The 1,052,706-nt window shown below is 45.7% G+C and overlaps 5 protein-coding genes, 1 long non-coding RNA gene and 1 other non-coding gene across 11 annotated transcripts; 4 read left to right on the plus strand and 3 right to left on the minus strand.

Annotated features, from left to right (window-relative positions):
- Positions 1 to 53,616: 53,616 nt before the first annotated feature.
- Positions 53,617 to 87,614, minus strand: LOC138796905 (uncharacterized). The gene is made up of 3 exons (XR_011363845.1): positions 87,568 to 87,614; positions 66,948 to 67,035; positions 53,617 to 54,269 (listed from the first exon to the last, which is right to left on the minus strand). It is a non-coding gene; the product is annotated as an uncharacterized lncRNA (long non-coding RNA).
- Positions 87,615 to 177,672: 90,058 nt separating this feature from the next.
- LOC138796579 (uncharacterized) lies at positions 177,673 to 180,301 on the plus strand. The gene is made up of 4 exons (XM_069976187.1): positions 177,673 to 177,693; positions 178,859 to 178,950; positions 179,051 to 179,197; positions 179,310 to 180,301. Exons 1-4 carry the CDS (start codon positions 177,673 to 177,675, stop codon positions 180,196 to 180,198), a joined length of 1,149 nt encoding a protein of 382 aa, XP_069832288.1. The 3' UTR covers positions 180,199 to 180,301.
- Positions 180,302 to 204,343: 24,042 nt separating this feature from the next.
- On the plus strand, positions 204,344 to 755,170 carry LOC138797578 (BTB/POZ domain-containing protein 2-like). 3 transcript variants are annotated; one of them, XM_069977917.1, is made up of 9 exons: positions 204,349 to 204,935; positions 309,553 to 309,672; positions 419,156 to 419,312; positions 426,094 to 426,199; positions 471,946 to 472,143; positions 474,310 to 474,502; positions 579,733 to 579,820; positions 724,437 to 724,583; positions 751,862 to 755,170. In XM_069977917.1, exons 1-9 carry the CDS (start codon positions 204,364 to 204,366, stop codon positions 752,021 to 752,023), a joined length of 1,743 nt encoding a protein of 580 aa, XP_069834018.1. In that variant the 5' UTR covers positions 204,349 to 204,363; the 3' UTR covers positions 752,024 to 755,170. The 3 variants fall into 3 exon arrangements, 2 of the variants coding, with proteins under 2 accessions (XP_069834019.1, XP_069834018.1); XR_011363952.1 differs by lacking the exon at positions 579,733 to 579,820 and having other exon boundaries at positions 204,344 to 204,935; positions 751,862 to 751,950; XM_069977918.1 differs by lacking the exon at positions 471,946 to 472,143 and having other exon boundaries at positions 204,348 to 204,935.
- A 7,902-nt stretch (positions 755,171 to 763,072) lies between these two features.
- Positions 763,073 to 770,317, plus strand: LOC138797579 (uncharacterized). The gene is made up of 2 exons (XM_069977919.1): positions 763,073 to 767,657; positions 768,551 to 770,317. The coding sequence occupies exon 1, from the start codon at positions 764,625 to 764,627 to the stop codon at positions 765,915 to 765,917; it is 1,293 nt and encodes a 430-aa protein (XP_069834020.1). The 5' UTR covers positions 763,073 to 764,624; the 3' UTR covers positions 765,918 to 767,657; positions 768,551 to 770,317.
- Positions 770,318 to 775,559: 5,242 nt separating this feature from the next.
- On the plus strand, positions 775,560 to 778,144 carry LOC138796580 (uncharacterized). Its single transcript, XM_069976188.1, has 2 exons — positions 775,560 to 775,844; positions 777,326 to 778,144. The coding sequence occupies exons 1-2, from the start codon at positions 775,599 to 775,601 to the stop codon at positions 778,142 to 778,144; spliced, it is 1,065 nt and encodes a 354-aa protein (XP_069832289.1). The 5' UTR covers positions 775,560 to 775,598.
- Positions 778,145 to 871,687: 93,543 nt separating this feature from the next.
- Positions 871,688 to 920,190, minus strand: LOC138796906 (uncharacterized). Of its 3 annotated transcripts, none has more exons than XR_011363846.1 (4): positions 920,121 to 920,190; positions 908,126 to 908,244; positions 872,053 to 872,171; positions 871,688 to 871,828 (listed from the first exon to the last, which is right to left on the minus strand). XR_011363846.1 is itself a non-coding variant. In XM_069976638.1 (4 exons), the coding sequence occupies exons 3-4, from the start codon at positions 901,198 to 901,200 to the stop codon at positions 900,194 to 900,196; spliced, it is 918 nt and encodes a 305-aa protein (XP_069832739.1). In that variant the 5' UTR covers positions 901,201 to 901,231; positions 908,126 to 908,244; positions 920,121 to 920,190; the 3' UTR covers positions 900,063 to 900,193. The 3 variants fall into 3 exon arrangements, 1 of the variants encoding a protein (XP_069832739.1); XM_069976638.1 differs by lacking the exons at positions 871,688 to 871,828; positions 872,053 to 872,171 and adding exons at positions 900,063 to 900,995; positions 901,085 to 901,231; XR_011363847.1 differs by lacking the exons at positions 871,688 to 871,828; positions 872,053 to 872,171 and adding an exon at positions 899,389 to 899,519.
- Positions 920,191 to 970,722: 50,532 nt separating this feature from the next.
- Positions 970,723 to 970,805, minus strand: TRNAL-UAA (transfer RNA leucine (anticodon UAA)). Its single transcript has one exon. It is a non-coding gene; the product is annotated as a tRNA-Leu (tRNA).
- Between the last annotated feature and the right edge of the window lie 81,901 nt (positions 970,806 to 1,052,706).

Genomic DNA, 1,052,706 nt, shown 5'->3' on the forward strand with positions numbered 1-1,052,706 from the left:
CAAGGATTTCTCGTTCGGACGTTAATCGTTAACTGCATTTCAACCAAACGATTATCGTTTAGATTCAAATGACTTAACGATAATCTGAACGATAATCGTCCGGTGGAATAGGGCCCTTAGTGACGGACACCCTTCAGGATTCTTCCTGAAGGGTGTCCGCTCCAGAAAATATGACCGGATTTTTTAGATCCTGACCTATTTTCGTCCAGAAAAGTCTATGGGAGCACTGGAATCACGGGCACTTTCCTGATGTACATCAGGCCGTGACTTCGGACCCCACCACTTCACTCTGCCCGCCGCCCGCTTGCATACCTACACAGACACCCCCCAACGTCACCCGCCGCCCCCTCGCAATCCCACCCCACTCCGGACCTCACCTGACTCGAGGGGACGCAGTGGCATGGTACACAAAGGGAGGCAGTGGCAGGGTACACGAGGGGGGCGCAGTGGCAGGGTACACGAGGGGGGCGCAGTGGCAGGGTACACGAGGGGGACGCAGTGGCAGGGTCCACGAGGGGGGCGCAGTGGCAGGGTACACGAGGGGGAAGCAGTGTCAGGGTACACGAGTTGGGACGCAGTGTCAGGGTACACGATGGGGGACGCAGTGGCAGGATGCACAAGTGGGGCGCAGTGGCAGGGTAAACAAGGGGCGATGTGGGTACTTGTGATGTATGTTGGCATACTAGACCATATTGAGAACACTTTTTTTTTTTCTCATCAGGAAATCTTGAAGGTTTTTCCTGATGGTTTCCTGAAGGTAAAAACGGGATACTGTCAGGAAATCCTGATAATTTCCTGATGCCATTTGAGGCCTCCTTCTCAGGATTTCCTGACAGTAAAAACTGACACTGATGTGTGAGGGGGGCCTTATAGTCCTTTTACACGGAGCGATAATTGGCCCAAACGATCATTTAACAATTTTGAAGTAACAATGTGTTTTTTATAACGATCAGCATTTAGACAGAACGATAGATTGTTTAAAAAAAATTGTCATTACGATCGTTTTAAGATCGCTTAAGCCCATCTCACACATAGGGTAAATCGTTGAAAGACTGTTTACGTGAAACGATCTGCGAATTTTTTGCGAACGACCAACGACGATTTGAGAACTTTGATCATTTGCTGTGTTTACACGAGCCGATTATCGCTCAAATGCGATCATTATCGCGAAAATTTGAACGATAATCGTTCCGTGTAAAAGCACCATTAGTGTTATGTTTCTGGACAGAAGCTGCAGACACGTGTATAATACAACTTTTCTTTTCTATCTTCTCTATGGCAGTTTCTAGGGAATTGCGGCAACAGGGCGAATCTTGATAACCACGTCACCACCACCACCTGGGGAAGAAAGGGGGGCTTTTATCAGGATTTGGTTTACTAGGAAGAAGCAGTGTGTGTATTACGGCATAGAGAGGTGTTGCACGCCTACCAAATAATGTTCTAATTAATACAAAAAACATCATTTAAGGACTCGCAGGTGACATCTTCTTTGATCTGGGGTGTCACTTTCCTTTTACTTTCCATCTGGCCTAGACCACCGTGATGATTTCTTGCAGCTACAATTCATATCTTGAGAACCTGTCAGACAAACATCTTAGGCTCTGTACTTTTCCAGCAACTTCCTTACCCTTTCCCACCCATAGGGTCCCAAGCTGTAGCAATTCTGCTGTTTGGTGCACTAAAGTCAGTAGGTATGTGGATTGCCCCCTATAAGCAGGGTACCCTGCTGTGCACCTATATAGTTATAATGTTTCCTATTGTGCCCCAATATAATAATAAATGTCTCCTGCTGTACCTCCTTATAGTAATAATGTCCCCCATATAGTAATAATGTCGCCCTGCATTTTCTCCCATATAGTAATAATGTCCCCTGTGCCCCCATATAGCTAAAATGTCCTATGCTGTACCCCCATATAGTAATAATGGCCCCTATATAGTTATAATGTTCCCCTGCAATGCCCCCCATATAGTTATAATTTCGCCCTGCATTGCTCCAAAAAAAAAAATTATGGTCACCTAATACTCTCTTCCTCTCTTCTGGTCCCTTCTCTTGTCTTCAGCCCCTCAGACCCTAATGGATCCCCCAGCAGGCGCATCAACGCAGAGCCGTTTTAATACATTGGTGGGCCCAGTGCACAGCCCTCAAGAGTGGGCCCCCCCCTTCCCTTTCGGCACATTGTATAATGTACTGAATTTGCCCCCACACTGTAGTAAGAACCCCAATACATAAAGTAGTTACCTTATAACACTCCTACCACCATACAGTGATTACATATTACATAAAAACTGCACTAAACAAAACAGAAAGATATCACCAATTATACCATTACATAATACCGCCACATCATGACCCCTAACACTACAACCCTATAACAGAGTGCAGTTACATCCAGTGACTCACCGGGGGCGTCTTCTCCGATCAGAGTCTGTCACCTTTTCTTTTTCTCTCCATCCAGCCTGGGCCACCTTGAAGTCTTCTCCTGGCTGTGAATCTTCTCTCCAGAATCTGCCAGACAAATATTTTAGGCTCCAACACATACAGTAGTTAGGTCCCTTGTACCCCTATACAGTAGTTACACCCCTCTGTACCCCTACATAGTTACACCCCTCTGTGCCTCCATAGTTTTAAGGTGTCCCTGTAGTATATAGCCCCTCATGTGCTCCTCCAGTTATATACAGCCCTCCTGTGCGCTCCCCCATTAGTATATAGCCCCCCTGTGCACTCTCCCCAGTAGTATATAGCCACCTGTGCTCTCCCACAATAGTATTTAGCCCCCCTGTGCTCTCCCACAATAGTATATAGCCCCCCTGTGCTCTCCCCCAATAGTATATAGCCCCCTGTGCTCTCCAACAGTATATAGACCCCTATGCTCTCCCACAACAGTATATAGCCCCCCTGTGCTCTCCCCCAATAGTATATAGCCCCCCTGTACTCCCCCCAATAGTATATAGCCCCCTGTGCTCTCCCCAATAGTATATAGCCCCCCCTGTGCTCTCCATAATATATAGCCCCCCTGTGCTCTCCCCCATAGTATATAGACCCCTGTGCTCTCCCACAATAGTATATAGCCCCCCTGTGCTCTCCCACAATAGTATATAGCCCCCCTGTGCTCTCCCCCAATAGTATATAGCCCCCCTGTGCTCTCCAATAGTATATAGACCCCTATGCTTTCCCACAATAGTATATAGCCCCCTGTGCTCTCCCCCAATAGTATATAGCCCCCCTGTGCTCCCCCCCAATAGTATATAGCCCCCTGTGCTCTCCCCAATAGTATATAGCCCCCCTGTGCTCTCCATAATATATAGCCCCCCTGTGCTCTCCCCCATAGTATATAGACCCCTGTGCTCCTCAATAGTATATAGCTCCCTGTGCTCCCCAATAGTATATAGCCCCCTGTGCTCCCCAATAGTATATAGCTCCCCAGTGCTCCCCCATAGTATATAGCCCCCTGTGCTCCCCCATAGTATATAGCCCCCTGTGCTCCCCAGTAGTATATAGCCCCCTGTGCTCCCCAGTAGTATATAGCTTCCCTGTGCTCCCCAGTAGTATATAGCTCCCCTGTGCTCCCCCATAGTATATAGCTCCCCTGTGCTCCCCATAGTATATAGACCCCTGTGCTCCCCATAGTATATAGACCCCTGTGCTCCCCAGTAGTATATAGTCCCCTGTGCTCCCCCATAGTATATAGCTCCCCTGTGCTCCCCAGTAGTATATAGCTCTCCTGTGCTCCCCCATAGTATATAGCTCCCCTGTGCTCCCCATAGTATATAGACCCCTGTGCTCCCCATAGTATATAGACCCCTGTGCTCCCCATAGTATATAGACCCCTGTGCTCCTCAGTAGTATATAGCTCCCCTTTGCTCCCCCATAGTATATAGCTCCCCTGTGCTCTCCCCCATAGTATATAGTCCCCTGTGCTCCCCCATAGTATATAGCTCCCCTGTGCTCCCCCATAGTATATAGCCCCCTGTGCTCCCCCATAGTATATAACTCCCCTGTGCTCCCCCATAGTATATAGCTCCTCTGTGCTCCCCCCATAGTATATAGCCCCCTGTGCTCCCCCATAGTATATAGCCCCCTGTGCTCCCCCATAGTATATAGCTCCCCTGTGCTCCCCCATAGTATATAGCTCCCCCATAGTATATAGCTCCCCTGTGCTCCCCCATAGTATATAGCTCCCCTGTGCTCCCCCATAGTATATAGCTCCCCTGTGCTCCCCCATAGTATATAGCTCCCCTGTGCTCCCCCATAGTATATAGCTCCCCTGTGCTCCCCCATAGTATATAGCTCCCCTGTGCTCCCCCATAGTATATAGCTCCCCTGTGCTCCCCATAGTATATAGCCCCCTGTGCTCCCCCATAGTATATAGCTTCCCTGCGCTCCCCCATAGTATATAGCCCCCTAAGCTCCCCCATTGTATATAGCCCCCTGTGCCCCCCCCATAGTATATAGCTCCCCTGTGCTCCCCCATAGTATATAGCCCCCTGTGCTCCCCCATTGTATATAGCCCCCTGTGCTCCCCCATAGTATATAGCTCCCCTGTGCTCCCCAGTAGTATATAGCCCCCTGTGCTCCCCAGTAGTATATAGCCCCCTGTGCTCCCCCATAGTATATAGCCCCTTGTGCTCCCCCATAGTATGTAGCTCCCCTGTGCTCCCCAGTAGTATATAGCCCCCTGTCCTCCCCTATAGTATATAGCCCCCTGTGCTCCCCCATAGTATATAGCTCCCCTGTCCTCCCCCATAGTATATAGCCCCCTGTGCCCCCCCCATAGTATATAGCCCCCTGTGCTCCCCCATAGTATATAGCTCCCCTGTCCTCCCCCATAGTTTATAGCCCCCTGTGCCCCCCCCCCATAGTATATAGCCCCCTGTGGCCCCCCCCCCATAGTATATAGCCCCCTGTGCCCTCCCCCATAGTATATAGCCCCCTGTGCTCCCCCATAGTATATGCGCTCCCCCTCCCATATAATATTGAAAAAACAAACACTTACTCACCTGGGTCCACGCGTTCCTCTTCTCTTCCCTCTTGTGGCCGCACTTCCTGCGGTCACAAGAGGCTGCACTCCCCTTACCCTCGCGACGACGCTCCAGTGACGTCGGGCGCTAGAGGGAGAGTGCGGCCTCTTGTGACCGCAGGAAGTGCGGCAACAAGAGTGACTGACAGGGAGGGAGCCAATGGCTCTCTCTCTGTCAGTGTCGCTGCTGCTGCAGCGCTGAAGCGCCGCAGCAGCAGCGGGCGGGGGCAGCGGCGAACGCCGGGGGGGGCCCTGCAGGGGGCGCCATGGAGGGGTAAGTAGATTACCCATCCATGGCGCTCCCCCCTGACAGGCTGGTGGCCGGAGCCCTGTGCGACCGCATTGGTCGCACATAGCAACGGCCGGCCTGCTCGGGGGGGCCCCTTTAACCAGTGGGCCCGGTGCACGTGCACCATGTGCCCTCTGGTTAAAGCGGCCCTGCATCAATGTCATCACTGCCCCTGCTGAAGGATCCCTCAGAGATCAGTTCCGGGTTACATGCGACGCCGAGAAGGCAGGGTGGCGGCGGTGGCGACATCTCACACTACTCCAGGGTGGGGGGTGCCAATGAGTGCGCGGGGGGCTGTCCTAGAAACGGCCCTGGTAGTACTTCAATATATTATAATTACCTTGCTTGTATAAGTAACCTTTCCTGATCCTCCATTCAGTGTGGGAATAGCAGACGCGTAGCCACCGTGTTGGCAGGGGTCGCCGCTCCAACCAGCCCGGCGTCAAGAGGGGCCCGCGCCCCAAAACCTATCACCTGCCACTGGCCTCCCTCCGCCACCGCGGGTTCCCGTCGCATTGATCGATCACTCTTGTGACCGCAAGCAGTGTTTTGCTTGTGGTCACAAGTGTCTGTGTTGGACGGGCCCCTGGTGATGCTCAGCTCCCTAGGGGTGGCCCCGGGATTCCCAGTGATAAGGCCAGCGATGTGATTTTACCTACCTGCACCGTACCTATATGACTACACATATATATAGGCCTCTTGCTCAGAAGCTCCAGTACATTAGAGAGTCCCTGATAGGGTTAACTTATAGTTGGACCATTTCTTACCTTGGAAAACTTCTGATATGACACTAGAAAGAATGTTTTGTCTCAAGAACTATTTCCCTCAGAGACATGTTTATCAGCGTTCAAGGCCATTCTCAGAGGAAAGTTGACTGTCTGTTACAGTGGGAATAATGTGAAAGTATCATTGCACAGAATGTATTGTTCTAACCTTTTTGAATAATAATAATGAATACTAATATAGATGTCATTGCGCATGACTGAATATCTAAATCACTAGCACCGCCTCATCTATGTCTTATTAGCATTTGTTACCACCCTATATTTTATCTGTCTATAAAATGTGATGACCATAATAAAACTTGGGCCATTTTCTCCAGGCTTATAATCATGATACATTGTCTTATCTGTGTCAGTGACTTATAAGTAACGAGTGGGAACACTGCAGGTTTCACCTCTAGATATAATTAAAAAACCATCCTTTACCTGGGTTTTTGGCTTCTCTCCATAGAGAGAGGTCAACATATAAATTTAACCTTAACACCAGGTAGAACACGCGCCTGGGAGCTGTGTGTGCCAAGACTGTTACTTCCAGGTCAGGGAGTGATCCCTGACCCGGAAGTAACATTCCCGGCACACACAGCTCTCTGGCGCGTGTTCTGCCCGGGAATCCCGGGGCCACCCCTAGGGAGCTGAGCATCACCGGGGGCCCGTCCAACACCACAGGAGAATAGATGAGAGGCAAGGTGTGACGGGGGGAGCGAGGTGTTAGTTTTTTTTTTTTTTAATCTTTGTTTTTATCTGCTCTGCGATTGGTTAAGGCCCCGTTCCCACTGAGCAAAGCTAGCGGAATTCCGCGACGGAATTGTCCGCCGCGGAATGCCGTTAGCCTCCCGCTCATAATGGGACTCTATGGGAGGCGCGCGCTGCTGCTCTGTACGCGCTGAAGAATGAACATGTTCATTCTTCAGCGCGGACAGGGCAGGAGCGCGCGCCTCCCATAGAATCCCATTATGAGCGGGAGGCTAACGGCATTCCGCGGCGGACAATTCCGTCGCGGAATTCCGCTAGCTTTGCTCAGTGGGAACGGGGCCAAATACTGTATAAGAGGACAACACGGGCAATGTATAGGGGACAACACAGTGGGGGCATCTACAAGGGGCGGATGTATAAGGGGGCATGTATAGGGGACAACACAGTGGGGGCATCTACAAGGGGGAGATGTATAGGGGACAACACAGTGGGGGCATCTACAAGGGGGGTGATGTGTAAAAGGACAACACGGGGGCATGTATAGGGGACAACACAGTGGGGGCATCTACAAGGGGGGATGTACAAGGGGGCATGTATAGGGGACAACACAGTGGGGGCATGTATAAGGGGGCATGTATAGGGGACAACAGTGGGGGCATCTACAAGGGGGGGGGAATGTATAAGAGGACAACACTGTCACGGCCGCGGCGGCGTCCCGTGTTCCGGGCCGCCGCCGCGACCTCCTCCTGCCCCATGCAGCCGCCGGGGTCCTTGTGCAGGGACCCGGCCCTGCTGCTAGTTTGGCCCCTGGGGGCGCCTCACCTCTCCTCCGCTCCTGTCTCCGTCTGTGCCGGCCGGCGCGCGCGTCCCCGCCTCCTAGGGCGCGTGTGCGCCGGCTGTCTCAGATTTAAAGGGCCAGTCCGCCCTTAATTGGTTAGTTGCACCAATCACTCCCTATAAATCCCAGCATGCCCTGTCCCTTGTGTTGGAGCCTCTACATGCTTCCCATAGCGTTTGGCCCAGCCCCCTGTTGTTCCTGTTTCCTATCCGCTACCTGGTCCCAAGTCCTTGTTCCTGATTCCTATCCGCTACCTGGTCCCTAGTCCTTGTTCCTGGTTCCTGCTCCCCTGTCACTTCATTGCTCCTGTGTTCAGCCTGTCACCTGCGGTTACGCCTACAGACCTCTGCCAGCACCATCTCCTGCCTACTGCTCCTGCCACGCCTCGCCTGCCGTCACTAGCAACCAAGCCAGGGGTAGCGACCTGGGGGTCGCCTGCCGCAGCAAGTCCATCCCGCCTTGCGGCGGGCTCTGGTGAAAACCAGCGGCCCCTTAGACTCCGCTCCCTGGTGAGGTTAGTGCCATCGCTGGTGACGGTCCAGTGGATCCACTACTCCAGGCGTTACAAACACAGGGGCAATGTATAAGGGGGCATGTATAGGGGGCATCTACAAAGGGGGGATGTATAAGAGGACAACACGGGGGCACGTATAAGGGGGCATTTACATGGGGGCAACATAATGGGGACAACACAAAGGGGCCATCTATAAGGGGGGGCATCAATATGGGGGGGCATGTATAAGGGGGCAACACAGAGGGGCCATCTATAAGGGGGGGCATATACAAGGGGGCAACACAGAGGGGCCATCTATAAGGCAACATAAGGGAGACAACACGGGGACAACATGGGGGGAGGGGCATCTATAAGGGTAAACGCAAGGGGGCCATCTATAAGGGAGGGAGAGCAACATAAGTGGGCCATCTACAGGGGGGGGGCAACATAAGGGGGGCATCACTAAGGGGGACAACACAGGGGGGCATCTATAAGGGATGAGCGCTCCCTGACCCGGAAGTAACATCCCCGGGGCACACAGCTCTCTGGCGCGTGTTCTGCCCAGGAATCCCGGGGACACCCCCAGGGAGCTGAGCATCATCGGGGGCCCGTCCAACACCACAGATGAATAGATGAGAGGCAAGGTGCGACGGGGGAGCGAGGTGTTAGGTGAGGTTTTTTTTTTTATCTTTGTTTTTATCTGCTCTGCGATTGGCAAATATAAGAGGACAACACAGGGGCAATGTATAAGGGGGGCGTGTATAGGGGACAACACAGTGGGGGCATCTACAAGGGGCGGATGTATAAGGGGGCATGTATAGTGTTGTGATCTAATATGTACTTGGAATCTCCTTTACCACTGCCAGGTAAAAATCCAGTCCAGCCTCGGTTCTTTTCCAGAGATGAAGCCTTTATTTAGATTCCGTCCCAGAGTGACGACAAGTAGGTATAGCTCTGATGTTATAGAGTTATGAATGAATGTACTACATATCCAGAAGCTTTACCTCCATTCATTCATCCCTCTCTATGTTCTTCTTATTCCTCCATCTTGTCTGTCAGTCCCTATCATTCATTCTTCCCCAGTCTATATACCATTTCTACCTCATTGGTTAACATTAAAGAACATTTGATTGGACGGGAGCAGGATAATCTGGTTTTCATAACTAAATATTCAATTTGATTGGTCCAAAGGCCTAACACTATTGTGTGTTGGTAACTGTAGATTTCCTTTGAATATTTTGGAGGGAAGGTTCCATGGTCGGCCTATTGTTTAGAGATGTGTTATGTAAACAATGAAACCTACCAAGGAAAACAAAAAGTGGTCTTTGAAGTTACCTTCACCAATTGTCCCACATCTCGCTTATCCCCCAGGAGTATGATACCTATAGACTCTACTCCTTATCCTGCTCCAATCTACACATCAAACAAAGTTTGGAAGGGACCATAAAATGCAAGACTGTTGCAGGCCCCATCCAGTCTGTGGAATATAATCAAATGCTAATCCAATGTCCTTCAATATTAAACCAATGTTCGATCCCAATATACACCTACACACACATACATATAAATATATATATATATATATATACATACACATACCTACATGCCTACATATAGTTGACAACACAGTGGGGGCATCTACAAGGGGCGGATGTATAAGGGGGCATGTATAGGGGACAACACAGTGGGGGCATCTACAAGGGGGAGATGTATAGGGGACAACACAGTGGGGGCATCTACAAGGGGGGTGATGTATAAGAGGACAACACGGGGGCAATGTATAAGGGGGCATGTATAGGGGGCATCTACAAGGGGGGCATGTATAAGGGGGCTTTACATGGGGGGGCAACATAATGGGGACAACACAGAGGGGCCATCTATAAGGGGGGCAACATAAGGGAGACAACAGGGGGGACAACATGGGGGGAGGGGCATCTATAAGGAAAACACAAGGGGGCCATCTATAAGGGAGGGAGAGCAACATAAGTGGGCCATCTACAAGGGGGGGCAACATAAGGGGGGCATCTCTAAGGGGGACAACACAGGGGGGGCATCTATAAGGGAGGAGTGCTCCCTGACCCGAAAGTAACATCCCCAGCGCACACAGCTCTCTGGCACGTGTTCTGCCCGGGAATCCCGGGGACACCCCCAGGAATCTGAGCATCACCGGGGGCCCGTCCAACACCACAGAAGAATAGATGAGAGGCAAGCTGCGACGGGGGAGCGAGGTGTTAGCTGAGTTTTTTTTTTTTCCTTGTTTTTATCTGCTCTGCGACTGGCAAATATAAGAGGACAACACAGGGGCAATGTATAAGGGGGCATGTATAGGGGACAACACAGTGGGGACAACACAGGGGCAATGTATAAGGGGGCATGTATAGGGGACAACACAGTGGGGGCATCTACAAGGGGGGATGTATAGGAGACAACACAGTGGGGGCATCTACAAGGGGGGATGTATAAGAGGACAACACGGGGGCACGTTTAGGGGACAACACAGTGGGGGCATCTACAAGGGGGGGATGTATAAGGGGGCATGTATAGGGGACAACACAGTGGGGGCATCTACAAGGGGGAGGAAGGGGGAGGACAACACAGGGGCAATGTATAAGGGGCATGTATAGGGGGCATCTACAAGGGGGGTTGTATAAGAGGAAAACACGGGGGCTTGTATAAGGGGGCATTTACATGGGGGCAACATAATGGGGACAACACAAAGGGGTCATCTATAAGTGGGGCATCAATATGGGGGGCATGTATAAGGGGGCAACACAGAGGGGCCATCTATAAGGGGGGGGCATATGCAAGGGGGCAACACAGAGGGGCCATCCATAAGGGGGGCAACATAAGGGAGACAACACGGGGGACAACATGGGGGGAGGGGCATCTATAAGGAAAACACAAGGGGGCCATCTATAAGGGAGGGAGAGCAACATAAGTGGGCCATCTACAAGGGGGGGAAACATAAAGGGGGCATCTCTAAGGGGGACAACACAGGGGGGCATCTATAAGGGAGGGGGGCATCTATAATGGGTAGCAACATAAGGGGGCCATCTAAAAGGGGGGCAGAGGAGGACAACACAGGGAGCATCTGTAAGGGGGACTACACAGGTGGGGGCCAACTATAAGAGGAAATACACAGAAATGGGCAATCTGTAAGGGACACTACACAGAGGGGGTATCTGTAAGGGGGCCATCTGAAAGGGACACTACACAGAGGGGGAGCGTATACTATAGGGGATACACAGAGGGGGACCATCTATAAGGGGGACATCAAAGGGGCAATCTATATACTATAAGGGGGATCACATAGAGTCAGGCTACCCACTAACTGAGGGTGTAAAGCGGCCATTACAGATGTGCAGTTTGTATAGAGATGAGGATGGTGCCAGAGTGAGGAGCCTAATATGTCTGTCTGGCAGATTCGTGGCTCAGAGAAGTTCTCATAACGGCCCAGGGCAGATGGAGAAGAAGATGAAAAGGAAACAATTCTGATCAGAGAAGACGTCCCCTATGAGTCATCTGATATAACTGCATTGTAATGTATATGGTGTATAGACCCTGTGTGGAGCTGGGGCTACCTCTATGTAACTGTATGAGGTGATAGTGATCTCTGTACAGTGGATTTTATTCATTAGCAGCGGTGGTGTTAGTCAGTATGTGGTGGTATAAGTCAGTATGTGGTGGTAATATTTGTTACTTGTTATTCGGTACTGTGTTTTATTGGTTTTAGAATACTGGATTTGGTCAGTAACAACATGGTGGTGAGGGTTATGGTGTGGTGGTAATATTTTCCCCTTGTATACTGGTATTATTGGCAATATTGGTCTCAGGATACAGGATTTGGTCACTAACAGTATGGCGGTAATATGTATGATGATAATATTTAATATATACTGGTATTATTGGTAATATCGGTATCTATCTATCTATCTATCTATCTATCTATCGCACCGCTTGGTCGAGGAAGGGGGGGCCAGAGTTGAACTCTTGCATCAGGGCCCAAGGGACATTAGCTACGCCCCTGCGCGTAGCCAGCCTATACACGGGGCAAACATTCAGTTTTGTTGTGACATTGCCCATTTTTAGCAACACAGCAATTTATAGTCACACATCTCCTATCATATCCAAAACCACTGAGTAACCCAAAGGTGTAGTAGTTTAGGGGGGATGACTGAAGACTTAGGGGAGAAGGTGGATGGACACACTGGAAATATGGGGCACAGGTGAGAAACATTTTCTGTATGTTCAGGGGAAAGAATTCTTCTCTGTGCCTCCCCTCAGTCTGCCCTCTACATTATAATATTCAGCAGCCAGATAGTAATCACTGTTACAACTGCTGCAGCTCCTCTTCAGTCCTATCCAGGCTTGCTTCTTAGGGTCCTATTCCACGGGCCGAGGAGGGCCCGATCAACGATATAAACGAGCGGCGATCTGCTAGATCGCTGCTCGTTTACTGGGCCTATTCCACGGCCCGATGATCGTTGAGCAAGGGTTGCAAGGACATCGTTATCGATGTCCTTGCAGCAGCAGTACTACATTACCTGCAGGTCTTCTCTGCGCTGTCTTCATCCCAGGGTCCCGTGCACTCTATCTTCTGAATGGCCGGTCAGCTGACATGCCACACTCAGCCAATCACAGGCCGCGGCGGTCCCGGCCTGTGATTGGCTGAGCACTCCGTCAGCTGACCGGCCATTCAGAAGATAGAGAGCGCGGGACCCTGGGATGAAGACAGCGCTGAGAAGACCTGCAGGTAATGTATGATGATGATGCTGCTGTCAAATCGTCGGTCGCTATTCAACCGTAGCGATGCGCGGTGGGGGAACGATGATTTTAGGTCTGGCCCTAAATGAACGATCAGCCGATGACATCGGCTGAACGTTCTCTCTATTTCACCGAACGATAATCGGCCGAATGGGGCCGATCCGGCCGATTATTGTTACTGTGGAATAGGGCCCTTAGGCTCCCGACACCCTGGTGCCCCGCTCAGCTATTCTGTGTGCTGTCCCACAGCCCCCACTGATTGGCTGAGCGAGATGCCAGGAAGCCTGAGAAGCAAGCAGGAGCGCAGGCAGGTAACATATTAGCCCAGCACCGCTGCAAGTATGTGCAGCCATAGAAAACGACAGAAGACAGTATCGCAGCGGATTTAGCTGCGGAACTCACAGAGTGAAATCCGCTGCGGATTCCTGGTACTGTCAGTTTGAATGGGTTTACATACTTGTAGCAGAATTTATATTCCACTGTGAGGCTAGGTTCAGACGCTGTATCTGTGCGGCTGTATTTTTTATGCGGCTGTAAATGTGCGGGTGAAACTGCGGCCGTGGGAAAAAATAGACATGCCGCTCAAAACATACGGTCATTTACTTGGAAATCTGGTTCAACTAAAAATAACAAATAAAATCTTAAGAAAGTGATGCAAACACCTCTGGATGCATCTGGGAAAGCAGGGAACACAGTTTACATGAATCGCTATTACCGGGGTTTGCGATCCTCTGCACTATAGCCGATGTCTCTCATGGTTAATATATTGAATTAATAAAACACATTTTCTTTGTAATAAAGTCCCTTTCATTGTTCAATAATTAAATGTAAACGATTCCATCATTTTGCAATTAAATATACTGTTAAAATAAATATATATATAAATAAATGTATATTTATATATATATTTATTTTTTGACAGTATATTTAATTGCACAATGATGGATTCGTTAGAATTAAATTATTGAACAAAGAAACTGTATTTATTTCAACGAAAATGTGTTTTATTAATTAAATATTAATAAGTACAGGAAGCTCCATAAGCCGTTAATTCACATTCCCGGCAATAGAGCATTCTGTACTAATCATCACTTAACTTTAATTAAAACATCAAATGTTTCTTCTAATTATGTTATGACAATAGCATTATTAGAAGAAACATTTAGAATTATATGTGCGCTCAGCTGATTGGCTGATCGGCTGAGCGCACATATAATGAGCCGGTCCGCAGCACAGTGACTTCATTGTGCTGCGGACCAGCGAAGAGGACACATCGGGGTGAGTATAGAGCTCTCCCCACCCCCTCCCCAGCACTGCACCCCTCCCAGCAAGGAAGGGGGATCACTTAACCCCTTCTTTGCTGGGATGGGTGCAGTCTGACATCAGTCTGGCCCCCAGGGGGTTAAGGGGGATGCAATACATCCTCCCTTAACCCCTTGGGGGTCAGACTGCAAGCAGCGATCTGTAAAGATGCTGCATACTGTAAGGAGCACAACACCGCTCACAATGATGGGTGTTGTGCTCCTGTTTGTGTTTTTTTTGTGTGTTTCTCCCTTTTTGTTTTTCAGATATCGGTATCCTGGGGATTACGTCGGATTCCATGGACTACGTCGATGACCAGCGGTTGTTGTTTTAATTTTTTTAATAAAATGGTCAATGAGGGGTGTGGGGGTGTTTTTATTTGAATAAAAAATTTTTTTCAACTTGTGTCTTGTCTTTATTTCTTTACTTTATAGACTTAGTAGTGGAAGCCGTCTAATAGACGGAATCCATTACTAAGTTGGGGCCTAGTGTTAGCCGGTATAAAATGGCTAACACTAACCCCCTATTATTACCCCAGTACCCAATGCCACCAGGGGTACTAAGAAGAGCCGGGTGCCAGTGGTCCCGGAGCGTCAAAATTGGCGCTCCTGGACCGGGCGGCAGCAGGCTGGTAAGATTTAGGCTGGGGAGGGCCTAAACCAATGGCTCTTCCCACCCTGGTGTTACCAGGCTGCTGTCGTTTGGTTTTTAACCCGGCTGGTTATAAAAATAGGGGGGACCCTATGCGTTTTTTTTTAAATTATTTATTTATTTAAAAAAAAAAAACGCATAGGGTCCCCCCTATTTTTATAACCAGCCGGGTTAAAAACCAAACGACAGCAGCCTGGTAACACCAGGGTGGGAAGAGCCATTGGTTTAGGCCCTCCCCAGCCTAAATCTTACCAGCCTGCTGCCGCCCGGTCCAGGAGCGCCAATTTTGACGCTTTGGGACCACTGGCACCCGGCTCTTCCCAGTACCCCTGGTGACATTGGGTACTGGGGTAATAATAGGGGGTTAGTGTTAGCCATTTTATACCGGCTAACACTAGGCCCCAACTTAGTAATGGATTCCGTCTATTAGACGGCTTCCACTACTAAGTCTATAAAGTAAAGAAATAAAGACAACACACAAGTTAAAAAAAATTTTTATTCAAATAAAAACACCCCCACACCCCTCATTGACCATTTTATTAAAAAAATTAAAACAACAACCGCTGGTCATCGACGTAGTCCATGGAATCCGACGTAATCCCAAGGATACCGATATCTGAAAAACATAAAGGGAGAAACACACAAAAAAAACACAAACAGGAGCACAACACCCATCATTGTGAGCGGTGTTGTGCTCCTTACAGTATTCAGCATCTTTACAGATCGCTGCTTACAGTCTGGCCCCCAAGGGGTTAAGGGAGGATGTATTGCATCCCCCTTAACCCCCTGGGGGCCAGACTGATGTCAGACTGCACCCATCCCAGCAAGGAAGGGGTTAAGTGACCCCCCTTCCTTGCTGGGAGGGGTGCAGTGCAGGGGAGGGGGTGGGGAGAGCTCTATACTCACCCCGATGTGTCCTCTTCGCTGGTCCGCAGCACAATGAAGTGACTGTACTGCGGACCGGCTCATTATATGTGCACTCAGCCGAACAGCCAATCAGCTGAGCGCACATATAATTCTAAATGTTTCTTCTAATAATGCTATTGTCATAACATAATTAGAAGAAACATTTGATGTTTTAATTAAAGTAAAGTGATGATTAGTACAGAATGCTCTATTGCCGGGAATATGAATTAACGGCTTATGGAGCTTCCTGTACTAATTAATATTTAATTAATAAAACACATTTTCGTGGAAATAAATTCAGTTTCGGTGTTCAATAATTTAATTCTAACGAATCCATCATTGTGCAATTAAATATACTGTCAAAAAATAAATATATAGATAAATATACATTTATTTATATATCTATTTATTTTAACAGTATATTTAATTGCAAAATGATGGATTCGTTAGAAATAAATTATTGAACAACGAAAGTGTCTTTATTACAAAGAAAATGTGTTTTAGTAATTTAATATATTAACTATTAGAGGCATCGGCATTCGGCATCATTGCCGGCTATTTTTGAAGTACTCCGTACGGACCGCGTGTCAATCCTCGGCCGCATGTCCAGCCGCAAACAATGGTCTTGTTCATTTTTTTACGGGTCCGTTTACGATAGGGCCGTAGATTCAGACATAGTGTGCACTGTGCAGCCGCATATCCTATACTTCCAAGCATACACACGAACCACCAAAAATACCGCCGCACAATTACAGCCGCAAATACAGCCGCACAGTTACAGCGTCTGAACCTAGCCCCCGTGTGTAAACTCAAGGAGCCGGGAGCCTGAGAAGCAAGCAGGAGTGCAGACAGGTAATGTATTAGCCCGGCTGCACTGGGTTAAGTGCCCTGTGATGTCACAACCCAAAACGTAGAACTGGCCCAAAGCAACATAGTACAATAAAGTTTCCTTTAGGCAGCTGGACACTGGTTATACACTTGTATATTCACACACAGATAAATGCACATTACATAGGTAAATATGCAGAAACACACATGGAAAATGAGTGCACATTGTATGTGTACCTATATATTACACACATACACACAATACATTGATATACAAAGATATAAATGCACACAAACGCGCATATATAGTGCACACAAATGGACAATACACAGATTCACATATATATATATATACATACTATACATAGTACACACGGACAATACATAGACTCACATACATATACAGTAGTACCTTGGTTTAAGAGTAACTTGGATTAAGAGTGTTTTGCAAGGAGAGCTCACAGTTTTTTAAAATTGTAACTTGGTTTAAGAGCATTGCTTTGGTTTAAGAGCTCCCTGTACTGGGTGGGAGGGGGAGGGGCATGGTTTGCATAGTTTGGTCTACAGCAGTGTTTCTCAACCTTTTCAAGCCAAGTACCCCCAAAGTGATGAGATGCTCCAGCCGAGTACCCCCAAGGATGCGATCGACTAAAAACGTTGCCTTAAATAGACTAAGATAAGGGTCCATTTGGTGCACGGCTTGACCTCTCATGTGAGCTGACGTGACGTGCGTTTGCTTGCGCTTTCACCATGTACCTGGTTAACTAGGAGCTGCCTACCATAAAAGAGACCTGCGGGATGCTGGAGTTTTTGGACAGTATGTGAAGCTGCTTTGCCGTCTCGCCGCGGTCGTTCGGGCTTCCTGGTCTGCGGCGCACAGAGCTATACGAGGGCCGCTGGTCGCTGTCGAACCATGTGGCAGACATCTTAGGAGGTTGAGAGTGAGAAAGGTGATGACTCGAGCCGCGGCTGACATCAATAGAGGAGTTGTGCGTTTGAGTGGGTGAGCCCAGACGATTGGAGAGGAGAGGCCGGTACGTGGCACTGTCGGCAGGGACAGAACTTATCGACTGCCGAACACACTAGAGGCTGGAGAGAACTTTATCTGGGTGAGATCTATCTGAACTTCTCCTCACTTTATTATACTCATTAGGACTTTGAGAGCGGCGCAATATTGGTGGAATCTATATATGAAATTTGCAGCAATCTATGAACTGTCTTTTTTTTCTTAAGGTGGACTATAAATACTATTTCAACCAGAGAACGCTGATCTTGCTGACTGGACTTTGGACAATCATGGGGTGTGATTATATTTATTTATTCCTGAGGCTTATTCCTCTAGCATTTTCCTTGAACTGATGCTGCTTTCAAACGGGGTACTAGGATTTCATGGTTGCATGTTTTTTTTTTCAAATATATGCTTATTAAATCTTTTATCAGTTTTTCGACAAAACAAGCCATCAGTACAAAGGCCCCAACATAGGACCAACGATAATAGGGTGTACACATTATTGACTGGAAAAAATGTACAAAAAAGGGGAAAACTGCTAGATATGAATACAAAAAGAAATACTAGTAGACATCCACCTCTGTCCTGGAAATCACATGGGCTGCCCCGCTGGTCCCTATAATCAGGCTATCTCCTCCCTTCCATCTGACACCCCCCCCCCCATCCCCATCCCCATCTCCACGACAGGGCCATCTGTAAGTGTGCCTCGTTAGGTGTTAATGGTGTCACCATGACCCGCAATGACCAGCGGAGAGACGTGGAGAGATCCTAATGTACCTGCCAGGTCGCTCCTACAATACCAGTCAATGCACCTGAATGGAAAGACTATATCTCTTAACTCATGCTGTTGAAAATGTGATTCCAAAAAGGATTTTCATCTTCTAAAGAACTTTTTTTGTGCCCTTTTTTTTATGCTGTTCTGCGTAAATTCTATCAACATTGAAGAGCAATTTTAATTGGGATACAATCATGGATATCTCCGGCACCCTCTCCGCCAGCCATTCATGTAACAGAGACTGGAGGGCAACATGCAGCACTATGTGAATCATTTCGGGGATTTTTGTTGCAAGGGGCTCATCCTCCTCGGGGGACGGTAGCTGGTGGAAGAGGAATGCTTGTGGCGTGTCTGGGAAGGTGATTCGCCAGTGAGTATTAATATAGGAAGCTCCAGAGCGCCAGTAGGTTTTAGTGTGTGAACACTCCCATACCCCATGCCATAAGTTGGTCAGGGGCTCCTTGCACTTTGGACACTCAGTTATCCGATCTGGGAAATTAGGGGAAGGTCGGATATTGAACACATAGAGAGCACAATGCGCTAGTTTGAAATATGTTTCTCTCCATTCTCTCTCATTTATGATACATGCACGCACTACTGTCCACCCCTTGAGGATGCATTCCTGGATTTGAGGGTCATTTGTCCATCGAGCCAAAGTAGGGAAAATAGATTTGGGGTCTATTTTCAGGAATGTATTCCTAAAGGCGTTATACAGTTCTGATATGGATACCTTGCGTGCAGCTTCCCCTATGATGCCATCTAATGTGTGGGGGGTTGCCTCAGCGCCCAAATTTCGCAAACTTGACGATCAGAAGGAGTGAACTTGCCGAACAAAGAGGAAATGTGAGGTAGGGAGAGAGAATCATCCCATGATGTCAATCGGGGTGAGCCATTTTTTAGTCTCCGTATTGATTAGGGACCCCACAGTGATTGCCCCCCTAGCGACCCAGAGCAGTTCCCAGGATGGGTGACCGCTCCATGGCGTGTCGGGGTTGCCGAACAGTGGCATGCGCTTAAATAATAGAAAGGGTAGGTGGGAAAGTTTGTGCACTTCCCTCCAGGCCATGATGGTGTCACGCATAGGGACAGAGCTTTTCATGAACGTTGGCAAGCGCGATAGGGAAGAGTGCAAGATAGCGGTGAGGTCCCATGGATGAGCAAAGGCCCTTTCTATAGAAACGTAAGAATGAAAAGGCGATCCGTGGATCCAGTCTATGACGTGTCTAAATAAGCACACCACATTATAGCCTCTAATGTTTGGGAAATTTAACCCTCCTTCTGGTTTGCATAGCGCCAATTTGGGGAAAGCAATCGTTGGGCGCTTACCCGCCCATATGAATTTAGAAAATGCTTGCCTTAGTTTAGTAACATCTGTGTGCTTCAATAGTAATGGTAACGTTTGGAGTGGGTAGAGCAACCTAGAAAAGCTCACCATTTTAATTAGGTGACATCTGCCCAGGAAGGCTAACGGTAGCTGCGCCCATCTTTTTAGTTTAATGAGTATTTTGTCTATAAGGGGTGGTTAGTTCAGGGAGTAAAGGGTGTCCATAGATCTCTGCCAAGAGGGGGATGCTTATCCTACCGGTATGATCTCACTCTTTCCAATGTTGATTTTATACCCCGTGAGTTTACTATAGTCTTCCAAAAAGGATAGGATCTTTGGAGCGCCAATGTGGGGTTTATTTATGAACAGTAACACATCATCGGCAAATAGTGTTTGGCGCACCTCCCGCCCTCCCACCCTAATGCCCTCATAAAGGTCTAAACTCCAAACCCACAGGCCGTAGCCCGGGGTAAAAAACCCCTTTAATTATTATCACCCCCCTAGTAAAAGTTAACTTTTTTTACGTATCTTTAAAATAAATATGTGAACTTCTTTAAAACCACAACACACCCAGTACTCCTATCACTAGCTAATACTAGATGATATATAGGGATATAACTATCCTCTCTAACTAACTATATCAATCACTATCACAGTCTGCAGTCCTGTATAGAAGGTAACTAGGAGATACTGGATGTCTGCTATTTAAAACCACAAATAGTGCCCCCTCTCTACATGTTTCTTTGCCACAGCAACGTCATCAGGAGAAAAATTAGGCAACACTTGCTGCTGGTACTGGCCGATATTTATATCCACATCCAATTAGCTAGTATCATAGTACCGCCCCAAACACTCACCATGGTACACCAATAAGATCTTATTTTATTATAAAGAGACTCGCCCCCTCTATCAGATTGGTGGGCTAAAATGGACACACATGCCCACCTACTCACCCTCCAATCATCTCCATAAGACACAACCCTGCATCATCTGAGTATCAGCGTCACGTGATCCATTGCGGTCACATGACTGCTACTATCGCGAAATCACTTCCGGGTTCCCAGTGTCATGTGATTACGCTGTGTCATCTGAGTCTCAGCGTCACATGATCTAATACACTCACATGACCGCTACTATCGCGGAATCACTTCCGGGTTCCCAGTGTCATGTGATTACGCTGTGTCATCGCGCATGTCACTGCACTTAGACTATATCCAATGCGCATGACACCTGACTTGGTGCTAAATTACACTCCATAGTCAGTGCGCATGACACAAACTCCATTGGCAACCCCGTTCTATGTATATAATAATGGTTATAAAGGGTGGATCAGCTAAATAAAATCAAAGATCCATAATGTTCACAGGGTTAGGAATTCATGCAATATTATAAATATATGCCAATGGAAAAATGGTACACAAAATTAATACATGACAAGTGTTGCCTAATTTTTCTCCTGATGACGTTGCTGTGGCAACGAAACATGTAGAGAGGGGGCACTATTTGTGGTTTTAAATAGCAGACATCCAGTATCTCCTAGTTACCTTCTATACAGGACTGCAGACTGTGATAGTGATTGATATAGTTAGTTAGAGAGGATAGTTATATCCCTATATATCATCTAGTATTAGCTAGTGATAGGAGTACTGGGTGTGTTGTGGTTTTAAAGAAGTTCACATATTTATTTTAAAGATACGTAATAAAAGTTAACTTTTACTAGGGGGGTGATAATAATTAAAGGGGTTTTTTACCCCGGGCTACGGCCTGTGGGTTTGGAGTTTATTCGTATTAAGGGACCCCTGACCCTCCAGAGAGGGCTTAAGTGTGTATAAAAAAAAAAAACTCATAAAGGTCTGACTCAGATAGGTGTATGGCAAGAAGTTCGATCGCGAGATCGAATAACAAGGAGGAAAGTGGGCACCCTTGTCGGGTGCCCCTAGCTAAGAGAATCGGGGCAGACAATATCCCTGGAGTGTGGACCCTAGCTATGGGATCTCTATATAGGCCCTTAAGAAAGATCTGCCATCTACCCAATATCCCAAATTTGTCTAACACTGCCCACAGCCAGTCCCATCTGACATTGTCAAAGGCCTTTTCGGCATCCAGAGTTAATAATGCTGGGGTTTCTTCTGGCTGAGGACGGTGTCGGACCCTATCTAAAACTGCCAACACTTTACAAATATTGATCACCGCTGCCCTATTCCGAATGAAGCCCACCTGGTTGTCTTTTCTTATGTCTGGCAAGTGTACCGCAAGCCTATCTGCCAGGATCTTTGTTAACATTTTAATGTCCTGATTGATCAGGGAAATGGGACGATAAGATCCCGGGTGTAGAGGATCCTTGCCCGGTTTGGGTAGGACTTTAATATATGCTAATTTTGCCCCAACCGGGATGTTCCCTGTTTCAAACATGGCATTAAAATGGCTGACTAGGGCTGAAGTAAATTGATCCACAAGGGATTTATAAAATTCCCCGCTGAAACCATCAGGTCCGGGAGCTTTGCCGTTGTGGGCGGACTAAATAACTGAACAAACCTCCGACTCCGTGATTTCCGCGTTTAGCATTTCTTGCTGTTCCTCTGACAACAAGGGTAGCTGAAGGTCACGCAAAAAAGTAGGCAAGGGTCCCGGGCTCAAGGGGGGAGGGGGGGAATATAAAGAACTGTAATAGTATCCTAATAATAGTATCCTTTATTGATTAAAACAGGATCAGTATGAGTGACACCCTGGTGATCCTTTTCAGCTAGGACATGTGACGGGGGATTTTGCCTCTCACCACTCTTGCCAGTAGCTTCCCAGCCTTGTCCCCAAAATGAAAGAAATCTGCATCTTGGTGGGAGCGATACAGTCTATCTCGTCTGTCTAACCAGAGCTCGATCTCTTCCTTAGCTTTCTGCCATTTTGCTTTAGAATCATCTGTAGGGGATTGTAAGAAATTTGTGTAAGCCAGTCTAAGGGCCCCACTGGAGGTCTTAGGCTGGGTTCACACTACGTATGTTTCAGTCAGTATTGTGGTCCTCATATTGCAACCAAAACCAGGAGTTGATTAAAAACACAGAAAGGATCTGTTCACACAATGTTGAAATTGAGTGGATGGCCGCCATATAACAGTAAATAACTGCCATTATTTCAATACAACAGCCGTTGTTACAAAATAACAGCCAATATTTGCCATTAAATGGTGGCCATCCACTCAAATTCAACATTGTGTGAACAGATCCTTTCTGTGTTTTTAATCCACTCCTGGTTTTAGTTGCAATATGAGGACCACAATACTGACTGAAATATACGTAGTGTGAACATAGCCTCAAAGTGTTGGGATGTACGCTTTTTCAACCCTGTTATGTGTGCTAATATTTTCCCCCTTTAACCCCTTAACGACATCGGGCGTATACTTACGCCCTGATGCCGGTAAGGACGTTTAGAGCGGGGCCGCGCGGCGACCCTGCTCTGAACCGCGGCGGTCCCGGGTGCCGCTTGTAGCCCGGGACCGTAGGTATTAGCGGGCACGGTCCGATCTCCGTGCCCGCTAATACAGTAATCAGATGCAGCTGTCAAACATGACAGCTGCATCCGATTACCGAATTCAGCTGTTCCCTGGTGTCTACTGGCGGAGATCGCTCCCCCGGGATGTTATCCCGGAGGAGCGATCTCCGTTTCTGAAGCCGGCCGGGGACCGCTCCAAGATGGCGCCGTCCCCGGCTCGGCACTCGTTTACTTCCGGCTGCAGCAGCCGGAAGTAAACGAGTGCCTATCTCATGGATCTCTGCAGCATAGATATGCTGCAGAGATCTCTATGAGAGATCAAAGCACTTATACTAGAAGTCCCCTAGGGGGGCTTCTAGTATAAGTGTAAAAGTTAAAAAAAAATATGTTGTTAACAGTAAAAAGCCCCCTCCCCTAATAAAAGTCTGAATCACCCCCCTTTTCCCAGGTTATAAATAAAAGTAAACAAATAAATAAATAAACAAACATGTTTACTATCGCCGCGTGCGTAATCGCCCGAACTATTAATTAATCACATTCCTGATCTCGCACGGTAAATGGCATCAGCGCAAAAAAATCCCAAAGTGCAAAATTGCGCATTTTTGGTCGCATCAAATCCAGAAAAATTTTAATAAAAAGCGATCAAAAAGTCATATATGCGCAATCAAGGTACCGATAGAAAGAACACATCATGGCGCAAAAAATGACACCTCACACAGCCCCATAGACCAAAGGATAAAAGCGCTATAAGCCTGGGAATGGAGCGATTTTAAGTGACGTATATTTGTGGACAATGGTTTAAATTTTTTACAGGCCATCAGATACAATCTAAGTTATACATGTTACATATCGTTTTAATCGTAACGACTTGAGGAACATATATAACAAGTCAGTTTTACCCCAGGGCGAATGGCGTAAAAACACGTTTCCCCCAAATAAACAAAATGCTTTTTTTTTTTCAATTTCACCACACTTTGAATTTTTTTCTGGTTTTGCAGTGTACTTTATGCAAAAATTCAGCCTGTCATTGCAAAGTACAATTAGTGACGCAAAAAATAAGGGCTCATGTGGGTCTCTAGGTGGAAAAATGCAAGTGCTATGGCCTTTTAAGCACAAGGAGGAAAAAACTAAAACGAAAAAATCAAAATTGGCTCTGTCCTTAAGGGGTTAAACTGACTTCCCCGCCTCCCAAAACAGTTGAGGGTCTGATTTGTGAGCACTATTGTAATAGTCATATTCCACCCACCAACCCTGTAAAAGTTCCCTAAAAGACTCGTCCTGTGTTAAGAAGGAGGGAAAGCGCCATATATAGTCAGTGCCCTGCGCTGTGGTGGGAAACAATCGCACTAGGACGGGGGCGTGATCAGATATGACCAGGTCTTTATGTTCTATCAACTGAACTCTCCTACTTACTGAGGGACTAGTGGTGATATAATCGAGCCTAGACCACGATTGGTGGGAGTGGGAAAAGTGGGTAAAATCCCGCTCTGCCGGGTGCGTTAGGCGCTACACATCCTCCAGCTCCACCTGTTCCAGAAAACCGGGCAAGATTTTGTCTCTGGCGCGGGTTGTTGGGAGGGTAGAGCCTGAGGTCTTTCTGTCTTCCAACGGGCAAGCTACAGTATTGAGGTCTCCCCCAACCAACCTCCACGTCGTCGGGTCACCCCTTAACCTAGTGGATACGTCTGAAAAAATGATTTGTTCTCCCCATTAGGGGCATATATATTGTAGATGCTATAGGTTTCTCCATGATGGTCCAGGAGAATGTGTGATAAGCGTCCCTCAGTGTCATGGTCATGGGCAATTAGAGAAAACTGGAAGGACTTATTAAACCGGGTGATCACGCTTGCTTTACCCCCCACTGCCGGCGATCCGAGCACCGTGCCCCAGGGCCGGGACAAAGGGTAGGCCAGGGTAGGCGATGGCCTAGGGCGCCATCTAGTGGTAAGTTACAGGGGCGCAATTTCAATTTCTTTAACCCCTTAAGGACCGGGCCTGAAATGGCCTTAAGGACCGGAGAAAATTTTATGAATTTGACCAGTGTCACTTTATTCATTAATAACTTCGGGATGCTTTTACCTATCCGGCTGATTCTGAGATTGTTTTCTCGTGACATATTGTACTTCACATTTCTTGTAAATTGGAGTCGATACTTATAACGAATCTTTATGAAAAAAACCAAAATAGCGTGAAAAATTGTGAAAAAATGCATTTTTCCAACTTTAAAACTTTTCTGCTTATACAGAAAATGGTTATACCACATAAATTATATATTAAATAGCATTAGCAACATGTCTACTTTATGTTGGCGGCATTTATTAAACTATATTTCATTTTTTTTAGACAATAGGAAGCTTAAAACATTAGCAGCAAATTTCCAAATTTTCAGTAAAATTTCAAAATCAGATATTTTTAGGGAACTGTTCAGGTTTAAAGTGTATTTGAGGGGACTGTGTGTTAGAAAGCCCCACGAAGCACCCCATTTCAGAAACTGCACCCCCTAAACTCTGCAAAAGCACATCCAGAAAGTTTTTTAACCCTTTAGGGGAGTCACAGAAATAAAAGCTAAGTGTGTAAGAAATTTGAAAATTTTAATTTTCTGTGCAGAGATTTTATTGTAATCCAATATTTTTCATAATTATAAACCTATTACCAGAGAAATGCACCCCAATATTGATTGCCCCGTTTCTGCAGTTTATAGAAATACCCCATATGTGGCCCTATTGCGCTATTTGACGCAACGACAAGCCTCAGATATAAGGGAGCGCCTAGTGAATTTTAATGGCTCCGTTATTTATGGTCATTTTTGACTGTACCACTTCAGGTTGGCAGAGGCTCTGGGGTGCCAAAACCTAAAAAACACCCCTAAAGGGACACCATTTAGAAAACTACACCCCTCGTGGAATGTAACAAGGGGTGCGGTGAGCATCTGGACCCCACAGGTGCTTCACAGATTTTCCAAACAATATGGCTTGAAAAAAGACTAAAGTATTTTTTACACTAAAATGTTGTTCTAGCCTTCAATTTTTCATTTTCACAAAGGGATAAAAGGAAAAAAGAAACACAAAACATGTAGCACAGTTTCTCCCGAGTACGGAAATACCCCACATGTGGACATAAAGTGCCAAGCGGGCGCAGGACGAGCCTCCAAAGGGAAGGAACGCCAATTGGCTTTTGGAAGCTGGATTTCACTGGAATGGATTTCAAGGGCCATGTCGCATTTACAGAGCCCTCGTGCTGCCAAGACACTGGAAACCCCCCACAAGTGACCCCATTCTGGAAACTACACCCCTCAAGGAATCTAACAAGGGGTGCAGTGAGCATATGGACCCCACTGGTGACGAGCACAAATGTGGAAAAATGTGACGTGAAAGTGAAAATTTTCATTTTTTCACTTTCATGGCACAAATGTGCCCGTCATCCAGGGGTCCATATCCTCACTGCACCCCTTGTTAGATTCCTTGAGGGGTGTAGTTTCCAGAATGGGGTCACTTGTGGGGGGTTTACAGTGTTTTGGCAGCACAAGGGCTCTGTAAATGCAACATGGCCTTCATCATCCATTCTAGCCAAATCCAACCTCTAAAATCCAAATGGCGCTCCTTCCCTTCAGAGGCTTGCCCTGCACCCACATGGCGCTTTATGTCCACATGTGGGGTATTAACAGACTCGGGGGGAAATTGCTCTACACATTTTGTGTTTTTTTTTTCTCTTTTAACCCCTTGTGAAAATGATAAATTCAAGGCTAGACCAACATTATAGTGTAAAAAATTTAATATTTCATTTTCACGCCACATTGTTCCACATTTGTGCCCGTCACCAGTGGGGTCCATATGCTGACTACACCCCTTGTTACATTCCTTGAGGGGTGTAGTTTCCATAATAGGGTCACTTGTGGGGGGTTTAACTGTCTTGGCAACACAGGGGCCTTTTGAATGCAACATGGCCCCTCGAAATCCATTCCATCCAAATCCAGCCTTCAAAAACCAAATGGCGCACCTTCCCTTTGGAGACTTACCCTGCACCCGCATGGCGCTTTATGTCCACATGTGGGGTATTTCCGTACTCAGGGGAAATTGCTCTACACATTGTGTTTTTTTTTATCTTTTAACCCCTTGTGAAAATGAAAAAATCAAGACAAGATCAATGATTTAGAGTAAAAATTAAAAAAAATTACACTAAATGTTGGTCTAGCCTTGATTTTTTTCCATTTCCACAAGGGGTTAAAAAAGAAAATGAACACAAAACGTGTAGGGTAGTTTCCCCTGAGTACGAAAATACCCCACATGTGGACATAATTTGCCATATGGGCACAGGGCAAGTCACCAAAAGGACAGAGCGCCATTTAGAGGCTGGAATGGGGGATGGAGGCCATGTCGCAAATACAAAGCTCCTGTGCTGCCAGAACAGTAGAAACCCCCCACAAGTGACCCAATTCTGGAAACTACACCCCATAAGGAATCTAACAAGGGGTGCAGTGAGCATATGGACCCCACTAGTGATGGGCACATGTGTAGAACATGTGCAGTGAAAATAAAAAATACAATTTTTTTCATTTTCACGTCCCAAATGTGGCCGTCACCAGGGGGCCATATACCCGCTGCCCCACTTGTTAGATTCCTTATGGGGTGTAGTTTCCAGAATGGGGTCACTTGTGGGGGGTTTCTACTGTCCTGGCCGCACAGAGGCTTTGTAATTGCATCATGGCATCCTCTAATGGGAATGGCGGCCATACCTATTTAGCTGGGGAAAAGGGACAATTCTAATTTATTTGGGGGTATTAGGCCAATTATTAGTTTATAAGGTTAAAAATGACAGGTGTCCATCAAATTCAACCTGTGTTGATCCAGAGGAAGGCAAAAACCCCTCATGAGGCAGACGACAGTAGCCTCATCACAGGGGAAAAATTCCTTCCCGACTCCATAATGGCGATCAGAATAATCCCCGGATCAACGTGACCCCTGAAATAGGAATAAGGGACAGAATTTAGATAATTTAGAACCCCAGTGACGTGTGGTACGCCTTGGAGCGATCCAGTATGCAGAGGCCGGGGTGATCAGGACAGGTGTCACACTGGAAAATGGCGTCCTTCCTGATCCCCCTGTTACGCCACACTCTGCACTTCTTCTGGGGTCTCCCTTTCTCCAGTGTGGGGGACGTCACCTGGAAAATGTTGTCCTGGTGCGATACGGGGTCCTTCATATCCAGAAGTGCTGGGTCCGCTCCATGGCTGCTAAATATTAGGGCTCTATTACTGCTTCTGATATGTTCGGATCGTGCCGCAAGCTACAGTAGCTCGGGCAGCGAGGGACCGGAAGAGGGGGGTGCTGGTATAAAAGTTATCCCCGTACAGGTAGTGACCTTTATCCAGCAGTGGGAAGATCAGTTCCCGGACGATGTCCCCACTAACTCCGAGGATGGGGGGGAGGGGGCATCTGGGGGCTGGATTCGGGTGTCCCTTCCTTCATACACTCTAAGGGTACGTGCACACTGCGGAATCGCGAAGGATAACCCTTTGTGCATTCCGCAGTTGGCACCCGCCGGCGGACTGATGCAGGCGCACGTCTCCGTCCGTGTCGTATACTCCATTCTATGCACGGGCGGATTCCGCTCTGCGTCCAACATGTTGATGGAATGACGGATGATGGAATCCGCCCATGCATAGGATAGAGTCTATGACACGGGCGGAGACGCGCCCCTGCATCAGTCCGCCGGCGGGTGCCAGCTGCGGAATGCACGAAGGGTTATCCTTCGCCATTCCGCAGTGTGCACGTACCCTAAATCTGTAAGTGTACCCTGAGGTACTCTCACAGAGTTTGTAGAATTTCACGCCATACCGTCATCTCTTATTGGGACGGTACTGGCAGAAAAGACGTGTCTGGGGGGCAGCGTACGCTACGCTACTCCCAGACACGTCACTGGATGATGAGGAGGATGAGGATGAATGGAGGAACAAAGGACCCCCCCATTCATCCTTACTGGCTGTTTCGGTGTCGGAGGCAATAATAACGTATGCGTCCGATACCGAAAACACCCTGGGGGCCATCTTTATATGGGGATTGGTATATGGGGTATGTAGTGGTGTAGTGTAAAACTTTATTCAATGTAGTGTGGTGTAATGTAGTGTTTTTTTACGTGTTTTTTACAGTAAGTATACAAAAAAAACCTACGCCAAAAATGGTGTTGCTGATAAATGCCGCACTTATGTTCTGCACTTATCAGCAGATCGTGGCAGTAGGATATAAAAAAAAAACCACCCTACGCCAAAAAGGAGGAGTTGCTGATTAGCAGCGCACTTTCGTGCGATGCTGATCAACACTCAGCGGTGATAGGGTGCGGAAAATAGAAAAAAAAAATTGGGAAAAAAAAATTTTTTTTTACTACATTCTCAACATCCCTGTAGTGGCTGATACGTGTATTACACTTATCAGCCGCTAGGGGGCAGCAGAGCGCAAGATCCGAAAATAGACGACGCTGGAGCCGGAAAAATACGAAAAAAGACGACGCTGGAGCCGGAAAAATCCGATCGGGACTCACGGAAGAAGCCAAAGCCGATCAGGACCCCGGGACAGGTGAGTAATGTACAAATACCTGCTCTGGACCCCTCAGCTACCTAGCTGAGGGGTCCGGAGCAGGTATTTATTACTTGTGGGGACTTTGATCGCCGTGAACGACCGGCCGGCTGGCCGGCCGTTCACGGCGATCGGGACGGTGGTACCCTGACCACCATTACTTTTTACAGCTTTTTACTTTTTCTTTTTCCTCGGACAGCACCGACCGCCATTTTTTTCCGGGTCATCGGGCCACCGATGGCCCGGAAAGGTTCCGATCGCCGCTATGGGCTTATCAGCCAATAGCGGCGATCGTCGGCATGGGGGGGGTTAACAACCCTCCATGCCGACGGGGAGAGATGGCCTGCTATGTATTATAGCAGGCTATCTCCCCCGATCGGGACCCGGCCGGCCGCGGCGCCCGTTTAAAGGGCCGACGTACCGGTACGTCATGGGTCCTTAAGTGACAGTGATCCATGACGTGCCGGTACGTCATGGGTCCTTAAGAGGTTAAAAAATAAAAATAAAAAATCATTGACCTGCCAGGACCTACAGAGGCTCCGCCCCCTCCTCACCGTGTGACCTCTTCTCTGTCTGACTGCTGGAGGCTGTACCGACTGCTGGGCTGCTGTCTGGTGAGTTCACTGACTGACTCTCATCATTCTTTAGGTGTAGGAAGGCTGGAAGTGCTGGGAGAGCTGGGAATGCTGGGAGAGGGAGGGCACCTAGGTCACAGGTCTGCCCCATATAACACTGCCCCATATCCCTGCACTGCTCCTCTATGCACTTCCCATATTGTTCCCCAACCTGTAGGTCACCAGCTGCTCCAAAACTACAACAGTCACAGCATGATAGGAGTTGTAGTCCTGCCATAGGTTGGTGAACACTTATATTCTGTTTATTGTGTACAGGCTAATCCCCCTGACACCAGTGATTTACAGTCAGGGGGTACAGTATACAGTCCTGTTACAGTCAGGGGGTACAGTATACACGGTCCTGTTACAGTCAGGGGGTACAGTATACACGGTCCTGTTACAGTCAGGGGGTACAATTTACATGGTCCTGTTACAGTCAGGGGGTACAGTATACATGGTCCTGTTACAGTCAGAGGGTACAGTATACATGGTCCTGTTACATTCAGGGGGTACAGTATACACGGTTCTGTTACAGTCAGGGGATACAGTATACATGTTCTTGTTACAGTCAGGGGGTGCAGTATACATGGTCCTGTTACCATCAGGGGATACAGTATTCATGGTCCTGTTACAGTCAGGGGGTACAGTATACATGGTTCTGTTACATTCCGGGGGTACAGTATACATGGTCCTGTTACAGTCAGGGGATACAGTATGCATGGTCCTGTTACAGTCAGGGGGTACAGTATACATGGTCCTGTTACAGTCAGGGGGTACAGCATACATGGTCCTATTACAGTCAGGGGGCACAGCATACATGGTCCTGTTACAGTCTGGGGGTACAGTATACTTGGTCCTGTTACAGTCAGGAGGTACAGTATACACGGTCCTGTTACATTCAGGGGGTACAGTATACATGGTCCTGTTACATTCAGGGGGTACAGCATACATGGTCCTGTTACAGTAAGGGGGTACAGTATACATGGTCCTGTTATATTTACATACCTCCCAACCGTCCCGGGTTTCGCGGGACAGTCCCGTTTTCGGGGTTCTGTCCCGCAGTCCTGGAACGGCCCCCTGTATCCCGCATTATATGTGGCCCCAGCGAAAAAAACAATAAACCAGTAACTCACCTGTCCGCCGGTCCCAGCAGCTCCTCTCCCGGCAGAGCGCGCACTCCCGTCATCCTCCGGGGCGGGCAGCGGGGTACAGAGACACTGACTGTACCGGAAGTGATTCATGATGGAGGCTGCAGGTCACTTCCGGTACAGTCAGTGTCTCTGTACCCCGCTGCCCGCCCCGGAGGATGACGGGAGTGCGCGCTCTGCCGGGAGAGGAGCTGCTGGGACCGGCGGACAGGTGAGTTACTGGTTTATTGTTTTTTTCCGCTGGGGCCACACAAATGGGGGGTATTGGCTACTCTGTGGGGCGCTATATGGGGGATTGGCTACTATGTGGGGCTCTATATGGGGGGATTGGCTACTATGTGGGGCATATAAGGGGGATTGGCTACAATGTGGGGCTCTATATGGGGGGATTGGCTACTATGTGGGGCATATAAGGGGGATTGGCTACTATGTGGGGCATATATGGGGGCATTGGCTACTATGTGGGCACTCTGTGGGGGTTTGGCTACTATGTGGGGCACTATATGGAGGGATTGGCTACTATGTGGGGCACTATATGGGGATTGGCTACTATGTGGGGCTCTATATGGGGAATGGCTACTATGTGGGGCTCTATATGGGGGCATTGGATACTATGTGGGACATATATGGGGGATTGGCTACTATGTGGGGCACTATATGGGGATTGGCTACTATGTGGGGCATATATGGGGGATTGGCTACTATGTGGGGCATATATGGGGGATTGGCTACTATGTGGGGCATATATGGGGGCATTGGCTACTATGTGGGCACTCTGTGGGGGTTTGGCTACTATGTGGGGCACTATATGGAGGGATTGGCTACTATGTGGGGCACTATATGGGGATTGGCTACTATGTGGGGCACTATATGGGGGATTGGCTACTATGTGGGGGACAATATGGGGGATTGGCTACTATGTGGGGCATATATGGGGGCATTGGCTACTATGTGGGCACTCTGTGGGGGTTTGGCTACTATGTGGGGCACTATATGGAGGGATTGGCTACTATGTGGGGCACTATATGGGGATTGGCTACTATGTGGGGCACTATATGGGGATTGGCTACTATGTGGGGCACCTCTCACTCCCGTCTCCAGGACTTCACCCGAGCTGCACCAGTTCTATTGAATGCACTACCCAAGACTGTCAGACTCACCACCAATACCCAAAGCTTCAAACGTGCCCTCAAAACACATCTGTTCAAACAGGCTTACCAGGTTCCCTAATTTTGACTCAACCCTCAACCCCCCCCCTCCACACACACACACACACACACACACACACATACATACACACACACAGACACATACATACATACACACACACACACACACATACACACACACATACATACACACACACACACACACAGACACATACATATACACACACACACACACACACACATACATACACACACACACACACACAGACACATACATACACGCACACACACACCAAGCATTTAAGCACTTAGACCTGTAGCAGGCAGGCATTGGCTGGTGACAGGTTCACCCACCCTTACCTGCACTGCCTTATTTATAAAGATAGCCGGACCATAAGAACAATGATGCACTTTGCCCCTCTGCCATTTTGTCTCGCACCCCCTCCTGATAGTGTGTAAGCTCATGCATGCGAGCAGGGACCTCACTCCTCATGTATGGATAATTGTATGTATATCTCTGTAATGTCTATTTTTTGTCTATGTATGTACCCCCAGAATTGTAAAGTGCTGCAGAATCTGTTGGCGCTATATAAATAAAAATTATTATTATTATTATTATTATTATTATTATTATTATTATTATTATATGGGGGATTGGCTACTATGTGGGACACTATATGAGGATTGGCTACTATGTGGGGCTCTATATGGGGGCATTGGCTACTATGTGGGGATTGGACACTATGTAGGGCACTATGTGGGGGATTGGGCACTATGTGGGGATTGGATACTATGTTGGTCACTATATGGGGGCATTGGATACTATGTGGGGCACTATAATGGGGGATTGGATACTATATAGGGCATTTTTGGCGGGATTGGATACTGTATAGGGCACTATTCAGTCAGCAGCATGTGGTGACTGTAGGGGAGTGGCTATGGAGGGTTACTATGGGGGCGTGGCTATTGGGACAGCGGCGCACATGTCCCTCTTTGCTCTTTGCAAAAGTTGGGAGGTATGTATTTAGAGGGTACAATATACATACTGGACTCTCCCATATAGTCTGCAGTGTGGTAATATTCTGCAAAGCCTGTGATGACCAAGTATCAGCCCCCACATACAGTATAGCCTCCTGGCTGTCCCCGCATAGTGTACAGTCTACATTGGGTGGGGGTGGGGGGGGCGCCATTTGCCTTCTCTGCCTAGGGCACCAAAACTCCTTGTCCTGGCCCTGCCGTGCCCACCCACATTCTTTGCATTCTAACTAGATCCTCAGCTGCCAGGTGAGACTCTTGTAGGAGAGCAATATCAGGATGGAACCGTTTCAAAAAACGTAGAACTTGGGATTTCAACTCCTTTACATTCCATATAATTATCGTTGCCATGGCGGTCAAACTAGGGGGCAATAGGCACCACCATAATGGCGGGCATATACCTGAGCAGTCAGTCGTGAATCAGATTTCTTGGCTAAACTAGGGTGGCAGGGCGCTCGGATCCCCTTCCCCAGGACCACAGAGGCGTATGACGTCCAGAGGCCGATGTCTTAAAGAAAATGGTAGGATACATGTAGAGATCAGCAGTATATCACCCAATACATAAAAACAAAAACATACCAAACAAACAAAAACAACAACAACAAGGCTCTCATTCTCCTTGAGGTCGGCAAGAACTATTATCCCAACCCCCATATCAGAGATAAGGACTTCCCTTTTTTCAGCCATATGGTGGGCTCCACGGGTGCACCTCTAACTAAAGCAGAACTGGCTGCAACTAAAGCGCCATCTAGTGGGAAAAAAAATTATAGCTCCCAATGGCGGAACCATAACATGTAAAGTAAAGAATAGTTAAAGGAATAGCATACTGTAGCCGTCCACAGTGATGTGTCCACAGGTGATGAAGAGGGAGCTCTTCCTCTCTCTCTCATGGGAGCGGCGACGTCTGCTGCATTGTGGTAGTGGCGATGGGATCCTGCGTTGTTGTGACGAGGGAAATTCCCTTCTTCCTGGCCGTGGGTAATCCTGTGATCTGGTCAGCGACGACCCCCGAGGGCGTCCGGTGTTAGGAGGCCCAGAGGGTGAGGATTCCCGGAGATTCTGTAAGGCGTCCTCCGCCTTGCGCGGAGAGGTGTACGATGACACAGAACCATCAGAGTGAAAGGCTGAGCAAACCGTGCTAAATGCCCTCCTCCGTTTTGTCACCTCCGCCGAGAAATCCTTGAATAATAGCAGTCTCATGCCTTTAACCTCCAAGGGTTGTGCTCTCTTCCTATATGCACGCAATATGGCAGTCTTATCATTAAAGTCGAGGAAGCGCAGAATCACTTGGCGGGGGCGAGGGCTAAGGCTATTTTGCAGCTCCCCACTTATTGCAGGATTGGGGCCCAAGTGGTGTACCCGTTCCACCTGACAGGCATATGGTAATCCCAGGGCCTTAGGGATGTCCCTCTCACAGAAAGCCTGCAACTCAGCTGGTAACACCGATTCTTTCACTCCTATAATGCGCAGGTTATTTCTTCTGGAACGGACTTCTAGATCGTCCAGTTTATCTGCAAAAAGGTCAAATTCTCCCGCCATTTGATGCATTTTGGAGCGCAAGAAATCGTTTTCATCTTCTAGTGTGGCTATCCTGTGCTCCACCTCAGTTAGCCTGGTAGAATGGTGTTAGGGCCACGACGGCGTCCCGTGCTCTGGACCACCGCCGCACCCTCTCTCCCGCATCTGCAGCAGCCGGTGTCCATAGGCAGGGACCCGGCGCTGCTGTTTCTTCGGCCCCGGGGGGCGCCTCACCTCACCGCGCTCCTGTCCGTCGCTGTGCCGGCCGGCGCGCGCGTCCCCGCCTCCTAGGGCGCGCGCGGGCCGGCTGTCTCAGATTTAAAGGGGCAGTGCGCTCCTAATTGGCCTGTATGTCAATCACTCCCCTATAAGTTCCAGCCCTGCCCCCTTCCAGGTTTTGGAGCCTCTACATGCTTCCCATAGCGTTTGGCCCAGCTCCCTGTTGTTCCTGATTCCTGTCCGCTACCTGGTCCCTAGTCCTTGTTCCTGATTCCTGTCCGCTACCTGGTCCCTAGTCCTTGTTCCTGATTCCTGTCCGCTACCTGGTCCCTAGTCCTCGTTCCTGGTTCCTGCTCCTCTGTTACACTATTGCTCCTGTGTTCAGCCTGTCACCTGCGGTTACGCCTACAGACCTCTGCCAGCACCATCTCCTGCCTACTGCTCCTGCCACGCCTCGCCTGCCGTCACTAGCAACCAAGCCAGGGGTAGCGACCTGGGGGTCGCCTGCCGCAGCAAGTCCATCCCGCCTTGCGGCGGGCTCTGGTGAAAACCAGCAGCCCCTTAGACTCCGCTCCCTGGTGAGGTTAGTGCCATCGCTAGTGACGGTCCAGTGGATCCACTACTCCAGGCGTTACAGTAGGCTCCAACCATGGATCCCGGCGAGGTGCCTGATATCCGTGAAGTAGCCCGAGTGGTCGCTCTACAGGCTCAACAGATCCAGCAACAGTCACAGCTGATCCAACAACTGACTGCAGCCGTATAGCAGCATACCACAGCTCAGCAGTCATCACCTCCTGCAGCCTCTTCAAAACTACGACTGGCTCTCCCAAGTAAATATGGAGGTGACCCCAAGTTGTGCAGAGGATTCCTGACCCAATGCACTATGCATATTGAACTTCTAAGCAGTCAGTTTGCCACCGAGCGCTCTAAAGTGGCTTTCATCATCAGCCTATTGGAAGGTAGAGCTCTGGCTTTGGCCACACCACGGTGGGACCGTGATGACCCTGTTGCCGCTAATCTCCGAATCTTCCTGGCTGAGTTCCGCTCTGTCTTTGAGGAACCTGCCCGTGCGTCTTCGGCTGAGACTGCTCTCCTCAATCTATCTCAAGGAACATCCTCCGTTGGTGATTACGCCATCCAGTTCCGCACCCTGGCCGCAGAACTAGACTGGAATGAGGCCGCCCTAATTGCCACCTTTAAAAAGGGTCTGTCCAGTCGAGTGAAAGATGTGCTCGCTGCCCGAGACCTTCCTACCTCCTTGAACGAATTCATTCTACTGACTACCAGAGTCTACACCAGGTTTTCCGAGAGAGAGGAGGAGGTCCGGCAAGAACGGCGCCTGAGTCTGCCCCGTCGCCATCCCCGTCTGGCACCGGTGTTCCAGAATCCCGTTGCTCCTATGCCCAGTCGTCTCCAGAAGTTCCTATGCAGGTGGAACGAGCTCGCCTGACGACTGATGAGAGGGCCCGTCGACTGGAGCTGAATCTCTGCCTCTATTGCGGTGGTGCTGATCACTATCGGCAGAGATGTCCCCAACGTCCTCAGCGTCCGGGAAACGCTCGCACCTAGGTCCGGTGGGAGAGGCCTCCCTAGGTGTGAATGCCACCTCTCCAAGATTGACTATGCCAGTCTCCATCCAGACACCCTCTGGGCAAGTTCTCCAGACTACTGTCCTCATCGTTTCTGGCGCTACTGGCAGTTTCATTTCTGCTTCATTGGTCCAAAGATGGCGGCTACCCGTGATCCAGCTAGCCCAACCCCGGTCTATCTCTTCGGTCACGGGCGAGATTCTTACCGAAGCTGTGCACTGCCAGACTGCACCCCTAGTCCTCCAGGTGGGCGCCTTACATCAGGAGAGGATCTCCTTCTACGTCTTGCGCCATTCCTCTTCCAACATCCTGCTGGGTCTTCCTTGGCTGCAATTACATACCCCTAAGTTGGACTGGAGAACTGGGGAGGTTCCCAGCTGGGGTCAGGACTGTCCAAAATCGGTGTCTGAGGTCTCCTCAACCCAAGTGCTCTACGAGGTCACCTGCTTACGCCAAGCCTCTATCCGGATTACCGGAGGAATACCAAGACTTCGTTGATGTCTTCTCGGCCAAGGAGGCGGACTCTCTACCACCTCATCGGCCCTATGATTGCCCTATAGACCTTCTTCCAGGAACTTCTCCTCCACGTGGTCGAGTATACCCTCTCTCTGTGCCCGAGACTGAAGCCATGTCCTCCTACATCCGGGAGAACTTACAGAAGGGCTTCATCCGTAAATCCACGTCTCCCGCTGGCGCTGGATTTTTCTTTGTGCAGAAGAAGGACGGTTCCCTCCGCCCATGCATAGACTACCGGGGCTTGAATAAGGTGACTGTTAAGAACCGCTATCCTCTTCTGCTAATCCCCGAACTATTCGACCGTCTCCGTGGAGCTAGGATCTTCTCTAAGCTGGATCTCAGGGGAGCGTATAGCTTGATCCGTATTCGTGAAGGAGACGAATGGAAGACAGCTTTCAACACCAGAGATGGGCACTACGAATATCTGGTCATGCCATTCGGCCTATGCAACGCCCCAGAGGTCTTCCAGGAATTCGTGAATGATATATTCCGCGATCTCCTCTATGTCTGCGTCATTGTCTATCTTGACGACATCCTGGTCTTCTCCCACGACCAGCAGACCCACGTGTCCCATGTACGGCAGGTTCTACGAAGACTACGGGCCAACCATTTGTATGCCAAGCTGGAGAAGTGCGTTTTCCATCAGCGCAGCCTGACGTTTCTTGGATACATTGTCTCCGACCAGGGCCTACAGATGGATCCAGCCAAGCTCTCAGCTGTTCTCCAGTGGCCACGTCCTGTGAGCTATCCAACCATTTCCTTGGATTTGCCAACTACTATCGGCAGTTCATCCCTCACTTCTCTACCCTGGTCGCACCCATAGTGGCTCTCACCAAGAAGAAGGCGGATCCCAGACGTTGGCCTCCAGAGGCCGAACAAGCCTTCAATAGCCTAAAGTCTGCCTTTGCCTCTGCTCCTGCTCTAGTCCATCCAGATGTCTCCAAGCCGTTTTCTCTTGAAGTTGATGCATCTCCTGTGGGCGCAGGAGCCATCCTCTCGCAAAGGGACACATCAGGCAAGACCAGAACCTGCGGGTTCTTTTCTAAGACTTTCTCCCCTGCCGAGAGGAACTATACGATTAGAGACCGTGAACTCCTGGCTATTAAGTTGGCACTTGAGAAGTGGCGTCATCTCCTAGAGGGGGCTAGACATCCCGTTAACATCTACACGGACCACAAGAACCTCCTCTACCTCCAAACGGCTCAACGCCTTAATCCCCGGGAGGCCAGGTGGTCCCTCTTCTTCTCTCGGTTCAACTTTAGCATTCATTTCCGTCCAGCCGAGAAGAATATAAAGGCCGATGCATTATCCCGAGCATCCGATGTCATGGGGCAAGAGGAATCCCCTCGTCACATAATACCTCCCGATCGCCTAGTACCAGTTGCCACTTCTACTCTGCAGAGACTGCCTCCCGGTAAGACTTATGTGCGCCCTGCACTTCGAAAACGCATCTTGAAGTGGGGTCATTCCTCTTTGGTGGCCGAGCATCCAGGAGCTCAAAAGACCGGGCTATTGATCACCCGTCACTACTGGTGGCCCAATCTCCTTCAAGATGTCAAGGACTTTGTGGCTTCCTGCGCAGTCTGTGCCAGGAATAAGTCACCCCGTCAAAGACCTGCCGGCCTACTTTTGCCCTTGCCAGTCCCGGACCGTCCCTGACACCACATAGTGATGGATTTCATCACGGACCTACCTCCATCCGCGGGCAATACAGTCATTTGGGTGGTGACTGACAGCTTCTCTAAAATGGCTCACTTCGTGGCCCTTCCTGGACTACCCTCTGCTCCTCGTCTGGCTCAGTTGTTCTTCCGACACATCTTCCGCCTGCATGGACTTCCTCTTCACATTGTGTCCGACCGAAGCTCTCAATTTGTCTCCAAGTTTTGGCGTGCCCTCTACTCGCAGCTCCAAGTGAAGCTGGACTTCTCATCTGCCTATCATCCCCAGACCAACGGGCAAGTGGAGAGAGTCAATCAGATCTTGGGTAACTACCTACGTCATTTTGTTTCCAGCCGCCAAGACAACTGGTCCGATCTACTTCCATGGGCAGAGTTTTCTTATAACCATAGTTCCACAGGCAAGTCTCCTTTCTATGTGGTCTACGGGCATCACCCTCGTCCTCCTCTGCCTCTCTCTCCATCATCTGTGGTTCCTGCCGTGGAGGAATTGATCTCTGACCTTCAGTCGATCTGGGAACAGACTCGACAGTCCTTACTCAAAGCCTCTGAACGCATGAAGAACCAGGCTGATAAGAAGAGGAGACCTGCCACAAATTTTCTCCCAGGTGACAAAGTCTGGCTCTCGGTCAAGTATGTCCGTCTCAAGATTCCCAGCTACAAGTTGGGTCCTCGATTTCTTGGCCCTTTCTCAGTGCTAAAACGCATTAACCCAGTCACCTACAAACTCTGTCTACCCCCTACTATGCAAATCCCGAACTCCTTCCATGTCTCCCTCTTGAAGCCAGTGGTCCTCAACCGATTCTCCAGTAAAGTTTCGTCCTCCACTCCACAAGCCGTCTCTGACGACGTATAGAAGACATCCTAGCGATGAAAACTGTCAGAGGAAGACATTTCTTCCTAGTGGACTGGAGAGGTTTTGGTCCTGAAGAGAGATCCTGGGAACCCGAATCTAATATCCTGGATCGGGATCTCATCAAGGAATTCTTGCTGACCAGAAAGAGGGGGAGGCCAAAGGGGGGGGGAGTACTGTTAGGGCCATGGCGGCGTCCCGTGCTCCGGACCGCCGCTGCACCCTCTCTCCCGCATCTGCAGCAGCCGGTGTCCGTAGGCAGGGACCCGGCGCTGCTGTTGCTTCGGCCCCGGGGGGCGCCTCACCTCACCGCGCTCCTGTCCATCGCTGTGCTGGCCGGCGCGCGCGTCCCCGCCTCCTAGGGCGCGCGCGCGCCAGCTGTCTCAGATTTAAAGGGGCAGTGCGCTCCTAATTGGCCTGTATGTCAATCACTCCCCTATAAGTTCCAGCCCTGCCCCCTTCCAGGTGTTGGAGCCTCTACATGCTTCCCATAGCGTTTGGCCCAGCTCCCTGTTGTTCCTGATTTCTGTCCGCTACCTGGTCCCTAGTCCTTGTTCCTGATTCCTGTCCGCTACCTGGTCCCTAGTCCTTGTTCCTGATTCCTGTCCGCTACCTGGTCCCTAGTCCTCGTTCCTGGTTCCTGCTCCTCTGTTACACTATTGCTCCTGTGTTCAGTCTGTCACCTGCGGTTACGCCTACAGACCTCTGCCAGCACCATCTCCTGCCTACTGCTCCTGCCACGCCTCGCCTGCCGTCACTAGCAACCAAGCCAGGGGTAGCGACCTGGGGGTCGCCTGCCGCAGCAAGTCCATCCCGCCTTGCGGCAGGCTCTGGTGAAGACCAGCGGCCCCTTAGACTCCGCTCCCTGGTGAGGTTAGTGCCATCGCTAGTGACGGTCCAGTGGATCCACTACTCCAGGCGTTACAAATGGTCAGCAATGTCCTTATGAATCCATGTCAGAGAATTCCTGAGGGCCTCTTCCAGGAGTCTCTAAAAATCAGGCACTATTAGCTTAGTGACCTCTGCAGCCATGTGCTTAACCCCTTAAGGACGGGGCCCATTTTCGTTTTTGCGTTTTCGTTTTTTCCTCCTTGTGTTTAAAAGGCCATATCACTTGCATTTTTCCACCTAGAAACCCACAGAGCCCTTATTTTTTGCGTCACTAATTGTACTTTGCAACTGCAGACTGAATTTTTGCATTAAGTATACTACGAAACCAGAAAAAAATTCAAAGTGTGGTGAAATTGAAAAAAAAAAACGCATTTCTTTTATTTGGGGGAACTGTGTTTTTACACCATTCGCCCTGGGGTAAAACTGACTTGTTATGCATGTTCCTCAAGTCGTTACGATTAAAACGATATATAACATGTATAACTTATATTGTATCTGATGGCCTATAAAAAATTCAAACTATTGTTAACAAATATACGTTCCTTAAAATCGCTCCATTCCCATGCTTATAACGCTTTTATCCTTTGGTCGGTAGTCATATGTCCTTAACCCCTTAACGACATCGGGCGTGCCTATACGCCCCCGCAGGGTGGGCTTTAACGCAAACGGGCGTATAGGTACGCCCGATGTTTCCCCGATCGCTGTGTGTTCACACACAGCGGTCGGGGAAGATGGCATGCTATAATGTATAGCAGGCCATCTCTGCTCGTCGGCACGGGGGGTGATTAACTCCTCCCGTGCCGACGATCGCTGCTATATGCTGATCAATACAGATCAGCATATAGCAGCTGAAAACAGCTTTCCGGGTCATCGGTGACCCGGTGGCCCGGAAAGCAATGGCGATTGGTGCTGTCCGAGATAGCACCAATCGCCATAAGTGTCCCCACCAAAGATGGCGCCGATGCCACCCCCACGATCGCCGTGATAGGCCGGCCAGTATCGGCCGGCCCATCACGGCGATCATACTGTAAAAAACAGTATTGCCGAGTTCTGCACCCCCCAGCTAGGTAGCTGAGAGGTGCAGAACAGGTGTGTGTGGTGCAGGTGTACCATACTCACCTGATCTGGCCGTCCGGAGCGAAGATCTGCGGTCCGCGCCATCCTCGCGTCTTCTTCGCGTCGCTTCCGGGTTCGTTCGTCCAGCGTCGGAAATCTTCGGAAACACTCGGGTCTTCGTTTTCGGCGGGCCTCGGTAATCTCCAGCAATCTTCTCTCTACTGCCCCTTAGCGGCTGATCAGTGAATATCATTCACTGATCAGTTGCTTTGGGTTAAAAAGATTTTTATTTTTTTTTTCCAATTTTTTTTTTTTTACTTTTTTTGTGCCCTAACGCCGCTGAGTACTGATCAGCATCGCACGTAAGTGCGCCACTGATCAGCAACTCCTCCTTTTTGGCGTAGGAGCGTTTTTTCCCCCCTATATCCTACCGCCACTGTCTGCTGATAAGTGCCGCACGTAAGTGCGGCATTTATCAGCAGCTCCTTTCTTGGCGTAGGGATATTATTTTCTTACTGTCAAAAAAACTTAAAAAACACTACATTACACTACACTACATGAAATAAAGTTTTACAATAAACATTTACATACCCCATATACTAGTCCCCGTATAAAGATGGCCCCCAGGGTGTTTTCGGCGTCGGACGTGTCTGGGGGTAGCGTAGCGTACGCTGCCCCCCAGACACGTCTTTTCCGCCAGTACCGTCCCAATAAGAGATCACGGTATGGTGTGAAATTCTACAAACTCTGTGAGTGTACCTCAGGGTACACTTACAGATTTAGAGTACGTGCACACTGCGGAATGGCGAAGGATAACCCTTTGTGCATTCCGCAGCTGGCACCCGCCGGCGGACTGATGCAGGCGCGCGTCTCCGCCCGTGTCATAGACTCTATTCTATGCACGGGCGGATTCCGTTGTCCGTCCAAAGAATGAACACGTTCATTCTTTGGACAGAGGGCGGAATCCGCCCGTGCATAGAATGGAGTGTGACACGAGCGGAGACGCACGCCTGCAATGGGACGTGAAAATGAAAAAAATGGTATTTTTTATTTTCTCGGCACATGTTCTACGTAAGTGCCCATCACCAGTGGGGTCCATATGCTCACTGCACCCCTTGTTGGATTCCTTATGGGGTGTAGTTTCCATAATGGGGTCACTTGTGGGGGGTTTCTACTGTTCTGGCAGCATAGGAGCTTTGTAAATGCGACATGGCCTCCATCCTCCATTCCAGCCTCTAAATGGCGCTCTGTCCCTTTGGTGGCTTGCCCTGTGCCAATATGGCACATTATGTCCACATGTGGGGTATTTTTGTACTCAGGGGAAACTACCCTACACGTTTTGGTTTCACTTTCTTTTTTAACCCCTTGTGGAAAAGGAAAAAAATCAAGGCTAGACCAACATTTAGTGTAAAAAATGTTTAATTTTTACACTAAATCTTTGATCTTGTCTTGATTTTTTCATTTTCACAAGGGGTTAAAAGATAAAAAAAAACACTAAATGTGTAGCGCAATTTCCCCTGAGTATGGAAATACCCGACATGTGGACATAAAACGCCATGTGGGTGCAGGGTAAGCCTCCAAAGGGAAGGAGCGCCATTTGGTTTTTGAAGGCTGGATTTGGCTGGAATGGATTCCAAGGGCCTTGTTGCATTTAAAAGGCCCCTGTGTTGCCAAGACAGTTGAACCCCCCCACAATTGACTCCATTATGGAAACTACACCCCTCAGGGAATGTAACAAGGGGTGTAGTGAGCATATGGACCCCACTGGTGACGGGCACAAATGTGGAACAATATGGCGTGAAAATTAAATATTACATTTTTTACACTATAATGTTGGTTTAGCCTTAAATTTTTCATTTTCACAAGGGGTTAATAGAGAAAAAAAACACACAAAATGTGTAGAGCAATTCCCCCTGAGTCCGTAAATACCCCACATGTGGACATAAAGCGCCGTTTGGGTGCAGGGCAAGCCTCTGAAGGGAAGGAGCGCCATTTGGATTTTGGAGGCTGGATTTGGCCAGAATGGATGATGAACGCCATGTCGCATTTACAGAGCCCTCGTGCTGCCAAAACACTGGAAACCCCCCACAAGTGACCCCATTCTGGAAACTACACCCCTCAAGGAATCTATCAAGGGGTGCAGTGAGGATATGGACCCCTTGATGACGGCCACATTTGTGCCGAGAAAGTGAAAAAATGAAAATTTTCCCTTTCACGTCACATTGTTCCACATTTGTTCCCGTCACCAGTGGGGTCCATATGCTCACTGCACCCCTTGTTAGATTCCTTGAGGGGTGTAGTTTCCAAAATGGGGTCACTTGTGGGGGGTTTCCAGTGTCTTGGCAGCACGAGGGGTCTGTAAATGCGACATGACCCTTGAAATCCATTCCAGTAAAATCCAGCTTGCAAAGGACAATTGGCGCTCCTTCCCTTTGGAGGCTCGTCCTGCGCCCGCTTGGCACTTTATGTCCACATGTGGGGTATTTCTGTACTCGAGAGAAACTGCGCTACACATTTGGTGTTTTTTTTTTCTTTTATCCCCTTGTAAAAATGAAAAATGAAGGCTAGAACAACATTTTAGTGTAAAAAATAGAATTTTTCCTTTTTTACACCACATTGTTCTGAAAATCTGTGAAGCCCCTTTGGGGTCCAAATGCTCACCGCACCCCTTGTTACATTCCTTGAGGGGTGTAGTTTTCTAAACGGTGTCCCTTTTAGGGGTGTTTTTAATGTTTTGGCACCCTAGAGCCTCTGCCAACCTGAAGTGGTACAGTCAAAAATAACCAAATATAACGGAGGCGTTGAAATTCACTGGGCGCTCCTTTATATCTGAGGCTTGTGGTTGCGTCAAATAGCGCAATACGGCCACATATGGGGTATTTCTATAAACTGCAGAAACGGGGCAATCAATATTGGGGTGCATTTCTCTGGTAATAGGTTTATCATTATGAAAGATATTGGATTACAATAAAATCTCTGCACAGAAAATAAAAATTTTCAAATTTCTTACACACTTGGCTTTTATTTCTGTGACTCCCCTGAAGGGTTAAAACACTTTCTGGATGTGCTTTTGCAGAGTTTGGGGGGTGCAGTTTCTGAAATGGGGTGCTTTGTGAGGCTTTGTAACATACAGGCCCCTCAAATAGACTTTCAACCTGAACAGGTCCCTGAAAATATCTGATTTTGAAATTTTACAGAAAATTTGGAAAATTGCTGCTAATGATTTAAGCTTTCTATTGTCTAAAAAAAATGAAATATAATTTAATAAATGCTGCCACCATAAAGTAGACATGTTGCTAATGCTATTTAATATATAATTTATGTGGCATAACCATTTTCTGTATAAGCAGGAAGGTTTCAAAGTTGGAAAAATGCATTTTTTCACAATTTTTCACGTTATTTTGGTGTTTTTCATAAAGATTCGTTATGAGTATCGACTCCATTTTACCAGAAATGTGAAGTACAATATGTCACAGAATATATCTCAGAATCAGCCGGATAGGTAAAAGCATCCCGAAGTTATTAATGACTAAAGTGACACAGGTCATATTCATAAAATTTGTCTCTGTCCTTAAGGCCATTTCAGGCTCTGTCCTTAAGGGGTTAACCTCTTAAGGACCCATGACGTACCGGCACGTCATGGATCACTGTCACTTAAGGACCCATGACGTGCCGGTACGTCATCCCTTTAAACGGGCGCCGCGGCCGGCCGGGTCCCGATCGGGGGAGATAGCCTGCTATAATACATAGCAGGCCATCTCTCCCTGTCGGCATGGAGGGTTGTTAACCCCCCCCATGCCGACGATCGCCGCTATTGGCTGATAAGCCCATAGCGGCGATCGGAACCTTTCCGGGCCATCGGTGGCCCGATGACCCGGAAAAAAATGGCGGTCGGTGCTGTCCGAGGACGGCACCGACCGCCATTACTGTAAAAAGTAATGGTGGTCACGGTACCACCGTCCCGATCGCCGTGAACGGCCGGCCAGCCGGCCGGCCGTTCACGGCGATCAAAGTCCCCACAAGTAATAAATACCTGCTCCGGACCCCTCAGCTAGGTAGCTGAGGGGTCCGGAGCAGGTATTTGTACATTACTCACCTGTCCCGGGGTCCTGATCGGCGTCTTCCGGGTTCCCGGCGTCCTCTTCATCTTCGGCTTCTTCCGTGAGTCCCGATCGTCTCTTTCCGGCTCCAGCGTCGTCTATTTTCGTATTTTTCCGGCTCCAGCGTCGTCTATTTTCGGATCTTGCGCTCTGCTGCCCCCTAGCGGCTGATAAGTGTAATACACGTATCAGCCACTACAGGGATGTTCAGAATGTAGTAAAAAAAAAAATTTTTTTCCCAATTTTTTTTTTTTCTATTTTCCGCACCCTATCGCCGCTGAGTGTTGATCAGCATCGCACGAAAGTGCGCTGCTAATCAGCAACTCCTCCTTTTTGGCGTAGGGTGTTTTTTTTTATATCCTACTGCCACGGTCTGCTTATAAGTGCCGAACATAAGTGCGGCATTCATCAGCAACACCATTTTTGGCGTAGGTTTTTTTTGTATACTTACTGTAAAAAACACGTAAAAAAACACTACATTACACCACACTACATTGAATAAAGTTTTACACTACACCACTACATACCCCATATACCAATCCCCATATAAAGATGGCCCCCAGGGTGTTTTCGGTGTCGGACGCATACATTATTATTGCCTCCGACACCGAAACAGACAGTGAGGATAAATTGGGGGGATCCTTCTTTCCTCCATTCATCCTCATCCTCCTCATCATCCAGTGACGTGTCTGGGAGTAGCGTAGCGTACGCTGCCCCCCAGACACGTCTTTTCCGCCAGTACCGTCCCAATAAGAGATGACGGTATGGCGTGAAATTCTACAAACTCTGTGAGAGTACCTCAGGGTACACTTACAGATTTAGGGTACGTGCACACTGCGGAATGGCGAAGGATAACCCTTCGTGCATTCCGCAGCTGGCACCCGCCGGCGGACTGATGCAAGGGCGCGTCTCCGCCTGTGTCATAGACTCTATCCTATGCATGGGCGGATTCCATTATCCGTCATTCCATCAACACGTTGGACGCAGAGCGGAATCCGCCCGTGCATAGAATGGAGTCTACGACACGGACGGAGACGTGCGCCTGCATCAGTCCGCCGGCGGGTGCCAACTGCGGAATGCACAAAGGGTTATCCTTCGCGATTCCGCAGTGTGCACGTACCCTTAGAGTGTATGAAGGAAGGGACACTCGAATGCAGCCCCCAGATGCCCCCTTCCCCCCCCCATCCTCGGAGTTAGTGGGGAGATCGTCCGGGAACTGATCTTCCCACTGCTGGATAAAGGTCACCACCACCCGTACGGGGATAACCTTTATACCAGCACCCCCTCTTCCGGTCCCTCGCTGCCCGAGTTACTGTAGCTTGCGGCACGATCCGAACATATCAGAAGTAGTAATAGCGCCCTAATATTTAGCAGCCATGGAGCGGACCCAGCGCTTCTGGATATGAAGGACCCCGTATCGCACCAGGACAACATTTTCCAGGTGACGTCCCCCACACTGGAGAACAGGAGACCCCAGAAGAAGTGCAGAGTGTGGGGTAACAGGGGGATCAGGAAGGACACCATTTTCCAGTGTGCCACCTGCCCTGATCACCCCGGCCTCTGTATACTGGATCGCTCCAAGGCGCACCACACGTCATTGGGGTTCTACATTATCTAAATTCTGTCCCTTATTCCTATTTCAGGGGTCACGTTGATCCAGGGATTATTCTGATCGCCATTATGGAGTCGGGAAGGAATTTTTCCCCTGTGATGAGGCTACTGTCGTCTGCCTCACGAGGGGTTTTTGCCTTCCTCTGGATCAACACAGGTTGAATATGATGGACACCTGTCATTTCCAACCTTATAAACTAATAATTGGCCTAATACCCCCAAATAAATTAGAATTGTCCCTTTTCCCCAGCTAAATAGGTATGGCTGCCATTCCCATTAGAGGAGGCCATGATGCAATTACAAAGCCTCTGTGCGGCCAGGACAGTAGAAACCCCCCACAAGTGACCCCATTCTGGAAACTACACCCCATAAGGAATCTAACAAGGGGGGCAGTGGGGATATGGCCTCCTGGTGACGGCCACATTTGGGACGTGAAAATGAAAAAAATGGTATTTTTTATTTTCACGGCACATGTCCTACACATGTGCCCATCACTAGTGGGGTCCATATGCTCACTGCACCCCTTGTTAGATTCCTTATGGGGTGTAGTTTCCAGAATGGGGTCACTTGTCGGGGGTTTCTACTGTTCTGGCAGCACAGGAGCTTTGTAATTGCGACATGGCCTCCATCCCCCATTCCAGCCTCTAAATGGCGCTCTGTCCCTTTGGTGACTTGCCCTGTGCCCATATGGCACATTATGTCCACATGTGGGGTATTTTCGTACTCAGGGGAAACTACCCTACACGTTTTGTGTTCATTTTCTTTTTTAACCCCTTGTGGAAATGGAAAAAAATCAAGGCTAGACCAACATTTAGTGTAATTTTTTTAAAATTTTTACTCTAAATCATTGATCTTGTCTTGATTTTTTCATTTTCACAAGGGGTTAAAAGATAAAAAAAAACACAATGTGTAGAGCAATTTCCCCTGAGTACGGAAATACCCCACATGTGGACATAAAGCGCCATGCGGGTGCAGGGTAAGCCTCCAAAGGGAAGGAGCGCCATTTGGTTTTTGAAGGCTGGATTTGGATGGAATGGATTTCGAGGGGCCATGTTGCATTCAAAAGGCCCCTGTGTTGCCAAGACAGTTAAACCCCCCACAAGTGACCCTATTATGGAAACTACACCCCTCAAGGAATGTAACAAGGGGTGTAGTCAGCATATGGACCCCACTGGTGACGGGCACAAATGTGGAACAATGTGGCGTGAAAATGAAATATTAAATTTTTTACACTATAATGTTGGTCTAGCCTTGAATTTATCATTTTCACAAGGGGTTAAAAGAGAAAAAAACACACAAAATGTGTAGAGCAATTTCCCCCGAGTCCGTAAATACCCCACATGTGGACATAAAGCGCCATGTGGGTGCAGGGCAAGCCTCCGAAGGGAAGGAGCGCCATTTGGATTTTAGAGGTTGGATTTGGCTAGAATGGATGATGAACGCCATGTCGCATTTACAGAGCCCTTGTGCTGCCAAAACACTGTAAACCCCCCACAAGTGACCCCATTCTGGAAACTACACCCCTCAAGGAATCTAACAAGGGGTGCAGTGAGGATATGGACCCCTGGATGACGGGCACATTTGTGCCATGAAAGTGAAAAAATGAAAATTTTCACTTTCACGTCACATTTTTCCACATTTGTGCCCGTCACCAGTGGGGTCCATATGCTCACTGCACCCCTTGTTAGATTCCTTGAGGGGTGTAGTTTCCAGAATGGGGTCACTTGTGGGGGGTTTCCAGTGTCTTGGCAGCACGAGGGCTCTGTAAATGCGACATGGCCCTTGAAATCCATTCCAGTGAAATCCAGCTTCCAAAAGCCAATTGGCGCTCCTTCCCTTTGGAGGCTCGTCCTGCGCCCGCTTGGCACTTTATGTCCACATGTGGGGTATTTCCGTACTCGGGAGAAACTGTGCTACATGTTTTGTGTTTTTTTTTTCCTTTTATCCCTTTGTGAAAATGAAAAATTGAAGGCTAGAACAACATTTTAGTGTAAAAAATACTTTAGTCTTTTTTCAAGCCATATTGTTTGGAAAATCTGTGAAGCACCTGTGGGGTCCAGATGCTCACCGCACCCCTTGTTACATTCCTTGAGGGGTGTAGTTTTCTAAATGGTGTCCCTTTAGGGGTGTTTTTTAGGTTTTGGCACCCCAGAGCCTCTGCCAACCTGAAGTGGTACAGTCAAAAATGACCAAAAATAACGGAGGCGTTGAAATTCACTAGGCGCTCCTTTATATCTGAGGCTTGTGGTTGCGTCAAATAGCGCAATAGGGCCACATATGGGGTATTTCTATAAACTGCAGAAATGGGGCAATCAATATTGGGGTGCATTTCTCTGGTAATAGGTTTATTATTATTAAAAATATTGGATTACAATAAAATCTCTGCACAGAAAATTAAAATTTTCAAATTTCTTACACACTTAGCTTTTATTTCTGTGACTCCCCTAAAGGGTTAAAAAACTTTCTGGATGTGCTTTTGCAGAGTTTAGGGGGTGCAGTTTCTGAAATGGGGTGCTTCGTGAGGCTTTCTAACACACAGTCCCCTCAAATACACTTTAAACCTGAACAGTTCCCTAAAAATATCTGATTTTGAAATTTTACTGAAAATTTGGAAATTTGCTGCTAATGTTTTAAGCTTCCTATTGTCTAAAAAAAATGAAATATAGTTTAATAAATGCCGCCAACATAAAGTAGACATGTTGCTAATGCTATTTAATATATAATTTATGTGGTATAACCATTTTCTGTATAAGCAGAAAAGTTTTAAAGTTGGAAAAATGCATTTTTTCACAATTTTTCACGCTATTTTGGGTTTTTTCATAAAGATTCGTTATAAGTATCGACTCCAATTTACAAGAAATGTGAAGTACAATATGTCACGAGAAAACAATCTCAGAATCAGCCGGATAGGTAAAAGCATCCCGAAGTTATTAATGAATAAAGTGACACTGGTCAAATTCATAAAATTTGCTCCGGTCCTTAAGGCCATTTCAGGCTCTGTCCTTAAGGGGTTAAGGACATGGCCCATTTTCGTTTTTACGTTTTCGGTTTTTCCTCCTTGTGCTTAAAAGGTCATAGCACTTGCATTTTTCCACCTAGCGACCCACATGAGCCCTTATTTTTTGCGTCACTAATTGTACTTTGCAATTACAGGCTGAATTTTTGCATAAAGTACACTGCGAAACCAGAAAAAAATTCGAAGTGTGGTGAAATTGAAAAAAAAAACGCATTTCTTTTATTTGGGGGAAATGTGTTTTTACGCCATTCACCCTGGGGTAAAACTGACTTGTTATGCATGTTCCTCAAGTCGTTACGATTAAAACGATATATAACATGTATAACTTATATTGTATCTGATGGCCTGTAAAAAATTCAAACCGTTGTTAACCAATATACGTTCCTTAAAATCACTCCATTCCCATGCTTATAACGCTTTTATCCTTTGGTCTATGGGGCTGTGCGAGGTGTCATTTTTTGCGCCATGATGTGATCTTTCTATCGGTACCTTGATTGCCCATATACGTCTTTTTGATCGCTTTTTATTACATTTTTTCTGGATTTGATGCGACCAAAAATGCGCAATTTTGCACTTTGGGATTTTTTGCGCTGACGCCGTTTACCGTACGAGATCAGGAATGTGATTAATTAATAGTTCGGGCGATTACGCACGCGGCGATAGCAAACATGTTTATTTATTTATTTATTTGTTTACTTTTATTTAAAACCTGGGAAAAGGGGGGTGATTCAGACTTTTATTAGGGGAGGGGGCTTTTTACTATTAACCCTTTCAGGACCAAGGCAAATTTTATGAATATGACCTGTGTCACTTTATTCATCAATAACTTGGGAATGCTTTTACCAATCCCTCTGATTCCAAGATTGTTTTTTTGTTACATATTCTACTTTATGTTAGTGGTAAATTTGAGTTGATGGCTTTAGAATTTTTTTGTGAATAACTCCAAAATGTTGTTAAAAATGTAAAAAAAGCGCATTCTCTACATTTGAAAGTCTCTGCCAATAAGGAAAATAGTAATACTACATTCATTATTTATTAATTCATATCTATAACATGTCTACTTTATTTTAAAAGCATTTGGTGAACATGCTTTTACTTATTTAGGATGTTAGAGGCCGTAAATGTATAGTAGCAATTTTCAAAATGTTCGTGAAAATTTCAAACTTAGAAATTCTTTAGGCACCAGTTCAGTTTTGGAGTATATTTTAGAGGCCTGTATACTAAAACCCCCCACAATTCAACCCATTTTGAAATCTTCACTCTTTCAAGTATTTAAATTTACATTCATTCAGTTATTTAACCCTTTCTGCATTTCACAGGAATAACTGCAAAGTAAGAGTGAAAAGTTAAAATTTGCATTTTCTTTCCAGAGATTCCAATGTAATCCTATGTGTTTTTTACAAAACCAATTACCGTTACTGATCCACCAAAGCCAGCAATTGCCGATGCTGGATCCCCTTTGGGGGTCCAGTGGCGGTTACACTAAACTGTCAGCTATCAGCTGAAAGTTTAGTTGCGGCTCCTGGTCACTGTTTTTCTAAACAGCGAGCATCTGAAGCAGGTCAGTAAATGTACTGACTTTTGCTTGAAAGGGTTAACAACACTTTTTTTTTTTTTTTACACATATACTAGAAGCCCCCCTGGGGGACTTCTAGTATATACACTTGGATCTCTCATTGAGATCTCTGCAGCATAGATATGCTGCAGAGATCCATGAGATCGGCACTCGTTTGCTTTCGGCTGCTGCAGCCGGAAGTAAACGAGTGCCGAGCCGAGGACGGCGCCATCTTGGACGCGTCCCCGGCCGGCATCAGTAACGGAGATCGCTCCTCCGGGACAAGGTCCCGGAGGAGCGATCTCCCCCACTAGACACCAGGGAAACGTTGCCTCCGGTAATCGGAGGCAGCTGTCAACTTTGACAGCTGCCTCCGATTAGCTAATTAGCGGGCACGGCGATCAGACCGTGCCCGCTAATAGCGGCGGTCCCGGGCTACACGCGGCACCCGGGATCGCGGCACTTCAAAGCGGGGCCGCCGCGCGGCCCCGCGTTGAAGTGCAAGTGAGGACATAGGACGTACCGGTACGTCCTATGTCCTTAAGAGGTTAAAGTCTATGGGGGAGACATGTTCTGCAGCTCTCACTGATGTTAGCTGCTCAGCCTGTCTATCTCCCGGTACCTCTGTGTCAGGGAGCTCCAGCTCCCTCTGCATGTCCTGGTGCTGCTGCTGCTGAGAGCCGTCGCCCTGCGCCATCTTAGATATGGCGGCAGGACCCTGATCTGCGGTGCCGTCTGAGGGAGGCTGTTTGACCGCGCTGCGTACGACGTATCGGTCCATGAGACGAATCCCTGGTGTCACCGTGAGTTGCTGGGTGTTCCCCTCGAGGTCGGTCGCCGGTCCGGCAGTTTTTGAGAGGTCAGGTGCGTCTCAGGTCCCGGGAGCTCTGCCACGAGGCGCCTCACATGGCCGCCCCAGAACCGAAAGTCCCATGGTTGCATGTTTGTCTCCTAGTACTGTGCTTAATAAGGTCTATATATATGAACTGTGACTACGAGATGTTTCTCTTTTCCCGTTGTTTGTTATCTCTGCAAGAAAATTTACTGTCTCTACATTGCAACTATATAAGGCGGGACGTATATATACATATATATATATATATATATATATATATATATATATATATATATATAGTGGAGGCGAGTGGCACTACAAGTTGCAACGATATAGGTGCCAGCTGGCTTGGTTCAGACCACGAACCTTAATCCAAATAGCAAGTGATGACCAGCGGCACACCAGTTACGTGGAATCAAACGTGAAGATTTATTGTGGATCAAAACATCTCAACAGGTGCAACACAGTCTAGCACGACGTTTCGCCGGGGATCCGCCATTTTCAAGTGCAAAGTAGTGAACTCAGTGCTCATTTAAATATACACACACATGATTATGAAAACACACGTGATTGGTGGACATGATCTGTCAATCTCCGTAAGGGACCAATTGGTCCAAAGTGATAGTTAATCATTTGAAAGTGCTTACAGCAATGGTGCGATTATTTGAGATACATAGTATATATATAACATACATAAAATCACTTGAAAAAAGTTAGCATGACATGTATTCACATGCACCACAACAGTGTAACATCTGCGGAAATTGTGAGAGAGAAGCCACATAGAGAATCCGCATAAAAATAGATAGTCTGATGGTCACGGTTGATCAAGCAAATACAGTACATATAGTGTCTGCGATCAAGTTCAAAGGTTATCTAAAGCAATGCTCAGTAAGACCGGACTACCCACTGGTCGGAGGCTCCGTTGATCCTCTTCCTGCAGGAGGATGAGTTGTCCGCGGGTAGGACACCGGTACTCAACAATCGCACGGGAACCGCGTGTCTAGTGGGAACCGATTCCAATCCTCTTCCCAACGTGTGGGTATTCGTCCAGTCGAGGGATTATTAAATATTAGTGAATGAATGGTGGCATGGAACTCTCTCTACCCCGGTATGTTCACTCTTTAAGTGAAAATAAGATCTGAAATAATAAAGATATCATGATTAGGCAATGTAAGTTAATCATATTTATAAAAAATAAACAACACGTAAGTTCACTACATACTTCCTATCCTCGGTATGACACAGAGCCGGAAGGATGACACAAGGAGTATACTCTATCTGAACATTGAAGTAGTTACTTTATATTCCACATTTAAACCTGCCGGTTGTAAGGTTCTTATTTCGTGTATCCAAAATAATTCCCTTTTCATTAGAATTGTTTGTCTGTTGCCCCCCCCCCCCAGTTTTAATGGCTCTATATGCTCCAGAATCATGAACCTTAAATCCTTTTCCGGGTGTTTTTCTTCAGAAAAATGTTTCAAAACTGGAAGATCAAGTTTCTGTTTCCTAATAGAGTACCTGTCAGTAACTTACCTGACCGCGCTCCAGCGTCGTCTGGCCCGGCTGGAGCGCAGCGCCGTCCTCCTCGACAGGGCCGGGTGACGTCACGGAGACCTGACGGCGTCCGTAGTAACCAGGGGAGCCGCGGGTCTCGCGTCAGTGAGCGTCGCCCGGCCGAGCAGCTGAGTGCTGTTGTACTCAGGCTGAGTGACGGATCTCTCTGCCACTCAGCCTGCAGTGCACCAGCTGCTATGTGTCTGGATTCAGGAGGCCGGACCAATCAGCCTTTGGTCCGGGCTCCTGATCCAGTATAAAGTGTTGTCAGTGCCAGCCTCAAGTCGCTGGCTATTAGTTATCCGATCCCAGCTCCCCCTTGTCCTTTTCCTGCATTTCCCGTCCTAACTCCTTCCGCCTGACTTATCGTGTTCTGACCTTCGCCTGACCTCCGACTTTCCCTTGTGTTGCTCGACTTTGTACTGCGTTGCCTGTGTGGTTTGACCCGGCTTGTTTCACTATTTTCTATTGTGTTTTGTATGTCCGTACTGTTCTGTGTTTCACTTACGTAGCGTAGGGAACGCCTTCGTGGTTGTCCGCGACCGTTTAGGGTCGACCGAGGCAATTAGGCAGGGTCAGTGGTGGGTTCAGATTCAGGGCCCACTGTCTCTGTCCTGTCTGTTCTTGCCGGTCCCTAACAGAATAGCCAGCCATTTAAAACAGGTTAGTTACGTGTGCCAATGATTGTTTATTATGGATCCTATGAAAGCATTAGTGGAACAAATGCAGAACCTGAACACCTTGGTACAGAGTCTCGCTGAACGGGTACAGGAGCAGGAGGCTGCTCCCCGACAAGTTACCATGACCACCCCTTCTCCCCCTGAACCTCTTGTACAACTTCCAGAAAAATTCAAGGGAGATAGAAAGAATTTTCGAACCTTCAGAGAGGGGTGTCGATTGTTCTTTCGACTACGTCCCCGCTCCTCAGGGGAAGAGTCTCAAAGAGTGGGGATTATCATGTCCCTGTTGCAGGGTCCACCACAGGAGTGGGCATTCTCTCTCCCTCCCAATGCCATAGAATTAACCTCAGTTGATTATTTCTTTTCGGCTTTGGGATTATTGTATGACGACCCTGACCGGACTGCTGTAGCCGAGCGACAACTGACGTCCTTAAAACAAGGAAAAAGGCCAGTTGAGGACTACTGCGCAGAGTTCCGCCAGTGGTGTATTCCATCCGGATGGAACGACTCTGCTCTGCGTTATCAGTTTCGGGTGGGCTTATCTGAGCAGCTAAAGGACTTGTTGGTAGCCTATTCTCCCCCTGAAACGTTAGAAGAGACCATGACGTTAGCCATCAGGGTGGATCGTCGAATGCGGGACAAACGTAGGGAGAAAGGAACCGCTGAACTCTGTAAAACCCCTACTTCTTTTCTGTCTCCTTCTAAACCTCCTCCTTCCCTGTTACCACCGCCGGAGGAACCCATGCAGATCGGTGCTACCAATGCGGGAACTAGACGAGCCCATCGTATGCAACATAACCTTTGTCTGTACTGTGGCAAAGCTGGACACCGTGTTCGGGAATGTACCTCCAGGCCTGGATCATCGCCGGAAAACTCCAGCGCCTGAGTGACTATCGAGGGGGTCACTCAGGCGCACAGGTACCACTCGATAAGAATAAGTTAATGGTCCCCATCTCACTATGTTTGGGTGAGAAATGTATTTCGGGGTTTGCCCATGTTGATTCAGGGGCATCAGCTAATTTTATTAATTCCGGGTTTTGGTCCAGTCTGGGGGTATGTCCGCTTCAGCTTAAATGCCCGCTGAGTATTACTGGGGCGGACTTTACCCCATTAGCTCAAGGTAGAGTAAAATATATCACTCCTCCTCTTGAAGTGAAAGTGGGGTCGATCCATTCGGAGTGTCTTGATTTTTTGGTTATTGACAATTTGTCTTCCAATGTTATTTTAGGTTTGCCCTGGTTAACCCAGCATAATCCGGTATTTGATTGGGCAAGCAGAGAACTCGTTCAATGGGGACCAGAGTGTGCTGCTCACTGTATTTCTTTAAATTTAACAGGATGTTCTTCGTTAGAAGGGGAGATCCCCGAGTTTTTATCTGATTTTCTTGATGTTTTTGATGAAAAATCGGTGGACAAGCTACCCCCTCATCGTCCATACGATTGTGCTATTGTTTTGGTTCCTGAATCTAAATACCCGAAAGGGCGAATCTTTAATTTGTCTAGACCAGAGAGGGAAGCTATGCGGGATTATGTTAAGGAAAGCTTACATAAGGGTCACATCCGTCCCTTCTGTTCTCCTCTTGGGGCGGGATTTTTCTTTGTAGGTAAAAAAGATGGTGGATTACGCCCCTGTATTGATTATTGGGAGCTAAATAAAATCACCATTAAAAATCAACACCCGCTCCCTTTGATTCCTGATTTGTTTGATCAGATTGTAGGGGCCCGGTGATTTTCTAAAATCGACCTCCGGGGGGCCTATAATTTGGTTCGAATAAAGGAGGGTGATGAGTGGAAAACTGCATTCAATACCCCCGAGGGACACTTTGAATACCTGGTCATGCCCTTCGGGTTGTGTAATGCGCCTGCAGTTTTCCAACGTTTTGTCAATGATGTGTTTCGTGAGTACCTGGGTCGTTTTGTAGTGGTGTACTTGGACGACATCTTGATTTTCTCTCCAGATTGGTCTTCACATGTCGATCATGTCTGCAGGGTTATGGAACTCCTAAGACAAAATCAGTTATTTGCCAAGCTGTCGAAGTGCCAGTTTGGTGTTCAGGAGGTCTCTTTTCTGGGATATAAGATCACCCCTAATTCTTTTGGTATGGATCCCCTTAAAGTGGCAGCCATAGAAAAGTGGGAGCACCCAAGGAATCTGAAAGCTCTTCAGAGATTTCTGGGATTCGCCAATTACTACAGAAAATTTATTAAGGGGTTTTCAGTGATTGCTAAACCCTTAACTGATCTTACCAGAAAGGGAGCTGATTTGGCTAACTGGACTCCTGAAGCCATTCTGGCCTTCGACAAACTCAAAACATGTTTTTCTGTAGCCCCGGTGTTAATGCAACCTGACTTTGAACAGCCTTTTATTGTCGAGGTAGATGCATCAGAGGTGGGAGTAGGGGCTGTCCTGTCACAAGGTCCAGAAACACTCACTAATCTGAGACCCATAGCCTACTTCTCTAGAAAATTCTCCAAAGCTGAATGCAACTACGATATAGGCAATAGAGAACTCCTTGCCATTAAGTGGGCGTTTGATGAATGGAGACATTTTTTAGAGGGGGCTAAACACAAAATTAAGGTTTTAACCGATCATAAAAACCTCGTTTATTTAGATAAAGCCAAGCGCCTTACTCCACGGCAAGCCAGATGGGCATTATTTTTTACACGGTTTAATTTTGAAATCACCTTCAGACCGGGTTCCAAAAATGTAAGGGCAGTTGCTTTGTCTCGTAGTTTTAATATTAACGAAGTCCCCGTAAAAGAATCCGAAACCATTTTATCTCCTGGGGTGGTGGTGGCTATACTGCAGCCCGATCTGGCTGCTCAGGTGGTTCAGTCTCAGTCTATGGCGCCTAGAAACACCCCAGAGAACAAGCTATTTGTTGCCCCAAATCTTCGGTTGAAAGTGTTGGAAGAAACACATTGTTCAGTACTGGCAGGTCATCCTGGTATTGCTGGTACCAAATATCTACTGTCTCGCCATTATTGGTGGCCATCCTGGGCTACAGATACTAAGCTGTTTGTAGAGGCTTGTGAGATTTGCGCCAGGTCCAAGGTTCCTCGCAGGTTACCGGAGGGACTTCTTCAACCCCTGCCTCTGCCTGCTAGACCTTGGACCCACATCTCCATGGATTTCATAACTGATTTACCACCCTCTAAGGGTAAAACGGTAATTTGGGTGGTTGTTGACAGATTCTCGAAGATGTGTCATTTAACTCCTCTCAGCAAGCTTCCTAATGCTCGTACCTTAGCCTCTCTGTTTATCAGTCATATCTTACGTTTGCATGGGGTACCAGAGAATATTGTTTCGGACAGGAGAGTACAGTTTATATCTAAATTCTGGAGAGAGTTTTGTGGTCGCTTAGGTATATCTTTGTCCTTTTCTTCAGCCTTTCATCCACAGTCCAATGGACAAACGGAGAGGGTAAATCAGTCACTGGAGCAATTCTTAAGATGTTTTGTTGCAGGTTCACAGGAGAAATGGAGAGAATACTTACCATTGGCTGAATTTTTTTTTTTTTTTTTTTTTAACTGTATTTTTATTGAGATTTTACATTTATGCACCAAAAGTAATACACAGAAACAAGAAGATGCCAGAAACAGAGTATCCCAGGATAACAGTGGTATCTAGTCATAAAATAACGTAATAACCATCGAATAACAATGTATAAGGTGAAGAGAAAAACTGGATCTCATCCCAACTGATTATTATGAGACACAGAACATGAAACAATGAACACAAGAACAGGGAGGGAAGACATCAGACACAACAGGAAAAACTAATGGGTGTGGAAGGGGGGGGATGGGGGGTAAGCCTAGGAGTACGTCAAGTAGGGTCTAGGCCACAGTAGGAGTCCCACGGAGCCCATATAGATTCAAATTTTGAGATGTTATTATTGAGCATTGCAGTCAGCTTCTCCAAGGATCTCAATTCCTTGATTTTAGATTGTAGGCAATCCATAGAGGGAGGGGAGGTGCGTTTCCAGTTCCTGGCAATCAGGGTTTTCGCGGCGGTGAGGATCGTCAATAACAATTTAGCAGATTTCTTACCCAGTCTCTTAGGGAAAAGATTGAGAAGACACACCGCAGGGTCTTTAGGTACTTCCACCTGCAGAACCGTAGTAGAGAGAGCACAAACCTCTCCCCAGAATCCCTGGATTAGGGGGCAGTCCCAAAAAATATGAAACTGAGTACCGACAGCTCCCAGGCATCTCCAACATTGTGGGGAGATACTACTGTGAATTTTATGGAGTAGCTCCGGTGTGTGGTACCAGAACATAAGTACTTTGTAATGCACTTCTTTATACGTTGTACATATAGATGAGGTTGCTGCCCTGCTCCAAACCACACTCCAGGCTTCCGGAGGTAATTGTCTCCTGAGGATATTTTCCCACCTATCCATATAAGTATGTCTAACCTGTTCATCTCCCACCGGGGACATTAGAATACGGTAGATATCAGATATCAAACCTTTGGTAGACGTGCCAGATCTAGCCAGTTGTTCAAAGGCTGTGGGTTTAGATACTGTAAGGGATCCTAGGTGGGAGTGCATAAAATGTCTCAGTTTAAGGTAGGTGAAATGTTCGGATGCCGGGAGATGGAACCTGTCCACTAGCTTTTCAAAGGGCAGTATGGTGCGAGTGAGAGGGTCAACAACGTCTGCAAACTGAAAAAGTCGTAAAGAACCCCAGGTTCGAACAGTTTGAGATTGTAAACCTGGAGAAAAGGCTGGAAATAGTAGGAAGGAGACAAGCGGGGAGGAGCGAGAGAAGAGGCCAAATTTAGCAGCACAGGTATTCCAAACGTGCATCGTGAATCTGATAGGACCAAGCAGGAGAAGGTGGGATGAGCTAGGGGGAGAGACGTGCCAAAGGAAGGAGTTTGGGTGGGACGGGGCCAACCAAATCTTCTCAATCTCAACCCACTTCCTAAATGCCAAATAGGAGGACCACGCCGGCACATGTCTCAGGTGGGACGCCCAGTAATACAGAACGAGATCCGGGACTCCAAGTCCCCCAAGCGATTTACTTCGCAACATTACAGACTTAGGTATGCGATGCCTCCTAGAGGCCCAAATAAATTTAAGCAAGTCCTTCTGTAATTTTCTGAGCTCCTGAAGCGGAACACGTACCGGCAAGGTCTCAAAATAGTAGAGAACCTTAGGAAGGATGGTCATTTTGACTGCCGAAATCCTCCCCAGAAGGGAGATGTAATGTGAGGACCATTTGGCAAGTAGGGATCTAATGTCCTTAAACAAACCGGGAAAATTAGCTGAGTATAGGGAGGAATATGTGGGTGTCAGGCGGATCCCGAGATATTTAATAGAGGAGCAGGTCCAGCGGAAGTGGAAAGTAGAGGACAGGAGAGAGACTATAGAGCTAGGTATGTTAAGTGGCATAGCCTCCGATTTAGAGGTATTCACCTTGTACCCTGATAATGTGCCATATTTATTCAGCAGAGCATGGAGGTTAGGCAGAGTAGTCAAAGGGTCAGACAGGGAGAGGAGGACATCATCAGCAAACAGCATGACTTTGAATTCTTTTCCCCTAATGGATGCTCCCCTAATGTCCGGGCAGTTCCGAATGGCAGCCGCCAGGGGCTCAATACAGAGAACAAAAAGTAGGGGTGATAAAGGACAGCCCTGCCGGGTGCCATTCGAAAGGGGGAAGGAGTTGGACACCATATGAGGAAATTTAAGGGCTGCAGTGGGGCGTGAATAGAGACCACGCACTGCCGTTAAAAAAGGTCCGGTGAAGCCAAAACAGCCAAGTGTCTCGAACAAAAAGGGCCAGCCCAGGCAATCAAACGCCTTTTCTGCATCCAGACTTAAAATAAGGGCCTCACTGGATTGCTGGTTCACAGCATCTATGATATCAATCGCACGCCTAGTGTTGTCCCCTCCCTGTCGACCAGGGACAAATCCCACCTGATCTGCATGTATTAGGGAAGGCAGCCAATTACCTAAACGGGTGGCCAACAGTTTGGTGAATAGCTTAAAGTCGGAGTTCAAGAGGGAGATGGGTCTATAGTTGGCACAATCTAGGGGATCCTTACCAGGTTTAGGGATAAGAGTAATATAGGAGTGGGACATAGAGGAGGGTATAGAGGCTCCTTGTAGGAAAGAGTTAAAGAGAGTAAGAAGGCGGGGGGTTAGTTCAGCGGGGAAAGTCTTATAGTAAAGATATGTGAAGCCATCAGGCCCCGGGGAGCGCCCCGACGGAAGGGATTTAAGAAGTTCCTCTGTCGTAACCGGAGCGTTCAGCTCCTCCAGAGCCTCACTCGAAAGAGAGGGTAAATTACAATCTGCAAGGAAAGCCTTGATGCGTTGGGAGCGCAAGCCCGGGTCTGAGGGTAGAGTGGAGGGCAAGGAATACAATTTAGAATAGAAGTCAGAGAAGATATTAGAAATTTCCTTTGGGTTATAAGTAAGATTACCTTGTCCGTTCCTGAGGACCTGCGGGGACTGAGCAGCAGAGCGATCATTGAGCATACGAGCAAGGAGGGTATGGGCCTTGTTGCCTTTCTCGTAAAATCTTTGTTTAGAGTAAAGGAGAAGCCTCTCAACCTTATGAAGGGAAAGGTCTTTCAATTTAGCTCGGGCTGCCCTCAACCGTCGCAGGACCCCAAGGGAGGGGCGTTGGTTAAGAAGGCGTTCCAAGGTCTGTATTTCCGCTTTAGTGGTGTCCATAAGTGCACGGGCGTCTTTTTTTTGGCGCGAGCTTAAGGCTATGCAGTGACCTCGAACCACAGCCTTATGGGCTTCCCAGAGGATGGCTTCCGAAGACACGGAGCCATCATTAGTGCGAAATAGTCAATAATGGCAGTCTTTATAGAGTCTCTGGTAATTTGGTTCTTTAGGAGGCTCTCATTTAGCCTCCAATGGCAGTGGCGAGTTGGGGCAAGAAAGGAGGCTAACTTAAGCATAACTGGGCCATGATCCGACCAAGAAATAGGCTCAATGTGGGCACCACGCAGTAGGCGGACCGTAGAGACGTTGCCAAAAAAGTAATCGATACGTGAGTGGGTGTTGTGAGGAGAGGAAAAGAATGTATAGGTTCGCTCCGTAGGGTGGTCTAGTCGCCAAAGGTCATAAAATTGGTGCCTACGAATCAGTTTGCGGAACTCCAAGGAGAGTTTGGCTTGTTCGATTGGCGTAGGCCGGCCGGAGACCGAATGTCTGTCCATGGTCTCGGAAAAGGAGAGGTTAAAGTCACCTCCCACGATTCTGGGACCCGGAGGATACTTGGAGAGGCGAGAGAGGACCCCACGGAGGAAGGGTATCTGAGATCTATTAGGGGCATAGATGTTACAGAAAAGGATACTTGTACCCTGCAGTATGCCCTCTACTATCACAAATCTCCCGCCAGGATCAGAGTAGGATGAAGAGATCTGAATGGGACAAGAGCGGGAGAACAGGACAGCAACCCCAGCAGTTTTGTTACCTTTAGAGGCCGAGACCACTGTTGGATAAGCGTGCCTGGCAAATCGAAAATTGGCTGTATTATCAAAGTGGGTCTCTTGCAAAAAAGCCACATCAGCCTGCAAATTACGTAGTTCCCTCAGAGCTAAGCGTCTCTTAGAGTTGGAATTGAGGCCCTTTACATTTAAAGATATACAATTAATCATTGGGACAGGGAGAGAGGGTGGACCCAAGTGTAATGAAACTCACCGCACCCCGATAGCCAGGCCAGGAACCCTTGAAGGAGGATCCAATTGAGTCCAGGATAAAGTCAGTACCCCGCGACCTAGGGAGAAAACACCAGGGAACACACAAAAGGGAGGACAGGGGAGAAGACAGATACAAGACGTACACAAAAGTAACACAAAACAGCATCCTAAGATTGGACAGGGCACACGGCCCAACATCCTGAGTACCAGTACTCGGATAGGAGCAAAAGCAACTATGGGAGGGATACTCCCCACTGAGGGAATGTAAACTTATAGGTGGGGTTGCATAAAGAAAGCTCCATGAGGGGGGAGAGAGACTCCTCCAGAGCATGACAGCAGGGAAACAGAACGAGTGCTACCCTATTCCCCACAGCTATGTGAATTAACTACATTAATAACTTGGAAGGCCCAGATAGCAAATCAAAAACCACCGAAAGGACATTAGAAACCAGGAAGGGGGGTCATCATAGGGACCCCATTTGCTGCAGAGCAGCATCTCAAGCAGGGCAACTACCCTCCACGTTGGGTAGCGGTGGAGATCTCTCAGAGCGTCTACGCCTCCTCTTCTGACGGACCGTTTGCCACACCGGTGGAGGTGGTGGAGGTGGGGGGGCAACAGTCCAGTCTGAAATCTGAGGAACCGAGATTCCTAGGGTGTCGCAGAAGCCAGGGAGGTCCGACAGATCACGTAGGACTGCAGAGCGTCCGTTCTTCCGAGCTGACAGGGCAAAGGGGAAATTCCAGCGATACAGTACATCATGATCCTTCAGGGCGGTTAGCAAGGGGCGCAGGAGGCGCCTTTTTTGTAGAGTGACCCAGGACAAATCCGGAAAAAGTTGAATGGGGGCCCCATCAAAATCAAAGTTGCGAAGCGTACGGGCTTTGGTCATGATGCGCTCCTTCACCGAGTAGTCGTGCAAGCAGCAAATGACATCTCTGGGGGGTCCTGAGGCGGGTTTTGGCCTAAGGGCCCGGTGAGCTCGGTCCAGCTTGATTTTATGGGACGGTGGTTCCCCCAGGATAGTATTAAATAAGCCCTCTAGTGTCGAAGCCAGATCATCGTCCTGTGTGGCCTCCGGTAAGCCCCTGACTCTTATGTTACACCTCCTGCCCCTGTTGTCCAAATCTTTCAGGTGCCTTTGCATATTGTCTAAGACGGTTGTCTGGGAGCAAATGGTAGATTGTAGATGGCAAATGTAGTCGCGGGTAGAATCATGCTCGTCTTCCAGGGACTCCACTCGTGTTGAAACATGGCGAATGTCTTTCCTGACCTCCAACAGCTCTTTTCGGAAGGCCTCTTTGACCTCCGATATCAAGGATTGGAAGTCTCGTTTAGTGGGAAGCTGAGAAATCAGGTCCCGGACATCATTTTGGGAGCGGAGGCCCGCACAAGAAGTATCAGAGTCTGAGTCAGCACGGTGCTGCAATGTTTTGTCTCTGTGAGGGGACTGTCGGGCCGAGGCAGGGACTGCCCTAGTACAATCTGGGTCCATGGCATGAGTAGCCATGAGGGCTTTATCAGCGCGGCGAGATTTTGTGGAGGACGCCATACTGTACGGACTCTGTCCCTTTAAGACACCCAACGAGATTGCAATATCTATCCCCACTGCAGAGGGTGCTTCTCCCAGGGGACAGCCGGTGATCAGGGTATGGTGAAGTGAGGATGGGGCAGGAGTAGCAGTGTAGGCCAGAGCCCGAGGGGTTAACAGTTCAGCTGCCGTTCTCTCTGCTAGGGGCTGTGCTGTGTCCGGGAGGCAAGATGGCACCTCGTCACGTGACGTCTGCGCAGGGGACTGCAGCTTACCTTGCCCGTCTGAAGGCACTGGAGAGAGGTGCTGGGAGGAAGACCAGGACTCGGGGTACAGCTGGGGTTGAAGAAGGTGCTCGTCCACCCCCGGTGCCGGACCGACCTCTGCTCCCGCCTGTGGCTGCTCCGTGTGAGGGAGGCAAGATGGCGCCTCGCCACGTGGCGTCCGGGCGGAAGGCCGCAGCTCACCCGATCCGCCGGGGAGCGCAGGCAGCAGGTGACGGGAGGAGGGCTGAGGCACAGAGCGCAGCGGAGTGTCCGGAAGGTCGCTCCCCACACCGATGGGTGGATCGGTTCCGGTCCCGGGTTGCCGGATGGAGGGACGTACCGTGGCGGGATCGCAGCTTCTTGTAAGGTACCGGAGGAGCGTCCGCGGACGGGTACCGGGTCCGGGGTGGTGAGGGGTAGATCGGGTTGGTCTCCTTGGCCGTATGCCCATCGGTGGGGTGTGCAAATGTAGCTGGGGCCGCTGATGTAGCTGCGAGGAGCGGGAGCTCAGTTAATGCACGTCTTCTCTCATGGACGGCTCGCCACGCCCTCTCCTGCATTGGCTGAATTTGCCCTAAACAATCGTGAAAGTCAGTCTCTCAAAATGTCGCCGTTCTTTTGTAATTTTGGGTTTAATCCTCGTTGTTCTTCTGTACATGCGTCCGAATCCATTAATCCATCCGCCGAAAGAATCTACAGAAAACTGTGCACAGTTTGGGCCCAGGCTCTGCAGAACCTGGTTAAAGCCCAAGAAAATTGTAAAAAACAATCTAATAAAAGACGCATATCTGGCCCTGAGTACAGGGTAGGTGACAAGGTATGGCTCTCTACTAGAAATTTGAAATTGAGGACACCATCTGGTAAACTGTCTCCTAAATACATTGGTCCTTATCCTATAGTAGAGATCATAAATCCAGTATCATTTAAATTGCTGTTGCCTAAGAGTCTAAGAATTCACGATGTTTTCCATAAATCTCTGGTGAAAAAATATGTTAATCCTGTGTTACCGTCTGCTCCTCCCCCTCCGTTGGTTATTCAGGGTGAACTAGAGTATGAGGTGGAAAGAATTCTGGATTCTCGTCGAGTTCAGAGTTCTTTGCAATATTTAGTTCATTGGAAAGGATTTGGGCCAGAGGAGCGCACTTGGGTAGCAAGTAGGGATATGCATGCGTCACGTCTAGTTAGACAATTTCATCTGCATAATCCATCTAAGCCTAGTCCCTTAGGTAGAGGTCCGGAGGCCCCTCCTGAAAGGGGGGGTAATGTCAGTAACTTACCTGACCGCGCTCCAGCGTCGTCTGGCCCGGCTGGAGCGCAGCGCCGTCCTCCTCGACAGGGCCGGGTGACGTCACGGAGACCCGATGGCGTCCCTAGTAACCAGGGGAGCCGCGGGTCTCGCGTCAGTGAGCGTCGCCCGGCCGAGCAGCTGAGTGCTGTTGTACTCAGGCTGAGTGACGGATCTCTCTGCCACTCAGCCTGCAGTGCACCAGCTGCTATGTGTTTGGATTCAGGAGGCCGGACCAATCAGCCTTTGGTCCGGGCTCCTGATCCAGTATAAAGTGTTGTCAGTGCCAGCCTCAAGTCGCTGGCTATTAGTTATCTGATCCCAGCTCCCCCTTGTCCTTTTCCTGCATTTCCCGTCCTAACTCCTTCCGCCTGACTTATCGTGTTCTGACCTTCGCCTGACCTCCGACTTTCCCTTGTGTTGCCCGACTTTGTACTGCGTTGCCTGTGTGGTTTGACCCGGCTTGTTTCACTATTCTCTATTGTGTTTTGTATGTCCGTGCTGTCCTGTGTTTCACTTACGTAGCATAGGGAACGCCTTCGTGGTTGTCCGCGACCGTTTAGGGTCGACCGAGGCAATTAGGCAGGGTCAGTGGTGGGTTCAGATTCAGAGCCCACTGTCTCTGTCCTGTCTGTTCTTGCCGGTCCCTAACAGTACCTGTGTTGAGCTAATCGCGTTTTTAAATCGTACGTAGTCTCCCCAACATATAGTTTATTACAGGGGCAAGTTAGCACATAGACAACCCAGTCCGATGTACAAGTCAGGATGTGTTTGATATGATATTCATTGTGAGTCGTGGGGTGCACAAACTTAGTACCTTTTATCATGTACTTACAGTTCACGCACCCAAGGCATGGGAACGACGGAATGTTGCTGTCATTACGTGAAATGATGTTCCAATGTTTTTGAATTATTCTGTTGATCTGTGAAGAAAAATCGGTATATGTGGTTACAAACGGAACACGTTCTACTGCTTGTTGTTTTCGTTTATTCACCAGTAAATCTCTACGTTCCATTCCCAAAACCCTTTGTTTACAGTCCTTAATTACCTAGAAGGGTATCCTCTCTCACAGAAGTTTCTACCCATATTATCCAAGGCAACAATAAGTTGTCAATGATGCGTTTAGCTCTTATCATTTGGCTATATGGTAGTGCGGTAAGTGCTCTTCTCGGGTGGCAACTGTCATGGTGAAGAATTGTGTTACAGTCAGTTTTTTTGACAAAAATGTCTGTATGTATTTCACCTTTGTCCTTTAGAATAGAGAAGAAATCAGGCGATACCTTTTGGAGGCTAACTGAGTATATTTGAGTGTAAGCTTTTGAGAGTCTAGCTCCCTTCGTCAGACAAGATGTTATACAGAACTGAAAAAAATCACAGACTTATATACACACTAAACAGAAATCATCAAAGGATTTTAGGAAACTTTGGAATTAACAAAATGTAATATATACACAGGGTCTGCTATTTACAACAGGTCCATAAACTATAGCTCATGAGGCGTGACAAGAGGATGGTGATCTCTTGTTGCTATCTGATTGTTGTCAGATTAATGGCCTAATAGTAATTAATGGTCTTTATAGCCAGAACAGGTCACACATAGGCCGACATGAAGCTGGCATGGATATTGAGACCATGTTGCAAAGTTTTAAATTTGAGCATTAGTTTATATTCCCATTCCCTTCTTTCTCTTTGTGTCTTAAAATGTCCCATTAAGACTGTAACCCGCAGGTCTTCTACTGTGTGTCCCTCTCCAGAGAAATGTGCAGCCACAGGGAGATCTGTCCGGCCGTTGTTAATAGTAAATCGGTGTGAGTTCATACGTTGACTCAGTCTCTGCCCTGTTTCCCCCACTTAGAGGCCTGTAGTGGGACATCGCACACACATGATCAGATACACCACATTGGAAGATCTGCACGAAAATGTTCCCTTGATTGTGTGTACCTCCTGTGACTGTGGGACTGGTACACTGTCAGAGCTATGGATATGTGTGCAGGTTTTGCACCGGTTTTGTAGGCAGGGTGAGGTGCCATTATCCGTTGGGGCCTTCAGAGCACTGCGGATAATGATTTGTCGCAGGTTTGGTGGTTGCCGAAATGAAAGCAGTGGGGGGACTGGGAATATTTCTTTTAGTCTGCTGTCCTTGTGTAGCACAGATTGGAGTTCCCTAGAAATCTTTCGTAGGATCTCCAGCTGTGGGTTGTAGGTGACAACTAGGGGCACTCAGGGTTCATCTTGGGCCTCCTTGTATGTGAGGAGAGTGTCCCTGTTGATGGCTGCTGCTTGGCTGATCTGTTTGTCCGTCATGTTTGGTTTGTAGCCCAATTGGAGGAATTCAGTCCTAAGATTAAGGAGGTGCTGGTCCAGGTCTGCTTTTTCTGAGCAGATACGGTTGTATCGAATAGCCTGGCTGTATATAATGGATTGTTTTTTATGTTTGGGATGGAAGCTGTCGCTTCTCAGGTAAGCAGTTCGGTCTGTCGGTTTGCGGTATATTGATGTTAGTATCCGGTGGTCTTTAATGCATATAGTTGTGTCCAAAAAATTGATTTCACTATGGGAATGGCTTAGTTTAAGGTTTATGGTGGGGTGAAAGTCGTTGAAGTCTTCATGAAATTTAAGCAGGGCCTCCTCACCTGCAGTCCAGATAATCAGGATATCGTCAATGTATCGAAGGTAAGTCATAGGTTTGATGATGCATGTGGATAGGTATGATCCTTCCAGTTCTGCCATAAAAAGATTTGCATACTGGGGTGCACATCTTGAGCCCATTGATGTCCCCATTTGCTGGAGGTATAGGTCATCTCCAAAGGCAAAATGGTTATGGGTTAGCAGAAATTGAATGAGTTGTGTGATTGGTTTTATTGGGAGGTCTTGTTTCTCCAGGTATTTTCGACATGCTGCAATTCCATCTTTGTGGGGGATGTTAGTGTACAAGGATTCTACATCCATGGTGGCCAATATGGTGTCGTCAGGTAGTGGGCCTAAGGCTTTTAGTTTGTTTAAGAGGTCAGTAGTGTCCTGGATGTAGCTGGAAGTGTCTCTGACCAGGGGTTTTAGGATATTTTCTATCCAACCAGAGATATTTTCTGTCAATGTCCCAATGCCTGAGATTATGGGTCTACCTGGGTTGCCTTCATTGTGGATCTTGGGGAGCATGTAGAAGCAGCCTGGTCTGGGATCTTCTGGAAGGAGCAGTTTAATTTGTTCCTGGATGTTATTAGGAAACTTCTTGATCATGTTCTTGAGTTGTTTTTTGTAGGCCTCTGTGGGATCACCTTCAAGTTTAGAGTAGTGGACGGGGTTGGATAGTTGTCGGTTTGCTTCCTGGATATAGTCACTGGTGTTCATGATGACTACTGCGCCCCCTTTATCAGCAGGTTTTATTTTTATGTCCTGATTCCCTTTAAGTGACTTAATAGCCTTTTGTTCTTGCAGAGTAAGGTTATGTACTTGTTTTTTTCTTTTCTCCAGGATTTCAGATTTTACTTTGTTTCTGAAGCAGTCAATGTATTTATCAAGTGTTGAATTGGTTCCAGGTCGTGGTGTCCAAGTAGAGTTCTTAGTGGGTTTCCTTATAAGCTTTTCAATACCAGGATCCATGTTGCAGGGGGGGTCTTTGTCATGGAAGTATTCCCTCAGTCTTATTTTTCTGAAGAACTCCTCCATGTCGTTGCAGAGTTTGATGCTGTCAATGTTTCTTGAGGGGCAAAAGGAAAGACCTCTGGAGAGAACTGACATTTCATGTTTGTTTGGCTTGTAGGAGAGGTTCACCACACAGTTCTGATGAGTCGGGCTAGGGGTTGTGGCCGTAGTAATGGGGCCTTTTTGTCTCAGTCTATGGAGTTTTTTCTTTTTGTTATGGATCAGCATGTCCTGAAGTTCTAAGTAGTATCTTTGAAGTTTGGCCTTCATCTCCTCTGTGTCATTCTCCAGTAATGCTTTTAGAGTTTGTATCTCCACCTCTGTTTTTCTCTTGTTGCTCCCTGATAGATTTTCTGGCGAAATGGAGAAATTTGAGTCCTTTAGGAGTTCCTGCATGTTGTTTTTTCGGATCAATCACTTCCCTTCTGAGCAGGAGAAGGTTGGTATTGTGGTCTCACTGCTTCAGGAAGATCTTAAGGCTTGGGCTCTCAAAATCCCTCCTGAGGCGGAGGAATGGAGTAGCTTGGAGAAATTCTTTTTGTCCCTGGGTACTATATATGCTCAACCGGATCACATGGCATTGGCAGAGAATAATCTACTCTCTCTGCGTCAGGGTAAGCGACCAGCAGAGGAATATTGTTCTGAATTTAGAAAATTTTGTGTGGTGACTACTTGGTGTGAACCGGCTTTAAAGGCTTTCTTTAAGCAAGGATTGGCAGAGGGCATTAAGGATGCCTGGGTAGGTCACCCAGATCCTCCAACCCTTAAAGAGACCATGGCCTTGGCCATTAGTATTGACCGCAGACTACGTGACAGAAAGAGGGCGAAAGCTAATTCTGACCTCTTCCAAACTTCCACTTCTCCTGTTCAAAAACCCTTCCTCCCCCCTGTTGTCTCAGAGGAGGAACCTATGCAGCTGTGAGTACTGAACGTCAGGACAAGACAAGAGTTTCGGAGACATAATGGCCTGTGCTTTTACTGCGGGAACAGTGGTCACTACATCAGCCATTGCCCCTTACGTCCCCGGCGATCAGAACATCATCATCAGCGTCCAGGTGACTCCCCGGAAGGTCATCTGGGCGCACAGGTAACCATTGGTGAAATGGGCATACCTTGTTCCTCTGATAAACCTGCCATACCTGTACCTGATGCTAATGTAAATTGTGGTGATGATAACTCGGTCTGTAACTCATCTGTCTGTAACCCCGAGTCCTCCGCTGACGAGTGGGAGACGGATAGCGACATTGATAGTGACATTCAAACCTGTGTGGTGAAAGGTCATTTTCCACCTACTCCTGATTTGAGTGAGGGTCCGGTGGCCCCTCATAAAAGGGGGGGGTACTGTCATGAATGTGCCTAGGATGAACTCCGTGCGCCCCTCAGCTCGTGCTGCGCGGCTGAGATGGCGCTGATATTCAGTGTTTTGTATGTCTTGTGCAGTAACCTGAACACTGGCCTATTTCTAGTATTGTGTTCAGCCCCACCCGTCTGCTTTGTGCTCTGGCTATTTAGGAGTTACACTGCTGCCAGTTCTGATCCGCAGGTGATTCTGTTTGGAACCAGGAGCCTTGTCCAATAGGGGGCTGGAACTGTCTCCTTGCTCCCTATAAGTGTTTGGCTGAGGCTCATTCTAGTGCCGGATATTGAGCTTGTCTCTGCCTGGTTCTGTTTCTCTTGCTCTGTTTATTCTGACTCTTTTGCTTTGTATTTCTGACCATCCCTGCTAGCTGCCTGCCCTGACCATATTGCCTGTTTATAGACCTTGCTTCTTGGATTGTGTTTTTGTACTGCGCTGCCCGATTGTTGTGACCCGGACTGTCGACTATTCTTTATTGTGTTTTGTCTGTCTGTCTTGCCTTTGTGTCCCACCAAGCCAGTACAGGGACCGCCGCCCAGTTGCTGCCCTAGGGTTTAGCCTAGGCGGGCAAGTAGGTAGAGTCAGTGGGCGGGGCTGAGCTTAGGACTCACTGTCTTGTCTTGTCCTGCTGTCCGGTTCCTGACACCATAAGGCTAGGTTCAGACGCTGTAACTGTGCGGCTGTATTTGCGGCTGTAATTGTGCGGCGGTATTTTTGGTGGTTCGTGTGTATGCTTGGAAGTATAGGATATGCGGCTGCACAGTGCACACTATGTCTGAATCTACGGCCCGATCGTAAACGGACCCGTAAAAAATTAACAAGACCATTGTTTGCGGCTGGACATGCGGCCGAGGATTGACAGGCGGTCCGTACGGAGTACTTCAAAAATAGCCGGCAATGATGCCGAATGCCGATGCCTCTAATAGTCAATATATTAAATTACTAAAACACATTTTCTTTGTAATAAAGACACTTTCGTTGTTCAATAATTTATTTCTAACGAAGCCATCATTTTGCAATTAAATATACTGTTAAAATAAATAGATATATAAATAAATGTATATTTATCTATATATTTATTTTTTGACAGTATATTTAATTGCACAATGATGGATTCGTTAGAATTAAATTATTGAACAAAGAAACTGTATTTATTTCAACGAAAATGTGTTTTATTAATTAAATATTAATTAGTACAGGAAGCTCCATAAGCCGTTAATTCATATTCCCGGCAATAGAGCATTCTGTACTAATCATCACTTAACTTTAATTAAAACATCAAATGTTTCTTCTAATTATGTTATGACAATAGCATTATTAGAAGAAACATTTAGAATTATATGTGCGCTCAGCTGATTGGCTGTTTGGCTGAGCGCACATATAATGAGCCGGTCCGCAGTACAGTGACTTCATTGTGCTGCGGACCAGCGAAGAGGACACATCGGGGTGAGTATAGAGCTCTCCCCACCCCCTCCCCTGCACTGCACCCCTCCCAGCAAGGAAGGGGGGTCACTTAACCCCTTCCTTGCTGGGATGGGTGCAGTCTGACATCAGTCTGGCCCCCAGGGGGTTAAGGGGGATGCAATACATCCTCCCTTAACCCCTTGGGGGTCAGACTGTAAGCAGCGATCTGTAAAGATGCTGCATACTGTAAGGAGCACAACACCGCTCACAATGATGGGTGTTGTGCTCCTGTTTGTGTGTTTTTTGTGTGTTTCTCCCTTTTTGTTTTTCAGATATCGGTATCCTGGGGATTACGTCGGATTCCATGGACTACGTCGATGACCAGCGGTTGTTGTTTTAATTTTTTTAATAAAATGGTCAATGAGGGGTGTGGGGGGGGTTTTATTTGAATAAAATTTTTTTTTAACTTGTGTCTTGTCTTTATTTCTTTACTTTATAGACTTAGTAGTGGAAGCCGTCTAATAGACGGAATCCATTACTAAGTCGGGGCCTAGTGTTAGCCGGTATAAAATGGCTAACAGTAACCCCCTATTATTACCCCAGTACCCAATGCCACCAGGGGTACTGGGAAGAGCCGGGTGCCAGTGGTCCCGGAGCGTCAAAATTGGCGCTCCTGGACCGGGCGGCAGCAGGCTGGTAAGATTTAGGCTGGGGAGGGCCTAAACCAATGGCTCTTCCCACCATGGTGTTACCAGGCTGCTGTCGTTTGGTTTTTAACCCGGCTGGTTATAAAAATAGGGGGGACCCTATGCGGTTTTTTAAAATTATTTATTTATTTTTTTTAAAAACCGCATAGGGTCCCCCCTATTTTTATAACCAGCCGGGTTAAAAACCAAACGACAGCAGGATGGTAACACCAGGGTGGGAAGAGCCATTGGTTTAGGCCCTCCCCAGCCTAAATCTTACCAGCCTGCTGCCGCCCGGTCCAGGAGCGCCAATTTTGACGCTCCAGGACCACTGGCACCCGGCTCTTCCCAGTACCCCTGGTGGCATTGGGTACTGGGGTAATAATAGGGGGTTACTGTTAGCCATTTTATACCGGCTAACACTAGGCCCCGACTTAGTAATGGATTCCGTCTATTAGACGGCTTCCACTACTAAGTCTATAAAGTAAAGAAATAAAGACAAGACACAAGTTTAAAAATTTTTTTATTCAAATAAAAACACCCCCACACCCCTCATTGACCATTTTATTAAAAAAATTAAAACAACAACCGCTGGTCATCGACGTAGTCCATGGAATCCGACGTAATCCCCAGGATACCGATATCTGAAAAACAAAAAGGGAGAAACACACAAAAAACACACAAACAGGAGCACAACACCCATCATTGTGAGCGGTGTTGTGCTCCTTACAGTATGCAGCATCTTTACAGATCGCTGCTTACAGTCTGACCCCCAAGGGGTTAAGGGAGGATGTATTGCATCCCCCTTAACCCCCTGGGGGCCAGACTGATGTCAGACTGCACCCATCCCAGCAAGGAAGGGGTTAAGTGACCCCCCTTCCTTGCTGGGAGGGGTGCAGTGCAGGGGAGGGGGTGGGGAGAGCTCTATACTCACCCCGATGTGTCCTCTTCGCTGGTCCGCAGCACAATGAAGTCACTGTACTGCGGACCGGCTCATTATATGTGCGCTCAGCCAAACAGCCAATCAGCTGAGCGCACATATAATTCTAAATGTTTCTTCTAATAATGCTATTGTCATAACATAATTAGAAGAAACATTTGATGTTTTAATTAAAGTTAAGTGATGATTAGTACAGAATGCTCTATTGCCGGGAATATGAATTAATGGCTTATGGAGCTTCCTGTACTAATTAATATTTAATTAATAAAACACATTTTCGTTGAAATAAATACAGTTTCTTTGTTCAATAATTTAATTCTAACGAATCCATCATTGTGCAATTAAATATACTGTCAAAAAATAAATATATAGATAAATATACATTTATTTATATATCTATTTATTTTAACAGTATATTTAATTGCAAAATGATGGAATCGTTTACATTAGATTATTGAACAATGAAAGGGACTTTATGACAAAGAAAATGTGTTTTATTAATTCAATATATTAACCATGAGAGACATTGGCTATAGTGCAGAGGATCGCAAACCCCGGTAATAGCCATTCATGTAAACTGTGTTCCCTGCTTTCCCAGATGCATCCAGAGGTGTTTGCATCACTTTCTTAAGATTTTATTTGTTATTTTTAGTTGAACCAGATTTCCAAGTAAATGACCGTATGTTTTGAGCCGCATGTCTATTTTTTCCCATGGCCGCAGTTTCACCCGCACATTTACAGCCGCATAAAAAATACAGCCGCACAGTTACAGCGTCTGAACCTAGCCTAAGAGTGTAACATCTGCGGGAATTGTGAGAGAGATGCCACATAGAGTATCCGCATAAAAATAGATAGTCTGATGGTCACGGTTGATCAAGCACATACAGTACATATAGGGGGACATTTATTAAGTCCGGCGTTTTTTACGTCGGACTTATAAATCTCCCCGCATCTCCGGGGCTACGGAGATTTATGTAGAGGCGGACTGCCTCTACATAAATCCCGTGCGCGTCGGTGTGCACAGCCGAAAACCTACGCCGCCTGAAAGGTGGAGTAGGTTTTCGCCGTATCTTTGTGCGGAAAAAATGATAAATCGCGCGGACTCTGAGTCCGCGCCCCCCCGTAACGCCCCCTCCACACCCCCTCCCCGCCCCCCGGCGTACTCGGCGGAAAGTGCCGATATGCGAATATTTTATTCGCAAATCGGCCATTTGCGAATAAAAAAAAATACGCAAATCGGCACTTTCCGCCGAAAATCATCCGTACGCCGGATGATACATGTCGCCCATAGTGTCTGCGATCAAGTTGAAAGGTTATCTAAAGCAATGCTCAGTAAGACCGGACTACCCACTGGTCGGAAGCTCTGTTGATCCTCTTCCTGCAGGAGGATGAGTGGTCCGCGGGTAGGACACCGGTACTCAACAATCGCACGGGAACCGCGCGTCTAGTGGGAACCGATTCCAATCCTCTTCCCAACGTGTGGGTATTCGTCCAGTCGAGTGATTATTAAATATTAGTGAATAAATGGTGGCGTCGAACTCTTTCTACCCCGGTATGTTCACTCTTTAAGTGAAAATAACATGTTCCTGCAGATGTTACACTCTTATGGTGCATGTGAATACATGTCATGCTAACTTTTTTCAAGTGATTTTATGTATGTTATATACATACTATGTATCTCAAATAATCGCACCATTGCTGTAAGCTCTTTCAAATGATTAACTGTCACTTTGGACCAATTGGTCCCTTATGGAGATTGACAGATCATGTCCACCAATCACGTGTGTTTTCATAATCATGTGTGTGTATATTTAAATGAGCACTGAGTTCACTACTTTGCACTTGAAAATGGCGGATCCCCGCCGAAACATCGTGCTAGACTGTGTTGCACCTGTTGAGATGTTTTGATCCACAATAAATCTTCACGTTTGATTCTACCTAACTGGTGTGCCGCTGGTCATCACTTGCGCTATATATATATATATATATATTATATATATACTTACCGGCCACTTTATTAGGTACACCTGTCCAACTGCACGTTACCATTTAATTTCTCATCAGCCAATCACATGGCGGCAACTCAGTGCATTTAGTCATGTAGACATGGTCAAGACAATCTCCTTCAGTTCAATCCGAGCATCAGTATGGGGAAGAAAGGTGATTTGAGTGCCTTTGAACGTGGCATGGTTGGTGCCAGAAGGGCTGGTCTGAGTATTTCAGAAACTGCTGATCTACTGGGATTTTCACACACAACCATCTCTAGGGTTTACAGAGAATGGTCCGAAAAAGAAAAAAACATCCAGTGAGCGGCAGTTCTGTGGGCGCAAATGCCTTGTTGATGCCAGAGGTCAGAGGAGAATGGGCAGACTGGTTCGAGCTGATAGAAAGGCAACAGTGACTCAAATAGCCAACCGTTACAACCAAGGTAGGCAGAAGAGCATCTCTGAACGCACAGTACCTCCAACTTTGAGGCAGATGGGCTACAGCAGCAGAAGACCACACCGGGTGCCACTCCTTTCAGCTAAGAACAGGAAACTGAGGCTACAATTTGCACAAGCTCATCGAAATTGGACAGTAGAAGATTGGAAAATCGTTGCCTGGTCTGATGAGTCTCGATTTCTGCTGCGACATTCGGATGGTAGGGTCAGAATTTGGCGTCAACAACATGAAAGCATGGATCCATCCTGCCTTGTATCAACGGTTCAGGCTGGTGGTGGTGGTGTCATGGTGTGGGGAATATTTTCTTGGCACTCTTTGGGCCCCTTGGTACCAATTGAGCATCGTTGCAACGCCACAGCCTACCTGAGTATTGTTGCTGACCATGTCCATCCCTTTATGACCACAATGTACCCAACATCTGATGGCTACTTTCAGCAGGATAATGCGCCATGTCATAAAGCTAGAATCATCTCAGACTGGTTTCTTGAACATGACAATGAGTTCACTGTACTCCAATGGCCTCCACAGTAACCTGATCTCAATCCAATAGAGCATCTTTGGGATGTGGTGGAACGGGAGATTCGCATCATGGATGTGCAGCCGACAAATCTGCGGCAACTGTGTGATGCCATCATGTCAATATGGATCAGAATCTCTGAGGAATGCTTCCAGCACCTTGTTGAATCTATGCCACGAAGAATTGAGGCAGTTTTGAAGGCAAAAGGGGGTCCAACCCGTTACTAGCATGGTATACCTAATAAAGTGGCCGGTGAGTGTATATGTATATATATATATATATATATATATAGAGAGAGAGAGAGAGAGAGAGAGAGAGAATCTACTAGTCTGTAACTTACAGAGTTGGTTAGTGACCTAAGATAAGCCTTATATTTTTCTGATTTTCCTTTGGGTGGAGGTTAATGCTGTGGTTTCTTTTTGTGAAGGAGGTAAGAGAGAAAAAGGAGGAAAGAGTTGTGGGAGGAGAGGGAAAGGAAAGGAAAGAGAGAGGTAAAAGAAGGTATATATTCGTGTGTATACATATTTATACACGTATACAAGTGCATATATTTCTTGCAGTGTGAATAGGGAGGAGGGGGGAAAGGGAGGGAAAAATGGGCGCTAAAAGGAGGGTTGAGGAACCTAATGGTGCGTTTACACAGACAGATTTATCTGACAGATCTTTGAAGCCAAAACAAGGAGCACACTATAAACAGGGATCAGGTCATAAAGGAAAGACTGGGATCTATCCCCTTTTTTAATCCATTCCTGGCTTTGGCTTCCAAAATCTGTCAGATAAATCTTTCTGTGTAAACGCACCCTTACCTAAGGAAATCAGGAGGTTTATCCCATCAAAGTGGGATAACTTTGCCCTCTCAGAGTAATAAAGGTGCTAATCAGAAGATTGCTAAGTTCCTCCAGACATTATTGAGTGAACAAGGAGATAAAGTAGATGCATCTATGTGTGAGGATAGTAGAATAGAAGGTAAAGAACAATAGCCTGGTACGATGGCAGGGAGTCGTGTTGATCGATCTAATGTACTAACTAAAATTCTTGATACAGTCCATAAATTGGATAATTCAGTTTCTGAAATACTATCACAGATGGGTAGCTTAACACCTTCTGGACCAGGCTAATTTTTGTTTTTGCGTTTTCGATTTTTCCTCTTACAGGGCCATAGCAGTTGCATTTTTACACCTACAGACCCACATGAGCCCTTAATTTCTGGGTCACTAGTTGTACTTTGCAATGACAGGCTGAATTTTTGCATAAAATATGCTGCAAAACTAGAAAAAAAATTGGAAAAAAAAAACGCAAGTATTTTTCTTTTGGTGGGCCTAATTTTTACGCCATGTGTCCTATGGAAAAACTGACATGTTATGTATTTTGGTCGGTACGAATAAAACGCTATGTAACTTTTATTTTATCTGATGGCCTGTAAAAAATTTAAACCATTTGTCAGAAGGAGACAAACACAATCAGACAGTGGGCCCTGATCTAAACCCACCCACTGTCCCTGCCTAATTGCCTCAGTCGGACAACCAAGAAAACGTTCCCTGCGCTAATTACGTGGAACACAAAACACTACAGACAGACAAACACAATAGAAAGTAGTGAACAAAGCCAGGTCAAACCACACGGGCAACGCAGTACAAAATCGGCACACAAAGAATAGTCAGAAGTCAGGTGGGAGGTCAGGAACACGAGTCAGCAGGCAGAAGGGAACTGGGACAGGGAACGCAGGAATAGACTGGGGAGAGCTGGGACCAGGGGTTAACCTAATAGCCAGCGATCAGAAATTGACCGCGGGCTCTTTAAATACAGGACCAGGAGCCCAGACCAGAGTGTGATTGGTCCAGACTCCTGAGTCCTGATTACACACTTGTGCAGGCTGCAAGCCAGGTGGCAGAGGCATCTACCACTCAGCTTGAGCCTGATACAACTCAGCTGAGCTTACTACGCTCAGCCGAGCTGCCGCACGTGACAAGAGCCTGCGGCGTCCCTGGTAACCAGGGACGCCGTCGGGTCTCCGTGACGTCACCCGGCCCTGGAGAGGAAGGCGCCGCTGGGCTCCAGCCGGGGCAGACGTCGCTGGAGCGCGGTCAGGTAAGTTCCTGACACCATTGTTAACAAATTTATGTTCCTTAAAATTGCTCCATTCCCAGTCTTATAGCACTTTTATCCTTTGGTCTATGGGGCTGTGTGAGGTGTCATTTTTTGCGCCATGATGTGTTCTTTCTATTGATACCTTGATTGCGCATATGCAACTTTTTGATCTCTTTTTATAACAATTTTTCTGGATTTGATGTGACCAAAAATGCACAATTTTGCACTTTGGGATTTTTTTGCGCTTACGCCATCGGGAATGTGATAAATTAATATTTTGGGCGATTACACATGCGGCGATACCAAACATGTTTGTTTATTTATTTTTTATTTATAACATGGGGAAAGGGGGGTGATTCAAACTTATTAATAACAACACTTTTCTTTTCTTTTTACACATATACTAGAAGCTCCCCTGGGGGACTTCTAGTATATGCACACTGATCTCTCATTGAGATCTATGCTGTATAGTAATACAGCATAGATCGGTGAGATCAGTGTTCCATTGCCTTTCGCTGCTGCAGCCAAAAGCAATAGAATGCCGAGCCGGGATCAGCACCATTAGAGCGCAGACCCCGGCCGGCACCAGACACTGAGATCGCTCCTCCGTGACACCGGGGGGGGGGGGGGGGGGTCGATCTCCCTACTAGACCACCTGGGAACAGCTGCAGTAAGTCTTCAGATACAACTGCATCTGAAGACTTAAATAGCGTGCACGGGGATCGGACCGTGGCACGCTAATAGCCCCGGCACCGGGCTACATGCCACACCTGGGACTGCGGCCCGCTCTGAACTCCCCCTCCTGACGTACAGTTACGCACTTGTGCGGGAACGGGTTAAAAGCAGAAGTGTCGTTTATTCGTACCAATTTGGGTAAGATGGGAGAGATAGAAGATACCCATGAGGAAATAGTTAAAGAGGTCAAAAAACTGAAGAAAGAATCTCATTCTAGTATCAGGAAAATCATTGAGTTAGAGGACAGAGCGCATAGATCCAACATTAAGCTGATAGGATTTCCGGAAGGGAGTGAAGGAAGAGATTGAGCCGAGTTCATATATGATTGGTTGATCTTGAATTTTGGGATTGAGGGGCTTTCCAAATTTTTGGGGATTGAACGGGCCCATAGAGTACCGGTTAGGCCTACCCCCCCTGGTGGAAAACCTAGACCCATCCTGGCAAAGTTGTTGTTTCATAGAGATAGAGACGTTATTTTGGAGTTTAACAGAGGAAAACGGGAGTTGTTTTACAATAACAATAAGATTGCCATATAACCTGACTATTTCAAATTCGAGTTTTATTAAGAATTTTTCAAATAAGAAAGACAAGTAGACAAAAAGAACAGATACAGGTAACAAACCAGTGTACAAATTCCGCAACTTTGACCCAAAGGGCCGTATCAAGGGAATGACAGTAATACAATAGCACCAACAGTAAAAATGGCAAATGTCAAGCAACTCACAATACAACACAATGTAGAAGTTTCACAAGCTAGGGTATATGAACAGTGGCAAAAATTCAAGGGCCTGATGACTAACATACAAAGACATATGAGCATGTCATACAAGTCAATAGCTAAAAGAGAAAAAAAAAAAAAAAGAAAAAAAAGGGGGGGGGGGCACTAACGAAGAGTAAGAGGGGGAGATATACAAGAAGGTAAGTAGCCAGAGCGAGGTGGGAGGGGAAAGGAAAAAAAGGGGGTATGTGATCCATCTCTGAGGAGCAAACAATGAGCGAGTCGCCGGTCTCCCGGATGCCCCACAGCATTAACACCAGCCACAGGATATGCCAAGTGGCCTACTAGCGGTTGAGCGACCCGCTCTAAGGTTGCCCCAGCGAGACTGAACCATATCTGGGGGAGGAAAGGAAATCCAACACACCACCCAAGTGGATGTATAGGCAGAGATTTCTTTCGGTGAGGTGGCAAGGAGGTCCTCCATGTGTTGGATGTGCGTGATCTCTTTGAACCATTCCTCCAGGGACGGGACATCCGGGGATCTCCAGTGCCTGGGGATCACGGTCTTGGCCGCCTGTAGTAGGTGTCGTGCAAGGGACTTTTTGTATTTCTGTTGGGCCATGGGAAACATGAATAAAAGCACGGATTCAGTGTTGGGAATGAGAACGCCAGTTATTTCAGAGATAATGTGCAATACCGTCTTCCAATAGGGCTGGAGACGGGCACACCCCCACCAGATATGAGACATGGTGCCCTGTGCGTTACTACACCTCCAGCACTCATCCAAAACCGAGGGAAACCATTTATGAAGGACCACAGGGACCCTGTACCATCTTGACGTAATTTTATAGCACGTTTCCTGTGCTTTCGTGGCGATAGTCGCCTTGTGGGTGAGAAAGAAACATCTGGCCCACTGCTCCTCAGTGAAGTGTTTTCCAAGTTTTCCCACTTAGCACAGAACGGGGGTGGGTCCCTGGATCTCTCAGATATCAGCTGCCCGTATATGGCCGAGATCGAGTGTGTTGGGGGGGAGGTGGACATGCATAACCGCTCAAATTCCGTGAGAGGGCGAGATAACTGTTTACCTCTCGACACTACAGAGTGGAAGTGTTTGAGTTGTAGATAGGCGAACGGAGCTCTCGCAACGGGTGTACCCTCGGTGAGGATCGAAGAGAGAGGTTTGAGGGAACCTTTATCCAGGACATGAGTGAAACGCAGGGGGGTAGACTTGGAGAATCCCAAGAAAGGGGAAGAGGAAGTCCCCGGGGGGAACTCAGGATGGTCGGTGATCGGCAGGAGAGGGCCTGATGGATCAATTAGGGAGGGATTCGGTTGCCCGGTATGAAGGCTAGTTAGGGTATGGCGAGTGGAGAAAGACATGACATGAGAATCTGAGAGGGAGGGGGACCATGTCCACGGGAGTGTTGCTAAGGACTTGGAGGAAAGCGACTGAGCCAGACGGACCCATAGCTTGGTTTTTTCCCTATGGATCATATCCAGGACTCTGGTATGTATACAGGCAAGGTAGTATAGGCGACAGTCCGGGAGTCCTGCGCCCCCCATGAGCTTGGGTCTGGTCAGAGTCAGTCTGCTAAGACGAGGGCTTCTAGAGGCCCAGACAAAGGACCCGAAACACCGTTGGAGCTGACTAAAGAATGAGGTAGAGATAGAAATCGGTATGGTTTGTAATAGGTATAAGAGTCGCGGAAGTAAGGTAATCTTAACAATACTGACCCTCCCAAACCAAGAAAATTCTGGATGATCCCATTGCTCCAAGTCCTTGCGAAATCGTGTGAGAAGGGGAGTGAAGTTTGCCGAAAACAATAGTGTGAGGTCGGGGGGAAGTTTTATACCTAAGTAGGTGATCCCAGCAGGGGGCCACACAAAGGGGAAGGAGGCTTGAAGGGTAGATACTAGATGGGCGGGTAGGGACACACCGAGGGCCTCTGATTTGGGCAAGTTAATTTTGAAATTTGACCACTCCCCAAATGCCGACCATCCTGCCATCAGGGAGGGAAGAGAGATCATTGGATCAGTGATATACACCAAGAGGTCGTCGGCGAAAGCCGAGCATTTATATTCCTTGCCCTCAACCGTGATGCCATGAATATTCGGGTCCGCCGTGATAGAGGCCATCAGGTGCTCCATTACCAGCACATATAAAAGCGGGGAGAGCGGGCAGCCTTGTCGGGTGCCGTTATGTATGGGGAAGGGGTCAGAAAGCATGCCGTTAATTTTTAACTGGGCTTTTGGAGTGCGATAGAGTGCCATGATTTTAGAGGTGAGGACAGGGCCTAGGCCTACATGGTGAAGGGTCTGTGCCAGGGAGGGCCAGGAGATCCGATCAAATGCCTTCTCGGCATCCAGTGATAAAATCATCAGCAGGATTTTCCGAGAGTGGGCAAGGTGTATGATGTCAATCGTCTTGATGGTATTGTCCCTGGCTTCTCTCCCCGGCACAAACCCCACCTGGTCCGGATGGATTTGAGCGGGCAGTAAGGTATTGAGGCGATTAGCTATCAGCTTGGAATAAATCTTTAGGTCAACATTCAGGAGGGAGATGGGGCGAGAACTGCTACAGAGTTGGGGGTCTTTCCCGGGCTTGGGGATAACTACAATATGGGCCAAGGTGGAATAGGTCGGAAAGGGGGATTTAGGGGAGATGGAATTAAATGCAGACAGTAGGAGAGGGGCTAGCTGTGTCTGAAGTTGTTTGTAAAATTTAGCGGTGTAGCCATCCGGACCGGGGCTTTTACCACCTGGCAGGTCGTCAATGACTGAGGCCAGCTCCAGGGAGGAGAAGGGTTCCTCCAGGGAGGCGAGGGTCTCACTTGAGAGGGGCGGGAAGGGGGAGGAAGGAGGGGCGGGGGAGGCCGGGGACGGTAGGTGATAAAGGTCCAAATAAAACAAGTGGAACTGCGAAATTATGTCTCGAGTTGTATGTACTGCTGGACCCGAGCGGGGTTTAAAGCTAGGTATATGTGACTAGGTTATACGAGCCCTCAGCGCCCGGTCCAGCATCCGCCCGCTCTTGTTTCCGTACTCATAGAAACGGCTCCTACAAACCTGGAGCGCACGACCCCAGTACACCTCCAGCAACCGTTTCACTTCGAGTCTGGCTGCCTGCAAGTCTCGGAGTACCGAGACAGAGAGGGCACGCTTGTGAGCCATTTCTAGCGTGGTAACCTTGTGAAGAGCTCGGGACAGGGTGAGTGCTTTGGCTTTTTTAAGCTGTGTTCCTTTCTGGATCAGTACGCCACGTAGGACGCACTTGAGTGCTTCCCACTTAACATATGGGGCTGTAGGGTCATCGGCATGGTCTTGGAGAAAGCCCGCAATCGTCCTCTTCAGATCAGAGAGACAGGCGACGTCGGTGAGCAGAGACTCGTTCAATCTCCAAGACCAGGCCGATCTGGTGAGGTTAGGCAGAAGTAAAGAGCAAAAGACCGGGGCGTGGTCCGACCAAAGGATATTCCCCACAGAGGAGGACGACAGCCAGGGCAGGGCGTTGTGCTGTACCATGATGTAGTCCAGGCGGCTGTAGGTGCCGTGCGGGGCAGAATAGAAACTATAGTCCCGGTCTGCGGGGTGGAGCAGTTGCCAAGCATCACTGAGCTGGAGCTGCAGGAATGCCCTCTTACCCCTTTGATAGAGGAGTAAGAGAGACCAGATCGGAGTTAGTTATCGGAGGAATTATCCATAGTTGGGTCTAGAGTCAGATTAAAGTCCCCGCACAGCAGCACAGTCCCCCGGATAAGGGGGAGCGCCAAATCAACCAGACCCACCAAAAAGTCAGTCTGACCTTGATTTGGAGCATACCCATTAATGACAGTAACGTCATGTCCTGCGATGGAGAGGGATAGGATTATGTACCCCAGGGTCCACAGTAGTGTGCAGTACAGAGCATGTGAGGGAGCGGTGAATAGCAATTGCTACCCCTTTGGACCGGGACTCGGGGTTGTTTGCATAAAACCATTGTGTATAATGTTTGTTCTTAATGTTGGGTACATGGCCGGATTTAAAATGAGTTTCCTGAAAACAGGCTATGTGAACGTTTTTATGGTGTAAATGATGCAAAATCTGAGCACGCTTCTCTGGGGTATTAAACCCCTTCACGTTGAAGGATGCAATATTGAATTCTGCCATTACTTACGAGCCAGCAGTGCGCTTCGGGGCAACCGGGAGAGGCCGGGAATAGATCCCAAGGATGCGGGTGTCAGTGTCAGGATCACCGGGGGAAAGAGAGAGGATTGAGGCAGGGAGGGTCTGTGAGCAAAGATAAGAGCAACAAAAGAAAAGGGGAAGGGAAGGAAAAGAAACAAAATTAGAACAGCCAATAAGCAGAGTAAAGCAACTGCTGCAGTGTCTAGAGAGAATCCTATAACGGAGACCACACGTCCGGGGGAAGCCCAGACCAGTCTCCCACCTACTGGGGGGAAAGAAGTAGCAAGGCAAGTGCGAAGTGAGACCCAGGCACCGGCATTATGAAAGAAAGCTAATAACACAGTGAACTACTAAAATTGGTATAACTATATGAAAAGTGCAGCGAACCTTTCTTGGGAGATCAGTGGGGAACCTTCGAGGGGACAAATGGCTTTAACTAATATAGAACATATGGAGTATGGGGAGCCTTAAATAACTATGCTAAACAATTCACAACTAAACTATGATATTAGAGCAGATGACATAGTAACAGTTCAGGTTAGGGAGGGGGAGGGGGGAGCTCTATCAACAGCGACTCGGGAAGCCCGCTCTGGCCATCTGAGTACCCGGCTTCTCGGGGGGAGGCCCTCAGGAGGATCTTTGCGTGGGCCCGCCATTTCACGGGGCGGAGGACGCTTTATGGGAGCCGAGGTAAGCGTCGGCCATTCCGGAAGGGTAACATTAGACAAGTCCAGATCTTGTAAGAAACCAGGTACGTCATCCGGCGAGCGTAGGGTGATGGTTCTGGTGCCTCTTCGTACCGAGAGGGCGAAGGGGAAGCCCCAACGATAAGGAATATTTCTGTCTTGTAATGCTGATAGGAGTGGTTTCAGCAGGGCCGCCATCAGGAATTTCGGGGCCCCATACAGCCAAATTGTCTGGGCCCCCCACTAACAAAAAATATGGAACGTATCTTTGACTCAGGGCCGGCCTTTGGGGGTGCGACCTGTGCGGTTGGGCGCATCACAGGGCGCATCACTCCCAGCTAGCTGGGGCGTAGGTGCTGCGGCAGACAAACAGCACACTTAACACACTTAAACTACTGTGCAACTACAACCCCTAGCATGCCTGGTCAGCCACTGCTGATATATATATATATAGTATACAGATACCATACAGCCCCTCATACACTGTAATAATCCCTCCTATGTCCTCATATACCATAACAGGCCCCTCATACACTGTAATAATCTTTCCTATGTCCTCATATACCATAGCAGAGCCCCCTCAGCCCCCCATACACTGTAATAATCCCTCCTATGTCCTCATATACCATAGCAGAGCCCCCTCAGCCCCTCATACACTGTAATAATCCCTCCTATATCCTCATATACTATAGCAGAGCCCCCTCAGCCCCTCATACACTGTAATAATCCCTACTGTATCCTCATATACCATAGCAGAGCCCCCTCATACACTGTAATAATCCCTCCTATGTCCTCATATACCATAGCAGAGCCCCCCCAGCCCCTCATACACTGTAATAATCCCTCCTATATCCTCATATACCATAGCAGAGCCCCCTCATACCCTGTAATAATCCCTACTATATCCTCATATACCATAGCAGAGCCCCCTCATACACTGTAATAATCCCTCCAATGTCCTCATATACCATAGCAGAGCCCCCTCATACACTGTAATAATCCCTCCTATATCCTCATATACCATAGCAGAGCCCCCTCAGCCCCTCATACACTGTAATAATCCCTCCTATGTCCTCATATACTATAGCAGAGCCCCCTCAGCCCCTCATACACTGTAATAATCCCTACTGTATCCTCATATACCATAGCAGAGTCCCCTCATACACTGTAATAATCCCTCCTATGTCCTCATATACCATAGCAGAGCCCCCCCAGCCCCTCATACACTGTAAGAATCCCTCCTATATCCTCATATACCATAGCAGAGCCCCCTCATACACTGTAATAATCCCTCCTATATCCTCATATACCATAGCAGAGCCCCCTCAGCCCCTCATACACTGTAATAATCCCTCCTATATCCTCACATACCATAGCAGAGCCCCCTCATACACTGTAATAATCCCTCCTATGTCCTCATATACCATAGCAGAGCCCCCTCATACACTGTAATAATCCCTCCTATATCCTCATATACCATAGCAGAGCCCCCTCAGCCCCTCATACACTGTAATAATCCCTCCTATATCCTCACATACCATAGCAGAGCCCCCTCAGCCCCTCATACACTGTAATAGTCCCTCCTATATCCTCATATACCATAGCAGAGCCCCCTCAGCCCCTCATACACTGTAATAATCCCTCCTATATACTCATATACCATAGCAGAGCCCCCTCAGCCCCTCATACACTGTAATAATCCCTCCTATATCCTCATATACCATAGCAGCCCCCCCTCATACACTGTAAAAATCCCTCCTATATCCTCATATACCATAAGCAGAGCCCCCTCATACACTGTAATAATCCCTCCTATATCCTCATATACCATAGCAGCCCCCCCCTCATACACTGTAATAATCCCTCATATGTCCTCATATACTATACTATATAGGTGACCTGGACAATGAGCTGTGTTACATTGGGCAGGGACTGGTTCAGCAGAAGAAGATTTATATACTAGTCCAGGATGGGCACACACACACATACACACACTCACACTCTCTCTCACACACGCACACTCTCTCTCTCTCACGCACGCACGCACGCACACACACTCACTCACACACACTTACTCTATACAGGGAAGCTCCAGGCCCGTCTTCTGCTCCTCACACAGCGGCTCCGGCTCCTCCCCCTTCCTCTCATGTCCCGACCTTGCAGCATGTGAGAGAGAGGGAGGGGGCCCTGTGTCTCTACCTCATCCTTCCTGTGCGGTACAGCTGTAAGGAGCCTGTATGATGGGAGGCTGGACGGCCTGGCCCCCCTGGATCCTAGTTTGGGGCCGGGCCCCTTACAGCTGTACCGCCAATACTGCCCTGATGGCGGCCCTGGGTTTCAGAGCCGCACGCTGAGCCAATGTATGGCGTGACAAATCTGAGAACAGGAAAATTTGGGTGTCCTTATAGAGCAGTTTGCGCCTCCGTCTGGCGCTCTGTAAGATATCCTCCTTGGTAGAATAAAAATGCACCCTGCAAATGACGTCCCATGGCCGTTGATCATCAGGGTTAAGAGGTCTCAGTACCCTATGAGCTCTGTCCAGCTCTATATAGTTATCAGGAGGGTGGTCGAGGAGATCGTTGAAAATGGAAGTCAACACCGCAAATAAATCTCCAGGGGGAATTGATTCTGGCAGTCCCCTGATGCGGAGGTTGTTCCTCCTGCTCCGATTTTCTATGTCATTAAGGTGCTGCTGCAGGGCAAAGAGCTGGTCAGAGTGGTGACGAACCTGAGATTGCAGGGCTTGGACTGTGGAGAAGGTGGAGTCCTGTGTAGTTTCAAGTGCGGTTACTTTGACTGACAGTGAGTACAGTTCTTTACGGAATTGAGCGAATTCGTGTTTGCACTCCTCCACTATCTGCTTAGTCAAGGTGGAGAAGTCCTCCTTCGTTGGTAGAGAGGAGACCAGAGAACGGAGGTCCGCCATAGAGACATAGTGGTTGTCGACGGCAACCTGCCGCGGTGTTTCCCTAGGTTGCTGCGACAATGTATACGTATAGGTATCTGACGTTGCTAAAGGCAAAGAACAGGCCCGGAGGATGGCAGGCGTGTGATCCAGGCTGTTGGGGATCTCAGCTTGCCGTATGGCCTGATCAGTGCCCCCCTTTACAATTTGCTGATGTGGGTGATAGGCTGGGGACACCCCTGTCCCTGCAGGTGGAGCGGCCATATGTTGGGGGGACGCACCCCACGAGGATCCAGTGGACCAGTGAGGTGAGGACCCCGTGCACCTCACAGATGGGATCTGGGCCAAGGAGTGGTGTGGATATACAGCCCAGTCTGTATAGGAGAGAGACTGCCCAGGACTGGAGAGAGTTGCTTGCTGAGTGGGATGTGAGGGGTTAACTTGCGTGAGAGGGTGCGGACAGTCCCCGGTGAGGAGATCCAGCAGAAGGGGGGCGGAATCAAGGGCTCCCTCGGCTGCTGCAGCGTCCAGGCGGGGTTGCAGTCCTGCGGTAGCGGCCGGGGCCAAGGACAAGATGGCGGCATCCTGCCCGGATGTGGAAGGAGGAGGAGACTCGGCCGGGCTCAAGCGGGGCAACCCTTGGGTACGTGCCGGGGCCGCCGTCTGGTTGGATAGCGGGTAAGGGTGCGCAACGGGGAGGCTGCTCTGAGGGGGCCGAGGAGGGGGAGTTCCCACCTGAGAGTCACTATGCCATGGTTCTCCGGCTAGGCTCCCGCTCCGACGGCCATCTTTTGGCACCATGCGGCTTCTCCACTGTCGCGGCGCTCGTCTGCCTGGAGGAGGTCTGAGATGGCAGAGCAGATGGTAGAAGGGGGCAAACCCCCGGTGCTCCGTCAGCGGGCAGCTCTGGGTGCAGGTCACTCACGGCAGCTTCCGCCGGCAGGGATGTCTGTGACATGTGGGGCTGAGCCATGAGGGGAGCCGCCACAGTCTCAGAGGCCTGAAGAATGGCACTGGAGGGGTAAGAGCTGGTGAAATACGCCTAAATAGCGGGCTGAGGAGATGGAGGACGGGTGAGCGGCTTCCCCTTTGTCCGTTTCGCCGTTTTCCCCATGGCAGGAGCTAGTTAGGAGCCGTGATAACGGGTGCTGGTCCGGAGCTCACAAAACATGCGGCCTAACACCACCATGGCTAGCCACGCCCCCAACCTGACTATTTCATATGACACAAACAAAAAAAGATCCAGTTTTATTGAAGTGAAAAAAAGGTTAAGGAAAGCAGGTATTCAGCATTCTCTTGTATACCCAGCGACATTTAGTGTAATCTATGAGGATAAGGGCCCTATTACACGGGACAAAAAATATATAGTTATATATAGTTCAAATTTAAACCATAATCGTTCTGTGTAATTGCAGGCAACGATCGAAAAATCGTTCGTATGCTGTTGATCGTTGCTTTAGATCTGAATCTAAAATTATCGTTACTTTTTCCTTATTCGTTCACTAATCGTTCGCTGTAATTCCACATTCGTTCACTCAAGTTCTGCATTTTTTCACTAATTGTTCAGTGTAATTGCACATTGTTCATTGTTTTGCTGGGATCAGAAGGAATAAACGATCATAGTAACGATCGCAATAAAGATCATAACTAATGACCATCGTTCTGTGTAATATGGTGAACCATTTCAGGTTAAGGATAAACAATCTCGTTTGCGATCGTTTATCGTTAGTTGTTGAATAAATTGCTCTGTGTAATAGGTTCCTTAGTCACAATTTTTTGATAATCCTGATGATTCCTGCCTGTGGGCAGACAGTAAAGGTCTATAATGGCCGGTAGGTATTGTTCTTTTCGAGGTTGGTGCATGGGGGATGGTGGGGGGGTGGGATGATAGGTAGAGTTAGGGCCCTATTCCACGGGATGATTATCGTTCAGATTATCGTTAAATCGTTCGAATCTAAACGATAATCGCTCGGTTGAATAGCAGTTAACGATTAACCACCGAACGAGAAATCGTTGATCGTTTAATAAGACCTGGACCTATTTTTATCGTTGCTCAATCGCATTCGCATTAAATAAGATGTCGTTTGGTCGTTCGCAGTAGTGACGAACGCAATAGTGACAACAAGACGACCACGAGAACGATCATAAGTAACGATTATAGTTCCATGTAAATGGGTGAACGATTTCAGGTCTTTTGCAATAGCGGTCGCTTGGATTGTTTATCAGTAACGATTATGCGAACAATAATCGTCCCGTGGAATAGGGCCCTTAGAGGTTTTGAGATGAGGGATTTGTACTGGAGTTGGCGGAGCAATGTAGGGGTTTTTTTTTTGTTCCTCTCTCTTCTTGCTGGTGTTTTTTTCCCCCCTCTTTTTTTTTTTCTTTTTCTCTCTATTTAATCCTCTTTTGTCTTTACTGTGTAGCTGTTTCCCCCTCAAGTGTTGGCTGGTTGGAATAGTGTTATCATGAGTAACTGGTATAAATACCTTGTGAGTATAGATCTTTGTGGTAGAGCAATAGGCATCGAGGGCCTATAGAGAATAAATTTGTTCTTTTGCACTACTTCTTTAGATGGTTATGCCCGAAAGAGTATATACTTCACCTTCCTAAGGGTATATAGACATGCTCTAGAGAGTTGGATAGAATTGAGAGATGGGTAAGATCAATATTGTATCTTGGAATATAAGGGGACTGGCAGACAGAAGAAAGCGAGTGGCTATATTTGATACTTTAAATAGATACTTGTCTGCCATAGTCTGTTTACAGGAAACTCATTTGACTAATGATACTGCTCATCTGCTCCAAAAGAGGTGGGCTCATGAAACGCATCACTCACTTTATTTGTCCTATTCTAGGGGCGTTTCTATACTTATCCACAAAGCCTTGTCGGTTAAAATATTAAATCGTAAGCTAGATATAAACGGTAGATATGTTATTCTTCATTTAGTGTGTGAAAAAGTTGAGATGGTTTTAGCTGCAGTCTATTTCCCTCCCCCTTTTTCCCAAAGTGTGTTCCTGGAAATTGATTGTATTGTGAATGCAATGGCTGATTGTCCTGTGATCTGGATTTGGGACTTTAATGCAGTTTTCGATGATACGAGGGATAGACTAAGGGTGGGTGGGTTAGATAGGATGAGTGAGTCCTCCCCTCTAAAAAGAACATCAAAAGAACTGGGTTGGTGGGATATATGAAGATCAATCGGGCTTTATAGCTTCTAGGGGGGTTTACTATAACATCCGGAGGGCATTTACAAATATACAAGAGAGTTGCAACTCTCCTAGCAGGAAGGCGATTATTGCATTGGATGCCACTAAGGCATTCGATCGAATAGAGTGGAAATTTCTGTGTATAGTGCTAGAATGGGGTTTGGTGATAGTCATCCGCTGGATACAGTTGTTGTATAACAAGCCTACTGCTAGGGTGTTGGTTAACTCTTGCTTGTCATCTCCATTTTTGTTAACCAGGGGTACCCTTCAAGGTTGCCCCTTATCGACCCTGCTGTTTGATATTGCCCTTGAGCCCCTTGCTATCAGTTTGAGAAATTATGCCAGTGTGGAAGGATTTAAATATGGTGATGAGGAAAAGACATCCATGTTTGCGGATGATATGTTGCTCTTTCTCTCCAACATCCAATTTTCTCTAGGTAAACTTATCGAGTACATTGACCACTTTGGTTTTTATTCAGGGTTTACAATTAATTGGCAAAAGTCCTCTATTTTGTTCCTTTCGGAGGGCGATAGAGCTGACTGCGGTCAACTGAGAGTTGTACCTCCTGGGGGGGTCTATTAAATATCTTGGTATTGAAATTTCGCCCGATTTAAATCTATATCTTGAAACTAATCTGTTACCTTTAGTTGATCATCTTTACAAGAAAATAAAGGTTTGGAATAAACTACCCTTGGGGATGGCAGCCAGGGTGGGAATAGTGAAGATGGTAATCTTGCCAAAAATTCTATATGTGTTATATAACTCCCCAGTGTTGATAAATAAGCGCTATTTTAAAATAATCATTAGAATGTGTAATGCCTTCATCTGGAAGAAAAAGAGGGTAAGAATAAAAGACGATACCCTTTCTCGTAGGAAAAAGGAAGGAGGATTGAGATTGCCCGATTTTGCGAGTTTATTTTTGGCAGCGCAAATGTCCTATATAATTGGTTGGAGGAATTTCAATTTCACTAATAAATGGGAGAATAGGATTGATTTCTTTTGGCCTGACCTTCCCTCTATCCTCGAGACTAGTGAGAGATTCTATAGACGGACGGAACCTATTTGGTTTGATAAGTCTAAATTTAGATGTTGACCTGACTCTATGGAGCCAGGTCCTCCCAGGATAAAGGATGGTTATCAATTGATAGCTAGAGCTGTAACCTGCAGTATTACCAACTCGTCACTTATAAATCACGGACACAGATAAGACATTGTATCATGATTATAAGCCTGGATAAATGGCCCCAGTTTTTTTTATGGTAATCACATTTTATAGACAAAATATGGGGAGGTACTACACATGCGTCGTGTACCATATGAAATGTTAACATTTAACCCTTAGACGACCCAGGGCGTATAGTTACGCCATGGAAGTCTGTCCCCAGACGACCTAGGGCGTAACTGTACGCCCTGGGTGTTTCTCCCGCTATGAAGCGTGCTCCGGAGCGGAGCGCGCTTCATAGCAGGTGGGGGCCGGCTGCAATCAGCAGCCTGGACCTCACTGGCAATGACACGCTGCAGCGATCGCGCTGCCGCGTGTCATTAACTCCTTAAACGCCGCGATCGCGGCGCGACCGCGGCGTTTAAGTGTGAGTGACAGGGGGAGTCCCCTGTCACTTACTGATCGGGACCCCCGCAGTGTGACTGCGGGGGTCCCGATCGGTAAAACGGACTGCCGGAGGTCTCTCACCTGCCTCCCTGTGGTCCGATCGGCGTTCTGCTGCACTGAGCCTGCACAGGCAGGCTCAATGAGCAGATCGCCGATAACACTGATCAATGCTATGCCTATGGCATAGCAATGATCAGTGTAAAAATCAAACTAATCTATGTACAAGTCCCCCAAAGGGACTTCAAATGTGTAAAAAAAAAAAGTTAAAAACACTATTACACTACCCCAAAACCCCTCCCCCAATAAAAGTTGAAATCACCCCCCTTTCCCATTATATAAATAAAACATATAAAAATAAATAAACAAATAAACATATAATATACCGTAGCGTGCGTAATTGTCCGATCTATTAAAATATAACAAGCGTCATTGCGAACGGTAAACGGCGTACGCGAAAAGAGGGGAAAAAGTGCGCGGATTACCGATTTTATGTTACATTATATATAAAAAAAAATTAATAAAAAGTGATCAAAACGTCCGATCTTCACACATATGGTATTAATAAAAACTAGAGATCATGGCGGAAAAAATGACACCCCATACAGCCCCGTAGGTGAAAAACTAAAACCGTTAGAAGTGTCACAATAGTCCCATTTAATTTATAATTAATTGCCAAAAAAAAGGATTTCATTTAAAAAAAATATATAACATTAGAGAATCTGTGTAACCTGCATATGGTTGTGTTCGGACTGACCTATAGAATAATAGTATCATGTAGCTGTTACCATATAGTGCATTACGTAGACACAGGAACCCCCCAAACGTTACCATATTGCATTCTTTTTTGCGATTTCACCAATTTATATCTTCATAAATAATATATTTGGAATTCCATCATACATGTTATGGTAAAATGAATGACGCCATTACAAAGTACAACTATTCCTGTAACAAATAAGCCCTTACATGGCTTGTAGATAAAAAACTGAAAGTGCTAGAGCTCTTAGAAGGGGAGGAGGGAAAAACGGAAACACTAAGATCAAAATTTGCGCGGTCCACTGGGTCATTTTGGGCCTGGTCCTCAAAGGGTTAATACAGGTGGGGTTCCAAGTCACAAAACACATACATGTCACACTCTGACAGGCCAGTCCATATATGGTAGCAGTAGCTTCCTGTACTGCGCAGTCAAGGTGGTATAACGTGTGAGAAGGTTAGAACAATACATTCTTTGCACTGATAATAAAGGATGATTCCCAGGGCCCAAATGTAACAAACAGTCCGGTTTGTTCAGACAATGTCCTTCAAAGCTTCATAAGATGTCTCTGAGTGAAATAGTTCATCATTAAAAAATTCCTTATTGTCGCCATGTAGCAGAAGTCTCAAGATAAAGGAATTTCCCAGACATTAGAATCATAAAATTAACCCTATCAGGAACTCTATACTTTTATGTGCTGATGCTTCTAATTCAAAGGCCTGTAAATATATATATATATATATATATATATATATATATATATTTATATGTAGTCATACAGGTACAGTATAAAAAGGTAAAATCACACCCCCTAGCCTTATCAGGTTTATGTTGGGACAAGTATTGCAGGTGGTTAAAAAAAAACTCAACATGCGTAATAGTAATGAATTTACCCCAGTATGGGTGAATCTCTCACTCACGCACTTTTATAAAATTTCTGACTATACTTTTTGGGGTAAATATGGGATCACTAAAATAAAAAATTTATGATTTTGGAACACTTAAGTCGTTGGCTAGCCTTGGCTATAGAAGTTGGTATTTAGGTATTGGCAAGTGGAACACGCAACTTAAAGTACAGATGACCACACTAAAGTTTTTTGTTACACTACACAAAATATTTGACGAGAGAGTCATTGGGTAAAGAAGGGACTTATAAGTAGAATATACAAAAAGTTAATGCAACACAATAAATTCATTATTGATACTACATTTAAGGATAAGTGGGAATCCGATATAGGGCTGGATTTGGTTGATTGGGATAATGTTTTTGATGCAGTTCACCATACCAGTTTGAGACTCAATCACCAGATATACCAATTATTTATTATTTATTGGGTACACTATACACCGGTGAAATTATTTAGAATGAAATTAAGTCAGTCGAATAAGGGTCCATTTACACAGAAAGATTATCTGACAGAATGGATTTGAAAAGAGGAGAAATCTCAGGCTTTCCTTTATGACCTGATCTCTGTTTATAGTCTGTTTCTGGCTTTAGGTTCAAATCTTTGGCAGATAATCTGTCAGATAATCTTCCTGTGTAAATGGACCTAAAGTGTAATAGATGTAGGAGTAAGGGGGGTGATTTAATCCATCTTCTATGGCGATTTCCTGAACTTCACCGATATTGGGGGGATATTACACAACATTTAAGTATGGTAACAGGAATTAATTTAAACGAGAATCCTAAACAATATCTACTGGGTGATGTATCTGACTTGGTTTGCCCGTCCGGGAAAAAAAGAGTTTTGCATAGGGGGTCTGTTTGCCGCTAGGATTTCTATATTAAACAATTGGATAACGCCCCCGGAGCCTACCATTAGTGACTGGAAAAGAGAAATGAATATAGTTATCATGATGGACCAGATTAAGGCAAATAAAAGAGGGAAAATTATGAAGTTTAACCCCTTGCCTCCGCAGCCTGTTTTGGCCTTAATTAGGGATGGTCCGAACCGAGTTCGGATCGGGTTCGTACGAACCCGAACCCTCGGTAATGATTCCCGCTGTCTGCCCGCTCCGTGCAGCGGGCGGATCCAGCGGGAGGACCGCCTGGAAAAATGGGATACAGCCATAGCCATAGGCTGTATCCCATTTTTCCAGGCGGTCTTCCCGCTGGATCCGCCCGCTGCATGGAGCGGGCAGACAGCAGGAATCCGATGCCGAGCAATCGGGTTCATCCAAGCCCGAACCTCGGCGGGTTCGGACCATCCCTAGCCTTAATGACCAGGGCCTATTTTTCAAATCTGACCTGTCTCTCTTTATGTAGTTATTAATCTGCTATGCTTTTAATAATCGCGGTTATTCTGAGATTGTTTTTTCGTGACATATTCCTCTTTATGTTTGTGGTACACTTTAGTTGATACACTCAGTAGTTTTTTGTAAACAACAAAACATTTGCACAAAAATTAGAAAAATTTACATTTTTTATATACAAAATTCTCTTCTAAGAAAAATAGTCATGCCACATAAACTAATTATTACTGCAACATCTACGACATGTCTCCTTTATGGTGACATCGTTTGGTGAACTTCTTTTTACTTGTTAGGATGTTAGAGGGCTTCGAAATTTTCCAGCGATTTTTCACATTTTCAGGAAAATTTCAAATTCTGATTTTTGTAGGCACCAGTTCAGTTCTGAAATGGATATGTGGGGCTTGTATGTTAGTTACCCCCATAAATCCCTCCATTGTAAAAACTGTACCCCTCAAAGTATTCAAAGTAACATTTCATAAGTTTATTAACCCTTTAGGTGTTTCATAGAAATTTAAGCAAGTTGGAGGGGAAATTTAACATTTTCATATTTTTGGCAGATATTCCATTTTAATAAATTTTTTCCTCTAACACAAAAAATACTAACTGAGAAATACAACTCACTATTTATTCCCCTTATTCCAATCTTTCTAGAAATCCCCTAAATGTGGCCTCAGTGCGTCACCTGACCCGCAGACATGACGGAGAGCTGGCGGATTTTGGGGCCTTTTTTTATTTCAGGTTTTTTATAACCATTATATCATGTCACATGTCGGCTTTGTGGTGCCAAAATATTTGTGTAAGACAAGTTGACGTTTCCATCGGTACCATTCGGGGGGACATGTGACACCCTGATCAATATTTAGTTAATTTTTTTATAAGGTGGTATGAATAAAAAACACAATTTAGCAGCTGTTTTTCACAATTTTTTTGTACTATATGTTACATATGACATGTTATTGTTATTCGACAGGGCGGTACGATTACAGTGATATCCATTTTATATAGCTTTTGTTATAGTTTATGGCATTTATACTATACAAACTGTTTGTGTCTTGCATATTGTAAGACCAGTAATATTTGTATTTTTTCGCCAATGGAGTTATTTGACAGATTTTTTTTTTGACGTTTTTATTGGTACACCTTTTGGGTACATGTGACGTTTGGATAGCTTATTATTTATATTTTTAGGGGGCGGGATTAACAAAAAAATGTCATTTTGGTTATTTTTTTTATTTTTTTTTAATGGCGTTCATCGGGTGGTATAATTAATGTAACAGGTTAAAAGACGGGGTCATTAAGGATGCGGCGATACCAAATATGTGTATCTTATTTATAGGGGGTCGTTTATAAAGGTAGGGTTGGTGAATGTGTATATTTATTTATTTATATTAACTATTTATGTATTTATTTATTTAATACATTTTAACATTTTTAAATTTTATTTGATTAATTAATGTATTTGTGTGTGTTTTCTTCTTCTTCTACTTTTGCATATATATATATATATATATATATATATCATGAATTACAGCACATGATGTGTGCTGTAATGCATGATATAGTGAATGAGCTGTCAGCTTTACAGCTCACAGCTCGTTCAAAGCTGAGTACCGGGAGGGAGCCAGAGCCGGATCCGGGCAGGGGTGAGCCAGGGGAGGGAGAGGGAGCTGGGGGGGACGGGGAACGGGGGAGCCGGAGCAGGAGCGAGGGGGGGGGGGAGCACATGGGAATGGGAAGCCGGATCGGGGGAGGTGGGGGCACAAGTGCACGGGGAGGGGGGGCCGGATCGCATGGGGAGGGTGGCCGGATCACATGGATGGGGAGGGGGGGAGGCGGATTGCATGGGGAGAGGGGGCCGGATCGCATGGGGGGGGCGGATCGCAAGGGGAGGGAGCAGGATTGAGGCGGGGGGAGCAGCAGCACGGAGAGGGAGCTGGAGAGGGAGCTGGACTGGGGCGGGGGGAGCAGCACGGGGTCAGAGAGGGAGGGATAGAGGCTGGGGGAGGACATCAGCAGAGGCAGCAGGAGGAGGCAATGTCCGTAGCCTCCTCCTGCCGCCCTGATCAGCCGGAGGCATCAGATCTTCCCATAGACGCAGCGGTCTCAACGACCGCGGCGTCTATGGGGTTAACTGCCCGGGGGAAGCAAGGCTCCTCTCCCGGCAGTGGCAGCGGGAGGAGACTGTGTTACAGAGCCTCCTCCCGCTGCCCGATCTCAGATAGGGAGAGCGGGGGGAGGCAGAAAAGGCATGACGTCCAGGGACGTCATGATGCGTTCTGCCACTGCTTTTCATGACGTCCCTGGACGTCATATTGGTTGAAGGTGTTAAAGGAGTAGTGTGGTGCTTCATAAACTAATACAAAACGCTTTCACAGCTGCTAATATTGCCTATGTACCATGTGCATCTGATGTGAATAGAATCCCTCTGTGTCTCCTCCTCCCCCGTCCTGCATGAGCCCTCAGCGATCTGGAGAGAAGGAGACATGGCGATTCTATACACATCAGATCGCTGAGAGCTCATGCAGGACGGGGAGGGGGAGACACAAGTACACATTCCAATGTAATATTTGGGGGAAGGGGGGAGGGTGTCATGGGAGGGACGGTACCTAGAGTTTCTAATAATACTATATAGTTGAGACTACCTACTCAAGCTTTTAGTTAGGTATGAGTTGGGGTGAGATTCCAATTTTGATATGAATTCTCTGTGATCTGTGGACTGCCCTGGGGGACCTCTATCTTTAGATCAGATAGATGAGGTGTTGGATAGAATCATAGATACACTAGACCTATTAGAGGGAGATGGGTTGTGGATGCAGTGAGGCAGTGCTACCAAGCCGGATTGATGTTGGTGGGCCCGGCTGAGGAATGGAGAGGGACCCCCCTTTATTTATTTATTTTTTTCTCAAAATTTTTTTTTTAATTATTTATTTAATATTTTTTCTTCTTTTTTTCTGTTATGTTGTGTTTATTTATCAGAATAAAGAGTTGAGGAGTTTTCCCAAGAGCTTGAAGTCTTATTCAAATGAGACTGAAGCTGGAGGAGAACTCTTAAGACATATTTATTTAACCCCTTAACGACCGTGGGCGTAAATGTACGCCCCCGAAGCCCGTGCAGATCAGCAACTCTGCAGATCAGCCACTGTCTGCTGATATAAGTGCGGCATTTATCAGCAACTCCTTTCTTGGCGTAGTTTTTTTTTCTTACTCTTAAAAAAAAAAAAAAAATTAAAAAACACTACATTACACCACACTACATGAAATAAAGTTTTACACTACTCTACATTACACATTGAGGCTGGGTTCACACTTCGTATATTTCAGTCAGTATATTTCAGTCAGTATATTTCAGTCAGAATTGCAACCAAAACCAGGAGTGGATTAAAAACACAGAAAGGATCTGTTCACACAATGTTGAAATTGAGTGGATGGCTGCCATATAACAGTAAATAACGGCCATTATTTCAATATAACAGCCGTTGTTTTAAAATAACAGCAAATATTTGGCATTAAATGGCGGCCATCACTCAATTTCAACATTGTGTGAACAGAGCCTTTCTGTGATTTTAATCCACTCCTGGTTTTGGTTGCAATACTGACTGAAATATACATATACTGACTGAAATATAAGTAGTGTGAACCCAGCCTTACATACCCCATATAACAATCCCGATATAAAAATGGCCCCCAGGGTGTTTTCGGCGGCACAGGCATATGCTATTATTGCCTCCAACACCGAAACAGCCAGTGTAAATACGACATGGCCTCCTTTTTTCCTCCATTCATCTTCATCCTCATCATCCAGTGATGTGTCTGGGGGTAGCGTAGCATATGGTGCCCCCCAGACACGTCTTTTCCGCCAGTACCTTCCCAATAAGAGATCACGGTATGGTGTGAAGTTCTACACACTCTGTGAGAGTACCTCAGGGTACACTTACAGATTGGGGCTCGGTTCACACGCTGTAACTGTGCGGCTGTATTTGTGGCTGTAATTGTGCGGCGGTATTTTTGGTGGTTCGTGTGTATGCTTGGAAGTATAGGATATGCGGCTGCACAGTGCACACTCCGTATGAGTTTTGGCGCCTGATTGTATCCGGGTCCGTAAAAAATGAGCAAGACCATTATTTCCGGCCCGAAAAGGTCCAACTCGGCCGTAGGAAGTAACATTTGTCCCAGACGGAACCTCTGATTACAGCCGGATAAATCCGGATTCTGATTTGAATAATTGATCAATGCGTAACGCCCCTTCAGTTTAAAAGGCCCAAGTGAATGGGCTTCAATAGGTGACCATCCTTTTAGGTGTCCCGATCTAGAGCCAAAGCACGACGAGTAGCGGAGCATGGTGGTGCTGGTCGTGGGCGACGTGGTTCCTGGCAGAGGGACATTGATGTTCCCCGCCTGATCGCAGAGGTAAATTTTCTCGAAGAATTAGACTAATATTTATCTAATGATTTTTCTCTGAAAATAGGATGTATACTCTCTCTCTCTCTGTGTTTCTCTGTATCTATTTATCTCTCTCTCTCTCTCTCTCTCTCTCTCTATATATATATATATATATATATATATATATATATATGTATAATATATAATATATGTTTAAAAAAAATAGATATATATGTTTATATATTTATCTGATGTTGGAAAAGTATATTTTATTACTTATCAATTCACACGGTCGTCTCGGCCAAGAAAGCCGCACCTAAGCCACATGTTAGACACATATGAATATAATGACTATTAGTCGTGTTTAATATTAGCGGTTTTGTTATGCGAGACGGGCGTGTGAATGTGGCCTTAAAAAAATAATAAAAAATCCTTTAACTATTCATTTGGCAAACAATCAGCATATTGTAGCGTGATGTGTTTCCTTATATGCTATAGTATTAATTTAGAGTGAAGTTAAAATATTAATTAACTACTGACATATGTCTAATTTGTGATCCGTTGTGACTGTACCGTTGGTTTAGTTCTTCGAGTGTATTTTTGTGTAACAGTTACATGGGTTAAATGTAATATTTATTTTTGGGTGGTCACAATTATGTAACTAGCGTTTTTGATGCGTTTTTTCTGGGATATTGTGAATGTCAATATTAATAAGCGTTCGCAATCTATTGTTTAGTAAAGAAATTTTTGGTTAATGGTTATGAAAGATTGTTTAGAAAGGTTGCGTTTTTGATGCGTTTTTTCTGGGATATTGTGAATGTCAATATTAATAAGCGTTCGCAATCTATTGTTTAGTAAAGAAATTTTTGGTTAATGGTTATGAAAGATTGTTTAGAAAGGTTGCGTTTTTGATGCGTTTTTTCTGAGATATTGTGAATGTCAATACTATTAGTCGTTATAAATGTAGTGTTTACTAAACCTCTGGTTTGGTAATGGCTTTTTTAATGGTGGATGATATGTAAGTGTAACTTTTTCCTGATCTTTCATGTAGTATCCTAAATGGATGCGTTTTGGATGCGTTTTTCATGTAGCTTTGTTTTCCACGTTGTGGAATGTTATTGTCTGTCCCTCATTGAATCTTCTACTTAATGCAATACCTAACCTTCGATGTATTTAATTTGCAATATATATTTTTTAAAATTTATCAACTACTGTTTTATAGATAAATGTTGACCATAGTTATGGCAAAATTTCGAGATCTATCACCATAGTCGTTGGGACATGTTTTCGCCACACACTACTGATAGCAAACACCACACACCCCAGAACAACCACCGCAGTAGTGAAATTGTTAGCTTCACTCGTTTGCACATGTGTTGATGTATTTTCGAACCAATGTTGATTTTCTTTATCATCAGGTGTGAATGCAAAGCTGTCATTGAGCTGGTCTTGTGGACTACTAATTAGTGCTAGTTAAGATACAAAGCCTTTCCTAAATTAAATAATTGCACACCAATCTTGGTATCTTTTCCTAAGTGTGTTCAAAGAGTTCTGGCATTCCTTTGTGTTGTGAGTCTTGGCTCAGTGGTTATTAGCAGGGCCGGCGTCAGCACCCGGCTAAGTAGGGCAAATGCCGGGGCCCACAGCTCCTCTAGGGGCCCACTCCCGTTTGTTACTACATTTTTTTTGTTAGTAAAAAAGAAAAAAAAGTGTAGTAACAAAGGGGACTGGGCCCCTAGAGGCCGCATGTGACAGTTAGGGGCCCGCCGATCCATACTGGGGCCCCCGAGCATCTGTCTTCCATCACAAATCTTCCCTACAGCCGAGTAGGAAAGAGGACCTTTGAGTCTGAAGGACCTTTGATGATGTCACGGGTCATGTGATCGGACACATGACCTGATAGAGGGCAGCACGGTAGGCTCTGCAAACTAAGTGTCCTGTATGTGCTGGTTCTTCTACTTGTTTTGTGTATAGAGGTCCTGCTGTAATATATATATATCTATTACAGCAGGATATATATATATATATATATATATATATATATATATATATATATATTACAGCAGGACCTCTATACACAAAACAACTAGATATCTGTATCTATCTATCTATCTATCTATCTATCTATCTATCTATCTATCTATTTCCCTATCTCCTATCTATCATATGAACATGGTGAGACCTCTAGTTCTCCTATATTCAGGCCCTGCAGTGGTATACAGTGTGTGTGTGTGTATATATATATACACACACACACACACAATGTATATCACTGCAGGGCCTGTATATAGGAGAACTAGAGGTCTCACCATGTTCATATTATAAATATATATATATATATATATATATATATATATATATATATATATATATATATATATATATTGTAGACATGTCACTGGAGAAGTATTTGAGGGGAGGTACATCTCACCCAGGCTAAGGCATATGGTGAGATGGTGAATCCAGGTGAGATCTGTCACTCAGCAGTGTTATGCTGCTGAGGGTTTTTTCCATGTTCCGGGCCTGGATTTACTGGAATGGTGGGTAGGTTGGTAGTGGGACCTGCCATTCCCCTCCCCCGGTCCAGTTCGGGTGTTGCAGGCAGGTGTGCCTTGTTAAGCCTGCAGCAGGGTAAAAGCTCCACAGAGCTAGAGGAGATTGCTCTCAGCCAGGGTGAACAGCCTGCATGCTGTGTTTCCTGGGAGCAAGGAGTTCTATCACTGCTGGGGCCTATTCACACTCCACGATACCGCCTATGGAAGTGACAGTTAGGTGACCTGTGTTAGTAAGTGCCCAGACGGGCAAGACCTTTTTGTTTTTGTTTTATTATCAATGCACGGTGTTGCTGTATTTATGTTGCTGGACCGTTTATGCTACAAATAAACACCAAAGCTGTTTTTAAGTCCAAGTTTGCTGCCTGAACTGTGTCCTAACACACCATCCCCCGGGAAGATCCCTACAATTGGTGCTGCGGAGCGGGCAAAACGGTTGCTAGGGGCAACGGTGTGCATCAACTTGGCTACAGCTGCTTATGTCCTGGGTGAAGGCTGCTGCTTCACTCCAAAAACAGCCAAGCAACATGGAGGAGATGATGAAGCAGTTAATGCAAGTGAGTTTGCAGCAACAACAGGCTCTGACAGACGCTAACCTGCGCCATGAGCAGGCTAATAGGCTGCAACAACAGGCTCTAACAGATGCTAACCTGCGCCATGAACAGACAATGGCTGCACAACAGAGACTTATTGAGCACCTGATAGCAAAGCAGGAGGCGTCTGCAGGTGCTAATCCCCAGCTGGTGGCCGCAGCCGCGCCAGAGACTTTGTCTGTGAAAAGAGCCGTGCAGCGTGTGCTGCAAAAGATGACTGCTGATGATGATATTGAGGCCTACTTAACTGTCTTTGAGCGGGTGGCTGAGCGAGAGAAGTTACCCTCCACTGAGTGGGCAGAAGTGATTGCGCCTTATTTAACAGGCGAACCTCAAAAGGCCTATTATGACCTCAGTGAGCAAGAGGTCAAAGACTATCCTCGGCTAAAAGCAGAGATACTCGCCCGACTAGGAGTTACTGCTGCTGTCCGTGCCCGGAGGGTCCGCAACTGGAGCTACAGTCTGGACAAGTCAGCGAGGTCCCAGATGTACGACCTGATCCATTTGGCAAGAAAGTGGTTGGAGCCAGACACCTCTACTCCTGCCCAGATCCTAGAGAGGGTCGTGATGGATCGCTACCTCCGTGCCCTTCCTGCTGATCTACAACGCTGGGTGGGACAAGGCGACCCTAGGAGTGCCAACGAACTCGTCAGCCTTGTGGAGAGGTTCCAGGCGACCGAGGACTACCTCCGTGATGTTCCTGCCGCACCGTCACCTCCCCGGAGTGCCAGATCTGTGCCATCATCTGGTAAGAGACTTCCATCTATTGGGGGAGTGTGGAGGGGTGCCGATAGAGGGAAGAGCGCTCAGGAGGTAACTCAGGGGCAAAAGACTGGTGATGGTCCCCGGTGGCTAAGTGGCCCTAAAAAGGACTCCCTGCCAAGGAGACCAGGCCCTATCCAGTGCTGGAGATGCCATGAGACGGGACATGTGTCTGCCCATTGCCCTCTTACCACTGAGCCCATGGAGTGTGACGCTAGCCGGCGTCAGTCGCTATTTGCGGAACCGTCTCTTGTTGCGGTCACTGGACTAGAGACTGAACCGCAAGTCTGCCACATTACTGTCAATAACTTCCCTGTTAAGGCGTTGCTGGACTCAGGAAGCCTTGTCACCTTGGTGCATGCCAGCCTGGTGACTGGGGACTTTGTGCCAAAAAGACATATGAGTGTGGTGTGCATACATGGCGATACAAAGGTTTACCCTATAGTACTGGCTAATGTCGGGACTGAACTAGGCGCTGTACAGTATGAAGTGGGTGTGGTTAAAAACCTTATGCATAATGTGATATTGGGGCGTGATTTTCCATTGTTCTGGGCTCTATGGGGAAAACAACAATCCCCTGAAAGGAGTGAGGATACCCCTAAGTCTATTGCATTACCCATGGTAAATGATAAAAATGTACAGGATGAAAATGCTTTTCCTTTGCAGGTCCTGGCTGGTGAGGAAGAGGCTCCTCCCACTGACCAGAATGTTCCCGACTTAGAGGTGTCTAGGGATAATTTTGGTACTGCACAATTACAGGACCCCACTCTCAAAAATGCGAGAGAGCAGGTCACTGTTATGAATTGGGTACCTCAGGAACCAGAAGCTGAGAAAAAGTTTCCACATTTTTCTGTGACTAATGATCTCTACTATAGAGTCACTAAGATTAATGATGAGGTTGTGGAACAGCTTCTGGTGCCTAAGTCGTACCGGCGTCAGGTACTCGACATGGCCCATAATCATGTCCTTGGGGGCCACTTGGGGACAGATAAAACACAGGAGAGAGTCCTCCAGAGGTTTTATTGGCCTGCGATTTATGCTGACATAAAAAAATACTGTGAGTCGTGCCCCACTTGTCAGCTTAGCGCCCCAGTGTCGCATTTCCGCAGCCCGTTGGTTTCGCTCCCCATCATAGAGGTACCTTTTGACCGCATTGCAATGGACTTGGTGGGTCCCATTGTAAAGTCGGCAAGGGGACACCAGTACATTTTGGTGGTCTTAGACTACGCAACCCGCTATCCTGAGGCTGTACCCCTAAGAAACACTGCGTCTAAAACAATTGCCCGTGAGTTGTTTTATATGTTTTCCAGAGTGGGGATCCCCAAAGAAATCTTGACCGACCAAGGTACTCCGTTTATGTCAAAGGTAATGAAGGACCTGTGCAAACTGTTTAAAATCTCACACCTTCGTACCTCTATATATCACCCACAGACGGACGGGTTAGTGGAGAGGTTTAATAAAACCCTGAAACATATGTTAAAGAAAGTAGTGGAAAACGATGGTCGGGATTGGGATCACTTACTACCTTACCTAATGTTTGCTATTAGGGAAGTGCCCCAATCATCCACAGGGTTCTCTCCCTTCGAATTAGTCTATGGTCGTCACCCTAGGGGTTTGTTGGATATAGCGAAAGAGACATGGGAAAGTGAGTCCACCCCATACAAGAGTGTTATAGAGCATGTAGCACAAATGCAGGACCGTATAGCCACTGTAATGCCCCTAGTAAGGGAACACCTCCAGAGGGCGCAAGAGGGCCAAAGTAGAATTTACAATCGTTCTGCGAGAATCAGGACATTTAGCCCTGGTGACCGGGTACTCATACTTGTTCCCACAGTAGAAAGCAAATTCTTAGCAAAGTGGCAGGGTCCCTATGAAATTGTAGAGAAGATCAGTGAGGTCAACTACAAGGTACACCAACCAGGTAGAAGGAAGCCTTTCCAAGTTTATCACATAAACTTGATCAAGCCCTGGAAAGACAGGGAATCCTTGGTGGCGACAAAGCCTGTTGGTCATCTGTCACCACCAATCCCTCCGGTCAGGATTGGTGACACCCTATCAGTGTCCCGGAAGCAGGAAGCTAAGGAGTTCCTGCAGAGAAATAAAGACAAGTTTTCTGACCTCCCAGGGCGTACGCATCTCATTAGTCATCATATTGAAACTGAGCCTAGAAGCAGAGTAAACCTTAAGCCCTATAGGATACCAGAAGCACGGAGGGAGGCGGTATCATCTGAGGTAAAACGTATGCTTGACCTAGGAGTCATTGAGGTGTCCCAGAGCGAGTGGTCCAGCCCGATTGTGTTAATCCCAAAGCCCAATGGAACTTGGAGGTTCTGTAATGATTTTAGAAAGTTAAATGAGATCTCCAAGTTCGATGCCTACCCCATGCCCAGGGTAGATGAGTTGATAGAAAGGATGGGTAATGCTAGGTACATAACTACCCTCGATCTCACTAAGGGCTACTGGCAGATCCCACTCACTCCTAAGGCTAGAGAGAAGACCGCATTCTCCACCCCTGATGGGCTCTTCCAATATGTAGTGATGCCATTCGGGTTACATGGAGCCCCTGCCACTTTTCAGAGGTTGATGGACTTGATCCTGCGACCACATCGGGACTACTCTGCTGCCTACCTCGATGATGTGGTCATTTTTAGCCCTGATTGGGAAAGTCACCTCTGTAAGGTCCAGGCGGTATTAGATGCCATAAGTGATGCGGGGTTAACCATCAATGCAGAGAAGTGTGCACTAGCCTTAGAGGAGGCCAAATACCTGGGATACATTATTGGGAGGGGGTTAGTGAAACCACAACTGAATAAAATTGAGGCAATACAGAATTGGCCCAAACCCCTCACAAAGAAACAGGTCAGAGCTTTCCTGGGTATTACGGGCTATTACCGTAGGTTTGTGCCAAACTTTGCCACAGTTGCAGCCCCGCTAACTGACCTGACAAAGGGTGCGAAGTCCGCAATGGTGACATGGACTCCAGAGGCCGAGAAGGCTTTTCAAAGCCTTAAATCTGCCTTGTGTCAACAACCTGTACTAGTTACCCCTGACTTTAGGCAAGAATTTCTGGTCCAGACAGATGCCTCCAACACAGGGTTAGGTGCCGTCCTCTCACAGGTCGTGAATGGCGAGGAGCAACCAGTGATGTACTTAAGCAGGAAGCTATCCCCGGCCGAGAAAAACTACGCCATTGTTGAGCGAGAGTGTCTGGCAGTGAAATGGGCCCTAGAGTCCCTGAGGTACTACCTGCTAGGCAGAAAATTTAAGCTAGTGACCGACCATGCCCCCCTAACATGGATGAAGGTTAACAAGGAGAAAAATGCGAGGGTAACTAGATGGTTTCTGTCCCGCCAAAACTTTAATTTCACGGTGGAACACAGGCCAGGAAAGTTACAGGCAAATGCTGATGCCCTATCAAGGGTACACTGTCTGTGGGGACAGAATGCTCAGCCCTCCGGTCTGAAAAAGAGGGGGGGGATATGTAGACATGTCACTGGAGAAGTATTTGAGGGGAGGTACATCTCACCCAGGCTAAGGCATATGGTGAGATGGTGAATCCAGGTGAGATCTGTCACTCAGCAGTGTTATGCTGCTGAGGGTTTTTTCCATGTTCCGGGCCTGGATTTACTGGAATGGTGGGTAGGTTGGTAGTGGGACCTGCCATTCCCCTCCCCCGGTCCAGTTCGGGTGTTGCAGGCAGGTGTGCCTTGTTAAGCCTGCAGCAGGGTAAAAGCTCCACAGAGCTAGAGGAGATTGCTCTCAGCCAGGGTGAACAGCCTGCATGCTGTGTTTCCTGGGAGCAAGGAGTTCTATCACTGCTGGGGCCTATTCACACTCCACGATACCGCCTATGGAAGTGACAGTTAGGTGACCTGTGTTAGTAAGTGCCCAGACGGGCAAGACCTTTTTGTTTTGTTTTATTATCAATGCACGGTGTTGCTGTATTTATGTTGCTGGACCGTTTATGCTACAAATAAACACCAAAGCTGTTTTTAAGTCCAAGTTTGCTGCCTGAACTGTGTCCTAACACACCATCCCCCGGGAAGATCCCTACAATATATATATATCATGCTGGTGCTGCTAGTTCTCTAGTATACAGCTCCTGCTCTGTGTGTGTGTATGTATATATACACACACACACACACACAGAAGGAGCTGTATACTAGAGAACTAGCAGCACCAGCATGATATATATATATATAATCCTGTGACCGGGTCTGACTCCTCCAGAGTCCTGACTACTGCAGAGATCAGGAGATACAGGAGGAGAAAGATATGCAGCAGCCGCATGTTTCTTCTGCTGCAAATCTTTCCTCGCCTGTCTCTCCATGATTTGCTCCTCAAAGGGGCCCGCCGAGGCTCTGTCGCCCCAGGGCCCACAAAAACCTGGAGCCGGCCCTGGTTATTAGGCTGTGTTCATTAGATTACACAGGTGGTCTGTTGGAATCCCAACACCACTCTATGTAATTTCATTATGGAAAACATGTTATTCTTCAAATCGATGTAGACACACAGAGAGGTGAAGTCAGATGTAGATGTCTATTGATTTCTGTGTTCATATATTATTTTTCAGGTGCGGTCCCGTCCACATTTGTGGGACTTGACTGTGCGTGGCTACCACGACCGCGTCCTGCGTCGCGAGACGTGGGAGAGTATAGTGGCTGTGGTAGTCCCACAGTGGGGCGATGTAACGGACTCTGAGCAGCTGCGGATGGGTATGTCGTGTTGTAAAATAATGTATGACATAAAATCTTTACAAGAATGGGCGATATTCATAATAAGCCATCGAAATAGAATCAAATAATTATTAGATATATTTTTCTTATCCTTTTTTTTCTTTTGTCAGTCCGAGCAGTGGAGACCCGCTGGTCAAGTGTGAGGGATCAGTACCAACGGGCGATACGCACGGAGGAGAGGGGTGGGGAGCCGACCTCCATGCGCTATGTGCCTCTGTTGGATTTTCTCCCGAGCCGGAGTCAACGGCTGTAAGGATATTTGGATTATTAGCTAATGTATATATAGTATCATAGTGTCCACTATCTAATACATGATATAAAATCTTATATGGGACGAATTTATAAAAAGTCTGCCTTTGGATATTCAGCTGAACCTGCTCGATACTCACTGGCAGATTATATAATCCAATTTCCACCACATTCTGCTTTATGTATAGATTTTATATGAATGCCAAGACAATTATCTGAAATGTATACATATAATTTCACAACATACACTATTGGCATTATTTATAAGGCCCTAGTTGTGTCATGTTTATTAGCCTTCATGATGGTGTATGTGACTGTCCAGAGAGGGTTAATGTATCCTGAGCAATCACAATAGTTCCCTTTGCTCACACTCAACCAAATGCTTACACACCACTCTGACTCATGCTTCAACATCCTGTAATTTTAGTCAAATATCTTACTTTCTGTCATGGCGCTAGACCAACATATGCAATGATAGTACATTTTGCAGATCACGGTCACTCCCTCAGTTGTTTAGCGTGTGCTGTAGGTGGCAGAGTCGGTAAGCATGGTGAATGAAATGGCCTTTTCCATGCAGCGGATAAGGTTGGATCTTTTGTGTCCTACTGTACAAAGCATTCAGAGAGCTGTTGGTCGCCCCACACTATTCACTTCCTGAATACTCAATGCTGCCCGGCCTGCTGCTCTGTCACTGTCAGTGTGGCCTGCGGGGATCAATGACAGGTACACAGCCCTGTTACTGGACGCTTGTGTCTCTGGTCACATGACTAACTCACGCCCCTCTCCATGATGTGCGACATGAAAAAACACTTGTTATTGTGTTGTCACCAGAATGCTTCCATGGCCACAACATGCCATGAAGATGAGAGCATTGTTGCCACAGTGACAAAGGGGCAAATATTGCAACAATATGCATTATTTTATTTTTTATTACACACTAATGTGAAGGAGTTTGAATAAATAGTTGGATGTCCTGACCTAGGATGCTGATAGTACTACATAATGTATTCCTGTTACCAAAGAACAAATGTCAACATACTGTATGTTATCAAAACAAAACAATTCTATATATTAAGTGACTTTATGAATGTGTCTAGATTATCTAACCTTTCTGTCTCTCCACAGAACCAGTGGCAATTTCTCTGAGCCACCTGGAGGAGAGGATGCTGATGGTGCTGACGTTGCAGCATCCCAGCAGGAGGGGGAGAGTGCCACGCCACCGCCATCACAGGAGCCTGGCAGTCCGACTCTTTCTGAGTGCACGGAGCAGATGCCAGGACCTTCTGGCTCTACTTCCATGCCCGAAGAGGAGGAGGCTGCAGCACCATCAACATCTGGTGCAGGTCCCAGTGGTGTGCCCCTGGCAGCTAGGCCAAGTCAGCCACTGACGAGGCCCACCACCACCACCAGGAGGCGCCGGGACCAAGAAGAACCTGAGTCAGCATTGACTGAGGTGGATCATTCTGTTATCGACTTTGTCAGGCGGTTTGATGGAGGAGATGACCAGAATGACTTCTTCTGCCACTATCTGGGAGCCCGTTTACGGAATCTCCCTAATAATGTGGCACGTAGTGCGAGGCTCGTAACTGACTTCGTGCTGTCGTGTCACGAGCAGATTGACCCGGAAACTCTCCCCGACCCTTCCTACGTGGGCTTCCTCCTACAGACGGTGTATGGGTTACACTTACGGAGGCCACGTATCCCGGCGGAGGTCAACCTTTTCCCCGAGACCACTGAGCCCCCACCTGTGCCCCCACCTCTGTCCCCCCTTGTCCCCCCAGCAGTTTCCCCAGAGCCACCTGGTGCCATGCCACCTCCATCTGAGGGTACTAGGGCCGTTCTTAGGCGCCAGCCACGGCGTGGACGGCGCTCTCGGGCTTCTCGTAACCCACCACGTTTATGATTTATAGTATGTGATGTATGAGGCAATACATCATATTTTTTATTTTATTATAATTTATCATTTTTTCTTTTTTTTTTATGTTTATGGCAAGTGGTCTGCTTCTTCTGGCCCAGAGAGGTCATTTTGTGTTAGGGTAGAGTAGGGTCCATGTCCCTGAGGACACCTTACCGTGGTGACATGGTACACTCTGTTTGAAAAAACAGTTTGCTAAGATCCTCATTTTTAAACAAACTTAGAAAGAAGTCCAATCATAACTCTTTCCTTTTCCGATCTCCAGGGCGCCTGTTTCTTGTGTGTAGGGGACCTTGGGACCAGAAACAATATGTATGAAAATTTGGACGACAAGGACAGAAATGGACTCTAATAAAAACAGAGATCAGGTCATAAATGAAAGTCTCAGATCTGTCCTCTTTTTCGATCGATTCCTGCCTTTTGATGTATATGTTTGAGTGATAATCTTGCACCTAATGTTTGTGTGTAAAATGGCCTATTTTATTTTATTCTTTCTAGACAATAATCCCTTGCATCTGATATTTGATAGAGAACATGAAGAATTTGTTCTATAATTATTCAAATCTAGATTATATTTTCAGGCACATGATAACTCGCTTCATGATCCAAAAGAAACTCGATCTTAGATTTGGACATGAAAAAACAACATTCCCCAATAGTCTCAGGCTTTTATAAGCAGCTTCTGTCACTACGCTAATCCGTGACTAACTCTTATTTCATGCTGTGTATTGGAGGAATATATGATAGTCTGCTCCTAGACTGGCCCACGAGATTGCCCTTTGTGAGACTGCAGCATAATGCAATGATCTGTATGCAGTAAGCTGGAGCTTCCTGCGCCCTTCCCCCTCTGTCCTAATCTAACTTTTACTTTACTGTTGTGACATCATATTGCTTGACAAGTCTGACAATGTTTTAGGAATACAATTCCTTGTGTATTTGTCTAATGTCTCAGTTTTTTACATCTCCTGGAAAAAGCTTAGCTGGTTGTGCACTTTGTTTAGCTTTATCATTTGCATTAATGCGACATCACTATTATCCATGTATCCAGATTACAACACTTTTTCTCTATGAATACAAAGCCTCTATTTCATATGCTAATCACAAATGTGTTAACCCTGTCAGTAACAAAGCTGAAAGCTAGCGTCCATTTAAAATCAACATTGGTCTTTGGCGCAAAGGCCTTGTTATTTGCATATGTAAATCATTGTGCTCGCTCACATATGGCCATAGTGGCTGGGCTGATCCACAGGTTCGGTAGCTTCAATATAGAAAGGATCCGTGAAATAGTGGGGCCTAAGCCGCAACCAGCTACGACATGGTGCAAACAAAAGGGTGTAAGGAATGAATCTAAGAATAACAAACCTGTTGTTCTGTGGTCATTTCATGGCTGCGCACCAGTTTTCTCCTTCTGGAGATTACACCTTTGTTTGCGATTAACTGACGACCAGTGAGTGCTTGGCCTGAGGGCTGGGTATGAGGTATCGTTGGTACAGGTGTGCTCTCGGCCTTGTCTGAGAGTGGACATGTGTCCTGGACCTTTGCTGGTGCCTTTTGGTCCGGAAGGGAAAGGAATGCTGTGTGTTTGTGGCCCATTTCTTGTCGAAGTGGCCTAATGTTATCTAGCATTGGTAGTGCACAAACAAGGCAAGAGGCGGCACTCCAATTTAAAGTGAACAAAAAGTGGTGTTTATTCACCCAGTATGCAACGTTTCAATCTACTCGTTGAGATCTTTGTCAAGCATCACAGTGGATCATAAGGGGCTGGTATATAACACACCATAAGACAGCCCACTAATCAAGTGACATCATCATAATTAATAATAAATACATATACATAAATACAAATCCGTGTAATACATAGTGATAAAAAGTGTCCCTGTGTAATGTGGACATAATCAAACATGTAGTGTAAACGTCCGATCGACATGTGAATGTCCTGATCTCTATAATATCCTCAAAAACAATAACTTCACTGTTAATGGAGGGGGCCGGACTCACCGCCATGTCTAACAAGCCGCTACTCCGTCACGCTGTCTTCCATTGATGTTGCCTTGTTTGTACACAAAGCAACTGCGCATGCGTGAGGAGCGCACCAATAGAGGGAAGTTTAGGAGTGTCATAGCGTCCGGCAGACCAATCAGAAGATAAATGGGTGGATCAGCATGACCAGTGGGCAGAGTTCCATTGTCACAGTGCAAGTAGCGCATGCGGACTAACGTCATGTCTCCCCCGCCGCCATCTTAGATGTTGGCGAAGTGTCTGGACAGCACGGGAATAGCCATCCCAAATAGGTGATATCCAGATTTTCAGCGCCTGCGCACCGTAGTGGATTTCTGTGCCATCTTTGTGTAGGGAAACCAAGCCCATATTCATATTGTAGCGGCATCATTCTGATATTACCCGGGTACCAAGGCTGCTCCATTCTCGGGGTCCTTCTTGGTCATCCCAGGCTGGTTGATCCTCTGGCACTTATTTCAGCCATATCTCGAGGTCTCCCAATAAGATTCAGGAGGTGAGCCGCATCTTAACAAAATCAAAAAATTATGATGATCCTCAAAATAGGTCTGAATCGGTCGTCACGGCACTCCATATCTCCCACATATAAATAATAAAAAGTAAAAACTATATATTGGTGAGTCATTGGCCCAGCTCCATCATCAGATCTAAAAAGAAACAAAGAAAAATATATGTTAAACATCCAATCATGCATGTCGATCGTATGTTGTGCAAGCAAACAGTTTTTAAATATTATTATATACATATATACACAATGTCAAATTCCTTTACCTAGTCAGAGGACAGAATACAAGGGTGAAATAGGGCAAGGTCTACATAAATGCCTTCAGTGAAAAGTCAATGTTCAGTCCAGTGGGTTGTAATGTATTCAACTTGGCTATCCAATATGCCTCCTTTTGTTTAAGTAATTTACGTCGATCACCACCCCGTCTAGGTGGGGAAATCCTGTCAATAACACAAAATTTCAATTGTTGAACTGTATGTCCACATTCCTTAAAGTGGCGTGGTACTGGTAGTTCAAATTTTCCCGTACGGATTGAAGATTTGTGATTATTTAGTCTGATTCTACACTCAGTTGTAGTTTCACCTACGTAGATCCGTGGGCAGGGGCACTGTAGTACGTAAACAACGTAGTCAGATTTGCAGGTCAAATGATGTTTAAGTTTGTACTGTCTCTGTGAGATCGGATCAGTAAATGTGTCACCCTTCAACATCAATGGACAATTCTCACATCCCAGGCAGGGAAAACTTCCAGGTTTTAATTCTGATGAGAGGTCTGTCTTCTCTCGGTAATTATCAGCGTGTACTAATTTATCACGTATACTTGGGGCTCGTCTATAGGAAAATAAAGGGGGAGATTTAAACAGTGTTACATTAGAATGGAATTTGGACACAATATCCCAATGCTTTTTAATGATACCAGAGATTTGGGGACTAAATGAATTGTACGTTGATATAAATGGTATCCTACCATGTGAGGTGGTCTTTTTGGTCTGCATAGTATCTGGGTCCAACTGTCTAGTCTGCATAATGCTCCTCTTGACTAATTTACCTGGGTATCCCCTGTCTTGGAATCTCTGACCCATCTCCTCCAATCTCCTCACTAGTGTACCAGGATCTTCAACAATCCGTTTGACACGGAGGAGTTGGCTACGTGGCAGGGATTCCACCATCCTTCTAGGATGTAAACTGTCGAACCTTAATAAGTTATTCTTATCTGTCGGTTTCAAAAAGATATCAGTGTGTAGCTTACCATTTCTCACGGATACCCAAGTGTCCAAAAACTGCACCCCCTCCCTGGAATGACTCATAGTAAATTTAATATCTGGATCAGTGTCATTAAGTGATCTAAAAAAATCATCCAATTCCATCTCTGACCCTTTCCATACAAGGAACACATCGTCTATGTATCTCCACCACCCCAGCACTTGGCTAAAGTGGGGAGACACATAGACAACGGTCTCCTCAAGTTCGGCCATTACTATGTTCGCATAAGTTGGGGCCATATTAGACCCCATGGCCGTGCCCCTCTGTTGAATGTAAAATTTTTCTTCAAACAAAAAATAGTTACAGGAGAGAATCAGTTCCAATAAACTCAATAGAAAATCCCTGCAGGGCATGGACCATGTAGATGTCGATAGGGCATTGTACACACTACGTAACCCTCGTTCATGACTAATGCAGGTATAGAGACTGGTAACATCAAACGACGCCAAAATGGCGTCCGCAGGTATATCCAAAGTTTTGATTTTGTTGATAAAATCTGAGGTGTCGCGGATATATGATTTAGCACCAACCGCGTACTGTCTCAAGACCTTATCAACCACAATGGCAGACGGACTGAACAGGGAATCAGTACCGGATACTATTGGTCGACCCGGGGGGTTACTGAGGGACTTGTGAATTTTTGGGAGGATGTACAGTACCGGAGTAATTGGGAATGTCGGGAGAAGGTAGTCATGCATGGCCACATCAACAATATCGGCAGCAAAAGCATCATCGACAAGTAATTTAAGTTTCTTCAAAAAAATAGGTTTAGGGTCAGACATAGACATTCTATAAACATCCTCATCAGCCAGCTGACGCAATATCTCCTGTCTGTACTGGGTCCTGTCCATAACGACGACCGCACCGCCCTTATCGGCCGGTTTAATCACGATCCCGTCGTTACGGGCAAGACCCTGCAAGGCAGCACATTCATCCCCACCAAGGTTATGCGGACCATCACCCCTCTTGTTAGATATATCCTCTCTAAGTGTGTCAAAGTCCCGCTGTACTAGGGTTGAAAAAACATCGATGGCATCCGACGAGACCGGGGGGATGAAGTCACTCTTGTTAGAGAGACCCCATTCCCCCAACCTCAACTCAGACCCATCCCGTGTAGCTGGTTTAGTTGGTTTATCAGCAAACCATACTTTAAGTTTAACACTGCGCAGAAACAACTGAAAATCTACATCCAAACGTAACCAGTCCACACCTATAGTGGGGCAAAATGAAAGTCCATGATTTAACACTTTTAGTTCAGTCTCAGTTAGAGTATAGGAAGAAATATTTACCACTAATGTAGGGTCATTAGAAGGAGAGTCCATGGTTGTCATTTGCCCCCTGTCTTCGTCGCTTTGCCGCTCCGTGTTGGTCTTACTTGATTTTCCTCGCCCACCCCTTCTGATGGGTCGCCTCCGCCTGCAACGTCCATCTTGTCCTGGTCCAAAAAAGACGGCTTCCTTTCTTTTCCTTTGTTTTTATTGGATTTTTTTGGAATTCCATGCTTATTTATAATTTTATCATCTTTTTTCACATCCTTTTGCCATTCATACACAAACCCAGATTTGTAGTCCTCACAGTCTCTGTGCCATTTGTGTCGCTTAATTTCCTCCTGCTCCGCTTGGAATTTAGCCATCACATCTTTTGTTTTCGCTTTGTACCGCCTGATTTCTTCCTCGTCCATCACGTTACTCAGTGCTCCTTCACTGAGTTCAAGTCTCTGTTGCACCTCCAGGATCTCCTGCTGCAGATACTTAATGTTCAGAAGGATTAGATCAAGGGCATATTTATTAGTCAGTCCTTCAAAACTATCACAAAACTCTTTGTTACGTGGAAATAGATTTGGCCTTAAATGTGGGCGAAGGCCCCTTGGGACCATTTTGGTTTGGTAGTAATTGCTTAACAGTGAAAGGTGTAAATTCAAGGTAATAAGTCTCTTTGCCCCACTATAGGTGTGGACTGGTTACGTTTGGATGTAGATTTTCAGTTGTTTCTGCACAGTGTTAAACTTAAAGTATGGTTTGCTGATAAACCAACTAAACCAGCTACACGGGATGGGTCTGAGTTGAGGTTGGGGGAATGGGGTCTCTCTAACAAGAGTGACTTCATCCCCCCGGTCTCGTCGGATGCCATCGATGTTTTTTCAACCCTAGTACAGCGGGACTTTGACACACTTAGAGAGGATATATCTAACAAGAGGGGTGATGGTCCGCATAACCTTGGTGGGGATGAATGTGCTGCCTTGCAGGGTCTTGCCCGTAACGACGGGATCGTGATTAAACCGGCCGATAAGGGCGGTGCGGTCGTCGTTATGGACAGGACCCAGTACAGACAGGAGATATTGCGTCAGCTGGCTGATGAGGATGTTTATAGAATGTCTATGTCTGACCCTAAACCTATTTTTTTGAAGAAACTTAAATTACTTGTCGATGATGCTTTTGCTGCCGATATTGTTGATGTGGCCATGCATGACTACCTTCTCCCGACATTCCCAATTACTCCGGTACTGTACATCCTCCCAAAAATTCACAAGTCCCTCAGTAACCCCCCGGGTCGACCAATAGTATCCGGTACTGATTCCCTGTTCAGTCCGTCTGCCATTGTGGTTGATAAGGTCTTGAGACAGTACGCGGTTGGTGCTAAATCATATATCCGCGACACCTCAGATTTTATCAACAAAATCAAAACTTTGGATATACCTGCGGACGCCATTTTGGCGTCGTTTGATGTTACCAGTCTCTATACCTGCATTAGTCATGAACGAGGGTTACGTAGTGTGTACAATGCCCTATCGACATCTACATGGTCCATGCCCTGCAGGGATTTTCTATTGAGTTTATTGGAACTGATTCTCTCCTGTAACTATTTTTTGTTTGAAGAAAAATTTTACATTCAACAGAGGGGCACGGCCATGGGGTCTAATATGGCCCCAACTTATGCGAACATAGTAATGGCCGAACTTGAGGAGACCGTTGTCTATGTGTCTCCCCACTTTAGCCAAGTGCTGGGGTGGTGGAGATACATAGACGATGTGTTCCTTGTATGGAAAGGGTCAGAGATGGAATTGGATGATTTTTTTAGATCACTTAATGACACTGATCCAGATATTAAATTTACTATGAGTCATTCCAGGGAGGGGGTGCAGTTTTTGGACACTTGGGTATCCGTGAGAAATGGTAAGCTACACACTGATATCTTTTTGAAACCGACAGATAAGAATAACTTATTAAGGTTCGACAGTTTACATCCTAGAAGGATGGTGGAATCCCTGCCACGTAGCCAACTCCTCCGTGTCAAACGGATTGTTGAAGATCCTGGTACACTAGTGAGGAGATTGGAGGAGATGGGTCAGAGATTCCAAGACAGGGGATACCCAGGTAAATTAGTCAAGAGGAGCATTATGCAGACTAGACAGTTGGACCCAGATACTATGCAGACCAAAAAGACCACCTCACATGGTAGGATACCATTTATATCAACGTACAATTCATTTAGTCCCCAAATCTCTGGTATCATTAAAAAGCATTGGGATATTGTGTCCAAATTCCATTCTAATGTAACACTGTTTAAATCTCCCCCTTTATTTTCCTATAGACGAGCCCCAAGTATACGTGATAAATTAGTACACGCTGATAATTACCGAGAGAAGACAGACCTCTCATCAGAATTAAAACCTGGAAGTTTTCCCTGCCTGGGATGTGAGAATTGTCCATTGATGTTGAAGGGTGACACATTTACTGATCCGATCTCACAGAGACAGTACAAACTTAAACATCATTTGACCTGCAAATCTGACTACGTTGTTTACGTACTACAGTGCCCCTGCCCACGGATCTACGTAGGTGAAACTACAACTGAGTGTAGAATCAGACTAAATAATCACAAATCTTCAATCCGTACGGGAAAATTTGAACTACCAGTACCACGCCACTTTAAGGAATGTGGACATACAGTTCAACAATTGAAATTTTGTGTTATTGACAGGATTTCCCCACCTAGACGGGGTGGTGATCGACGTAAATTACTTAAACAAAAGGAGGCATATTGGATAGCCAAGTTGAATACATTACAACCCACTGGACTGAACATTGACTTTTCACTGAAGGCATTTATGTAGACCTTGCCCTATTTCACCCTTGTATTCTGTCCTCTGACTAGGTAAAGGAATTTGACATTGTGTATATATGTATATAATAATATTTAAAAACTGTTTGCTTGCACAACATACGATCGACATGCATGATTGGATGTTTAACATATATTTTTCTTTGTTTCTTTTTAGATCTGATGATGGAGCTGGGCCAATGACTCACCAATATATAGTTTTTACTTTTTATTATTTATATGTGGGAGATATGGAGTGCCGTGACGACCGATTCAGACCTATTTTGAGGATCATCATAATTTTTTGATTTTGTTAAGATGCGGCTCACCTCCTGAATCTTATTGGGAGACCTCGAGATATGGCTGAAATAAGTGCCAGAGGATCAACCAGCCTGGGATGACCAAGAAGGACCCCGAGAATGGAGCAGCCTTGGTACCCGGGTAATATCAGAATGATGCCGCTACAATATGAATATGGGCTTGGTTTCCCTACACAAAGATGGCACAGAAATCCACTACGGTGCGCAGGCGCTGAAAATCTGGATATCACCTATTTGGGATGGCTATTCCCGTGCTGTCCAGACACTTCGCCAACATCTAAGATGGCGGCGGGGGAGACATGACGTTAGTCCGCATGCGCTACTTGCACTGTGACAATGGAACTCTGCCCACTGGTCATGCTGATCCACCCATTTATCTTCTGATTGGTCTGCCGGACGCTATGACACTCCTAAACTTCCCTCTATTGGTGCGCTCCTCACGCATGCGCAGTTGCTTTGTGTACAAACAAGGCAACATCAATGGAAGACAGCGTGACGGAAGTAGCGGCTTGTTAGACATGGCGGTGAGTCCGGCCCCCTCCATTAACAGTGAAGTTATTGTTTTTGAGGATATTATAGAGATCAGGACATTCACATGTCGATCGGACGTTTACACTACATGTTTGATTATGTCCACATTACACAGGGACACTTTTTATCACTATGTATTACACGGATTTGTATTTATGTATATGTATTTATTATTAATTATGATGATGTCACTTGATTAGTGGGCTGTCTTATGGTGTGTTCTATACCAGCCCCTTATGATCCACTGTGATGCTTGACAAAGATCTCAACGAGTAGATTGAAACGTTGCATACTGGGTGAATAAACACCACTTTTTGTTCACTTTAAATTGGAGTGCCGCCTCTTGCCTTGTTTGTGAATTACCTTGGAACCTGGGTCTGGAACCTTGGGGCAGAGCACCCGACTTGAGCCTTGAGCCACACAGTGCCGTTTAGCAACTTTACAGATTTCTAGCATTGGTAGTGCATGTTGCTGAGTGCCACCCTACACTCTCGATAGTTGCACCTATCTGATGAGAGCAGGATTGACACTTTGCATTGACATAGTATGATAGAAGAAAGTATTTACTTTTTCGAAGCTTACCCATGCTAGAAATGCTGTTTTGGAAAACTTCCTCACGGTGTTATGTATTTTGTTCTTTGTTTAGTTTGAAACTTGACATAAACTAAAGGGATGAATGTAACAAGTCTGTGTGGCCAGGCTTCACCTAGGCCGTGGCGTGAGTGGATGGAGATAAAAAATGTATCATTTTTAGTTCCTATGGGTAGAAGCCAAGGTTATTTCTCATGTGTCTGTATTTGAACATCTGCACATTGCAACACGACCTGGATGAATAAGTTTGTTTTACAGTAAAGGCTGATCCATGGACCCAGAGATGGTTATTGATCGCTCGATAATAGACGTCGTCAAGCTAATCAGTGAAGTAAGTTTTTTTCATGAGGTGTTGTGAGTCGGTTCTACATAGATAAGCTCGTCGATCGACACATATTTATATTCTCCTTTGGAGTGTGAGAAGCGAGTTGTGTGGCTGTGACTTCATGTATGATTTTCATTTGTTGTGTCACTCACATTTACATGCATGTTATTTCGAATTATTCTATTTTATGTAGCTTTATTTAATGTCCAAAAGTAAGATCTGTTATTCCAGCCTGTTTAAGGGAGAAATAATATAACAATTAAAAATAGATAATGTAATGACCACTATATGCTATATAATATTTATTTTATCTGGCCGATTGTCCATAGTGATTTAGTGGCACGATACATCGCTCATAGTAGTTAATGTAAGTACGATTGTGTGTAATTCCTATGTGTTTGCCATCAGGGGGCGCTTGAAATAGACCAACTACTGGATGTGTCTTTTCCTATGTATGTGTCTCCTCAAAATCTGTGAATGTGTTAGCTATTTTTGGCCATGTTACGCACATCATATTTTCGCCGAGATTTATAAGTAATGGCTAGTCGAGGATTTGTCCTTGTAATAGTACATGTTGCTGGGCAACCAGGGCGTGACTTATGTTTGGTGTTAGCGAGATGGCCGTGCACCTAACTCCCTCCCCCCTCCCTCCTCCCTCCATGATGGTTGTTGGCGGCACATACACAGGACAAATCCTGCCATAATGTGCTGAGAGTGTCATGATAAGGAGCTCGCTTTAATAGGACGCAAATCACGCACAAGATCCGGCGCAGGGTGATGGTATAGGCTAGCGACACAGCGTGGACACGCCTCCTCTCTGTAGTAAATGCACGTCATCAGTGTGCGTAGCGGGGGGGGGGGGTGGGGGTTTACCCGGAGTGTTTGGTGTGCTGTGCTAATAGTGTTCAGTGCTAGGCTAATGGCTACTTATGCTTTTCCCGCTGCTCTGCTTTCTACTTTGTCAGCCGTTGTAACGTTGGAAGCACACACAATACGCAGCAGCCACGTTCAGAGAGGCGTGGCCGCCCATTATGGCACTTGTAGTGCAGCTGCTTACGACGTTACAAGGGCGGAGAAATGGCTAATCTGAGCAGCGTTACATGGTCTCACATAGCAATTCGCCTAGCACAGGACACACAATTGTCAACCCCCCCCCCCCCGCTACGGCCAGTGCTGAGGTGCCGATACTACAGAGAGGAGGCGTGTCCCCCCGGGTCGCTATCCGATACCAGCCCCCCGCGCCGGATTGTGGGGTGCCATTCCCTAGTAGTAAGCCGAGCTATTTTTGCCTTATACTATGAGGACATGATGTGAGTAGTAGTGTACTGTGTATATGATATGTGCCGGCAGCAGACATCATGGAGGGAGGGAGTTAGCTGCAGGTGAAGCTGGAGAACCCACCCACATAAGTGACGTACTATTTAGAATTAAATATGGCGTGTAGCATGGAAAATTGGTGGACTAGCTATGACCTTAATCAATAATTGTTTCCAAGACCTTACTGTAATTGTTTCTTATTTTCAGGTCCATGCTCGGCCACTGCTATGGGACGGCCCTGCGCCTGGGTACAGAAGCCGGCTAAGGCGGAGTGCCGCATGGAGGGAGGTTTGCCGGATTGTATACCCAGATTGGGACAAGCATACTAGATTACAGAAATGGATAATTGGTAAGTTGTTTAGCCACTAGGGCAAACAAGAAAGTGTACTGTTATGGTCACCTGACGCTCATATATTACTAATGTGTGTACGCTTTTTGGTTTAGCAAAACATGTGGAGACCAGGTGGTCCAGTGTGAGGGACAGATTCATGAGGAAGCGACGGCAGCTGATGAGGCGTGGGGCCTCACAAGAAGAACTGGCCTCTTTGCGTTTTGCACCAATGCTGCGTTTCATTTTGAATTCCAGCAGACGCCGCAAGTAAGTGTGTGTGTTAATTGCATGTGTCCATGGTAGGATCAGATGATGACATAAGTAGGTCACTGTCTTATGTGTGCAGACATAGACATGTGTTATATTTATAGAGATTATATACATTGAGGGTCCGGCAGGGGGAGCACTATATTTAGGGAACAGTTTAGAGTAATATATACTTATGTCACATCATGCGCCCCCTGCTGGACACAAGATAATTACCAAATGCAGCGTGGCATAACCGCCTTTGGACCACCTTTTGATCACTCCAGGATATAATACATAACATGAAATTAAATTTATGCCAATAGCATGGACTGTAGTAATAATGTTTAAACAATGGACGTAATGTGTCCATAGGGCCGAACAATGTTCCACTCGGGTTGGTTTGTGAAGACCACCATTTTGGGGTACCAGTGTGTGAATATAGTGATAAAAGTTTAAGTGTGACACCTCGTACATATAGAAGAAAAGATTACTAAACCAGGGCGAGTAAAATACTGCATTGGATGCATATAGTTGATTTTGACTTACAACAATGTCCCAAAAACAATTTGGCATCTTAGATTGTGACCAGTGTTGTTTTCTCCTCAGAGCAGAACTAGTTCAGCAACCAGCAGAGGCCTCATCGGATGAAGAGAATGAAGAACCTCATCTGCCAGAGGGAGTGCCCATGACTCCACCACCAAGATGGCAAGAGGGCCCTGTGGAGCCTGGCGAGGGCGAGTCACATCTGGCTTGACCGTCCAACAACATTTGTGTGCGTTCCGGACTCCCTCTCCTCACCTCCACCAACACCACCCCTTGTCTGCTACACTGTAGGGCCCTTGTGCCAACCTCGGATTACTAGCATTCATATTTTCATAACATTTGTGCGCACCAGGACCACATCAACAACAGACTCTTTACAAGGTCTGCCATCACATTAGCTACGGATGACAGTAAGAGCTTGGTGGGATGGGGATGTCCCTTTTAGGTTTGTGTTGGCAGACTACAGTCAGGCTGGCTGTGGCCTTCACATAAAGGGCAGACGACTGCCTCTGCACACTATTCGAACTCGTGTCAACATGGTCAAAAGTAGTGGGCACACACCCTCTGCCACATCCACCCAGACACACTATCATGTGATCTGTGTTTTGTTTTTATATGTAATAAATCCATGTTGAGATATATTATTGTTGCCCTCATTTTTGTGTTTGAGTTGTTTATGTTTGAGTGTTTAAGGCTTAAAAACACATTAATAATTACTGACTGCCACTAAGGAACCACGAAATACGCACAAAAACAAAATTTAAACTTTGTTTGCATACGAAGATGTATTGAATGTTGCTATTCTGTGTTTGTAAATTTTGTAGTATGCTTCACGTTTGTAGGTAATTAACACATGCTGGATGTCCTTAAGGAGGATAGTTGGAATAAGATCTGACATATTGCTCTATGTCGAAATGAGTGTGTGATGATAATAAAGATTAATGTAGTAAACAATTTTATTGATCATCCCTACCCTCTCCTGCTCTGGCCACTTCCTGCCTTGCCCACAGATGTCAGCAGAGAGCAGTGTCAGACCTTAAACACACTGAATAGCAACATTCACTACATCTTCGTAGTGGGTTCACACTACGTGTATTTCAGTCAGTATATTTCTGTCAGTATTGCTAACAAAACCAGGAGTGGATTGAAAACACAGAAAGGCTCTGTTCACACAATGTAGAAATTGAGTGGATGGCCGCCATTTAATGTGAAAGATTTGCTGTTATTTTCAAACAACGGCTGGTATTTAGAAATAATGGCCGCTATTTAGTGTTATATAGCGCACATCCACTACATTTGAACATTGTGTGAACAGATCCTTTCTGTGTTTTGAATCCACTCCTGGTTTTGGTAGCAATACTGACAAAAATATACTGACTGAAATACACGTAGTGTGAACCCACTACGAAGATGTAGTGAATGTTGCTATTCAGTGTTTTTAAGGTCTGACACTGCTCTCTGCTGACATCTGTGGGCAAGGCAGGAAGTGGCCAGAGCAGGAGAGGGTTGGGATGATCAATAAAATAGTTTAGTACATTAATCTTTATTATCATCACACACTCATTTCGACATAGAGCAATCTGTCAGATATTAATCGAAATCTCCTCCTGCAGGACATCCAGCATGTGGTAATTAGCTACAAAGTGGAGGATATATAAACGTACACACAACAAACTACATAATGTAGCGTTTACACAGGCACATTTATGAGATCGATTTTGGCAAACAAATCCAGGAGCAGACTGGAGACAGGGAACAGGTGATAAAGTAAAGAGCGAGATTTCGCATCTTTTAAATTCCATTTCTGGCTTTGGCTTCAAAAATCTTAATGATAAATATGTGTCTGGAAACGCTACATAAGTAGACCACATCCACCTGCCGCACTTGGGTGATGTGTGGAGGGATATATGAGGTGTGTTAATGGTGATTGCTAATAAGTGAGATTGGCTGTGTCCCTAGAAACTCTCTGATCCTGTGACATATCCAGGGGCTGTCTGGCAAATTTTAGCCCGGGGGGCAAGCACACAGCACTGGCCCATAAGTAGCAGGCTGGCGGCCCATCCTTTAAGGACCACTCTGGCCCTTACCTATAACATCTTCGTCATTTGTGACCAAATATCCTACTGTGCCCTGTGAAGGGATCAGAAGTCACTTTCCTGTATAAGTCTATGGGGCGGCTCAGAGATGACACGGAACGTACCCATAGACAGATGCAAGGAATGCTGGGTGACCTCTATCGTACTGAGTATATGATGCTGGAAAGCTGGTTTACCTTCATCAAACTGAGTATAAGATGCTGTGAAAGCTGGGTGATCTCCATCATACTGAGTATAAGATGCTGGAAAGCTGGGTGACCTCCATCCTACTGACTATAAGATGCTGGGAAAGATGGGTGACCTCCATCATACTGAGTATAGGATGGTGAGAAAGCTGGGTGACCTCCATCCTACTGACTATAAGATGCTGGGAAAGCTGGGTGACCTCCATCATACTGAGTATAAGATGGTGGAAAAGCTGGGTGACCTCCATTATACTGACTACAAATACAAGTTGCTGGGAAAGCTGGGGTTTCTGTATTTTTTTTTACAATAGTTTATATCACTTCTGTGGTCCTGTGGGTATAGGCATTCCTCTTTTTAGAACACCCCCCTCGTGTGTGCACCCCCCATTAGTAAAAATAATAATAAACAAAACAACAAACACACATACTTATATGTATCCTCTATGTACTCCTGTATATATGTATCCTCTATGTACTCCTGGATATGTCTCCTCCTGTATATATGTCCCCTCTATGTACTGCTGTGTATGTCTACTCCTGTATATATGTATCCTCTATGTACTGCTGTGTATGTCTACTCCTGTATATATGTATCCTCTATGTACTGCTGTATATATGTATCCTCTATGTACTGTTGTGTAGGTCTCCTCCTGTGTGTGCGTGTATATATATATATATATATATTCACGAGGGAATATGCAATGCAGGAAAATTTGGATCAGTGTAAATAAATATATATATATATATATATATATATATATATATATATATATACACAGGAGGAGACCTACACAGCAGTACATAGAGGATGTATATATACAGGAGTACATAGAGGAGACATATATACAGCAGTACATAGAGGAGACATATATACAGCAGTACAGAGGAGACATATATACAGCAGTACATAGAGGATGCATATATACAGGAGTACATAGAGGATATATGATGTATCCTCTATGTACTCCTGTATATATGTATCATCTATATACTTCTGTATATATGTCTCCTCTATGTACTACTGTATATACTGTATGTATCATCTATATACTTCTGTATATATGTCTTCTCTACTCCTGTATATATGCATACCCCCCAACTTTTGCTGGGGGAAAGAGGGACATAGCCACGCCCATAACTGCGCTGTATGACCCCATAGCCACATCATCTATTACCATTATATAAGTAACAAATATTATCACCACTCCTTCACCACATAGTTACTTATACCACCATACCACTGGTGCCTCCATCTAGGTAGGGTGTAGTAGTGGAGGTATAGTGAATAAGGGGTGTAGTAGTACAGGTAAAGATGAGGGGTGAGGTAGTACAGGTATAGATATGGGGGGTATTAGTAATACAGATGAGGGGCATTAGTAGTAGTAGTACAGGTAAAGATGAGGGGTATGGTAGTACAGGTATAAATGAGGGGTGTATTAGTAGTACAGATGAGGGGGATTAGTAGTACAGGTACAGATGTGGGCTGTAGTAGTACAGGTAAAGATGAGGGGTGTAGTAGTAATACGGGTATAGCTGAGGGGTCACTGGGGGAAACTGGGGCAGCTGGGGGTGACTGGGAGAGCTGGGGGTGTACGGGGCAAACTGGGGGAGCTGGGGGTGTATGGGGCAAACTGGGGGAGCTGGGGGTGACTGGGAGAGCTGGGGGTGTATGGGGCAAACTGGGGGAGCTGAGGGTGACTGGGAGAGCTGGGGGTGTATGGGTCAAACTGGGGTTGACTGAAGGGGGACTGGGGACAGTTGGAGTTGACTGAAGGGGGACTGGAGCAGACTGGGGATGACGGAGGGGAAATGGGAAAGACTGGGGGTGACTGAGGGGGACTGGGGCAGACTGGGGGTGATTGAGGGGCACTGAGGCAGACTGGGGGTGACTCTAGGGGGACTGGGGCAGCTGGGGGTGATTGGGGCAGGAGTGCACATAGCCCTCCTCCTCTTCCTCTCACCCTGGCACACAAGTTCCCCTCCCGGCCACACATGCAGGTCCCCAGTCTTTGAAGGAGGCCGCAGGGACTGTAGTGGTGATATCAGGAGTGTGGCCAGGAGGGGAGCAGGACGTGATATTTATAGCTCAGGCAGGTCAGTCGCAGCTCTGTTAGGCGGACTGCCTGACCGCCCTGCACCTCACCTCCGGCCCAACACTCCACGCACCGCCATAAGCCCGCCATGCACCTCACCTCCACGCCGCCCGCTTGACCTGCACCTCTTGCCCGGCCGCCAACCCGACAATCCATGCTGCTCCGCCTGCAATGATTTTTTGTGAAAATTTAATTTAAGATTTTCACAAAAAATCTAATCGATTCTAACCTTCTGGGCGAATTAATTTGATTACTCACCCAGCCCTAATTCCTCTGTATGTCTCCTCTTGTATATATGTATCCTCCATGTACCCCTGTATATATGTCTCCTCCTGTATATATGTATCCTCTATATACTCCTCTGTATGTCTCCTCCTGTATATATGTATCCTCCTGTGTAGGTCTCCTGTATATATGTATCCTCCTGTGTAGGTCTCCTGTATATATGTATCCTCCTGTGTAGGTCTCCTGTATATATGTATCCCCTATGTCAGGGATAGGGAACCTTGGCTCTTCAGCTGTTGCAAAACTAAAACTCCCATCATGCATGGACAGCCTATGGCTACCCAGGTATGATGGGAGTAGTAGTTTTGCAACAGCTGGAGGGCCTTGGTTCCCTCCCCCTGCCCTATGTCTTGCTGTGTAGGTACCTAGCTTCCTGCAGACACCATCTTCTCTGTCTTCAGGCTCTTCTAGCCCAGACACAGGAGAACCAACTGGAAGGAGAGAGCGCACTCTGGTGGCCGGAGGAAGATACTGCGTACAGCAGTTTGCTTTTTACCATAAGCCTCATAGGCTTATAGAAAGCATAATGGCCATAAAGGGGGCGGGGCTTACCGTCATGGGGGCGGGGCTTTAGCGGCCGCTTCCAGCACAGACCGGATCCACAGCACAGCCACAGGTAAATATGACTGAAGAGGGTCCGGGCTGTAAGCAGGGGAGGCACTGAGGACTCCAGCCAGCTGTCAGCAGCCATGCGGCCCTGACAACTGGGGGAAGACCAGCCCGGGGGGCATGTGCCCCCCGGCCCAGCCCGCCCCTGGACATATCCCAGACTAGAAAGTTAGACATATAGTGCGCACCCTGCTGGTCACTCCATAGTAAATACACATACAGTGGTACCTCGGTTTTCGAACATAATTGGTTCTGGAAGGCTGTTCCATAACCGAGCAGTTCGAAAACCGAGCTATAAGTTCCCATTGGGAACAATGTAAATGTGATTAATTGGTTTTTACACTCCGTGGGTCAGGTGCAGAGTACCCGGCCCACAGAGTGCAAAAACACTCCACATCCCCCGCAACAGTGAGAGGCAGGAGCGGGCGGCTATTTAAACTTGCCGCCGTGCTCCTGCTCCAATCAGCTGCGGGGGACACCCTGTAAAGAAGTGGGGAATCCCATCATTGCAGACTCTCTCTTACCCTGCAGAGGTGGCGGGGAGCAGCGAGAGCAAGAAGCTGGTGAGCGGGGCTGCGGGCGCGCCGCAGTCTATAGGGGTGTACAGCGCTCCGGGCCGGCGGGGGGGGCGGAGGGGCTGGTGGGGAGAGACAGGAGGACAGCGCTGGGAGCCGGCTTCTTTACAGCCTGTCCCCGCAGTGAGAGGCAGGAGCGGGCGGCTATTTAAACTTGCCGCCGTGCTCCTGCTCCTCTCAGCTGCCGGGGACACCGTGTAAAGAAGTGGGGAATCCCATCATAATGATGGGATTCCCCACTTCTTTACAGGGTGTCCCCCGCAGCTGATTGGAGCAGGAGCACGGCGGCAAGTTTAAATAGCCGCCCGCTCCTGCCTCTCAGTGTTCCGAACACCTCTAACTGTCAGCTGAACATCAGTTCAGCTGACAGTTATCCCCCTGGTTTTGTTCGGATACCGAGCAATGTTCGGATACCGAGCAAAACTTCAGGGGGAAATTTAGTTCGAAAACCAAATTGTTCGAACTCGGAGGTGTTCGGAAACCGAGGTTTTACTGTATTTTGATCACATCAATGTTTTTGCACACTAGGTTGAAAGGACTATCCAATTATTAACATTAGCAGGATGTGACCATGCTCGCTAATTACTGCCCAGTAGTATATCTAGTGAGGTTATGTGTATTTTCGAACACTACAACTATGTGGGAACACACAACATGGTTGAGATACATTGAAAAGCCACACACATTGTTTAGGAGAAAATAAACATATATATTTTTTTGGGGAATAAATATAACGCAAATTAAATATAACCAAATACATATGGCTCCAAAAAAACAAAAAAAAAGCTGACACATCCCAGAGACAGGTGACATACATGCGGAAAAACATCAGTCCTGTGGCCGTGGCTCATAACGGAGGCTGTGAAAGGGGCACAGGAGTCATGAAGTAGTCAGCAAAGAGGTTCCTGACCACTATCCCGCGGTTGAGTTGTCTCCCTTGGCCATAGTTGAGAGGGGCACTAAAAGCTGGCAGTGTCTCCACGTCCACATCCGGGTGGGGGGCATAGTCCCGAAGGTAGTTGTGGAGAACACAGGCAGCTTTAATGACCATGTCAACTGTGCCCAAGTTCAACTGCAGGGCAGTGGTAAACACTCTCCACTGACTAGTCATGATTCCGAAGGCGCACTCCACGAAGTTACGTGCCCGGCTCAGCCTCCGGTTAAATACTCTCCCCCGTTCATCCAGCCCTCTCCGTGGGTAAGGGCGCAGCAGGTTGTTCAGTAAAGGGAAGGCTTGATCCCCTACCATGACGAATGGAGCGGGATGCGTGGTACCCGGAAGAGGAGTGGGAGGAGGTAGAGTCACGTGATCTAACAGTATGCACCTCCCAAACTCTGATCTCAGTAGCGCCCGGGAGTCCCCAGTACTGCCATAGGAGCCGACGTCGATGGCAAGGAAACGATACGTGGAATCAACAACCGCGATCAGGACCACAGAAAAAAAATTCTTATAATTGAAATACTGTGATCCTGATCGCGGTGGTTGCTTCACACGTATGTGCTTACCATTAACCGCCCCTATACAGTTGGGGAAATTGGCCACAGACTGAAAGCCTGCTGCTGACTGCAACCAAATCTCCCGGGTCGGACTGGGCATCACGATGGGCTGCAAATGCTCCCAGATCACGCCGCACGTGCACCTCACAATTCCTGAGATGGTGGACTTACCAACCCGGAATTGGAGGTGCAACGATGCATAACTCTCCCCTGTCGCCAAGAATCTGGGGAAAAAAAAAAAAAAAATGTTACATTCATAAAAAATGTCTATCATTACATCTTTTTATACAATATTACATTTACATTAAAATACATGAACAAATAGTCAAACATCCAAAAAAGCAGCTTCACCTTAACGTTATGAGCAGACGGGCCACAGGAGGGATGGATTTCCGCATGTAGGTGTCCTCTCTGGAGATGTGGGCTCAAAATAGAAAGTAAATTATCAAAGGCCTCCATAGGCAGGCGGACGAAGGCCTGGAATTTATCTGGATGACTGCAACAAATTAAGAAAAATATTGCTCAAAAATATTACACAGAAACACAGATCATAGGAAGATGTAATAGGGTTTACAAATGCTGAAATTGACCTCAAACGTTGTAAGGCCAAAAAAAATTTTTAATTACAGAATGCACATTATGGACTTTGTTCTCAAAATTCGGGTACAGTGAAGTTTACATTATGATATTATATTCAAATATTATACAGCATTTATAAATAAAATCAACATACCGGCGCAAATCATCATACAGGCAACCAATGTGGCCACGGGTCTCCCTCCGCAGGTTTATGGGGTGCACCCAATAGCGCCGTCCCACCTGCTGACGACGGCGACGCTCTTCGTTTTTTCGCCTCTGAGAAGAATAAAATAAAAAAATAAAAAATTTTTTTTTTTGACACACGTAACTTAGTCTGAAAGGTATTCAACTGTTGCATTTAAGGACCTTTTGTCAACAGTACTTAAGGGAGCTTGCAGAAACAATACATTAAAGAAATGTTTTAGGGATTATAATCCTAAACAGTTTGTAAGGCTATTTAGAAAAAAGTTCCATAAAGCTTTAAAAAAAAAAAAAAATGGGAATAAATAAATACTTACACACAACCGCAGGTAATAATGGCGAAGATTCCACAACACCCCAAGCACCAGGGGCTGGTGTTTTCTGAGAAGCCTCATTCGGCGTGCTGGCCCATATGGGACATTATTTTCTTCTGACATGGTGAACAATTTTTGGCTTGGGTCCAAACACAACAAGCATATGGGCGCACTTCGCGAGTGGGCGTAGATTTTATAGGGATGTGGGTGTGCTTATTTGGCCCGGGGGCAGATTCATGAATAAATTACATGCTTTCGCCCGGGTCGAAACAAGCCAGGAAGCCTCATAACACTACGGCCGGACTCTTACGATAAGACCGTAAGTGCTTTTCAAATACAGCCGCAAGACCACCCGGATATGTACGGACCAATCATTTTTACTGCCGCACAGTTATAGCGTGTGAACCCAGCCTCAGGGTACGTGCACACTGCGGAATGGCGAAGGATAACCCTTTGTGCATTCAGCTGGCACCCGCCGGCGGACTGATGGAGGCGCGTGTGTCCGCCCGTGTCATAGACTCCATTCTATGCATGGGACGATTCTGTCGTCCGTCCAAAGAATGAACACGTTCATTCTTTGGACAGAGGGCACGTACCCTTAGAGTGTATGAAGGAAGGGACACCCGAATACAGCCCCCAGAATGCCCCCCCCCCATTCTCGGAGTTAGTGGGAAGATCGTTTGGGAACTGATCTTCCGACTGCTGGATAAAGGTTACCACCTGTATGGGGATAACTTTTATACCATCACCCCCCTCTTCCGGTCCCTCCCAACTGTAGCTTGCGGCACAATCTGAAAATATCAGAAGCAGTAATGGAGCCCTAATATTTAGCAGCCATGGAGCGGACCCAGCACTTCTTGATATGAAGGATCCCGTATCGCACCAGGTCAACATTTTCCAGGTGACGTCCCGCACACTGGAAAAAAGGAGACCCCAGAAGTGCAGAGTGTGGCGTAATAGGGGGATCAGGAAGGATACCATTTTCCAGTGTGACACCTGTCCTGATCACCCTGGCCTCTGCATAGAGGATCGCTTCCAGGCGTACCACACGTCATTGGAGTTCTAAATTTTCTAAATTCTGCCCCTTATTCCTATTTCAGGGGTCACGTGGATTCAGGGATTATTCTGATTGTCATTTTGGATTCAGGAAGGAATTTTTTCCCAGTGATGAGGCTACTGTCGCCAGCCTCACGAGGGTTTTTTGCCTTCCTCTGGATCAACACAGGATGAATTTTATGGACTCCTGTCCTTTTCAACCTTATAAACTAATAATTGGCCTAATACCCCCAAATAAATAAAAAAAATTGCCTCTTTCCCCTAACTAAATAGGTATAGCCCCCATTCCCATTAGAGGCTTGCCATGATGCAATTACAAAGCCTCTGTGCTGCGAGGACAGTAGAAACCCCCATAAGTGACCCCATTCTGGAAACTACACCCCATAAGGAATCTAACAAGCGGGGCAGCGGGGATATGGCCCCCTGGTTACGGGCAAATTTTAGCCGTGAAAATAAAAAAAATTGTATTTTTTATTTTCACAGCACATGTTCTACATATGTGCCAGTCACCAGTGGGGTCCATATGCTCACTGCACCCCTTGCTAGATTCCTTGAGGGGTGTAGTTTACAGAATCGGGTTACTTTTTGGGGGTTTCTATTGTCCTGGCAGCACATGAGCTTTGTAAATACGACGTGGCCTCCATCCTCCATTCCAGCCTCTAAATTGTCTCTGTCCCTTTGGTGGCTTGCCCTGTGCCCATATGGCACATTATGTCCACATGTGGGGTATTTTTGTTCTCAGGGGAAATTACCCTACACGTTTTGTTTTCATTTTCTTTTTTAACCCCTTGTGGAAATAGAAAAAAAAATCAAGGCTAGACCAACATTTAGTGTACATTTTTTAAAATTTTTACATTAAATCATTGATCTTGTCTTGATTTTTTCATTTTCACAAGGGGTTAAAAGATTAAAAAAAAACAAAATGTGCAGAGCAATTTCCCCTCAGTACGAAAATACCCCACATGTGCACATAAAGCGCCATGCGTGTGCAGGGTAAGCCTCCAAAGGGAAGGAGCGCCATTTGGCTTTTGGAGGCTGGATTTGGCTGGAATGGATTTCGAGGGCTTTGTTGCATTTAAAAGGCCCCTGTGTTGCCAAGACAGTTCAAACTCCCCACAAGTAACCCCATTATGGAAACTACACCCCTCATGGAATGTAGCAATGGGTGTAGTGAGCATATGGACCCCACTGGTGACGGGCATAAATGTGGAACATTGTGGCATGAAAATTAAATATTACATTTTTTACACTATAATGTTGGTTTAGCCTTGAATTTTTAATTTTCACAAGGGGTTAAAAGAGAAAAAAAAAACACAAAATGTGTAGAGCAATTTCCCCTGAGTCCGTAAATAGCCCACAAGTGGACATAAAGCGCCATATGGGCCCTACCCTGCGTAAGCCTCCGAAGGGAAGAAGCGCAATTTGGATTTAAGAGGCTGGATTTGGCCAGAATGGATGATGAACGATGTCGCATTTACAGAGCCCTCGTGCTGCCAAGACAGTAGAAACCCCCCACAAGTGACCCCATTCTGGAAACTACACTCCTCAAGGAATCTAACAAAGGCTGCAGTGAGGATATGGACCCCTGGATAACAAGCACATTTGTGCCCTGAAAGTAAAAAAAAAAAAAATTTTCCCTTTCACGTCACATTGTTCCACATTTGTGCCCGTCACCAGTTGGGCTTTGCCTTTGCTCACTGCATCCCTTGTTAGATTCCTTCAGGGGTGTAGTTTCCAGAGTGGGGTCACTTGTTGGGGGTTTCAAGTGTTTTGGCAGCATGAGGGCTTTGTAAATGCGACATGATCCTTGAAATCCATTCCAGTGAAATTCAGCTTCAGGTCAATTGGCGCTCCTTCCCTTTGGAGGCTTGTCTTGTGCCCGCTTGGCACTTTATGTCCACATGTGGGGTATTTCCGTACTTGGTAGAAACTGCGCTACACGTTTGGTGTTTTTTTTTTTCTTTTATCCCCTTGTAAACGTTTTAGTGTAAAAAAATTAAATTTTTGCTTTTTCACGCCACATTGTTCTAAAAATCTGTGAAGCACCTGTGGGGTCCAAATGCTAACCGCACCCCTTGTTACATTCGTAGAGGGGTGTAGTTTTCTAAATGGTGTCCCTTTTAGGGGTGTTTTTTAGGTTTTGGGACCCCAGAGCCTCTGCCAACCTGAAGTGGTACAGTCAAAAATGACCAAATATAACGGAAGTGTTGAAATTCACTAGGCTCTCCTTTACATCTGAGGCTTGTGGTTGCGTCAAATAGCGCAATAGGGCCACATATGGGGTATTTCTATAAACTGCAGAAAAGGATCAATCAATATTGTGGTGCATTTCTCTGGTAATAGGTTTATAATTATGAAAAAAACTGGATTACAATAAAATCTCTGCACAAAAAACTTTCTGGATGTGCTTTTGCAGAGTTTGGGGGGTGCAGTTTCTGAAATGGGGTGCTTTGTATGGCTTTCTAACATAAATCATCGGCCGTATTTTTCTGGTTCATGCGTACGCTGGAAAGTATACGATATACGGCTGCACAGTGCACACTATGTATGAGCCTACGGCCCGATCGTAAACGGACCCGTAAAAAATGAACAAGACCATTGTTTTCGGCTGGAACTGTGCAAATTCACGGCCGTGGATTGACAAGCGGTCTGTACGGAGTACTTCAAAAATAGCCGGCAATGATGCCGAATGCCGATGCCTCTAATAGTTAATATATTAAATTAATAAAACACATTTTCTTTGTAATAAAGTCCCTTTCGTTGTTCAATAATTTAATTCTAACGAATCCATCATTGTGCAATTAAATATACTGTTAAAATAAATATATATATATATATATATATATATATATAAATAAATGTATATTTATATATATATTTATTTTTTGACAGTATATTTAATTGCACAATAATGGATTCGTTAGAATTAAATTATTGAACAACGAAACTGATTTTATTACAACAAAAATGTGTTTTATTAATTAAATATTAATTAGTACAGGAAGCTCCATTAAGCCGTTAATTCATATTCCCGGTAAATAGAGCAAACTGTACTAATCAACACTTAACTTTAATTAAAACATCAAATGTTTCTTCTAATTATGTTATCACAATAGCATTATTAGAAGAAACATTTTGAATTATATGTGCGCTCAGCTGATTGGCTGATCGGCTCAGCGCACATATAATTAGAGGGTCCGCAGCACAGTGACTTCATTGTGCTGCGGACCAGCGAAGAGGACACATCGGGGTGAGTATAAAGCTCTCCACACCCCCTCTTCAGCACTGCACCCATCCCAGTAAGGAAGGGGGGTCACTTAACCCCTTCCTTGCTGGGATGGGTGCAGTCTGACATCAGTCTGGCCCCCAAGGGGTTAAGGGGGATGCAATACATCCTCCCTTAACCCCTTGGGGGCCAGACTGTAAGCAGCGATCTGTAAAGATGCTGCATACTGTAAGGAGCACAACACCGCTCACAATGATGGGTGTTGTGCTCCTGTTTGTGTGTTTTTTGTGTGTTTCTCCCTTTTTGTTTTTCAGATATCGGTATCCTGTGGATTACGTCTGATTCGGTAGACTACGTCGATGACCAGCGGTTGTTGGTTGTTTTTTTTTAATAAAATGGTCAATGAGAGGTGTGGGGGTGTTTTTATTTGAGTAAAAAATTTTTTTCACTTGTGTGTTGTCTTTATTTCTTTACTTTATAGACTTAGTAGTGGAAGCCGTCTAATAGACGGAATCCATTACTAAGTCGGGGCCTAGTGTTAGCCGGTATAAAATGGCTAACACTAACCCCCCCATTATTACCCCAGTACCCAATGCCACCAGGGGTACTGGGCAGAGCCAGGTGCCAGTGGTCCCGGAGCATCAAAATTGGCGCTCCTGGACTGGGGCGGCAGCAGGATGGAAAGATTTAAGCTGGGGAGGGCCTAAACCAATGGCTCTTCCCACCCTGGTGTTACCAGGCTGCTGTCGCTTGGTTTTTAACCCGGCTGGTTATGAAAATAGGGGGGACCCTATGCGTTTTTTTTTAATTATTTATTTAAAAAAAAAAAAACGCATAGGGTCCCCCCTATTTTTATAACTAGCCTGGTAACACCAGGGTGGGAAGAGCCATTGGTTTAGGCCCTCCCCAGCCTAAATCTTACCAGCCTGCTGCTGCCCTAGTCCAGGAGCGCCAATTTTGACGCTCCGGGACCACTGGCACCCGGCTCTTCCCAGTACCCCTGGTGGCATTGGGTACTGGGGTAATAATGGGGGGTTAGTGTTAGCCATTTTATACCGGCTAACATTAGGCCCCGACTTAGTAATGGATTCCGTCTATTAGACGGCTTTCACTACTAAGTCTATAAAGTAAAGAAATAAAGACAAGACACAAGTGAAATTTTTTTTAAATTCAAATAAAAACACCTCCACACCCCTCATTGACCATTTTATTAAAAAAAACAACAACAAACAACCGCAGGTCATCGACGTAGTCCACCAAATCCAACGTAATCCCCAGGATACCGATATCTGAAAAATAAAAAGGGAGAAACACACAAAAAACACACAAACAGGAGCACAACACCCATCATTGTGAGCGGTGTTGTGCTCCTTACAGTATGCAGCATCTTTACAGATCGCTGCTTACAGTCTGGCCCCCAAGGGGTTAAGGGAGGATGTATTGCTTCCCCCTTAACCCCTTGGGGGCCAGACTGATGTCAGACTGCACCCATCCCAGCAATGAAGGGGTTAAGTGACCCCCCTTCCTTGCTGGGATGGGTGCAGTGCTGGGGAGGGGGTGGGAAGAGCTTTATACTCACCCCGATGTGTCCTCTTCGCTGGTCGCAGCACAATGAAGTCACTGTACTGCGGACCGGCTCTTTATATGTGCGCTCAGCCAATCAGCTGAGCGCACATATAATTCAAAATGTTTCTTCTAATAATGCTATTGTGATAACATAATTAGAAGAAACATTTGATGTTTTAATTAAAGTAAAGTGTTGATTAGTACAGAATGCTCTATTACCGGGAATATGAATTAACGGCTTTCCTGTACTAATTAATTTAATTAATTAAACACATTTTTGTTGTAATAAAATCAGTTTAATTGTTCAATAATTTAATTTAAATGAATCCATCATTGTGCAATTAAATATACTGTCAAAAAATAAATATATATATAAATATACATTTATTTATATATATATATATATATATATATATATATATATATATTTTAACAGTATATTTAATTGCAAAATGATGGATTCGTTTAAATTTAATTATTGAACAACGAAAGGGACTTTATTACAACGAAAATGTGTTTTATTAATTAAATATATTAACCATGAGAGGCATCGGCATTACTGCAGAGGATCGCAAACCCCGGTAATAGCGATTCCTGTAAACTGTTTCGCTGCTTTCCCAGATGCATTCCAGAGGTGTTTGCATCACTTTCTAAAGATTTTATTTGTTATTTTTAGTTGAACCAGATTTCCAAGTAAATGACCGTATGTTTTCAGCCGCATGTCTATTTTTTCCCACGGTCGTAGTTTCAGCCGCACATTTCCAGCCACATGAAAAATACAGCCGCACAGATACATAGTGTGAACATAGCCTAAGGCTGGGTTCACACTACGTATATTTCAGGCAGTATTTGAACCTCATGTCAGGTCCTCATAGCAACCCTCATCTCCCTGGTTGGGTCCCTCTATTCACTGACCAGCACCTTAGCAGATGGTATCACACATAGCAGGATTAGATACAGCCCCAGCATACAGTATCACAAAGTAAGATTAGATACAGAGCCCCAGCAGATGGTATCACCCACAGTGGGTTAGATACTGTCATCTGCTCTCATAACACTGTAGGATAATTTCAGCCATGGAGGTGGGGGCACCTGCTGCAGACATCTGATAGGGAATGTTATATGCACTATGGAAGGACTACAGCTGTGTTGTGCTGAGACTTGTAGTCCTTCCCTCAGTGACTCACCCACTCTCCCTCATGCAGTACATCGGAGTCATGGCTGGGATGTCCCCCCTGGGTGAAGCACTGGGTACTTGTCCCTCCATCCAGCTCCTCCCCTGCGCTGCTCCTCACACACAACACCCTCAGCTCTGCTAAGCCTCCTCTGTGAGGGGAGGGGGGAGAACGTGCTGCTAGGAGGTGTGGAGGAGGTTTTGTTTCTCTCTGTGTCAGGGCTGTTATCTGATGCTGCTCTCAGAGTTTGTACACTAGGTACAGATCTCCAGAGAGGCGCGTGTCCAGCAGGAATGCAGAAATAAGTCAGAGCCAGAGAGAGCTGTAAGGGGACAATCAGCCTTATGTATTAAAAAAACTGTTCATTTTAGGTTATTAATGTATATTGCAAAAATTGTAATCATGCCTTAAGCTAACTAAAACTGAAAGGCCAAAATATTTTATAGTTACGCTTTAAAGAAGAATTCCACCCACCCCCCAGAAAAATAAAAACTATTCACACATTGAGGAATCAGTAGTGGCTTCCTCTCTGTCCATTTTATGCCCAGTCTGGCTGCTGTCAGTGCCCTCCTGCACCCTGATATCTTACAGCTGATTCCTGCTTCTACATCCTGTTTGAATCTTTGTCAGTGCCTACAACTCCCAGCATGCCTCACTGCCCTCCCACCTCAGTCACCACCCAGTCTCCGATTTCTCTCCCTATTTGGGATTACTTGCCTGGATCTGTGGCCCTCCCCCATTTTGTGTAAAGCCTGCACTGTAATTGACCCTTTCCTTACTGTTTGCTGAGCTAAGCTGCTAAGATGGAAAGCCCCAACACAATTTACCATTGTAGAAACCCCTATGTTACTACCATAATGGATTATCAGCAGGGCATGACGGGTGTCGTAGTAATGCAAATTGGAGAGGCATTGCTTGTAGTTTTGCAAGCAGTGACTTTCCAATTTGCATACTTCAACCACCATCATATCCTGATTATAAGGCATGATAATGGTGGTAGTAGTAGGAGTTTTTCTTCAAGCTGGCATGCCAGAACTAGCAACACTACAACTCCAAGCATCTTAGTCTGCTTATAGTTTATGATGGGAGTAGTACTTTTGCAATTTTATATTCAGGAATGATGGGGGTTGTAGTTATGCAAATTGTACAATAACACGTTGATGGGTAAATCTGGATAAAAGACCCCCCCCCCCCCCACACACACACACACAGTATACAAGATGCTGGGAAAGCTGGGTGACCTCCATTATATCGACTACTATACATGATGCTAGGAAAGCTGGGTGACCACCATTATACTGCGTACTATACATGATGCTGGGAAAGCTGGGTGCCCTTCATTATATTGAATACTATACATGATGCTAGGAAAGCTGGGTGACCACTATTATACTAACTACTATACAAGATGCTGGGAAAGCTGGGTGACTGCCATTATACAAAATGCTGAGAAAGCTGAGTGACCGCCATTATACTTACTACTATACATGATGCTAGGAAAGCTGGGTGACCACCATTATACTGACTACTATACAAGATGCTAGGAAAGCTGGGTGACCTTCATTATACTGACTACTATACAAGATGCTAGGAAGGCTGGGTGACCTCCATTATACTGACTACTATACAAGATGCTGGGAAAGCTGGCTGACTGCTATTATACAAGATGCTGAGAAAGCTGAGTGACCGCCATTATACTGACTACTATAGAAGATGCTGGGAAAGCTGAGTGAACGCCATTATACTGACTACTATACAAGATGCTGAGAAAGCTCAGTGACTGCCATTATACTGACTACTATACAAGATGCTAGGAAAGCTGGGTGACCTCCATTATACTGACTACTATACAAGATGCTAGGAAAGCTGGGTGACCTCCATTATACTGACTACTATACAAGATGCTGGGAAAGCTGTCTGACCGCTATTATACAAGATGCTGAGAAAGCTCAGTGACCGCCATTATACTGACTACTATACAAGATGCTGGGAAAGCTGGGTGACCTCCTTTATACTGACTACTATACAAGATGCTGGGAAAGCTGGGTGACTGCCATTATACTGACTACTATACAGGATGCTAGGAAAGCTAGGTGACCTCCATTATACAAGATGCTGAGAAATTTGAGTGACCGCCATTATACTGACTATGGAAGATGCTGGGTGACCTCCATTATATTGACTATGGAAGATGCTGGGTGACCTCCATTATACTGACTATGGAAGATGCTGGGTGACCTCCATTATACTGACTATGGAAGATGCTGGGTGACCTCCATTATACTGACTATGGAAGATGCTGGGTGACCTCCATTATACTGACTATGGAAGATGCTGGGTGACCTCCATTATACTAACTATGGAAGATGCTGGGTTACCTCCATTGTATTTACTATGGAAGATGCTGGGTTATCTCCAGGCTCCAGCTGGCAGTGCCTTTTTGCTCTACAGCCCCCTCTATTATCCTCAGGCCCTGTGTGGCTAATCCTCCACCCGCGGTCCGTGACAGGGGGCGGAGCCTATTGGAATGGGTGCGGGGCTTATCGGGACATACCGATTTATTTGCAGATACAATAGAGGGGATGGGGGCAGGGCCGTCTTAACAGCATTATGGGCCCCAGGGCAGAGGTGCGAATTGGGCCCCCCCCAACCGCCGCCATCAAATCCCCCACATCTTTGCATATAGTGCCACACATAGTAGTCAATGCCCACATATAGTGCCCCCCATAGTAGCCAAATTACCCCATATAGTGCCCCCCATAGTAGCCAATCACCCCATATAGTGCCCCCCATAGTAACCAATCCCCCCATAGTAGCCAGTGCCCCCATAGTAGCCAGTGCCCCCCATAGTAGCCAGTGCCCCCCATAGAAGCCAGTGCCCCCCATAGTAGCCAGTGCCCCCCAAAACAACAAACCAGTTACTCACCTGTCCGGCGGCCCCAGCAGCTCCTCTCCCGTCAGCGCGCCACTCCCGACATCCTCCAGCACAGGCAGCGGGGTATAGAGAGACTGCCTGTGCCGGAAGTGTCCGGCTGCACGACACATCCAGGACACAGGCAGCATCTCTGTACCCCGCTGCCTGTGCAAAGAGGATGACGGGAGCGCACTGACAGGAGACATCAGCTGCTGGGGCCGGCAGACGGGTAAGTTCCTGGACCGCCCAGCTCGCCCCTTCTATCGCCGCTTAGCTGAGCCGATCAGAAGCCCAGGGAAGTGCAGCTCATTGCACTTTCCTGGGCTTCTGATCAGCTCAGCTGAGCGGCGATAGAAGGGGCGGGCTGGGCGGGCGGAGGGGGTCGCTCAGGGCCGCTCACTATACATATGCATAGTAAGGGGCAATAGAGGGTGCCGGCGGGACGGCTTCCTTGCGGTGCTCAGCACTGCTTGGGAGCCGTCTTCGCTTTATAGGACGCACTTAGTTTTATAAGTGCGTCTTATAAAGCAAAAAATACAGATATGTCACAGAGGGCAGGGGCCCCCTAAGACGCAAGGGCCCCCGGGCAGCCGCCTACCATGCCCAATGGGTAAGACGGCCCTGGATGGGGGGGCAGTGGTGATGCCCCTGACAACTTCCAGTCCCTCACATAGGACACAGCACATAGGAATACAGGGAGCAGTAGAGCAGCGGCAGTGTTTGAGCACAGCTGTATCTGGATACAAAAAGGCCCTCTGAACAGCCACTCTGCCACATGCATAATCTTAGTCATTGGGCAATCTAAGCATGCAAACAGGAGAAGCAAAGGGGTTACCGTGTTTCTGATGTTCCCCGACATGTACAGCCACTCTGGAGTTGCTTGATCTCTCCTGCTTAGTGGAGCAACTCCAGAGTGCCAGTACACGGTAACCTCTTTGCTTTGATTGAAAGTACAGCAGCCGCCACACAGCCTGCTCCTCTGGGACCTAGAGCTTGACAGGGCAGGAGGGAGAGCCTAACTCCCCTTGGTGGCATGGCTTTCCCTCCCGTCTCTCCCTCAGTCCGGCACCAGTCCGGGGTGCCATTTGTGCGGCAGCTGCTGTAATGTGTACAGTGCTGCAAAGATGACAGAGCTCCAGCATGAGCAGAGGGAGGAAGCGCCACAGGGATGATGTTACAGCACATGTGAAGCATTGCAGCGGTACAGGATGGAGGAGAGATCACAGACGCCCGCACCGCTGTGCTGCCAGCCCCGCACTTAGCCACGTCTCTACTGCTTCCTAATGTCACTGGCAGGGTGGGCGCTACCGGGGCTCTATCCACTCCATTCATCTCTACACACACATACACAGGGGATGGTAGCACAGCAGTGCCTGATCTCTCCTCTGTACTGTATTGCTTCACATGTGCATTACAGAACAGTGCTGTGATGTCATGGCCCCTTCCCCTGTCTCTGCACTGGAAGCAAGCATCGCATGACAGGGAAAGTGGCAGGGAAAATAGGATATGTCACGGCCCCAAGATAGCGCCCACATAGGCAGCGTGACGTGACAACAGAGCTTTAGGAAAGACTACAACACTTCTGGTGCCAGTAAGTGCAGGGAAAAAGCACTACAGGGGCAGAAGCCATAATTGGTGTCTATTAAGGATTTGTATAACTTTTGTGGGGCAATCTAATATTTTATGTATAATCAGTTTTTATTCGTTTTTGAAAAAGAGCAAGAAAACTTATAAAGAATATAGAAAGAGAGGTCCATCATAACAAACATACCAAAAGACTTATTGTCACGGCCGCGGCGGCGTCCCGTGCTCCGGGCCGCCGCCGCGACCTCCCTCCATCTCATGCAGCTGCCGGGGTCCCTGTGCAGGGACCCGGCGCTGCTACATGTTCGGCCCCGGGGGGCGCCTTACCTGGTCCCGCTCCTGCCTCCGTCTGTGCCGGCCGGCGCGCGCGTCCCCGCCTCCTAGGGCGCGCGCGCGCCGGCTGTCTCAGGTTTAAAGGGCCAGTCCGCCCCTAATTGGCCAGTTGCACCAATCACTCCCTATTTATTCCAGCCCTGCCCCACCACAGGTGTTGGAGCCTCTACATGCTTCCTTAGCGTTTGGCCCAGCTCCCTGTTGTTCCTGATTCCCGTCCGCTACCTGGTTCCTAGTCCCTGTTTCCTGATTCCTATCCGCCACCTGGTCCCTAGTCCTTATTCCTGGTCCCTGTCCCCCTGCGTCACCACTGTTCCGGTGTACAGTCTGTCGCCTGCGGTTACGTCCACTGACCTCTGCAGCACCATCTCCTGCCTACTGCTCCTGCCACGCCTCGCCTGCCGTCACCAGCAACCAAGCCAGGGGTAGCGACCTGGGGGTCGCCTGCCGCAGCAAGTCCATCCCGCCTTGCGGCGGGCTCTGGTGAAAACCAGCGGCCCCTTAGACTCCGCTCCCTGGGGAGGTTAGTGCCATCGCTGGTGACGGTCCAGTGGATCCACTACTCCAGGCGTTACAGTAGGCTCCAACCATGGATCCCGGCGAGGTGCCTGATATCCGCGAGGTAGCCCGAGTGGTCGCCCTACAGGCTCAACAGATCCAGCAACAGTCACAGCTGATCCAACAACTGACTGCAGCCGTACAGCAGCATACCACAGCTCAGCAGTCATCACCCCCGGCAACCTCTTCAAAACTACGACTGGCTCTCCCAAGTAAATATGGAGATGACCCCAAGTTGTGCAGAGGATTCCTGACCCAGTGCACTATGTATATCGAACTTTTAAGCAGTCAGTTTGCCACCGAGCGCTCTAAAGTGGCTTTCATTATCAGCCTATTGGAAGGTCGAGCTCTGGCCTGGGCCACACCACTATGGGACCGTAATGATCCGGTTGCTGCCAATTTCCGAATCTTCCTGGACGAGTTCCGCTCTGTCTTTGAGGAACCTGCCCGTGCGTCTTCGGCTGAGACTGCTCTTCTCAATCTATCCCAAGGTACTTCCTCCGTTGGTGATTACGTCATCCAGTTCCGCATCCTGGCTGCGGAACTAGACTGGAATGAGGCCGCTCTGATTGCCACCTTTAAAAAGGGCCTGTCCAGTCAAGTGAAGGATGTGCTCGCTGCCCGGGACCTGCCTACCTCCTTGAACGAACTTATCCTACTGGCTACCAGAGTCTACACCAGGTTCTCCGAGAGAGAGGAGGAGGTCCGGCAAGGACGGCGTCTGAGTCTGCCCCGTCGCCATCCTCGGCTGGCACCGGTGTTCCAGAATCCCGTGGCTCCTATGTCCCAGTCGCCTCCAGAGGTTCCTATGCAGGTGGAACGTGCTCGCCTGACGACTGATGAGAGGAACCGTCGACTGGACCAAAATCTCTGCCTCTATTGCGGTGGCGCGGATCACTATCGGCAGAGATGTCCCCAACGCCCTCAGCGTCCGGGAAACGCTCGCACCTAGGTCCGGTGGGAGAGGCCTCCCTAGGTGTGAATGCCACCTCTCCAAGGTTGACTATGCCCGTCTCCATCCAGACACCCTCAGGGCAAGTTTTCCAGACTACTGCCCTCATCGACTCTGGCTCTGCTGGCAGTTTCATCTCTGCTTCGTTGGTCCAAAGATGGCGGCTACCCGTTATCCAGCTAGCCCAACCCCGGTCTATCTCTTCGGTTACGGGGGAGATTCTTACCGAAGCTGTGTACAGCCAGACGGCACCCCTAGTCCTCCAGGTGGGCGCCTTACATCAGGAGAAGATCTCCTTCTATGTCTTGCGCCATTCCTCTTCCAACCTCCTGCTGGGCCTTCCTTGGCTGCAATTCCATACCCCTAAGCTGGACTGGAGAACTGGGGAGGTTCTCAGCTGGGGTCAGGACTGTCATAACCGGTGTCTGAGATCTCCTCAACCCAAGTGCTCTACAAGGTCACCTGCTTATGTCAAGCCTCTATCCGGGCTACCGGAGGACTACCAAGACTTTGTCGATGTTTTCTCGGCCAAGGAGGCGGACTCACTACCACCTCATCGAGCCTATGATTGCCCCATAGACCTTCTTCCAGGGGCTTCTCCTCCACGTGGTCGAGTATACCCTCTCTCTGTGCCCGAGACTGAAGCCATGTCCTCCTACATCCAGGAGAACTTACAAAAGGGCTTCATCCGTAAATCCACGTCTCCAGCTGGCGCCGGATTTTTCTTTGTTCAGAAGAAGGACGGTTCCCTCCGCCCATGCATAGACTATCGGGGCTTAAATAAGGTGACTGTTAAGAACCGCTATCCTCTTCCGCTTATTCCTGAACTATTCAACCGTCTTCGTGGAGCTAAGATCTTCTCCAAGCTGGATCTCAGGGGAGCGTATAACTTGGTCCGTATTCGTAAAGGAGACGAATGGAAGACCGCTTTCAACACCAGAGATGGGCACTACGAATATCTGGTCATGCCATTCGGCCTATGCAATGCCCCAGCGGTCTTCCAGGAATTCGTGAACGATATCTTTTGAGACCTCCTCTATGTCTGCGTCATTGTCTATTTGGACGACATTTTGGTCTTCTCCCCGGACCAGCAGACTCATGTGGCACAAGTGCGTCAGGTCCTACGAAGACTACGGGCCAATCATCTATACGCCAAGCTTGAGAAGTGTGTTTTCCATCAGCGCAGTCTTCCATTTCTTGGCTATATCGTCTCCGATCAGGGCCTACAAATGGATCCAGCCAAGCTCGCAGCTGTCCTTCAATGGCCACGCCCTGTGGGACTTAGAGCTATCCAACGTTTCCTGGGCTTCGCCAACTATTACCGGCAATTCATCCCTCACTTCTCTACCCTGGTCGCACCCATAGTGGCTCTCACTAAAAAGAAGGCGGACCCCAGACGTTGGCCTCCAGAGGCCGAACAAGCCTTCAATAGCCTCAAGTCTGCCTTTGCCTCTGCTCCTGCTCTAGTCCGCCCGGATGTCTCCAGGCCGTTTTCTCTCGAGGTCGATGCTTCTTCTGTGGGCGCAGGAGCCGTTCTCTCGCAAAGGGACACATCAGGCAAGACCAGAACCTGCGGGTTCTTTTCTAAGACTTTCTCCCCTGCCGAGAGGAACTATACCATTGGGGACCGTGAACTCCTGGCCATTAAGTTGGCACTGGAGGAGTGGCGTCATCTATTAGAGGGGGCTAAACACCCTGTTAACATCTACACGGACCACAAGAACCTCCTCTACCTCCAATCGGCTCAACGCCTCAATCCCAGGCAGGCTCGGTGGTCCCTCTTCTTCTCTCGGTTCAACTATACCATCCACTTCCGTCCAGCCGAGAGGAATCTAAAGGCCGATGCATTATCCCGAGCATCCGATGTCATGGGGCAAGAGGAATCTCCTCGTCACATAATACCTCCCGACCGCCTAGTACCAGTTGCCACTTCTGCTCTGCAGAGACTGCCTCCCGGGAAGACTTATGTGCGCCCCACACTCCGTAAACGCATCTTGAAGTGGGGGCATTCCTCCTTGGTAGCCGGTCATCCAGGAGCCCAAAAGACCGGGCAATTGATCTCCCGTCACTACTGGTGGCCCAATCTCCTCCAGGATGTCAAGGATTTTGTGGCTTCCTGTGCAGGTTGTGCCAGGAATAAGTCTCCCCGTCAAAGACCTGCCGGCCTACTATTGCCCTTGCCAGTCCCGGACCATCCCTGGCACCACATTGGGATGGATTTTATCACAGACCTACCTCCATCTGCGGGCAATACAGTCATTTGGGTGGTGACGGACCGCTTCTCCAAAATGGCTCACTTCGTGGCCCTTCCTGGTCTGCCCTCTGCTCCTCGTCTGGCTCAGTTGTTCTTCCGACACATCTTCCGCCTGCATGGACTTCCTCTTCACATTGTGTCCGACCGAGGCTCTCAATTTGTCTCTAAGTTTTGGCGTGCCCTCTGCTCGCAACTCCAAGTGAAGCTGGACTTCTCATCGGCCTATCATCCTCAGACTAACGGGCAAGTGGAGAGAGTCAATCAGATTCTGGGTAACTATCTACGCCATTTTGTTTCCAGCCGCCAAGACAACTGGTCCGATCTACTCCCATGGGCAGAATTCTCATATAACCATCTGGACTCGACTTCCACAGGCAAGTCCCCTTTCTATGTGGTCTACGGGCATCATCCTCGTCCTCCTCTGCCTCTCTCTCCATCCTCCGAAGTCCCAGCCGTGGAGGAGTTGTTATCTGACCTGCAATCGATCTGGGAACAAACTCGACAGTCATTACTCAAAGCCTCTGAACGCATGAAGGATCAGGCTGATAAGAGGAGGAGACCTGCCACAAATTTTCTCCCAGGTGACAAAGTCTGGCTCTCGGCCAAATATGTCCGACTCAAGATTCCCAGCTACAAGTTGGGCCCTCGATTCCTCGGTCCTTTCTCGGTGCTAAGACGCATCAACCCTGTCACCTACAAGCTCCGCCTACCCCCCACTATGCGGATTCCGAACTCCTTCCATGTTTCCCTCTTAAAACCAGTGGTCCTGAACCGGTTATCAGATAAGTCTTCGTTCTCTGCTCCTCAAGCCGTCTCTGACGACGTCTACGCTGTTAAAGACATTCTGGCCATGAAGACTGTCAGAGGGAGAAGGTTCTTCCTGGTGGACTGGAAAGGATTTGGTCCTGAGGAGAGGTCCTGGGAACCCGAGGCTAACATCCTGGACCAAGATCTCATCAAGAGGTTCCTGCAGGCTAGAAAGAGGGGGAGGCCAAAGGGGGGGGGTACTGTCACGGCCGCGGCGGCGTCCCGTGCTCCGGGCCGCCGCCGCGACCTCCCTCCATCTCATGCAGCTGCCGGGGTCCCTGTGCAGGGACCCGGCGCTGCTACATGTTTGGCCCCGGGGGGCGCCTTACCTGGTCCCGCTCCTGCCTCCGTCTGTGCCGGCCGGCGCGCGCGTCCCCGCCTCCTAGGGCGCGCGCGCGCCGGCTGTCTCAGGTTTAAAGGGCCAGTCCGCCCCTAATTGGCCAGTTGCACCAATCACTCCCTATTTATTCCAGCCCTGCCCCACCACAGGTGTTGGAGCCTCTACATGCTTCCTTAGCGTTTGGCCCAGCTCCCTGTTGTTCCTGATTCCCGTCCGCTACCTGGTTCCTAGTCCCTGTTTCCTGATTCCTATCCGCCACCTGGTCCCTAGTCCTTATTCCTGGTCCCTGTCCCCCTGCGTCACCACTGTTCCGGTGTACAGTCTGTCGCCTGCGGTTACGTCCACTGACCTCTGCAGCACCATCTCCTGCCTACTGCTCCTGCCACGCCTCGCCTGCCGTCACCAGCAACCAAGCCAGGGGTAGCGACCTGGGGGTCGCCTGCCGCAGCAAGTCCATCCCGCCTTGCGGCGGGCTCTGGTGAAAACCAGCGGCCCCTTAGACTCCGCTCCCTGGGGAGGTTAGTGCCATCGCTGGTGACGGTCCAGTGGATCCACTACTCCAGGCGTTACACTTATACAGCTACATCTGTAACACACAATAATCTAAAGTCTGCTGCAAGCGGGAGATGGCATGAAGGAAGCGCCAATGATGATACTTGGTGTCCGGGCAGGGCATTATACCTGGGGGTAGGTGCAACATTACAGACTTTACAGACAACCTATGGGCCAGGAACCCCTTTGTGTTTCCAGTAACTGTAACTACTAAAGTCTATGTAACCCCCCCCCAGGTCTGGGTAATCATGAGCTACACCGTGCCCAGTGGGCATCTGTAGTACCAAAAATTGCAGCAGAACAACCTAAGTCAAATCATTCTATAGATGAAAAACTTTGAAGTGGAGGTCAGAAGAGGTGAATAAGAAGAATAAGAAGTAAGTAAGGAAAACAGAAGAATAGACAAACTAGGGAAAGGGGCAAAAGGAGGGGAGGAGGAAGGGGGTACTTGCCATGACCAAGGGGACCAACCCCCTGCAAGGGAAAAAGGGGTAATTAGATAATTGAGTGACTCAGTAGGTTACCCCATCAAGCAAACAATGTCTGGAAGGCAGGAGTATCACGGAAGAGCAACCAAGGCATCCAAACCGTCTTGTATCGTTTATTGGACCCCGAAGCCTCAGCAGACAGCTCCTCCATGCGGTGAAGATGTGACATTTCGGCCTGCCACTCTGCCATGGTGGGGGTCTGCGTAGAGCGTAAGTAACGGGAAATGACTGTCCGAGCTGCAGACAGACAGAAACGCAAGATACTCTTTTTCTGTCGGCCTATAGCTCCGGGGAGTATAGAGAAGAGCGCCACCTGGGGGGTCTTGGGTGCCGTCTGCCCCGATATCGACCGGCATCAAAAACACCCAACCAGAACGGAGTCAGCTTGTCACCCCCCCACCATATGTGGAGCATGATGCCCCTTTCACCGTTGCACCACCAGCAGAGGTCAGACACTGACGGGAACATAGAGTGCACCTTTGTCGGGACCCGGTACCATCGGGATAGTATCTTATAGTTTCGTTCCTGCGCGGAGCAGGCAGTGGACAGCTTGTGCGTGAAAATGTGTTCTGTCTATCTTCAGGGGTGATTGTAGCTGCCAGGTCCCTCTCCCAAGCAGACCAGAACCCAGGGGGGTCGTCCGCCCCATCCTGTTGGAAAAGGCGATATATCACAGAGATAGAGTGCTCAGGGGGAGAGTCCAAGAGGAATAGGTACTACGGTACTACAAGGCCAGTGGAAGCGTGCAAACGCGAAACGATCGTAGCCTTAGTGGGACGCACAAAGCATGACTGCCTGTAACCTATTATGGTGATGAGACAATAAACCCAGCACTTGCATGGTAAGTGGCCGCCTTCTCGTTATTCTGTTTGTTTCCAAGAGGAATAGGGATTCAAAGGAAGTCGGGGTAGACAACAGGGAGCTGCGGCCCCCACGAGGGCTAAGGTAGGAGCTAAGCTGAGAGTATTCGAGCCAGGAGAGCTTGGTGGAGCCGGCGCGCATCTGCAGATCCTCAAGGGAGGGAAGAGGTTTGCCCTCAAGCACAGTCTGGAAGCAGAGATTATCCTGGGCCTTCCAAAGCAAAAACATGTATTTCCTGCACGCCGGGGGGAAATCAGGATTAAAGAGGACCTGTCACCCCCCGTGACAGGCTCCCGACCCCCCGCTGGAGCACCCTATACTCACCTGATCCCGCCGGGTCCCGTTTCTGAAGGTGGTCCTCAGATGAGTCCAACACTCATAGAGAGTGACGGAGCGTCGGACTCGCCTGTCATTCTCTATGAATGTTGGGCTCATCTGAGGAGCGCGCGCGCCGGGCTTTGGGGCGCTCATATCTCAGTCACCCGACCACCTCCAGAAGCGGGACCCGGCGGGATCAGGTGAGTATAGGGTGCTCCAGCGGGGGGGTCGGGAGCCTGTGCCCCGTGCCGGGGTGACAGGTTCCCTTTAAAGAAGAGTGGAGTGAGCGGGCTGAAGGGTCTGGAGAGTATGTTACAACGCACCAAACGGCGCCATAAGTTTAATGCCACTCTGGGCAAGAGGGAGTCTGCTGAAAAAGAAGAGGCGACTGTAAGGGGGAGCCATGGAGCATTAGATATAGGGTGCTGGATCTCCTTTTGTTCAAGTTTGACCCACTGTTTTGAGTCAGCACTGTACGGCCAGTCTAGCAGGCGCAGAAGAACTGAGGCCCGATGGTATAGACGAAGATCGGGTAAACCCTTACCCCCATCTGACTTGTGTTGGGATAGCGTGGATTATTTGATTCTCGGGCATGAACTATTCCATATTAACTTAAGAAATGCTGTACACAATCTGCGAAAGAAAATGGGAGGGGGCATGATGGGAGTAGTTTGAAAGATATACAGGACCCGGGGAGGATGTCCATTTTTATGACATTAATTTGGCCAAACCAGGAAAGGGGCTTCTTATTGTATGTCAGGAGATCCTTCATTGTGCGGTCTAGAAGGGGTTGGTAGTTAAGAGAGTACAGATGGGTAAGATCGGCAGAAACGTTCACTCCAAGATACGTGAGGTGGTCCCGTTGCCATCTGAAAGGGAAATTTTGGGCAATGGAGGAGGCAGTGTCGGTAGAGAGGGAAATGTTTAGCACTTCAGATTTTGTGTAATTTACCGTGAAGTAAGATCCCCGGCCGAACCGCTGAAACGCAGAGATAATAGACGGGAAAGAGATGTGGGGTTGGGTGACATACTGTATAGGAGGAGATCGTCCGCATATAGAGGGGCTTTATACTGGGTCTCCTGCAGTGAAAGTCCATGAATATTTGGATTGTCTCGCATGGCTTTTGCTAGGTGCTCCATTACAAGGACATACAGGAGGGGAGAAAGGGGGCACCCTCTTCTGCCGCACTGTCTCTGCATTAAATTTCCGAGTGTTTTCCATAGTGTGAACATACACTCATACGTATATATATTCGTGTTTACATTTTTTATACAGTGGATTCATTTTTTTAAATTTTTTTTACAGTACACTGCACTAATAATATAAGTAGTTTATACTAATTCTTATGGTATTATTAGAGTGTGTGGCTATAACTATGGCATCTAGGGATTTTCTATTGCTTCCCCAGGAAGGTGAATATGTGTACAGGCTGTGGGGGTGCTAATAACACAACAAAATGCCAGTCACTGGTGACAGATGGCAGCGGGCAATCCTGGGTTCAGCTACTAACATCACTCCATACTTATACTACTTATACAGGGCACATGTGCTGTACATACAGAGCAGATTAGATACACATACGCACATATATATACAGTACACACACACATATATATATTTATACACACACACTAACCTCCTGTCTGTCTCCTCTCTAGCAGATGTCACATCCCAGGCCAGCAGTGAAGGGGTGAGGAGATAAGGCTGTATGGGAGGGGACAGGGCACCCACAGCTTATAGTCATTCCTGCTGTGTCATCTCTGCTGTGGTGCTGGGCCTGCCTCCCCCTTCTCTGCTCCGACACAGACAGACAGCAGCTAGGAAACAGCCGCCCCCAGTGACAAGGCTGTCGATCATGAAGCTATGGAGAGGGGGCCTGAGGAGGCAGGGGTGCCTGGTGATGTGCCTGCAGTAAAAGTGAAAGTAAGGGATTGTGCTGCCCCCTAGTGGAGCAAAGAATCTGCCGCCTGAGGCAGAAAGCTCACTCTGCCTCATGGCAGAAACGGCCCTGCCTGTTTGTTTCTAACAATGCTGTTTATGGATGATATTCTGGTCTTTTCTACAGAAGGGAAGGTGTGCCAATTAACATTTTCAGTGCAGATTTTGCTGAAGAAGTTTCTGAGCGCCAGGTGCGTTTGCAGTGCCCCTGTAGTGTCAACAGAATAGAACCCCCCCAAAAGTAATCTCATTTTGGAAAGTACACCCCTCAAAGAATTCATCTTAGGATGTGGTGAGCATTTTGATCCCACAGGCATTAGAGGAAAGTATTCAAAATTAGACAGACAAGAATGAAAAATTTGAATTTTTCGAATAATATGTTTGTTTAGTTTAAAATTTCTCAATTTCACTAGGAACAGGGGACAAGATGCACCTAAAAATTTGTAACGCAGGTTCTCCTGAGTACAACGGTACCCCATATGTGGGCACAAACCACTTACTGGGCACACAGCAGGGCTCAGAAGGGAAGGAGTGTCATTATGTTGGAGCAAAACCACAGCTAGTATCGGTTATTAGAATAGCAAAACTGCTAAAAAAAAATTAAAAAAATTGAGATTATAGGTAATCTGGAGGTGTTTACTGGCAATCTGGGGTGGTTACAGGCAATCTGGGGGTGGTTACGGGCAATCTGGGCTGGTTACTGGCTATCTGGGGTAGTGACGGGCAGTCTGTGGCAATCTGGGGTGGTTATGGCCAGTCTGTGGCAATCTGGGGTGATTACAGGCAATCTGGGGGTGTTTACTGGCTATCTGGGGTGGTTACAGGCAATCTGGGGTGGTGATGGACAATCGATGGGGTTACGGGCAGTCTGTGGCAATCTGGGGTGGTTATGGGTAATCTGGGGTGGTTACAGGTAGCCGGGAGTGGTTACAGGTAATTCGGGGTGGTTACAGGTAATCTGAGATGGTTACAGGTAATCCCAGGTGGTTACAGGTAATGCCGGCAGGGTGGGGGGGATTGCAGGTAATCCTGGGCATCTGTCTTTTTATCCCGTTACCAACGATTTATGGATAAAGGCAAAAGGGAGGTCAGCTGACCTCCCTTTTGCCTTTATCTGTATACTTCGATTTTTGGTCGTGCACTGGCTGGGTGAGCTGAGTCTACTAATTACGTTGATTCTTTACCAACGATTTATGGTGACAGGGGATAAAAAGTGTCGGCAGCATTTGGAACAAGCGATCAGCCGTATATAGTATATACCGCTGACTGCTTGTACCAGGACCACATGGAGTGGTCCCTGATCATTGCCCCATGCTCTCTGCCACTTCTGGGACTTTGATCATGTTTAGGAATCCATCACTGTGAACAAAGTCTTTTCACAGTAAACCCCACCTAACAAAAACATTGCAAGATCCATAGCTTTCTTATCTTTTACGCGACAGAGCTGGTTTGGGGCAAATTTTTTGCGGGAAGATCTGTAGTTTCTATTGATACCAAGTTTTACATTTTATAAGACTTTTTGATCCCTTTTATGACGTATTTTCTAAAGTGGATTGATAAAATACAGCAATTCTGTTGTTTTTTTTTTTTTATAATTACAGCGTGTCATGCGATATATTTAATGATTTCGTTTTATAGATTGGGTCGCTCCGGACGTGGCGATACCAAACATGTATAGGTTTTGTGGTTTTGATCTGTTTTATTTAACAGTTTATTGTGAACAGGTAATGTAATGCATTTTTATTATTTGGGGGGGGGGGGCTGGAGGAGGATGTTTTGGTGCACTTTTATTTACTTTTACACTAGCGTTCATTACTGTACACTACTGTAATACTGTAAAGTGATCTGTGATCACTGATACAATACATTGTACTACTACTGTAGTGCAGTGTATTGTATTATGCATCATGCTGACATGCTGACACTCTGCATAGCCATGCCTGTCAGCCTGATAGCATATCCATGGTATTCATTAGGGATTACCATGGAGACCATCGATGGAACGGACATCGCCACAGCCACTGGAACCCATTACATGCCGCTCCGGGCAGTTTCAGGGGAAGATCGGCTGTCACACTAACAGCTAATCCCCAATACGTACGCTGTTAAAAGGCATATGTATCGGAATAAAGCCCATTAGTGACCGCCGTGAAAATACGTATTGGCGGTCACTAAGGGGTTCATGTAATGTCTGTATTGCCATCGTCATTACGCACGTGGCGATAATAAATATGTGTACTTTTTTTACATTTATTATTGTATTGGGGGCTATGGAGATTATATATAAATTTTATTATAAATATATTTTGTGTGTGTGTGTGTGTTTTTTTTTTTTTAACAATTGTAATTTTTATTGATTTTCCATAAAAGAAAGACATAAAACCATACAAACTGGGGAAGGTACATATGAAGGCAGCAGAACATTGTTGTAATGCATAATACAAATGGCAGAGATGTAACAGAACCCTTAAACAGGAGCAGACAGGAGGTCAAGAATAACAGGTCGCAAAGAAAACAGCTACCAGATCCCGGTCAGGGTTTGGAAAAACAATGTCTGTTTGGGTAGGGTCCATAGACCATACTGGACTAGTAACTGAACCACACAGAACAGGACACAGACTTAGGACGAGGAAGGGGCAGGAGATGTGGGGGGGGGGGGAAGGGAAAGGGGAAGACAAGGGCATGGAAAGACGTACACAAGAACAGACGACAAAGGATAGGAATCTAGGATGTACCGTAGGCGGGTGCCGACGGGGAGCAATACAGATCCCAAGGAGCCCAAATAGAGTCAAAGGCCTCCAGCCTGTTATTCAGGGATGCCGTAAGGCGCTCAAGAGAGCGTAACTCCCTGACTCTAGCTTTGAAATGCTGAATGGAAGGAGGGGCCGATTGCTTCCAGCATTTGGCAATTAGGGACTTAGCTGCAGTCAGGAGGACCAATAGCAATTTGGCTTGTTTTTTCCGGATAGTTTTAGGGAAAAGGTTGAGGAGACAAAGGCCTGGGTCCCTAGGGATTTTGACACTGAGGATAGCGGAGGATATCTCACATACCTCCCGCCAGAAGGGTCGGACAAGCTCGCATTCCCAGAAGATATGGAATTGGGAACCCAACACTCTAGCACATCTCCAGCATAATGGGGATACCGAGGCATTGAACTTATGGAGTACCTCCGGTGTGTGGTACCAGAACATCAGGACTTTGTAATGGGATTCTTTGTAGGTAGTACATATGGAGGAGGTGGCAGCTCTGTCCCATATAACAGTCCAGCATTCTGGAGGTAATGTCCTCCCCAACAGCATTTCCCATTTAGTCATATATGAGTGCTGTACCTGGGCTCCCTCAACTGGGGAACCAAGGATGCGGTAAATGTCAGAGATAAATGCCCGAGGTCGAAGTCCCCATTCTAACTAGTTGCTCAAAAGCCGAAGGTTTAGAAACTGTGAGGGCTCCCAGACGCGACACCATAAAGTGTCGGAGCTGGAGGTACATAAAGTGTTCTGAGGATGGGAGAGCATATTTATCAGCTAATTTATCATAAGGAAGGAGTGTACGAGCTAAGGGATCAACTATGTCGGCAAATTGGAAGAGTGTCTTAGATCCCCAGAGTTTGACAGTATGGGATTGGAGACCAGGAGGAAAATTCGGGAAAAGTAGGAAAGAGTTCAGGGGGGAGGCAGAGGAGGTGAGCCCAAACCTGGCAGAACATGAGGACCATATGTGGAGGGTAAAACGGATAGGTCCCAAGAGCGAGAGATGTGAGAAGCTAGGCGGTGAGGAGTGCCACAGGAAAGAGTTAAGATGGAAGGGAGCTAACCATATTTTTTCAATTTCAGCCCACTTCTTGTATGCCAGATATTTGGACCATGCCGTTATTTGGCGTAGGTGAGTCGCCCAGTAATAGTGAAGAAAGTTAGGGACCGCCAGCCCTCCTCGAGATTTGCTACTCATCATAACCGAGTTGGGGATGCGGTGCCCCTTGGACACCCAGATAAACTTGAAGACTGCGCTTTGGATACTACGCAGCTCTGAGAGGGGGATACGGACCGGGAGTGTCTCAAAGTAGTACAAAAGTTTAGGTAAAATGGTCATTTTTACCGCCGCCACTCGGCCTAGGAGCGAAATATAGTGGGGGGACCATTTGGCCAGAAGGTCCCGTATATCCCGGAAGAGGGCTGGGTAGTTAGCTGAGTATAGGGACGGGTAGGAGGGAGTAAGGCGGATACCTAAATATTTTATGGAGGTTGAGGTCCATTTAAATTTGAAGTTGGAACTAAGCTGGGCGATCAAGGGGTCAGGCATATTTAGGGGCATAGCTTTGGATTTAGAGGTATTGACTCTGTACCCAGACAGGCGACCATATGTACCAAGTAGGGAATGGAGGTTCGGGAGGGAAGTGAGCGGGTCTGACAGGGTAAGGAGGACATCGTCGGCAAATAGCATGATTTTAAACTCTTTGCCTCTGACCGAGACACCTCTGATGTCTGGACAATTTCGAATCGCCGCCGCCAGGGGTTCAATGCAGAGAACAAAAAGAAGGGGTGATAGGGGGCAACCCTGGCGAGTGCCATTCGAAAGAGAAAAGGTCTCAGACATCATATGGGGAAATTTGAGTGCCGCTGTGGGATTGGAGTATAAGGCCCTGACCGCCGTAAGGAAAGGCCCAGAGAAGCCAAAGTATTGCAATGCCTCAAACATGAAAGGCCATCCAAGGCGGTCAAAGGCCTTTTCAGCGTCTAGGCTCAACACAAGGGCACTCTCTTCTTGTTGATTAACTACATCAATGAGGTCAATAGCCCTCCTCGTGTTGTCCCCACCCTGTCTTCCCGGTACAAATCCCACCTGGTCCGCATTGACTAGGGAAGGAAGCCAATACCCCAACCGAGTAGCCAGCAATTTAGTAAATATCTTAAAGTCTGAGTTTAGGAGGGCAATTGGCCGGTAATTGGAACAATCCAGGGGGTCCTTGCCAGGTTTGGGTATAAGAGTGATGAAGGAGTGGGACATGGAGGGGGGGACAGGAGAACCCTGGAGAAAAGAGTTATAGAGAGAAAGTAGTTTAGGGGACAGTTCGGAGGAAAAGGTTTTGTAATAGAGGTAGGAAAATCCATCCGGCCCAGGCGCCCGCCCCGACGGAAGGGCTTTTATAACCTCCGCAAGTTCCTCCTCGGTAATCGGCGCATTCAATTCCTCGAGCGCACTAGCGGTCAGAGAAGGCAGATTACACTCGCTGAGGAAGTCAGAAAGGCATCGGGTACGGGCCTCCGGGTCCGATGGTAAAGTTGAGGGGAGGGAGTAAAGTTTAGAATAGTATTGGAGAAAAATAGAGGAGATGTCCTTAGGGTGATAGTGTAGAGTCCCTGCTGAATCTCTGAGAGCCTGCGGAGACTGTGCGGGAGCCCGGTCATTGAGCATCCTCGCCAGGAGGGTGTGGGCCTTGTTGCCCTTTTCATAGAAGCGTTGCTTGGAGTAGAGGAGAAGCTTCTCCACCTTTTGCAACGAAAGGTCTTTGAGTTTTTCGCGGGCCACCACAAGCCTCCGCAGGACACCCAGAGAGGGACGGCGGGCCAGACGTTGTTCCAGGGAAACTATGGCAGTTTTGGCATTCTGAGGAAAAGGGAGAAGGGGGAGGGGGGGAAACAAGAGGGGAAACACATAGAGACATAAAGACAACAAAAAACAGAAAAAAATTCCAATAGAAGGAAGGGCACATGGCCCAAAGTGCAAGCCTTGTCGGCCTGCTACGAGGCAAAAAATGTGCCAAAACAGCGCTATGGCTGTCAACTGGCGGCCCCACGGGGGAGGAGGGAGCCACCTAAGGGGAACAAAAAACATAGGAACACTCCGAAGAGGAGGGCCAAATAAAACCACACAGCTACATATAGCAAATAAGTAACAAAAAGAAGGGACCCAGAACATCAGCAACAATGTAAATCTCTACAATAGAACCTGGAAGGGGGGGGGGCCCTCCTTCAACCAGTAAGACCAGGGGGAGAGCGAGAACTCTCGGATCTGGGACGGCTTCTCTTCTGGCTAGCCGAGTGCCAGATGGATGGTGGGGGAGGAGGTGGGGGAGCCACCGTCCAGTCAGAGATTTTGGGGACTGGAAGGTCCAGGGTGTCACAAAATATAGGTAAATCAGCTAGACTTCGGAGAACAGCAGAGCGTCCATCCCGTCTTGCAGTAAGGCCAAACGGAAAGTTCCATCTGTAGGAAGCATCATGGTCCTTGAGGGTAGTCAGCAGAGGCCGCAGGAGCCGTCGCTTTTAGAGGGTAATCCAGGAGAGATCCGGGAAGAGCTGTATTTGGGCACCATAGAAATCCAGTTCTCTAAGGGAACGTGCTTTGGCCATGATGCTTTCTTTCAAGGTATAGTCATGCAAGCAGCAGATGACATCCCTAGGTGGGCCGGATGTAGTCTTGGGTCGTAGGGCCCGGTGAGCCCTATCAAATTTGATTTTGTGGGTAGATGGCTCACCTAGAAGCATATTGAAGAGGCCTTCTAGGGTGGATTCTAGATCATTGTCCTGTGTCGCCTCTGGAAGCCCCCTGACCCTGATGTTATTGCGCCTGCCTCTGTTGTCGAGATCCTCAATGTGGCGCTGCATGTCGTCCAAGGCAGAAGCTTGAGAGGAAACGGTGGATTGCAGGCTAGAAATGTATGTCCGAGTAGAGTCATGATCATCCTCTAAGGTTTCAACCCTTAGTGCAATATGTTGGATGTCCTTCCGGACCGGATTTCAACCCTGAACGCATCTTTTACTTCAGAGATAAGGGTTTGCAGGTCACTCTTTGTAGGCAATTTGCGAGAGCATATCCCGAACACCCTGGGGGGAGGAAGGCCCCAGTAGGGAAGCTTCAGAGTCCGAGTCAGAGTGCCTGCCCCCAGAGTTACATGGGACCCCAGATCGGGCAACAGATTGAGAGGTTCTGGACAGGGTGGCATCTTGGTTGCTACTGCCAGCCTTAGTTTTGTCCTTTTTAGGCGGTTTTGGGGTCGCCATCATGTATGTGGAAATGCGCTGCTGGCCCTTTAAGAGTCCGTGGGATTTGGCTGCAGGGTCACTGGAAGGGGAAGGGAGATGGTGGGGGTCTAGGGCACCAGGACGGAGAGTGCTGGAATTGGGGTGAGGCAAGGACAGTGTCTGGCTGCTGGCAGGTAGCAGGGAAGGGGTTAACTCACCCACGAGGCCGGAGGCGCGCTCCGGAAGGCAAGATGGCGCTGCAGCTCCCTCAGGTTGCACAGAGGAGTCGGCGGGAAGGCTCGGCTCCAGGGCCCGGGCGCACAAGACCCGCGGCAGCAGACCAGAGGGCAGGTCGGCAGGCGGAAGATGCGGGTCACCAGGTCTCCGGCACGCAGATGTCTCCTGGGCCTCCGGAGCGGCGGGAGAAGATGGCCGCGGCCGTAGCGTGCAGGCAGCAGCGCCCCGTGTAAGGTACGGGTACGCCGACGGAGCCCCGGAAACCGGACCCGCTGGAGGCGGCCGTTGTCTGGGGGTCCCCTTCTTACCCCTCCACATATGCTGGGGTGCAGGAGCAGGTAAGGCAGGTCTGGGTCCCTGCAAAGTAGCTGTGTGGCAGAGGAGCTCCCTCACACTGCGGCCATTCTCCTCAGCGGCTCGCCACGCCCCTGTGTGTGTGTTTTTTAACACTTTATGTTTTAGTCCCACCATGGGGACTTTACTGTAAAATTGCCTGATTACAGGCATATTGAATTGCAGTGCTCATCAGCTCTGTAAAAGGCAAAGCTGATCAGACTCAGCCTTAAGCTGAGCCTGACCAGCTTCCGTAAAGGTGCGTTTACACGTAACAATTATCGTGCGAATTTGCGCAATAACGATCGAATTCGAACGATAAATGGTACGTGTAAACGCAGCGAACAATGAAACGACGAACGAGAAATCGTTCATTTTAATCTTTCAACATTTTATCAAATCGTCGTTCGTTGTTCTCAAAAAATTCGCAGATCGTTCCGTGTGAACAGTCGTTCGCCAATTTAACCAATGTGTGACATAGGCTTAAGCGATCGCAAAACAAATTTTCCGTACGATGTATCGTACCGTATAAACGCTGATCGTTATGAAAAAAAAAATCGTTACTCCGACATCGTTAATCGTATGATCGGGCCAATTATCGTTTCGTGTAAACACACCATAACTGGGACATCAGCTTCATAGGGACTGTGCGATCTCAATGCACAGCCCCGATGGAGGAGGAAGGGAGGATTCTCCCTTCCTGTAGCAATGACAGCTGGGCCCCCCTGGGATGACACGGGCGCAGCTCCTGCGCCACTGTAATCCCTGGGACGTGGCGCATGTCCATCTGCCGCAACGGGCTGCAGATTTGGACGTGTCGGCATGTCATTATGCGGGAAGAGGTTAATGATAAGAAGTGTGGGGAGAAGGGATGGAGGGGTGTTGCAGTCCTATTGCACACACACTCTAGGCCAGTGCTTCTCAAACTTTTTCTACTGGAGCCTCACCCAACAGACCAAGGCAATGCCTGGGCCTCACTAGACTGGCCAAGAAGGTGCCTGGGCCTCACTATCTGTGGTGAAAGTCCATTTAAAAGCTGAAAATAATGCTAGGGCTCCTTTCACCAGTCTCCCAAGCTCTATATACCAATAAAGCAAGTACAAAATAAATTAATAATGTTGCTAATATGGAGATTTTTGCAAACAGTAAAGGGATTGTGCAGATCATAGTTACTTTGTGAAAACTGGTTCCTCAGCTGGGCCTCACCAACAACTAGGGGGCGCCTCACTGGTGAGGCCCGCCTCACACTTTGAGAAGCACTGCTCTAGGCCATGCCAATTTGACACAGGGCTGCAAAATTAAAAGTGTTTTTAGGACAATAACTGCATCACCTGCCGAACGGACCCCAGTGCAGATCTTGGATTAAAATCAGCTATCCGAAGGTACAAGCAGTTTCTGGGGATCAGATTGTGGGTACAGAGTCGCTTTAAGTCGTTAGAGGAACGTACAGCATGGGTAGAATCGTAGACAGAGATGAGGTAGGAGATATAGGGAGATGCAGCACTGTGGAAAGCTTTATGGGTGAGAAGGAGCAGTTTATATTGTATCCTGTGTTTAATAGGGAGCCAATGTAGTTGTCAAGTATGGGGTCAGGGGATGACCCTCATAAGAGAAACATTTAAATCTACAATGTATACTAACACGTGACTCTCATTACAATATATAATTCTTAACAAACTGCTTCAGACATATATATATATATACTAGTAGCTCGTAACTGCTTATGCAAGGCAAAGCCTTCACATGGAAGATTAATGGTTCCTGTCCTGGACAAAGAATGGTATGCTGGTGGTTTGCAGAGGAAGATAGAGGAAGTCACGTCCAGAAGATATGTGAAGATAGAAGACGTTACTACCACAAGAGTCTAAAGGCCTAAGCTACGCAGTAGAAAATGCATAAATTAATAGAGATTTGGTGTAATCCAATTAGATCAAAGAGGAATGTAATAATGTTATATTGTAACCACCCCTATATTCTACCCTATAAATGTATGGATCAAGGAAGTAATAAAGAGGAGTGTATATGGAACTTGGACCAAACTGGTTGTTGGTGTGATTTCCTTACGGCCGACACTTCCCTATTTTACAATTGAGACATAGACAGTCAGTTGAAGCGTGGCAGAATAAATTACCCTAATTACCCCATACCTCCCTGCCACGACATAGTGACTAGCACAGAGGGAAGGCATCAGTGTAGTAGCTGGACAGGGAGATCAGCCTGGCTGCTGCACTGAGAATGGACTGGAGAGGGGAGAGTAAGGAATTAGTAGAGAATTGCAGTAATCTAGACGGGAATGAATGAGAGCAGCAATGAGAGATTTAGCAGATTCGACAGTAAAGAAGGGACGGATTTTAGAAATGTTTTTTTAGGTGAAGGTGACAAGAATGTGAAAGATTGAATATGGGGAGTGAAGGACAGATCCGGGACTGTTCCGGTGCGGGTGAGTGGCGGGGAGACACCTCCAGTAGCCTCCCTTGCGGTGGAGACAGTCAGCAGCAGCACACTATCTGTGGAGGCGGTGCCATTTTCCCAAGAGCATATGGCATCCCCTTCCTTCTCTGCTCAGGGCAGCCTTGCAGCACCAAGGTCTACACCAGCCCACACTCAGTCTCCCTCTCAGGCATCCCCACCCTGGGACTGGCAGGAGCACATGAAATTACTGCCCACGAGGCAGGAGATGGAACATTTTGTGCAGCGTCTTGAAAACTCCTATAAACAAGAACTCACTTCCATTAGAGCAGCTATTCAAACAACAGATGCTAAGGTGGAGGAGTTAGCTGTAGACCATGCTGCTGTTTCAGTGCAACTAGAGGAAACTGTGACCCGTGTAGATGCGCATGATTATTACTAGGGCTGGGCGGTATACCGTGAAAATACTGATACCGTCCCTGGTATCTGCGGGTATTTTCACCCGCCCGCCCCAGGACACTGACAGGTTATACTCCCCTTCCGGCCGCTCTCACAGCATCTTCTATATACAGCATACAGTGCTGGGGGTCCCGGGCCGCGCTCCCTTGCCTTGAGACGTGATGCGGGGACCGGCGGTGAACCGAGCACTGACACCAACAGGTGCCGTGCTGAGGCTGGGGAGGGGGCTGCGCGCAGTTATAGGGAGAGGTCCCTGAGTGCCGCTGCGGGGGTGCCAGATGCTGGAGATAGAGGGGTGTGGAGTAGGGCTGAGCCGGCACTGACCTGCTCCTTGCTATAACGGAACAAGCTCTCCAGTCTCTGGAGGAGGAGGAGGGGGCCGCAGGGACAGCTGGGTTCCTGTGATTGGGGCAGTGGTGACAATGCAGAGAGCGGAGGAGGAGATGTGCCTGTGAGGATCAGCGCGGCTGTGAGGTGGGGGAGGCCGGGACTCAGGAGTCTGCCGCTGCGGAGATCAGTGATAATGCGGTGGGAATCAATTCATCACACTGACAGGGAAGCAGGGTGTGTGAGGAGGACGCTGCAGCCCCCGACATTGCAGCCTGCTGATCTGTGTGACGGACAGATCAGGACAGAAACCAGTGAGCTGCGGCGTTCTGTGTGGTGACCTGTGACCAGCTAGGTACACTTTACGGGACGTGTACATACAGATATACAGCTAGGTACACAATACAGGATGTGTATATACAGGTATGCTGTATATACAGGTATGGCTGTATACCTGGTTATACACGTCCAGGTCTCTTCTGAGACCCCCTAATAATGACAAATAATAATGACTATAGAGTAAATGGCCCAGCCTTGCGTTGCTGCTCAGTGAGTTCCTTTTTTAAAAAAAAAATATTGAAACAAAATTGTCAGTTTGACATGGCCAAATGGGCGTGGCTTGCAAAAGGAGTGTGGCTTGCAAACAGGGCGTGTCATAATTATCGTTCAATTATCATTACCGCGGCTACATCTACGATAAACCACCATATTAATTTAGGCCAATATCGCCCAGCCCTAATTATTACATTGCTCAGCTGTATCGCCTGCACGATGACAACGAAAACCGAAGCAGGCGCAACAATATTAGGATACGAGGCCTGCCAGAAGCAACTAAAACAGTGGACTTAATCCTTACCCTGCAAGGGGTGTTCAGCTCTATCCTGAAACGTCCTGTATCTAGGGAATTGGAAATCGACAGAGCCCATAGAGCTTTGGGTCCGGTCAGTTCTGACCCTAACAGACCGCGTGATGTCATATGCCGGCTCCATTATTATTCCATAAAAGAGGAGCTCATGCGGAAAGCTAGGGGGGGGAAGGATCCATTGACTTTGATGGCGCCTCTTAAACCTTGCTGCGTGACCGGGAGATTCCCTACATGTGGGGGTTCCCCTTCCAGTTGGTGGTCAGACACGGGGGCAGGCGCCACATACTCAAGGATCCTGCGGACGTGCCTCGTTTCCTCCAAGCCCTCGGACTACCTGAAGTGAACTTACCAGGGTGGTCATTAGTCCCGGTCATGCCCGAAGCAGGATATGCAAACCTGCCACCATCTGACAACATGGGGGCCGAAGGCTGAGGAGGACATGCCTCTAATACTTTTCCTCCCTGTCAAGTTATATGCTTACAGCCGTTGAGTTTATTGCACTCTTTTGTTCTGATTGCATCGCATATGTGATATCTATTTTCTCTCTTTTGTGCCCTCTGGCTGCAAGTTATTAGTACTGGGTGCTGGGCGAGTAGTCTTTCTATGACCCGTTTGTTCTGTTTTATGTGGTTATTATTTATACTCATTTTCTTTATCTCTGGTGGGATGGATATGGTATTCAGTTTACTCATCAATGTTTACCTCACGGCGGGAGCCGCTTCTGTCAGTGCTAGTCAGGTTCCATTTATAGGTTGGCGCGTTGTGCGCTGGTTGGAAATTATCTCTCTATTTCTGTAGAGTCTAGGTCTCTACAGTTACAGGGTCTCTTCTGTGAGCCCTTGTTTCTATGGTGTTTTGTTCACTTTTGTTTTTTGGTGTCTTTGTCTGTCTGTGTGTCCCCCTCCTTTCCCCTGTGTTCCTGTCTTCTTCCTTGGTTTGTGGATTCAACACTGGCATGGCTCCGGTGTCACTCAAGGTGGCCTCATTTAATGTACGCGGCTTCAATGAGCCTGAAAAACGGTCTCACATAACATATGCTATGCATAAACAACATGTTTAAATTCTCTTACTACAGGAGACTCACTTCCGTGCGGACAATGTACCTCGGCTGCAAAATCGGCACTTCACCTACTGGCTACACAGCACCAACCCTGAGGCGAAATCTAAGGGGGTATCTATAGCCATCCACAGATCACTTCCGCACGACCTTCTGGATACATTCGTGGACAAAAATGGTCGGTATGCATTTGCTAAAATACGCATAGCTTCTACCTTATACACGGTAGGCTCCATTTATCTCCCTAATGCGAACCAGGGCAGGGTTCTCAGTGATATTCTTTTAGAGGCTGACACATTTTTGGAGGGTACATTGATCCTGGGGGGGCGACTGTAACTTGACTCTAGACCCACTCTTAGATACTTTGGCGGGGAGGTCGGTCGTCCCTAAATCGGTTGCAACCTCAGTGAAAAACACCCTCGATACTTATAGATTAGTGGATGTGTGGAGGATTCTGCACCCGACGGACAGAGACTACTCATACTACTCCCCTGCCCATGATTCCTACAGTCGGATAGACATGCTGTTTCTCTCTCATAATGCACTGGTTCACTCTCCAAGCGCCTCTATAGGCACAGCATTTTGGTCGGATCACTGTCCTGTATTTCTTTCTGTTGCTATACCGGGCGGTGTTCCTACTGAGTGGACATTTCGGCTCAATGAATCGCTATTGAAGGATTTGGTTTGTAAGTCAGAGATAGAGAAAGCTATATCAGAATTTCTAAGTGTTCATGAGCATGACTCGACCCCCCTTCCTCTGCAGTGGGAGGCCCTAAAGTGTGTAGTGAGAGGAATTTGTATCCAGCAGGGCTCCAGGCTGAAAAAGGAGCGTGCAGCTAAAGTCAAGGCGCTGCTCTGCGACCTAGATAACTTGTCCAAACAACATAAACGAACGTCAGATCCACTGCTGTTGCCGAAGCTGGCGGACATTAGGATGCAACTTAAAGCTTGCATCACCACTATTGACAACACTCAGAAGAATAGATACAAAGGCTATCTTTATGCAAATGCTAACAAATGTGGTAGGGCCTTGGCCCAATACCTACACCCTCGTACCGCTCCGACGTATATATCCCTTTCCTTAGAGATTGGGTGGGGGCGCAAGTGTACGATCCCGGATGATTGCCGCTGAATTTAGAACCTACTACAGCTCCCTGTATGCCCTGGTTGGGCGCTACTCTGATCTCCCCGCCCACGCTCTGGAGGGGAAAATACGGGACTACGTCGAAGCCACGGCTTTGCCAGTAGTGGATCAAGAGGCTAAGGACGATTTAGATATGCCTTTTATTGTAGGGGAGTTAGGGGCAGCTATAACGGCATTGAAAAATGGGAAGAGCCCGGGCCCGGAAGGGTATACGGCAGTATTTTTTAAAATGTTTAAGGAGAGGTTACTCCCCTTTATGACTAAGGTATTTAATTCCATCTCGGCGACTAATGGGTTCCCAAAGCAAGCCCTGGAAGCTCATATTGTGGTCTTACCTAAGCCAGGGAAGGATCCATCTCAGTGTAGTAGCTACAGACCGATTTCGCTTATCAACTGTGACATAAAGTTATACTCAAAGGTCCTGGCTACTAGACTGAACATGATTATCCCCCAGGCCATAAATTACAATCAAGTCGGTTTTGTCCCGGGGAGGGAGGGTCGGGATAACACCCTGCGCACTATCACGCTGATAGCCCATGTAACCGCTACCTCCACCAGATCTTGTCTTTTATCTGTCGACGCAGAGAAGGCCTTCGACAGGGTCCGTTGGCAGTTCTTGGTCGCATCCCTGACCCAGCTCGGTCTCGGATCTGACTTCATCGCCAGAGTTATGGCCCTGTACTCTTCCCCTTCGGCCAGGGTCAGGACAAACGGATCCCTGTCGGAGGCATTGCCGATTAAAAATGGCACGAGGCAGGAGTGCCCCTTGTCGCCCTTGCTCTACATCATCACGATGGAACACCTTGCCGTTGCGCTACGCAATAATCCCGACGTGACAGGCATAGAAGTTAGGGGTGACCATCATAAACTGGCGCTCTACGCCGATGACTTGCTCCTATATGTTACACGCCCACACATAACTCTTCCGGCAGTCCTGAAGGAGTTTGAGCAATTTGGCGGACTCAGCAACTTTAAGGTGAACCTTGCCAAAACCGAGGGCCTTAATATCTCACTGACCCCTCATGATTTCTCTCTGCTGCAGCAGAATTTTTCTTTTAAGTGGCAAAAAGAGAGTATTACATATTTGGGAATTCAGATCCCTTCATGCTTGGAATTGCTGTTTCCGCTGAATTATGTCCCACTGCAGAGGGGGACACTGAGCATGCTCCAATCCTACCACCGCGCCTTCCTTTCTTGGTTTGGTCGGATGAACATCCTCAAAATGGATATGCTGCCGCGCTTTCTCTATGTCTTTCAGACAGTGCCGATCCATGTTCCGGCTACTTACTTTAAACAGCTTCAGCGTGCCTTTGTCAGATATGTCTGGGGCAATGCTAGAGCGATATTGAGCGTCAAACTTCTCACTAACAAGAGGAGCATGTGCGGCACGACGTAACGCCGCTGCGATCCTCCCTGCTGATGGGTGACACCCTCCGGACCCCCCCCCCCTTCCCTCCCTCCCTCGGCATGATCGCTCGGCATGATTGCTCTCCCGCCCGGTGGCCTGTGTACCTGTCTGGTGGAGCCGCGGTCCGCTGGGATTCCGGGGGGACGCGGCGGGCGGCGTGAGGAGGAGAAGGCTGTCTGGAGTGAGGATGGCGTGGGTCGTGGCTTCTCCGAGGATGCCGGCTTCCAGCAGGCCGCTGAAGGCGGAGGGAATGAGTCACGTGAGCCAGCTGGAGAAGGTGCACGGAAGCCGGGAATGCTGGGAAAGGCAGACCAAGCAAATGGAGCGTCGAGAAGACGGCCAAGGAGTTCCCTGGAGCATGGAGCAAGGTGGAGGGGTAGGAGGGGGAGAAACCCTGCGCGGACCATATTGGGGGTGCCCGGCTATAGACTGGGGCACTGGCTGTGGTTATACCTAGGTGCGGTACCCAGGGGCACTTGTTGATGCTCGGCACTCGGCACACCAGGTCTGAGCCTGATTGTATGAACCTGTATAAGAGCAGGCTGCCTGGGGATAATCACAAACACCAGCTCCCATTTGAAGTCTGCATACGGATGCATGGACCTTGAGAGGGTCTAAGGTACTGTGCTCAATCTCTCAGACTGTGTGATATTTAAAGGGGGAATTGCCACCACTAAGGTGGCATGACTTTGACATTGAATATTTTTGCTTTTACTCCCTGTTGGCATTACTATAAGCGAGGTGGATGCTCAGTATGAGAGGAGAAAGATAAAGGTAAAACTCGAGGTGGAATCTGTTTAACCTCTTATCATCTATATGGTTACATTCTCTAATAACCTGCAATCTTAATGTACTATCCTCTCTAGCTGAGGAGTATTGTGGAAACTGCATCTGAAGGCTGCAATCCAGGACATCCGGGCACAGAGTCTAAAACGGGAGACCACAATATGCTGGTTGGAAGGTACACATGACTGTATGGGGGCGCTCCTCCCATCTACCCCCCCCCCCCAAGATTTAAGATCATGAGAAATAGTGGCGGGTTTTCTTCTCTCCTCCTCTCCTTTTTATTGCCGCTATGTCGGATTTCGTGGACTTATGGCTCCATATGTACTCTCCCTTAGGTCTTGCGGTGGCTGGATCAAATTTCGCTGGTTTTAAAGTTGCACTAAAGGATACATGGTTGCCTCATTGGAATTTGCATACTTATTCTTCAAAGATACTGGACTGGCTCCTATTAAATGTGATGGGCGCTCTGTGTGACCGACCTCTGGTTTTCACCCTCTCACCCAAAATCAATAATTGTTATATTATGTGTGTAGCATAACTATTACAACCAAGGACATAGGACTGGCCTCTAACCAAAATTGATGGGTATATTATGTAACTGATTTCTGGTTCTCACCTTCATATACAGAAGTAACAACTGTCTTATTATATGTGCGTACTATAACCACTATAGCCAAGGATATCGGACTGGTTTCCTTCTGGCTTGATGAGCATATTAAGTAATTGATTTTCTGTGTTTTCCCCCTATACCCAGAATTGACAACTGTCTCATCTTATGTGTGGGGCATAACTATTAGTGGGGATATTGCAACTGGGTCTCCTCAACTATGCCACCGAAACCAGCTAATAAAGGGGTTCCTAAAGGTTCCCCCAAAGAGAAGGGGGAGGGCACCAGGTTGGATAAATATTTAAAGTCCCCTCTGGCAGGGAAAAGGTTTGGCACTAAAGATAGACTCTCCCTGGTTTCTAATCCGGGCACTCCCGGGTCCAGGTTCTGAGCACTGGCAGATATGGGTACTGAAGGGGAGGGAGAAGCTGCAGGAACGGCCCCCTAAACAGAACTAGGAGAGATACTGGCTGAAGTACAGAATTGTGTTAGGGCTATCTTCTCAATTATCCCAGGTCTCGTCGGACATTACACTAATTAAGGATGACCTGAATAAAGTAAAGGATAGGGTAATGGGAATAGAAAAAGAAATGCCCACTATTGATCAAGCCCTGAAACACTCACATAGGGAAGTAGAAGGTCTGAGGAAAGATAATCTAGAGATCAGGAACAAATTGCAAGAACTAGAGGATAGTTCACGAAGATGTAATCTCAGGATGGTGGGATTCCCGGAGGGGGCGAAGGGGAATAATGCCACAGAGTTTCTACAAAAATGAATAAAAGAAACGGTTGGGGAGGCTGAGTTGTCCCCGTTGTTTGGGATAGAACGAGCACACAGGGTCCCGGCAAGAGCCCCACCTCCTGGTGCCCTCCCACGTACATTAACCCCTTAAGGTCAAAGCCAATTTTCGATTTTGCGCTTTTGCTTTTTCCATTTTATGTTTAAAAGTCCATAGCGCTTGCATTTTTTCACCGACTTATATGAGCGCTTTTTTTTTGCGAAACCAATTATACTATGCAATGACCAGCATTATTTTTCCATAAAATATGCTGCGAAACCGGAAAAAAATAATTTGCGCTGTCAAATTGAAAACAAAAACGAATTTGTTTTGATTTCGGGGAGTTTTGCATTTACGCCGTTCGCCCTATGGTAAAACTGACTTGTTATGCATGTTCCTCAAGTCGTTACGATTACAACGATATATAACATGTATAACTTTTATTGTATCTGATGGCTTTTAAAAAAATCAAAACATTGTTAACAAATACACGTTCCTTAAAACCGCTCCATTCCCAGGCTTATAGCGCTTTTATCCTTTGGTCTATGGGGCTGTGTCAGGTGTCATTTTTTGCGCCATGATGTGTTCTTTCTATCGGTACCTTGATTGCGCATATAGGACTTTTTGATCACTTTTTATTACATTTTTTCTGGATTTGATGCGACCAAAAATGCGCAATTTTGCACTTTGGAATTTTTTTGCGCTGACGCCGTTTACCGTGCGAGATCAGGTATGTGATTAATTAATAGTTCGGGCGATTACGTGTGCGGCGATACTAAATATGTTTATTTATTTGTTTATTTATTAATTTATATTTATAAAATGGGAAAAGGGGGGTGATTTGGACTTTTATTAGGGGAGGGGATTTTTTATTAATAAAAACACTTTTTTACTTTTTTTTTTACATGGACTAGAAGCCCCCCTGGGGGGCTTGTATATACATAGCACTGATCTCTCATAGAGATCAATGCTGTGTATATACACAGCAAAGATCGATTAGATTGGTCATAGATTGCTATGACCTGCTGCAGGCCATAGCAATCTATTGCCGAGCCGGGATCAGCGTCATCCCGACGCTGAGGCCCGGCACAGGCAGAAGAACGGATCTCCCCCCCGCGATCGCATCGCACGGGGGAGATCCGACCTACTAGACACCAGGGATAGTGTGCATAAAGCACTTCAATGCAGCTGTCAGGTTTGACAGCTGCATTGAAGTGCTTAATTATCCGGCGCGGCAACGGGACCCGCGCCAGCTAACAGAGGCACTGCCCGGCTGCACATGTCAGCCGGAATCAGCGCTGTTCAGAGCGGGGTCCCGGCGGGACCCCGCTCTGAACACCCCCCGCGGCACCATGACGTATCAGATACGTCATGGGTCGCTAAGGGGTTAATAGCAAAAATTCTGTGCTCAGGGGATAGAGACAGGGCCGGCTCCAGCTTTTTGTGGGCCCTTGGGCGACAGAGCCTCGGCGGGGCCCTTTGAGGAGCAAATCATGGAGAGACAGGCGAGGAAAGATTTGCAGCAAAAGAAACATGCGGCTGCTGCATATCTTTCTCCTCCTGTATCTCCTGATCTCTGTGGTAGTCAGAACTCTGGAGGAGTCAGACCCAGTCACAGGATTTTTATATTATATATATATATATATATATATATATATATATATCATGCTGGTGCTGCTAGTTCTCCTGTATACAGCTCCTGCTGTGTGTGTGTGTGTGTGTGTGTGTGTGTATATATGCATACATACACACACACACACAGAGCAGGAGCTGTATACAGGAGAGCTAGCAGCACCAGCATGATATAGATATTGTGACAATCTGGGGGTTACTCACTGGCTGGGATCGCCATCTCCTGGGCCTGAGACGGTTGGCACATCACAAATTGCAGTCCAGTCAGTGCTGTATGCTTTATACGGACCTCAGTCAGCTTTATTTATCCGTTCAAAAAACACAAGACATAGGCAACACTGCCAATAAAATAAAACCTAGGCCGTCTAGCCACTGACTAACACCACAGCTTCCCTAGCTGTCACTTATGAGCCTAATGCTCAATATCACCAGCTCCACTGGTCTTACCCAGACTTCTTGTCTGCAGCTCCCACAGGCCTAGTGCTGCCTGTTCTCCCACACTGGGAGTCTTCACCTGGGAGCCTCTGGAGTCTCTAATAGAGCTCCACCAGGTGGTTTCAGAGCCTCATTAGCTCTTGGACTGGAGTGGAGTACCTGGACCAGGAGCTCCACCTGAACTCCAATTCCCACTCCAGAGGCATAGAACTGCCTCTTACAGCCCCACCATGCCACAATATATATATATATATATATATATATATATATATATATATATATATATATATATATATATATATATATATATATGTATTATATGAACATGGTGAGACCTCTATACACACACTGAATATCACTGCAGGACCTGTATATAGGAGAACTAGAGGTCTCACCATGTTCATGAGAGAGAGAGAGAGATACAGATATCTAGTTGTTTTGTGTATAGAGGTCCTGCTGTAACATATATATATCCTGCTGTAATAGATATATATGTTACAGCAGGACCTCTATACACAAAACAACTAGAAACCAGCACATACAGAACACTTAGTTTGCAGAGCCTACCGTGCTGCCCGCTATCAGGTCATGTGTCCGATCACATGACCCGTGACATCATCAAAGGTCCTTCACACTCAAAGGTCCTTTCCTACTCGGCTGTAGGGAAGATTTGTGAAGGAAGACAGGTGCCCGGGGGCCCCAGTTTGTATCGTTGGGCCCCTAACTGTCACATGCGGCCTCTAGGGGCCCAGTCCCCTTTGTTACTACACTTTTTTTTCTTTTTTTACTAACAAAAAAATGTAGTAACAAACGGGACTGGGCCCCTAGAGGAGCTGTGGGCCCCGGCATTTGCCCTAGTCAGCCGGGTGCTGACGCCGGCCCTGGATAGAGACTTGGTTTTCAAGAAAAAAACGGGGAATCTGGGAGATTTACAATACAATGGTAATAAGGTGGCGGTTTTCCCGGACTTCTCCAGAGCTACGCAAACTCAAAGAGCAAGCTTTGCAGGGGTTAAAAAACGGTTACATCTGGCGGAGATAAAGTTCTCCCTGCTGTTCCCGGCTAAGCTTAGAATCATGTATAATAATAGTGTTATGTTTTTCAGCGACTCACAAGCTGCTTCTGACTGGTTGGAACGGGAAGGTCTATGAGGGGAATCCGGCTCTTTGTTAATCTTTTTGGGTATATGATACAGGCCTGAAATGAATAGCCTTGAGTTGGGGGGGGGGGGGGAAGGAGGATGCAGTAGTAGGAATCCTTGGTATGTTGGCAAGGGTTAAAAGTGACGTGGGATCCAGGAGGGGATCAGCCGGGGGAGGTTAGGGAATTTTCCTTTTTTTTTTTTTTTTTTTTTTCTTTCTCTCTCCCTCCTACTTCTTCACCTCTTTGCTCTTATTATGCGTGAATGATTTCAAATGGTTAGGGTTATCACATGGAATATACGCGGACTAGGTGATCGCCTCAAAAGGTATGGTATATTCAATCGGATTAACAACTATCTACCAGTTATAGTATGCCTTCTTGAGACTCACCTTACCTGCGAATCTGTACAGAGTATTTCAAAGGGATGGACCTCAATGGTATTACACTCATTTGGCTCCTCATACTCTTCCGGGGTGACTGTTATGGTGCATAAGGAGGTTGATTTTGAAATCAAGGGGCATCGGTCTGATAGTAAAGGGAGATTCGTTTTCATCTGGGGGATTTTGGAAGGGATAAACACAATCTTAGCTTTTGTCTACCTCCCTCCCCCTTTCTCCGTGGACGTACTTTTGGAGTTAGGGAATTTTAGCAAGGATAAGGACTATATTAACTTGTTTATATCCGGGGACTTCAATTGTGTGATGGAGTCTAGGGACAGACGGTCCTCGAGTAGTAGGCAAGCGACTGTTGATTCTCCTTTGAAAAGGTTTGCGGAGGAAGGGGGATGGTATGATGCGTGGAGATTATTAAATCCATCGGTCGATATTTTCTCTTGTTTTAGAGCGTCTCACAAGGCTGCTTCGCGTATTGATCTTTTATTGTGTAATCAAGGTGGGTTAAGGGAGATTAGTCATATAAGTTTGCACCCAAATCCATATCAGATCATACATCTCTTTTTTTTTAATCAAAGTTATTTTTATTAAACATTTTCCAAATACAAGTTTTCTCCCAAAATAAACATAGTTCCCCAGGAGGGCATACCCTCCCCCCCCCCTTCCACCCTAACCCCCCCACCCCTCCCCAACACCCTCCCCCCCAATATTCCCCCAACTCCACAAACATAAAAATATATAACTATATAGAAGGTGCAAGAGTCCATAGTTCACAACAGTACTTTTACAGCATGAGTGTTCATGAGCAATCAACTAAGAATACAACAACAAAAAAAAAAAAAAAAGGGGAAAAAAGAAAGGATCTAGTAGACCAACAAGCCCACACGTGTCGCATGTCCACTGGCAGTAGATGAGAGTAGCACAAAAGTGAAAAGACAGAGCATTCTACGAACTTATGTGCATCTTAGCTCAACCTATGTGCGGGAACCCGGGGGGGGGGGCGAGCTCAGGAGCAGCCATCCACCTTCCCCACAACTTTTCAAATTTCTTAGTAGCTTTTCTCTTTTCGTGTGCATACCTTTCTGTACCGATTAACCAGTTTACCTTAGCCACAAACTCTGACACAGTAGGGGGGGCCTCGTCCAGCCAATGCTGTGCAATTAGTTTACGTGCCATAAACAAAATGCGCGCAACTGCAGTCTGCTCCACCACGTTTACTGCCAAGTCATCTACATACCCCAGTATATAGACCAGAGGAGATTGCTGCAGTTCCACCGCATAGGCTTTATGTATGGCCGACTTCACCCCCCCCCCCAGTAGCGGAACAGCTTGGGACAACGACAGAACATATGTAGGAGGTCTCCTTCATGAACGTGGCATCGAGGACACAAGAGTGTATCCCTGACATGGATAAGGAAAAGGAATTGTGGTGTGCGGTACACTCGGTGTAATAAGTATAAGTGCGAGAGACGGTGCTGCTCACCCAGGGATAGTTTGGGTGTCATCTCTAGTATCTCCTTCCATTGACCTTCCTCTATGGGACCAATATCTGCCTCCCATTTTTCCCTCAACATGAGTGGGAGCCTGTCTAAGTATTTAGAAACAATGTGTCTATAAAGACATGAAATAAGTCCCTTGGTAGATTCAGAGTCTCCCACAATATTCATGGGTGGCAGACATTGCACCCCCGACCCCAGCAACTCCCCCTCCGCTTCACATGCATGACACAATTGCAGGTACTGGTAAAATTGCGTATGAGAGAGAACATATTGACTCCGTAACTGATCAAAACTTTTCAATTGACTGCCGTCATATAACTGCATTACTTTCCGGAGTCCCGCGTCTCTCCAGGTGGAAAATCCCTCCAGGAAATAGAGATCCCCTAACCATGGGGTGTCCCAGATAGATGTGTAAGGTGTGTATCCCGTGATGCCATATAGGTCCCTAATTTTCCATCACACCTTATGAAGGAGTAGCAACGTCGGCACTTGTGGGGTGAGGATTACTACCCTTTTAGCCTCCAGAAATTCAAACAAATGGTCAGTCCGTAAATGATGTCCAATCAGAGTCTTGTTCTGGTCCCCACCATCATCTACATCCCACCGCTTTAGGTGTTGCAGCTGGGCTGCCAGGAAATACATGGCTGCATTGGGGACCGCCAGGCCTCCATCATCCTTAGGTCTCTGTAGCGTTTCTAATTTAATACGTGGATGCTGTGAGCCCCATATCAATGCACGGAAGAGAGCATGAATCTTATGGAAGATACGAGAAGGAAGCCACACAGGAGAGTTGTGCAGAATATATAATAATTGTGGCATCCAAATCATCTTCACCAGATTTGCCCTGCCCACCACTGACAAAGGTAATTTGCGCCAGACAGCTAGCTTCTGCTGAAATTTACAAATCAGGGGTGCCATATTCAACTGCTCATAAGCTCGAACATCTCTAGAGACAAAAACGCCTAGGTATTTGAAGGAGTTAACACTTTTCAGCGGAATGGTAGGGTCCAGCTGCAAACCACCCTCTGAGTCTATAGGCATAATAACTGATTTGTCCCAGTTTATAGTAAGACCCGAGTAGGTCCCAAACTCATTTATTATGGACATGGCCGTAGAAAGGGAGGAGGAGGAGTCACTGAGATAAAGTAATAAATTGTCGGCGTATAACGCCAGTTTATCCTCCCTCGACCCCCTCCTAAAGCCAGCCACTCCAGGGTGCGAGCGCAACAGGGACGCCAAGGGTTCTATCGCCAGCGCAAATAACAACGGAGAGATCGGACACCCCTGTCGCGTCCCCCGATGGAGCGGAAAGGAAAATGACAGTCCCCCGTTAATCCGCAGGCGCGCCACTGGGGCTGAATATAACAATTTTATAGATGACATAAACATCGGACCAAATCCCATCCTGTCGAGGACCGCCCACAAATATGGCCATTCGATGCTGTCAAACGCTTTGACAGCGTCCAATGAGCAAACTACCCTGGCCCCCGGATTATCCACCGGCAACTGCAAATTGAGATGTAGTCTACGAATGTTTAGGGCTGTTAATCTGGCAGGGATGAATCCAGTCTGATCGGGGTGTATCAAGGATGATATGATCCCAGAAAGATGGGTGGCCAGAGCTTTAGCTATGATCTTTACATCGACTGGAAGTAGAGAAATGGGCCTTAGGGTGCGTTCACACCTACCGCATCCGCAGCTTATTTTTCCGCGGAAATCCGCAGGTCTGGTAGTGCAGATTTCAACCTGTGAGAAATCCGCGTACGTGTGCGTTGTGCGGTTTTTCCACAGCAAGTTTATCGCAACTGAATTGTCCGTTTTGAATGATAGAATGTTGAATAAAGTTTCCTGGCATCTAATTGAAATTAAAAAAAAAATAACCTTATCAAATTAGCCTCACTAAATCCGTGACAGGAATCACTTCAGTGTTGTAAAATTTGGCCACTGTGGTGAATTTAGCCTAAAATCAAACACAAAATGCCAGGTTCACATGGCCGTCTTCGCCTTAGGCGACGTTATATTCCGCTACTCCTGCGACTAGCACTTACGCTGTGTCACCAAAAAATTCTGCACGAGGTAAAAAAAATTTTTTTTCCAATTGAACCGGTTATTTTCAATGGTGTTCACTGGTGTTTGGTTTTTCGGCGTCTTGGGTGGCATTTTTTTGGTCAATTACGTACATTCAAATGTAATTTATCTGTCTTTCTGTTTACCTCATCAAATGCAGTCATGGTTGTAAAAAGTTGTAATTTCAGATGTCAGTGATGCCCTCCTCACCAGGGTTTTTTTTTTTTTCCTTATAATATGTGACTTGCAACCATATCTGCTGTTGAGTGGAAAGATGGAAATGTTTATTACTAAGGTCCGAGAATATGTTTTTACACAGTAGTAAAAATTATTACACTGCTTGGCGGTGAGGAGTAGGAGGTTGCTCTAAGTTTGCTCTAAATATATGTGCCACGATGAGTCCATGCAGATGTGGGGACCGCTTTGAGGCGGAGGAGGGAGAGTGGGGTTTGACACTGCAGGCCGTTAACGATACCGACTACTAAACAAGTTTCTTACAAATGTGGATGTCCTCCATTATACTGACTATTAGAAAGGATGGTGTGAAAGCTGGGTGACCTCAATTAGACTCACTACTATACAAGATGCTGGGAAAGCTATGTGACCCCATCATACCAGATGCCAGGGCAGCAGAGTTACACCTTTATACCAGATGGCATGGTAGCTAAGTGAACCTATTTTACCTGATGCCAGGGAATTTCAGTGACCCCATTATACAGGATACCTGGGAAGAAGAGTGACCCCATTATACATGATGCTAGCCAAACTGAGTGACCACATGGCACAGGATGCTAGGGAACCTAAGTGTCCCCACTATAATTACCCTCCTTCCTGAGTTCCATTGATTCTGTCCTCTGGCCCACTGGGATTAGGTAGTATTCCATTTGTGGTGGGCATCAGGGGGCGGTGCTTCCCACACTGGGCCAGGATTTGCCAATATTGGGGCCAGGCCCTACCAGGAAACAAACGGGGCTGTTGTCAACTATGGTGAGGGATCATCTCTGCCAGTGGCTGTTGGACAATGTGCTTAGGGGAGGGCCAGGGCCTTGCTTTGAGATTGATGCCTCTCCCTTTAGGTAGTTGTCCAACTGTGTATGTGTGTTTTGGGGGGGGGGCTCTTTCACAGTACTGCCACTGCTGAAGCACCATTGAGACAGGCCACGTTTTTTGAGGGGGGCCGGCCACCTCTAGGGCCAGGGCTCCATAGCAAAAGCCTTATCCTTATTATTGGTAGCTATGCCACTTCTTGGGATCTGTGTTGAAATTCTTAATTTGTGGTATGGTGGAAGAAGCAGAAGTGATGACTTTTACCAAAGAGTAAACAGTAATGGGTATCTTTCGTCATTGCACTAGTTTTTAGCTTGAAAAGAATTATTAAATATACCTAATATAGATTTCAATGTGCTTGGGAGATGTGCCGTGCTGCTCCAAAATATTCCTTTGCCTTTTATTCTTTCTAGGAGTGTCGTTACAAGCGTCTGTGGGTGCATCCCTATCTTCGTGAGCATAACACCAAAGGCTTCTTCTACAATCTATATGGGGATTTGCGACGGTAAGCATGCAGTTGAAGCCTTGGTGAATTACAGACTATTGCAAAATTAGTTTGTGTGGTAGCACACTGTTCATCTCTTGTGTGGTCTTCTAATTTACAGCTATCCATGCAAGTTTACCAGCTTTTGCCGTGTGACCATTGAGCAGTTTGATGAATTAGTGCAGATTGTGAAACTGCCACTTACCTTTCAGAACACCAGGATGCGGAGGTCAATTTGCCCTGAGGAAAGACTACTCATCACCTTGCGGTAAATTTTTTTAACATTACATATGTACATTAAGCTTTTCATAATTTGGTTGATTTTAATGGTTTTATCTTCTTTGTCTTCCCCCCCCCTCTTCTCTTTTTTGCATATGTAGTTTTTTAGCCACAGGAGAAAGCTATGCATCCCTGCACCTTCTATTCCGGGTTGGTAAATCTACCATCTCTGGAATAGTTAGGTGTACATGCAGCGCAATCTGGCAGAAATTGCAGCCTAAGGTGATGCCGCGCCCATCCGAAGAACGTTGGCTCCAGGTTGCGGCAGCCTTTCAAACTGTAGCCAACTATCCGAACTGCTTAGGTGCGGTTGATGGCAAACATGTCAGGGTGAAGCAGCCACCGCACTCAGGATCCAGATTTTACAATTATAAAAAGTACTTTTCTGTGATTCTGATGGCTGTGGCTGATTCTAACTGCATGTTTGTAGCCATTGATGTTGGTGCCTATGGCAGTTCGGGTGATTCTCGGGTGCTGCAAGCATCTCAAATTGGACTGCAAGTTCTCCGAGAGGGCGTCACGCTTCCAGCCGCCCGACCTCTTCCCGGCTCCACAGAGCCAGTACCCTTCGTGATGGTATCGGATGAGGCTTTCCCAATAATGCCAAACCTGCTGCGCCCATACCCACGGAGAGAACTGGATCCCCGGAAGAGGATTTTTAATTTCCGGCTGTCTAGGGCACGTAGAGTTGTGGAGTGCATCTTCGGGATTATGTGTAGCCAGTGGCGGGTCTTGAACACTGTCATCCAATTGGATACCCCCACGGTTGATCTGGTTATCAAAGCTTGCTGTGTTCTCCACAACTACTGTCGATCTAACATCTCTGAGGTAGTTGTGGAGGCACAGCAAGCCCCAGTTGATGCAGGCATCAACTGGCGTGGGGGTTTCTCATCCAATCAGGGTGTGCAGGTTCGAGATCTGTTTGCTGACTATTTCATAACTCCTGAAGGTGCCGTGCCCTGGCAACACTCCTGTGTTGGTGATGAGTAGCCACCCAGGGCCTAGGGGGGAGTGGACATGGATGCACACAACATGTCTCAACAGTCTACGCTTGCAGCTTGAAGATTTGACCTCTACATTCAAGGACAACCTACTGGACACACTGCCAGCAGCCTACCAGGTTTTGATATTTGCAGTTGTTGTGGTAATTGGGAACCACACAGAATATTAGGACTTTATTTGATTTGTGTGTTATGTGTATATACTGTTTAATTATTAACCCCCCCCTAAAAAAAATAAAAAAAAAAATTATACTTACCATCTACATCCAAGTGTGGGTGTGTGTAGTGCCATTTGGCAAATATTGGTCTCAGCCCTCAAAAGGGTCATGATGTGTAATTAAAAAAAAAAAAAAGCCTAACATATTGTGTATTCCTTCTTTTGTGTCTGACTATGTTTTACCATTTGTTATGTAGCCATTGCCCACCACAAATTTTATGCAAATGGTGATGTAAATAACATACCTAGATTCGCACATTGATATAGGGCTATATCAAACAGCTTAGCCAAAAATGTCACATATCTAGTTATATTAATATCAATATTCATTTATATATATCTAAACATATATCTCTATATAGATACCAATATATAATCAATATGGTGAAATCTCTCTCTTTCTATTTCTGTCTATGTATATATATATATGGTTCCACACAGATATAGCTGCATCTATCTTCAGAGATATGCGTAGGTCTCACTATCTAGCAAGATATATCTATCTATCTATCTATCTGGAGAGATATATCTATCTAGATACAGATAACTAAAATTTTAACAAGTAACATACACATACTCATATGGTTATATATATACACATATTATGAAAGAGAGAGTGCAATACAGAGAGACTCAAACACATGTAGAGTACACATCCAAAAACTTAAATTTTTTCAAAAAATTGGATAGCCAAGTATGGTGGCGGCACTTTTATTGTTACAATAGGGCTGGGCGATATTGGCCTAAATCAATATCGCGGTTTATCGCACATGCAGCCGCGGTAACGATAAATTAAACAATAATTATGACACCCCCTTTTTAAAAGCCACACCCCTTTTGAAAACCCCATTTTCTGATGGTAATACAAGCGTGGATTTATTCCATATAACAATGTCCAGCAAACTTCACAAGTAATACACAATGTTTTGGTGTCTCCTACATCATTTTCAAGTGGTACTTAAAAATGGCATAGGAGATGCCGGAGCATCGTATATTAATTGTGAAGTTTGCTTCACATTGTTGTATAGAATAAATCCACGTTTGTATTACTATCAGAGTGCTGCAGAGTATTTTTTACTTGATACAAGGTCTGGGATATGTGTGCTGCATTTACTGTTTGCGATACATAGCTAGATAGATAGATAGATAGATAGATAGATAGATAGATAGGATATAGACGGACGAATGGATAGATAGATAGATAGACAGATAGATAGGAGATAGACAGGGAGATAGATAGGAGATAGATAGATAGGAGATAGATAGATAGGAGATAAATAGATAGATAGGAGGGAGATAGGAGATAGATAGATAGAGTACTATCTTTCTATCTCCTATCTCCTATCTATCTCTGTATCTCCTATCTAGTTACCTATATCTTTCTATCCAATATCTACCCCCGGTCACACTGTCACATGCTGCCCTGCCCCCCCTGTCCCACACATACAGTGTCTGCAGGGGTCAGGTATGGGGTCGGCACCTCCATGCTCCCCCGGGCAACCACCGCTCTCTCTCGCACAGGAATCCTGTAGCACATATATCTGCCGGCAGCGTCCCGGACTGAGTGTCACACATGGCTGCTTCCAGCACTGACGGATTCCTGTGCAGGAGAGAGAGCGGTGCCCCATGGAGCGAGGATGTGCAGACCTATACCCGACCGCCTGCAGCCACAGTATGTGCGGAGAAGGGGGGGGCAGGGAAACCGTGCAGCCCGGCAGTAGCAGCGCTGAGCACACACCAGAGAGAGAACTGCGGCCTGGATGCAGCCTGTCACATCTTCAGCCCCCGCAGCAGCATCTTTCATCCCTTGCCCGGCACCAGTAAATGTGCGACCTCGCTGGGATTGGGAGGTTAATCGGAGGATCAAGCTGTCCAGCCCCCACCTCTCCACCCGGCACCCCTCTCTCTCCCTGCACCAGAATGCTTGGCGCCCCACGTGCTTGTAACAGGTAGAAATGTGAGCGTCACACATGCCCCCCCTCCCCCAGACAGCAGAATAGTTGGCCGGGCAGCGTAGGAGCAGGGACGCGAGGGAGAGTAACATAGGGGAGAAGAGCATGCGGCCACCGGGTGAGGGGAGATAAATTACCGCAAATACCGTCCTGGCCGTGTTTAGGTCGTTTAACCAACGCCAGTGACGGTATCGGTATTTTTGCAGTATAACGCCCAGTCCTAAGTTACCATTTAATATTAATATCCAGTAGGACTTGAAGCGCAATTGACCCGATTCTAAATAAGTTTTCTGGGTAAATATTGCCGTTTTATTTTGCTTCACTGTAGGTAACGAAAGATATCAATTGGGAAACATCAAACATGGTAGTTGAATTAACCATTATTTTGTTACTACACATTTGAATAATCAAAATTGCAAGAGGTATTGCCTGTTAGGCCCTAGTAACCAGAAATATAAGTTATGGCACAAGCACACTGATGTATGCCTTGAGTGTGGTAATTAAAGAAGTGATCATCCAGGAGGTTAATCCAAAACATCCCTGTGGCCATACCCATAACTCAGGCCCTTGCTTCTGCTACATTTCAAAGCGGATGAAGATAGCCGTCAAAAAAACACAATAATGTGTTTTTACTACTATTGACATTCACATTGATGCCCTCTGGATTTAGATGTTGCCCTATGTACGTTGAAAAAACAGTGGACAACAGTTTAGAATTTGCAAAAACTTTTATTTAACACTTCGCAAACATAAACTGCAATGTTAGGTCAGAATTTTTTGCTCATGACAAACTTACAATAACAAAAAAATTATAGATCCATAAAGGGAACCAAATGTTCTAAAATTTAAAATATACAACATGTGGTCATTTTGGAATTATTAAAACTTGCACCCCAGTGTGATCAGAGATTATTTGCCGATATCTGTATGTGGAAACAGATGTTACTAATATGGGGCAAATAAAAAATAAAAAAAAGGTAAAACTTAAACATCAATTGTATACATCCGCCCAAATAGATAACATGCACCACATAAGCCATACTACACAAGTGGGTTGCGTAAATAACTGAGATTCGAAACTACAGAGACTGACACTGTAATGAACTTACAAAATATTAAACATTTATCAAAAACTAAACTTTTTTAAATGCTTTGGGGCACATGAAAAGGCTAATCCACATTACAGATGTGCATATTCCCGTAAGATTAACCAACACTATTTTACCAAAAAAGACCACTATTGACTGACAGAGTAACAATTAGATGTTATGGTAGGCAATTTGCTTATGGGCCCAATATGGTTCACACCCATAACGGGTAATGCGTCATTTACACATAATTTACTAACAAACACAAATTACAGTGATGCAAATAATTGTATGTTTTATTTGCAAGATTGACCCCCTTCAACGTGTGCTCCCCACCCGGCAAATGTGGTTTATTACTGATACTCAATTGTTGTTAAAGGAGACCTGTCATCCCCTGGTGCTGGGGTGATAGGCTCTCGACCCCCCCTGACACCACCCTATAATCACCGGATCCCACCTTGTCCCGCTTCCTGATTCGGCCGGGTCACAGAGTTTTCGTTGCCCAAAGCCCGGTGCGTGCGCTGACAGGAGAGTCCGACGCTCATAGAGAATGAATGGGGAGTCCAATGCTCCTTCATTTTCTATGAGCGTCGTACTCTCCTGTCAGCGCGCGCGACGGGCTTCGGCCGATGAAAACTCAGTGGCCCGGCCAAATTAGGAAGCGGGAGCCGGTGGGATCAGGTGAGTATAGGGTGCTGTAAGGGGGGGTTGGGAACCTGTCACCCCGGCAGTTGGGGTGACAGATCCTCTTTAACCAGCTCCGCCATCTAGGGTGTAAACCAACAGCCTCTGGAGGTAATACTGACCTGGATGGCTGTGACCCCTCTGCCACCTAATCTATTGCCCAAGGGTGATTACCTGAGCCAAACAAGGCACAGCCAACTACAACTGAACTGGTGATTATGTGGCACAGGGTGGCCAAGTTGATGGCCGGTTACAGCAGCCAGCCAGACCTCATCAACATTACTTCGCCTACCCAATAAGTCGTACGGGGTTAACAGCAATTCACTAAGTATGGTGCACCACACTTTCCTTGTGTATTGCACAAGGGAAAAGGTGGAAAGTCCTATAATTAAAATAAATTCCAAATTTTTTTATAAAATTAGCCTGTGTTTGAATTTGTAATTCTATGGTAAATGCTGCACTACAACGTTGGGCATAGTTGGTGATCAATCATTTAGCAAATGTCTAAAGTCGCATGTAAACGTGAACATTTGCTAGATGTGTTGATTCTTTATGTAACATCAACCTGCATACAGCCACTTGGCACACAGAAATCATTTTTTACATCAGACAGCATATTCTGGGTGCTCTTTCATGGGCCCCAATCTCCATATTGTGTGTTATAAGGTTCGCCATCATTACAGTTTGTAACTGCAAATAGTGTCTGGTGAATGTGGGGTGCAAAGCTCATATAACAGGTCTTGCTCAATACCAACATCTAAACACCCATAACTTACACCCAGTACAAGTAAAGGGTCGCATCTGTGGACTGTAAGCCTTAAAAAAAGGAGGCCACACAGACTCTACTGTGTTAATGCTGCTGCATATTGTTACAAAGAGGAGGGCACAAACTCGCCAACAGTTTTTTGCCTCCATTGTCTGGTAGAGAGGATGATACATGGTGGTGCACGTTGCTCATGATGGAAGTTGGCCATTGCACAAAATATCATCATCTTCAACAGACAGTGCTCACATTCTTTTTGAGGTTTGCTTTTGACTTCAGCACTAGAAATAGCAAGTTACATGCCAATGGGACAAGTGTTGGTATTCTGTGGAAAATGCGGATATGCCTGGGTAAAGAAAGTTTGATATGTGCAAATATAGAACTTTACCAAACACAGATTCTTCCACAGTCAGTTAAATTAGCTTACATGTGTTGCAGCCACACAAAGTAATCTAGCTAAAATTGTAAAAACAAAATAAGTTAACTTCTGAGGCTACACACCCAGAAAAAAGTGCAACATTGTAAACGTAAACAAAATGCTAACATAGCATATACAACTGTAAACGTGAACAACCTGAGTAGCAATGTGTAAACACACAAATACTTTTGGGCCCCATTCCACGGAACAATCTGGGCGCAAACAACAGTGTAAGGGCCCTATTCAGTAACACAGTAACAATAATGGCCTAAATTGTCCCCATTTGGACAATTATCGCTCAGTGGAATAGAGAGAACAATCATCGGCTGATCATTTATTTAGGGCCAGAACAAAAAGTATCATTCCCCCAATGCGCATCGCTAAGACTGAATAGCGGTGCTCAGTGGGCGATCGACGATTGGAGAAGCAGCAGCAATACATAGCCTGTCAGGTCTTCTTGTCCACTATGTCTTCGTTCCCAGCTCGTGCACCATCTAACTTCAGAATGGCCTATCAGCTGACTAAGCACTCAGTTATTCAAAGTCCAGGACCGCCACAGACTGTGATTGCCTGAGTGGCCTGTCAGCTGCCAGTCCATTGTAAAGCAAGAGCGCAGGGGACGCGGGGAGAAAGACTTAGGGTAGTAGAAGCCCCAACAGGTAATGAATACTGTTTCTCAAATAGTTGCTCTCCTGGCGTGAACCGCTATTACACTGTAACTATGCGCAGTGGGGGATAGATGATTTTCAGGCTGGCCGTAAATAAAGGCATGAAAAATCGGCGGATGAAACGATCATCAACTGCTAGTCCTCTCTATTCCACCAAGCGATAATCTGGAAGTGTGTGGCTGAATAGCGCAGATTTGACCAATTAAGGTTCCTGTGGAATAGGGCCCTTACTGTCTCATTTAGCGCAATGTGTTCAATACATTATGGGTGACTCATACGGCGGCACATGTGATGCCACTTTGCCAGCCTCTGTGAATGTGGGGTTTGGAGCATTATATTGCTGCTCCTGAGTGCCACTAGAAGGAATTTCCGAGCTGTTTAACATCTCCAGAAATGACCCCCTTGACTGAATTGTAGACCCTAATTGAGAACATTCTGCAACAGAGGGAGATCTGCCATGTCTAAGTGCTGAGGTCCCAGCTGATGTTTGTGAAGTTATTGCTGTAGAATATGTACTCATATGCTGATGAGAGCTTCTTTGATAATGTTCAGTTACTTGCTTAAGAGCAGCAAATAGTGATACATTATCAGGAATAGGCTTCGGATCAGCATACAAAGACATTACCTCAAACAAAGCTGAAACACACAGCCACTGTCTTGCCTCTGGTAGACGCCTAAGGCGTTCAGCTATGGAAGAGGACAACTGATCCCAGTGGTCCTCTTTGTCGACCCTTTGGATCATGCTTAAGGTCTCACGCTCCATAGCATGAGAGTGGATGCATCTAGCTGACATAGCAGAGGCAGAAGCGACATTTTGGTCACCAGAGGCTCTTGGGCGATTGCGAGGTGTTGCACTTGATCTTTGTGATGGTCCAGGGGCTGTATCCGGCGTTTCAAACATGTCACCAATAGATCCTGTGGATTGTGCTGGACTACTGGGATCCTCCTCATTTTCTGGAGCAGATATGTTGCCATCAGTGCTGCAATATGTGATAAGAAAAAGAAAAATATATATATAGTGCTGTCATGCTGATAATGGTCCTTCACTTTGTCAAAAAATAGTCATGCTGAAATGTGACATGGACATGGGGGGGCATTGCATTTAGATCGCCACGGCCCTTACATACATTATTGTCAGCAATATTATTGGCTAATGAATACTAACCTGCGCATCTCACGGCCGCTGTGTAGGAAGTGAAGTTGTTCATAATAAGCCATCCTGCGTTTTTTGGGTGAGGAGCCACTCTTTTCCTTCTCATTTTCAAACTTACGAAATTGATCACGTAAAGAGCGCCATCTGTTCTTCAAGTCAGTGTCTAGTATAAAACATATATAATCGAGTGTTCAAACTTAACCACAAACCTCTACAAAACAACATTACAACTGCATAAGATAAGGTTTAGCTTCATATATGTATAACAATGGAATTTTCCGTACTTATTTGCTTTTTCAAGGTTTTTGCATATTCTTCCCACTCTGGATATAATTCTTTGCATATCTTTAGCCAAATTTCTGCCTTTACATGCCGGTCACTATAACTTTCATGCGTTATGTCCCATAAACTTGTATGGGACTCCACCTAGAAGATATGACAAAAATACACTGTGAAAAATATGGAAATCTAAAACAATAATTAAAAACATTTAAAAAAGCTGCTACAAGGTACACAATGGCATTGTAAAGTACAAAATGCTTTCACTATTTAAGTAAAACTTAACAACCTGGTACACGGGTGGGGGTGGTGGGACACTGGGAAGGGGGCCATTCACAGACATAACATACATTACAAAGTTCTATAACTTTGTAATGTGTGTTATACTGTGAATAATTTTTTAGCGCCGGACAACCCCTTTAAAAATGTGGGGTGTAGTAGTACAGGTAAATATGACGGGGGAATAAGGACAGAAAGAGATGATGGGTGTAATAGTACAGATTAAGATGAATGTTTTATTTGAAGTTCAAGAAAAGATGTAGGTTGTTATAGTCTGGGTCCACATGAGGGTAAGGGACACAGCTAGGAGCCCCATGAGACCTTGGAGACTTGAAAGAGCATGGGTCAGACTGTGGGGAACATGGGGTACAATGGTGAGCATGTGCTAGACTGGGGGAGTAGCAAACATACTCAGTATACCCCTTATTCCCGGCCACACTCCTCCCGGACGCACATAACTCCAGCTCCTTGATCACCACTATAACAGGATGATTATCATCTCCTGTCCTCAAATTGAGGTCCCCAGAGGAGGCTGCAGGGACTGAAGGCTCGAGGTACATGCACACAACTACTTCAGTCAACATTTCTGCAAAGCCTACAGCTAGCAATGCAATCACCTCCAACATGCACACAATGTTGCAAGCTAAGAATACACACGTGCACACACTTTGTCCTGCAAAGCTTTCACACATGCAGACAACTTGCAAAGCAAACTCTTACCACAGGCACACAAGTTGAAAACCAATCACTATCCGAATGCATACAAGTTGCACACCAACAACACACTCTCACATGCACAGAAACCATTTCACACATGCACAAAACTTGCACAGCAAACATTGCACACATGCACAAAACTTGCACAGCAAACATTTCACACATGCACAAAACTTGCACAGCAAACATTTCACACATGCACAAAACTTGCACAGCAAACATTTCACTCATGCACAGAAAATTACAATGAAAAATTTTTAAAAAATGCACAAAAAGGAATGTGGCTCTCCAAGCATAACTATTGATTGGTGCATGACATTGCTGTTCTGTCATGGGGGATGAGCAGCAAGAGGAAATAAATGTCTAATTACTGTGCCACCACAGCCAAAAAAAACCCTCTGCCTCATCAATGGAAGCATATGACCAAAGCCTCCGCCACAAGCTGCCTTGGCTACATTTTCCCGCTAACTTCTCCTCCGCGGACTGGCGCCAGCCTCTCTGAAACTATGTCAGCCTATGGGAGACAGAGTTGCCTTCCCTGTCTGACAGACAGACTGGCGCCATTGCACAGCATAGGCTATTCTTGCTACAAATGCAATACAATTTTGCAGAATTTTAAAATTCAAACAGTCTTCACTACATACTAACATACTTGCCGTATAAGTGCTAACTGATCATGCTATTCGCGCCATGTCCACACCTAACATGCACATTGGAGGACTACAACCCGATATTAAAATATAATATACATCTGAACACATTATTAACAGACATACATACTCACCAATTCGATCAGACAACTCACGTTTATACTCATGCGGTGATACGGCGGCATCCCAGCAGAGGAACAGAAGATGAGACCCGCTACCTGTGGAGCACGACGCACGAATGGCCCTTGTCGACTCTTCCGCCTCTGCGATCCACTGGGGCGGAAGTGACATCATTAGCATCACGTGACTAAAATCCGCTGCCATATACGCATGATTACAAGCGTTTAACAAAAAACGCTGTGGATAGTTGCCGGAAATTCCATATAATACAATCCTATGAGACAAAAAACGCAGGGATTTGTATGCGACATATACGCAACGATAAATAAGCTGCGGATGCGGTAGGTGTGAACGCACCCTTAAGGAGTCAGGGGTCATGGGGTCCTTCCCAGGTTTGGGTATGACCACAATTATTGCCTCCTGCATGGATGACGGCAGAGCGCCCAACTCTAACGAGGCCTTCCATAATTCCAGCAGTTTAGGGAGCAGGGGTTTCCCTACCAATTTATATAATTCAGCCGGCAGCCCATCCGACCCAGGTGATCTGTAATTGTGCAAAGAAGCTGCTGCAGCTTCCAACTCTTCCAATGATAATGGGGTATCCAAAAAATCCTGCTGTTCTGATGTTAGAGTCGGTAGGGGTATGTCATTTAGAAACTGCACTAGTTGAGCTTGCGTCACCTCCACATGAGACGAATAAAGCGTCAGATAAAAGCTACGAAACACCTCTAATATGTCAGTCAGTTCTGTCACTACCTCCCCCTCCCGATTGTGGATACCCGTTATATAGGAGGGATCTCTTTGGGCATTGGCTACCACCGCTAGAATATGACCTGCCTTTTCCCCTTCCATAAAGAAGTTATGTTTGGCAAATGTGCGTTTCTGAGCTGCAGACTCCAAATCAAAAATGTGTATAGCCTTATGGGCAGCCTGAAGCCTCCGCGCGGTAGCCTCGGACGGCAGTAAGATGTGTTGCTCCTCCCTGTCCCTCAAACCTTTCAGCAGGTCCTGGCGTAACTGCCCCCTCCGTCTCTTTACCCCCGTAATTCGCTGAATGAAGTGACCACGGAGATACGCCTTCATGGCATCCCATTCCACCTGGAGTGACACAGACCCTCCATTCAAAGCAAAATACTCATCTATCACAGGCACCATTGTAGCCGGATCCAAGACGGTCAGCCAGTGCGGATTCAATCTCCATAGACTCCCCCCCGACCACCCCGGAGCCAGGATGCGTTAATTGAAGTTTCAAGGGTGAGTGATCCGAGAGAGTCCTAGGGAGATAATCCACATAGGTTATGAGGTTCAGCATATGGGGAGAACACAAGGCCAGATCTATACGGGACAGCGAATGATGTGTAGAGGAATAGCAGGAGTAGCATCACTCACCCGGATGTTTTAGCCGCCAGACATCTGATAAGGACAATTCCATGAGCATTTTCCCCAAAGATGTAATACAGGCAGCTGGATTCACAGAACCCATACTACGCTTATCTATGGAGGGGTCAATTACCATATTAAAATCCCCCATTATCAATAGAGGAACATCCGGGTGAGTAGCGCCAAACTCCATCACTCTGTTTAAAACAGTACAACTATACGGAGGTGGAACATATACCGTGCTAAGAATACACTTAAAACCATAGATAACACAGTATAAACAGATGTATCTACCATCCTGATCAATTTTACTGTCCATGCATGTGAAGGGAATATCTTTATGTACCAGGATGCTAACCCCTCTGGAGTATTGTGTATGCACAGAATGGTAGCTCCACCCCACCCACGCACGCCTGAGATATTTTGTAGTGTCAGCAGTCAAATGTGTTTCCTGTACACACAGTACCACAGGATGATACTGTTGCAGGGAATCAAATATCTCATATCTCTGATCCACATCCCCCAGGCCCCGCACATTCCAGGAGATCACCGTAAGTTTACTAGCCATAGTTACCCCTTAATTGATAATGACAGTGATAAAACTGCGCAGTGGACATACTATTGAACATTTTTAACACCATGGACCTTGCAACACCAAGAGCATCAGGCAAAAATAAAAGTAGCCACTGGGTGGCAGCAGAGCAAAGATCTCGGAACACTACATGCATATTGAAAATAATAAAGCTCCATATGAAACCTGAGAGAAGAAAAACGGGGGAAACCAAAAAATACCCCAAAGGAAAACAAAACCCCAACAGTCCCATCAGCAAAAAGGTCTGCGTCCAAAAAAAACCCCGCAGACTGGGGCACCAGTTCTCCATAACCATAGAGCAGTAAACGGTCAGTTAGTGAACTTCAGTGTCGCAACATAGAGCAGAGCAGGTCCCACTTAAAACAGGAGAAATGTGTTCCTGCGGGCCAGCAGGAGAGAGCAACAGGAAAACATAAAGTGGAACAGAGCAAACAAAAACAGTCAAAGGGCAAAAACATGTGCAAAAATATAGCACGGGCAACGTTGATACTTATCGAACACCCGGAAAGCCTCCGAGGGCACCAAATCTTATGTTAATACCGTCCATGTTAATTCTCAGGTAGGAGCATCTCGGTTGTGCGGACTGCGTCTTCCACGAAGATGCTGTTCCTCCTGATCCAGCCAGCGCGTTGCATCTCTCGGGGAGGTAAAAAAATGAGTATCCCCTGCAGCGACAACACGCAGCTTGGCGGGGTACAGCATGGCATATGGCACCTGTAAAACACGCAACCTCCTCTTCACTTCTTGGAATTGTGCACGCTGCTTCTGGACTTCTGCAGAATGATCGGGGAAAAAGGAGACCTTGCAGCCATTGATAGCAGCTTCCGGTAAGTTTCGCGCAGCTCTCAAGATGATGTCACGGTCACGATAATGAAGCAACTTCACTAGAACTGCTCGGGGTGGGGATCCGGGCGGTAAGGGCCGTGTGGGCACCCTGTGCGCCCTCTCTACCGCATACATCGGGGACAGCTTGTCCTTCCCAAATACCTCAGCCAGCCAGTTCTCAAAATATTCAGTGGGGTTTGCGCCCTCCGTTCTTTCCAGTACTCCCACCAGTCTCACATTGTTCCTTCTCAGACGGTTCTCCAGATCGTCTGTTTTCAACAGTAATTGGGAGAGCATCTGATCATGTTTGCGGGAAGTTGAGGCAATAGGCGCCACTTTATCCTCCAGATCTCCCACTCTGTGTTCCACTTCAGTGGTTCTGTCACTCACTTTACGTAAATCTTGGCGGAGGAACCCCACTTCTCCCTGCAGACTGCCCACTTGTTGTGTAAGAGAGGATATAGCAGCATTGCATTTAGTAATAGAGGAATTGCATTGTGCCACTGCATGTAGAATGTCTCTCAATGTGGGTTCCTGTTCACAGATCCTCCCTGCATGTGGCAATAGGACACTGTTTTGCAGCCTAGTTCCTGTCATGGAATCAGCACAGTCCTTCTCCCCCTCCTTACTGCTGTCACCCTCCTCAGTTATATCCACCCCGGATAATGCAATATCTATGGGGCTTTCCTCTATTCCCTCCTCCTCCTCAAAATCATGCTGAACACAGTTGTTACTCACCCGGGGAGTCGGTGGCTTCAGGAACTCAGCCAGCTTAGCAGCCGTCCCTGCAGTAAGCTGGTGTGTGGAGCGCGGCTTGTGCGGTGACTGACAGACGCCATCTTGGATTTCTCGGCCGCCCGCTCCCGCCATCATTTTTGTCTTTTTGGAGCCTCCTCCGACCATGGTCCCGGTACCGGATCGTACCCCGAGGGTCCGCACACCCTTAGGCGGACTGTTGCGGATTTTGGCGGCCCGCAGGAACATGCAACTGCCGATATCCCGTGAGACCTGCGGGAGCTCTCAGGACTTGCGTCCGCTCACATGTCCGGCCAGGCTCCGCCCCCCCCAGATCATACATCTCTGATTTGGGAGACACGAGGGGTGGGCCTGGTCCGGGCTTCTCCTCGTCAGTTTAGGCTGAACCCACATTGGCTTCACTTACTAGACAATGAAGAATTTATCATGAAAGAAATTGAGTAATTTTTGGAGCACAATGTGGGCACGGCTAAAATCCAAACAGTGTGGGACACACTGAAAGCATATTTGAGGGGGATATATGTTAAAGAAATATGTAAGAAAAAAAAAGTTATGTGGCTAAAGAAACGGCCCTTGTAGAGAATATTGGTAAAGCACGGGAGGAGTATTCTTCTAACTCGGGGGAGGAGTACTTAGACAACTTAAAAACAGCACAAGAAGAGTATGCTAATTTCATGACAGTAAAGTCTCATAATAAAATGCTATTCTCTGATAAGAAACGGCATAAGGAAGGCAAACTAGGGTATCAGAGGGAAAGATGTATTATTTGGAACAGCCCATTACTTTAACAGAATTAGAAGAGACCCTGGCATCAATTAAGGGGAACTCAGCGCCAGGTCCAGATGGTTTTCCATATGAATTTTATCGTCGATTCTCTAGGTTACTTTTACCATTTTTGTTGAGGGTTCTTAATGAATCCTGTGTACAGGGGGAGTTATCGGGCTTAATGGAGGAGGCGGTCATCACTCTTATTAAAAAGAAGGGGAAAGATGGAGTTGAGGTGGAGGCATATCGCCCCATCTCACTGCTTAATACAGACTATAAAATTTTCTCTAAATTAGTAACTAGAAGGTTAAATTCTGTCTTGGAGGATGTGATCTCAGATGACCAGAGTGGCTTTGGGCCAGGGCGCACGGTCTTCACCAACATCAAGAGAACCTTTCTTAATATGCAGATTGCGGAAGGAAGCGATAGAGCTTTGGTCGCACTTGATGCTACCAAGGCCTTCGATTGTGTTGAATGGTCGTATCTGTGGAAGGCTTTGGGGGCTTTTGGTGTTGGTGAGGGCTTGGTCCGCATGATACAATTAATGTATAAAAACCCGCAGGCAAAAGTCAGTGTTAATGGGATTTTGTCCCCCTCCTTCAAAATTAATAGAAGTACAAGACAAGGGCGCCCTCTCTCCCCTACTCTATTTTGCTTGTATATAGAGCCCCTGGAAGAATGGTTGCGTAAGTGTTGTAAATTTCAAGGCTTTGGGGTTAGAGGTAAAGATAAGAAAATACTTCTGTATGCTGATGACCTGCTTCTTTTTGTCTCCAACCCCAGGGAAAGTATACCAATAATTGTGGAGGGGTTTCGTAATATCGGTGGACCTATGGGTTTGGAGATAAATTGGACCAAATCAGTCCTCCCATTGGATGGGAAATTGAGCACATCCATAGAGGGTCTTAAAATTCTCAGGCCAGAACAGGAACTAGATTATTTAGGGATTGCTATTACAGTGGACCCCCATAGGTTTATAGAATGCAACTTGAAGAAGGCCTTAGATAAGATTAAAGGTAAAGCTAAAATATGGGGAAAATTACCCATCTCTATGTCGTCTAGAATTGCCTTAATAAAGATGGTGGTGCTCCCTCAGATTAACTTCTATTTGTCGGCTTCTCCGGTCTGGATTAAAGACAAATGGTTTTGAGGCTTGGAGGTCGTTCTTAATGCGTTAATCTGGGGGAGAAAGAGAGTCAGATTAAAATACTCCCATTTTTGTCCCACTATAAAGGAAGGTGGACTTCCGGATTTCAAATTAAACTACCTTAGTGCCCAATTAGCGTTTCTATTAGACAGTAAGATTCTCACCTTTTTTAGGGACCAAGGTTTGGTTAAGCAGGGCAAAGATATAATCACACAATGTGAGTCAGGGGGGATACAAGTTAAGAGTCAGGGGAAGGATTGGTTTGGGGATCACTTAGCTAAAATTTGGAAAGAGATAAAAAGAATTTGTAAAGTAAGGGGTAGTTTGGATTTCACGGAATTATGGGATAATAATGATTTTTAAGAGTTTGTTAAAATTCCCACACAAAACTTCTGGAAAAAAACACAAGTTTAAAGTAGTAGATTTTTTAAAGGGGGGGGGGGAGGTTCTTAAAGATGAAGGTGAGTTAGGTAATGGTGGGGATTGGGGGCACAGATTCAGATACCTCCAGCTAAAAAATGCTTTTCAGGGTAGGCTTTAGTGAGGGCATTGAACAGTTGAGGTGTATGGACATTACTAGGCACTATATTTCCAAAATATATAAGATTCTGGGGAAGCAAAAATATAGAAATGCACTGCGTGGGTTTAAGAGTCAATGGGAAAGGGAAATAGGGACACTGTCCGATGGGTCTTGGGAGAGCATTGTGGGCAGTATATCTAAAGTGTCATCTAATCCGGAGTTTCAATTAACGCAGTTTAAAATCTTACACCGGTCCTATTACACACCTGTACTAATGAAACGTATAGGACTTAGAGAAGACTCAGTCTGTACACGGTGTAATATGGAGGATGCCGACCTGAGACATATGTTCTGGTCTTGTCCGGTAAGCGGGAAGTTCTGGTTGGAGGTTATGGATGAACTTCAATGAAGGGGAGTGATATGTGAGCCCCTTAACTTCGAAAATGCTGTATTGGGAGAGAACAGTGTGATGGGGGAAGTATAATGCCCTTGTTAATGCTGTTCTTTTTCAAGCGAGATTAATAATTTTAAGGAACTGGATAAACCCTGCAGGGCCCACTAAACGGGAATGGATCAATCAGGTTAGTAAAATCAAGAGGCTGGAAGCTTCCGGAAGAGGGAAGGAGAGCTCGGGAGGTGGAAGGTTAACTAGGATTTGGAAAGATTGGGTCTGAAAGATGGATTGTAAGTATGTGTGCGGTCATACGATTTGGGTAAACTATAATTGCTACCCATATTATCCCCCCCCCTTTTTTTTTTTTTACTCTCCTTTCTTTCTTCTCTTTCCTTCCACGGCTGATCAGGGGTTGGGGTGGATGGGAGGGTGGGTGGTTATAGGGGGGGAGAAAAGCGGAAAAAAAGAGAATTGTTCATATTTTTGTATGATGTACGAAGATGGTATGGCAATTTTATCTCTGTCTACTTTTTAAATACTGTAAAAATTGCTGAACTGAAAAGAATAAAGAATTTAAAAAAAAAAAAGGAAAAAAAAAACTTCTCACTAAGCATAAATCACGGGGTGGGACGGGGCTCCTGGACCTCCGCCTGTATCATGCTGCGGCCGTCATGTCCAGAATAATAGACTGGTCCCATAACTCAACTACGAAACGATGGGTGACTCTCGAGGAGGCTATAGCGCCCCTGACTTTGGCCACTTCGCCCTGGCTCATAAAGACGGATCGGGACTCTGTTCAGGGTTGGCCATACCTGGCCAAGCATGCATTTTGTGTGTGGGACCTTTGGGTGACCAAGCATGTACTTTCCCATCGCCCGGGACTGATGACTCCCTTGTTTGCTAATCCGGCTTTTGGGCCGGGTATGGCAGGCGGGCAACTCCCCTAGGCTACACCATATCTTGATTTCCTCGAAGATTCCGACTTTGCCTGAATTGCAGGCGCAGTGTCCTGATAGAACGCTGTCCTGGTTTGCATACAATCGGCTCTGCTCCTTTCTCCAAGCCTCTTCAGTGGGTCTTCCTACGAGCCCGGAGCTTACGGAGCTGGATGACTGGATTCTGTCCTCGGGGGGTGAGTCGGGCACATTGTCCAGATTGTATGCTCTTCTTCTTTCCCTGAGCAATACTGACAAACCGCCCTTTTTCTCCGCCTGGGAGAGGGACCTCTGTGTCACCTTTACTCCGGAGGATGAATTGAAAATGTGTTCTTTTTCACATGGTCTGTCCCTTGACTCACACTCCAAGGAAAAGAATTACAAAATTCTATCTCGTTGGTATCGGTGCCCGACTTTGTTGCGTCGCATGTATCCAGAAGTGTCCGATAGATGCTGGAGATGTCAAACTGAGGAGGGTTCCCTCCTCCACATTTGGTGGGAGTGTCCCCTGCTTCAACGCTTTTGGGAAGGTGTCTTTATCATCTATGAGAAGTATGCGGGCAAAACGATCCCACGCGCCCGGCAGATTGCTCTCCTCTCCCTTTTACCTGGTACACTTGCCTCCCAAAAAAAGAGCATGCTACGACACATTCTAGCTGCAGCCAAGACTGTCATTCCACGCCACTGGAAGACTGTGGTGGTTCCTACACTGTCTGAGTGGCACAGAGAGCTACGAGCCATACAGAGGGCGGAGGAGTTGGCAGCCGAGGTGCAGGAACACGCGTCTAAGCTCTGGACCCCATGGATTCTTTTTGAGAGCTCACCTGATTTCCTCTCCCTTTTGTCATAGGGGCACTGTGGTTACATTCCATAGGTCTTGCGACAATATAGGCCTCTTATCTTTGCTGTGCTTTTCCTTCTATGTGAACATTGTTTGTCTATGTCTGTTCCCCCTTGTGCTATTCCCCGTGTCTTTTGTCTGTGTTAGTCTTGTTTTTACATGCTTGCTGTGTAATATTTTTTGGTTTTCTGCTGAACGTATGCGTATCTGTGTTTTTGTAGTAGCTCAAGAATTTCATTTGGGGCTGTTGAGTTATGCATACACAGTGGAAGGGCCTTATGGACGCTATCCAGCTATTGCCGTACAATGCTTTCCGTTGGACTTTTGGGCCCTTAATGTCATTGTACACTTTCAGCACTATGATAATGTTTCTGTTGAAATGTCTGTAACCCCTATTTCTGCAAAAAATCCTTAATAAAATAAGAGTTAAAATAATGTTAGAGACGGCAGACAGACAGTTACTGGTCCCTGATCCCTGAGGAACCCCAACTGTAAGGTGAAGAGAAGATGAGGTAGAACCAGCAAATGATATGCTAAAAGGAGCGGTCAGTGAGATAGGAGGAAAACCAGGAAAGAGCAGAGTCCTTGAGCAGGGCCGTTTTTAGGTAATTTAGACTAAGGCGAATCTTGATAAAAGTGAGGGGGAGTAGTTGCAAGGAAGAAGAAGGGTGAGTATAATGGCATGAAGCAGTGCTTCCCAACCTTTTTCAACTTGAGGCACTTGCAAGGTCACTTGCTAGGTGTTGTGTTGTGACACCACTTACGGTGGTGGATGGCCGAGATACAGACAAACCTTAATGGATTGCCATGTGGCGCCAGTGCCTGGTAGGCACACAGGTGTGATGGCACGCCTGCTTTTAGGTTGTAAGGCCGGTTGTAACCTTTCCCCCTGTGGTCAGTGCCCTGCCGGGTTACTACCGGGTCCCTTGGGATAGTGTCACAGATGATGTAGTCATGGAAGGCCAGAGCAGTGTAATGACCCTCCCGAATAGTAGGACCTGCCACCCACAAAAAGGGGAAGTCTCCCAAGGTTGCGGTGTGGATGCTGTGTAGGTGGTGATGAATGATCACAGACTCTTGAGATAACGTTGAGTTGGTTTACTACTTGTAAATGTGCAGCAGGTAATACAGAAGGTCTCTGATATACACTTGACAAAGTTCCAATAAAGACTTTAACAAAAGACAACTAGATCAGTAGGATAAGTGCAGTGTAGGAGATAGTTGTGTCGTTAGAGTTGTGCTGAGGTAGAGTAGCAGAGAGGAGGATGCCATGAGAGTCTCAACCCATGTAGTAATGTGCTCTGCCTAGCTCTGTGGCTCTATAGTGAATACTGTCCTGCACTGTAACTTCTCCTTGTTTACGGCGTGAGTTGAGGTTATCTTTTGGCTAGTCCTCTCCTGACATGTTTAACACTGCAGGCTTGGAGTGGGTACTTGTTAGAAGGTTGGCTAAGACTGACCCTTTGGGGATCTGGCAGAGGGCCAGGGTCCAGACAAGACCGCTGTGGAGAGCTATCTAACTTGCGTCCTTCATCCACACCGTCCCGAAATGAAGACTCTTGCTCCTCCCCCACCCATGAGACTAACTTCCTCTACAGCCTGTAGGGCGCAATGTGATTCGGTGAAAAGAGTGCAATAGAGAGATAGGATAGGTGATAGGGAAGAAGAAAGCAGAAATCCTACTGGACTACAGATTCTGGCAACACATAAACACAATAACCCTTTGCAATCTTTCAGCTGTGCAGCTTCCACTTGCTAATACATAATACAGCGACATCTAGTGGCTAACTCTTAATACTACTTCCACCATAATAAGAACACAAAAAGTACAGACTTTTGCGAAGGGTGTATGCAACAGTAACACCCCTATTGGGATACCACACACTCCTCCACTTGAGAAAAGCCGTACAAGCATAACACCTTGAGAAAAAGACTGGACGTTTGTTAAGGCACAGCATGGATTCTAAGAATACGTTATACTTTAGAAATACTTATAAAAGCATATACACATATAAAACTTTGTTTTATTGTTTGGGCAATACTAAAATCGTCCACCATAAAACTTTTGGGGTACTGATTGCATTTGTCCATATGCACCCTGAGTGGTGCTATGATGCGTCAGTTCCAGTAAAAATACCAACAGTGAGGTTCCTTTCTCACAAGAAAGGGGAATATGGGAAAGGTGAATCACAGCTAGGCCGGGTGCAGGATCTTGAACCAGGGCATTGCAACTGGCGAACACACAAACTGTAGGAGCCAACGTGGCTCAACAAAGCAGCTCAGCCGAACTGCCCAAAGGACAGCATAGAGTCCTTTTCAGCATCCTTTTGAGGGACACTCTTTAGAAGGTTTAAGAGCGTCGAGAATCTGCTGCCACCAGGTATTCTAGCTCTATTCTGCTGCCATCAGCACCGTGAACCCACAGTGAGAGGAGATGAAAACATGTCCCCTGTCCCCAGGATTAACCCTAGTGACCCGGTCACTGACCCTCCCCTCCCTGGGCAGTCATTTGATCCAAGATGGCCGCCGCAATCACTGTGAACAGACTCTGTTAACAGTGGTGGATTCCTAAAAATGATCAAAGCCCCATTCTCTCCAACACCAGAGGTGAAAAGAGGGGAAAAAGGCGCTTCCTAGTGCAATATCTGGGTTACTGGATAGCAAATGTGCACAAGAACGTAATTGTGCTCACCTTGGGGGGTTGTGCAATGGTAGGCACAACACTATGACAAAGCGTATTATCAATACCGCAGCTTAGCAGAGGATCATCTACACAGCGTGTAGAATCGATACACCAACAAGATTTTAGGTCCTTAGAGGACTATAGGGCCCACAAACGATCCTTCCAATAGCATAGCGCAGGTATTCCAGCTGGATGGTTAGTAAGCCATACGTAGTAGGCTCCCAATGGATGTAACTCACCAAGCCAAGTCCTTAGTAGAACAATTTATTTAAAACAAGCGACGCGTTGCTTGTTTTAAATAAATTGTTCTACTAAGGACTTGGCTTGGTGAGTTACATCCATTGGGAGCCTACTACGTATGGCTTACTAACCATCCAGCTGGAATACCTGCGCTATGCTATTGGAAGGATCGTTTGTGGGCCCTATAGTCAACACCAGAGGTGGCAGAGAGCATGGAGCAATAATCTGGGACCACCCAGTGTGGTCCCGATACAAGCGATCAGCTTGTTCCAAATGCTGCCGCCACTTTTTATCCCGTCACTAAAGTCAAGTGCCCCGGATTACCTGTAACCATCCCAGATTACTCATAACCATTAGTGTTGATCGAACTGTTCGATAAAAGTTAGGTTCGAGTCGAACATCTCGATTTTCTCTAACCGAACATTATACTGTTCGTTCGAGTTAGCGTTCGAGCGCCTTTTTGCCAGCCAATCAGTGAAGAGCACATAGAAGTGTCAGAAACGTCAGTGCTGAGGTGTAGGGGTCTCAACCTTGGGACACTTCCCCTTTCTGTGGGTGGTGGGTCCTACTATTCAAGAGGGTCATTACACTGCTCTGGCCATCCGTGACTACATCATCTGTGACACTATCCCAAGGGACCCGGTAGCAACCCGGCAGGACACTGACCACAGAGGGAAAGGGTACAACCGGCCTTACACCATTAAAGCAGGCGTGCCATCACACCTGTGTGTCTACCAGGCACTGGCGTCACGTGGCAATCCATTAAGGTTCGGCTGTATCTTGGCCATCCACCACTGAAGTGGTGTCACAATACAACACCTAGCAAGTGACCTTGCAAGTGCCTCAAGTTGAAAAAGGTTAGGAAGCACTGCTTTATGCCATTATACACACACTTCTTCCTTGCAACAACTCCCCCTCACTTTTATCAAGATTCACCTTGTAGTCAAAATTACCTAAAAATGGCCCTGCTCAAGGACTCTACTCTTTCCTGGTTTTCCTCCTATCTCTCTGACTGCTCCATGTCATTTGATGGTTCTACCTCATCTTCTCTTCACCCTACAGTTGGGGTTCCTCAGGGATCAATCCTGGGCCCTCTCCTTTTCTCACTTAAAGGGGTTATCCAGCACTACAAAAACATGGCCACTTTTCCCCCTACTGTTGTCTCCATTTTAGGTGTGTTTTGCAATTAAGCTCCATTTACTTCAATAGAACTGAGTGTCAAAACCCCACCCAAACTGGAGACAACAGTAGGGGGAAAGTGGGCATGTTTTTTGTAGCGCTGGATAACCCCTTTAACACTTTACCCATCAGACAAATCATCAGCAAGTTTGGTTTTCATTACCATCTCTATGCTGATGATACTCAGCTATATACCTCCTCTCGTGATATCACCCCCACACTTCTACAAAACACTAGTAACTGTCTGTCTGCTGTCTCTAACATTATGTCCTCTCTATTCCTAAAACTCAATCTTTCTAAAACTGAGCTGCTTGTATTGCTTCCCTCTGCTAACCACCCTCTACCTGACATCTCCATCTCTGTATGTGGTGCAACCATAACACCTACACAGCAAGACTGCTGCCTTGGGGTAATGTTTGACTGAGATCTGTCCTTCACTCCCCATATTCAATCTTTCACGCTCTTGTCAATTTCATATAATAAACATGATCTGTTTTAAGTAACTGTTTAGAGTGTATAGGGAATGTAATGCATTTTTATAATTATATAATTATAATTAATGACCGCCGTGAAAATACGTGTTGGCAGTCACTAAGTGGTTAAAAAAGAACACCCCCACACCCCTCATTGACCATTTAAATTAAAAGAAAACAATGCTGGCCATCAACATAGTCCACTAAATCTGACATAATCCACAGGATATCGATATCTAAAACACAAAAAGGGAAAAAAAAAAACACAAAAAAGGCCAGGAGCAGAACACCCATCATTATGACAGATGTTCTACACCTTACAGTTTCTTAGCAGATGCTGCTTACAGTCTGCCACACCTAAAGGAGTTATTCAGCGCTACAAAAACACGGCCACTTTCCCCCTAATGTTGTCTCCAGTTTTGGTGGGGTTTTGAAACTCAGTTCCATTGAAGTAAATGGAGCTTAATTGCAAACCGCAGCTGAACTAGAGACAACAGTAGGGAGAAAAGTGGCCATGTTTTTGGAGCGCTGTATAACCCCTTTAAACCTTTGCGTTCCAGACTGAACAATGTGGCCCCCAAGGGGTTACGTGAGGGGTAGGTGGATAGATACCTTGCTTTGGTGGTTTCCTTAAGGGTACAAACACACACGGCATATACGCTGCGTATTTACTGCTGCGATACGCAGCAGATTAGATCTAAATAACTGAACACAGCATCAAATCTGCACCACCAAATCTGCTGATCTGCTGCGTATACGGTGTGTGTGTTTGTACCCTAAAGGTGTTATCCAGTGCTACAAAAACATGGCCACTTTCTTTCAGAGACATCACGTCTCCAGGTCAGGTGCGGTTTGCAATTAAGCTGCATTCATTTTAATGGAACTGAGCAGCAAAACCCCGCCGAAGCTGGAGACAAGAGTGGGTCTGTCTCTGGAAGAAAGTGGCCATGTTTGTGTAGCACTGGATAACCCCTTTAATTGGAGACATTCCTTGGCTTAGTTTTGTTCCTTCCCGGAGGAAGGTCTGGCTAGTTAACTGACGTCAAGATATGTGATGGTGTCTCTGCAGTGTTCTTTTGCATATTTGATTTCCCAGGGGGCAATGTTCTAGAATACTCTGACGTTGAGACACGTGATGGTGTCTCTGCAGTGTTTTGGTTGATAAAAGTGTGCCAGGCTCTGCCTGCAGCAGCCACAGATTGGCTGAGCTGACGATGGTCCAGCTTCAGCTCTGCCAATCAGTGGCTGAAGCAGTCTCCCTGTTCAGCCGTTGTTCAGAAGAAGACTGGAGGGTAAGTTAACCCTCCCCTGAAACCCCCCCTTAGAACGGAGTACAGTCTGGTCCCCAGGAAGTTATTTACCGCCCTCTGGACCAGACTGTCAACCCCTTGCCCACAGGGGGTTAAGTTAACCCCCTGCAAACCAGACAGTGAAGACCCCCTGCAAACCAGACAGTGAAGTTTTTCTCCTTGAAAAGTGCTACAAAAAAGCGCCATATGAATAGGCTATGGCGTTTTTAGTGGAGCTGAAGACTTCCATTGAAGTCTATGGAAGAAAAACACCAGAGCTCGTCTATGGAAGAAAAACCCTCAGCCTGCTGCTTTTTGCAAAAACTGCCACAGAGCTGCAAAAATGCCAGAGAGAAGAGAAAAACGCCACAAAAAGAAAAACCCCATGTGTGCGAAGGAAATCATAAACTTCCATTGAGTCCCAGCCAACATGGGGCTGCAAGTATTAAGAGATGAGTGAATCTAAAGTAGTAACAAAACTTCGTTCCTATTTGCATTCGGTTCATCAGGCTGTGCGCTTTGAAGTCTGCTCCGATCTGTGCAGCTCCTTCCAGGGTGCTGGGAAAAGATGAATCTTCTCCCAGTTTTCCAGGACTGGATCCATCTTTTCCCAGCACCCTGGGAGGCGCTGCACAGAGCGGAGCAGACTTCAAAGCCCGCAGCCTGACGTGCTGAACAAAAATATTCGCTTTGTTCCTACTGTAGATCCAAGGCGTTTTTACTTAAAAAAGGGGTAGTGTTAAGGCAGCTTAAAGGGGTACTCCGGCACTGCAGTATAATTTGTGTATGGCCAGAGAGGGGGTTGAAATAGCTCCCAGATTGCGCCGCCCCGTGGCCGCTTTCTGGTCAGAGCTACGGCGACGTCTGCTGTAACGTCTCAAGGCAGCTCAGCCATTCAGCGGCCGAGGCGGGACCCCACTATGACCGCTGAATGGCAGAGCTGACTATAGTGTGGTAACATAGCCTAATTCTGGATTCTGTGTGAGGCAGCAGCTTTAGGCACCATGTTTCCTATCACAGGACTTTCCTGCTGCCCTGGTCACACGGCTAAAGGTAACGTGCGGCTATGAGATCACGTGACACTAATGTGAGGGAGGGCGCTGAGGGGAATTGGGCTATATTTTTCTGTCCAGGCCTCGTGACGTAAATGCTTTTGAGCAATGGGTGCTCCTGGCTGTGGCGCTGCAGCCGATGTGTAGCCAGATGTCTGGGCGTGTGGTCTGGTATCGGGTGCCGTTCATCTCCGTGGCCTCCCCTCCTCATGCGCACCTGCTGCCCCATACTGTTTGTAAACAAGTTTGGTAAACTACCATCCCAGTCTGTCTGCACCCGCCCACCGGAGCTTCCACCATCCAAGATGGCGGCAGGAGGGAGCGGTGGCCTGTCGTTCCCCGGGGTAGTGGGTAATAGCACCCCCAGCAACCGCGTTGGCTCCTCAGCATCATCCTACAACTATAGCGGTGGAGCCGCCGCCGCCACGGCCCCCGGTAACCAGGCAGCGTCTACAGTGTCCTCCAGCGGGGCCTCCCCCCCTGCGGCCCCGCCTCCGCCCCCTCCTGCGGCTGCCGGCCTACTGCACCGGGAGCCCGTCTACAACTGGCAGGCCACTAAGACCACGGTGCGGGAGCGATTCACCTTCCTATTCAACAACGAGGTGCTCAGCGACGTCCACTTCCTGGTCGGGAAGGGAGTGGGAAGCCAGCGGATCCCGGCACACAGGTACATGTGATGTCACACCCACTATAACCCCAACATGTGATTTGACACTCACTATATAACCCCAGCGCGTGACGTCACACCTGCTAATATAACCTCATCCACAACATGTCACAGCCACTACTATGTCACAGCCACTACTATAACATCAGCCAGCAGATCCGGCACACATGTATCAGTGCAGTATACATAACATAATGTCACAGCCACTGTTATACCATCAGCCCAACTTGTGATGCCACAGCCATTACCAGAACATCAGCAAACAGATCCCGGAACACAGATACTGGTGGTGTAATGATGTCACAAGACCAGAAGTTTGTTCCATACTAACTTTATTTGCATAAATGATGTCTGACGTGTTATCTATATTCTTCAGGCCCCCACTATACAGTAATAGTAATTTATGGACCTTTTGTTTCATTTTACTACTTTTAAAATAAAGTTTACTTTTTTAAAAAAATGTTTTAAAATTGCCCTAGTCTTATCATCTTTCGGCCGGTAGGGCGGTGGTGTGAGATATCATTTTTTGCACTTTAATCTGTAGTTTTATTTGGTACCCCGTTTGAATATATGTGACCTATTTGATGTTTGTGCTGTGCTGTGAGTCGGGGGTGGGTCGAGGAGGTTACAGATGCCAGATGTTTAGGTAGCTGCCCGCCATGTCCTCTGCAGAATGCTCTATGTTAAATGGAACCATATCAGCTCAATTGGGCTAATATGGTTCCCTGGAGCAATGTATAAAGCTCCTGCAGCAGCCGCGGCACGGGATGATTGACAGGCAGAGAGGCCAGTAACAGACCTCTCTGCCCGTCAATCATTGGCGCGCTGACAGGCAGAGTACAGTGACTAGACACAGGCGGGGAGCCGCCTAGATGACTACTTCCCCGCCTGTGTCTGTCAGGAGCCAGGGGAATAAGTCATTTTTCCCCGTTATAAAGCTCCTGCTGCAGCTGCGGCTGGTACGTGCCGCGGCTGCTGCAGAAGCTTTGTACATTGCTCCAGGGATCCATATCAGCCCTATTGGGCTGATTGGTTCTCTTTCAAGCCGCGCTGTGCAGCCTGACGGTAAAGTATCGACTACCAGGGAATCCTGGTACCGAACTAATATTTTCCCCCAGGAATCAATATTAGAATGGATTTTTCGGTGCATCGTGCGTCTCTACGGTGTTGTATACATAACATGTGAAACGCACTATAACCCCAACATGTGACTTCACACACACTAATATTACATCATCCACAACGTGTGATGTCACAGCCACTACTATAACATCAGCCTGTGGATCCTGGCACACAGGTGCATGTGATGTCACACCCTCCTGTATATCATCCTTAATATGTGACGACACACCCACTAATAAAACCATAACCCCAATGTGTGACATCACAGCCACTGCTACGGCTAGCGGATCCTTACATAACTTGATGTCACAGCCACTATAGCCCCAACATGTGACGTCACAGCCACTACTTTAACCCCTTAGGGACCAAGCCTATTTGGGCCTTAATGACCAGGCTCATTTTTCAAAATCTGACCAGATAAATTTATTTCACGTTCACTTGCTTTGCGTTAATTTTGTCCAAACACTGTGGGGTTAACATACTGACTCTACCCCTAGATGAATTCCTTATGGGGTCTAGTTTCCAGAATGGGGTTTGCTATTGTTACGAAACGTATGAGCCTCTGAAACGTGGCTTGGTGCAGGAAATAAAATGCAATTCAAAATTCAAAAAAACTTCAAAAAAAGTATGGTTAATTTTGTACGTTCTCAAATTTGAGTATTTCCCCCCCCCAAAAAAAACTAATGCCAAAACAAAGGAAACAGATGGAAATATATGTATGATAAAAAAAAATCTTCAGAAATTACATATGTACGTAGAATATTATAGTTAAAAGTTGAAAAAAAAGAAAAATTTTCTAAATTTCTCACATTTTTTGCTTTTTTAATCTATTTAAGAAAATTATATCAAAGTTTTTTACTGCTGGGATAAAGTACAAGATGTGACAAAAAAACAATCTTAAAACCGCTTTGATGTATGAAACAGTTATAGAGTTATAAGCCAATTCAGTGATCCATACCAGATTTCCAAAATTTGGTCTGGTCATTAAGGCCCAAATAGGCTTGGTCCCTAAGGGGTTAAAATTTGTTTTTTTTATGACAATAACTGCATCACCTGCCGAATAGACCACAGGACAGATCTTGGATTAAAAGCAGCTATCCGAAGGTACAAGTGGTTTGGGAGGGTCAGATTGTGGGTACAGAGTCGCTTTAACCCCTAGGCAACCTAGGAAGTACCTGTACCCCATGGGGGACTGTCCCCAGACAACCCTGGGTGTACCGGTATGTCCTGTGCTATGCAGCCGGGTCCTCACCTTAAATGACAGGCTGCAGAGTGTCATTAACCCCTTAAACGCCCGATCGCTGTATGGTACTGCCAGAGGTCTCTTACCTTCCTCCGTGCGGTCCGATCGGCTTTCTGCTCACCGAGTCTACCACAGGCAGGCTCAATGAGCAGAAAGCCTATACCACTGCGCAAACCCCCCGGGCCACCGCCGATCCTCCTAGAGGTCCCTCAGGACGTAAGTATAAAGTTTATCTTATACTTACGTCTTGAGGGATCTCCGGGAGGCTCGGCGGTGGCCCGGGGGGGGGGGGGGGGGGGGGTTGCGCATGAGCTGGAAGCAGCCTGTCTCCGGTGGGACTGCTTCCCTGTGCAGCGGCGGTGTATACAGCCCACTATGCATATATGAATATGCTTAGTGGGCTGGGCGGGGCGCGACGTTGCTCCCCCCCCATTGTAATTCAATATAATGCTCCCCAATTTTTCGACTGTTTAATATGTAATAAAGCTGACATGTTATCTATATTCTTCAGGTCCGTACTATTACAAAGGAACAATATATGTTCATTTTATTTATAACTTACACTTTACAAATTTAACAAAAATTATTTTTATTTTTTTTAAATACATATGTTTAAAATTGCTGTATTCTGATTCCCATAACTTTTTTTTTAAATTGTTTAGCCTGTATGGTTGTCTGAGAGTCATTTTTGTGTGCCATGATCTGCAGCTTTGATTGGTACCATGTTTGCATATATGACTTTTTTTTTTTTTTTGGTGCAAACACTGTATACCATGCGAGATCAGAAATATAATAATTTAAAGGGAACCTGTCACCCCCCGTGCCGGGGTGACAGGCTCCCAACCCCCCGCTACAGCCCCCTATACTCACCTGATCCCGCCGGGTCCCGCTTCTGGATCCGGTCGGGTCACGGAGATCTCAGCTGCTGCAGCCCGGCACGCGCGCTGAGAGATGAGTCCAACGCTCATAGAGAATGACGGAGCGCTGGACTCTCCTGTCATTCTCTATGAGCGTTGGACTCATCTCTCAGCGCGCGCCGGGCTGCGGCGGCTGAGATCTCAGTGACCCGACCGGATCCAGAAGCGGGACCCGGCAGGATCAGGTGAGTATAGGGGGCTGTAGCGGGGGTCGGGAGCCTGTCGCCCCGGCACGGGGGGTGACAGGTTCCCTTTAATAGTGCAATTACGCATGTGATAATGCCATTTCCCCCTCTTTTTGTTTTTATTATAGTAGTTGGAGTTAGTAGTAGTATGCCTGACACACAGTATAGTATGTTGGGGATAGTAGCAGTATGGCTGACAGACAATAAAGTATGTTGGGGGTAGTAGTTGTATGGTTGACACATAGGACAGATCCAGGGAGGCAGGGAAGTAATTCCAATTAGGGAAAGTGGGCGGTGACTGAAGTGGGTGGGAGACAGACAGTGCAGTGAGGCATGCTGGGAGTTGTAGGCACTGACAAAGATTCAAACAGGATGTCAAAGCAGGAAGCAGTTAAAAGATATCAGGGTGCAGGGGGCATTGACAGCAGCCAGACAAGGTATAAACTGGACAGAAAGGAAGCCACTACTAATGCCTCAATGTGTCAATAGGTTTTATTTTTCTGGGGGTGGGTGGAATTCTTCTTTAAGGACAGACAAATTTTATGAATATAACCTGTGTCACTTTATTCATTAATAACTTGGGAGTGCTTTTACCTATCCGGCTGTTTCTGAGATTGTTTTCTCTTGACATATTGTACTTTACATTTCTGGTAAATTGGAGTCGATACTTATAACGAATCATTATGAAAAAAAAAAATAAATAACGTGAAAAATTGTGAAAAAATGCATTTACTTTGAATTTTTTTGCTTATACAGAAAATGGTTATGCCACATAAATTATATATTAAATAGCATTAGCAATATGTCTACTTTATGTTGGCAGCATTTATTAAACTATCTTTCATTTTTTGCTTAAAGCTTAAAACAGCAGCAATTTTTCAAATTTTCAGTAAAATTTCTAAATTAGATATTTTTAGGGACCTGTTCAGGTTTAAAGTGTATTTGAGGGGACTGTATGTTAGAAAGTCCCACAAAGTACCACATTTCAGAAACTGCACCCCCCCAAACTCTGCAAAAGCACATCCAAAGCATTTTCTCCCGAGTACGGAAATACCCCACACGTGGACATAAAGTGCCAAGCGGGCGCAGGACGAGCCTCCGAAGGGAAGGAGTGCCAATTGGCTTTTGGAAGCTGAATTTCACTGGAATGGATTTTAACGGCCATGTCGCTTTTACAATTACATTCCAGCCAAATCCAGCCTCCAAAAACCAAATGGCGCTCCTTTCCTTTTGGAGGCTTACCCTTCATCCGCATAGCGCTTTATGCCCACATGAGAGGTATTTTCGTACTCAGGGGAAATAGCTCTACACATTTTTTTTTTTTTTTTTTTTTTTAACTTTTAACCCCTTTTGAAAATGAAAAAATCAAGACAAGATCAATGATTTTAGTGTAAAAAAATTTTTTACACTCAAATGTTGGTCTTGCCTTGATTTTCTATTTCCACAAAGGGTTAAAAAAGAAAATCAATGCAAAACGTGTAGGGTAATTTCCCCTGAGTACGAAAATACCCCATGTGTGGACGTAACGGGCACAGGGCAAGCCACCAAAGGGACAGAGCGTCATTTAGAGGCTGAAATGGAGGATGAAGGCCATGTCGCAATTACAAAGCTCCTGTGCTGCCAGGACAGTAGAGACCCCCACAAGTGACCCCATTCTGGAAACTACACCCCATAAGGAATCTAACAAGGGGAGCAGTGAGCATATGGACCCCACTGGTGATGGGCACATATGTAGAACATGTGCCGTGGAAAAAAACAAACACTTTTCATTTTCACGGCACAAATGTGCGCGTCACCAGGGGGCCATATCCCGGCTGCACCCCTTGTTAGATTCCTTATGGGGTGTAGTTTCCAGAATGGGGTCACTTGTGGGGGGTTTCTACTGTCCTGGCAGCACATAGGCTTTGTAATTGCATCATGGTAAGTCTCTAATGGGAATGGCGGACATACCTATTTAGCTGTGGAAAATGGGCAATTTTAATTTATTTGGGAGTATTAGGCCAATTATTAGTTAATAAGGTTGAAAATGGCAGGTGTCCATCAAATTCAACCTGTGTTGATCCAGAGGAAGGCAAAATACCCTCGTGAGGCAGACGACAATAGCCTCATCACGGGGAAAAATTCCTTCCCGACTCCAAAATCAGAATAATCTCTGGAAAAATGTAGAAAATGTAGAACTCCAATGACATGTGGTATGCCTTGAAGCGATCCTGTATGCAGAGGCTGGGGTGATCAGGACAGGAGTAACTCTGGAAAATGGTGTCCTTTCTGATCCCCCTGTTACGCCACACTCTGCACTTCTTCTGGGATCTCCCACTTTCCAGTGTGGGGGACGTCACCTGGAAAATGTTGCCCTGGTGCGATATTCGGTCCTTAATATCCAGAAGCGCTGGGTCCGCTCCATGGCTGCTAAATATTAGGCTCTATTACTGCTTCTGGTATTTTCGGATCAGCGAGGGACCGGAAGAGGGGGTGCTGGTACAAAAGTTATCCCCGTACAGGTGGTAACCTTTTTCCAGCAGTGGGAAGATCAGTTTCCAAACGATCTTCCCACTAACTTGGAGGATGGGGGGGCATCTGGGAGCTGGATTCGGCTGTCCCTTCCTTTATACACTTTAAGGGTACAAACCCACTTGACGTACCGTGATCTCTTATTGGGATACTGCTGACAGAAAAGACGTGCCTGGGGGTCAGCATACGCTACGCTGGATGATTAGGATGAATGGAGGAAAAATGTATCCCCCCCATTAATCCTCACTGGCTGTTTCCGTGTCTGAGGCAATAATAGCGTTGCCGAAAACACCCTGGGGCCAACTTTATACGGGGATTAGTCTATGGTGTACGTAAATGTGTAGTGTAGTGTAGTGTAAAACTTTTTCATGTAGTGTGGTGTAATGTAGTGTTTTTTGGGTTTTTTTTTTTGACAGTAAGAAAAAATATACCCATGCCAAGAAAGGAGTTGCTGATAAATCCCTCACTTTTGTGCGGTACTTATCAGCAGACAGTGGCAGTAGGATATAGGGGGGAAAGCCCCTACACCAGAAAGGAGTTGCTGATCAGCACTTAGCGACGTTAGGGCGCATAAAAAGAAGAAAAAAAATTGGAACTGGTCAGTGAATAATATACACTGATCAGCCGCTAGGGGGCGGTAGAGTGAAGCGGCCGAAGATATTCGACGGAAGAGCAAGAAGAGCTGAAGATTTTCAATGTTAGACGACACAAAGAGCCCGAAGACCCGACGGGAGCCGACGGAAGAAGAGGACGCCGCAGGACCGCCGATCTTCGCTCTGGACGCCGGGATCAGGTGAGTATAGTGCACCCAGTGGCGTAGCCACCGTGGTCGCGGGGGTCGCCGCCGCGACCAGGCCCGCCACAAGGGGGGCCCGCGGGGCCCCCCGATCAATCACTCTTGTGACCGCAAGCATTGTTTTGCTTGCGGTCACAAGAGTCTGGCTCCATCTTTCCCACGGCTGCTGCGCGGCTGCCGGGGGTGTCGCGTCTTACCCCCGGCAGCGCGCGCATCCCAGAACTCCCTGCGCGCCTTGGGCCCTGACTTCCGGTTTCCGGCGCGCAGGGAGTTCTGGGATGCGCGCGCTGCCGGGGATAGGACGCGACACCCCCGGCAGCCGCGCAGCAGCCGGGGACAGATCGAAGGAGTGAGGATCAACGTGGGAGCGCGATGTCAGGTGAGTTAAGTTTTGTTTTTTTTATCAGCCTGTACGGGTGGGGGGAAAGGAGGGGGGCATCTATGAGGGTGGGGGGAAGGAGGGGGCCATCTATGAGGGTGGGGGGAAGGAGGGGGCCATCTATGAGGGTGGGGGGAAAGAGGAGCCATCTATGAGGGTGGGGGGGGGGAAAGGGGACCATCTATAAGGGAGGGAGGAAGGGGACCATCTATAAGGGAGGGGGGGAAAGGGGACCATCTATAAGGGAGGGGGGGAAAGGGGACCATCTATAAGGGAGGGGGGGAAAGGGGACCATCTATAAGGGAGGGAGGAAGGGGACCATCTATAAAGGGGTGGAAAGGGGACCATCTATAAAGGGGGGGAAAGGGGACCATCTATAAGGGAGGGGGGGAAAGGGGACCATCTATAAGGGAGGGGGGGGAAAGGGGACCATCTATAAAGGGGTGGAAAGGGGACCATCTATAAGGGAGGGGGGAAAGGGGACCATCTATAAGGGAGGGGGGGGGGAAGGGGACCATCTATAAGGGAGGGGGGGGAGGGGACCATCTATAAGGGAGGGGGGGGGAAGGGGACCATCTATAAGGGAGGGGGGGGAAGGGGACCATCTATAAGGGAGGGGGGGGGGAGGGGACCATCTATAAGGGAGGGGGGGGGGGGGAGGGGGCCATCTATAAGGGAGGGTGGGGGGAGAGGGGGCCATCTATAAGGGAGCGTAAGGGGGTAGAGGGGGCCATCTATAAGGGAGGGGGTAGAGGGGGCCATCTATAAGGGAGGGGGTAGAGGGGGCCATCTATTTGGGGGGGGCAACATAGGGGGAGAGGGAATACACAGAGGGGGGCATATATTATTAGGAGGTCACATAGAGTCAGGGCTACCCACTAAATGAGGGTGTAAAGGGGACAGTACAGATGTGCAGTGTGTAGAGAGATGGAGATGGTGTCAGAGTGTGGAGCCTAATATGTCTGTCTGGCAGATTCTGTGGATTCGTGGCTCGGAGAAGTTCTCATAACGGCCTAGGACGGATGGAGAAGAAGATGAAAAGGAAAGAACTCCGATCAGAAAAGAAGTCTCCTGTGAGTCACCTGATATAACTGCACAGTAATGTATATGGTGTATAGAGCCTGTGTAGAGCTGGGGCCACCTCTATATGACTGGATGAGGTGATTTAGTATACTGGATTTGGTCAGTAACAATATGGTGGTGATGGTGGTGGTTGTGGTGTGGCGGTAATGTTTCCTCCCTATATACTGGTATTACTGGTAATATTGGTCTCAGTATACAGGATTTGGTCGGTAACAGTATGGCGGTAATAGGTAATATCTGTCTTGGTGTGTGTGTGTGTATATATATATATATATATATATATATATATATATATATATATATATATATATATATATATATATACAGTGGTACCTTGGTTTAAGAGTAACTTCGTTTAAGAGCGTTTTGGTTTAAGAGCTCACAGTTTTCAAAATTGTGACTTGGTTTAAGAGCATTGCTTTGGTTTAAGAACTTCCTGTATTGGGTGGGAGCGTGAGTGGAGAAGGGGCATGGCCTGCATAGCGGGGTCTACAGCACTGTACTCTAAACACCTTCCAAATCATAGCAGATCCCCTTCAGGCTGGGGCTTACATCAGGGGACAGGACTGTGGGGGGGGGGGTAATCTCTCCATAGCTGTAACCCCTCTCTCCCCGGACAGAGAGTGCTGCATGTATGTGCCCACATCTGCCCTGCTCATTCCTTCATGCTCCCTGCAGTCTCTGTCAGCCCTTGTGTTTCCCATCATCTCCATTACTGTACAGTACAGAATAATAAATATATTTGGGGTGTGGAACCAATTGTCTGCATTTACATGATTTCTTATAGGAAAATTTGCTTTGGTTTAAGAGTGGATTTGGATTACAAGCACGGTCCTGGAACGAATTATGCTCATAATCCAAGGCACCACTGTGTGTGTGTGTGTGTATATATATATATATATATATATATATATATATATATATATATATATATATATACATACACACACACACAACAGCATCACTTGGTCGTGAAAGGAGGGGGGGGGGGGCCCAAGTTGGCCTCTCGCACCAGGGCCCAGGAGACATTTGCTACGCCCCTGAGTGCACCTACACTATACACACCTGTTCTGCACCCCTCAGCTACCTAACTGAGGGGTGCAGAACACGGGGAAACTTTTTTTTAACTATTTGATCGGCCGGCCCATCATGTCGATCGTGGGGTTGGCACCGGCGCCATCTTTTGCTGGGTCACTAATGGCGATTGGTGCTGTCTCGGAAATCACCAATCGCCAAAGCTGTTTTCAGCTGCCTTCAGCTGATCTGAATTGATCAGCCTATAGCAGCGATCGCTGGCTCCCCGTGCCGACAAGCGGAGATGGCCTTCTATACATTATAGCAATCGGGGAAACCTCGGACGTAAGTGTATGCCCGTTTGCGTTAAAGCCCACCCTGTCGTTAAGGGGTTAATCTGACAATTAGCTTTTGTATTGCATTGCACATCATGTTTTAAATTTTAAGAATTAATAAGTCTTTCCTTGTAGTCTTATAGAACTTATTCTTCCGAAGGTAGAAAAAATTTTACCATTGTGTTATATGGAGATTAGTTGTACCATTGCGATATATTGGGATTAGTTTGGGTGCTGGGATATAGTGAGATATCCATAATTGGCCCCATATTGCTTGATAAGTATAGGTGTTGGCAGCGAATAGTTGTAAGAGATACATGAGAAGGGGGAAAGGTCCTCAAATTAGATATTTATTGTAGGTAAATAAAATAAGTAAAATTTATGTAGATTTTATTGAGCAACAATTTACACATGTAGAAATAGAGCAACTAATGACGACTTTCAGATATACGGAGTGGTACAATAAGGAAGCGTTAATGAACACACTGGGTAAACTGCAGCTACCACATAGGAGGCTGTCTTGATGGACACTTTCCGGGGACGAGAGGGGAAGGGAGGGGAGGGGGAGTTGGATGTTGGGGTAGAAAAATTAATAGTGGATTATTATCTAGTATTCAAATTATGCTGATTTTGGACCTTATTCAGGCAGAGATTAGAACCTGGATATTTGGCAATTTAAGCCATATCATGCTGCCATTTCCTCATATTGATTTTTATTTTTCATTATGGCCTTTTAAAAGGGCCCGAAGTGCAATGTGAATCCATTTGTATGTATTGGCATCTGTTCTGCTCTTTGACCAATAAAAAAAAAAAAAAAATGTAGATAAACACAAATTGCTTCTTAAAAAAACAAAAGGAAAAAAAAAACTAGAAAAAATAAAATAGAAATGAAAAAAATAAAAATGTCACAGGAGAAAAATAAAAATCGAAATATAAGTATAGGTAATACAATGTGAAGTTCCAATTGGGTCCGTATAAATAATAGAAAAGTGTGCAAACTTGGCAGTAAGAGATTAAAGGGGTAGTGCGGCGGTAAAGCATTATTGACAGAATAACACACATTACAGTCTGTGAATGGCCCCCTTCCCCGTGTCCCACCACCCCCACCCGTGTACCCGGAAGTGTGGTGCGCTATACATACCTGTCACGTGCCGACTCGTCTGCGATGTTGTCTTCGAATCCCTCCGAGCGTCCCGAGTGCCGGCCGCTCTCTTCAGCGTCATCGGCTGCTCAGCCGCGATTGGCTGAGCATAACTGTGCTCAGCCAATCGCGGCTGAGCAGCCGATGACGCGGCCGCGTCATCAGCTGCTCAGCCGCGATTGGCTGAGCCAAACTGTGCTCAGCCAATCGCGGCTGAGCATCTGATGACGCTGAAGAGGGCGGCCAGCACTCGGGACGCTCGGAGGGATTCGCCCCGGCCGTCCGAAGACGACATCGCAGACTGAAGATCGGAGATGAGTCGGCACGTGACAGGTATGTATAGCGCACCACACTTCCGGGTACACGGGTGGGGGGGGGTGGGACACGGGGAAGGGGGCCATTCACAGACATAACATACATTACAAAGTTGTATAACTTTGTAATGTGTGTTATTCTGTCAATAATTCTTTACCGCCGCACTACCCCTTTAAAGTCTATTTAGGCTAAGGCTGCGTTTACACAGGCAGATTTATCTGACAGATCTTTTAAGCCAAAGCCAGGAACAGATGATAAACAGGGAACAGGTCATAAAGGAAAGACTGAGATTTTGCCGCTTTTCAAATCCATTCCTAGCTTTGGCTTCCAAAATCTGTCAGATAAATCTGCCTGTGTAAACGCACCATTAGTTGCAATTGTTAAGACACATAGATAGATTTGTAAGACTTCCACAGTACTAGTAAATAAGACTAAGTATTATATATTGCTGTGGCAGAATGCCACTGCTCACCAGCTCCTGTTGTGAATGTACTCTCTCCTGCTCGGTATAAGAATGACAGGCGCTTCGGCATTGCACAGCAGCTCCTCATTGCAAATGTTCTTGTTAGAGTTCAGTCTGTGTGTGTGAATTCGGCTGGAAGAATCAGCCAACGCCCGATTTCTCTCTGACCTGTTCACACTACATGCTCTGCTGCCAGAGAGCAGACAACCGGTCTCATGTCTTCTCCTGATTCCTCACCAAAGGAAAAGAAAAAAAGCTGGACACTATATATTTAAGCGCACACCACTATATACATACAATACACAATATTTATTGGGACAAAATACAAGACATCACAACAAACAGCAGAATAAAGACAATTAAAAAACCACAAAGGTATATACAGAACAAAGTAGGGGAGCAAAATACTTCCCTACTAAACCAGGAAATCAAGAATGTTAATATTGCTCCACATGAAACAAGTATGTCAAATAAACAACAGATATGGCTCCAAAATGTGCAACCAACAAAAAAATATATATTCGATAGATACTAATAAATATAAACAAGCAAAGCGCTATATCGCAAATGTGCAATAGAAAATCATAGTATCATTGAAACATGAAATGAAAACCTAATACAAAAAAGAAGCCAAACCATGAGTAAAGCATAGGTACAACGTGAGCAGATGCCCTGGTGCAGACCCGATTATCATTACTGTGGAATGGGGCCCTTAGACTTTGCCTCTGCCTCATCCTTTTGTACTGCGATACCTCCTGTGCTCGACCTTGGACTGAACTCCCTAGTTCAGTCCGTATCCCTAGTTAGGCTAGGGACTGTCGCCCAGTTGCTGCCCTGGGGTTTAGCCTAGGGGGGCAAGTAGGTAGGGACAGGGGTTGCGGGTCTAGAGAAGGGACTGCTATCTTCCCGGACCCCAGGAGTCCCTGACAGTTCTCTCTTCTGCTTGATGTGAGAATGACAGGTGCTTTGGCACTGCACGCCACTCCATAATACGGGTGATGGATCTTGCTCGTGCGCAGAAGAGAATGTTGCACGCCGAACCACAAGGTCGCATGGCGCCAATTTTGAAGCGCTGTTTGTAGTCATGATTGTCCTGTAGGAGGCTTGCACGGTGGCTATGATGGTGCTATTTGTGGCATATAATCCAGCTGAATGCGTTTCGAAGCCTTCTTGGCCTTTTTCTCTTATTGCCCTATGACAGCACCCCTGGAGAGGACCACCTCCTACTCCCATTGGACAGGAAACAGGACCACTGGATCTTAAAAGAATCGCCTCCTCTCACCAACACCAGTTACTGTTACCTGTCCTGCGGGAGCAGGACGTGGAGGATTCTCTCCTCCAGGCTGAACCATCATAGGGACTGCGGATCACCGGCGTAGTTATCTGCTCACCGGCTCCCTGACGACCGCTGTCAAGCCTGGCTCCCGCTCCGGCACCTGCAGACGATGGGCAGGGACGCGGTGACGTTGCACGCAGTGACGTGGCGTGCGCAGCGTCCCTCGTGCGCCGTTTGCGCGTTACCGGAAGTGGGTACGCGCTGACGTCACGGGGGGGGGGGGGGGGGGGGGGAAGTCCTGAGGGCCTTGTTCTTCAGACTCCAGGCCAATAGCCTGTCGGGAGTCTGACTGTGGGAGTGTGTGCCGCACAGCACCGCGGCGGGGGGCGGAGCCAGCCAGACCCTAGGCGTGCAGGCGCCACAATTTAAACCGGCAGCATGGAGACTCTGAGTGCCTTGCACTCTTGCACTAGTTTGGCTGCTCGTGTATGCGGTTGATCTAATTTCTACCAGCTGGGAACCATTTACTACCTATCCTGGGTCAGATGGAGTCCCAAGGCGCTGACACTGCTCAATCTTCTGCGGCTCAGACATCTTCAGCAGAGATTCCAGCGGTATGGTGGGGTAAGAGGGGAGATCCCCATATTCATTTCATTTTTTCTTCTGATATCTTATTCCAGTTCATTATTTATTTCTAGGATGAAGCTGCTAGGAAAGAACTTTCTAAAAACAGAGATTGTCCTATATGCAAAAAGAGACTTAGTAGCTCATATACTAAAGCCCTTTGTGGAGGTTGTATGAACCGTGTATTGGAAGAACAGGGACCCTCTTTTATGAGGAATATGAGGGACATGGTTAGGCATGAAATCAGGGTATGTATTCATTATTTTCAGGGTTTCGCCTATTATTATATATGCTCCTGAATCCTAGTTCTTTTTATTATATTTTCTGCAGGCCTCACTCCCCTCTCGCCCTTCACCTTCGGATGCTACAACTGCTCCTGTGGTCATCCAGGTACCTCCGGCTGACTCACAGCCTACTGAGGTCGCAGGACCTAGCCAGATTGTGATTTCCCCTCCTTCTATTGAGGAGGATCAGGAACTGGTGTCTTTAGAGGATCTGAGTGAACCAGCATATGAAGTAGAGGAGACTGCTGGGGATGATTCCTCTACTCCAGTGGAGTATATTGACTCTTTGGTTAAAGCCGTTCGCTTAACTATGGAAATAGACGACACCCCAGAACCTAAAACCAAACAAGATATGATGTTTCAGGAACTGGCTCCAAAAAAGCGTCTTGTTTTCCCTATTCACCAGAGCATAAAGTCTCTCATTAGCCATGAGTGGGAAAATCCAGATAGGAAAATTTTCATCCCTCAGGCTGTAAGTAAAGTAATGGGTTTCTCGCTTGGATAATTTTTATATGAAATCCATACTTAATATTTATTTCCTTCTTTCTTCCTTATAGTATAAAAGGAAATATCCCTTCAGCCAGGAGGACTGCGAGACTTGGCAGGGAGCACCTAAGATCGACCCTCCAGTGGCAAAAATTACGAAAAGGAATGCACTACCTTTTGAGGACTCAGCGGTCATAAAGGACCCATTGGATAAGAGAGCAGAAGTATACCTGAGGAAAAATTGGGAGGCTACAACATCTGCTTTCCAACCCCTAATTGCGACTACTTCAGTAGCTAGATCCCTGAAGTATGGACGGCAGAGCTGAAGGACAAGGTCAGAGAAACTAACCCTAACCAGGATTTCACACAGGCCTTCTCTACGATGGATAATGCCATAGCCTTTATGGCTGAAGCAACTGCTGACGCTTTAAAACTGACTGCCTGGTCAGCCGCTCTCTCTAACTCAGCTAGACGCACTTTATGGCTGAAGTATTGGAAGGGCGATACGACATCTAAGGCTAAGTTATGTGGCATTCCCTGTGAAGGGAAGTTCCTTTTCGGGTCAGCACTTGACAACGTCCTGGAGAAAGCTTCCGATAGGAAGAAGGGGTTTCCTATTATCCCTCAACATCCCAGCAGACCAGCCAGGGGAAGAGGTAGGAAGCCAAGAGGTGGGGGGAATTCTTCCACTAGAAAGGATTGGAGGCCAGCTAAGAAAAGCAAGGGGTTTCTTTTTTCCCTCCTCTGATAGCAAGAAACCTGCACAATGACATGAGGTCCCTGTGGGAGGGCGGTTGTCAAATTATGTCTCAGAATGGTGTACCATCTCTGCCAGTTTATTTGTATTGGACATAGTAAAGTTTGGCCTAAAAATTTCTTTTGCGTCCTCCCCAGGGGAAAGGTTCGTGTGTACTGATTTATCCTCAGACCCACGCAAACACTCTGCTCTTGTAGCAAGAGCAAACTCCTTACTACAGAAGAAAGTTTTAATCCCAGTACCAAAAGCCCAAAGAAAGGTGGGATTCTATTCCACTTTATTTTTGGTCCAGAAACCCAATGGTTCATTCCGTACCATTATTAACCTCAAACCTCTGAATAGGGTCCTCACCTATGAGAGGTTCAGAATGGAATCCATCTCCTCTGCTATTCTGAACCTCTCAGAATTCTGTTTCATGGCCACTATTGATCTGAGAGACGCATACTATCATATCCCTATGCATCCAGATCATCAGAGATATCTGAGGGTAGCAGTTAACATGGGTGGGGAAATCAATCATTTCCAGTTCACAGCTATGCCCTTTGGAATTTCCCAGGCCCCGAGAGTATTTACTAAAGTAATGGCAGAAGTTATAGAACATCATAATCATTCCCTATTTAGATGATTTTCTGATTGTTAATAACTCTCAGTCTGCATTACTAATATATCAATAAGTGTGGTATGTAACACTAAGTACCATATGATGCCAAAATTCCTAGCACTACTTGATAAAACTCTTAAAGATAGGATATGCTTGAATGAGGAGTATTTATTGTGGTAACACCTTCACCAATATTTACAAATTATAAAGTAGCTTGTGACAATTTATGCACATAATCGTGCCAATATATCGAAGTTCATGCACACAGTTGTACTGTTCTTTCTCTGTGTCGTTATGATATAGTACAGTCCAGAACCTGTGTCGGTCTATTAGCTGTATTCCAAGATAACAAATAGTACCAATCAACCAAATCTACACCGTGATGGCTTCAACAACCAAACTACTCCGTCTCTGTTCAGGTTGTACGTATAGTAGTCAGTCAGACAAATCACGGTTTATGTAGCATAACGCCTCGCCCAACGCGTTTCAGTCACTAGTAGTCGTGACCTCATCAGGGGCGCTGAGGCTAATTGCGGAATGTGACAGTATGTATACAGTTAGATACAATACATGGTACACATAACATCAGAGGACTGTGCAATATATTTGCAAGGCACAGCAATATGGCTACTCACTATACCGATGTCAGGAGCAATAAGAGGGATGGTCCTAGGTAGCAGTGGCTACAGTCGACCCTGTAATAAGTAAATATGTGGCTATCAATACCGATCTACCGATACCACCCTAGGATGAGAATAAGTAAATATACTCACAATGTCCCCTCTCGTATACGTTTTTGTGTGAGTGCACAATGTTCCTGGGTATATCTGCCCAAAAGGAAAATATACAGAGGTAAGAATACTTGTAGTGTAAGCCTGGTGTGGGCTCTATATTGATAGTTGAACTTACATTGCTGTCCAATATGGAGCCCACACCAGGCTTACACTACAAGTATTCTTACCTCTGTATATTTTCCTTTTGGGCAGATATACCCAGGAACATTGTGCACTCACACAAAAACGTATACGAGAGGGGACATTGTGAGTATATTTACTTATTCTCATCCTAGGGTGGTATCGGTAGATCGGTATTGATAGCCACATATTTACTTATTACAGGGTCGACTGTAGCCACTGCTAACCTAGGACCATCCCTCTTATTGCTCCTGACATCGGTATAGTGAGTAGCCATATTGCTGTGCCTTGCAAATATATTGCACAGTCCTCTGATGTTATGTGTACCATGTATTGTATCTAACTGTATACATACTGTCACATTCCGCAATTAGCCTCAGCGCCCCTGATGAGGTCACGACTACTAGTGACTGAAACGCGTTGGGCGAGGCGTTATGCTACATAAACCGTGATTTGTCTGACTGACTACTATACGTACAACCTGAACAGAGACGGAGTAGTTTGGTTGTTGAAGCCATCACGGTGTAGATTTGGTTGATTGGTACTATTTGTTATCTTGGAATACAGCTAATAGACCGACACAGGTTCTGGACTGTACTATATCATAACGACACAGGGAAAGAACAGTACAACTGTGTGCATGAACTTCGATATATTGGCACGATTATGTGCATAAATTGTCAGAAGCTACTTTATAATTTGTAAATATTGGTGAAGGTGTTACCACAATAAATACTCCTCATTCAAGCATATCCTATCTTTATGAGTTTTATCAGTCTGCATTACTGTCAGATATTAATTTTGTTCAGTCAGTCTTCCTCTCACTAGGCTGGGAGGTGAATGAGGATAAATCAAATAAGATTCCATCTCAATATTGTAAATTCCTAGGGATCTGTTTAGACTCTCGTCTACAAAAGTCCTTCCTGCCAGATAACAAAATTTCATTAGTACAGACTAAAGTAAGGGAGATCAGGTCCCATCCCCTAGTATCTTTCAGATGAGCCATGTCTCTGCTGGGGTTATTAACATCCTGCATTCCAGCGGTCCCCTGGGCACAGTATCATACTAGAGTGCTTCAATCACAGATTTTAGCTGAATGGGATGGTTTGCTTGATTCCCTAGACTCCCCTTTCATTATATCTCCACAGACTGTAAGATCCCTGTTCTGGTGGGAACAACAAGAAAATCTGTGCAAAGGGCTCCCATGGAACATTCAGGGAGTGGTAACGATTTCAACAGACGCCAGCCCATCAGGTTGGGGGGCTCATTCGGAGTCCCTTCTCCTACAAGGAATTGCAGACTGTGGGGAACCCCGAAGATGGACTTACCATTCTAATTGCACCCTTCTGGCCCAGAAGGGTGTGGTTCAGTTGGTTGAGAAAAATGTCGATAGCCGACCCATGGGCCCATGGGTACTACCAGAGAGACGGGATCTCCTGTGCCAGGGCCCAGTCTACCACCCGACAGTACAGAATCTACATCTGACGGCCTGGCGTGTGAGAGGCAGCTCCTAATCGATAGAGGTCTGTCTCCCCAGGTGATTTCTACATTGCTAGCAAGTCGTAAGAGAGTAACATCTATGATTTACCTCAGAACCTGGAAATCCTTCTGTGCTTTTGTGAACCAGCCTATTAACGCTCTAGCCCCTCCTAATATTTCCCTAATTCTGGACTACCTACAGGAGGGCTTAAAAAAGAAATTAAGACCTAGCACCATTAAAGTCCAAGTGTCAGCACTGAGTGGGTTATTTGATTACAGACTGGCGGAGCATCCTTGGATTAATAGGTTCACTAAAGCCGCAGTTAGACTTAACCCTACCTCTAAGTCCAGACTACCACCATGGGACCTGATTTACCAATTAAGTTTCTATCCTGGAAACTAGCCTTTCTATTAGCCATCACACCAGCTAGAAGGGTTAGTGAAATTAGAGCCTTTTCTATTGTAGCTCCCTGCATGACCATCAGAGATGACAGGATTATTCTATCACCCGATCCTGCGTTTCTCCCTAAGGTTGTTTCCAATTTTCATAGAACCCAAGACGTAGTACTTCCCTCCTTTTGTGATAATCCAACTAATGAGAGAGAAGCAGCCTTCCACACTTTAGATGTGAGACGTATTATTTTACACTACCTTGATGTAACTAGAAGTTGGAGACATAGCAACAGTCTCGTCATTTCCTTTCAGGGAAAAAATAGGGGGAAAGCAGCTACATCACAGACAATCTCTAGATGGGTCAGACAGACTATTGGAGAATGCTATAAGCGTAGTGGGAAAGATGTTCCGGTGGGCTTTGGGGCACATTCGACTAGGGCAGTGGCCACTTCATGGGCAGAGAGGGCCTCTGTCCCCTTAGAACAGATTTGCAGAACAGCTACATGGAGCACCCCTCACACGTTCTTCAAACACTACAGACAACAACTATCCTCTACAGAAGAGCTTACATTTGGACGTAGGGTCCTTCAGGCAGTAGTCCCCCCCCCCCCCCCCCCCCTAGGCGGGGTAAAAAGATTCCTAGTCTACTCTCCAGGGGTGCCGTCATAGGGCGATAAGAGAAAACATAAATTACTAACCGGGTAATTTCTTTTCTTTGAGCCCATGACTGCACCCCGCCTAATACCCACCCTGTTAAGTACCATAAATTATTTAAAAAAAAAACAAAACATAATATTTATATATATATATATATATATATATTACACATACAGACACAATATTGTTCTATGCTGTATTTATTAACCTTCACTCCTAGGAACCTTGCTGAGAAACTGGTGTTGGTGAGAGGAGGCGATTCTTTTAAGGTCCAGTGGTCCTGTTTCCTGTCCAATGGGAGTAGGAGGTGGTCCTCTCCAGGGGTGCCGTCATGGGCTCAAAGAAAAAAAATTACCCGGTTAGTAATTTGTTTTTGTTTTTTTTGTTTGTTTTTTAACAGCAGTAATGGATAAGCATGACTAGGTATGTCTGTGGTATGTTTGATGGTATTTCCCTGATTGGTCCATTGTATTTAGTTCAAAGTTTGGTGGAAAACATGGACCCGGAGTATCCTTAAACAGGGATACACAAATAGAATTCTAGAATGAATTTATGCTGACATTAGGTAGAAAATAACAGTTAACATTGTATATATAAAGTATAAAAATATTGCCTGATTCAAAAGGCACAAAATAAGTTTATGTAAGCTGAAATAAGTTGTGTAGAGATAGGAATATAATTATAACATACATAAAGGAAGCCTTATTTATGACATAAAAAAAAAGGGGTGTCAGAAATAATGGTTATCTGTCTGTATAATAGTGACCTTGTGGTATATGAACTTCATAGATACTTGACAGGAGTAATTAGGGCTACATAATAAGGATAGATATTCTGCATTTGGGTAGAAAGAGACTTCTGGGGCTTGTAGCTTGCCCTCCCTGTGGCTTTAACCCGTACGTCATATGTCCTCAATAGCACTTCAAAGCGGGGCTTTGAAGCGCCGCGGCCCCAGGTGCCGCGTGTAGCCCGGGACCGCCGCTATTAGCGGGCACGGTCTGATGGCCGTGCCCGCTAATTAGCTAATCTGAGGCAGCTGTCAAAGTTGACAGCTGTCTCCGATTACCGGAGGCAACCGTTCCCTGGTGTCTAGTGGGTCCGTCTCGGAGGAGCGATCTCCCTGTCTGATGCCGGCCGGGGACTCGTCCAAGATGGCGCCGTCCCCAGCTCGGCACTCATTTGTTTACGGCTGCAGCAGCCAAAAGCAAACGAGTGCCGATCTAATTGATCTTTGCTGTATATCTATACAGCAAAGATCTCAATGAGGGATCAAAGTGTATATACTAGAAGTCCCCTAGGGGGACTTCTAGTATATGTGTAAAAAAAAAAATAAAAAAAAGTGTTGTTAATAGTAAAAAGCCCATTCCCCTAATAAAAGTTTGAATCACCCCCCTTTCCCAGGTTTTAAATAAAAGTAAATAAATAAACATGTTTGGTATCGCCGCGTGCGTAATCGCCCGAACTATTAATTAGTCACATTACTAATCTCGCACGGTAAACAGCGTCAGCGCAAAAAAATCCCAAAGTGCAAAATTGTGCATTTTTGGTCGCATCAAATCCAGAAAAAATTTAATAAAGCGATCAAAAAGTCGTAAATGCGCAATCATGGTACCAATAGAAAGTAAACATCATCGGGCAAAAAATGAGACCTGACACAGCCCCATAGACCAAAGGATAAAAGCGCTATAAGCCTGGGAATGGAGCGATATTAAGGAACGTATATTTGTTAACAATGGCTTGAATTTTTTACAGGCCATCACATACAATATAAGTTATACATGTTATACATCGTTTTAATCGTAACAACTTGAGGAACATGCACAACAAGTCAGTTTTACCCCAGGGCGAATGGCGTAAAAACAAAGTCCCCCCAAATAAAAGAGATGCGTTTTTTTTTTTTTAATTTCTCCACACTTTGGATTTTTTTCTGGTTTCGCAGTGTACTTAATGCAAAAGTTCAGCCTGTCATTGCAAAGTATAATTAGTGACGCAAAAAATAAGGGCTCATGTGGGTTTCTAGGTGGAAAAATGCAAGTGCTATGGCCTTTTAAACACAAGGAGGAAAAACCGAAAACGCAAAAACGAAAATGGGCCCCGTCCTTAAGGGGTGTAACTGTCATATTTTTTTTAAAATTTTTTTTTTTTTTATTGCCGAAATCAGTAGTCTAAGCGATTTTTAAGAAACTCTGTAATAGGTGTTATCAGCCACAAAAAGCCTCCTTCTGTACTCGAGGCAATTTCCCAGCCTCCCCCCCTGACTTATTATCTGTGCATTATCATGCAAACACGTCTTCATTACAGAGAAGCCAGTGAAGACGTGTTCTGCTCTCTCCATTCTATCCTTATGGAGGGGGAGGGACTGAGGGAGATGAGGGAGCAGGAAGAGGTGACATGAAGGTCAGCTGTTTGTAGACTCTATGGGCACCTAAAACGCTGGATTCAGGGGTCAGAAAGGTCAGTGCTTATCTCTGAACTTACTGAGAGAAGATTGCAGGGTGTTGTGCTTCGCAAGACTGCTCCGTGCTCAGTCACTCCTAACAGCCCCTCCACTCTCCATAGCCATTTTTTGTGTGATTGGTTCCCTTTAAAACATTTGCAGCAATTTTCCAAATTTTCAAAATCAGATATTTTTTAGGGACCTGTTCGGGTTTAAAGTGTATTTGAGGGGACTGTATGTTAGCCCCACAAAGCACCCCATTTCAGAAACTGCACCCCCCAATTTCTGCAAAAGCACATCCAGAAAGTTTTTTTAACCCTTTAGGTGAGTCACAGAAATAAAAGCTAAGTGTGTAAGAAATTTAAAATTTTCTGTGCAGAGATTTTATTGTAATCCAATATTTTTCATAATTATAAAACCATTACCAGAGAAATGCACCCCAATACTGATTGCCCTGTTGCTGCAGTTTATAGAAATACCCCATATGTGGCCCTATTGCATTGTTTGATGCAACCACAAGCCTCAGATACAAAGGAGTGCCTAGTGAATTTCAACGCCTCCGTTATATTTGGTCATTTTTGACTGTACCACTTCAGGTTGGCAGAGGCTCTGGGGTGGCAAAATACTGGAAACCCCCCACAAGTGACCCCATTCTGGAAACTACACCCCTCAAGGAATGTAACAAGGGGTGTGGTGAGCATCTGGACCCCACAGGTGTTTCACAGATTTTCAGAACAATGTGGCGTGGAAAAAAGAAAAGAATTTTTTTTACACAAACGTTATTCTAGCCTTCAATTTTTCATTTTCACAAAGGGATACAATAAAAAAACACAAAAAACGTGTAGCATGGTTTCTCCCGAGTACGGAAATACCCCACATGTGGACATAAATTGCTAAGCGGGCGCAGGACAAGCCTCCCAGGGGTAGGAGCGCCAATTGGCTTTTGGAAGCTGGATTTCACTGGAATGGATTTCAAGGGTCATGTCGCATTTACAGAGCCCTCGTGCTGCCAAAACACTGGAAACCTCCCACAAGGGACCCCATTCTGGAAACTACACCCCTCAAGGAATCTAACAAGGGGTGCAGTGAGCATATGGACCCCACTGGTGACTGGCACAAATGTGGAACAATGTGACGTGAAAGTAAAAAAAATTGATTTTTTTCACTTTCACGGCACAAGTGTGCCTGTTAGCAAGGGGTCCATATCCTCACTGCACCTCTTGTTAGGTTCCTTGTGGGGTGTAGTTTCCAGAATGGGGTCATTTGTGGGGAGGGGTTCCAGTGTTTTGACAGCACGAGGGCTCTGTAAATGCGACATGGCCCATGAAATTCATTCCAGTGAAATACAGCATCCAAAATCCAAATGGCGCTCCTTCCCTTCGGTTGCTTGCCCTGCACCCACATGGCGCTTTATGTCCACATGTGGGGTATTTCCGTACTCTGGTGAAATTTCTCTACATGTTTTGTTCTGTTTCTTCTCTTTTAACCGCTTGTGCAAATGAGAAATGTCAAGACTAGATCAATGATGTTGTGTAAAACTTAGTTTTTACACTTAAACATTGGCCTAGCCGTGAATTTTTCATTTTCACAAGGGTTTAAAAGAGAAAAAAAAAACGCTAAACGTGTAGAGCAGTTTGTCCCGAGTACGGAAATACCCCACATGTGGACATAATGCGTCGGGCAAGACGGCCCTCCAAAGGGAAGGAGCGCCATTTGGCTTTTGGATGCTGGATTTGGCTAAAATGGATTTCAAGGGCCATTTTGCATTTGCAGAGACCCTATGCAACCAGGACAGTGGTAAACCCCCACAAGTGACCCCATTCTGAAAACTACACCCCTCAAGGAATTTAACAAGGGGTGTAGTGAGCATATGGACCCCACTGGTGACGGGCACAAATAGGGAACAATGTGACGTGAAAGTGAAAAATTTCCTTTTTTCATTTTCACAGCACAAATGTGCCCGTCATCAAGCGGTCCATATCCTCACTGCACCCCTTGTTAGATTCCTTGAGGGGTACAGTTTCCAGAATGGGGTCACTTTTGGGGGGCCTCCACTGTCTTGGCAACACAGGGCCTTTGTAAATGCGACATGGCATTCACCATCCATTCTAGCCAAATGGCGCTTCCTCCCTGCGGAGGCTTACCCTGCACCCGCCTGGCGCTTTATGTCCACATGTGGGGTATTTTCATACTTGGGGGAAGTTACGCTACACATTTAGTATTTTTTCTTATCTTTTAACCCCTTGTGAAAAAGAAAAAATAAAGACTAGATCAATGATTTAGTGTAAAAAAAAATATTTTTTTACACTAAATGTTGGTCTAGCCTTAATTTTTTCCATTTCCACAAGGGGTTAAAGGAGAAAATAAATGCAACACGTGTAGGGTAATTTCCCCTGAGTACGAAAATACCCCACATGTGGGCATAATGTGCCATATGGACACAGGGCAAGCCACCAGAGGGACAGAGCGCCATTTAGAGGCTGGAATGGAGAATGGAGGCCATTTCACATTTACAAAGCTCCTGTGCTGCCAGGACAGTAGAAACCCCCCACAAGTGACCCCATTCTGGAAACTACATCCCATAAGGAATCTAACAAGGGGTGCAGTCAGCATATGGACCCCACTGGTGACGGGCACATATGTAGAACATGTGCTGTGAAGATGAAAAATACAATTTTTTTCATTTTCACGGCATAAATGTGTGAGTCACCAGGGGGCCATATCCCCGCTGCCCCCCTTGTTAGATTCCTTAAGGGGTGTAGTTTCCAGAATGGGGTCACTTGTGGGGGGTTTCTACTGTCCTGGCCACACAGAGGCTTTGTAATTGCATCATGGCAAGCCTCTAATGGGAATGGCGGCCATTCCTATGTAGCTGGGAAAAAGGGACAATTTTAATTTATTTGGGGGTATTAGGCCAATTATTAGTTTATAAGGTTGAAAATGACAGAAGTCCATCAAATTCAACCTGTGTTGATCCAGAGAAAGGCAAAAAACCCTCGTGAGGCAGACAACAGTAGCCTCATCACAGGGGAAAAATTCCTTCCCGACTCCATAATGGCAGAATAATCAGAATAATCCCTGGATCATCGTGACCCCTGAAATAGGAATAAGGGAAAGAATTTAGAAAATTTAGAACTCCAATGACGTGTGGTACGCCTAGAAGCAATCCTTTATGCAGAGGCTGGGGTGATAAGGACAGGTGTCACACTGGTAAATGGTGTCCTTCCTGATCCCCCTTTCGTGGCACACTCTGCACTTCTTTTGGGATCTCCCCTTTTTTCCAGTGTGGGGGACTTCACCTGGAAAATGTTGTCCCTGTACGATACTGGGTCCTTCATATCCAGAAGCGCTGGGGCCCGCTCCGTGGCTGCCGAATATCAGGGCTTTGATCACTGCTTCCTGGAATTCAAGGAATTTCCCCGGGTGGCCGGCATATCTGTACAGCACAAAAGCGTTGTACATCGCTGTCTGTACCAGATATACGGCCACCTTTTTATACCACCGTCTGTTTTTTCTCGTGGCGTTATATGGTTTCAGGACTTGATCTGAGAGATCAACTCCTCCCATATACTGATTGAACTCTAGAACACAATCAGGTTTGTTCACCACATACAGTGACAGGGGCGGTGCTATTCCTGTGAATTGTGGTCAAAATAAGGACATTGTGTTTGTCCTTATATTTGACCAACAACATATTTTTACAGGCATAGGCCTTGCTCTCCCCCCTTTGCATCAGTTGTCTAATTTTCCCATAAGAAATCACTGATATGCAGACAATTGGTTCCACACCCCAAAAATATATTTTTTTTTAATTCTGAATAACATGTAGAACAGATGAAACAAACCTTTAGGAACAGCTGAATCTCATATTATAAGTTAATGTACAGTATAGCTATCAGCATGTGGAGTATAATGTATAGTATGTCATAAAGAATGTAAAAACATCAGCAGTTTGTATATACAGGATGGAGATGCTGATCCCTGTAATACAGTAGTGTAGTACAACAGGCCAGAATAGAGAAGCAGGGCTGCTGTCAGAGGTCTGTGTGGTCACATAGCAGCAATGGGGAAGGGGTGTGTGTTAAGCATGGACCAATCAGGAAGTGGGAATCGTAGAGCTGTGCGGTAGGACAGTGACAGAAACTTTATTTACAGCAGTTTGAATGGCTAACTTTGAGTGCAGGCACGTTCTAGCAGGAATTGAGAGGATGGGAAACAAGGACTGACAGAGACTGCAGGGAGTATGAAGGAATGAGCAGGGCAGATGTGGGCACAGTATAGCAGCACTCTCTGGGGAGAAAGTGATTATAGCTATGAAGAGTCCTCTGATGCAAGCCCCAGCCTGAAGTGGATCTGCCATGATTTGGAAGGTAAGGGGGGACTTCCTGGGTCAGAGTACAGTGCTGTAGACCACCCTGTGCAGGTCTTGCTCCTTCCCTATTCCTGCTCCCACCCAGTATAGTGAGCTCCTAAACCAAAGCAATGCTTTTAACCCCTAGACGTTGCTGTACGTCCTGGCATCGCAAGGTGAGTTCAGAGGGGGGCCACGCAGCGACCCCGCTCTAAACTGCCGTGATCCTGGGTGCTATATGCAAAGTTGACAGCTTAATCTAAATGCTTGCTGTCCCCCATCAGTGGTGGTGTAGTGGGGGGGATTGCGGAGGAGCGATCCCCGCATCTGGTCCAGGCTGTGGTCTGTGCCGTAATGGCGCTGATCCCGACTCTGCATTCTATTGCTCTCGGCTGCAGCAGCCGAGAGCAATAGAACGCCTATCTCATTAATCGATGTAGTATATCTATACTGCATAGATCTCAATAGGAGAACAGAGCAGTGATACTAATGAAAGTTTGAATCACCCCCCTTTTTCCAACTTTATAAATATAAATAATGGTGATGAGCGAATAGTGAGATATTCGATATTCGTACGAATATCCCGCGAATATTTGATAGAATATTCGATCCCATTAAAGTCTATGGGAACAAGTATTCGATTAGTGAAAAACATCTACTCGACCATTTGGAGGGTAAAACCGGAAGCTGGGGGATTTGAACGATTATCAAAAATTTATTGAATATTCGCGGTATATCCTTACAAATATCGAATATTCGAATATCTCACTATTCGATCGAACAGTATTCGCTCATCACTAATAAATAAACATGTTTGGTATCGTTGCGTAGGTTATCACCTGTACTATTAAATGATCATATTCCTTATCTTGCATGGTAAACTGTGTAAGCGCAAAACATTTCCAAAGTGTAAAATTGCACTTTTTTTGTTTGCATCAAATTTAGAAAAATTCATGGCGCAAAAAATGACACCTCACACAGCCCCATAGACCAAAAGATAAAAGTGTTATAAGCATGGTAATAGAGCAATTTTAAAGCGACTCTGTACCCACAATCTGTCCCCCCCCCCCCCCCAAAACGCTTGTACATTCGCATAGTGGCTTTTAATCCATGATCTGCCCTGGGGTCCGTTCGGCAGGTGATGCAGTTATTGTCCTTAAAAACAACTTTTAAACTTTCAGCCCTGTGTCAAACTGGTGTGGCTTAGAGTTTCTATGCATTAGGCTGGCACAACCTCTCTGTCCCTCCTCCCCGCTCTCTTCATGATTAGGAATGCTCCAGCCAGGTATTTTCCTATTCCTCACTTGCCTGAACACTTGTCCAGCCCATTAACCGTGCTCACACAGGTGATGAATAGTAAAAAATCTGCCTGGAGCATTCCTAAAGATGAAGAGGGCTGGGAGGAGCGACAGAGAGGTTGTGCCAGCCTAATGCACAGACACTGTAGGCCACACCAGTTTGGTTTATAAGTTGTTTTTCAGAACAATAACTGCATCACCTGCCGAACGGACCCCAGAACAGATCTTGGATTAAAAGTAGCTATCCAAGGTACAAGCAGTAAGGGGTGGGCAGATTGTGGATACAGAATCACTTCAATGAACATACACATATATATATGTACAGTGGTACCTTGGTTTAAGAGTAACTTGGTTTAAGAGTGTTTTGGTTTAAGAGCTCACAGTTTTTTAAAATTATGACTTGGTTTAAGAGCATTGCTTTGGTTTAAGAGCTCCCTGTACTGGGTGGGAGCACGAGTGGAGGAGGGGCATGGCCTGCATAGTGAGGTCTACAGCACTGTACTCTGACCCAGGAAGTCTCCCTCACCTTCCCAATCATAGCAGATCCACTTCAGGCTGGGGCTTACATTAGGGCACAGGACTGTGGAGGTAATCTCTTCATAGCTGTAACCCCTCTCTCCCCAGACAGAGAGTGCTGCATGTATGTGCCCACATCTGCCCTGCTCATTCCTTCATGTTCCCTGCAGTCTCTGTCAGCCCTTGTGTTTCCCATCCTCTCAATTACTGTACAGTAACTTATAATATCACATATTCTGATGTTTCTGAATGTTTGTTTCATTAGTTTTACATGTTGTTCAGAATAATAAATCATTATTTTTGGGGTGTGGAACCAATTGTCTGCATTTCGATGATTTCTTATGGGAAAATTTGCTTTGGTTTAAGAGTGGATTTGGATTACAAGCACCATCCTGGAACGAATTATGCTCGTAATCCAAGGCACCACTGTATATATATCATTTTTATTTATTTTTTTTTTTTAAGGTTTTAATTGAAAGCCATCAAATAAAATAAAAGCTATGCAAGTTACATATTGTCGTAATCGTACTGACTTGAGGAACATACACTCACCGGCCACTTTAATAGGTACACCTGTCCAACTGCATGTTACCACTTAATTTCTAATCAGCCAATCACATGGCGGCAACTCAGTGCATTTAGGCATGTAGACATGGTCAAGACAATCTCCTGCAGTTTAAACCGAGCATCAGTATGGGGAAGAAAGGTGATTTGAGTGCCTTTGAACGTGGCATGGTTGGTGCCAGAAGGGCTGGTCTGAGTATTTCAGAAACTGCTGATCTACTGGGATTTTCACACACAACCATCTCTAGGGTTTACAGAGAATGGTCCGAAAAAGAAAAAAACATCCAGTGAGCGGCAGTTCTGTGGGCGCAAATGCCTTGTTGATGCCAGAGGTCAGAGGAGAATGGGCAGACTGGTTCGAGCTGATAGAAAGGCAACAGTGACTCAAATAGCCAACCGTTACAACCAAGGTAGGCAGAAGAGCATCTCTGAAGGCACAGTACGTCGAACTTTGAGGCAGATGGGCTACAGCAGCAGAAGACCACACCGGGTGCCACTCCTTTCAGCTAAGAACAGGAAACTGAGGCTACAATTTGCACAAGCTCATCGAAATTGGACAGTAGAAGATTGGAAAAACGTTGCCTGGTCTGATGAGTCTCGATTTCTGCTGCGACATTCGGATGGTAGGGTCAGAATTTGGCGTCAACAACATGAAAGCATGGATCCATCCTGCCATGTATCAACGGTTCAGGCTGGTGGTGGTGGTGTCATGGTGTGGGGAATATTTTCTTGGCACTCTTTGGGCCCCTTGGTACCAATTGTGCATCGTTGCAACGCCACAGCCTACCTGAGTATTGTTGCTGACCATGTCCATCCCTTTATGACCACAATGTACCCAACATCTGATGGCTACTTTCAGCAGGATAATGCGCCATGTCATAAAGCTAGAATCATCTCAGACTGGTTTCTTGAACATGACAATGAGTTCACTGTACTCAAATGGCCTCCAGATCTCAATCCAATAGAGCATCTTTGGGATGTGGTGGAACGGGAGATTCGCATCATGGATGTGCAGCCGACAAATCTGCGGCAACTGTGTGATGCCATCATGTCAATATGGCCCAAAATCTCTGAGGAATGCTTCCAGCACCTTGTTGAATCTATGCCACGAAGAATTGAGGCAGTTCTGAAGGCAAAAGGGGGTCCAACCTGTTACTAGCACGGTGTACCTAATAAAGTGGCCGGTGAGTGTATGTAAGAAGTCAGTTTTACCCTACGGCAAACAGCATGAAAACAAACAAACAAAAAAACTATTTTACCACACATAATTTTCTGGTTTCACGGCTCAAAAATTACATCTGCTGTTGCAAAGTACAATTAGTGTTGCAAAAAATCTCTAGGTGGAAAAATGCACGCACTATGGCCTTATATACACAAGAAGGAAAAAAGTAAAGCGCAAAAATTAAGACTGACTGTGTCCCCTAAGAGTTAAACCAAGTTACAATTTTGAAAAACTCTGAGCTCTTTTTGCAAAACACTCTTAATCCAAGTTATTCTCAAACCAAGATACCACTGTACTCTGTCACTGTATATTTTTATCCTGTGACATTTTTTTTTCCTTTTTTTTTTTTTCTTTTGTCTTTTAAGAAGCGCTTTGTGTTGGAATATGTATTAAGCTATATGCACTTAAACTCGCACTGAGATTGTATTTTATCTACATACAGTACTTTTACCTATTTTATTTACTTACAATAAATATCTAATTTGAGGACCTTTCCCCCTTCTCCTTTTTCATTTATCACTCATTTATCACTCCTTCCTATAAGGTATAGGACTCTTTAAGGTTAACCTCCTTAGGTTACAAACAGTAGATCTCACACCATCATTCTATTCCCCAGTTTTAAGATATTGGGGTGCGGTAGACCTATTTGAGTAAACTAGCATAATTCTATCATCCAGAGGGGATTGTATATGAATTTATTTGGTAGATTGATAGGCTGAGTAGTGTTAATCACCCCAGTGTCGTGACCTGAGAGTAGCGATCGTCACAGTGTCCAAATCAATTCAAAAGATGAAATGTTTGCAGGACTAGGTGCAAAGAGAAGGGTCTTCCTGGTCCATCTGGATAAAAATTTTTCCAGGAGAACTTTGAGATTTCCGTTTGAAGAAAACAAAGTCAAGCTCTCGGGAGAAATTACCAAGATCGTTGTACAGTACAAGTGGCAAGGATGGCCAAAAAGACAACGCTCCCATTCGAAAAATTTTCTCAATTAACCCTTTGAGGACCAGGCCCAAAATGACCCAGTGGACTGCGCAAATTTTGATCTTAGTGTTTTCGTTTTTCCCTCCTTCCCTTCTAAGAGCTCTAGCACTTTCAGTTTTCTATCTACAAGCCATGTAAGTGCTTGTTTTTTACAGGAATAGTTGTACTTTGTAATGGCGTCTTTCATTTTACCATAACATGTATGATGGAATTCCAAATATATTATTTAGGAAAATATAAATTGGTGAAATCGTAAAAAAGAATGCAATATGGTAACGTTTGGGGGGTTCCTGTGTCTACGTAATGCACTATATAGTAAAAGCGACATTATACAATTATTCTATAGGTCAGCCCGAACACAACTATATGCAGGTTTACGCAGATTCTCTAATGTTACATGTTTTTTTTTTAAATGAAATCCTTTTTTTGGCAATTAATTATAAATAAAATGGGCCTATTGTGACGCTTATAACGGTTTAATTTTTTCACCTACGGGGCTGTATGGGGTGTAATTTTTCCGCCATGATCTCTAGTTTTTATTAATACCATATTTGTGAAGATCGGACGTTTTGATCATTTTTTATAATTTTTTTTTATATATAATGTATCATAAAATCGGTAATCCGCGCACTTTTTTCCCTCTTTTCGTGTACGCCGTTTACCGTTCGCAATGACGCTTGTTATATTTTAATAGATTGGACAATTACGCGCGCTACGGTATATTATATGTTTATTTGTTTATTTATATTTATATGTTTTATTTATATAATGGGAAAGGGGGGTAATTTCAGCTTTTATTGGGGGAGGGGTTTTGGGGTAGTGTGTTAGTGTTTTTAACTTTCTTTTTTTTTACACATTTGAAGTCCCTTTGGGGGACTTTTACATCCAGTACTTTGATTTCTACACTGAACATTGCTATGTCATAGGCATAGCATTGATCAGTGTTATCGGCGATCTGCTTATTGAGCCTGCCTGTGCAGGCTTAGTGCAGCAGATCGCCGATCGGACTGCAGGGAGGCAGGTAAGAGACCTCCGGCAGTCCGTTTTACCGATCTGCGGGGGTCCCGATCAGTAAGTGACAGGGGACTCCCCCTGTCCCTCACACTTAAACGCCGCGGTCGCGGCGTTTAAGGAGTTAATGACACGCGGCAACGCAATCGCTGCAGCGTGTCATTACCGGTGTGGTCCAGGCTGCTGATTGCTGCCGGCCCCCACCTGCTATGAAGCGCGATCCGCTCCGGAGCACGCTTCATAGCCAGAGAAACACCCAGGGCGTACAGTTACGCCCTAGGTCGTCTGGGGACAGACTTCCATGGCGTAACTATACGCCCTGGATCGTCTAAGGGTTAAAGGATCTTATGGATTAGGAGGCAGAAAGTCTACTCTGTAAAACATGGGGAACTTCATCAGCTCTGCTAAAGATGAATGTTTCTTTAACTTGTGTGGCAAGATCCTCGTTCTTATTTCTCCTGAAGTTTTAAAGCCATGTAAGAGAAGGTACGAAGAAAGAAGATGTCCTTACCCCTCTTCCCACACTTGTTCAAGCTATAGGCTTCCTAGCTGATGCATCAGCAGAGTCTGTAAGATCAGCAGTACTATCCAATAGTGCTCGCAGGGCTCTATGGCTGAAGTTGTGGTCTGGAGATGCAACCTCTTTAGATAAAATTTTGTTCTATTCCCTTCCAATGGAAGTATGTATTTGGTCCGGCATTGGATTGGATGCTTAAGAAGACATTACCAGAACCAAAGATGCAGAAAAAGAACACTTTTTCTTCCTTTTGTCCCTTTCGAACCCAGATCCAAAATCAGGAGACTAGAGGGAAGAGGAAATTTGATCGAAGAAGCTATCTTAAAGGAAGAAAAGGCCGGTACCTCTTCCTTGGTTCCAGCAAACCCTCCTCCTCTGAATACAGGGACTATTGTGTGGGCGGCCGGATGTCTGTGTTTCACCAGGAATGGACCAGGATCTCCTCCACCGGCTGGATATTGTCATTAATTCGGCATGGGTTCAAAGTAGAGTTCAACTCCTCTCCCTCTCAGAAGTATGTTATCACAAAACTTCAGAGTTTGTTGCTTCAGAAGACGCTCTGGGAAAACATCTAGGTGTAATAGTTCCTTTGCCCATGAAGGATCATACAAGATGTCATTATTCCCACCTATTCCTGGTGAAGAAGCTGAACAGTTCTTACCAAACCGTAATCGACTTTGATAAGTTTGAAACCTATCATTGGTTCAAGATGGAGTCAGTCGAGTCCACAATTCCCTTGATAAGGTTGAATCACGTAATGGCGACAATCGACTTGCAGGATGCCTAATACCACATTCCAATTCATCCTGTATATCAGAAGTTTCTCCCCTTTGCAGCTTGGTTTAGCCGGTCCGTATACTACTTCCAGTTTGTCTAACTTTCGGGTTGGCATCAGCTTTGAGACTTCTCTCAAAACTGATGGCTGAAGTGGTAGCCCTCTTCTTGAGGGCAAAAGTTATAAATGTCATCTCTTATTTGGACAATTTTCTGCCAGGTATTCTGTTTCTGGACTTCTCCAGAAGCGGCTGGAACATCAACCTCCTGAAATCCGACCTCCTACTATTTTATCAAAAAATTTTTCTGGGGATACTTCTTGACTTGACTCAACATATCTTTTCTGCCGCAGGACAAGGTAAAAACCTTAACAGAGAAGATTTCCCGAGGAGGAAAAATAGTCTCAATAAGGACAGCCGTGTCAGTCTTTGGGTCCATGACAGCTTCTATTCTGGGGGTGGCTTGGGCTCAAGAACACACGAAGATCATACAACTGTATATCCTGTCTGTATGGGATCACAACCCTCTAACTCTGACATAACAATAACTTTTCCCTGTCTGGTATTCTCTGGCATCAGAATCCAGTTCCAGGAACAACGGAAGCGAGCAAGCGAGGCTGGGAAGTTTGCTTTCATCTGCACGTATTCCAGGGCAGATGGCCTTAAAGAATAAACCTTCATTCTTCAAATTACCAAAAACTCAGAGCCATGTGGGAGACGTTAAAAGCTGCTCATCACCTTTATACAGGCGTTGCATGTTCGGATGTACTCTGACAACATGACAACGTTAGCACTTATTCGGCAGCAGAGAGCCCTTGAACAACTGTCGGGAAAGATCTTCAGCTGGGCAGAAGAACACTTACTGTCACTGTCAGCAGTTCATCTTAAGGGGACCCTGAACACGCAGGCAGATTATCTCAGTTGGCAGGATCTGTCCCTGGAGGAGTGGTCCCTGAGTACAGAAGTTTTCCAGCACCTGGTGGACAAATTGGGATCTTCAGAAGTGAAAGGATCAAGCAGCATGGATAGACGCCCTGTCTCAGGATAGAAATTTCTGTCTAATGTATGCCTTCTCACCTATCCCTCTTCTTCCAAAGGTGCTTCAGAAGCTGCTGAAGGGGTTGTGTTCTATAATACTGGTGGCTCCACACTGGCTAAAGCGCAGTTGGTTTTTCCTGAACAACAAAGGTGGACGGGCCATTTCATCTTCCACTGATACAGGACTTCCTGCATCAGGGTAGTTTTTTCCATCTCTGGATCCACAGGATCTCTAGCTGGCAGGGTGGCTTCTAAAGAGTACAAGAGCAAAAGGACTGTCCTTTCCAGTCATTAGAACCCTTCGAAACCGTAGGAAGAAGGTCACTTATGCCCTCTATGTTAAATTCTGGGAGACATTCTTGTCCTGGTAGTCTCCCACAATGCCAGATCCATTCCATTTCGATATGGCCAAAATTCAGGATTTTCTTCAGGCCAGCTTGGAAAAAGGATTAAAGCCCAGCACCCTAAAGGTTCTAGTGTCAGCATTATCATCCTATTTTGACTGTGATCAAGCTAATCATAGATGGATTAAAAGATTTTTTTGTGGATATGTCTAGGTTATGTCCTAAAGTGACTTATCGAGACCCTCCTTGGGACTTGAATACAGTTTTATATGGTTTGATATTATCTCTATTTGAACCAATTGCCAACATAGATGTCAGAAGATAGTCGTGGAAGACAGCCTTCCTTATAGCCATCACTTCTACATAGCAAGTGAAGGAGATTCAAGTGTTTTCTATCAAAGAACCCTATCTTAACGTCTTGGAAGATAGTATTATTCTGAAATTGGAACTTAACTTTTTCCCTAAGGGTACGTGCACACTATGTAATCGTGACGGAAAACACGTTGCGTCCGTGCGCGTCTCCACCCGTGTCATAGACTCCATTCTATGCACGAGCGGATTCCACCATCCTTCCAAAGAATGAACCTGTTCATTCCGTCCGTCCATAGAATGGAGTCTGACACGGGCGGAGACGCACAGCCACCAGTGTGTGCAAGCTGCGGAAAATCCGTCGCGATTCCGTATTGTGCACGTACTCTAAAGTTGTGGCTACTTTTCATATGTCTGTCAATAAGACATTGTTTTACCATCCTTTTGCCAGAATCCTGCGAATCCCAGGGAAGAAGAATTTCACTCACTGGACGTCAGTAGATGGTTCCTTAAGTATCTGGAAGTTTCAGAACCGTGGAGGAACCTCCAGAACCTCTTCGTTCAATTCCAGGGAGCAAACAAAGGTAGAAAGATCTCTAAAAATACCCTAGCAAATTGGATTAGGAAGGCCATAGCGGAATCCTATTCCATACAAGGTCTTTCTCCTCCTTTTGAAGATTAAAGCTCACTCTTAAAGAGCCTTGTCTACTTTCTGGTCCGAAAGGGCTAACGCCACCATCAAGCAGATTTGGAGAGTTGCTAACTGGTCCTCAGTACATACTTTCACTAAGCACTATTGTTTGGATAATTTATCAATGAAGGATCTTGCCTTCAGAAGAAAAGTTCTCCAGGTACTGGTTCCGCCCTAAAGTGGTAATTTGGTACTTCTTCTGTGGTGCTGTCATAAAGGATGACTGGGGAAAATAGAATTAGTTCTTACAGGTAATTCGGTTTCTAGGAATCCTCCATGACAGCATAGATATGCCCTCCCCTGTTCTCTTTGTTATGTTAATCTATAATACACCACAGTATGGTATGCCGAGGGGCTTTTTAACCTCTCTGCTTCTGTTTCCTGTCCCTGTTGGGCATTGGGGTCAATTTCCTGTGGTGCTGTCATGGAGGATTCCTTGAAACCAAATTACTGGTAAGAACGAATTCTATTTTTTTTATAGACCTCATGTTGTGGGAGAGGGAGAGACTAGGGCAAGGTGAGCTAGCTTTGGTTAGGCAGAGCCTAGAGTAGGGGTTGAATAAGGTCCTTCCCAAGGATTAAGTGTCCTTTTGATTATCTTGAATTACAATGTACGAGAAAGGTTTCATAGACACAGAAGAAAACATATGACGACACGCTGTGAGTAAATTGTTCTTTTGATGACACTGAAAACCCTTCTTGGGACCGTCCTCTGAAGATTGATGTTTATATTGCTAAGGTTTCCAGAAAAGGTTCCTTACGCTTTGAGGACCTAGGTGCTTTGAATAACACCAAGGAAAAAAAGGCTAAAGAATTCTTGAAAAAGTCCTGGGAAACAGCCCCGGAATCTTTCACACAAAACATTGCCACTACTTTTTGTAGCTAGGTCTATGTTGGTCTGGTTGTCTCTTTTAGAGAAAGCATTAAAAGCTAATTAATCTAGAGATCTAGATGAATCTTTAACCCTCCTTACCACTTATAAAAAAAGATCTGCTTTCTTGGCTGACATATTGGTGGGTGCTGTGCTGTATGTTCAGAGTGGCATAAGTTTCGACCTTGTCTCCGTACCTCTCAATCATTTTCTGGTGACAAAAAGTCATATGAGGGAAAGTGGATAGAAGTCACTAGAAATAGATGTCCTTTCCCTGTTGAACAAGAATGTCCTTATACCTGTACCAGAATTATAGATAGGACAAGCATTGTATTAAAATCTTTTCTTAGTCCAGAATCCATATCTTTCTTATAAACCTAATTATAACCTAAAACATTAAACAATTTTCTAAAATATCAGATATTTAAGATGGATACCATGAAGTCATCAATAAATCTTGCTTCATGGCTTCCATAGACTTTACAAGATGCTTACATAGGGTCCATTTACACAGAAAGATTGTCTTAGAGATTATCTGCCAAAGATTTGAAGCCAAAGCTAGAAGCAGACTATAAACAGAGATCAGGTCATAAAGGAAAGCCTGAAATTTTTCCTCTTTTTAAATCCATTTCTGACTTTGGCTTTAAATCTTTGGCAGATAATCTGTCAGATAATCTTTTTGTGTGAATGGACACAGTATCAATTAACCCAGATTTTCAGGAATACCTAAGAATTGCCATATGGATAAACAACAAGCTGATGCATTAGCAGTTCCAGGCTTTTCCTTTCGGCATTGCTATTGCTCACATGGTATTTGGATGACTTTGGATGAGCTTTGTTTAGTTTAACAGTGTTACCCATTTTAAACCCTTCCCTCCCGAGCCATTTTTTGCACTTTAGTTTTGTCCTCGTCGTGTTTATAAGGCCATAGTACTTGCATTTTTTCACCCACAGACTGACGAGTGCTTTTTTTTGTGACACCAATTATACTTTGCAAGGACAGACTTTAATTTTTCCATAAAATATGCTCAGAAACTAGAAAATATTTGTGCTGTGAAATTGAAAAAAAAGTGCAATTCTTTTTATTTATTTTTTGTGTCAATGCTGTTTGTCCTATGGTAAAACTGACATGTTATCTATGTTCCTCTAGTCCAGTGTCTCTCAACCTGCGGTACGCGTACCCCTGGTTGATAAACTAGCAGTGCGGCCCTCGGCCTCTGCCCTGCTTCATCAACTGTGAAGAGACGCTCCCGGGACGTTTTCCTTCACAGCGTGGAGAGATTTTGGTCGTCAGCCACCTTCTTCCCCATCTTTGATTCGTTCTTCTCAGTCCCCTCTGTCATGTCCCGGCGCAGGCCGCTTGTTACAGATACACTGCCTGTGCCAGATGTGCCCCAGGGGTGTGTGAGTGATAGAGACTGTGGGGCACATCAGGGCCGGAACAAAACAGAGGGGACTGAGGAGAACGCATTCAGGATGGGGGTTCTGCTGCTCAGGGGCTTGGACGGTGGGTTGGAGAGGGTCCTTCAGAGCCTGTGGCTTCAAGTAAGAGGAAAGCACAGAGCAAAAGGAACTTCCTGACATTCCTGGCAGCTCTGATAATGATCTCCCACCCTGCAAACAGAGACATCAGCAGCAGCACCTGGTGACAGTATCTCCTCCCCTGACTTGGCCTGGACATGGAGGAAGAGAGAATGCATCATGTAAGGGTCCTATTCCACGGGCCGAGCAGGGCCTGATCAATGATGTAAACGAGCACCGATCTGCTAGATCGGCGCTAGTTTACTGGGCCTATTCCACGGCCCGACAGTCGTTAGCGAGGGCTGCAGGGACATTGTTACTGATGTCCTTGCAGCATACATTACCTCTAGCAGGGCTTCTCCTCCGCTCCGTCTTCCTCCCCTAGTCCCGCGGTGCAGCATCAACTCCGGAGCGGCCTGAATGAGCTGTCAGACCGCTCAGCCAATCACTGGCCGTGGCAGTCCCGGCCTGTGATTGGCTGAGCGGTCTTACAGTTCAGTCAGGCGGCACCGAAGCTGCTGCGCGTGGGACAGGGATGAAGACTGCCACGCACCGCTATTCTACGCAGCAATGCGCAGTGGGTGACCGATGATTTTTGGTTTGGGCCTAAATAAACGATCAGCCGATGACACGTTTTCTCTATTCCACGGAGTGTTAATAGTCAGAATCGGGCCGATTATCGCTCCGTTGAATAGGCCCCTAAGTCCTGCTCTCTTATCTAATTAGGGCTGAGCTGGGTTGGAGGGCTGAGCTGGGTTGGGGGCTCACGCAGTGTCAGGGCTGGGATATGTATGTGTGTGGGTGGGTGGGGGGTCGTGTCAGTATAATATTATGGCTAGGATGTGTGAGTGTAAGGGGGGGGGGGTTGTCATCTCCTTTCTCTGGATTCCTTAGTTTCTCCTTATCCGTAGCTTATTTATTGCTGACACTTTTTTTAAACTTTTTTTTTGAAGGATAAGGTACAGACACAAGCAATGTGACATATTATATACATCATATGTACCTGACAGCTCAGCAGAGCAGTTATAAATGCGCCTGTGTCAGAGTCCCAAAAGAAAGCATATAAGGGCAGTAAAAAACCATATCACATAGTAAGAGAAGATATCACACATACCATAAAATAGCACCATATCGGACATCTCTACACAAAGAGGTCATGAAATTACATTAATCATCACCGCTAGGTGATGGGATATTATGTTCGTCTATCCGTACAAACCTACTTCCCAGGACACCCTCTATGTTTGTATATAATAAATTCATAAGATAGTATGGAATTGACTAGCTTTTTCCATTTACTCACGGATGGGGGTCTGATATCCATCCACCTCATTGCTACTGTCTTTCGTGCCATAAACAGTGACACTTTCAAAAAAATTCTATAATAATGTGACCATTCCTCTTCATCTAATAAGCCCAATAGACATACCTTGGGCGTACAGGGTACTGTGATTCCTATAATCTGTGATAGCTGGGCCGACACTTCTGACCAGAATGCTCCAATATCTGGGCAAGCCCATATCATATGCCAAAAGTCTGATCTCTGGCAGTGACACCTGTGACACCTGTGACATTCCTCTGAAGGATAGCTGCCCATTCTACGCATTCGTACAGGTGTTAGATAAGTATAGTGCAGAAATCAGGCCTCCAGGGCCTTGAGACCTGAACACACCAATAAGGGGATAATCAGAGAAGGGTAAAGAAGGCCTTGGAAACTGAGCACGAAAAGCATGTCTAAGTTGTAAATATCTGTACATGGACCCCCTTGGTAAATCATGTTTGTCTTGCAATTGTGTGTAGAGATCAAACTTTTTGTTCTTTTCAACATCACCCACTTTACAGATGCCATATCGTATCCAGAAATGAGGCTCCAATTGCTCAGAAAAATGTGGTAGGTTAGGGTGATACCATAATGGAGTTTCCCTCATCACTCCCTGATAATTTCATAACTTTTTAACAGCACCCCAAACTTGCGTGGCCAGTTTATGCAGTGGTAGGAGCTTAGATGGGTTTAGGTACCCACCCTCTAAAATAGGCCATAAATGTCGGAGATCCAGAAAGTGAGCTAAATGGTGCTCTCTATTCGGTAAGATCTCTGCCTCCACCCTGTTGCCCAGCTGAGTGTTAGTAGACTTAATTTGGACCTGGAGGCACCCCAAACAAAGGAGGGAAAGAGGGAGTGGAGACTTTTAAAGAAAGACAGTGAAACTGGGGCAGAAGCGTGTTCCAACATGTACAGACATTTAGGCAAAATTACCATTTTTATGAGGTTCATACGCCCTGGCACAGCAAGAGGAAGAGTTGCCCAGATCTTAAACATGGCTTTTATATACTCTGAGAGGGTGAATATTCATTGAGGTGTCAAGGGAATATTCTCTACAGATCGTAATTCCCAAATATTTGAATTGGGACACAACAGGTAACCCATGGGCATTAGCAGCCCAACCCTCAGGACATAAAGGCATAAAAACAGATTTAGACCAGTTAATATATAAACCAGAGTATTTACCGAAGGAATTGAAAAGAGATATCGCTTGCGGGAGGGTAGTATGTGGGGAGGACATGAAAAGGATAGTGTCATCAGCATATAATCCTACCCTGTCTTCCCTGTCACTATTTATAATACCTTTGTATAACGGGTCCTTCCTTAACCTCAACGCCATAGGTTCGATAGCTAAAGCGAATAATAAGAGTGACAGTGGACACCCCTGTCGGGTGCCATGTGTCAGCGGGAAATATTGGGAGTATACACCGTTTACCATGATACGTGCTTTTGGAGATTGGTACAATAGTGACACCCACCTAAGGAAATTAGGGCCAAATCAAATGCCTTGGCCGCGTCTAACGAGGCCAAGGCCCAATCTTCACCCTTTGCACCCCCCACCTGAACAAGAGACTGAACCCTGCGGATATTATCCGAGGTGGAGCGGCCTGGAATGAATTCCGACTGATCACAGTGAATTATTTCAGTGATGTATTTATTAAGCCTGTTGGCCAACATTTTTGTGAGAATTTTATAATCTAGATTAGGTAAAGAAATGGGCCTGTACGAGCTACATTCCAAAGGGTCATTATCAGGCTTCAGTAACACAATAATAGTGGCCTCATTCATAGAATCTGGGAGCTTGTTCTCATCAAAAGCATATTGGTACATACCAAGCATAATAGAGGGGACCTAATCAATATAACGTTTAAAAACCTCAATTGGGTTTCCATCCGTGCCAGGAGCTTTACCCGCCTTAATATCTGATACAGCATCTAGAAGCTCCTCGGTGGTAAATGTGGCTTCCAAATCAAATCTGCTATCTGCCATTAAGGAGGGAAATACAAGATCATCAAGGTAACCATGCAATTCTGACTAAGTGTAGTCCACCCATGTTGTGTACAGATCCACATAGAAGTCTGTAAAACATGCAGCTATCCCATCATCCGAATTGTGAATCGCACCCTGGGAGTCTCTTATCTTAATTATAGCTGGAGAAGCTGAGTTTTGATGAATCAAGTGTGTGAGCATTTTACTGGATTGATTACCTAGTTCAAAATATGTTTGCTTAGTGAAAAATAACTTCCTGCTAGCCTTTTCCTTGATATGGAGCAAATATTGACGACCCGCCACTAACCAGGCTTGTTTATGCGCCTCAGTGGGGTCTTGTACAAATTGCGTTTCCATATGCATACACCGTGCAGCCAACTCCATCTCCACCCGGGTGGACTCACGCTTCAAATAGGAAATGGTGGACTGCACACAACCCCGTAGATATGCTTTGAATGTTTCCCACAAAATATTTTTATTCTCATGAGGGTTGTTAGCATGGAGGAACTGGGATATCTGGTCAGGGATTCTGTCATGAGAGCCTATCAGAGACAACCAAAAGGGATGTATCCTATGGTTCCTTGCCCTGGGCGTGCCTGTAGTGTTGACGTGTAACAGTAATGCAGAGTGATCTGAAATTCCCCTCTGAGAGTAGAACACCCTAGACACGGCAGAGGCCATAGACTGTGTGCCTATCGCATGATCTATTCTAGATCGGGAGTTTCTACCGGCGGCGTGACATGAATAATCCCTCCCATTGGGGTGGTGGTGTCGTCTGTATATATCTACCCACCCAAGTTCGTCCAATAGAGATCTTACAGGGGAAGTAGACTGAGGACTCAATGAGGGTTCCACACTATGTTTATCTATGAGAGGGTTAACCAACATATTAAGGTCTCCTATACAGAGCACTGTAGCTTGCAGGTATGTGGCTGCAAAAACCGCAGCATGATGTAACACTTGCAAGGAAGCGTGCGGGGATTATAGATGCCCAAAAGCACATAAGGTTTACTGTCGATATATGCAAAGACAAATATAAACCTCCCCTCTTTATCCCTTCAAACGGTAATGGAGTACAATTTCAAGGAATTGTTAATTAGTATTGACACCCCTCTAGAGTAAGAAGTATGACATGCATGTCATTAGGACCATTGCACCCAAGGTCTCCTCGATCTATTAGATGTGTCAGGTGTAAGATGTGTCTCCTGGAGGCATAAAATATGGGGGTTAAACCGTCTAACATGCGAGAAGACCATAACTAGTTTCCTTGGTGTATCCAAACCTCTGACATTCCATGACATCACCGTGATGGACGCCATATCTCAGCACAACATAAATAATAAACAGTAAGTGCCCCCCACGGTAAAAGATGTCCAATCTCGAAAGTTTCCTGAACCTTACTATGTGGTATGTGAAGATTAAATACAAAGGTATACTGCCCCGGTGCTTATCAACTAGATCACCAAACCGTGGTGATGAAACAAACTAAATTCCAACCAATAACAAAAAAAACAGAGATTGAAACATCTCCGTCGCACTGATATTCGTGAAAGATCACAATACGGGGGAAGAATCCCACTATACTATATGATGTATCTAGCAACACATTATAATAGAAAAATACGGAAGAGAAAGAAGATAGGAAAGACTAGAGCACCAAACATAGCATATTAACACCCCTGTTCCGAAACTGAAACACGGGTGCCACTACGACACAACTTATAACTTTGAGTTATTATGTTTAGCGCTAATATGCCGAGAGCCCAAAACAGAGTATTGACACAGGACACTACGGCTATAAGCAAAATATATTCTAAAACCCCTGCCCCTAGGGCAATGTCTCCCTCCAGTGGTAACCCACAGAGAATAGTAATACATATAGGAGACAGACAACCACAGTCAGGGGAGACAGACAGGGGGATATCTAACACAACAGACGGAAGGGGGTACAAACAGGACGACATCCGAAAAATAGGAGATTATGGCATCAAACATAAGCAGCTATAGCCACCGCCAGGGATGGCCAACCATGTCAGGTAACAATTTCCATGTCAGGAAGCACAGTGCCAAGAAAGTATATAACCGTAGCATCGGAAGCATAACAGTCATTTCACACAGGATACAAGACAGCAGTCATAACTTGCTCAAAACAGGTGGCGAACAGAAGGCCTCCAAAGTACAGGCACAAGTGAACATGTCCCAGAGTATAAACCACTACATCCAGGCACTTTATGTACTGAAGGACTGGTAAAGTATACCTCCATCTACGGACGGTTAGGAGAGCGTCCGTGCTGGCGATAGAGCCATTCCTCCTCCTCTTGTGGAGTCCCAAAAAATACCGCTCTATCGCCATCCACTACCCGTAAATGTGCAGGGTATGCTATAGAATAAGGAATATTTTTCTCTCGCAACTTGCGTTTCACCGCCGTGTATGTCGCACGTTTCTTCTGCAGCTCTGCCGAGAAGTCAGGGAAGATGGAGACAGGGGCACCATTATATGTGATCTACGGCAGACGCCTAGCATGGCGTAAAACCAAATCTCGGTCTGTGCTATTCAGAAGACGGGCCAAGAAAGGCCTAGTAGGACCTCCCGGTTGCGGAGGCCGAGCAGGGACTCTATGAGCATGTTCTATAGCAAATGCAGGGGAGAAAGTTACCTCCGGCAACAAGGAGGTCAGCCACTGAGTTGTAAGGGCAGTCGGATCCTGTCCTTCCGCCCTCTCCGGTAAGCCTAGTATCCGCAGGTTATTTCGCCGGAGGCCATTTTCCAGATCGTCTGCTTTCTGGCGCCATCCCTCTGCTTGGTGTTCTAAGGCAGCTACAGCTGCAGGGATCGGCTCCATCCTGTCTTCCAGACCGGATACCCGATCTTCCACATGGCGGACCCTCTCTCTAATCACCTGCATGTCCTGTCTCAGGAGCCCCACATCTATCTTCACTTCCTCAATTTTCCCAGTGAGGGAAGTAGTGCTAGCTGCAATGGCCTCTAGTACTGAGGCAAGCTGTGCCAATACCTCTTTCAGGGTGGGCTCCGGCTGCTCCTCACCATCAGAGGTGAAAGAATCCCCCTCACCGCGCGCCGAGCTCGGTGCCCATCTTGGGCCTTGTGTCGGGCGTACTCCGCCAGCCGTTCCGCCGCTGCCATCTGCGCTCTGGTGGGGCTCATCCTGCAGGTAACTGGTGCCGCTAGTCCTCCCCCTAAGATTCCGTCTACCAGTGTGCTAAGGATCAGTTCAGGATAATGTAAATAGCGGGGTTCTCAAGGAGCAGCTCTCACATGCGTCTGCTCTCCTCGCTGTCCAGGCCACGCCCCCCTTATTGCTGACACTTTAACTCTTACACTGCCTTCCTGTAGCTCATGGATCTCTTATTTGTGCAGGCAGTGTAAGGGTTAAACCTGTTTGTTTGCTGCAATAAGAAGTCTTTAGTAAGAAGAAACTAAATGAGCCAGACAAAGTGATAGCTATTCACACTATAGGCCCATACTACTATAGTAAGCACCTTATTACACTGAGCGATAATCTGCTGGTTATCAGGCCAATTCAGCAGATCATCACTCCGTGTAATAAAGACAATGATCATCAACTGATTGTTGTTTTTTAAAATTTTTCAAAAAATCTGCTACCAGGCGCCCATTGCTACATGTAATAGAGTTTTGTCTGGTCCCTGTAGTCTCCAGTGGAACTTCATAGCTGGTCTTTGAAGTGAAAGGCCGCTCAGCCAATCATTGGCTGAGATGGGACAGCCCCGTGAGCAGTGATTGGCTGAGCGGCCTGTCACTTCAAAGACCAGCTGTAGTCAGAAGAGCAGATATATATCTGACATGTCAAAAGTTTTTATCATGACAGTTTAAGCAGTAATGCGTTAAATCTAAATGCAGCCCTTTATTTGTATGGTGATATATGTGGTGGTATGGTAATAACATATTTTGGTTATATCCCCTGCGGTTTTGGGGTCACTTCAACACACTGAGCCATTACAGAACAATTGCAAAAATTTATCAAGACTAGCCATACCCAGACTAGTACCCATACACTGGTCCTAAATAAAGCCCAATCCATATGCATAACATTGGATTTAGTAAGAGGTGCATACCTCTTAGTAAATCTGGCATGACCTATAAATGATAAATACCCCCCCCCCATGTATACCAATCTTCTTCATTGCATTCAGTGTACAATGCACTTAGCACCCTCCAACTACAACAGCTGCAAACACTACAACTCTCAGCATTTACTGACAGTCTGCAGCCTTTAGGATATGCTGGGAGTTGCAGTATATATGAATGGACAGCTCAAAGGGTTGTCCCCTCAGAATCTACAATTCCTAGCATACCCTTAGAGCTCCGTAAGTGTCGGGCATTCTGAGAGTTGTACTTATTTTTACTCACAGGAGTTGTGGTCACAGATACAGATCAGTGTAGGATGGGACAGGGTCAGCTCGTCACTTCTCACTGATTGTTTGAGTGTCCCCAGCATCAGTTCCACACTGAGACCCACTCAGATTTCAGTACAGCACAGACACCAGGACCCACCAGAGCGCCCCTCCCCCCCCCCCCCGCCCCCCAGTTCCCCCTTGATGACTATGCTTTAGGGCCCTCCCAAGTATCCAGGACACATGTCCCAGATACCCAGGTAAATATATCATTCATCTGTGTTTGTGTGTGTGTGCCTTTAAAGCAGAAGGGTGGAAGTACAATTAGGTTATGGGGGGTTCCCAAGCACATTTTTTGCACAGGGGCCTTCTGATGTCTGTGTCTGCCACTGGAGGGATCATATAAAAACTATATAGGGTACATAGGGGGCATATAAACACCATATGGGGGCACAGCAGAGGCCTTTATAAAAATACATGTGGCACAGAGGGGGAATATGTATACTATATAGGACAACAGAGGGGGTATATATACTATGAGGTCTTAAAAGGGGCTATGTAAACCATATGGGGGCACAGAGTGGGCACTATCACTGTGTGGAGCAATACATAGGTACTTCGTGTAAAGGGGAGGATGGTGCTGAAGTGAGGAGCCTAAAATGTTTGTCTCACAGATTCTCTGCAGACGAGTTGTGGTCAGGAGACGTTTTCATAGACAGCGATCAGCTGATGAGCTTCTCCTTAGCTGATCGCTGTCTCTATTACGCAGGGCGATATCTGCCTATTCGGCAGAAAATCTCTCTATCTAATAAGGCCTTAACACCCGGTGATCAATGTGTTCCTAGGTTTCCAGGAGGGATAACAGGGGAACAGAACAATGACAGAAGAGATAACAGATCGGCTATAATGGTTCTGTATTCTGCGTCTGACCACTGCTGTATTCTCTTCTATGGTCTGTGGGGTATAATACTCTGCAACATCTGTGTACACCTGGTATCTGATGGCTATATGGTTAGTTTATGGCGGCATTATTGATTATATTGGTAGTGTACAATAATTTTTCTTTGGTGATAATTCTGGGCTCTATATATGTAAGAAAATGGTGAAAAAGTAGACCTAAAAATTATTCTCAACACAGTTAATGCAATCGGTGGATATGTATATGTGTGTGTGTGTGTGTGTGTGTGTGTGTGTGTGTGTGTGTGTGTGTGTATGTATATATATATAAATGTGTGTGGGGGGGCTGGTGGGGTTTGTGTGTCAGGGCTTATGTGGCTGCAGAAGGCATACTTGGCTAGTGGAATATCCATCTGCAGGGGACATAACTGGTATCAAGAAACATACTGTATCTGACTGCAGGGGACATACCTAGCAGAAAGGGGCATGTCTGGCTAGGTGAACATCTGGCTGCAGGGTAAATATCCTGCTGCAAGAGGCATACTTATCAGAAAAGGGCAAGTGGCTGCTGGGGGTATACCTGGCTAGGGACATAACCGGCTCCATGTAACAAATCTGGCAAGAGGCATGTGTGACTGTGGGGGCATACTTAGTCCAAAGGGGTATATCTGGCTGCAGTTGGCGTACTTGGTTGAATGTGTCATACTTGGCTGAAGGGGGCATAACTGGCTACAGAGCCTTTCTGTCTAAAGGGGGCATATCTAGCTACAGGGTGGTCATTACTGGCCACAGGGGCGGTTATTGTTGGGAAGGAGACATTAACCCCTTCAAGACCGAGCCTATTTGCACCTAAAAGACCAGGCTCATTTTTCAAAATCTGACCTGTCTCACTTTATGCGCTTATAGCTCAGTGATGCTTTAACGTATGCTAGCGATTCTGAGATTGTTTTTTCGTCACATATGGCACTTTATATTAGTGGCAAAATTTGGTCACTACTTTGTGTGTTTTTTGTGAAAAACATCAAAATATCATGAAAAATTGAAAAAATTAGCATTTTATGAACTTTGAAATTCTCTGCTTCTAAAAAAAGAAAGTTGTATTACATAAATTAGTTACTAAGTCACATTACCAATATGTCCTCTTTATTCTGGCTTCATTTCATAAACATATTTTAATTTTTTAGGGTGTTACGGGGGTTAGAAATGTATCAGCAAATTACCACATTTTCGTGAAAGTTTCCAAAACTGATTTTTTTAGGGACCAGTTCTTATTTTAAGTTGATTTAGGAGGTTTGTATACTGGACACCCCCATAAGTGACCCCATTTTGGAAACTAGACACCTTAAAGAATTAATCTAGGGGTATAATGAGCATTTTAACCCTACAGGGGCTGGAGGAAAGTATTCACCATTAGGCTGTAAAAAAATGAAAAATTAAAATTTTCCAATAATATATACATTTAGATTAAAGTTTCTCATTTTCAAAAGGAACATGAGAGAAAAAGCACCCCAAAATTTGTAACACATGTTCTCTTGAGTACTACGGTACACCATATGTGGGCGTAAACCACTGCATGGGCACACAGCGGGGCTCTGAAGGGAAGGAGCGCCAATTAGCTTTTCCATTGCAGATTTTGCTGAAGAAGTTTCCGAGCGCCAGGTGCATTTGCAGTGCCCCTGTAGTGTCAGCAGAGAGAAAAAACCCCATAAGTCACCCCATTTTGGAAAGTACACCCCTCAAAGAATTCATCTTGGGGTAGGATGAGCAATTTGACCCCACAGGTGTTAGAGGAAAGTATTCAAAATTAGACAGTAAAAATGAAAAACTCAATTTTTTTCTAATAATATGTTCCTTTAGTTTGAAATTTTTCAATTTCACGAGGAACAAGAGAAAAAAAGTACCCCAAAATTTGTAACGCAGGTTCTCATGAGTACAACGGTACCTCATATGTGGGCATAAACCACTGCATGGGCACACAGGAGGGCTCAGAAGGGAAGGAGCGCCAATTAGCTTTTTCAATGCAGATTTTGCTGAAGAAGTTTCTGAGCGCCAGGTGTGTTTGCAGAGCCCCTGTAGTGCCAGCGGAGTAAAATCTCGCCATAAGTCACCCCATTTTGGAAAGTGCACCCCTCAAAGAATTCATTTTGGGGTGTGGTGAGCATTTTGACCCCACAGGTATTAGAGGAAAGTATTCAAAAGTAGACAGTAAAATTGTAAAACTCAAATTTTCCCAATAATATGTTCGTTTAGTTTGAAATTTCTCAATTTCACGAGGAACAAGAGAAAAAAAGTACCCCAAAATTTGTAACGCAGGTTCTCCTGAGTAAAATGGTACCTCATATGTCGGTATAAACCACTGTATGGGCACACATCAGGTCTCAGAAGGGAAGGAGCGCCAATTAGCTTTTTCAATGCAGATTTTGCTGAAGAAGTTTCTGAGCACCAGGTGCATTTGCAGCGCCCCTGTAGTGTCTACAGAATCGAATCCCCCCAAAAGTCACCCCATTTCGGAAAGTACACCCCTCAAAGAATTCATATTGGGGTAGGATGAGCATTTTGGCCCCACAGGTATTAGAGGAAAGTATTCAAAATTGGCCAGTAAAAATGAAAAACTAGAATTTTTCCAATAATATGTTGGTTTAGTTTGAAATTTCTAAATTTCACAAGGAACAGGATAAAAAATGTACCCCAAAATCTGTAACGCAGGTTCTCCTGAGTACAACGGTACCCCATATGTAAGCATAAACCACTGTATGGGCACACAGCAGGGCTCAGAAGGGAAGGAGCGCCAATTTGCTGGAGCAAAACTGCAGCTAGTAACAGTTATTAGAATAGCGCAGTTACTAAAATACAATAAAAAAAATTAGATTACAGGTAATGTGGGGTGGTTACGGGTAATCTGGGGTGGTTCCGGGTAATCTAGAGGTGGTTTCGGGCAGTCTGAGGTGGTTACGGGCAGTCTGGGGTGGTTACGGGCAGTCTGGGGTGGTTACGGGCAGTCTGGGGTGGTTACGGATAATCTGGGGTGGATACGGTCAACATGGGGTGGTCACAGGCAACCTGGTGTGGTTAGAGGCAACCTGGTGTGGTTAGAGGCAACCTGGTGTGGTTAGAGGCAACCTGGGGTGGTTAGGGGCAACCTGGGGTGGTTATGGGCAACATGGGGTGAATACGGACAACCTGATGTGGTTACAGACAATCTGGTATGGTTACAGGCAACCTGCTGTGGTTGCGGACAATCTGGGGTGGTTACAGGCAACCTGCTGTGGTTACGGATAAACTGAAGTGCTAATAGGTAATCTGAGGTGGGTACCTGTAATCTGGCGTGGTTACGGGCAATCTGGAGGGGGTCACTTGCAATTTGGGGTGGTTAGAGGCAAGGTGCAGTGTTCAGAGGCAAGGTGCGGTGGTCAGATGCAAGGTGCGGTGGTCATAGGCGATGTGCGGTGGTCATAGGCGAGGTGCGGTGGTCATAGGCGACGTGCGGTGGTCATAGGCGATGTGCTGTGGTCATAGGCGACGTACGGTGGTCAGAGGCGACGTACGGTGGTCAGAGGCGACGTGCGGTGGTCAGAGGCAACCTGCGGTGGTTGCGTGCAATCTGGGGGGTTACATGTAATCTGGCATGATTACGGGCAATCTGGGGTGGTTATGCCCAACCTGCGGTGGTTAGGGGCAACCTGGAGGGGTTACAGACAATCTAGAATTGTTACGGATAGAGTGAAGTGCTTATAGCTAATCTGGGGTGGTTACATGTAATTTAGGGTGGTTACAGGCAATCTGGGGTGATTACGGACAATCTGGAGGGGGTCACTGGCAACGTGTGGTGGTTACGGGCAACGTGCGGTGGTTACGGGCAACATGCGGTGGTTATGGGCAACGTGCGGTGGTTACGGGTAATCTGGGGGGTTACGTGCAATCTGACGTGATTACGGACAACCTGGGGTGGTTACGGGCAACGTGCGGTGGTTACGGGCAACGTGCGGTGGTTACGGGTAATCTGGGGGGGGGGGGGGGTGTTAGGGGTAATTTGGGAGTAAACTGTAATTATTACTATAATAAAAAGTGTGTGTTTTATTTTTTTGTATGTTTGTCACTTTTTGTACTTTATACATTCATTTTCACTGTATTACTATGATTACTGTGATATTTTCTATCACAGTAATCATAGTTCAGTGACAGAGACCAAATTGGTCTCTGTCACTTTAAATTTTCAGAGCTTGGCTGGTTGTGAAGCGCATGCGCACTTCATAACCAGCCAGGACGTCGAGGAGGAAGGAGCTCCGTGGATCCGGTGAGTATATGGGGAAGGGGGGTGACTGGGGGACGGGGGTTTACAGGGGGGGTGGGGGGCGACTTGGGGGGTGGGGGGACATCACTTTTTATCCCCTGTCACCAATCATTCATGGTGACAGGGGATAAAAAGTGCCGGCGGCACATGGCACAGGCGATCAGCGGTATATAGTATATACCGCTGATCGCTTGTACCGGGACCCCACAGGGGGGGGTCCCGATGACTGCCCCATGCTCTCCGCTACCTCCGGTGGCGGAGAGCATGGGGCTTTCATTCATTTTTCTTGCTTGATCACTGTGAACAGACATTAGTCTGTTCACAGTGATCGCGGCGGCCATCTTGGATCCGATGGCCGCCGCGGGAGGGGGGGTTAGTGACTGGGGCACTAGGGGGCTGATCTGGGGTCTGATTTTTACTTATTTCATCTCCCCCCACCGTGGATTCACGGTGGGGGGAGATGAAATACAGCGGCGGCACTGGCCCATTAGTGACCGCCGTTTCGGCGGTCACTAAGGGGTTAATGGGGGTCAGCTGCGGGATCGCAGCTGATCCTCATTATCTCCGGTGCTGTACACAGATGAGAACGGGATCGCTGTCCCTGCAGCGATCCCGTTCTCATCACAAAGCCCCGTCAAAGTCGGAACGTATATGTACATTCCTACTGCACGGGGCATGTGCAATAGGAACGTATATATACAGATGGCTGACGTGAAGGGGTTAATTACAGATACAGGGGTATATATACTAGTGAAGGGGGATTTATTATTGGAAAAGGGGGCATTATTAATTTTAATTTTTTGGCCTATGTGGCTGTGGGAGGTGTAATTTTTTGCACCATGCGACTTTTTGATCACCTTTCATTAAAAAAACAAACAAAAAAAAAACAGCAATTTTGCCTTTTTTTTTTTTTTTTCTTTTTTCTTTACGCCATTTACCGTGGAATATCAGAAATGCGATAGTTTAATAGTTTGGCGATACTACATGCGGCAATACCAAATATTTATGTTTATTTATATTTATAAAATTGGAAAAGGAGGTGATTTTTGTTATGGCATGGGAATTTTAACATAGTTAATAAGGTTGAAAGAAGACAAGAGTCCATCAGGTTCAACCTAGGGAAACCCTACTGTGTTGATCCAGGGGAAGGCAAAAACCCCTAGAGTCACAGCGAGAAAATTCCTTCCCGACTCAATTGGCAATCAGAATAAATTCCTGGATCAACGTATCACCATAAATTAGGGCTGGGTGATTAATCAAATTAATTTGCCTAGATTTCGAGAATCGATTAAAATTTTTTTGAAAATCGTAAATTCGATTTTTAAAGAAAAAAAAAAAGCCTTCCGACTTGCAGGGGGAGCAGTGGCTCTCCGGGCAAGCTGCTCCTACTGCAGGTCAGAGCGGGACCGCACGCCAGCACCCAGAGGACCGACGCTGCCCACCTACACGATCACCCCCAGGATGCACCTGGAGGACCGCCCGTAGCGTAAGTGTGAACCGCCCCTGACCCCCTGGAGCGAAAGTGTGCCCCACAGCCTGCCCGGAGTGTCAATGACACCCCCCCCCCCCGTCACGGTTTGACAGAGCCCCCCCTCCCAGCTGCCCTGTGTGAGTGCGCACCTATACACCGGCTGGCACAGCGTCTTATTGCGTCCCCCTTCCGTTCCTGCCGGCATGGCTTCACAGTGCGCCGCCCTCCTGTTCTCGCCTGGACTGCCAGTGCAAGCCCCCGTGCCATTCCGCCCCCATACACCTCTTTCCACAGTCTGTGCCCACCCCTACTACTACCACCCCCAATCCTGCTCTACTACCCCCAATCCTGCTCCCACTACCATTGCTACTATTACCCCCACTCCTGATACTACTACACAATCTTCTGTTATTACACCCCTTATCCACTATGCCTCTACTACTACACCCATCATAATTAGCCAAAAAATTTAAATCGAGAATCGATAATAAAATCAAGATTTTATTTTTTTGCCCATATCGCCCAGCCCTACCAGAAATCTAATGCCCATAACCTTTTATATTATATTTTTAAGAAAAGCATCAATGCCTCCCTTGAACTTATTTAATGAATTAGCCATAACAACATCATAAGGCAGAGTGTTCCACAGTCTCACCGCTTGTACAGTAAAAAATCCTCCTTTTTGCTGATGGTGAAATCTTCTTTCCTCTAGACGTAGTGGATGCCCCCTTGTCATGGTTACAGACCTAGGAGTAAAAAGATCCCTACAAAGATCTCTGTACTGTCCATTCATATATTTGTACATTGAAACCCTGGGAACTGTAACCCACCCATTCCCATAATGACCTTTGTCATCCCTCCTCTGCACCCGCTTCAGTTCAGCTGTGTCCTTCTTTTATACCGGTGCCAAAAACTGTACACAGTGTTTGATATGTGGTCTGACCAGTGATTTATAAAGAGGCAAAACTATGTTCTCATTTTTAGCATCTATGCCTCTTTTGATGAATCCCATTATTTTATTAGTCTTGGCAGCAGCTGCCTGGCACTGATCACTAAAGTTGACAAAGGAGAAAATGAGAGGCACTCACTGTTTAAAATTAAAATTAAAATTCTTCTTTATTCAAATACTTATTTATGCACTATACAAGCATCTGTCAAGTTATATAACTTGTAGTAACGTTCTCTCACCTGTACCCTGAGAAGCTATTTAGGCTTGCAGGTGAGCGAGTGAAGCAGTGTCTGAGGAAGCATGCATGCGCGCGGGAAACGGCTGCTGCACACTCTGGAAGATGTTTTAGAGGTATTTGAATACAGAAGAATTTTAACCTCTTAAGGATGCATGACGTACCCGTACGTCATGCGCCCATAAGAGGTGTTCAGAGCGGGGCCGCGCGGTGACCCCGCTATGAACCGCGGCGGTCCCGGGTGTCCCGCTTGTAGCACGTATTGTAGCAGGTATTAGCGGGCACGGTCCGATCGCTGTGCCCGCTAATACAGTAATCAGATGCAGCTGTCAAACATGACAGCTGCATCCGATTACCGGACGCAGCCGTTCCCTGGTGTCTAGTGGGTGCTCCGCACCTGCCGCCGGCCGGGGACTGCTCCAAGATGGCGCTGCCCCTGGCTCGGCACTCGTTCGTTATCGGCTGCAGCAGTATTGTTGTCAATAAAAAGCCCCCTCCCCTAATAAAAGTCTGAATCACCCCCCATTTCCCATTTTAAATAAAAATAAATAAACATGTTTGCTATCGCCGCGTGTGTAATCGCCCGAACGATTAATTAATCACATTCCTGATCTCGCACAGTAAACGGCGTAAGCGCAAAAAAAGTGCTAATTTGCGCATTTTTCGTCGCATCAATTCCAGAAAAAAATGTAATAAAAAGCGATTAAAAAGTCGTATATGCGCAATCAAGGTACCGATGGAAAGAACACATCATGGCGCAAAAAATGACACCTCACACAGCCCCATAGACCAAAGTATAAAAGCGTTATAAGCCTGGGAATGGAGTGATTTTTAGGAAGGTATATTTGTTAACAATGGTTTGAATTTTTTACAGGCCATCAGATACAATATAAGTTATACATGTTATATATCGTTTTAATCATAACTACTTGAGGAACTTGCATAACAAGTCAGTTTTAACCCAGGGCAAATGGCATAAAAACAAATAGTCCCCAAATAAAAGAAATGCGGTTTTTTTTTTTTCAATTTCAGCACACTTTGAAATTTTTTCTGGTTTCGCAGTGTACTTTATGCAAAAATTCAGCCTGTCATTGCAAAGTACAATTAGTGATGCAAAAAATAAGGGCTCATGTGGGTTTCTAGGTGGAAAAATGCAAGTGCTATGGCCTTTTAAACACAAGGAGGAAAAACCGAAAACGCAAAAACGAAAATGGGCCCCGTCCTTAAAGAGTTAAACGGTGAATGCCTTTCCTTTTCTCATTTGCTGGAACTGTACAATATCGCTTTGATTGCATTTTCTTGAGAGAGAACCCTGTTATATAGGCTATCAGCTATATCTGCAGCCCACGATAATCTATGGTGATTTGGTTTAGTGTCGGTCCACTGTTTCTAATACACAGTGATCACTTAAGTTGAGTTTACTGTCCACCAATACCCCCAGGTCCTTTTCGGAAGTAGTTTTACCCAGTGTTCTATTATTTAGCACATAACTGTACATTTTATTTCTACGGCCCAAATGCAAAACTTCACATGCATCCACATTAAACTTCATTTGCACTTCATTTGCCATTTATCCGCCCAAGCCTCCAGCTTCTACAAATCCTTCTGTAATATCATATTATCCTCCTCTGAGCTGATTATTATACCCAGTTTAGTATAATCTTCAAAAATGGAGATTCTACTCTGTAGTCCCTCTACAAGGTCATTTATAAAAAAAATATTAAAAAGAAGTGGACCCAACAATGACCCCTTTCGTACCCCACTAGTAACTAAAACCCAATCTGAATATGTTCGTTCAATGATCACCCTCTATTTTCTATCACTCAACCAGTTACTTAGCCATTTGCATATGTTTTCCCCTAAGTTCCAGCATCCTCATTTTATAGACCAACCTTTCATGCGGCACAGAATCAAATGCCTTTGAAAAGTCCAGATACACAACATCCACAACCTCCCTTAGGTCCACTCTATAAGTGGCCTGCTCATAGGAGCCGATCAGATTAGTCTGACAGGACCGATCCCTCATAAATCCATGCTGGTGCTGCATTTTATTTTCATTAAGATACTCCATTATAGCATCTCTTACAAATCACTCAAATACTTTACCCACTATAGATGTTAGACTTACGGGCCTATAGTTTCCAGATCACTCTTTAACCCCTTTGTTGAATCTTGCTGCCACATTAGTTATGCACCAGCCTTCTGGAACAGTCCCTGTCATTATAGAATGACAGGCTCCCGACCCCCCGCTAGAGTGGCTCCGTGCCGCCTTCGAGATCCTCTCTCTGACTCGCCACTCCAGCCTTGTAGGGGAGCGTGCCCACAGCCTCTAGGACCCCTGCCGAATTGCCGCCCGCACTGTGGATCCCGGAGGAGACAAAGCATCCGGTCCGGGTGAGTGGCTGGGAGCTGTGCCACAGTCACATGGCCATCTGCCATCTTGCCCAGCTGAGGTGGCCGGCGCTGCAGAGGGACGCATAGTCTCCCCTCCCCTGGCGTCCCGGTCCCGTGGGGTCCCCTCCTCTCCCTCCTACTGCCTTAAAAATCACTCCTCCACCACTGCAGAGGGTACCTCGGGTCCACAGCCCTACTCCAAAGACTCCACTGTTAACCAGCACCAGCTCTTAAAGGGACAGCATCACATTTCCTCCTACCTCATGGCTGCATCCTCACAGCCTCAAAAGAAAAAGTCCCAGCTAGGGACATCTATGCCATCATCCTCTGCACTGCCCCCCTCTGCTAAATCCATCGGGATGCCCAATTTCTCTTGGTCAGACTCTGACACTGAAATATTGGGGGCCAGATTAGCGGTCTCCCATTAACATTCGTATGCGAGGTCTGCCCGAGGCGACCAGAGATGAAGACTTAAATGACACTTTGAAGGGTCTGTTTAATTCTGGGGGAGCCGTCTTCCCATAAGATCAAGTTCGACAGAGCCTACCGTGCTCTTAAACCAAGACCAACCTCAGGGCCACACAGAGATGTTATCTGTTGTCTCCATGATTATTCTCTGAAAGAAAGTATAATGGCCAAGGCTCACTCCTTAGAAGATTTGGACTTTGATGGTGCCTCCATTCAATTTCACCCCGATCTCTTGTGGATTACCCTTCAAAAATGGCACCTGCTACACCCTCTACTGACAACGCTGAGAGACTATCAAATCCCTTACCGGTGGAATTTCCTCTTCGCACTCACGGCTCGGAAGGATGGTCGTTCAGCGATCCTGTGCTCCCCGTCTGATCTCCCTAAGTTCCCCCTAAGTTGGAGGTTCCCTTCCCCAAGATATCAGACCGGACTGTGGCGCCCCCCACCCCCTGCTCTACCTCCTGTCTGGCAGTCAGCGCAACGTAAACAGTACAGACGCCCATCGGGTCCTCCCTCCTCTCCTGAGGACCAAGCTGTTTGAGGGACTTTAACGCTTACTAACAGTGTGTTCAGGGGTTCTCTTTGTTGTGCTATGCTACATAGGGTCAGGTTCAAGAATATACAGCTTTTTTCTGTTATGTTGCGTGGATAAGCTCGATGTGGAATGTTTTGTTTTCTACTTCTGCCTTGTTGGTTACTTTTAATTTTAATTGATGCCATGAACCAGCAGATAGACCGGGCCTTGATTCTTATCCTTGACGGCGAAAAGGCGTTTGATCGCCTAGGCTGGCCATTTATGTTTGAAACCTTATGGAGTTTCGGGCTCTCAGGCCCATTCCTATGTGCTGTTCAGGGTCTCTGCTCCCAGCCTACTGCGGCTATTAAATTTCTTCACATGATCTCCAGTACGTTTCCTCTTTCCAATGGCACTCGCCACGGCTGTCCCTTACATCCACTCCTGTTTGTCCTGTGTATAGAGCCTTTGGCGGCGGCCATCCGCAATTGCCTTGATATTAGAGGAGTGAATGTTAGGGGTAGGGAATTTAAAATAATGCTTTTTGCAGACTGTCTTGCTCACCCTTGCCGACCCGGTTACTACCCTACCTGTCCTTCTTAATCTCCTTTCCTGATATGGGGTTCTAATGGGCTACAAAGTGAACACCTCCAAATCCGAGACGATGCCTCTCAACTTCCCCAGCTCTGTTGTGGACCAGTTGTCTGCGACCTTTAAATTCCGATGGACCCCTTACTCCCTTTAATACCTAGGCACCTTTAATACCTTACTCATCTCTATATTCCGCTAATTACCCAGCTCTTTTTAAGGAACTTACAGCGCTACTTAATAAGGGGTCTTCCTACTATATCTCTCTGCTGGGCCGCGTTGCTTCGGTCAAGATGACCATTTTACCAAAACTGCTATACTACTGTGAGACCCTCCCGGTTAGGGTGCCTTCGCGTGATCTCAGGGCCTTGCAGAGAGATGTATTAAAATTTATATGGAACTCTAAAAGGCACCGTATTCATAAGTCTGTTATGATAAGTGGTAAATGTCATGGTGGGCTGACGGTACCGAATTTTACTTACTACTACTGGGTGACCCATTTGCGACAAATCCCGGCCTGGTCCACCTGTGCAGCATACAAGCAGTGGACCTGGATTGATAAATTATGGTTCGCGCCCTATCACCCTAACTCTTTCCTGTGGCATAGGTCTCCCCCGAGTACATCTAGCTTATCCCTTTTGAGCTCCATGCGATTCATGCTACACATCTGGACCTCCTGTGTGTCTAAATTTGGTCTGCACTCTCCTGTCTCCCTCCTTAATTCTTTTTTGCTACCACCCTCTTTTTGACCCCAGTCGTGAGTCCTCAATGTTTCGGACCTGGTCAGATAAATAGCTATTCCAATTTGCTGATGTGGTGGACCCGTTGACGCACACCTTGTTGCCTTTTGAGAGTTTGAAGGATAGGTGTGGCCTGCCTTCTACTGCACGTTTTAACTGAAGTTACAACATTTCATGCTCTCACACCTAGGCTCCCTCACGGTTTCCAAACCCACTGCCTTTGAACAACTAGTGAGGGGAGGGACATCTGCCCAAGGTTTAATATGTTCTTAACTCACCAATAGATGATACCCTTCTCAGACATACTTATATGGACAAATGGAAGAATATTTTGGGTCGCACATTTCACCTGGAATGTAGTGTGGGAAAGGGCCTCATCCTCCTCTATCTGTACTCTATACAAGGAAACACACTATAAAGTAATAATGATGTGGTACCACACGCCTGAACTCCTCCACAAGATGAACTGCAATGTGCCGTCCCTTTGTCTTTGAGGCGGTAGGCTCTCTTTATATTAAGTTCTGGGACTGTAGCCTGATCACGGGCTTTTGGCGTGAGGCTTACGGTCTGGCCTCCACTATTCTCCAGCAGAATATTTCACCCGAGCCAGCCCTTTGTTTTTTGGACCTTTTCCCTAAAACTGTTGGGAAAAAACCTGCGAAACTGCTCTTGATGCTCACTGCAGCTAAGTCCTTGATTGCTAGGAATTGGAAGCAGTCCACTCCCCTTCCCCACCCCCTAATCTAGAGATCACCTTCTAATTAGAATACGGGAATTGAGGACCCTGGAACGGCTGACTGCATCTTTGAATAATAAGCTGGGACTGTTTGAGTCTAGATGGTCTCCCTGGGACTCCCACTTTGGTCCACATGCTAATGGGATCTAGGATCCTAGGTCTCCTTCGCCAGTTTTCCTCTTCTCGTTCTCCCCCTAACCTCTTCCTTCCCTGCTCCCCCTCGTCGGGTCTGTGTCCCCCCTTGTCTTTTGTGATTCTTGTCTAGCGTTTTGTGTCTAGTCTTGATAAATACTACAAGCTCTTCTTATTATGTCTAGTCCGTAGTTTGGGTCCCTTATGGCCTGTTGCCTGGAGGCTTCTCACGATAATTTTATATAGCTTGGTTCTGTTTTACCTTCACTTCTGGAGGGGTATTGTCCTTTGATTGCAGTACAGATTGATATAACCACACTTTGATTGTATTTTCTATGGACAATTTTGTCATTGTTTTTGATAATACTATGTGTAAAACTTTAATAAATATTTACAATAAAAAAAAAAAAAAAAAAGCCATAGCACTTGCATTTATTCACCTAGAAACCCACATGATCCCTTATTTTTTCCGTCACTAATTGTACTTTGCAGTGGCACACTTAATTTTTGCATAAAATGCTGCAAAACCAGGAAAAAAATTATATGCACGGTGAAATTGAAATAAAACGCAAATCTTTTTCTTTGTTTTTTTTTTTTTTTTTTCATTTCTACGCCGTTTGTTCTATGGAAAAAATTGACGTGTTATATATGTTCCTCAAGTTGGTACGATTAAAACGATATGCAACTTTATTAACTTTTTTTATATTATTTGATGGCTTTTAAAAAAATAAAACCTTTTGCAGAAAAAAAATGTTCCTTAAAATTGCTCTATTACCATGCTTTTAACGCTTTTATCCTTTTGGTCTATGGGGCTGATTGAGGTGTCATTTTTTGCGCCATGATGTGTTCTTTCTATCGGTACCTTGATTGCATATTGTAGCAGTTTTGGGGGTGAGCTCAGGTAAAGAGACACTCTAAACGCAGGTTTCTTGTCACCCAGACGTGTCAGCAGCTTTATTTCCAAGCATAGCGACTCCAGAAACAAAATACAGCCTTCTTCAGCAGGAATAAGTCTTTCAAATGGCATAAATGAAAGTTCACAGAAATCATACAGTCCTGGTACAGTCTCCTAGAGCAGTGCTTCTCAAACAGTGAGGCGCCCCCAAGTTGTTGGTAAGGCCCAGCTGTGGAGCCAGTTTTCACAAAAGTAACTATGATCTGCACAGCCCTTTTGCTTTTAACAAAAATCTCCATTTTAGCAACATTATTAATTTATTTTGTACTTGCTTTATTAGTATATAGAGCTTGAGAGACGGGTGAAAGCCAGCCCTAGCATTATATTCAGCATTTAAATGGACTTTACCACGGATGGTGGTCTGTTTGGTGAGGCTCCAGTAGAAAAAGTTAGATAAGCACTGCCCTAGAACACAATCACAGCAGATACAGGGTTATCTCTCACCCCTCTGTAATTCAGCAGTTTCTCTTAAGGCCCTATTACACCAAAAGATGTCTGACAGATTATTTTACAGATTTTTTTTCAGCCAAAGCCAGGTACTGATTTGAAAAGAGGAGAAATTTCAGTCTTATCTTTATGACCTGGTCTCTGTTTATAGTCCTTTCCTCACTTTGGCTGAAAAAATCTGTCAGATAATCTGTCAAACATCTTTTGGTGTAATAGGGCCTTTAGGGTACTATTACAAGGAACGATAATCGGCCCGATTCGGCCGATTATCGTTCTGTGTAATAAAGAAAATGATCAGCTGATCAGTCGGCGCTCGTTTACTAGGTGTAGGCCCGATAATCGTTTGATAAGGGCTGCAGGGACATAGTTACCGATGTCCTTGTAGTCCTTATTTAAACGTTATACATTACCTGTCCAGGTTGGAGGGCTCCTCTTCCTCTGTACTTCTTCCCGGGCCCTGCGCTCCAGCTTCAGAGTGGCATATCAGCTGACAGGCCGCTCAGCCAATCATGCTGCCCTTGTTAACCCCTTAAGGACGGGGCCCATTTTCGGTTTTGCGTTTTCGGTTTTTCCTCCTTGTGTTTAAAAGGCCATAGCACTTGCATTTTTCCACCTAGAAACCCATATGAGCCCTTATTTTTTGTGTCACTAATTGTACTTTGCAATGACAGGCTGAATGTTTGCATTTGGTACACTACGAAACCAGAAAAAAATTCAAAGTGTGGTGAAATTGAAAAAAAAAAAACGCATTTCTTTTATTTGGGGACTATTTGTTTTTAGGCCATTCGCCCTGGGGTAAAACTGACTTGTTATGCAAGTTCCTCAAGTAGTTATGATTAAAACGATATATAACATGTATAACTTATTGTATCTGATGGCCTGTAAAAAATTCAAACTATTGTTAACAAATATACGTTCCTAAAAATTACTCCATTCCCAGGCTTATAACGCTTTTATACTTTGGTCTATGGGGCTGTGTGAGGTGTCATTTTTTGCGCCATGATGTGTTCTTTCTATCGGTACCTTGATTGCGCATATACGACTTTTTAATCGCTTTTTATTACATTTTTTTCTGGAATTGATGCGACCAAAAATGCGCAATTTAGCACTTTGGGATTTTTTTGCGCTTACGCCGTTTACTGTGCGAGATCAGGAATGTGATTAATTAACCTCTTAAGGACATATGACGTACCCCTACGTCATATGTCCTCACTTGCACTTCAAAGCGGGGCCGCGATCCCGGGTGCCTCGAGTAGCCCGGGACCGCTGCTATTAGCGGGCACGGTCTGATCGCCGTGCCCACTAATTAGCTAATCGGAGGCAGCTGTCAAAGTTGACAGCTGCCTCCGATTACCGGAGGCAACGTTTCCCTGGGGTCTAGTGGGGGAGATCGCTCCTCCGGGACCTTGTCCTGGAGGAGCGATCTCCGTTACTGATGCCGGCCGGGGACGCATCCAAGATGGCGCCGTCCTCGGCTCGGCACTCGTTCGTTTTCGGCTGCAGCAGCCGAAAGCAAACGAGTGCCGATCTCATGGATCTCTGCAGCATATCTATGCTGCAGAGATCTCAATGAGAGATCCAAGTGTATATACTAGAAGTCCCCCAGGGGGGCTTCTAGTATATGTGTAAAAAAAAAAAAAAAAAGTGTTGTTTATAGTAAAAAGCCCCCTCCCCTAATAAAAGTCTGAATCACCACCCTTTTCCCAGGTTTTAAATAAAAGTAAACAAATAAATAAATAAATAAACATGTTTGCTATCGCCGCGTGCGTAATCGCCCAAACTATTAATTAATCACATTCCTGATCTCGTACGGTAAACGGCGTCAGCGCAAAAAAATCCCAAAGTGCAAAATTGCGCATTTTTGGTCGCATCAAATCCAGAAAAAATTTAATAAAAAGCGATCAAAAAGACGTATATGGGCAATCAAGGTACCGATAGAAAGATCACATCATGGCGCAAAAAATGACACCTCGCACAGCCCCATAGACCAAAGGATAAAAGCGCTATAAGCCTGGGAATGGAGCGGTTTTAAGGAACGTATATTGGTTAACAACGGTTTGAATTTTTTACAGGCCATCAGATACAATATAAGTTATACATGTTATATATCGTTTTAATCGTAACAACTTGAGGAAGATGCATAACAAATCAGTTTTACCCCAGGGCGAATGGCGTAAAAACACATTTCCCCCAAATAAAAGAAATGCTTTTTGTTTTTCAATTTCACCACACTTTGAATTTTTTTCTGGTTTCGCAGTGTACTTTATGCAAAAATTCAGCCTGTAATTGCAAAGTACAATTAGTGACGCAAAAAATAAGGGGTCATGTGGGTTTCTAGGTGGAAAAATGCAAGTGCTATGACCTTTTAAACACAAGGAGGAAAAACCGAAAACTTAAAGGGAACCTGTCACCCCCCGTGCCGGGGTGACAGGCTCCCGACCCCCCGTTAGAGCCCCCTATACTCACCTAATCCCGCCGGGTCCCGCTTCTGGAGGTGGTCGGGTGATGAAGATCTCAGCCGCTGCAGCCCGGCGCGCGCGCTGAGAGATGAGTCCAACACCCATAGAGAATGACAGGAGAGTCCAGCGCTCCGTCATTCTCTATGAGTGTTGGACTCATCTCTCAGCGCGCGCGCCGGGCTGCAGCGGCTGCAGCAGGGCCCCGTCCTTAAAGGGTTAATCGTTTGGGCGATTACGCACGCGGCGATAGCAAACATGTTTATTTTTTTTTTTTATTTAAAATATGGGAAAAGGGGGGTGATTCAGACTTTTATTAGGGGAGGGGGCTTTTTACTATAAACAACACTTTTTTTTTTTTTTTTTTTTACACCTATACTAGAAGCCCCCCTAGGGGACTTCTAGTGTATATACTTTGATCTCTCATTGAGATCTTTGCTGTATAGATATACAGCAAAGTCAATGAGATAGGCACTCGTTTACTTCCGGCTGCTGCAGCCGGAAGTAAACGAGTGCCTTGCCGGGGACGGCGCAATCTTGGCCGGCCGGCATCAGACAGGGAGATCGCTCCTCTAGGACAACGTCCCGGAGGAGTGATCTCCCCCACTAGACCCCAGGGAAAGGTTGCCTCCGGTAATGGGAGGCAGCTGTCAACTTTGACAGCTGCCTCCGATTAGCTAATTAGCGGGCACGGCGATCAGACCGTGCCTGCTAATAGCGGCAGTCCCGGGCAACACGCGGCACCCGGGACCGCGGCGCTTCAAAGCAGGGTCGCCGCACGGGTACGTCATATGTCCTTAAGAGGTTAAACGATTATCAAGCTGTGTAATAGGCCCAGTAAACGAGTGCTGATCTAGCAGATCGGCGCTCGTTTACATTTATTATCGGGCCCCCATCGGCCCAACTAATAGTACCCTTAGGAACACAGCTCCAGGTTCAGCAGCAGAGCAGTATCCACACAACGCTGCTTTGAAGTCCAATTCCCATCATACTAGCTAGGGTTTTCATTCCCCTGCACCTGTGGGGAGATCAGCCTCTTAGTAGCCGGTGAGGAATATACCTGCCTTGCCAGATTAACCCATTAAACCTGCTACACATCCCTCCTCCAAGTTCCAGGCCGTAGGTCTGGACACTTCCTCCTAGCAGGCAATGAACCCTTAAGAGGGCATCCGCATTCTGAAGTTTTCTCCCAGATCTGTGCTCCACCTTAAATTTATATTCTTGCAGAGCTAAGAACCACCTGTTCACTCTAAGATTACGGTCCTTATTCTGAGCCATCCAAGTTAGGGGTGCATGGTCTGAAACCAACCTGAATGGTCTACCAACCCAATAGAACCTAAGGGCATCTAATGCCCATTTTATGGCAAGGCATTCCTTTTCCACAATGGAATAATTTTTCTCTGCTGATGACAGTTTTCTACTGAGGTACATTACAGGATGCCCTTCCCCATTTACCATCTGTGCCAACACTGCACCTAATCCTACCTCTGATGCATCGGTCTGTACAATAAACTCCTTCTTAAAGTCAGGAGCTATCAGTACCGGCTGTTCACACAACACTGACTTTAACCATTTGTTAAGTCAATAAGTGTTGCTGCAAGGGTGGCAAATTTGGCACAAACCTTCTATAGTATCCCACAATACCTAGGAATGTCCTGACTTGTTTTTTAGTAGTGGGACAGGGCCAATTTTGAATTGCCTCAATTTTATTTACTTGGGGCTTTATCAATCCTCTGCCAACAATCTAACCAAGATATTTAGCTTCCTCTAAGCCTATGGCACATTTTTCAGGATTGGCCGTGAATCCAGGCTTTGTGAGGGAACTAACCACATTCTGAACCTTGCCTAAGTGACTGTCCCAATCTGAACTGAAGACTACAATATTATCTAGATAGGCAGCAGTATATTTTTTACAAGGCCTCAAGACCTTGTTCATAGCCCATTGGAATGTGGCTGGGGCCCCCTGTAGCCCAAAAGGCATGGTAAGATATTGCAACAAACCCTTAAGGGTAGAGAAGGCCGTCTTCTCTTTGGATTCCTCAGACAGAGGAATTTGCCAGTAACCTTTAGTGAGGTTTAAAGTTGTAAAATACCTGGCTGGCCCAAGACCTTCTATTAGGGATGGTCCGAACCTGGTTCTGTTCGGGTTTGTACGAACCCGAACTCTCGGAAATGATTCCCGCTGTCTGCCTGTTCCGTGGAGAGGGTGGATACAGCGGGAGGACCACCTGGAAAACTAGGATACACCCATGGGCTGTATCCCAGTTTTCCAGGCGGTCCTTTCGCTGTATCCACCTGCTGCACGGAGCGGGAAGACAGCGGGAATCTGATGCCGAGCGTTCGGGTTAATACGAACCTGAACCTCGGCAAGTTCGGACCATACCTACTTTCTATCTTCATGATTATGGGGCTTGTCCCCGAAACGCATAGACGTGCTGTTTTTAACATGGTTGTTGTTTTTTAATATGCTTTGGAATAAAGATTTTTGGACATTTTAACTCCTTCACGATTTTTTTGGAGCTGTGATTTCCTTCTACTTTTATGGACTACTTTCAATTCGTCAGCCTCTGGCATAGGTTAGGCGTTAGGGCTGGGCGATATTGGCCTAAATTAATATCGCGGTTTATCGTAGATGTAGCCGCGGTAATGATAATTGAACGATAATTATGACACGCCCTGTTTGCAAGCCACACCCCTTTTGCAAGCCACGCCCATTTGGCCATGTCAAACTGACAATTTTGTTTCAATAATTTTTTTTTAAAAAAAGGAACTCACTGAGCAGCAACGCAAGGCAGGGCCATTTACTCTATAGTCATTATTATTTGTCATTATTAGGGGGTCTCAGAAGAGACCTAGACGTGTATAACCAGGTATACAGCCATACCTGTATATACAGCATACCTGTATATACACATCCCGTATTGTGTACCTAGCTGTATATCTGTATGTACACGTCCCGTAAAGTGTACCTAGCTGTATACCTGTATGTACACATTCCGTAGTATGTACATGGCTGTATACACACACGTCCTGCAGTGTGTACATAGTATGTACATACGACAGGATGTGTATTTACAGGTATACAGCCATGTACACACTACAGCTGTAGGAGCAGTGCAGACTAGGAAGGCAGGGTGAAAACCCCTGTAGGTGCAGTCCTCTGGATCTGACTGAGGAAAATATTCCCCCTCAGATGTGTCATCTGTTTTTATACCGGAAAGTCCGAGGTTGGTATATCCCACAAGCTGCGCCATATTGTAGCGTATGCACTGCATTAAAATCTATTATGATCAGGTACTGCTATAAGACAGTACTTCCTATATATATATATATATATATATATATATATATATATATATATATATATATTATATATACACACACACACACATACATACATACACACACACACACTGAGGCTTTGTTCACATTGATGTCACATTCCATTATCACTTACAGAAATAAAATATGGAACCCAACAGCCCCCCTGTCTGTTATTGGGGTTCACCAGGTGCAGGTCAAGTGTGGCTGGATCCTGCACTGTTCTCAACGAAAACTTGGACACAGGTGTGAAAAGAGCAATAAAGTGACAGTACAATAAAGTGACCAGATCACAAGGGGTCCAATCCCATGTAAAGAAAGCTCCAGCTCCTGCTAATTGTCAGCGCTATATAGCAAGTAGGCCATGTGATAGCTTCACACTAGGATAGATTCTCCATTTAAATCTCATTTTTTTCCCCTTTATGCTAAATAAACAGAACATTTGAGACAACAACTATATTGCTTCCCAGTGTATATAGTATCTCCTATAGTATAGGAGATCTTTGTGCTTCCATCTAGGTAGGGTATAGTAGTGGAGGTATAGTGAATAAGGGTTGTAGTAGTACAGCTATAGAGCAGGGGTGTAGTAGTACAGCTATAGAGGAGGGGTGTAGTAGTACAGGTATAGAGGAGGGGTGTAGTAGTAGTACAGCTATAGAGGAGGGGTGTAGTAGTAGTACAGCTATAGAGGAGGGGTGTAGTAGTAGTACAGCTATAGAGGAGGGGTGTAGTAGTAGTACAGCTATAGAGGAGGGGTGTAGTAGTAGTACAGCTATAGAGGAGGGGTGTAGTAGTAGTACAGCTATAGAGGAGGGGTGTAGTAGTACAGGTATAGATGAGAGGTGTAGTAGTAGTACAGCTATAGAGGAGGGGTGTAGTAGTACAGGTATAGAGGAGGGGTGTAGTAGTACAGGTATAGATGAGGGGTGTAGTAGTAGTACAGGTATAGATGAGGGGTGTAGTAGTAGTACAGCTATAGAGGAGGGGTGTAGTAGTAGTACAGCTATAGAGCAGGGGTGTAGTAGTAGTACAGGTATAGATGAGAGGTGTAGTAGTACAGGTATAGATGAGGGGTGTAGTAGTAGTACAGGTATAGATGAGGGGTGTAGTAGTAGTACAGCTATAGAGGAGGGGTGTAGTAGTAGTACAGCTATAGAGGAGGGGTGTAGTAGTAGTACAGCTATAGAGGAGGGGTGTAGTAGTAGTACAGCTATAGAGGAGGGGTGTAGTAGTAGTACAGCTATAGAGGAGGGGTGTAGTAGTAGTACAGCTATAGAGGAGGGGTGTATTAGTAGTACAGGTATAGATGAGGGGTGTAGTAGTACAGGTATAGAGGAGGGGTGTAGTAGTAGTACAGGTATAGAGGAGGGTTTAGTAGTAGTACAGGTATAGAGGAGGGGTGTAGTAGTAGTACAGGTATAGAGGAGGGTTTAGTAGTAGTACAGGTATAGAGGAGAGGTGTAGTAGTAGTACAGCTATAGAGGAGGGGTGTATTAGTAGTACAGGTATAGATGAGGGGTGTAGTAGTAGTACAGGTATAGAGGAGGGGTGTAGTAGTAGTACAGGTACAGATGAGGGGTGTAGTAGTAGTACAGGTATAGAGGAGGGGTGTAGTAGTAGTAGTACAGGTATAGATGAGGGGTGTAGTAGTAGTACAGGTATAGATGAGGGGTGTAGTAGTACAGGTATAGAGGAGGGGTGTAGTAGTAGTACAGCTATAGAGGAGGGGTGTATTAGTAGTACAGGTATAGATGAGGATTTAGTAGTAGTACAGGTATAGATGAGGGTTTAGTAGTAGTACAGGTATAGAGGAGGGGTGTAGTAGTAGTAGTACAGCTATAGAGGAGGGGTGTAGTAGTAGTACAGGTATAGATGAGGGTGTAGTAGTAGTAGTAGTACAGGTATAGAGGAGGGGTGTAGTAGTAGTACAGCTATAGAGGAGGGGTGTAGTAGTAGTACAGCTATAGAGGAGGGGTGTAGTAGTAGTACAGCTATAGAGGAGGGGTGTAGTAGTACAGCTATAGAGGAGGGGTGTAGTAGCAGTACAGGTATAGATGAGGGGTGCAGTAGTAGTACAGGTACAGATGAGGGGTGTAGTAGTAGTACAGGTATAGGATGAGGGGTGTAGTAGTAGTACAGGTATAGGATGAGGGGTGTGGTGGTAGTAGTACAGGTATAGATGAGGGGTGCAGTAGTAGTACAGGTATAGATGAGGGGTGCAGTAGTAGTACAGGTATAGATGAGGGGTGTAGTAGTACAGGTATAGATGAGGGGTGTAGTAGTAGTACAGGTATAGATGAGGGGTGTAGTAGTACAGGTATAGATGAGGGGTGTGGTGGTAGTAGTACAGGTATAGATGAGGGGTGTAGTGGTAGTACAGGTATAGATGAGGGGTGTAGTAGTACAGGTATAGATGAGGGGTGTAGTGGTAGTACAGGTATAGATGAGGGGTGTAGTAGTTCAGGTATAGATGAGGGGTGCAGTAGTAGTACAGGTATAGATGAGGGGTGTAGTAGTACAGGTATAGATGAGGGGTGTAGTAGTAGTACAGGTATAGATGAGGGGTGTAGTAGTTCAGGTATAGATGAGAGGTGTAGTAGTAGTAGTACAGGTATAGCTGAGGGGTGTAGTAGTAGTAGTACAGGTACAGATGAGGGGTGTAGTAGTACAGGTATAGATGAGGGGTGTAGTAGTACAGGTATAGAGGAGGGGTGTAGTAGTACAGGTATATAGGAGGGGTGTAGTAGTAGTACAGGTATAGCTGAGGGGTGTAGTAGTAGTACAGGTATAGATGAGGGGTGTGGTGGTAGTAGTACAGGTATAGAGGAGGGGTGTAGTAGTAGTACAGGTACAGAGGAGGGGTGTAGTAGTAGTACAGGTATAGAGGAGGGGTGTAGTAGTAGTAGTACAGGTATAGAGGAGGGGTGTAGTAGTAGTAGTACAGGTATAGATGAGGGGTGTAGTAGTAGTACAGGTATAGATGAGGGGTGTAGTAGTACAGGTATAGAGGAGGGGTGTAGTAGTAGTACAGGTATAGAGGAGGGGTGTAGTAGTAGTACAGGTATAGAGGAGGGGTGTAGTAGTAGTACAGGTACAGATGAGGGGTGTAGTAGTAGTAGTACAGCTATGGAGGGGTGTAGTAGTAGTACAGGTACAGAAGAGGGGTGTATTAGTACAGGTATAGTTGAGGGACAGACTGGCGGGCGATCACACTAATCAGCTGTTTGATGGATGCTGGGGGCAGTAGTTATGCACTGTATCAGCTGTTGGGCATGCTGAGGGCAGTAGTTACGCACCGTTTGAGCTATGATGGATGCTGGGGGCAGTAGTTATGCACCGTTTCAGCTATGATGGATGCTGGGGGCAGTAGTTATGCACTGTATCAGCTGTTGGGTATGCTGGGGGCAGTAGTTATGCACTGTATCAGCTGTTGGGGTATGATGGGGGCAGTAGTTATGCACTGTTTCAGCTGTTGGGGTATGATGGGGCAGTAGTTATGCACTGTATCAGCTGTTGGGTATGCTGGGGGCAGTAGTTATGCACTGTTTCAGCTGTTGGGTATGCTGGGGGCAGTAGTTATGCACTGTATCAGCTGTTGGGGTATGATGGGGCAGTAGTTATGCACTGTATCAGCTGTTGGGATATGCTGGGGGCAGTAGTTATGTACTGTTTCAGCTGTTGGGTATGCTGGGGGCAGTAGTTATGTACTGTATCAGCTGTTGGGTATGCTGGGAGCAGTAGTTATGCACTGTTTCAGCTGTTGGGTATGCTGGGGGCAGTAGTTATGCACTGTATCAGCTGTTGGGTATGCTGGGGGAAGTAGTTATGCACTGTTTAGCTGTTAGGGTATGCTGGGGGCAGTAGTTATGCACTGTTTAGCTGTTGGGTATGCTGGGGGCAGTAGTTATGTACTGTTTAGCTGTTGGGTATGCTGGGGGCAGTAGTTATGCACTGTTTAGCTGTTGGGTATGCTGGGGGCAGTAGTTATACACTGTTTAGCTATCAGGGTATGCTGGGGGTAGTAGTTATGCACTGTTTAGCTGTTGGGGTATGCTGGGGGTAGTAGTTATGCACTGTATCAGCTGTTGGGGTATGATGGGGGCAGTAGTTATGTACTGTTTCAGCTGTTGGGGTATGATGGGAGTAGTAGCTAGACAGAGGAGAGAGAAGACTTACAGCATGGGCAAAGGATACTGGACGCTGCAGGAATTGCTGAGGAGGGAGGAGGCACATGACCTGGCAGAGGTCACAGGTCACCACACAGAACGCCGCAGCTCACTGGTTTCTGTCCTGATCTGTCCGTCACACAGATCAGCAGGCTGCAATGTCGGGGGCTGCAGCGTCCTCCTCACACACCCTGCTTCCCTGTCAGTGTGATGAATTGATTCCCACCGCATTATCACTGATCTCCGCAGCGGCAGACTCCTGAGTCCCGGCCTCCCCCACCTCACAGCCGCGCTGATCCTCACAGGCACATCTCCTCCTCCGCTCTCTGCATTGCCACCACTGCCCCAATCACAGGAACTCAGCTGTCCCTGCGGCCCCCTCCTCCTCCTCCAGAGACCGGAGAGCTCGTTCCGTTATAGGAAGGAGCAGGTCAGTGCCGGCTCAGCCCTACTCCACACCCCTCTATCTCCAGCATCTGGCAGCCCCGCAGCGGCACTCAGGGACCTCTCCCTATAACTGCGCGCAGCCCCCTCCCCAGCCTCAGCACGGCACCTGTTGGTGTCAGTGCTCGGTTCACCGCCGGTCCCCGCATCACGTCTCAAGGCAAGGGAGCGCGGCCCGGGACCCCCAGCACTGTATGCTGTATATAGAAGATGCTGTGAGAGCGGCCGGAAGGGGAGTATAACCTGTCAGTGTCCTGGGGCGGGCGGGTGAAAATACCGCAGATACCGTCCTGGCGAACTTGAGGTCGGTTAACCGAGGCCAGGGACGGTATCGGTATTTTCACGGTATACCGCCCAGCCCTAATAGGCGTCAACTTCAGAGACTTCATTTAGCTTACTAAAGTCATGGCAGGATCTCCAAGTGCCATTATGTTTGGGTACTAGAACTATGGGACTGGACTACCAACTAGAGGATTGCTCAATGAACCCAAGCTCCAGCATTTTTCTTACTTCCCCTGTAACATCCTGTCGCTTGGCTTCCAGGATTCTATAAGGGCGTACATTAACTCTGACATGGGGATCTGTCTGAATCTCATGTTTAATCACATCTGTTCTTCCTGGTATTTCTGTAAAGAAATCCCTGTTTCTCTGGAGTAATTCTTTTACCTCTAGTTGTTGGGGTGGGGACAGAGTTTCAGACAACTTCACTTTATCTCACTATCACCTTCTTTTCTAGTGACTACCCCTGCAGACAATGACTCCCTCTCTTTCCAAGGCTTGATGAGATTTACATGGTAAATCTGGTATTGTTTTCTTTTACTTGGCTGAAACACTTTATAGTTTACTGGACCCACTTTCTCCACAACTTCAAAGGGTCCCTGCCATTTAGCCAAAAACTTGCTCTCTACTGTTGGTATGAACACCAGGACCCGATAATCAGGGTTGAACTCTCTGACCATGGCTGGTTGATCGTATACCCTACACTGGGCTTCTTGTGCCTGCAGCAGGTGTTTGACCACTGGTGTTACAGCCTGCATTCTTTCCTGCATCTGGCTTACATGCTCCACCACACTTTTGTAGGGACTAACCTCTTGTTCCCAAGCTTCCTTGACTATATCAAGCAGTCCATGGGGATGACTAGCATAAACCAATTCAAATGGTGAAAAGCCCGTGGAGGCTTGTGGGACTTCACGAATGGCAAAAAGTAAATACGGTAACAGCATATCCCAATCACGACCATCCTTACTCACAACCTTTTTCAGCATGTTTTTTAGGGTCTTGTTAAACCTTTCAACAAGGCCATCTGTTTAAGGATGGTAGACAGATGTATGCAAATGTTTAATGTGGAACATTTTGCACAATTCTTTCATTATTTTCGACATGAAGGGTGTACCCTTGTCCGTAAGGATCTCTTGTGGCAAACCCACTCTAGTGAACACCTGAAACAGTTCTCTGGCAATTAATTTAGAAGAGGTATTTCTCAAGGGTATAGCCTCAGGGTAACGGGTGGCATAGTCTAAAATGACCAGGATATATTGATAACCTCTGGCTGATTTGACTAGAGGGCCCACAATGTCCATCGCCATATGCTCGAAGGGGACCTCAATAATTGGAAGTGGAACTAAGGGGCTGCGGAAATGGGGCATTGGAGCATTTATCTGACATATAGGGCAGGAATTACAAAATTCTCTTACTTCATTATATACACCGGCCCAATAAAATCGCTGCAATATGCGCTCCAGTGTTTTTTCAACCCGTAAGTGACCTCCTAACACGTGTGTGAACCAGTTCAAGGACCTTGCACCTATACTGTTAAGGCACAACTAACTGCTCAATGACCTCATCATTTCACTTATTCACTCTATACAGTAGGTCATTGATCAGCACAAAATATGGGTAACCCAAATGTGCCTCAGGATCCTGGGGCACACCTTTCAAATACCTTTTTAAGGCTAGGGTCTCTCAACTGAGCTGTCGCCAAAATTGGTCCTTGGAATTCCCAAGTCATGTACATCCTGCTCAGAGAGAGAGAGTGAGTCTTCAGGCTTATCACCAGCTAAGACACAAAACGGCAAAGGAACAATTTTACCATTATCAGAATTATAATCATTACTGTGACCAGATAAATCTTCCTTATATGAAGCCTGGACTCTGTCTACAGACCTCAAAGTTTTTTCCCAGAGCTCCCAGAATAGGGGAAATTCACAGCCCAATCAGGTCATGTACAAGCGCAGAAACAACCCCCACTTGGCAGGTCACAGTTCCTATGGGTGTTTCCACTGTAACCTGAGCACAAGGGTATTCCTTGGTGTCCCCGTGCACACACTGCACAGACATTTTAGTCTCAGGGTGTACCAGTGTATACGGGAACTTGGCCTATAGTAGAGGGACCATGCTGCCTGTGTCCAAGAGGGCAAGTACTCACTGGCCACCGATCCAGACTTCACAACTGTGCCGAGAGTCTTTCATCATGGCACTGGCAGAGTTTACAGTGTGCACTAACATAGACTGGCGTGTGATGACATTGCTGTCCATGGGCTCCTTTGGGCTGTGTCCAATGTGACCAACCTCATGACATCTCTAGCAACGAAGCTCATGGGGTGGGTTAGGTAAAATGACCCTGGGCAGAAGGCCAACATTGGATGGATGAACCTGTGGAACAGTAAACCTTGGACTTCTGCGGCTTTCCACAGCATCTCTTGCTCCCCAGCGTATCCGGGTATTTCTCTGAGGTGGTGAACCCCAGAATTTTTTTATAGTACAGCTTTCTGTTACAGAAAGTCTTTCCAGAGCGCACATCATTTGCTCAGTATTCTGGGAATCCCTCTGCATTACCCTGTGTTGCAAGTCTCTCGGAAGGGCACAAAACAGGCGTTCTGTGACCACATAGTCAACCACATGCTGTGCAGAGAGTCTTTCTGGTTCAAGCCATTCATCAATCAGATTCATCAGGTCATGCACTTACAGTGACACTGTCACCTCCTTTTGTGCATTCTGACATCTCTAAAGGGTAAATTTTGCGGTTTTCATACCTTATTTTATATCATACGTCATGGTGCTTGTTCAAGTAAAAAGTCATCTTTTATCAACTGCAGATTGTGTTAAGTGGGCGGGGCCTTGTGGCATTAGCGCCACATAACCCCACCCACAATGCCACCGTTGGCCCCGCCCCCTCGACGGCCATTGGAACAGGCTGGCCGAAAGGTCTAGACCCCACCCCCTCTACGTCGGCCAACCAATGGGTGTCAAGGGGCGGAGCCAACTGTGCCATTGTGGGCGAGGCTAAGTGGCGCTATTGCCGCAAGGCCCGCTCACTTAATACAATCTGCAGTTTATAAAAAGACACACTTTTTATTTGAACAAGCACCATGACGTATGATCTGAAATAAGGTATGGAAAATGCTAAATTTACCCTTTACACCTGTGCAGAGATGTCAGAATGAGCAAAGGGGGTGACAGTGTCACTTTAAGACCTCGGGGGCTTTCTGGCATCATACTGCCACTGATGTACTCGCTGAGCACGGACAGCCAAGGTAACCCCCAGCCATGCAAGTATTTCCACTTTAAGCAGAGCATAACTTTTTGCAGATTCTTCTGACAAATCACAATAAGCTTTTAGTGGTCCACCTGTTAAGAAAAGAGCCAGCACCTCAGCCCATTGTAAATCAGGCAGACGTTACCTTTCTGCAGTTTGCTCAAACAAAGCCAGGTAAGCCTCAACATCCTCTCCTTCCACCATCCGTTGCATTGCTCTTTGAACCAACTTTTTGGTGTTGTCCTTGGCAACAGATGGATCAGAGGTCTGAGGGACAGGTCAAGTCACTTTTAATGCTGCCAGTTGTTTCATGAGCAGGTTTTTGGTTTGTTGCTGAGCCTGCATGGCCTCAGCATGAGCATGCTGTTGCTGTAGGTTAGCTTGCACAAGCTGCTGGACTAGCTGCTCCATGTTTGTGGATTGCTCTGACATCAGATTAACAGCTTTCACCCAGGACATACACTGCTCACTGGACAGACATTGCTTGCTTTCTTTTAAAGCTGTGGTTCCTCTTAAGGCCCTATTCCACGGAACGATTATTGTCCGTATTCGGCCGATATCGGCCGCTACGAATGATAATCGTCCCGTGGAATAGAGTGCAATGATCAGCCGACATCGTTTATGTTGGGTGATCGTTGCATTCGCTTGTTTTTCAACATTTTGAAAAACAAGCGACTGATATAGCAGCGATCTGCTGCCGTCTCTCCGTTGAATAGGAGCGTCGGCAGCAGACGCCGCTATATCCTATGGGCTGCCCGGGAAAAGGGGGGGTGATTCAAACATTTTTTTAGGGGAGGTTTTTTTTTTTTTTTTTTTATTAATGAAGACACTTTTTTTTTTTTCCTTTATACATCCTTATACATCACAGGGGGGATCCCGCCACTAGACACCAGAGATGGGCTGCAAATAAGACTGTTAGATGCAGCTGTCATGTTTGACAGCTGCATCCAACGTCTTAATTAGCTGGAGCGGTAATTGGCCCGCTCCCGCCAATAGCCATGGTCTCATGCTGCAGATAGCAGTCGTCCACCTCTCTTGTACTGAACCGTTTTCCGGAGCGGACAAAATCGTGCTCTGTGAAAAACACTGGACGTGTGAATGAGGCCTTACTATAGAGTAAAAACATTTCTCTATATTCTCAAAGCACAGACAGATATGAGTTATCTAACAGTGTCATCCCTTTGGAACGTGAACTATAGCTGACTTATTCCCTCTAAGCACATGTGGACGTAGCTTAAACAGAATTTGGGGAGCTGATAAGCTGTAGGTTTGGCTTCTGGCCTTCTCTTTAGCCATACAATTTCTTTGCTGATTCATGTCAAAGCTCGGTCACCAGGTTTATCTTATATAACCATTTTTAACCCCTTAAAGACCGGGCCTGAAATAGCCTTAAGGACCGAAGCAAATTTTATGAATATGACCTGTGTCACTTTATTCATTAATAGCTTGGGAATGCTTTTACCTATCCGGCTGATTCGGAGATTGTTTTCTCGTGACATATTGTACTTTACATTTCTGGTAAAATGGAGTCGATACTTATAACAAATCATTGTGAAAAATTTTGAAAAAATGCATTTTTCCAACTTTGAAACTTTTCTGCTTATACAGAAAATGGTTATGCCACATAAATTATATATTACATAGCATTAGCAACATGTCTACTTTATGTTGGCAGCATTTATTAAACTTTCTTTCATTTTTTTAGACAATAGAAAGCCTAAAACATTAGTAGCAAATTTTCAAATTTTCAGTAAAATTTCAAAATCAGTTTTTTTTTAGGGACCTGTTCAGGTTTAGGCTGTGTTCACACTACATATATTTCAGTCAGTATATGTATATTTCAGTCAGTATATTTCAGTCAGTATTGCAACCAAAACTAGGAGTGGATTAAAAACACAGGATCTGTTCACACAATGTTGAAATTGAGTGGATGGCTGCTATTTAATGGCAAATATTTGCTGTTATTTTAGAACAACGGCTGATATATTGAAATAATGGCAGTTATTTACTGTTATATGGCGGCCATCCACTCAATTTCAACATTGTGTGAACAGATCCTTTCTGTGTTTTTAATCCACTCCTGGTTTTGGTTGCAATACTGACTGAAATATACGTACTGTGAACCCAGCCTTAGGCTGGGTTCACACTATGTATATTTCAGGCTGTATTTGGTCCTCATGTCAGGTCCTCATAGCAACCAAAACCAGGAGTGGATTGAAAACCCAGAAAGGATCTGTTCACACAATGTTGAAATTGAGTGGATGGCCGCCATATAACGGTAAATAACTTCCATTATTTCAATATAACAGCCGTTGTTTTAAAATAACAGCAAATATTTGCCATTAAATGACGGCCATCCACTCAATTACAACATTATGTGAACAGAGCCTTTCTGTGTTTTCAATCCACTCCTGGTTTTGGTTGCTATACAGCCTCAAATATACATAGTGTGAACCCAGCCTAAAGTGTATTTAATGGGACTGTATGTCAGAAAGCACCCCATTTCAGAAACTGCACCCCACAAACGCTGCAAATCCAGAAATCCAGAAAGTTTTTTAAAGGGGTTGTCCGGCGAAAAAAATTATTCACAGAATAACACACATTAAAAAGTTATACAACTTTGTAATGTATGTTATGTCTGTGAATGGCCCCCTTCCCCGTGTTTCCCCCACCCACGCTAGACCCGGAAGTGTGGTGCATTATACTCACCGCATGTCGTGTCGTCCACGGTCTCCGATCGTCAGCAGTGACGTCTTCTTCGTAAGTTCGGCGGATCTTCCCGAGTGCCGGCCGCCCTCTGCAGCGTCATCCGAAGCTCAGCCGCGATTGGCTGAGCATAACTGTGCTCAGCCAATCGCGGCTGAGCAGCTGATGACGTGGCCGCGTCATCAGCCGCTCAGCCGCGATTGGCTGAGCACAGTTATGCTCAGCCAATCGCGGCTGAGCGGCTGATGACGCGGCCACGTCATCAGCTGCTCAGCCGCGATTGGCTGAGCACAGTTATGCTCAGCCAATCGCGGCTGAGCTTCGGATGACGCTGCAGAGGGCGGCCAGCACTCGGGAAGATCCGCTGGCCTCCCGAAGAAGACGTCACTGCTGAGGATCGGAGACCGTGGTCGGCACGTGACAGGTAATGTATAGCGCACCACACTTCCGGGTACACGGGTGGGGGTGGTGGGACACGGGGAAGGGGGCCATTCACAGACATAACATACATTACAAAGTTGTATAACTTTGTAATGTGTGTTATTCTGTGAATAATTTTTTTCGCCGGACAACCCCTTTAACCCTTTAGGGGAGTCACAGAAATAAAAGCTAAGTGTGTAAGAAATGTTAAAATTTTGATTTTCTGTGCAGAGATTTTCTTGCAATCCAATATCTTTCATAATTGTAAACCTGTTACCAAAGAAATGCACCTCAATATTTATTGCCCCGTTTCTGAAGTTTATAGAAATACCCCATATGTGGCCGTATTGCGCTATTTGACGCAACCACAAGCCTCAGATGTAAAGGAGCGCCTAGTGAATTTCACCGCCTCCGTTATATTTGGTCATTTTTGACTGTACCACTTCAGGTTGGCAGAGGCTCTGGTGTGCCAAAACCTAAAAAACACCCCTAAAGGGACACCATTTAGAAAACTACACCCCTCGTGGAATGTATCAAGGGGTGCGGTGAGCATCTGGACCCCACAGGTGCTTCACAGATTTTCAGAACAATGTGGCATGAAAAAAGAAAGAAATATTTTTTACACTGAAACGTTGTTTTAACCTTTAATTTTTCATTTTAACAAAGGGAAAAATTGAAAAAGGGGTATTTACAGACTCAGGGAAAATTGCTGTACATATTTTGTGTGTTTTTTTTTCTCTTTTAACCCCTTGTGAAAATAAAAATTCAAGGCTAAACCAACATTATAGCGTAAAAAATGTAATATTTCATTTTTACGCCACATTGTTCCACATTTGTGCCTGTCACTAGTGGGGTCCATATGCTCACTACACCCCTTGTTACATTCCCTGAGGGGTCTAGTTTCCATAATGTGGTCACTTGTGGGTTTTTTTTACTGCCTTGTCAGCACAGGGAGTTTTTAAATGCACCATGGCCCTCGAAATCCAGCCCCAAAAAGCTAAATGGCACTCCTTCCCATTGGAGGCTCGTCTTCCGGCCGCATAGCACCTTAAGTCAACATGTGGGGTATTTCCATACTCGGGGGAAATTTCTTTACATGTTTTGTTTCTTCTCTTTTAACCCCTTGTGCAAATGCGAAATGTCAAGACTAGGTCAATGATGTTGTGGCCTAGCCGTGAATTTTTCATTTTCACAAGGGTTTAAAAGAGAAAAAAACCACAAAACGTGTAGAGCAGTTTGTCCCAAGTACGGAAATACCCCACATGTCGACATAAAGCGCCATGCGGCCGCAAGACGGGCCTCCGAAGGGAAGGAACGCCATTTGGCTTTTGGAGGCTGGATTTGGCTGGAATGGATTTCAAGGGCCATGTTGCATTTATAAAGACCCTATGCTGCCAGGACAGTGGTAAACCCCCACAAGTGACCCCATTCTGGAAACTACAATCCTCAAGGAATCTAACAAGGGGTGCAGTGAGGATATGGACCCCACTGGTGATGGGCACAAATGTGGAACAATGTGACGTGAAAGTGAAAAATTTAGTTTTTTCATTTTCACAGCACAAATGTGCCCATCATCAAGGGGTCCATATCCTCACTGCACCCCTTATTAGATTCCTTGAGAGGTGCAGTTTCCAGAATGGGGTCACTTGTGGGGGGTTTCCAATGTCTTGGCAACAAAGGGCCTTTGTAAATGCAACATGGCATTCACCATCCATTCTAGCCAAATGGCGCTCCCTCCCTGCGGAGGCTTACCCTGCACCCGCATGGCGCTTTATGTCCACATGTGGGGTATTTCCGTACTTGGGGGAAATTGCGCTACACATTTCGTGTTTTTTTTTATCTTTTAACCCCTTGTGAAAATGGAAAAATAAAGACTAGATAAACGATTTAGTGTAAAAAAATTAAATTTTTTTACACTAAATGTGGGTCTAGCCTTGATTTTTTTCATTTTTACAAGGGGTTAAAAGAAAAAATAAACACAAAACGTGTGGGGTAATTTCCCCTGAGTACGAAAATACCCCACATGTGGACATAATGTGCCAAATGGGCACAGGGCAAGCCACCAAAGGGACATAGCGCGATTTAGAGGCTGGAATGGAGGATTGAGGCCATGTCACATTCTGGAAACTACACCCCATAAGGAATCAAACAAGGGGTGCAGTGAACATATGGACCCCACTGGTGACGGGCACATATGTAGAACATGTGCTGTGAAGATTAAAAATACAATTTTTTTCACTTTCACAGCACTAATGTGCCTGTCACCTGGGGGCCACATCCCCACTGCCCCCCTTGTTAGATTCCTTAAAGGGGTAGTGCGGCGGTAAAAAATTATTCACAGGCTAACACACATTACAAAGTTATACAACTTTGTAATGTATGTTATGTCTGTGAATGGGCCCCCTTCCCCGTGTCCCACCACCCCCACCCGTGTACCCAGAAGTGTGGTGCGCTATACTCACCTGTCATGTGCCGACACCTGTCTCTGATCTTCAGCGAGTGACGTCTTCATCGGGCGGACTGCGAACAGCTCCGACTGTCCCAAATGCCGGCCGCCCTCTGCAGCGCCATCCGATGCTCAGCCACGATTGGCTGAGCATAACTGGCTGAGCTGAGCACAGTTGTGACGCGGCGGAGGGGGGATGGGCGGCAGCGACTCGTCCGTCCGTCTGAAGATGACGTTTGGCACAAGATGGCGGACGGCCCTCGACACGGATCAGGTAATGTATAATGCACCACACTTCCGGGTACACGGGTGGGGGTGGTGGGACACGGGGAACGGGGCAATTCACAGACATAACATACATTACAAAGTACCCCTTTAAGGGGTGTAGTGTCCGGAATGGGGTCACTTGTGGGGGGTTTCTACTGTCCTGGCCACACAGAGGCTATGTAAATGCAACATGGCAAGCCTCTAATGGGAATGGCGGCCATATCTATTTAGTTGGGAAAAAAGGGACAATTTTAATTTATTTGGGGTTATTAGGCCAATTATTAGTTTATAAGGTTGAAAAGGACAGTCCATCAAATTCAACCTGTGTTGATCCAGAGGAAGGCAAAAACCCTCGTGAGGCAGACGACAGTAGCCTCATCACAGGGAAAAAATTCCTTCCCGACTCCATAATGGCAATCAGAATAATCCCTGGATCAACGTGACCCCTGAAGTAGGAATAAGGGGAAGAATTTAGATAATTTAGAAAACTCCAATGATGTGTGGTACGCCTTGATGCAATCCTTTATGCAGAGGCCGGGGTGATCAGGACAGGTGTCACACTGGTAAATGGTGTCCTTCCTGATCCCCCTTTTGTGGCACACTCTGCACTTCTTTTGGGATCTCCCCTTTTTTCCAGTGTGCGGGACTTCACCTGGAAAATGTTGTCCCTGTACGATACGGGGTCCTTCATATCCAGAAGCGCTGGGGCCCTCTCTGTGGCTGCCGAATATCAGGGCTTTGATCACTGCTTCCTGGAATTCAAGGAATTTCCCTGGGTGGCCGGCACATCTGTACAGCACAAAAGCGTTGTACATCGCTGTCTGTACCAGATATACGGCCACCTTTTTATACCACGTTCTGGTTTTTCTCGTGGCGTTATATGGTTTGAGTACTTGATCTGAGAGATCGACTCCTCCCATATACTGATTGTACTCTAGAACACAATCAAGTTTGTTCACCACGTTTGTGGTACCACGTACAGGGACTGGGGTGGTGATATTTCTGTGAATTGTGGTCAAAATAAGGACATCGTGTTTGTCCTTATATTTGACCAACAACATATTTTCACAGGCATAGGCCTTGCTCTCACCCCTTCGCATCAGTTGTCTAACCGGATGACTTGGGAGGCCTCTTTGATTTTTTCGGACTGTGCCGCAAGCTACAGTAGCTCGGGCAGCGAGGGACCGAAACAGGGGGATGCTGGTATAAAAGTTATCAACGTACAGGTGATAACCTTTATCCAGCAGTGGGAAGATCAGTTCCCAAACGATCTTCCCACTAACTCCGAGGATGGGGGGGCATTTTGGGGGTTGGATTCGAGTGTCCCTACCCTCATATACTCTAAATCTGTAAGTGTTCTTTTATTGGGAAGGTACTGGCAGAAAAGAAGCCTCCCTTTGAAGCTCAGGAGGGACTCATTTACTGAGATGTATTTCTCTGGGATATACATCTCAGTAAATTTGGCTGAGAAATGCTCTATGACCGGCCGTACTTTGTATAGGCGGTCATATGAGGGATCATCTCGCGGGGGGCAACTTGCATTGTCATTATAATTTTCGGATGGCTTTGAATCGAAACCGCGCCATGGCCATTCTGTAAAGTGGGGTATTATATATATCATCCCCACTCCAGTATTGCCGAATTATGTTGTTTTTTTTTACAAGGCCCATGTGCAGCAGGAGCCCCCAAAATGTTGTCATTTCGGCTGCATCAACAGGGGTTCAAGCCATGGGCCTAGCAAAAGAAGAGGATGGGTTCTGGGCTAGAAATTGGTGCGTGTACAGGTTTGTTTTCGCCACCATCAAATTTACAAGGTCATCAGAGAAATAGAGCTTGAAAAAGTCTATTTCTTTGAGATCTTTGGGATTAATTTGGATTCCCGCCATTGCCATAAAGCCAGGAATCTGGGGCTGATAATTTTGGGGGTCTGGGATCCAGATGGGGTCACCTGTCTGGGGGGCAGGATTGGGTCACCTGTCTGGGGGGCAGGGGGAAGGATGGGGTTACCTGTCTGGGGAGCAGGGGGCGGAATGGGATGACGTGTCTGGCGTGCAGCCCGAGGCGTTCTCCTGGGACGCCTAGGTAGATATTTATCATCACTGGATGATGATGATGATGCTGCTGATGAAGATGAATGGAGGAAAGAAGGATCCCCCCATTCATCCTCACTGGCTGTTTCGGTGTCTGAGGCAACTAAAGCATATGCCTCTTCCACCGAAAACACTCTCTGGGACATTTTTATATGGGGGTTAGTATGTAGGGCTATGTAGATGTAATGTAGGAAACTTTATTTTGAATTGTGTAGTGTAGTGTTTTTTTTACGTTGTGTGTGATTTAACTGTAAGGGGGGGGAAACCTACGCCAAAAAATGAGTTGCTGTTCAGTGGCGAAGTGTCGCTGCTGATCAGCACTCGGCGGCGGTAGGAAGTAAAAAAAAAAAAGGAAGAGGAGTTAAAAAAAATAAAAACCCTGCCTGAGCACCCCAAAGCTGCTGATCAGTGTCAATTTACTGATCAGCAGCTAGGGGGCAGTTAGCCTCCAACCAACCTCAGCTGCTGCGGCAGCAGCAGCAGCAGAAGAAGCAGTCGAGGAGGACAGAAGATGATGGCGCTCCTCTCCTGGACGGATCCTGGCCCTGGACAACTCAGATCAGGTGAGTATGCAGCAGCTGCGGCACACACACCTGTTCTGCACACCTCGTCTTCCTGACTGAGGTGTGCAGGGACAGGATCCGTTATTACATACTGCCCCTTTTCACTGTTATTGGTCACTTAGTACTAACTAACGTTATAGCAGCTATCTCTACCTGATCGCTGTGTGAGTTCACACAGCGGTCGGGTAAACCCCGGGCGTACATTTACGCCCTGTTGCCTTAAAGCCCAGGCAGCAGGGGCGTAAATGTACGCCTGTGGTCATTAAGGGGTTAAGGGAAGCATAAGTTTGGTGACAGGGGCCCTGATTGAGACTTTTATTAATTTTCTTTTTAAGGGCTGTAACTTTTGTTAAAAATCTCATTGCCTGTTACTGTAAATTACAGAGTGCATGTATAGTCGGCAGTATGGGAAATTCATGAGACTTCCTCCACATTGCCCAGCCTTTGGTTAACGGGCTAATTTACCAAAACTTTTTTTCTTTCAAATCAACTGTTGCTAGAGATTTGTAATTTACTTCTATTACAAACTTTTGAGTCTCCCAGTACTTATCAGCTGCTGTATGTCCTGCAGGAAGTGGTGTATTCTTTCCATTCTGAGGGTATGTGCACACGGAGCAATTCTTGAGTAATTAAAGCAGAAAGTTTTCAGGCAGAATTCAAGCAGAGTTTAAGCCCCCCATTGACTTCTATAGGATTCCTCTAGCAGATCTACAGCAGAAAATTCTGCTCGGAAATTCTGCAGTGTGAACAACAGAGCAGAAAACTCATTGAACACAATGGGACTTTGCTCTGTACATATTTTACGGGAGGAATTTCAAGCTGAAATTCCTCTTCAATTCCTCACCTAATTCCTCGCCTTTTCCTCAGTGTGGACATACCCTGACACAGTCCTCTACGGCTCTAGACAGTCCCTAACTTGGACAGAGGTAGCAGCAGAAAGCAGTGTGTCGTACTGGAAAGAGAATACCACTTCCTGCTGGACTTAGGGCAGATGTTAAGTACTGGGAGACTTGAAATTTTGTCATGGAAATAACTTACAAATCTGTGGGACTTTCTGGCACCAGTTAATTTAAAGCGTAACTGTCATGTTTTTTTTATTGCAGAAATCAGTAGTATAAACGATTTTAAGAAACTCTGTAATAGGTTTCATCAGCCAAAAAAGCCGCCTCCTGTACTCAAGATGCAATCTCCCAGCCTCCCCCCCCCCTGACTTCTTATCTGTGCATTATCAGGCAAACACGTCTTCATTACAGAGAAGCCAGTGAAGACGGGTTCTGCTCTCTCCATTGTAAGCCTATGAAGGGGGAGGGGCTGAGGGAGATGAGGGAGCAGGAAGAGGTGACATGAAGGTCACTTGTTTGTAGACTCTCTGGGCACCTAAAATGCTAAATTCTGGTGTCAGAAGGGTCAGTACTTATCTATGAACTTAATGAGAGAAGATTGCAGGGTGTTGTGCTTTGCAGAAATCCTCCGTGCTCAGTCACTCCTAACAGCCCCTCCCCTCTCCATAGACACATAATGGAGACAGAAATCCTGCTTCATTTGATGTGAGGGGGGAGGCTGGGAGATTGCTTTTTCAGTACAGAAGGAAACTCTTTTAGTACATAAAACCTATTACAGAGTTTCTTAAAATCGCTTGTACTGTTGATATTTAATGTTTTCAGAAAAATGGCCCTGAAATGACAGTTACGCTTTAAACATTTTTTTTGTTGTTGTTGTGTGAACTACCCCTTTAACCCCTTAGTGACCGCCATGTTGCCTCACAGCGGTCACTAATGGGCCTTATTCTGATACATACGCCTTTTAATGGGGGATGCATCGGAATAAACTGCCGCCCCCCCTGCGGCTGCAGAGCGGAAGATCCGAAACAGTAACAGAATAGCTGGTCAATTTTGAAAAAAGTTATTTTACCAAAAGCATGGCACCTGAAAGAGAAACTAAATGCAAGGTTTGGGTCAGGATCCTTGCCTCTAGATTTATTCTTCCCTCAGGCTGGCAAAAATCTGGTCTCTTCAAGGGTTTATCCCACCAAAAATATTGTGTATATTTCAGTAGTATGTATGATAATAAATATTTTATTCAGTTTCTGTTGTAAGATATCTTACATGACTTGTGTATATGTAATCTTATTTTTCTTCTTCTTTATATAAACAGGTTTAGGCTATGTTCACACTACGTTAAAAAACACAGCCATATTTGTGCAAACAACTGTCGTTAGTTCACAAATAACGGCTGTTGTTTGCACGATTACAGACGTTGTTATGAAATAGGGCTGTGTTATTTACGTAGTGTGAACCCGGCCTTAGGCTGTATTTTGGCGGTATTTTGGAACCAAAACTAGGAGTGAATTGAAAACACAGAAAGGCTTTGTTCACACACTGTTGAAATTAAGTGGATGGCCATCATTTTAACGGCAAAAAGGTCTATTAGTTCAAAATAATGGGCGTTGTTTTAAAATAATGGTGATTATTTGTCATTGAAGGGAATCTGTCAGCTCCCGGGCCCTACCTAAGGTGCTGAGTGTGCGTTAGTTGGCAGTCCCCTTGTGAGCATGGTACCTTTTCGTAATTTGTCCATTCAGTGGATTATGCACAATCTCAGGTCTCCTTCTGTAATGAAGAGTCAGACAGGCACTCTTGGTTAGCAAATAAACATGGTATGCTTACCCTGGTGCCCCCCCCCCCTCTCATTTTTTTTCTAAGGGCTTAATGGGTTGGCCTGAGGGGCGTCACCTGAAATCTCTGACTCACCCCCTCTTGGCAGAGTTTCAGCCACCCCCCTCAGCCCTCAAGGGAACACACCTGGGAATATCAAAAAGATACTTTTCCAGGTGCCATATCGACGGTACAGGCCCCAGCTGTTATTCATAATTAATATCTCACCGTTCTGATTTCTGGCATACCCAACATTATATGCACTAGACACTCAGAAGGTGAGATACTCCTTATGTAATGATGAGGACAGGTAGACAGGCCATGTTTGGACTCCCTGCGATGTCCTCATCATAACTGACGCTAGGAAATTGGTTCTGTGGCTCTATGTTTTATTTGTACAAAGTTATGGAAGATTTCATATTCATTTTCTTTAAGAGCATCCACCCCCTGCTGGTATGGAGTCAGTGAGCCTGCCTCAAAGGTGGGAACTCAACACACTAGCCATAATCTACTTCACCATCTCCTTTACAGCTTCATGCTTATTGCCCCTTGTAGAGAGCCTTTTGGTCTTTTACAAAGGGTAAACAGATGGCTTGACTCCCAAGTTAATCAGTAAGTCCATATGATTAACTTGGATCAGCTATGGTCCTGCTCAATCTATAAAATATCAATTACGAACTATAAAATATCTACTACACGAAAACCTGTAAAACACACCACACATAATGCCACTTTGTATGTTCATGAATAGGGACAGGGTCATCCATATATCCGTATATCGGAGGAGCCTGGGACGGTTGTGAGTAGGGTGTATACCCATTATTTTCATTTATGTGGACTTTGCTTAGGGGTAACTGGTCTCCTCCTCTGATCTTGTTTTAGGGAGAGGAGACCCCAAGGAAAGAAAAGGATCCTAAAAGGGATAAAAAAATGCATCATGAGCATTTATTTAGAGGCATCATACAACAAACAACTGTGCTCTGCCTGCATTAACAATGTATTAAGAGAAGAAAAACAGTCTCTTATCGTCAATATTAGATGTATTGTAAAATAAGAGGTCACTATAGTTAAAACTTCTGCTTCTACTACTGTCTCTTCTCCTAGCAAAACCTAGCCGATAATGCATCTGTTCATGCAACCTCTGATTTAGAGCTAAAAGGAGAGAGACCTGAGGGTGATAGCAGGGAAGAGGCGTATAATGTATCGTGTACCCCTGTTTTAGCTAGGAAATTTTTTTTTTGATTCCTTAGACATAGGTACCTTAATCAAAACGATTAGAGAAACCATGACTCTGGAAGAGACTACAGAGGAGAAATCTGTGATTGATGAAATGTTTGGAGGCCTTAGAGCAAAAAATTTATAAAAAAAAACCAGCATTTTCCCCATTAATACTAACTTAAAGGAATAAGTGCTGGAAGAATGGGAGCAGACTGAAAAAAGGTTTTCTATGTCTAGAGAGATTATTTGCTACTGCTGACACAAATATATGGGATGAGACCCCTAAGATAGATGTTTAAGTGGCTAATCGGACCTCAATTTCATTTTGAGGACTCTAGCCAGCTTAGGCATCCTATGGTTAGAAAGGCTAATGCCTTGCTTAAAGGCGAACTCCAGAGAAGGAAAACTTGTAGGAAAGAAAACCTTAGGAGACAAATATTCCATGCCTCTGTCTCACATTGTGTGTGTTTGCTAGACACAGGCTGATGATGCAGACAGAGGGCAGGGTGTGATTCACCTGGCCATAAGCAGGTGTTTCAACTTCGCTGATTGTGCAAAAGTCTACAGTGAAATTAGGGCTGTGTTCACACATGTTGGAGTTTCATTGCAGTACTGCAGTATCTGCACAAAAATGATGCAGTAACACAAATAGATAATGCTAAACAGCAAAGAGGATAAGAGCCGGCACTGCCAATCCCACCTGCACAAAAAACAAGGCATAAACAGTATATCCCATGTAAGATGGTATCGAATAAACACCTTATTGTGGGAATCAACTTCAAAGATAAAAGATGCTTGAACATATTATGTGTGTGGAAAGGAAAAGAAAAAAAATATTTAATTTAAAAAGTTCTTTGCTTTATTCCAATATCAGCATTACAGGTAGAGAATACAGTGTGCTGTGTGGGTAGGACCACAATGAAATGATAAAGTACTGCCAAGGTAACACAATGAAACTGCAATGTGTGAACACAGCCTAGATGTTCTGCAACAGATTTGGGCGGGGAATAGGCAGGGTGGAGGACTGTGATGGAACAATTGACGGAAAGCATTGCATTCTGGAACCTGTAGTACTAAGTACATCTGCTCAACCAGGAAATACAGAAACACAAAACAGAACAAAACCCCCCAAAACAAATGGATTTTTGGTAGTTTCAAAACTGGGATAGATACCGTATTTTTCGGACTATAAGGCGCACCAGGTTATAAGGCGCATTACCAAAGATCGCCTGCTAAAATGTATAGGTTCATATATAAGGCGCACCCGGTTATAAGGCGCACTGGATTGTAAGGCGCAGCGCAGCATTGACAGGCTATGGCCCACTGAGGCAGGCGGGATTCTGTGGTGGAGAGTTCCGCCTGATTTACTCAGTTTGACCCTAACTCAAGTGAAGAATGAATTCACATATAAGGCGCACTTTCGATTTCTGAGAAAATTATAGGATTTTATGTGCACCTTTATATTCTGAAAAATACGATAGGTAAGTAATGCTATATGCATCTGCAGAAGTTTTTATTTTATTTTTTTTCCCCTCTACCCCAGGTTCCCCTTTAAAAAAATATGAAAATCTTGAAATCTTACTTTCCAGAAAAACCACTAGAGAAGACATTTTAGCCACTTTACCTCTTCTAAAGCTGGCTACTGGTTTTCTTGCTAATGCCCCGGCTGAGTCGATCAGGTTCAGTGCTAAATCAGCAACTTTGTCCAACTCTGGTTAACGTCTTGGTGTGGCAAAACCATATCTAAAAATAAATTGTGTTCTATTCCCTTTAGAGGTTAATATGTGTTCAGGGCGGACTTAGACAAGATTCTGGAAAAGGCGACTGACAAAAAGAAAGGCCTACCTGATGAACCAAAAGCCAAAAAACAACAGCCCTTTTGAAAGACCCGGTTTACCGCGCCCTAAACATTGGGATAGAACACCGTCATTAGAATCCCCTGTAGCAAAAATCACCAAAAAGAATACAATACCATTTGATGACTTGGGGCACTTCCAGATCCGATGGATCGGAAACCAGACTATTTCAACCGTAAAACCTGGGAAGCTAGCACAGCAGCTCTAAGAACAAACGTAGCTTCCACGTGTGTGGCACATTCCCTAAGGGTTTGGTTGGGAGATCTTTTTAGATCAGTTATCTAAAGATGGTGCAAATGCAAAAATTCTAGAAAACTTTCCAATTATCACTAAAGCTGCAGATTATCTTGCAGATGCGTCTGTAGACTCCCTTAAAGTCCCTATTCCACGAAACGATTATCGTCCGTATTCGGCCGATATCTGCCAATACAGACGATAATCGTCCCGTGGAATAGAGTGCAACAATCAGCCGACATTGTTCATGTCGGCTGATCGTTGCAGTCGCTTGTTTTTCAACATGTTTAAAAACAAGCGACTGATACAGCAACGATCTGCTGCTGTCACTCCGTTGACGCCGGCAGACGCTGCTGTATCCTATGGGCTGCCTGGACGATCAGCGATCACCCGGGCAGCCCCCCCGCAGCTCCCTGCCGCCCCTCCTGCAGCGAGTGGAGAACGAGGAGCAAACGAGCGCTGAGAGCGCTCGTTTGCTCCTCTAAACGATTCGTGAAATAGGGCCATTAGGATGACTGAAAGATCTGCGGCATTATTAAACTCCGCTCGAAGAGTGGTTTGGCTAAAATCATGAAAGGGGTATGCAGCATGCAAGGAAAAATTATGTGCCTTACCTTGTGATGGGGAATTCCTCTTTGGGCCAGTTCTAGACACTCTGCTTGAGAAGGCCTCTGATAATTAGAAAGACTTCCCTGCTATGTCAAAACCTCAGGACTCTTCCCAAGGCAAAAGGCAGTTTAAGAGATCATTCAGACCTCGCCAAGATACAAATAAAAAGTTTGAAGTATCTACTAAAGGAAAAGGGTTTCTTTTTTCCAGAAAGGACAAACCCAAAGACGCTCAACAATGATGGTTGCCAGGTGCGGGTGGGGGGGCGTCTGTCCCTTTTTGCCCAAGCCTGGAGGGAAATTTCCTTCCAGGGGGACAGATATCTTCCCACCAGGCGGATATCAGACAAAAAGTAGTAGTTGGCACTGGAGTTGGAAGTGCTAACGCTGCTAAACAAAAATGTACTAATACCAGTTTCACCTCCAGAACAAGGGAAGGGATTTTATTCCCCCCTATTCTTGGTTACGAAACTAAACTGTTCCTTTCGAGTGATTATCAACCTGAAAGGACAGAACCTCTACCTGAAATACAAGAAGTTCAGAATGGAGTCCCTAAAATCTGCCATACATCTTCTGTTCCCAAACTGTCTCATGGCCTCAATAGAGACTTAGAGGATGCATATTACCATATACCCATTCATCCCTCACACCAGAAATTTCTAAGGGTAGTGGTCTTCCTCAAAGGAACATGGGCTCATTTTCAGTACAGGGAAATGCCCTTCGGGGTCTCTCAAGCCCCAAGAGTATTTACCAAAGTGGTAGCAGACATGGCAGCATTCATAAGGACAAAGAACATAGTACTAGTCCCATACCTGGACGATTTCCTACTTATAGCAGGCTCGGTCCAAACTCTTCATCTACATCTAGAACAAACATCTCATATAATAAGATCCTTGGGCTGGAACATAAATATCAAGAAATCCAATCTCATTCCATCCCCTCAGTGTGTCTTTCTAGGTGTACTCCTGGACTCAACAGTACAGGTGAGTTTTCTTCCAGAGGTAAAACAACAAGTAGTAAAACAGAGTTCAAACACTGTTTTTTTACCTACAGGCCATCCTTCAGAGAGGCTTTGTCAGTATTAGGACTATTAACCTCCTGCATACCAGCAGTAAGGTGGGCACAGGTCAAGAGAACTCCAAAACAACATCCTGACTACTTGGAACGGGACTCAGGAGACTTTAGATCTTCCGTTTGCCCTCTCTTCAAAAGCAAGACTGTCTCTCCAATGGTGGTCAGTCCCAGAAAACCTTTCCACGGGGATTCACTGGTATCCTCAGCCAATATTAAGGATAACCACGGACGCCAGTCCTTGGGGTTGGTGAGCTCATGTGGACAGTCATTTATCCCAGGGTTGTTGGACACCCCAGCTTCGAAATCAGTCATCAAATTTCAAGGAATTACTGGCAATTCTAAATTCACTAAACTGTTTCAAACAGCAAATAAAAAACCACCATGTGTTAGTGTATTCAGACAATACAACCGCTGTGTCATACATCAACAAACAGGGCGGAACCAGATCTCACCCTCTCTTGAATCTGTCCTTTCAGATTTTTTCATTTGCAGAGGAGAATCTAGAATCTCTGTCGGCAGTCCACCTGAAGGGAAAGGAGAATCGTGGAATCGGGAAGAGAGTCGTGTTCACCTACATCAAGCAGAGTGGTCCCTGAACAACCAGATATTTCATCAAATAATAAAAAGGTACAGTTCTCCAACAATAGATCTCTTCGCCACAAAAGAAAACAGGAAGACCCAAAGGTTGTGCTCCCTGAATCCACAAGACTCCCCAACAGCAGTGGATGCCTTCTCCCTTCATTGGGTGAAGGAAAGAGGCTACGCCTTTCCTCCCTACCGTCTCATTCCTCGTGTCATCAGAATTGTAAGAGAAGACAAGGCAACAATCCTACTGATAGCTCCCTTCTGGCCAAGAACACCATGGTTCTCACACCTAAGGATGTTGTCAGTAGCTCAACTCTGGATTCTACCAGAAATCAGAGATCTCCTATCACAGGGCCCAGTACATCATCCGGGGGACCCTCATCTACCCGCAGCAGGAAGGACACTATGTCAAATATCTACTTCAGAGTGTGGCAAGCATACATCAAATTTTCTCAGGGTAAGCAAGTAACCCTTTAGATAAACCAAATATTCCATTTAATTCTAGAATTTTTGCAAGAGGGTTTGGACATGGAGTTAAACGTTCAGGTGTCTGCCCTCAGCTCCTTCCTAAACTATAAACTAGCAGACAATACTCTTGTAAAAAGGTTTATTTCAGCAGCCTCGCAGTTAAATCCTCCAAAGAGAGTAACAGTACCACCCTGGGAATTAAACCTAGTATTAGAGCATTAACTTTTGCCCCCTTTGAACCATTGGAAGATCTGCCGATCAAAATCCTTAAGATAAAAATGACCTTTCTTCTAGCAATCGCTAGCATACTCCAGTCAGGGGAAAGTATCCCTTTCCGTCTTTACAGCTCATTCCACTAGGTCTGTGGCAACAACCTGGGCTGAGCGAGCAGACGCCTCCTTGGACCAGATATGTAAGGCAGCTACTTGGAGCTCATGTCATACCTTTCTAAGACACTATAGATTACAGTTAAGGCCACTGTCTCATTTATCATTTGGCCAAAAAGTTTTGTCGGAAGTAGTCCCTCCTTAAACTAGTTATATACTATTCTAGTCCTCCAGGGGTGCTGTCATAGGGCGTTAGGGCAAAAGCAGGATTACTTACGGGTAATCTTGTTTTTGGTAGCCCATGACAGCACCCCTCCTAAATACCCTACCCTATTTATAGCCGGATGTTGCTTTAAATTTATTTTGAGTTAAAGGACAACTCCCGTGCTAAGAAAAAAAACAAAAAAAAAACAATCAGAAACAAAGTTTATATACTTATCATCCCTCCTGAGCTGTTACTGTTTGAATTTCCCACCGTCTGCATACAGCCTGAGCTTCATTCTCAGTCTTCATTTCTCCCTTACTTCTTGCTTTCAGCTTCCCATGATGCACTTTGGCTGCTGTGACGTTGCAAGTGCCTGCCCCTCATTTCACTTCAACTCCCATCATACACTAAACATGACCCCCCCCCCCCTCTCTCTCTTCAGTCAGGATGCTGTATAATCACACAGGTTGTCAGCCCCTGCACTGAAGCTGCGCACACTTGCTTTCACTTTGCAATGTAGTGTACATTGCAAAGTGACATCTGCACAATGGCAGTCCCTAATTAGAGATTAAGTAGAGATGAGCAAACCGGGTTCGGGTTCGAGTCCATCCAAACCCGAACGATCGGCATTTGATTAGCGGGAGCTGCAGAACTTGGATAAAGCTCTAATGTTGTCTGGAAAACATGGATACAGCCAATGACTATATCCATGTTTTCCACATAGCCTTAGTGCTTTATCCAACTTCAGGAGTCACTGCTATTCAAATGCCGAACCTTCGGGTTCGGATGGACTCGAGCATGCTCGAGGTTCGCTCATCTCTACTAATTAGGTCAGGGCAGCAGGAGGGTCTGTCAAGGAGGGAAGATAAACAAGTGACAGGACTCCTTCACTCACCGAGTCCACTCGGCAGCAGGAGAGAGTATGAGGGGAGGGGGGCTGCCTATCTGCTGGGAGTCAGTTATATTCTACGAGCCCAAGTGGCTTAAAGGTGAGTGCAATACCTTCTTCCTACATATCTACCTCTTCCCTTTGGTATCACACAAGGCGCCGGTGCCCAGTTTTTTTTCCTTTCTTTCCTCTAGCTCTATTAAAGCAGCTTTCTTAGTAGCAACAGCTAGGAGGATAAGAGAGATTCAGGCCCTCTCCTGTAGAGAACCTTTTTTGAAAATATTAGATAAGAGTATTCTAAGACATGACTACTTGTTCACCACTAAAGTAAACACTGATTTTCATAGAAACCAAGACCTAATTCTTCCTTTTTGTAATTCACCATCAGATGACAATTGTCAATTGACAATGACAATTCCATTGCTTAGATGTCAGGAGAATCATCCATTATCTTGCTGTCACCAAAGATTGGATAGTTGATCATAATCTGTTTATACAGTACCAGGGTAAAAACAAGGGGAGAAAGGTACCTAAGGATACAATAGCTAGGTGGATAAAACTGGCTATAGCAGAGGGCTAAGCTGCACAAAAACAAACAATTCCATCTAGCACCAAAGCCCACTCTACTCGCAGGGTCTCCTCTTCCTAGGCAGAGAAAGCGGACGCATCACCTGACCAGATATGTAAAGCCACTACGTGGTCAAGCATAAATACCTTAATAAGGCATTATCGTTGGATGTTTCAGCAAATCAAGACTGTTCATTTGGCAGAAAGGTCCTGCAAGCAGTCATCCCTCCCTGAGACTGCTAATTTGGTAGGTCTCCATTCATGGTGCTGTCATGAAGGAGCATGCTGTGGAAATAAAAAAATTACTCTTACTGGTAATTCACTTTCCATGATTCCTTCATGACAGCACCACCTTAATTCCCCCCATATATAAGGATTAAAGGAAATTTAGTGCACCTTTTTATCATTTAGAATCACTGAGGGGTGGGACTGAGAGGGGCCTTTTAAACTTTTCTGTGTTCCTGTCCCTAGAGAGACGACCGGAGCTTTGTCCATTCATGGTGCTGTCATGAAGGATTTGTGGAAAGTGAATTCCAAGTAAGAGTAATTTTGTATTTTAAGGCTATATTCCCACTACAGGATCACTACGACGGCCGCTACTAATCATGATCATTATTAGCATTGTGAGATTGCTGCCTTTATGAAAATATGAAAAACTATGTAAACATGAGTTACTTATTAATCAGACCGACCTACAGTCTGGTTTCCTATAAAGTGAACTCTGCTAAATCAAACCCCCCAAATATTGCGTTATTAATAGGGATGAGCGAAGCCAGATTCGCAGCAAATCCGGGGATAAATTTGCTTCGCATTGCGAAACGAATTTCACCTGATTAGCTTAAAAAAATCACCAAACATGACGGCGGCGATTGCAGCTGTCTGTGTTGGCATACAGTTATTTGGTTACTCTATGGGAGAAAGGGATTATTAATAGTCCCTTTCTCCCATAGAATAGGGTAAAAATTGCTATTCAGCAGCTCTGTATAGTCCCTGCCTCTCCCCCTCTACACAGTTCCCGCCTGTTGAAGCAGACGGCACTCTGGCTGTAGATAGCGAGGAGAGAGAGGAGCAGGGGAAAGTGAGCTTAGAGAAGAGATAGGGAAAGGATAGGAAACGGCAGTTTAGAAAGTTGAGTTGGGGATAGTACATGTCTGTGGGTGTTTTTTTGAAGCTACTATTCACTGTGTATCTCAGAAAAAAAGTGTTTAAAGTGAATCCAGTGTGTGGCTATAAAAATTTTTTTCTACTGTTGAAGTCATTGAGTGAAGCCAACTCATTGGCGTAACAGTGTTTGGGTGCTGAAAAAGCCATTGCACATAGAATCCAGTGTTGGCTATATCTAACGAAAAGGTGTACTGTGAAAGAGTCTATGCAACACCACCCCACAGCCTGGAAGAACCGGGACCAGCAATCCTCATCTTGCCGGGAACAGCAAATGGCTGCGGTTACCACCTCACAGCCAGTATCAGAAAGCTAGGATTCTGCAGCCTCGCTTGCGAGTAGTAGGTCCCTCACATCGACCTCCTGCCTCCTCCGTCAGCCATAGTAGGCAAACACCGCCACTGATGAGACAGCAGTCACTGTCGTTAGCGATGACCAGGAGACACCAATACTCAACCACCCGATCGCACAGATGCTAAACGCCCACCTGGTGAAGCTCATCGCCCTGCGATCCCTCCCATCCCAACTTTTGGAGTCAAAACCATTTAGAGACCTGATGGCTTCTGCACATCCTAAATGGAGAGTGCCCATTCGCCACTTTTTTTTCAAACAAAGCAATTTCATCAATGCACCTATATGTGTAAAGAAAAATTGGCGACTCTTTGGACCTCTCTGTGTCTAATCGGGTGCACCTAAGCGCGGACATGTGGAGTTCGAGTTATGGCCTGGGGCAGTACATGTCAGTGACTGCCCACTGGATTAATGTAGTCCCTGGAGAGCTGCAGCGGCAAAAGGGAGAAAAGGAGGTGACACCTCTGTCTCCTTCAAGAATTGAGCGAGGACATCATCCTGAAAGCTCAACATCTGCCTCCACCACCTCGTCCAGTCATCACGCCACTGCACACCCAGTCAGAGTGGCGTACCAACTCTGCCGAGCCCAGCGCTTTCAGGCTGTCATTCACCTGCTCAGCTTGGGTGAAAGAAGCCACACTGGGAACGAACTCCTGCGGGCAATTGAGGATAACATCACAAAGTGGCTGACCCCTCAGCATTTGCAGGTGGGCAACATAGTGGCCGACAGTGGGCGTAACATCGTGTCTGCACTGCAGTGGGGTGATCTAACGCACATTCCTTGCATGGCCCACATGCTGACCCTCATTGTGCATAGGTTCCTTCCCTCCTTCCCAGGACTGAAAGATCTCCTGAAGATGGCAAGGAAACTGTGCACACACTTCAGCCACTCCTAAAATTCCAAGCTAAGTCCTACTTGGAATCCCCATGAATATCTCAGACCCGTTGCAGTTCTGGGTTGAAAAGCTGGACATCTGGCCACAGCTGTAAAAGTTTGTGCTTACCCTTTTATCATGCCCAGCCAGCAGCGTTGCATCGGAGAGGGTGTTCAGTGCGGCTGGGGCCATTGTAACCCCAAGGAGCACCAGGCTGTCTTTCCTCAGTGTAGAGAGGCTAACTTCTTTAAAAATGAATCAAGCCTGGATAGGAGCGGATTTCAGTTACTGATAACGTAATTGTTGTGTAACGTTTTAATGACTCTTGTGGTTCTTAATGGGGTATATATCACAGAGGCTAATGTCCTCTAAATGCGATATAAGAAACCTCAATAGCTACTACCAGCAGCTATCTGTTGCTGAAAAGCAAGTTCCTTTGCCTTGTTTAGAGTGCAGTTATCTATGAATAGTTGCTTATCAGTTTCTGCTGCCTAAAACCAGTAGCAGATGGGCTGCCGTTTTACAGCCACCGTCAGTACTATGGGGCGGTCGGATGAATCAAAGTTCAGTGCGGAACTACCTAGTTCAACTCTGGCACTATGTATTTCCCAAAGTCTACATAATACTGACAGGTCTAACAATCCGCTGCTTGTTTTAAACAGCAGCCCTGGAGCAACATGTAAATGCACAATTAGGGTGAGGTTTTTTTGGGAGTGACCAAAACGAGGGTGAGACGGTCACTCCTGTACCCCTTCAGGGGTTTCCCTGTTTTTTTAAGCTGGAGAGGGTTTACAACACGAGATATGTGCTTTGTTAAAGCATTAACCTGGTTCAATTAATTATGCAGGTCTTGGAAAAAGCCAGAAGCCCAGATTCATAAAGGTTTTGGAAGACATAATTTCTGCCATATTTTTTTTTAAAGGACATTAAGTGGGACATTAAGTGGGACAATCTTCTCCAACTTAAGGTTTTCTGAAAAAAAAAAAAGGTGTCTGTTCTAGAGCCCTTGTCACGAAAGCGCCGGACCGAGGTAGGGAACAGGACAAGACAGTGAGCCCTAGCCACTAGAACCCACCTCATGTCCCTACAGCTGTGGACAACCACGACGGCAGTCCCTACACTGATAAAGTGTAACTTAGAACAGGACAAAACAAACTAAATAAGCCAGAGTAGACAATCCGGGTCAGCAACGTCGGGCTGCAAAAGTACAAAATCAAGATCCAAAAGAGTAGTCAAAGTCAGGTGGTAATGTCAGGACAGGCGGAAAAACAGGAAAGTCAAGAAACAAAGCCAAATGTCAGAAATACACAGACAATAGCAGAGGTAAAAGCTGTAGCAGAGTATAACTCAATAGCCAGCAGGGAAATGAGGAGCTAGCTGATATTTATCTAGGATCAGGGACTGGGTCCGGCAGCTGATTGCATCAGCCCTGATCTTAGCAACCCAGCTCAGCTGGACAGGCCCAGAGTATAACAGGCAATGCGGGTGTGGCTGGGAAGCTAAGACAGCATTCAGACAGATATCGCAATTAAAAAAAACAACCATAGGCTCAGCGCTTCCTCTGTCGCCCAGCATGGACCGAGGAGCGCAAAGTCACATTCCTGACACCTCTTGGGCTAAGACATTGCCCCTGATGGGGCTTCTGCTTCACAGTGTCTAATGCTGTCCTGTGAGAGACTCATTTTATGCCAGTGAACCACTGGTGTCCAATGGTGCCCATGAAGACCATTTAATTTGATGCCCCTGATCAACCAATGTTCTTCAGACGTAATTTAAAGCCGCTAATTTAGCAATGTCCACTGCTGTCTTGGGACAAAAATGAGTTTACGCCGCTGATCAACTGATGTCCACTGCTGTCCATGGCGGAAATTGAGTGATTGACAGGCTGATTGACATTTTTAAATAATCAACATTTTTTAACTTTTGACACCGTCACAGCAACATGGGGTGAAAAATTTGCCCTTCTTTAATAGTCCCACTATTGTAGCTACTATAGTTTAACTGTTTTAATTGAAATTTGGTTATATGTAATTCGCGAATATTCGCAAATTCGTACGAATATTCGCAAACTTCCCGAAATGAATTTCTGAGTTCGCTCATCTCTAGTTAAAGTTTCATTTTTCAATTTTTTACACACAATTTTTTTTTTTTTTTGTTTTGCATTATATTTGTATAGTGAAATAAAGGTGTCATTACAAAGTACAATTGATTCTTCAACAAATTATCCTCCATACATTTCTGTACATGGAGAAGTAAAAGCGCTACGGCTCTTAGATAGGCAGGGAGAAACAAAAATGCACAAATGAAAAATGGCTGCATCCACAAGGCCAAAAGTCTGTGTCATGAAGAAGTTAACCTGATGAAGAGGAGGGTGGCCTCCTTGAAAGGTTGTTAAGCCAATAAAACAACATCCTTGATCCATATTACGAATCTATGTCAAATCCTGTGGAGAACTACAGGGCCCGAAATCCGCTGCGGTACAATGTATTGTCATTCCCTATTGCTCTACATTCTTGTAGCGGATTTTCATTCTACTGCGAGAATGTAGCCCCTGACTACTTAACCCACGTCTGCCAGGCTAATACATTTCCATCCCGCACTCCTGCCTGTCTCTTTGACTCCTGGCTTCCTGACGTCCCGCACCTTAGGGGTTGTGCATACGTGACAGTGTCCCCCTAAAGTAGTCCAGCAAAATCTGCATGTCAAAAGTTATTGATCCGGCTAGGTTTTACTACTGGGATCGGAGATATAGCCAGGAAGAGGATGCAGCAACAGCTTAATCCACTCCCCTGGCTGGCTGCTCTGAATGTCTAGGTTATGCGTCTCAAATTGTGACCCTCCAGCTGTTGCTAAACTACAATTCCCATCATGCCTGGACAGCTAAAGCTTTGGATTTGGCTGTCTGGGCATGATGGGAAATGTAGTATAGCAACAGCTGGAGGGCCGCAGTTTGGAGACCCATGGTCTAGGTCAGTGCTTCTCAAACTTTTTCTACTGGAGCCTCACCCAACAGACCAAGGCAATGCCTTGGCCTCACCAGATTGAGCAAGAGGGTGCCTGGGCCTCACCATCTGGTGAAAGTCCATTTAAAAGCTAAAAATAATGCTAGGGCTAGCTTACATCCATCTCCCAAGCTCTATATACTAAAAAAGCAAGTACAAAATATGCTAATGTTTCTAAAATGGAGATTTTTGCAAACAGCAAAAGGACTGTGCAGATCATAGTTGCTTTTGTGAAAACTGGCTTCCCAGCTGGGCCTCACCAACAACTAGGGGGCGCCTCACTGGTGAGAAGTACTGGTCTAGGTAGTCTCATAAACTACCACAGAGTCAGCTGTAACTGAGATACAGCCAGGAGTAAGTACACGTAGCATGGCTTCTGTGGTCTCTCCCCCAGCTTTATCTCTTCATCTCAGCCGGTCTCAGCAACTTTTGACCAGGGCTGTGGAGTCTGAGCTAGTTTTTGCTAGAAAAAAAATTCAGACTCCAGCTTAAAAAAAAAAATAAAATAAAAAAATTAATAATTGACTTTTTATATGGATTTTATAAATGTTCCTCATTAATATAGTTTATGTTCTTTCATTCTAAGCCTTTAGAACCTTTCTCATATTCATTTAGGTTCCTCCATATATCAGTAATCTGGTCTCTATTTGGCAGCTTGTTTCTGAGCTGGAAGAATCCGTTGTGTGGGTGGAGATCTGTGCTGTTCTTATCCTGGATGCTGGATGATTATATATGAGCAGTAGCAGAATATGAAGATATCCTGTGTAATGTAGAGAAGGAGGTGGAGGTAGATGAGAACCCAAAAGTAGTGTAGTAGTAGCGTCTGTCCTCAGTGTGGTGTTTTCTGTGTGTGCACGCTATGGCTGCAGCAAGCTGTGTGTGCGCTATGGATACAGCAGGCTCTGTGTGTGTTAGAGCGAGAGGCAGAAATTAAAGGAGTAGTCTAGGCATCAAGGAAAAATCCAGAGGGGACAACATGCTCCCAGTCATGTGATGTCATGCAATCAATCAGAAATGCCTGCTCAGCCAATCAGTGAGTGAGGTGGGACACAGCTGCAGTTACTGACTGGGTGGTAACTGAGTGGGTAGTTCCTAAGGGGCAGCGACGATTCTGGAGTGTGGATGCTGATAGAGAGCTGATGTGGGCCTATGTCTTACCCCTATATCACAATAGCTTACCTGTATATCATTATGGCTGACCCACTTAAAGTGTCACTGTCGTGAACTTTTTTTTTTTTTGCAGAAATCAATAGTACAGGCGATTTTAAGAAACTTTGAAATTAGGTTTATTAGCCGAAAAATGCATTTTTTTCATGAAAAAGCCATTTGAAGCTCTCCCCCCCCCATGTCTTCATTGTTCTCCTATGGAGAGAGCTAAATACAAGACCAAAACAGGACAACAAAGTGTTAATCTACAAATACATCGCCCTTTATCTCCTCTGACAGTCACCACTGACCTCTCTGAGCTCTGATTACAGCTGTCACCCAGCTCCATGCCTGTAATCCTCTGTTATCTGCTTTCTGCTGTCGGCTAACTCCCTCCACCCCCCTCCCCTCTCTATAGACCAGACTGGGTACGTCTGATGCAACAAGTCACAATTTCCTGATTTTTTTGCAGTGGATGGAAAAGAGGAGGGAGGAGGGGACCTGGGAAAATCTTTTTAAATGCAGATAATGGCATATTTGGCTAATAAACCCAATTACAAAGTTTCTTAAAATCGCCTGGACTATTGATTTCTGGGGAAAAAAAATAATAATAATAATTATATGACAGCGACTCTTTAAATCACTATAGCTGACTTGTATATCACTATGGACCCCACTATTTCACTTTGGCTGACCCCACTATATCACACCCCACTATATCACTATGTATATCACAGGTATCTGGCATTGTTGGTTTTTGTATATGGTGAATAGTTAGAAACATAAAAGATTGTCAGCAGGTGTCAGCAGGAAAAGACCACCTGCTCCATCTAGTCTAGTTCTGAGTCGTTCAGGACATGATGGCTGGAAAATAGCTGCATCCACTGCACACACACAGGATGATTTGCTTTGTATCTTTCCATATTACCTCAGAATTGGCCCCAGGATCTTGTAGGACATTACACAGAAGCTTCTGAGCCAGATCTACTTTACACTAGTTGGACAAATAAGTCCCCCAGTGTCTGACTGGATATTTATTAAGGAGATGGAGTCAGTCTGTAAAATTCAGGAGTCGGAGCTGCGGCTTAGCAACTCCACAGCCCTGCTTTTGACACAACTGACGTGTCAAAACCAGCAGCTCTATTCATAAGAGAGCTGGCTAGGCCTGATACGGAGAACGGTAGGGAGTACAGAGGTCAGACCCCTGCTATCTCCTCCTTTTTCCCTATCATGTTGATAGAGAAAACCTATATTTTCCTGGAAATCCCCTTTCCCCTTTCTGTGTGCTTCACAGATCAGTGCATACAACACACGGAAATGACAGAAATAACCTGCACCCTAAAAAAAAATAAAAAATAAACTGGTCACTTATAACTCACTGAATAGCAGTCAGCATAAAATAGCATAAAATATTTTTATGAATAACAGCTCAGGAGGCAGTGTCATGAAATTTTTTTTTTTTTTTTTTTTTTTTTTTTAAATATACATGCTTATACATATACATGCTTCATTTTATTTTTTAAGTTTCCTATGTTTAAATCAATCTTAAACATTCGGAAACTAGGTGACTCCCTTTTTCTCAAACTGTAGTCCATGCTTTCTATGGCCGATACCTCTGATCTTTTACAAAAAAAAAAAAAAAAAAGAACAAAAAAGACATAATGCAAGAAGTAAACTTGTTCCAGTACTTTGCATTGATATGGTATTAGTGTGTGTGTGTGTAGCATTTGTGTTACTAGCAGCAGCACGGTGGCTCACTGGTTAGCACTGTATGTAGCAGCATGGTGGCTAAGTGGTTAGCACTCTATCCTTGTAGCTTTAAGGTCCTGGGTTCATATCACAGGTTCTCTAGTTTCGACAGAAAAGTTGTCATATTTCTATGATAACGTAACAACTGTAGTGTAGTAGATAGAAAACAAGAAAAAAAAAATCTGTAAATTAGTGTATCACAGGCTGGGGCTGCTGAACAACTACAGCTTCTATCATGCCCTGATATTTGTCATGATGGGAATTGTAGTTTTGCTAAGCTTTACATCAGTGGTCATGGTACATTCCTGGAGATATGGCTGCTTTTTTTTTTTTCTTTCTTTTTTTTTTTTTTGAGGGTGCCTTCACATGTAGCGAGTCTGCAGCTGATTTCACACTGTCAGTTTCACAGGGAAATATGCTCCTATACTTGGTAACTTTACAGTCTATGGCCCTGCGTCCTTGCAGCTGATTTTCATTCCACTGCAAGAATGTAGCACCCAAACTCAGGAGAGGTGCTGCTTCTTGAAGAAAGTAGCCCCGGACAACTCCTTTCTTTTCACACATTTTTTTATGCAGTTTTTCAAGTTACACAGTTAATAGGGTTGAAGGAAATAGAAGAGGTCATCAACTTCAACCTATAAACCTGTGTTGATCCAGAGGGAGGCAGAAACGCCCATGAGGGCGATGCCAATTGTCCCATTACAGGGAGAAAAATTACTTTTCGACTTCAATATGAAATGTGAAATCTAGTGTCCATAACTTGTAAAATATTTATAGAGAAAAGGATTCAGGCTTCCCCTGTACTTATATAATGACTTGGCCATGACAACATTGTGTGACAGAGTTCTATAGTCTCACTGCTCTTACAGTAAAGAATTCACGTCTTTGCTGATGGTGAAACCTTCTTTCCTCTAGACTAGTGATGGGCGACCTTTTTTAAGCTCTGTGTGTTAAACTTCAGCAAAAAACAGCATTACTCGGGTGGTGTATCACTTCGACAACAAAACAACAACAACAACATAATTTAACAATGTTGATAGTTTAAATAACACAAATATATACCCCAGTCCCCATCCCTTCACCACCATACACCCCTAGTCCCCCTGCACCCTCATTCCTTCACTGGAATGCTCATACTCATACTCAGCAACTTGCTAAACGGTCAGGTGCGCAGGCAGGAGCATGGCGCCTTTGAGACTTGATAATTAGCTTGGGGGAGTGTGGCGCATTTGAGACCAAGACTGTGCTGCGCAGGAGTGTGGGGCCACAGCTTGCGTAGACAGCACAGGAGCATAGCGCCGCTGCACATCTAATTAAGAGTGTCGGTTAACATGGAGCATGCAAAGTCTTGGCGGTACCTGTGGAGGATACATTGGGCAGGGCAGGCCTGAGAGCACTGCCAGAGGATAAATACTGTAATTGTGTTGCCACAGGGGCATGCCGGCGCCCTTCTCGGCAAGCAGCCACGTACATGTATACGGTCGTGTGTCAGCAAAAATGGCTATGTGTCATAGGTTTGTCATCACGCTCTAGACATGTCCTCTTGTCATGATTACAGGCTTAGGTGTAAGGAGATCACTAGAAAAATTTCTGTACTGCCCATTCATATATTTAAACATTGTGATCAGATCGCCTTTTTTTTTTTTTTTTTTTTTTTTTTTTTTATAAAGTAGTTGTAGGATGTGCATCTTTTGGTAGAAATCATTTCATTTGTTGTGTTTTTCCTGCTTAGTAATATTATAGTTTGACCCCGTGATTGATGCATTGATCTCACAAAGGCAGGGATAGAAAGCCGTGGAGTTCTATGGGAGAACTCCCAATATACCCCAAGTGAGATGCAGCATAAAAAATATATTTTTATGGCAATTTATATATTTTTTTTTTATACCGGCTAACATCTGGCCACAACACTTTTTTTTTTTTTTTTAATTTTACCCAGAAAACACAATGGGCGACATGTATCCACCCCTAAAAGGCCTACTTTCTTAAAGAAAGGGGCTATTTGTGAATATTTTATTCGCAAAACGGCCATCTGCGAATAAAATATTCCCAAATCGCCCCTTTACGCCGGGTGCGCCGAGGGGGCGGAACGGGGGGCGCGGACTCAGAGTCCGCGCGATTTATCAGTTTTTAAACTAAATGATACGACGAAAACCTACTCCACCTTTCAGTCCGCCTCTACATAAATCTCCGTAGCGCCGGAGATGCGGGAACATTTATAAGTCCGGCGTTAAAAACGTTGGACTTAATAAATGTCCCCCAGTGCGTTTACAGTGGTATGTGAACGTTTTTGCCACCTTTTGGTCAAAATTACTGCTTTTGTGAACAGTTAAAGGGTTGTCCAGCATTGGTAAACTTTTCATATATAGCTATGGTCACATAGAAAATATACAATAGCCTATGCTTACCTCTCTGCTCCCCCAGTGGTCTGTCGGCGATGTCTCCGGTGTCCCTAACTGCAGCCACCGTCACTTCCAAGGCGAACTCCTCCCGGGAGTGACAGCCAATCACAGGCCATGGCACCAATCACAGTCAATAGGGGACACCAGCGACACCACAACAAGACAGTGGGTGAGCGTGAAGAGGTAAACATAGGCGAAAATGAAAAAGTGGCGTAGGAGAGAAGGGGTTAAAACGTTACTGTCATTTTTCAGGAATTTTTAAATATCAGTAGTTTAAGTGATTTTAAGAGACCCTTTAATAGGTTGTATTAAGCAAAAGATTTTCCTTCTGTACACAAAAAGCTGTTTTCCAACTTCCCCCTCACGTCATAAGAAGCAGGATTTCTGAGTCAATTGTGCCCTATGGATAGGAGAGGAGTCGAGGGGGATAACGGAGTACGGAGAGGAGAAAAGTCAGAACTGCAAAACACTACATTCTGCAATCTTCCAAGTTCCCAGATAAGCATTGACCTTTCTGACCTCTGAATCCCGCATTTTATCTGCCCAGTCTCCAAACTGTACAGCTGCTTGTCTGCTCTCCCTGCTTGTTCACCCCCCTCCATAGGTTAAAATTGGGCTCAGCAAACCCATATTCACTTTGCTTTTCTGTAATGTAGACCACTTTGCCTGATAACGAGCAAATAAGAAATGAGGGTGATAGGCTGGAAAATAGCTTTTCGAATACAAAAAGAGGCTTTTTGCCTATTACAGAGTTTCTTAAAATCGCTTGTACTATTGACTTCTGCTAAAAAATTTAAATGACTGTTAAACTTAAATAACTAAAATACAGGTACAATTTTTGTAGGATGCCTTTGTGTATTTGTGCTGTGCACAGGTTCATATGTTTTGTATGTTTTATTTTTCTTAGGTTTGTTTTGGCAGTTGGAAGTGCGGTCTTTGATGCCATGTTTAATGGAGGCATGGCTACAACCTCAACAGAAATTGAATTGCCAGATGTTGAACCTGCTGCTTTTCTTGCTTTGTTAAAGTAAGTGTTTCTTGGACAGCTATGTACTTTATATAAAAGCTTTCAAATTATTATCACTATTGCTTATTTTCTTTGAGACCAATCACTTCTTCTCGATCCATATATTTGTATAAATGCAAAAGATAATAGCAGCAACCCACATCTCCCACAAATGTCTGAACTGAAACATTGGTTATTTTGAGTTTGGAGGGGTTTGAGAAAATAGATTAGAAACAGAGATGAGCGAACGTGCTCGTCTGAGCTTGGTACTCAATCGAGTATTAGGGTACTTGATGGTACTCGTTACTCGGACGAGCATCTCGCGATACTCGAGGAAATCTCATCATCCATTTCCTGTAAGTTTGCGCGCTTTTTTGCAGCTAATAAACATGCAGGAGACTCTTTGGTACATCCCGCGATGACGTGGGACCCATACATGTCGATAGCAGCGATTGGTTGGCCAGATGAGATGACCCTGCCATATAAAACTCGGCGCCGGCAGTGCTCGCTTCAGACGCATGCTGTGAGAGATCAGGGACAGAGCTGCTGCTGGTCAGGGAGAGTGTCAGTGTAGGATTTAGCGTTCCAGTAGGCAGGGAATACTAGCAATATAAACAAACATACCTTTTCAGGGCTTAAAAGCTTTTATTAATACTATTACTACAGACTGCTGGCTGGGAGTTGCAGTGCTGCTACCGCGATTTAACCACCACACTGTGGTGACCGGCTGCTAGCAGAAAGGGGGCATTAGGTGTTGCATACACACCCCTAAGAAGTGCTCAGTGTACTCCTTTTTGATTTTGGGGCTGGTGGTCCTGGTGTACTGCACTGTATAGCTGGGAGTTGTAGTGCATCTCGCATAGAACTTACTTCACTGCTCATATTGTATTGGGGTGACAAAGCGTGTGTACAGTTGTTGCCCATACCAGATAGCACCACCTAAACTAGTGTGTACTGCACTGTATAGCTGGGAGTTGTAATGCATAGGACTTACTTAACTGCTCATTGTATTGGGGTGACAGAAAGTGTGTACAGTTGTTGCCCATACCAGATAGCACCATCAAGCCCCCCCCCTAAACTAGTGTGTACTGCACTGTATAGCTGGGAGTTGTAGTGCATCTTGCATAGAACTTCAGTGCTCATTGTATTGGGGTGACAGAAAGTGTGTACAGTTGTTGCCCATACCAGATAGCACCATAAAGCCCCCCTAAACTAGTGTGTACTGCACTGTATAGCTGGGAGTTGTAGTGCATCCTGCATAGAACTTACTTTACTGCTCATTGTATTGGGGTGACAAAGTGTGTACAGTTGTTGCCCATACCAGATAGCACTGTAGAGCCCCACCAAACCATTGGTTACTAAAACTATTTTTCAAGATATCTGTATTTCATACGCAAGGCCTATCTCCGTTCCTATCTCAGTTATCTGCAGTGTCCAAAAAATGGTGAACCCCATGGGTCAGGGTCGAGGGCGTGGGCATGGGGTTCCAAGTGATGTGGTTGCTGGAGGCCGTGTTTCAGGGCAGGGTGAAACAGCAGCACCTGGTGTGGAGGTAGCAGTGGCACACAGCAGACGTCCACTCCCTAGCTTCTTTGACCAACTTACGGAGTCTCAAGGTAGACCGTTATTGAAACCGCAGCAGTGTGAACAGGTGATAACGTGCATAGCGTATAATGTGTCAAGTAACTTATCCACCACCCAGTCTTTAACGCAGTCCGCCCACGCTACCTAAGGGAGTGGAACCCTTGCTCCATTAGCTCAGCCTCCTTCCCCACAGCCTGGCCCCTCCAGGAAAAGAAGGGATTCAGATCCACCACCATGCTCCCAGGAACTGTTTTCTGGACTCTTCCCTGAGTCAGAGCAACCGGAGCAGTCGATCTGTCCTGATGCCCAAACTATGCAGCTCACGCAGTCAGTGGGTGATGAGAGTGGGGACTTACAAGCGGGGTTGGAAGAGGTGTCTGATGATGACGATGAGACCCGGTTGTCAGACAGTGAGGTTGTTGTCATGAATGTAACTCTAAGTGAGGAGCTGGTGGATGAGGACGAGGTGACTGACCCGAGCTGGGTGGATAAGTCCAGTGAAGACCGTGCTTCTGAGGAGGAGGCAAGTTCACCCGCAGGACCAGTTGGAAGAGGAAGAGGGGTGGGCAGAGGGAGAGGCAGGGGCAGAGCGAGTAGATCAGCAACTGTTTCACGAAGTCAAACTCCCGTGGCCAGGGCTAGATGTTCCGAAGTCCGGAGGTTTTTTAAAGAAACTGCGGATGACCGACGGACTGTAGTGCGCAACGTGTGCCACGCCAGGATCAGCAGGGGAGCCACCACTACCAGCCTAACCACTACCAGCATGCGCAGGCATATGAGTGCTAAACATTTCACTCAGTGGAACCAAGGCCGTTCAGTGACTGCAAGTCGCACCCCTGCTCCTTCCCCTGTGTCAGGTGCTGGCTCTGTCAGTCCCCCCGCCCAGGCCCCAGGCACGAGTACCTCACACCCGACACACACTCCTTCACCTCCACTATGCTCCACACCCTCCAGCAAGGTGTCAAAGCGCAGCGTTCAACTGTCCCTGCAACAGACCTTTGCACGGAAGCGCAAGTACACTGCCACTCACCCGCATGCACAAGCCCTAAATGTGCACATAGGCAAACTGCTGAGCTTGGAGATGCTGCCCTATTGGCTGGTAGAGACAGAGGCTTTTAGGAACCTCATGGTGGTGGCTGTCCCTCGGTACTCTGTCCCCAGCCGCCACTACTTTTCACAGTGTGCCGTCCCAGCCCTACACCAGCACGTGTCGGATAACATCATCCGTGTCCTGACCAACGCGGTCAGCGACAAGGTCCACCTATCCACGGACACATAGACAAGTGCTGGCGGCAGGGACACTATATCTCCTTGACGGCACATTGGGTCATCTTGGTGGAGGCTGGGACAGAGTCTGACCCTGGTTCCGCTCATGTGCTGCCCACCCCGAGGATTGCGGGGCCTACCTCGATTGCGGTCTCTCATGAGTTGTACACCTCTTTATTCTCCGCTTCTTCCTCCTCCTCTCTATTACCCTCCACGAGCACTTCGCCTCCATCTTGTAGCATCAGCAGTGCGGTGGGTAAGCGCCAACAGGCGGTGTTGAAACTGCTGAGTTTAGGCGACAAGAGGCACACGGCCCAGGAGCTGTTGCAGGGCATTATGGCACAGTCAGATTTTTGGCTGGCTCCACGGAGCCTCAGACCAGGCATGGTTGTGTATGACAACGGGCGAAACCTGGTGGCAGCTCTGCAACTCGGCAGCCTCACACATGTACCATGCCTGGCCCACGTGTTCAACCTAGTAGTGCAGCGGTTTCTTAAGACTTACCCCAATTTGGCTGACTTGCTCATCTGTGTGCATTTCCGCAAGTCAACCACGGATGCTGCCACCCTTAGGGCAGTGCAAAGGCGCTTGCAACTGCCGGCTCACAGACTGCTTTGCCACGTACCCACGAGGTGGAATTTCACCTTCCAGATGGTAGCCAGGGTTTACCAGCAACGCAGAGCTATTGTGGAATGCCAGATGTCAACCCTTGTACGAAGCGGTAGTCAGGTCAGTCAGCTACCTCAAATCTACAATGAGGAGTGGACACGGATGTCTATCTGTCAGGTACTGGGCCCCTTTGAGGAGTCAACACAGATGGTCAGCGGAGATGATGCCATCATCAGCCTCACCATGCCGCTGCTCTGTCTGCTTCAAACCTCCCTGCTCAGCCTGAAGTCTGACACTTTGCCTTCGTCTCAGGAGACGGGTGAAGAACAGCCGCCGCTAGATAGCCAGACCGCCCTGACATCAGTTTCTCAACACCGAGTAGAGGATGAAGAAGAGGAGCAGACTGGTGCCGCCACTGGAGAGGGTACCCATGCTCGAGGAAATTGAGGCTAGTCAGGAGAGGGAGTTCTTTCGTGTTGAGACCCTGGCACACATGGCTGACTTTGTTAGTCTGTCTTTCCCGTGATCCTTGGGTTAAAAAATTTTTTGAGAACACAGATTACTGGGTGTTCACCCTCCTGGACCCTCGGTACAAACAGAACTTTCCCACTTTCATTCCTGCCGAGGAACGCAGTATGAGAGTGAATCAATATCAACAGGCCCTGGTGCAGAAGCTGAAAATGTACTTCCAATCTGACACCACTAGCGCCAGAGGACGTAGTTCTGTGGGCCAAAGAGCGGGGGAGAGGAGCGGTGGAGCAGGCAGCTTGTCAAGGGGCAGGGGACCACTCTCCAAGGCCTTTGACAGTTTCATGGCACCCCAGCAGGACTATGTCAACCGTCCCCAGTCTACACAGAGTAGGGGGTAAGCCTTTAGGAAGATGGTGAGGGAGTACCTTGCTGACCATACCACCGTCCTTCACGATCACTCTGCTTCCTACAACTACTGGGTTTCAAAGCTGGATACGTGGCCCCAACTGCCGCTTTACGCCTTGAAGGTGCTGGCCTGCCCTGCCGCTAGCGTATTGTCAGAGCGGATCTTTAGTTCAGCTGGTGCCATCATCACTGATAAGCGCACCCGCCTGTGCACTGACAGGCTGACGTTTATAAAAATGAACAAAGCCTGCATTTCACCTGAATTCAACTGTCTACCCGGGGAAAGCAGCTGAACATGAAGATTCTTGGTATCTCCTCTCCTCCTCCTCTTCCTACAATTCTCAGCCAACTGCCAAGTCTTCTTCTGCCATGCAGGGTCTGGCCTAATTATTGGGAGGCTCAATTGCTTCCTCACTCCTAATGGTTCTCTGTGTCCTCACTGCCATGCTCTGACATCACACTACATCTGCAGAGGAGCAGGACTGGTTGCCGGGGGCCCGCCGATCGCACCCCCGCCAACTAGCCTGCTGTGTTATTTTATTTTTTTTGTTTAGCCGTGACCGGGGCCTCACCACCCTCGGTCGAGAGGCATCAAGTGTACTCTTGATGGTGAGTGCTGACTGACAACTGGCCTAGCCAGTCAGCTGTCAGCACCCGGGTTCATGTCCACTACATATCCCAGCCCCTGGCGTCACTACAATTTTTGGGAGGCTCACTTGCTACCTCACTGACTTGTAATGGTTATCTGTGCATTCAAGGCCCTGCTGTGTCTGGCCTAATTTTTGGGAGGCTCACTTGCTGCCTCACTTACTTGTAATGGTTCTCTGGGTGCTCAATGCCATGCTGCTTCTGGCCTTATTTTTGGGAGGCTCACTTGCTGCCTCACTTACTTGTAATGGTTCTCTGGGTGCTTAATGCCATGCTGCTTCTGGCCTAATTTTTGGAAGGCTCACTTGCTTCCTCACTGACTTGTAATTGTTATCTGTGTGTTCAAGGCCCTGCTGTGTCTAGCCTAATTTTTGGGAGACTCACTTGCTTCCTCACTGACTTGTAATGGTCATCTGTGTGCTCAATGCCATGCTAGGTCTGGTATAATTTTTGGAAGGCTTACTGGCTACAGCTTCTACCTTGTTCGCTCTGTTCTCACCACCATGTTGTGTCAGGCTGAATTTTTAGGTGGTTCATGATATGCTACCTCTGTTTTAATGGTTTCCCGTGTTTTCAAATTCCAGGGCCTCTAAAGAAGACTGTATTGTTCTATGCGTCCTCACTGCCTGACGTCACACTACGTTTGCAGAGGAGCGGGACTGGTTGCCGGGGGCCCGCCGATCGCGCCCCCACCAACCAGCCAGCTGTTTTATTTATTTTTGTCTAGCCGTGGCCGGGGCCTCACCACCCCCGGTCGAGAGGCATCGAGTGTACCCTTGATGGTGAGTGCTGACTGACAACTGGCCTAGCCAGTTAGCTGTCAGCACCTGGGTTCATGTCCACTATATATCCCAGCCCCTGGGCTCACTCCAATTTTTGGATGGACTCACTTGTAATGGCTCTCTTTGTCTGGCCTAATTTTTTGGAGGCTCACTAGCTTCCTCACTCACTTGTATTGGTTCTCTGTGTGTTCAAGGCCCTGCACTGTCTGGCCTAGTTTTGGGGAGCCTCACTAGCTTCCTCACTCACTTGAAATGGCTCTCTATGTGTTCAAGGCTCTGCAGTGTCTTGCCTAGTTTTAGGGAGCCTCACTAGGTGTGCCTGCCCTTGCCTCCTCTTTGCTGGACCTTAACTGGCATCCATGTTGACTATTGCTGGGCCTTAACTGGCATCAATGTTGACTATTGCTGGGCCTTAACTGGCATCCATGTTGACTACTGCTCTGCCTGCCCTTGTTTTTTTAAATTTTTATTATTTGTATAGCGCACACAGATTCCGCAGCGCTTCACCTATCTGTATATGTTTGGGTGTGGGAGGAAATCGGAGTACCCGGAGGAAACCCACGCAAACACAGAAAGAACATACAAACTTTTTGCAGATGTTGTCCTTGGTCGTCTTTGAACCCAGGACTCCAGTGCTGCAAGGCTACAGTGCTAACTACTGAGCCACTGTGCTGCCCTTGCCTCCAATCTTAGAACAATTTAGAATTGAGTTTTGATATATTTTTTATAAGTTTTGTTCATCAATATCTATTATGGGCAACATTCTAATAGGACACTGGCCCTATTAGATAAGGGTGGTTGGGGAAAAGTTGTCAGTCACTATTTGGCAGTTTGTTTCTGAGCTGAAAGAGTCTATTGTATGGGGGGAGATCTGTACTGTTCTCTTCCTAGATGCTGGATGACTGTATATGAGCAGCAGTGTAATATGGAGATATCCTGTGTAATATAGAGGAGAAGAAGGAGAAGACATAAGTAGTGTAGCAGTAACCTCTGTCCTCAATGTGTTGTTTCTCTTCAGTGTTCTATGGCTGCAGCAGGCTGTGTGTATGTGTGTTTGCTATGGCTTTAGCAGGCTGTGTGTGTGTATGCTATAGCTGCAGCAGGCTGTGTATGTGTGTGTATGTACCATGGCTGCAGCAGGTTGTATGTGTACATACTATTGCTGCAGCAGGCTGTGTATGTGTGTGTATGTACTCTGGCTACATGTGTGTGTATGCTATGGCTGCAACAGGCTGTGTGTGTGTGTGTACTATGGCTGCAGCAGGCTGTGTGTGTATGCTATGACTGCAGCAGGTTGTGTGTGTATGCTATGGTTACAGCAGGTTGTGTGTGTGTGTGTGTGCTATGGTGTGCCCCCACACCCACAGTGACCCCTCTATATCACTATGTGTGACCCCTCTATATCACTATGTGTGACCCCTCTATATCACTATGGCTGACCTCTATATTACAGGTATCTGGCATTGTTAGCAGTGTTTCTGTGTGTATGGGGAATATTTAGTTAGAAACTAAAAGACCACCTGCTCCTTCTAGTCTAGTTGTGAGTTGTTCAGGATATGGAGGTAGAGACTGACTGCATCCACTGCACACACAGGAGAAGCTGATTTATATCTTTCCTTATTCCCTCAGAAATTGCCCCAGGATCATGTAGGACATTAGGGAGAAGCTGCTGAGCCAGTGTCATAAATAACTCCCCTGGTATATGACTGGCCATTTATGAAGGAGCAGGAGTCGGAGTCAGCTTACCGACTCCACAGCCCTGGTTGGCACTCACTTAAGGGTTAAAAGGCGTATGTATCGGAATAAAGCCCATTAGTGACCTTCATAAGTATTGGCGGTCACTCATTGGTTAAGAGTGGCTTTGGTACTGTCCCTTTAAGAACAACTTTAGTACAGTCCCTTAAGGAGCAACTTTGGTGCGTGCCAACCCTTTAAGATCAACCTATGTACTTTCCCTTTTAAAAGCGACTTAGGTACCACCCTTTGAAGAACAACTTTAGTGCTGTCCCTTTAAGAGCGGATTTGGCCCTGGCCCTTTAAGAAAAGCATGTTGATATGGGTCGGCTCGGTTAAGCACAAGTTTAGGGTGTCTGAGCGGGCTTGCTTAGAGACAAGTGGGGTGGGGGGGCTGGTGTTGGGTGGGGTTTCTAGCTGGTACGTAATGTGGGGGGGGGTTCCCCCCTCCTTTTTTTTCTTCTCTATTTTCTTTCCTTTTCCTCTTCTTCATTTCTCTTCTCTTTGACCAGTAATCATGGTGAAGATTGTGTTTTGGAATGCTAGAGGGACTAATGACAAATTGAAAAGATATGCTGTTATGAGAGAGCTGCTGAGACACCTACTGGCTATTGTTTGTATATTAGAGATTGACAGGATTCAGCTACTGGATCCCCGGTGGGTGTCTCAGCAGTATCATGCGGTATATTCAGCATAATCTACGGGGGTAAGTGTTCCTATACACTAGGCTATTGATTGGAGCCCTATACAGGTAGAAATTGACAAAAACGGGAGATATGTGTTTGTGGTTGGCAATCTTAAAGGAGTTAAGAGTGTTATAGCTTTTGTTTATATACACCCGCCATTTGCAATGGATGTTTGTCTTAAAGCGACACTATACTCACTATCTGACCCCCCCAGACCGCTTATACCTTCGGATAGCTGCTTTTAATCCAGATCTGTCCTGGGGTCCGTTCGGCAGGTGATGGTTATTTTCCTAAAAAAACTACTTTTAAACTTGTTTCAGTGGCATTCCTAATGATGACAAGGGTGGGGAGGAGTGACAGAGAGGGGGTGCCAGTCTAATGCATACACAATCTAAGCCCCGCCAGTTGGGCACGGGGCTGCAAATTTAAAAGTTGTTTTTTAAGACAATAACTGCATCACCTGCCGAACGGACCCCAGGACAGATATTTGATTTGAAGCAGCTATCCGAAGGTACAAGTGGTTTGGGAGGGTCAGATTGTGGGTACAGAGTCGTTTTAAGTTCTATAGTTTCTCACCAAGGACTGTCCGACATTATATAATGGGGGACTTTAATTGTGTCCCTGATGAAATATTGGACAGGAAGAGGGAGTAAGGATTTGGGGTGTATCAGGTCTCCAGTGGCGAAAATTATTGAGGAATTTAATTGGCAGGACGTTTGGCGGCATCTGCATCCTGGCGAGCTGGCGTACACTTGCTACAATGCCTCACATTGTGTGTTTTCTAGACTGGACTTGGTTCTGGTGAACGGCATCGCTATGGCTAAAATGAAAAGCATTACCCATCAGCCTTATAGCCTCTCTGATCACGTGTCGGTTTGTGTGGATATTGAGATGGGTGGTAAAAGGGGTAACCCAGTGATAAAATTTTGGTGTAATCCGCACAGGCGTAACTTGATTGAGGTACATATATAGCGACTTACAACTTTGAGACAAACTGAGAGACATAACTGAACCAGAGTGACTGCTGAACTTAGAGTTTTTACAAGAGAAGGCTCTAAATCAGGAGAGGTTTAGGTGGGCTTATCAGTATTCACAGGGTGGGAAACCTGGTAAAAAGTAAGGAATCTAAACATGTTACAGAAATTAGGTGGGAGGATGGAGTACTGGTCAGAGATGGAGAAGAGATAGCCGGTGTCTTTCATAGGTGTTATCAAGAGCTATATAGTACTAGATGGTAAGGGGAGGAAGGATTAGACAAATATTTTTCTGACCTTGAGATGCCCAAACTTTTAGATAATCAGAGACAGTGGTTAGATGGGATTATGGTGCACAAAGATATTAGAGCATATGAGAAGCTTAACCTTGCCCCTATTCTCTCTAAATTGCTATCTAAATTGGGTGTATGGCGGAAGCTGCCGCTGTCGGTGGTGGGACGTGCAAATTTACTCAAAATGATATGGATGCCTCAGCTTTTATATGTGCTCCACAACTCCCCCCTATGGGTTACCCTGCGATTTTTTTATAAGGCACATAGTTTGTTTCGGGATCTGATATGGGGCTCCCAGCACCCCCGTATTAAACTGGAGACTCTACAGAAGGCAAAAAAGTGGGAGGCTTAGCGGTACCCAACGCTATGATATATTTCTTGGCCTCTCAGCTTTAACATCTTCGAGGATGGGAAACTGATACCATTTCAGACCCTACGGCAATATTACTACAACTACACTTTAGATCCCCACGGCTATTTGAGGTCTATTAGAGGCAAAGAAATTTTCTAACGCCGCGGCGGGCCACCCCACTCTGCAACTATATCACAGGGTTTGGTGGAAGATCTGGGATATGTATGGGCTGACTGGTTGCTCGCCTTATACATCTATTTGGGATACACCTTGGTTGGGGGAACTTTTCTTCCTGGAAGGTTTCTCCCAATGGAAATCTTGGGGCCTCCGGAGAGTGGGACAGCTGTATAAAAACAGGCAGTTTTCATACAGTTTTCAGCAATTACGAGAGGAATACCCTATACCAAGAACCCAGTTTTACAAATACTTACAGTTGCGCCACGCTTGTGAGGGGGAGGTGGAAGTTCTTACACGGGAACGGGTTCATGTTCCACCCATACATATTGTTGGCACCTCTACATCAGCTTAAGGTCTCGTATCTATTCTATACCTTTATATCCATGAAAAATTCTTAGAACAACATCCTCTAACTATAAAAGAAAAATGGGAGGCTAATTTGGGCCCGTTAGAGGATGATCTCTGGAAGGAGGTTTCGAGTATAACCCCCCAGTTGTCTGTGGGTGAACAGCATCGTTTATCGCAGTTATATTTATTGCACCGTGTGTATAGGACCCCTGCCTTCCTGTTTTAAGGTGGGGATCCGACCGGATGCGCTGTGTCCTAGATGTCGGAGGGATGAGGTGGGGCTCCTGCATATGTTTTGGCGATGTCCTAAATTGACTAGATACTGGCGAGAGGTCGCCTCTACCATTCAGAAGGTTTTCACTATTCAGATAGAGTAATCCCCCCTGGTTTGTATCTTGGGCTATGTCGAAGACATTGTCCTTACAGCTCCTGAGAAACTAGCCGTGGCCCGTATACTCTCTATGGCCAGGAAGTTAATAGCCCAGTCCTGGCTAGACCAGACTCCCCCCAACTCTATCCTCATTTATAGCTAAAGTAAATTGGCTTATAGCCAATGAGAAATATGCTTATGAAAAAGGGGAAGCTCTGAAGAAATTTGAAAAGATCTGGACACGGTGGCTTGACACGCCAGGACTAGCGCCCGCATTGCTTACTAGGGGCAGGACCACCCCCTCGCCCCCGCCTCCGGATGGAGTAACATTGGGCAGGTGAACTATCTCTGTTAATTGTTAGATGGCTGAGCATTAGTCTAATCTGCATCCACAGGTATGGAGGCCAATTATGACCACTTTCTTTCATCATGATGCTCCCATTTTTTTTTTACATTCCTCAGGATGGACTTTATGATGCACTGTATGGGACATTGCCAAACAGTTCTTTGTTCTTGTTTTATTTGTGTATGTTGTCTCTTCCGGGGGTGGACTCTGTGTCTGTTTTCCACCCCTGCTGTTGTTGTCTGACTAAAACTGAAAAAAGCTTAATCAAGTGGTGAAATTTTGCAACCAATAGGTTTTGTAGACTGTCTGGAATAAGGACCAATTGGGGAAAGTCAGTGTTATTACTTTTGGACCCTAAGATCAAGCCGAAAGCGCAAGCAGAACTTAGTCACAGTCGTGAATTTTTTTTGCAGACATCAATAGTCCAGGTGATTTTAAGAAACTTTGTAATTGGGTTTATTAGCCAAATATGCCATTATCTGCATTTAAAAAGCCTTTTCCCAGGTCCCCCCCTCCTCTCCTTTCTGTCATCCACTGCTCAGAATCAGGAAATCTCAATCAGACGCATCCTGTCTGTTCTATGGAGAGGGGAGGGGGGAGGAGAGACTGAGGAGAAATGTGGGCAGCAGAGAGCAGAGAACAAAGGATTACACCCCAGGGGGAGCTATTTAGAGTGCTATTCAGAGGTCAGAGAGGTCAGTGGTGAGAGCTGAGTGAGAGAGCTGTTTTAATTAATTCTTTGCTGTCCTGTTTTGGTGTCTCATTTCCCTCTCTCCATAGGAGAACAATAAAGACAGGAGGAAATCTTCAAACTGCTTTTCCATGAAAAAAAATCATTTATTTTGGCTAATAAACCCAATTAGAAAGTTTCCTAACATTGCCTGGCTTAATGATTTCTGCAAAAAAATTTTTTGACAGTGACTCTTTAACCCCTTAACGACATAGGGCGTATATTTACGCCCTGATGATGTTAGGGACGTTCAGAGCGGGGCCGCGCTCTGAACCGCGGCGGTCCCGGGTGCCGCTTGTAGCCCGGGACCGCAGGTATTAGCGGGCACGGTCCGATCGCCGTGCCCGCTAATACAGTAATCAGATGCAGCTGTCAAAGTTGACAGCTGCATCCGATTACCGGACGCAGCGTCATCCCTGGTGCCTAGTGGGGAGATCGCTCCTCCGGGATGTTATCCCGGAGGAGCGATCTCCGTTTCTGAAGCCGGCCGGGGACCGCTCCAAGATCGCGCCGTCCCCGACTCGGCACTCGTTTACTTCCGGGTGCAGCAGCCGGAAGTAAACGAGTGCCTATCTCATGGATCTTGCAGCATATCTATGCTGCAGAGATCTCTATGAGAGATCAAAGCACTTATACTAGAAGTCCCCCAGGGGGGCTTCTAGTATAAGTGTAAAAGTAAAAAAAAAAGTGTTAATAGTAAAAAGCCCCCTCCCCTAATAAAAGTCTGAATCACCCCCCCTTTTCCCAGGTTATTAATAAAAATAAACAAATAAATAAATAAATAAACATGTTTGCTATCGCCGCGTGCGTAATCGCCTAAACTATTTATTAATCACATTCCGGATGTCGCACGGTAAACGGCGTCAGCGCAAAAAAATCCCAAAGTGCAAAATTGCGCATTTTTGGTTGCATCAAATCCAGAAAAATTGTAATAAAAAGCGATCAAAAAGTCGTATATGCGCAATCAAGGTACCGATAGAAAGAACATATCATGGCGCAAAAAGACACCTCACACAGCCCCATAGACCAAAGGATAAAAGCACTATAAGCATGGAAATGGAGCAATTTTAAGTGACTTATATTTGTTGACAATGGTTTGAATGTTTTACAGGCCATCAGATACAATATAAGTTATATATATGTTACATCGTTACATCGTTTTAATCGTAACGACTTAAGGAACATGCATAACAAGTCAGTTTTACCCCAGGGCGAACGGCGTAAAAACACATTTCCCCCAAATAAACAAAATGCGTTTTTTTTTTTTTTTAATTCCATTACACTTTGAATTTTTTTCTGGTTTCGCAGTATACTTTATGCAAAAATTCAGCCTGTCATTGCAAAGTACAATTAGTGACGCAAAAAATAAGGGCTCATGCGGGTTTCTAGGTGGAAAAATGCAACTGCTATGGCCTTTTAAGCACAAGGAGGAAGAAACGAAAACGCAAAAATCGAAATTGGCTCTGTCCTTAACCCCTTAGTGACCGCCGATACGGCTTTTTATGGCGGTTACTAATGGGCCTTATTCTGCTGCCATCAGCTTTTTACGGCGATGGCAGAGAATAAGGCTGCGGGGCCGGGACGGCCCCCACCCCATCCCCCCAGCTGCCGCCTTTCATCTCCCACCGCCGTGGATGAAATAAGTGTATATCAGACCCCAGATAAGACCCCCCTAGTGCCCCGATATCTAACCCCCCTCCCCGGGCGGCCATCATTTCCAAGATGGCCGCCGCCTTCCCTGCGAACAAACGATGTTTGTTCGCAGGGATGGAAAAGTTTAAATGAATGAAAGCCCCATGCTCTCCGCCACCGGAGGTATCGGAGAGCATGGGGCAGTCATCAGGGACCCCCCTGTGGGGTCCCGGTACAAGCGATCAGCGGTATATACTATATACCGCTGATCGCTTGTACCATGTGCCGCCGTCACTTTTTATCCCCTGTCACCATAAATGATTGGTGACAGGGGATAAAAAGTGATGTCCCCCCACCCCCCCGTCACCCCCGTCCCCCAGTCACCCCCCCCTTCCCCATATACTCACCTGATCCTGGAGCTCCGTCCTCCTCGACGTCCTGGCTGGTTATGAAGTGCGCATGCGCTTCACAACCAGCCAACTCTGGAAAATTTAAAGTGACAGAGACCAATTTGGTCTCTGTCACTGAACTATGATTACTGTGATACAAAATATCACAGTAATCATAGTAATACAGTGAAAATGAATGTGTAAAGTACAAAAAGTGACAAATATACAAAAAAATAAAACACACACTTTTTATTATAGTAATAATTGCAGTTTACTCCCAAATTACCCCTAACCCTACCCCAGATTACCCGTAACCACCGCACGTTGCCCATAACCACCGCACGTTGCCCGTAACCACCGCACGATGCCCGTAACCACCGCACGTTGCCCGTAACCACCGCACGATGCCCGTAACCACCGCACGTTGCCCGTAACCACCGCACGTTGCCCGTAACCACCGCACGTTGCCCGTAACCACCGCACGTTGCCCGTAACCACCGCACGTTGCCCGTAACCACCGCACGTTGCCCGTAACCACTCCAAATTGCCAGTGACCCCCTCCAGATTGCCCGTAACCACCCCAAATTACATGTATCCACCCCAGATTACCTATAAGCACTTCAGTTTAGCAGTAACAATCCCAGATTGTCTGTAACCCTTCCAGGTTGCACATAACCCCCCCAAGTTTCCCGTAATCACGCCAGATTACATGTAACCCCCCAGATTGCACGTAACCACCGCACGTTGCCTCTGACCACCGCACGTTGCCTCTGACCACCCCAAATTGCCAATGACCCCCTCCAGATTGCGGTGCCCATGCCAGATTACAGGTATCCACCCCAGATTGCCTATAAGAACTTCAGTTTATCCGTAACCACCCCACGTTGCCCGTATCCACCCCAGATTTTCTGTAAACACTGCAGGTTGCCCGTAACCACCCCACGTTGCCCGTAGCCATACCAGATTGTCTGTAAGCACAGCAGGTTGCCCGTAACCAGCCCACGTTGCCTGTAACCACCCCACGTCGCCTCTGACCACCTCACGTCGCCTCTGACCACGCCACGTCGCCTCTGACCACCGCAGGTTGCCTCCGACCATCGCAGTTTTCCTCCGACCACCGCAGGTTGCCTCTGACCACTGCATGATGCCTCTGACCACCCCAAATTGCCAATGACCCTCTCCAGATTGCGGTAACCATGCCAGATTACAGGTACCCACCCAAGATTACCTATAAGCACTTCAGTTTATCCGTAACCACCCCACATTGCCCGTAACCACCCCACATTGCCCGTAACCACCCCACATTGCCCGTAACCACCCCACATTGCCCGTAACCACCCCACATTACCCGTTACCACCCCACGTTGCCCGTAACCACCCCAGATTGTCTGTAAGCACCCCAGGTTGTCGTAACCACAGCAGGTTGCCTGTGACCACCCCATGTTGTCCGTAACCACCCCAGATTACCTGTAACTACCTCAGGTTGCCCATAACCACCCCTGGTTGCCCGTAACCACCCCACATTACCTGTAATCTAATTTTTTTTATTGTATTTTATTAACTGCGCTATTCTAATAACCATTTCTAGCTGCGTTTTTTCTCCAGCAAATTGGCGCTCCTTCCCTTCTGAGCCCTGCTGTGTGCCCATACTGTGGTTTATGCCCACATATGGGGTACCGTTTTACTCAGGAGAACCTGTGTTACAGATTTTGGGGTACGTTTTCTCTCCTGTTCCTCGTCAAATTGAGAAATTTCAAACTAAACCAACATATTATTGGAAAAATTTGAGTTTTTCATTTTTACTGTCTACTTTTGAATACTTTCCTCTAATACCTGTGGGGTTAAAATGCTCACCACACCCCAAAATGAATTCTCTGAGGGGTGTACTTTCCAAAATGGAGTGACTTATTGGGAGATTTTACTCTGCTGGCACTACAGGGGCGCTGCAAACGGACCTGGCGCTCAGAAACTTCTTCAGCAAAATCTGCATTGAAAAAGCTAATTGGCGCTCCTTCCCTTCTGAGCCCTCCTGTGTGCCCATGCAGTGGTTTATGCCCACATATGGGGTACCATTGTACTCAGGAGAACCTGCGTTACAAATTTTGGGGTACTTTTTTTTCTCTTGTTCCTCGTGAAATTGAGAAATTTCAAGCTAAACAAACATATTATTGGAAGAATTCGAGTTTTTCATTTTTACTGTCTTCTTTTAAATACTTTCCTGTAATACCTGTGGGGTCAAAATGGTCACCTCACACCAAGATGAATTCTTTGAGGGGTGCACTTTCCAAAATGGGGTGACTTTATGGGGGTTTTTCTCTCTGCTGACACTACAGGGGCACTGCAAACGCACCTGGCGCTCAGAAACTTCTTCAGCAAAATCTGCATTGGAAAAGCTAATTGGTGCTCCCTTCCTTCTGAGCCCCGCTGTGTGCCCATACAGTGGTTTACACCCACATATAGGGTACCGTTGTACTCAAGAGAACCTGCGTTAGAAATTTTGGGGTACTTTTTTTCTCTTGTTCCTCGTGAAATTGAGAAATTTCAAACTAAACGAACATATTATTGGAAGAATTCGAGTTTTTCATTTTTACTGTCTTCTTTTGAATACTTTCCTGTAATACCTGTGGGGTCAAAATGCTCACCTCACACCAAGATGAATTCTTTGAGGGGTGCACTTTCCAAAATGGGTGCAAAATCTGCATTGGAAAAGCTAATTGGCGCTCCCTTCCTTCTGAGCCCTGCTGTGTGCCCATACAGTGGTTTACGCCCACATATGGGGTACCTTTGTACTCAAAAGAACCTGCGTTACAAATTTTGGGGTGCTTTTTCTCTCATTTTCCTTTTGAAAATGAGAAACTTTAATCTAAACGTATATATTATTGGAAAATTTTAATTTTCCATTTTTTTACTGCCTAATTGTGAATACTTTCCTCCAGCCCCTGTAGGGTTAAAATGCTCATTATACCCCTAGATTAATTCTTTAAGGTGTGTAGTTTCCAAAATGGGGTCACTTATCGGGATTTTCAGGATACCAGACTTCTAAATCCATTTAAAAAAGAACTGGTCCCTAAAAAAATCAGTTTTGGAAACTTTCACGAAAATGTGATAATTTGCTGATGAATTTCTAAGCCCCGTAACACCCTAAAAAAGTAAAATATGTTTACCAAATTATGCCAGAATAAAGAAGACATATTGGTAATGTGACTTAGTAACTAATTTATGTGCTACGACTTTCTTTTTTTAGAAGCAGAGAATTTCAAAGTTCATAAAATGCAAATTTTTTTAATTTTTCATGATATTTTGATGTTTTTCACAAAAAACACACAAAGTAGTGACCAAATTTTGCCACTAACAAAGTGCCATATGTGACGAAAAAACAATCTCAGAATCGCTAGCATACGTTAAAGCATCACTGAGCTATAAGAGCATAAAGTGAGACAGGTCAGATTTTGAAAAATTAGCCTGGTCATTAAGGCCCAAACTAGCTGCAGCATGAAGTGGTTAAGGGGTTAAAGTGTCGCTGTTGTTAATTTTTTTTTTTTTTTTATTGCAGAAATCAATAGTCCAGGCGATTTTAAGAAACTTTGTAATTGGGTTCATTAGCCAAATATGCCATTATCTGCATGTAAAACGACTTTTCCCAGGTTCCCCCCTCCTCTCCTTTCTGCTGTCCACTCCTCAGAATCAGGAAATCTCGACTGTTTTTTCATCTCTTTCATCAGTCGGATCCTGTCTGGTCTATGAAGAGGGGAGGGGGAAGGAGTGAGATTAGTGGGCAGCAGAGAGCCTGGAACAAAGGATTGCTCAGTGGGGGAGCTATTCAGAGCCCTAATTAGTGGTCAGATAGCTCCATGGTCAGAAGAGAGCCCTGATGTGAATGTAAATTAACTCTTTGTTGTCCTGTTTTTGCTGCCTTTACTTTTTCTCTCCATAGGAAAACCATGAAGACAGGGGGGGGAGCTTTTTCATGATAAAAATGCATTTTTAGGCTAATAAACCCAACTACAAAGTTTCTTAAAACTGCCTGGACTATTGATTTCTGCAATAAAAATGTTAACAATAGTGACAATTTAAGATATTAGGCCCAGAAGGATCTTTTTAAATATTTGGGAACATGGATATCGGCACATCTAGATAGCTATGAAGAACTGAATATTGCTCCTAGGCTTAATAGGATGAAGCAACAAGTATTGGTGTGGAATAGATTGCCTCTCTCGAGGGCCAAGAAGGCCAGTTTAGTAAAAATTATTTGGTTATCCCAGTTAAATTATGTTTTGGAACTTTCCCCAATATGGATAAGTAGAAAATGGTTCAGGAGGATAGAGGGACTATTTAATGAGTTGTTTTGGAACAGAAAGAAGGTACGTTTGAAGTTGAGGATGCTGACACTTCCAAAAGATAGAGGGGGGGGTTGGTGAAGCCTATCTTTTTAAGTACTACCTGGCTGGTACCCTCGCCTGGCTGCTGAAATGGAAGGAAGATGACTTTCTGGCTGGATAGGTTAAGGACCAGAAGGGGTTAGCGAGTAACATCTTTGAGGTATTGGAGGCAAATTTGGCGGTTAAATATCCCAAGAATACAATCTATAGGATGATGATTAAAGTCTGGGCCGCTGTGAGGAAGGGTGAAGGCTTAGAGGGACCCCTGAGGTTTAACAGCCAGTAATGGGGAACTTAAATCTTGTGGGGATCTTGGTAGTGCCATAGACTTACCTATATGTCATCTGAGATACCTCCAGCTAAGGAGTGCAATTAAAGCAACTAAAGTGACAGAGGGGTGGATGATTATGAGATCTGAATCTGTGGAAAGAATAGTTGGTATGGATAATAATACAACTGGGAAGATGGCTAAATTCTATAAAATATTGGGAAATACACTAGCGAATAGGTTTAGCATTCACTCACAGAAGAAATGGGGAAAAAGTAATTGGTGTGAAAGACTGGGAATTTTAGAAGAGTATATCGGAACACAAGTAAATATAACAGGGATAAGTATACAATAACACAAGTTTTTTGTAATCCTCGCCTCTATTATGTGGCTGATGACATTAGAAAATGGCATAAGGAGCCTCTATTGGGGTGTAAGGTGTGGATTAGAGGGAACAGTTTTAGACCATCACTGGTGGTTATGTACTCTAATTAGTGGTTTTTCAAAGGAAGTGTTTAGGGTTATGATAAACATATTCGAAGTAACGTTTGATGATGAATACGAATGTGCTCTGTTGGGTGTGTTTAATAATCATCATCTGTCCAGAGACAGGAGGGCAGTGGTTTATAAGCAGGGCTGTGGAGTCGGTAAGCCGCAGCTCCGACTCCAACTCCTGAATTTTATCGGGACCGACTCCCAACTCACGACTCAGACTCCTGCTCCTTCATAAATGGCCAGTCATATACCAGGGGAGTTATTTATCACACTGGCTCAGCAGCTTCTCCCTAATGTCCTACATGATCCTAGTGCAACTTTTGAGGGAATAAGGAAACATATAAAGAACCTTCTCTTGTGTGTGCAGTGGATGCAGCCAGTCTCCAGTCTCCATGTCCTGAACAACTCAGAACTAGACTAGATGGAGCAGGTGATCTATTCACCATACTTAAAGAAACACTGCTAAAAATGCCAGATCCCTGTGATATAGAGTACAGCCATAGTGATATACAGGGGGTCACACATAGTGATATAGAAGGTCACTGTGGGGGCACGCAATAGCACGCACGCACGCACACACACACACCGCCTTCTGCAGCCATAGCATACACACACACCCACCCACACAGCCTGGTGCAGCTATAGTACACACACAGCCTGCTGCAGCCATAGCACACGCACACACACACACACACAGCCTGCTGCAGCCATAGCACATACACACACACACACACACACACACAGCCTGCTGCAGCCATAGCACACATGCACACAGCCTGCTGCAGCCATAGTGTGCACACCAGGGCTGTGGAGTCGGAATCGGAGCTAGCTTTGGCTGGAGTTGGAGTCGGAAAAAAATGTTCCGACTCCAGCTTTAAAAAATCTTTAAAAAATGTACAATTGAATTTTGATATGAATTTTACAAGTTTTGCTCATGAATATATATTATGAGCAACATTCTAATAGAACACTGGCCCTATTACATAAGGGTGGTCGGGGAATATATCAGTAATTCAGTAAATCAGTAATAGTATATCAGTTGTTTGTCCTGAATCTGACGAATGGGCGCCATAGCCCTGAAACGCGTTATTGTTGGACTGAATAAATCGTGTTTTATGTGAACATCGGTTTCTACTACGTTGTTTGGTGGTGAGCGCAATCTCCAGGTCATTTTTTGTCATTTTTGGCACCATTTGGTTTTACCTGACTCCACGGGTCCTTGCATAAGGAGCCCGGTTTAGACCTGTTGTGAAGACTGCTGCTACCGCTATCCCTGGGAGGTGTGTTGGACACCATTACATGTGCTGCTGGGTGTTGTGGCTCTGTTTCCACAACCCCAAAAGGTGAGCAATGATTTTTTACATGTGTTAGATCATTATTTCTATCCTGAGGTACTACTCTATGAGGCGCTCTGCCTTTTTTTTTTTTTTTTTTTGTTCTTTGTTTCTACTTATATCAGTAATAGGACACTGGCCCTATTAGATAAGGGTGGTCAGGGAATATATCAGTAATGGAACACTGGCCCTATTACATAAGGGTGGTCATGGAAAAGTTGTCGGTCACTATTTGGCAGTTTGTTTCTGAGCTGGAAGAGTCAATTGTGTGGGGGGAGATCTGTGCTGTTCTCTTCCTGATTGCCTGATGACTGTATATTAGCAGCAGTGTAATATAGAGGAGGAGGAGAAGACATAAGTAGTGTAGCAGTAACCTCTGTCCTCAGTGTGGTGTTTTCTCTCTGTGAGAAGATTTGTGTGATTTTCTTCAGTGTTCTATGGCTGCAGCTGTATGTGTGTGTGCACGCGCTATGGCTGCAGTAGGCTGTGTGTGTATGCTATGGCTGCAGCAGGCTGTGTGCGCTATGGCTGCAGTAGGATGTGTGTATGTGTGCTATGACAACAGCAGGCTATGTGTGTGTGCTATGGCTGCAGCAGGCTGTGTGTATGTGTGCTATGGCTGCAGCAAGCTGCGTGTGTGTGTGTGTTTGTGTGTGTGTTCACACTATGGCTGCAGCAGGCTTTGTGTATTTGTGCTATTGACGCAGCAGGCTGTGTGTGTGTGGTGTGCGCTATGGCTGCCGCAAGCTGTGTGTGTGCGCGCTATGCCTGCAGCAGGCTGTGTGTGTGTGTGCTGTGGCTGAAGCAGGCTGTGTGTGTGTATGCTATTTCTGCAGCAGGCTTTGTGTGCTATGGCTGCAGTAGGATGTGTGTATGTGTGCTATGACTACAGCAGGCTATGTGTGTGTGCGCTATGGCTGCAGCAGGCTGTGTGTATGTGTTCTATGGCTGCAGCAAGCTGGGTGTGTGTTCATACTATGGCTGCAGCAGGCTTTGTGTATGTGTGCTATGGACGGAGCAGGCTGTGTGTGTGTGTGTGTGGTGTGCGCTATGGCTGCTGCAAGCTGTGTGTGTGCTATGCCTGCAGCAGGCTGTGCGTGTGTGTGTGTGCTATGGCTGCAGCAGGCTGTGTGTGTGCGCTATGGCTGAAGCAGGCTGTGTGTGTGTATGCTATGGCTGCAGCAGGCTGTGTGTGTGTGTGTGCGCGTGCTATTGCTTGCGTGCCCTTACAGTGACCTTCTATATTATCATGTGCAGGGCCGGCCTTAGGGTAAATGGCGCCCTGTGCGAACCTTTTTTTCGGCGCCCCCCCCCCCAAACACACACACCTTTAAAGGGAATGTACCATCAGGCCTGGGCTGAAGCACTGCAGGCGAGCTGACCCGCCCACAGTGGGAGGAAACCTCCTCCCCTCTATGATATGGCTCCATTAGAATCAATAGAGCCATATCATAGAGGGGCAGGGGTTTCCCTCCACTTCAGGTGGGTCAGCCCGCCTCCAGTGTCTCAGCCCAGGCCTGATGGTACAGTCCCTTTAAGGTAACATAAAGCTCCTTCAGCCTCCAAGCCCTCCAGACAACACCCATGACCCGACCATACACACAACTACCCCCAGTCATTCACATAACTACCCCTGCCAAACACACAACTACCTTACCCCTCAGTCATACACACAACTACCCTACCCCCCTGGCCATACATGCAACTACCCCTCCACCATTCACACATCTACCCCACCAGCCATATACACAACAACCAACCCTTCTGGCCATACACAAAACTACCCCCCCAATCCATTCACCAAACTACCCCCCAGCCATACACACAACTACCACCCCCAGCCCTCCACACAACTACCACACCCAGCTCCCCAAACTCAGACACACACACGACAGAGCTATGTACACACACACAGACACATGACAGAGCTATGTACACACACACACACACACACACAGACACATGACAGAGCTATGTACACACACACACACACACACACACACACACACACATGACAGAGCTATGTACACACACACACACACACATGACAGAGCTATGTACACACACACACAGACACATGACAGAGCTATGTACACACACACACAGACACATGACAGAGCTATGTACACACACACACAGACACATGACAGAGCTATGTACACACACACACACACACATGACAGAGCTATGTACACACACACACAGACACATGACAGAGCTATGTACACACACACACACACAGACACATGACAGAGCTATGTACACACACACACAGACACATGACAGAGATATGTACACACACAGACACATGACAGAGCTATGTACACACACAGACACACACATGACAGCTATGTATACACAGACAGACACATGACAGAGCTATGTACACACACACACACACACGACAGAGCTATGTATACACACACACACACGACAGAGCTATGTACACACTAGGGCAGCCTCCTCAGTGTATACAGGGCTCCTCATCACACACTATGGCAGCCTCCAATGTATACAGGGCTCCTCATCACACACTATGGCAGCCTCCAGTGTATATAGGGCTCCTCATCACACACTATGGCAGCCTCCAGTGTATACAGGGCTCCTCATCACACACTATGGCAGCCTCCTCAGTGTATACAGGGCTCCTCATCACACACTATGGCAGCCCCCTCAGTGTATACAGGGCTCCTCATCACACACTATGGCAGCCTCGAGTGTATACAGGGCTCCTTATCACACACTATGGCAGCCTCCTCAGTGTATACAGGGCTCCTCATCACACACTATGGCAGCCTCCAGTGTATACAGGGCTCCTCATCACACACTATGGCAGCCTCCAGTCTATACAGGGCTCCTCATCACACACTATGGCAGCCTCCAGTGTATACAGGGCTCCTCATCACACACTATGGCAGCCTCCAGTGTATACAGGGCTCCTCATCACACACTATGGCAGCCCCCTCAGTGTATACAGGGCTCCTCATCACACACTATGGCAGCGTCCAGTGTATACAGGGCTCCTCATCACACACTATGGCAGCCTCCAGTGTATACAGGGCTCCTCATCACACACTATGGCAGCCTCCTCAGTGTATACAGGGCTTCTCATCACACACTATGGCAGCCTCCAGTGTATATAGGGCTCCTCATCACACACTATGGCAGCCTCCAGTGTATACAGGGCTCCTCATCACACACTATGGCAGCCTCCTCAGTGTATACAGGGCTCCTCATCACACACTATGGCAGCCCCCTCAGTGTATACAGGGCTCCTCATCACACACTATGGCAGCCTCGAGTGTATACAGGGCTCCTTATCACACACTATGGCAGCCTCCAGTGTATACAGGGCTCCTCATCACACACTATGGCAGCCTCCAGTGTATACAGGGCTCCTCATCACACACTATGGCAGCCTCCAGTGTATACAGGGCTCCTCATCACACACTATGGCAGCCTCCAGTGTATACAGGGCTCCTCATCACACACTATGGCAGCCCCCTCAGTGTATACAGGGCTCCTCATCACACACTATGGCAGCGTCCAGTGTATACAGGGCTCCACATCACACACTATGGCAGCCTCCTCAGTGTATACAGGGCTCCTCATCACACACTATGGCAGCCTCCTCAGTGTATACAGGGCTTCTCATCACACACTATGGCAGCCTCCTCAGTGTATATAGGGCTCCTCATCACACACTATGGCAGTCTCCTCAGTGTATACAGGGCCCCTCATCACACACTATGGCAGCCTCCTCAGTGTATACAGGGCTCCTCATCACACACTATGGCAGCCTCCAGTGTATAGTGCATGTCACTGTTATGATGCTGCCCTGCAGCAGACAGATGGGAGGGAGCTATGAGGAGAGTGTATGCCCGCCATGGGGTTATCAGTCTGTTAATAACACAGAGGGCAGGTCATTCCAGGCCATCCCCTGCCATTCTTTATGTACAGGAAGCACAACATTCACCTTTCTCCCCAGATAAGACCAGCATTCCCAGGTGACAGCCCTTCTCCTCTCCTCAGTACTGGTGATTGTGTTCTGTACAAGCGGCACCACAGCTCTCACCTGCCGTTGTTCCTGGGAGGGCCGTATCTCCTGCAGCACTTCCTGTGTGTCTGCCCTCCCACGTGCAGCTGCTGTCTCTCCCACCTTCTGTCTGTGCCTCCTCCTCGGTCCCAGTTGTCCCTCTCTGCGTGTTTCTCTCTCAGCGTTCTTCACCCCTGCTGCATGGAAGAGGCAGGTGGCCAGCTGGGGGGGCGCCCCAGCAGACAGGCAGCACATCTAACTTCCATTTCTAAGTTAGATGTGCAGTGCAGCGCTCTGTCTGCCAGAGCGCCCCCTAGCTGGCCGGGAGTGAGGCGCCCTGTGCAAGCGCACAGGTCGCACACCCCGAAGGCCGGCCCTGACTATGTGTGACATCTATATCACTATGTGTGACCCCTCTCTATATCACTATGTATGACCCCCTGTATATCACTATGGCTGACCTCTATTTTACAGGTATCTGGCATTGTTAACAGTGTTTCTTTAAGTCTGGTGAATATTTAGTTAGAAACATAGAAGACTGTCAGCAGGAAAAGACCACCTGCTCCATCTAGTCTAGTTCTGAGTTGTTCAGGACATGGAGGCTGGAGACTGGCTGCATCCACTGCACACACAGGAGAAGCTTCCTTTGTATGTTTCAGAAGTCGCCCCAGGATCATGTAATACATTAGGGAGAAGCTGTTGAGCCAGTGTGATAAATAACTCCCCTGGTATATGACTGGCCATTTATAAAGGAGCAGGAGTCTGAGTTGGGAGTCTAAGTCGGTCCTGATAAAATTCAGGAGTCTGAGTTGGAGTCGGAGCTGCAGCTTACCGACTCCACAGCCCTGGTGCGCACACACACACACACAACTTGCTGCAGCCATAGCACACACAGCCTGCTGTAGTCATAGCATGCACACACATACACACAGCTGCAGCCATTGAACACTGAAGAAAAACACACAATCTTCTCCCAGAGAGAAAATACCACACTGAGGACAGAGGTTACTGCTACACTACGTATGTCTTCTCCTCCTCTATATTACACAGCATATCTTCATATTACACTGCTGCTCATTTACAGTCATCCATCATGCAGGAAGAGAACAGCACAGATCCCCCCCCCCCCCCAGACGATAGACTCTTCCAGCTCAGAAACAAGCTGCCAAATAGTGACCGACAACTTTTCCATGACCACCCATATGTAGTAGGGCCAGTGTCCTATTAGAATGTTGTTCATAATGTATAATCATGAGCAAAACTTTCAAAATTCATATCAAAATTCAATTCTACATTTCTTAAAGATTTTTGTAAAGCTGGTGTCGGAGTCGGTACATTTTTTTCCGACTCTGACTCCAGCCAAAGATAGCTCCAACTCCGACTCCACAGCCCTGTTTATAAGTTATTTCTTGCTGCCCGTCTGATTATTGGGTCTCAATAATACCCTCCTAATGTGAACGAATGGAGGGAAGTTAGCTTGAAGATACTGAGGAATGAGTTATGGCACACCAAATATATAAGGAAAACTGGTGAAGTAAAATTGAAATAGATTGTGACTAAATGGGAGGAGTACTGGAAGTAGAAAATAAATATATATATATAATATTGTAGGGATCTTCCCGGGGATGGTGTGTTTGGACACAGTTCAGCAGCAGACTTGAACTTATAAAAACAGCTTGTCGTTTATTTGCAGTATAAACAGTCCATCACAACAGAAATATAACACCATGCTTTTAAGAACAAAACAAAACAAAAGGTCCTGCCCGTCTGGGCACTTACTAACATACAGGTCACCTATCTGACACTTCGATAAGCGGTTTCGCAGGGTGTGAATAAGCCCCAGCAGCGGCTGTATTCCCAGCTCCCAGCAAACACAGCACCCAGGCTGATCACTCCTGGCTGAGAGCTAACACTCTGCACACTGAGAGCTTTTACCCTCGTGTAGGCTCATCAGGGCACACCTGGCCGCAACACCCGAACTGGATCGGGGGGGAAGGGAATGGCAGGTCCCACTACCAACCTACCCGCCATTCCAGTAAATCCAGGCCCGAAAAAATGGAAACAACAACTCAGCAGCATAATACTGCTGAGTGGCAGATCTCTCCTGGATTTACCATCTCACCATATGCAGTAGCCTGGGTGAGATGTACCTCCCCTCGAACACTTTTCCAGTGACATGTCTACATATCCCCCCCCCCCCTCTTTTTCAGACCGGAGGGCTGAGCGTTTTGTCCCCACAGACAGTGCACCCTTGATAGGGCGTCAGCATTTGCCAGTAACTTTCCTGGCCTGTGTTCCACCGTAAAATTTAAGTTTTGCATCGACAGAAACCATCTAGTCACCCTTGCGTTTTTTTCCTTGTTTAATTTCATCCATGTTAGGGGGGCATGGTCTGTCACTAACTTGAATTTTCTACCTAGCAAGTAATACCTCAGGGACTCTAGGGCCCACTTCACTGCCAGACATTCTCGCTCAACAATGGCGTAGTTTTTCTCGTCCGGGGATAGCTTTATGCTCAAGTACATCACCGGGTGCTCCTCGCCATTCATGACCTGTGAGAGGACGGCACCTAATCCTGTGTTAGAGGCATCTGTCTGTACTAGAAACTCTCGCCTAAAGTCAGGGGTAACTAGCACCGGTTGTTGGCACAAGGCAGACTTAAGGCTTTGAAAAGCCTTCTCAGCCTCTGGAGTCCATGTCACCATTGCGGACTTTGCACCCTTTGTCAGGTCAGTTAGTGGAGCTGCAACTGAGGCGAAATTCGGCACAAACCTTCGGTAATAGCCCGTAATACCCAGGAAAGCTCTGACCTGTTTCTTTGTGAGGGGTTTAGGCCAATTCTTTATTGCCTCAATTTTATTTAGTTGTGGTTTCACTAACCCCCTCCCAATAATGTAGCCCAGGTATTTGGCCTCCTCTAAGGCTAGTGCATTGATGGTTAACCCTGCATCACTTATGGCATCTAACACAGCCTGTACTTGACCACATCATCGAGGTAGGCAGCAGAGTAATCACGATGTGGTCGCAGAATCAAGTCCATCAACCTCTGAAAAGTGGCAGGGGCTCCATGTAACCCGAACGGCATTACTACATACTGGAAGAGTCCATCAGGGGTGGAGAATGCAGTCTTCTCTTTAGCCTCAGGAGTGAGGGGGATCTGCCAGTAGCCCTTAGTGAGATCGAGGGTGGTTATGTACCTGGCATTACCCATCCTTTCTATTAACTCATCTACCCTGGGCATGGGGTAAGCATCGAACTTGGAGATCTCATTTAACTTTCTGAAATCATTACAGAACCTCCAAGTTCCATTGGGCTTTGGGATTAGCACAATCGGGCTGGACCACTCGCTCTGGGACACCTCAATGACTCCTAGGTCAAGCATACATTTTACCTCGGATGATACCTCCTCTCTCTGCGCTTCTGGTATCCTATAGGGCTTAAGGTTTACTCTGCTTCTAGGCTCAGTTTCAATATGATGACAAATGAGATGCGTACGCCCTGGGAGGTCAGAAAACTTGTCCCTTTTTTTCTGCAAGAATTCCTTAGCTTCCTGCTTCTGTGGCACTGATAGGGTGTCACCAGTCTTGACCGGAGGGATTGGTTGTGACAAATGATTAACAGGGTTTGTCGCTACCAAGGATTCCCTGTCTTTCCAGGGCTTGATCAAGTTTATGTGATAAACTTGGAAAGGCTTCCTTCTACCGGGTTGGTGTACCTTGTAGTTGACCTCACTGATCTTCTTTACAATTTCATAGGGACCTTGCCACTTTGCTAAGAATTTACTTTCTACCGTGGGAACAAGTATGAGTACCCGGTCACCTGGACTGAATGTCCTGATTCTTGCAGAACGATTGTAAATTCTGCTTTGGCCCTCTTGCGCCCTCTGGAGGTGTTCCCTTACTAGGGGCATTACAGTGGCTATACGGTACTGCATCTGTGCTACATGTTCTATAACACTCTTGTATGGGGTGGACTCGCTTTCCCATGTCTCTTTCGCTATATCCAGCAAACCCCTCGGGTGATGACCATAGACCAACTCGAAGGGAGAGAACCCTGTGGAAGCTTGGGGCACTTCCCTAACAGCAAACATCAGGTAAGGTAGCAAGTGATCCCAATCCCGACCATCTTTTTCCACCACTTTCTTCAACATATGTTTCAGTGTTTTGTTAAACCTCTCCACTAACCCATCTGTATGTGAATGATATACAGAGGTGCGTAGGTGTGAAATTTTAAACAGTTTGCACAGGTCCTTCATTACCTTGGACATAAATGGTGTACCTTGGTCCGTCAAGATTTCTTTGGGGATCCCCACCCTGGAAAACACATAAAACAATTCACGCGCAATTGTTTTAGACACAGTGTTTCTTAGGGGTACAGCCTAAGGATAGTGGGTCGCGTAATCTAAGACAACTAAAATATACTGGTGACCTAGCTGACTTCACAATGGGACCCACCAAGTCCATTGCGATCCGGTTAAAAGGTACCTCTATGATGGGGAGCGAGACCAAAGGACTGCGAAAATGCGATACTGGAGCGCTAAGCTGACATGTGGGGCACGATTCACAGTATGTTTTTATGTCATTGTAAATCGCAGGCCATTAAAACCTCTGGAGGACTCTCTCCTGTGTTTTATCCGTCCCCAAGTGGCCCCCAAGGACATGATTATGGGCCATGTCGAGTACCTAACGCCAGTACGACTTAGGCACCAGAAGCTGTTCCACCACCTCATCATTAATCTTCGTGACTCTATAGAAGAGATCGTTAGTCACAGAAAAATGGGGAAATCTTTTTTCAGCATCTGGTTCCTGAGGTACCCCATTCATAACCGCAACCTGCTCTCTCGCATTTTTTAAAATGTGGGGTCCTGCAACTGTGCAGTACCAAAATTATGCCTAGACACCTCTAAGTCTGGAACATTCTGCTCAGTGGGAGGAGCTTCTTCCTCACCAGCCAGGACCTGCAAAGGAAAAGCATCATTTGCATCCTGTACAGTGTTATCATTTACAGTGGGTAATGCATTAGACTTAGGGGTATCCTCACTCCTTACAGGGGATTTTCTTTTTCCCCCATAGAGCCCAGAACAATGGAAAATCACGCCCCAATATCACATTATGCATGAGGTTTTTAACCACACCCACTTCATATTGTACAGCACCTAGTTCAGTCCCGACATTGGCCAGTACTATAGGGTAAACCTTGGTATCACCATGTATGCACACCACACTCATATGTCTTTCTGGCACAAAGTCCCCAGTCACCAGACTGGCATGCACCAAGGTGACAAGACTTCCTGAGTCCAGCAACGCCTTAACAGGGAAGTCATTGACAGTAATGTTGCAGACTTGCAGTTCAGTCTCTAGTCCAGTGACTGCAACAAAAGACTGTTCCGCATATAGCGACTGACGACGGCTAGCGTCAACACTCCATGGGCTCACTGGTAAGGGGGCAATGGGCAGACACATGTCCGATCTCATGGCATCTCCAGCACTGGATAGGGCCTGTTCTCTTTGGGAGGGGGTGCATTTTAGGGCCACTTAGCCACCTGGGACCATCACCAGTCTTTTGCCCTTAAGACACCTCCTGAGCGCTCTTCCCCCTATCAGCACCCCTCCACACTCCCCCAATAGATGGAAGTCTCTTACCAGCTGATGGCACAGATCTGGCACTCCGGGGAGGTGAAGGTGCTGCAGGAACATCACCGAGGTAGTCCTCAGTCGCCTGGAACCTCTCCACAAGGTTGACAAGTTTCTTCGGCACTCCTAGGGTCGCCTTGTCGCACCCAGCGTTGTAGATCAGCAGGAAGTGCTCGGAGGTAGCGATTGATCACAACCCTCTCTAGGATTCGGGCAGGAGTAGAGGTGTCCGGCTCCAACCACTTTCTTGCCAAATGGATCAGGTCATACATCTGGGACCTCGCTGATTTGTCCAAACTATAGCTCCAGTTGCGGACTCTCCGGGCACGTACAGCAGCAGTAACTCCTAGTCGGGCGAGTATCTCTGCTCTTAGCCGAGGATAGTCCTTGACCTCTTGCTCACTGAGGTCATAATAGGCCTTTTGAGGTTTGCCTGTTAAATAGGGCGCAATGACCTCTGGAGGGTAACTTTTCTCGCTTAGCCACACGCTCAAAGACAGTTAAGTAGGCCTTAATATTATCATCAGCAGTCATCTTTTGCAGCGCTCGCTGCACAGTTCTTCTCACAGACAAAGTCTCTGGAGCGGCTGCTGCCACTGGCTGGAGATTAGCACCTGCAGGCGCCTCTTGCTTTGCTATCAGGTGCTCAATGAGTTTCTGTTGTTGAGCCATTGCTTGCTCATGGCGCAGGTTAGCGGCTATCTGAGCTTGCATGAACTGCTTCATCATCTCCTCCATGTTGCTTCACTGTTTTTGGAGTGAAGCAGCAGCCTTCACCCAGGACATAAGCAGCTCTAGCCAAGTTGATGCACACCGTTGCCCCTAGCAACTGTTTTGCCCGCTCTGCAGCACCAATTGTAGGAATCTTCCCGGGGGATGGTGTGTTTGGACACAGATAAAAAACAAAACTCTAATTCCGTTCAATTCGTCATATACTGTAAACTGTTCTACTAAAATTAAACATCCTTATGTTTGCTAAGAAAAAAACAAAAAACAAAAAAAAAAACATGAATTTAGTACTGTCCCTTTTAAAGTGACACTGTCACCTCCTTTTTGCATTCTGACATTCTGACAGGTGTAAAGGGTAAATTCAGCGGTTTTCATACCTTATTTTATATCATACGTCATGGTGCTTGTTCATGTAAAATGTCATGTTTTATCAACTGCAGATTGTGTTAAGTGGGCGGGGCCTCGTGGCATTGCACCACTTAGCCCTGCCCACAACACCACAGTTGTCCCGCCCCTCGCCGGCCATTGGAACAGGCTGGCCGAAAGGTCTATATCCCACCCCCTTTACGTCGGCCAACCAATGGGCGTCAAGGGGGCGAGGCCGACTGTGATGTTGTGGGCGTTGCTAAGTGGCGCTAATGCCATGAGGCCACGCCCACTTAATACAATCTGCAGTTGATAAAAGGACACTTTTTACTTGAACAAGCACCATGACGTTTGATATGAAGTAAGGTATGAAAAGTGCTAAATTTACCCTTTACACCTGTGTAGAGATGTCAGAATGCAAAAAGGAGGTGACAGTGTCGCTTTAAGTCCACCAACATACCCAGAGAGCTCACGTATAATAATTCCTTCACATTGGGAGGTTACCTTTGTTTTAGTTGCTACTACAATAGTACTCCAAGTAAACAGAAGAAAACGCTAAATAGCCTCCCTGTTCCTCACTATTTAGAAGTGCATGTGCCAAAAGACAATACACAAAAATTAATAAATATGCATACCGTATTTTCCGGCGTATAAGACGACCCCTGACTTTTAATTAGATTGTTAGGAGTTCGCCTTATACGCCGGAAAATTTTAACCCCTGCCTGACCGCAGCCCTGCTGCGCTCAGGCAGGGGTTGACTGCAGCTAAATAAAAAAACACCCATTTATCTCACCTGGGGCCCGTTCCCGGCATCGACGCGCCTCCCGGACAGTTCCCGGCTCATTTCAATTTTCTGTGCACAAATTATATTGTACTACAATTTCTCTCATAATAGAAAACCCTTTTACCAGAGAAATGCACCACAATATTTGTTGCCCTGCTTCTGCAGTTTATAGAAATACCCCACATATGAACATAAAGTTCCAAGGAAAGGGCGCAAGGAAAGCCTCCAAAGGGAAGGAGCTCCATTTGGATTTTGGAAGCTGGATTTGGCCAGATTGGAGGACGGAGGCCATGTTAAGTTTACAAAGCCCCTGTGCTGCCAAAACAGTAGAACCCTCCACAAGTGACCCAATTATGGAAACTACACCCCTTAAGGAATGTAACAAGGGGTGTAGTGAGCATATGGACCCCACTGGTGGAAGGCAGGTAGGTGGAACAATGTGCTGTGAAAATGAAAATGTTCCCTTTTTTAGACTAAAAGGTTGGTCTAGCCTGGAATCTTTCATTTTCACAATGGATTAAAAGCGGGGTGGTTGGAGGGACATGAATCACACCCTTCAAAGAATGTAACACTGGGTGTAGTGAGCATATGGACCCCACATGTGGGGGGTATCCACTTTGCATGTAGGTGTGAAATAAAAAATAAATTGCTATGTTAGCGCAGGACAAGCCTCCAAAAGGAATGCCCTTTTAAGGCCGGAATGCCCTTTTGAGCCCTCATGCTGTCAGGACCTCACTGGTGACAGGCACATAGGTAGGGATAAAAAGGAAAAAATAAATTAGACATGCACAGTTGCACACATTCTTGGCTGACAGTTGCACACATTCTTAGGAAAATAAATAAAAAGAAATGCCCCAAAAAAGAACACCATTACAGAAACTACACCACCCAAGAAATGTATTTAGGAGGTGTAGGGTGCATGAGCATTTCAAAAATTTATTTCTTGGATTGAATGTGCTGCAGTGGGTAAAAAGTAGAAATGCCAATTTTCACACTGCTCAACTGTTAGGCCAGTATGACACTCCAAGTTGGTATTAGGTGCCGTCATGGAAAGTCTGCCCTCCACTAAGGATGTGTTCACACTGAACAAAATCACCTCCGTTCAAAGAATTGAAATGTCAATTCTTTGATCTGAGAGCCGCGGTGCGCAAGCCCTCCTATAGACACACTGTTTAAAACTGGGGCAGGCGGGGCTCCGCCACGGAATTCTGCCAATTTAGCTCAGTGTGACCATATCCTATTTATGCCGTGCCGTATTCTAGGAAAAAGAAAAAAAATCTAAATATGCCTGTAATTGTAAGCCATCAAATATAATAGGGCTCGGGAGCCAGAGTGCAATGTGTATTTAAAGTGACTGTACCACCAGGCCCAGGCTGAAGCACTGGAGGCAGGCCGACCCACCCTTAGTGGGAGGAAACTCCAGCCCCTCCATGACGTGACTTAACAGAATCAATGGAACCCTATCATAGAGGGGTGGGGGTTTCCTCCCACTTAGGGTGGGTCGGCCCGCCTCCAGTGCTTCAGCCTGGGCCTGGTGGTACAGTCACTTTAAGGTCTAAATTAGGAGATAGGCACAGCATTGGCTGACAGTTGAAAAGTAGAAGCTCAACTGTCAGGCCAGTATGACTTTCCACATCGGCATGTGATGCCGACATGGAAGGTCTGCCCTTCACTAATTATGCCGTGTATGTTCTCTATATAAAAAAAAAAAAAAAGGAAAACAAAACAAAATAAACTCTTCTTGTGGCCAGTGACCTGAATTGGAAAAGACAAATTTGGAAATTTGGAAGATTGGGAAATTTGTAAATTAATACTCCATTGACGTATGGTACGTCTTGAAGCAATCTTGATGCAGAGGCCTGGTTTATCAGGACATGTATTACACTGATAACACGTGTCTTTTATAAACCCCCTTTTGTAGCACACACAACACTTTTTCTGGGTTGTGCCACCAGTGTGAGGGACTTCACCAGGAAATTGCTGCCCTGGCACTATACGGAGACCTCCAGTTGCAGAAGTACTTGGACTTGCTCCTTCTCCACCACCAAAAATCAGGTGGTGATTGACGACTGCCTCCTGAAACTGGAGGTATTTCCCAGCGTGGCCAGCACAACTGTAAAGTACAAAAGTACCATATGCACGACCAGCTTCTTGTACCAAACGTTGGTCTTTCGCAGAGCATTGTATGGCTTGAGGACATGAACCGACAGATGAACTCCTTCCATATACCAATTGTAGTCCAAAATACAATTGGGTTTCAGTGCAACTGCGGTGGATGAGGGTGGTGTAAGCACCATGAATAATAATCAAAATAAGGACATTGCGTTTGTCCCTATATTTGACTAATAACAGGTTGCCGCTACAAAGGGCCCTGCTGTCACCCTGTGGCAGTGGTTGTGCCACAGGTAACTCGGGAGGCCTCTCTGTTTTTTTCTCACAGTGCCGCAAGCTACAGTAGCTCGGGCTCTGAGGGATTGGAAAAGCGGGAGACTGGTATAAAAATAATCCACGTAGAGGTGGTAACCTTTATCCAGTAGTAGGAACATCAGTTCCCACATGAGCTTACCACTAATTCCCAGTGTGGGGTGCATTCTGGGGGTTGAATGTGGGTGTCCCTTCCTTCATAAACTCTAAACCTGTGAGTGTACACTGAGTTACTCTCACAGAGTTTGTAGAGTCTGATGCCAAACTTTGCCCTCTTACTCGGCAGGTGTTGGCGAAATTGGACTCTCCCCTTGAAGCAGACATATATATGGGATATATACCTCAGAAAATTTGGACGCTAGATGATCAATGATCGGCCTACTTTTGTATAGGTGGCCGTAAGATGGATCGTTATCGTTGTAATACAAGAATTTGAGGATGGCCTCAAAGCGATGCGTTGTCATGGCCATCCGGGAGATTGGAGTGTTGTATAAGACATCAACACTCCAATACTGCCTAATTCGGGGTTTTTTAACTAACCCCATGTGCAGCAGAAGGCCCTAAAACGTGGTCATTTCTGTTGAATCAGCTGGGGTCCAGCTGTGGGATCCCGAAAAAAAGAGAAGATGGGGTTGTGAGCCAGAGTGTTCCGGGCGTATAAATTAGTTTCACGACCATCAGATTTATCAGTTCTTCACTAAAAGAGCTTAAAAAAGTCTATTTCAGTGAAGCCTGTGGGGTCAAATTGGATTCCCGATTGATCCACAAAATCGGGAATCTGTGGCTCAAAATGGGGGGGGGGGGCTGAAGTCCAGATGGGCTCACTTGTATGGAGGGGCTGGGGTAGAGATGGAGTCGCTTGAGGGGGAGGCTGCCTTCAGCGCCTTGGGGTCTTATAATCGCTGGATGATGAAAAGGAGGAGGAGGAGGTCAAAACGAGCAAAGAAGGATCTTCTTCTACCTCACTGGCTGTTTCGGTGTCAAAGGTAATAAGAGCATATGCTTCAGCCGAAAAAAAACGATGGGCAAAGAGAGTCAGGGGGAAAGGCTGGCACAACAGGGGTGGGCAGGTTAGGTCTGAGGGGGCAAAGAGAGGCAGAGGGACTGCGAACAGCACACAGGATCTCCCTACACACCCTATGCCACCAACGACGGAGGTAGCAGCATGGACACAAAAAAAAAATGCCACAGGGGTGGGCAAGTAAGGTGAGGTGGGGGGGGCAAAGGAACGGTCTGAGGGGGCAAAGAGAGGCAGGGACACCGCTAGCAGCACAGAGGATGCTGCTAGCAGGATCTCCCTGCACACACTATGCCACCGACAGACGCGATGACATGGAGTGGCGAGGGGGTTCACACAAAAAAAAGTAGCAAAAAAACTATTTTTATTTTTTAAAAAAACCTGTGCCCACTTTAGTCGCTGATCAGAACAAGAGAGACAGGAGCAGCAGCTGATAACACCCTTTATAAGAGCGGCTTTGGTACCATTCCTTTAAGAGCTTATTTTGCTACGACCCTTAAAGAGCTAATTTGGCCAATGCCATTTAAAAGCTACTTTGGTGCTGTGCTTTTAAAAGCGACTTACTGTATGTACTGTCCTTTTAAGAGCGAATTAGAATTTTTTTTTTTTCAATTTTGAACTATAATCCAAAAATATTCTGTAGAATTTTTTTTTATCATACATTTATTTCCATTTGTTTCCTTTATTTTGGCATTAGTTTTGGAACATAAAAATTTACTCAAATTTAAATACGTATAAAATTAACCATACTCTTAAAATTGTGAATCACATTTTATTTCTTGCATCACGACAAGTTTCAGAGGCTCATACATGTCAGAACAATAGAAACCCCCCACAAATTACCCCATTTTGGAAATTAGACCCCATAAGGAATTTATATAGGGGTAAAGTAAGTATTTTAACTCCACAGTGTTTGGACAACATTAACGCAAAACAGGTGAACGTGACAGAATTTTCTTTTTTTTTCCTATGTGTTTTATTTTAAAGACATATTATCCCTTCTCAACGCATGATAAGGAGAAAAGGCACCCACTAATTTATCGCCCTATTTCTTATGAGTTCAGAAATATGACTATTGTGGACCTAACTCAATGTCTAGGCACATGGCAGGACTCCCAATGGAGGGAGCACCCAGTGTTTAGAGCACTAATTCTGTTTGAAAAAGTATTAAGCCCCTTTTTGAATATTGAGAGGTATTGAGCTGCTAGACCAATAGAAAACCCCCACAAATGACCCCATTTTGGCAACTAGACCCCATAAGGAATTCATCTAGGGGTGTAGTGAGTATTTTAACCCTACAGTGTTTGAACAAAATTAAAACACAGCAGGTGAAAAATTTCATTTCTTTTTTCTAAGTGTCATTTTAACCCCTTGCCGCAAAATGACGTTTGGGGAACATCATGTAAAACAAGTAGTTCCCGCAACATGACGTTCCCCAAACGTCATGCTTTCCCTGCCTCCCCCCCCGCTGTCCCTGACGGTGATCGGGCAGCGGGAGGAGGCTATGTCACACAGCATCCTCCCGCAGCCTCTGCCCGGAGGGGAGCCGCGCTCCCCGCGGGCAGTTAACCCCATAAACGCCACGGTCAATGCGACTGCAGCGTCTATGGGAGAGATTTGTGTTCTCCCACCGATCGGGCGGCGGGAGGAGGCTGCAGAACGTTGCCTCCTCCCGCCGCCACTTCTAATGTGTCCCCCGGCCCCCCCTCGTCCCCCGATACCGGCGGATCGCCGCTATTACCGTTATAGCGGCGATCCGCCGGTAACGGGTATTACCGGTGCCGCCGACAGCTTTCATCTCCCCCCACCGTGAATCCACGGTGGGGGGAGATGAAAATGTATCCCCCAGACCCCAGATCAGCCCCCCTAGTGGCCGATCACTAACCTTCTCCCCTCCCCGGATGGCCATCACATCCAAGATGGCCGCCCCCATCCCTGCGAACAAACGATGTTTGTTCGCAGGGATGGAAATGAATAAATGATCGGGGACCACCCCGTGTGGTCCTGGAGCAGGCGATCGGCGGTATATAGTATATACCGCTGATCAGGGCCGTCTTAACAGTATAATGGGCCTCTGGGCAGAGGTGCGAATTGCCCCCCCCCAACCGCCACCATCAAATCCCCCACATCTTTGCATATAGTGCCCCCCATAGTAGCCAATCCCCCCATAGTAGCCAATCCCCCCATATAGTGCCCCCCATAGTAGCCAATCCCCCCATATAGTGCCCCCATAGTAGCCAGTGCCCACATAGTAGCCAGTGCCCCCCATAGTAGCCAGTGCCCCCCATAGTAGCCAGTGCCCCCCATCGTAGTCAGTGCCCCTCATAGTAGCCAGTGCCCCCCATAGTAGCCAGTGCCCCCCATAGTAGCCAGTGCCCCCCATAGTAGCCAGTGCCCCCATAGTAGCCAGTGCCCCCCCCAAACAACAAACCAGTTACTCACCCGTCCGGCGGCCCCAGCAGCTGATGTCTCCCGTCAGCGCGCACTCCCGTCATCCTCCAGGCACAGGCAGCTGGGTACAGACAGACTGCCTGTGCCGGAAGTGTCCGGCTGCACGACACATCCAGGACACAGGCAGCGTCTCTGTACCCCGCTGCCAGTGCTGGAGGATGTCGGGAGTGCGCGCTGACGGGAGAGGAGCTGCTGGGGCCGCCGGACGGGTGAGTTCCTGGACCGCCCGCCCCTTCTATCGCCGCTTAGCTGAGTCGATCAGAAGCCCAGGAAAGTGCTGCTCATTGCACTTTCCTGGGATTCTGATCGGCTGTCAGCTGAGAAGCGATAGAAGGGGTGGGCGGGCGGAGGGGGTGGCTCAGGGCCGCTCACTATGCATATGCATAGTGAGCGGCAATAGAGGGGGCGGGCGGGACGGCTTCCTTGCGGTGCTCAGCACTGCTTGGGAGCCGTCCTCGCTTTATAGGACGCACTTAGTTTTATAAGTGCGTCTTATAAAGCTAAAAATACAGGTCACAGAGGGCAGGGGCCCCCTAGGATGCAAGGGCCCCCGGGCAGCCGCCTACCCTGCCCAATGGATAAGACGGCCCTGCCGCTAATCGCCTGTTCCCAATGCAAAGATGCACTTTTTATCCCCTGTCACCATAAATCATTGGTGACAGGGGATAAAAAGTGATGCAGTGTCGCCCCCCCCCCCCCCTGTCACCCCCCCCCCCCCCTTCCCTATATACGTTACCTGATCCTGGAGCTCCTTCCTCCTCGACGTCCTGGATGGTTATGAGGTGCGCATGCGCTTCACAACTAGCCAGCTCTGAAAATTTTAAGTGACAGAGACCAATTTGGTCTCTGCCATTGAACTATGATTACTGTGATAGAAAATATCACAGTAATCATAGTAATATAGTGAAAATGAATGTGTAAAAGTAAAATAAAAAATAAAACACACACTTTTTATTATAGTAATAATTGCAGTTTACTCCCTAACCACCGCACGTTGCCCCTAACCACCGCACGTTGCCCCTAACCACCACGAATTGCCAGTGACCCCCTCCAGATGGTGCGTAATCAGCCCCGATTGCCCGTAACCCCCCAGATTGCACGTAACCACCGCACGTTGCCCGTAACCACCGCACGTTGACCGTAACCACCACATGTGGACCGTAACCACCCCGAATTGCCAGTGACCCCCTCCAGATGGTGCGTAATCAGCCCCGATTGCCCGTAGCCACCCAGAATGCACGTAACCACCGCACGTTGCCTCTGACCACCGCACGTTGCCTCTGACCACCGCACGTTGCCTCTGACCACCGCATGTTGCCTATAACCACCCCAAATTGCCAGTGACCCACTCCAGATTGCCCGTAACCACGCCAGATTGCCTGTAACAACCCAAATTACAGGAACCCATCCCAGATTACCTATAAGCACTTCAGTTTATCCGTAACCACCCCAGGTTGCCCGTTACCACCCCAGGTTGCCCGTAACCACCCCAGGTTGCCCATAACCACCCCAGGTTGCCCATAACCACACCAGGTTGCCCGTGACCACCCCACATTACCTGTAATCTCATTTTTTATTGTATTGTAATAACTGCGCTATTCTAATAACTATTGCTAGCTGCGGTTTTGCTCCAGCAAATTGGCGCTCCCTTCCTTCTGAGCCCGGCTGGGTGCCCATACAGTGGTTTATGCCCACATATGGGGTACCGTTCTACTCAGGAGAACCTGCGTTACAGATTTGGGCATGCAGCTTCTCCCCTGTTCCTAGTGAAATTTAGAAATTTCAAACTAAACGAACATATTATTGGAAAAATTCTAGTTTTTCAATTTTACTGTCTTATTTTGAATACTTTCCTCTAATACCTGTGGGGTCAAAATGGTCACCACACCCCAAGATGAATTCTTTGTGGGGTGTACTTTCCAAAATGGGGTGACTTTTGGGGGGGTTCTCTTCTGCGGACACTACAGGGGCACTACAAACGCACCTGGCGCTCAGAAACATCTTCAGCAAAATCTGCATTGAAAAAGCTAATTAGCGCTCCTTTTCTTCTGAGCCCGGCTTTGTGCCCATACAGTGGTTTATGCCCACATATGGGGTACCGTTGTATTCAGGAGAACCTGCGTTACAAATTTTGGGTTACTTTTTTTCTCTTGTTCCTCGTGAAATTGAGAAATTTCAAACTAAACAAACATATTATTGGAAAAATTCGTGTTTTTCATTTTTACTGTCTAATTTTGAATACTTTCCTCTAATGCATGTGGGGTCAAAATGCTCATCCTACCCAAAGATGAATTCTTTGAGGGGTGTACTTTCGAAAATGGGGTGACTTTTGGGGGGATTCTATTCTGCGGACACTACAGGGGCTCTGCAAAAGCACCTGGCGCTCAGAAACTTCTTCAGCAAAATCTGCATTAAAAAAGCTAATTGGCGCTCCTTCCCTTCTGAGCCCGGCTGTGTGCCCATACAGTGGTTTACGCCCACATATGTGGTACCGTTGTATTCAGGAGAACCATTCAGGATGACCATTAGTATACAGACCCGTTTGGAACACCAGATACTTACCTCAGTTGGGTGCGTGTACCGTAGTACCCATTTTTATGTTTTTTGTCTTGTTGGATCTATTTATAGCACGATCCCCCAAGTCGCCCCCCACTCCCCCTTTCACCCCCCGTCCCAAAGTCACCCTCCCCTTCCCATATACTTACCGGATCCTGGAGCTCCTTCCTCCTCGACGTCCAGGCTGGTTCTGATGTGCGCATGCGCGCCAGAACCAGCCAACTCTGAAAATGTAAAGTGACAGAGACCAGTTTGGTGTCTGTCACTAAACTATGATTACTGTGATAGAAAATATCACAGTAATCATAGTAATATAGTGAAAAAAATGTTTAAACGTACAAAAAGTGAAAAACACACAAAAAATAAAACACACACTTTTTATTATAGTAATGATTACAGTTTACTCCCAAATCACCCGTAACCACCGCACGTTGCTAGTAACCACCGCACGTTGCCCGTAACAACCGCACTTTGCCCGTAACCACCCCAAATTGCCAGTGACCCCCTCCAGATTGTCCGTAATCTCCCCAGATTGCCCGTAACCACCCCAAATTACATGCACCCACCCCATATTACCTATAAGCACTTCACTTTATCCGTAACAATCCCAGATTGTCTGTATGACACTACAGGGGCTCTGCAAACGCACCTGGCGCTCAGAAACTTCTTCAGCAAAATCTGCTCTGAAAATGCTTATTGGCGCTCCTTCCCTTCTGAGCCCGGCTGTGTGCCCATACAGTGGTTTTATGCCCACATATGGAATACCGTTCTACTCAGAAGAACCTGCGTTACAGATTTTGTGGTGAACTTTCTCTCCTGTTCCTTGTGAAATTAAAAAATTTCAAACTAAAGGAACATATTATTGGAAAAATTCGAGTTTTTTATTTTTACTGTCTACTTTTGAATACTTTCCTCTAATACCTGTGGGGTCAAAATGCTCACCACACCCCGAGGTGAATTCTCTGAGGGGCGCACTTTACAAAATGGGGTGACTTATGGCAAGATTTTACTCTGATGGCACTACAGGGGCACTGCAAACGCACCTGGCGCTCAGAAACTTCTACAGCAAAATCTGCATTGAGAATGCTAATTGGCGCTCCTTCCCTTCTGAGCCCAGCTGTGTGCCCATACAGTGGTTTATGCCCACATATGGGGTACCGTTGTATTCAGGAGAACCTGCGTTACAAATTTTAGGGTACTTTTTTTCTCTTGTTCCTATTTAAATTGAGAAATTTCAAACTAAACAAACATATTATTGGAAGAATTTGAGTTTTTCTTTTTTACTGTCTAATTTTGAATACTTTCCTCTAACACCTGTGGGGTCAAAATGGTCACCACACACCAAGATGAATTCTTTGAGGGGTGTACTTTTCAAAATGGGGTGACTTATGGGGGGTTTTCTCTCTGCTGGTCAGATTTTGAAAAATTAGCCTGGTCATTAAGGTCCAAACTAGCTGCAGCACGAAGGGGTTAAAGTGACACTGTCACCCCCTTTGTGCATTCTGACATCTCTACACAGGTGTAAAGGGTAAATTTAGAGTTTTTCTTTCCTTATTTCATATCATACGTCATGGTGTTTGTTCAAGTAAAAAGTGTCCTCTTATCAACTGCAGATTGTATTAAGTGGGCATGACCTTGCGGCATTAGCGCCACTTAGCCCCACCCACAACAGCATTGTTGGCCCCGCCCCCTTGACAACCATTGGTTGGCCGACATAAAGGGGTGGGGTCTAGACCTTTAGGCCAGCCTGCGCCAATGGCCGGCGAGGGGGCGGTGCCAACGGTGCCGTTGTGGGCGGAGCTAAGTGGTGCTAGCGTTGTTAGGCCACGCCCACTTAATACAATCTGCAGTTGATAAAAGGACGCTTTTTACTTGAACAAACACCATGACGTATGATATGAAAGAAGGTATCAAAAACGCAAAATTTACCCTTTACACCTGTGTAGAGATGTCAGATTGCAAAAAAGAGGTGACAGTGTCACTTTAATTTATGGAGGCGGTCATAATCAGGTTTATTTCTTGGGGGGGGGGGGGAGGTGGCCTTGTGCATTGTCATTAAAATGCATGAAACACATTTAAGTGTTACTGTTGCTCACATTTTTTTACAGAAATCAATAGTTCAGGCGATTTTTAGAAACTTTGTAATTAGGTTTATTAGCCAAAAAATGCATTTTTATCATAAAAAAAGCAGTCTTCATGGTTCTTTTATGGAGAGGGGAGAGGTTGAGGGAGAAAAAGGCACCAAAACAGGACAACAAAGAGTTAAAGCGTAACTGTCATTTCAGGGCCATTTGTTTGAAAACATTAAATATCAATAGTACAAGCGATTTTAAGAAACTCTGTAATAGGTTTTATAAACCAAAAGAGTTTCCTTCTGTACTGAAAAAGCAATCTCCCAGCCTCCCCCCTCACATCAAATGAAGCAGGATTTCTGTCTCCATTATGTGGCTATGGAGAGGGGAGGGGCTGTTAGGAGTGACTGAGCACGGAGCAGTCTTGCAAAGCACAACACCCTGCAATCTTCTCTCAGTAAGTTCATAGATAAGCACTGACTTTTCTGACCCCTGAATCCTGTGTTTTAGGTGCCCAGGGAGTCCAGAAACAGCTGACCTTCATGTCACCTCTTCCTGCTCCCTCATCTCCCTCGGCCCCTCCCCCCTTCATAGGCTTACAATAGAGAGAGCAGAACCCGTCTTCACTGGCTTCTCTGTAATGAAGACGTGTTTGCCTGATAATGCACAGATAAGAAGTCAGGGGGGGAGGCTGGGAGATTGCTTTTTGAGTACAGAAGGAGGCTTTTTTGGCTGATGAAACCTATTACAGAGTTTCTTAAAATCGCTTATACTACTGATTTCTGCAATAAAAAAAAATAAATGACAGTTAGGCTTTAACCTCTTAACCCCTTAAGGACCGGGCCTGAAATGGCCTTAAAGGGGTTGTCCAGCGAAAAAATGTTTTCTTTCAAATCAGCTGGTATCAGAAAGTTAAATAGATTTGTAATTTACTTCTATTTAAAAATCTCAAGTCTTCCCATACTTATAAGCTACTATATATCCTGCAGGAAGTGTTGTTTGTTTACATTCAGAAACAGTGCTCTCTACTGACATCTCTGGCGGAGTCAGGAACTGTCCTGAGCAGGAGAGGTTTTCTATGGGGACTTGCTGCTGCGCTGCACAGTTCCTGACTCCGCCAGAGATGTCAGTAGAGAGCACTGTTTCTGAATGTAAACAAACAACACTTCCTGCAGGATATATAGTAGCTTATAAGTATGGAAAGACTTGAGATTTTTAAATAGAAGTAAATTACAAATCTATTTAACTTTCTGAAACCAGTTGATTTGAAAGAAAAAAAAATTTCACTGGACAACCCCTTTAAGGACCGGAGTAAATTTTATGAATATGACCAGTGTCACTTTATTCATTAATAACTTCGGGATGCTTTTACCTATCCGGCTGATTCTGAGATTGTTTTCTCGTGACATATTGTACTTCACATTTCTAGTAAATTGGAGTCGATACTTATAACAAATCTTTATGAAAAAAACCAAAATAGCGTGAAAAATTGTGAAAAAATGCATTTTTCCAACTTTAAAACTTTTCTGCTTATACCGAAAATGGTTATATCACATAAATTATATATTAAATAGCATTAGCAACATGTCTAATTTATGTTGGCGGCATTTATTAAACTATCTTTCATTTTTTTAAAACAATAGAAAGCGTAAAACATTAGCAGCAAATTTCCAAATTTTCGGTAAAATTTCAAAATCAGATATTTTTAGGGACCTGTTCAGGTTTAAAGTGTATTTGAGGGGACTGTGTGTTAGAAAGCCCCACGAAGCACCCCATTTCAGAAACTGCACCCCCCAAACTCTGCAAAAGCACATCCAGAAAGTTTTTTAACCCTTTAGGGGAGTCACAGAAATAAAAGCTAAGTGTGTAAGAAATTTGAAAATTTTTATTTTCTGTGCAGAGATTTTATTGTAATCCAATATTTTTCATAATTATGACCCTATTACCAGAGAAATGCACCCCAATAATTATTGCCCCGTTTCTGCAGTTTATAGAAATACCCCATATGTGGCCCTATTGCGCTATTTGACGCAACCACAAGCCTCAGATACAAAGGAGCGCCTAGTGAATTTCAATGGCTCCATTATATTTGGTCATTTCTGACTGTACCACTTCAGGTTGGCAGAGGCTCTGGGGTGCCAAAACCTAAAAAACACCCCTAAAGGGACACCATTTAGAAAACTAAACCCCTCAAGGAATGTAACAAGGGGTGCGGTGAGCATTTGGACCCCACAGGTGCTTCACAGATTTTCCGAACAATGTGGCGTGAAAAAAGACGAAAGTATTTTTTACACTAAAACGTTGTTCTAGCCTTCAATTTTTCATTTTCACAAAGGGATAAAAGGAAAAAAAAGACACAAAAAGTGTAGCGCAGTTTCTCCCGAGTACAGAAATACCCCACATGTGGACATAAAGTGCCAAGCGGGCGCAGGACGAGCCTCCAAAGGGAAGGAGCGTTTGGAAGCTGGATTTCACTGGAATGGATTTCAAGGGCCACATCGCATTTACAGAGCCCTCGTGCTGCCAAAACACTGGAAACCCCCCACAAGTGACCCCATTCTGGAAACTCCACCCCTCAAGGAATCTAACAAGGGGGGCAGTGAGCATATGGAACCCACTGGTGACGGGCACAAATGTGGAACAATGTGACGTGAAAGTGAAAAATTTCATTTTTTCACTTTCACGGCACAAATGTGCCCGTCATCAAGGGGTCCATTTGCTCACTACACCCCTTGTTAGATTCCTTGAGGGGTGTAATTTCCAGAATGGGGTCACTTGTGGGGGGTTTTCACTGTCTTGGCAGCACAAGGGCTCTGTAAATGCGACATGGCGTTCATAATCCATTCTAGCCAAATCCAACCTCCAAAATCCAAATGGCGCTCCTTCCCTTCGGAGGCTTGCCCTGCACCCACATGGCGCTTTATGTCCACATGTGGGGTATTTACGGACTCGGGGGAAATTGCTCTACACATTTTGTTTTTTTTTTTCTCTTTTAACCCCTTGTGAAAATGATAAATTCAAGGCTAGACCAACATTATAGTGTAAAAAATGTAATATTTCATTTTCGCGCCACATTGTTCCACATTTGTGCCCGTCACCAGTGGGGTCCATATGCTCACTACACCCCTTGTTACATTCCTTGAGGGGTGTAGTTTCCATAATGGGGTCACTTGTGGGGGGTTTCAACTGTCTTGGCAACACAATGGCCTTTTAAATGCAACATGGTCCCTCGAAATCCAATCCAGCCAAATCCAGCCTCAAAAAACCAAATGGCGCTCCTTCCCTTTGGAGGCTTACCCTGCACCCGCATGGCGCTTTATGTCCACATGTGGGGTATTTCCGTACTCAGGAGAAATTGCGCTACACATTTAGTGTTTTTTTTTTACCTTTTAGCCCCTTGTGAAAATGAAAAAATCATGACAAGATTAATGATTTAGAGTAAAAATTTTTAAAAAATTACACTAAATGTTGGTCTAGCCTTGATTTTTTTCCATTTCCACAAGGGGTTAAAAAAGAAAATGAACACAAAACGTGTAGGGTAATTTCCCCTGAGTACGAAAATACCCCACATGTGGGCATAATGTGCCATATGGGCACAGGGCAAGCCACCAAAGGGACAGAGCGCCATTTAGAGGCTTGAATGGAGGATGGAGGCCACGTCGCAATTACAAAGCTCCTGTGCTGCCAGGACAGTAGAAACCCCCGACAAGTGACCCCATTCTGGAAATTACACCCCATAAGGAATCTAAAGAGGGGTGCAGTGAGCATATGGACCCCACTGGTGACGGGCACATGTGTAGAACATGTGCCGTGAAAATAAAAAATACCATTTTTTTCATTTTCACGTCCCAAATGTGGCCGTCACCAGGGGGCGATATACCCGCTGCCCCCCTTGTTAGATTCCTTATGGGGTGTAGTTTCCAGAATGGGGTCACTTGTGGGGGGTTTCTACTGTCCTGGCCGCACAGAGGCTTTGTAATTGCATCATGGCCTCCTCTAATGGGAATGGCGGCCATACCTACTTAGCTGGGGAAAAGGGACAATTCTAATTTATTTGGGGGTATTAGGCCAATTATTAGTTTATAACGTTGGAAATGACAGGTGTCCATCAAACTCAATCTGTGTTGATCCAGAGGAAGGCAAAAACCCCTCGTGAGGCAGACGACAGTAGCCTCATCACTGGGAAAAAATTCCTTCCTGACTCCATAATGGCGATCAGAATAATCCCTGGATCAACGTGACCCCTGAAATAGGAATAAGGGACGGAATTTAGATAATGTAGAACCCCAGTGACGTGTGGTACGCCTTGAAGCGATCCTGTATGCAGAGGCCGGGGTGATCAGGACAGGTGTCACACTGGAAAATGGTGTCCTTCCTGATCCCCCTGTTACGCCACACTCTGCACTTCTTCTGGGGTCTCCTGTTCTCCAGTGTGGGGGACGTCACCTGGAAAATGTTGTCCTGGTGCGATACGGGGTCCTTCATATCCAGAAGCGCTGGGTCCGCTCGATGGCTGCTAAATATTAGGGCCCTATTACTACTTCTGATATGTTCGGATCGTGCTGCAAGCTACAGTAGCTCGGGCAGCGAGGGACCGGAAGAGGGGGTGCTGGTATAAAAGTTATCCCCGTACAGGTGGTAACCTTTATCTAGCAGTGGGAAGATCAGTTCCCGGACGGGGGGGAGGGGGCATCTGGGGGCTGCATTCGGGTGTCCCTTCCTTCATACACCCTAAGGGTACGTGCACACTGCGGAATGGCGAAGGATAACCCTTCGTGCATTCCGCAGTTGGCACCCGCCGGCTGACTGATGCGGGCGCGCGTCTCCGTCCGTGTCATAGACTCCATTCTATGCACGGGCGGATTCCGCTCTCTGTCCAACGTGTTCATTCTTTGGACGGACGATGGAATCCGCCTGTGCATAACATGGAGTCTATGACACGGGTAGAGACATGCGCCCGCATTAGTCCGCCGGTGGGTGCCAGCTGCGGAATGCACAAAGGTTTATCTTCGCCATTGCGCAGTGTGAGGTACTGAGGTACTCTCACAGAGTTTGTAGAATTTCACGCCATACCGTGATCTCTTATTGGGACGGTACTGGCGGAAAAGACGTGTCTGGGAGGCAGCATACACTACGCTATCCCCCAGACACGTCACTGGAGGATGAGGATGAATGGAGGAACGAAGGATCCCCCCATTTATCCTCACTGGCTGTTTCGGTGTTGGAGGCAATAATAACGTATCCCTCTGACGCCGAAAAACACCCTGGGGGTCATCTTTATACGGGGACTAGTATATGGGGTATGTAGTGGTGTAGTGTCAAACTTTATTCAATGTAGTGTGGTGTAATGTAGTGTTTTTTACGTGTTTTTTTTACAGTAAGTATATAAAAAAAAAAACTACGCCAAAAATGGTGTTGCTGATAAATGCCGCACTTATCAGCAGACCGTGGCAGTAGGATAGAGAAAAAAAACACCCTACGCCAAAAAGGAGGAGTTGGTGATTAGCAGCGCACTTTCGTGCGATGCTGATCAACACTCAGCGGCGATAGGGTGCGGAAAATAGAAAAAAAAAAATTGAAAAAAAACAAAAAAAAACTTTATTACATACTGAACATCCCTGTAGCTGCTGATAAGTGTATTACACATATCAGCCGCTAGAGGGCAGCAGAGCGGAAAATCCCGAAAACCCGACGCTGGAGCCGAAAATAGCCGAACGTGACGTCACGGAAGAAGCCGAAGACCCGAACGAGACCACGAGGACGCCGCGAACCCGCAAGACGCCGATCAGGACCCCGGGACAGGTGAGTAATGTACGAATACCTGCTCTGGACCCCTCTGGACCTACCTAGCTGAGGGGTCCGGAGCAGGTATTTATAACTTTTGGGGACTTTGATCGCCGTGAATGGCCGGCCGCTACAGTAATGGCGGTCGGTGCCGTCCTCGGACAGCACCGACCGCCATTTTTTCCGGGTCATCGGGTCACCGATGACCCGGAAAGGTTCCGATCGCCGCTATTGGCTGATCTGAACTGATAAGCTAAAAGCGGCAATCGTCGGCATGGGGGGGCTTAACAACCCCCCATGCCGACAGGGAGAGATGGCCTGCAGTGTATTTCTGCAGGCCATCTCTCCCGATCGCATGCGGCCGGTCCGCGGCGCCCTCTTAAAGGACCCGCGTACCGGTACGTCATGGGTCCTTAAGTGACAGTGATCCATGACGTGCCGGTACGTCATGGGTCCTTAAGAGGTTAAGGACCCATGACGTACCGGTACGTCATGGATCACTGTCACTTAAGGGGTCCTTTAAGAGGGCGCCGTGGCCGGCCGGGTCCCAAACGGGGGAGATAGCCTGCTATCTCCCTGTCGGCATGGAGGGTTGTTAACCCCCCCCCCCCCCATGCCGACGATCGCCGCTATTGGCTGATCAGCCCATAGCGGCGATCGGAACCTTTCCGGGCCATCGGTGGCCCGATGACCCGGAAAAAAATGGCGGTCGGTGCTGTACTGTAAAAAGTAATGGTGGTCACGGTACCACCGTCCCGATCGCCGTGAACGGTCGGCCGGTACCGGACGGCCGTTCACGGCGATTACAGTCCCCGCAAGTAATAAATACCTGCTCTGGACCCCTCAGCTAGGTAACTGAGGGGTCCAGAGCAGGTATTTGTACATTACTCACCTGTAACAGGGTCATGATCGGCGTCTTCCGGGTTCCTGGCGTCCTCTTCTTCTTGTCGGGTCTTCGGCTTCTTCCGTGACGTCCCGATCAGCTTTTTTCGGCTCCAGCGTCGTCTTTTTTCGTATTTTTCCGGCTCCAGCGTCGTCTTTTTTCGGATCTTGCGCTCTGCTGCCCCCTAGCGGCTGATAAGTGTAATACACGTATCAGCCACTATAGGGATGTTCAGAATGTAGTAAAAGTTTTGGGTTTTTTTTCCAATTTTTTTTTTCTTATTTCCGCACCCTATCGCCGCTGAGTGTTGATCAGCATCGTACGAAAGTGCGCTGCTAATCAGCAACTCCTCCTTTTTGGCGTGGGGTGGTTTTTTTCTATATCCTACTGCCATGGTCTGCTGATAAGTGCTGCACATAAGTGCGGCATTTATCAGCAACACCATTTTTGGCGTAGGTTTTTATACTTACTGTAAAAAAACACGTAAAAAAACACTACATTACACCACACTACATTGAATAAAGTTTTACACTACACCACTACATACCCCATATACCAATCCCCGTATAAAAATGGCCCCCAGGGTGTTTTTGGCATCAGAGGGATACGTTATTATTGCCTCCGACACCGAAACAGCCAGTGAGGATAAATGGGGGGATCCTTCGTTCCTCCATTCATCCTCATCATCCAATGACTTATCTGGGGGTAGCGTAGCGTACGCTGCCCCCCAGACACGTCTTTTCCGCCAGTACCGTCCCAATAAGAGATCACGGTATGGCGTGAAATTCTACAAACTCTGTGAGAGTACCTCAGGGTACACTTACAGATTTAGGGTATGTGCACACTGTGGAATGGCGAAGGATAACCCTTTGTGCATTCCGCAGCTGGCACCCACTAGCGGACTGATGAAGGCGTGCGTCTCCACCCGTGTCATAGACTCCATGTTATGCACAGGCGGATTCCATCGTCCGTCCAAAGAATGAACACGTTGGACAGAGAGCAGAATCGGCCCGTGCATAGAATGGAGTCTATGACACGGATGGAGACGCGCGCCCTCATCAGTCCGCCGGTGGGTGCCAGCTGCGGAATGCACAAAGGGTTATCCTTCGCCATTCCGCAGTGTGCACGTAACCTTAGAGTTTATGAAAGAAGGGACAGCCGAATCCAGCCCCCAGATGCCTCCCCCCCCCCCCCCCCCCCCCCCCCCCCCCTCATCCTCGGAGTTAGTGGGGAGATCGTTTGGGACCTGATCTTCCCACTGATGGATAAAGGTCACCACCTGTACGGGGATAACTTTTATACCAGCACCCCCTCTTCCGGTCCCTCGCTGCCCGAGCTACTGTAGCTTGCGGCACGATCCGAAAATATCAGAAGCCGTATTAAAGCCCTAATATTTAGCAGCCATGGAGCGGACCAGGTGCTTCTGGATATCGCACCAGGACAACATTTTCCAGGTGACGTCCCCCACACTGGAGAACAGGAGACCCGAAAAGAAGGTGCAGAGTGTGGCGTAACAGGGGGATCAGGAAGGACGCCATTTTCCAGTGGGACACCTGTCCTGATCCCCCCGTCCTCTGCATACTGGATCGCTTCAAGGCGTACCACACGTCATTGGGGTTCTACATTATCTAAATTCTTTCCCTTATTCCTATTTCAGGGGTCACGTTGATCTGGGAATTATTCTGATTGCCAATATGGAGTCGGGAACGAATTTTTTCCCTGTGATGAGGCTACTGTCGTCTGCCTTACAAGGTTTTTTTTTTGCCTTTCTCTGGATCAACACAGGTTGAATTTGATGGACACCTGTCATTTTCAACCTTATAAACTAATAATTGGCCTAATACCCCCAAATAAATTAGAATTGTCCCTTTTCCCCAGCTAAATAGGCATGGCCGCCATTCCAATTAGAGGATACCATGATGCAATTACAAAGCCTCTGTGCGGCCAGGACAGTAGAAGCCCCCCACAAGTGACCCCATTCTGGAAACTACACCCCATAAGGAATCTAACAAGGGGGGCAGCGGGTATATGGCCCCCTAGTGACGGCCACATTTGGTATTGGTATTTTTGGTATTTTTGGTATAAAATGGTATTTTTTATTTTGGTATTTTTGGTATTTTTGGTATAAAATGGTATTTTTTATTTTTTCACGGCACATGTTCTACACATGTGCCCATCACCAGTGGGGTCCATATGCTCACTGCACCACTTGTTAGATTCCTTATGGGGTGTAGTTTCTAGAATGGGGTCACTTGTGGGGGTTTTCTACTGTCCTGGTAGCACAGGAGCTTTGTAATTGCGACATGGCCTCCATCCTCCATTCAAGCCTCTAAATGGCGCTCTGTCCCTTTGGTGGCTTGCCCTGTGCCCATATGGCACATTATGTCCACATGTGGGGTATTTTCGTGTAGGGTTATTTACCCTACACGTTTTGCTTTTATTTTCTTTTTTAACCCCTTGTGGAAATGGAAAAAAATCAAGGCTAGTGTAATTTTTAGTGTAATTTTTTTTTAATTTTTACTCTAAATCATTGATCTTGTCTTGATTTTTTCATTTTCACAAGGGGCTAAAAGATAAAAAAAAAAAACACAAAGTGTAGAGCAATTTCCCCTGAGTACGGAAATACCCCACATGTGGACATAAAGCGCCATGCGGGTGCAGGGTAAGCCTCGAAAGGGAAGGTGCGCCATTTGTTTTTTTGAGGCTGGATTTGGCTGGAATGGATTTTGAGGGGCCATGTTGCATTTAAAAGGCCCATGTGTTGCCAAGACAGTTGAAACCCCCCACAAGTGACCCCATTATGGAAACTACACCCCTCAAGGAATGTAACAAGGGGTGTAGTGAGCATATGGACCCCACTGGTGACGGGCACAAATGTGGAGCAATGTGGCGTGAAAATGAAATATTACATTTTTTACACTCTAATGTTGGTCTAGCCTTGAATTTATCATTTTCACAAGGGGTTAAAAGAGAAAAAAAAACATAAAATGTGTAGAGCAATTTCCCCCGAGTCCGTAAATACCCCACATGTTGACATAAAGCGACATGTGGGTGCAGGGTAAGTCTCCGAAGGGAAGGAGCGCCATTTGGATTTTAGAGGTTGGATTTGGCTAGAATGGATGATGAACGCCATGTCGCATTTACAGAGCCCTCGTGCTGCCAAAACACTGGAAACACCCCACAAGTGACCCCATTCTGGAAACTACACCCCTAAAAGAATCTAACAAGGGGTGCAGTGAGGATATGGACCCCTTGATGACGGGCACATTTGTGTCGTGAAAGTGAAAAAATGAAAATTTTCACTTTCACGTCACATTTTTCCACATTTGTGCCCATCACCAGTGGGGTCCATATGTTCACTGCACCCCTTGTTAGAGTCCTTGAGGGGTGTAGTTTCCAGAATGGGGTCATTTGTGGGGGGTTTCCTGTGTCTTGGCAGCACGAGGGCTCTGTAAATGCGACATGGCCCTTGAAATCCATTCCAGTGAAATCCAGCTTCCAAAAGCCAATTGACGCTCCTTCCCTTTGGAGGCTCGTCCTGCGCCCGTTTGGCACTTTATGTCCACATGTGGGGTATTTCTGTACTCTGGAGAAACTGTGATACATGTTTCGTGGGTTTTATTTCCTTTTATCCCTTTGTGAAATTAAAAATTGAAGGCTAGAACAACGTTTTAGTGTAAAAAATACTTTAGTCTTTTTTCACGCCATATTGTTCGGAAAATCTGTGAAGCACCTGTGGGGTCCAAATGCTCACCGCACCCCTTGTTACATTCCTTGAGGGGTGTAGTTTTCTAAATGGTGTCCCTTTAGGGGTGTTTTTTAGGTTTTGGCACCCCAGAGCCTCTGCCAACCTGAAGTGGTACAGTCAGAAATGACCAAATATAACGGAGCCATTGAAATGCACTAGGCGCTCCTTTATATCTGAGGCTTGTGGTTGCGTCAAATAGCGCAATAGGGCCACATATGGGGTATTTCTATAAACTGCAGAAACAGGGCAATCAATATTGGGGTGCATTTCTCTGGTAATAAGTTTATAATTATGAAAAATATTGGATTACAATAAAATCTCTGCACAGAAAATTAAAATTTTCAAATTTCTTACACAATTAGCTTTTATTTCTGTGACTCCCCTAAAGGGTTAAAAAACTTTCTGGATGTGCTTTTGCAGAGTTTAGGGGGTGCAGTTTCTGAAATGGGGTGCTTCGTGGGGTTTTCTAACATACAGTCCTCTCAAATACACTTAAAACCTGAACAGGTCCCTAAAAATATCTGATTTTGAAATTTTACTGAAAATTTGGAAATTTGCTGCTAATGTTTTAAGCTTTCTATTGTCTAAGAAAAATGAAATATAGTTTAATAAATGCCGCCAACATAAAGTAGACATGTTTCTAATGCTATTTAATATATAATTTATGTGGTATAACCATTTTCTGTATAAGCAGAAAAGTTTTAAAGTTGGAAAAATGCATTTTTTCACTATTTTTCACGCTATTTTGGGTTTTTTCATAAAGATTTGTTATAAGTATCGACTCCAATTTACAGGAAATGTGAAGTACAATATGTCACGAGAAAACAATCTCAGAATCAGCCGGATAGGTAAAAGCATCCCGAAGTGACACTGGTCAAATTCATAAAATTTGCTCCGATCCTTAAGGCCATTTAAGACCCGGTCCTTAAGGGGTTAAGGACCCATGATGTACCGGTACGTCATGGATCACTGTCACTTAAGGACCCATGACGTACTGGTACGTCATGGATCACTGTCACTTAAGGGGGCAGTTTCCCTTCCCCCCGTGACGACGATTGCTGTAATTGGCCGATGACTTCTCATCGGCCAATCACAGCAATTTACCTGGTTTCCGGGACCAGACCCCGGCACTAAGCTGTAATTGGTGCTGTCCGAGACAGCACCAATCACAGCAGTGCCCGGGCATCACCTGCCCGTGGATCCGGCCCCCAGATCGCCCGTGATTGGCCGGTAACCACTAGCCGGCCAATCACAGGCTATCTTTACTACTACTCCCGTCATCTCCTTCTCTGCTTGCTGGAATCGGCGAGCTGAGAAGGAGATGATGGGAGCAGCGTGCAGTGAGCCCGGTGCCTCCTCCCCCGTGCTGCTTTCTCCTCCGCCGCCGCCGATCATCTCCGTCTGCAATGCAGGGAGATCAGCTAGCAGTTCCCTGCTGTTACCTGATCTCCCTGTGTTGTGTCTCCTCCCTCAGGCCCCCCTTTGCCAACCTGCCACCCACCCTGCTGACAACCTCCCTCCCTCCCACCCTGCTGACAACCTTTCTCCCTCCCACCCTGCTGACAACCTCCCTCCCTCCCACCCTGCTGACAACCTACCTCCCTCCCACCCTGCTGACAACTTCCCTCTTTCCCACCCTGCTTACAACCTCCCTCCTACCCTGCTGACAACCTCCCTCCCACCCTGCTGACAACCTCCCTTCCTCCCACTCTGCTGACAACCTCCCTCCCTCTCTTCCCTGTTGACAACCTCCCACCCTCCGTCCGTGCTGACAACCTCCCACCCTCCGTCCGTGCTGACAACCTCCCACCCTCCCTCCCTGCTGACAACCTCCCACCCTCCCTGCTGACAACCTCCCACCCTCCCTCCCTGCTGACAACCTCCCACCCTCCCTCCCTGCTGACAACCTCCCTCCCTGCTGACAACCTCCCTCCCTGCTGACAACCTACCTCCCTCCCTCCCTGCTGACAATCTCCCACCCTGCTGACACCCTCCCTCCCTGCTGACCACCTCCCACCCTGCTGACACCCTCCCTCCCTGCTGACAACCTCCCACCCTCCTTCCCTGCTGACTACCTCCCACCTTCCCTCCCTGCTGACACCCTCCCTCCCTGCTGCTGGCACCCTCCCGCTGCCACCAACCCTCTCCTTGCTGCCACCCACCCTCTCCCAACTGCCACCCACTGTCCCTGCTGCCACCCACCGTCTCCTGATTGCCACCCACCGTCCCTGCTGCCACCCACCCTCTCCTGACTGACACCCACCCTCCCTGCTGCCACCGCCTGTCCTGCCACCCTCTCCACTGCCACCCTCTCTTCTCTTACCCTCTCCCCTCCATCCTGCCGCCACTCTCCTACTACCCAACCGCTCTGCTGTCAGCCACCCTCTCCCCTCTCCGCTGCCACCCTCTCTTCTCTTACCCTCTCCCCTCCATCCTGCCGCCACTCTCCTACTACCCAACTGCTCTGCTGTCAGCCACCCTCTCCGCTGCCACCCTCTCTTCTCTTACCCTGTCTCCTCCGTCCTGCCACCCTCTCCTCTTACCCTCTCTCGTCTCCTCTTACCCTCTCCTGCCACCCTTTCATTTTTCCTGCCACCCGCACCCCTGGATCGGTGGTGAATAGTGTCCCCTGCCTCTGCCCTCTTCTGTTTCTTTTTTTTTTTTTTTTCCCTTTTCCCTCGGTTTACCCCAAATGGAAAAAAATTTTTTATAACTCACAAATAAAATGTAAAAACAGTACATAAAACACGCACACTAACACTTTCACGTGTAAAAGCATAACACTTACACACCCCTCTAAGGGTGCCTTCACACACACACGATCCGCGTGTGCAGAGTGCATCCCTTTGAGAATACATACACGCAGCGGGTTTGACATCCCGCTGCGTGTATGTAAGTTAAAGGGAACCTGTCACCCCCCGTACCGGGGTGACAGGTTCCCGACCCCCCGTTAGAGACCCCTATACTTACCTCATCCCGCCGGGTCCCGCTTCTGGATTCGGTCGGGTCCCGGAGATCTCAGCCGCTGCAGCCCGGCGCGCGCGCTGAGAGATGAGTCCAACACCCATAGAGAATGACAGGAGAGTCCAGCGCTCCGTCATTCTCTATGGGTGTTGGACTCATCTGTCAGCGCGCGCGCCGGGCTGCAGCGGCTGAGATCTCCGGGACCCGACCGAATCCAGAAGCGGGACCCGGCGGGATGAGGTAAGTATAGGGGGCTCTAACGGGGGGTCGGGAGCCTGTCACCCCGGCACGGGGGGTGACAGGTTCCCTTTAACCCCCCGGCGGCCAAAGCATACATCACCTCCTCCTCCTCGGCAGGACTTCTGGCTCAGCCAATCAGTGGCAGACACCGGGATCCCCGAAGCAAGCCGGAGCGGGGAGGAGGTGATGTATGCTCTGGCTGCCGGGGGGGGGGAGGGTGTTAACTTACATACACGCAGCGGGATGTCAATCCCGCTGCATGTATGTATTCTCATAGGGATGCACTGACACTGGATCCCAGCTTCCAAAATCCAAATTGCGCTCCTTCCCTTTGAAGGCTTTCCGTGCGCCAGCTTTGCACTTTGTGTCCACATGTGGGGTATTCCTATAATTGGGGGAAATTGCTCTACATTATTAGTTGTTTATTTTTTCTTTTAACCCCTTGTAAACATGGAAAAATTCAAAGTTCCGCCAACGTTTTAGTGTAAAAAATTTAATTTTTCATTTTCACGGCACATTTTTCCACATTTGTGTCTGTCACCAGTGGGGTCCATTTGCCCAATATACTTCTTGTTACATTCTTTGTGGGGGGTTTCCAATGTTTTGGCAGCACGAGGGCTCTGCAAACCCGACATGGCCTCCGTCCATCTTTCTGGCCAAATCCAGCTCCCAAAATACAAACTGCGCTCCTTCCCTTTGGAGGCGCCGGCTTTGCACTTTGTGTCCCCATGTGGGGTAATTTGTACTCGGGGGAAATTTTTCTTCAACTTATATGAGTTTTTTTTTTCCTTTTAACCCCTTGTCAACCTGAAATATTTAAGGCTAGACCAAGATTTAGTGTAAAAAAAATAAAATTTTTCAATTTCACGGCACATTGTGCCTGTCACCAGTGGGGTCCATATGCCCACTATACCCCTTGTTACATTCCTTGAGGGGTGTAGTTTCCATAATGGGGTTACTTGTGGGGTGTTTCTACTGTTATGACAGCACTGGGGCTCTGTATACCCGACATGGCCTCCGTCCTCCATTCTGGCCAAATTCAGCTTCCAAAAGCCAAATGGTGCTCCTTCCTTTTGGAGGCCTGTCCTGCGCCCGCATGATACATTATGTCCCCATGTAGGGTATTTTTGTACTCGGGGGAAATTTCTCTTCAAGTTGTATGGTTTTTTTTTTCCTTTTAATCCCTTGTTAACCTGAAAAATTTAAGGCTAGACCAAGTTTTAGTGTAAAAAAAAATTTTTTTTTTTCAATTTCACGGCACATTGTGTCTGTCACCAGTGGGGTCCATGTGCTCACTATACCCCTTGTTACATTCCATAAGGGGTGTATTTTCCTAAATGGTATCCCTTTAGGGGTGTTTGTTAGGTTTTGGCACCCCAGAGTCTCTGCCAACCAGAAGTGGTACTTTGAAAATTGGCCAAATGTGAGTAGGCTTCAAAATTCACTGGGCGCTCCCTTATATCTGAGGCTTGTGGTTGCGTCAAATAGCGCATTAGGGACACATATCGTATATTTCTATAAACTGCAGAAACGGGGCAATAAAAATTGAGGTGCTTTTCTCTGGAAATAGGTTTTCTGTTATGAGACATATTGGATCACAATATAATTTCTACAAAGAAAATTGAAATTTTCAATTTTCTCACACTCTTAGCTTTTATTTCTGTGACTCACCTAAAGGGTTAAAAAACTTTCTAGAATTGATTTTGAACAGTTTGGGGGAAGCAGTTTATGAAATGGGGTGCTTTGTGGGGCTTCATAATATACAGCCCCCTCAAATACACTTCAAACATGAACTGGTCCCTTGAAAAATCAGATTTTGAAATTCTTATGAAAATTTGAAAAAATGCTGCTAAACTTTGAAGCTTTCTATTGTCTTAAACAATTGAAGGCAAGTTTAATAAATGCCGCCAACATAAAGTACACATATTGCTAATGCTATTTAATATCTAATATATGTGGCATAACCATTTTCTGTATAAGCACAACATTTCAATGCAATTTTTCTCAATTTTTCACGTTATTTTGGGGTTTTTCATAAAGACAGGCTGTAAGTATCGACTCAATTTTTCCAGAAATATAAAGTATAACATGTCACGAAAAAACAATCTCAGAATCAGCCGGATAGGTAAAAACATCCCGAAGTTATTAATGGATAAAGTGACACAGGTCATATTCCTGAAATTTGCTCCGGTCCTTAAGGCCATTTTGGGCTCCGTCCTTAAGGGGTTAAAGGAGAAGTTCGGGCAAAAGCATTTTTAATATGTTATTAGTTAGGGAAAGTTAGACAAATTCCTAATATACATTTATGGGAAATGCACATTTACTGCTATTTCCCTTAATTTAGTAGATCACAGAGACTTTAAAATCTCAGAAATACCGTGACTTCACGAACCTGGGTGTAATTCCAATGGAGTGTCCAGCAGGGGGCGCACTATATATAGAAGTCAGTGAGTACCATTGAATTCTATATATAGTGCGCCCCTGCTGGACACTCCATTGGAATTACACCCTGATTTTCTATGCAACAGGTGAGTCTGCACACTGTACTACTCCCCCATCATCTATCTGCTGATAGTATGAGCAGATAGATGATGGGGAAGTAGTACCAGGGCCATCCCCAATATGCCCCCCCCCGCTACTGCCAGATATGCCCTGGTACTACTTCAGCACATAATGGGGAAGTAGTACCAGGCCTCAATTACATCAGCGGACCCGCCAGACGAGCAGGGGCAGCGGTGATGGGGATAGCCCATGGGGAAGTAGTACCAGGGCATATTTGTCGGGGGGGGGGGGGGGGGGCGGGGCGGATTGGGGATGGCCCTGGTACTACTCCCCTATCATCTCACCTATTCAACAAAAGAATCAGGGTGTAATTCCAATGGAGTGTCCAGCAGGGGTACTCATCACCGGACTATCTCCTCTAAAGTCAGCACTGACCTCTCTGACCTCTGAATACCTGCTTTCATACAGCTCCAGCTGTGTAATCCCTTGTTCTCTGCTGGCGACTAATCTCCCCTCTCCATAAAATACACAGAGCTGGACTGATGTAAAAGAGTCGAGATTTCTTGATAATGAGCAGTGAATGAGAGAGAGAGAAGGGAGGGGGGGACTTGGGGAAAGTCTTTTTGAATGCAGATAACAGCATATTTGCCTAATAAATCCAATTACAAAGTATCTTAAAATCGCCTGTACTATTGATTTCTGCAAAGAAAAAAAAAAAAAAAAAAAAGACAGTGACACTTTAACCCCTTAGTGACCGCCATGCTGCCTTTTCACGGCGGCCACTAATGGGCTTTATTCCGATGCGTACGCCTTTTAACGGCGGGCGCATCGGAATAAATTACCGCCCGGCGGCGGCTGCAGGACGGGTGATCAGCGGTCAGTGTGACCGCTGACACCCTCCTGTAACTGCCCGTTAAATGCCGCTGTCAAACCATGACAGCGGCATCTAACGGGTCCCGGTGGATCCCGGACGGCGCCGTGGTTCACTTACATGATCGCGATGTCCCGCGGCGCCGTCCGGGGTCCCGATGTCTCCATGGTGATTCCGGGGTCCTAATGAAGGTCCCCGGGGTCACCATGGAGATGCCTGATGCTGACAGGGGTGGCCGCGGCTATTGCCTGTCAGCATTAGGCATGATACAATACATTGCAGTACATCAGGTACTGCAATGTATTGTATCAGTGATCAAAGTATTTTACACTAGTGTACAGTAATGTACACTAGTGTAAAAGTAAAAAAAAGTAAAAAAAAGTGTGCACCAAACACAACACAGCCCCCCCCCAGCCCCCCCAATAATAAAGATGCATTACATTCCCCATACACTATAAAACATTACATAAAAGTGATCAAAAACACAAATCCTATACATATTTGGTATCGTTACGTCCGTAACAACCCAATCTATAAAACTATATCAATAATTATATTGCACGACACACGCTGTAAAAAAAAAATAAAAAAAACAGTACTAGAATAGCTGTATTTTATCAATCCAGTTTAGAAAATACGTCATAAAAGAGATCAAAAAGTGATATACATATAAAACTTGGTATCAATAGAAACTACAGATCTTCCCGCAAAAAATAAGCCCAAAACCAGCTCTGTCGCGCAAAAGATGAGAACGCTATGGATCTTGCAATGCAGGGACAGTTTTTGTGGGTTTTGGCTAGGAAGATAGTTTCTATTGCGCCAAAGCGGTAATAGTTAAAAAAAACTATACAAATGTGGTATCGCTGTAACCGTAGCGACCCAGAGAATACATGTGTTATGTTATTAGTGACCGCCGATACGGATTTTTACGGCGATCACCAATGGGCTCTATCCTTCTGCCATCAGCTCTTTATGGCGATGGTGCAGAATAGTGCAGCGGCGCCGGTAATGCCCGCAGCCTCCTCCTCTCAGCTATCGGAGGTAGCTGAGGGGTTGGGGGAGAGTGTGGGGTCAGTCCCGGCCAGTACCCTCACCGGTGATCGCCGTTATTATCAGTATAAAGGCGGCTACCGGTAACGGGCATTGCCAGCGCAGCTGAACGCTTTCATCTCTTCTCACCGTGAATCCACAGTGAGAGGAGATGAAAACATGTCCCCCCCCCCCCATCCCCAGAATTAACCCTAGTGACCTGGCCACTGACCCTCCCCTCCCTGGGCGGCCATCTGATCCAAGATGGCCGCCGTCATCACTGTGAACAGACTCTGTTCACAGTGATGGATTCCTAAAAATGATCCAAGCTTCATTCTTTCCACCACAGGAGGTGGCGGAGAGCATGGGGCAATGATCGGTGACCACCCGGTGTGGTCCTAGTACAAGTGATCAGCGGTATATACTATATACCACTGATCGCTTGTTCCAAATGGTGCCGACACTTTTTTACGCCTGTCACCAAAGTCAAGTGCCCTGGATTACCCGTAACCACCCTGGATTACTTGTAACCACCCCAGATTACCTGTAACCACCCCAGATTACCCATCACCACCCCAGATTACCCGTAACCACCCCAGATTGCCCGTAACCACCCCAGATTGCCTGTAACCACCCTAGATTGCCTGTAACCTCCCCAGATTGTCTGTAACCTCCCCAGATTGTCCGTATCCACCCCAGATTGCCCGTATCCACCCCAGACAGCCCATAACCATCCCAGACAGCCCATAACCATCCCAGACAGCCCATAACCATCCCAGACAGCCCATAACCATCCCAGACAGCCCATAACCACCCCAGATTGCCTGTCACCACCCCAGAATGCCCGTAATCTCCACAGATTGCCCGTAATCTCCCCAGATTGCCCGTATCCCCCCCCCATAGCCCATAACCATTCCAGACAGCCCGTAACCACCCCAGATTGCCACAGACTGCCTGTAACTACCCCAAATTGCCTGTAACCACCACAGATTGCTCGCAACCACCCCAGATTTCCCGTCACCACCCCAGATTTTCCGTCACCACCCCAGATTGCCAGTTGCATCCCCAGATAGTCAGTGAACACCACCAGATTGCCAGTCACCTCCCCAGATAGCCAGTAACCACCCCTAGATAGCCAGTAAACACCCCAAGATTGCCCATAACCACCCCATACAGCCAGTAACCACCCCAGATTGCCCGTAACCACCCCAGATTGCCTGTGACCACCCCAGATTGCCTGTGACCACCCCAGATTGACCGTAACCACCCCAGATTGACAGTAACCACCCCAGATTGACCGTAACCACCCCAGATTGGCACAGACTGCTCGTAACCACCCCAGATTGCCCATAACCCCACCAGATTGCCTGCTGCCACCTCAGATAGCCAGTAAACACCCTGAGATTGTCTATTACCACCCCAGATAACCAGTAAACACCCACATATTGCCTGTAACTAAAATGACACTCCTTCTCTTCTGAGCCCTGCTGTGTGCCCATACAGTGGTTTATGCCCACATATAGGGTACCATTGTACTCAGGAGAACCTCCGTTACAAGTTTTGGGGTGCTTTTTCTCCCTTGTTCCTAGTGAAATTGAGAAATTTCAAACTAAACAAACATGTTATTGAAAAAATTCAATTTTTTTGATTTTTACGGTCTAGTTTTGAATACTTTCCTCCAATACCTGTGGGGTCAAAATGGTCACCACACCCCAAGATAAATTCCTTGAGGGGTGTACTTTCCAAAATGGGGTGATTTTGGGGGGGAGGGTTCTATTCTGTAGACATTACAGGGGCACTGCAAACGCACCTGGCGCTCAGAAACTTCTTCAGGAAAATCATGCACTGAAAATGCTTGGCGCTCCCTCCCTACTGAACCCTGCTGTGTGCCCACACAGTGGTTTATGCCCACATATGGGGTATCGTTCTACTCAGGAGTACCTGCCTTACATATATTGGGGTGAGTTTTCTCCCCTGTTCCTCGTTAAATTGAGAAATTTCAAACTTAACAAACATATTATTGGAAAAATTCTATTTTTTCATTTTTACTGTCTTCTTTTGAATACTTTCCTCTAATACCTGTGGGGTCAAAATGGTCACCACACCCCAAGATGTATTCTTTGATGGGTGTACTTTCCAAAATGGGGTGACTTTTGGGGGGGTTCTATTCTGCTGACACTACAGGGGCTCTGCAAACGCACCTGGCGCTCAGAAATTTCTTCAGCAAAATCTGAACTGGAAATGCTAATTGGCGCTCCTTCCCTTCTGAGCCCCGCTGTGTGCCCACACAGTGGTTTATGCCCACATATGGGGTATCGTTCTACTCAGGAGTACCTGCCTTACATATATTGGGGTGAGATTTCTCCCCTGTTCCTCGTTAAATTGAGAAATTTCAAACTAAACAAACATATTATTGGAAAAATTCTATTTTTTCATTTTTACTGTCTTCTTTTGAATACTTTCCTCTAATACCTGTGGGGTCAAAATGGTCACCACACCCCAAGATGTATTCTTTGATGGGTGTACTTTCCAAAATGGGGTGACTTTTGGGGGGGTTCTATTCTGCTGACACTACAGGGGCTCTGCAAACGCACCTGGCGCTCAGAAATTTCTTCAGCAAAATCTGAACTGGAAATGCTAATTGGCGCTCCTTCCCTTCTGAGCCCCGCTGTGTGCCCACACAGTGGTTTATGCCCACATATGGGGTATCGTTCTACTCAGGAGTACCTGCCTTACATATATTGGGGTGAGTTTTCTCCCCTGTTCCTCGTGAAATTGAGAAATTTCAAACTAAACAAACATATTATTGGAAAAATTCTATTTTTTCATTTTTACTGTCTTCTTTTGAATACTTTCCTCTAATACCTGTGGGGTCAAAATGGTCACTACACCCCAAGATGTATTCTTTGATGGGTGTACTTTCCAAAATGGGGTGACTTTTGGGGGGGTTCTATTCTGCTGACACTACAGGGGCTCTGCAAACGCACCTGGCGCTCAGAAATTTCTTCAGCAAAATCTGAACTGGAAATGCTAATAGGTGCTCCCTTCCTTCTGAGGCCTGCTGTGTGCCCATACAGTGGTTTACGCCCACATATGGGGTACCGTTCTACTCAGGAGAACCTGCATTACATAATTTGGGGTGCATTTTCTCTCATGTTTATTATGAAAATGAGATACTTTAATCTTAACAAATATATTATTGGAAAATTTCTATTTTCCATTTTTTTCCGGCCTGATTGTGAATACTTTCCTCCAGCCCCTGTAGGGTTAAAATGCTCATTATACCCCTAGATTAATTCTTTAAGGTGTCTAGTTTCCAAAATGGGGTCACTTATGGGGGTTTCCAGTATACAAGCCTCCTAAATCAACTTAAAAAAAGAACTGGTCCCTAAAAAAATCAGTTTTGGAAATTTCATGAAAATTTGATAATTTGCTGATACATTTCTAAGCCATGTAACACCCTAAAAAAGTGAAATATGTTTACGAAATGAAGCCAGAATAAAGAGGACATATTGATAATGTGACTTACTAACTAATTTTTGTCATGTGCCTTTTTTTTTTTAGAAGCAAAGAATTTCAAAGTTCGTAAAGTGCAAAATTTTCAAATTTTTCATTATATTTTGATGTTTTTCACAAAAAACACACCAGACAGTGACCAAATTTTGCCACTAACATAAAGTACCATATGTTACGAAAAAACAATCTCAGAATCTCTAGCATACGTTAAAGCATCACTGAGCTATAAGCGCATAAAGTGAGACAGGTCAGATTTTGAAAAATGAGCCTGGTCATTAAGGCCCAAACAGGCTTGGTCCCTAAGGGGTTAAGGATGGGGCCAATTTTCGTTTTTGCGTTTTCGTTTTTTCCTCCTTGTGTTTAAAAGGCCATAGCACCTGCATTTTTCCACCTAGAAACCCACATGAGCCCTTTTTTTTTTGCGTCATTAATTGTACTTTGCAATGACAGGCTTAATTTTTGCATAAAGTACACTGCGAAACCAGGAAAAAATTCAAAGTGTGGTGAAATAAAAAAAAAAAGCATTTATTTTATTTGGGGGCTATTTGTTTTTACGCCATTTGCCCTGGGGTAAAACTGACTTGTTGTGCATGTTCCTCAAGTCTTTACGATTAAAACGATATATGAAATGTATAACTTTTCTTTTTTTCTGATGGCCTGTAAAAAATTAAAACCATTGTTAACAAATATACTTTCCTTAAAATCGCTCCATTCCCACACTTATAATGCTTTTATCCTTTGGTCTATGGGGCTGTGTCAGGTGTCATTTTTTGCGCCATGATGTTTACTTTCTATCGGTACCTTGATTGCGCATATATGACTTTTTGATCACTTTTTATTACATTTTTTCTGAATTTGATGCAACCAAAAATGCGCAATTTTGCACTTTGGGATTTTTTTTGCGCTGACACAGTTTACCGTGAGAGATCAGTTTTTATTTAAAACATGGGAAAAGGGGGGGTGATTCAAACTTTTATTAGGGGAGGGGGCTTTTTACTAATAATACTTTTGATCTCTTATTGAGATCTTTGCTGTATACTTATACAGCAAAGATCAATGAGATCGGCACTCGTTTGCTTTCGGCTGCTGCAGCCGAAAACAAACAAGTGCCGAGCTGGGGTCGGCGCCATCTTGGAGCGGAACCCAGTCGACACCACACACGGAGATCGCTCCTCCGGGACAACGTCCCGGAGGAGCGATCTCCCCCACTAGACACCAGGGAACGGCTGAATCCGGTAATCGGAGGCAGCTGTCAACTTTGCTGCAATGACCATGACCATGATTAAGCGCAGTAGCGTAAAACGCGTAGGTCCTGCTATGCACACCATCAGTTTTTAATATGCACGAATAAAAGTTAAATTTTAATAGTTCACGTCCTGGAGTGCCGACTTCATACACCTTCCTCTTCTGCTACAGTCTTGTATAAGGCGCATGACCAACGCCCTGAAGTTCGAGCACCCTTCTTATGCCATTTGTTTTGCTGCAGAGAGACAACTACTGGTGAGCTGTATCTTTCTTCTTTTTTTCTCTTATATATCACAGTTATCATTAGGTGAGGGACCAATCAGATTGGTCCCTCCCCTGTTGCTATGTGACAGCAGCTGACAGGCAGCTCTGTCACATAGCTATCGACGCATGCTTGCGCAATTTTATTTTTCTGTCCGGGGTCTTGCCCGGTTTGGGCAGGGCTACAATAATAGCAGCTTGGTTTTCAGCAGGTAGGGTTCCGGTGTCTTAGGGTACTATTACACGGAACGATAATCGGCCGAATCGGGCCGATTATCGTTCCATGTAATAAATACAACAATCAGCCGATGACTGATCATCGGCTGATCGTTGATATAGGTTCTGACCTATTTTTGTCGGGCGCCGACCGCGCACCGCTACGTGTAATAGCGGTGCGCGGGCAGTGACTAACGATATACATTACCCATCCACGTTCCAGGGCTGCTGCTGCGGTCTTCTTCTCCCCGGGTCCCGCGCGCTGTAACGTCAGAGTGGCCTGACAGCTGACTGGCCGCCCGGCCAATCACAGGCTGACAGGCCATTCGGACGTAAGAGCGCATGGGACCCGGGGAGAAGAAGCCCGCAGCAGCAGCCCTGGAACGTGGATGGGTAATGTATATAGTTATGCATGGGCTGCAAGGACATCGGCAACAATGTCCTTGCAGCCCTTGTTTAACGATTATCGGGCCGTGTAATAGGCCCAGTAAACGAGCGGCGATGTAGCAGATCGCTGCTCGTTTACAGGTATTATCGGGCCCTGCTCGGCCCGTGTAATACCTCCCTTAGGCAGTTCTAAAGAATCTAGTCATGAATGGAGTTAGGGTGTCAGAAAAATTCTTGTAATAGTGGTTAGTAAGCCCATCAGGGCCGGAAGTTTTACCCAACGGGGAAGTTTTTATAGCTTGAGTAACCTCAATGGGTGTAATTGGGGCATTTAATGCTTGCTGTTGGTCGCTAGACAGGGAAGGAAGATTGATCTTTCTGAGGAAGGCGTCAATGTCTGGTTGAGTCGGTTGGGGCGTAAGGAGATCGTCCTGGGGGCTATGTTCACACTGCGTATGTTTCTGTCCGTAGTGCGAACCGCGAATATACGCACGTAGTTTTGAGGTTGATGCGTTCGCTGGGAAGTATACGATATAAGCCTGCACAATGCACACTACATGAGCTTATGGCCGGATCGTATACGGCGCCGTGAAAAATGAACAAGACCATTGAGGACGGAAATGTTGAAACTCAAGGCCGTTGATTTCAGTGCGGTCCCGTACAGAGTACTTTTTTCAGTCAAATTGAACTTGATTTTTCGATCCAAAAGGTTCTGTGAGTTTTATTGGGCTGGGCGAAGATTTCTAAGTAAATGACCTGTTTCAGAAAAGCTAGGGAAGCAGAACTGTACTACGGGCGTATGTTTGCGGTTCGTACACATCCGGCCGCATGTCGATTTTTTTTTTTCCACGCCCGTAGTTTCAGCCGCACATGTACGGCGGCGTACGAACTGCGGACGGAATCATACGCAGTGTGAACATAGCCTAAGGTTGTAAAGTTGCATATAGTAGTTCTTAAAGCTCGAGGCGATGTCCCGAGGGTCGATCAGTTTACCTCCAGTGGAGGTGTCTGTAAGAAATGGAATGCGTGCTTTAGTATGTTGGGCAGTGAGTTTTCTAGCTAGGGTTTTCTCGCTTTGTTCCCTTCAGAGTAGTAAATGGATTTCCTCTTTCTAAGGGACTTCTCATAGTCTGCTAACAGTAATATTCGGAGGCTGTTGCGTGCGGACTTTAGGTCTGTCAGAAGTTGAGGTGTTGGGGATGTTTTATGGAGGGCTTCTAATCTTTTAATGTCCGCAAGGAGTTTATCCATGTTTTTAAGGCATTCCTTTTTGACCCAAGAACCTAGCTGAGTAAGCTTGCCCCGTATGACGACCTTATGGGAGTTCCACAATGTGGTGTCGGAGACTTCTCCATTGTCATTCTCTTTGAAATAAAGAATCAAAGAGTCCAGAATAGCGGACCAGTGTTTCGGGTGGGAGATCAGGAAGGAGTTACACCTCCAGAGGTATGTAGGTGGGGTGTCCGCTTCCTCCTTCAAAGAGAAACTTAGCAGGCTATGGTCCGACCAAGTTCTGGTCTCTATGGAGGAGGAGTGGAGATGAAGAAGAGAATCTCTATCTAGCAAGGCCAGATCTATCCTGGAGTATGAGTTTGCAGAGTGAGAGTAGTGGATGTAGTCATACTCATTCCCATGTTGGGCCCTCCAGGCATCATCCAATTCTGAGTGACAAAGAGTGCGTTCTCTTCTATAGGTAGAGTCTCCCAACGAGTCTGGGACCGCGTTGAAGTCTCCGTATATGACCAAATGCCTATTCCTGTGTTCTTTAGCTAGTCGGTGGACCTTATGGGCGAAGTTAACTTGTCCTACATTAGGGGCATAGACTGATAAGATAGTGTAATCCTGATTATTAATCGTACAAACCAGGAGTAAAATCTCCCTTCAGTGTCAGATATCTCTGTGTATTTGAACGGCAACTGTATTTTTAAAGGCTATAAATATGCCTAGTCTTTTGGTCTTAAATGTGGAGTGACGTATAGTGGGGAACAGGGGGTGTTTTTATCCTGTGTATGTCCTCAGAGATAAGGTGGGTCTCTTCTGTGCAGACAATGTCGCCTTGGAGTGATTTACCTCTTTCCAGAAGTGAGAGAGTCTCTGTGGCGAATTAAGGCCACATACGTTATAGGATATAAACCGTATAACCATGGCAACCGTGAAAAATAAGCTTATGTGTGAGAAGTCACCAGCAATGGAGGAGATGCAGAGAAGATTAAAGAGCCTCCTATGTGACCTGGGGTAGAAAGATAGAGCAGTAATGGGTTCGCTGCCTGGAAAAACAAAAGAACAAGAGAAACAACATTAGAACAACAACAAGAGAAAAAGAGGTGTCCTAGAGGGACACTGTATCCACACACAAACATTGTGTTAACCACTGTTAACAAGAGATGGGTAAGGCACGACAGTTCGGCTCTCAGCCTCAGGAACAGAAAGCACCAGTGCAACTCGTGCGGGATCTAAAGGTGTCCTGCTTATGGTGATTCAGCGACGTCCTCTCTTGATGTATCTAGCCTGTAGCCAGTCGTGTAGTAGACGGGAATGCCCAGCAGAGGGTGTAGGGGCTGTCGGTGCAGGATTCAGATTCCATGATCGTAGCAGGGTAATTCCTTCTTCAATTTTGATGATCGCTTGTGTTCTGCCGCCTTTCGTCACCAGCAGCTTGGCGGGGTATCCCCATTTGTACAAGATGTACAAGATGGCAGATTGTAGCGTGGTGGCGATCGGAGCCAAAGAGCGGCGCCACTACAGGGTTGTGGCTGACAGATCGTTGTATACTGAGATGGATGCGTATTTATCAGGAATATCTGTCTTATTCCGTGTAGCCTGCATGAATGCCTCTTTTATGTGAAAATAGTGTACCCTCGCCAGGGTGTCTCTTGGGGTGTCATCAGGAAGGTGTCTGGGTCTAGGGACATAATGGGCATTATCCACTATCAGTCTCTGTGCGTGCTAACATATCTTTGATAAACTTTTGCAAGAATTGGAGAAGTTCTGATGGAGGGACGGACTCTGGTATGCCTCTCAGTTTAACGTTGTTCCGCCGAGTGCGGTCCTCCAGGTCATTGATTTTATTTTTGAGTCTCTGTACCTCCTCAGAGAGCTCTTGATGCCCATCAAACAGCTCATTGTACGATGATACGAGCTCCCCCATTTTGTTCTCAATATGATCTCTGCGTTGTCCAATTTGAGAAACCTTATCTCGCAGTGGACGCATGGCTTTGTCTATTCTGGCATCCAAACATTCCCTGAATGCAGCCAGCATGTGCTTCATTACAGAGTCAGTCATGGGGATATTGCTTGTGGGCAGTTGTCAAAACAATCATATAGGGGAGAAGCAGCAGTGTCCTTTACGGTGTCGGAAGCCGCATCCATCCCTTCCCTCCTCAAATGCTGGGGCTGCCTCCTATGAGAGAAGCAAAGGAGGGGGAGAGGGGAGTGTTGCCACCATCTTGAATGGGCTGTGCGGCATTAAATAGTTCAATGTTGTCGACAATAAAGTCATTATTTTGTCCCCCTTCTGTCTGACCTGTTAGCGGGGTGTATCTGGAGCTGGTGCGGGCATCCTTACTCTCGGTGTCGACTGTTACAAGCGGGTTGCCGTGTCCGTCTCCTCCTTCATAAGAGCGGGGCTCAGCGCCATCTTGGGACCCGGGAAGAATGCTGTCAATTTCCCAGTGTTGCAGTGGGGTTTGTTCTGTTCTCCGTCTTCTCCTTCATGAGAGCGGGTCTCAGCTCCATCTTGGGACCCGGGAAGAATGCTGTCAATTTCCCAGTGTTTCAGCGGGGTTTGTTCTGTTTAGAAGAGCCCGACATGGTCCCGGAGTGTTCATACACCGGGGTGTTTTAATCAGCGGTGTGAGGAGTCTAGTTGCGATAGTGAGTCGCTAAAGGCAGGAGCTGCAGCCCGGCACGTCTACTCAATGAGGCAGCTAGCCATGCCCCCCCACCTTGATTTTTTTTTTCTTGGTGCCGAGAGGGGAGGGGGACCTCCCTCCTGAGAATTGACGGTGCTCATAACAGGAGGACAGGTGAGGGGACCTGGCCACAGGATTTTTTATCACCATTGACTGAGAATGAACGTCCAGTGGCGATAAAAATGCTTTCTGCCACAGCCACCATTGATTCTAATGCGTTCACAGTTATTCCGTTAAGCCTCCTGAAAGCAGGAAGATTTAAACCCTTGCGGCGCCGCAACTTTATTTTGATGCGCCGCCGTTAAAAGGCGTACGCACCAGAATAAAGCCCATTAGTGACAGCCGTGAAAATACGTGTGGGCGGTCACTAAGGGGTTAAGAGTGACTTATTGTTTGCCCCTTAAAAAGCGACTTATATTACATCCCTTCAAAGGATTAAAAAAATCAATCACTGAATAAGCTGGGGATTTTAAATACATTTTAAAATAGGAAAGGTTTGAGTTCAGAATTGCCACTTTCTGACCCCCACATCTCCCATTGTCATCATCAGGTTTACTTCCCTCACTTCCTGTCTGAGCTGCAGCTCAGTTACTGCATCTCCCAGCATCCCTCTGCCTTGTCTCAGGGGCTGGGAGTGCTGGCAGCTATGTGTTAGAGCTTCCAGGAGCCTTGCTGTAAGGATGCCGGGTGGGTGCTGGGAATAGTGTGATCAGAACTGCTGGAAGCCTTGCTGTGAAGTTGTCGGGCGGGGAAGAGGTAGTTCTGGGAGCTGAGTGTTGGGGACTGCCGGGAGCCTTGCTGTGAGGCTGCTGGGGGAGAAATGATTTGTGCTGGTAGCCATGCAGTCGGGCATACCAGGAGTCGTGTTTTGAGGCTGCATGGGGCGCGTGCCAGGAGCTGTGCTGGGAGTGCTTACAGGCGTTCCTAGAAGAAAGGAGGAGTGGCCCTGGATCATGACATCACGACCCATGATTGCACCTGGGGATCACAGTGGGTCTTGAGGTCACCATAAAAACCTGAGCTATAGCACTTCCAGTGGTGAGAGTGGCACAGAAAAGTGGTGTAGAAAAGTGGTGTAAGGCTGTAGAATCAGTAATTAGTTTATATTTAAATGTTATATGAGTTTACATGTGGAGAAGAACTGTGTAAAAAAAAAAAATTTCACCAGACTTATCATTTAAGAGCAACTTTGGTACCATCCCTTTAAGTGCTAATTTGGCCCTGACCCTTTAAGAGCTAGTTTGGCCCCTGCCCTTTAAGACCGATTTTGGTACTAGCCCTTTAAGAGTGATTTTAGTATGGTCACTTTAAGAGCGACTTTGGTGCCGGCCCTTTAATAGAGACTTTGGTGTTGTCCCTTTAGAAGCGACATTAGTGCTTTCTCTTTAAGAACGACCTTGGTGCCTTCCCTTTAAGAGGTAATTTGGTACTGGTCTTTTAAGATACTTTGATACTGACTTCTAAACAGTGATATCCACAGCAGTCTTATAATGGTAAATAACATTGCTCGGTTACCATGACAATCTTACTTATGTCAGTGAGACAAAATCTTTAAAGATCTTTGATCTTCTACATCAATCACGTCAAACTCTGTGCAACCGATTTTGGCCCGCCAGGCAATTCAAAATTTCAATTACATCTTGCCTGCCGACATCGCATTACATTATAATATGGGTGGTCCGGACAGCCACTTGGACTGCCCATATTATAATCTTGTTAGCCACTGGCAGTTTTGTGGTATCCCGATGCTGGCAATGCAGCATCCTGTGCTGGGCATCTCTGGCAGCATTTGGGGCCTCAGAAAATGGTGAGTCCAAGCTAATGGGACAACCTGTCACCCCTGGACAGCCCACTGAACCCACCCTACCCCTGGATACGGCCCCCCCTATCTCCGCGGCAGGACCGGCATGAGGAGTCCCGCTCCTGATGCCAGCGGCAGGGTGGGGTAAGTATGGGGGCTGTATTCAGGGGTATGGTGGGTTCGGGGGGGCTGTACACAGGTGGCAGGCTCTCTTTAGCAACTGTTCTAGGGGCTGGCTACTATGTAAGAGTCTTTTGGGGAGGTCTGGCTACTTTATAAGAGACTATGGGGGAGGGCTGACTAATATATGAGAGTATTGGGGAGGGCCAGCTACTATATGAAACTACAGTTCCAGGACCGTTGCATGCTCTCTTTAATAAATATCAAGGTTGGCCCGCGACTTTGCCCAATTTTTGAATTTTTTGTCCACTGTGTATTTTAATTTGACACCACTTTTCTACATCTTTTATTGGCCACTAGTGGACATGTGACACTGTGGATGTTATCAGGCATTGATTGACAAGATCTGAGAGTTTCTATTGGCTGCTACATTTCAGTTATTTGCATATGTGTTGTGATTGGCTGTTAGTGCTGTACAGTGTGACCATTATTTCCTATGGGATATTATGGGTCTTTAAGCTTAAATCCGATCTAAGGGTATAAACCCACACACCGTATAAGCAGAGTATTTACTGCTGCGATACCCAGCAAATTTGCAGCAAACACGCAGCAAATACGCAGCAAAAACGCAGCAGATTATATCTAAATAACTGAACACAGCATCAAATCTGTACCAACAAATCTGCTGCGTATTTGTTGCGTATCTGCTGTGTATCTGCTGTGTATACGTTGTGTGGGTTTGTACCCTAAATGAAAAATACTTACTTTTTAGTAAAATAGGTCAGTACAAAGTATTAGTAAGTGTACTCACTGTATATACTGACAGCAGCTCCTTGTTTACCTCAAAGAGCTGAAATCAGACTCCCCTTCACCAGGCTGTGGTGCCATGCTCTGTTTTGTTTCAGTCCACAAAACGGTTGACATGGAGGAGCATGTGACCATGCCCTGTCCCCTGTGTCCTCCATAGACATATACAGGCTCAGTGGTGGACACTGGGGGCGGGGCCCGGTCACATGCTCCTCCATGTAAGCAATCTTATGGACCAAAACACCACGGAGCAGGGCCGCACAGCCTGGAGGAGGGGAGTCTGATATTAGCTCTATGAGGTACACAGGGAGTTGCTGTGAGTATATACAGTGAGTACACTTACTAATACTGTACACTGAGCAATTTTACTATAAAGTGGCCAACCCCTTCAACACACCTCTCACTGCTGAGGGCTCCAAAATGCAGTTTGAACAGAGTTTGTGCACATAGCGGTACACAGAATATTAGCTGGAAGAAGAAAAATACAGTTATAATATAATGCTTTTTCAAGCACTATAACTAACTTGTAAGAGATCGCAAAGGGTCCTACCTTCGTAACACCATGGCGATCTCCAGATCGCCCCCCAACTTCTTTGTTAGGATAAAGGACAATATCGTTTTAAATTGGAATACTTCCGTGTGCAGTATTAGTAAATGTACTCTCAGCACTTACTGACAGCAGTCTCTGACATGTCAAAAGTTTTTTTTTTTTTTTTAAATGACAGTGACACTTTAATCCAGAACAATTGCAGTTAACCCCTTAGTGACCGCCATGCTGCCTTTTCACGGCGGCCACTAATGGGCTTTATTCCGATGCGTACGCCTTTTAACGGTGGGCGCATCGGAATAAATTGCCGCCTGCAGGACGGGGGATCAGCGGTCAGTGTGACAGCTGACCCCCTCCCGTAACTACCCGGAGCGGAGGATTCTCCGATCCGGGCAGTTTAACCCGTTAAATGCCGCTGTCAAAGCATGACAGCGGCATCTAACGGGTTCTGGTGTGTTTCGGACGGCGCCGCAGGTCCACTTACATGATCGGAGGTCCCACGGCACCGTCCGGTCCCCCCGATGTCTCCATGGTAACTCCGGGGGCCTAATAAAGGCCCCCGGGCTTACCATGGATAAGCCATCCTGCTGACAGGGGTGGCTGTGCTACTGCCTGTCAGCAGGATATTCACATGATACAATACACTGTACTGCAGAAGCAGTACAGTGTGTTGTATACTGTGATCTAAGTGTTACACTAGTGTACAGTAATGTACACTAGTGTAAAAAAGTTAAAAAAAGTGCACCAAACACAATCCCCCCAGCCCCCCCTCCCCCATAATAAAAATGCATTACATTCCCCATACACTATAAAACATTACATAAAAGTGATCAAAAACACAAATCCTATACATATTTGGTATCGCTACGTCCGTAACGACCCAATCCATAAAACGATATCAATAATTATATCGCATGACACGCTGTAAAAAAATAAATAAAAAAACATTACCAGAATAGCTGTATTTTATCAATCTGCTTTAGAAAATACATCATAAAAGAGATCAAAAAGTCATATACATATAAAACTTGGTATCAATAGAAACTACAGATCTTCCCGCATAAAATAAGCCCAAAACCAGCTCTGTCGCGCAAAAGATAAGATCGCTATGGATCTTGCAATGTGGCAACAGTTTTTGTGGGTTTTTGTTAGGAAGATAGTTTCTATTGCGCCAAAGTGGTAATAGTTAAAAAAAACCTACGCAAATGTGGTATCGCCGTAACCATAGTGACCCAGAGAATACATGTATTATGTTATTAGTTACCGCCGATATGAATTTTTACGGCGATCACTAATGGACTCTATTCTGCTGCCATCAGCTCTTTATGGCGATGGCGCAGAATAGTGCAGCAGCGCCGGTAATGCCCGCAGCCCCCACCTCTTAGCTACCAGAGGTCGCTGAGAAGTTGGCGCAGAGTGTGGGCTCAGTCCAGGCCAGTCCCTGCACCGACGATCGCCGTTATTACCAGTATAACGATGGCCACCGGTAACGGGCACTGCATGCTTTCATCTCCTCTCACCGTTAATCCACAGTGAGAGGAGATGAATGCCCCCCCCGTCCCCCCTGGAATAACCTTAGTGTTCACAGTGATTAATTCCTTAGGGTACAAACACACTTGCCGTATCGGCAGCGAGTTTCTCGCTGCGTATTTGCAGCGAGACTCGCTGAGGATCCCGGCCCTGTGTACTCAATGGCAGACAAACTCGCAGCAGGGATGTACATCCCTGCTGCGAGTTTGTCCAAGGGCCGACCCGTTAACCCCCGGCCGCCAGAGACTATACATCACCTGGTCCCGACTATACATCACCTAGTCCTTTGCTGATTCCAGGCACGTCCCGCTCAGCCAATCAGTGCGCTGCCCCACCGCAGCACTGATTGGCTGAACGGGCAGTGATAACGTCGGGAGCCCCGTAGCCGGGATCAGGTGACTTATAGTCTCCGGCCGCCGGGGAATTAACGGGGCGAGCTGCGGACAAACTCGCAGCAGGGATGTACATCCCTGCTGTGACTTTGTCTGCCATTGAGTACACAGGGCCGGGATCCTCAGCGAGTCTCGATGCGAATATGCAGCCAGAAACTCACTGCGGATACAGCAAGTGTGTTTGTACCCTTAAAAAAAGATCAAACTCTCATTCTCTCCACCACCATTGGTGACGGGATAAAAAGTCAAGTGCCCCGGATTACCTGTAACCACCTCGCATTACCTGTAACCACCTCGCATTACCTGTAACCACTCCGCATTACCTGTAACCACTCCGCATTACCTGTAACCCCCCCCCCCCCCCCCCCCCGATTATCTGTAACTACCCCAGATTATTCAGAACCACTCCAGTTTACCTCTAACTGCTCAGATTACCCGTAAACACCCCCAGATTGCCTGTAACCACCCCAGATTGCCACAAGCTACCCATAACCACTACAGATTGCCACAGATTGCCCGTAACCACCCCAGATTGCCCGTCACTACCCCATATAGTTAGTAAACACCCCTAGATTGTCCGTTACCATCCCATATAGCCAGTGAACACCCCTAGATAGTCGATAAACACCCCCAGATTGTCCGTTACCACCCCAGATAGCCAGTAAACACCCCCAGATAGCCGGTAAACACCCCCAGATAGCCGGTAAATACCCCCAGATAGCCAGTAAACACCCCTAGATAGCCAGTAAACACCCCCAGATTGCCAGTAAACACCCCCAGATTGCCCGTAACCACCCCAGATTGCCCGTAACCACCCCAGATTGCCCGTAACCACCCCAGATTGCCCGTAACCACCCCAGATTGCCCGTAACCACCCCAGATTGCCCGTAACCACCACAGATAGCCAGTAAACACCCCCAGATTGCCCATAAACACCCCAGATTGCCACAGACTGCTCGTACCACCCCAGGTTGCCCATAAACGCCCCAGATAGCAAGTAAACACTCCCAGGTTGCCCGTCACTACCCCAGATTACCTGTAATCTCATTTAAAAATTTTTTTTTTTTAGCACCTGCGCTATTCTAATAACCGATACTAGCTGCGGTTTTGCACCAGCAAAATGATGCTCTTTCCTTCTGAGCCCTGCTGTGTGCCCATACAGTGGTTTATGCCCACATATGAGGTACCGTTGTACTCAGGAGAACCTGCTTTACAAATTTTGCAGTGCGTTTTCTCTCCTGTTTCTCGTGAAATTGAGAAATTTTAAACTAAACATATTATTGAAAAAATTTCATTTTTTTCATTTTTACTTTCTAATACCTGTGGGGTCAAAATGCTCACTGCACCCAAGATGACTTCTTTGAGGGGTGCACTTTCCAAAATGGGGTGACTTTTGGGGGGTTTCTCTTCTGCGGACACTACAGGGGCTCTGCAAACGCACCCGGTGTTCGGAAACTTCTTCAGAAAAATCTGCACTGCAAATGCTAATTGGCGCTCCTTCCCTTCTGAGCCCCGCTGTGTGCCCATACAGTGGTTTATGCTCACATATGGGGTACCGTTGTACTCAGGAGAACCCGCGTTACAGATTTTGGGGTGCACTTTCTCTCCATTTCCTTGTGAAGTTGAGAAATTTCAAACTAAACAAACATATTATTGGAAAAATTCTAGTTTTTCATTTTTATTGTCTAATTTTGAATACTTTCCTCTAATACCTGTGGGGTCAAAATGCTCACCGCACACCAAGATGTATTTTTGAGGGGTGCACTTTCCAAAATGGGGTGACTTATGGGGGGTTTCACTCTGCTGACACTACAGGGGCTCTGCAACCGCACCTGGCGCTCAGAAACTTCTACAGCAAAATCTGCACTGAAAATGCTAATTGGCGCTCCCTTCCTTCTGAGCCCTGTTGTGTGCCCATACAGTGGTTTATGCCCACATATGGGGTACCTTTCTACTCGGAAGAACCTGCGTTACAGATTTTGGGGTGCCTTTTCTCTCCTGTTCCTTGTGAAATTGAGAAATTTCAAACTAAACATACATATTATTGGAAAAATTCAAGTTTTTCATTTTTACTGTCTAATTTTAAATACTTTCCTCTAATACCTGTGGGGTCAAAATGCTCACCACACCCCAAGATGTATTCTTTGAGGGGTTATCTTTCCAAAATGGGCTTTTGGGGGGGTTTCACTTCCCTGGCACTACAGGGGCACTGCAAACGCACCTGCCGCCTGAAAACTTGTACAGCAAAATCTGCACTGAAAATGCTAATTGGCGCTCCTTCCCTTCTGAGCCCGGCTGTGTGCCCATACAGTGGTTTACGTCCCCAAATGGGGTACCATTGTACTCAGGAGAACCTGCGTTACAAATTTTGGGGTGCTTTTTCTCTCCTGTTGCTTGTGAAAATGAGATACTTTAATCTGAATGAACATATTATTTGAAAATTTCTATTTTCCATTTTTTTCTGGCCTAATTGTGAATACTTTCCTCCAGCCCCTGTAGGGTTAAAATGCTCATTATACCCCTAGATTAATTCTTTAAGGTGTCTAGTTTCCAAAATGGGGTCATTTATGGGGGTTTCAAGTATACAAGCCTCCTAAACACACTTAAAAAAAGAACGGGTCCCTAAAAAAATTAGTTTAGGAAATTTCATGAAAAATGAGTAATTTGCTGATACATTTCTAAGCCGCGTAACACCCAAGAAAAGTAAAATATGTTTACGAAATTATGCCAGAATAAAGAGGACATATTGGTAATGTGACCTAATAACTAATTTATGTGATACAACTTTCTTTTCTTAGAAGCAGAGAATTTCAAAGTTTGTAAAGTGCAAATTTTTCATGATATTTTTATGTTTTTCACAAAAAACGCAAAAGATAGTGACCAAATTTTACCACTAATATAAAGTACCATATGTTACATAAAAACTATCTTAGAATCGCTAGCATATGTTTAAGCATCACTGAGCTATAAGCGCATAAAGTGAGACAGGTCAGATTTTGAAAAATGAGCCTGGTCATTAAAGGGGTTGTCCGGCGATAAAAAATTATTCACAGAGTAACACACATTACAAAGTTATACAACTTTGTAATGTATGTTATGTCTGTGAATGGCCCCCTTCCCCGTGTCCCACCACCCCCCACCCGTGTACCCGGAAGTGTGGTGCGCTATACATACCTGTCACGTGCCGACCACGGTCTCCGATCCTCAGCAGTGACGTCTTCTTCGGGCGGCCAGCGGATCTTCCCGAGTGCTGGCCGCCCTCTGCAGCGTCATCCGAAGCTCAGTCGCGATTGGCTGAGCATAACTGTGTTCAGCCAATCGCAGCTGAGCAGCTGATGACGTGGCCGATGACGTGGCCGCGAAAAAAAAGCTACTGTAATATGGCAACACAAAGTATTTTTTCCTTAGTCATCCCATATGTATTTGACATATCAAATACAATTTGACGTATCTATAGGAAAGATAAGTGATTGGTGGGATTCTGACTAATCACAAAATTTTGTTTGAGATGTGAGCTACTATATCCTTACTTTATTCCTATGCTATAGGACTTGCACAATGTGAGCCTCTTACTAAGATGGTCAGTTTTTCATCAATCCTACACATCAATCTTTTAGTTTGTCAAACTGGCAGGTTTGTTAAAGTGTCTGGTTGCCCTTAGTAAATTTGTCTCTTTTTTACATGCATACTTTTAAATGATATGTTCGCCCAGGTATCCGGGACAAGTGTCCTGGATTCTCGGGAGGGCCTTACAGCAAATACATCGAGGCCCACTGGAATATTCTCTGATGGGCCCTGATGTCTGTGCTGCAGTCTGACTGGGCCCCCATGTTGGACTGAGGTACATAGGGCTCACCAATGGATTGAATCCTGGGGGCCACCAACAAAGAACTGATGAAAAGTGACATGCCGACCCAGTCCCATTGTGGACTGATCTGTAGCTTTGATCACAACTCCCTAAATAAGAACAACTTTAATTTTCAGAATGTCCTACACTTATGAAACGTTCAGGGTATGCTGGGAGTTGTAGTTTCTGAGAGGACAACTCCTTGAGTTCTCTGTTCATTTGTACTGCAAATGCCAGCATATCATGAGGGCTGCAGACAGTAAAACATTATTTGAGACCACTTTTCAGAGACCACAGTGCTTATCTAGGTTATTATGATTTATTTTTAAAGCACCCAGAGTGCTATACAAGTGATAGGGGTTAACAAACCGGAACATTACAAGATCAAAACACATAACATGAATAAGATAAATGGCAGACTGGCACATGAGGAGAGGAGAGGAGAGGCTTACAAGCTATAAGAGGTTACAGTATGTAAGAATTTTACATGTCTTACAACACTGCATACCTAAAAAGGAGGTCCCACCATTGTAAAAAAAAAAAAAAAAAAGCAGGGGGGGAGGTGGGGAAACAAACAAGTGTTCTTGCTCATCCCTGTACCTCCATTTTACTGCTCTGGGGTCCTGCTCATCACCGCCAGCTGTCATCTTGTACAGGAAACCGGGTATGTCACATACTCAGTCACTGAGTGCCTGGGCGGGCAATCACTCAGCCAGGGTTGTGATGTTGCAGCTAGCAGAGCTGCAGGACCTCTGCTAATGTGAATGGGACCCAGGAGCGGCGTTGCAAAGGCACGGGGATGGGTGAGTTTTTTTTTTTTTAATTTGAAAGTTTTATTTTATTTTAATAAAACAGATACAAACAAAAAAGGAAACAACTAGGACTTTAGGTCCCAAAGGCAATGTTGTGCAAAGATAAAGAAAGGTAATAAAGAAATAATTATATTCTAACATGTTAGCTGTCACACCAAAGTAGATACAATCAAACTGGTCAATCACATAACAACAACAACAACCAACTGAGCAATGGGTACTATAAGCATATTCAGTAGCTGTAGGAACATAATTCAAAAAGGTAATGAGCAAAGGGCTCCTAATGTCATTATGTAGAAGCATCCGGCAGTGACAGGTGGATGCAGCGTTTGTAAAACAAGAAAGAACATATAAAAAGAACAACATGAAAAAAAGCATAATAGGCATAGAAAAGAAAAGAGTAAGCAAAGTTCCATTCAATCTGGTGAAATCCAGTTTGTGCTCCTGAGAGAAGAAGGGGGAGGTAACAAGATGGCGATGTCCATGACCTATTTAGAGAAGAACAGATAACATAAGGGGTGAGCACAACCGAGAGATCCATACAATCACTATGTGGTTGAAGTTCTGTAAGAGTCAGAAGCTAGGAAATGTAATCAATGACTCCAAGTGTTGGTGTACTTTTTTACCGCATCAGGAGTGACGGCAATCATATTTTCTATACGGTGAATTTGGTTGAACTCCGCATTGCATTTGTGGGGGGTTCAGGGGATTTTCAACTTCTAGGCACAACCGTCTTCGCGGCTTTAAGTAGATAGCGTGCTAGGGACTTTTTAAAACGGGACTGGGCTGTGGGGAATATGAATTGAAGCATTGCCTTTGGGGTGTTGGGAATAGAGATGCCTGTGATTTTGCGATTGAGCCATAGCACAGCCTTCCAGAAGTCCTGCAATCTTGGGCATCCCCACCAAATGTGTCATAGTGCTACCTGCTCCTCGCAACGCCAGTATTCATCCAGGACCATCAGATACCATCTATGGAGGGCAACAGTAACCTGATACCAAGAAGAAATAATCTTGTAACTGGTGTACAGGCCATTGCTGTTTTGTGGAAAAAAAAAAGTCTTTCAGTTACTGTTGTGAGGAGAATTCTTTCCCCAATTCCCCTCCCATGCAGAGAAAAAGGATGGCAGTTGCTGGGATCTACGAGACAGGAGCATGTCATAGATGAGAGAGATGAAGTGCGGGGGCAGGAGGAGGCTACGCACAATTTTTCAAAATCCATCAGGCTGCTATGTAGGTTATAAGATCACACTGAGGTGGAGTAAAAGTGCTGTAGTTGTGTCTGATGGTACAGGAGGTTGTATCTAGGATAGCAGAAAGCAGCAACAAAGCACCTTGTTTAGTCACCTGGCAAAAGCAAAGGAGGGGGACCTCTTGAGGTACCAAGGAAATTTGGAGATAGCCCTGGTGAAAAGGATGGGTCTGGAGTCCCATTCTGTCAGAGGGCAAGTGGAGTCTCAGCCATGGGTAGGGACTAGTGATGAGCGAGCATGCTTGTCTGAGCTTTGTACTCGTTAGAGTATTAGGGTACTTGATGGTACTCGTTACTAAGACGAGCATCTCGCTATACTCGAGAAAATGGCATCATCCGCTTCCTGCGATCACGTGGGACCCATACATGTCGATAGCAGCGATTAGTTGGCCAGATCAGTTGACCCTGGTATATAAAAAGTGTCGGCAGCGCTCAGCTCACATGCATGCTGGAAGAGGATAGGGACAGAGCTGCTGCTTGTCAGGGAGAGTGTTAGGGAGGGAATTAGCGTTCCAGTAGGCAGGGATACTATATACAGAACCCAACAGCCCTTTTATTTTTTAATTTTTTTTTATTATCAAAAATGTATTTATTTCCAAACAGAACAAACCAAATACATACAAACAAATCACAAATACCTCTTCTCCTCCTCCCCCTATACAAAACACACAAAGAAAAAACAATACAGAATGGTCCTGCGTAATTATACTAGTTCACGTTAACCCATAAATCTCCTCCAAGGTTCCCATATTTTATTATATGACTCATACTTGTCGTCTCTTACAGCCACCAATTCTCCTATCCATCCGATGTTATTAACCTCATGCACCCATTCTAATAATGTAGGGGGACTTTGCCTTTTCCATTTTCTAGGAACCACTGCCCTAGCAGCTATAAACAATTGTCTAATAAGATTCTTAGATCTCATCCCACTAGGAAACATGGACAGCAGAGCTATTTTAGATGAAAAAGGAAGTTCACCCCCTAAAATAAATGGAGGTAGTGGGCGCCCCCCTAGTATATGATAGAATCTAACATAGTCTTCTATAGCCAAACCCATAAACCTATTCGAATCACATTCAGGAGGGAATGCTAAGTTACCAAAAAGAGGTGTAAGTGGGCCACTTTTCTTAAATACCGACCCTGCTTCCACTAATCTATCCCATAATCTATCTGAGGAAAAATGAGAATGGTTCATATCCGTAGGTCTATCTAAGGGCGCCAACCAAGGCATAGCATGGAGTCTCTGATGTACCTGATTAACCTCCAAAGATGCACATTGTTATGTTTCCCTATGAAAATGCCAATCTACCAACCTCAGTAAAACCGAAGTCATATGGTAAATCTTCGGATCCGGAAGCCCTGCCCCACCTCGTTCCTTACTTCTAGATAAGGTCTGAAAACTAATAACACAACCTTTATTTCCCCATATAAATTCTGAAAACAATTTCCTAAGCCTCCTGAAGAAGACGGCGGGGGGACTAATCGGCAGGGCGACTAATCGGCAGGGCCTGGAAAATGTATAGGAAGCTCAGCATCATGTCCATCTTAAGGACATTAATCCTCCCAAACCTTTTAACCCTTTAAGGACGGGGCCCATTTTCGTTTTTACGTTTTCGGTTTTTCCTCCTTGTGTTTAAAAGGTCATAGCACTTGCATTTTTCCACCTAGAAACCCACATGACCCCTTATTTTTTGCGTCACTAATTGTACTTTGCAATGACAGGCTGAATTTTTGCATAAAGTACACTGCGAAACCAGAAAAAAATTCAAAGTGTGGTGAAATTGAAAAATAAAAAGCATTTCTTTTATTTGGGGGAAATGTGTTTTTACGCCATTCGCCCTGGGGTAAAACTGACTTGTTATGCATGTTCCTCAAGTTGTTACGATTAAAACGATATATAACATGTATAACTTATATTGTATCTGATGGCCTGTAAAAAATTCAAACCATTGTTAACCAATATACGTTCCTTAAAATCGCTCCATTCCCAGGCTTATAGCGCTTTTATCCTTTGGTCTATGGGGCTGTGCGAGGTGTCATTTTTGGCGCCATGATGTGATCTTTCTATCGGTACCTTGATTGCCCATATACGTCTTTTTGATCGCTTTTTATTAAATTTTTTCTGGATTTGATGCGACCAAAAATGCGCAATTTTGCACTTTGGAATTTTTTTGCGCTGACGCCGTTTACCGTACGAGATCAGGAATGTGATTAATTAATAGTTTGGGCGATTACGCACGCGGCGATAGCAAACATGTTTATTTATTTATTTGTTTACTTTTATTTAAAACCTGGGAAAAGGGGGGTGATTCAGACTTTTATTAGGGGAGGGGGCTTTTTACTATAAACAACACTTTTTTTTTTTTTTTTTTTTACACATATACTAGAAGCCCCCCTGGGGGACTTCTAGTATATACACTTGGATCTCTCATTGAGATCTCTGCAGCATAGATATGCTGCAGAGATCCATGAGATCGGCACTCGTTTGCTTTCGGCTGCTGCAGCCGAAAACGAACGAGTGCCGAGCCGGGGACGGCGCCATCGTGGACGCGTCCCCGGCCGGCATCAGTAACGGAGATCGCTCCTCCGGGACAAGGTCCCGGAGGAGCGATCTCCCCCACTAGACCCCAGGGAAACGTTGCCTCCGGTAATCGGAGGCAGCTGTCAACTTTGACAGCTGCCTCCGATTAGCTAATTAGCGGGCATGGCGATCAGACCGTGCCCGCTAATAGCAGCGGTCCCGGGCTACTCGCGGCACCCGGGATCGCGGCACTTCAAAGCGGGGCCGGAAGTGCAAGTGAGGACATATGACGTAGGGGTACGTCATATGTCCTTAAGAGGTTAAGCTTTGCTTTTGCATATCTGCTCAAGTCACCCAACAAACACTGAACTCAGGGTGAACAGCGAAAAAATCCAGTGGAGTACTCATTTATGAGTCTCCACTGATTGTCCCCTACAAATCTGAATATGCAAAGAAGGGGTCTGTGGAGCCTCAGTTGCGAGTCTCAAAACACAGGAATAGCCAGATATACCTCTCTCCAGAGAAAGAAGCTCGTTGCCAAGGGGTGCCTCATAGTTGGGAGAGCACCAAACCACCCTGATACGTAGTCCCTCAGGTCCTCACTCTGTTGCGAGCTTTGGGACCTAGATAGGGAAACCCCAGGTCTCTTGTTCTATATCATTATACTCGCTACAGAGTTAGGCAGAGTTAGTCTAGCCTTTTTAAGCCTTATGTCGTTATACTCGCCACAGAGTTAGACTTTGACTTACAGGGGCCACCCTGGTGTTTCCCTATTTAGGTCCCAAAGCTCGCAACAGAGTGAGGACCTGAGGGACTATGTATCAGGGTGGTTTGGTGCTCTCCCCACTAGGAGGGACCCCTTGGCAACGGGCTTCCTTCTCTGGAGAGAGGGATGTCTGGCTATTCCCGTGTTTTGAGACTCGCAACTGAGGCTCCACGGACCCCTTCTTTGCATATTCAGATTTGTAGGGCACAATCAGTGGATACTCGTAAATGAGTACTACATTGGATTTTTTCGCTGTTCTCCCTGAGTTCAGTGATTTGTTGTTTTTTGTTGGTCTATTTTTCATTGCCCTCGGTAGCCAGAATCCTACTCCACACTGATGAGGGGCAAATCCCCCGAAACTGCAGTCTGTGGATGGATGCCTAGCTTTGGTAACCCTTGCCTTATGTCGTTATACTTGCCACAGAGTTAGACTTTGACTCACAGGGGCCACCCTGGTGTTTCCCTATTTAGGTCCCAAAGCTCGCAACAGAGTGAGGACCTGAGGGACCACGTATCAGGGTGTTTTGGTGCTCTCCACACTAGGAGGCACCCCTTGGCAACTGCTTCCTTTTATGGAGAGGGGGATATCTGGCTATTCCTGTGTTTTGAGACTCGCAACTGAGGGTCCACGGACCCCTTCTTTGCATATTCTCATTATATAACTGTGAAAGATTCTTATTAATATGGATCCCTAGATACTTAATCGACTATCCCCTCCATCTAAATGGGAATACCTGGGCCAAATGTTGAGTTTCGTTCGAGGAAGTGAAACATCCAATACCTCAGTTTTACTCAAATTCACTTTAAAATTAGATAAATTACCAATCCGTGAGAATTCATGCAATATTGAGGGAAACAATATCCGGGGTTGGGAAACATACAACAAGTAATCAGCATATAATGCTGTTTTAACATGTGCCGACCCACACTATAGACCATGCACATTGGGGTTCTTCCTCAGCGCCACAGCCAGATGCTCCATAACTATGGCATACAAAAGAGGGGACAAAGGGCACCCCTGCTGCGTCCCATTCCTGATAATAAATGGATCAGAAAGGGTGCCATTCGTCTGGACCTGCACTGTAGGTTCTGTGTATAATGACATAATTTTCCCTTTTAATTTTATGTCCCAAACCTATCTGGTCTAACGAGGCGCTGACGAAGCTCCAATGCACACGGTCAAATGCCTTCTCAGCGTCAACCGATAAACACAACGGGACCCCTTGTTCCTTGGCAGCCGACATCATCAAGATTGTTTTATTGATGTTGTCCCTAGCCTCCCTTCCCCGGATAAAGCCAACCCCAGTTTATCAGTGAAGGTAACAGGGGGCTTAATCTATTAGCTAAGATCTTAGCAAAAACCTTGATATCAATGTTAATTAATGATATTGGCCGATAGTTCATACATAATGATATATCCTTCCCTTGTTAGGGAATTACAGGGATATTCGCACTCAGTGATTGTCGTGAAAACAGTGTAGTAAAAGCAACAGAGTTAAATACTTTAGTGAGAAAAGTAGATGTCAGTTCCCTGAACATCTTATAAAATCTAGGGGAAAAGCCATCAGGCCCAGGGGCCTTACCAGGAGCAGTTAATTAATGCTGCCCTAACCTCTTCCTCTGAGATGTCTTGGTCTAATAGAGATCTTCCTCCGTAATGCCTCTGGCTGCATATCCCTGAAGTGTCCATGAATATTATATAACTCTTGATAATATAAACGGAACACTTCTCAGATCTTCCTAGGATCGTGTTCGTCAACCCCTTGTGCATTCTTTATGTGAGAAATATATGAACGTGCTACCCGTTGATGAAGCAACCTCGCCAGTGGTCATCCACACTTATTTGAGTACTCATGAAGGAACCTCTTATATTGATCCCTTAAATATAAATACTTCTTATCTAAAAGTGCCCGTAGCTCCTCCCTTGTGGTCAAAAGTTCATGCAGTGTAGCCTGACTAAGCGTCTGTTTATGTGACCGTTCAAGTGAATGTATTTTATCCAATAGTGAAGACATTTTAAAAAATTCTCTATTTTAATTCTTGCCCCGTGCTTTATGAAAACCCCCCTTAATAAACATTTCAGTGCCTCCCACTGAGTTGGTAAAGAAGTATTGTCATGTGAGTGAATAGAAAAAAAATCTAATACCGTAGTGCAAATTTCCGCCGCACATACCGAATCCTTAAGCAGATTATCATTTAACCGCCACATCCACCGTTTCTCATGCAAACCTTGCACCTCCACCGCAAGATATACCGGAAAGTGTTCGGACCACATAGACGACCTAATTGAGGCTTGTACCTGCCAAGAGAGCATATGATGACTAATTTTAAAAAAATCAATACGACTGTAGGACTGATGCATGGCAGAATAACAAGTATAATCTTTAGCTCTAGGATTTAAAATACGCCATACATCGGTCAATTGCATCCTATGTAACACTTGTTTTAATTGAGTTAGTCGAGCCGCTGGGGTACGGCAGCTACCAGTTGGCGTATCCATCATTGGATCAAGCACTAAATTAAAGTCCCCTCCTGTTATAATAACCGCCTCAGCGAACTCCTCCAAAAACCTCAGGTATTTTTTACAAGCTTGCACTTATCGTTGATTAGGGATATACATATTGGCCACAGTTATCATTTTCTCATGTATCTTTAAAGTGACTCTGTACCCACAATCTGCTTTTACCTTCAGATAGCTGATTTTAATCCAAGATCTGTCCTGCGGTCCGTTTGGCAGGTGATGCAGTTGTTTTAAAAAACAACTTTTGAACTGTCAACCCGTGCCCTACGAGAGTGGCCTAGATTGCGTATGCATTAGGTTGCCACAACCTCTCTGTCCATCCTCCGCACCCTCCTCATCATTAGGAATGCTCCAGGCAGATTGCCTCCTATTCGCCACCTGTTTCAGCCCGGCACATGGGGTGGATCGTTAGGACACCTTTGCAAATGTTCAGCATGAAGAATATGTTCCAGTGGCATTCCTAATGATGAAGAGGATGGGAAGGAGGGACGGAGGGGTGGTGCAAATTTAGGGCACAGATATTCCAAGCCAGGCCCGTAGGGCACGGAGCTGTAGATTTAAAGGTTGTTTTTTAAGACAATAACTGCATCACCTGCCAAACGGACCGCAGGACAGATCTTGGATTAAAAGCAGCTATCTGAAGGTACAAGTGGTTTGGGGGGGGGGGGGGGGGGGGGGGGTCAGATTGTGGGTACAGAGTCGCTTTAATTTTACAAAAAGGTATCTCCCCTCCAAGTCGACTTTTGTATCCACCAGTACATATCTAAAGGGTTTATGAATACCTATAGACACTCCTTTAGTTTTTGATTCAGTGTTGGCAAAATGGAACCAATTTAAGATAAGATAAGATGATCCTTTAATAGTTCCACCATGGTGAAATTCAGTGTGTTAAAGCAGCATAGGTATTACACATACAAAAAGCTAAAAGGTAAAGTAAAGGCATTACGATTAAGGTAGACAAAGAGGAAAAGGTAAAAAAGATACAATAAAAAACAGACTATTTTAGTTCTTTTTATGGAGTGATCTCTGCATGGGTTGGTGCTGGTTGTACAGCCTAACCGCTACAGGAAGGAAGGACTTCCCATATCGCTCCTTCTCGCACTTTGGGTAAATTAAACGGTCACTGATATTACTGCCTAGTGCTATCACGGTCTGGTGCATAGGATGGGAGTCATTCTCCAGTATGGAGCTGACCACTGACAAGGTCCTTCGCTCCCCCACCACCTGCACCGGTTCCAGGGGGCTTCCAAGGACAGAGCTGGCCCTTCTGATCTGCTTGTCCAGTTTATTCCTATCTCTGGTTGATATGCTGCTCCTCCAGCAGGCCACTCTGAAGAAGATATCTATCTAGAAAATTGGGTACACAATCTTTCCTAAAGTGGGTCTCCTGTAGGAGTAAAATATGAGCTATATGTATCAAATTTGATACAACACATGATTGATTATGTTTCTGAGGAGAGTTTAACCCTCTTGCATTCAATGAACCAAGTTTAATTAGGACCATAGAACCAGCAAAAAAAAAAAAAAAAAAATATATATAATAAATAAATACAATTACACAAAAGAAACTAATAAAATACTAAGAATCCACCCCTACTCTGTAAAACAAAACCCTGGGAGCAAAATAAATAAATAAAAATTATACACCCTGTATTACAGGGTGCCTGTGCCGTACGGGGGTCGGCTTTCTATGGGGATACGAAGACCCTTTTCACCCTCTCCAACTCCATCAGGGACCCATCTTATCCCTTAGGACATCTTCTCACTTTAACTCATGGTGGCCCAAAAAAAAAAAAGAAAAATAGATATCATAAAGCTTCTTTGCCCCAGAGGCGATAAGGTGAAAAAAAAAAGACAATAAAAAAGAGAAAAAAAAAAAAATACTAGATAAAATACTTCCCAGAGAGAGAGAGAGAGAGAGAGAGAGAGAGAAAAATCCATAAAGACAAAAATAATGAACTAAGGAGATGTAGAGAAAGGATTAAATTTAAATAACAAGACAAAAGTCAGCAAGTCGCTCAAATTTGTCCACTTTTAAACTCTAAGACAAACATCCTCTTTTTCTATACTGAAGGGGGACTAATAATCCTCTGATTTGAGCGAGATCTCCTGCTATGTTCTCTCCTCGGTCGTGGTGGTTGTAGTGTATGGGCACTCGTAGGAAGCACTGGCCAGTCTGTAGTAGAGACACTGGGTAAACCCAGCACCTTTGAAAACTTTTTCAAGTCCTGAGGAGATCTTAGTACCACTATACTTCATAGCGGACCTGCAAGCGGAACGGGAACCCCTATGAATATGATCTGTGTTCTGTGATCGTAATTCATCCAGCAAAGGCTTTAATGCCCTCCTTTTTTGTAGGGCAAGTCTTGACAAGTCTGGAAGAATTTATATAGTCCTCCCTTGGTAGTCTGCCCTTGATCCTTCCCTTATCCATTGCAAAATTGCTTTCTTTTGTAAATATCTGTGAACCCTACATACCACATCACGCGACCTTAAAGCGTCCTGGTGCCCGCTGGGCCCTATCCAGCTCAAGCTGGGTTTCTGCAGGGGCACCTAAGATATTGTTAGGGTACAAACCAACTTGCCGGATCTGCAGCGAGTCCCCTTGCTGTGTATTTGCAGCGAGACTCGCTGCAGATCCGGCCTCTATTCTTTCAATGGAAGACAAAATCGCAGCAGTGATGTACATCCCTGCTGCGATTTTGTCTGCAGCCCGTCCCATTAACCCCCCGGCCGCCAGACATTATACATTACCGGGTCCCCGTTCCTGCTTGCTTCGGGTTCCCGGTGTCTTCACGGCCCGCCCGGCCAATCAGTGCGCTGCGGCGGGGCAGCGCACTGATTCGCCGGGCGGAACGTGCCAGGAGCCTCCGAAGCAAGCTGGAGCCTGGATCAGGTAATATCCTGCCCGCCCCCCTGCAGCCCCGATCGCCCCCGGCCGCACCATTGCCCCCGGCCGCACCATTGCGGGGGCAATCGTGCGGCCAGTGGCTGCGGGCTAGGGGCGATCGTGCGGCCGGGGGCGATCGTGCGATTGGGGCTGCAGGGGGGCGGGCAGGATACAGTATACATTACCTGATCCTGGCTCCTGCTTGCTTCGGCGGCCCCCAACACGTCCCGCCCGGCCAATCAGTGCCAATACCAGTGTATATATAGGACAAATAATACTGCCACACCATGAGCAATACCATCACCATACACTGACTGGATCATACCTCTATACTGTCACTGTATAATATCCACTATATAAAGACCAATACTCTCTCTAAGCAGTGACCTATAGACGTAGATCCTGCAGACTTATAACTAACTATAGCTCAGTGACTCACAGGAGGCGGCTTCTCTGTAAGAACTGCAAGTGACGTTTTTCACTGACAAAGTTGTTCGCTCTTTCTTTTCTTCTCCATCTGGCTCCAACCATCATGAAGACGTCTCCAGTTGTGATTCGTATCCACAGGATCTGCCAGACAGACATTTTAGGCTCCTTGCTCCACAATCATCAATCATCTCTATACAAAGTCCCCATGTATTGCCCCATACAGTAACCGTGCTCCCTCTGTGCCCCCATATAAGCAGCTATGCCCAGTATGTGCCTGCAAATAGTAGTCAGGCCGCTCTGTGTCCCCATATGGCAAACAAGCCTTCTCTGTGCCCCCATGCAGTCCCACTTTAGTAACCCCCTCCCTATATGCAGTCCCACTATAGTAATCCCTGCCATCAGGACTTTTGGGGCCCCATACAGCTGGAGTGTCTGGGCCCCCACCTATCTTGCACTGTATCACATATCTGAAGGCTACTAATGACAGGTAGGCTCTTTTGGCAGGGCCCAAATCTAAGCTGATTTTTATATTTCACTTTACACATATTTAACTTTAGAAAAAAATGCGGTTTGGTCCGCAGACTGACTGTATACCAAGGACTGCATTCTTAACCCCGTATAGAACTCTCAGCATCATGATTTTCTTATGAAGATGAAACATCTCAAAATGTGGATTTCCTTTTTGTGTTGTAGTCTTTCTTTTATCAAACTTTTTCATTATTACCACAAACCCTTCACATACAGTGCTAGCAGAACCACTAACCAGGTGAAAATGTATGCAAATATCCTCTCACGTATACATGATGTATACACTCACCGGCCACTTTATTAGCTACACCTGTCCAACTGCACGTTACCACTTAATTTCTAATCAGCCAATCACATGGCGGCAACTCAGTGCATTTAGGCATGTAGACATGGTCAAGACAATCTCCTGCAGTTCAAACCGAGCATCAGTATGGGGAAGAAAGGTGATTTGAGTGCCTTTGAACGTGGCATGGTTGTTGGTGCCAGAAGGGCTGGTCTGAGTATTTCAGAAACTGCTGATCTACTGGGATTTTCACGCACAACCATCTTTAGGGTTTACAGAGAATGGTCCGAAAAAGAAAAAACATCCAGTGAGCGGCAGTTCTGTGGGCGCAAATGCCTTGTTGATGCCAGAGGTCAGAGGAGAATGGGCAGACTGGTTCGAGCTGATAGAAAGGCAACAGTGACTCGAATAGCCAAGCGTTACAACCAAGGTAGGCAGAAGAGCATCTCTGAACGCACAGTACGTCAAACTTTGAGGCAGATGGGCTACAGCAGCAGAAGACCACACCGGATGCCACTCCTTTCAGCTAAGAACAGGAAACAGAGGCTACAATTTGCACAAGCTCATCGAAATTGGACAGTAGAAGATTGGAAAAACGTTGCCTGGTCTGATGAGTCTCGATTTCTGCTGCGACATTCGGATGGTAGGGTCAGAATTTGTGGTCAACAACATGAAAGCATGGATCCATCCTGCCTTGTATCAACGGTTCAGGCTGGTGGTGGTGGTGTCATGGTGTGGGGAATATTTTCTTGGCACTCTTTGGGCCCCTTGGTACCAATTGAGCATCGTTGCAACGCCACAGCCTACCTGAGTATTGTTGCTGACCATGTCCATCCCTTTATGACCACAATGTACCCAAAATCTGATGGCTACTTTCAGCAGGATAATGCGCCATGTCATACAGCTAGAATCATCTCAGACTGGTTTCTTGAACATGACAATGAGTTCACTGTACTCAAATGGCCTCCACAGTAACCTTATCTCAATCCAATAGAGCATCTTTGGGATGTGGTGGAACGGGAGATTCGCATCATGGATGTGCAGCCGACAAATCTGCGGCAACTGTGTGATGCCATCATGTCAATATGGACCAAAATCTCTAAAGAATGCTTCCAGCACCTTGTTAAATCTATGCCACGAAGAATTGAGGCAGTTCTGAAGGCAAAAGGGGGTCCAACCCGTTACTAGCATGGTGTACCTAATAAAGTGGCCGGTGAGTGTATATATACACAGTATACACATTTGCATGCATACTACACACACATAGAGGAGATTAGCTCCCTGCACACTGCCCCTCTCCCTCCAGCTGACACACAGACAGTCTGGCCTCTACAGTATATGGCAGAACGCTGTGCAGAGCAATCTGCCATTAGCCCTAATGCAGTGAATATACCCTGGCTGCACAGTGCAGAGTAGCAGCAGATAACTTTCCAGTCGCAGCATACTTACCTTGTTCTATTGCATTACATCCCCCTACTCCTCCTGATCGTCCAGCCGACATCACTGTTTGTGGGCTGCAGCTGGATTGGTCGCTTATGCACTGAGGAGCCAGCACGGGAGAGAGCAGCCTCTAGTGGCCGGAGGTATAATTGCTACCTCCCGTCACAAGAGTGACTGACAGGGCCGGGAGCCAATGGCTGGCTCCCTGGCTCTGTCAGTGAGAAAGCAGGAGGATTTGCGGTGCCAGGCACCGACCCAAGTTAATAGCCGGACTGCCGGCCCACAGACCAGATTACCAATCCGGTCGTGCAGGGGCCCCCTAGGACGCAAGGGCCCCCGGGCAGCCGCCTACCATGCCCAATGGGTAAGACGGCCCTGCATACAGTATCACAATGTAAGATTAGATACAGAGCCCCGGCAGATGGTATCACACACAGTGGGATTAGATACTGTCATCTGCTCTCATAACGCTGTAGGATAATATCAGCCATGGAGGTGGGGGCACATGCTGCAGACATCTGATAGTGAATGTTATATGTACTATGGAAGGACTACAGCTGTGCTGTTCTGGGACTTGTAGTCCTTCCCTCAGTGACTCACCCACTCTCCCTAATGCAGTACATTGGAGTCATGGCTGGCATGTCCCCCTTGGGTAAAGCAGTGGATACCCTTGTGCCTCCATCCAGCTCTTTCCCTGTGCTGCTCCTCACACACAACACCCTCAGCTCTGCTTAGTCACCTCTGTGAGGGGAGGGGGGAGAATGTGCTGCTAGGAGAGGGGGGAGGAGGTTTTGTTTGTTTCTCTCAGTGTCAGGGCTGTTATCTGATCCTCCTGTCAGAGGGATCTCCAGGGAGGGGCGTGTCCAGCAGGAATGCAGAAATCACTCAAGAGGCAAAGAGAGCTTTGAGGGGACAATTAGCCTTATGTATTTGAAAAACATTTTAGGTTATTAATGTATATTTCAAAAATTCTTATAATGACCTAAGCTAACTAAAACTGAATGGTCAAAATATTTTATAGTTACGCTTTAAGCTGAAATGTGTGAAAATCCAGCTGCACCTGCTGGGCCTCCATCTGTGACGACAGTGTTTGCACAGCGCCTCTATCGGCCTCCACCCTCTCATCCATATTGTGCAATTCTGACCGCACGGAGTCTATTTCTGCTTTGTATACCATTTCAAGACGTTTAACATAATTCTCCATATCGTCTCTAGTCTGTATGGCCCTAATGTGCGCTCTCAAATCTGCCAACACATCTACTGATTCAGAGTTATTTATACGTATTGTCTCTCCAACTTGGTGCTCAGTGTTGTTTAGGGGAGTGGGGTTGCTTATCCTTCCAGGGGTCATAGCTGAGGATATATACTCCACATTTACTGGGGCCACCAGTATATCTGACCGCTGGCAGTTCAGGCCTGGGTGCTTCCTTGTATTTTTATAGGACACACCCCCCTCTTGTCCAAGCCCTCACTGGGCCTTCTTACCTCTCCCCAGCCTCCCGTAGCTCCTTCACGTACCTCAGTCTGCTCAGGCCCCTCGGCTCCCAGCGTCTGCATTTGTGATACACTTCTGGGCCCCTTCATAGCAACATCGCAGAATTCCTCAACCGCCTCACACCAGACCTCCTGTGAGGAGTATGTCTCCATAACCGCATCTCCACAATGAAGTCCTCCCTGGCCTCCACCACTGCCACACTCCACCAGCCCCGCGCCCCCCTCAGCTCTCCAACCAGTTCCCGTTACCTTGGCTATACCTTGTGGTTTTTGCTGGTCGGTATTAGCTACCTTATTCATGCCGTCCGCACTCTCCGGGAGCTCACTGAATGGGTCCGCTCTCTCCTGGTCCACCTTCCCCTTGGAGAACTCATCTGTCTGGGCTCCGGTGGCTTCTGGTGTCCTTGCTGTTACCACAGGGGCAGCAGGTCTGTTCGTCGCGCACCTCCTCATATGCTCAGGAGATCCATGAAAAGTCGCCTCAGGTCCCAAAGACGGACGCAGCTGTCCCAGAGAACGCGTCTGCAAAACATTTCCTGCAAGCGGCAGCGAGCTCCTCCGAGCTTGCACAGTCAACATCCTGGCTATAGATCGAGTTGAAGTAATAGCGGGCGGCACTGCAGTGGCAACCGTTTTTCCTCCTTTCGGGCATCACAAATTTCTCTCCGAAGGAAAACATACGGTGAATTAGGGTCTACTGCGGGAGCTCACGCTTCACCTTCCGCACGCCACCATTGCCAGGCCACACCCCAACAACCCTTTTAAGGGCTTAAAATCTTTATTTTATTTTTATTACTCCAGACTGCTGTCTGGGACTTGCAGTGCAGCTAAAACGATTTTAGCAGCACACTGTGGTGATCGGCTGCTTGCAGTCCTCAGTACTATTATATTTTTTTGTGGCTGGTACTGCTGCTGTTGTATATTGTATTGCTGTGATTTGTAGTACAGCTGCATAGAACCTCACTGTTCATTGTCCTGTATAACAGGTGGCATACACCATATACCACCACTTACACACAGACTATACGACAACTTCCAAAAAGTAGTCTGACCAGTATATTTTCTTATTTTTTCATTTCTTCGTGCAGTCATATCCAAGCTCACTGCTAATTGCCCTGTGTAATGGTGCGTTTACACAGACAGATTTATCTGACATTATCTTCTTTTTAAATCCATTCCTGGCTTTGGCTTCCAAAATCTGTCAGATAAATCTCTCTGTGTAAACGCACCATTAGAGGGTGGCATGGCATACAGTATATAGCAACAGTTACCCACAGATTGTATGTATTTGACAACCTCCAAAAATTAGTGTGACCAGTATATTTTCTTATTTCTTCATTTCTCAGTGCAGCCATATCCAAGCTCACTGCTAATTACCCTGTGTAAGAGGGTGGCATACACTATATGGCAGCACTTCCACTTAGCTTCTAAGGGGGAAGCAAGGTCAGTCACAGGACCGGTTGGAAGAGGAAGAGGGGTGGGCAGAGGGAGAAGCAGGGCCAAAGCAAGTAGATCAGCAACTGTTTCACGGAGTCAAACTCCCGTGGCCAGGCCTAAATGTTTGCTAGTCTGGAGGTTCTTTAAGTGTAGATGACCAACGGACTGTAGTGTGCAACCTGTGCCATGCCAGGTTTAGCAGGGGAGCCACCACTACCAGCCTAACCACTACCAGCATGCGCAGGCATATGAGTGCTAAACACCCTGCTCAGTGGAACCAAGGCCGTTCAGTTACTGCAAGTCACACCCTGCTGCCGTGGCTGAAGAGGGTACCCATGCTCAATCCTTAGCTCTTGAGTGTTTATGGCCTGAAGAGGAGGAATTGGTGGAGGAGGAGGAGGAAATTGAGAGTCAGCCTATTGAGAAGAGAGAATTCTTGCATGTTGGGACCCTGGCGCACATGGCTGACTTTGTTAGGCTGTCTTTCCTGTGAACCTCGGGTTAAAATTTTTTTTGACAACACCGATTACTGGGTGTTCACCCTCCTTGACCCTTGGACTTTTCCACTCTCATTCCCGCCAAGGTACGCAGTATGAGAGTGAATCAATATCAACAGGCCCTAGTGCAGAAGCTGAAAATTTACTTTTCATCTGACACCACTAATTCCAGAGGACGTAGTTCTGTGGGCCAAAAGCGGGGGAGAGGAGGGGTGGAGCAGGCAACTTGTCAAGGGGCAGGGGAACACTCTCCAAGGCCTTTGACAGTTTCATGGCACCCGAGCAAGACTATGTCACCCGTCCCGAGTCTTGACAGAGTAGGGGGTGAGGCAGTACCTTGCTGACCATACCAACGTCCTTCCCGATCACTCTGCAACATATAACTACTGGGTTGCAAAGCTGGATACGTGGCCCTTACTTGCGTTTTACGCCTTTGAGGTGCTGGGCTGCCCTACTGCTAGTGTGTTGTCAGAGCGGGTCTTCAGTGCAGCTGGTAGCTTCCTTATTGATAAGCCCACCCGCCTGTCAGCTGACAGGCTGACGTTTTATAAGAATGAACAAAGCCTGCATTTCACCTCAATTCAACCGTCCACCCAGAGAAAGCAGCTCAACTTGAGGATTCTTTGTATATCCTCTACTCCTCCTCATTCAATTCTCAGCCAACAGCCAATTCTTCTACCGCCATGCTGTGTCTGGCATAATTTTTTGAGAGGCTCACCTGCTACTGCTTCTACCTGGGTCATCACCGCCATGCTGTGTCTGGCATAGTTTTTTTAGAGGCCTAACTGCTACCGCTTCTACCGGGGTCACTCTTTCATCACTGCCATACTGTGTCTGGCATAATTTTTGGGAGGCTCACCTGCTACCACTTCTACCTGGGTCACTCTGTCCTCACTGCCATGCTGTGTGTGGCATAATTTTTGGCAGGCTCACCTGCTACCGCTTCTACCTCGGTCACTCTGTCATCACCGCCTTGCTGTGTCTGGCATAATTTTTGGGAGGCTCACTTGCTACCTCACTTTTAATGGTTCTCTGTGTCCTCACTGCCGTGCTGTGTCAGGCTAAGTTTTTGGGTGGTTCAAATGCTACCTCTGTTTGAATCCTTCACTGTGTGATCACTGCCATACTGTTGCCCATAATTTGGCATAATGGTGCGATTAGGCAGCCTCAGAGGCATCCATGCATGCTGCCCCTGCTGCTTCCTGTCCATTTCCGTGGTGTTTCCATCATTTTTTGAGGTTGACAGGTTTTCACACAACCTTCCCTGTGCCGAGCTTGGGTCCCCTGCAAAAATGCTCCAGCTTCCCATTGACTTCAATGGGGTTCGTTACTCGAATTGAGCACCCGAGTATCGGGAAATATTCGTCTCTCGTAAAGAGCATCTGAGCATTTTAGTACTCGCACATTACTAGTAGGGACGCTAGCGTGTGACTAGTGGTATAGGACAAGGGGGGTATGGTCATGCAGGGAAGGAGACCACGTCCAGGGAAGAGTGGATAGAAGTCTTGGGCATTGGGCTTGTGCCAACCACCCCCAGAGTTTCGAAGTAGTCCAGTGCAACAAGTCCAGAACCAGAGTATGGACACAGGCTAGATATTACAGGCGGCAGGAGGGTAAACCAACCCCGCTCACATCATTAGAACGTGAGAGAGTCTCCTGTCTGATCCTCTGGTAACTGGGCCATAAGGGAAGGGAGGAAAATATGCGGATGTGTAATATAGACCAAAAGATCATCCACAAAAGCAGAGCGCTTAAACTTGCAGTTCCCAATACAAATTACCGTATGTCGGGAAAGGAGCAGATGACTGTCATTAAATTTTCCATTATCAAAACATATAAGAGGGAGGATAAGGGATAGCCCTGCCTTGTCCCATTAAATATAGAGAAAGGGGCATATCAAGTACCATTGATGATTAACTGGGCTGAAGGGTTCTGATATAGGGCAAGGATTCTAGACAGGAAGGAAGGGGCTATGCCTATCCGCTGTAGGGTTTGTGCCAGGGAGTTCCAATAGTTTCTATCAAAAGCCTTCTCTGCGTCCAAGGAGAGTATCATCAGAGGCTCTTTATGAGACTGCGCATAATGAAATATGTCTAGGGTCTTGAGAATGTTTTTCGCAGGCTTCCGATAACTACCACATTGCTGGGGATCCTTGCTGGGTTTTGTTTTTTTGGACGATAACTCCCACATTGTTGGGGATCCCTGCCTTGCTGGGCTCTTTTGGCGTGTTGCAGAAAAGGAGAAGGGAGTTACGTCAGAGATGGAATTAAAAGCTATGAGCATTAGAAGGGCTAAGGATTCTTGAAAGGATTTATAGAACTGAGTGGTCAGGCCATCCGGACCTGGACTCTTTCCCCTTGAGAGCTGTGAAATTGCATACACAAGTTCATGTGCCACAAAGGGTTCCTTTCGATTCACTATGGCTTCACTCGACAGTCTCATTGCAATAGGTGGGTGGGAAGGGGGGGGGGGGTTCAGGTGTTGAGGCCGCAGTATAAGGTAAATTATATAGGTTAGTGTAGTAGAAATGAAATGCAGATGCAACTTGTGATGTAACATGCATGGTTTCGTTAGCAGAGTTCCTAATACATCTCCTTGTCCAGCCTTCCTCTTTGTCCCACCTATTCTCTGAATGTTACCTTCCCCTTGTGTCACAGTCTGCATACTGGAGTGCAGTGTAAACTACATGTACAGTTTTGTCTTTGATTATGAGCATAGTGCGTTCCGGTACTATACTTGTAATCCAAATCCACTGTTAAAGAGGATGTACATCCTCATCAGGTACATCCTCTTTAATCTGACGGAGGGACAGATCGGCGCCGTCACGGGGAAGCCGGTGCCACGGTTCTTTTTTTGAAGCACAGGAGGCTGGCCACCCCGCTCCGCCCCCAATGGGAGGGAATTTTCTCCCCTCTATGACGCGGCTTCATAAGAATCAATAGAGCCGCGTCATACAGGGGCGGGGGCTTTAGCTCCGGCCCGGGACCCGTGCATAGAACAGCGCCGTACACGGAAACCGGGTTGCGGTTCAAAAAGCAGTCCGCGGCATCGGCTTCCCCAGGACTGCGCCGATCTGTCACTCCGTCGGGTTAAAGAGGATGAAACTGATGGGCAGACAATTGGTTCCACACACCCAAAATTATTTTTTTATTCTGAATAACATGTGGAACAGGTGAAACAAACAATGAGGGGGGACGTGACCGGATGTTGGAGTGAGCAGCCGCATACCTCAGAGCTCCGCTGGGGGAGCGCCGTAATCCAGGCTCTCCCTCTTCATCCCCAGCGCACTCTCACAACAGTCGGGACTCTCGCAGGTCAGATGGGCAGAATAGGGTGCATCGGGAGGACCCCGGGCAGGCCCCTCTCTCCTATGCCACACTGGTTTTTGCAGGACCCAGGAGATGGCCCACATAATATGCCTACCAAAGACGATTTTAAGTCTCTTATCCAAGAAATGCGTGCATGCAGGTCTGAGATAACAGCGGACCACAAGGACTTACAACATATTGCACAGAAAGTTGACAGCATTGAAGAAGAGCATAATGCTACTCGGGCCTATGTAGCTGACTTGCATACTACTTTTGTGGCTCAGCATGAAGCCTTATGCGATTACCAGCCACCTAGAAGATCTGGATAACCGGGGGCGCAGACATTCGAGTGCGGGGTGTGCCTGAGGCAGAGGGTGAGGAGGATGTGCAGGCTACCTTTACGACTATCTTTAATGACATCCTTGCGACCCCTGCAGACCATGTGATAAAGATGGACCGCGCCCATAGAGCTTTGAGACCTAAGGATAGATCATCACAACCGCGAGATATTATCTGCTGCATTACCGATTATGCCCTGAAGGAGGCCATAATGGCGAAAGCGAGAGGACTGGATCGTATTGAGTATGCGGATGCAGTGGTACAATTGATGCCTGACCTGTCGTGGGTCACTTTACAGAAGAGACGATTGTTACGGCCACTCCTACAGTTGCTCAGAGACTCTAATATCCCCTATCGTTGGGGATTCCCATCTAGTCTCATAGCTTGTAAAAATTGTCGCTCTGTCACTCTCCGATACGCCGCTGACCTTCAGAGTTCCTGTGAAACCCTGGAGCTGGCAGTTCCTGATTTACCCCACTGGGAAATGGTTCCTTTCCCTCCTCCACCGCCTCCAGTCTGGTCTCAAGTTCGACCTCGACGCAAGAGGACCCAACCAACAGGACTTTCGGTGTCCCGGTGTACCGGGCCTAGTTGGAAACGGCTTTATGTAGTGTTTCCTATTGGGACACAATTCAATGTTTTTCTTCCTATTTACGGTTCACTAATGAGTGTTTGCATATTGCTTTTCACTGTCTTCCCCAGTTATAACCTCCAGTTTATTATGCTTTTTTCTGGGCGTTCCCCTGGCGCCACTGTTTTTGATGGTTAATTTGATGTTACTGCTAACGCTGACCCGACTTTCCCCCCTACTGCTAGGGACTGTTATGTCTCTTCGATGTATGCCTGCAGGCCTCGGGGAGGATTGTTATATTCTACCTCTGCCTCCCTTTTCTAGCCTCTTTCTGAGCAGTGGAATCTATATTTGTTCTCTCCTCTCTTTTTTTTTCTTGCTCTGGTTCTTCTTGTCCTTTCTTTTTTTCTTCATTTGGTCTATAATCTGCTCTCGTGTTATACTTTCCCTAGCGGGAGCTGTGGGTGGAGTATTGATGGATGCACTTATCCATCCCTACAGCTATATAGATGGATTCTTTGTGGTCATTGTTTCATGTTGGTCTTTGTTGTCTTCGTGTGTTAGGGCCCTATTCCACCGGAAGATTATCATTCAGATTATCGTTAAATCGTTTGAATCTAAATGATATTTCGGTTGAAATGAAGTTAACGATTAACGACCGAACGAGAAATCGTTGATCGCTTTAAAAGGGCCCTATTCCACCGGACGATTATCGTTCAGATTATCGTTAAATCGTTCGAATCTAAACGATAATCGTTCGGTTGAAATGCAGTTAACAATTAACGACCGAACGAGAAATCGTTGATCGCTTTATAAGACCTGGACCTATTTTTATCGTTGCCCGTTTGCAAATCGTTCGCATTGAATAAGACATTGTTCGGTCGTTCGCAATAGATACGAACGCAATAGCGAATAAATAGCGAAGAAAAACTATCGCAATTACGATCATAAGTAATGATTATCGTTCCATGGAAATGAGTGGACGTTTTCAGGTCTTTCGCAATAGCGGTTGTTTGAGATCGTTAATCGTTATCGATTATGCAAACGATAATCGTCCGGTGGAATAGGGCCCTTACCCTAATGTGTCCTCCTAATTGTCTCTCCCTCACCTGCTGCGGGTTTTTTTTCAGCCTTGACCAGGGGTATCGTAGCGCTCTAGGGCAAGTCTTCCTATGGGTACACTCACCTCGAGAAGGTCTTGAGACGTTAAGGTTTGAGTTTGCGCCTTTCCCCTTTAACCTACAGTATCACGCTGGTATCCTTTACCCTAATGAACGGTCATGGTGCGTTTCCTAACAATCAATGTTAAGGGTTTGAATTCAAACCGTAAGCGTCGACTTTTGCTGAAAGAGTTAAAGGCGTCCCAAGCGGATATTGTGTATGTTCAGGAGACGCACTATGACGGCTCAGGTTCTTTTAATTTTATTAAACATCTATTTCCTACAACTTATTCGGCCTTTAGAGAGGATAAAAAAGGAGGGGTTGCTATCCTAATAGCTAAAGACTGTCCACTCACTGTTTCTAGTGAAAAATCCAGCTCACTTAGATTCCCTAAAACAGTGTATCCATAATTATTTCACGGAAAATGAGGGGAGTGTCTCGTCCCTTTCAGTTCTCTGGGAAGCCCACAAATCGGTTATTAGGGGGCATTGCATATCTCTATCCTCTAAATTGAAGAAGGATGCCCGTGGAGTTGTTGGCCCGGATGCGGGAGTTGGAGTGTACTCTGGCATCCTCACCCTCTGTTTCTGTGTTGCGAAAGTTAGTGGACGTGCGTTCCCAGTTAAAGGATATGATGGTACTTCATGTGGACAAATTGCTAGTATTATACCAGACATAAATATTATGAAAAAGCTAAGCCCACACCTTACTTGATTCACAATTACGAGATGCTAAAATTCAAGCGTCTCCCCAGGCGGTGAAAGATCAAACTGGATGTTTGCATTATGCCCCCGATCATATAGCGACTCTATTTGCTGACTATTACACTAGTTTATATTCCCTTCCCTCTGAATTACCATCAAATCCTTAAACCATACAGTAATGTCTTGCTCAGTTCTTGCAGTCCTATCAGCGGCCAACACTCACAGAACTTAATTCTCCTATCTCCCTTGAGGAGCTTTCGGAAGTGCTGAAGGAGTTGCCGAATGGTAAGGCCCCTGGACCTGGCGGGTTGCCGTACACTTAATATAAGACGCTGGTGACTGAGCTGTCCCCCCATCTGTTACCCTTATACAATTCCTTTTTGTTTGGTTCTCCTATACCCCGCACAATGTTGGAATCTTTTCTAACGGTAGTGCCCAAACCTGGGAAGGACCCAGCAGAGTGTGGTAGCTATAGGCCTATCTCACTGCTTAATGCTGACCTAAAGATTTTTACTAAATTGTTAGCAAATAGGTTGGGGGTCCTCCTGCCGACCCTAATTCATAAGGACCAAGTAGGTTTTGTGTCCTCAAGGCAAGCGGGAGATAATACCAGACGCACCATCGATATCATAGAGGTCCTTCATAAGACTAGATCATCGGGCCTCCTTTTGGGACTCGATGCAGAGAAGGCCTTCGATAGGCTGAGTTGGCCTTTTCTACAAGCTACTTTGACAGCCTTTGGTATTTTGGGGCCTTTTTTAACGGCCATTAATGCACTATATTCTAATCGTGAGACGATGGTGCGTCTCCCACACGCGGTCTCTACTAGATTGGCCATCAGAAATGGGACTCGGCAGGGGTGCCCCCTTTCCCCCCTTCTTTTTGACTTATGCATAGAGCCGTTAGTGGCTCAGATTAGGTTATGTGCGGATATTCAGGGGATCTTAGTACGTGACCGGGAATTTAAGTTATTCCTGTTCGCTGACTATATACTTTTGACCCTGCGTAACCCCCACGTCTCCCTCCCTAACCTCTATAAGATTCTTGATCGATATGGGAAACTGTCGGGCTATAAGGTTAACCAGACAAAAACAGAAGCCCTCCCAATTGACCTACCTGCAGCGGTTGTAGAGAACCTTAAACAAACATACACTATTCACTTGGCGGGATAAATCGATTAGATATTTAGGGACAAACATCACAGCTTACTTTGTTACTATTCACTTGGCGGGATAAATCGATTAGATATTTAGGGACAAACATCACAGCTTACTTTGTTACTTTATAAAAGACTAACTTTCTTCCTCTTTTTAAGGAAGTTGCGGGCCTTGTTACTTAATGGGCATCCTTACCTCTCTCTTTACTTGGTAGGATTACGGCGGTGAAAATGTCCATATTACCTAAGATACTGTATCACATGGAGACCCTTACGATTCTTGTTGCTAGATCTGCCCTTAAGAGTGTTCAGTCTACCCTGTTCCGGTTTATATGGAATAAAGGCCGCCATAGGATCCCTAACTCTGTCATGCTCTCTAAGACCTCTAGGGGGGGGGGGGGTTTGGGGGTTCCTGATTCATACCGTTACTATTTAGCTACTCATTTGCGTAGAATCCCCTTCTGGACGACCCTTGAGGCCTTCTCAAGGTGGTTTGAGATAGAAAAACTGTGGCTAGCACCAATCCACCCATGTTTTGCTATGGTCTTCAATAACAGGCTGTCCCGGACCTCCTCTTTTGGGTCCTATGAAGCTCACCAGAGATGTGTGGGTTAAGGCTGGGCGGCTGTTCCCATTGCGATCCTCCAGGACCCCATTGTTCCTATCCTATATAATCCTGATATTCCTGACAGTATGCAGGGTGACATGATTAGGCCCTGGCAAGCAGCTAAACTCATTTACCTAGCGGATGTTGTCGATATATTTCCGAGGAGATTGGTCGCCTTTTGACAAGTTATGCGATGGATACTCTCTCCCTCCTCAGGCACACCCTTACTATGTCGTAATGGCTCGTTGGTTGGAGGATCTCCATGGGACAGAGCCTGTTTCCAAGCCTATTCCTTTTGAGTGGTTATGTAAATGTGCGAGGTCTACTAGGGGTTTGATTTCTGATATATACAATCTCCTAGCGCCCTCTGTGGAAGCCCTTTCATCTAAACATAAATATATGACCATGTGGGGATCCTATCTGGGACGGGAGTTGCCCTCTGAGATCTGGAGTATTATCTGGTCTAGAGCAGCTAAATCATACTCGTGTGTCCTATAAAGAAAATCAGTTAAAAATTTTAATGTACTGGTATCATACCCGCGACTTATTACATCGCATTTTTCCTCAGGTTCCTATACTGTGCTTGCATTTCTCTTGGGGCTTGTCTTGTTTGGTTCGTCTGTTGTAGGTCTGTACTGCTCTGAGTGAGTTTATGGACTCGGGTTGAGAGTTTTTGTTCTTATGGTTTCTGATGTTCGTACTGTGAATCGGTTGCAGATGAGTAGCCTGCTGAAGTTTTTCTTTTCTAAAGAGATTGTTTTATGTAGAATTTTCTGATGTTTTCTCTATATGGCTCATGTATGCGCTGGATTTTATGTGGCTACTATGTGGCTTTAAGTTGTTTGGTTGTAAAAAGGAAAATTTTTAAAAATAAACAGTTTAAAAACAAACAAACAATGAGATACAGCTGATTGGTGATATTATATATTATAGCAGATCCCCATAGTGCAGTAGTACAAGTACAAGAGGCTAGAATAGAGAAGCAGGGCTGCTGTCAGAGGACTGTGTGGACAGCATGACAGGGGTTCATCATGGACCAATCAGGAAGGGATGATCACAGAGCTGTGCAGGAGGACAGTGACAGAAACTTTTCTATACAGCAGTTTGAATGGCTGAGTGTAAGTGCAGACACATAACAGCAGTGTGTATAGCTGAGTGTAAGTTCAGGCACATAGCAGTTATGGAGAAGATGGGAAACACAATGGCTGACAGAAACTGTAGGCAGCATAAAGTAGGAAGGAAATGGATCTGCCATGATTTGGAAGGTGAGGGAGACTTCCTGGGTCAGGGTACAGAGCTGTAGACCACCTATGCAGACCATGCCTCTCCCCCTCTCCCCCTCCCACACAGTACAGGGAGCTCTTAAACCAAAGCAATGCTCTTTAAAGTTACTCTTAAACCAAGGTACCACTGTATATATGTGTATACAAAAGTGTGTATAGACATATACAGTGGTGCCTTGGATTTTACTCATAATTTGTTCTGAGACTTGAAATCTAAATCACTCTTAAACCAAAACAAATTTTCCCTTAAGAAATGCAGACAATTCGTTCCTCACCCTAAAAATAATTTTTTAAAAAAAATTCTGAGCAAGTAAACTAAATGAAACAAGCATTTAGAAACAGCTGAATATGTCATATTATAAGTTACTGTACAGTATAGTAATGAGCATGTGGAGTATAATGTATAGTAAGTGCATAAACCTGAAAAACAGCAGCAGTTTGTAGATACAGAATGGAACGACAGATCCCCATAATGAAGTAGCGTAGTACATCAGGCTTTAATAGAGAAGCAGGGCTGCTGTTAGAGGACTGTGTGGTCACATGACAGCAATGAGGAAGGGGTGTGTGTTCAGTATGGACCAATCAGGAAGTAAGAATCACAGAGCTGTGCAGGATGACAGTGACAGAAGCATTTTATTCAGCAGTGTGAATGGCTGAGTGTGAGTGCAGGCACATTATAGCAGCAGTGTGTATAGCTGAGTGTAAGTGCAGGCAGATTATAGCAGGAATGGAGAGGATGGGAAACAAAAGGGCTGACAGAGACTGCAGGGAGCATAAAGGCAGGAGCGGGGCAGATGTGGGCACATAAATGCAGCACTCTATGTTCGGGGAGAGAGGGGTTGCAGCTATGAAGAGATTACCTCCACAGTCTGGTACCCTGATGCAAGCCCCAACCTGAAGTGTATCTGCTATGATTTGGAAGGTGAGGGAGACTTCCTGGGTCAGAGTACAGTACTGCAGACCCCGCTATTGCAGACCATGCCGCTCCCCAACACCCCCTCCCACCCAGAACAGGGAGCTATTAAACTAAAGCAATGCTCTAAAACCAAGTTGAAAACTGTGAGCTCTTCTTGCAAAGTGCTCTTAATCCAAGTTACTCTTAAATCGAGGTACCACTATACAGTGATGCCTTGGATTACGAGCATAATTTGTTCCGGGACTGTGCTTGTAATCCAAATCCACTCTTAAACTAAAGCAAATTTTCCCATAAGAAATCATAGAAATAATGATTTATTATTCTGAATAACATGTAAAACAGATGAAACAAACATTCAGAAACAGCAGAATATGTGATATTATAAGTTACTGTACAGTAATGGAGAGGATGGGAAACACAAGGGCTGACAGAGCCTGCAGGGAGCAGGAAGGAATGAGCAGGACATATGTGGGCACTGTATAGTAGCACTCTGTCTGAGGAGAGAGGGGTTACAGCTATGAAGAGATTACCTCCTCAGTCCTGTCCCCTGATGCAAGCTCCAGCCTGAAGTGGATCTGCTATGATTTGGAAGGTTCTTCCTGTGTCACAGTACAGTGCTGTAGACTACGCTATGCAGACCATGCCCCTCCTCCATGCTCGCTCCCACCCAGTACAGGGAGCTCTTAAACCAAAGCAATGCTCTTAAACCAAGTCACAATTTTGAAAAACTGTGAGCTCTTAAACCAAAACGCTCTTAAACCAAGTTACTCTTAAACCAAGGTACCACTGTATAGATAGAGAGAAATCTATGTATGTACATGTATTGCTCAATTTATATATGTTAGTATATAACTGTTTCTTTGTGTGTGTATATATTTATATATATATATATATATATATATATATATATATGTAAATATAAATTTATAGAGTTATAGTGTGCAATATATATGATACATCCATATTACTTCCGTGTCAGTGTAATAGTATTGAACAGAACACCTACAACAGTTTACACTGAAACCAATACTGCAGCTCTTATACATCCATACTGCTTGTGTCAGTGTAAACTGCTGTAGGAGTTCTATGCACTATATATATGGTTGGAGTTTACACTGACACGAATACTGCAGCTTTGACGCATTCATACTACTTCAGTGTCAGTGTAAACTGCTGTAGGTGTTCTATTCAAAACTACTTCAGTATCAGTGTAATGGTATTGAATAGAACACCTACAGCAGTTTACACTGACACTGAAGTTGTATGGATACATCAGAGCAGCAGTATTGGCGTCAGTGTAAACTGCTGTAGGTGTTCTATGCACTATATATATATATATATATATATATATATATATATATATATGGGTGTCAGTGTAAACTGCTGTAGGTTTTCTATTCAATACTGTTAAACTGACACTGAAGTAGCATGCCTCATCAGAGCTGCAGTGATTTTACAGGGATGCTGTCATAGATGTCTTTAGTGTGCCCTGTATGGGGTTGAGATATGGGAGGGGGAGTGCTGGGAGCTTTGTGTTCAGAGGGGGAGGGGCCGAAAGAAAATATAATTTCTCATGGTCAGAGACTGAATAAGAATTCTAAGATCAGCTAAAGATGCAGGTCTTCTTTCATCCATTGCTGAGGAGTAGGTGGAAAACAGCCGGAGCGTCAGCCCTTGCGCCATGATGAGGGCTGATTGTGAGTGTTTCTTAGTAGAGTAGAATCCAATGAAGGAGGAATGTCTGCCTGGACCAAGGGGGCCATCTTGAGTCCTTTGGGTGGCAGGGCAGTAGATAAGAGTGTGGATGAGAGCCAGGGTCTGGCCCACTGCGGCTTTGGCACGCGGAGGGAGGCTTCTCCATGAAGAGCCTGAGGACTAGGCGGGGGATGAGGCTCCCAGCAGGCCCACTTCTGCTGGAGGCAAGAGAGAGTCCCCTTGTGAAGGTGGTGGCGACACTGGGTGCGCGAACCATGGCAGATCAGAGGGCCCTTATCCCCATGCAGCTGCCTGCAGGCCTCCTGCGTATGTAAAGGGCCTATCTGTGAGTGCTGGAGTGGTGGTGGCATAGAAGAAGGCGCAGTGCTAGGGGTCTGATCAGGGGGGCAGAAGTACCTGACCAACCTTGGTGCCCATAGACCCAATCGTGCGTTGCTGTACAGATAGATCCGGACTGGCGCTCCCAGCCCCTCTGCATGCTCCAAGTCAAGATGGCTGCCGGAGCACATGGAGAGGCGTTCCCCAGAGTTCCGGACTGCGGCTGGTGCTGGTGAGTAGGGTGCCTGCTGTTTTTACAATTGGTGGGACTGACTGGCTGCCTGCCCTTTTTACAATTGGTGGGACTTTTTTTTAAATACAATAGTCTTGCAGTAAATAACATCAGTATATAAAGAGAAAATTTTGTCATCTTGTATATTACCACCATAGTATTACTGACCAAATCCAGTAAACCAAGACCAATAGTACCAGCATACAAGGGGCAAATAGTACCACCACACCATCACCACTTCTATTACTAGCGTACTGTTAATGGGCAAATCCAGCATACTAAGACTAATAATGCCAACAGTACCAGATTACAAGGAACAAATAATACCACCACATACAGACTAATGCCTCTGATCCAGGTTGTAACAGTATTAGAAGCTAAAGGAGTCTGGCTGTGGTCCGTGAGCGGTAAGTTGTGCTGCAGGGGCACGGGGATCAGTAAGTATAACTTTTTTATGTGAATTCTCTTATGTTAACTACGTGTCCTCTTCAATGCAGGGTGCTAAGAGCTAACACATATTTGTAGAATGACATTCTATATCTGGACCTTGTTAAAGCGGTGCTCTGGCGTATATCCTTTTCTTTCAGATCAACTGGTTTCAGAAAGCTATATAGATTTGTAATTTACTTCTATTTAAATATCTAAAGTATTCCCATACTTATCAGCTGCTATATGTCCTGCAGGAAATGGTGTTTTCTTTTCAGTCTGACACAGTGCCCTCTGCTGACATCTCTGTTGGAGACAGGAACTGTCCAGAGCAGGAGAGATTTTTCTATGGGGATTTGCTGCTGCTCTGGACAGTTCCTGTCTTAGGGTACAAACACACACAGCGTATACGCAGCAGATACGCAGCAGATTTGATACTGTGTTCAGTTATTTAGATCTAATCTGCTGCGTATCTGCTGCGTATCACAGCAGTAAATACGCAGTGTATATGCCGTAGGGTACAAACACACACACCATATACGCAGCAGATACGCAGCAAATACGCAGCAGATTTGATGGTGCAGATTTGATGCTGTGTTCAGTTATTTAGATCTAATCTGCTGCGTATTTGCTGCGTATCGCAGCAGTAAATACGCTGTGCGTATACGGTGTGTGGATTTGTACCTTAGACAGAGATGTTAGCAGAGAGCACTTTGTCAGACTGAAAAGAAAACCCCACTCCCTGCAGGACATACAGCAGCTGATAAGTACTGGAAGACTGTAGATTTTTTGTTAGAAGTAAATTACAAATATTTATAACTTTCTGAAACCAGTTGATTTGAAAGAAAATAGATTTCTGCCTGAGTACCCCTTTTACTTAAATCCAAGAATTGTTGCTTGTCCTTTATTTTTATTTCTGCAATAAAACTAATTTGAAGAAATGTTGTTTTAAGGTTCCTGTACTCTGATGAAGTTCAGATTGGACCAGAGACTGTCATGACTACTTTGTACACAGCTAAGAAATATGCTGTGCCAGCTCTAGAGGCACACTGCGTAGAATTTCTGAAGAAGAACCTTCGTGCGGACAATGCTTTCATGTTACTTACTCAGGTATGTGCAAAAATGTATATTTAACAACCAGTGGTTAAGTCTGTATGTAATTAGAAGATCACTTCTGTCTGTGTAAGGCTTGGTTCAATGCAGTAAAGGGGTATCAGGGAAATGGATTAAAATAAAACACAACGTAACTACAAAACAGAACTAAGAGAGACATAATGATAACACATGACTCCAACAACATATTTGCAATGTATTAGTAATATAAGCTCAAACAGAGTAAATGCACACCCATGCACCCATGCAATTGTTGCAAAAACTCAGTTGTCAACAAGAATGGACATGGAGACTTGGGAGGATGTTGAACACATTAATTGGAGATGGCACACCTGTTGACACACCCAGGTGGATAAAATGGGAAACCAGCACAATGGACATTTAGAGCAGAGCATAAAAGGAGGACACTGGTCATTTGAAAGCTTCCCTGACAAAGGCAATAGTGATTACAGAAACGTGTAAGATCAGCTTTCTGACCTACACCAACCTCTGTAGCCCAATTTAGTGAAGTCACTAACTGTTCACAACGGAAGAAGCTAGCCAGTGGCCAGGTTGTATAACACACTTTATACAACAGAGTGGGGCACTTAATGCAATATTAAAGGGGTTATCCAGCGCTACAAAAACATGGCCACTTTTCCCCCTACTGTTGTCTCCAGTTCAGGTGCAGTTTGCAATTAAGCTCCATTTACTTCAATAGAACTGAGTTTCAAAACCCCACCCAAACTGGAGACAACAGTAGGGGGAAAGTAGCCATGTTTTTGTACCGCTTGATAACCCCTTTAAATACAGTATATCTGTATTTCCCTTTTACTGCCAGCACGCAGTAGTGGATTATAATAGGGGCGTTTCGGGCGGCAGCCCGGGGCCCTGAGCTCCTGGGGGGCCCATGACCACCCAAAAACACCTATACTTTCAGTGGTGTATTGTCTCCTGGCTACAGTTCTGCCATGATTTGCAAAAAATCACTGTTTTTTTATTGACAATTTTGCACAAATCAGGACATCATGACATTATCTATCCTGTTCTATGAACGCCAGGCTAGTGCTGCCATAGTTACAGTGGGGTGGGGGGGCCCAGGCTTGGTGAACAGCCTGGGGCCTATGGTAAAATTAATCCGCCCCTGCCAGCACGGGACTGGAAAACTGCATTTAGCAGTGTACACGTACTGCAAGCAGAGCGCCTAGGTGAAGAGTTTATCTTTGCGTTCCCTTAAAATAAAACATTCCAAGACATAACTTTCTAATATAATGTTATCATAGTACTGGCATCAGCTTGCATTGCTTGCTTCACCCCTGACTCATCCAAGCTCCTCATGCATCATCCTCTGAAGTCACAGAAGGCCTGGCTGGATCTGGTCTTTCAGCTCTTGTCCTGGCCCTTGAATAATGTTACCATCTCTGGCAAGCCCTTTCTGCTTTTATCACAATCACCCTGTCATGTACACAGATACATATGTATCCACCTTGTTTAACCTCTTAAAGAGCAAACATGTCTAGACAGCTTTTCTACAGAAACCCCACTTTACAGCTGAATCTCCCTCTAGACCAGGGCTGTGGAGTCAGTAAGCCGCAGCTCCGACTCCAACTCCGACTCCTGAATTTTATCAGGACCGACTCCCGACTCGGACTCGGACTCCTGCTCCTTCATAAATGGCCCGTCATATACCAGGGGAGTTATTTATCACACTGGCTCAGCAGCTTCTCCCTAATGTCCTACATGATCCTGGGGCGACTTCTGAGGGAATAAGGAAACATATAAAGCAGCTTCTCCTGTGCGTGCAGTGTCTCCAGCCTCCATGTCCTGAACAACTCAGAACTAGACTAGATGGAGCAGGTGGTCTTTACCTGCTGACAATCTTCTATGTTTCTAACTAAATATTCACCATACACACAGAAATACTGCTAACCATGCCAGATACCTGCAATATAGAGGTCAGACATAGTGATATAGAGAGGGGTCAAACATACTTATATAGAGGTCACACAGTGATATAGAGGTCACACAGTGATATAGACGGTCACTGTGGGGGCACGCAATTGCATGCACGCACACACACACACACACACACACACACACACACACAGCCTGCTGCAGCTATAGCACACACAAACACAGCCTGCTGCAGCCATAGCACACATACACACAGGCTGCTGCAGCCATAGCACACACACATACACACAGCCTGCTGCAGCCATAGCACACGTACACACAGCTTGCTGCAGCCATAGCACACACACACAGCCTACTGCAGCCATAGCACACATACACAGCCTGCTGTAGTCATAGCACACACACAGAGCCTGCTGCAGCCATAGCGCGCGCGCGCGCACACACACACACACACACACACACACACACACACACACACACACACACACACACACACACACACACAGCCTGCTGTAGTCATAGCACACACACAGCCTACTGCAGCCATAGCACACACAGCTGCAGCCATTGAACACTGAAGAAAAACACACATTCTTCTCCCAGAGAGAAAACACCACACTGAGGACAGAGGTTACAGCTACACTACTTATGTCTTCTCCTCCTCCTCTATATTACACAGGATATCTCCATAATACACTGCTGCTCATATACAGTCATCCAGCATCCAGGAAGAGAACAGCACAGATCTCCCCCCACACAATGGACTCTTCCAGCTCAGAAACAAACTGCCAAATAGTGACCAACAACTGATATATTCCCCGACCACCCTTACGTAATAGGGCCAGTGTCCTATTAGAATTTTGCACATAATACTGTATATATTCAAGAGCAAAACTTGTAAAATTCATATCAAAATTCAATTGTACATTTTTTAAAGATTTTTTGAAAGCTGGAGTCGGTACATTTTTTTCCGACTCCAGCCAAAACTAGCTCCGACTCCACAGCCCTGCGCTAGACTGTCTAATAGATGGTTCCTGCATACTTAGCATAGCTGTCCCACAGACTCTAAAGCCAGAGGGGTGAGCTTTCTCATCTCACAATCCCTCCCGTGGAAATTAGTTTGCATCTGCAGTGATGGAGGCGGGAGACTCAGAATTGTTAAGGAAAGATCTCCTCTGTGTTGTATACATTGGGGGCCCTGGACCTACCTAACTCTGAGCAAGACAAATCCTCGAACCGCTTTCTAGAACAGGTGGAAGACTTTGCTGAAGGCACCCTCATAGTAGGGGGCGATTTTAACTTGGCGGTTGACACCATATTAGATACTTCACATTTATTGGCTTTGACACTGAGACGCTTCGGGCAGCCCTGAGGGAACAGAAGTTGATGGATGTTTGGAGAGTGCTCAATCCAGGAGAACGAGACTTCTCTTTCTACTTCCCGGCTCGGGACATGTACTCACACCTAGATTATTTCTTTCTTAAGCACCGAGACTTGCACCATGCCTAAGCAGCCCATATTGACACTATCCCCTTTTCCGATCATGCCCTGGTTACTGTAAAGATGTCCCTCATAAACCCCTAACCCACTCAATGGCAGTGGAAACTCAATGCAACCCTGCTGAAAGATAAGGCAGTGCAAAATGACGGGAGGTTCACCCTGTCTAAATTCTTTACGAATAAGGGTATGTGCACACTGAGGAAAACACGCGTATTGTGGCGTATTACACTGCTTGTCCCCACGTGCTCCTGCTTCACTCTCCGCCTGTGTCATAAACTCCATTCTATGGTCAGGCAGATATCGCCTTCTGTCCGAAGGATGAACGGATTTGGCCTAATATATTATAATATATATATTATAAGATGTTCCTAAGCCTGTTGTCACCACACTTTCTGAGGGTACTTAATCATCTTGTGGAGGGGCAGCTCTGCAGAGCAAGCCAATAAAGGCACAAATATTCGTTATTCTGAAACTGGAACATTTTTGTGCCAATTTCAGACCAATTTCACTCCTCAATGTTGATCTGAAGTTGTTTAAAAAAAAACTAGCCTTGCTAGTCTTGCTCCTTCTGTCATTCACTTGGCCAAGCAGGTTTTATGCCTGGTCGTGAAGCATGAGATGATACCCTGAGGGCAGTTAACCTGGTCCATATGGCAACTTTGGCTGGCCATTTTTTGACGCGGAGAAAGCCTTTGACTGGGTTAACTGGACCTTCATGGAGAAAACTCTCCGGTTTCTGGGTCTGGGGCCCCACTTTCTCAAATGGATCCTCTTCCTCTATTCCTCACCTTCTGCCAAGGTCCGGGTGAACGGTCTTCTATTGACTGACTTTTCTCTCACAAACGGAACACGGCAGGGCTGTCCCCTATCTCCCTTATTTTCATACTGACACTGAAGCCCTTCCTATGTCGGGTATGGGCCAATCAGGACGTGTCAGAATTGCAGGTGAATAGAACCTATGCGATCTTCTACTAACCTCTAAATCTCCCTTCCCAACCTGATGAGAGTTTACGGATTATGGTAGTCTCTCCAACTTCAAAATTGATTTCATGAAGTCCAAGGCATTGAATATCTCCCTCTTAGAGTTGGTAGTAGCAGGCCTCCAAACTGCTTTTAGCTTTAAGTGGACGTCTAGTTCCCTCAAATACTTAACTTTTTCCTCTGTCTCCCAATACGTCTACCCAGCAGCTTTCCTCAAATCTCTCGTTTCTGCTCAAACTAAATTTATTTGGGGGAGAAAACCAGCAAGAGTCCATAGGGAGTTCTTATTTAGGCCAAAGGAAATATCATTTAGGCCAAATGACCTTCGGAAATTTAGCTACCCAGCTCTCTCACATGTTAGACTGGTGCCCTAACCACTCCAGGAAACAATGGATCGCAATAGAGCAATCATTGACAGACATTCCTCTGCGGGGCTTAACCAGGCTTCACAGTCCCTCCCTCACTACCCTGAAGGCACACCTCACCATTAAGCCCTGTGATCGGGGTGTTTTCGGGGAAGCGATCAGGCACTTCAGAAACCTCCTCCCTTTAACTTCTGCGATGGTGCTGATACTGGGACATCCTGAATTTACTCCAAGCTTGGTAGACTTGTGTTTTGGAAATTGATTCAAAGACATGCTCCGAGCTAGGGACTTCCTCCAAAACAAAGTGTGGCCTCCAACTGCCACCCTCTCTGCGTTTACTGACCCACACCCATTGGGTCCCTGGAGGGTAGCACGGTTGCGCCACTTCGTAGTGTCTATGCCGAGCACCTCTTAATTTTCCGATTCTTTGACGCTATTTGAATCCTTATCTATTATTAAGGAACCCTTGAGGCATGAAAATCTCGAGTGTACAGGACAACCCATCTCGCGTTTCCCGCACTTGGTTGGCCTGGATGCAATTCCAAGAATCTAACAACTATAAAGAGCTCTTGAGGTCCCCTCCTACTCTTGCAGGTACTTTGCCGTCCGCATGAAGGATTCTCATGCACAACCTTGAGTTGCAACTCACCCTTAGGACACCCCTGCATCCCTTCCTCCCCTTCTGATTCCTCTTTGACTCACCAGCCGGTAATGTTTCTTTTCTAGTTCTCCTTTTTTCGTTCTCTTTGTTTTCTTTCTAGCTCTCTACTGTCTGACTTGTCCATCGCCATAAAATTTATAAAATGAGTTCAGCGGAGTTGTGTGGTGCTAGATCTTTGAATATGTCACTTGTTTATTAGTGTGATGTTCCATTTCTGTTGGTGACTTCACTATCTACATTTGTATCAGATGTTTGTAAGTCATTTGGATTTTGTGATTTGAGCTGCATCTCATGTACTGTGTTCGCTTTTCTCATAAAGAAAGAAAGAAAAAGAAAAAGATTTTTATTGGAACATGTGCGGAGGTTGAGGGGTGTGTACGCCATGCTGCTTTGTGCTCAGTGAGGCAGCAGATGCTGCAACCTCACTGCAATAGTCTGCTGTGAAAAGAGATGTTATGCAACAGCTTTGTGTGGGGAATTACCTGGAGTGCTTTGAGAAGCGAGTAGGCATTGTGGGGATGACTGTGATAAAAAGCTGAGGACAAGCAATGCATTCTTTCAATTGTAGTACTAAGCAATGCATTCTGCTCCTTCAGCATTTTCAAGCAGGGCCTATTTAATGTAAGTGCTGGGTAAGGCGCATGAGGTAAACTTATCTATTGACCCCATTTACTTGAGCTATTGTGGCCTCCGTTCGGGACCTGTTCTTTTCAGCCTGATCCTATAATGAAACATATACCTTGCAGTATATGTTTTGTTTAAAGCAAATGTACCATCAAGTAAATTGGCTCTTTTTTATTACCTTAATCGATCGATGTCGGTGGATAGGATGCTGGTGGCTCAGTCCTTTTTTGAAATTTCTGCCTGGTTCCCGTGCTTGCTGCCGGTCTTTTCCTGAGCACCAGACCGCCCGGGAGCACTACCGGACCTCTGTGTGACAAAAAACCCTCCCCTCTGCATCTCCATTAGACTCCATGGAGCTGCTTCACAGAAGGTAGGGGATATTGCCACACTTGGCAGCTGGCGGACCGGTCTCCAGTGCACCGGCGCAGAGCGTGGGAACCAGGCAGCGATTTAAAAAAAGGACTGTGCTACAGGCATCCCTGCTCCAATGCTGATCGATTTAAGGTTAAAAAAATTAAAATAAATCAAAACCAGCAATGTAGCTGATGGTACATTTGCTTTAAACGTGGGACCCTGTGGATGATGGTCATTTATCATTGGTATACACCAGGGACTACCAGAAAACATATATGTCTGATTTAATCCTGCATAATACAGTGTGAATTTAGCCTTGAATCTTACTCTGACGTGTTTTTTGTTTTGTGTTTTTGTTTCTTTTTTTTCTGACCTATTGTGCCCTATATTTTTTTCCCAGGCTCGTTTATTTGATGAACCTCAGCTAGCAAGCCTCTGCTTGGAAAACATAGATAAAAATACTTCAGATGCCCTGAATGCAGAAGGTTTCACAGATATTGATTTAGGTATTGTGTTCATTAATCATAATATTGTGATCAATTACGATTGCGGTCTGATGTCCTGAGAAGATAGCTTAATGGTTACCTCTAACCATTGGCAGATTTGGGCAACTATCACCGAAATGTTGCGGATTTTTAAGATTGTCTTTACCCTTTGTAATTTATGAACTGAAATCAGCAACAAAAATTGTGTGTCACATTGGTTGGACAATTTATCTGTTAGGTCTGGACTGGTTTTGGATATAAGGCGTCCCAGAGGTGACTGACAGACATTTATGCACTTTCCACCATGACATGTCCATGCAGCTTTGTTTTTTAGGTTATGCTCCCTAAGGCTATGCTCACACAATGTATATTTTCTATTAATCACGGCCGTTGTTGCACATTGCACATTTTTGAACTTGGCGCAAGTATTGGTTTCTGAGCAAGTCTATACTACTGGGTCTTGTGCTGGAGACAATAGCTATGGAGACTTAAGGCTGTATTCCACGAAACGTCATGGAGGAGCAAACAAGCGCTCTCAGCGCTCGTTTGCTCCTTGTTACCCGGGGGGCTGCGCGGGTGATTGCTAGATCGTCCAGGCAGCCCATAGGATACAGCAGCGTCTGCTGTTGACGCTCCTATTCAACGGAGCGACGGCAGGAGATCGCTGCTATATCAGTCGCTTGTTTTTCAACATGCTGAAAAACAAGCGACTGCAACGATCAGCCGACATGAACGATGTCGGCTGATCGCTGCACTCTATTCCACGGAACGATTATCCTCCGTAGTGGCCGATATTCGTTCCGTGGAATAGGGCCGTTAGCAGGAAGTTCCTATTCCGGCATCAGATTTAAAATTTGATATATATTAGACAAATGACTATCGTGCACAGTGCTAAATATTTAGGAGGAAAAACAGGAACAGCACGCACAGCAAAGAGTTCTAAGATAAGTTTTTAGAATTGGTATTTCATAGACAATACAAATAATTATATAGCAGAAATTTTGTAGTAGCTACTTTCTGATGGCTTGCTTAATAGGGTTTTCTGGATAAGGAGATATTTTTATCTAATGCCTTTCATTGCAGTAAAATCAAAAGAACTATACTTGCATGCCCTGGTCCACTGTGGCTGCCCGGTCATCACTGCCGTCCTCTTCCCAGTTATTGTAACATTTTGCTTGGCTGAGCAGGGACTTTAGGCGCAATCACTGGGCTAAGCGAGCCTTTCTTGCCTGGTGATTGGCAGAGCAGGAACTTCCTGCACAAATTAAATGTCACAGACAGAAGGGACCAGCTGGCATCCAGAGATCGGCGAGTGGGTATAGCTACTTTATATATTCTGACTGCACTGGAAGGCTGCTATCGCACACAGCAGTTTTTTTTTTTTTTTTTTTAAACTGCTTTTGCAGTTTTTGAGCCATTTCCAGAAGTGGATCCAGTAGAAAGCAGAATTATAATTCCTCCTTTTATATTTCTCATTCCTTTTGAATAGCAGTTAAAAAAAAAATTAATTAAAAACTAGTGAGGGCCCTTTTCCATTGAGCAATAATTTGCTTTGTGTAATATAGACAACATCATTGGCTGATTGTTTCTTTAGGTCCAGACCTAAAATCAACGGGCTGGTGACTATGTAAAAAATTAAATAAAGTCCTACATACCTCTCCATGCCTTGACGTCCTCTAAACTTCGACCCGCTCCTGGCACTGTCTTAACTGTGGAACTGTCCCGGTGAGTTTTTTCTTTTTTACAAGATCTGCACAGACATCGCAAACGATCATCTGGCAGTGTATGGGCTCAGTAAGAGAGTGCCGATCTAGAAGTTCGGTGCTCACCTACAGAAGGTCATCGGGCCGTGTAATATAGCCCTGACAGCAGCCTAAACTAGGAATTCATGTACTTTGTTTTCCTACAACAAAAATGCTTTTAAAACATTTTCAGCTTGTTGAAAGCAGCAGGTGGTGCTTACATATGAGGAAAGACTTAAAAGTTGTTTCTATGCATTGATTTGTTGACTGCTGACATATAGCATCATTTGTGCTGGAGTTGGAATCCTAAAAAACAGCAAGTCTGATGCATATTGGTGGCTTTACATGTGTTTTTCGCATGTACCATAAATTAATTACAGTACAGAAAATACAGCAGCATTTACCAGCCATAAAGACCAGGAAATAGTGGCCTGTCCTCCCAAGCACAGTTTCTGTATGTGCTATAGTAAATAAAAGCATGTCTTATGGATGTTGAGTGCAGCTGTTTTCTCTACTGATACTGAAAGGGTTCCCTGAACAAAAGCAAAATTTGCCACTGTGCTGGGGGTTGTATAAAAACAATAAACATACTATATTCCTTTCCTCTCCTCTGGGCTACCGCAGCGGACACTCTGTTTTTGGCTACTCAGGGCCACCATTGGCGGTACAGCTGACAGGGGCCCCGAACCCTAACTAAAATTCATGGGGCCCCCTAATGCTGGAGACAGCTGTACTGCACACACTGCTCTTTCCCAGCTGACAGGCAGGGTCCCAGATAAAGACAAAAGCAGGGCCCACTCCTCACTCCCAATGGGGCCCTCTCCAGCTACCTTATTACCTTCTCTGGGTGCTTTTTCCCATGTTGGGGCAGAAGGGTAGAATGAGAGGGAGGGGTCTAGGTCCGGGCTGTGTGCAGAAGACTCAAAGATAAGGTAAAGATAACCAGACTCAATGATGTGTGGTCCTTTTATGAAGTAAGACGCCTATGAGGTTCTGCAGCAGCTAAGGTGTATTATGTTCTGCAGCAGTTGAGGTGTAATAAGATGTTCTGCAGCAACTGAGGTGTATTATGAGGTTCTGCAGGAGCTGACGTGTGTGATCTGCAGCTGAGGTGTAGTATGAGGTTCTGCAGTAGCTGAGTTGTATTTTGAGGTTCTGCAGCAACTAAGGTGTATTATGAGGTTCTCTGAAGCAACCAAGGTATGAATGATGAGGTTCTGAAGCAGATGAGGTGTAGTGTGAGGTTTTGCAGCAGCTAAGGTATATTCTAGTAATGGTGCAGTATGATTTTATTTAGTAGCTGGGGTTGATTATGATGATCTGCAGCACCTGACATGTAGTATGAGGTTCTGCAGCATTTGAGGTGTGTGATGAGGTTCTGCAGCAGTTGACGTGTATTATGTTGATCTGCAGCAGCTGAGGTATATTATGTTTATCTGCAGCAGTTGAGGTGTATCATCATGATCTGCAGCAGTTGAGGTGTATCATCATGATCTGCAGCAGCTGAGGTGTATGATGAGGTTCTATAATGCTACATTTAAGGTGCGTTTACACGAAACGAAAATTGGCCCGATTGTACGATTAACTGTGTCGGAGTAATGATTTTTTTTCATAACGATCAGCGATTATAATGTTTGTGTAGCGCTGCCTACCTTTAATAAGCGACAGCCTCCTTCAACAATTACAGCTAAAAGATTATGTCTGGTTCTTTATAAAGTAAGTTCCAGCATATAGCGCAGCTGTTGCAGAACATCATAATACACATCAGCTGCTGCCAAACCTCATAATATATAATGACAAAATAATAAGGCTGGGTTCACACTGCGTTTAGACGGTCCGATATATCGTACGGAAAATTCGCTTTGCGATCGTTTAAGCCTATCTCACACATTGGTTAAATCGGCGAACGTCTGTTTACACGGAACGATCTGTGAATTTTTTGTGAACGACGAACTGCGATTTGAGAACATGTTGAAAGATCAAAATGAACGATTTCTCCGGCACCTCACCTTTAATGACACGCTGCAGCATGACATTAACTCCTTAAACGCCGTGATCGCGGCGCGGCCGCAGCGTTTAAGTGTAAGTGACGGGGAGTCTCCAGTCACTTACCGATCGGGTCCCGAATGTTAAAACGGACCGCCGGAGGTCTCTGAAAGTAATCAATGTACAAGTCCCCCAAAGGGACTTAAAATGTATAAAAAAAAAAAAGTTAAAATCAGTAACACACTACCCCCAAACCCCTCCCCCAATAAAAGTTTAAATCACCCCTCTTTCCCATTATATAAATAAAACGTATAAAAATAAATGAATAAAAATATAATATACTGTAGCGTGCGTAATTGTCCAATCTATTAACCTCTTAAGGACATATGACGTACCGGTACGTCATATGTCCGCACTAGCACTTCAAAGCGGGGCCGCGCGGCGGCCCCGCTTTGAAGTGCCGCGATCCCGGGTGCCGCGAGTAGCCCGGGACCGCTGCTATTAGCGGGCACGGTCTGATCGCCGTGCCCGCTAATTAGCTAATCGGAGGCAGCTGTCAAAGTTGACAGCTGCCTCCGATTACCGGAGGCAACGTTTCCCTGGTGTCTAGTGGGGGAGATCGCTCCTCCGGGACCTTGTCCCGGAGGAGCGATCTCCGTTACTGATGCCGGCCGGGGACGCGTCCAAGATGGCGCCGTCCTCGGCTCGGCACTCGTTCGTTTTCGGCTGCAGCAGCCGAAAGCAAACGAGTGCCGATCTCATGGATCTCTGCAGCATATCTATGCTGCAGAGATCTCTATGAGAGATCCAAGTGTATATACTAGAAGTCCCCCAGGGGGGCTTCTAGTATATGTGTAAAAAAAAAAAAAAAAAGTGTTGTTAATAGTAAAAATCCCCCTCCCCTAATAAAAGTCTGAATCACCCCCCTTTTCCCAGGTTTTAAATAAAAGTAAACAAATAAATAAATAAACATGTTTGCTATCGCCGCGTGCGTAATCGCCCGAACTATTAATTAATCACATTCCTGATCTCGTACGGTAAACGGCGTCAGCGCAAAAAAAATCCCAAAGTGCAAAATTGCGTATTTTTGGTCGCATCAAATCCAGAAAAAATTTAATAAAAAGCGATCAAAAAGACGTATATGGGCAATCAAGGTACCGATAGAAAGATCACATCATGGCGCAAAAAATGACACCTCGCACAGCCCCATAGACCAAAGGATAAAAGCGCTATAAGCCTGGGAATGGAGCGATTTTAAGGAACGTATATTGGTTAACAACGGTTTGAATTTTTTACAGGCCATCAGATACAATATAAGTTATACATGTTATATATCGTTTTAATCGTAACAACTTGAGGAACATGCATAACAAGTCAGTTTTACCCCAGGGCGAATGGCGTAAAAACACATTTCCCCCAAATAAAAGAAATGCGTTTTTTTTTTCAATTTCACCACACTTTGAATTTTTTTCTGGTTTCGCAGTGTACTTTATGCAAAAATTCAGCCTGTAATTGCAAAGTACAATTAGTGACGCAAAAAATAAGGGGTCATGTGGGTTTCTAGGTGGAAAAATGCAAGTGCTATGACCTTTTAAACACAAGGAGGAAAAACCGAAAACGTAAAAACGAAAATGGGCCATGTCCTTAAAGGGTTAAAATATAACAAGCGTCATTGCGAACTGCAGACGGTGTAGACGAAAAGGGGGAAAAAGTTACATTACATATAAAAATTTTTTTAGAAAAAGTGATCAAAACGTCCGATCTTCACAAATATGGTATTAATAAAAACTTGAGATCATGGTGGAAAAAATGACACCCCATACAGCCCCGTAGGTGAAAAAATAAAACTCTTATAAGCGTCACAATAGGCCTATTTTATTAATAATTGCCAAAAAAAAAGGATTTCATAAAAAAAAAATATATATAACATTAGAGAATCTGTGTAAACCTACATATGGTTGTGTTCGGACTGACCTATAGAGTAATAGTGTCATGTCACTTTTACCATATAGTGCATTACGTAGACACATGCATCCATCATACATGGTAAAATGAAAGACGCCATTATAAAGTACAAGGCAGACGGACAACATATATGGACAAAGAGGGGCGCTAATATAGTGTAGCATAAACAATAACAGTGGGAAAATTACTAGTAAGATGACCAAACTAACCTGGTGGTGTTGTGCAAATCATAGGCACAACACTAGTAGGTGTTTTTGTTGGGTTAGTCCGCTGCCTGGCCTCTGGTTCTCTGCTCCTGGCACCCGTCCTGATGCCAAAGCACGAAAATGCAGTTTGGAATAGACCATTGGACTATACATACAGCCACGGCGCAGGACTTCCTCCTAGGAGCAAGCCTTGGTGTTTAGCAGTGAGGAGGAGCTTGATAAAGGTGTCAGTCCGACACCGAAACGCGTCGCTCATTTATAAGCCTAGTGTGAATAAACGCCCAAGATGGACACCTGTGAGGTCCTTGCAGTTATTTTGTGAGTCCTGCGCCGTGGCTGTATGTATGGTCCAATGGTCTATTTCAAACTGCATTATAAAGTACAACTATTCCTGTAACAAACAAGCCATTACATGGCCTTGTAGATAGAAAACTGATAGTGTTAGAGCTCTTAGAGGGGGGGGGGGGGAACGAAAGCGCAAAGATCAAAATTTGCGCGGTCCACTGGGTCATTTTGGGCCTGGTCTTCAAAGGGTTAAAGTGGCAATATAGGTCCTCTAGCTAGATGCGAAGTATAGTTCAGTGCCAGTTTAGCTAAAGAAGAATATAAATAATCAGATTGCAAACGCTGAAATTATTAATGGAAAATAAGAATATAGATATAACCATAATTCATATATTCATAGATATAAGGTTTTTGGCAGGGGTCCTCAACTGGTGGACCGCGGTCCATGAAGGCCAGCTGTCTAGACCCCTGCTGCAGCTCAGTAATCATATCATTCTGACAATAGTAGAGCGGCCTCTTGTGAAGGATTAGATAAGGATGGCCGGGGGGAAAGTTGTCAGTCACTATTTGGCAGTTTGTTTCTGAGCTGGAAGATTCCATTGTGTTGGGAGAGAGCTGTGCCGTTTTCCTCCTGGATGCTGGATGATTGTATATGAGCAGCTGTGTAATATGAAGATATCCTGTGTAATATAGAGGAGGAGAAGCCATAAGTAGTGTAGCAGTAACTAGGGCTGGGCGATATGGCCAAAAAATAAAATCTCAATGATTTTTTTTTAATTTGGACAACTCTCGATTCAATTATTTTTATTTTTTGCTAAATAAACAGAAGTAGTAGTTATACACATACAGGCTGGGGGTAGTAGTAATACCCATACAGGCTGTCAGGACATGCTGGGGGTAGTAGTTATACACATACAGGCTGTCAGGACATGCTTGGGGGTAGTAATTACACACATACAGGCTGGGGGTAGTAGTTATACACATACAGGCTGTCAGGGCATGCTGGAAGTAGCAGTTATACACAGGCTGTCAGGGCATGCTGGGAGTAGCGGTTATACACAGGCTGTCAGGGCATGATGGGAGCTGTAGTTCAGCAGCAGCTGACCAGTCACTTGAAGGCTGGTGTGGTGACACTTCCCCAGCACTTCTCGCAGCCATTCTCCTCAGAGCAGGAAGAGATGAGTAATCCCGTCCCCGCTAATAAAAGCTTGGGAGGTCAGTTGCGTGCGGGGACAGAGGGGTTTTGGGTGGCAGAGGGGGCCCTGCTATCAGTCTCGCTCCTCTCTGGATCTCCTGACCTCATCCACCTGCCCAGCTGCAGCTGTGTGTGTGTGTGTGTTTGCTATGGCTGATGCAGGCTGTGTTTGTGCTACGGCTGCTGCAGGCTGTGTATTTGTGCTATGGCTGCAGCAGGCTACGTGTGTGTGTGTGTTTGTGTGTATGAGAGAGAGAGAGGCAGAAATTAAAGGGGTATTCTAGGCAACAGTGAAAAATCCAGGGGGGACAGGGGGTGGTTGGGTCATATTAAATAAGTCCTCTTTACCTGTCCCTGTGCCCCCACAGTGCAATGTGCAATGTGCTCCTAATCCTGTGATGTCATGGCACCACTCAGAAATGCCCACTAAGCCAACCAGTGAGTGAGGTGGAACACAGCTATAGTCACTGACTGGCTGAGCAGGTAGTTTCTGTGGGTTGTGATGATATTAATGAGCACAGAAAATGACAGAGAGCTGATAAATCTGTGCCGCTCTCCCCTTATCAGAATGATAAAGCATGAAAAATACACTATTATGGTGCGTTCACACCTACCGGATCCACTGCGGATCCAGTCCCATTCATTCTTATAGAGCACATATGCTCTATATGTATGTGCTTTAACCCTCTGCCGTCCGCAGTCCGCCGGCACGCAGCCTGCCGCCAAGAGCATACATTATCTGCTCTGGCGACGCGGCTGCATGTCAGGCTCCCGGCTCCCGTCCCGCTCCGCCAATCATCACACGGCAGCACTGATTGGCTGAGCGGGATTGGAGCCGGGAGTCTCATATGCAGCCGTGGCGCCGAGTAGGTAATTTATGCTCTCAACGGCGGGCTGCGGGCGGCAGGGGGTTAAAGCACATACTCACAGCGGGATGTCAATCGCGCTGCGAGTATGTGCTCTATAGGAATGAATAGGACTGGATCCGCAGCATGAAATCCGCTGTGGATCCGGTATGTGTGAACGTACCCTTATATAGTATTGAATAGCACCTGCCAGGCTGCTTATCAGCATGGTGACAGACTCTGGGACTGATCCCTAGGGGCAGAATACCTATAAACACTTCTAGTAATGTCAGTAATTTTTTCCAAAAAGAACATCGCTGTCATGTTTGCAGCTTAAAGGGAATCTGTCAGCACCGTGCAGCGGATTATGTACAATCTTATGTCTCCTACTGTACTAAAGAGTCACAGAGCAGTTGTTCGTTCCACACTCTGGCATGCATCCTCCTCCCTCTTCATGAATAATCATGGCTGCCCATCCTCCTACTCGATTAGATTGCAGATCAGTCCTCTGTAGGCAATTGATAGGAAATCTCTTCTCCCTTATGTGTTGGAGCTGTGGTCTAGGGGTAACTCACCTGTCTAGATACCTGCCTGCAGTTCATTCTCTGGTTTGAATCCCCTGATGGAAATTAAATAAATGACTTTTTTTCTTCTCATTATTTCTCAGTATCATTTGTACTTTGCAATGACAGTTTGAATTTTTTCATAAAGTACACTGCAAAACCAGAAAAAAATTCAATGTGTGGTGAAATTGAAAAAAAAAACCAAAAAACCCATTTCTTTTATTTGGAATGTTTTTTGTTTTTACGCTGCTTGCCCTGCGGTAAAACTGACTTGTAATATATATATTACTCAAGTCGTTACGATTACAACGATGTGTAACATGTATAACTTTTATATTATGTGATGGCTTGTAAAAAATTCAAACCATTGTTAACAAATATATGTTCCCTAAAATCGCTCTATTCCCAGGCTTATAACGCTTTTATTCTTTGGTTTATGGGGCTGTGTGAGGTGTCATTTTTTGCGGCATGATCTTTACTTGCTATCGGTACCTTGATTGCGCATATGCGACTTTTTGATCGTTTTTTATTACAATTTTGGATTTTTTTTACGCTTAAGCCATTTACCGTGCAAAACCAGGAATATGATAAATTAATAGTTCAAGCGATTACGCACTCGGCGATAACAAACTTGTCTGTTTATTTTTTTATTTATATATTTTTATTTATAACATGGGGAAAGGGGGGTGATTCAAACTTTTATTAGGGGAGGTTTTTTTTAAATTAATAATAAAACTTTTTTTTTTAACTTTTGGCCCAGGACGTACAGGTACGCCCAGGGTCGCTTAGGGGTTAAAGGGTACCTGTCTCAAAGTTGATGTCTCTGGAGTGGTGTTCAGACTCAGATGCTTCTCGGGGATTGGTTTACTGTGTTTTTGTTTTAACCTTGCTGTGTGACCATGAAAAAAATGACTGCTTTGGTACCATGGGATTTTTATGACTCCAGGCTCTAAATCATATTTCATTAAAATGAACATGCTGGCTGATCAGAATAATCAAGTTTTTTCTGTCATCATTTTAGAAAACCGTTATAAAATCAAACGTTACTTTGGGGTACGTTCACACTTACAGGATCCGCAGCGGATCCTGTAGGTGTGAACGCACCCTTGAAGTGATTTATGAAGTAAGATTTATACGAAAATTCTTTACTAATATCTAAAAGTATTCAAAGAAAAAATAAATGAATACATATTTCAGTTGAGTTAACACTGGGGTCTATATGACCCCATAGTTCCACAGAAGAGTTAAATAGGACTCGTTCATGGAAGTAGTTGGGCGTGGGACACTTTGGGATACCCAAAGCAACCCTCCACAGGCAACTGTGTCTGAACGCAGCACCACAGACATCAGTCAGATATGTACCGGATTTTTTTTTTTATTAATGGGGGGCGCCCGCACACTTTGGGTGTATGGGGCCCCAAATTTCCTGATGGCGGCCCTGATGGTGCGTTTACACGAAACGATAATTGGCCCGATCGTACGATTAACGATGTCGGAGTAACGATTTTTTTTCATAACGATCAGCGTTTAGACAGTACGATACATGGTACGGAAGATCGTTTTGTGCCCGCAGCCCGGCTCCCCCGCCTGCCCCCCGCGCTCATCCACAGCCCCCTGCTCCGGCTCGGTCGCCGGACAATCTCGGGGTGTTTACTGGCTATCTTAGGTTGCGGCAGGCAATCTGGTGTGGTTATGGGCAATCTGGGGTGGATACGGGCACTCTGGGGTGGTTACGGGCAATCTGAGGTGGTTATGGGCAATCTGGGGTGGTTACGGGCAATCTGGGGTGTTTACTGGCTATATAGGGGTGTTTACTGGCTATATGGGGTGGTTATGGGCAATCTGGGGGTGTTTACTGGCTATATGGGGGTGTTTACTGGCTATATGGGGTGGTGACGGGCAATCTGGTGGTGTTCTTTGGCTACCTGGGGTGGCGACGGCAATCTGGGGTGGCGACGGGCAATCTGGGGAGGTGACAGGCAATCTGGGGTGGTGACAGGTAATTTGGGGTAGCTATGGGCAGTCTGTGGCAATCTGTGGTGGTTACGGGCTGTCTGGGATGGTTACGGGCTGTCTGGGATGGTTACGGGCTGTCTGGGATGGTTACAAACAATCTGTGGGGGTTAGGGGCAATCTGGGGTAGTGATGGGCAATCTGGGGTGGTTACAGGTAATCCGGGGCACTAGACTTTGGTGACAGGAGTAAAAAAGTGCCGGCACCACTTGGCACAAGCGATCAGCGGTATATAGTATATACCGCTGATCGCTTATACTGGGACCACACCGGGTGGTCCCCGATCATTGCCCCATGCTCTCCGCCACCTCTGGTGGTGCAGAGAATGGGGTTTTGATCATTTTTAGGAATCCATCACTGTGAACGGAGTCTTTTTAAAGTGATGGCGGCGGCCATCTTGGATCAGATGGCCGCTCAGGGAGGGGAGGGTCAGTGACCAGCTCACTAGGGTTAATTCTGGGAACAGGGGGGTGACATGTTTTCATCTCCTCTCACTGTGGATTCACGGTGAGAAGAGATGAAAGCGTTCAGCTGCGCTGGCAATGCTCGTTACCGGTGTCCGCCGTTATACTGGTAATAACGGCGATCGCTGGTGAGGGGACTGGCCGGGACTGGGCCCACACTCTGCCTCAACCCCTTGGCTACCACCGATCGCTGCACTATTCTGCACCATCGCCATAAAGAGCTGATGGCAGCAGAATAGTGCCCATTATTGACCAACGTAAAAATCCGTATCGGTGGTCACTAATAACATAATACATGTATTCTCTGGGTCACTACGGTTATAGCAATACCACATTTGTGTAGTTTTTTTTTTTTTAACTATTACCACTTTGGCACAATAGAAACTATCTTCCTAGCAAAAACCCACAAAAACTGTTGCCGCATTGCAAGATCCATAGCGTTCTTATCTTTTGAGCTACAGAGCTGGTTTTGTGCTTATTTTTTGTGGGAAGATCTGTAGTTTCTATTGATACAGTTTTACATTGATAAGTTGTACATAAAGTGGATTAATAAAATACAGCTATTCTGTTTTTTTATTATTTTTTTTTACAGTGGGTGTTGTGCGGTATAAATATTGATATATTTTTATAGATTGGGTCGTTACGGACGTAACAATACCAAATATGTATAGGATTTGTGTTTTTGGTCACTTTTATGTCACATTTTATTGGGTATAGGGAATGTAATGCATTTTTATTATTGGGGAGGGGGGGCTGGGGGGCTGTGTTGTGTTTGGTGCACATTTTTTTCACTTTTTTTCACTTTTACACTAGTGTAAAATACTTTGATCACTGATACAATACACTGCAGTACCTAATGTACTGCAGTGTATTGTATCATGCCTCATGCTGACAGGCAATAGCCACGGCCTTCATTAGGAACCCGGGATCACCATGGAGACATCGGGACACCGGACGGTGCCGCGGGACATCGTGATCACGTAAGTGACCCATGGCGCCGTCCGGGACTCACCGGGACCCGTTAGATGCCTCTGTTATGGTTTGACAGCGGCATTTAACGGGTCAAACTGCCTGCAGTGGAGAATCCTCTGCTCCGGGTAGTTTCAGGGGGGGTCAACTGTCACACTGACTGCTGATCCCCCGCTCTGCTGCCGCCGCCGGGCGTCAATTCATTCTGATGCGTCCGCCGTTAAAAGGCGTATGCATCGGAATAAAGCCCATTAGTGGCCGCCGTGAGAAGGCAGCACGGCGGTCACTAAGGGGTTAAGTGGGACCTAACTTACCACCCCCCACCTAATTCCCTCAGAATCTCAAAGAACTCACCACACTGACAATACCCCACACTGCCATACCATAAGAGTGGCATGTGAGTAAATAGATACTGTATATTGATAGATACAGTATTTTGTTTACAGTTTAAAATAGAAGCAGATTGAGCCAGCGATGGGCACATACCACAAGATGAGGCAGATACTTGGCTGTTGGCTCTGAGGTGTAATGCATGCCGGTAAATTTAGATATAGACTGGCTTTTAGAAAAACTCGCTCAGGAACTGCGGCAGCTAGAAAGAGGTGATATGGCTCAGGGAGGACTTGGTTAGTAAGACCAGTTAGGGTTAGGAGAATTTCATTCTTTAGCTCTTTAAGAGGGTAGCAATACAGAGAAGAACATAGCTGTCAGGAATCTGCAGTAGCCTGTGTGAACTGGACCTGGTGTTTTGCCTTTGTGTGCCACACCCGATTGCTTCTCAGCTTCTGGCTATGCAGAGAAGCTCCTGGTCTTGATTTTACACCTGTGTTGTTGCTGTGATTGACAGGTTTCTCTGCCTGTCTGTACCTGGAAGATCAGAGCGCCGGTCCAATAAGGATCCAGACCGGACTCTTGGTCAGCATAAAAGCTAAGCACAGACTGAGTCCCAGCGCTGGCTAATTAGGTGTATTCCTGGTCCCAGCTCTCCCTTGTATATTCCTGCGCTCCCCGTCCTATCCCTCCTACTGCTCGACTCGTTTTTCTGACCTCCTGCCTGACTTGTGACTACTCTTTTGGATTACTGATTTTGTACTACGTTGCCCGTGTGGTTTGACCCGGCCTGGTTTACTATTCCTTATTGTGTTCGTCTGTCCGTATTGTTTTGTGTATCACGTATATAGCGCAGGGAACGTCTCCGTGGTTGTCCGCGACCGCCTAGGGTCGGCTGAGGCAATTAGGCAGGGACAGTGGGTGGTTCAGATAGGGCCCACTGTCTGGTTGTGTCTGTGTTAGTCTGACATATTAGCCAGCCCTATATACTGCCATTGCCCCATGGACAATAGGACCGCCATGTCGAACATCGTGGACCAAATGCAGCGGCTCAACACCATGGTGCAGGAGCTTGCTGTAAGGGTTCAGGATCAGGAGACGACACCCCGACAAATCACGGTGACCCCTCCACCACCTCCTGAGCCACCTGTTCAGCTCCCGGATAAGTTCTCGGGGGACAGGAGGAGGTTCCGTGTGTTCAAGGAGGGGTGCAAGCTGTTCTTTAGATTACGCCCCCGCTCATCGGGAGACGAGTCTCAGAGAGTCGGCATTATCATATCCCTTCTCCAAGGGGCACCTCAAGAGTGGGCATTTTCCTTACCACCTGCTTCACCAGAATTACTCTCAGTTGACCAGTTTTTTGGGGCTTTGGGTTTACTATATGATGACCCTGACAGTGCCGCCAATGCTGAGCGTCAGCTAACAGGGTTTAAAGCAAGGCAGGCGACCCGTAGAAGAATATTGTTCTGAGTTCAGACAGTGGAGCGTCCTCTCCACTTGGAATGACTCAGATTCTGGGATTGAAACTGCATAACCCTGTTTTTGATTGGTCTAGTAGAGAACTTACTCGGTGGGGTCCTGAATGTAGTTCCCATTGTATCCCGGTGTCGCTGGCAGAATGTTCCCCTGGGGAGGGAGAGATTCCAGAATTCCTGTTTGACTACGCGGATGTGTTCGATGAAAAGGCAGTATAAGTATTGCCTCCTCATAGACCGTATGATTGTCCTATCGATTTAATTCCTGGTGTAAAATATCCTAGAGGTCGTATTTTTAATTTATCATGTCCTGAGAGGGAGGCCATGCGAGAGTACATAAGGGATAGTTTACGTAAAGGCCATATTCGTCCTTCCTCCTCTCCTTTGGGGGTGGGCTTCTTTTTTGTCGGCAAAAAAGACGGTGGGCTTCGGCCTTGCATTGACTACCAGGAGTTGAACAAAATTACGGTTAAAAATCAACACCCCTTACCCCTCATTCCGGATTTGTTTATCCAAATTGTTGGTGCCAAATGGTTTTCTAAGGTGGATCTACGTGGAGCTTATAATCTTATAAGGATCCGGGAGGGGGATGAGTGGAAGACCGCCTTTAATACCCCAGAGGGCCATTTCGAGTATCTTGTTATGCCCTTTGGGTTATGTAATGCTCCGGCGGTCTTCCAACACTTTGTGAACGATGTATTTCGTGAACATTTGGGACGATTCCTTGTTGTCTATTTGGATGATATTCTGATTTTTTCACCTGATTGGGCTTCTCACATATTACATGTACGTACAGTAATGGAGCTTCTGAGACAGAATAATCTGTATGCCAAGTTATCGAAATGACAGTTTGGTATCCAGGAAGTCTCGTTTCTTGGTTACTACATTACCCCTAATTCGTTTGGTATGGACCCCCTTAAAGTTACTGCCATTGAAAACTGGGAGCGACCCAATAACCTGAAGGCCCTGCAAAGGTTCTTGGGATTTGCAAATTACTATCGAAAATTTATTAAAAACTTCTCACTGGTAGCCAAACCCCTTACGGATTTGACTAGGAAGGGGGCGGACTTAGTTAACTGGTCCCCAGAAGCAATCATGGCATTCGATAAACTTCGGCGATGTTTTACAGAAGCTCCAGTGCTGGCTCAGCCTGATTTTGAGCGCCCCTTCATAGTGGAGGTGGACGCATCTGAGGTGGGTGTGGGAGCAGTGTTATCCCAGGGATCTAGCACTTTTACCAACCTTCGTCCTGTTGCCTACTTCTCCAGGAAGTTCTTCCAGGCCGAATGTAATTATGATATTGGCAATAGAGAATTATTGGCTATCAAGTTGGCGTTTGATGAGTGGAGACACTTCCTGGAGGGTGCCAAAAATAAGGTGGTCGTGCTTACTGACCATAAGAACTTGATGTACTTAGACAGTGCTAAACGTCTCACCCCACGTCAAGCCAGGTGGGCCCTGTTTTTCTCAAGGTTTAACTTTGAGATCACGTACCGGCCTGGTTCCAAAAATGTCAAGGCTGACGCCCTGTCTCGTAGTTTTGACATAGAAAATTCTCCCATGAACCAGCCCGATACGATTTTAAAACCCGGTGTGGTGGTGTCTGTCCTACAACAGGACCTGGTGACCCGGATCGCTGAGTCTCAGTCCTTGGCACCCCGAAATACTCCGGACTCCTGCTTGTTTGTACCTCCGGATCTTCGTCTCCGGGTCTTGGAGGAGATTCATAGCTCTGTGTTGGCTGGACACCCAGGGGTGGCAGGAACCAGGTTCTTGCTCTCGCTCCACTACTGGTGGCCTTCCTGGGCCCGAGATGTGAAAGCTTTTGTTGAGGCATGTGAGACTTGTGCTAGGTCCAAGGTCCCTCGAAGGCCACCTGAAGGATTATTACATCCGCTACCGGTGCCTACGAGACCATGGACACATATATCGATGGATTTCATTACTGACCTGCCCCTGTCCAGGGGAAAGACTGTCATTTGGGTAGTTGTGGATAGATTTTCCAAGATGTGGCATCTTATTCCTCTGTCTAAGCTACCAAATGCTCGTACTTTAGTTACGCTATTTATTAATCATATTCTACGTTTGCATGGCATCCCTGAGAATGTTGTTTCCGATAGGGGTGTTAAGTTTGTGGCAAAGTTTTGGAGAGAATTCTGTGAAAAGTTGGGTATCTCGTTATCTTTCTCGTCTGCCTTCTATCCGCAGACGAATGGTCAGACCGAGAGAATTAACCAGTCCCTAGAGCAATTTCTGAGGTGTTTCGTGACTGATGCCCAGGACAAATGGAGAGACTTTATATCTCTAGCTGAATTTGCCTTAAATAATCATGAACAGCGCTCACTTGGTATGTCGCCATTCTTTTGTAATTTTGGTTTTAAAGGGAACCTGTCACCCCCCGTGCCGGGGTGACAGGTTCCCGACCCCCCGTTAGAGACCCCTATACTTACCTCATCCCGCCGGGTCCCGCTTCTGAAGATGGTCGGGTCCCGGAGATCTCAGCCGCTGCAGCCCGGCGCGCGCGCTGAGAGATGAGTCCAACACCCATAGAGAATGACAGGAGAGTCCAGCGCTCCGTCATTCTCTATGAGCGTTGGACTCATCTGTCAGCGCGCGCGCCGGGCTGCAGCGGCTGAGATCTCCGGGACCCGACCGAATCCAGAAGCGGGACCCGGCGGGATAAGGTAAGTATAGGGGTCTCTAACGGGGGGTCGGGAGCCTGTCACCCCGGCACGGGGGGTGACAGGTTCCCTTTAATCCTAGGTATTCCTCTACTCATGCTGCTGAATCAGTTAACCCTTCCGCTGAAGCCATATTCTCTAAACTGTGCACAGTTTGGGCCCAAGCTCATCAGAGCTTGGTTAAAGCCCAAGAGCAATACAAAAAACATGCTAATAAAAGACGCATACCTGGCCATCAATACATAGTAGGGGAAAAGGTCTGGTTGTCTACAAGAAATCTGAGGTTAAAGGTACAATCCGGTAAACTGGCACCTAAATATGTTGGACCATACACTATTGTGGAAGTGATTAACCCTGTTACCTTTAGATTAAAACTGCCTGCATCATTTCACATACATAATGTGTTCCATAAAGCACTTCTGAAAAAGTATGTTCCTCCGGTTGCGCCGTCTTCTCCTCCTGCTCCCCTGGTCATCCAGGGGGAGTTGGAGTATGAGGTAGAAAAAATTCTAAATTCTCGCTGGGTACAAGGGTCTTTGCAGTACTTGGTCCACTGGAAGGGTTTTGGCCCAGAAGAACGGACGTGGGTTTCTGGGAAAGACATGCATGCCCCACGTCTGGTTCGACAATTTCATGCACGTAATCCGTCTAAGCCAGGTCCGTTCAATAAGGGTCCTGAGGCCCCTCATAAGAGGAGGGGTACTGTCAGGAATCTGCAGTAGCCTGTGTGAACTGGACCTGGTGTTTTGCCTTTGTGTGCCACACCCGATTGCTTCTCAGCTTCTGGCTATGCAGAGAAGCTCCTGGTCTTGATTTTACACCTGTGTTGCTGCTGTGATTGACAGGTTTCTCTGCCTGTCTGTACCTGGAAGATCAGAGCGCCGGTCCAATAAGGATCCAGACCGGGCTCTTGGTCAGCATAAAAGCTAAGCACAGACTGAGTCCCAGCGCTGGCTAATTAGGTGTATTCCTGGTCCCAGCTCTCCCTTGTATATTCCTGCGCTCCCCGTCCTATCCCTCCTACTGCTCGACTCGTTTTTCTTACCTCCTGCCTGACTTGTGACTACTCTTTTGGATTACTGATTTTGTACTACGTTGCCCGTGTGGTTTGACCCGGCCTGGTTTACTATTCCTTATTGTGTTCGTCTGTCCGTATTGTTTTGTGTATCACGTATATAGCGCAGGGAACGTCTCCGTGGTTGTCCGCGACCACCTAGGGTCGGCTGAGGCAATTAGGCAGGGACAGTGGGTGGTTCAGATAGGGCCCACTGTCTGGTTGTGTCTGTGTTAGTCTGACAATAGCATAGCAAAATGCAGAAGCATTCATCTGTTGCTGAGTTAAACGTTTTAGAAACTATAACAGCCTCTCTGACTGAGACAGACAGATGAAAAGAAAAACAAAAGTGGGTAAATAGTGATGTCATGACAAAATAACTAAATAAACAGTGCATTGGTAAAGGAGACGTAATGGACGTCAGGCTGCTGATTTTGACATCTGTGCCACTCCTCCCCGGCTGACCATATCTTTCCTGTCCTCATGCACAGGAACGTTCAGCCCAGCTGAGCATTCTTGTGTTTCTATAGGGAGAAGAGGGGTAAGCTGTAGCCAGGCTTCTCTGGCGATGGCTTATGTATGAAAACCAATTGGTTGGGCAGTGATTTCCCATCATGCCCAACCCCTATCACCACCTTCATCATCTGTCGGTGGAAAGCCCCATACACTTTATACTAATAGCTGAATTTGCTACGAGTGGCAGCAAAGTGTTTTGGAGACATTAAGTAGAAAGTGTATGGAGACCTTAGAGGAAGGAGAACGGGTGAAAGCCTCACAGAAAATACTTCTATGACTCAAGCTAAATATTTTTATATATATTTTATTATATTTCACTATGAATATTGAACAAACCAAATCCACGCAGTATGAATTTTTCAAAATATCCCTTTATCAGACAAGTTTACAAATTAATGTCTTCAAGACGATAATTTGCAAACTTGTCTGATCTTTTGAATCCCGAAAGTTCACAATTATAATGGTTTTTTTTTTGGCCAATAAAAGTATCACTCCTAAAATATTTTTATCAAAAGTATTTACCACTACATGAGTAACTATTAAAATCATTAAGACAAACATAGCAGCCACTTTCTAGATCTTTATTCAAGCAGCTTCACCGCGTAGAGGACCACTTGTGGAAAGATTCCTCTAGGGAGAAGATACTGGAAACTTTTCAATTACTTTAACTTTCAGCTAATAAATTCCCCAGAAAAATTAAAGCAAAGAGATGTCCCTTCAAGTCAAGGCTCACTCAATCTAGGAGTCTTAGAACTTTGACTGGGGATTTTATGCCAAGCCAAACAATCTCTCCAAATGGAAAGATTTCCCATCTGCAGACAGCTGTTTCGGGGTTGTTGCTCCTCTTCAGTGCAGAGCAGGGTGTTGGCTGGCTAGTGAGAGGTGTATTGATGTTGGTCAAAGGGGTACTAACTCTCATTTAGGAGAGTAAAATCCCCAGTCTATGTTCTAAGACTCCTAGATGAAGACTTGACTTTAAGAGACATCTCTTTGCTCAAGAGGTATGAGAGCTATTTTGCATATTCTTTTCTCCCAGAATTCTCAATGGAGCAGCAATGTTCTGTAAGTCTCCATATGTCTTTGTGACGAACTCTCCTTAGTTCCCCTTTAGTAGAGTTAGTGCCCCTTTGACCCATGTAAATTGGTTTGTAAAAGTTCAGTAGTCACCCTCTTGACTAAGAAAAAAAAGTCTGCAAGAATACTATTTAGGTGCTAGCTTGAAATCAATCACACATCGTCCTCTTTAGTGAATGTCCTCTTGGAACAAGTCTCAGGACCCCCCAGACAGTGATTATTTCCCCAGAGGTAAAAAAAAATCTCCCTCTTGATGTAATCTCTCAAAGGCCTAGATTGGATCAAGTTTCCAGTTCTTCCTGTAAGGACAGATGCTAGTCTAGAAGATTAGGGAGCTCTTATTCCAAACAAAACAGTTGAAGGAATATGGCTTTTTAAGATTCATCAAAAGTCCTCTTACCTCAGGGTGCATGTATGTGTGTATGTATGAGTGAGTGAGGGTGCATGTATATATGTATGTGTGAGTGAGTGAGTATGTATGTGTGAGTAAGGGTGCATGTATATATGTATGTATGTATGTATGTATATGTGAGTGCAGGGCCGGCCTTAGGGAAGATGGCGCCCCGTGCGAAACTTTCTTTTGGCGCCCCCCCGCCCCTGTTGATACCCCCTTATGGTGACATACACTAAATCTTACAGCCTCCCACCCCTCCAGACAACCCCCACAATAAAACCACAAACATGACGGGAGGCTGTAGTATTTAGATACGATATACTAAATCCTACTGCAACGAGTGCCACCCCTAAACCCCAGCCCCCCAAACCCCGATAGTAGTACGATCTATGATTTATCAAACATGGTGTAAAGTGAAACTGGCTCAGTTGTCCCTAGCAACCAATCAGATTCCACCTTTTATTTTCCAAGAGTCTGTGAGGAATGAGAGGTGGAATCTGATTGGTTGCTAGGGGCGACTGAGCCAGGTTCACTTTACACCATGTTTGATAAATCTCCCCCTATCTATCTATTATCTATCATCTACCCCCCCAACTGTTATATATGTGACCTTTTCATCACTTTTTGAAATTTTCTCTGAGATGTGACTTCACTAAAAAACAGCAAATTTGGACTTGGCCTGTTGGGATATGCTGGGTGCAGTAGTTATGCACTGTTTAGCTGTTGGGGTATGCTGGGGGCAGTAGTTGTGCACTGTTTAGCTGTTGGGGTATGCTGGGGGCAGTAGTTGTGCACTGTTTAGCTGTTGGGGTATGCTGGGGGCAGTAGTTATGCACTGTTTAGCTGTTGGGATATGCTGGGGGCAGTAGTTATGCACTGTTTAGCTGTTGGGGTATGATGGGGGCAGTAGTTATGCACTGTTTAGCTGTTGGGATATGCTGGGGGCAGTAGTTATGCACTGTTTAGCTGTTGGGGTATGCTGGGGACAGTAGTTATGCACTGTTTAGCAGTTGGGATATGCTAGGGGCAGTAGTTATGCACTGTTTAGCTGTTGGGGTATGCTGGGGGCAGTAGTTATGCACTGTTTAGCTGTTGGGATATGCTGGGGGCAGTAGTTATGCACTGTTTCAGCTGATAGGATATAGATAGGGAAATAGATAGATAGGAGGGAGATAGATAGATGGATGGATAGATGGATAGGAGATAGGTAGATAGATAGATAGGAGGTATGCACTGTTTAGCTGTTGGGGTATGCTGGGGGCAGTAGTTATGCACTGTTTAGCTGTTGGGGTATGCTGGGGGCAGTAGTTATGCACTGTTTAGCTGTTGGGGTATGCTGGGGGCAGTAGTTATGCACTGTTTAGCTGTTGGGGTATGCTGGGGGCAGTAGTTATGCACTGTTTAGCTGTTGGGGTATGCTGGGGGCAGTAGTTATGCACTGTTTAGCTGTTGGGATATGCTAGGGGCAGTAGTTATGCACTGTTTCAGCTGATAGAATATAGATAGGGAGATAGAGAGAGAGAGAGAGAGAGATAGGAGATAGATAGATAGATAGATATATAGGAGATAGATAGATAGATAGATAGATAGAGAGAGAGATAGGAGATAGATAGATAGATAGATATATAGGAGATAGATAGATAGATAGATAGATAGATAGATAGATAGATAGGAGGGAAAGAGGTAGATGGGAAGGAGGATAAAGAGGTAGATTGGAGGGAGAAGAATCACCAGACTTACAGCAGGGGGGCAGGATCCTGGAGGCTGCACAAATTGCTGAGGAGGCGGCACATGGCTGGGCAGAGGTCACAGGCCACCACACTGATGGGATCTTGGCACACAGAAGGCTGTATTGGGGCAAGTAAAGAGTCATCATCCCGCGGTGGGCGCCGGGGGCGGGGCTTGTCGACAGGGGGCGGAGCTTATCGGGACCTACCCTGAAGATTAATTTGCCAGGTCCCTAGCCCGTCTATCTTCTGGAGCGCCCCAAACCAACCCCTATGCAAGGAGGGTAGGCGGCCAGCTAGGGGGGCGCTCTGGCAGATAGTTAGGTGTGCAGCTGACTGTCTGCCAGAGCGCCCCCTAGCTGGCCAGGAGTGATGCGCCCGGTGCAACCGCACAGCTCGCACACCCCAAAGGCCGGCCCTGTGTGAGTGAGGGTGTATGTATGTGTGAGTATGTATGTGTGAGTAAGGGTGCATGTATATATGTATGTGTGAGTGAGGGTGTATGTATATAGGTGTGAGTGACAGTGCATGTATGAGTGAGAGAGGGTGTATGTATGTGTGTGAGTGAGGGTGTATGTGTGTGTGTGTGTGTGAGTGAGGGTGCATGTATGAGTGAGTTAGAGTGCATGTATGTATGTAATATATATATATATATATATATATATATATATATATATATATATATATATAAAATTTTATTTTATTTATTTTTTTTGGGAGGGGGTGATTTTCCATCTTTGCGTAAGGCACCAGAACTCCTTTTCTTAGCCCTGCTTCCATCTACATAGCTAGATTAAAAAGAGATGAAACAACAGGGTTTTCTTTTTACCTATACTACTCAAGAAATGCTGTTTCCCTGCCCTTGGCTATGTGTGATATCAGTGGTGGGCAGGGTTACAGATAAGGTGTTACAGTTTATCTGGCAACAGAAGAGAGAGAGATCATGTTACCTGTGTCCCAGAAGGGAGGGGGAGGACAGAGGATTGGAGACAGTGTTGAACAGGCAGTGAGAATGAGACACCAAAACAGGACAACAAAGAGTTAATTTACAGCTACATCACCGGGCTATCTCCTCTGAAGTCAGCACTGACCTCTCTGTCCTCTGAATACCAGCTTTCACTCAGCTACCACTGTGTAATCCTTTGTTTTCTGCTGGTAACTTATCTCCCTTCTCCCTCCTCCTCCCTCCCCTCTCCATAGATAAAACTGACTGGGCTGACTGATGTAAGTTCCTGATAATGATCAATGGAGGAGGGGGGGGGGACCTGGGAAAAGTCTTTTTGAATGCAGATAATGGCATATTTGCCTAATAAACCCATTTACAAAGTTTCTTAAAATCTCCTGTTCTTTTGAATTCTTGGGAAAAAACACACAAAAAAAAACCTGACAGTAGGTTAACCCTTAGCGGACCAGGCCAATTACAATTTTTGGGTTTTCGTTTTTTCCTCCTTGTGCTTAACCCCTTAAAGACTGGACCAATTCAGATTTTTGCACTTCCTTTTTTTTTCCTCCTTGTGCTTAAAAGGCCATAGCAGTTGCATTTTTTCACCTAGAAACCCACATGACCACTTTTTTGCACCACTAATTGTACTTTGCAATGACAGGCTGAATTTTTTCATAAAGTACACTACAAAACCAGAAAAAAAATAAATGTGTGGTGAAATTGAAAAAAACAAAACAAAATGCATTCTGTTTATTTGGGGGGTATTTGTTTTTACACCGTTCGCCCTGGGGTTAAACTGACTTGTTACATATATTACTCAAGTCATTAGAATTACAACGATATATAACATGTATAACTTTCTATATATATATATATATATATATATATATATATATATATGTTTCTTAAATTCTTTGGGATTTTTTTACGCTTACGCCGTTAACTGTGTGAGATCATAAATATGATAAATTTATAATTCGGGCGATTACGCACGTGGCGATACCAATCATTTATTTATTTATACGAGCAGCACCCGGGACCGAGGCCGTTTAGAGCGGGGCTCTTACTTACATTGTTCTGTGCAGCTAATACAGAGAGATCCTCCTGAATAATGAGCACCACACACTAGTCCTCTACTTATGTGTGTGTGCTCAGTATTTATGAGCACAATGTTGTAATATTAATTGCACATCATGAAACAATTGTTTTGCTTCTTTCTTATTTTCTTTTAATTATTCCAATATGTATACACAAAAATTGGCTCCGCAGTTAAGCCCATGCATTCTCATATAACAATTCATCCATAGAACATATACCATAACGGACGTTTCGGTCTGATACGACCTTTTTCAACTGGTATCTGCAGGGTAAATATACATTACAATGAGTATATCTTATATTGAAAAGGTTGTACAATCATCATATTATTCTTATTACATCATAAATCAATTATAGCACAGAGACAATTTCACAAGTACAATAAATGTATAGATGGTTAGAGTGGCATTATCAAATATCCCATATTAAATCATATTCATATTAATCATTGTAAATGGGGATTATGTAATTACTCTGTGATAGTTTTGTTTGTCAATGATTATGATCATATATCTTTACATCCAAATTGTATAATCCATAAGGTGGCTAGTGGAGTTAGTTTAATATGGGATATTTGATAATGCCACTCTAACCATCTATACATTTATTGTACTTGTGAAATTGTCTCTGTGCCATAATTGATTTATGATGTAATAAGAATATTATGATGATTGTACAACCTTTTCAATATAAAATGTACGAAAAGTACGAATACTGACTAATAGAGGGGATCACGGGGGGTACAGGGGGATGTTTAGGAAGCGTGCTGGCTGATGTACCAGCACGTTTCCTTAGCTTTATGGACGTTTTTTTTGTGATTGGTTCCCTTTAAAGGGACCCAGGTAACTCTTAAAGGGACCCAAGTCCCTCTTAAAGGGACGGGAACTATGTCGCTCTTAAAGGGATCCATGTCGCTCTTAAAGGGACCCAAGTCGCTCCAAAAGGTACAGGACCCATGTCGCTCTTAAAGGGACCCATGTCGCTCTTAAATGGACAGGACCCAAGTTGCTCTTAAGGGGAGCCAAGTCCCTCTTAAAGGGACGGGACCCAAGTGGCTCTTATATAAACCCACATGAGCCCTTATTTTTTGCGTCACTAATTGTACTTTGCAATGACAGACTGAATTTTTGCATAAAGTACACTGCAAAACCAGGAAAAAATTCAATGTGTGGTGAAATTGAACAAAAAAACGCATTTCTTTTATTTGGGGGGCGTTTATACGCCATTCGCCCTGGGGTAAAACTGACTTGTTATGCATATTCCTCAAGTCGTTACGATTACAATAATATATGACTTTTCTTTTATCTGATGGCTTGTAAAAAAATTCAAACCATTGTTAACAAATATATGTTACTTAAAATCGCTCCATTCCCATACTTATAACACTTTTATCCTTTGGTCTATGGGGCTGTGTGAGGTGTCATTTTTTGCTCCATGATGTTTACCGCATATACGACTTTTTGACCACTTTTTATTACATTTTTTCTGGATTTGATGCGACCAAAAATGCGCAATTTGGCACTTTGGGATTTTTTTGCGCTTACGCGGTTTACCGTGCGAGATCAAGAATGTGATTAGTTATTAGTTTGGGCGATTACGCACGCGACGATACCAAACATGTTTATTTATTTACTTTTATTAAAAACATGGGAAAAGGGGGGTGATTCTGACTTTTATTAGGGGAGGGGGCTTTTTACTAATAGCACTTTTTTTTTTTTTACACTTATACTAGAAGCCCCCCTGGGGGACTTCTAGTATATACTCACTGATCTCTCATTGAGATCTTTGCTGTATACTTATACAGCAAAGATCAACGAGATCAGCACTCGTTTGTTTTCGGCTGCTGCAGCAGAAAACAAATGAGTGGCGAGCCGGGATCAGCGCCATCTTGGCGGAGACCCCGGCCGGCACCAGACACGGAGATCGCTCCTCCGGGACAACGTCCCGGGGGGGGGGGGGGGGGGGGGGGCCGCGATCTCCGCCTCTAGACACCAGGGAAGTGCTGCAGAAGGTAATCTGATGCAGCTGTCAACTTTGACAGCTGCATCTGATTAGCGGGCATGGCTAAGAGTCCCTTTAAGAGCGACCTGGGTCCCTTTAAGAGCGACCTGGGTCCCTTTAACAGCGACTTGGGTCCCTTTAAGAGCGTTTAACAGCTAAAGGGACCCAGATCGCTGTTAAAGGGACCCATGTCGCTCTTAAAGGAACGGGACCCATGTCGCTCTTAAAGGGACGAGACCCAAGTCACTCTTAAAAGGACGGGACCCAAGTCGCTCTTAAAGGGACCCATGTTGCTCTTAAAGAGATGCGACCCAAGTTGCACTTAAAGGGACGGGACCCAAGTTGCTTTTAAAGGGACCCATATTGCTCTTAATGGGACGCGATCCCAGTTGCTCTTAAAGGGATGGGACCCAGGGTTAAAGTTTCTCTTAAAGGGAAGTCACTGGTAAAGGGGCGCTCTTTTCAAGCACTAGGTATTTCCCTGGAATTGCAAATATAGTTATAGTGCCTTAAAAAGCACTATATTGTAATCCATATTCTTCTTACGTTTCTTCAGTTTCAGCCCAAACCGCTTTGCGCACAGACTCCGTTCAAACTGCGTTTCGAAGCTCTCGGCGGTGTGAGGTGTGCTACCTATTTTTCGTTTTGATCAGATTTAAAGTTTTTAAGAAATTTACTTCTAACACCTTAGTGACCGCCGTGCTGCTCTTTCACGGCGGCCACTAATGGCCTTTTAACGGCGTACGCATCGGAACGAACTGCCGCCCGGCGGCGGCAGCAATGCGGGGGATCAGCGGTCAGTGTGACCGCTGACCCCCTCCTGTAACTGTCCGTAGCTGAGGATTCTCCACTCCGGACAGTTTTTTTTTTATATAACTGTATTTTTATTGAATAAAATTTTTGCAAATTTTTAGAAGAGACATAACAAAGGAATACAAAACATATATGGAATAATATACAAAACAATAGGACAATGGGGTATCAGTAGTAAAAAACATATCAGGCACGGGTACAAGGTAACAGTGGTAACAATTAGCTCTAACATGATCATAATGGCACCACGTATTGCTACAGAGAAAGGTAGCATATAAGAGCAATGCAACAGCTGTCAGCAGAAGAAAAATTACTGTTACTCACGGCTCAGGTAGGGGGTTGTATCCTTACTGTAGCCCAATAAAGAAACCCTTTGACACACATACAACACAGAGAGACTGACACAAGACTCAATACAAAGGAGGTGGGGAAAGGGAAGGGAGGTGGGGAAAGGGAAGGGAGGGGGGGTGGGGGAGACGGAGAAGCTAGGGTCTGCTGTCAGAAGAGGAGGTCATGTCAAAGGCATCCCACGGAGACCATGTGGATTCAAATTTATCAATGGCATTATTAAGGGAAGCAGTAAGCTTTTCTAGGGAGCGCAACTCCCGAATTCTGGTAAGCAAACATGGTCGGGAAGGAGGGGACGTCTGTTTCCATGCACGAGCAATCAAGGACTTGGCCGCCGTTAGGACAGTGAGTAATAACTTTGCCTGCCGTTTCCGGATGGTCTTCGGGAACAAATTCAACAGACAAAGTCCTGGGTCCCTATCAATGGTGGTGCCCAAGACTGTCGAGGCCACCCCACAAACCTCCACCCAAAATGGACGTATAAGGGGGCAGTCCCAAAATATATGGAGGAGCGACCCCACACCACCTGAACACCTCCAACAGAGTGGAGGGATGGTATTATTTAGCTTATGGAGGAGTTCCGGTGTATGGTACCATAGCATTAACAGCTTATAGTGGGATTCCTTATATGTAGTGCAGATAGAGGGTTTTGCCGCCCTCTCCCATATCACAGCCCAACATTCTGGCGGGAGCTGTCTGCCCAATGCTGCTTCCCACTTATCCATGTAGCGATGTCTAGCCTGGGAGCCATCAGAGGGTGAATTAAGAATTCGATAAATATCTGATATCAAACCAGACGTAGAAGTGCCTCCTCTCACTAATTGTTCGAAAGCAGATGGTTTCGAGACTATGAGGGATCCCAGGCGAGACAGCATAAAATGGCGGATCTGCAAATAGGTATAGTGCTCTGAGGACGGCAGTTCAAATCTGTCCGCAATCCTAGGAAAGGGGAGAAGGGTGCGTGTAAGCGGGTCTACAATGTCAGCGAACTGGAACAGCTTTTTTGAACCCCATAGCCTGACTGTGTGGGACTGTAAACCAGGCTGGAAATCGGGATAAAGAAGGAAAGAATTTAGGGGGGACGTCTTGGAGTAGAGTTTGAATCTAGAGGAACAGGTGGACCAAATGTGCAAAGTGAAGTTAATGGGGCCAAGTAGGTTTAAATGAGAAGAGGGGGGCGGAGAGGGGTGCCAAAGAAAGGAGTTAGGATGAAAGGGCGCTAGCCATATTTTTTCAATCTCGGCCCACTTCTTATAGGCCAGGTACTTAGACCATGCAGTAATTTGTCGTAAGTGAGTAGCATAATAGTAATGCAGGACATTTGGAACCGCAAGACCTCCTTGAGTTTTACTACTCATCATAACCGAAGCTGGGATACGATGTCGCTTTGTCGCCCAAATGAATTTAAAAATGTCCCGTTGTAATGCTTTTATCTCGGAGAGGGGTATGCGAACTGGAAGGGTTTCAAAGAAGTAAAGCAACTTCGGGAGAATCGTCATCTTGACCGAGGCTACTCTACCCATGAGGGAGATGAAATGAGAGTTCCATTTGGACAAAAGGGCCCTGAGTTCTTTAAAAAGAGTAGGGTAGTTGGCTGTGTATAGAGAAGAGTACGTAGGTGTAAGATGAATTCCTAGATATTTAATAGAGGACTCAGACCATTTAAACCGGAAAACCGATCGAAGATGTGTTATTGTGGATTTGGGGAGGTTAAGTGGCATGATTTCGGACTTAGAGGTATTTACTTTATAACCAGAGAGTACCCCAAACCGGGAGAGTAAGGCTCTAAGGGTCGTATGTGGGGACGACAGGGTGAGAAGGACATCATCCGCGAAGAGCATGATTTTGGACTCTCTGCCTCGGACCGATACACCACGGATGTCTGGGCAATTCCGGATGGCCGCCGCCAGGGGTTCGATACAAAGGACGAACAAAAGAGGGGAGAGCGGGCAACCCTGGCGGGTGCCATTCCGAATTGGAAAGGTCCCAGACATCATATGTGGGAATTTGATGGCAGCCGTAGGTCGTGTATACAAGGCCTCAATCGCAGCCAGAAAGGGTCCCCGAAAACCACAGCAACGGAGGGTCTCGAACATGAATGGCCACCCTAGGCGGTCAAATGCTTTCTCAGCATCTAAACTAAGTATCAGGGCTCTCTCTGACTGCTGATTGACTGCATCAATGATGTCAATGGCACGTCGGGTGTTGTCCCCCCCCTGCCGTCCAGGCACAAAACCTACCTGGTCAGCATTGATAAGCGAGGGTAGCCAATAACCTAGGCGGGTGGCAAGTAATTTGGTAAAGATTTTAAAATCCGAATTCAAAAGGGAAATAGGCCTGTAGTTGGCACATTCTAAAGGGTCCTTTCCAGGCTTGGGGATAAGTGTAATGTACGAGTGGGACAGTGTTGTGGGAATAGCAGAACCTTGCATAAAGGAGTTAAAGAGTGAGAGAAGCCGGGGGGATAGCTCAGAGGAAAAGGTTTTGTAGTAAAGGTAAGTAAATCCGTCTGGCCCAGGTGCTCGCCCCGACGGAAGAGATTTCAGTATTTCCGAGAGCTCCTCTTCTGTAATAGGTGCATTTAAAGTCTCCAAGGCATCTGCAGATAAGGTCGGCAGGTTGCAGTCAGACAGGAACTCTACGATGCGCTGAGATCGAGCAACTGGGTCAGAGGGTAGGGTAGAGGGTAAAGAATAAAGATCAGTGTAGTATTGTAGAAAGAGAGAGGAAATATCAGCAGGGTTATAGTGGAGTCGCCCACCGGAATCCCTAAGGACCTGAGGAGACTGAGCTAACGCCCTATCATTTAGCATTTTCGCCAGTAGCGTGTGGGCTTTATTGCCCTTCTCATAGAATCGCTGTTTAGAATAAACAAGTAGCTTTTCAACTTTGGAGAGTGACAGTTCCTTCAGGCGGGCTCTCGCCGCTACAAGTTTCCTCAGTGTCCGAAGGGAGGGGGACTGGGCAAGGGAGCGTTCTAGGGTCTGAATGTCACATTTAGCATTGCACATTGCCAACTGGGAGTCTTTCTTCTGTCGTGAACTAAGGGCTATGCAATGTCCCCTAATGACAGCCTTATGGGCTTCCCATAGAGTCGATTCAGAGGTGACTGTTCCACTATTTTCTAGAAAATATGTGGCAAGGCATGACTTGATCGAATCACGGGAAAGCGGATATTTTAGCAAGCTCTCATTCAAGCGCCAATGACACTGGCGGGTGGGAGATTTCAAACTTTTAAGGCATATCAACACCGGACCGTGATCCGACCAAGAAATCGGGTCGATAGAAGCACTTTCGAGGAGGCGCACAGTAGGGACATTGCCAAAGAAGTAGTCAATTCTAGAGTGTACGCGGTGGGGGTGTGAATAAAACGTGTACTCCCTCTCCGTAGGGTGGTCAATACGCCAGAGATCAAATAGATGGTGTCTGCGGATAAGCTTACGGAATTCAGCTGACAGTCTTGCCTGATCAGCAGGTACTGGACGACTCAAAATTGAATGTCTATCTAACTTCTCAGAAAAGGACAAGTTGAAATCGCCTCCCAGCACTCTGGGGGCTGGCGGGTATCTTGCGAGTTTATTGAGCACCCTACGGAGGAAGGGGATTTGGTATTTATTGGGGGCGTAAACATTACAAAATATAAGGGGTTTCCCATGCAATTGACCTTCCACTATAACAAAGCGACCTCCCGGGTCTGAGAAGGAGGAGGAGATTTGGATGGGAAATGAGCGGGAGAAGAGAATCGCTACACCTGCTCGCTTAGAGCCACTAGTTGCAGCTATGACTGTGGGGAAGGTATGCTTAGCAAAAGCAAATGTAGCATCCCTATCAAAGTGGGTTTCCTGGAGGAACGCTACGTCAGCCTTTGCTTGTTGTATTTCCCTCAGAGCTAATCTACGCTTTATGTTAGAGTTAAGGCCTTTCACATTCAGTGTCACACACTTAGCCATAGGGGTAGTATGCTGTCACGGCCAAGCAAATGTGGTAGCTTACCCATCCAGAGGGTGTCCTACGGCTAGCAAGTCCTGTCTGTGTCATGACCTGTAGTGCAATTTCTTCGGCAGGAACCCTAGAGAGGGAGGGAAGGAGACAAAAGGGGGGGGGAGGGTCGACAAGGACAACATAAACACAAGACAAACAAAACATGAACCCCATAGGGTTCAAAGCACTCGGCTCAGGCCCTGGGTATATGGCGCCAGGAAGTGGGGAAGAACAGAAAAGGTAGCGGAAACTCAGTGTAGAACATAAGATAAAACACAACCAATAGGTTGAGCAACAGGATCCCCTTAAGGGGGGGGAAGGAATCACCAACAAAAGATACGTGGTGATAAACAACATCAGGTATGGAACTCAGGCCATCCAGCTATGGAGGGACTCTATAACTCCAAAATAAGCCAGGTGAAAGTAACAAAGCTTCTCGGCAACAGTGTGACAGGACCAGCAGGGGACCACAGATAGCACGCCAGGTCCTTGCAGGGGACTCAGGGAGCATTAGACAATTCTGCCCCTGGGTCAGGGCCAGAATTTCCAGAGCGGGGACGTCTCCTCTTCTGACGTGTAGACTGCCATACTGGTGGAGGAGGTGGGGGTGGAGGTGCAACAGTCCAGTCCGAGATCTTAGGAACCGGAATGTCAAGTAGATCACAAAACTTCTGGAGGTCTGCTAGGTTACGCAGGACAGCGGATCTGCCATCCCTACGAGCAGATAGGGCAAAGGGAAAGTTCCACCGGTATGAAGCGTCATAATCCCGTAGGGTGGTCAGGAGAGGCGGAGAAGGCGGCGCTTCTGCAAGGTTATCCATGACAGATCGGGGTAAAGTTGTAGTGACGCACCATCAAAGTCTAATTCGCGGAAAGAACGTGCCTTCGCCATAATTGCATCTTTGATGGTATAGTCGTGTAGGCAACAGATGACATCTCTCGGTGACCCATTGGTAGGCTTAGGCCGAAGAGCCCTGTGAGCCCTATCAAATTTAATTTTGTGACTGGGTGGTTCACCTAATATGGTGTTGAATAGGCCTTCCAAAGTGTCCATCAGGTCTGTATCCTGAGTCGCCTCAGGGAGACCCCGTATGCGGATGTTGTTGCGCCTGCCCCTATTATCCAGATCCTTAATATGGCGCTGCATATCATCAAGAGCAAGAGCCTGGGTGGAAACAGTGGAGCATAGGGCACCGATGTAGTCCCTGGTGGAGTCATGGTCATTTTCAAGAGTATCCACTCTCAGGGATATATGCTGTAAATCTTTCCGGACCTCTGCAATTTCCACTCTACAGGCCTCCTTCACCTCAGAAATCAGGGACTGAAAGTCCTGTTTAGTAGGTAGCTGAGAAAGGATAGCACGCATCTCTCCTTGGGACCTGGATCCCACCCCAGAAGTCTCGGAGTCAGAGTCAGTGTGAGGCCAGTCAGCTTCTCTTTGTGAGGCAGAGCGAGTATTAAGCTCAGATGACTTAGATGCCAATGTCTGTCCTCCCCTCTTCCCCTTGTCCCCTTTCTGAGATTTAGTGGTGGCAGCCATCATGTACTGTGATATACGCCGCTGGCCCTTTAAAACGGAAGGATCTCTAGGCAGTGACCCAGGTATGGTGGGGGGATGGAGGGGTATATGAGGGCTGAGGGCCTTATAGATCTCCAATGTGCCGGAGTGAGTACCTGCGGTAGTAGGGGGAGACCCCGTGAATCCACGGTGGGGGGAGATGAAAAATGTCCCCTCAGACCCCAGATCAGCCCCCCGATCACCCTACCCGGGCGGCCATCAGATCCAAGATGGCCGCCCCCATCCCTGTGAACAAACGGTGTTTGTTCGCAGGGATGGAAATTAATTAGTGATCAAAGCCCCATGCTCTCCGCCACCGGAGGTAGCGGAGAGCATGGGGCAGTGATCGGGGACCCCCCCGTGTGGTCCCGGAGCAGGCGATCGGCGGTATATACTATTCTGTTCCCAGTGCTGATCAGCACTTTTTATCCCCTGTCACCATAAATCATTGGTGACAGGGGATAAAAAGTGTCACCGTGACCCCCACCCCAAGTCGCCCCCCCACCCCCCCAGTCACCCCCGTCCCCCAGTCACCCCCCCTTTCCCACATACGTTACCTGATCCACGGAGCTCCGTCCTCCTCGACGTCCAGGCTGATTCTGAAGTGCGCATGCGCTCCAGAATTAGTTATCTCAGAAAATTTGGTCTCTGTCACTGAACTACGATTACTGTGATAGAAAATATCAGCCAATCGCGGCTGAGCTTCGGATGACGCTGCAGAGGGCGGCCGGCACTCGGGAAGATCCGCTGGCCTCCCGAAGAAGACGTCACTGCTGAGGATCGGAGACCGTGGTCGGCACGTGACAGGTAATGTATAGCGCACCACACTTCCGGGTACACGGGTGGGGGTGGTGGGACACGGGGAAGGGGGCCATTCACAGACATAACATACATTACAAAGTTGTATAACTTTGTAATGTGTGTTATTCTGTGAATAATTTTTTTCGCCGGACAACCCCTTTAATGTATAAAGTACAAGAAGTGAAAAACATACAAAAAAATAAAACACACACTTTTTATTATAGTAATAATTACCCCTAGCCCCCCCAAATTATCCGTAACCACCGCAGGTTGCCCATATCCGCCCCAGATTGCCCGTATCCGCCCCAGATTGCACGTAATCACAGCACATTGCCCATAACCACCGCATGTTGCCACTAACCACCGCACGTTGCCACTAACCACCACACGTTGCCCATAACCACCGCACGCTGCCCATAACCACCGCACGTTGCCACTAACCACCGCACGTTGCCACTAACCACCGCACGTTGCCCATAACCACCGCACGCTGCCCATAACCACCGCACGTTGCCACTAACCACCGCACGCTGCCCATAACACCGCACGTTGCCACTAACCACCGCACGTTGCCACTAACCACCGCACATTGCCCATAACCACCGCACGTTGCCCATAACCACCGCACATTGCCTATAACCACCGCACGTTGCCCATAACCACCGCACATTGCCTGTAACCACCCCAAATTGCCAGTGAGCCCCTCCAGATGGTCCGTAATCAGCCCCGATTGCCCGTAACCCCCCCATATTGCACGTAACCACTGCACGTTGCCTCTAACTCACACACGTTGCCAGTGACCCCCTCCAGATTGCCCGTAACCACACCAGATTGCCGTAACCACCCAAAATTACATGTACCCACCCCTGATTACCTATAAGCACTTCAGTTTATCCGTAACCACCCCAGATTGTCTGTAACCACCCCATGTTGCCCGTAACCACCGCAGATTGTCTGTAACCACCCCATGTTGCCCATAACCACCGCAGATTGTCTGTAACCACCCCATGTTGCCCGTAACCACCCCAAATTGTCTGTAACCACCCCATGTTGCCCATAACCACCGCAGATTGTCTGTAACCCCCCCAGGTTGCCCCTAATAACATGTAATTCCCACCATATTGCCTCTGACCACCGCACGTTGCCTCTAACCACTGCACGTTGCCTCTAACTCACACACGTTGCCAGTGACCCCCTCCAGATTGCCGTAACCACCCAAAATTACATGTACCCACCCCTGATTACCTATAAGCACTTCCGTTTATTCGTAACCACCCCAGATTGTCTGTAACCACCCCATGTTGCCCGTAACCACCGTAGATTGTCTGTAACCACCCCATGTTGCCCATAACCACCGCAGATTGTCTGTAACCCCCCCAGGTTGCCCCTAATCACATGTAATTCCCCCCAGATTGCCTCTAACCACCGCACGTTGCCCCCGACCACCGCACGTTGCCCCCGACCACCGCACGTTGCCCCCGACCACCGCACGTTGCCCCCGACCACCGCACGTTGCCCCCGACCACCGCACGTTGCCCCCGACCACCGCACGTTGCCCCCGACCACCGCACGTTGCCCCCGACCACCGCACGTTGCCCCCGACCACCGCACGTTGCCCCCGACCACCGCACGTTACAGGTTCCCATCCCAGATTACCTATAAGCACCAGTTTATCCGTAACCACCCCACGTTGCCCGTTACCACCCCACGTTGCCCGTTACCACCCCACGTTGCCCGTAACCACCGCAGGTTGCCCATAACCACCCCAGGTTGCCCGTGACCACCCCACATTACCTGTAATCTCATTTTTTTATTGTATTTTAGTAACTGCGCTATTCTAATAACCATTACTAGCTGCGGTTTTGCTCCAGCAAATTGGCGCTCCCTTCCTTCTGAGCCCTGCTGTGTGCCCATACAGGGGTTCATGCCCACATATGGGGTACCATTGTACTCAGGAGAACCTGCGTTACAGATTTTGGGGTACATTTTTTCTCCCATTCCTCGTGAAATTGAGAAATTTTAAACTAAACGAACATATATTGGAAAAATTCGAGTTTTTCATTTTTACTGTCTTATTTTGAATACTTTCCTCTAATACCTGTGGGGTCAAACCGCTCACTGCACCCCAAGATGAATTCTTTGAACGGTGTACTTTCCTAAATGGGGTGACTTTTGGGGGTTTCTCTTCTGCTGACACTACAGGGGCACTGCAAACGCACCTGGCGCTCAGAAACTTCTTCGGAAAAATCTGCACTGAAAATGCTAATTGGCGCTCCTTCCCTTCTGAGCCCGGCTGGGTGCCCATACAGTGGTTTATGCCCACACATGGGGTACCGTTCTACTCAGGGGAACCTGCGTTACAGATTTGGGCATGCAGCTTCTCTCCTGTTCCTCGTGAAATTGAGAAATTTCAAACTAAACAAACATATTATTGGAAAAATTCAAGTTTTTCAATTTTACTGTCTTATGTTGAATACTTTCCTCTAATACCTGTGGGGTCAAAATGGTCACCACACCCCAAGATGAATTCTTTGAGGGGTGCACTTTCCAAAATGGGGTGACTTTTAGGGGGGTTCTCTTCTGCGGACACTACAGGGGCTCTGCAAACGCACCTGGCGCTCAGAAACTTCTTCAGCAAAATCTGAACTGAAAATGCTAATTGGCGCTCCTTCCCTTCTGAGCCCCGCTGTGTGCCCATACAGTGGTTTATGCCCCCATATGGGGTACCGTTGTACTCAGGAGAACCTGCTTTACAAATTTTGGGGTGCGGATTCTCTCATGTTCCTTGTGAAATTGAGAAATTTTAAACTAAACAAACATATTATTGGAAAAATTCGAGTTTTTCATTTTTACTGTCTAATTTTAAATACTTTGCTCTAATACCTGTGGGGTCAAAATGGTCACCACACCCCAAGATGAATTCTTTGAGGGGTGTACTTTCCAAAATGGGGTGACTTATGGGGGGGTTCTTTTCTACGGACACTACAGGGGCGCTGCAAACGCACCTGGCGCTCAGCATTTTCAGTGCAGATTTTGCTGAAGAAGTTTCTGAGCGCCAGGTGCGTTTGCAGCGCCCCTGTACACAGCGGGGCTCAGAAGGGAAGGAGCGCCAATTAGCATTTTCAGTGCAGATTTTGCTGAAGAAGTTTCTAATTGGCGCTCCTTCCCTTCTGAGCCCCGCTGTGTGCCCATACAGTGGTTTATGCCCACATATGGGGTACCGTTGTATTCAGGAGAACCTGTGTTACAATTTTTGGGGTACTTTTTTTCTCTTTTTCCTTGTGAAATTGAGAAATTTCAAACTAAACGAACATATTATTGGAAAAATTCGTGTTTTTCATTTTTACTGTCTAATTTTGAATACTTTCCTCTAATGCATGTGGGGTCAAAATGCTCATCCTACCCCAAGATGAATTCTTTGAGGGGTGTACTTTCGAAAATGGAGTGACTTTTGGGGGGATTCTATTCTGCTGACACTACAGGGGCACTGCAAACGCACCTGGAGCTCAAACTTTTTCAGAAAAATCTGCATTAAAAAAGCTAATTGGCGCTCCTTCCCTTCTGAACCCGGCTGTGTGCCCATACAGTGGTTTACGCCCACATATGGGGTACCGTTGTACTCAAGAGAACCTGTGTTACAGATTTTGGGGTGCAGATTCTCTCATGTTCCTTTTGGAAAGGAGAAACTTTAATCTAAACATATATATTATTGGAACATTAAAATTTTCGATTTTTTTAAGGCCTAATTGTGAATACTTTCCTCCAGCCCCTGTAGGGTTAAAATGCTCATTATACCCCTAGATTAATTCTTTAAGGTGTCTAGTTTCCAAAATGGGGTCACTTATGGGGGTTTCCAGTATACAAGCCTCCTAAATCAACTTAAAAAAAGAACTGGTCCCTAAAAAAAATCAGTTTTGGAAACTTTCACAAAATGTGATAATTTGCTAATAAATTTCTAAGCCCCATAACAGCCTAAAAAAGTAAAATATGTTTCCCAAATTATGCCAAAATAAAGAGGACATATTGGTAATGTGATTTAGTAACTAATGTATGTGCTATGACTTCCTTTTTTAGAAGCAGAGAATTTCATAAGTTCATAAAATGCTAAATTTTTTAATTTTTCATGATATTTTGATGTTTTTCACAAAAAACACACAAAGTAATGACCAAATTTTGCCACTAATATAAAGTGCCATATGTGACGAAAAAACAATCTCAGAATCGCTAGCATACGTTAAAGCATCACTGAGCTATAAGCGCATAAAGTGAGACAGGTCAGATTTTGAAAAATGAGCCTGGTCATTAAGGCCAAAACATGCTGCGGAGGCAAGGGGTTAATCCACTTCTGGTTTTGGTTGCAATATGAGGACCACAATACTGACTGAAATATACACAGTGTGAACATAGCCTAAAAGAGGTCAAAAAGTCATATACATATAAAACTTGGTATCAATAGAAACTACAGATCTTCCCGCATAAAATAAGCCCAAAACCAGCTCTGTCGCGCAAAAGATAAGAACGCTATGGATCTTGCAATGTGGCAACAGTTTTTGTGGGTTTTGGCTAGGAAGATAGTTTCTATTGCGCCAAAGTGGTAATAGTTAAAAAAAAAACTATACAAATGTTGTATCGCCGTAACAGTAGTCACCCACAGAATGCATGTATTATGTTATTAGTGACCGCCGATATGAATTTTTACGGCGATCACTGATGGGCTCTATTCTTTTGCCATCAGCCCTTTATGGCGATGGCGCAGAATAGTGCAGCAGCCCCGGTAATGCCCGCAGCCCCCTTCTCTCAGCTACTGGAGGTCGCTGAGAAGTTGGGGCAGAATGTGGGCTTAGTCCCGGCCAGTCCCCGCACCGACGATCGCCGTTATTACTAGTAAAGCGGCGGCCACCGGTAACAGGCATGCTTTCATGTCCTCTCACCGTTAATCCACAGTAAGAGGAGATGAATACATGTCCCCCCCTGTCCCCCCCGGAATAACCTTAGTGTTCACAGTGATTAATTCCTTAGGGTACAAACACACTTGCCGCATTGGCAGTGAGTTTCTCGCTGCGTATTCGCAGCAAGACTCGCTGAGGATCCCGGCCCTGTGTACTGGCAGACAAACATCCCTGCTGCGAGTTTGTCCAAAGGCCGACCCGTTAACCCCACGCCAGAGACTATACATCACCTGGTCCCGACTATACATCATCTGGTCCTTCGCTGATTCCCGGCACGTCCCGCTCAGCCAATCACTGAGCTGGCCCACCGCAGCACTGATTGGCTGAACGGGCCATGAAGATGTCGGGAGCCCCGTAGCCGGGATTAGCTGGTGTATAGTCTCCCGCGGCCGGCGAGTTAACGGGGCGAGCTGCGGACAAACTCGGAGCAGGGATGTACATCCCTGCTGCGAGTTTGTCTGCCATTGAGCACACATGGCTGGGATCCTCAGCGAGTCTCGCTGCGAATACGCAGCCAGAAACTCGCTGCAGATACAGCAAGTGTGTTTGTACCCTTAAAAAAAGATCAAACTCTCATTCTCTCCACTACCAGAGGTGGCGGAGAGCATGGGGCAATGATCAGGGACTAGCCGATGTGGTCCTAATACAACTGATCAGCGTTATATACTATATACCACTGATCGCTTGTTCCAAATGCTGCCGGCACTTTTTGTCCCCTGTCACCAAAAATTATTGGTAACCACCTCGCATTACCTGTAACCACTCCGCATTACCTGTAACCACCCCAGATTGCCATTAAACACCCCCAGATAGCCAGTAAACACCCCCAGATTGCCTGTAACCACCCCAGATTGCCACAGGCTACCCATAACCACTACAGATTGCCCGTAAGCACCCCAGATTGGCCATACCCACCCCAGATTGCCTGTGACACCCCCCCCCAGATTGCCCGTCACCAACTCAGATAGCCAGTAAACACCCCCAGATTGTCTGTTACCACCCCATATAGATAGTAAACACCCCCAGATTGTCCGTTACCACCCCAGATAGCCAGTAAACACCCCCAGATAGCCAGTAAACACCCCTAGATAGCTAGTAAACACCCCTAGATAGCCAGTAAACACCCCCAGATTGCCTGTAACCACCCCAGATTGCCTGTAACCACCCCAGATTGCCCGTAACCAACCCAGATAGCCAGTAAACACCCCCAGATTGCCCATAAACACCCCAGATTCCCACAGACTGCTCGTACCACCCCAAATTGCCCGTCACCACCCCAGATAGCAAGTAAACACTCCCAGGTTGCCCGTCACCACCCCAGATTATCTGTAATCTCATTTAAAAAATTTTTTTTTAGCAACTGCACTTTTCTAATGACTGATACTAGCTGCGGTTTTGCTCCAGCAAAATGATGCTCCTTCCCTTCTGAGCCCTGCTGCGTGCCCATACAGTGGTTTATGCCCACATATGAGGTATCGTTGTACTCAGGAGAACCTGCTTTACAAATTTTGCAGTGCATTTTCTCTCCTGTTTCTCGTTAAAATTGAGAAATTTCAAACTAAACAAACATATTATTGAAAAAATTCATTTTTTTTTCATTTTTACTTTCTAATTTTGAATCCTTTCCTCTAATACCTGTGGGGTCAAAATGCTCACTGCACCCCAAGATGACTTCTTTGAGGGGTACCCTTTCCAAAATGGGGTGACTTTTGGGGGGTTTCTCTTCTGCGGACACTACAGGGGCTCTGCAAACGCACCCTGCTCTCAGAAACTTCTTCAGAACAATCTGTACTGCAAATGCTAATTGGCACTCCTTCTGTTCTGAGCCCGGCTGTGTGCCCATACAGTGGTTTATGCCCACATATGGGGTATCGTTGTACTCAGGAGAACCTGCGTTACAGATTTTGGGGTGCGCTTTCTCTCCCTTTCCTTGTGAAGTTGAGAAATTTCAAACTAAACAAACATATTATTGGAAAAATTCTAGTTTTTCATTTTTACTGTCTAATTTTGAATACTTTCCTCTAATACCTGTGGGGTCAAAATGCTCACTGCACCCCAAGACGTATTCTTTGAGGGGTTATCGTTCCAAAATGGGCTGACTTATGGGGGTGTTTCACTCTGCTGGCACTACAGGGGCACTGCAAACGCACCTGGCGCCTGAAAACTTGTACAGCAAAATCTGCACTGAAAATGCTAGTTGGCGCTCCTTCCCTTCTGAGCCCCGCTGTGTGCCCATACAGTGGTTTACGCCCCCATATGGGGTACCATTGTACTCAGGGGGACCTGCGTTACAAATTTTGGGGTGCTTTTTTTTCTCCTGTTGCTTGTGAAAATGAGATACTTTAATCTGAACGAACATATTATTTGAAAATTTCTATTTTCCATTTTTTTCCGGCCTAATTGTGAATACTTTCCTTCAGCCCCTGTAGGGTTAAAATGCTCATTATAACCCTAGATTAATTCCTTAGGGTGTGTAGTTTCCAAAATGTGGTCATTTATGGGGGTTTTAAGTATACAAGCCTCCTAAACACACTTAAAAAAAGACATGGTCCCTAAAAAAATTAGTTTTAGAAATTTCATGAAAAATTGATAATTTGCTGATACATTTCTAAGCCCCGTAACACCCAAGAAAAGTAAAATATGTTTACGAATTTATGCCAGAATAAAGAGGACATATTGGTAATGTGACCTAATTTATGTGATACGACTTTCTTTTTTTTTAGAAGCAGAGAATTTCAAAGTTTGTAAAAGTGCTAATTTTTCAAATTTTTCATGATATTTTTATATTTTTCACAAAAAACACAAAAGATCCAAATTTTGCCACTAATATAAAGTACCATATGTTACAAAAAAAACATTCTCAGAATCGCTAGCATATGTTAAAGCATCACTGAGCTATAAGCGCATAAAGTGAGACAGGTCACATTTTGAAAAATGAGCCTGGTCATTAAGGCTCAAATAGGCTTGGTCCCTAAGGTGTTTAAGACCCATAATTTCACATAGAAAATAATGGCCCATTAGAAATAATGGCCACACTCTAAACGCTAACAGCCAATCTCAGCACATATGCAAATAGCTGAAATATAGCAGCCAATAGAAATTCTAAGGTCTTTTCAGGCAATGTATTACAACATTCACACAGTCACATGTCCACTATTGGCCATTAGAAGATGTAGAAGATGGAAGGTCCTAAACATTTTTGTCTCACTGACATGAGTAAGATTGTCATGGTAACCGAGCAATGATCTTTACCATTATATGTACCCAAGTCGCTCTTAAAGGGACCCATGTCACTCCTAAAGGGACCCATGTCACTCCTAAAGGGACCCAAGTCGCTCTTAAAGGGACCCAAGTCGCTCCAAAAGGTATATGGTACCCATGTCGCTCTTAAAGGGACTGGACCCAAGTCGCTCTTAAAGGGACCCAAGTCGCTCTTGAAGGAACCCAGGTCACTCTTGAAGGGACCCAGGTCACTCTTGAAGGGACCCAGGTCACTCTTAAAGGGACATGATCCATGTCGCTCTTAAAGTGACGGGCCTCAAGTCGCTCTTAAAGTGACCCAAGTTGCTCTTAAAGTGAAGCAAGTCACTCTTAAGAGCGACCTGGGTCCCTTTAAGAGCGACCTCGCCGTGATCGCCCAAACGATTAATTAATCACATTTCTGACCTCGCACAGTAAATGGCGTAAGCACAAAAAAATCCCAAAGTGCAAAATTGGGCATTTTTGGTCGCATCAAATCCAGAAAAATTGTAATAAAAAGCAATCAAAAAGTCGCATATGCGCAATCAAGGTACCGATAGAAAGAACACTTCATGGCGCAAAAAAATGACACCTGACACAGCCCCATAGACCAAAGGATAAAAGCGTTATAAGCCTGGGAATGGAACGATTTTTAGGAACATATATTTGTTAAGAATGGTTTGACTTTTTTACAGGCCATCAGATACAATGAAAGTTATACATGTTACATATCGTTGTAATCGTAACGCCTTGAGGAACATATATAACAAGTCATTTGTACCCCAGGGCGAACGGCGTAAAAACGAAACCCCCCCCCCCCCCCAAAATAAAAGACATGCTGGGGTTTTTTTCAATTTCACCACACTTTGAATATTTTTATGGTTTCGCAGTGTACTTTATGAAAAAAATTCAGCTTGTCATTGCAAAGAACAATTAGTGGTGCAAAAAATAAGGGCTCATATGGGTTTCTAGATGAAAAAATGCAATTGCCATAAACGCAAAAATTTAAATTGGCCGGGTCCTCTAAGGGTTAAGAGCGACCTGGGTCCCTTTACCAGCGACCTGGGTCCCTTTTAAGAGCGTTTAACACCTAAAGGGACCCAGGTCGCTCTTAAAGGGACCCAGGTTGCTCTTAAAGGGACAGGACCCAGGTTGCTTTTAACAGGAATATAACCTGTATAAGAACAACACCAATTTACCAAATCAAATTAAATAAGAGGTTACCTTATGACGTATATAACCTAAAAAAAACCTCATCAAGATCAAAACCAACCACAAATTGTTTGAAAAATTCATAATCTTTATTACAATTAATTCCCCATAAAAAAACATTTACACACATTACACACTACATAGAACAAATTAAAAACTCAATGAGGGCCGGACATTATCATGGACTGTGTTCACACCTGCACAGTATGTAACTACAGAACAGTGGTTAATAAGTCTTTTTTTTTATATATTGCACCAATGCCCACTGATGTGGTCAATCTATCAGTACTATGCCGTGTTATGAGATAATTGCACTACACCCTAATGCCCACAAGATGTCATTACACCCATAAAAATAAGAATTCATAAAAAAAAAAATTGTTATAAATAGCAGCAATATACTGTATGTTCGCATAGTAATCCTTAGTGCTAGCAGCAATAACATTATTAACAACATATAAATTAATCTCCTAACATCAATCCGCTAACATGTGCAGTGATCCATCTCAGCCTAATAGCAGCACATAAATCATTCAATAGCAGCACAATAAATCATTGCACCTCCTCTCCACACCCAAACACGTTTTGCTGCTTGCTTGTTCCCGGAGCACTGAGCACTGAGTAAACACGCCGCGGAATCCTGCCGCGCTCAGTGTGCTGCTTTAAGTGAAAGAGAGGGCGCGTGTTTGTCCGCTGCTGCCGCTCTCTGCTCAAGGAACTAACATGTTAGTTCTTTAAGCGGAGAGGAGAGGAAGCGGACGAGCGCGTGTTCTCCCTTTACGCCGTGTTTACTCAGTGTGAACTGGGCCATAAGTAGCAGAGTTCAGTCAGTAAAGTAGCAGAGCTGAGGGGACAGTACCCAAGTCGCTCTTAAAGGGACAGTACCCAAGTCGCTCTTAAAGGGACGATACCCAAGTCGCTCTTAAAGGGACGGTACCCAAGCCGCTCTTAAAGGGACGGTACCCAAGCTGCTCTTAAAGGGACAGTACCCAAGCCGCTCTTAAAGGGACGATACCCAAGCCGCTCTTAAAAGGACGGTACCCAAGCCGCTCTTAAAGGGACGGTACCCAAGCCGCTCTTAAAGGGATGTTACCCAAGTAGCTCGTAAAGGGTCAGTACTTAATCTGGTTTTCAAAGGATGGTACCTAAGTTTTTTTTAAAGGGACAATACTTAAGCTGATCTGAAAGGTACAGTATATAGGTCACTCGATGCGTTAGCACCAAAGTCGCTCGTTAACCCCTTCCCTCGCGATCTGCTCTGAACCGTCGCGATCCCGTCTGCTTACTACAGCACGGGACAGTGGCTTTTAGCGGGTGCCGCCGATCGGCTGCGACCGCTAATTCGGCCACTTAGATGCAATCTTAACAGTCCTGCGTGCCCCTTTCCTTGGTGTCTAGTGGCTGGATCTCCCCCCCCCCCCCCCCCCCGCGAGACCTGCTGTACTGAGCCGGCCGGGGCTCAGCGACCCATTTTATAAATAAAAATAAATTAATAAATAAACATATTTGGCATTGCCGCGTGCGTAATCGCCCGAAATATTAAATTATCACATACCTGATCTCGCATGGTAAGCAGTGTAAGCGCAAAAAAATCCCAAAGTGCTAAATTGTGCATTTTTGGTCGCAATAAATTAAAAAAAATTGTAATAAATAGAGATCAAAAAGTCGCATATCAAGGAACCAATAGGAAGAACACCACATGGCACAAAAAAATGAAACCTCAACCAGCCCCATATACCAAAGGATAAAAGCGTTATAAGCCTGGGAATGGAGCGATTTTAAAGAACATTTAGTTTAGATTTTTTTATAAGCCATCAAATAATATAAAAGTTATACATGTTACATATCGTAATTGTAACAACTTGAGGAACATTCATAACAAGTCAGTTTTACCATATGGGGCATGGCGTAAACACAAAACCACCCCAAATTAAAAATATTGTGTTTTATTTTCAATTTCACTGTGCATATAATTTTTTTTTGGTTTCGCAATATATTTTATGCAAAAATTAAGTCTGCTATTGTAAAGTACAATTAGTTGCACAACAAATAAGGGCTCATGTGGGTCTGTAGGTGAAAAAATGCTATGCCCTTTTAAACCCTAGGAGGAAAAAACGAAAATGCAAAAACGAAAATATGATCAGGAGGAAAGGGGTTAAGGGACTGTACCAAAGTCGCTCTTAAAGGGAGGGTATCAAGGGTTAAAGTTTCTCTTAAAGGGAAGTCACTGTTAAAGGGGCGCTTTTTTCAAGCACTATGTATTTCCCTAGAAAGTCAAATCTAGTTTAAAGGTGTTATCCAACATTAGAGTTATGTTGTCTCTGGAAGAAAGTAGGCATGTGTTTTTAAAGCTGTATAATCACCTTAAGTCAGTATAAACCTACTGATTAATTCCCTTGAAGAAGCCTTATTCAAAGCCAAGTTGCAACATGACAAGAATCTCCATAAAGGTCCCAAAATACTTTATTATTATGTTAGCCAAAGCCACCAAGTATAAGGTATATAGGGGTCTCACAATGATGTCGGTGGAGATAGGGGTCAGGCTTGGTGAAAAATCATTGCCCACCCTCTTTTTTTAGAGGAATAAGCAACCATCAGAGCTGGCTGGTGGCATCTTACCCCTCCCTTGCCCCTTTCTATAGAGAACACATATACGTTTGGCTGTGCCAAAGGTACAGGTGTATGGGAAGGAGGGGAGAGATAACTTAACAGGCAGTTGTTGTAGATGTACGGCCACATTTACTTCAGTGAGCTTGCTTTACAACATTTGCTTACAACAGATAATATCGAAGCAGAGGAGGGTCGGGCGTGTTATATACTCACTGACTGACCCTATTGTTCTGACAGGGATATGCTGGCTCCAGAGCTGTCTGGCTGTGACTTACCCCTCTCCTTACTTTAGAGAACACATGGTTGTTCAGCACTACTGAATATTCATGTGTATGGAGATGTTGGGAGAAAACTGTTGGCCGAGTGAGTTCACAAAATATTTAAAAACTGTGGGCGCCTTCTTTTTTTTTTTTATATATAACTTTTCCTGCTAAAGTAGTATGGTCTGCAGGCTCAAAGTCTGTTCTCTACGTGCTTCTAAAACCCAAGCTATCATGAGAACAAAAGAAGAAAAAATAACCAAAGACAAAGGGTACTTTTGCCCCTTGTACCAGCAAATGGTGGTGTGTTGGCTCATGACGTGACTGACTTTACAGAAACTGTGACATTCTGTATTTTAAAAGGTGACTACATTCTCACTACAGAGTAATAAAAAACTGTTGTGTCTCTGGGGTGGACAACACAAAAAGGTTACTTGTATTTACACTGCATATTTTTGCTTTTGTCCAGATACCCTTGTTGCAGTCTTAGAACGGGATACATTAGGGATTCGTGAGATCAGACTCTTTAATGCAGTTGTACGCTGGTCTGAGTCAGAATGCCAGAGGCAGCAGCAACCGATAACCTCAGAAAACAAACGGAAAGCACTCAGCAAAGCGTTATCACTTATCCGTTTCCCACTTATGACCATTGAAGAATTTGCAGCAGGTATACTTAAACATCTTCTCATTGCAGTATATTTATACAAATGGTGGTGTATTGCCTTATTTTATATTCAACTTTTTTCATTTTTTTTTCAGTTTTACAGTTCTTTTAGCACTTGATAGGTAAATGATGGTGAGAAGGGGCAAAATGATTTCCTTGTGTTAAATTTACACACTTAAAGAAGCAGTTTAGTTTTTTTTTTTTCGCCCCCCCGGGTAGCCGCTGTCATGTATACTTACAGAAGATGATCGGTGTCCCGTTCCCGTCGGTCAGTTCCCGTCCCGCGGTGCTGTTCAAATCGGGCGCGCTCACTTCCGCCGGCTGCCGCAAGTCCTCTTCTCTGAACAGTAATTATACGCCGGAAGTCACTCACTTCCATGCATTCGCTATGGAAGCGCGTGACTTCCGGCATTCTAATTACAAGGCAGAGAAGAGGAGTCACAGCATCGGCGGAAGTGAGCGCGCCCGATTCGAAAGGCACCACGGGAAGGGAACTGACCGACGGGAACGGGACACCGATCATCTTCTGTAAGTATACATGACAGCGGCTACCCGGGGGGCCGAAAAACAAACAAACTGAACTGCTTCTTTAAAGCAACTCTATACCAACAATCTGACCCCCCCCCCAAAAAAAAAAAAAATTCAGATAGCTGCTTTTAATCCAAGATCTGTCCTGGGGGCCGTTCGGTAGGTGATGCAGTTTTTGTCCAAAAAAAAAACAACTTTTAAACTGGCAGCCCTGTGTCAAACTGGTGTGGCTTAGAGTTTCTATGCATTAGGCTGGCACAACCCCTCCGTCCCTCCTCCCGCCCTCCTCATCATTAGGAATGCTCCAGGGAGATTTTCTACTATTCATCACCTGTGTCAGCACGGAACATGGGCTGTTTTTTAGGACGATAACTGAATCACCTGACGAACGGACCCCAGGACAGATCTTGGATTAAAAGCAGCTATCTGAAGGTACAAGTTGTTTGGAGGGCGTCAGATTGTGGGTACAGAGTAACTTTAAAGCAGACCTTTCGGCAGCTAAACAGCAGGGATAATTAGCCCATGCCTACATTGGGCTTCTCAACAGGATTCTAGGCCCAGGGGGCATTTCGCAGCACGGGAAGAGCCCAGGGTTAGCCTGTCATTTTTGCACACGCCTTGATTGACAGCAGCCAGGCTTCTAAAAAGGGCCACAAACTTAGCAAGAACATAGCCTAAGATGCTTTTACCTGCAATTACAGCAGCACAAGCTTACTGACAGGTACTCTTTTCAAATCTCCATCTCTACATCTTTTCAATCTCCAATATTATGTGCTGAGTGACTTCTTATTTATTATAGCAGTCAAAGCTCCTTTACAAGGCTCAATCAATCATGTGGCCAGAGTGCATGAACATGGTAGGTGAGCGCATATTCCTGTCTACACGGGAAGATGTGCGGGTGAATACTAATGATTTCAATGCCCACACAAATGATGTGATCATCCGAAGAACAGGAGATTTTATGTTCATTGGCTGATCACTGGCTGATTATTAGCAATGAGGGTTCCTGCCTGCCAATATTCATCCTGGGTAAAAGAGCCCTAATACTAGAGATAATTTGTAATCATCCTATCTACTGTTAAACAGTGAATAACGCAGCATGCAAGTAAGCTTTTAAGCGTTCTCTAGAAGTACCTGCAGGTAAATCTGTAAGCAGGAGATTTGGATCAGAAAACATTAGTTCTGACTACTATAAATATATTGCATTAAATTTACTTGCATAAAATTTTAGGCTTGTTCAAGAGTGGACATTTGCTTTTTTAAAGAGTTTCTCCGGAGAGTCAAGTTTTGGGGTTGGGGGTTTGACCCTGCCTTTCATCAGTAGCAGGCAACTTTCAGTTTCTGACACCACATGTTGTTGGCCATATACATATATATGTGTATGTGTGTATATATATATATATATATATATATATATATATATATGTGTCTACTTTCATTTTAATAATGTTATATTACCAAGTATTACAACTTTATTAAATCAGCGTATTAACAGCAACATAAAAATTAAACAGATTTGAGTGTCTGCAGTACCCCATTAAGTTTAATCTTGTAATATGTTAAAGCGCATTAAAATACTTTTATTTTTTTTGTTGTCTTAAATGCATCAATAACGTTTCCCTTTCTTCATTTTTTTTCTAGGCCCAGCTCAGTCTGGCATACTCACTGACCGGGAGGTGGTCAGTCTTTTCCTGCACTTTACAGTAAACCCCAAACCTCGAGTAGAGTTCATAGACAGGCCACGGTGTTGTCTGCGTGGAAAAGAGTGTAATATTAACCGCTTCCAACAGGTAGAAAGTCGATGGGGTTACAGTGGCACCAGTGATCGAATAAGGTACTGTTACATATTTTCATAAGCATGTTCTTTATTTTTGTATTATTTTACAACTCAACTATTGCTACAAAAATAAAAAACACTGTTGGGAATGTTACTAATGTGCATTTGTGCTCTCTTGACCAATCAGCGGCCTTTCCTTAACTCCTTAGTGACCGCCAATACGGCTTTTTACGGCGGTCACTAAGGGGCCTTATTCTGCTGCCATCAGCTTTTTACGGTGATATCAGAGAATAAGGCTGCGGCGCCGGTAAGGCCCCCACCCCGTCGCCCCAGCTACCAAAGGTAGCTGAGGGGTCGGGGCAGAGTGTGGGGTCCTTCTTGGCTGGTCCCCGCACTGGCGATCGCCAGTATTATCGTTATAGCGGCGGCCGCTGGTAACGGGCATTACCAGCGCCGCTGCTGACTTTCATCTCCCCTCACTGTGCCCCCCCTCCCATGTCGTCCCCCACCCCCCAGTCACCCCCCTTCCCCCTATACTCACCTTATCCAGGGAGGTCCTTCCTGTTCGGCGTCCAGACTGCTTCTGAAGTGCGCAAGTGTACAAAAAGTGAAAAACATGCAAATAAAATAAAACACACACTTTTTATTATAGTAATAATTGCGGTTTACTCCCAGATTACCCGTACCCCCCCACCCCCAGATTACCCGTAACCACCGCAGGTTGCACATAACTGCCCCAGGTTGCCGTAATCACGCCAGATTGCACGTAACTACTACACGTTGTCTGTAACTACCGCACGTTGCCTGTAACTTATGCACATTGACCGCAACCCCCCCACGTTGCCCATAATCACCCCAAATTGCCAGTGACCCCCTCCAGATTGCCCGTAACCACACCAGATTGCCGTAACCACCCCAAATTACATTTACTCACCCCAGCTTACCTATAAGCACTTCCGTTTATCCGTAACCACCCCAGATTACCTGTAACCACCCCAGATTGTCTGTAACCACTGCAGGTTGCTCGTAACCACCGCAGGTTGCCCGTAACCACCGCTGGTTGTCTGTTACCAGCTCCAGATTACCTGCAATCAAATTTTTTCAGTGCGCTATTATAATAACTGTTACTTGCTGAAGTTGTGCTCAAGCAAATTGACGCTCCTTCCCTTCTGAGCCCCGCTGTGTGTCCATACAGTGGTATATGCCCACATATGGGACACCGTTCTACTCAAAAGAACCTGCGTTAAAGATTTTTGGGTGAATTTTCTCTCCTGTTCCTTAGCAAATTGAGAAATTTCGAATTTAAAGAACATATTATTGGAAAAATGCAAGTTTTTTTTATTTTTATTGGCCAATTTTGAATACTTTCCTCTAATACCTGTGGACTCAAAATGATCACCATACCGCAAGATAAATTCTTTGAGGGGTTTACTTTCCAAAATGAAGTGACTTATGGGGAGATTTTTCTCCACTGGCACTACAGTACCTGTCACTCAGAAACTTCTTCAGAAAAATCTGCACTGAAAATGCTAAATGGCGCACCTTCCCTTCTGAGCCCTGATGTGTGCCCATATATGTGGTTGTGGTGTGGTTTATGCCCACATATGGGGTACCGTTTTACTCAGGAGAACCTGAGTTACAAATTTTGGTGTACATTTTTTCTCCTGTTCCTCGTATAATTGAGAAATTTTAAACTGAACAAACATATATTGTTGGAAAAATTTGTGTTTTTCATTTTTACTGTCTAATTTTGAATACTTTACGCTAATACCTGTGGGGTCAAAATGCTCACCACATCCCAAGATGAATTCTTTGAGGGGTTTACTTTCCAAAATGGGGTGACTTATGGGGTGATTTTACTCCGCTGGCACTACAGGGACCCTGCAAACCCATCTGGCGCTCTTCAGCAAAATCTGCATTGAAAAAGCTAATAGGCGCTCCTTCCCTTTTAAGCCCTGCTGTGTGCCCATAGTGTTTTATGCCCACATATGGGGTACTGTTGTATTCATAATAACCTGCGTTACAGACTTTGCTGGATATTCTCTCTCCTGTTCCTCCTGAAATTGGGAAATTTCTAATTAATTCAACACATTATTGGAAAAATTTGAGTTTTTCATTTTTACTGTCTAATTTTGAATACTTTCCTCTAATATCTGTGGGGTCAAAATGCTCACTATACCCCTAGATTAATTCTTTAAAGGACAACTCCGGCGGGACCCCCCCAAAAAAAACAAAACACAGACACACACAGACACCATACTCACCATCCCTCCGATCGCCACTCCATTCGTCCGCCTCACCGCCGTCCGCCGTCCAGCGATGTCTCTGACTTCCGGGTCCTGGGGATGGAAAAGGCTGCCAGTGCGCTTGCGCACCGGCAGCCTTTTCATTGGCTGGAGCGCATCACATGGCTTCCAGCAACCTCAGCCAATCAGGGCTGAGCAAGCTGGAAGCCATGTGATGCGCTCCAGCCAATGAAAAGGCTGCTGGTCCGCATGTGCACCAGCAGCCTTTTCCGTCCCATTCACTCTCTATGAAGACGCAGAGGAGGAAGAAGACCCGGACCGCCCCCCGGCTCTGACGTCGCCGTCACCAGATGCTGCCCGGGAGAGGAGGACCGTGACGATCGTAATAGGTAATGTATACATTCTTTAACTTCTGGGCGGGGGGGTCGGGGGTCCGAAAGTGGGGGAAGGGGGCCAGACCGGGTATTTAACCACATTACAAAGTTATATAACTTTGTAATGTGTGTTAAATAAGCTAAAAAAAAAATTCGGCGGAGTTGTCCTTTAAGGTGTGTAGTTTCCAAAATGGGGTCACTTATGGGGGTTTCTAGGATACAAGCCTCCTAAATGCATTTAAAAAAAGAACTGGTCCCTAAAAAAAAAATCAGTTTTGGAAACTTTCACAAAAATATGATAATTTGCTGATAAATTTCTAACCCCTGTTACACCCTAAAAAGTAAAATATGTTTACCAAATTATGCCAGAATAAAGAAGACATATTGGTTATGTGACTAATTTATGTGCTATGACCTCCTTTTTTTAGAAGCAGAGAATTTTAAAGTTCATAAAATGCAAATTTCTCAAATTTTTCAGGTTATTTTGATGTTTTTCACAAAAAACACACAAAATAGTGACCAAATTTTGCCACTAACATAAAGTACCATATGTGACGAAAAAAAACAATCTCAGAATCGCTAGCATACACTAAAGCATCACTGAGCTAGAAGCACATAAAATGAGACAGGTCAGATTTTGAAAAAATGAGCCTGGTCATTAACCTCTTAAGGACCGAGCCAATTTTCGTTTTGGCGGTTTCGTTTTTTCCTCCTTGTGTTTAAAAGGCCATAGCACTTGCATTTTTCCACCTAGAAACCCACATGAGCCCTTATTTTGTGCGTCACTAATTGTACTTTGCAATGACAGGCTGAATTTTTGCATAAAGTACACTGTGAAACCAGAAAAAAATTCTGGTAAAACTGAAAAAAAAAAAAAAAAAACGCTTTTTTTTTATTTGGCTGTATTTGTTTTTATGCCATTCGCCCTGGGGTAAAACTGACTTGTTATGCATGTTCCTCAAGACGTTACGATTACAACAATATCGAAAATGTATAACTTTTCTTTTATGCGATGGCTTGTAAAAAATTCAAACCATTGTTAACAAATATATGTTCCTTAAAATAGCTCCATTCCCATGCTTATAGCGCTTTTAACCTTTGGTCTATGGGGCTGTGTAAGGTGTCCTTTTTTGCGCCATGATGTTTACTTTCTATTGGTACCTTGATTGCGCATATACAACTTTTTGATTGCTTTTTATTTCATTTTTTCTGGATTTAATGCGACCAAAAATGCGCAATTTTGCACTTTGGGATTTTTTGGCGCTTACGCAGTTTACCACGCGAGATCAGGAATGTGATAAATTAATACTTCAGGCGATTACACACACTTCGATACCAAACATTATTTATTTTTATTTAAAACATGGGAAAAGGGGGGTGATTCAGACTTTTATTAGGGGAGGGGGCTTTTTACTAATAACAACACTTTTTTTTTTACACTTATACTAGAAGCCCCCCTAGACACCAGGGAACGGCTGCATACAGTAATCAGATGCAGCTGTCAACTTTGATCGGCAATGATCGGAGACTAGCTGATGTGGTCCTGGTACAAGTGATCAGTGGTATATACTATATACCACTGATCACTTGTTCCAAATGCTGCCGGCAATTTTTATCCCTGTCACCATAAATCATTGGTGACAGGATAAAAAGTCAAGTGCCACCACCCCGCATTACCTGTAACCACCCTAGATTACCTGTAACCACCTCAGATTACCTGTAACTACCCCAGATTATTCATAACCAATCCAGTTTACCTTTAACTGCTCAGATTACCCGTAATTACCCCAGATTGCCACAGGCTGCCCATAACCACTACAGATTGCCCCAGGGTGCCCGTAACCACCCCAGGTTGCCCGTCACTCCTCCTCCAGATTGCCCATTACACAGGTCAACAGCATTTTTGGGGCCAAAGATATTTCAACGAATTTAGGGTAACTTTGGGGTGCTGATTCTGAATATGTCATCAGTTTTGCCAGATTGGCTCAAGTTTTTGAGATTTTTTGTGAAATGTGTAAAAAAAACAGACGTAATTTGCTACACGCGCATTAACTTTATTGATATTGTCATGAATACAATAAATTTAACAAAGTAAATGTTGATTTTAGTTTATTTTAACTAGTTTTAGAAACTAATCTTCAAAAATGAACAAGACATGAAAGATAGGAGACATTTAATCGCTGGAAAAGCGCTTTTTATATGATTTTCTTCTATGTGAGCTATTCGGGCAGTCACACTGTAGATTCCAGCAGTAATCAGCCATCATATGTCTGTCCCATCTGCCTTGGTACCTTTCCTCCATCACCATAATATCCTGATGAAATCTCTCCCCTTGTTCTTCGCTAAAATCTCCAAGGTTTTCTGGAAATCTGTCCAAGTGACTGTGAAGATAATGAAAATTAATGCTCATGTGTACACCCAGATTTCTAAATCTCAATAGCATGTTTTGTACCAGTTCTTCATAATTGTCTGCCTTTTTATTTCCCAAGAAGTTCTTCACTACCAACACAAAACTACACCATGCAGCAGTTTCAATGTCATTCATTTCCTTAGGAAAATTTGAATCTTTAAGGAGTTTCCGAATTTGAGGACCATCAAAGATTCCTGCCTTTAGTTTTTCGCTACTAAGACCAGGGAAAGATCTGCAGATGTACATGAAGCAATTACCATCTTTGTCTAATGCCTTTACGAACTGCTTCATTAATCCTAACTTTATGTGAAGTGGTGGTAGAATGATTTTTTCCCTGTCCACCAAAGGTTCGTTCACTATGTTTGATGCTCCTACTGTCAAGGTGTCCCTTGGAGGCCAATTCAGTTTCTCCCAGTGCTGATGTTTTGCTCTACTATCCCACATGCAGATGAAGCAAGGATACTTTGTGTATCCACTTTGCTGTCCAAGTAAAAAGTTGACCATTTTTAAATCAACACATATCAGCCACGAATGTTCATGGTAGCACAGTTTCTCCAAGACCATTTTGACATTTTTGTATTGTTCTGCAAGTTTAGTTGAGTGAGCTACTGGAAGAGATGCACACTGATTGCCATTGTTCAACAAAACACATTTCAAACTCCTTTTAGAACTATCTATGAAAAGCCTCCAGTCTTTAGGACGATATACTTGTAAACCCATTTGCAGCATCAGGCCAGGAATATCCTTACAATATACAAGTAGGTCATCTTCACAGAAAAATTGAAGAAGTGCTTCTTCTCTGGTCCTGTAAGATGTAATTTTAGTTCCAGGCGTCAGACAATTTTTTTCACTTATCCTTGAAGCTAAAAGTTTGGATGCACTTTTTGAGAGGTTGAGGTCTCTTATTAGATCGTTGAGCTCTCCTTGGGTAAATTGCGTAGGTGTTCTGAAATTTCCTTCATATTCTGGTTCACTTCCAGAACTAATGCTTAGCTCCATACCCTGCATTTCATCATCATCAGGTGGGGGAAGGTCAGGTAACATGGTAAACACAGGTACAGGCACATCTTCACAATGAGGGACAGGCCTTCTTGCAGATTCCATGTTAGGATACTCCCATTTTCGTTTCTTATGCTTATTGAATCCTTGCACTTGCACTGCACAGAAATAACAGTCATCATGATGATTTTTTTGCTCTCTCCACACCATTGGAACACCAAATTTGAAGCTTTTTCTTTGTCCTTTGCTCCATTTTCGTAATAATTCGATACATGCTTTGCACACTATGTGTGGTGCCCAAGCATAACCCCAAAATAGGCCAAATACACTTTTTTATGAAGTCTGTTATGTTTCTTCTATGTTTTTGCAGTGTATATTCACCACAGATGTAACAGAATGAGTCTGGATTGTTAAGACAACTTCTTCTTGATGAGTTCATGCTTTTCACTGGAAAACAGACAACAACATAAAGTTAGTGCAAAAATCAAGCTATGAACAAACTTTTAGAACACTAATTAACAAAAAACTATATTGAGAACTGCTCAGTTCAAGTACTAATCCAAAGAAATTAATGAGATGATGCGTCGCATTTACCAACAAGTGCTATAAATAAGATACCAAAAATCTCAAAAACTTGAGCCAATCTGGCAAAACTGATAGCATATTCAGAATCAGCACCCCCAAAATACCCCAAATTCATTAAAATATTTTGGACACCAGTAATTTTTTTTTTTTGTTGACCTGTGTTATCACCCCAGTTTGCCTGTGACCCCCCCCCAGATTGCCCGTCACCACCCCAGATAGCCAGTAAACACCCCCAGATTGTCCGTTACCACCCCAGACAGCCAGTAAACACCCCCAGATAGCCAGTATACACCCCTAGATAGCCAGTAACCACCCCCAGATTGTCCATTACCACCCCAGATAGCCAGTAAACACCCCCAGATAGCCATTAAATACCCCATAGATAGCCAGTACACACCCCCAGATTGCCTGTAACCACCCCAGATAGTCAGTAAAAAAACCCAGATTGGCCATAAACACCCCAGATTGCCATAGACTGCCCGTACCACCCCAGATTGCCTGTCACCACCCCAGATTGCCCATAAACACCCCAGATAGCAAGTAAACACTCCCAGGTTGCCCGTCACCACCCCTGATTACCTGTAATGTCATTTAAAAATTTTTTTTTTATCAACTGCGATATTCTAATAACCAATACCAGCTGTGGTTTTGCTCCAGCAAAATGACGCTCCTTTCCTTCTGCTGTGTGCCTTACAGTGGTTTATGCCCACATATGGTGTACCGTTGTACTCAGGAGAACCTGCGTTACAGATTTTGGGGTGCGTTTTCTCTCCCTTTCCTTGTGAAGTTGAGAAATTTCAAACTAAACAAACATATAATTGGAAAAATTCTAGTTTTTCTATTTTACTGTCAAATTTTGAATACTTTCCTCGAATACCTGTGGGGCCAAAATGCTCACTGCACCCCAAGATGACTTCTTTGAGGGGTGCACTTTCCATAGTGGGGTGACTTATGGGGGAGTTTCTCTTCTGCGGACACTACAGGGGTTCTGCAAACACACCTGGCGCTCAGCATTTGCAGTGCAGATTTTGCTGTAGAAGTTTCTAATTGGCGCTTCTTCCCTTCTGAGCCCCGCTGTGTGCCTATACAGTGGTTTATACCCACATATGGGGTACCATTGTACTCAGGAGAACCTGAGTTACAGATTTTGGGGTGCCTTTTCTCTCCTGTTCCTTGTGAAATTGAGAAATTTCAAACTAAACATACATATTATTGGAAAAATTCTAGTTTTTCATTTTTACTGTCTTATTTTGAATACTTTCCTCTAATACCTGTGGGGTCAAAATGCTCACCGCACACCAAGATGTATTCTTTGAGGGGTGTACTTTCCAAAATGGGGTGACTTTTTTGGGGGGGGGTTCACTTCGCTGGGACAACAGGAACACTGCAAACGCACCTGGCGCACAGAAACTTCTACAGCAAAATCTGCACTGAAAACGCTAATTGGCGCTCCTACAGTTCTGAGCCCTGCTGTGTGCCCATACAGTGGTTTATGCCCACATATGTGGTACCTTTCTACTCGGGAGAACCTGCGTTACAGATTTTGGGGTGCTTTTTCTCTCCTGTTGCTTGTGAAAATGAGATACTTTAATCTGAACAAACATATTATTTGAAAATTTCTATTTTCCATTTTTCCCCTGCCTAATTGTGAATACTTTCCTCCATCCTCTGTAGGGTTAAAATGCTCATTATACCCCTAAATTAATTCTTTAAGGTGTCAAGTTTCCAAAATGGGGTCACTTATGGGGGTTTTCAGTATACAAGCCTCCTAAATCTACTTCAAAAAAGAACTGGTCTCTAAAAAAATCAGTTTTGGAAATTTTATGAAAACGTGATAATTTGCTGATACATTTCTAAGCCCCGTAACACCCAAGAAAAGTTAAATATGCTTACGAAATGAAGCCAGAATAAAGAGGACATATTGGTAATGTGACCTAGTAACTAATTTATGTCATACGACTTTCGTTTTTTAGAAGCAGACAATTTAAAAGTTTGTAAAGTGCACATTTTTCAAATTTTTCTTGAAATTTTTATGTTTTTCACAAAAAAACACAAGATAGTGACCAAATTTTGCCACTTTCACAAAGTGCCATATGTGACGAAAAAAAACAATCTCAGAATCGCTAGCATACGTTAAAGCATCACTAAGCTATAAGCGCATAAAGTGAGACAGGTCAGATTTTGAAAAATGAGCCTGGTTGCCTGTCCTATTGATTTCTGCAAAAAAAAATTTAAACGACAGTGATACTTTAACCTCTACGCGTACGTCATGCGCCCGTAAGAGGTGTTCAGAGCCGCGCGGCGACCCCACTCTGAACCGCCGCGGTCCCAATCGCCGTGCCCGCTTATACAGTAATCAGATGCAGCTGTCAAACATGACAGCTGCATCCGATTACCGGATGCAGCACTTCCCTGGTGTCTAGTGGAGGAGATCTCCGTTACTGCTGCCGGCCGGGGACCGCTCCAAGATGGAGCCGAAAAGCAGCAGCCGAAAGCAAACGAATGCCGATCTCATTGATCTTTGCTGTATAAGTATACAGCACAAATCTCAATGAGAGATCAAAGTGTATATACTAGAAGTCCCCTAGGGGGGCTTCTAGTATGTGTAAAAAAAAAAAAAAAAAAAAAGTGTTGTTATTAGTAAAAAGCCCTCTCCCCTAATAAAAGTTTGAATCACCCCCCTTTTCCCAGGTTTTAAATAATAAAATAATAATTTAAATAAATAAATAAACATGTTTGCTATCGCCGCGTGCGTTATCGCCCGAACTATTAATTAATCACATTTCTGATTTCGAACGGTAAACGGCGTCAGCGCAAAAAAATCCCAAAGTGCAAAATTGTGCATTTTAGGTTGCATCAAATCCAGAAAAAATGTAATAAAAAGCGATCAAAAAGTCGTATATGCGCAATCAAGGTACCGATAGAAAGTAAACATCATGGCGCAAAAAATTACACCTTATACAGCCCCATAGACCAAAGGATAAAAGCGCTATAAGCATGGGAATAGATCGATTTTAAGGAACGTATATTTGTTAACAATGGTTTGAATTTAAGATACAAGAAAAGTTATACATGTTATATATCGTTTTAATCGTAACGACTTGAGGAATATGCATAACAAGTCAGTTTTACCCCCGGGGCGAATGGCATAAAAACACATTCCACCCAAATAAAAGAAATGCGTTTTTTTTTTTTCAATTTCACCACACTTTGAATTTTTTTCTGGTTTCACAGTATACTTTATGCAACAATTCAGCCTGTCATTGCAAAGTACAATTAGTGACGCAAACAATAAGGGCTCAAAGGGTTAAAGGGGTTTTCCAGGGAAAAATGATTTTTTGTATTAGGAAAGGGTTAACCAAGGTGTTAACCCTTCTCTAATATACTTACCTGTCATTAGATGTCTGCTCTGGGAGATCGCTGGGCCGGTCACGTGACTTGCTTGCTTCGGATCTTCTGTCTTCCTGTCATTCTCCGGACCGGAAGCTTCTCCTGTCTCTGCTTCTGGTTCGGTGACATCAGCTGCACTGAGCTCTTCTGCGCCTGTGCCAGCCTCTCCCTCTTCTTATTGGCTGCAGAGTACTTGAGCCTGATTGGCCACACAGTAGCCTGTGCAGATCAAGCGTGAGGGGGACTTGTGAAGACGGAGGGGCTTGATGTCTGTCAGGCAGGCCCCAGCAGTGTCACACTCTCAGCAGCAGCACAGGCAGTGTCTCTCCGTCCCCAGAGTGAGTCTGAGTCATCCTGAGAGGGGAGAATGCTGTCTGTGCTGCTGCAGTTCTGATCGCTTCAACACTTCGTTCTGTGACAACACTGTTCCCTGACACATAAATCATCTCCTCTGCCGTCCTACCCTCCCCCTCCCCCTCCCCCCTCCCCCTCCCCCTCCCCCTCCCCCCCTCCCCCCCTCCCCCTCCCCCCTCCCCCCTCCCCCCTCCCCCTCCCCCCTCCCCACACACAGAGAAGCCGTCAGGTCAGGGTAAACCTTCATATACATAGAGCTGAAGCAGCTGGGGGGAGGGGAGGAGGTCAGGACAGGGGAGATGATTTCTGTGTGACACAACACTGTTCAGTGTGAAAGAAGAGGTGAGGGGCACCAGCTATATCATCAGGAACACTCAGCAACACCACAGAGGCACTCAGCGTTTCCCCTCCAGTAATGAATATCAATGCTGACAGGTGCAGTTATTCATTATGGAGAGTGAGGGGCACTGTGGCTGTATGTGGGGAAGCTGTGGCTGGCATGAGTCCTGTGGGGGTGGGGGCACAGAACAATCAGAAAGAAGAGGTTCACAAGCTATGAGAATGGGAGCACTCTTGGCAGCAGCAGAAACAGCCACAGATGGCTTCTGTACCTCTTATTTCTGTGTTTTTTCTTTCAAATAGAAATCATCACCACCTGGCTCCCCATCCCTTTTTTATTTATTTATTCAGAATTAGATCTATTTTATAGACTATTTCCCTCTTGCTTCAACAGCCTCCTATTATGGTGCAGTGGTAAGTGACAGGTTTACCATGCAAACTGACCAGGGTTCACATCCCGTCAGAGTACTTTTTTTTTTTTTTTTCCCCAATTATGACTTGTGCTAGATATTATGGTGATTGTAGTTCCTCTGCAAACAAGAAACACTGAGGGTAATATACAAACAAGATGAATTTTCTAAGAAAATAATGCTCTAATGACTATCTGACTCTATTGCTCCATGTATAATTGTATGCATGTATCACCTAATCAGAATAAAATCATATCATATCTTTTGTCCACAATATAATAAATTATATTTTATTCCATTGTGGCAAATAGATATGATTTTATTTTGATTAGGTGATACATGCATACAATTATACATAGAGCAATAGAGTCATTAGAGCATTATTTTCTTAGAAAATTCATCTTGTTTGTATATTACCCTCAGTGTTTCTTGTTTGCAGAGGAACTACAATCACCATAATATCTAGCACAAGTCATAATTGGGGAAAAAAAAAAAGTACTCTGGTAAGAGTACTCTCGGCGGCGGGGGGGGGGGGGGGGTTATAGTGGTGTGTGGGGGGAGAGCTGGGGGTGATAGTGGTGCGTGGGGGAGGGCTGGGTATCATAGTTCTGTGTGTGTGGGGGGGGGGGGGGCTGGGGGTGATAGTTCTCTGTGGGGGGGAGGGCTGGGAGTGATAGTTCTGTGTATGGAGGAGGGCAGTTCTGTGGGGGGGGGGCTGGGATTGATAGTTCTGTGTGGGGGGGGGGAGGGCTAGGGGTTTTAACAGATGAAAAAATAAAAACATTTGATGACATTGGAATGTTTTTGTAAGAGCTTTTCTTGTGGAAAACCTGATGCGGCCCAGCCTCACCCAGACTCTACCTCCAGCGGCCCCCAGGTAAATTGAGTTTGAGACCCATGGTGTAAAGTGAAACTGGCTCAGTTGCCCTTAGCAACCAATCAGATTCCACCTTTCATCCCTCACAGACTGATTGGTTGCTAGGGGCAACTGAGCTAGTTTCACTTTACACCATGTTTGATAAATCTCCCCCCTAGTGTGTGAGTACTAACAAGCAGTGTTACAGTACAAATGCTTTGCTTCTCATAGCAAGCACTGCTTTCATTTTTGCAAGGCTAATTACTATTGAAAGCTAAGCTGCAATCAGTTGCTATAGGCAACAAAGGAAAGTACTACTGTAAGACTGCACCACTTCCACCTGTATGTATGGAGAGGGAGGGGGAGGAGTAAAGAGATGTTGAAAGAGAGTGTGACCATCACATACAGAGTAAAACAAACAGTAGCGCGTAGACACACTTACAATATAAAATTCAGCTTACTAGTGAATGGTACATAAACAGAATGATGGAGCAAAAAAGGTTGTGCTAAATATACATAAAGTTTACTTCAGACAAAATTACATCCATAGATAAAGTACAGTAAAGCAGAGTGGGATAGGCAATGAACAGTATAACAAAGGTATTAGGAACAATCAGTACATAAAAATAAAACATTACCATGCTGTGGAAGTGTGGTATTTTATCATGCACAGCTGCAGTGTCAGCAACTGTATATGTGATAACCAGTGGCTTGTGGTGGGAGGAGCCTGAGGCTGCAGTTCATGAGGTATTTGATTAGCTTGTTATACACTGCAATTCCAACTCTGGCCACTGGGTGTGCTGTGTATGTAAACAAACTGAGCAGCTTGTAAACAAACAATACAAGATATAAAAAGAGCTTTTTCATCTCATGAGAAGCTGATAGAGAAGAAAAATGTATATGGGGAGGTTTGTCTTGACTTAGGCAATCATGCTGGATGATTTTTGAAAAAACATAAAAATCCTGGAAAACCCCTTTAAGCAGACTTGCACACAGGTTGTGAAATAAAGACTGAAACCTAATTCTTTTTCCTGTCTTGCATATACTGCTTTACTCTAAAGGCCGACTGGCTATCGTGTGCGGGGGGGGGGGGGGGGGTTTGGTCGGCGGGGGGGGCCGCGGCCGGCTATTATGTGTGCGGGGGGGGGGGGGAGGGGTTTATGGGTTTATGTGCCGCGGGCTGCCGGCTATCATGTGTGTGGGGAGGGAGGGGGGGGAGGGATTCCGCGGGCGGCCGGCTAGCATGTGTGCTGGGCGGGGGTGCCTCCGGCTATCGTGTGCTGGGGGGGGAGGGGTGCTGCGGGCGTCTGCCACCGGGTTAGATGTGTGTGTGTGGGGGGGGGGGGGGCCCGCAGCGGCCGGCTGGCTGAATATCGGTTGAGATGCGGCCGCACGGCTATCAGTCAGGTAAGATGGGGGGTGGGGGGTGGAGTGTGGGTGGCTGACTATCGGGTGAGATGCGGTGGGGGGGCGGGGTTGGAATGCTTTCAGAGAGGGAGACAGTGATCAGCAGCAGCGGCTGTCAGTGTCCTCCTTCACTTCAGTGGACTGGGTTACAAGCGCTAACCCAGCCCATTGAAGAGACTGAGACACGTGATGCCGTCTCGGAGGGTGAGGGCCAGGAGCAGGGAGCGTGTCGGGTTGGACAGAGAGATGATGATTCTATGCATTCGGTGGGGGTGAATGCATCTAGATATAAAAACACATTCCACCCAAATAAAAGAAATGCGTTTTTTTTATTTTTTCAATTTCACCACACTTTGAATTTTTTTCTGGTTTCACAGTATACTTTATGCAACAATTCAGCCTGTTATTGCAAAGTACAATTAGTGACGCAAACAATAAGGGCTCATGGGGGTTTCTAGGTGGAAAAATGCAAGTGCTATGGCCTTTAAACACGAAGAAAAACCGAAAACGCAAAAACGAAAATTGGGTCCGTCCTCAAAGGGTTAAGCAGACTTGCACACAGGTTGTGAAATAAAGACTGAAACCTAATTCTTTTTCCTGTCTTGCATATACTGCTTTACTCTAAAGGCCGACTGGCTATCGTGTGCGCGCGGGGGGGGGGATTGTTCGGCGCGGGATGCCCAGACAGCCGGCTATCCTGTGTGCTGGGGGGGGAGGGAGATGTGCCGCGGCCGGCTATTATGTGTGCTGGGGGGGAGGAAAGATGTGCCGCGGGCTGCCGGCTATCATGTGTGTGTGGGGGGGGGGAGGGATTCCGCGAGCGGCCGGCTAGCATGTGTGCTGGGCGGGGGTGCCTCCGGGCGGCCGTCTGGCTATCGTGTGCTGGGGGGGGAGGGGTGCTGCGGGCGTCTGCCACCGGGTTAGATGTGGGGGGGGGGGGGGGCCCGCAGCGGCCGGCTGGCTGAATATCGGTTGAGATGCGGCCGCACGGCTATCAGTCAGGTAAGATGGGGGGTGGAGTGCGGGTGGCTGACTATCGGGTGAGATGCGGTGGGGGGGGCGGGGGTGGAATGCTTTCAGAGAGGGAGACAGTGATCAGCAGCAGCGGCTGTCAGTGTCCTCCTTCACTTCAGTGGACTGGGTTACAAGCGCTAACCCAGCCCATTGAAGAGACTGAGACATGTGATGCCGTCTCGGAGGGTGAGGGCCAGGAGCAGGGAGCGTGTCGGGTTGGACAGAGAGCTGATGATTCTATGCATTCGGTGGGGGTGAATGCATCTAGATAACAGCAAAACTGTGCAGAATCCATAATAACGTTACAATAGAAAGATGGAAAGCTAGGGGTGGGCAACGTATTAATGCAAAAATTTATTTGGGGGGGAATACCCTTTTAAGGCCAGTCATAGGCACAGTAAACTATATATCCTTCAATATAGGCATCCACCCCCCAATTTTTTTTTTCTTTAAACCAAAAAGTAATAAACAATAATTCCTTTATTCAGATAGATTTTTTTAAGACATACAGTATTAAAAGTTAAATAGAGATGCAGAAAATGGCACAGGTAAACCACAGATCACACCTGGACAGAATATAAATAGGAAGCATATAGGCAGGCAGTAACACTGGATAAAATATAAGCAAAGTGCATGTGCAAAATAATGTGCTGCAGTGACTGACATGTGCTGGATGGAATCTCTGGAGGTATCACTATTAGTATGTAAACATATGAAATGCCCAATTTCAAAAGGTGCAATTAGTCAAAGTGCACTGTTGGCTTACTGGGCCTGCTGGCAATATCTATTAACCTGTTGAGAACATTACTTTTGGTCCTAGCATGAAATCTATGCCAAGTACGAAAAGTAAAGTTTATCGCATGAGCACATTCCTGAAGTAGATGTAGCAGAGGAGAGTAGTATAGACATGGATTTTAACCCCTTCCCGCATTAGGACGTACCGGCACGTCCAAATCTGCAGCCCGTTCCCGCAGATGGACGTGCCGGCACGTCCTCTGAATGACAGGGGCGCAGGAGCTGCGCTCCTGTCATTCCCGGCGGGGCCCGGCTGTCAGTGATAGCCGGGCACCCGCCGCAACTGCCGAGATCCGGGCCGAGCCCGGATCTCGGCAGTTAACCCTATAGGTGCTGCGATCTGTGCGATCGCAGTACCTGTAGTGCTACAGGAAGGGAGAATCCTCCCTTCCTCCTCCATCGGGGCTGTGCGGTGAGATCGCACAGTCCCGATGGAGCTGTGACGTCAGGAGGCTTCCCCGAAGCCTCCTGGTGTCACAGCTACGGAAGCTGGTCAGGCTCAGCCTAAGGCTGAGGCTGATCAGCTTTGCCTTTTACAGGCATAGTGCATTGCAGTGCTGATGAGCTCTGCAATGCACTGTGCCTGTAATCAGGCAATTTTACAGTAAAGTCCCCATGGTGGGACTAAAAACAGTGTTAAAAAAAACACACACACACAAAATACATTTATAGTAAAATAAAATTTACACATAATCCCCATAGCCCCCAATACAATAATAAATGTAAAAAAAAAAAAGTACACATATTTTGTATCACCGTGTGCGTAATGACGCAGGCAATACAAATATTACATGAACCCCTTAGTGACCGCCAATACGTATTTTTACGGCGGTCACTATATTCCGATACGTACGCCTTTTAGTGGCGGACGTATCGGAATGCTCTGCCGTCCCCTTGCGGCGGCAGAGCGGGGGATTAGCTGTCAGTGTGACACCTGATCTCCCCCTGACACTACCCCGAGCGGAAGTTCCTCCGCTCCAGGTAGTTTAACCCATTGAATGCCGCTGTCGGCACCCCGGAATACCTGTAACCACCCCGCATTACCTGTAACCACCCCAGATTACCTGTAACCACCCCAGATTACCTGTAACCACCCCGCATTACCTGTAACCACCCCGCATTACCTGTAACCACCCCACATTACCTGTAACCACCCCGCATTAACTGTAACCACCCCAGATTACCTGTAACCACCCCGGATTACCTGTAACCACCCCGGATTACCTGTAACCACCCCGGATTACCTGTAACCACCCCGCATTACCTGTAACCACCCCAGATTACCTGTAACCACCCCACATTACCTGTAACCACCCCGCATTAACTGTAACCACCCCAGATTACCTGTAACCACCCCAGATTACCCGTAACCACTCCAGATTACCTGTAACCACTCCAGATTACCCGTAACCACCCCAGATTGCCACACCCTCTCGATTGTCGATCACCACCCCAGATAGCCAGTAAACACCCCCTGATTGCCCATAACTACCCCCAGATAGCCAGTAAACACCCCCAGATTGCCCATAACTACCCCCAGATAGCCAGTAAACACCCCCAGATTGCCTGTAATCACCCCAGATTGCCACAGACTGCCCGTCACCACCCCAGATTGCCCATCACTACCCCAGATAGCCAGTAACCAACCCAGATAGCCAGTAACCACCCCAGATTGCCCATAACCACCCCAGATTGCCCGTAACCACCCCAGATGGGCAGTAAACACTCCCTGGCTGCCCGTAAACACCTCGAGATTACCTGTAATCTCAATTTTTTTTTTTTTTTTAGCAACTTTGCTATTCTAATAACCGATACTAGCTGCGGTTTTGCTCCAGCAAAATGACACTCCTTCCCTTCTGAGCCCCGCTGTGTGCCCATACAGTGGTTTATGTCCACATATGGGGTACCGTTGTACTCAGGAGAACCTGCTTTACAAATTTTGGGGTGCATCTTCTCCCCTGTTCCTAGTGAAATTGAGAAATTTTAAACTAAACAAACAAATTGTTGGAAAAATTCATTTTTTTCATTCTTACTGTCTAATTCTGAATACTTTCCTCTAATACCTGTGGGGTCAAAATGCTTACCAGACCCCAATCTGAATTCTTTGAGGGGTGCACTTTCCAAAATGGGATGACATTTGGGGGGGTTCTATTCTGCTGACACTACAGGGGCTCTGCAAACGCACCTGGCGCTCAGAAACTTCTTCAGAAAAATCTGCACTGCAAATGCTAATTGGCGCTCCTTCCCTTCTGAGCCCAGCTGTGTGCCCATACAGTGGTTTATACCCACGTATGGGGTACCGTTGTACTCAGGAGAACCTGCGTTACAAATTTTGGGGTGCATCTTCTCCTCTGTTCCTAGTGAAATTGAGAAATTTCAAACTAAACAAACATATTATTGAAAAAATTCAATTGTTTCATTCTTACTGTCTAATTTTGAATACTTTCCTCTAATACTTGTGGGGTCAAAATGGTCACCACACCCCAAGATGAATTCTTTGAGGGGTGTACTTTGCAAAATGCGGTGACTTTTGGGGGGTTTCTATTCTGCTGACACTACAGGGGCACTGCAAACGCACCTGGTGCTCAGAAACTTCTTCAGAAAAATCTGCACTGAAAAAGCTAATTGGCGCTCCTTCCCTTCTGAGCTTCGCTGTGTGCCCAAACAGTGGTTTACGCCCACATATGGGGCACCGTTCTACTCAGGAGAACCTGCGTTACAGATTTTGGGGTGCATCTTCTCCTCTGTTCCTAGTGAAATTGAGAAATTTTAAACTAAACAAACATAATATTGGAAAAAGTCTATTTTTTCATTTTTACTGAATTCTTTTGAATACTTTCCTCCAATACCTGTGGGGTCAAAATGCTCATCACACCTTAAGATGAATTCTTTGAGGGGTGTACTTTCCAAAATGGGATGACTTTTGGGGGGTTCTATTCTGCTGACACTACAGGGGCGCTGCAAACGCACATGGCGCTCAGAAACGTCTTCAGTAAAATCTGAACTGGAAATGCTAATTGGCGCTCCCTTCCTTCTGAGCCCCGCTGTGTGCCCATAGAGTGGTGTATGCCCACATATGGTGTACCGTTCTACTCAGGAGAACCTGCGTTACAGATATTGGGGGGCGTTTTCTCTCATGTTGCTTGTGAAAATGAGATAATTTAATGTAAACAAATATATTATTGGAAAATTTCTATTTTCCATTTTTTACAGCCTAATTGTGAATACTTTCCTCCAGCCCCTGTAGGGTTAAAATACTTATGATACCCCTAGATTAATTCTTTAGGGTGTGTAGTTTCTAAAATGGGGTCACTTATGGGGGTTTCCAGTATACAAGCCTTTTAAATCCACTTAAAAAAAGAACTGGTCCCTAAATAAATCAGTTTTGGAAATTTCAAGAAAATTTGATAATTTGCTGATACATTTCTAACCCCGTAACACCCTAAAAAAGTGAAATATGTTTATGAAATGAAGTCAGAATAAAGAAGACATATTGAAAATGTGACTTAGTAATTAATTTATGTCATGTGACTTTCTGTTTTTAGAAGCAAAGAATTTCAAAGTTTGTAAAGTGCAAATTTTTCAAATTTTTCATGAGATTTTGATGTTTTTCACAAAAAAACACAAGACAGTGACCAAATTTTGCCACTAATATAAAGTACAATATGTTACAAAAAAACAGTCTCAGAATCGCTAGCATACGTTAAAGCATCACTGAGCTATAAGCGCATAAAGTAAGACAGGTTAGATTTAGAAAAATGAGCCTGGTCATTAAGGCCCAAATAGGCTTAGTCTTGAAGGGGTTAAGGGTGCCTTCACACGTACCGTATCGCTGCGTATTTATCGCTGCAAGTTTCTCGCACATAAATCCACAGTGAAACTGATTGCTATAAAGTCGATGTATCTGTATTCTCGCTGCGTGTTTGGTGCGGTTTTTACAAGCAAGTTTTGATTTTCACAGGAGAGTTTAACACCACAAAAAAACACAGCTACTTTTGTGCGAGTTTCATGCGAGTTTCGTGCGATAAATACACAGCGATACGGTATGTGTGAAGGCACCCTTAGGCTGAATTTTCAGCCTCTTTATTTTCTGCATGGACAACAATGTTTTTTGGATGAGGTGGTAGAAATTTAAAAGGGAACTCCAGGTAGAGGTTAAAAAAATGAAACTTCTGCAGAAGCATAATGCATTACTTACCTGTCTATCTCAGTTTTGAAACTACGAAAAATCCATTTGTTTGGGGGGTTTTTGCTCTGTTTTGTGTTTCTGTTCTTCCTGGTTTGGCATTTCCCAGAATGCAATGCTTTCTCTCATGTGATCATCACAGCCCCACCCATTACAATCAGTAAAATTAGCAGCTGCTTCTGGCCGGTTAGAGATGGTGAATCAGTCAGGGGATCGGGTTATCCAGCCAAGCCTCCTGGGACATCATGCCCTGCCCCCTGTATGCATCATCAGCAAACACACACAATGTGAGACAAATGTAAGATTTGTCTCCTAGGGGGGGATAGCAGCAGGAGCAGGAGACAATGTGAATTAGCACAAGGGCCTTTTTTTTTTTCACTTCCTGGATTTCTATTAGCTACCAGTGTGGCAGAACTGTACAGATACAGTAATACATTGTATAGACACATCTATATAACTTTTAATGTACTTTTAATAGAAAACAAATTTTTCTTATCCTCAGTTCCCCTTTAAGCCCTGTTCACATATTTTCTAAACCACATATAGTACTTTTGCTGGGAGCAAATGCTGAACTTTATCATATGTACAGGTCTCTGAAATAAAGGGTTCTTTAAAAGTAAATGATAGGAATCTTACAGGGCGTGACGGATGTTGTAGTGACGGTCACACACATTTTGAGATCTGCTGGGGGAACGGCTGTTGATGGGGGATTACTTGCCTCTAAGCACTCCTATGTGCTCCAGAGATGTCCCGAAAGGGGACATGGAAGTCCCGGACCCGTTCCAGTTTCGTGGGTTCGTTTAACTCCGGTCCCCTGGACGCCTTTCTTGCAGAAGATGGAGCGAGCAGAAAAACCAAGATGGTGCCGGCAGTGTGGCACGCACCAGCACAGCGGGACGGCTCTCCCTCTTCATCTCCAGTGCATTCAGGCAGCATTCAGGACTCTTAACAGGCCAGATGGGCAGGGGGAATTACTGCCTCCTGAATCCTCGGCCCCATCCTCATTACCCCCAGTGCGGCCATCCTACTCTGAGGCTGTCCAGTCCAACATGGAGACAGACATACTGTCTGCCTCTCCAGTTATTACAGGGGCTGCCTGAAAAAGCTAAAGGATCCCTGTGGTCCATCCTGCCAGGCCTCTTTCACCATTCCCAGACTGGTTCCTACAAGATACAGGGGATGGTCCTCATATGTCTAAGCATGCCAAATTTTTCTGGGGCTCTGACTGATTCATGGCGGTCTAATAGATCTTCAGCCTCAGATCCAGAGAACTCTGCTCTATCTAATTCAGCTGCAGATATGGGTTGGTGCCAATGTCTCCAAAATATGCCTACTAAAGAAGATTTTAAGTCCCTTATAGATGAGGTTCGTGAAGCATGTAGATCTGAGATAACTGCAGTCAGAAAGGACTTACATCATATTGCGCAGTGAGTGGATAATATTGATGAAGAGCACGACTCTACCCAGGCTAGGGCTGGGCGATTAATCAAATTCATTCACTGATCCCGCTGTACAGCTCCAGTAACCACAGCGACACTACCACCTCATCCTTTAGTCCCTGCAGCCTCCTCCGAGGAACTTCATGTGCGGCTGGGAGGTGAAATTCATCCCTCTATGGGGGCGGGTCAGCAGCGGGGAGTATGCACCTCCATGCACGGGCGGGAGGAGAGCGCAAGTGCCGGAGGTGTGCGCCTGGGCAGGGGGGTACACTGGGTATGTTCCCTCCTGCCCCAGTCTGTCTTGTGCTCTCTCCGATCTGCCCCATGCTCCCCCAGGTCTGCCCCATGCCCCCCTCCTTGCGCCCCCTCCCCCCCCCTGTGTGCCATGCTCTCCCACCCCCAGTGTGCACCATGCTCTCCCCCCCCCCAGTGGGCCCCATGCTCTCCCGCCAGTGTGCTCCATGCTTCTCCCCCCCCAGTGTGCTCCATGCTTCTCCCCCCCAGTGTGCCCCATGCTTTCCCCCAGTGTGCCCCATGCTTCCCCCCGTGTGCCCCATGCTTCCCCCCGTGTGCCCCATGCTCTCCCCCCAGTGTGCCCCATGCTCTCCCTTCCCAGTGTGCCCCATGCTCCCCCTCCCAGTGTGCCCCATGCTCCCCATGCCTCCCCCTCCCAGTGTGCCCCATGCTCCCCCCATCCATAATCTATTCTTGTATTACTACACACCCCTCATCTGTTCCCATACAACTACACTCCTCATCTGTTCCTGTATTACTACAACACCTTTCATCTTTACCTGTATTACTAATCCCCTCATCTGTATTGCTACTAATACACCCTTTATCTATACCTGTACTACTACACCCCTTATCCACTATGCCTCCACTACTACTCCCTACCTAGATGGAGGCACAAAGAACTTCTCCTATACTATATGGGGCACAGAGCACATAGGGCACATATTTCAGAAAACTACTTATATGGGGCACCCAATGGGCTTGTCTACTACAGGGGGAGCACTGTTACAGCGGGAAGCAATATAGTTGTTGTCTCAAACGTCATTAAAATAGTATCTGCTGCTGCAGGGAGAAAAATGTTCTGTTTATTTAGCAAAAAAAAATTGAGATTTAAATTGAGAATCGTCCAAAAAATTAAAAAAAATCGAGATTTAAATTTTTGGCCATATCGCCCAGCCCTAATCCAGGCATATATTGCAGACCTGCAGACTACTGTGGAGACTCAGCATGGAACCCTCTGCGACTACCAACGCCATCTTGAAAATCTTGATAACTGAGGACACAGACACAATATACGTATACAGGGGGTCCCTGAGACTATCATGACTAAAGTGAGAGGTCTCGAACAAATTGAGTTTGCTGATGTTCAAGTACAGCTGATGCAGGATCTATCCTGGGTCACTTTACAGAAGAGACGTTTACTGTGGCCCCTCCTTCAACTCTACTATCCCATACCGTGGGGGTTTCCCGTTAAGCCTAAGGGCCCGAAAATATGGATCACCCTATGTATGGCTGCAGACCTCCCAGAATTTTTGTCACTCGCTAGACCTACCTCTGCCTATTCTACCTCATTTGGAGATGGTCCCTCTTCCTCCTCTACTGCCGGCAGTGTGGTCGCAGACAAGGCCTAGAAGAAAGAGAAAACCGCCTAAGGAAGTTTATCAGTCGGAGCTTTGACCTTTGAGGAACCAAAGACCTTGAGCCAGTTTGACCATCTGGTGGAGATGTAGTGGCAAGACATGTTGAAACGGGACTTTGTACATTGTTCCTATACACTTGAGTGCTTATTACTGGTTACTACTCTGTCATTTCTCCCCCCCCCCCATGCTCTCTGTTATGCTAATTATGTAAAGGCATTCCCACGGCACCGCTGTTAAAGGTTATTTTTATTGGTTACTGCTGATACTGACTCGACTCTCCCCCCTACTGCTAGGGATACTCATATCTCTTCGGTGTTCTATCAGACACCTCGAAGAGTATTTTGATTATTTTGATCTTTCCCTTAAGTTCTCTGAGAAGAAAGAGATTTGGATCTTTTTCTCTCATAGCTGTTCTTTCTCTTCTTCTTTTCTTGTCTTTTTCTCTGCTCAATTTTCCCTGGCAGGGTCTGTGTTTTGAGATTTTTGTTTTACAGCTGTGTGGATGTGATTATTGTTGTCTTCATCTTTATGTTGTTTGTGGAGTCCTCCTCTACCCCTTCCCCCGTCCCTTGGTTTTTGTACCCCTTAACTGCTTTTCGGGCTACAAGCAGTGCAGAGCTTGCTCAGGAATGACAATAGGCAGGTATGAGTGCATCTGCACGCACTGTGAGGCGGAGACTCTTTGAGCAAGGCCTGGTCTTAAGGAGGGCAGCAAAGAAGCCACTTCTCTCCAGAAAAAACATCAGGGACAGACTGATATTCTGCAAAAGGTACAGGGAGTTGACTGCTGAGGACTGGGGTAATTTTCTCTGATGAATCCCCTTTCCGATTGCTTTGGACATCAGGAAAACAGCTTATTCGGAGAAGACGAGGTGAGCCCTACCACCAGTCTTGTCTCATGCCAACTTGTCTCATGCCAACTGAAACCATTCATGTGTGGGGTTGCTTCTCAGCCAATGGAATCTGCTCTCTCACAGTCTTGCCTTAAAACACAGCCATGAATAAAGAATGGTACAAGAATGTCCTCCAAGAGCAACTTCTCCCAATTGTCCAAGAGCAGTTTGGCGATCAACAATGCCTTTTCCAGCATGATGGAGCACCTTGCTATAAAGCACAGGTGATAACTAAATGGCTTAGGGAACAAAACATAGAGATTTTGGGTCCATGGCGTGGAAACTTCCCAGATCTTAATCCCATTGAGAACTAGTGGTCAATAATCAAGAGACAGGTGGACAGACAAAAACAAACAAATTCTGACAAAATGCAATCATTGATTGTGCAAGAATCAGTCAGGATTTGGTCCAGAAGTTGATTGAGAGCATGCCAGGGAGAATTGCAGAGGTCCTGAAGAAGAAGGGTCAACACTGCAAATATTGACTTGCTGCATTAACTCATTTTAACTGTCAATATAAGCTTTTGTTACTCATAATATGATTGCAATTAGATTTCTGTATGTGATAAAAACATCTGACAAACACACATAAAAACCAGAGGGCAGCAGATCATGTGAAAATATAATAGATGTGTCATTCTCAAAACTTTTGGCCATGACTGTAGACACAAGTACTATGATAAAGCTAACAAGGCCTATACCTTGCTTGCTTCTCAATTGAGGGATGCTGAGATACAAGCTTTCACACAGGCGATGAAGGATCCTGCCAGGTGTTTGCACTATGCCCCCGAATGCATAGCCGCTCTGTTTGCAGATTATTATGCCCACTTTTATTCTCTCCCATCCTAAGTACCGCACTATCCGGAAGCTCGAACAGTGTGATTAGAGCAATTTTTTCAGTCTTGTAAGTTGCTGACCCTCTCAGAGAGTGACAGAGAGGGGCTTAATTCTTCCATTTCCCTTGAGGAACTGGAGATGCAGAAAGAGTTGCCAAATGGCAGGGCTCCTGGCCCAGATGGGCTGATGTACACCTATTACAAGACACTCATAGATGACTTATCTCCTCACCTTTTACCTCTCTACAATTCCTTTTTGTCTGGTTCTCCTGTGCCCCACACTGTTGGAATCATTCAATACTGTAGTGCCTAAACCAGGTAAGGATCTGGCAGGGTGTGGTAGCTACAGACCTACTTGGCTTTTAAATGCGGATCTAAAAATTTTTACCAAATTGTTAGCAAATAGGTGGAGAGCTCTCCTGCTGAACCTCATCCATAAAGACCAAGGAGGCTTTGTTTCATCAAGACAAGCTGGCAATAATACTAGGCGCACCATTGATCTTTGGCCTCCATCTGGGGTTGGCTGCAGAAAAAACCTTTGATAGGCTCAGTTGACCATTCCTACAGGCCACACTGAAAGCCTTGGGCATCTCTGGGTCATTTTTGACAGCAATTACTGTACTGTATTCTAACCCCAGAGCCATGGCCTGCCTCCCACATGTGGTCCTCCTAGATTGACCATTAGAAATGGAATTCAGCAAGGGTGCCCCCTATCACCCCGCCTCTTTGACCTTTGTAAGAGCCGCTGGCGGCTCAGATCAAATTATGCCCAGATATCCAGGGAATATTGGTGCGGGATAGGGAGTTTAAATTATCCCTATTCTCAGACGATATTCTGTTGACACCGAGGAACCCAAACACCTCTCTACCTAACCTCTATAAAATCTTGGAGTAATATGGTAACTTTTTTTGGCTACAGAATCAACCAGACAAAAACAAAAGCCCTTTCTATTAATCTACCCACAGCAGTGGTGGATACCTTAAAGTAGAGCTGGGCGATATGGCCAAAAAATTAAATCTCGATTTTTTTAAAATTTTGGACGATTCTCGATTTAAATCTCGATTTTTTTTTCCTTTTTGCTAAATAAACAGAATAGTTTTGTCCTTGCAGCATCAGATACTATTTTAATGACATTTGAGACAACTGTATTGCTTCTCACTGTAACAGTGCTCCCCTGTAGTAGACAAGCCCCCTGTGTGCCATTCTGGGCCCCCATATAGTATAGGAGATCTTCTTTGTGTGTTTAGTAGTGGAGGTATAGTGGATAAGGGGTGTAGTAGTAGTAGTACAGGTAAAGATGAGGGGTGTAGTAGTACAGGTACAGATGAGGGGTGTAGTAGTACAGGTAAAGATGAGGGGTGTAGTAGTAGTACAGGTATAGATGAGGGGTGTAGTAGTAGTACAGGTATAGATGAGGGGTGTAGTAGTTGTACAGGTATAGATGAGGGGTGTAGTAGTTGTACAGGTATAGATGAGGGGTGTAGTAGTTGTACAGGTATAGATGAGGGGTGTAGTAGTAGTACAGGTATAGATGAGGGGTGTAGTAGTAGTACAGGTATAGATGAGGGGTGTAGTAGTAGTACAGGTATAGATGAGGGGTGTAGTAGTAGTACAGGTATAGATGAGGGGTGTAGTAGTAGTACAGGTATAGATGAGGGGTGTAGTAGTAGTACAGGTATAGATGAGGGGTGTAGTAGTAGTACAGGTATAGATGAGGGGTGTAGTAGTAGTACAGGTATAGATGAGGGGTGTAGTAGTAGTACAGGTATAGATGAGGGGTGTAGTAGTAGTACAGGTATAGATGAGGGGTGTGGTAGTACAGGTATAGATGAGGGGTGTGGTAGTACAGGTACAGATGAGGGCTGTAGTAGTACAGGTATAGATAGGCAGCTAGGGGGGGATGGAGGGCGACTGGGGGTGACGGAGGGCGACTGGGGGTGACGGAGGGCGACTGAAGGAGTAGTGGGGGTGATGGAGGGCGACTGGGGGTGACTGAAGGAGTAGTGGGGGTGATGGAGGGCGACTGGGGGTGAAGGAGGAGTGGGGGTGATGGAGGGCGACTGAAGGAGGAGTGGGGGTGATGGAGGGCGACTGGGGGTGACTGAAAGGGGAATGGGGGTGATGCAGGGCGACTGGGGGTGATGGAGGGGGACTGGGGGTGACTGAAGGGGGACTGGGGGTGATGGAGGGCGACTGGGGGTGATGGAGGGCGACTGGGGGTGACTGAAGGGGGACTGGGGGTGATGGAGGGCGACTGGGGGTGATGGAGGGGGACTGGGGGTGATGGAGGGCGACTGGGGGTGATGGAGGGCGACTGGGGGTGATGGAGGGGGACTGGGGGTGATGGAGGGCGACTGGGGGTGATGGAGGGGGACTGGGGGTGACTGAAGGGGGACTGGGGGTGATGGAGGGCGACTGGGGGTGATGGAGGGCGACTGGGGGTGACTGAAGGGGGACTGGGGGTGATGTAGGGGGACTGGGGGTGACTGAAGGGGGACTGGGGGTGATGGAGGGCGACTGGGGGAGATGGAGGGGGGCTGGGGCAGCTGGGAATGATTGGAAAAAGGAGTACACATAGCCCTCCTCCCCTCACCCCGGCCACACATGCAGGTCCCGGTCTCTGCAGGAGGCTGCAGGGACTGTAGTGGTGATAGCGTCGCTGCCATTACTGGAGCTGTACAGCGGGATCGGGGGTGAAGATCCCGCTGTACAGCTCCAGTAATGGCAGCGACGCTATCACCACTACAGTCCCTGCAGCCTCCTGCAGAGACCGGGACCTGCATGTGTGGCCGGTAGGGGAACGGAACGCTATGTGTACAGCTGGGGAAGGTCGGTCGCGGCTCTGGGGGACTGCCGACCAACCTGCACCTCGCCGCACTTCCCGCCCGCCCGGCACCTCCACGCAGCGCCGCCCCCTCACTTCCCGCCGGCCGTAACCTGCACCTCATGCCCGGCCGGCACCTCCACGCAGTGCTGCCCGCCCTCCATCTCCCGCCCGGCACCTGCACCTCCCGTCCGCCCGCCCGACTGACTCTCCGCGCTTCTCTGCCCTTCTCTGCCCGCAATGATTTTTTGTGAAAATCGAATTTACGATTTTCACAAAAAATCAAATCGATTCTAACCTTCTGGGCGAATTAATCGAATTAATTCGATTAATCGCCCAGCCCTACCTTAAAGAGATCCTATCCTTTTGCTTGGCGAGACAAGTCACTTAGATATTTAGGGACAAACATAACTGCTTCTTTTGCAGCCCTCTACAATTCCAATTTTGTCCCTTTAAGGAAATAACTGCTCTGGTCCCTAAGCTTCCCCTATCCCTAATTAGGAGGATAACAGCGGTGAAAATGTCAGTTTTGCCCAAATTCCTCCCAGTACCCATACCTCGGCCTGCTCTGAAAAATCCCCAGTCCACATTGTTTCGGTTTATATGGAATAAGGGCCCTCATAGGATCCCTAACTGGGTTATGTTGTCTAAAACCACTAGGGGAGGTTAAGGGGTCCCAACATATTCCACTACTATATGGCGGTGCATTTGCGCAGAATGCCCTCCTGGACGACTCTTCGAGCCTTCTCCAGGTGGTTTGAAATTTAAAAGGTATGGATAGCACCCGTCCAACCGAGTGTATTAATTTGGTCGCCGCCTTTTGACCAGTCAAGGCCCTCACTTTTAGGCCCTATGAAACTCACCAGAGAAATATGGGTGACAGCTAATGGGATGAAATCTTTTCGTACCCCTCTGGCCCCTATTCTCTATAATCCCTCCATCCCAGAAAGTATGATGATTCGGCCCTGGCAAGCTGCAAAACTTTTCCATCTGGCAGATTTGATTGATGTCTTCCAGAGGAAAATGTTACCTTTGGATAAGTTATGCGAGAGGTAATCCCACCCACCTCAAGCCTGACCCTACTATGAAATTATGGCTCGCTGGATGGAGGACGTTTATGAAACAGAGCCGGTATCCACCAGAGGTTTGATATCTTATTATATATGATCTCTTGGCGCCTTCTATGGACGATCCCTCCTCCAGACACATGTATCGTATAAGGAAATCCAATATAAGACACTGTTATTTTGGTACCATACTCCTGACCCGCTACACCGTGTCTTTCCCCAGGTTTATATGTTGTGTTGGCGGTGTTCCTGGGACCATGGGACCTTGCCCCATATATTATGGAACTGTTCCTTGTTGAAGGGATATTGACAGTTGGTATGGTTTGTCCTCTACGCTTGATGCTAGCAACTACATACTCAAAATCCCTCCCGAAACCCTGGGTAAGTAAGCAGCTAAATTTCTCCTCCATATTCAGGCCAGGTGCCTGATAGCGAGTCTAAGGAAATCCGTGGTCCCCCTAGGAGCAACTACTTAGTAAAATCTCAGATATAAGGCGTATGGAATATTTGTCTGCCCTTAATGGGTCTCTGGTGGAGAAATTTAGGAAGATATGGGACCCCTGGCATGCTGCTTTCCCGCCACCTACATAGCATTGAAGGGTTAAACCCCCCCCCCTTCCCTCCCGTATGTGTCTCCCCTGTTAAGTCCTGTCTGCAAGTCTTTTGTCTTTTATGTCGGTATGAACTTGTTTAGTACGTTCTCTGGTCCCAGGTTGGGTGCCAATATTTAGTTTTTACTAGTTTGGGACTTTTGAGATAGTTGTTTTTGTTTCTGGGTATGCTAGTGGTTCTGAGGGCCCAAATGTGGAACTATAGGTGTGGAGATTTCTAATGTTCTGAACTATTTTTTTTTTGTGTGTACAACGGTCATGGGGCCTCCAGAATTTTCTACTTGGCCCAAATTTGCTGATGCCTTGCTGTTATACATCTATTTAAACTGGTTAGCATATTTACTAATGATGATTGCACCTGATATTTGATTTTATACCCAGATGCTGTTTGTGTAGTCTGTTGTTCTGTTGTAAAATGAAAAAAATTGGACCCCTCTCTGAACACCCCCCACGGCACCATGACGTATCAGATACGTCATGGGTCGCTAAGGGGTTAATGGCCCATTCTAGTTTAGTAGTGGGAGCTTCAAGGAAGGATATCGCATTTGAGGAAGGCATGGAGAGCTAGGGTTTCAGATGGGAGGAGGAATAGATTATACAGAGAAGCCTAGTAAGCAGGGCTGTGGAGTCGGAGCTAGTTTTGGCTGGAGTCTGAAAATGTACCGACTCCAGGTCTGAAAAAAATCTCTCAATTTTATAATGAGTATAATTTAGTTTTCATATGAATTTGAAAAAAATTAAATCATGAATCAGAAAAATAACACTGGCCCTTTTAGATGGGGATAGTCGGGAAAAAGTTGGTGGTCGCTATTTGGCAGTTCTGTGCTGGATGGTGGATGATTGCATATAAGCAGCAGTTGTAGTATAAAGATGTTCTGTGTAACATAAAAATGGAGGAAAAGCCTTAACCCCTTAAGGACGGGGCCCATTTTCGTTTTTGCGTTTTCGGTTTTTCCTCCTTGTGTTTAAAAGGCCATAGCACTTGCATTTTTCCACCTAGAAACCCATATGAGCCCTTATTTTTTGCGTCACTAATTGTACTTTGCAACTGCAGACTGAATTTTTGCATTAAGTATACTACGAAACCAGAAAAAAATTCAAAGTGTGGTGAAATTGAAAAAAAAAAAACGCATTTCTTTTATTTGGGGGAACTGTGTTTTTACGCCATTCGCCCTGGGGTAAAACTGACTTGTTATGCATGTTCCTCAAGTCGTTACGATTAAAACGATATATAACAGGTATAACTTATATTGTATCTGATGGCCTATAAAAAATTCAAACCATTGTTAACAAATATATGTTCCTTAAAATCGCTCCATTCCCATGTTTATAACGCTTTTATCCTTTGGTCTATGGGGCTGTGTCAGGTGTCATTTTTTGCGCCATGATGTGTTCTTTCTATCGGTACCTTGATTGCGCATATACGACTTTTTGATCGCTTTTTATTACATTTTTTCTGGATTTGATGCGACCAAAAATGCACAATTTTGCACTTTGGGATTTTTTTGCGCTGACGCCGTTTACCGTGCGAGATCAGGAATGTGATAGTTCGGGCGATTACGCATGCGGCGATACCAAACATGTTTATTTATTTATTTATTTGTTTACTTTTATTTAAAACCTGGGAAAAGGGGGGTGATTCAGACTTTTATTGGGGGAGGGGGCTTTTTACTATAAACAACACTTTTTTTTTTTTTTTTTTTTAACACATATACTAGAAGCCCCCCTGGGGGACTTCTAGTATATACACTTTGATCTCTCATTGAGATCTCTGCAGCCGGAAGTAAACGAGTGCCGAGTCGGGGACGGCGCCATCTTGGGCGAGTCCCCGGCCGGCATCAGTAACGGAGATCGCTCCTCCGGGACAACGTCCCGGAGGAGCGATCTCCCCCACTAGACACCAGGGAAAGGTTGCCTCCGGTAATCGGAGGCAGCTGTCAACTTTGACAGCTGCCTCCGATTAGCTAATAAGCGGGCACGGCGGTCAGACCGTGCCCGCTAATAGCGGCGGTCCCGGGCTGCACGCGGCACCCGCTTTGAAGTGCTAATGAGGACATATGACGTACCGGTAAAGAGTCACTGTCGTAAAAATTTTTTTTGCAGAAATCAATAGTCCAGGCGTTTTCAATAAACTTTGTAATTGGGTTTATAAGGCAAATATGCCATTATCTGCATTTAAAAAAAAAAAAAATTTTCCCAGGTCCCCCCCTCCTCTCCTTTCTGTCATCCACTGCTCAGAATCAGGAAATCTCAACTGTTTTACATCAGTCGATCCTGTCTGTGCTATGGAGAAAGGAGGTGGAGGAGGAAGGAGGGAGATTAGTCAGCAGCAGAGAACAAAGGATTACACAACAGGAAGCCCCTGAAAGCCCCTATTCAGAGGTCAGAGAGGTCAGTGCTGATGTCAGAGGAGATAGCCCGGTGATGTAGCTGTAAATTAACTCTTTGTTGTCCTGTTTTGGTGCCTCATCTCCCTCCACCCCTCCCCTCTTCATAGGGAACAATGAAGACGGGGGTAGAGCTTCAAACTATTTTTTCATGATAAAAATGCATTTTTCGGATAATAAACCCAATTACAAAGTTTCTTAAAACCACCTGTACTATTTATTTCTGCCAATTTTTTTTTTAATGACAGTGACACCATAACCCCTTAGTGAGCGCTGATACGGCTTTTTACAGCGGTCACTAATGGGCCTTATTCTGCTGCCATCAGCTTTTTACGGCGATGGCAGAGAATAAGATTGCGGCGCCGGTAAGGCCCCCACCCCGTCCCCCCAGCTACCGGAGGTAGCTGAGGGGTTGAGACAGTGTGTGGGGTCGGTTTCGTCCGGCCCCCGTTCTGGCAATCGCCGCTATTAATGTTATATCGGCAGCCACCAGTACTGAGCATTGCCGGCGCTGCCGCTGCCTTTCATCTCCCCCCACTGTGAATCCACGGTGGGGGGAGATGAAATAAGTGTCCCTCAGACCCCAGATCAGCCCCCCTAGTGCCTCGGTCACTAAACCTTCCCTCCCCTGGCGGCCATCAGATCCAAGATGGCCGCTGCCATCACTGTGAACAGTAGCGGGACCCCCCTGCAGGGTCCCAGTACAAGCGATTAGCGGTATATACTATATACCGCTGATCGCTTGTGCCATGTGCTGCCCGACACTTTTTATCCCGTCACCATAAATGATTGGTGACAGGGGATAAAAAGTGATACTGTGCCCCCCCCCCCATTTTTGGGTTTGCACAGTATACATTGATGTTGCTGAGATGAGTGCAGTAGTAAGAAAGAAACTAAGAATAGGTCAGAATAAGAAATAGTAGGTGATAAGTGGAGGCAATGGGTGTATTGCATACCCCTAATGGAGTATCATAGTTCCCTTTAATTTTTTTTTAATTTTTTTTTTATTAATTTATCTTTTATTACAATTTTCCATTTATACAACATAATCAATAAAAAAAATTTGTTATCAACAATATTCACAAATTCATAAATTTAAATCCCCCCCCCCCCCCCCCTGAGGATATAAAAAAAAAAACAGAACACACGACTCTTATGCAGCTATAGTAAAGCATCTAACACCCATCTAAAATCCCAATCCCATATGGATACTTAGTCTATCATTTCTCATTCCACTTACTCCACATCTTGTTATACCTCGTTCGCCCTGCTAGACTATTTGCCATTCCTATTTGTTCATACTTACTAATTTTTTTCACCAAGTTTTCCCATATATCTATATTACTACTTTGGCCGCCATAATCAATTTCAACGTAATCTTGATGAAATTGTCCACCCCTGTGGTTATTCCCAAGATCACCATTTTGGGTTCCCTCTTCATGCCAAGATTCTTGTACTTGGGGGCAGGTCCACAGCAAATGTAGACTAGTGGCATTTTCCTCGTAACATTTGGGGCATTTTGAATGATCGCTGTATCCCATCCTCTGCAGCCGCTTTGGTGAATAATACACATGATGTAGGATTTTATAGTTTCCTAATTAATTAATTAATTAATTAATTAATAGGGCACGAGTGTGACACGACCAGTCTTGAGGGCACGGCCAATCTTGAGGTTCCCTAATACACCTTTAAGATCTGCTTAACAGTACCAAGTTGTTGGTTTAAAGTGTTGCATCAATGACACCTTTTCGTATCTGACTCCCAAGATTGTTTATAGTTTTTCTATTAAATGAAGAAATTTTTGGCTAGCTGTTCTTTAGTCCTTAGTGTGATAGTTAACTTGTGCTGTAGAATAGAATCCATATAGATCACAGTTTGTACATGTATGACGGGTACTCAACCCGGGAAATAGAGATTACACACATTTATCTTCAGCACATCTGTCTTATAGCCGAATTGTTTTTTTTTTTTTTTTTTGGTCAGTCACTATACTCACTTGGCACCCAAAAGATTCTATTGAATCATCTTTTTGTTTGGATGATTCCCCAGTATGCTTCTAAGTGGAGGTGCCAGGTTTTAGTAGGCAACAGTGGACAATCTTTGGTCAGTTGAGGCATGTACTGAAGAAATGCGGAAAACGATGCAGGAATTTTTTGTTAACCCCTTAACGACATCGGGCGTAAACTTACGCCCTCGCGCCCTGGTACTTGGCGCATCAGGTCGTAAAGTTACGCCCGATGTTTCCCCAATCGCTGCGTGTTCGCACACAGCGATCGGGGAAGATGGCCTGCTATAAATCATAGCAGGCCATCTTGGCTTCTCGGCACGGGGGGTGGTTAACACCCCCCGTGCTTACGATCGCCGCTATAGGCTGATCAATTCAGATCAGCCAATAGCGGCGATCGGAATCTTTCTGGGTCATCGGTGACCCGATGACCCGGAAAAAAATGGCGGTCGGTGCTGTCCGAGGACGGCACCGACCGCCATTACCGACCGTTCACGGCGATCGGGCCGGTGGCACGGCGATCAGAGTCCCACAAAATAATAAATACCTGCCCTGGACCCCTCAGCTAGGTAGCCGAGGGGTCCAGAGCAGGTATTTGTACATTACTCACCTGTCCCGGGGTCCTGATCGGCGTCTTCCGGGTTCGCGGCGTCCTCCATCTTTCCGGCGCGTCTTCGGATCTTTCCGGCGGTCCCCGTCGTCTTCTTTCGGCTATTTTCGGCTCCAGCCTCGTCATTTTCCGGATTTTGCGCTCTGCTGCCCTCTAGCGGCTGATATGTGTAATACACGTATCAGCCACTATAGGGAGGTTCAGAATGTAGAAAAAGTTTTTTTTTTTTTTCCAAATTTTTTTTTCTTCTATTTTCCGCACCCTATCGCCGCTGAGTGTTGATCAGCATCGCACGAAAGTGCGCTGCTAATCAGCAACTCCTCCTTTTTGGCGTAGGGTGTTTTTTTTCTATATTCTACTGCCACGGTCTGCTGATAAGTGCCGCGCATAAGTGCGGCATTTATCAGAAACTCCTTTGTTGGCGTAGGTTTTTTTTTTATACTTACTGTAAAAAAAAACACGTAAAAAACACTACACTACACCACACTACATTGAATAAAGTTTGACACTACACCACTACATACCCCATATACCAATCCCCGTATAAAGATGGCCCCCAGGGTGTTTTCGGCGTCAGACGCATACGTTATTATTGCTTCCGACACCGAAACAGCCAGTGAGGATGAATGGGGGGATCCTTTTTTCCTCCATTCATCCTCATCCTCCTCATCATCCAGTGACGTGTCTGGGGGGTAGCGTAGCATACGCTGCCCCCCAGACACGTCTTTTCCGCCAGTACCGTCCCAATAAGAGATCACGGTATGGCGTGAAATTCTCCAAACTCTGTGAGCGTACCTCAGGGTACTCTTACAGATTTAGGGTACGTGCACACTGCGGAATGGCGAAGGATAACCCTTCGTGCATTCCGCAGCTGGCACCCGCCGGCGGACTGATGCGGGCGCATGTCTCTACCCGTGTCATAGACTCCATTCTATGCACAGGCGGATTCCGTCGTCCATCCAAAGAATGAATACGTTGGACGGAGAGCGGAATTAGCATAGAATGGAGTCTATGACACGTGTGGAGACGTGTGCCTGCATCACTCCGCCGGCGGGTGCCAACTGCGGAATGCACGAAGGGTTATCTGTCGCGATTCCGCAGTGTGCACGTACCCTTAGAGTGTATGTAGAAAGGGACACCCGAATCCAGCCCCCAGATGCCCCCTCCCCCCCATCCTCGGAACAAGTGGGAAGATCGTCCGGGAACTGATCTTCCCACTGCTGGATAAAGGTTACCACCTGTACGGGGTTAACTTTTATTCCAGCGCCCCCTCTTCTGGTCCCTCGCTGCCCGAGCTACTGTAGCTTGCGGCACGATCCGAACATATCAGAAGTAGTAATAGCGCCCTAATATTTAGCAGCCATGGAGCGGACCCAGCGCTTCTGGATATGAAGGACCCCGTATCGCACCAGGACAACATTTTCCAGGTGACGTCCCCCACACTGGAGAACGGGAGACCCCAGAAGAAGTGCAGAGTGTGGCGTAACAGGGGGTTCAGGAAGGACAACATTTACCAGTGTGACACCTGTCCTGATCACCCCGGCCTCTGCATACTGGATCGCTTCAAGGCGTACCACACGTCATTGGGGTTCTACATTATCTAAATTCTGTCCCTTATTCCTATTTCAGGGGTCACGTTGATCCGGGGATTATTCTGATCGCCATTATGGAGTCGGGAAGGAATTTTTCCCCTGTGATGAGGCTACTGTCGTCTGCCTCACGAGGGTTTTTTGCTTTCCTCTGGATCAACACAGGTTGAGTTTGATGGACACCTGTCATTTCCAACCTTATAAACTAATAATTGGCCTAATACCCCCAAATAAATTAGAATTGTCCCTTTTCCCCAGCTAAGTAGGTATGGCTGCCATTCCCATTAGAGGATGCCATGATGCAATTACAAAGCCTCTGTGCGGCCAGGACAGTAGAAACGCCCCACAAGTGACCCCATTCTGGAAACTACACCCCATAAGGAATCTAACAAGGGGGGCAGCGGGGATATGGCCCCCTGGTGACGGCCACATTTGGAACGTGAAAATGAAAAAAATGGTATTTTTTATTTTCTCGGCATATGTTCTACGTAAGTGACTGTCACCAGTGGGGTCCATATCCTCACCCCTTGTTAGATTCCTTATGGGGTGTAGTTTCCAGAATGGGGTCACTTGTCAGGGCGTTTCTACTGATCCTGGCAGCACAGGAGCTTTGTAATTGCGACATGGCCTCCATCCTCCATTCCAGCCTCTAAATGGCGCTCTGTCCCTTTGGTGGCTTGCCCTGTGCCCATATGGCACATTATGCCCACATATGGGGTATTTTCGTACTCAGGGGAAACTACCCTACACGTTTTTGTGTCCATTTTCTTTTTTAACCCTTTGTGGAAATGGAAAAAATCAAGGCTAGACCAACATTTAGTGTAATTTTTGTAAAGTTTTTACTCTAAATCATTAATCTTGTCATGATTTTTTCATTTTCACAAGGGGCTAAAAGATAAAAAAAACACTAAATGTGTAGAGCAATTTCCCCTGAGTACGGAAATACCCCACATGTGGACATAAAGCGCCATGCGGGTGCAGGGTAAGCCTCCGAAGGGAAGGAGCGCCATTTCATTTTTGAAGGCTGGATTTGAATGGAATGGATTTCGAGGGGCCATGTTGCATTTAAAAGGCCTCTGTGTTGCCAAGACAGTTGAAACCCCCCACAAGTGACCCCATTATGGAAACTACACCCCTCAAGGAATGTAACAAGGGGTGTAGTGAGCATATGGACCCCACTGGTGACTGGCACAAATGTGGAACAATGTGGCGTGAAAATGAAATATTACATTTTTTACACTATAATGTTGGTTTAGCCTTGAATTTATCATTTTCACAAGGGGTTAAAAGAGAAAAAAACACACAATATGTGTAGAGCAATTTCCCCCGAGTCCGTAAATACCCCACATGTGGACATAAAGCGCCATGTGGGCGCAGGGCAAGCCTCCGAAGGGAAGGAGCGCCATTTGGATTTTGGAGGTTGGATTTGGCTAGAATGGATGATGAACGCGATGTCGCATTTACAGAGCCCTCGTGCTGCCAAAACACTGGAAACCCCCCACAAGTGACCCCATTCTGGAAACTGCACCCCTCAAGGAATCTAACAAGGGGTGCAGTGAGGATATGGACCCCTTGATGACGGGCACATTTGTGCCATGAAAGTGAAAAAATTAAATTTTTTACTTTTACGTCACATTGTTCCACATTTGTGCCCGTCACCAGTGGGGTCCATATGCTCACTGTGCCCCTTGTTAGATTCCTTGAGGGGTGTAGTTTCCAGAATGGGGTCACTTGTGGGGGGTTTCCAGTGTCTTGGCAGCACGAGGGCTCTGTAAATGCGACATGGCCCTTGAAATCCTTTCCAGTGAAATTCAGCTTCCAAAAGCCAATTGGCGCTCCTTCCCTTTGGAGGCTCGTCCTGCGCCCGCTTGGCACTTTATCGCCACATGTGGGGTATTTCCGTACTCGGGAGAAACTGTGCTACACATTGTGTCTTTTTTTTCCTCTTATCCCTTTAAGAAAATGAAAAATTGAAGGCTAGAACAACATTTTAGTGTAAAAAATAAATTTTTCTTTTTTCACGCCATATTGTTCGGAAAATCTGTGAAGCACCTGTGGGGTCCAAATGCTCACTGCACCCCTTGTTACATTCCTTGAGGGGTGTAGTTTTCTAAATGGTGTCCCTTTAGGGGTGTTTTTTAGGTTTTGGCACCCCAGAGCCTCTGCCAAGCTGAAGTGGTACAGTCAGAAATGACCAAATATAACGGAGGCGTTGAAATTTACTAGGCGCTCCTTTGTATCTGAGGCTTGTGGTTGCGTCAAATAGCGCAATAGGGCCACATATGGGGTATTTCTATAAACTGCAGAAACGGGGCAATAATTATTGGGGTGCATTTCTCTGGTAATAGGTTTATAATTATGAAAAATATTGGATTACAATAAAATCTCTGCACAGAAAATTTAAATTTTCAAATTTCTTACACACTTAGCTTTTATTTCTGTGACTCACCTAAAGGGTTAAAACACTTTCTGGATATGCTTTTGCAGAGTGTGGGGGGTGCAGTTTCTGAAATGGGGTGCTTTGTGGGGCTTTCTAACATACAGGCCCCTCAAATACACTTTAAACCTGAACAGGTCCCTAAAAATATCTGATTTTGAAATTTTACTGAAAATTTGGAAATTTGCTGCTAATGTTTTAAGCTTCCTATCGTCTAAAAAAAATGAAAGATTGTTTAATAAATGCCGCCAACATAAAGTAGACATGTTGCTAATGCTATTTAATATATAATTTATGTGGTATAGCCAATTTCTGTATACGCAAAAAAGTTTCAAAGTTGGAAAAATGCAGTTTTTCACATTTTTTCACATTATTTGGTTTTTTTTCATAAAGATTCGTTATGAGTATCGACTCCAATTTACCAGAAATGTAAAGTACAATATGTCACGAGAAAACAATCTCAGAATCAGCCGGATAGGTAAAAGCATCCCGAAGTTATTAATGAATAAAGTGACACTGGTCATATTCATAAAATTTGTCTCTGTCATTAAGGCCATTTCAAGCTCTGTCCTTAAAGGGAACCAATCACCCCAAAAATCCATCTTAAGATAAGGAAACGTGCTGGCACATCACCCAGCACGTTTCCTAAACATCCCCCTGTAACCTCCGTGCCCCCCTCCATCAGTCAGTAATCTTACTTTGAAGAAGTCCCGCGCTGTATGTAAATTTCTGGCAAGTAGTCACGGTGGGCGGAATCAGTCACAGGTCCTGGGCGTCTGTAATGGCTGTAATCACACCCAGAGGGGCGTGCTTGAGGTCTGCCTTCCATCCACGTGACCCGGCGGCTTGCGTTTCACGCCGGCGGCGCGCTGACATCATCCGCACGCAGCGCAGACGTCTTCTGTAGTCCGCGCATGCGCAGTACGGCGGGAGACGACGCCGACATACTGCGCATGCGCGGACTCCGGAAGACGAAGGCGCTGCATGCGGATGACGTCAGCGCGCCGCCGACGTGAAACGCAAGCCGCCGGGTCACGTGGATGGAAGGCAGACTTCAAGCACGCCCCTCTGGGTGTGATTACAGCCATTACAGACGCCCAGGACCTGTGACTGATTCCGCCCACCGTGACTACTTGCCAGAAATGTACATACAGCGCGGGACTTCTTCAAAGTAAGATTACTGACTGATGGAGGGGAGCACGGAGGTTACAGGGGGATGTTTAGGAAACGTGCTGGGTGATGTGCCAGCACGTTTCCTTATCTTAAGATGGATTTTCGGCGTGATTGGTTCCCTTTAAGGGGTTAATCATTCGACTGAAAGCACTACATTGCCCACACAATGGGAAGCACTTAAATGCATTCTACGAAGTGTGTTTATCAAGCCTGGTACACAAAAGAAAAAGGAAAACATGTGGGGTTATTAAATAGAATACATGATTTGGAACAGCATCACAAACTATCTTTAACACAGACGATCTTTAGGAATTTGCTGGTCCAGAAATATTTATACTTTAGAGATCAGAGTAGGCGTTTTTTTCATGAACATTCAAATAAGCTCATTAGCTAGGTTAATTCACATACGATCGGTTCAGTCATATATCCCATGCATAAATGACTGGAATGGTACTAACAGGATCCTAGCAAAATAAATTAGGTGTTTCGAGAGTATTATTGAAGTCTTTATAACATACAGGGTCATTTTGATAGTATGAATGTGGATAGGTTACAAGAGAAAATAATGGGATATATGTGGGAGACCTCGCTTGCTGAGATAGCTTATGTTAATAGATTGAAGCTTGAGGATGATTTTTCAGAGGAAGAGATGGATTCATTGTTGAAATCTACCCCTGTAGGTAAGGCACCGGGACCTGATGGGTTCACCCCACAGTTTTTTAAAATGTTTAGGAGAATATTGACTTCAGTTCTTACTAAAGTTTTTATTCAGACATCTGTAGTATCTTCCTTTATGCAACAATCCTTAAAGTGACACTGTGCCCCCCTTTTTGCATTGGCTAAATATAGCAGTTATCATACCTTATATTACTTAATACGTCATCGTGCTTGTTCAAGTAAAAAGTGATCTTTTATCAATGGTAGATTGTGCTAAGTGGGCAGGGCTTCATGGCAACAGCGCCAATTAGCCCTGCCCATAGCACCACCATAGGGTGCCATAGGGTCCCTCCATGACGTCATCTGCACATTGGCCACGCCTTCTCGACGCTCATTAGTATGTGCTGACTTAGAGGATGTGGGGCCGAGACCTTTAGGCCAGCCTGTTCCAATGGTCTGTGAGGGGGTGGGGTTTATGTGCCTATGATGTCATGGAGGGGCGGGACAACTGTGGCACTGTGGGCAGGGCTAATTGACGCTGTTGCCGTGAAACCCCGCCCACTAAACACAATCTGCAGTTGATAAAAGATCACTGTTTACTTGAACAAGCATCATGACGTTTGATGTAAAATAAGGTATGAAAACTGTTTAATTTACCTTTTACACCTGTGCAGAGAAGTCAGAATGCAAAAGGGGTTGACATTGTGCAATTATTTGGTAAAGCCAGAGTAGGATCTCAGTGTATGTGCAAACTATGGCCTAATTTCTCTTGTACATCAGGTACATTGCTTTAAGATTTTTATATGAATGGACCGGCGCCGGCATGGAGATGCTGGTACTGAGGTCCTTTTTCTTTAACTGCTGCCCCGTTCCCACGTAAGGCGCCGAAGGCGCCGATGTATTGCAGGGTATCGGCCCAGCTGCCCTGCGCACCCCAGCTGCCCTTTGCTAAACATGGGGGCCACACGTTAGCTTACATTACTGTCACTGGGCAGGAGAAAGGGATTAACAATGGTATGAATTTTTTACAAGCCATCTCATACAAGAAAAGTTATACATGTTACATATCGTTGTAATCGTAATGACTTGAGGAACATATTTAACAAGTCAGTTTTTTCATAGGACACACGGTGTAAAAATGAAGCCCCCCCCCCCAAAAAAAAAAAATAAAATAAAAATTATTTATTATTTTTCAATTTCACCGCGCATATAATTTGTTTCTGGTTTCGCAGCATATTGTATGCAAAAATTCAGCATGTCATTGCAAAGTACAATTAGTGATGCAAAAAATAAGGGCTCATGTGGGTTTGTTGGTGTAATGCAACTGCTATGGCCTTTTAGGCACAAGGAGGAAAAAACGAAAATGCAAAAACGAAAATTAACCTGGTCCTGAAGGGGTTAAAGAGAGCCTGTCACACCTGGTCAGCCCCCGATTCCACCCTACCCCTGAATACGTTCCCTCATACTTATCCTATCCTTCTGGTCCTGTTCCCGATGCCAGTCCTGCCGTGGAGAAATCTCCGCCTGCTCATCTGCACACTCAGTATGCAATTGAGCTGAGCTAAGTCCAACATCCATAGGAAATCACTGCTCCAGTGATTTCCTATGAATGACAGACTCCTCTCCGCTCATTTGCATATTGAGCACGCAGATCAGCAGGCGGCCGTAGCTCTGAGATGGGAATAGCATCAGGAGCAGGACCAGCAGGAATGGGGTATGTATGTGGGGCTGTATCCAGGAGTAGAGTGGGTTTGGGGGGCTGTCCTGGGGTGACAGGTTCGCTTGAAACCATCTCCTGAGAGGGAAGGAGACTCTGTTCAGACACCACAAGTTGACGCGACCCAGAGCAGTCAGGAGAGCCAGGCAGGGGCAGTTTCTAACCAAAATACTATATCAAATGGAAATCCCGGCACTCACCATATTCATCTCATAATTTTATTTGGTTTAAAAACCGTAACAGTGTGAAACAGCAGAACGCGTTTCGGCTATATGCCTTTGTCAACTGCCAGTTGAGGCAGTTGACAAAGGCATATAGCCGAAACGCGTTCTGCTGTTTCACACTGTTACGGTTTTTGAACCAAATAAAATTATGAGATGAATATGGTGAGTGCCGGGATTTCCATTTGATATACTACTTTGGGACTACACTCCTTTCCTCGTGCACCACCAGCTTGCATGGAGTGCCGCTCTGATCCTTCTCCTTCTTCTAACCAATATACGGGATCACACTTTATGGTTATCGACAAATCAAACATAGGAGAGTACAAAAAAAAGAAAACAGCGCTCCATAGCACAGGTCAGACAATACTGTAAGAGCAAAGACTGAAAGGCTCTAACCTTATTGTGTTGTGCAAAAGGAGGCACAACACTCAATCGCTTATAGCAGGACCGCAGCCTCTCCCCGGGTAAATCCTTACAGGATCATTCACAATACAAAAAAGCACCTCCTCTCCGCCTAGGGATGTTTAACCCCTAGACGACCCAGGACGTAGAGTTACGTCATGAAAGTCTGTCCCCAGACGACCCTGGACGTAACTCTACATCCTGGGTGTTTCTCCCGCTCCGGAGCGCGCTTCATAGGAGGTGGGGGCCAGCTGCAGTGAGCTGCCGGGACCTCACCAGTAATGACACGCTGTAGCGATCGCGCTGCCACGTGTCATTAACCCCTTAAACGTCGCGATCGCTCACCTGCCTCTGTGCGGTCCGATCGGCGATCTGCTACACTGAGATTGCACAGGCAGGCTCAATGAGCAGATCGCCGATAACACTGATCAATGCTATGCCTATGGCATAGCAATCATCAGTGTAGAAATCAAACTTGTGTATGTAAAAGTCCCCCAAAGGGACTTCAAATGTGTAAAAAAAAAAGTTCAAAACACTATTACACTACCCCAAAACCCCTCCCCCAATAAAAGTTGAAATAACCCCCCCTATCCTATTATATAAATAAAACATATAAAAATAAATAAATAGATAAACATATAATATACTGTAGCGTGCGTAATTGTCCGATCTATTAAAATATAACAAGCGTCATTGTGATCGGTGAACGGCGTACACGAAAAGAGGGAAAAAAGTGCGCGGATTACCGATTTTATGTTACATTATATATAAAAAAAAATCAATAAAAAGTGATCAAAACGTCCGATCTTCACAAATATGGTATTAATAAAAACTAGAGCTCATGGCGGAAAAATGACACCCCATACAGCCCCGTAGGTGAAAAAAAAAAAACTGTTATAAGTGTCACAATAGGCCCATTTTATTAATATTTAATTGCCAAAAAAAGGATTTAATAAAAAAAATATATATAACATTAGAGAATCTGTGTAACCTGCATATGGTTGTGTTCCGACTGACCTATAGAATAATAGTATCATGTCGCTGTTACCATATAGTGCATTACGTAGACACAGGAACCCCCCAAACCTTACCATATTGCATTCTTTTTTACGATTTCACCTATTTATATCTTCATAAATAATATATTTGGAATTCCATCATACATGTTATGGTAAAATGAATGACGCCATTACACAGTACAACTATTCCTGTAAAAAACAAGCACTTACATGGCCTGTAGATAGAAAACTGAGAGTGCTGGAGCTCTTAGAAGGGGGGGAGGGAAAAACGAAAACACTAAGATCAAAATTTGCGCGGCCCACTGGGTCATTTTGGGCCTGTTCCTTAAAGGGTTAAGGGCACAGGTCCAATGGAGGCGCAATGGTGAATAAAAGTTAAAATATTTATTTAAAATAAACAATTAAAAAGCGACATAACTCGTTACTAAACCGATCCGGTTTCTTTCTCAAGTGTCATTTGCGTATCAGGGAAAAAAACCAACATATATTCACACCCATATTGATGACATCATATAAGGGTCATAGGTATAAAAATATGGCTCTTCGGTAGGGCTGGGTGGTATACCGTGAAAATACCGATATCGTCCCTGGCGTCGGTTAACCGACCTCAACTTCGCCAGGACGGTATCTGCGGTATTTTCACCCGCCCGCCCCAGGATACTGACAGGTCATACTCCTCTTCCGGCTGCTCTTACACTGAGCTTCCCGGTCTCAAATCTTCTTCTATATACAGCATGCAGTGCCTTGGGTCCCGGGCCGCGCTCCCTTGCATTGAGGCGTGATGCGGGGATCGGCGGTGAACCGAGCACTGACACCAACAGGTGCCGTGCTGATGCTGGGGAAGGGGGCTGAGCGCAGTTATAGGGAGAGGTCCCTGAGTGCCGCTGTGGGGGTGCCAGAGGCTGGAGATAGAGGGGTGTGAAGTATGGCTGGGCGATTAATCGAAGCTGCTCTAGCTGCTGAAGCCGGCACTGACCTGCTCCTTCCTATAGCGGAACGAGCTCTCCGGTCTCTGGAGGAGGCCGCAGGGACAGCTGAGTTCCTGTGATTGGGGCAGTGGTGACAATGCAGAGAGAGGAGGAGGAGATGTGCCCGTGAGGATCATCGCGGCTGTGAGGTGGGGGAAGCCGGGACTCAGGAGTCTGCCATTTCGGAGATCAGTGATAATGCGGTGGGAATCAATTCATCACAATGACCGGGAATCAGGGTGTGTGAGGAGGACGCTGCAGCCCCCGACATTGCAGCCTGCTGATCTGTGTAACAGACAGGTCATCAGGACAGAAATCAGTCGGCTGCGGCGTTCTGTGTGGTGACCTGTTACCTGTGACCTCTGCCAGGTCAGGTGCCTCCTCCCTCCTCCTCAGCAATTCCTGCAGCGTCCAGTATCCTTTGCCCCTGCTGTAACTCTTTTCTCTCCACTGTCTAGCTACTACTCCCATCATACTTAACAGCTGAAACAGTGCATAACTACTGCCCCCAGCATACCCAACAGCTGAAACAGTGCATAACTAATTCCCCCAGCATACCCAACAGCTGAAACAGTGCATAACTTCTGCCCCCAGCATACCCAACAGCTGAAACTGTGCACAAATACTACTCCCAGCATCCATCATAGCTGAAACGGTGCATAACTACTGCCCCCAGCATACCCAACAGCTGAAACGGTGCATAACTGTGCCTGTTTTCTGGATGCATTGCACAGATGTGGAGAGCCAGAGGAAAGCCTTCTAGCTGGCCGCTATAATGAGGGAGTTTTATTATACAGCACAGAGGCAGTAAATCCAATATTTTTAACAATGCTATTTTATTTAAGAACAGCTATAAGATAGCCAACCCCTTTTAAGGCCACATTCCCACATGCATGCAAACACGTGCTTGAAACCTAGCCAGTGGCATTCTCCAGCAGTTGCACAATGTTTTTGGGATTAGGATGCATTTGCATGCATGTGAGATTGTGGCCTAAAGTGGTTATCCAATCTTTAAAAAATAATAATATATCCTCATGATAGGCCACAAGTATCGGTATGGTGGGGGTCAGCATGTCAGCTCACTTGCTGATCAGCTGTTTGAAAAGGCTGCAGGCCCTTCAAACAGCTGATCAGTGTGAGCGCCCGCCTGTCTGCCCCTCAACTATACCTGTACTACTACACCCCTCATCTGTACCTGTACTACTACTACACCCCTCATTTGTACCTGTACTACTACTACACCCCTCATCTATACCTGTACTACCACTACACCCCTCATCTATACCTGTACTACCACTACACCCCTCATCTATACCTGTATACCTGTACTATTACAACCCTTATCCACTATACCTCCACTACTACACCCTACCTAGATGGAGGCACAATGATCTATACTATATGGGGGCACAGAGTGGCACATATTTGGCAAACCTACTTATGAAGGAGGCACAAAGGAGGCTTGTCTACTACATCGGGGCACAGGGGGAGCACTGGTACACTGGCAAGCAATACAGTTGTCTCAAATGTCATCTGACGCTGCAGGGAGAAAAATGTTCTGTTTATTTAGCAAAAAGGAAAAAAAAAATCGAGATTTAAATGGAGAATCGTCCAAAATAAAAGATATCGCCCAGCCCTAGTGTGAAGCTATCACATGGCCTACTGGCTATATAGCAGTGGCAATTAGCAGGAGCTGGAGCTTTGTTTACATGGGATTGGACCCCTTGTGATCTGGTCACTTTATTGCTCTGTTCATACCTGTGTCCAAGTTTTCCTTGAGAACAGTGCAGGATCCAGCCACACATGACCACCACCTGCACCTGGTGAACCCCAATGACAGACAGGGGGGCTGTTGGGTTCCATATTTTATTTCTGTAAGTGATAATGGAATGTGACATCAATGTGAACATAGCCTCAGTGTGTGTGTATATATGGGGAGGTCTGTCTTATAGCAGTACCTGGTCATAATAGATTTTAATGCAGTGCATACGCTACAATATGGCGCAGCTTGTGGGATATACCAACTTGGTATAAAAACAGATGACACATTTGAGGGGGAATATTTTCCTCAGTCAGATCCAGAGGACTGCACCTACAGAGGTTGTCACCCAGCTTTCCTAGTCTGCACTGCTCCTACAGCTGTAGTGTGTACATGGCTGTATACCTGTAAATACACATCCTGTCGTATGTACATACTATGTACACACTACAGGACTTGTATCTGTGGTCTAGGGGTAACTAACCTGTTTAGAGACCTGGCAGCAGTTCATTCTCTGGTTTGAATTCCCTGATGGTAATTAAATAGAGGGTCTTTTTTTCCTCATTATTGTATAATTTTTAAGGCTATGTTCACACACAGTATTTTGCTCAGTATTTTGCAACCAAAACCAGAAGTGGATTGAGAACACAGATATGCTATGTTCTCAAACTGTTGAAATTGAGCAAATTGCCGTCATTTAATGGCAAATATCAGACGTTGTTTTAAAATAACAGTATTTATACGCCAGTGTGAACAATCTGAACAGTGTGTGAACATTGCCTTTCTGTGTTTTCAATCCACTTCTGGTTTGGTTGCAAAATATTGAGCAAAAATACTGTGTGTGAACATAGCCTTAAAAATGATACACTAATGAGGAAAACATAAATAAATAAAGATCTATATTTCATTTCCATCAGGGGATTTGAACTAAAGAATGAACTGCTGGCAGGTCTCTAAACAGCAGTTCGGCCGATTATCGCTCGGTGGAATAGAGAGAACGATCAGCCGATGATCGTGTCATCGGCTGATCGTTCATTTAGGTTCAAACCTAAAATCGTCATTCGCCACCCGCGCATCGCTGCGGTGGAATAGCGGTGCACGGCGGTGACCGACAATCCAAGCAGCATACATTACCTAGCAGGGCTTCTCCTGCGCTCCGTATTCCTCCCCCGGTCCCGCGCGCAGCATCAACTCCGGAGCGGCCTGACTGAGCTGGCAGATCGCTCAGCCAATCACAGGCCGAGACCGCCGTGGCCAGTGATTGGCTGAGCGGTCTGACAGCTAAGTCAGGCCGCACCAAAGCTGATGCTACGTCGCGGGACCCCGGGGAGGAAGACGGAGCGCAGGAGAAGCCCTGCTAGGTAATGTATGCTGCAAGGACATCGGTAACAATGTCCCTGCAGCCCTCGCTAAACGATCATTAGGGCTGTGGAATAGGCCCAGTAATTGAGCACCGATTTAGCAGATCGGCACTCGTTTACATCGTTGCTCGGCCTGTGGAATAGGGCCCTTACCCCTAGAACCCTAGTATTTCTTTCAGACATAAACTGCCTACAGAGTACTCCTCTGCAATCAGAGACCCTGGCTGACAGCTGAGCAAGCAGGGGACCGGACAGCATTGATTATTTATGAAGAGGAGGGAGGAGTGGAGAGGTGTGGCACAAACAAATCCTCTTTGCTCCTTCAGTACACTAGGAGACATGAAATTGTGCATAATCCACTGCATGGAAAATTACCAAAAAGCACCATGCTCATTAGGGGACTGGCAACTACAGCACACTGTCAGCACCTTAAAGGGGTAGAAATTAGAAATTAGAAATAAGAAATTATTCACAGAATAACACACATTACAAAGTTATACAACTTTATAATGTATGTTATGTCTGTGAATCGCCCCCTTCCCATGTCCCACCACCCCCGCACGTGTACCCGGAAGTGTTGGTGCATTATACATTACCTGATCCGTGTCGCGCATGTCCACCATCTTGTGCCAAACGTCATCTTCGGACGGACGGCTGAACAGCTCCGATTGTCCCTAGTGCCAGCCGCCTTCTGCAGCGTCATCAGATGCTCAGCCGCGATTGGCTGAGCATAACTGTGCTCAGCCAATCGCGACTGAGCACAGTTATGATGCGGCAGAGGGGGGCTGGCATCAGGGACTGCGGCAGCGATTTGGCCGACCTGCCGAAGATGACGTTTGGCACAAGATGGTGGACATGTGCGACACGGATAAGGTAATGTATAATGCACCAACACTTCCGGGTACATGTACGGGGGTGGTGGGACACGGGAAGGGGGCGATTCACAGACATAACATACATTACAAAGTTTTATAACTTTAATGTGTGTTATTCTGTGAATAATTTCTTAGCACCGCACTACCCCTTTAAATAGGGCCCGGGAGCTGACAGATTGCCTTTAAAGCCATAGGAAGGGTTTTTGATGGGGTATATATTACAGAGGATGTCCTCTAAGGCCGCATTCACATGTTCCGTGTTCTGCACAGAACACAGATGTGGAATACCTGTAATGGACTCCCCATAAAGATCCACTGATGGTTTTATGCAGCAGCCCTGGAGTGACATGTGAATGCACCATTAGGGTGAGGTTTTTTTTTCGGAGTGACTAAAGCAAGGGTGGGAGGATTATTCCCATACCCCATCAGGGGTATCTCCCTGCCATGTTCTTTTAAGCTGGAGACAACACCCCAAGAGATGCACGCATGGAATGCGTCTTGCCCCGGTGACCCGGTGTTGATATGTATGCATGTCTTGGGAAAAGCTAAAGGCCCAGATTCAGCAAGGTTTTTGAACACATTATTTCCTATATATATACAGTGGTGTGAAAAAGTGTTTGCCCGCCTTCCTCATTTCCTGTTTTTTTTTTTTTTTTTTTTTTTGCATGTTTGTCACACTTTTGTGTTTCGGAACATCAAACCAATTTAAACAATAGTCAAGGACAACACAAGTAAACACAAAATGCAATTTGTAACTGAAGGTGTTTATTAAAGGAGAAAAAAAATCCAAACCATCATGGCCCTGTGTGAAAAAATGATTGCCCCCTAAACCTAATAACTGGTTGGGCCACCCTTAGTAGCAACAACTGCAACCAAGCGTTTGCGATAACTTGCAATGAGTCTTTTACAGCGTTCTGGAGGAATTTTGGCCCACTCATCTTCGCAGAATTGTTCTAATTCAGATACTTTAGAGGGTTTTCGAGCATGAATGGCCTTTCTAAGGTTATACCACAACATCTCAATAGGATTCAGGTCAGGACTTTGGCTAGGCCACTCCAAAGTCTTCATTTTGTTTTTCTTCAGCCATTCAGTGGTGGACTTGCTGGTGTGTTTAGGATCATTGTCTTGCTGCAGAATCCAAGTTCGTTTCAACTTGAGTTCACGAACAGATGATCATACATTCTCCTGCAGGTTCTTTTGGTAGACAGCAGAATTCATAGTTCCATTTATCACAGCAAGTCTTCCAGGTCCTGACTCAGCAAAACAGCCATAGACCATCACACTACCACCACCATATTTTACTCTTGGTATAATGTTCTTTTTCTGAAATGCAGTGTTCCTTTTACGCCAGATGTAATGTGACACACACCTTCCAGAGAGTTCCACTTTTGTCTCATCGGTCCACAGAATGTTTTCCCAAAAGTGTTGGGGATCATCAAGGTGTGTTTTGGAAAAATTGAGACGAGCTTGAATGTTCTTTTTGCTCAGCAGTGGTTTTCTTTTTGGAACTCTGCCATGCAGGCCATTTTTGCCCAGTCTTTTTTTGATGGTGGATGCATGAACTCTGACCTTAACTGAGGCAAGTGAGGCCTGCAGTTCTTTGGACATTGTTGTGGGGTCTTTTGTGACCTCTTGGATGAGTCGTTGCTGCGCTCTTGGGGTAATTTTGGGCAGCCGGCCACTCCTGGGAAGGTTCACCACAGTCTTCGCCATTTGTGGATAATGGCTCTCACTGTGGTTCGCTGGATTCCCAAAGCTTTAGAAATGGCTTTATAACCCTTTCCAGACTGATAGATCTCAATTACTTTCTTTCTCAATTGTTCCTGAATTTCTTTGGATCTCGGCACGGCATGATGTGTAGCTTTTAAGGATCTTTTGGTGGACTTTACTGTTTCAGGCAGCTCCTATTTAAAGGGGTATTCCCCCCAAGAGCTAAAATATGACATGCCCCCAAACCTAGATGATCTTACTCACCATGTCCCCCTGAGTATTTTGAGATGTCTTCCGCATTTTTAGCTGCTGCTGTTCCTGAGAAGAAGTTTTTCTAAAAGCCGATCTATAACAAAGATAGGAAACTACATTTCCCATCATGCATTGCTTCTCTCTGATAGGTCCGTGATGAAGCAGAGCTGATGTTGATGATGTAGTTCTCTAACCGAAATCCCTGATCTAAAGACCTGCAGCAGAGGTGTGGATCATGCTCTCTGTAGTACATGAACACTATACTGGGAGTTGTAGTTCCTCACCAGCTATCAGTAATATAAAGCTCTCTCTGCATCATATTACCGATAGCTGATGAGCAACTACAACTCCCAGCATAGTGCTCAGCAGCCAGCCAACAACTTATGATCTATCGAAGTAGGCTCCAGTATGAAAGCCATACTGATGCCCCTGTATTCCCTGCTGATTGCACCCCTGGACCCCTCCCCACACACACACACACACACACACTGTATGTTGCTCTCCCTGCTGATCGGACCCCCCCCCCCACCCACTTATCAAGCCAGGTCCCACCCGGTATGCCCCCCCTCCTCCCCCCCAAACACACACTTATTAAGCCAGGTCCTTCCCTCCTGTTTCTCATCTGGCATGCCCCACCTCCTCCCCCCCAAACACACACTTATTAAGCCAGGTCCGTCCCTGCTGTTTCTCACCCGGCATGCCCCCCCTCCTCCCCCCCCAAACGCACACTTACCAAGCCAGGTCTGTTCCTGCTGCTTCTGCCTTTATAATGAATGGCTTGTCGACTCTGCTTCATCACGTGCAGCAGGGAAGGAGCGGGGCTGTTATCTCTGAGTGATATACGCTCGAAGATAACAGCCCGGCTCTGTCACTGCTGCGATCTGCTCTGCTACAAGTGATGAAGCAGAGCCGACAAGCCATTCATTGTATTCAATTCAATTTTGTTAATTTGACCTGTCTCACTTTATCCATTAATAACGTGTAGATACTTTTACATATCCTAATGATTCTGAGATTGTTTTCTCGTGACATATTCTTCTTTATATTACTGGTAAATTTGAGTGGATATTTATAGCGAATACTTATGAAAAATCACAAAATAATGTGAAAAATGGTGAAAATTTTAATTTTTCTAACTTTGAAATATTCTGCCTGTAAGGAAAAAAGTTATACCATATAAATTAGACACTAAATAACATTAGAAATATGTCTACTTTATGTTGGCAGCATTTTTTAAACTTGCTTTCAATTTTTTAAAACATTACTTACTTTTAAAACAAACTTAAAAGTTTAGCAACAATTTTCCAAATTTCAAAATCAGATTCTGTTAGGGACTAGTTGAGGTTTGAAGTGAATTTGAGGGGATTGTATGTAATAACAACCCCACAAATCACCACATTTCAGAAACTGCACCCCCTAAACTGTTCAAAATCACTCCCAAAAAGTTTTTTAACTCTTAAGTTGAGTCACAGAAATAAAAGCTAAATGTGTAAGAAAATTAAAAAATTCTATTTTCTGTGCACAAATTATATTGTAATCAAATTTCTCTCATAATAGAAAACCTATTACCAGAGAAATGCACCACAAAATTTATTGCCCTGTTTCTGCAGTTTAGAGAAATACCCCACATGTGGGCATAAATTTCCAAGCGGGCGCTAGGAGAGGCTCCAAAGGCAAGGAGCGCCGTTTGGATTTTGGAAGCTGGATTTGGCCAGATTGGAGGACGGAGGCCATGTTGCCTTTACAAAGGCCCTGTGCTGCCAAAACAGTAGAAACTCCCTTTTTTTCTTCTAACCCCTTGTGAAAATGAAAGATTCTAGGCTAGACCAACATTTTAGTCTAAAAAATTAATTTTTTTTAGACTAAAAGGTTGGTCTAGCCTGGAATCTTTCATTTTCTCAAGGGGTTAAAAGTGGGTTGGAGGGGGAATGAGCAGAGCAATTTCCGCCAAAGGGGGAAATACCCCACAAGTGGACATACATTACTACGTGGACACAGGAAAAGCCTCCAAAAAGACAGAGTGCCCTCTTAAGGCCGGAAAGGATGATTGAAGCCATGTTAAATTAACAAAGCCCCCAGGTTACCAGAACAGTAGATATGCCCGACAAGTGACCACATTATGGAAACTACACCCCTCAAGGAATTTAACAAGGGGTGTAGTGAGCATATGGTGCCCACTTGTGGGGGGTATCCACTTTGCATATAGGTGTGGAAATGAATTGCTATGTGGGCACATGACTTTTGAGGCTGGAATGCCCTTTTGAGCCCTCATGCTACACGGACCTCACTGGTGACAGGAACATAGGTAGGGTTAAAAGAGAAAAAAAATTAGACATGCACGGAGTTGGCTGACAGTTTCAGATAGGGATGAGCGAACCGAACCGTTACGAACCAGATTTGTTACGAACTTTCAAAAAGTTTGTTACAAAGTTCTTTAAAATCGCAACGGTGTCGCAAAACTGTATTGTTTTCACAGAATGGAAAAGGATACAAGGAATTATTACTCCTATAATCCCTTTTATCCTGTTTTTATGTGAATATCAAGGTGTGTGACGTCACTCCAGGAACAGGAAGTGCCTGAGCGTCCCTGCTCTTTCTCATTGTGTGTCTAGACATCAGAGAGAGAGAGGAACTCTGTGCTAGTTAGGGAGGGAAAGCACATAGATAGATAGGCAAACAAGTAGATAGCTACAGGGAGGTAAAGAGAGGGAGAGATAGGCAGAGATAGGAATTAAAAAACTTGTGATATCTAGGGAGATAAAAAAAAAAAAAGACAGAGAAAAGTGAGTAGAGTCAGAACCAGCTACCGTTCTGTGACTGAGAGGAGACGCTAGTTGTTGCTGCTGTGGTGGGTGCCGTCAACCCCGTATAGCTGCAACCCAAAAAGTTGTTAAAAAAAAAAACTAAATTTTTTTTATTTTTTTTTAAAAGGTTGTTTGTTCGTTTGTGATAACCTGTACATTGCTGCTTTGCTCGGTGCTGTCAACCCCGTATAGCTGCAACCCAAAAAGTTGTTAAAAAAAAACCTAAAAAAGTTAAAAAAAAAGGTTGTTTGTTTGTTCGTTTGTGATAACCTGTACATTGCTGCTTTGCTGGGTGCTGTCAACCCCGTATAGCTGCCTGCAACCACAAAAGTTCTTAAAAAAGTTCATAAAATTTTTTAAATTTTTTTTTTAAAAGTTTAAAGTACAAAAAAGTAAAAATAAAAAGTTTTTTGTGATTACCTGTACTTTGCTGGGTGTCGCCAACCCACAAGATTGTCACTTAAAGTTTGTGCCTTGCGGCCAGTAGCTTCTTTCATTTCCCCCCAACAAAAGACCATGTCCAAGCATCCTACATCCAGCACTTCACAGGCAAGGACTGCAACAGGTAGTGCGGCTAGGAGAAGTGGCAGCACCAGGCCCGGTGGCAGCCAGGGCAACAGGCGTTGCAGCAGGGTGCAGCTACCCCAGACACCCAGTGGTTCTGTAAGAACCACACAGCCAGCGGTTCTAGATTGGCTTACCCAATCCTCCACTTCCACCGCCCAAACTAGGTCGGCTGGATCATCCGACACCACCCTTACATGGGACGGTCAGCGAGAGTCCTTTGCCCCGTCCCCTGTTATTACTATGCCACTCACCTTTGGGGCACCTTCTGCCAGGGAAATGTTGGCAAATCTTGATCTGCCTTTGGATTCTCTACCACTTTTTACTGATGAGGAGCAGGAGGAGGTAGTAGTAGTCCCCCAAAGTCAGCAGGCGGAACGTGGTGAGACTGCAGAGGAGGTGTTGGCTGTAAGCCAGGGAGGGGCATCCAGTGCCACACCTGAGATCCTGTCCCAGCCACTGGAGGACAGTAGCAGTGGTGGTGAACATGATGTCGCTGATCGGACGTGGCGTCCCCAAGCACCATTATCCTCAGCGTCATCAGGGGAGGAAATTGAGGTGCTACCGAGACAGTAACATCCCACTGGTGCAAGGAAGCGAGGCACAAGAGGGAGGGGTAGAAGACAACCTACCAGGCAGAGTCCATTACCTCCAAGCCTTGGTCCTGAGAGGGCACCCTCAGGCAGCATTGGCAGTGAACAACCAGCAAGACCCCCCCGTGGCTGGCAGCAAACCACGGTCCTCTGTCGTCTGGCAGTTCTTTCGCCTGGGGACAGATAAGCACATCGCTCTGGGCCTGCTGTGCAATGAGAGGGTCAGTCATGGTAAGGGTGATAATCTTGGGACAACATCTATGAGGAAGCACATGGAAAGGCAACACCAACAGGCCTGGAAAAACCGTGACCCCAATTCCACCTCCTGTCTGGATGCACCATACACTGCAGATCCCATCATGCAGCATCCTCTCACTGGAACTCAGGGCTCGTCAGCCTCAGTTGCCAGCAGCAGCACAGTATCACTGCCATCTACACCCCTAATGAGGCAGCAATCCCTGACCGAGTCCATAACCAAACGTCAGGTGTACTCCAGCAGCCATCCCATTGCACAGAAACTGACCGGACACCTGGTTAAGCTGATGGTGCTTCAGTCCCTGCCTTTTAATGTTGTGGACTCCCAGCCTTTCAGGGATTTTTTGGCGTATGCGCACCCCAGATGGCGAGTCCCCAGCCGCCACTACTTCTCTGGCAAAGCTGTCCCATCACTGCACAGTTATGTGAAGAAAAAGGTTGGCACACAACTCAAGAGATATAGTGCCTTTCCAAAACGGAGTACCCGGCTGTTCCACAATTGGTTCTAAAAACACAAAGGGCCAAGAGCCCAACTAAGCCGGGATAACCCCGAAAAACTAATAAAACGTAACTTAGTTGGGCTCTTGGCCCTTTGTGTTTGTAGAAAAAGGTTGGCGACTCATTGGGACTCTCAGTGTCCAAGACAGTGCACCTGAGTGCTGATGTCTGGTCCTCTAATTATGGGCAAGGGCAGTATATGTCAGTTACTGCCTATTGGGTCAACATCCTCCCAGGAGACCATCAGGAAGTCGGCCCATTCTTGCCACTGTCGCCTCCACGGTGCTTTAGGGGGCCAGCAGCGGGTAGCACAAGTTCTGCCTCCACCACCACTGCAGTCCAACCCGCGTAACAGACTACCTCATGGGGCAATCAGGCAGCTTCACGTCACACTGCGACTTCCAAGTAACACACTGGCAGTTAATGCGGGAAGTCTGCCAATTGTTGATCCCTTTTGAGGATGTGACTCTCTTTGTGAGCAGGCAGGACTATGGGATCAACAACATCATCCCACTCCTACATGTTCTGGAAAGTGTGCTGACCAACATCATCAGCGAGGATTCCCAGGTCACAACTCCAAGGCTGAACATTGCCTTGAGCCCAGACCTGGATAAAGTGCAGATGGAGGTTGAGGAGGAGGAAGATGTCTATGCCCAGCCATTCCACACACCGCCACCTGGCTTCTCTGCCTCTCCATCACCGGAGGAGATGGAGGATGAGGTGGTAGAGGAAGAGGAGGAAGACCCCAGCAGACCCTGGAACTATACCGAGGACAGTGGAGAGGAGAGGCGCTTATTGTTATTGGTGCAGATGGCAAGGTGTCTGCGGAATGATAGCCGGATTGTGCACATCCGCCAGAGGGACCAATACTGGCTGGCCACCCTGTTGGACCCTCGCTTCCGCCGCAAAGTGGCAGAATTCTTCCCGCCATTAAAGAGGAAGGCTAAACTGGTGTACTACAGGGACATGCTCACCAGTCAGTTGATCTCAACTTACCTGCGAGACCAGCCAGGTTCCCAGACAACATCCTCTGGGGGGGAACTAGCGCGCTCCACTCCCACCACCACTAGTGGAGGCATCAGAAGTCGCTACAGCCTGCAAGCCCTCATGAGCGATTTCATGCAGCCAGCTGGTAAAGAAAGGACACAGCACCGGACTCATGGCATGGACCAGCATGAGCTCAGCCACCAGGTGACTGCCTACCTTGATTCTATCCTGCCCCAAAGTGTCACCGACCCCGTGCAGTACTGGGCCAAAAAACTGGAGATTTGGCCTCAACTGGCAGAGTTTGCCTTGGCTCTGCTGTCCTGCCCAGCCAGTAGTGTAATAGTAGAGGACAAAGAAAACAGGCAAGAGGCGGCGCCTCGTGTCATACCGTACAGTAAGGGAGAGGGAAGGTGAGGTAAGTAGGAGGCTCACCTTGTTGCCACTTGGGCTTAATGCATATCACACCTGTAATGGGGTACCGATGTAGAGTCCGAATGGTCCTGGTGCTGGAGACTGCAACCTAGTATGGAGTAGCACGCCCGGATGCTCCCTAAGTGGGGGCCCTTGGACACACCAGCGCTGTCTTCACAAAGTCATGGGATCAAAGTTTTTAGGTAAAAGCAATAAGAAACGTTTATTTCAGATAGCACCAATATCATTTTATTTATATTGGTGCTACCTAAAATAAACGCTTCTTATTGCTTTTACCTAAAAACTTTGGTCCCATGACTTTGTGAAGACAGAGCTGGTATTTTCAAGGAGTTTGTCAATTTTTCCTTTTTTGTTTTCCTGCAGCCAGTAGTGTGGCGTCAGAGAGGGTATTTAGTGCGGCGGGTAACATTGTAACACCGCAAAGAACGAGGCTCTCTTGCCACAGTGTGGAGACGCTCACTTTTGTAAAGATGAATCGTGCCTGGATTACATCGGATTATACCACCCCCCTGCATGATGTGAATGACTAAGTCATCAGTCACCCGTCTTGCATGGCAATCCGTGTGTCCAAGAAATTGACCTTAATATCCTAAATATGTGCCTAACGTAAAAATCCGTAATTTAACTTATTAAGTAATGTTCCCCCCTTAGACCCCAATTTTTTTAAAAAAAAATCACTTTAAGAATTCCCTACTTAATTTGGATACATTTGAAAAAACAGATACCCATTTCCAAATTTGATGCCCATGGTGTGTTGGTCATTTAACATCTCCACACCAGATTAATGCCTCACACCAATGCACCGTCCAACTCATATCCCAAGAACAGTAGCAACCCTAAAATAATCCCCACGACTATGCTTCAAAAAGTGTGGATTTCACCTTTTGTGAACTATAGCCGTGGGGTTTTATCCCTGGCACATGTGCCAAGGAACACTACTCACCGTTTTGTGAGCGGATACGAACTGTTCTTGAGGTAGTTTGTGGATATCATGAGAGTAGTGAAATCTTGCATCGCAAATCCCGATGGGGTTCTTCTGTGTAAAAATTATCTTACGCCTCTCATGCAGTCACACGTGAAATAAGGCTGTCTATGGGGTATATATCACGGAGGCTGCTGTCCTTCAACTGTGATATAAAAAAACACCACAGTTAGTTACAGCAACAAACAGTTGCTGAAAGGCAGCTTAACTTGCCTAATTTACGGGTGCCTTTACAATGGGTGGCTTTTTTGTGGTTCCCTGCTGGCTAAAATCCACAGCGCATCGTTGGCTGATTTTATGCCACCTTTAGTACTATGGGGCTGGGCGCAAATACCCAGTTCAGCGCAGAACTGCGTATGTCCGGCCGGCACCCTAGTACTGAATGCCATTTGGTGAACGGTATAAAAATGCCCTGTGGATTTTACTCAGCAGACCCGCAGCCACATGTGAAGGTACCCATAGGGTGAGGTTTTTTGGGAGTGACAAAATCGAGGGTGGGAGGCCACTCCCATACCCCATCAGGGGTTTTTCCCCTACCCACTTTAAAAGATAAGTCCAGGCAATCAATAACTTTCTGTACCCTTACTTGACCCAGAAACTTATAAATTGACCGGACTTATCCTTTAAGCCAGCTGGTTACAGCACTTAAAAAACACAAAAGCATACATTCATTGGATTGGACGCTACACTCGGTTAGGACATCAAACTGGTGTTAAGAAAAAAAAAAAAAAAAAATAATATATATATATATATATATATATATATATATATATATATGTATATCTATATCATAAAAATCAAAGTCTGTCTGTCTGTCCTTCTGTCTGTCTGTCCTCTATAGACTTCCAAACGCCTGAACCGTTTGACCCCAAATTTGGCACACAGATACATTGGGTACCTGGGAAGGTTATTGCGAAGGTCCCGTCCCTCCAGATGTACAGGAGGGGAGGGGGAGGGGAAAGAGAGGCGCCCCATAGGGATGAATGGGAAAATCTCCTCACTGCAAACACAGGTGATATAATTAGCTGCAGCAGACACAGCAGTTGGAGCCTTAGCAACCAATAGGATTACTGCTTTCATTTTCACAGGGAGCAATGGGAAGGGAAGCTGCCTCACAACATCCAAAGTAATAACTGGTAGACCCCCTACTCCATCTATAAGGTACATGTATACAGGACCCCCTACTCCATCTATACAGTACATGTATATACAGGGCCCCCTACTCCATCTATACAGTACATGTATATACAGGGCCCCCTACTCCATCTATACAGTACAGGTATATACAGGGCCCCCTACTCCATCTATACAGTACATGTATATACAGGACCCCCTACTCCATCTATACAGTATATATATATATATACAGGACCCCCTACTCCATCTATACAGTACATGTATATACATGACCCCCTACTCCATCTATACAGTACAGGTATATACAGGGCCCCCTACTCCATCTATACAGTACATGTATATACAGGACCCCCTACTCCATCTATACAGTACATGTATATACAGGGCCCCCTACTCCATCTATACAGTACATGTATATACAGGGCCCCCTACTCCATCTATACAGTACAGGTATATACAGGGCCCCCTACTCCATCTATACAGTACATGTATATACAGGACCCCCTACTCCATCTATACAGTATATATATATATATATATATGTATATATTTATATATATATATACAGGACCCCCTACTCCATCTATACAGTACATGTATATACAGGACCCCCTACTCCATCTATACAGTACATGTATATACAGGGCCCCCTACTCCATCTATACAGTACATGTATATACAGGGCCCCCTACTCCATCTATACAGTACATGTATATACAGGGCCCCCTACTCCATCTATACAGTACATGTATATACAGGACCCCCTACTCCATCTATACAGTACATGTATACAGGACCCCCTACTCCAACTATACAGTACATGTATATACAGGAGCCCCTACTCCATCCATACAGTACATGTATATACAGGTCACAACAGGTATACCAAACTGTGACTGGGTAACACTACTACACCAGACCTGACCAATACCGCCATACTGTGACTGGATAACACTGCCACACCAGACCTGACCAATACCGCCACACTGTGACTGGATAACACTGCCACACCAGACCTGACCAATACTGCCATACTGTGACTGGATAACACTGTCATACCAGACCTGACCAATACCGCCATACTGTGACTGGATAACACTGTCATATAAGACCTGACCAATACCGCCATACTGTGAATGGATAACACTGCCACACCAGACCTGACCAATACCGCTATACTGTGCTGGATAACACTGTCATACCAGACCTGACCAATACCGCCATACTGTGACTGGATAACACTGCCATACCAGACCTGACCAATACCGGCAAACTGTGACTGGGTAACACCGCCACACCCTTCCTGACCAATACCACCATACTGTGACTGGATAACACCATCATATCAGACCTGACCAATACTGCCATACTGTGACTGGATAACACCGCTATACCAGACCTGACCAATACCACCATACCGTGACTGGATAACACTGCCACACCAGACCTGACCAATACCGCCATACTGTGACTGGATAACACCCCCATACCAGACATGACCAATACCAACACACTGTGACTGAATAACACTGCCATACGGGTAAATACAACCCTGCAGGTATACAGGACACTACAGGTATACAGGACCCCAAAACTATACACTACAAGTGCACGGGACCTCCACAAAACTATATACCACAGGTATACAGGACCCCAAACTTTACACTACAGGTATACAGGACCCCAAAACTATATACTACAGGTATACAGGACCTCCAACTATATACCAGGACCTCCAACTATATACCACCAACTATATACTTCAGGTATACAGGACCTCCACCAACTATATACTACAGATATACAGGACCCCAAACTATACACTACAGGTATACAGGAACTCCACCAACTATATACTACAGGTATATAGGACCCCAAACTATACACTACAGGTATACATGACCTCAAAACCATACACTACAGGTATACAGGACCTACACCAACTCTATAATACAGGTATACAGCACCTTTACCCACTCTATACTACAAGTATACAGGACCCCAAATATACTACAGGTATACAGGAACTCCACCAGCTATATACTACAGTTATATAGGACCCCAAACTATACACTACAGGTATACAGGACCTCCACCAACTCTATACTATAGTTATATAGGACCCTCAAACTATTTACTACAGGTATACAGGACCCCCGAACTATATACTACAGGTATACAAGACCTCCACCAATTATACACTACAGGTATCCAGGACCCTTAAACTATAAACTACAGGTATACAAGACCTCCACCAACTATACATTACAGGTATACAGCACCAACTATATACTACAGGTATACAGGACCCCCAAACTATACAGTACAGGTATACAGGACCTTCAACAACTATACACTGCAGGTATACAGGACCTCCCTCAACTATACACTATAGGTATACAGCCCCCCCAACTATGCACTACAGATATGCGAGACCCCTGTAAACTATACATTGTGGGTATGCAGAACCCCTCCAACTATGCACTACAGGTATACACTAATTCCACTGATTAACTCAGATGAAACAATGCCTTTAGCTTGGCCTCCTGGGCACCTTAGAACAAATCTAATTAACACACTGACACTTTATACCCGGGCAGCGCGGGGTACATTTTCTAGTATATACATATATATATATATATATATATATATATATATATATATATATATATATATGTGTGTGTATCGCCAACAGCCATAGGCCCAGATTCAACAGGTTTGACACCAGAGTAGTTGCCTCAATTTGTAAAGCAAGTGCCAGTGAGGTGTCAATTTCATGAATATTGGACACATATTTTTGGATAATGGAACTGGGGTAAAGCCTTCTTGAATCTGTGCCTTTTTAAATGTCCTTTCTTCACCTCATGGATTCTGTGGGTGAGGTTCTCTGTCTATTTTACCGTATCCTGCTAGACTAGGTGTAATGTTAGAGGGTTTTTTTTTCAACGTTGACTGTCCTGTGCTGAACTCTACATCAACATGTTGTCATGTTTAAAGAATGATTTTTACAAACGTGCATATCTTTAGCTTCAAACTTCAGTTGTCTGTACTAGGTCCTTCTGGGTCAAAAAGAATACTACTCCTACTAAGGCCCCCACCGTCAATTGTCTATTTTGAAACATACTGGGTGGAATCAAGAGCTACGGAAGCTGCCTTCTCAACTTGTCTGTTTTTAACAATACTGGCCTGAGAGCCATCAACTGCTGCCTTCTCCTGCTCCTCAACTGGTCTGTTTTTAATAATACTGACATGGAATCAATCAATTGCTGCCTTCTCCTTCTCCTCAAGTAGCCTCTCCTCAATAATACTGGCCTGAAATCGATCAACTGCTGCCTCCTCCTCAAGTAGCCTCTCCTCGATAATACTGGCCTGGAATCTATCAACTGCTGCCTCCTCCTCCTCAAGTAGCCTCTCCTCAATAATACTGGCCTTGAATCGATCAACTGCTGCCTCCTCCTCAAGTAGTCTGTTTTTAATTATACTGACCTGGAATCGATCAACTGCTGCCTCCTCCTGCTCCTCAAGTAGTCTGTTTTTTTTTTCATATTCAACGGTTTTTATTGAGAAAAGAAAAGTTTACACAAGTGGAAATCCAGATTTAAGACATAATGCAATGACAAGCAGGTAAGTGCAACCGAGGCCTGAACGTTAATGTACATCAGTCGGAGCCAGCTATCAGTTATCCGAACATATTGACTAAATTACTCAGACAAAATAATCCAACAATAAGGTCCCAGAAGAGGCAGTGCGAACAAATGCCGCCATACTGGACCTGCTAAGTGGTGTATTAGCACAGCTGTGTAAACTTAAGTAACAAGAAGATCCAAAGTAGAAGCTCAAGTACAGCAAGATAAGAAAACTAAAGAATCAGAAAAGTGAAAGTAGTAGATTGCCAATGTGGTCCGTCCAAGCCCCATAGAGAACCCAAAGCTCCCAAGAAACTCAAGTCAAGGACGAGATGAGCCACCGTATCTACAGTAATCAGGGGACTCTACAAAGGTAGACCACGGCATCCACAGAACTGTGGTATTCCAAGAACTGGCGAGTAACTCTGCTCTCAGTTCCTCCATCCGATGGATTACCATCACCTCAGTCAACCATTCCAGCACCGTGGGTACCGCAGTGTCCTTCCAGTGCCTTGGGATGACTGCGTGGGCAGTTGTCAAAAGAAACCTAACCAGTGGTTTCTTTTGAGCCTTTATGGTCCCTGGTAGCCTCAGTAAAAGTAAGACAAAGGGATCAGAAGGCAAATGGGTAGAGGTGATCACCTTTATCAAGTCAATCACCTGTGACCAGAATGGTTGGAGGCGGGCACACGCCCACCAGATATGAAGCATAGACCGTTGCGCTGATTCGCATCTCCAGCATACATCAGGAACAGTAGGGTATAACGTGTGCAAAAGCGTTGGCACTCTATACCACCTGGACAATATTTTATAATTATTTTCCTGATATCTGACGGAGACCGATGACTTGTGGCAGAAGTGGTAGACTTTCCCCCAGTCAGATGGGCCAATTACACAAGCAAGTTCCCGCTCCCAGCCCCCCTGGAATTCCGGAGGCGAAGGACTTGAAGAGGAGAGTAAAATGGCGTAAACTAACGACACTGTGTGTCCGGGGAAGGCACCTGCTATGCATAGATATTCAAAAAGAGACAGAGGCCTGTGAAACTTCAAAAGGGTCTTATTAGTGGTATAATAATGTGACAGCTGATTATATTGTAGTAACATCACATTAGATCTAAATCACATTAGATCTATGACCCTCAGAGACTATATCCTCATAACTATTAAGAGACGATGCCGTCAGGAAGTGTCTAATGCGGAGAGGCCCCACTGAGCTAGAACCCAAAAAGTTAGAGGAAGGCAGGAAGTCCGGGTTATGTGTGAGTGGGGTTAACGGACCCCCGGCCGTAAATAATGGGGCCTTTCGAAACTGTGTGTGGAAGGCTGATATCGTGGTGGAGGAAACAAAGGGCACTGAAGCCACCCATGTGCGCGGCCACCTGGAAGGATAGATACACAGAATGGACGAAAGCGGTGTGTCCGCCACCTCCGACTCTACCGCCACCCACAGCTTCAAAGAACCATTATGAAACCAATCCAAAACTCTAGTTGCCACTGCGGCCAGATAATATAAGAAAGGGTCTGGTAGAGCCAGCCCACCTGCAGATTTGGGCCTAGTCAGGGTGGATCTAGCAATCAGAGGTCGTGCGCGTTTCCAGACAAATGTAGAGAAGGTCTTAGTGATGTCAGCAAAGAATCTCATAGGGACAGGAGCAGGGATTGTCTGGAACAAGTAAAGCAAACGGGGAAGCAAGTTCATTTTAAGTATATTTATCCGCCCTATCCATGAGAATTCTTTCCTGTCCCACTTTGAGGTCGCCCTTGAAACGCAGGTATGTGTACTCCCAGGTACTTAAATGCCTTATCCTTCCAAGAAAAGGGGAAGGAGGCCTGCAAAATATTTAGGTTGTTTCTATTTATATTCAGATTGAGGGCAACACTTTTAGTCAGATTGATCTTATAGTTACTGAGGTCACTGAAATGCTGCAAAGTGGACATCAGAGCGGGAATAGAGGAAGACGGTTCCGTGAGATACAGGAGCAAGTCGTCGGCAAAATCCGAGCATTTAAGGTGGTGGGAGCCAATGCGAACCCCTTTCATATTACCATTAGCCCTTATAGCTTGCATGAGATGCTCCATAACTAAAACGTATATTAACGGGGACAAAGGGCATCCCTGGCGGGTGCCATTATTAATACGGAAAGGGTCAGAGAGAGAGCCATTGATCCTAATCTGTGCCCTAGGACAAGCATACAAGGCCATTATACGCGAGAGCATAGAAGGGCCAAGACCAACACCGGTCAGGACCCCACGTAAGAAGCCCCAGTCCACTCGATCAAAAGTCTTTTCGGCATCTAAGGATAGCAAAACAGTCGGGATATTATGGGTCTGAACATGATGTATAATCGTGAATGTCTAATGGGTATTATCCCTGGCCTCTCGCGAGGGGACAAACCCAACCTGATCGAGATGGACCAGGGCTCCCAGGTGCGGCGCTAACCTCAGCGCTATCAATTTCGCAAATAACTTGGCATCCGTGTTGAGCAAAGAGATCGGACGGTAACTAGGGCACAGATTAGGATCCTTTACTTCCTTGGGAATCACAGTAATATATGCCAATTGGAACGTGGAAGGAAGGGGAGAATCTACCGAAATAGCATTAAAGACCTCAAGAAGTCTGGGGGATAATTCGGTCTGAAGGGTTTTATAATCTTTGCCGTATACCCATCAGGGCCCGGACTCTTCCCGGTCGGAAGACCACTGATTGCAGCACTCAGCTCCTCCAATGTGAAAGGGCGTTCCAAGTCCTCTAAGACCTCAGAAGGCAGTCTCGGGAGCGCATTCTGCCCAAAAAATGTAGCAACAGAGTCTGCTGTGGAGTTAGGAGACTTCGGGAGAGAATATAAACCCATATAATATTCCCTAAATGCGGCCAGGATATCAGACGTTAAGTGTGTTATCTCCCCATTAGAGCGTTTCACAGATGCAGTATGCATAGCCACCCTCTTGTCACGCAAAGCTCTAGCCAGCATCCGTCCTGACTTATTGCCCCACTTGTAGAACATACTAGAGCAAACCTGGCGAAATCTATTCTGCTTGCGATCTACCAAAGTTCGTATATCTTGTCTCGTCTTCACAAGAGCCCTAAGTGTGTCCTCATCCAGGGAAACTTTATGCTTAAGCTCCAAATCAAGTAGCTCAGTGAGTAGCTTCTTCAGCTTAGATGCAGCATCCCTTTTCAGCCGTGCCCCATGCTTAATTAGAACTCCCCTTAGCACACACTTCAATGCCTCCCACTGTGTTTGAGGGGAACAAGTGTCAGCCGCCGTGGTCAGCATTATAGTGATGTACAGAGGATTTGAGGTCAGCCAGACATGCGACATCATGTAGTAATGACTCATTAAGCCGCCAGGTAAAGGCTCGGGGAGCATCAGCTGAAAAAGCCAGGACACAGTGAACTGGAGCATGATCAGAATACACTATATTTCCAATAGACGTGAACACAACACGTGGGAGAATGTGATGACTCGTAAAGATATAATCTAAGCGACTATATACTTTATGTACATGTGAATAAAATGAATAATCACGATCCCCCGCATGCAGGAGTCGCCAAGCGTCAGACAACTGCATAGAATGAAGGGTCCTACGAATTTTATTTAATTTATTATAGGACAGTGATGAGTGCCCCGAGGAGGTATCCAGCAGAGGATTTAATGCGACATTAAAGTCGCCACAGAGAATGACATGACCTTGGGCGAAGACCGTAAGTTCATCAATGATTTTCGCTATACAAGTGTGTTGACTCTGATTAGGAAGGTATATCGTGGCCACTGTAAACAGGTGGCCCATGATAGTGCAACAAACAAACAGATACAGAGCCTCAGCATCCACACGAGTGTCTAACACCTCACATGCAAGGGACTTGTGAAAAAAGATTGCAACACCTTTTGTTTTCGCTAAGGTATTACTGCTATGGTACCAGGTGGGATAGTACCTGTTACGAAAATTAGGGATTTTAGAATGCAAAAAAAAATTTTCTTGTAGACACAGTATCTGCATCCTCAGCTTATGCATGGCATACAAAATTTGGGATCTTTTTTCGGGCTTATTAAATCCCCGAACATTAAGGGATGATACTTTAAGTGACGCCATCACGGTATCCCATGCACAAGAGAAGGGCGTCCGAAATTACAGGAAAGACCACATTGGCAGGAAGAGTGAGAAGAAGAAAGGGAAAAAAAGGGAAAGAAAGAGAAACAGAAACAGCATCGCCAAGATAGAGGCGGCAGCCAAACTATTAATGCAATCCATGATTGCAAGAAACCAATGGTAAACAAACAACGATTACCTATTGAGGGGTAAGGAAACATACTAACAGTAAAAGAACCAACAGTAGGGGGATCCGCTAATCGGACCTTTTATCTTAGCAATTTTCTAACACGAAATATGGAGGAGAAAACTAGGAAACATCATGTAAATGCAAATATATATGGGGTATAGTAATGAACACATATTATGCAGCTAGAAATAGGAGCTAGGAGACCAGGCCGATCGCCTGGAAAACATATCACCCATCCCTTCAGGTGACAGCTCAGAGTTCGGAGTCAGATCTGGAGTCATGGCTGGGACGTCGTCGGGATCGTTGCGGTCTTGGAGACATACGGGACCGGATTCCCGAGGGACCACCAGCAGCAGTAGTCGCCCCAGGAATTGCATAGGGGTCGCACAAGATGGCCTCCCATTTTGACAGTTCAATCTCGGGTAAATCCAGTGCTCGCAGGAAATTGGGCAGTTCAGAAGCGTGCCGGAGAATCACAGTCTTACCCGCCTGGGTAACAATGAGGGCAAAAGGGAAACCCCAGCGGTAGGGGATGTTTCTAGATTGCAGCATTCCCAGTAACTGCTTCAAAGAGGCACGGAGCCGCAGGGTCCGCCTGGACAGATCCGGGAACAGTTTCAATCTTGCGCCATCGAAGTCAATTTCTGGCACGGATCTGGCCTTTAGCATGATGCTTTCCTTGATAGCATAATAATGCACCCTGCATATCACATCTCTTGGTTTAGCAGAATCAGGACTTTGCGGGCGCAAAGCCCGATTGGCTCGATCTATTTCAATATGGGATTGTGGCAGCCTCCCTAGTAGAGAGTTGAAGATATCCATCAGAGTAGGTATGAGGCCAGGGGTGCGTGTGGCCTCTGGTAGCCCCCGGATTCTTATATTGTTCCTGTTTTTTAAATCATCCAGGTGAGATGACAAGTTCTGCTGCTGCAGTGTTTGGGAGGAAAGAGTGTCTTGCACATACGACATAGTCTGTTGCATAGAAGTTTTAAATGCCTCTAACTCCTGCACCTTTGATTGTAAGGAAGCAATATCAGTTTGCACCACACCCAAATCCTGCCTCCATGCTGCTTTGAGATCACAGGACAACAGTTCCAAATCTGCTTTAGTGGGGAGAAAGGTGAGAAGAGCCTGCAGCTCCGGGTTACCCTGCAGGATTGTAGCAGCAGCAGCTTGTGGCAGGGGCCCCCCAGGTTTAGGAGCGGCAGAGGATGATGCGGCATGCGCCATAGTTGGGACACAGTCAGCCTGTGAGTAAAGCAGGGGGAATAGAGCAGGAGAAGAAGTCAGGGAGGGGATATCAGGCCGCGTGGCCATAGATGGTGATGAGGAGGGTGGCAATGTCCTCACTGCAGGCATCTGTGGAGATGGCAGGGAGCAGGAGCCTGAGTTTCCCACAGAGAAAGCAGCTGTGGGCACTCTCTTATCCCCCAGTTCCAGGCGTTGAGGACTCCCGGGAGTAGGCTCAGGGTCACAGCACAGTCCCAGTATAGTGATCTGTGGTGCAGCGGCAGTCACTGCACACGTGGCCAAGATGGCGCCTCCCGCGGGCTCCCCTCTGCTCTCCTTACCGCCGCACAGCGTTCCTTGACTCGGGCGGTTCCCACAACTGCTGGGGGAAGGGGGCGCCGGATCTTCGGGTCCGTCCCGCACCTCAGCTCCGACACCCGAGGCCTCCCGAGGATAGGCTCCGGACACCGGGCGGCACTCCTCCCCTACTTCGCCACCTGTCTCCTCAGCTCCGCCCGACTGCGGCGTCCAGCAGCTGCGCCGGCGTCAGGCAGCAGCTCCAGCAGCTGCGCCGGCGTCAGGCAGGTCCGCCTCGTCACACGCTGAGGTAGTGGGAGGGAAGATGGCGCTGCCTCAACTGCTGCCTCCTCCTGCTCATCAAGTAGCCTCTCCTCAATAATACTGGCCTGGAATCGATCAACTGCTGCCTCCTCCTCCTCAAGTAGCCTCTCCTCGATAATACTGGCCTGGAATTAATCAACTGCTGCCTCATCCTGCTCATCAAGTAGCCTCTTCTCAATAATACTGGCCTGGAATCGATCAACTGCTGCCCCCTCCTGCTCCTCAAGTAGTCTGATTCCAGGCCAGTATAATTAAAAACATACTACTTGAGGAGCAGGAGGAGGCAGCAGTTGATCGATTCCAGGCCAGTATTATTGAGGAGAGGCTACTTGATGAGCAGGAGGAGGCAGCAGTTGATTGATTCCAGGCCAGTATTATCGAGGAGAGGCTACTTGAGGAGGAGGCAGCAGTTGATTGATTCCAGGCCAGTATGATTAAAAACAATCAACTGCTGCCTCCTCCTCCTCCTCAAGTAGAATCTCCTCAATAATACTGGCCTGGAATCGATCAACTGCTGCTGCCTCCTCCTGCTCCTTAAGTAGTCTGTTTTTAATAATACTGGCCTAGAATCAACTGCTCTGCTGGCAGAGAAACTGGAGATTTGGCCTCAACTGGCAGAGTTTTCCTTGGCTCTGCTGTCCTGCCCAGCTAGTAGTGCGGCGTCAGAGAGGGTAATCAGTGCGGCGGGTAACACCGCAAAGAACGAGGCTCTCTTGCCACAGTGTTGAGATGCTGACTTTTGTGAAGATGAATCGTGCCTGAATTAATAATACTGGCCTGGAATCAATCAACTGCTGCCTCCTACCCTCAAGTAGCCTCTCCTCAATAATACTGGCCTGGAATCGATCAACTGCTGCTGCCTCCTCCTGCTGCTCAAGTAGTCTGTTTTTAATTATACTGGCCTGGAATCAATCATCTGCTGCCTCCTCCTGCTGCTCAAGTAGTCTGTTTTTAATTATACTGGCCTGGAATCAATCAACTGCTGCCTCCTCCTCCTCCTCAAGTAGCCTATCCTCAATAATACTGGCCTGGAATCGATCAACTGCTGCCTCCTCCTTTTCCTCAAGTAGCCTCTCCTCAATAATACTGGCCTGGAATCGATCAACTGCTGCCCCCTCCTCCTCAAGTAGCCTCTGCTCGATAATACTGGCCTGGAATCTATCAACTCCTGCCTCCTCCTTCTCTTCAAGTAGTCTGTTTTTAATTATACTGGCCTGGAATCAATCAACTGCTGCCTCCTCCTGCTGCTCAAGTAGTCTGTTTTTAATTATACGATAGCAAAATGAGTCCAGCTTCCAGCAACGTGGTTGCAAGTAAGTTTATTCTAAGTATCCGTCACCGTACACACAATGCGGCATGCCCCCAACAAAGCCTACGCATTTCAGCTGCTAGCTGCAGCCTTAATCATGGCTATACTTCATATGGCAAAGTCGCACTAAATTGCTAACAGGTAGCAGTGCACGTCATCAGGACCTCCCACCAACTTCCGTGATGATGAAAGCACCGATCACCTGCAGACTAATAGATGGAATCCACCCCTGAAGTCAGAAGACTGTGCAATTAATAACATAAACCTATGTAAAAACAACACATTAGTGCACCTGCATAACTAAGACAAGAATATACAATGCTGTTGGATATCACCATGGGCTTAAACAACAATATCTCAAGCTTGACAATACATGCATTAAAGACAGTTCACACACAGAGGGCTAGAGGAAAATGCCAACAAGTGTGTTTGTATGTCACAATTCCTGTTGCTGCGGGATCGCTTATTTCATTAGTAATATATTAATAATTCCTTTCGTAAGTTCATTCCATATGGATGGCAAGTGTTTAAGCAAAACATCCAAAAGGCTTCCTTGTCTTTGAGCAATTTTTGAATGTCCCCTCCTCTAACCGGAGTCTGTAACTTTTCTATAGCAAAAATTTGAAAGAACTTGGTAGACCCTTGGTGTTGGTCGACAAAATGTCTTGATGCGCCCGACAGAGTTCTGTTCCCTGGATTTTCAATATCATGTATTTGTTCACACGCGCGCGTCTTCAGTTTGCGTGTGGTACATCCTACATAAAGTTTGTTACAGCTGGTACATTTGATAATATATACCACATTATAGCTGTTACAGTTGAGAAACGACTTGATTTTGAATTTATGGCTTCCCGAACTATCTGCAAACTCCTTACATGTAATTGTGTAAGAGCATGTTTTACATGGGTGATGACCACATTTGTGGAACCCGGTAGTCGACAACCAGGTAGTATTTTCTTTTTGTGCATACTTTCTATTTGATCCCGGCATTGATGGAGAAAGTATATCACCTATGGTTTTAGCTCTTCTGGATACCACATTAATTGCTTCTGAAAGTATAGTGTTCATTGTGGGGTCCCCTTTGAGAATGGGTAAATATGCATTAACAATCTTCTTTATCTGAGGAAATTGTGGGCTATATCTAGTGACCAATGTTGGTTTTGTTTTTGATGTATGCCTTGTTTGTTTTTGTATGTTAATAGCTCACTTCTGTTCCTATGTTTCACTTTTCCTATTGCTCTGTCTACCATCCACTTTTTGTATCCTCGTTCTAGTAATCGTTGCGTGCAGATTTCTTTCTCTTTCTCATATGACTGTTCAGTGCTACAATTTCTCTTCATGCGCAATAGCTCCCCCACTGGTATACTTTTTATGGTATGTGGGGGGTGGCTACTCTTAGCATGTAAAGTGGTGTTCCCTGAGTCTGCTTTTCTGTGATTTGTGGTCTGTACAGGTTGTCCAGATATGCCTTCTAGTGTAAGATCTAAAAAAAACTATGGTCATGTTGTGAATGTTAGCTGTAAATTGCAAATTCCATGTATTGGAGTTTACATACTCCAGAAACAGATCCAAATCAGACGTCTCTTCGCTCCATACGATGGTATGGAAGGTATATTGACGACCTCCTCATCGTATGGAGCGGAGAAAGGGATTGGAGACTGTGTAAATGTATGTGTCTTCCCAGAAGGACATGGTAAGATTGGCCAGCGAGGGGGAGTATTTAGCCCCCATCGATACTCCGCTGATCTGTAGAAAAAAATTTCCTGTACAGAAAAAAAAGTTGTGTCATCAAGAACCAGGTAACCATTTTAATGAAAGAGATTAAATCTGGATCATAATTACTATGGGTTTTCAAATGAAAATCTAGAGCTTGCATGGCAATTGTATGGGGGATGGCTGTGTACAATGAAATGACATCTAAACCTACCCATGTAGAATCTGGTTCCCAGAGGAAATTCTGAAAGGATCGCAACACGTCTGTGGTATCCTTCAGATAACCTGGAACCCTTTGGACTAGGGGCTGTAACAACCCATTAAGCCATGCGCAAAGTCTCTCGCATAGGGACCCTCGTCCCGAGACAATGGGCCGCATGGGTGGTGGGAATACCCCCTTATGCGTTTTTGGCAGACCGTAGAGGATTGGGATGACAGGATTATTTGGACATTAATATTCTGCTTCTCTCTCTGTGATTACATGTAATGCCTTCCCCTTTGATAGCAATTGTTGTAACTCTGTGGTATACATGTTGGTGGGATTGCCTGATAGTTTGTAATATTTTTTTTTGTCTGATACTAACTCTGATATTTGTGCGTCATACATTTCCTTGTCCATTATTACGATTACCCCCCCTTTATCCGAATTCTTGATAACAATGTTATCCATGTTGGTCAGATCTACACATGCTCTCTTTTGGTTCCGGGTGAGATTGGATTTGACCCGCATATGGATGTCTTGTTCAGACAGTTTTTTCAGATCGCTGAAAACGCACTGTTGGAATTGTTCCATGTGATCCGTTCGTGATTGTATAGGATAGTAGTTGAGTTTGGGCATTTTGAGTTTTGGGATATGCTGTGTTTGTGATTCCGATTGGTCATTAGATGTCTGTAATTCTCCTAGGCATTTTAGGGCTAGTTGTTCATTGAACTGCAATTCTCTGTAGATATTGGACGGTACAAGTTCTGGTAATTGTTCTGTTGTGTCATCTTCCTGAAAAAAATGCTTCCTCAGTGTAAGATCACGGACAAATTTGTTTATATCTTTTATGGTGGAGAACAGGTCGAAACTTTGCATGGGCGCAAAATTCAGACCTAGTGATAGAACCTCCACTTGTATGTCCATGAGTGTCTGCGAGGACAGATTGATTACACTTAGCTCTGGTTTTTCAGTTTTTTCCGGGTGTCCTGACTCGGACTTCCCTCTTGATTTATTATGTTTTCTGCCTCCCCTCTTCCGTGTGCGTTTTTTGGAGGATTCTTGGTCTTAAGTTTTTTATAATATGTGGCACCTGTTGTGGCTGCAGTGGAACTGGAGTCCGAACCTGAAGGGTCATCAGTGGTGTCAGCGTCTGTGGAGCTGAAGGTAACCCGACTCTTTCTGTTTTTTCTTCCGCCTTTTTTATTTTTCAAGATGGATCTGGGAGTGGAAAAAACTTTTTCCCACCACCCCAATTCATAGACTTGCCTTTGCCTATAGTCAAACAGATCTCGCTGAAATTTTGTTTTCTTTCATTTGGCAATACTGTCCTCCAAGGCTTTAATGCGTTTGTTGGTTTCTACTAATTAAGCATCATATTCGGTGAGTTCACGAAAAACTTTTATAGATTTTTTTATTTGTTCTACTTTTTCTTTCTCATATTTTACAATGAGACTCATGAGATCTAGTGAACATTTTGTCAGTAATTCATTCCATTCCTCAATGAATTTGTCTGAGAAAACCACTGTTGGGATTTATTTCAATCTTAGCCCTCTTGGTATCATGGAAACATAAGTCTGCAGTGTGGTATAATCCCACCAGACACGGGTTTCATTTGCCAACATTTTTTTTAACTTCTTTAGGGCAGCTTTAAAGTTCAACATTTGTGACTCAGAACCTTCCTCTGCAGTGAACACGTCTGCGATTTTTTTCTCCTCTGGTTTTAGGAGTCTCCATGGTTGTAGAAGATTCCATGGTATCAAGCAGGTGCACTTCTAGGCTGCGTTTACACTACGTATATTTCAGTCAGTATTGCAACCAAAACCAGGAATGGATTAAAAACACAGAAAGGATCTATTCACACAATGTTGAAATTGAGTGGATGGCTGCCATTTAATGGCAAATATTTGCTGTTATTTTAGAACAACGGCTGTTATATTGAAATAATGACAGTTATTTACTGTTATATGGCAGCCATCCACTCAATTTCAACATTGTGTGAACAGTTCCTTTCTGTGGTTTTAATCCACTCCTGGTTTTGGTTGCAATACTGACTGAAATATACTGACTGAAATACACGTAGTGTGAACGCAGTCCTAGTGAACAAATTGAGGGCTGCTGCCTATGTGTACGTTTAACAATAGCTGACGGTGTTTGTTATAAGTCTGATGAGCAGGGTATAGCACGGCAAACATTGGATACTGGATTCGGTATAGATAAAAAAAGCCAGCTTACCCTTTCCACTGCACTTCACAGCCCGGGCTCTCACCCCAACAGGTGCCACTTGTACAACACGATAGCAAAATGAGTCCAGCTTCCAGCGATGTGGTTGCAAGTAAGTTTATTCTAAGTATCCGTCACCGTACACACAATGTGGCATGCCCCCAACAAAGCCTACGCGTTTCAGCTGCTAGCTGCAGCTGTTTTTAATTATACTGGCCTGGAATCAATCAAATGCTGCCTCCTCCTCCTCTTCCTCAAGTATCCTCTCCTCAATAATACTGGCCTGGAATCGATCAACTGCTGCCTCCTCCTCCTCAAGTAGCCTCTCCTCAATAATACTGGCTTGAAATCGATCAACTGCTGCTTCCTCCTGCTCTTCAAGTAGTCTGTTTTTAATTATACTGGCCTGGAATCAATCAACTGCTGCCTCCTCCTGCTGCTCAAGTAGTCTGTTTTTAATTATACTGGCCTGGAATCAATCAACTGCTGCCTCCTCCTCCTCCTCAAGTAGCCTCTCCTCGATTATACTGGCCTGGAATCAATCAGCTGCTGCCTCCTCCTCAAGTAGCCTCTCTTCAATAATACTGGACTGGAATCAATCAACTGCTGCCTCCTCCTGCTGCTCAACTTGTCTCTTCTCAACAATACTGGCCTGAGGGGCGAGCAATCTACTGCTGCCTCCTTCTGTTCCTCAACTTGTCTCTTCTCAACAATACTGGCCTGAGAGGCGAGCAATCTACTGCTGCCTCCTCCTGTTCCTCGACTTGTCTCTTCTCAACAATACTGGCCTGAGAGGAGAGCAATAACTGCTGCCTCCTCCTGCTGCTCCACTTGTCTCTTCTCAACAATACTGGCCTGAGAGGCGAGCAATCTACTGCTGCCTTCTCCTGTTTATCGACTGGTCTCTTCTCAACAATACTGGCCTGAGAGGCGAGCAATCAACTGCTGCCTCCTCCTGCTGCTCAACTTGTCTCTTCTCAATAATACTGGCCTAAGAGGCGAGCAATCAACTGCTGCCTCCTCCTGCTGCTCAACTTGTCTCTTCTCAACAATCAAGTGCTGCCGCATCCTCCTTGTAAACTTTTTTTTTCAATATTTTTTGTCATTATTATGGCACTTTTATTCACTATATTTTATTATTATTCCTATTATTATTTTTTTTTATTTTTTTTCTCATTATTTTTGCATTCCCCCCCCCCCACTTTTTTTATTGTAATATCAACTGCAACTAAACGAAACTATACCCTATCACACTCCCACTATTGTAGCTGCAATTATTCAGCTGTTAGAGCAAGGTTCGTTTTCGAATCCGAACTTCACTAAAGTCCGCCGGATTGAACCGAACCGAACTTTTTAAAAGTTCGCTCATCCCTAGTTGCAGACATTCTCAGGAAAATAAATAGAAAAATGCCCAAGCAAAAGGATGCCATTACAGAAATTACACCACCCAATAAATGTATTTAGGAGGTGTAGGGTGCATGAGCATTTCAAAAATGTATTTTCCTCGACTGAATGTGCTGCAGTGGTTGAAAATTAGAAATGCCAATTTTCACACAGCTCAGCTGTAAGGCCAGTATGACTCTCCACGTCGGTATTTGATGCTGTCATGGAAAGTCTGCCCTCCACTAAAGGGCCAGTTCACACGGCGTTATTCCGTGGTGGACCTCTCCGCCGTGCTCAATGTGCTGCTGTAAGTGAATGAGAGGGCGCGCGCTGGTCTGCTTCCTGTCCGCTCAAAAAAGTAACATGTTATTTCTCCGAGCGGAGAGCGGCGGCAGCGGACTAGCGCGCACCCTCTCATTCACTTACAGCAGCACACTGAGCACTGTGGGATTTACGCCGTGTTTACTCATTGTGAACTGGAAAGGTGCGTTCACACCGAGGTCTCCACCATGGAATTCCACCTGCCCCAGTGTAAACCAGTATGTCTGTTTCCAAAGCTGGAAACAGACTATAAACAGAGATCAGATCATAAAGGAAAGCCTGAGATTCCTCCTCTTTCAAATCCATTCCTGGCTTTGGCTTCAAATCTTTGGCAGATAATCTTTCCGTGTAAATGGACCCTATGTCCCCTATATGGCCAGTAGAGATGAGCGAACTGTGCAGAGTTTTGGTCCGATGGCATCCGATGGCATCGACGGCAATGTACGCTTTTGTACTTTACCGTTGTGCCCGCCACACTGGGAAATACCTCCAGTTTCAGGAGGCAGTTGTCAAGGCCCTGATTTTTTTGTGGAGAAGGAGGAGGGACTAGTACTTCTGCAGCTGCAACTGGAGTTTCCCGTATCGTGCCAGGTCAGCACTTTCTTGGCGAAGTCCCTCACACTGGCAAGAAGGGCAAAAGCCAGAAAAAATATCGTGTGTGCTACAAAAGGGGGTTTAGAAAGGACATGTGTTATCAGTGTGATACCTGTCCTGATAAACCAGGCCTCTGCATAAAAGAATGCTTCAAGACATACCATATGTCTATGGAGTATTAATTTCCAATCTTCAAAATTCCCAAATTTGTCCTTTCCAATTCGGGTCACTGGCCACTAGAGATGAGCGGACCGCCGGACCAGAATATCCTGGCCCGGGAATATGCGGCCAGGATATTCCAGGGAATCCATGTTGAATTCGAGTGCAACTATGCACCTGGGATCACAGGCATGACAAGAGAGCGACCAAAAGTCCGACGGTCCGCTCATCTCTAGTGGCCAGTGACCCGAATTGGAAAGGACAAATTTGGGAATTTTGAAGATTGGGAATTAATACTCCATAGACAAAAGGTATGTCTTGAAGCATTCTTTCATGCAGAGGCCTGGTTTATCAGGACAGGTATCACACTGATAACACATATCCTTTCTAAACCCCCTTTTGTAGCACACACGATACTTTCTGGCTTTTGCACTTCTTGCCAGTGTGAGGGACTTCGCCAGGAAAGTGCTGCCCTGGCACGATACGGGAAACTCCAGTTGCAGCTGCAGAAGTACTAGTCCCTCCTCCTTCTCCTCCACAAAAAAATCAGGGCCTTTACAACTGCCTCCTGAAACTGGAGGTATTTCCCAGGGCGGCGGGCACAACGGTAAAGTACAAAAGCGTTGTACATTGCCGTTTGAACCATGTGCACAGCTAACTTCTTGTAGCAGATGTTTGTTTTTCGCAGAGCACGATATGGCTTGAGGACTTGATCTGAAAGATCAACTCCTCCCATATACTGATTGTAGTCCAAAATACAATCAGGTTTCAGTGCTACTGCGGTGGTACCGCGGACAGGGACAGGGGTCGTGCCAGGACCATGGATAGTAGTCAAAATAAGGATATTGCGTTTGTCCTTATATTTGACTAATAACATGTTGCTACAATGGGCCTTGAAGACACCCTGTCGCAGTACTTCTGCCACAGGTTGACTCGGGAGACCTCTCTGATTTTTCCTCACAGTGCCGCAAGCTACAGTAGCTCGGGCTCTGAGGGATTTGAAAAGAGGGAGACTGGTATAAAAGTTATCCACGTAGAAGTGGTAACCTTTATCCAGTAGTGGGAACATAAGTTCCCACACAAGCTTCCCACTAATTCCCAGAGTGGGGTGACATTCTGGAGGTTGGATGTGGGTATCCCTCCCTTCATAAACTCTAAATCTGGCAGTGTACCCTGAGGTACTCTCACAGAGTTTGTAGAGTTTGATGCCGTACCTTGCCCTCTTACTTGGCAGGTACTGGCGAAATTGGACTCTCCTCTTAAAGCTGACAAGGGATTCGTCAATGGAGATATATTTTCCTGGGATATATACCTCCGAAAATTTGTCCGCGAGATGATCAATGACCGGCCTAATTTTATATAGGCGGTCGTAAGAGGGATCATCCCGGGGGGGAAGGGGGCACCTTGCATTATCGTTGTAATGCAGGAATTTGAGGATGGCCTCAAAGCGATGCCTTGTCATGGCTATCCGGTTGATTGGAGTGTTATATAAAATATCCGCACTCCAATACTGCCTAATTCTGGGTTTTTTAACTAACCCCATGTGCAGCAGAATACCCCAAAACTTGGATTTTTCTGCTGCATCAACTGGCGTCCAGCTGTGGGATCCTGAAAAGAAAGAGGAAACGGGGTTCTGAGCCAGAAACTGCTGGGCGTACAAATTAGTTTGCACGACCATCAGACTTCTTAGTTCTTCACTGAAAAAGAGTTTAAAAAAGTATTTCAGTGAAGCCTGGGTCAAATTGTCCCGATTGTCCCACAAAATCGGGAATCTATGGCTCAAAATTGGGGTGGGGGGGGCTTGGGTCCAGTGGGCTCACTTGTATGGGGGGCTGGGGTCACTGGGGTGAAGACCGGGGGAGGCTGCCCGAGGCGTTCGCCTTGGACGCCTTCGGTGCCTTGGGGATCTTCCTCTTCTCCCTCACTGGCTGTATCGGTGTCAGAGGCAATAAGAGCATATGCCTCTTCAGCCGAAAAAAAAAAAAAGACGATGGGCCATTTTTTATAAGATTTAGATATGCGGGATTATGTAAATCAGTAAACTTTATTTATGTATAGTGTGTGTTTTTTACACTTTTAACTTTTTAGATGGAAAAAACTGTTCCCACTTGTTGCTGATCAGTGTCACTGATCAGAACAAGAGAGACAGGGGGGGTGGCAGAGGGGTGGGCAGGTGAAGGGGTGGGTGGCGGAGGAACTGTCTTAGTGGGCAGAGAGTCAAGAGGAGAAGCTGGCACAGGGGTGGGCAGGTGAGGGGGAGGGTGGCAGAGGAACGGTCTGAGTGGGCAAAGACGCAGGGCTGCTGGCGCAGGGGTGGGAAAGTGAGGTGGGCAGGTGTGGGGGCGGCGCGGAGGAACGGTCTGATGGGGACAAAGAGAGACAGGAGGACCGCTAGCAGCACAGAGGATGCTGCTAGCAGGATCTCCTTGCACACACTATGCCACCAACAGACGCAACAACACGGGCGGCACGAAGTGGCGCAGGGGGAATCACAAAAAAGGGAATTTTTATTTATTTTATTTACAAAAAAAAGAAAACTGTGCCCACTTGTTGCTGATCAGTGATGAGTCACTGATCAGAACAAGAGAGACAGGAGCAGCAGTAGCAGTAGAACTACTGTTGCTGCTGCACAGTCAGAAATTTCAGGGGATCATCCAGGCAGCACACAGAGGGCACTGCTGGCTGATTATTCTGCACTATGCCACCAACGAGGCTGGCACAGATGAGGGGGGCACAAAAACAGTGGGAGGGCACAGGGATGAAGAGGAGGATGACAGGGGGAAGAAGAGGAGGATGACGGGGGGGGGAGAGGAGGATGACAGGGGGGGGAGGCTGATGGAGGATGAAGGGGGAGGATGGCACAGGGGTAGATGGCACAAAGGTGGGGCCAGATGGCACAAGGGAGGAGGTGGGGGCGGATGGCACAAGGGAGATGGGGTGGATGGCACAAGGGAGGAGGTGGGGGTGGATGGCACAAGGAAGGGGGTGGGGGCGGATGGCACAAGAGAGGAGGCGGGGGCGGATGGCACAAGGGAGGAGGCTGGGGCGGATGGCACAAGGGAGGGGGCGGATGGCACAAGGGAGGAGGTGGGGGCGGATGGCACAAGAGAGGGGGAGGGGACGGATCAAAAGCAGGGGGAGTGGTAGCAGCACAGAGTGTGCTGCTAACACGATCTCCCTGCTGAGGGCAGCGGGCAGCAACGGGGCACAAGGGACTCATGTACACCCTCTCTGCTCGCCGATCCTGACGAAAAGGAGGGCGAGCAGGGAGGGATCAATATTTTAGATTGCCCGCCTCGCCCGTGATTGGCCGGTTACTGGCAAACGGCCAATCCGGGCGATCGGGGGGTTTTGAACAGCACCAATCACTGTTTATTAATGTCATACCGGCCCACAATGCACCGGTATCGCTGTGATTGGCTGCCCTTAATTGGCCAGCCAATCACAGCGATCCACGGCTGCAGGTGAGCAAAAAGATAGCTGCTGAAATAATCAGCAGCCATCTGTACTTTATATGGTCGCAATAACCCCTGCAGCTGCGGAATGCCCTGGGTGTACAGTTACGCCCTAGGTCGTCTGGGGACAGACTTCCATGGCGTAACTATACGCCCAAGGTCATCTAAGGGTTAAAGTGCCACTGTCGTGAATTTTTTTTTTTTTTTGCAGAAATCAGTAGTCCAGGCGATTTTAAGAAACTTTGTAATTGGGTTTATTAGCCGAAAAATGCATTTTTATCATGAAAAAGCAATTTGAAGCTCTCCCCTTTGTCTTCATTGTTCTCCTATGGAGAGAGCTAAATAAGACACCAAAACAGGACAACAAAGAGTTAATCTACAAATACCTCACCCTTTATCTCCTCTGACAGTCACCACTGACCTCTCTGAGTTCTGATTACAGCGTTCACTCAGCTCCTTGCCTGTAATCCTCTGTTATCTGCTTTCTGCTGTCGGCTAACTCCCTCCTCCCCCCTCCCCTCTCTATAGACCAGACTGGGTACCTCTGATGCAACAAGTCACAATTTCCAGATTTTTTGCAGTGGATGGAAAAGAGGAGGGAGGGGCACCTGGGGTAAGGCTTTTTATATGCAGATAATAGCATATTTGTCTAATAAACCCAATTACAAAGTTTCTTAAAATCGCCTGGACTATTGATTTTTGAAAAAAAAAAAAAAAAAATGACAGTGACTCTTTAACCGCGGGGCCCATTTTCGTTTTTGCGTTTTCAGTTTTTCCTCCTCGTGTTTAAAAGGCCATAGCACTTGCATTTTTCCACCTAGAAACCCTTATTTTTTGCGTCACTAATTGTACTTTGCAATGACAGGCTGAATTTTTGCATTAAGTACACTGCAAAACCAGAAAAAAATTCAAAGTGTGGTGAAATTGAAAAAAAAAAAACACATTTCTTTTATTTGGGGGGACTGTGTTTTTACGCCATTCGCCGTGGGGTAAAACTGACTTGTTATGCATGTTCCTCGAGTCGTTACGATTAAAACGATATATAACATGTATAACTTATATTGTATCTGATGGCCTGTAAAATTGTTAACAAATATACGTTCCTTAAAATCGCTCCATTCCCAGGCTTATAACACTTTTATTCTTGGGTCTATGGGGCTGTGGTGTCAGGTGTCATTTTTTGCGCCATGATGTTTACTTTCTATCGGTACCTTGATTGCGCATATACGACTTTTTGATCGCTTTTTATTACATTTTTTCTGGATTTGATGCGACCAAAAATGCGCAATTTTGCACTTTGGGATTTTTTTGCGCTGACGGCGTTTACCGTGCGAGATCAGTAATGTGATTAATTAATAGTTCGGGCGATTACACACGCGCGCGATACCAAACATGTTTATTTATTTGTTTACTTTTATTTAAAACCTGGGAAAAGGGGGGTGATTCAAACTTTTATTAGGGGAGGGAGCTTTTTACTATTTTAACAACACTTTTTTTTTTTTTTTTTTTTTTACACATATACTAGAAGCCCCCCTAGGGGACTTCTAGTATATATACTTTGATCTCTCATTGAGATCTTTGCTGTATAGATATACAGCAAAGATCAATGAGATCGGCACTCGTTTGCTTTCAGCTGCTGCAACCGAATACAAACGAGTGCCGAGGCGGGGATGGCGCCATCTTGGACGAGTCCCCGGCCGGCATCAGACAGGGAGATCGCCCACTAGACACCAGTGAACGGTTGCCTCCGGTAATCGGAGGCAGCTGTCAATTTTGACAGCTGGCTCAGATTAGCTAATTAGTGGGCACGGCGATCAGTCCGTGCCCGCTAATAGCGGAGGTCCCGGGCTACACGTGGCACCCGGGACTGTGGCGCTTCAAAGCGGGGTCGCCGCGCGGCCCCGCTTTGAAGTGCTATTGAGGACATATATGACGTACGGGTACGTCATATGTCCTTAAGAGGTTAATAATAAACACCTTCAGTGTTACAAATTGCATTTTGTGTTTACTTGTGTTGTCCAATTCATTGCTTTCATAGCCCAGTTAGATAGTATTATACTACGAGGTAGTCAGTAGTCTGCAGCTACTATGACTATACAGATATAGGTTGATTCACTGTAGAAGGTTATGGAAGCTCTGTGATTTTAATGAGCACAACTTTATACTTATTATTTCTATTTGAAAGTTATTAAAAGTTACGTCTTACTTAGTGGTAGGTTTACTGGATGTGATCTGGGCTTTTGGCCCTTATAAATTTGTTTTGGTACTTGTGTTGTCCTTGACTATTGTTTAAATTGGTTTGATGTTCCGAAACACTTAAGTGTGACAAACATGCAAAAAAACAGGAAATGGGGAAGGGGGCAAACACTTTTTCACACCACTATATATATATATATATATATATATATATATATATATATATATATATATATATATATATATATATATATATATTGATAAAGATGGACAGCCCTGTCTCTATTGTGTGTACAGTTAAATTATAGGTGGTTATGAAAGTATTTTACTTACAGTATTTAAAGAGAACCAATCACCTAAATATAACTGTCCCTATTATGACAGTACATCTCTCCCTAAGTCTATTCATGAAGATACAGACTGCCTTTGCAGTCTGTATCTTTATACTTTACCTGATCCTCTGTTCCCTGGCTGTTCCGGTGAGCGCCGCCATCTTGATGACGTCACTTGCGTTCCAGCTGTGCGTTCCAGCGTCACGTCATCAAGATGGCGGCGCCGCCGGAACAGCCAGGGAACAGAGGATCTGGTAAAGTATAAAGCTACAGACTGCAAATGCAGTCTGTATCCTCATGAAGTCTATTTATGAAGATACAGACTGCCTTTGCAGTCTGTATCTTTATACTTTACCAGATCCTCTGTTCCCTGGCTGTTCCGGCGGCGCCGCCATCTTGATGACGTGACGCTGGAATGCACAGCTGGAACGCAAGTGACGTCATCAAGATGGCGGCGCCGCCGGAACAGCCAGGGAACAGAGGATCTGGTAAAGTATAAAGATACAGACTGCAAAGGCAGTCTGTATCTTCATAGATAGACTTCATGAGGATACAGACTGCATTTGCAGTCTGTAGCTTTATACTTTACCTATCCTCTGCTTCAGTGCCGCAAGGCCGGGCACCGCCATCTTGATTACGGGCCTTGCGTTCCACCGCTGGAACGCAAGTGACGTAATCAAGATGGCGCCGCCGGCCTTGCTGCACCGAAGAAGAGGATTAGGTAAAGTATAAAGATACAGACTGCAGAGGCAGTCTGTATCTTCATAAATAGATTAGAGAAGACACTACAGACTGTTATGTGTATTCCACTCACTATACTTTAGCTTGTCTAAACATCATAAACTCTTGTTTAGGATCTCTGGTCAGGAAACACTAGGCCTGGTTTATTGAGAGTCTCAGGAAACCTAGAGTTCTTAACTACTTCAAAGAGTGGATAGAGCCACTCAGGCACCCCCCAACCATAGGACAATGGTTCAATTAAAGGACATCTGCAATGAGGTGTCCCTGGTCCTTCCCCTTTATCACCTAATCAGCCAATTAGGGACAACTCATTATCCTAATCACCTGATGGGCGGCTCGGAAATCTGAGCTGAGTTTTGACTGTATAAAATATGTTGGCGACAGAAAAAACAGGTGGCAGTGTAGGGGGTCAGTCTGACTGAGCTGCGATCCATGATTTCTCCCACCCCCTGGGAAGGCAACAACTATTTTAAGTCTTAGATAGTTTCTGCTTATTTCTCCCTTTTTTATTGTTATTGAATGTATGTATATCATCTTATTTTACCTTTATTTTTGTAAGCACTGGACCTTTTGTCTAGCTTAAAACTTTAATAAGCTTAAAACTTTAATAAGTTTGGTCCATGTATGCTCTAAGAATCCATAGCCTTTGGATGCAGTGTTTTTTAACCCTGTGAGTGCCAGTGAGTGGTGTTGTGTGTTGACAGTGTCCTTTCACACTTAATTTGAAAGGTGGTGGCAGTGTGTGTGTTGAGGTGCTGGGACTGTGTTGGGGTGTGATTTATGCTCAGTTTGCCACCTGATGGGTAGGTGAGTGCAAGATTGAGTGGAAATAGATTGACCCCTTGCAGTGGCACCCTTGTCACGTGTTAGTAAGTGGGTACGTGACATATTTATAAATAAATATATATATATATATATATATATATACACACACACACACACATTTATTTATTTTTTATACAGTATAGTGGGAAAATCTTCTTAAGGTTTTTGTAAAATTTGCCACTCTTATTTTACACAATCACTGTAAAGCAGGGGTGGGGAACCTTTTCCATGTCGAGGGCTGGTCGGGCATTAATAAAATCATTCGAGGGCCGCACTCAATGTTATACCATGCGTGGCAGTTAGTAGCGTGGGTTTGCAGCACCCGGGGCAAGGCAAAGTATTGTTCCCCTAGTGCCCCTGCTATTGTAGTTAACCCTCTGTGATGCCCCTTGTACCTGATGTGAATTTTTTTTTTTTGTTTGTTTCTCAAAGCTTTTATTGATGAGCGGTATCATAACAGGGTACAGGAAAGAAAAAAATGAGGGTGGGGAATAGTTCAAACTTCATGGTATACTTCAATACACAAGAGATCAAACCTATAAGGCACATAACAAAACTTTGCGTTTGCAGACATAAAGTATATACGTGTTTGAAGTCATTCTACTCATGACAAAAACTACAAAAGAAGTAGGGGATAACTAGGAAAAAGACGATGGATGGAGGTAACAAGAAAGGAACAACGAAGGAAAAAGAGAGAAACGTCAGCACGGCTCCCAAAGAAAAAAGGTAAGTATTGTATATAGGTCCAAACAACAACTACGCTTCCGACTACGTGGGGATCTTAGATGTCTGAGGGACAGCCATGGATTTATGAGTGTCTAGGAATACAGCCCAGGGGAACCACAAGCGTGCTACAGGAACGGTCCTATTATGCAAGTCAGCCCTCAATTCCTCCATTCTCTGTAAGTATAGGATCTCCGCAAACCAGTCCGTCACAGTCGGGGGTCCTCTGATCTCCACCTCCGAGGGATCACAGTTTTAGTGGCTAATAATAAGAACTTCAGGAGGGATTTCTTCAGTTTAGGGCCTGGGCCTGGAATCATGAACAGTAAGAGCGTAGAGGGATCATTCGCTAGGAGAGTCCCTGTTATGGTCTGGATTATTGCAATCACTGCTGTCCAGAAGCTCTGTAGGCGATTACATCCCCACCAGATATGGGACATAGATCCCCTAGCCAGCCTGCATCTCCAGCACGTATCAGGGACCATGGGATAGATCCTGTGCAGTAGAGTAGGCACCCTATACCACCTGGACAAAACTTTATAATTGGTCTCCTGGGCCCTGCTGGAGATAGAGGCTTTGTAACACAAAAGAAAGGCCTTCTCCCAATCTTCCGGCGTAAATGTACGATTTAGCTCTGTCTCCCAACCCAATTGAAAGGTAGTCTTAAATGAGTCTGGTGGTGTGTTTAATAGAGAATATAATAGGGATATTGTATGGGTGGGAGCGGTAGACTGTATGCAGAGGCTTTCAAACTGAGTCAGCTGTCTGTGCAATTGGAGGGACTGAGTGATTGTGCGGTAAAAGTGTTGCAACTGGAGGTATTGCCATCGCGTCCTGGGGGTTCTGTCTGGTGCTGGGACCAGAGTGTCATATGAAGTTAAAGCGGACGCCTCCGTAATGTGCTTAAAGAGTAAATCTGTACCTTTGGGCGTGAGTAGAAAAAGAGTCTCTGAGTGTCCTGCCGGAAAATCTGGGTTTCGTGACACCGGGGTAAGCGGGCTGTTCGCCTCATACAGGGGTAGCGTAGTCCGTAAGTACCTGAAGGTCAAAAGGACAGTCCTGGAGATCAGTGGGAGGGATGTTAACTGTAACCCTGACCAGGAGGCAGGTCTAATCCATAGTAGGGAGGGCAGGGAAAAAGGAAAGAGATGTTTCTCAAACTTCACCCATAATTTGGTGGGAGCATGGTGAAACCCATCCAACACCCTGGTGGCCACCGCTGCCAAGTAGTACTTGTGAGGGTCCGGAAGGGCCAGGCCTCCATCCGACTTTGTCAATGTCAGGGTGGATCTCGCCAAGCGGGGACGCGTCCTTCCCTAGACAAACCGAGAAAAGAGACGGTTCAGACTGGTAAAGAATGAACGGGGGAGTAGTATTGGGACCGTTTGAAACAGGTACAGGAGTCGGGGCAGAAGGTTCATTTTAACAATGTTGATTAAAAAAGAGAAATCGGTGCGGTCCCACTTGGCAACATCCACTCCAAACACCGACAATAGGGGGTTAAAATTCAGTGCCATAGTATCTGAGAATTTAACAGGGATATGGACCCCCAGGTACTTAAAAGGAGGTTGACCGCCATATGAAGGAAAAGCGTTGTTTCAGCGTTAGAACAGTAGACTGGGGCAGGTTTATATTAAGTGCGACACTTTTATGGTTCAAAATATTTTTATTCACAAAAATTTTTCCATACAAGAAACATACAGTCATATTGGCAATGAACAAAGGATGGAGCCATACAGCGATGTGTGCACATCATCAAGTGCAGTAAGAACGCGATCCATAGTGTTAAACAGTATTACCAATGAGAGCGCGATGAAAACAGAATGCGCAACACTCTAATGTAGGCCATACCCAGTGCACTCCCCCCAATCTGAGAAGTCCATCACACCTTAAAGATAGAATTAAAGGAGAAAGCAAGAAAAATGGGAGGCCGCGTTTATATTCTGCAACACATAGTGCCTAAATGTTATGAATAATAATACCTTTGCCCTAACCATAAGGCAAGAGAAATAGTAAAAACCAATAACTCAAAAAAAAAGAAAGGGAGGGGAAAACCCCAACCAACCACATATAACAAGACAAACATATATACAAGGGGGAAGGGGGAGAGGGAAACACAAAGGGGATAAGAAAGTGAAGGAAAGGAGGGGTGAGGGAAATGCTCTCACCGTACCCGGTCAATCAGGTCCCAGGCATCCATAGGAAGTCACAGCCTACCCCCTCAGAGCATAGACCCCGCCAGCCATGTGGCGAGCTCTGGAGAGGCTTTAAAGAGAATCCATGATCTCCATTTACTATTAAATTTGGCCCCTGTATTGTGTTCATCTGATCGCAATTCCTCCATACGCATGATCAGGTTAAAGGCCTCCACCCAGTTGCTTCGGGAGGGGGGAGCCTGTGACTTCCACAATCTCGGTATAATCTGCCTGGTCACCACCAAGAAATACCCCAGAAGGTCCCTCTTGATTTTGGAGAGAGGGCCAGGCAGCACCGAGAGAAGAGCCATTTCTGGAGTAAAGGTTATGGATGCCCCTGTGACCTTGTTGTATAGGTCCTGAACCCCTTTCCACAATGAGGCTACCGGTGCGCAGGACCACCATATATGCTTCATGGAACCCACCGCCGAGGCACATCTCCAGCACTGGTTGGATACTGAGGGATACATTTTATGTAATTTTTCTGGTGTCCTATACCGTTGGGTCAGAATTTTATAGTTAAGTTCCTGAAGTCTACTGGACACTGATAATTTATGTGTCAAGATAAAAGATTTTGACCATTCTTCTTCGGAAAGCTCTTTACCAAGTTCTCCGTGCCAGGCGGTCTGGAACCCCAAGGGCAGGTCCCCTGTCCCTTCAGAAATAAGAATGCCATTTATCAATGAAATGGTGTGCGTAGGGGCCTCAGTGGCCACACAGAGATGTTCGAATGATGTCAAGGAAGCCGTCAACACCGCCAAGGGAGCCAAGGACCTAGTTTTCCCCTTCAGCTGGAGATAATGGAGCCACATGCCCCCCCCGCATGGGTCCGTCGCCCCTGATATCATTCAAGGGTCGAACCCCCGTCTGACACATTACATCTCGCATCCTCGGCGTGACAGAGTCCCCTCCGTGGAATAGGGGAGAGCCACTTAAAAACTGAGGGAAGTGTGGGTTCCCTAGCAGTGGGGTGAGTGGGCCAGGGATGGTGGCAAAGCCATTTTTAACTGCAAAGCGTCTCCAGGCCCCAAGAAGGGTGGACAGCATAGGCGACAGCCCCAAGTCCCCCACCGCCACCGCACCAGGGATCCAAAAAACTCCCCTAGCTTTATGTGCATTAAGCGAGTGTTCAATCTCCACCCATAGTTTAGAATGACCATGATGTTGGAGATCCAATACACAAGTGGCTATAGCCGCTCTATGATAGAGAATGAAATCCGGTATGGCAGCTCCACCCCCAAGCTTTGTTCTAACCAGTAGGGCATGGCCAAGTCTAGCCCTGGAGTTCCCCCATATAAATTTAGAAGCGAGTCGTCGGAGCCTCCTCAGGAAGGATCCTGGGACACTCAGAGGAACCGTCTGGAAGACATATAAAAACTTAGGTAGCGAGTCCATTTTCAGCACACTCATTTTACCAAACCATGATAATGGGAGGGAGCCCCAGTTGTGAAGATCCTTCTCCATTTGGGCTAATGAAGGTTTGAAATTTAGTTCAAAGAGAAGGTTCGGATCGGCCGGTATTGTCACCCCCAAGTATTTTATATGATCAGACTTCCACCTGAATGGGAAGCTATCCCGCAAGGACTCAACCTCCTCGGCTGGGACTGTGATGTTTAGGATATCCAACTTCTGCAGATTTACTCTAAAATTACTTAGCACCCCGAAAGTCTCAAACTCCTTCAATACACTAGGGAGACTGAGTCGCGGCGAGGACAGGTAGAGCAGTAAGTCATCAGCGAACAGGGAAAGGTTATGCTCCCGCTGCCCCACCTGCATTCCCCGCACCGAGCCATTCCCCCTGAGTGCATTGGCCAATGATTCCATTACCAGTATGTATAAGGAGGGAGACAAAGGACATCCCTGTCTGGTGCCATTCGAAACCCCAAATGGATCGGACAGGGAGCCGTTAACTCTGACCTGTGCAGAGGGACCCTTGTATAAGGCCATGGTACGTTCAATGAATTTAGGGCCCAACCCTATAGCTCGCAATGGCGCTTCCAGGAAGCCCCAGTGGACTCTATCAAATGCCTTCTCGGCGTCAATGGACAAGAGGCACAAGGGGCTTCCTGAAGGGCGAGCTCTGGAGATCAGGGAGATTGTTTTGATGGTATTATCTCTTGCCTCCCGGCAAGTAAATCTTCAGATCGATATTGATCAAGGATATGGGTCGGAAGTTCCCACATATCATGAGATCCTTGCCAGGTTTTGGCAGCACTGTTATGTGTGCTCTAAGGGCCTGAGCAGGGAAAGGACAGTCCCCCGAAATAGCGTTGAAGGCAGAACTCCCCAAGAACTTTATAAAATCTAGGAGAAAGCCCGTCAGGGCCCGGGCTCTTGCCCGCCTTCAACGCCTTCAGAACAACCGCCATCTCCTCTGCTGTGAAGTCCCCCTCCAAAGTGGAGGCCTCAGGTGCAGCAATCTGTACTGGCGCGTGTTCCGCTAAGTAAGCATCTCTGTCCGCAATCATGTCTGGAGACTCGCAACTCCCTGTCTGCAGGTTATATAGGGAAGAATAATACTTCCGGAATTCCTCCAAGATATCAGAGGTGGAGTGCACTAAACCCTTAGAGGGGGAGTTAACAGAGAACAGGTATGATTGGGATGCTCTGGGATGTAATGTTCGTGCTAGAAGCCTGCCACTCTTGTCCCCATATTCGAAGTAATTGCATCTCATTTTATCTCGAAAGCATAGGGATCTCTTATCTAAGATGGATAAAATGGCTTGTCTAAGAGAAAGGATCTCTGCAATTAGTGCAGGTGTAGGTGCAGACTTATTTGACATCTCTCTGTGGTCCAGATCCGCCAGCAGTTTCTTCAGCCTGGCGGCATTCTCCCTCTTGAGACGTGCGCCATGGGAGATAAATATGCCCCGGAGGACACATTTAAGTGCTTCCCATTTGATGGGCAGACTAGTAGGATCCTCTGCATGAACTCTCTCAAATTCGGCTATGGCCTTTTTGAGGTCAGAGAGGCACAGAATGTCATTTAGGAGATTATCATTAAGGCGCCAATTATAACCTCTCGAGCGGCGGCATGCCTGTCCAAAAGATCCCAGAACTGGGGCGTGATCAGACCACAGAAAGATGTCAATGGAGGCCTTAGGACCATAATCCAGAAGGGCATGGGAGATAAAAAGGTGATCCAGCCTACAGTAGCTGTTATTGGCCTGGGAATGATGACTAAAGTCCTTGACTCCCGGGTGCAACAACCTCCAAAGGTCAACCAGGTGCATGCGGGACAGCTCCTTTTTAAGTCTATGAATGGCATTCTTAGGGACAGAGGACCTACCTGTCGAGGAATCCAGGGACGGGTCAAAACAGAGGTTGAAGTCCCCACCTAGGGCAATGTTGGAACCGTCCGCAAAGTTTGCCAGCTCCTGCAACACCTTGAGGCCAAAGGCCACTTGTCCCTGGTTTGGGAAATAAACATTGGCAAGTGTCAACACAGTAGAAGATAACTTAATTTTAGCAAATAAAAACCTGCCCTCATCATCCCGTTTCGTATCTATGATCTCGTGCTGCAACGCCTTGTGCAAGGCGATGGAGACACCACAGACCTTCCTGTCAGGGTGAGTCCCATGAAGCCAAGTGGTGTAGTATTTAGAGGACCACTTTGGGGTACCTTGGGCTGTAAAATGTGTCTCCTGAAACATGGCCACCATTACCCTTTTCTTGTGCATGCGGTATAAGACTTGTCCTCGTTTGGAGGGATTGTTGAGGCCCCTGACATTATATGTACAAATCGTCACATTAGCCATAAGGATGAGCTAAGGAGCAACATAGCATGAGACCTCCTCTGATACGGCAATAAGGGGAAAGGAAAAAAGGAATGGAAGGAGTGGAGGGAGAAAGAGGAGGGGGAGGGGGGGACGTGGAGACGAACCACACATAGACAGACCGACACAAGACAGACATAACAAACACACGAACATTACAATACACCGAATACGAATGAACAAACAAGCAAAGTTGAGACTGAGACGTCTCTAAGGCGCACTAGTAGACTAATGTCTCCGACAACCTACGCAACGTATCCCCCTCCACCAAAATATAGTAACATAACATAAACCATAAATTCAGCAGAATATAAACTCAGGACTAATTTCGCAACACCCTGTAACATAGGTATGGAGATGCAAACAAATACACAGCAGAAAATGCTCATGGCGTCTTCTCCCTTTGGCGGCGCGCCTTCCTCTGGGATCTGGATTCCACCCGTTACCAACTCTCTCCTGGTGGTGGAATTGGCAAACTGCAGACCGATGGCCAATCAGGGAGTGACACCATAGGGATTTCAAACGTTCCTAGAAAGTGAGGAAGGTCCCCCAGGGACCGGAACACAGCCGATTTTCCATCCTTCTTAGCATGCAATTGGAACGGGTAACCCCATCTATAAGAGATATCTTTCTCGCGGAGGGCCATCAGGATAGGCCGCACTGCCTTGCGCAATAACAGAGTACGTCTCGCCAAATCCGGTAGCAGAATCACCGGACAACCCTTAAAAGTCAGATCCTTGATCTCTCGCGCCCTGTTAAGGATAGCTTCCTTTTCTTTATAGAAGTGGATCCTGCATATTATATCACGTGGACGCTGTGGATCCGTAGGTTTAGGGCCCAGGGTGCGGTGTATGCGGTCAATCTCTATCTTGTGTTCTGGGGGGCTGCGCAACAGATCAGAGAAGAACTCCATAGCCCATTCCTCTAGTTGAGCTGCGCCTATCTCCTCAGTCAGGCCTCTTATGCGCAGATTGTTGCGACGGTGGCGATTCTCCAAATCATCAAGATGGAGCTGTATCTCAGCTATCTGAGTGGCATTATGGAGAATCGCTTGTCTGTGCTGGTCGAGAACAGTATATGTCTGTTCCTGGGTCTCTTCGGCCTCGACAAGCCTGTGCCCCAATGAATGCAAATCTTTATGAATGGCGGCCAAGTCCTGTTTATGGGAAGCTTCCAAATTGGCAAAAAGAGAGTTCATCTCAGATCTGGTGGGCATAGCCTTAAGATGCGCCTTCCAGTCCCAGGCGTCATCCTCTATCTCTCCCCTCTGCCTTCCCGGACTGACCTGTGCTGGAGTAGTCTCCTGTGAGGCCGCAACATGTGTCCAAGATGGCGCCCGTGGCGCAGCTGAATATGGCGGGCCGTGTGGTGAGACGGCCGTGTCTGAGGGTCCAGCCGCTGGCGGAGAGCGGGCCCCCTCCGCTCCCCCAGAGTGGTCGTCTGCCAGGCTGGATACGTCTGTCCCCGCCGGGGACGATGCTGAGCAGGAAGGAGAAGATGCCGCCCTCACCGCCCGCGGGCCCGCCATCTCGTCCGGTTCAGGGTTCGTGCGGGTGCTGCGGAGATAACGCTCCATAGAGCCCAAACTGTCAGCTGGATTGAGGCTGCGGGTGTTCCTACGCCTTCTCCGTTGCATTCGGGTGTTGCTGTGGGAGATAAGTATTGCTGAAAGCAGGTATTGTAGTGGAGAGGGACCGGAGCTCAAGCTCTGTGCTGCCTACTCCGCCATGTCCAAGCCACGCCCCTCAAGTGCGACACTTTTAGATAAGTTTATCTTGTAGTTGCTCACTACGCTGAAGGCGAATAAAGTATGCATTAGTGCGGGCTAGGACGTCTCCGGACTCGTGAGGTACAGAAGGAGGTCATCTGCAAATGCAGAGGCTTTTAACTGTAGGGGCCCCACTGTAATCCCAGCTATTTCAGTTTGTTGCCTAATGTCCCTCATAAGGTGCGTCATAACTAAGACATACAGGATCGGGGAGAGGGGGCAGCCTTGTCTGGTGCCATTGTGTATGCGAAACAGTGAGGAGAGTGACCCATTTATTCTAAGGTATGCTTGGGGAGAATTGTATAACGCCATAATTCGATCTAACATCACCCGACCCAGTCCCACCCCCCTGAGTACCCCCTCTAGAATGCCCCAGTTCACCCGATCAAATGCCTTCTCTGCGTCCAGAGACAGCATACAGGGAGTTTTAGAGACGTGAGCATGGTGTATCACCTCTGATTCTAATATCGTTCCACCTATTGCGGTTCTCCAGATCATCCAGGTGCGCAAAGAGGGTCTGTTGCTGCTTGGACTGAGCCGCCAATTGGGTTTGCATTTCATCCACAGTATGTTGGATAGCGGAATGAGAAGTCTCTAGATCGTGGACTTGAGTTTGTAGGGAAGCAATATCGGCCTTAACCACTCCCAAGTCCTGTTTCCATGCCGTTTTCAAGTCTTGGGCAATGGAATCCATATCGGTCTTTGATGGCAGAAAAGCCAATAAGGCTTGCAATTCAGGGTGTGCACTTAAGATAGTGGCAGCTTCTCCTCTGAGGATGGCAGGAGACACTTGACCCTGTTGGGAGTCTTGCTGAGAAGGGAGGGAGGGCCATTCTGCAGTCGTAGAACCCCTAGTGGTTGTGTCCCACAAGTAGGCACGTTTTCGGGCAAAGCAGTACGAGGGGATATGGGTGTTGGGGTCACTGACTGTCAGCAGGGTTGATGCGGCCCGCGGGCTGGAGGTTCCCCACCCCTGCTGTAAAGCCTTTTTTAATCCTGCCTTTTCTGTATTCCATTCTCCTTCACATGGTCAGTGCTGTTGTGGGTGGGGTTTTCCAGTCTATTTATGTGTATCCCAATTGACTAGGTTTTTATTTCTATTTTTAGCAGTTGGATGGCCCGTTCAACCGTTAGATAAGAGCAATTTTCCTCGACATAAAATATATATATAATATTATTATATGTGTATATATAATAATATATATGGCTCCACTGAGGAGCGGAAACGTTATATGTGAATTTGGCATTTATGGAATAAAAACACATTTGTTTTCACCTTATCTGGGAGTGCTGCAAGAGTTCCTGATACACATATATATATATATATATATATATATATATATATATATATATATATAGAATAAGCAAAGTCCTGCAGCACTCCTCAAATGAAAGACAGGTTGATGCCTGGCGGTATGCACAAGGGACCAGTCGTGCAGGATGTATAAAAAAATAGAAAACCGCAGCACTCCAAATAAACTCAAAAAACTGTGTTATTTATTTTCACCCAAAAACTTGCGACGTTTCGCTCTCACTGAGAGCTTTATCAAGCAGTGTGCAACATGTGCTCAAGGCATAGTATAAATGTGTTCTCATACAAATAAGATGATTGAAAAGCAATCAATAAATCAAAATACATATAAAATTCATACAATATACAGTGGCAGTGAATCACAAAATAGGACATATTGAAATAAGTCGCCATGTGCATAAGTGCTGGAAAGAAAAAGGGGGAATACAGCGCACGGCACACATAGTGTGATTCTGCAGGGTAGGTTAATGTATGAGTAAGTAATAGGATGTTGCTCACCTTTGCGGGTCGTGCTACGAGCCCGACACCGCCAGATGCTTTGAACGCCCGCTGCCCACCAGGGATCCGACAGAGTCGGTAGGAGAAATCGGTGTACGAGATCACTTATCCAGGCAGGATACGTGGTGTCCTCTGGTGTCCGGCGCTGAGCGGGTCTTCCAATAATTTCCAAAAGATGATTGAAGTCGTAGTGCTAAAACCTTAAACTACTTTATTGCATGACGTAAAAACACTATAAATACGTTTCGAGGATCATGCCTCTTCATCAGATAATTAAAAACATACAAACAAGCTCTCTATTTATGATGGACCGACGCAGGAGATTCTGAATTCGAATTTCCCGGGGTGAATTGTCATTGGTTGTGCTATCGTCTTCAGTTTATTACTATTCTTTGTTCAAAACTTCCAATGCAATGTCCTTGGAAGATTCATACTTGTGCTTGATCATAAATAAATATATAAAAGTGCATAAAAATACATACAGACATTTTTTATATATATATATATATATATATATATAGGCTAACACCAGTTTGCTTTTAATATGTATGAGGGATGCCTAGTTCTAGCTCCAAATCTCTATCCTAGAATGGACCTGCTGGGTGGTGTGCTGACAAATGTCCCGACCCCAGCAGCCGGCATCCTATGTTCAAATCCTTGTTAGACAGATCTCCGCGGGACAGTTATTTTTTGTTCTTCATAAAGAATGGTGATTCATAGTAAGTTTGTCATCAATGTGATAGTTACTTTTGTTATAGATATCTTTATTGTGGGGAACGGAAGCTCATAAGGGGATTGCCGTTGTTATTGGAATATAATGATGACATGGAAGGGTATCTGGGATATCTGACTCGGGGTTTCGCGGATGTTGCTCCTTATTTGTTGCACATAATCTTTTCCGTCCCACACCTACCAGCACCGGTGGTGCAGAGGAAGATGGACCTATTCGCGACCGTGATACCGGGTGTTCGGGTCAACCCAGAGGGGAAGTCAGAGGGTCAGCCCGCTATACCTGGTCTTTTATTTCGGCAAGATTAATGATTAAGCCTACAGCGTACCATCTGATCCCGGAGGACAGCGCCATCTCGAGTGACCTCCCAAGATGTCGCTATTCCAAACGGAACAGACGGAGCAGCCTTTTCTTGATGGTATTAGCTCCTTCGGAGCTTAGAATGTTCTCCGCAAAAAATAATACTAAAAAATAGATAAATACTCAAAAGTAGGGCATGATGTTCATAAACAGAGGTAAGTGTTAAACTGTGTAGGCAGAAAATTTCCCATTCTCTGAACATATTGTTACGGAGTTAGTTACTCAATCATTTCTGTGATCTCGTTTAATCCTCTGGGTTGAAGTGTATTCAAGCGATATATATACAATACATCTCTTTTCTAATTAGATTACCGAGTCTATTATTCACATGCGCAGGTATGTGGTCAATAGGATAGATTATCAATTTCCTGAAATCGCAGTTGTGTTTTTCGGAGAAGTGCCTGGACAGTCCGTGTTTTTGGAAGCCTCTTTTGATATTAAGTCTGTGACCGTTTAATCTCAGGTGTAATGGCTGAGTCGTACGCCCGACATATTGATATGAACATGGGCATTCTATCACGTATACAACATAACTGGAGGCGCATGTAAGAAAAAATTTGATAGGGAATTTTTTACCCTCTCTACTGCTAAAGTCTGTTATTCCGGTTTTTAAGGAGAGGCAGCATAAACATCTGGACTTCCCGCATTTGTGGATTCCTTTGGATGAGTTGATGGTTTTTCTCAATCCTTTTGTGTGTTTACGCAGTCTACTAGGGGCTATCAGACTTTAAGTTGGGTGCCCTACGGTAAATGATTCTTGGTTTGTCAGGTATGACATCTTTTATGAATGGATCCAGTTTTAAAATGTGCCAGTGTTTTTTTAGTATCTGCCTTAGTTTATTGTGATCCGTGGTATAAGTGGTGATGAAGTTTGAGGATTGAGTTTGTTCTTTTTCTTCTAATTTTTCTTTTTCTTCCAAGCAAACGTCCTGTGTAAGGGCTCCTGCCCTTATTTTTGCTTCTCTAATTAGTTCCTCCGGGAAACCTTTTGATTTAAATCTCTTATGGATGATGGACGCCTGTTCTTTGTATTTGCTTTCTAATGTACAGTTCTTCCTCACTCTTCTGAATTGTCCGAAGGGAATGTTCACTTTCCATTGTTTGGAGTGGCTGCTATCAAAGGGAAGATAGCTGTTAGAGTCGACGGGTTTGAAGTAAGTGGCTGTGAGAAATTTATGTTGATCATGATATATTGGTAGATCTAAAAATTCTATCTGTATTTTAGAGTGATGCGGTACAAGGGTTATTCCCCAATTATTCTGGTTGATGTCACTTACAAACTTGTCGATTTTCTCCACTCTCCCCCTCCCATAAGAGGAACAGATCGTCTATATAGCGCTTATATAATTTTACATTCTTACGATATAAGGCGTGTGTTTTAATGAATTTTTCTTCAAACCTGCCCATAAACAGGTTTGCGTAAGCCGGTGCCACTCTTGTCCCCATGGCTGTCCCGCATATTTGATGGTAAATTACGCCATTATATTCGAAGAAGTTGTTCTCCAATATATATTTTAAACATTTTATTAGGAAATTTCTTTGGTCTTCTGGTATTTTTGTGTCTTGTAGTAGGAAGCTGTGAATACATTCTAGTCCTATGTTGTGCTTGATGTTTGTATAAAGTGCAGAAACGTCCATCGTTAGCATAATGGTCTCATTAGACCATGTTTCATTTTTTAAAAGGCTTATCAATGAATCCGAATTTTTTAGATAGGAATCCAAATTTAGCACATATTCCTGTAGTAATAGATCAAGGTATTGGGATATATTGCATAGTGAGCTATTTATGCCCTAAATAATAGGTCTTCCTGGTGGGTTGGTTTCAGATTTATGGACCTTAGGAAGATGATAATTAAACGGTCTGGTGGGATTCCGGATTAGCAGGAATTTCTTTTCCTCCTTGGTAATGATTTCCCTAGCAAAGGCATCTTCAATTAGTCTGGTTACTTGTTGTTGCAATTCAGGGAAAGGATCTATTTCCATGACCTTATAATATTTTAGATCTTGGAGATTCCTTAGTGCTTCTGTATGGTAATCATGGTAGTCCTGTATCACGATCCCCCCTCCCTTATCTGCCGATCTGATTACGAGTTCATTGTTGGATCTAAATGTTTTGAGGGCCTGGTGTTCTCCCTTACTTAGTCTTTCTTCTTTCTTTGTGCATATTTTTGTTGGTATTAGGCAGTTTATATCTTCTGAGACTGCATCTAAAAACGTTTTAATGGAGGGTCCCTGGCTCTCCACCGGGTAAAATTTGGATTTAATCTGCAGTTTAGGGTGTTTGCCTTTAACTGGATTGGCAGAAACTTCGTCTTTGGACGAAATTCTGCTCTGATTAGACGGAAGAGAAAAATGTCTTTGTAACGTCAATTTCCTAATGAATTTGTGTAGATCTAAATACACATCAAAGTTCTTTGTTTGGTTTTGTGGACAGAATGACAGTCCCTTCTGCAGTAGAGATAATTCGTTCGTGTTCAAAATATGTGTTGATAAATTGAAAATTTTTATATTTTGGTTATTTTGGTTATTGCTCTCGTTGGTGGTTGTTTTCAATACTGTTGTTTCCTTTCTTTTTTGTTGTTGTGCATACCTTCTTCTAATTCTTCTTTTCTCGAGTCCACCTCTTCTTCCTCGTCTCGATTTTTTCTTTTGTGCTTCTGTGGTGTCCTCAGGGGGAAGAAACTGGTGATGAGATGTTTTTCTTTTTCTTTGGTCTTTGGATTTGGGCTTGGTTCCAAAAAAGGCATTTCTGATGTTATTTCTTTAATATAATTCCCTGTGGCGGTATTTCTAAAGGTTCCAGGCTGCAAAAAGGGTACAGTGGCCTTATTGTTGTAAGCTGTGTTATCAATTATGATATTGTTTGTTCCGATAACTGTATTGCCTTCTCGTTCTGGCAAGACTGGTGAATTGATCGGACTGAAGTGTACTGTAAAAAAGGATTCACCAGATTCTTTTTGTGGTGTATTCTCATAAACGTTAATCGATGGGCCATTTCCCTTCTGGCCAATGTTATTTGACTGGGGTGAGTTTTGGAGGATGTTCGATTCTCGGTACTTCGCTTTTATTCTATCTATGTTTTTTCTGATTTCTTTTAGGTCGTTGAGGGATTGCTTAGGAGTTCTCGTTGGCGTGCTGTTTCCTAGGGATGTAATGGGCAAATTATTGCTGCATTGAATGGAGGGCATAGCGGGAGGATCGGTACTCCTCTCCTTCTTGCGGTTGGTTATATTGTGGGCAGGTGGTGAGTTTCTGAGTCCGGAATACGGTCCTCTTTTGGAGCTGTTGGTATATGTTTTAGTGTATGTTTTGGGCTTTGAGGAATTATCCTTATCCCCATTATAGGTCCCTTTCTTTATGAAATGGTTTGTGGTATATGTTGTTCTATTGTAAGACCTGTAGGGTTTTTTTTGTGCATGTTTGTTGGGGGAACCTTGTGTTTTGAAATCTTCTAGCGTTTGTGCTTCAGTGGTTAGTTCATCTGTTTTTTTATTCCACAGAGCATCCTCTGACTTCCTGTTCTTTTTGTTCCAAGTTCTATATATTTCACGTCGTTTGTCTTCTCTGTCCCGGTGTAATTTATTGGCTTTCTTGTATATAGTATCCTTCTGCAGCTGCATAATTCTATTGTTGATGTCCTGGTTCTGTAGTAGGAATTCTTTGGTAGAGATGAATGGTTTTAGTTCTGTAAGTTTTTTATTTATGTCTGCTATTACATTATCTCTCAGCGTTTTTCTCTTCAGTAATACCTGCTCCATCAACTTGAAGGAGAAATCATCTAGTAGGGTGTTCCAGATCTTTAAAAATTCTGGGTCATTTTTGAATGTGGGATCTGTAGTGATTCTGAATCCTCTTGGTGCCAGGTTCTCTTTCATGTAGATTTTGAGGAAATCCATGTCTATCCCATGTCTTAGTTCATCCTGTAGTTGATGTTCTAATTCCTGTAGTAATTGTTGTATATTTTCATTATCCAGGTTGTCAGATGGGGGCACTATGTGGGACGGATTATTTTGCGAAAAAGAGTCTGAGGACGTGAGTTCTAAAATAAGAGCTTCCCTGTTTTTGTTCCTAGTGTTAAAATATTCCATATTGTCTAGCAAGCTAAATGTATAGATGATGATATAGGTATATGCCGTCAGTTACAATTAAACACTGGGACTATTTGTACGTGGAATGCGGAGTTGGTATATTTAAACACGTGGACTTGGGAAGGGGAATGAACATATACAGTGGTAGAGCTTATGACACATGTATTCAATGATCATATAATAAAAGACATCTTTTTATGAATTTACACCAATTAAAATTAAAATTGTATCATAGAGTGGAAAGAAAATTGTATAATGATAAAAAAAAAAAAAAAATTATATAGTTAAAACCATAATGTGATTTAGCAACGGCGCATAAGTAAATGTCAAGTAGTGCTTGATTACTTCTTGGTACTGCGTATTCAGCGTTTCAATAGTTCGTTGTATCCCCTTACTTTTTCATGCATTTAAAGTAAAGGGTCTTTGTTTTATAACGATGTTTTATGTGCAAGACTCACAATTATTGTAAGACTTGTAGGTGCAAAAAACTTCTCCGTAGCCGTCACAATCACTGCAGGTGCTGCCGCGTCGGTCCATCATAAATAGAGAGCTTGTTTGTATGTTTTTAATTATCTAATGAAGAGGCATGATCCTCGAAACGTATTTATAGTGTTTTTACGTCATGCAATAAAGTAGTTTAAGGTTTTAGCACTACGACTTCAATCATCTTTTGGAAATTATTGGAAGACCCGTTCAGCGCCGGACACCAGAGGACACCACGTATCCTGCCTGGATAAGTGATCTCGTACACCATGTGCATAAGTAACAATAGTGCAAAACAACTCTAATAGAAAATAATCACGTGCTTTACAGATAAATATTCATGATACATCAATTGGGTACACAGCGGGGGGTCACTCACCAAGGAGACGTTAACAGGTGTGGCAATATCACAAATACACGAGACGTTAGAATAGAAATCATGGCGATTGCATCGGTGCTCACGGCGTCTCTGCAGCACCACTGCGCATGTCCATGTGGCTAACCAATCCGGTGCCCTGTATACGTCACTGGGCAACCCGACAGATTCATTGGTGGAGCCAGCATGTTTTGTAAACATAACTATACGAGTTGCTGTGAAAACTGTAGCTCAATAAACAAATAATAAATGCATATATGGGCATATACTCGGTAATAGACACACTCACACCTCCGCAGCCCAGCGCTCCGATTATCATGGGAAACAGGTCCAGCCCGCCGGCACATACCCAACTATCGGTCAGCCACCCGCCGGCAAGGCTAAACGAGAGAACGTATTAGTGAAAACCGCAGGAGCACCGGCACCGGAACCCCGTGCGATCCACTTAACATTCACCCCATGGGGGCCAAAGCTTAGGAGAAAACAAACACACCACCGAGTGGGGAGTGTAACGAATAAATAAACAATGATGTGAAAAAAACGCAACAGTGTGCACAGCAACATAGTCCATATAGTGAAGATGTTAAATATAATGCCACCATCATCCTGGATCTTGTTAACCCCATGTGTCCCACAAGTAAATTGCTTGATCCTTCACATCTAGATAGAAAGAAAGAATAATTAATTATACAAATATATACATATATAGGCTGGGTTCACACTACGTATATTTCAGGCAGTATTTGGTCCTCAAGTCAGGTCCTCATAGCAACCAAAACCAGGAGTGGATTGAAAACACAGAAAGGCTCTGTTCACACAATGTTGAAATTGAGTGGATGGCCGTCATATAACGGTAAATAACTGCCATTATTTTAATATAACAGCCGTTGTTTTAAAATAACAGCAAAAATTCGCCATTAAATGACGGCCATCCACTCAATTACAACATTATGTGAACAGATCCTTTCTGTGTTTTCAATCCACTCCTGGTTTTGGTTGCTATACAGCCTCACAAATACAGCCTCAAATATACATAGTGTGAACCCAGCCATACAGAGCAACATGTTGTTACAATAGTCCAGTCAACCCGAGGACATGCAATAACAGAAAACAACAAAAGAAGAGGCAGAGCGACTATCTGAGATATCTAGGCAATATTTTAAAATTGACATTGAGACCCTTGGGTTTAAGGGAGTCAAGTTTGTGGATCCACCATAGTTCTTTCCTCTTGAGTATGGCTAGCCTATCCCCCCCTCTGGTAGGCACAGGAATATGATCAATAATCATCGCTCTGAGATCACTCTCATGGTGATGATTTTCAGTAAAGTGCTTCGGCACAGGAAGATCCATCCGTTGTGTACGGATGGTATACCTGTGTTGGTTAAGCCGAGTCTTAGCATCATAAGTAGTCTCACTAATATAAAGAAGGGAACATGGGCACCAAAGAGCGTAGATGATCCATGAAGAATTACAAGTTAAATTCCCCTTAATTCTGTACATTTTGCCTGTGTTGGGATGGGTGAACGTATCTCCCTTTACAACGTACTTACAATTGACACACCTCCTGCACGGAAAGCAGCCATCTCTAAGTGGACCAAGCAATAATTGGGTTGGAGGTCTGTTATTATGGGTACTAGCTTTGACTAGTCTATCTCGCAGACTAGGTGGTCTTTTATAGGACAATAGAGGTTTGTTTTGGAATTCAACAATGTTAGGAAAGCTCCTAGTAAGGATAGGCCAATGTATGTGTAAAATCTGTGCTATCTGGCCGCTGATACCACTAAACTCCGAAACAAACGGAATCCATTGGCCTATCCTTACTAGGAGCTTTCCTAACATTGTTGAATTCCAAAACAAACCTCTATTGTCCTATAAAAGACCACCTAGTCTGCAAGATAGACTAGTCAAAGCTAGTACCCATAATGACAGACCTCCAACCCAATTATTGCTTGGTCCACTTAGAGATGGCTGCTTTCCGTGCAGGAGGTGTGTCAATTGTAAGTACGTTGTAAAGGGAGATACTTAACCAACACAGGCTTAACCAACACAGGTATACCATCCGTACACAACGGATGGATCTTCCTGTGCCGAAGCACTTTACTGAAAATCATCACCATGAGAGTGATCTCAGAGCGATGATTATTGATCATATTCCTGTGCCTACCAGAGGGGGGGGATAGGCTAGCCATACTCAAGAGGAAAGAACTATGGTGGATCCACGAACTTGACTCCCTTAAACCCAAGGGTCTCAATGTCGATTTTAAAATATTGCCTAGATATCTCAGATAGTCGCTCTGCCTCTTCTTTTGTTGTTTTCTGTTATTGCATGTCCTAGGGTTGACTGGACTATTGTAACAACATGTTGCTCTGTATATATGTATATATTTGTATAATTAATTATTCTTTCTTTCTTTCTTTCTTTCTTTCTTTCTTTCTATCTAGATGTGAAGGATCAAGCAATTTACTTGTGGGACACATGGGGTTAACAAGATCCAGGATGACGGTGGCATTATATTTAACATCTTGACTATATGGACTATGTTGCTGTGCACACTGTTGCGTTTTTTTCACATCATTGTTTATTTATTCGTTACACTCCCCACTCGGTGGTGTGTTTGTTTTATCCTAAGCCTTGGCCCCCATGGGGTGAATGTTAAGTGAATCGCACGGGGTTCCGGTGCCGGTGCTCCTGCGGTTTTCACTAATACGTTCTCTCGTTTAGCCTTGCCGGCGGGTGGCTGACCGATGGTTGGGTATGTGCCGGCGGGCTGGACCTGTTTCCCATGATAATCGGAGCGCTGGGCTGCGGAGGTGTGAGTGTGTCTATTACCGAGTATATGCCCATATATGCATTTATTAATTGTTTATTGAGCTACAGTTTTCACAGCAACTCCTATAGTTATGTTTACAAAAGATGCTGACTCCACCAATGAATCTGTCGGGTTGCCCAGTGACGTATACAGGGCACCGGATTGGCTAGCCACATGGACATGCGCAGTGGTGCTGCAGAGACGCCGTGAGCACCGGTGCAATCGCCATGATTTCTATTCTAACGTCTCGTGTATTTGTGATATTGCCACACCTGTTAACGTCTCCTTGGTGAGTGACCCCCCGCTGTGTACCCAATTGATGTATCATGAATATTTATCTGTAAAGCACGTGATTATTTTCTATTAGAGTTGTTTTGCACTTTTGTCACTTATGCACATGGTGACTTATTTCAATATGTCCTATTTTGTGATTCACTGCCACTGTATATTGTATGAATTTTATATGTATTTCACTTGATTTATTTATTGCTTTTCAATCATCTTATTTGTATGAGAACACATTTATACTATGTCTTGAGCACATGTTGCACACTGCTTGATAAAGCTGTCAGTGAGAGCGAAACGTCGCAAGTTTTTGGGTGAAAATAAATACCACAGTTTTTTTAGTTTATTTGGAGTGCTGCGGTTTTCTATTTTTTTATACATCCTGCACGACTGGTCCCTTGTGCATACTGCCAGGCATCAACCTGTCTTTCATTTGAGGAGTGCTGCAGGACTTTGCTTATTCTATATATATATATATATATATATATATATATATATATATATATATATATATGTGTATCAGGAACTCTTGCAGCACTCCCAGATAAGGTGAAAACAAATGTGTTTTTATTCCATAAATGCCAAATTTACATGTAACGTTTCCGCTCCTCAGTGGAGCCATATATATTATTATATATACACATATGTGTATATATATATATGTGTGTGTATATATATATATATATATATATATATATATATATATATATATATATATATATATAGTTTCTGTGTGTGTCTATTCATTGGGGGCTTTCTTTCATTTATCCAATATTAAAAAAAAAAAAGTCCCACTACAGTTACCAACCTCAACTGTCTATGCTAGGCCCCCCAGGATAGAAGACAGCCCGAGTGCTTCTGCTTCCACATCCAAAAAGAGAGTCAAAGTGCTTCCCGTGCCCCTTCCTAGTTTCTGTCCTAGGCACCCTGGGGGTCGAAGAGAGTCAGAGTGCAGGTGTCTGTTCTAGAGCCTTCTAGGACTAAGACATTGCCCCTAATGGGGCTGCCATTTTACAATGTCTTATGCTGTCTTGGGATAAAGTTTCAATTAACGCTGTTGACCCATCGGCATCCAATGATGTTCATGGAAAAAAGGTGATTATACACTACCAATAAACCAACATCCTTTGTGATCGACCAATGTCCACTGCTGTCCTGGGAGAAAGTGTCATTTTACGCCACTTATTTAACAATTAATTACGCCACTTATTTAACAAAATTACGTCACTGATCCACTGAGGTCCGCTGCTGTCCATGGCAGAAATTTAATTAATGATTTAAGTGTCATTTTCCAATTTTTGACACTTTTAAAGGAACATGTGTTATAAAATTTGTAACTCTGTTATAGTCCCACTATTCTAGCTACTATAGTTTGGCTGTTTAATTAAAATTAGATTGCATTTGATTTGTAAATCTAAACAATTTTGAACCTTAATTCACAAACCCCGCAAAATGGAATATCAGCTGCTTTGCTCATCCTTGGTCACCATTATGAAGGGATAAACCTCTCAGTAATGTTTTTGAGGAGTGAGGTCAAACAGGGTGTGCTCTGATAATAGTCGATAGGATTCAAGGGAAACCACAGATAAGAAAAGGGCTACAATTGAGGGTTTATATGTCAGCGATGTCCCTGCTGTGTTTTTATTTTCCCAGATCGACAAATTAGGTAGCCATATCAGCGGAGATCAGAAGCTGCAGCTGGGGGCCTGACTTAGGGCCCTATAACACGGAGCGATATTCAGCCGAATCGGGCCTGAATCAGTCCGATTTTGCTGGTTATCGCTCTGTGTAATAGAGACAACAATCAGCTGATGACAATGATTATTGGCTGATCGTTGGTTTGGATTGGACCTAAAATCGCCGGGCCCCAACTGCACATTGCTATGTGTCGTTGCGATGTGCAGCTGACTGCTAACGATTTCCCAAACACGTGACCCCTTACGTCACCCTGCTCCTGGTCTTCTCTCCTGTGCTCTGGCAGCCTGGGCAAACACGGCTACTGCCAGGACCGGGAAGCGGTGAAGTACAGGAGAGAAGACCAGGAGTGGAGAGAGGTCTTCTCACCAGGATAGATATGTCAGGTGTTTGGGCAAGGGCTGCATGGACATCACTATGTCCATGCAGCCCTTACTGCCCGATTATCAGGCCATGTAATAGGTCCATTAAACGAGGGCCGATCTAGCAGATCGGCGCTGGTTTACGAAAATGATCGGGCCGGGCCCATTGGTGTGCCTTTACACAGAGAGATTTATCTGTCAGATTTTTTAAGCCAAAGCCAGGAACAGACTATAAACAGTGAACAGGTCATAAAGGAAATAGTGAGATTTCTCCTGTTTTAAAATACATTCCTGGCTTTGGCTTCACAAATCTGTCAGATAAATCTCTCTGTGTAAAGGCACCCTTAGGTCAGGGAAGGCTGGTGGAGGAGGGCTTTGACATTATTTTTTTGTTTTGCGTTAGTAGAAAGTGTTATCTGCACTACTACTTCAAACAGATGGCTATGGTAAAATAAAATGGTATACAATGTTTTAAACGTTTTTGTAACAATATCTCTGATTGCTAATTTCATATTTTATAAATGTTTCAGGTTTTCAGTTAATCGAAGAATATTTGTTGTTGGCTTTGCACTTTATGGTTCAATACATGGTCCAACAGACTATCAAGTTAATATTCAGGTATGAATATTGTGTTTTTGTAAGTGTGTGTTTGTCAGACTATAAGCTCTTGTATAATTATTTAAATTGATAACTAGGGAATGTTACATGGTTAATGAAAACTATATACATTATTATTATTTTTATGATGATGATGATGATAATGATGATGATGATGTATTAAAACCAGCCTCAAAAATCAGTGTGGTTTTAAAAGTACACGTTTGTGGATGGATTTCAATATGAGCTTCCAAGCAGAACTGCTGTGAGTAAGGCTGGAGCTACATGGAGATTGAGGCCACTACAGATCAAGGTGGGTTGTACCCAATGCCACTAAATGAGGTTGCACCGTGCCCCCAAAGTGGCACCAACCCAGCCTTAAGACAGATTTTCTTGCCGATGTTGGGTTGCTGTCACTGCCATCTTGGGATCTCAAAGTGACACTGTGTACTTTCATTAGGTGCAATGCACTGAGATTTACAGGGTGCCACAAGGTGATGTCGCTTGCATCACCCCTGTCGTAGTCAGAATCTTGATTTAGTCTCAGGCTTATTTTATAGTAGTACAAGTTAAAACATACCCTTTTATTATATTCAGGTAAAGATCCAAAACAAGCCGTAAATAATGGTAATCTAAACCACCAGTCACTAGGAATCTGATATTAATATCTCTATAGGGGAAGTGGCAGTAATCAGACAGGGGCCTATTCTAATCCCTGTCATGCCCTAGCTTAACACCTAAGCCCCTAGTGCACCCTACTTATAGGGTGAGCTCTACCTTCCAAAGGTCCATTAGGACCTCCCCTTTCTACCTAAACCACTTACCCTTCTTACCAGATTCCAAGAAAATCTTAATATACACCCTTAGGCTTGGTTCACACACAGTATATTTCAGGCAGTATTGTGGTCCTCATATTGCAACCAAGACCAGGAGTGGATTAAAAACACAAAAAGGCTCTGTTCACACAATGGTGAAATTGAGTGGATGGCCGCCATTTAATGGCAAATATTTACTGTTATCTTAAAACAACGTCTGTTATATTGAAATGATGGCCGTTATTTACTGTTATATGGCGGCCATCCACTCAATTTCATCAGTGTGTGGACAGAGACTTTCTGTGTTTTTAATCCACTCCTGGTTTTGGTTGCTATGAGGACCTGACATGAAGACCAAATACTGCCTGAAATATACGTAGTGTGAACCCAGCCTAAGGCTGGGTTCACACGACGTGTATTTCAGTCAGTATTGTGGTCCTCATATTGCAACCAAAACCAGGAGTGGATTGAAAACACAAAAAGGCTCTGTTCACACAATGTTGAAATTGAGTGGATGGCTGCCATATAATGGCAAATGTTTGGTGTTATTTTAAAACAACGGCTGTTGTATTGAAATAATGGCAGTTATTTACTGTTATATGGCGGCCATCCACTCAATTTCAACATTGTGTGAACAGATCCTTTCTGTGTTTTTAATCCACTCCTGGTTTTGGTTGCAATATGAGGACCACAATACTGACTGAAATATATACGTAGTGTGAACCCAGCCTGCACATACAAAACACAAAAAACCTCAACAAAAACAAAAGAGAGGTAGCATGGCACGTCCAGGACATCAGCTGGTGATCTAGATTCCTCTCCATCTGTGGCTACCGGATAACAATACACCTATCCATATGGCTGTGTGTTTTGAACAATATACTGCATTGATATATGCTGTTCAGGGAATAAATATACTTGGCACCTTATTACTATATTATACTAGTCACGTTATGTTTTTGCTATTTACCAATCTGTTGCCATTTGTCTATCCGCTGTCTATTAGTAAATTGTTCTGTATATCTGTTTATTGTATCATTTAGCACCAAGCACTTTAGGAGGAGTATTTTTTTCCCCAATGTATAGATGCTATATAGAAATGCCTTCTATAAGCTGACATAAGGGATATGGTGTGCATTATTTAAACATGTGAAATTGTAAAATTTAAACATATTGTTAATAACCTTGTACTACCAGGACTGAGCCTAAATAGCATACTGTAAGCCTCCTGATAAACCCTGCGACAACTGGCAGGGGGAAACGGGTTGAGGCAAGTGTTTACATATCACCTGAGGGGACGATTCAGGTCCATGGGTGTTAGTGCATATTGTATATTTTGTTTTTGGTGAGGTTTTTTGTGTTTTGGATGTTTTTGGGTGTATATTGGGGTTTTCTTGGAATCTGGTAAGAAGGGTGAATGGTTTAGGTAGAAAGGGGAGGTCCTAGTCGATCTTTGGAAGGTAGTGCTCACCCTATAAGTAGGGTGCACTAGGGTCCATCAGGTTTAGGTTTCCTGAGTGGGACCACCCCGCCTAGGCCGAGGGTTTAAGCTAGGGTGTGACTAGGCCCCTCTCTTATTACTGGTGGTGGTTTATATTTCTATTATTTACGGATTTTTTTTCTATTATTTAAGGATTGTTTTGGATTTTTAACTGAATATAGTAAAAGGTATGTTTTAATAATTTATGTATTGACAAGTTTTGGTTTCATAACCATCTACTGTGACCCCCCCAAGTCCCAGGCTTAGTGTGTATTGCTATAATGTCTGATTTCTGTCTGAACATTTACCACCAGAATTATGAAGTGCTGTGGAGTATCTTGGCAATACAGCAAGAAATTTCAGGCTTGAAGGGGTATTCTCATTACAATAACTATGTCTTAAGCAGAAGGTAAATTAAATTTAAGAAACTTTGTGGTATGACTGGTGCTCAGTCCTGCCCACTGTCACTGCCTACTTGCCATGACCTGCCCTAAACGGCAACAAGCAACTGGGCAACAATCCCTATACTGGGCAAGTGTAACACAAAATGCATAAAGATAAACAACACAATAAGGGAGAATGAACAGTCCGGGTCGGCAACAGTCGGGCAGCACAGTACAAAACAAGGTCCAGATAAGGAACTCAACTAGATTTGCATTTCCAGGAAAATACATAGTGCTTGAAAAGAGAGAAACTTTACCAGTGACTTCCCTTTAAGAGAAACTTTAACCCTAGGTCCCGTCCCTTTAAGAGCAACTTGGGTTGCGGCCCTTTAAGAGCAACATGGGTCCCTTTAAGAGCAACTTGGGTCCCGTCCCTTTAAGAGCAGCTTGGGTCCCGTCCCTTTAAGAGCAACTTGGGTCCCGTCCCTTTAAGAACAACTTGGGTCCCTTTAGGAGCGACTTGGGTCCGATCCCTTTAAGAGTGAATTGGGTCCTGTCCCTTTAAGAGCGACTTGGATCCTGTTCCTTTAAGAGCAACATGAGTCCCTTTAAAAGCGACATGGGTCCCTTTAAGAGCGACTTAGGCCCCTTTAAGAGCGATTTAGGCCCCTTTAAGAGCGACTTGGGTCCCTTTAGGTGTTAAACGCTCTTAAAGGCACCCAAGTCGCTCTTGAAGGGACCCAGGCCGCTCTTGAAGGGACCCAGGCCGCTCTTAAGAGTGACTTGGGTCACTTAAAGAGCGACATGGGTCCCATCCCTTGAAGAGTGACCTGGGACCCTTTAAACTCTTAAGGACGGAGCCAATTTCCGTTTTTGCGTTTTCGTTTTTTCCTCCTTGTGTTTAAAAGTCCATAGCACTTGCATTTTTCCACCTAGAGACCCACATGAGCCCTTATTTTTTGCGTCACTAATTGTACTTAGAATTTTTGCATAAAGTACACTGCGAAACCAGCAAAAAAATTCAATGTGTAGTGAAATTGAACAATAAAACACATATTTTTCTTTGGGGGGTATTTCTTTTTACGCCATTAGCCCTGAGGTAAAACTGACCTGTTATGCATATTCCTCAAGTCGTTACGATTACAACGATATATAACATGTAAAACTTTTCTTTTATCTGATGGCCTGTAAAAAATTCAAACCATTGTTAACAAATATATGTTTCTTAAAATCGCTCCATTCCCATACTTATAGCGCTTTTATCCTTTGGTCTATAGGGCTGTGTGAGGTGTCATTTTTTGCGCCATAATGTTTACTTTCTATTGGTACCTTGATTGCGCATATACGACTTTTTGATCGCTTTTTATTACACTTTTTCTGGATTTGATGCGACCAAAAATGCGCAATTTTGCACTTTGGGATTTTTTGGCGCTTACGCCGTTTACCGTGGGAGATCAGGAATGTGATTAATATGCGCCATACCAACATGTTTGTTTATTTATTTATTTACTTTTATTTAAAACATGGGAAAAGGGGGGTGATTCAGACTTTTATTAGGGGAGGGGGCTTTTTACTAATAACAACACTTCTTTTTTTTTTTTTTACACTTATACTAGAAGTCCCCCTGGGGGACTTCTAGTATAAGTGCACTGATCTCTCATTGAGATCTTTGCTGTATACTTATACAGCAAAGATCAATGAGATCGGCACTCGTTTGCTTTCAGCTGCTGCAGCCAAAAGCATCCGAGAGCCGAGCCCGAATCAGCGCCATCTTTGACAGCTACATCCGATTACTAAATTAGCGGGCACGGTGCGATCGCCATGCCCACTAATTCAGTAATCGGATGCAGCTGTCATGCTACACGCGGCACCCGGGACCACTGCGACTACGTCATGCGTCCTTAGGAGGTTAAGAGCGACTTGGGTCCCTTTAAGAGTGGCTTGGGTTCCTTTAAGAGCGACTTGGGTCCATTTAAAAGCGATTCGGGCCCAGTCCCTTTAGGAGCGACATGGGTCCCTTTAAGAGCGACTTGGGTCCCTTTAAGAGCAACTCCGGTCCCACCTCTTTAAGAGCGGCATGGGTCGCTTTAAGAGCGGCATGGGTCCCTTTAAGAGCGACCTTGGTCCCTTAAAGAGCGACCTGGGTCCCTTTAAGAGCGACTTGGGTCCCATCCCTTTAAGAGTGACATGGGTCCCTTTAAGAGCGACTTGGGTCCCATCCCTTTAAGAGTGACATGGGTCCCTTTAATAGCATCTTGGGTACCGTCCCTTTAAGAGCGGCTTGGGTACCATCCCTTTTAGAGCGGCTTGGGTACCGTCCCTGCTACATGGCTGCCTTAGCGCTGCTATTTTACTGACTTAACTCTGCTATAATGGTAAAGATCATTGCTCGGTTACCATGACAATCTTACTCATGTCAGGGAGACTAAATTGTTTAGGACCTTCCATCTTCTACATGTTCTATTGGCCAATAGTGGACATGTGACTGTGTGAATGTTGTGATACATTGCCTGACAAGACCTTAGAATTCCTATTGGCTAATAGATTTCAGCTATTTGCATATGTGCTGTGATATGTGGGCTGTTAGCGCTTAGAGTGTGGCCATTATTTCCAATGGGTGATTATTTTCTATGGGAAATTAGGGGTCTTTAAACGTAAATTTCTTAAAAACTTCAAATCCAATCGAAACAAAAAATAGATAGCACACCTCACACCGCCGAGGGCTTCGAAACGCAGTTTCAACGGAGTCTGTGCGCAAAGCGGTTTGGGCTGTATTACGCGCAGAAGAATAGCTGGAAGAAGAAGAAAAAACAGAAGAAGAAGAATACGGATTACAATATAGTGCTTTTTCAAGCACTATAATAAACAGGCAAAGAAGTCAGGGCTGGCAGCAAATAAGGAAGGTCAGAGAACAAGGCATAAGTCAGGAGGATAAATGATTGCAATGTAAACAGCAGGGCATGACCTGGAAGCCAGACTGTATGGACATGTAGCTCCAGAGCTCCTGCAGTAGCAGTGGCCCAAAAAAATGCATTAAATTCTATTTTTCTGCGGACCCAGCCTCCTGCCAAGATGGTGCCGGAAGGGACCCACAGACAGAGTTCCTAGAGTACCACACATTATAGACGCTTTACAGCTCTTACATGTGAGCGTTCTGATGGGATTCCTCTGCTCCTCCAGACCCTGCTCCAGATGCTGATTTACTGTCTATGCCAGTCTATAATAAGGCTGTAACTGGGTCCACTATGAGGTACATGTTATTGATGCTGTGTAGATCCTTCCAAGCGGATGTTATCAACCTGAATAACCCAATCCGTTCTACAGTGGATGATTTAGGCACCAGGGTTAACTATATTGACCTCTAAATTTGCTGATTTCACATCTTCACTCAATGAACTGATTGATACCCATTATAGCCTTGTGGGGGATGTGCAAGCCAGGCAAAAGCACTTGGATGGCTTTGTTCCTAGTGACATTTTAGCGAGGAAATTACTGGACCTTTGCAAGAAGGAATGAGGGTCTTCCAGGACCCTACCATCAGGTCTCCATCTATGCAGATCTCTCTGCCACCACTTTACAGCTATGACTCTGGTTACCTTGGCCCTGAAAAACAGAAATTCTACTTTTTATTATGTGTGCTGCTCCATATGTGCCTACAGTAAGGTTTTCAGATTGGACTTATTGCTCCCTGTTAGGTCTATATGGCTTCTCAGAAAGACCTAATCTTGTGGTTACATGTTGCTATTCAAACTCTCCATCTCATGTTTTTTCTCAAGTTCTTTTGGGGTATACCTCTTGTTACACTGTCCCTTTTCCTTAGATGTTAGCGTTCTGGCTAGAAAACGCTTGACATCTCTATTACTGTACACATTTGTTTTCTAAACCACTGTCCTGGGACATGACAAGATGGTTTTAAAAATAGTTAGCTTAATGTTAGTAGATTTCCTGTTATAACTTTCAAAAGCTAAATCAGCAGTATATGTGAAATAAAGCAAGTTTGCAGTATACATTCATTTTTTTTTCTAGTTATGAAAAACACAGCACTTCCTCTGTTGTGACTTTTTTTTTTAAAGAACCTAAACAAGGGAAGTCCCATGTTTCCCCGGTCATCTGCGCACTCAGAGAGTGCGCGCGCAGAGAGAAGGCAGTCATTTGATTTATGGACACATTGAGCAATGTCACTTTGTACTGGCCAGACTTCATGTGTTTAGTCTCTTTTTTTCCAACCAGTACAAGACTAAAAAGCTGCCTTCAGGAGACTGGGCCTAGATTTCTGGTATGTATAGCTTTGTTTTACAGGATGATAAAAAAAATAAATAAAAATGAATATACATGGTGGGCCATAAGTATGGATACAGCATAATAAAAAGGAAGTGGTTGCTGATATCACCTTTCCGTTTGTGGCATATAAGAACATGGTAGGGGGAAAACTTTTTAAGCTGGGTCATCTGCAAAGCCGCCATTTTGGATTCAACTTTACTTTTTACAATGGGAATGGGGGCCATGTGACACATCAAACATACACACACACACATACACACACACACAAAATTGCGCAAGAAAAACAATGGTGTGCTCATTTTTAACTTAGCTTTATTCATTATTGAGTTATTGACATGTTTCTTGTTACAACTATTGACATGTCGCAGAGGTTAACCAAGGAGGAGCAGACAGACATTGTGTTGATGTCTGGTAAATGCACTACCTGGTTAATTCCAGCAGACTTTAAAGCGACTCTGTACCCACAATCTGACCCCCCCAAACCAATCGGTCTTCCTTTCTCTAAGCTTTCCCCTCTCCAGTCTATCCTAAATGCAGCAGCCAGACTCATCTTCCTCTCCAGCCGTTATACTCATGTCTCCCCCCTGTGCCAGTCACTGCACTGGTTACCTATTAGATATAGAACACAGTTCAAACTCCTCACCCTCACCCATAAAGCTATCCACAACTCTGCCCCTCCATACATCTCCTCCCTCATCTCCACCTACCATCCTTTCCGTGCTCTGCGTTCTGCTAATGACCTTACACTAACCTCTTCTATAATCAGAACCTCTCACTCCCGCCTCCAAGACTTCTCTCGTGCTGCACCAGTCCTCTGGAACTCCCTACCCAAAGACCTCAGATTCCTTGAGGGGTGTAGTTTCCAGAATGGGGTCACTTGTGGGGTGTTTGTAAATGCGACATCATGTGTTCATCATTGATATTGCTCTACACCTATTGTGGGGTATTTCTGTACTCGGGGAAAGTTACTCTACACATTTTGTGTTTTTTTTAAATCTTTAAACCCCTTGTGAAAATAAAAAAAATCAAGACTAGATCAATGATAAATGTTGGTCTAGCCTTGATTTTTTTTCGTTTCCACAAGTGGTTAAAAGAGAATATAAATGCAAAACTTGTATGGTAATTACACCTGAGTACGAAAATAACCCATATGTTTGCATAATGTGCAATATGGGCACAGGGCAAGGATGAAGGCCATGTTGCATTTACAAAGCCCCTGTGCTGCCAGGACAGTGGAAACCCACCACAAGTGACCCCATTCTGGAAATTACACCCCTCAAGGAATTTAACAAGGGGTACATTGAGCATATGGACCCCACTGGTGACGGACACATATGTAGAACATGTGCTGTGAAAATGAAAAATACAATTTTTTTTTCATTTTCACAAAACAAATGTGCCCGTCACCAAGGGGTCCATATCCCCGCTGCACCCCTTGTTATATTCCTGATGGGGTGCAGTTTCCAGAATGGGGTCACTTGTGGGGGGTTTCCACTGTCCTGGCAGCACAGGGGCTTTGTAAATGCAGCATGGCAAGTCTCTAATGGGAATGGGAATCATCTTCAATGTTGGCACTCCGCCACGTGGTGCACGTGGACAATCTCATGATGCATACACAGGAACTCCCGGCACTCACAGCGATTACTTGCAATGTGAATTTATTTGACAAGACGAGGTGCACACAATACAGTCGGGCAGAACGCGTTTCGCCACAATAGCCTTTATCAACAGGCAGTTGATAAAGGCTATTGTGCCAAAACGCGTTCTGTATTGTGTGCACCTCGTCTTGTCAAATAAATGCACATTGCAAGTAATCGATGTGAGTCTAGGGAGTTCCTTTGTATGCATTTAATGGGAATGGGGGCCGTGCCTATTTAGGTGGGGAAAAGGGACAATTTTATTTATTTGTGGGTATTATGCAAATTATTAGTTTATAAGGTTGATGTGTTGATCCAGGGGAAGGCAAAAAAAACCCTCATGAGGCAGACGACAATAGCCTCATCACAGGGAAAAATTTCCTACCCGATTCCAAAATGGCAATCAGAATAATCCGTGAATCAACGTGACCCCTGAAATAGGAATAAGGGAAGGAATGTAGAAAATTTAGAATCTATGTGGTACGCCTTTAAGCGATCCTGTATGCAGGGGCTGAGGTGATCAGGACAGGTGTCACACTGGAAAATGATGTCCTTCCTGATCCCCCTTTTACGGCACACTCTGCACTTCTTCAGGGATCTCCCCTGTTTTCCAATGTGCGGGACGTCACCTGGAAAATGTTGTCCTGGTACCATACGGGGTTCTTCATATCAAAAATCGCTGGGTCCGCTCCATGGCTGCTAAATATTAGGGCTCTAATTACTGCTTCTGATTTTTTCGGATCATTCCACAAGCTCCAATAGCTCGGGCAGCGAGGGACCGGAAGAGGGGGTGCTGGTATAAAAGTTATCCCCTTACAGGTAGTAACCTTTGTCCAGCAGTGGGAAGATCAGTTCCCAAACGATCTTCCCACTAACTCCTAGGATGGGTGGGGCATTCTGCTGGCTGGATTCGGGTGACCCTTCCTTCATTCACTCTAATTGTAAGTTCACACTGCGGAATGGCGATGGATAACCCGTTGCGCATTCTGCAGCTTGCACCCGCCGACGGACTGATGCAGGCGTGCGCCTCTCCGCACTCCGTCCAAAGAATGAACAAGTTCACATACCCCTCTCACAGAGTTTGTAGAATTTCACGCCATACCGTGATCTCTTATTGGGATGATGTGTCTGGGAGGCAGCCTTAGGCGTCCTCTTTGGACGTCAAGGTGGAAATTCATCATCACTGGATGATGGTGATGAGGATGAAAGGAGGAAAAAAGGATCCCCCCATTCATAGTCACTGGCTGTTTCGGTGTCGGAGGCAATAAGAGCGTATGCCTCTTCCGCCGAAAAAACCCTGTGGGCCATTTTTATACGGGGATTAGTATATGGGGTATGTAAATGTGTAATGTAGTGTAGTGTAAAACTTTATTTGATGTAGTGTAATGTAATGTAGTGTTTTTTACATTTTTTTTTTTTGACAGTAAGAAAAGAAAAAAACCTACACCAAAAAAGTAGTTGCTAATAAATGTCGCACTCAGCAGACATATAGGTTGGATATAGGGGGATGCTGATCCGCACTCAGCGGCGGTAGGGTGCGTAAAAAAAAAAATGGGGAAAAAAACACTATAAAAACTATAGCTACTGATAGGTGCATTAAATACACTTATCAGCCGCTAAGGGGCAGTAGACAGCAAAAAGCCGAAGATAGGCAACGGGGAAGAAGAGGACGCCGTGGGACCCGGAAGACATCGCTCCAGACGCCTGGATCAGGTGAGTATGGGCAAATACCTGCTCTGAACAGCTCAGCTAACTAGCTGAGGTGTTCAGATGCAGGTATTAGACTTTTTTTTACACTTATATTGCAATTATCGGCTGGCCGGGCCCGGTCGGCCGACCATGGTGATCGGCACCATGGCACCGTGGCCATCATTTCTTGTAACAGTAATGACGATTGGTGCTGTCTCGGCACGGGGGGTGTAAACCACCCCCCCATGCCGACAGGGAGAGATGGCCTGCTATGTATTATAGCAGGCCATCTTCCCCAATCGTCACCCTGCTGCAGCGCCCCGTTAAGGGGCCCACGTACCGGCACGGCATGGGTCCTTAACCTCTTAAAGGACAACTCTGGCGGAACCCCCCCCCCCAAAAAAAAAACACAGACACACACAGACACCATACTCACCATCCCTCTGGTGACGATCGCCCCTCCATTCGCCCGCCGTCCGCCCCGCCATCCGCCGTCCAGCGATGTCTCTGACTTCCGGGTCCTGGGGGGTCCTGGTCATTGGCTGGAGCGCATCACATGGCTTCCAGCAACCTCAGCCAATCAGGGCTGAGCAAGCTGAAAGCCATGTGATGCGCTCCAGCCAATGAAAAGGCTGCTGGTGCGCATGTGCACTAGCAGCCTTTTCCGTCCCATTCACTCTCTAAGAAGACGCCGAGGAGGAAGAAGACCCGAACCGCCCCCCGACTCTGACGTCGTCGTCACCAGATGCCGCCCGGGAGAAGAGGACCGTGACGATCGTAATAGGTGGGGGGGTCGGAAAGTGGGAGAAGGGGGCCAGACCGGGTATTTAACCACATTACAAAGTTATATAACTTTGTAATGTGTGTTAAATAAGCTAAAAAATTTTTTTGTCGGAGTTGTCCTTTAAGGACGGAGCCAATTTTCGTTTTTGCGTTTTAGTGTTTAAAAGGCCATAGCACTTGCATTTTTCCACCTAGAGACCCACATGAGCCCTTATTTTTTGCGTCACTAATTGTACTTTGTAATGACAGGCTGAATTTTTGCATAAAGTACACTGCAAAACCAGAAAAAAATTCAATGTGTGGTGAAATTAAACAAAAAAGCTTTTTTTTTTTATTTAGGGTTTTTTTTGTTTTTACGCCATTCGCCCTGGGATAAAACTGACTTGTTATGCATGTTCCTCAAGTCGTTTACAACGATATGTAACATGTATAACTTTTATATTATCTGATGACTTGTAAAAAATTCAAACCATTGTAAACAAATACCGTATTTTTCGGACTATAAGGCGCACTTAAAATACTATGATTTTCTAAAAAATTGTAAGTGCGCCTTATAGTCCGGTGCGCCTTATATGTGGAGCGGGACAGCTCCAGCCTCCATGGCACAGATAGACACAGCACAGCGCAGCGCTCCCTCACCTGGACTCCTGTCCTGTCCCGCTCTCTCCAGACGGGGCTGAGCGCTGCTGTGCTGAGGTGTCTGCATTCCGAAGGGGAGGGGGAGCCCGAGTGGAGGCAGAGGGAAACTAAAGCCCGTATTCCACGGGTCGTTGGAGGAGCAAACGAGCGCTGTCAGCGCTCGTTTGCTCCTCGTTCGCCGCTCGCTGCCGCCGCTATTCAACGCGGCTGCAGCGAGCGGGTGAGTGCGGGAGGGGGCGGCGGGGAGCTGCGGGGGGGCTGCCCGGGGGATCGCTAGATCGTCCGGGCAGCCCATAGGATATAGCAGCATCTGCTGCCGATGCTCCTATTCAACGGAGCGACGGCAGCAGATCGCTGCTATATCAGTCGCTTGTTTTTCAACATGTTGAAAAACACGCGACTGCAACGATCAGCCGACATGAACGATTTCGGCTGATCGTTGCACTCTATTCCACGGAACGATTATCGTCCGTAGCGGTCGATATCGTCCGAAAACAAACGATAATCGTTCCGTGGAATAGGGCCATAAGGCCCCGTTCTCACTGAGGAAAGGTAGCGGAATTCCGCGGCGGACAATTCCGTCGCGGAATTCCGCTACCTTTCCTCAGTGGGAACGGGGCCTAATGCTGCGGCTCTGCGGTAAGCTCGGCAAGGGTCCGGGGGAGACGGTATTTGCAGGCAGGCTGTTCTGTCAGGCACTCTGTTACCTGTCAGATGAGGGAAGAGTACGGGCTGCCATGGGCTCCCTGCGTGTCCCCGCTGTTGCTGTGTGTGACGGAGCAGTCTGCCACACCGCTCCGCCGCCGGCATATGAGCAGGAGGGAGAGGGAGCCGCAGGGACTCCGGCGCCATGTTGCTTTGACCGGGCAGAGGGGAGAGAGGCTTCCAGCTTCCTCTGTGCAGCTTCCTCCGCCGCTCGCCTGGATCAATGAAGGGTTTAGAGTAAAATAAAGCCTTGCTGTGCAGTACAGCCGCCGTTCGAAGCGGGAGCTCGGCCAGGACACAGCCGCTCTCCTCAGTGGCTAAACCACGCCCCCTCTCTCCCGCTGTCCCGCTCTCCCTGCTCTGAGGCTCCTAACTATGGTGGCCACAATGCTCCATGCAGAATTCTGACAACGGGATTCGCTGGCAGAATTCTGCCTATCCTGCATGGTGCATTAGGGCCACCATAGTTAGGTTCCTCAGTACTGTGACATAAGGAGCTTCAGTAAGTACTGTGACAGGTGACAGGTGACTTACAGCAGACCCCAAAAATGCCTCCTGTTAAAAGACATGCTTATAATGCTGATTTTAAGCTGAAAGCAATAAGCTATGCAGCAGAGCATGGAAATAGAGCAGCTGCAAGGGAATTTAACATTAATGAATCTATGGTGCGTAACTGGAGGAAACAAAAAGATGCCCTACGCCAGGTAAAGAAGAGCACACTGAGTTTCAGAGGACACAAAGCAAGATGGCCACATTTGGAGGATAAAGTAGAACAGTGGGTTATCGAACAGAGAACTGCAGGGAGAAGTGTCTCCACTGTCTCTATCCGACTCAAAGCCACAGCGTTAGCACGCGTGGAGATCAAGGACTTTCAAGGAGGTCCTTCATGGTGCTTTCGTTTTATGAAAAGGCGTAATCTCTCCATCCGCGCCAGAACAACTGTCTGCCAGCAACTGCCAAAGGATTATGAAGAGAAGCTGGCCATGTTCCGCACCTACTGCAAAACCAAAATAAATGAAAAGAATATTAAACCAGAACACATCACTAACATGGATGAGGTACCCCTCACTTTTGACATCCCTGTACAACGTACTGTTGAGAGAACAGGGACCAGTACAGTATCTATACGTACCACAGGACACGAGAAGTCTTCTTTCACTGTAGTCCTCGCCTGTCAGGCTAATGGCCAGAAGTTACCACCCATGGTCATTTTCAAGAGGAAGACTTTGCCAAAAGAAAAGCTTCCTGCTGGTGTCATCGTCAAGGCTAACCCAAAGGGCTGGATGGACGAGGAGAAGATGAGTGAGTGGCTAAAGGAGGTCTACGTCAAGAGACCGGATGGCTTTTTTCACAAATCCCCATCCCTATTGGTCTGTGACTCCATGCGCGCCCATGTGACCGATGTTGTCAAAGCCCAAGTGAAGAAAACTAACTCGGAGCTTGCCGTCATTCCAGGTGGATTAACCAAAGAGCTCCAGCCGCTAGATATCGGCATTAATAGGTCATTTAAAGTTAAATTGCGGGCTGCATGGGAGCATTGGATGACAGAAGGTGACCACACATTCACCAACACAGGGAGGCAACGCCGGGCAAGTTATGCTACTATGTGCAAATGGATCGTCGATGCCTGGGAGAAGGTATCAGTCTCCAGTGTCACCCGAGCTTTCAGGAAGGCTAGAATCATCACTGAAGAGCTAAGCAGCAACGAGACCGACTCAGATGATGATGATGATGATGATGATGATGAGGGGGACCAGAGAATGCTTGATGCCGAAATCGCCCAACTGTTAAACTCCGACACTGAAGATGAAGAATTTGATGGATTTGTAGTGGAGGAATGAATTGAGAATATACCGCAAGTGTACTGATTTACAGTTACAACTAAACAAGTTGTCAGTTAGTGTTAAAAAGTTAAATAAAGTACTATGATTTACGGTCTGAGTTTTGTTTCATTTAAAGAGAATCAGCATCAGATGCACATTATTGCCATAATTTTTTTTTTGTTCGTATGATCGTTTTTCGTTTGTTCAAACTAGATGCGGTGCGCCTTATAGTCCGGTGCGCCTTATATATGAACCTAGATGGCTTAGCAGGCTAAAATTGAAGGTGCGCCTTATAGTCCGGTGCGCCTTATAGTCCGAAAAATACGGTATATGTTCCTTAAAATAGCTCTATTCCCATGCTTTTATCCTTTGGTCTATGGGGCTATGTGAGGTGTCATTTTTTGTGCCATGATGTTTACTTTCTATTGGTACCTTGGTTTGCGCATATACAACTTTTTGATCGCTTTTTATTAAATTTTTTCTGGATTTGATGCGACCAAAAATGCGCAATTTTGCACTTTGGGATTTTTTCGCGCTTACGCCGTTTACCTTGCGAGATCAGGAATGTTATTAATTAATAGTTCGGGCGATTACGCACACAGCGATAGCAAACATGTTCATTTATTTATTTACTTTTACTTAAAAGGGGGGGGGGAAAGGGGGGGGTGATTCAGACTTTTATTAAGGGAGGGGGCTATTTACTAATAACACTTTTTTTTTTTTTTTTTACACTTATACTAGAAGCCCCCCTGGGGGACTTCTAGTATAAGTATACCGATCTCTCATTGAGATCTTTTCTGTATAGTTATACAGCAAAGATCAATGAGATCGGCACTCTGATGCTTTCGGCTGCTGCAGCTGAAAGCATCCGAGTGCCCAGCTGGGATTAGCGCCATTTTGGCGGAGACCCCATTCGGCACCAGTCACGGAGATCGCTCCTCCGGGACAACATCCGGAGGAGCGATCTCCGCCACTAGACACCAGGGAAGTGCTGCATTCGGTAATCGGATGCAGCTGTCATCTTTGACATCGCCTCATCTTATTTAATTTCTTAGGTGTATAATACAACCCATAAACCAACTTTAACTGAGTTAATCTATGGTTCGCATTTACCGAGATTTTTGTAATATTTCTAAGAATGGATCCCCACATTTCTTCTGAGATTACCCCCAGTTTTTCTTCCCAATACTTTTTATTTTTAGGTCTAGTTTTTTCTGCTGTTATCGTCATCAAACCCTTATACAAATACGCCAGTGTTCTTTGACTGCCCCCATCTGTACCGATTACATAGTCCATCAAGCGATGTGTTTGATACATATAGATCTCTTTATCTTGTGTTTTAATCCATGCATCATACATTTGCAAATAAAAAAAATCTATATGTCTCTGGTGCTCCAAATTCTATTTTTAGTGTATCAAATGATTTCAACACCCCATCTACAAAAATATGTGAAATAGTGTTAACTCCTATTTTTTGCTGTACCTTATAATTATGTATCTTTACAAACTCTTTTAAATTCCAGTTTCCCCATAACGGTGTGTTACTAAGTGAACTAGACAGCCCAAGTGTCTTCTTAAATACTTTCCAGCTCTTCTGGAATGCAACAAAAGTGTTATTACCTAACTTATCATTATATTTTTTCTCCAAACATTAAAGCAAATTGTAATTATCTTTTTCCCAGTGTGAACTAAACCTATTCCCTCTATCAGTGTTAATCAAGCTCTTAAGCCTTGTTAATTGTGCTGCTAAATAATATAATCTGAAATTAGGTAGTGATTAACCTCCTTTATCGCTAGGAAAACATAAATAATGTTGTTTAATCCGGACGCGTTTTCTTCCCCAGATCAGGGGATTCATAATGACTTCTATCCTTTTAAAGTATTTGTCCTTAATACCAATGGGGGCAGCGCGAAGTAAGTATAAAATCTGGGGGAGGACCACACTTTTGGCCAACATGATCTTATCTGCCATCGTTAAAGTGAATTTATCCTATACCAACACCTTTTGCTCCAATTTATGGAGCAATGGTTTAATATTTAATCTTACGAAATCATGTACATTCCCTGATACCTTCACTCCCAAGTATTCAATATAGTCCTCCTTCTCCACTATCTTTAAATCACCTCCCAAGTGTATGGGGCCATTGTCCAGCTTCAAAAGGGAGGACTTCCGCCAGTTTATACTCAATCCGGCGAGGTTACCATACTGTTCGACTATATCTATGACCTTTGGGACAGCATTTTGCGGGTTCTTTAAAAAGAAAAAAAGATCATCTGCATAAAGTAATATACGATCCATACTACCCCCCAATCCAAACCCCTCAAATTCCCCACTTCCCTTAATTTTCCAAACCAGTGGCTCCATTACTAGGGCAAAGAGCAGCGGGGACAGCGGGCAACCCTGCCTCGTCCCCCTGCTCAGCGCCACTGTCCCGGAAGTCCCGTTTACAAGTACTCTCGCAGTCGGACTCCAATTACATGTACGAATCCAACTAACAAAATAATCACCCAAATTAAATAACTCCAGTGATCTAAACAAGAACTGCCAAAGGCTTTAGTGGCGTCTAAGCTAAGCACAGCTCTAGGTTGTTCCCCCGTTGTTACCTGCATGTTTAATAACATTTGTTCCAGGTTATTAAATGTTGAACGCCCTGGAACAAAGCCATTTTTGCGAGAATTTTAAAGTCCGCATTCAAGAGCGAAATTGGTCTATACGCATCCGGATCCAGATGGTCCTTACCCTTTTTTGGGATAACTATTATCAATGCTTCCTTCATAGATTGAGGCAATTCTCCCATTTCCCATGCGTTGTTAAGTACCAAAAGGAGAAATGGGAGTAAGGCCTTACCATATTTCTTATAGATCTCATAGGGGAGACCATCTGATCCGGGTGCTGAATCGTTTCTGACTGCCCCCAATGCCTTCTCTAATTCATTTAAAATTAAGGGTGAACTCAGTTTACTTTTTTGTTCCACAGACAATTTTGGGAACGGGATCCCTTTCAGATACTCCTCTATTTCTTCCCTATCTACCATGTGGTCCACCTCATAGATATTTATGTGGTCCACCTCATAGAATAAAATTCCCTAAAAACCTCCATAATTGCCCCCTATCTGCTACAATTTTCCCTCTCTTGTTCTTTATTTGTGTTATCTCCTTCCTTTTCTGGAGCTGTGCATTAAGCAAATCTAGGACAAATTTCCTTGGTCTACCTTCTTCTACGAATGCTTTCTGTCCCCCCAAAAAACAAACCATGTTGTGCTTTTTCCCATACTAAGTTCTTTAGTGCATCCTGAGCCTGATTGAACTTAACTAAGTTTTCCTGTGAACCCTCCTGGGCATAAATATGTGATTTTACCTCTATTTCCTCAGTGCACTCCTTCTCTCTTCTCCTCGCGTCCTTACGAAAAAAGGAAATCTCACTACACAGCAATCCCCTAATGAAAGCCTTCAATCATTCACAATCCCTAGTGAAAAAGAAAAGGAGAGAAAAGAAGGAAAAAAACAAAAAAAAAACAAAAACAAAACCCATCTCGGAACCATACCCTCCCAGTCCCCCCGCCCCCAAACCCACATAATGTCGGCGCACTTAACCATAAGACACTAACTCTTCGCAATGCAGATTACTCCACTCCCCAAGTCACCCCCAAAGCGAGAGGACTCCAGTATTATTAGTCATATCTTTTCTCTGTCCATCCTATTAACGGACTCTGCAGGGCTGGCAAAAAACAACGTCTTTTCTTGATAAACTATGCGTAGCCTTGCTGGATACAGTAGTGAAAATTTGATATTAGCAGTGTGCAGCCTCTTTTTAACCTCACAATAGGATTGCCTCTCAATCTGGGTCTGTCTAGAGAAATCCGGATAAATGGACAGTTTGCTTCCATTATGGGTTAAATCAGATTTCTCTCTTGCCAGTCTAAGAATTCTATCTCTGTCCTGAAAGTTTAACAGTTTAATTAAGATTGTTCTTTGGGTCTTCCTGTTCCGGCGCAGGCATGTAAAGACAGAGGTGCTGGAGCTCCCGCTAGACCCTGCAGCTAACCAGCAAATAACCGCCCGTACGGGCAACTGACCGACTCCTGAGACATCCCCTCCTCCTCCTTAATTGCGGCCACGGTTGGGGTGACAAGCTCCGGTGCCGGGCGCCTGCTCCGAATCCTGCTTAAAACAGCTGCCGGCATCGGGTGAGGAGAGTGACAGGAATCAGCCAGCCGCCACCACTGAGAGAGAGCCGGGGTAAAGATAGGCGGCTCAGTATGTGCTATACGCCGTGGTACCGGCACTGAGGCACAGAGGGATCACATTGTACAGCCCCACAGCTCGGGACACTGACATCCGGGGGAGTGACCTTTTCCCCTGCACGGCTGCACCGCAGTAAGGGTACATAGCCGCCTCCCCCTCTCAGTATACTTGACCACTCGAGCCCTCCCTGCACGTCTTTATCTCATGTAAAGGGATCCTGCTCCTCTCCCTCTATGCAGCAAGCTACATGTGACTGTGCATAACGGCCCTCCACAAGGCACTGCTTGGTTGCTAAGGAGACCATATGGGAGCAGTGACGAATCCTCATAAGCCACCAGGCACATAGCTATACTGCAAAGTACCTAGAATACCTTATACACCACACCAACCTTCAGGGCCGCCATCAGGAATTTCGGGGCCCCATACAACCAAAGTGTCTGGGCCCCCCACATTAATAAAAAAAAAATTGTGTGTTAGACCCACGCCTTGCTGGGAGGTATAATTTGGTTCCGATCAATTCTAGAGAACTGGCTCATATACCCCATTTTCCACAGTGGTTTAAAATGTAACCTCTGTTATACAGTTATAAAATTGTAGAAACTAAATGTGAACAAGGTGCAATTCAAATAGACACTTACTTGTATAGCTGTCTCTTGTGCTCTGTATGCAGTGTGTTATACTTACCCTTGCAACGTACAATTTATAGCGCGTCTACAAGCCCAGCGAGGTTCATTATGATGGAGACTAAAACTTATACAAGAGTGGGGTAGGGGTTCCCCTGTATTCAGAATGCTGTTGAGTACTAGGCAATGCCCCGTTTGGGGTTATTGAATTTCGAGGGTCTGGGGGGCTGTTTGATTTGTATATGTTCACCAATATCCCCCCCCCCGGTATGCTCACTAACATAGAATATGTTGATAAGGCTAATATAATGAGGCTGTTCTATGTTAGTGAGCACCCCCCCCCCCAGGCAGACTAGTTTAGCTCACCCAAGCCAGTGATAGTGAATACATGGCGGTGAGAACGATTTCTAGGAGATCCTGTTTGTGCAGCAGAGGTGTCTTTATCCTGCTCTGCATAGACCCTCGAAATTCAATAATCCTAGACGGGGCATTGCCTAGCACTCAACAGCATTCTGAATACAGGGGAACCCCTACCCCACTCTTGTATAAGTTTTAGTCTCCATCATAATAAGCCCCGCTGGGCTTGTAGACACGCCATAAATTGTACGTTGCAAGGGTGAATATAATGCACTGCATACAGAGCACAAGAGACAGCTATACAAGTAAGTGTCTATTTGAATTGCACCTTGTTCACATTTAGGTTCTACATTTTTATAACTGTATAACAGAGGTTACATTTTAAGCCACTGGGGAAAATGGGATATATGAGCCAGTTCTCTAGAATTGATCTCACACACAGACACCATCACACATGTATACAGACACCAGCACACATGTGTACACACATACAGACACCAGCACACATGTATACAGACACCAGCACACATGTATACAGACATACAGACACCAGCACACATGTATACAGACATACAGACACCAGCACACCAGGGCACGATGAAGTTTGAACTTCTGCAACCTGGAGAAATCACCTGATATCACCTGCAGTCCTATGTAACACCACATAACACAGTGGTATCTCTGAGTACAGATAATGTAGTAGATTTCACCTGCAGTCCTATGTAACAGCACAGATAACACAGTGATATCTCTGAGTATAGATCATGTAGTAGATGTCACCTGCAGTCCTATGTAACACCACAGATAACACAGTGATATCTCTGAGTACAGAAAATGTAGTAGCTGTCACCTGCAGTCCTATGTAACACCACAGATAACACAGTGATATCTCGGAGTACAGATAATGTAGTAGTCACCTGCAGTCCTATGTAACACAACAGATAATACAGTGCTATCTCTGAGTACAGATAATGTAGTAGCTGTCACCTCGGGACACCCCTACTAAATGATGTTCTACAAAATAAGAAAAGTGTCATACAGGGACTCACAGGTGACGTCTTCTTTGATCTGAGGCGTCACTTTCCCTTTTCCTCTCCATCCGGCCCAGACCTCAATGATTCCTTCCAGATACGTTTCATCCCCTTAGAACCTGCGAGACAAACAATTTAGGCTCCGCACATTTCTAGCAACTTCCTTTCCTTTCTCCCCCTTGTAGACTCCCATAGTAACTGCGCTGTGCGGGATGCCCCCTGTATGTAGGATCCCCTGCTGTGCCCCCTGTATGTAGGATTCCCTGCTGTGCCCCTCTGAGATAATAATGCCCCTAGAGGTGGCCCCCATGAACTAATAATGCCCCCAGAGGTACCCCCATGCACTAATAATGCCCCCAGAGATGCCCCCATGAGTTAATAATGCCCCCAGAGGTGCCCCCATGAACTAATAATGCCCCCAGAGGTGCCCCCATATACTAATAATGCCCCCAGAGGTGCCCCCATGAGCTAATAATGCCCCCAGAGGTGCCCCCATATACTAATAATGCCCCCAGAGGTGCCCCCATGAGCTAATAATGCCCCCAGAGGTGCCCCCATATACTAATAATGTCCCCAGAGTTGCCCCCATAAGCTAATAATTCCCCCAGAGGTGCCCCCATATACTAATAATGCCCCCAGAGGTGCCCCCATATACTAATAATGCCCCCAGAGGTGCCCCCATATACTAATAATGCCCCCAGAGGTGCCCCCATGAACTAATAATGCCCCCAGAGGTGCCCCCATATACTAATAATGCCCCCGGAGGTGCCCCCGTGAACTAATAATGCCCCAGAGGTGCCCCCATGAGCTAATAATGCCCCCAGAGGTGCCCCCATATACTAATAATGCCCCCAGAGGTGCCCCCATACACTGATAATGCCCCCAGAGGTGCCCCCATGAGCTAATAATGCCCCCAGAGGTGCCCCCATATACTAATAATGCCCCCAGAGGTGCCTCCATATACTAATTATGCCCCCAGAGGTGCCCCCATACACTAATAATGCCCCCAGAGGTGCCCCCATATACTAATAATGCCCCCAGAGGTGCCCCCATATACTAATAATGCCCCCAGAGGTGCCCCCATATACTAATAATGCCCCCAGAGGTGCCCCCATGAGCTAATAATGCCCCCAGAGGTGCCCCATGAGCTAATAATGCCCCCAGAGGTGCCCCCATATACTAATGCCCCCAGAGGTGCCCCATACACTAATAATGCCCCCAGAGGTGCCCCCATGAGCTAATAATGCCCCCAGAGGTGCCCCCATATACTAATAATGCCCCCAGAGGTGCCCCCATACACTAATAATGCCCCCAGAGGTGCCCCCATACACTAATAATGCCCCCAGAGGTGCCCCCATACACTAATAATGCCCCCAGAGGTGCCCCCATACACTAATAATGCCCCCAGAGGTGCCCCCATACACTAATAATGCCCCCAGAGGTGCCCCCATACACTAATAATGCCCCCAGAGGTGCCCCCATATACTAATGCCCCCAGAGGTGCCCCATACACTAATAATGCCCCCAGCGGTGCCCCCATGAGCTAATAATGCCCCCAGAGGTGCCCCCATGAGCTAATAATGCCCCCAGAGGTGCCCCCATATACTAATAATGCCCCCAGAGGTGCCCCCATACACTAATAATGCCCCCAGAGGTGCCCCCATACACTAATAATGCCCCCAGAGGTGCCCCCATACACTAATAATGCCCCCAGAGGTGCCCCTATACACTAATAATGCCCCCAGAGGTGCCCCCATACACTAATAATGCCCCCAGAGGTGCCCCCATATACTAATAATGCCCCCAGAGGTGCCCCCATATACTAATAATGCCCCCAGAGGTGCCCCCCATGAGCTAATAATGCCCCCAGAGGTGCCCCCCATATACTAATGCCCCCAGAGGTGCCCCCATACACTAATAATGCCCCCAGAGGTGCCCCTAAAAAAACAAACATCCTACCTAATCCGTGCTGTGCAGGCAGCAGCTCTTCCTCCTCCTCTTCGGGCTCCATCTTGCGAGCCGCAGGGACTGGACTTCCGGCAGACGTGATGACGTCACATCATCACGCCTGCCGGGGAAGTCACGGCCCGGCCTCCCATAGGCTGCTGGTAGGAAGTGCCGGCAGCCTATGGGAGAGAATACAGGAGGAGGACGCTGACAGGTCCTGCTCCTGTATTCTGATCGCTTTAATGTTCCCACCCGCTAAATGTGCGGGCGGAACATCAAAGTGATCAGTGCATCCCGAGAAGCATCTCGGGATGCTCAAAAACAGGTGGCAAGGTGGGCCGTGCGGACCCCCCTAGCGTATCGGTCGGGGGGCGGCGGCCGGCGGGCCCCCCCCCCCCATGTCTCTTAGGGTCCGGGCCCCATACGGCAGTACCACTTGTACTGCCCTATCGGCGGCCCTGCCAACCTTTACTGCAGCCTCTGACTGGCTTCTTCTGTGTAACGATCACAAGTATACTGTCTCACTGGAGCTCCTCCGGATCATATTACTGAACTCCGTCTCCTATTAGCATCTTTCGCATTGCACCAGCGCCACCTAGTGGACACTCCCTGAACTGCTCTCTGCTTATCTATACTTCATTTCAGGATATCTCCTTATAGTGTCCTCTGGCGCCATCTACTGACTGTTTCTTTTATCACTGGATAAGTGGATGTAAACTCCTCTATCTGCCATATAGCTGCTGTTGTATATCTGTAAAGCTGAGTGTTTCACCATAAGTAACCTAAACAGCCACATCTACATATTGGGCTCCTGCTCCAAGGTCATTACTTTTCTCACTGCTCCTTTGCTCTGCCACGTGCACTTCCATACGGTTCCGCACACTACTTGAACGTTCATACAGCTATGGATCGTTTCGTACAGAGGAGCAACAATAAGCAGGCAAATATGCACCCAGAAGACCCATCCCAGCCCTCTGATCTGGATGTGAATTCTAGTCAGACGGAACTGATATCTGCTTCTCCAGGGGACACAGTCCTCATTCCACCGCAAAGTAACCTGCCACTGGACACTGACATTACTCTTGTCTCAACGGGAATAAACCATATGCAACTAGCGACGGATGTAGCCAAATTACTCGCTCCAGAAATACAAAAGACTGTTGAAGAAGCTATTCGCTCAACACTGCATCACCTGAAAGCTGAAGTGACTGCCCACTCGACTCGCATTGACAAGTTAGAGCAGAGAGTTACATAACTAGAAGAAGAAAATGAGGATTTATATACAAAAATTTGTAAGACAGAGGAACTCAATATGAAAATGGCTGACAAACTGGAGGATCTAGAAAATCGCTCACGAAGGAATAATCTCCGTATAGTGGGAGTGAGCGAATCCATACAGCCTGCAGACCTTCGTCGTTTCTGCGAGCATGATCTGCCTAAAGCTCTAGGCCTCCAGCATGCCTGCAGGGTGGAAAGGGCTCATCGTATGGGACCTCCCCCTCAGTCTCAGCTGCAGGACAAAAACTCTGACAATAGACGGCCAAGACAGGTTATTTTCAAATGGTAAATGGTAATGATAAAATGGAGATGCTCTGGGCGTTTCACAAACGCACCAAGCCATTAGAGCTTCATCGGGTGAAGCTTTTATTGTTCGAAGACTTCTCGGCGGAAGTAGCCAAAGAGAGGAGAGCTTTCAGCTAAATATGTTCCAGTCTCTATAAAGTGAATCGCAGGTTCCAACTGCAATACCCAGTCACCCTGAGAGTTTATAAATCTGATGGCTCGTCGCGCACTTTTAAATCAGTTGCTGAAGCGGAAGAAGCACTGGCGGACATTCTCAAGTCTCCTCAGGAACGTCGTGGATCCAGCAAACATCGATCGCCATCTCCAATGGAAGCAAGACCTTCTAGGTCATCGGGCACACAACGTGATGGCTCAGGATCCCAGGCTGAACGTAAACGTCGACGCAGATATTCGGGGCGGCGTACAGATGGTGATAGATCCCCATCGCCTGACTGAGATTACTTGCTGCTGCTACTCTCATCCTTTTCCGTGTGCTGTTTATTCATTATCGGTGACTCAGGTATACATGTTCTTAGGTTTCTGTGAGCCCACAGTATGTTGTCGGATGCACGTTTCTTTCTTTTTCATTGACTGGATTTTGAACTGTTGTTTTTCATTGACTGGATTTTGAACTGTTTCACATCCTCCTTGTTAATCTCACTGTGGCCACAGTATACGTATTGATCTGGAATGTCGAATTTTAGGATACTGCATGATTCTAATTCACACTTTTCCTTTAAGTCACCTGTTGTTTTTCCTATAGGATTAACCATTATGTGTCAGGATGTCCCTTTTTTCAGATATACCACAGGGTACGGGAGCCCCCACCAGGCATGCCTGAAAAAAGGAAGTCCACCACCACCATAGGAGAAAATGATGGGACCTACTATTCTCCCTCAGGTTGCATTTATAGTTTTCCAGTTTTCTTTTCTTTTTTATAGAGTTTACAGGTTCAAGCATACTGCTGTTACTTATACAGGGATTACATGTTTTATGCACAGTTTATTTCCTATCTATTCAGGGCACGTTCTGTTTACATCAACTTCATCCTCACAGATTTATTACAGATATTCCTCACGGCCAACTGCTCCTCTGACTGTGCTGGGTCATGGCTGAAACTATCACCTTCCTTACATGGAATGTCAAGGGCCTGAAATCCCCCCACAAACGCATGAAATTATTGCGACACCTAAAACGTTATCATCCTGACGTAGTGCTTCTCCAAGAGACGCATTTGGCCACTGAGGATTTTGAGAGGATGAAGAAGTTGTGGGTAGGACAGGTGTTTGGATCTGCAGCGGTTGATGGGAAGGCGGGTGTACTGACTCTCATTCATAAAAATTTCCCGTTCCACCTTATTTCTCATGACCATGATAATGATGGCCGCTTTTCACATATAGTTGTGGAACACAGGGGACAATCTCTGAGTATATACAATCTCTATGGGCCAAATGGTGACAATAAACAGTTCTTTGACACTTTGACCTCTAATTTACAACAAGATAGTGAACCATGGCGATTAATGGGGGGTGATCTAAACTCTGTGGCAGACGTTGCTCTAGACAGGAAAGGTTTGCCAAGAAGAGACATACAAGTTAGGTCTGCTGACAAAATCATCCCACTTTTTCTCACCGCTACTGGCATGTCCGACATTTGGCGCCAACAAAATCCTGACACTTGCGACTATACCCATTTCTCTCACGCTCACCAATCCTGGTCGCGCATAGACTATTTCTTGACCAGCCCAATGGTGTCGTCCAGGCTAGTTGCGGTGAATATTAGAGACATGGTCATTTCCGACCACTCCCCAATAACGTTGGAAGTGCAAACGATTTGCCCTAAATCTACGGACTATATCTGGAGATTCCCGTCATATCTAGCGAAGGATGAAACTTTCCACGAACTTCTAAAGGGGTGGTGGTTAGAGTTTGAATCCGATAATGCGAGCCACAAACATAATGACACTTTATTCTGGGAGACGGCCAAAGTAGTGATACGGGGCAAGATAATGACTTATCACAATACCATGAAAAGGAAAACACAAGCACAATATCATAAAGCGAGTGACGCATTACGACTGGCATACTCCCAATTTTTACTTTCCCCATGCGAACAAACAAAGAGTGAGTGGCAGGATACTAGAGCGGCCTATGAATTGTGGTTAGATAGGAGGGAGCGCATCTATAGATCCAACTTAGAAACAGATTTATTCAGACAGGGTAACAAAGCGGGACGACTATTGGCCAGATTGGCGAAGGGTAAACATTCCCAGTCTCACATACTAGCTCTTAAGGATGAGGCCGGTAATGTTAGTAACGCCACCAACCCGTGAAACTAGCTATGTTTGCCGATGATGTACTCATATTTATGAACAACCCGGTTTCTGACCTGCCCCGTTTATTTACCTTCCTGACATGGTATGGCACCTTTACTGGGTACAAAATAAATATAACAAAATGTGAAATACTACCCTTGGGAACGTCTACCCGACAGTTGCAGTTGGTGGTGGGTTCTCTGGGCTTGGTTGTAGCCTCCTCCTTCCTAACCTACTTAGGAATTAAAATAGGAAGGTCGACCAATTTATTATACTCTCTTAACTATACACCAATCATTCGGAAGATAATCACTGACTTGCACTCCTGGAGGACTCTCCCACTATCATTGATGGGGAGGTGTCACCTCATAAAAATGATAAGCTTTGCCCGTCTACTATACCCCCTACAAACCCTGCCAGTTCTGATAAAGCATACGGACATTACGGCGGTACAGTCGGCTTTCTCTAAATTTATCTGGAATGGCAAGCGCCCCAGAATATCGTTAACTAAATTAATGCTCTGCAAAGCGGAGGGGGGAGTGAATTTCCTTAACCTGCGGGGATACAATTTGGTGAGCATCTTTCGCCACATTATGGATTGGCTACATAATTCTTCCAATTTCTCCAGCTTACTTTTGGAACGAGCTTTAGCTTACCCATGGGATCCCAAATGCCTTTTACACACAAACTATTCCAAACTACCGGAAGACATAAAGCAATCCTGTCTCCTGCGTGGCACCATAGTCTCTTGGAAAATAATTTGTAAGATGTTAGGGCTTCCCTTCTTGATATCTAAGCACATGCCACTGGATCGGCATCCGGAGTTTTTAAATGGCCACAATAGGGAATGGTTAAAATTGTGGGTGGAAAATGGATTTAGACGGGTGGGGGACTTAATGGATTCCAGTTCACGCCGCTGGCTCACACCCTCTGAAATACAACAAAAATTTCACCTGCCGCAATCTCACAACATTTACATTAATCAGGTGCATGCTTTTTGTACCTCTCGGCTCAAAGATGTTAAGAAAGAGTCTCAGCACCACACACTCGATGGCATAATTGGAGATGATAATAATAGAGCATCCATTTCCATCTTATACAGTGCCTTACGCAATGATATCCTTAAAATAGACCCCAAGAAACTCTTCCATAGATGGGCAGCTTTGACGGGGGACGACGACATCACAGAAGTGATACTATCGGGGTGGGCGACAGTCAGAAAATGTGTCATCAATGAGAGGTGGAGGGAGACATACTTTAAACTCTCACACTTTGCACTGTATGGATTTAACATTCTTCCTTCTCTGGCCTTCCCAGATAGGATTACAGCATGCCCCAAGTGTCAGACCCCCCTTACTAACTTATGGCATGGGATTTGGACTTGTCTAGCTATGGTTTCCTATTGGAATATGATCATATCTTATATCCATTCCCGATACAAACTTAAACTAACACTGGCTCCAAAGGTGATCTTATTCCACCAGTTGCGGCCCCCTGAATTGGTGGATGAGGTTAGATCCATACCCCAGTTGGTACACATCACCTTATTAGTAGCTTTACGGTGCCTATTTACTAACTGGTTGTTACCAGATGTGCCAGATATTGACATGGTAATAGCGCAGTTAAAAATTTTTCTTGGAGTAGATAGATTGGATACAGAGAGACACAAGGACACGGGAACAAAGAGGTTCTTTAAGAAATGGCGACCTTTTATTCTGACACATTATGATGCGGCGGCAATACATGACATTGTCCGACCATTTCAATTAACCAAGTGGTATTGTGTTTAATCTTCGAAAGGCACGTTGGGTGCCTTACAGTTACCTCAATAGTCGTCTCATTACAGGACTTCTTTATCCCCTGATGCTCTCTGAAAGTACCTTTTTCTTGTTACTATGTTTGTCTTAGTCTTTGGAAGCTGTGCGCGTACTCCCTGTATGATGGAGGTGTCTCTTGTCATATCTCCCCTGTATATCCTTTGTATTGTTGCTATTTACTATTGTGTCTTTTTTGACATTGTATTGTTAATTTTTCTTTTGTGAAAATCGAATAAAAATATTGGTTAAAAAAAAAAAGATTGTTCTTGGAGGGCTCCCTGGTGGTGGCTTCTTACTAGGAACTCTATGTCCTCTTTCAACCACAAAGGGCTCGTTCCCACTGAGCAAAAGCAGCTGAATTTCTGCGCTGAATCAGCGCTGAAATTTCAGCCGTTAAAATAGGTGCAGAGCTAATTTCCATTGTGTTGAATGGAAATTCTGCTCTGCAGTTCACACAGTGGAATTTCCGCACTGAACTAATCCGCTTTCCGCCAGAAGAATGAACATGTTCATTCTTCCGCTAGCGGAAGCCTATACAAATCAATGGGGCTCTGATTTTCTGTTTCAGCGCGGAATACGCGCGTATTCAGCGCGGAATACAAGCGGAATACAAGCGGAAATTACTCGCTGAATCAGCGCGTAAATGGGGAAAAGGGGGGGGAGGAGGATTCTAGTATATGTTCTGGTATAGTCTAGTTTACTCACCAAATACTCGCTGAATTTCAGCGCTGAATGCATGCGGATTCAGCGCGGATTCCTCGAGTATTCCGCGCTGAATTTGTCATGAGCTGATTATGAGCTGAACACTTTCCTAGCAGAATACGCAGGGATTCCGCTTACATTCTGCTTATATTCTGCTCGGAATTCAGCGTCAGTTGATTTCAGGCGGAAATATTTCCTTGCGTAATCCGCTCCTTTTGCTCTGTGTGAACGTAGCCAAAGACCTCCGAGAGTATTTTTTCCGTGAACAGTTCTTTTAACCATTTCTGCAAAAAGATTACAGTGTCACTTCCCTCAGTGCCCTCTGGTAGGCCTATCAGCCTCAAATTTGACCGGCGTGATCTGTCCTCAAGGTCCTCTAACTTCTTCTTCATCTGATCCCAACTCTGTTGGAGCTCAAAGATCTGTCTTTGCGTTTTACTATCATTCTCCTCCAAATACCGGGACCCTGCCCTCCAGAACCCCAACCCTCTCTTTTATTTTGTTAAGATCATCCCGTATCAACATTACGTCAGTCCTTAAAGTGTCTACAGTCGTAGTAAGATCGGCCAAAGCTTTATTGGATTTTTGCACTTCTTTTAGAATTTCTTCCAGCATAGCCGGATTTTTGTCTGTTCCCTCCAACACCTCAGATGGGTCAGGAGCCTCAGCCTCCAGCCCCATACCCCCCACTCAATCTAAATTTGTAGAATTATTCAAGCTCCCCTTCGTTTTGCTTATATTGGAAACTGATGGAGCCGCATTCTTTAGATATTTCTCTATTTTAGGGTCTATCTGTTTATCTCCAGAAGAGATTGATTTTTTTACTTGTTTTGGGGGCATCTTAGCAACCCGGCTTATGACTTTCTCCCTCCTCTCCCCTCTCGTTTTTACTCACAGAACCTCAACGGTTGTCAGTGGCGGGATGCTTAGGGAGTCTCTTATTTTGCCAGCACCTGATTAACCAGACCGAGTCACTGATGATTCTTCACTGATGTTCCTTCACAGTGCACCTTTTGAGAGTTAGAGTGGAGTAGCAGGGTCCCGGACCGACCACCAGACCACAGGGAAAAGAAAAAAAAAAAAAAGAGAATCTAATAGGACATAAAAAAAGAGAGAGAGAGAAAAAAAATAAAAAACCTTGTCAGAGGCAAAAAATTACAGTTCATTGTAGAGATGGGCAAACAAAATCCTTCTAGCCCGAATAAGATTATTTGCAGGAGGAGGGGAGGGAAACCAGGACCAAGCACCCCACAGCACCCGTGGCCACCCCCCCCCCATCCGCAGGCTCCAGGCAGCCACAGCCATGTCTGCACTGAGCCACAGCCTCCCCCCCAAGGGCAGAGTCAGAGGCAACCCCCCCCCCCCCGGGGCTACCAGGGTCCCACGGGCTCCCGCCCCACATGCTGGGAAAAGAGGGGGCGCCCCCCCGTCCCCAACCCCCCTGGGACCAGGACCAACAACCATTGGCCCCCAGCCCCAGAGAGGGAAAGAGCCCGGGCGGTCACCCCCCCCCAGTCCCAACACACAGCATGCACCCATAGTCCCCCACCCCCTGAGGGTGAGAAACGGCCCCCCCTCCCTGCTGGAGGATCGCCAGCAGGGAGGCCCCCGGGACTCTCACTCCCGAGCAGTGCCCCAGTACATCCACTCCGTGTATCTCCCGGGCCGCGTCAGAGGACGCTCCCGTGTACTGCCAGCGCCCGATGCCCGGCTCTCACTCACCCCCCCCACCCAGTCAATCTCCGAGGCGGCCTCAATCCGCCGCTTTCATGCATGGCGGGCCACGAACTTCCAGTGGTCTTACCCGCAGGTTAATTCAATGAAAAGCGTCCAAGGAGGTTTCCGCTGGCGGTCAGGAGTATCACTCCCAATCTTACCATGCCGCTGGACGCCGGTTACCAGCTCTCAAATTGAGAAGGAGGCCGTAGAGGGGAGGGAGGGGGCGGACCCACAGAGCGTGCGGCCTTATGTCATGCCGCTCTGCCTCTCCCACTTGCAAAGTAGTTTATCGGACCACTCGCCACTTTTAGTAGAAATTTTCACTGATAATGAACCACTGTCACATACAATAAAAAGAAATCCACATTGGCTCGAGTTAATTAAGGATAAGGGGATAATTAACAGGGAGGTTACAGTAGCGTGGGAAGTTAACATGGGATCTTCATCTGTTCAGGTGGTTTGGGACACGCTTAAGGCGTAACTATAAAATATTTTGACCTTTCAGTTTAAGTTAGCTTAGGTCATGATAAGAATTTTTGCAATATACATTAAGAACCTAAAATGAACAGGTTTTTTTAAATACATAAGGCTGATTATCCCCTTATAGCTCTCTCTGGCTCTGACTTATTTCTGCATTCCTGCTCGACACGCTCCCTCCCTGGAGATCCGTCCTGAGTGTATGGACTGTGACAGGAGGATCAGATAACAGCCCTGACACAGACATAAACAAAAACCCCTCCCCCCCTCCTAGCAGCACGTTCTCCCCCATCCCCTCACAGAGGTCAATAAGCAGAGCTGAGGGTGTTGTGTGTGTGGAGCAGCACAGGGGAAGAGCTGGATGGAGGCACAAGTGTATCCAGTGCCACCATCACTCCAATGTACTGCATGAGGGAGAGTGGGAGTCACTGAGGGGAGGACTACAAGTCCCAGCACAACACAACTGTTGTCCTTCCATAGTACTTCATATCATACTTCATAGATTCACTCATCAGATCAGATGAATGAACACGTTCGTTCTTTGGACAGAGGGCGTAATCCGCTTGTGCATAGGATGGAGTCTATGAATCGAGCGGAGACGCGCGCCCGCATCAGTCCGCCAGCGGGTGCCAGCTGCGGAATGCGGTTATCCTTTGCCATTTCGCAGTGTGCATGTACCCTTAGAGAGTATAAAGGAAGGGACACCCGAATCCAGCCCCCAGATGCACCCCATCCTCGGAGTCGGTGGGAAGATCGTTCGGAACTGATCTTCCCACTGCTGGATAAAGGTTACCACCTGTACGGGGATAACTTTTATACCAACACCACCTCTTTCGGTCCCTCGCTGCCCGAGCTTCTGTAGCTTGCGGCACAATCCGAAAATATCAGAAGCAGTAATAAAGCCCTAATATTTAGCAGCCATGAAGCGGACCCAGATATGAAGGACCCCGTATCTCACCAGGGCAACATTTTCCAGGTGATGTCCCCAACACTGGAAATTGGAGACCCCAGAAGAAGTGCAGAGTGCGGTGTAACTGGGGGATCAGGAAGGACACCATTTTCCAGTGTGACACCTGTCCTGATCACCCCGGCCGCTGTATACAGGATCGCTTCAAGGCGTACCACACGTCATTGGAGTTCTACATTTTCTAAATTCCTTCCCTTATTCCTATTTCAGGGGTCACCTTGATCCGGGGATTATTCTGATTGCAATTATGGAGTCGGGAAGGAATTTTTGCCCTGTGATGAGGCTACTGTCGTCTGCCTTATGAGGGTTTTTTGCCTTCCTCTGGATCAACACAGGTTGAATTTTATGGACACCTGTCATTTTTAACCTTATAAACTAATAATTGGCCTAATACCCCCAAATAAATAAAAAATTGTCCCTTTTCCCCAGCTAAATTGGTATGGCCATTCCCATTAGAGACTTGCCATGATGCCAATCCCAAAGCCTCTTTTCTGCCAGGACAGTAGAAACCCCCCACAAGTGACCCCATTCTGGAAACTACACCCCATAAGGAATCTAACAAGGGGGGCAGCGGGGATATGGCCCCCTGGTGACGGACACATTTGTGCCGTGAAAATGGAAAAAATGGCATGGGTTAAAAGATTTAAAAAAAAACACACAAAATGTGTAGAGCAATTTCCCCTGAGTACGAAAATACCCCACATGTGGACATAAAGAACCATGCGGGTGCAGGGTAAGCCTCCAAAGGGAAGGAGTGCCATTTGGCTTTTGAAGGCTGGATTTGGCTGGAATGGATTTCGAGGGCCTTGTTGCATTTGAAAGGCCTCTGTGTTGCCAAGACAGTTTAAACCCCCCACAAGTGACCCCATTATGGAAACTACACCCCTTAGGGAATGTAAAAAGGGGTGTAGTGAGCCTATAGACTCACTGGTGACGGGCACAAATGTGGAACAATGTGGTGTGAAAATGAAATATTACATTTTTTACACTATAATGTTGATTTAGCCTTAAATTTTTCATTTTCACAAGGGGTTAAAAGAGAAAAAAAACACACAAAATGTGTAGAGCAATTTCCCCTGAGTCCGTAAATACCCCACATGTGGACATAAAGCGCCATGTGGGCGCAGGGCAAGCCTCCGAAGGGAAGGAGCGCCATTTGGACTTTGGAGGCTGGATTTGGCCAGAATTGATAATGAACGCCATGTCGCATTTACAGAGCCGTCGTGCTGCCAAGACAGTGAAAACCCCCCATTCTGGAAACTACACCCCTCAGGGGAACCTAACTAAGGGTGCAGTGCGGATATGGACCCCTTGATGATGGGCACATTTGTTCTGTGAAAGTGAAAAAGTTTACTTCACATTGTTCCACACTTGTGCCTGTTACCAGTGGGGTCCATTTGCTCATTGCACCACTTGTTAGATTCCTTGAGGGGTGTAGTTTCCAGAATGGGGTCACTTGTGGGGAGTTTCCACTGTCTTGGCAATATGGAGGCTTTGTAAATGCGACATGGCCCTTGAAATCCATTCCAGTGAAATTCAGCTTCCAAATGTCAATTGGCGCTCCTTCCCTTTGGAGGCTCGTCCTGCGCCCCCTTGGCACTATATTTCCACATGTGGGGTATTTCCGTACTCGGGAGAAAGTGCGCTACACGTTTGGTGTTTTATTTTCTTTTATCCCCTTGTAAAAATAAAAAATTAAGGCTAGAACAACGTTTTAGTGTAAAAAATTGAATTTTTCCTTTTTTATGCCACGTTGTTCTGAAAATCTGTAAAGCACCTGTGGGGTCCAAATGCTCACCGCACCCCTTGTTACATTCCTTGAAGGGTGTAGTTTTCTAAATGGTGTTCCTTTAGGGGTGTTTTTTAGGTTTTGGCACCCCAGAGCCTCATAGTACAGTCAAAAATGACCAAATATAATGGAGGTATTGAAATTCACTTGGCGCTCCTTTACATCTGAGGCTTGTGGTTGCGTCAAATAGCGCAATAGGGCCACATATGGGGTATTTCTTTAAACTGCAGAAACGGGGCAATCAATATTGGGGTGCATTTCTCTGGTAATAGGTTTATAATTATAAAAATATTGGATTACAGTAAAATCTCTGCACAAAAAATAGAAATTTTCTAATTTCTTACACACTTAGCTTTTATTTCTGTGACTCCCCTAAAGGGTTAAAAAAACTTTCTGGTTGTGCTTCGGCAGAGTTTGAGGGGTGCAGTTTCTTAAATGGGGTTCTTAGTGGGGTATTCTAGCATACAGTCCCCTCAAATACACTTTGGGGCTGCGTTCACACTACGTATATTTCAGTCAGTATATTTCAGTCAGTATTGCAACCAAAACCAGGAGTGGATTAAAAACACAGAAAGGATCTGTTCACACAATGTTGAAATTGAGTGGATGGCCGCCATATAACAGTAAATAACTGCCATTATTTCAATATAACAGCCGTTGTTCTAAAATAACAGCAAATATTTGCCATTAAATGGCAGCCATCCACTCAATTTCAACATTGTGTGAACAGATCCGTTCTGTGTTTTTAATCCACTCCACTGGTTTTGGTTGCAATACTGACTGAAATATACTGACTGAAATATACGTATACTGACTGAAATATACGTAGTGTGAACATAGCCTACGGCTGCGTTCACACTACGTATATTTCAGTCAGTATATTTCAGTCAGTATTGGAACCAAAACCAGGAGTGGATTACAAGCACAGAAAGGCTCTGTTCACACAATGTTGAAATTGAGTGGATGGCTGCCATTTAATGGCAAATATTTGCTGTTATTTTAGAACAACGGCTGTTATATTGAAATAATGGCCGTTATTTACTGTTATATGGCGGCCATCCACTCAATTTCAACATTGTGTGAACAGATCCTTTCTGTGTTTTTAATCCACTCCTGGTTTTGGTTGCAATACTGACTGAAATATACTGACTGAAATATACGGAGTGTGAACGCAGCCTATACCAGAACAGGTCCCTAAAAATATCGGATTTAGAAATTTTACAGAAAATTTGGAAAATTGCTGCTAATGTTTTAAGCTTTCTATTGTTTAAGAAAACGAAAGATAGTTTAATAAATGCTGCCAACATAAAGTAGACATGTTGCTAATGCTATTTAAGATATAATTTATGTGGCATAACCATTTTCTGTATAAGCAGAAAAGTTTCAAAGTTGGAAAAATGCATTTTTTCAAAATTTTTCATGTTATTTTTTTTTTTTTTCCATAAAGATTCGTTATAAGTATCGACTCCAATTTACCAGAATTGTAAAGTACCATATGTCACGAGAAAGCTTTCTCAGAATCAGCTGGATAGGTAAAATCATCCCGAAGTTATTAATGAATAAAGTGACACAGGTCATATTCATAAAATTTGTCTCTGTCCTTAAAGGAGACCTGTCACCCCCCGTGCCGGGGTGACAGGCTCCCGACCCCCAGCTAGATCCCATTATACTGACCTCATCCCACTCCAGGAGCTGGTCCCGGGACGGAGATATCCTGGTCAGAAGCCGGCGCGCTCGCTGTGGAGATAGGTCCGGCGTCCATAGAGAATGAATGGAGCTGTGCGCGAGCTGCAGAGATGAGTCAGGCTCCATTCATTCTCTGTGGACGCCAGACCTCTGTGGACGCCGGCTTCTGACCAGGATATCTCCGTCCCGGGAACGGCTCTGGGAGCAGGACTCGGCGGTTGAGGTCAGTATAAGGGGATCTAGCTGGTGGTCAGGAGCCTGTAACCCCAGCACGGGGAGTGACAGGTCCTCTATAAAGCCATTTTAGGCTCTGTCCCTAAGGGGTTAGTTAGATTTCTTGACAGTATTTCTTTTCCCGAGTATCAGTGTGGCACAGAGGGAAATGCTGGATGGTCCTATTATGTTGGAGGAACTGGGAAAGGCCCTGGACAGCTCACATGGGGAATCTGCCCCGGGGAGGGATGGGCTGCCCTGTGGTATTTTTAGGGAACATAGAGAAATACTATTACCAGCACTGTTACAGGTCTTAAACCACTCCATCGATACAGGAAGCCTTCCAGCTTCAATGACAGAGGCGGTGATTATCCTTATTCCTAAAGCAGATAAGGATAGGCTTGAGATTGGGGCGTATAGGCCAATTTCTCTTTTAAATTCCGACATCAAGCTCTTTGCAAAGGTCTTAGCAAACAGATTATGCAGAGTGATAGGGGAGATTGTACATCAGGACCAATGTGGGTTTGTGCCAGATCATATGGCCAAGCACAATATGAGACGCGTATGGGAAAATATGGAGACTGTTGAGGTACCCACTCCATCCTGTCTTTAGACGCGTTTGACAGAGTGGAGTGCAACTATTTATGGGAGGTCATGGGTCGTTTTGGAATTGGACATAAATTTATTGAAATGGTTAAATTGATGTATAATGGAGCCAGTGCATGTCTGAATAAAAAATGGTAATTGTTCGGAGTCTTTTTTTTGTCTAGGGGACGTGTCAGGGGTGCCCCCTCTCCCCCTTACTCTTCGCCCTGAGCATGCAACCCTTAGCGATCAAGTTGAGAGCAGATCCGTTGGTGGTTGGATTTGGGGCAGGGGGCGAGGGGGACAGGGTGTCACTCTACGCCGATGATCTTTTGTTGTTTTTGAGAGACCCCAAGATAGCAGTCCCTAGAATGATGGACATTATTTGTGAGATGGGGAAGTTCTTGGGACTTGATATAAATTGGTCCAAGTCAATTCTGATTCCGCTCAACCCGCATACATTATTTAATTTTTATCCATTGAAGCAGTTGGAAAGGGAGGCCAGTTTTAGGTATTTGGGGGTTGTGGTTTCTAGAAGATTGAGGGATTTTGATCAGTTGAACACATGCTGCATGATTGAAGACCTGGGAAGGAAAATTGAGGTTTGGCGGAGAATACCTATTACTAGGGCGGATAGAATTGTATTGCTTAAAACCATCTGTCTTCCAAAATTGCTTTTTTTATTTGGTGTCTCTCCTATTTTTATTGAGGATAAATACTTCAGAAAGATTAAAACCTTGCTTAATTCTCTGATTTGGGGGCGAAGTAGAGTCAGAATGAAACTGGAGTCAATGTGTACTACTAAGGATCAGGGTGGTATGGGGATTCCAGATGTGAAATTGTATCACCTAGCCTTGCACTGTTATTGGTTTGCTAATGGGCAGAGGGCTTTTTTTAAGTTAATAGGGCAAGGATATGTGTGTCTGGCCCCCTAGATATCTTTCAGAAACTGGAAGCCGGGGTGTTAGAAGTAGGGGAATGGAAAAGGAAGTTACTAACTAGGGGTCTAGTGAAAACATGGAAAGAACTAAAAAAGATTTGGGGGGTATCACAATTCTTTGATTTTGTGCCAATCTGGGGAAATTATAAATTGCCTTCAGTAGAGAGATTGGAAGACTTAAGTATTTGCAAGAGGCAGGGATTAGCTATATGGGGAGAAGGCACCATAAAGAGTTGGGAAGACCTGAGGTTGGAATTTGGGGTGTCGGTCTTGGGTTAGTTGGAGTATGCTAGAATTAGGGCCCTATTCCACAGTAACAATAATCGGCCAAATCGGCCCTATTCGGCCGATTATCGTTCTGTGAAATAGAGAGAACGATCAGCCAATGATAGTGTCATCGGCTGATCGTTTATTTAGGGCCAGACCTAAAATCATTGTTCCCCCACCGCGCATCGCTACGGTTGAATAGCGGTGCACGGCGGGCGACCGACGATTCGAGAAGCAGCAGCAGCATTATACATTACCTGTCAGGTCTTCTGCTCTGCTCTGTCTTCCTCCCCGGGTACCGCACGCTTTGGCTTCAGAATGGCCTGTCAGCTGACGGAGCGCTCAGCCAATTCCAGGCCAGGACCCCCGCGGCCTGTGATTGGCTGAGTGGCCCGGGGAGGAAGACGGAGCGGAGCAGAAGACCTGACAGGTAATGTATGCTGCAAGGGCTGCAAGGACATCGGTAATGATGTCCCTGCAGCCCTCGCTCAACGATCATCGGGCCGTGGAATAGGCCCAGTAAAAAAGTGGCGATCTAGCCAATCGGCACTCGTTTACATCGTTGATCGGGCCCTCCTCAGCCCGTGAAATAGTACCCTTAGACATGCGCTGGACCATTTGGTTAGGTCAGGGAAAATTGGAATGGCTGGTACAATCCCATTGTTAGTGAAATTTAGAGGTCAACAGATTAGGAAAAAATGTACTATCTATGTGTATAGATCTCTATTACTCCAACGGAAGCTAAAATTATTATGTTAATTTGTTTTCCCTGAGACCCCTTGGCATCACAACATATGGGGTAAATTCGCCCCTGCGAGCCCCTGGGACGAAGAAATATTTATTGAAAAAAAAACTATTAAATTTTAATCCCCTCCTCCATGAGGTATAAATAGGCTCCACCTCCCCCTAGACCTCAGTCTAATTATAAAGAAACATAAAACACAGGGAGGGAGTCTTGTGATGCCAATGGGTCTCAGGGAAAACAAATTAACATAATAATTTTAGCTTCCCTTATGTCCCATTGGCATCACAACATATGGGGAAGTAGCAAGCATTATCCCCAATGGGCGGGTTATTTATTACATCCGCATTAAGAACAGATCTTGCAAAGGTTGTTCTTGACAAGAAAGAAGTATCTAGCCTGAAATATCTCACAAAGGTAGTCAAAGAAGACCAGGTAGCTGCCTGGCATATGTCCTCAAGTGGCACAGCGGCACGCTCTGCCCAAGTGGAGGTCACAGCTCTAGTAGAGTGAGTCCTGGTAAATTCTTGTGGATCCAGATCTGCAGAGGAGTAACATAAGGCAATGGAGTCACAGATCCATCTGGATATTGAAGGTTTTGAAGCCTTCCTCCTCTTATTCTTTCCTGCGAAAGGGATAAAGAAATTCTCATCTTTACGAAAATCACCTACTCTATGTAGATAGATCTTGATAGCTCTGGATACGTCCAATAAAGAAAGATCCAAGTCTTCTTCAGATAATCCAGTAGGAGAAAATACAGGCAATACTATAGGCTGGTTGATGTTGGCAAATCAAGCCACCTTAGGCAGGAATCCTGGAAGGAGCCTAAGGATAACCTTGTCTTGGGAAAAAAAATCACGTATAAAGGTGCGGAGCCAAGGGCTCAAAGTTCTCCAACTCTCTTAGCAGAGGTAATGGCTAGTAAAAAGAGAAACTTTGAATGTTAACTTGAAGTCTACTTCCTCCCACGGCTCAAAGGGAGGAAGACACAGACGTCTCAACACAAAGGATAAGTTCCATGGGTCTACCTGCTTTACCAGGTTAGGCCTAGTCTAGCCTTAACAAAATTCTTTACCTCCAAGATCTGAAAAAAGCGTGAGTTTAGGTGTGCAGAGAGGGCTGCTATCTGCACCTTGATGAAACAAGGTTTTAATCCTTTATAGAAGCCTTTCTGTAAAAACTCCAATGACTGTGGAGTAGAAGGTTTAAGTCCATCAATACTCCTGCTCGCACACCAATCTTATAATCTTCCAAATACGTGCAAAAGATTTATTTGTAGTGCTACTACGAGCGTGAAAAAGGGTATATTATACCTTCTCAGAAAAAGTAGAGTCTAATACGGTCCTCCCAGTCTCCAAGCTGTCAAGCTGAGGCTGGAAAGATTCCTGCACAGATGTTGACCCTGGGATATTAGATCCGGATGCAGAGGTAACCTCCAAAATTCCCCTCTGCTCATATTCATGGGCAGGGTGAACCATGACCTCTTCGGCCAGAAGGGAGTTATTATTACGGATGACACTTTGCTCGCCTTTCTCTTATCACTGTGGGGAATGGACAGGGGTAAGTTTATCATATACCTGGTAAACATCTGCCATCTTCATTTATGTTATTTGATAGTCTTATAAGTATTATGGCTTTTGTTTGTTTTGTCCAGATAGTCCCCCCCTATATTTTGGGTGACGACCTCTTAATTCATGAAGTCGTCTCGGGACCACCTGACAGAGGTATGCAATTTAGAGAAACATTCCTTTTATTCTGAATTGTTATTCAAGTCCATAGCTACATAAGGTTTCCTTTATACATACATCAGGTTCCCTAATGGGGGTCTTTTATTCCAACCAGTGCATTTGGGCAGTTCTTATATACATGTTTGCAGGTGTATGTAAGGGACCCCGACAGATTTAACACAATCAGTCAGTTTATCATTTCTATATAGAGGGGATCGGATAGGCATGCCCTGGACACATCACATGCCCTTTTCTTTCCTCTTTCTTTCTTTTTGTGCTTCCCCCCCCCCCCCCCCCCTCTTTTTTTTTTTTTTTTCTTCTCATCTAGTACCTTTTTCTATTCATATGTGACATTGCATGTTTTAACATCACTAATTTTTATGTATTTGCTTTTGTGCATGTCATTTACACTTTCATATGTATGTATGTATATATGTGGGTTTTTTCTTATCTATTTTGTCACTTACATGGTTGTATATGTAGATATGTATGTTCTAACACACTGTATTTCATGTTGTTTAGAGCCATGAATAAGGGCAAGAGAGCCCGAAACGCGTCGGCCTTTTAAACATTATACAAATAAAGGTTCAAAAGAATAAATAAATTTTAAAGCGAGCTGGAGAGTATTCTTATGCTTATACCTAGTTGGATGCCCTTGGGTCCGGGGGTCTTTCTCGCGTGCTCGTGGAGAGGCATACAGCCCAAATAAGAACACCACATTTCAACCGGAGGGACTTTGTGTTTTGAGTGCTGACCACCCTTTGTCTTCCGTATAGGCCTAGTCTAGCCTTAACAAAATTCTTTACCTCCAAGATCTGAAAAAAGCGTGAGTTTAGGTGTGCAGAGAGGGCTGCTATCTGCACCTTGATGAAACAAGGTTTTAATCCTTTATAGAAGCCTTTCTGTAAAAACTCCAATGACTGTGGAGTAGAAGGTTTAAGTCCATCAATACTCCTGCTCGCACACCAATCTTATAATCTTCCAAATACGTGCAAAAGATTTATTTGTAGTGCTACTACGAGCGTGAAAAAGGGTATATTATACCTTCTCAGAAAAAGTAGAGTCTAATACGGTCCTCCCAGTCTCCAAGCTGTCAAGCTGAGGCTGGAAAGATTCCTGCACAGATGTTGACCCTGGGATATTAGATCCGGATGCAGAGGTAACCTCCAAAATTCCCCTCTGCTCATATTCATGGGCAGGGTGAACCATGACCTCTTCGGCCAGAAGGGAGTTATTATTATTACGGATGACTGATTTAGACTGATCTTAGTCAAACTCTGGGAATCATGGCTATGAGAGGATAGATATACACCAGCTGGTATGTCCATGGTATTGTCATTGAGTCCACTACCATGGGATTGTCTGCCCTGTAAAGGGAACAGAAATTCCTCAGTTTGGCATTGCTTGCTGATGCCATGAGGTCTCTCTGAGGAAGCCCCCACCTCTGGGTTAACTGAATGAACACTCTCCTTGAGAGAGATCATTCCCCCGAGAATGTCAGGCCTCGACTCAGTCGATCCGCCAATGTATTGTCGACACCCCTGATATGAATCGCACAGAGTCTGGTTATTCTGGTTTCTGCCCAACAGAAAATCTTCTCTACTTCCCTGAGGAGAAAAGGGGATCTGGTACCTCCCTGTTTAGGTATGCCACGCAGGCCATGTCGTTCATCCGGATTCTGACTGCTCTCTGTAAAATAAGAGGAGAAAAAAATGAAGAAGAGCTCGGTAAATCGCTCTGAGCTCCCTCACGTTGGAGGGCAGAGCGGATTCCTGTTGACTCCAAGATCCTGCAGTCGTGATGACTGTCAGATGAGCTCCCCAACCTGTTCCTGAAGCATCTGTCGTGATGGTTACTCAGTGTGGTTCTGAAATTAAAACTCCATGTTTGACTTGTCTCCACCACATTAGAGAATGTCTTGTTTGAGTCGATAGAACATGCATCGCATCCAAGTCCTTCAGTCCTCGGTTCCATACTGTTAGTGCTTCTCTCTGAAGAAATCTCATGTGCCATAACGCCCATGGCACCGCATCCGCAGCTGAGGCAAGGAGCCCTAGAAAGCGCAATAATGTTCTTATGGATACCTGACGAGGAGGAATTAAGTCTGATTTCTCTATGTTGATGAGCCAACCTAAATGTTGAAGTATGTCCTGGACATAGTTCAACTGAACTCTCAGAAGATCCTGAGTCTGAGACATAATCAACCAATCATCCAGGTAAGGGATAATCTTTATCCCCTGTAAACAGAAGCGAACCATCATGGTGACACTACCTTTGTGAAAACAAAGGGTGCGGAGGTATTCCGAATGGAAGGACTTTGAATTGTAAGTGTCTTACCTTCCCCTGGATTTGTATGGCGATCCTTAAAAATCTCCTGTGAGCCTTCAGAATCGGTACATGAAGATATGCATCCTGTAGATCTATGGTGACCATAAAATCTCCCTCCTGGAGGATAGATTAACCAATCTTATGTTCTCCATGTGGAACGTCTTCTTTACGGTGCACCTGTTGAGATATCACAAATCTATAATAAGCCTCCACTTTCCTGATGGCTTTGGCACTAGAAACACTGGGGAGTAAACTCCCTGACCGATCTCGGATAGACATCCTCTAGAGCCTCAATGGAAAGGAGGTGAAGAATTTCTGTCTCTAGGACTAAGCCAGGCAGGGAGAAACAAACTCAGACGTCCCCCCACTGGACTGCTTCTGGCATCAGAAGTCTGGTTTCTTGTTGGTGCCCTTATTCCGCTGCTTACCGGAACCTCTTCTGGAATAGTTTCTTCCTCGACCTCTGTACTGGTATCTCCCTTTGCCTCGGTGAGGAGATTTTGCTCTGCGAAAGGAATCACGGCTTTTGTAGGACAATGGTAGTGACTTCCACTCCTTGTCAGACAATTCCTCCATTAATTTATCCAGCTCAGAGCCAAACAGCCTACCTGGCTGGAACTCCATATTACAGAGCTGAATTTTGGAGTTAGCATCTCCAACCTAGGGTTTTAACCATAGCGCCCTTCGGCAGCTATGACACTAACCTGGTTCCCTGAGATGCAGCATCGCAGAGGAAGACAATGGCCATAATGACCTTTTTAAGGAGAAAAGGACCTTGTCCCTGCTCGCTCCACCTTCCAAATTTCCCTGGACCTTGGCCAGCCATCTTCTTAGGCTTCTAGAAACCTCAAAAGAAGATATGGAGACTGCCCCTTGGGCTGCCGTATATGATCTTTTGAGGGTTACCTCCACCCTTCTATCCATCAGATCCTTCAGATTGGATCCGTCCTCCTCAGCAGCACAGTACGTTTCGACAGTTTGGTTATGGCCGGGTCCACCTGTAGAGGCTCAATCCAGTCCTTACATTGTTCTTCCTTGAGAACATATAAGGTCTTAAACCTCTTGCTCAAACCCGGAGCCTTTTCCGGTTCCTTCCATTCTGCCTGTAACATAGACAATGAAGTCTTTCCCACAGAAAAAGCCCTAGGCTTTTTTGAGGAGGACGAACCCTTATCCTCTTTTATTTCCACAGGGTGTATTTCAGCTTGCACAGCTTTGCAGAGCTTGTAAATTCTATCAGCTGTGAAATACCCCTTGAAAAATTCTTTCTCATCTTCAGAAGTAGAAGAGGTTTCAGAGGAAGAGGATGACTTAACTTCATCAATCACAGTACTGAAAATGACCATAATCCTACAGCCATAAAGTAATATACTCAAAGGCTGGGAGTAGAGGGAGAAATACTGTTTGGTCTTTATCTTAGGACACGGGCGGCGATTCTCATTAGCCGCTAAAGTCTTTTGCACATAGTCCTTGACCCATACAACTACATCCTGAACATCAGGCTCCTCATAGGTTTAGGTCTGCATGAAGGACAGCGTACTGAAACACATAGGCATTCATAAATATTTTTATGAAAGAAAGGATGAATCTTATCTGGGAAAAATGATCTTCCTACGGTATCCATAGCCGTCAGGTAGAGGAGTCTCACACTCGGCACATGAAGTGCTTCCTTAGAAGGTCTTTTGCCAGCAACAGGACTGGTCTCCATTTCAGATATCTGCAAATAATCAATGGATTACAATACATATAAAGCACTAGCCTGGCTAGAGTGATACCGGAAAGAGACACTAGGTGGCAGCAACACTTACTTTTAAGTATATAGAAGAGAGATCACAGCACTTTGCACTCAGATGATTTCTATTAGATCCGGATGAGCCACAGAAAATCCTTCCAGAGGAAGACAGCCAGACCTAGAGGTAGCAACAGCTTACCTTCTGCCTTGAACACACAGCTAATCCAGCGTGCAGAGAGCGCGCGCTGCTGCAAGCCCCCGGAAGTGACATCATGCCGACGCTGCAGTGCTGCGATGCATTCCACAGTCGAACGCGACCGGAAGAAACGCCAGTGGCTTGGGTGACACGCAGAGTGCGTTCCAAGACGCACTAGGTACGAAAAAACTTAAAAGCTAAGACCTGCAGTAGCAAATATCAGGATACTACCTGGACACCGGCTCCAGCGGCATCCCAGCAATCATTACCTGGAGAGAAAACCTGAATGCAACAGGTAAACAAAGGATAAAAACGGAGGAGGGACAAAGTCCCCTAGGGCTAACAGCAACGAAGTAAAAAAAGACTGAGGTCTAGGGGGAGGTGGAGCCTATTTATACCTCATTGAGGAGGGGATTAAAATTTAATTGTTATTTTTATACTGCTTGAAAAGCACTATATTGTAATCCGTATTCTTCTTCTTCTTCTTGCAGCCATTTTTCTGCGCGTAATACAGCCCGAACCGCTTTGTGCACACACTCCGTTCAAATTGCGTTTCAAAGCCCTCGGCGGTGTGTGGTGTGCTATCTATTTTTCGTTTCGATCGGATTTGTCGTTTTTAAGAAATTTACGTTAAACGACCCCAAATTTCCCATAGAAAATAATGGCCCATTGCAAATAATGGCCACACTCTAACCGCTGACAGCCAATCACAGCACATATGCAAATAGCTGAAATATAGCAGCCAATAGGAACTCTAAGGTCTCGTCATGCAATGTATCACACCATCCACAGTCACATGTCCACTATTGGCCAATAGAAGATGTAATATATGGAAGGTCCTTAACGATTTTGTCTCCCCGACATGAGTAAGATTGTCATGGTGACCGAGCAATGATCTTTACCATTATAAGTACTCAGATCGCTCTTAAAGGGACCCAGGTCACCCTTAAAGGAACGCAAGTCGCTCTTAAAGGGACCCAAGTCTCTCTTAAAGGGACGGGAGCCATGTCGCTCTTAAAGGGACCCAAGTTGCTCTTAAAGGGACGGGAGCCATGTCGCTCTTAAAGGGACCCAAGTCGTTCTTAAAGGTACCCAAGTCGCTCTTAAAGTGGCGGGACCCAAGTCGCTCTTAAAGGGACGGGACCCAAGTCGCTGTTAAAGGGTCCCATGTAGCTCTTAAAGGGATCCAAGTCGCTCTTAAAGGGACGGGACCCAAGTTGCTCTTAAATGGACGGGACACTCCAAAAGGTAAGGGACCCATGTCGCTCTTAAAGAGACCCATGTCGCTAGAGCGACCTGGGTCCCTTTAAGAGCGGCCCGGGTCCTTTTAAGAGCGAAATATGTCCCTTCAAGAGCGACCTGGGTCCCTTTAAGAGCGAAATATGTCCCTTTAAGAGCGAAATATGTCCCTTTAAGAGCGACCTGGGTCCCTTTAAGAGCGAAATATGTCGCTTTAAGAGCAAAATGGGTCCCTTTAAGAGCGACCTGGGTCCCTTTAAGAGCGACCTGGGTCCCTTTAACCCCTTAAGGACAGAGCCTGAAATGACCTTAATGACAGAGACAAATTTTATGAATATGACCAGTGTCACGTTATTCATTAATAACTTCGGGATGCTTTTACCTATCCGGCTGATTACGAGATTTTCTCGTAACATATTGTACTTTACATTTCTGGTAAATTGGAGTCGATACTCATAACGAATCTTTATGAAAAAACCCCAAATAATGTGAAAAAATGCATTTTTCCAACTTTGAAACTTTTTTGCGTATACAGAAAGTGGTTATACCACATAAATTATATATTAAATAGCATTAGCAACATGTCTACTTTATGTTGGCGGCATTTATTAAACGATCTTTCATTTTTTTAGACAATAGGAAGCTTAAAACATTAGCAGCAAATTTCCAAATTTTCAGTAAAATTTCAAAATCAGATATTTTTAGGGACCTGTTCAGGTTTAAAGTGTATTTGAGGGGCCTGTATGTTAGAAAGCCCCACAAAGCACCCCATTTCAGAAACTGCACCCCCACACTCTGCAAAAGCATATCCAGAAAGTGTTTTAACCCTTTAGGGGAGTCACAGAAATAAAAGCTAAGTGTGTAAGAAATTTGAAAATTTTAATTTTCTGTGCAGAGATTTTATTGTAATCCAATATTTTTCATAATTATAAACCTATTACCAGAGAAATGCACCCAAATAATTATTGCCGCGTTTCTGCAGTTTATAGAAATACCCCATATGTGGCCGTATTGCGCTATTTGACGCAACCACAAGCCTCAGATACAAAGGAGCGCCTAGTGAATTTCAACACCTCCGTTATATTTGGTCATTTCTGACTGTACCACTTCAGCTTGGCAGAGGCTCTGGGGTGCCAAAACCTAAAAAACACCCCTAAAGGGACATCATTTAGAAAACTACACCCCTCAAGGAATGTAACAAGGGGTGCGGTGAGCATTTGGACCCCACAGGTGCTTCACAGATTTTCCGAACAATATGGCGTGAAAAAAGAAAAATTTATTTTTTACACTAAAACGTTGTTCTAGCCTTCAATTTTTCATTTTCTTAAAGGGATAAGAGGAAAAAAAAGACACAAAATGTGTAGCACAGTTTCTCCCGAGTACGGAAATACCCCACATGTGGCGATAAAGTGCCAAGGGGTCGCAGGACGAGCCTCCAAAGGGAAGGAGCGCCAATTGGCTTTTGGAAGCTGAATTTCACTGGAAAGGATTTCAAGGGCCATGTCGCATTTACAGAGCCCTCGTGCTGCCAAGACACTGGAAACCCCCCACAAGTGACCCCATTCTGGAAACTACACCCCTCAAGGAATCTAACAAGGGGCACAGTGAGCATATGGACCCCACTGGTGACGGGCACAAATGTGGAACAATGTGACGTAAAAGTAAAAAATTTCATTTTTTCACTTTCATGGCACAAATGTGCCCGTCATCAAGGGGTCCATATCCTCACTGCACCCCTTGTTAGATTCCTTGAGGGGTGCAGTTTCCAGAATGGGGTCACTTGTGGGGGGTTTCCAGTGTTTTGGCAGCACGAGGGCTCTGTAAATGCGACATGGCGTTCATCATCCATTCTAGCCAAATCCAACCTCCAAAATCCAAATGGCGCTCCTTCCCTTTGGAGGCTTGCCCTGCGCCCACATGGACCTTTATGTCCACATGTGGGGTATTTACGGACTCGGGGGAAATTGCTCTACATATTGTGTGTTTTTTTCTCTTTTAACCCCTTGTGAAAATGATAAATTCAAGGCTAAACCAACATTATAGTGTAAAAAATTTAATATTTCATTTTCACGCCACATTGTTCCACATTTGTGCCCGTCACCAGTGGGGTCCATATGCTCACTACACCCCTTGTTACATTCCTTGAGGGGTGTAGTTTCCATAATGGGGTCACTTGTGGGGGGTTTCAACTGTCTTGGCAACACAGAGGCCTTTTGAATGCAACATGGCCCCTCGAAATCCATTCCATCCAAATCCAGCCTTCAAAAACGAAATGGCGCTTCTTCCCTTCGGAGGCTTACCCTGCACCCGCATGGCGCTTTATGTCCACATGTGGGGTATTTCCGTACTCAGGGGAAATTGCTCTACACATTTATTGTTTTTTTTATCTTTTAGCCCCTTGTGAAAATGAAAAAATCATGACAAGATTAATGATTTAGAGTAAAAATTTTACAAAAATTACACTAAATGTTGGTCTAGCCTTGATTTTTTCCATTTCCACAAGGGGTTAAAAAAGAAAATGAACACAAAACGTGTAGGGTAGTTTCCCCTGAGTACGAAAATACCCCACATGTGGACATAATGTGCCATATGGGCACAGGGCAAGCCACCAAAGGGACAGAGCGCCATTTAGAGGCTGGAATGGAGGATGGAGGCCATGTCGCAATTACAAAGCTCCTGTGCTGCCAGGTCAGTAGAAACCCCCGACAAGTGACCCCATTCTGGAAACTACACCCCATAAGGAATCTAACAAGGGGTGCAGTGAGCATATGGACCCCACTGGTGACAGTCACTTACGTAGAACATGTGCCGAGAAAATAAAAAATACCATTTTTTTCATTTTCACGTCCCAAATGTGGCCGTCACCAGGGGGCCATTTCCCCGCTGCCCCCCTTGTTAGATTCCTTATGGGGTGTAGTTTCCAGAATGGGGTCACTTGTGGGGGGTTTCTACTGTCCTGGCCGCACAGAGGCTTTGTAATTGCATCATGGCATCCTCTAATGGGAATGGCGGCCATACCTACTTAGCTGGGGAAAAGGGACAATTCTAATTTATTTGGGGGTATTAGGCCAATTATTGGTTTATAAGGTTGAAAATGACAGGTGTCTATCAAACTCAATCTGTGTTGATCCAGAGGAAGGCAAAAAACCCTCATAAGGCAGACGACAGTAGCCTCATCACAGGGGAAAAATTCCTTCCCGACTCCATAATGGCGATCAGAATAATCCCCGGATCAACGTGACCCCTGAAATAGGAATAAGGGACAGAATTTAGATAATGTAGAACCCCAGTGACGTGTGGTGCTCCTTGGAGCGATCCAGTATGCAGAGGCCGGGGTGATCAGGACAGGTGTCACACTGGAAAATGGTGTCCTTCCTGATCCCCCTGTTACACCACACTCTGCACTTCTTCTTCTGGGGTCTCCTGTTTTCCAGTGTGGGGGACGTCACCTGGAAAATGTTTTCCTGGTGCCATACTGGGTCCTTCATATCCAGAAGCACTGGGTCTGCTCCATGGCTGCTAAATATTAGGGCTCTGTTACTGCTTCTGATATTTTCGTATCGTGCCGCAAGCTACAGTAGCTCGGGCAGTGACGGACCGGAAGAGGGGGTGCTGGTATAAAAGTTATCCCCGTACAGGTGGTGACCTTTATCCAGCAGTGGGAAGATCAGTTCCCGGACGATCTTTCCACTTGTTCCGAGGATGGGGGGGGGGAGGGGGCATCTGGGGCTGGATTCGGGTGTCCCTTCCTACATACACTCTAAGGGTACGTGCACACTGCGGAATCGCGACAGATAACCCTTCGTGCATTCCACAGCTGGCACCCACCAGCGGACTGATGCAGGCGCACGTCTCCATCCGTGTCATAGACTCAATTCTATGCACGGGCGGATTCCGCTCTCCGTCCAACGTATTCATTCTTTGGATGGACGACGGAGTCCGCCTGTGCATAGAATGGAGTCTATGACACGGGTAGAGACATGCGCCTGCATCAGTCCGCCGGCGGGTGCCAGCTGCGGAATGCACAAAGGGTTATCCTTCACCACTCCGCAGTGTGCATGTACCCTAAATCTGTAAGAGTACCCAGAGGTACGCTCACAGAGTTTGTAGAATTTCACACCATACCGTCATCTCTTATTGGGACGGTACTGGCGGAAAAGACGTGTCTGGGGGGCAGCGTACGCTACGCTACCCCCAGACACGTCACTGGATGATGAGGATGATGAGGATGAATGGAGGAAAGAAGGATCCCCCCCATTCATCCTCACTGGCTGTTTCGGTGTCGGAGGCAATAATAACGTATCCCTCTGACGCCGAAAACACCCTGGGGGCCATCCTTATATGGGGATTGGTATATGGGGTATGTAGTGGTGTAGTCTCAAACTTTATTCAATGTAGTGTGGTGTAATGTAGTGTTTTTTACGTGTTTTTTTTACAGTAAGTATAAAAAAAAAACCTACGCCAACAAAGGAGTTGCTGATAAATGCCGCACTTATGTGCGGCACTTATCAGCAGACCATGGCAGTAGGATATAGAAAAAAAACACCCTACGCCAAAAAGGAGTTGCTGATTAGCAGCGCACTTTCGTGCGATGCTGATCAACACTCAGCGGCGATAGGGTGCGGAAAATAGAAAAAAAAAAAATTGGAAAAAAAAAAAAAACTTTTTCTACATTCTGAACATCCCTGTAGCTGCTGATAAGTGTATTACACATATCAGCCGCTAGAGGGCAGCAGAGCGCAAAATCCGGAAAATGACGAGGCTGGAGCCGAAAATAGCCGAGAGAAGTCGACGGGGACCGCCGGAAAGACCCGAAGACCGAACGGAATGACGGTGTTAACCAACCCCCGTGCCGAGAAGCTATGATGGCCTGCTATGATTTATAGCAGGCCATCTTCCCTGATCGCTGTGTGCGAACACGCAGCGATCGGGGAAACATCGGGCGTAAATTTACGCCCTGATGCGCCAAGTACCAGGGCGCGAGGGCGTAAGTTTACGCCCGATGTCGTTAAGGGGTTAAGAGCGAAATATGTCCCTTTTAGAGCGAAATATGTCCCTTTAAGAGCAAAATGGGTCCTTTTAAGAGCTAACTGGGTCCCTTTAAGAGTGAAATGGGTCCCTTTAAGCGTGAAATTGGTCCCTTCAAGAGCGATCTGGGTCCCTTTAAGAGCAAAATGGGTCCCTTTAAGAGCGAAATGGGTCCCTTTAAGAGCGACCTGGTTCCTATTAAGAGCAATCTGGGTCCCTTTAAGAGCAATCTGGGTCCCTTTAAGAGCGATCTGGGTCCCTTTAAGAGCGAAATGGGTCCCTTTAAGAGCAAAATGGGTCCCTTTAAGAGCGACCTGGGTCCCTTTAAGAGCAAAATATGTCCCTTTAAGAGCGAAATATGTCCCTTTAAGAGCAAAATATGTCCCTTTAAGAGCAAAATGGGTCCCTTTAAGAGCGACCTGGGTCCCTTTAAGAGCGAAATATGTAACTTTAAGAGCAAAATGGGTCCTTTTAAGAGCGACCTGGGTCCCTTTAAGAGCGACCTGGGTCCCTTTAAGAGCGAAATATGTCCCTTTAAGAGCAAAATGGGTCCTTTTAAGAGCGAACTGGTTCCCTTTAAGAGTGAAATGGGTCCCTTTAAGCGTGAAATTGGTCCCTTTAAGAGCGATCTGGGTCCCTTTAAGAGCGAAATGGGTCCCTTTAAGAGCGAAATGGGTCCCTTTAAAAGCGACCTGGGTCCCTTTAAAAGCCATTTGGGTCCCTTTAAGTGCAACGGGGGCCCTTTAAGAGCGACCTGGGGCCCTTTTAGAGTGAAATTGGTCCCTTTAAGAGTGATCTGGGTCCCTTTAAGAGCGAAATGGGTTCCATTAAGAGAGACCTGGGTCCCTTTAAGAGCGACCTTGGTACCTTTAAGAGCGACCTGGGTTCCGTTAAGAGTGACCTGGGTCCCTTCAAGAGCGAAGGGACCCACGTCGCTCTTAAAGTGACCCAGGTCGCTCCTAAAGGGACCCATGTCGCTCTTAAAGGGACGGGAGCCAAGTTGCTCTTAAAGGGATGGGACCCAAGTCGCTCTTTAAGGGACGGCACCCAGGATTAAAGTTAAATGGAAGTCACTGGTAAAGGGGCGCTCTTTTCAAGCACTATGTATTTCCCTGGAAATGCAAATCTAGTATTATATTGTAATCTGTATTCTTCTTCTTTCAGACATTCTTGTGCGATTAATACAGCCCGAACCGCTTTGCACACAGACTCCGTTCAAACTGTGTTTCGAAGCCCTCGGCGGTGTGAGGTGTGCTATCTATTTTTGATTCCCATCGGATTTGTCGTTTTTAAGAAATTTAGGTTTAAAGACCCCTAATTTCCCATAGAAAATAATGGCCCATTGGAAATAATGGCCACATCTAACCGCTGACAGCCAATCACAGCACATATGCAAATAGCTGAAATATAGCAGCCAATAGGAACTCTAAGGTCCTGTCAGTCAATGTATCACAACATCCACACAGTCATATGTCCACTATTGGCCAATAGATGATGTAATATTTGGAAGGTCCTTAATGATTTTGTCTCCCTGACATGAGTAAGATTGTCATGGTAACCGAGCAATGATCTTTACCATTATAAGTAGCAGAGGTCAGTCAGTAAAATAGCAGAGCTGAGGCAGCCATGTAGCAGGGACGGTACCCAAGCCGCTTTTAAAGGGACTGTACCAAAGACGCTCTTAAAGGGAGGGTATCAAGGGTTAAAGTTTCTCTTAAAGGGAAGTCACTGGTAAAGGGGCGCTCTTTTCAAGCACTATGTATTTCCCTGGAAATGCAAATCTAGTTTCATTAAATATTCCTTCGTCCCAGGGGCTCGCAGGGGCGAATTTACCCCATATGTTGTGATGCCAATGGGACGTAAGGGAAGCCAGGGTTCACAAGTCAGCAGAAATGGCAAGTAGATTTAGATGGGGACCCCTCAGTGTATTGGCCAGTTGGGTATAAAACATTAGAAGAGTATCAAAAGTGGGATACCACCAAATGGTTCAATTCAATATTGGGCACCAACTTTATTACACGTTAAAGTTTCTATTTAAGATTAAAAGATGGTCTCATGACAAATGCCCGGGGTGTGGAATGGAGGGTGCGGGGTTTGTACATTTGTTATAGAATTGTAGCATGATATCGGAATTATGGGCACAGGTTTTCGGTAAGATTAAGGATATAGTGGGAAGTAAGATACCTCAAACCCCGCAACTGGCCTTGTTGGGGGATACAACACTGGCTGATGTACCGAAGGGGAAATTAAAAATTGTTTTGAGGTTGCTTTTCTATGTAAGGTTAATCCTGGTCAGAAATTGGATATTCCCGGTGGCGCCTGGATTGGGATATTGGGAAAGATGTTTGAGGCTGCGTTCACACTACGTATATTTCAGTCAGTATTGTGGTCCTCATATTGCAACCAAAACCAGGAGTGGATTAAAAACACAGAAAGGATCTGTTCACACAATGTTGAAATTGAGTGGATGGCCGCCATATAACAGTAAATAACGGCCATTATTTCTATACAACAGCCGTTGTTTTAAAATAACAGCAAATATTTGCCATTATATGGCGGCCATCCACTCAATTTCAACATTGTGTGAACAGATCCTTTCTGTGTTTTTAATCCACTCCTGGTTTTGGTTGCAATATGAGGATCACAATACTGACTGAAATATATGTAGTGTGAACCCAGCCATAGTATTACTGTATGAGAAATTTTACATTTGATGTACAGTGGTGAAGGGGTTTAATGTTTATATGTTTTTTTTTTTTTTTTTTTCCCTATTCTGGCAAGGGGGCGGGGGTGAGTGTGGGGTTTTAGTATTATATGGTATCTTGTATATGATTGGGCTTGTTGATTTATTGTATTGTGGAATTGTATAGACTTTTGTATTAGTTGTTTGGGTAAAGAAAACATAAATGTGAAAATAAAGATAAAAAAAAAATGATAATGCTCATAAAGTGGATAAATTGATAGTTTGTGGGCATCTCAGTGCAGTATGTGATTGCACTATAGCTACTTCTTTCCCATCCCTCACACGCTCCCTGAAGTATTATGAAAAACTGATTTGTATAATATCTTGTGTATTCTCCATGTCAAGGAAAAAGATTTTACTTCTCAGATGTACACAACTTCTATTCTAGAATCAACATCTTTCTGATAGATATGACTCTCTTTCCGTTAGCCCAATCCTCTACAATAGACTTAATAAAATGATTGGATGATTCCGCTACGAGGGGCTGCTAAGTCTTTGGCTTTACCCAGAAAGAAACAAAATAGTAATATGAAACTATGTATTTATACCACATACTCTCCACTGATGTAAACTGTAAAAAGTACTTTAAGCCTTGCAAAAAATAAGGATTTCAATTGTGCCCCAAAGCAGTCATCCGTAGCAGCCATGGCATCAGAAATGGTGTGAAATTTGGTACCCTTGAGGTTTGGTGTTAAATTTGGTACCCTTGAGGTTTGGAAACAGATGATAGTCGGAGGAAGCTAGATCTCTTCAATAAGTTGGGTTGTTAACCAGCTGTAGGCCTAGCTCTACCAGTTTTGCCATGGTTGCTTGTGCAGTTTGAGCGGAGGTGTTGTCTTGTAGGAAAAAGATACCTTTGGACAGTTTGCTGTGTCTTTTGGCTTTCAGAGCTTCCTTTAATTGGTACAAAAGTTCGATGTAATACCTTGCATTGATAGTGGAACCATTTTGAGGGTAGTCCACTAGTCCGCCTTATCCCAAAACACAGACGCTATCACCTTTGTGGCTGATTTTTGCACCCTGAACTTCTTTAGACCAGGAGAACCATCGTGCTTCCACTCTTTAGACTGCTTCTTGGTTTCAGTGTCATACAGAAAAATCCAGGTCTCATCCATAGTGACCAGTCGCTCCAGGAAGTTCTTATCAGTCCAGAAACGCTGACAAATGGACCATGAAGTTTTAACTCACATTATTTTCTGATCTGTTGTCAAACATTTGGTAACCCAATTTTCAGGTAGCTTCTTCATGTTCAAATGTTCATGGATAATGACACAAACACGTCCACGAGAAATCCCCATCTTGTCTGCTTATTCCTTTAGCTTGAATTTGCTGATTCTCCAATATGAGTTTGTGCACAGCGTTGATGATCTGGGTAACAACAACCACTCTCGGTCGTCCAGGACGTTCCTGATCGTTGCTGCTGAAGCGGTCCGTTTTATATTTGGCAACCCAGCTCTAAAATGTAGAATGTGAAGGGGATTGATCGCCCATAGTCTGCGACAAATCACCATCAATATCCTTCACAGACTTTCCTTGCAGAATCAAGAGTTTTATCACTACTCTACTCTCATTTGCTATCAATATCCCCTTAGACTCTGCCATTTTGTTTCCTTGTGTGGCCTAGATCACAGTTGCCATAAGCTACATACACAGAATTTTGAAAACATATAAAGGACATATAAGGCTTTTATGCCATATAACATTCGTTATCATCAACCCCTCATATACATAAACTTACATTGATGTGACATTTTGGAATAGAAAAAAGGAAAGGGAATACTATCCAGGGGTCTGTTAGCCCAACTAGTGCAGATGACTTCATCCATGTAGATGTGAAACCTTCCTCCAACTTCTATCCACACCTCCACAAAGGGAGTTACCTACAAACATTCTATCGCTCAGTACAGGCAGATTTAGAACAAATGGCCAAAAATAGATTATTGAAAATAATATGAGCAAAGATGAAATCATAGCTATGAAAAGTCTGAAGAGAAAACCAAAGTGGTGATCAGGATCGCGGACAAGGGTGGTGGTGTAGCCCTGCAAAACAGAGAAGATAACCATCAGGAATCTCTCCGTATTCTCTCAGACACAGAGTACTATGAAGTACTGACTTTTGACCCTTCAGAGGCTTATTTTACTAGCTATAATTTGCTTATTGATTCTTTGGGTTCTTTGACTAGTCAATTGTCTCATTACATGGATTTGCACTTGCAAGATTTAGTAATCTAATTTCCTTCATACCTCAATGACCCCACATGATTAATAAGGGATCTACAGCAGATGGAATGGAGACCAGGAGACAACTTTATTACATTGGATGTGACGTCCTAATATTCAAACATCTTGCATCATTTGGGCATACAAACAGTAGCATTATTTTTGCGGAAGGAGGGTACTTATGGAGATTACATGTTCTTCTTGACATGTAGAGTTCATATTAACCCATAACATATTCTCATATGAAGGGACATTGTATCATCAGATATGTGGGACCGTGCCCAGTTATGCAAATCTCTTTATTAGCGAGTTAGAGTCCCAATACATTGAGCGTTCCCTGTATTTTGAACCACATATCCTATATTACAAAAGATGATCTATTCATAATTTGGAGAGGAGATGTAAAATTAGCAAGAGCATTCACTAGCAGTCTCAATAACAACTGGGGATTCACCCCACACATTGATGGGGAAACATGATATTCTTAGATCTAGAAGTTACAATACAGGAGGGTGGTATTGTCAGTAAGACCCATTTTAAGAATGTTGGCACCAACCGTTTTCTCAATTACAAAAGTGCATATTACAGTAAATATGTTAAGAATTACCTTACAGTCAGATGCAAAAATTGTACATTAACACAGGATTACAAAAACAAATCCAAGGTCCTTGATAGCAGGTTCCGACAAAAAGGATACCCAGCAAAGCTATTAAAAGATGCATCCTGCCAAAACCTTATTGTTGGTTCCAAAAAAACAAAATTGAACCCAATAAGAAGAGTGAGGATAAATTTAAATCCAATTTTATCACTGAATATAATAGTCAAATCAGCACCATTTGGAAAAACATTGGCAAACTCTGATGCTAGACCCTGTACTAAAAAATATCATTCCTCAGAGACCACAAAGCACTTTTAGAAGGGCTAAAACCCTTAAAAATATTTTAGCTCCCAGTCATGTCAGAAAACATAAGGAAGGAGAACCCTCAGGTTTGGATGTCTTTGCTGCTTGAATATATCCAACAATGCATCCTCTTTTAAATGTAATGTAACAGGCGAGACCTTCCTGATCCGTTCTAAATTGGATTGTGGGTCCCGTTATGTTGTCTACGTATTGGAGTGCCATTGTGGTCTCCAATACGTGGGAAGGACATCACAAACACAACACTTAGAAAAAGAATGACGGGTCACTGATTTAACGTGAATAGTGGATTTATTAAACACAGTCTGTCCACTGGATGGATAAATCAAACCCCACAGTTTGTAGATTAGCATGTGGGTCTATAATTTATCAATTTTAATGATGATTTTTATATATATTTTACACATAATTTAAAGTTTAGATATATAGGATATACAATGGTGTCTATGGAGCCGGTAGAAAAGTGCACGGCCATGAGTGGGTACTAGTGACGTAATCCGCCGGAATTTATCCTCGCGGATTCCGTAGTGTGAACCCACCCTTATAATTAAACAAACTCTCTCAGATGGCATAGTAATCCAGGAGTAAAGTTGGGTGTGCCCCTGAAGCAATAAAGTGAGCAGATACAATTACGGCCGATAAAGTTCTGGTGTAATAAACGGCAGTGATCATCCGACGTGAACGATGTGGAATAGGAGCGTCTCTATCCTCTATGGGCTGCACGGACACAACTCTCTGCAGCCCCCCTGTACTTACCCGCTCGCAGGAGACTAGCGGAATAGCTGCAGCATCAGCAAGCGGGGAACGAGGAGCAAACGAGTGCTGACAGTGCTTACTTGCTCCTTAACATCGCCCCGTGTAATAGGGGCTTAACACAAAACACAGAACAAGCTCAAAATAAAACCAAAAGCTCAATCACAGTCATGCTCTGCTACCGAAGGACCATGCAGAGGACCAAACAGGTACAGTCCTTACGCTTACTTTATTAGCTGTGGTTCCTTGCTAGGCCCCCTGAGGTGTCTTTCATGTTTACAGCTGTTGTCTAGGTTTCCCACCACCTCTCTGTGTTATCAATGGTGGCTGGGCTGATTCTTCCTTCCCTCACTCCTCGGCTCCCCTGCCCTGACATCTTATCTAGAATAATCCACCTTCACGTTGACATCTCCCAGCCAGTGGAGCTGTCAGGAGAGGAGCTGGCATAGTAGAGTTGAACAGAATAGCAGAGTGCAAAGCAAAGGAGCAACGCACTGCTGGCCTTAACAGCCAATGACCTGGCAGCCGTTATTATAAAATGTGTTGGGACCCTTACCGTGATCTCCCACTGTACAACCTTCCAGTATTTGCGGGTACTTTGAACTTTTGTTTGTGTTTGACACATCCTAACCATTTAGAGGGTTTATCTGTTTTCTGTCACGTGTAGATTTGTTTATCTTCTAAAAATTCAAAAAGCTGAACAGTTGCTTCTCTAAGGGCCATAAATTACTAACTCTTTACAAAACGTGAAATTGCAGAAAAGGAGATAACAGCTGCAGGAACATATCAATACATATCAATACTAATCATATCTGTCATAAAACTTCAGCTGGGGAGAGGCTACCAGCGATCTGACCTCCAGAGACCAAGTCCTGGACCTACACTATGGAAGGTCCTGGTCCAAACCTCTCTACCAGATGGCTGCAACTCTCAGGTTTTATACACAGTTAAAAACAATAACTTAATACAACATGGTGTTAAACTAAGTTTAGAATACACCGATCTTGTTGAAATTGTTTGGATTACCTCATGTTAAAGCATAGAATGGCCCTTAAGAGGGCAATACTCTAACAACGGGACAATGCACAGATTAATGCTAAAGTAATGATATAATGTTTTCTTGTTTAGATGATACTATGCCCTATACTATATTTGGTTGAATCAGAAAGAGCTGTTTAAACATTCTGTTAGCTCTGCAGACTATCTCCATTGAATCAGTGAAAGCATTCTTTACACTTTTGTGTCATCTGGGTCATCCACCAGTGAAGGACTTTTAAAGATATAAAATACAGACTATCCTATAATCCTACTCACAAAATGGCAGCCAAAATACTTCAAATAGCCACAATTTAGTCCTAGCATTACAACAGTTAATGCCGCCAGCTCTGTCGCAATCTGCCTGCCCTTCCCTGTCTCCCCTACTGGTGTCAAAAACTCTCCTGAGCAGGCAGCATATTTGACTTCCATACTGTAATGACATAACCTGGTTCTGTCATTTCAATAGAAGCATCATATGCCCCAATGTGCGTTACCTGGTTGCTGCCAATGGGGTTGATTCGATTGCAGGCTTTGATGACTTAAGGCCCTATTCCACCAACAGATCTGACGACAGATTATCTGCCAAAGATTTGAAGCCACACCCAGTGGATTTGAAAAGAGGAGAAATCCAGTCTTTCCTTAATGACCTGTTCTCTGTTTATAGTCTGTTCCTGGGTTTGGCTTCAAATCTTTGGCAGATAATCTGTCGTCAGATCTGTTGGTGGAATAAGGCCTTAAGGAGCTGGTTTCTCCATCCATTCTTATGGGGAAAAGTTGCCCCTACTCGGCACTCTGTATTCTCTACCTGTAACACCACCCAGAACACTGTGTTCTCTACCTGTAACCCACACAGCACACTGTATTCTCTACCTGTAACACCACACAGCACGCTGTGTTCTCTACCTGTAACACCACACAGCACACTGTGTTCTCCACCTGTGACACCACACAGCACGCTGTTCCTACCTGTAAAGCTGATATTGGAATAAAGTAACAAACTTTTAGAATTTTTTTTTTTCATTTCCATGCACATATTATGATCTATATAGCATCTATATAGCATCTTTTATCTTTGAGGTTGAGCCCCACAATAAGAATTTATCCAATACTATCTTACATGGAATATACTGTTTATGCCTTGTTTTTTTGTCCAGGTTGGATTGGCAGCGCCGGCTCTGATCCTCTGTGCTGTTTAGCATCATTTACTTGTGTTACTGTATAATTTTTGTGAATGCGCTGCAGTACTGCAATAAAACTCCAACATGTGTGAACACAGCCCTAATTTCACTGCAGACTTCTGCTTAATCAGTGAAATCAATGCAGCAGCTGCTTTTGGCCGGTCAGAGATGGTGATTGGGGGATCTAGCCAAGCCTCCTGAGGCATCAAACCCTGCTCCCTGTCTGCATCATCAGCCTGTGCCTAGAAAACACACACAATGTGAGACAGAGACATGGAATCCTTGTCTCCTATAGTGGGAGAGAAGAGGGAACAGGAGACAATGTGAATTGGCACAGAGGCCAGTTTTCTTCACTTCCTGGATTTCTATCAGCTACCAATGTGGCAGAACCATACAGATATGGTAATAAATTATATAGACACATCTATATAACTTTTAATGTACTTTTAATAGAAAACTATTTTTCCTTATGTGGAGTTTCCCTTTAACACAACAAACATGGTCATCCTGGTGCTGTCAGCATTATATATAGCGGGACTAGGACGCTGGCCACTTTGTACATGGCTAATAGCCGGCAATTTAACCATCATCAATCTCCTGCCAACAGGGAGTCTTACCGATTTTAAGCTACCTTGAAAAGGTGGTGTGAGATTTTCCAGTACATAAATGTAAGTTGTTTCCACGCCTTTTTATGACTAAAGAAGAAACGTAACCCTTTCCCTCCTTAGCCACTTTTCATTTTTGCATTTTTGTTTTGCCCTTTTTCTCCCACAGGCCCAAATGAGCCCTTATTTTTTTGCGACACAAATTGTACTTAGCAATGACAAAAATTATTTGCGCAGTAAAATTACAAAAAATGCAATTTTTTTCTTTTCTGGGAGTTTCTTGTTTACGCCCTTTACCTTGTAATAAAACCGACATGTTATTTTATTTTTTGGCCTGTGGGGCTATTTGAGGTGTCATTTCTTGCACCATGAACTGTACTTTCTGTCTGTATCTCGCTTCTGTATATGTGACTTTTTGTTCACTATTTATTACAATTTTTCTGGATTCGATGTGACAAAAAAATCTGCAATTTTGAACTTTGGTGGGATTTTGTGCTTTCGCCGTTAACCGTGTGAGATCTGGGATCTGATAATTTAATAGTTCAAACAATTATGGACGTGGCGATAGAAAATATTTTTTTACACATCATCCACATGAGAGCACCACATGGAGGATGTCGCCCTTGACTGAACAGGAAATAGAGTGTATTACAGGAGTTGTGCCCACATATACTATATACCTTTACCAGGTATATAGTATATACACACAGAAAAATGCAACAGCTCACCATAATGGCAAGATACAGACCCACTACAGACAAAAAAATTGTCCCAGAGAGAGCATAGGAGTATTACATGCCATGGAGAGGCCATAGTACAGTGTAGGGTCTGCCCCAAGCATGAGGCCACCTTATAGTGGTGGGGTGGTTTACAATGTTTGCAAATGGTAACCAAGAGCCTCATTTAGGGATGGTCCGAACCGTCCGAGGTTCGGGTTCGTATGAACCCGAACTCTCGGCAATGATTCATTGCCGAGAGTTCGGGTTCATACGAACCCGAACCTCGGCAGGTTCGGACCATCCTTAGCCTCATTATTTTTGTGAGACTTTTTTTTTTTGAGCTGTTGCATTTTTCTGTGGTTTTGTGTGTTTGCAATTTCAGCCATAGCAACGTGCTCCTGCCTAGTGTGAATGATGTTTTAGGAGAGCTGCCTCTACTTGGTCGTGCACTTCACTCATCCAACCCAGGTGGTGTAATTACTTTTGCTGGTATAAGATTGATCTTGCATGTGCAGAGCATAGGCGTATTACATGCCATAGAGAGTCCATAGTACAGTCATGGGCAAAAGTTTTGAAAATGTCACAAATTTTTGTGTGTGTTTGTCAGATGTTTTTATCACATACAGAAATATAATTGCAATCATATTATAAGTTACAAAAGCTTATATTGACAGTTAGAATGAGTTAATGCAGCAAGTCAATATTTGCAGTGTTTGCAATATTTGCATGCTCTCAATAAACTTCTGGACCAAATGGACCTAACTGATAGCAGTCCATTCTTGCACAATCAATGCTTGCATTTTGTCAGAATTTGTTGATTTTTGTTTGTCCACCTGTCTCTTGATGATTGACCACAAGTTCTCAATGGGATTAAGATCTGGGGAGTTTCCAGGCCATGGACCTAAAATCTTTGTTTTGTTACCTGAGCCATTTAGTTATCATCTTTGCTTTTTGGCAAGGTGTTCCATCATGTTCCATCATGCTGGAAAAATCATTGTTGATCACCAAACTGCTCTTGGACGGTTGGGAGAAGTTGCTCTTGGAGGACATTATGGTACCATTCTTTATTCATGGCTGTGTTTTTAGGAAATACTGTGAGAGAGCTGATTCCCCTTGGCTGAGAAGCAACCCCACTTATGAATGGTTTCAGGATGCTTTACAGTTGGCTAAGACAAGACTGGTGGTAGCAATCACCTCGTCTTCTCCGAATAAGCTGTTTTCCAGATGTCCCAAGCAATCAGAAAGGGGATTCATCAGAGAAAATGACTTTACCCCAGTCCTCAGCAGTCCACTCCCTGTACTTTTTGCAGAATATCAGTCTGTCCCTGATGTTTTTTCTGGAGAGAAGTGGCTTCTTTGCTGCCCTCCTTGAGACCAGGCCTTGCTCCAAGAGTCTCCGCCTCACAGTGTGTGCAGTTGCACTAGCACCTGCCTGCTGCCATTCCTGAGCAAGCTCTGCTTTGCTGGTAGCCCGATCCCGCAGCTAAAAAAACTTTTAAAAGACGGTCCTGGCGCTTGCTGGTCTTTCTTGGGCGCCCTGGAGCCTTTTTGGCAACAATGGAACCTTTCTCCTTGAAGTTCTTGATGATGTGATAGATTGTTGACTGAGGTGAAATCTTTCTAGCTGTCATACTATTCCCTCTTAGGCCATTTTTGTGCAGTGCAATGATGACTGCACGTGTTTCTTTAGAGATAACCATGGATATCAGAAGAGAAACAATGATGCCAAGCACCAGCCTTCTTTTAAAATGTCCAGTGGTGTCATTCTTACTTATGGTGCGTTTACACAGAGAGATTTATCTGACAGATTTTGGAAGCCAAAGCCAGGAATGGATTTGAAAAGAGCGAAATATCAGTATTTCTATCATGACCTGTTGCTTAAAAAAATCTGTCAGATAAATCTGTCTGTGTAAACGCACCACTAATCATGACAGATTGATCTCCAGCCCTGTCCCCATCAACACCCACATCTGTGTTAATGGAGCAATCACTGAAACAATGTTAGCTGGTCCTTTTAAGGCAGGGCTGCAATGATGTTGAAATGTATTTTGGGGGATAAAGTTCATTTTCCAGGCAAATATTGACTTTGCAAGTAATTGCTGTTAAGCTGATAACTCTTTATAACATTCTGGAGTATATGCAAATTGCCATTTTAAAAACTGAAGCAGTAGACTTTGTAAAAATTAATATTTGTATCATTCTCAAAACTTTTGGCCATTACTGTACAGTGTAGGGTCTGCCCCGAGCATGAGGCCACCTTATCGTGGTGGGGTGGTTTACACTGTTTTCAAATAGTAACCAAGAGCCTTGTTATTTTAAGGGCTGTGGAGTCTGTAAGCCGCAGCTCCAACTCCATCTCCGACTCCTGCTCCTTCATAAATGGCCGATCATATACCAGGGGAGTTATTTATCACACTGGCTCAGCAGCTTCTCCCTAATGTCCTACATGATCCTGGGGCGACTTCTGAGTGAATAAATGAATACTGTATATAAAGGAGATTCTCCTGTGTGTGCAGTGGATGCAGCCAGTCTCCAGCCTCCATGTCCTGAACTACTCACAACTAGACTAGATGGAGCAGGTGGTCTTTTCCTGCTGACAGTCTTCTATATTTCTAAGTAAATATTCACCATACACACAGAAACACTGCTAACAATGCTAGATACCTGTAATATAGAGGTCAGCCATAGTGATATACAGGGGGTCACACATAGTGATATAAAGGTCACACAGTGATATAGAAGATCACTGTGGGGGCACATAATAGCACGCGCACACACACACAGCCTGCTGCAGCCATAGCATACACACACACACCCACACAGCCTGCTGCAGCCATAGCGCACACACACAGCTTGCTGCAGCCATTGCGCACACCACACGCACACACCATACGCACACACACACACTCGGCTTGCCGCAGCCATAGCACACATACACACAGCCTGCTGCAGCCATAGCGCACACACACACACACAGCCTGCTGCAGCCATAGCATACACACACAGCCTGCTGCAGCCATAGCATACACACAGCCTGCTTCAGCCGTAGCACGCGCACACAAACACAGCTGCAGCCATAGAACACTGAAGAAAAACACACAATCTTCTCCCAGAGAGAAAATACCACACTGAGGACAGAGGTTACTGCTACACTACTTATGTCTTCTCCTCCTCCTTCTCTATATTACACAGGATATCTTCATATTACCCTGCTGCTCATATACAGTCATCCAGCATCCAGGAAGAGAACAGCACAGATCTCCCCCCACACAATGGACTCTTCAAGTTTAGAAACAAACTGCCAAATAGTGACCGACAACTTTGTAATAGGGCCAGTGTCCTATTAGAATGTTGCTCATAATATATATTCATGAGCAAAACTTGTAAAATTCATATCAAAATTCAGTTCTACATTTTTTAAAGTTTTTTTTGAAGCTGGGTACATTTTTTTCCAACTCTAGCCAAAACTAGCTCTGACTCCGACTCTAGCCAAAACTAGCTCTGACTCCGACTCCACGACTCTGACTCCAACTCCCCAGCCCTGGTTATTTTTGTGGGAATTTTTTTTTTTTTTAGCAGTTGGGAGGCTGCTTTTAACTATTTTCATGACTGTAGTAGGTCTGTATCTTGCCATTGTGGTGAGCTGTTGCATTTTTTTGTGTGTTTGCAATTTCAGCCATATCAACTTGCTCCTGCCTAGTGTGAATGGTGTTCTAGGAGAACTGACCAAATTTGTCTTTTTTTTCTATATAGTATATACTGATATCAGGCATTCACTAAGCTCTCACTGTGGGCAGAGACCATTTGGACATTAGCATTTCAGAAGACAGGAAGAGTCCAATTTAACCAGTTGGTCAACATTCTCCATTCCACCACTGTAAAGTATATGAGGGGTCCACCAGTCCATAAAATGGGTTGGAACAAATCCTAGAGGATATAAACTAGTAATACTCTGGGTCTCTCTTTCTCTCTTTCCTGTGGCCCTGGACGAACAAGCACTTAGTAACAGATATACTATATGTGGGCCTTTCTGTGAGTGTATATAGCAATACCTATATACTAATAGTATAATACTATCACAGTAAACTGTATATGTGTACATATAGATATTCTAGGTATAAGTGTGTGATGGTATAGATATATATTCTGTTTATTCATGAGTTTCTATATATACATGTTTTAGTGGTTGGCTGTATAGATCCAGGATACGATAAAGGACCTAGATATATGTTATACTGTATATACATACACATTATTGGTCACATGGTGCTTGGGCACATCTGCAAAGAGTTTGTATGTTCTCTCCGTGTTTGTGTGGGTTTCCTCCGGGTACTCCGGTTTCCTCCCACACCCAAAAACATACAGATAGGTTGTCATGTATTTACCTGGTCGCTCTGCAGCACTGCAGAGGCAGGCTGACATTCCCATACACGCCCAGCCGACTGATGCTGCAGATAAGCAGCCTATCAGCAGTAGGGGGCTGGAGCGAAGCTGTGCAGGAGCACAGAGCCAATCGCGAGCTGCCAGGCGCTTCATGCAAATCATGGGCGGTGGATTTAAACGAGCAGCTGAGGCTACATAGCTGCCAGTGATAGTTTTGCCTTGCTTTACTTCACCAGCATTACACTGTGTTCTGACTCCCTGTGTTCCTGACCTCTGCATTTGTTTCCTGACTTGTTATCTGATTTTGTACCTCGCTCCTGACCGTGTTTCTGACCTTGGCTTGTTTAAGAAGTATTCCTTTTGTATTGTGATTTTGTACTGTTTTGCGATCTTGGATTTGACCTCTGGCTTGTTTTCTGACTGTGATTTTGGTTCTAATTTGTGGTTTATACGTACCTGGTTGGTTTGACTTGGACTGCTGACTTGTCTCCTTGTCTGGCCCTGTACTTAGCAGCGTAGGGACTGCCGTCCAGTTGGGGTCTGTCACCTAGGGCAGTACGTCCAAGTAGGTAGGGACAGTGGGCCGGGTTCAGTTAGGGCTCACTGTTCCCCTACGAACGTGACATAGGTAAATTTAGATTGTGAGCCCTATTGGGGACAGGGAGCAATAATTGGTAAAAAAAACTATGCGAAGTGCTGTGGAATCTGTGTGCGCTATACAAATAAAAGCATTATTATTCTAGTGCTTGAAAAGCACTATATTGTAATACGTATTCTTTTTCTTCCGTTTCTTCTTCTTCTTCCAACCATTTTTCTGCGCGTAATACGGCCCGAACCGCTTTCCGCACACACTCCGTTCAAACTGCGTTTCGAAGCCCTCGGTGGTGTGAGGTGTGCTATCTATTTTTTGTTTCGATCGGATTTGTCCTTTTTAAGAAATTTACGTGTAAATTTACCTAATTTCCCATAGAAAATAATGGCCCATTGCAAATAATGGCCACACTCTAACCGCTAACAGCCAATCACAGCACATATGCAAATAGCTGAAATATAGCAGCCAATAGGAACTCTAAGGTCTCGTCAGGTAATGTATCCCACAATCCACAGTCACATGTCCACTATTGGCCAATAGAAGATGTAATATATGGAAGGTCCTTAACGATTTTGTCTCACTGACATGAGTAAGATTGTCATGGTAACCGAGCAATGATCTTTACCATTATAAGTATCTAAGTCGCTCTTAAAGGAACCCAGGTCACCCTTAAAGGAACGCAAGTTGCTCTTAAAGGGACCCAAGTCGCTCTTAAAGGGACGGGAGCCATGTCGCTCTTAAAGGGACCAAAGTCGTTCTTAAAGGGACCCAAGTCGCTCTTAAAGGGACGGGACCCAAGTCGCTCTTAAAGGGTCCCATGTAGCTCTTAAAGGGATCCAAGTCACTCTTAAAGGGATGGGACCCAAGTTGCTCTTAAACGGACGGGACGCATGTTGCTCTTAAAGGAACCCAAGTCGCTCTTAAAGGGACGGGACCCAAGTCGCTCTTAAAGGGTCCCATGTAGCTCTTAAAGGGATCCAAGTCACTCTTGAAGGGATGGGACCCAAGTTGCTTTTAAACGGACGGGACGCATGTTGCTCTTAAAGGAACCCAAGTCGCTCTTAAAGGGACCCAAGTCGTTCTTAAAGGGACCCAAGTCGCTCTTAAAGGGACGGGACCCAAGTCGCTCTTAAAGGGATGGGACCCAAGTCGCTCTTAAAGGGACGGGACCCAAGTCGCTCTTAAAGGGTCCCATGTAGCTCTTAAAGGGACCCAAGTTGCTCTTAAACAGAAGGGACGAATGTTGCTCTTAAAGGGACCCAAGTCACTCCAAAAGGTATGGGACCCATGTCGCTAGAGCGACCTGGGTCTCTTTAAAAGCGACCCGGGTCCCTTTAAGAGCAACCTGGGTCCTTTTAAGAACGAAATATGTCCCTTCAAGAGCGAAATATGTCCCTTTAAGAGCGACCTGGGTCCCTTTAAGAGCGAAATGGGTCCCTTTAAGAGCGACCTGGGTCCCTTTAAGAGCGAAATGGGTCCCTTTAACCCCTTTAGGACGGGGCCCATTTTCGTTTTTACGTTTTCGGTTTTTCCTCCTTGTGTTTAAAGGGTCATAGCACTTGCATTTTTCCACCTAGAAACCCACATGACCCCTTATTTTTTGCGTCACTAATTGTACTTTGCAATTACAGGCTGAATTTTTGCATAAAGTACACTGCGAAACCAGAAAAAAATTCAAAGTGTGGTGAAATTGAAAAAAAAAAAAGCATTTCTTTTATTTGGGGGAAATGTGTTTTTACGCCATTCGCCCTGGGGTAAAACTGACTTGTTATGCATGTTCCTCAAGTTGTTACGATTAAAACGATATATAACATGTATAACTTATATTGTATCCGATGGCCTGTAAAAAATTCAAACCGTTGTTAACCAATATACGTTCCTTAAAATCGCTCCATTCCCAGGCTTATAGCGCTTTTATCCTTTGGTCTATGGGGCTGTGCGAGGTGTCATTTTTTGCGCCATGATGTGATCTTTCTATCGGTACCTTGATTGCCCATATACGTCTTTTTGATCGCTTTTTATTAAATTTTTTCTGGATTTGATGCGACCAAAAATGCGCAATTTTGCACTTTGGGATTTTTTGGCGCTGACGCCGTTTACCGTACGAGATCAGGAATGTGATTAATTAATAGTTTGGGCGATTACGCACACGGCGATAGCAAACATGTTTATTTATTTATTTATTTGTTTACTTTTATTTAAAACCTGGGAAAAGGGGGGTGATTCAGACTTTTATTAGGGGAGGGGGCTTTTTACTATAAACAACACTTTTTTTTTTTTTTTTTTTTTACACATATACTAGAAGCCCCCCGGGGGGACTTCTAGTATATACACTTGGATCTCTCATTGAGATCTCTGCAGCATAGATATGCTGCAGAGATCCATGAGATCGGCACTCGTTTGCTTTCGGCTGCTGCAGCCGAAAACGAACGAGTACCGAGCAGAGGACGGCGCCATCTTGGACGCATCCCCGGCCGGCATCAGTAACGGAGATCGCTCCTCCGGGACAAGGTCCCGGAGGAGCGATCTCCCCCACTAGACCCCAGGGAAACGTTGCCTCTGGTAATCGGAGGCAGCTGTCAACTTTGACAGCTGCCTCCGATTAGCTAATTAGCGGGCACGGCGATCAGACCGTGCCCGCTAATAGCAGCGGTCCCGGGCTACTCGCGGCACTTCAAAGCGGGGCCGCCGCGCGGCCCTGCTTTGAAGTGCAAGTGAGGACATATGACGTAGGGGTACGTCATATGTCCTTAAGAGGTTAAGAGCAAAATGGGTCCTTTTAAGAGCGACCTGGGTCCCTTTAAGAGCGACCTGGGTCCCTTTAAGAGCGACCTGGGTCCCTTTAAGAGTGAAATTGGTCCCTTTAAGAGTGAAATTGGTCCCTTAAAGAGCGACCTGGCTTCCATTAAGAGCGACCTGGGTCCCTTCAAGAGCTATCTGGGTCCCTTTAAGAGTGAAATGGGTCCCTTTAAGAGCGACATGGGTCCCTTTAAGAGCGAAATGGGTCCCTTTAAGAGCGAAATTGGTCCCTTTAAGAGCGACCTGGGTCCCTTTAAGAGCGACCTGGGTCCCTTTAAGAGCGACCTGGGTCCCTTTAAGAGCGACCTGGGTCCCTTTAAGAGTAAAATGGGTCCCTTTAAGAGCTACCTGGGTCCCTTTAAGAGCAACCTGGGTCCCTTAAAGAGTGAAATGGGTCCCTTTAAGAGCGACCTGGGTCCCTTTTAAGAGCTACCTGGATCCCTTTACGCGTGAAATGGGTCCCTTTAAGAGTGAAATTGGTTCCTTTAAGAGCGACCTGGGTCCCTTTAAGCGTGAAATGGGTCCCTTTAAGAGTGAAATTTGTCCTTTTAAGAGCGACCTAGGTCCCTTTAAGAGCAACCTGGGTCCTTTTAAGAGCAAAATGGGTCCCTTTAAGCGTGAAATTGGTCCCTTTAAGAGCGACATGGGTCCCTTTAAGAGCGAAATGGGTCCCTTTAAGAGCGAAATGGGTCCCTTTAAGAGCGAAATGGGTCCCTTTAAGAGCAAAATGGGTCCCTCTAAGAGCGACCTGGGTCCCTTTAAGAGCGATCTGGGTCCCTTTAAGAGCGACCTGGGTCCCTTTAAGAGCGAAATATGTCCCTTTAAGAGCAAAAGGGGTCCTTTTAAGAGCGACCTTGGTCCCTTTAAGAGCGAAATATGTCCCTTTAAGAGCGAAATGGGTCCCTTTAAGCGTGAAATTGGTCCCTTTAAGAGTGAAATTGGTCCCTTTAAGAGCGACCTGAGTGCCTTTAAGAGCGAAATATGTCCCTTTAAGAGCAAAATGGGTCCCTTTAAGAGCGATCTGGGTCCCTTTAAGAGCAAAATGGGTCCCTTTAAGAGCGACCTGGGTCCCTTTAAGAGCGAAATATGTCCCTTTAAGAGCAAAATGGGTCCTTTTAAGAGTTACCTGGGTCCCTTTAAGAGTGAAATGGGTCACTTTAAAAGTGAAATTGGTCCCTTTAAGAGTGAAATTGGTCCCTTTAAGAGCGACCTGGGTCCCTTTAAGAGCGAAATGGGTCCCTTTAAGCGTGAAATTGGTCCCTTTAAGAGCGACCTTGGTCCCTTTAATAGCGACCTGGTTCCTTTGAAGAGTGAAATGGGTCCCTTTAAGAGCGACCTTGGTCCCTTTAAGAGCGACCTGTGTCCCTTTAATAGCGACCTGGGTCCTTTGAAGAGCGACCTGGGTCCCTTGAAGAGCGACCTGGGTCCCCTTAAAAGCGACGTGGGTCCTTTTAAGAGCGAAATGGGACCCTTTAAGAGTGAAATTGGACCCTTTAAGAGTGAAATTGGTCCCTTTAAGAGTGATATTGGTCCCTTTAAGAGCGACCTGGGTGCCTTTAAGAGCAAAATATGTCCCTTTAAGAGCAAAATGGGTCCCTTTAAGAGCGATCTGGGTCCCTATAAGAGCGAAATGGGTCCCTTTAAGAGCGACCTGGGTCCCTTTAAAAGCAAATTGGGCCCCTTTAAGCGTGAAATTGGTCCCTTTAAGAGCGACCTGGGTCCCTTTAAGAGCGAAATGGGTCCCTTTACGAGCGACCTGGGTCCCTTTTAAGAGCGAAATATGTCCCTTTAAGAGCAAAATATGTCCCTTTAAAGGGAATTTGTCACCCCCCGTGCCGGGGTGACAGGTTCCCGACCCCCCGTTAGAGACCCCTATACTTACCTCATCGCGCCGGGTCCCGCTTCTGAAGATGGTCGGGTCCCGGAGATCTCAGCCGCCGCAGCCCGGCGCGCGCGCTGAGAGATGAGTCCAACGCTCATAGAGAATGACGGAGCGCTGGACTCTCCTGTCATTCTCTATGAGCGTTGGACTCATCTCTCAGCGCGCGCACCGGGATGCGGCGGCTGAGATCTCCGGGACTCGACCATCTTCAGAAGCGGGACCCGGCGCGATGAGGTAAGTATAGGGGTCTCTAACGTGGGGTCGGGAGCCTGTCACCCCGGCACGGGGGGTGACAGGTTCCCTTTAAGAGCAAAATGGTCCTTTTAAGAGCGACCTGGGTCCCTTTAAGAGTGAAATTGGTCCCTTTAAGAGCGAAATGGGTCCCTTTTTTTTTTTTTTTTGCAAACATATTTTTATTAAAAGTTTTTACAATACAAATATGATTAGCAAATCTTGAAAGCCAAGAATAACATCTCAAGGGAGAGAAAAACCCTCCACAGATATATATACATAATCTGCTGGAACAGATAAGCTAATCACATAAACAAACAAAAAACAACCCCCCCCCTCCCCTGATATATATACAGGGGCTGCCGAAATAGGTAAACTAATCACACAAAACAGAAACAACTCCCACCCACCCCCATCTTGCAGGAATGAGGTCCCAACTCCTCCTCAAGGACAAGGAGCATTGCCAAGGAGAAAAGATCAGTCAGGTAGCCTTAAGGCACCCAGGGTACCAGCAATATCCGCACGCAAATACCAGGCTTTATTTCGGAAAGGTCCAACAACCCTCTGAATATCATGGGAGTCTAGGAAGGTAAGTATGAAACATTTCCACTTCTTAAAAAATGCCTTCGCCCTCATTTCACGTGCTGGTATGGCCTCCAGTTGATCTAGCCACATGTATCGCGTCACTTGCTGTAGAACATGCGTAGTAGTTGGCATCTCAGCTGTCAACCATCTAGCTAATAAACACCGCTTAGCGACTAAGATGAAAATATGAAGTAAAAGAGTAACAGGCTCATCAGCAGGGGAGAAGTGCAAGAAGATCAAGTGAGGATCCAAAGAAAAGGAAGACCTAAGGTAATTGTACCTTGGAGCAAGAGTATAAACCGTGCTCCAGATCCGTACCCCCCTCCCCACAATTAGGACATGCTATGATTCTATCAGGATGGGACGGGGTCCGAGGGAAGGAAAAGCTATAAGTGGCATGGTGCATAATACGGTATTGTGTCTCTCTCCATTGTTCAGAGACCACCGCCTGTTGCACCGTGTTCCATCCCTTCAGAATCAGGGCATTAAGATCAGGCAAGGGCCATTTATCCTCCCAATATTTAAACAGAGACAGAGCTAGACCCCTGGTATCAGCATCCCTCAGAAAAAAGGGTCCCTTTAAGAGTGACCTGGGTCCCTTTAAGAGCGACCTGGGTCCCTTTAAGAACGACCTGGGTCCCTTTAAGAACAAAATATGTCCCTTTAAGAGCAAAATGGGTCCCTTTAACCCCTTAACAACATGGGGCGTACATTTACGCCCCCGTTGCCTGGGCTTTAACGCAACAGGGCGTAAATGTACGCCCGCGGTTTCCCCGATCGATGTGTGTTCATACACAGCGATCGGGGAAGACGGCCTGCTATAAATCATAGCAGACTATCTTAGCTTCTCGGGACTGGGGGTGGTTAACACCCCCCGTGCTGATGATCGCTGCTATTGGCTGATCAATTCAGATGACCCGGAAAAAATGGCGGTCTGTGCTGTCCGAGGCGATCGGACCGTTCACGGTCATCAGGCCGGTGGCACGGCGATCAAAGTCCCCAAATGTAATAAATACCTGCTCTGGACCCCTCAGCTAGGTAGCTGAGGGGTCCAGAGCAGGTATTTGTACATTACTCACCTGTCCCGGGGTCCCGATCGGTATCTTCCGTGTTCGCGGCGTCCTCGTCTTCTCGTCGAGTCTTCGGCTTCTTCCGTGGGGTCCCGTTCGGCTTTTTTAGGCTCCAGCGTTGTCTTTTTCCGGATTTTGCGCTCTGCTGCCTTCTAGCGGCTGATAAGTGTAATACACTTATCAGCAGCTATAGGGATGTTCAGAATGTAAAAGTTTTTTGTTGTTTTTTTCAAATTTTTTTTTTTCTATTTTCCGCACCCTATCGTCGCTGAGTGTTGATCAGCATTGCACGAAAGTGCGCTGCCAATCAGCAACTCCTCCTTTTTGGCGTAGGGTGTTTTTTTTCTATATCCTACTGCCACGGTCTGCTGATAAGTGCGGCACATAAGTGCGGCATTTATCGGAAACACCATTTTTGGCGTAGGTTTTATTTTATACTTACTGTAAAAAAACGTAAAAAACACTACATTACACCACACTACACTACATTGAATAAAGTTTGACACTACACCACTACATACCCCATATACCAATCTCCATATAAAAGTGGCCCCCTGGCGTGTTTTCGGTATCAGACGCATACGCTATTATTGCCTCCGACACCGAAACAGCCAGTGAGGATGAATGGGGGGGGAGTCTGTGACACGTGTGGAGACACGCGCCCGCATCAGTCTGCCGGTGGGTGCCAGCTGCGGAATGCGTGAAGGGTTATCTGTTGCGATTCCACAGTGTGCACGTACCCTTAGAGTGTATGTAGGAAAGGACACCCGAATCGCGCCCCCAGATGCCCCCTCCCCCCAATCCTCGGAGTTAGTGGGAAGATCGTTTGGGAACTGATCTTCCCACTGCTGGATAAAGGTTACTACCTGTACGGGGATAACTTTTATACCAGCACCCCCTCTTCTGGTCCGTCGCTGCCCGAGCTACTGTAGGATATGAAGGACCCAGTATCGCACCAGGAAAACATTTTCCAGGTGACGTCCCCCACACTGGAAAACAGGAGACCCCAGAAGAAGTGCAGAGTGGGGCGTAACGGGGATCAGGAAGGACACCATTTTCCAGTGTGACGCCTGTCCTGATCACCCCGGCCTCTGCATACTGGATCGCTTCAAGACGTACCACACATCATCGGAGTTCTACATTGTCTAAATTCTGTCCCTTATTCCTATTTCAGGGGTCACGTTGATCCAGGGATTATTCTGATCGCCAATATGGAGTCGGGAAGGAATTTTTCCTCTGTGATGAGGCTACTGTCGTCTGCCTCACAAGGGGTTTTTTTTGCCTTCCTCTGGATCAACACAGGTTGAATTTGATGGACTTCTGTCATTTTCAACCTTATAAACCAATAATTGGCCTAATACCACCAAATAAATTAGAATGGTCCCTTTTTCCCAGCTAAATAGATATGGCCGCCATTCCCATTAGAGGATACCATGATGCAATTACAAAGCCTCTGTGCGGCCAGGAAAGTAGAAACCCCCCACAAGTGACCCCATTCTAGAAACTACACCCCTTAAGGAATCTAACGAGAGGGGCAGCGGGGATATGGCACATTTGTGGCGTGAAAATGAAAAAATTGTATTTTTTATTTTCACGGCACATGTTCCACATATGTGCCCGTCACTAGTGGGCTCCATATGCTCACTGTACCCCTTGTTGGATTCCTTATGGGGTATAGTTTCCAGAATGGGGTCACTTGTGGGGGGTTTCTACTGTCCTGGCCACACAGAGGCTTTGTAATTGCATCATGGCATCCTCTAATGGGAATGGCGGCCATACCTACTTAGCTGGGGAAAAGGGACCATTCTAATTTATTTGGGGGTATTAGGCCAATTATTAGTTTATAAGGTTGAAAATGACAGGTGTCCATCAAACTCAACCTGTGTTGATCCAGAGGAAGGCAAAAAACCCTCGTGAGGCAGACGACAGTAGCCTCATCACAGGGAAAAATTCCTTCCCGACTCCATAATGGCGATCAGAATAACCCTGGATCAACGTGACCCCTGAAATAGGAATAAGGGACAGAATTTAGATAATGTAGAACCCCAATGACGTGTGGTGCGCCTTGGAGCGATCCAGTATGCAGAGGCCGGGGGGATCAGGACAGGTGTCACACTGGAAAATGTTGTCCTTCCTGATCCCCCTGTTTCCCCACACTCTGCACTTCTTCTGGGGTCTCCCTTTCTCCAGTGTGGGGGACGTCACCTGGAAAATGTTTCCCTGGTGCGATACGGGGTCCTTCATATCCAGAAGCGCTGGGTCCGCTCCATGGCTGCTAAATATTAGGGCGCTATTACTACTTCTGATATTTTCGTATCGTGCCGCAAGCTACAGTAGCTCGGGCAGCGAGGGAGCGGAAGAGAGGGTGCTGGTATAAGAGTTATCCCTGTACAGGTGGTGACCTTTATCCAGCAGTGGGAAGATCAGTTCCCGGACGATCTTCCCACTTGTTCCGAGGATGGGGGGGCATCTGGGGCTGGATTCGGGTGTCCCTTCCTACATACACTCTAAGGGTACGTGCACACTGCAGAATCGCGACAGATAACCCTTCGTGCATTCCGCAGTTGGCACCCACCGGCGGACTGATGCGGGCGCACGTCTCCATCCGTGTCATAGACTCCATTCTATGCACGGGCGGATTCCGCTCTCCATCCAACGTATTCATTCTTTGGACGGACGATGGAATCCGCCCGTGCATAACATGGAGTCTATGACACGGGTGGAGACATGCGCCCGCATCAGTCCGCCGGCGGGTGCCAGCTGCGGAATGCACAAAGGGTTATCCTTTGCCATTCCGCAGTGTGCACGTACCCTAAATCTGTAAGTGTACCCTGAGGTACTCTCACACAGTTTGTAGAATTTCACACCATACCGTCATCTCTTATTGGGACGGTACTGGCAGAAAAATCGTGTCTGGGGGGCAGCGTACGCTACGCTACCCCCAGACACGTCACTGGATGATGAGGATGATGAGGATGAATGGAGGAAAGAAGGATCCCCCCATTCATCCTCACTGGCTGTTTCGGTGTCGGAGGCAATAATATTGTATCCCTCTGACGCCGAAAACACCCTGGGGGCCATCTTTATATGGGGACTAGTATATGGGGTATGTAGTGGTGTAGTGTCAAACTTTATTCAATGTAGTGTGGTGTAATGTAGTGTTTTTTACGTGTTTTTTTACAGTAAGTATAAAAAAAAAAACTACGCCAACAAAGGAGTTGCTGATAAATGCCGCACTTATGTGCGGCTCTTATCAGCAGACCGTGGCAGTAGAATATAGAAAAAAAACACCCTACGCCAAAAAGGAGGAGTTGCTGATTAGCAGCGCACTTTCGTGCAATGCTGATCAACACTCAGCGGCGATAGGGTGAGGAAAATAGAAAAAAAAAAATTGAAAAAAAAAAATAAAAATTCTACATTCTGAACATCCCTGTAGCTGCTGATAAGTGTATTACACATATCAGCCGCTAGAGGGCAGCAGAGCGCAAAATACGGAAAAAGCCGACGCTGGAGCCGAAAATAGCCGAGAGAAGCCGAACGTGACGTCACGGAGGAAGCCGAAGACCCGAACGAAGACGAGGACGCCGCGAACCCGGAAGACGCCGATCAGGAGCCCGGGACAGGTGAGTAATGTACAAATACCTGCTTTGGACCTCAGCTACCTAGCTGAGGGGTCCAGGGCAGGTATTTACTATTTTGTGGGACTCTGATCGCCGTGCCACCGGCCCGATCGCCGTGAACGGCCGGGCGGCCGTTCACGGCGATCGGGCCGGTGGCACGGCGATCACCATTACTTTTTACAGTAATGGCGGTCGGTGCCGTCCTCGGTCGCCGATGACCCAGAAAGCTTCCGATCGCCGCGATCGGCTGATCTGAATTGATCAGCCTATAGCGGCGATCGTAAGCACGGGGGGTGTTAACCACCCCCCGTGCCGTGAAGCTAAGATGGCCTGCTATGATTTATAGCAGGCCATCTTCCCCGATCGCTGTGTGCGAACACGCAGCGATCGGGGAAACATCGGGCGTAAATTTACGCCCTGATGCGCCAAGTACCAGGGCGCGAGGGCGTAAGTTTACGCCCGATGTTGTTAAGGGGTTAATAGCGAAATGAGTCCCTTTAAAAGCGACCTGGGTCCCTTTAAGAGGAAAATGGGTCCCTTTAAGTGTGAAATTGGTCCCTTTAAGACCAACCTGGGTCCCTTTAAGAGCAAAATATGTCCCTTTAAGAGCGACTTGGGTCCCTTTAAGAGCGACCTGGGTCCCTTTAAGAGCTAAATATGTCCTTTTAAGAGCAAAATGGGTTCTTTTAAGGGCGACCTGGGTCCCTTTAAGAGCGAAATGGGTCCCTTTAAGCGTGAAATTGGTCCCTTTAAGAGTGAAATTGGCCCCTTTAAGAGCGACCTGGGTTCATTTAAGAGCGACCTGGGTCTCTTTAAGTACGATCTGGGTCCCTTTAAGAGCGAAATGGGTCCCTTTAAGAGCAACCTGGGTCCCTTTAAGAGCGACCTGGGTCCCTTTAAGAGCGACCTGGGTCCCTTTAAGAGCAAAATGGGTCCCTTTAAGAGCGACTTGGGTCCCTTTAAGAGCGAAATGGGTCCCTTTAAGAGCGACCTGGGTCCCTTTAAGAGCGAAATGAGTCCCTTTAAGAGCGACCTGGGTCCCTTTAAGAGCGAAATGGGTCCCTTTAAGAGCGAAATGGGTCCCTTTAAGAGCGACCTGGGTCCCTTTAAGGGCGAAGGGACCCACGTCGCTCTTAAAGGGACAGGAGCCAAGTTGCTCTTAAAGGGATGGGACCCAAGTCACTCCAAAAGGTATGGGACCCATGTCGCTCTTAAAGAGATCCATGTCCCTAGAGCGACCTGGATCCCTTTAAGAGCGACTCGGGTCCCTCAAAGAGGGACCTGGGTCCCTTTAAGAGCGACCTGGGTCTCTTTTAAGAGCGAAATGTTCTTTTTTAAGAGCAAAATTGATACTTTTAAGAGCGACCTGGTCCCTTTAAGAGCTATCTGGATCCCTTTAAGAGCGAACTGGGTCCCTTTAAGAGCGACCTGGGTCCCTTTAAGATCGACCTGGGTCCCTTTAACAGCGCCCTGGGTCCCTTTAAGAGCGCCCTCGGTCCTTTTAAGAGCAACCTGGGTCCTTTTTAAGAGCAAAATATGTCCCTTAAAGAGCGAAATATGTCCCTTTAAGAGCCAAATGGGTCCCTTTAAGAGCGAAATGGGTCCCTTTAAGAGTGACCTGGGTCTCTTTAAGAGTGACCTGGGTCTCTTTAAGAGCGACCTGGGTCCCTTTAAGAGCGAAATGGGTCCCTTTAAGAGTGACCTGGGTCCCTTTAAGAGTGACCTGGGTCCCTTTAAGGGCGACCTGGGTCCCTTTAAGAGCGACCTGGGTCCTTTTAAGAGCGACCTGGGTCCCTTTAAGAGTGAAATGGGTCCCTTCAAGAGTGATATTGGTCCCTTTACGAGCGACCTGGGTCCCTTTAAGAGCGACCTGGGTCCCATTAAGAGCGACCTGGGTCCTTTTAAGAGCGACCTGGGTCCTTTCAAGATTGAAATGGGTTCCTTTAAGAGTGATATTGGTCCCTTTAAGAGCGACCTGGGTCCCTTTAAGAGCGAACTGGGTTCATTTAGGAGCGAAATGGGTCCCTTTAAGAGCGACCTGGGTCCCTTCAAGAGCTACCTGGGTCCCCTTAAAAGCGACCTGGGTCCCTTTAAGAGCGACTTGGGTCCCTTTAAGAGCGAAATATGTCCCTTTAATAGCGAAATGAGTCCCTTTAAAGCGACCTGGGTCCCTTTAAGAGCAAAATGGGTCCCTTTAAGTGTGAAATTGGTCCCTTTAAGAGCAACCTGGGTCCCTTTAAGAGCGAAATGGGTCCCTTTAAGAGCGACTTGGGTCCCTTTAAGAGCGACCTGGGTCCCTTTAAGAGCGAAATATGTCCTTTTAAGAGCAAAATGGGTCCCTTTAAGCGTGAAATTGGTCCCTTTAAGAGTGAAATTGGCCCCTTTAAGAGCGAACTGGGTCCCTTTAAGAGCGAATTGGGTCCATTTAAGAGCGAACTGGGTCCCTTTAAGTACGAACTGGGTCCCTTTAAGAGCGAAATGGGTCCCTTTAAGAGCAACCTGGGTCCATTTAAGAACGACCTGGGTCCCTTTAAGAGCAAAATATGTCCCTTTAAGAGCAAAATGGGTCCCTTCAAGAGCGACCTGGGTCCCTTTAAGAGCGACCTGGGTCCCTTTAAGAGCGACCTGGGTCCCTTTAAGAGCGACCTGGGTCCCTTTAAGAGCGACTTGGGTCCCTTTAAGAGCGACCTGGGTCCCTTTAAGAGCGACCTGGGTCCCTTTAAGAGCGATCTGGGCCCCTTTAAGATCAACCTGGGTCCCTTTAAGAGCGAAATGAGTCCCTTTAAAAGCAACCTGGCGCCCTTTAAGAGCGACCTGGGTCCCTTTAAGAGCGACCTGGGTCCGTTTAAGAGCGACCTGGGTCCCTTTAAGAGCGAAATGGGTCCCTTTAAGGGCGACCTGGGTCCCTTTAAGGGCGACGGGACCCACGTCGCTCTTAAAGGGACCCATGTCACTCTTAAAGGGACAGGAGCCAAGTTGCTCTTAAAGGGATGGGACCCAAGTCACTCCAAAAGGTATGGGACCCATGTCGCTCTTAAAGAGATCCATGTCGCTAGAGCGACCTGGATCCCTTTAAGAGCGACTCGGGTCCCTTAAAGAGCGTCCTGGGTCCCATTATGAGCGACCTGGGTCCCTTTAAGAGCGACCTGGGTCTCTTTTAAGAGCGAAATGTTCTTTTTTAAGAGCAAAATGGATACTTTTAAGAGCTATCTGGGTCCCTTTAAGAGCGAACTGGGTCCTTTTAATAGCGAAATATGTCCCTTCAAGAGTGAAATATGTCCCTTTAAGAGCGACCTGGGTCTCTTTTAAGAGCGAAATGTTCTTTTTTAAGAGCAAAATGGGTACTTTTAAGAGCAACCTGGTCCCTTTAAGAGCTATCTGGGTCCCTTTAAGAGCGAAATGGGACCTGGGTCCCATTATGAGCGACCTGGGTCCCTTTAAGAGCGACCTGGGTCCTTTTAAGAGCGAAATATGTCCCTTCAAGAGTGAAATATGTCCCTTTACGAAATGTTCTTTTTTAAGAGCAACCTGGTCCCTTTAAGAGCTATCTGGGTCCCTTTAAGAGCGAAATGGGACCTGGGTCCCATTATGAGCGACCTGGGTCCCTTTAAGAGCGACCTGGGTCCTTTTAAGAGCGAAATATGTCCCTTCAAGAGTCAAATATGTCCCTTTAAAAGCGAACTGGGTCTCTTTTAAGAGCGAAATGTTCTTTTTTAAGAGCAAAATGGGTACTTTTAAGAGCGACCTGGTCCCTTTAAGAGCGAACTGGGTCCCTTTAAGATCGACCTGGGTCCCTTTAAGATCGACCTGGGTCCCTTTAAGATCGACCTGGGTCCCTTTAAGATCGACCTGGGTCCCTTTAAGATCGACCTGGGTCCCTTTAAGATCGACCTGGGTCCCTTTAAGAGCGCCCTGAGTCCCTTTTCAGAGCGCCCTGGGTCCTTTTAAGAGCACCCTGGGTCCTTTTAAGAGCGACCTGGGTCCTTTTAAGAGCAAAATATGTCCCTTAAAGAGCGAAATATGTCCCTTTAAGAGCAAAATGGGTCCCTTTAAGAGCGACCTGGGTCCCTTTAAGAGCGAAATGGGTCCCTTTAAGAGCGACCTGGGTCCCTTTAAGAGCGAAATGGGTCCCTTTAAGAGTGACCTGGGTCCCTTTAAGAGTGACCTGGGTCCCTTTAAGAGCGACCTGGGTCCTTTTAAGAGCGAAATATGTCCCTTCAAGAGTGAAATATGTCCCTTTAAGAGCGACCTGGGTCTCTTTTAAGAGCGAAATGTTCTTTTTTAAGAGCAAAATGGGTACTTTTAAGAGCGAGCTGGTCCCTTTAAGAGCGAACTGGGTCCCTTTAAGAGCAAAATGGGGCCTTTTAAGAGCGACCTGGGTCCCTTTAAGAGCAAAATGGGTCCCTTTAATCGTGAAATTGGTCCCTTTAAGAGTGAAATGGGTCCCTTTAAGAGCAAAATGGGTCCCTTTAAGCGTGAAATTGGTCCCTTTAAGAGTGAAATGGGTCCCTTTAAGAGCAAAATGGGTCCCTATAAGAGCGACCTGGGTCCCTTTAAGAGCGAAATATGTCCCTTTAAGAGCAAAATGGGTCCTTTTAAGAGCGACCTGGGTCCCTTTTAGAGCGACCTGGGTCCCTTTAAGAGCGACCTGGGTCCCTTTAAGAGCAACCTTGGTCCCTTTAAGAGCTCTTAAAGTGACCCAGGTCGCACCTAAAGAGACCCATGTCGCTCTTAAATGGCAGGAGCCAAGTTGCTCTTAAAGGAATGCGACCCAAGTCGGCACCCAGGATTAAAGTTTCTCTTAAAAGTAAGTCACTGGTAAAGGGGTGCTCTGGAAGTCACTGGTAAAGGGGCGCTCTTTTCAAGCACTATGTATTTCCCTGGAAACGCAAATCTAGTATTATATTGTAATCCGAATTCTTCTTCTTCCAGCCATTTTTCTGCGATTAATACAGCCCAAACCGCTTTGTGCACAGACTCCTTTCAAACTGCGTTTCGAAGCCCTCGGCGGTGACAGGTGTGCTATCTATTTTCGGTTTCGATCTGATTTGTTGTTTTTAAGAAATTTACGTTTAAGACCCCTAATTTCCCATAGAAAATAATGGCCCATTGGAAATAATGGCCACACTCTAACCGCTAACAGCCAATCACACCCCATATGCAAATAGCTGAAATATAGCTGCCAATAGGAACTCTAAGGTCTTGTCAGGCAATATATCACAACATTCACACAGTCTCATGTCAACTATTGGCCAATAGAAGATGGAAGGTCCTTAACAATTTTGTCTCACTGACATGAGTAAGGTTGTCATGGTAACCGAGCACTGATCTTTACCATTTATAAGTAGCAGAGTTCAGTCAGTAAAGTATCAGAGCTGAGGCAGCCATGTAGCACGGACAGTACCCAAGTTGCTCTTAAAGAGACAGTACACAAGTTGCTCTTAAATGGACTGTACCCAAGCCGCTCTTAAAGGGTCTTCAAAGGGTGGTACCTAAGTCACTTTTAAAGGGAGAGTACTTAAGCTGGTCTTAAAGGGACAGTATATAGGTCACTTAAAGCGTTGTCACCAGAGTCCCTCCTTAAGGGGCTGAACCAAAGTTGCTCTTAAAGGGACTGTACCAAAGTTGCTCTTAAAGGGACTCTACCAAAGTTACTCTTAAAGTGACTGTACCAAAGTTGCTCTTAAAAGGACTGTACCAAAGTCATTCTTTAAGGGAGGGTATCAAGTGTTAAAGTTTCTGTTAAAGGGAAGTCACTGGTAAAGGGGCGCTCTTTTCAAGCACTATGTATTTCCCTGGAAATGCAAATCTCGTTATTATTGGTATCCAGGGGTGTAGGAAAGGAGGCAGCTGTGTGTGGTTGTCATCTCTAGGTAATGTATTGTATTTGTATATAATTTATAGTGTCATCTTTATGTTATTATTAACCCCTTGCCTCTTCAGCCTGTTTTGGCCTTAATGCCCAGGGCCTATTTTTCTAATCTGACCTGTCTCTATTTAGTGATAACTCTGCGATGCTTTTAACCCCGTAAGGACAGAGCCAATTTGCATTTTTGCATTTTAGTGTTTTTCCCTCCTTGTGCTTAAAAGGCCTTAGCACTTGCATGTTTTCACCTAGAAACCCACATGAGCTCTTATTTTTTGCGCTACTATGCAATGCGCCTGTCTTTGCAATGACAGGCTGTATTTTTTCATAAAGTACACTGCAAAACCAAAAAGTGTGGTGAAATTGTAAAAAAAAAAAAAGCATTTCTTTTATTTGGGGGGTATTTGTTTTTACACTGTTCGCTCTGGGGTAAAACTGACTTTTTATACATGTTGCTCAAGTCATTACAATTGTAACATGTATAACTTTAATTTTATCTGATGGGTTGTTAAAAATTCAAACCATTGATAACAAATATGTTCTTTAAAATCGCTTAGGCTTATAGCGCTTTTATCCTTTGGTCTATGGGGCTTTTTATTACAATTTTTCTGGATTTTATTCGACCAAAAATGCGCAATTTGGCACTTTGGGATTTTTTTGAGCTTACGCCGTTTACCGTGCAAGATCAGGGATGTGATAAAATAATAGTTCGGGCAAGTACGCACGGGGCGATACCAAACATGTTTGTTTGTTTGTTTATTTATTTTTATTTATAACATGGGAAAAGGGGGGTGATTCAAACTTTTATTAGGGGAGGGGGCCCTTTATTAATAACTTTTTTTTTAACACATAAAAAAGGGGGTAGTTCTAGTATATGCACACTGAACTCTCATTGTGATCTATGCTGTATAGTTATACAGCATAGATCAGTGCTTCTCAAACTTTTTCTATTGGAGCCTCACATAATAGACTAAATGATGCTTGGGCCTCACCAGACTGACCAAGAAGATGCTGGGCCTCACCATTTGTGATGGAAGTCCATGCAAAGATAAAAACTATTGCTCAGTCTACCCTTTATTTGTCTCCTAACCTCTGTATAACATTAAATAAGCAGAAAATGAGTCAATAATGTTCCTTGATGGTGCGTTCACACCTACAGGATCTGCAGCTGATTTTCTGCAGCAGATTTCATTTAAATAACTGAACACAGCATCAAATCTGCTGCAGATCTGCTACAGATCCTGTAGGTGTGAACGCACCCTAACCAAAGAGTTTTGCATTTAGGGAAAGAACTGTGCAGCTTATAGTCACTTTTGTTAAAACTGACTCCTCAGCTGCGCCTCACCAACAACTAGTGAGTGCCTCACAGATTGAGAGACACTGGCATAGATCTACGAGATAGGCACTCGATTGCTTTCGTCTGCTGCAGCCAGAATCAATCGAGTGCTGATCCGGGAACAGCGCCATTATGTCGCAGACCCCCGGAGGTAACAGATGTGTGGATTGCTCCTCCGCGATAACGTCCTGGGGGGGGGGGAATCCATCCCACTAGACACCAGGGACATGGATAGCCCGCATTTTAAATGCAGCTGTCAGAAGTTGACAATTTAAAATGCTGATTAGCGGGCACGGCGATCGGACCGTGCCTGCTAATAGCCGCGGTCCCGGGTCACACACGGTTATTCTGAGACTGTTTTTTCGTGACATATTCCTCTTTATATTTGTGGTATATTTTGGTTGATACACTCAGTATTTTTTTGTAAAAAAAAAAACACATTTGCGCTAAAATTTGAAAAATTTACATTTCTTTATATTCAGAACTTTCTTTTCCTAAGAAAGATAGTCATGCCACATGAACTAATTATTACTGAAACATCTACAACATGTCTGCTTTATGGTGACGTTATTTGGTGAACGTCCTTTTACTTGTTAGGATGTTAGAGGGCTTCGAAATTTTGCAGTGATTTTTCTAATTTTCATGACCAGTTCAGTTCTGAAGTGAATTTGTGGGGCCTGTATGTTACCCCCATAAATCTCTCTACTGTAAAAACTGCACCCCTCAAAGTATTCAAAGTAACATTTCATAAGTTTATTAACCCTTTAGGGGTTTCACAGAAATTTAAGCAAGTTGGAGGGGAAATTTTCATTATTTTTCAAGTTATTCTATATTAATTAATTTTTTCCTCTTACACAGCAAACACTAACTGAGAAATACCTCTCACAATTTATTTCCCTTATTCCAATGTTTTTAGAAATCCCCCATATGTGGCCCCAGTGCGTCACCTGACTCAACCACAGGCCGCAGACATGACAGAGACCTGGTGAATTTTGGGGCCTTATACCATGTCACAGAGGCCTTGCAGTGCCAAAATATTTGTGTAAGACGAGTTGCCGTCCATCGGTACCATTCGAGGGGACATGTGACACCCTAATCATTTTTTATTAAATTTTTTTATGAGGTGATATTAATAAAAACACAATTTAGCAGCTGTTTTTCACCATTTTTTTTGTACGCCGTATACTATACGTCACATATGATATGTTATCGTTATTCTTCAGGTCGGTATGATTACAGTGATATCCATTTTATATAGCTTTTGTATAGTTTACGGCATTTTGCTGTAAAAACTGTCTTGCATATTGTAAGAGCAGTAATATTTAATTTTTTTTTGCCAATGGGCTTTTTTTTTTTTTTACTGGATCATTTATAAAGGGGGATGGGGAATGTTTATATTTATATTTATTTTCTTTATGTATTTATTTGTGTATATATATATTTATTTATTTGTGTGTGCTTTTACTTTTACAGGTGCCTCTATATTACATTACAGCACATGATCAGTGCTGTAATGTATTATAGAATGAATGAGCTGTCAGGTTCTGACAGCTCATTCATATGATCAATTCCCTGCCTCAGTGCAGTGTCTGGGTTGCTATGGTAAAACCCCCCGAGCTGAGCAAACGCTCGAGCGGCTCCGGGGGAGTGAAGGGGCGGGGGGGGTTGTAGGGATCGGGCAGGTGCAGCAGGAGGGGGCTGTGTGACACAGCTTCCTCCCGCTGCCCGATCGTCGTTAGGGACAGAGGGGGGAGGCAGAGAGAGAGTAATGTCATTTTGCAGGATCTACCTGCTTTACATGACGTTCCCGGAACGTCATTTTGCGGCAAGGGGTTAAAGTAGTTTAATATATCTGTGAGGATTGTATGTTACTCCTGTGGTGTGTGAAGGATCAGAGGGCCATACCATATATATAACGCAGAGTAAGCGGCCTATACAGGAAACAAAGGTACTAAAGGGACTAAATATACACAGACCAGAATCCCTTTATCACAGAGAAAGGTTAAAAGAGCACTTCCCCACTCCCACCCCAGTGTTTTCCTGTTATTGTTAGGATCAAGTGGAATAGAGCCATTATCTGTGATCCTCCACGGTCACAGGTCAGGACATCAGCCTAGGAACGGCTCTGGGTCCCTCCTGCTCTCTGGCTCTGTGTCGTGTCCCTGTTGGATGCCATGTGGTCCTGGCTCCCCAGCAGTGCTCGAGTGGAGTTAATACAGGAGAGCATCCATGCTGCCCGCAGATGCTCTGATGCCCCTGGATTGTAAGTTTAGGGATTGAGCATATTGTTTTGGCACCAGATTTAAAATTCAAACTTGCCAGCAAGCCTTCATAAATGGGTAAAGCCTCTTTGCCACCATAATTTTTTTTTTTTTTTTTTTTTACGGTGGACTTTTGGAAGTCCGTCTCTCTTTGTGATTTTCCTCCTAATGTGGGTTTGGCTTTCTCCTCTCTCTTAGGGAGATAGAGAGACGCCAAGGAAAAGCAATAGCAAAAGATGTGTGGGCATCGGATGATTGTTCTAAAGAATTGTGTAAAGTATGCTTGGCAAAATTGAATCCTCCTTCCCTTGTCTCCATCTCAGATTTCTGATTCTGAATCTGAGGATTACGAAGTAGCCTCTGAAGATTGTGAGGCTTCATCTGATTTTAACTCTAAATAGTCTGGGAAGTTTTATTCATCCGCTGAGGATTCAGATGTATTAAAGTCACTGTCAGTATAACTTTCAAAATCTTAATCAACAGTAGATGTAAAATAAAGCAAGTTTGCAATATACATTCACTATTTTATTTTCAAAATCATCAAGTCTCATTTATTTTTATTCTGCATACAAAGCTAAGGCCATGCTAGCAGACCACGAGGATGCCAACCACCTCACCGAACAGTGTGACAGCTGTTTCGTAGGTAATCGCATACTTCTACAGACACGCTATAAAACAAAGCAGGAACTTAGCAGAAATCCAGGTCCAGTCTCCTGAAGGCAGCTTTTTAGTCTTGTGCTGTTTGAAAAGAACAGACTTAACGCATTTTGGAAACTACACACCTTAAAGAATTAATCTAGGGGTATAATGAGCATTTTAACTTTACAGGGGCTGGAGGAAATTATTCACCATTAGGCTGGGTTCACACTATGTATATTTGAGGCTGTATTTGTGAGGCTGTATAGCAACCAAAACCAGGAGTGGATTGAAAACACAGAAAGGCTCTGTTCACATAATGTTGTAATTGAGTGGATGGCCATCATTTAATGGCAAATATTTGCTGTTATTTTAAAACAACGGCTGTGGTATTGAAATAATGGCCGTTATTTACTGTTATATGGCGGCCATCCACTCAATTTCAACATTGTGTGAACAGATCCTTTCTGTGTTTTCAATCCACTCCTGGTTTTGGTTGCTATGAGGACCTGACATGAGGACCAAATACTGCCTGAAATATACATAGTGTGAACCCAGCCCCCGGCCGTAAAAAAATGAAAAATTAAAATTTTCCAATAATATATACGTTTAGATTAAAGTTTCTCATTTTCAAAAGGAACATGAGAGAAAAAGCACCCCAAAATCTGTAACGCAGGTTCTCTTGAGTACTACGGTACCCCATATGTGGGCGTAAACCACTGTATGGGCACACAGCGGGGCTCAGAAGGAAGGGAGCGCCAATTAGCTTTTCCATTGCAGAAGTTTCCGAGCGCCAGGTGCATTTGCAGAGCCCCTGTAGTGTCAGCAGAGGGGAAAAATCCCCATTTTGGAAAGTACACCCCTAAAAGAATTCATCTTGGGGTAGGATGAGCATTTTGACCCCACGGGTGTTAGAGGAAAGTATTCAAAATTAGACAGTAAAAATGAAAAACTCAAATTTTTCCAATAATATTTGTTTGTTTAGTTTGAAATTTCTCAATTTCATGAGGAACAAGAGAAAAAAAGTACCCCACAATTTGTAACGCAGGTTCTCCTGAGTAAAAAGGTACCTCGTATGTGGGCATAAACCACTGCATGGGCACACAGCAGGGCTCAGAAGGAAAGGAGCGCCAATTAGCTTTTTCAATGCAGAGTTTGCTGAAGAAGTTTCTGAGTGCCAGGTGTGTTTGCAGTGCCCCTGTAGTGCCAGCGGAGTAAAATCTCGCCATACGTCACCCCATTTTGGAAAGTGCACACCTCACAGCATTCATTTTGGGGTGTAGTGAGCATTTTGACCCCACAGATATTAGAGGAAAGTATTCAAAAGTAGACAGTAAAAATGAAAAACTAGAATTTTTCTAATAATATGTTGGTTTAGTTTAAAATTTCTAAATTTCACAGGGAACAGGAGAAAAATGTACCCCAAAATCTGTAACGCAGGTTCTCCTGAGTACATCGGTACCCCATATGTGGGCATAAACCACTGTATGGGCACAGAGCAGGGCTCAGAAGGAAAGGAGCGCCAATTAGCATTTTCCGTGCAGATTTTTCTGAAGAAGTTTCTGTGCACCAGGTGCGTTTGAAGAGCCCCTGTAATGTCTACAGAATAGAACCCCCCCCCCCCCCCCAAAAGTCACCCCATTTCAGAAAGTACACCCCTCAAAGAATTCATCTTGGGGTAGGATGAGCATTTTGGCCCCACAGGTATTCGAGGAAAGTATTCAAAATTGGCCAGTAAAAATGAAAAACTAGAATTTTTCTAATAATATGTTGGTTTAGTTTGAAATTTCTAAATTTCACAAGGAACAGGAGAAAAATGTACCAAAAAATCTGTAACGCAGGTTCTCCTGAGTACAACGGTACCCCATATGTGGGCATAAACCACTGTATGGGCACACAGCAGGGCTCAGAAGGGAAAGAGCGCCAATTTGCTGGAACAAAACCACAGCTAGGAATAGTTATTAGAATAGCGCAGTTACTAAAATAAAATAAAAAATTAGATTACAGGTAATCTGGAGGTGGTTACAGACAGTCTGAGGTGGTTACGGGTAATCTGGGGTGGTTACGGGTAATCTGGGGTGGTTACGGGTATTCTGGGGTGGTTACGGGTAATCTAGGGTGGATACGGTCAACATGGGGTGGTTAAAGGCAACCTGCTTTGGTTAGATGCAACGTGGGGTGGTTACAGACAATCTGGGGTGGTTACGGACAATCTGGGGTGGTTACAGACAATCTGTGCTGGTTACAGACAATCTGGGGGGGGGTTACAGGCAACCTGCTGTGGTTACGGCAACCTGGGGTGGTTACAGGCAATCTGGGGTGGTTAGAGGCAACCTGGGGTGGTTACAGGCAATCTGGGGTGGTTACGGGCAACGTGGGGTGAATACGGACAACCTGCTGTGGTTAAAGACAATCTAGGGTGGCTACAGGCAACCTGCTGTGGTTACGGGCAACGTGGGGTGGTTACAGACAATCTGGGGTGGTTACAGACAATCTGGGGTGGTTACAGACAACCTGCTGTGGTTAAACTGAAGTACTAATAGGTAATCTGAGGTGGGTACCTGTAATCTGGCGTGTTTACGGGTAATCTAGAGGGGGTCACTGGCAATTTGGGGTGGTCAGAGGCAAGGTGCGGTGGTCAGAGGCAAGGTGAGGTGGTGGGGTGGGGACACATCACTTTTTATCCCCTGTCACCAATCATTCATGGTGACAGGGGATAAAAAGTGCTGGGGAGCACATGGCACAAGCGATCAGCGGTATATAGTATATACCGCTGATCGCTTGTACCAGGACCCCACAGGGGGGTCCCTGATCACTGCCCCATGCTCTCCGCTACCTTCAGTGGCGGAGAGCATGGGGCTTTCATTCATTTTTACTTTAAATCACAGTGAACAGACATTAGTCTGTTCACAGTGATGGCGGCGGCCATCTTGGATCTGATGGCCGCCGCGGGGAGGGGGAGTTAGGCACTAGGGGGGCTGATCTGGGGTCTGATTTTACTTATTTCATCTCCCCCCACCGTGGATTCACGGTGGGGGGAGATGAAATATAGCAGTGGCACTGGCTCATTAGTGACCGCCGTTTCAGCGGTCACTAAGGGGTTAATGGGGGTCAGCTGCGGATCGCAGCTGATTCTCATAAACTCCGGTGCTGTACTCAGATGAGAGCAGGATCGCTATCCCTGCAGCGATCCCGTTCTCATCACAAAGCCGCTGTCAGTCAGGAACGTATATATACATTCCTACTGCACGGGGCATGTGCAATAGGAACGTATATATACAGATTGCTGACGTGAAGGGGTTAAAGAATGGGGTGTTCCTCTATTTCATCCATTTTGTAGTAAATGTTTCATGTTCTACTTTTACTTTAGCTAAAACACTTTCATAAGCATAAGTTTGATTAATTTCTCAGCAGTTGCCAGGGCTTTGTCTTCTTTCCAGTGTCTGGTTATTACTATTTTCATGATTGCAAAAATTATACATATGAGGTGTCTGTCTTTATAGGGTAAGTGATTTACTCCAATTAACAGCAGCACGAGTTGGGGAGACCATTCCTCGTGTAAAGGGAATAGAGTTTTGTAGATATGTTGGCAGGTTATCCAATAGAGGCGGATAACAGGACAATTCCATAGAATATGGAGGATGTCTCCTCTATTTTTGCAATTCCTCCAGCATCTATCTGATGCGGAGGGGTATGGATGCTAATCTATCGGGGGTGTAATACAACCGTAAAACTGTCTTTAGTGCAGTTTCTACATGGGAACTACAACATAGATTGGAATGTATAACTTTAAAAGCCGCTATCCAATCTTCCGCTGAAAAACAAATGTTTGTCTTTCTCCCATAATAGCAACTGTGGAGGTTTTTCAAAACTGTTTAGTGCCCTATACGTTAGGTAAGCAGGTTTTAAACCCTTGGATTTATTAGACATATATAAAAATATTAACTTATTTGCTTGTACTGTAGGCCTGAGGGTATCAGGAGTGAAAGTAAATGACATATTTCTAAATATAAATGGAAATCAGATCTAGGGAGTTATATTTAGTTTGTAGCACATTAAATTGTTGTAAGACTCCATTATCTATTAAATCGCTAACATTTTTTATCCCTTGTTGCACCCAGGATTGTAAAGATATGTCTGAAGTAAGCTGTTCTAAGAATAGGAGTGGAAGGGATTCTATACTTGGTGGGGAGCTATCGGTACTGTTTTTTTGTAGGTTTGTCCAAATCTTATAAGAATTTTTGGGGACTATTTAGACCCTTTACATTAATACTCATAAATTTTATAACCATACAGAATACACAACCTTTGTTGCCAATGGTTACGCAAGTTTATGTCCACATCGTGGTTTTTTTTGTCTCCCAGCAAAACAACACCACTAATGTAATATATCAAGCAACAGTGGGAAGTCTGAGTAGTACACGTACTACAGTACACGTGTCGGATGTCTCGGTGGAGACTCGGGCTGCCTGGAGCAGTGGCGGGTCGCGCCGCAGCCATCTTGGATAAGTGGGGCGTCTCTGGTAAAGAAGAATTTTATCGGTTTATCTGATCTTGTCTGTCTCCTCCTGCGTGTCTGCATATTGTCGGGTGTTTGAGGTCTGGTCTTGTCCGGTAACTGCTAGGTATAGCCGCTAGAGTCAGCGCTTGGAGTGGGCACAGGAACTACATGTTCATCCGCCTCAGCAGCCAAGCCACGCCCCCAATTTGCTTTATTTCACATATACTGTTGATTTAGATTTTGAAAGTTAAAACCACAGGGATACTTTAAATAAAGCTATTAGAGGTGTTATGGAGATTGACAATACTGAGCAGTCTCTTTCTGTTCAAGATGTTATGTTTAGGAGTTTAACCCCTAGACTACCTAGGACATACCGCTACGCCCTGGAAGTCTGTCCCCAGACGACCCTGGGCGTACTTCATAGCAGGTGGGGGCCCGCTGCAGCCAGCACCTCACCGTTAATGACAGGCTGCAGCGTGTCATTAACCCCTTAAACGCCACAGCATTTAAGTGTAAGTGCAAGGGGGGTCCCCTGTCACTTACCGATCGGGACCTCCGCAGTCACAGGTCCTGATCGTTGTAACGGACCGCCGGAGGTCTCTCTTGCCTCTGTGCGGTCCGATCGGCGATCTGCTCACTAAGTCTGCCACAGACAGGCTCAATGAGCAGAAGGCCTATCACACTGATCAATGCTATACCTATGGCATAGCAATGATCAGTGTGTATAATGTAATAAGTGTATGTAAAAGTCCCCCAAAGAGACTTAAAATGTGTAAAAAAAAAAAAAAAAAAAAAAAGGGAAAATGTCTTTACAAACACCCCAAAGCCACTCCCCCAATAAAAGTTTACATTTCTCCCTTTCCCATTATATAAATAAAATATATAAAAAATAAATAAACATATAATATACTGTAGCGTGCATAATTGTTTGATCTATTAAAATATAAAAAGCGTCATGGCGAACGGTGTACACGAAAAGATGAAAAAAAGTGCCAGGATCACTGATTTTTTTTTTTTTTTGTTACATTATATATTTAAATAACATTAATAAAAAGTGATCAAAACATTTGATCTTTACAAATATGGTATTAATAAAAACTAGAGATTATGTCTGAAAAAATTACACCCCATGCAGCCCCGTAGGTGAAAAAGTAAAACCGTTATAAGCGTCACAATAGGACTATTTTACTATTAATTGCAAAAAAAAGGATTTCATTAAAAAAAAATATATAACATTAGAAGATATGTGTAAATCTGCATGTGGTTGTGTTCGGACTGACCTATAGAATCATGGTATCATGTCGCTTTTACCTTATAGTGCATTACATAGACACAGGAACCCCCCAAAAGTTACCATATTGCATTCTTTTTTTAGGATTACACCAATTTATATTTTCATAAATAATATTTTTGGGGTTCTGTCATACATTTTTTTTTATCTTCTAAATATCTTTATTTCCACGTAACACAATTCAACAGACCATATAGTAAAAAAAAAATCCGCTTCTCATATTCAATCATGACACATAATACTTTAAATTACATTTCAAATCCCTTTTTCCTTTATTTCCCTTTCCCATCACACCCGACCACCCTTCCACCCCCAGCGGCGTCGGCAGAGAGACAAGGAAAAAAAAAAAAAAAGAGAAAAGGACTATTTTGCATTAATTCCTTTCATATTTACTGTATTCTACTAATTTTTCCCATTTAACTACATGAGGTGGTGAAGGAGAGATCCAATCTGGCCACAAACATTTTTTTTTATTAACCCCTTTCTATTTTTCTTATGTAGTCCTATAACCTTTTTAGCATCCCCCAGAATAGCTAACAAAAGGTTTTCCTTTATACCCAACCCATATTTCTCTCTAAGCTCTCTAAAAATGCCTTCTCAATACTCTCGTAGTGCCGAACAGGCCCAAAAGACGTGCGTCCAATTCGTTACCTCCTCTCCACATCTAACACACTCCACTGAAGTTCTCTTACCTATTTTTTTTTCAAAAAGTTTGGGGTGTAGTACAACCTATGCAGGATGTGGAACTGTTTTTATCTGGTGGTTATGGTTTTACCAGACCTCCTTGGTATTCTGCAAAATCCTATCCCATTGTGCAGTAGAGATGACCCCCAGTTCTTTCTCCTATTTTCCTTACTTCTTAACATGATATCCGGTTCGTCTCTATCTATTAATCTCTTATAAATTACTGACATTCCTCTCTTCAACTCCAAACCCCTCTCTATTTGGCATACTATGATTAGGGTAGGGTTAATAAAGAAGAGGCTCTTATCCTCTGAGTAGTTAAAGGCATGACTCAATTGCCTATACTCCAACCACTCACTCCCATCCAAATTATACAAATGCTTTAGCTGCTGCTACCTCTTCAGATTACCACCCTCAAAAGCGTTGCCCACTCTCCTTATACCTGCCTCTACTAATTTCCTCGGTATACCAATCTTATCTACTTCTACCAGTCTCCTATTACACCATAAGAGGGAATATTCTATGGAAGCTTTCAAACTGAGGAGTTTTTTACATTCCTTCCATACTCTCCTAAGCATACACACCGAGGGATAACCCATTCATCCTCTAAACATCCAGATTCTAAAACTTCCATCATACTAACATATTTACCTCTAAACTCTCTCATCATGAACTCGTACAATCCTACCTTTTTCCTATTCCATACATAGTTTAATTGGGCCGCCAGAAAATATAGTCTAAGGGTCCTATTCCACGGGCCGAGGAGGGCCTGATCAACGATGTAAACGAGCGGCGATCTGCTAGATCGCCGCTCGTTTACTGGGCCTATTCCACGGCCCGATGATTGTTGAGTGAGGGCTGCAAGGACATCATTACCGATGTCCTTGCAGCATCATACATTACCTGTCCAGGCTTCTTCTCCGCGCTGTCTTCATCCCCGGGTCCCGCGCGCTCTATCTTCAGAATGGCCGGTCAGCTGACAGGCCACATTCAGCCAATCACAGGCTGCGGCGGTCCCGGCCTGTGATTGGCTGAGCGCTCCGTCAGCTGACAGTCCATTCTGAAGCTAGAGCGCGCAGGACCCGGGGATGAAGACAGAGCGGAGAAGAAGCCTGGACAGGTAATGTATGATGCTGCTGCTTGTCAAATCGTCGGTCGCCCGTCGCGCACCGCTATTCAACTGTAGCGATGCGCGGTGGGGGAATGATGATTTTAGGTCTGGCCCTAAATGAACGATCAGCCAATGACTTGATGATCGGCTGATTATTCTTTCTGTTTCACCGAACGATAATCGGCCGAATCAGGCCAAATGGGGCCGATCCGGCCGATTTTCGTTACTGTGGAATAGGGCCCTAACATCCGGAACTGCCAATCCTCCCCTCTGCTTAGGCCAACACAGGTACTGCAGCCCTATTCTGACCCTTTTTCTCCCCCAAATCAATCCATTCAGAGTAGCTTCAATTTTCCTGAATAGACTCCAAATGGGCGTAGCAGCAGTTTTGGCAATATTACTGATCTAACCAACATGATTCTCTCTGCTTTCAAGTATACCAGGTTAATCCATATATCTATCTTACTGTTGAGGTTTTTTTTAAACTACCAGTGTGTTGTTTTCATGGAAATCCTAAACTCTACTTGTAACCTCTACTCCCAGATATTTAAAACTTTCCCCCCCTCTGGAGTATCTTCATCTTGCCCCGTTCTATTTTATCTAGATCTTTTGGGTCTTCCGAGAGAGGCAAAAGGGTTGAGTTATGGATTGAGTTCCGAATAAATCCCATATTCTTCCACTACCTGCACAATATAGTCTACCGTTTTCCCAGGATCACTTACAAACATCAACATGTCGTCAGCAAATAGGCTAACTTTGTCCTCATGCCCTCTTACTCCAAAGCCCCTAATCCTGTCATCCCCTCTCAACAAAATTGCTAAGGGCTCCAAAGCCAAGATGAACATCATCGGAGAAAGAGGACACCTTTGACGGGTGCCTCTTTCTAGCCTAAATGCCTCGAAGTGACTGCCGTTAATCATTACATATGCACTAGGGTCATTGTACAACAACTTAACTTTCTCTATAAAGCCCTCTCCCAACCCAAAACTATCTAACACCTTTCAGAGGAATTCCCACTCCACCCTGTCAAAAGCCTTCTCAGCGTCCAGTGACTGAATGGAGTGGGACCCCTCGCCCGATATCATCTGTATGTTATGGAAGACCCTATTAACATTTTGCATAATTGTACGTCCTGGGACAAATCCCCCCTGGTCACTATGGATTAAATCAGGTAATACTATGCTCAGGCGATTTGCTAACAACCTTGCAAACAGTTTAATATCCGTATTCAATATGGATATAGGTCTATAAGCGCCAACTTCGCTCAGGTCTTTCCATTCCTTCGTAATAAAGGTGATACCCACTTCCCTCATTGATTCTGGTAAACTACCCACTTCCAAGGCTCTTTACACAAGGCTGGTAGGAGGACCTCTTTGTATCTCCTATACACTTCGAAAGGGAGTCCGTCACCCCTAGGAGCAGTGTTTCCCCTATTCCTTTTAAGGCATTTTTTTAAACTCCTCCACAGACAACGGAGCACCCAGCACCGCTCTTTGATCATCCACTATCTTAGGGAACCGAACATGCCCCAAAAATTCTACCATCTCTTTTTCACCTTTTGTCCCTTCTGATTTATATAGCCCTGAAAAATAATTCACAAAAACATCTGAAATCCCCTTTTGAGAGTAGAACAATTCCCCATTTTTGCTCTTTATCCCTGATATTCCTGTCCTTATTTCCTGGCTCTGTATTATTGCCATTATACGTCTATTGGGACGACCCCTACATAGATATTTCTCTTTACCCATGAAGTGGATTTTATTCCTTGCCTTATCCTCTAATATCCCATTATACTCTTCCTGTGCTTGTTCCCATTCTGATTTGTTGTCTTCGCTGGGGTTCCTGTTATAATTTTCCTTCGTACTTATCACCTTGTCCTCTGCTCTCCTTTCTTCCCTTCTAAACTCACCTCTCTTCCTACTGATGTTTTTCATTAAAACCCCCCTCAGGAATGCTTTCATTGTATCTCATACGATTGCATCAGAGGTAGATCCCCAATTACGGCACAACATCTCTTCTGACTAATTTTTTATTTCTGCATCCTTATTGTTAGGTAATAATTTGAACCAATAAGCGTTCACATTCCAACTTCTCCTAATCCTGTCCTAACCGTTCCGTATATCCACACATAGCGGAGCATGGTCCGATACGGCTCTCGCCTTATAGGATATCCCTTGAACGTGTTGAGTAAAAAGGTCATTTGTTAATGTGAGATCTATCCTAGAGTTAGTATGACATGTATTGTTAAATCATTAATAAGCAGATACCCCGGGATTCTGTTCCCTCCAAATATCCCTCAAACCCAATTCTTCACACACCTTTCTTAGTGGAGTAACCTTGGGGATTTTCTTCACTTCCTTTGTTCTCAACCTATCTCTCTCTTCATCCATAACACAGTTCATGTCTCCCAAAATCATAACAGGGACCTCCCCCCAATTAGATATGAGGTCATATACACTCACCGGCCACTTTATTAAGTACACCATGCTAGTAACGGGTTGGACCCCCTTTTGCCTTCAGAACTGCCTCAATTCTTCGTGGCATAGATTCAACAAGGTGCTGGAAGCATTCCTCAGAGATTTTGTTCCATATTGACATGATGGCATCACACAGTTGCCGCAGATTTGTCGGCTGCACATCCATGATGCGAATCTCCCGTTCCACCACATCCCAAAGATGCTCTGTTGGATTGAGATCTGGTGACTGTGGAGGCCATTTGAGTACAGTGAACTCATTGTCATGTTCAAGAAACCAGTCTGAGATGATTCTAGCTTTATGACATGGCGCATTATCCTGCTGAAAGTAGCCATCAGATGTTGGGTACATTGTGGTCATAAAGGGATGGACATGGTCAGCAACAATACTCAACGATGCTCAATTGGTACCAAGGGGCCCAAAGAGTGGCAAGAAAATATTCCCCACACCATAACACCACCACCACCAGCCTGAACCGTTGATACAAGGCAGGATGGATCCATGCTTTCATGTTGTTGACGCCAAATTCTGACCCTACCATCCGAATGTCGCAGCAGAAATATAGACTCATCAGACCAGGCAACGTTTTTCCAATCTTCTACTGTCCAATTTCGATGAGCTTGTGCAAATTGTAGCCTCAGTTTCCTGTTCTTAGCTGAAAGGTGTGGTCTTCTGCTGCTGTAGCCCATCTGCCTCAAAGTTCGATGTACTGTGCGTTCAGAGATGCTCTTCTGCCTACCTTGGTTGTAACGGTTGGCTATTTGAGTCACTGTTGCCTTTCTATCAGCTCGAACCAGTCTGCCCATTCTCCTCTGACCTCTGGCATCAACAAGGCATTTCCGCCCACAGAACTGCCGCTCACTGGATGTTTTTTTCTTTTTCGGACCATTCTCTGTAAACCCTAGAGATGGTTGTGCGTGAAAATCCCAGTAGATTAGCAGTTTCTGAAATACTCAGACCAGCCCTTCTGGCACCAACAACCATGCCACGTTCAAAGGCACTCAAATCACCTTTCTTCCCCATACTGATGCTCGGTTTGAACTGCAGGAGATTGTCTTGACCATGTCTACATGCCTAAATGCACTGAGTTGCCGCCATGTGATTGGCTGATTAGAAATTAAGTGGTAACGTGCAGTTGGACAGGTGTACCTAATAAAGTGGCCGGTTAGTGTACTTTATATAGTACAGTGGATGAGTACAGGGGTGGCACATACAAAAATACCAGCACACATTTTAACAAACCTAATCTACAATATAATACAATGTACCTCCCCTTTTTATAAATTTTTTCTTCCAATTATTCCCACTGAATTCCTTTGTGCACCAACACAGACAACCCCCTTGAATATACTTAAAAACCGAGTGGTATTGATATGACCGCCAGCTCCTATTTAAGCAGCAGGTGGTAGCTTTAGTGAAATGTGTTTCAATCAAACAAATTATACCAGGTAAATAATTTTTCATAACACTAAATACTGTGTGACGTTTACTTCTATCCTCTAAACCCCTAATATTCCAAACCAAGACCCTAGTATTTATCCACTATCCAACCACAAGCAATGGCCCATACGGAACAAGAAGAGAAAAAAGAGAAAAAAAAACCCTTCCCTCTATCTCCGCTGCCTGAGGCACCCACAAACTCTGTTGGTTTCTTGTTTTCCTCTCTCAGGGATGCCAAGTATTTTTTAAGTTGTTTTTCCTAGATCTATTTTCTAAATCTATAACTTTCATTTTCAGCTCCCTGTTGCTGCTCTCCAGCTCCAACATACCATTTTTAATCTTATGCATTTCGTCTTCCACTGAGCTGATTCTATTTTCAGCCCTATTACATGTTTCTTTTATTTTACCCATATCACCCCAAATCAGTGATATCTCTGACTGAATACTACCCACTTGCACTGTCCGAGTGTCCAACGATGAGTTACATTTGTTTACCGCCTCCAATATCTTCCCCAGGGAGACACTCCCCCTCTGAGTTTTCCTGTCTGGCTTGTACAACTGCTGGAGGAACAAGTTCCTCCACTATGGACTCATTGTTTACCCTGAAACCTCGATTTTCCCCCTTGCTGGGAGGGGGGCAAGAATTTCTCCTTCTTATCAGCTTGCTTTGCATCTTTACTGGGGCTTCCCTGATTTTTCTTGGTTCTATTCATCTTGGTTCCGCCAACAATTTTGTGCTAAACTTTAACCGTAGACTTTAAACGTAAACACAAAAGTGACACCATATTAAATATTAAGAAGTGACCAATATCAAAATCACGGAGTCCAGTATCCCAACAGATTACTCAGTTCGCTAAGGGAATGGTTCAATTATTGGCAACCTGCCACTCCCAGTCTCATGGGCCACAAAAGGGTAGGGCCAGTCCTCCTAAGGACAGCACCTCCAAAAGGTGAACTCTGTCCCCATCACTCAGTTCACAATCCTCCCATGGTCATTCCCCTATGTGGGGCAAAGCTAACTCTGTAAGGAAACAAACTGGGTAGATCTCACCAAGCTCTAGTCCGTACTTGCACCGGATCACCAGTCTCGCTTCCTGAGCCTTCGCCTAAGATCAGCATTCAACCATATCCGCAGTGTCCTGTCGCTCCGACAGCAGCCCTTCCGTGCCTCTCTCACCGGAACTCCAGACACCGCTCTCCTATGCTTGTCCCGTGCTCGCTATGCCTCTCCAGCATACACCAGCTCCGGCTTTCTCATACCAGACCGTGCCACATCCGATGCCTCGCCTCTCACACGAGGTTTTCCGATGCGGCCACAGCTCCAATCGAGACTCCATGACTCTCACCCGAGGACCTCCGAGTCGAAGCGCAGACCAGTCGCCGTATTATCAGCTGGCAGGGGTGAGACACATCAGCGATTGGGCTTGTAGTTCACCTGCATCCCTCTCAGGCACTTTCGCAGACACGGCTCCAGGGTAGGGTAAACGCTTTCAGCCTCATGTAACTTAGTGTGGTCGGCGGGCAGGAGAGCTCACCTTAGCTGCTCCTCTTCCTCCTCATCCTCCCCCCTTTTGTCATGCATTTTATGGTAGAATGAAAGACACCATTACAAAGTACAACTACTCCTGAAAAAAACAAGCCCTTACATGGCCCTGTAGATAGAAAAATGAAAGTGCTAGAGCTCTTAGAAGGGGAGGAGGAAAAAGGGGAGGAGGTCATTTTGGGCCTGGTCCTCAAGGGGTTAAAGTGTCACTGTTGTTTCTTTCTTTATTTATTTATTTTCAGAAATCAATAGTACAGGTGATTTTAACCCCTTCACGTCAGCCATCTGTATATATACGTTCCTATTGCACATGCCCCGTGCAGTAGGAATGTACATATACGTTCCTGACTGACAGGGGCTTTGTGATGAGAACGGGATCGCTGCAGGGACAGCGATCCCGCTCTCATCTGTGTACAGCACCGGAGATAATGAGGATCAGCGGCGATTCCGCAGCTGACCCCCATTAACCCCTTAGTGACCGCCGAAACGGCGGTCACTAATGGGCCGGTGCCGCCGCTGTATTTCATCTCCCCCCACCGTGAATCCACGGTGGGGGGAGATGAAATAAGTAAAAATCAGACCCCAGATCAGCCCCCTAGTGCCCCAGTCACTAACCCCCCCCTCCCGCGGCGGCCATCGGATCCAAGATGGCCGCCGCGATCACTGTGAACAGACTAATGTCTGTTCACAGTGATCAAAAAAGAAAAATGAATGAAAGCCCCATGCTCTCCGCCACCGGAGGTAGCGGAGAGCATGGGGCAGTCATCGGGACCCCCCCTGTGGGGTCCCGGTACAAGCGATCAGCGGTATATACTATATACCGCTGATCGCTTGTACCATGTGCTCCAGGCACTTTTTATCCCCTGTCACCATGAATGATTGGTGACAGGGGATAAAAAGTGATGTCCCCCCACCCCCCAAGTCGCCCCCCACCCCCCCTGTCACCCCCGTCCCCCAGTCACCCTCCCTTCCCCATATACTCACCGGATCCACGGAGCTCCTTCCTCTTCGGTGTCCTGGCTGGTTATGAAGTGCGCATGCGCTCCACAACCAGCCAAGCTCTGAAAATTTAAAGTGACAGAGACCAATTTGGTCTCTGTCACTGAACTATGATTACTGTGATAGAAAATATCACAGTAATCATAGTAATACAGTGAAAATGAATGTATAAAGTACAAAAAGTGACAAACATACAAAAAAATAAAACACACACTTTTTATTATAGTAATAATTACAGTTTACTCCCAAATTACCCCTAACCCCCAGCCAGATTACCCGTAACCACCGCAGGTTGCCCGTAACCACCGCACGTTGCCCGTAACCACCCCAGGTTCTCCGTAATCACGACAGATTGCTCGTAACCCCCCAGATTACCCGTAACCACCGCACGTTGCCCATAACCACCGCATGTTGCCCGTAACCACCGCACGTTGCCCGTAACCACCACACATTGCCAGTGACCCCCTCCAGATTGTCCGTAATCACCCCAGATTGCCTGTAACCACCCCAAATTACATGTAACCACCCCAGATTAGCTATAAGCACTTCACTCTATCCGTAACAATTCTAGATTGTCTGTAACCCCTCCAGGTTGCCCCTAACCACCGCAGGTTGCCCGTAATCATGCCAGATTACATGTAACCCCCCAGATTGCACGCAACCACCGCAGGTTGCCTCTGACCACCGCACGTCGCCTCTGACCACCGCACGTCGCCTCTGACCACCGCACGTCGCCTCTGACCACCGCACGTCGCCTCTGACCACCGCACGTCGCCTCTGACTACCGCACGTCGCCTATGACCACCGCACCTTGCCTCTGACCACCGCACGTCGCCTATGACCACCGCACATCGCTTATGACCACCGCACCTTGCCTCTGACCACCGCACGTCGCCTATGACCACCGCACGTCGCCTATGACCACCGCACCTTGCATCTGACCACCGCACCTTGCCTCTGAACACTGCACCTTGCCTCTAACCACCCCAAATTGCCAGTGACCCCCTCCAGATTGCCCGTAACCACGCCAGATTACAGGTACCCACCTCAGATTACCTATTAGCACTTCAGTTTATCCGTAACCACAGCAGGTTGCCTGTAACCACCCCAGATTGTCCGCAACCACCCCAGATTGTCCGTAACCACAGCAGGTTGCCTGTAACCATACCAGATTGTCTGTAACCACAGCAGGTTGTCCGTATTCACCCCACGTTGCCCATAACCACCCCAGGTTGCCTCTAACCACCCCAGGTTGCCTCTAACCACCCCAGGTTGCCTCTAACCACACCAGGTTGCCTCTAACCACAGCAGGTTGCCTGTGACCACCCCATGTTGACCGTATCCACCCCAGATTACCCGTAACCACCCCAGATTACCCGAAACCACCCCAGACTGCCCGTAACCACCCCAGACTGCCCGTAACCACCCCAGACTGCCCGTAACCACCCCAGACTGCCCGTAACCACCCCAGACTGCCCGTAACCACCTCACACTGCCCGTAACCACCTCTAGATTACCCGGAACCACCCCAGACTGCCCGTAACCACCCCACATTAGCTGTAATCTAATTTTTTTTATTGTATTTTAGTAACTGCGCTATTCTAATAACTGTTACTAGCTGCGGTTTTGCTCCAGCAAATTGGCGCTCCTTCCCTTCTGAGCCCTGCTGTGTGCCCATACAGTGGTTTATGCCCACATATGGGGTACCGTTGTACTCAGGAGAACCTGAGTTACAGATTTTGGGGTACATTTTTTATCCTGTTCCTTGTGAAATTTAGAAATTTCAAACTAAACCAACATATTTTTGGAAAAATTCTAGTTTTTCATTTTTACTGGCCAATTTTGAATACTTTCCTCTAATACCTGTGGGGCCTAAATGCTCATCCTACCCCAAGATGAATTCTTTGAGGGGTGTACTTTCCGAAATGGGGTGACTTTTGGGGGGATTCTATTCTGTAGACACTACAGGGGCACTACAAATGCACCTGGTGCTCAGAAACTTCTTCAGAAAAATCTGCAGAGAAATGCTAATTGGCGCTCCTTCCCTTCTGAGCCCGGCTGTGTGCCACATACAGTGGTTTATGCCCAAACAGCTCCCTGTTGTTCCTGATTCCTAGTCCTTGTTCCTGATTCCTAGTCCTTGTTCCTGATTCCTAGTCCTTGTTCCTGATTCCTGTCCGATACCTGGCCCCCAGTCCCAGTTCCTGGTCCTGCTCTCCTGTGTTCAGCCAGTTGCCTGCGGTTACGCATATTAACCTCTGCCAGCACCATCTTACGTCTGCTGCTCTGCTACACCTCGTCTGCCGTCACTAGCAACCAAGCCAGGGGTAGCGACCTGGGGGTCGTCTGCCGCAGCAAGTCCATCCCGCCTTGCGGCGGGCTCTGGTGAAAACCAGCGGCCCCTTAGACTCCGCTCCCTGGTGAGGTTAGTGCCATCGCTGGTGACGGTCCAGTGGATCCACTACTCCAGGTGTTACAGTAGGCTCCAACCATGGATCCCGGCGAGGTGCCTGATATCCGCGAAGTGGCCCGAGTGGTCGCCCTACAGGCTCAACAGATCCAGCAACAGTCACAGCTGATCCAACAACTGACTGCAGCCGTACAGCAGCATACCACAGCTCAGCAGTCATCACCTCCTGCAGCCTCTGCTAAACTACGTCTGGCTCTCCCAAGCAAATATGGAGGTGACCCCAAGTTGTGCAGAGGATTCCTGACCCAATGCACTATGCATATCGAACTTCTAAGCAGTCAGTTTGCCACCGAGCGCTCTAAAGTGGCTTTCATTATCAGCCTATTGGAAGGTAGAGCTCTGGCCTGGGCCACACCACTGTGGGACCGTGATGATCCTGTTGCTGCCAATCTCCGTATCTTCCTGGCCGAGTTCCGCTCTGTCTTTGAGGAACCTGCCCGTGCGTCTTCGGCTGAGACTGCTCTCCTCAATCTCTCCCAGGGGACGTCCTCCGTTGGTGATTACGCCATCCAGTTCCGCACCCTGGCTGCAGAACTAGACTGGAATGAGGCCGCTCTAATTGCCAACCTTTAAAAAGGGCTTGTCCAGTCAGGTGAAGGATGTGCTCGCTGCCCGAGATTTGCCTACCTCCTTGAATGAACTCATTCTACTGGCTACCAGAGTCTACACCAGGTTTTCCGAGAGAGAGGAGGAGGTCCGGCAAGAACGGCGTTTGAGTCTGCCCCGTCGCCATCCCCGGCTGGCTCCGGTGTTCCAGAATCCCGTTGCTCCTATGCCCCAGTCGTCTCCCGAAGTTCCTATGCAGGTGGAACGAGCCCGCCTGACGTCTGCTGAAAGGGCCCGTCGACTGGAGCTGAATCTCTGCCTCTATTGCGGTGGCACTGATCACTACCGGCAGAGATGTCCCCAACGTCCTCAGCGTCCGGGAAAACGCTCGCACCTAGGTCCGGTGGGAGAGGCCTCCCTAGGTGTGAATGCCACCTCTCCAAGGTTGTTAATGCCAGTCTCCATCCAGACACCCTCAGGGCAAGTTCTCCAGACCACTGCCCTCATCGACTCTGGCGCTGCTGGCAGTTTCATTTCTGCTTCGTTGGTCCAAAGATGGCGGCTACCCGTGATCCAACTAGCCCAACCCCGGTCAATCTCTTCGGTCACGGGCGAGATTCTTAACGAAGCTGTGCACTGCCAGACTGCACCCTAGTCCTCCAGGTAGGCGCCTTACATCAGGAGAGGAATCTCCTTCTACGTCTTGCGCCATTCCTCTTCCAACATCCTACTGGGCCTTCCTTGGCTGCAATTACATACCCCTAAGCTGGACTGGAGAACTGGGAGGTTCTCAGCTGGGGCCAGGACTGTACCTAATAGGTGTCTGAGGTCCCCTCAACCCAAGTGCTCTACGAGGTCACCTGCTTCCGCCAAGCCTCTGTCTGGATTACCGGAGGATTATCAAGACTTCGTTGATGTCTTCTCGGCTAAGGAGGCGGACTCTCTACCACCATCATCGGCCCTATGATTGCCCTATAGACCTTCTTCCAGGAACTTCTCCTCCCCGTGGTCGAGTATACCCTCTCTCTGTGCCGAGACTGAAGCCATGTCCTCCTACATCCGGGAGAACTTACAGAAGGGCTTCATCCGTAAATCCACGTCTCCTGCTGGCGCTGGATTTTTCTTTGTACAAAAGAAGGACGGTTCCCTCCGCCCATGCATAGACTACCGGGGCTTAAATAAGGTGACTGTCAAGAACCGCTATCCTCTTCCGCTAATCCCCGAGCTATTCGACCGTCTTCGTGGAGCTAGAGTTTTCTCCAAGCTGGATCTCAGGGGAGCGTATAACTTGATCCGTATTCGTGAAGGAGACGAATGGAAGACCCGCTTTCAACACCAGAGATGGGCACTACGAATATCTGGTCATGCCATTCGGCCTATGCAATGCCCCAGCGGTCTTCCAGGAATTCGTGAACGATATCTTCCGAGATCTCCTCTATGTCTGCGTCATTGTCTATCTTGACGACATCCTGGTCTTCTCCCACGACCAGCAGACCCACGTGTCCATGTACGGCAGGTTCTACGAAGACTACGGGCCAACCGTTTGTATGCAAACTGGAGAAGTGCGTTTTCCATCAGCGCAGCCTGCCGTTTCTTGGATACATTGTCTCCGACCAGGGCCTACAGATGGATCCTGCCAAGCTCTCAGCTGTTCTCCAGTGGCCTCGTCCTGAGGGACTTAGAGCTATCCAACGATTCCTTGGATTTGCCAACTACTATCGGCAATTCATCCCTCACTTCTCTACCCTGGTTGCACCCATGGTGGCTCTCACAAAGAAGAAGGCGGATCCCAGACGCTGGCCTCCAGAGGCCGAACTAGCCTTCAATAGCCTAAAGTCTGCCTTTGCCTCCGCTCCTGCTCTAGTTCGCCCGGATATCTCCAAGCCGTTTCTCTTGAAGTTGATGCTTCTTCTGTGGGCGCAGGAGCCGTCCTCTCGCAAAGGGACACATCAGGCAAGACCAGAACCTGCGGGTTCTTTTCCAAGACCTTTTCCCCTGCCGAGAGGAACTATACTATAGGAGATCGTGAACTCCTGGCTATTAAGTTGGCACTGGAGGAGTGGCGTCATCTCCTAGAGGGGGCTAAACATCCCGTTAACATCTACACGGATCACAAGAACCTCCTCTATCTCCAATCGGCTCAACGCCTCAATCCCCGGCAGGCCAGGTGGTCCCTCTTCTTCTCTCGGTTCAACTTCACCATTAATTTCCGTCCAGCCGAGAAGAATATCAAGGCCGATGCGTTATCCCGGGCATCCGATGTCATGGGGCAAGAGGAATCTCCTCGTCACATAATACCTCCTGATCGCCTAGTACCAGTTTGCCACTTCTACTCTGCAGAGGTTACCTCCCGGTAAGACGTATGTGCGCCCCGCACTCCGTAAACGCATCCTGAAATGGGGTCACTCCTCTATGGTGGCCGGGCATCCGGGAGTTCTAAAGACCGGGCAACTTATCTCCCGCCACTACTGGTGGCCTAGCCTACTCCAAGATGTCAAGGACTTTGTGGCGTCCTGTACCGTCTGTGCCAGAAACAAATCCTCCCATCAAAGACCGGCCCGGCCTACTTCAGCCCTTGCCAGTTCCAGACCGCCCCTGGTGCCATATAGGCATGGACTTTGTCACAGACTTACCTCCATCTGCGGGTAAACACGGTCATCTGGGTTGTTACTGACCGTTTCTCCAAGATGTCCCACTTCGTGGCTCTTCCTGGATTACCATCAGCTCCTCGCCTGGCTCAGCTGTTCTTTCAGCACATCTTCCGCCTCCACGGCCTTCCTCTTCATATAGTGTCTGACAGAGGCTCACAATTTGTCTCCAGATTCTGGCGTGCTCTCTGCTCTCAACTCCAAGTGAAGCTGGACTTCTCATCGGCCTACCATCCCCAGACCAATGGGCAAGTGGAGAGGGTCAATCAGGTTCTTGGCAGTTATCTTCGACATTTCGTCTCCGCTCGCCAGGACAACTGGTCCAGTCTGCTTCCATGGGCAGAATTCTCCTACAACCATCTGGACTCGAGTTCTACAGGCAAGTCACCCTTCTTGTGGTCTATGGACGTCACCCTCGTCCTCCTCTGCCTCTCTCTCCATCTTCTGAGGTCCCAGCCGTGGAGGAGTTGTTATCTGACCTGCAGTCAATCTGGGAACAGGCTCGACAATCTCTACGCAAGGCATCTGACCGCATGAAGGATCAGGCGGATAAGAGAAGAAGACCCGCCACAAATTTTCTCCCAGGTGACAAAGTCTGGCTCTCGGCCAAATATGTCCGACTCAAGATTCCCAGCTACAAGTTGGGTCCTCGATTCCTCGGTCCTTTCTCGGTGCTAAAGCGCCTCAACCCTGTCACCTACAAACTCCGCCTACCCCCCACGATGCGGATTCCGAATGCCTTCCACGTCTCCCTCTTAAAGCCAGTGGTCCTCAACCGGTTCTCCGATAAGTCTTCCTTCTCTGCCCCACAAGCCGTCTCTGACGACGTCTACATTGTCAAAGACATTCTGGCCATGAAAACTGTCAGAGGGAGACGGTTCTTCCTGGTGGACTGGAAGGGATTTGGTCCTGAGGAGAGGTCCTGGGAACCCGAGGCTAACATCCTGGACCAAGATCTCATCAAAAGGTTCCTACAGGCTAGAAAGAGGGGGAGGCCAAAGGGGGGGGGTACTGTCACGGCCGCGGCGGCGTCCCGTGCTCCGGGCCGCCGCCGCGACCTCCCTCTGAGCCATGCAGCAGCCGGTGTCCATAGGCAGGGACCCGGCGCTGCTGCTTCTTCAGCCCCGGCGGGCGCCTCACCTCTCCACGCTCCCGTCCGTCGCTGTGCCGGCCGGCGCGCGCGTCCCCGCCTCCTAGGGCGCGCGCGCGCCGGCTGTCCCAGGTTTAAAGGGGCAGTGCGCTCCTAATTGGTCCATGCACACAATCACTCCCTATAAGTTCCAGCCCTGCCCCACTACAGGTGTTGGAGCCTCTACATGCTTCCCATAGCGTTTGGCCCAGCTCCCTGTTGTTCCTGATTCCTAGTCCTTGTTCCTGATTCCTAGTCCTTGTTCCTGATTCCTAGTCCTTGTTCCTGATTCCTGTCCGATACCTGGCCCCCAGTCCCAGTTCCTGGTCCCTGCTCTCCTGTGTTCAGCCAGTTGCCTGCGGTTACGCATATTAACCTCTGCCAGCACCATCTTACGTCTGCTGCTCCTGCTACACCTCGTCTGCCGTCACTAGCAACCAAGCCAGGGGTAGCGACCTGGGGGTCGTCTGCCGCAGCAAGTCCATCCCGCCTTGCGGCGGGCTCTGGTGAAAACCAGCGGCCCCTTAGACTCCGCTCCCTGGTGAGGTTAGTGCCATCGCTGGTGACGGTCCAGTGGATCCACTACTCCAGGTGTTACACATATGGGGTACCGTTCTACTCAGGAGACCCTGCGTTACAGATTTTGGGGTGAATTTTCTCTCCTGTTCCTCGTGAAATTGAGAAATTTCCAACTAAAGGAACATATTATTGGAAAAATTCGAGTTTTTCATTTTTACTGTCTACTTTTGAATACTTTCCTCTAATACCTGTGGGGTCAAAATGCTCACCACACACCAAGATGAATTCTTTGAGGGGTGCACTTTCCAAAATGGGGTGACTTATGGCGAGATTTTACTCTGCTGACACTACAAGGGCTCTGCAAACCCACCTGGCGCTCAGAAACTTCTTCAGCAAAATCTGCATTGAAAAAGCTAATTGGCGCTTCTTCCCTTCTGAGCCCTGATGTGTGCCCATACAGTGGTTTATACCGACAAATGAGGTACCTTTTTACTCAGGAGAACCTGCGTTACAAATTTTGGGGTACTTTTTTTCTCTTGTTCCTCGGGAAATTGAGAAATTTTAAACTAAACGAACATATTATTGGGAAAATTAGAGTTTTTCATTTTTACTGTCTACTTTTGAATACTTTCCTCTAATACCTGTGGGGTCAAAATGCTCACCACACCCCAAAATGAATTCTTTGAGGGGTGCACTTTCCAAAATGGGGTGACTTATGGCGAGATTTTACTCCGCTGGCACTACAGGGGCACTGCAAACACACCTGGCGCTCAGAAACTTCTTCAGCAAAATCTGCATTGAAAAAGCTAATTGGCGCTCCTTTCCTTCTGAGCCCCGCTGTGTGCCCATGCAGTGGTTTATGCTCACATATGAGGTACCGTTGTACTCATGAGAACCTGCGTTACAAATTTTGGGGTACTTTTTTTCTCTTTTTCCTCGTGAAATTGAAAAATTTCAAACTAAAGGAACATATTATTGGAAAAAATTTGAGTTTTTCATTTTTACTGTCTAATTTTGAATACTTTCCTCTAACACCTGTGGGGTCAAATTGCTCATCCTACCCCAAGATGAATTCTTTGAGGGGTGTACTTTCCAAAATGGGGTGACTTATGGTTTTTTTTTCTCTCTGCTGACACTACAGGGGCACTGCAAATGCACCTGGCGCTCGGAAACTTCTTCAGCAAAATCTGCAATGGAAAAGCTAATTGGCGCTCCTTCCCTTCTGAGCCCTGCTGTGTGCCCATGCGTGGTTACGCCCACATATGGGGTACCGTAGTACTCAAGAGAACATGTGTTACAAATTTTGGGGTGCTTTTTCTCTCATGTTCCTTTTGAAAATGAGAAACTTTAATCTAAACGTATATATTATTGGAAAATTTAAATTTTTCATTTTTTTACAGCCTAATGGTGAATACTTTCCTCCAGCCCCTGTAGGGTTAAAATGCTCATTATACCCCTAGATTAATTCTTTAAGGTGTCTAGTTTCCAAAATGGGGTCACTTATGGGGGTTTACAGTATACAAACCTCCTAAATCAACTTAAAATAAGAACTGGTCCCTAAAAAAATCAGTTTTGGAAACTTTCACGAAAATGTGGTAATTTGCTGATACATTTCTAACCCCCGTAACACCCTAAAAAAGTAAAATATGTTTATGAAATGAAGCCAGAATAAAGAGGACATATCGGTAATGTGACTTAGTAACTAATTTATGTAATACAACTTTCTTTTTTTAGAAGCAGAGAATTTCAAAGTTCATAAAATGCTAATTTTTTCAATTTTTCATGATATTTTGATGTTTTTCACAAAAAACACACAAAGTAGTGACCAAATTTTGCCACTAATATAAAGTGCCATATGTGACGAAAAAACAATCTCAGAATCGCTAGCATACGTTAAAGCATCACTGAGCTATAAGCGCATAAAGTGAGACAGGTCAGATTTTGAAAAATGAGCCTGGTCTTTTAGGTGCAAATAGGCTTGGTCTTGAAGGGGTTAAGAAACTTTGTAATTGGGTTAGCTGAAAAATGCATTTTTATCATGAAAAAGCAGTTTGAATCTCTCCCCCCTGTCTTCATAGTTGTCTATGAAGAGAGAAAGGCTGTAGGGAGATGAGGCACCACAACAGGACAACAAAGAGTTAATTTACAGCTACATCACCGAGTATCTCCTCTCAAGTCAGCAATGACCTCTCTGACCTCTGAATACCGGATTTCTTGCAGCTCCCCACTGTGTAATCCTTTGTACTCTGCTCTCTGCTGCCGAATAATCTCCCTACTTCCTCCTCCCCCCTTCCCTCCTAATAGAACAGACAGGGGTATGTCTGATGCAACAAAACACAATTTCCTGATAATTTGCAGTGAATGGAAAAGAGGAGGGAGCGGGTGACCTGGGAAAAGTCTTTTTGAATGCAAATAATGCCATATTTACCTAATAAAGCCAATTACAAAGTTTCTTAAAATCACCTGTACTATTGATTTCTGCAAAAAAAAATTAAAAATACGACAGTGACTCTTTACGCCCAAGAAAAAGAAAGTGTTACATGAAAATATTAAAGTGTTACTGTTATAACTTTCAAAATGTAAATCAACAGTACATGTAACATAGTTGCTAAGGTTGAAAGAAGACAAGAGTCCATCAGGTTCCACCTAGTGAAACCCTAATGTGTTGATCAATGGGAAGGCAAAAACCCCTATGAGGCAGATCACACAGAAAAAAAAAATCCTTTCCAACTCCATGGAAATCAGAATAATTCCCTTGATAAACTTATCACCAGAGATCTAATCCCCATAACTTTTAATATTAAGTTTTTCAAGAAAAGCATTCTGGCCTGCCTTATTTAATGAATTAGTCATAACAACATCATGTGGCAGAGAGTTACATAGTCTCACTGCTCTTACAGTAAAGATTCCATGTTTGTGCTGATGGATAAAGCTTCTTTCCTCAAGACATAGAGGAAGCCCCCTTGTCATGGTTACAGACCTATGAGTAAAAAGAATCTGTACTGATCTCTGTACTGTCCATTCATATATTTTTACATTGTGATCAAATAACCCCTAAAATGTCTTTTTTTCTAGACTAAATAACCCCAAGCTTAATAATCTGTCTTGGTACTGTAACCCACCCTTTCCCTTAATGACCTTTGTCACCCTCTTCTGCACCCGCTCCAGTTCAGCTGTATCCTTCTTATATACCGGTGCCCAAAACTACACAGTGTTCCATGTGTGGTCTTACCAGTGATTTATAAAGAGGCAAAACTATGTTCTCATCTATGCCTCTTTTGATGCATCCTGTTATTGTATTATTCTTGGCAGCTGCTGCCTGGCACTGATCACTTAAGTTGAGTTTACTGTCCACCAATACCCCCAGGTCCTTTTCAGAAGCAGTTATACCCAGTGTTTTATTATTTAGCACATAACTGTACTTATTTCTATGGCCCAAATGCATTACTTTACATGTATCCACATTAAACTTCATATGCCATTTATCTGGCCAAGCTTCCAGCTTCTTCAAATCCCTCTGTAATATAATATTATCCTCCTCTGTGGTAATTACCCAGTTTAGTATCACCTGCAAAAATGGAGTTTCTTCTCTGTAACCCCTCTACAAGGTCATTAATAGAAATATTAAAAAGAAGTGGACCCAACACTGACCCCTGTGGTACCCCACTAGTAACTAAAACCCAATCTGAATATGTTCTGTTTTTTTTTTTTTTATCACGCAACCAGTTACTTAACAATTTGCATATGTTTTCCCCTAGTCCCAGCATCCTAATTTTATAGACCAACCTTTCATGGGGCACAGTATCAAATGCCTTTTGAAGAGTCCAGATACACAATAACCACAGCCTCCCCCAGTTCCAGTCTATAACTAACCTTGTCATAGAAGCTGATCAGATTAGTCTGACAGAACAGATTCCTCATAAACCCATGCTGATGCTGCGTTTAGACTCAAAATGATGGATGTAATTTTAAATGGAGCTTAAAAAACGTTGTGTGAACATAGCCTTTAGTAGATTGGCCTTTTCCTCACCCCCCTCCACCACTACATCCAGGTTATTTTTGAGGGGACCAACATTTTCAGTTTTACGTCCCTTATTATTTAAATACATGAAGAACATTTTGGGATTTCTACTTTACTTTTGGGATTTTTACTTTCTGTGGCAATTCTTCCTTCTGTAGCAATTTTTTCTTTTTGTATTTGTTTTTTACACAGTCTATTTTTCTGCCTATAGTTGCTCGATGCTATTGGTTTTCTCCTATTTCTACTATGTTTATTCCCACATGGTATATGTCGTTCACAATATCCAACCCGGATTCTCTTAAATATGCCCCATTTCTCTTGTGTACTTTTATTTCCTAGGGCACTGTCCCAGTCTGTGCCACCAAGGTCCTCTCGTAGTCTTTGGAAATTAGCCTTCCTGAAATTTAATGTTTTTGTAGCCGGCCTACTAAGCATTTTGTAGAAGGATAAATGAAAACTGTGTTGTAGTCACTATTACCTACAGTATGTGACCCCCCCCCACCTCTATTTTTAAAATTCTGTCTGGCCTATAGGTTAAAAGCAGGTCCAGCAGTGCCCCTCTCTTGTTGGTTCCTGTACTAGTTGGGAAAGGTAATTATCTTTTACTATTTCCAAAAACCCACTTCCTTTGCTGCTTTCCATTTTATATTTGGATAGTTAAAGTCCCCCATAATGATGACTTTACTCTGCTTCACTGCCTTATCTATTTGTCTTATAAAGAGATTTTCTGCTTCTTTCCCTATACTTGGAGATTTATAACTCACTCCTTTAAGAATTTTATTATTTTTCATCCCTCCTCTTATTTCCACCCAAAAAGACTCAACATTATCATCACATATCTTTCAAGTAAGGATTTTCTTTTTATCCGCCTTTTTCCCCAAATGACTATCCCTGTCCAAATGAAGTAAGCTGAGCGCTGGCAAAGAGGACATGACACCAGGCAAAAATACGGTATAACCTTCTCTTAGCTGAGTTAGGAGTACACACTCCCGCTTTATTTGGTTTCACATGAAATAAATAAGCTTTCATTACAGGTGGGGTTTCAAGTCACACCAGATTAAGATGGGTTTCCCCTTGTGGGTAACCCCACTTTGAAGCCATTAACAAAAGCAGGTCACCTTTATTGCTAGGTTAAAAGGCTAACAATCTGTTCCACTTTGTGTGTGTGTGTGTGTGTGTGTGTGTGTGTGTGTGTGTGTGTGTGTGTGTGTGTGTGTGTGTGTGTGTGGACAGCCCATCTCTAGCATATAGGCTACATCTTAAGGGGCTTATACAAATGAAAGTCCAATTCTAAAATGTCTAATATGGAAGGTATGGGGGTGGCCGCACATCTTCTTTGTTCATTGGCTTCTTTGGAATCATCTGAGACTGGAAAATTGGCATACATAGTTGGAGTTCCCTCTTCAACATCTGGATGTTCCTCAAAGACGCATTGTTCTTTCTTCTGGAAAAATATCTTTAAGCATGAAGTTAGTTTCAACCCCTGATTTACCACCAGCCTTATGATAAAGCGTTGATAGAGAAGTTAGTGAGATTTGGGCTTATTATCTGGTTAGTTTTATTGGTTGGCTCATGGATATATATCAGAGGGTTGTTGTGCCTGGAAATGTCTGTAACATGGAGAATGATTTAGCTTTACTAGATAAGTGTCCAAAAGTAAAGTGTCTGAAAAGTAAAGGATTTGGGGGTAGTGATCTCTGACAGCCTTAGAATGGGTCATTGTTGTAACCAGGTGGTAGAAAAAGCTAATCTTTTGTATAACCAGTAGAAAGAGGGCACAACAGATAAATGCAATAAAATCTCTACAATGTAACCAATCAGTGAAGATTCATAATCTTTACTACGTGATTCTCAGAATTTTCACTTCTTTTTAATATTTTTCCTTTATTTTGTACCTAGAAAATATCTTTATGATCAGATCACACAGGTCTAATCACTGGTCACATCTCTTACTTTAAATATTCATATACCATATTACGCTTACTCATAACAGAAATTAACAGTTCAATTAATACTGATATGTTTGGCATCTTACTGAATTGTCTCTTGTTTCACTGAGATCCTCACATATTATACATAAAAAAACCAACATAGAAATAAATTTAAAGTATAAACTATACATCATATATCAAGTGATCCTTTTTTTCACGGTTAGTAGCATTGGTATGGATCAGATTTCTAAACCTGTCTTTTGCCTGATAAAGCCGCTCAGACTCCTGGCCACAGTTATTCTTCTTTTAAGGCCACTAGTATCACCTCAGACATTTGTTCTCTCCCATAGCTTTGGCTAATCTGTAAAGAAGACATCAATACAGACACATAATTCTTTTTTGTAATGGTTAGTAACATTGGTTTGGATCAGTAAACCTTAACCCTTTCCCGCATATGGACGTACCGGCACGTCCAAATCTGCATACAGTTCCTGCAGATGGACGTGCCGGAACGTCCACGGGATGACAGGGGCGCAGGAGCTGCACTCCTGTCATCCTCCGCGGGGCCCGGCTGTCAGTGATAGCCGGGCACCCGCCGCAACTGCTGAGATCCGTGCCGTGCCCGGATCCTGGCAGTTAACCCCTTAGTGGCCGCCGATACGGCGGTCACTAACGGGCCGGCGCTGTACTACATTTCATCTCCCCCCACCGTGAATCCACGGCGGGGGGAGATGAAATAAGTCAATCAGACCCCAGATCAGCCCCCCTAGTGGGCTGGTCACTAACCCTCTCCCTCCCCGCGGCGGCCATCAGATCCAAGATGGCCGCCGCAATCACTGTGAACAGACTAATGTCTGTTCACAGTGATCAGAAAATAAAAATGAATGAAAGCCCCATGCTCTCCGCCACCGGAGGTAGCGGAGAGCATGGGGCAGTCATCGGGACCCCCCCTGTGGGGTCCCGGTACAAGCGATCAGCGGTATATACTATATACCGCTGATCGCTTGTGCCATGTGGAACCCGGCACTTTTTATCCCCTGTCACCATCAATGATTGGTGACAGTGGATAAAAAGTGTCACCGTGCCCCCCCCCAAGTCGCCCCCCACCCCCCCTGTCACCCTCGTCCCCCAGTCACCCCCCCCCTTCCCCATATACTCACCTGCTCCTGGAGCTCCTTCCTCCTCGACGTCCAGGCTGGTTATGAAGTGCGCATGCGCTCCACAACCAGCCAACTCTGAAAATTTAAAGTGACAGAGACCAATTTGGTCTCTGTCACTGAACTATGATTACTGTGATAGAAAATATCACAGTAATCATAGTAATACAGTGAAAATGAATGTATAAAATACAAAAAGTGACAAACATACAAAAAAATAAAACACACACTTTTTATTATAGTAATAATTGCAGTTTACTCCCAAATTACCCTTAACCCCCCCCCCCCAGATTACCCGTAACCGCCCCAGGTTGTCCGTAATCACGCCAGATTGCATGTAACCCCCCAGATTACACGTAACCACCGCATGTTGCCCGTAACCACCGCACGTTGCCCGTAACTACCGCACGTTGCCAGTGACCCCCTCCAGATTGTCCATAATCACCCCAAATTACATGTACCCACCCCAGATTACCTATAAACACTTCAGTTTATCCATAACAATGCCAGATTGTCTGTAACCCCCCCCCCCCCAGGTTTCCCGTGACCACCCCAGGTTGCCGTAATCATGCCAGATTACATGTAACCCCCCCAGATTGCACGCAACCACAGCAGGTTGCCTCTGAACACCGCAGGATGCCTCTGACCACCGCACGTTGCCACTGACCACCGCACGTTGCCACTGACCACTTCACCTTGCCTCTAACCACCCCAAATTGCCAATGACCGCCTCCAGATTGCCCGTAACCACGCCAGAGTACAGGTACCCACCTCAGATTACCTATGAGCACTTCAGTTTATCCGTTGCCTGTAACCACCCCAGGTTGCCTGTAACCACCCCAGGTTGCCTGTCACCACCCCAGGTTGCCTGTAACCACAGCAGGTTGTCCGTATCCATGTCACGTTGCCCGTAACCACCCCAGGTTGCCCGTAACAACCCCAGGTTGCCTGTAACCACCCCAGGTTGCCGCGACCACCCCATGTTGACCGTATCCACCTCATGTTGACCGTATCCACCCCAGATTGCCCGTTACCACCCCAGGTTGTTTGTAACCACAGCAGGTTGTCCGTATCCACCCCACATTGCCTGTAACCACCCCAGGTTGCCCGTGACCACCCCATGTTGACCGTATCCACCCCAGATTACCCATAACCACCCCAGGTTGTCTGTAACCACAGCAGGTTGTCCGTATCCACCCCACGTTGCCTGTAACCACCCCAGGTTGCCTGTGACCACCGCATGTTCACCGTATCCACCCCAGATTACCCGTAACCACCCCAGGTTGCTTGTAACCACCCCAGGTTGCCTGTGACCACCCCATGTTCACCGTATCCACCCCAGACTACCAGTAACCACCCCAGGTTGTCCGTATCCACCCCAGATTACCCATAAGCACCCCAGGTTGCCCGTAACCACCCCCAGATTACCTGGAACCACCCCAGACTGTCCGTAACCACCCCACGTTACCTGTAATCTCATTTTTTTTATTGTATTTTAGTAACTGCACTATTCTAATAACTGTTACTAGCTGCGGTTTTGCTCCAGCAAATTGGCGCTCCTTCCCTTCTGAGCCCTGCTGTGTGCCCATACAGTGGTTTACGCCCACATATGGGGTATCGTTGTACTCAGGAGAACCTGCTTTACAGATTTTGTGGTATGTTTTTTCTCCTGTTTCTTGTGAAATTTCGAAATTTTAAACTAAATGAACATATTATTGGAAAAATTCGAGTTTTTCATTTTTACTAGCCAATTTTGAATACTTTCCTCCAATACCTGTTGGGTCAAAATTCTCACCACACACCAAGATAAATTCTTTAAGGGGTGCACTTTCCAAAATGGGGTGACTTATGGGGTGGGTTCACTCCACTGGCACTACAGGGGCTCTGCAAACGCACTTGGTGCTCAGAAACTTCTTCAGAAAAATCTGCACTGAAAATGCTAATTGGCGCTCCTTCCGTTCTGAGCCCTGCTGTGTGCCCATACAGTGGTTTATGCCCACATATGGGGTACCGTTCTACTCAGGAGAACCTGCGTTACAGATTTTGCGGTGAACTTTCTCTCCTGTTCCTCAAGAAATTTAGAAATTTCAAACTAAAGGAACACATTATTGGAAAAATTCGCGTTTTTCATTTTTACTGTCTACTTTTGAATACTTTCCTCTAATACCTGTGGGGTCAAAATGGTCACCACACCCCAAGATGAATTCTCTAAGGGGTGCACTTTCTAAAATGGGGTGACTTATGGGGAGATTTTACTTCGCTGGCACTACAGGGGAACTGCAAATGCACCTGGCGCTCAGAAACTTCTTCAGCAAAATCTGCATTGAAAATGCTAATTGGCGCTCCCTTTCTTCTGAGCCCCGCTGTGTGCCCATACAGTGGTTTACGCCCACATATGGGGTACCGTTGTACTCAAGAGAATCTGCCTTTTAAATTTTGGGGTAATTTTTTTCTCTTGTTCCTCGTGAAATTGAGAAATTTCAAACTAAACGAACATATTATTGGAAAAATTTGAGTTTTTCATTTTTACGGTCTAATTTTGAATACTTTCCTCTAATACCTGTGGGGTCAAAATGCTCACCACACACCAAGATGAATTCTCTGAGGGGTGCACTTTCCAAAATGGGGTGACTTATGGCGGGATTTTACTCCGCTGGCACTACAGGGGCACTGCAAACGCACCTGGCGCTCAGAAACTTCTTCAGCAAAATCTGCATTGGAAAAGCTAATTGGCGCTCCCTTCCTTCTGAGCCCCGCTGTGTGCCCATACAGTGGTTTACGCCCACATATGGGGTACCGTTGTACTCATGAGAACCTGTGTTACAAATTTTGGGGTGCTTTTTCTCTCATGTTCCTTTTGAAAATTAGAAACTTTACTCTAAACGTATATATTATTGGAAAATTTTAATTTTCCATTTTTTTACGGCCTAATAGTGAATACTTTGCTCCAGCCCCTGTAGGGTTAAAATGCTCATTATACCCCTAGATTAATTCTTTAAGGTGTGAAGTTTCCAAAATGGGGTCACTTATTGGGGTTTCCAGTATACAAGCCTCCTAAATCAACTTAAGAAAAGAACTGGTCCCTAAAAAAAATCAGTTTTGGAAACTTTCACGAAAATGTGGTAATTTGCTGATAAATTTCTAAGCCCCGTAACACCCTAAAAAATTAAAATATGTTTATGAAATGAAGCCAGAATAAAGAGGACATATCGGTAATGTGACTTAGTAACTAATTTATGTGCTACGACTTTCTTTTTTTAGAAGCAGAGAATTTCAAAGTTCATAAAATGCAAATTTTTTAAATTTTTCATGATATTTTGATGTTTTTCACAAAAAACACACAAAGTAGTGACCAAATTTTGCCACTAATATAAAGTGCCATATGTGACAAAAAAATAATCTCAGAATCGCTCGCATATGTTAAAGCATCACTGAGCTATGAGCGCATAAAGTGAGACAGGTCAGATTTTGAAAAATGAGCCTGGTCATTAAGGCCCAAATAGGCTTAGTCTTGAAGGGGTTAAACCTATCTTTTGACTGACAGGCCTCTTTACAGACGCTTGGACTCTTGGCCTTATATATATCTTCTTTTAACGCCTCTAGTATGACCTCAGACATTGGCTTTGTTCTCTCACATAGCTTTGGCTGACCTGTAAAGAAGACATCAATACAGACAAGGACATACCTATATAGACCACCTGTGGCAGGTGGATGAAGTCCACTTACATTCCCTGAAACAGGAAAGATGATCAAAGACTATGCAGACAGGCACTTTACTTTTGTTACTTACAGTAGGTTATGACAGGTTTAGATAGTACAATTCTACCCGATCCTTCTTTGCTATATTTCTTGACCCCTGGGCCGCCCAATGTGAAGCTACTACACCACTTTACACATGGCTTCCTTTGGCGGGTTTTGTCCGATAACTCACTGTGAGATACAAGGCAGCTGGCACACCCTGTACCTCTTCTCCATCCGCTGGTCTCTCAGCTTGTCACTGCTTGTCTCTGGAAAAGACTTAAAAACAAACAGATCCACATCTCCCCATCCACCTGTACACTATGTATGGTTACCTCATTAAGAGTCCCCATTCCCTTGTACACTTTGAACGGTTACCTTGGGAAGAGATCGGAAACTGCAGCAATAGCAGCTTCATCCACCATCCGTCTCTGAAGTTGACTGTGTAAACCTGAATGTTGTGTCAGCCACCCTCTATGGCAGCTCTTCTTTGAACAGTTTTTACTCATTGGTTTGCCCAAGGACCCAACAAAATCTCTAATTTGCAAATCAACCCATAATGGTGGGATTTATATAGACCTCTGCACAGTTACCTTCAACCATCTTACATGTCTCAGTGATTGTCTTCACACCTCAGACAGGGTGGTTGCTTTTAGTCACCATATATCCTTGTGTCTTGTGTCATCCATCTTTGTAAGATCTGGGATTATGTACAATGAAAACTTTTAAACTTTCATTAATATTTAGCCTTTCAAGTACATTTTCATCTTTCACAATAAAGTAACAAAAACACAATAAACATCACAATTAACATATTTAGTCAACAATAAAGTCTGTGCAGTGTTTCAAACTCATTAATTACCTTCTCTTCCCCCTTTTTAAGCTTGGCCTATAGGTATACAATAACATAGCCAAGTATAAAATTATACACCTCTAGTAACACCATTGGAAAACCGTTATAAATTCACTTCATGATATGAAGGTGTTTTAGGTAGTCAGTCATCTTTCCCCAGTGCAGTATCCTTGAAGTTACAGAAGATACCAGTGCTGCCCTCTTATCACACACCAGACTGTAAACTGTGCAGCATGAATGCCCCCTCTCTCTCCCTAACAACTCACAAAAATAAGAGTGAAGGCTTCATAGAAGACCTTGTGTAATTCAAATACCAAACACTGGGACTCATACATAAAGAGAATTTGCTTACGATATATTGGGATATATATCTAAAAAGACTTTACACAGAAGTGTGTAAGTTACAGTAATAAGTTACTCAGGACACAAAGTGCACAAAATTCTGCGTTCAATCTTTACCCATTATCACTTTTCTCTTGACATTCATAGTAAAACTTGCTATTTCTCTCTGACTCCTCCTAACACTTCCGTGTGACACTCTTAATCACGGTCCTGCCTTGTCTTTTTTTTATTTTTTTTTTTTATACTTCAAATACAAAACATTTATATGTCCATTTCCAATTAACATAAAAGTATCCGACTAAATTTACTCATAGAAAATCTAGAAGAAACAATTCCAATACCCGTATAATCATTTTCAGATAAAGTTACAGGCAGAAAAAGCCCATATTCATAACCTGGAGGGCTGTCGGCCTAGTTAATCGGCAGAAAGCAGACATATTCATATTACCAACATACTCTTTCACCCATAACCAGCACCCCGACAACCCCCCTAATACAGCTGTCACTGGAGAATGTGAAATAATCTCAAGAACGTAAAATTTTGTCTAAAAAAAATGGTAAATACACTCCAAATGCCTACTTAGAACACAGCAACCCCCAAACATATGACCTAAATCCGCGTATTCCCCATTATATCTTGGGCAAGAAGAGTAATTACTTCCTCCCATATGGAAAAGCAGCAATGGGGAATAGTAGGATCTGTAAATTATTTTAAACTGAACCAACCTATGCCCCTCCTTCTGCACATTGCTCATCATATTACACCAGACGTCCTTACTCAGTGGACCTACCTCCTTCTCCCATCTGGATCGACAGGCAGACCTGTGCCCGTGCTCTACCTTTAAAGTTATATACCTATAAGATAAGCTTTTCTTTTTTGTGGATCCCATACCTTGCAACATTACTAATATCTCACTCTTGGTGGGCCTAAAAAATTCTTTATTAAACGTACAACTAACCGCATGGGCAAGCTGTAGATAGAAAAACATGTGTTTCCCATTAAGTGCAAAATCACTACTGAGATCTTCAAAGTGCCTGGTTTCCCCGTTATAAAATAGCTGAGACAGATACAAAAGCCTTCTATTAATCCAGAATAGCTTATTGTGAATTTTCCCAAATTCTGGGAGGTTTACATTCCCCCAGATTGGGGTGCAACTCAAATACCCCTTATCTGATCCTAATTTTCTTACCTCTTTCCATACCCTATATACTAAGTGACATAGTGTAAAGTCAGTTCGCACTGATCTAATATTACCTGACTCCAATAATCCAAACAAATCTTCAAATTTAAAGTGTCGAACCCAGTGATGAAAGAAGGGGTCATCTCCACCCTGTGTAATACTTGCTAGCTGACATGCTAAAAAGTACCTCCTAATATCGGGTAAAGAATATCCTCCCACCTCTTTGTGGGCACTAAATACTGAATATTTCAACTGGACCCGTTTCCTTCCCCAAATAAGGCAACCAAGCATAATTTCTATTTTTTTAATCCACCTATCACCTATCCAGATAGGAGAAGAGCAAAAGTTAAAATAAAAGCTGAGGGAGGACCACCATTCTAATTATAGCAATCCGATCGGCCATGGTAATTGGGAGTCTTCTCCAAATGACTATACGTCTATTCAGTCTGTGCATAAGGGGGTTTAGCGGCCATATAAAAACTTCCTTTGGCGGTAACCTTGATTCCCAAATAATCAAGAGAATCAGACTTCTTCAAGATACATAGTCCTCCAATAGGGCTACTAATGTCCTCATCAATAGGAAGAAGACATGATTTACCTCAATTCACCTCAAAACCCAAAAAGGCTTAGAACCTTTCCAATGAAGTAATTATACCAGGGATAGTATTAACAGGATCTACCGCAAATAATAGCAAATCGTCTGTGTATAGTAAAATTTTACATTCGGATCCCTCCAGCCCAAAACCTCTGAAATCTTAATGCTGCTAAACCCATGCAACCAGAGGTTCAATGTAAATTGCAAATAATAAGGGAGAGAGGGGGCACCCTTGACGGGTTCCTCTACCCAAAGGAAAAGGTGCAGACACGGACCAGTTAATAGACAATCTTGCCAGGGAGGAATCATATAACGTAGTAATCCAACCCACAAGCCGCTGACCTTGTCCCATCCTATCTAAGGTAGCTCAAAGGAATTCCCACTCCACCCTGTTGAACGCTTTGGTGGCGTCCAAAGACAGGAAGGAGCGGGAATCCGGGACCCCATGTTGGATATTAGTAAACACTCTCAAAACATTGTCACGTACAGTGCAGCCCGGGATGAAACCCCCTTGCTCAGGACCAATTAGGGTCCGAATGACTCTGGACAATTTTATAGCAATGATTCTAGCAAATAACTTAGCATCCATGTTCAGTAATGAAATGGGGCAGAAGATTCTTTATCTTATGGGCTAATAAAGATTATCTGTGCTTCCTCCTGAAGAGAGAGCTATTGATTTAACAGAATTTAAAAATTCATCAATCTCATTCTCCCCAGCCGAACTTCCGGAACTACACAGTAAAGTAAAATAATTCAAAACCTTTTCTATTTCTCCTCTACCTGTCACATCCCTCTTAATTACTGGTTATTTTTTGCCTATTTCTCTGGTCCTTAAGAATATTAGCCAGTAGTTTATTTGGTTCCTCCTTCGTCATACCTCCTTCTACATACTTCTTCTGGCCCTGAAATTTTTTTTATGTTGCACCTTTTCCTCCATGAATCGCGAATAATTCTCCTGGGCAGACAGCTACCCCAGCCTGCTGTTGGGCTTAATTATTATTTTTTTTAAAGATTTTATTTAAACTTTTGCATTGAGAATATACACACATACAAAAAACAAACAAAAAAACATAATCGGGCACAGTCCGCCCTATATATACTTTGGAGGTGTACACCATCAGGGAACAACATAACATGAGGATGGTCATAATACTGGATAACCCAACACAGAGGGCAACAGCAGGTATGTATCACCCGAGGATTACCCACCGCACGAACGCGCGGCTATTTAGCTGGAAGCGGACAGAACATGTAGACCACACATACATTCACAAACACTCACACATAAACACAGCGCCCCCCCCTCCATGGACCACGAATAAGCTCAATCGTCCACCATCACATCAAGCATGAGCCAGTGTATCCAGATTTTCTTGAATTTCCTAGGGCATTTACGGTGCTCATAGAGGGCCTCATACAGTGGGACGTATTTGTTAACCAGCTGTTTCCAGCAGGACAGGGAAGGAATGTTGGTGCACTTCCACTCCATCGCTATAACTTTCTTAGCACAAAAGAGAAGGAAACGTATGAACACCCTGTAATATTTGTTTTGCGTAATCTCATTAATAATACCAAGCAGACAGACCGTAGGAGTGCAAACAAATGGAAAAACAAAGTGGTCGGACAGGAATTGCAGAACCGAGCGCCAAAAGGCCTGTATTTTAGGACATGACCATACTGCATGCAGAAAGGTACCAACATCTGCCTGGCATTTAAAACAAGTATCCAAGGCAGATACCCCCATCCTCCTGAGCCTCACCTGGGTATAATATGTTCTCATCAGGAAGCAAAATTTAATCAATCGGTCCCGAGTGCTGACTACCGTAGGATAATAAGTGTTCACCACTTCTTTCCACTGCCGATCACTCAGGGAAGGAACATCCACCGCCCATCTCTCATATGCCTTCTGGAATGGAGAAGTGTCTTCCCGACACAACAGTAAGTAACTGTGCGTTAGAGGTTTGTCAAGATCTGTTGAACGCAGCAGCTCCTCGGCCGGTGTGAACTCCAGGGGGACCGTGAGGCTGCCAAACTGAGTCCGGACAGCGTGCCGTAGTTGTAGGTAATGAAAAAAAGGTGAACGAGGCACCCCATACAGCTCACACACAGCAGAGAAGGAGTGGAATACGTTTTCCGAAGAAAAAAGATGGGACAGGTAACGGACCCCGTGTTTACCCCACAGGGAAGCTCCTGGAAGGCCAATGAGCTCTGGCAGATGAGGATTCAGCCACAGGGGGGTTCGGGGAGAAAAGGAGGTTGGGGACACTTGTTTTTGTACCAACGACCACACCTTCTGCACCGTGGCCAGAGGAGGATGCCAGGACTCAGAGGGGGTATACCTATACAGGGTATTAGTTAAACCTTCATAGGATCCAACCAGCGCCCCAGCCAGTGCCACCGCCGCGTTTCTGAGATCCAGATCCAACCACCAGTTTGCATAGACCAACTGGGAGGCCAAAAAATATTGATACATATTAGGAGCTGCCAAACCCCCCTGATGCTTGGGCGCTAGGAGGTGTGCATAACCAATTCTAGGAGACCTGCCCTGCCAGTAAAAGAATCTCAGAATCCTGTCCAGATCCGCAAAGAACTTTTTAGGGGGGAGAACAGGGGAGGCATGAAACAGTTAAAGGAATTTAGGTAAAAAGATCATTTTAAAGATGTTGATTCTACCCAATAATGACAATGGAAGTGATCCCCATTTTTGCAAGCGGAGGTCGGTTGCTGACAGGAGAGGCGTCAAGTTTAGGGGCATATAGCTGTCTAACGAAGCCGTAACCTCCACACCCAGATAACGGAACTGTCCGGGAGGCTAGCAGGCAGGGGGAGGGAGAGTGCCAGGGGCATCATCACTGATTTAGACCAGTTCACAACTAGACCGGATATACGACCAAAGTCTTGTATGCACGACATCAGGGCTATGAGGGAGGGGCCCACATCCGCCAGGTACACCAGGGTATCATCCGCATATAGCGACACTTTTTCAACGATCGATCCCCTCTGGAGGCCGTGGATGGAGGACGAGGCACGGATGGCCGCCGCCAACGGCTCGATGGCAATGGCAAAGAGCAGGGGCGATAGCGGGCATCCCCGCCGCGTCCCCCGCCCCAGGGAGAAAGAGGCGGAGATGTCCATGTTGGTGCGGATCCTAGCCGTGGGTTCCGCATACAACAAACGGACCCAAGCCAGGAACCTCGGACCAAACCGCATTCTGCCAAGAAGAGACCACAAATACGGCCACTCGACAGAGTCGAATGCCTTGTGTATGTCCAGGCTAAGGACATACCCTGGAGCTACATCTGATGCACTAGCAGCTATATTCATAAATAAGTGGGAGATGTTAACATCAGTGGCTCTTCCCGGCATGAACCCGGTCTGGTCAGGATGGATCACTGAGTGAGCAACTGCATTCACCTGCGTCGCCAGCACCTTAGCCAAGATTTTGACATCTATTGTAAGAAGCGAGATAGGCCTGTATGAGGATGAGGATAGTGGGTCTTTGTCCGGTTTCAAGAGCAGAATGATTAGGGCCTCCCTAAGGGAGCTCGGAAGGCGGCCCACCTCCAAAGAGTCGTTATACATATTAAGGAGATGTGGGCCCACAGCCCCAGCGTTATTTTTGTACCAGTCTATGACTATACCGTCCGTACCAGGTGTTTTCCCCAAGGGCATGGACTTAATTGCCTCTATTATCTCCTCAACCTTAAGGTGGGCATCAAGAGTGTCCGTCTGCGAGGAAGTCAGACATGCTAAGGGAACTTGATCTAAGAAGGCCGCCCTGGCTAAGGAGTCGTCCGGACAATGGGGAGAGTATAGGTCACAATAAAAGGTCCTAAAAACCGAGTTAATCAGAGTGGGGTCGGTCACCATATCCCTGCGGTCGTTAAGAACACCGTGAATGGAAGCCTCCGGGCGCTCTGTTCTCGCCAGGTAGGCCAGCAGCCTACCATTTTTGTCTCCAAACTCAAATATAGCTGCCTCCGTAGCAAAGAGTTTTTTCCTGGTGCGTTCTTTTTGCAGGAACAAAAGATCCCTCTGGGCCCTAGCCCACTCCCTCCTTTTATCCTCCGCCCCAGTGTCAGCCACCACCGGTTCCAGGGATGCTATAAGAGAGGTTAGAGAAGCTTCCCCAGCTCGGAATATAGATTTTTGGGTGGTCACCCCAGTGATGTATGCCCCTCTGATGGTTGCCTTATAGGCATCCCATTTAAGCAGCGGGTCCGGGAAGTCGGAATTATGCTCCCAATAAGTGGAATGAGCGCCCGACATAGCCTCCTGAACCGCCTCCGAAGTCAACCACCCGGGTTGCATACGCCACAGTCTAGAGGTGGAAGGGGCAGAAATATTAAGAGAGACTAATAAGGCTGAGTGATCTGAGATTCCCCTACTAGTATAGGACACCTCCCCTATGCGGGGCATTAGATCAGGCGAGGCAAAGGCAAGGTCAATCCTAGAAAAGGTGCCGTGTACCTGCAAGAAGTACGAGTACTTCACCGTCTGAGGGAACCTCCAACGCCAAACATCTTTTAAATGGAGGGCAGCACTCCAGGCATTGAGGTGAGCAGAGGCCGGATCCATACCACTCGTCCGGTCCAAGTGGGGGTCAGGGACAGCATTGAAGTCTCCGACAACCATGACAGGATCTGCAGGGAAAGAGGTCAGGTGAGCAGAGATATCATCCAGGAGTAGCTCAGAGAAGGTTGGGGGGACATACAGTGCCACGAGAGTAAATGACAGGGACAGACATGTACAGTGGAGAATCACAAACCGACCAAACTGATCACAGACCACCTGGGAAACAGACAGGGGAAGGGCCTTAGAAACTAGCACCGAGACACCCCTAGAGGAGGTATTGTACGTGGCGTGGTACCCTTTGGCAATCCAGGCTCTCTTTAAGGCTAACGTTTTCTGTCCGACCACGTGAGTCTCCTGCAAATAAATGATATAGGGGGAGTGCTGTTTTACAAAATTTAGTACAAGGGCTCTTTTAAACTTAGAATTGAGGCCCCGCATGTTCCAGCTAAGAATTTTAAGGGACGCCATCATACTGGCCAAGATAGGTTAGCGCCAACCTAGGGGGGAGACAGTGCCACCACTCACACCACCGGACATTCCACGCACCCAACTGGATAGACAAAGGACAAACACAAGACAAAAAAACAGGCAAAAAAAAAAAACATCCTAGTCAACCTGACTGGGAACCCAACTCCCTGTCTAACACTATAAAACTAAAAGTGCAGACCTTAGACCCTAACTAAAACTAAGCGCGGGACCGGTTACAGCCGAACTGTCTTGCTAACACCCACAACTAGCCCCCCTCCCCCCATCCCCCCTGACCGAACTACCTACCCCCCCCCCCCCCAAGGAGACATGTAAAACAGTAACTGTTAACTAGAGACCCAAAATTTATGCAGCTTGTAAGAACAATCCCCAATGAACAGGGTACGGAACCGGCCAGCACAGTTTTATCCTGCTCCCTCAGCCTTGAGGGAGAACACGCGGAGCAGCCTCCACCCACTCCAGAGCCACGGACGGAGACGTGAAGAACTTTGTGGTATTGCCGTCCACCACTCTAAGGCGAGCAGGGTACATCATAGAATACTTGTAGCCTTTATCTCGAAGTTTGGTGCGAACCTCTGTGAACTGCGTGCGTTGTTTCCGTATTTCGACAGAGAAATCCGGATAGAAGGATACTCTACTGTTATCCACCAGGACGTCACCCTTGATCCGGACTGCTCGCAGGATTGCATCTCGATCACGAAAGTGTAGAAGTTTAATCAGGAAAGGCCTGGGAGGGGCTCCCGGTTGCAGGGGCCTGGCAGGGACACGGTGGGCGCGCTCAATCGTGAAAAATTCAGAGAAGGTCTCGGCAGGTAGAGTTTTGGGCAGCCACTGTTCAGTGAATGCCACAAGATCCGCACCCTCAGCTTTCTCAGGAAGCCCCACAATGCACACGTTATTCCTACGCAGTCTGTTCTCAAAGTCATCAGCGCGGGCCATGACAGCTTTCACCTGCCTTTGCAGCTCCACAATTTGTTCCGGAATAGGGCGGATGGTATCTTCGGCCTCCGAGACCCTTCTCTCCATCTCGAAGGTTCTCTCTCTGATTTTTTGAGTTTCATGCCGGAGGATAATAAAATCTTGGCGAAGCTCATCCACCTTGGAGACTAACATTGATTGGCAAGTGTTTATCGCAGCCAGGATTTCTGAGAATTTCCCATCAATCGCCGTGACCGAGTATTGGGATCTTTCTGGGGAGTGTAATGTGGGTGGGCTGGGGGAGCCCTCAAAACAGGACACACGGCTTTCAGGAGAAGCATCCCTGCGGCGATCCACAGACCTGGAGAAGCGTTCAAGGTGTTTGGCTGCCTGGGTTTGCACCTGAGCAGCGAGCGGGCTGTGTGACCCTGAGGCCCCATCCATCTCCTCAGACCCAGACTCCACATCTGAAGGAGGATGGGAGGGAATCGCTTGGGACGCCTTCCCTTTTTTGTTTTTATTGGAGTTATTGCCCCCCTTGGAGACTCCCATGTTGCACAGGGGATGAACAAGGCTGGCACGCACAGCAATGGCAACTGACAGCGTAGATGTATATTTGGCACAGTCACTTGTCTAGGGGCATGCAGGGACGTGTAGCTCCAGGATGCGCACCCCACTGTACCGCAACTAGGGACTCTCTCCTTTAGATGTATAAGGGACACAGACACTTGGTATGAGGCAGGCAGTAAGGTGTAGCTCAGGCCCCAGTACGTGCACCCCACAGATCCACAGCCGCGGTAAAAGGGACAACACAGTCACTTGATGAGAGGCAGACAGGGATGTAGCTCAGACCTTACGATATGCACCCCACAGTTCAGCAGCTAAGGACTCCACCCTTTAGATGTACATGGGACACAGTCACTTGATGAGAGGCAGACAGGGATGTGCAGCTTAGGCCCCAGAACATGCACCCCACCATGCAGCAGCTGAGGGCTCACCCCTTTATGTATAGGGGACACAGTCACTGGACGAGAGGCAGGCAGGGATGTGCAGCAAAGGCGCCCCCCAAAAAATGCACCCCCCATTAGATGTATAAGGGGGCACAGTCACTTATGGAGAGGCAGGCAGGGAAGTGCAGCTCAGGCCCCAGTATACACACCCCACACTATAGCAACTGGATGCTTGCTTCTGAGTAATGCAGTCACAGGCTGTGCAACCAGTGCAGGCAGACAGAGGTTTAAGTCACACACCTGAGGAGACAGGGAGAGGGCTGCAGCCCTAACTGGTTCGGCAGCTTCAGAGTACCTAGATGGAGGCTGCCTCTTGTCCAAGACTGCGCCCGCAACGGACAGAAGATGGCGGGAAGAAGAGGAGTCAGCCCTGCCACGCGTCCGCGGCGCCCCCGACTCTCAATCCGGGCCCAAGAGGGGGCGCAGGAGACGACCACCAGTGGCCTCCGGACTCCACCAGACATCACGCGGCGCGCAGCGCACAGGTGGGGGGAGGGGGGCAGAGTCACTCTCACCCCTGCGGCTGCCACCAACGTCCAACGGGTACACCGGAGCCCGCACCGCTCCCGGGAGGCACCAGGGGAGGCCGGGAGGATGAGCTGCTGCTGCCGTCTGCGATGGTGGGTCTGATCAGCGCGTGCACACGCCACTCCAGGGCTCCGGGATCCAACTCAGGCCGCAGGCACCGGGGGGGGGGCGGAGCAGGGTGCAGTCGCTGTCCAGGGCCTCCAAAAGTATCTCGGGGGTCTCCTGGCACCCTGGGGGGCCGACGGGGTCGGGAGGGAAGCTTCTTTAGGATGATTGAGCAGGATGGAGAGCCAGGGGATGCAGGAGCTCCTGTGAGGCAAGTCTACCTCAGCCGGCCATCAAACCACGCCCATTGGGCTTAATTATATCTTTAAACAGCCTTCTGAACCCCACGGAGAAGTGTCTTTTTTGGGGGGGGAGAAGGATTTCTTATCACAACATATTTGCTTGAATAGAACCCCCCTCAGAAAAGCTTTTAGGGAGTCCCATACAACCAAAAGATCAGCAGATTTTCTGTTAATCTTCCAAAAGACCTCAAGCTCGTTTTTAATAGATTTGTCACAATTAATTACAGTCAACCAGTAAGGATTAACTCTAAATGAAAGAGGACCAACTTTCCCCATTCCATTACTAATTTCCACCAGTATAGGGGTATGGTTAGAATTGTTCTTATTATTATTCGCATTATTAGGCTATGTTCACATGATGTGAACACCCGTCCGGGTCACGGAACAGCCGGTTTTAGCCCGGATCATCCCGGCCAGTACTTAAGTACTGGCCGGGTGATCTTTCCGGCCGCGGAGCTCTGATGCGGGCGCATCAGCGTGCGCCCGCATCAGAGCTTCCCATAGCCCACAGTGAAGCAAGCGGCCGGAGCCGCTTGCTTCACTGTGTGAACTGACGTGTCAGTTTTATCCGGCGCCGCATGGGATCCCGGCCGGAGCGTATACGATGTGGGTACGCTCCTGCTGGGATCCCATTGAACATAAGGCTATGTTACACACCGCAAAACTACGGCCGTAGTTCTGCGGCGAGAACTACGGCCGTAGTTGTACGTAGTGTGAACATAGCCTTACAAAGAACCAAATCAATTCTTGAAGAGGTGCTATAACAAGTAAATACAGTTTTCTCTGGATAAAGGCAGCGCCACTCATCAAACCAACCCATCTCAGAACACAACCTTTGAAGGGGGGAGCTACCTGTGCGCTGTCCTGATCCAGAGCACTTCCTGACCATCACATTATTCATTAAACAGTTAAAGTCTCTCAGAATAAACAAAGCATCATAGGAGATATGCTTCAAGAACTGGACCAGTATCAGAAGCACTTCATTTCTAAAGGGGGGAGAAATATAAATACATGCCAAATCAATATTATTCCCATCCCATTTACCATGGAGAAATATATACTGTCCCTTATCATCAACCTTACTATGCATTAGCGTAAAGTTAATCTTATTATGGATGGATACCGAAATGCCAGAGGAGTAGGAGAAGCCAAACGAATTAAACTCTAGCTTCGCCCATTTCCTTTTAATAGAGCCAACAGTTTCCTTCGTTGCCTGGGTTTCTAGAAGTATAACTATAGCAGGAAGATGTTTATTTATGATTTCCGTAACTACCCCTCTTTTACTCTGTCTGAGATTCCTCGGATGTTTAAGCTCAACAGCCTAATGTGCTCTGCCATTTAATTTGAGAGAGAAAAGGGAAGAAAAAAAATTTACCCTCTCTCCACTCCCCCGCCCACCCCGGGGACAGCCACACCTCACACCCAACCACCCCATCCCTTCCCAACCTACCCAACCTCCCCCCCACTGTTGTGAGAATAAAAACCCTCACCTAAGCCACGCCTCCTGGCCTCTCTCACCCGATCCCGCCTAAAGATACATAAAGCCTAGGCATAATTATGGTTGGCTTAAATTACTCTAACACTTCCCCATCTAGCCAAGTCATAACCTCTTTCGAATTTTCAAAAAAATGCAAGATTTTTATAAACAACACGAAGCTTAGCAGGAAAAAGAAGAGAGAAAGAGATACCATGGTTCTTCAGTAGTTTCTTGACTTCTCTAAAGGATCCCAGTCGAAGCTGGGTCACTCTCGAGAAGTCAGGAAACAAGGCAATTCTAGCATCATTAAATCTGATGTCCCCCAAATCCCGCAAACGTTTTAGAATAGCATCCCGGTCATTTACATAAAGAATCCCGCAAGCGATGTCTGCTGGTTCTCGGTCTTCGGGACCGGAGGAGGAGTTGTTTAGTGACAACTCTATGGGGGTGGAATGGTTGGAGGGGCAGTCTAGTGGATGGGAGGTTATTCTGGCTGAAAATTGTTTTTTTATTTTTCTGTATCTGATTTGACTACTCAGCTAGGTTCAATGTCTTTTGATATAACTCTTATGAGACAGGACTTTGGAGACATTAGAGAACGAATACTATCTCTGGAGAAACATGTACCAGACTTTGAGACGAGAACAGGGCAGCTGGAAATGGAAGTTAAGGATTTGAAGAAGGATAATCATGACATCTGAGCTAAAGTAGCTGATATTGAGGATAGGGCACGCCGTTGTAATTTACATATAATTGGCTTCAAGGAGGGCATAGAGAGAGAACCCAGTTAAATTTTGTCAAGAGTGGTTATAGCGCTGCAGAATCTGTTGGCGCTATACAAATAAATATTATTATTATTATTACAAACTATGCCCCCGCTCTTTGGTTTAGAACGTGCACACCGAGTGCCTAGTAAGAAGCCTCCTCCAGGTAGTTCCCCTCAGTCCCCTCTAACTTGCAACAAAATGTTTTTTTCTTCTCTCCAGGCTACAATCTCGACTGGGCTTTCATGCCCTTTCAGGCAAACTTTTGGCTTGAACAAGGACCGTAGGCTTTTCATCACACTACGGGTTTCTGCTTCTCCTCTGGGGCGAATGTGACTGCTTTCCCTATCTGCTGTTCAAGGTGTCAGGCCTCTCCTACATGATTCAACCAGAGCTAATCCTGGGGTTGTCTCACTAGGCAAATTCTGGCTTATCTCGTGCACCCGACACCCAGAAAAATACAGCAAATAAAAATCACAACCTTATTAACAATGTTTATAATCCGGTCACAATCGTCCCATCAGAGTTTGGAATACAGTTAACTCCCCCCCCCCCCCTCCTCAGAAGCTGAGCGACTGATAAAAAGAACCCAAGTTCCACGTCTCACAACTAGACGCCCAGTTGTCCCTGTGTCAGTCTTTTCCTCATGACAGGACCATGGCTAATCTAGCGATCTCACCCAGGAGGTGTCTACCTGTGGTGTCCGATCAGCGAACTCTCCACAGTGATAAGCACTTAAAGTGGCTCCGAACACAGCAAAAAAAAAAAAACTGTGAAAATACAGGAAATATCAACTCAACACACAAAAACAAAACAAAAAGCAAGCAGTCGCACAGCTCCAGAGGGAGAAAACTGCAAGCAGCTCAGGAGATAGTCAGTTGGTTACGGCTATATACATATATACTAAAGTTTCTTGGGACAGTACAGCGGAGACACCTACTGGCCGTTCAGTGACCTCCAGAGGTCGACAAATCCACCCTCAGCTTCAATCAAAACAGTCTGACATACAGATAAGCCACAGATTCACAGAATCGGTAGACTTACCGTCTTTCAGTGGTGGTGATAAGTCTCCTATGTCAGCCAGTCCTGTTTCGTCTGGTGGATGGCCGGCGGTTGGTCCTCAGAGTTCAGTGTCCCTTCGAGTACTGTCCCTGTACCGGCCACCAACTGTCAAGTGCGGATTTTCTTATTATCCGCCTTGTTCCCCAAGTGACTATCCCTGTACAAATTAAGTAAGCTGAGCGCTAGCGACGAGGACATGACACCAGGCAAAAAGACAGCATAACCTCCTCTCTCAGCTGAGTTAGGAGTGCGCACTCACGCTTTATTTGGCTTCACATGAAATATATAAACTTTCATTACAGGTGGGGTTTCAAGTCACAAGACACATACATATCACACTCTGATAGGTCAATCTATAGATGGACAGCAGTTTCCTGTCCTGCGCAGTCAGGCTGGTACAACGTGTTGTTTACCATATATTGTTTATATAACAATGTCTCCTTCTTGCGTCTGTATTGTGGCTGCAATGTAAGTTCAAGGTGCTCATAGGCCTGCTGCCAGCATTCCTCTTCTTTTTCCAGAAGCAGATACAAGGCTGAAGCCATTTTAAGAATTACAATGTTTTTATTTAAAGTAACATCCGCTTTATTTCTCTTCCACCATTGTCAATTCTAATTCCTCAGCTTTATTAGTGAGGCCTCTAGCATTTGTTTACATACATTTAATATGTTTGTCCATGTTTCCTTTTCTCTTATCATTAGTGACTGTTCTATCCCCTCCCGCCGCTCCTTCCCCAGCTCCATAATCTAGCCCCAGCTCTCCATCTACTCTGCCTCCCCCCTGTCCCTTGTTTTAACAGTCCTCCAACCTCTTAGTCATTTTCTCCCCCAACACAACTGCACCCTCCCCATTGAGATGTGAAATAAAGTAAGTTTCCAAATTACATTCATTAATTTTTTTATCATGCTATAAAACAAAGATGAACTTCAGTCTCCTGAATGCAGATTTTCAGACTTGTTCTCATTGGAAAAATAAAAAACTAAACACAGGAAGTCTGACTGGTACAGAGTGTCACGGCTCAATGTGTCTGTCAATCAAATTACGGCGTTCTCTGTGAGTGCTCAGATGACCTGGGAAACATGGGACGTACAATACCCAGGTGTTCTTAGTATGAGATTGTGTACACTTTTGCATAGATATGAATACAAAGATTAAAGTGTCACTGTGGTTATAACCTTTAAAATCTAAATTAACAGTAGATGTGAACAAAAAGTTTGTAATATACATTTATTGGTCGGGGGAGTCATGGGAGCCGAAGCATGAGACTTGAGCGCTCGTATTCCCGCCCCTCCACCACCACAAGGCTGCAGTTGCTAACAGCCAAATGTCCGCCATTGGGAACTAGTCTTTAGGGAGCTGCCTATCTTGCATCAGGACGAGGCATGAGACAGCGGGCGCAGCAAACTGGAGATCAGGGGAGATGAGAGTGCGCAGGTGGCACAGCACGAGGGACACGAGCTGAGGAAAGAGTCGCCACACTGGAGGTCGAAGCGTGAGTCAGAAAGCTAAGAAAGAGAATGCTCCATTCCGGCAACGTGCTAAGGGCTTGAGAAGGTGGTAGCGAGACCAGTAACATGGTGTGAAAGGAGCTAGCATATGGAGCGAGGCCAGCTGATGGGGACTAAAACCGCATGAGGACAGGTGAGAGCGTTCCCTACTGATAAGTCAAATTTGTTTAATATATACTCATTTGTGATTTATGTGGACGGTGACCGAAGGAGAAGATCCATTCTCTGTGAGTGACCGGGTTTTGATGTACTGAGGAAAATTTATACTTTCTTGCTGAGACTGAATGACTAGCTCTACTTTAACCTGACTGCTCTGCCATATATTAATCGCCGCTGGCTTGCTTGGTATCTAAACCTGCAATTTTTACCGGCATCCTAAAACTCTCACCACTGCTTTTTCTTGCTTGCTTGATTACTAACTTATACCGGCTATTCAGAGAGGAGTATATTCTCTCAAATCCTGCATGAACTACAGTATATGAACTGTATGAACTATTAGAGTTATGAATTTCCAGTTTTGTACCTGCTCACCAGTAGAGTAAATCTTTTCTCAGTGGGTTTGGGCCCCATGCAATACGGACATTCATTGGAGTGGAATTAACCTAATGCGAAAAGCATAAAACACCACCTAGACTTGCTTTAACTGTTCTAATTTTGCAAATAGCGTTTTCCTTTTTCTGACCTATAAACTAACCAAACTCAAGTGCAAATTTATATAAAAGCACTGTATGTTTGATTTGATAAAATGCCACCAAAAAAGAGACCAGAGGAGATACAATCCAGGAAGTCTGGGGGTCCCTCTAGTTGTAATTTGGTAGGTCTTAAGGGGGTAGGCCAAAAAATCGATACATATCTGCAATCATCCCCTGGTAATGAGAGAGGGAGTCCCCTGTCTGCTGAGCCTTCTGACCCTCCCGTATTAGAAGAACTGAGGCATGGGACAGATGGGGATGACATAACTACCAATCCCCCAATATCTAAAGTGCAAGATCCAGAGCTATTGTGGAAGATGTTCAACATGATACAAAAGTTAGATAATTCACTCTCTGAGGTATTGGTCCAAATGGGATCAATAAATTCGAGGTGTCCTTTGTTCGGAATGATCTGGGGAAAATTACTGAAAAATTAAATGAAATAGAGAACAGGGTACTGGTTGTAGAGAGGGCCCATGACGCTTGCTCAGAAGAGGTTACAGTGGAGTGGAGCAAAACAAAAAAAAAATGATAAAGATGGAGGCTAGAGATAGAAACTCCAATTTGAAATTGGTTGGTTTCCCTGAAGGGAGCGAAGGGAAAGATTCTACACAGTTCATATATGAATAGTTGGTTGGGACATTTGATACGGTGGAATTGTCCAAATATTTTGGAATTGAGTGGGCCCACAAAGTACCAACTAGAAGGGGGCATCTAGAGATCCTCCCTGACCTATCTTAGTAAAGTTTTTTTTTTTTATAAAGATAGAGATACTCTTCTGAGTTTAAATAGGAAAGATTGTGAAATAATGTACCAGGGCTGTGGAGTCAGAGTCGTGGAGTCAGAGCTAGTTTTGGCTGGAGTCTGAGTCGGAGTTGGAGTCGGAAAAAAATGTACAGACTCAGACTCCAGCTTTAAAAAAAATATTTAAAAAAATGTAGAATTGAATTTTGATATGAATTTTACAAGTTTTGCTCATGAATATATATTATGAGCAACATTCTAATAGGACACTGGCCCTATTAGATAAGGGTGGTCGAGGAAAAGTTGTCAGTCCCTATTTGGCAGTTTGTTTCTGAGCTGGAAGAGTCCATTGTGTGGGGGGAGATCTGTGCTGTTCTATTCCTAGATGCTGGATGACTGTATATGAGCAGCAGTGTAATATAAAAATATCCTGTGTAATATATAGGAGGAGGAGAAGACATAAGTAGTGTAGCAGTAACCTCTGTCCTGAGTGTGGTGTTTCCTCTCTGGGAGAAGATTGTGTGTTTTTCTTCAGTGTTCTATGGCTGCAGCTGTGTGTGTATGTGTGCTATGGCCGCAGCAAGTCATATGTGTGTGTGTGTGTGGTGTGCACTATGGCTGCAACAGGCTTTGAGTGTGTGCTATAACTGCAGCTGGCTGTGTATGTGCGTGTATGCTATGGCTGCAGCAGGCTTTGTGTTTGTGTGTGTGTGTGTGTGTGTGTGTGTGTGTGCGTGCATGCTATTGCGTGCCCCCACAGTGACCTTCTATATCACTGGGTGACCCCTCTCTATATCACTATGTGTGACCCCCTGTAAATCACTATGGCTGACCTCTATATTACAGGTATCTGGCATTGTTAGCAGTGTTTCTTTAAGTATGGTTAATATTTAGTTCGAAACATAGAAGACTGTCAGCAGGAAAAGACTACCTGCTCCATCTAGTCTAGTTGTGAGTAGTTCAGGACATGGAGGCTGGAGACTGGCTGCATCCACTGCACACACAGAGCAGAATCTGCTTTATATACAGTATTCCTTTATTCACTCAGATGTTGCCCCAGGATCATGTAGGACATTAGGGAGAAGCTGCTAATCCAGTGATAAATAACTCCCCTGGTATATGATTGGCCATTTATGAAGGAGCAGGAGTCTGAGTCGGTCCTGATAAAATTCAGGAGTCGGAGTCGGAGCTGCGGCTTACCGACTCCACAGCCCTTTAATTTACAATAATAGCAAAATAAGCATATACCCTGACTTCTCCTACGACACAAGTAGAAAGAGGACAAGCTTTATGGTTGTAAAAAAAGATTGTTGTCTGCAGGGGTCAAATATGCGCTACTATTTCCCACACGACTCAGAGTGATGTACTCAGATTCTACATTTTTCTTTGATGATGTAAATGAGGCTTCCCGGTGGCTAGATGCGAAAGGGATATGAACAAAAACTGGCCCGGCAGGATGTAACTGTCTGTAAATCACTACGCTGTTGATATAGTGGTGGAGGGGAGAGGGGAATGGCTAGGTTAGGGACAGACTGCGTAAATGGTATGCAGTCAGTCATATGAAGGGGGGGGGGGGTCTCCCCCCCTTTCTTTTCCATTTATGTCTTTTTATTGTCTCTCCTTCCCCTCAAACAGTGCCCATGTTGGGCATTCCTCCTCTTGCTATATGAAGCTCTTTCTATAAATGGGTATGGATAGCTTAAGAATTGTTTCCTGGAATATACATGATGTATCAGATAAAGTAAAGAGAATGACAGTGTTTAAAGCTATTAGTTATTATTTACTAGCAATTATTATACTCCAGGAAACACATCTGGTGCTGGATGCATTAGTAAGGCTAAAAAAGGGTTGGATAAGGGAGAGCTATCATTCAACCTTTTCGTCTTACACAAGAGGAGCCAGTATTTTGATCCATAGAGCTCTGAGGACAGAAGTGTTTAACTCATATATCAACAAGATGGTAAGACTTTGATCCTTCATTTGAGATGTGAAAATATAGAAATGGTACTTGCGGCTGTTTATTTTCCTCTCCCCTTTTCTGCTAAGATGTTGACTGAGATAGATGTTGCTATGCAAAAAATGTCCGATAGGCCTAAATTCGTCATAGGGGACTTTAATGAGATCTTTGTGGACTCTGTTTGTGGACTCTGGGGTGGAGAGATATTTGGAGAATTACTAATGGGGAACGCCAAGAGTATTCCTGCATCAATAAATCCCATAGAGTGATGTCTTGTATAGATCATATGCTGGGGATGATGGGAGTGTGCCATATGTGAAGAAGATACAATTCGGTATGAGAGGGCTCTCAGACCATGCCCCCCTAGTTCTGGACCTCCACAAAAATGAAAGACCTACGAAAGTTACCGCTTTCTGGTTTAACCTTATTCAGATAGATCTGGAGAGTGAGATAAGGGGATTAATTGAAATAAATAAAGGAATTGCAAATATTAGAAATATGTGGGATGCCTTTAAGGCTTATTGCATTATAGAATCGCTTTGTGTAAAAAAGATGCAAAAAAAGGGAGGAGGACTTAAATGAGAGGGTAAATGATTATGAAAAAGGATATAGTGATATGCCCACAGAGAGTGATTGGAACCCATGGATGCAGGAAAGGGAAAAGTTAGATGAAAGGTTGACACTAAAAGTAGAGATTAGAGAACAATTTTTGAGAGCAAGAGGGGGACTAGAGGGGGAGGGCCCAGGGAGATACTTATCCAGGATAATTAGCCATCAACAGAGCAAAAATGGTATAGTGGCTATTAAGAATGGATATAAGATAGTTACCTCAACAGAGGGAATATTGGCAGCTTTCCAAGATTACTGTAGGGGGTTCTATACGTCAGAATTAACCTATGGGCAGGATGATATAGGCGAGTTTCTTCTAAACGTCTGTTTTCCTACACTTACAGACGCCCAAAATGGGGGACCCCTTTTATGTTGAGTTTCTGGAATTAATAAATTCTTCTCATTTAGAGGAAATCTTGCTGGACTCCATGAGCGAGGCGGTGATAGTTGTTGTACTGAAGGAGGGGAAGGACCCTTTAAGACCCAATTCCTACAGGCCTATATCTCTAATAAGTTGAGACAATAAGATCTTTTCTTCTATCCTTGCAGGGAGATTGGGAGCTGTTATGGAATCATTGGTGCATAGGGATCAGGCTGGTTTCGTACAGGGTAGAGGAGTATACACGAATGTAAGAAGAGTATATACAAATATACAGGAAATCAGAGGTGATGCTAGTGGCAGGGCATTGGATTCGCTTGCGTGGTCAAGGCTTTTGACCACGTCGAGTGGAGCTACAGTATTCATGGGTGGTGATGGAAAGGATGGGCTTTGGACCTCATTTTAGGCGATGGCTACGGATCCTGTACTCTGCCCCAAAGGCCCGCATATTAGTTAACTCTACTATGTCTGAGGCTTTTCCCCTGTCAAGATCTACGAGGCAGGGCTGCCCCCTGTCTCCCCTCTTATTTAATGTAGCAATAGAGCCTTTAGCATGTATGATTCGAGGAGATAGCAATATTAGGGGCTTTGTCTATGCTGACAGGGTTGAGAAAAAAATCACTCTTTGCCGATGACCTCTTGTTGTTTCTCTCCGATATAAGAACATAGTAGCATAAATTGATGCAGCTTATAGATTATTATTTGGCAAATACTCAAGGTTCGATTTTAATTGGACTGTCATCTCTTTTGTTGTTCCATGAGCGGGATCAATGTGACTTTGGCCAAATGAGAGTATGCAGCCGTGGAGAAAATATAAGATACCTGGGGATAGCGTTATCTGTTAAGATAGAATACTATGTAGCTCTCAATCTATTAACGCTTCTTTCTAAAATCAAAAAAAGAATTCAAATATGGAATAGGCTCCCAATTGGAATTGCTGCTCGTATGAGTATTATTAAAATGGTCATATTTCTCCAAGTCCTCTATATTTTTGCCAATAGCCCTGTATGGATTACAAAGAAGATATATCATAATTCATAACTATATGCAATAAGCTTATTTGGAAGAACAAGAGTGTCAGAGTTAACTATTGCACATTAACTCAAGATAAGAATAAAGGGGGATATAACCTTCCAGGTTATGAGATATATTATCTGGCTGCCCAGATGACCTATATAACTTAATTTGACGTCTGACTTAATAATTTGACGTCACAGGAAAATTGGAAAACTGTTGTAGTCAATACCATCTGGATATACCGTCAATGTTAGAGGCTGATATTTTAGGCAATAAAAATAACCCCATAGAATTTATGATAAAAAGAGTATGGAATAAGGAAAAAAAATACTACATATGGAGGGATCAAACCAATTTACACCACTTTGGGAAAATTCACTTATTACGGAGCTGTATAAAATAGATGATCCAAGATTTTGGGTACTCAAAGGAATACACAACGTTGAACACTTAGTAGACGAGGGGGAGAATATTTAAACTTTTGATTTGTTATGTCAGGAGTATGGTTTAAGTAGTAGGGAACACTTTAGGTACATGCAAATTAGACACGGGTTTAGGGGGACACAGAATAAAGAAAATTTTAAGGTACAGGAACACATAGGGGAAGATTTATCAAACATGGAGTAAAGTGAAACTGGCTCAGTTGCCCCTAGCAACCAATCAGATTCCACTTTTTATTCCTCACAGACTCCTCACTGATTGGTTACTAGGGGCAACTGAGCTAGTTTCACTTTACACCATGTTTGATAAATCTCCCCCATAGTTTTCCAATCACAAATAATTATGCCAAAAAAGGTCTTATAGGGAAAATATATAAATTATTATCACAGAAAATAAACGTACAGAAAGAGTTTATTATAAAAAAAAGAATGGGAAGAGGATTTGGGGTGTAATAATATAGACTGGTCTAAAGTTTTTGAGGCGGTTAATAACTGTAGCTCTCGCCCTAACCATAATGTGTCTCAATTATTTATAATAAATAGAGTACATTATACTCCCTCTAAATTAGCAAAGAAGAAAAGGGGCAGATCAGATTTGTGTACGTGGTGCCAGGGGGCGGAAGGAGATCTAATACATATGCTGTGGAGATGCCCAAAATTGACATAATTGATGTGCTAGAACAAAAGACAAAAATTAAGATACACTTGGATCTGACAATCTGTATACTTGGTACTCTCACAGATCTTAGCTGTTCATCATATATAAAAACAATGCTTGCTAGAATGCTGTTTGTCGCCCGGAATTGTATTTTAATGTTCCGGATTAAACCAATGTCCCCAGTAATTAATATATGGAAGAAAGCCATAAATCATGTAGGCGGGGGGGGGAGAGTGTAGATGAAGAGGGAGAAATGGGAAGAAACACATAATATATTATTATAGTTAGTTTTTGTTTGTTTTCTTCCTCTCGCTTTTGATTGCTTTTTTTTTTCTTTGTAGTTTGGTTTTGTTTGATGGGGGAGGGGGGGTTAGTGAAATAAATGAAGAGCATGGATAGATAATAAAGGGGTCCTGAATCTGAGAAGGGGGTCCTGAATCTGAGAAGGGGGCTCAATAAATGTTAGTGGAGAAGTGTCACACTAAAGGATATGACATTTGTTTTGTTGTGACCTTATCTCTGTGAGCACTTAGATGGCCTGGGATACACAGGCCATCTGACTGTTCCCTGTTTTTTGAGAAAAAGACTCAGAAAAAGTGTTTTCCATGATAACTAAAAAAAAAAAAAAGTAAATTGCAAACATGCTTTATCACATGGCCTGTTTATTTAGATTTTAAAATTGATACCAACAGTGTTGCTTTAAAGATCTTTTGATGGCTGAATGGAAGAAACCAGAGGTTGTTCATCCCTAAAGAGATTAAAAATAGAATGCTTTTTGATGAGAAGGACACTGAACCTTTGTCTGATATCCCCAAAGTGGATGTCCAAGTTACTAAAGTTGTAAGAAAAACCTCCCTGCCCTTTGAAGATGCTTCTCAATTGAAAGACTCAATGGACAGGAAGATGGAGGAGCTCTTAAGGAAATCTTGGGAGGCTTCTGTATGTATCTTTAATCCCAACTAATGCGTCTAGGGCCCCATTTGTTTGGTTGGAGCCACTGGAAGCCCATATTGGAGGGTCAAGTTCTAGAGGGGATATTTTATCATCTATTCCTATTATAAATGAGCGAACCGGGTTCGGGTTCGAGTCGATCCGAACGATCGGCATTTGATTAGATGGGGCTGCTGAACTTGGATAAAGCTCTAAGTTTGTCTGGAAAACATGGATGCAGCCAATGACTATATCCATGTTATATGTTATATCTACCAATAAACTATGTAAAATTCCTTTTCAAGGTAACCTGCTCTTTGGACCCGTCCTGGAAGAGACCTTAGAGAAGGTGGCTGAAAAGACGGGCTTTTCGGAACCCAAAAAACAGAAGGGTAAGAAGCCTTTTCGTTCATTTACCAAAAAGAAGGAAGAATACAAAGGAAAGGGTAAAGGAGGTAGATGGTCCTATCCCAAAGGATGTCGTGGGAGAGGGTTTTTACTCAATCTCTCCTCCAATGGGAAAGGCAGTTGACAGCCTCAGAGTGAGGCGAAGGCTTTCACTATTTCACAGCCAGTGAGAGAAGATCACAGACAATGAGTTCATCCTCAACATCTTGAACAGTGGGTACTTGACTTCTTCTCCCCTCCCCCCCTTAAAATTTTGCATTACCCACTTCACTTCAAAAACTCTGATGAATTTTGTGAAGAAAAGAGGACAGTATCCTCTCACTGTGTATGCCATCGTTCCTGTACCTCAACAGGAAGTCGGTCAGGGTCACTACTCTACCCTCTTCCTTGTTTCCAAGCCCCACGGAACTTTCAGAACGATTATTAACTTCAAGTTCCCAAATCGGTTTATCTGATACAAAAATTTTTTAATTGAGACCATAAAAACTACCATCCCACTAATTCAGCAGGGAGTCTCATCAATATTCATCAATCCAGCTCACCAGGTTTCCCATAGAAACCCTCTCCTGCTCTGGACAGTTCCTGTCTCGGCCAGAGATGTCAGTAGAGAGCACTGTGTCAAACTGAAAATAAAACAACATTTCCTGCATGAAATACAGCAGCTAATAAGTATGGGAAGACGTGAGTTTTTTTTATAGAAGTAAATTAAACATCTATATAATTTTATGACACCAGTTGATTTGAAAGACAAAGATTTTCGCTGGACAAAACCTTTAAAGCTTATTCCACCAGAGCCACTGCAGTCTCTAGGCAGCCAAATCAGCAGCCTCTCTTGAATAGATCTGCGAGGCAGCCACCTGGTCCTCACCACACAACACCTTCAGTTATTATCGGCTGGACATTGGCACTTCTCAGGACATGGCTTTTGGGAGAAAGGTGCTGCAAGCTGTGGTCCCACCCTGGATATCTAAGTTGGTATGGCTCCATGTGGTGCTGTCATGTGGATGATGTGTGAAGCTAGAATTATGAGTTACCGATAATTCACTTTTCATGAATCCATTATGACAGCACCTCCATCCCTTTTTACGGTGTTTGATCCTTTGTGGTTTTATTATAACAACACTTAGGTGGTGGGGGGAAATGCCCTTTTAACCTTTCTCTGTATCTCCTGTTACTTTTATGTCAAGGATGACATCCTCCATGTGGTGCTGTCATGATGGACTCATGAAAAGTGAATTATCGGTAAGTCATATTTCTAGCTATTTATTTCTAATTTATAAAGTGGGGAAAGGGGGGTGGGATTTAAACTTTTGATATGGGATGGGATTTTTTATTTATTAAAAAAACTTTTTTTTTCTTCTACAGTAATATGTAGTCCCCCTAGGGGTCTTCTAAGAACAATGCACTGATTGCTCATAAAGATCACAGCAGTACATACATATTGCATTGATCTCTGCAATCAGTAATCCATTACTTAGGCAAGCTGGAGCCCATAGTAAAGGATTGCCCAGCAGAGATCAGTGTCATTACATCGCTGGCCGGAACTCATGGATTGCATGAATTGCACCCCCATCTCATGAAGGGGGGGGGGGGGGCAATCCAAACACTAGTCCACCAATGATGTGCTTTTAACAGCATTTTAATGCTGCTGTCAGTTTTGACAGCGACATTTAAACGGTTAATTAGCCGGACACTCTCTGTACATCCCTTAACCTATGATGACATCCCTGGATGTCAAAATGGGTTAAGGGGCTATCCATAGAGCAGAAAAGGTTCTATCTGTTCTGCTGTCTAGTGCTCCCCTTACTCTCTCTGGCCACCTCAGAAGTATAGCCTCAGAAACAAGTTGGCGTAGGTTAATCTTGTAAGCATTGCATGAGGGTGTAACCATACCTGTACATGATGTTCAACAATTGCCCGATGTTACCAATGCCACAGCGTCATCAGGAAGCTAGTGGACATGCAATGCTCTCCACATGCACCCACCACCCTTCTATCTTAGAAGCTATACTGCCAAGATGGGCAGAGAGAGGAAGTGGAGCAGAACAGGTAGGACTGTTGGCCTACTTTGTGTAGGACCAGGTTTTTGAGGACCTCTTAATGTGGGGACATGGTACACTCTGTTTGATCAAATAGTTTGCTAAGATCCTCATTTTTTTTATATCTACAGAGCAGGTTTTTATCGTGTGTACACCGGGGGGGGGGGGGGGGGGGGAGTATATAAGTAAGCGCTTGCACCTGTAGGTTGCTGTTGCACTTTTGTTTGGTTTTTTTGGATGTTGTAGAGACTTGTCAAAGGTTTTGATCGGTCTGGGTTTCAGACCCTTACCGATTTGGAGACCTTTGCAGCACAGTCCACTCTCCGCTCTGTGTTCCAAAAAAAAGAGGGTCATAATGTAAGTCTGAGGAGCCGGACTCAATGGCTGTTGTTGCAGGTACCGGCCCGGTTGAACTTCACAGACAGTGGCCGTTCTGTGACACGGGCATATTGCAGTATGGCCGCTGTCATGCATTGTGTGAACGTGGCCTAAATACAATTTATTCAAACAATTTGCTAAATTAATCCATCCTTTCCAAGGTTCTGCATAGTAGCAAAGTATATGGACATTTTAATCCATCTTTTTCAGGATTTTGCCTGGTAGTAACAGTAATGGACATTGTGTATCTTGGATGTTGTATGCTGCATGCTGCTTGTTTTTGGCTTTTAATTTTAGGCTATATTGGTTATATGGTATATATTAAATGTGCATCATTCGGGCTATGATACATAGTGTACAATTGATTGTATAATAATTGATCTACACTCTTTTAGTCCAGTTCAGAAGCAGCAAGCCTTGAGACCTGTCATTTGAATCTTCTTATTTGCTGTATTTTCTGGTGTATTTGTCTTTTTTAGTCTATTTTAGTCCATCTTACACTTTTATTTCTAGATTAGCAAAAAGCTATGAAAGAGGAACACAAGGCAATATGGTTTCTCATTCTTATTGTGCTTTTATTTTCAAAGATGTTCCATAAGTAATAGTTTTCCATCTTTGCTTTTTTCTTCTAGATTATTCACACAGATAGCAACACAGTGCTTGGACAGAATGACACCGGATTCAGCTGTGATGGTTCCTCAAGCACATTCAGGGTGATGTTTAAAGAACCAGTGGAAATCCTACCCAATGTTAACTACACTGCATGTGCCACACTAAAGGTAAAGCATAACCCAAATGTCATAATTCTGCTGTTCCTTGCTTTGAAAATGGCATGCAATGTTATATCTGTAGATACTGGGAAATCTATTGCCAGGTTCATGCTGTCTTTAAAGGACAGCAAAACTAGTGATCCTGCCTCCATGGATGTATTACTTAAAGGGGTACTCCAACATGAGATAGAAAAATAAACATGCTGCATGCCCCCCCCCCCTACACCTCCTCTGGAGCAGGTGCAGGTCCCACTGAATTTACTAAAGCTGGGTTTACGCTCCATTTTTGCACTTGTGTGCATTTATTTTGATTCGTTTTTCCACTGACTTCCATTATTTTAAAAAATGCATCTGCTTTTTTAATGTACACAAAAATGTGGTAGACTGAATTTTTGTGTACGTTAAAAAATGATGCGTTCTGAGCAGTGGCGGTCTTTGGCACCAAGCAACCCAAGCGATCGCTTGGGGCCCCCAACGTCCAGGGGGCCCCCACGCCCCGCTCTTATGCTCAAGACCGCTGGACAGGGCCGCTGCCCCGCTCGCTGCTGCCATCTCAACTGTAACCATGAGCACTCGTAATGAGCGCTCATAGTTACATGCAGCAGCACTGACAGGGCGGGAGACATTGGCTCCCTTCCTGTCAGTCATTCTTGTGGCCGCAGGAAGGGTTTTCCCTGCGGTCACAAGTGGCCGCTCTGTCCTTGTGGTGTCGGTGCTCCAGTGACATCACTGGAGCATTGGCGCCAGGACAAGGGGAGCGCGGCCTCTTGTGATCGCAGGGAAAACCCTTCCTGCGGCCACAAGAGTGAAGAGAAGAGGAGACGCCCGGACCCAGGTGAGTATAAGTGTTTGTTTTATTGTGTTATATACAATATGGGAGGGGGAGCACACAAGGGTCTGTTTAACTGGGGGAGCGCACATCGGGGGTCTATATAAATGGGGGGAGCGCACATCGGGGGTCTATATAAATGGGGGCAGCACACAGGGGGGCTATATAATAGGGGGAGCACACAGGGGGGCTATAGACTACTGGGGCTTCACAGAGGGGTCTATATACTACTGGGGGCAGCACACAGGGGGTCTATATACTACTTGGGGCAGCAGAATGGGGTCTATATACAACTTGGAGAGCACACAGGAGGTCTATATCCAAGTGGGAGAGCACACAGGGGGGCTATATACTACTGGGGGAGCACACAGGGGTCTATATACTACTGGTGGGGCACACAGGGGGTCTATATACTACTGGGAGAACATACAGGGGGTCTATATACTACCTATGAGGCACACAGGTGGTCTATATATAACTGGGGGAGCACACAGGGGTCTGTATACAAATGGGGCAGCACACAAGGGGTCTATATAATACTGGTAGGGCACAAAGGGGGTCTATATACTACTGGGGGAACCACACGGGGTTTATATACTACTGGAGGAACACACAGGGGTCTATATCCAAGTGGGGGAGCACACAGGAGGTCTATATCCAAGTGGGGGAGCACACAGGGGGGCTAAATACCCCTGAGGGAGCACACAGGGGGCCTATATATTAGTGGGGGAGCACACAGGGGGTATATACAACTGGGGGCAGCACACAGGGGGTCTATATACAACTGGGGGAGCACAAGGAAGGCTATATATAACTGGGGGAACACACAGGGGTCTATATACTACTGGGGGAAGCAAACAAGGGGTATATACTACTGGGGGCAGCACACAAGGAGTATATATTACTGGCGGTAGTGCACAAGGGGTATATACTACTGGGGGCAACACACAGCGGTCTATTGTTTTGGAACGAGTGTCGAGGGGGGGGGGGGGCCCCAGATATAACTTTGCTTGGGGCCCCAGAAATGCCAAGACCGCCCCTGGTTCTGAGATGATTGACAGGAAAAGAGGCTTCTAAGTGATCTCTTTTCCTGTCAGTCATCCTGCAGAGCTCCCTGACAGGCAGAGAGTAGTGACTAGTCACAGCCCGGATGACTAGTCACAGCCCGGATGACTAGTCACAGCCCGGATGACTAGTCACAGCCCAGATGACTAGTTCCCGACTCTTTGCTTGTTTCATGCGCCAAAATAATAGACTTCATTTCAGCAGCTAAATGTTCTACAGAAGACAGAGAACACATGGTAAGGAAGCGTTCTGGCATCTTCCAGGCACCGCTAGTAGCGTTACCGGGACTAAGTGATTGGTTTGCTTTATCTTTTACAAGTCTATGGCACTATACATTCTTCCAGCAGAATCCTCGTAGTATGATTTTCAATGGGGTTACATATCCGCAGCAGAATTTACATCCTGCTGCAAGTATGTAACCCGGCTCCTTTAACCCACCCACCCCCACCACCCAGCATATATTACCTGCTCAGTGCCACTGCTGCATGTGAGGCTCCCATCAGTCCTGCTCAGCCAATCAGTGACTGCAGCGCGGCCGTGCAGTGATTGGCTGAGTGGGACCGACCAAAGTAATGTATGCTGCGGGCAGTAGGGGTTGAGTTACATATTTGCAGTGGAATGTAAATTCTGCTGTGGATTTGTAACCCTATTAAAAATCACACTACCAAACTCAGTTCTCTCAGCTCTAGTATATATACAGACAGATCAATAGATATGTACTTACATACATTTATACATATATATATATATTGTGGACATGTCACTGGTAAAGTGCTCGAGGGGATGTACATCTCACCCAGGTTAATACGTAGCGTGAGATGGTGAGTCCAGGAGGCATCTGTGCTCAGCAGTGTTATGCTGCTGAGCTATTATTTATTATTGCCGGGCCTGGACTTACATGGAATGGCAGGTAGGTTTTGGTAGTGGTACTTGCCATTCCCTTCCCCCCGATCCAGGTCAGGTTTTGGGGTCAGGTGTTTCTGACCCTAATCAGCCTGAGAAGGTAAAAGCCCTGCAGAGGATCCAGTGTTTGCTCTCAGCCAGGAGTGATCAGCCTGGGTGTCTGTTTGGGAGCAACCTGGGAATAAAGCCTCTGCTGGAGCTTGTGTATACCCTGCGGTATCCAGGTGAAAGACGCACTGTGATAAGTGTTAGATAGGTGAGCTAACCTGTTAGTAAGCGCCCAGACGGGCAAGACCTTTTTGTTTGTTTTAGTCTTAAAGCACGGTGTTGCTATATTTCTGTTATGGACTGTTTATGCTGCAAATAAACGCCAAGCTGTTATTTTATAAGTCCAAGTCTGCTGTGAACCGTGTCCAAACACACCATTCCCCGGGAAGATCCCTACAATTGGTGCTGCGGAGCGGGCAAAACGGTTGCTAGGGGCAACGGTGTGCATCAACTTGGCTACAGCTGCTTATGTCCTCGGTGAAGGCTGCTGCTTCACTCCAAAAACAGTCAAGCAACATGGAGGAGATGATGAAGCAGTTCATGCAAGCTCAGACAGACGCTAATCTGCGCCATGAACAGGCTAATAGGCTGCAACAACAGGCTCTAACAGACGCTAACCTGCGCCATGAGCAAGCGATGGCTCAACAACAGAGACTTATTGAGCACCTGATAGCAAAGCAAGAGGCGTCTGCAGGTGCTAATCCACAGCTGGTGGCAGCAGCCGCGCCAGAGACTTTGTGAGAAGAGCTGTGCAGCGTGCGCTGCAAAAGATGACTGCTGATGACGATATTGAGGCCTACTTAACTGTCTTTGAGCGTGTGGCTGAGCGAGAAAAGTTACCCTCCACTGAGTGGGCAGAGGTCATTGCTCCCTATTTAACAGGCGAACCTCAAAAGGCCTACTATGACCTCAGTGAGCAAGAGGTCAAGGACTATCCTCGGCTAAGAGCAGAGATACTCGCCCGACTAGGAGTTACTGCTGCTGTCCGTGCCCGGAGGGTCCGCAACTGGAGCTACAGTCTGGACAAATCAGCGAGGTCCCAGATGTACGACCTGATTCATTTGGCAAGAAAATGGTTGGAGCCAGACACTTCTACTCCTGCACAGATCCTAGAGAGGGTCGTGATGGACCGCTACCTCCGCGCACTCCCTGCCGATCTGCAACGCTTGGTGGGACAAGGCGACCCTAAGAGTGCCGACGAACTTGTCAACCTTGTGGAGAGGTTCCAGGCGACTGAGGACTACCTCCGTGATGTTCCTGCAGCACCTTCACCTCCCCGGAGTGCCAGACCTGTGCCGTCAGCTGGTAAGAGACTTCCATCTATTGGGGGAGTGTGGAGGGGTGCTGATAGAGGGAAGAGCGCTCAGGAGGCGTCTCAAGGGCAAAAGACTGGTGGTGGTCCCCGGTGGCTAAGTGGCCCTAAAAAGGACTCCCTGCCAAGGAGACCAGGCCTTATCCAGTGCTGGAGATGCCATGAGACGGGACATATGTCTGCCCATTGCCCTCTTACCACTGAGCCCATGGAGTGTGACGCTAGCCGGCGTCAGTCGCTATTTGCGGAACCGTCTTTTGTTGCGGTCACTGGACTAGAGACTGAACCGCAAGTCTGCCACATTACTGTCAATAACTTCCCTGTTAAGGCGTTGCTGGACTCAGGAAGCCTTGGCACCTTGGTGCATGCCAGTCTGGTGGCTGGGGACTTTGTGCCAAAAAGACATATGAGCGTCATGTGCATACATGGTGATACAAAGGTTTACCCTATAGTACTGGCTAATGTCGGGACTGAACTAGGTACTGTACAATATGAAGTGGGTGTGGTTAAAAACCTTATGCATAATGTGATATTGGGGCGTGATTTTCCATTGTTCTGGGCTCTATGGGGAAAACAACAATCCCCTGAAAGGAGTGAGGAGACCCCTAAGTCTATTGCATTACCCACGGTAAATGATAAAAATGTACAGGATGAAAATGATGCTTTTCCTTTGCAGGTCCTGGCTGGTGAGGAAGAGGCTCCTCCTACTGAGCAGAATGTTCCAGACTTAGAGGTGTCTAGGGATAATTTTGGTACTGCACAATTACAGGACCCCACTCTCAAAAATGCGAGAGAGCAGGTCACTGTTCTGAATGGGGTACCTCAGGAACCAGAAGCTGAGAAAAAGTTTCCACATTTTTCTATGACTAATGATCTCTTCTATAGAGTCACTAAGATTAATGATGAGGTTGTGGAACAGCTTCTGGTGCCTAAGTCGTACCGGTGTCAGGTACTCGACATGGCCCATAATCATGTCCTTGGGGGCCACTTGGGGACAGATAAAACGCAGGAGAGAGTCCTCCAGAGGTTTTATTGGCCTGCGATTTATGCTGACATAAAAACATACTGTGAGTCGTGCCCCACATGTGAGCTTAGCGCTCCAGTGTCACATTTTCGCAGTCCTTTGGTCCCACTCCCCATTATAGAGGTACCTTTTGACCGGATCGGAATGGACTTGGTGGGTCCCATTGTAAAGTCGGCTAGGGGACACCAGTACATTCTAGTTGTGTTAGACTACGCGACCCGCTATCCTGAGGCTGTACCCCTAAGAAACACTGCCTCTAAAACAATTGCACGAGAATTGTTTTATATGTTTTCCAGGGTGGGGATCCCCAAGGAAATCTTGACTGACCAAGGTACCCCATTTGTGTCAAAGGTGATGAAAGAGCTATGCAAACTGTTTAAAATCTCACACCTACGTACCTCTGTATATCATCCACAGACAGACGGGTTAGTGGAGAGGTTTAATAAAACCCTGAAACATATGTTAAAGAAAGTGGTGGAAAAAGATGGTCGGGATTGGGATCACTTACTACCTTACCTGATGTTTTCTATTAGGGAAGTACCCCAAGCGTCCACAGGGTTCTCTCCCTTCGAATTAGTCTATGGTCGTCACCCTAGGGGTTTGTTGGATATAGCGAAAGAGACATGGGAAAGTGAGTCCACCCCATACAAGAGTGTTATAGAGCATGTAGCACAAATGCAGGACCGTATAGCCACTGTAATGCCCCTAGTAAAGGAACACCTCCAGAGGGCGCAAGAGGGCCAAAGCAGAATTTACAATCGTTCTGCAAGAATCAGGACATTTAGCCCAGGTGACCGGGTACTCATACTTGTTCCCACGGTAGAAAGCAAATTCTTAGCAAAGTGGCAGGGTCCCTATGAAATTGTAGAGAAGATCAGTGAGGTCAACTACAAGGTGCACCAACCAGGTAGAAGGAAGCCTTTCCAAGTTTATCACATAAACTTGATCAAGCCCTGGAAAGACAGGGAATCCTTGGTGGCGACAAAGCCTGTTGGGCATCTGTCACCACCAATCCCTCCGGTCAGGATTGGTGACACCCTATCAGTGTCCCAGAAGCAGGAAGCTAAGGAGTTCCTGCAGAGAAATAAAGACAAGTTTTCTGACCTACCAGGGCGTACGCATCTCATTAGTCATCATATTGAAACTGAGCCTAGAAGCAGAGTAAACCTTAAGCCCTATAGGATACCAGAAGCACGGAGGGAGGCGGTATCATCCGAGGTAAAACGTATGCTTGACCTAGTCATTGAGGTGTCCCAGAGCGAGTGGTCCAGCCCGATTGTGTTAATCCCAAAGCCCAATGGAACTTGGAGGTTCTGTAATGATTTTAGAAAGTTAAATGAGATCTCCAAGTTCGATGCCTACCCCATGCCCAGGGTAGATGAGTTGATAGAAAGGATGGGTAATGCCAGGTACATAACTACCCTCGATCTCACTAAGGGCTACTGGCAGATCCCACTCACTCCTAAGGCTAGAGAGAAGACTGCATTCTCCACCCCTGATGGGCTCTTCCAATACATAGTGATGCCATTCGGGTTACATGGAGCCCCTGCCACTTTTCAGAGGTTGATGGACCTGATTCTGCGACCACATCGTGATTACTCCGCTGCCTACCTCGATGATGTGGTCATTTTTAGCCCGGATTAGGAAAGTCACCTCTGTAAGGTCCAGGCGGTGTTAGATGCCATAAGTGATGCGGGGTTAACCATCAATGCAGAGAAGTGTGCACTAGCCTTAGAGGAGGCCAAATACTTGGGCTACATTATTGGAAGGGGGTTAGTGAAACCACAACTAAATAAAATTGAGGCAATACAGAATTGGCCTCAACCCCTCACAAAGAAACAGGTCAGAGCTTTCCTGGGTATTACGGGCTATTACCGAAGGTTTGTGCCAAATTTTGCTTCAGTTGCAGCCCCACAAACTGACCTGACAAAGGGTGCAAAGTCCGCAATGGTGACATGGACTCCAGAGGCTGAGAAGGCTTTTCAAAGCCTTAAGTCTGCCCTGTGCCAACAACCTGTGCTAGTTACCCCTGACTTTAGGCGAGAGTTTCTAGTACAGACAGACGCCTCTAATACAGGGTTAGGTGCCATCCTCTCACAGGTCGTGAATGGCGAGGAGCACCCGGTGATGTACTTGAGTAGGAAGCTATCCCCGGCCGAGAAAAACTACGCCATTGTGGAGCGAGAATGTCTGGCAGTGAAATGGGCCCTAGAATCCCTGAGATACTACATATTAGGCAGGAGATTCAAGTTAGTGACAGACCATGCCCCCCTAACATGGATGAAATTAGACAAGGAGAAAAATGCGAGGGTGACTAGGTGGTTTCTGTCCCTCCAAAACTTTAATTTCATGGTGGAACACAGGCCAGGGAAATTACAGGCGAATGCTGACGCCCTATCAAGGGTACACTGCCTGTGGGGACGAAACGCTCAGTCCTCTGGTCTGAAGAAGAGGGGGGGGATATGTGGACATGTCACTGGTAAAGTGCTCGAGGGGATGTACATCTCACCCAGGTTAATACGTAGCGTGAGATGGTGAGTCCAGGAGGCATCTGTGCTCAGCAGTGTTATGCTGCTGAGCTATTATTTATTATTGCCGGGCCTGGACTTACATGGAATGGCAGGTAGGTTTTGGTAGTGGGACTTGCCATTCCCTTCCCCCCGATCCAGGTCAGGTTTTGGGGTCAGGTGTTTCTGACCCTAATCAGCCTGAGAAGGTAAAAGCCCTGCAGAGGATCCAGTGTTTGCTCTCAGCCAGGAGTGATCAGCCTGGGTGTCTGTTTGGGAGCAACCTGGGAATAAAGCCTCTGCTGGAGCTTGTGTATACCCTGCGGTATCCAGGTGAAAGACGCACTGTGATAAGTGTTAGATAGGTGAGCTAACCTGTTAGTAAGCGCCCAGACGGGCAAGACCTTTTTGTTTGTTTTAGTCTTAAAGCACGGTGTTGCTATATTTCTGTTATGGACTGTTTATGCTGCAAATAAACGCCAAGCTGTTATTTTATAAGTCCAAGTCTGCTGTGAACTGTGTCCAAACACACCATCCCCCGGGAAGATCCCTACAATATATATATATATATATACACACACACACACACACACACACACACACACACACACACACACACACACACACACACTAGTATACTACACAGTATGGACATCACACATACATAGAATATTAGCATCACACTATACATACTATAGGACATCACACATACATAGAATATTAGCATCACACTATACATACTATAGGACATCACACATACATAGAATATTAGCATCACACTATACATATTATAGGACATCACACATACATAGCATATCAGCATCACACTATACGTACCATAGGACATCACACATAGCATATCAGCATCACACTATACGTACCATAGGACATCACACTATACGTACCATAGGACATCACACATAGCATATCAGCATCATACTATACGTACCATAGGACATCACACTATACGTACCATAGGACATCACACATAGCATATCAGCATCACACTATACGTACCATAGGACATCACACTATACGTACCATAGGACATCACACATAGCATATCAGCATCACACTATACGTACCATAGGACATCACACTATACATACCATAGGACATCACACTATACGTACCATAGGACATCACACATAGCATATCAGCATCACACTATACGTACTATAGGACATCACACTATACGTACCATAGGACATCACACATAGCATATCAGCATCACACTATACGTACCATAGGACATCACACATGCCTTTCACATTGAACTCTTAACTTTTTGTAGCTGGGTGCAGTCTAGGAAGGGTTAAATCATCAGGCTGAGGTCCTATGCCACTAACCCTCCCCCACCCCACCCCCCTGGCTGAAGCTGCAGACGCTCCTGAGCTGAGGTGGAAAGGATGAGGAAGATAAGAAAGTATAGACTGTGGGGTATAAAGCTGCCCATCACCCCCACCCCACAATTACATACACCCCAACACTGCTGATCCCCCTCAGTGACCCCCCCCTCTCCCCCTCCAGACAGCAGCAGCACTTACAGGGCGGCTCTCCTCAGCTGTGTGCAGGCCGGGTCGGGGGAGGAGACGCCTCACATAGGAGCTGCTGCCTGTGCTGGATGCTCTGCAGAGCCGCAGGGGGAACGTGGGGAAGGCCTGCTGCTGCCTCCTCTATCCTCTTCCCTGTACACAGGCCACAAAGGAGCCCCCAGGAGCCCGGTACTGTGTGTGGGGGCGCTCTGAAGTCCGAGCCTGCTGCCTGTGTGCAGAATGTCACTGCTGCTGAGTGAGGTAGGGAGGGCGCCCCCTAGCTGTCAGCGCCCCGTGCAGTGGCCCGGCCTGCACGGTGCTAGAAACGGCCCTGGCATGTAGCATTGTTACATATCTATGTTCTGTGTATCTGAACCTGCCAAAAACACATACACAGCCTGCTGCAGCCATAGCACATGAATATGCATATCGGGCCGCTCGGAGCAACACCATCCCGTGCTGCCTAGCCTGCCCCCTTCCATGCCGCTCACTATGTGGGACGGGGGTAATCTGGACGGGCCTAGTTGCTGCTTCGGGCTTACGGTGACACCCCAAATGCTCCTAAGCCCCTCATTAGCATAGGGAAAATTAGGGGCTATCTACAGACTGCGGGGATGAAGAGAGGATTCATTACCAGATGTTATTGCATCAGGTAATGATCTTCTGCGGCTTATCAGCAGGTTCATTGGGCCGCTTTAAGACGTCTTTTCCGCCTTCTGTATATTACACAGGATGTCTTTATATTACATTGCTGCTGATATACAATCATCCAGCTTCCAGGAAGAGAACACCACTCATAACCCCCCACCCAATGGACTCTTCCAACTCAGAAACAAGCATCCGAATAGTGACCACCAACTTTTCCCTAACTTCCCTTATCTAATAGGGCCAGTGCTTTATTACTGATATATGGAGGAAAGTAAATATATATGAGAAAGTGTTTTTTTGGTTTTATTAAGATCCTTAGATTGGTAGAACATATTATGAAAACTCGGTTATTAAATTTTGAAAGACTTCTTTAAAGCTGGAGTCAGTATATTTTTCCAACTTGAACTCCGACTCCAACCAAAACCAGCTCTGACTCTGACTTGCAGTTTTGCCCGTTTTTCTGCTATTTTGCCACAAATTATGCGAAAAAATAAAACTAAAACATTTTGCCACATTTTTTACAGACTGTACAATTTGTGGGAATTAACAGGAAAATAATCCCCCCCCCCCAAAAAAGTAAAAAAATTGAACAAACGCAATTACTGAACACAGCCTTAAGGCTATGTTCTCACAACGTATATTTTCATAAAATCACGGCCGTTGTACAACGGCCGTGATTATTACGAAAATATACGTTACCTTGATGTCTAAGGGATCCCATAGCGGCGCCACAAACAACTGACATGTCAGTTTTCTGCAGCCGCACACTCCATAGTTTGCTGTGGGGAGTTCTGATGCGGACGTGCATCAGAACCCTGCGGCCCTAAAGATCATCCGGCCGGTACTGCAGTACCGACCAGGATGATCTTTTCAGAGAGCGGCCGTTCCCTTGACCCGGAAGGGTCACGAAACGGCCGGTCTCTTACAATGCGTGCACATAGCCTAAGGGTAGAAACACTGCGAAATATGCTGTGGATCCCTTGCTGGTCATTTTCAATGAGAATATATACTTGCAGTGGGATTGACATCCCGCTACGAGTATGCAAGGTACAGCCCCCTTACCTCTCCGCCGGCTGGTACATACATTACCTGCTCCACACTCCGGCTTGCTTCGGGGGCTCCCGTCGTCTGGACGTCCCGCTCAGCCAATCAGTTGTAAAAGAAAGTCAGGAATAGATTTGAAAACAGACGAAATCTCAATCTTTCCTTTATGACTTGTCCAATATTTTTAATTGCAATTTGTGTGAACAAACCCTTAATGTCCTGCAAGAGATGTATATGTATCTGTGTATAAGATGGAGGATTGTGATGTAGGCTGGCACGACTAGTCAGAGACGGTTACATCACTCAAGGGGTGGGGTAGAGTTCAAGACAAGATCCAGCCATGCTTCCTGTGACATAAGAGGATGATGAGTTGTCTGTGAAGCTCTGGGAGCTGTAGACAATACAATTTTTTTTAGTCCTTCTATTTCCTGTCAGGGGTGAAGCATGCAAAAGCACGCCGACTATTAGGGATAACATTACACTAGAAAGTTAGATCTCTTGGGGTAATAGTTTTATTTAAATATGATTTTCTTATCCTGGAGTACCCCTTTAAGTTGTTTAATGCAGTTGATACATATCAAAGACTGTAAAATTGACACTGGTGTAAACTGCCCATAGCAACCAGTCACTGCTCAGCTTTCATTTTACTAGAGCTAAAAACTTTGAACCGCTCTATAGTACAAACGAAAATAAGAAACTGTGTAATATATCTTATCAGACAAAAGAGACACCTCTGTAAATAAGACCTTAGTTACAATTTAGACTATTCACTACAGCTTTGTCTTGGCTTCTTTGCTTCTGCTGATTTTTAGGCTGTACACAGAAACAGTGCAAAATCTCTGGGTATGTGTCTTTGTATCTGTGCAAGTTTGGGTCTATTATAAAGTAAGAAACCAGACATTTTCTAGAGCAACAAGTTTATTAAACGTCAAATACGACAGTGTAACCGGAACAGCAATATACCTCCTATTCCAGAGACTTGCTCTCACTGGCATGTGAGAGACCCACAAGTGCAAGTTGTTGAGGGTTATTTACTTCTAGTGGTATGCTCAGCTTTAGAACTTTTCAAGGGTCCATGAAAACGTAAAGCGTAACTGTCATTTCAGAGTTATTTTTCAGAAAACAATAAATATTAATAGTACAAGCGATTTATTTAACAAAAGAGTTTCCTTTTGTACTCAAAAAGCTGTGTTTTTTTTACTTCAGAAGATGCAGGATTTCTCTGTCCATTATGCTCTATGGAGAGGGGAGGGGCTGAGAGGAGTGAGTGAGCACGGAGCAGTCTTGCACAACACCCTGCAATCTTCTCTCAGCAAGTTCCTAGATAAGCACTGACCTTTCTAACCCCTGAATCGAGCGTTTTAGGTGCCCAGACCTTCATGTCTCTTCTTCCTGCTCAATCATCTCCCTCTGCCCCTCCCCCTTCCATAGATATAATGGACAAAGCAGAACCCGTCTTCACTTGCTTCCCTGTAATGAAGATTGCCTGATAATGCACATATAAGAAGTGAGGGGGGAAGGTTGGAAACTGCTTTTTGAGTACAGAAACAGGCTTTTTTGCCTAATAAAACCTATTACAGAGTTTATTAAAATCTCTTGTACTAGTGCAAAAAAAAAAAAAAAAAGTCAGTCACACTTTTAAAACGTAAGAAGTAACTTGCGGCACTCACCACTGTTGTATGAAAAATAGTGCTTTTATTCATCCATGTATTCATGTCAATACAGTGATGGAACTGCAGGGATAGACACCAGGATCACAGCAGACAAACAGGTTACAGATAGACACCAGAATCACAGCAGACAAACAAGTTACAGCTGTTTCATCCTTACCGGGCTTCTTTTAGACCTTTCTGTTCACGTCACCATGGATATACCTACTAACCACTCCCACACCAGGGGACGTAAGAAGCAAGGCTTATCCAAGTAACAACATGGATAAAAGCACTATTTCCCCATCAACATGACAGCACCACCAGAGAGAGGGACTCCGCTCCCTCAGTGGTTTCCTGTCCCTGCGGGGAGCCTGGAGACGAAGCATGCTGGAGCTCCCTCTATTCCCTGGTGCCGCTGTCGGCCGAGGGGGAAACTCAAACGGGCCCTGGTTGGGTCCAGAAGACCGCACTCACCCCTTCAGAAGGCCGCAAAATGGGGCTTGCTGGACGCCAGTCGCCGGAGGGATTCCCGGAAGTGACGCGCCGCGGGATCCTCGGAGCACTTGCGCGGCGGAAGTGACATCAGACGCTGGGCGCTCGGCAGTGCAGGTCGGCCCGGCAAATTCAAAAAGCGCAATTGTGCAGGGGTGAGGTGGTGGCCAGCATTCAGCATTTCTGGAGCCAGCCAACATGAGCAGCGAGAGGAAGAAGGATGCTCCTGGCCCAGCAGAAAAACCAAGGGTAACAAGCCGATGTTGCAGGAGGGTGAGCTGTATCTTTCTAAAGTGTATTGCTTATACTTTTGGATCATATTGTTTTGGTAGGAGGAGGAAGCTAGAAAATCCGAGTCTGCAAGGAAAAATTGTAGGATTTACAGAGGGAGGCTGCCTGCTTATTGTTAACGACCAACATGTGAATCCTAAGGGTACAAACCCACTTGACGTATTTGCTGCGTGAATCAGTCTTAAAAATAAGCAGGCAAAACGCAGGTTGGCTTTATACGTTTGATCTGCGTTAAAATACGCAATTGCGTATTTTTAAAGCGTGAAGCTTGTTGTTAGCAAAGCATCAGTTGTTAACAACCTGTGCGAAAAACGCATGTAGCTTCACGCTTCAAAAATACGCAATTTTAAAGCAGAAACACCAAATATGTCTTCCTTTTTGTCATCTATGAAGTGAGACAGCTTTTTTTTTTTTTTTACTATATATTATATATGTGTGTGTGTGTATATATATATATATATATATATATATATATAGATAGATAGATAGATAGATATATGGCGATATGCAGGCTCGGACTGGGCCACCGGGGAGCCGGGGGATTCCCCGGTGGGCCCCGCCCCCTCCTCCCTCTTGCTGGGCCCTGCCCCTGAGCCGGAGAGGGGCCTCCTGTTTAGATCCCGTTTAGTATGGGGAGCTCAAGGGGGCCCCCTGCTGGCTCCCACACTGCTGTGGGGAGTAAAGATCGGCATCAGCACCACCCGGTGAGCTAATCATGGGCCCTCCCCTCCCCCTGCACTCAGTCAGTGTGGCCCAGCTCCCGGCACTGCTCTCTTCCTGCTTGTTATCAGGAAGATGCAGAGAGAAGGAGCAGCTGCAGGGCCCCTCCATCCCCCTCCCCTCTGCAGTGACATCTCTTCTCTTCTGCCACTGTGTGTGCTGTCGGTGCAGAAGAGAAGGGGGAGGGGCTACAGGCTGCCGGGTCTGGCTGGGAGAAGAGGAAGTGAAGATGGAGACCAGAGGACTCCATGGAGCTTCCTGCCCTGCTTAACATGTGAGTTTTGTTTACTGTATATTTGTCTGTCTTTGTCATCTGTGTGTGTTTGTACATCTGTGTCATGTGTTTATGCATGTGAGTGTTATATCTATGTAATGTGCCTGTGTGTGTGTGTGTGTGCATCTACCATGTTTATAGTGTATATTATGTAATGTAGTTCTATAGATATTATATTGTATATATGTAATCTGCATGCTTTTGTATCTGTCTGTCCTGTGTCTGTGTGTGTTAGTATGATTAGATGTATGTATATATGTAAGGTGTGTTGTGTCTGCATGTTTGTGTATCTCTGCAGTATGTCATTTTGTGTGTATGTATGTGTATGTGATGAGAAGACGTTCGCCTTTTGGAGGTCCCAGTTGTGCAGGAGATCTGTGAGGCTTAGGCGCCGATCAGCTGATTGAGGATTCTCACATCAAAGATGATAGGAGTTGTAGTAGACGTAACAGTAAGACTTTAATCAATGGATAATGTGTTTTGTAGAAAACCCTCAATAGATCTGACGAAGAAGGTTCCCCTCAAAACATCCATTGATTAAAGTCTTACTGTTACGTCTACTACAACTCCTATCATCTTTGATGTGAGAATCCTCAATCAGCTGATCGGCGCCTAAGCCTCACAGATCTCCTGCACAACTGGGACCTCCAGAAGGCGAACGTCTTCTCAATTATTGTACCGACTCAAAAAATAAATATATAAGCAGCATCAGCTGCCGCAGTAGACGCAGGTAGGATAATGCACTCCATCTGAACAGAGTTTTAAAAAAGCAGCAGAGACAGCACCGAAGTAGTAAAAAAATTTTGTGACTTTATTCAAACCCTCTAGTGTGATGTTTTAATTTTAGTCGCACAAGAGGGAGTGAATAAAGTCACTTTGGTGCTGTCTCTCCTGCGGAATGATTGTACCGAGTCTCCTGGTTGTGTTGAAAGGGCTGCAGATGGCGTCAAGGTGTATAAACCACCACTAAAGTGACTGGCAGTGTTGGGCTTGTAGCCCCCATGGCGAGCAGCAAGTTTAGCTACTGGCACAAATCCGTTCTGCAGTAATACGCCATGTGCGCCTTATGGTGTTCTCTGCCATTTCCTTGTACATGTATACAATGGCAGATCACACCTTGATAAGGCTAGATTCACACTATGTAAAAGTACTGCCGTTGTTGCCATTTGCAACAACGGCTGTACTCTGTACGGTGTAGGACACTGCCTTTACTGCTATGGGATCCCGGCCGGAGAGTACACACATGGTATAGGCTTCGGCCGGGATCCCATACTGCGCCGCAAAGAACATGTCAGTTTTCGCCCGCCGCAATTCAGTGAATTGGGGCCGAATCCTTTGGTGCACTCCCATCTGCTTCTTCCGGTCCTAACTAAAAATCTCCAGTCTTCCAGTACTTATCAGCAGCTGTATGTCCTGCAGGAAGTGGTGTATTCTCTCTAGTCTGACACAGTGCTCTCTGCTGCCACCTCTGTCCATGTCAGGAACGGTCCAGAGCAGGAGAGGTTTTCTATGGGGATTTGCTGCTGTTCTGAGACAGTTCTGGACAGTCTCACTGTGTCAGACTGGAGAGAATACACCAAGTAAAGCAATTTACTGATCTGTAACTTCTGACATCAGAGTTGAAAATTGTTTTTTCTTTACCGGATAACCCCTTTAACGCTTTAATGACCACTGATATGCCATTCATAAAGGTCCTTAAAAGTCTTATTCTAGCCCAACAGCTTGTGGTGAGGCTAGAATGAACCGTTATGGGTCTCCTCTGCAGGAAATTGTAATAGAAGAGAAGACTAGATGGTCATTTTCTCCTTCATCTTCTGAGGCTGTGTTCACACATGACATTTTTCATATGTTTTTGCAGCAATATTCTTGAAATTTCATTTAGGTTTCTACATAAATAATCCTGTTTTACCGTAACTGCATAAACCAGTAATAACTGTACAAGTGACTGGCAGTGCACTAGCATTGCTGCTCACATACACAGCTCAATGCAAAGTCACTGTAGTAACGTGAAAGGTTTGCCGCTGATTATGGCTATGTTCACACTACGTAAATCTACGGCCGTAGTTCTCGCCGCAGAACTACAGCCGTAGATGTGCGGCGTGGAACATAGCATTGTTTGCTATGGGACCGCAGAAGGACCTGGCAGTTCACACAGTGAAGCGAGCGGCTCCGGCCGCTTGCTTCACTATGTGCTATGGGAAGCTCTGATGCGGGCGCGCGCTGATGCGCCCGCATCAGAGCTCCACGGAGGAAAGATCATCCGGCCGGTACTTAAGTACCGGATGTGATGATCTGGGCTGAGACCGGCCGTTCCGTGACCCGGCCGGAGTCACGGAACAGCCGGTCTCCTCCATAGTGTGAACATTGCCTTTGTCTGTGTATGTCGGGTGGGCCCCAATAATCAATTTCCCTGGTGGGCCAAGGTACCCCAGTCCGACACTGGCGATATGTAATGGTCTGATAGTTGAACAGCACTTTTAGGGAATATTTTTCTGTTTTCCTGTTTTAAAAAAATCCAATAAGCATGGGCCCCCTGTGGCTACACCTCCCCCCAGCTCCTATCCCCACTGCTCCGTGTACCTCTCAGGAAGCAGTAGTCATTCCAGAAAATTATTCAGGAGGGGCTATTAATGAAACAGAGGCTGAAAATTCAGACGATGAAGCTACTGGAAAACCTTTGTTTGCAGTGGAGAATGTGGACACTTTAGTTAAAGAAGTGCGCTCCACTATGGAGATTGAGGATCAGAAAGAAGCTAAATCCTTACAGGATAGTATGTTCAGTGGCCTAGAGTGCAAGAAAAGGAGAGAGTTTCCTGTTCACAAAACTGTGTCAGCACTAATTAATAGAGAATGGGCCAAACCAGATCGGAAAGGCTTTATTCCACGGGCAGTAAAACTGAAATATCCGTTTGACGAAGTGGAAAATTCATCCTGGGATTATCCTCCTACAATAGACGCAACTATTGCGAAAGTGTCTAAAAAGTCTCAATTGCCCTTTGAGGATTTGGGGACACTTAAAGATCCCATGGACAAAAAAGCGGACGGTTATCTGAAAAAGTCCTGGGAAGCGTCTACGGCTACGTTTAAGCCAAACATAGCCAGTACTTGTGTTGCTGTAACGCCTGGAGTAGTGGATCCACTGGACCGTCACCAGCGATGGCACTAACCTCACCAGGGAGCGGAGTCTAAGGGGCCGCTGGTTTTCACCAGAGCCCGCCGCAAGGCGGGATGGACTTGCTGCGGCAGGCGACCCCCAGGTCGCTACCCCTAGATCGCTACCCCTGGCTTGGTTGCTGGTGACGGCAGGCGAGGCGTGGCAGGAGCAGTAGGCAGGAGATCGTGCAGGCAGAGGACAGAAGGCGTGCTCGCAGGTGGCGGACAGGACTCAGGAACAATGGGAAAGCAGCGGGCAAGGATAGGGACAAGGACTAAGGACAGGAACCAGGGACAAGGACTAAGGTCAGGAACAACAGGGAGCTGGGCCAAACGCTATGGGAAGCATGTAGAGGCTCCAACATGAGGGACAGGGCATGCTGGGATTTATAGGGAGTGATTGGGTGCAACTACCAATTAGGGACGGACTGGCCCTTTAAACCTGAGACAGCCGGCGCGCGCGCGCCCAGCACAGACGGAGAGCGGAGCGGGACGAGGCGAGGCGCCCCCTGGGGCCGAACAGACCGCAGCGCCGGGTCCCTGCACCGGGACCCCGGCAGCCGCGTCAGACAGAGGGCGGTCGCGGCGGCGGCCTGAAGCACGGGACACCGCCGCGGCCATGACAGTACCCCCCCCCCTTTGGCCTCCCCCTCTTTCTTGCCTGCAGGAACCCCTTGATGAGATCTTTATCCAGGATGCTAGCCTCGGGTTCCCAGGACCTCTCCTCAGGACCAAATCCTCTCCAGTCCACCAGGAAGAATCGTCTCCCTCTGACAGTTTTCATGGCCAGAATATCTTTAACAACGTAGACGTCGTCAGAGACGGCTTGTGGAACAGAGTACGGAGACTGATCGGAGAACCGGTTGAGGACCACTGGCTTCAAGAGGGAGACATGGAAGGCGTTCGGAATCCGCATAGTAGGGGCAGGCGGAGTTTGTAGGTGACAGGGTTGATGCGTTTTAGCACCGAGAAAGGACCAAGGAATCGAGGACCCAACTTGTAGCTGGGAATCTTGAGTCGAACATATTTGGCCGAGAGCCAGACTTTGTCACCTGGAAGAAAATTTATGGCAGGTCTCCTCTTCTTATCAGCCTGGTCCTTCATGCGTTCAGAGGCTTTGAGTAAGGACTGTCAAGTTTGTTCCCAGATCGACTGCAGGTCAGATAACAACTCCTCCACGGCTGGGACCCCAGAGGATGGAGAGAGAGGCAGAGGAGGACGAGGATGATGCCCGTAGACCACATAGAAAGGAGACTTGCCTGTGGAACTCGAGTCCAGATGGTTATAGGAGAATTCCGCCCATGGAAGGAGATCGGACCAGTTGTCTTGGCGGCTGGACACAAAATGACGTAGGTAGTTACCCAGGATCTGATTGACTCTCTCCACTTGCCCGTTGGTCTGGGGATGGTAGGCCGATGAGAAGTCCAGCTTCACTTGGATTTGCGAGCAGAGGGCACGCCAAAACTTAGAGACAAATTGAGAGCCTCGGTCGGACACAATGTGATGAGGAAGTCCATGCAGGCGGAAGATGTGTCGGAAGAACAACTGAGCCAGACGAGGAGCAGAGGGTAGGCCAGGAAGAGCCACGAAGTGAGCCATTTTAGAGAAGCGGTCCGTCACCACCCAAATAACTGTATTGCCCGCGGATGGAGGTAGGTCTGTGATGAAATCCATCCCAATGTGGTGCCAGGGATGGTCCGGGACTGGCAAGGGCAAAAGTAGGCCGGCAGGTCTTTGACGGGGAGACTTATTCCTGGCACAGACTGCACAGGAGGCCACAAAATCCTTGACATCCTGGAGGAGATTGGGCCACCAGTAGTGACGGGAGATCAATTGCCCAGTCTTTTGAGCTCCTGGATGCCCGGCCACCAAAGAGGAATGCCCCCACTTCAAGATGCGTTTACGGAGTGCGGGGCGCACATAAGTCTTCCCGGGGGGCAGTCTCTGCAGAGCAGAAGTGGCAACTGGTACTAGGCGGTCAGGAGGTATTATGTGACGAGGAGATTCCTCTTGCCCCATGACATCGGATGCTCGGGATAATGCATCGGCCTTTAAATTCTTCTCGGCTGGACGGAAATGGATGGTAAAGTTGAACCGGGAGAAGAAGAGGGACCACCTGGCCTGCTGGGGATTGAGGCGTTGAGCCGATTGAAGGTAGAGGAGGTTCTTGTGGTCCGTGTAGATGTTAACGGGGTGTTTAGCCCCCTCTAGTAGATGACGCCACTCCTCCAGTGCCAACTTAATGGCCAGGAGTTCACGGTCCCCAATAGTATAGTTCCTCTCGGCAGGGGAGAAAGTCTTAGAAAAGAACCCGCAGGTTCTGGTCTTGCCAGATGTGTCCCTTTGCGAGAGAACGGCTCCTGCGCCCACAGAAGAAGCATCGACCTCGAGAGAAAACGGCCTGGAGACATCCGGGCGGACTAGAGCAGGAGCAGAGGCAAAGGCAGACTTAAGGCTATTGAAGGCTTGTTCGGCCTCTGGAGGCCAATGTCTGGGGTCCGCCCTCTTCTTAGTGAGGGCCACGATGGGTGCGACCAGGGTAGAGAAGTGAGGGATGAATTGCCGATAATAGTTGGCGAATCCAAGGAAACGTTGAATAGCTCTAAGTCCCACAGGGCATGGCCATTGGAGGACAGCTGAGAGCTTGGCCGGATCCATTTGTAGACCCTGGTCGGAGACGATATAGCCAAGAAATGGAAGACTGCGCTGATGGAAAACGCACTTCTCAAGCTTGGCATATAGATGATTGGCCCGTAGTCTTCGTAGGACCTGACGCACTTGTGCCACATGAGTCTGCTGGTCCGGGGAGAAGACCAAAATGTCGTCCAAATAGACAATGACGCAGACATAGAGGAGGTCTCGGAAGATATCGTTCACGAATTCCTGGAAGACCGCTGCGGCATTGCATAGGCCAAATGGCATGACCAGATATTCGTAGTGCCCATCTCTGGTGTTGAAAGCGGTCTTCCATTCGTCTCCTTTACGAATACGGATCAAGTTATACGCTCCCCTGAGATCCAGCTTGGAGAAGATCCTAGCTCCACGAAGACGGTCGAATAGTTCAGGAATAAGCGGAAGAGGATAGCGGTTCTTAACAGTCACCTTATTCAAGCCCCGGTAGTCTATGCATGGGCGGAGGGAACCGTCCTTCTTCTGAACAAAGAAAAATCCAGCGCCAGCGGGAGACGTGGATTTACGGATGAAGCCCTTCTGTAAGTTCTCCCGGATGTAGGAGGACATGGCTTCAGTCTCGGGCACAGAGAGAGGATATACTCGACCACGTGGAGGGGATGCCCCTGGAAGAAGGTCTATAGGGCAATCATAGGCCCGATGTGGTGGTAGAGAGTCCGCCTCCTTGGCCGAGAAAACATCAGCAAAGTCTTGGTAGTCCTCCGGTAGTCCGGATAGAGGCTTGACATAAGCAGGTGACCTCGTAGAGCACTTGGGTTGAGGAGATCTCAGACACAGGTTATGACAGTCCTGGCCCCAGCTGAGAACCTCCCCCGTTCTCCAGTCCAGCTTAGGGGTATGTAATTGCAGCCAAGGAAGACCCAGCAGGATGTTAGAAGAGGAATGGCGCAAGACATAGAAAGAGATCTTCTCCTGATGTAGGGCGCCCACCTGGAGGACTAGGGGTGCCGTCTGGCAGTGCACAGCTTCGGTAAGAATCTCCCCCGTAACCGAAGAGATAGACCGGGGTTGGGCTAGCTGGATCACGGGTAGCCGCCATCTTTGGACCAACGAAGCAGAAATGAAACTGCCAGCAGCGCCGGAGTCGATGAGGGCAGTAGTCTGGAAAACTTGCCCAGAGGGTGTCTGGATGGAGACTGGCATAATCAACCTTGGAGAGGTGGCATTCACACCTAGGGAGGCCTCTCCCACCGGACCTAGGTGCGAGCGTTTCCCGGACGCTGAGGACGTTGGGGACATCTCTGCCGGTAGTGACCAGCGCCACCGCAATAGAGACAGAGATTCAGCTCCACGCGGCGGGCTCTCTCATCAGTCGTAAGGCGAGCTCGTTCCACCTGCATAGGGACTTCCGGAGACGACTGGGGCATAGGAGCAACGGGACTCTGGAAAACCGGTGCCAAGCAAGGATGGCGACGGGGCAGGCTCAGTCGTCGTTCCTGCCGGACCTCCTCCTCTCTCTCGGAAAATCGGTTGTCGACTCTGGTAGCCAGTAGGATAAGATCGTTCAGAGATGTAGGGAGGTCACGGGCGGAGAGCACGTCTTTCACTCGACTGGATAGGCCCTTCTTGAAGGTGGCTAATAGGGCGGCCTCGTTCCAGTCCAATTCAGCTGCCAGGGTGCGGAACTGGATGGCGTAGTCACCGACAGAGGAGCTCCCTTGAGAGAGGTTGAGGAGAGCAGTCTCAGCTGAAGTAGCACGGGCAGGTTCCTCGAAGACGGAGCGAGACTCGGCCAGGAAGGCCCGGAGATTGGCAGCAACAGGATCATCACGGTCCCACAGTGGCGTGGCCCAGGACAGAGCTCTACCCTCCAATAGGCTGATGATGAAAGCCACTTTAGAGCGCTCGGTGGGAAACTGACTACTTAGCAGTTCATTATGCATTGTGCATTGAGTCAGGAATCCCCTGCACAACTTGGGATCGCCTCCATATTTACTCGGGAGGGCCAATCGAAGTCTCGAGGTGGCTGCAGGTGGTGGTGGGCGCTGAGCCGTAGTATGCTGCTGTAGGGCGGCAGTCAATTGCTGGATTTGCTGCGACTGTTGCTGGATCTGTTGAGCCTGTTGAGCGACCACTCTGGCGACGTCACGGAGATCAGGCACCTCGCCGGGATCCATGGTTGGAGCCTACTGTAACGCCTGGAGTAGTGGATCCACTGGACTGTCACCAGCGATGGCACTAACCTCACCAGGGAGCGGAGTCTAAGGGGCCGCTGGTTTTCACCAGAGCCCGCCGCAAGGCGGGATGGACTTGCTCCGGCAGGCGACCCCCAGATCGCTACCCCTGGCTTGGTTGCTGGTGACGGCAGGCGAGGCGTGGCAGGAGCAGTAGGCAGGAGATCGTGCAGGCAGAGGACAGAAGGCGTGCTCGCAGGTGGCGGACAGGACTCAGGAACAATGGGAAGGCAGCGGGCAAGGATAGGGACAAGGACTAAGGACAGGAAACAGGGACAAGGACTAAGGTCAGGAACAACAGGGAGCTGGGCCAAACGCTATGGGAAGCATGTAGAGGCTCCAACACGAGGGACAGGGCATGCTGGGATTTATAGGGAGTGATTGGGTGCAACTACCAATTAGGGATGGACTGGCCCTTTAAATCTGAGACAGCCGGCGCGCGCGCGCCCGAGGGGGCGGGGACGCGCGCGCCGGCCGGCACAGACGGAGAGCGGAGCGGGACGAGGCGAGGCGCCCCCCGGGGCCGAACAGACCGCAGCGCCGGGTCCCTGCACCGGGACCCCGGCAGCCGCGTCAGACAGAGGGCGGTCGCGGCGGCGGCCCGGAGCACGGGACGCCGCCGCGGCCATGACATGTGCCCGCTCCATGCGAGTCTGGATAGCTCAGTTGGAGGATGCTATTAAAGCCAAGGAGTCGGAAGAGAATATTCTATCTTCCCTGTCTCAACTGAAAAAATCTACCTCTATTTTGGCAGACGCTTCGGCAGATGCACTCAGGTTCTCAGCCAGATCAGCAACATCATCAAACTCGACCAGGAGAGCGATTTGGCTTAAGAACTGGTCTGGCGATGTGGCCTCAAAAGCTAAAATATGCAGCTTTCCATGCGAGGGAGAATTTCTGTTCAGATCAGCACTGGACAAATTACTAGAGAAGGCAGGAGATAAGAAGAAGGAATTTTCCTCCTCCTTTCAGCCCAGCCATTATAGAACCTTTCGTCCCCAAAGCAGAGGGGGATTCAACAGAAGAGGATCGGACAGAGGAGGAAGAGGTAGAGGATCTGGTAAATCAAGAGGCTACCTCTTCCGCCAAAAGTCTGATTCCTACAAAACAATCTTCTGCCCAGTAATTCTGGGATTAATGTGGAGGGTAGAGTAAAATTTTTTGCCCAGGAGTGGAAGAAAACTTGTGGCAGCTTCTCGGTCCTGAGATATATTCAGGAAGGTGTGGACTTTGACTTTATCTCCCGACCCCCCACACGATATGTAGTGACAAATGGGAGATGTTGGGGAAAGGACTCTGGAGAAAGAAGTGATTTCTCTTATAGGCAAAAACGTTTTTATCCCCGTACCACAGAGTGAGATTGAACAGGGGTTTTACTCTACACCTTTTTTTAGTTCAGAAACCCGATTTATCCTTTAGGGTCATTATTAATTTAAAACCCCTTAATAAATTTTTGAAATATCAGAGGTTTAAGATGGAAACCATTAAGTCCACAATAAACTTGTTGCAACAAAATTGTTTTATGGCTTTTATTGATTTAAAGGACGCATAACTTCATGTACCTATCCATAAAGATTATCAAAAATATCTGAGAATTGCTATAAGGATAAATAACAACCTGTGTCACCTTCAATTCCAGACTCTCCCTCTTGGAATTGCGATAGCCCCAAGAATGTTCACCAAAATTGTGGCAGAGATGGCAGCACACATTCGGGAAGGTCCAGGTTTGTTCATTCCAACCTGGATGATTTTTTACTCGTAGCTGGGTCAGAGCAAGAACTTAATGCACAAATAACAAGAACTTTAAGTATACTAGATAAGCTAGGATGGATTGTAAATAACGAAAAATCTTTTTTTATCCCCAGCTCAGGAAAAAAGGTTCCTAGGAATAGACTTAAACTCATCTTTTCGAAAGTTCTATCTGCCAGAAGGAAAAATCCTCAAACTAAAGGAGACAGTAACCTCAGTGTTAAGAAACCCCAGAATTACCATCAGAAAGGGTATTTCTCTGTTAGGCTTATTCACTGCAGCCATCCCAGCGGTACCCTGGGCCCAAATCCATAGTAGACCCTTACAGATTCACCTCCTTGGAGTATAGGACGGGTCTCCAAAGGGATTGGATAGGAAAACAGTCATCCCCCAGGAAGTTCTAAATAGCCTGTCGTGGTGGTTGGTAAGGGAACATCTCACTGTAGGTCTAAGTTGGAGTGTCCTTTCCCCAATTATAGTCACTACTGATGCTAGCCCTAGGTTGGGGGCCCCATTTAGGGGAATTAGACTTTCAGGGTACATGGGATAGATCCTTTAGAGATAAATCCTCAAATTACGGAGAGTTGGCAGCAGTATTGGAAGCCGCCCTCAGATCTTCTAAGGACTATGTGCAGAATTCTAATGTTAGAATTTTATCTGACAACTCTACTACGGTGGCGCTTATAAATAGACAGGGAACCACCAAGGGTACTGCATAAAGGACGATCACAGGCCTGTGGGGTCAACCAGAGGGGGACTTATTCGCCACACAATCCAACTGGCAGGTGAGACAGTTCTGCTCTCTGTCCCCCAGGGATCGACCTCTAGCGATAGATGCACTGACACAGACTTGGAGGTGGAATCTAATGTACGCTTTCCTGCCATTGCCTCTTCTTCCTAGAGTCTTGAGGAAGATAAGACAAGACAGGGCCAAAGTGATTGTAGTAGCCCCCTTTTGGCCAAGGAGGGCTTGGTTTTCTTGCTTGACCCAAATGTCCATGTCAGACCCCTGGGTTCTCCCGGACCGTCTGGTACTTCTCCTACAAGGACCAGTTTAACATCCGCAAGTAGCCAAGCTCCACTTGATGGCCTGGCTCTTGAGAGGTTAATCTTAAAAGGTAAAGGTCTGGACTGGCCGGGATTCTGGACTTCCTACAAAGAGGACTAGAAAAAGGACTAAAACCAGCTACTTTGAAGGTACAGGTCTCTGCTCTAGGAGCATTATACGGTCATCCTCTAGCGAAACATCCATGGATTATTAAATTTTTTAAGGCCATCGCTAAACTGTGTCCTAGAGTTCCTAACAAAGTAGCCCCTTGGGACCTTAATACAGTCCTCTCCGCCTTAATTAAAGCCCCCTTTGAGCCTTTAGCAGAGGCATCGCTAAAGGTAGTAACGCTCAAAACAGCCCTGTTGGTAGCAATTACATCAGCCAGGAGGGTGAGTGAGATGATACATTTCTCATCCTCGATTCCACAGATCCCAGGAAGTGTTGCTGCCCTCTTTTTGTGATAGCCCCAAAAATGAAAAAGAGAGAGAGTACAATTGTTTAGATGTCAGGAGAGCGGTCCTTCCTTACTTGGAAGTTACAAAACCTTTCAGGAAGTCTAAGAGCCTATTTGTACAGGTTTCTGGTCCAAATAAAGGAAACAAAATATCTACATGTACTCTAGCTAGGTGGATCAGACAGGCTATTAGTCTTTGCTATACTTCCTCGGGTCTCTCTCCTCCTCTCTCTCTTAAAGCTCACTCCACACAAGCGGTGTCAGCATCTTGGGCAGAGAAAGGGGATGCCTCCATAGAGCAGATCTGTAAGACTGCCATCTGGTCTTCTCCTCACACTTTCTTCCGGCACTACCGTTTGGATCTTTCCTCTACTTCTGATGTCTCCTTTGGAAGGAAGGTCTTACAAGCTGTAGTCACACCCTGAATTCCTCTCTGGTATTCTCTCTGGTGGTGCTGTCATTTCGATGGGGAAAACCGTAGTTACTCACCGGTAATTTAGTTTCCCTGAGTACATGACAGCACCATTACATTCCCACCCTTTAATATTCTATTTCTCACTGGGTGATCACTTAGGGGTGTTTCTAGTAGATAATTTTATATATAGGGAGTAGAACTCTGATTAGTGAATAATATGTATGATTAGTCGATTATGGTTTCATGTTTATGGTTTTGTATGCTGTACATATGCGTGATTACATTTTTAAGGCTCTCTTCAGTCTCGGATATTCACTGAGGGAGGAGAGGTGGGCCGTTCTTTTTATTCTCCAGGTTTCCTGTCCCTGGGGGGCGGAGTCCCTCTCTCTGGTGGTGTTGTCATGTACTCGGGGAAACTACATTACCTGTGAGTAACTATGTTTTTTTCATACAACAGCGCTGAGTGCCGCAACTGACATCATTTTCATAGACAGTTTGTTAATGCAAATCTAATTCCTAGGTCAAAAATAGGAACATGTAAGGGGAAAAGAGGGACAGGGGGACGTGGGTAAAACGTAGGGACTGTCCCTCCAGAAGAGGGACACTTGGGAGGTATGATTCTGTATGACCTGTCTCATCCTGCTTTATACAACCTATTGGGTGTAATGGTTTCCCCTATACTGATATTGCAGGTAAATTAAACACACATTCCCACATCTGCATTTACAGACAAATTTTATCCTGTTGATTTCTATGTGCCTTTTTACACATCCACAAATTTTGACCTAGTGCAGACCATAATTGCGGCACGGACACACCAAAAGAACTCTATAGGATCCATATTTTTTTGCAGACGTTGCAGACATTACCTCTGTAACGTCCGCAGCAAATACAGATCCGCAGTTCTAGCTGGTGTCATCATTTTGACTATTCCTCTGCTTTTACAATCTATCCACTTTTTACATACTATCCACTTTTAGAGAGCCACCAGATATATGGACCATACAGATGCACTATGGATGGTTTCTTTGCAGGGTAGAAAGCAAATTATTTATTAGTTCTTAAAAAAAAACTATGGGGATTTATTAGGTTTTTGTCAGCCTTCATTTCACCAGAGCATTGGTAAGAAATGAAAGTTGAGCTCTGATTGCTTTGGGATCTTACTATAGGACAACTTGATCAATGTCCCCAATGTATTTTCCATTCCTTTACAAAGTTAAAATAATTAAAAATTATATTATCATTTTTTATTTTAGGGTCCGGACTCGCACTATGGTACAAAAGGACTACGCAAAGTTATACATGAATCTCCGACTACCGGTGCAAAGACATGCTTTACATTTTGTTATGCAGCTGGTAATAACAATGGGACTTCAGTCGAGGATGGACAAATCCCTGAAATTATATTCTACACATAAAATGCTCCTACTCAGATGATCTAGGATTGTGGTTGCGTCACATTTTACATCCAACGGAGCAGTTACAGAAAACTTGATTGTGTGCCTAGCATAGAACAACGTTTTCAGTTGGGAAAGTGTGGACTGCATTCTGTGACCTTTACTGACTAGACCTACTGCCGCCTTTCCCACATTTAGCAAGTCTTCAGCACTTGGCATGACTAGTAAACATCATTAACCCTTACCTCATCTCAGTCAGAGACATTTTAAATGCCAAAAACTACCTTCTTCCTGTGCCACTTAAATAAATGATGGTCTTTGTAAGTAGTAATACTACAGCTTTTGTGTGGATGGTATATTTTAGGTTTGAAATACTGTGAGGTAGGGCTGGGCAATTATGGCCTAAAATTTATATATACAGTGGTGCCTTGGATTACGAGCATAATTCGTTCCGGGACCGTGCTTGTAATCCAAATCTGCTCTTAAACCAAAGCAAATTTTCCCATAAGAAATCATAGAAGTGCAGACAATTGGTTCCACACCCCAAAAATAATGATTTATTTTTCTGAATTACATGTAAAACAGATGAAACAAAGATTAAGAAACAGCAGAATATGTGATATCATAACCTACTGTACAGTAATGGAGAGGATGGGAAACACAAGAGCTGAGAGAGACTGCAGGGAGCATGAAGGAATGAGCAGGGCAGATGTGGGCACATACATGCAGCGCTCTCTGTCCGGGGAGAGAGGGGTTATAGCTATGGAGAGATTACCCCCACAGTCCTGTCCCATGATGTAAGCCCCAGCCTGAAATGGATCTGCTATGATTTGGAAGGTGAGGGAGACTTACTGGGTCAGAGTACAGTGCTGTAGACCACGCTATGCAGACCATGCCCCTCCTCCACTCGCGCTCCCACCCAGAACATGGGGCTCTTAAACCAGAGCAATGCTCTTAAACCAAGTCACAATTTTGAAAAACTGTGAGCTCTTAAACCAAAACGCTCTTAAACCAAGTTACTCTTAAACCAAGGTACCACTGTGTATGTATATATATATATATATATATATATATATATATATATATATATATATATAAATATACACACACACACACACACCATTTTTTCCGGCGTGTAAGACGACTAGGCGTATATGACGACCCCCAACTTTTCCAGTTAAAATAGAGAGTTTGGCATATACTCGCCGTATAAGAGTACCCCTTCTCCAACACACACCAAATTAATAAAAAATATCAGACAGCAGTGAGATCTGGGAGGCATCTGGGAGGCAGAGAGGGAGGTACAGTAATACCAGTAGGATACAAGGACAGGCCAGACATGTAAAAGAGTGTGTTTTTCTGGGCACAGCGCCATTCTGCCGTATCTTTTTTTCCATATCCCGGACGTCTACAGCTTGCTCTGCCCTTCATACGGTCGCAGCGTACGGCGGGGATGAGGCCGTTTTCCAGCTCCTCCCACGTATGCGGGGACCATAGTCTCCAGTCCAGTTCCAAAGTTTTTCAGCACCCACTCTATAAAACGACACCCAGCGTATAAGACTACCCCTTACTTTTGAGAAGATTTTCCTGGGTTAAAAAGTAGTCTTATACGCAGGAAAATACTAAATATATATGTAATATATAATATATATATATATATATATATATATATAATATATATATATGTAATATATATATTTTTTTTTTTTAACAAAACACATTTTTTTATACATTGGAAGCATAGCCTTTTATTAAAGGGGTTGTCCAGTGATTTTTGTTCTTTCAAATCAACTGGTGTAAGAAAAGTATATAGATTTGTAATTTACTACCTTTAAAAAATCTCAAGTCTTCCAGTACTTCATGTATATCATGCAGGAAATGTTGTTTTATTTTCAGTCTGACACAGTACTCTCTGCTGACATCTGTGGCTGGGACAGGAACTGTCCAGAGCAGGAGAGGTTTTCAATGGTGATTCATAGAAAACCGAGACAGAATTCCTGTCTCGGCCAGAAATGTCAACAGAGAGCACTGTGTCAGACTGAAAATAAAACATTTCCTGCATGACATATAGTAGCTAATAACTATGGGAAGACTTGAGATTTTTTAATAGAAGTAAATTACAAATTTATATAACTTTCTGATATCAGTTTATTTGAAAGAAAAAGATTTTCGCTGTACAACCCCTTTAACAACCTCCCGCCGCTCCACTGTTAATTAACATCGCTGCGACCTATGCCCAAAGCTGCAGCGATGTTAATTAACGATCCAGGATGATACAGACGCAGGAGCTGCACCTGTGTCATCTGTGTCGGGTCCCGGCTATCAGTGATAGCCAGGGACCCGACGCAACTCTCAGCACGACCGCAGCAACTATAGGGCTCCAGACAGAGAATTCTCCCTTTACAGAGGGAGATATCTCTGTCCGGTGTCCATTGGGGCTCTGCGAAGATTGTAACAGCGGCTGGGGACAGAGGAGAGGGGGCAGACACAGGGACATCAGCTTATGGGATCATTATGATCCCATAAGCTGATGTCCTAAAACGAACTGGGCATTGAGGCATCAATGACCCCAGGTCATGAAAGGGTTAATATATCTGGCCGATCATCAGAATTATGAGGGACAATTTACATAATTATTATATTATGTATATTAAAAGGGTAGTGCCGCAAGCAACATTTATCACCTCCACAGGATAGGTTCCACTGGTTCCACCACTAATCTTAGAACTAGTCGTGTTCCCTTGTTTTAAGAAAAGTGGCGCTCATGAGTGCACACTGCTGCTCTAGTCATTCCTATGGGATTCAAAGTCATAATCGAGTACTGCACCAATGACCATCACTCACATTAAGCTGGGGCAGGACCCTCTTGTCAGAATTGTTGTGGTACCAGTGGTGATCAGACCCCCTTTAATGAAAAAAAAAAAATAGTTTTATTTTATTTATTTCTTTTGGGGGGTGAGATGGGAGGGATTTTTTCTTCTTCTTATAAATTGAACTTTTGGGCCCTATTACACAAAAAGATTATCATGCAAAAAATAAGTTTTGTTCGAATTTAGCTGATAATCTTTCCGATGCAGGTAATGATCAAATGACTAACAAAAATTTGTTGATGTTTTGTTGATTGCATCTTTTGAGCTGACTATAAAATCACCATTAACCATTAGCAAATCTTTTGGTGTATGTACACATCATTCGTCCGTTATTATTTTAGTTCGTATACGAACTATTGTAATTGCGATCGTAACTAACAACAATCGTTTGATGTATTATGGTGAATGAGTTCAGGTCATTCGCAGTAGTGCTCGTTTGTGATTGTTAATCTGAGAAAATAAAAATTCTGTTTGCCTAATAGGACCCCTAAAGGGGTTATCCAGCGCTGCAAAAACATGGCCAATTTCTTCCAGAGACAGCCCCACTCTTGTCTCCAGCTTGGGCGGGGTTTTGCTGCCTAGTTCCATTGAAGTGAATGGAGTTTAATTGCAAACCGCACCTGAACTGGAAACAAGAGTCGTGTTGTCTCTGTAAGAAAGTGGCCATGTTTTTGTAGCAGTGGATAACCCCTTTAAAGTTTACCTGTCAGGGAAACTTAACAAGAAAATGCGTCTGTCTCCTCACGCGTCAGGAGAGAATGGGCTATGCGGTCTTCTCCCATTTGTTTTTCCTGATCGATCGTGGTCTAAACTCTTTTTCACATGTCACTTTTGCATATTTAGGCTGGGTTCACACTACGTATATTTCAGTCAGTATTGTGGTCCTCATATTGCAACCAAAACCAGGACTGGATTAAAAACACAGAAAGGATCTGTTCACACAATGTTGAAATTGAGTGGATGGCCGCCATTTAATGGCAAATATTTGCTGTTATTTTGAAACAACGGCTGTTATATTGAAATAATGGCAGTTATTTACTGTTATATGGCGGCCATCCACTCAATTTCAACATTGTGTGAACAGATCCTTTCTGTGTTTTTAATCCACTCCTGGTTTTGGTTGCAATATGAGGATCACAATACTGACTGAAATATACGTAGTGTGAACCCAGCCTAAAAGTTTCTTTTCCTGAGTTTCCTGATTTGGAATACATTGGAATACAAGTAAAGGATTACTACTTAGCCTAATGAGCAGAAATGTCTGGTAGACATTGAGACCTTTGCCAGGCCACCATCTGCCGTGACAGAGTGCTGATGGCGAACTGGGGAAGCCACCGCCCCAGCTCTTGAACACTGTCAATGTCAATTTTACATTTGGAAACATTAAACTCCAATTTTCATTAACTTGTCTGTCAACTCTTTATTTGAAACTGTATCACAGGCTTTGCTGTAGTCCAGTTGGGGGGCAGTTCAACAATCTCAGATTGGAGTTCTTTAACCCCTTAAGGACAGAGCCAATTTGCATTTTTGCACTTTCGTGTTTTCCCTCCTTGTGCTTCAAAGGCCACAGCACTTGCATTTTTTCAACTAGAAACCCACATTAGCCCTTATTTTTTGCGCCACTAATTGTTCTTTGCAATGATAGGCTGTATTTTTTCATAAAGTACACTGCAAAACCCCCCAAAAATTCAAAGTGTGGTGAAATTGTAAAAAACCCAAACACATTTCTTTTATTTGAGTGGTATTTGTTTTCAAGCCATTGATAACAAATATATGTCCCTTAAAATTGCTCTATTCCCAGGCTTATAGCGCTTTTATCCTTTGGTTTATGGGGCTGTCTGATGTATCATTTTTTGTGCCATGATGTGTTCTTTCTATTAACCCTTTAACCCCTTAAGGACAGAGCCTGAAATGGCCTTAATGACAGAGACAAATTTTATGAATATGACCAGTGTCACTTTATTCATTAATAACTTCGGGATGCTTTAACCTATCCGGCTGATTCTGAGATTGTTTTCTCGTGACATATTGTACTTTACATTTCTGGTAAATTGGAGTCGATACTCATAACAAATCTTTATGAAAAAAAAACAAAAAATGTGAAAAAATGCATTTTTCCAACTTTGAAACTTTTTTGCGTATACAGAAAGTGGTTATATCACATAAATTATATATTAAATAGCATTAGCAACATGTCTACTTTATGTTGGCGGCATTTATTAAACTATCTTTAATTTTTTTTAGACGATAGGAAGCTTAAAACATTAGCAGCAAATTTCCAAATTTTCAGTAAAATTTCAAAATCTGATATTTTTAGGGACCTGTTCAGGTTTAAAGTGTATTTGAGGGGCCTGTATGTTAGAAAGCCCCACAAAGCACCCCATTTCAGAAACTGCACCCCCCAAACTCTGCAAAAGCATATCCAGAAAGTGTTTTAACCCTTTAGGGGAGTCACAGAAATAAAAGCTAAGTGTGTAAGGAATTTGAAAATTTTTATTTTCTGTGCAGAGATTTTATTGTAATCCAATATTTTTCATAATTATAAACCTATTACCAGAGAAATGCACCCCAATAATTATTGTCCCGTTTCTGCAGTTTATAGAAATACCCCATATGTGACCCTATTGCGCTATTTGACGCAACCACAAGCCTCAGATATAAAGGAGCGCCTAGTGAATTTCAACGCCTCCGTTATATTTGGTCATTTTTGACTGTACCACTTCAGGTTGGCAGAGGCTCTGGGGTGCCAAAACCTAAAAAACACCCCTAAAGGGACACCATTTAGAAAACTACACCCCTCAAGGAATGTAACAAGGGGTGCGGTGAGCATCTGGACCCCACAGGTGCTTCACAGATTTTCCGAACAATATGGCGTGAAAAAAGAAAAAAAAATTTTTTACACTAAAACGTTGTTCTAGCCTTCAACTTTTCATTTTCTTAAAGGGATAAGAGGCAAAAAAAGACACAAAATGTGTAGCGCAGTTTCTCCCGAGTACGGAAATACCCCACATGTGGCGATAAAGTGCCAAGGGGGCGCAGGACGAGCCTCCAAAGGGAAGGAGCGCCAATTGGCTTTTGGAAGCTGAATTTCACTGAAAAGGATTTCAAGGGCCATGTCGCATTTACAGAGCCCTCGTGCTGCCAAGACACTGGAAACCCCCCACTAGTGACCCTATTCTGGAAACTACACCCCTCAAGGAATCTAACAAGGGGTTCAGTGAGCATATGGACCCCACTGGTGACGGGCACAAATGTGGAACAATGTGACGTGAAAGGGAAAAATTTCATTTTTTCACTTTCATGGCACAAATGTGCCCGTCATCAAGGGGTCCATATCCTCACTGCACCCCTTGTTAGATTCCCTGAGGGGTGCAGTTTCCAAAATGGGGTCACTTGTGGGGGGTTTCCAGTGTTTTGGCAGCACGAGGGCTCTGTAAATGCGACATGGCGTTCATCATCCATTCTAGCCAAATCCAACCTCCAAAATCCAAATGGCGCTCCTTCCCTTCGGAGGCTTGCCCTGCGCCCACATGGCGCTTTATGTCCACATGTGGGGTATTTACGGACTCGGGGGAAATTGCTCTACACATTTTGTTTTTTTTTCCTCTTTTAACCCCTTGTGAAAATGATAAATTCAAGGCTAAACCAACATTATAGTGTAAAAAATGTAATATTTTATTTTCACGCCACATTGTTCCACATTTGTGCCCGTCACCAGTGGGGTCCATATGCTCACTACACCCCTTGTTACATTCCTTGAGGGGTGCAGTTTCCATAATGGGGTCACTTGTGGGGGGTTTCAACTGTCTTGGCAACACAGGGGCCTTTTGAATGCAACATGGCCCCTCGAAATCCATTCCATCCAAATCCAGCCTTCAAAAACCAAATGGCGCTCCGTCCCTTCAGAGGCTTACCCTGCACCCGCATGGCGCTTTATGTACACATATGGGGTATTTCCGTACTCAGGGGAAATTGCGCTACACATTAAATGTTTTTTTTTATCTTTTAACCCCTTGTGAAAATGAAAAAATCATGACAAGATTAATGATTTAGAGTAAAAATTTTACAAAAATTACACTAAATGTTGGTCTAGCCTTGATTTTTTTCCATTTCCACAAGGGGTTAAAAAAGAAAATGAACACAAAACGTGTAGGGTAGTTTCCCCTGAGTACGAAAATACCCCACATGTGGGCATAATGTGCCATATGGGCACAGGGCAAGTCACCAAAGGGACAGAGCGCCATTCAGAGGCTGGAATGGAGGATGGAGGCCATGTCGCAATTACAAAGCTCCTGTGCTGCCAGGACAGTAGAAACCCCCCACAAGTGACCCCATTCTGGAAACTACACCCCATAAGGAATCTAACAAGGGGTGCAGTGAGCATAAGGACCCCACTGGTGACGGGCCCTTACGTAGAACATGTGCCAAGAAAATAAAAAATAAATTTTTTTTCATTTTCACGTCCCAAATGTGGCCGTCACCAGGGGGCCATATCCCCACTGCCCCCCTTGTTAGATTCCTTATCGGGTGTAGTTTCCAGAATGGGGTCACTTGTGGGGGGTTTCTACTGTCCTGGCAGCACAGAGGCTTTTGTAATTGCATCATGGCCTCCTCTAATGGGAATGGCGGCCATACCTACTTAGCTGGGGAAAAGGGACAATTCTAATTTATTTGGGGGTATTAGGCCAATTATTAGTTTATAAGGTTGAAAATGACAGGTGTCCATCAAACTCAACCTGTGTTGATCCAGAGGAAGGCAAAAACCCCTCGTGAGGCAGACGACAGTAGCCTCATCACTGGGAAAAATTTCTTCCCGACTCCATATTGGCAATCAGAATAATCCCCGGATCAACGTGACCCCTGAAATAGGAATAAGGGACAGAATTTAGATAATGTAGGACCCCAATGACGTGTGGTACACCTTGGAGCGATCCAGTATGCTGAGGCCGGGGCGATCAGGACAGGCATCACACTGGAAAATGGTGTCCTTCCTGATCCCCCTGTTACACCACACTCTGCACTTCTTCTGGGGTCTCCCGTTCTCCTGTGTGCGGGACATCACCTGGAAAATGTTGTCCTGGTGCGATACGGGGTCCCTCACATCCAGAAGCGCTGGGTCCGCTCCATGGCTGCTAAATATTAGGGCTCTATTACTGCTTCTGATATGTTCGGATCGTGCCGCAATCTACAGTAGCTCGGGCAGCGAGGGACCGGAAGAGGGGGTGCTGGTATAAAAGTTATCCCCGTACAGGTGGCAACCTTTATCCAGCAGATCTTCCCACTTGTTCCGAGGATGGGGGGGGGGGGCATCTGGGGGCTGCATTCAGGTGTCCCTTCCTACATACACTCTAAGGGTACGTGCACACTGCAGAATCGCGACAGATAACCCTTCGTGCATTCCGCAGTTGGCACCCACCGGCGGAGTGATGCAGGCGCACGTCTCCACACGTGTCATAGACTCCATTCTATGCACGGGCAGATTCCGCTCTCCGTCCAACGTGTTCATTCTTTGGATGGACGACGGATTCCGCCCGTGCATAGAATGGAGTCTATGACACGGGTAGAGACATGCGCCTGCATCAGTCCGCCGGCGGGTGCCAGCTGTGGAATGCACGAAGGGTTATCCTTCGCCATTCCGCAGTGTGCACGTACCCTAAATCTGTAAGAGTACCCTGAGGTACGCTCACACAGTTTGTAGAATTTCACGCCATACCGTGATCTCTTATTGGGATGGTACTGGCGGAAAAGACGTGTCTGGGGGGCAGCGTACGCTACGCTACCCCCAGACACGTCACAGGATGATGAGGATGATGAGGATGAATGGAGGAAAGAAGGATCCCCCCATTCATCCTCACTGGCTGTTTCGGTGTCGGAGGCAATAATAACGTATCCCTCTGACGCCGAAAACACCCTGGGGGCCATCTTTATACGGGGATTGGTATATGGGGTATGTAGTGGTGTAGTGTCAAACTTTATTCAATGTAGTGTGGTGTAATGTAGTGTTTTTTACATGTTTTTTTACAGTAAGTATAAAAAAAAAACCTACGCCAACAAATGGGTTGCTGATAAATGCCGCACTTATGTGCGGCACTTATAAGCAGACCGTGGCAGTAGAATATAGAAAAAAAACACCCTACGCCAAAAAGGAGGAGTTGCTGATTAGCAGCGCACTTTCGTGCGATGCTGATCAACACTCAGCGGCGATAGGGTGCGGAGAATAGAAAAAAAAATTTGAAAAAAAAACAAACATTTTTTTCCACATTCTGAACATCCCTGTAGCTGCTGATAAGTGTATTACACATATCAGCCGCTAGAGGGCAGCAGAGCGCAAAATATGGAAAAAGCCGACGCTGGAGCCGAAAATAGCCGAGAGAAGCCGAACGTGACGTCACGGAGGAAGCCGAAGACCCGAACGAACACGAGGACGGCGAACCCGGAAGACGCCGATCAGGAGCCCGGGACAGGTGAGTAATGTACAAATACCTGCTCTGGACCCCTCCGCTACCTAGCCGAGGGGTCCAGGGCAGGTATTTACTATTTTGTGGGACTCTGATCGCCGTGCCACCGGCCCGATCGCCGTGAACGGCCGGCCGGTACCGGCGATCGGGCCGGTGGCACGGTGACCACCATTACTTTTTACAGTAATGGCGGTCGGTGCCGTCCTCGGACAGCACCGACCGCCATTTTTTTCCGGGTCACCGATGACCCGGAAAGGTTCCGATCGCCGCTATTGGCTGATCTGAATTGATCAGCCTATAGCGGCGATCGTAAGCACGGGGGGTGTTAACCACCCCCCGTGCCATGAAGCTAAGATGGCCTGCTATGATTTATAGCAGGCCATCTTCCCCGATCGCTGTGTGCGAACACGCAGCGATCGGGGAAACATCGGGCATAAATTTACGCCCTGATGCGCCAAGTACCAGGGCGCGAGAGCGTAAGTTTACGCCCGATGTCGTTAAGGGGTCAAGGACCGTTCTAACTTTTGTTTTTGCGTTTTCGTTTTTTCCTCCATGTGCTTAAAAGGCTATAGCACTTGCATTTTACACCTACAGACCCTACAGACCCTTACACCTACAGACCCTACAGGCCCCGGTCTGAACGTCCTTAACGGCATCAGGGCGTAAATATACGCCCTATGTCGTTAAGGGGTTGATACCTTGATTGTGCATATGCAACTTTTTGATCGCTTTTTATTAAACTTTTTCTGAATTTGAATGCGCAATTTGGCACTTTGGGATTTTTTGGCGCTTACGCCGTTTACCGTGCGAGATCAGGAATGGGATAAATTAATAGTTCGAGCGTTTGCGCACGTGGCGATACCAAACATGTTTGTTTGTTTATTTATTTATTTATTTTTATTTATAACATGGGAAAAGGGGGGTGATTCAAACTTTTAATATGGGAGGGGGCTTTTTATTAATAATACCACTTTTATTTTTTATTTTTTTTAAAGACATATACTAGAAGCCCCCCTGGGGGACTTCTAGTATATGCATACTGATCTCTCATTGAGTTCTATACTGTATAGTTATACATCATAGATCAATGATATAGGCATTGGATTGCTTTCGGCTGCCGAGCCAGGATCAGTGCCATTACGGCGCAGACCCCCGGAGGTAGCGGATGTGTGGATCGCTTCTCCGGGACAACGTCCCGAGGGAGCCATCCACCCCACTAGACACCAGGGACGTGGACAGCCCGCATTTTAAATGCTATGGTTAACCATACTGTGATTGTGAAAGCCTCCCACTTATAACACTGAGCAGAAGTAGCTATTCACATGGTCAGCAGCAGCAGTCTTATCTTCATCAATAAATGTATTGTCCATATTACTTGTATCTAATGCTGCTGTTATTTTTCTTCCTGTCACTAATATATCTGAAGAAGGTTTTATTCCCCTCAGTAACAGATTTTGCCATTTCTTCCTCTTTTGAGTCTTTTTCTCCTTTGTCAGGGCCGGCCTTAGGGGAGATGGCGCCCTGTGCATTCTTTTGGCTCCCCCCCCCCGGCTGATTGTAGCCCATCCCAAGCCTATCTCTTGGAGACACACACTGTATATACTGCTTACACAGACAGATACAGTCACATATACACATACAGACACACGGGGGAGGTTCATCAAACATGGTGTAAAGTGAAACTGGCTCAGTTGCCCCTAGCAACCAATCAGATTCCACCTTTCATTCTTCACAGACTCTTTGGTTGCTAGGGGCAACTGAGCCGGTTTCACTTTACACCATGTTTGATGAATCTCTCCCACAGTGTATATACTGCTTACACAGACACACAGTATATATATCCTGCAAACACAGACACAAATACAGTCACATATACAGATACACACTACACATACCCACCACTGGGAGTTGTTGTTGTCCTACCACACAGAGCCACACAGGAGCATGCTGGGAGTTGTTGTCCTACCACATAGAGCCACACAGGAGCATGCTGGGAGTTGTCCTACCACACAGAGCCACACAGGAGCATGCTGGGAGTTGTTGTCCTACCACACAGGGGCATGCTGGGAGATGTCCTACCACTCAGAACCACACAGGAGTATGCTGGGAGTTGTTGTCCCACCACACAGAGCCACATAGGAGTATGCTGGGAGTTATTGTCCTACCACACAGAGCCACACAGGAGTATGCTGGGAGTTGTTGTCCTACCACACAGAGCCACATAGGAGTATGCTGGGAGTTGTTGTCCTACCACACAGAGCCACACAGGAGTATGCTGGGAGTTGTTGTCCTACCACACAGAGCCACATAGGAGTATGCTGGGAGTTGTTGTCCTACCACACAGAGCCACTGTTAAATACGATGTGTTTTACAATGAACAATATCTTGGTATAATATAATGTAAGTCATATATATACTACTGATCTCATCATAATAGCACAACATTATTCACTGTATAAGTAATTGTAATACTGACATAATATCATATTCTATACTAAGTAAACGTGTATAAGTTGGAAATAGATTCCTAAGTGTACACATCACTATTTATGATTCCATGACGTATGTAGGGTGGTAATGTCAGTACACAGCACGATAACTATACATCCATAAGTGGAAGCAGGTTATGCTGATGCATAGAGAAAGAGTTCTATATTTGTTATGGTCATATATGTGCAGACAAACACACTCAATTATAATAAACACACCCACACATGACATTGACAGTGAGTCATGAACCCTATATAAGATGGTAGTCACCAAGATGGAGGGTGGGTTGGATCAGGGCTGTACAGAAGGTATGAGCCCTATGTCACAAGAAGGATCCAGAGCCTTCAAGGAGAAGGTTGTGATGTAAGCGTAAAGGAAGGAATGTCCCCAGGATGCTTGAGTGAAGCAACAGCTGCCTGAAGCTCGTGACGATTTGTGAGACAAACCCTTCACTTCAAAGAACTCTTATATGAACTATGGACACTAGACACTAAGGGCTGTAAGACATTTCTCTGATATTCATTTCTATACAATTCTGTAACTTTCACTACTTTTAAAGAAGAAGCAATAAATCTCCATTTTATAAAGAAACCTCTCTGATGTTATCCTACTGCGGCGAGCCATAAACTACAGGTGCCAACGCCATTTTCTACAGTTTGGCGAGTGCCAGCCATACTAAGCTCCTTCAGCTTGAACAGGGGGGAGGAGTCGAAACCCCAGAGACATACGTTTCAAGTTTTTAGAACACGGAGAACCTAAGGACAGTAGGAAGGACAACGGGAATCCAGACACGTGACTGTGCTGATGATCAGGAACAAGGTTGTAAGTATGGAGACTTTATCTTCTATTACTGAGAAAAGTGCTGTAGAATGTACAGTAAAGTCTAGTGATCAGCCAGATTTAAGTATAGCATGGATGCATTTGTATTCACAATGTAGTGCTATGAATAGAAACTTAGATGAAGATTTAAAATTAATTAACATTGCACATTTGGTGAAGGTTTATCATTCTTTTGTTGAACAATGTATGGATCCTAGTGTAACGACTGTAACTGCTCCAACAATAGACACAGCTACGCAGTGTAGTATTTCTGAAGAGAATGTGTCAATGGGCCATGCTGAAGACAGTTCTTTTCAGAAGAAACTTTTAAATATAAAGGAAACCAGCTTAAAACTGAAGGTGGGACAATACTTATTTAATCTAAGTAAGGAATTTCCTGCATATGATGAAAAACTGCATGTATGCAGGAATTCTGAGATTTTTGAGAGTTTTGCTGAGAAATTTGATCTATCAAATGAACAAAAGAACAGATTGTTCAAAATATGGCTACCAGTAAACTTAAGTAGATGCCTAGAAGTAAAAAAGTGTTTTGACAATGATGAATGGTTACATTCTGATGACGTAGGACGGTTACAGTTACTCTGCAATGCTACAGAGGGAGTTCCTACATTGGACATTTTGAATAAATTAAGAATTGGCTGGAATGAATGTACTTTTACATTCATGTCCATGTACAAAAGAGCATATAAAGCAATTTGTTCAAACATGTTCAATGTAAAAAGTAACTTTATACAGAAGTTCAAATTCTTAGATCCTGTAACCAGAGTATTGGCATCTGACAAGGAATCTATTTTGGAAGCTGCCAAGGTAATCGATATCGCCAGACGGCAGGAGTCCCACAGAGAAATCCCACAAAATAGTCAAAAAGAGATTAAAATATCAAAACAGCCATATACCTCTAAAACATATTTCAATGATGAGATATATTTAGAGAGACGTAAAAAGATTCATGTAAAACCCAAATCTTACTTTGAGACAATGTCAAAAGTAAATGATTCGGGAGTGAGTGTGACAGCTGTTCAGACACCTAAAAGTAGGGAGAGACCAAGGATACGTGATCCTCGGCCTGTCACGGAGCTGTCAAGCCAAGACAGATTGGTACCAAATGGTTCCAAAGCTGACGTTCTTACACTCATAAATAACAAGATCAGGAAAATGCATAAATTAGGAGAACCTCAATATTTGAGAAATGCATTTCATATAGTCAATGATTTTCTAAATCATGAAGTGTTCAGACCTGGAATAGGGATTGGCTAGATGTTTCATATAATATGTGAAAGATATTAATTACTGGTAACGGACCCGGCTTTGTACTAAGGACTTGAGTTATTTAATTACGGAATAAAAAGTAGTTATTATGTATTATTAGTAATATATGAGATATTATTAATATGTATAATGCAATGCAAATTAATACATAATAATAAGGATAATAATAAAAATAATATTTTTTTATTTTTATTGCGCCAGCAGATTCCGTAGCACTTATAATCATAGTTTAGATCCTGAGAACATAGAAAGGGAATTAATGACAGTTTTAAAAGTGTAACTGATATAGATATATACAGTGTATATGGTTTAAGCTAATAACCTTTCTCCCCCTAGAAATTCTTTTTAAATGTCAAAGGCTATAAATAAGTGTATGGGTTACTCCTCAGAAGTCAGGAAAGATATGTATGTACAGGGATTCTGTATTGTATCTATTACTTTTCCATTTGTTATTAACTTTAGTAGTTAATTTCAGGAATCACTCCCAATGGCTAAATTCTTAAATGTATGATATGTGATTCTAATGATATTTTCTCTCATTATAGAGTCTTCACAAAAAAGAATATGAGCATTTTTGTGGTTAATGGTTGAATGTAAAGTAATAGTTTTTTTGTGTTAGCTTGCAATGCTTTTTAATGATGTAACTAATTTGTCATAACAAAATCTGTCACTAATATAAGAGGAATTGCATTTGCTGAGATTAAACAATGTATTGTACTGTTGCATGTTATTCTCATTCAGTGCAAGTATTAAGGCATGTGTTTGGATAAGTGATTGATGGGAACAGGAGGGCCTGGAATGTATATATGTTTCCTCTCTCTCCCTCTCTCACCCTCTCGTGTTTCATGTCTATATGTTTTTGTCTGTGAAAAGACCATTTTAAAGAAAGGCCTATATTTTTTTTCAACATGGAAGAATCGGTATATTGAGGTACAACCAATACACCAAGACTTGTTGGATCCATTAAACATCTATTTTTTAGAAGTATCCTAGGAAAATACTTAAGGTTTTTATGCGCATTATTTTTTAAGAAGAGACTAAATGTGAAAATCCTCTGAGATGAATGAATGTACACATGTCAGGAATAAGTGACGTGTAAGAGGTTATAGCAGCTGCTCAGTAAGAGAATGTATGTCTATGGTACCGTGTGTGCGTGATGTATCGTATTACTAAGGACAGGTGTCTTGGTTGTTAAAAGGGTTAAACATGAGGTAATATAGGAGGGAATATTAAGTGCACAATATTTTATCCTGAGTATCATCATAAGAACACTGATATATATTTGATGTTTATCCAAATATACAAAGACACATTTTCAGAGATACATAATGGTTTAGGGGTTATATTTAATCATGTCATTATAAATATGTCATTATCAGAAGTTTAAGTTCATTCTTTAACAAATGTTGTTTCAGTTTCTTACAGGACTATTTGATGGTGTCATTTCAGTTCTTTCAGTTGAGAAGTCCAATACACAAATACAAATGTGTGAACACACAGTGTGTGCATATATCTACGAGCATATGTGTTTGATAACAGTATGAATATATACACACACATATATACACAACTATATGTTTCATTTGGGTATATTTGTTTATTTTTAATGTGTTTTCATTAGAACTACGATACTATTGATGTCTGCCTCAGAAGACTGTCTGCCAAGAATAGCAAGACATATCACATAAAATATTTCATTCACTCATACAAATATGGTGGTTATAGAAGGTGAATAATATTATATTGCGGGATTATTAATAAATATAGCAAATACGTGTGGTGATAGTGTTCCAGTGAATAAAGGAAGTAGTATATAATATAATAACATGTGAAAGCACACTGACTTTTAACAAAAACAAGGTCTATAACAATAATATTGTTTCATTGATTAGGAATGGTGTTTTTTAAAGGTAAAAACATTCAAACTATATTTTTTGGTAAATTGTGGTAATGCTTCTTCACTGAATATGGTTACAATAGTCTGGACTTTTGATAGTATTATCTTGGTGACATATTCATTGAATGAAACATTCTGTTATTTATTCTATCCGAATAATGTTGAAAACATCTTTAGGTATAAGGACAACAAGTCATTTCATGCTTAAAGATAATTTAAAGTGATCTAACTATTGCAAGACCATATTCTAATCTTACTGAATACATAAATGAACATTCTAGTAAATGAGGTTTTTGAGTAAAATAGATATGGGAATATTTAAGGTAAAATAAAGTAATATGCTATGGTACACTGTGATTATCATAGGATAGTAATAATCACCAAGTTTTTGGTGTAGGATAGGGAAGAAAAAGTAGATCTTCAATCAAGACATCAAAGCCTAGAATTTTTGTATAGATTTTTGATTTTTTCCAGCATTGATGACCAGTAGCCAGAGAAAGAGACTGATATGTAATTCTTATCCAAGTAAAGCACTTGAAGGGAACAGATAAATCATGGACTGTTTTACTATTCTTTTCTTTGATCAACTGGCATGCTGAGACTTCTAGTACCACAAGCTTCTAGATGGCTATTGAACTTTCTTCAGGTGATCTATCCTGGGACTATGCTAAAGTATCTTCATGATTGACATTCTTTTGTTTGTTATATTTTTAACTATGTCAAGCCAACTACAGATGCCATGACCGGAAGTCGAGTGGGCAGAGTGTGAGGAAAGATGAAAGTTTGCACAATCCTCTACTGCTAACAGCAAGTCTACAAGTGAGTTTTAAAAGACTTTGTTCATTTCATTAAATCTCCTCCAGTGGTCATGATGGCAAAGGACAAAAATGGCATATTTAAGTGATGGTTGCTGGACTATGCTTTTATCAAGTGTAAGTTATATAAGATTCTATCCACCTCAGAGAGTTGTTGGAAAAGATTGCTCCTAAAGTCTGAATACAATGGACTTTGTGCTATAAGCTAAATCTTTGTCTCCACAATCTGGATGAGAAATGACTATGTTATGTTACAAGATGTCTGCTCCAGGTACTGATGACCCTTGTAAAGATTACAGAAGTCACAGATGAAATGTGAAAGTCGTTTGCACAAACAAGGGGGGTCAAGAAGTGTTAACTCTTTGTTGTGTTTTTTCAGTAGCCTGGCAGGTGTCACCTGACAGTTTCAATTCCAGAGAGACAAAGACTCAAGGACTGTTAACCATGCAAAGGAAAAGAGATGGATTATTGCTTGAGGCATAATATCAAGACATTGATTTTGTTGTTTACTTTTTCAGCGAAGGAATTATTTTTCAAAAGACTTTGCCAATCATATTTTGATTAATTAACAACAAAGGGATCTATAACCTAAAGACTTAAAGTCATCTGAACCATTCCAAGTTTACCATGGATCCAGATGAAGACAAGAAGATACATTTTTTAGACTAGGCCTAGCTAGAATTCTATCTTTTTATAAAATCAAATCACAGTTTCTCATAACATAATAATAATTTAAATGCTACAAATCTATTATGGGTAAAGTGATAATTTTCATAGACTTGTTATTAAAGTGATAGACGTTGTCCTGTGTGTTTATAAGAAGAATGAAGAAAGAAGATTCAGTGATCTCTAATGTATAAAAGGTATTGTTCATTGGAAAGTCTTGATACATTGAGGAGTCAATACAATGTATTTCATCCTCAAGAGGGGGAAATGTTAAATACGATGTGTTTTACAATGAACAATATCTTGGTATAATATAATGTAAGTCATATATATACTACTGATCTCATCATAATAGCACAACATTATTCACTGTATAAAGTAATTGTAATACTGACATGATATCATATTCTATACTAAGTAAACGTGTATAAGTTGGAAATAGATTCATAAGTGTACACATCACTATTTATGATTCCATGACGTATGTAGGGTGGTAATGCCAGTACACAGCACGATAACTATACATCCATAACTGGAAACAGGTTATGCTGATGCATAGAGAAAGAGTTCTATATTTGTTATGGTCATATATGTGCAGACAAACACACTCAATTATAATAAACACACCCACACATGACATTGACAGTGAGTCATGAACCCTATATAAGATGGTAGTCACCAAGATGGAGGGTGGGTTGGATCAGGGCTGTACAGAAGGTATGAGCCCTATGTCACAAGAAGGATCCAGAGCCTTCAAGGAGAAGGTTGTGATGTAAGCGTAAAGGAAGGAATGTCCCCAGGATGCTTGAGTGAAGCAACAGCTGCCTGAAGCTCGTGACGATTTGTGAGACAAACCCTTCACTTCAAAGAACTCTTATATGAACTATGGACACTAGACACTAAGGGCTGTAAGACATTTCTCTGATATTCATTTCTATACAATTCTGTAACTTTCACTACTTTTAAAGAAGAAGCAATAAATCTCCATTTTATAAAGAAACCTCTCTGATGTTATCCTACTGCGGCGAGCCATAAACTACAGGTACCAATGCCATTTTCTACAGCCACATAGTAGTATGCTGGGAGTTGTTGTCCTACCACACAGGGGCATGCTGGGAGATGTTGTCCTACCACACAGACAACAACACACACAGAGCACACACAAACTCCACTAACACACACAGACAGAGATAGATATACTCACAGTCACACTGCAGTAGTGAAGGATGTCTCTGCCCATGAGGAGAAGCAGGTAGAGCGGAGGATCACACTGCTGTTGTCTCCGTCGGGGGAGGGGACGGGGTTATGGGCCTCTGTGAGCTGGGAGACGCTGTGGGGGGGGGGCGGGGGATGGGGGCCAGGCTGCAGTCACATGTCCGGGGAGAAGAGCTTCCTCGGCTGCTGTGCTAAGGCAGGGGACGGATATATGGCCTCAGGGGGATGCAGGTGGCTTCCTGCCGGGAGTGCACAGCGCCCTGTGCGGCCGCACTGCTCGCACACCCCTAAGGCCGGCCCTGTCCTTTGTCATCTTCTGTATATGTTATCCTCCTCTCATATATCTTCCTCTGTCAGCTACACCTCCAGTCTCTTTATACCACCTATAGGATGATATGTCTCCTTCTGAATAATGTTATATATCCTCCTCTCTGTCAGCTGCACCTCCAGTCTCTTTATACCTCCTATGGGCTAGGTTCACAAAACTTTAAAATTTTTTAAAAGGCGGACGATTTTCATTTAAAAAGAAAACGTCAGTTTTTGCCGCAATTTAACTGACTACAATGGCAATGCATCGAAGTCAATGGGAAGATGGACGTCCAATGTACACAGTGTATTGAATAACGGACGTTTTTGTTGCAGACGTCAAAATAATGAACAGGATCATTATTTTTGGATGTCTTTTACAAACAGCGGACGTTATTTATTAGTAGTTCACACACAGTTTTCCTTTTGTCACCGTTCTTTCTCTGTCTTTACTATTAAATTTAATGGACTTTTCAATTAAGACACATCCAAAGTCCAATTAGTAACCAAACTAGTATAATGTGCTAACAGCTGTCATTGCACTAAGGGGAGGCCAGACAGCTAAATAACGTCCGTTATTTTAGGCTCAAAATAACGGACGTCATTTTAAACTGAGCTAAAAAAAAACGTAGCCATAGGATCACTGTGTCTCCTTCTGTGTATTGTTATATATCCTCTGTCAGCTACACCTTCAGCCTCCATACCTCCTATAAGATGATATATCTCCTTCTGTATAGTGTTATATTTCTTTCTTTCAGCGTCACCTCCAGTCTGGGCATGGCTACAGTTGGATCTTTTAAAAACAACTAAAGGTCTGCGTAAAGCAACACCCTGTTCCCCTCGGCCCAAAGCCTAACAAAAAAGAATCTGTTATTGCCAAGAATCTTAATTGCCATGGGTTCAATGCTTAGCACTAAGAGCAAGGGGGAGAGGGGACAACTCTGCCATGTGCCTCTACTTAAAACAAATGCAACCAAAGACCTTTCTTCTATTGGCACGCAGTCCCCAGCATAGAGCAACTTAACCATCTGAATAAAACGTGAACCATACCAGATTGCCGCAGGTACTCCCACTGCACCCTGTCAAACACCTAAACTGCGTCCAATGACAGTATAGAGTGCAACACCAGATTCCTTATCAGTTGCAGATTTTCATGTAGTCGTCTAATATTGTGTTTCACCATGCGACCTGCCATGAACCCACACTGTTCCTGGTGCACAATTCCTCGTATTACCTTGCCAAGCCTCCCCCATTTACTTCGGAAGCTGCCCATCCTTAATTGAGTGATGGCGAGTCTCCATAAAAGCGGGAAGCAGCAGATCTCTATATTCCTTATAAATACCGAACGGCAACCCATCCTTTCCTGGAGCAGAGTTATCCCCTGATGAATCCAGCACCCAAGACAACTCTACCAAAGAAATGGGTCTATCCAGGTCCTATATAGGGGCCTGACTGATTTTTGGGATCTCTATACCACTAAAAAAAGTCCTCCAACCCCCCACCTGTTTGCCCCGCTTCAGATGTATGTAGACATACATAGAATTTTCTGAACTTTTCCAGGATCTGCTTCTCCTGATTTTTAACATTGCCTTCCTGAGTGCTTATAATATCAATCCCCCTTCTACTCTCTTGATTTTTAATTAGTGACAGTGGCCCTTTATTTAGTGTACCTGAACCTTCTACCCTAAGAACGCAACCTGGTGTTTAGCTTTTTTCCAATAAGTACCCTTCTAATTCATCTCGGATTCTGCATGTGAACCTCGTGAAAGTGTCCTAATTCTGTTCCTGTCCTGTTCTCCCTCTCACTTCTCTACCAAATCTGTCAATTCCTTTTCTCTAGCTCTAAACTTCTTTTTTGTGTTACATATTGCCCCAAAATAATAACTCTTAAGCTTGTTTTTAAACCTTTGAGGACCAGGCCCAAAATGACCCAGTGGACCGCGCAAATTTTGATCTTTGCGCTTTTGTTTTTCCCTCCTCCCCTTCTAAGTGCTCTAGCACTTTCAGTTTTCTATCTACAAGGCCATGTAATGGCTTATTTGTTACAGGAATAGTTGTACTTTGTAATGGGGTCTTTAATTTTACCATAACATGTATGACGGAATCCCAAATATATTATTTATGAAGATAAAAATAGGTGAAATCGTAAAAAAGAATGCAATATGGTAACGTCTGGGGGGTTCCTGTGTCTACGTAATGCAATATATGGTAAAAGCGACATTATACTATTATTCTATAGGTCAGTCCGAACACAACCATATGCAGGATTACACAGATTCTCTAATGTTATATATTTTTTTTAAATTAAATCCTTTTTTTTTTTGGCAATTAAATATTAATAAAATGGGCCTATTGTAACGCTTATAACAGTTTTATTTTTTCACCTACGAGGCTGTATGGGGTGTAATTTTTTCCGCCATGATCTCTAGTTTTTATTAATACCATATTTGTGAAAATCGTACGTTTTGATCACTTTTTATTAATTTTTTTAATGTATAATGTAACATAAAATCGGTAATCCACGCACTTTTTTCCCTCTTTTCGTGTACGCCATTCACCGTTCGCAATGACAATTGTTATATTTTAATAGATTGGACAATTACGCACGCTATGGTATATTATATGTTATATATATTTATATGTTTTATTTATATAATGGGAAATTCGGGTGATTTAGACTTTTATTGGGGGAGGTGTTTTGGGGTAGTGTGTTGGTGTTTTTAACTTTTTTTTTTTATACATTTTAAGTCCCTTTGGGGGACTTGTACATTGATTACTTTTATTTTACACACTGATCACAGCTATGCCATAGGCATAGCATTGATCAGTGCTATCGGCGCTCTGCTCATTGAGCCTGCCTGTGCAGGCTCAGTGACCAGAGCGCCGATCGGACCGCACGGAGGCAGGTGAGAGACCTCCGGCGGTCCGTTTTAACGATCGGGACCCCCGGGGTCCCAATCGGTAAGTGACAGGGGCGTTTAAGGAGTTAATGTCACGCTGCAGTGCGATCGCTGCAGCGTGTCATTAACGGTGAGGTGCCGGCTGCTGATTGTCGTCTGGGGACAGACTTCCAGGATGTACCGGTATGTCCTGGGTCGTCTAGGGGTTAAAGTAACCCACACCCACTGTGAAGCTGTGCCCCTATTTTTCTGCTCTACTATTTTAATTTCTCTCCCAATCCTGTATTTAATTTCCATCAACAAGGCTGCATTCCCACGTTCCGTGATCCTAACGGATCACGGACGTGGAATGCATGTACTGGAGTCCCCCCGCTCCCGGACAGCATCTGTAATTAGATGCTGGGAGCGGGGGAGACTGTATTCAGAAGCGCCGCGCTGTAGTAACAGCACCGCGCGGCTGATTCATTACAGCGCAGCGCTTATGAATACAGTCTCCCCGCTCCCAGCAACTAATTACAGATGCTGTCCGGGCGCGGGGGGACTCCGGTACATGCATTTCACGTCCGTGATCCGTCAGGATCACGGAACGTGGGAATGCAGCCTAAAGGGGAATGGTCAGAGAGGCAACATTTCAAATATCGAATATGTTTTCCTTTTTGTACCATCTGGGAGTTTACTAATGCCAGATCTATCCTTGACATGGTCATACTGGTTCTGTTTCAGCAGGAAAATTCCTTCCTACCAGGGTTGAACTCCCTCCAATAGTCCCTCAAACCCATCTCCTTCAACGCAGAAGACAAAAGGAGAATTGCTAGGATACCCAGGACCGTTTCTAGCACCGTACGGGAGGGGCAACCGCACGGGGCGGTGACAGCTAAGAGGCGCCCTCTCCCACCTCACTCAGCAGTAGTGGCAGACATATTGTGTGTACCAGAGCAGCAGGCTCAGTCTCCAGTGCGCCCCCACATGCAGCACCCAGATCCTGAGAGGATCCTTTTGTGTCCTGGGAGCTGCATTATCCTGTGAAGAGGAGAGTGGAGCAGAGCAAGGATGTTTCCTGGTGCCTCTGCACATGACCCTGCACACAGCCAACAGTCCGTGGGTGAGAGCGTCTCCTCCCCCGACCTGGCCACAGCATGAGAGCTCCTGTGTTATGGTGCGTTTACACAGACAGATTTATCTGACAGATCTTTGAAGCCAAAACCGGGAGCAGACTATAAACAGGGATCAGGTCATAAAGGAAACACTGAGATCTATCCTCTTTTTAAATCCATTCCTGGCTTTGGCTTCCAAAATCTGTCAGATAAATCTTTATGTGTAAACGCACTGTTATGCTGGGTTTACACGAGGCGATAATTCGCCCAATCGATCGTTGAGCGGTCGTGAGTGAGCGATGTCCAGGTGAAGAACAATCAGCGTCTACATGAAGCGATCTGTCGTGCAAAACCAGTGGTTCCGTAGTCGTTAAACGATCGGTGTTGCGTTCAGACAGAAGAAATATACTAGAAGTCCAGGACGATGTATGTAAATTTTACCTGAAGTGTAGGGTCTGATTTGCTCTTTAAAAAACCCGGGGGGCGTAGCTGTCATGGATAGAAACACCTCCTTGTAATTCTATACCAGCTGAGTAGATTTTAGTCACAACTTACTAGTTTGCAGTGAGAATACAAGCATGACATTGATGCAAAGGAGGTGTGTAGGCTGGCTACTGCTTAATCATGCGTTCGAAATGGATGAGCAGTTGGAGGAACCCCATAGAAAGCGCGTTTGGGTTAAGTCTTGGCTTGAACAAAGGGAGTCCTTGTCGCACATCAGACTCATAGAGGAGTTACGGTTAAATCATGCAGACAACTACAGAAATTACCTCCGAATGTCAGAGACATCGTTTGTGAAGTTGCTGGCGATGGTGGGGCCTCTCATTACCAAGCAGGATACAGCAATGAGGCGTGCCATAACAGCGGAACAGCGTTTAACAGCTACTCTCCGTTTTCTTGCAACTGGCAGAGCCCTCCAAGATTTGAAGTATTCTGCTGGAATTTCTGCAGCTTCACTGTGTGGAATAATTCCAGAGACCTGTGAGGCTATTGTGGCAGCATTGTCTGAAGAATATATTAAGGTTGGTGTTGTTATTATATGTTATTTAACACACTATGTTGAGCAGTTAAATATAGATATTTAAAGAAAGGGAGGGGAAAAAGGGGTGTGTGATAGTGTAATTTGAGACCTAATGGATGGGTAGTGGACTGTACATATATTTCCACATTGCACTAATAGTAAGTGAATTATTAACGTATGGCAAGCGCAATTCTGGGGGTGGTTCTTTTTCTTAACATGACTGTACCATTACATCTGCCCTGAACCACTGGAGGCATGTTGCCCCACAGCCAGATTGAATATAGGCCAATATATATATGTCACAGCTCCATTAGAAACATTGGAGCCCTGTGATAGAGGGGTGTGGGTTGCCTTCCTATGTGGGATGGTTAGGCTGCCTTCAGAGCTTCAGCCCAGCACTGATGGTGTTGGTCAAGTAACAAATAAAGTGCTTCCTAGGATTTATAGCATAATTATTTCTGCCGCTCTGCTTGTAATCCTAGTAGTGGATTATAATAGGGCCGTTTAGGGCAGCAGCTTGGGGCCCTGAGCTCCTGGGGGGCCCATGGCCACCCAACAAGACTTAAACTTTCAGTGGTGTATTGTCTATTGGCTACACTTCCGCCATGATGTGCAAAAAATTACTGTTTTATTTATGGCAATTTCGCACAAAACACGATATCATGACATTATCTGTCCTGTACTATGAACACCAAGTCTGGTGCTGCTATAGTTACAGTGTGGTGGGGGGCCCAGGCTTGGTGAACAGCCCGGGGCCTATGGTAAACGTAATCCGCCCCTATGTAGTCCAGATCCACTCTAAATCCAAAGTAAATTTTGCAACAAGAAATCATCGAAATGCAGACAATTGGTTTCACATATAAAAATTACTTAATTATTATTAAGAATGACATGTAAAACAGATGAAACAAACATTCAGCAACAGCAGAATAAGTGATATTATAAGTTAATGTACTGTTATGGAGAGGCTGGGAAACAAAAGGGCAGACATTGAATGCAGGGATCATGACTAAATGCGCAAGGCAAATGTGGTCATATCTATACAGTGCTCTCTGTCCGGGGAGAGAGGACTAACAGTTATGCAGAGATTACCTCCACAGTCCTGTCCCCTGATGTGAGCCCCAGCATTAAGTGTAGCTGGTATGATTTTGAAGGTGAGGTACACTTCATGAGTCAGAGTAGCAGGCTATAGACCACCCTATTTAGTTGTATCCCTCCTACACTCTCACTCCCACCCAGTACAGGGAGGTCGTTAACCAAAGCAATGTTATGTAAGCAAGTTACAATTATGAAATAGTGTGAGCTATGTAACAAAAACGCTCGTAATCCAAGTTTATGTTAAACCAAGGTAGCACTGTATTGGTTTTTAATATTAATATATCTGTAGTGCTGCACACAAAATGAAAACAAGTGGTGTAATGGCTTGCAATTGTGAGTTGTGTATGGAATTGATTTTTTTTTTCTGTCCACTTTTATGTACAGTGTCCACAGACTCCTGAACAGTGGCTGGAAATTGCTGAAGAGTTTGGAAGGTTATGGAATTTTCCCAACTGTGGGGGCGCAATGGATGGGAAACACGTGAGAATTGTCCAGCCAGCTGCAAGCGGCTCTTTTTTTTACAACTACGAAAACTTCTTTAGTATCATTTTTTTGGCGCTGGTCAACGCGAACTATGAGTTTGTGTTTGTGGGTGTGGGTCGGAATGGAAGGGTTTCTGATGGCGGTGTCTTTGCTAATTCACAATTTGCACATATGCTGCGTAGCAATTCTTTATCACTGCCAAATAATGATGTTACCCATGCTAACTTAAATTTTGTATTTGTGGCTGACGAAGCATTCCCATTAACTTCGCATATTCTGAAACCATACCCACAGCGCCTGTTAAATCGGGAACGACAAATCTTTAACTACCGCCTAGCAAGGGCAAGAAGAGTTGTGGAAAATGCCTTTGGAATTATGGCAAATCGGTTCCGTGTTCTTCATACCCCCATAAATTTAATGCCACATAAAGTGGACAAGGTAGTGCTGGCTTGCTGTGTGCTGCATAATTTCCTCAGGATGAATGACAGCAATTCCTACAGTCCCCCCGCCATGTTGGACACAGAGAACCTAGAGTCTTTTGAGGTGATTCCTGGGGAGTGGCATGCTAGTGGAGTGGCCATGACGTCATTGCAACGTCAACAACATGTAGGTCGGCCTAGCGCTGATGCTGTCCTTTGTAGACAGCAGTATTGCCATTTCTTTAATGGACCGGGAGCAGTGGAGTTGCAGAATGCAATTGTGCATGAGCAGGCTTCATAAATAGTCAAATTTTTTTATGTTACTTTTCAATTTTCTGTAACCGTGTGTCTAAATTTTGATGTATAATATATTCCTTAGGAGATGTGCATTTTATATAATAAGTATTGTTTAGGGCCCAATTTTCAAGGGCACCTGTCACCCCCCCAGGTGCCGGGGTGCCAGGCTCCTGACCACCCATTTCATCCCCCTATACTCACATGATCCAGCGGGGTCCCGCTTCCTCAGGCTGTTGGGTCACGGAGATATCAACGCCTGAAGTCGGCGCACACGCGCTCACAGCACAGTCAAATGCCCATAGAGAATGAATGCGGAGTCCCATGCTCCGTCATTCTCTATGGGCATTGGACTCATCTCTCAGCGCGGATGTCGGGCTTCGGACGCTGAAATCTCCATGACCCGACCGGCTCAGGAATTGGGACCCGGCTGGATCATGTGAGTATAGGGGGATGTAACGGGTGGTCAGGAGCCTGCAACCCCAGCACATTGTTGGTTGACAGGTTCTCTTTAAATTTTACAAAAAGGGCATCACTTGTCAACAACTCAACATTTCTTTATGTGTATGTAAGTATGCATTTGACTTCAAAGTTTTTACTAAAGACTGGTTACACGTATGAGGTTTTTGCTATTACGAAATCTGAGCATATATAAATAGTTTGGGTGTATAAAATATATATAGGTTTTATGTACTACATCAAAGTGTAAATGTGTACTTAGAGTAAGAACTTTATATGACTGCTTAGATATTCACTCCACAGGATTATTATGATTTACAAATTGGGCTGACAAATGTAGTTCCATGGCATAATGGATGAGCTAAGATTTGTGTTAAAATATTATTTATGGTAAGATGTGTCATATTAATTGGCATCTTCACATACAATATTGTTCCTTTAACATGGTCACAAAGTGCCTAAGCTCCGACTACATGGGGCTATGTAAGATTAAATACTTATTACGTTAAAAGTGTACTTGGATAGAATATCAAATTACACAACATGTTTGCCCTTAGAAGTGTGTGATCATTTCAGAGACACTGGGCCTTGTGCTTTCATTAAAAAACGGTTGTAATACTGGCTTCTCCATACAGTAAGTCAACATATTGTACTTAGCAAAATAAGGGTGTGTGGTCAGGGCTGCAGCGGCGTCCCGCGCTCCGGACCGCCGCCGCACCCCCTCACCCTGTCCTGCAGCTGCCGGTGTCCACGTGCAGGGACCCGGCGCTGCTGCCACTTCGGCCCCTGGGGGCGCCTCACCTCGCCCCGCTCCTGTCCGTCACTGTGCCGGCCGGCGCGCGTGTCCCCGCCTCCTAGGGCGCGCGCGCGCCGGCTGTCTCGGAGTTAAAGGGGCAATCCGCCCCTAATTGGTCACAGCCCACACACTCTCCTATAAATTCCAGCCCTGCCCCACCTCAGGTGTTGGAGCCTCTACATGCTTCCCATAGCGTTTGGCTCAGCTCCCTGTTGTTCCTGACCTCAGTCCTTGTTCCCAGTTCCTGTCCACTGTCCCGGTCCCTAGCTCCTGCCCGCTGCTTAACCCGTTGTTTTCCTGAGTACTGTCTGCCACCTGCGGTTACGCCTACAGACCTCTGCCTACACTATCTTCTGCCTACTGCTCCTGCCACGCCTCGCCTGTTGTCACTAGCAACCGAGCCAGGGGTAGCGACCTGGGGTTCGCCTGCCGCGGCAAGTCCATCCCGCCTTGCGGCGGGCTCTGGTGAAAACCAGCGGCCCCTTAGACTCCGCTCCCTGGTGAGGTTAGTGCCATCGCTAGTGACTGTTCAGTGGATCCACAACTCCAGGCGTTACACCTGTCAATCGCTTGAGACACTACTGACATACACAAACACACACACATATACACCAGTGCTACAGATATTGCTGACATACACACATATAGCCACAGATACATATATACACTCACTGACATATACATATACCCACAGATACATATATACACTCACTGACACACATACACAGCACTTACAGCTCCCAGGCTTCCCCCTCCTCCTCCTGTAGTCTGGGCTATGTCTGGGTAATGTGACCCAAAGGTCCTTCATCCCTCTCCTGTGCCGTCTGGCAGGTCCTGCTCCTCTTTTCAGCCCGCTCACCCGGCACTACAGTGAGGGGGCTGAACAGTGCAGTGGGGGTCCCTCTTCCTCTCTGGACCCCTGGGTACCTACCATGAAGGCAGGGCAGGTTTCCTCAGGCCCCCTTCCTGCAGGGGCCCCATAGCAGTCGCCTTCCCTGCCTTCATTGTAGCTACGCCACTGGTCTCAGCACATTGAGTCACTTTTGAACAAACCGGGACAGTAATGATTACGAGGCTGGCAACAGTTCTCAATCCTATCATGGTAGGCCTGCCTATGATAAACTAAGAAAATACTAGCATGTCACCATTTCACTCATTCTATGTCTAACATCTAAGGTGTAATGTGCTTGGTTGCAAGGTGGAAGTGGGCAATTGACGCTTGTAAACTGCCTTTACAATTCAACACGTGTATGTCTCTGTTACCACTCCATGCATCTTGTGTGACTGTGTACGCTGTGTGTTTACTACATAATTAGAGGGGTTATTCATATCTACAAAAACATGGCCACTTTCCCCCTACTGTTGACTCCAGTTTGGGTGGGGTTTTGAACCGCAATTCAATTAAAGTAAATGGAGCTTAATTGCAAGCCACACCTGAACTGGAGACAACAGTAGGGGGAAAAGTGGCCATGTTTTTGTACCGCTGGATACACCATTTAAAAGGCTAGGCCACTTTATATAATAATTGCTCAGTGTACAGTTTTATTAACTGAACTGACTGCATATACTGACAGCAGCTTTCTCTCTACCTCATAGAGGTAATATTACACTCCACTCCTCTAGCTTGTGCTGCCCAGCTCTGTTGTGTTTGGGTCCACTAGAATAATGAAATTGAGGACCATGTGACCAGTCCCCGCCCACCATTGTCCACCACTGAGCCTAAATATGTCTATGGGGACACAGTGGACAGGGCTTGGTCACATGCTCCTCCATGTGATATAGTACAAGAGAAAAGCATCAGTATGTCATTTATGGTGGCAAGCCAATTACTTGGTGGCTAAATTGTCACTATGGCCAAAGGTGAATAACAGGAGGACCAATGTAGTGCTTGGCTATATTTCAAAAGTTGGTTAAAATTTGTGGTTTTCCACACTGTTAATAATGCATGTCTAATTGCATTCCATACAATCCAGATACTTTGAATTTAAATATATACCCAGCATTCGCTGGGTATGTAATAGTGTGTATAGTGCATGAGCAATCATTAAATTCAAAAACAATAAATTGCATCTGCTTCCATAGGCCCTAACCTTACATATAATTTAAGATTGTAATGATGTGGATGAGATGATGTGTTTTACACAGCTTACCACGTGGCTCTACAAGTTCTTTAACATCTTCTTGTACCAAAACCCTGTTATGGCGTGCATGTAATCTGAAACTTTTCTACAGGGCAGTTTTAGTTCGTGTTGCTTGTTGCAAATTTTAAAAGAGGAGGCTCAAGAGCTCAGATACTGTACAGCAGCATATTATTTGGAAACTAAATTAGCTGTTCGGGCTGGAACTTTACAAGGATTTTACTGTCAGGATTACATGCCCCCCCCCCCCCCCCTACAATCTTTCAATGCAGTAATACCACAATTAAGCTTTATGCTTAGTTCACGTGGAGTAAAGGTGGTGGAATCTGGTTAAACTCCTTGTTATACTTCTAGTTGATTGGACGCCTTGCTTGCCTCCTCTCTCTGTGTGGAAGACGTGCCATGTTAATGGTTCAGAGGGGAGATGCAATGAGAGAGGAGGCACGCGAAACTCCCAGAGACAAACAGTATTCCAACGAGGCTAACAGGATTCCTTGGCGTATAATTTTGTCAGTTTCACTCAGTGCAACCTGTTCTCTAAGGGGGTTAACTTGTTATTCTGCAAAATACTTCACTGCTGATGGGGCTCCTGGGGACACAACAGTGCAGTAGACTGAACAGTACAGTCTTACCACAGCTGCAGATTCCTGGACTGACACAGTTAGCTAAACTAACTATACACAATACTGTCTATGCTCAGCTGTCATAATTATTACAGTGTTAGAAAGAAAGCAAGGGTCTAGCAACCTGCAGCTGCTGGTCAGGTAAGTATACTGCACTGTTGTGTCAACCACAGTCGTACCAGCAGCATAGTTTGCTGTGCTACACACACAGCAGGTAATATTATGCCAGTATATGGCCACACATCTGATGATATTATGGCAGTATGCAGGCACACGTCAGGTGATATGAGGTCACTATGCAGCCACACATTAGGTGATACTATGACTGAATGGAGTATATGGACTCACATCGGGTTACAGTATCACAGTATCCAGTTTCGGGGCACACAGCAAATGACATTATGTCAATAGACAATGTGAAGACAGTATAGGAATTTTACATCAAGATGCAGGCCACATAACATTTCATATGATGCCAGTATACAGGACACATATCGAGTAAAATAATGACGGAATACTGAACACATTGCAGGTCATCTGATGGCAGTTTACAGGGCACATACTAGGTCATATGATGGCAGTGCACTGGTACTTGGCAAATTATCTTAATACATGGCAATATCCAGGTAAAGTTCAGGTGGCATTATGACAATGATGAAAATATCAACTACTACATGCTGACAGATCTACTCATACAACACACCTCTGTATAACTTACATTGCACCCAATGGACAAATACACAGATCACATATGCACAATATTCACATGAGACACACATAGACACATTCTGCATATTTACACTTGCCTTTCATGCAGAGCTGGGTTCAGATATCAGTTATATAGTTGTGGGAGATGACTTGTATATTAAGGGAAGTACTGTGGATCTGCAGACAATTTTCCTCTATGGATCTGCAGTGGGAGCGTAGATGTCACAATCTCGGCGTGGTTGCGTACGTCATTACGCACGTACTTAATAAAACAACCCGCCCGAGCGTTACCGCCATATTTTCACCATGACATCTGATGCAGGAAGACACGCCTCGCCGCTGGGCCATCTTGAAACAGAGCTTCTTGTGAGGCTCATGGACGAGCGGGATTATGATCTCAAGAAAAGTGAGTATAGGCGGCCAAACGCACGAAAGAATAAGATCCTCCACCAAGTCATACGATCGCTTCACCGCAAGTTTGGTATACTCAGGACCAAAGAGCAACTTCAGAAGAAGTGGTCGGACCTTAAAATTAAGGAGCCTGAGAAACTGGCCAAGATCCGCAGAAGAATTCGGAGATTGAATCGCAGTAAGTCTATTTTTTTATTCACAGTAGCTAAATAAATATATTTTGTCATGTAACTTTAAAATGAGCTTTAGCTTAAGGGCAATGTGTGTTGAAAAACAAATATGCTTATGTTGCTTTGATCAGTCTGCTTGCATGTGGAGGGTGACATGAGGGTGACATGGCGCATAGCACAATGGGGTAGTATGTTTTTATTTGCTTTAATTTACGTACAAAGGGGTTAATGGTGGAACATAGGGATAATATATGTTGCAACGGCTGTCTGATTGGGGTGGGGGAGGATATATATGGGTTTGCCTACTGGCCTTCTCAGTTACAAAGAGGATTACAATTTGAGAATGGCAGCTACATTGCGGGTGGGCTATCAGTGGAATTATCAACAGGTTTTCAATAAACGGGACAATACAGTGTGGGGGACCTTCAGTGAAGAATTTCAAATGAATGCATGGGTGGGGGGGGGGGGGTGGCAGAACTATTACATGGATGTACACAAGGGCATGAGGACTTTATGGGGCCATATAAGATTCACAATATGTTACTGGATCACAGAGGGCCCTGACTATAGACATAGACAGAGGAGTGGCAAACTACTATATGGATGCTCAAAAGGGCACCTAACTTATATTTTCACAGAGCAAAGTTATGTAACCACTATTTGAGGGCACTGAAAGATACCTGAGTACTATATGAATACACAAAGGGGCCTTTATATTTTATGGGCACAGAGGACAAATAGAATGTGTGAGTGAGAATTCTAAAATGTATGTATGGCAATTACATGAAGGTCAAGTTGTGACCAGGAATAGTCTTTACTGTCCCAATGAAAACAACTGGCTGCAGATTGAGAAGACGGAAACAGGACTGGAAACAGTCATCAGGATAGAACAGTAACCCCCACCATGCAGGATTAACAGTGAATGAAGGGAGCTGTTTCTATGATCACAAAGTACCACACACATAGCCTGGGCCTGTATGCTAGTAACCAAGGAAGCCATGTTTTGCCGATATGGTGTACATTATGTGACATTGTCTAAATTGCATTGGTGTGAAGATCCCCTGCAGATTAGTTGAAGTATGAGGAGTGTAGATGAAAGAGGAAGGGGAACTATACCTTTAAGCAGTTGTCAAGGAATGGAGTGAAAAGGTCATGTATTTTTGGAGGTATTTATACTTAATTTTTCCTATGTGTTTAAAAGGGGTTGTACCAGTGTTGATGCTATGGGAGTCAAAGTTGCAGTCCTCCCTAACGCTGTGCTTAAGTAATAATCAGCTTTAGCTTTAGAGTGGAGAAAGTTATGGGAAGGTTGAGAGAGTGGTAATTACGATAGTGATATTGTGAAGGCATGGGCTCGGGGACCCATAGTAAATTTAGCTACACAAAGTATGAAAATGAAAACATGAACCAAGGGATTTTTTATTTATCACGCAATATGGTGCTGTAGGCCATATTTTACAAAAAAACACATACAATGGATTTGAGGGATGTGCGGTAATGAGTATGTTAAAAGCCAAAATCGTATTGTTAACACTACATATGACAAAATATCTTTATCACATCAAGATTTGTTTCATTGTTAGTAACCACGCTATACTTCCTGAATAAACATATGAATGTGGTACAGCAAGCATTCAATTTTTAAACATGTATGTATCAGTGTTATGGGTCATAGATAGTAAAACCTAAGGGAAAAGTAGAATGTATACATGTTGTGATAACATCCAGTATGTTGTTGTGTATTTTTATATAGTATTTTAAAAATATATTTCATTAAGAGAACTGCATAACGTTAGCACTATAATAAGCTCAACTCTATACGTACGCTTTTAGCTTTATGCATAAAAAGTGCAGCATGTGGATTGCCTTAACATTATGTTGTGAGAGGTGTTAGGTAGCCTACAATTAGACTTGTTGCTAGTATGGTAATTTTCTGGTTATGAAAGTAATGTGTGTGAAAAATGTATGTTTTAGAGAAACACAACCGCGCAGCAGCTGCGTCCGAAACCAATCTGCACATGAGAGGACATCACCCACCGGCTACACAATCTGTCAACCCAGATGGTAATGTTATCTACATATTTCACATTCAAGTACATTCTTTTCTATATCCTACCTGAAACAGAGATGTTTGAAATAGTGTAAACTAATTTTTCCTGCCAGCCCCTCTATTACCCTTCATTAAGTATAAATGTAGCCTTGTCAATGAGGGGCATTACAATAATTAACACTGGGTCTAAGTAACACCAGCTTTAATGCTCCTTGAGGGTGCGTTCACACCTACAGGATCTGCAGCAGATTTGATGCTGTGTTCAGTTACTTAAATGAAATCTGCTGCAGAAAATCAGCTGCAGATCCTGTAGGTGTGAACACACCATAATGGTGCGTTCACACCTACAGGATCTGCAGCTGATTTTCTGCAGCAGATTTCATTTAAATAACTGAACACAGCATCAAATCTGCTGCAGATCCTGTAAGGTGTGAACGCACCCTTAATAATATTTATTCAAAATGTATTATTTCCCAAAAATGTAATGCAGCGAGCCGGGGTAATAAAAAGAGATTGAGGGGAATGAGGAGAGGATTAAGGTTGATAGTAGTCTCTCCTGAGTGTGACGCTGAGCTCCTCTGTGAGGGGATGCACTGAGGCCTGCAGAGGGAGAGTGTGCTATACCTGCAGGATGGCTGGAACTTGATACGGTCACAGGTGGGCACGAGGGCTTCTGCAGGTACAGGGGGACTCTCTGGCGCTTCCCTGGGTTCTCTCTCTTCTGTGGGCTACTGCAGGGATTCCTGAACGGGGCTGCACTTGTGTGTAAGGTGGTCAATGGTGCGGACCTGTAGTTCCCCCGGGGCCAACCACAAATACTGCTGTCCGGTACAATGACCCTTGATGGTGGTGTGGTGCAGATAACCAGGACAACAGGGAGACAAGGAGGGAGGCAGTGTAACAACAACTCCTTTACTGGTAGACGTGCAGATGGTATACAGTCCTTTGGTATACAGCAGTTAATACTGGCGGCTTTGACTGAGTTACTGCACTTGTGAGAGTCTGGTTGTGTGTGGAGGGTCTGGTGGCTTGGGGAGAGACTATCTGCGTCAGATCCTTGTCTGTCAGTACGTGTGGGACGCTGGTGGCCAATGTGATCCTGTGGACCTCTTTCCTAATAGCGCTTGAGTCTGTTATCCCTCCCTGTCTGCTAGGGAGCTTCCTGCTTAGGTTACTGGGCCGGGCCTTAGGCCACAACTTTCGGGTCCCAGTGGTATCCAGGGGTCCTAGTGAAGTTTCCCCCCCCGATTTTCGGAAAGATGGGTGCCGAGGCCTAAGTTAACTCGGCTCCCTTTTACAGCCAAGTCCACTTAGGGTGTCGGTCTTTAGGATTCCCACTGACTGTATATGTGCTGGCCCTTTCCTGAGGGGGCACCTGACAAGCTGTCTCTCAAAGTCTCTCTTTCTCTCTCACCTCCAGCAGTTTGTTCTCTTGCTGCTCTGTTTAAGATCTTTCTCCTTGTTCCCCTCAGCAGCTTTTCTCTCTGTGGTGATCTCCTGAGGTGATGTTGTTCTCTCTACAGCTAGTCACTTGTCTCTTGTCTCCTGTCTCACCTATTCTCTGAAACAGCCACCCTTATATAGGGGACTATCTACATAACCCCTCCCCCTTCTTGCAACTTCCTAAGCTTACCACACCACCTACAGCAGTTCCCACTACGGTCAGTAGATGTCGCTGTAGTGTGTTGTGTGTAGTGAAAAGCATGTAACCCATCTCTGCCTACCAGTTACAAGTTACAGAGAAATACACATAACAGTTTAGACAATAAAACACTTGTTGACAGGTGCCATCCTTAGCCCAGCCACAGGAACCATGCTCTGGTATACTACACTAAGATTATTGGAGAGATTTATCAAGCTTGGTGTAAAGTGAAGCTGGCGCAGTTTCCCCTACCAACCAATTCGATTCCAACAATCAGGCCTCACATACTCCGTGACAAAGGAAAAGTGGAATCTGGTTACTAGGGGCAACCAAATCATTTTCACTTTACCCAATTTTTAATAAGTCTCCCCTTATGTGTATAAATTGATTTTTATCCATAACATTATGACCATGGTCATTGCTGATCACTCTAAGTGCTGATCAGTCAAAGTGTCTAGATGAATTAAACCAGAAAGAATTAATTAATTAATTATGAAATATCACCATCTCCTGACCTGATCTTCTTCTTCCATTCACAGGTATGAATTGGCTCTAACTATCTACTCCTACCCCCATTATCCATTGCATTGTTTAAATTTCATGGTATGAATTGGCTTCAACTATCTACTCCTACCCCCATTATCCATTGCATTGTTTAAATTTCATGGTATGAATTGGCTTCAACTATCTACTCCTACCCCCATTATCCATTGCATTGTTTAAATTTCATGGTATGAATTGGCTTCAACTATCTACTCCTACCCCCATTATCCATTGCTTTGTTTAAATTTCATGGTATGAATTGGCTTCAATTATCTACTCCTACCCCCATTATCCATTGCATTGTTTAAATTTCATGGTATGAATTGGCTTCAACTATCTACTCCTACCCCCATTATCCATTGCATTGTTTAAATTTCATGGTATGAATTGGCTTCAACTATCTACTCCTACCCCCATTATCCATTGCATTGTTTAAATTTCATGGTATGAATTGGCTTCAACTATCTACTCCTACCCCCATTATCCATTGCATTGTTTAAATTTCATGGTATGAATTGGCTTCAACTATCTACTCCTACCCCCATTATCCATTGCATTGTTTAAATTTCATGGTATGATATCTGGCTCTACTCTTCTCAGCATTGACTTTTATTGCCCTCTTCCATCTCTTCCCCACCCCATGTTTCACACCTGGTAGTACTTCTCAGCTAGCTATCTAACTATATAGTGAACTGCTCTGGTCATTCCTGACCATGGTCATTGCTGATCACTCTAAGTGCTGATCAGTCAAAGTGTCTAGATGAATTAAACCAGAAAGAATTAATTAATTAATTATGGAATATCACCATCTCCTGACCTTATCTTCTTCTTCCATTCACAGGTATGAATTGGCTTCAACTATCTACTCCTACCCCCATTATCCATTGCATTGTTTAAATTTCATGGTATGATATCTGGCTCTACTCTTCTCAGCATTGACTTTTATTGCCCTCTTCCATCTCTTCCCCACCCCATGTTTCACACCTGGTAGTACTTCTCAGCTAGCTATTTAACTATATAGTGAACTGCTCTGGTCATTCCTGACCATGGTCATTGCTGATCACTCTTAAGTGCTGATCAGTCAAAGTGTCTAGATGAATTAAACCAGAAAGAATTAATTAATTAATTATGGAATATCACCATCTCCTGACCTGATCTTCTTCTTCCATTCACAGGTATGAATTGGCTTCAACTATCTACTCCTACCCCCATTATCCATTGCATTGTTTACATTTCATGGTATGAATTGGCTTCAACTATCTACTCCTACCCCCATTATCCATTGCATTGTTTAAATTTCATGGTATGATATCTGGCTCTACTCTTCTCAGCATTGACTTTTATTGCCCTCTTCCATCTCTTCCCCACCCCATGTTTCACACCTGGTAGTACTTCTCAGCTAGCTATCTAACTATATAGTGAACTGCTCTGGTCATTCCTGACCATGGTCATTGCTGATCACTCTAAGTGCTGATCAGTCAAAGTGTCTAGATGAATGAAACCAGAAAGAATTAATTAATTAATTATGGAATATCATCATCTCCTGACCTGATCTTCTTCTTCCATTCACAGGTATGAATTGGCTTCAACTATCTACTCCTACCCCCATTATCCATTGCATTGTTTAAATTTCATGGTATGATATCTGGCTCTACTCTTCTCAGCATTGACTTTTATTGCCCTCTTCCATCTCTTCCCCACCCCATGTTTCACACCTGGTAGTACTTCTCAGCTAGCTATCTAACTATATAGTGAACTGCTCTGGTCATTCCTGACCATGGTCATTGCTGATCACTCTAAGTGCTGATCAGTCAAAGTGTCTAGATGAATTAAACCAGAAAGAATTAATTAATTAATTATGGAATATCACCATCTCCTGACCTGATCTTCTTCTTCCATTCACAGGTATGAATTGGCTTCAACTATCTACTCCTACCCCCATTATCCATTGCATTGTTTAAATTTCATGGTATGATATCTGGCTCTACTCTTCTCAGCATTGACTTTTATTGCCCTCTTCCATCTCTTCCCCACCCCATGTTTCACACCTGGTAGTACTTCTCAGCTAGCTATCTAACTATATAGTGAACTGCTCTGGTCATTCCTGACCATGGTCATTGCTGATCACTCTAAGTGCTGATCAGTCAAAGTGTCTAGATGAATTAAACCAGAAAGAATTAATTAATTAATTATGGAATATCACCATCTCCTGACCTGATCTTCTTCTTCCATTCACAGGTATGAATTGGCTTCAACTATCTACTCCTACCCCCATTATCCATTGCATTGTTTAAATTTCATGGTATGATATCTGGCTCTACTCTTCTCAGCATTGACTTTTATTGCCCTCTTCCATCTCTTCCCCACCCCATGTTTCACACCTGGTAGTACTTCTCAGCTAGCTATCTAACTATATAGTGAACTGCTCTGGTCATTCCTGACCATGGTCATTGCTGATCACTCTAAGTGCTGATCAGTCAAAGTGTCTAGATGAATTAAACCAGAAAGAATTAATTAATTAATTATGGAATATCACCATCTCCTGACCTGATCTTCTTCCATTCACAGGTATGAATTGGCTTCAACTATCTACTCCTACCCCCATTATCCATTGCATTGTTTAAATTTCATGGTATGATATCTGGCTCTACTCTTCTCAGCATTGACTTTTATTGCCCTCTTCCATCTCTTCCCCACCCCATGTTTCACACCTGGTAGTACTTCTCAGCTAGCTATCTAACTATATAGTGAACTGCTCTGGTCATTCCTGACCATGGTCATTGCTGATCACTCTAAGTGCTGATCAGTCAAAGTGTCTAGATGAATTAAACCAGAAAGAATTAATTAATTAATTATGGAATATCACCATCTCCTGACCTGATCTTCTTCTTCCATTCACAGGTATGAATTGGCTTCAACTATCTACTCCTACCCCCATTATCCATTGCATTGTTTAAATTTCATGGTATGATATCTGGCTCTACTCTTCTCAGCATTGACTTTTATTGCCCTCTTCCATCTCTTCCCCACCCCATGTTTCACACCTGGTAGTACTTCTCAGCTAGCTATCTAACTATATAGTGAACTGCTCTGGTCATTCCTGACCATGGTCATTGCTGATCACTCTAAGTGCTGATCAGTCAAAGTGTCTAGATGAATTAAACCAGAAAGAATTAATTAATTAATTATGGAATATCACCATCTCCTGACCTGATCTTCTTCCATTCACAGGTATGAATTGGCTTCAACTATCTACTCCTACCCCCATTATCCATTGCATTGTTTAAATTTCATGGTATGATATCTGGCTCTACTCTTCTCAGCATTGACTTTTATTGCCCTCTTCCATCTCTTCCCCACCCCATGTTTCACACCTGGTAGTACTTCTCAGCTAGCTATCTAACTATATAGTGAACTGCTCTGGTCATTCCTGACCATGGTCATTGCTGATCACTCTAAGTGCTGATCAGTCAAAGTGTCTAGATGAATTAAACCAGAAAGAATTAATTAATTAATTATGGAATATCACCATCTCCTGACCTGATCTTCTTCTTCCATTCACAGGTATGAATTGGCTTCAACTATCTACTCCTACCCCCATTATCCATTGCATTGTTTAAATTTCATGGTATGATATCTGGCTCTACTCTTCTCAGCATTGACTTTTATTGCCCTCTTCCATCTCTTCCCCACCCCATGTTTCACACCTGGTAGTACTTCTCAGCTAGCTATCTAACTATATAGTGAACTGCTCTGGTCATTCCTGACCATGGTCATTGCTGATCACTCTAAGTGCTGATCAGTCAAAGTGTCTAGATGAATTAAACCAGAAAGAATTAATTAATTAATTATGGAATATCACCATCTCCTGACCTGATCTTCTTCTTCCATTCACAGGTATGAATTGGCTTCAACTATCTACTCCTACCCCCATTATCCATTGCATTGTTTAAATTTCATGGTATGATATCTGGCTCTACTCTTCTCAGCATTGACTTTTATTGCCCTCTTCCATCTCTTCCCCACCCCATGTTTCACACCTGGTAGTACTTCTCAGCTAGCTATCTAACTATATAGTGAACTGCTCTGGTCATTCCTGACCATGGTCATTGCTGATCACTCTAAGTGCTGATCAGTCAAAGTGTCTAGATGAATTAAACCAGAAAGAATTAATTAATTAATTATGGAATATCACCATCTCCTGACCTGATCTTCTTCTTCCATTCACAGGTATGAATTGGCTTCAACTATCTACTCCTACCCCCATTATCCATTGCATTGTTTAAATTTCATGGTATGATATCTGGCTCTACTCTTCTCAGCATTGACTTTTATTGCCCTCTTCCATCTCTTCCCCACCCCATGTTTCACACCTGGTAGTACTTCTCAGCTAGCTATCTAACTATATAGTGAACTGCTCTGGTCATTCCTGACCATGGTCATTGCTGATCACTCTAAGTGCTGATCAGTCAAAGTGTCTAGATGAATTAAACCAGAAAGAATTAATTAATTAATTATGGAATATCACCATCTCCTGACCTGATCTTCTTCTTCCATTCACAGGTATGAATTGGCTTCAACTATCTACTCCTACCCCCATTATCCATTGCATTGTTTAAATTTCATGGTATGATATCTGGCTCTACTCTTCTCAGCATTGACTTTTATTGCCCTCTTCCATCTCTTCCCCACCCCATGTTTCACACCTGGTAGTACTTCTCAGCTAGCTATCTAACTATATAGTGAACTGCTCTGGTCATTCCTGACCATGGTCATTGCTGATCACTCTAAGTGCTGATCAGTCAAAGTGTCTAGATGAATTAAACCAGAAAGAATTAATTAATTAATTATGGAATATCACCATCTCCTGACCTGATCTTCTTCTTCCATTCACAGGTATGAATTGGCTTCAACTATCTACTCCTACCCCCATTATCCATTGCATTGTTTAAATTTCATGGTATGATATCTGGCTCTACTCTTCTCAGCATTGACTTTTATTGCCCTCTTCCATCTCTTCCCCACCCCATGTTTCACACCTGGTAGTACTTCTCAGCTAGCTATCTAACTATATAGTGAACTGCTCTGGTCATTCCTGACCATGGTCATTGCTGATCACTCTAAGTGCTGATCAGTCAAAGTGTCTAGATGAATTAAACCAGAAAGAATTAATTAATTAATTATGGAATATCACCATCTCCTGACCTGATCTTCTTCTTCCATTCACAGGTATGAATTGGCTTCAACTATCTACTCCTACCCCCATTATCCATTGCATTGTTTAAATTTCATGGTATGATATCTGGCTCTACTCTTCTCAGCATTGACTTTTATTGCCCTCTTCCATCTCTTCCCCACCCCATGTTTCACACCTGGTAGTACTTCTCAGCTAGCTATCTAACTATATAGTGAACTGCTCTGGTCATTCCTGACCATGGTCATTGCTGATCACTCTAAGTGCTGATCAGTCAAAGTGTCTAGATGAATTAAACCAGAAAGAATTAATTAATTAATTATGGAATATCACCATCTCCTGACCTGATCTTCTTCTTCCATTCACAGGTATGAATTGGCTTCAACTATCTACTCCTACCCCCATTATCCATTGCATTGTTTAAATTTCATGGTATGATATCTGGCTCTACTCTTCTCAGCATTGACTTTTATTGCCCTCTTCCATCTCTTCCCCACCCCATGTTTCACACCTGGTAGTACTTCTCAGCTAGCTATCTAACTATATAGTGAACTGCTCTGGTCATTCCTGACCATGGTCATTGCTGATCACTCTAAGTGCTGATCAGTCAAAGTGTCTAGATGAATTAAACCAGAAAGAATTAATTAATTAATTATGGAATATCACCATCTCCTGACCTGATCTTCTTCTTCCATTCACAGGTATGAATTGGCTTCAACTATCTACTCCTACCCCCATTATCCATTGCATTGTTTAAATTTCATGGTATGATATCTGGCTCTACTCTTCTCAGCATTGACTTTTATTGCCCTCTTCCATCTCTTCCCCACCCCATGTTTCACACCTGGTAGTACTTCTCAGCTAGCTATCTAACTATATAGTGAACTGCTCTGGTCATTCCTGACCATGGTCATTGCTGATCACTCTAAGTGCTGATCAGTCAAAGTGTCTAGATGAATTAAACCAGAAAGAATTAATTAATTAATTATGGAATATCACCATCTCCTGACCTGATCTTCTTCTTCCATTCACAGGTATGAATTGGCTTCAACTATCTACTCCTACCCCCATTATCCATTGCATTGTTTAAATTTCATGGTATGATATCTGGCTCTACTCTTCTCAGCATTGACTTTTATTGCCCTCTTCCATCTCTTCCCCACCCCATGTTTCACACCTGGTAGTACTTCTCAGCTAGCTATCTAACTATATAGTGAACTGCTCTGGTCATTCCTGACCATGGTCATTGCTGATCACTCTAAGTGCTGATCAGTCAAAGTGTCTAGATGAATTAAACCAGAAAGAATTAATTAATTAATTATGGAATATCACCATCTCCTGACCTGATCTTCTTCTTCCATTCACAGGTATGAATTGGCTTCAACTATCTACTCCTACCCCCATTATCCATTGCATTGTTTAAATTTCATGGTATGATATCTGGCTCTACTCTTCTCAGCATTGACTTTTATTGCCCTCTTCCATCTCTTCCCCACCCCATGTTTCACACCTGGTAGTACTTCTCAGCTAGCTATCTAACTATATAGTGAACTGCTCTGGTCATTCCTGACCATGGTCATTGCTGATCACTCTAAGTGCTGATCAGTCAAAGTGTCTAGATGAATTAAACCAGAAAGAATTAATTAATTAATTATGGAATATCACCATCTCCTGACCTGATCTTCTTCTTCCATTCACAGGTATGAATTGGCTTCAACTATCTACTCCTACCCCCATTATCCATTGCATTGTTTAAATTTCATGGTATGATATCTGGCTCTACTCTTCTCAGCATTGACTTTTATTGCCCTCTTCCATCTCTTCCCCACCCCATGTTTCACACCTGGTAGTACTTCTCAGCTAGCTATCTAACTATATAGTGAACTGCTCTGGTCATTCCTGACCATGGTCATTGCTGATCACTCTAAGTGCTGATCAGTCAAAGTGTCTAGATGAATTAAACCAGAAAGAATTAATTAATTAATTATGGAATATCACCATCTCCTGACCTGATCTTCTTCCATTCACAGGTATGAATTGGCTTCAACTATCTACTCCTACCCCCATTATCCATTGCATTGTTTAAATTTCATGGTATGATATCTGGCTCTACTCTTCTCAGCATTGACTTTTATTGCCCTCTTCCATCTCTTCCCCACCCCATGTTTCACACCTGGTAGTACTTCTCAGCTAGCTATCTAACTATATAGTGAACTGCTCTGGTCATTCCTGACCATGGTCATTGCTGATCACTCTAAGTGCTGATCAGTCAAAGTGTCTAGATTAATTAAACCAGAAAGAATTAATTAATTAATTATGGAATATCACCATCTCCTGACCTGATCTTCTTCTTCCATTCACAGGTATGAATTGGCTTCAACTATCTACTCCTACCCCCATTATCCATTGCATTGTTTAAATTTCATGGTATGATATCTGGCTCTACTCTTCTCAGCATTGACTTTTATTGCCCTTCTCCATCTCTTCCCCACCCCATGTTTCACACCTGGTAGTACATCTCAGCTAGCTATCTAACTATATAGTGAACTTCTCTGGTCATTCCTGACCATGGTCATTGCTGATCACTCTAAGTGCTGATCAGTCAAAGTGTCTAGATGAATTAAACCAGAAAGAATTAATTAATTAATTATGGAATATCACCATCTCCTGACCTGATCTTCTTCTTCCATTCACAGGTATGAATTGGCTTCAACTATCTACTCCTACCCCCATTATCCATTGCATTGTTTAAATTTCATGGTATGATATCTGGCTCTACTCTTCTCAGCATTGACTTTTATTGCCCTCTTCCATCTCTTCCCCACCCCATGTTTCACACCTGGTAGTACTTCTCAGCTAGCTATCTAACTATATAGTGAACTGCTCTGGTCATTCCTGACCATGGTCATTGCTGATCACTCTAAGTGCTGATCAGTCAAAGTGTCTAGATGAATTAAACCAGAAAGAATTAATTAATTAATTATGGAATATCACCATCTCCTGACCTGATCTTCTTCTTCCATTCACAGGTATGAATTGGCTTCAACTATCTACTCCTACCCCCATTATCCATTGCATTGTTTAAATTTCATGGTATGATATCTGGCTCTACTCTTCTCAGCATTGACTTTTATTGCCCTCTTCCATCTCTTCCCCACCCCATGTTTCACACCTGGTAGTACTTCTCAGCTAGCTATTTAACTATATAGTGAACTGCTCTGGTCATTCCTGACCATGGTCATTGCTGATCACTCTAAGTGCTGATCAGTCAAAGTGTCTAGATGAATTAAACCAGAAAGAATTAATTAATTAATTATGGAATATCACCATCTCCTGACCTGATCTTCTTCCATTCACAGGTATGAATTGGCTTCAACTATCTACTCCTACCCCCATTATCCATTGCATTGTTTAAATTTCATGGTATGATATCTGGCTCTACTCTTCTCAGCATTGACTTTTATTGCCCTCTTCCATCTCTTCCCCACCCCATGTTTCACACCTGGTAGTACTTCTCAGCTAGCTATTTAACTATATAGTGAACTGCTCTGGTCATTCCTGACCATGGTCATTGCTGATCACTCTAAGTGCTGATCAGTCAAAGTGTCTAGATGAATTAAACCAGAAAGAATTAATTAATTAATTATGGAATATCACCATCTCCTGACCTGATCTTCTTCCATTCACAGGTATGAATTGGCTTCAACTATCTACTCCTACCCCCATTATCCATTGCATTGTTTAAATTTCATGGTATGATATCTGGCTCTACTCTTCTCAGCATTGACTTTTATTGCCCTCTTCCATCTCTTCCCCACCCCATGTTTCACACCTGGTAGTACTTCTCAGCTAGCTATTTAACTATATAGTGAACTGCTCTGGTCATTCCTGACCATGGTCATTGCTGATCACTCTAAGTGCTGATCAGTCAAAGTGTCTAGATGAATTAAACCAGAAAGAATTAATTAATTAATTATGGAATATCACCATCTCCTGACCTGATCTTCTTCTTCCATTCACAGGTATGAATTGGCTTCAACTATCTACTCCTACCCCCATTATCCATTGCATTGTTTAAATTTCATGGTATGATATCTGGCTCTACTCTTCTCAGCATTGACTTTTATTGCCCTCTTCCATCTCTTCCCCACCCCATGTTTCATACCTGGTAGTACTTCTCAGCTAGCTATCTAACTATATAGTGAACTGCTCTGGTCATTCCTGACCATGGTCATTGCTGATCACTCTAAGTGCTGATCAGTCAAAGTGTCTAGATGAATTAAACCAGAAAGAATTAATTAATTAATTATGGAATATCACCATCTCCTGACCTGATCTTCTTCCATTCACAGGTATGAATTGGCTTCAACTATCTACTCCTACCCCCATTATCCATTGCATTGTTTAAATTTCATGGTATGATATCTGGCTCTACTCTTCTCAGCATTGACTTTTATTGCCCTCTTCCATCTCTTCCCCACCCCATGTTTCACACCTGGTAGTACTTCTCAGCTAGCTATCTAACTATATAGTGAACTGCTCTGGTCATTCCTGACCATGGTCATTGCTGATCACTCTAAGTGCTGATCAGTCAAAGTGTCTAGATTAATTAAACCAGAAAGAATTAATTAATTAATTATGGAATATCACCATCTCCTGACCTGATCTTCTTCTTCCATTCACAGGTATGAATTGGCTTCAACTATCTACTCCTACCCCCATTATCCATTGCATTGTTTAAATTTCATGGTATGATATCTGGCTCTACTCTTCTCAGCATTGACTTTTATTGCCCTCTTCCATCTCTTCCCCACCCCATGTTTCACACCTGGTAGTACTTCTCAGCTAGCTATTTAACTATATAGTGAACTGCTCTGGTCATTCCTGACCATGGTCATTGCTGATCACTCTAAGTGCTGATCAGTCAAAGTGTCTAGATGAATTAAACCAGAATTGAACCAGAAGGGAACTGAAGGGAACTGCATTCCATATACTCCTCTGCTCTCCAAAAATGTTCACCTTTGCTATCACTTTTGCTTCCCTAATACTCAAACTCTGCTCCAAACCCCCAACTCCTATATCAAGCAATAGTATATTTATCTCTCCTTCCCTTCTACCTGCTGATCTAACCCCCCCTGCTGTCTTTTTCCCATACAATAAACCATTTCTTCCCATTCCCTCCAAACATCCTCCCTCCCTCTCTTACTCACACCTGCTATCTCTATCTCTGCTCCTGCTTACTGCTGGAGACATCTCTCCTAACCCTGGTCCTCCAACCTTTACTAACAGCTTCTCTTCATCGGCCACCTACAGAAACCCTTTTAACCTGATTAAGATTCCCTGCATGCCAGACCCCATCTCCATTAACTGTGCTCTATGGAATTCTAGATCTTTCTGCAACAAACTCACTGAAACCCACGACTTATTCCTCAATAAATCGCTCAACCTGCTGGCTCTCACAGAAACATGGCTACAAGAGTCAGACACAGCCTCACCTGCTGCTCTGACCCATGGAGGTCTTCAATTTTCCCATACTGCTAGACCTGATAACAGACATGGTGGAGGAGTGGGTGTACTTCTCTCTCAGGACTACACTTACCAGGTCATTCACCCTGAGCCCTCCCTCTCATTCTCCTCTTTTGAGGTGCACACCATTAGACTCTTCCGGCTCTTTTCCCTGAGAGTCGCAGTCATATATCGCCCCCCTGGTTCACAACGACGCTTTCTTGACCACTTTTCTACCTGGCTTCCTTACTTTCTATCTTCTGACATTCCCGCCCTCATCATGGGCGATTTTAATATCCCTATTGACAAACCACTTTCCCCATCGGCCTCTCAGTTTCTTTCCCTAACCTGCTTCCTTGGCCTCTCCCAGCATTCTGACTCTCCAACCCATAAGGGTGGGAATACCCTGGACCTTGTCTTCTCCAGACTTTGCCCAGTTTCTCGCCTTAACATTCCTACCGGGCTTTCATACCACAATCTTCTCTCCTTTTCAATCACTAATACTCATTCTCCTCCTGACACCCCAACCTTTGTCATGTACAGAAACTTACGTGCCATCAACACCCAACAACTTATAGACTCTGTACAGTCATCACTGCCTACTATCTCTTCACTCTCCTGTCCCAATCTGGCTGCCAAATGCTATCACGACACCCTCAAAACAACCCTTGACAAAATGGCACCCCTCACACCTCAATCAGCAAAACGCAGACGACCACTACCCTGGCACACACCTTCAACTCGTTTTCTTAGACGGTGTTCTAGGTGTTCTGAACGTTCGTGGAGGAAGTCTAAAACTGATGCAAACCTCCTACATTACAAATTTGTGCTTAGAAGCTACTACTCCGCTCTTCATTCTGCTAAACAATCTTACTTTACCTCTCTCATCTCTTCTCTATCCTATAACCCAAAACGTCTCTTTGATACCCTCAACTCCATCCTCAAACCCAAAGTTCAGACACCCGTAACTAACCTCTGTGCTGAAGACCTAGCATCTTACTTCAAGGAAAAGATAGATACCATCCGTCAGGAGATCACCTCCCTGTCCCAAAGAAGTGTTGATCCCATTCCCTCTTGTATTTCCTCCTCTTCCCTCTCAGTATTTGAACCTGTAACAGAGGAGGAAGTCTCCAGACTCCTCTCCTCCTCTCGTCCCACCACCTGCCCTAGTGACCCTATTCCCTCACACCTTGTCCAGTCTCTCTCTCCTGTTGTCACTACTTACCTTACTAAAATCTTCAACCTCTCCCTCTCCTCTGGCATCTTCCCCTCAGCTTTCAAACACTCCATTATCACTCCATTACTGAAAAAAGCCTCTCTAGACCCCTCCTGTGCTGCCAACTATCGACCTGTCTCTAATCTTCCTTTTATCTCCAAACTGTTGGAACGTATGGTCTATTCCCGCCTAACCCGCTACCTCTCTGACAACTCTCTCCTTGACCCCCTTCTTTCCGGTTTCCGTCCTCACCACTCTACAGAAACTGCCCTTACTAAAGTCTCTAACGATCTCCTCTCCGCCAAATCTAAAGGTGACCATTCACTTCTCATCCTCCTGGACCTATCTGCAGCTTTTGACACTGTAGACCACCAGCTCCTCCTCTCCACGCTCCGCTCTATCGGCCTCAAGGACTCTGCTCTTTCCTGGTTCTCCTCCTATCTCTCCGACCGCTCCTTTAGTGTATCACTTTCTGGCTCAACGTCATCTTCTCTCCCCCTTGCAGTTGGGGTTCCTCAGGGATCAGTCCTGGGCCCTCTCCTTTTCTCACTTTACACTTTACCCATCGGACAAATCATCAGCAAATTTGGTTTTCAGTACCATCTCTATGCTGATGATACCCAGCTATATACCTCCTCCCGTGATATCACCCCTGCTCTTCTACAGAACACCAGTAACTGTCTGTCTGCCGTCTCTAACGCTATGTCCTCCCTATTCCTAAAACTAAACCTTTCTAAGACTGAGCTTCTTGTCTTCTCTCCCTCTGCTAAACACCCTCTACCTGACATCTCCATCTCTGTCTGTGGTGCGACCATAGCCCCCACACAGCAAGCCCGCTGCCTTGGGGTTATGTTTGACTCAGATCTGTCCTTCACTCCTCACATTAAATCTCTTTCACGTTCCTGTAATCTGCATCTAAAAAACATCTCTAAAATCCGTCCCTTCCTTCCTGTCGAATCTGCTAAAACTCTCATTGTCGCTCTGATTCATTCCCGTCTTGACTACTGCAATTCCTTACTAATCGGCCTTCCTTCCTCTAAACTCTCCTCTCTCCAGTCCATTCTCAATACAGCGGCCAGGCTCATCCCCATGTCCAGCCACTATACTGATGCTTCCCCCCTGTGCCAGTCACTACACTGGCTCCCTGTTAAACACAGGATACAATATAAAGTCCTCCTGCTCACCCACAAGGCTCTCCACAGTGCTGCACCTCGATACATCTCCTCCCTCATCTCTGTCTACCGTCCTACCCGTGCCCTACACTCTTCTAATGACTAACGATTAACATCCACCTTGATCCGCACCTCTCACTCCCGTCTCCAGGACTTCACCCGAGCTGCACCAGTTCTATGGAATGCATTACCCAAGACTGTCAGACTCACCACCAATACACAAAGCTTCAAACGTGCCCTCAAAACACATCTGTTCAAACAGGCTTACCAGGTTCCCTAATTTTGACTCAACCCTCAACCCCCCCCTCCACACACACACACACACACACACCTCCACCACGCACACACACACAGACACATACATACACGCGCACACACACACCAAGCATTTAAGCACTTAGACCTGTGCATGCAGGCATTGGCTGGTGACAGGTTCACCCCCCCTTACCCACACTGCCTTATTCATAAAGATGGCCGGACCATAGTAACAATGATGCACTTTGCCCCTCTGCCATTTTGTCTCGCACCCTCTCCTGATAGTGTGTAAGCTCATGCATGCGAGCAGGGACCTCACTCCTCATGTATGGATAATTATATGTATCTCTGTAATGTCGATTTTATGTCTATGTATGTACCCCCAGAATTGTAAAGTGCTGCGGAATCTGTTGGCGCTATATAAATAAAAATTATTATTATTATTATTATTAACATTATGAGCACAGTATTGTTACTTTTCCCTCTGTACTGGCTGTAGTAATGACCCTTCATATTTTATATATGTATTTTAGAATATTTAAGGAATGTCAGATACACATCCCAGTCTGTTTTAATAATCCAGGTTCAGATTTACAGACATACACCGCAGTCCTTTGTCTGCCAGGCCATACCCTATTTCCAAAAACTTTACAATACTTTATGAAAAGGCACAAGTTTTTTAAGTCACTAAATAAATATATAATTTTTATTTTTTTAATGTTCTAGAACTAATGGAAACACCGTCTGAACAACATCCACGACATCCGGAGTCCATATTATCTTGTGTATTAGAAAATACAGACACATGTAAGTATTTTTAACAATAATATGTTTACTAAATATGAATTATTCATGTTGTTCATAAGGTCATGTATTAAAATAGAATTTTATACTTACCGGTACATAATAAAATATGTTTAAAATTTTGGTTTAAAAAAAATAAAGTCAAATACAGAATATACACTCACCTGCCACTTTATTAGGTACACCTGTCCAATTGCACGTTACCACTTAATTTCTAATCAGCCAATCACATGGCGGCAACTCAGTGCATTTAGGCATGTAGACATGGTCAAGACAATCTCCCGCAGTTCAAACCGAGCATCAGTATGGGGAAGAAAGGTGATTTGAGTGCCTTTGAACGTGGCATGGTTGTTGGTGCCAGAAGGGCTGGTCTGAGTATTTCAGAAACTGCTGATCTACTGGGATTTTCACGCACAACCATCTCTAGGGTTTACAGAGAATGGTCCGAAAAAGAAAAAACATCCAGTGAGCGGCAGTTCTGTGGGCGGAAATGCCTTGTTGATGCCAGAGGTCAAAGGAGAATGGGCAGACTGGTTCGAGCTGATAGAAAGGCAACAGTGACTCAAATAGCCAACCGTTACAACCAAGGTAGGCAGAAGAGCATCTCTGAACGCACGTCGAACTTGGAGGCAGATGGGCTACAGAAGCAGAAGACCACACCGGGTGCGACCCCTTTCAGCTAAGAACAGGAAACTGAGGCTACAATTTGCACAAGCTCATCGAAATTGGACAGTAGAAGATTGGAAAAACGTTGCCTGGTCTGATGAGTCTCGATTTCTGCTGTGACATTCGGATGATAGGGTCAGAATTTGGCGTCAACAACATGAAAGCATGGATCCATCCTGCCTTGTATCAACGGTTCAGGCTGGTGGTGGTGGTGTCATGGTGTGGGGAATATTTTCTTGGCACTCTTGGTACCAATTGAGCATCGTTGCAACGCCACAGCCTACCTGAGTATTGTTGCTGACCATGTCCATCCCTTTATGACCACAATGTACCCAACATCTGATGGCTACTTTCAGCCGGATAATGCACCATGTCATAAAGCTAGAATCATCTCAGACTGGTTTCTTGAACATGACAATGAGTTCACTGTACTCAAATGGCCTCCACAGTCACCAGATCTCAATCCAATAGAGCATCTTTGGGATGTGGTGGAACGGGAGATTCGCATCATGGATGTGCAGCCGACAAATCTGCGGCAACTGTGTGATGCCATCATGTCAATATGGACCAAAATCTCTGAGGAATGCTTCCAGCACCTTGTTAAGTCTATGCCACGAAGAATTGAGGCAGTTCTGAAGGCAAAAGGGGGTCCAACCCGTTACTAGCATGGTGTACCTAATAAAGTGGCCAGTGAGTGTATATATTATATTTTATATATATTTATATATATATATATATATATATATATATATATATATATATATATAATTATTAGTCAGCAAAATTACCGCAGCACTCCGTAGATAATTTTCAAACCGTGAAGATTATTGCTTCCACAAGTGCATTTAGCAACGTTTCAGCTCAATCGGTATGAGCCTTTCTCAAGCTGTGAAACATACATGTGTATCAACAGGCTTTAAATAGTTACAAAGTGATTACAAAGCACATCATGTGACCAATCAGTAAAAAAAGTGAATAGTGGCAGAATCGCATCTCAAAATGATATACATGACAATCATAATAAATGTGAGAAGAGACAGCATTAGCTGTCATAAATATAATGTGAAATAAAGTGTCCATAAATCTCGAAAATTATCTTTGAAAATATACAATTGGAGACAGGTGGGATGATCGCTCACCGGATGACGTCAGTCGGCCACAGGACAAGTGTAAACAAATGCACGAGGCGTATGGAGGTCTCTCAGCCTTGGCTTGTGATGAAGAAAGTAGCGCATGCGCCAATTAAGACCGACCGGATGGAAACACGTAACAGGATCGGATAGGCACAAGTGTATCATGTGCTGTGTGACGTAACCCTCTACGTGATTCAGCAGGGTGGCTTCGCGGATCTCCATGGAAACCAGACGCTCAAGCCGGACTGTGTGGGGGATTAACCCCTTGTAAGTAGACGGCATTTTCACAATCACACTGTTGGAATCATGATGGCCAAGGAACATAGTCCAAATGAGGGCGAATTCCTGCATAGGGCTGCGCCCTCGGACCTATGTCACCCCCGGGCAGTCCAGGGATGTCCAGATTCCCATCGAGGCCTCATCCCAGGGATTGCAGTATAGCCGAAAAACTTATACCGGCACGTCAAGTTCATGAACCAGGAAACCGCATCATTGCCAACGTCACAAACGCACCGTGTGATTGAGCATGTAAACATGGTAAGTCCGAAAAACAGTAAATATAGGCCAAGACGTCAACCAGGTAAGTGTCCCACTCTGTTCCACCAAAAAGCAGCTTGTTACTATGAAGAGAAAACGAATATTAGAAAATGTAGAACATTATTTTTGATATCAGTTGATTTTAAACATAATACACATGTATGGAACAATCCAGTGATAACGGATTTGGAAAGGAAACCAGGGCCTAGATCACAAAGTACCCTAGAGTGCAAATCTATAATCATGATCATCTACAATAGCTAGGTAGAATTTTAAAGTCTACATTGAGACCATTCGGTCTCAATGTATTCAGAGTATCAATCCAAAATAGTTCCCTTCTTTTTAATGATACATGTCTATTGCCACCACGAGGTGGTAATGGTATATGTTCAAACACGATGGCCTTAAGATCATTCTCGCTATGTCCCTTCTCCAAAAAATGTTTTGAAACAGGCAGGTCAGTTCTCTGTTTTCGGATACTATAGCGATGTTGGACAAGTCGAGTTTTGAAGTCAAGTGTAGTTTCCCCTATATATAGTAATTTACAGGGGCATGTCAAAATATAGACCACCCATTCACTTTCACAAGTTAAGTGATCTTTAATGTGAAAGACCTGTCCTGTTGCCGGATGTGTGAACTTGTCACACTTAACAATGTGCTTACAGTTCACACATCTGCGGCAGGGGTAACATCCATTTTTTAAGGGGCCCAAGAGTAACTGAGAGGGGCGCTTCTCACAATGAGTAGCTGCCCTTACAAAAGAATCTTTGATATTCCTTGGTCTCTTATATGACATAAGTGGACGATTCCTGAATTCAGGGATGTCTGGAAAACTATCCCCCAGAATCCTCCAATACTTACAGAGAATTCTTTCTATGTGTTCGCTCATGCCACTATATTGGCTTACAAAGGGTATGCGTGTTGGTCTCACTTTGCTATCTTTTTTTCTCAGGAGTTCTTCTCTATCCATCTCTAAAGTCTCCCTTTTGTACCTGGAGGTCATCTATGGTATTCTCCAATAGTGTTTGATCCCCAACAATACGTTTTACACGCAAAAACTGACTTTTGGGGAGAGATCTAATAGCACTCTTCGGGTGATTAGATTTGTAATGCAGCAAAGTATTTTTGTCTGTGTCTTTTTTATATAGTCGTGTACTGAAGTGTGTCCCGTCTCTATACACCATTGTGTCCAAGAATTGTACTTGTGTAGTTGAGTGATTTAATGTTAGTTTAATGTCTGGATCCATTGAATTTAGGAACTGGAAGAAGTCAAGAAGCTCCTCCTCCGTACCACCCCATGCCAAGAAGATATCTCCAATGTATCTCCACCATCCCACAATAAACGTATTGTTGGGGATCAGACACTATTGGAGAATACCATAGATGAGTATGCAGAAGACTTTCATCATAGAGGTTATCCACGTACACTTACCTCCAGGTACAAAAGGGAGACTTTAGAGATGGATAGAGAAGAACTCCTGAGAAAAAAAGATAGCAAAGTGAGACCAACACGCATACCCTTTGTAAGCCAATATAGTGGCATGAGCGAACACATAGAAAGAATTCTCTGTAAGCATTGGAGGATTCTGGGGGATAGTTTTCCAGACATCCCTGAATTCAGGAATTGTCCACTTATGTCATATAAGAGACCAAGGAATATCAAAGATTCTCTTGTAAGGGCAGCTACTCATTGTGAGAAGCGCCCCTCTCAGTTACTCTTGGGCCCCTTAAAAAATGGATGTTACCCCTGCCGCAGATGTGTGAACTGTAAGCACATTGTTAAGTGTGACAAGTTCACACATCCGGCAACAGGACAGGTCTTTCACATTAAAGATCACTTAACTTGTGAAAGTGAATGGGTGGTCTATATTTTGACATACCCCTGTAAATTACTATATATAGGGGAAACTACACTTGACTTCAAAACTCGACTTGTCCAACATCGCTATAGTATCCGAAAACAGAGAACTGACCTGCCTGTTTCAAAACATTTTTTGGAGAAGGGACATAGCGAGAATGATCTTAAGGCCATCGTGTTTGAACATATACCATTACCACCTCGTGTTGGCAATAGACATGTATCATTAAAAAGAAGGGAACTATTTTGGATTGATACTCTGAATACATTGAGACCGAATGGTCTCAATGTAGACTTTAAAATTCTACCTAGCTATTGTAGATGATCATGATTATAGATTTGCACTCTAGGGTACTTTGTGATCTAGGCCCTGGTTTCCTTTCCAAATCCGTTATCACTGGATTGTTCCATACATGTGTATTATGTTTAAAATCAACTGATATCAAAAATAATGTTCTACATTTTCTTATATTCGTTTTCTCTTCATAGTAACAAGCTGCTTTTTGGTGGAACAGAGTGGGACACTTACCTGGTTGACGTCTTGGCCTATATTTACTGTTTTTCGGACTTACCATGTTTACATGCTCAATCACACGGTGCGTTTGTGACGTTGGCAATGATGCGGTTTCCTGGTTCATGAACTTGACGTGCCGGTATAAGTTTTTCGGCTATACTGCAATCCCTGGGATGAGGCCTCGATGGGAATCTGGACATCCCTGGACTGCCCGGGGGTGACATAGGTCCGAGGGCGCAGCCCTATGCAGGAATTCGCCCTCATTTGGACTATGTTCCTTGGCCATCATGATTCCAACAGTGTGATTGTGAAAATGCCGTCTAATTACAAGGGGTTAATCCCCCACACAGTCCGGCTTGAGCGTCTGGTTTCCATGGAGATCCGCGAAGCCACCCTGCTGAATCACGTAGAGGGTTACGTCACACAGCACATGATACACTTGTGCCTATCCGATCCTGTTACGTTTTTCCATCCGGTCGGTCTTAATTGGCGCATGCGCTACTTTCTTCATCACAAGCCAAGGCTGAGAGACCTCCATACGCCTCGTGCATTTGTTTACACTTGTCCTGTGGCCGACTGACGTCATCCGGTGAGCGATCATCCCACCTGTCTCCAATTGTATATTTTCAAAGATAATTTTCGAGATTTATGGACACTTTATTTCACATTATATTTATGACAGCTAATGCTGTCTCTTCTCACATTTATTATGATTGTCATGTATATCATTTTGAGATGCGATTCTGCCACTATTCACTTTTTTTACTGATTGGTCACATGATGTGCTTTGTAATCACTTTGTAACTATTTAAAGCCTGTTGATACACATGTATGTTGCACAGCTTGAGAAAGGCTCATACCGATTGAGCTGAAACGTTGCTAAATGCACTTGTGGAAGCAATAAACTTCACGGTTTGAAAATTATCTACGGAGTGCTGCGGTAATTTTGCTGACTTGTATACTCTCATACCCTCGGTCCGCAAGGGTATTTACTGCAGGCACCAACCACACAAAGATTTCTGGAGTGCTGCGTCCACCTTATGCTATTTATATATATTATTATATATATATATATATTTATATTTATTTTAATATTTATATTATATGCATCATTCCAATAGGCCATGTTTGATAGGCTGATGGTGGATAGAGATGTTGGCCAAAATAGGATCCCTTCAAATGGCGCTCATATAAGTTGTTATAATGTTCTCTACATAGAGGTTGCTACCCATAGGGTGTATAGAAACAGGCATTTGTCTGTCTGATGTTGTCCTAAAAAATAGTAAAAGGTTATAATATGTTTTCAATTTGTAATGGCAGTGTAAAATTGGCATTTATGTATGTATTATCTGTTTAAACTTAAAATAAAAATATTTAATTCTATGTATTAACTGACCACTTGAACTTACTCAACCTATCTGAACCTCAACAATCCCTTATGGGTGGCTATTTGTTCTTATGTATCTACTGCACACGAGACAATGTTAGAGCCCCACAAAACTTTAATCTGTAATCTATATGATGAGACCCATGTAATAAAATTTTTGAGCCACCCAGTGGCCATTACATTACTCAGTTTAGTTACACAATGATTACTCCTTGGTGTATGATAAGAGATTAACTTAATATTTTTTTTTGTTTGTTTGTTTAATTTTAAACCAATATAAAATACTAAACCTCATCCATTTTGATGTCTACATTTGCATGAAAGTTTTATTTTTTAATTTAATTTCCCAGTAACAACAGTGAGTCCACATAGCTACATCATGGATACTGTTGTAGAAGGTATTGTGGTGCCTTCTGAAAGTGTTCACGGTCAACTTTCTGGTAAGTACAGTATGGTGTGTCACTATGTAATATTTTAGCTTTTAAAAAAATAATTAATTTGCATAGGATAGCAAGCACTGTCTAATTATATATTATACTGTGGATTAATTGCATGTAGACTAAAAGTTAAAATCTAGTGATATAGTCGCAAATGTAAATTTGTATTTTAAATTTTGATTTAAATATTTTGTATCTATTAACAAGTGTGCTCTAACCAGATTCCTTAAGCCATTATGTCACTCGATGTTATATGTGTTGGTCACAAAGCCAAAAGCAACTTTAGTTTAGTTAGTGGTTTTCAATTTCCTTTATCTTTATTGACACTATGTCCATAACTACTCCTTACAGGCTTTGTGTTACTAGTAGTAGATTTGATTACACTACATAACATTTTTGATTATTCTAGGTGCAATCGATTTAAAAATTATCCTCTCTTATACGCTGTTCTACATTGATTTTAAAATTATTGCCACTTGGCATTTAACTAGGCAAAATATAATGTAAGTTGCTACGACAAGTATTGTACACTCTGACCTTTTGCTATTTTAAATGTAACCAGCTAACCTATACTAACATTATAGACCTGTCATACCTGTGTAGTGTTAATAGTCCCTAAATCATGGGCACAATACACCAGTAAGACACCATATTCTTAATATCAATAGTGTACTAGTCCATTTATATGGTTGATTTAGACTAAGCCATTTTTTTTTAAATACTTCACATGACACAATTGCAGTTATTGTGTGACCATGTACATCCTTTTTCAACAGACCCCAGTATTTGCAATGTCCAATTACAGAGAAGCTTGTGATTAACATAATCAATACTACCATGGTTATGTTCCCATGTGTAGTGGCATGCTACAGTACCCTCAAATTTTTACGGATTGGTGGTTGAGTGGACTGGCCACACTGTTATTTGTATATATATGTATATATAGAAATGTATATGTGTTTGTGTGTGTGTATATATATATATATATATATATATATATATATATATATATATATTTATATTTTTCCCTATCATACAAGCCACTATGCATTTTAATGGGGCCTGCACATTTGGTGGAATAGCATTACATGGCAATGTGGACAGGCCACCCCGGTTCCTTTACAATAGCAATGGCTAAGCGGAGAAATCTGTATAGGGTTACAGGAATGCTTCTAGTAACAGGGTCCGTGCTTCATTCTTACCCATATCCTCCTCATTTTATCCATGTGGTGAGGGTACAAAGGACTTAACATATGCACTTTACAATTTTTTAAAACTGAAATACAAAATCAAACATTTAGTTATTAGAAGATATCAGTAATATATAAATAAATCCAATATGAAATTGTAGTTTGTTAGTTTTTACTGTTTTCTGCATAATAGTTGTCAATGCTTTTATAAATGTACATGAGTATGTGATATTAACAGTGGCAACACTAAGCAGAGGTCAATATGGTGGGAGCAGTATATTGAATTTAGAATTTAATTATTTTTCTACTCCTCAAAACAGATGCTGCTTGTGGCAATCCTCCAATCCAATTCACAAACATTAAGGCGGAAGAGATTGATTTTACATCTGGTAAGTGTTAGTGGTAAAGCTGATGCACTTGGGATATGTGAGGTTTGTGTTTCATGTTGCATGGAATTAAATGTTAGAGTTATTGAAATTTTTCTGCAACATGTTGAGTATATTTTCAGTAATTTTTGGAGCAAAACTTTTATAATCAATGATGTTTAAATATTTGTCATTTTTGTAGATGCTCCCACGAGTCAAAGAAACAAGTTGCAAGTTGCAGTTGATGAGGGGCAGAATGAAAATATAGGTATTAATAAACATTTTACCTATATGTGAATTGTTAAAAGTTAAATAAAAATTTCCCAATTGTTCAACATGCTTTTATTAATTGTACCAATTATTTTTGTCCACTGAAGGTCACCTGTGGAAGCTATTCCAACCCCACCCCCTAATTGTAATGTAGTAATGTTGACATGACAAAAAGCATCCATAATATTACAATGGAGCTGTGACAACCGTACGAGAGAATTTTAGTGTAAATACAGATGAGTTTATACAGATTTGGCCAATCAGTATACTCTATCATGTACACAAAGCTAATGCATTATAAACCATATCTGAATTGAATTATGTAATGTGGTGGTGTTTGTATGAGTGGAGTTTAAGTCAACATAAAGTATTGGGATAGTAAATGAAGTTATTATAGTCGTACAGTTTGATTTTTGGTAACCATTAGAAAATTAAAGCTATTCAATGATCATATTATTTTTTAAATAGTTATGTATACAGGTATGGTCCTACTTTCCATATTGTGTTCATGTTTAATTATTTCATATTATAAATCCCCTTTTTTTAATTTTAATAACTATCCTTTAATATAGTGAGCTGCACAGTACGTGCTGCTTTATGTTTTTTCTTGGACTACTAACATCTTACAGCTGTAGTAAATTAAAACATTGTTTTTTGAATGGTATACTTTCTGACCTTTTCAGACAAATAACTAGACCATGATCATCTCTTAAAAGGGTTACAAATGTACCTTCTCCAGTAAGGATTCTATTTATTGCTAAAGTAGTTAAATGTTTATTTGGAGATTCTTTGTTATAAGTACACAAATTATTTTTCACCTTATATTTGCTTTAGGCTGTGAAGCATATAATTGTAGTGTAAGTCTTCACATTTGTAATGCAAATGTCTATATTCCCTCACATTATCAGAAAATTATTGGTAATGGAGAAATAATAATGTGTATTATGAAAAATCAGTATTAAATGGTCCCCACTGTAGTAAAGGTATAACTATGAAGAGAGAAACTGCAAGCATCAATACAGTACGACACAGTTATTTTACATTAACATTATGAATTATCATTTTTTACTATCATTTTTTACTTTCACTGATGAGCCATGTGACCTTTACTAAGGCCTCAGAAGCCCCAATGGCCTCAGAAGAGTTCCCCCAATGGGCTATTCTTATTTCGTTAATAGCTGTGGTCCACTAATTTTGCTCCTTTCCACTTTCACCTCCCCTCTTCACACAGCAGACAGGATCCGACTTAATAGAGTAGAAAAAACTTTAGGGGATTACTGATTTGGAGGAGTGCACAGTAGAAAGGTGGTGAAGGGTAGGGACCTGCCAAAACTTTTTTTTTACTTCACACAATGCCATTTTTTGCAAACAAAACCAAACTACCTTATTATTATTTTAATCAGGAGGAATATTGAATTCTGCAATCACATTTTAATTACAGTGACACTTTAAGTTGCATCTGCTACAAGAGTGTTGCCAGTACTTGAAATCTTGTATATGTGGAAAGATGTTTTATCTTACAACTGCATATTGTTAGATGAGCTACTTAGTGTTTGTAAACTTATCACCATACAGTAAAACAAAATGTTTACCAAAAGTGTAAGTTATGTTTAATTTGGTGATGGGTTTAATTACATTTTACATGGCCATTTAAGCATGATGTAGTGTATAAACGTATAATCCATATAGTTCAAATTTTTCCCTGTCTAATGTGTTTGCATTATATTATACAGCTATCATTATTAGTGACTCATCTGTTGAGGATGTGGTAGAAACACCCAGTGTACATGAGACAATTACTGGTGAGTTGAGCATATTTAATAAAAGCAATTTGCATGTCTAATTTTAGCATTTTTGGTTATAAAGGTATATTTACATGTTTACTCTATGATCATAATAGGTAAATAGTTTTCACATATTTGCTGTGGATTGTAATTGGGAGACCCTTTTAATAATTACTGCAGGGTTGGCATTGCAGTGAAGTACATGCTATAGGTTTTGGGGTTAAGAGACATTATGATAATGTTGCCGTAAATTTTTATTTTATGCACACTGTTCCATGAACATTCTTGAGAAAATACAGATGTTTACTGCATTAAATGTGCTGGGCTGCTGCACATTTCATCGTGGTTACTGTTTTATACAATATCAGGCATAGGATGTTGCGATTTCACTTCTTAAATGAAAGAGGGTGCTGACAGCAGGTGAGACATAGGTATCTACAGCAGGAATAACCTTATTTCTGTGTATCACTTGCCTGGTAAACTAATTATGTTGATATGCAAGTGTTAATTAGGACAGTAGTGTGAGCATACCTATCCATATGTAAGTAAGGTAAGTAATAGGCCAATTAAAATATTGTAGATAATTATTCTCCTGAAAATGTATTACACACTACCACTCTCCTTCTCTAAGAATGTTATAAACAGTATTGATGTTGAGATTGGTCTGTGAGCATTTGTACATAAGTAATAATTTTTTTTATACATGAAATAATTTTGTCAATTTGATGTTTTATTATACAAAGTGGTATTTTATTTTTCCCACTTGGAAGGTTAAACAGTTTAATGTTCATGTATATCCTTTCACAATGTGCACATGATTGAAAGAGTAAATATAAACAATGTGTAAACTAGCCATGGCCAGTGTTGGAAAGCAAAACCACTTTGAAGTTTGAACAAGTATATATTTTCCTTTATGGCTAATTTTCATTGATTATTTAAACAGTATGAAATATATTATGACAATTTTTACTTTTTTATTATAGAAAATGTTGATACTGATTTCCACAATTTTACTGCCACAGTTGGGAAAATAATGAAAAATGCATCTATGGAGCTGCTGGCTGCACAAAGAAAATTAAGAAATGTACAACAGATGTTTTTGGAAATAAATGAAATACTTGCAGACATACACTCTTGACTCACTTTGGAGTGAAATGGCAACTAAAGATCATATGATAATGGCATGTGTGCATATCTGTAAATTTTCATTTAACTACTTATATGGTGTACAGTGGTTATAGATCAGCACAGGTGTGCAAAGATTCTGCTAAATTTAATAATAATAATAATAATAATAATAATAATAATATTTATTTTTATAGCGCCAACAGATTCCACAGCGCTTATTTAAATATATATAAATACATTACAGGTTATATATTAAATTATACAATGAATAAATTACAACAACAAATTAGAGACCTGCTCTCAAGAGCTTACAGGCTAGGATGACTGGGAGTAACACGAGAGGCAACAAGTGCTTTATTTGTCAATGTTCCAGTCATTGTACATGGAATCTCTAAGTGCCTATAGGCGGCTGGGCAAGCCAGTCACAAGCCATTTTCTAAGCTCAGATGACAAGGACAGTGTAACTAGCACCGAAGAAGTTATAGAGAGGATGGAGAAGGGATAGCAAAGAGAGACTAGATTACGAAATGTTATAAGCACGCCTGAAGAGATGGGTCTTTAGGGCACGCTTAAAACTGGGGATGTTGGAAATAAGTCTGAGGTCTTTGGGTAAAGAGTTCCAGAGAACTGGTGCAGCACGAGAGAAGTCTTGGAGGCGGGAATGAGAAGTTCTGATTAAAGAAAAGGTTAGTGTGAGGTCATTTGCAGAGCGCAGAGCACGGGAAGGATGGTAGGTGGAGATGAGGGAGGAGATGTATGGAGGGGCAGAGTTGTGGAGAGCTTTATGGGTGAGGGTGAGGAGTTTGAACTGTGTTCTATATTTAATGGGTAACCAGTGCAGTGACTGGCACAGAAAGGAGATGTCGGTATAACGGCTGGAGAGGAAGATGAGCCTGGCTGCTGCGTTCAGGATAGACTGGAGAGGAGAAAGCTTAGAGAAAGGAAGACCGATTAGTAGGGAGTTACAGTAGTCAAGACGGCAATGGATCAGGGCGACAGTCAGAGTCTGAGCAGTGTCAGTGGTGAGAAATGGACGGATTCTGGAGATGTTTTTGAGATGTAGATGACAGGAGCGTTTAAGAGCTTGGATATAGGGAGTAAAGGATAGATCAGAGTCTAGCATGACCCCCAGACATCGAGCCTGATGCACAGGAGTTATGCTAGTACCACAGACTGAGAGGGAAATGTCGGGTTTAGGTTTGTTAGAGGGAGGAAATACAAGAAGTTCAGTTTTAGAGAGATTAAGTTTGAGGAACAGAGAGGTCATAGTGTTAGAGAGAGCAGATAGGCAGTCACTTGTTTTTTGCAGGAAGGCAGGGGAGATGTCGTGGGAAGAGGTATATAACTGGGTGTCATCAGCATAGAGATGGTATTGCAGGCCAAACCTGCTGATTGTCTGTCCGATGGGGGCTGTATAGAGGGAGAAGAGGAGGGGACCCAGGACTGATCCCTGGGGAACCCCAACAGAGAGAGGTAAGGGAGAAGAAGTAGAGCCCGAGAAGGATACACTGAAGGAGCGGTCAGAGAGGTAGGAAGAGAACCAAGAGAGAACAGAGTCCTTAAGACCAAGAGAGCTGAGCATGGAGAGGAGAAGCTGGTGGCCCACAGTGTCAAATGCTGCTGAGAGATCCAAGAGAATCAGCAAGGAGTAGTTTCCTTGTGACTTGGCCTTCAGCAGATCGTTTGACACCTTGGTGAGAGCAGTTTCGGTGGAGTGAAGGGGTCGGAAGCCGGACTGTAGAGGGTCAAGAAGAGAGTTATCAAAGAGATAGCGAGTAAGGCGAGAGTAGACAAGACGTTCCAGGAGCTTAGAGATGAAGGGGAGATTGGAGACAGGTCGATAGTTGGCTGCACAGGATGGATCTAAAGAAGGTTTTTTTCAGTAGCGGGGTGATTACAGAGTGCTTGAGTGAGGAGGGAAAGATACCAGAGGAGAGGGAGAGGTTGAATATTTTGGTGAGGTGAGTAGTGACAGCAGGAGAGAGGGACTGGAGGAGGTGGGAGGGAATAGGGTCACTAGGGCAGGTAGTAGGAGGAGAGGAGCTTGGAGACTTCTTCCTCTGTCACTGGATCAAAAGCAGAGAGTGAAGAGAAGGTGGGAGAGGGGATGGGATCTATAGGGCTTTGGGGCTGGGAGGTGATGTCAGAACGGATGTTGTCGATTTTGGTTTTGAAGAAGGAGGCCAGGTCTTCAGCACAGAGGTCAGTGATAGGTGACTGAGCTTTGGGCTTGAGAAGAGAATTAAAGGTGTCGAAAAGGCGTTTTGGGTTTTTTGACAGTGAAGAGATGAGGGAGGTGAAATAATATTGTTTGGCGAGGTGAAGGGCAGAGTAATAAGATTTGAGGGTGAATTTGTAATGAATGAAATCTGCAGAGGTTCTCGATTTCCTCCACAGACGTTCAGCAGTCCTAGAGCACCGCCGAAGAAAGCGAGTTTCCGGGGTGTGCCAGGGCTGCCGGCATCTGTGGTGGGGTGTGCGGAGAGTAGGGGGGGCTACAGAGTCTAGGGTAGTTTTCAGGGTGTTGTGGTAGTGTTGTGCGGCCGTGTTTGGGCAGGTGAGGGATGAGATTGGGGACAGTGAGGACTGAAGAGAGTCTATGAGTTGGTGAGTGTCTATACCACGCAGATTTCTATATATGTGTGGGGTAGGAGTGTCAGGAGGGGGGCGATTGTTTGTAATTGTGAAAGAGAGAAGGTTGTGGTCTGATAACTCTGAGGGATCATTTGTGAAGTTGGAGATGGAAAAGTGGCGGAAGAAGATCAGGTCCAGGGAATTCCCACCCTTGTGCGTAGGAGAGTTCGTTAGCTGTGAGAGGCCGAAAGACGTGGTTAGAGAGAGAAGCTGAGAGGCGTGAGAGGAAATAGGAGTATCGACAGGAATGTTGAAGTCACCCAGGATAAGTGTGGGAACTTCAGCAGATAAGAAATGAGGGAGCCAGGTGGCAAAGTGGTCGAGGAATTGTCGTGGAGAGCCAGGGGGACGATAGATGACAGCTACTTTAAGGGGGAGTGGGCGGAAGAGTCTGAGGGTGTGAACCTCAAAGGAGGGGAATGAGAGTGAGAGCTCAGGGGGAATGTCCTGGAAGGTGCACTGCGGGGAGAGAAGAACACCAACTCCTCCACCATGCCTACCCTCAGGTCTGGGGGTGTGAGAGAGAAGAAGACCACCATAGGATAGAGCAGCAGGGGAAGCAGTGTCAGATGGTTGTAGCCAGGTTTCAGTGAGACCCAGAAGGGTGAAGGATTTAGCGATGAAAAGATCATGAATCTCCGTGAGTTTGTTGCACACGGAGCGAGAATTTAGGAGAGCGCAGGTAAAGGAAACTGGAGAAACAGAGGGAGCAGAAGATGGCCGATAGCGGTTCTTGGTGAAGCTAAGAGAGTTATTTGAGGGAAGTAAGAGAGGAGCACTAGCGAGGGAGAAAGGTGGGCCAGGATTAGGAGAGATGTCACCAGCAGCCAGAAGCAGGAGGATAGAGAGAGACAGCAGGTGGTTACAGAGGAGGTTAAAAGACTTGACCTGTTTATAGATCTGCATCAGCCTATTGCCCAATTTTAGACATATATATTTGAGCTTGTGCACCCACAATCGATGGAGGCTGTAATTATTTACATTTTTTGCAATTACATGTTTCATACTATTAGTAGTACCAAACAGGCACAAATTACACCTGACAGGATGCCTGTTATGGCCACATGTTCTCATAGGGTGCACAGATGGCAGACTTGTAATACATTTTTAGGGATATATGTTTTGCTAACCATGCTGTCCTTATAATGGTAAATTTACTTGGATTATTAGTGTTCTACAACTGATAATGCTCTAGCAACCCATGTGTTAGCTTATTTGTCCATATTATAACACATTGCAAATGTTAACAGTGTCTAGTAATGATGTGTGAGTTAGAGCAGTAATTTTTTAATCATATAATAATAATATTTGTTAAAGAGTTATTTTCTAGCACAACTTTTTCCTACCCCGTGTGCACATATGCCAGCCAATAGTGAAGAGGGATTTTCTGACCCTGTTGAGGATCTGTCTTAAACAAACCTGGTGTTCCTCATAGGATTTAAAATGTCTAAAACCTCCATGAAAAGGCTTGAGAAAGCTGGGTATACCTCCTATGGCTGTGCCTGTATTTGTGATTTACTGGCTTTCCTTCTCCTTTATATAACCTCTCCATGGAGATTTAACAATGTGCCTATATTTTGCAAGAGTTCTACTTTGTTCTATTCCAAACCTTAACTGTTTATGACCATCCTGCCTTATGATGTATGTTGGCTTATTTCTCAATTAATTATAATTAGAGAAAAGATAATCTGGGTGGGCTTAGCCCCGGGCAAAATTAAGTAAGTGCCTTGGCTTAGGGGTGGCTGCTGAAATGGGATACATACCTAATGCTATACCTTAACACGTTCATTCTTTGGACAGAGGACAGAATCCGCCCGTGCATATAATGGAGTGTGACACGAGCGGAGACGCACGCCTCCATCAGTCCGCCGGCAAGTGCCAGCTGCGGAATGCACAAAGGGTTATCCTTCGCCATTCCGCAGTGTGCACGTACCCTTAGAGTGTATGAAGGAAGGGACACCCGAATCCAGACCCCAGTTGCCTCCCCCCCCATCCTCCGAGTTAGTGGGGAGATCGTTCGGGTACTGATCTTCCCACTGCTGGATCAAGGTTACCACCTATACGGGGATAACTTTTATACCAGCACCCCCTCTTCTGGTCTGTCGCTGCCCGAGCTACTGTAGCTTGCGCCACGATCCGTAAATATCAGAAGTAGTAGTAAAGCCCTAATATTTAGCAGCCATGGAGCGGACCCAGCGCTTCTGGATATGAAGGACCCCGTATCGCACCAGGGCAACATTCTCCAGGTGACGTCCCCCACACAGGAGAACGGGAGACCCCAGAAGAAGTGCAGAGTGTGGCGTAACGGGGGATCAGGAAGGACACCATTTTCCAGTCTGACGCCGGTCCTGATCGCCCTGGCCTCCGCATACTGGATCGCTTCAAGGCGTACCACACGTCATTGGAGTTCTACATTATCTTAATTCTGTCCCTCACAAGGGTTTTTTTTTGCCTTCCTCTGGATCAACACAGGTTGAATTTGATGGACACCTGTCGTTTTCAACCTTATAAACTAATAGTTGGCCTAATACCCCCAAATAAATTAATAATTGTCCCTTTTCCCCAGCTAAATAGGTATGGCCGCCATTCCCACTAGAGGATACCATGATGCAATTACAAAGCCTCTGTGCGGCCAGGACAGTAGAAACCCCCCACAAGTGACCCCATTCTGGAAACTACACCCCTTAAGGAATCTAACGAGAGGGGCAGCGGGGATATGGCCCCCTGGTGACAGGCACATTTGTGGCGTGAAAATGAAAAAAATTGTATTTTTTATTTTCACGGCACATGTTCCGCATATGTGCCCGTCACCAGTGGGGTCCATATGCTCACTGTACCCCCTTGTTGGATTCCTTATGGGGTGTAGTTTCCAGAATGGGGTCACTTGTGGGGGGTTTCTTTTTAATTGCGACATGGCCTCCATCCTCCATTCCAGCCTCTAAATGGCGCTCTGTCCCTTTGGTGGCTTGCCCTGTGCCCATATGGCACATTATGCCCACATGTGGGGTATTTTCGTACTCAGGGGAAATTACCCTACACGTTTTGTGTTCACTTTCTTTTTTAACCCCTTGTGGAAAAGGAAAAAATCAAGGCTAGACCAACATTTAGTGTAAAAAATGTTTAATTTTTACACTAAATCATTGATCTTGTCTTGATTTTTTCATTTTCACAAGGGGTTAAAAGATAAAAAAAAAAACACTAAATGTGTAGAGCAATTTCCCCTGAGTACGGAAATACCCGACATGTGGACATAAAGCGCCATGCGGGTGCAGGGTAAGCCTCCAAAGGGAAGGAGCGCCATTTGGCTTTTGGAGGCTGGATTTGGCTGGAATGGATTTCGAGGGGCCATGTTGCATTTAAAAGGCCCCTGTGTTGCCAAGACAGTTGAACCCCCCCCCACAAGTGACCCCATTATGGAAACTACACCCCTCAGGGAATGTAACAAGGGGTGTAGTGAGCATATGGACCCCACTGGTGATGGGCACAAATGTGGAACAATATGGCGTGAAAATGAAATATTAAATTTTTTACACTATAATGTTGGTTTAGCCTTAAATTTTTCGTTTTGACAAGAGATTAAAAGAGAAAAAAACACACAGAATGTGTAGAGCAATTTCCCCCGAGTCCGTAAATACCCCACATGTGGACATAAAGCGCCATGTGGGTGCAGGGCAAGCCTCCGAAGGGAAGCAGCGCCATTTGGATTTTGGAGGTTGGATTTGGCCAGAATGGATGATGAACGCCATGTCGCATTTACAGAGCCCTCGTGCTGCCAAAACACTGGAAACCCCCAACAAGTGACCCCATTCTGGTAAATACACCCCTCAAGGAATCTAACAAGGGGTGCAGTGAGGATATGGACCCCTTGATGACTGGCACATTTGTGCCGTGAAAGTGAAAAAATGAAAATTTTCACTTTCACGTCACATTGTTCCACATTTGTGCCCGTCACCAGTGGGGTCCATATCCTCATTGCACCCCTTGTTAGATTCCTTGAAGGGGTGTAGTTTCCAGAATGGGGTCACTTGTGGGGGGTTTCCAGTGTTTTGGCAGCACGAGGGCTCTGTAAATGCGACATGACCCTTGAAATCCATTCCAGTAAAATCCAGCTTGCAAAGGCCAATTGGCGCTCCTTCTCTTTGGAGGCTCGTCCTGCGCCCGCTTGGCACTTTATGTCCACATGTGGGGTATTTATGTACTCGGGAGAAACTGCGCTACACGTTTGGTGTTTTTTTTTTTCTTTTATCCCCTTGTAAAAATGAAAAATGAAGGCTACATTTTAGTGTAAAAAATTGAATTTTTCTTCTTTTACACCACATTGTTCTGAAAATCTGTGAAGCACCTGTGGGGTCCAGATGCTCACCGCACCCCTTGTTACATTTCTTGAGGGGTGTAGTTTTCTAAATGGTGTACCTTTTAGGGGTGTTTTTTAAGTTTTGGCACCCCAGAGCCTCTGCCAACCTGAAGTGGTACAGTCAAAAATGACCAAATATAACGGAGGCGTTGAAATTCACTAGGCGCTCCCTTATATCTGAGGCTTGAGGTTGCATCAAATAGCGCAATAGGGCCACATATGGGGTATATCTATAAACTGCAGAAACAGGGCAATCAATATTGGGGTGCATTTCTCTGCTAATAGGTTTATCATTATGAAAGATATTGGATTACAATAAAATCTCTGCACAGAAAATAAAATTTTTCTAGTTTCTTACAAACTTAGCTTTTATTTCTGTGACTTCCCTAAAGGGTTAAAAAACTTTCTGGATGTGCTTTTGCAGAGTTTGGGGGGTGCAGTTTCTGAAATGGGGTGCTTTGTGGGGCTTTCTAACATACAGTCCCCTCAAATACACTCCACCTGAACAGGTCCCTAAAAATATCTGATTTTAAAATTTTTCAGAAAATTTGGAAAATTGCTGCTAATGTTTCAAGCTTTCTATTGTCTATGAAATATAGTTTAATAAAAGCTACCGACATAAAGTAGACATGTTGCTAATGCTATTTAATATATAATTTATGTGGCATAACCATTTTCTGTATAAGCAGAAAGGTTTCAAAGTTGGAAAAATTCATTTTTTCACAATTTTTCACGTTATTTTGGTGTTTTTCAAAAAGATTTGTTATGAGAATCGACTCCATTTTACCAGAAATGTAAAGTACCATATGTCACGAGAAAACAATCTCAGAATCGGCCGGATAGGTAAAAGCATGCCGAAGTTAATAATGAATAAAGTGACACTGGTCATATTCATAAAATTTGTCTCTGTCCTTAAGGCCATTTTAGGCTCTGTCTTTAAGGGGTTAAAGATTACCTAACGTTTGTGTTGTTAAAAATGTTTCGACATTGGTGTTTGTTTTTTTGGCATTCATAGCATCATGGAGGATTATTGCATTTAAATTGCTTAAATGTTTGTTAATGTTTAACATTTTTAAATTTTAATTGTCTGTTACTTGGCAAATATAGACACTGTGTTAACAATGTTAAGCATATGTTTATGTTTACAACGTTAAAAGTGTGTTTAATCCATCATCACTGCCTGTGTCTGCATGCATGAGTCCCTCACTCATTAGGTATTTTTGACATAAGAGTTGACTTTTGGACTGCTTTTTAGCAATAGTAAAAAGTATTTGTTGTGTTCACGCTGTCAACCCTTTACGTGCAATAGGAGAGTACATTGTGATGTTCGGCTGGAGCACTGGGATACAGGTAACTTTAAAATGGGTTCCTTGCCATGTATAGACCGGGAGCAGGGATTGGATACATAGCAGCCGTTAGCTGACAACATTGTTTAGGTAGACAGTAAAAAACCAAGCTTTTTGCTTCTCTACTACATTTCTAGGTGTTAAATTTAAAAAGTATGTATGTATAATATTTAAATCACTCCAGTTATGATAACCTGTGCTTTACCTGCTAGTGGCGTTAGCAATGTTGGCAACAGATAATGTCATGGTTGTTGAGTAAGGGTACAAACACACACGACGTATACGCTGCGTATTTACTGCTGTGATACGCAGCAGATACGCAGCAGATTAGGTCTAAATAAGTGAATGCAGTATCAAATCTGCTTCGTATCTGCTGCGTATCTGCTCCGTATATGCTGTGTGTGTTTGTACCCTAAGGCCAGGTTCAGACTATGTAAGTGTGCGGCTGTATTTACGGCTGTAATTGTGCGGCGGTATTTTTGTTGGTTCATGCGTCCGCTGGAAAGTATACGATATACGGCTGCACAGTGCACACTATGTATGAATCTACGGCCCTATCGTAAACGGACCCGTAAAAAATTAACAAGACCATTGTTTGCGGCTGGAAACGCGGCCGTGGATTGACAGGCGGTCCGTACGGAGTACTTCAAAAATAGCCGGCAATGATGCCGAATGCCGATGCCTCTAATAGTTAATATATTAAATTAATAAAACACATTTTCTTTGTAATAAAGCCCCTTTCGTTGTTCAATAATTTAATTCTAACGAATCCATCATTTTGCAATTAAATATACTGTTAAAATAAATATATATATAAATAAATGTATATTTATATATATATTTATTTTTTGACAGTATATTTAATTGCACAATGATGGATTCGTTAGAATTAAATTATTGAACAACGAAACTGAATTTATTTCAACGAAAAAGTGTTTTATTAATTAAATATTAATTAGTACAGGAAGCTCCATAAGCCGTTAATTCATATTGCCGGCAAAAGAGCATTCTGTACTAATCATCACTTTACTTTAATTAAAACATCAAATGTTTCTTCTAATTATGTTATCACAATAGCATTATTAGAAGAAACATTTAGAATTATATGTGCGCTCAGCTGATTGGCTGAGCGCACATATAAGATAAAAAATGTAAAAATGACCAATCCTCAAAGGTACTTGCCCAAATGGATATATTTAAAAATACAGTGTAATCTTAAACACAATCAAATGATAAAAACAATACAATAAAATACAATAAAAATGCATATACAGTTACCATAGGGCCCTAATGGTATAATAGAATGAGAGCAATTAACCATAAAATCTGAGCAAATATTAGATATAAAAAATGGAGCTCAGTGTAAGAATGTCTCTAAAAAATGACTGATATGGAAAGAAAAAAGAGAAAAGTAAAAAGAAGGTAGTTAAAAAAGAAGTTCATATAGTGCACCTCTCACCAGACCACGTTGGCGTTACCGGTGTTTTCGTAGTAGTTATCATTTGATTGTGTTTAAGATTACACTGTATTTTTAAATATATCCATTTGGGCAAGTACCTTTGAGGATTGGTCATTTTTACGTTTTTTATCTTGTATTTTTCACCCATGGTACTGGGTTAACCATTGACCTCAGGTTTAGCAGTATAGAGAGCTCCACTACCTACTCTTTTTTTCCTATTATCTCACTGTACCATTAGTGATAGTGCTCCTATACTTACCAAAATGGATATATGGTCTCATTTAGAAAATAAAAAACAACATATTGATAATTTCATTTTTGACAATATACAGGGAGAAAACATTACACAAACAACACAGACTACACCTTCGGTCCCTTCCATATCCAATTTATTTAGAAATTTAGAAGATTTATGCTGTAAAAGACTCAGACAACAATGGGAAATTAAAAGCCTGGAACATTACATTCATATAAACCTCATCCCTAAGGGTCTGAGAATTAATAAAAGTCCAGCAGGCGATCTCTATACTGACACATTTCAAGTTAAATGGGACACCTTACTCCATAATCACTCTATTTCATTAATCAAACTAATTATAGAGAGAAGGAAAGAATTAATGGTAGAACTAGATCAAAAAATTCTGGCGATCAAAAGTCAAATAGAATCGGCACCTAGGAATGAAGAATACAGTAAATTTGAAGATATTACTATGAAAAAATTAGACTCTGTTGAGAGAGACATTATTGCAAAGAAATCAAAAAAACTAGCATGGCAAGAAAGAGATATCAACACTAGACAGATTCAAACCCCAACACCACAAATACAGTATAACATCACGACACAAAACAGATTTCAACCCCTGTCTTCAGATGACAGGGTTTTTTTAGAGTCACGTCCGTATCAACAACGAAAAAGAAACCAATATCAACCACCACGTTTTCAACGTTACAAAACATACAAGAAAACTCACACGACATACCAACAACAACAATCTCACCAACACAGAGACCATCAACATACCCCCAATTACAAGACACCATTACTTCCCACTCCACAACCCAGGAATACTCTGACACCGATAGAGAATGTAGAAAGGAACAGTCAGACAGAACAGACAACATTATACAATCAGCAATCACACACACCAAACCGAAAAAGAAAATACGGAGGGGATGCAGAAGGAATAGAAAATCAGCTACAACCACCATCGAAGATAGGCAAAACGAACTAAACGAAACTGACATTGTGTTCAATTTAAGCTCAACCACTTTGACTCCAGCTCAGACAACTCTGCTTAATAAAGGTTTAAAATTTGCGCCCAGTCAATCATTAAACAAATTCGATACATAGAAAAATATGTACGAAAACTATGCCTTACGAAATATTTCATAAAAAATCCCATTACAACACATCCAACATACACTAAGGAATACATACATACTAATTGTGTACCAAAATCTAAATTCTTTCCCAGACATGAAATTGGACCAAACATCTCAGCATTTAAAAAAGCAGTAGAGGGTGATCTAAGAAGATTAAAAATAAATGAAAATAAATCACATAAGTCATATAATCTTACTAGGAATGAAATAAAAGCCATTAAAGAATTACAGACAAATTCAAACATCACTATACGCCCCGCTGATAAAGGCGGGGCCATTGTAATCCAAGACACTGACAAGTATCTTGAAGAATGTAAGAGACAATTATCAGATCATCATACTTACCAACGTCTCCCTACTGATCCAATTTCACAATATAGCCAAGAATTGAAAACACTATGTGAGCAAGCATTGGAGAATGATATTCTAACCTCCAAAGAATTTGAATTTATTACTGACACCCAAGACAGACTGCCAGTATTTTATTGTCTGCCCAAACTACACAAAAACAGTCAGAATCCACCTGGCCGTCCGATTATTTCAGGGATAGGATCACTAACTGCCAATCTTTCACAATATGTAGACAGATTTTTACAGCCTTTTGTACAAAAAACTACCAGTTATTTGAAAGACACTACTCAAATTATACAAGAATTAGAAACTATAACTTGGGAATCAGATTACATACTTGCTACACTAGACGTCAGTTCTTTATATACTATCATCAATCATGAATTGGGCCTTGAAGCAGTGAAATTTTTCCTAGAACAAGGTGAAATAGCTCCAGAACAAGTTGATTTCATATTACAATCAATTAAATATATTTTAACTCACAATTATTTTTATTTCGAGGGCGACCATTACCTGCAGACCACGGGTACTGCCATGGGCACCAGATTCGCGCCTAGTTATGCCAATTTATTTATGGCCAAGTGGGAGGAGTCAACGATCATACCCCACATAGGCGCGAGTCTGGTGCTCTGGCGTAGATATATAGATGACATTCTACTCATTTGGCACGGGTCTATGGCCGACCTTGAATCCTTCATATCAGCTTTAAATACCAACATTTACAATATTACACTCACCGCATCGATGAGCCAAAGTCAGGTTGAATTTTTAGATCTCCTTATTTCTGTCAAATCTCCAAAATTATCATGTAGCACATACCATAAACCCACATCAAAAAACAGTTTTATTTTATTTTCAAGCTGCCATCTTCCAAGATGGTTGCTTAACATTCTCATCAGCCAATATCGTCGCTTAAAGAGAAACTGCACCCAGGTACAACAATTTGAAGAAGAAGCCCATGCACTAACCAACAAATTCTTAGAGAAAAAATATCCAGGAGACCTGCTGTCCAAATCATTGGATATGGTACGTGGGCTAGATAGGGAACAATTTTTTCGACCATCTACGAAAGATACCCCCATTAATAATGTATCCAAAATCATCATACCCTTTAATAAAGATTACAAAAAAGTTGAAACCATCCTTCATAAAAATTGGCATCTAATTCAGGAAGACAAACTCATAGGACACCTCATACCCAATAGACCTCCAATAGTCTATACAAGAGCACCGAATCTGGGAATCCAGATAGCACCAACAATCAGAAATCCCCAAAAGGATATAATCACAACTAATTGGTTAACCAGTAAAGGTTTCCACAAATGTGGGACATGTAGCAATTGTAAAACCACTAACTCTAGAGGGAAAACACAAATTGTAACATCTACAGTCAATAATTTTAAATGGGAAATTACAGAGTTTTTGACATGTGCTACAAAGGGAGTCATTTATCTTATAGAATGTAGCTGTAAGAAACAGTACATAGGCAGAACCAAACGTCAAATGAAAATTAGAATTGCTGAACATCTATACAATATACGTAGACGCAATATGACACACCCCTTATCGGCACACTTTTCTGAACATCATTCAGGGGACCCAAGACAACTGACATTTACAGCCCTATTAAGTGTGAAGAAAAACTGGAGGGGGGGGAGATCTGATTACACAAATGTCTAGAGCTGAATCACGTAAGGTCTATGAATTTGAATCCATACAACCCAAGGGACTCAATTCAGAGTTAGAAATATTTGGTTTTCTCTAAATCCTCATCTATCTATGTTTCCCCCCCCCCCTTTTTTCCCCTAGAGAGGGGGGCATATCTCCCACGGCGATGGCCAGCAGGCTGTCTAATTATCAGCCTGGCCATGTGCCCTGTGATTCATGCCCTCCCTCCTCCCCCTCCCCCCTCTTTATCATACACTATCTGTAATTTTTTTTTTTATTTTCATCTTTATTTTATTTTTATTTTTATTTCATTTTCATTTTTACTTTATTTTTATTTTTATTTTATTTTATTTTTATTTTTATTTTCATCTTTATCTTTATTGTTGTATATTCCTTTTTTCTATCTTCATATAAATTTGGGTAGACATCTAACTCACAATACAATTGTGTGCAGAAACATATTTTACATATTTTTTATTTTTTATTTTTTACACTTTATTATATTTATATATTTTTATACAATGATGCCATCACTGTTGTTATGTGTTTTATCTGAAGTGGTCATAACGACAACTTTTTGTAATAATCTACAACCTCTTTATAAGTATTTGTATTCTCCATTATGATCTAACCATTAAGGATAAGCACCTGTATATATCATGCGTTTTGGATACGTTCTTTCTTGCCTGTATAACTCTGTAACCTGGGAACAACAATCCCATCCACATTTGACACTCCACATCTTGGAAATTACTTGAGACTCTAATTCCCACTCTCTCTCTTATAATAGTATAAAACGGACCACAACCGCAGAGTCTGTATAAGCTACTGACGAAGAGGCCCTGGTTGCCTTGAAACGCGTATAGCTATTTCACCTGGTACCGACAGTGCACCATCTCAGACTCTGGCTAAACCACAAGTTGCGACATCTTACCATATACCGCCACGGCACGCTGATTGACAGCTGAGTTCCCGGGCTAGACTTCCACGATCACAATCTACCACACTACCGCAAGCAGTAGGAGCGGAGAAGACGCCACTCTCCAGCCGGCGCTCCTTACATCAAAAGCGGCATAAGTGGATAGATGGTCTCACCCGAGATCGGAGATCCAGGACGGTGATCTACAGTGGGAAATCGCGGGCGTACCACAGGTCGCATACAGTGGACACTCAGCGATCTCTTTTAAGTGCTTTACCTGTTTGGATCTATCACTGCTAACATCTCTGGCGTACCACAGTTCGCAGACTACTACGAAAACACCGGTAACGCCAACGTGGTCTGGTGAGAGGTGCACTATATGAACTTCTTTTTTAACTACCTTCTTTTTACTTTTCTCTTTTTTCTTTCCATATCAGTCATTTTTTAGAGACATTCTTACACTGAGCTCCATTTTTTTATATCTAATATTTGCTCAGATTTTATGTTTAATTGCTCTCATTCTATTATACCATTAGGGCCCTATGGTAACTGTATATGCATTTTTATTGTATTGTTTTTATCATTTGATTGTGTTTAAGATTACACTGTATTTTTAAATATATCCATTTGGGCAAGTACCTTTGAGGATTGGTCATTTTTACGTTTTTTATCTTGTATTTTTCACCCATGGTACTGGGTTGACCATTGACCTCAGGTTTAGCAGTATAGAGAGCTCCACTACCTTCTCTTTTTTTCCTATTGAGCGCACATATAATTAGCGGGTCTGCAGCACAGTGACTTCATTGTGCTGCGGACCAGCGAAGAGGACACATCGGGGTGAGTATAGAGCTCTCCCCTCCCCCTCCCCCGCACTGCACCCCTCCCAGCAAGGAAGGGGGGTCACTTAACCCCTTCCTTGCTGGGATGAGTGCAGTCTGACATCAGTCTGGCCCCCAAGGGGTTAAGGGGGATGCAATACATCCTCCCTTAACCCCTTGGGGGCCAGACTGTAAGCAGCGATCTGTAAAGATGCTGCATACTGTAAGGAGCACAACACCGCTCACAATGATGGGTGTTGTGCTCCTGTTTGTGTGTTTTTTGTGTGTTTCTCCTTTTTTGTTTTTTAGATATCGGTATCCTGTGGATTACGTCTGATTCGGTGGACTACGTCGATGACCAGCGGCTGTTGGTTGTTTTTTTTTAATAAAATGGTCAATGAGGGGTGTGGGGGTGTTTTTATTTGAATAAAAAAATTTTTTCACTTGTGTGTTGTCTTTATTTCTTTACTTTATAGACTTAGTAGTGGAAGCCGTCTAATAGACGGAATCCATTACTAAGTCGGGGCCTAGTGTTAGCCGGTATAAAATGGTTAACACTAACCCCCCCATTATTACCCCAGTACCCAATGCCACCAGGGGTACTGGGAAGAGCCAGGTGCCAGTGGTCCCGGAGCGTCAAAATTGGCGCTCCTGGACTGGGGCGGCAGCAGGATGGAAAGATTTAAGCTGGGGAGGGCCTAAACCAATGGCTCTTCCCACCCTGGTGTTACCCGGCTGGTTATGAAAATAGGGGGGACCCTATGCGTTTTTTTTTTAATTATTTATTTAAAAAACAAACAAAAAAAACGCATAGGGTCCCCCCTATTTTTATAACTAGCCTGGTAACACCAGGGTGGGAAGAGCCATTGGTTTAGGCCCTCCCCAACCTAAATCTTACCAGCCTGCTGCCGCCCGGTCCAGGAGCGCCAATTTTGACGCTCCGGGACCACTGGCACCCGGCTCTTCCCAGTACCCCTGGTGGCATTGGGTACTGGGGTAATAATAGGGGGTTAGTGTTAGCCATTTTATACCGGCTAACACTAGGCCCCAACTTAGTAATGGATTCCGTCTATTAGACGGCTTCCACTACTAAGTCTATAAAGTAAAGAAATAAAGAGAAGACACAAGTTAAAATTTTTTTTTATTCAAATAAAAACACCCCCATACCCCTCATTGACCATTTTATTAAAAAAAAAAAAAAAAACAACCGCTGGTCATCGACGTAGTCCACGGAATCCGACGTAATCCCCAGGATACCGATATCTAAAAAACAAAAGAGAAACACACAAGGGAGAAACACACAAAAAAACACACAAACAGGAGCACAACACCCATCATTGTGAGCGGTGTTGTGCTCCTTACAGTATGCAGCATCTTTACAGATCGCTGCTTACAGTCTGTCCCCCAAGGGGTTAAGGGAGGATGTAGTGCATCCCCCTTAATCCCTTGGGGGCCAGACTGATGTCAGACTGCACCCATCCCAGCAAGGAAGGGGTTAAGTGACCCCCCTTCCTTGCTGGGAGGGGTGCAGTGCTGGGGAGGGGGTGGGGAGAGCTCTATACTCACCCGATGTGTCCTCTTCGCTGGTCCGCAGCACAATGAAGTCACTGTGCTGCGGACCCGCTAATTATATGTGCGCTCAGCCGATCAGCCAATCAGCTAAGCGCACATATAATTTTAAGTGTTTCTTCTAATAATGCTATTGTGATAACATAATTAGAAGAAACATTTGATGTTTTAATTAAAGTAAAGTGATGATTAGTACAGAATACTCTTTTGCCGGCAATATGAATTAACGGCTTATGGAGCTTCCTGTACTAATTAATATTTAATTAATAAAACACATTTTCGTTTAAATAAAATCAGTTTCGTTGTTCAATAATTTAATTCTAACGAATCCATCATTTTGCAATTAAATATACTGTCAAAAAATAAATATATATAAATATACATTTATTTATATATATATTTATTTTAACAGTATATTTAATTGCAAAATGATGGATTAGTTTGAATTTAATTATTAAACAACGAAAGGGACTTTATTACAACGAAAATGTGTTTTATTATTTTAATATATTAACCATGAGAGACATCGGCATTACTGCAGAGGATCGCAAACCCCGGTAATAGCAATTTATGTAAACTGTTTCCCTTCTTTCCCAGATGCATTCCAGAGGTGTTTGCATCACTTTCTTAAGATTTTATTTGTTATTTTTAGTTGAACCAGATTTCCAAGTAAATGACCGTATGTTTTGAGCCACATGTCTATTTTTTCCCACGGCCGTAGTTTCATCCGCACATTTACAGCCGCATAAAAAATACAGCCGTACAGTTACATAGTGTGAACCTAGCCTCATGGTGTATTTTTAGCCTTAATACACTGGCACACGTCCTCCTCATAAAGAGGCCTTATGTACATGTTATGGTTCTTTTCACAAACCTGGGGAATGTAATTTGTCCCCACTATAATTTATATGAACAGAAATAGGATGTTAATAGGCCACAACCAAATAAATGTTAGTCAATTATGTAGTGTGTATTTCTTTCCCTTAAATTTAACTTTTTACTTTAGTTTATAGCTGTTAATTACATTTTGACATAATATGCAGCTGTCGTGGCCCTATATATAAATAAAATCTTTAGTTAAAACACTTATCCTTTACAATATATATTAAAAGTTAATATAGTTGTTGAAAAGAACTGAAGATACTTGTAATGAGTAAATGTAAAAATCAGTAGAAAGGTACATTTTTTACCAAGTAAACATGGGCATGTAGTAGGAGTTCAATATTGCATATATTTTGCATAATGAGTAATGTTTGTTGTTGTGTTTGTTTACTCGAAACAAAGTTATTTATTGAAACATGTATTTAAATTTTGAAAATTAAGGCCATACAGGGTCTAATGTGTACATTGGAGGGTTGTTACCTTAATTGTGTCATGTTTTTGTACACTGTAAGGATATTTCCTAAACGAGTGTATTTATTTTATTACATGTATGTTAATAAACAAATGTTTGCAAGCTGTGGGTGCGAGTATATTTATAGAAAGTTAAAGGAAAAAAAATGTTTAAGTGTTAGTCATTGTGTTACAAAAAAGAATGCCTTACATGATAGCACTAGTAAATCATAGTCTGCATTATATGTAATTAGCAATAACACAAATAATTAACTATATTTCGTATGTAACACACATTACACATTAGTATATATTTCTATGATAGCAATATTATTATTTTACCTATTTGTAATTTTTAGATATCCCCCCACCACTCATTTTCATAACGGCAGAGTAGGGGGCCACACACTGTTTCTTTCCTCTTGGGAATCTGTGATAAATGACTGGATGAAGAAAAGTTGGTGAGGCCCTTGGCCAACAGCAGTCAAACATTGTAAGATAACACCTTACTGCCCTTTTATGTAGATCAGCCCTGAGTTATTGACTTTGATGCAAGCAATTGGAGTATAGCCTCACAAAACTATGGATAGTGGCCCATAAGCCCACAAGTATATTTTTTTCTACCCTAGAAATGGACCTTATAGACATCAAAGGATAACTGCAAGAAATGGGTGTGACACAAATAGGTAGTAATGTAATGGGAACAAAAAAATCATCTAGATGATGGTTATGGTATAATAAGTATTTATTTAAAGTATGTAATCTACTATATAAAATTTTAATAGTAGTAAGTTTGCACACATCTATAAACAAAGAATAATGTATGAACACAAGGGAAAAAAAACAAGAAGAAAATTCCTATTGCTACTTTAACTGTAGGGCTGAAGTCTAATGGACCATGAAAAAATTAATAATAATTAAAGGTATTGTGACCTTTACACAAACATATCTGACATTGGCAAATATAGTCACTTTGTAATTAATATTTTATATTTGCCGTGTACACATTAATTCACAAATTATGAAAGTTAGTTTCAGTATACTCTTGACTGTATTGTGTAAGGTGTTGATTGTCATATCGGTACATATTAGTTGACGTGTGGGCCATAGGTTGTGCACTTGTCCGGTAGGGGTTGTTCACATTTGTATAATGTTGTTGCTGTATATATTGTGGTAGAGGAGCCTGCTGAGCTATAGGATGTGTTGTAGGTTCAATTAAGGTTAGTTGGCCATGTAGTCTTTTTCCCATTGCTTCCGTTATAACGCGCTCACAGAACAATCTTTGGTCATCTGTCATACAACGTAATTTACCTGCAACATTATAGCCAAATCCTTCACATTCGTCAACAGGTTTACCAAGCATTTTTTCTGCTAGTGTAACAATTTGTTTTGACCTTTGCAGTTGTTCCTTCTGTCGTCTTCTGAAAGGCATGTGATCTTGGCGATTTCTCTGTGACCCTCCATTTATTGGCTGTGATTGCTGCTCAGTATTAGTTTGCTGGGAACTTAGTTGTGTTTCTTCATAATAGCTCTAGTATATATGTAAAGTATAAAATTTCCAGTTAGTTTTTGAAATGAATTTTTACAATAACAATCTCTACAAGGTACAGTGAAATTGTAACAACTTCAGGGGAAAGCTTTTTTGATATTACCGGTTATGATGTTGCCAATGTAAATTAAATTATATACCCTACACAGTGCCAAAGGGGGATTGGGCAATTGCTCTGTATGTGCCTGTGTAAGAGTCACTTAGGGGTGTCTGAGGTGGGTATAAGACATGCCGTGTTAGGTTGTCTCATCCACACAGTGTGGGAGGCAGGATAAGTGTCCAGTGTGCACTGATCCCACCTTTTTCACTCATTTGGTTACTGGACTGTAAAGTGATAGTCTTGGTCCCACGAAGGGGCGTAGCTAGCAGGGTTCCAGCGGTCGGCTCTGGGACGCGGCCTGTTACGAGGGGGGGACAGCGAGTGCCCCCCTTGCCACTGCACTGCTCCCCTGAAATAACTATTTTCACGGCAAGCATTTTTTTGCTTGTGGTCACAATTGCAGGCTCATCCAGGCCCCTGGCTGATGGCCGGCTGCGCGGGGGAGGGGGGGGGGTCCCATTATTTTCCCGGCAGTGCAGCACATCACTCAGATCCCTGTGCTGGCTGGGGCACTGACTTCCGGCGCCGGAAGCCTCTCTAACGTGCGCTTCCTGAAGTCCCAGCACCGGCGTATAGGAAGTTACCTGATGCACAGCGCTGCCGGGGATAGGATGGGACACCCCCGGCAGCCTCGCAACAGTTAGGGCCACACAGCATCAGTAGAAGAGGATCGGCTAAAAAGCGGATTATCAGATGAGTTTGTGTGTTTTTTATTAAGCATGCTTAGCATAGGAGAAAGGGGGGGGCATCTATAATGGGGGGAGAGGGGGGCCATCTATAAGGGGAGGGGCAGAGGCGGACCATCTATAAGGGGGGGGCGAGGGGGACCATCTATAAGGGTGGGGGGGGGCAGAGGGGTTACATCTATAAGGGGCGGGGGAGTGGGGGTCATATATAAGGGAGGGAGAAGAGGGGTCTATCTACTGGAGGAGAGGGGATTATCTATAAGGGGAGGGGGAGAGGGGGCTATATATAAGGAGGGTGCAACATGCAGTGGGGGCCATCTATTTCAACTATAAGGGGGGGTCAAATAGTGTCAGGGCTACCCACAAAATGAGGATGTAAAGGGGCCAGTACAGATGTTCACTTAGTAGAGAGATGAGGATGATGCCAGTGTGAGGAGTCTAAAATGTCTTGTTTGCAGATGTACTGGAGTAGTGGCTCGGAGACTCATTACGGCCCAGGACAGATGGAGAAGGCGAAAATGAACAGCTAATAACTCTGACCCAAGCAGGGCCGGGACAAGGAATTTTGGTGCCCTAGGCAGAGAAGGCAAATGGCGCCCCCCCCCCCATATGTATATATATATCCCCTGTTTGCCTCCCCCAGTAGTATATAGACCCCCCTGTTTGCTTCCCAAGCTGTATATATATCCCCTGTGTGCTTCCCCCAGTTGTATATATATCCCCTGTGTGCTTCCCCCAGTTGTATATATATCCCCTGTGTGCTTCCCCCAGTTGTATATATATCCCCTGTGTGCTGCCCCAGTTGTATATATATCCCCTGTGTGCTGCCCCCAGTTCTATATATATCCCCTGTGTGCTGCCCCAGTTGTATATATATCCCCTGTGTGCTGCCCCCAGTTGTATATATATCCCCTGTGTGCTGCCCCCAGTTGTATATATATCCCCTGTGTGCTGCCCCAGTTGTATATATATCCCCTGTGTGCTGCCCCCAGTTCTATATATATCCCCTGTGTGCTGCCCCAGTTGTATATATATCCCCTGTGTGCTGCCCCCAGTTGCATATATTTTTATGTATATATATTTATGCATTTACACACAGACACATATTTATGCATATACACACACACACACACATTTATGTACAGTATATACACTTATGTATACACACACACTCTTATGTATACACACACACAGTCACACTCTCACACATGTAAACACACACACACACACACAGACACAAAACAGCTACCTGAGTGACACACACACACACAAAACAGCTACCTGAGTGACACACACACACACAAAACAGCTACACCTCAGTGTGACACACACACTCTTATGAATACACGCACAGTCTTATGTATACACACACACTCACTCTTATGTACAGACACAAAACAGCTACCTCTCAGAGTAACACACACACGCACTCTTGTGTATATACACACACACACTCTTATGTATACACACACACACTTATATACACACACACACACACACTCATGTATACACACACACACACTTATATATACACACACACACTTATATATACACACACTTATATATACACACACACACACACACACTATTGTTGTCGCTGTACACATACACAGGCACAAAACAGTTACCTCTCAGCTAGGTTGCTTGCACTTTCTCTCCTCACCGTCCTGGGACTGTCATGGAGGAGTCTGCTGCTGCTGCTGCTGCTGATGATGATGATAATGATGCAGCCATGAGCAGCTGACAGGAGAGGCCCAGGACACAAAACACAGGCAGACACTTCCTGGTCCCCATGTGCTGTGTCTGCAGGCTGCCGTTCCTCACCTCCTCCTCTCTGGCCCGACAGCTGAGCAGCTCCCAGAGCCTAGGGGATGTGTAATGCAGCACAGTCCCCCATACTGGCCTCCTGCACCAGGTCAGACGCCTCCTGGCAAAGGGAGCTCAGCCCAAGCAGTGTCTTCAGCAGGAGGCCGCCCCTCCCCCCGCCCTGTGGAGCAGCAGCAGCAGCAGCAGCAGAAGAAGAAGACTCACAGACCTGTGTATCTCCCGGCAGGGGCTGATGTAATCACCTCCTGTGTGCTGCTTGCGGGTTCGGCCTGGTGGCGCCCCCTGCTGTTTGGCGCCCTAGGCCATCGCCTACCCTTGCCTACTCTTTGTCCCGGCCCTGGACCCAAGTATACCTCCACTATGAGTCACTTCATATATCTGCGCTGTAAGTTATATGGTGTGTACAACCAGTGTGGAGCTGTGTCCACCTCAATATGACTGTATAACGTGATAGTGATCTGTGTAAAATGAATTTAGTCGCAGTGGTGGTGTAAGTCAGTATGTGGCGGTGTTAATATTTATTATATGTTATCTGGTACTTTGTTTTATTGGTCTTAGACTACTGGATATGGTCTGTAACAATGTGGTGGTGATGGTAGTGGTTGTGTTGTGGCGTTAATATTTGCCCCTTATATACTATTATTATAGGCAATATTGGTATTAGTATACACTAACAGTATTGTGTTAAGATATATGGTGATTATATTTTCAATTCCTAGATGCTGGTGTTATTGGTAATGTCTTGTAGTATACACACACACACACACACCCCTACCTGTAAAATTAATTGGTCGTGAAAGGGGGGGAGCCCAAGTTGACCTCTTGCACCAGGGCCCACGAGACATTAGCTACGTCCCTGGTCCCACCTGACACACCCCAAAATGGCAGAGAAAGGAGGAGCAAAGTGCCACTATGGCAAAGCTGCCAATGCAACCGGGGAAATGAGTGGCTGTCATTTCACTTGGTGACCTTGTCACCAGTCCCACTTAAATATTGTCCCCAACCTAGCTAAACCTGTTAATAAATGAATATTTTAGACCATGTAACACAAATAGTTAATACTTAATTTTTTATTACACAATATAATTTTGCTTATTTCATCATTTTACCATCACATAATTCTGAAATGTTTTTAACCTTTACCAACCGGATAAATGTTATACCTTAAAGAAAAATGATTAATTAGGTAAACAAATAGCTTACAGGTTAATTGACATAACAAACTACTTGGCCAACCAACATAAAATAAACAAATCTATTAATAGGAGTTGAGAAAACAGTAATGCTTGGAATTAGGCAACTCAACATCTGTAGAATAGATGCAACACTGTTTCTCCAAAAGTTATATGCCCTCTAGAAGCAGAAAGGACTGTCATGTTCCTGCCAATGCCAGAGCTGGTGTTCCAATGCCTGTGATAGGACGTGTGCCGTGACAGCAACACAAGACATTCTGAGACTACATAGCCCAGTTAACGGTGACTACAGATCTGAGGGCAATTTCTCCCAGGTAATGTATGATGGTATGGCTGCTGGAACATAGAAAATTATTATCTGCTACACAACCAATTTATTTTTAAACCTTGAAAAATGTGAAATAATGAGTTACATTGTAGAAATAGAGAGCAGAGTGATCTGTGTTATGGTTAGACTGAATCTGAACTTATGCTATTGGCTTTTGATTAGATGTGGATGTTGAATAAATATAAAGGCCTAAGGCTTTGTAGAAAATACTAAATGGCTGCATCTATGTACATCCTTTAATTTCTAAGGTCAGTACTGCTGCCCCCGCTAACCAAATGCCTATATTTGAGGCTTACATCTACTCTACACCATACCCGGTTTTCTTTTCACAAGTCAGCAATCGTAACCCCCCCCCCCCTTAAAAAATTGTTAGAGTTATACTTGGTATTAATAAACTGTGAATGAAATACCAAATTTAAATATTATGGTCCCCCTGCGAATTACATTAACCTTTGGAAGTATCATACCACTCAACCATTTGACATGGGATGTAATTTTTGAACATCTTGTTTACAAAGCAGTAAGTCCTCTATTTCTATAACCTCCCCATAATCTGCTGCAGTAAAGTAGCATGCAAATGCTGCTGAAGCACTCATGCAGAAGCAAGATATCATGCTCCAGTAGTGCAGCACATGTCTTACTTCTCTCACATTAGCAATTGAATAATGTGGAGGGTTGTCTAGTGAAGCCATCCAGTCAATAGAAAAAAATTCTAGTGTGCTATTCTCACTAAAGAGCCTGGTCTCACAAGCAGTTCACACCCATCAGAAAGTTGCAAACAAATACAGCCAATGATCAGTGCTTTTAGAGTTGCCATGCAGGGGGTTATTTAAAGTACAAAAAGAACCTTCTGTGCCAAGAAAGCTTGACTGGAACATTTTTATTTGCACATTCAAACCGTAATTCACAGGCTCCATGTAGAAATATGTTCTGTAGTGGTAGGATTTTAGTAGGAAAAAGAACACACATATGTGTCTTTGTCAGACCAAAAAACAGACACCGTAATATAGTATATTGTTTAAAAATTGGCCCTTACTACACATTTCTGCACACACATGTGGATGCATGTATCACTCCACCCATACGACAGTTACGGGAGAAGTATATTGGAAATTTTTAAAAGCACCATTTTTTGCCCCCAAACAAGTTACCCAAATGACCAATATACTAAAATTGCATGAAATGCTTTGAAATAGTTTTATTTTACTGCACTGACTACTGCATGAAAGATTTAATCATATGTTAAAATGGCGATGTCACTGGCTGGATAATTTTGTTATGACACTTCCTGTATAACATGGTGATGTTCCTACCCCCTCCTAGAGGCGTGCAGACTATGGCTGCTGGAGAGGATGATAGAAGAGGAATGCTCATTGTGCCTTAGTGTCCCCCTGCCATCATTTTCTTGGGAGTTAGGTGGTGACATCACCATGTGATGCTGAAAGTGATCCATGTGATCCAGGAAGTGAAATCACCATGTGATTCCGGAACTGACATCACCATGCTATCCAGGAAGTGACAACACCATGTTATCCAGGAAGGGAGATCACCATGTTATCCATGAAGTGACATCACCATTTTATCCAGAATCAGAAGCCTTTATGCCGTACTCAGTGCAGGCAAATAATCACTTTATGTGCATTTCCTGTAATACTTGTGTATAGGTAATGTGTTTTCAATTTTGGGGGTCTATACCATCTTTGAATGACAATATTCCCTGGACGTTGCCTTTACGATTGTCCCTTATCCCCAGCTGCCACTGTATAAACCTTAAATTATGTTTCAACATCAAACAACCCTCACCCAGAGCCAAATATTATGTATTTAAGAAAATAAACATCCTGCGCTACTACTTGCAAGCAATATTTGACCACTCTTACCACAAACAAACACATTACTTAGCCACATCCACACAAGGCATCCTACAAAACAATGCCCCGCCGCACAGAGCGGTCAACAGCCTACCATATTAAACATGCGTTATTATCCTAATAAACACCATACTAGAAAAACCACAATGACGAATTATCCAGGTCATGATATGTTTCCACCTAACATTTGCATTACCCATTAGAAATAATCACTACATTAGATGTTGTCACATGACGATTGGGTATGTCCCTCAGTATGCTGTGGCTGAGCACAGTCTTTAAACCATTGTTCCCACCATGCAGCATGTTAGGATCTTTGATGAATGGAACCTGTCAGACAGCATACTGGTTGCAGCTTTACAACACCAACGACTGTGTCAAAAGTCCCCTGCTGACAGGTAAGCACTTAAGTTGTCCAACAGCACTGTGAGGGCTCCCAGGTATGCTTTTGATGTGTATGGAAATAATGTACTAGATGGGTGGCTAATGCTATTGTAATTTATGTTATGTGTAGCTTAAATTTGGCTAATATTTTATTATTGATTATGTGAACTCATATTTACTGTCGCATTCATAATATGACATATAGTAGTTGGACATGCTGGCTTTACCAAATGGGTATGACAGTTACCTGAGAAGATGTAGAAACACTTGGATTGGTCTATTGCAAGGCATTTTCTGCATTTCCTTCAGTATTGTCAACTTCTGTTTGGTGGCCTTCTTGAAGGAGAGTCCGGGACTCTCTACATACTTCTTGATCTTGAGTAAAATCAAGTAAGTGAAAATACCACAGGCGCGGCTGGTATACTTCATCGGTCCCTGCCCCAGACCTTTTAGATGCCTCGACCTTATTAAGTTCTTTCTTGTACACTGTCCTGACATTTTGGATCTTTTGCTTGACGAATTTGATGTCTGCATTTGGAAAGTACTTTACACTCAATTCTACAATTTTTTTTAAACACTCTGCTTTCTTCTGCTTGTTTGAGTAGTCTTTACTCTTTACTTGCCATAAACATGTCAGTCCTTGGTATGTGTCTATAAATTCCCTTGTAAACTCATTTGATTGGTCCATTATCTGTATTTAAGAAGCAAAGGGAACATTACAAATGTGTTGTCTTGGACAGTGGTCCTACGAGGGCAACACAGTAATCGGTTCACCCACATTTACCACATGACATTCGCTCGCAATAATACACACGTTTCACAGCAACCTTACCTGATCCATAGACCGATCCGAATAAACCGCAACACAGTCACAACACCACATCTAAGCAGGCCATGTTGCCTTCGCAAATACAAAGAACCTACTGACTATTTTATGCGCTTTACAACACCGCGTGGCACGAAGTTTTCATGAGGTAAGGACAGAAGGCACACCTCGCAACGAAGGCTTTAGACTGCGAAGTCCAAAGCACCAATCAAATTGCTTTGCTCAGTTCTATGTTAATTAGCAACACAACGATAACACGCCTACTAAGCTGCCATGATCCGATCTAAAAAATCGTTAAACGACCGTTCACATGAACCAATGCGTGATATTTGGACGAATGATCAACAACGATTTATAAACCTGTTGAAAGATCAAAATGAACTATTTGTCGCTCGTTGCTTGATCGTTCGCTTTGTTTACATAGAACGATTATCGCTCACATGCGTTCAGACTATAAACAGAGATCAGGTCATAAAGGAAAGACTGGATTTCTCCTCTTTTCAAATCCACTCCTGGCTTTGGCTTCAAATCTCTGGCAGATAATCTGTCAGATAATCTTCCTGTGTAAATGGACCCTTATGCTACGAATTTTCACGATAACGATCGGATAGAACGATATTTGCTCCGTGTAAACACAGCAAGCGATGAAGTGCCGAGTGAGAAATCGTTCATTTTGATCTTTTAACAAGTTCATAAATCGTCGTTCGTCGTTCATTAAAAAAGCGGCGATCGCTTCGTGTGAATGGTCGGGCAACGATGTTTCTGGTCGGATCTTGGCATCTGAGTGGGCGTGTTATCGTACGGTTACTAATTACTATGCAAAATAGGTGCAGCGATGTGATTGGTGCTCGTTGTTTCGCGGGCATACGTCATCTTTGTGAGGCGTCTTGGTTCCGTACCTGAGGAAACCTTCGTGACGCAGTGTAGTAAAGCGAACAGTACACAGTGGCAGGTATTTGCGGTCGCGTATTGCAAAAATGGCCTCATAGAATGTGTGGTATTCGAACGGATATGTGTGTTGTGGCGTTTTTTTTTTTGTTTTTTTTTTAACCTTATGGTATATTTTCATATTTCGTTTGAATGTCTAGTGGTTCATGATTTCATGTGGTAAAGGCGGTCGAATTGTTTGTTCGCTGTTACCTTCGTTAGACTATATTAGTAATTTAAAATTTTTCCACTTCTTTCTTCCACAAACCAGATTATGGAACACTCAAATGAATTCACAAGGGAATTTATAGATGCCTACCATGGCCTGCTGTGCTTGTGGCAAGTTAAGATAGTTTAAACAAATTACTACAGCTGAGTAAAAAGTACATTCCTAATGCGGATATAAAATTTGTAAAACAGAAAATCCAAAATCTAAGGACTGTATATAAAAAAGAGCTAAACAAAGTGGAGGCGTCCAAAAGGTCAGGGGCAGGAGCTGATAAAATATATCAGCCACGGCTTTGGTACTTTGACTTACTAGCCTTTACCCAAGACCAAGAGCAATGTAGAGAGTTCCGTACTCTGCCTACCTGAATCTAACCAAAATGAGCCAGACAATAGAGATGTTACTACAGAGGTCACATTGTCAAATGCTGATCCCAGCAGATCTCTAGCTACTCAGGTAAGTTTAAAACCAAATTGTGTTATAGAAAACTTATGTAATAAAGCTGATAAAGTAAAGATTATATATATAAATATTGTACATTGTAAGTATAGATGGAATTGCTACTTATCTCTGGATCCCTTCATAAGTTCCGATCTTTACATAAAATAATTCAAGCATCATGTGATCAGCATGACACCCATCAATAAACTATGTGGTTTGGCAGCCATTATGTATGGTTATACTTTAAGGGTCTGACCACACCTACCGACGCAGAGCATAAATCCCAGGAACCATCTGTTAGGTCCAGCCAGTTCCGTGTCGCTACATACTCTAAAAGTGGTGTGATAGTCTGCTAAGAGTATGTAATTCAGCCTACCCCTTAACCCCTTATGCTGTCGGCCGACTCATGCTTAGTATAGAATACGTCTCCTCGCTGCACTGGTCAAACAGTACTGCTCTTCCACCCCTTCAATCGGTGGCAGAGGCTGGGAAACGCAATGATTGGCCAGGCAGCCAAGCTGTACAGTGGGATCACGTGCAACAATGACAGGTAATGTATATAGAGACTTCAGAGCTGGAGGTTGACGGCAGCTGAAGGACTTAAGGGGCTGGCACAATTAAAGGATAATTTTTTACTCACCGTAAATTTTCTTTCCTGTAGTCCGAAGCAGCAGCACAAATGGGGAAGATCCTATCTTCCTGCAATGGTAGGACAGATGGTACTTATAAAAGAAGATTGATTAGGAGCCCTATAAGAAGGCCATACAGACCCCTCCTCCTTGTGTCAATTCTAACGACCAAAAAAATTAAAATCTTAGTTAATAAGGCATTGAAACAATCAAGTTATGCTGCATAAATAATAGTTTGTTTAAATCAGGGCGGGAAGTCTGTGCTGCTGCTTCGGACTACAGGAAAGAAAATTTACGGTGAGTAAAAAATTATCCTTTCCCTTACGTCCTCAGCAGCAGCACAAATGGGGATATAGCAAGCTATGAAAACAGACTAGGGAGGGCCATTACATTACAGAAGACAAAATGGCTGAGCCAAAAACTGGTTGATCAGACTCGTGAATATCTAGTCTATAGGGCTTGACAAAAGGTATTGACGGACGACCATGAAGCAGTCCTGCATATTTGTTCCAAGGGTACAGATCTTTTTTCAGCCCATGTGGATGATATTGCCCTCATTGAATGTGCCTTGATTGCATCAGGTACTTGTAATCCAGCTTCTTGGTAGCATATGGAGATGACTTTCCTTATCCATATGGACAGAGAAGCTTTGGATGACCTGCATCCTTTGTTTTTCCCTGCAAAGGATAAAAAAAAGTGGTTAGATTACCTAAAGGAGTTTGTCCGTTCGATATACATGCTCCAAGCCCTTCCCACATCTAAGGGATGAAGCTCCTCCTCTCCAGTGTTGGCAGGAATAATGGAGTGTAACAATGTAAATGTGGAAGAGACTTTCACCCACCAGGCTTCAAACTTCTTCTTTACCTTCAGGTAGGTTCTGTAGGCAGTTGTGGCTCTGGACTGCAGAAGAGTGGTCACCACTTTGACAGCATATCAATTTCCATCTTGTTGATGGCAGTCAAGCTTTGAACAGGCCTACCCTCTTAAGTTATTAACTGAGGGTATACAGAAGCCTCCAGATTATTCCTATGGAATTAGCATCAGGAGAGAACGCCATGCTTTTAGATAATAAAAGGGTCATCATGAAATCAGAGACTTTCTACTTGCAAGATTTTTAGACTCTGCCCACACCTGGCAGGGACGCTGGGAGTAATCTCTGCTACTGTGAGTCAGTAGCTGGGGAGACTGGGAGACTTCCCAGAAGATTCTTAGGCAGGGGGCTCACCATTATGAACCATGCCCTCTTGGGTCAATAGCGGCAAATGAGGCTGACCAAGGGCCAATCTGGTCTCAGATTCTGCAAGACTCTGGGCTTTATAGGAGTGAGAAAAAAGGGTTTCCAATTTGAACCTTCAATAGAAATAGGTCTATCCTCCATGCGATTTACCAGAAGGCTTCTGGTCCAGAGACCATTCTTCCGACAGGGTTACATCGCAGCATAGATTGCCAGCAGACAAAATGCCCCTGCCTCCAGTAGTAATGCTACTGATTTAGTGCCCCTATAAAGATCGATATGCGCCATCCTAGATGCGGTTTTGATCTTATACTGATAGCTTTCCATAGATTGGTGTGCTGGAGTGGACTAGTATTCCCTTCATATGTTGGATGCCAGCAACATCTCTAATGGGGATTAAGGCTCCTTTGCTCATTGCTCCTGCATACAAGCGCCCCACTGCTTGATACATCAATGGTTTTCTCTACCCACTTCATTGGGAGACTGTTGCCATTGAGCAGGAAAAGCTATCCTTGTCTCTGGGTGTAATTTCCAGAGCAGACCTAAGGCCCAAGGGTATCAGGTGAAGTGACAGCAACTGGGGAGTACTGAGAACTCCGACTTGTGTCAACTTCTGTAATCTCTCTGGAGGAAGAGAGAGTGTCACAGACTGGGAATCTATTCTCTTCTCTAGGAATTGGCCCATGCCAGAAACGAGGTTAAATTTTCTCAAACAGTCAAAAGTACAATAGACATTATGTGGTGACTGTAGATGGAGTCAAGATGATTCCAAACAGAAGGGCTGTAAATTGAAGAGAATTCCAATTGCCTTGTACAAAAGGAATATGCAGCTTTTATCTGTAGACAGTTACATGTGGGTATACATGGCTAGATAACGTCCTTCTTCTAGGAGGGAACTACAGAGCATAAATCCTCCATACAACCGCCTTCTCAGAGGAGGCTGTATGCAGGTATACCTGGTCACATAACATCCCTCTCTAGGAGGGACCCACAGGTCATAGATCCCACATACAGCACCCTCCTCAGAGAAGGCCGTATACAGGTATACACGGTCACATAACATCCCTCTCTAGGAGGGACCCACAGATCATAGATCCCACATACAGCACCTTCCTCAGATTGTGAAATTCAATATGGTAGCCTTTCCTATCATATAACACTGGTACATACCTCTCTCATTATGGAAATAGTCAGAAAAGACGTAGTCACAAGTTCTTGTTCCCATCCCCAAGGCCTCCGAGATGTCTGGTCCTTCTTGTGCAGGATTCTTTCCTTTACCTTCCGTACTAGAATTCCTAGAGAATGGGGAACAAAAGTAGAAGTTCCTTCTCCTCTTATTAGACTGGGGCAGATAATGGACCTGATCATAAGAAAAAAACGACTTTTATGAGAATGTCCAATACAGATCCAACTATCTTTATATTGGAGTGAACATCTGCCCCCTTACAACTAAGGACCAGTCTCCAAACTGCGGGGATCGGGCAGCCAATTATACTGCTCAACTGTAGTAAGAGACAATTATTTATTTAATTAATTTATTTATTTTATTTTTTTGGAAAATTACTAAGAATTTTTTTTTTTTTTTTTTTTTAACAAGGTCTTTGTTCATCTGAAGGAGCCATGACCTCTGACTCCATCCAGTTCAGCCTGTAGATTATCTTTCAGATGTAAAATATTAAGCAGTCATTGTCTCTTCTGAGAACAAGTTGCAATCCACAAATAAATTCTCTGCCACCTGAAAGTGGAATCTTGCAGGATCTGTACGCCAAGAAAGCTTTTTCCCCTCCAGAAGTTCTGTCACCAGAATCCTGCTACATCCAAGGATGGAAATTGTGCCAGACTGACCGGCCGACTAACAGACTAGTGCAGAGTGCCTGGAATCAGACACACAGGTGCACTGAATATGCAACCAGCAATCCTAAGGCGGTGTTCACACATAGCAGCTTCATAGCTTTACTGCATCCTTCAGTACACAGAAGCTCCATAGGGTCACTGCATCATCTGATATCAGTATTACAGAGTAATTATACAGCAGGTATACACAGTACACATCCAGCATCTCTAAGGATGTAGCTTCACTGCATTGTAGGTCACTGCATTATCTGATAACAGTACTAAAGTAATCAGATAGGATTGTAGATGTGTACATCTGTGTACTAAGGCCATGTTCACACACAGTAGCTTTACTGCATTCTTAAATAGCAGCACTGGAACAGCGCAAAAAGCTCCATAGAATCACTGCATCATCTGATGGCAGTATTAGCCAAAATAATCAGATAGCAGGTGTATCCAGTACACATTCATTAGCTCTAAGCATCTGCTCACACATATATCTCTATATGGTTACTGTATCATATGATAGCAGTATTATCATGTGATAGCAGTATTAGTGGAAGTAATGAGACAGCAGGTGTTACACAGTACACATCCAGCAGCTCTAAGGCTGTATTCACACACAGTAGTCTTGTAGGTCTACTGCATCCTCTGATAGCAGTATAATGCTGCGTTTACACGTAACGATTATCATGCGAATTTGCGCGATAACGGTCTAATTGGAACGATAATCGTACGTGTAAACGCAGCGAACGATCGAACGACGCACGATAAATCGTACATCGTGATCTTTCATCAGGTCAGCAAATCGTCGTTCATCGTACGCAAAAAATTCGCAAATCATTCCATGTGAACAGTCGTTCGCCGATTTAACATGTGTGAGATAGGATTAAACGATCGCAAAACGATCGCAGTGCGAATTTTCGTACGATATATCGTACCGTCTAAACGCTGATCGTTATAAAAAAAAAATCGTAAATCCGACATCGCTAATCGTACGATCGGGCCAATAATCGTTACGTGTAAACGCAGCATTAGTGGAAGTAATGAGACAGCAGGTGTTACAAAGTACACAACTTCAGACTCCAAGGCTGTGTTCACACACACACACACACACACACAGTAGCTTCATAGGGCACTGCATCATCTGATAGCAGTATAGTGAAAGAAATCAGACAGCAAGTGTACACAATACACTACAATTCTAAGGCAGTGTTCACACATAGTGGCTTCATAACTTCACTGCATTCTTAAATTGCAGCACACAGAAGGTCCACATGATAACCCATCATCTGATAGCAGTATTAGTGAAGGTAATTAAACAGCAGGTGTACATAGTACACAACTAAATTCTAAGACAGTGTTCACACACAGAAGCTTCACTGCATTCTTAAAATGTCAGCACACAGAAGCTCCACATGATCACTGTATCATCTGATAGCAATACTGGAAAAGTAACCAGAGAGCAGGTATACACAGTACACAACTACAATTCTAAGGCTGTGTTCACACACAATTACATAGCTTCACTGCATCATCTGGTAGCAGTACTATAGAAAGTAATCAGGCTGCAGGTGTTCACAATGCACAAATAGCAGCTCTAGGGTTGTGTGCACACACAAACAGTTTTATAACTTCATCCGATGGCAGTACTATAGAAAGAAATGAGGCAACAGGTGTACACAATTAGCATCTCTAGGGCTGTGTTCACAGTTTCAGAGCTTCACTGCATCATCTGATAGCAGTACTATAGAAAGTAATCAGGCAGCAGGAGTAATGAGGCAACAGGTGTACACAATTAGCAGCTCTAGGGCTGTGTTCACACACACACACACACACACACACACACACACACACACACACAGTTTCATAGCTTCATTGTAGCAGTACTGGAAAAAATAATGAGACAGCAGGTGTACTAAATACACAACTAGCAGCTCTAAATCTGTGTTCATGTACACACATTATAGTTACATAGGTCACTCATATAGTGAAGCAGTCTAACAGGACTTGCACAACAAATGTTAAAAAAGTGAAAGATATTGAAACGAAACATTTGAGGCGTAAAAGCCTCATACAACCTACATATACATATATATATATATATATATATATATATATATATATATATATATATATATATATATATATATATATATATATATATATATATATCCAACTATCCTCCTGACACACAGGCCAGGCTTCCAGCTCAAAAAGAAAAAGCAGCATATCTTACCTTGCTGAAGTATAAAGAAACATCAGCAGCCGCCCAGGTGAGGACACAGATCTGGCAGCACCATGATACTTACTGCAGCAGCCGCCCAGGTGAGGACACAGATCTGGCAGCACCATGATACTTACTGCAGCAGCTTCATAGCTTCCCTCACACAGCGGCTTCATACAGCAGAGGAGCTGAGTGATAGCTCTACTAAAAAGTAAATCTCCTCTCTGATACAGCAGAGCAGGAAAAAACAACATTTTTTATAAACTCCCCCTCTCCACACGACCATGTGGAAAGGAAGAATCATTGGAAAGGAAAGCCAGACACAAACATAGGCCTGAGCCTGCTTCCCTCTCCTACCACCTGTCCCACAGGAGGACAGAAAAAAACACAAGGAGGAGGGGTCTGTATGGCCTTCTTATAGGGCTCCTAATCAATCTTCTTTTATTAGTACCATCTGTCCTACCATTGCAGGAAGATAGGATCTTCCCCATTTGTGCTGCTGCTGAGGACGTAAGGGAAATATTAATAGCAGACAGTCTGAATGCCGCAAGTATGCCTTGACAGGAATCGGGCAGGACTTCACTCACTTACAGCATTATTTTGAAAGTCAGTCTGTACATATGGACAGAACCATATCAGGACTTACCATATTGACCAGCATTTTTAATAACACACACAGTTTTAAGGCCGTTGTGACAAGGGAGCCAGTGACACATAAAAAGTTTATATGTGTAAACTAGATCCCGTGTATGGCGCCATTATATGCTGCATAACCATCCACTGGTCAAGCAGTTGAGGCAGGTAATGGCTGCTCCAGTGGAAGGTTATGCACGCACCTCTATGAGGTGAAAAACATGTATTCAAAGGGAGTCACGTTATAAAGGGGAGGAAAGATCATCCCACTTGAGGTGGATTGGCCCACATCCTAAGATTGAGTGCTGGCCGGTTACCGTGCATGGAATGGCGTAGCACTCTGGAAGCATCACACCTTTTGGAAAAGGTACTGCGGCACTGGCTTCTCTGTGATAGGGCCGTTTGATTCGTAGGTCTGACTAAAAAGAACATATATGATGGTACATCCTTATGAATAAAACAACAGTCAACCAGGTAGACTAATAAATTTGCTACTATGTGGTCAAGAAAATCAATATATATCAGTTCTTCTACGTAAACGAGCAGGTCAAAATCCAACATTGCCCAGATTCTACATGGCTGCCCACAGGTTGAAGAAGGGCAGTTCCTATTATCACTTGGAAGTGTTAAAAGGGTGCCTTCACATGTAACGTATCGCTGCTGATTTGTAGCTGAGAATTTCTCCAACATAAATCCACAGTGATACTGATTGCTAGGGATGGTCCGAACCCGCTACGGTTCGGGTTCGGATGAACCCGAACGCTGGCTGTGGCTATGGCTGTATCCCATTTTTCCAGGCGGTCCTCCCGCTGGATCCGCTCGCTGCACGGAGCGGACAGACAGCGGGAATCATTACCGAGGGTTCGGGTTCGTACGAACCCGATCCGAAATCGGTTCGGACCATCCCTACTGATTGCTATAAAGTCTATGTATGTCTATTCGCGCTGTGTGTTTGGTGCCATTTTGTTGCAATTTTTACATGTGGGTTTTGTTTTTTACAGGAGAGTTTAGCACCACAAAATACACACCTACTTCCATGAAATTTTCGTGCAAGTTTTGTGCCATCAATACGCAGCAATACAGTATGTGTGAAGGCACCCTAAAGATGATACTATTATTATGAAAATCACTGACGTTTGGCACCTTTTGTCAAACAAGCATGACCAGACATGAGGACCATACATAGAGCTGCAGAGCTGCACTTTTGTGGGACACATAATTAAGAACAACAGGTTTATTAACCTCTTAATGATTGCAAGTGCAAATAAACGCCTCGGCAGGGTGGCCTTGAACACAAACAAATGAACATTTTCACCTGCCGTTTCCACAATTGCTGTATGTACACACACATAGCGATGGGGGAAGATGGCCTGCTATAATTTAAAGCAGGCCATCTCTGCTCATCAGCAAGGGGAGATGGTTAAACCCCCAACGTGCTGACAATCGCTGCTATAGGCTGATCAATACCAATAAGCCTATTGCAGTTGAATAGAGCTTTTTGGGTAATAGTTGACCCACTGACCTGGAAAAAAATGGAAATTGGTGATGTCCCACACAGGGACAATCGCCATTAGTGACCGGGGAGAAGATGGCGCCATAGCCACTCCCACGATTGTCATGATGGGCGGCAAATTACCAGCCCGGCCGTCACATCAAGCAAAGTTTTACAACATAGTCTCCCCGGGTTCCCAACCCCTTGTCACGGCCACGGCGGCGTCCCGTGCTCCGGACTGCCGCCGCGACCTCTCCATGCAGCTGCCGGGGTCCATGTACAGGGACCCGGCGCTGCCACTAGTTCGGCCCCTTACCTCGCCCCGCTCCCGTCTCCCGCTGTGCCGGCCGGCGCGCGCGTCCCCGCCTCCTGTCTCAGAGTTAAAGGGCCGGTGCGCTCCTAATTGGTCCATGTGTCAATCACTCCCCTATAAGTTCCAGCTTTGCCCCCTTCCAGGTGTTGGAGCCTCTACATGCTTCCCATAGCGTTTGGCCCAGCTCCCTGTTGTTACTGATTCCTATCCGCTACCTGGTCCCTAGTCCTTGTTCCTGGTTCCTGCTCCCCTGTCACACCATTGCTCCTGTGTTCAGCCTGACTCCTGCGGTTACGCCTACAGGCCTCTACCAGCACCATCTCCTGCCTACTGCTCCTGCCACGCCTCGCCCGCCGTCACTAGCAACCAAGCCAGGGGTAGCGACCTGGGGGTCGCCTGCCGCAGCAAGTCCATCCCGCCTTGCAGCGGGCTCTGGTGAGAACCAGCGGCCCCTTAGACTCCGCTCCCTGGTGAGGTTAGTGCCATCGCTGGTGACGGTCCAGTGGATCCACTACTCCAGGCGTTACAGTAGGCTCCAACCATGGATCCCGGCGAGGTGCCTGATATCCGCGAAGTAGCCCGAGTGGTCACCCTACAGGCGCAACAAATCCAGAAACAGTCGCTGCAGATCCAGCAACTCACTGCCGCCTTACAGCAGCATACTACAGCCCAGCGCACACCACCTCCTGCTGCTTTTTCTACACTTCGACTGGCTCTCCCAAGCAAATACTCTGGTGACTCCAAGTTGTGCAGAGGATTCCTGATTCAGTGCACCATGCATATTGAACTTTTAAGTAGTCAGTTTCCCACCGAGCGCTCTAAAGTGGCTTTCATCATCAGCCTATTGGAGGGTAGAGCTCTGGCCTGGGCCACGCCGCTGTTGGACCGAGATGATCCTGTTGCTGCCAATCTCCGAACCTTCTTAGTCGAGTTTCGTTCCGTCTTTGAGGAACCTGCCCGTGCCTCTTCAGCTGAAACTGCTCTCCTCAACCTCTCTCAAGGGAGCTCCTCTGTTGGTGACTACGCCATCCAGTTCCGCACCCTGGCGGCAGAATTAGACTGGAATGAGGCCGCTCTAATAGCCACTTTCAAGAAGGGCCTGTCCAGTCGGAAGAGAGACGTGCTTTCCGCCCGAGACCTACCTACCTCCCTGAACGAACTCATCCTACTGGCCACCAGGGTCGATACTCGTTTTTCTGAGAGAGAGGAGGAGGTCTGGCATGAACGGCGACTAAGCCTGTCCCGTCGCCATCACCAGCTGGCGCCGGTCTTCCAGAATCATGACGTTCCGGTGTCCCAGTCGACTCCTGAGATTCCTATGCAGGTGGAACGGGCTCACCTGACGCCTGATGAAAGAATTCGTCGTCTGGAGCTGAATCTCTGCCTCTACTGCGGTGCTTCGGATCACTTTCGGCTGATATGTCCCCAACGTCCTCAAGCGTCCGGGGAATGCCAGCACCTAGGTCCGGTGGGAGAGGTCTCCCTAAGTGTGAATGCCACCTCTCCAAAGTTGTCTGTGCCAGTCTCCATCCAGACACCCTCAGGACAAACTCACCAGACTTCTACCTTTCTCGATTCTGGGTCAGCAGGCAGTTTTATTGCGGCAACATTGGTCCAAAGATGGCGGCTACCTGTGACCCTACTAGCCAGGCCCCTGACTATCTCCTCGGTCACGGGCGAGATTCTTACCGACCATGTGTACTACCAGACCGCACCTCTAGTCCTCCAGGTGGATCCTCTACATCAGGAAAAGATATCCTTCTACGTCCTGCCCCATTCTTCACCTGCCATCCTCCTGGGACTCCCTTGGCTGCAATTACATGCTCCTAAGCTGGACTGGAGAACCGGGGAGATTCTCAGTTGGGGTCAGGACTGTTCCAACCAGTGTCTCAAGTCACCTCAGACCAAGTACTCTATGTCGTCACCTGACCCCGCCAAGCCTCTATCCGGCCTACCGGCGGAGGACCAAGACTTGGCGGATGCCTTCTCTGCCGAGGAGGCGGACTCTCTACCATCTCATCGGGGGTACGATTGTCCCATAGACCTCCTTCCTGGTACTTCTTCTCCACGAGGTCGGATGTACCCTCTCTCCGTACCCGAGACTGAGGCCATGTCCCCCTATATCCGGGAGAACTTGCAGAAGGGTTCAACCGCAAATCCACATCCCCTCGCCACATAGGGATGGACTTCATCACTGATTTGCCTCCATCTGCAGGCAAGAAAGAGGGGAGGGCCAAAGGGGGGGGTACTGTCACGGCCGCGGCGGCGTCCCGTGCTCCGGACCGCCGCCGCGACCTCTCCATGCAGCTGCTGGGGTCCATATACAGGGACCCGGTGCTGCCACTAGTTCGGCCCCGGGGGGCGCCTTACCTCGCCCCGCTCCCGTCTCCCGCTGTGCTGGCCGGCGCGCGTCCCCGCCTCCTAGGGCGCGCGCGCGCCGGCTGTCTCAGAGTTAAAGGGGCAGTGCGCTCCTAATTGGTCCATGTGTCAATCACTCCCCTATAACTTCCAGCTTTGCCCCCTTCCAGGTGTTGGAGCCTCTACATGCTTCCCATAGCGTTTGGCCCAGCTCCCTGTTGTTCCTGATTCCTATCCGCTACCTGGTCCCTAGTCCTTGTTCCTGGTTCCTGCTCCCCTGTCACACCATTGCTCCTGTGTTCAGCCTGACTCCTGCGGTTACGCCTACAGGCCTCTGCCAGCACCATCTCCTGCCTACTGCTCCTGCCACGCCTCGCCCGCCGTCACTAGCAACCAAGCCAGGGGTAGCGACCTGGGGGTCGCCTGCCGCAGCAAGTCCATCCCGCCTTGCGGCGGGCTCTGGTGAAAACCAGCGGGCCCTTAGACTCCGCTCCCTGGTGAGGTTAGTGCCATCGCTGGTGACGGTCCAGTGGATCCACTACTCCAGGCGTTACACCCCTTATCTAGATTACTAGGTGGTGCAGAACAGGTGTCTGTAGTGTTGGTGCACTATGTGCTCAAAGATCGGCTCTATCAACATCTTCTTTGGCTCCCTTCTGGGTCTGGCAGGGTCCCGTTGCCAATATCTGGCTCTGTGTAATTTTCCCGCTTCCCGTTTTTCAGCTGTCTTTGTCAGCTTGACTGTACTGCCCCTAGCAGCTGAGCAGTGGATATCATTCACTGATGAGTTGTTGTAGGTTTCATAATAAAATTTTGCACTTAAAGTAAAAGTTTTAAATTTTGGAAATTAAATAGTTTTCCACACTAACGCCGATGAGTGCTGATCAGAATCGCACACAAGTGCGTTGCAGATCAGCTACTCCGCATTTTTGGTGTATGGCTGTTTTTACCACATACATCCTACCACCACCATCTGAAAAGTACCATACATAAGTGCAGCATTTATCAGCTAAATCTTTGTATACGTTGGTATATTTCATCTTATGTTGTAGTTAAAAAAAAATTAAAAATTATACTTTAATCCCTTAACGACCGCGGGCGTAAGTGTACGCCCCCAAAACCCGTGCCTTAACGCAAACGGGCGTACACACGCAGCGATCGGGGAAGATTGCCTGCTATAATGTATAGCAAGCCATCCCTGCTTGTCGGCACGGGGGGTGATTAACCCCTCCCGTGCTGACGATCGCCGCTATTGGCTTATGAATTCAGATCAGCATATGGCGGCGATCTGCAGCTGCAGCTGTCCGAGGACGACACCGACCGCCATTACTGTTAAAAGTAACGGTGGCCACGGTGCCACGTCCCGATCGCCGGGAGCGGCCGGCCGGGAGCGGCCGGCCGATCACGGCGATATAAGTACCCCATGAAAGGGTTAAATACCTGCTGTGGACACCTCAGCTAGGTAGCTGAGGTGTCCAGAGCAGGTATTGACCCATACTCACCGGATTCAGCGTCCCGATCGCGTCTTCCGGGTTCCGAACGCGTCTTCCGGGTTCCGACGGCGTCCTCGTCTTCGTCGGCGTCTTCGTCTTTTTCCGGCGGTCCCCATCGGCAATCATCGGCTCCAGCGTCGTCAAACTTCGGCTTTTTCCGGAATTGGCGTTCTACTGCCCCCTAGCGGCTGATAAGTGTATATAATACACATATCAGTAGCTATAGGGTTGAAGAAAGATTTTTTTTTTTTTTTCCCAATTTTTTTTTTCTATTTTCCGCACCCTATCGCCGCTGAGTGCTGATTAGCATCGCACGTAAGTGCGCCGCTGATCAGCAACTCCTCCTTTTTGGCGTAGAGTGTTTTTTTCCTATATCCTACAGCCACGGTCTGCTTATAAGTGCCGCACATAAGTGCGGCATTTATCAGCAACTCCTTTCTTGGCGTAGTTTTTTTTTTTATACTTAATGTTAAAAGAACATGTAAAAAACACCATTACACTACACGGAAGAAAGTTTTACACTACAACACTACATACCCCATATACCAATCCCCGTATAAAGATGGCCCCCAGGGTGTTTTCGGTGTTGGACGCATACGCTATTATTGCCTCCGACACCGAAACAGCCAGTGAGGATGAATGGGGGGTCCTTCGTTCCTCCATTCATCCTCATCATCCAATGACGTATCTGGGGGTAGCGTAGCGTACGCTGCCCCCCAGACACGTCTTTTCCGCCAGTACCGTCCCAATAAGAGATCACGGTATGGCGTGAAATTCTACAAACTCTGTGAGAGTACCTCAGGGTACACTTACAGATTTAGGCTCGGTTCAGACGCTGTAACTGTGCGACTGTATTTGCGGCTGTAATTGTGCGGCGGTATTTTTGGTGGTTCGTGTGTATGCTTGGAAGTATAGGATATGCGGCTGTCAAGGGCACACTCCGTATGAGTTTCGGGCCTGATTGTATCAGGGTCCGTAAAAAATGAGCAAGACCATTATTTGCGGCCCGCAAAGGTCCAAGTCGGCCGTAGGAAGTAACATTTGTCCCAGACGGAACCTCTGATTACAGCCGGATAAATCCGGATTCTGATTAGAATAATTGATCAATGCGTAACGCCTCTTGAGTTTAAAAGGCCCAAGTGAATGGGCTTCAATAGGTGACCATCCTTTTAGGTGTCCCGATCTGGAGCTATGGCACGACGAGTAGCGGAGCGGAATAGGTGGTGCTGGTCGTGGGCGACGTGGTTCTTGGCAGAGGGACATTGATGTTCCCCGCCTGATCGCAGAGGTACATTTTCTCGAAGAATTAGACTAATATTTATCTAATGATTTTTCTATGAAAATAGGATGTATACTCTCTCTCTCTCTGTGTTTCTCTGTATCTATTTATCTCTATATATATATATCTATATATATGGAGAATATATAATATAGATTTCAAATTAATATATATATATGTTTATATATTTATATGATGTTGTAAAAGTATATTTTTTTACTTATCAATTCACACGGTCGTCTCGGCCAAGAAAGCCGCACCTAAGCCACATGTAAGACACATATGAATATAATGACTATTAGTCGTGTTTAATATCAGCGGTTTTGTTATGCGAGACGGCCGTGTGAATGTGGGCTTAAAAAAAAATAAAATTATTTGACTATTAATTTCGCAAACAATCAGCATATTGTAGCGTGATGTGTTTCCTTATATGCTATAGTATTAATTTAGAGTGAAGTTAAAATATTAATGAACTATTTAGATATGTCTAATTTGTGATCCGTTGTGACTGTACCGTTGGTTTTGTTATTCGAGTGTATTTTTTATTAACAGTTACATGGGTTAAATGTAATATTTATTTTTGGCTGGTCACAATTATGTAACTAGCGTTTTTGATGCGTTTTTTCGGTGATATTGTGAATGTCAATATTAGTTAGCGTTCGCAATCTATTGTTTAGTAAAGCAATTTTTGGTTAATGGTTTGTAAATATTGTTTTTAAAGGTTGCGTTTTAATGCGTTTTTTCGCTTATATTGTGAATGTAAATATTATTAGTCGTTATAAATGTAGTGTTTTGTAAACCTCTGGTTTGGTAATGGTTTTTTCATGGTGGATGATATGTAAGTGTAACTTTTTCATGATCTTTCATGTAGTATCATAAATTTATGCGTTTTGGATGCGTTTTTCATGTAGCTTTCTTTTCGACGTTGTTGAATGTTATTGTCTGTCCCTCATTGAATCTTCAACTTAATGCAATACCTAACCTTCGATGTATTTAATTTGCCATATATTTTGTTTAAAATTTATCAACTACTGTTTTATTGATAAATGTTGACCATACTTATGGCAAAATTTCTATATCTGTCACCATAGTCGTTGGGACGTGTTTTAGCCACACACTACTGATAGCAAAACACCACACACCCCAGAACAACCACCGCAGTAGTGAAATTGTTAGCTTCACTCGTTTGCACATGTGTTGATGTTTTTTCGAAACAATGTTGATTTTCTTTATCATCAGGTGTGAATGCAAAGCTGTCATTGAGCTGGTCTTGTGGACTACTAATTAGTGCTAGTTAAGATACAAAGCCTTTCCTAAATTAAATAATTGCACACAAATCTTTGTATCTTTTCCTAAGTGTGTTCAAAGATTTCTGGCATTCCTTTGTGTTGTGAGTCTTGGCTCAGTGGTTATTAGGCTGTGTTCATTAGATTACACAGGTGGTCTGTTGGAATCCCAACACCACTCTATGTTATGTAATTATGGAAAACATGTTATTCTTCAAATAGATGTAGACACACAGAGAGGTGAAGTCAGATGGAGATGTGTATTGATTTATGTGTTCATATATTATTTTTCAGGTGCGGTCCCGCCCACATTTGTGGGACTTGACTGTGCGTGGCTACCACGACCGCGTCCTGCGTCGCGAGATGTGGGAGACTATAGCGGCTGTGGTAGTCCCACAGTGGGGCGATGTGACGGACTCTGAGCAGATGCGGATGGGTATGTCGTGTTGTCAAATCATGTATGACAGAAAATCTTTACAAGAATGGGCGATATTCATAATAAGCCATCGAAATATAATAAAATCATTATTATATTTGTTTTTCTTATCCTTTTTTTTTTCTCTTTTGTCAGTCCGAGCAGTGGAGACCCGCTGGTCAAGTGTGAGGGACCAGTACCAACGGGCGATACGCACGGAGGAGAGGGGTGGGGAGCCGACCTCCATGCGCTATGCGCCCCTGTTGGATTTTCTCCCGAGCCGGAGTCAACGGCTGTAAGGATATTTGGCTTATTACCTAATGTATATAGTATCATAGTGTCCAATATCTAATAGATGATATCAAATCTTATATGGGACGAATTTCTACAAAGTCTTCCTTTGGATATTCAGCTGAACCTGCTCGATACTCACTGGCAGATTATATAATCCACTTTCCAGCACATTCTGCTTTATGAATAGATTTTATATGAATGACAAGACAATTATCTGAAATGTATACATATAATTTGCCAACATACATTATTGCCATTATTTATAACGCCCTAGTTGTGTCATGTTTATTAGCCTTCATGATGGTGTATGTGACTGTCCAGAGAGGGTTAATGTATCCTGATCAATCACAATAGTCCCCTTTGCTCACAGTCAACCAAATGCTTACACACCACTCTGACTCATGCTTGAACATCCTGTCATTTAAGTCAAATATCTTACTTTCTGTCATGGCGCTAGACCAACATATCCAATTATAGTACATTTTGCAGATCACGGTCACTCCCTCAGTTGTTTAGCGTGTGCTGTAGGTGGCAGAGCCAGTAAGCATGGTGAATGAAATGGCCTTTTCCATGCAGCGGATAAGGTTGGATCTTTTGTGTCCTACTGTACAAAGCATTCAGAGAGCTGTTGGTCGCCCCACACTATTCACTTCCTGAATACTCAATGCTGGGTGGCCTCCTGCTCTCTCACTGTCAGTGTGGCCTGCGGGGATCAATGACAGGTACACAGCCCTGTTACTGGACGCTTGTGTCTCTGGTCACATGACTAACTCACGCCCCTCTCCATGATGTGCAACATGAAAAAACACTTGTTATTGTGTTGTCACCAGAATGCTTCCATGGCCACAACATGCCATGAAGATGAGAGCATTGTTGCCACAGTGAGAAAGGGGCAAATATTGCAACAATATGCATTATTTTATTTTTTAGAACACACTAATGTGAACGAGTTTGAATAAATAGTTGTATGTCCTGACCTAGGATGCTGATAGTACTACATAATGTATTCCTGTTACCAAAGAACAAATGTCAACATACTGTATGTTATCAAAACAAAACAATTCTATATATTAAGTGACTTTATGAATGTGTCTAGATTATCTAACCTTTCTGTCTCTCCACAGAACCAGTGGCAATTTCTCTGAGCCACCTGGAGGAGAGGATGCTGGTGGTGCTGACGTTGAAGCATCCCAGCAGGAGGGGGAGAGTGCCACGCCACCGCCATCACAGGAGCCTGGCAGTCCGACTCTTTCTGAGGGCACGGAGCAGATGCCAGGACCTTCTGGCTCTACTTCCATGCCCGAAGAGGAGGAGGCTGCAGCACCATCAACATCTGGTGCAGCTCCCAGTGGTGTGCCCCTGGCAGCTAGGCCAAGTCAGCCACTGACGAGGTCCACCACCACCACCAGGAGGCGCCGGGACCAAGAAGAACCTGAGTCAGCATTGACTGAGGTGGATCATTCGGTTATCGACTTTGTCAGGCGGTTTGATGGAGGAGATGACCAGAATGACTTCTTCTGCCACTATCTGGGAGCCCGTTTACGGAATCTCCCTACTAATGTGGCACGTAGTGCGAGGCTCGTAACTGACTTCGTGCTGTCGTGTCACGAGCAGATTGACCAGGAAACTCTCCCCGACCCTTCCTACGTGGGCTGCCTCCTACAGACGGTGTATGGGTTACACTTACGGAGGCCACGTATCCCGGCGGAGGTGAACCTTTTCCCCGAGACCACTGAGCCCCCACCTGTGCCCCCACCTCTGTCCCCCCCTGTCCCCCCAGCAGTTTCCCCAGAGCCACCTGGTGCCATGCCACCTCCATCTGAGGGTACTAGGGCCGTTCTTAGGCGCCACGGCGTGGACGGCGCTCTCGGGCTTCTCGTAACCTACCACGTTTATGATTTATAGTATGTGATGTATGAGGCAATACATCATATTTGTTATTTTATAATTTTTATTTTAAATTTTTTCTATTTTTTTTTATTTATATATTTTTTTTATGTTTATGGCAAGTGGTCTGCTTCTTCTGGCCCAGAGAGGTCATTTTGTGTTAGGTTAGAGTAGGGTCCATGTCCCTGAGGACACCTTACCGTGGTGACATGGTACACTCTGTTTGAAAAAACAGTTTGCTAAGATCCTCATTTTTAAACAAACTTAGAAAGATGTACAATCATAACTCTTTCCTTTTCCGATCTCCAGGGCGCCTGTTTCTTGTGTGTAGGGGACCTTGGGACCAGAAACAGTATGTTCGAAAATTTTGAGGCCAAGGACTGAAATGGACTCTAATAAAAACAGAGATCAGGTCATAAATGAAAGTCTCAGATCTGTCCTCTTTTTCTATCGATTCCTGCCTTTTGATGTATATGTTTGACTGATAATCTTGCACCTAATGTTTGTGTGTAAAATGGCCTATTTTATTTTAGTCTTTCTAGACAATAATTCCTTGCATCTGATATTTGATCGAGAACATGAAGTATTTTTTCTATAATTATTCAAATCTAGATTATATTTTCAGGCACATGATAACTAGCTTCATGATCCTAAAGAAACTCTATCCTAGATTTGGACATGAAAAAACAATGATACATTGTGTGGGAATGTTGAATTGTTTACATTCTTCAACACACATCTGCATTATTGTCTCTCGATTGTGTTGTGGAATGTAGAGCTTTTGCTCAAGGTTAGAAGTAAATCGAGCTGACTCAATGTTGCCTATGCTATAAACTGCCCATTTGCAATATGGAGAGGCCTAAAGCCTTTACAATGAGACATCAAGGATATGTTCACATGTTTTAAGAGACTTAACATTTTTATTTAGATTCTTATGCAGATGATTGTTTGGCTTGGCGCATAGTGCAACATTTCCCAATAGTCTCAGGCTTTTCTAAGCAGCTTCTGGCACTACGCTAATCCGTAACTAAGACTTTTTTCATGGTGTGTATTCGAGGAATATATGATAGTCTGCTCCTAGACTGGCCCACGAGATTGCCATTTGTGAGACTGCAGCAGAATGCAATGATCTGTATGCAGTAAGCTTGCCCTTCCTGCACCCTTACCCCTCTGTCCTAATCTAACTTTTACTTTACTGTTGTGACATCATATTGCTTGACAAGTCTGACAATGTTTAGGAATACAATTCCTTGTGTATTTCTATAATGTCTCCATTTTTCACATCTCCTGTAAAAAGCTTAGCTGGTTGTGCAGTTTGTTTAGCTTTATCATTTGCATTAATGCGACATCACTATTATCCATGTATCCAGATTACAACACTTTTTCTGTATGAATACAAAGCCTCAATTTCATATGCTAATCACAAATGTCTTAACGCTGTCAGTAACAAAGCTGAAAGCTAGCGTCGATTTCAAATCAACATTGGTCTTTGGAGCAAACGGCTTGTTATTTGCATATGTAAATCATTGTGCTCGCTCACATATGGCCATAGTGGCTGATCCACAGGTTCGGTAGCTTCAATATAGAAAGGATCCGTGAAATAGTAGGGCCCAAGCGGCAAGCAGCTACGACATGGTGCAAACAAAGGGGTGTAATGAATGAATCTAGGAATAACAAACCTTCTCACCACATTCCTCGCAAGGTACTGCACAGTGGTCAAGGAACCCTCCAAGATCCTGAGCAGCCTTGGATTCTGGACTGGCAAGTGGTCGGTGGTCGTGAGGCTCAACAGGGATGAGTCATCGGACGACGGTTTCCAGCACCTGCCTCAGGCTTTCTCTCTGGGTGACGCTCCAGGCTTCATCTATTACCCGGATATGCCGCAGATCTGCAGGAGATGCAGCAAGAAGGGTCATCAGGCGAAGGACTGCAGCGAAGGTTCCTGTAGAGTCTGCCGAGTGCCGGGGCATGGGACCAAGGACTGTCCGAAGGCAAAAACCTGCAACCTCTGCGGCCATGCGGACCACAGCTACAGGGCCTGCCCCCAGAGGGAAAAGAGAACGTGGGCATCCGTGGTTGCCAAAGCTCCGACCAGCCAGCAGCCGGCCGTAGCCCAAGCAGCACAGAAGCCCAAGGAGAAGGAGAAGGAGAAGAAGAAGAAGGAGGGTAAGAGGACGACGGCCCCTAACCCTCCCCCCACCTCCGCCCTCCCTACCCCTACCCCCTCCCCTCCTTCCCCCCTCCCCCTCCCCGCCCACCCCCACTGAGGAATCCCTCCCCTATCCCATTGCCTCAGTGGGTCCCCTGTCCCCCGCCCCTACCCCCACCCTACTCCCCCAACCCAGCAGCACTAACCTTTCCTCCCGCTGCTGTGGTTCTCTCCTTGGAGGATTATCCCCCTCTTGTCCCCACAGTGGTTCCCGACAGGAAGAGGAAAGGGAGGGACAGCCCGTCGGCTGAGACCTCCAAGAAAAAGATCATCGAGGTTCGCGAAGATGACCTCCCGGAGGAAAGCGACATGGATCAGGTGGTGGAGAATCTGGTCGACGAACCGGAGGCTTTCGACTTCGAAGACGTCCCAGAGAATGCACACCTGAAAGCGGCGGTGGAGGACTGCATAAGGGCATGGATAGAGCCGGCGGGCCCCGAAGAAGAGGATCCGCCCGACCGGACTGGTGACGTATAATGTCTGCGACTAACCTTTCTTTTTTATTCCCATGGCTAATCTTTCCATCTTTAGCTTAAATGTGCGGAGTATGAGAGATAGGTCTAGATTCCAGACAGTTCTTTCGTTTTTAAATGCTCAGTTGTGCGATGTGTATATGTTGCAGGAATGTGCTCTGTCCTCTTCTAGGTCCTACAACCATCTGGCCAGGCAGTGGTCCCACGGTCCCACGGTCCGCGGGGGCGACTGTAAGTCCGCAGGGGTCGCCATCCTGATCAGGGGAGGCAACTTTACACTTGATTCTGTTCAGGAGCTTGTCTGTGGCAGATTGCTAATTGCAGATGGCTCTTGGGCGGGGGAGCCCGTAAGGCTCATCAATGTGTATGCCTCTCCTGAGAAGGGTGCGCGTCTGGAACTATTCCAGGCCCTGCGGGCCCAGCTCGCAACCACCAGGGCTGTAGTGTTGGGTGGGGACTTCAACTGCCCCATTGAAGCGGACGGACGCAGTTCTGGGACATCTGCCAAGTTGGATGTCACATCCAAACTGCTCATCGAGATGGTGACTGAAGCATCCATGCAGGACGTTGTTGGGTCCATCGGGAACAGCTCTGTTAATTATACATGGAGCCGCCCCGATGGCTCGCTCCGTTCTCGGATTGACTTTGTGTTTGCCTCTCGAGCAGTCAGGCAGACTAGGCACTCTATGGTTCCCTGCTTCTTCTCTGACCACAGGGCCATTCTGTTTCAAGGGGTTCTGGGCCATGGTTTCCCATCTGGCCCAGGCTCTTGGAAGCTGAATTGTGCTCTGCTGGCTCAGGAGGAGGTTCTGGAGGAGCTTAGAGAGGCCTACATCGTATGGCGCAACGAGAAATGTATGTTTGAGCGTGTTAGTGATTGGTGGGAATTTGTTAAGGTTCAATTTCGCAGTTTCTTTCAGGCCAAGAGTCGTCAACAGGCGTGCGGAAGAAAGAGGGACTTCAGGAGGCTGCAGCGCGAGCTGCGGTCACTGCAAGACCTTCTCCGGTGTGGCTGGGACGTGAAGGAGGAGCTGGAGGAGACCAAAAAGAGCTTGCAAAGGCACTTTGAGGAGGAATCCAAGCGAATCGTCTTCTGTTCCAAGGTGGAGAACCTGGAGAAGGGTGAGAAATGTAACTCGTTCTTTTTCAGGAAACTCCACGCCGGCCACACGCCCCTGACTGAGCTGCGGGATGAGACCGGATGTTTGCGGAAGGGCAAAGAGGACGTGATGGGGGTTGTCACTAGCTTCTACCGCAGCCTCTACGCCCCGAAGACCACCGACTCCGAAGTGGCCGACGAGTTCCTGTCAGGTATCACTAACGTTGTTGATCCCACAGGTGCGTCGGCCATGGACGCCCCCTTGACGGTGGGGGAGCTGCTCTCTGCCGCTAAATCCTTTAGGCCTGGCAGGACCCCGGGCAGTGATGGTCTCCCAGCGGAGCTCTATGTAGCGCTGGGGGATCTCATTTGCCCGGACCTGTTGGAGCTGTACGAGGAGATGGTGGTGGAGGGCAGAATGCCTCCGTCGTTGAGGGAGGGTATGATCACGATCTTGTATAAGCGGAAGGGGGAGAGATGTGACTTGAAAAATTGGCGTCCCATCTCTCTCTTGAACGTGGACTACAAGATCCTCGCCAAGGTGCTGGCCAACCGGCTGAAGAAGGTCATCGGTCAGGTCGTCCATCTGGACCAGACCTGTGGCATTCCCGGCCGCAGGATCGCAGACAGCCTCGCCCTAGTGAGGGACACGGTCCATTACATCCAAAGCCGCCGTGCACACGCGGCCCTGGTCAGCCTTGATCAGGAGAAAGCTTTCGACCGGGTCTCTCACGAGTTCATGGGCAGGGCACTGCATAGGTTAGGACTTGGTGATATGTTTTGTCGTTTTGTTAACGTTATGTACTTTGATATTTTCAGCAGGGTACTGGTGAACGGCTGGAAGACTGACCCCTTTCCGGTTCTTTCTGGGGTCAGACAAGGCTGCCCTCTCTCACCTCTCCTTTTTGTTTGTGTTATAGAATCCTTCGCGGAGGCTATACGGCAGAACGGAGAGTTCAGAGGGATCACCGTACCCGGACCCGATCGACACGAGGTCAAGTTCTCGCTGTACATGGACGACGTGACCGTCTTCTGCGCTGACCAGCGTTCGGTGACTGCACTCGTCCAGACCTGCAAGAAGTTCGGAAAGGCTTCAGGGGCAAAGGTCAACTGCGGGAAGTCGGAGGCTATGCTCTTCGGGGAGTGGCACCTGGCTTCCTCCGCCCCCTTCCCGTTTACCATCAAACCGGACTTCATCAAGATCCTTGGAGTCTGGTTCGGAAAGGAAGGCGCGGCCCTCAAGTCCTGGGAAGAGCGATTGGCTAAGGTCAACACAAAGATCGGGCTGTGGAGCCTCAGACACCTCACCATTGAGGGCAAAGCACTGGTCCTGAGGAACGAAGTTCTGCCTGTGCTCCAGTACACCGCACAGGCCTGGCCCCCCCATGTCACCGTCTGCAGGGCCATCACCAGGACCGAGTTTCGTTTCATCTGGGGCTCCAAAATGGACAGAGTGAAGCGCTCCGTGATGTACAAGGAACCCCGCAAGGGCGGAAAAGGTGTTCCGGATATCCCTACCTTGCTGCGGGCAGCCTTTGTATGTGACTGTGTGCGGAGGACTCTGCAACAGAAGAATGGCTCTGCGGGCAGGTCCATGTCTCGCCTGTTCCTCCTCCCCCTCTGGAGGGGTCTGAGCTGGGACAAGTGGGACAGCTCCATCCCTTACAACTGGCACACTCCCTGGTTCTACGGGGGTGTCGTCAGGTTTGTGAGGGAACACCAACTGGAGGGACTCAAGCCCGACTTGTGGAAGCCAAAAACTGTCCACAAGCTCATCAGAGCACAGGACTCTATGGAGCTCGTTCCAGGGCTCACTGCGGCCACCGCAGAGACTGTATGGACTAATGTGGCTTCGGCGAAGTTGACCAACGGGCACAAGGACTTGTCTTGGATGGCCATTCAGGGGGGACTGCCTTTGAGGTCATTCATGCATGCCCGCAACCTGTGCAAAACGCGGTACTGCCCCCGGTGCCCCTTCGTGGAGGAAACATCTTTGCACCTCTTTTGGCAGTGTCCGTTTGCTCAGGGCCTGTTGGACGCCCTGGAACTTGAACTCAGTGACTGTGTGCCCTGGAACAGGCTAACGCACTGCGCGGTGCTGTACGGCCTGTTCCCTGGGAATTTCGGCGATGAGGCAACCCGGGAGGCCTGGCGCCTTATGAACTGTTTTAAGGACGCTATATGGCTTGCCAGGAACCGCCTCATTTTGAAGAAGGAGAGGATGTCCTTTCTGGACTGCCGCAGGCTGGTCCACAGCCTGCTCAGAGACTATTCCATCATGGACAGATCGGACCAGGAAGAAGAGGATTGATACCCCTCTCCTTCCCCCTCTCCCCTTGTGTTGTGTTGTCTTTCAATAAAGCTTCGGGCCTGTGATTTCCCCTCCCTACCCCCCTCTTTCCCACCCACCTTACCCCATCACTTGTCTGTATTGCTTTATTGTTTGTTGTTTTAGGATTGTTAAGGTATGCGGGAATGTTAGTGTAGCGGGTGGTATGATGTATAGCGTAGGGAGCCTGTGCTGTATGTTGTACCATGGTGCTGAGTATGTTTTGTCTTATTTATTGAACTGTGCTGTGTCACAGTTTATGTATGCCTGACGACGACTGATTGTAATAAAGATATTTTCAATCAAAAAAATAACAAACCTGTTGTTCTGTGGTCATTTCATGGCTGCGCACCAGTTTTCTCCTTCTGGAGATTACACCTTTGTTTGCGATTAACTGACGACCAGTGAGTGCCTGGCCTGAGGGCTGAGTATGAGGTATCGTTGGTACAGGTGTGCTCTCGGCCTTGTCTGAGAGTGGACATGTGTCCTGGACCTTTGCAGGTGCCTTTTGGGCCGGAAGGGAAAGGAATGCTGTGTGTTTGTGGGCCATTTCTTGTCGAAGTGGCCTAATGTTAGATAGCATTGTTAGTGCATGTTGCTGAGTGCCACCCTGCACTCTCGATAGTTGCACCTATGTGATGAGAGCAGGATTGACACTTTGCATTGACATAGGATAATAGAAGAAAGAATTTACCTTTTCGAAGCTTACCCATGCTAGAAATGCTGTTTTAGAAAAATTCCTCACGCTGTTATGTTTTTTGTTCTTTGTTTACTTTGAAACATTACATAAACTACAGGGATGAATGTAACAAGTCTGTGTGGCCAGGCTTCACCTAGGCCGTGGTGTGAGTGGATGGAGATAAAAAATGTATCGTTTTTAGTTCCTATGGGTAGAAGCCAAGGTTATTTCTGATGTGTCTGTATTTGAACATCTGCACATTGAAACACGACCTGGATGAATAAGTTTGTTTTACAGTAAAGGCTGATCAATGGACCCAGAGATGGTTATTGATCGCTCGATAATAGACGTCGTCAAGCTAATCAGTGAAGTAAGTTTTTTCATGAGGTGTTGTGAGTCGGTTCTACATAGATAAGCTCGTCGATCGACACATATTTATATTCTCCTTTGGAGTCTGAGAAGCTAGTTGTGTGGCTGTGACTTCATGTATGAATTTCATTTGTTGTGTCACTCACATTTACATGCATGTTATTTCGAATGATTCGATTTTATGTTGCTTTATTTAATGTCCAAAAGTAAGATCTGTTATTCCAGCCTGTTTAAGGGAGAAAGAATTTAACAATTAAAAATAGATAATGTAATGACCACTATATGCTATATAATATTTATTTTATCTGGCCGATTGTCCATAGTGATTTAGTGGCACGATACATCGCTCATAGTAGTTAATGTAAGTATGATTGTGTGTAATTCCTATGTGTTTGCCATCAGGGGGCGCTTGAAATAGAGCAATTACTGGATTTGTCTTTTCCTATGTGTGTGTCTCCTCCAAATCTGTGAATGTGTTAGCTATTTTTGGCCATGTAACGCACATCATATTTTCGGCGAGATTTCCAAGTAATGGCTAGTCGAGGAATTGTCCTTGTAATAGCACATGTTGCTGGGCAACCAGGGCGTGACTTATGTTTGGTGTTAGCGAGATGGGCGTGCACCTAACTCCCTCCCCCCTCCCTCCTCCCTCCTCCCTCCATGATGGTTGTTGGCGGCACATACACAGGACAAATCCTGCCATAATGTGCTGATAGTGTCATCATAAGGAGCTCGCTTTAATAGGACGCAAATCACGCACAACATCCGGCGCAGGTTGATGGTATAGGCTAGCGACACAGCGTGGACACGCCTCCTCTCTGTAGTACATGCACGTCATCAGTGTGCGTAGTGGGGGGAGGGGGGCTTTACCCGGAGTGTTTGGTGTGCCTGTGCTAATTGTGTTCAGTGCTAGGCTAATGGCTACTTATGCTTTTACCGCTGCTCTGCTTTCTACTTTGTCAGCCGTTGTAACGTCGGAAGCACACACAATACGCACCAGCCACGTTGTAAGCGGCGTGGACGGCCATTATGGCACTTGTAGTGCACCTGCTTACGACGTGACAAGGGCGGAGAAATGGCTAAGCTGAGCAGCGTTACATGGTCTCACATAGCAATCAGCCTAGCACAGGACACACAATTGTCAACCCCCCCCCCGCTACGGCCAGTGCTGAGGTGCCGATACTACAGAGAGGAGGCGTGTCCCCCCGGGTCGCTATCCGATACCAGCCCCCCGCGCCGGATTGTGGGGTGCCATTCCCTAGTAGTAAGCCGAGGTATTTTAGCCTTATACTATGAGGACATGATGTGAGTAGTAGTGTACTGTGTATATGATATGTGCCGGCAGCAGACATCATGGAGGGAGGGAGGGAGGGAGTTAGCTGCACGTGAAGCTGGAGAACCCACCCACATAAGTGACGTACTATTTAGAATGAAACATGGCGTGTAGCATGGAAAATCGGTGTACTAGCTATGACCTTAATCAATAATTGTTTCCAAGACCTTACTGTAATTTTTTCTTATTTTCAGGTCCATGCTCGCCCACTGCTATGGGACGGCCCTGCGCCTGGGTACACAAGCCGGCTAAGGCGGAGTGCCGCATGGACGGAGGTTTGCCGGATTGTATACCCAGATTGGGACAAGCATACTAGATTACAGAAATGGATAATTGGTAAGTTGTTTAGCCACTATGGCAAACAAGAAACTGTACTGTTATGGTCACCTGACGCTCATATATTACTAATGTGTGTACGCTTTTTGCTTTCAGCAAAACATGTGGAGACCAGGTGGTCCAGTGTGAGGGACAGATTCATCAGGGAGCGACGCCAGCTGATGAGGCGTGGGGCCTCACAAGAAGAACTGGCCTCTTTGCGTTTTGCCCCAATGCTGCGTTTCAGTTTGAATTCCAGCAGACGCCGCAAGTAAGTGTGTGTGTTCATTGCATGTGTCCATGGTAGGATCAGATGATGACAGAAGTAGGTCAGTGTCTTATGTGTGCAGACATAGACATGTGTTATATTTATTGAGATTATATACATTGGGAGTCCTGCAGGGGGAGCACTATATTTAGGGAACACTTTAGAGTAATATATACTTAGGTAAGATCATGCGCCCCCTGCTGGACACAAGATAACTAACAAATGCAGCGTGGTGTAACCGCCTTTGGAACAGCTTTTGTTCACTCCAGGATAGAATACATAACAGGAAATAAAATTAATGCCAATAGCATGGACTGTAGTAATAAGGTTTAAACAATGGACGCAATGTGTCCATAGGGCCGAACAATGTTCCACTCGGGTCGGTTTGTGAAGACCAGCATTTTGGGGTACCAGTGTGTGAATATAGTGATAAAAGTTCAAGTGTGACACCTCGAACATATTGAAGAAAAGATTCCTAAACCAGGCAGACTAACATACTGCATTGGATGCATATAGTTGATTTTGACTTACAACAATGTCCAAAAACCAATTACGCATCTTAGATTGTGACCAGTGTTGTTTTCTCCTCAGACCAGAACTAGTTCAGCAACCAGCAGAGGCCTCATCGGATGAAGAGAATGAAGAACCTCATCTGCCAGAGGGACTGGCCATGACTCCACCACCAAGATGGCAAGAGGGCCCTGTGGAGCCTGGCGAGGGAGACTCACATCTGGCTTGACCGTCCAACAACATTTGTGTGCGTTCCGCACTCCCTCTCCTCACCTCCACCAACACCACCCCATGTCTGCTAGACTGTAGGGCCCTTGTGCCAACCTCGGATTACTAGCATTCATCTTTTCATAACATTTGTGCGCACCAGGACCACATCAACAACAGACTCTTTACAAGGTCTGGCATCACATTAGCTACGGATGACAGTAAGAGCTTGGGGGGATGGGGATGGGGATGTCCCTTTTAGGTTTGTGTTGGCAGACTACAGTCAGGCTGGCTGTGGCCTTCACATAATGGGCAGACTACTGCCTCTGCACACTATTCTAACTCCTGTCAACATGGTCAAAAGTAGTGGGCACACACCCTCTGCCACATCCACCCAGACACACTATCATGTGATCTGTGTTTTGGTTTTATATGTAATAAATCCATTTTGAGATATATTATTGTTCGCCTAATTTTTGTGTTTTACTTGTTTATGTTTGAGTGTTTAAGGCTTAAAAACACATTAATAATTATTGACTGCCACTAAGGAACAACGAAATACTCCAAAAAAACATTTTCTACTTTGTTTGCATACGAAGATGTATTGAATGTTGCTATTCTGTGTTTGTAAATTTTGTTGTATGCTTCACGTTTGTAGCTAATTAACACATGCTGGATGTCCTTCAGGAGGATAGTTCGAATAATATCTGACACATTGCTGTATGTCGAAATTAGTGTGTCATGATAATAAAGATTAATGTAGTAAAATATTTTATTGATCATCCCAACCCTCTCCTGCTCTGGCCACTTCCTGCCTTGCCCACAGATGTCAGCAGAGAGCAGTGTCAGACCTTAAAAACACTGAATAGCAACATTCACTACATCTTTGTAGTGGGTTCACACAACATGTATTTTAGTCAGTATATTTCTGTCAGTATTGCTAACAAAACCAGTAGTGGATTCAAAACACAGAAAGGCTCTGTTCACACAATGTAGAAATTGAGTGGATGGCCGCCATTTAATGTGAAAGATTTGCTGTTATTTTCAAACAACGGCTGGTATTTAGAAATAATGGCCGTTATTTAGTGTTATATGGCGCACATCCACTCCATTTGAACATTGTGTCAACAGATCCTTTCTGTGTTTTGAATCCACTCCTGGTTTTGGTAGCAATACTGACAGAAATATACTGACTGAAATACACGTACTGTGAACCCACTACGAAGATGTAGTGAATGTTGCTATTCAGTGTTTTTAAGGTCTGACACTGCTCTCTGCTGACATCTGTGGGCAAGGCAGGAAGTGGCCAGAGCAGGAGAGGGTTGGGATGATCAATAAAATAGTTTACTACATTAATCGTTATCATCATAACACACTCATTTCGACATAGAGCAATCATGTCAGATATGATTCGAAATATCCTCCTGCAGGTACATCCAGCATGTGCTAATTAGCTACAAAGTAGAGGATACTATAAACGTACACACAACAAACTACATAATGTTGCGTTTACACAGGCAGATTTATGTGATAGATTTTGGAAAACAAATCCAGGAGCAGACTGTAGACAGGGAACAGGTGATAAAGTAAAGAGCGAGATTTGGCATGTTTTAAAATCAATTTCTGGCTTTGGCTTCAAAAATCTTAATGATAAATATGTGTCTGGAAACGCTAACATAAGTAGACCACATCCACCTGCAACACCTGGGTGATGTGTGGAGGGATATATGTGGTGTGTTAATGGTGATTGTTAATAAGTGAGATGGGCTGTGTCCCTAGAAAATATCAGATCCTGTTACATATCCCAGACTAGAAAGTTAGACATATAGTGCGCACCCTGCTGCTCACTCCATAGGAAATACACATCTTTTGATCACATCAATGTTTCTGCACACTAGGTTGAAAGGACTATCCAATTATTAACATTAGCAGGATGTGACCATGCTCGCTAATTCCTGCCCAGTAGTATATCTAGTGAGGTTATGTGTATTTTCGAACACTACAACTATGTGGGAACACACTACATGGTTGATATACATTGAAAAGCCAGACACATTGTTTAGGAGAAAATAAATATATATATTTTTTGAAAAATAAATATAACGCAAATTAAATATAACCAAATACATATGGGTCAAAAACAAAATAAAAGAGCTGACACATCCCAGAAACAGGTGACACACATGCGGAAAAACATCAGTCCTGTGGCCGTGGCTCATAACGGAGGCTGTGAAAGGGGCACGGGCACGGCGCCTTCAGGAGTCATGAAGTAGTCAGCAAAGAGGTTCCTGACCACTATCCCGCGGTTGAGTTGTCTCCCTTGGCCATAGTTGAGAGGGGCACTAAAAGCTGGCAGTGTCTCCACGTCCACATCCGGGGTGGGAGCATAGTCCCGAAGGTAGTTGTGGAGAACACAGGCAGCTTTAATGACCATGTCAACTGTGCCCAAGTTCAACTGCAGGGCAGTGGTAAACACTCTCCACTGACTAGTCATGATTCCGAAGGCGCACTCCACGAAGTTACGTGCCCGGCTCAGCCTCCGGTGAAATACTCTCCCCCGTTCATCCAGCCCTCTCCGTGGATAAGGGCGCAGCAGGTTGTTGAGTAAAGGGAAGGCTTGATCCCCTACCATGACGAATGGAGCGGGATGCGTGGTACCCGGAAGAGGAGTGGGAGGAGGTAGAGTCACGTGATCTAACAGTATGCGCCTCCCAAACTCTGATCTCAGTAGCGCCCGGGAGTCCCCAGTACTGCCATAGGAGCCGACGTCGATGGCCAGGAAACGATACGTGGAATCAACAACCGCGATCAGGACCACAGAAAAAAATTTCTTATAATTGAAATACTGTGATCCTGATCGCGGTGGTTGCTTCACACGTATGTGCTTACCATTAACCGCCCCTATACAGTTGGGGAAATTGGCCACAGACTGAAAGCCTGCTGCTGACTGCAACCAAATCTCCCGGGTCGGACTGGGCATCACGATGGGCTGCAAATGCTCCCAGATCACGCCGCACGTGCACCTCACAATTCCAGAGATGGTGGACTTACCAACCCGGAATTGGAGGTGCAACGATGCATAACTCTCCCCTGTCGCCAAGAATCTGGAAAAAAAAAAAAAAAAAAGATTTTTACATTAATAAAAAATGTCTATCATTACATCTTTTTATACAATATTACATTTACATTAAAATACATGAACAAATAGTCAAACATCAACAAAAGCCTCTTCACCTTAACGTTATGAGCAGACGGGCCACAGGCGGGATGGATTTCCGCATGTAGGTGTCCTGTCTCTGGAGATGTGGGCTCAAAATAGAAAGTAAATTATCAAAGGCCTCCATAGGCAGGCGGACGAACGCCTGGAATTTGTCAGGATGACTGCAACAAATGAAGAAAAATATTGCTCAGAAATATTACACACAAACACAGATCATACGAAGATGTCATAGGGTTTACAAATGCTGAAATTGACATCAAACCTTGTTAGTCCAAAAAAAAAAAAAATTTTACAGAATGCACATGTACAATTCGGGTACAGTAAAGTTTACATTATGATATTATATTCAAATATTATACAGCATTTATAAATAAAATCAACATACCGGCGCAAATCATCATACAGGCAACCAATGTGGCCACGGGTCTCCCTCCTTAAATTAATGGGGTGCACCCAATAGCGGCGTCCAACATGATGACGGCGCTGCTGTTCGTTTTTTCGCCTCTGAGAAGAAGAAAAAAAAAAAAAATTTCTTTACACATGTAACTTAGTCTGAAAGGTATTCAACTGTTGCATTTAAGGACCTTTTGTCAACAGTACTTAAGGGAGCTTGCAGAAACAATACATTAAAAAAATGTTTAGGGATTCTAATCCTAAACATTTTGTAACGCTATTTCTAAAACAGTTCCATAAAGCTTGAAATAAAAAAAATAAAAATAAACATGGGAATAAATAAATACTTACACACAACCGCAGATAATAATGGCGAAGGTTCCACAAGACACCAAGCACCAGGGGCTGGTGTTTGCGGAGAAGCCGCATTCGTCGGGCTGGCCCATATGGGACATTAGTTCCAGACATCAGGACGATTTTTTTTTTTTTTTCCAAACACAAAAAGCATATGGGCGCACTTCGCGAGTGGGCGTAGATTTTATAGGGATGTGGGTGTGCTTATTTGGGCCGGGGGCAGATTCATGAATAAATTACATGCTTTCGCCCGGGTCAAAACAAGCCAGGAAGCCTCATAACACTACGGACGGACTCTTACGATAAGACCGTAAGTGCTTTTCAAATACAGCCGCAAGACCACCCGGATATGTACGGACCAAAAAATTTTTTTACTGCCGCACAGTTACAGCGTCTGAACCTAGCCTTAGGGTACATGCACACTGCGGAATAGAGAAGGATAACCCTTTGTGCATTCCGCAGCTGGCACCCACCGGCAGACTGATGCGGGCGCGCGTCTCCACCCGTGTCATAGACTCCATGTTATGCATGGGCGGATTCCATCGTCCGTCCAAAGAATGAACACATTTGACGGAGAGCGGAATCCGCCCGTGCATAGAATGGAGTCTATGACACGGACGGAGACGCGCGCCCGCATCAGTCTGCCGGTGGGTGCCAGCTGCGGAATGCACAAAGGGTTATCCTTCGCCATTCCACAGTGTGCACGTGCACTTAGAGTGTATGAAGGAACGGACACCCGAATCCAGCCCCCAGATGCCCCCCCCCATCCTCGGAGTTAGTGGGGAGATCATTCGGGAACTGATCTTCCCACTGCTGGATAAAGGTTACCACCTGTACGGGGATAACTTTTATACCAGCACCCCCTCTTCCGGTCCTTCGCTGCCCTGTAGCTTGCGGCACGATCCGAACATATCAGAAGTAGTAATAGCGCCCTAATATTTAGCAGCCATGGAGCGGACCCAGCGCTTCTCGATATGAGGGACCCCGTATCGCACCAGGACAACATTTTCCAGGTGACGTCCCCCACACTGGAAAGCAGGAGACCCCAGAAGAAGTGCAGAGTGTGGTGTAACAGGGGGATCAGGAAGGACACCATTTTCCAGTGTGACGCCTGTCCTGATCACCCCGGCCTCTGCATACTGGATCGCTTCAAGGCGCACCACACGTCACTGGGGTTCTACATTATCTAAATTCTGTCCCTTATTTCCTATTTCAGGGGTCACGTTGATCCAGGGATTATTCTGATCGCCATTATGGAGTCAGGAAGGAATTTTTCCCCTGTGATGAGGTTACTGTCGTCTGCCTTACGAGGGTTTTTTGCCTTCCTCTGGATCAACACAGGTTGAATTTGATGGACACCTGTCCTTTCCAACCTTATGTTTCAATAGTTTTTTATTGAAGGATTTTTTATGTATTTTACAACAAGCATAGACTGAAGAACAGTAACAGAATAAAATACCAAAACATTGGCTGGTAGATGCAATAGCTAGTACATGCTCGAGAATCACATAACCATAAAGACACATATGTGCTAGTACTGTGTGAGATAACATGTCGGTATAAATGCGAAGAAAATCAAAACACAGGCCTGTGCTTATATATAAGAAAGTATGCTCAGACAAATGCAAAGAAGAATAAAATACAAGCTGAGAATTGCTTAGCTGTTATATGATACTGGGCTCTGCAAACAACTATGAAATTCCAGCTTAGGGGTAGCAAGGGGTGGTACAGAAACAGAAACAGAAAAACACACAGACAAGGACAAACAACAAAGGAGTCTAGATTTAGAAATGTGGTAAAATAAGTATGGCAACAGCGAAGGAGCGCAATAATGGGAATTCAGCGACAATTGCAAGATTTCTGTCCAGTAGTAAGCTATGGTGGCAACTGAGCCAGTTTGATGGTGAGGTAGAGGCTAGAGCAATATGGATGGTAAGGTTGGGTCCTAGAGTAAGCAGGCTATGTATAGAAGAAGCTGGGTGTCTGCGCCATCTAAAGATTGTCTAAGGTAATTAAGCTATAGCGAGATTCAAGTAGTAGATAAATGCTGATAGTCCAGGCTGTGAAGTTGTAGTCAGGAAGCTATGGAGATTAGACAACGCCTAGATACACTGTAAAAACAATCATAGTCGTGTACTCCAAAGTATACATACGGATCTACATAGCAATAGCATAAAAAAGTATTAAGAGGTAGAAAGAGACATATGACCGCTATTGGCGATTACTTAGAATATCATGAAAACCAAAAACACAAAAGTACGCTCAGAGGGGGAGTAGGGACATAAACAGACAAACTAACAACACTTAAGACGTGCGAAAGCACCAACAATAAACAGACAAAGACAGACGGCTGCAGTATGCACTACGGTCAGCTCAAATACAGATACCAACACGTAGGTCGCAGCCTCTTGGGGGGGCACACAGTTCGGAATAACCGAGGCAAGGGAAGTTATTGCCTATGAGACCACGGAGTCTTAACATATCCGAAAAACTTGCAAACTTGCGAACAGTCTGTTCAAACAGTAATCGGAACTATCTGCTTCACTGTGTGGTGGCGAATACGGAGTAGGAGTCACCGGAGAGGCAGGAAGAAAATTCCACTCGTATAGTAAGCGAAGACCCATTGCGTTGTGGATCAAGAACGAGTCAGAACCCTTGAATACGGTGAGATGGGCTGGGTAGCCCCATTTATATGCAACGCCATGGGAGCGAAGTGTAGAAGTGACGTGTGCCAAGGATTTGCGCCATTGTAGCGTTGATGGAGAAAGGTCGTGAAAAACCAAAATATTCCGGTAGGGGTCAGAATGAGCCACGCGTTGGTCTCGGAGTGCAGAGAAGAGAGCCCTCTTGATGTGAAGATAACGCAAGCGAACAATCGTGTCCCTTGGAACACCAGGCGGCAGATTAGCGGGTTTAACAATCCTTCTGGCCCATTCTACTGATAAATCCTCTGTCTTGCAATTTGGCAGTACTTCCCTGAGGAAGCCAGTAGCAAATCCGTGCAGGTCTGCGGGTGGTACTTTTTCGGGAATGCCCCTCATCTTTATATTGTAGCTCCTGGAGCGATCATCGAGAGCCGCTATGTAGTTATGCAAGTGCTGCAGCTCAGTGTCCAGAAAGCGATGAGAATCTAGCACTGTGTTGTTATCAGCATTAACAGCAGCGATTCTATCTTCTGCGAGTGATAGTCTCTGCTCTATAGCTCGCACAGACGCTTGTATAGTAGATATAGTACGTTCAAATGAAGCATGAATTGTTGCTTGTAATGAATGCAAAAGATCAGTCAGAGAGGAAATTGTGAGCGGAGCATCAGATGCTGGTATAGTGTTGAAAGAGTAATCTGGAAGCATAGTAGAAGAAGTTCGGTTCAGGGAAGAAAAAGAGTGCTGCACCTCACACCTATGGCTGATACTAGTGCCCCTAGGCTAAATAAATAACACTTCAGAATTTTGTGTATGAATTGATCAAGCCATACTGCCCCATGTACCATCGTGCAGGTATCTGATACACATGGGTCCCTACACTAAGTCCACACCGTGCCAGTCAATGGCCACCAACCCCGCAGGCGCGCACAGTCAGAGAACGGGGGCCATGGGACGGCCCTGTGACCCCCATGCCACAGGACCAGACCCAAAAACACCACAGCAGAACCCGGCCAGCACCGCCGGCGGAGAAGGTCGCCCCTAAACAGCACAAGTCTGGATGAGGTATTGCGCTCACCATAGCTGCTGCAGACAGAATGGGAAAAGACAGGAGGGATTAAAACCATGTGCACTCAGGTGTCTCCTGCTAATTGCGGTCATGTGGGTCTCACCAGGAGGAGTGCAAAACACGGAGAAAAGAGAGAAACAAAATGCGGTTCAGGGAAGAAAAAGAGTGCTGCACCTCACACCTATGGCTGATACTAGTGCCCCTAGGCTAAATAAATAACACTTCAGAATTTTGTGTATGAATTGATCAAGCCATACTGCCCCATGTACCATCGTGCAGGTATCTGATACACATGGGTCCCTACACTAAGTCCACACCGTGCCAGTCAATGGCCACCAACCCCGCAGGCGCGCACAGTCAGAGAACGGGGGCCATGGGACGGCCCTGTGACCCCCATGCCACAGGACCAGACCCAAAAACACCACAGCAGAACCCGGCCAGCACCGCCGGCGGAGAAGGTCGCCCCTAAACAGCACAAGTCTGGATGAGGTATTGCGCTCACCATAGCTGCTGCAGACAGAATGGGAAAAGACAGGAGGGATTAAAACCATGTGCACTCAGGTGTCTCCTGCTAATTGCGGTCATGTGGGTCTCACCAGGAGGAGTGCAAAACACGGAGAAAAGAGAGAAACAAAATGCGGTTCAGGGAAGAAAAAGAGTGCTGCACCTCACACCTATGGCTGATACTAGTGCCCCTAGGCTAAATAAATAACACTTCAGAATTTTGTGTATGAATTGATCAAGCCATACTGCCCCATGTACCATCGTGCAGGTATCTGATACACATGGGTCCCTACACTAAGTCCACACCGTGCCAGTCAATGGCCACCAACCCCGCAGGCGCGCACAGTCAGAGAACGGGGGCCATGGGACGGCCCTGTGACCCCCATGCCACAGGACCAGACCCAAAAACACCACACCAGAACCCGGCCAGCACCGCCGGCGGAGAAGGTCGCCCCTAAACAGCACAAGTCTGGATGAGGTATTGCGCTCACCATAGCTGCTGCAGACAGAATGGGAAAAGACAGGAGGGATTAAAACCATGTGCACTCAGGTGTCTCCTGCTAATTGCGGTCATGTGGGTCTCACCAGGAGGAGTGCAAAACACGGAGAAAAGAGAGAAACAAAATGCGGTTCAGGGAAGAAAAAGAGTGCTGCACCTCACACCTATGGCTGATACTAGTGCCCCTAGGCTAAATAAATAACACTTCAGAATTTTGTGTATGAATTGATCAAGCCATACTGCCCCATGTACCATCGTGCAGGTATCTGATACACATGGGTCCCTACACTAAGTCCACACCGTGCCAGTCAATGGCCACCAACCCCGCAGGCGCGCACAGTCAGAGAATGGGGGCCATGGGACGGCCCTGTGACCCCCATGCCACAGGACCAGACCCAAAAACACCACACCAGAACCCGGCCAGCACCGCCGGCGGAGAAGGTCGCCCCTAAACAGCACAAGTCTGGATGAGGTATTGCGCTCACCATAGCTGCTGCAGACAGAATGGGAAAAGACAGGAGGTAGAAGAAGTTACCTCTGCACAGTGTTGCTGCTGCTGAGTACCGTGTGTCTCATGACAGTTAGAAGGAGAAGACTTTAGCTGGTGGGAAACAGTGATGAGTGAATGCCCTGCTCGTTCTTGAAGTATTAGAGCACGACTCTGCTGCAGATTATGTACTGCTTTGTTCTCACCCTGTGAAGAGTTCCTCTCCCTGTCAGTATCATCCCTCAGCTGGGCAGCCGATCTCTGACTGGGAATGTTATCTCTTCCCCGCTTAGTTGCTGATGCCGGGGGAGCCCGCCACGCCGCCGCGGCATCCTTACTGTGCGATCCTATAGGGGAGAGAGATGGGGAGTCGGCGCCATCTTGCATCGCTGCAGCAGGAGGGAGAGATGTCTGCTTCCTCCGCCGGGCGAGCGCCGATGATCTCCTTGATGTCGTCCTCATGTCTGGCGATAGAATGCAGTCTGTACGGGCTCCAGAGGGCAGAATAAAGCTAATAATAGCTTGTAATAAGGCTTAATTAGCTCTGTTGTAGCAGGAGCTCCGGAGTGAGTGTCCGTTCTCCTCGGCAGCTAGCCACGCCCCCCTTTCCAACCTTATAAACCAATAATTGGCCTAATACCCCCAAATAAATTAGAATTGTCCCTTTTTCCCCAGCTAAATAGGTATGGCCGCCATTCCCATTAGAGGATGCCATGATGCAATTACAAAGCCTCTGTGCGGCCAGGACAGTAGAAACCCCCGACAAGTAACCCCATTCTGGAAACTACACCGCATAAGGAATCTAACAAGGGGGGCAGCGGGAATATGGCCCCCTGGTGACGGCCACGTTTGGGACGTGAAAATGAAAAAAATTGTATTTTTTATTTTCACGGCACATGTTCTACATATGTGCCTGTTACCAGTGGGGTCCATATGCTCACTGCACCCCTTGTTAGATTCCTTATGGGGTGTAGTTTCCAGAATGGGGTCACATGTGGGGGGTTTCTACTGTTCTGGCAGCACAGGAGCTTTGTAATTGCGACATGGCCTCCATCCTCCATTCCAGCCTCTAAATGGCGCTCTGTCCCTTTGGTGGCTTGCCCTGTGCCCATATAGCACATTATGTCCACATGTGGGGTATTTTCGTACTCAGGGGAAATTACACTACACGCTTTGCGTTTATTTTCTTTTTTAACCCCTTGTGGAAATGGAAAAAAATCAAGGCTAGACCAACATTTGGTGTAATTTGTTTTAAATTTTTACTCTAAATCATTAATCTTGTCTTGATTTTTTTCATTTTCACAAGGGACTAAAAAATAAAAAAAAACACAAAATTTGTAGAGCAATTTCCCCTGAGTACGGAAATACCCCACATGTGGACATAAAGCACCATGCGGATGCAGGGTAAGCCTCCAAAGGGAAGGAGCGCCATTTGGTTTTTTGAGGCTGGATTTGGCTGGAATGAATTTCGAGGGGCCATGTTGCATTTAAAAGGCCCCTGTGTTGCCAAGACAGTTGAAACCCCCCACAAGTGACCCCATTATGGAAACTACACCCCTCAAGGAATGTAACAAGGCGTGTAGTGAGCATATGGACCCCACTGGTGACGGGCACAAATGTGGAACAATGTGGCGTGAAAATGAAATATTACATTTTTTACACTATAATGTTGGTCTAGCTTTGAATTTATCATTTTCACAAAGGGTTAAAAGAGAAAAAAAACACACAAAATGTTTACAGCAATTTCCCCCGAGTCCGTAAATACCCCACATGTGGACATAAAGTGCCATGTGGGCGCAGGGCAAGCCTCTCAAGGGAAGGAGCGCCATTTGGATTTTGGAGGTTAAATTTGGCTAGAATGGATGATGAACGCCATGTCGCATTTACAGAGCCCTTGTGCTGCCAGGACAGTGGAAACCCAACACTAGTGACCCGATTCTGGAAACTACACACCTTAAGGAATCTAACAAGGGGTGCAATGAGGATATGGACCCCTTGATGACAGGCACATTTGTGCCGTGAAAGTGAAAAAATGAAATTTTTCACTTTCACGTCACATTGTTCCACATTTGTGCCCGTCACCAGTGGGGTCCATATGCTCACTGCACCCCTTGTTAGATTCCTTGAGGGGTGTAGTTTCCAGAATGGGGTCACTTGTGGGGGGTTTCCAGTGTTTTGGCAGCACGAGGGCTCTGTAAATGCGACGTGGCCCTTGAAATCCATTCCAGTGAAATCCAGCTTCCAAAAGCCAATTGGCGCTCCTTCCCTTTGGAGGCTCGTCCTGCGCCCTCTTGGCACTTTATGTCCACATGTGGGGTATTTCCGTACTCGGTAGAAACTGCGCTACATGTTTTGTGTTTTTTTTTTTTCTGTTATCCCTTTGTGAAAATGAAAAATTGAAGTCTAGAACAACGTTTTAGTGTAAAAAATACTTTTGTCTTTTTTCACGCCATATTGTTGGGAAAATCTGTGAAGCACCTGTGGGGTCCAGATGCTCACCGCACCCCTAGTTACATTCCTTGAGGGGTGTAGTTTTCTGAATGGTGTCCCTTTAGTGGTGTTTTTTAGGTTTTGGCACCCCAGAGCCTCTGCCAAGCTGAAGTGATACAGTCAGAAATGACCAAATATAACGGAGCCATTGAAATGCACTAGGCGCTCCCTTATATCTGAGGCTTGTGGTTGCATCAAATAGCGCAATAGGGTCACATATGGGGTATTTCTATAAACTGCAGAAACGGGGCAATAAATATTGGGGTGCATTTCTCTGGTAATAAGTTTATAATTATGAAAAATATTGGATTACAATAAAAATCTCTGCACAGAAAATTAAAATTTTCTAATTTCTTACACACTTAGCTTTTATTTCTGTGACTCCCCTAAAGGGTTAAAAAACTTTCTGGATCTGCTTTTGCAGAGTTTGGGGGTTGCAGTTTCTGAAATGGGGTGCTTTGTGGGGCTTTCTAACATACAGGCCCCTCAAATACACTTTACGGCCAGGTTCAGACTATGTAACTGTGCGGCTGTATTTGCGGCTGTAATTGTGCGGCGGTATTTTTGGTGGTTCATGCGTACGCTGGAAAGTATAGGATATACGGCTGCACAGTGCACACTATGTATGAATCTATGGCCCGATCGTAAACGGACCCGTAAAAAATGAACAAGACCATTGTTTGCGGCTGGACATGCGGCCGAGGACTGACTGGCGGTCCGTACGGAGTACTTCAAAAATAGCGGGCAATGATGCCGAATGCCGATGCCTCTAATAGTTAATATATTAAATTAATAAAACACATTTTCTTTGTAATAAAGTCCCTTTCGTTGGTCAATAATTTAATTCTAACGAATCCATCATTTGGCAATTAAATATACTGTTAACATAAATAGATATATAAATAAATGTATATTTATATATATATTTATTTTTTGACAGTATATTTAATTGCACAATGATGGATTCGTTAGAATTAAATTATTGACCAACGAAACAGAATTTATTTCATCGAAAATGTGTTTTATTAATTAAATATTAATTAGTACATTAATACAGTATTAGTACAGTACATTAATTCATATGCCGGCAATAGAGCTTTCTGTACTAATCATCACTTTACTTTAATGAAAACATCAAATGTTTCTTCTAATTATGTTATCACAATAGCATTATTAGAGGAAACATTTAGAATTATATGTGCGCTCAGCTGATTGGCTGATCGGCTCAGCGCACATATAATGAGCCGGTCTGCAGCACAGTGACTTCATTGTGCTGCGGACCAGCGAAGAGGCAACATCGGGGTGAGTATAGAGCTCTCCCCACTCCCTCCCCAGCACTGCACCCCTCCCAGCAAGGAAGGGGGGGGGGGTCAGTTAACCCCTTCCTTGCTGGGATGGGTGCAGTCTGACATCAGTCTGGCCCCCAAGGGGTTAAGGGGGATGCAATACATCCTCCCTTAACCCCTTGGGGGCCAGACTGTAAGCAGCGATCTGTAAAGATGCTGCATACTGTAAGGTGCACAACACCGCTCACAATGATGGGTGTTGTGCTCCTGTTTGTGTGTTTTTTGTGTGTTTCTCCATTTTTGTTTTTCAGATATCGGTATCCTGTGGATTACGTCGGATTCCGTGGACTACGTCCATGACCAGCGTTTTTTTAATGTTTTTTTTTTATAAAATGGTCAATGAGCGGTGTGGGGGTGTTTTTATTTGAATAAAAATTTTTGTTAACTTGTCTCTTGTCTTTAATTCTTTACTTTATAGACTTAGTAGTGGAATCCGTCTAATAGACGGAATCCATTACTAAGTTGGGGCCTAGTGTTAGCCGGTATAAAATGGCTAACACTAACCCCCTATTATTACCCCAGTACCCAATGCCACCAGGGGTACTGGGAAGAGCCGGGTGCCAGTGGTCCCGGAGCGTCAAAATTGGCGCTCCTGGACCGGGCGGCAGCAGACTGGTAAGATTTAGGCTTGGGAGGGCCTAAACCAATGGCTCTTCCCACCCTGGTGTTACCAGGCTGCTGTCGTTTGGTTTTTAACCCAGCTGGTTATAAAAATAGGGGGGACCCTATGTGTTTTTTTTTTAAATAAATAAATAATTAAAAAAAAACGCATAGGGTCCCCCCTATCGATGTAGTCCATGGAATCCGACGTAATCCCCAGGATACCGATATCTGAAAAACAAAAAGGGAGAAACACACAAAAAACACACAAACAGGAGCACAACACCCTTCATTGTGAGCGGTGTTGTGCTCCTTACAGTATGCAGCATCTTTACAGATCGCTGCTTACAGTCTGGCCCCCAAGGGGTTAAAGGAGGATGTATTGCATCCCCCTTAACCCCCTGGGGGCCAGACTGATGTCAGACTGCACCCATCCCAGCAAGGAAGGGGTTAAGTGACCCCCCTTCCTTGCTGGGAGGGGTGCAGTGCTGGGGAGGGGGTGGGGAGAGCTCTATACTCACCCCGATGTGTCCTCTTCGCTGGTCCGCAGCACAATGAAGTGACTGTACTGCGGACCGGCTCATTATATGTGCGCTCAGCCGATCAGCCAATCAGCTGAGCGCACATATAATTCTAAATTCTAAATACAGTTTCTTTGTTCAATAATTTAATTCTAATCCATCATTGTGCAATTAAATATACTGTCAAAAAATAAATATATATATAAATATACATTTATTTATATATATATTTATTTTAACAGTATATTTAATTGCAAAATGATGGAATCGTTTACATTTAATTATTGAACAATGAAAGGGACTTTATTACAAAGAAAATGTGTTTTATTAATTCAATATATTAACCATGAGAGACATCGGCTATAGTGCAGAGTATCGCATACCCCGGTAATAGCGATTCATGTAAACTGTGTTCCCTGCTTTCCCAGATGCATCCAGAGGTGTTTGCATCACTTTCTTAACATTTTATTTGTTATTTTTAGTTGAACCAGATTTCCAAGTAAATGACCGTATGTTTTGAGCCGCATGTCTATTTTTTCCCACGGCCGGAGTTTCACCCGCACATTTACAGCCGCATAAAAAATACAGCCGCACAGTTACAGCGTCTGAACCTAGCCTAAGGCTGTAACCCGCAGGTCTTCTACTGTGTGTCCCTCTCCAGAGAAATGTGCAGCCACAGGGAGATCTGTCCGGCCGTTGTTAATAGTAAATCGGTGTGAGTTCATACGTTGACTCAGTCTCTGCCCTGTTTCCCCCACATAGAAGCCTATAGTGGGGCATCGCACACACATGATCAGATACACCACATTGAAAGATCTGCAAGAAAATGTTCCCTTGATTGTGTGTACCTCCTGTGACTGTAGGACTGGTACATTGTCAGAGATATGGATGTGTGTGCAGGTTTTGCACCGGTTTTGTAGGCAGGGTGAAGTGCTATTATCCGTTGGGGCCTTCAGAGCACTGTGGACAATGATTTGTCGCAGGTTTGGTGGTTGCCGAAATGAAAGCAGTGGGGGGACTGGGAATATTTCTTTTAGTCTGCTGTCCTTGTGTAGCACAGATTGGAGTTCCCTAGAAATCTTTCGTAGGATCTCCAGCTGTGGATTGTAGGTGACAACTAGGGGCACTCGTGTTTCATCTTGGGGCTCCTTGTATGTGAGGAGAGTGTCCCTGTTGATGGCTGCTGCTTTGCTGATCTGTTTGTCCGTCATGTTTGGTTTGTAGCCCAATTGGAGGAATTCAGTCCTAAGATTAAGGAGGTGCTGGTCCAGGTCTGCTTTTTCTGAGCAGATACGGTTGTATCGAATAGCCTGGCTGTATATAATGGATTGTTTTGTATGTTTGGGATGGAAGCTGTCGCTTCTTAGGTAAGCAGTTCGGTCTGTCGGTTTGCGGTATATTGATGTTAGTATCTGGTGGTCTTTAATGCCTATAGTTGTGTCCAAAAAATTTATTTCACTATGGGAATCGCTTAGTTTGAGGTTTATGGTAGGGTGAAAGTCATTGAAGTCTTCATGAAATTTAAGCAGGGCCTCCTCACCTGCAGTCCAGATAATCAGGATATCGTCAATGTATCGAAGGTAAGTCATAGGTTTGATGGTGCATGTGGATAGGTATGCTCCTTCCAGTTCTGCCATAAAAAGATTTGCATACTGGGGTGCACATCTTGAGCCCATTGATGTCCCCATTCGCTGGAGGTATAGGTCATCTCCAAAGGCAAATTGGTTATGGGTTAGCAGGAATTGAGTTGTGTTATTGGTTTTATTGGGAGGTCTTGTTTCTCCAGGTGTTTTCGACATGCTGCAATTCCATCCTTGTGGGGGATGTTAGTGTACAAGGATTCCACATCCATGGTGGCCAATATGGTGTCGTCAGGTTTAAGAGGTCAGTAGTGTCCTGGATGTAGCTGGGAGTGTCTCTGACCAGGGTTTTTAGGATATTTTCTATCCAACCAGAGATATTTTCTGTCAATGTCCCAATGCCTGAGATTATGGGTCTCCCTGGGTTGCCTTCTTTGTGGATCTTGGGGAGCATGTAGAAGCAGCCTGGTCTGGGATCTTCTGGAATGAGCAGTTTAATTTGTTCCTGGATGTTATTAGGAAACTTCTTGATCATGTCCTTGAGTTGTTTTTTGTAGGCCTCTGTGGGATCACTTTCAAGTTTAGAGTAGTGGACGGGGTTGGATAGTTGTCGGTTTGCTTCCTGGATATAGTCAGTGGTGTTCATGATGACTACTGTGCTCCCTTTATCAGCAGGTTTTATTTTTATGTCCTGATTCCCTTTAAGTGATTTAATAGCCTTTTGTTCTTGCAGAGTAAGGTTATGTACTTGTTTTTTTCTTTTCTCCAGGATTTCAGATTTTACTTTGTTTCTGAAGCAGTCAATGTATTTATCAAGTGTTGAATTGGTTCCAGGGCGTGGTGTCCAAGTAGAATTCTTAGTGGGTTTCCTTATAAGCTTTTCAATACCAGGATCCATGTTGCAGGTAGGGTCTTTGTCATGGAAGTATTCCCTCAGTCTTATTTTTCTGAAGAACTCCTCCATGTCGTTGCAGAGTTTGATGCTGTCAATGTTTTTTGAGGTGCAAAAGGAAAGACCTCTGGAGAGAACTGACATTTCATGTTTGTTTGGCTTGTAGGAGGAGAGGTTCACCACACAGTTCTGATGAGCTGGGCTAGGGATTGTGGCCGTAGTAATGGGGCCTTTTTGTCTCAGTCTATGGAGCTTTTTCTTTTTGTTATGGATCAGAATGTCCTGAAGTGTCATTCTCCAGTAATGCTTTTAGAGTTTGTATCTCCACCTCTGTTTTTCTCTTGTTGTTATATGACAACTATCCAACCCTGTCCACTACTCTAAACTTGAAAGTGATCCCACAGAGGCCTACAAAAAACCACTCAAGGACATGATCAAGAAGTTTCCTAATAACATCCAGGAACAAATTAAACTGCTCATTCCAGAAGATCGCAGACCAGGCTGCCTCTACATGCTCCCCAAGATCCACAAAGAAGGCAACCCAGGGAGACCCATAATCTCAGGCATTGGGACATTGACAGAAAATATCTCTGGTTGGATAGAAAATATCCTAAAACCCCTGGTCAGAGACACTCCCAGCTACATCCAGGACACTACTGACCTCTTAAACAAACTAAAAGCCTTAGGCCCACTACCTGACGACACCATATTGGCCACCATGGATGTGGAATCCTTGTACACTAACATCCCCCACAAGGATGGAATTGCAGCATGTCGAAAACACCTGGAGAAACAAGACCTCATTCAATTCCTGCTAACCCATAACCATTTTGCCTTTGGAGATGACCTATACCTCCAGCGAATGGGGACATCAATGGGCTCAAGATGTGCACCCCAGTATGCAAATCTTTTTATGGCAGAACTGGAAGGAGCATACCTATCCACATGCACCATCAAACCTATGACTTACCTTCGATACATTGACAATATCCTGATTATCTGGACTGCAGGTGAGGAGGCCCTGCTTAAATTTCATGAAGACTTCAATGACTTTCACCCTACCATAAACCTCAAACTAAGCCATTCGCGTAGTGAAATCAATTTTTTGGACACAACTATAGGCATTAAAGACCACCAGATACTAACATCAATATACCGCAAACCGACAGACCGAACTGCTTACCTGAGAAGCGACAGCTTCCATCCCAAACATACAAAACAATCCATTATATACAGCCAGGCTATTCGATACAACCGTATCTGCTCAGAAAAAGCAGACCTGGACCAGCACCTCCTTAATCTTAGGACTGAATTCCTCCAATTGGGCTACAAACCAAACATGACGGACAAACAGATCAGCAAAGCAGCAGCCATCAACAGGGACACTCTCCTCACATACAAGGAGACCCAAGATGAAACACGAGTGCCCCTAGTTGTCACCTACAATCCACAGCTGGAGATCCTACGAAAGATTTCTAGGGAACTCCAATCTGTGCTACACAAGGACAGCAGACTAAAAGAAATATTCCCAGTCCCCCCACTGCTTTCATTTCGGCAACCACCAAACCTGCGACAAATCATTGTCCACAGTGCTCTGAAGGCCCCAACGGATAATGGCACTTCACCCTGCCTACAAAACCGGTGCAAAACCTGCACATACATCCATATTTCTGATAATGTACCAGTCCCACAGTCACAGGAGGTACACACAATCAAGGGAACATTTTCTTGCAGATCTTTCAATGTGGTGTATCTGATCCAGGCCCGCTTCTGCCATGAGGCGGAATGAGCCTTCCGCCTCAGGCGGCAGATTTTGCGGTCTGGCAGGTGGGCGGCATTATGTCCCCCCTGCTGTCATTTTTGTTAAGTATCACTTAACAAAAATGACAGCGGCCGCTCACCTGTCCCGTCGCCCGCGCTCTCCACATCCCGTCAGATCCTGCGATGTCACCATGCAGCTGTCACGGACCTCCAGGCTGTGGTGAGTGCCCGGTGGGGGACGCTCACCACAGCATGGAGGTCCGTGACAGCTGCAGGGTGACGTCGTGGGACCTGACGGGATGTGGAGACAGCTGAGAGCGCGGGCCGGCTGCGGCGTGGGACAGGTGAGCGGCTGGCTGCGGTGCGGGGGAGATGCCGGCCATCACTCGGGGCGGCCGCCTGAGATTTGCCTCAGGCGGCAGAAACCCCAGAATCGGCCCTGATCTGATCATGTGTGTGCGATGCCCCACTACAGGCTTCTATGTCGGGGAAACAGGGCAGAGTCAACGTATGAACTCACACCGATTTACTATTAACAACGGCCGGACAGATCTCCCTGTGGCTGCACATTTCTCTGGAGAGGGACACACAGTAGAAGACCTGCGGGTTACAACCTTAATGGGACATTTTAAGACACAAAGAGAAAGAAGGGAATGGGAATATAAACTAATGCTCACATTTAAAACTTTGCAACATGGTCTCAATATCCATGCCAGCTTCATGTCGGCCTATGTGTGACCTGCTCTGGCTATGAAGACCATTAATTACTATTAGGCCATTAATCTGACAACAATCAGATAGCAACAAGAGCTTACCATCCTCTTGTCATGTCTCATGAGCTTTAGTTTATGGACCTGTTGTAAATAGCAGACCCTGTGTATATTACATTTTGTTAATTCCAAAGTTTCCTAAAATCCTTTGATGAGCTCTGTTTAGTGTGTATATAAGTCTTGTGATTTTTTTCAGTTCTGTATAACATCTTGTCTGACGAAGGGAGCTAGACTCTCGAAAGCTTACACTCAAATATACTCAGTTAGCCTCCAAAAGGCATTGCCTGATCTCTTCTCTATTCTACTGATTTATATGGCTAACACGGTACAACAATACAGAATGTAAGTGATGCACAATAATACTCTACATTCTGCAGTACTGAAAGAGTAAAGAGAGCAGCCCGTTTTATGGCTCTTCTCCGGCTCCTGAGGTCAGAGGTCAGCAGTGTCAGATTGTTGTTTGTTTTGAAGCTCTCAGGGGGCCTATAGTGGCTCAAACTGTTAAAAAATCTGGTCACCGCATGGCGCACACTGTTATCTATAGTGCTGTCCCATACACACTGCGATGCTGCACTGTGCCTGTCCTGGATCTTCTCTCCCTGACTATTGCTCTGAGGTCCCTGCAGTTTAGACTGCTGTCAGGTCACAGGATAGGATACTCAGCTGAGCCATTAATCATGTTGAATGGGGGGACCTGGGAGTGCCGGAGTTCTTGTATGGGGAATGTGAGGGGCACAATGCACATGGTAATATTACAGGGAATGTGAGGAGGGCAGGGGGCATGATAATCTTGTAGGGGGAATGTGGGGGAACAGGGATATAATGCTGAAATGCAATTTTTCAGTTCATTCAAGTACAGCTGCTAGTACTGCTTCATCTGTGTCTTGGTGTATTTTTTCTGCTTATTTAACATAAAAATAGAAAATCGAGATTTAAATCGAGAATTGTCTCAGGCAGCAGAAAAGCTAGAATCGGCCCTGGACCCCGGCCCACATCAACCCTAGACTCTTACTATGTCTGCCATCCCATTGGCCATGGATGCAAGAAAGAGCTTGGGGGGATGTGGCTGTCCTTTTTCTGGGTGTGTTGGCAGCCTGCAGTCAGGCTGGCTGTGGGCAGCTGCTCTGACACAGATGTGGAGTTGACATAATGCGAACACTCCAGCATCTGCACACTGTTTCACCTCCTGTCACGTTGTGACAAGATCTTCAAAGGTTGCCATAAATGATCGTGATTAGTGGTCACACACCCTCTGCCCCACCCCCCCTCAACCACTATCCTGTGCTGTTGATTCATTTGACCATGTAATAAAGATAGTTTGAGATATATCAGTGTTTGACTATTTTTAATCATTTAATTTTTTGGGGTGGATAAATGTAACACTATGTATTTTTTTAGGGTTGCGAGGTAAAAACACCCCCCCCCCAAAAAAAAAAAAAATATAAAAAAAATAATAATAAATACATTGTTAGCATAAGAATATGTGTAACTTTTTTTTTGGTATGTGTTAAAGTCTGACAGTGCTCTCTGCTGACATCTGTGGCCGAGACAGGAAGTGGGCAGAGCAAGAGAGAGTTTGGATGGTCTCTATTATTTTGATTCTAAAGATTTGAGATGTGGACACACAAATTTCAACTGAGAGCAATGTGTCACTCAGAGATTGTATAACAAAATCTCCAGCATGACATACAGCAGCTGTGAAGTTGTTTTCACCGTGGATAATTGTTAAAGTTACACATAAGCAGCTACATAACTAGCCCACATCCATCCCTCCATCCACGTGACGCATCCAGTTGCGGTCTTGGGCACCACGCATCCCATGCAATTGCGTGGGGCCCCCGACATCCAGGGGGGCCCCGCTCTGGTGCCCAAGACCGCTGCGGCTAACTATGTGCGCTCATAACGAGCGCACATAGTTACAGGCAGCAGCGGTACTGACAGGGCAGGAGCCATTGGCTCCCTCCCTGTCAGTCACTCTTGTGGCCACAGGAAGTGTTTTCTCTGCGGTCACAAGAGGCTGCTCTGTGTCTCTGGTGCCGGCGCTCGAGGCGTCACTGGAGCGCCGGTGCCATGACAATGGGAGAGCGGCCTTATGTGACCGCAGGGGAAACACTTCCCGCGGCCACAAGAGGGAAGAGAAGAGACGAGAAGAGAAGAGGAGATGCCGGTCCCAGGTGAGTAAAAATGTTTTTTTTTTTTTTGTGTGTTATATACTATATAGGAGGTAGAGCACACAGTGGGGGCCTATATAAAAGGGGAGGAGTGCACAGGGGGGCTATATAAACGGGGGGGAGCGCACAGGGGGGCTATATAAACGGGGGGAGCGCACAGGGGGGCTATATAAACGGGGGGGAGCGCACAGGGGGGCTATATAAACGGTGGAAGCGCACAGGGGGGCTATATAAACGGGGGAGCGCACAGGGGGGCTATATAAACGGGGGGAGTGCATAGGGGGCTATATAAACGGGGGGAGCGCACAGGGGGGCTATATAAACGGGGGTCTATATAAGCGGGGGAGCGCACAGGGGGGCTATATAAACGGGTGGAGCGCACAGGGGGGCTATATAAACGGGAGCACACAGGGGGCTATATACAAGTGGGGGAGCTCACAGGGGGCTATATACAAGTGGGGGAGCTCACAGGGGGCTATATACAAGTGGGGGAGCTCACAGGGGGCTATATACAAGTGGGGGAGCTCACAGGGGGCTATATACAAGTGGGGGAGCTCACAGGGGGTATTCTGACTCAACAACCTGGCTATGAGCAGGTGGGGTTATAGATAGTCTTATATCTGTGCTTCAACCAGTACTCACACCAAGTCACATATTGTCAGATAGCGTCAACTCCATTGTAGAGGCATGTAGGAAGATTCCAGCTTTATTTGGTTCAGAAACCCTGTAGAAATGCTGGTACAACGGGGTGAAAAGGATATAATATGCCAGGGGTAGCAGGAACATACAGGTACATGCACTGTCTTAACATGAAAATGGCTGCTAACATGAGGGAGAGGGGAGGAGCTACAACACTGCAGCTAGAGGACAGGAAGACAGGAGGGTCAAAAAGCAAAGCAGAATAACACATATACATGTCAATGAATAGAAACCAGTCTTGGGACATGACACTCCCCGTCTGAAATCTTTAGATTTCACAATATATTCCAAATCGGAAAAATGTCCTGAAAGTCCAAGGTTGTTCTTGAAACCTGTAAAACAAGAGAGAAAAACAACGTGCAAACAATAAACAATATGTCCAAATCTTGAAGTTGAAGATTTGTAATCCCGAAGAAACTTCAAATAAACCCATCTTCGGATTGGGGAAGCCGCGGACTGCAAACACTTCCACCAACCCACACTGTAATCCACAGGAGGAGGTTATCAGTGATGACACAGCCATAGTCCATGGTGGTATGCTCCCCGCCATAAGCTGTGTGGGTGTCCAAGTCACTCATGTAACTTCTTCTTTTGGTAGAAGGAGCACTAGTTCATGAATTGGACGGAAGAAAAGCCTTGCTGAACCTCCCTTTGTTACCTTGACTTCCACTTTACGAGTCTTTCCATCGTCGCTGGGGATGACCTTTGTGATGAGACCCATGGGCCATTCATTACGATGGGCTTCTTTATCCTTCAAAAGAACAAGGTAGCCTTCCTGGAGGTTAGGTTTTGAAGTCTGCCATTTGTGACGGCTTTGGAGCATGTGAAGATACTCACTCTTCCACCGATACCAAAACACATTAGACAGATGTTGAACCTGTTTCCATTGGCGTCTGTAGATGTCACTGTGGTCAATGGTGCCTGGAGGAATATCAGAAGTTCCAATCTTCTGGGTAAGAAGTGTTGCTGGAGTAAGGATGATTGGAGAATCAGGGTCTGAGGAAACTGGAACTAAAGGCCTTGCGTTGATTATAGCAGATAGCAAGGAAAGTGACCAATGTCTCATGAGTAAGCAAGGGAGACTTGTTGTCCATTAGCATTGAGTCAAGTATTCTGTGGGCAATACCAATCATGCGTTCCCAGGATCCTCCCATGTGGGATGAATGTGGAGGGTTAAACACCCAAGTACACCCATTGTTAGTTAAGAAGTTGTCAAGTTGTAGTTCCTTGCAGGCTCCCACGAAGTTTGTGCCGCAGTCGGACCTCAACTGTTTGACAGGTCCACGAATGGAGAAGAATCTACGAAGGGCGTTGATGAAGCAAGAGGCATCCATGCATTCAATTACTTCAAGGTATACTGCTCGAATGCTGAGACAGGTAAACAGAACTGCCCATCGTTTGCTGTTTGCAGCTCCACCACGGGTTCTACGAGTAACTACTGACCATGGGCCAAAGACATCGACCCCGACATAAGTAAAAGGCGGATCAGTACTTAGACGGTCTGCTGGTAGGTTAGCCATTTGCTGCTGTTGCTGTCTTCCTCTTAACTTGTGACACTTAACACATTTGTGAAGTACAGAGGAAATGCATCTCTTCATGCCCACAATCCAGAAACCGGCTGACCTGATGGCACCTTCAGTAAACTGTCTGCCTTGGTGCTGTACTCGCTCATGATGGTGTCTAATCAGCAGCGTAGCAATATAATGTCCACCTGGTACGATGACAGGATTTTGTTCCTTGTTACACAGGTCAGATTTCTCTATCCGGCCGCCCACTCTCAGCAGCTGGTGGTGATCAAGCACTGGATTAAGTTTGTAGAGTGCACTACTCTTGGACAAACTGATGTTTTTTGAGATAATGTCTATCTCTTGACGATACACTTCTTGTTGAACACAACGGAAGATGACTTGTTCAGCATGTTCAAGGTCTGTAGCTGTAGGGTGTTCCATACACATATGCCACCCATGACACTTTGATGATGTGTCCTTAGCAAAGCAGCGAGAGATGTGAATCAATCTGGCAATAGCTCGCACAATGGATGACCAAGTTGAGAAATGCTCAAAGCGATGTGACTTCAGCTTGACCTTTGAAGTTACAGAGGTGTACAGCGTGGAGGCTGTGTGCCTGATTTCCTTATCAGCATCAGGATCAACTAGCTCAAAGACTTCATTGGACGGAGTCAGACAAGGTTCCTCACACAGAAACTTTGGAGGAGATAACCACATGTAATCTAAAAGATGTGCAATGGGTGCAGGTCTTGTTCCTCGATCAGCAGGATTAAGTTCTGTGGAGATATACTGCCACTGTTCAGGAGTAGAGAAACTTCTAATGCGTTCTACTCGGTTGCTGACATACATGTAAAACTGTTTGGTCTGGTTATGTATATAACCGAGCACGACTTTGCTATCAGTGTAAAATGTAAATGAATCGATTGCAATGTCTATTTCATCTCTTATTACCTCAGCAATTTCAACTGCTAGCACGGCAGCACAAAGCTCAAGTCTTGGTATAGAGTGTGCAGGTTTTGGAGTTAGTTTTGCCTTACCTAAGACAAATCCGCAATGTGTCTCATTTCTGACTCCTGTAATCCTAAGATAGGCCACTGCAGCTATGGCTTCCACTGATGCATCAGAGAAGATGTGGACTTCCCTTCTGATGGCCGCTGAAAGGGAGCTGAGGGCATAACAACGTGGAACTTGGAGTTGCTCTAATACCTCCAGAGACCTTTTCCATTTTTCCCACCTTTGTTGTTTCTCAATAGGTAGCTGAGAGTCCCAGTCCGCATTTTCAGTGGTAAGCTGTCTTAGTAGTATCTTGCCTTGGATGGTGATGGGCGCAATGAACCCAAGAGGATCATAAATACTGTTCACAACAGATAAAACTCCTCGCTTGGTGAAAGGTTTGTCGCAAGGAGACACTTGGAAAGTAAAAGTATCTTGTTCAATGTTCCACAGCAACCCTAGGCTGCGCACAGGAGGAGCGTCAGAACTGAGATCAAGGTTTCTCAAGTTGATGGCATGATCATCTGAGGGAAAGGCTTTGATTACCTCATGGCTATTGGAGATGATCTTGTGAAGTCTGAGATTCCCTGCAGACAGCATCTCTTGTGTTCTGGTAAGAAGATCAACTGCCTCTTCACTTGTTGGTAAAGATTTAAGTCCATCATCAACATAGAAATTCCTCTCAACAAACCGACGAGCATCAGAACCATACTCCTTCTCACCTTGTTGGGCTGTCCTTCTCAGTCCGTAGGTTGCTACAGCAGGAGATGGGCTGTTGCCGAAGACATGCACCTTCATTCGATAATCTATGACTTCCTTGTTGACGTTGTTGTCCTTGTGCCATAAAAACCGAAGATAGTTTCTGTTGTCTTCTTTAACAATGAAACAATGAAACATCTGTTGAATGTCGTCCATTACTGCAACAGGTTCTTGTCTGAAGCGCATTAGGACCCCTAAAAGACTGTTGTTGAGGTTAGGACCAGTGAGGAGCATATTGTTGAGAGAAACGCCTTCAAACTGTGCACTAGAATCAAACACCACTCTGATCTGGTCAGGTTTCCGAGGGTGATACACACCAAAGGATGGTAGGTACCAGCATTCTTCTCCTTCCTTTAGTGGCGGTGCAGGTTCTGCATGGTCTCTGTCAAGCACCTTCTGCATGAAGTCTACAAAGTGTTTTTCCATCTCTGGCCTTCTCTTTAAGGTGCGCTTTAAAGAGGAAAATCTTGAAGCTGCTTGCTGCAGATTGTTTGGTAGCTTTGTTCTTGGAGTACGGAAGGGTAAAGGTGCTACCCAGCTGTTGGAATCATTTTGAGTGAATTCCTTATCCATTACTTTGAGAAATTCTTTATCTTCTCTAGCAGGTGCCAACTTGTTGTCATCACTTGTGATGTTGAACACTGTAGACCCAAGGTTATCATCCCATGGAAGGCAAATGTTCATGTCATCTTGCTGGTCATGCTGCCCCTTACAGTTACTCATCTTTTCTTTCACCAGGTAGTGATGTGGGCATGGCTGAAAATAAGTGCTGCGACCATTTGGCAATATATGAGTCTTAAATGAGGATATCTTGGTAGGCCATTTCATACGGTCAATGCAGACGTTGCCTATAATAACCCAGCCTAAGTCAAGGCGCTGGGCAAATGGTGCATCATGCGGTCCATTAATTTGCTGACGTATTTTGTGCACTCTGAGAATGTCCTTTCCCAGCAAAAGTAGGATCTCTGCATTATTATCCAGAGCTGGTATTTCACTGGCTATGGTCCTTAGATGAGGATGATGGAGAGCAGCTTCTGGTGTAGGGATCTCCTCTCTGTTAGATGGTATCTGGTTGCATTCAACAACTGTAGGCAAAGGTACCTCTAGATTTCCATTTAGAGAAGCTACTACAAGTCCACTGGCTCTTCTCCCTGAAACCTCTGTAATGCCACTACAAGTGCCCAGGGTATATGGGTAAGCATCTCCCTTTAGGTTAAACAGATCAAAAAGTTCTGACCTTGCAAGTGATCGGTTGCTCTGGTCGTCCAAGATGGCGTACACCTTTACAGTCTTTTCTGGCTGACCCTTGGGGTACACGTTGACTAGGCATATCCTTGCGCAGGACTTGTCACAAAGGTCTTCTCCGCAGACTTCTGTACATGAAGAAGATACTGTGGTAGGCTTTGCTGCTTGATCTGTGTTCTCCCCGCCATGCTTTGCTAGAGGAGGGAAATCTGTAGGTGGTGTAGGGCTGGACTGAGATGGGTGAAGAGCTTGTACGTGGTTCTCACTGTCACATTCTATGCACTTTATGGCAGTTTTACAGTCCTTAGCAACATGTTCAGTGGAAGCACAACATCTGAAGCATACTCCAAACTTCTTTAGCAGTTCCTTGCGTTCTTGGAGTGGTTTCCTTCTGAAGCCAATACACTTCTTGAGAGGATGCGGCTTCTTATGAATAGGACATTGGCGATTGGGGTTCTCAATCTTTTCACCTTGGTTGTTCTTATAGCTGGGCTCCTCAGAAGCTGATGAGGTAGTGGGAAGAACATCAGTCTTTTTTACAGACACTGGACCTCTGTGTTTTCTGTACTCGGAGCGTGGGCTGTCATATTTAGAAGGAGGTGAACCAGGGCCACTGGACTCACTATAGGAAAAGCTTGGGTCATTCTTTGTTCAATGTTGCTGATAAACTCACAGAAGTAGTCAAATGGAGGAAAGGAGACTTGATTCTCTCTTTTGTATCTTGAACCAACTGTAGTCCATTTTTCTTGAAAGCCATATGGCAGTTTGGCAACTATTTGGTTTACCCCACGAGCAGTATCCAGGTAGCTGAGACCAGGTAGGTGAGTGTCTGTCTTGGCTAGTTGAAGCTCTGAAAGTAGGTCACTAAGCTCTTGGAATTTCTGGTTGTCCTTACCAGATATCTTTGGGAAACCTTGCAACCGTTTGAAGAGAGCACTCTCAATTGCTTCAGGACTACCATAGGTACGCTCTAGTCTCTCCCAGGCAGCTGTGAGTCCTGCTGCTGGATTACCAATGTGGACAGATCTGAGTCTCTTAATACGTTCTGTGGACTGTGGGCCAAGCCACCGGATGAGTAAATCTAGCTCTTCAGCAGCGGTGATGCCAAGGTCACCAATTGCAGTTCTGAAGGCACATTTCCAGCCTCTGTAGTTCTCAGGCTGGTCATCAAACCTTGTAAGTCCGGTCTTAGTAAGTTCACGGCGTAACATGTATCTTGCAAACTCTGACATGTCTGTACGCTCTGAGCTTGGACAAGGAAATGCTGGCTGAGTAGTGCTGGCCACATTGTTTCCAGAGTTCTGGCTGAGAAACACAGGCGTAAATGAGGCTGCATAGGCATTTAGCCCAGGAGGTGGCTTGCTATCCATAGGCTTAGCTGTGGCTTGGTAACATGCTAGGCCATTGTTAGGGTTTGGCATCTTGGCTTGCACCTGTGTACTTCTGTGATGAGCTTGCAGAGGTGTAGGGCCATGGTTAATTATGCAGAGTGAAGTATCAGGATGATGAACAGGCAGAGTGTTGTACTGATCTTGATTTTGGGGTATTGCAGAAGGAATAATGTGTTGTTGCTGTGAAGAAATATCTGCACTGTCAGGAACAGTAGTAGCAATCTGGGGTTCACTGTTTTGGCTTAACACATAGTCTCTAGTACGTTTGAGAGGATCCTCTGCATCCATTCCGCTCAAGGCAACACTGTCTCTTTCACTCCCACTGGCTGCTCGTTTTAGGACCTTCAACCTTGCCATGGCTGTAGCGTGCTCACATTGTTTCTGCAGAGCTTCTATTTCTGCCTTTCTTCTTGCGGTATCTGTTTCTTTGGCTGCTTTCTTCTGCGCTGCATCTGCTTCCATTTGCGCCTTCTTCTGCGCTGCATCTGCTTCCATTTGCGCCTTCATCTGCGCTGCATCTGCTTCCATTTCAGCTTTCTTCTGCGCTGCAGCTGCTTCTAATTCTGCTCTCTTTTGCGCAAAAGTGGCCTGAATCTTAGTCGCTTCAGCTTCTGCACGCGCCTTTATAAGCTGCTCACTTAGTGTGGAATATTTTGAAGTTCGTGACCTAGACGTGCGTTTTGAGCGTCTTGTAGACTCAGAAATACAAGATGTTGTTTCATGAAGTTGCATAATTCTTGCTTTTATTTTAGACTTAGTTTCATATATTAAGCCGTCTCGTTCAACATTAAGATGTTGGAAGTTTTGCAATTCTTCTAGACTGTCCTGAGTATTGATTCTTTTCAGAATGCAATGGTATTCTTCACATTTCAGTTTGTATTGCTCATGCATAGTGGACAGCTGCTCTAGGGCTCCCTCTAGTGGTAATACATATTCAAGCAAGCACATGGTGGAGACATGTGCCTGTAAAGTTTTCCACAGATTCATAATGTCTGATGCAAGTTCATGCTGCAGGCTTTCAAGGTTCTCTCTAACCTTCCATGTAGGCTTAACAGAGCGTTTGTCCTTATCACTGGACTGCAGACTGGGGTCCATGCTTCCCTGAACTGAGTGTCCCTCAGCCATGATGCACTACACTGAAGGAAGATGGCTGCTGCTAGCAGGTTCTATGATGAGAGTCTGCAGCTCACAGGGGGCTATATACAAGTGGGGGAGCTCACAGGGGGGCTATATAAGGGGGGAGCTCACAGGGGGGCTATATACAAGTGGGGGAGCACACAGGGGGTATATAAAACTGGGGGCAGCACACGGGGGGTATATACAACTGGGGGCAGCACACGGGGGGTATATACAACTGGGGGCAGCACACGGGGGTATATACAACTGGGGGAGCACACGGGGTACATACGACTGGGAGCAGCACACAGGGGGTCTATATAGTATACTGGGGGAGCACACAGGGGGGCTATGTATAACTGGGTGATCACACAGGTCTATATATAACTGCGGGAGCACACAGGGGGGTCTATATACCACTGGGGACAGCACACAAGAGGTATATACTACTGGGGGCAGCACACAAGTGGTATTTACTACTGTCGGCAGCGCACAAGGGGTCTATATAACTGGGGGCAGCACACAGCGGTCTTAATTACATTGGGACTGCACAGAAGTGCCTATATGCCTCACTACTATACTGGGGCACAGAACATACCTAATTATTAAGTGGGAGCACAGGGACACCTTTAACCCTTTAAGGACATGGCCCATTTTCGTTTTTACGTTTTCGGTTTTTCCTCCTTGTGTTTAAAAGGTCATAGCACTTGCATTTTTCCACCTAGAAACCCACATGACCCCTTATTTTTTGCGTCACTAATTGTACTTTGCAATTACAGGCTGAATTTTTGCATAAAGTACACTGCGAAACCAGAAAAAAATTCGAAGTGTGGTGAAATTGAAAAAAAAAACGCATTTCTTTTATTTGGGGGAAATGTGTTTTTACGCCATTCACCCTGGGGTAAAACTGACTTGTTATGCATGTTCCTCAAGTCGTTACGATTAAAACGATATATAACATGTATAACTTATATTGTATCTGATGGCCTGTAAAAAATTCAAACCGTTGTTAACCAATATACGTTCCTTAAAATCGCTCCATTCCCAGGCTTATAGCGCTTTTATCCTTTGGTCTATGGGGCTGTGCGAGGTGTCATTTTTTGCGCCATGGTTTGATCTTTCTATCGGTACCTTGATTGCCCATATACGTCTTTTTGATCGCTTTTTATTACATTTTTTCTGGATTTGATGCGACCAAAAATGCGCAATTTTGCACTTTGGGATTTTTTTGCGCTGACGCCGTTTACCGTACGAGATCAGGAATGTGATTAATTAATAGTTCGGGCGATTACGCACGCGGCGATAGCAAACATGTTTATTTATTTATTTATTTGTTTACTTTTATTTAAAACCTGGGAAAAGGGGGGGGATTCAGACTTTTATTAGGGGAGGGGGCTTTTTACTATTAACAACACTTTTTTTTTTTTTTTTTACACATATACTAGAAGCCCCCATGGGGGACTTCTAGTATATACACTTGGATCTCTCATTGAGATCTCTGCAGCATAGATATGCTGCAGAGATCCATGAGATCGGCACTCGTTTGCTTTCGGCTGCTGCAGCCGGAAGTAAACGAGTGCCGAGCCGGGGACGGCGCCATCTTGGACGCGTCCCCGGCCGGCATCAGTAACGGAGATCGCTCCTCCGGGACAAGGTCCCGGAGGAGCGATCTCCCCCACTAGACACCAGGGAAACGTTGCCTCCGGTAATCGGAGGCAGCTGTCAACTTTGACAGCTGCCTCCGATTAGCTAATTAGCGGGCACGGCGATCAGACCGTGCCCGCTAATAGCGGCGGTCCCGGGCTACACGCGGCACCCGGGATCGCGGCACTTCAAAGCGGGGCCGCCGCGCGGCCCCGCTTTGAAGTGCAAGTGAGGACATAGGACGTACCGGTACGTCCTATGTCCTTAAGAGGTTAATCTGTGGGGGAACAGAGGGGCGTAACTACTATATAGGGGTACAGGGGACCTAACTACTGTATGTGTTGGAGCCTAAAATATTTCTCTGACAGATTCTGGAGGGAAGATTCACAGCCAGGAGAAGACTTCAAGGTGGCTCACGCTGGATGGAGAGAGAAAGAAAAAAAAGTAAAAGACGCTGATCAGAGAAGACGCCTCCTGTAAGTCACTGGATGTAACTGCACTCTGTTATAGGGTCTGTAGTGATAGGGATCATGGTGTGGCAGTATTATGTTATGGCATCATTGGTAATATCTTCCTGTTTTGTTCAGAGCAGTTTTGAGGTGATATGTAATCTCTGTATGGTGGTAGGAGGGTTATAAGAGGACTACTGGGGGGGGGGGGGGGGGGGGCAGCGCATGTCGAGGAGGGGGGGGCATGGGGGGGCCCCAGACATGACTTTGCTTGGGGCCCCAGAAATGCCAAGACCGCCCCTGGACACACCTGGGTCATGGCTGTAGGGATGTATGTGGTGTGTTAATGGTGATGGCTTAAGTGAGATGTCCTGTGGCCTTACAAATATATTGTAAGGCAACAAGGCCCAAAAACAAATATATTTGAAAAAAAAAAAAAATAAACAAAAAAAATATATATATATATAACTAAAAGAAAAAAAAAAAAAAAAAAAGAGCTGACACATCCCAGAGACAGGTGACACACACAGGTGACTGAAATTCATCAGTCTTGTGGTCATGGCTCATAACGGAGGCTGTGAAAGGGGCCTGGGCACGACGCCTTCAGGAGTCATGAAGTAGTCAGCAAAGAGGTTCCTCACCACTATCCCGCGGTTGGGTTGTCTACCTTGGCCAAAGTTGACATGGGCACTAAAAAGCTGCCAGTGTCTCCACGTCCACATCTTGGGGGGGCATAGTCCCGAAGGTAGTTGTGGAGAACACAGGCAGCTTTAATGACCATGTCAACTGTGGCCAAGTTCAACTGCAGGGCAGTGGTAAAGACCCTCCACTGACTACTCATGATCCCGAAGGCGCACTCCACGAAGTTACGTGCCCCGCTCAGCCTCTGGTTAAAGACTCTCCCCCGTTCATCCAGCCCTCTCCGTGGGTAGGGGCGCAGTAGGTTGGTTATTAAAGGAAAGGCTTGATCCCCTACCATGACGAATGGAGTGGGATGCGTGGTACCCGGAAGAGGAGAGGGAGGAGGGAGAGTCACGTGATCTAACAGTATTCGCCTCCCAAACTCTGATCTCACTAGTGCCCGGGAGTCCCTAGTACTGCCATAGGAGTCGATGACAAGGAAACGATACGTGCCATCAACAACCGCGATCAGGACCACAGAAAAAAATTTCTTATAATTGTAATACAGTGATCCTGATCGCGGTGGTTGCTGCACACGTATGTGCTTACCATCGACCGCCCCTATACAGTTGTGGAAATTGGCCACAGACTGAAAGCCTGCTGCTGACCGCAACCAAATCTCCCGGGTCGGACTGGGCATCACGATGGGCTGCAAATGCTCCCAGATCACGCCGCACGTGCACCTCACAATTCCAGAGATGGTAGACTTACCAACCTGGAATTGGAGGTGCAACGATGCATAACTCTCCCCTGTCGCCAAGAATCTGGAAAAGAAGAAAGAAAAATAATTATTTTTATTACAACATTGAGCTTACTTTTCTGAGGCCAAAGTTTTACTAAAAAGGGTCCTCACCTCAACGTTATGAGCAGACGGGGGACAGGAGGGATGAATTTCCACAGGTGGTTGTCCTGTCTCTGGAGATGTGGGCTCAAAAGGTCGAGGAGCCGGTCAAAAGCCTCTATAGGCATCCTAACAAAGGCCTGGAATTTATCTGGATGCCTGCAACAAATGTGGCAATATTAACCCCTTAGTGACTGCCGCACGCATATTCACGGCGGCCACTAATGGGCTTTATTCCGGTGCGTACGCCTTTTAACGGCAGTTTAACCAGTTAAATACGAACTGGAGAGAATGGAACCGCTGCACATCCCATCTATGGCTGATACTAATGCCGCTAGGCCTATATTAAAAATCAACACCAGAGTGTCTGTATATGAATTGATCAAGCCATATTGCCCCGTGTACCACCGCGCAGGTCCTCTGGTCCACACAGGTCCCTACGCTAACTCCACACCGTGTCGGTCAGCGACCGCCAACCCCGCAAGGCGTGCACGTGCAGGGAAGGGAGGCCATGGAACGGCCCTGCAACCCCAATGTCACAGGACCAGACCCAAAAAGCCCCACCAAACCCCAGCCAGCACCACCGGCGGGGAAGGCTGCCCCCAAACGACACAAGTATGGATATGGTATTACACTTACCATTGCTGCTCTCACAGAATGGGGAAGACATAGGGTCCAGACATGTGAGCACAGGCATATCCTGCTAATTTTGGTCATGTGGGTCTTATAAAGGAGTGCTAGCTGTTCAGAGAGGGAGAACTGTAAAACACGAACTGGAGAGAATGGAACCGCTGCACATCCCATCTATGGCTGATACTAATGCCGCTAGGCCTATATTAAAAATCAATACCAGAGTGTCTGTATATGAATTGATCAAGCCATATTGCCCCGTGTACCACCGCGCAGGTCCTCTGGTCCACACGGGTCCCTACGCTAACTCCACACTGTGTCGGTCAGCGACCGCCAACCCCGCAAAGCGTGCACGTGCAGGGAAGGGAGGCCATGGAACGGCCCTGCAACCCCAATGTCACAGGACCAGACCCAAAAAGCCCCACCAAACCCCAGCCAGCACCACCGGCGGGGAAGGCTGCCCCCAAACGACACAAGTATGGATATGGTATTACACTTACCATTGCTGCTCTCACAGAATGGGGAAGACATAGGGTCCAGACATGTGAGCACAGGCATATCCTGCTAATTTTGGTCATGTGGGTCTTATAAAGGAGTGCTAGCTGTTCAGAGAGGGAGAACTGTAAAACACGAACTGGAGAGAATGGAACCGCTGCACATCCCATCTATGGCTGATACTAATGCCGCTAGGCCTATATTAAAAATCAACACCAGAGTGTCTGTATATGAATTGATTAAGCCATATTGCCCCGTGTACCACCGCGCAGGTCCTCTGGTCCACACGGGTCCCTACGCTAACTCCACACCGTGTCGGTCAGTGACCGCCAACCCCCCAAAGCGTGCACGTGCAGGGAAGGGAGGCCATGGAACGGCCCTGCAACCCCAATGTCCCACATGACCGCAATTAGCAGGAGACACCTGAGTGCACATGGTTTTAATCCCTCCTGTTTTTTCCCATTCTGTTTGCTGCAGCTATGGTGAGTGTAATACCTTATCCAGACTTGTGCTGCTTGGGGGCGACCTTCTCCGCCGGCGGTGCTGGTCGGGTTCTGGTGTGGTGTTTTTGGGTCTGGTCCTGTGGCATGGGGGTCGCAGGGCCGTCCCATGGCCCCCGTTCCCTGGCTGTGCACGCCTGCGGGGTTGGTGGCCACTGACTGGCACGGTGTGGACTTAGTGTAGGGACCCATGTGTATCAGATACCGGCACGAGGTACATGGGGCAGTATGGCTTGATCAATTCATACACAAAATTCTGATGTGTTTTTTATTTAGCTTAGCGGCACTAGTATCAGCCATAGGTGTGAGGTGCAGCACTCCGTTTCTTCCCTGAACCGCATTTTGTTTCTCTCTTTTCTCCGTGTATTGCACTCCTCCTGGTGAGACCCACATGACCGCAATTAGCAGGAGACACCTGAGTGCACATGGTTTTAATCCCTCCTGTTTTTTCCCATTCTGTTTGCTGCAGCTATGGTGAGTGTAATACCTTATCCAGACTTGTGCTGCTTGGGGGCGACCTTCTCCGCCGGCGGTGCTGGCCGGGTTCTGGTGTGGTGTTTTTGGGTCTGGTCCTGTGGCATGGGGGTCGCAGGGCCGTCCCATGGCCCCCGTTCCCTGGCTGTGCACGCCTGCGGGGTTGGTGGCCACTGACTGGCACGGTGTGGACTTAGTGTAGGGACCCATGTGTATCAGATACCGGCACGAGGTACATGGGGCAGTATGGCTTGATCAATTCATACACAAAATTCTGATGTGTTTTTTTTTTAGCCTAGCGGCACTAGTATCAGCCATAGGTGTGAGGTGCAGCACTCTGTTTCTTCCCTTAACCAGTTAAATGCCGCTGTCAAACCATGACAGCGGCATCTAACTGGTCCCGGTGGTTCCCAGACGGCGCCGCGGGTCACTTACGCGATCGCGATGCCCGATCCTGCGATGTCTCCATGGTGATGCCGGGGTCCTAATGAAGGTCCCCAGGGTCACCATGGAGATGCCTCATGCTGACAGGGGTGGCTGTGGCTATTGCCTGTCAGCATGAGGCATGATACAATACATTGCAGTACATCAGGTACTGCAATGTATTGTATCAGTGATCAAAGTATTTTACACTAGTGTACAGTAATGTACACTAGTGTAAAAGTAAACAAAAAGTGAAAAAAGTGTGCACCAAACACAACACAGCCCCCCCCAGCCCCCCCCCCCCAATAATAAAGATGCATTACATTCCCCATACACAATAAAACGGGACATAAAAGTGATCAAAAACACAAAACCTATACATATTTGGTATCGTTACGTCCGTAACGACCCAATCTATAAAACTATATCAATAATTACACCGCACGACACACGCTGTAAAAAAAAAAATTTTTTTATCAATCTGCTTTAGAAAATACGGTAGAATGTGAGGTCAGTCCCGGCCAGTCCCCTCACCGGCGATCGCCGTTATTACCAGTATAACGGCGGCCACCGGTAACAGGCATTGCCAGCGCAGCTGAACGCTTTCATCTCTTCTCACCGTGAATCCACAGTGAGAGGAGATGAAAACAGTTCCCCCCTCTGTCCCCAGAATTAACCCTACTGACCTGGTCACTGACCCTCCCCTCCCTGGGCGGCCATCTGATCCAAGATGGCCGCCGCCATCACTGTGAACAGACTCTGTTCACAGTGATGGATTCCTAAAAATGATCAAAGCTCCATTCTCTCCACCACCGGAGGTGGCAGAGAGTATAGGGGAATGATCGGGGACCACCCGGTGTGGTCCCAGTACAAGCGATCAGCTGTATATACTATATACCACTGATCACTTGTTCCAAATGGTGCCGGCACTTTTTTACCCGTCACCAAAGTCAAAAACCGCCCCGGATAAGCTGTAACCACTCCAGATTACCCGTAACCACCCCATATTACCTGTAACCACCCCAGATTGCCCGTGACCCCCCCAGATTGCTCGTAATCCCCCCAGATTGCCCGTAACCCCCCAGACAGCCCGTAACCACCACAGATTGCCCGTAACCATCGCAGACAGCCCGTCGCCACCCCAGATTGCCCGTCGCCACTCCAGATTGCCCGTCGCCACCCCAGATCACCAGTGAACACCACCAGATTGCCCGTCACCACCCCAGATAGCCAGTGAACACCACCAGATTGCACGTCACCACCCCATATAGCCAGTAAACACCCCCAGATAGCCAGTAAACACCCCCAGATTTCCCGTAACCACCCCAGATAGCCAGTAAACACCCCCAGATTGCCCGTACCCCCCCATGTAGCCAGTAAACACCCCCAGATTTCCCGTAACCACCCCACATTGCCCATAACCTACCCAGATTGGCACAGATTGCTCGTAACCACCCCAGATTGCCCATAATCACACCAGATTCCCTTTCGCAACCGCAGATAGCCAGTAAACACCCCAAGATTGTCCATTACCACCCCAGATAGCCAGTAAACACCCACATATTGCCTGTTACTAAAATGACACTCCTTCCCTTCTGAGCCCTGCTCTGTGCCCATACAGTGGTTTATGCCCACGTATGGGGTACCTTTCTACTCAGGAGAACCTGCGTTACATATATTGGGGTGAGTTTTCTCCCCTTTTCCTCGTGAAATTGAGAAATTTCAAACTAAACAAACATATTATTGGAAAAATTCTATTTTTTCATTTTTACGGTTTAGTTTTGAATACTTTCCTCCAATACCTGTGGGGTCAAAATGGTCACCACACCCCAAGATGTATTCTTTGAGGGGTGTACTTTCCAAAATGGGGTGAGTTTTGAGGGGGTTCTATTCTGCTGACACTACAGGGGTACTGCAAACGCACCTGGCGCTCAGAAACTTCTTCAGCAAAATCATGCACTGAAAATGCTAATTGGCGCTCTCTTCCTTCTGAGGCCTGCTGTGTGCCCATACAGTGGTTTATGCCCACGTATGGGGTACCGTTCTACTCAGGAGAACCTGCGTTACATATATTAGGGTGAGTTTTCTCCCCTGTTCCTCGTGAAATTGAGAAATTTCAAACTAAACAAACATGTTATTGGAAAAATTACATTTTTTTATTTTTACGGTTTAGTTTTGAATACTTTCCTCCAAAACCTGTGGGGTCAAAATGGTCATCACACCCCAAGATGAATTCTTTGAGGGGTGTACTTTCCAAAATGGGGTGAGTTTTGAGGGGGTTCTATTCTGCTGACACTACAGGGGTACTGCAAACGCACCTGGCGCTCAGAAACTTCTTCAGAAAAATCATGCACTGAAAATGCTAATTGGCACTCCCTTCCTTCTGAGGCCTGCTGTGTGCCCATACAGTGGTTTATGCCCACATATGGGGTACCGTTCTATTTAGGAGAACCTGCGTTACATATATTAGGGTGAGTTTTCTCCCCTGTTCCTCGTGAAATTGAGAAATTTCAAACTAAACAAACATGTTATTGGAAAAATTAAATTTGTTCATTTTTACTGTTTAGTTTTGAATACTTTCCTTCAATACCTGTGGGGTCAAAATGGTCACCACACCCCAAGATGAATTCTTTGAGGGGTGTACTTTCCTAAATGCGGTGACTTTTGGGGGGGGGTTATTCTGCTGACACTACAGGGGCTCTGCAAACGCACCTGGCGCTCAGAAACTTCTTCAGAACAATCATGCAGTGAAAATGCTAATTAGCACTCCCTTCCTTCTGAGGCCTGCTGTGTTCCCATACAGTGGTTTATGCCCACATATGGGGTACCGTTCTACTCAGGTGAACCTGCGTTACATATATTGGGGTGAGTTTTTTCCCCTGTTCCTCGTGAAATTGAGAAATTTTAAAACTAAAGGAACATATTATTGGGAAAATTCTATTTTTTTTTTTCATTTTTACTGTCTTCTTTTGAATACTTTCCTCCAATACCTGTGGGGTCAAAATGGTCACCACACCCCAAGATGAATTATTTGAGGGGTGTACTTTCCTAAATGGGGTGACTTTTTTTTTTTTGGGGGGGGGGGGGGGGGGTATTCTGCTGACGCTACAGGGGCTCTGCAAACGAACCTGGAGCTCAGAAACTTCTTCAGAAAAATCTGCACTGAAAATGCTAATTGGCGCTCCTTCCATTCTGAGCCCCGTTGTGTGCCCATACAGTGGTTAATATCCACGTATGGGGTACCGTTCTACTCAGGAGAACCTGCGTTACATATATTGGGGTGAGTTTTCTCCCCTGTTCCTCGTGAAATTGAGAAATTTCAAACTAAACAAGCATATTATTGGAAAAATTCTATTTTTTCATTTTTACCGTCTTCTTTTGGATACTTTCCTCTAATACCTATGGGGTCAAAATGGTCAACACACCCCAAGATGTATTCTTTGAAGGGTGTACTTTCCAAAATGGGGTGACTTTTGTGGGGGTTCTATTCTGCTGACACTACAGGGGAGCTGCAAACGCACCTGGCGCTCAGAAAATTCTTTAGCAAAATCTGAACTGGAAATGCTATTTATCGCTCCTTCCCTTCTGAGCCTCCTGTGTGCCCATACAGTGGTTTAGGTCCACATATGGGGTACCATTGTACTCAGGAGAACCTGCGTTACAAAATTTGGGGTGCATTTTCTCTCATGTTACTTATGAAAATGAGATACTTTAATCTTAACAAATATATTATTGGAAAATTTCTATTTTCCATTTTTTTCCGGCCTAATTGTGAATACTTTCCTCCAGCCCCTGTAGGGTTAAAATGCTCATTATACCCCTAGATTAATTATTTAAGGTGTCTAGTTTCCAAAATGGGGTCACTTATGGGGGTTTACAATATACAAGCCTCCTAAATCAACTTAAAAAAAGAACTGGTGCCTAAAAAAAATCAGTTTTGGAAATTTCATGAAAGTTTCATAATTTGCTGATACATTTCTAAGCCCTGTAACACCCTAAAAAAGTGAAATATGTTTACGAAATGAAGCCAGAATAAAGAGGACATATTCATAATGTGACTTTCTAACTAATTATTGTCATGTGACTTTCTTTTTCTAGAAGCAAAGAATTTCAAAGTTCGTAAAGTGCAAATTTTTTTAATTTTTCATGATATTTTGATGTTTTTCACAAAAAAAAACACAAGACAGTGACCAAATTTTGCCACTAACATAAAGTACCATATGTTAGGAAAAAACAGTCTCAGAATCACTAGCATACGTTAAAGCATCACTGAGCTATAAGCGCATAAAGTGAGACAGGTCAGATTTTGAAAAATGAGCCTGGTCATTAAGGCCCAAATAGGCTTGGTCCCTAAGGGGTTAATGTAAGGCAAAAACACAAACACAAAGATCATAGGAAGGTGTGAGAGGGAAACTAAGGCAGAAAATGAAATAAAATTATAAGGCAAAAAATAACATTAATGGCATTATCTAAAAAGATCAGATTATTAAAGAGCTAAGTAAAACATAAAAACAAAAAATATATTACATACCGACGCAGCTCCTCGTAGAGGCAACCAATGTGGCCACGGGTCTCTCTCTGGGTGTTTATTGGGTGCACCCAATAGCGCCGCCCAACCTGACGCCGCCGCTGTATGTTTTGTATCCTCTTCTAACATAAACAAAAAAAACATTAATTGAAACACATGTAAATTACTCACAAAGGTATTCAATATTTGCATTTAAGGAGCTTTTACTTTAAACAGTACTTTAAAGGGTGCGTTCACACCTACAGGATCTGCATCAGATCTGCAGCCGATTTGATGGCGCAGATTTGATGCGGATCCGTTGCGGAAAAGCATCTGCGGATCTGGTAAGTGTGAACGTACCCTAAGGGAGCTGACAGAAAACATACATGAATACAAGGTGAAAATATTCCAATAATAAATGTTTTTACTAGATTTTAAGAACATGTCTACAAAGCTTCACGAATTTTTAAAAAATATAAAGCATTTTGAAAATAACACTTACACACATGAGTTTGTAACGATGGCGTATGTTCCACATAACACCAAGGACAAGGGGCACGTGTTTTTAGCAAACGCATTCTTGGGCCATGAGGCAGTGGATGGCGATTTTCAGCGTCCGCCATGTTTTGGCAACAAACAAAAGCAGATGGGTTCACTTCGCGTGTGGGCGTACTTTTTATAGGGATGTGGGTGTGCTTATTTGGGTCGGGGGCTGATTGCTGAATAAATTACGTGCTTGACGCAGGATCGAACCAAGCCGGAAATCCACATGACAGTACGGACGTGCTCTTACGATTCGACCGTAAGTGCATGCAAACTACGGACTGATGAGCAGCCGTACAGGTACGGACTGAAAAAATATACGGCCGTAAATATACGCAGTGTGAACATAGACATACAGTACACAGTTACGTAACAGTAAAGTTACAATGTGAAATACATGAACCAGTCTTCGTACAATGAGTAAAATATGAAGAGTCATAGTAAACACGGCAATTTAAGATAGTTTGCTGTGACTGTGTCTCTGCCACCTCTAGGGAGGCAAACAGTAACCATTATGAACTAACAACTAAACAAAAACAGAAAGTCAATGAAATGCAGGCAAAGCAGTGCGGGAGCAATAACCAGGGCACGAGCCACCCTCCAGGGGAGTGAGGACAAAAGGAGGGGGATAAAGAGTAGGAGTAGTTGGGCAACAATCAGCTCATGTTAAATAGGAGGATTGGACAACAGAGACTGTTCCAAGTACCAAGAGGTGTGTTGGAACGTGGTCCGTAATTTTTGTTGTATTCTAGCGGGCATAATTTGGATAAAGGAATCCCAGAGGAGAAAAAAAGCTTTTGACCTTAGATTCTTTATGTAAGGCAGCTTCCACCCAATCCATTCTAAAGAAAAAGAGGTTAATTTCTGTAGAAAAAGACGTAGGGATGGAGGGGTTGGGGAGAGCCACTCTTGCAAAACAGATTTCCCGGCCGCCACAATGGCGGCGATCTGAGTAGAAATAAATATTATTACTTTTCTCTGCACACCTTAGTCAGTTAGCTGAGGTGTGCAGAGAAGGTGTGTGTGGTGTGTGAGCACCATAATCACCGGATCCCGGAGTCCGGACGGAAGATCTGCAGTCCCCGGTGTCCTCTTCTATCTTCGTCGGCTGCGTTCCGCTCCCGTCGGCTCCGCATCAAACTTCAGCAGTCTTCGGCCAGGTACTTGTACTGCCCCCTAGCGGCTGATTAGTGTATATAATACACCAATTAGTGGCTTTGGGGTGAAGAGTCTTTTTTTTTTCTAGCGCCCTTTCGCCGTTAAGTGCTGATCAGCATCGCATGTAAGTGCACCGCTGATCAGCAACTCCTGTTTTTTGGCGTAGGGTTTTTTCTCCCCCCTTCCCCCCCTTTTTTTTCTATATCCTACCGCCACTGTCTGCTGATAAGTACTGCACATAAGTGCGGCATTTATCAGCAACTCCTTTTTTGGCGTAGGTTTTTTTCCCCCCCAGTCACAGAGAGTGTTTTCGGTGGAGGAGGCATACGCCCTTATTGCCTCCGACACTGAAACAGCCAGTGAGGATGAATGGGGGGATCCTTCTTTCCTCCATTCATCCTCATCATCATTATCAACATCATCATCCAGTGATGATGACTATCGACCTAAGCGTCCAAGGAGGATGCCTCGGGCTGCCCCCCAGACACGCCGTCCCATCCCGCCCCCTGCTCCCCAGACACGTCATCCCATCCCACCCCCTGCCCCCCAGACAGGTGACCCCATCTTGCACCCTGCACCCCAGACAGGTGACCCCATCCTGCCCCCTGCCCCCCAGACAGGTGACCCCATACCACCCCCCTCCCCCCAGATAGGTGAACCCATCTGGACCCCAGACCCCCAAAATGATCAGCCCCGGATTCTTGGCTTTATGGCAATGGCGGGAATCCAAATTAACCCCACAGGTCTCAGAGAAATAGACTTTTTCAAGCTCTATTTCTCTGGTGACCTTGTAAATTTGATGGTGGCGCAAACAAACTTGTACACGCACCAATTTATAGCTCAGAACCCCTCCTCTTCTTTTGCTAGGCCCATGACGTGGACCTCTACTGATGCAGCCGAAATGACAACATTTTGGGGGCTCCTGCTGCACATGGGCCTAGTAAAAAATAACTACAATTCGGCAATACTGGAGTGGGGATATTATGTATAATACCCCACTTTACAGTATGGCTATGGGACAGTTTCGATTCAAAGCCCTCCTAAAATTCTTGCATTATAACGACAATGCAAGTTGCCCCCCACGAGATTATCCCTTGTATGACCGACTGTACAAAGTACGGCCGGTCATAGAGCATTTCTCAGCCAAATTTACTGAGATGTATATCCCAGAGAAATACATTTCAGTAGATGAGTCCCTCCTGAGCTTCAAAGGAAGACTCCATTTCCACCAGTACCTTCACAATAAAAGATCGCGGTATGGCGTGAAACTATACAAACTCTGTGAGAGTACCTCAGGGTACACTTACAGCTTTGGAGTATATGAGGGTAGGGCAGGGGTGATTCTAGCCTCTCTGCTGCCCGAGGCGAACTATAGGATGACGCCCCCCCCCCGTCAATCTGCCCACATTATAATCCAATACTGCCCCCCCCCCCCCAATGCTGTCCCCAGTAAACATAATGTTTGGTCCCTTGCTGCACAGAAGATGTCCGGAGAGGAGGGGGCTGATGTTATAGGGGAGGTCACAGCAGCACAGAGGAGGTCAGGAGAGGAGGGTGCTGATCTTATAGGGGAGGTCACAGCAGCACAGAGGAGGTCAGGAGAGGAGGGTGCTAATCCTATAGGAGAGGTACCAGCAGCACAGAGGATGTCAGGAGAAGAGGGTGCTGATATTTTAGGAGATGGTCCCCCTCTTCCCCCCTTATAGATGGTCCCCCTCTCCCCCCCCCTTATAGATGGTCCCCTCTCCCTTACAGATGGTCCCCCTCTCCCCCCCATAGATGGTCCCCCTCTCCCCCCTCCCTTATAGATGGTCCCCCTTTCCCCCTCCTTTATAGATGGTCCCCCTCTCCCCCCTCCCTTATAGATGGTCCCCCTCTCCCCCCTCCCTTATAGATGGTCCCCCTCTCCCCCCTCCCTTATAGATGGTGCCCATCTCCCCTTCCCTAATAGATGGTCCCCCTCTCCCCCTCCCTTATAGATGGTCCCCCTCTCCCCCCTCCCTTATAGATGGTCCCCCTCTCCCCCCTCCCTAATAGATGGTCCCCCTCTCCCCCTTCCCTTATAGATGGTCCCCCTCTTCCCTCTCCCCCTTACAGATGGTCCCCCTTTCCCCCCTCCCTTAAAGATGGTCCCCCTCTCCCCCTCCCTTATAGATGGTCCCCCTCTCCCCCCTCCCTTATAGATGGTCCCCCTCTCCCCCCCCTTATAGATGGTCCCCCTCTCCCCCTCCCTTATAGATGGTCTTCCTCTCCCCCCTCCCTTATAGATGGTCCCCCTCTCCCCCCTCCCTTATAGATGGTCCCCATCTCCCCCCTCCCTTATAGATGGTCCCCCTCTCCCCCCTACCTTATAGATGGTCCCCCTCTTCCCTCTCCCCCTTATAGATGGTCCCCCTTTCCCCCCTCCCTTATAGATGGTCCCCCTCTCCCCCCTCCCTTATAGATGGTCCCCCTCTCCCCCTTCCCTTATAGATGGTCCCCCTCTTCCCTCTCCCCCTTATAGATGGTCCCCTCTCCCCCTCCCTTATAGATGGTCCCCCTCTCCTCTCCCTTATAGATGGTCCCCCTCTCCCCCCCTTATAGATGGTCCCCCTCTCCCCCCTCCCTTATAGATGGTCCCCCTCTCCCCCCTCCCTTATAGATGGTCCCCATCTCCCCCCTCCCTTATAGATGGTCCCAATCTCCCCCCCCTCCCTTATAGATGTCCCCTCTCCCCCCTGCCTTATAGATGGTCCCCCTCTCCCCCCCTCCCTTATAGATGGTTCCCATCTCCCCCCTCCCTTATAGATGGTGCCCATCTCCCCTTCCCTAATAGATGGTCCCCCTCTCCCCCCTCCCTTATAGATGGTCCCCCTCTCCCCCCTCCCTTATAGATGGTCCCCCTCTCCCCCCTCCCTAATAGATGGTCCCCCTCTCCCCCTTCCCTTATAGATGGTCCCCCTCTTCCCTCTCCCCCTTACAGATGGTCCCCCTTTCCCCCCTCCCTTAAAGATGGTCCCCCTGTCCCCCTCCCTTATAGATGGTCCCCCTCTCCCCCCTCCCTTATAGATGGTCCCCCTCTCCCCCCCCTTATAGATGGTCCCCCTCTCCCCCTCCCTTATAGATGGTCCCCCTCTCCCCCCTCCCTTATAGATGGTCCCCCTCTCCCCCCTCCCTTATAGATGGTCCCCATCTCCCCCCTCCCTTATAGATGGTCCCCCTCTCCCCCCTACCTTATAGATGGTCCCCCTCTTCCCTCTCCCCCTTATAGATGGTCCCCCTTTCCCCCCTCCCTTATAGATGGTCCCCCTCTCCCCCCTCCCTTATAGATGGTCCCCCTCTCCCCCTTCCCTTATAGATGGTCCCCCTCTTCCCTCTCCCCCTTATAGATGGTCCCCTCTCCCCCTCCCTTATAGATGGTCCCCCTCTCCTCTCCCTTATAGATGGTCCCCCTCTCCCCCCCTTATAGATGGTCCCCCTCTCCCCACTCCATTATAGATGGTCCCCCTCTCCCCCCTCCCTTATAGATGGTCCCCATCTCCCCCCTCCCTTATAGATGGTCCCAATCTCCCCCCCCTCCCTTATAGATGTCCCCTCTCCCCCCTGCCTTATAGATGGTCCCCCTCTCCCCCCCTCCCTTATAGATGGTTCCCATCTCCCCCCTCCCTTATAGATGGTCCCCTCTCCCCCCTCCCTTATAGATGGTCCCCTCTCCCCCCTCCCTTATAGATGGTTCCCCTCTCCCCCCTCCCTTATAGATGGTCCCCCTCTCCCCCCCTTATAGATGGTCCCCCTCTTTCCCCTCCCTTATAGATGGTCCCCCTCTCCCCCCCTTATAGATGGTCCCCCTCTACCCCCTCCCTTATAGATGGCCCCCCTCTCCCCCCTCCCTTATAGATGGTCCCCATCCCCCCCCACCCTTATAGATGGTCCCCATCTCCCCCCTCCCTTATAGATGGTCCCCCTCTCCCCCCTCCCTTATAGATGGTCCCCCTCTCCCCCCTCCCTTATAGATGGTCCCCTCTCCCCCTCCCTTATAGATGGTCCCCCTCTCCCCCCCTTATAGATGGTCCCCCTCTTTCCCCTCCCTTATAGATGGTCCCCCTCTGCCCCCCTTATAGATGGTCCCCCTCTCCTCCCTCCCTTATAGATGGTCCCCCTCTCCCCCCTCCCTTATAGATGGTCCCCCTCTCCCCCCCTTATAGATGGTCCCCCTCTTTCCCCTCCCTTATAGATGGTCCCCCTCCCCCCCTATAGATGGTCCCCCTCTCCCCCTCCCTTATAGATGGCCCCCCTCTCCCCCCTCCCTTATAGATGATCCCCCTCTCCCCACCCCCTTATAGATGGTCCCCCTCTCCCCCCCTCCCTTATAGGTGGTCCCCCTTTCCCCCTTCTTATAGATGGTCCACCTCTTTCCCCTCCCTTATAGATGGTCCCCCTCTTCCGCCCCCTCTGCACAGCAGATAAAACAAAAACAAAAAACAGCACCTGCCATCCGTTCCCCCCGTCGAGCCTCTCTGGTCTGGTCCCCGGCTGATGCGCAGAGAGCTCCGCGTGCGCCTGTGGCTTTGACTTCCGGCGCATGGGGAGCTCTCTGATGCACGCACTGCCGGGGATAGGATGGGACACCTTCGGCAGCCGCACATCACCCGGGGGACTAAGGCTAACCCCCGCGCCCGGACAGCATCTGTAATTAGATGCTGAGAGCGGGGGAGACTGTATTCATAAGTGCCGCGCTGTAGTAACAGCACCGCGCGGCTGATTCAGTACAGTACGGTGCTTATGAATACAGTCTCCCCCGCTCCCAGCATCTAATTACAGATACTGCCCAGGTGCGGGAGGACTCCGGTACATGCATTCCGGGAATGCAGCTAATCAGTGGCAGATTATAATGTGGGCGGTGGGGCATGGGCCCCCCGGAGCCTCGGGCCCCAGGCGGCCGCCCAAACCGCCCATATTATAATCAGCCATATGCCGCCCCCATGATGACAGCTGGTGGCGCCGCCTGAGGCAGACGACTCAGGTCGCCTCATTATTGCGGCGTCACTGGGGTAGGGACACCCAAATCCAGCCCCCAAAATGCCCCCCCATCCTCGGAGTTAGTGGGAAGATTATTTGGGAACTGATCTTCCCACTGCTGGATAAAGGTTATCACCTGTACGTTGATAACTTTTATACCAGCATCCTGTTTCGGTCACTCGCTGCCCGAGCTACTGTAGCTTGCGGCACGATCCGAAAAAACCAAAGAGGCCTCCCAAGTCACCCTTTTAGACAACTGATGCAAAGGGGGGAGAGCAAGGCCTATGCCTGTGAAAATATGTTGTTGGTCAAATATAAGGACAAACGTGATGTCCTTATTTTGAGCACAATTCACGGGAATAGCACCACCCCTGTCCCTGTACGTGGCGAACAAACCTGATTGTGTTCTAGAGTACAATCAGTATATGGGAGGAGTTTATCTCTCAGATCAAGTCCTCAAACCATATAACGCCATGAGAAAAACCAGACGGTGGTATAAAAAGGTGGCCGTCTATCTGGTACAGACAGCGATGTACAACGCTTTTGTGCTGTACCGATATGCCGGCCACCCGGGAAAATTCCTTGAATTCCAGGAAGCAGTGATCAAAGCCCTGATATTCGGCAGCCACGGAGCGGGCCCCAGCGCTTCTGGAAATGAAGGACCCCGTATCGTACAAGGACAGCATTTTCCAGGTGAAGTCCCACACACTGGAAAAAAAGGGAGATCCCAAAAGAAGTGCAGAGTGTGCCACAAAAGGGGGATCAGGAAGGACACCATTTACCAGTGTGACACCTGTCCTGATCACCCCGGCCTCTGCATAAAGGATTGCTTCAAGGCGTACCACACGTCTTTGGAATTCTAAATTTTCTAAATTCTGTCCCTTATTCCTATTTCAGGGGTCACGTTGATCCAGGGATTATTCTGATTGCCATTATGGAGTCGGGAAGGAATTTTTCCCTGTGATGAGGCTACTGTCGTCTGCCTCACGAGGGTTTTTTGTCTTCCTCTGGATCAACACAGGTTGAATTTGATGGACTTCTGTCCTTTTCAACCTTATAAACTAATAATTGGCCTAATACCCCCAAATAAATTAAAATTGTCCCTTTTCCCCAACTAAATAGGCATGGCCGCCATTCCCATTAGAGACTTGCCATGTTGCATTTAAAAGCCTTTGTGCGGCCAGGACAGTAGTGACCCCATTCTGGAAACTACACCTCCTAAGCAATCTAACAAGGGGTGCAGCGGGGATATGGCCCCCTGGTGACGGGCACATTAGTGCTGTGAAAGTGAAAAAAATTGTATTTTTCATCTTCACAGCACATGTTCTACATAATGCCCATCACCAGTGGGGTTAATATGCTCACTGCACCCCTTGTTAGATTCCTTAAAGGGTGTAGTTTCCAAAATGTGGTCACTTGTGGGGGTTTCCCACTGTCCTGGCAGCACAGGAGCTTTGTTAATGTGACATGGCCTCCATCCTCCATTCCAGCCTCTAAATTGCGCTCTGTCCCTTTGTTGGCTTGCCCTGTGCACATATGGTATATGGTATTTGGTGCTCAGGGGAAATTACCCTACACGTTTTGCATTTATTTTCTCTTTTAACCCCTTGTGGAAATGAAAAAAATCAAGGCTAGACCAACATTTAGTGTAAAATTTTTTTTTATTTTTACACTGAATCATTGATCTAGTCTTTATTTTTTCATTTTCACAAGGGGTTAAAAGATAAAAAAACACAATGTGTAGCGCAACTTCCCCCAAGTATGGAAATACCCCACATGTGGACACAAAGCGCCAGGCGGGTGCAGGGTAAGCCTCTGCAGGGAGGGAGCGCCATTTGGCTAGAATGGATAGTGAATGCCATGTCGCATTTACAAATGCCCTGTGTTGCCAAGATAGTGAAAAACCCCCAAAAGTGACCCCATTCTGGAAACTGCACCCCTCAAGGAATCTAACAAGGGAGAAAGGAAATACCACACATGTGGACTTAAGGCACTATGCGGCCGCAAGATGAGCCTCCAATGGGAAGGAGCGCCATTTAGCTTTTTGGGGCGGGATTTGGGTAGAATGGATTTCGAGGGCCATGTTGCATTTAAAAACTCCCTGTGTTGCCAAGCCAGTGAAAGCCCCCCCCCCCCACAAGTGACCCCATTATTCCACATTTGTGCCCGTCACCAGTGGGGTCCATATCCTCACAGCACCCCTTGTTAGGTTCCTTGAGGGGTGTAGTTTCCAGAATGGGGACACTTGTGGGGGGTTTCCAGTGTTTTGGCAGCACAAGGGCTCTGTAAATGGCCCATGAAATCCATTGCAGTGAAATCCAGCTTCCAAAAGCCAATTGGCGCTCCTTCCCTTTGGAGGCTCGTCCTGCGCCCGCTTGGCACTTTATGTCCACATGTGGGGTATTTCCGTACTCGGGAGAAACTGTGCTACACATTTATTTTTTCCTTGTATCCCTTTGTGAAAATGGAAAATTGAAGGCTAGAACAACGTCTCAGTGTAAAAAATTTTTTTTTCTTTTTTCACGCCACATTGTTCTGAAAATCTGTGAAACACCTGTGGGGTCCAAATGCTCACCGCACCCCTTGTTACATTTCCAGTAGTTTCCCCCATAAGGGGTCACATATGGGGGATTTCTAGTATTTTGGCAAACCAGAGCCTCTGGACCTGAAGTGGTACAGTAAAAAATGACCAAATATAACGAAGGCGTTGAAATTCACTAGGCGCTCCTTTATATCTGAGGCTTGTGGTTGTGTCAAATAGCACATTAGGGCCACATATGGGGTATTTCTATAAACTGCAGAAACGGGGCAATAAATATTGGGGTGCATTTCTCTGGTAATGGGTTTATTATTATGAAAAATATTGGATTACAATAAAATCTCTGTACAGAAAATTTCTAATTTCTTACACACTTAGCTTTTATTTCTGTGACTCTCCTAAAGGGTTAAAAAACTTTCAGGATGTGATTTTGCAGAGTGTGGGGGGTGCCGTTTCTAAAATGGGGTGCTTTGTGGGGCTTCCTAACATACAGTCCCCTCAAATACACTAAGGCTATGTTCACACTATGTATGTGTGCGGCTGTATTTTTTATGCGGCTGTAAATGTGCGGATGAAACTACGGGCGTGGGAAAAAATAGACATACGGCTGAAAACATACGGTCATTTACTTGGAAATCTGGTTCAACTAAAAATAACAAATAAAATCTTAAGAAAGTGATGCAAACACCTCTGGAATGCATCTGGGAAAGCAGGGAAACAGTTTACATGAATTGCTATTACCGGGGTTTGCGATCCTCTGCAGTATGCCGATGCCTCTCATGGTTAATATATTGAATTAATAAAACATTTTCGTTGTAATAAAGTCCCTTTCATTGTTCAATAATTAAATTTAAACGATTCCATCATTTTGCAATTAAATATACTGTTAAAATAAATATATATATAAATTAATGTATATTTATATATATATTTATTTTTTGACAGTATATTTAATTGCACAATGATGGATTCGTTTAAATTAAATTATTGAACAACGAAACTGATTTTATTTCAACGAAAATGTGTTTTATTAATTAAATATTAATTAGTACAGGAAGCTCCAGTAAGCCGTTAATTCATATTGCCGGCAATAGAGCATTCTGTACTAATCATCACTTTACTTTAATTAAAACATCAAATGTTTCTTCTAATTATGTTATCACAATAGCATTATTAGAAGAAACATTTAGAATTATATGTGCGCTCTATAAAGAGCCGGTCCGCAGTACAGTGACTTCATTGTGCTGCGGACCAGCAAAGAGACAACATCGGGGTGAGTATAGAGCTCTCCCCACCCCCTCCCCTGCACTGCACCCCTCCCAGCAAGGAAGGGGGGGTCACTTAACCCCTTCCTTGCTGGGATGGATGCAGTCTGACATCAGTCTGGCCCCCAAGGGGTTAAGGGGGATGCAATACATCCTCCCTTAACCCCTTGGGGGCCAGACTGTAAGCAGCGATCTGTAAAGATGCTGCATACTGTAAGGAGCACAACACCGCTCACAATGATGGGTGTTGTGCTCCTGTTTGTGTGTTTTTTGTGTGTTTCTCCCTTTTTGTTTTTCAGATATCGGTATCCTGTAAATTACGTCGGATTCCGTGGACTACGTCGATGACCAGCGGTTGTTTGTTGTTTTTTTTTTAATAAAATGGTCAATGAGGGGTGTGGGGGTGTTTTTATTTGAATAAATTTTTTTTTTCACTTGTTTGTTGTCTTTATTTCTTTACTTTATAGACTTAGTAGTGGAAGCCGTCTAATAGACGGAATCCATTACTAAGTCGGGGCCTAGTGTTAGCCGGTATAAAATGGCTAACACTAACCCCCCATTATTACCCCAGTACCCAATGCCACCAGGGATACTGGGAAGAGCCGGGTGCCAGTGGTCCCGGAGCGTCAAAATTTGCGCTCCTGGACTGGGGCGGCAGCAAGCTGGTAAGATTTAGGCTGGGGAGGGCCTAAACCAATGGCTCTTCCCACCCTGGTGTTACCAGGCTGCTGTCGTTTAGTTTTTAACCCGGCTGGTTATAAAAATAGGGGGGACCCTATGCGTTTTTTTTTAAATAAATAAATAATTTAAAAAAAACGCATAGGGTCCCCCCTATTTCTATAACCAGCCGGGTTAAAAACCAAACGACAGCAGCCTGGTAACACCAGGGTGGGAAGAGCCATTGGTTTAGGCCCTCCCCAGCCTAAATCTTACCAGCCTGCAATTTTGACGCTCCGGGACCAGGGGCGTAGCTAGGATTCATGGGGCCCCATAGCAAAAAACTGTATGGGGCCCCATAAATCCTGTACGCCCCCCCGCCAAGCACAGACATTGACGCACATATACACACACAGAGGCACCATTAACATATATACAGATACGCCACTGACATACACGCATATATACGCTGTAATGTGATTACACTAGTGCTGATGTATACACCATGAATAGACTGTACACAGGGAAATCATCTGATTGTAATAAGAAACACTCAACCAGAAATAAAAGAAAATGCTGCAGATATTAATGGTGGGTTCTTTTATTAGAGCCCAGCATTAATAGAAGCTGCTGCAGAACATCTTTGGGAGCAAACACACACATATACACCAGTGCTACAGACATACACACACACACACACACACACACACACACACACACACACACACACATATAGCCACAGATACATACACATACTGACATATAAATATATACACAGATACATATATACACACACTGACATATACATATACCCACAGATACATATATACACTCACTGACACACATACACAGCACTTACAGCTCGGTGGAGGCTAGGTGGAGGCTAGAATGTAGTTGCCAGAGGTAGGTCTTGAGGACCTTTGATGATGTCATGCCCATGTGACCAGCCTCATGTGTGGGAGGAGCTATCTTCCTCTGCTCGGTTTTCTATGAGGCGGCTGGTTTCCCGGGCTTTTCATGAGGCAGCAGCATAGTGAGTGCAGTGTATATGATCAGCAGGAGGTAAACCACTGTTTTGAGGGGTGTGTGGGTGCACTGTTATGTGATGCTCTGCAGGGTCAGTGTGTGTGGGTGCAGTGTTCTGCAGGGAGAGGTTTGTGGGTGCACTGTTATGTGTTATGTGATGCTCTGCAGGGACAGGTTTGTGGGTGCACTGTTATGTGATGCTCTGCAGGGACAGGTTTGTGGGTGCACTGTTATGTGATGCTCTGCAGGGACAGGTTTGTGGGTGCACTGTTATGTGATGCGCTGCAGGGACAGGTTTGTGGGTGCACTGTTATGTGTTATGTGATGCTCTGCAGGGTCAGTGTGTGCGGGTGCACTGTTATGTGATGCTCTGCAGGGACAGGTTTGTGGGTGCACTGTTATGTGATGCTCTGCAGGGACAGGTTTGTGGGTGCACTGTTATGTGATGCTCTGCAGGGAGAGGTTTGTGGGTGCGCTGTTATGTGATGCTCTGCAGGGAGAGGTTTGTGGGTGCGCTGTTATGTGTTATGTGATGCTCTGCAGGGACAGGTTTGTGGGTGCACTGTTATGTGATGCTCTGCAGGGACAGGTTTGTGGGTGCACTGTTATGTGATGCTCTGCAGAGACAGGTTTGTGGGTGCACTGTTATGTGATGCTCTGCAGGGTCAGTGTGTGTGGGTGCACTGTTATGTGATGCTCTGCAGGGACAGGTGTGTGGGTGCACTGTTATGTGATGCTCTGCAGGGAGAGGTTTGTGGGTGCACTGTTATGTGATGCTCTGCAGGGTCAGTGTGTGTGGGTGCACTGTTATGTGATGCTCTGCAGGGAGAGGTTTGTGGGTGCACTGCTATGTGATGCTCTGCAGGGAGAGGTTTGTGGGTGCACTGTTATGTGATGCTCTGCAGGGACAGGTTTGTGGGTGCACTGTTATGTGATGCTCTGCAGGGACAGGTTTGTGGGTGCACTGTTATGTGATGCTCTGCAGGGTCAGTGTGTGTGGGTGCATTGTTATGAGATGGTCTGCAGGGGGGGTGTGGGTGCACTGGTATGCAATGTTCTGCAGGGTCAGGGGTGTGTGGATGCACTGTTGTGAGATGATCTGCAGGGTCAGGGTGTGTGGATCCATTGCTTTGGTTGAAAGCCCAGTGCACCCCAGCCGCCAGCAGTGATACCCCCACCCTGTGGCACTGACCGTACCCCTTTGTCCCCTGGACCTTCAGTGCTGGCCACCACAGCCCCCAACTCCCCTTCCCCCCGCCACCTGGACCCCCCCCCCCCCCCCCCCCCCAGTGATGTTCACAAAGACCGGACACCATCAACCACCCCCACCCAGGACTGCAGTAATGATCCGGCTCTCTGAGTGGCACAACTACACCCCCCCCTGAAGTTACTGATGAAGACGGGCTCTGGGCTTCTGCTCCTGAATCGCTGTAATGATTGACTATGCCCCCCCCGCCCCACCCCCCCCGGACCTCTGCGGTGCTGGCCGTCACAGCCCCTAACCAGCCTGCACCCTCCCCCCCATCATCCCCCCCACCCAGGTTCGCAGTTAAGATCATGCCCCCTGAGTGGCACAGCTCCCCCCTCACTGATGAAGACGGCCCTGGGCTCCTGGACAGCTGTAATGATTAATGATCGGGCCCCCCATTCCTGGATTGTTGCCATGGTGTCCAACTGCAGCTTTAAAGGAAGGCCCCAGCGGGTGAGATGGGGGGACCTCACAGTGCAGAGTGATGAGTGCCCCTCTGACCGGGAGCCCGATGGAGTGGTGCCCCTTGTATAGCGCCCTGCTTGCTTTCCCCTCCGTCCACCTCCACACTCCCCCTTCCCCTGAACCTCAGAAGTTCTCCGACCCCCCCCCCCCCCCCAACTGAAGGCGAAGATCCCCCTACCTCACCATACCCCGGACCCCCACCCGAACCTCAGCAGTCCAACCGTCCGCCGGACAAAGGGGCTGATCCTCCATCCCAGGTCTGACGGACCTCAGCGGTGAAAATATCAGCAGTGACAGCCTGACAGGACCGGAAATTGACAGGAGAGGTGAGATTACCCCCTAAAACTACAACCCCCACCATGTCCTGCTAACAGCTCATGATGGGAGTTGTAGTTTTGAAGCCTGTGGCCATCCAGAACTACACCCCCCATCATGCTTATAGACTGATCATTTTGGGAGTTTTAGTTCTGCAGCAGATTAGAGGATGACAGCATAGGAGGAGGCAGTGGCACAGTAGAACTACATCTCCCAGCATGGTGTGGTGATATGAAGCACTACAGTACACAAGGGGACATGTGATGTGTGTGGAATGTATGTTGGCACACAACTAGACCATAGGGCTGGGCGATTAATCAAATTCAATTAATTTGCCCAGAATTTAAGAATTGATTTGAATTTTTTGTGAAAATCGTAAATTCATCATAAAAATCATTGCGGGCGGTGAGGTGCACGAGGAGAGAAAGAGCTGCACAAGGCAGAACATGGGGCCGCTGAACGTGGTTCTTGTGGCCGGCATTCTCTACCGGCCAAACACCAGGAGCGAGACGCCCATCACAGTCACTCTACCGCCGCAGGTGAGTGACCATCTGAACCCGAGCAGTGTGCGGGTTCAGAGGTGGGCGGTGCCCGGGAGCAGAGGGTGCACTCCGTACTGCAGGGGAGAAGGACATGTCCCAGAGAGTGCCGGCCACATGGGGACTACCGCCTTCCTGTACAGCCGGCAGCAGAGCGCCCCCAGATGTCACAGCACACTGGCAGCCGGGGGAAGAGCAAGCGGAACAGGTAAATACAGCCCTACTCCCCGGTCTCTGGAGGAGGCCGCGGGGGCTGCAGGGTAAGGTGATCGCATTGCTACGAGTCCTGGAGCTTTACAGCAGGATCAGGGGGTGCAGTGTAAACCCCCAATCCTGCTGTACAGCCCCAGAACCTGCAGCAATGCGATCACCTTACCCTGCAGTCCCCGCGGCCTCCAGAGACCGAGGAGCTCCATGTGCGGCCGGGAGGAGGTGTGTCCAGCTACCCCAGTCCCATCTGGCACCCCCAGCCCCTCCCCCAGCTGCCCCACTTCACTCTGTTCCCCTCTGTCACCCCCAGCTGCCCCAGTCCCCACCAGCTGCCCTAGTCTCCTCTGTTCCCCCCAGCTGCCCCAGTCCCCCCCCCCCCCCTCTGTCGCCCCCAGCTGAAGGGGTATTTTCTGCTCTCATGGTTCCTGGTCAGGCCACCTCCAGTTCGATCAGGCTGTCCATTACTGCTGATGTCTTCACTGCCGAGATTTGAGGTGGGGTAGTTGGGGACAGTTAGGATGTGGAGGATCACTCCTGAGGTCCTGGTGGGATTACTCCTGAGGGGAAGGGGAAGTAGGGGAGCACTTTTGAGGTTCCGAAGGGTCCAGGGTGGAGGATTGCTGTGGATCGGCAGGGACACAGGGGAGAGTGAGTAGTGCGCTGTGCTCTGCGTTGACACAGCCGGGAGATACAAGGGGTGCTACTCAATCAGGGTATGGGGTGCGCTCCTTATTGCAGGGTAGGGTCCGGGTGGCAGGGGTGAGGGTGGGTAAGGGGAACTCATCGTTGCACAGTGAGGTCTGTAAAAGGAACACTGGGGCAACAAATCAGGAGTTCTGGATGCTTTCCTGGTGTGCATCAGGAAAGCATCCGGAGTTCTGGTGCTCCCGTATAGTTCTACGGGGTCGTCTGTGCCAGAATTTCGGATGAAATTAGGACAGAATGTGAAAAATCCTGACCTATTTTCCGTAACAGACGCCCTTCAGAAAAAATCCTGAAGGGTGTCCATGACTAATGCACCCCTATGGGTCTGGAAATCTGGACAGATTTTCCGGATTTGTGACACATGATAGGTGTGGGGGGGGGGAGGAGTTGTTTCTTAGCAATTATCACTGCTGGCGAGAATGAGATGGGTGGGGCTGCAAACATCACTGCTGCGGTCCCGGGGGACTTAGCGATCATCATTGTGCTGAGGTTGGGGGGGGGGGGGGGTAGCTAGATAGAGGAATGCTGCCAAGAATGCCTGTGGTCTGCTCCCAGTCTAGTGTCCGATGCACTGGCACTGTGTCTGCCTGGGAGGGGGGGCTGGTGCCTGCAGCTCCATGCAGGCGCCCACCCCGGCCTGTCACATGCACCCAGCCTGGCCTGTCACCAGAATTCCGGACACTTTCCTGATGTGCATCAGGAAAGTGTCCAGAATTTTGGCACTCCCATAGACCTCTATGGGCTGTCTCAGACATCTTTGCGACATATCCCTGCATCAGATACAAAAAAAACTGTGAATATAACCTTAATTTTCAAAATAAAGGTATAATATTGATTGCATAAAAAGCCTTGTACACACTATTAGTTTATACAACCAGAACCTGCTGACAGATCACTGTGCAATATTAATCTTTAAATTGTTTGTAATAAAAGTTTATTTAAAAAAAAAAAAATGGTTTCATGTTTTTATTGGGGTGGGGGAGAGCTGGGGGTGTTGTTTCATTGTGTTTATTGGGGTGGGGGAGAGGTGATCAGCTGCTGATTGGCTGAGCTGACACAGCAATGCCCCGCCTCAGCTGCTGAGTGGCTGATGGTAGATTTGAAGAGACAGAGCCCAGCACACTAAAAGCTCAGTGTGCTGGGTACTGGAGAAGGAAGATGTTGAAGGTGAGTATGGACGCTTTACCCGCACTGCACCCATCCCAGAAAGGAAGGGGGCGTTTAACTCCCCTTCCTTGCGGGGATGGGTAAAGAGTGAGATTGGTCTGGCCACTAGGGAGTTGGTGTGGATACAGTGCATCCTCACAACCCCATCGTTGGCCACATTGTTCAGTATGGCACCAAAAGGGTTAAGTGGAGATGTGATGCATCCTCACTTAACCCCTTGTGTACCGGACTGTAAGCAGCATCTGGCAAGATGCTGTATATTGTAAGGTGCAAAACACCTGTCAAAATGATGGGTGTTCTGCTCCTGCCCTTTTTTGTGTCTCCCCTTTTGTTTTTCAGATATTGGTAAACAGGCTTGTGACTGATTCGGTGGACAATGTCAATGACCAGTGTGGTCAACGAGGAGTGTGTGGGGGGGTTTATTTTTTGAATAAAACATTATTTTTTTCAATTTGTCATCTTTACTTTACAGGCTGACAGATGGCATCCATGAGTCAGGGCTTAGTGTTAGCTGGTATAAAATGGCTAACACTAACCCCACCTTCCCCCATTATTACTCCAGTACCTACTGCACCAAGGTTGCTGGGTACCCTATACACACACACATACATATATATTCCGAGTGAGTTGGGGGATGCGTGCTGCTCATTGGCAGGGTTCAGAATGTAAAAGTTACAACATTTCCCCATGTGGGTTAGTTTTTTATTTTTCTAAATTTTTAAGCTTTAGGCTATGTTCACACTGCGTATGAATCCGGCCGTAGTTCGTACGCCGCCGTACATGTGCGTCCGAAACTACGGGCGTGGGAAAAATCGACATGCGGCCGGATGATACAAACTGTGAACATACGCCCGTAGTAGAGTTATGCTTCCCTAGCTTGTTTCGTAGTGATCTGAAACAGGTCATTTACTTGGAAATCTTCGCCCAGTCCAATAAAACACACAGAACCTTTTGGATCGAAAAATCAAGTTCAATTTGGCTGAAATAAGTACTTCGTACGGGACCGCATGGAAATTCACGGCCGTGAGTTACAACATTTCAATCCTCAAACAATGGTCTTGTTCATTTTTCATGGCACCGTATACGATCCGGCCGTAAGCTCATACGTAGTGTGCATTGTGCAGGCGTATATCGTATACTTCCAAGCGAACGCATCAACCTCAAAACTACGTGCGTATATTCGCGGTTTGCACTACGGACGGAAAAATACGCAGTGTGAACATAGCCCCAAAGTGAATCCGTCAGTGACTGGACCCGAGGTGCTAACAGTGTGTATCCCCTTGTGTGCATTGAACCTGTCTACAAAGCCTCTGTGCAGTGGGATTTTTCCACTTTACAAACAGTCTAACCAAGCGTCAAAGAGGAGTGGTGGCTTGGCATTTGTGCCGCATCTCGGCCCGCCTCACCACTACTTCTTCCTCCCCTTTTTAATGCATATATACCTATTCGCCTGCCTCCTGCTCCCCGATATCATTATGTTGCTAATCGTGCATGCGTTGTTGGGCAGAAGTGCGGTGCACACATGCTGAGGGCCTGAAGCCAATGCCCTCTGCACCCTCCTCTTCCGCCCTATGGTGCATGCAGGAATGGTGTTATCAGGAGCACGCCCTCAGAGGGAATTGTCTGTGCAGACGTGCAACAACGTGACTATGACGGGGAGCAGGAGGCAGGCTAATGGGTAAAATGCATGAAAATGGGGTGAGGCGGGCCGAGGTGTGGCCCAAATGCCAAGCCAGTACTCTTTGACACTTGGTTAGAGTGAGTTTGTAAGGAGTTTAAACAAATTACTGCAGGGAGGCTTTGTAGAAAGTGACCATGCACACCTATACTACACTGTCAGCATCTTGGGTCTGGCCCGGTGCTGACAGATTCCCTTTAAAGCCTGCCTATCAGAAACAACCTCTTTTAGATTATACGGCATGGAGAGAAAGGAGCTGCTGCACCTCACACCGATGGCTGACACTAAGGGGCTGTTCACACAGAGCAAGAACGGCGGAATGCCGCCAGCCTCCGTGTCATAATGACCTTGTATGGGAGGCGCACGCGGCTCCTCTCCCCGCGCTGAAGAATGAACATGTTCATTCTTCAGCGCCGAGAGATGCAGTGCGCACCTCCCATAGAGTGTCATTATGACACTGAGGCTGGCGGCATTCTGCCGTTCTTGCTCTGTGTGAATGGGCCCTAATGCTTCTCGGCTACATTTAAAAACCAACGCCAGGATGATGGTTTAGAATTTGATTAAACCATATTGCCTTGTGTACCACGTGCAGGTCCCCTGAGTCCCTACACTACACACTGTCGGTCAGTGACCGCAAAGCGAGCGCAAGCAGGGAAGGGAGGCCATAGAACCGCCCTGCAACCTCTTTTAGATTACTTTATTTCCAGTCTGGAGAGCAGGAGAGGTTTTCTATGTGGATTTTCTACTGCTCTGAACAGTTCCTGACACGGACAGAGGTGGCAGCAAAGAGCACTGTGTCAGACTAAAGAGAATACATCACTTCCTGTAGGACATACAGCAGCTGATATATACTGGAAGGTTGGATGTTTGTTAAGGAAATTACATATCTCTGGCACTAACCCTTACAATACCCATGTGCTGACATCTCTCCTGCCTGTATAATGTGGCAGATGGATCAGTGAGTTCCATCCACCTCCCATTCTCCTTGTAGATGGATCAGTTCCCTCTGTGTGGTGTAAGGACTGTGGCTGTCTCTCTCTGAGCTTGTCAGGCTCAGCTTTTTAGTGAGTGATGAGTTGCTATGGAGGTTACCAAAGGCCCCCACCCCCAATCTCTGACAACCAGGGACTCCAGGGGTAGGACCTACCTCTGGCAACTACATTCTAGCCTGCTCATAGAGAATGCGCTAGACTCCAGGGGTAGGACCTACTTCTGGCAACTACGGGCTCCAGGGGTAGGACCTACCTCTGGCAACTACATTCTAGCCTGCTCACAGTGAATGAGCTAGATTCCGGACTCCAGGGGTAGGACCTACTTCTGGCAACTACGGGCTCCAGGGGTAGGACCTACCTCTGGCAACTACATTCTAGCCTGCTCACAGTGAATGAGCTAGATTCCGGACTCCAGGGGTAGGACCTACCTCTGGCAACTACATTCTAGCCTGCTCATAGTGAATGAGCTAGATTCCGGACTCCAGGGGTAGGAGCTACTTCTGGCAACTACAAACTCCAATGGTAGGACCTACCTCTGGCAACTACATTCTAGCCCGCTCATAGTGAATGAGCTAGATTACGGACTCCAGGGGTAGGACCTACTTCTGGCAACTACGGGCTTCAGGGGTAGGACCTACCTCTGGCAACTACATTTTAGCCTGCTCATAGTGAATGAGCTAGATTCCGGACTCCAGGGGTAGGACCTACTTCTGGCAACTACAGGCTCCAGGGGTAGGACCTACTTCTGGCAACTACGGGCTCCAGGGGTAGGACCTACCTCTGGCAACTACATTCTAGCCTGCTCACAGTGAATGAGCTAGATTCCGGACTCCAGGGGTAGGACCTACTTCTGGCAACTGCGGGCTCCAGGGGTAGGACCTACCTCTGGCAACTACATTCTAGCCTGCTCATAGTGAATGGGCTAGATTCCGGACTCCAGGGGTAGGACCTACTTCTGGCAACTACAGACTCCAATGGTAGGACCTACCTCTGGCAACTACATTCTAGCCTGCTCATAGTGAATGAGCTAGATTCCGGACTCCAGGGGTAGGAGCTACTTCTGGCAACTACGGGCTTCAGGGGTAGGACCTACCTCTGGCAACTACATTCTAGCCTGCTCACAGTGAATGAGCTAGATTCCGGACTCCAGGGGTAGGACCTACTTCTGGCAACTACAGACTCCAATGGTAGGACCTACCTCTGGCAACTACATTCTAGCCCGCTCACAGTGAATGAGCTAGATTACGGACTCCAGGGGTAGGACCTACTTCTGGCAACTACAGGCTCCAGGGGTAGGACCTACTTCTGGCAACTACGAGCTCCAGGGGTAGGACCTACCTCTGGCAACTACATTCTAGCCTGCTCACAGTGAATGAGCTAGATTCCGGGCTCCAGGGGTAGGACCTACCTCTGGCAACTACATTCTAGCCTGCTCACAGTGAATGAGCTAGATTCCGGACTCCAGGGGTAGGACCTACTTCTGGCAACTACAGACTCCAATGGTAGGACCTACCCCTGGCAACTACATTCTAGCCCGCTCACAGTGAATGAGCTAGATTCCGGACTCCAGGGGTTGGACCTACTTCTGGCAACTACGGGCTCCAGGGGTAGGACCTACCTCTGGCAATTACATTCTAGCCTGCTCAGTAGAGAACAGTCTAAATTCTGTACTTCAGGGGTAAAAATTACTTTTTAGCAACTCCAGGGGTAGGACCTACCTCTGGCAACTACATTCTAGCCTTCTCCTACTGAATGGGCTAGATTCCGGACTCCAGGGGTAGGACCTACTTCTAGCAACTACATTCTAGCCTGCTCATAGTGAATGGGCTAGATTCCGGACTCCAGGGGTAGGACCTACCCCTGGCAACTACATTCTAGCCTGCTCACACTGAATGGGCTAGATTCCGGTCTCTAGAGGTAGGACCTACCCCTGGCAACTACATTCTAGTCTCAACCGTGGAGGCTAGAATGTAGTTGCCAGAGGTAGGTCTTGAGGACCTGTGATGATGTCATGCCCATGTGACCAGCCTCATGTGTGGGAGGAGCTATCTTCCTCTGCTCGGTTTTCTATGAGGCGGCTGGTTTCCGGGCTTTTCATGAGGCAGCAGTATAGTGAGTGCAGTGTATATGATCAGCAGGAGGTAAACCACTGTTTTGAGAGGTGTGTGGGTGCACTGTTATGTGATGTTCTGCAGGGAGAGGTTTGTGGGTGCACTGTTATGTGATGCTCTGCAGGGACAGGTTTGTGGGTGCACTGTTATGTGATGCTCTGCAGGGTCAGTGTGTGTGGGTGCACTGTTATGTGATGCTCTGCAGGGAGAGGTTTGTGGGTGCACTGTTATGTGATGCTCTGCAGGGAGAGGTTTGTGGGTGCACTGTTATGTGATGCTCTGCAGGGAGAGGTTTATGGGTGCACTGTTATGTGATGCTCTGCAGGGTCAGTGTGTGCGGGTGCACTGTTATGTGATGCTCTGCAGGGAGAGGTTTGTGGGTGCACTGTTATGTGATGCTCTGCAGGGTCAGTGTGTGTGGGTGCAATGTTCTGCAGGGAGAGGTTTGTGGGTGCACTGTTATGTGATGCTCTGCAGGGAGAGGTTTGTGGGTGCACTGTTATGTGATGCTCTGCAGGGAGAGGTTTGTGGGTGCACTGTTATGTGATGCTTTGCAGGGAGAGGTTTGTGGGTGCACTGGTATGTGATGCTCTGCAGGGAGAGGTTTGTGGGTGCACTGTTATGTGATGCTCTGCAGGGTCATTGTGTGCGGGTGCACTGTTATGTGATGCTCTGCAGGGACAGGTTTGTGGGTGCATTGTTATGTGATGCTCTGCAGGGACAGGTTTGTGGGTGCACTGTTATGTGATGCTCTGCAGAGACAGGTTTGTGGGTGCACTGTTATGTGATGCTCTGCAGGGTCAGTGTGTGTGGGTGCACTGTTATGTGATGCTCTGCAGGGTCAGTGTGTGTGGGTGCACTGTTATGTGATGCTCTGCAGGGAGAGGTTTGTGGGTGCACTGTTATGTGATGCTCTGCAGGGTCAGTGTGTGTGTGGGTGCACTGTTATGTGATGCTCTGCAGTGAGAGGTGTGTGGGTGCACTGTTATGTGATGCTCTGCAGGGTCAGTGTGTGTGTGGGTGCACTGTTATGTGATGCTCTGCAGGGAGAGGTGTGTGGGTGCACTGTTATGTGATGCTCTGCATGGACAGGTGTGTGGGTGCACTGTTATGTGATGCTCTGCAGGGACAGGTTTGTGGGTGCACTGTTATGTGATGCTCTGCAGGGACAGGTTTGTGGGTGCACTGTTATGTGATGCTCTGCAGGGAGAGGTTTGTGGGTGCACTGTTATGTGATGCTCTGCAGGGAGAGGTTTGTGGGTGCACTGTTATGTGATGCTCTGCAGGGTCAGTGTGTGTGGGTGCATTGTTATGAGATGGTCTGCAGGGGGGGTGTGGGTGCACTGGTATGCAATGTTCTGCAGGGTCAGGGGTGTGTGGATGCACTATTGTGAGATGATCTGCAGGGTCAGGGGTGTGGGGATCCATTGCTTTGGTTGAAAGCCCAGTGCACCCCAGCCGCCAGCAGTGATACCCCCACCCTGTGGCACTGACCGTACCCCTTTGTCCCCTGGACCTTCAGTGCTGGCCACCACAGCCCCCAACTTCCCTTCCCCCCGCCACCTGGACCCCCCCCCAGTGATGTTCACAAAGACCGGACACCATCAACCACCCCCACCCAGGACCGCAGTAATGATCCGGCTCTCTGAGTGGCACAACTTACTGATGAAGACGGGCTCTGGGCTTCTGCTCCTGAATCGCTGTAATGATTGACTAATGCCCCCCCCCCCCCCCCCCTGGACCTCTGCGGTGCTGGCCGTCACAGCCCCTAACCAGCCTGTACCCTCCCCCCCCATCATCCCCCCCCACCCGGGTTCGCAGTTAAGATCATGCCCCCTGAGTGGCACAGCTCCCCCCTCACTGATGAAGACGGCCCTGGGCTCCTGGACAGCTGTAATGATTAATGATCGGGCCCCCCATTCCTGGATTGTTGCCATGGTGCCCAACTGCAGCTTTAAAGGAAGGCCCCAGCGGGTGAGATGGGGGGAGCTCACAGTGCAGAGTGATGAGTGCCCCTCTGACCGGGAGCCCGATGGAGTGGTGCCCCTTGTATAGCGCCCTGCTTGCTTTCCCCTCCGTCCACCTCCACACTCCCCCTTCCCCGAACCTCAGAAGTTCTCCGACCCCCCCCCCCCCCAACTGAAGGCGAAGATCCCCCTACCTCACCATACCCCGGACCCCCACCCGAACCTCAGCAGTCCAACCGTCCCCCGGACAAAGGGGCTGATCCTCCATCCCAGGTCTGACGGACCTCAGCGGTGAAAATATCAGCAGTGACAGCCTGACAGGAGAGGTGAGATTACCCCCTAAAACTACAACCCCCACCATGTCCTGCTAACAGCTCATGATGGGAGTTGTAGTTTTGAAGCCTGTGGCCATCCAGAACTACAACCCCCATCATGCTTATAGGCTGATCATTTTGGGAGTTTTAGTTCTGCAGCAGATTAGAGGATGACAGCATAGGAGGAGGAGGCGGCAGTGGCACAGTAGAACTACATCTCCCAGCATGGTGTGGTGATATGAAGCACTACAGTACACAAGGGGACATGTGATGTGTGTGGAATGTATGTTGGCACACTAGACCATAGGGCTGGGCGATTAATCAAATTCAATTAATTTGCCCAGAATTTTAGAATTGATTTGAATTTTTTGTGAAAATCGTAAATTCATCGTAAAAATCATTGCGGGCGGTGAGGTGCACGAGGAGAGAAAGAGCTGCACAAGGCAGAACATGGGGCCGCTGAACGTGGTTCTTGTGGCCGGCATTCTCTACCGGCCAAACACCAGGAGCAAGACGCCCATCACAGTCACTCTACCGCCGCAGGCGAGTGACCATCTGAACCCATGCAGTGCGCGGGTTCAGAGGTGGGCGGTGCCTGGGAGCAGAGGGTGCACTCCGTACTGCAGGGGAGAAGGACATGTCCCAGAGAGTGCCGGCCACATGGGGACTACCGCCTCCCTGTACAGCCGGCAGCGGAGCGCCCCCAGATGTCACAGCACACTGGCAGCCGGGGGAAGAGCAAGCGGAACAGGTAAATACAGCCCTGCTCCCCGGTCTCTGGAGGAGACTGCGGGGGCTGCAGGGTAAGGTGATCGCATTGCTACGAGTCCTGGAGCTTTACAGCAGGATCAGGGGGTGCAGTGTAAACCCCCAATCCTGCTGTACAGCCCCAGAACCTGCAGCAATGCTATCACCTTATCCTGCAGTCCCCGCGGCCTCCAGAGACCGAGGAGCTCCATGTGCGGCCGGGAGGAGGTGTGTCCAGCTACCCCAGTCCCATCTGGCACCCCCAGCCCCTCCCCCAGCTGCCCCACTTCACTCTGTTCCCCCCAGATGTCCCCCCCATTCACCGCAGTCCCCCTCTGTCACCCCCAGCTGCCCCAGTCTCCTCTGTTCCCCCCAGCTGCCCCAGTCCCCTCCCCCCCCCTCTGTCGCCCCCAGCTGAAGGGGGATTTTCTGCTCTCATGGTTCCTGGTCAGGCCACCTCCAGTTAGATCAGGCTGTCCATCACTGCTGATGTCTTCACTGCCGAGATCTGAGGTGGGGTAGTTGGGGACAGTTGGGATGTGGAGGATCACTCCTGAGGTCCTGGTGGTATTACTCCTGAGGGGAAGGGGAAGTAGGGGAGCACTTTTGAGGTTCCGAAGGGTCCAGGGTGGAGGATTGCTGTGGATCGGCAGGGACACAGGGGAGAGTGAGTAGTGCGCTGTGCTCTGCGTTGACACAGCCGGGAGATACAAGGGGTGCTACTCAATCAGGGTATGGGGTGCGCTCCTTATTGCAGGGTAGGGTCCGGGTGGCAGGGGTGAGGGTGGGTAAGGGGAACTCATCGTTGCACAGTGAGGTCTGTAAAAGGAACACTGGGGCAACAAATCAGGAGTTCTGGATGCTTTCCTGGTGTGCATCAGGAAAGCATCCGGAGTTCTGGTGCTCCCGTATAGTTCTACGGGGGCGTCTGTGCCAGAATTTCGGATGAAATTAGGACAGAATGTGAAAAATCCTGACCTATTTTCCGTAACAGACGCCCTTCAGAAAAAATCCTGAAGGGTGTCCATGACTAATGCACCCCTATGGGTCTGGAAATCTGGACAGATTTTCCGGATTTGTGACACATGATAGGTGTGTGGGGGGGGAGGGAGTTGTTTCTTAGCAATTATCACTGCTGGCGAGAATGAGATGGGTGGGGCTGCAAACATCACTGCTGCGGTCCCGGGGGACTTAGCGATCATCATTGTGCTGAGGTTGGGGGGGGGGGGGGGTAGCTAGATAGTGGAATGCTGCCAAGAATGCCTGTGGTCTGCTCCCAGTCTAGTGTCCGATGCACTGGCACTGTGTCTGCCTGGGAGGGGGGGCTGGTGCCTGCAGCTCCATGCAGGCGCCCACCTCGGCCTGTCACATGCACCCAGCCTGGCCTGTCACCAGAATTCTGGACACTTTCCTGATGTGCATCAGGAAAGTGTCCAGAATTCTGGCACTCCCATAGACCTCTATGGGCTGTCTCAGACATCTTTGCGACATATCCCTGCATCAGATACAAAAAAAAACTGTGAATATAACCTTAATTTTCAAAATAAAGGTATAATATTGATTGCATAAAAAGCCTTGTACACACTATTAGTTTATACAACCAGAACCTGCTGACAGATCACTGTGCAATATTAATCTTTAAATTGTTTGTAATAAAAGTTTATTTAAAAAAAAAAAAATGGTTTCATGTTTTTATTGGGGTGGGGGAGAGCTAGGGGTGTTGTTTCATTGTGTTTATTGGGGTGGGGGAGAGGTGATCAGCTGCTGATTGGCTGAGCTGACACTGCACAAGTCTTTGCTCAGCCAGTCATCGCCTGCAGCAATGCCCCGCCTCAGCCGCTGAGTGGCTGATGCTAGATTTGAAGAGACAGAGCCCAGCACACTAAAAGCTCAGTGTGCTGGGCTCTGGAGAAGGAAGATGTTGAAGGTGAGTATGGAAGCTTTACCCGCACTACAGCCATCCCAGAAAGGAAGGGGGCGTTTAACCCCCCTTCCTTGTGGGGATGGGTAAAGAGTGAGATTGGTCTGGCCACTAGGGAGTTGGTGTGGATACAGTGCATCCTCACAACCCCATCGTTGGCCATATTGTTCAGTATGGCACCAAAAGGGTTAAGTGGAGATGTGATGCATCCTCGCTTAACCCCTTGTGTACCGGACTGTAAGCAGCATCTGGCAAGATGCTGTATATTGTAAGGTGCAAAACACCTGTCAAAATGATGGGTGTTCTGCTCCTGCCCTTTTTTGTGTCTCCCCTTTTGTTTTTCAGATATTGGTAAACAGGCTTGTGACTGATTCGGTGGACAATGTCAATGACCAGTGTGGTCAACGAGGAGTGTGTGGGGGGGTTTATTTTTTGAATAAAACATTATTTTTTTCAATTTGTCATCTTTACTTTACAGGCTGACAGATGGCATCCATGAGTCAGGGCTTAGTGTTAGCTGGTATAAAATGGCTAACACTAACCCCACCTTCCCCCATTATTACTCCAGTACCTACTGCACCAAGGTTGCTGGGTACCCTATACACACACACATACATATATTATTACATATTACATTTTAAGCTTTAGGCTATGTTCACACTGCGAATGAATCCGGCCGTAGTTCGTACGCCGCCGTACATGTGCGGCCGAAACTACGGGCGTGGGAAAAATCGACATGCGGCCGGATGATACAAACTGTGAACATACGCCCGTAGTAGAGTTATGCTTCCCTAGCTTGTTTCGTAGTGATCTGAAACAGGTCATTTACTTGGAAATCTTCGCCCAGCCCAATAAAACACACAGAACCTTTTGGATCGAAAAATCAAGTTCAATTTGGCTGAAATAAGTACTCCGTACGGGACTGCACTGAAATCCACGGCCGTGAGTTACAACATTTCCGTCCTCAAACAATGGTCTTGTTCATTTTTCATGGCACCGTATACGATCCGGCCGTAAGCTCATACGTAGTGTGCATTGTGCGGGCGTATATCATATACTTCCAAGTGAACACATCAACCTCAAAACTACGTGCGTATATTCGCGGTTTGCACTACGGACGGAAAAATACGCAGTGTGAACATAGCCCCAAAGTGAATCCGTCAGTGACTGGACCCGAGGTGCTAACAGTGTGTATCCCCTTGTGTGCATTGAACCTGTCTACAAAGCCTCTGTGTTTTTCCACTTTACAAACAGTCCAACCAAGCGTCAAAGAGGAGTGGTGGCTTGGCATTTGTGCCGCATCTCGGCCCGCCTCACCACTACTTCTTCCTCCCCTTTTTAATGCATATATACCTATTCGCCTGCCTCCTGCTCCCCGATATCATTATGTTGCTAATCGTGCATGCGTTGTTGGGCAGAAGTGCGGTGCACACATGCTGAGGGCCTGAAGCCAATACCCTCTGCACCCTCCTCTTCCGCCCTATGGTGCATGCAGGAATGGTGTTATCAGGAGCACGCCCTCAGAGGGAATTGTCTGTGCAGACGTGCAACAACGTGACTACGACGGGGAGCAGGAGGCAGGCTAATGGGTAAAATGCATGAAAATGGGGTGAGGCAGGCCGAGGTGTGGCCCAAATGCCAAGCCAGTACTCTTTGACACTTGGTTAGAGTGCGTTTGTAAGGAGTTTAAACAAATTACTGCAGGGAGGCTTTGTAGAAAGTGACCATGCACACCTATACTACACTGTCAGCATCTTGGGTCTGGCCCGGTGCTGACAGATTCCTTTTAAAGCCTGCCTATCAGAAACAACCTCTTTTAGATTATACGGCATGGAGAGAAAGGAGCTGCTGCACCTCACACCTATGGCTGACACTAAGGGGCTGTTCACACAGAGCAAGAACGGCGGAATGCCGCCAGCCTCCGTTTCATAATGACCTTGTATGGGAGGCGCACGCGGCTCCTCTCCCCGCGCTGAAGAATGAACATGTTTATTCTTCAGCGCCGAGAGATGCAGTGCGCACCTCTCATAGAGTGTCATTAAGACACTAAGGCTGGCGGCATTCCGCCGTTCTTGCTCTGTGTGAATGGGCCCTAATGCTTCTCGGCTACATTTAAAAACCAACGCCAGGATGATGGTTTATAATTTGATTAAACCATATTGCCTCGTGTACCACGTGCAGGTCCCCTGAGTCCCTACACTACACACTGTCGGTCAGTGACCGCAAAGCGAGCGCAAGCAGGGAAGGGAGGCCATAGAACGGCCCTGCAACCTCTTTTAGATTACTTTATTATTTCCAGTCTGGAGAGCAGGAGAGGTTTTCTATGTGGATTTTCTACTGCTCTGAACAGTTCCTGACACGGACAGAGGTGGCAGCAAAGAGCACTGTGTCAGACTAAAGAGAATACATCACTTCCTGTAGGACATACAGCAGCTGATATATACTGGAAGGTTGGATGTTTGTTAAGGAAATTACATATCTCTGGCACTAACCCTTACAATACCCATGTGCTGACATCTCTCCTGCCTGTATAATGTGGCAGATGGATCAGTGAGTTCCATCCACCTCCCATTCTCCTTGTAGATGGATCAGTTCACTCTGTGTGGTGTAAGGACTGTGGCTGTCTCTCTCTGAGCTTGTCAGGCTCAGCTTTTTAGTGAGTGATGAGTTGCTATGGAGGTTACCAAAGGCCCCCACCCCCAATCTCTGACAACCAGGGACTCCAGGGGTAGGACCTACCTCTGGCAACTACATTCTAGCCTGCTCATAGAGAATGAGCTAGACTCCAGGGGTAGGACCTACTTCTGGCAACTACGGGCTCCAGGGGTAGGACCTACCTCTGGCAACTACATTCTAGCCTGCTCACAGTGAATGAGCTAGATTCCGGACTCCAGGGGTAGGACCTACTTCTGGCAACTACGGGCTCCAGGGGTAGGACCTACCTCTGGCAACTACATTCTAGCCTGCTCACAGTGAATGAGCTAGATTCCGGACTCCAGGGGTAGGACCTACTTCTGGCAACTACGGGCTCCAATGGTAGCACCTACCTCTGGCAACTACATTCTAGCCTGCTCATAGTGAATGAGCTAGATTCCGGACTCCAGGGGTAGGAGCTACTTCTGGCAACTACAAACTCCAATGGTAGGACCTACCTCTGGCAACTACATTCTAGCCTGCTCATAGTGAATGAGCTAGATTCCGGACTCCAGGGGTAGGACCTACTTCTGGCAACTACGGGCTTCAGGGCTAGGACCTACCTCTGGCAACTACATTTTAGCCTGCTCATAGTGAATGAGCTAGATTCCGGACTCCAGGGGTAGGACCTACTTCTGGCAACTACAGACTCCAATGGTAGGACCTACCTCTGGCAACTACATTCTAGCCCGCTCACAGTGAATGAGCTAGATTACGGACTCCAGGGGTAGGACCTACTTCTGGCAACTACAGGCTCCAGGGGTAGGACCTACTTCTGGCAACTACGGGCTCCAGGGGTAGGACCTACCTCTGGCAACTACATTCTAGCCTGCTCACAGTGAATGAGCTAGATTCCGGACTCCAGGGGTAGGACCTACTTCTGGCAACTACGGGCTCCAGGGGTAGGACCTACCTCTGGCAACTACATTCTAGCCTGCTCACAGTGAATGAGCTAGATTCCGGACTCCAGGGGTAGGACCTACTTCTGGCAACTACGGGCTCCAGGGGTAGGACCTACCTCTGGCAACTACATTCTAGCCTGATCACAGTGAATGAGCTAGATTCCAGACTCCAGGGGTAGGACCTACTTCTGGCAACTACGGGCTCCAATGGTAGCACCTACCTCTGGCAACTACATTCTAGCCTGCTCATAGTGAATGAGCTAGATTCCGGACTCCAGGGGTAGGAGCTACTTCTGGCAACTACAAACTCCAATGGTAGGACCTACCTCTGGCAACTACATTCTAGCCTGCTCATAGTGAATGAGCTAGATTACGGACTCCAGGGGTAGGACCTACTTCTGGCAACTACGGGCTTCAGGGGTAGGACCTACCTCTGGCAACTACATTTTAGCCTGCTCATAGTGAATGAGCTAGATTCCGGACTCCAGGGGTAGGACCTACTTCTGGCAACTACAGGCTCCAGGGGTAGGACCTACTTCTGGCAACTACGGGCTCCAGGGGTAGGACCTACCTCTGGCAACTACATTCTAGCCTGCTCACAGTGAATGAGCTAGATTCCGGACTCCAGGGGTAGGACCTACTTCTGGCAACTACGGGCTCCAGGGGTAGGACCTACCTCTGGCAACTACATTCTAGCCTGCTCATAGTGAATGGGCTAGATTCCGGACTCCAGGGGTAGGACCTACTTCTGGCAACTACAGACTCCAATGGTAGGACCTACCTCTGGCAACTACATTCTAGCCTGCTCATAGTGAATGAGCTAGATTCTGGACTCCAGGGGTAGGACCTACTTCTGGCAACTACGGGCTCCAATGGTAGGACCTACCTCTGGCAACTACATTCTAGCCCGCTCACAGTGAATGAGCTAGATTCTGGATTCCAGGGGTAGGACCTACTTCTGGCAACTACGGGCTCCAGGGGTAGGACCTACCTCTGGCAATTACATTCTAGCCTGCTCAGTAGAGAACAGTCTAAATTCTGTACTTCAGGGGTAAAAATTACTTTTTAGCAACTCCAGGGGTAGGACCTACCTCTGGCAACTACATTCTAGCCTTCTCCTACTGAATGGGCTAGATTCCGGACTACAGGGGTAGGACCTACTTCTAGCAACTACATTCTAGCCTGCTCATAGTGAATGGGCTAGATTCCGGACTCCAGGGGTAGGACCTACCCCTGGCAACTACAGTCTAGCCTGCTCACACTGAATGGGCTAGATTCCGGTCTCCAGAGGTAGGACCTACCCCTGGCAACTACATTCTAGTCTCAACCCTTACAGCTCCCAGGCTTCCCCCTCCTCCTCCTGTAGTCCGGGCTGATCTTCACATAGGTATTGAGGACCTTTGGGTCATGTGACCCAAAGGTCCTTAATCCCTCTCCTTTGCCGTCTGGCAGGTCCTGCTCCTCTGTTCAGCCCGCTCACCCGGCACTACAGTGAGGGGGCTGAACAGTGCAGTGGGGGTCCCTCTTCCTCTCTGGACCCCTGGGGGAGCCGGGTACCTACCATGAAGGCAGGGCAGGCTTCCTCGAACCCCCTTCATGCAGGGGCCCCATAGCAGTCACCTTCCCTGCCTTCACTGTAGCTACGCCACTGTCCGGGACCACTGGCACCCGGCTCTTCCCAGTACCCCTGGTGGCATTGGGTACTGGGGTAATAATGGGGGGTTAGTGTTAGCCATTTTATACCGGCTAACACTAGGCCCCGACTTAGTAATGGATTCCGTCTATTAGACGGCTTCCACTACTAAGTCTATAAAGTAAAGAAATAAAGACAACACACAAGTGAAAAAAAAAATTTATTCAAATAAAAACACCCCCACACCCCTCATTGACCATTTTATAAAAAAAAACAACAACAAACAACCGCTGGTCATCGACGTAGTCCACGGAATCCGACGTAATCCCCAGGATACCGATATCTGAAAAACAAAAAGGGAGAAACACACAAAAAACACACAAACAGGAGCACAACACCCATCATTGTGAGCGGTGTTGTGCTCCTTACAGTATGCAGCATCTTTACAGATCGCTGCTTATAGTCTGGCCCCCAAGGGGTTAAGGGAGGATGTATTGCATCCCCCTTAACCCCTTGGGGGCCAGACTGATGTCAGACTGCACCCATCCCAGCAAGGAAGGGGTTAAGTGACCCCCCTTCCTTGCTGGGAGGGGTGCAGTGCAGGGGAGGGGGTGGGGAGAGCTCTATACTCACCCCGATGTGTCCTCTTCGCTGGTCCGCAGCACAATGAAGTCACTGTACTGCGGACCGGCTCTTTATATGTGCGCTCAGCCGATCAGCCAATCAGCTGAGCGAACATATAATTCTAAATGTTTCTTCTAATAATGCTATTGTGATAACATAATTAGAAGAAACATTTGATGTTTTAATTAAAGTAAAGTGATGATTAGTACAGAATGCTCTATTGCCGGCAATATGAATTAACGGCTTACTGGAGCTTCCTCTACTAATTAATATTTAATTAATAAAACACATTTTCGTTGTAATAAAATCTGTTTCGTTGTTCAATAATTTAATTTAAACGAATCCATTATTGTGCAATTAAATATACTGTCAAAAAATAAATATATATATAAATATACATTTATTTATATATATATTTATTTTAACAGTATATTTAATTGCAAAATGATGGATTTGTTTAAATTTAATTATTGAACAATGAAAGGGACTTTATTACAACGAAAATGTGTTTTATTAATTAAATATACTAACCATGAGAGGCATCGGCATTACTGCAGAGGATCGTTAACCCCTGTAATAGCGATTCCTGTAAACTGTTTCCCTGCTTTCCCAGATGCATCCAGAGGTGTTTGCATCACTTTCTAAAGATTTTGTTATTTTTAGTTGAACCAGATTTCCAAGTAAATGACCGTATGTTTTCAGCCGCATGTCTATTTTTTCCCACGGTCGTAGTTTCATCCGCACATTTCCAGCCGCATAAATAATACAGCCGCACACATACATAGTGTGAACATAGCCTAAACCTGAACAGGTCCCTAAAAGTATCTGATCTTGAAATTTTACTGAAAATTTGGAAAATTGCTGCTAATGTTTTAAGCTTTCCATTGTCTAAAAAAAATTAAAGATAGTTTAATAAATGCTGCCAACATAAAGTAGACATGTTGCTAATCTATATCATAAAAATCAAAGTCTGTCTGTCCCATATAGACTTCCAAACGCCTGAACCCTTTGACCCAGAATTTGGCACACAGATACATTGGGTGCCCGGGAAGGTTTTAGCGAAGGTCCCGTCCCCGCCAGATGTACAGGAGAGGAGGGGGAGGGGGAAGAGCGGCACCCCATACAGATGAATGGGAAAATCTTCACACTGCAAACACAGGTGATATAATTAGCTGCAGCTTTGCCCAGAGGAAACGGCAGTTGGGAGCCTTGGCAACCAATAGGATTACTGCTTTCATTTTCACAGGGAGTTGTGGTTGCTAGGGAAGCTGCCTCACAACATCTAATAACTGGTAATAACAGTAATAACTGGTAGACCCCCTACTCCATCTATACAGTATATTTATACAGGACCCCCTACTCCATCTATACAGTACATGTATACAGGACCCCCTACTCCATCTATACAGTACATGTATACAGGGCCCCCTACTCCATCTATACAGGTATACAGAGCAGTATTACCAGCTGCTGCTGCCCTAAGCACTAAACCTGAAGATGCCCCATCCTCACTCACCAGTTAGCATCAGGACTGGTAGGTAATAGCTCCACACGTCACATTTAACACCGCCACACCAGATCTGACCAATACCGCCATACTATGACTGGATAACACTGCCATACCACACCTGACCAATACAGCCATACTGTGACTGGATAACACCGCCACACCAGACCTGACCAATACCTCCATACTGTGACTGGATAATACTGCCATACCAGACCTGACCAATGCCGCCATACTGTGACTGGATAACACTGTCATACCAAATAAGACCGCCACACCAGACCTGACCAATACCGCCACATTGTGACTGGATAACACTGCCATACCAGACCTGACCAATACCGCCATACTGTGACTGGATAACTCTGCCATACCAGACCTGACCAATACGGCAACACTGTGACTGGATAACACTGCCATACCACACCCTACCAATACAGCCAAACTGTGACTGGATAACACTGCTATAGCAGACCTGACCAATACCGCCATACTGTGACTGGATAACACCACCAGACCTGACCAATACCGCCATACTGTGACTGGATAACACTGCCATACCAGACCTCACCAATACCGACACACTGTGAGTGGATAACACCGCCATACCAGACCTGACCAATACCGCCATACAGTGACTGGATAACACCGCTATACCAGACCTGACCAATACCGCCATACTGTGACTGGATAACACCACCACACCAGACCTGACCAATACCGCTATACTGTGACTGGATAACACTGCCATACCAGACCTCTCCAATACCGACACACTGTGAGTGGATAACACCGCCATACCAGACCTGACCAATACCGCCATACAGTGACTGAATAACACCGCTATACCAGACCTGACCAATACCACCATACTGTGACTGGATAACACTGCCACATCACCTCCACCAACTCTATACTACAGGTATACAGAACCCCAAACTATACACTAAAGGTATACAGGACTCCCGAACTATATACTTTAGGTATACAAGACCTCCACCAACTCTATACTACAAGTATACAGGACCCTCTATACACAGTGACACTTTATACCCGGGCAGCGCCGGGTACATTTTCTAGTGCTATCTATATCATAAAAATGAAAGTCTGTCTGTCTGTCTGTCCCATATAGACTTCCAAACGCCTGAACCGTTTGACCCCAAATTTGTCAGGCAGATACATTGGGTGCCTGGGAAGGTTATAGCGAAGGTCCCGTCCCCACCAGATGTACAGGAGAGGAGGGGAAGGGGAAGAGTGCCCCCTACTACTAGGGGTAGACCCCCTACTCCATCTATACAGTACATGTATATACAGGACCCCCCTACTCCATCTATACAGTACATGTATACAGGACCCCCTACTCCATCTATACAGTACATGTATACAGGGCAGTATTACCAGCTGCTGCTGCCCTAAGCTCTAGACCTGAGGACACCCTATCCTCACTCACCAATTAGCATCATGATAGATTGGTAGATAATAGCTCCAGAGGTCACATTTAACACCACCATACCAGACCTGACCAATACCACCATACTGTGACTGGATAACGCTGCCATACCAGACCTGACCAATACCGCCACACTGTGACTGGATAACACCGCCATACCAGACCTGACCAATACTGCCATACTGTGACTGGATAACACTGCCATACCAGACCAATACCACCATACTGTGACTTGATAACACCGCTATACCAGACCTGACCAATACGGCCACACTGTGACTGGATAACACTGCCATACCAGACCTGACCAATACCGACACAATGTGACTGGATAACACTGCCATACCAGACCTGACCAATACCACCACACTGTGACTGGATAACACCGCTATACTAGACCTGACCAATACCGCCATACTGTTACTGGATAACACTGCCATACCAGACCTGACCAATACCGCCATACTGTCACTGGATAACACTGCCATACCAGACCTGACCAAAACCACCACACTTTGACTGGATAACACCGCAATACCAGACCTGACCAATACCTCCATACTGTGAATGGATAACACTGCCATACCAGACCTGACCAATACTGCCATACTGTGACTGGATAACACTGCCATACCACACCTGACCAATACCACCATACCGTGACTGGATAACACTGCCACACCAGACCTGACCAATACTACCATACCCCCCATTGAAAAGACTAGATTTTCTGGCAAGTCTGGACAGGAGGTGGAAGACTAGAAAAATATATTTTTTTTTAAAGTTGTTTCCTTCCCCCTGCTCCCTGGTGCTGCGCCCATGCAAGGTGATGCCCAAGGCAGACCACGAGTGCCTAATGGTAAATACGACCCTGCAGGTATACAGGACACTACAGGTATACAGGACCCCAAAACTATACAGGTGCACTGGACTTCCATTAACTATATACGTTAATAAAATAAAAAGGAATTAAAGTACTCACCTTCAGCGCTGTCCACATAGAGGAGTGTTCGAAAGCTTAAATAAATGAATTTAATATAGTGAAAAATATATTTAATATAGCACAAATATGACGCGTTTCGAAGACATACGTCCTCTTCATCAGATAAAACAAAGTGCATAACATAGGATAGCAGGAGGGTTACTTAAATAGGCTCAGGTACAAAAAAGAAACACCCATTAGGGGGCGTTTCCAATTGATTAAGAAAAGTGCATACAATATACATAAAATCATGATGCATAAAATCAATAATAAATAACATTACATAACATATATCATATAACTGGTACCATCAGAGCACACACATAAAAAAGTTTAAAATAATGACTGGGATATAGATCGCAACATTGCACAAGATGCTGAGCTAAATAAACCATATACAAAACCTTGCACAAGATGCTGGGCTAAATAAACCATATACAAAACATTACACAAGATGCTGGGCTTCAAAAACCATATACAAAACCAAAATAACATCAACTCTATTGAAGCAAAGATATACAGACCTCATAGAAGATCGGTCTACCTTAATTCCTTTTTATTTTATTCACTTATTCTCTCCACGGGCCCCATTATTTTGGGAGTATCCTGTGTTTTTGGTACAGTCAGCTTAGTAGGCCCCTATACAGTGGATTGTCACCAAACAAGACCCTGGATTCGGATTTGTACCCTGTTGAGGGGTGATATGCACAAAACCCAAGTGGCATCCAGGTGAGCACCTTCTCACATAATCCTTATCCTTGGTGTATTGAGGTATCACACGAGGCGCCGGTGCCCGCTTTCTTCTTTTTCTCTCCCTTATCAACTATATACGACAGGTATACAGGACCCCAAACTATACACTACAGGTATACAGGACCTCCACCAACTCTATACTACAGGTATACAGGACCTCCACCGACTATATACTACAAATATACAGGACCCCAAACTATACAATACAGGTATACAGAACCTCCACCAACTATATACTACAGGTATACAGGACCCAAAACTATACACTACAGGTATACAGGACCCCCGAACTATATACTACAGAACACTACAGGTATACAGGACCCCGAAACTATACACTACCCCGAAACTATTCACTACAGGTATACAGGACCCCAAAAGTATACACTACAGGTATACAGGACCTCCATCAACTATATACTACAGGTATATAGGACCCAAACTATACACTACAGGTATACAGGAACTCCACCAACTATATACTACAGGTATACAGGACCCTCAAACTATACACAACAGGTATACAGGACCCCTGAACTATATACTTCAGGTATATAAGATCTCCACCAACTCTATACTACAGGTATACAGCACCTCCACCAACTCTATACTACAGGTTTAAAGGATCCCAAACTATACACTACAGGTATACAGGATGGATGTTTGAAGTTTTTAGTTTATTTCTAATGTGCATAAGCTACAATTTACATAAACAGTGCAGAATTGTCGGGTATATAGGGGCATATAGGGCTACTGGCGATTTCCCCTTAAAAAAAAAACAAGGACATAGATTGGCCTCCTGGGCACCTTAGAATAAATCTAATTAACTCACTGAAACTTTATACCCGGGCAGCCCGGGTCCATTTTCTAGTTTAATATATAATTTATGTGGCATAACCATTTTCTGTATAAGCAGAAGAGTTTCAAAGTTGGAAAAATGCATTTTTTCTAATTTTTTTCACGTTATTTTGTTTTTTTTTCATAAAGATTCGTTATAAGTATCAAGTCCAATTTACCAGAAATGTGAAGTACAATATGTCACGAGAAAACAATCTCAGAATCAGCGGGATAGGTAAAAACATTCCGAAGTTATTAATGAATAAAGTGACACAGGTCATTTGTTGGCAGCATTTATTAAACTATCGTTCATTTATTTAGACAATAGAAAGCTTAAAACATTAGCAGCAAATTTCCAAATTTTTTGTAAAATTTCAAAATCTGATTTTTTTAGGGACCTGTTCAGATTATAAGTGTATTTAAGGGGACAGTGTGTTAGAAAGTCCCACAAAGCACCGAATTTCAGAAACTGCACCCCCCCCCCCCATACTCTGCATAAGCACATCCAGAAAGTTTTTTAACCCTTTAGGGGACTCACAGAAATAAAAGCTAAGAGTTTAAGAAATTTTTATATTTTAATTTTCTGTGCAGAGATTTTATTGTAATCCAATATCTTTCATAATTGTAAACCTATTACCAGAGAAATGCACCCCAATATTTATTGCCCCGTTTCTGCAGTTTATAGAAATATCCCATATGTGGCCCTATTGCGCTATTTGATGCAACCACAAGCCTCAGATATAAATATAATATAATAATAATAATATTTTTGACTGTACCACTTCAGGTTGGCAGAGGCTCTGGGGTGCCAAAACATAAAAAACACCCCTAAAGGGACACCATTTAGAAAACTACACCCCTCGAGGAATGTAACAAGGGGTGCGGTGTGCTTCACAGATTTTCAGAACAATGTGGCGTGAAAAAAGAAAAATGTATTTTTTACACTAAAACGTTCTAGCCTTCAATTTTTTCATTTTCACAAAGAGATAAAAGGATTAACAAATAATAAACGTGTAATGCAATTTCTCCCAAGTACGGAAATACCCGACATGTGGACATAAAGTGCCAAGTGGGCGCAGGACGACCCTTCAAAAGGAAGGAGCGCCAATTGGCTTTTGGAAGCTGGATTTCACTGGAATAGATTTCAAGGGCCATGTCGCATTTACAGAGCCCTCGTGCTGCCAGAACACTGGAAACCCCCCGACAAGTGACCCCATTCTGGAAACTACACCCCTCAAGGAATCAAACAAGGGGTGCAGTGAGCAAATGGACCCCACTGGTGACGGGCACAAATTTAAAACAATGTGACGTGAAAGGGAAAATTCTCATTTTTTCACTTTCACGACTCAAATGTGCCCGTCATCAAGGGGGGCATATGTCCACTGCACCCCTTGTTAGATTCCTTGAGGGGTGTAGTTTTCAGAATGGAGTCACTTGTGGGGGTTTTCACTGTCTTGGCAGCACAAGGGCTCTGTAAATGCGACATGGCGTTCATCATCCATTCTAGCCATATCTAGCCTCCAAAATCCAAATGGCGCTCCTTCCCTTCGGAAACTTGTGGGATATTTACGGACTCGGGGGAAATTGCTCTACACATTTTGTGTATTTTTTTTATCTTTTAACCCTTTGTGAAAATGAAAAAAATCAAGGCTAGACCAACATTATAGTGTAAAAAATTTAAAGAGTCACTGTCGTATTTTTTTTTTATTATTATTTTTTTTTTTTTGCAGAAATCAATAGTCCAGGTGATTTTAAGAAACTTTGTAAATGGGTTTATTAGCCAAATATGCCATTATCTGCATTTAAAAAGCCTTTTCCCAGGTCCCCCCCTCCCTCCTCTTTTCCATCCACTTCAAAAAATCAGGAAATTGTGACTTGTTGCATCAGACGTACCCAGTCTGGTCTATAGAGAAGGGTGGGGTGAGGAGGAAGGAGGGAGTTAGCCCATAGCAGAAAGCAGAGAACAGAGGATTACAGGCACGGAGCTGGGTGACAGCTGTAATCAGAGCTTAGAGAGGTCAGTGCTGACTGTCAGAGGAGATAAAGGGTGAGGTATTTGTAGGTTAACTCTGTGTTGTACTGTTTTGGTGTTTTATTTAGCTCTCTCCATAGGAGAACAATGGGGGAAAGCTTCAAACTGCTTTTTCATGCTAAAAATGCATTTTTCGGCTAATAAACCCAATTACAAAGTTTCTTAAAATCACCTGAACTATTGATTTCTGCAAAAAAAATTTCATGACAGTAACACTTTAATATTTCATTTTCACGCCACATTTTTACACATTTGTGCCTGTCACCAGTGGGGTCCATATGCTCACTACACCCCTTGTTACATTCCCTGAGGGGTGTAGTTTCCATAATGGTGTCACTTGTGGGGGGGTTCAACTGTCTTGGCAACACAGGGGCCTTTTAAATGCAACATCGCCCTCGAAATCCATTCCAGCCAAATCCAGCCTCCAAAAGCCAAATGGCGCTCCTTTTCTTTTGGAGGCTTACCCTGCACCCGCATGGCGCTTTATGTCCACATGTGGGGTATTTCCGTACACACGTTATGTGTTTTTTTTTTTTATCTTTTAACCCCTTGTTAAAATAAAAAAATCAATACAAGATCAATGATTTAGTGTAAAAATTAAATTTTTTTTACACTAAATGTTGGTCTAGCCTTGATTTTTTCCATTTCCACAAGGGGTTAAAAAAAAGAAATTGAACACAAAACGTGTAGGGTAATTTCCCCTGAGTACGAAAATACCCCACATGTGGACATAATGTGCCATAGGGCACAGGGCAAGCCACCAAAGGGACAGAGTGCCATTTAGAGGCTGAAATGGAGGATGGAGGCATGTCGCATTTACAAAGCTCCTGTGCTGCCAGGACAGTAGAAACCCCCCACAAGTGACCTCATTCTGAAAAGTACACCCCTCAAGGAATCTAACAAGGGGTGCAGTGAGCATATGGACCCCACTGTTGACTGGCACATATGTAAAACATGTGGTGTGAAAATAAAAAATACCTTTTTTTTTCATTTTCACGGCACAAATGTGCCTGTCACCAGGGGGCCATATCACTGCTGCCCCTTATTAGATTCCTTATAGGGTGTAGTTTCTAGAATGGGGTCACTTGTGGGGGGTTTCTATTGTCCACGACGCACAGAGACTTTGTAATTGCAACATGGCAAGTCTCTAATGGGAATGGCGGCAATGCCTATTTAATTGGGGAAAAGGGACAATTTTTAATTAGTTTGTGGGTATTATGCTAATTATTAGTTTATAAGGTTGAAAAGGACAGTCCATCAAATTCAACCTGTGTTGATCCAGAGGAAGACAAAAAACCCTTGTGAGGCAGACAACAGTAGCCTCATCACAGGGAAAAAAATTCTTCCTGACTCCATAATGGCAATCAGAATAATCCCTGGATCAAAGTGACCCCTGAAATAGGAATAAGGGAAAGAATTTAGAAAATTTAGAACTCCAATGACGTGTAGTACGCCTTGAAGTGATCCTGTATGCAGAGGCCGGGGTGATCAGGACAGGTGTCACACTGGAAAGTGGTGTCCTTCCTGATCTCCCTGTTAAGCCACACTCTGCACTTCTTCTGGGGTCTCCTGTTTTCCAGTGTGGTGGACATCACCTGGAAAATGTTGCCCTGGTGCGATACGGGGTCCTTCATATCCAGAAGCGCTAGGTGCGCTCCATGGCTGCTAAATATTAGGGATGTTATTACTGCCTCTGATATTTTTGGATTGTGCCGCAAGCTACAGTAGCTCGGGCAACGAGGGACCGGAAGAGGGGATGCTGGTATAAAAGTTATCCCCGTACAGGTGGTAACCTTTATCCAGCAGTGGGAAGATCAGTTCCCGAACGATCTTCCCACTAACTCGGAGGATGGGGGGGCATCTGGGGGCTGGATTCGGGTGTCCCTTTCTTTATATACGCTAATCCCGGGTACGTGCACACTGCGGAATGGCAAAGGATAACCCTTTGTGCATTCCGCTGCTGGCACCCGCCAGCGGACTGATGCGGGCGTGCACTTCTCCGCACATGTCATAGACTCCATTCTATGCACGGGTGGATTCCGCCCTCTGTCCAAAGAATGAATGTCCGTTTGCGTTAAGGCACGGACTTCGGGGGTGTACATTTACGCCGCCGGTCGTTAAGGGGTTAATTGAGACTGTAGGAGGATTGTATGACACATAGTGGGATTAGATACAGCATCCCCTGCAGATGGTATCGCACACAGGGGGATTAGATACAGCACTCCTGCAGAAGGTATCGTACACAGTGGGATAAGATACAGTGCCTTAGTAGATGGTATTTCACACAGTGGGATTAGATACAGCACCCCCTCCAGAAGGTATCCCACACAGTAGGATTGGATACAGGGCTGCATAACAGTAAGGTGTGGGACACTGTGAAGGGGAGTGGGGGCTGGGGACCACAGCACTCTTCCCTCTATCTGCTCAGCATTGCTATCCTGCTTATTACATGACTGAGGAGAGCACCAGCATTGAAAGGGTGTCAGACTGAACGGATGAGGAGGGAGGGGACCGGAGCGCTCCTCTTTCTATGTGCTCTGGGGTATAGATACCAGAGCACATAGAAGGGAAAGTGCAGGAATCGAAGGAGGTAACACTCAATAACATAACCAATAACAATCTATAACATAACATACTCAATGAGATACTGGAGAGGAGAGGTGCCTGAGCTGCAGAGGGGAAAGGTGAGAGGAAGCAAGGGAGGGGAGGGGACTGGAGCTCTCCTCCTGCTATGCTTCTGTGTCCTCCGGTGTTTGAACTGTAATCAGGCACCACAGCACATAGCAGGAAAGAGTGCTGGGGTCTCCACTCCCCACACAGCCTAGTAACAGTGACCGAACTCCAGCAGGGGCAGCAGCAGGGATCAGCAGTGCACACAGGAGAGGGATGATGAGGAGGAGGGGGGGGGGTGTTTCTGGTCCGCTCCATTCCAATCCAGTCAGGCATTCATCACAGAATGACTTCCAGTAGGGATGAGCGAACCGAACCGTTACGAACCAGATTCGCTACGAACTTTGCAAAAAGTTCGTTACGAAGTTCGTTAAAAAACTTTTCAAAAAGTTTTCAAAAAGTTTGTCACGAAGTTCATTAAAATCGCAACGGCTTCACAAAACTGTACTTTAATCTGAGAATAGAACAGGATACAAGGGATTATTACTCCTATAATCCTTTGTATCCTGTTTTTATGTGAATATCAAGGTGTGTAACGTCACTCCAGGAACAGGAAGTGCTTGAGCGTCCATGCTAGTAGTGAAATATCAGTTTATTATGTCAATCAAAAAGTGACAGGTGCCCGCCCCCTTTCCCCCTAAGCCCCGCCCCCATTTCCTGCCATCAACCCGCCCCCTCTAGCCCTAGTGACAGTTCCCCCGCCCACTTTCCCACGCATCCCCCGCCCACTTTCCCACGCTGTTAACCCTGTCCCACATGCATGTGACGTATCTGGTATGACAGATACGTCTCCACCCCCTCCCATATCAAACTTATGAAACACCCCCCAGATTATATCATGCACCCTGCTTATCGCCCATATTGGGTAACCCTAATAAAATGACTAACCTTTATCTCAAGTCCCAGTCATGGTTCTGTGTGTGTGTGTAGTTGTAGCAGATATAATAGCAAGAGAGATGGAGAGATCCGTACAAGTCCCTGTCTTGAAGCGAAGTGTGTGAATTAGCTTACAGTCTTCTGAGAGGGGGTCTGAGTACACGCCCATATCCTGATGTAATAGGGAGGCCTTGAAACATGCCAGGACATGTCCTCACATCCCATAGCCTATATACCCCACAGTGTATATATTAGGCGTAAAAATCAAACAAGGCGATAAAAGTTTAAAAGCTTTATTGAATAAAAAGATGTATACAATATTCGTATAATAAGCAATGTTTTTGTTCATAAAGTTACATTTGTAAAAGTTAAAATAAGCGGAGAAAAGTACAAAAATGTAATGGCCGCATTATCAAAGACATCACATAATATACAAGAGCTACAAGACGTCTGCATTTACAGAGTTAACCAGGCTGTTTGTAGTAAGGGTAAAGTCCTTTTTTTAGGTAGCAAACTACCCTGCGTTATCCCCAGCGGTGTGGTAGGCTGAATAGACAGGGGGCTGCGTTTAGGGGTGACAGTTCCAGAAGTATAGCTCAGTGACATCTTTAAGTCGTCTAGAATTTCTCTAGTAGAGGAATTCCCCACAACAGTAGGGGGTATATTTATTTCAGCCATGGCCTGCATAAATGTATCCCATCCTTGCGGCACTTTGCTTTTTAGCAGACCGTGGCTTTAAGTGGTGCAACGAACCAAGTCCAGCATGTTAGAGCCAGGAACAACAACTCCTTTATATAGAAATTCGCCTTTATCATTCCATGCTGCAATCTCTTGGTTCTGTAGGAGTCTGTGCAGTAGAAGTTCAGCATTTTTCTTAAACCGCTGGTTAACATGAGTTACAATTTCACGTACATCATCACTTTTATCAGGGTTTGTATTTGGCGATTGTTGATGGCCAGAATTAGGAGGCGTGACAAGATTTAAAGTTGCTAGTTCACTGACGTCTTGTTTAGCAAGTACCAAGTATCTCTGCAGAATATCTGTGTATCTTTTAATTTTCACATCATCAGGCATGTCGTTTCGATGTAAAATGTCAGCAATTTCGCCATCGAGACGTAGTATCACACTCTGACGTATGTTGTTTGCGGGTGTGACGCCCTGACTTATTTTGTTGAGCTCATGTTTGGGTACCAAGTACATTTTCTCCGCATGATTCATTATTTGTTAAAGAGTAGACTGCTTATTAACGGAATTGCAAATCCCAGTAACGGGCCTATGAACCCTCCAGACTGAATCACTAAGCGCTTCTTTTTCTTTATGGCCAATGTTTTATCGCTCAGCCTCCTTATAGCCTTACGCCACTTCTTTAGTATATTTTTCTGGCGATCTTTCAGAGGTATCTTTCCTTTTAAAATATTTAAGGCTATTTCAGCTATGGAGACTATTAAATCAGAGCTCGCGTCGCGCAAAATAGATTTTCTGACCGCCGGAGTGGATTTCACCAGTGTTTTTAAGAGAGTCCAATTACGGCGGATCCTTTCTGACATCTTGTCAGTACTATGTACAACTGATAGAATGCTCGCCTCATTGTAAATTTCACTTTTTTGAACTATGTTTCTTCTGAATATACACAGCCGGTAAAGCTGGTGGGAAGAAACCTGATCTTAAACGAAGCTGCTCGGGGGTGTTGGCTCTTAAATCCACAAGCAGATGGCCATAAGCCTCTCGCGTTGCGTCCTCAAAAGCTTCTAAGAAAAAATGTATTTTCCCGGGGTACATTTGTCTCGCTAATGTTAAAATTTGCAATTTATCACGTGGGTTATTAAAGAGAATCATGTACTTGGTATTCAAATTGATCGTTCTGCTCTTTTTTCCCTGACAAAATATGTTTTGCACTAGATACAATATACTGAGGTTTCTGTGATGGACGTACTTGGTAAATGCTTTCTCTATTTCACTATTTTCACTAGCGCTCTCCATGAGGTCATCAACAATAGTCAAATTCACCTTGTCAGGGGGAAATAGCTCATCGTCTATGAAAGTCTGAGGGAGTCCTTCAATAAACCTAATGTTGGGAAAAGAATGAGGCAAGTCATCGTACAGTTTTTGCCAACACGCATAAAACCAAACAATATTATCGGGTTTGTGTGATAAATGAGTCCCTGAATTCTGCAACAGCTGTTTTACAAAATAACTCTTGCCGGAGTTTGAAGGCCCGGCTAAAATGCACGAAAAAGGATGCTGTAAGTGGGTATCCATAATGTTAAAATTCCGTGTAATATGTGACGCCTACAAAAAGTTGTTTAGTGTCGCTCGCCGCTTGCTAGTCGTGCCTGTTAGGAGCGTCGGTTATCCGGGGCTTCATTAAAAAGGCCGGCTAGGACTTCTGAAAAAGACGGTTGTAAGTGTGTGATAATTGACTTTAGAGACCAAATGGAAGGGTTGTAAAATCGTCTAACATAACCCTCTTTGTATAAACACAACGTTGCGTTTTGCGCAGTGGCCGCGTTTCAATGTTAAATTGCATTTTGTTTCTAACAATGCCGGACTGCTCAATGGTTATACATTTTTGAGTATCTGCTGCATTGTCTTGGCGATAGGCGAGAACTAAATCCTTCAGACTGTCAAAATTAATGGATTGCGCATTAGACACGTTCAGCGTAATGCCCTTTACCTTTAAGACTGTTTTTCCAATATTCAGTTTGTATCCGTAGGTTTTTAGACCCGCAGATACAAATTCTGTGATGTATGTGCCCGTGGGAATTTCACTGGTTAGCTCCCCCAAATAATCACCTAAAGGCGGATTCCAGTCTCCTTCCCGTTGTACAAAAATCACAGAATCAGTGTCGTGGTAAAGGCATCTGTCTTGCAGTCTGTCTAGAAGCGAGTAAAGTTCTAATCTGGCATAGGCTGTTGTGAAGCAGGCTATAAAAATGTTTGTATTTTTGTTCAATGTGTGGTGTCCTTTTGTGTATTTCCAATTGACAGAGGCTGTCTCGTCATCTATAAAATTTAATTCAGTAACCTCGTGGTAGGGGAGAAAGACATACTGAAAGAGCTCCTCTGGGTTATTCACAATGCTGGTACACGGTAAGTTTGATCTCTGAGCAAACTTTCCCCATAATGAATTAAGGAAAAGCTTGGAGATCTGTCTTTTGGCCGGATTAACGGCTATATTCTCGGCCTGTAATTGCACATCCTCTCTTTCAAGAAAAGCGTCGATGTATTGCTTTTTCTTGGTATCATCCGTGCACCAACTAGGGAAACCTGAGGCCTCTTGCTTATCCCTGAGATGTAATTTAATGTACGGAGCAAACAGATTATCTGTGGTGTCGGGAAAATGCCATACTTCGTAGACGTGTGCGATTCTGTACCCTTTTTCCAAGGCCATCTTGAGTTCTATCGTGCACCACGTACCCGTCAGAGATCGTTGTTCATCGCTATGCATACAGACGGTTAGCTGTGAATCTGTAGCGCATGTGAAGCATAGAGGGAACATTAATTTTTTGTTAATTTTTACCGGCAGGACAGGAAAAAACAAATCTCTCGGAGGGTAGACCTTCACTTTTGCAATGCCAAAGTAATTTTTTATATACCTGAAATTGTCATAAATGATGGTGGGATGACCTGAGGGATATGTTTTTGTTTTGTTGACAAAGGGGTACAGACTGGTAAAATCGTTGTACTGTATAGTCTCCCCCACATCCGGTTTGTGATAGAGTTTGACTGCATTTGTTCGGCCTCCATAAAGCGCATCACGAGGATCTAAGGCCTCTGGGAATTGCATTTCAAGAAGAAATGATTGGAGATTTGTGTCTTTCTCAATCAGTTCATTCCATTCATGTTCCCACATCAACCGTACAATGAAGCCACAACTCTGTAGGTAACACTTTTTAATCAAAAAAGTGTAATGAAGCTGCCCGTAGCTGGTATTTGTCACTTTATTTGTGTCTTGCTCGTTATAACATATGGGGCAGCCATGGTAAAAGCATCCCTGAAATTCAAAAGCAATGTGCTGACCGTCAACATAAGCATAGCCGTCTAAAAAATATTTCCCCACCTGCTTCTCTCCGCCCCTCAATGCGTGTTGTATATTGATCTTTTCAGTGCGTGCAACGTACATAAGCCATTGAATAGCGGGTGTTGAATAGCGTTTTTGGGTTTTGTGATAATTGTCCGCCGGTACAATGGCAATGGTATTTTTTGGAAGAAACTTAAATCTGTACATTGCCATGCATACAGAGGCCAGAGTGATGAGCTGAAAAGGATCAACACACTGAGTTACCTCAACATTTTTCTTTTGTTGAGGGCAGTATTTTGTAACTTTTTTCCTAGTCATTTCCATCACTCTGTCTCTGTAACGTTCACAGGCCTGTCTCAAGACAACAACATCTTGTTTACAGTAAGCTTTCAGTTCAGATTTAAAATCAAAAGTTTTGTTTTTTTGTTCTTCGTACCATTCCATAAATTCCTTTTTGTCACCAGGCATCATGTATTCAACGCCATAATACTCAATAGCTGGTACAGGGCAGGGCCGGCCTTTGGGGTGTGCGACCTGTGCGCTTGCACAGGGCGCCTCACTCCCGGCCAGCTAGGGGGCGCTCCGGCAGAGAGCTGCACTGCACAGCTCCCAGCCTCGGGTCTCTGTGTCAGAAGCTGCAGTGAGTGTCCTCCACCACAGGGGGGCAGTGTGTGGCAGGCCGGGGGCGGCATCATGTCTCTCTCATCCTCCTGTGAGGAGGCAGGAGAAGGGGATCAGCGCTCCATACACACAGCCTGGGCTCCTAACAACGGACCACTGTGCCCAGCACTGCACAGCTCAGCACCAGGTACACCATCCGCAGTGGGGGAGGAGCCTCAGGCCGGCAGGGGGCGCTCTTACAGTCATGTTCTGGAGGGAGGATATGGAGCTCACCCTGGTAGGGCTGCAGGCATGAGGAAGCTGAGATACAGGCTGCTGCAGGCCTGAGGAAGCTGAGATACAGGCTACTGCAGGCATGAGGAGGCCGAGATACAGGCTGCTGCAGGCCTGAGGAAGCTGAGATACAGGCTGTTGCAGGCCTGAGGAAGCTGAGATACAGGCTGCTGCAGGCCTGAGGAAGCTGAGATACAGGCTGCTGCAGGCCTGAGGAAGCTGAGATACAGGCTGCTGCAGGCCTGAGGAAGCTGAGATACAGGCTGCTGCAGGCCTGAGGAAGCTGAGATACAGGCTGCTGCAGGCCTGAGGAAGCTGAGATACAGGCTGCTGCAGGCCTGAGGAAGCTGAGATACAGGCTGCTGCAGGCCTGAGGAAGCTGAGATACAGGCTGCTGCAGGCCTGAGGAAGCTGAGATACAGGCTGCTGCAGGCCTGAGGAAGCTGAGATACAGGCTGCTGCAGGCATGAGGAGGCTGAGATACAGGCTGCTGCAGGCCTGAGGAAGCTGACATACAGGCTGCTGCAGGCCTGAGGAAGCTGAGATACAGGCTGCTGCAGGCCTGAGGAAGCTGAGATACAGGCTGCTGCAGGCCTGAGGAAGCTGAGATACAGGCTGCTGCAGGCCTGAGGAAGCTGAGATACAGGCTGCTGCAGGCCTGAGGAAGCTGAGATACAGGCTGCTGCAGGCCTGAGGAAGCTGAGATACAGGCTGCTGCAGGCCTGAGGAAGCTGAGATACAGGCTGCTGCAGGCCTGAGGAAGCTGAGATACAGGCTGCTGCAGGCATGAGGAGGCTGAGATACAGGCTGCTGCAGGCATGAGGAGGCTGAGATACAGGCTGCTGCAGGCCTGAGGAAGCTGACATACAGGCTGCTGCAGGCATGAGGAAGCTCAGATACAGGCTGCTGCAGGCATGAGGAAGCCGAGATACAGGCTGCTGCAGGCATGAGGAAGCCGAGATACAGGCTGCTGCAGGAATGCTGAGATATGAGTAGGAAATATGAAATCCATCTAGTAATTACTATACTATGTTTTCTCTTGGGTCTGCTGACCACGCCTGCCGGTCACCCAGCTTTCCTAGTGTTCTGTACGGCCATTCTGTTGTTCCTTTCTTACTAAACTACCAGACAGAGTGTATATAGGAGGATATTGGCTGATCATTACCTGTCACCCAGCTTTCCCAGCCTCCTGAATGTGATGCAGCAGTGCTTTCCCCTTACCCCCTGAGGAGGATGCTGGGGACAGTGTTATGTATGATGTGTGTGTAGACAGGGGCGCCGCAATGATGAGGCGACCTGAATCGTCTGCCTCAGGCGGCGCCACCAGCTATCTTCATGGGGGCGGCATTCAGTGGCAGATTATAATATGAGCGGTTCGGGCGGCCGCCCACATTATAATCCGCCACTGACTGTACCCAGGGCCGCTTTAACCAGAGGGCACATGGTGCACGTGCACCGGGCCCACTGGTTAAAGGGGCCCCCCCGAGCAGGCCGGCCGTTGCTATGTGCGACCAGTGCGGTCGCACAGGGCTCCGGCCACCAGCCTGTCAGGGGGGAGCGCCATGGATGGGTAATCTACTTACCCCTCCATGGCGCCCCCTGCAGGGCCCCCCCGTCCGCCGCTGCCCCCGTCCGCTGCTGCTGCGGCGCTTCAGCGCTGCAGCAGCAGCGACACTGACAGAGAGAGAGCCATTGGCTCCCTCCCCGTCAGTCACTCACTCTTGTGGCCGCACTTCCTGCAGTCACAAGAGGCCGCGCTCTCCCTCTAGCGGCCGACGTCACTGGAGCGTCGGCGCGAGGGTAAGGGGAGTGCAGCCTCTTGTGACCGCAGGAAGTGCGGCCACAGGAGGGAAGAGAAGAGGAACGCGTGGACCTAGGTGAGTAACAGTGTTTGTTTTTTTCAATGTTATATGGGAGGGGGAGCTATATACTATTGGGGAGCACAGGGGGCTATATACTATGGGGGAGAACAGGGGGCTATATACTATGGGGGAGAACGGGGGCTATATACTATTGGGGAGCACAGGGGGGCTATATACTATGGGGGAGAACGGGGGCTATATACTATTGGGGAGCACAGGGGGGCTATATACTATGGGGGAGAACGGGGGCTATATACTATTGGGGAGCACAGGGGGCTATATACTATGGGGGAGAACGGGGGCTATATACTATTGGGGAGCACAGGGGGCTATATACTATGGGGGAGCACAGGGGGCTATATACTATGGGGGAGCACAGGGGAGCTATATACTATGGGGGAGCACAGGGGGCTATACACTATGGGGGAGCACAGGGGAGCTATATACTATTGGGGAGCACAGGGGAGCTATATACTATTGGGAAGCACAGGGGGCTATATACTATTGGGGAGCACAGGGGAGTTATATACTATGGGGGAGCACAGGGGAGCTATATACTTTGGGGGAGCACAGGGGGCTATATACTATGGGGGAGCACAGGGGGCTATATACTATGGGGGAGCACAGGGGGCTATATACTATGGGGGAGCACAGGGGAGCTATATACTATGGGGGAGCACAGGGGGCTATACACTATGGGGGAGCACAGGGGAGCTATATACTATTGGGGAGCACAGGGGAGCTATATACTATTGGGAAGCACAGGGGCTATATACTATTGGGGAGCACAGGGGAGCTATATACTATGGGGGAGCACAGGGGAGCTATATACTTTGGGGGAGCACAGGGGGCTATATACTATGGGGGAGCACAGGGGAGCTATATACTATGGGGGAGCACAGGGGAGCTATATACTATGGGGAGCACAGGGGGCTATATACTACTGGGGAGCACAGGGGGCTATATACTATGGGGGAGCACAGGGGGCTATATACTATGGGGGAGCACAGGGGGTTATATACTATTGGGGAGCACAGGTTAGCTATATACTATTGGGGAGCACAGGGGCTATATACTATGGGGGAGCACAGGGGAGCTATATACTATTGGGGAGCACAGGGGTCTATATACTATGGGGGAGAGCACAGGGGGCTATATATTATGGAGAGCACAGGGGGGCTATATACTATTGAGGGGGAGCACAGGGGGGCTATATACTATTGTGGGAGAGCACAGGGGGGCTATATACTATTGTGGGAGAGCACAGGGGGGCTATATACTATTGGGGGAGAGCACAGGGGGCTATATACTATTGTGGGAGAGCACAGGGGGGCTATATACTATTGAGGGGGAGCACAGGGGGGCTATATACTATTGTGGGAGAGCACAGGGGGGCTATATACTATTGGGGGAGAGCACAGGGGGGCTATATACTATTGGGGGAGAGCACAGGGGGGCTATATACTATTGTGGGAGAGCACAGGGGGGCTATATACTATTGTGGGAGAGCACAGGGGGGCTATATACTATTGTGGGAGAGCATAGGGGGGCTATATACTATTGGGGGAGAGCACAGGGGGGCTATATACTATTGTGGGTGAGCACAGGGGGCTATATACTACTGGGGAGAGTGCACAGGGGGGCTATATACTAATGGGGGAGCGCACAGGAGGGCTGTATATAACTGGAGGAGCACATGAGGGTCTATATACTACAGGGACACCTTAAAACTATGGAGGCACAGAGGGGTGTAACTATGTAGGAGTACAGAGGGGTGTAACTACTGTATAGGGGTACAAGGGACCTAACTACTGTATGTGTTGGAGCCTAAAATATTTGTCTGGCAGATTCTGGAGAGAAGATTCACAGCCAGGAGAAGACTTCAAGGTGGCCCAGGCTGGATGGAGAGAAAAAGAAAAGGTGACAGACTCTGATCGGAGAAGACGCCTCCGGTGAGTCACTGGATGTAACTTCACTCTGTTATAGGCTTGTACTGATAGGGGTCATGGTGTGGCGGTATTATGTAATGGTATCAATGGTGATATCTTTCTGTTTTGTTTAGTGCAGTTTTTATGTAATATGTAATCACTGAATGGTGGAAATAGTGTTATAAGGTAACTACTGTATGTATTGGGGCTCTTGATACAGTGTGGGGGCAAATTCAGTACATTATACAATGTGCAGAAAGGTAAGGGGGGGCCCACTCTTGAGGGCTGTGCACTGGGCCCACCAATGTATTAAAACGGCCCTGACTGTACCATGTACTGGAGCCCCCCCGCCCCCGGGCAGTATCTGTAATGAGATGCTGTGAGCGGGGGAGACTGTATTCATAAGCGCTGCGCTGTACTAAATCAGCCGCGCGATGCTGATACTACAGCGCGGCGCTTATGAATACAGTCTCCCCCGCTCACAGCATCTCATTACAGATACTTCCCGGGGGCGGGGGGGCTCCAGTACATGCATTCCACGTCCGTGATCCGTCAGGATCACGGAACGTGGGAATGCAGCCTTAGTCCCCCGGCTGATGTGCGGCTGCCCGGGGTGTCCCGTCCTGTCCCCGGCAGCGCGCGCATCAGAGAGCTCCCCGTGCGCCGGAAGTCACAGGCACAGGCGCACGGGGAGCTCTGTGATGCGCGCGCTGCCGGGGACAGGACGGGACACCCCGGGCAGCCGCACATCAGCCGGGACCAGACCAGAGAGGCTCGACGGGGGAACGGAGGGCAGGTGAGTTGTGTGCTGTTTTTTGTTTTTGTTTTATCTGCTGTGCAGGGGGGGGGGGGGGAGAGGGGGACCATCTATAAGGTAGGGGGGGGGAAGGGGGCCATCTATAAGGGAGGGGGGAAAGAGGGGGACGATCTATAAGGGAGGGGGGAAAGAGGGGAACGATCTATAAGGGGGGGGACCATCTATAAGGGAGGGGGAGAGGGAAGAGGGGGACCATCTATAGGGGGGGGCCATCTATAAGGGAGGGGGGAAAGAGGGGGACCATCTATAAGGGGGGGGCCATCTATAAGGGAGGGGGGAAAGAGGGGGACCATCTATAAGGGGGGGACCATCTATAAGGGAGGGGCGGGAGGGGGACCGTCTATAAGGGGGGGGAAGAGGGGGACCATGTATAAGGGGGAGAGGGGGACCATCTATAAGGGAGGGGGAAAGAGGGGGACCATCTATAAGGGGGCATCTATAAGGGAGGGGGGAGAGGGGGACCATGTATAAGGGGGGGAGGGGGACCATCTATAAGGGAGAGGGGACCATCTATAAGGGAGGGGGAGAGAGGGAAGAGGGGGACCATCTATAAGGGGGGGGGAAGAGGGGGACCATCTATAAGGGGGGGGAGAGGGGGACCATCTATAAGGGGGGGAGAGAGGGAAGAGGGGGACCAACTATAAGGGGGGGGGAAGAGGGGGACCATCTATAAGGGGGGAAGAGGGGGACCATCTATAAGGGAGGGGAAAGAGGGGGACCATCTATAAGGGAGGGGGGAGAGGGGGACCATCTATAAGGGAGGGGGGAGAGGGGGACCATCTATAAAGGGGGGGAGAGGGGGACCATCTATAAGGGAGAGGGGACCATCTATAAGGGGGGGAAGAGGGGGACCATCTATAAGGGGGGAAGAGGGGGACCATCTATAAGGGGGGAAGAGGGGGACCATCTCCTAAAAGATCAGCACCCTCCTCTCCTGACATCCTCTGTGCTGCTGGGACTTCTCCTATAGGATTAGCACCCTCCTCTCCTGACATCCTCTGTGCTGCTGGGACCTCTCCTATAGGATTAGCACCCTCATCTCCTGACATCCTCTGTGCTGCTGGGACCTCTCCTATAGGATTAGCCCCCTCCTCTCGTGACATCCTCTGTGCTGCTGGGACCTCTCCTATAAAGTCAGCCTCCTCCTCTCCTGACATCCTCTGTGCAGCAAGGGACCAAACATTATGTTTATTGGGGACAGCAGTGGGGGGGGGGGGGGGCAGTAGTGGATTATAATGTGGGCAGATTGACGGGGGGGGGGGGGGGCGTCATTCTATAGTTCGCCTCGGGCAGCAGAGAGGCTAGAATCACCCCTGTGTGTAGACATCACTTTGAGGGCAGCCATGATGTGTGTGATGTGAGCTTCCTCTCATAGAGGAGGCAGAGCTGTGCCTGGCTGGATGGAGGGGAGAGGCCCAGCAAGAGGGGTATGGGGAGGCCTGGGGCCTTATATACAAGCCTGGCCTCTACACACATCATGTATATACTGTATGTATGTGTATATACTGTGTGTATATATTTATTAGAGATGAGCGAATCGCTGGCACAGCGCTCTGTTCATCAAGACAATTGCCTTTCAGCGCTGCTCCACTCCCCATTGCTTCACCCTGGGTGCCAGGGAAAAGCTGGATCCAATCCTGAAAAACTAAGAGAATTTTCCCAGGATTGGGTCCAGCTTTTCCTGGGAGGGGTGGCAGGGAGCAGAGCAGCGCTGAGAGGCAAACGGCTGGATGAGCAGAGTGCTGAGCAAGCCAAGCACTTAGCTTTGTTGAGATGAGCGTTTCTCTCTCATATATATATATATATATATATATATATATATATATATATATCTATATATACACACACACACACACACACACTGGGATAGATGAGCTGATATATTAAATGAAACCGCTGTACCAGCTGCACTGCTCTGCTCTTACAGAGGTTGTCACCCAGCTTTCCTAGTCTGCACTGCTCCTACAGAGGTAGTCACGCGGCTTTCCTAGTCTGCACTGCTCCTACAGAGGTAGTCACGCGGCTTTCCTAGTCTGCACTGCTCCTACAGAGGTAGTCACGCGGCTTTCCTAGTCTGCACTGCTCCTACAGAGGTAGTCACGCGGCTTTCCTAGTCTGCACTGCTCCTACAGAGGTAGTCACGCGGCTTTCCTAGTCTGCACTGCTCCTACAGAGGTAGTCACGCGGCTTTCCTAGTCTGCACTGCTCCTACAGGGGTTGTCACCCGGCTTTCCTAGTCTGCACTGCTCCTACAGAGGTAGTCACCCAGCTTTCCTAGTCTGCACTGCTCTTACAGGGTTTGTCACGCAGCTTTCCTAGTTTGCACTGCTCCTACAGAGGTAGTCACTCAGCTTTCCTAGTCTGCACTGCTCCTACAAAGGTAGTCACCCAGCTTTCCTAGTCTGCACTGCTCCTACAGAGGTAGTTACGCAGCTTTCCTAGTCTGCACTGCTCCTACAGAGGTAGTCACTCAGCTTTCCTAGTCTGCACTGCTCCTACAGAGGTAGTCACCCAGCTTTCCTAGTCTGCACTGCTCCTACAGAGGTAGTCACTCAGCTTTCCTAGTCTGCACTGCTCCTACAGAGGTAGTCACACAGCTTTCCTAGTCTGCACTGCTCCTACAGGGGATGTCACCCAGCTTTCCTAGTCTGCACTGCTCCTACAGGGGTTGTCACCCAGCTTTCCTAGTCTGCACTGCTCTTACAGGGGTTGTCATGCAGCTTTCCTAGTCTGCACTGCTCCTACAGAGGTAGTCACCCAGCTTTCCTAGTCTGCACTGCTCCTACAGAGGTAGTCACCCAGCTTTCCTAGTCTGCACTGCTCCTACAGAGGTAGTCACGCAGCTTTCCTAGTCTGCACTGCTCCTACAGAGGTAGTCACTCAGCTTTCCTAGTCTGCACTGCTCCTACAAAGGTAGTCACCCAGCTTTCCTAGTCTGCACTGCTCCTACAGAGGTAGTCACTCAGCTTTCCTAGTCTGCACTGCTCCTACAGAGGTAGTCACGCAGCTTTCCTAGTCTGCACTGCTCCTACAGGGGATGTCACCCAGCTTTCCTAGTCTGCACTGCTCCTACAGAGGTAGTCACCCAGCTTTCCTAGTCTGCACTGCTCCTACAGAGGTAGTCACCCAGCTTTCCTAGTCTGCACTGCTCCTACAGAGGTAGTCACGCGGCTTTCCTAGTCTGCACTGCTCCTACAGAGGTAGTCACGCGGCTTTCCTAGTCTGCACTGCTCCTACAGGGGTTGTCACCCGGCTTTCCTAGTCTGCACTGCTCCTACAGAGGTAGTCACCCAGCTTTCCTAGTCTGCACTGCTCTTACAGGGTTTGTCACGCAGCTTTCCTAGTTTGCACTGCTCCTACAGAGGTAGTCACTCAGCTTTCCTAGTCTGCACTGCTCCTACAAAGGTAGTCACCCAGCTTTCCTAGTCTGCACTGCTCCTACAGAGGTAGTTACGCAGCTTTCCTAGTCTGCACTGCTCCTACAGAGGTAGTCACTCAGCTTTCCTAGTCTGCACTGCTCCTACAAAGGTAGTCACCCAGCTTTCCTAGTCTGCACTGCTCCTACAGAGGTAGTCACTCAGCTTTCCTAGTCTGCACTGCTCCTACAGAGGTAGTCACGCAGCTTTCCTAGTCTGCACTGCTCCTACAGGGGATGTCACCCAGCTTTCCTAGTCTGCACTGCTCCTACAGGGGTTGTCACCCAGCTTTCCTAGTCTGCACTGCTCTTACAGGGGTTGTCATGCAGCTTTCCTAGTCTGCACTGCTCCTACAGAGGTAGTCACCCAGCTTTCCTAGTCTGCACTGCTCCTACAGAGGTAGTCACCCAGCTTTCCTAGTCTGCACTGCTCCTACAGAGGTAGTCACGCAGCTTTCCTAGTCTGCACTGCTCCTACAGAGGTAGTCACTCAGCTTTCCTAGTCTGCACTGCTCCTACAAAGGTAGTCACCCAGCTTTCCTAGTCTGCACTGCTCCTACAGAGGTAGTCACTCAGCTTTCCTAGTCTGCACTGCTCCTACAGAGGTAGTCACGCAGCTTTCCTAGTCTGCACTGCTCCTACAGGGGATGTCACCCAGCTTTCCTAGTCTGCACTGCTCCTACAGAGGTAGTCACCCAGCTTTCCTAGTCTGCACTGCTCCTACAGAGGTAGTCACCCAGCTTTCCTAGTCTGCACTGCTCCTACAGAGGTAGTCACGCAGCTTTCCTAGTCTGCACTGCTCCTACAGAGGTAGTCATGCAGCTTTCCTAGTCTGCACTGCTCCTACAGAGGTAGTCACCCAGCTTTCCTAGTCTGCCCTGCTCCTACAGGGGTTGTCACCCAGCTTTCCTAGTCTGCACTGCTCTTACAGGGGTTGTCACCCAGCTTTCCTAGTCTGCACTGCTCTTACAGGGGTTGTCACCCAGCTTTCCTAGTCTGCACTGCTCTTACAGGGGTTGTCATGCAGCTTTCCTAGTCTTCACTGCTCCTACAGAGGTAGTCACCCAGCTTTCCTAGTCTGCACTGCTCCTACAGAGGTAGTCACCCAGCTTTCCTAGTCTGCACTGCTCCTACAGAGGTAGTCACCCAGCTTTCCTAGTTTGCACTGCTCCTACAGAGGTAGTCACCCAGCTTTCCTAGTCTGCACTGCTCCTACAGAGATAGTCACTCAGCTTTCCTAGTCTGCACTGCTCCTACAGAGGTAGTCACGCAGCTTTCCTAGTCTGCACTGCTCCTACAGGGGATGTCACCCAGCTTTCCTAGTCTGCACTGCTCCTACAGAGGTAGTCACCCAGCTTTCCTAGTCTGCACTGCTCCTACAGAGGTAGTCACCCAGCTTTCCTAGTCTGCACTGCTCCTACAGAGGTAGTCACGCAGCTTTCCTAGTCTGCACTGCTCCTACAGAGGTAGTCATGCAGCTTTCCTAGTCTGCACTGCTCCTACAGAGGTAGTCACCCAGCTTTCCTAGTCTGCCCTGCTCCTACAGGGGTTGTCACCCAGCTTTCCTAGTCTGCACTGCTCTTACAGGGGTTGTCACCCAGCTTTCCTAGTCTGCACTGCTCTTACAGGGGTTGTCACCCAGCTTTCCTAGTCTGCACTGCTCTTACAGGGGTTGTCATGCAGCTTTCCTAGTCTTCACTGCTCCTACAGAGGTAGTCACCCAGCTTTCCTAGTCTGCACTGCTCCTACAGAGGTAGTCACCCAGCTTTCCTAGTCTGCACTGCTCCTACAGAGGTAGTCACCCAGCTTTCCTAGTTTGCACTGCTCCTACAGAGGTAGTCACCCAGCTTTCCTAGTCTGCACTGCTTCTACAGAGGTAGTCACCCAGCTTTCCTAGTCTGCACTGCTTCTACAGAGGTAGTCACCCAGCTTTCCTAGTCTGCACTGCTTCTACAGAGGTAGTCACTCAGCTTTCCTAGTCTGCACTGCTCCTACAGAGGTAGTCACTCAGCTTTCCTAGTCTGCACTGCTCCTACAGCTGTAGTGTGTACATGGGTGTATACATGTAAATACTCGTCTTGTAGTGTGTACAATACAGGATGTGTACATATACGTATACAGCTTTGTACACACTACAGGACTTGTATGTAGAGGTATACAGCTATGTACTGCATAACTGTATCACGTCCTGTAGTGGCTGTATACCTGTATATACATGTCCTGTAGTGGATGTATACCTGTATATACACTCCTGTAGTGTGAGCATAGCTGTATACCTGTGTATATATTCATCCAGGTTTCTGCTGAGACCCCCTAATAATAACAAATAATAATAATGGCTATAGACTAAATGGCACGGCCTTGTGTTGATGTTCAGTAAGTTCCTTTTTGGCATGGCTAAGTGGATGTGGCTTGCAAAAAAGGGTGTGGCTTGTTAAAAGGGGCGTGTCATAATTATCGTTACCATTATGTTGTTTGGGGGGGCTGGGGGTGGTAGATGTGTGAATGGCGGGGGGGGGGGGGGGGGGGGGGGAGGAGGCTGAAGGAGCTTTATGTTACATTAAGGGGGGGGCGCAGAAAAAAAGTTTTGCACAGGGCGCCATTTACAATAAGGCCGGCCCTGGTACAGGGCCCGCGTAATTTTGATTCTCTACGGTGTTAAAATAGTGTGGAAAGTGTCCCTTTGAGTCTGAAAATCCCATAGCTTGAGGCATTTTACTAAGTTTCATGGGTATAAAATTTAAAGAATCTATAAATCTTATACGCAAATCAGGCAAAGTAACACACATCAAACGACCTCCTTGGGTAACCATTTTGACTTGCAACTTTTCTCTAATCAGTTCTTTAATAATAAAATAGGAATCATATCTGCCGGCATTGTGAGCTATAAATGTATATCCAGTGAATTTACCAGAGGTAAAGAAACGAACAAACTCCTGAGCACATGTCTCACCTTCAAATTCCCAAGAAGAGTCTCCGTACAGTGTAGTGGCATAAACGTAATTTGGTATGTGTGTGCCAGTCTCCTGCATACACTCAAAGTCATAAAATATGTACAGATCAGAGGTTGCCTTTGCCTTGTATCGCTGCATGTAGCAGAGATGATTATCAAACCTTGCTAGCTGAACATTGCACACATTGCACCGCAATCCACCACACTTATGACCTTCATCCCTATTGACCACAAAACGACAACACCGATCACAAAAAGTCTTAAACCTACAGAGTGCCGGATCATCTCTAGCTAGCTGTAAGGGAGGGCGAAACAGCGTAGCATAGTGGCAGCCCGTACATGACTGGGTGGGCAGTAAGGGGTTAACAGTGCCAAGGGTGGGGGGGAGAGCAGGAGAGAGGTTACCTGGAGTTCAGGGTATAGTGAAATAAGGGGGTTGCTAGGCGAGAGCCAATGGGGGTGGTGGGAATAGCGTGGGGAAGGAGGGGGCTAGCTAGGAGTTGGAAGTGAGGAGAAAGAAACTTACCAGTCTTCTGAAGCTACAGGACCTGAGACGCCCGCCCGCCCGCCCTTATTGATACTTGGCCGGTGGGTGGTTGGCCTGGGGTTCGCGATGTAGCACTCGTCGCGGCAGCTGGCGGAGGGGGGGTCATCGATGGCTCGGACTGAGGGGGTTATCAGGAGGCCCTGTGGAGGAATGGGGAATCCACGTGTCTAGCTGGCAGCTAGTGGGAGTACGGAATGTGGTTACTACTTGGGTGGGATGATATGGTGATGGGCAGTACGTGACAGATTTGTCAACCCTGAGTCGGTGCGTAGCGACTGGGGATCATTATTCTAACTGTACTGCCATTTATGGGCCATCCGTGACCTCCTCGGGATATCAGTGTTATGGTTATGATAATGGGTTGTTATTGAAGTTTATAGGTAATATGTTTATTACAGAGTTGGTATATATATATTTGATATCCCTGTTATTTAATAAATAGGCTGCTGTGGCCATTATTCCAATTCTACATGGTGTTTGGTGTTTTATTTAAAGGGGCTAGAAGGGGGAGGAGGGGAGGTGTGGTTAAGATATTATTCCCTACCCGTAATCTGCAATACCCGGGTCATGTGCAATTGCAAACACTCACGCGAGCGACAAAATACACGACAGGTTAAACACCGCGGCTGATCTCCTATCACTTCTGCACAAGATACCCTCTGACAGGCTTTACAAAAATACTGACAAGAATGATTACCTTTGTGATGAAACACAGAACTGCATTTGTCACAAAAGAAACACTCGCCAATAAATCCCTTTATGTTCCTGATACCGTAGTAATGGTCGTCATGATGTAAAATATACACAATTTTACCTGTAGGAGGCTTTTCTGTGTGGTAATAACGCCAATCACCTTGACTATAGTATAGAACTTTAATGGTAATGTCCAAATACTTCTCAAAATCAGCAATAGCGCTAAAGCTCACCAGTTCATTTTCAGGGATAGCCAAAGACCTATGTAACATCCTAGCACGATTCAGCAACTCACCATCAGCAACATCAGTATCAGAAATAAGGGCAAATAGACTAGCGGCTAAACACAAATTAGAGTCATAATTGTTAAAGTCAAACAACCAGCGTCTTTTCTGATTAATGATCTGACTGTAAGCGATAGATTTTAGGCGTCGCTTGGCGCCACCCCGTCTATTTCTGATAATGGTTACTACAAGCTTCAAACAATCAGATGATAAGCATTCAGCATTACTCTGCAATGTTGCAGCCACCGCATTTAGGAAATTCTCAGCGTTAAAATCATTTCTGGACTGTTTGGTAGAGAACACAGGGTCTAAGGTTTGACCGCCTTCGAGTCTCAACTGAACAAAATCACCAGGACTAATATCATTGATGACTCTGTCCAGCAAAGATTGAACGGCGTCGTGTACAGCGCTCACAGCCTCCACAAATGATTCTATGTGCTCCATGTTTACTAGTCTGAAATGATCAGTATAAACAACACCATTGAACCCATTCAAATTTCTCCGTCTGTGAAAAATGTGTCGCAATATCACAGAATTGTTACCTGATTGAACAACAATGTCTGACGGTAACTGGCGTACATCGCTTTGTGAGATTTTAGTTTCTAGGGTATCATCATCAAGGACTTCGGGATTTTGCTGTATGTTTGCTGTATGTCTGTATGTTTTGCATTGTGGCATGTGTGTTTCCACCATTATGTAGCCCTACACCGCTGGGCCCTTCTAGTGGATCATCAAAATCCTGAGGATTTTGCTGCAATGGCTGTGTGTTTTGGGCCGTAGCGACTGTGTGTGTTCTGTAGAGCTCCTTTCTGTGCTTTCTAGTCGCTAGAGATTTCTTAGCCATGATCAACATTTTTACAACCCGCTTTACAGTCCTTGATCTTTTGAAAAAAGCCAATTGTCGTTTGTTAAGTGTATTCTTCAATCCAGCACCAACCATCTCTAGTCACAGAGCTCTTTCTGTTGGACTTCTCAAAATAGTTTTGTAGAAGTCCTCAGCCAATTGTTCCAGCTCGTCTAATTGACTGCTGCTTTTGTGGTCAGGTACACAGGAACTTATTTCTGCATAGCTGTTCACAAAATAATTTAGCCGATTGCGTATATAAGCAAAATGGAAATTGTCGGAGCTCAATTTTCTTATCCTACTTAATGCATCTTCCGACCACTGACCATATTTATCACAAACCCGCATATTGTTTGGTGTCATGCCGTGCGGCTTACCAGAGATGTTCTGAGCAGCATCAGTTTCATCCTCTTCTGGAATTGTAGCCAAGTTTGTAAACCTCTTAGAAAGAATTTCTGGCTCCAGCAGACTCGATGAATGGGTGGAACCCTTTACTCTAGCAGCTCTAGTGTTACGGGTCTTGCGCTGTGCGTCTCGAGTAGAGTTGTTTTCGCTCATGTTGTAAAGCGTTGATAAGGGGGTAAAGCCATTATGCGGGTGCAGTGTTCTTGAAACAGTACCAGGATTCTTTGCAGATGGATCCCTGTACGGATGAGTCGATAACATAGGGTTTGACACAGGCGTGTGCATTTTGGATTTTCCTTTGGATTTTCCTTTGGATGCGCCTATAAAGAAGGAGTTATAAACTGTAATACATATAAATTATACACACTTTAAAACTGAGAGCTAATGTAAGCGCAGATAGAATCGGATCAATATACTTAGTTAAAAATCATATACCAGGAGCGGGATTCGAACCCGCGCAGATAAAAATCCAGTGGATCTTAAGTCCAACGCCTTAACCACTCGGCCACCCTGGCATATAGGTGCCCTCTACTACGCTAGTTTTTAAATACATAAACATTCATAGATATAACTAACGCAGGTGTATTTTCAACCTTATGATCAGGACTTGGTGCTTCAAAACTATATACATGTCCTCCGGGCAGTATGTTCTCTTTGAAGGCGACTTTTCTGGGTTTTGTAAATTTCCAGCCTGTAAAACAAATATAGTACGTTCAATATAATGCCTATAGTATTGGCTAGTCTACAGTACAACATTCTAGCATACAGCAAAATACAAATTTATATTACCTTTTTTAGGTCCTGTTTTTTTCTCTGTATCGAGAGCGTTACAGGCACCCGATGCAGAAGCGGTTGCTTCTACATTACGCAAATTTGATTCTGTACATCACAAAAATATTAAATAAGATTAACATATATTTCTATAGCTACGCATACAAGGTAAAAGGATTCATTTTATTTGCGTAATCTTACCAACGATGGCCTGTTCTAAAATATCTTCTACAATGTTTGTTTGATAGGCAGCTGAATCAGTAACCGATGGTGGAATAAAGGACTCATCAAAAGGAAAATCCAAAAATGCGGCTTAAAGAGAAAATAATAAATGATAAATTGAACAATGATATATAGCGGACAGAAAAAACATGAAAAATAAAAAATAGTGCTTATAGCCTATATTTACCGAGTTGTGAGTCAGTAAAGGACTCTTGCACAGACATTTTATTATTCTGATGTTCCATCTGTAAATAAAATAACGTATTAAGGACAAGTCCTCATTTTACCCGCAAGTTAAACACACACACACACACACACACACACGCACACAATGAACAAGCTTTATAGTACCGCTAGTACAAAATAGCGACAATAAATAAAAGAGCAAAATCGACTTACATTTTTTATGGGGTGGTGATGCAAAAATTGCGTGTTGCGTTCAGAAGTTGATAGAAATCCGGCGATCCTAATGCGGCTTGCCACTCAGTTTACCAAGGGTCTGAAATAGTGATCAATACTGGGAGGCCTTGTGCTTATATAGCATGTAACACAGACCAGATCCTGTGACCAATTTCTTGTAGGTGGAGCTTACACGCCCTCTGACGTATAGAATTCTAATTAGACACAACCCTGATTACCAGTCATTCTTTTAACAGATTTATATAAATTTATGTAACTCATAAATAAAATTATAAATAACGGTTACCAATATGTAAAGGCATATCACATCTCATGATTCGCTCGTGATACGAACATGGCATGTACGCAACCTGAAAAGATACTAAAAAAACACTATTATAATCCTAAAGAGGCTGGTTCATTCGGTGGTGTTGAAAACTTATACAGATCTGTTAAGAAACACGGAATAAACAGAGAAGCGAAGCGAGTCAACAAGATGCTTATACGTTGCATAAACCTGTGAGAAAAAACTTTGTGAGAAACAGGATTTTTGTTTCGGATATCGATGCACAATGGCAGGCTGATCTTGTTAGTCTCATCGAATATTCAAGAGACAATGACGGAATAAAATACATTTTAACAGTGATAGATGTACTATCAAAATATGCCTGGTGCGTGGTTCTGAAAAACAAGACGGGTCCTGCGGTTGCTAGAGCCTTTGAGCTGATCTTTAAAGGGGATGAACGTGTTCCACAAAAGTTACAGTCGGATCGTGGACGGGAATTTATGAATAATTCTATGAGGCGCCTTTGTAAAGAATACAATATTCATCATTTCTTTACTTCAAACACAGTAAAAGCCGCACTAGTAGAGCGTTTTAATCGCACATTAAAAACTAAAATGTGGCGCTACCTCACAAAACACAATACTTTTAGATACCTAAATGTATTACAGGATCTAGTATATAGTTACAATCATACTTATCACAGTACGATTCAAGCACGGCCCGTCGATGTGACAAAGAGTAACTCCTTAAGAATATGGAAAAACATTTACAGTTCGAGTCTGAGCGTTAAATCTATTAAGCCTAGGTTAAAAACTGGTGACCACGTACGAATCGCTCAGTATAAGGGGACTTTCAGTAAAGGCTACGAGCAAAGTTACACGGATGAGATTTTTGTGATCAACAATGTCAACACAAAATTCCAAAAACCTCTTTATAAAGTCGCTGATTTGTACGGAGAACCCATAGAAGGTACATTTTATAACGAGGAAATTCAGAAGGTTCCTGAGAACGAGGACCGTGTCTACAGAATAGAGAAAATACTGAAGAAAAAACGTAACAGGGGTAAAACGTATTATTTTGTAAAGTGGCGGGGGTATCCCGCTAAATTCAACAGCTGGATAGAGGAAAAGCAGCTGACTAGTGTATAGGTCATGGAGTCCGGCTCATTTTATATTACGCTACCTAGTAATTCATCATCCAGATTTTACCCCGAAAACACAATTTCGACCTACACAACTAAATTGGCAAAACCCGTTCACCTTTCCGGCCCCTATGAAGTTGCTTTGACAGAGATACAATACCCTCACACCTGGTATACCCTTGGAAATCAAGAAGGAGCATTTATTATCGGAAAACGAGATGGAGAACTAAAGGAATATTACATCAAATCCGGTTTCTACTCTAGTGTTGGTGAAGTGGTAAAAGTCATCAACGAAAAAATCGATAATTTGAGATTAACAGAAGAACCCTTTAAATTACGATTTGACCAGATAAAAAGAACCGTATTTGCAACTGAATCGCAAAACCTGCAGTTTGCGCCCGGCGATAAGTTGTCCCGTATTTTAGGGCTACCAGGTTATGTTGAAAACGCCACAGAACCTAATTACTCTGATAAGAAGACTTTTTACGCAGATATAAAAGCTGGATTTTACACATTATTTGTGTACACCGATATAATACAGCATCAGCTGGTGGGTGATAGCTATGTACAGCTTTTAAGAACCGTCGAGATCAGCGGACAACACAACGAAGTTGTTACCCTACACTACACAAGACCGGATTACATACCGTTGTGCAAACAGCACTTTGATTCTATAACCGTTTCGATTTTGTCGGATCAAGGTAATCCTGTTAAATTTAGGTACGGGAAAAGTATCGTGAGATTACATTTCAGACCGTGCAGGGAGCTGTCACGCTAAAATGTTGTCCCAGAGAGTTTACGGCGACCCCGCCGTTTATGCCCGCTATTATTCCCTTCAAGCGGGTCATGGATTAGAAGGCTTCCGTGGTGATGAATACATGTATGGCGCCGGTCTTGCGGGTCTGTTTAGAGGACTTTTTCGTCGCGCTGTGCCTCTTTTCAGAAAGGGTATAGAACTTGTAAAACCGCACGTAAAAACAGCTGCCAGAAACATTGCTAAAGATGCCTTCACAAGCGTATCAACGGCTATCATGGATAAAATAAATCAGCCTCGAAAGAGCGGCAGGCCGGCGATGGTCTCGTTTATGTAACAAAAAAGTCACGTAAAAGAAAACGTAATTTCGATACATCATTCCCGCCCTTGCTCATGAATAAGACTATAGCGCGCAAAAGGCTCAGACGTCACAAATCAGTTAGACGCTCAGCGGACGACATCTTCTAGAGGACTATCATGGCCTTCATACACGACGGATCCGTAGAGTGTGCAAAATCAGAACTGGATATTTTTGATATTCCGCCCACACAAACGAGTATAGAAAAATCGCTTTTTGTAGAGGTTCAACCTATTGCGGCTCTGGCCGACAATGCGCCGCTGGAATTCTTCATTTCAGGTAGCGGAGAATATTATTACGACCTGAACAACACCCTCCTGTACATAAACTGTCGCATTGTCAAACAAGACAACACAGCGCTAGCCGACGGGGCTCGTGTGGGTTTTATAAATTACCCCATAGCTACGCTTTTCAATCAAGTGGACATTACCCTGGGCGACCGACTTATTTCACAATCGGATAACCTTTACAGTTACAGAGCTTACATCGAGACTATTTTAAATTATAGCCCACAAACACTGTCATCTCAGTTTACAGCCGGATTATTTTACAAAGATTCAGCGGGACACCACCATGACAGAGCTCTTGCTGGTGAAAATTCAGGATTCATCAAAAGAGCACGGACAACGGCGCGCTCTAAGGCTGGGTTCACACTATGTATATTTGAGGCTGTATTTGTGAGGCTGTATAGAAACCAAAACCAGGAGTGGATTGAAAACACAGAAAGGCTATGTTCACATAATGTTGTAATTGAGTGGATGGCCGTCATTTAATGGCAAATTTTTGCTGTTATTTTAAAACAACGGCTGTTATATTGAAATAATGGCAGTTATTTACCGTTATATGACGGCCATCCACTCAATTTCAACATTGTGTGAACAGAGCCTTTCTGTGTTTTCAATCCACTCCTGGTTTTGGTTGCTATGAGGACCTGACTTGAGGACCAAATACTGCCTGAAGTATACAGTGTGTGAACCCAGCCTTATAAGCCTGTAGAGCTTTTAGGACCAATTTTTGGAGATATATTCAATCAACCCAAACTCATACTCAATGGCCTGGACCTTAAAATCAAACTGACCAGAAATAAAGATACATTTAGCCTGATGTCAGCCGAAGCAGAGCCTTTTAAAATACAGATCCTGCAAGCGGCTCTCTATGTAAAAAGAGTACAGGTTTCACCGGCTGTCAGAATAGGCCACAGCCAAGCCCTTCTGACGTCTACGGCCAAATACGCCATTGATAGAGCCTGCTTAAAAGTATACAGCATTCCAACAGGAACAAGAATTACAAATCATGAGAATCTGTTTCTTGGTCAAATCCCTAAAACAGTAATATTAGGTTTTGTGGACAATGAAGCCTTTAGCGGGAGCTACCAAAGAAATCCGCTATGTTTTCACCACTACAGCATAAATCATGCGGCTCTGTACCTGGACGGACAACAGATACCTGCAAAACCTTTTCAGCCAAATTTTGAGGCTGAATTAGCCATTAGAGAGTACGCCGCCCTCGCACACATAGCGGGTAAACAAAAATCTGATAGGGGGCTAGACCGCGAAGAATTTATGAACGGCTACACATTTTTTGCATTCGATCTATCTCCGGATCAAGAGCCGGGCGGTCACTTTTCCCTCATAGAAACAGGAAATTTACGCGCCGAGATACGCTTTGCAGAACCAACACCGCACACCCTGAATATGATTGTTTATGCAATAAATTCAAACATATTAGAGATAAACAATAGAAGAGAAATACTCAATGACTATAACTAAAGATGAATAATCTACAGCTCACGAATATAGCTAAATCCGATCCTTATATAAATGTCTTATTTGAAGGCGTATTTCCGTGTGATTTTCTACCATTACAGCGTGTTCTTCAGAGGCCCGCGGCTTACATAGTGAACACGGACGAGTCGCAAAAACGAGGGCGTCACTGGATATTAATTGTATTGTGTAATGATAAGAAAGCGATATTTTTTGACAGCTACGGGTTCTCCCCGGATGCTGAAATATTTCCCAAAGAATTTTTACAGTTCTTAAAAAGGAATTGTGAGACATACACATATCAAAATATTCAATTGCAAGATACTTCCAGCTCTTTCTGCGGACATTATTGTCTTTTTATACTATTTCATTTGGCTAGGGGTATTTCTTACAAGAAAGCATTGCATTTCTTTACCAAGGATTTTAAACAAAATGACCATTTAGTAGATGTGTTTGTGAAGAATAAGCTGGCTTGTGTAAAATTAGGATGTACAGCGTGTTTAGTTTTTAAACAGGAGTGCTTTCCTCTATGTATAAACTGATAAAACATTATATTCCTACAATGTATTTCTTCTATCCTCTGCTGATAAATTTACATCACAGATTATTATCTACACTGTGCCGCTGTGATGACATTCTTTTACAATACTATCACGAGGCTTTAAGTACAAATTCTTTGCTGCTCAAATGACTTTATGGCTTATTATCTACACTGTGCAAGACTATCACGAGACTTTAACTACAAACTTTACAGCCATTCACACCTTAATTTTGCAGATGACCCTGTATGAACTGTCTTAATTGTTTAATAAGCACCCTTCGAAACAATGTGCTATTACACAGTAAAATAGTGACTCATTGTGAGAACTCACATGTATGAGAGTCCCAAGACTTTTAACAAAATTAAGACCTTTAAGACAATTAACCCTGTGTAACCCCACATGTTACGACTCCTTTGAAGAAATACAATATATATCTGAACAAAATTATGACTTTTTAAGGTGAATAGTGTCTCATTGTGAGGCCGGTCTTGCGTGTGAGTCACAAGACTTTACTTCTGTTGTTTATATCACAGTCATACCATTTTTGTACTTTTCTTCGCTTATTTTAACTTTTACAAATGTAACTTTATGAACAAAAACATTGCTTATTATACGAATATTGTATACATCTTTTTATTCAATAAAGCTTTTAAACTTTTATCGCCTTGTTTGATTTTTACGCCTAATATATACACTGTGGGGTATATAGGCTATGGGATGTGAGGACATGTCCTGGCATGTTTCAAGGCCTCCCTATTACATCAGGATATGGGCGTGTACTCAGACCCCTCTCAGAAGACTGTAAGCTAATTCACACACTTCGCTTCAAGACAGGGACTTGTACGGATCTCTCCATCTCTCTTGCTATTATATCTGCTACAACTACACACACACACAGAACCATGACTGGGACTTGAGATAAAGGTTAGTCATTTTATTAGGGTTACCCAATATGGGCGATAAGCAGGGTGCATGATATAATCTGGGGGGTGTTTCATAAGTTTGATATGGGAGGGGGTGGAGACGTATCTGTCATACCAGATACGTCACATGCATGTGGGACAGGGTTAACAGCGTGGGAAAGTGGGCGGGGGATGCGTGGAAAAGTGGGCGGGGGAACTGTCACTAGGGCTAGAGGGGGCGGGTTGATGGCAGGAAATGGGGGCGGGGCTTAGGGGGAAAGGGGGCGGGGCACCTGTCACTTTTTGATTGACATAATAAACTGATGTTTCACTACTCATGCTCTTTCTCATTGTGTGTCTAGACATCAGAGAGAGGAGCTCCGTGCTAGTTAAGGAGGGAAAGCACATAGATAGATAGGCAAACAAGTAGATAGCTACAGGGAGGTAGAGAGAGGGAGAGATAGGCAGAGATAGGAAGTAAAAAACTTGTGATATCCAGGCAGAGATAGGGAGATAAAACAAAAGACAGAGAAAAGTGAGAAGAGTCAGAAACAACTACCGTTCTGTGACTGAGAGGAGACACTAATTATTGCTGCTGGGGTGGGTGCTTTCAACCCCATATAGCTGCAACCCAAAAAGTTGTAAAAAAAAAACAAAAACAAAAAAGTAAAAAAAAAAAAAAGGTTGTTTGTTTGTTCGTTTGTGATAACCTGTACATTGCTGCTTTGCTGGGTGCTGTCAACCCCGTATAGCTGCAACCCAAAAAGTTGTAAACCCCCCCCCCCAAAAAAAAAGTTGAAAAAAAGGTTGTTTGTGATAACCTATACATTGCTGCTTTGCTGGGTGCTGTCAACCCCGTATAGCTGCAACCCAAAAAGTTGTAAACCCCCTCCCCCCAAAAAAAAAGTAAAAAAAAAGTTTAAAAAAAAGGTTGTTTGTTTGTTCGTTTGTGATAACCTGTACATTGCTGCTTTGCTGGGTGCTGTCAACCCCGTATAGCTGTAACCCAAAAAGTTGTAAACCCCCCCCCCCAAAAAAAAAGAGTTAAAAAAAGGTTGTTTGTTCGTTTGTGATAACCTGTACATTGCTGCTTTGCTGGGTGCTGTACATTTGCTGCTTTGCTGTATAGCTGCCTGCAACCACCAAAGTTCTTAAAAAAAGTTCATTAAAAAAAGTACAAAAAACCCCACAAAAAAGTAAAAAAAAAAAAAAGAAGTTTTTTTGTGATTACCTGTACATTGCTACTTTGCTGGGTACCGCCCACCCACAAGATTGTCACTGAAAGTTTGTGCCTTTCGGACAGTAGCTTCTTTCATTTTCCCCCAACAAAAGAACCATGTCCAAGCGTCCTACATCCAGCACTCCACAGGCAAGGAGTGCAACAGGCGGTGAGGCTAGGAGAAGTGGTAGCACTAGGCCCGGTGGCAGCCAGGGCAACAGGCGTGGCAGCAGGGTGCAGCTACCCCAGACACCCAGTGGTTCTGTAAGAACCACACAGCCAGCGGTTTTAGATTGGCTTACCCAATCCTCCACTTCCACCGCCCAAAGCTCCCAAACGAGGTCGGCTGGATCATCCGACACCACCCTTACATGGGACGGTCCGTGAGAGTCGTCTGCCCCGTCCCCTGTTATTACTATACCACTCACCTCTGGGGCACCTTCTGCCAGGGAACTGTTGGCAAATCTTGATCTACGTTTGGATTCTCTACCACTTTTTAGTGATGAGGAAGAGAAGGAGGTAGTAGTAGTCCCCCAAAGTCAGCAGGTGGAACATGCTGAGACTGCAGAGCAGGTGTTGGCTGTAAGCCAGGGAGGGGCATCCAGTGCCACACCTGAGATCCTGTCCCAGCCACTGGAGGACAGTAGCAGTGGTGGTGATGATGATGTCGCTGATCGGACATGGCGCCCCCAAGCACCATTATCCTCAGCACATCGCTCTGTGCCTGCTGTGCAATGAGAGGGTCAGTCGTGGCAGGGGTGATAATCTTGGGACAACATCCATGAGGAAGCACATGGAAAGGCAACACCAACAGGCCTGGAAAAACCGTGACCCCAATACCACCTCCTGTCAGGATGCACCATACACTACAGATCCCATCATGCAGCATCCTCTCACTGGAACTCAGGGCTCGTCAGCCTCAGTTGCCAGCAGTAGCACAGTGTCACTGCCATCTACACCCCTAATGAGGCAGCAATCCCTGACCGAGTCCATAACCAAACGTCAGGTGTACTCCAGCAGCCATCCCATGGCACAGAAACTGACCGGACACCTGGTTAAGCTTCTGGTGCTTCAGTCCCTGCCTTTTAATGTTGTGGACTCCCAGCCTTTCAGGGATTTTGTGGCGTGTGCGCACCCCAGATGGCGAGTCCTCAGCCGCCACTACTTCTCTGGCAAAGCTGTCCCATCACTGCAGAGTTATGTGAAGAGAAAGGTTGGCGACTCATTGGGACTCTCGGTGTTCAAGACAGTGCTGATGTCTGGTCCTCTAATTATGGGCAAGGGCAGTACATGTCCGTTACTGCCCATTGGGTCAACATCCTCCCAGGAGACCATCATGAAGTCGGCCCATTCTTGCCACTGTCACCTCCACAGTGCTTTAGGGGGCCAGCAGCGGGTAGCACAAGTTCTGCCTCCACCACCACTGCAGTCCAACCCGCCCTGGTGTCTTACCACCGATGTCAGGCCCGGTGCTCTCAGGCTGTACTCCATTTGGTTAGCCTGGGTGAACGAAGCCCCAGTGTGCAGGAGCTCCTCCGGACCATCAGGGAGGAGATAGCTGAATGGCTGACCGCACGTCAACTAACAGTGGAAAGTGTCGTAGCGGACAATGTGATCAACCTCATAGTTCACAGGTTTCTCCGATCATTTCATGCACTACATGACCTTCTGAGGATGTCACGTAGAGTGTGCAAACATTTCAGCCACTCCTACGCTGCAAGGAACACCCTGCTCAGAATCCAGAGACAGCGCAGTATGCCCCAACATCGGCTAATCTGCGACGTGCCAACCCGCTGGAATTCTGCCCTCCATATGCTCGAGCACCTGTACGAGCAAAGGTCAGCCGTAACATACTACCTCATGGGGCAATCAGGCAGCTAAACGCCACATTGCGACTTCCAAGTGACACACTGGCAGTTAATGCGGGAAGTCTGCCAATTGTTTATCCCTTTTGAGGATGCGACTCTCTTTTTGAGCAGGCAGGACTATGGGATCAACGACATCATCCCACTCCTACATGTTCTGGAAAGTGCGCTGACCAACAGCATCAGTGAGGATTCCCAGGCCACAACTCCAAGGCTGAACATCGCCTTGAGCCCAGAGCTGGATGAAGTGCAAATGGAGGTTGAGGAGGAGGAAGATGTCTATGCCCAGCCATTCCACACACCGCCACCTGGCTTCTCTGCCTCTCCATCACAGGAGGAGATGGAGGATGAGGTGGTAGAGGAAGAGCAGAAAGACCCCAGCAGACCCTGGAACTATACCGAGGACAGTGGAGAGAAGAGGCGGTCATTGTCCTTGGTGCAGATGGCAAGGTGTCTGCGGGAGTGTCTGCGGAATGATAGCAGGATTGTGGACATCCGCCAGAGGGACCAATACTGGCTGGCCACCCTGTTGGACCCTCGCTTCCGCCGCTCAATGGCAGAATTCTTCCCGCCATCACAGAGGGAGGCTAAACTGGTGTACTACAGGGACATGAAGAAAGAAGATTGTCCGGCTCCAGATATCCAGTCCCATAAAAGCAAACTTTTATTTGAAGATGAAACAGATACTCATAGTCCAAAGGATTGACATGTTTCTGATACTTGGTATCAAGTTTAAGGGCATGTAGCCCGAAACATGTCGATCCTTTGGACTAGGAGTATCTGTTTCATCTTCAAATAAAAGTTTGCTTTTATGGGACTGAATATCTGGAGCCGGACAATCTTCTTTCTTCGTCTTTGCATTTGCTGTGTGCCATACAGCTGTCCCGTGCACCATCCAGGCTTCCCAGCGGAGGTTCAGTGAGCTGCCTTACTTTTACATTTTACTACAGGGACATGCTCACCAGTCAGTTGGTCTCAACTTACCTGCGAGACCAGCCAGGTTCCCAGACAACATCCTCTGGGGGGGAACCAACCCGCTCCACTCCCACCACCACTAGTGGAGGCGTCAGAAATCGCTACAGCCGGCAAACCCTCATGAGCGATTTCATGCAGCCAGCTGGTGAAGAAAGGACACAGCACCGAACACTGGACCAGCATGAGCTCAGCCACCAGGTCACTGCCTACCTTGATTCTATCCTGCCCCAAAGTGTCACCGACCCCGTGCAGTACTGGGCAGAAAAACTGGAGATTTGGCCTCAACTGGCAGAGTTTGCCTTGGCTCTGCTGTCCTGCCCAGCCAGTAGTTCGGCGGGTAACATCGCAACACCGCAAAGAACAAGGCTCTCTTGCCACAGTGTGGAGATGCTCACTTTTGTGAAGATGAATCGTGCCTGGATTACATCGGATTATACCACCCCCCTGCCTGATGTGAATGACTAAGTCATCAGTCACCCGTCTTGCATGGCAATCCGTGTGTCCAAGAAATTGACCTTAACCCCTTAGTGACCGCCGATACGGCTTTCTACGGCGGTCACTAATGGTGCTTATTCTGCTGCCATCAGCTTTTTACGGCGATGGCAGAGAATAAGGCTGCGGGGCCGGGACGGCCCCCACCCCATCCCCCCGGCTACCGGAGGTAGCTGAGGGGTTGGGGCAGTGTGTGAGGTCCGTCCCAGCCCCCCCCCCTTACCGACGATCGCCGCTATTAACGTTATAGCGGCGGCCGTCGGTAAAGGGGATTACCGGTGCCGCCGCCGCCTTTCATCTCCCCCCGCCGTGAATCTACGGCGGGGGGAGGTGAAATAAGTGTATATCAGACCCCAGATCAGACCCCCCTAGTGCCCCGATAACTAACCCCCCTCCCCCGGCGGCCATCATTTCCAAGATGGCCGCCGCCATCGCTGTGAACCGACTAACGTCGGTTCACAGCGATTAAAAAGTTAAAATGAATGAAAGCCCCATGCTCTCCGCCACCGGAGGTAGCGAAGAGCATGGGGCAGTCATCGGGGACCCCCCTGTGGGGTCCCGGTACAAGCGATCAGCGGTATATACTATATACCGCTGATCGCTTGTACCATGTGCTCCCGACACTTTTTATCCCCTGTCACCATAAATGATTGGTGACAGAGGATAAAAAGTGATGTCCCCCCACCCCCCAAGTCGCCCCCCACCCCCCTGTCACCCCCGTCCCCCAGTCACCCCCCCTTCCCCATATACTCACCGGATCCACGGAGCTCCTTCCTCCTCGACGTCCTGGCTGGTTATGAAGTGCGCATGCGCTTCACAACCAGCCAACTCTGAAAATTTTAAGTGACAGAGACCAATTTGGTCTCTGTCACTGAACTATGATTACTGTGATAGAAAATATCACAGTAATCATAGTAATACAGTGAAAATGAATATGTAAAGTACAAAAAGTGACAAACATACAAAAAAATAAAACACACACTTTTTATTATAGTAATAATTGCAGTTTACTCCCAAATTACCCCTAACCCCTCCCCAGATTACCCGTAACCACCGCACGTTGCCCGTAACCACCGCACGTTGCCCGTAACCACCACACGTTGCCCGTAACCACCGCACGTTGTCCGTAACCACCGCACGTTGCCCGTAACCACCGCACGTTGCCCGTAACCACCGCACGTTGCCCGTAACCACCGCAAATTGCCAGTGACCCCCTCCAGATTGCCCGTAACCACCCCAAATTACATGTACCCACCCCAGATTACCTATAAGCACTTCAGTTTATCAGTAACAATCCCAGATTGTCTGTAACCCTTCCAGGTTGCACATAACCCCCCCAGGTTCCCCGTAATCATGCCAGATTACATGTAACCCCCCCAGATTGCACGTAACCACTGCGCGTTGCCTCTGACCACGCCACGATGCCTCTGACCACGCCACGATGCCTCTGACCACGCCACAATGCCTCTGACCACCGCACGTCGCCTCTGACCACCGCACGTCGCCTCTGACCACCGCACGTTGCCTCTGACCACCACACGTCGCCTCTGACCACCCCAAATTGCCAATGACCCCCTCCAGATTGCGGTGCCCATGTCAGATTACAGGTACCCACCCCAGATTGCCTATAAGAACTTCAGTTTATCCGTAACCACCCCACATTGCCCGTAACCACCCCACGTTGCCCGTAACCACCCCAGATTGTCAGTAAGCACTGCAGGTTGCCCGTAACCAGCCAACGTTGCCTGTAACCACCCCAGATTGTCTGTAAGCATTGCAGGTTGCCCGTAACCACCCCACGTTGCCCGTATCCACCCCAGATTGTCTGTAAGCACTGCAGGTTGCCCGTAACCACCCCACGTTTCCCGTAACCATCCCAGATTGTCTGTAAGCACAGCAGGTTGCCCGTAACCAGCCCACGTTGCCCGTTACTAGCCCACGTTGCCTGTAACCAGCCCACGTTGCCTGTAACCAGCCCACGTTGCCTGTAACCAGCCCACGTTGCCTGTAACCACCCCACGTTGCCGTAACCACAGCAGGTTGCCCGTGACCACCACACGTTGCCCATAATCACCACACGTTGCCCGTAACCACCCCGCGTTGCCTGTAACCACCCCACGTTGCCTGTAACCACAGCAGGTTGCCCGTGACCACCCCATGTTGTCCGTAACCACCCCAGATTACCTGTAACCACCTCAAGTTGCCCATAACCACCCCTGGTTGCCCGTAACCACCCCACATTACCTGTAATCTCATTTTTTTTATTTTATTTTAGTAACTGCGCTATTCTAATAACCATTACTAGCTGCGGTTTTGCTCCTGTAAATTGGCGCTCCTTCCCTTCTGAGCCCTGCTGTGTGCCCATACAGTGGTTTATGCCCACATATGAGGTACCGTTTTACTCAGGAGAACCTGCGTTACAGATTTTGGGGTACGTTTTCTCTCCTGTTCCTCGTCAAATTGAGAAATTTCAAACTAAACCAACATATTATTGGAAAAATTCGAGTTTTTCATTTTTACTGGCCAATTTTGAATACTTTCCTCTAATACCTGTGGGGTAAAAATGGTCACCACACACCAAGATGAATTCTTTGAGGGGTGCTCTTTCCAAAATGTGGTGACTTTTGGGGGGAATCTATTCTGCTGACACTACAGGGGCTCAGCAAACGCACCTGGCGCTCAGAAACTTCTTCAGAAAAATCTGCACTGAAAATGCTAATTGGCGCTCCTTCCCTTCTGAGCCCGGCTGTGTGCCCATGCAGTGGTTTATGCCCACATATGGGGAACCGTTGTACTCAGGAGAACCTGCTTTACATATATTGGGGTGACATTTCTCTCCTGTTCCTCGTGAAATTGAGAAATTTCAAACTAAAGGAACATATTATTGGAAAAATTCGAGTTTTTCATTTTTACTGTCTACTTTTGAATACTTTCCTCAAATACCTGTGGGGTCAAAATGCTCACCACACCCCAAAATAAATTCTATGAGGGGTGCACTTTCCAAAAGGGAGTGACTTATTGGGAGATTTTACTCTGCGGACACTACAGGGGCTCTGCAAACGCACCTGGCACTTGGAAACTTTTTCAGCAAAATCTGCATTGAAAAAGCTAATTGGCGCTCCTTCCCTTTTGAGCCCTCCTGTGTGCCCATACAGTGGTTTACGCCCACATATGGGGTACCATTGTACTCAGGAGAACCTGCGTTACAAATTTTGTGGTACTTTTTTTCTCTTGTTCCTCGTGAAATTGAGAAATTTCAAACTAAAAGAACATAATATTGGAAAAATTTGAGTTTTTCATTTTTACTGTCTACTTTTGAATACTTTCCTCTAATACCTGTGGGGTCAAAATGGTCACCACACACTAAGATGAATACTTTGAGGGGTGCACTTTCCAAAATGGAGTGACTTATGGCGAGATTTTACTCCGCTGGCACTACAGGGGCTCTGCAAACGCACCTGGCGCTCGGAATCTTCTGCAGCAAAATCTGCATTGAAAAAGCTAATTGGCGCTCCTTCCCTTCTGAGCCCTCCTGTGTGCCCATGCAGTGGTTTATGCCCACATATGGGGTACCATTGTACTCAGGAGAACCTGCGTTACAAACTTTGGGGTACTTTTTTCCTCTTGTTCCTCGTGAAATTGAGAAATTTCAAACTAAACGAACATATTATTGGAAGAATTCAAGTTTTTCATTTTTACTGTCTTCTTTTGAATACTTTCCTGTAATACCTGTGGGGTCAAAATGGTCACCACACACCAAGATGAATTCTTTGAGGGGTGTACTTTCCAAAATGGGGTGACTTATGGGGGTTTTTCTCTCTGCTGACACTACAGGGGCACTACAAACGCACCTGGCGCTCAGAAACTTATTCAGCAAAATCTGCATTGGAAAAGCTAATTGGCGCTCCCTTCCTTCTGAGCCCTGCTGTGTGCCCATACAGTGGTTTACGCCCACATATGGGGTACCGTTGTACTCAAGAGAACCTGCATTACAAATTTTGGGGTGCTTTTTGTCTCATATTTCTTTTGAAAATGAGAAACTTTAATCTAAACGTATATATTATTGGAAAATTACAATTTTCAATTTTTTTACTGCCTAATTGTGAATACTTTCCTCCAGCCCCTGTAGGGTTAAAATGCTCATTATACCTCTAGATTAATTCTTTAAGGTGTGTAGTTTCCAAAATGGGGTCACTTATGGGGGTTTTCAGGATACCAGACTTCTAAATCCATTTAAAAAAAGAACTGGTCCCTAAAAAAATCAGTTTCACGAAAATGTGATAATTTGCTGATAAATTTCTAAGCCCCATAACACCCTAAAAAAGTAAAATATGTTTACCAAATTATGCCAGAATAAAGAAGACATATTGGTAATGTGACTTAGTAACTAATTTATGTGCTACGACTTTCTTTTTTTAGAAGCAGAGATTTTCAAAGTTCATAAAATGCAAATTTTTTCAATTTTTCATGATATTTTGATGTTTTTCACAAAAAACACACAAAATAGTGACCAAATTTTGCCACTAACATAAAGTGCCATATGTCACGAAAAAACAATCTCAGAATCGCTAGCATACGTTAAAGCATCACTGAGCTATAAGAGCATAAAGTGAGACAGGTCAGATTTTGAAAAATTAGCCTGGTCATTAAGGCCCAAACTAGCTGCAGCACGAAGGGGTTAACATCCTAAATATGTGCCCAACGTAAAAATCCGTAATTTAACTTATTAAGTAATGTTCCCCCCTTAGACCCCAATTTTTTTAAAAAAAACCACCTTAAAAATTCCCAACTTAATTCGGATACATTTGAAAAAACAGATCACCATTGCCAAATTTGATGCCCATGGTGTGTTGGCCATTTAACATCTCCACACCAGATTAATGCCTCACACCAGTGCACCGTCCAACCCATACCCCAAGAACAGAAGCAACCCTAAAATAATCCCTACGACTATGCTTCAAAAAGTGTGGATTTAACCTTTTGTGAACTATAGCCGTGGGGTTCTATCCCTGGCACCCGTGCCAAGAAACACTACTCACCGTTTTGTGAGCGGGTACTAACTGTTCTTGAGGTATTTTGTGGATATCATGAGAGTAGTGAAATTTTGCACCGCAAATCCCGATGGGGTTCTTCTGTGTGCAAATTATTTCATGCCTCTCATGCAGTCACGCGTGAAATAAGGCTGTCTATGGGGTATATATCACAGAGGCTGCTGTCCTTCAACTGTGATATAAAAAACCACCACAGTTAGAGCAACAAACAGTTGCTGAAAGGCAGGTTAACTTGCCTTATTTACTGATGCCTTTACAATAGGAGGCTTTTTTGTGGTTCCCTGCTGGCTAAAATCCACAGCGCATCGTTGGCTGATTTTATGCCACCTTCAGTAATATGGGGCTGGGCGCAAATACCCAGTTCAACGCAGAACTGCGTAAGTCCAGCCGGCACCCTAGTACTGAATGCCATTTGGTGAACGGTATAAAAATGCCCTGTGGATTTTACTCAGCAGACCCGCAGCCACATGTGAAGGTACCCATAGGGTGAGGTTTTTTGGGAGTGACAAAAGCGAGGGTGGGAGGTCTATCCCATACCCCATCAGGGGGTTTTCCCCTACCCATTTTAAGTCTAGGCAATCAATAACTTTCTGTACCCTTACTTGACCCAGAAACTTATAAATTGACCGGACTTATCCTTTAAGCCAGCACTTAAAAAACACAAAAGCATACATCCATTGGATTGGACGCTACACTCGGTTAGGACATCAAACTGGTGTTAAGAAAAACAACAGCCATAAGCCCAGATTCAACAGGTTTGACACCAGAGTAGTTGCCTCAATTTGTAAAGCAAGTGCCAGTGAGGTGTCAATTTAATGAAAATTGGACACGTATTTTTGGATAATGGAACTGGGGTAAAGTCTTCTTGAATCTGTGCCTTTTTAAATGTCCTTTCTTCACCTCATGGATTCTGTGGGTGAGATTCTCTGTCTATTTTACCGTATCCGTATCCTGCTAGACTAGGTGTAATGTTAGAGGGTTTTTTTTTAACATTGACTGTCCTGTGCTGAATTCTACATCAACATGTTGTTATGTTTAAAGAATGATTTTTACAAACGTGCATATCCTTAGCTTCAAACTTCAGTTGTCTGTACTAGGTTCTTCTGGGTCCAATAGAATACTACTCCTACTAATGCCCCCACCATCAATTGTCTATTTGGAAACATACTGGGTGGAATCAAGAGCTGCAGAAGCTGCCATCTCAACTTGTCTGTTTTTAACAATACTGGCCTGAGAGCCATCAACTGCTGCCTTCTTCTGCTCCTCAACTGGTCTGTTTTTAATAATACTGACATTGAATCAATCAACTGCTGCCTCCTCCTTCTCTTCAAGTACCGTCTCCTAGATAATACTGGCCTGAAATCGATCAACTGCTGCCTCCTCCTCCTGAAGTAGCCTCTCCTCCATAATATTGGCCTGGAATCGATCAACTGCTGCCTCCTCCTCAAGTAGCCTCTCCTCGATAATACTGGCCTTGAATCAATCAACTGCTGCCTCATCCTCCTCAATTAGCCTCTCCTCCATAATACTGGCCTGGAACCGATCAACTGCTGCCTCCTCCTCAAGTAGCCTCTCCTCGATAATACTGGCCTTGAATCAATCAACTGCTGCCTCATCCTCCTCAATTAGCCTCTCCTCCATCCTCCTCCAATTAGCCTCTCCTGGCCTGGAATCGATCAACTGCTGCCTCCTGCCCAAGTAGCCTCTCCTCGATAATACTGGCCTTGAATCAATCAACTGCTGCCTCATCCTCCTCAAGTAGCCTCTCCTCGATAATACTGGCCTTGAATCGATCAACTGATGCCTCCTCCTCAAGTAGCCTCTTCTCGATAAAACTGGCCTTGAATGAATCAACTGCTGCCTCAACCTCCTCAATTAGTCTCTCCTCCATAATACTGGCCTGGAATCGATCAACTGCTACCTCCTCCTCAAGTAGCCTCTCCTCGATAATACTGGCCTTGAATCGATCAACTGCTGCCTCCTCCTCAAGTAGCCTCTCCTCGATAAAACTGGCCTTGAATCAATCAACTGCTGCCTCAACCTCCTCAATTAGTCTCTCCTCCATAATACTGGCCTGGAATCGATCAACTGCTACCTCCTCCTCAAGTAGCCTCTCCTCGATAATACTGGCCTTGAATCAATCAACTGCTGCCTCATCCTCCTCAATTAGCCTCTCCTTCATAATACTGGCCTGGAATCGATCAACTGCTGCCTCCTGCTCCTGAAGTAGTCTGTTTTTAATAATACTGGCCTGGAATCGATCAACTGCTGCCTCATCCTCCTCAAGTAGCCTCTCCTCGATAATACTGGCCTTGAATCAATCAACTGCTTCCTCATCCTCCTCAATTAGCCTCTCCTCCATAGTACTGGCCTGGAATCTATCAAGTGCTGCCTCCTCCTCAAGTAGCCTCTCCTCGATAATACTGGCCTTGAATCAATCAACTGCTGCCTCATCCTCCTTAATTAGCCTCTCCTCCATAATACTGGCCTGGAATCAATCAACTGCTGCCTCCTCCTCAAGTAGCCTTTCCTCGATAATACTGGCCTGGAATCAATCAACTGCTGCCTCATCCTCCTCAAGTAGCCTCTCCTCGATAATACTGGCCTTAAATCGATCAACTGCTGCCTCCTCCTCAAGTAGCCTCTCCTCGATAATACTGGCCTTGAATCGATCAACTGCTGCCTCCTCCTCAAGTAGCCTCTCCTCGATAATACTGGCCTTGAATCAATCAACTGCTTCCTCATCCTCCTCAATTAGCCTCTCCTCCATAGTACTGGCCTGGAATCTATCAAGTGCTGCCTCCTCCTCAAGTAGCCTCTCCTCGATAATACTGGCCTTGAATCAATCAACTGCTGCCTCATCCTCCTCAATTAGCCTCTCCTCCATAATACTGGCCTGGAATCAATCAACTGCTGCCTCCTCCTCAAGTAGCCTTTCCTCGATAATACTGGCCTGGAATCAATCAACTGCTGCCTCATCCTCCTCAAGTAGCCTCTCCTCGATAATACTGGCCTTAAATCGATCAACTGCTGCCTCCTCCTCAAGTAGCCTCTCCTCGATAATACTGGTCTTGAATCGATCAACTGCTGCCTCCTGCTCCTGAAGTCGTCTGTTTTTAATAATACTGGCCTGGAATCGATCAACTGCTGCCTCCTCCTCAAGTAGCCTCTCCTCAATAATACTGGACTGGAATCAATCAACTTCTGCCTCCTCCTCCTCCTCAAGTCGAATCTCCTCAATAATACTGGCCTGGAATCGATCAACTGCTGCCTCCTCCTGCTCCTCAAGTAGTCTGTTTTTAATTATACTGGCCTAGAATCAATCAACTGCTCTGCTGGCAGAGAAACTGGAGATTTGGCCTCAACTGGCAGAGTTTTCCTTGGCTCTGCTGTCCTGCCCAGCTAGTAGTGTGGTGTCAGAGAGGGTAATCAGTGCAGCGGGTAACATCGTAACACCGCAAAGAACGAGGCTCTCTTGCCACAGTGTTGAGATGCTGACTTTTGTGAAGATGAATCGTGCCTGAATTAATAATACTGGCCTGGAATCAATCAACTGCTGCCTCCTACTGCTCTTCAAGTAGTCTTTTTTTTAATTATGCTGGCCTGGAATCGATCAACTGCGGCCTCCTCCTCCTCAAATAGCCTCTCCTCTATAATACTGGCCTGGAATAGATCAAATGCTGCCTCCTCCTCCTCAAGTAGCCTCTCCTCGATAATACTGGCCTGTAATCGATCAACTGCTGCCTCCTCCTGCTCTTCAAGTAGTCTGTTTTTAATTATACTGGCCTGGAATCAATCAACTGCTGCCTCCTCCTGCTCTTCAAGTAGTCTTATTCCAGGCCAGTATAATTAAAAACTGACTACTTGAAGAGCAGGAGGAGGCAGCAGTTGATTGATTCCAGGCCAGTATAATTAAAAACAGACTACTTGAAGAGCAGGAGGAGGCAGCAGTTGATCGATTCCAGGCCAGTATTATAGAGGAGAGGCTATTTGAGGAGGAGGAGGAGGAGGAGGAAGCAGTTGATCGATTCCAGGCCAGTATTATAGAGGAGAGGCTATTTGAGGAGGAGGAGGCCGCAGTTGATCGATTCCAGGCCAGTATAATTAAAAAAAGACTACTTGAAGAGCAGGAGGAGGCAGCAGTTGATTGATTCCAGGCCAGTATTATTAATTCAGGCACGATTCATCTTCACAAAAGTCAGCATCTCAACACTGTGGCAAGAGAGCCTTGTTCTTTGCGGTGTTACGATGTTACCCGCTGCACTGATTACCCTCTCTGACACCACACTACTAGCTGGGCAGGACAGCAGAGCCAAGGAAAGCTCTGCCAGTTGAGGCCAAATCTCCAGTTTCTCTGCCAGCAGAGCAGTTGATTGATTCTAGGCCAGTATTATTGAGGAGATTCGACTTGAGGAGGAGGAGGAGGAGGAGGCAGCAGCAGTTGATTGATTCCAGTCCAGTATTATTGAGGAGAGGCTACTTGAGGAGGAGGCAGCAGTTGATCGATTCCAGGCCAGTATTATTAAAAACAGACGACTTCAGGAGCAGGAGGCAGCAGTTGATCGATTTAAGGCCAGTATTATCGAGGAGAGGCTACTTGAGGAGGATGAGGCAGCAGTTGATTGATTCCAGGCCAGTATTATTAAGGAGAGGCTACTTGAGAAGGAGGCAGCAGTTGATTGATTCCAGGCCAGTATAATTGAAAACAGACTACTTGAGCAGAAGTAGGAGGAGGTAGCAGTTGATTGATTCCAGGCCAATATAATTAAAAACAATCAACTGCTGCCTCCTCCTACTGCTGCTCAAGTAGTCTGTTTTTAATTATACTGGCCTGGAATCAATCAACTGCTGCCTCCTCCTCAAGTAGCCTCTCCTTAATAATACTGGCCTGGAATAGATCAACTGTTGCCTTCTCCACCTCAAGTAGCCTCTCCTCGATAATACTGGCCTGGAATCAATCAACTGCTGCCTCCTCCTCAAGTAGCCTCTCCTCAGTAATACTGTCCTGGAATCGATCAACTCCTGCCTCCTCCTCCTCAATTAGCCTCTCCTCGATAATACTAGCCTGGAATCGATCAACTGCTGCCCCCTCCTCAAGTAGCCTCTCCTCAATAATACTGGACTGGAATCAATCAACTGCTTCCTCCTCCTGCTGATCAACTTGTCTGTTCTCAACAATACTGGCCTGAGAGGCGAGCAATCAACTGCTGCCTCCTCCTACTGCTCAATTTGTCTCTTCTCAACAATACTGGCCTGAGAGGCGAGCAATCTACTGCTGCCTCCTCCTGTTCCTCAACTTGTCTCTTCTCAACAATACTGGCCTGAGAGGCGAGCAATCTACTGCTGCCTTCTCCTGTTCCTCGACTTGTCGCTTCTCAACAATACTGGCCTGAGAGGCGAGCCATCTACTGCTGCCTTCTCCTGTTCCTCGACTTGTCTCTTCTCAATAATACTGGCCTGAGAGGCGAGCAATCTACTGCTGCCTCCTCCTGCTGCTCAACTTGTCTCTTCTCAACAATACTGGCCTGAGAGGCGAGCAATCTACTGCTTCCTCCTCCTGTTCCTCGACTTGTCTCTTCTCAACATTACTGGCCTGAGAAGCGAGCAATCAACTGCTGCCTCCTCCTGCTGCTCGACTTGTCTCTTCTCAACAATACTGGCCTGGGTGCAATCAAGTGCTGCCGCATCCTCCTTGTAAACTTTTTTTTTCAATATTTTTTGTCACTATTGTGGCACTTTTATTTACTATATTTTATTATTATTTCTATAATTATTTTTTTCTCATTATTTTTGCACTTTTTTCACACTTTTTTCATTGTAATATCAACTGCAACTAAACAAAACTATACCCTATCACACTTCCACTATTGTAGCTGCAATTATTCAGCCGTTAGAGCAAGGTTCGTTTTCGGTTCGGTTCGGACCAATCCGAACTTCACGAAAGTTCGCCGGATCGAACCGAACTTTTCAAAAGTTTGCTCATCCCTAACTTCCAGCTATGTGCACTAATGCCTGAATCATCCTCAGAGCGCACAGCAGGCAGATCGCACCACACACCTCTTCACTGCCTGTCATCTGTGCCTTGCTGACAGTCCGTACCTCACTGCTGCTTAGGCAGAGTGGATTTTCAGGAGGGCGGGACAGGAATTCACAAATAACAGAAAGGTAAACACACAGCTGAGGGGACTTTTAACTACATACATTTATAAAACGTTTCACTTTAGCTAATTAATCTAAATTGCTAAAATTCTTATAATGATCTAAACTAACGAAAACTAAATTTTAATTTCCCCCAGTTCTCAACATCTTTTTATAATTGCATCCCAGTCACTAAAACACAGGAGGAGGAGGCTTTGCTGGCATCCTATGGGGTCTCTCAATTCAAAAATGTTCAACCAACTCACCTTGCCCTATAATGGAGAAAAGCCACTTATATATATATATATACCCAACCGGTATATATATATATATACCCAACCGGATCTTTACCTTCTAACCCCTCCAGGAATCCTACTAACATCAAATTACACCTCCTTGCCCTATCTTCAAAGGGCCCTATTCCACGGGACGATTAGCGTTCGCATAATCGTTAATGATAAACAATCCAAATGACAGTTATTGCGAAAGTCCTGAAATCGTTCACCCATTTACATTGAAAGATAATCGTTTCTTATGATCGTTCTTGCGGTCGTCTTGTCGTTGCTATTGCGTTTGTCACTACTGCGAACCACCAAGCGACGTCTTCTTCGATATATCTTGGACATAAAATGATTTATTCAAGTCCAATTTGCTAGGTGTCATTAAAAGTTTCTTTTTATTTGGAGGTAAAGTCTCCTCATCAGAATCATTTGGTGTAAGATATTCCTCAGACACGTCCGAATCTTGCGGACCTCTTTTATGTTGGATTGGGTTGGGTGTCTGATCAGGATATTGTACTTTATTTTTATATTTGCTGCTTACTTGTCTCAAATTTGCTGGATTTTTAGAAATTTGAGTTTCTAAGCTGCTAGCAGCTTCTGTGGATGTCACCCAGGAGGAGCCACTTAAATAAGCCTCCTCTTGTATGTTGCTGGATTCCCTCTTACTTTTAGGGAGATTGTGTTTCTGGCCAGTCATTTGGGAGCTTACTCTGAACGGAGCCGAACCCGATTTAGGTTTTGCACCTAAATCAGGCTCTTTCTCATGCATGTTTAATCCTGTGGATCTCTCCTTCCCATTTGGAGTTATATTCTCCCTTGTCTTTATATGATCTAGATTGGTGTCTGTCTCACCTGACTTTTAAAAATCCAAGATAGCCGCCGCCTCGACATCTCTCTCTAAGTGGGCGCTGGGCTCCCCTGGGTCTGGTGAGGTGAGATAAGCTCTCTGCTTCCTTCTCGCTCCTCTCCTGTAATCGGCCTCTGTGTTCTCACCTCCCGATCAGCTTCTTTTCCTCTGCTCGATTCATCCAAGATGGCCGCCATAATCTTCCCGACAGGGCCGCCGCTGCCTTTTGCCGCTAATCCTCCTTTCTTCTTCTCAGAATCTTTCAGATCCTGGCTAAATTTACTCCCGGGGACTTCTTTCATCTTCCCCTTCTTGTCTTGTTTCTTTGTTTCCGGCATAGCTGCTTCAAAACTTCTTCAAGCTGAGGCCGGTGACGGAGCTCAGTCTAAACACGTCTTGTCATCAGCGTGCCAAGTCACGCCCCTCGCCATTGATTTCCTATGGGAATTCAAAAAATGACTTCTAAGGCTCGCAAAAACACCTTTTTCCCTAAGGTGGTAGGAATGAAACTCAGTGCGGGCTGGATGGGGTCCCCCCTGGGCACCGCAGACCTAAGCTTGTTTAACTCCTACCTCTTAAAGGGACCGAGAAAAAAATGACCCTTTCTGCACTCCAATGTAAGTCAATGGGGCGATTTTTTGGCTATGTGCTAGGAATGAAACTCAGTGCGGATTGGATGATATGCACCTTAAGCACCCAGGATCGGCTTTAGTTTCACGTGTATCTCTTAAGCCGGCAGAGAAAACCCACCTGATATGCGCTCAACACAATTGAATAGAGACGCCGTTGATTTCCTATGGGAATTGAAGAAATGACTTCTAAGGCTCGCAAAAACACCTTTTTTCCCTAAGGTGGTAGGAATGAAACTCAGTGCGGGCTGTATGGGGTCCCCCCTGGGCACCGCAGACCTAAGCTTGTTTAACTCCTACCTCTTAAAGGGACCGAGAGGGAGGCGGAGCCTGCAGCCGCGGGGACCGGACGCATATCAGAGGAGCTCCGTGGCCACAGCGTCTCTATAGCTTACAAGGGGTCCTAATTTTCATTATACTGCGTTTGAACTTCTGCTTAGTCTCCCTGGAACCAGCCAAGATGAGAAATACTTCTAGACGGGCATCGGCAGCTGCACGGAGGAAGAATCAAGCCTCTCTCCCCCAGACTGCGACACCTCAGGATGGCGCCGAATCTCTGTCAGATCGCCTATTCACCGCGCTCTTAGCTGAAACAGGAGCGACATGGTGGGTCCCAGCAGCATCGGAACAATTGGCACCGCTACCGGAGTCTAACACAGGCACACTTCTGCCTTCACAATCAGCCAAGAGGAGGAACAGGAGAAATAGAACCGGCAGTGTTCACTCTTATCAGCTGCGTTCGGCTACTGTGAGTGATTACCAGCGCGATCCTTCTCCTAGCATAATGGCCCCCTCAGTATCTCCTCCACCGGTAATGGCAGATATCTCTTCTGCCCACTCGCTATCGAACCTCTACCTTAACGAACTTTTCTCTGACAACCAGCCTCTCTCCTTACGTATACCATCTCAATCGACTGGCACTGGTACTCCTGAGGGACTACTGCAACCCCCATCATCAGCTAAAACTTTGCATGGACATACTATCCTCTCCCCCATGGCGTAGATATTTGTGAGTAGCCTGTCTGCACCTCCTTTGCCTCTACCAACATGTGCTACAAGGGCCGTTGGCTCCCTTCTATCCCCATTATTGGCACAGATACAAAGAGATACAGACTTAGCCCTTCAATCACTTCTTATTGACAACACCCAGCTATCCTCACAAAATGTCAAAGATGCCATTGTTTCTATAAGAGACTCCTTGTTAACCGGAATAGACCTCCTATTTGCCTCTACTACCCCAATGATACGCGGGGTGGAAGACAGGATCAGGCTAACGGAGCGAACAATAAATGAGATGGTAGATGCTCAGACCTCCTTATTAGACACTTGCGAGCGCCTGGAAGACGAGACGACAATGTTCTGTAACAAGTTAGCAGCATTGGAAGACCACAACAGAAAGAACAACTTGAAATTTCGCAATGTACCGGAGTCTATCACTAATACGGACATCTCGTCCTACATACAGAATTTAATCAAACGAGTGTTGCCGAACTGCACGGACTCTGAGCTGACAATTGACTGGGTAAGGAGGATACCTAGACCCCGACATTTACCGTCTACTACACCTCGAGATGTAGTTGCCAGGATTCATTTCCTCCACATAAAATCCAAATTTCTGGCAATAATGAGGAAAGAGGAGAATACATTAGCTGAATACCAAAACATTTCCGTATATTCAGATCTATCGCCTGAGACTTTGAGATTACGTAGGTCATTTGCAACTTTTACTCAGAAGCTTCGGAAAAAACAAATTGCTTACAAGTGGTTAGCCCCTGCTCGTCTCCTACTCATCCGACATGGCGTTAAACACATCATCTCCACTCCTGAAGAAGGACAGCAAATGAGGGACTCCTGGAACCTAGCATGAGCGCCTGATATGATAGACCACCTGTTTGTGTCCCTGGCATGGGCTGAACTTTGTGCCCCTACCCTTTAATAGCGTGTTCTTTCCACTCTTACACGCTGGCATAATATCTCCATCAGCGAAATAGTCACCCTCATTTCTTTGTATACTGGCTGATGGAACAGATCTGGTGGCTTTTCTTTGTCCTTAATAATGTGCACTTGAATGTTTTATGGAAGAACAACTTACCTGTATTATAACAAGCTGAATGTTTATATGTTTATCTTACCAAAACCTTATTCTAACTTTTCCAGTTGTGTATACTGCGTTCCTATTAAGCGTCTTCTAAATTTTCTACCTATGCTAACGCTTTTTACTTATAGCTCTACTCTAAGCGTCTATAGTTATGCGTTTAACTCTTAAACTTCTTTATATGCATCACATTTATCTATGCCCTCACATTCAAGTGTACCTATAAACGTTCAATGTTTGTCTTTTTGTTTGTTGTTGATTTATACATGCATCATACTTATAGATACTTAACATAGCGTTTATGTCTTTATACCTGCTCGACTTCTGCTGTATATCTCGCATTGTGTTGTAAAAATTTTCTCTGTAAAAATCTATAATAAAAACTTATTGAAACATTAAAGGGACTGAGAAAAAATGACCCTTTCTGAAGTCCAATGTAAGTCAGTGGGGCGATTTTTTGGCTATTTGCTAGGAATGAAACTCAGTGCGGATTGGATGATATGCACCTTAAGCACCCAGGATCGGCTTTAGTTTCACGTGTATCTCTTAAGCCGGCAGAGAAAACCCACCTGATATGCGCTCAACACAATTGAATAGAGAAGCCATTGATTTCCTATGGGAATTGCAGAAATGACTTCTAAGCCTCAAAATAATGACTTTTTTTCCCTAAGGTGGTAGGAATGAAACTCAGTGCGGGCTGGATGGGGTCCCCCCTGGGCACCGCAGACCTAAGCTTGTTTAACTCCTACCTCTTAAAGGGACCGAGAAAAAATGACCTTTTCTGCACTCCAATGTAAGTCAATGGGGCGATTTTTTGGCTATGTGCTAGAAATGAAATTCAGTGCGGATTGGATGACAGGCACCCTAGGCACCCAGGATCGGCTTTAGTTTCACGTGTATCTCTTAAGCCGGCAGAGAAAACCCACCTGATATGCGCTCCACACAATTGAATAGAGACGCCATTGATTTTCTATGGGAATTGCAGAAATGACTTCTAAGCCTCAAAATAATGACTTTTTCTCCTAAGGTGGTAGGAATGAAACTCAGTGTTTGCCTGGATGGGGTCCCCCCTGGGCACCGCAGACCTAAGCTTGTTTAACTCCTACCTCTTAAAGGGACCGAGAAAAAATGACCTTTTCTGCACTCCAATGTAAGTCAATGGGGCGATTTTTTGGCTATGTGCTAGAATGAAACTCAGTGCGGATTGGATGACTAGGCACCCTTAGGCACCCAGGATCGGCTTTAGTTTCACGTGTATCTCTTAAGCCGGCAGAGAAAACCCACCTGATATGCGCTCCACACAATTGAATAGAGACGCCGTTGATTTCCTATGGGAATTGCAGAAATGACTTCTAAGCCTCGAAAATAATGACTTTTTTTCCCTAAGGTGGTAGGAATGAAACTCAGTGCGGGATGGATGGGGTCCCCCCTGGGCACCGCAGACCTAAGCTTGCTTTAACTCCTACCTCTTAAAGGGACCGAGAAAAAATGACCTTTTCTGCACTCCAATGTAAGTCAATGGGGCGATTTTTTGGCTATGTGCTAGGTGGTAGGAATGAAACTCAGTGCGGATTGGATGACAGGCACCCTAGGCACCCAGGATCGGCTTTAGTTTCACGTGTATCTCTTAAGCCGGCAGAGAAAACCCACCTGATATGCGCTCCACACAATTGAATAGAGACGCCGTTGATTTTCTATGGGAATTGCAGAAATGACTTCTAAGCCTCAAAATAATGACTTTTTTTTCCTAAGGTGGTAGGAATGAAACTCAGTGCGGGCTGGATGGGGTCCCCCCTGGGCACCGCAGACCTAAGCTTGTTTAACTCCTACCTCTTAAAGGGACCGAGAAAAAATGACCCTTTTCTGCACTCCAATGTAAGTCAATGGGGCGATTTTTTGGCTATGTGCTAGAAATGAAATTCAGTGCGGATTGGATGACAGGCACCCTAGGCACCCAGGATCGGCTTTAGTTTCACGTGTATCTCTTAAGCCGGCAGAGAAAACCCACCTGATATGCGCTCCACACAATTGAATAGAGACGCCGTTGATTTTCCTATGGGAATTGCAGAAATGACTTCTAAGCCTCGAAAATAATGACCTTTTTTTCCCTAAGGTGGTAGGAATGAAACTCAGTGCGGGCTGGATGGGGTCCCCCCTGGGCACCGCAGACCTAAGCTTGTTTAACTCCTACCTCTTAAAGGGACCGAGAAAAAATGACCCTTTTCTGCACTCCAATGTAAGTCAATGGGGCGATTTTTTGGCTATGTGCTAGAAATGAAATTCAGTGCTGGATTGGATGACAGGCACCCTAGGCACCCAGGATCGGCTTTAGTTTCACGTGTATCTCTTAAGCCGGCAGAGAAAACCCACCTGATATGCGCTCCACACAATTGAATAGAGACGCCGTTGATTTTCTATGGGAATTGCAGAAATGACTTCTAAGCCTCGAAAATAATGACTTTTTTTTCCTAAGGTGGTAGGAATGAAACTCAGTGCGGGCTGGATGGGGTCCCCCCTGGGCACCGCAGACCTAAGCTTGTTTAACTCCTACCTCTTAAAGGGACCGAGAAAAAATGACCTTTTCTGCACTCCAATGTAAGTCAATGGGGCGATTTTTTGGCTATGTGCTAGAAATGAAATTCAGTGCGGATTGGATGACAGGCACCCTAGGCACCCAGGATCGGCTTTAGTTTCACGTGTATCTCTTAAGCCGGCAGAGAAAACCCACCTGATATGCGCTCCACACAATTGAATAGAGACGCCGTTGATTTTCCTATGGGAATTGCAGAAATGACTTCTAAGCCTCGAAAATAATGCCCTTTTTTTCCTAAGGTGGTAGGAATGAAACTCAGTGCGGGCTGGATGGGGTCCCCCCTGGGCACCGCAGACCTAAGCTTGTTTAACTCCTACCTCTTAAAGGGACCGAGAAAAAATGACCTTTTCTGCACTCCAATGTAAGTCAATGGGGCGATTTTTTGGCTATGTGCTAGAAATGAAATGCAGTGCGGATTGGATGACAGGCACCCTAGGCACCCAGGATCGGCTTTAGTTTCACGTGTATCTCTTAAGCCGGCAGAGAAAACCCACCTGATATGCGCTCCACACAATTGAATAGAGACGCCGTTGATTTTCCTATGGGAATTGCAGAAATGACTTCTAAGCCTCGAAAATAATGACTTTTTTTCCCTAAGGTGGTAGGAATGAAACTCAGTGCGGGCTGGATGGGGTCCCCCCTGGGCACCGCAGACCTAAGCTTGTTTAACTCCTACCTCTTAAAGGGACCGAGAAAAAATGACCTTTTCTGCACTCCAATGTAAGTCAATGGGGCGATTTTTTGGCTATGTGCTAGAAATGAAATTCAGTGCGGATTGGATGACAGGCACCCTAGGCACCCAGGATCGGCTTTAGTTTCACGTGTATCTCTTAAGCCGGCAGAGAAAACCCACCTGATATGCGCTCCACACAATTGAATAGAGACGCCGTTGATTTTCCTATGGGAATTGCAGAAATGACTTCTAAGCCTCAAAATAATGACTTTTTTTCCTAAGGTGGTAGGAATGAAACTCAGTGCGGGCTGGATGGGGTCCCCCCTGGGCACCGCAGACCTAAGCTTGTTTAACTCCTACCTCTTAAAGGGACCGAGAAAAAATGACCTTTTCTGCACTCCAATGTAAGTCAATGGGGCGATTTTTTGGCTATGTGCTAGAAATGAAATTCAGTGCGGATTGGATGACAGGCACCCTAGGCACCCAGGATCGGCTTTAGTTTCACGTGTATCTCTTAAGCCGGCAGAGAAAACCCACCTGATATGCGCTCCACACAATTGAATAGAGACGCCGTTGATTTTCTATGGGAATTGCAGAAATGACTTCTAAGCCTCAAAATAATGACTTTTTTTCCTAAGGTGGTAGGAATGAAACTCAGTGCGGGCTGGATGGGGTCCCCCCTGGGCACCGCAGACCTAAGCTTGTTTAACTCCTACCTCTTAAAGGGACCGAGAAAAAATGACCTTTTCTGCACTCCAATGTAAGTCAATGGGGCGATTTTTTGGCTATGTGCTAGAAATGAAATTCAGTGCGGATTGGATGACAGGCACCCTAGGCACCCAGGATCGGCTTTAGTTTCACGTGTATCTCTTAAGCCGGCAGAGAAAACCCACCTGATATGCGCTCCACACAATTGAATAGAGACGCCGTTGATTTTCTATGGGAATTGCAGAAATGACTTCTAAGCCTCAAAATAATGACTTTTTTTCCCTAAGGTGGTAGGAATGAAACTCAGTGCGGGCTGGATGGGGTCCCCCCTGGGCACCGCAGACCTAAGCTTGTTTAACTCCTACCTCTTAAAGGGACCGAGAAAAAATGACCTTTTCTGCACTCCAATGTAAGTCAATGGGGCGATTTTTTGGCTATGTGCTAGAAATGAAATTCAGTGCGGATTGGATGACAGGCACCCTAGGCACCCAGGATCGGCTTTAGTTTCACGTGTATCTCTTAAGCCGGCAGAGAAAACCCACCTGATATGCGCTCCACACAATTGAATAGAGACGCCGTTGATTTTCTATGGGAATTGCAGAAATGACTTCTAAGCCTCGAAAATAATGACCTTTTTTCCCTAAGGTGGTAGGAATGAAACTCAGTGCGGGCTGGATGGGGTTCCCCCTGGGCACCGCAGACCTAAGCTTGTTTAACTCCTACCTCTTAAAGGGACCGAGAAAAAATGACCCTTTCTGCACTCCAATGTAAGTCAATGGGGCGATTTTTTGGCTATGTGCTAGGAATGAAACTCAGTGCGGGCTGGATGACAGGCACCCTAGGCACCCAGGATCGGCTTTAGTTTCACGTGTATCTCTTAAGCCGGCAGAGAAAACCCACCTGATATGCGCTCCACACAATTGAATAGAGACGCCGTTGATTTTCTATGGGAATTGCAGAAATGACTTCTAAGCCTCGAAAATAATGACCTTTTTTTCCTAAGGTGGTAGGAATGAAACTCAGTGCGGGCTGTATGAGGTCCCCCCTGGGCACCGCAGACCTAAGCTTGTTTAACTCCTACCACTTAAAGGGACCGAGAAAAATGACCCTTTTCTGCACTCCAATGTAAGTCAATGGGGCGATTTTTTGGCTATGTGCTAGAAATGAAACTCAGTGCGGATTGGATGACAGGCACCCTAGGCACCCAGGATCGGCTTTAGTTTCACGTGTATCTCTTAAGCCGGCAGAGAAAACCCACCTGATATGCGCTCCACACAATTGAATAGAGACGCCGTTGATTTTCCTATGGGAATTGCAGAAATGACTTCTAAGCCTCGAAAATAATGACCTTTTTTTCCCTAAGGTGGTAGGAATGAAACTCAGTGTGGGCTGGATGGGGTCCCCCCTGGGCACCGCAGACCTAAGCTTGTTTAACTCCTACCTCTTAAAGGGACCGAGAAAAATGACCCTTTTCTGCACTCCAATGTAAGTCAATGGGGCGATTTTTTGGCTATGTGCTAGAAATGAAATTCAGTGCGGATTGGATGACAGGCACCCTAGGCACCCAGGATCGGCTTTAGTTTCACGTGTATTTCTTAAGCCGGCAGAGAAAACCCACCTGATATGCGCTCAACACAATTGAATAGAGACGCCGTTGATTTCCTATGGGAATTGAAGAAATGACTTCTAAGCCTCGAAAAAACACCTTTTTTTCCATAAGGTGGTAGGAATGAAACTCAGTGCGGGCTGGATGGGGTCCCTCCTGGGCACCGCAGACCTAAGCTTGTTTAACTCCTACCTCTTAAAGGGACCGAGAAAAAATGACCTTTTCTGCACTCCAATGTAAGTCAATGGGGCGATTTTTTGGCTATGTGCTAGAAATGAAACTCAGTGTGGGCTGGATGGGGTCCCCCCTAGGCACCCAGGATCGGCTTTAGTTTCACGTGTATCTCTTAAGCCGGCAGAGAAAACCCACCTGATATGCGCTCAACACAATTGAATTAGAGACGCCGTTGATTTTCTATGGGAATTGCAGAAATGACTTCTAAGCCTCGAAATAATGACTCTTTTTTCCCTAAGGTGGTAGGAATGAAACTCAGTGCGGGCTGGATGGGGTCCCCCCTGGGCACCGCAGACCTAAGCTTGTTTAACTCCTACCTCTTAAAGGGACCGAGAAAAAATGACCCTTTTCTGCACTCCAATGTAAGTCAATGGGGCGATTTTTTGGCTATGTGCTAGAATGAAACTTCAGTGCGGATTGGATGACTAGGCACCCTAGGCACCCAGGATCGGCTTTAGTTTCACGTGTATCTCTTAAGCCGGCAGAGAAAACCCACCTGATATGCGCTCCACACAATTGAATAGAGACGCCGTTGATTTCCTATGGGAATTGCAGAAATGACTTCTAAGCCTCGAAAATAACTGACTTTTTTCCCTAAGGTGGTAGGAATGAAACTCAGTGCGGGCTGGATGGGGTCCCCCCTGGGCACCGCAGACCTAAGCTTGTTTAACTCCTACCTCTTAAAGGGACCGAGAAAAAATGACCCTTTTCTGCACTCCAATGTAAGTCAATGGGGCGATTTTTTGGCTATGTGCTAGAAATGAAACTTCAGTGCGGATTGGATGATAGGCACCTTAAGCACCCAGGATCGGCTTTAGTTTCACGTGTATCTCTTAAGCCGGCAGAGAAAACCCACCTGATATGCGCTCAACACAATTGAATAGCGACGCCGTTGATTTCCTATGGGAATTGAAGAAATGACTTCTAAGCCTCGAAAAAACACCTTTTTTTCCCTAAGGTGGTAGGAATGAAACTCAGTGCGGGCTGTAAGAGGTCCCCCTGGGCACCGCAGACCTAAGCTTGTTTAACTCCTACCTCTTAAAGGGACCGAGAAAAATGACCCTTTCTGCACTCCAATGTAAGTCAATGGGGCGATTTTTTGGCTATGTGCTAGTAATAAAACTCAGTGCTGATTGGATGATAGGCACCTTAGGCACCCAGGATCGGCTTTAGTTTCACGTGTATTTCTTAAGCCGGCAGAGAAAACCCACTTGATATGCGCTCAACACAATTGAATAGAGACGCCGTTGATTTCCTATGGGAATTTAAGAAATGACTTCTAAGCCTCGAAAAGACGTCTTTTTTCCCTAAGGTGGTAGGAATGAAACTCAGTGCGGGCTGGATGGGGTCCCGCCTGGGCACCGCAGACCTAAGCTTGTTTAACTCCTACCTCTTAAAGGGACCGAGAAAAAAATGACCTTTTCTGCACTCCAATGTAAGTCAATGGGGCGATTTTTTGGCTATGTGCTAGTAATGAAACTCAGTGCGGATTGGATGACAGGCACCCTAGGCACCCAGGATCGGCTTTAGTTTCACGTGTATCTCTTAAGCCGGCAGAGAAAACCCACCTGATATGCGCTCCACACAATTGAATAGAGACGCCGTTGATTTTCTATGGGAATTGCAGAAATGACTTCTAAGCCTCGAAAATAATGACTTTTTTTCCCTAAGGTGGTAGGAATGAAACTCAGTGCGGGCTGGATGGGGTCCCGCCTGGGCACCGCAGACCTAAGCTTGTTTAACTCCTACCTCTTAAAGGGACCGAGAAAAAATTACCCTTTCTGCACTCCAATGTAAGTCAATGGGGTGATTTTTTGGCTATGTGCTAGGAATGAAACTCAGTGCTGATTGGATGATAGGCACCTTAAGCACCCAGGATCGGCTTTAGTTTCACGTGTATCTCTTAAGCCGGCAGAAAAAACCCACCTGATATGCGCTCAACACAATTGAATAGAGACGCTGTTGATTTCCTATGGGAATTGAAGAAATGACTTCTAAGCCTCGAAAAAACTCCTTTTTCCCTAAGGTGGTAGGAATGAAACTCAGTGCGGGCTGGGTGGGGTGCCCCCTGGGCACCGCAGACCTAAGCTTGTTTAACTCCTACCTCTTAAAGGGACCGAGAAAAAATGACCCTTTCTGCACTCCAATGTAAGTCAATGGGGCGATTTTTTGGCTATGTGCTAGGAATGAAACTCAGTGCTGATTGGATGATAGGCACCTTAAGCACCCAGGATCGGCTTTAGTTTCACGTGTATCTCTTAAGCCGGCAGAGAAAACCCACCTGATATGCGCTCAACACAATTGAATAGAGACGCCGTTGATTTCCTATGGGAATTGAAGAAATGACTTCTGGTTCAATAAGTTTTTATTAAAGAAAGGTTTTTCAAATTTTTCAAACACAACAGAAATGCAGTAATATTGGTGCCATATCAAGTACAAGGCAATACAGTAAACAGGAGATATGCAAATACTAAGCTAAATAGAAAGCATAAGGAAATGCAAAGGCATGGTCGTAGACAACAAATGTGATGGCTAGTTATCATATTAATAGGGGAGGGGAGACAGGGATAGGGGAAGAAAGTGTGGGGGGAACAAAAAGGAAGGAGGGCAAAGGGGGGGAGAAAGAAAGGTGAGAGGAAAAGCAGGAAGGTAGGGGAGGAGGGGGGGAGGGGAGGGAAGGACGGGGAGGAAAGACGATGCAGGAAAGGATAGGTGAGAGAGGGGGGAAAAAGAGGGGATCAGGGATAACATACACGGGGGAGAGAACAAAAGGGGAAAGTAGGGGACATACAGTCACCTAAGATAGAGAAGAAAATGTGCTCAATCCGTATACTTGTAGTAAGACACATGACAATATAATTATGTTACAGTAGCATCAGAACCTCCATATAATAGCACATAGCAAGTAGCAAGAAAGTAACATGAGATGTATGGAAGCAGTAAAGAAGAAGTATAGGAGTTGAAAACCATGCAGTTTGAGTATAACCGGTTCGTTACAACCTCTTACAAGCAATATTGTCCAGTAATGTCCATCCAGCGTGAGAGTGCGTTAGGCAAGCCATAAAAAGGTCGCTTGGGGTAGGCATACCTGCTACTCAACTGTAGCTGACAAATAAACATGAAGGGGGGAGAAATACAAGACTAAAAGGGGGTAACAGGTTAGACATACAGGGATACGGACAAAACAACACAACACAACACAGGGGCCGCTAAGGGCATAGGTCAACGGGGGATGACCCATGCTCGCGATCTGAGTGTGGGGCACATAGTCCAGTTTAAATCAGCTGAAGAGAAGATACGCTACTGGCAAAGTCCGTCACACAGCACGGTGATCATCATCATTTCACAAGGTGTCACAGTGGAGGATCACTCAAACAGGAATGGAGATCAGAGAAGGTGATGAGGACGGAGATCGTCGTTGCCGAGGGTTGTTCATTAGAGGACAAGGGAGATCCCAACCTTGCAACTGCTGTATTCCCTCCTCCGGGTCCCGAACCACTACGCGGTCCGATCCCTTAAAAGCTACTAGGCCAGTGGTGCCTCTCCAACGGTACGGGATTCCGTTTGCTTGTAGTACAGCTGTTACAGGAGCGAACGTCTTGCGGAAACGTAGGGTAGCTGCAGATAAATCAGGAAAGACAGCAATTTTCGAATAGCGAGCTGGCACTGATACACGTTGGCGAGTTGCAGCAAGGAACGCTGATTTGACATGAAAATGACGGACACGCACCAATGTGTCCCTAGGAATGTCCGAAGTCAAGTGAGTCGGCCGCGGCAGGCGGCGTGCCCAATCAACCGCTATATCATTCGGGTGGCAGTCAGGTAGTGTAGCCTTAATAAACTCACAGGTATATTCTGCCAGGCCAGCAGGTGGTACTGAGTCAGGGATGCCCCGAAGCTTTAGATTGTGGGCACGGGACTTGTCATCCACTGCAGTCAATGTTGCACGTAGTTGAGTTACTTCCTCGCCGAGTTGCCAATGAGATTCAACGAGGTCATTGAATATCTTCACCATGTCGACAATTTTCTCTTCCACTGCTAGAATACGTTTTTCTGCGTTTAGCATTGAGTTCCGGAGAGCCGCTATGGTGTGATCCAGTCTCAGTTGAATAGAGTCTCGGAAAGCAAACAGCATCTTTCTAAGCAATGTGGTGGTCAGCTGAGTCTCTGGGATGTCAAGGCTGTCAAAGGGATCTTCCTGAAATAGCTGTGAAGTTGTGGTTGACGATGGAATAAACAATGGGGCAGAAGCACTCAAACCTTGGGGTGCTGTGACTGAAGGACATGCCGGGATCTGCCGTTCGTGTGCTCCGTCTGCTCTCTGAGGGGATGAGGGAGATCGGGGGGAGACAGAAGAGGCGATTGATCTGTACCGCGCTTCCACGTCCGAACCCGACAAGTGTCCGGGAGAGGCGATATGCGCCTGTTGCTTGCTCCGATCGTTACCTTTTTGTGGAGGGCGAGCAGTACAGGCTGCGGCGAGTCCTTTGTGAGCCCCCGGAGCGGCAGTAGGTGACGGAGCAGTCTGCCACCCCACTCCGTCTCCTGCGCAGTTGCCTGAGGAGGGAAAGGCTGCCAAGTCAGCGGCGCCATGTTGAAGTGTTCGCGCCGAGGGGAGAGAAGCTTCCATCCTCCTTTTTGCCGCAGCCGTCGCTCTCCTGGATGTTTGCCTCATCCCGATTAATAGTAGGTAGGGAGGGAGACCTCCGAGTCCAAAAATAAAGGAAATCCGTGCTGCAGAGCCGCTGTAGAAAGTAACAAGAGCGGGAGCTCAGCCAGCGTGCGACCGCTCTCTTCAGCAGCTAAACCACGCCCCCCCGAAGAAATGACTTCTAAGCCTCGAAAAAACACCTTTTTTTCCCTAAGGTGGTAGGAATGAAACTCAGTGCGGGCTGTAAGAGGTCCCCCTGGGCACCGCAGACCTAAGCTTGTTTAACTCCTACCTCTTAAAGGGACCGAGAAAAATGACCCTTTCTGCACTCCAATGTAAGTCAATGGGGCGATTTTTTGGCTATGTGCTAGGAATGAAACTCAGTGCTGATTGGATGATAGGCACCTTAAGCACCCAGGATCGGCTTTAGTTTCACGTGTATCTCTTAAGCCGGCAGAGAAAACCCACCTGATATGCGCTCAACACAATTGAATAGCGACGCCGTTGATTTCCTATGGGAATTGAAGAAATGACTTCTAAGCCTCGAAAAAACACCTTTTTTTCCCTAAGGTGGTAGGAATGAAACTCAGTGCGGGCTGGATGGGGTCCCGCCTGGGCACCGCAGACCTAAGCTTGTTTAACTCCTACCTCTTAAAGGGACCGAGAAAAAATTACCCTTTCTGCACTCCAATGTAAGTCAATGGGGCGATTTTTTGGCTATGTGCTAGAAATGAAATTCAGTGCGGATTGGATGACAGGCACCCTAGGCACCCAGGATCGGCTTTAGTTTCACGTGTATTTCTTAAGCCGGCAGAGAAAACCCACCTGATATGCGCTCCACACAATTGAATAGAGACGCCGTTGATTTTCTATGGGAATTGCAGAAATGACTTCTAAGCCTCAAAATAATGACTTTTTTTCCTAAGGTGGTAGGAATGAAACTCAGTGCGGGCTGGATGGGGTCCCCCCTGGGCACCGCAGACCTAAGCTTGTTTAACTCCTACCTCTTAAAGGGACCGAGAAAAAATGACCTTTTCTGCACTCCAATGTAAGTCAATGGGGCGATTTTTTGGCTATGTGCTAGAAATGAAATGCAGTGCGGATTGGATGACAGGCACCCTAGGCACCCAGGATCGGCTTTAGTTTCACGTGTATCTCTTAAGCCGGCAGAGAAAACCCACCTGATATGCGCTCCACACAATTGAATAGAGACGCCGTTGATTTTCTATGGGAATTGCAGAAATGACTTCTAAGCCTCAAAATAATGACCTTTTTTTCCTAAGGTGGTAGGAATGAAACTCAGTGCGGGCTGGATGGGGTCCCCCCTGGGCACCGCAGACCTAAGCTTGTTTAACTCCTACCTCTTAAAGGGACCGAGAAAAAATGACCTTTTCTGCACTCCAATGTAAGTCAATGGGGCGATTTTTTGGCTATGTGCTAGAAATGAAATTCAGTGCGGATTGGATGACAGGCACCCTAGGCACCCAGGATCGGCTTTAGTTTCACGTGTATCTCTTAAGCCGGCAGAGAAAACCCACCTGATATGCGCTCCACACAATTGAATAGAGACGCCGTTGATTTTCTATGGGAATTGCAGAAATGACTTCTAAGCCTCAAAATAATGACTTTTTTTCCCTAAGGTGGTAGGAATGAAACTCAGTGCGGGCTGGATGGGGTCCCCCCTGGGCACCGCAGACCTAAGCTTGTTTAACTCCTACCTCTTAAAGGGACCGAGAAAAATGACCTTTTCTGCACTCCAATGTAAGTCAATGGGGCGATTTTTTGGCTATGTGCTAGAAATGAAATTCAGTGCGGATTGGATGACAGGCACCCTAGGCACCCAGGATCGGCTTTAGTTTCACGTGTATCTCTTAAGCCGGCAGAGAAAACCCACCTGATATGCGCTCCACACAATTGAATAGAGACGCCGTTGATTTTCTATGGGAATTGCAGAAATGACTTCTAAGCCTCAAAATAATGACTTTTTTTCCCTAAGGTGGTAGGAATGAAACTCAGTGCGGGCTGGATGGGGTCCCCCCTGGGCACCGCAGACCTAAGCTTGTTTAACTCCTACCTCTTAAAGGGACCGAGAAAAAATGACCTTTTCTGCACTCCAATGTAAGTCAATGGGGCGATTTTTTGGCTATGTGCTAGAAATGAAATTCAGTGCGGATTGGATGACAGGCACCCTAGGCACCCAGGATCGGCTTTAGTTTCACGTGTATCTCTTAAGCCGGCAGAGAAAAACCCACCTGATATGCGCTCCACACAATTGAATAGAGACGCCGTTGATTTTCTATGGGAATTGCAGAAATGACTTCTAAGCCTCGAAAATAATGACTTTTTTTCCCTAAGGTGGTAGGAATGAAACTCAGTGCGGGCTGGATGGGGTCCCCCCTGGGCACCGCAGACCTAAGCTTGTTTAACTCCTACCTCTTAAAGGGACCGAGAAAAAATGACCTTTTCTGCACTCCAATGTAAGTCAATGGGGCGATTTTTTGGCTATGTGCTAGAAATGAAATTCAGTGCGGATTGGATGACAGGCACCCTAGGCACCCAGGATCGGCTTTAGTTTCACGTGTATCTCTTAAGCCGGCAGAGAAAACCCACCTGATATGCGCTCCACACAATTGAATAGAGACGCCGTTGATTTTCTATGGGAATTGCAGAAATGACTTCTAAGCCTCGAAAATAATGACCTTTTTTTCCCTAAGGTGGTAGGAATGAAACTCAGTGCGGGCTGGATGGGGTCCCCCCTGGGCACCGCAGACCTAAGCTTGTTTAACTCCTACCTCTTAAAGGGACCGAGAAAAAATGACCCTTTTCTGCACTCCAATGTAAGTCAATGGGGCGATTTTTTGGCTATGTGCTAGAAATGAAATTCAGTGCGGATTGGATGACAGGCACCCTAGGCACCCAGGATCGGCTTTAGTTTCACGTGTATCTCTTAAGCCGGCAGAGAAAATCCACCTGATATGCGCTCCACACAATTGAATAGAGACGCCGTTGATTTTCCTATGGGAATTGCAGAAATGACTTCTAAGCCTCGAAAATAATGACCTTTTTTTTCCTAAGGTGGTAGGAATGAAACTCAGTGTGGGCTGGATGGGGTCCCCCCTGGGCACCGCAGACCTAAGCTTGTTTAACTCCTACCTCTTAAAGGGACCGAGAAAAATGACCCTTTTCTGCACTCCAATGTAAGTCAATGGGGCGATTTTTTGGCTATGTGCTAGAAATGAATCTTCAGTGCGGATTGGATGACAGGCACCCTAGGCACCCAGGATCGGCTTTAGTTTCACGTGTATCTCTTAAGCCGGCAGAGAAAACCCACCTGATATGCGCTCCACACAATTGAATAGAGACGCCGTTGATTTTCCTATGGGAATTGCAGAAATGACTTCTAAGCCTCGAAAATAATGACTTTTTTTCCTAAGGTGGTAGGAATGAAACTCAGTGCGGGCTGGATGGGGTCCCCCCTGGGCACCGCAGACCTAAGCTTGTTTAACTCCTACCTCTTAAAGGGACCGAGAAAAAATGACCCTTTTCTGCACTCCAATGTAAGTCAATGGGGCGATTTTTTGGCTATGTGCTAGAAATGAAATTCAGTGCGGATTGGATGACAGGCACCCTAGGCACCCAGGATCGGCTTTAGTTTCACGTGTATCTCTTAAGCCGGCAGAGAAAACCCACCTGATATGCGCTCCACACAATTGAATAGAGACGCCGTTGATTTTCCTATGGGAATTGCAGAAATGACTTCTAAGCCTCAAAATAATGACTTTTTTTCCCTAAGGTGGTAGGAATGAAACTCAGTGTGGGCTGGATGGGGTCCCCCCTGGGCACCGCAGACCTAAGCTTGTTTAACTCCTACCTCTTAAAGGGACCGAGAAAAAATGACCCTTTTCTGCACTCCAATGTAAGTCAATGGGGCGATTTTTTGGCTATGTGCTAGAAATGAAACTCAGTGCGGATTGGATGACAGGCACCCTAGGCACCCAGGATCAGCTTTAGTTTCACGTGTATCTCTTAAGCCGGCAGAGAAAACCCACCTGATATGCGCTCCACACAATTGAATAGAGACGCCTGTGATTTCCTATGGGAATTGCAGAAATGACTTCTAAGCCTCGAAAATAATGACCTTTTTTTCCCTAAGGTGGTAGGAATGAAACTCAGTGCGGGCTGGATGGGGTCCCCCCTGGGCACCGCAGACCTAAGCTTGTTTAACTCCTACCTCTTAAAGGGACCGAGAAAAAATGACCCTTTTCTGCACTCCAATGTAAGTCAATGGGGCGATTTTTTGGCTATGTGCTAGAAATGAAATTCAGTGCGGATTGGATGACAGGCACCCTAGGCACCCAGGATCGGCTTTAGTTTCACGTGTATCTCTTAAGCCGGCAGAGAAAACCCACCTGATATGCGCTCAACACAATTGAATAGAGACGCCGTTGATTTTCCTATGGGAATTGCAGAAATGACTTCTAAGCCTCGAAAAAACACCTTTTTTTCCCTAAGGTGGTAGGAATGAAACTCAGTGCGCGCTGTAAGAGGTCCCCCTGGGCACCGCAGACCTAAGCTTGTTTAACTCCTACCTCTTAAAGGGAACGAGAAAAAATGACCCTTTCTGCACTTCAATGTAAGTCAGTGGGGCGATTTTTTGGCTATGTTCTAGGAATGAAACTCAGTGCTGATTGGATGATAGGCACTTTAAGGACCCAGGATTGGCTTTAGTTTCACGTGTATCTCTTAAGCTGGTGGAGAAAACCCACCTGATATGCGCTCAACACAATTGAATAGAGACGCCATTGATTTCCTATGGAAATTGAAGAAATGACTTCTAAGGTTCGCAAAAACACCTTTTTTCCCTAAGGTGGTAGGAAAGAAACTCAGTGCGGGCTGGATGGGGTCCCCCCTAGGCACCGCAGACCTAAGCTTATTTAACTCCTACCTCTTAAAGTGACGGAGAAAAAATGAACCTTTCTGCACTCCAATGTAAGTCATTGGAGCGATTTTTGCGCTATGTGCTAGGAATGAAACTCAGTGCGTATTGGATGATAGGCACCTTAAGCACCCAGGATCGGCTTTAGTTTCACGTGTATCTCTTAAGCCGGCAGAGAAAACCCACCTGATATGCGCTCAACACAATTGAATAGAGACGCCGTTGATTTCCTATGGGAATTGAAGAAATGACTTCTAAGCCTCGAAAAAATGACTTTTTTCCCTAAGGTGGTAGGAATGAAACTCAGTGCGGGCTGGATGGGGTCCCCCCTGGGCACCGCAGACCTAAGCTTGTTTAACTCCTACCTCTTAAAGGGACCGAGAAAAAATGACCTTTTCTGCACTCCAATGTAAGTCAATGGGGCGATTTTTTGGCTATGTGCTAGAAATGAAATGCAGTGCGGATTGGATGACAGGCACCCTAGGCACCCAGGATCGGCTTTAGTTTCACGTGTATCTCTTAAGCCGGCAGAGAAAACCCACCTGATATGCGCTCCACACAATTGAATAGAGACGCCGTTGATTTTCTATGGGAATTGCAGAAATGACTTCTAAGCCTCAAAATAATGACTTTTTTTCCTAAGGTGGTAGGAATGAAACTCAGTGCGGGCTGGATGGGGTCCCCCCTGGGCACCGCAGACCTAAGCTTGTTTAACTCCTACCTCTTAAAGGGACCGAGAAAAAATGACCCTTTCTGCACTCCAATGTAAGTCAATGGGGCGATTTTTTGGCTATGTGCTAGAAATGAAACTCAGTGCGGATTGGATGACAGGCACCCTTAGGCACCCAGGATCGGCTTTAGTTTCACGTGTATCTCTTAAGCCGGCAGAGAAAACCCACCTGATATGTGCTCCACACAATTGAATAGAGACGCCGTTGATTTTCCTATGGGAATTGCAGAAATGACTTCTAAGCCTCGAAAATAATGACCTTTTTTTCCATAAGGTGGTAGGAATGAAACTCAGTGCGGGCTGGATGGGGTCCCCCCTGGGCACCGCAGACCTAAGCTTGTTTAACTCCTACCTCTTAAAGGGACCGAGAAAAAATGACCCTTTTCTGCACTCCAATGTAAGTCAATGGGGCGATTTTTTGGCTATGTGCTAGTAAATGAAACTCAGTGCGGATTGGATGACTAGGCACCCTTAGGCACCCAGGATCGGCTTTAGTTTCACATGTATCTCTTAAGCCGGCAGAGAAAAACCCACCTGATATGCGCTCCACACAATTGAATAGAGACGCCGTTGATTTTCTATGGGGAATTGCAGAAATGACTTCTAAGCCTCGAAATAATGACTTTTTTTCCTAAGGTGGTAGGAATGAAACTCAGTGCGGGCTGGATGGGGTCCCGCCTGGGCACCGCAGACCTAAGCTTGTTTAACTCCTACCTCTTAAAGGGACCGAGAAAAATTGACCCTTTCTGCACTCCAATGTAAGTCAATGGGGCGATTTTTTGGCTATGTGCTAGAAATGAAACTCAGTGCGGATTGGATGACAGGCACCCTAGGCACCCAGGATCGGCTTTAGTTTCACGTGTATCTCTTAAGCCGGCAGAGAAAACCCACCTGATATGCGCTCCACACAATTGAATAGAGACGCCGTTGATTTTCTATGGGAATTGCAGAAATGACTTCTAAGCCTCGAAATAATGACTTTTTTTCCTAAGGTGGTAGGAATGAAACTCAGTGCGGGCTGGATGGGGTCCCCCCTGGGCACCGCAGACCTAAGCTTGTTTAACTCCTACCTCTTAAAGGGACCGAGAAAAAATGACCTTTTCTGCACTCCAATGTAAGTCAATGGGGCGATTTTTTGGCTATGTGCTAGAAATGAAACTCAGTGCGGATTGGATGACTAGGCACCCTTAGGCACCCAGGATCAGGCTTTAGTTTCACGTGTATCTCTTAAGCCGGCAGAGAAAACCTACCTGATATGCGCTCAACACAATTGAATAGAGACGCCGTTGATTTTCCTATGGGAATTGCAGAAATGACTTCTAAGCCTCAAAATAATGACCTTTTTTTCCTAAGGTGGTAGGAATGAAACTCAGTGCGGGCTAGATGGGGTCCCCCCCTGGGCACCGCAGACCTAAGCTTGTTCAACTTATACCTCTTAAAGGGACCGAGAAAAAATGACCCTTTCTGCACTCCAATGTAAGTCAATGGGGCGATTTTTTGGCTATGTGCTAGGAATGAAACTCAGTGCGTATTGGATGATAGGCACCTTAAGCACCCAGGATCAGCTTTAGTTTCACGTTTATCTCTTAAGCCGACAGACAAAACCCACCTGATATGCGCTCAACACAATTGAATAGAGACGCCGTTGATTTCCTATGGGAATTGAAGAACTGACTTCCAGACCTCGAAAAAACTCCTTTTTTCCCTAAGGTGGTAGAAATGAAACTCAGTGCGGGCTGGATGGGGTCCCTCCTGGGCACCGCAGACCTAAGCTTGTTTAACTCCTACCTCTTAAAGGGACCGAGAAAAAAATGACCCTTTCTGCACTCCAATGTAAGTCAATGGGGTGATTTTTTGGCTATGTGCTAGGAATGAAACTCAGTGCGTATTGGATGATAGGCACCTTAAGCACCCAGGATCGGATTTAGTTTCACGTGTATCTCTTAAGCCGTCAGAGAAAACCCACCTGATATGCGCTCAACACAATTGAATAGAGACGCCGTTGATTTCCTATTTGAATTGAAGAAATGACTTCTAAGCCTCGAAAAAATAATTTTTTCCCTAAGGTGGTAGGAATGAAACTCAGTGCGGGCTGGATGGGGTCCCCCCTGGGCACCGCAGACCTAAGCTTGTTTAACTCCTACCTCTTAAAGGGACCGAGAAAAAATGACCCTTTCTGCACTTTAATGAAAGTCTGTGGGGCGATTTTTTGGCTATGTTCTAGGAATGAAACTCAGTGCTGATTGGATGATAGGCACCTTAAGCACCCAGGATCAGCTTTAGTTTCACGTGTATCTCTTAAGCCGGCAGAGAAAACCCACCTGATATGCGCTCAACACAATTGAATAGAGACGCCGTTGATTTCCTATGGGAATTGAAGAAATAACTTCTAAGCCTCTAAAAAAACCTTTTTTTCCTAAGGTGGTAGGAATGAAACTCAGTGCGGGCTAGATGGGGTCCCCCCCTGGGCACCGCAGACCTAAGCTTGTTCAACTTATACCTCTTAAAGGGACCGAGAAAAAATGACCCTTTCTGCACTCCAATGTAAGTCAATGGGGCGATTTTTTGGCTATGTGCTAGGAATGAAACTCAGTGCGTATTGGATGATAGGCACCTTAAGCACCCAGGATCTTCTTTAGTTTCACGTGTATCTCTTAAGCCAACAGAGAAAACCCACCTGATATGCGCTCAACACAATTGAATAGAGACGCCGTTGATTTCCTATGGGAATTGAAGAACTGACTTCCAGACCTCAAAAAAACTCCTTTTTTCCCTAAGGTGGTAGGAATGAAACTCAGTGCGGGCTGGATGGGGTCCCTCCTGGGCACCGCAGACCTAAGCTTGTTTAACTCCTACCTCTTAAAGGGACCGAGAAAAAATGACCCTTTCTGCACTCCAATGTAAGTCAATGGGGTGATTTTTTGGCTATGTGCTAGGAATGAAACTCAGTGCGGATTGGATGATAGGCACTTTAAACACCCAGGATTGGCTTTAGTTTCACGTGTATCTCTTAAGCCGGCAGAGAAAACCCACCTGATATGCGCTCAACACAATTGAATAGAGACGCCGTTGATTTCCTATGGAAATTGAAAAAATGACTTCTAAGGCTCGCAAAAACACCTTTTTTCCCTAAGGTGGTAGGAATGAAACTCAGTGCGGGCTGGATGGGGTCCCCCCTGGGCACCGCAGGCCTAAGCTTATTTAACTCCCACCTCTTAAAGGGACCGAGAAAAAATGAACCTTTCTGCACTCCAATGTAAGTCAATGGAGCGATTTTTGGGCTATGTGCTAGGAATGAAACTCAGTGCGTATTGGATGATAGGCACCTTAAGCACCCAGGATTGGCTTTAGTTTCACGTGTATCTCTTAAGCCGGCAGAGAAAACCCACCTGATATGCGCTCAACACAATTGAATAGAGACGCCGTTGATTTCCTATGGGAATTGAAGAAATGACTTCTAAGCCTCGAAAAAATACTTTTTTCCCTTAGGTGGTAGGAATGAAACTCAGTGCTTGCTGGATGGGGTCCCCCCTGGGCACCGCAGACCTATGCTTGTTTAACTCCTACCTCTTAAAGGGACCGAGAAAAAATGACCCTTTCTGCACTCCAATGTAAGTCAATGGGGCGATTGTTTGCTATGTGCTAGGAATGAAACTCAGTGCTGATTGGATGATAGGCACCTTAAGCACCCAGGATCGGCTTTAGTTTCACGTGTATCTCTTAAGCCGGCAGAGAAAACCCACCTGATATGCGCTCAACACAATTGAATAGAGACGCCGTTGATTTCCTATGGGAATTGAAGAAATAACTTCTAAGCCTCAAAAAAAACTCTTTTTTTCGTAAGGTGGTAGGAATGAAACTCAGTGCGGGCTAGATGGGGTCCCCCCCTAGGCACCGCAGACCTAAGCTTGTTCAACTTATACCTCTTAAAGGGACTGAGAAAAAATGACCCTTTCTGCACTCCAATGTAAGTCAATGGGGCGATTTTTTGGCTATGTGCTAGGAATGAAACTCAGTGCGGATTGGATGATAGGCACCTTAAGCACCCAGGATCGGCTTTAGTTTCACGTGTATCTCTTAAGCCGGCAGAGAGAACCCACCTGATATGCGCTCAACACAATTGAATAGAGACGCCGTTGATTTCCTATGGGAATTGAAGAACTGACTTCTAAGACCTCGAAAAAACGACCTTTTTTTCCCTAAGGTGGTAGGAATGAAACTCAGTGCGGGCTGGATGGGGTCCCGCCTGGGCACCGCAGACCTAAGCTTGTTTAACTCCTACCTCTTAAAGGGACCGAGAAAAAATGACCTTTTCTGCACTCCAATGTAAGTCAATGGGGCGATTTTTTGGCTATGTGCTAGAAATGAAATTCAGTGCGGATTGGATGACAGGCACCCTAGGCACCCAGGATCGGCTTTAGTTTCACGTGTATCTCTTAAGCCGGCAGAGAAAACCCACCTGATATGCGCTCCACACAATTGAATAGAGACGCCGTTGATTTTCTATGGGAATTGCAGAAATGACTTCTAAGCCTCCAAATAATGACTTTTTTTCCTAAGGTGGTAGGAATGAAACTCAGTGCGGGCTGGATGGGGTCCCCCCTGGGCACCGCAGACCTAAGCTTGTTTAACTCCTACCTCTTAAAGGGACCGAGAAAAAATGACCTTTTCTGCACTCCAATGTAAGTCAATGGGGCGATTTTTTGGCTATGTGCTAGAAATGAAATTCAGTGCGGATTGGATGACAGGCACCCTAGGCACCCAGGATTGGCTTTAGTTTCACGTGTATCTCTTAAGCCGGCAGAGAAAACCCACCTGATATGCGCTCCACACAATTGAATAGAGACGCCGTTGATTTTCTATGGGAATTGCAGAAATGACTTCTAAGCCTCGAAATAATGACTTTTTTTCCTAAGGTGGTAGGAATGAAACTCAGTGCGGGCTGGATGGGGTCCCCCCTGGGCACCGCAGACCTAAGCTTGTTTAACTCCTATCTCTTAAAGGGACCGAGAAAAAATGACCTTTTCTGCACTTCAATGTAAGTCAATGGGGCGATTTTTTGGCTATGTGCTAGAAATGAAATTCAGTGTGGATTGGATGACAGGCACCCTAGGCACCCAGTATCGGCTTTAGTTTCACGTGTATCTCTTAAGCCGGCAGGGAAAACCCACCTGATATGCGCTCCACACAATTGAATAGAGACGCCGTTGATTTTCTATGGGAATTGCAGAAATGACTTCTAAGCCTCGAAATAATCACTTTTTTTTCCTAAGGTGGTAGGAATGAAACTCAGTGCGGGCTGGATGGGGTCCCCCCTGGGCACCGCAGACCTAAGCTTGTTTAACTCCTACCTCTTAAAGGGACCGAGAAAAAATGACCTTTTCTGCACTCCAATGTAAGTCAATGGGGAGATTTTTTGGCTATGTGCTAGAAATGAAATTCAGTGCGGATTGGATGACAGGCACCCTAGGCACCCAGGATCGGCTTTAGTTTCACGTGTATCTCTTAAGCTGGCAGAGAAAACCCACCTGATATGCGCTTCACACAATTGAATAGAGACGCCGTTGATTTTCTATGGGAATTGCAGAAATGACTTCTAAGCCTCCAAATAATTACTTTTTTTTCCTAAGGTGGTAGGAATGAAACTCAGTGCGGGCTTGATGGGGTCCCCCCTGGGCACCGCAGACCTAAGCTTGTTTAACTCCTACCTCTTAAAGGGACCGAGAAAAAATGACCTTTTCTGCACTCCAATGTAAGTCAATGGGGCGATTTTTTGGCTATGTGCTAGAAATGAAATTCAGTGTGGATCGGATGACAGGCACCCTAGGCACCCAGTATCGGCTTTAGTTTCACGTGTATCTCTTAAGCCGGCAGGGAAAACCCACCTGATATGTGCTCCACACAATTGAATAGAGACGCCGTTGATTTTCTATGGGAATTGCAGAAATGACTTCTAAGCCTCCAAATAATGACTTTTTTTTCCTAAGGTGGTAGGAATGAAACTCAGTGCGGGCTGGATGGGGTCCCCCCTGGGCACCGCAGACCTAAGCTTGTTTAACTCCTACCTCTTAAAGGGACCGAGAAAAAATGACCTTTTCTGCACTCCAATGTAAGTCAATGGGGCGATTTTTTGGCTATGTGCTAGAAATGAAATTCAGTGCGGATTGGATGACAGGCACCCTAGGCACCCAGGATCGGCTTTAGTTTCACGTGTATCTCTTAAGCCGGCAGAGAAAACCCACCTGATATGCGCTCCACACAATTGAATAGAGACGCCGTTGATTTTCTATGGGAATTGCAGAAATGACTTCTAAGCCTCGAAATAATGACTTTTTTTCCTAAGGTGGTAGGAATGAAACTCAGTGCGGGCTGGATGGGGTCCCCCCTGGGCACCGCAGACCTAAGCTTGTTTAACTCCTACCTCTTAAAGGGACCGAGAAAAAATGACCTTTTCTGCACTCCAATGTAAGTCAATGGGGCGATTTTTTGGCTATGTGCTAGAAATGAAATGCAGTGCGGATTGGATGACAGGCACCCTAGGCACCCAGGATCGGCTTTAGTTTCACGTGTATCTCTAAGCCGGCAGAGAAAACCCACCTGATATGCGCTCCACACAATTGAATAGAGACGCCGTTGATTTTCTATGGGAATTGCAGAAATGACTTCTAAGCCTCGAAATAATGACTTTTTTCCCTAAGGTGGTAGGAATGAAACTCAGTGCGGGCTGGATGGGATCCCCCCTGGGCACCGCAGACCTAAGCTTGTTTAACTCCTACCTCTTAAAGGGACCGAGAAAAAATGACCTTTTCTGCACTCCAATGTAAGTCAATGGGGCGATTTTTTGGCTATGTGCTAGAAATGAAATTCAGTGCGGATTGGATGACAGGCACCCTAGGCACCCAGGATCGGCTTAAGTTTCACGTGTATCTCTTAAGCCGGCAGAGAAAACCCACCTGATATGCGCTCCACACAATTGAATAGAGACGCCGTTGATTTTCTATGGGAATTGCAGAAATGACTTCTAAGCCTCGAAATAATGACTTTTTTTCCTAAGGTGGTAGGAATGAAACTCAGTGCGGGCTGGATGGGGTCCCCCCTGGGCACCGCAGACCTAAGCTTGTTTAACTCCTATCTCTTAAAGGGACCGAGAAAAAATGACCTTTTCTGCACTCCAATGTAAGTCAATGGGGCGATTTTTTGGCTATGTGCTAGAAATGAAATTCAGTGTGGATTGGATGACAGGCACCCTAGGCACCCAGGATCGGCTTTAGTTTCACGTGTATCTCTTAAGCCGGCAAAGAAAACCCACCTGATATGTGCTGCACACAATTGAATAGAAACGCCGTTGATTTTCTATGGGAATTGCAGAAATGACTTCTAAGCCTCGAAATAATGACTTTTTTTCCTAAGGTGGTAGGAATGAAAGTCAGTGCGGGCTGGATGGGGTCCTCCCTGGGCACCGCAGACCTAAGTTTGTTTAACTCCTACCTCTTAAAGGGACCGAGAAAAAATGACCTTTTCTGCACTCCAATGTAAGTCAATGGGGCGATTTTTTGGCTATGTGCTAGAAATGAAATTCAGTGCGGATTGGATGACAGGCACCCTAGGCACCCAGGATCGGCTTTAGTTTCACGTGTATCTCTTAAGCCGGCAGAGAAAACCCACCTGATATGCGCTCCACACAATTGAATAGAGACGCCGTTGATTTTCTATGGGAATTGCAGAAATGACTTCTAAGCCTCCAAATAATTACTTTTTTTTCCTAAGGTGGTAGGAATGAAACTCAGTGCGGGCTTGATGGGGTCCCCCCTGGGCACCGCAGACCTAAGCTTGTTTAACTCCTACCTCTTAAAGGGACCGAGAAAAAATGACCTTTTCTGCACTCCAATGTAAGTCAATGGGGCGATTTTTTGGCTATGTGCTAGAAATGAAATTCAGTGCGGATTGGATGACAGGCACCCTAGGCACCCAGGATCGGCTTTAGTTTCACGTGTATCTCTTAAGCCGGCAGAGAAAACCCACCTGATATGCGCTCCACACAATTGAATAGAGACGCCGTTGATTTTCTATGGGAATTGCAGAAATGACTTCTAAGCCTCGAAATAATGACTTTTTTTCCTAAGGTGGTAGGAATGAAACTCAGTGCGGGCTGGATGGGGTCCCCCCTGGGCACCGCAGACCTAAGCTTGTTTAACTCCTATCTCTTAAAGGGACCGAGAAAAAATGACCTTTTCTGCACTCCAATGTAAGTCAATGGGGCGATTTTTTGGCTATGTGCTAGAAATGAAATTGAGTGCGGATTGGATGACAGGCACCCTAGGCACCCAGGATCGGCTTTAGTTTCACGTGTATCTCTTAAGCCGGCAGAGAAAACCCACCTGATATGCGCTCCACACAATTGAATAGAGACGCCGTTGATTTTCTATGGGAATTGCAGAAATTACTTCTGTTTCAATAAATTTTTATTGAAGAAAACATTTTCATTTTTTAAAGAATAACAAAAAAGAAGCACAAGTCTCTTTCAGGTAAAGAAAAGACAAATGAGTAAAACTAACAGCAGTTGCATACCCCTCAATCCAGTCCGAGTGCCCGCTTGAATATGTGTGAGTGCATAATAAGAGGGTAATTATGAAGTTTTCACTAATATGCACTCAGAATAGAAGAATGTGTCGTTAGGTCATCAATGAGTCAGGGCAGCGGACTGGAGGACGGGAATGCACATACATAAAGGAACAAAAGAAACAGAACGAAGCCTGATATTTAGGCCTCAACTATCCACTCACCTCAATCATTTGCAATTATTGTCGTAATAACTATAGAAGATACAAATGGATGTCCGCGCCCGTCCGCTCCCTCGAGCTCCCTTCACAGTGCCAACGGGTGAATAGTAGAGTCCTCCCCACAAGGGGGGGGAAAGTTATCCAGCCTCATGTGGATCCAATGTTGTTTGCATCAGAGACAATTTGTCAAAATGTGTATAGATAATAATGTAGTGTGGAAGTCAATGAGGTGAGGAATGATGTTTACAATGTTCCCAAGGGGCCCACGTGGAGTTGAAAGAGTTGGTGGAATGATTGCTGTAGGCTATAAGCCTCTCTAATGTGTAGCAGTGGCGAATGTCTGCGATAACATCATCCAGTGAAGGAAGAGTAGAAGATTTCCAGTGTCTGGTGAGGCCTATTTTTGCAATCGTTAGGATTTTACAGTATAAGAGCCTCACCGGAGGAGGAACTCCCTCCAAATTCAAAAACAGGAGTGCCTGTGGGGCTGTTAATAAACGCAGTGTCCCTGTAGCCTCAAAGAGTAACTGGGAAACCTCCGCCCAAAAGAATGATAGATTGGGGCATTCCCATAGTATATGTAAGAGTGAACCTATTTGACCGCATCCCCGCCAGCACAGTGGAGAGGAATTAGGGAAAATAGTCTGCAACTTTTGAGGAGTATAGTACCACTGCAGGCGTATTTTTATGACATTTTCCCTATGAGCGGCTGAAAGAACAGACCTCAGGGACCATCTGTATGCCGTAAGCCATTGGGATTCAGTGTATGATTGGGAAAGGGATCTCTCCCACCCCTTTAAGGCTATAGGTTTAAGAAAGTCTTGAAAACTACCCAGATGTTCATATAGTGGGCGTAAACCACGTGAGGTGGCTGTGAGAGTTTGATGTAGCAGATGGTCCCAAAAGGCTGTGACACCAGACCTCTCATTAAGGCAATGCCTAATTTGAAGGTATAAGAAAAAAGAGGTTGAGGGGAGATTGTATTTTTTAGTCAGGGATTGAAATTCAAGGAGTTGACCTCTATCAAAAAGATCCTTTATTCTAGTGAGGCCCTTGTTATGCCAATGTGTCAGCGTCTTTGTTGAAGTGTGAGTGAGAACCACGGATAGGGCCACAATGGGAATGGGGAGGTCTGGGAGTTTATATTGTTTGCCTTCTGAAGTGTGAAGTCGCATCCAGCATCTAAGGCTAGCAGCCATAGGGGGAGGGTAGTTGTATAATATAGGCCTTCGGGTCCACAAATGCGAATAGATAAGCGATGACAGGGGGAAGTTGCAATGGGAGTCCTCTATCTGATGCCAAGGTTTGAAATCAGTTGGGGAGGTAAGCCACTCTCGGGCTTGGTTCAACAGTGTCGCTCTATAGTAATTATATATATTTGGAACCCCCAGACCACCTAACAATGGGGGTCTGATCATCACTTTATATGCAATACGAGGAGGCCTGTTATTCCAAATGAATTTAGACGCCATGGTGCGGGCTTTTCGAAAAAATTGTAAGGGGATATGGATTGGTAGGGCTCTGAATAAATATAGCAAGCGTGGGAGTAATAGCATTTTAAATGCGGCGATTCTGCCGGTCCAGGATATCTCTAGGTTGATCATGTTGTTTGCAGACTTTTGTAAATCATTTAATAACGGGATATAGTTTGCCTGGTATAGCTGTCTCAAATTAGCGGTTATATGTGTTCCTAAATATTTGATAGATGTCTTCTGCCAATCTAAGTGACAACCACTATGTAAAGCATCTAATTCAGGCTGGGGAACATTCAGGGGGAGAGCTTCCGATTTGGTAGAGTTTAATTTATAGTAGGACACTTTCCCAAACGTGGCCAAAAGAGATAGAGCATTGGGTAGAGATTTCGCTGGTTGAGTTAGGGTAAGAATAACATCATCTGCGTACAGGGATAATTTATGGGTGGTTTTGCCAATTAGTACTCCTGCTATTCGGGGGTCATCTCTTATCATCTGGGCCAAAGGCTCCATGGACATAATGAACATAAGGGGGGATAAGGGGCAGCCCTGCCTAGTACCATTCGTTAATTGAAATGACGAGGATAAAGTGCCATTGATGAATACCTTCGCTGAAGGAGCGGAGTAAAGCGCTTGGATGCTGCGTAAAATGGTACCCTGTAGCCCAAACTTACTTAGCACCGAGAAGGCGAACGACCAGGAAATACGGTCGAACGCCTTCTCGGCGTCCAGGGAGACCGCAACTGCTGATAATTTTGTGGAGTTAATATGATGGAATATGTTTATGACTCTTCTTGTATTGTCGTATGTTTGTCTATGTTTCAAAAAGCCTGTTTGATCAGCATGTATTAGGGTGGGAAGGATGTCAGCTAGTCGCGAAGCCAAAATTTTGGCATATATTTTGGAGTCGCAGTTCAGCAGTGATATGGGACGGAAGTTCGCTGGCCTATCTGGTGTTTTACCGGGCTTGGGAAGTGCGACAATTATGGCCGCTTGGTTTTCTGGGGGGAAGCTACCTGTATTTTGAGATTCCACGAAGCATCTAGTCATAAATGGGGCAAGAATGTCTGAGAAGGAGTTATAGTAGTGTCCAGTAAGCCCATCTGGTCCCGGGGATTTGTTGGAGGGGGAATCTTTTATGGCTTGTAAGACCTCAGTTACTGTAATCGGGGAGTTAAGGGCCGTTAGTTGTTCCTGGGATAGAGAGGGAAGTTGTATGTTCTGTAAGAAGGCGTCGATTTCTTGAGGGGTGGGCTGGTGAGTATGAGGGTCTATGTTAAGGTTATAAAGTGTTTCATAGTATGTTTTGAAGTTGGATGCTATGTCCCTAGGGTCAATGAGTTTACTTCCGGAGACAGTGTCTAATAAATAAGGGATTCTGGCTTTGGCATGCTGTGTCTTAATTTTCCTCGCAAGAGTTTTCCCTGCCTTGTCTCCTTCAGAGTAATAAACGGATTTGGCTTTCCTAAGGGATCTTTCATAATCCGTCAGTAATAGTAGGCGTAATTCATCACACGCTTTTTTAATGTCCGTTAACGTTTGAGGGGATGTGTTAGTCCTGTGATTAACTTCTAATCTTTTAATGTCCGAAAGGAGGGAGTCTGTTAATTTAGCACGTTTCTTTTTAACCCAAGATCCCAACTGTATTAGTTTTCCCCGTATGACCGCCTTATGGGCATTCCACAGGGTGGTATCTGTGGTTTCGTTATTGTCGTTGTCTTTGAAATAATTGGTTAAAGTGTCCAAAAGTTGAAGTCTGTATTTTTCCTGGGAAATGATATAGGAGTTACATCGCCATAAATAGGTAGGAGGGGCTACCGCCTTCTCCTTGAGTGAGAACAATAGCGGGCTATGGTCAGACCATGTCCTTGTTTTTATGTCAGATGAGTGCAGTTTAAAAAGGGAATCTTTATCCAGAAGGGCTAAGTCAATTCTGGAATATGAATCTGCAGTGTGAGAGTAGTGGGTGTAGTCCACCTCATTTCCGTGTTGTGCCCTCCAAGCATCATATAGTTCTGCTTGCCAAAATGTGTCGTCCAGGGCTGGTCTAGGATAGCGTCCTCTATATGTGGAATCTCTATTCGGGTCTGGGACTGCGTTGAAATCACCGCAGAGTATTAACTGGCCCTTTTTATTTTTCCCAATGAGTTTAAGTATTTTCTGTAAGAAATTTACTTGTCCTTTATTGGGGGCATATATCGTGACAATTGTATAGTCCGTATTGTTTATAGTGCAATTAAGAAGAAGATATCTGCCCTCTTCATCAGCTATTTCTTTATGTATTTGAACCGCTAATGTGTCTCTAAAGGCTATGAACACCCCCCTTCTCTTAGCTCGAAAGTGGGAATGGCGAATAATCGGGAATTGTGGATGTTTAATTCTAAATGCATCTGAGCTAATTATGTGTGTTTCCTGCACACAGGCGACGTCGCCACGGGAAGTTTTAAGTTCTTTCCACAGGTGAGATCGCCTCTGCGGGGAATTCAAGCCACATACATTGTATGATATAAATGTCACAACCATGGTGGAATGTGAGTGTGAGCATATATGTATTGTATGTTACCAGAATCGAGGAGTTCCAGGCCTGGCTTTTGAGCCTCCAATGTGGGTAGCGGGAAGAGAGACGGACCGAGCGGAGATCCAGATCTAAGGCGAGTGGAAACAAAAAAAGAAACAAAGTCAACAAGATAAACATAAAAATGGTTAACAGTCATCCAAAGAGGATGAGAAAAGGAGAACACAATGTTAACTGTTACGTTAACAAAAAGAAATTACGGGGATCAAAAGTTCGGTGGACAGCCGAGTGGAGTCAAAAGCACGGGTCGGCCGCCAAAAAAGAGTGTCCTGCTCTCGTGTAGTCAACGGCGTCCTCTCTTGGAAAATCGAGCTGTTTGCCAATCAGGCGGTAGTCTGGATGTGCCGGATGCTGATGGGGTCGGATCTACAGACGGTTCCAGATTCCATTGGCGAAGAATGGATGTGCCCTCCTCTAAATCAGATATCGCTATGGTTCTGCCATCACGGGTTACCAGTAGTTTCGCAGGGTAACCCCATCTGTACATTGTGTTGGCGGATCGCAGTGTCGTGGTGATCGGAGTCATTGAGCGACGCCATTGCAAGGTGTGAGCTGATAAGTCATTGAAAACTTTGATAGAAGCAAACTTCTCCGGGAAATCTTTTTTGTTTCTCGTAACCTGCATGAAGGCTTCTTTGATATGGAAATAGTGTACCCTTGCAAGAGTATCTCTGGGTATGTCATCCGGTAAATGTCTTGGTCTAGGTACTCTATGAGCTCTGTCTATTGTCAGGTCCCGATGAGTACTATCAGGAAGAGCTTCTTTAATGAATTTCTGTACAAAGTGCAAGAGTTCAGGCTGTGTAACGGATTCTGGAATACCTCGTAGCTTAATATTATTGCGTCTGGAGCGGTCCTCCAGATCGCTGATCTTACTTTTCAGGCGCTGTACCTCGCTGAGGAGCTCTGTGTGACCGTCATACAATTCGTTGTGGGCTGTAACCAGCTCTCCCATTTTAGTTTCCAAGTGATCGGTCCGTCCACCAAGCTCTTTGATATCAGCTTTTATGGGCTTCAGGGCCTTGTCCAGTCTGGTATCTAATGATTCTCTAAATGCCGTTAGCATGGCCTTCATAGAAGAGTCAGTAGTAGGGTTGTCCCCTGTGCGTAGCGAGTCAAAGCAGTCTAACTCAGGCAGATCTTCTGCATGTACAGGGGACATAGAAGTGGCACCTGATAAGTCCCTTTCTCCACTAGGTTTCGGGGGCCTGCTTGTGCTCGAGTACCGGGAGGGAGAGGAGGTATTACTAATGTCCTCATCTGTTTCCGGAGGGTCCCGTGTGTTAGCGGAGAGAGTTGCGGGGACCGCTGTATGATCTCCCCCTGAGGGTTCTTCTGTTAAGCCCGCTAGAGCTGTGAATTTATTCCCTCCGAGGGCTTCCCTACCTTCCTGTAGATCGGTGGTAGAGGCAGTGTCGTTGTCTTCCTCCTCTCTCACATGAGAGCCGGCGCCATCTTGTGTGCCGGCATACGGGAAGAAAGTAGTCATTTTGCCGGTGTTAAATCTTTTCTTTCCCTTCTTTGAAGCGCCTGACATGTTCTAGGGATGTTCCGACACGTACTGGGTTGGGTTTGGTGTTCCAAGGAGGTGTATAGTCGCTGTGAGGTGTCGCTGGAGCAGGAGCGGCTCTCCGGTGCGACTACTCCATTCGGCAGCAGGCCACGCCCCCTTGCAGAAATGACTTCTAAGCCTCGAAATAATGACTTTTTTTCCTAAGGTGGTAGGAATGAAACTCAGTGCGGGCTGGATGGGGTCCTCCCTGGGCACCGCAGACCTAAGTTTGTTTAACTCCTACCTCTTAAAGGGACCGAGAAAAAATGATCTTTTCTGCACTCCAATGTAAGTCAATGGGGCGATTTTTTGGCTATGTGCTAGAAATGAAATTCAGTGCGGATTGGATGACAGGCACCCTAGGCACCCAGGATCGGCTTTAGTTTCACGTGTATCTCTTACGTCGGCAGAGAAAACCGACCTGATATGCGCTCCACACAATTGAATAGAGACGCCGTTGATTTTCTATGGGAATTGCAGAAATGACTTCTAAGCCTCGAAATAATGACTTTTTTTCCTAAGGTGGTAGGAATGAAACTCAGTGCGGGCTGGATGGGGTCCTCCCTGGGCACCGCAGACCTAAGTTTGTTTAACTCCTACCTCTTAAAGGGACCGAGAAAAAATGACCTTTTCTGCACTCCAATGTAAGTCAATGGGGCGATTTTTTGGCTATGTGCTAGAAATGAAATTCAGTGCGGATTGGATGACAGGCACCCTAGGCACCCAGGATCGGCTTTAGTTTCACGTGTATCTCTTAAGCCGGCAGAGAAAACCCACCTGATATGCGCTCCACACAATTGAATAGAGACGCCGTTGATTTTCTATGGGAATTGCAGAAATGACTTCTAAGCCTCGAAATAATTACTTTTTTTCCTAAGGTGGTAGGAATGAAACTTAGTGCGGGCTTGATGGGGTCCCCCCTGGGCACCGCAGACCTAAGCTTGTTTAACTCCTACCTCTTAAAGGGACCGAGAAAAAATGATCTTTTCTGCACTCCAATGTAAGTCAATGGGGCGATTTTTTGGCTATGTGCTAGAAATGAAATTCAGTGCGGATTGGATGACAGGCACCCTAGGCACCCAGGATCGGCTTTAGTTTCACGTGTATCTCTTACGTCGGCAGAGAAAACCCACCTGATATGCGCTCCACACAATTGAATAGAGACGCCGTTGATTTTCTATGGGAATTGCAGAAATGACTTCTAAGCCTCGAAATAATGACTTTTTTTCCTAAGGTGGTAGGAATGAAACTCAGTGCGGGCTGGATGGGGTCCCCCCTGGGCACCGCAGACCTAAGCTTGTTTAACTCCTATTTCTTAAAGGGACCGAGAAAATAATGACCTTTTCTGCACTCCAATGTAAGTCAATGGGGCGATTTTTTGGCTATGTGCTAGAAATGAAATTCATCGCAATCAATTCATAGATAGAAAGAGTCGGCACTACTACGGCTTCTAACACGTTAATAGCCTCACCAGCCGCGTGCATAGCAAGTATTCACTCATACATCCACCATCTCGTGTGGTGCAACGATCGGGCAAAGTTCAGTAGTAACTCATGAAGTACTAGGTAAGATAAGAAAAAAATCCGAGTGCACTCACCGGTGGGTGAAGAAAAAGTTTCCTTTATTCGCGCATAGGAGCGCGGTGCGAATTCATGGGGAGAGGGACGCCAACACCTTCCACCAGGGATGACAGCTGTTTCACGCCTACTAATCGGCGCTTCTTCAGATCCCGCCCCTTCGGTCACGTCACTCCATATACTCTCATGGTGTGACGTGTCAGAATAGTGGGCGTTACAATGTGTTTTTTTTAAAACAAGAAAATATCTCTGTTATACATACAAAAAGGTGATATATATACAAGACAGGTGATCATAGGAACATACTGAGATCGGTGCGGTCATTTAGACCTATCTGCCCTTGTGCATTAGTCGCGAGTATCAGCCGCGATTCACATTGGAGTAACTGCCGATTTGCATCTCCGTACCCTTTTGGATGTATTCGTTTTAGTCCCAGGAACTTGAGATCTCTCACATCTCCTTTATGTTTTTCATTCATGTGGTCTATTAAACGTGGTGCCCCCTGTAGTGTACGTAATGACCTGACATGTTCACTGAACCGTTTATTCATGGGACGAATGGTTTTTCCTATGTAGAAAAATCCACATGTACAGACTAAAACGTACACTACGAATTTTGTTTTACAGCAGATCATGTCAGGTATATTACAAGTGTAGCCACCCAAATTTATCGTTTTACATTGTAGCAAATTCGAGCACCATTTACAGTTACCACATTTGTAATTGCCATGTAACATATTACCGAGCCAGTCATCTTTCTTTTTTATTTCTTTACTGGAGTATTTACTACGTACTATGATATCCTTGATATTCCTGGTACGTCTAAAGGTGATCATGGGTTTAGTGGTGTATAGCTCGGCATAAAGGGGATCGTGCCGAACGATATACCAATTATCCAAGATGGCCTTTCGTATCGTATCTGCTAGTGGGCTATATTTAAAAGAAAAAACAAAGCGTGCCTTCTCATCTACATTGTTTTTGTGTTTTTTATGACGTTTTTTAGGGCCAAGTAAGTCTTTTTGTTGTTGTTTAAATGCCCTATTGTTGGCTTGTTGCAATATGTCTAGTGGATAACCTCGTCTATTGAGGCGTTCAGTTAGTTCATTTGCCTGTATTGAATACATCTCATCAGAGCTGTTAATTCTCCGAAGTCGGAGATATTGTCCGTATGGGACAGCTGTCTTAGTATGTGGGGGATGGTAGCTAGAGTAGTGGAGGATAGCATTGGAAGATGTGGGTTTTCGGTAACTGGTGGTGTTAATCTGATTGTTATGTATGGTAACAAGTACATCCAAAAATTCTATCTGTGTGTTGTGATGTTTACTGGTGAATGTTATATTCATATTGTTATTATTTAAGTACTGGATGAATGAGGTGAACTCCTCAGTGGTACCCGACCATATGACAAAAACGTCGTCCACAAATCTCTTGTAGCAATTCAAGTATATCAGATAGGGATTGTTCTTAGAAAATACAATTTCCTTTTCCAGTATGGCGAGGTACAGATTAGCGAGGGTACAAGCGACGGGCGTACCCATCGCTGTACCCTCGTTCTGTCTGTACCATTCGTCATCGAACTGGAAACAATTGTTTTGCAAAATGAAATATTAAGCCTCACATATAAAATCCACAAAACCCCTACTTTTATCGGTCTTTTCTAGTAGTTGGCGCACTGCAGCGACACCCTTGTCGTGGGGTATACGGGTATATAAACTTTCCACGTCAATGGTGGCTAACAGTGCCCCTTGAGGCCATTCTGTGTCGGCTAGAGTGGTCAAGAACTCATTTGTGTCTTTTACTAGGGATGGTACGCCTTTTAAAAGCGGTTTCAGTAGCCATTCCAAGTATTTAGACAGCGGCTCCGTAGTGGAGCCGATGGCCGCAACTATGGGCCGCCCCGGAGGTGGAGTAACCCCTTTGTGCAATTTTGGTACATGGTACCATACAGCATTTTTAGGGTTAACTGGAAGCAATTTTTCAGCTGTTTTTTTGGATAGAATGTTTTTCTCCACATAAATACGAAGGAATGTTTGTAGTTTTTTTAATATTTTGGGGGTAGGGTTTTCTTTTAGTTTAGTATATGTGGTGGTATCGCTCAATTGTCTTTTACCCTCTAATTAATAATCTTTTCTCCACATAACTACTAAGTTTCCCCCCTTATCAGCTTTTTTACAGATGATTTCACTATGTTCTTGTAGCCATTTTAACGCATTTTTTTCTTGTAATGTAATGTTTTCGGGGTCATTTGGATATATGAGTGCTTTTACCTGTTCCAAAACTTTTTGTTGGAATAATTCCAAGTTACTGTCTTGGCTTATAGGGGGAGAGAACGTGCTCTTAAGACCACCTGTAAAAAAATCAATATCATCATTGCTACAATATAATTCATTGCTATCTGACAACTGTAGTAGGGTACTTAGTCCCTGTCTATCTTGTTCGTCCTCTGCCCCCGCTAAAAAGAAACCTAGGGATCCCACTTCTACTGGTACTTCTCCCTCCACTTCTTTTTTTGTACCATACAAACCCGTATTTTGGGAAGAAAAAAACTTTTTTAGATTAAGCTTACGCATGCTTTTATACATATCTATTTGGAAGTCCACTACGTTAAATTCCTCGGTAAGACAGTAGTTTAGTCCCTTGTTTAATACAGATAGTACTGATTGGTTGAGTTCTAAATCTGTGAGATTAACAACTAGAGGCGGTTCACTTATTGGGGCACTGTTCACATTGTCTAGTTTTTCCACGATACTTGTTTCCTTTTTGTTCCGATCCTTTTTATTTCTTCTTCTCCTTCCTCGTCTGGTTTTCCTTTTCCTAAAGGGAGGGATTCTTTAGGTACTGTGGTTGGTTTAGTTTTTCCCTTTATATTTTTCCCTTCTTTTTTACGTGTCTGTAGATCTTGTTTTTCATCAGTGGAGGAGGTATCGGACTCGGTTGTCCAGTAGTCGCTTGCTTTTTTCTTTCTATCTTGTTGTTTTTTATTTTTGTTGTTACTTTTGTTTTTATTGCTCTGTTCACGTTTATTATATTTATTGGATGAATTGTAGAATTTTCTTTTTTCAAAGGCCCGTCCTGTCATATAGTCCACTTTGTCTCGGATAAATTTATCCTTTTTAATTTCTTTTACTTCATTTTGTAATTTTGTTAACTTCCCATCAAGCCTTTTTTGAAAGGCGCAAAATTCATCTTCTTGTAATCTGGTTCGTAGCTCAGTTTTGGTTTTAAGCAGTTCAGTTGTGATCATTTCATATTCTATTTCATTTCTTTTAATTATTAATTTCATTAAATTGGTGGAGTGTACTTGATGTAGCTCTTTCCATTCTTGCACAAAATGGTGGTCATCTGAAAATTGTGAGGGTTCTTTGTGAGGGTTCTCAGTATGTTCCTATGATCGCCTGTCTTGTATATATATCACCTTTTTGTATGTATAACAGAGATATTTTCTTGTTTTAAAAAAAACACATTGTAACGCCCACTATTCTGACACGTCACACCATGAGAGTATATGGAGTGACGTGACCGAAGGGGCGGGATCTGAAGAAGCGCCGATTAGTAGGCGTGAAACAGCTGTCATCCCTGGTGGAAGGTGTTGGCGTCCCTCTCCCCATGAATTCGCACCGCGCTCCTATGCGCGAATAAAGGAAACTTTTTCTTCACCCACCGGTGAGTGCACTCGGATTTTTTCTTATCTTACCTAGTACTTCAGAAATGAAATATTCAGTGTGGATCGGATGACAGGCACCCTAGGCACCCAGTATCGGCTTTAGTTTCACGTGTATCTCTTAAGCCGGCAGGGAAAACCCACCTGATATGCGCTCCACACAATTGAATAGAGACGCCGTTGATTTTCTATGGGAATTGCAGAAATGACTTCTAAGCCTCGAAATAATGACTTTTTTTCCTAAGGTGGTAGGAATGAAACTCAGTGCGGGCTGGATGGGGTCCCCCCTGGGCACCGCAGACCTAAGCTTGTTTAACTCCTACCTCTTAAAGGGACCGAGAAAAAATGACCTTTTCTGCACTCCAATGTAAGTCAATGGGGCGATTTTTTGGCTATGTGCTAGAAATGAAATTCAGTGCGGATTGGATGACAGGCACCCTAGGCACCCAGGATCGGCTTTAGTTTCACGTGTATCTCTTAAGCCGGCAGAGAAAACCCACCTGATATGCGCTCCACACAATTGAATAGAGACGCCGTTGATTTTCTATGGGAATTGCAGAAATGACTTCTAAGCCTCAAAATAATGACTTTTTTTCCTAAGGTGGTAGGAATGAAACTCAGTGCGGGCTGGATGGGGTCCCCCCTGGGCACCGCAGACCTAAGCTTGTTTAACTCCTACCTCTTAAAGGGACCGAGAAAAAATGACCTTTTCTGCACTCCAATGTAAGTCAATGGGGCGATTTTTTGGCTATGTGCTAGAAATGAAATTCAGTGCGGATTGGATGACAGGCACCCTAGGCACCCAGGATCGGCTTTAGTTTCACGTGTATCTCTTAAGCCGGCAGAGAAAACCCACCTGATATGCGCTCCACACAATTGAATAGAGACGCCGTTGATTTTCTATGGGAATTGCAGAAATGACTTCTAAGCCTCAAAATAATGACTTTTTTTCCTAAGGTGGTAGGAATGAAACTCAGTGCGGGCTGGATGGGGTCCCCCCTGGGCACCGCAGACCTAAGCTTGTTTAACTCCTACCTCTTAAAGGGACCGAGAAAAAATGACCTTTTCTGCACTCCAATGTAAGTCAATGGGGCGATTTTTTGGCTATGTGCTAGAAATGAAATTCAGTGCGGATTGGATGACAGGCACCCTAGGCACCCAGGATCGGCTTTAGTTTCACGTGTATCTCTTAAGCCGGCAGAGAAAACCCACCTGATATGCGCTCCACACAATTGAATTAGAGACGCCGTTGATTTTCTATGGGAATTGCAGAAATGACTTCTAAGCCTCAAAATAATGACTTTTTTTCCTAAGGTGGTAGGAATGAAACTCAGTGCGGGCTGGATGGGGTCCCCCCTGGGCACCGCAGACCTAAGCTTGTTTAACTCCTACCTCTTAAAGGGACCGAGAAAAAATGACCTTTTCTGCACTCCAATGTAAGTCAATGGGGCGATTTTTTGGCTATGTGCTAGAAATGAAATTCAGTGCGGATTGGATGACAGGCACCCTAGGCACCCAGGATCGGCTTTAGTTTCACGTGTATCTCTTAAGCCGGCAGAGAAAACCCACCTGATATGCGCTCCACACAATTGAATTAGAGACGCCGTTGATTTTCTATGGGAATTGCAGAAATGACTTCTAAGCCTCAAAATAATGACTTTTTTTCCTAAGGTGGTAGGAATGAAACTCAGTGCGGGCTGGATGGGGTCCCCCCTGGGCACCGCAGACCTAAGCTTGTTTAACTCCTACCTCTTAAAGGGACCGAGAAAAAATGACCTTTTCTGCACTCCAATGTAAGTCAATGGGGCGATTTTTTGGCTATGTGCTAGAAATGAAATTCAGTGCGGATTGGATGACAGGCACCCTAGGCACCCAGGATCGGCTTTAGTTTCACGTGTATCTCTTAAGCCGGCAGAGAAAACCCACCTGATATGCGCTCCACACAATTGAATAGAGACGCCGTTGATTTTCTATGGGAATTGCAGAAATGACTTCTAAGCCTCAAAATAATGACTTTTTTTCCTAAGGTGGTAGGAATGAAACTCAGTGCGGGCTGGATGGGGTCCCCCCTGGGCACCGCAGACCTAAGCTTGTTTAACTCCTACCTCTTAAAGGGACCGAGAAAAAATGACCTTTTCTGCACTCCAATGTAAGTCAATGGGGCGATTTTTTGGCTATGTGCTAGAAATGAAATTCAGTGCGGATTGGATGACAGGCACCCTAGGCACCCAGGATCGGCTTTAGTTTCACGTGTATCTCTTAAGCCGGCAGAGAAAACCCACCTGATATGCGCTCCACACAATTGAATAGAGACGCCGTTGATTTTCTATGGGAATTGCAGAAATGACTTCTAAGCCTCAAAATAATGACTTTTTTTCCTAAGGTGGTAGGAATGAAACTCAGTGCGGGCTGGATGGGGTCCCCCCTGGGCACCGCAGACCTAAGCTTGTTTAACTCCTACCTCTTAAAGGGACCGAGAAAAAATGACCTTTTCTGCACTCCAATGTAAGTCAATGGGGCGATTTTTTGGCTATGTGCTAGAAATGAAATTCAGTGCGGATTGGATGACAGGCACCCTAGGCACCCAGGATCGGCTTTAGTTTCACGTGTATCTCTTAAGCCGGCAGAGAAAACCCACCTGATATGCGCTCCACACAATTGAATAGAGACGCCGTTGATTTTCTATGGGAATTGCAGAAATGACTTCTAAGCCTCAAAATAATGACTTTTTTTCCTAAGGTGGTAGGAATGAAACTCAGTGCGGGCTGGATGGGGTCCCCCCTGGGCACCGCAGACCTAAGCTTGTTTAACTCCTACCTCTTAAAGGGACCGAGAAAAAATGACCTTTTCTGCACTCCAATGTAAGTCAATGGGGCGATTTTTTGGCTATGTGCTAGAAATGAAATTCAGTGCGGATTGGATGACAGGCACCCTAGGCACCCAGGATCGGCTTTAGTTTCACGTGTATCTCTTAAGCCGGCAGAGAAAACCCACCTGATATGCGCTCCACACAATTGAATAGAGACGCCGTTGATTTTCTATGGGAATTGCAGAAATGACTTCTAAGCCTCAAAATAATGACTTTTTTTCCTAAGGTGGTAGGAATGAAACTCAGTGCGGGCTGGATGGGGTCCCCCCTGGGCACCGCAGACCTAAGCTTGTTTAACTCCTACCTCTTAAAGGGACCGAGAAAAAATGACCTTTTCTGCACTCCAATGTAAGTCAATGGGGCGATTTTTTGGCTATGTGCTAGAAATGAAATTCAGTGCGGATTGGATGACAGGCACCCTAGGCACCCAGGATCGGCTTTAGTTTCACGTGTATCTCTTAAGCCGGCAGAGAAAACCCACCTGATATGCGCTCCACACAATTGAATTAGAGACGCCGTTGATTTTCTATGGGAATTGCAGAAATGACTTCTAAGCCTCAAAATAATGACTTTTTTTCCTAAGGTGGTAGGAATGAAACTCAGTGCGGGCTGGATGGGGTCCCCCCTGGGCACCGCAGACCTAAGCTTGTTTAACTCCTACCTCTTAAAGGGACCGAGAAAAAATGACCTTTTCTGCACTCCAATGTAAGTCAATGGGGCGATTTTTTGGCTATGTGCTAGAAATGAAATTCAGTGCGGATTGGATGACAGGCACCCTAGGCACCCAGGATCGGCTTTAGTTTCACGTGTATCTCTTAAGCCGGCAGAGAAAACCCACCTGATATGCGCTCCACACAATTGAATAGAGACGCCGTTGATTTTCTATGGGAATTGCAGAAATGACTTCTAAGCCTCAAAATAATGACTTTTTTTCCTAAGGTGGTAGGAATGAAACTCAGTGCGGGCTGGATGGGGTCCCCCCTGGGCACCGCAGACCTAAGCTTGTTTAACTCCTACCTCTTAAAGGGACCGAGAAAAAATGACCTTTTCTGCACTCCAATGTAAGTCAATGGGGCGATTTTTTGGCTATGTGCTAGAAATGAAATTCAGTGCGGATTGGATGACAGGCACCCTAGGCACCCAGGATCGGCTTTAGTTTCACGTGTATCTCTTAAGCCGGCAGAGAAAACCCACCTGATATGCGCTCCACACAATTGAATAGAGACGCCGTTGATTTTCTATGGGAATTGCAGAAATGACTTCTAAGCCTCAAAATAATGACTTTTTTTCCTAAGGTGGTAGGAATGAAACTCAGTGCGGGCTGGATGGGGTCCCCCCTGGGCACCGCAGACCTAAGCTTGTTTAACTCCTACCTCTTAAAGGGACCGAGAAAAAATGACCTTTTCTGCACTCCAATGTAAGTCAATGGGGCGATTTTTTGGCTATGTGCTAGAAATGAAATTCAGTGCGGATTGGATGACAGGCACCCTAGGCACCCAGGATCGGCTTTAGTTTCACGTGTATCTCTTAAGCCGGCAGAGAAAACCCACCTGATATGCGCTCCACACAATTGAATAGAGACGCCAGTTGATTTTCTATGGGAATTGCAGAAATGACTTCTAAGCCTCAAAATAATGACTTTTTTTCCTAAGGTGGTAGGAATGAAACTCAGTGCGGGCTGGATGGGGTCCCCCCTGGGCACCGCAGACCTAAGCTTGTTTAACTCCTACCTCTTAAAGGGACCGAGAAAAAATGACCTTTTCTGCACTCCAATGTAAGTCAATGGGGCGATTTTTTGGCTATGTGCTAGAAATGAAATTCAGTGCGGATTGGATGACAGGCACCCTAGGCACCCAGGATCGGCTTTAGTTTCACGTGTATCTCTTAAGCCGGCAGAGAAAACCCACCTGATATGCGCTCCACACAATTGAATAGAGACGCCGTTGATTTTCTATGGGAATTGCAGAAATGACTTCTAAGCCTCAAAATAATGACTTTTTTTCCTAAGGTGGTAGGAATGAAACTCAGTGCGGGCTGGATGGGGTCCCCCCTGGGCACCGCAGACCTAAGCTTGTTTAACTCCTACCTCTTAAAGGGACCGAGAAAAAATGACCTTTTCTGCACTCCAATGTAAGTCAATGGGGCGATTTTTTGGCTATGTGCTAGAAATGAAATTCAGTGCGGATTGGATGACAGGCACCCTAGGCACCCAGGATCGGCTTTAGTTTCACGTGTATCTCTTAAGCCGGCAGAGAAAACCCACCTGATATGCGCTCCACACAATTGAATAGAGACGCCGTTGATTTTCTATGGGAATTGCAGAAATGACTTCTAAGCCTCAAAATAATGACTTTTTTTCCTAAGGTGGTAGGAATGAAACTCAGTGCGGGCTGGATGGGGTCCCCCCTGGGCACCGCAGACCTAAGCTTGTTTAACTCCTACCTCTTAAAGGGACCGAGAAAAAATGACCTTTTCTGCACTCCAATGTAAGTCAATGGGGCGATTTTTTGGCTATGTGCTAGAAATGAAATTCAGTGCGGATTGGATGACAGGCACCCTAGGCACCCAGGATCGGCTTTAGTTTCACGTGTATCTCTTAAGCCGGCAGAGAAAACCCACCTGATATGCGCTCCACACAATTGAATAGAGACGCCAGTTGATTTTCTATGGGAATTGCAGAAATGACTTCTAAGCCTCAAAATAATGACTTTTTTTCCTAAGGTGGTAGGAATGAAACTCAGTGCGGGCTGGATGGGGTCCCCCCTGGGCACCGCAGACCTAAGCTTGTTTAACTCCTACCTCTTAAAGGGACCGAGAAAAAATGACCTTTTCTGCACTCCAATGTAAGTCAATGGGGCGATTTTTTGGCTATGTGCTAGAAATGAAATTCAGTGCGGATTGGATGACAGGCACCCTAGGCACCCAGGATCGGCTTTAGTTTCACGTGTATCTCTTAAGCCGGCAGAGAAAACCCACCTGATATGCGCTCCACACAATTGAATAGAGACGCCGTTGATTTTCTATGGGAATTGCAGAAATGACTTCTAAGCCTCAAAATAATGACTTTTTTTCCTAAGGTGGTAGGAATGAAACTCAGTGCGGGCTGGATGGGGTCCCCCCTGGGCACCGCAGACCTAAGCTTGTTTAACTCCTACCTCTTAAAGGGACCGAGAAAAAATGACCTTTTCTGCACTCCAATGTAAGTCAATGGGGCGATTTTTTGGCTATGTGCTAGAAATGAAATTCAGTGCGGATTGGATGACAGGCACCCTAGGCACCCAGGATCGGCTTTAGTTTCACGTGTATCTCTTAAGCCGGCAGAGAAAACCCACCTGATATGCGCTCCACACAATTGAATAGAGACGCCGTTGATTTTCTATGGGAATTGCAGAAATGACTTCTAAGCCTCAAAATAATGACTTTTTTTCCTAAGGTGGTAGGAATGAAACTCAGTGCGGGCTGGATGGGGTCCCCCCTGGGCACCGCAGACCTAAGCTTGTTTAACTCCTACCTCTTAAAGGGACCGAGAAAAAATGACCTTTTCTGCACTCCAATGTAAGTCAATGGGGCGATTTTTTGGCTATGTGCTAGAAATGAAATTCAGTGCGGATTGGATGACAGGCACCCTAGGCACCCAGGATCGGCTTTAGTTTCACGTGTATCTCTTAAGCCGGCAGAGAAAACCCACCTGATATGCGCTCCACACAATTGAATTAGAGACGCCGTTGATTTTCTATGGGAATTGCAGAAATGACTTCTAAGCCTCAAAATAATGACTTTTTTTCCTAAGGTGGTAGGAATGAAACTCAGTGCGGGCTGGATGGGGTCCCCCCTGGGCACCGCAGACCTAAGCTTGTTTAACTCCTACCTCTTAAAGGGACCGAGAAAAAATGACCTTTTCTGCACTCCAATGTAAGTCAATGGGGCGATTTTTTGGCTATGTGCTAGAAATGAAATTCAGTGCGGATTGGATGACAGGCACCCTAGGCACCCAGGATCGGCTTTAGTTTCACGTGTATCTCTTAAGCCGGCAGAGAAAACCCACCTGATATGCGCTCCACACAATTGAATAGAGACGCCAGTTGATTTTCTATGGGAATTGCAGAAATGACTTCTAAGCCTCAAAATAATGACTTTTTTTCCTAAGGTGGTAGGAATGAAACTCAGTGCGGGCTGGATGGGGTCCCCCCTGGGCACCGCAGACCTAAGCTTGTTTAACTCCTACCTCTTAAAGGGACCGAGAAAAAATGACCTTTTCTGCACTCCAATGTAAGTCAATGGGGCGATTTTTTGGCTATGTGCTAGAAATGAAATTCAGTGCGGATTGGATGACAGGCACCCTAGGCACCCAGGATCGGCTTTAGTTTCACGTGTATCTCTTAAGCCGGCAGAGAAAACCCACCTGATATGCGCTCCACACAATTGAATAGAGACGCCGTTGATTTTCTATGGGAATTGCAGAAATGACTTCTAAGCCTCAAAATAATGACTTTTTTTCCTAAGGTGGTAGGAATGAAACTCAGTGCGGGCTGGATGGGGTCCCCCCTGGGCACCGCAGACCTAAGCTTGTTTAACTCCTACCTCTTAAAGGGACCGAGAAAAAATGACCTTTTCTGCACTCCAATGTAAGTCAATGGGGCGATTTTTTGGCTATGTGCTAGAAATGAAATTCAGTGCGGATTGGATGACAGGCACCCTAGGCACCCAGGATCGGCTTTAGTTTCACGTGTATCTCTTAAGCCGGCAGAGAAAACCCACCTGATATGCGCTCCACACAATTGAATAGAGACGCCAGTTGATTTTCTATGGGAATTGCAGAAATGACTTCTAAGCCTCAAAATAATGACTTTTTTTCCTAAGGTGGTAGGAATGAAACTCAGTGCGGGCTGGATGGGGTCCCCCCTGGGCACCGCAGACCTAAGCTTGTTTAACTCCTACCTCTTAAAGGGACCGAGAAAAAATGACCTTTTCTGCACTCCAATGTAAGTCAATGGGGCGATTTTTTGGCTATGTGCTAGAAATGAAATTCAGTGCGGATTGGATGACAGGCACCCTAGGCACCCAGGATCGGCTTTAGTTTCACGTGTATCTCTTAAGCCGGCAGAGAAAACCCACCTGATATGCGCTCCACACAATTGAATTAGAGACGCCGTTGATTTTCTATGGGAATTGCAGAAATGACTTCTAAGCCTCAAAATAATGACTTTTTTTCCTAAGGTGGTAGGAATGAAACTCAGTGCGGGCTGGATGGGGTCCCCCCTGGGCACCGCAGACCTAAGCTTGTTTAACTCCTACCTCTTAAAGGGACCGAGAAAAAATGACCTTTTCTGCACTCCAATGTAAGTCAATGGGGCGATTTTTTGGCTATGTGCTAGAAATGAAATTCAGTGCGGATTGGATGACAGGCACCCTAGGCACCCAGGATCGGCTTTAGTTTCACGTGTATCTCTTAAGCCGGCAGAGAAAATCCACCTGATATGCGCTCCACACAATTGAATAGAGACGCCAGTTGATTTTCTATGGGAATTGCAGAAATGACTTCTAAGCCTCAAAATAATGACTTTTTTTCCTAAGGTGGTAGGAATGAAACTCAGTGCGGGCTGGATGGGGTCCCCCCTGGGCACCGCAGACCTAAGCTTGTTTAACTCCTACCTCTTAAAGGGACCGAGAAAAAATGACCTTTTCTGCACTCCAATGTAAGTCAATGGGGCGATTTTTTGGCTATGTGCTAGAAATGAAATTCAGTGCGGATTGGATGACAGGCACCCTAGGCACCCAGGATCGGCTTTAGTTTCACGTGTATCTCTTAAGCCGGCAGAGAAAACCCACCTGATATGCGCTCCACACAATTGAATAGAGACGCCGTTGATTTTCTATGGGAATTGCAGAAATGACTTCTAAGCCTCAAAATAATGACTTTTTTTCCTAAGGTGGTAGGAATGAAACTCAGTGCGGGCTGGATGGGGTCCCCCCTGGGCACCGCAGACCTAAGCTTGTTTAACTCCTACCTCTTAAAGGGACCGAGAAAAAATGACCTTTTCTGCACTCCAATGTAAGTCAATGGGGCGATTTTTTGGCTATGTGCTAGAAATGAAATTCAGTGCGGATTGGATGACAGGCACCCTAGGCACCCAGGATCGGCTTTAGTTTCACGTGTATCTCTTAAGCCGGCAGAGAAAACCCACCTGATATGCGCTCCACACAATTGAATAGAGACGCCAGTTGATTTTCTATGGGAATTGCAGAAATGACTTCTAAGCCTCAAAATAATGACTTTTTTTCCTAAGGTGGTAGGAATGAAACTCAGTGCGGGCTGGATGGGGTCCCCCCTGGGCACCGCAGACCTAAGCTTGTTTAACTCCTACCTCTTAAAGGGACCGAGAAAAAATGACCTTTTCTGCACTCCAATGTAAGTCAATGGGGCGATTTTTTGGCTATGTGCTAGAAATGAAATTCAGTGCGGATTGGATGACAGGCACCCTAGGCACCCAGGATCGGCTTTAGTTTCACGTGTATCTCTTAAGCCGGCAGAGAAAACCCACCTGATATGCGCTCCACACAATTGAATAGAGACGCCAGTTGATTTTCTATGGGAATTGCAGAAATGACTTCTAAGCCTCAAAATAATGACTTTTTTTCCTAAGGTGGTAGGAATGAAACTCAGTGCGGGCTGGATGGGGTCCCCCCTGGGCACCGCAGACCTAAGCTTGTTTAACTCCTACCTCTTAAAGGGACCGAGAAAAAATGACCTTTTCTGCACTCCAATGTAAGTCAATGGGGCGATTTTTTGGCTATGTGCTAGAAATGAAATTCAGTGCGGATTGGATGACAGGCACCCTAGGCACCCAGGATCGGCTTTAGTTTCACGTGTATCTCTTAAGCCGGCAGAGAAAACCCACCTGATATGCGCTCCACACAATTGAATAGAGACGCCGTTGATTTTCTATGGGAATTGCAGAAATGACTTCTAAGCCTCAAAATAATGACTTTTTTTCCTAAGGTGGTAGGAATGAAACTCAGTGCGGGCTGGATGGGGTCCCCCCTGGGCACCGCAGACCTAAGCTTGTTTAACTCCTACCTCTTAAAGGGACCGAGAAAAAATGACCTTTTCTGCACTCCAATGTAAGTCAATGGGGCGATTTTTTGGCTATGTGCTAGAAATGAAATTCAGTGCGGATTGGATGACAGGCACCCTAGGCACCCAGGATCGGCTTTAGTTTCACGTGTATCTCTTAAGCCGGCAGAGAAAACCCACCTGATATGCGCTCCACACAATTGAATAGAGACGCCAGTTGATTTTCTATGGGAATTGCAGAAATGACTTCTAAGCCTCAAAATAATGACTTTTTTTCCTAAGGTGGTAGGAATGAAACTCAGTGCGGGCTGGATGGGGTCCCCCCTGGGCACCGCAGACCTAAGCTTGTTTAACTCCTACCTCTTAAAGGGACCGAGAAAAAATGACCTTTTCTGCACTCCAATGTAAGTCAATGGGGCGATTTTTTGGCTATGTGCTAGAAATGAAATTCAGTGCGGATTGGATGACAGGCACCCTAGGCACCCAGGATCGGCTTTAGTTTCACGTGTATCTCTTAAGCCGGCAGAGAAAACCCACCTGATATGCGCTCCACACAATTGAATAGAGACGCCGTTGATTTTCTATGGGAATTGCAGAAATGACTTCTAAGCCTCAAAATAATGACTTTTTTTCCTAAGGTGGTAGGAATGAAACTCAGTGCGGGCTGGATGGGGTCCCCCCTGGGCACCGCAGACCTAAGCTTGTTTAACTCCTACCTCTTAAAGGGACCGAGAAAAAATGACCTTTTCTGCACTCCAATGTAAGTCAATGGGGCGATTTTTTGGCTATGTGCTAGAAATGAAATTCAGTGCGGATTGGATGACAGGCACCCTAGGCACCCAGGATCGGCTTTAGTTTCACGTGTATCTCTTAAGCCGGCAGAGAAAACCCACCTGATATGCGCTCCACACAATTGAATAGAGACGCCGTTGATTTTCTATGGGAATTGCAGAAATGACTTCTAAGCCTCAAAATAATGACTTTTTTTCCTAAGGTGGTAGGAATGAAACTCAGTGCGGGCTGGATGGGGTCCCCCCTGGGCACCGCAGACCTAAGCTTGTTTAACTCCTACCTCTTAAAGGGACCGAGAAAAAATGACCTTTTCTGCACTCCAATGTAAGTCAATGGGGCGATTTTTTGGCTATGTGCTAGAAATGAAATTCAGTGCGGATTGGATGACAGGCACCCTAGGCACCCAGGATCGGCTTTAGTTTCACGTGTATCTCTTAAGCCGGCAGAGAAAACCCACCTGATATGCGCTCCACACAATTGAATAGAGACGCCAGTTGATTTTCTATGGGAATTGCAGAAATGACTTCTAAGCCTCAAAATAATGACTTTTTTTCCTAAGGTGGTAGGAATGAAACTCAGTGCGGGCTGGATGGGGTCCCCCCTGGGCACCGCAGACCTAAGCTTGTTTAACTCCTACCTCTTAAAGGGACCGAGAAAAAATGACCTTTTCTGCACTCCAATGTAAGTCAATGGGGCGATTTTTTGGCTATGTGCTAGAAATGAAATTCAGTGCGGATTGGATGACAGGCACCCTAGGCACCCAGGATCGGCTTTAGTTTCACGTGTATCTCTTAAGCCGGCAGAGAAAACCCACCTGATATGCGCTCCACACAATTGAATAGAGACGCCGTTGATTTTCTATGGGAATTGCAGAAATGACTTCTAAGCCTCAAAATAATGACTTTTTTTCCTAAGGTGGTAGGAATGAAACTCAGTGCGGGCTGGATGGGGTCCCCCCTGGGCACCGCAGACCTAAGCTTGTTTAACTCCTACCTCTTAAAGGGACCGAGAAAAAATGACCTTTTCTGCACTCCAATGTAAGTCAATGGGGCGATTTTTTGGCTATGTGCTAGAAATGAAATTCAGTGCGGATTGGATGACAGGCACCCTAGGCACCCAGGATCGGCTTTAGTTTCACGTGTATCTCTTAAGCCGGCAGAGAAAACCCACCTGATATGCGCTCCACACAATTGAATAGAGACGCCAGTTGATTTTCTATGGGAATTGCAGAAATGACTTCTAAGCCTCAAAATAATGACTTTTTTTCCTAAGGTGGTAGGAATGAAACTCAGTGCGGGCTGGATGGGGTCCCCCCTGGGCACCGCAGACCTAAGCTTGTTTAACTCCTACCTCTTAAAGGGACCGAGAAAAAATGACCTTTTCTGCACTCCAATGTAAGTCAATGGGGCGATTTTTTGGCTATGTGCTAGAAATGAAATTCAGTGCGGATTGGATGACAGGCACCCTAGGCACCCAGGATCGGCTTTAGTTTCACGTGTATCTCTTAAGCCGGCAGAGAAAACCCACCTGATATGCGCTCCACACAATTGAATAGAGACGCCGTTGATTTTCTATGGGAATTGCAGAAATGACTTCTAAGCCTCAAAATAATGACTTTTTTTCCTAAGGTGGTAGGAATGAAACTCAGTGCGGGCTGGATGGGGTCCCCCCTGGGCACCGCAGACCTAAGCTTGTTTAACTCCTACCTCTTAAAGGGACCGAGAAAAAATGACCTTTTCTGCACTCCAATGTAAGTCAATGGGGCGATTTTTTGGCTATGTGCTAGAAATGAAATTCAGTGCGGATTGGATGACAGGCACCCTAGGCACCCAGGATCGGCTTTAGTTTCACGTGTATCTCTTAAGCCGGCAGAGAAAACCCACCTGATATGCGCTCCACACAATTGAATAGAGACGCCGTTGATTTTCTATGGGAATTGCAGAAATGACTTCTAAGCCTCAAAATAATGACTTTTTTTCCTAAGGTGGTAGGAATGAAACTCAGTGCGGGCTGGATGGGGTCCCCCCTGGGCACCGCAGACCTAAGCTTGTTTAACTCCTACCTCTTAAAGGGACCGAGAAAAAATGACCTTTTCTGCACTCCAATGTAAGTCAATGGGGCGATTTTTTGGCTATGTGCTAGAAATGAAATTCAGTGCGGATTGGATGACAGGCACCCTAGGCACCCAGGATCGGCTTTAGTTTCACGTGTATCTCTTAAGCCGGCAGAGAAAACCCACCTGATATGCGCTCCACACAATTGAATAGAGACGCCGTTGATTTTCTATGGGAATTGCAGAAATGACTTCTAAGCCTCAAAATAATGACTTTTTTTCCTAAGGTGGTAGGAATGAAACTCAGTGCGGGCTGGATGGGGTCCCCCCTGGGCACCGCAGACCTAAGCTTGTTTAACTCCTACCTCTTAAAGGGACCGAGAAAAAATGACCTTTTCTGCACTCCAATGTAAGTCAATGGGGCGATTTTTTGGCTATGTGCTAGAAATGAAATTCAGTGCGGATTGGATGACAGGCACCCTAGGCACCCAGGATCGGCTTTAGTTTCACGTGTATCTCTTAAGCCGGCAGAGAAAACCCACCTGATATGCGCTCCACACAATTGAATAGAGACGCCGTTGATTTTCTATGGGAATTGCAGAAATGACTTCTAAGCCTCAAAATAATGACTTTTTTTCCTAAGGTGGTAGGAATGAAACTCAGTGCGGGCTGGATGGGGTCCCCCCTGGGCACCGCAGACCTAAGCTTGTTTAACTCCTACCTCTTAAAGGGACCGAGAAAAAATGACCTTTTCTGCACTCCAATGTAAGTCAATGGGGCGATTTTTTGGCTATGTGCTAGAAATGAAATTCAGTGCGGATTGGATGACAGGCACCCTAGGCACCCAGGATCGGCTTTAGTTTCACGTGTATCTCTTAAGCCGGCAGAGAAAACCCACCTGATATGCGCTCCACACAATTGAATAGAGACGCCGTTGATTTTCTATGGGAATTGCAGAAATGACTTCTAAGCCTCAAAATAATGACTTTTTTTCCTAAGGTGGTAGGAATGAAACTCAGTGCGGGCTGGATGGGGTCCCCCCTGGGCACCGCAGACCTAAGCTTGTTTAACTCCTACCTCTTAAAGGGACCGAGAAAAAATGACCTTTTCTGCACTCCAATGTAAGTCAATGGGGCGATTTTTTGGCTATGTGCTAGAAATGAAATTCAGTGCGGATTGGATGACAGGCACCCTAGGCACCCAGGATCGGCTTTAGTTTCACGTGTATCTCTTAAGCCGGCAGAGAAAACCCACCTGATATGCGCTCCACACAATTGAATAGAGACGCCGTTGATTTTCTATGGGAATTGCAGAAATGACTTCTAAGCCTCAAAATAATGACTTTTTTTCCTAAGGTGGTAGGAATGAAACTCAGTGCGGGCTGGATGGGGTCCCCCCTGGGCACCGCAGACCTAAGCTTGTTTAACTCCTACCTCTTAAAGGGACCGAGAAAAAATGACCTTTTCTGCACTCCAATGTAAGTCAATGGGGCGATTTTTTGGCTATGTGCTAGAAATGAAATTCAGTGCGGATTGGATGACAGGCACCCTAGGCACCCAGGATCGGCTTTAGTTTCACGTGTATCTCTTAAGCCGGCAGAGAAAACCCACCTGATATGCGCTCCACACAATTGAATAGAGACGCCGTTGATTTTCTATGGGAATTGCAGAAATGACTTCTAAGCCTCAAAATAATGACTTTTTTTCCTAAGGTGGTAGGAATGAAACTCAGTGCGGGCTGGATGGGGTCCCCCCTGGGCACCGCAGACCTAAGCTTGTTTAACTCCTACCTCTTAAAGGGACCGAGAAAAAATGACCTTTTCTGCACTCCAATGTAAGTCAATGGGGCGATTTTTTGGCTATGTGCTAGAAATGAAATTCAGTGCGGATTGGATGACAGGCACCCTAGGCACCCAGGATCGGCTTTAGTTTCACGTGTATCTCTTAAGCCGGCAGAGAAAACCCACCTGATATGCGCTCCACACAATTGAATAGAGACGCCGTTGATTTTCTATGGGAATTGCAGAAATGACTTCTAAGCCTCAAAATAATGACTTTTTTTCCTAAGGTGGTAGGAATGAAACTCAGTGCGGGCTGGATGGGGTCCCCCCTGGGCACCGCAGACCTAAGCTTGTTTAACTCCTACCTCTTAAAGGGACCGAGAAAAAATGACCTTTTCTGCACTCCAATGTAAGTCAATGGGGCGATTTTTTGGCTATGTGCTAGAAATGAAATTCAGTGCGGATTGGATGACAGGCACCCTAGGCACCCAGGATCGGCTTTAGTTTCACGTGTATCTCTTAAGCCGGCAGAGAAAACCCACCTGATATGCGCTCCACACAATTGAATAGAGACGCCGTTGATTTTCTATGGGAATTGCAGAAATGACTTCTAAGCCTCAAAATAATGACTTTTTTTCCTAAGGTGGTAGGAATGAAACTCAGTGCGGGCTGGATGGGGTCCCCCCTGGGCACCGCAGACCTAAGCTTGTTTAACTCCTACCTCTTAAAGGGACCGAGAAAAAATGACCTTTTCTGCACTCCAATGTAAGTCAATGGGGCGATTTTTTGGCTATGTGCTAGAAATGAAATTCAGTGCGGATTGGATGACAGGCACCCTAGGCACCCAGGATCGGCTTTAGTTTCACGTGTATCTCTTAAGCCGGCAGAGAAAACCCACCTGATATGCGCTCCACACAATTGAATAGAGACGCCGTTGATTTTCTATGGGAATTGCAGAAATGACTTCTAAGCCTCAAAATAATGACTTTTTTTCCTAAGGTGGTAGGAATGAAACTCAGTGCGGGCTGGATGGGGTCCCCCCTGGGCACCGCAGACCTAAGCTTGTTTAACTCCTACCTCTTAAAGGGACCGAGAAAAAATGACCTTTTCTGCACTCCAATGTAAGTCAATGGGGCGATTTTTTGGCTATGTGCTAGAAATGAAATTCAGTGCGGATTGGATGACAGGCACCCTAGGCACCCAGGATCGGCTTTAGTTTCACGTGTATCTCTTAAGCCGGCAGAGAAAACCCACCTGATATGCGCTCCACACAATTGAATAGAGACGCCGTTGATTTTCTATGGGAATTGCAGAAATGACTTCTAAGCCTCAAAATAATGACTTTTTTTCCTAAGGTGGTAGGAATGAAACTCAGTGCGGGCTGGATGGGGTCCCCCCTGGGCACCGCAGACCTAAGCTTGTTTAACTCCTACCTCTTAAAGGGACCGAGAAAAAATGACCTTTTCTGCACTCCAATGTAAGTCAATGGGGCGATTTTTTGGCTATGTGCTAGAAATGAAATTCAGTGCGGATTGGATGACAGGCACCCTAGGCACCCAGGATCGGCTTTAGTTTCACGTGTATCTCTTAAGCCGGCAGAGAAAACCCACCTGATATGCGCTCCACACAATTGAATAGAGACGCCGTTGATTTTCTATGGGAATTGCAGAAATGACTTCTAAGCCTCAAAATAATGACTTTTTTTCCTAAGGTGGTAGGAATGAAACTCAGTGCGGGCTGGATGGGGTCCCCCCTGGGCACCGCAGACCTAAGCTTGTTTAACTCCTACCTCTTAAAGGGACCGAGAAAAAATGACCTTTTCTGCACTCCAATGTAAGTCAATGGGGCGATTTTTTGGCTATGTGCTAGAAATGAAATTCAGTGCGGATTGGATGACAGGCACCCTAGGCACCCAGGATCGGCTTTAGTTTCACGTGTATCTCTTAAGCCGGCAGAGAAAACCCACCTGATATGCGCTCCACACAATTGAATAGAGACGCCAGTTGATTTTCTATGGGAATTGCAGAAATGACTTCTAAGCCTCAAAATAATGACTTTTTTTCCTAAGGTGGTAGGAATGAAACTCAGTGCGGGCTGGATGGGGTCCCCCCTGGGCACCGCAGACCTAAGCTTGTTTAACTCCTACCTCTTAAAGGGACCGAGAAAAAATGACCTTTTCTGCACTCCAATGTAAGTCAATGGGGCGATTTTTTGGCTATGTGCTAGAAATGAAATTCAGTGCGGATTGGATGACAGGCACCCTAGGCACCCAGGATCGGCTTTAGTTTCACGTGTATCTCTTAAGCCGGCAGAGAAAACCCACCTGATATGCGCTCCACACAATTGAATAGAGACGCCAGTTGATTTTCTATGGGAATTGCAGAAATGACTTCTAAGCCTCAAAATAATGACTTTTTTTCCTAAGGTGGTAGGAATGAAACTCAGTGCGGGCTGGATGGGGTCCCCCCTGGGCACCGCAGACCTAAGCTTGTTTAACTCCTACCTCTTAAAGGGACCGAGAAAAAATGACCTTTTCTGCACTCCAATGTAAGTCAATGGGGCGATTTTTTGGCTATGTGCTAGAAATGAAATTCAGTGCGGATTGGATGACAGGCACCCTAGGCACCCAGGATCGGCTTTAGTTTCACGTGTATCTCTTAAGCCGGCAGAGAAAACCCACCTGATATGCGCTCCACACAATTGAATAGAGACGCCGTTGATTTTCTATGGGAATTGCAGAAATGACTTCTAAGCCTCAAAATAATGACTTTTTTTCCTAAGGTGGTAGGAATGAAACTCAGTGCGGGCTGGATGGGGTCCCCCCTGGGCACCGCAGACCTAAGCTTGTTTAACTCCTACCTCTTAAAGGGACCGAGAAAAAATGACCTTTTCTGCACTCCAATGTAAGTCAATGGGGCGATTTTTTGGCTATGTGCTAGAAATGAAATTCAGTGCGGATTGGATGACAGGCACCCTAGGCACCCAGGATCGGCTTTAGTTTCACGTGTATCTCTTAAGCCGGCAGAGAAAATCCACCTGATATGCGCTCCACACAATTGAATAGAGACGCCAGTTGATTTTCTATGGGAATTGCAGAAATGACTTCTAAGCCTCAAAATAATGACTTTTTTTCCTAAGGTGGTAGGAATGAAACTCAGTGCGGGCTGGATGGGGTCCCCCCTGGGCACCGCAGACCTAAGCTTGTTTAACTCCTACCTCTTAAAGGGACCGAGAAAAAATGACCTTTTCTGCACTCCAATGTAAGTCAATGGGGCGATTTTTTGGCTATGTGCTAGAAATGAAATTCAGTGCGGATTGGATGACAGGCACCCTAGGCACCCAGGATCGGCTTTAGTTTCACGTGTATCTCTTAAGCCGGCAGAGAAAACCCACCTGATATGCGCTCCACACAATTGAATAGAGACGCCGTTGATTTTCTATGGGAATTGCAGAAATGACTTCTAAGCCTCAAAATAATGACTTTTTTTCCTAAGGTGGTAGGAATGAAACTCAGTGCGGGCTGGATGGGGTCCCCCCTGGGCACCGCAGACCTAAGCTTGTTTAACTCCTACCTCTTAAAGGGACCGAGAAAAAATGACCTTTTCTGCACTCCAATGTAAGTCAATGGGGCGATTTTTTGGCTATGTGCTAGAAATGAAATTCAGTGCGGATTGGATGACAGGCACCCTAGGCACCCAGGATCGGCTTTAGTTTCACGTGTATCTCTTAAGCCGGCAGAGAAAACCCACCTGATATGCGCTCCACACAATTGAATAGAGACGCCAGTTGATTTTCTATGGGAATTGCAGAAATGACTTCTAAGCCTCAAAATAATGACTTTTTTTCCTAAGGTGGTAGGAATGAAACTCAGTGCGGGCTGGATGGGGTCCCCCCTGGGCACCGCAGACCTAAGCTTGTTTAACTCCTACCTCTTAAAGGGACCGAGAAAAAATGACCTTTTCTGCACTCCAATGTAAGTCAATGGGGCGATTTTTTGGCTATGTGCTAGAAATGAAATTCAGTGCGGATTGGATGACAGGCACCCTAGGCACCCAGGATCGGCTTTAGTTTCACGTGTATCTCTTAAGCCGGCAGAGAAAACCCACCTGATATGCGCTCCACACAATTGAATAGAGACGCCGTTGATTTTCTATGGGAATTGCAGAAATGACTTCTAAGCCTCAAAATAATGACTTTTTTTCCTAAGGTGGTAGGAATGAAACTCAGTGCGGGCTGGATGGGGTCCCCCCTGGGCACCGCAGACCTAAGCTTGTTTAACTCCTACCTCTTAAAGGGACCGAGAAAAAATGACCTTTTCTGCACTCCAATGTAAGTCAATGGGGCGATTTTTTGGCTATGTGCTAGAAATGAAATTCAGTGCGGATTGGATGACAGGCACCCTAGGCACCCAGGATCGGCTTTAGTTTCACGTGTATCTCTTAAGCCGGCAGAGAAAACCCACCTGATATGCGCTCCACACAATTGAATAGAGACGCCGTTGATTTTCTATGGGAATTGCAGAAATGACTTCTAAGCCTCAAAATAATGACTTTTTTTCCTAAGGTGGTAGGAATGAAACTCAGTGCGGGCTGGATGGGGTCCCCCCTGGGCACCGCAGACCTAAGCTTGTTTAACTCCTACCTCTTAAAGGGACCGAGAAAAAATGACCTTTTCTGCACTCCAATGTAAGTCAATGGGGCGATTTTTTGGCTATGTGCTAGAAATGAAATTCAGTGCGGATTGGATGACAGGCACCCTAGGCACCCAGGATCGGCTTTAGTTTCACGTGTATCTCTTAAGCCGGCAGAGAAAACCCACCTGATATGCGCTCCACACAATTGAATAGAGACGCCGTTGATTTTCTATGGGAATTGCAGAAATGACTTCTAAGCCTCAAAATAATGACTTTTTTTCCTAAGGTGGTAGGAATGAAACTCAGTGCGGGCTGGATGGGGTCCCCCCTGGGCACCGCAGACCTAAGCTTGTTTAACTCCTACCTCTTAAAGGGACCGAGAAAAAATGACCTTTTCTGCACTCCAATGTAAGTCAATGGGGCGATTTTTTGGCTATGTGCTAGAAATGAAATTCAGTGCGGATTGGATGACAGGCACCCTAGGCACCCAGGATCGGCTTTAGTTTCACGTGTATCTCTTAAGCCGGCAGAGAAAACCCACCTGATATGCGCTCCACACAATTGAATAGAGACGCCGTTGATTTTCTATGGGAATTGCAGAAATGACTTCTAAGCCTCAAAATAATGACTTTTTTTCCTAAGGTGGTAGGAATGAAACTCAGTGCGGGCTGGATGGGGTCCCCCCTGGGCACCGCAGACCTAAGCTTGTTTAACTCCTACCTCTTAAGGGACCGAGG

Source organism: Dendropsophus ebraccatus, chromosome 7 (genome assembly GCF_027789765.1).
Source record: "Dendropsophus ebraccatus isolate aDenEbr1 chromosome 7, aDenEbr1.pat, whole genome shotgun sequence".
NCBI lineage: Eukaryota > Metazoa > Chordata > Amphibia > Anura > Hylidae > Dendropsophus > Dendropsophus ebraccatus.

What these genes read in the sequence shown, in the direction of transcription:
- LOC138796579 (XM_069976187.1), top strand. Translation starts at nt 177,673, where the DNA reads ATGGAAATGTTTATTACTAAG. An exon ending in CTATATGGGGATTTGCGACG is followed by an intron (nt 178,951 to 179,050) that starts GTAAGCATGCAG and finishes TCTAATTTACAG; the next exon opens with CTATCCATGCAAGTTTACCA. An exon ending in AGACTACTCATCACCTTGCG is followed by an intron (nt 179,198 to 179,309) that starts GTAAATTTTTTT and finishes TTGCATATGTAG; the next exon opens with TTTTTTAGCCACAGGAGAAA.
- LOC138797578 (XM_069977917.1), top strand. Translation starts at nt 204,364, where the DNA reads ATGCTTTTGAGCAATGGGTGCTCCTGGCTGTGGCGCTGCAGCCGATGT. An exon ending in CAGCGGATCCCGGCACACAG is followed by an intron (nt 204,936 to 309,552) that starts GTACATGTGATG and finishes TATTTTTCTTAG; the next exon opens with GTTTGTTTTGGCAGTTGGAA. An exon ending in TTTCACAGATATTGATTTAG is followed by an intron (nt 426,200 to 471,945) that starts GTATTGTGTTCA and finishes GCTTTTGTCCAG; the next exon opens with ATACCCTTGTTGCAGTCTTA.
- LOC138797579 (XM_069977919.1), top strand. Translation starts at nt 764,625, where the DNA reads ATGATCAGGAACAAGGTTGTAAGTATGGAGACTTTATCTTCTATTACT.
- LOC138796580 (XM_069976188.1), top strand. Translation starts at nt 775,599, where the DNA reads ATGTCAGAGACATCGTTTGTGAAGTTGCTGGCGATGGTGGGGCCTCTC. An exon ending in TGTCTGAAGAATATATTAAG is followed by an intron (nt 775,845 to 777,325) that starts GTTGGTGTTGTT and finishes TTTTATGTACAG; the next exon opens with TGTCCACAGACTCCTGAACA.
- LOC138796906 (XM_069976638.1), bottom strand. Translation starts at nt 901,200, where the DNA reads ATGCCTATAGAGGCTTTTGACCGGCTCCTCGACCTTTTGAGCCCACAT. An exon ending in CGTCTGCTCATAACGTTGAG is followed by an intron (nt 900,996 to 901,084) that starts GTGAGGACCCTT and finishes CTTCTTTTCCAG; the next exon opens with ATTCTTGGCGACAGGGGAGA.